At 38.4% G+C, this 1,103,927-nt stretch overlaps 12 protein-coding genes and 2 non-coding genes across 21 annotated transcripts; 7 read left to right on the top strand and 7 right to left on the bottom strand.

The window, feature by feature from the left end:
• Positions 1–26,917: 26,917 nt before the first annotated feature.
• Positions 26,918–58,437, bottom strand: LRIT3 (leucine rich repeat, Ig-like and transmembrane domains 3). Its single transcript, XM_068542314.1, has 4 exons — positions 58,315–58,437; positions 55,110–55,582; positions 29,595–29,900; positions 26,918–28,208 (listed from the first exon to the last, which is right to left on the bottom strand). Exons 1-4 carry the CDS (start codon positions 58,428–58,430, stop codon positions 27,085–27,087), a joined length of 2,019 nt encoding a protein of 672 aa, XP_068398415.1. The 5' UTR covers positions 58,431–58,437; the 3' UTR covers positions 26,918–27,084.
• Positions 58,438–62,540: 4,103 nt separating this feature from the next.
• RRH (retinal pigment epithelium-derived rhodopsin homolog) lies at positions 62,541–82,841 on the bottom strand. Its single transcript, XM_068542002.1, has 7 exons — positions 82,736–82,841; positions 77,093–77,283; positions 70,152–70,251; positions 69,459–69,612; positions 68,365–68,533; positions 64,206–64,384; positions 62,541–62,950 (listed from the first exon to the last, which is right to left on the bottom strand). The coding sequence occupies exons 1-7, from the start codon at positions 82,839–82,841 to the stop codon at positions 62,836–62,838; spliced, it is 1,014 nt and encodes a 337-aa protein (XP_068398103.1). The 3' UTR covers positions 62,541–62,835.
• A 9,339-nt stretch (positions 82,842–92,180) lies between these two features.
• GAR1 (GAR1 ribonucleoprotein) lies at positions 92,181–98,897 on the bottom strand. Of its 2 annotated transcripts, none has more exons than XM_068543302.1 (7): positions 98,619–98,897; positions 98,068–98,278; positions 96,417–96,571; positions 95,888–95,947; positions 94,459–94,597; positions 92,862–92,933; positions 92,181–92,502 (listed from the first exon to the last, which is right to left on the bottom strand). In XM_068543302.1, exons 2-7 carry the CDS (start codon positions 98,264–98,266, stop codon positions 92,489–92,491), a joined length of 639 nt encoding a protein of 212 aa, XP_068399403.1. In that variant the 5' UTR covers positions 98,267–98,278; positions 98,619–98,897; the 3' UTR covers positions 92,181–92,488. The 2 variants fall into 2 exon arrangements, with proteins under 2 accessions (XP_068399403.1, XP_068399404.1); XM_068543303.1 differs by lacking the exon at positions 98,619–98,897 and adding an exon at positions 98,407–98,488.
• Positions 98,898–110,634: 11,737 nt separating this feature from the next.
• Positions 110,635–149,177, top strand: CFI (complement factor I). Of its 2 annotated transcripts, XM_068543300.1 has the most exons (14): positions 110,635–110,791; positions 124,064–124,343; positions 126,177–126,330; positions 129,178–129,344; positions 130,214–130,327; positions 130,472–130,582; positions 134,049–134,072; positions 134,238–134,258; positions 136,883–136,918; positions 138,759–138,862; positions 139,034–139,137; positions 142,309–142,586; positions 147,263–147,367; positions 148,769–149,177. In XM_068543300.1, exons 1-14 carry the CDS (start codon positions 110,735–110,737, stop codon positions 148,984–148,986), a joined length of 1,773 nt encoding a protein of 590 aa, XP_068399401.1. In that variant the 5' UTR covers positions 110,635–110,734; the 3' UTR covers positions 148,987–149,177. The 2 variants fall into 2 exon arrangements, with proteins under 2 accessions (XP_068399401.1, XP_068399402.1); XM_068543301.1 differs by lacking the exons at positions 110,635–110,791; positions 124,064–124,343; positions 126,177–126,330 and adding an exon at positions 128,613–128,668.
• A 9,037-nt stretch (positions 149,178–158,214) lies between these two features.
• Positions 158,215–179,223, top strand: PLA2G12A (phospholipase A2 group XIIA). Its single transcript, XM_068543298.1, has 4 exons — positions 158,215–158,671; positions 175,412–175,488; positions 176,500–176,665; positions 178,685–179,223. Exons 1-4 carry the CDS (start codon positions 158,464–158,466, stop codon positions 178,801–178,803), a joined length of 570 nt encoding a protein of 189 aa, XP_068399399.1. The 5' UTR covers positions 158,215–158,463; the 3' UTR covers positions 178,804–179,223.
• A 5,686-nt stretch (positions 179,224–184,909) lies between these two features.
• Positions 184,910–200,764, top strand: CASP6 (caspase 6). 2 transcript variants are annotated; one of them, XM_068543297.1, is made up of 7 exons: positions 184,910–184,989; positions 191,674–191,713; positions 193,533–193,679; positions 194,116–194,192; positions 196,086–196,261; positions 199,393–199,552; positions 200,210–200,762. In XM_068543297.1, the coding sequence occupies exons 1-7, from the start codon at positions 184,950–184,952 to the stop codon at positions 200,446–200,448; spliced, it is 879 nt and encodes a 292-aa protein (XP_068399398.1). In that variant the 5' UTR covers positions 184,910–184,949; the 3' UTR covers positions 200,449–200,762. The 2 variants fall into 2 exon arrangements, with proteins under 2 accessions (XP_068399398.1, XP_068399397.1); XM_068543296.1 differs by lacking the exon at positions 184,910–184,989 and adding an exon at positions 185,251–185,510 and having other exon boundaries at positions 200,210–200,764.
• A 3,295-nt stretch (positions 200,765–204,059) lies between these two features.
• MCUB (mitochondrial calcium uniporter dominant negative subunit beta) lies at positions 204,060–297,938 on the bottom strand. The gene is given in 9 exon segments (XM_068543295.1): positions 204,060–204,232; positions 204,234–204,271; positions 205,636–205,752; positions 206,367–206,570; positions 208,442–208,602; positions 219,988–220,092; positions 224,220–224,390; positions 224,910–224,985; positions 297,742–297,938. Coding segments are annotated over 9 exon segments (1,002 nt in total). The 5' UTR covers positions 297,838–297,938; the 3' UTR covers positions 204,060–204,198.
• A 15,851-nt stretch (positions 297,939–313,789) lies between these two features.
• On the bottom strand, positions 313,790–314,899 carry LOC137763522 (RNA-binding protein with serine-rich domain 1-like). Its single transcript, XM_068542001.1, has 2 exons — positions 314,748–314,899; positions 313,790–314,462 (listed from the first exon to the last, which is right to left on the bottom strand). Exons 1-2 carry the CDS (start codon positions 314,897–314,899, stop codon positions 313,811–313,813), a joined length of 804 nt encoding a protein of 267 aa, XP_068398102.1. The 3' UTR covers positions 313,790–313,810.
• Positions 314,900–315,516: 617 nt separating this feature from the next.
• On the bottom strand, positions 315,517–414,632 carry SEC24B (SEC24 homolog B, COPII coat complex component). Of its 4 annotated transcripts, none has more exons than XM_068543291.1 (24): positions 414,295–414,632; positions 387,076–387,819; positions 376,675–376,848; positions 368,058–368,162; positions 353,748–353,828; positions 350,456–350,691; positions 343,456–343,640; positions 340,712–340,814; positions 338,325–338,451; positions 337,507–337,616; positions 336,303–336,415; positions 334,922–335,040; positions 334,504–334,559; positions 334,054–334,260; positions 332,046–332,169; positions 331,480–331,638; positions 330,594–330,767; positions 329,849–329,959; positions 328,109–328,284; positions 327,355–327,492; positions 326,260–326,364; positions 325,380–325,472; positions 316,667–316,770; positions 315,517–316,423 (listed from the first exon to the last, which is right to left on the bottom strand). In XM_068543291.1, exons 1-24 carry the CDS (start codon positions 414,419–414,421, stop codon positions 316,309–316,311), a joined length of 3,786 nt encoding a protein of 1,261 aa, XP_068399392.1. In that variant the 5' UTR covers positions 414,422–414,632; the 3' UTR covers positions 315,517–316,308. The 4 variants fall into 4 exon arrangements, with proteins under 4 accessions (XP_068399392.1, XP_068399393.1, XP_068399394.1 ...); XM_068543292.1 differs by having other exon boundaries at positions 343,456–343,637; XM_068543293.1 differs by lacking the exon at positions 368,058–368,162 and having other exon boundaries at positions 414,295–414,631.
• Positions 414,633–515,741: 101,109 nt separating this feature from the next.
• COL25A1 (collagen type XXV alpha 1 chain) lies at positions 515,742–971,180 on the top strand. 2 transcript variants are annotated; one of them, XM_068542313.1, is made up of 34 exons: positions 515,742–516,038; positions 517,116–517,185; positions 768,276–768,320; positions 770,694–770,701; positions 804,747–804,764; positions 827,041–827,067; positions 827,209–827,235; positions 858,072–858,143; positions 858,888–858,995; positions 860,591–860,626; positions 875,880–875,906; positions 878,527–878,571; positions 899,373–899,426; positions 901,379–901,405; positions 904,070–904,114; positions 911,802–911,834; positions 912,265–912,300; positions 917,049–917,093; positions 930,695–930,757; positions 934,792–934,860; positions 935,666–935,710; positions 937,262–937,306; positions 938,284–938,361; positions 944,563–944,586; positions 945,209–945,253; positions 949,250–949,294; positions 951,511–951,591; positions 952,445–952,507; positions 953,138–953,188; positions 955,256–955,282; positions 963,054–963,107; positions 968,584–968,637; positions 970,114–970,140; positions 971,109–971,180. In XM_068542313.1, the coding sequence occupies exons 1-34, from the start codon at positions 515,742–515,744 to the stop codon at positions 971,178–971,180; spliced, it is 1,863 nt and encodes a 620-aa protein (XP_068398414.1). The 2 variants fall into 2 exon arrangements, with proteins under 2 accessions (XP_068398414.1, XP_068398413.1); XM_068542312.1 differs by lacking the exons at positions 858,072–858,143; positions 935,666–935,710; positions 944,563–944,586; positions 970,114–970,140 and adding exons at positions 857,269–857,328; positions 958,641–958,721; positions 961,414–961,449.
• Positions 971,181–988,516: 17,336 nt separating this feature from the next.
• On the top strand, positions 988,517–988,651 carry LOC137764475 (small nucleolar RNA SNORA70). Its single transcript, XR_011073981.1, has one exon. It is a non-coding gene; the product is annotated as a small nucleolar RNA SNORA70 (small nucleolar RNA).
• A 29,632-nt stretch (positions 988,652–1,018,283) lies between these two features.
• LOC137764520 (U6 spliceosomal RNA) lies at positions 1,018,284–1,018,389 on the top strand. The gene has a single exon (XR_011074021.1). It is a non-coding gene; the product is annotated as a U6 spliceosomal RNA (small nuclear RNA).
• A 6,280-nt stretch (positions 1,018,390–1,024,669) lies between these two features.
• ETNPPL (ethanolamine-phosphate phospho-lyase) lies at positions 1,024,670–1,042,664 on the top strand. Its single transcript, XM_068543290.1, has 13 exons — positions 1,024,670–1,024,884; positions 1,027,624–1,027,742; positions 1,028,009–1,028,168; positions 1,029,388–1,029,462; positions 1,033,060–1,033,150; positions 1,034,081–1,034,197; positions 1,035,735–1,035,817; positions 1,036,419–1,036,644; positions 1,037,546–1,037,700; positions 1,038,381–1,038,470; positions 1,038,681–1,038,811; positions 1,040,057–1,040,124; positions 1,041,464–1,042,664. The coding sequence occupies exons 1-13, from the start codon at positions 1,024,829–1,024,831 to the stop codon at positions 1,041,590–1,041,592; spliced, it is 1,500 nt and encodes a 499-aa protein (XP_068399391.1). The 5' UTR covers positions 1,024,670–1,024,828; the 3' UTR covers positions 1,041,593–1,042,664.
• A 46,314-nt stretch (positions 1,042,665–1,088,978) lies between these two features.
• OSTC (oligosaccharyltransferase complex non-catalytic subunit) lies at positions 1,088,979–1,099,502 on the bottom strand. The gene is made up of 4 exons (XM_068543289.1): positions 1,099,288–1,099,502; positions 1,095,536–1,095,629; positions 1,093,657–1,093,854; positions 1,088,979–1,089,552 (listed from the first exon to the last, which is right to left on the bottom strand). Exons 1-4 carry the CDS (start codon positions 1,099,424–1,099,426, stop codon positions 1,089,534–1,089,536), a joined length of 450 nt encoding a protein of 149 aa, XP_068399390.1. The 5' UTR covers positions 1,099,427–1,099,502; the 3' UTR covers positions 1,088,979–1,089,533.
• Between the last annotated feature and the right edge of the window lie 4,425 nt (positions 1,099,503–1,103,927).

The following is a 1,103,927-nucleotide window of genomic DNA, read 5'->3' as shown; positions in this document are numbered from 1 at the left end:
CACAACAAAGAAGAGTCTATGAGTATGAACTAATGAATGACCAGTCACCAAGTATTCAGAGGGTGTCAGGAAAGAAGGGGAACTGCACAAACTATGTGGACCAGAGCATGCAGCAAAGCTTTCTGGATTAATTAGGAAGCCTCAGACGGGCATGGAGAAGGAGGAAGGCCATGCTGACAACAGGATTTGTGACAGGACAAAGAAAAAATTGCTTATTTATTAGATCTGTAGATCCTGAGGTGATGCAGTTGGATGGGAGGACCTGCTGGTAGGTCCATGAGAGAGTGAGATGTTAACGGTAAGGGGACAGCTCTGAATGCTTTTAAACATGAGTGGACGTCAGTAGGAGAAGGGAAGCTATTGGGAGATATGTTTATGTGTGCTGGTCATCATTCTAACTCTTCAGATAAAATTTCCCTATTGAAGCACAAAGCACTTAATTCTCCTGGCTGTACACACAGCTGTTATTAATCATCACCACCGCCACCCCATCAGCAGATTGCTTCCAATATGTCAGGCATATAGGAAATACAGATGCTCTATTCACATTGCTTCCATTCCTCAACACCATCTTTCAAGGTGGGTATTATTGCCCCATTTCACAAGAGAGGACGTTGAAGATCAGAAAGGCTGAGCATTTTTTCCAATATTACACACACTTATGGAGAATATGAATTCTGAAGTCATGATTCTCTCCTCATTAGATGGTGTTTTAGATCAGAATAAACAGGCTGGGATATCATCAAAAGAAAGATGTATATGATCACAGGAACCAGAAGTGACAAGGCAGTGTGTTTTGGTAGCAGTGACTATTAAATATCCATCCACAGAAAGAGTTCACAGAATATTTCACGGTCCACTTCTATCAATAAGTGTCAATTGTATCGGGACAGTTCCTACAAGATTTGAAAACATTTTCTTGTTCTTCAAAAACAAAGTTGTTGACATCTGTCTGGCACTCTTAGCGATTCATACATGGCAGAAATTGAAATAGTATTAAGGAAAAGAAATTAGGATCCCAGGCACAGGAGTTAGATATCAAGGGCAAATTACAATTTATCAAGATATGAATACCAGATATAAAAATTGTATTGAAGAAGAAGGGCAACTGTGCTCCTTGGTTTTTACCAAAATGAGCTGAAAACTTATATCCACAAAAAACCCTACACATGAATATTTACTGCAGCCTTATTCATAATTTCCAAATTTTGGAAGATGTCCTTCAATAGGTGAATGGATAAACAAAATGTGGTACATCCATACAATGGAATATCATTCAGGAGTAAAACAAAATGAACCATCAAGCCACTAAAGACACGAGGGAATCATAAACGCATATCGCTAAGCGAAAGAAGTCAATTTGAGAGGCTACATACTGTAGGAATTCAACTATATGACATTCCAGAAAAGGCAAAACTATGGAGACAATAAAAATATCAGTGATTGCCAGGGTTTGGGATGGAGGAGAGATGAATAGGGGGAGCACAAAGGATTTTTAAGGCAGTGAAACTATTCTGTATGATCTGATAATGGTGGATACAGGCCATTATACATTTATCACAACCCACAGAATGTACAACAACAGGAGTGAACCCTAATGTAAACTGTGGACTTTAGTTGATAATAATGCATCAATATTGGCTCATCAATTGTAGCAAATGGACCACATTAATGCAAGGTATTAACAGTAAGGGAAACTGGAGGGAGTGGGAGGGAAGGCAATATATGGGAATTCTCTGTTCTCTGCCCAATTTTTTTTGTAAACCTAAACCTGCTTTTAAGAAAAACAGTTTTTTATTTTTTTTTAAAAAAAGAAGTAATACTATGCTTAATGCACAGATTAGGTAATACCATGCTTCTAATGAAAGAAATCAGATTTTTAAAAGTACTTGGCAAATAAGAAGGAAAAGAGAAGTGCTACCCATGCTCCATCTTTCAGCTAAGTCCACTCCAATCACCTAGAAAGTTTCCTCTGACCAAGAGGAAGAAACAAGCCTTCAGAAACTGGGTATTTATTTTTAAAGGAACATAATAATCCATAATATATAATTCCTAATTCTGTGAAGCAGCAACAAAATTTAAATTAAAAAAAAAAAAAAAAAGCTCATTTTAGACTGCAATGCCAGCATGCCTATTGGTTTGCAACCTCAGGAGTTCCCTGGGTGAAAGTCGAAACTGGCCTCTGAACACAGAGGGCAGAAGAGAACAAAGAAAGAGGCAGACCACTCCTCATTGGTACGTGGCAGGTTTAGTAAGTAAGGGAACTTATCTACAAGGCTTGTCTTGGGCACCCACAAAATGAGTAAATCTTCACGCTAACCCCCTAAAATCTTAAAATTTTATGTAGAGGCCTTAACTGAGTTCAGTCATGTATTCCATCCAGATGATCTCAACAACACATTGCTCTCTCAAGGCCGAGTCCTTGAAACGGCTCCGGCTATGAGAACGGTGGGCAGAACATACATTCCAAGGGCAGGGGAGGGGAGGGGGTGAAGAGCCTCAGGTCAACTGGTGGTCACGTCCTCTTGATGACCTCCTCCAACAATCCCTCCTTCATTGTTCTGTCAGGTATTTTAACTTCTAAAAGTATCAAAAGTTAATGGAAAGAACTCTGACTTTTCTATCATCCACAATTCTGTTGTCCCTTCGTATCTGCAAGGGACTGGTTCCAGGACCCCCTCAGATACCAAAATCCAAGGATGCTCCAGCCCCTTACATAAAATGGTGTCATATTTGCATGTGACCTACACACATCCTCTCCTATACTTTAAATCATATCTAGATTACTTATAATACCTAATACAATGTAAATGCTATGTAAATAGCTGCCATCACGTGGCAAGTTCAAGTTTGGCTTTTTGGAACTTTCTGGAATTTTTTTCCAAAAATTTTCCACGAACGGTTGGTTGAATACGCAGATGTGGAAGCCAGAGATATGGAGGGTCGACTGTACAATCTTTCCCCTGACCTTCAATTCTGCTGAATCTATAGAAAGCATAGTTCCATTAAGTATAGAACGTTTGAAGGCTTGACAAGAGTACTACAGATGCTATAAATTATATATAATTTCATATAATTAAAACTACTTGCTGGAAACTAATGAAAATGCAAACCATATTTTCAGCTCTTCCTTTGCTTTTATTATATTTATTAAACTGTGAAGTAGTATCTTCTCTCCATTCCTCTACCTTCAGACAGAAATTGTGTGAAAATACTCATGGTTTACAACTTAAAATTGGAAAGATGTATAAAATAGATGGTGGAGAGAAAATATTTGAGTAAATGATATATTTTTAAAGTTTCAAATACCAGAGAAACAAAATTAAGTTGCTTTCATTTGGTTTCCCAGCCTGACTTCCAGTTGAGATGCATTCACGTTTTATTTTATTAAAGTAAAATTTATACAAAGTGAACAGATTTTAAGTATAAAATCTGATGAATTTTGGTAAACGTATATACACATTAAACCAACACCTCAACCAAGACAAAATGTTTCCATTACTGCTGAAATTTCCCTGTGCTCACTCCAGTCAACCCCACCCATGTCCACAGGCAACCATTGTTCTGATTTCTATCGTCATAGGTTAGTTTTGTCTGTTCTTGAACTTTATAGAAATGCAGTCATACAGTAGGTTTGCTTTTGTGTCTGACTTCTTTTGTTCACCATAATGCTTTTGCTATTTATCCACGTTGTTGTTTGTATCGGTACTTCATTCTTTTTTTATCTCTGGGAAGTATTCTTTTGTATGAATAGATCAAAATTTGTTTATCCATTCTCCTGTTGATGGACATTTGGATTGTTTCCAGGTTTGGCTCAATGAATGTTTTCATTTCTTTTCAGTTAATACCTAATTACTGGTTCATAGGGTAGGTATATGTTTAACTTCATAAGAAGCGGCCAAACATTTTTCCAAAGTGGCTGCTCCAGTTTATATTCTCACAAGCAATGCGTGTGAGTTCCAGTTGTTCCACACCCTCACCTACATTTGGTATTGGCAGCCTTTTTAATTTTAAACATTTTAGTAGGTGTAACATAATATCACATTGCAATTTTAATTTGCCTTTCTCTGATGAATATTGGTGTTGACCATCTTTTCAGATGTTAATTGATCATTCATGTATCTTCTTTTGTGAGATGTCTATTCACATCTTTTGCCCATTTCTTTATTGTGTTTTAAATATTTTTATTGATTTGTAGAAGTTCTTTACATATATTCTGGATACAAATCTGATCTATGTTACAAATATGTAAATATGTACATCAGATCTATGTATTACAAATATTTTCTCCCAGTCCATGCCTTATCTATTCATTTTCTTAACAGTATCTTTTGATGAGCAAAAAATTTTAGTTTTGATGAAGTCCAATTTATCATTTTTTTCCTTTACAGTTATATTTTTGTCTGTGTTATCTCTAATAAATTATTGTCTACTCCAAGATCTCAATATATTCTCCTATTTTTTTCTAGGCACTTTTAGAGTTTAAGCTTTTATGTTGGGGGTTGCGATTCATCTTTATTAATGTTTGTATATTATACGAGGTTGGAGTTGACGTTTATTTTTCTCCACATATATATTCACTGAATATATAGTTCAATTGAGGAAGAACTGACATTTTAACAATACTAAGCCTCCCAATCTCAAATATTCTATATTTCTCCATTTATTTAGGTCTTCTTTAATTTCTCTCATCAATGTTTTTGACTTCTCAGTGTAGAGCTTTACACACCTTTTGTTAAATTTATTTGTATTTTACGTTTTTTGAATGCTCTTACAAATGAATAGTCCTCTGATTTTATTTTCTAGTTGTTTGTCGCTCCTTTATAGAGATAAAATTGAGTTTTATATATGGACTTTGTATCCTGCAACCTTGCTAAACATTTCCTATATGAGTATTTTTTTCATTGAGCCCAAAGCCTAATGTTTTGCTCACAATATCAGATGTAAAATTAAAAATATGATACAAAATCATGTTTTTTTTTTCTCCAACATCAGCTATCTTTACTTGCCATCAGTCAGGAGCCATCATCAGGAATAAGATGAAGAAGAAAAGCTTCCATTTGGTCCTTATGAAAAGTAGACATTAACTCCATTTTATGGAAGGTAAATATGAGGTTAGAGAAGTTAAGGATCTTGCCCAATGTGTCAGAGCTATTAAGTGATGGAGATGGACACAAACACCATGTCTGTCTGACTCTAGAGTATGTGCCTAAACCACTGCTCTCTAGGGCCTCTTTTATTTCACTAATAATGTGAAGATGTGTGCCCATCCCCCATGCCAGCTCCTGAGACCAGGGCATCAACAGGAAAATATGGGTTACCACAGCCACCTTCTGTCCTCTTTTGTCAACTTCTTTGGTGTCTCCCTATGTTTAAAATTCTACCCGATAAGGTCTCTCTGGTGAATGCCATAATTTGTGTTGTTTGGAAAATGAAGTAGTCTTTTTCAGTGATCCATAAAGTTGTGCCTGGAGATAATAAGAAAAAGAGGCAGCCATCAAATTAAATAAATAGATGTCCGGATCTTCACGGAAGTTTGAAGCAGTGCTCAAGACAGGGAAGTCAAATGTGATTATAAGAAAACAACCCCAAGAATGAATGCAAGTGAGTATCTTGTTTGTGGAATAACCAATAAGGTGGTGTTATTCCAAATTCGACACAAAGACTTTAAGTACATTGGAGAAAGAAGAGAGGAAGGAATTTAGCCACTTTGGCTGAGACCAAGACATGCTGGGGCAATTAAAACACTGAATCTCGGATCCTGTGACAGCTCACCTGAATTAAATCTATGTCAAGGAAAGGATCCATTCTCTCATAGGTCACCTGTGGTTCCAGATTCCCTGGGTGCATTCATGTGTTCATTTTAATCCTTTCATGAAATGTATCTGCTAAACCAAGAATAACAAAATTATGCAACTCTGGCATTGCGCAGATGAAACCTCTTATGTGCAGTATTTTAAAACTATACATCAGAATCTGGCTGCCTTTTTTATTCAAAGGCAATTTACATTGTTTCCACAGAGTTTGAGAACCAGCTATAATCTTCATTCTTCATTCCCTCAAATGAAGGTGATTACCGTGTGTATATACAAGTAAACGTTACAGCCTCAGTCCTCTCATGTGTGCTGAGGCAAAAAGAAGAATTGAGATTATCATACCTGGGTCTTAGGCCACAGCTTGTCCAAAATGTAACTTCCAGCAGGGGGGTCTACTCTACAATTATTACCAAAATGAACAGAACTGAAGTTTTTGATAACCTAGCCCATTCACAATATGACAGACTTTGACATGATTCCTAGATTATACTCTTGTTCTATATGTTGAGAAATGATATGCTTAGTTTCCCCCCAGTTGGTAAACGGTCAGTTTAATATTACACATATGCTGATCTGGTATTAAAATAAGTCTGACCTTTAGGAGCCGCCTCGCATTTGGTGCAACCTTGTTAGCAAGCCATTTGGCAACACATTTCAGAGCCATAAAAATATTCATAGGCGTTGACCATGTAATCTCACTCCTGGCAATTTCTCCCTAAAGGAATAATCTCTCCACTAAAAATAAAGAAGTTATAATAATACAAGTAGGTATTGTTAGTCATGATAGCAAAAATTAGCAACAGTTTTCATTTACAACAGAAATAGTTATTACGAGAATGTGATATAGTCATTAAAAGGGAAGTGTTTACCACAAAATTAATAGAAAAAATACAAACTCTTATCTATCCTACAATTACAGTGTTTATTATTTTGTATAACAGATAAGAAACACAGAAAAATTGAAAATAGTTTATTTGAATAGGTAGTGACATTATGGGGGGGGGGAACCCCCATAATCTTAAAGTTAAGACTGTGTTGTTTAAAGCTGTAGTTTTAAAGGCGACTTAAGTAAAATATCCACTGACTTCAGATGAAGAGCATTATGTTCAGTTCTTTTATAACCTAGAAATCCTGCCCTCAGGTCTGCTGCCTCTGATAGTGCTCTCCTTCTGACCGCCTTGTTTATTAAAAGGAAAACCACATTTAGAATGCAATTCCCTTAGAATGTTTCCCTACCTCCAGCGGGGCCACACTTAAACTACTCCAAATTCCATCTGGAATTCAACACTTCATAGGTAAGGATCATATATCTAGTCTTGGTAGTTCATGTCAAGAATGTTTGGGAGTCCAAAACGTACCCTCTGTTTAAACATTGAGATTAAATTAAGATACAGTAATTCTCCAAAGGATGCTTAGTGTAAAATTTCAAATCTCCATATTGCCCATTGTTAGAAAATTAATTTCAATCCATCATATTATATATTTCCAGCTTTGGAAGAGAAACACAAAGCCTCAACGCTACAGTTTTTCTCTGACAATTTTTAATAAACTAGATGTTTACTTGACAAAATTATTGAAACAGGCATATGTGGGTAGAAACATGAGCCTAATCAGTACTGTTTTATATGACGTTTATATTTTTACCTCACTAACCTAGTTTTCCTTCAGTCTATTTTTTGATGTAGATGTACAGATTTACTAAAGCATTTCCTTCAAGATTCCTTCTAAGGATATTTGGAGTTGGCCCTCCACTGTGTTTCTTCAAGATGAGACATTTCATTACTTCCTATCAAGCTTGTCTGTTTAGTAGTGTTAAATGTTTCTCTTTTCTTCAAATAAATGTTAAAGTAATAATGTAATATGGTTATGAATTTTTAAAACAAGTTTCCATGTGGAATGTTTCATGTGTAGCAAGTATTAGATATACAGTAATCTTTACCCACATCTGAGTCTTCAATGAGAACAGTTGGTCTCATGATTCACCCTTCTTTGAGAAAAACATAAATACTTAGAATAAGAAGCATAGCCCACAGGAGGGTAGTCAAATATGGATTATTTTGGCCTAGGGATTAAAAGACAAAGGCAGGGCTTTGGGCTGAAAATTGAAGATTTTTTTCATTTGTGGGGAAGAGCATAGTTTTTTATTTCCCACATTTACTGAGAGGAGTACCAAAAGCACAGAATGAAATCAAAAGTTAGGAATCATTCTTAATGGATCAATGATAATTCATGTATGAAAGTTTATAGGGTCTTCTGGATTTGCAATATATTTATAATGGGCTTGGCATTTATCTGAAGGGATTGGTGTAGTTTGAGTTGTTCTTGCAGTAATACAGGAATCAGGTTCTACTTCCTAAGCCAACGGACTCCTTTACTCTGAAGAAAACATCAATGACATTAATTAACTCATGATCACATAACTAAGAAAGCTTGAACTAGGAGTAGTATCTGGATATTATAAATTTCCCATTTCCTTTTATGAGTCTAAAATTATTACTGCTTGGTGACTGGCTTATTTTTATTTAAAGTTATCTCAGAGGGAGCTACTCCAAGTCTCCTACCAGATTCCTAAGTCATATGACCAGCCATACATCTTGTCAATACAGAGATAGTGCCTGGCACAGAGCAGGCACTCGGTATATTTTTGTCAAGTGAAGAAATAGATGACTAGCAGGTTAAAAGTAAAAAGAATAGGAAAACATCTTGCTCTGTGTGTGTCTTTTTTTGAGACCCTCAAAAATCTACGCATAGGCAACTAGGTTCCAAAAACCCAATAATAGCAAAATTCTCCATGGGCCTGATAGTTTTAGCTTTCCCTCATGGAAGTCATTCCCAAAATATAGCATCGATCTAAGGTAAAAACCTGCCTGATCATTTGGAAAATTCTGAGGAACCCTTAAGGGGAGCAGAGATGTACCACTTCTACCCTAGAAGGAAATGAGGCCAATGGGAAGGGGGAGCAATGCACCCATGTGAGAAGCCCTGTGACCCCACACAACCTCCCAGCTGCCCAGGGAGAAAAGCCAGCGTGTGGATCTCAACCTTAAATGCCACGATGAGAGAGAGAATCTTGTGTGTGGCATCTGCGTCCCATAGCCAGAGACACACCCTGTGTTCTATCACAGCTGTCCATGCTGTTCTTGGATGGGGACAAGGAGGAGGCTGGCGGAGAGCAAAGTCGGAGGGCATAGGGGTGACTTTAGTGCCTGGATTCACTTAATATTTGAACAAGTTGATCTTTGGTAGAATTAATCCATTTAAAAGCGGAACTTCATTTGATGGCTCTGTTCCTATTTTTTCCAGCATGCTACACGGCTTGGAGCAATTCACACTTATTGACTCTGTACCTAACATTCACCTGGAAGTTACTGATAAAAACAATAAACAAATCAAGAGTCTGAGAGCACCTAGCTCACCAAAAGTCAATAATAGGCCTTTTCCTTAGTCTCCTGTAAACATGCCATTTATTCTAAAACGAATAAAGGAAAACGTTCAGCACCTAGCAATCTATTTCATGCTTTTTTAATGTTACTGAACACCCAGTTAATCACATTCCAGAGAAGGGTGACATTTCTGGGGCACAGAAAGAATGGTATTCACAGCTATTTCCCCAATCACATTTACTACCTTGAGTCAAGAACATCCAGTTGATTGCTTAAGGGAATGTATCTCACCTGAAATCCCCTTGGGTTGCATGCATTTGTTTTATGCTGATTATGTTGAGTCAAATTCTATCGGACATTTAGTCCAGCAACTCTTAACCAAATTCTGTTCTCCTAGTTTAATATCTGGCTTCAGGTAATTCACCCGCATGAAAGTGAGGAAACCTGGGTACCAATAGTGGCTCTGACCTTGGATAAAATGCTTATCCTTCTGGGCACTAGTTTCCTTCTCTGTAAATTAAGAGGGTTGTACCAGACGACTTCTAAGGTGTGTTTTGGCTCCAAGGTAGTATGTGCTGTGATTGGCAGTGTAAGGGACTACCAGTTACTACCATCGTTCATCCACTGAAAGGAAGAAATCACAGCATTTTATAAGGAATCATGGAGAGCCAACTCCAACATCCTCTGTTACAAAAATAAGGAAAATGAGGCCAATAGGAAAAAAAAGGTGTCCCAGGTAGGTAGTGGTAGAACAGGCTGAGACCCAAATCTCTTGAGATGTCGTCGGGTACTTCTTCTATAAGGCGCTGCCAAGCACAGTTCTTAAATCTCGTACTGAAAGTGGAAGTCTGACATCAGCTAAGGAGTGGAGTCAAATTCCTCTTCTCTCTGTTCTCATTGATCTTTGCTAATATCTCTTCCAGCATTTACCACATTGCACTGTAATTAGTTGGGCGTAGGTGTGAAAAACAGACACATACAAACGGTCACCCCCAAAGGCACTTATGCACACTTTATAAACTGTGAGTTCTTTGAGGACTTTGTCAACTCTAAGGAGTTGTACACATAGTGGGCACCCCATGAATGTTTGCTGGATATCACTGCATGAAATGCTTCTAGAAGAATGTATGAGAGGCTGGGAGTACCAATATTTACCCCTCCTCTGCTCCATCATCTTCTCCCCGCCCAGATTTTGCTCCAGTAGCTCATAAACACAAACCCCTGACACCTACATGGAGATCACAGTGACAGCCTTATTATTGGAGGCTCAGTAAATCTCAGCATACATGATGTCCTGGTGAAGGTAGATTAGCAAACACCAGTTGCACTCAAGCCAAAAAGAGGCTTTATGCTTCCTCCCTTCTAGCCTTGGGAGCCACCCAGACAAAGAACTGGATCCACAAAGAAACTGAGCTTGCAGAAGACCACAAGCTGCCTCAGCAGCCACCCAGGCACCCCCAGGGCAGACAAGGGGACCTGCCTTCTGTCCCAGCCTGGGTATGAGCATCACATGAGACCAGACACCATGTAAGACATCTGGTCCCGACCAGTCCACGAGGTGTGCTGGGCTGGGGGTTGGAGGTGCTCAGGTTTATGAGGCTGCTGCCTGGGCCCAGGACCAACTGATGCCTGACTTTCACCAGTCATGTTAGCAGCTCCTCTTCCTTTGAAGAAAAGGCTTGAAGAAGGGGGGAGATAAAAAAAAACACAAAGAAAACAACAACAACAACAAAAGAGCTCACCAAAATACCTCCTTGCACAAAAATATCAAGATGGAAAAGTAGATTCTCCCCCCTTGAGAAACCATTATTAAGAAGAAAAAGAATTTAAATCAAATAAAATGTTTAAAATAAAATGCTTTTTAAAAGAATGCTACTTAAATGGCTGTATTGGTTTTACAAAATGAAAGTTATTAAGAATATTTGGCTGATTTATATGAGCCCATTATGAATTTTTAATTAGTTTAAATATATATTATTTTTCCTTTATAGAAGTAATACATGATTATTCTAGAAAACTTGGAAAATAGAAAAAAACAGCAAGAGGGAAAAAATTAATTGCCCGAAGTCCCAACCATCTGGAGACAACAACTTATATAACAAATGCATTCTTTCCGAGTATTTTTTTACAGAGTTGTAATCATATGATATAAATGTAAATTTTATTTAAAAAATAACATGTATGTTTTCTGATGATAAAAGTAGTATGTATTCATTGTAAAAAAGTTCTTTACAAATACAGAAAATAAAAATCACTCTAAAATCCACAATTAGCATATTACTTTATGAAAAGGAAAATGAAAAATGACCACATCTGGGACTTCCCTGGTGGCACAGTGGGTAAGACTCCAAGCTCCCAGTGCAGGGGGCCGGGGTTCGATCCCTGGTCAGGGAACTAGATCCTACATGCATGCCGCAACTAAAGGCCCACCTGCCGCAACTAAGGAGCCCACCTGCCATAACTAACGCCCAGTGCAACCAACACCCAGCGCAACCAACGCCCAGCGCAACCAACACCCAGTGCAACCAAATAAATAAATAAATATTCTTTTAAAATGACCACATTTGTGCCAAAGTTTTGCTTTACAAAGCTCTCACAAATATCTCTGATTTTGAATCTGCAACGAAATCGTAGTAGAAAGTTATACTTCTAAGGTAAGCTTCTATAGTTACACTTCTAAGGTAAATTGATAATTTCTAAAGTAAATTCCCTCTCTGGTGGGAAATTATTCTGAAAACTTTTTAGCACATCACTTTTTCAGATTTCTAAAATCCATTGTCTACATGATGCACCTAGAAGGAAATGAAGATTATATCCCACCCAATGCCAAGTCCTAGTGATTCCTCTGGGCTGTAATCTAAACTGATTATATAATCTGAACTGATTATAGCCCAGAGATGTGAAGCCTTTAGAACTAAAATTTAGAGACACAACTTTACTTGAATCATGGCTAACCTTTTAGCAAATAATATCAGTTAAGCATCATTAAGAAGCTCTAACCTCAGCCGTGCATTGTGTAATCACCTGGGGAGCCTTTAAAATCCCAAATAGGTAGGCCCAGACCAGGGAAATCAAAATCTCTGGGATCTGGTATCAGTGCATTTAAAAGCAGGTGATTCCAATGTGCATTCAAGGTTGGGAACTCTGCTCTAGGGGAAAAGCATCACAACCCCCCCACCCCCAATAGTGCTTAGAATGTATAGAATGTCTTTCACCTCAATGGCAAAACATGTCTGGTACACTGGTCCCCCACAGTAGATTAGAGATAACCAGAAACAAAGTGTATTTTTTGTTTTCCAATCATATTCTTTTTTCCTAATGTTTATTATAAATATATTATATTTCAAACATATATAGTCTGATTCTCTTATTGTAAAGTTTCAAGAAATATTTTTAAAATTTTCAAAACTAAGTTAATTTTAACTCATTGATAGTTTGTATCATATCTGCTCTCCACTTCACATCATACATACATTAAAATTGCATATAAATTAAAAACTTCAAAGTAAAATACAACTATAATAAGTGCAGGAGAACACTTGGAGAATATATATGCAATTTGGGGATGGGAGGACCTTTTTAAGCAATATGTAAGTGTGAACATGACTGATTTAACTATACAACAAACCTCTATGAAAAACACCATAAATAAAGCTAAAATACATATAAAAAGCAAGGGAAGAATATTTGTGATATATGTAGCAGAGGTACACTTAATATCCTTAATATGTAAATATTCTTACAAATTAAAAAGGCAAAGACCACCAGTCCACATTAGAAAAATATGAAAAGTCCAAAAATAAGCTATTCACAAAAGAAACATAAACAACCAAAATATAAAAGCAGATGTTCAATCTCAGCAAGGAAAAAATTAATTCAAATTGAAATAATAAAGAAATATTTGGCCACTTACAGGACTGTAAGGAGACCTTGGTTCTCTTGGTGGGAAAATAACTCCAAAATATCCTTTATCCAGATTCACCAGTTGTTAACATTTTGCTGCATGTGCATCATTAATCTCTTGCTCTCTCGAAATACATATTGAAGAACAGGTTGCATACATCATAATACATCACGCCCCTCCTCTCCTCAGTATTATTACATGTGCATATTTTATTATCCTTTGTAAGGATTTTGTTTACTGCCATTGAGTAAAAAAATAATAATCTAGCTCACACTTATTAAATATATTAGTGGATATCAAAATCATAAAACTATTCTCCAAAAGAATTTCCTTGATCATCATAACACATATTAAACACCTGGAAAATGGACTGACATAGTTGTTTCCTTCTCAGAGTTTGGCTTCTAAAACATGACCACAGTGAAGAAACTTGCAGCCGTACATCAAGAACTTTATTTGAATTGCAAGACAGTACCGGAGGGCCAGTTTATCCAGGAGCAGATTGTCATGCGCGCACATAAGCACGAACACACAGATGCACCCGCATGTTTAAAGAAGCCAAGAAGCTGGGATACACCCCTTGAGCAATGCTTTGAAAACTAAAACCCTAGGTGTCCAATTTTACAAATGTGCAAATTGCTAAAGTGAAATAAGATTCTGCTAAGGGTAAAATGATATCAGGATTGGCAGGGGTGTGTGGGGAGGGAGGTGAAGGACTACTAAGGAAAGAGAATTCGATGAATGTTGAGTTTGTAAGTATTTCCCTGGGATAAGGAAACTACTCCATTTGTCCAGAAGAAAGAGAATCAGCTGCTGTGTTTGGACCCTGGCTATAGATATGGTGTGTTTGGACATATGGCAAAGATCATGTTTAAACAAATACCAAAAATGCCTGCCCAAAGCAGTCATATTCTAATAATACACATGCACCGTTCGATTCTGTCTAGAGATGTATCTTAATTGCATTAATATCAGAGTCAATTTTCTCTTTTTTTAAAATATTTATTTATTTTGGCTGCGCTGGGTCTTAGTTGTGGCACACGGGATCTTCACTGCGGTATGCAGGATCTTTTAGTTGCAGCAGTGGGCTTCTTAGTTGCGGCATACTTGAGGGCTTTAGTTCCCCATCCAGGGATCGAACCCAGGCCCCCTGCATTGGGAGCACGGAGGGGTCTCACCCACTGGACCACCACGGAAGTCCCATCAGAGTCAATTTTCAATTTTCACTACTTCTCCTTAAATGTTAGTCTTTCCTTAACAAGCTGAGGAACCTGATCTAATCACTTATGTTCACTGAAGTTCTGGTGTTTTTTCCAATGCAGGTTGAACATATGAAAAAGGATGATAATCATAAACTCTGTCAAGCTGAAAAAAATAGTTTCATAACAGATTTCTATCTGTAATTCAGAGGTGGGTCTTTAGTTGGGTTTCTATTTCCTACCTTCATTCTAATCTTTGATCTACTGGCCTGTATTTTTTTTTTTCTTTTTTTTACTTTGAAACAATGTCAAACTCACAAAAAGGTTGCAAATGAACTCCAAAATGTGCTTTATCCACATTCACCAGTTGTTGACATCTTGCCACATTTGCATTACCAATCTCTTGTTCTCTCCAAGTACATATTGAAGTTTGGGTTGCATACATCATAATACATCACACCTCTTTACTCTTCAGTAGTATATATGCATCTCCTAAGAACACAAGTATTGACTTTATTCTCTCATATAATCTCAGTACAGCTATTAAACGCAAAGAATTTAATATTAATATTATACTTTTACCTTATCAATCATCCTTATCCCAATTTCATCAATTATCTCAATAATGTCCTTTATACTTTTTTTCTCTTCAGAGTCCAGGATCCAGTCCAGGATAACATATTGCATTTAGTTGTTATTTAGTCTTTGTTCTCATTTAATCTGGAACAATTCTTACTCTATCTTTAATGACATACTTTTAAAGAATACAGGCCAGTTATTTTTGAGAATGTTCCTCAATTTGGGTTTATCTGCTGTTATCTCATGATTAGATTCAGTCTATTGCATCCCCAGCCAGAATACTAAGTAAGGGATATTGTGTCCTTCTCAGGAAATGACATATTGAGGCAGGTTATGTCTGTTGTCTCCCATCAGTGATGTTCATTTTGCTATCCAGTCAAAGGATTGTTCTGCTCATCCACTGTACAGTAACCATTTTTTCCCATTGCAGCAGTGAGCAATCTGTGGGGAGACATTTAGAGACCATGCAAATATCCTGATCCTCCTCAAATTTTTCACCTGGATTTATCATTTATTGATACTTCTCACCCAAACCAATCTTTAATGATTACAAAATGGTGACTCTTGATTTGTCAATCAGCTTTCTGCTATAAGGAAGTTCTTTCACTTCATATCTGTCTATCTACCTGTCTGTCTACCTATCTATCTATATATCTATCTACCTACCTACCTACCTACCATCTACTGATAATATATTATCAGTAATATATATTACTGATAATATATATTACAGTAATAGTTTATAACTCACTGAATAAAATAGAAATCCATGAGTCATTACTGATAATATATAGTAGTTATACTATATATTATCAGTAATGACTCATGGATTTCTATTTTATTCAGTGAGTTATAAACTATTACTGTCTTTATTTATTTTTATGTTTAAATTTTCCCAGATTGAGCCAGAAGGAGAACCTTCAAGCTGGATTCATTGCCCTATCATTTTTGTTTTGAGCACTTCCTTATATTCTGGCACAAGAAAATGTTACCTTGCCTATCACAGTCTTGAAATCAGCTATTTCTCCAAGGAAACTTGGGTTCCTCTTAGTGTGGCATGGTATTTAGAAGGTAAGATTTGGGTGCTAGGTGTGCTCATTACTATTGGAGTGTAATTGCTTCTAGCTGTTCAAAAGGTAGAGCTAAGAGAGGAAAAACATATGTACATAGATGCTAAAGATAGACAGATAGACAGATGGACAGAGAGATGATAGATAGATAGATAGACGGACAGACAGACAGACAGATATGAAATAGTTCATACCTTCAATTCCAAATTCCAATCCACCCCACAAGGTTTTTTCCTTGCCTTTCCCTATCCCATATTTGTATCTTCCTGCACAGTAAAAATCCTGGTTTCCAAGAATATCAATCCATTCACTCATTTACTTATTCCTACAATGCATAAGAAATAATTTTAGAATTGCTACACCTATAATACTACAAAAAACAAATCTAAAAAAAAAAAAAAAAAAGAGTTCAAGCTTCATTTGTGGGTTAATTTCTCCCCCTAGACTGAGAGTATATAGTAAAGGACTGTATTCAAAAGATATTTGAGGAAAAGTTCCACTTCTAGTAAGATAGGATAAACATACTTTTCTTTATTTCTTCTGTTCAGTACAACTGAAAACCCTGGACTTTATATGTAAAGCAAACATAAGAAGACTGAAAGGTGGAGAGAAGGCAGACCAGCCAGGGACCTCAACACCTGAGGAACCACATGGTGGTGAATTCCCTGGGTTTTCTTTTTGCCTCCTGTATCCCACACTTGGAACTGAAGGAGCTGGCAATCCAGAAATTTCAATAGGCATAGATAAACACAAAACAACAAAAGCCTGTTCTCTCTAGCCAAATCGTAGCCTAGCAAGACGGAAATCGTTTGGACGATAACTAACTGCTCTACTCTAACCAAATATCACAGAAAAACCTGGGTCCCAACCCCACCCCATGCCAGCAAAAGCCAGCTGGGGATCCTAGACTTTCACCCTTGCTGGGCTGTAATGAGGTGTCCTCACCCTTCCCCAATTACAACTGCACGTAAATCTACAATTATCTCGAAATAAAAATTTTCATTAAAAACAAGAACAAATTATTTGGATTACTTCTTCCTTCTCCCCTTCAATGTGGATAGGTTATAAATTAGAAATAGTTGGGATTTGTTTTTGCTTACATTTAGTTTTACTTTCCCATACTTGAGGTTCTCATCTTAATTTTCGAATACGTAGAACATTAATATGCTTCCAAAAGGAAAAAAAAAAAACAAAACTATACAAAAAGGCATAGTTGGGCATCCCTGGTGGCTCAGTGGTTGAGAATCTGCTGACCAATGCAGGGGACACCTTTTCGAGCCCTTGTCCGGGAAGATCCCACATGCCGCGGAGCTACTAAGCCCGTGCGCCACAACCACTGAGCCTGCGCTCTAGAGCCCACGAGCCACCACTACTGAGCCCGCGAGCCACAACCACTGAAGCCCGTGCATCTACAGCCCATGCTCTGCAACAGAAGAAGCCACCGCAGTGAGAAGCCCGTGCACTGCAACAGAGTAGCCCCCGCTCGCAGCAACTAAAAAGAAAGCCCGCGCACAGCAACGAAGATCCAGTGCGGCCATAAATAAATAAATAAATAAATAAATTTATTTTTTTTTAAAAAAAGGCATACTCAGAGAAGTGTCCTCTTTCCCCTATTTTGTCCACACTAATCTCCTCTTCCCTCTTGCCTTCCACCTCCACACCCCTTTAGGCAATCTATTTCACTGCTTTCTGGTTAAACCTTCCTATGTTTCCTTTTGCAAGAGTAAGCAGATATATGTATGTATGTTTTATTATTTCCCTTTCTTTCTAAGTAGGTGTCTAGCTCCAGAAAAAAAAAAAAAAAAAGAGTTTATTGGTATTTTTATTGGGATAATTTTTTTTAATTGAAGTATAGTTGATTCACAACGTTGTGTTAGTTTCAGGTGTATAGCAAAGTGATTCAATTATACATATTTATATTCTTTTCCATTATGGTTTACTATAGGACATTGAATATAATTCCCTGTGCTATACAGTAGGACCTTGTTGTTTATCTATTTTTTATATAGTAGTTTGTATCTGCTAATCTTTACTGGGATAACATTAAATTTATAAATTAACTTTGAGAGAAATTATATTTTGATGATGTTGGAACAATCTAATCAAGATTAAAGACTGTCTTTCTCTCTGTTCGAATTTAGTTTTATATTTTTCAGGAGTGATTTTTTTTTCCCCATATAGATTTTAAATATTTCACATTTCATTTATTTCTAAGTATTTTCGATTTCTTGCTATTGTAAACCAGGTTTTCTTTTCCAAAATATCTTCTAGTAGTTATTATTTGCTTATATGAAAGTTATTAAGTCTGGTGTGTTAATTTTATTAACCTTGCCACCTTGCTGATTTCTTTTATTGAGTTGTTTTTATCACTAATTCTCCAGGTTTTCTAGCATTACTATTATGTCATCCTCAAACAGAGTTAGTTTTAATTATTTTTCTGCTCCAATTTCTATACCTTTGTTTCCTCTTGTCTAATTGAGTTGGTTAATACCTCCAGTAATATGTTAAATAATAGTGGAGACAGTGGGCATTCTTGCTTTGTTCTGACCTTGATGGGTGTGCCTCTGTTTTCACATTAGGTAAAATGTTGGCTTTATATATGAATGTGTGTGAATATATACATACATATGTATATACACATGCACATATATGTGTGTATATACATCAATATGTGTATATGTCTACCTTAATCATATCAATGGTATTTGACATTTCCTAATCAATGATCTGTGATATATGAATACTACACATAAAGGAAGTATTCACCAATTTTTATCTTCTTCAAAGTTTTTATTAGGCATGAGTTAAGTTAAATTTTTTCAAAGGCTTTTTCAGAGCTATTAATACATTAATATATTTGTTTATATTAATAGATTTTCTAACATTGAATCATCCTTGCATTTCTTTATAAACCCTTCTTGGTCATGATATTTTCTTAACGTGGTATTGAAGTCTGTTAACTAAAACTTTATTTTGGATTTTTTGCATCAATATTCATAAATGATATTTATCTGGAATTTTCTCCTTTTTCAACTATATCATATTTAGATATTAGTGTTATACTCCCTTTGTAAGAAGAATTTGGAAGTTTTCCTTCATTTTCTCTGAAGCAATTTAAGTACCACTAAGACCATCTGGTCTCTTTTGCAGGATTCCCCTATATCATCTGAGCCTAATGACTTTTGCAGGATAGTTTCTTAATAACTTCCTTTAATTCTATTATAACTGCTCTGCTTATGTTTCTATCAACACTTGGGCCCATTTTGGTAAATTGTATTTTCCTATGCATTTCATCTAGGTTTTCTAATTTCTTCACATACAGTTATGCAAAGTAGTCTTTCATGGCTTTTTAAAATTTTCTGTATAGCAATAGTTATTTCTCTCTTGTCATTTCATGCCGTATATTTGTGCTTTTTCCTTTTTTAAAATTAAATTTGTTAGTGGTTCATCACTTTTGTTGATTAAAAAAACAGGATTTTGATTTAATCTCCTGTTTTTCTATTTTCTGCCTCATTAATGTCTAATTCTACCTTCATTATTTACTTCCTTGAGTTTTCTTTTTATTTACTTTCTTGTTCTTTTTCTAGGTTTATTTTTTTATTTAGATATTTAATTCACTTATTTTTCTTTTTATTCACTTTCATTTTTATGTACCTGCCACATACGTACTTGCCACTATCAATTTTCTGCTGATCGCTACTTTAAAAGTATCTCATTAATTTTTATTTATAGATTTTAAAATTATCACTATTTTTCAGAAATTCTGAAATTTATGCTGAGATTTTAGCTTTCACACAAGCGTTAACTAATGAAAGATCTTTTAAAAATTTCTTAGTGGGAGGTTCTACTTGGTGGATTGAAGATGGCCATACATTTTTTACATACTTCCACTGAGAGGTGGGGTCTGTTTACCTTCCTCCTTGATTCTGGACTGGACTATTACTACTTAGATCAACAGAATATGTTGCTCTGGATGTATCTTAGGAGGACTGTCAGTTACTGCTTTGGTCTCTTGAATCCCTGTACCACCACATAGGAGTCTGACGATTCAACTAGAGAGACCATGTGCAGAGCCCTGAAACTACAGAGAAGGGAAGGGAATGCAGTTAAACCCAGCCTTCCATGTCCCAGTTCCTGCCAAGGCACTGGATATGTGGGTAGAGAAATCATCTTGGAAGTGTATCCTCCAACCAAGTCATCCCAGCTGACACCATAGAATCAGAAATAAACTACCCCGTAGAGCTCTTTCCAAATTCCTCACCCTCAAAATCATGTGCAAAATATGTTTTAAACCACTACATTTCAAGCCACTAAGTTTAAACCTCTTAGGAAAAAGAGAAAATAGCTTTTTATCTCTTATAGCCTCAAAAGGCAGCATAACTGTATAGAAAATTTTTGGCTTGCATTTTCTTTCCCTGAATTTTCTGAAAATGCACCTCTGCTGTACCTTGTTTTGTATGTGGCTTTTTAGAAGTCTGATGGCAGCCTAATTTCCTTAACCTTATAACTAATTTGATCTTTTTGCCTGGAGGCCCTGAGGATGTTTTTCTTTGTCTTTAAAGAGTAATAGTTTTAATCTTTCTGTATTTGGTGGCTTGCTTGCTTGCTTTTTTTTTTTTTTTTTAAATTTCCCTTGGTTTTTAAGGAAGGCATGCATTTTGTTTTTGTTTTAAAGGGTCTTTCAAAATGCCTTTAAATCTTTTTTTTCCTACTTAACATTTTACTATCTGGTCTATAATTCTTAAATGGTATCCTTTGACTCCCACATATTACTTATACAGCAGGCAATTATCTTTTCTACTCTATTTTTCTCTTCCTTCTCCTCTCATTTTTTAGTTGCATTCTTTCTACTCTGTCAGTACATACAATGCTCACATACTATCCTTCCACCCATATACCCACTCTTGTCTCAGTCTTTGTTCTACAATTAAATGTATTAAATGATGAAGCCTTAATTTCCCCCTTCTTGCTTCTTTCCTTTCTCTTATTGCCATATCTTTGAAGGGTACCACACTTTTCTGACTCCTTCTTCCCTAGAAGCAATGTTTTTCCAAAGCTTCCAATTCTGGTCCCGCTCACTTTCAAGGTCCTTCCCTGTAGCTCATGCTATGAACTACCAAGTCCCAAACCTGAGATCAGTATATTTGCACTAGTTTGTCTTTTATTTTCTGGGTGTTATTTTTGTCTCGGCTTCACATTTATTCTCAGCTCTCCTCTTTCTTTCTTAAGCCTTCCTTCCCGTACTCTCCATACGCCCAGGCTTGCAGCAATGGCAAGGCATCTGTTGGAATTTGATGTTTATTTCTCTTACAAGCAATGTGAGGTTCATGGTATTCTCTATCTCCTACTAATGCTAAAAATGTGGTCATGTGTGTTTTTTTAAATTTTTTGTTAAACTAATAGGTTCTTTGGGGAGGGACGGATGCATGAAGATAATAGGATACAGGTGGCCACCATTATCCTCCAGACTTGCTATCTTGCTTTTTTGAGATGTTTGCTCTCAAAATTCTTCTGTACTCTTACCCTTCTTTCTTTGCTCCTAGGAATCACAGAGAATATGATAAGGAATTCAGCATCAATGGAAATCTATGTAACTACAATACTTCAAGAATTTAACTCCTTACTACTGTCACAATGTTAAACACTTGGGAAATTCCTTAAGATAAAAACAACTAGCACACTTAATAAATGGTGTATTAAAATAATGGCAATGATAGGAAAATTGCTACTTTTCTGTAAGGACTTAACTGTGTATATAAATTATATCAAAATAATACATAAAAAACATTGGGTTTTTTTTTTTTTTTTCCTGAATAGTTAAGGAATGAGTCATCAGTGTTATACCCTATAGCAAGGAGAAGAAAAATTATAATGACTCCCTCATTCAACCACTTAGTTGAAATTAATTGTATAAAAAGAGGACAATACAAACTTATCCAATAGTTTATAGCCTAATTTTTCCACTATTTAAAGAAATCAAGACTCATATGTTTACATACAAAATCAATTTTATTATAATTAAACAAAAAGAGGCTACTTAATACAAATATTAGCATTCTCTTTCCACTGAAAACAAAAGATACAATTTTATTAATTTTCATTTCTTTCCGCTATAGTCCAAATGATTGAACTTTTAGTCTACCATGTCCTTCAGTGTGTCTTTGCATCATTCCTGACTTCTGGAATATCCCTGAACATCCTGAGTAATATAATAATATGTCTTACCCCACTGTTTTCTAACTCTGGTTGTTAGCAAAAAAGAGGTTGTTTGTTTTTAATGTGGAGCCATTCTGCTTCTTTGTAATTGCAATATTGCTTCTGTATCCATTGCATAGAACAGTGTTTCTCAAAGTCATTACATCACCTGCATCATTCCCCTGGGTTGAGTGTCAAATTGCGGTTTCCAAGGCCCCAGGCTGCTGAATTTGAATTTCTACCTGTAGAACCCAGTAGCCTCCATTTTAACAACCTAAGCAGCTGCTCCTAAGCATAGTCCTCCAGGGCAAGAGTTAGTGCCTTGTGCTGCACTAAGCTAGTCTGGTCTCCCCACAGTCTGCTCCAGTCCTTAACCCTTTCTTGCATGATAAAATTTCCAGATGCTTGGTGATCTTAGGTACCTTCCTATGGATAGTCCATAGTTGTTATCAAGGTCCATAATTATTTAAATTTTGCACCCGAAATTAAACCTGATCCTGTAGAAATGGTCTGTTAATGTAGAATACAGCAGAACTCTTACCTTCCTTGATCTATTACTTATATTGAAGTAACTTAATGCTAGCATTTTTAGCAATTACTGTACATAACTCTATTGGTTCATAGAATGATTGTAATCAACTAAAGTCACAGATTTGTTTTTTACTCGAACGCCCATATTTATTCTAATCCAAACACAAAATTTTCATTTATCCCTGTTAGCTTTAATAGGCCATCTTATGAAGATAATTTTCAAGACTTGGTTTCTTCACCTATCATATAAATATGTTCACTGATGGTTTCATACTGCATGAAATAGCCTCTAATAGAAAGCCACAGGTCTCTGTCCTTTACCCTATTTTTTTTATATAATTCAGTCCTTATATGCAAATTCAAATATCCTCAAATATGTCGTTTACCCTATTCTATCTGAAGTTTTTATAATTGACTTGGGTGAAGATAAGGAGAGTACCTCTGGGGTACTCTGTGCCAAGATGTTCAAAGGCACAGAAATGTCAATTTTCCCTAAAGAAATGAGAGAGGGAGAATTATTTTATATTTTAAAAAATTATGCCATAGAATGCAAATTCACATGGTTTTTAATTAAGACAGAAGCATTCACAGAAATATCTCTCTTCTGCCAGACACTTAGGACAACTGCCCTGGTCTCTCCAGACATACAGTTTTACTTTCCCCTTCCATTAGGAATAGTCCGAGGAAAAGTTTGAGAAGCACCAAAATAAAATACCCTGTTTATTTTCATGTCCTCTGCAGAGTCGAGAAGCCTATGTTCATCCAGTCACTTATAAAAATGCTGAATTGAATAGGGTAAGGGCATTCTACTAGAGAATTTTTCATAATATATAAAGCCATTTCTAGACATTATTGAGAGGAGGCAACCCATATTACTCCAACAAGTCAAAACAAACATCAGTAACTAGCTGCTATTCGATTTTCAAGCAGTCCTTTATCTATCAGCTTAGTAACCTAAAAATAAACCATTTTAGTTTATCAAACCTTTTCCTAGGTTGACATTTGTTGGCTCCTAATGACCATAACATTCATTTCTGCATGCTCAAAAACAAGCCTTTTAACAACCTATTGTCAAATCTGTAAACATGAATCAAGTTGTCTATAATTTCCAGAATCCACCCTAGTTCCCTCTTTAAAAATAAAGATGAAACTTACCCATCTGTGGTCTTGCAGTATTTCTCCTATCTGTCATGACTTTTCAAATACTTTTCAAAAACAGGAGCTCTGAGATTATGGCTGAAAATTCTGTTACCACCCTGGTACCTAATATATCTGGCCTCATTTTAAATACCTTGGAGTTAGTTTACTAATCCCTTATCTATCTTGGGCTGAAATTCCCACTTCTCATAATTTGTTCTCCATATTCAGCTTAAAAACCCATCTAGAAAAGGGAAGGAAAGAGGGAAAGAAAGGGATGGGAAAGAGAGAAGGAAAAATAGGAGTTAAATGATTCTGCTACTTCTCTGATATACCTTCTGTTATCATCTCTAAGCAGTAGACTTATTATTTCCTTGTTATTTTTGACTAAAAAAAAACCAAGTCTTATAGTTCCTTCTGGTCAGCTTGACCATTTTTTTTTTTTTTTGGCCTTGATTTATTTGGGGACTTAATTTATGACACTTTTATAATAAATTTGCTAATTTCTATACTCATCCTTGGCCATCTTCCTTCTTTATACCTTTTATATATATCATTTGAAATTTGAGATTACTAAATAGCCATTCAACTTTCCTAAGCTTTCTTCCATTTTATTAGAATTATTTCATAATTATTCAGCAGTTTGTGTGTGTGTGTGTGTGTGTGTGTGTGTGTGTGTGTGTGTGTGTGTGTGTTTAAATCTCTCTTTGTTAGCCATAATCCCTTTTTGAGACTCAAGTCCCTGGGTCAAAATTTTTTTCTTTGAACTTTTTGCAAAAGTTTCCCAAGGCACCTGTCTGACTCTATTTAGGGTTTGCTTTTCTGGCCATTATAAACTATTTGCTTGGAGTTCTCAACATCTTTTATGTCATAGCACATCACTGATGATAGCCTCATATGTGACACACCCTCACCATGTATCCTGAGTCTTACAACCTCAAACATATTTTGTCTGAAAGTAAAATATTGTAATCATATTTAATTACCACATATATTGCTATCTATCATTCATGAGTACTCTTCACAATGCATATGGTGACATTGATAAACAGGCTGTTGCTTATGTGGAATTCCATGCCACTTGCTATAACGTCAACCTTTCTCTCCCACTCAAGGAAGCATACCGTAAGAACGTAAGAGCAATGGTATCATCAGGATAACCTTGACTACGTTCAAACGTATGTATTTTTAGAAAGTAGATGATTTATAATTTAATTTATCTTACTATGAGTAACAAATTACTTGCAACTCACCTCGTGTGCCAAGTCCAAGTTGAGGATGACAAAGGTGCTTTCTCCTGCTGTTTCTATCCCCTTCACACCACCAATTACCTTTTCCTCACTAGGCAAAATTAAGTCCAGGCTTCACTTGACTTTAATTATGAGAGCAGTCAGTAATTTATCTCATTAGGATGGTCCAAGTCTCCTTTCTTGACAAATAACCTGCCTTTGTACAATTTGGATGTCTTTTGGCTCAGTAGTCTGTAACATTCTCCCACACTATTTCTAATGTGGTAGTACTTTGGCAGTCTGTTTATATGAGCCTTTTAAATATGGCAATGAAATTCCATGATGTCTTTAGAGTAAAGAAATGCACATTTTTGTAATCATTAAATTTAAAATAAATTATCTAACATAAGTTGAAGTTAAACACAAAACTGTCTTTAAAAGGTATTTTTCAAACAAAAAATCCTAACAATGAATACTGAATTAAAAACTGTTAGATCATTAGACAATGCACATAGTGATAAAAGCACCAAGGACAAAGAGGCTGGAAAGGAAAGGAAAGGAAAGGAGACAAGAAGGGGAAGTTTGGGAGTTCTGAGCAGGCCATCCCTCCATGCTTGTCTTCTTCTAATATGCAGATTATGGCTAAACTAGAATTCTCTTTTTCTTTTTAATTAAAAGCCATTTGGAATGAGCAGTTTTTCATTCTCCAGCTGCTTGTGTTATAATTTCCACAACGTGTTACAAACAAATTAAAGCCAATTTGTTTCTTATATAAAATATACAACTTGCTTCTCAGCATATTTCAGGACTCCGGACACACCTGTATAAATCTGTTCTACACTCCAAAATCTTCAATGTAAAGGGAATATAATCTTTAGTAAATACGGTGAAAAAAAACTTCTTTTAAAAAACTAAATTTTATTTATGAAGCCCCTTTCCTATCTAATCATGTGACCTACTCCAATTCAATTTCCCTGATGTTTTTAACCTAGAGTTTGACTAAATAAATCCACTGAATTTGCTCTTTCAAAATCCTAAAACATCCTTTTGGGATCTAAAAGACTTTCAAAGTTCTTCCCTCTATCCAGGTAATCAAAATATAACACGGCAAAAGACAAACACTTTAGCTGTGGTCCTTTGGCTACCTGAATATCTTTTGACAAAGCAGAAGGAAAAAAAAGAAGTGAAGGAAGTAAGGGGAGGGAGGGAGAGAAGAAAAGAGGGAAGGGGAAAAGAAGAGTACATAACAAAACATTAAAGAGATTGTTTTAAAATGAGCACATTTTTTAAAAAGACCCCATACAGTCTGTTAGCAGATGTATTAGAATGCAACAGTTACCATCTTCAAAATGGCCTTACTATTCCATGATCCTCTTTTTAAACTTATTTTTGCTAGTACCTATATTTCTAAGGGAAAATTTTTTCTTCCTTGCAATATAAATACCACTATACTGTATTGCAATGCATAATGGTACCAAGAGCTAGAGCTCTCCCTGTCCATGGGGTTGCATTTAACCTTAGTGAACACAAAATTCTGTACTATTCCACTCTCACCTATGAGGCAATGGCAGCAAATGTGCACAGCAAATGCCATAAAGCACTATGAACAAGAATGAACATCAAGGCTTAGCTCATTATACTAAACTTCCTTCACTGCCCAAAAAACTATCTTTTTAAAATTCAGAGTTTACTTTTTATGACTATTTTCACATGAATTTATTTTTAAGAACTAAAACATTATCCTAAAATATATTAACTTACTTAGCACTACCCTGAAAATTATTTCTGTAGACATTTTCTCCACAACAAAAATCAAAACTATTTGTCTTTTCAGTTCAGAAGTCTCATGACTTTTTTAAAGCACACTTAAAAGCACTCCATTTGTGATTTTCATGAGGATAAGAAAGTGTCCAAAAGTCATCCAAACAGAGGGTCAACTATACCCTTAGATCCTTAATTTTGTGAAAGAAATTTTGTGGAGCTCACATTTGCCTGAGCTGTAAAACCTTAGCAATAATACTCTGCTCTAGAACCCTCACTTTTAAAAGTCATGAGATTCCACACTTGACCTAGAGCAAAGCAGCAATTTTTCTGAATCGTCTCTGGGCCTTCGTGTCCAAAGTTCCCCTACACTTTGAGACCTGGGGGACAGCGTTTCAAATTGGATATAAGTCTCTTTCGCCAAATCATCTTCCCAGAGGGAGTCTGACTTACACTGAAGTTTGCAAACTTTGTACAACAGGAAAAAAACTAATGGCAAGACAACAACACAGGCAGCACCACTCACCACCATAAGGAAAGACCCTTGAAAATCACCTTCTTCTTCAACTCTGTCAGTAGAAAAGGTGATACATTGGTCTTTCTGGGGAGGCATTCCTTTTGGACAGACACATGCTATATATTGCCAACCAGGCAACAAGCCACCTATGGTGACTTGGTTCTTGCTGGAGTCTGCATTAAGCAGTAGCAGGTCCCTCTCACCATACTTGGAATACAACACAGTCACTTCCGAATTCTGCGTGGTGTTAATGGTGTTCCACATCAAGATCACGCTTTCTTCGGTTTCGCTGACTACCTGGAGATTTTCTATTGTGGCATTCGTTTCCATCGGCAGGGCTTGATCCAACAATGCCAACTCTTCTCTTTTACTTGCACTAGCTGGGGGAAGCTTACCGCTACCCATCTCCCCCTTGACATTGCTTTTCCCATCTGGGTGGAGTGACTGACGGCTGGCCATGGTAGTGCTTGTAGATATTCTAGTGCTTGGAGTTGTGGCTGAAGAAACAATGGAGGAGAAGAAAGGAGATAAGGAGAAGGAAGCAGTGGAGGGAGGAGATGAAGTGGAAGTAGGAAGAAAAGTGGAAGAAGCTGGGAAGGAAGAAGAGGAGGAATAAGGCCAGGGAGACGATGATGAACCAGGTAGAGATGCAGATGTTCTAGATCCCAGCTGGACCTCTTGCTCAGGGTGATCCCCAGTTCTTCTTTCAGAAGTTTCTGATGATATGGTGGTCATGACAACACCAACCACTGTCACAGTAACCACAGCTTCTGACATCCCAGCCAAATTTTTGGCCTTACATTTGTAATCCCCAGCGTCCATGTAAGAAATGCCTGTCAAGCTTATTATGGACCATCTGACTCCCTCCCCTGGAGATTCCTGAATTACTGGAAGAAAGAAAAATGCATAATCTGTGAGATAAAAGAAAGAAAAGATTCACGCAACATGCCAACTCAAAAGGCAACAATTTCTGCTTCTACACGCATACCTCTCACATAAGCCAAGAGGGAAATGGCACGCTGCAAATCTCTGATTGCAGGTGATGGTTCTGCAAATGGTTTGCATGGAAGTGTAGGACATTCTGGGTGTCATGAAGTTTCTATGGGAAATAGTATTTTAAAAAGACATGGGGCTGAGAATTAAGAAACTTTGGCCTCAGTAAACTTTTGTTTACTAAGTAGTATGTGATTCTAGACAAGCCAGTTAGTGTCTTTAGGTCTCTGTTTCCACATTTTTAAAATAAGGGGATAAGACAAAGTGATTTCAAATATCCCTTCCAATTTTAACCCACTGTGATTCTGTAAAATGTTTATCACAAGACCTTACTTAAATATTTCTCAAAATATTTTTTCATTGTAATAAAGTGTTAGCTATCCACATAGTCAGGAGGCATAGTGGACCATTTTCTGGCATGGAGGAGTCATAATTTCTATTCTTATCTTTCACAGTATATTTAATTTAGATAAACAAGTAAACAATGAGGTTTTTTATTTATGGAATAATACATAGTGTTTGCAAAATTGGAATTTTAATTTCCTAAACACTAAAATCTGAACATATTTCCCTTCTGTCTTGATTTCTGAAGCTTTCTGAAGAATAATAATATGCAGAGTGGTACTTCAGTAGCCCAAAATTTAACTCACTGCCTTAAACTGTGGGCTTAGGCCTTGACATTTTTTTAAAATTCTATCAGGTTTCATTATTTCAGCCTCAATCTAAATTTAATTTGGAAGAGTTTTAAAAATATATCCCTTTACTCATTAGAATATCACTATTGAAACTAAGGCCAAAAAATTGATTTGATCATAGTAGGATCTAAAAACCTGTGTAATCAATATTTTTAAAAATTATATTTTTTGCCTCATAATAAAGTTCCTATGTAGTTTATTATTTGCATAATCATTCGAAAATAAGAAACCTGTTTGAAATTCCCTTGAAGGAAATTTTAACTGTTATACATTTTAAAGTGAGCAGTATCCAAGATGATGGAGGAAAGATAAAGACAAAGGCCTTATCTGCAACCATCCATCCACTGCATCATGTTGTTTTCCATCTAAGAAAGAAATCAGATTGTCTAATTTCATCTACATAGTTAATCAGGCAAACTGAGGAAAATATTAATCAATAAAGTGTACCTTTCAAATTTCTTCCATTCAACAATCTTAGCATATTTTATTAGAAATAACTAGCCAATCTCAAATCATACAAAAACATAAGATTAAGTTCAGTCATTTGTAAACTCCTTGTTTCAAAGGCCTGAACTAAGAAGATACCTGTATAATTAACTGGCGAGCTGTCTGGTCTGGTCCAGGTGAGCTGCGGGGTAGGGTAGCCAGTGGTATCACACCGCAGCAGAACGTTACTGCCCAGAGCAGACGTGATCTGGGTGGCCGAGGTCATCACCGATGGCTTCAGACACTGCTCCAGCTCAGCCCGCTGAAACGAAATCCCTGTGAGGCGTTCCGGTTCACTACAAACCATCAGTGGATCGAGAAGTACTACCACAGGGTCAGCGACCTTTGACAATGCCATTATTTTGGAAATGTGACAGTCACAGAACCATGGGTTGTCCTGCAGGCCTAGACCAGAAGGGAGGAAAAGGTTGATAAAGGTTTTCCTGATGACTTCTGTTTCTATCACAGCCTCGTGGGATGGCATTTCTGCACTGTGGCCCTAAAAACATAAGTGCTTTGAAGGATCAGAGTCACCTCTCTGTCAGTTTTGCTCTGCACTCCAGCCACCTAAATCAATATATCTTGTCAGTTCAGATCATTAATGAATATAGCTAACAGTTATGGAACGTTTACTGTGTACTAGGCTCTGTTCTAAGCACTTACCTGTATTAACTGATTTAATCCCAACAATTCTATGAAAAGAATATTATTTCCCCATTGTAAAGATGAAGAAGCTGAGGCACAGAGAAACCAAATAACTTGACCAAAGTCATTTAGCTAAGCAGTGTCAGAGTCGAGATTTGAATCCAAGTACCAAAGAATGACATAAATACAGTGATAGATTTCTAGGGTGCCATGAAAGTATTTATATTATTATAAGTAGTATTATAGGGTGCTGCGAGGCACCTAACTCAGCCTGCAATATGTCATGACTTTGTGTGATTTTAAGGCATATTGAGGTAGTACAAGTTGTTGTAGCAAAAGTATAGAGTGAGATGCAGGCAGTGTTAGGAGACAAGGTTGGAAAAACTGGTAGAACGTGGCTTGGCATGAACGTTACATGTGGTGGCCATGGAGGTGCACTGCTCAAATCCCCTTTCAGGAGAGGATCAGCCGCAGGGAATGCAGTTAGCTGACAGCCTCCAGTTGCAAATGCCTTCAGGATCTGCCTCAGCTTTCAGAACCGTTAGCCAAAGTGTTGTGTCCTTCAAAGAGGCTATGAGTGAAAGCTTAAAGAAAGGTGAGAAAAATGTTACTGGAAACTAGAGGAAAAGGCACCATTGTTATGGAGTGGCAGAAGGTTTAGCAACACTGTCACCTGTGGTTAACATGGGAAGTAGAAAACGTCCTCAGCGAAATGAATGTTCCGACTAAGGAGATTTCTACACAGTGTTGAAACTGCTGCTTGGTGTCTTCTTGCTGCTCATAGCAAAATGTAAAGGAGAGACAACAGCTAAAGGAAGAACTGTTAAATGTAAAGGAACTACAACTTGCTAAGTTCAAAAGTAAAACTGTTTCTTACACCCAGCCTCTCCAAAATTCTCAGATTACGAAAGGGCTTCAGAAGAAACGTCAAATCCACGTGGGTGGTTCCGTACAATCAGTTGCTAAGATCTCAGAAGCATCTAAGATGGTGCTCCAGAGCATTCAGTCAGACAAAAATCTCCCTAAGGATCTTAAGGGTGATGTCCCATATCAGCCTGACATAAAAAGCCCAAGGTTGGAAAAGATTCATCCCAAAAAGACTTGTGGTTGTGCAGTGGATTATACATTGGTTTGTGAGGAGAAAAGACAGAACAGCAAGTTTAAAACAATCTAACCCTGGTGGAAGATCTAACTGTCCATTCATAAAATCTAGATTTCTGTTTATGCCCATTTTTATTATAACAGCATTTTGTGAGTGGTTCATATTTCTCTGCCAGTATTGGTAAAGTTTGCTGTCTTTATTATCGTCCATACTAGAAACTTCTTTTCTCTCATGGGTGAATTACCTTGACCTTCTTCCTCTTACAGTTAGTTCTGTGAATCTATGAGCAGTTCTCTAATACTGATTTAAATTCTACTCAACCTGCCAACGAACATCAAATTCACTCTTTCATATAATAATTAATATGTGTAGGGACTTCCCTGGTGGTGCAGTGGTTAAGACTCTGCCTGCCAATGCAGGGGACACGGGTTTGAGCCCTGGTCTGGGAAGATCCCACAGGCCACAGAGCAACTAAGCCCATGAGCCACAACTACTGGGCCCACATGCCACAACTACTGAAGCCCACGTACTCTATGGCCCATGCTCTGCAACAAGAGAAGCCACCGCAATAAGAAGCCCACGCACCACAACAAAGAGTAGCCCCTGCTCGCCACAACTAGAGAAAGCCCGCATGCAGCAATGAAGACCCAACACAGCCAAAAAATAAATTAATTAAAAAAAAATTTGTTTTAATTGCTTAAAAAATAAATAAATAATTAACATGTGTAGAACGTTTCATACTTTCAAAACACTTTGAGTTGGCATGTCAGATTTTTTTCTTATAAAATAATAACAAAAACAGACTTACAGATATAGAGAAGAGACTTGTGGTTGCCAAGGGGTAGGGGAGGTGCGGGGGGAGGACTGGGAGTTTGGGCTTAGCAGATGTAAACAATTACATACAGGATGGATAAATAAGAAGGTCCTATTGTATAGCACAGGGAACTATATTTAATATCCTGTGATAAACCATATGAAAAAGAATATATATATGTATAACTGAATCACTTTGCTGTACAGCAGAAATTAGACACAACATTGTAAATCAACTATACTTCAATAAAATTTTAAAAAATAAAATAAAATAATAACACAAGATGACAGTTTTTGGTTGCTTCCTATGTGGCAAATACTGCACTTATCAAGAATTGTAAAGGGTTGACACTTTACCCTACTTTAGGGTGACCAACTCATCCCAGTTTGCCACCGTTTTATGGATATTGGTAGAAGATACAAGACTCCTAGTCAAAGATGAAGAATAATTTATTAATCACAGTTCTGGAAGGAGACATTATCTTTATTATATTGGGTAGTAAGCGTATCTACCCTTTGCTCTGGAGGGAGACATAGCTCTGCTTTCCAAAGTGGTATCTCTTGAAAAGACAGTTTAGAACAAAAGGCAGTCACAGTGTCTACCTTTGTTCACAAAAGAAATGTGAGAGACAATGGAAAAGAGAGAGACCATGCTAAAGCGTTTGTCTATCTCAATCCTCACAATAGCATGAGGTGGATAATATTAGTATCATCCTCATTTTAAAGATGAGAAAATGCTCAGGGAAGTAAAGAAATCTGCCCAAGGTCACACAACCGGATGCAGTCAGGATTTGAACCTTGATATCCTGATCTTAAAGCTCTCATTCTCAACAACTGTGTATATGTTTTATACTGACCTTGGGAAGCTAGTATGATTCTTCCAATTTCATACCAGACATTAAGGCACAAAGAAAGTACTGCCTTGACTTTGTAAGTAGCTTAGAGTCCTAAGTCCCACGTGTTTGAGCCTCCTAGTCTAATACTTCTTCCACCATAACTCATCTCTTTGTCACCTAAAAACATCTAGAGCATGGGTGGCAGCTGTGAGTGCTGTCATCTACAAATAACAAATGTTAAAGTAGCGATGTCTGGAGCATAAATGTCTATAAAGGGAAAGATCAAGAGCTATAAAATTAACATTTTCATTTATGCTTTGAAACTATTATAAAAATGTGTTAACGGTGAAACAAAATTCTTTTAAAAACAAATCCAATTGGTTATATCGAAAAGTTATGTAAACCAGGAGTAAATATTTTTAAATCCCTCAAAAATAAAATATTTATTCAAGCTATGAAATATCTAAGGTCAAGGGTACAACTTTTAAAGCCTGAATAATAATAGTAATCTGAGGGCTGAACACATTCAAGTGTTTTTTCTTCTGGGGACAAAGTACAAGAACTCTCTGAAGTTAAACTATTACTTGTCCTGCATTCCTTCAAGGCAAAGCACCAACCACAATCAGCAATTTGCATTAAGTAATTTATTTTATATAACTATTCTTGGATGGGGCAAAAGAACTTTGCCTTGTCCCTTTTCCAAAAGGTAATGTTTTTCATGCATCACAGTAGTTGGATGTGCTATTCTTTATGAAAAGTCAGCGATAAATTCTAGTACAAAAGTTATTCTGCAGACTATAAGCTCTTGAAGGCAATATCCATGCCTCAGTCAGTTTTGAGGAGGCAGTTATACTTAACAATTCAAAAGGGAAAGTAAAGTCTTTTCAACAAATGGTGCTAGAACTACTGGACATCTTCTTGGGAACAAATAAACCTCAACCCCTACCTCACACTATACTCTATGCTCGAAAACTATTTTGAGCTGGGTCACAGTCATAAGCATAAAAGCTAAGAATATAAAGCTAAAAACTGAATATAAAAGTTAAAACTATAAAGGAAGAATATCTCTGTGACCTGTAGGTAAGCAAATATTTCTTAGGTGGGACACAGAAATCACTAACTATAAAAGGAAAAACTGATAAATGGGATGTCATCAAAATTTTAAACTTTCTGAAGGGCGGAGTCAAGATGGCGGTGTGGGAAGACACTGAGTTAGTATCTCCCCACAACTAGGGCACCTGCCAGCCGCTGGTGGGGGACCCTGATGCCCAAGGAGACTGGAGGAACCCCAAGTGCACCGCTGGGGGTTGGGCCAAATCTCCTGTGGTGGGAGCTCTGAGTCTGAACCACTGGACCAACAGAGAACCTCAGATCCGAGGGAATATTCACTGAAGTGAGGTCTCATAGAGGTCTTCATCTCAGCACCAAGACCCAGCTCTACCCAACAGCCTACAAACTCCAGTGTTGGAAGCCTCAGGCCAAACAACTAGTAAGACAGGAACACAAACACACCCATTAAAAAAAAAAAATGAGATGGCAAAAAAATATGACACAGGTGAAGGAGCAAGGTAAAAACCTACAAGACCAAATAAATGAAGAGGAAATAGACAATCTACCTGAAAAAGAATTCAGAGTAATGATAGTAAAGATGATCCAGAATCTCAGAAATAGAATGGAGGCACGGATTGAGAAAATACAAGAAATGCTTAACAAAGTTCTAGAAGAACTAAAGAATAAACAAACAGAGATGAACAACACAATAACTGAAATGAAAAATACACTAGATGGAATGAATAACAGAATAACTGAAGCAGAAGAATGAATAAGTGAGCTGGAAGATAAAATGGTGGAAATAACTGCCCAGGAGCAGAATAAAGAAAAAAGAATGAAAAGAATTGAAGACAGTCTCAGAGACCTCTGGGACAACACTAAATGTACCAACATTCGAATTATAGGGGTCCCAGAAGAAGAAGAGAAAAAGAAAGGGTCTGAGAAAATATTTGAAGAGATTATAGCAGAAAACTTCCCTAACATGGGAAAGGAAATAGTCACCCAAGTCCAGGAAGCACAGAGATTCCCATACAGAATAAACCCTAGGAAAAACACACCAAGACACATATTAATCAAACTAACAAAAATTAAATTCAAAGAAAAAATATTAAAAGCAGCAAGAGAAAAACAAAAAATAACACACAAAGGAATCCGCATAAGGTTATCAGCTGATTTTTCAGCAGAAACTCTGCAGGCCAGAAGGGAGTGGCAGGATATACTTAAGTGATGAAAAAGAAAAACCTACAACCAAGATTGCTCTATCCAACAAGGATCTCATTCAGATTCGATGGAGAAATCAAAAGCTTTTCAGACAAGCAAAAGCTAAGAAAATTCAGCACCACCAAACCAGCTTTACAACAAATGCTAAAGAAACTTCTCTAGGCAGGAAACACAACAGAAGAGAAAGACCCACAAAAAAAACCCCAAAACAATTAAGAAAATGGTAATAGGAACATACATATTGATAAAAACCTTGAATGTAAATGGATTAAATGCCCCACCCAAAAGACACAGACAGGCTGAATGGATACAAAAACAAGACCCATATATATGCTGTCTACAAGAGACCCACTTCAGTCGTAGGGACACATACAGACTGAAAGTGAGGGGATGGAAAAAGATATTCCATGCAAATGGAAATCAAAAGAAAGCCGGAGTAGCAATACTCGTATCAGATAAAATAGACTTTAAAATAAAGACTGTTACAAGAGATAAGGAGGGACACTACATAATGATCAAAGGAGCAATCCAAGAAGAATATATAACAACTATAAATGTTTATGCACCCAACATAGGAGCACCTCAGTACATAAGGCAAATGCTTACAACCATGAAAGGAGAATCGACAGTAACACAATAATAGTAGGGGACTTTAACACCCCACTTACACCAATGGACAGATCATCCAAACAGAAAATAAATAAGGAAATACAAGCTTTAAATGACACAATAGACCAGATAGATTTAATTGATATTTATAGAACATTCCACCCAAAAGTGGCACAATACACTTTCTTCTCAAGTGCACACGGAACATTCTGCAGAATAGATCACATCTCGGGTCACAAATCAAGCCTTGGAAAATTTAAGAATACTGAAATCATAGCAAGCACCTTTTCTGACCACATGGCTATGAGATTGGAAATCAATTACAGGAAAAAAAACTGTAAAAAACACAAATACATGGAGGATAACAGTGTACTACTAAATAACCAAGAGATCACTGAAGAAATCAAAGAAGAAATTAAAAAGTCCATAGAAACAAATGACAACGAAAACACGACAACCCAAAACCTATGGGACGCAGCAAAAGCAGTTTTAAGAGGGAAGTTTATAGCAATTCAGTCTCACCTCAAGAAACAAGAAAAGGGCTTCCTTGGTGGTGCAGTGGTTAAGAGTCTGCCTGCCAATGCAGGGGACACAGGTTCGAGCCCTGGTCCGGGAAGATCCCACATGCTGCAAAGCAACTAAGCCTGTGCACCACAACCACTGAGCCTGCTCTCTAGAGCCCGTGAACCACAACTACTGAACCCCGCATGCCACAACTACTGAAGCCCATGCACCTAGAGCCCATGCTTCACAACAAGAGAAGCCACTGCAATGAGAAGCCCACGCACCACAAGAAAGAGTAGCCGCCACTCGCCGCAACTAGAGAAAGCCCGTGCACAGCAACAAAGACCCAACACAGCCACATATAAATAAATTAATTGAAAAAAAAAAGAAACATAAAAAATCTCAAATAAACAATCTAACCCTACACTTAAAACAACTAGAGAAAGAAGAACAAAGAAAACCTAAAGTCAGTAGAAGGGAAGAAATCATGAAGATCAGAGCAGAAATAAATGAAATAGAAACAAAGAAAACAATAACAAAGATCAATAAAACTAAAAGCTGGTTCTTTGAGAAGATAAACAAAATTGATAAACCCTTAGCCAGACTCAACAAGACAAAAAGGGAGAGGACGCAAATCAATAAAATTCGAAATGAAAAAGGAGAAATCACAACTGACACTGCAGAAATACAAAGGATTGTAAGAGACTACTACAAACAACTCTATGCCAATAAAATGGACAACCACAAAGAAATGGACAAATTCTTGGAAAGGTACAATTTTCCAAGACTGAGCCAGGAAGAATTAGAAAATATAAACAGACCTATCACAAGTAATGAAATTGAAACCGTAATTAAAAATCTTCCAACAAACAAAAGTCCAGGACCAGATGGCTTCACAGACCAATTCTATCAAACATTTAGAGAAGAGTTAACACTGATCCTTCTCAAACTCTTCCAAAAAATTGCAGAGGAAGAAACACTCCCAAATTCATTCTACGAAGCCACCATCACCCTGATACCAAAACCAGAAAAAGATATCACAAAAAAAGAAAATTATAGACCAGTATCACCAATGAACATAGATGCAAAAATCCTGAACAAAATACTAGCAAATGGAATCCAACAGCACATTAAAAGGATCATACACCATGATCAAGTGGGATTTATCCCAGGGATGCAAGAATTCTTCAATATATGCAAACCAAGCAATGTGATACAGCACATTAACAAATTAAGGAATAAAAACCATATGATCATCTCAATATATGCAGAAAAAGCTTTTGCCAAATTTAACACCAATTTATGATAAAAACTCTCCAGAAAATGGGCATAGAGGGAACCTACCTCAACAGAATAAAGACCATATATGACAAATCCACAGCAAACATCATTCTCAATGGTGAAAAACTGAAAGCATTTCTACTAAGATCAGGAACAAGACAAGGATGTCCACTCTTGCCACTCTTATTCAACCTAGTTTTTGAAGTCCTAGTCAAGGCAATCAGAGAAGAAAAAGAAGTAAAAGGAATACAAATTGGAAAAGAAGTAAAACTATCACTGTTTGCAGATGACATGATGCTATACATAGAAAATCCTAAAGATACCACCAGAAAACTACTAGAACTAATCAGTGAGTTTGGTAAGGTTGCAGGATACAAAATTAATGCACAGAAATCTCTGGCATTCCTATACATCAACAACGAAAAATCCGAAAGAGAAATTAAGGAAACACTCCCATTTACCATTGCAACAAAAAGAATAAGATACCTAGGAATAAACCTGCCTAATGAAGTGAAAGACTTGTACTCAGAAAACTATAAAACACTGATGAAAGAAATCAAAGATGACATAAACAGATGGAGAGATATACCATGTTCTTGGATTGGAAGAAGCAATAATGTGAAAATGACTATACTACCCAAAGCAATCTACAGATTCAATGCAATTCCTATCAAACTACCAATGGCATTCTTCACAGAATTAGAGCAAAAAATTTTACAAATCGTATGGAAACACAAAAGACCCCGAAAAGCCAAAGCATTCTTGAGAAAGAAAAACGGAGTTGGAGGAATCAGGGCCCCCGACTTCAAACGATACCACAAAGCTACAGTAATCAAGACAGTATGATACTGGCACAAAAACAGAAATATAGATCAATGGTACAGTATAGAAAGCCCAGAGATAAACCCACACACATATGGGCACCTAATTTATAACAAAGGAGGCAAGAACATACAATGGAGTAAAGACAGTCTCTTCAATAAGTGAAGCTGGGAAAACTGGACAGCCACATGTAGAAGAATGAAATTAGAACATTCCCTAAAACCATACACAAAAATAAACTCCAAATAGATTAAGGACTTAAATGTAAGACCAGACACTATAAAACTCTTAGAGGAAAACATAGGAAAAACACTTTGACATAAACCACAGCAAGATCTTTTTTGACCCACTTCCTAGAGTAACGGAAATAAAAACAAAAATAAACAAATGGGACTTAACAGCAAAGGAAACCATAAACAAGACAAAAAAGACAACCCTCAGAATGGGAGAAAATATTTGCAAATGAAACAAGAGGCAAAGGATTAATCTCCAAAATATACAAACAGCTCATGGAGCTCAATATCAAAAAAACAAACAATCCAGTTAAAAAATGGGCAGAAAATCTACAGACAATAAATGCTGGAGAGGGTATGGAGAAAAGGGAACCCTCTTGAACTGTTGGTGGGAATGTAAATTGATACAGCCACTATGGAGAACAGTATGGAGGTTCCTTAAAAAACTAAAAATAGAACTACCATTCGACCCAGCAATCCCACTACTGGGCATATACCCTGAGAAAACCATAATTCAAAAAGAGTCATGTACCACAATATTCACTGCAGCTCTATTTACAATAGCCAGGACATGGAAGCAACCTAAGTGTCCATTGACAGATGAATGGATAAAGAAGATGTGGCACATATATACAATGGAATATTACTCAGCCATAAAAAGAAACAAAATTGAGTTATTTGTAGTGAGATGGATGGACCTAGAATCTGTCATACAGAGTGAAGTAAGTCAGAAAGAGAAAAACAAATACTGTATGCTAACACATATATATGGAATCTTAAAAAAAAAAAAAATGGTTCTGAAGAACCTAGGAGTAGGACAGGAATAAAGACGCAGATGTAGAGAATGGACTTGAGGACATGGGGAGGGGGAAGTGTAAGCTGGGACGAAGTGAGAGAGTGGCATGGATATATATACACTACCAAATGTAAAATAGTTAGCTAGTGGGAAGCAGCAGCATAGCACAGGGAGATCAGCTCGGTGCTTTGCGATGACCTAGAGGGGTGGGATAGGGAGGATGGGAGGGAGGCTCAGGAGGGAGGGGATATGGGGACATATGTATGTGTATGGCTGATTCACTTTGGTGTACAACAGAAACGAATACAGTATTGTGAAGCAATTATACTCCAAAGAAGATCTATTAAACAAAAAAGAAATTTAAACTTTCTTACCAAAGACTCCATGAAGAAAATGAATAGACAAGTCCCAGACTTGAGAAAATATTCATAATGCATACAACTGATAAAAGACTCATATTCAATAATAAAAGACAAACAACCTTAAAAAATTATAAAGAAATATACCAATGGACAATAAGGAAATATAAACTGTCAATACCATTACTTATCAGGGAAATGCAAATTAAAATGAAAATGTGATACCACTCCCTGACGTATCTACCCCCAAGAATGACTGAAATGAGAAAGACTGACATCAAGCATTGGTAAGGATATGGGGCAAGCAGACTGTGTTAGGGGGAGTGTAAAACAGTATAACCTCTTTGGAATACTGGTAGTTTCTTCTTCTTCTTTTTGTTTTTTATAAATGTCTGCTGTTTATTTTATTTATTTATTTATTTTTGGCTTCGTTGGGTCTTCATTGCTGAGCATGGGCTTTCTCTAGTTGCGGTGAGCTGGGGCTACTCTTCGTTTTGGTGTGCGGGCTTCTCATTGCAGTGGCTTCTCTTGTTGCAGAGCATGGGCTCTAGGCGCACAGGCTTCAGTGGCTGTGGCACGCAGGCTCAGTAGTTGTGGCTCATGGGCCCTAGAGCACAAGCTCAGTAGTTGTGGCACACAGGCTTAGTTGCTCTGCAGCATGTGGGATCTTCCCAGACCAGGAATGAAACCCACGTCCCCTGCATTGGCAGGCGGATTCTTAACGACTGCGCCGCCAGGGAAGTCCCTGGCAGTTTCTTAAAACGTTACGTATATAGCCATCCTATGACCTAACAACTTCAATCCTAGGAATTTATCCAAGAGAAATGAGAACATATGCTACAAAAAGCTATGCACAAAAATGTTAATAGCAGCTTAATTCATAATAGCTAAAAACTGGAAACAGCTCATGTGTTCAACAACAGGAGAAAAGATGAACAATTGGTACAATCATACAATTGAATATGACTCAGCAATAAGTAACTATCGATACATGCAACAACATGGATGAATCTCAAAAACATAATGCTGAGTGAAAGAAGCCAGGCACAAGAGTGCCTCTTAAATGATTCCATTTACATGAAATTCTAGGGCAGGCAAAATTAACCTATGGTAATAGAAGTAAAAATAGTAGTTCCCTGGGGTGGGGGGAAATTGACTGAGAAGGGGCACAGAGGAACTTTCCGGGGTGATGAAAATATTCTGTATATCAAGAGTCCCCAACCCCCAGGTCACGGACCGATACCAGTCCGCGGCCTGTTAGGAACTGGGCTGCACAGCAGGAGGTGAGTGGTGGGCAAGAGAGCAAAGCTTCATCTGCCGCTCCCCATCGCTCTCCATCGCTCTCCATCGCTCTCATTACCTCCTGAACCATCCCCCACCCCGACCCTACATCCATGGAAAAATTGTCTTTCATGAAACTGGTCCCTGGTGCCAAAAAAGATTGGGGACCACTGCTGTATCTTGATGAGGGTGTGCATTTTGTGCAGGTATATGTTTATCATCATTTACCAAATTGTACACTTAAAATCCACTGTATGCAAATGATACTTCAATTCCTCAATTTAAAAGAAATTTAAGGAGTTCCCTGGTGGCCTACTGGTTAGGATTCCAGGCTTTCACTGCTGTGGTCCGGGTTCAACCCCTGGTCAGGGAACTGAGATCCCTCCCATAAGACACGTGGCATTGCAAAAAAATAAAATTAAATGTTTAAAAAAATTTTTTTAAATAAAAGAGTGATGTCTCTGGAGACGGACTGTGAAGTTGAAGCTGACTCTGCCTCTTTACCAGCTGGAAAAACAAGGTGATGACAATTACAGACCCACTTCATGGGGCTGTCCTAAAGGCTGAGATAATGCCAGGCAGTCCTCAGAAGAGTGTCTGGCAAGAAGTAAGGCTTAACTGTGTGAATTTGTTTCCTCCATGCCTAGGAAAGAGCAGGCACACCAACAGAGACTGAGAAGTATTTGTCGAACTAAAACAATGTCATTTTACAGAATTCTGTGGGAATACTCAGGGCCACCACTGCCCTTCTGGCAAACCCCTTTCTGAATAGAAGAGCTCTTTTACAATGGAGCAAATTTGGGTACCAGAAAAAAGGACCAAAAAAGCATTTTATACTCTCTGCTACTGCAGGTTTTTTCCTCCAAGATATACAGTGATAGGCCTTGCAGAGTTTGCCTGTGTAAATATGTCCTTATTCTTGAAAAAGAGGCCATGGAAATTTACCTGTATTGCAAATCAATAATCTAGTTTCATAGTTAATTTAAATGTTCATTTGCAGGACACTAGTTTACATTTTTACAGATACATTAAAGGACAATTTTATTAGGTTGATATTTTTATTCACACAGAAGAGAGAGGAAGTAATTGAAAAGCCTCTCCCTAAATTATTTTTTATTAAATAAATATATGATTTAAAGAGATCAGTAAAATAAGATATATGAGGAACATAATTCTAGTACTATTACATACCTTGCATTACAAAGGAGTGGGGAAGAGCATGGGTTCTAGAACCAAATGGCTTGTATTCAAACCCCAGCTCCATCACTATGTGATAAATGACTTTGGGCAAGTGTTTTAACTTGTGCCTCATTTCTTCATCTGTAAAATGGGGATGAAATGGTATTTACCATGGAGTGAAACTAGAAGAAGTTATATCCATAAACTTTTTGGCCATGAGTAAGCATTCCATCAATATTAGCTATTACTATTTATTATTACAAATAGAATCTGTTAACAGCAATAAACATAGGCCAATAAAAATGAAATGGAAACAGAATGTATCCCATTATAATAGTACAAAGGTAAATTCTACAGGGTACCTGGAAAGATATAATTGCTACAGTTAAACACTGAGTTCTAGAAAATCTAGAGCTGGTTCTTATTACCATATTTTAATAATGAAATTGGAGGACTCAAATATAGTTAAAAATAACAAAAAAGCCAAACTAGAAAAATCTTTCTTTATAAGACACTCACATCTCAGTCACAGCTGCTATAGATTGTTGTTGATCTAAAATCATAGCCTCAGAGACTGTCCACTTTATATTCTAAAGAACTATCACATAAACTCAACATTTCATTATATTCCTATTAGCAAGATGGAATAAATCCTGTCATCTCCATTTTCCAGATGTGAAAACTGAGTTTTCTGTGTGTGATTCACACACATGAACTAGTCTTCTTTTGAGAGGGTAGCACTTCTTTTCCCCTTTTGTTACATAGTAGTCATGACTTTGCTAAGGTCAGCTGCCACACATGGCTGGACATGTTTCAAAATATCTTTTGTTATTTATTATCATGATTATTATCATAATTTAAAAAGTAATGCATGATCATTGCAGAACACTTTGAAAATACAGAAAAGCAAAAAGATATCAAAGAGAATAGTTAACCAATTAGTGTAACTTTTCAGTCTTTTTCTTTGCAAATTTTAAAACAGTGATCATGCTTTATATACAATTACATAAATTTAATGTTACACTAAAAGTATTTTCACATTAGTTTTTGAAGAATCTGAACCCTTCCTCAACAAAATATTAGCAAACCAAATCCAACAATACATTAAAAGGATCGTACAACATAATCAAGTGGGATTTATTCCAGGGATGCAAAGATGGTTCAACATCCACAAATTAATCAATGATTACATCACATTAACAAAATGAAGGATAAAAGTCACATGATCATCTCAATGATGCAGAAAAAACTTTTGACAAAATTCAACATCCATTTACGATAAAAACTCTCAACAAGGAGGGGGGAGAGAAGATGGCGGAAGAGTAAGACGCGGAGATCACCTTCCTTCCCACAGATACAATAGAAATACATCTACACGTGGAACTGCTCCTACAGAACACCCACTGAGCACTGACAGAAAACGTCTGACCTCTAAACAGGCAAGAAATTCCCCCCGTACTTGGGTAGGGCAAAAGAAAAAAGAAATAACAGAGACAAAAGAATAGGGACGGCACCTGCACCAGTGGGAGGGAGCTGTGAAGGAGGAAAGATTTCCACGCACTAGGAAGCCCCTTCGCGGGCAGAGACTGCGGGTGGCAGAGGGGGGAAGCTTCGGAGCCACGGAAGAGAGCGCAGCCACAGGGGTGCGGAGGGCAAAGCGGAGAGATTCCTGCACAGAGGCTCGGCAACGAGCAGCACTCACCAGCCCGAGAGGCTTGTCTGCTCCCCCGCCGGGGCGGGCGGGGCTGGGAACTGAGGCTTGGGCTTCGGTCGGATCGCAGGGAGGGGACTGGGGTTGGCGGCGTGAGCACAGCCTGAAGGGGTTAGTGCACCACAGCTAGCCGGGAGGGAGTCCGGGAAAAAGTCTGCAGCTGCCGAAGAGGCAAGAGACTTTTTCTTCCCTCTTTGTTTCCTGGTGCGCGAGGAGAGGGGATTCAGAGCGCCGCCTAAACGAACTCCAGAGACGGGCGCGAGCCACGGCTATCAGCGTGGATCCCACAGCAACAGGGGCGCAGAGGGAAAAACGGAGAGACTCCCGCACAGAGGCTCGACGCCGAGCAGCACTCACCAGCCCGAGAGGCTTGTCTGCTCACCCGCCGGGGCGGGCGGGGCTGGGAGCTGAGGCTCAGCTTCAGTTGGATTGCAGGGAGGGGACTGGGGCTGGCGGCGTGAACACAGCCTGAAGGGGTTAGCGCACCACAGCTGGCTGGTAGGGAGTCCGGGAAAAAGTCTGCAGCTGCCGAAGAGGCAAGAGACTTTTTCTTGCCTCTTTGTTTCACGGCGCGCAGGGAGAGGGGATTCAGAGCGCCGCCTAAACAAGCTCCACAGACGGGCGCGAGCCGCAGCGATCAGCGAGGGCCCCAGAGACGGGCGTGAGACGCTGGGGCTGCTGCTGCCGCCTCCAAAAAGCCTGTGTGTGAGCACAGGTCACTCTACACACCGCCCCTCCCGGGAGCCTGTGCAGCCCGCCACCGCCAGGCTCCCGTGATCCGGGGACAAGTTCCCCGGGAGAACACACGGCGCACCTCAGGCTGCTGCAACGTCACGCCGGCCTCTGACGCCGCAGGCTCGCCCCGCCTCCTCCGTACCCCTCCCTCCCCGCGGCCTAGGTGAGCCAGAGCCCCCGAAGCAGCTGCTCCTTTAACCCCGTCCTGTCTGGGCGGGGAACAGACGCCCTCAGGTGACCTACACGCAGAGGCGGGTCCAAATCCAAAGCTGATCCCCAGGAGCTGTGCGAACAGAGAAGAGAAGGGGAAATCTCTCCCAGCAGCCTCAGAAGCAGCGGATTAAAACTCCACAAACAACTTGATGTGCCTGCATCTGTTGAATACCTGAATAGACAAAGTATCATCCCAAATTCAGGAGGTGGACTTTCGGAGCAGGATATATTAATTTTTCCCCTTTTCCTTTTTTTTGTGAGTGTATATGTATATGCTTCTGGGTGAGATTTTGTCTGTATAGCTCTGCTTTATAATAGCTTTATTTTACTTCACTATATTATAGCCTCTTTCTTTCTTTCTTTCTATTTTTTCTCCCTTTTACTCTGAGCCGTGTGGACGAAAGGCTCTTGGTGCTCCAGCCAGGCATCAGGGCCGTGCCTCTGAGGTGGGAGAGCCAACTTCAGGACACTGGTCCACAAGAGACCTCCCAGCTCCACGTAATACCAAATGGCGAAAATCTCTCAGAGATCTCCATCTCAACATCAAGACCCAGCTTCACTCAACGACCAGCAAGCTACAGTGCTGGACACCCTATGCCAAACAACTAGCAAGACAGGAACACAGCCCCATCCATTAGCAGACAGGCTGCCTAAAATCATAATAAGGCCACAGACACCCCAAAATACACCACCAGACGTGGACGTGCCCACCAGAAAGACAAGATCCAGCCTCATCCACCAGAACTCAGGCACTAGTTCCCTCCACCAGGAAGCCTACACAACCCACTGAACCAACCTTAGCCACTGGGGACAGATACCAAAAACAACAGGAACTATGAACCTGCAGCCTGTGAAAAGGAGACCCCAAACACAGTAAGATAAGCAAAATGAGACGACAGAAAAACACACAGCAGATGAAGGAGCAGGGTCAAAACACACCAGATTTAACAAATGAAGAGGAAATAGGTAGTCTACCTGAAAAAGAATTCAGAATAATGATAGTAAGGATGATCCAAAATCTTGGAAATAGAATAGACAAAATGCAAGAAACATTTAACAAGGACGTCGAAGAACTAAAGAGGAACCAAGCAATGATGAAAAACACAATAAATGAAATTAAAAATACTCTAGATGGGATCAATAGCAGAATAACTGAGGCAGAAGAAAGGATAAGTGACCTGGAAGATAAAATGGTGGAAATAACTACTGCAGAGCAGGATAAAGAAAAAAGAATGAAAAGAACTGAGGACAGTCTCAGAGACCTCTGGGACAACATTAAACACACCAACATTCGAATTATACGGGTCCCAGAAGAAGAAGAGAAAAAGAAAGGGACTGAGAAAATATTTGAAGAGATTATAGTTGAAAACTTCCCTAATATGGGAAAGGAAATAGTTAATCAAGTCCTGGAAGCACAGAGAGTCCCATACAGGATAAACCCAAGGAGAAACACGCCAAGACACATATTAATCAAACTGTCAAAAATTAAATATAAGGAAAACATATTAAAGGCAGCAAGGGAAAAACAGCAAATAACACACAAGGGAATCCCCATAAGGTTAACATCTGATCTTTCAGCAGAAACTCTGCAAGCCAGAAGGGAGTGGCAGGATATACTTAAAGTGATGAAGGAGAAAAACCTACAACCAAGATTACTCTACCCAGCAAGGATCTCATTCAGATGTGATGGAGAAATTAAAACCTTTACAGACAAGCAAAAGCTGAGAGAGTTCAGCACCACCAAACCAGCTTTACAACAAACGCTAAGGGAACTTCTCTAGGCAAGAAACACAAGAGAAGGAAAACACCTACAATAACAAACCCAAAACATTTAAGAAAATGGGAATAGGAACATACATATCGATAATTACCTTGAATGTAAATGGATTAAATGCTCCCACCAAAAGACACAGGCTGGCTGAATGGATACAAAAACAAGACCCATATATATGCTGTCTACAAGAGACCCACTTCAGACCTAGAGACACATATAGACTGAAAGTGAGGGGATGGAAAAAAATATTCCATGCAAATGGAAATCAAAAGAAAGCTGGAGTAGCAATTCTCATATCAGACAAAATAGACTTTAAAACAAAGACTATTACAAGAGACAAAGAAGGACATTATATAATGATCAAGGGATCGATCCAAGAGGAAGGTATAACAATTGTAAATATTTATGCACCCAACATAGGAGCACCTCAATACATAAGGCAAATACTAACAGCCATAAAAGGGGAAATCGACAGCAACACAATCATAGTAGGGGACTTTAACACCCCACTTTCACCAATGGACAGATCATCCAAAATGAAAATAAATAAGGAAACACAAGCTTTAAATGATACATTAAACAAGATGGACTTAATTGATATTTATAGGACATTCCACCCAAAAACAACAGAATACACATTTTTCTCAAGTGCTCATGGAACATTCTCCAGGATAGATCATATCTTGGGTCACAAATCAAGCCTTGGTAAATTTAAGAAAATTGAAATCGTATCAAGTATCTTTTCCGACCACAACGCTATGAGACTAGATAGCAATTACAGGAAAAGATCTGTAAAAAATACAAACACATGGAGGCTACACAATACACTGCTTAATAACGAAGTGATCACTGAAGAAATCAAAGGGGAAATCAAAAAATACCTAGAAACAAATGACAATGGAGATACGACGACCCAAAACCTATGGGACGCAGCAAAAGCAGTGCTAAGAGGGAAGTTTATAGCAATACAAGCCTACCTCAAGAAACAGGAAACATCTCGAATAAACAACCTAACCTTGCACCTAAAGCAATTAGAGAAAGAAGAACAAAAAAACCCCAAAGCCAGCAGAAGGAAAGAAATTATAAAGATCAGGTCAGAAATAAATGAAAAAGAAATGAAGGAAACAATAGCAAAAATCAATCAAACTAAAAGCTGGCTCTTTGAGAAGATAAACAAAATTGATAAACCATTAGCCAGACTCATCAAGAGAAAAAGGGAGAAGACTCAAATCAATAGAATTAGAAATGAAAAAGGAGAAGTAACCACTGACACTGCAGAAATACAAAAGATCATGAGAGATTACTACAAGCAACTCTATGCCAATAAAATGGACAACCTGGAAGAAATGGACAGATTCTTAGAAATGCACAAACTGCCAAGACTGAACCAGGAAGAAATAGAAAATATGAACAGACCAATCACAAGCACTGAAATTGAAACTGTGATTAAAAACCTTCCAACAAACAAAAGCCCAGGACCAGATGGCTTCACAGGTGAATTCTATCAAACATTTAGAGAAGAGCTAACACCTATTCTTCTCAAACTCTTCCAAAATATTGCAGAGGGAGGAACACTCCCAAACTCATTCTACGAGGCCACCATCACCCTGATGCCAAAACCAGACAAAGATGTCACAAAGAAAGAAAACTACAGGCCAATATCACTGATGAACATAGATGCAAAAATCCTCAACAAAATACTAGCAAACAGAATCCAACAGCACATTAAAAGGATCATACACCATGATCAAGTGGGGTTTATCCCAGGAATGCTAGGATTCTTCAATATACGCAAATCAATCAATGTGATACACCATATTAACAAATTGAAGGAGAAAAACCATATGATCATCTCAATAGATGCAGAGAAAGCTTTCGACAAAATTCAACACCCATTTATGATAAAAGCCCTGCAGAAAGTAGGCATAGAGGGAACTTTCCTCAACATAATAAAGGCCATATATGACAAACCCACAGCCAACACTGTCCTCAATGGTGAAAAACTGAAACCATTTCCACTAAGATCAGGAACAAGACAAGGTTGCCCACTCTCACCATTATTATTCAACATAGTTTTGGAAGTGTTAGCCACAGCAATCAGAGAAGACAAAGAAATAAAAGGAATCCAAATCGGAAAAGAAGAAGTAAAGCTGTCACTATTTGCAGATGACATGATACTATACATAGAGAATCCTAAAGATGCTACCAGAAAACTCCTAGAGCTAATCAATGAATTTGGTAAAGTAGCAGGATACAAAATTAATGCACAGAAATCTCTTGCATTTCTATACACTAATGACGAAAAATCTGAAAGTGAAATTAAGAAAACACTCCCGTTTACCATTGCAACGAAAAGAATAAAATATCTAGGAATAAACCTACCTAAGGAGACAAAAGACCTGTATACAGAAAATTATAAGACGCTGATGAAAGAAATTAAAGATGATACACATAGATGGAGAGATATACCATGTTCCTGGATTGGAAGAATCAACATTGTGAAAATGACTCTACTACCCAAAGCAATCTACAGATTCAATGCAATCCCTATCAAACTACCACTGGCATTTTTCACAGAACTAGAACAAAAAATTTCACAATTTGTATGGAAACACAAAAGACCCCGAATAGCCAAAGCAATCTTGAGAACGAAAAATGGAGCTGGGGGAATCAGGCTCCCTGACTTCAGACTATATTACAAAGCTACAGTAATCAAGACAGTTTGGTACTGGCACAAAAACAGAAATATAGATCAATGGAACAGGATAGAAAGCCCAGAGATAAACCAACACACATATGGTCACCTTATCTTTGATAAAGGAGGCAAGAATATACAGTGGAGAAAAGACAGCCTCTTCAATAAGTGGTGCTGGGAAAATTGGACAGATACATGTAAAAGTATGAAATTAGAACACTCCCTGACACCATGCACAAAAATAAACTCAAAATGGATTAAAGACCTAAATGTAAGGCCAGACACTATCAAACTCTTAGAGGAAAACATAGGCAGAACACTCTATGACATACATCACAGCAAGATTCTTTTTGACCCAGCTCCCAGAGAAATGGAAATAAGAACACAAATAAACAAATGGGACCTAATGAAATTTAAAAGCTTTTGCACAGCAAAGGAAACCATAAACAAGACCAAAAGACAACCCTCAGAATGGGAGAAAATATTTGCAAATGAAGCAACTGACAAAGGATTAATCTCCAAGATTTACAAGCAGCTCATGCAGCTCAATAACAAAAAAACCAACAACCCAATCCAAAAATGGGCAGAAGACCTAAATAGACATTTCTCCAAAGAAGATATACAGATTGCCAACAGACACATGAAAGAATGCTCAACAACATTAATCATTAGAGAAATGCAAATCAAAACTACAATGAGATATCATCTCACACCGATCAGATTGGCCATCATCAAAAAATCTAGAAACAATAAATGCTGGAGAGGGTGTGGAGGAAAGGGAACACTCTTGCACTGTTGGTGGGAATGTAAATTGATACAGCCACTATGGAGAACAGTATGGAGTTTCCTTAAAAAACTACAAATAGAACTACCATACGACCCAGCAATCCCACTACTGGGCATATACCCTGAGAAAACCATAGTTCAAAAAGAGTCATGTACCAAAATGTTCATTGCAGCTCTATTTACAATAGCCAGGACATGGAAGCAACCTAAATGTCCATCGACAGATGAATGGATAAAGAAGATGTGGCACATATATACAATGGAATATTACTCAGCCATAAAAAGAAATGAAATGGAGGTATTTGTAATGAGGTGGATGGAGTTAGAGTCTGTCATACAGAGTGAAGTAAGTCAGAAAGAGAAAAGCAAATACAGTATGCTAACACATATATACGGAATCTAAGGAAAAAAAAAAAAAGCCATGAAGAACCTAGTGGCAAGACGGGAACAAAGACACAGACCTACTAGAGAATGGACTTGAGGATATGGGGAGGGGGTGGGGTGAGATGTGACAGGGTGAGAGAGTGTCATGGACATATATACACTACCAAATGTAAAATAGATAGCTAGTGGGAAGCAGCCACATAGCACAGGGAGATCAGCTCGGTGCTTTGTGACCACCTAGAGGGGTGGGATGGGGAGGGTGGGAGGGAGGGAGATGCAAGAGGGAAGAGATATGGGAACATATTGTATGTGTATAACTGATTCACTTTGTTATAAAGCAGAAGCTAACACACCATTGTAAGGCAATTATACTTCAATAAAGATGTTTAAAAAAAAAAAAAAAAAACTCTCAACAAAATAGGTATAGAGGGAAGGTACCTCAACATAATAAAAGCCATATATGACAAACCGGCAGTCAACATCATACTCAAGGATGAAAAGCTGAAATCTTTTCCTCTAAGATTAGGAACAGTTCAAGGAAGCTCACTCTCACCACTTTTGTTCAACACCATATTGGAAGTCCTAGCCACAGCAATTAGGAAAAAAAAAAAAAAAGGAAATAAATAAATAAATAAAAGGCATTCAAATCTAAAAAGGAAGAAGCAAAACTATCACTATTTGCAGATGACATGATATTATATATAGAAAACTCTGAAGAACCACCAGAAAAAGAATAAATAATTCAATAAAGTCACATGACACTAAGTCAATATACAGAAATCTGTGCATTTCTATACACTAATAACAAACTACCAGAAAGAAAAATTAAGAAAACAATCCCATTTACAATTGCATCAAAAAGAATAAAATACCTAAAAATAAACTTAACTGAGAAGGTGAAAGACCTGTACACTGAAAACTGTAAGACACTAAAGAAATAAATTGAGGATGATACAAATAAATAGAAAGATATCCTGTGCTCATGGATTGGAAGAATTAGTATTATTAAAATGTCTATACTACCCAAAGCAATCTATAGATTCAATGCAATCTAATCAAAATTCCAATGGCATAGCTCACAGAACTACAACAAATAATTCTAAAATTTGTATGGAAACACAGAAGATCCCAAATAGCCAGAACAATCTTGAGAAAGAACAAAGCTGGAGGTATTATGATCCCTGATTTCAAATAATACTACAAAGCTATAGTAATCAAAAGAGTATAGTACTAGCACAAAAACAGGCATGAAGATCAATGGAACAGAACTGAGAGCCCAGAAATAAACCCACATACATGTGGACAATTAATTTACAACAAAGGAGTAAAGAACACACAAAGGAGAAAGGACAGTCTTCAATAAATGGAGTTGGGAAGACTGGACAGCCTTATGCAAAAGAATGAAACTAGACCACTATCTTACACTATACACAAAAATTAACTCAAAATGGATTAAAGGCTTGAATGTAAGACTTGAAACCATAAAATTCCTAGAACAAAACATAGGTGGTAACCTCACTGACATTGGTCTAAGTGATGTTTTTGTGGATCTGACTCCAAAGGCAAGGGAAACAAAAAGACAAATAAACCAATGGAACTAAACTAAAAAGCTTCTGCACAGCAAAAGAAACCATCATCAAAACAAAAAGGCAACCTACTGAATGTGAGAAGATATTTGTAAATCATATATCCGATAAGGGGTTAATCTCCAAAATACATAAAGAAGTCATACAACTCAACAACAAAAACAAACATCCTGATTAAAAAATGAGCAGAGGATCTGAATAGACATTTTTTCCAAAGAAGACATAGAGATAGCTAACAGGCACATGAAAAGATGTTCAATATCACTAATTATTAGGGAAATGCAAACCAAAACCACAATGAGATACCACCTCACACCTATGAGAATGGCTATTATCAAAAAGACAAGAAGTAACAAATGTTGGAGAGGATGTGGAAAAAAGGGAACTCTCATACACTGTTGGTGGGACTGTAAATTGGTACAACCAACATGGAAAACAGTATGAAGATTCCTCAAAAAATTAAGAACAGAACTAGTATATGACCCAGCTATTCCACTTCTGGGTATTTATCCAAAGAACGCAAAAACACTAATTCAAAAAGATATATGCACTCTATGTTCATTGCAGCATTATTTACAATGGCCAAGATATGGAAACAACCCAATGTCCAACGATGGATGAATGGATAAAGAAGATGTGGTATATATACATACTATGGAACACTATTTAGCCATAATAAAGAATGAAATCCTGCCATTTTTGACAACATGGATGGACTTTGATGGTATTATGCTAAGTGAAATAAGTCAGACAGAGAGAAATACTGTATCATTTCATATGTGGAATTGAAAAAAAAACAAACAAAATAAAAGAGAAATGAACTCATAGATACTGAGATCATATTAGTGGTTACCAACGGGTAAGGGGAACAGGGGGGTGGGTTGGCAAAATGGATGAAGGGGGTCGATTGTACAGTAATGGATGGTAACTAGACTTGTGGTGGTAATCACTTCATAGAGTATACAGATGTTGAATTATAATGCTGTACACCTGAAACATATAATTTTTTAAAAAGAATCTAAACCCTAAAACATAAAGCTGTTTATCTCCATGGACAATGAAATTTCATAACCGTTTCCCATTTGATCCCTAAGTTCTCATTCAGATTTAACTCACAAGTGAAAAATATTAATGTTCTATACATTATTTATATTAATATTAGGAACTAATCATTAGAGAGCTATTAATAGCAATTTAGTAATTTGATTTTATTTTCTACTATATGTCTCCATTGGGTAATTTTATTAGAACCAAGAATTGCATCCAAAGAAACTTCTAAAAATATGTAGAGAAATAAAATCTCAATGTTTAAGTTAAGAAAATTTCTAGCCATTAGTCTTACTCATAAGGATTAAATTAGTGACTAGAATAAAGTAAATATATACTACAGTATGGGTTTGCATAGTTCCTATTAGAGTATATATTTTAAGGACTCCACAACTATTGTTAAATTAAACTAATTTTTTTCTCTAACCCATCCTACAATACCTCTTTTATTTTCTAATCAAAAATGTTTGAAGGACTAGAGATAGTGGGAAAAACATGAAATAGCTGTGTAAGAAAAATTTATTTGACCTTTTCTCTATCTGGTTCTTATTATTCATATTTTTAGTTTCATAAGCACTAAAATGCATATACATTTCAACAAAAGTAATGCTAAAGCAATTTAAGTGTTGTCACAATACTTTCTCTTCTTTTCAGTTAGAAAATTTTTTATGGAAGTATAGTTAAGGTACAATATTATATAAGCTACAGGTGTACAATATAGTGATTCAAAATTTTTAAAGGTTATACTCCATTTATGGTTATTATAAAATATGTAGTCCTTTTCTTTTTATCAAAAAAATCTCAGATTTATCTTGTATTTTATTTATTCTTTATTTCAGCAAATATTTGGCAAGTGATATTGGGAGGAATTTCTGGGACAATTTCTTAACATCTAGTTGCTTCTCATTCCAAAGTCTTATAAGTCATTTCACTGGCCAAACACTCAGAATTTCTTTCATCCTTCTGAGAACTATAACCTCTTCTGCAGCCATGATGGACATAACTTGTGAAATAACAACACAGCCTTATTGGGTGAACAAAACTTTAGCAAATCAAACTGCTTGGTCAAAGCCTCAGGCTTATGTCTCATACAAAAGTGGAAAAGGCCTCACTGCCCACAGATACCGCTGAGAAGGGTCTCAGTTCACTGATTTCAATCGGGCAACCACATTTACTGGGCATTCACCATGTGCAAAGCACTGTGGGAAGACACACAAAAAAGAGAGAAGTGTTTGCTAGAAGGAGCTTACATGTTAAAATTCAAGACAAACACCCATAGAACCTAAAAGAAGTTAGGATCAAAATACACAAAACTAATCACAGCTAAACTAAGAGACCAGACCCATTAGGATACCCATTTAGGGCCAGTAAAATAACTGGTGTCTAGACTAGTTCTTTTTAAATTAAGAATATTTGGAAGATACACTTCCTAACTAATTAAGCCAATTAAACCACTGCTATCATAAAGATGCAGATGCCCTTCCCCCACTCCTGAAGAGCCTGATGAAGGGCTGAAAAGAGACCAGAGCAAAAGGTTGGTTGTGGCAGAGTATGGAGCACTGGTGAGCTCATGAGAATCAGTGCAGGTTGGTAGATTTTGTCACTCTTCTCCAGGTTCTCTAAGAGCAGCATTAGTCTCTCAGTTTATGAGGCCAATTCCCTTCCCTCCCCCAACACACACAAACATACACTGCTGCCCTCACTCCACACACATGGATGCATACATGCACACACAAATACATGCACGCTCGTGCACAGACACAAACAGAGCCATTACACCTTACACAGGGCAGATGGGTAAACTGACCTAGGTCAAATGATAAAGTACTATTCCATCAAAAGTGCAAGTATAGAGTAAAACAACGAATTCAATAGACATGAAAATACTGCACAACTGAAGGTATACCGAGCAAATCATCTGGATCTGAGAAGCCCAGAGGCTGTGATCTTACCAAGAATAATTCTTCTTGCTGAAAGGTCCAGGCTTCTGGATGATGTTGTAACTAAGTGGGACCAGCTCTCCAGGAAATCTGGCGGCAGTGTGGTTAATCTGTTGCTTGATAAATCCAAGTAGGCAAGGTTCTTCAGATACGTGACTGCCTCGTTTGGCACACTGGTTATTCTGTTATTGTGCAAACCCAGGGTCCTCAGACGGGGCATGTCCCTCAGAGATGTCCAAGGGAAAGCAGCCAGAGAATTTCCATCCAAGCGCAACTCATGCAGCTGCTTTAGGTTGTAAAAGCTGCTGGTGTCAAGGCTGGCCACAGAATTATAGGTCAACCAGAGGTACTGGAGCTCCACCAGGTAGTAGAAGGCCTCGGCCGGGATCCTATGGACAACAGTCTTCTCTATGCGAAGCTTCACAGTGTCCACGGGGAAGTTTGTAGGTACCTCGTTCATATCCAGGTCACTACATAGCACAGACCTAGTGTCACAGAGCAATGGCAGAAAACGTGTTTTCTGAGACTCATTTGAAAAAAATAACACTTATTTGAAACAAGCATCGAATTCTTCATTCCCTACTGGTTTGCACAAAATACCTATTCAGCCTGGCTAAACTGTTCATTAATAATTTGTCAATATCATCACCTTCTTCTAGGTTGAACTATATGCAATGGTCATTTCTGTAGGTTAAAAACAATCAAATATCAGCAATTTCATGTGATTCAACCTGAGCTCTTTATGTGTCAGGCCTGTACAATACACATCACATCTATCCCTGTATTTAATCATCACAACAGCCCAATGAGTTGAATATTGGGTAATAGGTAAAGGCACCAGCTCTAGAGTCAGGCTGATCTTGGTTTGAATCTAAGCTCTATCGCCTCCTTTGTGGCCATAGAAAGTCACTTTACCAATCTCTCAACTCATTTTCCCACATGGCACTGTTATGATGATTAATTGAAATGGATGGAAAACTTTACACCTTCCTGGCACATAATAAGCACTTAATGGGTATTTGCTATTATTATCTTCAATCTCATTTTTACAGATAAAATAACTGAGGCCCATCAACATTAGGTAACTTCCCAGGATCACAGAGCTAGTGGTTACACAACCACCTTTCAGACCCACAACTGTCCAGCTCCAAAGTGCACACTTTAACCTCTTCAGGAAATGGCACATTTTAAAAGAATCCCCTACTGAAGTTATAAATTGATCCTTTTAAAGAGGAGCACAAGAGAAAGGAAGGAAAAAATGAAGGAAGGTAGGAAGGGAAAGGAAACAGCAAGTGTTCATACTAGCTGATTAAAATTAAGCCCTATTTTAACAATGTGACCTGTGCATTGCTTTCAGTCTAAGGAATAAACCAGGAACTGCAAGTTTATTTTTTTTTACCACTCACTAATTTAGGTGACCTTGAGCAAGTCACATCGTGGTCTTATTTAGCGGCACGTGTAAAACAGGCATAGAAAAACAAGCCTGTCCCATGTGTGGGTGTAAAGTATGAAAAATCAGAAAATTTAGATACATTTAAACCTGAAAAAAAAGACCTATTTATCTCCCATTATATAGTCAGTCCCACGGGATTGCTGAAAATGAACAATAAAACGTTTTGCAAAGCATCATCTAAATTATAATACATTACACATGTAGTAAATAATAATAATAAAACAGTCATTCAGTAAAACACATCACATTAAATCAGTGAATTTTTAAAGCCAGGCTATAATGTAAAGAGAGGGAAGAGGCATAAGCAATGTACTGGTCACGTCATCTCCTCTCTTTAGCTTTAGGAGAAGAGCCTATAGCATCATTGGAATTCTCTAGGTACACCTCTCACTCTTCATCTCTATTCTGAATCACAAATTTCAGTGCTACTTTATACCAGAATGATCCAGCTTCTCCTCATTAAGTCAGCGTTCCAGTGTGTTGTAATGGAGGAAAGCCTGGATTGGAAGCTAAAAGACCTAGCGTCTTTGTCAGGCAGTCACTGCAGCAACTCAATGCTGTGACCTCAGACAAGCCATTTAGTCTCTGTATGATTTAGTTTATTCATTTAAAAATGACAGTGGTCAAACCAGATTATTTCTGGAGTTCTTGTCAGGCATAACATGCTATGATTTTTATAAAATCCATCAATAATGGGGCCACCATGAAGAAGGAAACATTTCTGTGACTGTTTTCTCAAAGGGAGCCTGATCTGAGTCATTAACTGCAGCATACTTTTGCCAAGTAGGTCTTTAAATTGTTACATTCTTCTCACTGTCTTTAACCACCTAGTGACTATCTCAAAGAGATACCAAGAGTTAGTAAATTTTATACAATAACAAGACAAACTACACAAAAATACGTGTTAATTATTATTATTTATTTGTATAAAGTTGTAAGATATAAATTGAGCGATTCTTTTAACAAATTACTCTAAGAGCCTCACTGTTCACTTCAACCGAGTCACAAAAAAATCTGATTTTGTTATTAATATCCTCTCCAAAAAAAAAATCAAGGTTTACTATGTTTAGCCAACAAGAATTCTGTTTTGCATTTAACTTCTATCTAAAAGGATTCATGCATATTATAAATAAATACTTATTCTCAATCCACAAGTAGATTTTAAAGCAACACAGAGGTTAAGTAACTTCTGTAAGGTCCCACAGTGTCTGCAACACAAAGTGTGGACCCATTTCTTTCAAACTCCAATACCTTAAAATGAGAAATTCTGATTATGAACCTCTCTAACTTCACTCATGTGATCGTCCTTCCTACTTCCTAAGGTCTATCCAGTTGCCATGAATAATCCTCAAAATGAAATGGAAAACACTGGAAGCAGATGATCTGGGCATGTCACACACCTTCTGATCGGCCCTGCCCTCTCGTGCTTTCTATATTCAGGCTGAACTGGTCACACGCATTTCAGTGGTTTGACCTCCTGCAAGGTTCATTTTGTGAATACAAGTGCAATGAATATTTTATTAACACGGAATGTGTTTGAGAGTCTCAAATAATCTGAGGGGCTTTGAAGGAGTTAAACTGCTCGAAATGAAAACGTGAAGGAGCAGGCAACCAGGATTAACACAATTACGTTAAAGCTTATCTAGATTAAATCTTCTCTTCTCTGACTTCTGATCAACAATTTGCTTTCAAAACAAGGCCATCTGGTTTGAGTCCTTTTCCTCGGAATCATCAGAACGCTTAGTAGCAAGGAGAGAAGCGTACCTCGATCCCATGCCGTCATCTCCGCCATGATAATCACAGGTGCACCGTGAAGGACACGGACAGCTCACTCTTGCCAAAAAGCTAAGCGCAACGCACAGACTTGCAAAGAGACGCATGGCTCCTTTTAGAGGTTATCTGGACAAAAGGTAAAAACCAAATCATAAGCATTCAGAAACTGGTGTGCCAGGAATACAAGCGGCCATTTAGTAACAGAAGATTACACGGGATTAGATGAGATCTGTAGTTACTTAACCTTCAAGTGTATCTTGCAGGGGATCAATCGACCGAGCCTTTGAATATGGTTTCAGCAAAGTAACACATTCTAAGAGAAATGAACATCAAACACATGTCAGAAAAATTTCAATAGTTGTCCATATCTAGCTTTACAAGAAACTGCCTGTTAAATCCCTTTCCTATAGAAGTAATTGTTACTACACCTTGAAGATACACATAATGCTCAAAATAATTCAATGTCTTAGCAGATGTTAGAAAACACTGTATATTATTTGAAGGTTATAACATTACAAATTTTACTTTTTGCTTTTTCCAGTATGAATAATATTTAGTTTTATAAAATTTTAGCTTTAGAAATAGAAGCACATGACATAAAATTGATTGAGTAATCAACATTGCCACATACTGGTTAGCCCCCAAAACAAACTAAACAGATTCCAGTACCTAGAGTTTTTTAGGCAAGATGCTTCCATCCGTCACTGTCGTGGCAGCACTAGGACTGTGGTGACAGTGCGTCGTGCAGCTCTCCCAGGTCATTTCTGTGCCATGCAGGCTCATCCCAACACATTTATTTTTCTAGTGAAGCCATTATCTTTTTTCAAGAATATATTTTATTCCAAGTTAGTTTCCCAAGTTATGGGCAATCAAACCTTATCTGAAGCTTAACCGTCCTGTTTTTAGCATATATTAGGCTCTATCAGAAAATAAAAATTAAATTAAATATTTTAAAAACAACTTCCAACAACTTTACAGAGGACAGGACGAGCAAAGAGCTAGTGGCACAAAGACACTCAGAGCTCTCTGGGAACACTAAACATTTAATTTGGCCAAGGGAAAAGACAAAAGCCTGAAAAGTCCCTGTGGGACCATGTTGAAGAGGGTCATGAAGGTCCAACTGACAGATTTATACTTACTTGGCAGGTGATTGAAGAGTTTTTGAGCTGAAGATTTGGGGGATTGGAACTTTATTTTTAAAAAGTTATTCTAGTTATAAACTTGATGCATTGACTGCAGTGGAGAAAGGCAGAGGATGGGGAAATAAATTAAGAGATTATTAGGGCAGTTTACGATTCCAAATATATAGAGACAGTTGTATATATATAGGACTAATGCCCTTATTTTCCTTTATATGCAGCCAAAGGTGCTAAAGAGACAAATTTTTTAAAAAATAAAATAAAATAAAGATAAGAAAATACAATATGCAAAGATACACAGCCTCACTAGCAGTTAAGGAAATGTGAAATAAAATGAATTTGTTATAATATATAGCTTATAGTTTAAAAAAATTGATACAGCACTATTAGCAGGAATATGATGGGGAAAGTGAACTCATTCACTGACAGTGGCAGTGCAAAGTAGTTCAATCCTTCCAGAGAGCAAGCTAGCAACAATAATACTGTTTCTATATTTTTATCTAGTAATTCTAGCCTGAGGAAACACTCAAACAGAATAATCCCTCCCCCACAAAAAAAGTATTTGTACTAAAATATTCCCAGTGGTTCATCCATAAACCTAAGAATTGGAAGCAATTTAAATGTCCACTATTGGTCCACGATTAGTACAGAACAGACTGGGTCAGGTGACCTGGGGATACACTGGGTGGCACCTAGTGGAAGTTCTTAGCTTAAATACTTACTTATGACCTTATTAATGTTACTAGCTATATTACTTATATTCAGCCTATTTTTTTAACATCATTATTGGAGTATAATTGCTTTACATTGTTGTGTTAGTTTCTGCTGTATAACTAAGTGAATCAGCTATACGTATACTTATATCCCCATATCCCCTCCCTCTTGCATCTCCCTCCCACCCTCCCTATCCCACCCCTCTAGGTGGTCACAAAGCACCGAGCTGATCTCCCTGTGCTATGTGGCTGCTTCCCACTAGCTATCTATTTTACATTTGGTAGTGTATATATGTCCATGCCACTCTCTCACTTCATCCCAACTTACACTTCCCCCTCCCCGTGTCCTCAAGTCCATTCTCTACATCTGCGTCTTTATTCCTGTCCTGCCCCTAGGTTCTTCAGAACCTTTTTTTTTTTTTAGATTCCATATATATGTGTTAGCATATGGTATTTGTTTTTCTCTTTCTGACTTACTTCACTCTGTATGACAGATTCTAGGTCCATCCACCTCACTACAAATAACTCAATTTCGTTTCTTTTTATGGCTGAGTAATATTCCATCGTATACATGTGCCACATCTTCTTTATCCATTCATCTCTCGATGGACACGTAGGTTGCTTCCATGTCCTAGCTATTGTAAATAGTGCTACAATGAACATTGTGGTACATGACTCTTTTTGAATTATGGTTTTCTCAGTGTATATGCCCAGTAGTGGGATGGCTGGGCCGTATAGTAGTTCTATTTTTAGTTTTTGTTTTTGTTTTGAATTTTATTTTAGTTATTTTTTTATACAGCAGGTTCTTATTAGTTATCCATTTTATACATATTAGTGTATATATGTCAATCCCAATCTCCCAATTCATCACATTATTTTTAGTTTTTTAAGGAACCTCCATACTGTTCTCCATAGTGGCTGTATCAATTAATATTCCCACCAACAGTGCAAGAGGGTTCCCTTTTCTCCACACCCTCTCCAGCATTTATTGTTTGTAGATATTTTGATGATGGCTATTCTGACCGGTGTGAGGTGATACCTCATTGTAGTTTTGATTTGCATTTCTCTAATGATTAGTGATGTTGAGCATCCTTTCATTATTCAGCCTATTTTATAAGATTATTGTTTCTTGCATTACTAAATGTGTGACTGAACCTCTGATAAAAATAATTATGACTAGACAACTTAAAACAATTGACCAAATATATAGTTCTACAATAAGATCAATGACTGTAACAGTGTAACTCTAGATATGGGAAGAAGCAACAAGAAGGAATCAGTTCCTGGACCATAGCAGACTAGTAAGACAGGTGGTCCAGAGGCTTTGGCTACTGCTAACAGGGCCTAGTCCAGTAATAGCACACTGAGTGGCCTATCAACAAAATCCTCGCTTGAACTGGGAATGAGCATTCCTAGCACTGTGGGACAAATTGGTCACGAAATGCCTCTCAAACCTTGGTCAAAATCATGACCAAAAAGGAGGGGATTATAAAATAAAGATATTGCCCACTATCCAGTTCTACAAGAATCAAGTCATTAGGCACTGCAGTCGTGGACCTACAATACACCCTGAAAGGAATTCAGGGTGAAGATCAGGATGAGGCACTTTGTTCTCTGGGAAAACTAGCTGAACCAGCCCTCATAGTTAGATATTTTCAGGAGAAAATTTTATGAACCCAGTTTTTTGCATCTTCCCAAACTTAGAAAAGCACTAAAAACATTAACTAAGATATCTATTCCTTGCATATAGCAGTAAACGTCTACCGAGATGTGTACTTGATTGCACTATATACTGGCCTCCCACCTTACCTCTTTGGAACAGTCCTTAGAGCTTTCTGAAAGACTGTCTCTTGGGATATAATCTTGAGGTTGGCTCAAATAAAACTTTCCATTTCTTTCTTACACTGACTATTGATTAATTTTTTCATCAATAAAACAAAAGATAGGAAAAAAACCACAAACATACAAAAACCCTCACTCGGATTAAACTTAATTCTAGTGCCAAATATATGGAAATACATACACATGAAAACAGTAATTAAAAATGAAGAACACATAACAGTATGCACAGATTATAAATTGCTATATAAAATATATATGTGCATTGACTGATGTGATTTAAAAGCAATAGTGCTTAATATTCATTTGATCATTTTTATTAAGTAGACTGTTAATAAATAATTGCATTAAATTTTTTAAATTGTGAAGTGCTAAAAATGTTTTCCATTCTAGCTGGGAACATCCAACAACTCATTTCAGTAATTATTTATTAAAGACTATTATTTATTGTTATTATTAATTTATTCTAACATTAAAATAGCAGTTGCTTCTGATCTAATGGAGGGACCAGGCAAGATACCAGGTACAGCGTAATACATGCCATGATAGGGAGAAAGAGAAGAGGCCTTAATCTCATGTGCCTCTGTTAACCAAAGGAGATAAGCAATAAGTTTACATATAAGGAAACAATGAAACATTCCCTACAGTGGCCAGTGCACCAACAGAAGAACTTATACACTGCACGTGAGAAATCTACAGTCTATTAGGACAATCCTCTATGTTTGCATTTGATTGAAATGGGCTCAGATTTTAAGTGAAATTAAATCATTGAAAAAAAAAAGTAAAGCAAATGTTTTGATAATGTGTGCTTTCCTCTTATTTCAGACTTTTCCAGAAGTCAGTGGGTTTTGGGGTACATCCATTGGTAAGATACTCGCCACGGGCATTGCTTGGTGAGTCTGACATTTGAACATGGCAAGCATCGCCCTCCGGAACCTACAATAAAAAAGGGAAAATCTGGCATTACCCATGAGGACCTGGCACTTTTAGAGTACTCTCAAACATGGCTAAGGTGCCACTACTACCAACTGGCATCTCCAGATAAATTTCTGCTTCCAGCTTTAACATCTGCTGTTGAGACCCTTGGTCAATGTATCAAGTGTATGACACAGTTAAAGACCACTTGTGCACCACTGACTATTAACATTGAAGACACTTAATAAAAACCACTAATTATGTCTAAGATGGTGCATCTAACGTCATTTGCAAGGAATTATTTACTTGAACTGAGGATGTGTATTTCATGCATTTGTTCTTCTGAGCAAAGGCCAGTTTAAATTAAGAGGAGTTTGATAATGCCTGACCTTTCCTAAAGAACCACCAAGAGACTCTGAATTTAAAAGTGTTCTTTATGCTTCTTATGTGGTCTGCTTGGTCTTAAAAGTTTTTATGTTTCTTCATATACCTGTGGCTAAAGTTGCTTTCCCTAACATGTGCATAAATACATAAGTGTAATAGAAGCAGCATTGGCATTCCAGGATCAAATTACTGCACCTCTACTGAGATTTTTCTGGTTCATCTACTGTTACATCTTTAAGCAGTAACAGGAAATGAAGTAGTCTAAGCTTCACTGAGGAGGCAGGAAAGAAATCCTTGCTCAGAGGCTCAGCAAAGGGGGAAGGGGAAGATTCTCGACTATCCTGAGTGACTACACACTCCTGAAGCCCTTTATGTTAGCACTGAATTTTTCTCTTGCATTTGAATGATATGTCTTCCTCTTAGTAAATATACAACTATGCTACCCACTTAGGGAGCCCAAGTGGCCTTGCTTTGTCCATTTTCCAGTAATAGAACTACTCTCTTCTTTGCAAAACCAATTCCGTGTATTTTAAATGGGGTAACCATGTGATCCAAGCTGAGCTCACCAATGACCATCCAGGGCCACTTCTGCCAGAAAGCCATGTGAGATGAAATTCACATTTGGGGATGCTTAGCTTGTGGAACTTGGGTCTTGAGATACCCGTGATTATCTCGCCTCTGTGTGGGAAGAGCCTGTCACAGAACTGGAGCCCTAGACATTTAAGGTCCTAAATGCTTCTCAAGTTGCATGAACCAAATAACTTTTACATTCATCTGAAGTGAGTTTCTGTCACTTACCTCCCCAAAAGTTTTAGAACATTATCCATTGCCTTTTTAACATTCTTTCTGTATACGCTGTTTTTAGTTGAGAAGCATTTTAGACATAACTTACTTTTTATTAGCAATCACATAAATACAGGGATTGTAGAATGTAGAAGATTTTGCAAACAGTGGAGCTAGAATGGCCATTGAGGGAGGAATCTTCTTTGGGTCACCAAAAGAAGCCCATAAGCACACGATGGAATAAGGGGACCACGCCACCAGGAACATGAGTATCATTATCACAGACATCTGTAAAAGAAATCAATATTCACCAAACCCAATATCTAAAATATCAAAATAACTAATATATCTTAAACTGCATGAAAAATTATCTGGATTGGAACTTGAATAAATTTATGTTGTTGAAGACACAGAGGAAAAACTGAATTTTTCCCCTCATACTTTGCTAATGTGCCTGAGGTCATCTATGATAACAAGAGCTTGTGAAATGGATAGACTGGTGCACGAATGTAAAGAATGCCCTCTTTCTTTTGGTGAGCTGGGGAGAATACAAAAGCTGGCTTGGATGACAGGCAGAAGGACCCACTCCTGGCCCACTTGGAGTAACTGTGCTAGGGACTGCTGGTGTTGAGCTTTCTTTTCCTCACTCTCATCTGCTAATCTAAAAAACAACTTTCTAACTTTCTAAACTCAATGTGAAGAAAAAAAAAAAGTCCTCTATTGAGCTCAGTGAATTCTCATACAGGCCATTTGAGCTTGGTATATAATAAATCACATATAATACATACAGTGCAGATAATTTTGTAAAGAAGCTACCCTTACATTTTGTTTGAATGAAAAATTATAATTGTACATTGCTCCCTCCTGATTGCCCACTAAAACGATAGAAAAGGTTTAAAAAGACATAAACGCATAAGGCCTGAGAACCACAGATTAGGCAGCTTTGTAAAAGTTAAAATTGAATAACCATTAGACAAGTGGCATATTACTTATCAGACCTGAGAATGATTTTTTTTTAAATATTCTTTTTTAATTTTAAGGAGCCAGGAATGAGGGAAAATCAGATACAGATGAATCCACTCCACAGAACTACAGAAAGTCTCAGGAATTGGAGGTGACAGTTCTGAATGTGGGGCTGCACTTGGAACCTAAAACACAAAAACTCATTAAAATCTGCAAAAAGAAGCAGTTAGACTTCTGAATCCCCTCTCTATTCAGCTAGGAAACAGCCCCCTCTCCCCAGAAGAATCCCAAGGGTCAGTGTAAGAGAGGGTAAAGCAGGGAAACTTGGGACTGGGGGACACTGGGCTCAGCTGAGAGCTGGCGTACTGTCCTGAAAAGAGGGGGGCTGCACGCTGTCCCTTCCCTGCACTGAGCCATGAGAATGTGGGTACACAGACTTGTACCTCCTACCCAGAAAGGTGAAAGAATCTTCTCTCCTTGGAAACTGACCAGCCCAGAAGAAAATACCCAGAGGTACAGATCATCAGAACCCCCCCTCTCCAAAGACATATCCCAGTGAAAGAGCACAGCGAGAGCTCACAATCAACTTTTTAGCGCATCACTCTTAAATATGCAGGGACAGTCATTGATCACCATGCATTGAGGAAACATGCAAACTGACAGGCAGAGACTAAAACAGTGCAGGAACTCGGGAAAAAAAAATATGTGATGAACAGAAGGAAAATGTAAATATATACACAATATCATCACAGAAATGAGAGAAGATACACATACATTAAACAAGAAGAGGACGCTATCAAAAAGAAGTACAGAGTATAAAATAATGCTTCTATCTCATCTATAAAAGTGAAAGCAGAATTTTAAAAATGCAATAGGAAGGTTGAAATGTATGGTCAGCCAAGGTAAGGGTGAGGTAAATAAGGTGAACTGTGCAAGTGCAGGGTCAGATCCTGTCTTTATTTAATATTTTATATTTTGTTCAATGTGGATTTTTTACATAAATTTTGATTTTTTAAATACTGCACTAACTACTTGTTTTTATGATTACTGAGCTTTTTGGTGCCTGCTTAAATTTTGCACCCCAGGCTTGAGCCTCACTCTCCTCACCCAATCCAGTCCTGGACATGGTTGAGGAAATCTCTCAGAAAGTAGAAACAGGGACTTCCCTGGCAGTCCAGTGGTTAAGACTTCGCCTTCCAATGCAGGGGGTGTGGGTTCGATCGCTGGTTGGGGAGCTAAGATCCCAGAGGCCTCCCGGCCAAAAAACCAAAACATAAAACAGAAGGAATATTGTAACAAATTCAATAAAGACTTTAAAAATGGTCCACATCAAAAAAAATTTTTTTTAAAAAAGAAGAAAGTAGAAACAAAAACAAACAAACAGGGGACTTCCCTGGTGGTGCAGTGGTTAAGAATCCGCCTGCCAATGCACGGGACATGGGTTCGAGTCCTGCTCTGGGAAGATCCCACATACCGCAGAGCAACTAAGCCCGTGCACCACAACTACTGAAGCCTGCATGCCTAAAGCCCGTGCTCCGCAACAAAGAGTAGCCCCTGCTCACCGCAACTAGAGAAAGCCCACGTGCAGCAATGAAGACCCAACACAGGCAAAAATAAATAAATAAATAAAAACAAAACAAAAAACAGAAATAATGCAGGAGAGAATATTTAAGAAAATTAAAAGACAAATCCAGGAGATTAAATACTCAAATAAAAAGAGTTCCAGAAAAAGAGAACAGAGAAAACAAAATGGGAGGTGAAACTCACCAGAGAAATAATACAAGGAAACTCCCAGAAGGGAAGACCTGAGTCTCGACATAGAAAGCACTCACCCAGTACCCAGCACATGGGTGAATAAAGAGCCACACCAAGGCATATCGGCGTGACATTTCAGAAAACTGGAGACACAGAGAAAATCACAAGCTTCCAGAGAGAATGCAGATCACCGGAATGCTGTCAGCCTTCTCAATAGTGACACCTGAAGCTGAGAGACTATATAGGGTAATGCCTTCAAAATTCTTTGTAAGTCATTTTTTCTACTTAGAATTCCATACCAAGCAAACAATCGGTCAAACATGATCGTAGAATTAAGACATTTTCAGGCATGCAAAATCTTAAAAATTTGACTTCCTTGTGACCTTCTCAAGACTCTATTAGAGAATGTGTTACACCAAATGTAAAGGAGTTAACCAAAAAAAAAAGGGAAGACATGCAATCCAGAAAACGGGAGATCTGACCTACGAGACAGGCCAAAGGCATTCCCAGCTGGTGACAAAGGAGATGTGGGGATGCTGGCTTCCTAGGTAGTCATCCTAAAGAACAGCCAGTGTAGACTAGAGCAAGAGATCTGGCGGGTGTCAGGAGGGTAGCGCCAAGAAAAGGATAAAGTCGACCTAGTCTCTGATGTATTTGAAAATACTAAGAGGAGACTGAAGCTCCTGGTGGAGAGTTTAGAGATGAATTAGTGACAGGTACACAGAAGAGTCAGCAAACAAAGCTACAGAGAGAGAGAGACGGAGAGAAGAGAAGTGGAGAGAGATGAACGGAGGAAGAGAAAGAGAAAAGTAATGAATTGTTAACTCCAAAGGGGGAAAAGTTGTATAAAAAAAGAAATATAAATCATAGAGTCTTACAGAGATTTTCAATAAATAAAATTTAGATAATCACAATAATGTAAAATTGGCTCTTCATCTAACCAAATATTAACATTTTACTGAGAAGATGAGAGATAAATGTTGGTGGGGAGGAGTAGGAAAGGTTGGTGGTATAAGAAAAATTTTCTTTGTCTATAGTAGGAAATCAAGAAGTAACAGCAAAGAAAAATACCCAAAACAGGGCTTCCCTGGTGGCGCAGTGGTTAAGAATCCGTCTGCCAATGCAGGGGACATGGGTTCGAGCCCTGGTCCAGGAAGGTCCCACATGCCACGGAGCAACTAAGCCCATGTGCCGCAACTACTGAGCCCACGCACCTAGAGCTCATGCCTCGCAACAAGAGAAGCCACTGCAATGAGAAGCCCGCCCACCACAACAAAGAGTAGCCCCCGCTCACTGCAACTAGAGAAAGCCCACGTGCAGCAACGAAGACCCAACGTAGCCAAAAACAAATAAATAAATAAATTTATTTTAAAAAAAAATTACCCAAAACAGCAGATAAGCACATCACTTAGAAATATGGAGGCCAACACCAGAAAAAAGAGCCAGAGAGTAAGAATCGGGAGTTCGGGAGAGGTGACTGCAGGGGCCAAGGAACCATATCCATGTAAAAGCTTGATTACAAAACCTTTTTAAGGATTTTAATGTCTTACCTTTGTTACATCTACCTGATCTGACCAATCTCTGTTGAGATACTCAGTGCAGTTACTAGTAGCATGATGTTTAATGGATCGAGTGACATGGTAATAGCAGTAAAACATCATTATCAAGGGCACAATAAAATTTATCGCAACAACCATCATGGTGTAAGAAACAAAAGATCTGAAAGTAAGAAAAGGAAATAATTAAATCATGACATTAAATCACTACTCATTTAATATACTAAATAGAGTAAGGGAAACAAGATAATTATCAGAAATAATACTGGCACTGTCCAGCAGTCATTATATTATTAAATAGCTTAGGAAGTGCATTTGACTTTGAGTTCATTTGGACTAGGGGTTGGCAAACTATGACCTGTGGGCCAAATCCAGCCTGTCGCCTGTCTTTGTAAATAAAACTTTATTGGAACCACATTCATTACATACAGTCTAGGGCTGCTATCACAGGCAGAGTTGAGTAGTTGCAATGGAGACAGTCTAGCCTGTAAAGCCTAAAATATTTATTTTTTGACCTTGCACTAAATCTAAAAAGTTTTAGATTTAGTTTGAGAGCTAGAAACTTTCTATTTGCTTTTCTTCATAACCTTTCATTTCCTTTAATAAACTAAATTACCCCCTTTTCCCTGGTAAATATAGAAAAGCATCACTGATGAGCAAGCAAATCCTCGCAGTGACTGTGCTTTTGCTGCATAATTCTCAGGAGATGCTTTATCACCAGATCATCTAGAAAAGGAAGCCTGGACTTTTGCCAGATCTGCGCACTGTCTAGCTCCACTAACTCTCCTTTTCCCCATCAGGTCCTACCTCTAAGGTGCGGCTATTGGAAGGATTCTCTGTTTCACCTTTGCTGCCAGAAGATAGAGGAAGGAACAGAGCAGGGGACAAGGGGAGCTGAATGGCCTTTCCTTGCAAATAAGCATAATTCACTTTTCTCAATTCATCTCTGCTGTAATCATATCATCTATACCAAGGAAGCTCTTTGTCATCTCTGTATGAGAAACATTTGATCTGACCTTAAATTTGAAATGGTGAGAAAATGTCTACACTAGAAGCATTTGATTATAAAGTGTAAACATGTCTCTTACACATCGTTTTTCCGCCAGTTTATGGTACAGGTGGCCCCAGTAGGATCTGGGGCATAACTAGCCCACCCAACAATAGGCATCAAAGCCCAAAAGAGTCCATTGATCCAGGCCCCCAGAATCATGCTGATGTAAGTGTTGGTGGTCATTCTTCTTCCTATTAACAAACATATGGAACATCAAAGTCATTTCCCAATGATGTGATTCATATCTTCATTTTGTTTTAACTGATTATTCAAAGTTGTCATCAAATAGATTCTTCACAGAGCACTTTAGTTCACACAAAGCCTATCTACATGAATTCACATTCTGAAAAAAAAAATGACATTTAAGCTGAAACCTGAATGATAAAATGATCAGTCAGAGGATAGAAATGGAGAAACACTAGGGAAATAGCATTTACCAAGATCCCAAAGTGGGAAAGGGTTTGGCTAGTACCCCAAAGTGAGAGGACCCCAGACCACACTGGAAAGGTAGCCAGGGGCCAGAATGCGTGGGACCTTGGAGGCTGTGTTATGAAATTTGGGTTTTCTTCTAGGTATAATAGAAAATCACTGAAACTTTCAGTCAAGGATTATCAGAGAAATATGACTGACCATGTTGCAAGCCATTACATTTACATTTTGAAGTGAATGGGTATCGAGCAGTACTTAGGCAAAAATGGGTTCATTGAGAAAGCTGAGAAAAGTGCTGTACCTGCATCAGGACAGCAGATGGTCAGGTATCGATCCACAGCCACAACTGTGAGCAATCCAATACTTGCCATTCCAAAAAAGATATTCAATCCAGCATAAATCTGAAGATCAAAATTGGAAAGATTCCACCATTCTACACATCCTCCCAAGAGACATTTACACTTTTATCCCATTGCTAAAATATATTTTAAATACACTGAGTGTTTTTTATTTTACTAATTTTAAAATATATCATCTATTGTCAAATTATAAGTGGTTTGACAGTTACAGAAAGATAGAGAAGATGAAAAGGCAGAGGGCTATGTACCAGATGAAGGAACAAGAAAAAACCCCAGAAAAACAACTAAATGAAGTGGAGATAGGCAACCTTCCAGAAAAAGAATTCAGAATAATGATAGTGAAGATGATCCAGGACCTCGGAATAAGAATGGAGGCAAAGATTGAGAAGATGCAAGAAATGATTAACAAAGACCTAGAAGAATTAAAGAACAAACAAACAGAGATGACCAATACAATAACTGAAATGAAAACTACACTAGAAGGAATCAATAGCAGAATAACTGAGGCAGAAGAACGGATAAGTGACCTGGAAGACAGCATGGTGGAATTCACTGCTGCGGAACAGACTAAAGAAAAAAGAATGAAAAGAAATGAAGACAGCCTAAGAGACCTCTGGGACAACATTAAACGCAACAACATTCGCATTATAGGGGTCCCAGAAGGAGAAGAGAGAGAGAAAGGACCAGAGAAAATATTTGAAGAGATTATAGTCGAAAACTTCCCTAACATGGGAAAGGAAATAGCCACCCAAGTCCAGGAAGCGCAGAGAGTCCCATACAGAATAAACCCAAGGAGAAACACGCCGAGACACATAGTAATCAAAGCGGCAAAAATTAAAGACAAGGAAAAATTATTGAAAGCAGCAAGGGAAAAACGACAAATAACATACAAGGGAACTCCCATAAGGTTAACAGCTGATTTCTCAGCAGAAACTCTGCAAGCCAGAAGGGAGTGGCATGATATACTTAAAGTGATGAAAGGGAAGAACCTACAACCAAGATTACTCTACCCGGCAAGGATCTCATTTAGATTTGATGGAGAAATCAAAAGCTTTACAGACAAGCAAAAGCTAAGAGAATTCAGCACCACCAAACCAGCTCTACAACAAATGCTAAAGGAACTTCTCTAAGTGGGAAACACAAGAGAAGAAAAGGACCTACAAAAACAAACCCAAAACAATTAAGAAAATGGTCATAGGAACATACATATCGATAATTACCTTAAACATGAATGGATTAAATGCCCCAACCAAAAGACATAGACTGGCTGAATGGATACAAAAACAAGACCCATATATATGCTGTCTACAACAGACCCACTTTAGACCTAGGGACACATACAGACTGAAAGTGAGGGGATGGAAAAAGATATTCCATGCAAATGGAAATCAAAAGAAAGCTGGAGTAGCTATACTCATATCAGATAAAATAGACTTTAAAATAAAGAATGTTACAAGAGACAAGGAAGGACACTACATAATGATCCAGGGATCAATCCAAGAAGAAGATATAACAATTATAAATATATATGCACCCAACATAGGAGCACCTCAATACATAAGGCAACTGCTAACCGCTATAAAAGAGGAAATCGACAGTAACACAATAATAGTGGGGGACTTTAACACTTCACTTACACCAATGGACAGATCATCCAAAATGAAAATAAATAAGGAAACAGAAGCTTTAAATGACACAATAGACCAGATAGATTTAATTGATATATATAGGACATTCCATCCAAAAACAGCAGATTACACGTTCTTCTCAAGTGCGCACGGAACATTCTCCAGGATAGATCACATCTTGGGTCACAAATCAAGCCTCAGTAAATTTAAGAAAATTGAAATCATATCAAGCATCTTTTCTGACCACAACGCGATGAGATTAGAAATGAATTACAGGGAAAAAAACGTAAAAAAGACAAACACATGGAGGCTAAACAATACGTTACTAAATAACCAAGAGATCACTGAAGAAATCAAAGAGGAAATTAAAAAATACCTAGAGACAAATGACAATGAAAACACGACGACCCAAAACCTATGGGATGCAGCAAAAGCGGTTCTAAGAGGGGAGTTTATAGCTATACAAGCCTACCTAAAGAAACAAGAAAAATCTCAAGTAAACAATCTAACCTTACACCTAAAGAAACTAGAGAAAGAAGAACAAACAAAACCCAAAGTTAGCAGAAGGAAAGAAATCATAAAGATCAGAGCAGAAATAAATGAAATAGAAACAAAGAAAACAATAGCAAATATCAATAAAACTAAAAGTTGGTTCTTTGAGAAGATAAACAAAATTGATAAGCCATTAGCCAGACTCATCAAGAAAAAGAGGGAGAGGACTCAAATCAATAAAATCAGAAATGAAAAAGGAGAAGTTACAACAGACACCGCAGAAATACAAAGCATCCTAAGAGACTACTACAAGCAACTTTATGCCAATAAAATGGACAACCTGGAAGAAATGGACAAATTCTTAGAAAGGTATAACCTTCCAAGACTGAATCAGGAAGAAACAGAAAATATGAACAGACCAATCACAAGTAATGAAATTGAAACTGTGATTAAAAATCTTCCAACAAACAAAAGTCCAGGACCAGATGGCTTCACAGGTGAATTCTATCAAACATTTAGAGAAGAGCTAACACCCATCCTTCTCAAACTCTTCCAAAAAATTGCAGAGGAAGGAACACTCCCAAACTCATTCTATGAGGCCACCCTGATACCAAAACCAGACAAAGACACTACAAAAAAAGAAAATTACAGACCAATAACACTGATGAATATAGATGCAAAAATCCTCAACAAAATACTAGCAAACAGAATCCAACAACACATTAAAAGGATCATACACCACGATCAAGTGGGATTTATCCCAGGGATGCAAGGATTCTTCAATATACGCAAATCAATCAATGTGATACACCATATTAACAAATTGAAGAATAAAAACCATATGATCATCTCAATAGATGCAGAAAAAGCTTTTGACAAAATTCAACACCCATTTCTGATAAAAACTCTCCAGAAAGTGGGCATAGAGGGAACCTACCTCAACATAATAAAGGCCATATATGACAAACCCACAGCAAACATCATTCTCAATGGTGAAAAACTGAAAGCATTTCCTCTAAGATCAGGAACGAGACAAGGATGTCCACTCTCACCACTATTATTCAACATAGTTTTGGAAGTCCTAGCCACGGCAATCAGAGAAGAAAAAGAAATAAAAGGAATACAAATTGGAAAAGAAGAAGTAAAACTGTCACTGTTTGCGGATGACATGATACTATACATAGAGAATCCTAAAACTGCCACCAGAAAACTGCTAGAGCTAATTAATGAATATGGTAAAGTTGCAGGATACAAAATTAATGCACAGAAATCTCTTGCATTCCTATACACTAATGATGAAAAATCTGAAAGAGAAATTATGGAAACACTCCCATTTACCATTGCAACAAAAAGAATAAAATACCTAGGAATAAACCTACCTAGGGAGACAAAAGACCTGTATGCAGAAAACTATAAGACACTGATGAAAGAAATTAAAGATGATACCAACAGATGGAGAGATATACCATGTTCTTGGCTTGGAAGAATCAACATTGTGAAAATGAGTATACTACCCAAAGCAATCTACAGATTCAATGCAATCCCTATCAAATTACCAATGGCATTTTTTACGGAGCTAGAACAAATCATCTTAAAATTTGTATGGAGACACAAAAGACCCCGAATAGCCAAAGCAGTCTTGAGGCAAAAAAATGGAGCTGGAGGAATCAGACTCCTTGACTTCAGACTATACTACAAAGCTACAGTAATCAAGACAATATGGTACTGGCACAAAAACAGAAACATAGATCAATGGAACAAGATAGAAAGCCCAGAGATTAACCCACGCACCTATGGTCAACTAATCTATGACAAAGGAGGCAAAGATATACAATGGAGAAAAGACAGTCACTTCAATAAGTGGTGCTGGGAAAACTGGACAGCTACATGTAAAAGAATGAAATTAGAATACTCCCTAACACCATACACAAAAATAAACTCAAAATGGATTAGGGACCTAAATATAAGACTGGACACTATAAAACTCTTAGAGGAAAACATAGGAAGAACACTCTTTGACATAAATCACAGCAAGATCTTTTTTGATCCACCTCCTAGAGTAATGGAAATAAAAACAAAAATAAACAAATGGGACCTAATGAAACTTCAAAGCTTTTGCACAGCAAAGGAAACCATAAACAAGACGAAAAGACAACCCTCAGAATGGGAGAAAATATTTGCAAATGAATCAACGGACAAAGGATTAATCTCCAAAATATATAAACAGCTCATTCAGCTCAATATCAAAGAAACAAACACCCCAATCCAAAAATGGGCAGAAGACCTAAATAGACATTTCTCCAAAGAAGACATACAGACGGCCACGAAGCACATGAAAAGATGCTCAACATCACTAATTATTAGAGAAATGCAAATCAAAACTACAATGAGGTATCACCTCACTCCTGTTAGAATGGGCATCATCAGAAAATCTACAAACAACAAATGCTGGAGAGGGTGTGGAGAAAAGGGAACCCTCTTGCACTGTTGGTGGGAATGTAAATTGATACAGCCACTAGAGAACAATATGGAGGTTCCTTAAAAAACTAAAAATAGAATTGCCATATGACCCAGCAATCCCACTACTGGGCATATACCCAGAGAAAACCGTAATTCAAAAAGACACATGCACCCGAATGTTCATTGCAGCACTATTCACAATAGCCAGGTCATGGAAGCAACCTAAATGCCCATCAGCAGACGAATGGATAAAGAAGTTGTGGTACATATATACAATGGAATATTACTCAGCCATAAAAAGGAACGAAATTGAGTCATTTGTTGAGACGTGGATGGATCTAGAGACTGTCATACAGAGTGAAGTAAGTCAGAAAGAGAAAAACAAATATCATATATTAATGCATGTATGTGGAACCTAGAAAAATGGTACAGATGAGCCAGTTTGCAGGGCAGAAGTTGAGACACAGATGTAGAGAATGGACATATGGACACCAAGGGGGGAAAACTGCGGTGAGGTGGGGATGGTGGTGTGCTGAATTGGGCGATTGGGATTGACATGTATACACTGATGTGTATAAAATTGATGCCTAATAAGAACCTGAAGTATAAAAAAACAAACAAAACAACTAATACTAAACTTTCATTGGGTTATTTGTATGGAAATATGTTAATATAAATGTTTCAGACATTACATGAAATTTCTAAAAATCTTATATTTGTATTTGTATGGAAATATGTATGGAAATATGTTAATATAAATGTTTCAGACATTACATGAAATTTCTAAAAATCTTATATGTTCTGGTATAATGTTATAAGTAATAATCCTAGTTATTACTTTAAAATGTATATCTCAGAAATAACTAATTTTCTTGTCAACTGCATTATTATGAACTTTCATCAAATCTTAAAAAAAAAAAATTATAAGTGGTTTAATAAAGGCATTTATAGAAAATGTTTTGAGACTTCATTAATTAAAATAAACTTTTTAAAAAATGTTAAGGCTTAAAGTAAAACTTCTATACATACTCTGTGTAGTGCAAAAACAAACCATAAATTAAGTGCAACGCATAAACCAACAAAAGACCACTATTCAGAAGACAGACAATTCAACAGGGGAAAAAGACAAACAGAAAAATGGGCTATTCACACAAGAGGAAACCTGCATGTTTATGACATAAGATGTACAATCACATTAAATCTTGAAAGAAATGCAAATTATAAGATACTATTTTATAACCATCAAAATGCTACAAATTCAAAAGTCTGACAACCCCAAGTGTTGGAGAAAATGTGGAGTAACAGAAGTTCTAGCAACTGGCACAACCATTTTGGAGAGAAATTTGTCCACATCTGACAAAATTGAAGATAAACATTATCTACAACCAAACCATTTCTTTCCTAGTAATGTATCTAAACCTTCACACATTGCAGAAAAAGACATGTATGAGAACAATTTATGGAAGCCTTGTTTGTGGTTTAAAAAAATTGGAAACACGGAATTCTCTGGCAGTCCAGTGGTTAGGACTCGGTGCTTTCACTGATGGGGCCTGGGTTCCATCCCTGGTCGGGGAACTAAGATCCTGCAAGCCAAGCCACACGGTGCAGCCAGAGAAAAAAAGAAAAAAATTTTAAAAAACCCCAAACAACCTGAAGCACATATTGCAAAACATTAAGATTTGACAAAACTGGTTGGTGCACACATGGGTATTCACTACTCTCTGCTCTTTTCATTTTATTCTCTATAGTTTTATAGCTTAAAATAGCTGTTTTAAAAAATTAGGCCAAAAGTCATTAATGCAAATTAATATTAATTTATTTTCTTGTCAGTAAAAATCATAGTAGATATACTCACCAGCAATTCTCATGGAGAACTTTCCATAGAAAAAAATCAGCAACATGTAGTTTAACTATATTACTTAGATATTATGACATAGTCATTAAATATTTTATTGTTTCAAATGAAAGCAGAGTATTTGTTTTTGAATTTGCAATATGCAAGTTTTTATTTGAATATGCAAATGTTCACTTTTCTTCTCTAGCTGACTGCTAATTTTTTGTTAGTTTAGTTTTTTCCTTTGAGTTGGGGAAATTTTGAAAATATAATGATGGTGACTGATTTCATTTCTCTTATTAAAGAATATATTTCCCAGTCACTCCTGAAGCCATTTTTATTAAGAGCACCATATCTATTATTCTACATAATCTTATTTGATTGAAGCCCTTGGGATTTTTTAAAGACATTTAAATGTACATTTTCTTAATCTACTTTATTTTGCTTTGATTCTAAAGATCTCCAATACCTGACATCCTGCATATCCAAACTTCCAACTTCCATGCAGATCTGAAGCAGCAGACATGGGGTAGCCAATGCTACTGACCCCTATATCAGTAACAGCCAAGTTAATGATAATTGCATTTGTGGGTGTCCGAAGCTCCTTGTACTTAATGAAGATGCCCAGAACTATTATGTTGCTGAGAACACTTATCATACCTGAGAACATAAACAAAAAAACACACATTTTGTTTAATTTGAATGTGTAAAAGTAGAATCAAATTAAATATTTAAGCTCCTTCAAAAATATAGCAAATCCGTTTTGGTTCGTTTATTTGAAGAGCTTCAGCTATTCTTCAAGCTAGTTGTAATATCTTCACAGCCCTTTTGTGAAATAGAAATATAAAAATTAAAGCACAAAGAATCTACCAATTGCATAAACCAGCACCAAAGACTGGTGTTAATGTCATCACTATTGATCACTCTATCCTTGATATTATTCCCTTGCATGTCATGATACCACCACCACTGATTTTTAGGATATACATATGATCATACAATCTCCTTTGGCAGCTTAATTTTCTCATCCTCCTTCCTGAAGCCTGAGGCTCTCCTTTCTCTACAGTTTCTCAAGCCTCAGCTATCATTCTATCCTAACAGTATTTCTGTCACTTTCCATCCCTGAAATATGCTCCAGTCCCGCATCCCTTTTCATACAATTCATTGCCATTAAACATTTATTAAGCATCTACAGTATGTAAGATCATATGACTGTTTCAATATCACTTGAAACTCAACATGTTCAAATCTAAATTCTTCATTACACACACACACACACACACAAACACACACACCTATAGAAGAATGCACACTGCAAGGTTTGGCTATCCAGAGAGGAAGTCGGACTGGCTTTCAGGTCCACTGAGAAGCCTCACAGGCCATATCACCCTAGTCAAGTCTCCACAGCCTGGGATCCGACTCCTAGCCCTGCAGGTCCAGAAACTCAATGTTGTCAGTGCCCCAGAATTGGCTGGATTCAGGTAGACTGATGACTGAACTTTTTAATATGAATGCCAGTGTATTCATTTACAAAGAGAAATATTGTTGAGTGGACTGGATGTGCATGTTAGCCTGTTTAACACTCCCTACATGCAACAAAGGATGCACACATTTCCCATAAGCCAGATGTGGGCCATATTAGGTCCTAACAGCTGAGAGAGGCTAGAGCTATTACCAGATTCCTAAGGGCTAAGGGAGGGGTAAGGAACAAAAGGAACAGAGTGGTGTTCACCATCATGAAGAGAACTCTGGTGATCAGCTCCAGCTATTGCCGGAGAGAGGGAAGGTTTCCAAGCACCAACACCCAAATGTATCAGCTAAGGAAGAACTTCTATTATATCTTGGCACCTTGGTCAAAACTTCCATTCAACATCCTGTTATACTAATCTTCCAGGTTCCTGTTCTTTCCTCCTGCATGCTGCTGGCAGAATAAACTTTCTATAACATAGAATTAACCAAGGCTCTTCTCAAAACCTCCAATACACCCCAACGTCTGAGGGATAAAGTCCATATGTCCCAGCCTGGTATTCCAGACTCCTTGCCTCAATCTGTTTTTACCCTCTCTAAGCAAATTGTCACACTTGTCAAACAAGCCCTCCATCTAATTATTTATCAAATGCACCACGCTTGTGGTAAATTTCGACTTTCATTTCTCCCACTTGGAACACCCTACTCCTTTCCTCTACCTTTCCAAATGCTACCCTTCAAAATTCTGTTCAAGGCCAATTCTACCCCAAAGACTTGTCCTTCGCATAGTATCCTCTCTTCTCTAAATTCTCAAAGTACTTGTTTATATTATACTTTATCTTATGTGATGCTATATTATTTAATCCATATATGCCTAGTCTTCCTGTGTAGATTTTAGGCTTCTAATCATTTCTATGTTATATATATGACATATAGCAGATTTATTTAATAAACGGACAACTAAAACTCATATTGCTGAATGTCTATTACTCCTGTAAGCATAATTAAGGCACAATGATATCAAATTTGATGATTCTTTGGCTCAATATTTTTTTTTTTAATTCCTGTATTTTTATTTTGTTAATTCTGGCAACCCTACCTCTTATCTCCCACCACTCCTGTGGCTGGCAGAGTAAGCTTTTTTTGTTTTTTAATTTTATTTGTTTATTTATTTATTTATGGCTGTGTTAGTTCTTCGTTTCTGTGTGAGGGCTTTCTCTAGTTGTGGCAAGCGGGGGCCACTCTTCATCGCGGTGCGCGGGCCTCTCACTATCGCGGCCTCTCTTGTTGCAGAGCACAGGCTCCAGACGCGCAGGCTCAGTAATTGTGGCTCACGGGCCTAGTCGATCCGCGGCATGTGGGATCTTCCCAGACCAGGGCTCGAACCCGTGTCCCCTGCATTGGCAGGCAGATTCTCAACCACTGCGCCACCAGGGAAGCCCCTGGCTCAATATTTTTGCATCTAGTACTGTAGCTCTAAAAAGTTTAGTGAATTGAAGAATCTTTCTGGGCTAGTTACAGATTTGATGATTTTTAAGTCAGGTAAAAGCACAGTGCAGTAAATTGTTGCCTACCAAGTATGCAACCAGAATAAAGTAATTGTGCTTTGGGGGCGGTTTTAGATATAACAGGGAGAATGAGGTAATCAATTTAGCCCTTTTTCTATTTTCTCTGCAGCTGTCTCAAGCACTCTGCTTTATTTCCTAGCTGTAGGTGTTTTCTAATGAGTAGACAATAGATCATTTAGTACTTAGGTCTATGTTCAGTTAATTTCCCCTTGGTTTCTGTGGCTCTCCTCCAATCTCTTTGGGCAGATCCTTCTTAATCTACTTCCTGGCCTTTCTTTCTTCATGTCTACCTTATTAAATATATGCATTGTCCAAGTTTCTGTCCTGGACCTTCTTTCTTTTCACATTCAATATACACTCAGTGATTTCACACAGATTCAAGGCTATATGCTGTTACTTTCCAGATCAACCTCATAAAATTCAAACTCGTGTGCAGCTTTTTACGGGACTTCTCTCAAACAGAACCCAGAGATTTTCTCTCTTGACCCAAACATGTTCTTCCCCAGATGTGCTCCCATCTTGATGAATAGCTTCACCATCTATCCAGTGGCCCAGAAAAGAAACCTAGATGTCATCTTTGATGCTCCCTCACCTTCTCCCCCAGTCTCCACATCCAACCATCAATTCTAACTTCTAGCTCTTGAATGTGTCTATTTCTATCTCCAATGCTACTACTTCCTCCTCAGAAGTCTTTTTAATCTTAATCACACAGGGGCCACCTACCTGGTCTCTTAGCTACCACTACAGCGCATTTCTAAAATACAAATTGGATCATGTCATTCAGTGATTCCCCTATCGCCTTTATGGCTTAGGTCTTTCATTAGCTGGTACACAGCCATCCTCTCAGCCTAGTATCTCTCATGCTTCATCCTACAAGTCACCCATAATGAATCTATTTCAGATCCTTAATTTGCCATGCCCTCTTGCTCCTCAGCATTAACTGGAGAAAGGGAGAGTGCTCAAGTTGGTAACGTTTGTAAGAGCTACAATCTAAGAGAAATATTAAACTAAAAATTAAATTTAAAATGAAAAATCTAAATAGGCTCTTGGTAAAAGTAACAAATGAAATAAACGCTTTGACTAAATTCTTTTCCTCATAGTTTTGGTTTCGATTTGGACATTTAAGTGAGTTTTGTTAAAGGGAGGGATTGGGGGGCCCAAAGAACAATAAACGTTTGAACAAAAGCATAAAGAAGTTAGATATGCTCCCTTCAGTTCATCTACTAAAAACACAAACAAACAACACGTACTCATAGTATTGATAAAACTGATCCTTGTGGTTATACCTGAGGGTTCTAGAGTCGAAATACCTGAGTTCAAATCCTGGCGTAGCTACTTAGTAGATGTGTGTGTTGGGAAAGTTATTTAAACTCTTTATCTGTAAACAGGGAAAATAAAATTTACTTACTGAATTAGCATAAGGATGAATTATTCTGTACATGTAAATATTTAGAACAGTGCTTGGTATATACCAAGTATTCCAATAATAACATTAGTAGTGGTAGCAGTAGTAGTAGTGGTGGTGGTGGTGGTTGGAGTAGTAGTAGCAGTAGTAATAGTAATTCTAGTAGAAGTCATCATTGTCATCATAGTAAGATTACTATTACTATTACTATTACTGTTACTGTTACAGGGATAAGAACCAGCAAGAATATTTTCTTAGCAGGAAAATTTCTTTGCATGCTTCTTTTGTAACCAGATCAAAAAAGATAGCTTTTCTTGGTCATCTACCAAAAACTAACTAAACCAAAAGTTTGTATACAAAGTACTTCTATGTAATTGTGATAAGGAGCTTATCTCTTTAAGTAGCATATTGTTTTCTCCTTTCTGTTGCAACACCAAAAAAAAAAAAAAATCAAAAAGAAAACAGAACTTATCCAGTGCTTATCATACAGAGGTATTCAAATGAAAAAGTTAGCTGAGGAACCACATTTTCTATCACAGAAGTAATACTCTGTGAATTATGGGGAAACTAAGCAATTATAAAGAATAAACTGGGTACAGTAGGATTTGTTATGTTTTTACTCTACTTTTGAATATATTTGAAAATTTTCATAAGTCAATCCAAAAAATAATAAAAGTTACTTCTAAAACTCATTACTAAGCATAAAGTTGAAAATGAAGTGACTGCTAAGCATAAAATTAATACCACAATTCAACCTATACATAAAAAAGGTAATCAGAGAACTTCTATTGTCAATTTCGTCATCCCTTTTTTTCAGCCAACAAGTCTTTATCTTAATCCAATATATGCATCAATGAGTGTGTGTATGTGGGGAGAAAGAAACATTTGTCCAACATATACTGTATGTATCATTTAGGTATATTTGTGCATTATTTAATTTTACTCTTCAAAACAATTGTGACAGTAGCTTATTCTTATCCCCATTTTACAGATATGAAAATGGAAAAACAAAAAACTTGCTCACTGTTGCAAAGATACTAAAAAATGAAAACCAAAGCTCAGTTTTCCAATACAGCATTGGAAAATGAGCTCAATTTTCAAACTCTGTCCTCAGTGACAATACACTCTGCTCTCTCTTTTTACGACTTTAATTTCCTTTCCAGGATCTTTCGATCTTAACTAGATTCCACCACCAAGGACAAAACTACAGAAAGTATGTATGAGAATAGTAAATGCTATAAAAATACATTTTTGTCACGGTGCACACTATTCCCCAATAAAAACTTAATTTGACAATGTAATAACCAAATATATGGATAATTACTCATTTTATAGAAAACTTTCCTCAGCCCCATTTCACGGCTCTCACTGCCTATCAAAATTCAAAATAACTTGTTATATTAACCACCATTAATGTTTCCATTTATTCTTTCACCTACATTCTCTTTTTGATACTTACAGCCAGGAAGTAGAGCAAGTATTATCATCCTTATTTATCACATGAGCACCCCAACTGAGAAAGGATAAGTGACTTGTCAAGGTTGGCCAACAATATAGAACTTGAAACATTATCTCTGAACCCATGCTTTTTCTACTACCTTATGCTGAAAACCTCTGCTTTTCTTCACTTATTCAAAAACAAAATAACTGTTAATGGAGTAAACATCCATACCTGCCGTAATCAAGTAAGCTGCAACAATATTGTGTTCAGTCTGTGAAAAGGCCGAGCCGTCTTCATTTTTAGAGTCTGAACTGTGGCCTAAGTTATTCCTTAGCATTTTGGAGGGAAGATATCAAGATAGCCTTCATAATGGGCCTTCAATATCTATGAAATGTTTCAAAAGCCACCTAGGGAAGAATTTTCAGAACCAATCATTTCCACTTAAAGACCTCAAAGAAGGGCCTTTTCATAGAGGCCCTCCCTTAACAAATTTAATTGGGCTAAAGAGGAAAGGATTTTTAATTCCCAGAACAAGAGAAAAGCTTATTAGCAAAATAAAGAGAAATAACAAGCAACACACATTTTAACCAATTAGGGCATCAGCTTTATATCCAAGGAGATTACCAAGTGCACACATCACATTTAAACAATAAACAAACTCAGAAAATCAGATCAGGACCTGACTTAACTGATTTCTGCTGGAAATCAGTTTCAAAATTAAGAGCCAGCCTTAGTCCTCTGAAACTATTCAGATTAAGGTCCCTGTTTTCTGTTTGACCCTTTCAAGTTTTCCATTTCAATTCCTTTTGTTTTTTCCATAACAATTTAAATCATTAGAGATAAGTAAAGAAGTAATCTCCCCCATCCTTCCAAATTTTATTCCCCTAATGGTAATAATATTGTCCGGTGTATATTCTGCTTTACTTTGCTTATAGAAACATGTATTTATACAACTGTTTGAGGCTTTTTTTTTCATTCTTTTCAAAAAATGGGGAGCTATGTATATATAAAATCATTCTGTAATTTGTTTTCCCCTAAAGCCATACCATAAATTCCAGGTCAATAAAGCATGGATATAGCATGATCTACTTCACAATTCACCTCAGTTCATTTACCTTACACTTTGATATGCACAAGTAGTTAATCTGGTAATAATCATAGCATGCACCAGCAAAGTATCTAGATTCAATAATTCATCTTGTAAAGTACAGGGCAATTCTAATATTCTGGATTATCTTGTTATAACTCCAAAAGTGGGTAACATAAGTGGGTGACAATCTAATATGAACATTTATTGTTAGAATAATGTATCCCTATACCTTTTTTCCTCATATTCTTTATGCCATGTAATATTATAAAAATCTGATTCTTCTCAATAGTGAATTTCTAAAAATCAGTAACTTTAGAGAAGTGCTAGATGCACCAAAGTTAACAGTGTAAGCATATAAGAGAACCACTAGAGGGCTATATTTACCCACTTAATTTAATTTTATAAATCTTAGAATGGCACAGCAAGAAGGGACTGGATAATCCTTTTGCCTCAATTTTCAGTTATACACATATGTAAACTGAAGAAGTTGAAATCAGGTTGGTCAATCTGTCCCAGATACCATAGCTACTAGTAATCAAATTTTTATAAGTGTAATGAAATATTCGGAAGTGCATCTATACTAGGAAAGTGAATCTTTTTAGTATTCCAGTATCAAAATATTTTCAAATGACCCTAAAGCAATGAACATAATACCTAAGATAACCTCTCCCTTTTAAAAATCTATGGGTTGTTAGGTTTTAAGTCTTTCTCTTTTTTCTTTGTTTTTGCATTCACCATTCACTCAAAATTTTTTGAGTTTACTTTGGTTCATACTCCCTTCCTTTTCTGTAATGGATTATGCCTAGTTAGTTGTAGTACCCATTTAAATTTTCCAGAAATAATTATTTCTATTTATAAGAACTGAAGAGGAGAGATTGGTTCAAGATGGCAGAGTAGAAGGATGTGCTCTCACTCCCTCTTGTGAGAGCACTGGAATCACAACTAACTGCTGAACAATCATTGACAGGAAGACACTGGAACTCACCAAAAAAGATACCCCACATCCAAGACAAAGGAGAAGCCACAATGAGATGGTAGGAGGGGCGCAATCACAATAAAATCAAATCCCATAACTGCTGGATGGGTGACTCACAAACTGGAGAACACTTATACCACAGAAGTCCACCCACTGGAGTGAAGGTTCTGAGCCCCACATCAGGCTTCCCAACCTGGGGGTCCGGCAACGGGAGGAGAAATTCCTAGAGAATCAGACTTTGAAGGCTAGCAGGATTTGATTGCAGGGCTTCAAAAGGACTGGGGGAAACAGAGACTCCACTCTTGGAGGACACACACAAAGTAGTGTGCGCATTGGGACCCAGGGGAAGGAGCAGGGACCCCAGGGGAGACTGAAACAGACCTACCAGCTAGTGTTGGACAGTCTCCTGCAGAGGCGGGGGTGGCTGTGGCTCACCGGGGGACAAGGACACTGGCAGCAGAAGTTCTGGGAAGTACTCCTTGGTGTGAGCCCTCCCAGAGTCCACCATTAGCCCCACCAAACAGCAGGGTAGGTTCCAGTGCTGGGTCGCCTCAGGCCAAACAACCAACAGGGAGGGAACCCAGTCCCACTCATCAGCAGAGAAGTATATTAAAGTTTTACTGAGCTCTGCGCACCAGAGCAACACCCAGCTCTACCCACCACCAGTCCCTCCCATCAGGAAGTTTGCACAAGCCTCTTAGACAGCCTCACCCACCAGAGGGCAGGGAACAGAAGCAAGAAGAACTACAGTTCTGCAGCCTGTGGAAGGAAAACCAGATTCACAGAAAGACAAACAAAATGAAAAGGCAGAGGACTTTGTACCAGATGAAGAAACAAGATAAAACCCCAGAAAAACAACTAAATGAAGTGGAGATAGGCAACCTTCCAGAAAAAGAATTCAGAATAATGATAGTGAAGATGATCCAGGACCTCGGAAAAAGAATGGAGGCGAAGATCAAGAAGATGGAAGAAATGTTTAACAAACCTAGAAGAATTAAAGAACAAACACCTAGAAGAATTAAAGAACAAACAAACAGAGATGACCAATACAATAACTGAAATGAAAAATACACTAGAAGGAATCAATAGCAGAATAACTGAGGTAGAACAGATAAGTGACCTGGAAGACAGAATGGTGGAATTCACTGCCACAGAACAGAATAAAGAAAAAAGAATGAGAAGAAATGAAGACAGCCTAAGAGACCTCTGGGACAAGATTAACCACAACAACATTCGCATTACAGAGGTCCCAAAAGAAGAAGAGAGAGAGACAGGACCCGAGAAAATATTTGAAGAGATTATAGTTGAAAAATTCCTTAACATAGGAGAGGAAATAGCCACCCAAGTCCAGGAAGCGCAGAGAGTCCCATACAGGAGAAACACGCCAAGACACACAGTAATCAAATTGACAAAAACTAAAGACAAAGAAAAATCACTGAAAGCAACAAGGGAAAAACGACAAATAACATACAAGGGAACTCCCATAAGGTTAACAGCTGATTTCTCAGCAGAAACTCTATAAGCCAGAAGGGAGTGGCATGATATATTTAAAGTGATAAAAGGGAAGAACCTACAACCAAGATTACTCTACCCAGCAAGGATCTCATTCAGATTCAACGGAGAAATCAAAAGTTTTACAGACAAGCAAGAGCTAAGAGAATTCAGCACCAACAAACCAGCTCCACAAATGCTAAAGGAACTTCTCTAAGTGGGAAACACACGAGAAGAAAAGGACCTACAAAAACAAACCCATAACAATTAAGAAAATGGTCATAGGAACATACATATTGATAATTACCTTAAACGTGAACGGATTAAATGCTCCAACCAAAAGACACAGGCTTGCTGAATGGATACAAAAACAAGACCCATATATATGCTGTCTTCAGGAGACCCACTTCAGACCTAGAGACACATACAGACTGAAAGTGAGGCAATGGAAAAAGATACTCCATGCAAATGGAAATCAAAAGAAAGCTGGAGCAGCAATACTCATATCAGATAAAATAAACTTTAAAATAAAGAATGTTACAAGAGACAAGGAAGGACACTACATAATGATCAAGGGATCAATCCAATAAGAAGATATAACAATTGTAAATATATATGGACCCAACACAGGAGCACCTCAATACATAAGGCAACTGCTAACAGCTATAAAAGAGGAAATAGACAGTAACACAATAATAGTGGGGGACTTTAACACCTCACTTACACCAATGGACAGATCATCCAAAATGAAAATAAATAAGGAAACAGAAGCTTTAAATGACACAACAGACCAGATAGATTTAATTGATATTTAAAGGACATTCCATCCAAAAACAGCAGATTACACTTTCTTCTCAAGTGCACACGGAACATTCTCCAGGAGAGATCACAGCTTGGGTCACAAATCAAGCCTCGGTAAATTTAAGAAAACTGAAATCATATCAAGTATCTTTTCTGACCACAACGCTATGAGATTAGAAATCAATAACAGGCAGAAAAAACGTAAAAAACACAAACACATGGAGGCTAAACAATACGCTACTAAATAACCAAGAGATCACTGAAGAAATCAAAGAGGAAATCAAAAAACACCTAGAGACAGATTACAACGAAAACACGATGATCCAAAACCTATGGGATGCAGCAAAAGCCGTTCTAAGAAGGAAGTTTATAGCAAAACAAGCCTACCTCAAGAAACAAGAAAAATCTCAAACGATCTAACCTTATGCCTAAAGGAACCAGAGAAAGAAGAACAAACAAAACCCAAAGTTAGAAGGAAAGAAATCATAAAGATCAGAGCGGAAATAAATGAAATAGAAACAAAGAAAAAAATAGCACAGATCAATAAAACTAAAAGCTGGTTCTCTGAGAAGATAAACAAAATTGATAAACCATTAGCCAGACTCATCAAGAAAAAGAGGGAGAGGACTCAAATCAATAAAATTAGAAATGAAAAAGGAGAAGTTACAACAGACACCGCAGAAATACAAAGCATCCTAAGAGACTACTACAAGCAACTCTATGCCAATAAAATGGACAATCTGGAAGAAATGAACAAATTCTTAGAAAGGTATAACCTTCCAAGTCTGAACCAAAAAGAAGTAGAAAATATGAGCAGACCGGTAACAAGCACTGAAATTGAAATTGTGATTTAAAATCTTCCAACAAACAAAAGTCCAGGACCAGATGGCTTCACAGGCAAATTCTATCAAACATTTAGAGAAGAGCTAACACCCATCCTTCTCAAACTCTTCCAAAAAACTGCAGAGGAAGGAACACTCCCAAACTCATTCTATGAGGCCACCATCACCCTGATACCAAAATCAGACAAAAATACTACTAAAAAGGAAAATTACAGACCAATTATCACTGATGAATACAGATGCAAAAATCCTCAACAAAATACTAGCAAACAGAATCCAACAACACATTAAAAGGATCATACACCATGATCAAGTGGGATTTATCCCAGGGATGCAAGGATTCTTCAATATACGCAAATCAATATGGTGTGTCAATATGATACACCATATTAACAAATTGGAGAATAAAACCCATATGATCATCTCAATAGATGCAGAAAAAGCTTTTGACAAAATTCAACACCCATTTATGATAAAAACTCTCCAGATAGTGAGCATAGAGGGAACCTACCTCAACATAATAAAGGCCATATACAACAAACCCACAGCAAACATCATTCTCAATGGTGAAAAACTGAAAGCATTTCCTCTAAGATCAGGAGCAAGACAAGAATGTCCACTCTCGCCACTATTGTTCAACATAGTTTTGGAAGTCCTAGCCACGGCAATCAGAGAAGAAAAAGAAATACAAATTGGAAAAGAAGAAGTAAAACTGTCACTGTTTGTGGATGACATGATACTATACATAGAAAATCCTAAAAATGCCACCAGAAAACTACTAGAGCTAATCAACGAATTTGGTAAAGTTGCAGGATACAAAATTAATGCACAGAAATCTCTTGCATTCCTATACACTAATGATGAAAAATCTGAAAGAGAAATTATGGAAACACTCCCATTTACCATTGCAACCAAAAGAATAAAATACCTAGGAATAAACCTACCTAGGGAGACAAAAGACCTCTATGCAGAAAACTATAAGACACTGATGAAAGAAATTAAAGATGATACCAACAGATGGAGAGATATACCATGTTCTTGGATTGGAAGAATCAATACTGTGAAGATGACTATACTACCCAAAGCAATCCACAGATTCAATGCAATCCCTATCAAATTACCAACAGCATTTTTTTACAGAACTAGAACAAAAAATCTTAAAATTTGTATGGAGACACAAAAGACCCCAAATAGCCAAAGCAGTCTTGAGGGAAAAAAACGGAGCTGGAGGAATCAGAGTCCCTGACTGCAGACTATATTACAAAGCTACAGTAATCAACACAATATGGTACTGGCACAAAAACAGAAATATAGATCAATGGAACAGGATAGAAACCCCAGAGATAAACCCACGCACTTTGGTCAACTAATCTATGACAAAGGAGGTAAGGATATACAATGGAGAAAAGACAGTCTCTTCAATAAGTGGTGCTGGGAAAACTGGACAGCTACGTGTGAAAGAATGAAATTAGAACACTTGCTAACACCATACACAAAAATAAACTCAAAATGGATTAGAGACCTACATGTAAGACCGGACACTACAAAACTCTTAGAGAAAAACATAGGAAGAACACTCTGACATAAATCACAGCAAGATCTTTTTTGATCCACCTCCTAGAGTAATGGCAATAAAAACCAAAATAAACAAATGGGACCTAATGAAACTTAAAAGCTTTTGCAAAGCAAAGGAAACTACAAACAAGACGAAAAGACAACCCACAGAATGGGAGAAAATATTTGCAAATGAATCAACGGACATTAAAGGATTAATCTCCAAAATATATAAACAGCTCATGCAGCTCAATATTAAAGAAACAAACAACCCAATCCAAAAATGGGCAGAAGACCTAAATAGACATTTGTCCAAAGACATACAGATGGCCAAGAAGCACATGAAAAGCTGCTCAACATCACTAATTATTAGAGAAATGCAAATCAAAACTACAATGAGGTATCATCTCACACCAGTTAGAATGGGCAGCATCAGAAAATCTACAGACAACAAATGCTGGAAAGGTGTGGGGAAAAGGGAACCCCCCTCTTGCACTGTTGGTGGGAATGTAAAATGATACAGCCACTATGAGAACAGTATGGAGGTTCCTTAAAAAATTAAAAATAGAACTACCATATGACCCAGCAATCCCACTACTAGACATATACCCAGAGAAAACCATAATTCAAAAAGACACATGCACCTCAATGTTCATTGCAGCACTATTTACAATAGCCAGGTCATCGAAGCAACCTAAATGCCCATCGACAGACGAATGGATAAAGAAGATGTGGTACAGATATACAATGGAATATTACTCAGCCATAAAAAGGAACAAAATTGAGTCATTTGTAGAGACGTGGATGGATCTAGAGACTGTCATACAGAGTGAAGTCAGAAAAACAAATATCGTATATTAATGCATATATGTGGAACCTAGAAAAATGGTACAGATGAACCGGTTTGCAGGGCAGAAATAGAGACACAGATGTAGAGAAAAAACATATGGACACCAAGGGGGGAAAGCGGCAGTGGGGGTGGTGGTGGTGGGATGAATTGGGAGATTGGGATTGACATATATACACTAATATGTATAAAATAGATAACTAATAAGAACCTGCTGTATAAAAAATGAATAAAATTCAAAACTTCAAAAAAAAAAGAACTGAAGAAAACATAATTCCAAAAATGGCCAGCTATTTGCTGTAGCTACAAGTTTTACAGATTATGAGTGTGGTAGATGCATTCAACGTACTTTTTAATGCTTCCTTCACGAGTGATATGGAAAAGCTATATTGGGATGAGGCTTAGAATACTAAATATAATTATAAGCATGTCAAGTTTACACAGCTCATGATTCTTCAATTTCATAAACCTTAACTGGCCTAAAGTCAGTCCTCCTTTCATAACTCCTCCCAAATTTTCAGGAATGCCAGGAAATATTGCTTGTATTCCACTAAATCTTTTCAGTGCTGTGGTAGCAAGTACATTTTAGCATGATGCAAGCAGTCAGAATGTTATTTGGTTAACAACTCAAAAGATTTAATATGTGAATAATCATCAAAGTATCTTTTACAGTGGAGCTCAGTGATACCACAGTACCAAATGCATTAATGTTAGGCTCCCTAAACATATGAACTCGATTCAAAACCAAATACCCTGGGGAACTTCCCTGGCGGTCCAGGGGGCATGGGTTCAATCCCTGGTCAGGGAACTAAGATCCCACACGCCACGCGGTGTGGCCAAAAAAAAAAAAAACAACTAAATGCCCCAAAGGAAACCCAGGAAGAACTACTATAAGGAAGAAAAGAGAAAAATAGAGTTTAAAGATAGCTAATGACCAAAAGATATACCTAAGGTAAAAGGTGAAATCTCAAGTGATCTGTCTACCAACATTACTTCCATCAGCCAGTTTAGACATTTTAAATGTTAAAAAAAGCGTAGGAATTTGCACTATTATTTGTCCTTGGGGCAATATCAAGGACAAATAATTGCTTGCTATGTCTTTTACATACCAAGAGTAAAAAACCCCAGCCCTAACTCTCACTGAAAGTTTCAACCCAAGTATTCTAAATCAAACAGTCTCCTTTCCCAAGTTGTAAAAGCATAACCGCTTCTTCCTGTGAAAAATTTTCAGCATATTTGTTCATCATATATACTTATGGCTTACATATTTATTCATCCTGCTGCAATTCCATTAATCAAAAAAGTTACATAAAACCCAAAATACTGATTTAGGCAGTATTAGGTAAAACATACTAGAAAACTTAAAAGATATGGCAATCCCATTCTTTCTGAGAATGAACACATGGGAGGGGGGAAAATCAGTGGCAGGGGAAATTATCCTATATCACAGTCTTCTAACTTGCTATCATGGTTACGTCTTGATACTACAATAGCAGTGAGGACCAAAACCAATTTCATTTGTAATGTCCCTACCCAGGAATCTGAACGTGTAGCAGGCAATCAAATATTTATTTATGGTCAGTAACATCTTAAACTTTGAGTCCCTTAAAAAAAGGAAAATAAATACATTCAGTAAAACTTTCAACATTCCATCTATGTTGAATGAGAAAAATTAAACATTTCTTAAGAAACGTCATGAACTTCTAGTTCTCAACTTGAACAGAGCTGTTCCATCTTTAATAGATTCATAACCAATACTAAAATTTTCTTATCAATTACTAATTAGAGAAGCTGCCTTACTAACTTTGATTTATGTACTAACACACAAAAGGGAAAATACAATAAAGTGTGCTGATGTTCTCATATACAAAAGGCAAACATTTTGAAAGGGAGTGTTAATTTATAGAGAATGTTGAAGTACTGCTCTACTAGCCTATTTTTTTAAAAGATCAGTTATATATGCAAACACCTTTTTTTCTATCTTACATCAGTAGATTTAAGATAGAATCTACTTAACTTGTGGGTTGTCCCTTTTAACTCAAAAATAGCTCTGGTTTAATAAACACAGCTCTAAATAACTTAAAGGAATAAAACACTTTATTTTAAAAATTCAAATACGCTTCGGATGAAAGCTGTCCCTTTACTGACCACCCACAAGTTCCAAGCATTGTACAAAACATTAAACACTTGTTCATACTCTTTTAGAGCAAAATTGCCTGTTCTGCCACACTCGTTTTTGCATGACGTTGACATTTTAGCTCCACTGTCATAAAATGACCAGTTCTTCAAGATTTGATCAAGAAACGAGTTTCTGATCCATAGATGTACATCATGAGGTTAATGCCGAAGTCAACTGGTGAAGTTTCTCTGTCAACTGTTACACTTAATGTCCTCTTCCTGATTAAGAGAAAATGAAAGTATTAAGGGTACAGAAAAATGAATATTTAATAATACTATTACCCAAAACTCAAGTTTAAAATCAGCATTAGTTCTTGTAAGGTTTAGCAAAAGTATTTTACCAAATTTAACTGTCATTTGTATTACACTTTTTTGTTTTTCAAATTAATAATACAGCAAAGTAAAGTAGAAGTAGGTGAAAAAATTCAAAGGGAAAAGTGATATAAAATGAAACTATCTATTAGGCTAAAGCAAAGAACACCATGGTGTTCTATGTACTTGCTGGCAAACAGAAATAAAAGTTGGTAGACATTACCATTTCTAGAAATTCAGTCATTTAAAGTTTTTTTTCCACTCACCTCTAAAACCACCACCCCCTCTTCCTCCTCTGAAACCTCCACCTCCACTTCCTCTTCCACCTCTAAAACCACCTAAAAATAAAGGAAACATTCATTAACTGTAACCTAGCATATTTTTATAAACCTGTAAATATCAATATAATTCTTGCAGTTGTAATGAATATATATTCACATATTTTACCTTACAGAATTTTTTAAGATAAAAATGGAGAAACTGTCCAGCAGCAGGCTAAAATCCTAGGTTACAACTTTTTAAACAAGTTTTCTGTTTTAATAAATTAGAAAAGCTTGTTACTTTAAAGGTCAATTTAGCCCTACCATTAAATGCATGAGTACCTCAACTTTTGCTTATTATATATACTTTTTAAATTGTTTTTACCCTAAGAACAAAGGGTAGCAGGTATGGGTGGTTTGGCTCTGGGGATACTACCATAAATACAATGTTTAAGGTCAATGGAGCTGCAAACACATCAACACTGATGGTCACATGCTGATGAGCCTTGAAATTTAAAATTTTTAAATCATTTTTTTCTATTATCCAACACGTTTGGCTTCCTATTGCAGTCTCTATTTTTACTCATTTTGGGGGCTAACTTTGTAAAGAATGATGAAATATAAAAACAGAAATTATAAAATGAGGAAACAAACACATACTTCCAAAATACTGATATAAAAAAATTAAGATTTTAAGAAAATATAGTTGTGAATGCTTTAAAATGTCATATATGAGACTGAATATAAAATGGAAATGAGGGGATCTCCATTCATCAAATTCTTAAAGGGGTACTCCCAAAAATACTTAAAGATATATGTTACTATCTCTTAAGAGATTATCTCCAAGCTATCGGGACCCCAAAAAGGTACATTTAAGGAGTGAAGTGATAATTACATTGAGGCAAAAGTGAAAACAGAATTCTCTCTTTTCTGATCCTGTACCAGAAGCTGTCCAGCCCCGCTGTGCAGCTCCTCTTCCTTATCTCTTTGGCTCTGCCCATCACCCAGTCACCCACCCACCACACCATTTGCAGATCTAAGCATAGCCAATGCTGTATCCCACCTCATCCCCAGCCCTGCTCATTATCCAGCTGCCCACAATGATGAATGTACCCAAGCTGTGGGGAAATACATATGTCAAAATACTGAAATCAAAGCAATGAACTTATTGTAATAGTCTTTGGCATGACATCAGAATATACGGGTTTTATTTCTGAGCTGCCAATTGTTTGATTAGAGCAAATTAACTTTTGTAAGCCTGCATTTCCTCATCCATTAAAAAAAGGATATCACCCACCTTCACAAGGTTTTGCTAAATATTAAAAGAATATACTTGGATATTAAAAGAATATATGACCAGCTCTTGGTATATAATCGCCACTCAATGATATTAACTAAAAATTTAAAATTCAATCAAGATAATACTATACTTTACAGAAACTAAGCATTATTACTATGGTAATGTGCCAAGATTGGAAGCAGCTTTATTTAAAAAGATAAATAACCATAAGGGAGGTCCGCTTCTATACAAAACTAAATTGTGCTATATAAGTTGGCTGCGGCTTTGAAATCTCATTAGAAATCTCCCCCGCAGGTAACTTACCACCCCTTCCACCTCTGCCACCTCCGCCTCTTCCTCCTCCTCGACCTCCCCTGCCACCGCCTCGTGGAGGCCCCTTCTCACCCGGAGGTCGAGGTAGAAACCTCTGCAACGGCAGCAGCTTATATGGGTCTATATAAAACTGGAAGTATAACAGAAATAATTAGTGTGATGTGCTTCACACTCATTATGTCCAAAACTGAATTCACTATCTTCCCCTAATTCCCTTCTTCTCCAGTATTGCTCATTTCAGAGAATGGTGACACCATCCACAAAGCTGTTGCAATCAGACATCTGAAAGATGGTGATATTTTTTATTTCAACTTCAACAGCTAACGAATTACCAAGACCTATCGATTCTACTTCCTATCTCTCTCATAAAACCATCCACTTTTCTCCATTTCCACTCTTTCAGGACTAAAGCAACAGCATCCAACCTGGCCCCTTCACACACAGTACTGACCTCTTTCCAGGGTGCTCTTTTATTTTTCTAGCACTCTCTTTTAAGTACAAATTTAACCGTATATATCCTGATAGTTAAAAACAAAATGAAGACTAAAGTCTAAATTCTTTCCCACGACCTGAAGGCCTTAAGTAATCTAGCCCCTGCCTACCTTGCTAGTCATTACTTCACAACTTTCCCCACCCCTCCTAAATGTTCTGTGTCCAAGTTCTACCTCTGCCTTTTTCAGATCCTTAAGGTGGCTTTACTTGCACATGCTGTTTTCCTTACTTGAAATGCACTTCCTCCTCCTCTGTGACTAGAGCAGTGGTTCCCAAGTGCTGGCCTAACCTTCATCAAAATCATCCAGAAGTTTCCTTTTAAAAACTGAATCCTCATCCCTACCTAACACCTACTCGGTCAAACTTCTAGGAGTGGGACCTAGAAATACATCTTCTTAAAAGCTCCCCCAGGTAATTCTGACGTGCAGCCAGGTTTGGGAGTCACCTGTGGTCAACTTTCAGGTCTCCGCTTCAAACTCACATTCTCAGAAAGCTAATGCACTAAATTTGGTCTCACTACTAACATTCTCATACCAACATGTATTACTCCTTTACAGCATATATCATAATGTTATTGAAATATCTATGAAATCATTTAATATCTGATTTCTCCCAAATAATATAAGCTTTATAATTTAACATTATACTTAGAATGAAAGCTTTTCAATAAAATTTGTACATAAAATTAAAAATGTACTCCAGCAGTTACAGAATTGCTAATATGACCACAGATTACTTTCTGAAAACCTGAATTAAACACATTACTTTTAAAGATTAGTAAGTTCAGTGTCTAAAGTACAGAACATCTCAGTTTAAGAGCTTCACTAGTGATACACTGGGGAAGTCTCAAGTGCCTTAAGTAAAATTGTCCTAAGGTAGGTCATTCGTTTATAAAACCAAGGATCTAGGTATCATAAACTTGACTCACCTTCTGCAGTTTTTTAAAGGAAGATGCCTTCATGTTCTCTGACAATTTAACTGAAAAATACTATTAATTTTATTAAGGAATAAGCAATTAATATCAAAGATAATCTTTTGAATTCACATGTAAGTTTTAAAATAACGAGGTTAGAATATACAGAAATATTTAGGAAAAGTAAGAAATGACTTTCCAAACAGAAGTGAAATTTTAATTTTGGTTTTAAAACTTCCAATTCCACCATCCTATTGCAGTGGCATCATCATATCCAAAGCAAAGTACCTCAACCCTGTGGCACTGATCCAAGTGGCAATCATTTCTAAAACCTTCCAAAAAGGAAGTCACACTTATAAGGCCTATCTTTTCAATATATGTGAAAATACATCCCCCCTCTTGATTCTCCTTTATGGTCCAATCTTAGCAATACTCCATCCACTTTAATGAAGCAGCAAGTTTAGTTTAATCAATACTTAACCCCAGAAAAAATGAACAGTAACCTTTTAATGAGATAGCTACATCTTCCAATTAAAAAGGATACAAAATCTCTAAGTTGTCCAAATATTTCATCCACTTTTCCAATTTGTTCTTTGTTTTCTAAATAAACTGGAGCATTGAAATAAGGCACTTTATTTTCATCTGTGGTACATTTACAAACTATGTCATCCTCACAGGGGTGCAGGAACTCTCCTAATACTGAAATAGGACATGAAAATGTTAAAATATAAAACAATTTCAAATGATATTGACCAGCCTCTTCTGGAAGCTTTCCTCTTGGCTGCCTGGGATTTCACCATATCTGTTCTGAGGCAGAAAAGCCTTCCTGGGTTAGTATACCAACTCCACAAAATACTAGCTATGTGACCTGGGGTACGGGTCTCACCTTCTCTGTGCTTCAGTGTCTTCATCTTTAATGTAGGGCTAACAACAGTACTGACACCTAATATATAGTATTATGAAGATTAAGTGCAATAATAAATGTCAAGTGCTTAGAAAATGCCTGGCATACTGAGACCATTCAATCTACAATAACAGTTATTTTACTATAATAACTATTATTATTTGATTAAACAACACTATGCTTCATTCTATTGTCTCTTCCTTCTCCCCATCCCTAACTCTAAGTCAGTCTTTGTTGTTCTCTGGCCCTTCCTTTTTTTCTCCCCTTTCCTAAGTTCCTACTACCACCTCTTCACCAATGACTCTTCGATCTTTTCCAAGGAAGTCTGGAATCTCAAAATAACTACCTATATATCTGACTTACAGTCACCCCAAACTAAAATACTCACCATATTCCTGCAAAACCGACTCTCAATTCCTATCACCCAAGCTCAAAACCTGGAGCCTTTTATTCCTAGTATTAGCCAAGTTCTACTGAGTCTGTTTGCATTGAAATATCTCTCCCATCGAACCCTTCTTTTTTTCCTCACTTTCACCTTGCTCTGATGTGTCATGCATGGACCGTTATGGAGCTAGGACCTTTGACTCTAGCCATTGACCTCTTCAAACCATTTTGCATACTGATCCATCCTACTCTTTATATTAGACTCTGTTCATCCTTTCTCTTCTTTGATGTAGGCTTCTACTGTCAAATCTCTCACTTCCCATGACTTCCATTCTACCTCTTTGATAATTACTCCAAAACTCCTCTAATTAGGTCTTTTTCTTGACTCCCCCCCGTAGTTTCCCTTCTGAGCAAGTTTTTTTTACTCACTTCACTTAGTTATGAGTAGCAATTAAAAGCATGGGCTTTGGAGTCAGGAAACTTGGCTTTGTCTCTCAAATACATCACTTACTGATCACTAATCACTATGACCCTAGCAAAGAAACTTAACGCAGAATCACAGTTTTCTTATCTGTAAAATGGGGACAGTAGGGATAAACGCACAATATTACGTAGTTGTATCTCCCTTTCAGCCCAAACCCAAGTTCCATCTCCACGATGCATTCTAAGTGTCCTTCAGCTTTCTTATCTCCCCCTTACTTCGACAGCACGATTATATGTCACTTCACAGCCTCTCCGTAGGCTTGACTCCCCAATCAAGCAGCAACCTCCGTAGGAGAGCTGGTGAATCTATCTTTCAGCACCCGACTCCCAGTCAAACTTACTAATAACACAAACCCACAACCTCCGTCCCCCGACCCCACTCCACCCTCGCCCCCTGGTGGGCCAAGCTTTGAAGCCTACTTACAAACTACTTGCTCTGGAGGTCCTTGGTCCTGGCCTTTGTTAAAACCTCCGCGGCCGCCCCCTCGTCCAAATCCTCCTCTGCCGCCGCCTCTGAAATTGCCGCCGCCTCCACCTCGGAAGTGGTGGTTGCTGCTGCCGCCGCCGCGACCGAAGCCGCCACCTCGATTAAAGCCTCCGCGACCTCTGCCTCGAAAAGACATGCTTGCTCCCACCTGGTTAGAAAAACAGGGCGTGCCTTTCAGTCACTGTGGCCTCTGGGGGGCACCACCAAACCCCTCTGAGCCTCAGTCAGAAACCATAAAAGTGGACAACAATAATAATAGCAACCCTGCCACCTCACCCATGGCAAGGCGGCCAGCGACGAGCCCGAAGGGGGAGCGTCACCTCCCCATAGCCCTGTGAGCGCCGACCAACCACTCACCAGCCCCGTCACCCCCGGTGAGTACTTCCTCCCCCAGCTGGCAGCAAGGTCCTCAGCCGCATTCCCCCCCTCCCTCCGCTGGGTTCCACCTCCAGCATCCTCAGACCGCCCGACCCCCTCCCGCCACTCACCGGCGCCACGTGCACCTCAGGCCCGGAGGCTCACACCCTCCCGCCCGGTACTTCCGCCGCACACGAGCCTCTTCGGCCACCGTACCGGCACAAAACGGAGGTGGGGAGGGAACCAACTAGAAACTCAAATAACTGGTTCAGAAAGCCAGCCAGTCACCCGCGGAATCAGGGACGCTGTCACCTGCACGAAAAAGCCTTCAGCGTTGGAAGGGTATCAATAATATCTAATGTCAACCGCTACTTTACAACAGTTAGGTCTATTTGCCTACGGAGAGCGGAGGAAGTGACGTACAATAGCGGCGTCCTTGGCAGCGTGACGTTGCAGGAAGTGCCGCCCCGCGGCGTTGCCCTTGGCGATGGCTGGCGTCAGGGACCGCCCCTCTCCCAGCGGCTTGGCTGTTCCTGGAGGCAGCTGAGTGGCCATGCACCCTGTCCTCTCAGGCTGCGCTGCAGTCCCCTCGCTCGTCAGTGGGTTGCGTCTCCAGCAACTGTGCTGCCCGCGGCTCTGAGGACGTTTGAGCCGCGCTCTGCCGGGTGGTGGATCTGGCCGCTTCGGAACTTAGTGGAAGGGCTTGTCTGCGTTCTTTCGAGTCGCTTGTTTCTTCCGGATCTTTCGAAGTACGCACGATTGTGGGCAGTACTGCGCCCGTCGTTTTGTAGTATGGTTTCACGAAAGGAAGAAGAAAAAGTGTGTGTGCCTGTGTGTGTGTCCTTTTAAAGAAACTGTTACCTGACAGAAAGCCAGACCATATTTTTGTCTTTTGTACCAGATAGTTTATTCCTTTGTCAAGTACGTTTTCAGACCCGCAGGACACTGTCTATACTACAAGCCCCTCTCCGCTTCTGTCTTTAAGTCCTTGATATTTGACTTCAACTTCCGCTAAGACTTCTCTCCCAAAGAATAGCGCTAGCGCTTCTATTTGTTAAATTTGGTTGGTCTCTTTTCACTCGAATCTTCTGAGACCTTACCTTGATATTTAACGCAGTCAACCGCCTCTTTGAAAGAGGGTGGGGATTGGTACCTTTTTTAGAGGGTTATTTTCATATTGGAAGAACTTCGTAAACTTAACTACGGAAATATTAGGAATCACAGTATGTCTTCTACACTAAAGTGTAAGCTTCTTGAAAAAGCATCAGTCATAGAGATAAAAAAATTTTGGTAAATGAGTTTTTATTCAGATTTGATACTTTAAATTCTATACACCATACAGAGGTAGAATTATTCATAACTGCCCTGCTCTATTTTACTCTGTTTACATTCAATGTTTTATCTCCATTTGGTGTCCCAGTATTATCCTCAACTCAGTGTGATGAAACCATTGAACTTTTATGGGACCTTCAAGATTACGTGGTGCCCCTTTATCTTACATGTAAGGAACTGACAGAGAAGCGAAGTAACTTCCCCAGCTAGTTAGCGGGACAAAGTGGAACCATGGATTCTCACAGCCCTCAGTCCTTTGCTGTACCACCACCCCCAGTCTCACTCCTTGCTCTCTCCAAATTATTCATCATTCTAATTCCCTGTTTGTCCTCATAGTAGCATCATACTCTTGATTTCTGCATCTTTGGACTCAAGCCTTTGAGCACTCTCCATCATCTTTGTCACCATCCCCACCCAACCTTGGTTGCAGTCTCTTTTATCTAAAGCGCTCAATTTCTGTTCATTCCATCTAAAGCTTGTACTGTTTTTACAGGCCTTCTGTTGCCACTACCACACTTTCCTCTGTTATTCCTAACCGAAATCACCCAGTATAATCTACGGCAACTCAAAAGTTGAGAAATAATTACAGGGAACTATAACATCCTCACGTTCTGAGCATCTTTGTTGTCTCAAATTAAATGCTTCCAGGCTGTTCTTCCTCCCATCTGTACTGCATGTGATGACATACTGAACTTATTAAAATTTCCTTGTACCACAGGATCCCAAACAGTTCTCCATTTCCTTTAACAACAAGTCTAAAGTAAAATCTCTCCATTGACTAGGCCCTCTATATAATTAATTTTATTTCCCTCCAGTGCTGTACACCATTCCTCTGCCCCATCAGGCCAGCATCATTGCCTTGCTTCTCTTTTCCTGCCATTGGCAATCACGTCCTTCTTGGAAAAGCTCCGTTTGCCATCCATTAGACCAGCCTTTTTCTATCTTTTTACCCTGGAAGAACCATTGGAGTAATTTTTATGTCTCAGAAAACCCTACATAATATAAATATATATGTAATATAAACATATATATATACATATATATATATATATATATATATATATCTCCATCCTAGTATGTTAACATGATCAGCAGCTTATAGACACGTAGACATGGTAGTCCAATAATAATTGTCAATGCTCTTTTTTTCAATTGTAGTAAAATACACATAAACTGTACCACATTAATCATTTTGAAGTGTATAGTTCAGTGGTTCACATTGTGTAATTTGGTGCTCTTTTGAGTAGAGAATGGTGTTTTTCTATGAATCTGTTTATTTTTGTCCAACTTACTAGCCTACTCTGTGTAGTTTCCCCCCTCTCACAAAGGATCTCAATTCTTTTTTTAAATTTTTTTATTGAAGTAGAGTTGCTGTACAATATTATATAAGTTACAGGTGTACAATATAGTTATTCATAATTTTTAAAGGTTACACTCCATTTATAGTTATTTTAAAATAGGATATCAATTCTGATGCAAATTAAGTGGGAGAGGAAACTTCAATTTTTCATTTAATTTATTAGATTGCAAAAATTGATTTTAATGGATATTAATCTTTTTATAGGCCTATATGTGCATAAAAGTGCTATTTTTGAAACTAAAGAAAATAATGTGAAATGTTTGCTTGTCTTTTGCTACGTATATGGTCAATGCTGAGTCAATCTTGAGACTCACATACACAGATCTCATTTTCAGCTGAAATAAGATTATTTCAGTCACTGTTTTTAAGCTCAAAGAAAAAGCTTGCTCACACAAGTAAGAAGTGGGAAAGTACAGTAAAATGTTTATTTCGTACGAATGGCAGGATACTCTTTCACAAAAATCCAGAACTTGTAGAAAGGCAAATCAGTTAAGTTTCATCTTACGTTTATAATCATAATCTTACAAACTCTCCCTCTTCTCTCAAAGTCAGGTGCACAGGTTGAGGAGCAGATTCAGAGAAAGGAACCCTCATTCAGTCATTTACTTGTGTTAAGGGGAGGGAAAATACGGTTCAGTTTTGTTCTGCAATTCCCTCAGGTGGTTTGGTCTTAACTTGAGACTTCCTCACTCTAAAGTGCAAGCAACAGTAGAAACATTTCAAGATTTTTTTTTGCCGTATGATTTTTCCAGAGTTTCAGTTTCCATTTAAAACCAAGAATCTTGTCACTTGAAATCAAGATATTTTCTCCAGACCCTAGTATTCCCACAGTTCACTTTTCAGCTGAAGCATCCTGTTAAGAACCAAAATCAATATTAGTTTCTCTTACTGTATAACAAATTACCCCAAAACTTAATGGCTCAATGTAATAAACATTATCTTGAATAATCTCCATAAGTCAGAAATTCAGGAGCAGCTTAGCTAGGTGGTCTGGCTCTGGGTCTCATGACGTAGCAGTCATGACGTTGACTGGGGCTGCAGTCATCTGAAGGCACGACTGGGAGTGGAGGATCAATCTCTGAGGTGCCCTCAGTTCCTTACCACGTGGGCTTCTTTACAGAGCGCTTAAGCATTCTCATGACATGGCAGCTGTCTTCCCCCAGAACAAATGATCTCTTAAGTCATAAGATTTTATGCATGTGGCAGATTTATGTGGTCTTTGTCCAGGTTTTTACACAGTTTTTTTAAATGTTCTCAGGTAAACTGGTCTTTGATAAGGTTAATCATTTTTGTATCATTATCCAGAATTTTTTTCATTTCAGTTCCAAAAGTTTCTGACACCAGCAACTCTCCTGGAGGAAAGAAGGGTGTTGTGAATTCATTAGAATTTTCTCTTTTATGAAAGTGAACCATCTCAGGGAACAATGCTCAAATCATTGACACGGCACCGTCAGTCAGTTGCCAACACATTTCTTCCAAGATGTACCTTTTGTTTCCAATATGAAGACAAAACAGTAAATGTACCTTGGCCTTTGCTTGTTTGGGGCAGCATTTTATAGCAGAAAAATTTTCTCAAATTTCACCACAATTTACATCTTACAAGTGCTATCATATGACATTTGTTGTTGAAATCTGTTGATCCATCAGTCTGGATAAAAGGTTGTCTTTTTGGTTTATTATACAAAATCTCTTTAGCATCATGTGATGTCATCAGTTACATCAATTTATCAAACTTTGAGAGTGAAACCTTTTTAGTTTCTCATATAATGTCTTATCCTGACATTTTGCTCTCTCTAAATTTATATACTAAAATTGTGAGGTTCTTCCCAACTGTGGGCTTTTTTTCCTTTTTTAGTCAAAAAGTTCTGCCACTTGATAACTGCCTTTCTAAAAGGTGACTTTTTTTAAGCAAGTTTTTTACTCTGGGATTCCAAAGGCCATTTGAAATTATTTGCTCTCTTACTGTGATTTGAGTGTCTTTTCAATTTTTCTGGAGCCATTGCTGCATTTATAAGTTGTGATTCTTTATTACTTTCAGAATTACCTAGACCTAGAATTCTCTTTCATCTCCCACTTTGTCTTCAAAAATCACCACATTGAACTCTAAGTCATGTTTGTAAAACAGGTGTTAATAAAGTGTAAAACAATCAAACTAAACAAGGAAATCAGAAAAGAAAAATGAAATCCTTACAACAACAATTCACTATTAACATACAAGCTCTATCCATGCATTACATTTGATTGATACGTCTCGTAAGTCTCTTTTCTTCTTTATCAGTTTTCTCTCCTTATTTTCTTTCATGGCATCTACTTGTTGTAGAAACTGAGTTTTTTATCTTGTAGAATTTCCCATCTTCTTGGTCGTATAAACCATGTTTCTCTGTCCTCTGTGTTTCCTGGAAACTGGTAGTTGCCTGGTAGTGAGATCTGGAGAATCGATTATGTTCAGGTTCAATTTTTTTTTTCCAAGAACACTTCTTACAGCATCACACGAGGAGGCACGTGACATCTGGTTGTTTCTCTTTGGGTGTTAAGAGTGATCAGTGGGATCAGTATATCACCCTGATCCATCTGTGAGAAAGTTCCCTGCCAGCTTTTCACCTGACGGCTTTAGCAGCTATCAGTGATCCTCATCTAGATTCATCTATTCATGAGGGATTGCAAAATGGTGATATGCTAATTTTATCATTCTTTAGCAATTATTAGCTGAAATAAAGAACTTTTCTTCATTTTTTAATATTTATTTTTACTTAAATCCTTTGTTATCATTGTCCTTTTTAATGCTTAAATTGTTTCATCTTTGGCTGTGAGAAACCCTTCAAGTTTGGTCCTATGTCTGTTAATACCACTTACTAGCCTCTGATAGCTTCCTTGCTCTCTGACACCAGATGTCTCTATCTAACATATCTTGTACATTTCCTGCCCCAGCCCTTTCTTTAGGGAGCCCTTGTTCCTTTTAGTAGGAAAGGGTATGTAAAGAACACAATCTGGCACTAAGGGGTGGTCATTGCTTCTGGATTATCAGGACTTCTATGCCTTATCATTGGACAGAGATAGGAGATATCTTTAGTACATATTTTTAGAAAGAAAGAAAAAAAAAACATGGTTTGTACTGATATGTCCAAAGTTAAGACTAAAGGGTTTTTGCTTCTTTTGAATTTAAACATGTGCCTCTCCTCCCCTGAAATTATGACATTAACATAATTACTTATTTACTTGAGCCTATATACATATGTATGTGTGTGTGCATAAAAAGTTGTCAAGTGTTAATGTTATTATTAACAGACTGCTGAATCCTATTTAAGATTTTGTTTGTATCAGTTTGCTGATATTTTGTTTAGGATTTTTGCACCTATAGTCATAAATGAGGTTGGTCTTCCTTCTTATTGTGCCGTACATACTGGTTGTGTAGCTTCTGACTACAGAGCACTATGTGGATGATTGTGTAGGAGAAGGTGGGGTGGGATGTGAGGCCTTGGGAGATTGCCTATAACTTGCTTTTTAAGTGCAGAGATACCCTGAACCCCATGAAGTTGTACCTGGAATGGTTCTCTGCTTCTCCTGCCCCAGTGTTCACTCCAGGGGAACTAGGTTAGAACATGCACTGCAGAGAGCCTTTTGTAGGCTTTATCCTGGAGCAAATGCTGAAGTAAGTTTCCTGAAGAATGGGGTACTGGCTCAACTGTTTTGCTCTTTATTTAATTGATTACCTAGTCTATCACTTCTCACAGATTCCACTGTCTTTACTTTGTGTTCTCCCTTATTCTGGATACAATTGTTGTCACTTACATCCATTTAACATTTCAAAACCTCCTTTAAGTTTTGCAGTTGATCTCTTCCTCTCTGTTTTATGTCTTCCAGTAAATCTTCACTGTTTGTATCCTGTTGATGGACTCCCTCTTCATTTTTCAATGGTGCAATGGAATTATTTTTATATTTATTTTTACTGAGATGTTGGAAGGGAAGAGATGTAAACTATATAGAATGTCTGTCATTGTGAGCCATTTATTACATTTTCTATTTGTTAATTGCTGACAAATAGGAAAAGTCATTTTCTTATGTTGATTGTGTATCCAGTTGCTTTAATAAACTTTGACTTTAGGTCTAATAGTTTTCAATTAATTTTATCTAAGTAGACAGTCATTTCATCTACAAATAATGGCAATTTTGTCTCTTCTACTCCAATATTTATAAATTTTTTCATGTTTATTCCCTCCAATAACAGCAATATTGAAATATTGCATCCTTGCTTTTATTCCCAATTCTAATGGGTTTGGCTCTAGTGTTTCACCAGTGTATATGGTGTTTACTGTTGGTTTCTACCCTTTATCAGGTTAATGATATTTGTTCTTTTCCTAGATTGCTCACTTTTTTTAAAATTAAGAATTGGTGTTAAACTCATATCAAATACCTTTTCTATATCTTGTGATATAATTATACAGACTCTCTTATTTAATCTATTATTTTAATTAAAGATTTTAATATACTGAATTACTCTGATATCCTAATGTTGAACACCCCCACATTTCTGAAATGGTCCCCACTTGGTCATGGTATGTTATTCTTTTACTATATTGTGGTTTATGGTATATGGTTTGCTAACATTTTATTTAGGGTCTTTGCATGTATATTAATAATTAAGAGTAGCTTATAGATTTCTTTCAGAGGCTTGTCTTATCCAGTTTTGGATAAGTATATTAGAATATTGCTAATAAGTTGGAGAGCTTTTAATCTTTTTTCATGTTCTGGAAAAGTTTAAATAACAGAAGAATGATCTTTCCTAAAAGAGTTGGTAAAACTTAGTATCTTTGGGGGTTTAAAATCTTTAACTTTTCCATGTCTTCTTAGCTATTAATTTATTTGAATTTTCTATCTCTTCCTGAGTCAATTCCAATAATTCTATTTTTCCTGGAAATTTTCTTCCAGATCTTCAGATTATTTGATAAATTGCACATGATTTTATCACTTAAGGTTCTAAGTGACAAGCCACCAAACCAACTCTGGCTAACTTTAGTAAAAGAAAATTCACTTGGAAGATAATAGGATGTTTACAGTACTGACAGGTGACTAAGCACCTAGGCTTAAGAACTAAAGATACTTAACAAGGCCAAAAGGAATCAAAAGAAGCTTATTTTATAGCTGAAGCAGTCTAACCAGTATGCTGCTGCTGCTTCTGCTGCCTCAATAAATAATTCACAACTGTTCCTTTGTTCTCTTATCACTTAACTCAAGACTCCAACACCAGAGAGAGAGACTCTTTGATCAGTCCCTGGGCTATAAAAAGGAATGGAAAGAGGCTGGATATGGATTTCTCAACTTCCATTTGGAAAGCAGGTGCCTGGAATTACTCTCCCACCAAAACAGCTCATAATAGAAGAAAGATAATTCCACACAGAAAATTGGGAGCCTATTATGAAGGATAATGGATGTTGGCAGCCCCCTAAAAATGTCCACTGAAATAGCTTTCCTCTAAAATTGTTTTACTCTCTCTTTTTAAAAATTATTTCTCAAAATGACTCGTGTTATTTATCAAGTCTACTACTTTTTTACTTTTTGGTTTATTTACTATTGCTTATGTCTTTATTAGTTCCTTTCTATCATTTTGATTCTTTTTGATATTTTTTAATGGTATCCTGAGTTGCATGCTTAGTTCATTTTTTTCAGTGCTTTTTTTGTTATAAAATTTTTAACATAACTTGGATATATAAATGTCTTTTTGCTTTCTTCTTTCTAAGCTTAGAAATTTCACCCCCTACCTAAGGTTTAATATTTGTTTCAATAAAATTTCTTTTAGAGATAAGAACCTTGATTCTAGTTTTAGCAATATTATAAAGTATATCAATAAGAATTTGGTCAGGAAAACCAAAACCACTATAAGTATTTTAAGCAGAAAAGAATATTGGAAACAGTTTGCATTCATGTGGGATGAACAACAATATACATTTAGAATTTTTTCATAGGTCTTATGTCCCAACTTCTGCCATAATAAAGTCTGAAGAAATCTGGGTATCATCTAGACTTCTTATAAAACATTACATTGTTTTAGTACATTAATGGCATTACCTTAATCAGAGCAGATAAGCAAGAGGTGGCTAACATACTGAATGCCTTGATTAGACACACATGCTCCAGAGGTGATAAATCCTGGCACATCCGTCAAATTTTAGGAAAACAGCGCTCAGAAACCTTCCAGAACATCTTCTCTAAATTAAAAGATAAATTATTTTGTACTTCATTTCACAAAGAAGGAAGCACAGAATTTAGTGAACCTTTTTGGGGATATTCCCTTTGGGGAATATTTGACTTCTGGGCAAATATTTCACACTGAAGAATAGTTCATTGGCTACCAGAGCAGGAAAGAGTTCTGCAGTAATCCAGAAGACCCTGCAGTGTTGGAGGTATCAGTGGTGGGAGAAAACATTGCAGAGTGTTTGAGGAAGACTCAGTGGGAGAACTACAATACAGGACCCTGGGGTTCTGGAGCAAGCCCATGCCATCTGTAGCAGAGAATTATATTCTGTTTGAGAAACAACCTGGGCACTACTGAACCCTGGTAAATGTGGAACAACCGAACATGACACTGTGTCACCTTGTGGCAGAGATGCCCGTTAGGAGCTGGGTCCTAACAGACCCATGAAGTACAAAGCTGAGGAGGCCTAGCAAAAACGTAAGATGAAAATGTTACATCTGGAACCAAATACAAACAGCAAAAAAGGGCACAAGCAAAGTACATGAGCAGGTGGCCCCAATTCCCCCCTTTCCCCCAAATCCAAACCATTGCACCTGTGTTCCTCCCTCAGCTCACACCTGTGGCTCTGTGGGGACTCTGGTAATGACCAGCTAAAGGAGGAGGGAAAAGTTTGGGTTTGGTTCACAGATGGGCTCAGCATGTAGGTACAACCTGAAAATAGCAGCTGCATTACAGCCATACTTAGTAATAGTTCTGAAAGACAGTGGTGAAAGAAAGTCGTCCCCATGGGCAGAGCTTCAGGCGGCACACCTGGCTCTCCACTTTGTGTGGAAAAATAAGTGGCCTAAGGTTAGACTATATATGGAATCACAGTTTCTAGAAGGGGAGAAACATGTGGATGTACATATAGGAGTAGGGCTGAAGTGTAGAAATCTTTGTATCACATGTTAACGCCCACCAGAGAACATCCACCAGAGAAAAGTAATAAATAATCAACAAAATGACTCAGCCAATTGATAATCAGCCAATCTCAGTCATCAACCACCTCAGTACTAGCACAATGGGCACAAGAATAAAGTGGCCATGGTGGCAGAGATGGAAGATACCCATGAGGCCAATAGCATGGACCCTGAAGGTTTCTTTAGCTACTGCCATCAACAAATGTCCAATCTGACAGCAACAGAGACCAGTGCTGAGCCCCCAAGATGGCACAACTCATCAAGGATACCAAGCCCCCAAGATGGCACAACTGAGCTCCCAAGATGGCACAATTCATCAAGGATACCAGCTAGCTACTTGCTGGCAAATTGACACATTCGGTTCTTTCAATCTTAAAAGGGCCAGTGGTACATTCTCACAGGAATAGACATAAATTGTGGATAAGGATGTACCTTTTCTGTCTGCAGGGCCTCAGGATCATGAGCCAAAGGATTACAGAGTATTTAATCCTCCAACAGGGGATCCCGTATAACATCCTGCCAGACAAGGGAAACCACTTTACAGCAAAGGAGATGTGAGCATGGGCCTATGACCATGCAATCCACTGGTCATATCACATACTATACCACTGTGAAACTGGCAGCCTTATGGAGCATTGGAGTAGCCTGCTGAATGCCAAGCTGAGGTGCTACTTAAAGACAATACTCTGTGAGGACTGGGTGCTATCCTCCAGGAAGCAGTATATGCATTGAATCAAAGGACCTTCATATAGCATTGTATCCCCAACAGAGAGAAGACACAGGTCTGGGAGCCAAGGAGCAGAAGCAGGAATAACCACACTTACCATCGCTTCTGATGACCACCTGGAGGCCGTGTGCTCTTGTCTCCACACTTTGTACTCTGAGGTCTGTTCCTCACAGGAAGCGCACCTTTGTCCTTCGGCACAACAGGAATCCCACTGAATTATAAGGTGAGCCTTCTGCCTGGTGCACACTGAGCTGCTTGTGTCTGGGGACCAGCAGGAAAGAGGGGGCGTCACCATCTTGACAGGAGTAACTGACCCTGATCCATCAGAGGAAGTTAGGCTGCTATTATACAATGAGGGTAGGGAGAAATGTGTATGGAACCATATGAGCTGCTTAGGTGTCTCTTGTGACAGTAAAGGGATAGAAACGGCAACAATGGTCTGAGAAGTGAATGGTAATCAGGGGCTGGATAACTCCTGGAAGAGGTTGTGGGTCATCCCACCAGGTAAGCCACTGAGGTCAGCAGAGGTGGAAACTCAGGGTGAAGGGAATCTAGAATGGATAGGAAGGAGGCAGGGGGTGAGTATCAACTGCAGCCCCAAGGTCAACTGCAAGGGCAGGGGCTACAGTTCCCTCCCCTCCCCCTCTCCGCAACCTCCCTCTCCTAAATAATCTCTCAGGAAGAAAGGTGCACTGCAGTTTTGAAGGAGCCACCCTTGAAGCATAGCCGGAAAGTAGATCTAAAAGGTGCAAATGGTAGACTCTGAAAGACAGGGAGATGAATTTCCCAGATCCGCCTTCAAGGAAGGTCTGGCTGCCTGGCCGTGAAGTGTGTGGTCAGCTGACACTTCCTTCTGACAGCAACTAACTGTCAGATCCTTCAAGGTCTGCCTCAGCAACAGAGACCTGCCTCACCTAAGGGCAAGCATTTCCTGGGCAGCCCTCACCAGGTGACTGAGCAAGGCAGGCAGGATCTAGCCATTTCTGCATGACCCAGGGCCACTGTGACTGGCCACTGTTGCTCCAGAGGCCCCCATGAGCTGGGCAAGGCTTTGTCAAACCTGCATTGCAGTCTGATTTTCTGCTCATTCTTGCTTCTCCTCCCTTCCTTTCCCAGGAGCTGATTCCTGATAAGTATCTCACACCCCAAACTCTGTCTCACATCTGCTTCAGGAGAATCCAAACTGTTGACAGCGTTTCTGCTTAGAGAAAATAATTTGATCACAGAACAACTTGTGAATGAAAGGAAGCGTTTTGGTGAGGATTTTTAATGTATTCAGCATAACCTTCAATATGATGGACTTTTACTTCTTACCATTTACTAGTTTTTGTCCTTAAAGAAAAATATATAATTCTATTTTACCAAAACATAAGAAATTTCTTCTGGTGATTTCTGTCTTCTCTAGAAAACAGAACGAGGCATTGTTCAGTATCAAGGTGGGGCACCAGTTTCCTCTCCAGGAAACACAGTCCCTCAGCTATTTACTGAGGCCCTTTTTGGTTCAGTTACGGTAAAACTCTGGAATTTTGCCAAAATCTACATGAGTTCAAAAGTACAAAGCTCTTTAGGAGGCTTGCTCTTTTTAAATATTTTTTCAGCGGTTAAAAATTAAATTTCAAAAGAATATCTGGGGTGCAGAAGAGTCCACAGCAGAGATACAGACCCTGATTGTCTCCAACATGAAGTTTGCTCATGCTGTTCTGTTACTTTTGTGCTTCTGCTTAAGTTTTTGTGAGGTAAGTAATTCAATATTTATGCAAACTATTTTAAGTAGATATTTCAAATACTATAAAAATACAGAAAACATCTTAAGGATACTATTTTGACTTAAGGATTACATAGTTCTGTTGCCAACAATGACAGTATCTAGTCAGTAACAAAGATTTTATGTTAACATCTTGATGAAAGAGCTTTAAGAAATTGCTTTTTTCATGTGCTATTCTCTGTGCATAGAAATTGAACTGAATGAGAATTTTACTAATATAGATCTATATTTACAGTAATTATTAAATCAGTAAACATTTATCAAGCTACCTCTATCTATGTGCAAGGTAGAGTGCTGGGCAAATGGCAAGACTGATCTCTTCCTTCAGTAACCGTTTGGTACAGTTGTAGAAAGACGATACAAGTATGCCAATGAGGAAATAAGCAAAATTTAAATAATATATGAAAACACAAGAGAAGGAACTTTTAAAAGACATATATATTTAATTGCCAAAAAATGGTACAAATACTATCTGCCAAGGGGCATTAATGAGAGGAAAAATCCCTTCCTGCTAGGAGGTCAGGGAGAGTTTATGGGTCAAATAGGATTTGAGCTAGGCCTATAATTCTGGATTAGATTTGATCAGTGGAGAGAAAGAGGAAGTGAGTTTTCAGCCTGAAAAAGCAGCAAGTGTTATGGCAGAAAGATAGCACAGCACTGGGCTCTTCCAGATGAATAAACCCATTTGATCAGAGTAGAGGCTTTGTAGGCAACTCAAGGAGTTAAAACCGAAATGACAGATTGTAGGCAGTCTGAAAGCTGGTCTATTAAAGTTAGAAATGTTTAAGACATTTTAGACACTTATTGATGATTGCCTGCTTTTGTGATCAAAGAGTTTTGAAACAATTCCAAAATTTGTTTTAATGCCTGTTTATAGCAGCAAATATTTAAAGAAAACTACCTAAGAAATCAGAATTATATACTTTGTTTCTTGTAACTTCTAAAATCTATATGCAATGTTTATAGTACAGAACAAATGGAAGTAAAGTAAGTGCTTGTTGATTAAAATCGATTAAATTATTGTAGTCCATAAATGAACTATCATGTAGCCATTAAAATTGTGCTTTTATATTTATTGAAATAAAAAAACCCTCACTAAAAATCTTATTTTTGTTAAAGAGAAAAATACACACACACACACACACACACACACACAAATACACACATATAACTGCTTATATAAATGGCAATTTAAAAGTTCATGAGGAATGTATATCAAATAAATAACAGTTGGTATCTCTGAGTAATGGGATTGCTGGTGATTTTTATTTTATGTTTTATGCATTTATGAATTTTCAGAGTTCAGAAATTCTGTTTTATTCATTCTTTATTTTTCTTTTTTAAATACCAAATAAATATGTTACATTATAACAAGAAAAATTTGTTTTTTGAAAAAAAGATATTTCAGCCACATTTTGGATTCCTGGACAAAAAACAGGAAAAAAAAAAACAAAACTGAATATAGTAGTTTTCACTTACACAAAGGAAAAGAGCCTCTTTCTTTTACTGAAAAATCATCCAACAATAAAGTTGTCTTCATTCCTTTAAGAAACAGCATTTTGAAAAGAGTTAATACCATATTTGTGAAAATTCCAGAACTTCTTAAAATATTAGTTTATAAAAGAAAATGGAATGATTTTTTATCCCACCTGCTGAGAAATAACCATTTTAAAATGGAGGTTACCATAGAGACAACATAAATGTGTTCAAAGAAGTTTTAAAATATATCTACATTTTCAACATGAAATAAAATATGTACAGCTAGGAGAAACGTTTGTTATTTTGAAAGCTGGGAGCAGATTTCCTTCTAGGGAATAAAAAGCCCCACTCCCTTTTTATATCAAAACATTCTGAGGGACTGATTTGGAGTCCATTTTGATAGACTGATAATCTACCCATCATATGTCAATGATGGGTGGATTATGTCATTGAATCAATGATGTCAATGATGGGGTGGGCTGGCAGTGGGTTAGACTTAAGTTGTTCTGAATAGTGAAATGAGAATTCTGGTTTTACTGAACCTACCCAGACAAAGAGGTAAGGGGACTTAGAAAAGGATGGAGAGAAACTCAGAGCACAGAGGTAGTGGCTGCTGTATCAATAACCAAGGGATATTAAAGAACAGGGAAGCCAGATATTTCAGTCAATATGGTTACCTACAGTGATAGTACTGTGCTGTGACATAATCCCTGACTGAAACCTTAAATTTTTATTTTACCCTAAAAGCATACTGCAAACCTTGGTTTATATGGGTAGTATTTTGGAAGGAAAGAAGTAGGGTGATGTTCAGCAGAGTGACAAAATGCTGGAAAGAGGATATGCACAGGAGGCAACACATAATGCAGAGAGTGATGTCAGCAACCATGGCAGAGTAGGCAAACCCAAACACTTGTCCCTCCACAAAAAAATAGAAAAATCAAGCAAACTTTCAGAACCACCTTCGTCAGAACTCCAGTTATCAGAGGCCTACAGCACCCAAGTGAATGCTGAATGAAGGAAAAAGACAATTTAAAAATGGTAGGAAAACTGTGGCATTTCTATTTGCCCTTACCCCACCCTGTTCCCAACTCAGTGGCAGTCTTGAAGATGGCAGTCCACGTTCCCAGCGTGGAACTCTAGTCCCTGGCTCTAAAAGGAGCAGAGCAGACTTTATTTAAAAAGAACTGTGTTTGTTCTAACCTACCCGGGGACTACTTGAAAGACTGACACAATGTACTTGTCTTTGTTTCATCTAACTTGGAGCTCAGAGTGGAAAGCCAGCAGACGTTTCTCAAAAACATTAGACAGCAAGCAAAAAAACAACATACAGCCACCTGGGACAAAAGATTACAGTTGAGACATACAATAGCATGCCAAAGCTTGGAAGGAAAAGTTAGAGTTTCAATGGGAAATTAGTGCATTCAAAAGTCCCTGTGTATACTGGGGAATTTAGAAAGCAGCACACATGCCCAGGGCAGGATGCAGCTCAGAAAACAGCTAAGAAGACTCTAAGCCTATACCTCCAGGCCCAGTGCAAGCATGAAGTAAAGGCTAAGACATAATTGTAAATGGCCTGGCTAAGCATTGAAGGAGTGCCCCAGCACAGAGCCAATTTGCAAACCTGGGGGAGTTTTTTTGTTGTTGTTCTCAATTTGAGAGGTTCCTTTTTCTTTCTTTCTTTCTTTCTTCCTTCCTTCCTTCCTTTCTTTCTCTCTCTCTCTTTCTCTCTTTCTCTCTTTCTTTCTTTCTTTCTTTCTTTCTTTCTTTTTTTCTTTCTTTCTTTCTTTCTTTTTTTTCCCCCTCTCTCTCCCTTTCCCTTTCTCTTTCTCTCTTTCTGGTTCCTTGTTTTCAAGGAAATCTTTGTCTAAACCCTAGCTGAATGCAAGGTAAAGGAACCAAGACTTCAGGGACCACACAAGACAAAAAAACAAACTTTACAAAAACAGTTTAGAAAAGTTAGTAAACAAACAGCTACAATCTACAGAAAGCAAGGGAAGCAAACCCTGAGGAGAAGAAAGAGTTTGATTTCAAGAATGACTACATTATAATATTCAAAATATCCAGTCTTCAACCCAAAATTATGAAGCATGTAATGAAACAAGAAAATATGTCCCATTCACAGGAAAAATTAACAGAAATTATTTCTGAGGAAGAACAGACTTTGAACTTACCAGACAAAGACTTTAAGTCAACCATCTTAAATATGTTCAAAGAGCTAAAGGAAACCAGGAGGATGATGTATGAACAAATAGAGAATATCCATGAAGAGACAGAAATCATAAAAGGAATTAGACTGAAAAGTATAACAAAGAACTCACTAGAGGGTTTTAATAGCAGATTTGAGCAGGCAGAAGAGTAAATGAACTTGAAGATTGTTCAATTAAATTATCCAATCTGAGGAACAGAAAGAAAAAAGAGTAAGAGCCTAAGAGACCTGTATGATACCATCAATATATACAAAATAGGAATCTCAGAAGGAGAAGAGAGAAAGGGTCAGAGAATATTTGAAGAAATAATAGCCAAAAACTTCTTAAATTTGATAACAGATAATGAATCTACAGATTCAGGGTGCTTACTGGTCCCCAAAAATATAACACTAAGAAATCCACACCAAGATGCATAATAATGAAGTTATTAAAAGCCGAGAAACAAAACAGAAGATCTTGAAAGCAGCAAGGGAAAAGCAACTCATCATGGACAAAGGATCCTTAATAAGATTAGCAGCATCTTTCTCAGCAATAACCATAAAGGCCAGAAGACAATGGGATGACATTTTTTAAGTGCTGAAAGAAAAGAACTATCAGCCAGGAATTCTATATCCAGCAAAGCTATCCTTTAAGAATGAAGGAGAAATTAAAACATTCTCAGGTAAACAAAAGCTGATGAAGGTGCTAGTATACCTGTTCTATAAGAAACACACTACAAGAAGAAAAAGGAAAGAGGGAAGGAAGGAAGGTAGGAAGGAAGAAAGAAAGAAAGAAAGAAAGACATTACAAGAAAGGGAGTCCTTCAGGCTAAATGAAAGGACACTAGACAGTAACTTGAAGCCATATGAAGAAATAAAGAATTCCAGTAAAGGTAACTACATAGATAAATACAAAAGCCAATGTAATTTTATTTTTGGCTTGTAACTCCTTTTTATTTCCTACACTGTTTAAAAGACAAATGTATTTAAAAATTATAAATTAACAGGCACACAATGTATAAAGATGTAATGTGTAACAGTAACAACATAAAAGGGGATGGAACTGTACAGGAGCAGAGTTTGTATATGCTCTTGAAGCTAGGTTGGTATGAATTCAAACTAGACTGCTATAAATTTAAGATGTTAAGTATAATCCCCATGGTAACCACAAAGAAAATATTTTTTAAATAATCAAAAGAAAAGAAAATGAGAAAAAAATCAAAATTGTTCACTACAAAAAAATCAACTAAACATGAAAGAAGGCAATATGGAGGAAATGACAATAAAGGTATAAGCCATACAGAAAACAAACCGCAAAATGTCAAAAGTGAGGCCTTCTTATCAGTAATTAATTTAAATGTAAAAGGATTAAGTTCTCTAATAAATAGGCATAGATTGGTAGAATTTATTTATTTTAAAAAAGATGTAATTATATGCTATCTGTAAGACAAATTTGTGATCCAAAGACACAAATGGGTTGAAAGTGAAAGGATGGAAAACAATATTCCATGCATATAGTAACCAAAAGAGACCTGGAGTGCCACACTAATATCAGACAAAATTGACCTTAATTGTCTCTTGTTACAAGAGACAAAGAAGACATTAGATATTGATAACAGAGTCAGTTTGTTAAAAATATATAATTATAAACATATACACACCAAAAAATAGAGCCCCAAATTCATGATACAAATATTGACAATTAAAGGGAGGAAGAGACAATTCTACAATAATAGTTGGAGACTTCAATACCCACTTTTCAAAATGGAGAGAAAACCTAGACAGAAGATCAATAAGGAAATAGAGGACTTTAACAGCACTGTAAGCCAACCTGACCTGACAACTAGACATATAGAAGCACTCCTCACAACAACAGCAGAATACACTCTTTTCTCAAGTGCACATGGAACATTTTCCAGGATAGACCATATGTTAGACCATAAAACATATCTCAGTAATTTAAAAATACTGAAATCAGATGAAGTAGCTTCTCTAAAGACAATGGAATAAAGCTAGAAATCAGTAACAGAAAGAAAACTGGAAAATTCACAAATATGTGGAACATAAACAACATACTCTTAACCAGTAATCAGAGAATAAATAATAAAGGAAATTGGAAAATACTTAGAGATGAGTGAAAACAAAATACAACATTCCAAAACATATGGGATTGGCAAAAGCAGTACTTAGAGGGAAAATTGTAGCAGTAAATACCTACATTACAAAGGAACAAAAATCTCAAATCAATAACCTACCTTTACACCTTAAAAAACTAGGAAAAGAGGAGCAAACTAAATTCAAAGCTAGGAGAAGGAAGGAAATAATAAATATTTGGATAGAAATAGAAAATTTTTTTAAAATAGTAAGACAATAAAATCAATTACACCAAAATTTTGTTCTTTGAAAAGATCAACCAAATTGACAAACCTTAGCTAGACTGACAAAAAACAGAGAAGATTCAAATAAATAAAATCAGAAAGTGGAGACATTATTACTGACCTTACATAAATCAAAAGAATGATAAGAGAATACTGTGAACAATTATATGCCAACAAATTAGATAACCTAGATTAATGGACAAATTCCTAGAAGCATACAAATTACCAAAACCAACTCAAAAAGAAATAGGAAATGTGAACAGACGTGTAACAAGAGATTAAATCAGTGATTTAAAAAGAAAGGAAGAAAGAAAGAAAGAAGGGAAGAAAGAAAGAAAGAAAGGAAGGAAGGAAGGAAGGAAGGAAGGAAGGAAGGAAGGAAGGAAGGAAGGAAGGGAGAGAAAGAAAGGAAGGAAGGAAGGAGGGAAGGGAGGAAGAAAAGAAAGAAAGAAAAAACTTCTATCAAAGAAATGTCCAAAACCAGATGGCTTCACTGGTGAATTCTACCAAATAACAACACCAAATCTTCTCAAACTCTTTTGCCCCCCCCCCCTAAAAAGGAGAGAACACTTACTTCCTAAATCATTCCATGAGGTCAATGTTACTCTGATACCAAAGTCAAAGATACTACCAGAAAAGGTACAAAGCAGAGATAACGGCTACCTCCTCCCCACCCCCATATAAAAAATTCCAGGGCTTCCTTGGTGGCGCAGTGGTTGAGAATCTGCCTGCCAATGCAGGGGACACGGGTTCGAGCCCTGGTCTGGGAAGATCCCACATGCCGCGGAGCAACTGGGCCCGTGAGCCACAATTACTGAGCCTGCGCGTCTGGAGCCTGTGCTCTGCAACAAGAGAGGCCGCAATAGTGAGAGGCCTGCGCACCGCGATGAAGAGTGGCCCCCGCATGCCACAACTAGAGAAAGCCCTTGCACAGAAACGAAGACCCAACACAGCTATAAAAATAAAATAAATTAAAATAAAGACCCACAGCTGTGTCACATCTTCTAAAAAAAAAAAAAAAAATTCCAGATATTTCCAGTATTCTTCATTCCTGCATGTAGCTACAGATTTTCATCTAGGATAATTTCCCTTCTGCTTGAAGGACTTTTTTTTTTTTTTTAACATTTCTTGTAGTGCAGATACGCTGGTGATTAGTTCTTTCAACTGTTATATGTCTAAAAAGGTTGTTATTTTGCCTTAATTTTCAAGTGATATTTTTGCGGGGTATAGAATTATAGGTTGACAGGGGTTTTTTTCTGGTATTTTTTAAATGTTGCTTCACTGTCTTCTCACTTGCATGAGACCTCTGTTGTCACCCTTACCTTTGTTCCTTTGCACATGGGTCTTTTTCTTTGGCTGTTTTGAAGATTTTCTCACTGTTGTTATTTGAGCAATTTGAGATGGTGTGCCTTGGTGGAGTTTCCTTCATGTTTCTTCTGCTTGGGATTCATTAAGTTTATTGAATCTGTGGATTTATAATTTTTATCAAATTTGGAAAAATTTCAGCCATTATTTCTTTGAATAACTTTTTTGTTCCCATCTCATTCTCATCTCCTGTGGAACTCCAATTACACATATACTACGTATACTACACCACTTGAACCTGTCCCACAGCTCACTCATGCCCTGTTCTTTTTAAAAAATTCTCTATTACTTCCACATTTCATTCTGGATAGTTTCTATGAATAAATCTTTAGGTTTGTTAATCTTCTGCAATGTCCTATCTGTTGTTAGTTCCATCCAGTGTATTTTTATCTCCAATATTGTCATTTTCATCCCTAGAAGTTCAATTTGGATCTCTTGTATATTTTTCTTGTCTCTACTTCTTGAACATAAGGAATACAGTTATAATAAATATTATAATATACTTGCCTGCAAATTCTAACATCTATATTAAGGATTCTGGGTAAATTTCAATCAGTTTAATTTTTCTCCTCACTGTGGGTCGTATTTTCCTGTAGTTTTGCATGCCTGTATATTTTATTGGATGCCAGCTGTTATGAATATTATCCTGTTAGATGCTGGGTATTTTTGTATTCCTATACATATTCTTGAGCTTTGTTCTGAGATGCAGTTAAGTTACTTGAAAACAGTTTGATCCTTTCAGGTCTTGCTTTTGAGCATTCATAGGTAGGACCAGAACAATGCTCAGTCTAGGACTAATTGTTCCATATTACTGAGGCAAGATCCTTCTTTGTACTCCTTCCAATGCCCCATGAATAATGAAATTTTCCAGTCTGAATGTTGAGAACAAGCACTATTCATGGCACCATTTGAACGTGGGCCCTGTTACCTTGATTTCTATTGGGCGGTTCTTTCCCCAGTCTCTGGTAGTTTCTTCACATTTGGGTGCTGATAAATACTCAGCTGAACAATTAAAAGGGGATCTTCTACAGAGCTACAAAGTTCTCTCTCTATGCCACTTACTTGTTTCCAGTACTTTATTCTGTGAAGTATAGCTGCCTTGGTCTCCCAAGACTCTCAGCTTTGTCTCCTCAACTCAAGAAGTCCCTTGGGCTCAGCTCAAGTTCCTCCTCTCCGCACCACAGTCTGGAAACTCTCTGAAGGAAATCACATGGAACAGCTGTAGGGCTCACCTACCTCATTTGTTTCTTTAGTCTCAGGGATCTCTACCCTTCATTGCCTGATGTCCAGTGTCTTGAAAATCATTGTCTTCTGTATTTTGTCTATTTCTTGATTGGTTTAGTCTGAATAAGAACTAGGGTAGCTTTGGTACCCTTATAAGTCTATCTTGACTAGAAACAGAAGAATTCCCATTTAATTTTAGTAATTTTAATTTAAATATCCACTTTTGGTTAGTGGCTATTTTATTAGATGGCACTATCAACAATTGCTGGGGTTGCTGAGGTTGAGTTTTTAAAATACAAATGTAAACTTCAAATGAGCACTTTTTAAAACTTATTCTTTAATAGACATTGTATTAAAAATGGAAGTTAATTCAGCCAACTTTCAGTTCTACCCTGACTTAGGCAGTCTCATATGCATTATGCATTGGAATTGTTCAAATTTACTTCAAGTATAGTTCATCTTCAAACTCTATGTTCTTACGTTTTCCTGAATTTATAATAGATTCAAAATAAAGTGTTGTCACAGCGATTATAAGAGTGAAGAAACAAAAAAAGCTGAGTTTTTCAGTTTTGTCATTCTAATGGCCATTTGGAATTTTTGTTTTCAAAATATAAAATAGTAAAAACCATGCAGCCTGAAAGGTGTAATATTTTTGTTTGCTAAGTGCAAACAGTAGCTCATACAGGAAATATTTTACCTAATATTAGGTAAAATATCAGATTAGGTAAAGATACTGAAAGATACTATTCAGTATCTTTAAAATGAAATTTATTATTTTTATTAATATATTTAATTATCCTTAAACTGTAATATTATTATTCATTACTGCAACAGGCCTATATATAGGTATAGTTTTTCCTTTTTCATTAAGTATATGAATGTAATTTAAAATATTTGTCTAGTACTTTTTTCCTTATTTGTACCATACTATGAATTTTACTTTTTACTTTTTTATTTTTCACAAGCATGATTTTTTACATATTTATATATGAAATTTCAATAAAAGAAAATATTTGCTGTTTAAAGTTTTCTCTATAATTTATTATTCATTTCTTTCGTGATTTTTACTGAAAATAATTTTGTTCTGTAGGGGGGTTGTTTAAAAAGTACCTGTTGTTGGGCTTCCCTGGTGGTGCAGTGGTTGAGAATCTGCCTGCCAATGCAGGGGACACAGGTTCAACCCCTGGTCTGGGAAGATCCCACATGCCGCGGAGCAACCAGGCCCGTGAGCCACAGCTACCGAGCCTGAGCGTCTGGAGCCTGTGCTCCGCAACAAGGGAGGCCGCGATAGTGAGAGGCCCGCGCATGCAATGAAGAGTGGCCCCCGCTTGCCGTAACTAGAGAAAGCCCTCGCACAGAAACGAAGACCCAACACAGCCAAAAAAAAGTATCTGTTGTTTAAAAATATACTAGGCTTGGGACTTCCCTGGTGGTGCAGTGTTAAGAATCTGCCTGCCAATGCAGGTGACGTGGGGGGTTTGAGTCCTGCTCTGGGAAGATCCCACATGCCACGGAGCAACTAAGCCCACGTGCCACAACTACTGAGCCTGTGCTCTAGAGCCCACGAGCCACAACTACTGAGCCCACATACCACAACTACTGAAGCCCACGCGCCTAGAGCCCGTGCTCCTAAAATCTTCAGCTCCTAAAATGTAAAATTCTCCTCAGTGTTCTCTTTTTGTTTTTGTTTTTGTTTTTCACCATTCATTCAATGAATACCAGGCCCACCATGCCCCTGAAGAAAGTCTGAGCTAGGAGAAAGGACCTTTCACCTGAAATGAAGGTCAGAGTCTAAATGATTACCCAAAACTGGACATTGTAATATATGTCTGTTACATATGACTGTTCCTGGGACCAAAAGTCTTTTAATCTTTCATTTTTGCTCTAATCTAAGAGTGACTGAAAAGTTGATGGCACTTGCCCAAGTTTCTTTCTAAAGATCAAGGAAAAATGACACCTCAGAAAGGGATCAATTTGGGGAAAAAAATCAAGTTTTTTCTGCTTGCACCCAATTAGAGTATTGCTCTTTCAATAGAAAGGTGATACGTAAAAGCTGACAGTCCCAGCTGTCAGGGCACTTAAATTTTGTCAGTGGAAGACACAGGAGCTAAGTAATTACAAAACTGTCAACTCTAATAAGTGCTACAAAAGAGGTACATGGAACCATGAAAAGTATGTAACTACTAGATTTTATTCTAGATCAGTGTGTCAAAAACCAGTGTAGTTAACGACAAATTTGTCAAATTTCCTGGCTATTTGATAAAGTTTACTGAAAAGCATGTTGGATAGAATGACTTTCACAGCTTTTGCAAATATTTGCGTGGTTTCTAAATGACTGGTTTTTATTTGTCTTCATCATAGCCCTTAAAGATCGTTCAATTTGTTTCTGCCCTAGCTTGCTGTTACTGCAGCTGGAGGGCACTGAGCAAGATTGGGGGGTGCTATGGCTGGAGGCTGGGGAGACTGGACAAAAGGATGCCCATCCTCCAAAAGGGGTGTCTAGGGGACAGAGAGAGAACGTTGACTTTCCACAACTGGCTTTTGACCCAGTTGACCTATTCCCAGCCTTCATTGTATTTCCTCTGGATTCCTGCAGGTCTAACTGGCCTCCTGCCTGTTTGTCTGATCTGATCTCCAGAAAGATCTTCCTCAAATGCAAATTTGCTCCACTGTTCAGTCTCTCAGTGGCTGCCTGTTCTTGCTGTTCTTGTTCTCACAGTCCTGCCCGGAGCACCTCCCACCACCCTTGCCAGCTGACTCCTTCTCAGTGCTCTCAGTGCTCATCCCAGACATCAGCTCTTCTGGGAGATGTTCTCAAGCCTCCTAGTCAGGCCACGGGCCCACTGTCCTAATGGCATCCCCGGCCCACGACTACCAGGGAAACTGTCAGTCAGGCTTGCCTGTCTCTCTTCTGGTTGGTGCACTCCTTAGGCAGGGATTTTTATCCCTCTGATCCTAGCCTCAGGCTGTTCCATGGCACAGAGTGGTGCTTACTAAATCATTCAGTGAATTAATTGATGAATGAGCTAATCATCTGTTTTCCAAGCTTCAGACACACATTTCCCTTTTCTACAAAATATCTCCAAATGCACATCCTTCAGGCATATCAGAATCAACAGGTCCCAAGCCAAACTCATAATTCTCTACCTTAACTTAATATCTATATTGATGAATGGCATTATACATCCTTACTAACACTCAGCCTCAAAACCTAGTTCTACTGTCAACCCCTACATGCATTAAATTGTCCAGTCATCTTGCTTTTGCTTGTTCAAGTGTCTTTCCAAATCATTTTCTTGTTCCACTCCTGCTGCCTCTTCCTCCCCAGTTTCCTAACCAATGACCATCCCAGTTGAAGCACACACAAGCCCATCACTTGGGACTGCTCACGATTCCCTAAATACATTGTGCACCATTCCTCCTGTGTTTTGCTAGCACCTACCCTCTGCTAACACCTGACCTTCCTCACCTTGCTCAGATGCTCCGTGAGGCTGTTTAAAATGCCCCTGGAGGGAATTCCCTGGCGGTCCAGTGGTTAGGACTGCGCTTCCACCGCAGGGAGCACACGTTCAATCCCTAGTTGGGGTCCCCGATCCTGCATGCCACAGGGAGCAGCCAAAAAAAAAAAAAAAAAGCCCCCGGAAAGACTTGTTCTTTCCCACTCTGGATCTCCAAGAATACTGTATCTTATTTGTATGACTGTTATATCACTTACCCCAGTTATTATGCGTGTTTCTATCTTATTGTCTAGATATCAAGCCCTTGGAAGACAGAGCCCATGTCATGTTCATCTTAGCAGGATTTTGCACAAAGTAGGAGTTTAGCAAATGGTTTTGCATTTATTAATAGAATTAATCAATTTCATTCCTCAATTCATTCCATGAGACTATAATTACCACCAAATTTTCTACTCCTTAACATAACTGTCAAGATTCATTGATTTCTTCAAAGGCAGAATTTTATGTTGGCTTTTGAATAATAACAGCTCCCACTGATTTCATGCCTAGTACCTGCCAACCATTTTACACATTTTATTTCTAATCCTTAAAATAACCTTGCAAAATAGAAGGAAACATTTTACAGATGAGGAGACATGTTTCATGAGGGTAAGTAACTTGCTCAAGGCCATATAAGTGCCCCAGTTGAGACTAGAAGCCAGGGTTGTTTGATTCTAAAAACCACCAGAACACATTACCCTCATCTATACTGTGGGATATATGAGTCTGTTTTGTTCCTATCCTTCACGTATTCATCTTTTCTTTTTTAATGTGCCATAATATACGTAAATGATGTCCTGATAACATATGTTTAGACTATTTTTCTATCATTAATAAATTCCAGGAAGGGGAAGATTTTGATACACAGCATCTGAAGAAGGTTATATCAACATTTATTTCCATGATTTGAGTTTAGAAATTATCTATCACACTTCCCTTATCGGCACAGAGAATTATCACTGATGAAACATGTCTTATACTGTATGCATTTCTCTGGGACGGTGATACTGATCAATCTGAATACCCATGTATCACTGGTCATTTGTAGCTCGTGTATTCATCTTTAAAAAGATTTTAGTTTGTTGCTAAGCTAATGTTTATTTTGTGCTTTATAGTCCACTTCAACATCAGACACATTTCAAGAGGATCTCTTGGAGAAAAAGTGCTTAACTGAAAGATACACATGTCTCTCCTGCAATAAAGTCTTCTGCCAACCATGGCAGAAATGCATCGACGGGACCTGTATTTGTAAACTTCCTTATCAGTGCCCAAAGAATGGTACCAGGGTGTGTTCAGTTAATGGGAAAAGCTACCCAACTTACTGTCAGCAAAAGAGTTTTGAATGTCTTCGTCCAGAGGCAAAGTTTTTAAAAACGGGAGCATGCACAGGTGAAGGTAGGAAAAGCCTAGTTTATTTTGTAAGAAGAGAATTGTCTACTATATTTTCTATTAGAAAATACTTTTCCTATGAAATGTTATGACGACAACTCAAAATTCTTCTCTAGACCCTCACTAGTAACTGGGGTGATAACTAAAGAAGTTAGGGGATCATCAGAATCTAGCCAGCCCTTGAGTCCAGAGCATGAGGCCCTGAGGCTGGTCCTTCCCCTCAGTGCCTATGCCACTCTCTGCTGCCCAGCCCTTCAGAATTATCCCCACTCTCACTTCTACTTGGCTAAAAGGATTATTCCCGGAGCTGTTGAGTTGGTTCAGAGCCCAGTGAAAAGGGCTTTACATGAGACTGGTACTGATATGGAACCCCTTTGGACCCCAGCCCCAATAATTTCTTCCAGCATCCATCCCACCAGTCCCTACCCCTTTCCCTAGCCCCAAACCATCAGCCCTGATCCAAGGTTTAGCTCAGGCCATTGCTGGCCTAGGATATACTCCAACCTAGCAAACTTGGCACATCAGATGAGAGAGCTTGTCAAGACTTCATCCAGGTGCCTAATGTAGTGAGGAGGCTGGGACCCTAATATGTAGATTAGTAGAGTGGTTAAGATTTAAGGGTCTCACTGTCAGTCAGATTTAGCTGTAAGCCCCTCCAAGCCCCACCTCGATTATTGACAGACTATGTGGCCTCTCTGGAATGCAGTTTCCATATCTGTAAAATGTGAGTAACAGTAGTTCCTAACTCATAAGACTCTTGTGAAAATTAAATAACATGATGTATGTAAAGCTCTGTGAATAGTACACAGAGAACACTCATGAAATTTTAGCTGTGACAGCAAACCTTAAGCTCGTTGTCTTCTGATATGAATTATCACAGACATTTCATGAATTTACAGAAGAATGCTTAAAACGTTCTTTTTAAAGTTACCATGACATATGCCAGCACACAGTAGCCTAAATATTTTTGTATTGCTGAGTTAAGATGTTAAGGTACTGTGGAACAGGAAGAAGAAAGATCCGTAATTGAGTCCATCCCTCTTACTTGTTGGAGAGGACGAAAGCAACTGTGGAGATTATTTTGTCAGGGTCAGACTTTTGTTCTCTTGAGGCATGAAATGCCTTAAATATATGAGAATACATAAACCTTTCTTACATTTTCATTATTTGCTTGGCTAACTTTTAAGAGCACGGATTTTGGAGTCAGATCAATATAGCAGGTTCAGATTCCTGGCTTCAGTCCTTGAGCAAGTAACTTAATCTCATGTATAAAAATGGATAAATTTAGATTCCTCATGTGTAAAAATAGGGATAAATATCACCCTAATCTTCATAGGGTTGATATGAGGATTTTATGGTACTTTTTTTTACAACTGGGTAGCACAGCTACTGACACATAATAAGCCCTCATAAAATGATTGCTTACCATTTGTTAGACTCTTCATGGTGGGTCTTCCCTGGTGGCGTAGTGGTTAAGAATCCGCCTGCCAATGCAGGGGACACGGGTTCAATCCCTGGTTCGGGAAGATCCCACATACCGCGGAGCAACTAAGCCCGCGAGCCACAACTACTGAAGCCCGTGCACCTAGAGCCCGTGCTTTGCAACAAGAAAAGCCACCGCAATGAGAAGCCTGCGCACCACAACGAAGAGTAGCCCCCGCTCACTGCAACTAGAGAAAGCCCGTGCCCAGCAACGAAGACCCAACGCAGCCAAAAAAAGAAAAAAATCTTCATGGTGTTCAAAGTTAATTAGAAATTATGTACTTTATTACTTTAGAGACTTAATCAAGAGGAGAAAGAGTGCCTGAATATTGCTCATTCTTTTTTTTTTAATTTTAGAACAGTTTAGTGTTTCCTTGGAGAATGAAAACGGACATTCAGAAGGAATTGTTGAAGTAAAACTTATAGACCAAGATAAAAAAATGTTTGTGTGTGGAAAAAGCTGGAGCATTACACAGGCCAACGTGGCCTGCCTTGACCTTGGATTTCAACTGTGAGTGCTTGTGTCACTGAATTTTCCCAGGGCTGATTTTATTATTCCAACTTTTTTTTTTTTTTGATTACCCTATCTTTCTGTGCCTCAACTTCCTCAACTGTAACCTGAGCATATTAACTGCCTGTCATGAGGATGAAGTGGGTTTATGCTCAACTAGCACTTAGAACACTGCTGAGCACACAAAGTTTGCTCAGGTATCTGGATGCAATCCTTTGCCCAACTGTAGACTTGCAAATACATTCATCATTATCTCTATTCACCTATGATTACGTCCACTCCTTCATACCTAATGTTGTTTATATATGCCTTCTCTCTTTTTTTCCTCAACCTTGCAGAGATTTGTCTATTTGATTAGTGTTTTTGATTTTTGTATTTGTAAATTATCTCTTGTTTCTTTATTTTCATTAACTTTTATCTTTGGCTCTCTCTCTTCTTTTCCCTATTGTATTTTTTCTAATTCTGTTAGTTAAAATGCTTAGCTCATCAATTTTCAGTTTTTCTTATTTTCTAATATAAGCATTTAATGTACAAATTTCCCTCTAGGTAATGCTTCATCTGCATGCCATAACCCTCTATAAGTGGGTATTTTATTTATTGTTCAATTCAAAATATTTTCTAATTTTCAATATAATTTCTTCTTTGACTCATACATAATTTAGAAGTTTCTTTTTTTTACATTCCTAATGAGTATATTAGTTCACTTTTGGTTAACTTTTTTATATAGATTTGCCATTTAATTTTATTGTGGAGAGAGAATGTCTCCATATGATGACAATTGTTTAAACATTTTTTTGAGACTTGCTTTGTACTGAGTATATTTTAAATGCTTCATGTGCAGTGTTCTGCATAATAGATGTGTTATCCATTAGAATAAGCAAGCTTGTTGATTGCTTTATTCAAATATTTTCCCATTTATTTACTTACAGGTTTTCTATGTTTTTATCTTTTAAGTTTGTCCCTTATAAACAACACATATCTAGATTTTTAAAAAAAAATACAATATGACAATAACTGTCTGAAGAGTTTAGTCCATTTACATTATTGTGATTATTTACATGTTGAATTTATTTTTCCTATCTTGTTTTGGGCTTATTAGTTACCCTGCTTTTTCTGTCCTCTTGTTTCTTCCTTTTAAAATTTCTGTTAGGTTAATAAAGCTGATGTTGTTGTTTCTTAATCTTCTCCTTTTTCTTCCTCTAATTGGTTTGAAAATTATATACATCCTATTTCTATTCCTTTAGTGGTTATCTTTACATTTATACCATGAACCCTTAACTTAGAAAGTCCTTGGCCTCTTCAGGAATAATATCAATACAAAGAATGGCATTACTGTGTCAAGTTTCCAGTATTTTGTTCAACCTTATTTTTATATATTCCTGAAGTTAATTGCTATCATTATATAATAAGCAATTATCATCACTTTTGTTCAGTCAGTGCTTACTCAGATGTACTTCATGTTTACCAACTTCCTGGTTTGTTGTTGCTTCTTTCATCTCACTTCTTTGTTCTGGCTTCAATTTTCTTCTGCCTAAACCACATCTGCTAGTAGTTCATTAGTGAGAATCTCTTATCATTACATTGAGCCGTAGAGTATTTCTTATTTTCGACAGTTTGTGACCTACAACCTATGATTCAACCTAATGGCAAACTCTCTCACTCTTTGATCTCCCAATTTTTGTTCTTATATTTTGTATAAGCTCATGAACAGACTTCTCTGATTTTAGCCAGTGGGTATTTCCCTTAATTCCTTAAGAGCTCATTGAGGACATTTATCTAGTACTTTTAGATATTTATAGGTTGAGAGGTTTTTCAGATTATTCACCTGTCAGATTGCCCCAAATGGCTCCCATCTGTTCTCATATTTCGATGTGGTTTGGCGCAGTTTCATGACCACTATATCTTCATTATGGATCTGAACTTCTTTGTTCCCATTAATTGCTCTCTTTTTCCCTTTCATTGTGATTTATCTGATATTTATCTTGCCATTACTGCTTAATTTTTGTTTACATATGCCTGATGCACCTTTGCTCAACCTTTTATTTTAACCCATTTTCCCCATTAACTTCTAGAGAAAAGCAGGGAGCAATTGAATATTCTGGAAGAATAGCTCACTGTAACTCATCATCTCTAGGATATCGGGTCACTGAGGTAGCCTCTTAGCTACACAAATTCTGAACAAACTGAGAAGTCCAAGCAATGGCACATAGATGTCAAAATATCACTTAATACTGTCAAGACTGAATTGAGGATGTAGCTTAGCGTGAAAGCAAAATGGACCTGCTAGAATCAAACTAACTGAACCTCCCTGATCCCAGGCAACAATGGGGCCAACCAGGTAAGACTTACAGCATTCAGCAGGTGAAGAGGACCCAAAAGGAAAAAAATGGAAGAGCTGGGCTGACCTTTCCTGGTTTACATTTCCAAAATTCCCTGATAAAATTAATCCACTCCCTTCCTGGAGAGAAGAGGAGTTAAACCGTAGAGAGAGGCCAAGAATGACACATCTCAGGTTGGAAAGAAATCAGCAGTGTGGATGAAGAGGCATTCCTCCTTAACAAGAAACAGAGGAGAGGAAACCAATATTTGTGGGTGCTTGCCATGTTTTGAACTTTGGCCAGTCTGTTTAAGCTGATTGTTTTAGTTAATCTTTGCAAAACTCAATGAGGTAGTTATATTCCCTGTTACAGGTGAAGATACTGAAGCTCAGAGAATTTAAGCATATTGCCCAATCTATCACCCATGTGTAGAAAATAAGAGGAAATTAGTCCCTTACCGCCTACGGTAAAGTCATAAATACAAGGTACTAATTATTCTACCTTTCTGTTTCATTTATTTGATTTGCAGAGGTGCTCTTGATACTCAAAGGAGAGATCCTCATACAAATTCCACTGAATGTCTACATGTGCATTGTCGAGGATTTGAGACCAGTTTGGCTGAATGTACTTTTACTAAGGGACTAACTAGCAGTTCCGAGGGTTTGGCTGGTGTGGTGTGTTACACAGGGAGTGCAGGTTAGTGGAGTACTGGCCTGATATTTTCCCTTCCTTCAAGGTTGTTTATTTCACATCAAGTCTGTAGTAAACAAATAAATTACAGATACCCTCTTGCCAGTCACACACAATGGCAAAATCATATTTTGGGTTTTAGAGCCGAAATGGGTGCTTTTCCCCTATTGTACCTTTCTGCCATTCAAATATTACTTCTATCCAGGTTCCTATATGGGAAGTAAAGTTGCTTGACTCCCCTTTGACTCCTTGAACATATGGATTAAAGTTGATGTAGCAAACACAAGTTAATAAAACATTAGAAGAAACTCAGCATCTCCCTCGAGAGGTCCAGCCGATTACACATTCCTTTAAAATGGTTAAGTGACCACATCTGTGCCTCAGGCAATCAATGCCACTTTTCTCCTTCATCCTGACCTTGGAATATTTTAGCCATATATACAGTATTAAAGACCAAAGCCTTTTTTGGTGCTAAAAAAAAAGTACCATCAAAATGTAAACAGCACTGCCAAGTAAGCCTCAGGATTGGGGTGGGGGATAAAGTAGTAGCATGAAAGGAATGGATGAGCACCAGAGTTCACCAGTGTCAGCAAGGGCTCCTGATTCCCGAATCCCCTGCCCCATCTCAGCGAGCAGAGACCTCCACAATAAATGCTGGTTTTCAGAGATTATAAAAGGGCGTCCGTAAGCCAGCTTTGGCATTTAGTTTCCTTATTAATCATGTATACTATGTCAATGCTACCACCCATACATTTTATATCATTTTTTACTTGTGCCTGGCTTTATCTTCAGGTCCCCATCATTCCAAACATGTGATAAAGATGTCACCCACAGCTCCATAAATAAATTCCACAAAGATCATTCCTACTTTACAGTTTCTCCAACAAACGACTCCTTTCCGTGTGTGAATGGGAAACTCATTCCTCAGAAGAAGGCCTGTGATGGTGTCAATGATTGTGGAGACCAGAGTGACGAGTTGTGCTGTAAAGGTAGCAATGAATCTAGCGTTTAAACCCTCAGAAGCATTCTTTTGACTAAGAAAGTGGAAGCAACTTTACCACTGAATTAAGATTCCATCTCATTCCATTTTAAGAATGAAAATAAACACCCCTCTTGTATTTATGTTTGCACAGAGTGCCGAGGTGAAAGTTTTTTCTGTAAATCGGGTGTTTGTATTCCAAAGCAGTATAAGTGCAATGGCGAGGTGGACTGCATTACTGGAGAAGATGAAATTGGTTGTGAAGGTAATTTAAAGTTTCGTGGTTACTTTTTTTCATCATTGGACCCAGGGGTTTTAGCAGGCTTTGTAATTATTGCCTAGAGCCAATTCGTCAATAGGGGCTATAAAATGGCAATTTCATTTTTAAAAATATTTATTGAAGTATAGTTAATTTACAATGCTGTGTTAGTTTCAGGTGTATAGCACAGTGACATATATATATACATATATATGTATATATATGTGTATATATATATGTATATATATATATTCTTTTTCAGATTCTTTTCCCTTATAGGTTATTACAAAATATTGAGTAGAGTTCCCTGTGCTATACAGTAGGTCCTTGTTGGTTATCCATTTTATATATAGTAGTGTGTATATGTTAACTCCTAATTTATCTCTCCCCCCTTCTCTTTAAAAATGGCAATTTCTAACTCAACATTCCTTCTGCATTTATTAACTGGAATTCTATAGAGAAGAACTATTTTGTTTCCATGAAATTCAGTTCATCGTAGAAAGGCAGAATGATATTTAATTCTTTCCCTTTACTTACCAAGTTTCAAAGCAGTGAGTAGGTGTTCTCTGCTTTTTGGTGCTCATTGGAAAACCTCCAAAGGTGGAAAATATTTACTAGGTGCCTACTGTGTCCCACGCAGACTGCCTTCTTGCTCCCATTGATGCTCTCTGGAGGAAAAATCTCCCTAAGTTGATATATTCATTCATCTACTCAACGGATATTTATTAAGTTCTTACTATGTGTGTCAGGTCCTGTTCCAGATGCTGGGGTTACAATAGTGAATAACATTTCAAAATCCCTGCCCCCTCATGGATCTTATATTCTAGTGGAGGAAGAGAAACAATAAAGAGAAATAAGCAAAAATATCTAGTAAAATAATAAGTACTAAGAAAAAAAATAAAGCAAGCAAGGGAGATATCAAATGCCCCGGGGAGGGGGGTGGCAGTAAGTTCTGAAATTTTAGGGAAGGCGGTTTGGGAAGGCTCACTCACTATTACTTTTAGGCAAAGCGCGGAAGGAAAAGCTGGAGCCAGCCATGCAGACGTCTGCGGAAGAGTATTCTAGGCAGAGGCAACAACCAGTGCAGTGTTCCTAAGACAGGACCATTCCAGTATGTTTGAGAGTCAATCAGCAAGAAGGCTAGTGTGGCAGGTGTTCCAGGTGGGGTTAGTGGGTTAAAAGACAAGCAATGAGCGAGGCTGGAGAGGTGCTTGGGTGGAAGATCAGGGCAGATCCAGTGAGGCCTGTTAGTGAGTGAAATTGGGTCTCTAAGCAGAGGAACGGCATGATCTGACTTACATTTTAAATCACGATTACCCTGGCTGCTGGGTGGGGAATAGGCTGTATGAGGGCGAGGGGCGAAGCAGGGCAACCAGTGAGGAAGCTACTGCAGTAATCCAGGGAAGAGATGATAGTGACTAGGATAAGTTGGTAGGAATGGAAATGATGAGAAGCAGTCAGATTCTGGATATGTTTTGAAACTAGAGCCAAAAAGATTTGCTGGTAGATTGGATGTGGGTGTGAGAACAAATGAGCAGTCAAGGGCGGCTCCAGGGGCTTTGGCCTGAGAATGGAAAGGATGGAGCTGCTTTCTTCAAAGATGCGAAGGCTGCAGGAGGAGTGTGGGTCCTTGAATCCACCTCACTTATGGAACGAATCCAGTGGTGCGCTGCTAAATGTTTAACAGTTGGCTTTGAAGAGGGACAGGGACTCCCTGATTTGTAGCTTTTGCTAATTTCTGGGGTGTGAATTACTCCCACCGTGGGTGATTTCAAGCCATTGACATGATGTCACAGAACACAAACTGGGAAGTGACACAACAGCCTCCTGTGTAGTGGTAAAGTCCGTGTCAGGACACCACTGGATTACTGTTAATGGTTTATTGTAGTTTTTTGTACTCGTCTTACCTTTCCTTCTCAACAGCAAACATCTTTAAAACAGGATCAAATTATTTTTACGTTCCAAATGTCCCAGGTAAAGTGCCTTCCACATAAGCATTAAATAAATGTTGAAGATATGTATGGATAAGTTAATTGATATTAATTATATCATGTATAATTGCTTGGTATGCCAAGTATTTGACTTTAATGAAATTTTGTTTAATTTTCCATTGATATCAGTTCTTAAAAGACACACTTTTTAGGATTTCAAATCACGTTAATTTTTTTGAAGGGTATAAAGCAGTTGAGCAAAATATTTTAATGTTGGTTAAATGTAGTGAAATCCTTAGTGAAGAGAGGAGAGAAAGAAATTTCAAATACAACACTGTAGAAGTTTAAGGTGTACAGCATGAGCTTGACTCATATATTGCGAAATTATTACCAAAATAAGTTTAGTTGATATCCATCACCTCATATAGTTACAATTCTTTTTCCTTGTGATGAGAACTTTCAGGATTTACTCAAAGCAACTTTCAAGTATACCATACAGCAGTGTTAACTATCGTCACCATGCTGGTGATGTCACTAGCCCCAGTGCTTATTTACCTTCTAACTGCAAGTTTGTACCTTTTGACCACCTTCACCCAGTTCCCCACCTTCACCCAATCCCCTAGCCCCCAACCCCTGCCTCTGGTAGCCACAAATCTGACCTCTTTTTCTATGAGTTTGGATTTTTTAGATGCCATATATAAGTGAAACCATACCGTATTTGTCTCTCTCTGAAGCTCTACAGTTTGATTTCACTGCTTCAGTATAATAATATTTTGGGTTTCCTCTCCACCTCCTCCTCTTCTTCCCCTCTCCCTCCCTCTCTCCTCTTCAGAATTTGTTAGTTTATCAGGAAAAAAAAAAAAAAAGAATCCTACTGCAAGGGAATAACTACAACATAAAGCTTACTTTTAGTATTAATTTCTTGAATCCATATCAAAAATACATTTTGTCAACTGTCATTGTTACTTCAGTTTATCCATCTTTAGAGTGAGCTCCGCTTTGTATTTCAATAATGATTCGAAGTTTTCCCTCTCTGAGAAAGAGCAAGTGAGAGCAGAGATGTGAAATAAATATATTAATATATTCATTCATCTCTCCTTTCAGGGAACAGATCAGAATCACTAAACCAAGGGAGGTTTGGAGTATACCTTAATTTCATTTATCCTTTATAAACCCACTTTTTATTAATATAAGTTAAAAAGAGTAAATAAATTTTGTTTAACTATATAATAAGTCTGCTGTTGGGTATGTATTCAAATATATCTAAAATGCGAATCTCTTTTTAAAACTCAAGTTAAAATGATTTCCTTGCTGTGGTGAAACTGATGTGTGTTTAAATGTAAGATGAAACATTTGTTAGGCAGTATTAAAAATCAAAGTATTTGGTTGTGCCCACAAAAAATGGCATACTGTGGTTCCCTTTTATCTTTTTGTAAATATTAAAGTTGTTACACTATTACTGAAATATTAATGATTAGTGTATATTTAATTCAAGTGAAAATGATCTCTTTGCTACAGTGAGTTTTTTGTTTTGTTTTTAGGAACTGGACATCCTGAAATTAAAGGTAAATCTATTTTTACAATAGATTTAAATAAATAAATTTTGTAAATTTATATTACAAAATTGAGAAGAAGAATAAGGTGTTCTAGCTTGAAATGGTATGCATTTTTTTTCCAAATAAAAATTATCCTTTGCTGTGGTAATTTTTTTGATTTTGTTTTTTTTTCAGGTGCTTTACGTACGGCTCAAGGTAAAAAATTTATTAAATTCTCGGGATATTGCAGAATTGAAACAAAATACAAGGGAGCACTGCTGTTATCTTATATTTTAAGGTAACTATTAACTGAGGATGACATAACCAGTTTTAACATTTGTTTAGGCACAGTGGCCTTTTCCCCGCAGTGTGGTAAACTTTCATTCTCACACTCCCCGTTCACAGCCTGCTAGCCAAAAACCACCCAAGGCGCATTCCCTGCACATTTCACCTCTGCCAAATACCCTTCTCTTCCTTTGCTTTTTCCCCAAAACCAAGGCAGCTCCTGAAGAAATTGTCACCAGAGGAAAGATAACATCTTTTTATGACAGGTATTTTCTTATTTACTTCTGTAACAGATATCCCGAAATCTTCCAGCTCTTTAGGGTCATCCCTTTCTTCATTATTCATATAAAATGACTACTAAAAGTTTACGGTCCTCCTTAGGGTTCCTGAGTGACTTTTATATGCTCAAGATCAGCCCTGTTCTAAATGGCAATTTCAACTATTTCTTTGTATTCCCTCCCTCTTGTCATTTTGCCCTCCAAGGCTGCTGTCCTTTTTGTTTTGTTTTGTTTTTGTTTGTTTGTTTCCTCTTCTTTATTCCTTTTCGCCTTCCCTCCTTCTTGTCCTTCCTTCCTTGCTAGTTTCAGCCCTCAGGGGCAAAGAGATGACTTAGTGATATTCCTCAGCTCATTGCACGTGATCATCTCTGTCCAGGCAAGCCCCCTCTCTTGCTTTATTTATTCTCCTTTATTCCTGTACCTTACTCCCATTCCCCATAAGCAACCATTTTAATGTGATTTAATGTGTATGGCTTTTTGTTTGTATACATTCTTATCCAGTGTGTACTGTTATCTTGCAAGCGTACATTTGTAATTCACATAGTATTGTGTTCTAGATCGTATATTTCCTTTTTATCTTTTCACAAAGCTTTACGTTTTTAAGATCTGTCCATGTTGCATTGTTTCCATCTAATCTGTTGCTTCTGACTGCCACATGATAAAACACTGCGGTGTTCATCTTTCACAAGTGACTCTCTACCTTCTCAGTAATGGACTCTCAGCCCGCACTCACAGTGCAATGAATATCCTCTCCTTAAGGATGTGTGGGAGGATTTCTTTGAGACATCTAGCTGGGCCAAGAATTGTTGGGTCTTGGGGTATGCCTCTACTTAATCTGACAAACTAGTGCCTGCTCGTTCTCTGGCAGAGTGGTCCTCACCTCCACCGACAACACCCAAGGGCTTGCCTCAAACCCACTAACACTTAGTACTACGCAGCTTTCTAATTTTGCTAGCCTCATACTCTCAAGTGATATGGCATTGTTTATTAATTTGAATTTTTGTCGTAACCAATGATTTCGGGTTTCTCTTCATATGCATACTAGCTTTTTGAGTTTCCTCTTCCTTTTCTTTCTTCTGTCCTTTTTCCAGTTCACACCTTTTGCCTCATTTCATATTGGGGCTGCAGTCTTCTTTCTTGTTGCATTCTAGATATTAATCCATTTTCAGTTTTAGACATGCAAATACCTTCTTCCATTCTGTCACCCATCTATTAACTTTAGCCAAGATTAAAGATTAAATTTAATCTTTAAATGTTTAAATCTTTATTTAATCAAAGTCATTGATTGTTTCTCTTACGGTCTGTGCTTTTGGAGTTTTATGCTTCTCTTCTAATATCCAGTATATCTCAGCTACACTGGGCTTTCCCCATCTTCCTTTGTTGAGCATTTAATATGAAGTCTTCTCTTTGGTTCATGTTGTTGCTTTTGTTAAAGCTCTGAGCAGAAAATAACCTAGATGTGTAGCATAACAGATACATGTATGTCTCACCCAAAAAGAAGTTGGGAAATCCAGTGATAAAACGCAGGATTGCTGCAGCAAAGTAACATTGCCCCTCTGGGCTGCAACCTCATCCAAGACAGAACAACATGTTGCGGGAATTCACCTTTGGATCCTCAGGTCAAAGAATTGATGATCCTGTCCATGACTGAAATGTTCTAGGACAGCAGAGTGAAGATGGAATCATCCCATATAACTTCAAGCAAAGGTCTAAGAGAAAAAAAGGAAGAAGAGAGAATGTGTTTCTGTTTTTCTTTTTGTTTAACTTTTGACTTCTGCATCCCAGATGACTAATAATAACTATGCCTAATACTGAAACCAATTAAACATTGCATGACCCCTGTTAAGAGGTGCCTTATTATATATACAAAATGAGAAGACCCTTTTTAATGTCAGCTCAGAACTATTTTGGTCGGTGTCTATAACTGCTCCCTACCTTATATAAAGACCTTGCAAATGCAGAGTTGAAAGACATGCTTTTCTTCTCTGAACCGGGCATTTCGCCTGCTCTAAATGCAGAACTCTGCAGCACCATGAGTCTAACCATTCACTTGTGCCAACCGACACCTCTAGTTTGTGCCTGAAAATTTTCTTACATAGTTCATCTTGAGCCTTCACAATTACCTAGCTATAGAAAGGAAATAAGATTTTGTACTGTCCTTTTTAAAGGTAGGACAAGGTTTAGACAGATAATTATTATCAAAGTTTAAATGATTTTAATGATTTAATTCTTACTATAAACACAATATTAAACATTGGAACTTTTGTTTGATTATAGAAGAAACAGAAATGTTGACTGCTGATATGGATGCAGGTAAGTTAGCATTATTCTTTTTTACTGGTGCTTCACTGGTTAAATTTGCATTTTAATGTCATTTGCGTGTGTGTGAGTATGTATGCATATATGCAATATAATTGATTCAAGCAACAATTAGCTTTGATATCAACTTAAATAGAAAAAAATAACATTACTACTTTCCTTATCATTTTTAAGAAAAACAAGCATAAATACTTCTTGAGAACTGCTTTTAAAATGGGTTAATTCATATGGCTAGTTTTGAAATGAAAACAACACTCTAGTCCTACAAAAGATTTTTCTATTTGTTATGAGATTTGTTAGGTCAGTTTTGTCAAAAACAACCAGATTTCAAGTGTGACCCAGGACATACATTTTTAAATAGAAAAATAATAGATGTTAATTGAAGGAACCTGCTCTTTTGCAATATTTTAAACCATGATCACAGGAGGTGTGTGAAGATCTGTATCTTGGCCAGTTCTGCACTGAGGGCCAAATTTAATTAAAGTATTAAGTTTCTGGGAAGACAGTAACTGATAAGAGCTTTTGAGTCAGAATGACTTGTATTAAATCCTGACTCAGTTACCTGTTAGTTGTGTGACCTTAGGTGAGTAACAAGCTCAAATGCAAATTAGGAATGAAGTATCTCCCTATTTTAGGAGGTTTAAAAACTGAAGTTCATGTAAGACTCCCTTCCAATTGCCAGGCCCAAAAACTATCAATTTTTTAAAAATCAGGCAATGAGTGAAAGATTTAGATCTCAAAGCTACAGATATCAGTTAGAGGGATTTCCAGCAAAGGCCCTTTATTTTCTACTCAAGGTAACATTAATTTTCAGATACTACCCAAGCTGGTTTCATAGTCCTCAAATGATGGGGTCCCTCTTCTTTCAAAGGTCCAAGCAGAAATTTAAAATTTATCATCACACTCTTCCCCCAACACAGTTCTTAGGATGGATGGGACTCCCCCCAAAATCTTTTATCCACATTTGTTCACAACTTCTCTCCCTTGAGGACCTACCTCCTTCTTATATGTTCAAAGTAATTGAGAGTGATATTAATTTTCCTTTCTCATTTGGGATTGCAGAAATTTTTGTGACATGATAAAATAGAGTGAGAGAATAAGAAGAGCATCTTATACTTTTACTTTCTTCCTTTGTCGTGAATTCTCTTGCAAATTCATGTCTTAAGCCTTGCTCTACCATGTCTCCCAGTGACAAACGTGCCTTGTCTGAGTGCTCACAGAGAAAGGAAATATCATCACATGTCAAGTGGCTAAAAACACAACCCCCCTCCCAGCCCACTGATCCTGGATTGTCCAGGGATTCCTGGCACATTACCTCTCAGGGTTAATATGATGATTAAATGATATAAATTATATACAAAGTACTTAGCATGGGGCCTGACAGATAGAAAGTACTCAACATTAACATCATTAATGTTAATATTATTGAAAAGAGTCCCATATAAACAGCCTCTAGAAAGTAAAAACTATGAAAGTAAGAAGCTGGAGTTCTGCATGTGACCCCCATCCTGAACTGTCATGGTAGTAATGCCTGGGCATGTGGCTTCTCTTATATTCCAGAGGCTGGTAAATGTTTAACCCCTCAGGCAGCCTCTTTCTGCCACTACTCCAGCTTGGGCAGAACTTCAGAGAATCAAGCCAATTTTAATATTAAGCCAGAATTTTTCAACAAGGTGAATAGCACAGTTTAGCATCCAAAATAATTTACTAATGAATCTGGCCTGTTTCATATTAGCTGTGACTCTGCTGTTTTTATGGCGTAGATAATCAAGAAGTTTGCCCAGAAGGTAATGGTTTCAAAATCATAATGATACAATCTCTTCCTTTCTTAAAGAAAGAAAACGGATAAAATCGTTTTTCCCTAAACTATCCTGCGGAGTTAAAAACAGCACGCACATTCGAAGGAAACGAGTCATAGGAGGAAAGCCGGCAAAAGTGGTAAACCCACACAAAAAGTTATAATGTCACTTCCCAGGAGCAGCCCAAGTTTGAAAAAATAAACGTGGGGGTGGAATGTGGTAATTACAAGAGACTGAGAGTCTTGCAATGGAAATATCTTCGAGCCACCTGTCTGGGAGGATGGCAGTGACCACACAAATGTCTTTACAGGGAGACTTCCCATGGCAGGTGGCAATTAAGGAAAATGAGAAAATCAACTGTGGAGGAATTTATATCGGTGGCTGTTGGATTCTGACTGCTGCACATTGTGTCAGGTAAAAAAATATCTCCAGTTGATGCTGGATTTCCTGAAACAATGAAATTAGGTAATAGAGATTGTGGCAGGTGATAAATAAAAACATATATAAGAAAAGTCATTGACAAGTTCCACTCTATTATCTGCTAAACGCCCTCTGATATTCATGATCGGGATCCCAGAGGCCACTTCCCCAGAACCCACTGTGTTCCCCTCAGACCAAACTGTTGATCCCAGCTGGCAAGGGCAGATCAAACCTGTAGGTACCAAGTTATTTCACTTGGCTCATTTGCATGGATCAAGGTCAGCTTGGAGAACAGGTTCAGAATTCTGCCCTCAGTTATGACCTTTAGAATGAATGAAACACCATTTATGGGGCACCTCTTACAGACCAGATACTGTGTCCAGCACTTTCATATATGTTATTTTGTTTTAATATTCTTAACAGTCCTAAGAGGTAAATATTATTCCTCCCATTTTCTAGATAAGCAGACTGAGACTAGAAGTTACATAACTTGGCTAAAGCAACACTACAAGTCAGTTGCAGAGCCAGGGTAAAATCAAGTTCAACGTATCTGACAGTAACTTAGATGAAGGCCTGCTTAGAAAATCTGCAGGTGACCCAAAGTTGAGAGAGATAGGAAATCTGCTGAATGACACCCATAAAAATCCTCATGGATTGGAGAAATGCACCAACTCTAATTTCTTCCTTCTGAATGACCCTTTTCTCTTGGCTTCTGTTACACAACACTCTCCTGGTTTTCTACCTACCTCTCTGGTCACACCTTCTCTGCCTTCTCTGCAGCTTCCTCCTCCAGTGACTGAGCATTATTGCTTACGTGAAATACCTGAGTTCCTCAAGGTGTATCCTGCCTTCCTCTTCTCTTCTTACTTCTTCTTCCTAAAATTATCTGTACTTTAAAATACCACCGTATGCTGACACAACGATATTTCCAGCCTAGACATCTTCTCCAACCCTGACCCTACAGTACACTGACTATCTTGGCTGTATCAGAAGTAAATCAAATTCAAAAGGTCTAAGACCGAGCTCATGATATGCCCCTTCCCCCAGATATGGTCCTGACCCAGTGTTCCCTATCTCAGCAAATGACAACACCATTCATCTAGCTACACGGGGCAGAAATCTAAAAATCTTCGCACTTCACTCCCTCAGCCCTACCATAGCTCAGCCAGTATATCACCAACTCCAGATGGCATCTTTAATTTCCAATTATTTAATTCTCAAAACTTCTTTCCATCTCCACTATTACCCTGCTCCCGCCTCTCTCCTGGATTATACCAACCGATTCCGAATTGGCTTACCCACAGTCACTCTGCCCAGTGCTGCCCCCATCTATCCATTGCCTACTGTGCAGCAAGAGTAGTAGTTCCATACCTGGTTTTGACCACTTCCCACTTAAAATTCGACGGCTTTGCATTCCTCTTGGGATAAAAAACTAAACAAAATGTTTAACACAGCTCATTAGGCCCCAAGTGATGTGACCCCTATTTACCTTTGCCGATCTCGTCTTGCCCCACAGCGTCACTTCTTGCCCCTATTCCACCTGCTCTGGCCTTCTTTCCGTTATTCAAGTGTACCTTGCTCCCTGCTGCAAAGAGACCTTCACATATGGTTTCCCATGCCTGAAAGCATCTTTCCTACCTTGTTTCCCTAGTTAGTGCTACTCGTTATTCAGATCTCAGCTCAATCCTCACTTCCTCAGAGAACCTTCCCCGACTCCCTAAAGTCTAAGCCCTCCTGATATGTTCTCAGAACCCATGTGCTGTGAGTTCCTCTCACTTTTTACAGTAGAATACATATCTTCATTGGTGTGATTATCCATTTAATGCTGCATCCTTTCCTAGACCCTGAGTTCCATGAAGGCAGAAACTATTTCTGATTTGCTCATTTCTGCATCCCAGTGGCTAACACAGTGCCTGGTGATAGTAGGTACACACTAAATATTTGTTAAGTAAATTGAATGGATCAACAGTTAAACATTAAACAATATTCAGGACCTCTGATCCTGAAAAACAACCAAAAGTAATATGAAACACAGCATTCTTGGAACTCTAAGTTTAAATAAAAGCATCCTGAACACTCATTAGTTCCTAGGACATCACTGTTTAACTGTAAGGTGATTCCCTGAGAAAGTGATGGTAGACACCCAATTTGCTGGAAACCACGAGGTGAAAATTGATATGAAAATAGAGTGAGGCATTGGGACAGGCAATATTTAGCCCATTCACCATTTCAACCAAATTCTAAAACAGCTGCTGTGTTCCAGGTATAATACTCAACACAGGCATCTATCTATAGATGATAAGACCCTATCTTTGACTTCAGGTAGCACAAACAGGAAGAAAGGCTTGTGAGCAAATAAATACAATGCAAAGTTAGGATGAAGTCAGTTTTAAAGGTCAGAATGATGACTGCTATGGTCTTCACCCTGGGAACCTCTGGGGTTCTGGGCTCTGACTCCCTATTTCCTCAAGCACATTTCTTGCTAGAGGCTCTCTGGTCTCTGCTTAAACACCTTCAGTGCCGGTGCTCTTACTTCAGAGGCAGCCAACTCATTCTACTTCTAGCATATCTGGTAATTAGTAAGATCTTTATGTCCCTAATATTGAGCAGTTAGATGAACTATTCCTCTCTTCATTTACCCATGGACTTTAATTCTGTCCTAAGAAAATTTAGTTGCACTGCTTCATGACAGCAAAGATTAAAAAAAAAATCCTGGAAAATGAAAAACTTCCTTAAAAAGGGAGAATTTAAAGATGAAGCATCAGAAGTCCAATTTAGAGTTGTTGTTTTTTTTAAATTAATAGCTACTTTATTTATTTATTTGTTTGTTTATTTATTTATTTATTTTTAGCTGTGTTGGGTCTTCGTTTTGTGCGAGGGCTTTCTCTAGTTGCGGCAAGCGGGGGCCCCTCTTCATCGCGGTGCGCGGGCCTCTCACTATCGCGGCCCCTCCCGTTGCGGGTCACAGGCTCCAGACGCGCAGGCTCAGCAGTTGTGGCTCATGGGCCCAGTTGCTCCGCGGCATGTGGGATCTTCCCAGACCAGGGCTCGAACCCGTGTCCCCTGCCTTAGCAGGCAGATTCTCAACAACTGCGCCACCAGGGAAGCCCGAGAGTTGTTTTTTTTTCCTCAATATATTTATTTCCCTTTTCCTTTCTGTTACAGAATCAGCAAAATTCGTCGTTACCAAATATGGACATCATTTACAGACTTGATAAAACCTGACTCTCAGATAGCTGTTCAGTTGGTAAATCAAATTATTATCCACGATAAGTACAATGGAGCCACCTACCAAAATGACATAGCTTTGATTGAAATGAAAAAACACCCAAGCCGAAAAGAATGTGTGTTGCCTCATTCCGTCCCTGCCTGTGTCCCCTGGTCTCCCTATCTATTTCAACCTAATGATAAATGCATCGTTTCTGGCTGGGGTCGAGAAAAAGGTATGTTTTATAGTTTGTTAATCAGAATCCAGGGGCTGAAAAATGAATAGGAATAGAAATGCATAGGAGCCAATCTCCTAGTGTTCAGAGAGAAACATTGCATCAAATCCAGAAAAGTGAATGTCCAGCCAAGGCCAGCTCGTGGGCATAGGACCTGTGTGGTTGCACAGCACCCTGGGCTCTGGGCACCGAAGAGCCTTGTGCTTGGTGTAATGCTCTATTGTCACCATCAAGAAATTCTTAATAATTTTTGCAGGGGCCCCACCTCACATTTTCAATTTTCACTTGGTTCTGCAACTTATGTAATTGATCCTGACCTAGAGTTTCAAAGGATACCTATACTCTGTGATACAGAATGTACATTGAGGGGTAACCATTCACCAAGAAAAAAATAGAGTGACGGGGGACATATAGCATGGACTTTCTGGATTTGTTGGAATGATATGGATGAAAGATAAAAAGGTTTTCAAAGGGATAGTCATAGTATATGCTGAGTCAGTGATCCCACAACCCTTCAGCTCTCTCCGCTGCCCTCCCCTATTCTCCATACCTCACACCTCCACATCCCACAAAGAGAAAGAGAACATAAAGAATTCATTCTTTGAGCTTCTAAGAAGACTTGAGGGGAAAATTCATATGAATAAGAGATGTAGACCCTTAGGGACAAATTATTAGAAAGACATGCTAAATTGGAGATAGATTAGAATTAATTTAGGCAATGCTTTTCCCTTCGTCTCGAAGTCAGCCTAGAAATTTAGCTTCCTTTTGACCTCTTAAACTCTCTTTGTAAATAACTTCACTGCATTAGTCTAATAGACTCTTATTCCAACACATTCTTTATAATTGCCATATTGAAAAGTATAAAATATGCATGTAAATGAACCTGGATTTGTGGTATGTTTGAAAACCCAAGATTTACAAAATACTAAAATTTTATTAGTAATCAGTTCATCCAGAAAGTATTATGTCCTTATATTCGTGCTTTTTTTTAATTAAAATTTTTATTGGAGTATAGTTGATTTACAATGTTGTGTGAATTTCTGCTGTACAGCAAAGTGAATCAGTTATACATATACATATATCCACTCTTTTTTTAGATTCTATTCCTATATAGGTCATTACAGAGTATTGAATAGAATTCTCTGTGTTATACATTAGGTTCTTGTTAGTTATCTATTTTATATATAGTAGACTTTATATGTCTACTATGTCATATGTCAATCCCAATCTCCCGATTTATCCCTCCCACCCCCTTTCCCCTTGGTAACCATAAGTTATGGTTATATGTCAATCCCAATCTCCCAATTTATCCCCTCCCTCCCCTTTCCCCTTGGTAACCATAAGTTTGTTTTCTACATGTGACTCAATTTCTGTTTTGTAAATAGGTTAATTTGTACCATTTTTTTAGATTCCACATATAAGCAATATCATGTGATATTTGTCTTTGTCTGACTTACTTCACTCAGTATGACAATCTCTAGGTCCATCCATGTTGCTGCAAATGCCATTATTTCATTCTTTTTATGGCTGAGTAATATTCCATTGTATATATGTACCACATCTTCTTTATCCATTCCTCTGTCTATGGACATTTAGGTTGCTTCCATGTCCTGGCTATTGTAAATAGTGCTACAATGAACATTGGAGTGCATGTATTCTTTCGAATTATGGTTTTCTTCGGATATGCCTAGGAGTGGGATTGCTGGATCATATGGTAGCTCTATTTTTCGTTTTTTTTAAGGGATCTCCATACTGTTCTCCATAGTGGCTGTACCAATTTTTATTCTCACCAACAGTGCAAGAGGTTTCCCTTTTCTCCACACCCTCTCCAGCATTTATTGTTTGTAGATTCTTTGATGATGGCCATTCTAACCGGTGTGAGGTGATACCTCATTGTAGTTTCAATTTGCATTTCTCTAATAATTAGTGATATTGAGCATCTTCTCATGTGCCTCTTGGCTGTTTTTTTTTTAATATCAACATTTTAATATTTTATGTTATTTTATTTTGGCTGCACCTTGTGGCTTGTGGGATCTTAGCTCCCCAACCAGGGATTGAACCCTGGTCTTTGGCAGTGACAGCGCAGAGTCCTAACCACTGGACTGCCAGGGAATTCCATGTTCTGTTTTTTAAAAACTTTTATTATGTACATTCACATGTACTCACAAAAGTAGAGATAAAAGTAAAATAAACCTACCTTTCCTCACGCAGTTTTCACAGTTATCAACGTTCACCATTCTTGTTTTAGCTCCCTGAATTGATCACAATCACAATAGGATAATTAGGAAAGCTTATTCATAAAGGAGTTAATAACAAAGATGTAGAACCACAAGGGCTATGCAGGAACCCAGGACTAACAGTACCAGAACTGAGACCTTTCCTAGATCTGAAGGTATAAGGTGAAGGAGAAGTTACCAGAAGGAGAAAGAGTCTTAGGTAAAGCAGGCTACCTTGAGAGAAGTAATGACCTTGGGTTGAAGGTTATAGCCAGCCCCAATCTCACTATCCTCTCTCCTTCCCTCCTTCCCTCTGCTGGAGTCCTCTGCTGGAAAGCAGCTGGAAGCCAGAGGTGAAGACATTCCTATGGAGGCAATCCCTCCAGCTCAGACTCTCAGGGCAGAGGGCAGGGCATTGAAGGGTGGAGAAAGGATCCGAATGACAAATCAGGAGCTTTTCAACATATTCCCCCACATGCACTTATTTTTTCCTGGAGCATATCAAATCAAATCCCAGCTATCATGTAATTTTACCCATGAATACTCCAGTATACATCTTTACCAGGTAAGGACTTAAAAAACAAAAACAAAACCACAACACCCTTCATACCCAACAAAATAAAAATGATTCTGTAATATCGTCTAATAACCAGCTGTGTTGAATGTGCCTTAGTTATTTACAAAAAATTTTTACAATCAGATTATTTCCATTGGGATCCAAACAAAGTCCACACATTGCATTCAGTGGCTATTTTTCTTAAATCTCTTTTGATCTAGAACAGTTACCTCTTCGTTTCATTTAAAACGTATTTATTTTAAATGAAACTGGGTCATTCTTATTTTAGAATTTCCACACCTTGAGTTTGGATGATTGTATCCTTGATGTGGCATTTAACATGTGCTTCTATTCCATGTATTTTCTATAAACTAGTAGATATATTCTTATGCACTGATTTATTTATTAATCAAATGTGATTCAACACATTTATTGAGCCCTTTCTGTGAGTGCAAGATAGTAAGGCTAAAGTGCTAAGATCTCACTGATGAAAAATATGGACGCAGCCAACAAACAAGAGGTGCTGAGGCTACAAAGTGGGATGGCAAAGGCCAGCTCTCAAGGGACTTACAGTACAAAGGCGCCATCAGACGTGAATGCCACCACCAGACAGCAGAACGTGACGGAGGCTTCAAGAAGCATACAAAACAAGAGTTCAGGGGAGGAAGCAATCTCCCGAGTCTTAAAAATCACTCACATGTTACAAGAGCTCCCAGTTTTTGAAGGCTTATCCTGAGTTAGGGGAAATAATAAATTACTAATTTTTGAAAAGCTGTTATCCTGAATAAGGTAGTCATCTTAAGACTAACTTGAAGTAGGAGTTGAAGGAGAAAAAAACTCTTTCCTGATTTGCTACATACATTGGTGGATTCGTTTCTTCCTCTGCTTCCCAGAAGAGAAGAATATTAGTCCTCCAGTTAACTACTACGTGCTCAGTACACTGCTAGGGTCTGTGGCGGTGTCCTCTCAGGATAAGCAAGAGGTCTCTGTCCCCAGGTAGTTTAGAGATTAATTGAGGAGCCAAGGCATTTGGCATAAAATATTTAGTGTATAATAGAATTACTGAGTTCCTGCATTAATTACATAAATATTTATTAAGTAACTGATTTGTGCTAGCATGAGGCTGGGTGCTGGTGCAGCAGTGAATGAATCAGGCTTAGCCCCTGCCCTCTTAGAGCACATAAAAATTGCTGCAAGCTGGGAGAAAGGAAGAGGGGAGACAGGGCAAAAGTTCACTCCTTATACCTGAGACATCTCACCCTGTGTTCTTAGGTTTTTCTCATCTTCCCTGGACTGTCAATCAGCAACCGCACCTGGTCCTTCTCTTTCCTTGGACTAAGTTCAAGTCCCAAATCTGTGACTTAAAAGGAAAGGAAATCCTAAATCCTCTTTCAATCGCTTTCAAATCATTTAGGAGATAGAGTTCCTCACAGACACAAAAACACATAGATACTGGTAACTTCATATGTACTTCCTTCATCTTAAGTTCTTATATTAAAAAGTTGTTTTCACTCTAACAAGCACTTTCAAGGAAATAAGGGACTGTAAGAAGACAGGAGCTATTTACGTAAGCTGATAACAGATTTCTAACCATCCCCCACCCCTGCCACTGGACTCAGTGACCGGAGTGGAAGGAGTCTATCCTATTCATCTCACAGTACCCAGGCCAGATGTTCAATAATGCCCCTTCACTATTTTTAGAAAGACAATTCTAGAAACTGGGGATACCATCAGTTGTATGACTAAGTTTGCTAATCAGTTATCCTCATAAGTTTACATATGTATTAAAGAAAATATATATTCTTATATGTTCCTAATGGTTTACTAAATTATGAAAGTAAATACTTACTTAGAGTTCTCATTTGTAACTTCAAAATGTCTATTTGTTTTCTCTCTTTGTTTAGACAACCAAAAAGTCTATTCACTTAAGTGGGGTGAAGTTCACCTAATAGCAAACTGCTCTAAGTTCTACCCAGGTCGCTACTTTGAAAAAGAAATGGAGTGTGCAGGTAAGCACTGAGAGACTTCTCAGAGATGTCTCTAACGCACTAACCAAACATGTTTTTCCTCCCCACTGAGTCACCCCCTTTATCTGGGCCTCCAACTCTTTCCTTTGGCCTCTGGCTGTTGCATCATCAAACGTTTTCAGTCCCTTTGCCTCAGCTCAAGTTCCACAATCTAATACCAAGAGGAAAAATCTTCCTTAAGCCATTATGCAGCAGTCTAGCAAGGTGACTAAGAGCACAGCCTCTGGAACCAGACTGCCTGGGTTTACATTCCGGTTTTTACCAATTACTACATGTGTGACCTTGAGCAAGTTTCCTCATCTGCAACCTTGGTGATCTTAATAGATGAGGAAAGTGAGATGCAGAGCAGTTATATAAGTTGCCCAAGTCTTACAGACAAGAAGTGGTATATTCGGGATCAAAACCCAGACTTCTAAGTAAAAATCCAAATGATCTCATTTCAAATGCGTCCAGTTGGAAGTAAATTCTCCCTCCTCGGAAATCCCTTTATGCTTCCCACGATACCTTCCACTCTCTCCTTTAAGATCACAGGGGTGCTACTGCCACTATCTAACACAACTACAGCAGTCCCTTCTTTTGTTGGTGACCCACAGGCAGGGTACCAGCCAGGGTAGTGCATTTAGGACACTTTATTGAAACCACTTATAAATAGTGGGTTATAGAAAAAGGCAGAGTTATTGACCTCCTATAACTTCTTGGATACAGTGATTTAAAATCTTAGAAAGTCATAAGAGTGAGAAGAAAGTAAACAGGCCATTTCCTGTGCCCTCCCATCTTAAAATGGAGTTCAGGATTACAGAGGACAAAAGGAGAGAATAGCACAAAATCTACCAAGGGGCAATAGCACAGTTAAGAGGACAAGCTCCGAGGTCTGGCTGCCTGGGTTCAAGTCCAGGCTCTGCCACTTATTAGCTGTATGACCTTAGACAAGTTAGTTAACCTCTCTGTGTCTTGTCTCATCTTAAAATAGGGATAATAATGATACTTCTCTCATAGGGTTGTGGTGAGGATTAAAACAATGAATGACTAATACATACTAAGCACTCAATGATCACTAGGTACTCCTATTATTTTCCCACTCAGCCTTTGATGCTACTTTCAGATTGCTATCTCATCATAGTATATGCTTCCACAAAGTAGAGGAAGCAGGGGGAAGCACTTGCTAAACTTGGAGAATGAGTAGAAGACACAGCATTTGCCAGCCTGCATCTCTACAAGTCCGTGGGCCCGCTCTGTAAGGGAGCGCATGTGTTATTGCCTGTTAGGAAAGTGTAAGAAAGTCAGTGTCAGTACAGGCATTGGTGGAAGAGGCAGGAAGTCGGCATGGCAGCCTAGACAAATGGAAGTAAATGTGTGATTTTCTTTTTCCTTGGTCTTTCTCAGGTACAGATGATGGTTCTATTGATGCCTGTAAAGGGGACTCTGGAGGCCCCTTAGTCTGTAAGGACGCCAACAATGTGACTTATGTTTGGGGTGTTGTGAGTTGGGGTGAAAACTGTGGAAATTCAGAGTTCCCAGGCGTTTACACAAAAGTGGCCAATTATTTTGACTGGATTGGTCTTCATGTAGGAAGGTCTCGTATTTCTCAGCACAATGTATAAAAAACTGTGCTCTCTCTCTTCTTTCTACTCTTTTTGTCTCAGGAGTTACATTTTAATTGAAATGATACTGCATAAGTAGTACTTCTTCAAGGAAAAAAAGTAAAGGCAATTTTATTGGACATTTTTTAAAGGTCTCTACAAAGTTTATGCCATTTTGGAATTCTGTACAATTCTCAAATAAATATTCTAGTCAAGCATACATATTTTATTTATTAGAAAATGTGATTAAATGATCTCTTCATACAGGAGTGCTGTATTGACTGTACTAAAGGTTTAGCTAGTTGAATTGGCTTCACATAAGCCTGGTTCAAACCCCAACCCTACCACCTACTCCTTGCTTGACCCTGGTCAATTTATTATCTTTTCTGTGTCTCATTTTCCACTTTTAAAGTGGAAACTGGAATTTTGAGAAAATGAAGCTGCATACTAAAGTGAAATGTTTGGCATGATACCCGTCACAGGGAAATAACGGACCTCACAGCTCTTGTCCCATTTTTCTGCTTCTTTAAGTATTCAGAGCTCTTGAAAACTTTGAGTTCCTCGTTTCACAAGTTCTCCTTGACCCTTTCTTTAAACCTCCCCACAGATACCACGACACAACCACTGACCTCCTTGGTGCCAAACCTCACAGCCAGGAAGCCATGTTCACCTCCCCCCAGCCCCGCAGCAGCAGCACTATGCAGTCAACCCCTCAGGGCGTCACACTCTGAGGCCTGCTGCCTCCCCGGCTGCTGGTCTCAGCTTCCTTCCCAGCCTCTTCCTTCTGGTCGCCTCTCTCATTCTGTGTCATCTAGATTCAGCTTTAAATCCCACCACAGTCCAGCGGCGCACAAATCCATGTCTCCAGCCCTGACCTTTCCTAGAACTCCAGACTGTATCTCCTGAGCACTTAACATCTCCTTCTGGATGTCTAAGAGCATTTTCAAAGAAAGAAGGCCAACCCCAAACTCTGCCCCTTCTTAAACCTCTTCCTCCCTCCTTAGTAAATCCCCCATGGCCTCAGCGTAGAGTGGGCACCCGGTCTCTTTCTATCACATGAGCCTGCCTTAATCCCAGTGTAGCACTTGTCATCACCCAACATATTCTGCTTTCATTGTCTACCTCTTCACCCACCAGCCCACTGGCCCCACTACACTGTAAGACACTGGAGAAGAAAGATTTTGGCTTCCTTTCATCAGCATCCCTAGCACTTTGTTCATAAACGGTGCTCACTGCTTTTATTATTATTATTATTTTTTAAAGCACAGCTATCATCATCCTGAAGGCAGAGGTATATTTTTCACATAAATATTACCTTTAAAACCTGAGGTAAAAAGAAAAAACAAAAAACAAAAAAAAAACCTGGTGTCCAGTTCTGGATACAGCCCGATTGTTTTAATAATACAAATGCCCATTTCTACATATATTCCAAAATCAGTTACTGCCCAGATTTTTTTCCTTTTTAAAATTTTAGTAAAATATACATAAAAATGTTTTGTTTTGTTTTGTTTTTTTACCATTTTAACCATTTTGAACTGTACCGTTCAGTGGCATTAAGTACATTCACATTTTTATGCAACCATCTCCAGAAATCTTTTATCTTCCCAAACTGAAACTCCTGAAACATTAAGCAGTAACTCCTCCTCCCCTCCCATGCTGCCCATTTTTAATTCCTTTTGTCATTGAAGGCAGGAGAGTATTTGGTTACTTATAGCTGTGAAAGAAAGAACCCCAAAGTAGTGATTTACATAACAATTCTTTATGATTTTGCTCTTGCATCTGGGGATTGACTGGGCTGGCTGGACAGTTCTTCCATCCTCTCATGCAGCTGCCATCAGACGGGGCTGGGACAAGGGTCATCTCCAAGGCTTCTTCACTCATGGCTCGTGTCTGGTGCCTGGGCTGGGAGACTCAACAGCTGGGGTTCTCAGGCATCTCTATCTATGTGGTCTTTCCACATGGGCTCTCAACATGGTAACTTGGGGTTGCCAGACTTCTTATATAGCAGCTGACAAGTGTCCCAGGAAAACCTGCGGAACCTGCACTGGCTTTTTATACCTAGCCTGGAAAGTCATTTAGCCTCACTTCCATCACAAAGACCTGACCAGGTTCAAGGGGAAGAAATATAATCCATCTCTTGATGGGAAGGGTGTCAAAGAATGTGTGGCATATTTCAAAACCACCACCTTGTCCTGACCCAGCAAACCTGGAGCATGTGGCGCTTTAGCAGGTGTCTGTTTATGAGCAAAAAGAGAAGAGTACTAAGGGCTGCAAGCTGGGAAACCCAGCATATGGGCACCTCAGCTGATCTTAGGAGGGAGTAGCATCGTGGCCCTTTGAAGGACCAGTCTGCACAATGACTCGAGACCTGGAGGCTTCACAGCAGAGTGGATCACAGTGGGGCATGAAGCGTGAAGAGCCCGCTTCTCCACAGTGACCCTGTGTGGCAGAGACCAGGAGCAGCAAAAGTGGGATGACCTGACTTCTGGGCTCTCCCAATTTAGAGGTCTGTTTGAGGGCTCCTGGTTGCACACCACAGAAGCCAATAGCATTGGTTTAATGAAAAAAAATAGATTTATTCAAATATATCATGCAGTTCACAGAATCTCCAGAAAAGCCAGAAAGATGGAGGCTACAAAGACCACTGTAGGACCACTCATCAGAGATTCCCACTGCCACCAGCTTGGGTCCAAGGATCTATGCACAGCTTGTACTGCAGAGGCTGGGCATTGGATGCTACTGCTTGACCCTTTGCCATCACTGCTTCTGTGAGTTAGCATGGTCTTCCCTGAAGGCGGTCAACAAACAGAGGTCACTAAATGTGGAGTTCTGCCATCATCTCACTTAACCCTGGTCTCAGAACTCACCATCTTATGAGGGAGATGGGAAAATAAATTATAAAGCATCACTTTGCCAGGTACAATGGTAAGGAAACCTCATAGGAGAATCATAAATCAGCCTTAAGAGTCCAAGAAGTCTTCCCCAGAGGTGAGCTTGATCTGAATTATGGAAGAACTTTCCAGGCAGATGCAAATGCAAAGGCCCTGTGGCTTGAGGAGCCAAATTCAACAGCAAGGGGACAGAGAGCAATTCAGCATGACTGGAGCCCAGGGCGCAGCTGAGGAGCTGGAGAGGGAGGAAAGGCCAGATCAGGGAGGGCCTCATGCCAAAGACCTGGCACCAGTGAAACACTCTGGAAAGTTCATGCTGGAGGCATTGAGGAAGATTTACTGGAGGGAGTGAGATGAGTTAGGGAAGAGAGTTGAGATTATAGGAGTACTCCAAATGAAAAATGATGAATGTAGAAACCAAAGCAGGGCACTTATAAAAAGAATGGGACTAATTCTAGATATGTTAAGGAGTGAAACAGATGACATCTGGGGACAGAAGAGGTAGGGCACTAGGCAGAGGGATAGAAGTCTAGGATAATTCCCAGGTTTTCTCTTCGATAATGGGGTGATTGGTGTTACCACTGATTGCAGAAATAAAGGGAAGAAAGGAATAGAAGTAGGTTTAGTTAGTTAGGGATATTTTGAAGCTGTGCTATCTATAGGATCCCAGGGAAGACAAATAGTAGGAAATATAAAGCTCAAAATCAACCAGAGTTTGAAAGTAGCCAGAAACCCTACCGAGAGAAACCACGCACCTGAATTGATCCTGATGGTCTAAAACCTGCGATTTCACCTGAGCAGGTTCCTTTCCGTCTTCTCCAGTGTTTCCTCTTTGTGTGCCAAGTAATCATACATTCTAACCACAAACGTCACTTGAAAATCTCTCTCCCTGATTGTTATGGTCTGAATGTTTGCATCCCCCTGTGAAAATTAGCAAAGGGAAACCTCACTAAAATGGGAGTTGAGAGGCTAAAAGGGCGAGCGCTCATGCACATACCACTCCATATATCAATCAATAGTACAGATCGCAATAGGAAGAGACTACTTTGCCTTTCCAGCAGGAATTGACACCACTACTTTACTACCACCAGCAGAAGGAAAAAAGATTTTTTCCTTGCCTGGCAACAGCTCAGCCAATGAGAGACTGTCACAAATCAGCCAATGAAAAGCTACTATACTTCAAGCTCCTAGTTTTCTCCAATGGACTGTTTGCTTATAACAGCCCCTGCCAAGTTCCCCTTCTCCTTTATAAAAGTTTCCTCTCCTTTGCTTGCATGTGGACTTGCATGTGGTTCACCATAGTTGCATGTCTTGAAATGTAATTCTTTGCCGCTCCAGAATAAACCTGTCTTGCTGGTAAAATAACTGGGTGTTTTATTGTTTTAGGTTAACCCCCCAAATTTATATGTTGAAATCCTAATACCCAGTGTGATGGTATTAGGAAGTGGGGTCTTTGGGAGGTGTCTAGGTCATGAGGTTGGAACCCTCACGAATGAGATTAGTATTCTTATAGAAGAGACCTCAGAGATCCCGCACCTCTTCCACCATGTGAGGACACAGTGAAAAGTCAGCAGTCGCAACCCTGAAGAGGGCTTTCTCCAGAACCCCACCATGCTGGCACCCTGATCTTGAAATTCCAGCCTCCAGAACTGTGAGAAATAAACTTCTGTTGTTTATAAGCCACCCAGTCTGTGGCATTTTATTACAGCAGCCCAGAGAGATTTGTCTGATGGTAGACCTCCCCAAGCAAAGAGCCATTACCTTCAACACATCACGGAACCAGCTCTTGTTCACAGATCTGATACAGCCATTTCTTGTTCTTCACTTCATTCCCAGCTTGAAAGCTATTCAGCCATTGGGGGTTTTTTGTTTGTTTTTTGAGTTTGGTTTATTTTTTTTCTTTCTTTCTTAAAGGCAGAGGCTGGAACCTAGCACTTATTTCACCTTAATTTGAGCCTCTTTTAGAAACTAACCTTCCAGCCTTAGCACTGGGTAAAGATTGATCATTATGGCTGGAATTGTTTCACCATGTGGCACATTTATTTTCATCACGATAACACTGCTGAGGCCATTTAATGAGACGTTGGAAAAGACTAAAAACAGAAACTGCCCTTGATCATTTGTATTTTGTTGATTTTGCATTATTTCACACAACACAAAGGGTTGCATAATATCCTAGTTTCCAAGCATTCTGAGTTAATATGTTACATTAAACCCAATAAATTTTGCATTCTTACTTCATTAATACCATCATGTTCCATGATGTCCATGTCCAGTGAAGAGATCATTAGGGGTATTTAGAAGGGTATCTGACTGATCATGCTTATAACTGTACTTGGAAGCTCTCTATAAAAAACACAGCCTAGGGACTTCCCTGGTGGAATAGTGGTTAAGAATCCACCTGCCAATGCAGGGGACACGGGTTTGAGCCTTGGCCCAGGAAGATCCCACATGCTGTGGAGCAACTAAGCCCGTGTGCCACAATTACTGAGCCTGCGCTCTAAAGCCCGCGAACCACAGCTACTGAAGCCTGTGCGCCTAGAGCCGGTGTTCCGCGACAAGAAAACCCACCGCAACAAGAAGCCCATACACCTCAACGAAGAGTAGCCCCCGCTCACCACAGCTAGAGAAAGCCCGTGTGCAGCAACTAAGACCCAACACAGCCAAAAATAAATAAATTAATTAATTAATTAATAATTAAAAAAACAGAAAAAACACAGCCTAGTTGCAGGCACCCAGAAGTTCCCATTCCAAGGCATTTAATCATTCAGACAAGAATCAGCACAAAAACAGCATATTTTATATTTTCATAATTTGTTTTGATAATTTTGACCATAATTTCTTTCCCTAGTTCCTCTTTCTATTTTTTCTTCCTGGAACTACAATTGTGTTTTTCCCCAGTACTCCATGGACATGTCTCTTGTGAAGTTCACCAATAACCTACATGTTATTAAATCCAGTGATCAATATCCTGTCCTCACCTTGTTGCACACCCGCTGAAGTGATGGTTCTATCTTTCTTAGACACACTGGAATGTAGCACTCTCCTGCTGCACTTGGCTGTTCCTTCTTAGTCTCCTTTGCTGCTGCTTAGTTACCTGACCTCCTACGACTTAGACCCTGTTCTGCTCCTCTTTACATGCTCACTTTTTAGAGGATCTTATCTAGTCCCATGGCTTAAAAGCCATTTCTATGCTGACGACTTCCAAGTTTATTTCCAGCTCTTATCTCACTTCTGAACTACAAATTCAGTATAAGCTTCTCAAACATGGTATGTCTGAAATTAATTTTCTAAATTTTCCCTGAAATCTGCTTCTTCTGGAATCCTCCCCATTTTAGCTGGTAAGAACTCTCTATCTTTCCAACCGTTTAAGCCAAAACCTCAGTGTTGTCCTTGAGTCTTCTTTCCCTTTACACCACATTCAATCCATCAGTAAATTCTGTTGGATCTACCATCAAGTTACATCTAGAACGTGACCACTTTTCACACCTCCACTGCTTCCTCCTTGGGCCAAGCCATAATAATATCTTACCTGGTTTATAATGTCCTAACTGGCTTCCTGACTTCCACTCCTGTCCATCCACAGTCAACATATATATAGACAAACTAGCCATTTGCTAGCAGGCAAGACCTGGAAGCTGTGGGTTTGCAACCAATAGTGTCTGTCTCGATAATAACAGGTTTTGCTGAGTAGATGAAAGTGCCCTGTAAAGAAGCCTCTTTCAAACATTTTATGCTGACTATTTGGAAGAAAAGATGAAAGTGGGTCATCTAGGAGTTACGTGATATGGTCAATCAGGGCTGACTCCACCAGCAAGCACCCTGTGCCAATGCACAAGGCCCTGAACCTAGGAGGGTTCCAGACTTGCTTTCATATCTCCCGTTATCACCTTGAAATACTTAATAATTTTTGAACAAGGGGCCTTGCATTTTTACTTTGTGCTGAGCCCTGCAAATCACATAGCTGGTCCTGTGGTCAATGCCATACCCTGGTATCTGACAGCAGGAATTAAGAGGAAAAAGTAAATCTTGGAATCATTACAGCAGAACAAATATCTAATGATTGATTATGAAAAGAATGTGAAAATAAAACTTAGAATCTTGTTTTCTGTAAAGATGGCAGTGATTTCCATGAAGAACACAGTAGAAAAGGAGATTTGTTTAAGAGAAAAAGAGATTTCTGGGCTTCCCTGGTGGCGCAGTGGTTGAGAATCTGCCTGCCAATGCAGGCGACACGGGTTCGAGCCCTGGCCTGGGAAGATCCCACATGCTGCAGAGCAACTGGGCCCGTGAGCCAAAACTACTGAGCCTGCGCGTCTGGAGCCTGTGCTCCGCAACAAGAGAGGCCATGATAGTGAGAGGCCCGTGCACCGCAATGAAAAGTGGCCCCGGCTCGCTGCAACAAGAGAAAGCCCTCGCACAGAAACGAAGACCCAACACAGCCAAAAATAAATAAATAAATAAATTAAAAAAAAAAAAAAAAGAGATTTCTATCAGCCAGAGGAAATGGAGTTTGAGAATTTAATCCCTAAGGAAAGATGAGACAAAAAAGACTAAACCTGAATCCTCAGAGCTGAGGCTGTATTTAGGGTAAAGAAATTAGATGAGATCACCAAGGAGTAAATGTATACAGAAAAGGTATAAAGGAGAGATTTGGGGCATCTATAACAGGGCTGGAACCAGGTAACATTACTATACAGTATTCTGTCTTTTTTTTCTGAAGACTTATTCCCATACCAGTGAGTTTCTCTGAAAGAGCCGAGCCTGGTTTAAGTGTTCCCCTGGTGGAGCTAGGTGGGACCTCAGAGGTAATCTGGTACAACATCCAAACTTTAGAGATGAGAAAACCAAAGCTCCAGGAAGCTTTAAAAAAAAGAATTCTGTTTCCTTTTCCCAGCTGTTGAAATGTGCTGTCCAAAAATTAAAGAAAAAAAAATCTTTGGCATCTCGTGGTGGCAGAAAGAGACCTTGGGAATTCCCTGGCGGTCCAGTGTTAGGACTCGGCGCTCTCACTGCCAGGGTTCCATCCCTGGTGGGGGAACTAAGATGCCGCAAGCCACCTTGATTTGACTGGATACTGTCACATGACTGCTCTGCGGACACCTCAACTCCTTTACTGTGAAAAGGATAATACCTCTCAAGCACATTTCTCCTCTTCTTCCACTGTAGTTCAAGTTGATCACAGCCCAAGGGTGCCTGGCTGAGCATCTGAGGGCAGACTTAAGGCAGGCCGCTCTCCACTAACCTTTTTTGTTTCTAATTCGCCCAAAGGTTGTATTCCTGAAAAGCGGTGTTCTGAGTGTGAGAGATTAAGTCCATGAAGTGCCTGGCACAGACTAAGCTCTAAATAGAGATAATTCTTATGAGCTCTGCACTGCACATTTATTATCAACTCATGAAGCTTGTAAGAAACACAAGACGGCAAACTAGAATTTATTGGTAATTCTTATAGAAAGGACACATCTTTTCTCAACACTCGCAATATTGCCCTGGATCTTACTGTAAAATTCTTGGAAACTGCCAGGATACTAAGATAACTATTTATAGCTCTGGTCGAAATTACTGCAATTGTTATTTAAGGATTCTGCGCTGCACTGGGAAAAAATACAGGGAAATGTCACTGGAGCCATCAAGTTACAAAATATCTTGAGTAGGAAAACTGTGCTTTCCTTTTTTTTTTTTAAACTGCGTTCAAGTATGGAGTACGGCTTCTTCCTTACCAGGGAAGAAAACTCATGGTTTTATTGTCAGACCATTTTCTTCTTCCGAAATTTCTAAACTACCATCTAGCTCGTCTTTGTCAGCCAGGCACCACCACGGCCTTGGGTTAACATGTTCCAATCCCCATCCCCCAACCGCGGCCACCGCGGTTCCGGAGGACCGGATGAGAGCCCGAGGAGGTGAGATGCGCGTTCGGCCCACGTGTCCTGCAGAATCACGATTTCAAACAGCGCTCTCTGCAGGGGATTACGGGTAGGGAGGGTGGGGGTTGGCTCATTTCTCTGACGTTGTCTACACCATGAAAAGCTTGTCGCTCGGGTAGCTGGGCTGCACCCCGACAGGTCAGATGAGGTCACAAGGTTTCGCCACCTGGCTGCACCCTACAACTACCCCGGGAGCTTTCAAAAAATACCGATGTCCACTGACACCGGGACGAACTAATCTGCCTGTCTGGGGTACGGGGCCCGTCATGGGTATTTAATTAGTACAACCAACCCCTAAGGTAGTACTAACGAGGGCCAGGTGAGCCGGCCTCAGGGGCGCGCCGCGACCACCACGTGGGTGGGGAGGACGCAGCGGCCGCTCTGCGCTCCCGCCTCCCCCGCGCCTCGGACGCACCACGCTTGGCGCAGGCGCACAGGAGTCGCGGCCCGCCCAGGTGGGCGCGTGTGCCGCTCCCTGATCTCCGCCGGCGCACTGTCTCCCAGCGGGAGCTTGTTGCAGGCGGTGAGGGCCCGCCTCCCAGCCGGGCAGGAGGCGTGGGCATGGAGCTGGCCGCCGTCGCCAAGCCCCGGGCTCGCGCCGCTGCCTAGGGCGACCCGAGGGACGCTGCCTAGGGCGCGGCTCCGGGGACCCGTGCGGCCTGGCACGGCCCGGCGCTGCGCGGATGGCCCTGCTCCTGCGGCCCGTGCTCGCCGTCCTTCTTCTCCTCCTGACCGCCGCTTTCAGGTGCCAGGAGCAGGCCCAGACCACCGACTGGAGAGCCACCCTGAAGACCATCCGGAACGGCGTTCACAAGATAGACACGTACCTGAACGCCGCCCTGGACCTCCTGGGAGGCGAGGACGGGCTCTGCCAGTATAAGTGCAATGACGGTGAGGGGAACCCCAGGCCCTGCGAGGCCCGTGCTTTCAGGGCTTTTGGGGGGGACCGAGGTCGTGGAGGTGTGAGATGCCAGGCAGACCTTGACGGTGTCTTCTGGCCCTGGAAAAACTTAACCATCGCTAGATTCTTGCCATTTTTGTGATTGAGAAACCTGCTGACGAGTTCGCGCCACTATTGTTAGAATGTGAGAGATCGCCTGAGAGTGTACCCTCCATTCTGTTTTCGTTGCGTCTGATTTACTTTTGTTGTTATTGTTGAAATTGCGTGAAAGTTGCCTAAGAAGTTAGTGACGTAGCATCATGGGGATGGAGTGAAACAGACTGATTTTAGCGCCTTTAAATTAGTCAGCTGAACACGCAAAACATAGCAGGAATTTTAAGGTCATGCTTTTTTAACTTTCTCAAGAATTGGTTTAAATTTTTTTTTTTTCTGCAAAGCTACAGACAATAAATTGCGACCTTTGTACAGACTTTTGGTGTACTTTACTGTTGAGAAAGAGTTCTGATTAACTCTTCTAGGAAATGATTCTAGCAGTACTTGACAGGAATTTTCTTTCCTTAGATACCAGTGACGCTGCCTCCTCATTGTTGGTTGCTATTAATATTATTCTTTTGATTTACTTTTTCATATTTTTAAACTTTAATTCTGTTTGAATCTGAGAACTTGTTTGGTGGCATTGTTGGTTATAATAACTTAGTATTTCAGGCAGAGATCGTTCTTTTGAAGCACTTGACTTTTTTGAATGCTTAGATGTTGTAATAGTTCAGACAAAGTACTTGGGCTTCTTTTTTGAATTTCAAAATGTTAAGAAAGTAATTGGGAGGTCATGTTTCCAATAAAAGTGGACAAGGTTTGGGCCTAGTTAATTTAATGCTTGGCAGCTCAAAATAATAGGGAACTAAAGGACTTTAGAGGTAAAACTGGACTATACGTAGGTGAATTGTAAAGGGACCTCTGTCATGTGAAAACGTGATGCAACATGCGGTCATAATTTCTAGTTTTCTGTTAATGGAGGTAAAGAATGAACTATATCTTATATGCTATGAATTGCTAAATTTCATTCCTTCCTAAATGTATGCCTAAACGTTACCACCAGTGTTCAATCAGGAAGGATGTTTTTGTCCTTGTAGAGCTTGTTAGGAGGAATAAGTTAAGTGAGTAATTTGAAGATTAAATGGTTGCTTTTCCTGAGGCAGATATCATAGTTTTACTTGGTCATCCCCATTCATTAAACAAATAATTGAGTGCCTGCTATGTGTCAGACGTTGTACCGATTGGAGATTTGGCAGTGAACAAAACTGACAGAATTTCTGTCCATGGAGCTTACATTCTGCTGGGGAGAGACAGTAAACTAAAGAATAAGTAAAACAAGCCAAATCTGCAGTGTGTGTAGATCTGCAGTGTGCCAGTGATTCCAGAACAGTACAGCAGGGGAACCGTCAGTGGCGGTGTTGGGAGGCGTTAGTTTACTCTTTTAAATAGGTTGCGGGAAGGCCTCACTGATGAGATAGTACTTGAGAAGAAATCTGAAATGGGGAAGGTGGCACTGTGATGATCTAGGGAAAGAACAATCCAGGCAGAGGGAACAGCAAGTGTAAAGGACCAGAGCTGAAATGCCAGGCAAGGATGACTCTGAAGGTTTTGGCCTGAGCCAGAGGAAGGATGTAGTTGCCATTTACTGAGATAGGAAAGACTTGGAAGGATCAGTCTTCATAAATTTATTATGAGTCAAGCGTTCTAGAGTGTATTTAGTTTCGTTTATTACATTTAAAATATCTCTGAAGTTAAACGGATACTATTCTTATTAAAAATATTATTTTAATCTTTCCTTTTTCTTAATCCTCTTCTCTTCCACAAGCCTCACAAAATTTACCATTTGGAGTTTAGAGCAAGGTCTCCAGCTTAAAAAAACACAAATGAACTCGAGAATTTAGGAAACGGTATGCTTCAGTGAAAATCTTTTAGTACTTCGTAAGTACTGTCTGCTCATAGGACTGTGGTTCCAAGTCACCGTGTTGATAATTCCAACATAATGAAGATTGTTCTTTAATTGCTGTTACTTGAGAAGTCTCCCTGGAACACTGTCTCAACCTTTCCTATATTCTGGAATGTTAGTGACCAAATCAGAACCAAACAGAAACAGACAAGTCTCAAAATTAAAGGAGCATGGTGATTAAGGGGTGTTTAACAGTCGCAGTAAAGAGGTCAAGGGAGCCTTAAAAAAAAGACTTAACGGAGGGAGAGGTGTTGGATTAAAGGGCACAGATTTGTTGCATTCACTTATCTTTGCTCTGGTGAAGGGCCAGCATTATGGAGATTTGCTCCTTCTGGCCATCCTGCCTAGGGTGGGAACAAGGCTTTATGGAGAGTGAAATAAAGTTACTTAGGGGGGCAAATTTAATGGTCACTGCTTTTTTCTTTTAACTTTTTTCTCCCTGACAGCAGAGAAGATTGAGGAAGAAAATTTTCCAATTTCCTTTAAAAATAGAAAACAAAATTGGCTTGTAAAATGTTTTTAGAATTATGAATAAGTCATCAATTCATTCAGTAATTGATATCTTCACAGGATCCCTTTGGCTGTTGTGCTCAGAATAAAAAGGGTCGAGAGAGGTGGGGGAGCAAGAATGGAGGCGGAGTGACGGGTGCAAAAATTCAGACCAAACGTGGTAGTTTTGTTCAGGGTGGTAGCAATAAAGGTGGTGAGAAGTGGTTGGATTTGGGGTGTATTTTGAAGGAAGAGCCTAAAGCATTTGCTAATGGCTTAGAAGGAGGGTGTGAGTAAACTAAAAAAGGATTCCAAAGTTTTCAGCCTGAATAATTGTAAGGATGGAGTTGCCATTAACTGAAAGCGGTTGCGGGGTGGGGAGCGGGGGGGTGATCATGGAAAAACTAGTTTTCGGTTCATTAGGAAAAATAACAGCATATTTGTATGCTTTTAAGAATGATTCAGCAGAGAGTAAAAACACTAATGAGGGAGAGAGGAAAGAGAATTATTGGACTCATGTTCTTAGGTGAGAGGAGTGAGTTCTAGTACATAAATAGATTGGCCAAGAGCACAGAGGATATGGGCACAGATGCCAGTTAGGTGGATAGTGTTCAAGTTATCCTCTCATTGCCTTGGTTTTCTCATTGAAGTAGGAATCGAGGTCATCAGCTGAGTGAGAAGGTGGGAATAGAAGTGTTGGAGATTGAGGAAAATAGGAAAGTGAATGTACTAGAAAAATAAAGTAGCATAAGGGCCCTTTGGAGATTAATAATCAGGAATTTAAAGTTTCAAGTGTTTGGGAAAGCAGGTTGGAATTCTATACGGTTTCATACAAAACACAGTGATAAGATCTTTCTGTGACCCAACAGCCTTCCCCTCATGTTTCTCATCCGTTTCAGTCTTTCAGGTGAAGGAAATTGGTCTGTGAAGGTATTTACACCAAATTAAGAAAAATACAAAGAAAAGAAGTATCATTGTCTCAGTCCAGGAGAATCTTTAGATTTCAACTAACCATACAGATGAGAAAACATAAAGCATCAAGATAAGAGCAGTCTGTTAGTCAAAAAGTGAAATCAGTGAATAGTATTTCCATGTAGTTGTATGTAGTGGATTTGGTTTTTGTTTTGTTCTGTTTTGTTTTGTTTGGCAGCACCCTGTGGCATGTAGGATCTTAGCTCCCGCGACCAGGGATCAAACCTACGCACCCTGCGGTGGAAGGGCAGAGTCTTAACCACTGGACTGCCTGGTTTGTTTTTAAAACTCTTATTCCTGTCTCAGTTTTTTTCTTAGCTTTCTGTACAAAAAAGCTAAAATATTGTAGTTTGTAATTTCTGCTTACAAATTTTAGGGGACGGTGACCCCAACACATCATGGATTTTTGGTTTGACTCTGATGTTGTTTATTCTACTGTTGAGTTTTTGCTTGCTTTGTGTATTAGTCTGCCCAGGTTGCTATAATAAAATACCACAGACTGGGTGATGTAAACAACAGGAGTTTATTTCTTACAGTTCTGAAGGCTAGAAAGTCCAAGATCAGGGTTTAGCCAACACTTTTTTTTTTAATGTATTTATTTATTTATTTTTGGCTGCTTTGGGTCTTCGTTGCTGCGCGAGGGCTTTCTCTAGTTGCAGCGAGCGGGGGTTACTCTTCGTTGCGGTGTGCGGGCTTCTCATTGCGGTGGCTTCTCGTGTTGCCGAGCACGGGCTCTAGGCACGTGGGCTTCAGTAGTTGTGGCACACGGGCTCAGTAGTTGTGGCTCACGGGCTTGGTTGCTCTGCGGCATGTGGGATCTTCTTGGGCCAGGGATTGAACCTGTATCTCCTGCATTGGCAGGCGGATTCTTAACCACTGCACCACCAGGAAAGCCCTAGCCAACACTTTTCTGTGGTGAGAGCTCTCTTCCTGGCTTGCAGACAGCTGCCTTCTTGCATGGTAGGGGCAGGGGGTGAAGGGAAAGTAAGTTCTCTGGTGCGTCTCCTTATAAGGGTACTAATCCTGTCATGAGGGCCCTACCCTCGTGACCTCGTCTAACCCTAATTACCTCCCAAAGGCCCTATCACCAAATACATTGAGAGTTAGGGCTTCAGCATATGATTTTGGCGGGGACACAGTTCGGTTCATAGCACTTAGTAAAAACTGGCACCAGTAGAAATGCTAAATATTTTTAATGATCAGCAGCTTATAACACCTTTTATAACAACACTTAAAATGATATGAGTACAGTTTTAATCACGGTATCCATATCAACTTAACCACTTTTTCTTTTTTTTAACTTTTATTTATTTTTTAATTTTTATTTTACATTGGAGTATAGTTGATTCATAGTGTTGTGTTAGTTTCAGGTGTACAGCAAAGTGATTTAGTTACGCATATACATACATCTATTCTTAGATTCTTTCCCCATGTAAATTATTACAGAGTACTGAGTGGAGTTCCCTGTGCTATACAGTAGGTCCTTGTTGTTTATCTGTTTTATATATAGTACTGTGTATGTGTTAATCCCAACCTCCTAATTTATCCCTCCCCCACCTTTCCCCTCTGGTAACCATAAGTTTGTTTTCTAAGTCTGTGAATCTGTTTCTGTTTTGTAAATAACTTCATTTGTATCATTTTGTCTGACTTTTGTCACTTAGTATGATAATCTCTAGGTCCATCCATATTGCTGCAAATGGCATTATTTCATTCTTTTTTATGGCTGAGTAATATTCCATTGTACATATGTACCACATCTTCTTTATCCACTCATCTGTCGATGGACATTTAGGTTGCTTCCATGTCTTGGCTATTGTAAATAGTACTGCAGTGAACATTGGGTTGCATGTATCTTTTCAAAGTATGGTTTTCTCCGGATATGTGCCCAGAAGTGGGATTGCTGGATCATATGGTAGATCCATTTTTAGTTTTTTTAAGGAACCTCCATACTGTTCTCCATAGTGGCTGTACTGATTTACATTTCTACCAACAGTGTAGGAGGGTTCCCTTTTCTCCACACCCTCTCCAGCATTTATTGTTTGTAGACTTTTTGATGATGAGCATTCTGACCACTGTGAGGTGATACCTCATTGTAGTTTTGATTTGCATTTCTCTAATAATTAGTGATGTGGAGCATCTTTTCATGTGCTTTTTGGAGAAATGTCTATTTAGATCTTCTGCCCAGTTTTTGATTGGATTGTTTGCTATTTTTTTATTGAGCTGCATGAGCTGTTTGTATATTTTGGAGATTAATCCCTTGTTGGTCGCATCATTTACAAATATTTTCTCCCATTCTGGGGCTTGTCTTTTCATTTTGTGTATGGTTTCCTTTGCTGTGCAAAAGCTTTTGAGTTTAATTTGATCCCATTTGTTTATTTTTGGTTTTATTTTCATTATTTTGGGAGGTGGATCCAAAAAGATATTGCTGCAATTTATGTCAAAGAGTGTTGTGCCTATGTTTTCCTCTAAAAGTTTTATAGTATCCAGTCTTACATATAGGTCTTTAATCCATTTTGAGTTTATTTTTGTGTATGGTGTTAGAGAATGTTCTAATTTCATTCTTTTACATGTAGCTGTCCAGTTTTCCCAACACCACTTATTGAAGAAACTGTCTTTTCTCCACTGTATACCCTTGCCTCCTTTGTCATAGAGTGACCGTAGGGGCATAGGTTTATTTCTGGGCTTTCTGTCCTGTTACATTGATCTATAAGTCTTTGTGCCAGTACCATAGTGTTTTGAATACTGTAGCTTTAGAGTATAGTCTGAACTCAGGAAGCCTGATTCCTCCAGCTCCGTTTTTATTTCTCAGTATTGCTTTGGCTATTGAGAGTCTTTTGTGTTTCCATACAAATTTTAGAATTATTCTAGTTCCGTGAAAAATGCTGTTGGTAATTTGATAGGGATTGCATTGAATCTGTAGATTACCTTGGGTAGTGTAGTCATTTTGACAATATTGATTCTTCCAATCAAGAACATGGTATATTTTTCCATCTGTTTGTGTCATCTTCAATTTCTTTCATCAGCATCTTATAGTTTTCAGAGAATAGATCTTTTGCTTCCGTAGGTAGGTTTATTCCTAGGTAGTCTTTTTGTTGCAGTGGTAAATGGGATTGTTTTCTTCATTTCTTTTCCTGATCTTTTGTTAGTGTATAGAAATGCAACAGATTTCTGTGTATTAATTTTGTATCCTGCAATTTTACCAAATTCATTGATGAGCTCTAGTAGTTTTCTGGTGTCATCTTTAGGATTTTCTGTGATGTATAGTATTATGTCATCTGCAAACAGTGACAGTTTAACTTCTTCTTTTCCAATTTGGATTCCTTTTATTTCTTTTTCTTCTCTGGTTGCCATGGCTAGGACTTCCAAAACTATATTGAATAAAAGTAGTGAGAGTGGACATCCTTCTCTTGTTCCTGATTATAGAGGAAATACTTTTAGCTTTTCATCATTGAGTATGATATCATCTGTGGGTTTGTCATATATGGCCTTTATTATGTTGAGGTATGTTCCCTCTATACCCACTTTCTGGAGAGCTTTTATCACAAATGGGTGTTGGATTTTGTCAAAAGCTTTTTCTGCGTCTGTTGAGATGATCACGTGGTTTTTATTCTTCAGTTAGTTAACGTGGTTATCACACTGATTGATTTGCGGAATTAAAAAAATCCTTGCATCCCTGGGATAAATCCCACTTGATTATGGTGTATGAGCCTTCAAATATATTGTTGGATTTGGTTTGCTAGTATTTTGTTGAGGATTTTTACATCTATGTTCATCAGTGATATTGGCCTGCAATTTTCTTTTTTTGTGGTATCTTTGTCTGGTTTTGGTATCAAGGTGATGGTGGCCTCGTAGAATGAGTTTAGAAGTGTTCCTTCCTCTGCAATTTTGGAAATAGTTGCAGGAGGATAGGTGTTAACTCTTCTCTAAATGTTTGATAGAATTCGCCTGTGAAGCCATCTGGTCCTGGACTTTTGTTTGTTGGGAGATTTTTAATCACAGTTTCAATTTCAGTGCTTGTGATTGGTCTGTTCATATTTTCTATTTCTTCCTGGTTCAGTTTTGGGAGATTGTACCTTTCTAAGAATTTGTCCATTTTATTGGCATATAGTTGCTTGTAGTAGTCTCTTATGATCCTTTGTATTTCTGTGGTGTCAGTTGTAACTTCTCCTTTTTCATTTCTCATTTTATTGAGTTGAGCCCTCTCCTTTTTTTTCTTGATGAGTCTGGCTAAAGGTTTATCAATTTTGTTTATCTTTTCAAAGAACCAGCCTTTAGTTTCATTGATCTTTTCTATTGTTTTCTTCATCTCTATTTCATTTATTTTTGCTCTGATCTTTATGATTTCTTTCCTTCTGCTAACATTGGGTTGTTTGTTCTTCTTTCTCTGGTTGCTTTAGGTGTAAGTTTAGGTTGTTTCTTTGTGATTTTTCTTGTTTCCTGAGGTAAGATTGTATTGCTATAAACTTCCCTCTTAGAACTGCTTTTGCTGTGTCCCATAGGTTTTGGATCATATTTTTGTTTTCATTTGTCTGTAGGTTTTTTTTTTTTTTTTTTTTTTTTTTTTAGTGGTCATAGTCTTCTTTAGTATAAACCAATAGGTATAACTTCATATAATTATATTAATATAATTTCATAATGTCTGTAAGTAGTTTTTGATTTCCTCTTTGATTTCTTCAGTGATTCATTGGTTGTCTAGTAACATATTGCTTACCCTCCACATGTTTGTGTTTTTTACAATTTTTTTCTTGTAGTTGATTTCTAATCTCATCGTTTGTCAGAAAAGATGCTTGATATGATTTCAGTTTTCTTAAATTTACCAAGGCTTGCTTTAGGCCCCAGCATGTGATCTATCCTGGAGAATGTTTCTTGTGCACTTGAAAGGAATGTGTATTCTGCTGCTTTTGGATGGAATGCTCTATAAATATCAATTAAGTCCATCTGGTCTAATGTATCATTGAAGGCCTGTGTTTCCTTATTGACTTTCTGTCTGGATGATCTGTCCATTGATGTAAGTGGGGTGTCAAAGTCCCCCACTATTATTCTGTTACTGTTGATTTCTTCTTTTATGGCTGTTAGCATTTCTCTTATATATTGGGGTGCTCCTACGTTGCATGCATATATATTTATAATTGTTATATCTTCTTCTTGGATTGCTCCCTTCATCATTATGTAGTGCCCTTCTTTGTCTCTTGTAACAGTCTTTAAAGTCTGTTTTGTCTGATATGAGTATTGCTACTCCCATTTTCTTTTGATTTCCATTTGCATGGAATACCTTTTTCCATCTCCTCACTTTGTGTGTGTCCCTAGATCTGAAGTGGGCCTCTAGTAGACAGCATATTCATGGGTCTTGTTTTTGTATTCATTCAGCCAGTCTGTGTCTTTTGATTGGAGCATTTAATTCGTCTACATTTAAGGTAATTATCGATATCTATGTTCTTACTGCCGTTTTGTTAATTGTTTTCGATTTGTTTTTGTAGGTCTTTTTTCTTCCCTTCCTTTTTGTTCTCCTGTCTTGTGACTTGATGACTGTCTTTAATGTTGTGTTTGGATTCCTATTTTGTCTGTGTGTGTCTATCTATTGTAGATTTTTGGTTTGTGGTTACCGTGAGGTTTTGCTATAGCAGTCTATACATATACCAGATTGTTGTAAGTTGTTGGTCTCTTAATTTCAAATGCATTTCTCATATCCTGCATTTGTACTCTCCTCTTCTCATGATTGCTGGGTTTTTTTGTTTTTTTCTTTTAATTTATTTTTGGCTGTGTTGGGTCTTTGTTGCTGCGCACGGGATTTATCTAGTTGCAGTGAGTGGGTGCTACTCTTCATTGCAGTGTGCGGGCTTCTCATTGTGGTGGCTTCTCTTGTTGTGGAGCACGGGCTCTAGGTGCGTGGGCTTCAGTAGTTGTGGCTCGGGCGCTCTAGAGCACATGCTCAGTAGCTGTGGCGCACGGGCTTAGTTGCTCTGCGTCATGTGGGATCTTCCCGGACCAGGGCTTGAACTCATGTCCCCTTCATTGGCAGGTGGATTCTTAACCACTGTGCCACCAGGGAAGCCCCACGATTGCTGGTTTTGATATCTTATTTGTGTGTGGATGATTTTCTGTCTTTACGGTGTGTTTGCCTTTACTGGTGCGCTTTCCCACTCATAATTTTCTTGTTTCTAGTTGTGGCTTTTTTTTTTTCCACCTAGAGAAGTTCCTTTAGCATTTGTTGTAAAGCTGATTTGGTGGTGCTGAATTCTCTTAGCTTTTGCTTGTCTGTAAAGCTTTTGATTTCTTCCTCAAATCTAAATGAGAGCCTTGCTGGGTAGAGTATTCTTGGTTGTAGGTTTTTCCCTTTCATCATTTTAAATATATTGTGCCACTCCCTTCTGGTCTGCAGAGTTTCTGCTGAAAAATCATCTGATAACCTTATGGGGATTCCTTTGTATGTTATTTGTTGCTTTTCCCTTGTTGCTCTTAATATTTTCTCTTTGTCTTTAATTTTTGTCAGTTTGATTAATATGTGTCTCGGTGTGTTCCTCTTTGGGTGATCCTGTATGGGACTCTCTGCACTTCCTGGACTTGGGTGACTGTTTCCTTTCCCATGTTAGGGAAGTTTTCAGCTATTATCTCTTCAAGTATTTTCTCAGACTCTTTCTGTCTCTTTTCTCTTTCTGGAATCCCTACAGTGTGAATGTTGGTGCATTTAATGTTGTCTCAGAGGTCTCTGAGACTGTCCTCATTTCTTTTCATTCTTTTTTCTTTATTCTGTTCCATGGCAGTGATTTCCACCATTCTGTCTTCCAGCTCACTTATCCGTTCTTCTGCTTCATTTGTTCTGCTCTTGATTCCTTCTAATGTATTTTTTATTGCATTTATTGTATTGTTGAACTCTGTACTTTAATTCTTCTAGCTCTCTGTTAAACATTTCTTGTACATCCTCGATCTGTGCCTCCATTCTTTTTCTGAGATCTTGGATCATCTTTACTATCATTACTCTGAATTGTTTTTCAGGTAGATTGCTTATCTCCACTTCACTTAGTTCTTCAGGAGTTTTATCTTTTCCTTTGTTTGGAACATACTCCTCTGCCGTCTCATTTTGTCTAACTCTCTGTGTTTGCGGTCCCACAGGCTGCAGGATTGTAGTTTCTCTTTCTCTTCTGTGGGTGAGGGTGGTCTAAGAGGCATGTGCAGGCTTCCTGGTGGAGGGACTGGTGCCACTGGTGGGTGGAGCTTGGTGTTGTCCCTCTGGCGGGCAGGGCCATGTCAAGCAGTGTGTTTAGAGGTGGCTGTGGGCTCAAGAAGACTTTAAGTAGCTTGTCTGCTGATTGGTGGGGCTGTGTTCCTTCGTTGTTGGTTGTTTGGCCTGAGGCTTCCCAGCACGGGGAAGGGTGGAGCCAGGTCTTGGCATCAAAATGGTGGTCTCCACGACAGCTCATGCCAGCGAGTACTTCCAAATAACTCTGCTGCCAGTGTCCTTGTCCCCATAGTGAGCCATAAGTGCCCCCCGTCTCCCCAGGAGACCCTCCAAGATCAGCAGGTAGGTCTGGTCCTATGAAGTCACTGCTTTTTCCCCTGGGTCCCGATGCACCCAGGGCCTTGTGTGTGTCCTCCAAGAGAGGCCTTTCTGTTTTCTCCCATCCTGTTGATTTCCTGCAGTCAAGCCCCCCTGACCTTCAAAGCACAATGCTCTGGGGGTTTCTCCTCCTGATGCCACACCCCCCGACTGGGGAGCCTGACCTGGGGCTCAGAACTCTTATGTGGGAGAACCTCTGTGATATAATTATTTTCCAATTTGTCGGTCATCCACCTGGCAGGTATGGGATTTGACTGTATGGCAAATGCACCCTCCTACCACCTTCTTGTGGTTTCTTTGTCTTTGGGAGTAGAATATCGTTTTTGGTAGGTTCCAGTCCTTTTCAATGGTTGTTCAGCAGTTAGTTGTGATTTTGGTGTTTTCATGAGAGGGGCTGAGCTCAGATCCTTCTGCTCCGCCACCTTGTCCTCACTCCTCTCAGCCTTCGCCATATCCACTTAATCTTAAATAAACAACCTTCTATGTAAGTTGCTCAGAAATAATTATTTCAACATAAAGATGAATTTAGAATTTAAAACACTTAAAAAAATTTCAGGAAACTAGTTCAATTTTCTGGGTTTTTTTTGGGGGGCGGTTGTTTTGTTTTGGTTTTGTTTTGTTTTATGTTTTGCTGTGGATAAAGAATATTTTAATTTCAGCAAGGAATGTTTCTCATTTTTTCATCCGGTGATTTCCTGTGCACCCACTTTGTGCCAGGCATCTTCTAGGTGAGCAAGACAAAATTGCTGTCTCCATAGAAACTAATTATGTTAATTTGGTTAATAAATGTTAGAAAGAAAAATAAAGCCAACCATGGGTGTATGGAATGGATATAAAAGTGAAGGGGCACTATTCTAAATAGAGTGAGTAAGAAAGGCCTCTCTGAGGAACTGATATTAGTAGGTTCCTTCAAAAGAAACAAAAAAGAAACACATGCCCCTTTTTCCACTTACACTGGAGAGCCAGTTTTACCAGCACTTATTTCATGGTGTTATTGTCTAGTATTTCACATACAGTAGATCTAGGTTCTTTATTACTCCATTTTAGCAGCTCCTCTCTTAGGACAGTTTTAAGCACTAGCCCTGTTTGAGATGACTACTACTTCCATCCTTGCCTCCATTCTCATTTTTGCCAGCTGATTTTCTCTGTACTCTTTTCCTCTTTATTCTCTTATAGTAAGTATATTTTGTTTTGTTTTCCCTGACTTCATTTGCTTCTAATCGTTCTCCCGTTCAAAGGTAATTATCTTTTACAAAATGAGGTAACGTCTGTATATATCAATACATATGCACACAGGTATGTATCACTATTATTGTACACATCAGAATGTTCAGAAATGTTTTTATAGACTCAAAATCGAAGAAAAGTGTATGGGTTTATATAAAAAACAAAGGGAAGGGAAAATAGAAGTGCTACTGTTGTATAACATTGAGAGAAATAACTTTCTGGTTAAAAAAAAAAAAAAAAGCAGACACTTGAGAAGAAGAGATTAGACATCCACATGCCTTTAAAACTCTAGGCCCCTATCAGTTGTCTGAGGGTGGTAATCTTTGATCCTCATAGAAAAGAGATAAGTACCAGAAATCTGGAGACTGGCAGGGGTAGTGTACAGGGTATCCACAAAGTTGGAAACAGGATAAACAGCTTGGTGGTTAGATTTTCAAGTAATATGCCTGATATGTGTTGCTTCAATCTCCAGGCACCTTTTAAGGTGATATGCTTCTTAATTTAAAGCAAAAAGTCCAGTTGTTAACCTGAAAAAAATATGTATATTAAATAAAATATTTTTTCTGTTTCCAGACTTTTTGAACACTCTTTGGCATATTTATTGTACTTTTTTCAGACTATAAATGTGACTCACTGCTTAGTATCTCTTGCTACATGAGTTTCTAAACATTTTAGACGGTTGGTTGTTAAAACCCTTGACAAGAGAAAACTTCAAGGGGCTAGAATGGCTTCCCCAAGGATATAATGCTGATTCAGCCTTCCTCCCTTTCAGTGAAGAGGTTTCTAGCATGGTAGGGTAGATCAGATGCCTAGTCTCTCATGATACTCCCATGAGAAGTGTAGGCTGGATAGAACTTGTTTTAGGTGAAATCACAACTGGCTAAGTGGTCTACCCAAAGGGTTGGGTTAATGACGTCATGGCTTCTTGTAGAGAGGGCTCATCTCTAGCAGGGTGTTGCAGATCTCTGTCCTGGTTAAATCAGTGTCTCAAGTTTGTGAATATCTGGGTATAACAAGTAACACTGGGTGAATACCTCTAGATTTAAAATCTGCTTAACAGTCCTGAATGATGAACTAAAACTAACAAGATAAGAGTTTTATAACCTAGTGTTTTAGGCTCAAAAATTAAATGGCAGAAGTGCTGAGCCTCTAGCAGTAGATGTTAAAAAGTTCATTTTAGAAAAAAACCTTTTTTCTACTGTTATTGTGCTGTATTTTATTTTATTTTTTAAAATTTATTTATTTTTTGGCTGCATTGGGTCTTCATTGCTGCACGTGGGCTTTCTCTAGTTACGGCAAGCGGGGGCTACTTTTCGCTGCGGTGCGCGGGCTTCTCATTGTGGTGGCTTCTTGTTGCGGAGCACGGGCTCTAGGTGCATGGGCTTCAGTAGTTGTGCCGTGCGGGCTCAGTAGTTGTGGCTCACAGGCCCTAGAGTACAAGCTCAGTAGTTGTGGCTCACAGGCTCTAGAGTGCAGGCTCAGTAGTTGTGGCACACGGGCTTCATTGCTCTGCGGCATGTGGGATCTTCCCAGACCAGGCCTCAAACCCGTGTCCCCTGCATTGGCAGGTGGATTCTTAGCCACTGTGCCACCAGGGAAGTCCTGTGCTGTATTTTAGCACTGAGACATAGCTGAAACATATGCTGTCTTAGGTTATATTAATACAAGTAGTTTATCCAGCTCAAAATAGACCCATCATTCCTAATGGTGTTCAGTTTGGGGTGCCACATTCTGGATGTGACAAACTAGAAGTGATCAGTCTTTGGAGGCTGATGAATGCTCACCAAACTCAAAAGAGACTGAAGGGTAAACAGCAGTACCAGTTTATTTATAATGAGTATTATAACTGCCATGAATATTAGGCTTCCAAGTCTTCTTCATTCATTCATTCATCAACAAATATTTATTGAGAACCTAACTATATGCCAGACATTGCACTATGCGTTGGGGGTACAAAATAGACAAAAATCCCTGCCCTCAAAGAGTTTATATTTTAATATGGGGTGACAGATAATAAACAAAATAGGTTAGTAATATGTTAGAAGGTCATATGTGCTACCAATGGTATGGTCAGAAAAGGCCTTGAACATGAAGAAGTATGTAGATGTCAGGAGGAAGAGTATCCACATAGAAAAACAGCAGCTTCAGTGACACTAAGGCAAGAGCAGACCTGGAGTGTCTGTGGCCCAGCAAAGAGGTCAGATGTGATGGGATGGAGTGAGGAAGGAAGGAAGAGGAGAGAGAACAGTAAGGAGATGAGGTCGGAGATGCCATTATATAGGGCTTATAGACAATGAAAGGACTTTTGACTTTTTTCTTTTTTTTTTTTTTTTTTTCTGGCTGTGCAGCATGGCATATAGGATCTTAGTTCCCCAACCAGGGTTCGAACCCACGCACCCCTCAGTGGAAGTGCAGAGTTTTAACCACTGGACCACCAGGGAAGTCCCAGCTTTTATTCTGAATAAAATGAGAAGCCATTGGAGGGGTTTTGGCAGAGCAAAGACTTAATCTAACATATATTTTAATAGGATCACTCAGGTTCAGTGTTGAGATTGGACCATAGCTGGAGGTGGTGTTGGGTGGGGAAACCAAAAAGACTAGTTGGGTTATGGCAGTAATCCATGGTGACTTGGAGCAGGATGGTAGCAGTGGAGGTGGTGAGAAGTGGTTAGATTCTGAATATTTTGAAGGTAGAGTCAACAGGATATGCTGTTGAATTGGATGTGGGATATAAGAAAATGAGAGAGTTAAAGATGGCTGAGGTTTTTTCCCTGAGCACCTGGAAGGATGGATTTCTATTACCTGAGAAGAGGGAACTGTGGATGGAGCAGGTTTGGGGGTGAATGGCAGGAGGTACACCTTAAGTTTGAGGTGCCCATTAGATATCCAAGTATTGATAGTTAGAATATCCTCTCTCTGTAGCCCCTTTAGAGTGGAATGCGAAATCGTAAAGAGTTTTCTTAAGAGTGAAGGACTAAAAGCAGGAGTTGAAGGATCACAGTGACTCACCTGTGATAGCCTGAGGCATCTACCTTCATCTTCCAAGGGCCCAGGAACAGCCCTCCTCTTGGACAGTGCTAGAGAAACTTCTGTCATTGGCCTCCTCTTTGCTAGATCCATCATAACGATTCCCTTTTGTACACATTGTTCTTCAGACTGGGTGGAACTTTATATCTCCATGAAGTTATGCTCTCTTGAGGCTCTACTTGGTCACCTCAGTTGAGCATGTGAGTCTTAGCAGCGCCCTTAAACCATTTTTAGTTCATTACTTTGAGTGGATTACTTACTTTGATGGCTGATTACTGGAAGGGTTGCTTTTTTTCTTCCTCACTTTACTTTTGGAAGGCAAACTTACCTTAAAGTCTCCTAGTTATAAATGTTAATTGAATGAAAGTTGGTGGAATACTTTGTGTCTCTCCGAAGTATCCAAATGTGGGGTGGTATTTGGAATAACTGGGGATATTTTATTTGTGGAAGATAAATGGTAGCCCCAGGTGTGTGACAGGATTATCATGTAAAATAGGGAATTGGGTGGCTTTGTGTCCCCCAGAGGGCAGAGGATTGCTTACAGGTGGAATTTACGCAAAAAAGAGAAGAAAGAACTCAACAGTTAATGCCAGTCCACAATGGAGTAGGCTGTTTCCTGACACTATAGGATTGTGGGAAACATTCAAAAACTCTTCGGTATATTGAAGTGATTTCTGTATTACATGAGGAGAGATATTTCTGGAGTATCTTCCAACATTTAAGATTGCTTTGATAATGTCATCTTTCTCCTTGTTACTGAACTATTGGTGCTATTAAGGAGAGTATAACTGGAGTAATAGTTTACCAAGCTATCTTTGTTTCTTGCCTTTTTCCTTAGATGGCAGAGGAGTATATTTGTGAAATGGTTGGTTGGAGTCTGGGCTAGAATGGTCCTGTAATGTCTTATAATGATATTAAAGTAATTAAATGATCAGATGACCTTGTCTTCCTTAGCTTTAGGCTCTAGTTAATGGTTATTGAGGTTTGTGTACAATGGAGGGTTGGCTGAGGTTGGGAAGATACAGTTCTTGCCCTGTAGGTTTTAACCTAAATATATAAGCATTAGAATGTACAGGAAAATGGTGTGGATTTATGTTTCATATATATGGACCCAGTCTGGCATGTAACCTCTGAAATCGACAGAAGTCCAGAATAAGGATTCACATGTTTGTATGGTGTAGGCTTGCAAATATAATTACATTTTATGAACCACCGTAATATTTTATGAACTGCCATCTATGCGTACATGTACACGTTTGTACATATTTTGCTTCAGGAGAAATAAAAATAATTCAGTAGACAAATTAGCATTTTTAATGCTCATCCGAATAAACACATATTCACTTATGTTAGCATCCAAATAGTAAATATTTCCAGGGCTAGTCTAGCACATTGTAGACCTTTTTGTGTATGTATTCTCTAGCATATTTGAAAATTAATTATGATACCTTTTATATTTTATAGGATCTAAGCCTGTTCCACGTTACGGATATAAACCCTCCCCGCCGAATGGATGTGGCTCCCCACTGTTCGGTGTTCATGTAAATATCATTTTTTATTTGATAAGGTTTTATGATTGGTAGGCTACGTAATACTCTTGATAAACCATCAGTATGTTCTCAGGCTCAGAAATAAGTTTGTTTTTTGTAATAGTGATCAGGTTTGTTATATTCTTTTATAGCTAAAACACATTTAATAAGTCCTAATGAAACTAAATGGAGTAAAAGTCATGTTTTATTTTTTAATCTTGTAGATGTTAATACCATTTAAATGATATTTCCTCATGTCACAAATATGACTGAAAGTTTAGAGTATAGAAGTAACACTACTTAGGATGAAAAAGTACAGGAAAGCATAATATTTTCTATATTAAAACTAGGCTAAGTGGGATAGCTGTGTGTTTGTTGTAAGGGAGGCTGAATCTGAGCCAGTATTGTGGGAGAAAAATGTTTTATGAAAGTGATTCCTAGACACAAGGGTTTTGCATATAAAGTTATTTAAAATAGTTAAAGATAATTCCGTATTCGAAGGAATAATGTCTTTAGGGAATGGATGAACACTTAAAGATTAAACCATAAAAACCAAAAATAAAGTTTGAGTTGTAGGAGCTTAGAAGTTGTTGGTGACATTTCATATAAAGTACATTTTATTGAAGGAGGAGGCACAAAATACTTGGGAATATCCAAAAATCATACTTGCATAACCCCTGCAAAAGTCTTCTAAAGCTCCTAGCTTTATCTTTCTATTCTTAAAATTATGTTTTGTGTTTTGGACAATTGGAAGTTGCGTTTGCTACCGGCAAATGACTGTGAATTCTCTAACATTGCAAAACAGGGAGCTTTGAGGCATGGCTGAGAGGATGGAGTAACATGGGTGGGTGCAAGTGAGGGTGATGGAGAGAAATCTAACCTGGAAAGCATTTGGAGGCAGAAACGAATTTTGGAAATTATCTATATAGCAGTGTTGTCTTTGATTTCTAAGTTTCTTTGTTGCGCTACTTCAGAGAAGGTTTGAATTTCATCAGCAATCATCCATCCAAATGTCTCTTTCAGCTTAACATTGGCATCCCTTCCTTGACAAAGTGCTGCAACCAACACGACAGGTGCTATGAGACCTGCGGCAAAAGCAAAAACGACTGTGATGAGGAGTTTCAGTATTGCCTCTCCAAGATTTGCCGAGATGTGCAGAAAACACTAGGGCTAGCTCAGCATGTGCAGGGTAAGGCTGATTCGGTGGGATGGGGATGAGTGCAGTCTGGGAAGTTTTATTAGATGCTTTTGTGTTAGTACAGGATATACCGATAGAAATCTTTCACTATGTATTACCTTATCTATGGTGAAACAGCCCCTTCAATTTTCTGAGCTGAGAAGTCAATGATTTTACCATCTAAAATGGTTTGCAATCACAGAAGCAAGAAGTGTTAGGAAACCTGGGGAGGAGGGTGTGTGAGCTAGAGAAGAATTCATCCAAAATCTTGTGCCCTGTAGTGTAGTTCTAATTACCCAGAGCCTGAAGTTTGAAATTCTGGATCCAGTGAAGTTCGGAGTATAGCACATTGGATTTGGAGTAAGAAGTTCTGGAAGATTTGAGTCTTAACTCTGTCTCTTCATATGTATCTGTGTCAGGAAGGTCCTCAAAACTACCCCCCCCAGGTTCAGTGATTTGCCAAGAGAACTCACAGGGCTCAGCATGTAGTCATACTCACGGTGATGATTATTGCAGTGAAGGGATACAAAACAAAGTCAGCAAAGGTAATAGGCGTTTCAGTGTCCTCATTTATAAAATGAGAACGGTAATACCCATCTTGTAGAGTTGTCATAAGGATAAAATGAAATATTTGTAGAAATACACATTGCTGTACAAGTACTAATAGTCAACAAGATTTCTTTACTGTCAAGCCAAAGAACGTACCATACACTGAAATCAGAAGAGGAGGGGCAGTAAGAAGGGGCAAGAAAGGAAACTACCATTTTTAAGCACTTTCTGTAAGATACTGTGCTAGATACTTGAGTCATGTTTTCATTGATGTTCACAGAAACCCAAAGTACTAGTTGGCATTATGCCCCTTTTTAAAGGAAGGAAATTGAGGTTCAGAAAGAAGTAACTTGTCCCAAGTTGCATACTTCTGACTTTAAAACTTGTGTTCTATTCCAGTATTCCCCAAATAGTCTCATATTATAGGTGTTATTCTGAAATTCTAGTAATAACTAGGAAGTAATAACAAGGAGGAAATCTCTGCTCCAGGTGAAGCTTGAACTCACAACCTCTGAATCCCTTTGAAAGCTTTTGGCTAAGGTAAACTAGTTGTCCAGTTGAAGCACAGATAGATGTGTTTCCTGTTTTCTGACCTAAGGATACGCTAATGTTAAATGACGAAACCAGTTTCCTTGCAGTCTCCTATTTAGTAATCATAACCTTTACACTTCTGTGGTTGGTTGTATTCCTTAATGGCATAGCCTTTTGGAAAACTTTGAAAATGCCAAGATTTTGTAATGAAAAGTTTCTTTCTTAACATGAATATTGGAAACTAGAAGTATTTGGATAACTAAAAGCCACTCTGTGCCATGTCTCTGTAAGTATAGTATATTAAGATAATCTTACCTGAGTGTTCCAGGTTTCTTAGAATAAAAGTTAAATCTGTTATCTTTTTTATAGTCTTTCAAAAAAATTAAGAAACCCCACCAGAGGAAAAAACACCTTGGATTCCTGTGTCTCCCCTCCCAAGCCAAATTTGGATATTGGTCAAAGAAAGAGACTGGGGTCCATTTCATACTTTAAGCATCTTAAATCATGTGTGATCGTTAAAAGCTATTGGCTATAATTAAATGTTTTGATGTTTCTCTATTTTTAACCTTCATTTTTTTCTGCACCTGGAAGTCCTTCCTTAAAGTGCAAACTTGAGTGTTATCAGGCATCTCTATTAGTGATATTTTTCATATAAAAGGAAAATCAACAGTGATGAACTGATCAGTGCTATTGAGAGAGACTGTCTAGTACAGAAAGTTGGTTTGAATAGTTGCATGCAAAGAAAAAGTAGATACAGGTAGAGAGGCTGAAACAGAAAGTCTTTGTATATATATGCTACTAGTTTGCAAGGGTTGGGAAGACTTTCACCTAAAATAGGTGTAAGTGCCCACTAAGGCTGTGCCTGACATTGTGCTGAAACATGTAATATATGTGAAGAGAGAGTGATGCTTTGCAGTTGCCTAACAGTAATGGCACTTTCTTACTTTGCAGCATGTGAAACCACCGTGGAGCTCTTGTTTGACAGCGTTATACATTTAGGCTGTAAGCCGTACCTGGACAGCCAACGAGCCGCATGTAGGTGTCGCTACGAAGAAAAAACTGATCTTTAAAGAAGATACTGACAGGTGGTGACAGCAGATGAGGATAGAAGAACATAACCTTTGACAAAGAGCTAATGTTTTCACAGCATAAAGCTGCCTTATTTTTGTGAAAGGATTATTTTAAGACCTTATTTTGACATTAAAACTTCAAACTAAAGAAACAAATGCAGGTTATCTTCCTGGATGTTGCTGCCTTAGTGTGCCATATTGTCTTGACAATCACAGAAAGAGGTGCATGTTAAGGGAGAATTTTTTAAAAGAAAGAGTCTAACTCAATTTTCACAACTATATTTATCAAAAAATAAGGTCAAATGTAAAATTCATTGTAAGGTATGTTCAACATTATCTTATTTGGAAATATGGGGAAATCTTCACTTAAAAGTATGTTTGTTTACTGTAAAATTTAAAATATACATTTATGCCCAGAAAGATCTGACTTTATTTTTGCTCTTTTAATTAACACAAACAGTTTTTCCATAGCCCACTGAGCATATGAATAAGCCACACTTCTATGAATGACAGGACTAGTTACAAGGACATGTCTGTTCCTCTTGTAAAATTGGAACCATCTCCTGGGACCTCTTAGGAAACAAAACTAGGATATTTAGGTATTAATATGTGCCTAGAAGGTGACGTGAACAAAATTCAGAAGCATAGCCCATTTTATGAACCACTCATGACAAATTTCATATTTTGCTATATAAACTTTGCCTAAATTGGAGAAAAGATGGATTTAATGAGACAAATGAAAAGTTGTTTAATATACACATCAGAGCATTATATGCGTTATATGCTTTGGTGTTTACTCCCTAGGACTTACTCTTGGTAGATTCTGGGATATTTTTAAAAGACTGTAAACCTTTTACTAATATTGGCCTTCATAAAAATTGTTCTTGATATTGTTGGGTTTTTTAAGTCTTTAACTGTGGAGTCAAAAGGGATGGAAAAGCAGGATCCAAAGAACTATCTTTTATGGAAAATTATTAACAGATGTTTAAGAGCAAATCCCAGAACTTCAACTGCCTCTGAAAATGTCTGTGAGGATTGAAAGCTTTTCAACCCCTTGGAAAGCTCAGCTGTGTTCCTCTACCATTCTTTGCTTATCACTGGCTGTCGACTTTCCCTAGCCATGTATATCTTTTGGGTAACCTCTGGCCAAAGTTATTAAGATGAACTGCTTGGAAAGTCAGAGAAAGACAGCACCAGCAGAAGTGGTTCTTTCTAAATCAATACAGGCAGAATTGGGATGAATGAAAAATATGTTCTGGAAAAAGGGCCACATTCCTCACTTTGAATATATGTTATCGCTGAGAACCTGATGGCTTCCCAGACTGAGATGGTAGCAGCTATTCTGCTAATAGATGTGTCCTCTATTAGACAAGGCAAGTGTATCCCTCAGGGCTAAGTAAGCAAACTGGGCTCCAGTTGTATTACTTGACCAGGTAACTTTAAACATGTAATAAATTCATGGATTTTCTTGGCAGTATTGGCTTTCTCAAGAGGACAAAGTCAATGTCTTTGTAAAATATTTAATTCATGGTCATAAATTATGTACAAAAATCAGTAGAAGCAGTTTTTATGTTCAAATTTTAAAAACTTATCTAGGAATAATTTTAGATTTACAGAAGAGTTGCAGAGACAGTATAGAGGCTTCTTGTATACCCCTTACCCCAATGTTAACATTTTACATAAACACGAAACATTTGTTAAGAAACCAACATTGGTAATTACTATTAACAAAACTCTAGACTTTATTAGGATTACACTAGGTTTTCCACTAATGTCGTTTTTCTTTTCCATGATCGACTTTAGGATACACCATGTCTACTTAGCCTCTAGTCTGTGATGGTTCCTCGTCTTTCCTTGTTTTTCATAACCTTGACAGTTTTGAGGCGTACTGGTCAGGTGTCTTGTAGAATGTCCCTCAATTTGGGTTAGTCTTACGTTTTCCTCATGTTTGGACTAGGGTTATGGATTTTTAGGAAGAAAACCAAGAGGTGAGTGGTTTTTCTCATCAAATCATATAGGTAGTTGACTGCTATCGACTTGATGTTGTGTAAACTCTAGACATTTGATTAAGGTAGTGTCTGTTAGTTTCCTCCACTGTAAAGCTACTGTTTTTCCCTTTCCATGCTTTTGTTCTTTGGAAACCAGTCACCAAGTCCAGTCTGTGGGAGGCGAGGGGTGGGCAAGATTATATTCTGCCTCCTGGGAGGGGGGTGTATCTATTGTAGTACCTGAAATTCTTGTCACCATCCGCCCCTCCCCATATCCATTTATTATTCAGTTATTTGTGTCAGTATGGATTCATGCCTATTTCTTTTGTACTGTGGGTAATATTTACAAATTGTTCCAGCTTGGCCGTTGGGAGTTACGTCAGTTTGACTCTGTGTGTCTTTGACCTGAACCATCCTTTTGACTTTTGAGCATCTCCATCCTTTCTGGTAAGAAAGTAGGAAAGTTGCTTCAGGCTCATCTTATATATTCCCAGCCCCAGCCCTAGAATCAGCCTCTTTTCAAAGGTTCCTTTTATTGAAGAATGGTTTACAGTGGAACTTAGAAACCAAGATCTGGACACTGGATAGCTTGGTTCTACTGGGGTATCACTGCTTCTAGACCCTCCCAGCAAACAGAGCTAGGAAATATGTGTATATTAACCCATGTACATGTACATATCTGTAATTATTTATGTGTATATATATTAAGCTGAAGATAAGTTTGTACTGTCTTCACTTGAATTCTGTACGACAGGGCATATATTTAAGCTTTAAGGATGGTATTTTCCTTATCCACAGAATAAATTAAAAAACAAAATCACCCCCAAAAAACTAGCTTTTAGCAGCTGTTTGCAAGACATACATTGATATTTTAAAATAATAAAACTATATTGCCTTCAAATAATGCCTGTCTTTTTAAAGTCTTTTGGCACACCTCTTCCAGGGACAGACATGGCTGTATTCATTTCATAGGTGGAGAAACCGAGGCACAAAGAAGTTGTAAGGAAGACAGAATTGAAACATGAGGGCAAACACATCTTCTCGAGCAGGATTTCCTTCAGTGACCCCCTAGACTAGTCTAGACTAGTAGTACTAATTAAAAAGTTGTTTTGTTAGCTTATAACTACTTCTCCCTAAAATGAAAAAGTGATATTTCTGTCACTATTTATAGATGTACAAGGTTGGCAGGAGGTCAGAATGGTCATTATTTTATCCTGGTACAAAACAGGAATAACATCTAACAAAATGAAGACAATGGAGTCCTTCTGTAAAAACAACTCTTTTTAGTAGACTGACTTTAGTAACTTTGGGGAGTAGAATGAAACCTATTAGGTAAGGATCCTTCCATATAGATTACATTGCATTGGTCAAAATTCACAGATACTCCCTGCAGTATATTCAAGTCTTGTATAACACCTGGCTCTAATGATTGAAATAGCCCCTTTAGTTTGCTGTTTTTCCTCACAGAATTGTGTACAGCCAGTATATGAAAAATAACTAAATTAATAGTTATCAATAAAAATAAAACCAGATCAGCAGTGTCATATTTGCATACAGGTCACGTGATGTTATGCTTTTTTTTGTCTCGGGCTTATTAGGTTTCCAAAACATCCTTCAGAGTCTCCTTGCTGACTACTTTACAAATATGTCTTTGTTGGCTCTCAAGTTTTCTTAAGTGTAGTAATCAGAATTATAGAAATTTGGTATTCCTATGATTTATATAGGAAAAAAACAAGGTTTAGTGGGGTAAACACTGAAAAAAGAAAAAAGGCCAAAATTTAAGTTTTAGAATTATCTCTGAATTTAACTTTATTCCATATATTTCATTCTTTGGATAGGTAACAGTTGGCTAAGAGCTTCAGTTTCAGAAAATTCCATAAAAGTGACTTCTAAAAGTCACTAAAAAAAGTCACTAAAAGTCACTATAATGGCAAGAATCAAGCCATCCTGCCCATTAACTTTTGGTCTTTAGTATATCTTAATTATTTTAATAATATGGAATTGCTTTGGGTTCTTCTTGAGAAGGAAGAGATTCCTCGTAGGATTCTAATTAGTCTATGTCTCAAACGTGAGCATGCAGCAGAATCACTGGAGGACTTGTTAAAATGAGCTGCTGGACCCCACCCCCAGTTTCTCATCCAGTAGGTCTGATTGTGTAGGTCCCAAGAGTTTGCATTTCTAGTATGTTCCCAGATGATGTTGATCCTGCTGATGCAGAGACTACGGTTTGAGAACTGGTGTAGGTAATCTTCAGTAGCTAAAAATAACATGTACTGAAAACTTACTGTGGGCTGGGTACTATTCTGGAATTTTGGCAGTTACTATCTCAGCTATTGAGTAAATTTGATCCCCATTTTACGGAGAAGAATTTGAAGCTGGGAGAGGTTAAACTGCCTTAAGTACTTGTGCATGGTCTCAACAGCCAATAAAATCATGGAGCCAGGATTAGAACCTAGACAGCCCATTTCCCAATCCCAGGCACTTACCCTTTTTACTGGGGGGATAGCTATTGCTTTAAAAAGCTAGAATTTAGCATTTATAATTGTAAAATAAGTATCCTAATGCTTTGTATTTATGTCTCTTAAGGTAGACAGTATCTTTATATAACCACATGCTATAAAAGCAATACAATATTCTGAGATAACAAGACACTTAAGGGGAAAAAAAATTCCTTTCATCTGCTCCTTTCAGATAAATGGAAGGTCAGCCAATTGGAGTTCCGCTTCTATATAAGGAGTGTTTTCAGGGCTCAAGCAGAGGAGACCCTGAAAACCAGGCAGGAGGACAGGAGGCTCTGGTGGTCAGATAACTCATTCAAGCTGGGTAAAGTCCAGAGTGCAAATGCTGAAACCCTGAATCTCATTCAATGGATAAATAAATATTTATTGAGCACCTCCTACATACTAAGCAACTGCTTTGTAATGGGGAAACCGAAAGAAGGCCAATTTTGCTTTCAATAAGCTTAAGATGGTGGCAATAAAAATGTATTGAGCTCTTCACAAGCCAGGCACTGTTCTGAATACAGTGATTTAACTCAGTTGTTACAACCACCATACAAGGGAGATACCGATACTCCATGTCTTCACCGCAGAATAAGGAACAAAGCTAGTGACTCCGGAAATATTTTATGCCTACAAGGAACTGAACAGTAAGTGGCGTGGGGTGAGTAAAATCCTTTGATTTCATATTCTATTCAGTGACCAAGCAAGACTTCTGAACCACAAGTACATGTAGGAAAAGTTACCAAGTTAGATTTTATTTTTCCCTCCCCAATAAAGGGGTGATGCTTATAGAAGACGGATCCCTTATACTTATTTTAATGTATTAGAAATGGTGCCTTAACACATTTTTTCCCCCAGTCTGATGTCGGTTACTTGTTAAATGGCAAGACCCAGAGAAGATGGAGATTTCAGAGTTGTTCGTTGAAGTACATTTACACACTAGCCAACCACCCGAAGAGGAGCTCAATTAAATGCAGCAGACATGCTCTGGGTCGTTAAAAGCCATAGTCAACAGACCCCCGAGTCCGGTCTCCTAATTTCTGCATGATTCCTTCCCCGAATTACCTCTACTTATAAAAGCCACACTTGAGAATCCTGGAGTGGCATCTAGTTTACTTTGGCCCGAATCCGCTATACAAACAAAGAGCGTTTTAAAATATTGTAAATTCTTACAAATCCTATGAAGTAACTCGTACTGGAGAAAGGACTACTAGGGAAACAGGAACACACAACAGCCTGCACCTTTGAGGGCGTGAGGAGGAGCAAACGCTTGGGGCGGGGCTTGAGCGTGGAGCTCGCCGCAGGTGATCTGCAGTTGCCTGGAGCCTCCCACCCCGGGACCGCCGCTCGTGCTCGGGGTAGAATCTGACGTCTCCCCACGGCAGGGTTCGGCTCTCCAAGGCGCCAGGCGGACGAGACCGCGTCCCCTGCTCTGCCCGGGCGCTCTTGCCTCGGCGAACTCCGCGTGAGGGAAAGGGGCCTTAACTCTGCGGGGGGCACTGCCACCACCGACCCCGTCCCACCCTCCAGCAGGCGGCGGGCAGGGAGCGCGGGCGCGGGGGGGCGGGCGGGGGCGGGGGGAGGAAGGGGCGGGGGCTGCAGTCCGGCGGCAGGAAGCGGAGGCCGCCTGGGCATCGGTGCTGCGCGCTCGGCCGCGATGAGCTCGGCGCCGGGGCTCCGCGGGGCTCGCGGTGCAGGTAGGCTGCGGGTGCCGAGGGGGCGCGCAGGCGGGGGCGGGGACGCGGGCTCCTCCGGCTTTGTTCGGCGGCCAGAAGAAGTTGAGGGTTTTGGAGCGAAGCGCTCAGGTCCGGTGGGCGCAGCTTAGCTTCTGGGCTCAGAAAAACAACTCGGGAACCTCGCCGCCGCCTCCTCGCGGTCCCTGGTGGCGGCGCCGAGCGCTGGGGCGTGCCCTGGCCGCTTTTGTCCTCCGGGCGCTGATCTCTTTCTAGCCGTCGGGGCTATTTAAACTTTAACTGCGCCTGGTCATAAGAAAGTTAACTTTTGGAGGTTGGATCTTGTTTTGTTTTCTCACTTCTCAGTCAAAAGAAGTGGTTGCCTGCAGTAACAATGGAGCGTGACCGGCCCGAGGCAGTGCCCGGGCGGAGAGACCCCCGGGCTTGCCCGCTCTGAACCTGGAGACGAAAGCCAGGCGTCGGCGGCTGCACAGCCCCCATGGCTCTCCTGCCTCCAGGAAACCTGCAGTTGTTCGTGAATTTAGGTTAAAGCCACAGTAACTATTCTCTACAAAATGATCAACTGCTAAACGCATGCTTTAGAACGTTCTTCCCTGTCACTTATTAATTATTTTACTGATAAGGTTTAGAAATTCTGGCCTTAGTAAAAAGAAAAAAAGTGGGGGGTGGTTTGAAGCGCTGGCAGTCAGTCGATGCAGAGCGCCTTTATTTCAGAGCTTTTTATTCTTCGCTGCACAAAACAAGCCTTTTGCCCCAGAGGCAAGTTGTAAAAGTCACCATGGTTGTTCAGGAGGAAGTGGCATTACCCTGATGGACAGTGCGAGGTCCAGTGGCCATTTCCCTTTTGGAACCAGTGGTGAGGGGTGGGAAGCTGGGGCAGGGGTCCAGGATGCTTGAGGGACCGCTAGGCACCGCATGTCGCCCACCGTTCTTTTTATGGCTTCCTTCCTTTTCCTACTTGCTCCCTTTTCAATCTCCACCCCACCCCTTTTCCAGTGTGTTCCAGGCCTGACATGAGTCACTCAAAGTAGGATTAATAAACCAATTGTTGATAGGGAATATGGGTAAATTTTCATAGATACTGCAGTGAATGAAGATGACAACAGTAGATGCTGAAGAAGTTGGGAGAAATGAGCACTTAGTTTAGAAAGGTTTTTGGTCTCTCTCTGGTGGGAGCGGTTTTAACATGGGCGTGTAGGGACTTTGGAATCTACAGGCAGAACCGGGTCTTCAGTACCAACTCCAGGGCACTGACCTTGGACGAATCTCTTGCACTTTCTCTGTCTCACAGGGCCTGTGGAGCAAGAGTGAGATAAAGTTATCTAAAGTGCCACGCCATCAACAAATGGTAGCTGGAGGCATTGACAGATTAAGGTGTGGAGGAAAAAGGAATGATTGGTTTTGTAAAAATTAAACTTGTTTAAGGAGCAAAGAGGTCATGGTTGCATTATGGTGGAGAGGAAAATTGCTTAAATCAGAGACAAGGAGAAGGGAGAAGAGGTCAAGAGTCAGGTTTAGTGTCGGACCCATTTTTGATGAATAGATTGCAGATGAACAGGAATTTGTAAATCTGTTATATAGGGTATCTCCCTCATTAAGATTTATTTTCTCCATGTCAACAAAGCCAGTTTATATTCATGCAGTACGATGATACTTGTTAAAGCGCACCCTTCCTGAAAGCTGGTCTGCTGGGTACATACAGTTTAAAGTGACTGCGACAGAGTCGCATTGTATGTTCTCTGGAAGCAGGGTAAAATTGATCAACTCCAGGAAAAGTATTGGAACCTCGGTTCTAATGTCTGTCTTCATAGCTTTGTGTTCTGATTCAACAAACCGCTAGAACAGAGTGGCAGCTGGACTTGGTCGGTAATTGGTATTGCAGGATACAGGGTGCCTGTTTATAGCAGAGTGAAGGTTAGAGCCTGTGAGGATCAGAACTAAAGTTTTCACAGCCCAGTGTCTTTCTACATCTATCATGTTAACAGTGACAACAAAAAAAAACTTTAAAAAATGCCTCACTGAGATTGTCCTATCTGTTAACTTTGAAACTGAATGTCATTTTAAGCAAATTAATCTTGAGCTACTTAAAACTGGCCATCTTTCCTAAGTCTGTAAGCTGAGGGCAGTATTTGAGATGACTCAAATGCACAGCATAAATTACATCCAGCCCAGGAGAATTGTGAAGCTCCTTCCTCAGACTCTGAAAAAGGAACTTGAAAGACCCAGTTGAGTGTACCTGTCCAGTGCTTTCACCCTCAAGGACTTCAGTTAGTTTGGTGACCGGCCAGTTGGCACAGCTTCCGCCAGGGACACTTCAAGCTGCCTTAGGCTCACTAGACAACAAGGTGCAAAAGCTGGGAGAGGTGAACTGCTGGGTCTGCTACTACTCTGGGCATCACAGAAGAGACTCAGGTGCTCTCCAGCCTGTGCAGGTTCTTGGCGGGTGAAGGAGGTGATTGGCTTTCAGATATGGATTTAATGTATTTAGTTTGAGTGGTTCTATTTCTTTATTGTATAATTGGTTTAATGATCAGGACGTGAGGTTATTCAAAGGATCCCGGAACAAAAGCTTTTGAAAATGGAAGGAGAGGAAACCCTGCGCTGCTCTGGTAGAGCAGGAAGTAACCCCGGTAGACAGGGTGTGGAGCTCTTCAGGGAAGAGCAATTGTGGGGTAGGAGGAATCCCAGTTAGAACAGTGTGTGAGTCGGAAGTAGCCCCAATAGAGCCTTGTCAGAAGTGGGACGTGTCCAGGGGTAGCAGCGTGTGGACTAGAAAGTATCCTGATGCATCAGTGTGTTGTAGGAAGTACTCTGGGCGGAGGAGTTTACGCGCTAGAAGAGCAGTGTGTTCAGAAGGGCAGCATGCCTGAGGAGCGGGGCGTCTTAGTAGGAAGCATCCCCCACAGAGCCGCGTGGAGTAGGAAGTATCCCCCGTAGAGGAACAGCGTGTGGAGTAGGAAGTATCCCCCGTAGAGGAACAGCGTGTGGAGTAGGAAGCATCCCCCGTAGAGGAACAGCGTGTGGAGTAGGAAGCATCCCCCGTAGAGGAGCAGCGTGTGGGGTAGGAAGTATCCCCCGTAGAGGAACAGCGAGTGCAGTAGGAAGTATCCCGGGTATGGCTGCTTGTGGAGTGGGAAGAGGAGGATGTGTGTGCAGTGGAGCAGCGCGTGGGGTAGCAAGTGTGCTGGCTGAGCACTGAGTGCAGTAGGGAGGTGGCCCTGGGTACAGCGCTGTTGAGGAGGAGGTATCCGGGTGAAGAGGTCTCTGTTAAGGAACTCTCCTCTGGCGGAGCACTGTCGTAGGAAGAAGTGTGTCACAGAGAGCAGTGTGTGCAGTAGCGTTCTGCACTGTGGAGTAGGAAGATCCCAGGTAGAGCAGCGTGGAGTAGGAAATCTCTCCTGTAGTGCAGTGTGTGCAGTAGGAAAGGCAGGATGTGTCCTCGGCTGAGCAGCGAGTGGAGCCGGAAGTATGGCCGGTGGAAAGTGTGCGGAGAAGGAAGTAGCCTCCATAGAGCAGTGTGTGGAGTAGGGAGAGTTCTGGGTGGAGTAATTGGTAGAGTAAGAGGAGTAGGACGTGTCCCGGGGAGTGACCTGGTAAAGCAGTGTGTAGAGCAGGACGTGTCCCGGGGAGGGCAGGGTGTGGGTGCTACCAGGTACCCTTGGTAGATCAGTGTGTGAAGTAGGAAGTGTCTAGGATAGAGCGTGCTGTGGAATAGGATGTGTCCTGGGTAGGGCAGTATGTGGATTCGAAGTATCCGTAGCAGAGCAGTGTGTGGACTAAGAAGTATCCCGGTTTATCATTGTGTGGAGTAGGAAGTATTCCGAGTAGAGCAGTTTCTGTATCCCGGGTAGAACATTGTGTGGAGTAGGAAGTATTCCGAGAAGAGCAGTTTCTGCATCCCGGGTAGAACACTGTGTGGCATAGGAAGTAACCCCGGTGGAACGGGGTGTGTAGGAGGAGGTACCCTGGGCATAACTGTGTGGAATCGGAAGTATCCCCCAGAGGGCCGTGTGCTCACTGGGTCAGCATCCCAAGTAGGGGGGTGTCTTATTAGGAAGCATCAGCTGTACAGCAGTGTGTGGGGTAGGACGTGTCCCCAGTAGAGCAGTGTGTGGAGGAGGAAGTGCCCTGGTAGTAGAGTAGGGCTGGAGGTTTCATGGTAGACTAGTGTGTGGTATAGGAAGTATTCTGGGTAGAGGAGTTTGTGGCTCCCTGGAGAGCACTGTGCGTGGTAGGAAGTATCCCCAGTGTCAAGTGTGCAGAGCAGAAAGTGTTCTAGTAGAAAAGTGTGTGGAGTAAGTACTGTCCCTGGGAGGACAGTGTGTACAGCAGGAAGTATCCCCAGCATCAGTGTGTGGGGGAGGAAGTGTTCTGGTGGAACAGTGAATGAGCTACCACGTAACCTTAGTAGAGCCGTGGGTGGAGTCGGTGGGATCCCTTTTAGAACATTGCCTGGAGTAGGAAATCCCCCAGTAGAGCAGCTGTCCAGTAGGGAAGTCCCACTGGATAGAGGAGTGCTTGGTAGGAAGTATGCCCAGTAAAGCAGGGTGTGGAATATGAAGTATCCACCTTAGAGCAGGATGTGGAGTAGCACGGAAACTTTGGGAGAGTGGGGAGGATGCATTAGAGGCTGCTTTTGACTCCTAATCTTTGGTGTGAGTAAAAATCACCTTGTAAAAATGCAGATCGTCACCTTTCCCAGGATTCTTTTTTTTTTTTTTAATAAATTTATTTATTTTATTTATTTTATTTTTGGCTGCATTGGGTCTTCGTTCCTGCGCGCGGGCTTTCTCTAGTTGTGGCGAGCGGGGGGCTACTCTTTGTTGCGGTGCGCGGGCTTCTCATCACGGTGGCTTCTCTTGTTGTGGAGCACGGGCTCTAGGCGCCTGGGCTTCAGTAGTTGTGGCTCGCAGGCTCTAGAGCGCAGGCTCAATAGTTGTGGCGCATGGGCTTAGTTGCTCCACGGCATGTGGGATCTTTCCGGACCAGGGATCGAACCCTTGTCCCCTGCATTGGCAGGTGGATTCTTAACCACTGCACCACCAGGGAAGCCCTTTCCCAGGATTCTGATTCTGTAAGTCAGGGTTAGGATCCAGGAATCTGCATTTTATCACCCAGGCCAGGAAATGATGCAAGAAAAACTGGGGCGTATGGCACACGGGAAGGGGAAGGCCGCCGTGGGGTCTTGGCTGGAATGCTGGGTGCATTACAGGAGGAACAGCCTGAGAGTGACTAGTAAAGGGCCCTGGAGTTGAATTCCCCATCTCACCTCATCCTCCCTCCCTGGGTGGATTTTTGTCAGTGAGGAGACGTGAGGTTAGAACAATCAGGCATCAGGGAGAGACTCCAAGGAGAGACTCCAAGGAGAGAGGGGGACCCCACCCTCTTGACTAGGAGATGATGGGTAGGAGTCTACCCTTGGGGTCTGTTGCGCTTCCTTCAAAGACCTCAGCTGAGAGGTGCATCTTGCTATACTGTTGATATTGTATTACCTTCTCTCCCCTCCCCTCTTAAGCTCACGTTTATCAGGTAAAAACAGATTTATGAGCGTATGGGCCCTTCTTGTAGAAGATGCTAGACTGACTGTGCTGTCCAGTACAGAAGCCACTGGCCACACGTTTAAATTAATTTAATTAACTGAGTTCCTCAGTTACACTAGCCACATCTCAAGTGCTCAAGACCACATGTGGCCAGTGGCTGCCCTATGGGACAGCTCTGGTGTAGGGAATTCTGTCATTGCAGAGAGCTCTGTTGCACAGCCTGTTCCCGGGAGTAGAGAGGGATTCAGTGAGAGGCTGTCTCGGGGGTGGGGAAGTCTGTTCGTGGGTCAGGAGCAGAGGGTCCTGATTATAGGGTCGTAAGTGCACATGTGTCATTCAGGAGATCAAAGTCTGAGCCTTTGCCCCTTCCCTTCCTCCACCAAACGTCTACCTCTTCCAGGTGGCAGGGTAATCCAGTATTAACCACGCTCTGTTCAGTTCTGTTGCTTGACTTAATCCTGTCTCTGTTTCAGAGAATATTTGCAAAAACATTTTCTGCAAAATCAAGCAATTTCATATTTCATTTGAGCTGCATAATCACAGAACTACATTTGTTACTTTAGACATATTTTGCAATGAATGTGTTTGAGTAATATTTTCTCCATTTTTATTTTTTAAGTTTTCTCCATTTCTAATCTGTTTTATTTTGCACGTAAGAGTTGAGGGTGAGAAAAAATTGAGCTGTTAATTTATAGTTATTTGTTTTTTTTAACATCTTTATTGGAGTATAATTGCTTTACAATGGTGTGTTAGTTTCTGCTGTATAACAAAGTGAATCGGCTATACATATACATATATCCCCCTATCTCTTCCCCCTTGCGTCTCCCTCCCTCCCACCCTCCCTATCCCGCCCCTCTAGGTGGTCACAGAGCACTGAGCTGATCTCCCTGTGCTATGCGGCTGCTTCCCACTAGCTATCTGTTTTACATTTGGTAGTATATGTAAGTCCATGCCACTCTAATTTGTTTATTATTAATAGCACTTTCCCTTCCTTCTCCCTTACTCCTTCTCACATACTTTGACCTTTAAACTAACCAAGACAGAAGGGGCTTAAGAGTATAGGAGTCAAGGCAGCTGGGAGTTCCTGATGTGTTTTATGACCATTAGTCAAAAAGTATATTAACAAAACCCAACTTTTTTTTAATAGGTGAACAAAACATGACAGAAACAGATGCCTTCCCTATGAGGTAAAAATGTGCTCTTTACCAGTAAAGCTCTTTTCCTTTGGTGATCATGATCAGCCTACAGAAATCAAAGCAAGAAAGGGACCTGGGAGCTAGAGAGCAGAACTGAGAATGTCAGGTTTTAGCATTTGGAGGGTTGGTTTGTAGATGTGCAGGTTAGTGTAGATGTGCCGCCCCTGGCTGTGAAGGGACCTAGACTGAGGTTCAAAATACTGAACTGGGACGGCACGGGCCCTGGGGCTAGGCCTGGGCCAGGCCGTTGTCCTTGGTCGCTGACTCCTGGAGACCTGGGGGGAAGACACCCATGCAGAGGGATTGGGGTGGGCGTAGGGGCGCTCAGGATGGCTGCCGTTACCTGTTGGTACAGAAATATTGGGTGGGCCAAAAAGCTTGTTCGCTTTTTTCCGTTCGATGGCTCTAGTAGCACTTAGTTGTCTTTAACTTCATTCAAAACAATTTTGTTAGACTGTATTGTGACAGCTGTCACATCAGCATGCATTTGAAAAAAAAAGTTATCAAAATTGAATTTTTGTGTAGCCATTTTAATATTGAAGATGGAAGGGAAAAAAGCAACATTTCCAACATATTATGCTTTATTGTTTCAAGAAAGGTAAAAATGCAACCGAAACGCAAAAAAAGATTTGTGGAGAAGGTGCTGTGACTGACTGAACGTGTCAGAAGTGGTTTGCGAAGTTTCGTGCTGGAGATCGCTCGCCGGACGATGCTCCACGGTCGGGTAGACCAGTTGAACGTGACAGCGATCAAATCGAGACATTAAGTGAGGACAGTCAACGTTATACCACTCAGGAGATAGCGGACATACTCAAAATACCCAAATCAAGCACTGAAAATCATCTGCACCAGCTTGGTTATGTCAGTCACTTTGATGTTTGGGTTCCACGTAAGTTAAGTGAAAAAAACCTTCTCGACCGTATTTCCACATGCGATTCTTTATGGAATGAAAACGTTCCATTTTTAAAACAAATTGTGACGGGCGATGAAAAGTGGATACTGTGCAATAATGTGGAACGGAAGAGATCGTGGGGCAAGCGAAATGAGCCACCATCAACCACACCAAAGGCCAGTCTTCATCCGAGGGAGGTGATGTTGTGTACATGGTGGGATTGGAAGGGAGTTCTGTATTATGAGCTCCTTCCGGAAAACCAAACGATTCATTCCAACAAGTACTGCTCCCAATTAGACCAACTGAAAGCAGCACTCGATGAAAGCGTCCGGAGTTAGTCAACAGAAAATGCATAATCTTCCATCAGGATAATGCAAGACTGCATGTTCCTCTGATGACCAGGCAAATACTGTTACAGCTTGGCTGGGAAGTTCTGATTCATCTGCTGTATTCACCAGACATTGCATCTTCAGATCTCCATTTATTTCAGTCTTTACAAAATCCTCTTAATGGAAAAAATTTCAATCCCCTGGAAGACTGTAAAAGGCAACTGGAACAGTTCTTTGCTCAAAAAGAGAAAAAGTTTTGAGAAGATGGAATTGAAGTTGCCTGAAAAATGGCAGAAGGTAGTGCAACAAAACGGTGAATATGTTGTTCAATAAAGTTCTTGGTGAAGATGGAAAATGTGTCTGTCTTTTACTTAAATTCCGAAGGAACTTTTTGGCCCACCCAATATTTCAGGACTTCCCCTGCCAGTGTGGCTGGGAGGCTTCCCTGGGGCACACCAGTGGTCGGTCCACCTGGCAGAGGAGGAGGACGCAGCAGACCTCTGTCTGCTCTATATGTTGACCTTGGGCTTGGAGGAGCTCATTATTTAATATGACTTAAGTGATTGTTTTTAAAACTTTTCATAAACAGAGAAGTGTTTGATCCGGCAGAAACGTACAAAATGGACCACAAGAGGAGAGGAATTGCTTTAATCTTCAATCATGAGAGGTTCTTCTGGCACTTAACCCTACCAGACAGGCAGGGCACCAGCGCCGACAGAGACAGTCTTAAGCGCAGGTAGTATGGTTTGATCTACATGTCAAGATGGTGAGGTATTTAAGTGATAACTACTTATCAAAACTTGTCCACACTGATGAAATAACAGACAGAGCAAGAGTATTTGAGGATGAACCTCATTTGGGCACAGCCTCCCTTAAGAACTTGCCTGAATTTCCCCCCAATCCTGTTCTATTAAATGTTTACATTCTTTGCATTGTTATAAATCTATCTGCATAGTAGATGGCAGTATTCTAACTTATATCAGTTATGAATAAATCCCTTCCTACCGTGGGTTATCAAGGAAAACCATCATTGTCATATTTGATTTTTCTTTCTCCCTGAAGAAAAGTCAATTTATATGTCATAAAAATGTGTATAGATTCCTCAAATAATTAGGGGTATGTGACAGCTTTGAATAGCTCATAAGCTAACATCCAATTTAATTTATCTCCAGGTTTTCAGATCTAGGATTTGAAGTGAAATGCTTTGATGATCTTAAAGCAGAAGAACTACTGCTCAAAATTCACGAGGGTAGGTATCAATAGTTTTCTTATTCATATTCCTCTGATGGGATTGAGTAGTTTTCACTTATCCTATGTGTAAAGACAATTATCCTATGTGTTAATTATTATCCAAATAATTAACTGTATTGTGAAAAAGGCTTGTCAGTTAATTTAGCATGGGTTATAGGTTTTGGTTGTGCCTCTCTGATTGTGTTACCTACCAGATTTAGAGACCTTTGCAAAGTATTATGCCTCCAAAGTTACAGTCTATATACCACTAGTTACAGTCTATTACTCTAGAAATGAATGAAATGATCTTTTCATTTGGCAATTAAAAGCCGAAAATGCAAATACTACAGATGCTGGGTAGTCATTTTTTAATTGACTCCTTCCATACCCAAGTTTTTTACTGGCTTCAAAATACTGTTGATTTATATACATTCTCTCTTAATTTCTACATCACTATGCAGTAGTAGGTAAATGAACAACTTACGTTTATAATAATCACTACATGTCATGGATTTTTAAGTAATTTGTCAATGGACTATTATAACATTTACATAATTAAACTTTCTTCCGAGCTCTTTTTTTTTTTTAAATTGAGGTATAATTGACATATAACATTAGTTTCAGGTATACAGCATAATGATTTGATATTTGCATACAGTGGGAAACGATCACCACAGGAAATCTAGTGACCGTCTGTCACCATACGTACTTACAAAGACTGTCTTTTCTTGTGATGAGGACTTTTGAAGATCTCCTCTCTCGGCAGCTTTCCAGTATGCGATGCCGTATTGTTAACTACAGTCATCATGCTGTCCATTACATCCCTGGGACTTACGTATTTGTGTAACTGGAAGTTAGTACCTTCTGCCCCCTCCCCCATTTTGCCACACACCCCCCATCCCTGCCTCTGCCCCAGCAGCCACCAGTCTGTTCTCTGCATCTTTGAGGTTGGTCGCCTGCTTGCTGGCTGGTGTTTTGGATTCCACATATAGTGAGACCATGTCTTTTTCTGCCTTCTCTCACCTAGCATAAGGCTCTCAGGATTCAGTCATGTTGTTGCAAATGGCGAGATTTCTTTTCTTAATGGCTGAATGGTAAGCCACTGTATATACACACGTCTTCTTTATCCGTTCATCCATTGTTGGACATTTAGGTTGCTTCCATACCTTGGCTGTTGTAATAATTGCTGCAACGAATATGAGGGTTCATATATATCTTTTCAAATGAGCGTTTTTGTTGTCTTCGGATAAACACCCAGAAGTGGAAGTGCGGGATACAGTAGTTCTATTTTTAATTTTTTGAGGAACCTCGTACCAGAGTTCTTCTTTAACCTGTAAATAATTTCAACTGGCTGCTTACCAGGTTTTCTACTTTGCTTGCTCCTCAGCTTTGGAGGACATCACTCTCCCGTCTTAATACTCTTTCGGAAGCTCTGAGCGCCGCGGACATAGAGTGAAGGTGCTGCACTCCTTGGAGGTGCAGCAACACATAGGGAGGTGTTATGTAGTAGTTTTTGGGTCTTTCCAGAAGGTCTCTGCTGATTCAAGGAAACTTATATTGCCAAAATGACTTGGATCTTTTAAGGGTGTTCCCCACAATAATCCCTTTAGGTTTTCCATGTCATTATTCTGTGTTTTAGAAGAGCTGACAAAATCTGTTCAACTCTATTACTTTGAACTGCAATAATTAGGATTTTTTAAAAATCAGATATAGTATGGTATAAATTATTGCTTGATTAAATACTAAAATAAGTTATGTTTCATTACAGACATTTTATATTATAATAATAAATTTCCCCCCTCCCTCAATTGTATGTATGTAACTTTATTCTAATATTAGTAAATTAAATTTTTAGATGTAGGTAATAAGCACCTTATTTTCATTTCTAAATAACTTTTGGGGGCCTTTTTAGCATCAACCGCTAGCCATGCAGACGCCGATTGCTTTTTGTGTGTTTTCCTGAGTCATGGTGAAGGCAACCACATCTATGCATATGATGCGAAGATTGAAATTCAGACACTGACTGGCTTGTTCAAAGGAGACAAGTGTCAGAGCCTGGTTGGAAAACCCAAGATATTTATCATTCAGGTAAGACTGATTATGTTATAGTCTTAGTTATCAAGGCCATGGTTCTGTACATGTGACTAGAAAGGACTAAAGCTGATTTCGGAAGTAATTTTCTCCAGTAATCGGAAAGGCCCTTTTTGAATCCTAGCCGGAGTCGCAGTTTGAGCTGTTAGTATCTTTATCACTTGGATTGACATTGGAAATGACTCAAAACAACGAATGTGCTGCTCCCTGGCCCAGCCCAGTGTCAAGGCAGAGCCGCTGGACGAGCATCTACTGGTGGGCAAGTGCAGTGCAGGGCCACCTGTTCAGACCAGGTTTGGTTTGGGGGCTGGAGAGCGTGCTAGCTGGTGGGAAGAATGTGGGCATAAAGACTTCTAGTCCAAGCTTGCCTCGTCCTTTCACATTTTCCCTTAGGCCAAAATGCGGTTACCCACTGCCAAACTGATATTAGGGATAAAAATATTTGGGGGCTTGAATAGCATCATTTGGTACCTCAATAAGGATTCTGAACAAAAAAGAGTTCCTCACGTTCCAGGGCTGCAATCCTCTATTTCCATGAACGGCATGGAGGACACAGCCACGTTTCACACCCTGCCGTACCTTGAGGAAGGGAGTAGGGGGGGCTATAAAAAAAAAAAAAAAAAAAGTCAAGGATGACTCCCTGGTTTCATGTTTGGACAGCTGCATTGGGGTGTCTGTGGGACATGTCGTTGGAGATACAGGTCTAGAACTTGAGACAGGCAGCCTGGATTAGAGAAATAAGTTTGGGAGTAATGAGGGGATGGGTGGTACTGGAAGGCATGGGAGTAGATGAGTTTCCCCATGTCAAGTATAGCCTGGAAAACGAGTGTAGAGGGAATTCCGTGGCGGTCCAGAGGTTAGGACTCAGTGCTTTCATTGCCAGGGCCCCGAGTTCAATCCCTGGTCGGGGAACTAAGATCCTGCAAGTCACGGAGCAACTAAGCCCGTGTACCACAACTACTGAGCCTGTGCTCTAGAGCCCGCGAGCCACAACTACTGAGACCACGCACCACAACTACTAAAGCCCGCGCGCCTAGAGCCCGTGCTCCGCGGCAAGAGAAGCCACTGCGGTGAGAAGCCCGCGCACCTCAACAAAGAGTAGCTCCTGCTCGCCACAACTAGAGAAAAAAGCCCGCCTGCGCACAGCAACGAAGACCCAATGCAGCCAAAAAATAAATAAATATTAAAAAAAAAAAAAAATGACAGGTGACTGCTCATGAAAAGGGAGTGGCCAGCACTGTCAGACAGGAGAATTGGAAATAACTCATGGGCCACAAAGGAGGAAAATGTTTTGCCAAGTTATTTCATTTCTCTATGCCTCAGATTCTTCATCTGTGACACAGGGGTAAAATAGCACTGGCTCATGGGGTGGTTGAGAGGATAAAACGATCTGGCCTAACAAATGAAAAACACTTTGAACAGTGCCTGGCACATGGCAGGCCCCCAGTAAAGGCTGGCTCTTATTCTTACTGCAGTTGATTTGGCAAGTGATGGCATTGAGTTCCATGTGTTCTACATTCCATTTAGGAAGACAGTTGAAAATAAGGTCTGAAAATAAGCCTGGTAATACTATGTAAGATCAAAATCTCCCTGTAAAAAACAGGATATTAGGGATCTTCTATTTATATGATAACTGAAATCCATCAGAACTGTTTCTTTTAAAGCTTCTAATTCTTCAGCCATTTCAGAATTGATGAATGCATTTATAATACTACAGCAGAATCTTGTTAGAGCACTGTATTAAGTTTACTGGGGCTGCCAGAACAAAGTACAGACATACCTCACTTTATTGCACTTTGCAGATAGTGCTTTTTTTTTTTTTTTTTTAACAAATTGAAGGTTTGTGGCAACCCTGTGTTGATGCCATTTTTCCAACAGCATTTGCTCACTTCGTTTCTGTGTCACATTTTGGTAATTTTCATATTTCAAACTTTTTCATTATTACATTTGTTATGATGATCTGTGATTTTGACATTACTATTGCAAAACGATTATGACTAGCTGAAGATTCAGGTGATGGTTAGCATTTTTTAGCAATCAAGTATTTTTTAATTAAGGTCTGTACTTTTTTTAGACATAATGCTATTGCACACTTAATAGACTACAGTATAGTGTAAACATAACTTTTATATGTACTGGGAAACCAAAAAATTCATGTGACTCACTTTATCGTGATACTCGCTGTGTTGCTGTGGTCTGGAACCGAATCTGCAGTATCTCTGAGGTCTGCCTGTACACAAACTGGGTAGCTTAGACAAGAGAAATTTATTTTCTTGCGGTTCTGGAGGTTAGGAGTCTGAGATCAAGGTGGCAGCAGGGTTGATTTCTTCTGAGGCCTCTCTCTTTGTCTGGGAGGTGGCTTCTGTTCACATGCTCTTTCCTCTGTGCATGTTTGTGTCCTGGTCTCTCTTTATAAGGATGCCAGTCATAGTGGGTTAGGGCCCACCAGTAGGACCTCATTTTATCTTAATTATCTCTTTAAAGGCCATATCAGCAAATACAGTCACATTTGAAACACTGGGGGTTATATATTATATATTGAAGTCCTTAGTGTATAAATGGGGGGGGGGGACAAAATGCAGCCCATAATAGTTATTTGAGTAGAAATTAATTTTAGCCCTTGTGTGAGTCAGAATTAGTAAGAATTTGAGCCCTCACTTTAAAGTAGGAGCAAAAGGCAGGAGGCACATTAATAGATGTCCTCTCAGGTCATGTGGTGTCATTTTGACCCTTAACAATTTATGGCGGCAGCTTGGCAAGGAAAACCCAATCTGGGAATATATTACCTGATTATATAGAAACACTTAGGCAAATACTGTAGCTTTTAAAAGAAAGGGTGACTCTTGGTGCTATGGTGTGGGTAATCCATAAGAAACTGTAAAACCGCAGATGCTTTCCCTTTTACAGTGTACCATTCAATCAACATTAACTATAAGAAAACGTAAGTAGGAAAAAACCCTGTCAGCTTTGGCCTGCTCTAAACCTGAATGCATTGTTTCTGAAGCGCCTGTAAAGTGGCTTCTGTTGATGTTGCAGTGGAGGCGTACTGGATCACACATTCACTGTGAACATGAAGCACTGGGAAGAATAGGTAAGTAAAGGAGGGGATTTTCCTCCTTGTCTCGTAGGCGTGTCGGGGAAACCAGCACGATGTGCCAGTCATCCCTTTGGATGTAGTGGATCATCAGACAAACAAGCTGGATGTCAACCTAACCCAGGTGGATGCAGCCTCAGTTTATACACTTCCTGCTGGAGCAGACTTCCTCATGTGTTACTCTGTGGCAGAAGGTGTGTGGGTGTTTAATGCAAATGTGTAATTGGCTTTCTTGGCTAAGTACTCCTGTAAGTTTCACCCTGGCTTGATTTAGTTGAGGTCTTTCTACTGGGGCATGTGATTTGGTCGTGAAGCTCAGAGGCTTAATGGACTTCTTTGTGCCATGTGATCAGAGTGGTATCTAAAAGCATAAAATACCTTATAGAAAAATCCTTCCTGAGAACTATGTTAAATAAAGCTACAAGGCTAATTATATTGAATATTAGCAGCAGAATATGTCAATTACTGATGGTGACACTGCTTTTGTGGTAACACTCATGGAAGACGTTGAAAAATATTCTGATGACAGTTCTCTGCTCTTGCAGTAAATAATTTTATGTTTTTCTTTTTTCTAATCGCTTGTCTCAGAAATCATTGCCTGGTTACTACTATCTTGGGAATTTTTAGGAAATGGAGAAAATTACATAGCATTAACCCGATTTTTATAGAACTATATGGAATTAATCTTTTTTCCCACATGAGAATAGTCAACAGAAAACTTTTAAAACTGTATCATGGCACATCTTAGTCTTCTCCAAGGATTTTTAAGAACTCAGACTTTTTAAAGGTGTTTTTCTGTCACAGTAAGTGACCAGAAAACTTCGGTGGTTCCTCCTATCTATCTTTTTTAGGTTATTACTCTCATCGGGAAACTGTGAATGGCTCATGGTACATTCAAGATTTGTGCGAGATGCTGGGAAAATTCGGTTCCTCCTTAGAGTTCACAGAACTCCTCACACTGGTGAACAGGAAAGTTTCTCAGCGCCGAGTGGGCATCTGCAGAGACCCAAGTGCAATTGGAAAGAAGCAGGTTCCCTGCTTTGCCTCAATGCTAACTAAAAAGCTGCATTTCTTTCCAAAATCTAAATGATTGATTGATAGGTGCTATTTTGTTTTATGTATCTGTATTTTTATATAAAGAAGTATCTCTAGGTTGAAGCAATTTAAATGGTGCAGCAATTTTAAATGTCTTAAGCTTTAATGAGAGAACTCTACAAAAAAATAGCTCATATTGGACATGGTGAAGGGGTTTGATATATGTAGAAATGAAATCCTCAGGGAATTCCTATAAATAAAAATCCACAAGCATTTGTAATACTTGACTCTTGTAGTAAATTGCAAGGTTACTAAAAATATCTGACTGATTTAACTTGTATTTTGTGACTTTTTATAAAACTTTATAATGTTTTTAAAATTTTTTGAACCTAATAACTCGTTGTTTTCCTTTAATATCTGAAATTCACTCTTTATTAAATTTTTCTAATTCACATTCTTACTCATTTGTGTAATTTATAGATGACTTGTTTTACTTGGTCATATAAATTAATCTACATATGAATTATCACTTTTTATATAGGACTTTAACTCTCACTTTAAAAAAAAAATGAGCCTTCAAGAACTATTACATGGCATTCTGGGGAAGAAATATAAAACACAGTTAATTCTTAATCAATCAATCAGTAGAGGCTACACACTTGCAAAGTTTGATTCTGTCAGTATCTTGCATGTTAGTTACTATTCACTGTCCGGCAGTCCCACTCACAGACCATCATCATGTTCATGGAATAATAGATGATACCTTTTTTTTCGGCTGTGCCACGCAGCATGTGGCATGCAGGATCTTAGTTCCCAGACCAGCGAATGAACCCGTGCCGCCTGCAGTGGAAGTGCGGAGTCTTAACCACTGGACCGCCAGGGAAGTCCCAGATGTAACTTTTAAGATTCAGTTCTTACTAATATGATATGTAAATTTTGAGTAATATGTTTTGTTAATAACCTGCCAGAGGCTGAATATGATTAAAAGTTTGGGCTTTGATAACACACTTGTGAGTTGCTAGTTCAGAACCAGTAGTTTGCCTGTGCTGTTTCAGTTGTAGTTCAAAACACGTGCCAAGTATATGCTAAGGTCAGTGGGACATTTATACCTTTTTTTGTGGTCATGACAGGGACTTCACTGTCAGTTGAACATTGTACCTTTCCTTTAACCCCCGACCCACAGGTGCTGCCGGCTCTTCTTGCAAGAGCAAATGACTACAGAAACTCTCCTCAGTTCATCCAATGAACACGGGCTTGGCCCTCTAGGCAAGGAATATACAGCTCTGGTTACCTAAGAGAAATTAGCTCACGTTATTAAAAAGCTCAACAAACCCCCCTCACACACACACACACACACACACACACATTTTTTTTTTCCCTGGAATGTGATCAGTCAGAGGGTTTATCTGAATAAAATCCTCTTGTTCAGATGCAGTGACATTGGTACCTACATATCTGGGCGTCAAAATGCCATCGAATTTGAGCTGTGGAAGCCATAGGGACACAGTTGAATTTCGTTTATAACAGTTGTCTCAGGATAAAACAATTCTTTTGTAATAAAACTAACGTGTAATTTGGATTCCTTTAGTTTTAGTTCCAATCTGTTTAACTTACAACTTGGAACTTGAGTAGAAATTTCATACTCTGTTTATGTTAATAACTGATCTATAAAGGTTTAACATAAATGACATGTCTCATTTGAGAAACTACAGTTTAAATACTAAAAAGGTCAGAGTGTCTTGCCTCTGATCACTGAGCTGTCATCCCCTGGGTACTCAGAAATCAGTTTCACCTGTCATAAAGTAAGTACAATGTGACCTACATGTAGCTCCTTCTCTGAAGAATTAAACTTTATTTTACTTTGTAAAGTGGGAAGATCCAAGTCAAAGGGAGCTATCTTTACTAAGAATTAATTCATTTTTCGCATGACAAATTTTCTGAAGCCCTAAAAACACAGACGTGTTCTTTGATAATTGTCTTTCACATTCTAGTTCAGGGGTCAGTAAAATTTTTCTGTAAAGAGCCAGAGAGTAACTCTGCTGGGCTTTGTAGGCCCGCTGTCTCTGCTGCAGTCAACCCTGCTGCTATAGTGTGAGAACAGCCACAGTCAGTGCATCAGTGGGCATAGCTGTGTTCCAATAAAACTTTACATACAAAAACAGGCTCTAGTCTACCCCTTTTCCCCAGGTTTTCCTTTAGACGGTTTGAGAATTCAGAAGCCATCCTTTCTACTTTCCTAGTCTCAGCTTTTCCCCAGCACTATACCTGAAATTTCCACAGACCTTAAACCTGTCTCTCTTGGGTACCTCATAGGAGCCAGGTATTCGTGGCACTTGGGATGGATGCATCAGTGAATAAAGCAAACAACACTCCCTGTTCTTTCATTATATTGACAGTCTTGTCTTCCTGGGAATAGAGTTCCTCAAACGCAGAACATGTCCTAAGAATTTGTCATAATACTTAACCTGGTGATACTCATTATAAAAACATATTAGTGCATATTCTTAGCTTGTTAATAAAACACACTAATACACTGCTAATTCAGAATCTCCAGCTTTCGGAGATACTGATAGAAACCAGCAGGTGATCACAGTGTGTTGCTCTACTTAAGGTGTAGGAAGTTTGAATCTGATTAGGTTGAAAGATATACCCTGAAACACTGGTATTTTTTTTAAGCAAATCTCTTAATATCAGGGTGTCATCATTACCCTTTCTGTCCCATAGCCAAACATGTAAAAGTGACATCCTGGATGATGGATTAAATACCATTAGTTGTACATTTATAAAGATTTATGATTTACTATGAGTAGATGCTTAAATCTTTTCTAGGGGCTTCCCTGGTGGCACAGTGGTTGGGAGTCCGCCTGCCAATGCAGGGGACACGGGTTCGATTCCTGGTCCGGGAAGATCCCACATGCCGCGGAGCAACTAAGCCTGTGCGCCACAACTACTGAGCCCTCGCGCCACAACTACTGAAGCCCACACGCCTAGAGCCCGTGCTCCGCAACAAGAGAAGCCACCGCAATGAGAAGCCCGCACACCACAACGAAGAGTAGCCCCTGCTCGCCGCAACTAGAGAAAGCCCGCGTGCAGCAACGAGGACCAAACGCAGCCAAAAATAAATACATAAATAAATTTTTTTTTTTTTTAATCTTTTCTAGCTGTGTGCACTTGGGCAAATTAACCTCTCTGAACTGTTTCCTTATTATTAAATTGGGATTAAAAACAGCTACCTCCTAGGATTATAGGATTACAAATAATATATATGTGAGGTGCCTAGAACAGTACTTGACAACAAATGGTAAATAGTATCTAAGTAAATATTAGTTATGATGAAACATTTCAAATGACATTTTATAATAATTTTAACTATATTTAATGATAAAAATCTTGCAACTACTGTGAATTTAAAAAGAAATTAGTGACCAGATGATTGATTCTAAATGAAGCCTAAGAATCAAAGTGAAGCCAAGAACACTGACCGTTTCACCTCCGCACGGGAATGAACACAGGACAGGCTGACAAAGCTTCTTAAATGCTGAACTGTAATAGCAGCAGCTTTGATATTGACAGACGCATCCAAGCTCCTTCCAGCAGTAAACCTCAACAAGCCGTGAAAATCCACAAACTGAAAATCTCAAATGAGAACATCAAAGAATACCTGTGTTTTGCAAGCATTTTTTTTTTTTATTAACAAGAGATTGAAACAGTCAAATTCAAATGAACTATGGGACGAAAGTTCCAGTTGCTAAGTTGCAAAATGAACACATAATGGAAAAATTCATTGACATTTAAAAATGTAAGATTACTTCTTTTCATCGAGTTCCTCTACTTGCATTGCAAATAGAGTGGCGCACCCGTCTCAGGGCTTCAGTAGCCTGTCCATGGGAAGAAGAAGAGGCACTGATCAGAGAGGACCACAAACGTATCAGATTACTGTTCACAAGGAATTCTATACCTTTAACGTCTCCTTAGGTCAATATATAGATCTAAACTATGAGTGGAAACTGCCTACAATATTTCAATTTATGTGCATCCTCTTGTAAAAGATGAGTTTAGAGTTTCTAGTCCATCCTTATAGTTCTTGTAATGTTAGTTTTCCCCTTTACAGTGGTTTTTCCAGTTTATAAAAAACCAAACAAAAAAAACCCCACTACTCTGACCTATCAGTTTCCCTTTTTTTTCTCAACTTTATTACCTTAAAAAAAACCCAAAACTTTACAGTTTGCTACTCTAAATCTTCAATGCCCAGTGCTATAAACTAGTTGAAAGACCATTCCTTAGCCTTCACGGATTGGATCATTTAAATGCAAAAGTATCCACTAAATTAAAAAAAAAAAAGGATCATTATATTTTTCCTAAGTAATGATTATATGGAATTTAAACATATTTTTTAAAGGCTCTTTATCTCCAATTTTTGGACTACAAATTCTTGTTAAATCCTTCCTTTTTTTAAATTTCAGGGATGGGTAGTTTAGAAGTTACGGGTAACAAAAGATATGATGATTACTGGCTATTAAATGATCACGCATTGAGCAGTGGAAGATATTTCTACCAAAACTTTTTTCTTATAAAATTACTAAGAAAAATTTAAAAAGCTAATGAGTCCACTGGGAGGCCAAAGGTAAAAGCTGCCTAGGAAACAGATTATATGGAAGTGCTCCAGAGCACAGGATCCAAACTTTTAGCTTCATAACTTGGTTTCCCCACTTTCTAACAGTGCATAACCTCTGTTTTCCCATCTGACAGAAGGAAATGATGAAAGGGGGAATACCGTATTGATTCTATTTATAAGCAGAAGAAACTTGTAAAAACCTTTCGAGAGCTTAAAATTGTTTATCAGAGTGCTCATCTTCCTAAAATTCTACTTTCTTTTAGTTCTTAATAGTTACAGAATCTGCAATTGAGCTTGATATTGGACTTTGTTCTTTAAAAACACATATTCACTTAGAGATAGATTTCTATTGAAAACTGTTATTTTACTATCTCAAAGTCATTTAAGACATTTTCCATATACATTTAAAGCTATGCCAATGTAGAATACAGATGACAAGAATAAAACTGTAGGAAATTAGTATCGGGACATGTCAGCTATTTCACTGAACAAAACCACAATACAGAGACGCCTATGCAGGACCAAGATTTAACACATGAGGATGAGCCACCGATTGTATTTCCCTGACACTAAATTCTGGCTCCCAAACAAGACCAGCTATAAGATGTCGTATTTGCAATAAGGTACCTTAGCAAGATCTTCCTGTAACTTGTTGTACTGCACCACATCAAAATGCTGTTGCTTTGATTTCTTATGGAAGAAGTGAAGAAACTGCCTACTCTTAACAGCTGAGTAAGTGTAATCCTAAAAAAAAAAAAAAAAAAAAAAAGACATAAAACCAGAACAGAACATGCTTTAAATGAACATAATACCTCTGCAAGAAACGTGCCTTAGCAACAACAAAGCAAAGGAAGGCAGATGAGTAAAATACGTGCAGTGGCCATCAGAGCAAGCATAAGGCAACACAAGTAAAACATTTAGTCTCATTTGAGATCAGCTGCTCCTTTCAAAAGCAAGCAAGCTGGGAAGAGAAATTACACATATAGGGAAAGAAAAGAGAAAAAGGAAAATGCAGATTTTTGGCAAAATAATCACGAGATAAGCTAAAGTTACTGGGTGGTTTGCAATACAAATTCAATTTTATTTATAAACAGGACACAGAGTACACAAATTTGATGTGTTTATCTCAACGGAGGCATTTGTTAAGTTGTACTATTTATTTCTCTATAGAGGTTATACACAGTTTCTCTGTGGTATATATAAATCTCCATCCTCTGGAAAACAACAAAATCTAACACCTGATAAAAACCCAGATAGCAGTAATTCAGTAAATAAAAAGGTTTTATTGCTCATTACTTGGATAAGAAATTATTTATAAAAGATGTTATAACTTACCATTTTCTTAACAAACTACTCACCTGTCGAGTGACTATAAAGTATGCAAAAAAGACCATGGAATTTGAAAATGTGATGAAGTATGTAACTGGCTCCATGATATCCCAGGAGTACACCCACCAGGTGAGCCAGGCCATTGCCCCGCCCTGAACGGACAGCAACGCTAGTCCAGCCCACAGAAGTCTGTTGGTTTTGACTTCTGAGCGAGCTTCAAGGCTCGCTTTCATCTGAGGGGAAAAAAGGTGACTGTTACTTCAGTTTACATTGCACCAACTTAAAAAAAAAAAAAAAAGCAGAAAAGGAAGAGAAGTAAAGTAATACACATCTGTATTACTTTAAAGAGGTCTGATTTATGAAAGAATAGAATGTATAAAACATATACATTCATGAGCGATCACTTATTTCCAAACCAGTTCACTAATAAACCATTTTTTAAATTACAAAGGCAATACCTGCCCATGGAAAAAAATTTAAATAGTATAGAAGGGTATACAATGAAAAATTCAGAAGTCATCCTCTGAAACCTAACTAAAAATTACATGCCTATTTTCTTTGACTCAGCAATTTCACTTCTGGGAATTCATCCTACAGGTACACTTGCGCACATGTGATTCATCATAGGTTCATTCTTAAGAGTAAAAGACCATAAATCATCCAATTTTTCATCAGGGTATCATGCAGCTATAGTGAGGAGGCTCTCTATGTACCAATACGGAGATCTTTCCAGGATATATTGTTAGTGAAAAGAGGTGCGAAAAGTGTATCATAGCATATACTGTTTCCTGGAAAAGGGAACAAAATAATAATATATTTGCATTTGTTTGCACATAGATAAAGAAAACCTGAAATGATTCACAGGTTCAGGGACATGGTACTGGGAGGACAGTGGGAGGAAAACTTTCCATTGGCCACCTTTTTAGGTTTTAAAATCTTAACACAAGTAAGTATCACCAACTTTTTAAAAAGTAAAGAAAAAATTAAAACGTACCATCCAACAAATGAAAAAGTCCCTCTCTCTGGCATCCCCTAAGTATTCTTAGAGGTAATCACTATCAAAAGTTTCTTTTAGGGACTTCCCTGTAGGTCCAGGGGTAAAGAATTAGCCTTCCAATGCAGGGAACGCAGGTTCGATCCCTGGTCAGGGAACTTAGATCCCACATGCTGTGGGGCAACTAAGCCCGTGCGCCACCAACTACTGAGCTCGCGCACCTCAACTAGAGAGCACACACGCCACAACTACAGAGCCCAAGCACTCTGAAGCCCACGTGCCGCAAGGAAGACCCAACGCAGCCCCCTCCCCACAAAAAAGTTTCTTTTAACAACAAGGTCCTACTGTATATAGCACAGGGATCTATATTCAATATCCTGTGATAAATCGTAATGGAAAAGAATATTTGAAAAATGTATGTATAACTAAATCAATGCTGTACAGAATTTAACACAACTATACTTTCATAAAACAACAAAAAAAGTTTCTTCTACCTCTAGAAACTTTTTATTCATACACAAAGATACACATACACCTACTCATTTTTAAAAATCACAAGTGGGATCAGAGGTTTAAAAAATGCATTTTTCCCTTAAATTAAAACAGACTCCTGCCCCTCCTCCCCAGAAAAGCTGTTTGTTTTTTTTTTCTCCACCACTGATTAACATCAGATGTTAGGAAGCCACTGCTAACTTTCCAGCTGCAATTCCATTGAGCAGATTGGGAGCCGTGGGCCTGTTCTCTGAAAAACAAACTGTGGCAGTGCTCCAGGTAGCGCGTCCCAGCTCATCTTATACTCAGTTACCAAGATACTACGGCCAATCCATGGGAAGGACGCACGGCACAGAGTTTACAACAGCAGCCTGGAGTCAGACCACCAGAGTTCAAGTTCTGGCTCTAATACGTATTAGCTTGTATACCTTTGCTGTCTTAGTTTCCTCATCTGAAGAATGAGGACGATAACAATACCAAACTCAGAGGCTCATTGTGAGGATTAAAGGAGAAAATAAGCCTATGTAAAGCATTCAGAAAAACACTCACATGGAGCAATAATACCAATAAATATCGGGTATTATTTACAAACAGACTCAACGGGTGATGCTTCCGAACCTGTTCGAGGGGCTGCAGCTGTCCCTTCAGGTGGTCAATTTTCTCCAGCAGGTGGTGCTCTCTCTTTTTCTGAAACTCTTCTAAATGCAAGGCTGTGAACAGTCTGTGAACCAAGGATTTCACGTTTTCCATCTCAGTAGTGTGCTCACTACTCAGTTTTTCTGAGAAAAGAAGACACAAGGGAAACATAAGGCAGTTACCACATCTTTTCCTCCAGGGTTTGTAAGTCTAGGGAACCAAATCTGAGTTCCCCTGGCTGGCCACTTGGGTGCTCCCCATTCCTCGGCGGGCATTTGGTACCAGCCTTTATTCCTGTCTCAGGTGATTCCATTCATTTCTCTCTGGAATAATAAATAACCGGACAGTAGGTTTAAAATTCATTATGTTTTTGTCTTTTTTCTTTTGTAATATGACTAGTGCTGTTTCTTTTTTTAAAAAAGGAAGAATAATACAGGAAAAGGAAGTATCCATCTACCAGAACCCAGGTGAATACCTCACCTGAGTTTGTAACACATTAGTTACAGGTTCACTTTTATACCTGAGTTAACCTAAGATCCTTCTTCACCCTCAACTATCTATCCAAAATCATTTTAGGATCCCCTGGGGAGGGAAACTGGTGTACAAACATGTAAACAAAAGTATAATATACATTTGAAAAGCAATTCAAGTGTTAAGTTCTTTTCAACAAGGTATAGATCTGAAGGGAGGTTCATACTGACGAAAGGGAATCAGTTTCTGAGCTTTTAACATAGAGTTCTTTTGATTCTGGATTTCTCTCATACTACCACTTCAGTGGATCTATAGATCTATATAAAACTGGGCTGTAATGATGCCTTTCTGAGGGTTATAACTGTTCCCCACCACTGTAAGAGAATTTGAGATAGGGGGACAAAGTGAGGGGAGAGAAGACAGACCTTCCTGCCGGGCAGCAGAAACAACTGCAGATAAGGGAGATTTATGATCCTAGTGTCACTATTATCCCAGCGGTTTTCCAGTCTGTGACAGCAGTCCTGAAGTTAATTTTCCTCTATCTCCACCCACTTCTTCAAGACTTTATTGTGGTCTTTAATCCCTTCAACATTCTAGGCTAAAGCTCCACAAAGAGGTAGAAACGAGAAGTTCCCTTTTAGCCTTCTGAGATTTGCAGAACAGTCAGAGCCTTTTTGCTGTGATGAAAAAAATGTATGGATACATAAAAGGTCTACATACAGAGAAACGGCAGAGATGGGGCATGATTTTGTCCAAAGCTGTGGAACATAACAAAGATAAACAAAGCCAGACACTAATTCAAGTGGTAAGGATAGATTTTATTCAGTAACTATTGTACTAGGGAAGGGGATCTGGCATGAACTGAACTCAACTTCTATTTGTGCAGAGGTGGGGGGGCGTTTTCAGGGAGGGAGGAGAACATCAAGGGGCTTAAGCAGAAGTGGAAATTTACAAAAAGTGGGAATGGAAGTTGCTTAATGTGACCAGGCCATTTGGGTCTGTTAACTGGCGCTTGTCCAGAAGAGGAAGATCAAGTAGAACAATGAGGTGCCCTGAAAATGTTTATCTCCACTTATTCCCTCAAATGCTAAATGGGAAGTAGAAGACCCTGCAGAGTGTTGGGAACTCACTGGACATGAAATTTCTATCTCAACATGGATTTTCATTTTCATTTTTCTCAATTTCTTCCATCCTTGTCTTTGGGGTTAAATACTGTCCTGATTTTTAAAAAGAATCAAGAATAGAAGAATGTTCATAATTGTTGAAATGATGGATTTGTTTTAATTTCTCTATACTTAATTTGTGTTTGAAAATTTTTAAAAATATTTTTCCTCAAGGGATCTTCAGAGTAATTGCTGATATCAGTGCTGGAGCACGAGGTCAGCCTGGATCATCTAGTTATACCAGAAAGTAAGAAAATGCTTAAAATAAAAATGGGGGCAAGTCATAAGGACATGGGAGCCAATGGTCTTCAAATTGTACCAGATATGGTTAGCAGGAGCCCCTTAAGCTGGCTCCTGTGTCCTTGTGACTTACTCCCATTTTTTGTTAGCATTTCCTTATTTTTTCTTTTGTTGAAGTATAGTTGACTTACAATATTATATTAGTTTCAGGTGTACAGCATAGTAATTGAGTATTTTTACATATTATAACTCCATTAAAAGTTATTACAAAATAATGGCTATAATTTCCTGTGCTGTATAATATCTCCTTGTTGCTTATTTTACAGTTTGTATCTCTTAATCCCCTACCCCTATCTTGCTTCTCCCTAACTGGTAACCACCAGCTTGTTTTCTATACCTGTGAGTCTGGTTCTGTTTTGCTATAGACATTTGTTTTATTTTTTAGATTCCACATATAAGTGATATCATACAGTATTTGTTTTTGTCTGACTAAGCATAATATTTTTTAGGTTCATCCAGGTTGCTGCAAATGGCAGAATTTCGTTCTTTTTTATGGCTGAGTAACATTCTAGTGTGTGTGTGTGTGTGTGTGTGTGTGTGTGTGTACATACCACGTCTTCTTAAGCCAATCGTCTGTTGATGGACACTTGGGTTAACTACTGTAAACAGTGTTGCTATGAACACTGGGGTGCACGTATCTTTTCAAATTAGTGTTTTCATTTTTTTCTATATGCATACCAGGAGTGGAATTGCTGGATCATATGGTAGTCCTATTTCTAGTTTTTTTGAGGAACCTCCACACTGTTTTCCATACTGGCTGCACTGATTTACATTCCCACCAACAGTGTACAAGGGTTTCCTTTTCTCTACATCCTCACCAACATTTGTTATTTGTAGACGTTTCGATGATAGCCACTCTAACAGTTGTGAGGTGATATCTCATTGTTTTGATTTGCATTTCTCTAATAAATTAGCGATGTTGAACGTCTTTTCATGGGCCTGTTAGCTATCTGTATGTCTTCTTCGGAAAAATGTCTATTCAGGTCTTCCGCCCAGTTTCCATTTGCATGAAATATCTTTTTCCATCCCCTCGTTTTCGGTCTGTGTATGTCTTTAGCTCTGAAGTCAGTCTCTTGTAGGCAGCATACAGAAGGTTCTTGTTTTTTTATCCAATCAGCTGCCCCTATGTCTTTTGAGTGGAGCATTTAGTCCATTGACATTTAAAGTAATTATTGATAGGTATGTACTTACTGCCATTTTATTAACTTTTCTTAGCTGTTTTCGTAGTTCTTCTCTGTTTTATTTTCTGTATCTAAATCACCTCCCCCCACCTCTCCCCATCCCCTTGGCATCTACTGATGATTCTTGTCTGAATTTGGCTGCAATATAATTTTTCAACTACAATAGCCCTCCCATATTTACCAGTCAGAACTTGGCATTCCAACTATAAACATGAACCTTCCCTTACTTACTGATTTATTTATCTCACCATCTATTTATTAAGGTATAGACTCAGTATTACTTTATCCTAACCCCGATAGTCCACAACCACAGCTTACTGAGAGCAGAAACCTCTGGAGCCAATACTGATAGGAACACTAAACTATAATTGTTGAATTGCTGAAGGCTCAGTGCTGACTAGTTTGAGAAATAAAAACAGTCACACGTTCATGAGTTTTACCTCCAGGAGTCCCACCAGGCTCTCACAGTGAAGGTCAGAGATCAGAGAAAAATATCTCCCTGCTTCCAGCAGAGAAAGGAGAAAAGTAACCATTTTGAAACAGTCCTGAGCATTACTTTCTCCATACCAAGGAAATTACAGTTGACCCTCAAACAATATGGGGGATAGGGGCACCAACCCCACATGCAGTCAAAAATCCATGTATAACTTTATAGTTGGCCCGGTGTATCCATGATTCCATGGACTAAACCAACTGTGGACCACTTAGTACTGCAGTGCTTATTGAAACAAATCTGCATGTAAAGTGGACCCATGCAGTTCAAACCTATGTTGTTCAAGGGTCAACTGTACTTTACCAGAACCTAGTCTGGCCTGGAGAAAGGGCAATTAGCCAACTCCAGCCCCCTCTAGCCTTCCTGTCTCATATAGTGGAGGGAAAAAATGGCTAAGAAACTCTTCTGAAGGTTACAGCACAGTAATCCTGGCCCAATAAAAACCTTGAGATTTAATCATAAAATTATAGAATGCTTCTCCTCCCCAACACCTTAACACCACATCAACAGGGCTCCAGTTCTGTGCAAGACACAGACTCCATTCAAGAAAGAATTTCTAGGGAAACTCAAATACAACAGGGTAGAGAAACAGGGACGCTAGAAAAAACTGAAGCCTCTGATACCTACAGCTATAGCAAACAGTAAACAGCTGAGCTCCTGGTCAGATACACATAAAACCTCACACTGAAGACCTACTTGCTTCAGTTTCTATTTTTAATAATATCATGTCTAGCTTTCAACAAAAATTACAAGGCAAGAAAAAACAATCTAAAGAAACAAAGCAAGCATCAGAATCAGAATCTGATATGGCAGAGATTTTGGAATTTTCAGACCAGGAAATTAAGACAGATATGATTAATATGGTAAGGGCTGTGATGGAAAAAGTTGACAACATGCAAGAACAGATGAGTAATGTAAACAGAGAGATGAACATTGTAACAAAGAATCAAAAAGAATTGCCAGAAATCAAAAACACTTTAATAGAAAGGAAGAATGCCTTTGACAGGTTCACCAGTAAACTAGACACAGAGGGGGAAAAGAATCAGTGAGGCTGATCATGGTGCTACCCACATGCAAAGACAAAGGAGAAGCCACAATGAGATGGTAGGAGGGGCGCAATCACAATAAAATCAAATCCCATAACTGCTGGGTGGGTGACTCACAAACTGGAGAACACTTATACCACAGAAGTCCACGCACTGGAGTGAAGGTTCTGAGACCTACGTCAGGCTTCCCAACCTGGGGGTCAGGCAACGGGGGGAAGAATTCCTAGAGAATCAGTCTTTGAAGGCTAGCAGGATTTGATTGCAGGACGTTCACAGGCCTCGGGAAAACAAAGACTCCACTCTTGGAGGGCACACACAAAGTAGTGTGCGCATCAGGACCCAGGGGAAGGAGTACTGACCCCAGAGAAGACTGAACCAGAACCACCAGATAGTGTTGGAGGGTCTCCTGCAGAGGCAGGCGGTGGCTGTGGCTCACCATGAGGACAAGGACACTGGCAGCAGAAGTTCTGGGAAGTACTCCTTGGCATGAGCCCCCCCAGAGTCCGCCATCAGCCCCACCAAAGAGCCCGGGTAGGCTCCAGCGTTGGGTGGCCTCAGGTCAAACAACCAACAGGGAGGGAACCCAGCCCCACCCATCAGCAGACAAGTGAATTAACGTTTTACTGAGCTCTGCCCACCAGAGCAACAGCGAGCTCTACCACCACCACTCCCTCCCATCAGGAAACTTGCACAAGCTTCTTAGATAGCCTCGTCCACCAGAGGGCAGACAGCAGAAGCAAGAAGAACTACAATCCTGCAGCCTGTGGAACAAGAACCACATTCACAGAAAGATAGACAAGATGAAAAGGCAGAGGGCTATGTACCAGATGAAGGAACAAGATAAAACCCCAGAAGAACAACTAAATGAAGTGGAGATAGGCAATCTTCCAGAAAAAGAATTCAGAATAATGATAGTGAAGATGATCCAGGACCTCGGAATAAGAATGGAGGCAAAGATCGAGAAGTTGCAAGAAATGTTTAACAAAGACCTAGAAGAATTAAAGAACAAACAAACAGAGATGAACAATACAATAACTGAAATGAAAACTACACTAGAAGGAATCAATAGCAGAATAACTGAGGCAGAAGAACGGATAAGTGACCTGGAAGACAGAATGGTGGAATTCAATGCTGGGGAACAGACTAAAGAAAAAAGAATGAAAAGAAATGAAGACAGCCTAAGAGACCTCTGGGACAACATTAAAGGCAACAATATTCGCATTATAGGGGACCCAGAAGGAGAAGAGAGAGAAAGGACCAGAGAAAATATTTGAAGAGATTATAGTTGAAAACTTCCCTAACATGGGAAAGGAAATAGCCACCCAAGTCCAGGAAGCAAAGCGAGTCCCATACAGGATAAACCCAAGGAGAAACACACCGAGACACATAGTAATCAAATTGGCAAAAATTAAAGACAAAGAAAAATTACTGAAAGCAGCAAGGGAAAAAAGACAAATAACATACAAGGGAACTCCCGTAAGGTTAACAGCTGATTTCTCAGCAGAAACTCTACAAGCCAGAAGGGAGTGGCATGACATATTTAAAGTGATGAAAGGGGAGAACCTACAACCAAGATTACTCTACACAGCAAGGATCTCATTCAGATTCGATGGAGAAATCAAAAGCTTTACAGACAAGCGAAAGCTAAGAGAATTCAGCACCACCAAACCAGTACTACAACAAATGCTAAAGGAACTTCTCTAAGTGGGAAACACAAGAGAAGAAAAGAACCTACAAACAAACCCAAAACAATTAAGAAAATGGTAATAGGAACATACATATCGATAATTACCTTAAACATGAATGGATTAAATGCTCCAACCAAAAGACACAGGCTCACTGAATGGATACAAAAACAAGACCCATACATAGGCGGTCTACAACAGACCCACTTCAGACCTAGGGACACATACAGACTGAAAGTGAGGGGATGGAAAAAGATATTCCATGCAAATAGAAATCAAAAGAAAGCTGGAGTAGCAATACTCATATCAGATAAAATGGACTTTAAAATAAAGAATGTTACAAGAGACAAGGAAGGACACTACATAATGATCAAGGGATCAATCCAAGAAGATATAAAAATTGTAAATATATATGTACCCAACATAGGAGCACCTCAATACATAAGGTAACTGCTAACAGCTATAAAAGAGGATATCGAAAGTAACACAATAATAGTGGGGGACTTTAACACCTCACTTACACCAATGGACAGATCATCCAAACAGAAAATTAATAAAAAAACACGAGCTTTAAATGACACAATAGACCAGATAGATTTAATTGATATTTATAGGACATTCCATCCAAAAACAGCAGATTACACGTTCTTCTCAAGTGCGCATGGAACATTCTCCAGGATAGATTACACCTTGGGTCACAAATCAAGCCTCAGTAAATTTAAGAAAACTGAAATCGTATCAGGCATCTTTTCTGACCACAACGCTATGAGATTAGAAATCAATTACAGGGAATAAAATGTAAAAACACAAACACATGGAGGCTAAACAATATGTTACTAAATAAGCAAGAGATCACTGAAGAAATCAGAGGAAATCAAAAAATACCTAGAGACAAATGACAATGAAAACACGACGATCCAAAACCTATGGGATGCAGGAAAAGCAGTTCTAAGAGGAAAGTTTATAGCAATACAATCCTACCTCAAGAAACAACAAACATCTCAAATAAACAACCTAAGTTTAGACCTAAAGGAACTAGAGAAAGAAGAACAAACAAAACCCAAAGTTAGCAGAAGGAAAGAAATCATAAAGTTCAGAGCAGAGATAAATGAAATAGAAACAAAGAAGACAATAGCAAAGATCAATAAAACTAAAAGCTGGTTCTTTGAGAAGATAAACAAAATTGATAAACCTTTAGCCAGACTCATCAAGAAAAAGAGGGAGAGGACTCAAATCAATAAAATTAGAAATGAAAAAGGAGAAGTTACAACAGACACCACAGAAATACAAAGCATCCTAAGAGACTACTACAAGCAACTCTATGCCAATAAAATGGACAATCTGGAAGAAATGGACAAATTCTTAGAAAGGTATAACCTTCCAAGACTGAACCAGGAAGAAACAGAAAATATGAACAGACCAATCACAAGTAATGAAATTGAAACTGCGATTAAAAGTCTTCCAACAAACAGAAGTCCAGGACCAGATGGCTTCACAGGTGAACTCTATCAAACATTTAGAGAAGAGCTAACACCCATCCTTCTCAAACTCTTCCAAAAAATTGCAGAGGAAGGAACACTCCCAAACGCATTCTATGAGCCCACCATCACCCTGATACCAAAACCAGACAAAGATACTACAAAAAAAAGAAAATTACAGACCAATATCACTGATGAATACAGATGCAAAAATCCTCAACAAAATAGCAGCAAACAGAATCCAACAACACATTAAAAGGATCACACACCATGATCAAGTGGGATTTATCCCAGGGATGCAAGGATTCTTCAATATACGCAAATCAATCAATGTGATACACCATATTAACAAACTGAAGAATAAAAACCATATGATCATCTCAATAGATGCAGAAAAAGCTTTTGACAAAATTCAACACCCATTTATGATAAAAACTCTCCAGAAAGCACGCATAGAGGGAACCTACCTCAACACAATAAAGGCCATATACGACAAACCCACAGCAAACATCATTCTCAATGGTGAAAAACTGAAAGCATTTCCTCTAAGATCAGGAACAAGACAAGGATGTCCACTCTCACCACTATTATTCAACATAGTTTTGGAAGCCCTAGCTATGGCAATCAGAGAAGAAAAAGAAATAAAAGGATTACAAATTGGAAGAGAAGAAGTAAAACTGTCACTGTCTGCAGATGACATGATACTATACATAGAGAATCCTAAAGATGCCACCAGAAAACTACTAGAGCTAATCAATGAATCTGGTAAAGTTGCAGGATATAAAATTAATGCACAGAAATCGCTTGCATTCCTATACACTAATGATGAAAAATCTGAAAGAGAAATTAAGGAAACACTCCCATTTACCACTGCAACAGAAAAAATAAAGTACCTAGGAATAAACCCACTTAAGGAGACAAAAGACCTGTATGTTGAAAACTATAAGGCACTGATGAAAGAAATTAAAGATGATACAAACAGATGGAGAGATACACCATGTTCTTGGATTGGAAGAATCAACATTGCGAAAATGACTATACTACCCAAAGAAAAGTACAGATTCAGTGCAATCCCTATCAAACTACCAATGGCATTTTTCACAGAACTAGAACAAAAAATTGCACAATTTGTATGGAAACACAAAAGACCCCGAATAGCCAAACAATCTTGAGAAAGAAAAACGGAGCTGGAGGAATCAGGCTCTCTGACTTCAGACTATACTACCAGGTTACAGTAATCAAGACAATATGGTACTGGCACAAAAACAGAAATATAGATCAATGGAACAGGATAGAAAGCCCAGACATAAACCCACGCACCTATGGTCAAGTAATCTATGACAAAGGAGGCAAGGATATACAATGGAGAAAAGACAGTCTCTTCAGTAAGTGGTGCTGGGAAAACTGGACAGCTACGTGTAAAAGAATGAAATTAGAACACTCGCTAACACCATACACAAAAATAAACTCAAAATGGATTAGAGACCTACATGTAAGACTGGACACTATAAAACTCTTAGAGGAAAACATAGGAAGAACACTCTGACATAAATCACAGCAAGATCTTTTTTGATCCACCTCCTCGAGTAATGGCAATAAAAACCTAAATAAACAAATGGGACCTAATGAAAGTTAAAAGCTTTTGCAAAGCAAAGGAAACTACAAGCAAGACGAAAGGCAACCCACAGGATGGGAGAAAATATTTGCAAACAAATCAACGGGGAAAGGATTAATCTCCAAAATATATAAACAGCTCATGCAGCTCAATAGTAAAAAACAAACAACCCAATACAAAAATGGGCAGAAGACCTAAACAGACATTTCTCCAAAGAAGACATACAGATGGCCAAGAGGCACATGAAAAGCTGCTCAACACCACTGATCATTAGAGAAATGCAAATCAAAACTACTCTGAGGTATCACCTCACACCAGTTAGAATGGGCATCTTCAGAAAATCTGCAGACAACAAATGCTGGAGAGGGTGTGGAGAAAAGGGAACCCTCTTGCACTGTTGGTGGGAATGTAAATTGATACAGCCACTATGGAGAACAGTATGGAGGTTCCTTAAAAAACTAAAATTAGAATTACCATATGACCCAGCAATCCCACTACTGGGCACATACCCAGAGAAAACCATAATTCAAAAAGACACAGGCACCCCAATGTTCACTGCAGCACTATTGACAATAGCCAGGTCATGGAAGCAACCTAAATGCCCATCAACAGACGAATGGATAAAGAAGATGTGGTAACATATATACCATGGAATATTACTCAGCCATAAAATGGAACGATATTGGGTCATTTGTAGAGACGTGGATGAATCTAGAGACCGTCATACAGAGTGAAGTAAGTCAGAAAGAGAAAAACAAATATCATATATTAATGCATATATGTGGAACCTAGAAAAATGGTACAGATGAACCAGTTTGCAGGGGAGAAATTGAGACACAGATGTAGAGAACAAATGTATGGACACCAAGGGGGGAAGCGGCGGGGGGGTGGTGGTGGTGGTGTGATGAATTGGGAGGTTGGGATTGACATACATACACTAATATGTATAAAATGGATAACTAATAAGAACCTGCTGTATAAAAAAATTAATTAAGTAAAATTTTTAAAAAAAGGATATAAAAAAAGATAAAAACGGAACGTTTTCATTACATTTCAGTAGAGAATCGCATGTGGAAATATGGTAAAGAAGGTTTTTTTCGCTTAACTTATGTGGAACCCAAACATCAAAGCGATTAACGTAACCAAGATGGTGAAGATGATTTTCAACGCTTGATTTGGATATTTTGAGTATGTCGGCTATCTCCCGAGTGGTATAACGTTGACTGTTCTCAATTATTGTTTCAATTTGATCTCTATCAACTTCCACTGGTCTACCCAACCATGGAGAAATCTCCAGCACGAAACTTCACAAACCACTTTTGACACATTTGATCAGTCACAGCACCTTCTCCATACACTGCACAAATCTTTTTTTGCGTTTCACTTGCGTTTTTACCTTTCTTGAAATAATAAAGCATAATATGCTGAAAATGTTGCTTTTTTCCTTCCATCTTCCATATTAAAATGGCTACACAAAAATTCACCAATTTTGATGTCTTTTTTTAAATGCATGCTGATGTGACAGCTGTCACGATACAATGTAACAAAATTGTTTTGAATGACGTGAAAGATAGCTAAGTGCTACTAGAGCCATCGAACGGAAAAAAGCGAACAAACGTTTTGGCCCACCCAACAGAAAATGTTCCACTCCAGTGCTTGATAGTGGGGGAGACTGTGGGCAAGGCGTAGAGCTCATGGGAACTCTGTGCTCTCTGCTCCACCACGCTGTGAACCTGAAACTGCCCTAGAAAAAAGAAAACCTACTTAAAAAGAAAAGTTAAGAGCTGTACAATGGTATACGCTTGAGTTCCTGATTTTCAGGTCCACTTCTTCTTAACCCAATAATGTCAGATTAAGCATTCAAGATCCTAAAATGAAGCCTTAAAAGTCTAAAAAGACTATATGAGACTAAAAGCCCTGACAGACGACTTCTACCAATCATTTCTACCCTTGCTAGAAAAGCTTAAACATTGGCTCTCCAAAGCCTTCTTGGTCATTTGGTTAACTAAAACAAATTCTTAGGACAAGCCTGCTCCCTGAAAAAGGCCCACAGAGAAAGGGTAATGTTAAGATACTTGCATAGCTGTGTTTCTTACCTTTCTTAGGGCACTGTACATCGTATGTGATTTTATTAATGACAAGTTTAAAATCATTCATTAGCAAGATTTCCATCAAGGTTGAAGCTGCAATTTCACTGCCGTCTGAAAATGCAAAAATAAGTCCTTGTTTTACAATAGTAAGAACCATGTTTCAACATATGGAAAAACACTTGCTAATCCAGGTCTCTACAATACAGTAGTAGACATCTGTCTTTTCTGTGGGGGTGGGGGGGCTTTCCCATACCCGATACTGTTCCCACCGGGAGCAATCCTCTCTTGCTGCTCTACTGCCCATTACAGTGGACCAAGAAGAACAGGCAGGCACCCCGTCTCCCACTCTGTCGGCGGCGCTGGGACCCAGGATGACGTCCCTCGTTAGGCTGTACCTGCAGACGGTCATGCAAGGCCAGAGCAGTGGAGGTGGCGGTGGAGGGGCTGCGGGTGTCGGCAGCAAAGCCCATCACGCCGTTCCCAGCCCAACCTCTCTACTCACGTCCTTCTTCGGCTCCTGCCCTCTTCTTTTTTAAAAAAAAAATTTATTTATTTTTGGCTGCATTGGGTGTTCGTTGCTGTGCGCGGGCTTTCTCTAGTTGCGGCGAGAGGGGGCTGCTCTTCATTGCGGTGTGCGGGCTTCTCATTGTGGTGGCTTCTCTTGTTGCGGAGCATGGGCTCTAGGCGCGCGGGCTTCAGTAGTTGTGGCACGCGGGCTTCAGTAGCTGTGACTCGCGGGCTCTAGAGTGCAGGCTCAGTAGTTGTGGCGCACGGGCTTCAGTAGCTGTGGCACGAGGGCTCAGTAGCTGTGGCTCGTGGGCTCTAGAGTGCAGGCTCAGTAGTTGTGCCACACGGGCTTAGTTGCCCCGCGGCAGGTGGGATCTTCCCGGACCGGGGCTCGAACCCATGTCCCCTGCATTGGCAGGCGGATTCCTAACCGCTGCGCTGCCAGGGAAGCCCTTCTGCCCTCTTCTGGGCCTGGCTTTCTGCCAGTTACAGTCAGAGAGCCTGCTGACACACCCCCCTGCTTAGCCAGAGCCCATTTGTGCGGCTTGCAGCCAAACGCCTAACCGCTCTGTGGAGGCATGCGGGCAGGAACGGTTGTGGAAGCCCGCCTCTCTCTTACTTATAGCCGCTAAGAGGGACTGATGTGCGTTGACTGAAACTTGGTAGCACCGCAACCACCGCCACACAGGGCTCCCTCCCTTTCTAGTCGAGCAAAGACGACAAGAGGCAAAACTGCAAGCGGCTGGGGGTGGCAGGGAGGGCGACAAACACAGCTGAACCGAAGGAGTAAATCTGCACTTGTGTGGTGTATTTCCTAGAGGTGGAGAGATTCTAATAGTGATTTCAAATATCCCAGGAACAGTTCAGAAAAAAAAAAAAATCTCTAGGAGAATGTCAGAGTCAGCGTGCTTTGCACAGCTTCTTATATAGCCCAGCTTTTGCTGTTATATTTTTGAGCTTTCATGTAACCCAGGTGTTGATTCAAACTCACTGAACAATAAGCAAAAAACTGGCGCTGGTAGGGGTTTCTCTATCCTTCTTCTTTCGGAACGGTCTACATATAATTACGTGATATAGAGTCTGGGATGTATATTTTCGCCTGGCCTGGCATCGCTTAGCTGCATTCAACCGGATATGCATGACAACAGTAATACTGCTAGTAAAATCAGGAAGAACCTGCTTGCCTGCCTCCTGTCTGGCTCTCAGCCGTTCTTCTGTTCCAGAAGGCAGCAAGTCAAGTCTGCACCTGGGTCTGTTCCTAGAATTTGGCTGTTTGGGTTCCTGTTCATCAGCTGGGGTGAGATCATCTTCCCAGGAACTGCCAAATAACTCAGCCCACACTGTGGGCAAAACTGTGACAAGCTTAGAACACTCTTTTCAAGCCCAAATTAAATGCAGGCAAATTCCACCCACAGAGCCTCTTTTTAAAAAGATCAGCAACACACCAAATCCTTTTATCTGACTTTGCAAGTGTCATTTTAAAATTTACATTTAAATGACTTCACACCTGCTCCTTAAAATATTATTATAAAAAGAAATCAACTGAGTATGATTTCTCAGTTGAAGTACTACATTATCCTTTATGCTAATATAGGAACAGCAAGAGATTGATGTGAAACACTTTTAAGGAGGTAACGATACAGTGATTAATTTTTCACCTATTCTTGGGCAAGTACTGATATGAACTCCAACACAGCGTTTTCACTCAGTCCAAAGAGCCCCTTTACTCTATGATTTCTAGGGTTTTTCTTTGTGTTTTACGTTTCAAAGCTACTCAAATTATTTTTTAGAAACAAGCAGGGTACACATCAATGTTTTAACCTAATTTCAGGCAAGAACTGTGCTCAGTGCCCTTCTGAGTTCTGGGTTTGCATTTGCCTGCTCTGAGGAAGGCAGGCCCTGACCTGCAGGGAAGGCCCAGGGGGTTCAGTGTTCCTGTGACTGGGGGGAGGGGATGTCGGTCCAGTCAGGGATGAAGTATTAGGCCACTGTGGTCACAGGACTAAAACCTTCTTTCTCTGATCCTGGTTTTAGCAGGAAGAAACTCCCCTTCCGGTTAAATCCAAAGTCCTTACAATAACCTACAACAAGGCTTTCCCTAACCTGCCCTTCCCCTCCTACTTGGACCCAGCTCCCTCCCTTTTCAGTTGAGGATGTAGTTAGCTCCCACCTCAGGGCCTCTGCCTGGAGAGCTCTTCTCCCATCTACAGCTTCTCTCATCTCTTCCAGGTCTTCACCCAAATGTGACCTGAGTGAGTACCTCCCACCAACACACACAATTCCCACCCCCCATCACTCTGCTTTATTTCTGACTGTAACACTAATTATCTAACATATTATGTATTTTATTTCTTTACCTTGTTTCTTTCTCCTCTTAAAATGTAAGCTCCATAAGAACAGGAGTTTTAATCTCTGTTGTTCTTTGCTCTATCTCTAGCATCTATAACAGTGCCTGGCATATGTTAGTGTAAGAAAATTAATACACAGAAACCTCAATTAAATAGAGTCCAAAGACCAAAAGGGGGAGCTCTCACACCCTGTGAGGACAGCAGAGCCCAACAGGAAGAAAAAAGACTCCTCTTCTTTCCCAGCAAGGACTCAGCCAATGAAAAGCCACGGACTGTTTGTTTACTATAGCCCTCCTCACTTCCTTTTCCTCTATAAAAGCGGTCTCCTTCCCTTGTCCTGCAAGTCCTCACATGTGGCTCACCATGGTTGCAGACCCTGAATTGCAATTCTCTGCTGATCTGCAATAAATCCATCTTTGCTGGAGAAATATCTGGCAGTCTCTTTGTTTCAGGTCAACATTTGTTAGGTGCTCAATATTTGCTGAGTAAATAAATTCTTTAATCTCTATTTTTCCAACTTCCATGTCTACCTCTTAATTGGTTCTGAACTTGGATAGGGAAGAAGAATGTTAATTTCCTTTTCGAAATTGCAATAGTAATCATTAACTTTTAAATAAGTTTATTCTAAGTATGTAATACTACAATAAAATAACAGTGCAAATTTATTCACATATTTATATTTATAGTAGCCTCTGTATATTGGACTGGGGTAAAGAATTCTTTATTCTCTTTTAGGGGCAGGAGGACCTCCTTTTATGTCCTCAGACCATGAAAACATAAAAGCTATATCCTAAATTTTAAATGTCTATGTGATTAACCACCTCTGCTGGTATTGAACTATATATATATATATATATATATATATATATATATATATATATATATATATATATATATACACACACACACACACACACACACACACACACACACACACACATATACTTTCCTGAGAACTAATTCTGTCAAAAAACACGCTAGACCATAATTGCTTTATAACAAAGATTAATGAACTATTTGTGTATTTTAGTTATTCACTGGCTGTTTCAATCATTGAGCCTGCATTTCATTTTCTAATTATTCAAATTTCTTACAGAAAATTAGATGCTAATGACTGTGTCATTAAAATTTTCTCAGAGAAAAATCTGGGGGCTAAGTTTATGAAATAGGTAACCAAAACATGCATTAAACTTATTTCATTTCTTTTTTATTCAATAGAGTTAATTTTTTTTATATTACTGATGTTCAAAAATGAAGGACTCAGTAACTGCCAACTGTTTATTATATAATGAATTAAAGAATCAATTTTCTAGAAAAGTAAAGAACCAAAACAAAGGTTCAGAAGAAGAGAAAAAGACAAAGTTGAAGAAAACATATATATACCTGCTGTGAAGATGGCAGCCGTTTTGATACCTTTATCTTCATTTTGTAGGTCCTGAAGGAATGAACCAACTGTTGATAACATTGGTTTGACTACAAATTGACAGCGCTCTTTTCTGGATGGCAAAGTAAGTGTTATCAAGGGAAGGCCATGTTTATAATTAATTGTGATTTCTGTTAAGAAAAAAAAAGATGGTAATAGAGGATGGATAAAATTTCCTTTAAAAATAACTTTTAAAATTATTATTAAAAGATGATTAACTACAAAAATTCTAGAAGGGATGCCTAAATATAGAATTCATAACCCTCTGAATGCCTATATAATAATTTACATCACGCCTACTGTGCCTTCATTATACTAGTTTACATATTCCCCACCATTCTATAACATTTTATTAAGCATGTATCACACTTTATTATAATTACCTGCTTAGAGTCTTCCCAGGTAAAAATTTATTGAGGGCAGAAACTGCTTCTAAGTCATCTGCAGCTCCTTTGATTGTTGGAGTGGGAGTTTGCCAAGAGACATCAGAGATCTTATGGGAGCAGAAAAGGAAGGAACTGAACTCTGAGGGGGGTGGGAGGGGCAATACAAGAAAAGTCTGTTTTGCTCAAAACTCACACTTCTCACTTTATTTGGAAGACTGGAAATAAATTAGCATGGGGAATCAAAGAAGTGATAAGAAAACTTACCGTCAGATGGCACCACTGTACTATAAAGATTTGATTGATAGAATTTCAGATTTCCACACAGTTTCACACACAAAACCTGTAAGAAAAAAATGATTTTTTTTCTTTTAGGAAAAGTGGGAAAGCTGAAATAAGTGTCTGTACTAGAAGACTGTTTTAATGTTGTATGGCAAGCATGACGAAAACTTCAGCGTCCCACACATACCCAGGCAAGCCCTTAGAGGAGCTCACTAGACCTTTCTGACTGTGTTGTCCCATATGGGAGCCACTAGTCACATGCAGCCATTTAAAGTTAAATCAGTTAAAATTAAATAACACTAAAAATTCAGTTTCTCACAGTCAGTCACCTTTGCCACATTTCAACTGCTCTATAGCTCTGGGTCTAGTAGCTACCGTATTGGACAGCACAGAAATAGATCATTTCCATCATCACAGAAAGTTCTACTGGACGGCACTGCTGGGTCTAGAACATCTGAATGGCTACCTTACTACGGGATGTATTTCTAGGGTTTGTATTGGTGGTTTGTTTTTTTTAATTAATTAATTAATTAATTAAGTAATTAATTAATTATTTTTTTGGCTGTGTTGGGTCTTTGTTGTTGCGCATGGGCTTTCTCTAGTTGCGGCGAGCAGGGGCTACTCCTCGTTGTGGTGCGCGGGCTTCTTGTTGCGGAGCACGGGCTCTAGGCGCACAGGCTCAGTGGTTGTGGCTCGCGGGCTCTAGAGCGCAGGCTCAGTAGTTGTGGCGCACAGGCTTAGTTGCTCCGCGGCACGTGGGATCTTCCCGGACCAGGGCTCGAACCCATGTCCCCTGCATTGGCAGGCGGATTCTTAACCACTGCGCCACCGGAGAAGCCCTGTGTTAGATAATCATGGTAGTGGTGACAAAGACTCCCTCCTCAACCAAACTTTAGTCAGGGTCCTCTAAGCCTGACTAAGCCCCATCCTCGTGCATGTCCTCCAGGAGGCCAGCTTTAGCAAGAATGTTGTCGAGTTAGTTTAGCCAGAACCCCCCAACCCTCAGTATCCGATCAAATTCCTCATCCTCCACCATTCCCCAGGTATTATCTGATCACCCTAGTCTGTCTTCAACAAGAATCCTGCTAGGTCAGGTGAGCAAAGAATTACTCCATCCTCTTAGTATTCCCATTCACCGCCCCTCCAACTCTGCTCGTTGGATATAAATCCCCACTGTTCCCAGTTGTGAAAGGGATGAGCCCAATCTCTCTCCCCTATTACAAAACCCCACTGTAGCAGTCCCCCTGAATAAAGTCTACCTTACATTCCTTAACAAGTGTCATGAATAACTTTTTCTTTAACAGTGGTTTGGTGTGTATCCTTCCAAACTTTTTCCATATACTGCCACCTTTACACGTGGGTTAAATTTTATGCTAGAGTTTATATAATGCTAAAGACAGTTTATAAGTCAAATTCCTAGATGCCAAAGATGATAATTCCTGCTCACAAAGTACTTATCATTTAATGTGCTGATGAAGTTTCTCTACTACTATTATCATTTTAGAGGCAACCACTTGACAACCAGGAAATGTTGAAAGAAGGCAGAGTGGCCAGGGAAGAATATTAAAGCTTTCTCAAGCTTTTGCATACCTAAGAATCACCTGGCTACTACAATACTGTCCACTGCTAAATAGATAGGGCTTGTTAAAAACAGATTACTGGACTCCACCTTTACTAGATTTTTTGATCTAGTAAGTCTGAGGTAGGGGTATGAGAATTTGCATTTTTAATAAGCCCCAGGGTTATACTGAAGTTACAGGTGTGAAGTTCACCCTTTTGAGTAGCTGGGTTCTAGCAGACCCTCTGAGGCCTTCAGGGCACTATTTCTAATCTTCTGCGTAGAATCATTTTGAACTCTAAATTTTAGCGCTGGGACAAGGGTTACTGCCTTCAAATGATATTCAGTATCAGGTCAAAAGATGACTCAGGCTTCTCTTTTATCACATCTTTTTCCTAAATACAATTCTAATCACTTCACACCCTGCTTAAAACCCCAGGGACTTCAACAGTTTATATAAAGTAGAAAGAACAGTGACCCCAGAGTTCTCAACTCAGTTTAACCACTTAATAGCTGGAGATCACAGATAAGTCACAGGACTGTGCTTCTGTTCTCTGAAGGGTTAGGTGGGGATAACAACATCTATCTTGCAGAGCAGATATAAAAATTAAACAAACAAAGCGTCAAGCCAGTGTAAGGTATGGTCTACGCGCCTCACATGAGCAGTACAGGCCACCTCCCCTCCACAGCTCCATCACTTACTGTTCTCTTACAGCAGGAGCTTAGGGCCCAGGCAGACGAGCTGTGCGCCACTGATGTATTAAAGTGCCGCCTTCTTTATCCACTTCTGCCTAACAAACCCTGTCATTCCCTCCAGGCCCAGCTCAAAGGCCATTTCCTAAGCCTTCCTGCAGGGTCATGATGGTTGAGCGGGAAGGGCAAAGGCTTTGCCATCAGAACCAAGCTGGAATCCCAGCTTCAAGACATACCAGCTGCCATGATCTTTGACAGGCAGAGGGTTCGGGAAGAAACGGGCTGTGAGAAAAAAGAAGGGGACGAGTTTGGCGGAACGGAAAGGGAAAGGGAAAGGAAAGAAAAAGAAGCCAGGGCTATAGTTAAAAGAAGGAAACTGTCATTAATACGAAAAGATCTGTTTGAGTTTCAAAGTAACAGGGAGGCAGAAAGGAGATGTACAATGATCACATGTTGGGGCCACTTAACAAGATCCGATTGCTTCGAGAGCTACGTCATATTTTATAGTATATATCTTTATTATTATTAACAAAAGAAAGACGTAATTCACATTCAAGATTGTGTAAGTTAACACTTAAGTGACAATTCTGCTCCATGCTCAGAAACAACATATGTATCTCCCTGTACCAAAACCAAGACAGAAACAATGTGATAAGCAAGGCTCAAGCAAGTAGAGAGTCTGCTAAGGTTCTGGGTCCTGCAGGGAAAGCGTCTCAACGGAAAATGATGCACTGTTTACGGCACACTTGTTTTGGGTGGGAGTCGGGGGGTGGCAATGTTTTTATTTATTTATTTATTTATTTATCTATCTTTCCTTTTTTAATCAACTTTTTAAATTGAAGTCTAGTCGATTTACAATGTTGTTTTAATTTCTGCTGTACAGCAAAGTGATTCAGTTATACATATATATATATATATATATATATATATATACATTCCTTTTTTAAAAAATTCTTTTCCATTATGGTTCATCATAGGATACTGAATATAGTTCTCTATGCTATACAGTAGGACCTTGTTGTTTATCCATTCTATATATAAAAGCTCACATCTGCTCACCCCAGCCTCCCACTTCATCCCTCCCCCAACCCCCTCCCCCTTGGCAGCCACCAATCTATCCTCTATGCCCGTGATTCTGCTTCTGTTTCACAGACAGGTTCATTCCACATGTAAGTGATATCATATGGTATTTGTCTTTCTCTTTCTGACTTACTTCACTTAGTATGATCATCTCTAGCTGTATCCATTGTTTCTGCAAATGGCATTATTTCATTTTTTATGGCTGAGTAGTATTCCACTGTGCATATGTACCACATCTTTATCCATTCATCTGTTGATGGACATTTAGGTTGTTTCCATGTCTTGGCTATTGTAAATAGTGCTGCTATGAACATAGGGGTGCATGTATCTTTTTGAATTATAATTTCATCTGGATATATGCCAGGAGTGGGATTGCTGGATCATATGGTAATTCTATTTTTAGTTTTCTGAGGAACCTCCATACTGTTCTCCACAGTGGCTTTACCAACTTACATTCCCACCACCAGTGTAGGAGGGCTCCCTTTTCTCCACACCCTCTCCAGCATTTGTTATTTGTAGACTTTTTTTTTTCAGGAAAGGCATTTTATTTTAAATACAGCAGTGTGTACATGTCAATCCCAAACTCTCAATCTATCCCTTCCGCCACCCTTTCCCCTGGTAATGATAAATTTGATAATTCATTCTCTAAGTCTGTGAGTCTGTTTCTGTTTTATAGATAAGTTCATTTGTATCTTTTCTTTATTAGATTACACATATAAGCGATATCTTATGATATTTGTCTTTCTCTGTCTGACTTACTTCACTTAGTATGATAATCTCCAGGTCCATCCATTTTGCTGCAAATGGCATTATTTCATTCCTTTTAATGGCTGAGTAATATTCCATTGTATATATGCACCACACCTTCTTTACCTACTCATCTGTCAATGGACATTCAGGTTGCTTCCATGTCTCGGCTGTTGTAAACAGTGGCAATGAACATTAGGGTGCACGTATCCTTCCGAACCATGTTTTCCTCCAGACATATGCCCAAGACTGGGATCGCTGGATCATATGGTGGCTCTATTTTTAGTTTTTTAAGGAACCTCCATACTGTTCTCCATAGTGGATATACCAACTTACATTCCTACCAATAGTGTAGGAGGGTTCCCTTTTCTCCACGCCCTCTCCAGCATTTATTGTTTGCAGCTTTTTTGATGATGGCCATTCTGACTGGTGTGATGTGATATCTCACTGTAGTTTTGACTTGCATTTCTCTAATAACTAGTGATGTTAAGTATCTTTTCATGTGCCTCTTGGCCACCTGTATATCTTCTCTGGAGAAATGTCTGAGTGATATTCCACTGTATATATGTACCACATCTTTATCCATTCCTCTGTCGATGGACACTCAGGTTGTTTCCATGTCTTGACTGTCGTAAACAGTGCATAGCACTCTTTTTCAAGTTATCACATTCTAGCCCTGTTCACTGGTTTGAAGCCATTTTGGAACTACTTGTGAGCTGTAGGTAATTGACAGGTATGTCACTTTTGTCCAATCTGTCAGTGATCTAATTGACACCCCACACTAACCCAAACACCGGTTTTATCTCTACCTGCATTCATCTTAACATTCTTTTCTCCATATAAATTTGCGCTGTTTTGATTTTTCCTTTTAACTGGATATTACATCTGCCTGGTTTCCTTCATATCATAAGAGTAAAATAAATTCGTTAATGCATGTTCAGTCTTATAACTGTATGAGAGTCATATTTTTACCTTTTCCCAAAAATTATCTGTTAATAGTCCAGAACAGAAGAAGTAGCTAAAGAGTTTGACTCTTTTGGGGTAGGACAGACTAAAGTAGCCCATGGGAAGATCAAGCCAAGCTTTCCAGTGATTTGATGACTTGATCTGTGATATCACCAATATCACAGCAACCTCCCCAGACAGGGACCTTAAGGTGGCACTTTAAGAACCAATTCTGAGCTCTGGCCACAAAAGCCCGGTTGGAGGCAATATAAAATTACTAGCCAGAAAGGGGTGAGTACAGACTGAAAAATAAACTCCTACTTAGAGTCTGTAATCCAGAATTTTACTATATGAGAAATTAAATGCTAAGAAGGAACCAACAAATTTATTTAGACGATTTCCCTTAATTCCATTTAGGGAAAATAAAAATAAGAGAGTCATCCAAAACTGACTTTAACACAAATTATATTTAGAGTCTTCAAAGAGATAAAAAGGAGAATTAGCATCCAGAAAATCAATAAGAAATTATGATACTAAACTGGTAGAAATAAAACAAAAATTAGTAACTTGGATCAACTAATTAGGGATTTCTATGGCAAAAATGGAGAAAATCTATATACATGTAAAAAACCCAGCTTTAATGAACTAAATAAATTCTAGACTAGATAAAGTCAATAGAAAAGAAAACTAGTGAATTAGACAATATTTCACCCAGGTACAACACAGAAAGATACAGAAACTTTAAACCTTTAAATAGCAATCGATCTCATACACTGCTGGCAAGAACGTAAAATGGTACAACCACTCTGGAAAACTTTTAGCAGTTTCTTATAAAGTTAAACACACACTGCCATGTGACCCAGCAATACCACTCCTAGCTGTTTACCCAAGAGAAATGAAAACTTATCTTCATACAAATGTACAAATGCTATTTCATTTTGTCCCTCTAGAGCGCATACTCTCTGGCTGACTACTGTAGTTCCAGCACCTGGAATAGTATAGTACCTGACATACTACAGGGGCTCAATAAATACATGGTAAATGAATGTATGAATATCTTCAAGGTGCTAAGGGAAAATAACTATCAATCTAAAACATTATATTTAGGAACATTACTTAAGGTTGAAGGAAATGAAGAGATTTTCAGATGTACAGAGATCATAGTTTCTTTCCCACACATCTTTGCTAAGGAACCTCCTAGAGAGAAGGGAACTAAACCCAGATGCAGGAGAACACAGTTATGAGCTGAGTTGTGTCCCCACCTCCCCACCAAATTCATATGTTGGAGTCCTAACCCCCAAGACCTCAGAATGTGACTGTATTTTAAAGAGGTAAGTAAGTCAAAATGAGGTCATGAGTGTGGGCCCTAATCCAATGTGACTGGTGTCCTTATAAAAAGAGGAGATTTGGACACAGACATGTGTGCACACAGAGGAAAACCCTGTGAGGACACAATGAGAAGGCAGCTGTCCACAAGCCAAGGAGAGAGGCCTCAGAAGAAACCAACCCTGCCAACACCTTTACCTCGGACTTCTGGCTTCCAGAATTGTGAGAAAATAAATCTGTTGTTTAAGCTACTGAATCTGAGGAACTCTTGTTATGGAAGCCCTAGGAAACTAATACAAAGCCAAAGCTGTAAAATATGTTGGTAAATAAACTACTTATTGTAAGAAATCTTAAACCATTTCTTGTGTTAAAATGAGTGGAAAGCTAAACAAGATTTGGCATGCTATATTCAGTGGATTCTTAGAACATGTGAAGATCCTCGTCACGTTCAGAGGAGGGCAAAGATGGTGAGAAACCTAAGACTTTGTTAGGAAAGTTATAGTTGAGTATGTGTATATTAAACACTTAAAGGAAACCATTCAAAGTACAGTTTCTACAGTGGTAGAAAAAGGAAAAAGAATAGAACAAGTTTTTCAAGGAAAGTAGAAAAAAGAAGCAAAAAACCCTATAGAAACCAGAAAAAATTTTTAAAAGATTTAAAGAAATGTAATAAAAGCTCATTGTGGAAACTTGGAAAATAGAGAAAATGAGCATACACAATTCCACCAACCCCTGACTTATGCCAGCCTTTCCATAAATATATATGCTCATATAATCATAGAGTTGAGAGCTGACCATTAATGTTTTATAAGCATTTTCTTACTTCATTAAAAACTTTCATAAACAAAATAATTTAAATTGCTCCATAGCCACTTATCCTACAGATGTAACAGAATTTATTATTTATATACCTATTGTTGGACATTTCCATTTTATACACCATCTCTACAAAGTTTTTTTCTGTGTCAGAGAGGAATGCATGCTCATTTTAGAAAAATCTATAAATCACAGACTCACAAAAAGAAGAAAATAAGGGGCTTCCCTGGTGGCGCAGTGGTTGGGAATCTGCCTGCCAATGCAGGGGACACGGGTTCGAGCCCTGGTCTGGGAAGATCCCACATGCCGCGGAGCAACTAGGCCCGTGAGCCACAACTACTGAGCCTGCGTGTCTGGAGCCTGTGCTCCGCAACAAGAGAGGCCACGATGGTGAGAGGCCCGCGCACCGCGATGAAGAGTGGCCCCCACTTGCCGCAACTAGAGAAAGCCCTCGCACAGAAACGAAGACCCAACACAGCCATAAGATAAAAAATAAATAAATAAATAAATAATTTATACCCAACTTTCTAGAAGTTGATTTGCATTTGATTAGTTGGCAACAATTTAAAAAAAAAAAAAGAAGAAAATAAAAGTCATCAATAAGGCCACCATCTAGAATTATCAGTTAACACTGACGTATACCTTCTAGTTTATTTTCTATGTGTATTGTATTTCGCTTTCACCATTACAACTAAACTGATTCAAAACATCTTTGCACGTAAATCTGTTTGCATTTTTTAATATAAATTTATTTATTTATTTTTATTTTTGGATGTATTGGGTCTTCGTTGCTGTGCGCGGGCTTTCTTTAGTTGCGGCGAGCGGGGGCTACTCTTCGCTGCAGCACGCGGGCTTCTCATTGCGGTGGCTTCCCTTGTTGCAGAGCATGGGCTCTAGGCACATGGGCTTCAGTAGTTGTGGCAAGTGTGCTCAGTAGTTGTGGCTTGTGGGCTCTAGAGCGCAGGCTCAGTAGTTGTGGCACACAGGCTTAGTTGCTCTGCAGCATGTGGGATCTTCCCGGACCAGGGCTCGAAACTGTGTCCCCTGCATTGGCAGGCGGATTCTTAACCACTGCGCCACCAGGGAAGTCCTTTGTTTGCATTTTTTTTTCCTTTAGGGTAGATTCCAGAGTGACTGGATCACAAAGTGGTAATAGTTTTAGGATCCTGATAATGTATTATCAGACTTTTGGGGGAACATTTTCTTTCTTTCACATTGTTTTACTCAGTGGAACACCCAAATTATTAATCTGAACCCAAACAGGCAAATCTTCATAAGATTCAGAATCAAACAGTAACAGACCCAGCTGGGCATCCCTGGAGCAACAAGCTTCCCCCTGGAGGCTCATCCTCAGACAGGCTTACCAGACATCTTCACTGGGACAGCCCACAGGTACCTCAAGCTCAGTACCTCCTGAACTAAGCTCTTTCTTGTTCCTCCATGGACCTGATCTTCTCCTTGATGGACTCACACCACTAATTACTAGTCATTAGACTAGAGGCGTAGATAACTAGAGAGTTATCCTAAACAACTAATATTCCATAAAATAGCTGGTAGACCAGTAGTTACAACTGAACTGTCACTAAGGCCTACCGGTTCTACTTCTTACAGCGCTCTCAAACCCATCCTCTCCCGTCTATCTCCACCTCCACTGCCCTAGTTCAGATCCTCACCATCTCACCCAGATCACTGTAACAGCTTCCTAACTGGCCTCTCCCACCAATCCGTTCCAGATTAAGATCTACTCCAATCTTCTAAAATTACACAAAGTCAAACTATTTCTAGATTTTAAAACCTCTTGTTTGTTCTCTATTGCAAAGGGAAACAACTCCAAAGAAAACTTACCCTGAGCTGATTCCTGTCCGCTTATCCCGCCTCCCCTTATCATGACCAGCACCGGCCCCCTCCCAACCCGCTATTTCAGATATGCAGAGCGTACTGCCGTTTCCCGAATACGGCACACTGTTCATGCTTCCTTGCCTTCGCACTTATTCCCATTCCTGCCTGGAAAGCCCTCAGTGTACCCACCCTGCGTGGCCAACTCTTACACTTAGTGCTCTCATCTTCCCACCATAAAACCTACAGAACTCCATCTGTTCCCACCATTGCTTCCTTCCCTCCTACTGCAGTCAAGTGACCTTCACTTTCAAAGGCCAATCCCTCCTCAGGTGTTCTCCATCTTATACATGGCAAAGCTTTCTCAGAATCCTAACTCCCTCTTAATCACTGCCTCTCACACTCCACAGGTTCAATACAATCAGCAAATATGCTATAATATCTCTCATCTTTAAAAAGTTCCAAACCTTCTAATAACCACATATCCCCCGAGCTTCTGGCACATTTGTATGTTCTCCTTGGCCAAACTTTTCATTTTGTCTACACTGGTTCATCTTCAACTCCCATTCACTCTTTAAAAAACTGTTTTTCTTCCAGTTTTATTGAGACTTACAGCACCGTACAAGTTTAAGGTTCCCATTCAGTCAAACAAACTACCAACGGGGGGTGGGGAAGGCAAGACAGGGGTAACAACCTATCTTAAGATGTACAAACTATTACGTATAAAATAAATAAGTTACAAAGATGTGTTGTACAGCACAGGGAATATAGCCAATATTTGATAATAACTATAACCAGAGTATAACCTTTAAAAATTTTGAATCACTATGTTGTACACCTGAAACTTATATAATATTGTACATCAACTAAACCTCCATAAAAAAAAAAAAGAAAAACCCAACATACTACCAACAGGCTTCTATCTCCAGCCCCTCAACCACGTAGCCAGACCCCTCCTGAGGTCCAGACTAGGACATCCAATACTTGACTAACATCTCCCCTCACATAATCACACACATCTGAAAGTGAATTTATCCAGAACGAAACTCTTGATTTCCCCCTGAAACCCCTTCCTCTGGTTCATCTTTCCCTGTAATAACTGACCCATCACCTCCCTGGCTGTTGAAGTCAAAGCCAGGAGTCATTCTTGAGTCTGTCAATTCCATCCACCCATCCATTCTACCTACATAGTTCATCCATTTCTCTCCATTTTTATTGTTAATGCTCCGGTCCAGGCCACCATTATCTACTGCAGCAGTTTCCAAACTTGTTTATTTGCTTCTACCCTTGCTCTCCTCCATGCTACCCTCCTCAACGCATCAAAAGTGATCTTCTTAAGATGTAAATAGTATCATCACATTCCTTTGCTTAAAATTCTTCAAGGGATTCCCCTTCACACTTCAACAGAATAAAAGCTTATCACGGCCAATGAGATGCTACATGACCTAGACACTGCTTGTCTTGCCAATCTCATCTCATTCCCCTCTTCTTCCTTGCTTTCCTTACTCTGATCCTACTGTCATCCCTCAATTCCTAGAACATGACAAGTTTCTCAAATCTCAGGGGCATAACACGCTGTTCTCTGTCTAGGATGCTCTTCTCCCCCATTTTGTACAGCTAAATGTTTTACATGCAGTATCTTATTTAATCTTTATAGAAACCGCATGAGCTACATACCATTACTTTCCATCTTTTTTCCATTCAAATGTATTTACTGCTCACTTATCACTTAACTGAACATTGATATAATAGGAAGTCACTGGAGAACTGGAGTTGGTAAACGAGAGCATGTGGGGCTAATCCAGCATGCCTCTCCCCCACTTTTTTTTTTTTAAGCACAGTTTTACAACAGTAAAATTGAGCAGAGAGTACAGAGTTCTCATATACTCCTGGCCTTTCATCCAGCACCAGAGTGGTACATCTGTTACAATCCATGAACCTATATTGAACACCTTTATCACCCAAAGTTCATAGTTTATATTAGGGTTCACTCTTGGTGTTGTACATTCTATGGGTTTTGACACATCCACCATCGTAGTATCACAGGGAGTAGCTTCACTGCCCTAAAAATCCTCTGCTTTGCCTATTCATCTCATCCCTCTCTCCTCTATAATTCCTGGCCACCACAGATCCTTTTACTGTCTCCATAGTTTTGCCTTTTCCAGAATGTCATGTAGTTGGAATCATATAGTATGTAGCCTTTTCAGATTGGCTCCTTTCACTTAGTAATACGCATTTAAGATTGTTCCATGTCTTTTCATAGCTTGATAGCTCATTTCTTTGTTCTTTATAATTTTTTATTTAAATATATTTGACATACAACATTCTGTAAATTTAAGGTGTACAGCATGTTGATTTGATGCATTTATACATTGTAATATGATTGCCACGGTAGCGATAGTTAGCATCTCTATCACATCACATAAGTACCATTTCTATTTTGTGGTGGGAATAATTAAGATCTAGTCTCCTAGCAAGTTCAATGATTATAACACATTATTGTCTATATTGCTCATTTCTTTTTAGTGCTTTAATAATATTCCTTTGTCTGGATGTACCACAATTTGTCTATTGGCTAACTTAACTTGAATGCTTCCAATTATGAATTTGGCAATTATGAATAAAGCTTCTATAGACATCTGTGTGCAGGTTATTTCCCATATTTCAATTATCAGAATACTGAACACAGGGAGATTAAGTAATCTGTCTAAAGTCACACAGCTAATAAGTGAGCACAGTGTCAAGCTGTTAGGAGCCCCGACTCTTTAAATCGCTTCACTGTACTGTCACCCAGTGGGAAAAGGGATCCTGGCTCAGGTTATCACATGCTGTGCCCACACCTGTGGGGAGCAGTGGGCTCTATTTCCAGATGAAGAGTAAAGAAGGGATCCTGGGAAGATAGAAACACCTGTTAAAACCAGCTCCACACTATTGAAACCCATGTAAAGAAGGCTCCCAGGTACCAGTGATCTGAACTAGAAGGATAAAATACTAGGTACTTCTATCACAAACAAATCTTAAGAAACTGCATTCATGCAATAATGTTGAAACCAATTTATTAATTGTAAATAATTTATTTTTTAGCCAGTATACTCTAATATTTCAATATGTTTTGTAACAGACTAGAGTAGGATAAGCAAATTAGTCTAGTATCATCTTTCTGGGTTGTAATCCTTCTTTAGAATTTTGCTCTCAAAAGCATTTCTTTGTTGAATGAAGAAAGGAGGAAAGAAGGAGAGAAGGAAGGAAGGGAGGGAGGGATACATACACATATACACACACACACACACAAACACACACGAACGTAATTTCAGGGGTCCTGCTGAGGTCAGTCCAGAGAACGAAGGATCACTGGCTTAAATGCCAAGTGTTTAGAGGGATATAAATGTGGCCTGGCTGAGAATCTACAGTCAGTAAGTGAAAGTTATTATTGGTTGCTAGCCAAGTGCTATATGCTGTTATTCCTGTTTCTTTTGTTTCAATCATGTTGCATATTAACTACTCTTCTCGGTCTGCTCAGATCAAAAAGAAAAATTTATTTTAACAGTGATGATTCATGTAGTACCTGAAAGAGACTGGAGTATTAATTAAGACAACTGCCTAGTGTGTGCTACAAAATGCAATTTTTGTTGGGCAGATTTAAAATATAAATCTAGAGACAAGTCAGAAGAGAACATCAAAAGAGAATTGCTATACAGGAGTTTGATTTTTGTTTTTGTCCAGAGAAGCAAAAAGAAATCATGAAAGCTTGGAGCTCAGTGTGAGGTTCTACAAAAAATCATGATGCACCACAGGGTGGAAAACTAATGAACCCAAGGATAAGCTTCAAAGCAAAACAATTATGTAACCAAGGAGTTTATCTGCTTGCTTCAAACATTCCACAGAACTCCACTGTAGGTGGTACATAAAATATGGTTTAAAATGACTGAGTTTCATTCTTTTTTTATGCTTGTATTTTACCCATTTCCTTGTTCAACGCTTCTTCTGCATTCTTATTCCTTCCATGTTAAATTTTGCTCACTAGAACTTAGATGAGTGCTTTCACTGAGAGCCTATGTATGAGTAGTAAACCCTCAGTCTATGTTATAAATTCAATTTCTGTCCTTTTCCTATTGAGTTTAATCTGTTTACATTTATTGTTATTTCAGATAAATTTGGATATCTGTCACCTTATTTTGTGCTTTCTATTTACCCTGATTTTCTTTTGCTTCCTTCTTCTTTCTTATCTCCTAATAATTTAACTGTTTTTTTAGACTCCTTTATCTCTCTTTATTGGTTTGGAAGTATATGGGTTTTTTTTTTTTTCTTCTATCCTTTTAGTGTTTGCCCTTTACATTCTGAGACATTCTTATTTGGCTTGGTGTGTAAAGTTAATTTCTCTACCCTACGGCTGAACAACAACAGGATCTTAGACAGTATCAATCACAATTAAGAATGAATTATTTTGACCTTATTTTTTTAGAACCCCCAAATTAGCATCTCATGTTGTTTTATATAGTGATTGTTTCTTAGATTCATCTGTAAGTTTTCCAACTATTTTGCTCTCCATTTCTTCTTACACCCTGTTTGTTTATGTGTTCAATTTCATGCTTCCTGAGAAGAACTTTCAGTAAGAATCTTTTAATCTCTTAAACTTAATGCTGTTGAAAATAACAGTTTACTGGATATAAAATTCCAAGTTGTTACTTGCCCTCAGAACTTTGAAGATATTCCTTTGCCTTCTGCCCTCTATTATCACATCTTCTGTAAATTTAAGACTTTCTGAAAGATTTTCTTCCATCTTTCTGCTTCTGGGATTCTACAGTTTCCCCAAAGTGTGTCAGGTACAGATCTAATTTCATTTTCCTGCTTGGGATTCATTCTATTTAATTTAAAGATTCATTCTGAGAAGGGTCCTCATGGGGAGAGGAGTGGCCCGAAGTGGGGAGTCTGAATCCAAGCGTGGCTAGAGGGCGTCCACGCAGAGGGGAAGCTGGCAGGGGTGTGTCGGAACCTAAGCATGGCAAGGAGGCTGTCCACATAGTGTAAGGGGGATTAGTGGGGGATAGCAGAACCTGAATGGGAGTGAAGAGGGCATCCACATGGAAGGTAGGCTCAGAACCAGGTGTTGGAGCCCAAATCGGGTGAAGAAGGCATCTATGCAGGAAAGGACTAGTGGCAGAGATGAGAGGCTGTCACATACCAGAAAACTGACCAAATAAGCAAAAATATCAAGAATAATGGAAGCCAGATTTACTCTGCCAAAGGAGGGAGCTACACTATGGAAAGGGAGAAAACTGGAATGAACCCTGTAGTACTGGAATGAAATTGGAAGTATTGGTATGCATTCATGGTTTTTAATATGTAAAAATATAAATAAATAAAGCCAACAAAATAAATATAGTACTTCAAAAAAGATTGAATGTATATGTGTATATAAATGTAAAAGATTTAAATTTTATATATTTATATTTTTATATAAAGAAAAATATGTAAAAATTTTTTGAAGGGCACTGTGAACAGTAACACTCCCAATAATGAGCGTATGTGGCATCCAGTTCTCAGCTTCTAAATACAATTCTTACCCAAAGGGAACCAGAGCTCCTTGAAGAAATGGCTAATTTCCAGGGCTGGGGCATGGAAAGGACGAGATGAACTTGGAAAGCAAGGAAGTGCTCAATGAATGATAGGAGACATAGCAAAAGGACACACCAGTCAGCTTGAAGGGAGTCTCAATGATCAAATCTGGAATGATCTGGGCATTAAAACAAATACTGATAGTAACAGATTATAATCCATTGAAGAAAATAGGAAACCATGAGCCCACTCTGATATAATTAAGTAAATAAATGAATTTAAAGTTTGATAAGGAACAAGATGTTTACAAAGTTTTAATATGCCTCCACACAAAAGCATTAATACGAAAGGAAAAACAGTAACTGCAAAGGGAAGAGGTCTGGCAGACACCACCTCAATCAAGCGATCAAAGTGCACACTGTCAGTCATGGGGAAAACTGACATCATGCAGTGAGAAAGAATACATGCAACACTTTTGTGATATTCCTGACAAAGATGTATAACCTGAATCAAACCCCAAGGGAACACCAGACAAACCCAAACAGAGACATTCTACAAAATAACTGTAATCTTCAAAAGAGTCAAAATTGAAAGTTGAAAGTCAAGGAAAGAATGTGATACAGTTACAGATTGGAGATAAGACAACTAAACACAACTGTGATTCTGAACTTTTTGCAGTAGAGAACATTATTGGGAAAACTGGCAAAATTTGCACACGGTCTAAGAATTAAGGTAGTGGTAATGTTAGTTTTCTGATTTTGATGTCCCTTCATGGTTAAGTTGGAGAATGTTCTTGCGCTTGAGAGGGAATGGCATCATGTCAACAACTTTATTCTCAAATTGTTCAGAAACAAAGCATTCATACAACTTTTCTACAAGTTTGCAATTGTTTCAAAATAAAACAGTGCTAAAAACAATAGGTTTAGACAAACACCAAGATTACCATTTATAGAGAGAAGTGACCTATTAACAAGGGGTCAAACATTTTTTGCATGCCACTGGGAAACTATGATTACTTAGGGAATTGGCATCCTTCTGATATATGTCAGTAAAGCTTAAAGGAGAAATTATCATATTTATCCTACAACAACCCATTCTTAGAAGGATATTATTAAAAGACCATTCTGAAAATCTTACACAAACACACCACACACGCAGAGTTTATTTCAAGACCGACTCAACCCAAACCCAGCTCCTTCTTTCAATTTACATCCTGCCTGCGACCCATCTTGAGAAGTCTATCAGCTATTGTACTAACCCAGTCAGGGGCTCACATTTCCAGGACAGCATCAGTTACTTGTAAAATAAACTGGCCTATACAGTCAAATTTGAGTAATACTGCTTCTCATGGATGTTAACAAATGATCAATTATTTTAGTATTAAAGTCTAGTAGAGAGTATATCACAATAACTCTACTACATGCCAATTCACTAAAAATACATCGGGGAGTGTGACTGAAGGAAAAAATCAGTTTAAAAAAAATTCACTGTTTTCATCCCTTTAAAGTAGCAATAGCAGCTTCTTGTGCTCCAACCTTTCAGTTAAAAAAAAAATTTACTGTTTTCATCCCTTTAAGGTAGCAATAGCAGTTTTTTGTGCTCCAACCTTATATTCTAGATGAATTAAGAAAATGTCAAGTATCAAGAAGTAGAAAATATGGCCTAAAAAGAAGTCTAGCTCATTTGAAAAGGAAAAAGATGCAGCAGCCTGACTTAGAAGAGGAAACAACTTTTTTTTTAAAAGTAATCCATACAAATTGTGAAATTTTTTGTTCTAGTTCTGTGAAAAACGCCATTGGTCGTTTGATAGGGATTGCACTGAATCTGTAGATTGCTTTGGGTAGTATAGTCATTGTCACAATGTTGATTCTTCAATACACAAATCAATCAATGTGATACACCATATTAACAAATTGAAGGATAAAAACCATATGATCATCCCAATAGATGCAGAAAAAGCTTTTGACAAAATTCAGCACCCATTTTTGATAAAAGGAAACCACTTTTTGACGTGGGGTGAAGAAGAGATACTGATGTATATAATGGACAACAGCAGGAACTAGCCTAATTTGCATAATGAATATAAATCAGGGAGTAGCAGTATATATTTAAATTTCTTAGCTGAAAGGCAACAGTGATACACTGATACAGAAAAACAAAATCAGAGTACTTCCAAATATAAGCATTTTTAGAAGGACTTTAATTACTCTACTACAAAAGCACTCCATGTGACACTAGTCTCAGTATGAGGCTTTCAACAATAATGCGGTACTAACAAAAAATTTCACAATTTGTATGGAGACACAAAAGACCCCGAATAGCCAAAGCAATCTTGAGAACGAAAAATGGAGCTGGAGGAATCAGGCTCCCTGACTTCAGACTATATTACAAAGCTACAGTAATCAAGACAGTTTGGTACTGGCACAAAAACAGAAATATAGATCAATGGAACAGGATAGAAAGCCCAGAGATAAACCCACGCACATATGGTCACCTTATCTTTGATAAAGGAGGCAAGCATATACAGTGGAGAAAAGACAGCCTCTTCAATAAGTGGTGCTGGGAAAATTGGACAGGTACATGTAAAAGTATGAAATTAGAACACTCCCTGACACCGTACACAAAAATAAACTCAAAATGGATTAAAGACCTAAGTGTAAGGGCAGACACTATCAAACTCTTAGAGGAAAACATAGGCAGAACACTCTATGACATAAATCACAGCAAGATCCTTTTTGACCCACCTCCTAGAGAAATGGAAATAAGAACACAAATAAACAAATGGGACCTAATGAAACTTAAAAGCTTTTGCACAGCAAAGGAAACCATAAACAAGACCAAAAGACAACCCTCAGAATGGGAGAAAATATTTGCAAATGAAGCAACTGACAAAGGATTAATCTCCAAGATTTACAAGCAGCTCATGCAGCTCAATAACAAAAAAACCAACAACCCAATCCAAAAATGGGCAGAAGACCTAAATAGACATTTCTCCAAAGAAGATATACAGATGGCCAACAGACACATGAAAGAATGCTCAACATCATTAATCATTAGAGAAATGCAAATCAAAACTACAACGAGGTATCATCTCACACCGGTCAGAATGGCCATCATCAAAAAATCTAGAAACAATAAATGCTGGAGAGGGTGTGGAGAAAAGGGAACCCTCCTGCACTGTTGGTGGGAATGTAAATTGATACAGCCACTATGGAGAACAGTATGGAGGTTCCTTAAAAAACTAAAAATAGAACTACCATACCACCCAGCAATCCCACTACTGGGCATATACCCTGAGAAAACCATAATTCAAAAAGAGTCATGTACCACAATGTTCATTGCAGCTCTATTTACAATAGCCAGGACATGGAAGCAACCTAAGTGTCCATCATCGGATGAATGGATAAAGAAGATGTGGCACATATATACAATGGAATATTACTCAGCCATAAAAAGAAATGAAATGGAGGTATTTGTAATGAGGTGGATGGAGTTAGAGTCTGTCATACAGAGTGAAGTAAGTCAGAAAGAGAAAAACAAATACAGTATGCTAACACATATATATGGAATCTAAGGAAGAAAAAAAAAGGCCATGAAGAACCTAGTGGCAAGATGGGAATAAAGACACAGACCTACTAAAGAATGGACTTGAGGATATGGGGAGGGGGAGGGGTGAGATGTGACAGGATGAGAGAGTGTCATGGACATATATACACTACCAAATGTAAAATAGATAGCTAGTGGGAAGCAGCCGCATAGCACAGGGAGATCAGCACGGTGCTTTGTGACCGCCTGGGGGGGTGGGATGGGGAGGGTGGGAGGGAGGGAGATGCGGGAGGGAGGAGATATGGGAACGTGTGTATATCTGTAGCTGATTCACTTTGTTATAAAGCAGAAACTAACACACCATTGTGAAGCAATTATACTTCAATAAAGATGTTTAAAAAAAATAAAAATAAATAAATAAATAAATAATAATAATAATGCGGTACTACAATTTGCCCTTTCCACATCCACAAGTGTAAACTCCATTATTATTGCTTCTTTTCAGGGACTGCTCAATTGTATCTCATAGATATCATTAGATCGTGTAATTTACTTTAAAAAGATTTAAGACAGAAGCTGGAAACTGGATAAGAAAAAGCAACAGACTTGTTTCCTAACATTTGGCTGTTTGAAACTATCAAATGGTGAGTTCTTATCACCTTTAAAGATATTCAAAATAACATGGCTCGAGGTCTAAAAACAACTCCAAAAATGAGTCATAGTATTTTACCAAGTCAATGTAATTATTCTCTATTTTCCCAAAAACTAAAAATATTTAGATACGTATGGTCTAATATGTATATACTTATATTATAGATTTATGTATATTTATACAGTATATATGTAATATGTATATATTTATATACATATTAGAATGAATACATATACACACATATTTGTTTATAGTCACAACTTCATATACTGCAAAAGTACTTGAAGATCTCTCTATGACAAAAGTGACAGTTCCACAACGGGAAACAAACGGGCGCTATATAAAGGGAACATATCAGGATTTCTTTAGGAAGCACAGAATTCCAGTCTATTACACACTCTACTGTGGGGGACGTGGAAGTGACTGCCGCCCTAAGTGACAGAAGCTATGCAGCAGACCTCTTTGCACCGGAGATCTGGATGTTTAGGAAACTGATGAATGAAACCGCAGTATATAATGTCTGAAAATATGGAGTCTTCCAGTCAACAGTTAATTCAACAAATATTTACTGAGTATCTGCTATGTGCTGAGTGACCAAACTCTTTCAAACTTCTGCACCAATCCAGCCATCCTTCCCTGCCTTCTTAGTGTTACAGGGATGAAGTCTTTCTGTGTCCCCCTAAGGCTAACACATTTCCCCTGAGCTTGGGATTCCATCCCTTCCTGCTACACTAGAGACCTCACTTTTCTGAATATTTTCCCAGTTAGATCATCAGCAGGTAAGCCTGCTCAAGCCTCTCCTACCTTCTGTCTTCCCTCCATCTCCATCCGCCTTTTCCCTTCTTAGCTGAGTGACTCGAAAGGGTTGGTCACATTTGCTGTCTTACTTCTTCAGCTTTCACTCATTCTCTACCTACTGCAACCTGGCTTTTGTTTCATCGTTTCACTGAAATTATTACAGAAGGCTACTGCTCTCCTTGCCTCTGAAGCAAATGAAAACTCCTTAGTCACTGACTTCACAGAAGCAATCGTCACTCTTGATCCCTCCTTGAAACATTCTCTTTTTTGGCTTCCGTGATACCATGTTCCCTTGGATCTCTGTTCACATCCTCTCAGTCAGCCTCCTTTAGAGCATCTTTGTCTTGTCATCCTTTAAATGTTGGTGTTTCCCAGAGTTCCACTATATGCTACCCTCTCTCACCTCACAGTATGAATTCTCTTTGGGGAGTCTCGCCTAGTCACATGGCTTCAACTACATTATTTTCCTGATGGCTCAAAGCTATATGTATCCCCCATTCAGAGCCTCTCTTCATGCATCTAATTTGTATACATGATGAAATCTTTTAGGATATCTACCTCGCTCATACAATCTCCCATTTTCTAAACACTGCCTCTCATTCTACCTAGAGTGTAGCAACGATAGGATGCCCAAAACCAGGTCTGTATTATGTGAGCCCCAGTCCCTTCATCACAACTGAAGAGACATCTGCTCCAAGTTGGGCCGATCAGATTCCCATGCCAGGAATCTGACTGAGGCTAAATCTGTGTTCAAACTGGAATTCTCAAACACTGCTGGTGAGTGTGTAAACTACAACTTTGAAAACTGGCAGTATCTCCAAATACATACCTACCTAATGACCCAGCAATTCCACTCCTAGATATAAACCAAGAGAAATAATCGCATATGCGCTCAAAAGACAAACATAAGAACATTCATAGAAGCACTCTCTATAATAAGCAAACTCTGGAAACTACAGAAATCTTCATCATCAGTACAATGAATAAATGGAGGTATATTCATCAGATGGAATATTATAGCAATGCAACAACATGGATGAATCTCACAAATATTCTAAGCAAAACGGTACAAAAGAGTATATGCTCTAAGAGTCCATTTATATAAATTTCAAAAACAGGGAAAAGTAATCTATGGTGTTAGAAGGCAGGATGGTGGTTATACTTCAGGGTTTATGCAGTGACTAAAAGGGAGCGTAAGGGGGCTTCTAGGGTGCTGGTAATATTCTGTTTCTTGATCTGGTTTTAATAGCGTAGGTATGTTCACTCTGTGAAAATGCATTTAATTTATGCACGATGCACTTCCTATATGCATGTTATTGTTCAAGATTCTCAGCTAAATCTGAACTGGACTCTTGAACTGAGATTTAAATTCTCCTTTGTGATAATTCTTTACAATAACAGATTTAGTACAGGAATAATGAGAGTAAGTATAGTAATGGAGAGAACAAATAAAGTATAATAGAGCCCCAGAGAAAGAAATCATTTAGGAAGAAAAACTTTACATGGGAAGTGCCTTTCAGATAAGAACATTTACCAATTTTTTACTCCTTATCTAGGCTAATTATTGTCAAGAATTCTCTCAAAGGAAGAGAATCAAGACTTGAGAGGTCTAGCCAGATGGAGCTAATCAAGTCGTCTTCCTGGCTTTGATGCCTGGGTGTCTGAAATGATAGAAGGCTGAGGGCCCCATGGGGTAGCACTGCTGGCAACTCCACTCAAGTCCTGCAAACCAACACACAAGATGCTTTCAATCTATTCCACTGCAGGCGTATTTAATGACATAGTTACAGTTTCTTTTAAAAATTTCTTGTAAAATATTATGTTCTATTCAAATAAATGCAAAACAAAAGACTTCAACTGAAAGCCAGGACGATTTAAACTTTAACAGGTATTTCTTTGCTTCTGTCATTTCTAATGTTATGAATTTATAATTATATATTTCATTTTGGACTCCTTCCTAAAATGCAATGTATGCATTTCTGTCTCATGTCTGCCTCTTACAGCTCTGCTTTCTAACCTCGCATCTTACTGCCTCCATCATTAGTTTGGAGTATCAGCCTCAGGGCCTGACATTCACTTGGCCACCACACCCTGACATCTATCAAGATGGTGCTGAAACAGAAACTGGCAATGACAGAAGACTCCAAGGGGATCAAAAATAAAAAGCAACTAAAAATATCATCACTACTTAGTCAGGCACCCCTGAAAATAACTATACAGCAGAACACATCTTATGGCAAGATGCTCTTTTAGGTCTACTGGCATCCAGTAATTTATTTTAAGAAAGAAAGAAAACAGAAAGGAAACCAACACAAAGATCTAATTAAATCTAGAAAAGATGATTATTTTTTAAGGTGGTTCAGTGAAACCATAATATGCAATCCAATGACAATTAGCCCAACACATAATGGCAGAGTGAGTATGAGTCTAGGACCACAGTAGGGACAGAACACTGTCTGTGCCCTCAAGAAGCCAGCCCTCTGGCTGTGAAGACAACATAACCTCAGAAGGGAAAAAAAGTGTGTAACTGGTTGCTAAGGGGCATGGGGCAGATTACACGTGCAACAGTCCTTCAGAGGAGAAAAACATTCATTGAATGTGCTAGGCCTAGAAGACAGGTAGAAGTGTAAAGGAGGAAAGGCCTGGGAGAAGGTACCTAAGTGGAAGATCAGCAGAGGCAAGAGATGGGAAGCAGGCACTCACACAGTGAGGGAACGGAGAACAGAGAACTGATGGCTTTGATGCAGGAAAAGATGAAATAAAGTATTTAATAAAATAGAACTGAGTTTCCTTTTGATCTGTCATAGGCCAAAACAGCATCGTTTTTAACAATAGAAGTTCACTATTTCAGTATATAAAAGCTCGTTAGACTTAGATTTCTTACATTTTGAATTTAGCAAGATGCAGTTAAAGTGTATTTAAATGCAATATAAGGTTAAGAGGCTTGTAAAGGAAAGAATGGAAAAAAAAGAAAAAAAAAAAGAATTCTCTCAGAAACTGCTTAATCTATTAAGGAGACAGAGTGTAGTGAAGCAGGAAAGTAATGTAGAGGCATCAGCTCGCTAAGGCTTTTATCTGGTTGGTTCTTTCACTGATTCACTCTAGCTATGTTCTCTTGGGCAAATCCCAAAACTTCTACCAGGACCTGTTCAAGGGTATAATTAATAAGTTAAATAGGTAAGTGGTTTCAAATATTTTTTTAAATGTGAAACCCTTGAACGTCCAAATCTATTCCTACCCAGGAGGAATATATAAAATAGACACATGAGAAACTGCTCCGGAAGACCAGAGCCCCAGTGACGGGATGACCCTGTGACTCTCCCTAACCCATCCCACCACTTTTGCCTCCCTGTAATATGTAGCCCCAGAGATATTTTCCAAGCCCGTAGGTCCCTCTGGAATATAAGTTGTAAGTCTCCAGACTACACATTTCCAGAGGCCTTTCTAGTTTAAGATGGGGGGCTGGCGGGTTGTTCCTCTTATCGAATGCAATCACAAAGAGTAGTTAGTTGGTAGAGAGGAAAGATGTTAAATAATACAAACATACCTTAAACATTTTAATTTTAACCCAAACCAAATAAGTGTTCAATCATTTGCCAATATTTTGTTGTAAGGTTAAATTCTTTTCTTTGAGAGGGAATCCATTGATTGTATTCTGCAAAAACCATACCCATAAGGTACCTTCTGACACCTCCAGTTTCTGTTTCTTTAGAGAAAGACCTTTAAGACCCCTCAAAAGCAATCTGAGTTCAGAGCTTTTCTAGATTTTCATGATTTTTGTTCCTAGGCTTTCACTGTTGGCTTGCCAACGTCTAACTCAACAACAGATTTGAGTAACTCATATTCATCAAATCGTCCAAAGCATTTCACTTAATTTTCATAGATATAACTCTTATAGTCATATTTCTTTGGTTTATATACATTTAGTTGAAGTACATAATTACAATAACAAATACAACTAATAAACATGCTTGGGAACCAACAGTTAATTCTTGGTAAGTCAGCAATTCAATTGACGGTAACAGCCTTAAGAATTAAGCATGCCGGGCTTCCCTGGTGGCGCAGTGGTTGGGAGTCTGCCTGCTAATGCAGGGGACACGGGTTCGAGCCCTGGTCTGGGAGGATCCCACATGCCGCGGAGCGACTAGGCCCGTGAGCCACAATTACTGAGCCTGCGCGTCTAGAGCCTGTGCTCCGCAACAAGAGAGGCCGCGATAGTGAGAGGCCCGCGCACCGCGATGAAGAGTGGCCCCCGCTCACCGCAACTAGAGAAAGCCCTCGCACAGAAACGAAGACCCAACACAGCCATAAATAAATAAATAAAATAAAAATACGTTTAAAAAAAAAAAAAAAAAAAAGAATTAAGCATGCCTGTATGTTTTACAGATGGAAGGAATAAGTATAAGGGGGATTTGGTTAAGAGGAATTTGATTAAATGGATAGTAGAGAGCATTTTTACTGTGCATAAATATAAATTAAGCATTTTAGAAGCTGCTGTTTATATGTAATTGTGTGTTAATTATACATTATTTCATTAATCGAATTGCTAAATAAAGAGTTGGGTTTGCAAGATTCTCTACTTGTCAACACCATTAACTCAGTAAGCATTACTGAATACACTTAAAAACAATTACATGTAACAGTCTTGTGGTAGCCAGCTTCCAAAATGGTCCCCCCAAATCCCTACAACCTAGCATCCACACCCTTGTGTAATGCCCTCCTGCACTGAATTAGGGCTGACCTGAGTGGCCAACGCAATACCAGAGAAGTGATGGTGTGTGAATTCTGAGGCATAAAAGGCACTGTAGCTTCTGCCTAGTCTCTTGGATCACTCTCTCTGGGGGAAGCCAGCAGCACATGATGAGCATGTCCAAGAAACCCAGCGGAGAGGCCAATGTGAAAAGGAACTGAGGCCTCCAGCCAACAGCCAGCCACGTGAGCCTGCAGGTGACGGCAGCTCCATCAGACCTGCAACCTCACGGGAGACACTGAGCTAGAACTGCCCGTCCAAACTGCTCCTCAATTCCTGCCACACAGAAACCAGTAAAGTTAACAAATTATTTTTGTTTTAAGCTGCTTACTTTTGGGGTGAATTGTTACGCAAGTCTATGATAAATCTAAAATTCTCACTGTTTTAGGTCTTTTTAGGTTAAACTTCTCTAGTTTAAAAAAGTGAGAATCTATTCATCCTCTAAACTTAGGGGTCAGCAAACTATGGCTCCTGAGTCTTTTTTTTTTTTTTTTTTTTTTAATTTTAAAGGTTGTTTTAAAAAAATGAAGAAGAATGTGCAACAGACGCCGTATGTGGCCCACAAAGTCTGAAATATTTACTATTTGGCCTTTAACCAAAAAAGAGTGCTGACCTCTGCTATAAACTCCAATAATGGAGGGAAGTACTGCTCTGAGTTCATCGTCTGCATCCTAGTGGGCTTTAATAACACTCATCCAGGCTGATGAAGAGTGGAGGACTCCGGAGAGGCTTCTTTCCCCAAGGCTGAGATTCAGACACCTTCGCAGAGGCTGTGGCTATTGGCTACGTGAGAAACATGCAGCTGCCGGTGGCACCGAAACTTCCAGGAGAGCACCAGCCAGAGCTGGGCTGTGCAAGGGGCCTGCCGTTTGTCAAGATCAGCTCTCTCAGCGGGAAGAATGCAGCCTCGGATACAGCTGAAGCTGCTGAAGAAACAGCTGGCAGGTGAGGAGACAAAGGCTCCAGGGCGTTGCTTAAATTGGTCTGTGAGGACCCCTGAACTCTTGCACTAAAGAACGGAGATTCAGACCTGGGAAGAGAAGCACAGTTGACCTCTGAACAACGCATGGGGGTTAGGGGACCCCTCTGCACAGAGGAAAATCCACACATAACTTACAGTCAGCCCTCCACACCATCCTCAGGTCCTCTGCATCCACGGGTTCTACCAACTGCAGATCATATAGTACTGTAGTACTTACTATTGAAAAACATCCACATATAATTGGACCCACACAGTTCAAACCCCTGTTGTTCAAGGGTCAGCTGTACTTCCTGCTACTCTCACCTTGTATTGGGCTGTACCCTGCAGATCTACAAGGCTTGCACTTGCTCAGCTTTAAGACCAAAGAAAGAGCCCAGAGTCAGCGTCAGAGACATCAATGGTTTAATGGAAGGGAGAGCTTACACGTCTGAAGCAAGGTCCTGGAGCAACACCCCACTGTGTGTGGCCTACAGTGGGCAGGACATGGTGGCAGTCTTCACCCCCGGGGAAGGGGAGATTGCCAGTCATAGGGGGAATTGGTGTCAGGTTGGCTCATCGGTTAGCAGGGAAACTAGCAAAGGGGCACGTTCCTCACCACCCCTTTGATAAGAACAATCGCTAGCTGGGGCTGGGGCCAGTATGTAGGAAGGTCAGTCATGTGAGTAGGGTGTAGGTGAAACAGGCACTGGTCGAGCAGGGCCGGTACAGAGAGCAAGAGAGCAGCCATCTTGAGTGGCCTGACCATACACCTAGCAGTGTCTCTCCAGTCCCTCTACTGACAAAGCCTAACACCGCACCGGCTGGCAAAAGGGAAAGGCTTACAGGGTCCAATTCCAATATCACAAAGCAAAGAAGGGGAGATTTGAAGCTGAGGGATAATAAATTGATAACTGACACCATACTTCCTCTTTTTTCTCATCTACTTTGTCCTGCTTTTTTTTTTTTTTAAGGAAAAACATGCTAGCATATATTGTAAGATTCAATATTTCCCACTGTAGTTAGTAAAACAAGCCACAGGCACTCAGCTTCATTCTATTACGTAACTTATTTTCAGAGTTAAAAAGGCCTCTAGTGAATTGGAGGAGTTTCACATTCCTATCTAGTTATCCAATGTTGGGGGGAAAAAAACAAAAACAGAAAAGGAAATGTGATAGCTGAAAAACAAATTCCTAAGTCCCAAAGCATAAGAGATTGGGTAATACTCATAAACTAGAAATGTGTTCTTCATCATCGAAAGCTACAAGTCAGCTGCCCAACTGTGTGTGGCGGGTGTTAAATACTACACTAAACAGAACTATAGAGACTGGATGGGTAACTCAGTTGTTTCCTGAGCAGAAATTATTTATACAACTTGCTTCCTCTGAAAGAATATTCTCCACGGCAAATTATCCTAGCTTGGTCACATCTGTGATGTCACTGACCTCACCCGGAGATTGATATTTAGGCAGAAAAGATGAAGATGAGAGCAAACTATTACATAAAGAATTAAAGGGAATTCTAAACGCTCTGAAATCTGCGAAATGGCAAAGCTCAGGAACTCTTCAAAATAACAAGTCAGCTCATATAACATGAGAGTCCAGGGAAGGTAGTTCATATAATTCAAGGGAAAAAGAGGACTTTTGCAGCTAAAAATAACCCTTCAGAAGAATTTTAGAGGATTCTTTTTTAATCCCATACAAGAAAAAAAGAAAAAGAAAAAAGAAGCCATGTTTCCCAAATCAAATTTCTAGTAAACCATCTAGCCTGGAGAAATGCTCTAGCTTCAGCTCTTAGAAGTTCTCAAGAGGATGGACTGAATTTTAAGATTTTTTTTTTTTTTTTTTTTGATGTAGACCATTTTTAACGTCTTTATTGAACTTGCTACAATATTGCTTCTGTTTTGTGTTTTGGGTTTTTGGCTGCGAGGCATGTGGGAATCTTAGCTCCCTGACCAGGGATAGAACCCACACCCCCTGTGTTGGAAGGCGAAGTCTTTACCACTGGACCGCCAGGGAAGTCCCGAGGATGGACTGAATTTTAACTTAGGGAGATCAAGAAGGAAACTAGATGTAGGTTTCTCCGAGACCCTAGCAGCCAGGACCCACAGAGAACTCTTCTCCAGCAACAAGTCCCACATTGCTGCTCCAAGGCTTCACACTTTGTTGCCCACAGTCTCCTCTGCCTTAAATGCCCTCCCCTCCTCGACTCTATCCTTAAAATTCTAGCCATGAAGCCAAACAAGGGTGCAAGGGTCAAGGCCAGACTGTTTGAATCTAAGTCCTGGTTCTAGTTGCAGGACCTATGCCCAGGGTCCTAACCTTTCTGGTCCTCACTTTCCTCTCCCGCAAGAAAACCCCAACTAAGCAGAAAGGCTAAGTTTTCTCTCCCACATCAGCCACTGCTGACTCTCCCCATCTCAGTAAAGCCTACCACCATCTACTGAGCTGCTCAAAACCAAGGAGTCCTTCTTCATTGCCCTTTCTTTTCACACGTACAATCCCTCAGCAAGTGCTATCTGCTCTACTTCCAAAACAAACTCCAAATTGAGCAAACTCTTCCTATTTCCACTGTTGCCAACCTTCTCCAAGCCACCAGCACCTCTCCATAGCTCCTCTAAGTACCTCTTAACTGGTTTCCCAGCTTCTATTCTTGCCCTCTTCAATCTATTCTCCATACAAGAGCCAAAATGATCTTCTAAAAGCATAAATTAAATCTTGTTACTCCCTTGCTAAAAACTCAGTAGCCCACCAATTGCACTTAGAATAAAATTTGAATTCCTCCACTGTCTGGCCTCTGTCTACCTCTCTGTCCCCCTCTATTTCTCCTCCCTTCGCTCTGTCCTCTCTAGGCTACTGGCCTCCTCTCTGTTCCTGAAATTCATCCATTTCATTCTTGCTCCGGGACTTTGCGCTTGCCACTTCCTCTGCCTGGAACACCCTTCCATTCAGTCTGTGTACCACTAACCCCTATCATTCAGCTCTCACTCAAATGCTGCCTCCTCACGTGGACTTCCCATCGCCTGCCCAATGCTGTTCCTGCTGCAGGACTCCTCGTCTCTCACCTCTCCCTGTTTTATCTTCTTCCTAGTTCTTATCGTGACCTGCAATCAAATCAGTTACATGTTCACTTTTCACTAGCCTCTCCCCACTAAAACTTCAAGAGAACAGGGATCTTGACTCATGTTCTCTTGTCAAGGAGCCATATTCTGGGCTCACGTATCCCGAACCGCATCAAAAGTTATTCACTTCCTAAATTACTTAATGGATTCCATTTGAGGAGGCAAAGCCCGGACCCTTTAATTCCCCTAAATCATGCAGCACATCACCTTCTACTCAAATAATTACTGAGATGAATTTAATTCTTCCTGAGTACCCTTAGGCTTTGTCAGTTACTCTAAATATTTCAATAAAAAATTAAACTTCCTTTGTCATTCCTTCCAAAATGCTTCCAGATACATGCCAGTAAACAACGGTCATCTTCTACTGGTCACAGAAAAACTTGAAGGATTAAGATCTACTTGGGGATAAACTTAGTATCTTTTGAGGACATTTTTTTAAATCTCAAGAAACTAAATTTAGAAATAACGATAATGGTCAGAAGATTAGAATTGAAAGCTGTGGTGCATCTTGAGCTATGTTCATTTTATTAGAAATTAAAAGAAAAAAAAAACCTCATCTCCCTAGCAAAAGTGAATAATGGAATCATTTATCCATTACTCTAACATGTAATACTAGCATTATTTTTCACGTATTAATCTCCACGATTCTTCCTTTTCTCATCTCTACCCTGCAATGTTTAACAAATATCCACAAATAAAAAACTGTTGTGTGATGAAGAAAGAAAAAAAAAAAAAAAAGGAGCCTGTTTTAATCATAATATAATAAAACACAGCAAATACACCTCAACTTATTCAGTTCAATCCTGCAAGTAAGAATGTTATCCAGGCTTCCTTAAGATAGAATTCTTCTTAGAAACACAAACAACAGCAAATTCGTAACACTTCTGCCAGCTCCCATTTATCTTAAAACCCAGCTTTAACTTCCAAAAGCTGTAGACAACAGCATCCAGCCTTTTACAATTTTAGCTCTTTCTTTGAGCTAGATTACAAACCTAGCTTAACAAAATGAAAACAAATTAGTCAAAACACTGAGACACCACCTTGAGAGCATAATTAAGTCTAAACAGCTGAACTGGTAGCTAGGCATTTGTTTGGTAAGTAACATAACGTCACTTATGTATTACAGTCCTGATTTCTTAAAGAAAATATCAGGTATTAAGATCAAAGTCTGTATTAGTTTTAAAAAAAAAAGAGGTGAGCATTTAATGATAATAGGTAAGTATGGTATAAGCATTTTCCCAGAGAAACTTAGTATCTGCCATACCTTCCTATTTCAGAGGTCTCTCATCTCTGCTCCATGTATCTTTATCCCAAACTACTTGAAAATTTTCATACATGGAGGAAAGACTGGATTTCTGAAACAGCCTGGACTGAAATGAATAACAGCTGGAGCACCAATCCTGATTCTGTGACAAGATGCATGACTGACAAGCCACCTAACCTCAATGTAGTCATCTGAAAAAGATGGAATGGGACGAGGTGATTTCTACATTACCATCACCATTGAAATTCTGTCCTTGTGAAAACTCATAAATCATTACAACAATTAATACTACAAATAGATGCAGAAAACACAAATGTCAATCAATAAAACCATTACTTCCTAAAAAAAGAGATGTAGTGTTCTCGCAAGGAAACGGGGATGGAGGATGGTGGGGGGGAGTGAAGAACAGATTATGTCGGGCGCCTACTGGCGATCAAATTTCAAAGTTACTCTCATTTTGTCTCTGAAGTAAACTGAAGAAAAATCAGACTGCCGTGAACTGCATGTCTTAGGCTAGTCAGAAATAAATCCTTAGTCATTTGTGAAATCAGGCACAGGGACTGGCACATAGTAAGTACTCAAAAAAAATTTGTTAAATGAATACATTTATTCATTTAAATTTGGACAAATACATACACGGTTTTGCTTCTTACCTCAAGAGCCTAAGTTTTACAAATTAAAATGAAAAAAATTCAAAAATACTTCAAATGTTATACAGAGGAGAGGCAGTTGGGCAGCTGGCCTGTCTAGAATGATTTTCCAATGGCCAGACTCTCTGTAGCCTTTTTAGCTGACCAGGGCTACAGACCTGAGCCAGGCCACCACCTTCTCCTGGAACAAGCAGGAAGTGACCGAGGGTGTTGGAGCAACATATAGAAGTGCCCTGGAGAGACAGATGATTCCCCGATGCAAAGTTCACGGACTTGCTCTGGTTCCCATCCCTGCAGAAAACAGGTATCCAGCTATTCCTTCTAGAAACTACTAAAATGTTCTTCCAATAGATTTCTTGTCGTTTAAGAAAGTCAGAGTAGGATTCTGTTGTTTTCACCAAGATTAATTGTAATTAATATAGGGAAGGTACAGGACAATACAAATGTGCTGTATTGCTTTAACTGTAACATCACTGTTGAGACAGGAGCTACCATCTACTGAAAATCTATATAGCAGCACTTTGTCTGTGTTACATGATTTAATCCTCAAGTAAACCCCATGAGGTAGGTGTTCTTCTTCCCATTTCCCTAAGGGGACTCTAAGGGTTAAGTAGCTTGCAGGGCCCAAATCACAGGGTCCAAGTTCACATGCAGGCTGGTCTGACTTCAAAGTCACCAGGCCACATTGCCTTTAATATTATTATTTTTATTTTCAAAACTCCCTGGCTTTCAAAGGACTTTTCATAAATCTGAGTATTCAGAATTATAATTACTTATCCATGTGGCAGTTGATATGATATCACTTACGTACTAGAGCCATGATTCTGAATATTAAATTTTTGAATGTTAAATTTACTAAATCTCTTCTTTAAAGCCTTTGTATTCTTCTTCAGACTAGTTTCTTTTTAAAAGAAAAATAAAATTGTGATAAAAACTTTTTTCTTGTAAATTTTCTCTGCTAGAAATATCTTCAAACTTTATTTTCTGTAAGAGACTTCTAGAAGGAATTTGGAATGGGCGAGAACTGTAAAATTAGGAAGGAAGTGAGGAAGAGAGAATCTAGTGCTAAGAGTAAACAGTGCTGACAAGTCAGTATTGGCAGAGTCTCAGACATCTACACTACAGTTGGGGTGCTGCCTCAGAATGTAGGACACTGGCTAACAGGAACCCTAATCTAGGACACTCATTTGTAATTGGAATAACCACAGAAAAGATTAAAACTCAATCCCTTCTGAGCTGTAACATCCTCTTTCCCTTTCAGCGAAAACCATTTAGTGAGCACTTACTGTATTTGCTATATAATGTACCCTAGAAATATACTGGTAAACGAGATATAATCCCTACACTGTGAGACAAATGGGTAGATAAACAGTTGTAATACTGTGTGATAGACCTATGATGGGTGAGGGTGCTCTGAGTCCGTCCACAGAGACACCTATAGGATTCCATCTTGAAGTAATTAGAGCATATTTTAACAAAATTAAATAATTGGTTTTCTAAATGCCTCAGATGGTCCTCAATTTTAAATCATACTGACAGTTCTATTAAAAATAAAACAGCCTTGAAGTCACACAATTACTTTCCAAAATCCTGAAGATCCTTTAAGATCTTTCCTAGTAGGTTTTAACTTTTTAGTTTCCATCCATTCAAAACTCTTTGCCAATAAATAATTTGGCTATTTTATATATTTCATCCCAAATTTCAGAAACATTAGCTTTTATATTCCTTATTCCATCTTTTTGTTTAAAATAAACAAACATGTAGCATTACATGTTACCACTGGGCGTGGGAAGGGAGAGGGAATGTGGAGAATGGATTCTTTAAGTTGCTTACAATAAGCACATACTCCTTTTGTAACTGACAAACGTGTACTTATTAATAATGCCACAGAATCCACACACTGTTTGATGTGCATGTTTTCTATGGATCAACTACAGAGATGCAAGTACACTAAAGTCATTTCATTGTGATTTAATTATTCTTGGGTAATAACTCTGGTAGTGACATCATAATTTTATGACTTGGCATTAAGCAGAAACAAGTATAAAACTGCTCTATTTTATGTGCTCTGTCCCTTACTTTATTATAGTATATTCTATAAAATCTTGAGAGATAAAATTTGCCTCTGAGTGCAGCTACTATAGAACGCTGTGTCCCTTTCTCTCAGGGTATTATATTATAATTCCATACTGCCAACTCGGATTCACATGGTTTTTCTTCTAAGCATTTCAAAGTGTTAGACAGCCTTCACTCCATCTATGGTGCAACATTTCTGCATGGTATATTAGAAATAACTAGGGTAATCACTAACTTCTCTCAAATGTGTAGGAAAAAGATGGAGAAGGAGTATACAAACTCTTCCTACGACCCAGACTCTGAGCCTTCAATTGTAAAATTTAGAACCAAAACCACTCTTTCTAGTCTCTTAATCTTTTCTCTTCAACCCATTTTTCCTTTCTAACCAATCCACTCTATTAATAGTTACGGAAAATCAAAGAAATAAATTCAACCAAACTGGCGAGGTTTACTATAGCTTACAGCTAGAAGACGTCGATGCGGTGGCTTCTTGAGCAAGTTATCTAGCCCCTCTGAGCCTCAGTCTCATCACCCGTAAATGGGGATCAAGTTGCCTCTTTACCACCTGGAGGTGCTTAACAGCACAGAGGAAGGGGGTCTGTAAATTTATCAAGCATCATAAAGACAATGTGTTATTTTTTTTTTTAATTAATTACGTTATTTATTTATTTATTTTTGGCTGTGTTGGGTCTTCGTTTCTGTGCGAGGGCTTCCTCTAGTTGCGGCAAGCGGGGGCCGCTCTTCATCGCGGTGCACGGGCCTCTCACTATCGCGGCCTCTCTTGTTGCGGAGCACAGGCTCCAGACGCGCAGGCTTAGTAGTTCTGGCTCACGGGCCTAGTTGCTCCGCGGCACGCGGGATCCTCCCAGACCAGGGCTTGAACACGTGTCGCCTGCATTGGCAGGCAGATTCTCAACCACTGCGCCACCAGGGAAGCCCGACAATGTGTTATTAATATAATAAATGCTCTTTACCTTTTTTTGCTTGTTTAAAAATATTTATTATATCAACATACAATTTGAAGTATGGTATTCTGTATATATGAAAAGTATCCCATAGTAAGGTAAAATTTTAAAACCAACTCGAAAAACATATCTAGTACAAACATGGCCAGAAATATTCTAATGAACATTGTTATTACAACCAAGTACAAGAAATAAACTAAACTCACTATGCCATGCACCTGTTCGAGGGCCTGATTTTTGGTTAATTGCTCTTTATTCTTAATCAACTGCCTATCTCTTTATATCAATAGCAAAGAGAAAAAACATACAAATTATTGCCATCAAATCATTGGTGCATAGAATCAGTTATGATAAAAACTGAACATTAATGTATGCATGTGTGAGATTACAACATCTGGCACTAGGGAGGCTCTCAACAAACGTTCCTTTCCTTAACCTCATATTCTTGTTACATCTAATAAGTTACTTGAAGTTTCCTCATAAAGAGCTATTTAGGGCACATGTACAATAAATTATAGCAGTGAATGGGACCAACTAAAATCCCTCTATGGTATAAGTTTGAATAGTAAGGCTAGAAAAGGAAGATAATTGTGGTGTAATAATTTGGAATTAGTACTGTCCAGTGATGAACTGTTTCCTGCACACAATATGCAATAAAGAAAGAAATCAGTAACAGATAAGGGCAGGCCTCACTCCTGTCCTGTCACTGGGGTTGGTGAGCCAGAAGGAGTCGCTGTAAACCTCTGCTGTGGGGTTCCAGAGTTTAAACTGACCCTGGTGTTAGAAGTTATCAAGGCATCTGCCAGGCATCTGCAGGGCCTGTGCACAAAAAGTGGAAGAACAGAAGGCTTGGTAGGTAGTGCCTCTACCCCTGTCTCAGGGACATCATGTCAGGCCCCAAAGGCCTCAGAAACTATCTGATGAGAAAGGATAAAGTATTTAAAGGCAGAGTTAAGTTAGGCAGACAGGAATGAGCATCCAAACTGTCACTCGGCAGCTATGTGATCTGGGTACATTAACTTCTCTAAATCTCAAGTGTGCTCATCTACACAACGGGGATCACACTGCTACCTCTCAGAGTTTGCATAAGCATTGAAGTTGAGCAGGTGTGTAAAGTACCTTAACAGTCAGTGAGTCCAACATTACTATTACTCTACTGTTATGATTATTGTAATTTCTCGGCAGAAGCAACATGACTCCAAAACACAATTATAGACTAACTCCACGGATAACCTAAAAGCTTTGTTAATTTCTTGAAGAACAGCACAACATAGAAAGAGATTCAATATTCAATAATGGAATGAAACCAACTGGGATGGCTGGTATAATATATAAGACACCAGTTTGGGGAGGGTAGTAAGCGCATCCTCTAAGAAGCTTATAGTTAAGTTGACAATTTTCTTTGCTGCATGTAAGTCATAAACAAGAAAGAGCCTATGGAAAAAGACCGTTACTTAAAGTACACTTTAGACAATGTAGCTATTTAAAGACTAATGATACTTACTAGAAAAATCATACCCTCAGTCAGGTCATATGATATTTTATTTCTACTACGGTTCCTACTTGACTTTGGTGCAGTTGTTCTGTATCTTTGCTAACCATAATTTGTTATTAGGCTGTTTCCTCACTTGCCATTTGGTTAGGTAAAAATGCAATATATTAATTTAATAAGAAATATAGTAACCAAAAAAGTTAATTATTATATGAGTCTTAGTTTGGGTTTCTCTGAAAGTAGAGCCTAAGAAAAGGATGTGGGTGCAGTAATGTATTTTGGAGGTGATCCTATGAAACAAGAGTGAGAGATGGGAGGCATGAGACAGGGAAGGAAGAAAAGCTAAATCTACGAGCATTACCGAGGCCACTGCTAGAGACAATAGGGGACAAACTCTGCCAGTACCCACGAGAAGCATTTAACTATCTCCCAGGATCGTCGATCTGGAAGACAGGAGGCCAGAGCGTTGACTCAGCCTGGTTGAGGATTGCCCCCTGGGGGGAGGGGGAGGGGCACTAACTCCACTGCCCTTCCAGGCTGCGCTTGCAGAAAGATAGGGTGTACATTAGTTTGAGGTGGAACACCCGCAGTGGAAGGTGAGTCTGAATTTGCAAGACACCATCCATCACAGCCACAAATCAGAGGCCGACAAAGCGGATGTGCGCAAGGACCGGGGGCATCCGCTAGACGTAAAATACCAAGAAGCTACATGTGAAAACAAGACTTCCCAGGCTCTTCCAAGGAATAAAGGGAAGGTACTCTTATTTTGACCTTCCCCAAATAGTTTTGAGAGCATCATTATCTAAAGTAGGTTTAAAAAGAGATCAAGTAGGAAAATAAAATCTTTGCATATTCCTTATTGTGGGCTTAAGTATCTAATTAGATTTTATCTCCACAAAGAGGTTAACTGCAATATTATTTACAACAGCGAACCAAAACAAACAAACAAAAAAAAAAGTGAAGCAACCCAACTATCCAATAATAATGGAAGCGTTAAATAAATTATTAATCTATAAAATACAATTATTATGCATCCATTAAAACTGTTTTCAAGGGCTTCCCTGGTGGCGCAGTGGTTAAGAATCTGCCTGCCAATGCAGGGGACACAGATTCGAGCCCTGGTCCAGGAAGATCCCACATGCCGTGGAGCAACTAAGTCCGTGAGCCACAACTACTGAGCCTGCGCTCTGGAGCCCGTGAGCCACAACTACTGAGCCCACATGCCACAACTACTGAGCCTGTGCTCCTAGAGCCCGAGCTCCGCAACAAGAGAAGCCACCACAATGAGAAGCCCGCGCACCGCAACGAAGAGTAGCCCCCACTCACCGCAACTAGAGAAAGCCCGTGGCCAGCAACGAAGACCCAACGCAGCCAAAAATAAATAAAAATAAAATAAATAAATTTATTAAAAAAAGAAAAGTGTTTTCAAGAAAGTATTTACCACACGAGGAAAGACTCATGATAATGATATCTGAAAGAAGTTAGATCCAAAACTACATAAAATGTTAATGCATTTGTAAAAAAGTATGAATAAATTTGTTTATTTATAAATAAAATTTTTTGTATTTCAAAACCAGCACTTTCATAACTATACATTTTCACTTCCTTTACACCAAATTTGGACTCCAATGCATCAGCTAACCAACTGTGGTTTGTTGCCCCCACCCCCCCGGCAGCCCAAGCACACGTGGAAATGTGTGGGTAGCCTTTCTCAGTTGCCATATCGACTGGCGGGTGCTACAAACATGATAGCTAAACAGAGACGCTAAACATTCTGCAATAAACTAAAGAGAACAGAAACCCGCCTTGCCAAAACACCAACAGTACAAACCATGAGCTAAGGAATAAACACTTAGAATGATCCTATGCCAGACAGCAGCTCAGTTTTGCAAGCATCTGTGCCAGAAGGTTGAAGCAAATTTGGACTACAATTTGCATATATCACTACTATTTTATAAAACTGAGTGGAGATGGGTACCTCAAAATGCTAATACTAGTGTTACAAAGCAGAGAGGCTACAACAACATGGTTGGGACAAAGAAGGAAATCAAGAGAGGTGCAAAGAGTGGTGACTTTTTAACATGAAATTGCATATTTAGGCTTCTGCCAACTGTATAGTCAGTTGCAAATCAAAAGAACAAAATTAAACCCCGTGTTCCAAATATAGAAATTCATAATCACAAATTGTGTCCAACAGATGAGGTATTGTTTCCAATTTTATAACATGTTCTTACTTTCTTGGAAGAGAACAAATCCACATAAAGTATATTATACACCATTTGTACTTTTGACTTCAGTACATGTTTTTAAGAACATATTACGTACAAACATGACTGCGTACAGAGAAAGGCTGTAAGGAAAATAGCAAAATATTAGTATGGTTATTCCTTAGTGGTGGAATTATCAGAGGTTTTCATTTTCTTCTTTACTGAAATTTTAAATGAAAGACGTAAGTCTGCAATGCCCTCAAGAAAATCCCAAAGTCAGCAAAACAGGCTAAGTTACACGTGTTTAAGGTTAGTGTCAAGTCCAAATGAAAGCAAAATAAGCTCGGTGAAAGGAAGGATGACAAGATTCAGAGCTGAGCTACGTCCTCATACTTGGTTATCTGCTGGGCAATAAGTGGCTCAGACCATGGTCAATACAGCCCCACTGTGTATTCTCTACTAGAGGTAAGGTACTATCCAAACTCACTGGCAAGGGACTTCCCTGGTGGCACAGTGGTTAAGAATCCACCTGCCAATGCAGGGGACACAGGTTTCAGCCCTGGTCCAGGAAGATCCCACATGCCGCGGAGCAACTAAGCCTGTGTGCCACAACTACTGAGCCTGTGCTCTAGAGCCCATGAGCCACAACGACTGAAGCCCACGTGCCTAGAGCCTGTGCTCCACAACAAGAGAAGCCACCGCAATGAGAAGCCTGCACACCGCAACGAAGTGTAGCCTCGGCTTGCTGCAACTAGAGAAAGCCCGCATGTAGCAACGAAGACCCAACACAGCCAAAAATAAAATTAATTAAAAAAAAAAAATTCACTGGCAAGACTTTTAAGATTCATACAAGCAAAAGGTCCATTAGTCAGGATAGTACACATAATGAAGACCTGAAGTTTGTTCTACTACTAAGATAAAGCAGTAAAAATAGCACATAAAATTCTCTAGCAGGAGGTAGTTACAATTTAAGCAAAGCTGATTACTGGGAAAGGAAATAATTAGAAAGATAATTTAGAAATATGCACTAAAGGGGAAAAACAAGTATCAAAATATTCAGTCATTTATTCCTTTATCAAGTGTTTGCTGACTGAGAAACCCAAAGCACCATGTATCTATCACTCCTCATTTTACTTGTATCCTCTTTGAACTTATACTTTTGGTCTATGCCCTCCATTTCATAAGTTACTACTCACCATGTTGGAGGTACTTCCTTTTCTTGCCTAAGTGGACATGATGGTGCATAAGTGATGACACCTGTTGCTCACTGAGCTTGGGAACTGATATGAATGACAGGTGTCGCTAGTCAAGAGGGTCCTCTCCCTCAGCACTACATATAGTGACCCTTCTCAGATGTGCCCTTGGAAGAAAAAAAGAGTCTTTCACAGGGACTTCCCTGGTGGCAGTGGTTGGGAATCTGCCTGCCAATGCAGGGGACACGGGTTCGAGCCCTGGTCCGGGAAGATCCCACATGCCACAGAGCAGCTAAGCCTGTGTGCCACAACTACTGAGCCTGCGCTCTAGAGCCCGCGAGCCACAACTACTGAGCCTGCACACCACAACTACTGAAGCCCGTGTGCCTAGAGCCCGTGCTCTGCAACGAGAGAAACCACCTTCATCCTTGTGGGCTTATATCTCTTTTTTATTCCTGTAGTCTTCCTTTCTTAGGGTTTCAGGAAGGAAGCCATTATGTATTTGTTGAACCTGCCATTTTTTACTGGAAGTCACTCTCAAATCTTCTGTTAGGGACAAATTGTTTGTGTCCCCCCCTCCCGCCCCAAATTCATATGTTGAAGTCCTAACCCCAAATGCAATGATATTAGGAGGCGGGGCCTTTGGGAGGTAATTAGGTTTAGATGAGATCTTAAGGGTGTAGTCTCCATGATGGCACCAGTGCCCTTAGAAGAAGAGGAAAAGACACCAGAGCTCTCTCTCTCCGCCACGTTGAGGATACGGTGAGAAGACAGCTGTCAGCTACCCAGGAAAAGGGTTCTCGCCAAAACCAAATCTGCCAGCACCTTGATCTTGGACTTCCCAGCCTTCAGGACTGCGAGAAATCAATGTCTGTTGCTTAGACCACCCAGTCAGTGGTACTGTGTTATAACAGCCGGAAATGACTAATATACCATAAGACCAACAAAATTAATGAGAAAAACAAATTAACAAGCAGTCTCTTTTAAATGACAGTCATTTTATTCTAAAATTTTCACATCATGAGTCTAGTCCAGAAGATGAGGAGAATTCTGCTACAAAATGACCCTTTTCATTTTAATCACTTGATCAATGTAGCGTAATCAGAGGGCTTTATTTTCTTATAGCCTTAGCTAGCAATGGAATTTAAAATGCCCCAGTTTGCCATCTGCTTCATTTTCAACAGCATGAGTAATACCAATAAAAAGAAATAGCCTTCAAACGTCAGCCTTTTTTTTTTTTTTTTTTTTTTTAACAGAGAAAAAGAAATACATGCCTCGACTATGGGTTCTATTTGAATCACAGTGAGATTTGGCCCTAATTTCCAGAAATCTTCACTCATATGATATAGAAGCAACTGAATTACTCCTTTTACTTCTCTATTAAGTTTCTATTTAAAAAAAAAAAAGGGAATGTCAGAATTGTGTAAGCATCCTTGGTAGATGGGAAATAAAACTTCCCTGGATTTCTCAGTGCTCCTGTAAAAAGCCCTAGCCCCTTGAGACACGGAAATATATACAATATAAAGATAATGAATGCTTGCTTTCACATCGCTTATATGCATTTTACTTTTCACGTACCCTAAGGATTAGATCTATAGCCATCTGTCTAGTTAATTGCTCTGATCTGAAAGGGATGATAAAACTTTCTTATCTCTATAAGAAGCCAAATGGTGACAGTCCAGACTAGGCCCATTGGCTGAGTTCCCAAAGTGCCAGGAAGACTGGAGAACTATCTCCAGATAGCTACAGCTACCTCTCTAGGTATTTACAGAAGCCCAGGCCTTGGAGACATCTCCTGGTCATAAGAATCTTCAGGAATGCTTAACCTGCCCTCACAAAGATGCATTTACATTCTAAAAGGTTAGGGTCAGAACCCAGGTCACTTTCCATTTTATCTCAAAGGAGCAAAGGTTTTCCTCCCTCCTTTTGTGAGGGGAGGGGAGGGACTTTCTCTAAAAGAAGAAAATACACTGTTCTCTGTCTCTCGTCAGTAGGGTGAAACCTGCCACCTCCACAGAGAAATTCCATGAGCTTTCAGGTGTTGCCTGTGGGCCCAGGTATAGGGGCCCAACACTGCGATGGTACTCTGGTTGTGGATCTGGTTGTATGAATAAAGAACTCTTTTCCCTGACCCAGATGCCGCATCTTTCTGCAGCACACACACACACACACACACACACACACACACACACACACACACATATCAATCACATAACTACACCACTACGCTAGCATCTCAAACCCTTCAAAGTTCCTAACAAAACAGTCCAGATTAGCAGACCTAAGAGCAAACAAGCAAGTTAGAAAAGGAACATCCACTAGGAAGCAAACGAGACTCCCTCAATATATTTTAGATTAAGTCTAACAGGAAAAGCCTTCACAGAGGTGAGAGATTCATACAGGATCATGGAATTAAAAGATATAATAAAAACATGTCTCAAAACCCCTCAAGATCCCCCATGGAGGGGCCATGGGCCTCTCAATTCTAGCCTATCCTAAGTAGACCCCGTTCTCCAAGCTAAGTTCAGGAATCAGGGGTTTTCCCAGCCCCCTCTAAGACCTACTCGGACCCCTAGCTAGCAGGGCCCCAGGGATGTCTAAATACCTAATGCAATGTTTTAGTCCCAAAGAGCTGATAGCTTTTAAATCAGTGTGGGCTCCCCCAAGCATCAGATGGATGATTGTGTTGGCCTGATCTTTAAAATAGCTTTGAATCTATGAGTCGACCATTTTACTACAATAGCACCAAAAAAGTAGGAGGAAGATGTAGGCTACTCCTGGTATCTGGATGAGAGGTGGAATTTATTACAGGCATTGAACACTAGTAAGGCAAGGCAAATGCTGCATCTGAGCTGCTAAGGCTCAGACTCTAGGCCACCTAATTCCATCCCTTCTTTTTCAGACAAGGGCACCAGGGCCCCAAGAGGTAAAAGGACTGCTAAGGTCATACAGGTAGTGGCAGAACTAGAACTAGAACCCAGGACTCTTGAATCACGATAAAGTACTTTTGCTATTTAATCACTAAAAATCTGCATTTCCTATAGCGGAAATGGGTTGTTCATCACAGCCTGGACAATACATCCCTTAAGCCTTTGTCCAGTGAGCAACCTTCTGATTGACTGGCATCTCCAAGGTACCCCAATACAAGGAAAACACTGTCCCGCATCTGACATACAATATTTCTAACTACCAATTCATGTTCACATGGTTTTAATAAGAGGTCTAAATTTGGCCAGCACAGCTCAGTTCTCACTGGGGCTGGACCCGCCCAGTGAACCCATAAAACCAAGATTTTTGAATCCAAGAGACCACTCAGAGGATCCAGCAGAGAAGAACATTCTAAGGTACAGCTGCCTCCAAGGACCTTCTAGACAGCCTTCCCTCAACACTAATGCAGTATAAAGACCCTAGATACTCTAAACGCAGGCTTTGGGGCTAAAAATACTTAACTCCAGAAAAAAGAGTAAAGACTGCAAAGTTGTTTCCAGTAGCTCCGATGTTTTCCATAGCTCCCAAGACTTATTCTGTCATATAAGACATACAGCCAAAAAAGGTCCAAGAGGATCAGACAACCCTGGGGGGGATGGAAGGGGGTTTTGAATGGAAATGAGGTATGAGTTTCACCTGATTTGACATTCAATCCCCAGCAAAGCTCAGCACTTAATTAAGGCTTCAAATTCCACAGTAAGCCATGATATCCAATTCTGTTCTTGGACCACAGGGCTTAATTGAATATCCAGCATTAAAGTGCCTTCTACCTTCTCCACTTTCACCTTTCTTCTCCAAATGAAGTGATAGCTGGCTGTTATTGTTTTTTGTTTTTTTTTTTAACATATTAAATGTCAAGGACAGTCAATGCCTTTTCATCCAAAAGTTAAAATATAAGCATGCTTCAGAGATGAGAAATGTCCACCCTATTTATTCTGACACAACACTTGGCTGATGTAGAATGGCTGACTGACTATATTTTGAACAGCTGAATACAGATTGGTCTATTGAAATACGTTCACAATGTCTTTCTTTTGATGCCAATTCAGGGAACAAAACAAAATAAACCATTTGACTGCGGAAAGACAACTGCATGCATATATTTTAAAAGTAAAAGGAATTCAGTGAGAGAAGTCTTAGTTCTTTCTTAAACAAATCCTTTTTATTTTTATTTTTTGAGAGTTTTTTGATGTGGACCATTTTTTTTTTTAATTATTTATTTATTATTTTTATTTTTGGCTGTGTTAGGTCTTCGTTTCTGTGCGAGGGCTTTCTCCAGTTGTGGCGAGTGGGGGCCACTCTTCATCGTGGTGCGCGGGCCTCTCACTATCGCGGCCTCTCTTGTTGCGGAGCACAGGCTCCAGACGCTCAGGCTCAGTGGTTGTGGCTCACGGGCCCAGTTGCTCCGCGGCATGTGGGATCTTCCCAGACCAGGGCTCGAACCCGTGTCCCCTGCATTGGCAGGCAGATTCTCAACCACTGTGCCACCAGGGAAGCCCCGATGTGGACCATTTTTAAAGTCTTTATTGAATCTGTTACAATATTGCTTCTGTTTTATGTTTTGGTTTTTTGGCCGTGAGGCACGTGGGATCCTAGCTCCCCAACCAGGGATCGAACCCACACCCCCTGCATTGGAAGGCGAAGTCTTAACCACTGGACCGCCAGGGAAGTCCCTAAACAAATCCTTTTTAATCAGGCCTCACTGGCAATACGAAAAATCAAGGGCCCAGATCAAAAGTAAAAGAGAAGGTGACCCAATGTTCCTGAGATCTAAACTCACTCCAGAAGACCCTCGTTCATAGTTACTGCAGTAGCAGGCCCTCCCCACTGTCCCAATTTGGGACACTTCTCCTGCTGGTCGCCCCTTTCCATCCGAACTGCAGGCTGAGCTGCCATGTCTTTGTGAGGAGTTCTCTCCAGGGGCTAGTCAGGGGGCTGCCTTTCCTGCCCTCTTTTTTTTTCTTTTTTTAGTTTTTTTGGCCACGTTGCACGACATGTGGGATCTTAGCTCCCTGACCAGGGATCAAACCCGCACCTTCTGCATTGGAAGCACAGAGTCTTAGCCACTGCCAGGGAAGTCCCTCTCTCCCTCTTTTTAATGCCAGTGTCTAGCCCTGACAATATGCCCCCATGCTGCCCCTCACGGTGCTCCTGGAAAGCTGAGGAATCTCATGCAAATAGGTCACCAGGTAGACTGCTGCTTCATTCCTGAAGAATACATGCAGACTGGACCCCACTGTAACCCTCACAACAGAACCACACTTTTCCGCAACCTGCAGGGAATCTAAGAAGTGATTTTCTAGGCAGATATTTACTGGGGGCCCGAAATCCATACAGATTGTACGCCATGGTAAATGCCCTGTTGTAGAAATGCTCAGAGATCTGCTAAATTTAGAAGTGGCAGCCTGCAAGGCAGCAGGTGTCATCACATATAAATGGAAGAAGTAAGGCTACACCTCTTCCCCCAGGCTTTTCTGCTCCAGTGAGAGGAGCAACACTTGGCCAATTACTGTGTCTGCGAATAAGGTGACAAGCACTTCTGGGGGGCTGACACTACCCCTGGACTGGCCGCACGTCCAAAAGGCAGAGAGGCAGCACCAGGGAAATTCGCACAAACTTGAATTCTGCCTCCCTGACTGTACCTCTCTGATAAAATGCTAGGGAGTAATTGAGCTAAATGATCTAGAAAGTATACTTACTGTCTTATATTACTGAAGGTGATGATTACAGAAAAATTCAAAATGGCTAAAACTTCTAATGTGGCATCATTAGCTCACTTTATGACTAGATCCAAGGTAGGAGATATAAGTGTATACTGCACTGACAATCTTAAAATCAAGTTCTCTCAATTATAGGGGCTGTTTACAAATAAATCTTTTCCATCATTCTGAATAAGAACATGCACTTTGGTGTTCTAAATAAATTCTACTAACAATCATCATTTCATGCTTTGGATGCTTTATCTGATCAGTATTACATGCAGACACAGAAAGGAATGGGACACATGTACTTCTCAGAAGGCCCAGAAGTGACCTCAAATAATCATTCAGTCTCCATCTTACATATACTTGAAAGGCAAGAGGGCTACACCAGGTGGGTCTTCAAGTTCCAATAGTTTCTTTACCCAAATTTGTGACAAAACTGGAAATAAAGAGTGTTTGGTATCTTTCCCCAAGTTTGCTTTTCAACAGAAGACTGGACTACAGTGTTTCTTTCTTTCTTTCTTTTCTTTCTCTCTCTCTCCCTCTCTTCCCTCCCTTCCGTCCTCTCTTTCCTTCTTTCTTTCCTCCTTCCTTACTTCCTTTCTTTTTCTTTTTTTGGTACAGCTTGTGGGATCTTAGTTCCCCAACCAGGGATAGAACCCAGGCCCTCGGCAATGAAAGCATGGAGTCCTAACCACTGGACCTCCAGGGAATTCCTAGGACTATAGCAGTTCTTAACACTCTAGTGATTCCCTGCACATTGTCCCCAGTCCTGAGGGAAAGCTCCTGTTTTTCCTTAATTATGTAGAAAAATATTGATTGACATGAAATAAGATGTGCGTGTTTACAGTTGCACACACATACATGCTTAGCCTTGAGGTGAGTACTGGCACTTTTGGCATTGAAAGAAACATTAGTCTGCTGTCTGGAAAAATGAAGAAAACACTAAACCATGACTGGAGTCTCCCAAGTAAGTGCCTAAAAAGGACTGAATTTATAACACAGAACATATCTTAATGTTTTTTCCTGGCTCTCTTACTTTCAATATCTCCACACGTACGTTACTACTTTTAAATTCTTCCCGTGACTGACGGAGAAAAAGCATAAGGGAACTTTCTGGTGTGATGGAAATATTCTACAGCTTTATAGAGGGATAGGTTACACAGGTCTATGTCCTGTCAAAATTCATAAGTTGTGCACACAGGATGTCTGTATTTCATTGTATGTAAATTTTACCTAAAAAAAAACTATAAACAGATATTGAACTCTAGGGAGTAGCTTTTCTAAGCAGTGGCACAGAATGCTTATTTGAAAACTTCTGTTTTATGCATATTCAAGCCTTGACCAAATTAAATAAATTGAAATAATACAGAAAGGTTCCTCACTGTTAGATATGCAACCTTTGGTGTTAGATTGGAATTATTGGTATCAAACATGAACTCATGGTATATGTGTGTGTGTTACACAAAATATACATACTGTGTTATACAGGAAGAGTATACATATATTTATTTTTTATTTTTCTTACTAGCTTGGTCTTCAACTGGTAGCAACGGCTACAACTGGTAGCAAGGAACACACAAAGCCACCAGATCTTGGTTTTTAAATCACCATTAGGCACTAAAAGAAACCTGGATTCTTTGGAGGAAAAGCTAAGTCCAAGGTTATGGTGGCAAAAACACAAAATGAGCCTAGAACATCTTGTTGCACCACAAAGTAAGGGAGCACTCAGAGACTGTGAGAACTCACCAATTAAACAGAAAAATTCCCCGAGCTAAAGGACGAGGTTTCCAGATTCAAACAGCCTACCAATAGCCAGCACAACAATAAAGATATTTGCCTCGGGCCCATCCTTATGAAACTTCTGAATGTCAAATTTCTCTGTAGAGCAAAGGCCCCATAAGCTTCCAGAAATTAAAAAAAAAAAAAAAATTGCATATGAAGAACCAAGAAGCAGAATGGCACTGGATTTAACACTGGAAGCTAAAATATAACGCAGAAATGCCTCCAAAATTCCGAGGAAAATGCTTTTCTATCCAGAGTTCAATACACAGCTAATGCAAGCAAACTACTCAATGTAAAGTCTTTAAAATATTTATCATTTGTATATGTAAACCCCACCCCACCCTCACCCCCGCCCCCGCCAAATCCACTGGAAGAGCTGCTCTAGCAAATTGACTGAATAAACCAAGAAAGCCCTCCAGGGGTCAGGATCCAACACGTCAGAGGACGATGGCAAAGGGAGATCAGAAGGGGCAGCTGCAGGGAGAAGCCTCCAGAAAGAGCTCCTCGGGAAGATACAATTGAAAGCATTTCTAATGACTTTCAACACAGAGAGGAGATTTACCCAACCGAAGGGAGGTCTAAGACTGAATTACTGAGTAGTAGGAAGAAAATTCAGTGCAAGTGTGTGTGTACACCTGGATACAGAACAACAGTTTTTAACTTTGGGCGAGACAAATCTTGGACAGAAAAGGAAAAGTAAGCCCTGAACACTGAGCTAAGATTAAAACTTTACAGAGAGAACTGGAGACAGAAGTATGGGGCCAGAGTGAAGACAGCTGAATCCTCATCTTCCGCAGAAGTCAACAGAAAGTGCCTAAAACTGAAATGTCAAAGGACAGCAATATAAGCATATCATTTAGAGCCATGATGGTAAATCAAGCCTATCAGCTAAAAAGAGGAAGTGCCTGCTTTTAGGAAATGATGTTTTCACAGCAACTTGTATAACTATTTGACTCCTAATGATTGCACGTATAAATCCAATAAAAATAAAAACTAAATTTTAAAAACTCAATTGGTTTTTTTCCCTTTACTCTTTTTCACAGCCTTTCCAATAAAAAAGAAGTTCAATTTTAAAATTCCATAAAACAGCTAGATAAGATGGAAACTGCATTAGATGTAGTTTTCACTATTTTAATCATATGATATTTTAAAACTGGATTAGAAAGGACGTAAACTATAAGCAAACAAAAGCAAAAGGAAGCCAGGTATAGAGCAACGACAACATCGTAAGCACCTTACTGTTCACAAAATACTTCCAAACATACCCCTAATTCATAAAAATTCCCAAAGGTGGAGAAACTGGGGATCACAACGTTACTAACTTCCTGTAAGAATTAAGAGAAAACAGACTTATGATATTACTCTTAGCATAATTCTAACAGCCTTCCAGTAGAAAAGTTTTAAAGAATATTCCCTCCTCATGAAATGACAAAAACAAAACAGATAACTGATAAGAATTTGTTGAAGGGAACTTCTCCCTAGTTAAAAAAAGAAAACTTTCCCTTCTCCGTAGGGAGCCTACCACCTGATGAATTGTCAATGGTAATTTTTTTGGATCTGTATCAACTAGAGGGAAGAAACACAAAATGTTCCTAACATTCTTATGATAAAGCAGCTCTGAATACAGACCGTGTCTAAGAAAGAAATAGTAGGATTCCTACCCGATCAGGCAGATGGACAAAAGTCAGACAGGGAAGTAACATGTATTGAGCACCTACAAGGTGCCAGGTACTATTCCAGGCCCTGGGGATACGAAAGGGACATGCTCCCTGCCCTCATAAAACCTACTGATCAGCAGAGCTGAAAGACAGACAGACACCATGAGAAATGTGATTAAAGCTCACCCAGGAGTTAATCTTAAGCAACACCACTGAAAAGACAATTCCATAAAAGAAAACCTGTCTACATCTTAGTTTCCATATCCCAGAACAGGAGGTAGTGACTGAAATGAAGGTTATTTGTAGAACTTTGGCCAAGATGCCTAAACCGAAAGGCTCTCTCTATTGCTTTGAACTAAAGCAAGCGGGGTGAGAGCTAAGGTATCCAGCACAGCATCCATGTCTGCAGAGAGAGGGAAAACACTGAAGCTCCAAGTACTTGAATGTTATTCCTACAGAATAACTAAGAACCAAGAAGACAGACTGCAGACAGATCGCCTTGAAAGTTACTCCTACAGGGGAGATAAATGCCAGCGTGTAGATACTGAGTTAGACCAAGGAGTCAAACCCCTCCGCCCTGCCTTCTGACAAACAGGGTTCTCTGGAACAGGGGTCCCCAACCCCCGGGCCATGGACCGATACCAGTCCGCAGCCTGCTAGGAACTGGGCCGCAGAGCAGGAGGTGAGCGGCGGGCGAGCGAAGCTTCATCTGCCGTCCCCATCGCTGCCCATCGCGCGCCTTATCGCCTGAATATCGCTCCCCCACCCCCCACCCCGTCTGTCGAAAAACTGTCTTCCGTGAAACCAGTCCCTGGTGCCAAAGAGGTTGGGGACAGCTGCTCTGGTACATCAGCCCTACTCATCCACACAAGGCAGGACTTGTTGGGCCAGGCATGGAATTCACCTTGAAGCAAAAGGAGTGGCTAAAGACCGTATACTTTAGGCTCCACCTTCCAAAGAACTTTATGAGAGCAACAGTGGCTGTCATTTGGAGGACTATTAGGAGAACGCCAACATGGCTCCACAAAAATAACTTCCAAAAGCACAATACATTCACTTTCAAGAAGACTGGCATTTAAATCCTGGGAACCCCACTAGTCCGTTAGCCTATTCACTACACCTTTCTGCTTTTTTTTTACCCAGGCACTCTTACCGTCAATCAATGGTTTTCAAAGCACATTTCAAGAAATCTGCAGAGGTGCCCCACAAACCTGGAGGGATGACCAGACACATCAGAGTCTGGAACCCCAGCGCCATTCACCACAGGTGTCCATTTCATCTGTTTTATATTTGGGGTTTCAGAAACAGACTCACAGACATAGAGACAGACTTTTGGTTACCACGGGGGAGAGAGTGGGGGAGGGATGGATTGGGAGTTTGGGATTAGCAGATGCAAACTATTATATAGAGAATGGATAAACAACAAAGTCCTACTGTATAGCACAGGGAACTATATTCATTATGTGTTAAACCATAATGGAAAAGAATACGAAAAAGAATGTATATATAGGGACTTCCCTGGTGGTGCAGTGGTTAAGAATCCGCCTGCCAATGCAGGGGACATGGGTTCGAGTCCTGATCCGGGAAGATCCCACATGCCACGGAGCACCTAAGCCCGTGCACCACAACTACTAAGCCTGCGCTCTAGAGCCCATGTGCCACAACTACTGAGCCCGAGTGCCACAACTACTGAAGCCCGCGCGCCTAGAGCCCGTGCTCTGCAACGAGAAGTCACCGCAATGAGAAGCCCGCGCACCGCAACAAAGAGCAGCCCCCGCTCACCGCAGCTGCAGCTAGAGAAAGAACGAAGACCCAACACAGACAAAAAAAAAAAAAAAAAAGAATGTATATATAACTGAATCACTTTGCTGTACAGTAGAAATTAACACAACATTGTAAATCAACTATCCGTCAATAAAATAAATTGAAAAAAATACGTATTTGGGGTTTCATCCAAACACAGCCCTTGAAAACAAGATTCCAGTACCTAAATTTGAAAATCTTTTCATTCTAGGTTGTTTATACCTTGTTAGATTCCTAATGGTTTACAGGTAGTCATAAATAAAATGGGGGAACAAATAAATTGGTAAGAATAAAATACATCTAAAAACTAACTTTAAAAGAAAAATGTTAAAATGCAACTTAAAAAGTCACTTTTTAAAAAGAACAGGGACTTCCCTGGAGGTCCAGTGGTTAGGACTCGGCGTTTTTACTGCCAGGGCCTCGGTTCAATCCCTGGTTGGGGAACTAAGACTCTGCAAGCCACACGGCATGCCCAAAAATAATAATAATAATTTAAAAAAATAAAAAATAAATTTAAAAAATAAAAAGAACAAATGTAAAAGGGCACTTTTTAAGTTAATCAGAAAGTCAAATGTGAAATGTTAAGAAAGAAAGTATCTGGACCAAGAGGTGCTTCTAGTTTAATGTTTTTCCTGGATTATCTGAACCAGTTCAGAGTATCATCTTTTAGAAAACATAAATTCACTCAAGGATGTCAGGAATTTTGTATGAGAACTTGAAATGCAACTGAGAACTGTTACGGTACAGCTGCATTATGGACTATTACGCAGCCTTTAAAAATTATGCTTAAGAGTTTTACTAATACACTAATAACTGCACAAATCTTATTACAAATTTTATTACTTTGGTGTAATTAGTTTAAAATGAAATTTATCAATATTTTCACTTATATCTCATTTTTAAGATTTTAAATATTCTCCTAGATTTTCTTCTAGTACTTCCAAAGTTTCTCATATTGAGTTTTTCAAATCATATGAAGTCTATCTTGTGAATGTATTAAGTACAAACTTACACTTCTTTATTTCTCCAAATGGATAATCAATTATCCCCAAATCACTGACTGAATAATCTACCCTTCTCTTACTGGTCTGAAATGCCACTTTTATAATATACTAAATTCCCATTAGTATATAGTCTGTTTCTTTACTCATTCTTCTATTCCCTCATCCATTTAGATATTCCTGAACCGATACTACACTTAGTTATGATAGTCTTAGATGACATCTGTTAGGACAAGTCCCTCTCATTTTTCTTTTGCAAAATTTTGACTATTCTATTTTTTTCCAAACGAATTTCAAAATTAGTTTATCAGGTTCCATGAAAATCTTACTGCACTGACATTACAGGTTGATTTATCAATCATTATTTATGACCCCATTCAGTTCCCACAAAATATGGAATTACCAAAAATGACAGACATAATTTAAAACAGGTGTTAAAAAATAAAAGCCAAGAACTGGTGATGCTTGGCCAATGAAAGCTATCACAGTGAGGCAGAAAACTTGGCCCTTGTCTATGACAGGCATGGCAGGAAAAAAGGTCAGACTGACTTACCTCACCCTTATCACCCAACAGAAAAGGAGGCAGTTTGTCAGGAAAGGAATTTTTGCTAGTCCTCAACTAGGAAATGTAACCCTTCCTAAGGGATAAAAATAGCAGACGGAATCCTCAATTTGGGGGTGAGGGTAAAACAAGATTTTCTTTCACTTGGCCATTTCCAGCATCAAATGCTGCTAAAAGCTATCATTTCAGCATCAGAATGCAACTACCAAAAACTCAGCAGAAAACAGAAATGTCAGTTCAGCTGCCACGTAGTAAAACACAACTGAGTTTACTGACTCAAATGCTGAGTTCATTCTCACTGCAGTCACACGCAATTTCTAGGCTGCTGCCCAAGGAAACAGAACAAGTTACTTGATGGTTTGCGTCACAACAGCAAGACAACAAACACACATCTATCGGCTGCAAAATTTCACCCTCCCTTTGATATGTCACCTGTTAGCATGAATATTTTTAAAGATGAGAAATAGGTGATACATTTTTCAAGATGTAGTCTTACCAGTTCCATCACAATTCTACCTGGCCCTTCAGTTGGGGCATTAAGGTGAAAGTTGTGATTTGGCTTCTATGACCATAAGGTGAAGGTTACAGCTCAACTTAGTTTTGAAAAACTAACTTCTTACATGACAAACAAATTAACCTTTTCAGATCTGTCCTTTAGATACTGGATGTAGCTCTTGAAAGTTTCTGTATTTTAGACCATATTATAGCCATTAACCACTTAGGATTTTGCTTCTAACTATTTCAAACATATCAACTGAAACAGTTAACAAGTTTTCATTTCTACTGTGTTCATCTTCCAGTACAACAAAGGCAGCAAAATTACTACTTATAATATCTGAGAAAAGAAATAAATACTTCTGAATTTAATTCATTTATAAAGCTTCCAGCATAGGCTTATATGTGTTTTTATATGTGCCTAAGTCTTAGAAAAAGATTGTGATCTCAATAATGATGCAATACTTAAAACAGAGCTTTATAATTTAGTCATTCAGTCACTGTTTCTTACTAAAATCTAGAACTCTATCTTTTAAAGGAATACGCTGAGTTCCATAAACTTTTGTTTCAAGGTTGCTGTGGAAGTAATTTTCAAAAGTTTTCTGTTCTGTTACAGGGATTTGGTTATTTCTCCGCCCATCTAATTGTCATTCTCAGTCAGACTTCAAATATTTTTGTTTTGACTCAATCTCTGGATAAAGTTCTTTTGTTTGGGGGTTTTTTTGTTTTGTTTTGTTTTTTAATTTTTAACAGCTTTATTGAGGCTTAATTTACATGCCATAAAATTCATTAATTTCAAGTATGAAACAATCAATGATTTGCAGTACATTTATAAAGTTGTTAAACCATAAGTTTGGTAAACTTCAAGTTGACTATAATACATAAATCTCTTCTATGTGGCAGTGGTCAGGGCTTTTGCACTGACTCATAGTCACCCATAAATGAATTTAAAAGTCAGCTCTCCTTCCTCACATACATTTATGGCCATTTATCAGAAAAGCATCGTAAACTGACCTATCTACAATGTCTATGATAAAATGTCCCCACTTCGATGTATGCCCTTGAGTAATACAAAGCCTGCACAACTCTACATGGTGGTCCTGCTTTTCTTTAAATGTGAGGTTTAATCAGAGGCCCAACAATAAAATACGCTATGGAGGAAAAGCAGAAATTAATCCCCACACCTTGAGTTTCTAATCCTGAATAATACACTTCAAAGTACAAAACAGAAGTCTCACATATGGCCCCTGATCTCAGAGAACGTCTAGGCTAACTGAATTAACAAGTACAAAACATGGGGAAAATCAACCCACTGTATAATAGAATCAATGACAACACAAACAGTGGAATCAAGCATCAGTGGCAATCCACCACCCAGAGCTAAGGCGAGTGAAGAGAACAGAAGGTCAGAGGCGGGACTCCAATGGGCGGGACCTGGATATTCAAAAAGATGGAAGTGGATATGAAAGTCAGGGCACCTTCAAACATCAAGCTGCTTTTTCTTGCTACTTGTCTTACTCATTTTGATCATCCAGGAATTATGAGAATTTCCTCTTTAGGGGTAATCTGGGGTTTGCCCAAGTCTAGCTATTATTTTTGTGCTCCAAAAGGGAGAGGAGAAAACTGGGGCAGTGTAGTTTACTGAAAGTCTGTGTGGGATTCATCATCAGAGGACCTGGATTTAAGTTCGGCTCCACCAATGACTGTGTGAATAATTTAATTAACCTTTCTGGGCCTCAGTGTTCCCATTTATAAAAGAGTAATACCTGGATGACAAGGCTGTATAGAAGTTACATGAGATCTGAGATCATGTGTACAGAAAATATCTTTTAAACTTTTAGGTAGTAAGTTATTCTTAGTGAGTTATCAAATTTTCATCCATCAACTGTCTTGAAACTCAGATTTCAAGAACTATATTACTATGTATTATTTCATGAGTACTTAAGAGAATAAGTCAAAAATTTAAGACACTGGACTACTTTCTTTGTGGCGGGGGAGGGGGAGAGGGAGAGAGAGCGAGCGAGCGAGAGAGAGAGAGAGAGAGAGAGAGAGAGAGAGAGAGAGGAAGAGAGAGAGAGAGAGAGAGAGGAAGAGAGAGAAAGAGATTAATTGAATGATTTTAGGTGACAGGAGATGGCCATGTACTAGTTTAACTATAATTTTGCTATAATCTTGCTACAACATATAATGCTGACCCAAACTGTCTTTTGCAGTTCCTTGCCCAATATTCTTGGACTGTCTGAATTCACACACGACACTGACTGACTCTGCAAAGAATTCTATTTTAATTAATTCATGTTAATTAACTTAATTTTCTCTTTTGAAAGCCAACTGCTTCTTTGGGAGAAAAAGTTTATTTGGAACTTTATTCAACAATTTATTTACTTATTTAGAAACATTTAAAAAAGGTTTTAGGAAACTTTATACTTATACTTTTACATCATAAACAAATTTCCACATGAAACTGGTACAGCGAGGTCATCTTTGTGGTACACTTCAAAATTTAATCCCATGGCTCTTACAGAACTCAAGTATCCATTTCAGACTATGAAACAATCAGGTTTTAGTGGGGTTGAAAGCTCTTCTTCAAATGAATCTGCATACTCAAAGCCTGAAAAGATATCATTTTATAATTTTTTTTCAAAGTAGGAGAGAAGATAAGGCGACTGTAAAGCAGACTGGCAACTATAAAGCAGACTAGCTGTTGGGAGTGGAGGCCTGAGAGGGGCCAGGCCGAGTTTGTGCCTTAGTTGCTTCCTTAGATGATCACTAGATGGGGGGCAATCTGGGAACCCGTCTCCCAGGACTTTGGTGAGGGGGCTGTGAGATAACACAGGGAGAGAGCTGACAGAGCTGGTCTGTCTGAGCTAGCATCACGTATAGTATGAATCAAACAAAAGCAGTGCTGACTTCAATTGCCGCTGGTGTCAAAGAGGGAGAACAATACCTAGAGGCCTGACTTTGAAAATATTAGCTTCTTCATTAAAAATGAGTTAATAAAGCACCTGAAATCTTAAACTGGACCAGTAAGACTGCGAATTTTGTCATTTCAGTTTTAATGAATGTTAATATTTAAAGGAACAATAAGAAAATAATTTCTGAGTGACTATCTGGCCGGGTCCTTCAACTCAGGGCCAGTACTCCCCTCGAGGTGGCCTTGGGTCCGTCTCACCCCAACCTGCCACCACCAGCCCAGGGTTACTGCACCATCCCTGGCAGTTCTCCTGTACCCACAACTCTGTGAAGAGCCCTTTGTGTATAAACTCTCCTCTAACGACCCTTTCCTGACTGAGCCATCTGTTTCCTGTCGGGACTCTGGATTATACAATGGCTTCACACTCTTAACAGTCCAGAGGAGTTCCCACATCGTGACATGCTTTACGCTTTGAGTATTATCTTTGGTTTTCTTTGCTATTTGTTGTTTTTGTATTTTTTGACTATCAGTGATGTTTACTATTTTTCATATGCTTATTAGGCATTTTAAATTTCCTTTTTCTGAAAATCACTTATGCCCTTTGCCCGTTTCTCTATAAGATCTTAGATTTTTTTTTTTAATAAGTCTGAATGATCTTCAAATATATCTGTCACTTGGATGAAAGGAGTAAACATGTACTTGACTTAGCTTAAGCACGAATGGGAGTTTAAGGACAGAGGGGTATCTCTCATGGAGCCTAAATGAAGGATTCAGCTGAGTGCTGGGAATGGGCTAGAACTAAGGACTGGGGGGTCATATTCAGATTGGGAAGTCCTCTTGATCCACAGTTCATTCCCCCTTTTCTCTGCATGTCAGCGTCATTCTGCTTTATCACTACAAAATGATTTGCACTGCTTCCCGGTCCACGGGGTAGAAAATGATCATTACCCAACAGCTCCAAGTGTATAAACTCCACTATTCAAATGGGCAGCCAGCAGAGATGGCAATCCTATACCCAATTCCAAGTTCCTCGGTCAGGTGACCAGTTGAATGAAAGTCATGTCCTACTAAGATGGCCAATTCTGTATAACCATGTATTTAAGAGCAAAGAAGTGTCCAGAGAAAGCAAGAGGACTAGGAGAGACCACAAAGATGTTTTCTAAAGTTTCAAAACCAAGAGCATTACCATGCTAAACTATAATAGTAATAGTTTTAATGGTCACTGCTGTGCCTACGAAGAGCTTTTCTAAGATCCTATAGCTTTAAGTAAGCAGGATAATTATTAATACTAAGGTATTTCACCCTAATTCAGTTCTAAAGGTACATTCAGGTAATACAATTACTCTGTAAGAGAGGTTAGACTTGGATGTTTCCACATAATTGCAGGCATCACAACTGTCGATTACAAAACTTAGTCACTGGCACGAATTCAGACTTCGCTAATTAAATGGAGGCACAATCCCACTAAATAAACTAATTAAATGAAACTGCCTGGGTTCTTTATAAAGTGACTTTCATATGTGAAGAAGGGCTACAGCCTGTTAAAAGAGCACTGCTGCTTAAAGCTCAAATGGACACCAGTTATGAGCAGCACGCCTGGGTCACTGCCAGGCAAAACCTCACAGCAAACATTTCTAAACCTGTAAACCTTCACAGAAAGATTGATAATATCATACAAATAATAGGCCAAAACACAAACCACCCCCACTAAATAGTTAATACACTATGATCAATCCAAAGCCTTTTCTTGGTGGGGAAGGCAGACGGTAACAGGTGGTCAGCAAGAGAGGTACAGCAGTGGATCAATTCTGAGCTAGCTCTTTGGGTTTATCAATCTCAGACTGCAGCAGTTTCTGCCTCTGTGATGGATATCAAAGGCTGTACACCTGAGGGACCTCACAGAGATGAAAGGAACCTCAGAGTTCACCTCTGCTGACCTCCCATTTTGACCTGGACCCCACCCAGGTTCCAAGCACCCCTACTTAAGCTTACTTCTTGGCTTCTTGATAATCCACACCTCACCATCCTATCTACTCAGTCTAACTTCCTCATGCACTTATAGGTCTCACACTTTTTTTTTTAAATCTCTCTCTCTGCTTTATCTGTTCTCATTTGGGTTGCATTCTCTGTTCCTAGAACAGTCAAGTTCCCTGATCCCTGGTCTAGACTACAGCGCTGTATTCAAAACGACCACTCCTTTACCAGTGCCTCAACCACAGCCTGGCCTCTGTCTCCCATCCCACCTTGGCCTGACCTGTGAGTGCAGCTGCCACTTCCAAGTACTGCACAGGTGTTACCTCACCCCTCCTGTGAGGCTTATCAACTTACTGCCTGTAAGCTCCAAATTCACCCTTTTTCACTGCTCTGTGAAAATGAATCTGGGTTCTTCAGATATTTTTCCTTTGCTGGTTGGCACTAAAGTCTTGTCAGTAGGGGTGTTGAAGAAACACTGAAGGAGGAAAAGGGGGTTTGCTTCCTGTTTCTGGTGTCCTCACTGAGCAGGCTCCTGCAGCACCAGAGGATTCTCCAGTGCTTCTCTAGCTTCTGCTTGAGTTCCTCTAGTAACTTAAGAGTCCTGTATTTAAGGACAGTCTATCCAGTCTCTTCAATAAGATATGCTGGGAAAACTGGAACATGTAAAAGAACGAAATTAGAACATTTTCTCATTCCATATACAAAAATAAACTCAAAATAGATTAAAGACCTAAGTGTAAGACGGGAAACCATAAAACTCTCAGAAGAAAACATACCCAGCACATTCTTTGACATATGTCTTACCAATATTTTTTGGATCTGTCTCTTCAAGCAAGGGAAACAAAAGCAAAAATAAACAAATGGGACCTAATCAAACATAAAAGCTTTTGCACAGCAAAGGAAACCATCAGCAAAATGAAAAGACAACCTACTGAATGGGAGAAGATATGTGAAAATGATATTTCTGATAAGGGGTTAATATCCAAACTATACAAAGAGCTCATACAACTCAATATCAAAAAAACAAACAATCTGATTAAAAAATGGGCAGAAGACCTGAATGGACATTTTTCCAAAGAAGACAAACAAATGGCCAACAGGTACATGAAAAGATGTCCAACATCACTAATCATCAAAGACATGAAAATCAAAACCACAATAAGCTATCATCTCACGCCTGTCAGAATGGCTATCATCAAAAAGACAACAAATAATAAATGTTGGCAAGGATATGGAAAAAAGGAAACACTAGTACACTGTTGGTGGGAATGTAAATTGGTGCAGCCATCGTGGAAAACAGTATGGAGGGTCTTCAAAAAATTAAAAATAGAACTATCACATGGTCCAGCAATTCCAATCCTGGGTATAAATCAGAAGAAAATGAAAACACTAACTCGAAAACATATGCACTCCAATGTTCATGCAGCATTATTTACAATTGCCAAGATATGGAAGCAAACTAAGAGTCCATCAACAGATGAATGGATAAAGATTTGCCATATATATATATACACAGTGGAATATTACTTAGCCATAAAAAAAGAATGAAAAATTTCACTTGCAACAAGATGGATGGACCTGGAGGGTATTATGCTTAGTGAAGTTAAGTCAGACAGAGAAAAACAAAAACTGTACTTTTTCACTTATATGTGAAATCTAAAAAATAAAACAAACAAATATAACAAAACTGAAACAGACTTGCAGATACAGAGGACAAACTAGTGGTTATCAGTGGGGAGAGGGGTTGGGAGAGGGGCAAGATAAGGAAAGGGGATTAAGAGATATAAACTAGTAGGTCTAAAATAAGATACACGGACTTCCCTGGCAGTGCAGTGGTTAAGAATCCACCTGTCAATGCAGGGGACACAGGTTCAAGCCCTGGTCCAGGAAGATCCCACATGCCGTGGAGCAACTAAGCCCATGTGCCACAACTACTGAGCCTGCACTCTAGAGCCCGCGAGCCACAGCTACTGAGCCCGTGTGTCACAACTACTGAAGCCCGCACGCCCTAGAGCCCGCACGCTGCAACTACTGAGCCCACGCGCCGCAACTACTGAAGCCCACTCGCCTAGAGCCCGTGGTCCGCAACAAGAGAAGCCACCTCAATGAGAAGCCCATGCACTGCAGCGAAGAGTAGCCCCCGCTCGCCACAACTAGAGAAAGCCCGCGTGCAGCAACGAAGACCCAACGCAGCCAAAAGTAAAATATAAATAAATTATTTAAAAAATAAAATAAGGGCTTCCCTGGTGGCGCAGTGGTTGAGAATCTGCCTGCCAATGCAGGGAACACGGGTTCGAGCCCTGGTCTGGGAAGATCCCACATGCCGCAGAGCAACTGGGCCCGTGAGCCACAACTACTGAGCCTGCGCGTCTGGAGCCTGTGCTCCGCAACAAGAGAGGCCGCGACAGTGAGAGGCCCGCGCACCGCGATGAAGAGTGGCCCCCGCTTGCCGCAACTAGAGAAAGTCCTCGCACAGAAACGAAGACCCAACACAGCCAAAAATAAATAAATAAATTTTTTTTTAAAATGCTAAAAAATAAAAATAAAATAAGATACAAAGATGTAAACTACAGAACAGGGAATACATTTTATTATTCCCAATATTTTATAATAACTTTAAATGGAGTATAATCTATAAAAATATCAAATCACTATGTTGTAAACCTGAAACTAATATAAGACTGCAAATCAACTATACCTCAATTAAAAAAACAAAGTGGTCTATGCATTGGTGGACAGGCAGAATACATATAGTTTCTTAAATTAAGCTGAACTCTGACCTCCTAATGCCCAATCTTAGGGGTAATTTCCTTGCTCTGAAGCAACACAGAATGACATATCTTTCACATAATACCTTCTCAGATGTTTGAAAACAGATTTTGCGTCTCCTTTGCCTTCTTTTTCACCAGATTAAAAATATCCATTCCCTGAAATCATCTCTGATATAAATCCTTAACATCTTAACTGCCTTCTGGATGCACTTCCCTCCCACCAGCTTGTCAGCGTCCCTTCTAAAGCACTGCCCCAGTAACAAAACATCAGGCCCCGATGCAGTCTGACAAGCCTGGTGCAATGTAATGGGACTATCGCTCGTGGTGATTAAGACTCTGCACATCCCTTCAATCAGTTAGGAGCCAAACTAGAGTTCTGGAAATTCAACATTCAGAGGTGGCTTGCGGGTAAACTGAAACTCCCGGATCCCCTGCACACAACTAACTACCAAGCAGGATTTACTCATCCTATACTTTTTTCCTGCATCAGGAGAGACTCTGCCTTCCTCTAGCACTGTTAAATTGTTTTTTTCCCTACTATTCTTAAAGCAATAGCCCAGATTAATCTGCTGCAGTATGGAATGAGAATAAGAAGCCTCCAGTAAAAGACAATTCCATACGACCTAGGATGATATTTTATGTTTGGATACTGCCAGGACAGGCCCAGGCACAGTTCAAAATATTGTAATATGTTCAGTTTGGTGATAATATTTCCAATTATATATATTTTTATATATTATATATATTACATAATATTATATATATATATATACACACACACACACACACACACACACACACACACACACACAGCTCTTTGGACAACTCTTTCATTGAAGCCTCATTTAATGTTTCATAGACAATATAGTGTCCAAGTTCAAGAAATGTATAGGAATCTATGACAATCTAGCCATTTCATTATATAAAACAATAACTATGTTGAAGTGCATGAAAAGCAATGAGAAAGGAAAACACTTCTAATATTCCAAAGTCAAAGTTACACATTTAAGACTGATCAATAGTGATATCCAAGCCTGACAAATTAAAATTAAAAAGCCTGTGATTAAAAAGATGTGATTAAGTAAATAATGTGGTGAGGAGACAATATACAAGGTTCTACTAATAAATCTCTTTCTGAATATGCCCTGAACTATAGTAGATTAGTCTCACTATTATGTTATATACTAAGATACGTTTTAGTCAAAGACTCAGCATCTGTCAACCATCCTAAGCATCTACTTAAGATTTCCCTTTTTTTAGACCATATTTATAAGAGGCTAGCCTACAAAATGCCACTAAATTCATATACTAGATATGCATGATACTTTTATAACTTTCACTATTGCTCCTTTATCTATTAATCACCACAGTTCCTCTAAAGGAAGTCCTTCCCTAAGACTATATTGTCAGCATCTTCTCTCAACTATACTTCTTTTCCTCCTTATCAGGTGTCATTGCACAAACTTGAATTCTGGCTTCAAATCCTAATTGAACCATTAGAATTTATTTCTCTCTCTTCCTTAGCTTAGCGTGTACAAGTGAGACTACACCCTTTCCTATTAAGTTACAGCCCCAAGGGCAGCTTATAATGAAGCCAACGAAGTGTCAAATGTTCCTGTTCCAACCTAAATTAAAAATGCTGAATTTCCACCATTTCCTTTTTAAGTTTTCCAGGGAGAAATAAAGTTTCCCTGTAAATATCTACTGCTGAAGAACTCATACAAACGAAGCACAGTAGAGCCTTGAAAATTCAGTGCTCACAAAAAGCAAAACCATCCTGTTTCTAGTCAAGGGGAATGCAGCAGAACACCTAAATGTCCACTAAAATCCTATCTCCCTTCTTCCATGGTTACCAAGTGTTCGCTGGAATGTGGCTCCCAGGCAGCACGACTTCTCTCAGCCCCCGTGCAGCTCAATATGGCCATCTGACCCGTTCAATGAAATATTCAATGGAACATGAACGTAAGCGTTACGTGACATCTCCAGGCCTAGCCCGAAACCCCTCGCAAGCCTAAAAAACCCTTCCAAGCTCTTTTGAGTTTGGAAGCCATGTGTTGAAGACGAGAGAGGAACTGGTCAGCTTAGGGTCCCTGGATGACTGTGTGGAGCCGACCTACTGCTGACCTGAAAAGCTTACCTCAGAACCATCTCCTGAGAGAGAGAAAACTGACCTAAAGAATACAGAAGTTCAAGTACTGTTGAGTCTTTTGTTTCAGCAGCACAGCTTATGCTAATCAACAGAGATAATAGAAAATTCATTTAAAAAAAAAAAAAAGGTTTGGAGAAAGAAAATGGAGGAAAAACATACATAAAGACTGTAACCTCTAATGCTGGGTTCACATGAAAGACAAATGGTGCCCGTGGTTAAATAATTCCAGAGAGAAATAACCTACTGGAATAAATGCCTGGGCCAATGCACGGCCTCTTGAAGATTACTCTGCCAAGTCTTCACGTCTTCACCCATCACGCCACCTCTCCCACAGGAAAGAGACCTCACCACAGGACTCGGACTCCTCCCCTGATTTCAGACAGCAGCTCTTTATCTTAGTCCCAGCCGTCCATTCTCTTCCTTCTCTCACGTGCCAGGCACTGTGGCCTCATGGTTAGACGTAAGCCTAATAGTGGAAAACCGCTGAAATTCCTACACGTCTTCACATTCTTCCTCATGTCTGTCCAGTGTACCAGTCCCTGTTATTTCAGCTCCATGTACAGTGACCATGACTTCGTGACTGGTCCTTATTAACGTACTCACTTGCCCCATCCCACTATACGTACACCGAAGTACTATATCCAGATTCATCTTCTAAAATAACATTTCTATTACTACTGCCAAAATCTTGGTATAGAGTCTACAGATCAGGGGCTGGCAAACTACAGCTGGCAAACGGGCTGAATCTGGTCCATTGCCATTTTTGTACATAAAGTTTATTGGAACACAGGCATGCCCTGCATGGCAGCTTTTGCACTGCAACGGCAACACCGAGGACTTGTGACAGCTCATAGGCTGCAAAGCCTAAAATGTTTACCCTCTGGACCTTTATAGGAAACGTTTACCAACACCTGGTATAGACCAACATCATTTCTCAGAAAGACAATGGCAGCTATCTTCTTATACCTCATTCATTTAGCACCACTACAAGCACCTGTACTAGCAGAATAAGAAAAACCAAGATATATAAACATATATATATGGTGCCAAAAATTTAAAAGATATGGTACTTACTCTTCAGCAATTACTAGTGTACAGAGAAAAAGAATATTCATGAGGGGGAGCAGGCATGCTGGTAAGATACAGACACAAAAAGCCCTGATATAAGGGAGTGTACAAGTACCAAACGAGTAGTAAAATGAGTCAACTAGGCAGACACAGGAAGGAAAGATGGGGAAAAAAAATGGGCAGAGGGCCTGAGTATACATTTTTCCAAAGAAGATATACAAATGGCAATATGTACAGGAAAAGGTGCTCAACATCACTAATCATCAGAGAAATGAAAATCAAAACCACAATGAAGTATCTCCTCATACCTGTTATGAGTGGCTCCATTCAAAAAGACAAGAAATAACAAGTGATGGTGAGGAGGCAGGGAAAAGGGAACACGTGCACTGTTGGTGGGAATGTAAGTTGGTGCAGCCACTATGGAAAACAGTATGGAGGTTCCTCAAAAAGTTAAAAACAGAACTATCATATGATCCAGCAATTCCATTTCTGGGAAGTGGAAATGAAAACACTAACTGGAAAAGATATCTGCACCCCCACGTTCACTGAAGCATCATTTATAATAGCCAGAACATGAAAACAACCTTAGTGTCCGTCAACGGATGAATGGATAGAGAAAATATGGTGTACATATACACAATGGAATATTATTCAGCCATAAAAAGAAGGAAATCCTGCCATTTGAGGGGTGGGTGAAATGGATGAAGGAGGTCAAAAGGTACAAACTTGTAGTTTGGGGATGTAATACACAGCATGGTGACTATAGTTAATAATACTGCCCTGTATATTTGGAAGTTGCTAAGAGTAAATCCTAAAAATTCTTATCACATGAAAAAAAATTGTAACTATGTGTGGTGATGGATGTTAACTGTATTATCGTGATGATCTTTTCATAACACATACAAATATCAAATTATTATACTATACACCTAAAACTAATGTAATGTTATATGTCAATTCTATCTCAATTTCAAAAAAAAAAAAGAAGGAAAGATGATTTCCATCTAGTAATCAAGACAGGTTTCATTTACGAAAATGGTGAAGCCAAGGTCAGACTTTTAACCAGGAATAGAACATGGGCATGGCAGGTGGAGACAGCACAAGGTAAACTGTTATTTATGCTCTATAAAACATATTCCAGCCACGAATTGGTTGTTTTTCAACTTCAGGTTTCAACCATCAGTAACCATGCTTTGGGCTTTTGTAGTACTGCTTTCTGTGAGCCTCCAATAGCATCCGTCTCATAACGTCTCTGGCTTTTCTCCTTTTTTTTCTTTTCCTGCTCTTCTGCTTTAATCCTTCCATTCAGAGACTTCTGGTTGGGCTGCTCTTCCACTGGACAAGATAAGGCACAAGCTAAGCTGCTGTAACAAAGAGACCTAAAAGCACATGGACTCAAGAGAGATGTTTGTTTTTCTGGTAGGTAGGCAGTTGAGCGTAAGAGGACATTAATGCCATCCAGGGATGCAGGTCCCTTCTATCTAGTTGTCCCACCATCATCTAGAGGGTTATATGCCTCCACAGGGTCCAGGCTGGCTCACCCCTTCCACATCTACATTGCAGCCCATGGGAGAGAGTAAAAGGTAGAAGAGAGAAATCAGTTTCCTAATTAAGGATGTGAACAGAAATTACACTTCTATGTCACAGGAGATATCCAGAACTTGGTCACATGCTAGCTGCAAAGAAGGCTGAAGAACGTAGTATCTAGGAATGGTCCAATACACTAGAGCTGGAGTGGCAAGATTAGTTATACCTGAGGAAATAGGCTCGGAAGTAAGAGGATTTCTTGTGTTTTTCAACATAATCCATCCCCAATCTAATTTTTTAATGCAGTGCTCCCCAAACTGTATCCTGTAGACCACTCTCTTGGGAGAAGTTACTAGGAATGCTGTGGAGTAATAGAGATCTGTGATCAACCTCCTTCCTGCTCTCAGATCGTCCCAATGCCCATTAGCAAAGGTATGTAGTGAAGGAACACATCTAACTTGGTATGGCTTAACCCAGAATTCTTCAAACTTATAAGAACAGGGAATTTGTTTTTCTGAAACATCTATTAACATCCTAGGAATCAATGTCCTACAGGATATCAGTTTGTGATACAGAGTTTAATTTAATAAACATAATTCCTATAAGGTTTTAATATGGTGTCTAAAACTCTAATACAAGTCAAATCAAGGACCACACTTCCCAGAGAATACTTCCTGCTGCCTCATCAGAGTGCTTACTAGACCCCCAACTCCTTTCAGATTCCACCCTCTGTGCTTATGCCCATTCTTCCTACTCCAAATATGTCTGCTAAACCCTTCCTTACCCTGGTCTCAGAGCTTAGTCAAAATCTCACCTCTTTTCATCTCTTCAATTTCTAATGATGTTTCTTCTCTGAATTCTTTTAGTATTTATTGTCTCTGATATTTGACTCTCATGAGCCAACTGGTGAATGAACACGTATGTATCTCTTTTACGTGTCTTGTCTTCCACATAACTTTTAAGGATCTTCTCTGCAAGCTTTCAGACCTAGCATGAAGCACCGCAACTCCTCCACTGAGATCTCAGGGCTTAGATAAGAGTCGAAACCCACTTTAGAGACAAGGGAAATACGGGCAATTAAAATGCGACAGACCAGGGCTTGGCTCTGAAAAACCAAAAGCATGAGAAGTGGCACCTACATCTCAGAGTAGACGAACCTAACACCAGGATGGGGGAAATAGAAGCCAAACTTTCAGCTAAAACATTCTGAGGAATCAAGCCAGAACCAGCTCTTGGAGCTCGTGAGGGTGACGGCAGCACAAGTTCAGGTAGCAGCTGGAACCTCCACTGCCATCCTGTTTACCCCCTCTGTCCCCAAAGTCCAGAAATGCTGGGACAGTGGCATGAATCTTCTGGATTTATCAAAAGTCCCTATTCAAAGACCTCAGATTCTAGGCTGTACAGTAAAAGAGATGAATGGCAACCACTATACAGGTTTACCGATCCAATATCTGAACATTCAACGGTAGTCAACACATTTTGCTATGTATCCTGAAGGCACTCCCTTAACCAGCCCCCAAGTTCTGGAAGGCCAATGGATGATAATCTTACTCATGGCAATTCCATGCTCTAGAGGAATATGTCCCACTTCTGCAGTGGTAACGGGGGCCTTGTAATAGGTAAAGGTCTGCATGTTTCTTAATGTCAAAAATTATATTCCTTTTTTGCGGGGGCGGTTTCCAAAAGGTTAATTTTATATTTTGCCCAGGAAAATATAAAACTGTATCTTACAAATAAAAATTTTTATAATTGATTTTAAAATTACCATTCTAGTTCGTGCACTACAACTGCTGAGCCTGTGCTCTGGCGCCCGTGAGCCACAACTACTGAGCCCACAGGCCACAACTACTGAAGCCCGCGCGCCTAGAGCCCGTGCTCCGCAACAGGAGAAGCCACCGCAATGAGAAGCCTGCGCACAGCAACGAAGAGTAGCCCCCGCTCGCCGCAACTGGAGAAAGCCTGCTCGCAGCGACAAAGACCCAACACAGCCATAAATAAATAAATAAAATAAAATTACCATTCTAAATTATTTAAGTTTTCATGACTGAGCTTTTAGTACCAACACTAATAATTTTTGGCAATCACAAAACAGCATGTCACAAAACAAAAACCAATATGATCTAACACTCTGAGAATGCCATTTAGGAAAGTCCTCATCCGTGGAGAAAAGCGCTGCCTTACCCACATACAATCATCCTAAATCACCACCACACTTTCAGAACAGCCAAGAAAACACTTACACGCCAGGTTGTCCTTACAGAATTTATGTTTCACTAAACTATGTTGATTATGTCCTTTAAAACTCCTGATGTGAAAGCATATCTACAACAAAACAATTAACCAAAATATAATTGAAGATTGCTGCTTTCTTTCACTAGAAAATACAATACATACAAAGATTACTTTGATTAACTTTAAAAAAATCTTCACTATTCAAGCCTCATATCACAAAAGCTGGATAATAACGATTTAGGTGCCCCCCCTGGCTAGAGTCAGTGGGGAAGAGGAAATTGAGAAGTTCAGACCTGAAGAGAATACACCATTAAGGAGTCTATATGATATTTAGTTCTTTATAATCTATCCCTTCATTCCTCTACCCAACAAGCATTTATTATGCACCTACTGTGATGGGGCAGAAGCCATCAGAGATAAGGAGAAATTTGGGATTGACATGTGTACACTGCTATAGTTAAAATAGATAACCAACAAGGACCTACTGTGTAGCACAGGGAACTCTGCTCAATATTCTGTAATAACCTAAATGGGAAAAGAATTTGAAAAAGAATAGATACATGTATATGTATAACTGAATCACTTTGCTGTACACCTGAGACTAACACAACATTGTTAATCAACTATACGCCAATATAAAATAAAAATTAAAAAACAAACAAAAAACCAAAGGGCTAAGAGAATCCAGGTGGGAAAATCATATAAACCCAACTAACTACAATACAGGGCAAGATGAAGTACTGCAGTTACCGTGGCAGTGAAAAGGAAGGTGTAATTAATTCTGCCGGCAGAAACCACATAAAAACTGGGGTGAGGTGGGGTTGGGTAGGTATTGGAACTCAGCCTTGGGGGATGAGAATTCAGGAAGGTGAAGAGGGAGGGTGACGGGGGCGGGGGCAACGCTGCCCAGGGAACATCATAAACGCCACCAGGGACAAGCCACAAGGAGAGGTATTAGTCCATCGTGGCCGGATGTGGGCCTCGCAGGGCATGGAGTAGCAGGTGGGATTGGAGGGATGAAGCCACACGATTTCTGGATCAACTGCTGCTTATGTTTTACAGCTGGCTTACCTTGGTTTCGCTAATAGCAAACCCACAAAAGCGTATTTACAAGGTCAAAAGAAACCATTCTTTCTCCTGAAAAACGAAAATTGCTTCATGATGCATTATCTGAAACATTCCCAAAGCAGAGTTGCAGAAATGAGTTATCAGACTATAAAATGTCTCAACAAATATCCTCTAGCAAGGGCTTAGACAGCCAATGCTATGCTGGTCTGTTTGCACACATTTTCTAAAAAAAATTTTTTTTCAGGTTTATGGCCACATTACTGTCAGTCTCTCTGATAAAAATGCACACTTGTATTCCAGTTGCATTACTGGCAGAAAAAGAAGTTATTCATCAACAGCTTTTAAAATCCCCTCTTCAAATAATAGCCCACTCCCCTACTAGGGAAACTCATATACCAAAACAAAATATTTAACAAATGAGACAGCCACACATGAACACACACACACACACCAACACACACACAAGTCAGAAAAACAACAAGAATTCATCAAGAAGAATGATAACTTCTTTCCTCCAAACAGGTTCAGGGCATTTATTATTTATTGTTATGCCTAAGAGGTTGAAAATAAGCAAATCCATCTTTTGGTCCCAGAAATGAGATTTGAGCAATGCATTCATTATAAAAACACTCTTACTACAACAAAATAATTGAGAGTTCCCAGTGGAGTTAAATATTTTAGGATTACCACCTGTGTCCACAGCACTTTTATAAACCAAACCACCTACTCAACCTGGTAAATACCGTAAGACCCTCAGACAGAACCCAGATTCATGGTGTGACCCTTGTCAATCTTGAAGACTTTTTCCTCCCTTAAGTCTGCCACAATAAAACCTTGTATACCTGTCAGTTTCTTAATATGAGGTTCAATGTTTTATGTTACTTCTTGTTTCTGCTCACAGGCTATAACAATTTCAACTCTAGCTCCATCTCTCGCCTCTCTTTTCACTGCTCCCTATTTCTGGCCCTCAAATCAGAGATAGTCTCTTCAATGGACTTTGTTGATAGTGCAGATTTCACATATCACTTCTCACCAGTACTGTGAATCCTACATTGAGCTCTAATTATCCTCACAAGAGCTGCCAAACAAAAGCCTGGACTGCATGCTCTCCATTCCTGCAAACTAAGGTTAAAATGATGTAAAATCAAATAACATCATTTATGAGTTAATTTACATAGGAAACTCAGAATTAAGAGATGTAACGGGACTTAGTAGTTGACCCAAACTCGATTTTTACCCAGGTGAGGAAAGTGGAGGTAGCAAGGAAATAGGAAGATTTAGAACAGGTGAGGGTGGTAAGAAGAAAAAAGGTGAGAGGAGAGTAACCACCACCTTTAAGAGACAACAATATTTGTCAATTAAATCTCAATTAAAACAAAAAGAGAACCATAGCATCAAAAGTAGATTCTTAGAGCAACTCAATTCAGTGCAGTCAGTATGTGTGGAGCACTTTCTGTGAGTGAAGCACCAAGGACACTGCGAACAAGGAGCCTGGTTTGCCACGCTTCCACCATTAACTACTTAGAGCATATTTGTTCGAACACCAAAGAGCTGATTTTTGAAACTGAATAAAATCTTATTTATGCACCACTTTTTCCCATTAAAAGAGATCACAGAAAAATGAGTGAGGATATGAATGGAGGGAAAATGAAGGCAGAGAGGATGAAACCAAAAGTATGGTAAATACATAAAAGGCATGTCACAAGGTCTTAAACATTTGTTAGAAGGTGGGTTGAAAATCTGACCGTAAGCTTTCTGGCAGCCAGTGCGTAGAGAGAACAGCCGTGGCTGTATACCTCACTGCATAATAAACCCCAAATCAGTTCAGGAGAAACCCAATTCTAAGACTAAGACTACACAGCAGCTTCTTTCAATGGGTCCTCGTAAAGAGTACCTCTTAACTGACTACCAAGTTTCATAGGCCTGTTTCTTAAAAGGTATGCCAATGAGGAAAGTTTAGTAAAACATTTGGGTGAGGGATCCCATACCACGCAGTCTAAATACCTAGCTCAGAGAACAGAGCTGGTATTTGTTTTAAAAACCAGGAAAATTAATAATGTGGTAAGTTAAATGGGATCAAAAATTAGATACTTCTAGAATATAGCTAAGATAATGCTATTTTATTATCTATTGGTTTATAGCCTGTACGTTAGGCCAAGATGTCTACTATATAATGGCTTTAGGGTTCTAATGCTAGATTCTCTTGAATAAGCAACAATTCACAGTTGAAATCATTGGCAATGACAGAATTAAGTATTAGAGCAAGACAATTCATAATTCCTAAGAGAATACTATTATGCCATGCTCGCCCCATGTCAAATAAATTCCAATTCCTTTTTAAAGGGGAAAAGTTATTACAATCATTAGTTAAAACTGCCACTTTACTGGCTGCCTAAGATCATAAAAGAGGATTTTCAACCGTTGAGACAAACATTCTGACACTGACAATATTTTATTATTTTATAATATTTACAACCCGCGGTAAAATAACAAAATGGTAATTTTAGAGATGGAAAGGGCTTTTGAGACCACTTAGACAAATCTTGTTTTGAAAAGGGAGTAAAACAGGCTCAAAGTAGACTGAATGACTTGGCTAAGTTCAGGAGCTAAGTGGTGGCAGGGCCGGGCTGGCCCTCAGATGTCCCAGTTGCCTAATACCAACTGAATTAGCTGCTCATTTCTATTCTATGAAGTAAATACATCTGGTTTATATAGCTATTAGATTAACCAATATTTAGCCTCTGGTTTTCTACCGTAGTTTCATAGAGACCTCATTCAACAAATATTTATCTGCCAAGCCACAAAATGATTTCCCAGCTTAGAGTTTGCTGTAAAACAGAATACTGTTAAATTGCAATAAACAGTAAAGTAAAACAAAAACAAAAATAAGCAAACAAAAAACCCAGCCCTAATACCTAAGTGCTGGGAAGGTAGTAATGTTTAACATTTAATAAACAAACTGGTCTAAAATTACTTTGAGGCCAAAGCATCCATGTCTTTTCTACAATGTAAGTACAATCACCAACATACAAATCAATCACTGTCCTCAGGAGCGAGCTCTGAAACGAGGATTATAGTATACAACGCACCAATTACAAACACGTGAGGTAGAATCATAGGAATGTGTCAAACGAGAATGACATGTTTATTAAATTCAAAAGATGAAAACAACTTCTTAACATTTGGTGGTGGCATTATAACATGTATATGCTTTGTTTCTGTGAGTTAAAAAAAAAGCACACTCAATACTTAAACTTCTCTGCAAAGTACACCTGATTTTTTTTAAATTTTAAACATAGCCAATGTAGGGACCCAAATACTGTACTGGCGACTTGAAATCACATCAGGGAGTCTCTCCAACTAAGTAGCAGAAGAACCAAATTAAGAAAGGCACAATTAGGCAAGAGCTTTCTGTTTAGTGATAATTTATCAGGCACCACGATCACTCAAAGCTGCGTCCTGGAGAACAAGACAGGCCGGCAGGAGCTGTGGATTGCTGGGACAACCACTCAGCCACAGCGCTGCAGACAAGCAGAGATTCTGTGACTGGAACGTAACCATGGACACCAGGCCATGCCTTGGCCAAAGGTAATATGGCGTGCTCTGGCTCTCTTATGCTTCAGACTAAATGTGTCCTTTAAAAAGCAATTCTGCTATAATAAACATACCCATGTTGACAAACTTTTTTCTACCCAAAAATCACTGGCAATTACTCACCTACCATGTGAAGCATAAATCTATTTTTCAAAAACACTAAATGCTCCTGTAAGGCACACTCCTACTTTCAGAAGAGGCCAAATATAATTGGGAACGCTTACTTGAGATACTATTAATGATAAGTCCTTTCAAGCCAGGATTTTATGAGCTGTCAGGTCACATGTATCACTTCTTTTTTTCCTGCTGCTTTCAGAGGCTCTAGAGATCTGAATGTTTACAGCAAAAATGTATGGAAATAACACCTGTCTTTAGCCACAGGACTTTTCATATCAAGTGGGGCAATCACAAAACAGTGAGACATTAGAATGAAAAGATGTCCCTACAACCAGTTAATTTGATTTGCAGAAAATGGTTTAGTAGCCCTAGCTAAAACTCCTAGGCAGCCAGGATATATGTCAGTTTCTTTATGGTACAATTTCAAAGAGCATATACAGAAGCACACTCAAAGCTTCTCTTTATTCTTTGGGGGTCTTTAATCAGACAAGTGAAATGATGGAAACATTTCTATTTCTAAGGTTCAGCAAATTGACTTAATAGCACAGACAGTCAAGACCTAAAACAAAAATCTGTAAATTAGAGACAGTCAAACATAAGACTTCTTAAGATGATTCCCCTATGATTAAGCCTAGTAAGCCCCACTGTATCATTTTCGACCTCTTTTAAAGGAGTATCTAATTCCTGCTGGGGCATGCAATGGCACTACCCTGGATAGCATCAGGTGGGAAACATGGAGAAAAGAGTTTAGAGTTGATAATCTGAGAAAGAGCAGCCAGTCTTAGGATCCACAAACATTCTACTCAAAATGTTAATTAGATTTAACAGAAAAGTGAATCAATCATTTAAGTTTAAATGGTGTCCAGTGAAGGGGGTTCCTTGTATTGGGTTGTCTTACTGTTTGGTATATCTTTGACTGTAAAGTGCAACATTTATAATAAAATCACAAATTTCACAAAATGAAAAAAGCCTCTCTCTCCCATTAGCCTATTAAGTCTACCCTTTTACATTTTAAGAAGTTTGCCCCTGTCCTAGTTATAAGGAACAAAATGCCCTTCCTCATTCCCTTTCTAACATTCAGGGAAGGCATTTTAAAAATGCACTTAAACATTTCTTCCACCATTCCAAACTCTGAAGCCCTGAGAGAGCTGGAGGGGAAAAAAAAAAAGAGAAAAAATGAAGCGGACGTGAAAGTGACAAGATACTGGTAATGACATCGCTTACTTTCTGCTTTTCTTTCAAACTGCACAACTGGAAGAAAAAATAAATCTCTTTCCGGTTAACAATCTGAAACTGATTTATGAGGGTGTGGGGGGGCGGTGCTGGGAACTAAAACGCAAACCACGCCCTCCGCAACCGCGCACACCTGTAAGGCTCTAGTTTAAAGGCTGTCTTTCCGCATCAGGCTCAGAGTCAGGGCTCCTGGGCGCCTGTCAGGCTCCATCACAATCCCAGTTACAATCAGTACTCTCCCCCGTCTTCCTGTGTCTTTTTCAGTGCGCATCCACTCTCCTCCCTCCTCCCAAGCGACGGCCCTTCACAGACCACAATACAACTGGGTCAGGCCAACCGTTACTCACCAGCACACGCTCATGATTCCCCCGTCTCTCGAGTCTCGGAACAAAACGCGAATTTTTCTTCCCTCTTTGAAAGGGAGGTGCTCGCGGTTTTCAGGATGGAAATTCCACTCTCCTACGACAATGCACACTCGGGGCTGTACTCTGCTCGCGCTACCGTTTTCTTAGCCCCTTTCGGCCATTTCGGCACCGACGATCGAGCGGACAGCAAAACGGCTCTAAAAACTTATTCAAGACCGTAGTTTGGACGCGGGGGAACTGCCTGCCGGGGTAACTGTGTTGCTCCCCGGGCCGCAGCCCCATGGTCCCCGCACCCCAACTTAACCGAGGTGATGCGCCGGCGCACGTCCTTTCCTTCCTGGCCTTTCCTTCCCTCGGCCACTGGGGGTGACCCCGACTCTGGACCCCGGGGCCCACTTCCGCGGCCCGGGCGACCGCCTGTCGGGGTCCTCCCGCGCGCGAAGCCGGGGAGCCAGCAAAACGCAGTGAACGTCCCGGCCGCTGGGCTTTCGCTCCCGCGGAAGTTGCCCCACGCAAACTTTTCCAGCCGCCTCCCTCCAGCTCCCTCCCCAACCCCCGCCCCGGCACCGGCTCGGGCTTAACCTGGGGCATCGGCGGTCGCGGATGCGTTCGGCCTTGGGTTCCTGGGGTCTGCAGCAGCCGCGCGCGCCAGGGCCAGGGGCCCCTCCGGAGCATCATTCCGCCCGGCGCGGCGCTCCCGCCCCAGTCAGCGGGCCATCCTCCGAGCCGCACGACTGGGAGAGGGCGTTCCCGGTGGGCGCAGCCTCGCCGGGCCCCCGCCTCCCAGCGCAGCGCAGCGCAGCGCGGGGCGGGCTAAAGGGAGGGTGTGTCGCTCTCCTCTCTTCTCGTCTTCGCACGCAGCTGGGCGCCGGACTGTTTTCTTTCCTCCGACCAAAATTTTAAAAGGGAAGGGGGAGAGAAAGAGAGCGCGGGGGCACCGCCCTCCGCATCTCGGGTTTCCAGGGGCAGCGCGGACGCTGGGACCGCCTCGCTTCTTCCAGGGGAAGCCCCTTCTGAAATGAACGAGAACGGGCCCCTCGCACCTTGCGGGCGCTTGAATTCAAAACTGGCGAGTAATTCTGGGTACTCAGTGCCCTAGGGGCCGTCTGCTGCCTTCCACCCCGCCGGCAGGGAGGTGCGGGCCTGAGTGGCCATCTGGAGAGAGGCAGGGTCTCTCTGGAAGTTTCCCTCCTGGACTGAGAGGAAAGGAGGGAGAGAAGCAGGTCCACCAAGGCGCCACCTCTCAGTTGGCTCAGTGCGGGCTGCGGGCTGCGCCGCTCATTGCTGAGCGCTGTGAAGGTCACCCCAGACCTACCTCTGCCAGACGTTTGCGGTGACCCACCCAGAGCTCTTTGGGACCATCTCTCCCACAGTCGAATTGGCTTCTCCTTTGAAGCACGTTGTTAACTGAAGGAGCTAAGGAACAGCAACTGTCTTCTCGACAGCTGGGAAATCTAATGTTTTGTCTTGGAGACTTTTTGTTTGCGAAAACAAACACAAACCATTTAAGAGCAACCTAGTCCAACTTTCAAATAGCTTACTTATAATAGAGTTGCTAGATAAAATACAGAATGCCTAGTTAAATTTGATTTTCAGATAAACAACAAATAATATTTTTAGCATAAGTATGTCCCAAATATTGCATGGGTCACACTTATACTTTTCTATGAAATATTTGGGAAATACTTATAGTAAATTATTTATTATCTGTAATTCAAATTTAGCTGGGCATCCCGTATTTTTATTTGCTAAATCTGCAAGAGGTTTGAGTTAATGAATCAAAGCTGGCAAACAATGCAACAAGTGGCAAATCTCACCTGATGACGATCTCCTTTCTTTATTGAAAAAAAGATGTAAGTTTCTACGATAGCAAAAACTTTGTCACCACTTAAGGCTGATTCATATGTGTTAATGAGCATCTGTGTTTCAAAATACCGTTGCCCTGCACAGATAGTGATGCGTTAAACATTAAGTCCACATGGGAAGTAACTTACCTTACCTGAGTCCTTTCCTTTTATATGCTAGTACTCCAAATGAAAGAGATTTGTCTACCGTGAATAAAGCTGCAATAAACATGGGAATGCAGGTATCTTTTTGAGATACTTCATTTCTTTTGGATATATATCCAGTAGTGGGATTGCTGGATCTATGGTAGTTCTATTTTAATTTTTTGAGGAACCATTATACTGCTTTCCATAATGGCTGCACCAATTTACATTCCCACCAACAGTGTACAAGAGTTCCTTTTTCTCCGGTAGCCATAATATGGAAACAACCCAAGTGTCCATCAAAGGATGAATGGACAAAGAAAATGATATATAGATGCTGTTTATATATATAATGAGATATTATTCACCGATAAAATAGAAGGAAATCCTGCCATTTTGACAATATAGATAAACCTGAAGGACATTATGCTAAGTGAAATAAGTCAGAAAGACAAATACTATATGATCTCCCTTATATGTGGAAGCTAAAAAAGTCAAATCCATAGAACCAGAGAGTAGAACAGTGGTTCCCAGGAGCAGGAAGGTGGGGAAAATGGGGGAGATGTTGGTCAAAAAGTACAAACTTTCAGTTATAAGATGAATAAGTTCTAACAATCTAATGTACAGCATGGTGACTATAGTTAATAGTACTGTATTATACACTTGAAATTTGCCAAGAGAGTAGATCTTAACTGGACTGACCACACCAAAAAAAAAAAAAAGGTAACTCTGTGAGGTGATAGATGTGTTAATCAACTTGATTGTGTTCATTCACAATGTATACATATATCAAACCATCACATTGTACATTTAAATATATACACTTTTTATTTGTCAGTTAATTATACCTCAATAGAGCTGGGAGGGGGGTCGGAGAAAGAAGAGTTTTATTTGGAGAGAAATGGAGAAGAGGAGGAGAAAATGTCCATTTTGAGCACAGAATCTGCTGCTACATCACTCTAATACTCTTTTTCCAACAGGTTTTTTGGGGGCTACATTCCCGTCAATTGCCTTTTCATAGGACAACAGTTTTGTAATACTTTCTATGGAGAGAATAGAAAAGATTAATGTCTTCTCTCTAGCATGCTGATTTGTTTTTACATATCATTGATAGTTTAGAAAAGTGTTTTTAAGCATTAAAAGTCACTATTGGTAATGTCATGTCAATTCTTATGATTGTTCTTAAATTTGGCAAAAGTTCTATCAAGTGTTTTTCATACCTGAGCTGTAACATTTGGAAGAATAGCCCACAAGTAGCTTCTGAGTCCATTCATTCCAAGTATCATTTCTTTTTTGTTGTTTTGGGGGTTTATTGGTTTTTGGTTTTTGGTTGTTATTTTTGTTTGCTTTTTTGGAATCATTTCTTTTTACTAGCCACACACTCTGGTCACTTGGCACTGCAGGGCACATTCATACTGCAGTGCAATCTCTGGCCCTGCACTTCTGTCACAGCAGTAAGTGAGAGGAGTATTCTTGGAAGTCATTCCTACATGGGCATGGTTAACAATACATGGAAATCACTGTGAGCCACGTACAGTTATCCCACTAAACCCGAAATAAATGTATCTCCAACTCAACTTACTTTTTGTTGGATCTTGAAAATGGCCGTGGCCACTCAGCCACCTGACACAAGGGGACATGTGACAGAGGGGTGGTTGGAGAGGAAAGAGACAGTGGTCTTAATCGATTCCAGTTAAAATATTTTACTTTTAGAAATATTACAAAAACATATCACCAAGTGAATGCATTGCTAGGGACCAACGCCTCACCAGGTGCCTTGGGAAAGGCTTGTGCAAGTGAAGACCCCTGAAAGCTTAAGCTAAATCAAATTCGCTGACACCTAAGTCATCAATACATGCTATTACTATTACTCCAAACCATTCCATAACACTTAGTGCCTGTCTATTTTGTAGAACTTATCACACTTTTTATTTACACTCATATCTGGCTCTCCAGCTCAATTATAAATGCAGGGGCAGGTGCTGTGTCAGAGTGCCTAGCACAAGACCTGCTTTAAATGAGAGACTCCGGCAACAATGAATAGATGAAACTATGCCAATAGACGGGAAGAGATATTGCAAGAACAACTTAAAACCAATGCGACGGAAGAAAAGTCCGGGAGCTGTGGCTCCAGATGGGAAGGATAACAATATGCAGAGAAGGAAGAGCCCTGCCAGGGCTGGAGGGCAAGGATCAGAGACCTCAGGACTAAAGAGATGGAAAACAGGTACAGGAAGGGCCTTTAAAACAACCAATGTGATTCCATTTATATAAGATGTCCAGAAAGGGCAAATCTATAGAGATGGAAAGTAGATTAGTAGTTGCCTGGGGCTGGAGGTGGAATTGGGAGTGAGGCAAACAAGCATGAGGAATCTTTTTTGGGGTGATGGAAACGTCCTAAATTGACTGGATTGTGGAGATTATTGCATAAGTCTGTACATTTGCTGAAAATCATTTGTACATTTTGAGCGAAATTTGTGGTGATTATTGCATAAGTCTGTAAATTTGCTGAAAATCATTTGTACACTTTGAGTGAAATTTGTGGTATATAAATGACACCAACAAAGCTGTTTATGGTTGGTTTGTTTGTTTCTGAAAAGGGAAAGCAGAGATTCAAATGTGAAGAGGTTCTAATATGTAAGTATATGAATGAACTAGCTCGGAGTAACTGTTCTGTCTCACCAAGATTCCCACACATTGTGGTGAAGTGTGTTGTGCACCAAAGTGACCCACGTGCGCTGAGCCACCATGTGGACAGGGCAGCCCCAGCAGCCTTTCCACCTGCAGTGTCCAGAGCTCTCTCACTTTGCTGACCCCCCAAATTACTAGAGTGTGGGTCTAGTAAAAAGAAGCGACATGTGATATGAATGCCCAGAAGCTGGTCTGTGGCATATTCTTCCAAATATTACAGCTCACATATGAAAAACACTTTAAGAATTGACAAGACATTGCCAGTAGTGAGTTGTAAAGCTTAGAGACACTTTTCTAAACTATAATGATATGAAACAAAACAACATGCTAGAGAAAATTATCTTTTCTATTCTCTTTTCTATTCTCTCTATAGAAAGCATTGCAAAATTGCTGCCCTATGAAAAGGCAGTCAAAGGGAATGTAGCCAAAAAACTGTCGGGGGAAAAAAAGTATTACAGTGATGTGAGGGGCAACTAATTTTTTTAAATGTTTTATTTTGGGGGGTTTTGTGCTTTAAAAAATTTTATTTATGACTTATTTTCTCACTCTAAATACTCATTACCATGCCAATTTTGCATTCCTAATTTTTTATTATTTTTCTTAAAGAAGGTCTCCCAAATTCTATAACCTCAGGATCCACGAAACTTGGATCTGCCTCTGTGGGCCAGGCATAAGCACTTTGTTATCTTGTTTAGTTATTATAAAAACCTTACAAATTAGTGTTATTAGCTCCCTATCACAGATGAAGAAACTAGTAGGTTAAGTGAGTAACTTATCTAAGGTCATATAGTCAGAACTCAAGCCTGGAATTGCATAACTATGATGCCAAGATTTTTCAACTCCAAGACCCCAAGATAACCTTGACCTTACATTGCCTGTCTCTTCTGACATCGCTTAACCACCTGACCTTCTCATAGCCACAGCTGGGATTAGGGTGCGGTGAAGGGAGGTGAATCAATTGCAGGGTCAAATTCTTTCTTTATTTTCAATTTTGATACTCTGTTCATCATAAATTTTTTGCATTAATTTCGATTTTTAAAAATATTACATTTAAATATTATCTCAATGACTGAGTTTTCTGGTGCCCCTTTAAATTTGGTGCCCAAGGCAAGTACCTCAGTTGCCCCACCCTAGTTTTAGCCTGGCATCAGATCCTTAATGAGGACATGAATACCCAGATTCGTGCTTTAACTTCTAATAAAGGTGGTCCCCAAATTTCCTCATTGACTTTCATACAACTGGCCTTTGCAGACGTTATTCACTTATGTCCTCAAACTATCATTTGAGAACTCAGTTTTTCACAGATCGGCTGACCAGTAACGATACTGGATTATCTACCATTGGTATCACTTGCCTACCATTGGCAACGGGGCTAGAGTCAGTCAAGGTAGAAGGAAAGTTTATTTACGAAAAAAGTTTTATATTTATGTCACCTGGTCTTACTTGTAAAATCATCTGAATCCAGCAACTTCCATATATCCTCTGCAGATGCAAGCAGCACTGGATTGCAGAGTGGAGAGGCGGACTGGCTGAGGGGTCGCCTCGAGTATCCTACTTGGAGGTCCCTACGCTGATTGAATTCTAGAGGTAACTAGAGAAGAATATTCCTAGGATTTCATTTTTAACAGTTAGAGTCATAAAGAACTTAGTACCCAAATGAAAATACATATTATTTTCAAACTCGTAGGGAAGATTCATAATATAATGACCATATGTCAGGCCTCAGAGGAAATCTCAAAAATATATTTTTAACTTCCTAACATATAAGCTTTATTCATGAAATTAGAAGGTAAAGCATCACTACCATTGGAATTTGAATAACACACTTATTAAAAATATTCATGGATTAAGTAGGAAATAAGTGGAAATTGAGAACTATTTTAAAACTGCATAGCAATGAAAGCACTTAATATCAAAATGTTCACTACTCAGGAAAATGTATAGTCTTAAATGCATTTATTAGAAAACAGGAAAGTCTGAAAGTAAACTAAGCTTACAATCTAAGAAGCTATAAAAATAGCAAAAATAAGCCTAAAGGATATAGTGGGAAGAAAATGATAAAGGTAAAAGCAGAAAATGAATCAGACTTCCTCTACCCTTTTTCTAAAGCAACCTCTCCCCAAAATAGAGCGAGTCAATAAAACCAAAAGTTGTTTTTTTTTTTTAAGGCACCAAGACTGACAAACCTGACACAAGAATGATGAAGAAAAAAGAAGGAATACATATACATAACAGAAAGGATAGAAAAACTAACCCCCAGTAACTGCTTATATCAATCAATTTAAAACTATAAAAACCAAACTTGGCTCAACAAAGAGAACCTGAAGAGACCAGTAGTCATAGATTGAAACAGTGTTTAATGATCTACCTGGAAAAATGTCCCAAGCCCAGAGCTTACTGGGCCAGTTCAACCAAAACTTCCAGAATAGATAATACCTATCTTATATACCTAAACTTTAGCTAACTGATATGAATTGTTCCAAAGCATCAAAACAGATGGGAAGCTATCCAATTCATTTAACAAAACTAGCATAATGCTGATATCAAAGTGAAACAAGTAAACACGATAAAAGCAGGCCACAGACCAATCTTACTTATAAAGTAAATAAAACAGATCTTAAGTGAAGTGCTAGCAGATGGAACCAGTAGTGTAATAAAAGAATGATCGAGTAAAAATTGATCCAAGCCGCCAGGGTCAATTCCTAAATTTCACATTCTCTTAATCCAAACACGTCCCATCTGAACTATGCTGGGGGCTGCTTTTTTCATGAATTGTTCTCTTCTGCCTCCTAGAGTAGGCTGGCTGGCTGTCTCCTGTTCACATCACCCCTCTGTTCAAAGCCCTTTGAAGGCGTTACACCTCTTTCAGAATGAAACCCAAAGGCTTCACCATAGCCTGCGAGACCCTAAAAGATAAGTCTGGCCACACTACCTCCTACTCGTTGCCTGTAACCCTCTCTCTGCTTTATTTTTCTTCTTAGCATTTCATCATCACTTATATTTATTTTTTATCTGTCTCCCCCAACTAGAATGCAAGCTCCATGATGGAAGGGACCTTGTCTGTTTTGTTCACTGCTCTAAATACATCACCTAACAGAGCCTGTCACAAAGTAGGTTCTTAAATATTTCATGAATGAATGAAAGGATGAAAAATAAAACAGGACTTGTAAGTTTAAAACTTCAGCCACTTTAAGAAGAACAAAATCACACATACTTCTGGCTATACGTGCACAAGAGTGTGTCAGATACTGTTCAAGGCTCTGATGATAGAGTGATGAATGAAAAAGATGAGTTTCTTGCCCACATAGAACATAGTGGGGAAGTTAACAGAACAAGAAATTAAAGCGGAATAAATGGAAAAAGACCAGGGCCCAAGGTCCCAATTAGCGGGGAGGTCCAGCTAGGCTCAGGGTGAGGGTCAGGCTGACATCAGAGCACAGGAATAACAGGAGGAGGAATGGGAGCTAGTCAAATGAAGAGGTGAGGATGTGTTTCTAGCAGAGGCTCCGGCATGTTCAAAGTCCCAGAGGCATAAGAATTCATAACTCTCTCCTAATAAAGAGATTATCAGGTAGAAAGTTAAAACTTGATATCAAAGAAAACTTAGCATAACAAGTTTGGCTCTCTGTTGAGCATCAAATTTTGAAGTCTGGTGGTAGATGGATGTAATGGACAAAGACTGCTTGCTTCTGTATATCCAGCAGTACTGGGTGGTCTGCAGCAAATATAAGTGTGGTTAACAAATGAATCCTAGGAAAAAGGGAGTTAAGGTGGCAGTAGCCAGCACTAAAACTTTTGGTCCTTAGTCTCAAGCAGGGAAGAATTTCAGTGAAGGTAGAAACTGGTAGGTATGAGGCAAAGTGACACTGTGATACGAGGGCAGAAAGCAGGCTCAACGTGGGCAGATCATTGCTACTATTACTGTTGTGCTGCGATTCTGCCAAGACATTGACTGACGTTCAATGAGTACTTAGTATATGTCAGTTGTTACATGTACAACTTTACACATTTGTTCCATATAATTCTCACAAAACTCTTACCACAGAACTATCATCTCTAGGGACGTCCCTGGTGGTCCAGCGGTTAAGACTCCGAGCTCGCAATGCCAGCGGCTCAGGTTCAATCCCTGGTCAGGGAACTAAGATCCCACATACCACAACTAAACCCGTGCACCACAACGAAGACCCAGCACAGCCTAAATAAATAAATATTTTTTAAAAATTAAAAAAAAAAATTATCATCTCTAGTAGGACTGTTAAGGCTCAGAAGAGTTTAGGGACTTGGCCCAGGTCACACAGCTAGCAGAGGGGCTAGAGCTCAAATTGTGTTCTGTTTGGCTCTCTAACACTTCTTTCTCCTGGAGTTGGTCTAATATAACATGACAGATACAGGGCTAGAATCGAGTTCTTCCTTTTCACTCTCAAATTTGCTCACATTGTACCTCTCAGATCGTTTACCAATTTCTATTTAGCACGGTACAGGAGGTTGGTTGGCATTCTTTACCTAGTGGGAGACAGAAATCTTAATTTTTTGAAGAGTTTGAGTCATCAGTGACCCCTTCTTTTACTGGGTTACTGTAGTATTTTGTTAATTTTTTTTTTTAAGCTGACATTCTTTTCTTGTTTTATTTATTTATTTATTTATGGCCACACAGTGCGGCTTGTGGGATCTTAGTTCCCCAAGCAGGGATCGAACCCGTGCCCCCTGCAGTGGAAGCACGGAGTCCTAACCACCGGACCACCAGGGAATTCCCAGTATTCCATTAATTTTGAACGTAGAAGTATTAAGAGGCACTCTGGAAAATTCTATAGGTTCCAGATATAGTCCTCCCTACCCCATTATATAGCAGCAAATTAATTCCTATTCACAATCAGGATAAATCCCTTTCTGACTATTGGCATAAGGAGCCCCAAGTAGTCAGCTGGTAGTCATAACTTCCAATTCAGTAGGAACAATATTGTGTCTCTCGGTGGAAGCATGCTCCTTTGGGGAGTAAGACCCTAAAATTCTGTGAATAGGTTAAGACAGAATGCTGATCCCATCTTGCTTTTCAGGCCTGTGTTCTGGCTATGGGAGAAAAATGCCGGTTTCGGAATCAAAGCATATATTGCATCCTGTAGGACAGTACATCAAAAGTCACTCTAACTGTGTCTTCACCTTTCTATCAGGTCAGCTGCTTTTGGGGGTGACAGGTCGTGGTAAGACCAGTGAATTCCCACTGCCACACTTCTTTTGCCATGAAGTGAGTTATTTGTTCAGAAACAATGTGGAAATCCCATGGTAATTCTGTAAGCCCGTAGATGGTGGTGTTGGCAGAAATGCTACAGGCAGGGTAGGCAAATCCATACCCAGACTGGGTGTCTATTCCACTGAGGACAAACTGCTCCATGATGGAAGGGTCCAATGTAATTAACCTGCTATCATGTGGCGCCTTGTTTCCCCAAGGAATAATGCCATATTGAGAAATCAAAGTAGGTCTCAGCTGAGGACAGGTTAGGAATACAGTAGTGTAGCCATTTCAGCCTTGGTGAGGGGATGCCCATAGTATTTAGCCCAAGCATAGCTTCTATCCTCGCAAGTATAGCAAATCTGTACACAGGCCATTGAGCAAATACTGGGGTGACAAAGGAAAGAGGCTGACGTTCACAGATGGCTCACTTTGTCCACCTGATTCAGGTGGACAGTTTTCGCTGCAGATGTCCTGTGGTGTACATTCACATGGAATACAAATATCTTCACAGTGTCACTCTGTGAAATCCATCCAAATACCTGTTCTCTAAACCTTTGTCACCAGTTTCCAATCCTGTTCCTTCCAAGTCCCTGGTCATTTAACTAGCCGTTAGCTACTTGCCTATGAAGCTGTATAGGCCTATATCTCTTGGGAGTCTCATTGTCTAGACAAATGTATGGCTTGAAGTTCTGCCCACAAAGATTTCCCTTCACCACTAGACTAGTCCTACAGCAGTCCAGTTGGTGCCATAGTTTTGTCTTAAAAGCAGGCTCTGTTGTTTTCTTCCGTCTTTAACTGATCATGGGGAAATAGCTCATGCAGCCACGGATGTGAACTGAGGGCAGGTGGCCATGCAGCAGGAGTGGCCGTAAGAATCTGAGCCACCTGCTCATGCAGCTTGCTTCAGGACGGCTGAGCCTGGTGCCTTATATCCTGTTCACGTTTAGTGATAGACTGCTTCTGGGCATGCGCAATCTTATTACTCGCTTCGGGCATCCAGCGTCTTGCAGTGCACAGCTCAGTAGCAGTCTAGGAGCTGTTCTCAAAGAGAGAAAAGGTTTTTTTTGCAGAAGATATGGCTGTGCTCCCGAACCCTAGAGAGGTCTGTAATTTCCAGTTGAGCCCCGCGTGGCATTCGCATTTGCCACAGACACTCCGGTTAGACTTGCTGGGTCAAAAGAGCCCAAGGGGCAGAGCGGTTTGCACCACAGCCTTCCTTGATGTAGAGCATTCTCTTGCTCTGACTGTACTGCAAATTGGCAGCCTTACCAGTTACTTGGTAAATGGGTCAGAGTGGCACATTGAAATGGGGCATATGTAGCTTCTAAGACCCCCAAAAGTCACCAAGCATTGTGCGAGGTGTTGTGGAAGGTGACCTGGGAGGAGTGACTTGGCTTTCATTTTGGAGGCTATCTTGCTTGCAACATGCTTCAGACCCCTGAAGCTCTAGAAACCTGAGAGGTGGTAACACTCCTGAATTTTCATGGGGTTTATATCCACCTTCTGGCACTATTCCCATTCCATCCATCTGGTTTTCTTTCAGTTTCCATCTAGCATGGTATAGTATGTTTCTTCTTTCATCCAAAAGAGACTGTTTCTTTACTTGTTTCCAGATCTTCAACTCATTTTATCTCTAACTTGGAATCATTTAAAACTGAATCAACAAACATTTGCTGAATGTCTATTATGTGCCAGACATGGGGGTGGGAGGCACTTGCCTTAGTTTAAGAGAGAACATAGTTCCTGTGTTAAAGGAGAATGTCAATGATAACGCTGACAAGGGCTATGGCAGAGAAAAGCGGAAGGTGTTATGGAAACACATAGGAGAGGGAGTAGTCAGCAAAGGCTGCCAGGAGGAGGTGATCTTTAGGCTGAGTTCTAAGGATGAGTGAGGTTCAGTCAGTGAAGCCAGGAAGGGATCGAACGGGTTTCCAAGTAAGGGGAGCAGCACATGCAAAGCCTGGACATGAAGAAGGGCAGCCCCTATAGTGATGTACAATCAATCTTCTTTTACTTTCAGAGTTACCCTTCTGGTTCCTACCCATTCTCCATCCCACTTTGGTTCCCATTCCTTCCTAAACTATCACTCAAAAGATTGTGGTAAGTTCTATGAAGACAACTTAGGTTCACTAGATTTTGGGGAAAAACACCTTTTCAGACCCCTTATTTGCTTGGGGACACAGTACTCAGGGTCCTAATTAAATAACTCAGCTTTAAGCTTTGACCTTTCTTGCTTAAACATCTTATTCCTTCATCTCTCCGTCTCCCTGTTACTCTTGACTCTGCAAATAATTACCTATCAGTTTCTGATAATAAGAGATAGACTAGAGGCACAGTATCTTTCATTCTAGTAAAATCACTCAGGTTTCAATAGGACGCGCATATTAATAGGTCTTTCCTATTGTTATTATGCAAGTCATAAAACGTAGGTCCCAAAAGAGCAGGATTTGAAAGAAATTGGAGTAAGTGTAGAAAAAATTCCATAAAAATTTCATTAAAAATGGGACAGGCTTTCCAAACTAGTACAGTGTTTTACAGCTTTCCCAAGGGTCATTCTGAAATGACTCCATTGTAAGAAAGGCTAATAAGTGTTCCACTAAATTAACTTAATGTGTTTCTATTATGTAGCTATATAAGGACAGGAGCTTGGGGATATGTGAGTTGGGAGACAAGAAGTATTAAAAAGACTCAAGGTAAAATCCCTGACCTAAAGTAAATTTCAATGTAATAAAGAATTGAGAGAAATATATAGAAATTGCTTTTTATTTATTTCTAAAGAGAAGAATAGGCTTAACCATGATTTAATATTATAAAGCCATAGCCTATTAACTTTAAAAGAACCTAATAATTATATTTACAAATTACTTAAACTAGCACACATGTACCAGCCACATCATCAATAAAGCGTTACAAGCAAGGCAGAGGGGCTTCCTGGTGGCACAGTGGACAAGACGCCACGCTCCCAGTGCAAGGGGCCCAGGTTCGATCCCTTGTCGGGTAACTAGATCCCACATGCATGCCACAAGTAAGAGTTTGCATGCCACAACTAAGGAGCCCACGTGCTGCAACTAAGACCCGGTGCAGCCAAATAAATAAATAAAAAATATATATATATTTTAAAAGTGAGTGTATAAGCAAGGTAGAAGTGTAGGTTATACATATTTCTGTTTTAACAATGAGAGTATAATCATTTTACGTCTACCAAAAAGTATATTTTAGAATCTAGTTTTAGACAATTATAGTGTAAAAATAAGCATATACATCACTACACCCTAATCAAATTATCAACAAATTAGTTGGCTATTGAGCTAAAACAATAGGTACCTGAAAAACAAAAATCGTTGCAAAAACCATGAACATGTCCGAGCAGTGATGATGTACTTATAAGAAACTGACTGATCACCAGCTGTAGGGTAGTTTCTGTCCGTTGTCTGACAGACTGTCTGTAGCATAGCACCTGTTGCTGGAGGAGGCCATCAAAAAGACGTGACTGCCAGTTGACCCTGGCACCTGGAGGCTCCCCACCCGCTCCCCTATCCTTGGATTCTGTATTCTGCTTGCCTTCCCTGCTCCCAGCAGCTGCTCCAAGGATCCAGTCCTGAAACACAAATGCGGTGTCGAGGCTCCCTGGACTGTGTACGTGACTGAAGCCAGTTAAGGTCTCTATAAACTTTTAAGATTCTGGCAGGTAGGTGTGGAGTCCTACTGGTTTTGTGGCCACCCAAGACAAGCCTTGTAAGTAAGTTCCCTTGCTTATTAAAACTGCCACCTACCAATCTGGAGTGGCTGCCTCTTTCTTCGGCCTCTCCCTGCCCTCTGCATATGTGGAGGCATGTTTCAGATTTTACCCAAGAAGCTCCCGAGAAGGTGGCGACCCAGTTATCTGTATACACGCACTTTGGGGAGTTTTTGCAAAATTACAAACTTGCACAGGAACCAGGTTTCTTAGGAGAACAGAAGTAGAGTGTCATGTAATCTTTAATAAAACAGTGATTTTCACTTGTGACTACCAATTTAGCAATCTGTAACAACTCATTTAATGGGTTACTGGTAAGCAATTCTTTTTGGCCCCAAAATTGAAATGAAAATCTACAAAACTGTGCATTGCTTACTAATGGGAACTAAAGAAAGGGTTTTCATTTTTGGATCAGCTCATGACCCATGAGAAGGCAATGCGTTAGCAGCCTCTGTGTCTCCTAATCGAGGCTAACTCCTCTGCTGCTCATAGGCATTATAAGAAGGCAGGAGGAAGAGGATACCCAATTTTTTGGTTGATGCAGATTCCATCTCTGAGTTTAGAGATAAAAGATGAGTGATTCATAAAATACCTACCTACCATTTTTATTTTTCAGGAGGTCTCTGTTTCATGTGCTAAAGAATAAGGTGTTTTTTTTTTTTTAAATCTTAAACTGTCTTCTTTCAGTAATTAGCAATTCCACCTAAATAATATCTTCAGTGTTGTTTTCAGCTTCGTTAGTTTTCATCTTCTTTTGGCCTTTAAAAGTATTTTTAGTGTCTTCAAAAGTTACTTTGAATAGAGGACTCACAGTTTTCTTAACAACACTTTGCTAATATGTGCATTTTATAGCCTCGTGGGTTGACTACAACAGATTCAAGCTATAAATGGCTTTCAAATAGGTTTTAGCACACAAATATACATTAATGTATAAATAAAAAACAGAATTCTTTTTCCATCAATGCACTTGATTTGTGCTATGGATATATTCTTTAAGAGCAGTATGTAAACTATAAATCAAATTGAATGTTCCTATTAAACAATGGTTCTAGTAAGGGATTAGGAGGTTTTCACATCACCTGGGATACTCTTAAACTGCTGACTTTAATGACAGTTTCAATCAGTTGAAAAGGGGCTCAGAGAACTCCTGGTAAGCATGCCCCTTCCTCTTGCCAACTTCCCGCCTCACCAAACAAATGGCCAGAGACTTGCTGCACAGGCGGTGATGAGGATGATTATCTGTACGCTCCCCATGAGGGTCAGTCTCCTCATGCCTATGTCCTTGTTGATGTCAGTCTTCACACTCTCTAACTGAAGTCCGGCTGTCTTCCGAGGACAAAGCCTTTCAAGGCGGCTGTTGCTGATCTCCAACCCCAGGCAGGCATCCCTCTGCTCCTCATTTGTAGACATCCAGATTAAACTCCCCCCAAATCTCAATTTCAAGCATCCCATATCCGGACCACCACTTCCTATCTTTCCAGCTCATTCCCTCTGGTATCCGTACCCTAACAGCTCTCTGACCTCAGCAGGACCTCCAAACTACTAAGCCCACGACGTTTTTCTATCCGTCACTCAGTAGGTGCCCCTTTCACTTAAATGACAGAGTAGCTTCCTTGTATACATGCTCAGTTCCCTTGCTCTTCTGTTCCAACTTAAATCCAACTTTCCACCAGGCAGTGAATGTGGCTAGAAGGAAGAGGCATGCTCACCGGGTTCACTTGAAGTTCACGGCTCATGTCGCAAGAGGGGCCCTCGGTGCTGCTTGACAATCCTACCGCAAGCCACTGGTCAGTCGGATCTCTCACTCTCCTAGGCGACTCTTTCTTGGAACCTCTCACACTCTTTCCCCTTTCGCAGCTCAGCTGTAACTCCAATTGCTTCTTTTATAGAGAAAATCAGAGTGATCAGAAGCTAACTTCCACATTCACTCACTGCAAAGGTTCCCCCCAGGATGGTTTCTTCCAGACAGCCACACGGCTTTAGGGCTCTGCTCAACTGTCACCTTTTCAGAAGGGTCTTCCCTAGTTACTATCAAAACCAGCATTCTTTCTTTCTTTTTTTTTTTTAAAAAAGACAATCATGTTTAATTACCTCACAACTGAAGCTGCCTTTGGGGCCAAGGGGCAGGAAGGAGGCAGTGCACCCAACCCTCGAGCTGCACTCTAATCCTAGGTTTATTCGACACAATTCTTTTCTCTACACGACAAAGTACAAACACAATATTATCTAAAATGCTACAAAGTTACAAAACTCAAGACAGAAAACGTACAGTACTGACTGTACAATAAAAGCCAAAAAAACAATGTACATGTTGCCAAGGTAACCTGCACGACCACCATGAATACCAACACAACCGGGCGGGGGAAGGGGTTCTGTGATGACCCGACAGAGCTCTCAACTTACCAGTTTCAGAGAGAAAGGGAGACATGGGTGTGTGTGTGTGTGTGTGTGTGTGTGTGTGTGTGTGTGTGCACGACATGAGTACACGTGAAAAGAACCATTTTGGGTATTTAGCCCTAGAGGTCGGAAAAGGACTCGAGCAGGGGAGCCAGGGCCAGGCTAACAGGAACGGCAGTTGCGTAAAAGCACACCTTTCCTGTGGGACCCTGCGGGCCAACAGGTTAGGGCATGACCAGGCCACCAGATCGGCCCCAGGTCACCTGTGGAATGGGAAAACATGCTCCCAGGCTGGGGCTGTACCACCTCCTGGAGCCCCCTGCTTATCCCTGCGGGCTTTGCCACTAAACTGACTCTCAGGAACTAGAAATGTGGAAGCTTTCTAGCCAGAAAACTGGAGGGCATCTTCATAAGCGCGACCCCAAACCAACAACACTCCTGCAGCCGGAACTCTGCCGCCAGGGGAAATGTAGCAATTAACTGCCTTCACCTTTGAAGCCTGCCCCTGAGTGAGGGATTTCTTTCCTACCGATCCTCCTTCGGCTAGAAAAGTGACACGGGTGAGTTGGATGGGATACAAGTCACAGGGCAGAGCTTCGGTGGCCCTGCTTATCGGGAGGAGCTGGAGCTGGAGCGGCTCCTGTGGCGGCGGCGGCCAGGGCAGCGGGATCGCCGGCGCACGGGGGACCTGCGCCGAGGGGAACGCGACCTTCTCCTCATCTGTGGGGGTGACCTGCGCCACGTGGGAGGCGGTGGCGGCACTCTCCTGGGAGGGCTGAATCGCCTGGGGGGTGGCCGAGGCCAGGGGGCCAGCACAGCGGTGGCAGTAATCTCCTGGCCATCGATGTGTCCTCCGTCCTCGTGCTTCAGCGCCTTCTCGGCCTCATCTGGATTCTCAAACTCCACATATGCGTAGCCTGTAGACAGATGGGGGTGCATCCTTTCTACAGGCACGTCGATCGTTTTAATTTTCCCATAGGTGGAGAATATCTCCATATGATCCTCGGTCACATTCCTGGTGAGCCTTCCAACGTGCACTTTGGTGGGTTTAGGGGAAGGGCTCCGCCTTTTCCTTTCCTTTTCATCTCTTCGGGGTGGTTTGGATTTGGAGCGGGAACGCCGCCTCTTGTCATGCCTGCGGCGAGAAGGGCTCGGAGAGCCGGAGGAGCTGCCGGAGCTGGAGCTGGAGCTGCGGGAGGTGCTGGAACTTCCGGAGCGGCTCGATGCTGAAGGTGAGCTGCAGCCGCTGCTGGAGCCCGTGCTAAAACCAGCATTCTGGATTCCTTATCTGGCTTTATTTTTCTCCGTTGCATTCACCACACCTGACATATAAACGTACTGTCTTCCCCCCAGTCCTCCACATGCTCACTCTGGAGTGTAAGCTCTGTGAAAGCAGGGATTTTATGTGTTTTGGGCCTAGAACAGTATCTAGCAAGTATTAATACTTATAAATACCTGTTAAATGAGGAACAAACTATCCAAAGACAAAACATTTCATCTTTCTTAAAGTAGGAACACGATACTCTGCATTGTAAAATTACAGTACTTGGTTGCCCTTGGAGTACTGCAGTCGCTCCTCACGTCCCACAAGAGTCCCCTCCTGGACGCAGCATGGTGTGGGGATGGCTGGGAGAAGGTGGTGGGCGTGCAGAGCATCTGACCTCTACTATTAGCTCGGCCGCTGATTAGTAACGTCATCCGGGGTGAGTCATTTAACCTCTCATTTCTAGCAGGGAATGCGAGAGAGTACTTTTATTTTTATCCAAGGAAAAGAGGTCCACCGAACACAAACCGGTAGAAATCACTCACCACGCAGATCGGGAGCCTTTTTCCTTCCAAAGTTCATCAATGGGACTTTTACAGTGTTTATAATAAAATTTTATTTACAAGCTAATGGATCAGGAACAGTTTTTATAGTAAATAAGCTGTTAGTAAATGAGGGTTTTTTTTCCATCAGAATGAAATCACTCTCAAAGTTCAAGATGGTAATCTTAAAGTCAATTCAACAGGATAGTCACAATGTTATAAAAATTTTCTTGCTATGAATGTGCAGGAAAAAATGCCTAATTTAACCAAGAAAAACAAATTAAGGTTATGATTAGTCAATAATCACCTGTGTTTTGAAAGTAGTGTTTTTTTAGAATACAAACAGAGTAAGTACTTGGTAATGTCCACAAATTAATGAAAACATATTCACATACATTACCTAGCGAAATGTGGTATCACTGCATTTCCCCAAGCAGTAAATTCAATACATCCTATATGTAAAAATACCACCAGCTCTCCCCCACCACAAACACACAAACACCAAGCCATATTGTCAAGCAAAATATTTTTAATTAGTAGGCTGATCATAAATAAATCCACATAAAAGATTTAACAGAATTACAAAGAGTTTTGTGTTTCTTTTGTGGACTCAATTCGTAATATGCATTCGTCAACCTCATTCTCTAACTGCCACCAAAAGGGTTGTCATCCAACAATGCAGCACAGTTTAAGCAATTCATATTCTGTAGTTACATTTTTACATTTTCTTTACAAATGTAACATTTATGTACATTATATATATATTTTTTCTATAGTTCATGTACTGAAACTCTATTGTTTTTACAGGGAAAATATTGAATTCATTTAATGAATATGAATCATTCCTTGTTAAAAAGTAATTCATATAAACAAATAACACGGTACCACTGCCTTTTGGCATCTCTTGTCAGAGTTCAAGTCCAGAAATGTTACATTAATTATAAGAAAAGGGACTTTATCTAATATTACATTATGACATACCATCCCACGTAACTACGTAAGTTTGCCGGCTTGCAATGAACAGAGCACTGTACTGCTGCACTACGGGAAATGTGTGGAAACCAATTCAAAATATACGTCGCGAAACAGCATCATCATTACCATTAATTTAGGATGAAGAAAATCTGTCAAGTTCTTTGTTCCTCTTTACCTTTTGCCAAAGCCTCAGACCAGGTGCTATGCTACACATTGTCTCTTGTAACAACAAATGCCTACATTTCAAATTTCCTATGTGCTTCTCTGACACATTACGCTTTACCTAGGTTATAGACCTTTTTCTTCTTATTCAATTTTATTCCACTTCACTTACAAATCTGCTGCTGAACGTGAAGCAAAAATTCATAGTAAGAGAACGCGGCTTCTGTCCGGTCTTCAATCAAATGTTGAAAAAATTCTGTTTTGGCAGGACTCTCATCTCTGAAGAAGAAAAAGGGGTTTTTATCTATAATGCATACTATTAAAAAGAATACTTATACATTAAACAAAATTACTAATTCATAGGGACTTGACAATGAATAGGGGATGTTAATCAAGTAATAGCATTCTACCACTAGAATGTATTTTGATATTATTATTTAAAATTTGCTTTTGAAGACAAACAATTTCACATAGATTGGACAGGATAAGACAATTTCATAATTAAGTTATAGAAGTACTTACTTTACCACGTGAAGAATTGGGTTTAATGGTCTGTTGTCTCTAAGCCAGGTTATAAAGGATCTAGCTCTTTCTGATGAAAGGGTGTCTAGCTCTGGAAGATGTGTCTGGTAAAAAATGTAATCAGGAGATTATTTCCTTTCTCATAGACTTAGGTAGTGCTAGGACTCAATCATGATTGCCACTATCACCAACCAACTGCCAGCACTCGATTCCCAGCCCAAACAGCAGCAACCAAACACATGAGATTTACACTGTTGATAAGGCTATTTATATTTTTCTAAGTCATAAGATATACTTAATGATAAGTATGTGACTGATATTTTACCTGAATATTATACTTCTTTCCAGGCAAGTCAATAAAACATACACAATGATTAGTATTTCACGTATATCGTGTTACACTTTGTATGTTTCTTCTAAAGGAAGTATTCAAGTGAAGGGGGCTATCACTAAGTTCCAATTTCACTTATAAACAACTATACATTATACCCTATTCTCATAATAGGCATTCTTATGTTTTCTTTAGTCCTTAAAATTTAAGGGCAAGCAATTTTAAAGAATAGTGTGAATGTGTAAATATATTTAACACTATATGCAAGACTATTTTTAGAGACCTAAAAAGTCTATTCTTTGTGCATTAGTCTCTCTTCAGGTTGTATTCTTTTTTTTTTTAATAATTATTTTATTTATTTATTTATTTATTTATTTATTTATGGCTGTGTTCGGTCTTCGTCTCTGTGCGAGGGCTTTCTCTAGCTGTGGCAAGCGGGAGCCACTCTTCATCGCAGTGCGCGGGCCTCTCATTATCGCGGCCTCTCTTGTTGCGGAGCACAGGCTCCAGACGCGCAGGCTCAGTAATTGTGGCTCACGGGCCTAGTTGCTCCATGGTATGTGGGATCTTCCCAGACCAGGGCTCGAACCCGTGTCCCCTGCATTGGCAGGCAGATTCTCAACCACTGTGCCACCAGGGAAGCCCCTGTATTCTTTTTAATAGATGCATAGATGTTACTTATTTAATGCTACAAGTATATGTGTACATATAAATTCTTCCATGAATATACCTATAGGATATATTCTTAGGAGTAAATAATTTACTGTTTCATACACTGTGTGATTTTAATTTGAACAGATATTGTCAAATGACCCTCCTCCAAAAGACTGTGTAAATGTAGAGTCCAATCCATAGTATTTGACAGGCCTGTTGACCTATTCCCTCTGCATTACTGCCTGTTATCAAATTAAAAAAAATTTTACCAGCTGGCAAAAATCTGATAAATGAAAGAAATGCTATGCTGTTATTTAGTTTTCTTAATTACAAATGAAGTTGAACATTGTTTCATATGGCCACTACCATATCTTCTGCCCATGAATTACCTGTTCAAATCATTCTTATTTTTCTTTTCTTATTTGAGGGAGTATGGGTGTCCTTTTCTTAAAGATTTGTAAGAGAACTTCTTATCCTAGAGAAATAAGCCTCTTTCCAGTCATATGAGTTACCAATAATCTTCTGATTTAGTGGTCTTTTGGCTTTATTTATTTTACCAGATAGAAATGTTTTATTTTTATGCTCTCAGAGTCTTTAACCTTTTCTACCACTGACTTACAAAGGCCTTACCCATTTTAATATAATAAATATTATTTTTCTAATATTCCATTTTTTCAGTGATTTGAAATGCAATCTTTACTGCATTCTATTTTTCATGAATTAGATCCATTTCTGTATTTTGTTCTGTTCCACTGATATGTTTATTGTGCCAGTATCACAGTGCATATAAATACAGCTATAAAATAAAGTTTACTACTTTATTCAGTAGGACCTGTTTTTCACATGCTTTCCTCTTTGCTGATAGTATTCTCTCTTTTCAAACTTTTCCTTATTATCCTCATTTGTTGAGTCTTAGAAATGAACTCTGGGATTAATGCGTCAAATTTAAAAAAATAAATCAAACAGCAAATGTGGTAAAAATCACACTGACTTTATATTCATTTAGGAGAAAGGATATATTTACAATAAGGTAGGCCTTTTCCATTAAGTATAGAGAACTGCTTTCAGAATCATATTTCTTTGGTATTAACACACATACAGTAAAGGCCTACTGAAAAAATTATGTTTGTTATCAGCAAAATAATTTCAATTAGAGAAGTTAAAGTTGTTGGAAAACAGTTTGGCACTTGCTCAAAAAGTTAAACTTAGAGTTTACCATATGACCCAGTAATTCCACTCCTAGTTACATACCCAAGAAAGCTTGAAAACAGATGTTCACACAAACACTTCTACATGAATTGTTCATGGCAGTACTGTTCACAACAGCCCCAGAGTAGAAATAACCCAAATGCCCATGAACAGATGACTGGACAAACAAAATGTGGTATATTCATACAATGGACTATTATTTAGTCATAAAAAACAATGAACTACTGATACATACTACAACATGGATGAACCTTGAAAACACTGTGAGAAGTAAAAGAAGTCAAACACAAAAGGCTGCATATTGTGTGAATCCATACACTGTATATGAATTGTCCAGAACAGGCAAATCCGTAGAGATAGAAAGTAAGTTAGTGGTTGCCACGGGAAAACAGAAAGGAAGAACTGGGATTAGGAACCAAGATGGCAGAGTAGAAGGACGTGCTCTCACTCCCTCTTGCGAGAACACCAGAATCACAACTAGCTGCTGCACAATCATCGACAGGAAGACACTGGAACTCACCAGAAAAGATACCCCACATCCAAAGACAAAGGAGAAGCCACAATGAGATGGTAGGAAGGGCGCAATCACAGTAAAATCAAATCCCGTAACTGCTGGGTGGGTGACTCACAGACTGGAGAACACTTATACCACAGAAGTCCACCCACTGGAGTGAAGGTTCTGAGACCCACGTCAGGCTTCCCAACCTGGGGGTCCGGCAACGGGAGGGGGAATTCCTAGAGAATCAGTCTTTGAAGCCTAGTGGGAATTGACTGCAGGACTTCAACAGGACTGGGGGCAACAGAGACACCACTCTTGGAGGACACACACAAAGCAGTGTGCCCATCGGGACCCAGGGGAAGGAGCAGTGACCCCAGGGGAGACTGAACCAGACCTACCTGCTAGTGTTGGAGGGTCTCCTGCAGAGGCGGGCAGTGGCTGTGGCTCACCGTGGGGACAAGGACACTGGCAGCAGAAGTTCTGGGAAGTACTCTTTGGCGTGAGCCCTCCCAGAGTCCGCCATTAGCCCCACAAAAGAGCCCAGGTAGGCTCCAGTGTTGGGCTGCCTCAGGCCAAACAACCAACAGGGAGGGAACCCAGCCCCAACCATCAGCAGTCAAGCAGATTGAAGTTTTACTGAGCTCTGCTCAACAGAACAACAGCCAGCTCTACCCACCACCAGTCCCTCCGATCAGGAAACCTGCAAAAGCCTCTTAGATAGCCTCAACCACCAGAGGGCAGAGAGCAGAAGCAAGAAGAACTACAATCCTGCAACCTGTGGAACAAAAACCACCAATTCAACCAATTCACAGAAAGATAGACAAGATGAAAAGGCAGAGGGCTATGTACCAGATGAAGGAACAAGATAAAACCCCAGAAAAACAAATAAATGAAGTGGAGATAGGCAACCTTCCAGAAAAAGAATTCAGAATAATGATAGTGAAGATGATCCAGGACCTCAGAAAAAGAACGGAGGCAAAGATCGAGAAGATGCAAGAAGTGTTTAACAAAGACCTAGAAGAATTAAAGAACAAACAAACAGAGATGAACAATACAATAACTGAAATGAAAACTACACTAGAAGGAATCAATAGCAGAATAACTGAGGCAGAAGAACGGGTAAGTGACCTGGAAGACAGAATGGTGGAATTCACTGCTGCGGAACAGAATAAAGAAAAAAGAATGAAAAGAAATGAAGACAGCCTAAGAGACCTCTGGGACAACATTAAACGCAACAACATTCGCATTATAGGGGTCCCAGAAGGAGAAGAGAGAGAGAAAGGACCTGAGGAAATATTTGAAGAGATTATAGTCGAAAACGTCCCTAACATGGGAAAGGAAACAGCCACCCAAGTCCAGGAAGCACAGAGAGTCCCATACAGGATAAACCCAAGGAGAAACACACTGAGACACACAGTAATCAAACTGGCAAAAATTAAACACACAGAAAAATTACTGAAAGCAGCAAGGGAAAAACGACAAATAACATACAAGGGAACTCCCATAAGGTTAACAGCCGATTTCTCAGCAGAAACTCTACAAGCCAGAAGGGAGTGGCATGATATACTTAAAGTGATGAAAGGGAAGAACCTACAACCAAGGATCTCATTCAGATTCAATGGAGAAATCAAAAGCTTTACAGACAAGCAAAAGCTAAGAGAATTCAGCACCACCAAAACAGCTCTACAACAAATGCTAAAGGAACTTCTCTAAGTGGGAGACACAAGAGAAGAAAAGGACCTACAAAAACAAACACAAAACAATTAAGAAAATGGTCATAGGAACAAACACATCAATAACTACCTTAAACGTGAATGGATTAAATGCTCCAACCAAAAGACACAGGCTTGCTGAATGGATACAAAAACAAGACCCATCTATATGCTGTCTACAAGAGACCCACTTCAGACCTAGGGACACATACAGACTGAAAGTGAGGGGATGGAAAAAGATATTCCATGCAAATGGAAATCAAAAGAAAGCTGGAGTAGCAATGCTCATATCAGATAAAATAGACTTTAAAATAAAGAATGTTACAAGAGACAAGGAAGGACACTACATAATGATCAAGGGATCAATCCAAGAAGAAGATATAACAATTGTAAATATATATGCACCCAACATAGGAGCACCTCAATACATGAGGCAACTGCTAACAGCTATAAAAGAGAAAATCGACAGTAACACAATAATAGTGGGGGACTTTAACACCTCACTTACACCAACAGACAGATCATCCAAAATGAAAATAAATAAGGAAACAGAAGCTTTAAATGACACAGTAGACCAGACAGATTTAATTGATATTTATAGGACATTCCATCCAAAAACAGCAGATTACAGTTTCTTCTCAAGTGTGCACAGAACATTCTCCAGGAGATATCACATCTTGGGTTACAAATCAAGCCACAGTAAATTTAAGAAAACTGAAATCATATCAAGCATCTTTTCTGACCAAAATGCTATGAGACTAGAAATGAATTACAGGGAAAAAAACGTAAAAAAACAAACACATGGAGGCTAAACAATATGTTACTAAATAACCAGGAGATCACTGAAGAAATCAAAGAGGAAATCAAAAAATACCTGGAGACAAATGACAATGAAAATATGACGATCCAAAACCTATGGGATGCAGCAAAAGCAGTTCTAAGAGGGAAGTTTATAGCTATACAAGCCTACCTCAAGAAACAAGAAAAATCTCAAATAAACAATCTAACCTTACACCTAAAGGAACTAGAGAAAGAAGAACAAACAAAACCCGAAGTTAGCAGAAGGAAAGAAATCATAAAGATCAGAGCGGAAATAAATGAAATAGAATCAAAGAAAACAATAGCAAAGATCAATAAAACTAAAAGCTGGTTCTTTGAGAAGATAAGCAAAATTGATAAACCATTAGCCAGACTCATCAAGAAAAAGAGGGAGAGCACTCAAACCAATAATATTAGAAATGAAAAAGGAGAAGTTACAACAGACGCCGCAGAAATACAAAGCATCCTAAGAGACTACTACAAGCAACTCTATGCCAATAAAATGGACAACCTGGAAGAAATGGACAAATGCTTAGAAAGGTATAACTTCCAAGACGGAACCAGGAAGAAATAGAAAATATGAACAGACCGATCACAAGCAATGAAACTGAAACTGTGATTAAGAATCTTCCAACAAACAAAAGTCCAGGACCAGATGGCTTCACAGGTGAATTCTACCAAACATTTAGAGAAGAGCTAACACCCATCCTTCTCAAACTCTTCCAAAAAATTCCAGAGGAAGGAACACTCTCAAACTCATTCTCTGAGGCCACCATCACGCTGATACCAAAAGCAGACAAAGATACTACAAAAAAAGAAAATGACAGACCGATATCACTGATGATTATAGATGCAAAAATCCTCAACACAATACTAGCAAACAGAATCCAACAACACATTAAAAGGACCATACACCATGATCAAGTGGGATTTATCCCAGGGATGCAAGGATTCTTCAATATACATAAATCAATCAATGTGATAAACCTTATTAACAAATTGAAGAACAAAAACCATATGATCATCTCAATAGATGCAGAAAAAGCTTCTGACAAAATTCAACACCCATTTATGATAAAAACTCTGCAGAAAGTGGGCATAGAGGGAACCTACCTCAACGTAATAAAGGCCATATACGACAAACCCACAGCAAACATCATTCTCAATGGTGAAAAACTGAAAGCATTTCCTCTAAGATCAGGAACAAGACAAGGATGTCCACTCTCACCACTATTATTCAACATAACGTAGTTTTGGAAGTCCTAGCCACGGCAATCAGAGAAGAAAAAGAAATAAAAGGATTACAAATTGGAAAAGAAGAAGTAAAACTGTCACTGTTTGCAGATGACATGATACTACACATAGAGAATCCTAAAGCTGCCACCAGAAAACTACTAGAGCTAATCAGTGAATTTGGTAAAGTTGCAGGATACAAGATTAATGCACAGAAATCTCTTGCATTCCTATAGACTAATGATGAAAAATCTGAAAGAGAAATTAAGGAAACACTCCCATTTACCACTGCAACAAAAAGAATAAAATATCTAGGAATAAAGCTACCTAGGGAGACAAAAGACCTGTATGCAGAAAACTATATGACACTGATAAAAGAAATTAAAGATGATACCAACAGATGGAGAGATATACCATGTTCTTGGACTGGAAGAATCAATATTGTGAAAATGACTATACTACCCAAAGCAATCTACAGAATCTATGCAATCCCTATCAAATTACCAATGGCATTTTTCACAGAACTAGAACAAAAAATTTCAAAATTTGTATGGAGAAACAAAAGACCCCGAAGAGCCAAAGCAGTCTTGAGGGAAAAAAAAGGAGCTGGAGAAATCAGACTCCCTGACTTCAGACTATACTACAAAGCTACAGTAATCAAGACAATAATGGTACTGGCACAAAAGCAGAAATATAGATCAATGGAACAGGATAGAAAGCCCAGACATAAACCCATGCACCTATGGTCAACTAATCTATGACAAAGGAGGCAAGGATATACAATGGAGAAAAGACAGCTCTTCAATAAGTGGTGCTGGGAAAACTGGACAGCTACATGTAAAAGAATGAAATTAGAACACTCCCTAACACCATACATAGAAATAAACTCAAAATGGATTCGAGACCTCAATGGAAGACCGGACACTATAAAACTCTTAGAGGAAAACATAGGAAGAACACTCTTTGACATACATAAATCACAGCAAGATCTTTTTTCATCCACCTCCTAGAGTAATGGAAATAAAAACAAAAGTAAACAAATGGGACCTAATGAAATTTCAAAGCTTTTGCACAGCAAAGGAAACCATAAACAAGACGAAAAGACAACCCTCAGAATGGGAGAAAATATTTGCAAATGAATCAACGGACAAAGGGTTAATCTCCAAAATATATACACAGCTCATGCGGCTCAATATTAAAAAAACAAACAAGCCAATCCAAAAATGGGCAGAGGACCTAAATAGACCTTTCTCCAAAGAAGACATACAGACGGCCAAGAAGCACATGAAAAGCTGCTCAACATCACTAATTATTAGAGAAATGGAAATCAAAACTACAATGAGGTATCACCTCACACCAGTTAGAATGGGCATCATCGGAAAATCTACAAACAACAAATGCTGGAGAGGGTGTGGAGAAAAAGGGAACCCTCTTGCACTGTTGGTGGGAATGTAAATTGATACAGCCACTATGGAGAACAGTATGGAGGTTCCTTAAAAAACTAAAAAGAGAATTACCATATGATCCAGCAATCCCACTACTGGGCATATACCCAGAGAAAACCATAATTCAAAAAGACACGTGCACCCCAATGTTCACTGCAGCACTATTCACAATAGCCAGGGCATGGAAGCAACCTAAATGCCCATCGACAGACGACTGGATAAAGAAGATGTGGTACATATATACCATGGAATATTACTCAGCCATAAAAAGGAACGAAATTGGGTCATTTGTAGAGACGTGGATGGATCTAGAGACTGTCATACAGAGTGAAGTAAGTCAGAAAGAGAAAAACAAATATCGTATATTAACGCATGTATGTGGAACCTAGAAAAATGGTGCAGATGAACCGGTTTGCAGGGCAGAAGTTGAGACACAGATGTAGAGAGCAAACGTATGGTCACCAAGGGGGTAAAGCGGCGGGGGGATGGTGGTGGTGGTGGGATGAATTGGGCGATTGGGATTGACATGTATACACTGATGTGTATAAAACTGATGAGTAGTAAGGACCTGCTGTATAAAAAAAAAGATAAAATAAAATTCAAAAATTAAAAAAAAAAAAAGAAAGGAAGAACTGGGGATATAGGTTTCTTTTTGAGGTGAATGCTCTGAAATTCGATACTGGGAATGGTTGTAAACATTGTGAATATACTAAAAACTAATGCACTGTACACTTTAAAATGGTTAAAATGTGACTCATGGGAATTTTATCTCACAAAAAAAATTTTAAACAAGTACACAAAATCCACTGACCATTTTCTGTGGTACTGATGCAAAATTCGGATACCCGAGCACATCCTCTATAAAGTTATTGTCACAGCTTTTTCCAATCCAAATGTAAAAAACCTAAAAATAACAATAACAAAATATTAAAACTTCCTAATCAGAAACCGAGTATAGCTACTTTTCTCAAAATTATCAAGCATAACAGAGGCAAAGTATACTAACTCAAATCAAGTAGGAACAAACATGAAAGTAAAAAAGGAAACCTGTAAGTGGCACATTTGGAATCTACATTCAATAATCTAGAGTGGTTCATATCTTCTCTGCTTAAATGTCAAGGCTTGTCATAAAATATATTTTACCGTTTTCCTTACCTTTTTCCCAACACGAATGTAATGCTTCAACCAGGATAACTGACTTTCTCTATTTCCTACCCACTAGTTCCATCATTTCAATTACTGTCTCTGTACTTTAACTAACGCCTCCCACCCCTACCCCGTTCCTGCCCCACCCCATACTGTGGCTATCCGAACCCCTTTCCTGCTCACAAGGCATCATTTATGAAGCCATCTTGCCCATTCTGACACCCTTCACCACCACCCTATCCAATGACCTCTCCTGAACTCCCAATTATTAAGGGCATTTCAGACAATGGATCAAGTTGAACTAGATAAATTCTTGAGGTCCCTTTGAATTTTATGATTCTTGATGGTAAAATCCTTGAAGACAGGAATTTATCTCTTTATTTCTCTTAAATAAATTGACCTCCTGTGCCGGTTACCAATTTACTGCCTTTGAATTCCTAATCCACCTTTCACTGCCTGATCGGTGATAACAGAGCTGGACCCTGTAAGTGTTTCTCCTTTGGCCAGCTGGAAGCGTTAAGCTTGTGTCAGTAGTGGGTGCTTACAGAGCCACAGTCCATAAGGAAAGCACCGTCTCGTGTCAGTTTCTCTGCAGACAATTTTTGAAGAGGTGGCTGAGGTACCACCCTGTCATTAACGTGTATTGCACCCTGAAAAGAAAAAAGATGGATTGTGAATGTACTTACATTGGAAGCTAATGGCCCCTAGCTCTGTATGAAATACTGAAAAATGATACTTGAGAATTTTGTAGGATGCAAAAAATTACAGTTGACCTTTGAACAACATGGGTTTGAACTACATGGGTCCACCTATATGCAGTTCTTTTCAATAAATACTACAGTACTACATGATCTGCAGTTGGCTGAATACGGAACAGAGGACACAGAGGACTGACTATAAAGTTACACACGGATTTTCAATTGCACAGGGGTTGGTGCCCCTAACCCCCTCGTTGTTCAAGGGTTAACTATATTGATAATACATTACCACCTTGGCTGTAGAATCAAAGACGCTCAGGTGTATTTAAATTAAAAGATGCTTGAATGTATTCAAATTTAAAAGATAAAAACATGAATATGTAAAATGACCTGTCCATTTCCTTCCCTTCTGGGGTCAGGCTATGTTAAAAGTATGACTACTAAATCTGCTGCAAAGGACTTTTTTACATTCCTCTAGTAACAAAATACAGAGATGATTCCAAATAGCAGAGTTTTAACACAAGGAAGAAAAAAGACATTACATATTTGCGTATTAAAAATACTGTTGGATACCAGATTTGGTTTACAACAATATAATCAAAGTTTCACTCTGATCACCTCAGAAACAGTCAATATCTTCAAAATATAGATTGAACTGCCCACTCTATAGCATACCTTTGCAGTAAATGTAAGCAAACCCACAAGGTGAATTACTTCCCATATGAAACTATTTTTGAAAACTCTGTAACTATGACAGTATCTAATAGTCCTATTGTCCAATCAAATCCATAGTTAGTGTCCTTATTTAATGTATTATTACCACAGGGGAAAAAACCGATGGAAGAAATTGTTAATAATACGTTACTACCTTAGCTGTAGAATCAAGACACCCAAATAAATTTAAATTAAAAAATTTCAAACACACTGAAAAAAAAATCATACCTCATCTGTCAGTCTGTCTACCCTGTATAGGTTGGGATGAATCATTTTCATTAGATGAACAAGTGGCTGACACTTTATCTGACACATGGCATATACACGATCATCCAGGCGTGTGCTTGTACCAGTTCTAAATGCTTTCTACATGGAAAAACGATACACATTTTTCAGTAAAACATAAATATAGTGGACAAATATTAAAACAAATGTATACCATCAGTCATGGAAAAAGCACAGCCTTCAAACCAGACAGGCCTGGATTCAATTTTCAGCTCTGACATTCAATAGGTAGGTATGAGAGCAAGTTACTTAGCTTCTCAAAGCTATACTGTCATCATAAGAAAAACAGGGATAATACTACTCACCTCTCTAGGCTGCTGTAAGGATTAAACAAGGTGATGTATATATAACACCTGTTACGGTGCCTAAGACTTGGGAAGATGTTCAATGAACAGTAGATCTTTTCCTTAAAGTCTCTTTCCAGGAGCACACACTAGGAGTGCGCTATACGCACACCATTATTCAAGCTGCTCCCACATGTTAGAGTGAGAGCATATGGTTGTACGAGACTCATCATGTATCTGTATACCTTCATTTTCCACTCGTCTTTTCCTGTTCAAAACTCTTCCAATGCTAAGCTGCATAATTGTCTAATCAAATATTTAAAACCCCTCAGAAAACCCTAGGCTTCATTTTTCACCTATGTATCAAGAATTTCAAAAGACTTTACTAAATCTAACAGTATATAGAGAACTACCTGTTTGAGAAGGGCCAAAACATAGAGAGGAAACAACTTGAGGGAGCTGGGTGCTATCAACCCAGAGTGCTGTAAATTTGAGACAGTTGAGCCGTATGCAGATAATGAATCCACCACAGCGTTCACTAAGGCATCTCTTGCATCTGACAGACTCGATGAAATTGATCGATCCACAGCTATAAAGCAACCAAAATGAAAAAGTATTTAATCATTAGATGCCAATGAATACCATAAGAGATAAAATTTACATGCAATATTTAAGAAACCAACAAAAATTCCATTTTTAGGTTAGAAAAATACATTTCACTTGCTCCCTCAATTTAAAAGCATCTGGGCACTTCCCTAGCAGTCCAGTGGTTAAGACTTCCACTGCAGGGGGTGCGGGTTCAACCTCTGGCTGGGGAGCTAAGATCATGTATGCCGTGTGGTGCAGCCATTAAAAAAAAAAAAAAAATCTGCTCATTAGACAATTTTGGAACTAAATCTGAATAAATCTGACAATCAGAACAAATCTAGATTGTTTTGGACCTTTTTGTTTTAATCTTTTTAAGTCTAAAAACACTTAGTTGCTATTGATATTAGAGAAGATGTACCATCCATCTACTTCTGAGAAAGCTCTGGGTATCTTTTCATTACTCAAACAGAAGTCACATGTATAAAGCATCATTCTTTTCTGCATAAACAATGCAAGTTCTGCAGTCTGAATTATCCCTTATGATCCTCTTAATATCTTCTCTGTCAAAGCATTCCTTGGTCAACAAAAAAAGAGGGCAAACTAAACACAGGTTCCCTAAATATAGACAATGAAGAGCCAGATATCAGTGTGGAACTTATTTTCCTCCAGGTACATATTTTAGTAAAACAGAGATGCAAATGCCCAAATATTAAGAATAAAACAATTATTGAAAAATAGTTATAGTATAATTAATTTGAAATATAAGATAAAAAATGATAATTAAAATATTGGGATCCTTAGTAAATGTTATTAAACTTGTTCCCAAAATGAGTAATAATGGTTATCTTTCTCCAGGACTACATGGAAAATAACAAGGTTCATTTTACATCTACATTCATCTAAAAGGTAAATTCATTAAAAACAAAACACTGTTATACTAATTCTCCAAAGGAGTTTTTTAAACTTACATATAGTAAAATTTACTTTTCAGAGTGTCATATATGTATGTCAAATGCATAGCCATGTAATCACTGCCACAATCAAGATCCATCATTCTAAAAGTATCCCCTGCGGCTGCCCCTTTGTAGTGAAATCCTCCCCCTGCCACCAACCCTGATAATCACTATCTATTCTTCATGCCTATAATTCTCACTTTTCCAGAATGTCATATAAATGGAATCATATGTATGTAGTCTTTTGAGTCTAGCTTCTTTCACTTAGCATAATGCCTTTGAGAGTCACGCCCATTCACATATCAACAGTTCATTCCTTTTTATTGCCGAGTTGTACCCCATTATACGGATGTACCATAATTTGTTCACGCATTCACCATTTGAAAAACATTTGCGTTGGTACCAGTTATTAGTGATTATGAATCCCACACATAATTTTTAAACTGAAGAATTAATAAGAAATATAAGAACAGTCCAATTCACACTGTTGCAAATGAAAATGTAAAACATATACTTTTTAAAATAAGGGATTTCTAGGGTAAAAAAATGCCCAGGCTTCAGTTTTTAGGACAGGAAAATACATTTCACCTGTTGCTTCACTTTCTTACTCACCCATGTTTGCCAGGAGGCAGATGGAAGCTTGTACATCAGCTCCTGCATATACATCTGCTAGCGAACTGACCACTGGCAAGCAAAGTGTGTGCACTCTAATTCTCCGCTCACCTAATGAAAGGATGGATCCATGTCATTGCAAAATACATTAGACCAAGAAAGAAAGAAAGCAGACAGGTCAAAATATTATTCAAGCTATTGTTTTGATTGTATTAAATCACCAACAGGATTTTGAAATGCAAAAACAAAGCTTTACAATAAACATGTTCTAAAGAAAATTAAACATTCTCCAAATCTGAACATAGACTATGAACATATATTGTATTTTGTATATAGTCGAACATTAGGTTCTGGTTTTATCTTAATATCACTCAGTCTAAATTATACGCAACATAATAAAATATCAGAAAACTTAGACTATGAAATAACAAATGTAGGCCTGAAGTGCCATGCAGAATTTCTTATGTTATGGGAAAAGAAATAATGCTCAGGATGACACAGATAGATTTAGTATGAGTTATTATAGTAGTATGATCCTGGGAATACAAATCTTCCACCAGTCAAAAAAGATATTCTTTAAAGATTCAAAAATGAATATAAAAGAAAGAACGGAACATATATTTGATTAACTAATACAAATTCCATTACTTCCCACTGGTGTCCATTCTTTCTCCCTATTCTCCCAGCACGTGAAAGGAGGGGAGAATTACTGTTGCAGGTTACATTTCATTTCTGTTAACATTACCCTTGCTTGATGTATATAACAGGGCTGTCTGAAAGCACACTAAGGAAGTATCCGTCAAACTTTCTTCAATTGACAGTTGCACTGCAAATCCAGCGTCAGGATTGATGTTGGCGAGGGATAACAAATCAGTGGAACGGACAAAGAAGTTTCCATGAAAAGTGTGCATGGAAAGACCTACGGAAGAGAAAACTTGTTATAAAAGATGAGGTAACACTAGTATCTTTACCTCAGGCTAAAGCTACTTTTTAAAATAAAAAAATATCTCTGATTTTGAATCAAAAGGATAACCGGGGAGCAGTACTGTATTGTCGGTGGAGGTTCTAAAATATCAATTCAAAAACACCAAGGCAGGTTATATAAAAGGAGGCTACACATTTAACTTGTATTGACGATCTTATAATATTTTCCTATAGGTAATTTGAAGTCAGACAAAGACCTAACGTACAAAATTAAACAAATGAAGGTTACTATACAACTTACTTAAGAATTAAAATAAGGGATGAGAATCCCCCCAGCAAACATTCACATAAAAGAGGTAATGTAAATTGAAGACCATTTGAATGATTAGGAAGGCAAAGATCATTAATCTGACGATTTTCACTTAAGATCCTCCCTATTCCTCAAATTCTTCTGAAATCACCTCCAATGTGGACTTTCTCTTGGGTTCTTTCTAATAAAGCAAAACATTACCTTTGCCCACTTATTCAAATTGCTTAAAAAATTGGGCAATTATTTAATAACTATATTTAAAACAGGGTACAGCTAACTGGATCAAGCAGAAAATCCTTTATGATTATTACAGGTAGTCAAAGGTCATCAATATATGAATGCTTATTAATTTTGACAAAAGTATGTAATATAAAGTATAATTTATATAATTTCATACCTTTAGTACACCTTATTCTCATAACAGCTTCAAATCCAATTTTTCTTGTGAGATATCGTTTTAGATCTTTCTGTAACTTTTCTGCTTGTGAAGGGTTGTGAGTATAGTGGAAAGATGGGTAATAATAGATGCACCCTGCAGAATACTTGGACATGCAAGCTTTAGAGAGAAATATAAAAAGTATTAGCTACAGAAACAATAATATTCTACTTGTCCAATAGCAGTGCACATTCTGTATTATGAAGAAATCTAACTCGTAGTGAAAGAAAACTAAAGTGGCCAAAACGGGGATAATATATATATCTGAGAAACACAAACATTTGTAAAATATACAATAAATTTACTGTTGAGCAGAATGGTAAAGGAATTGTATTGGAAAAAAACAACAACCCACAATAGCATTTTATATGTGTATAGTGCTTTAAAGTTTACGGGTAATTTTCACAGACGTTATCTAATTCACATCTTTCTCCCCAAACTATTGAGAACTCTTGGTAAAGAGTTTAGATTTCATTATATGCTAAAAATGTTTATGTAAACAGATAAACACAATGATATCTCCTTACCTAGAGAAGCGAGATCAGAGTACTGTGAACTTAAAAGGAACAGATCCACTGCAGTCTGCTGCCCTGAGCAATCTAAAGCAAGTTTCTTATAAAAATCAGTTGCAGGGCCAAGATGCTGTACAACCTAAGTCAACAGGTCATAAAGTAAGAGCTAGAAACCTTGAATTATGCATATATTTCTGTCTGTTAAAATAAGGAAGAGGATATCCTCTGTCCCCCTATCAAACTAAGGAGTTTTTTAAAATGTCTAGGTAGTTGGCACAAATTTCCTATGAGAATAATAACAATCGCTAACATTTATAAAGCACTTATGGGCCAGCACAGATGTTTTATATAAATTATTTAACCCTCATAATAACATATATCTCATAGAGTTACCAACATTTTACAGATGAGAGAATTGAGGCCAAAAAAATGATTATGTAACTCGACCAATTACATTGTCATTCAGTGGTAGATGCTGGAATATAATAAACCCAAGAAGTCTGGCTCCAGAGTGAGTGCTGTTACCCATTACGGTACATAACACTCTTACATAACAACATGAGAGAATAACAGATTAAGGAAAGTTTTTCTTGTTGGTATGAGGACACTTGAGCTGAGGAGGTGGCACTGGAGAAGAGTTAAGAATGCAAGAGCCGGTCTCCAAGTTCTTAATTACTATGCTACATTGCACAACAAAATGTTTCAATCTTCTTAACTATAGTGTATGACTATTATATCAGAGTTTAAAACGGAAGAGATACTTAAGCTTTTGAGTCCCAGGAAGATAGAGAACATTTCTGGAAGTTAAATGAGAAAAAAAAACCCTAAAACTGTATCAAAGAATCAGTAAACACTTTCCTCTGTTCAAAACACCTCAGTATTTTGTAATGGATTACAATATAGTGCTATTCTTCTTTAGCAAATTGGTAAAGAATAAAAAAGCAACAATACTTAAGGGTGGCTAGAAGATGAGTCCTTAAGAGTACAGGTTGATAAAACCCCCAGTAAGTAGAATACAATAACAATTTATATACAGTTTATACTCATTGATCCAATAATTTCACTTCTAGGAATTTATCTCACGGAAAAAACGAATACGTGGCTAAAGATTTATAACACTATTAAACGTGTTTAATTCATACTCATAACTAGTTGTAATGGCATTTTCATACATATGTAAGTTGAGGTCAGAAAAAACTTATGTACAGAACAAAAATGATTGTCCCAGTTCATTTATTATTTGAAATAGGGATTAAAATACCCTGACCAAATCTTCATGTAAAACCCTAGTAATATTCTTTTTTTTTTAATAGTGAAAATACTGGCAACAACTATTCAACAGCTAGCAGGCAATTAATTAAATCGAGTTTTTCAAATTTATTAAAAAACATTTTTTTAAGGAGAATTTTTAGGGACCTCAGAAAATGCTCACTATGTACTCTTCAATGAAAAAAGTCATTTAAAAAATACAGAATAATGTATGATACCCAGTTATGCTTATTTGTATTTGTATAACTAAATGCTATTATCTTGACAGTGAGATAACTGATTTATATTTGTTTCCACTTTCCAAGTTTTATACAATGATTTATATTACCTTTATAATAAAAAAGTTTATTAGTATGTGCATGTTAAATTATAATATCTCAGATTTAGTAAGTATTATCACTTGTGAAATAGAAAAGAGCAGTGGAGTCAGAAAATCAAGTCACATCTTTACCATTAAATACTTAATAACTTTTGGCAAGACCATTTAATCTGTTTCCTCATTTGTAAAATAAAAGGGTTAGAGCAGATAATTTCTAAATTTCTATGACTTGTAAACAAAGTAATAAAAAGAACACACTGCAACACAAAAACAAAACAATAATTGAATTTAACTCTCTTACCAGTTTTCTTTTTTTTTTTTTTTTTTTTTTACTATCAATGAAGTAGAAAAATAGAATAACAAACAAATAATTACACAGTCTACAGAGGTAGAAGACACGATCTTAAATATGACAGAGAAACTAATATAAAATACCTTTGTGCTTGATCTCTGATTAGGATCTTCTCTGGACTGCAGAAGTCCTGCCCCCAAGGAAGGTAACTGTGTCTGAAATACAGACACACGGCCACCTGTTGGAGACATTAATTTAAAGGCAGCCTGGAGCGCAGGACCCAGGGCACTGTGTGTTTCTCTTGTATTGGTGAACATATTTGGTAATGCATTCAATAAGTCTTTTATAAGCTGGGAAAACAAAGATTAAAAATTGAATTACTGAAAAGGCAAAGCAATATTCCTTAAAACATTCCAGAGTATAGTACGTGCCACTACATTTTGGAGGACTGTAAAGTGAGTAGTCAACAGATATCTACCTACATTGTCTACTGCAACGTTAATATACACCAAGTAAACACATGTTCAGCATTTTAGTAATCAGTTGAAGTAAGAGAAATACTTTAATACTTTAAGAAAAAAAATCAATCTCACCTCTTTACTTTCATACAGATTCACAAGTAAGCTATCCGGTGTAGGTAGAAAAACATCTATAGGGAAAACATATATTTTAACCAAATGATAAATCAAGCCAAAAGAATTTTGAATTAAAAAATCTTAGTTTTTCTAAGGCCATACATATAACCGGTACCATAATATTGCTTTATTAAATATATATATACGTTGTATGTATCATATGTGTGTGTGTGCTCACAGGTATAAGTACACACACACGGGTGTAAAAAACTTAGAATCAGGTATTTTCCAGGAAAACAGTTATTTTAAAACAAATACCAAAGTAGGCCAAATTATCTGTACAGCATTACAACAAGATGTACTGTAAAATAAAGTAGGCTTAATTCCAAAATTCTGTTTTATTAATAAACAGAGTTTTATTTTATTCACTGCTTACCATCTATATCAGACACAATCAACATCTGAGGCTGTGATAATCCTTCTTGTAAATTGTAGAAATGAATAGTGCTATCAAAGGTCATGAATCCTATTCTTGTTCGTGAATCTCCAGGAAGCCTAAAGAAAGAAATGATAATTTTAAAAACTATTTTTCATTCCCAATTTTATCTTTTTGGCTTTGCGTAGTCCATTGAATTCGCAGTCACTCATCTTTGTTGGACTGGCTCCTATTTCTAGGGCTATAATTCTCATATACTTTTCCAGCAAGCTAACTCTTCAGTCTTAAAAACTATTTCTTCGCAGATGGTCTTCCACTGCCACACAATGCTGAAGTTATGTCCGAATTAAGCACTTGAGACTTAAAAAAGGGCAAATGCTTCAATCAAGGATAAAAATATGAAAACTCCAAGTTACTAACAGAATCTAAAAGCGAATCATTTAATGTCTATGGATGTTTTTAATCTTGAATGTCTCAATGTTATCAGTTTATTCACAGGCCAAGATCAGTGATATGCAATTATGGTGGCTACAGCGAGCACTCAGTAGAGCAAGAACTCTCAAACTCAAATGGAAGATGGGGGAGAAGAACCTTTTGGAATAACCTAGTACTTCTGACAAAATATTCATATATAACCACCCCTACACCTCTACACATTTCAAGAATCACTGCAATAAGAAACTACTCTTACTAACAATCTTAAGTCATATTTCTTATGAGTGTTGGAGTAGAAAAAGAAATGTATAAACAACTGTGTTTTCCAGAGATGTGGAAGGTTCATTTTTTAAGTTATTTACGGGTCTCCTTCATGACTAATACTGGTAGACACATAGGTAGGCATTAAAGCCGAGTACAAGCACCCGATCCTATACTCTGCTTCCACTTCCACCATAAAGCTCCTTACTAACGTGCCACTTCAGTTTCTGGTTTCCTGGAATATTCAGCACAAAATCAATTCCCTCCTTCCCTTTATTTGGCTCATTCTCTCATTAGCACAATTGAAACTATCTTATGAAAAACTCCTTGCTCAGGCATAAATTACAGCTAGATTTCTCTCATTTCTCTCTTGATACCCTGGCTAAGTTGAATTTTCTGAGTCCCAGTGTTCAGATCTGCTAAGTCAGAGGGATAGTTAGATGAGATCTAAATTCCTTACCAAGTATTAAAACTTTTATGGTTTTAAGAATCAGATATCAAGTCATAAATCATAATAATCTAAGTAGCAGGATCTTTATTCTAAAGTAGACAGGACGTACTCTTTTAGTGATTAAACCAATGAAATCAAACTTAATAAAAACCAACCCCATAAATTGCTAATAAACACTTCATACACGCGCGCACACACACACACACACACACAATGAGTAACAAAAATTCTTACTTGTCTAGATTTTCTAACAGTGACTGGCACAAAATTGTCAAATATCCAGCTTCCACTGCATTATGAGACACATCTAAAACAAACAAGTAAACTGCTGGTTGAGGTGGACGAAGCTGAAAGGAACAGAAATAATGTAACGTATTTAGTAGGTATAATTTATTCTTTTTATATCACAACTACTACTGGATATTTACTGAGTGTATTCGGAAAAAAAAAAAAAAAGAAGATATGCCAATCAAGAATCATATAGGTCATATGCTAAAAATTAAAGATTACTTCTTACTTCACCACTTCAATTAGACTGATTCCTAAGGAGCCAGAACAGAGTTGGGAATATAACAAGTTGTGAAGAAGAAGTTGAGAGTAAAAGTGACAATGAGTTAAAATGGAAAATATAGTTAATATGGAAACAGACGAGAAAATAGTAGTTCAGTGGGCAGATGCGAAATTGGACACAAAGGATCATAAAAAAATCACAAAAATAAAGAAGGAAATGGGCCAAGCACCAGGAACTTCATACACATTAGTTGTCCCTATTCACCTTTTCCCACTAGCAACGTTTTACATTTGTGCAGACAACAAAGATTAGAAGTGAGTACACAGAAGGAATGCAAGTTATTATACAGATATTTTAAATGAGTAGAAATAATAAAGAAATGAGCAGAACTTAGGCCAAGAATTTGTTTTTGTAAGCGGAAAAGAAGAATGAGATCTGAAGAATCAGTATAATTAAAAAACAGGTAGAATTTTATGATGAAGTGGAAAGAGAAAAGTCAGATTCAAGTTAGTATCCATTTATCTTGATATCTGTACTGGGTGAACCAGTAAGACGGTGATATCTTTAAGAGCCTGAAAACGGCAGTTTTTGGCAAAAACACGAGTTTTTCTGTTTAAGGAAAATGGTAAAAAGAACATTTATATTCATTCCATGCAAGTAATCACATCAAAATGACAACAAACTGTAGATGCTAGTGCTCATCATGAAACATTACCAATGTTTCTTAGTGATATAACTGCATTCTTCTAGGAGATCAAGTAATCTTTACAAAGGGCTTTCTATTTATTAAGTATAAACTTTCAGCACTATTTCAAAAAATTCATACTATGGACAATTTCAAAATGTAGACAAGAATTCACTTAACAGCAAATTACCAATGACCAATACAATTGCATCCCACGACTAATTTTAACACTGAATAGTTACCATATAATCTGAAGAAGCAATGAACTCCACTGTTGAATTCTGAACTTCTGGCCGTTTATGAGGCTCTCCATAAGATCGGGTAAGGGGATTATACATAAATTCTTCAGGAACTAGATAAGATTAGGAATCCAGTACAAATTTAGTAACACATATACACGCCTAGAAATAAACTCCTCTGTCATCAATATTTATGAGGTTTACAACAACAGTTCTGTGAAGATCTAATGATAAACACTAATGCCTTAAGCCCTTTTTAAAAAAATAAATCAGAAGGATAAAAAAACTTATTTACTGAAATCAGATGAGAAAAACAGGATACAAGTAATCTTGCTTCTTAGGCTTGTGTCCTATTTCTTATATCCCATGACATGGAAAAGAAATCAGACAGAAACACAGATTCAAAAGCAATTATACTAAGAGGACCTAAGAATGACTAAAGGGGACAATAGATACACATGCACACATGTGTTCACACATACTGGCAGAGATCCACACTGAGTTGAATGAACCAAATGTACAAACAGAAGACAACCTTAACTTGTCAGGGTCAAGCATAATTAGTCTGAATGATCTCATCTGCACGACTTTCACTGCTGGTTTTACGAATTCTTTTTACTTTCCCCTCCCTGTCACTCTCCTCATTATCAATTATTCCCTTGGCCAGCCAAAACGAAGTGTCCCTAGCCTGTATTCTCTCCATTAAAAGTGGCATGGAAGTTTTTAAAGCAATGAGGAGAGAGAGAGACCAGATAACGGCAAAAATGTCAAAATGTTTAAAATAATATAAAACACACTTATTTTAAGAATCTGAAACTCACCATCATTAACTCTATAGCACAAATTGCATTTCCATCTACGTTGATCAATGAAGGATACAAAAGGGTTGATATATGTTCGACAAGATCGGCACCTCACAATGGTATTGGATGTTATCACTGGTAATTGCTAGGAAATAAAATAAAGCTGTTGTAGCAGAAAAAGCACTCCAGAGGAACATGGACCACACACTGCTCTGCTCCATACACAGAACAGAAACCACACTTGTGTTTTGAAATGGAAGCATTTTAATAAAATCCAGTGGTGCACTGAGCAACACGAGCAGCTATCAAGGTTTCTCCCTCTTCTGTCGCAAACTATGAAATAACACTAAAATAAAGTCACATCAAATGTAATGAAAGTTACTGGCAGACGAGAAAAGCCTGGTTGGCCAAGAAAATAGAATAACCTCAGCTGTCAGCTAAACTCAAGAAACAAGAGTGAGAAAGAAACATGCACCATATAAAAATGGCTTTGTCTTTGCTGCTTGCCTGCACCTGGTAACAGACTCTCAAGACCCTGCTTGTTAGACAGCCACACAGTCCTGTTGGGGACCGTGGCCACGAGGAACCAAACACAATGTGCCTCAAACACTATACATCTCTTTATGCTTACTTTGGGAAAGGAACTTTATATTCAATATAAGAAATTTAGAAAATATGACACATATTATTCTATCTCCCTGAATTATTAACCCCTGATAACATTTTAGTATATTTCCTTCTGACTTTTTTCCTCCCTATCCATACATTAACATTTATTTTTGTACTTAATTTTTTTCACAAAAATAATTTTTATTACGTAACTACATATCATTTGTGAAAAAATCAGGAAATATGTTTAACTGAAAGAGAAAATAAAAAATTATCCAGAATTCTACATTCCAGAGGAAGTCACTGCTGCCAATTTAGTGTATATATTTCCAGAAGGTATCACATATGGAATATGTATTTAGACAAAAATTTTCGGGGACTTCCCCGGTGGCGCAGTGGTTAAGAATCTGCCTGCTAATGCAGAGGACATGGGTTCGAGCCCTGGTCCGGGAAGATCCCACATGCCGCGGAGCAACTAAGCCCCTGCGCCACAACTACTGAGCCTGTGCTCTGAAGCCCATGTGCCTAGAGACCATGCTCCGTAACAAGAGAAGCCACTGCAATGAGAAGAATGAGAAGCTCGCGCACTGCAACGAAAAGTAGCCCCCGGTTGCCGCAACTAGAGAAAGCCTGCGAGTAGCAACAAAGACCCAATGCAGCCAAAAAAAAAAAAAAAAAAAAAAAATTCACCTATGTATATGGGAAATTAACTATCTTGGTTTCGAGATAAAGGTTGCAATTTTATTACAGGTGATCAAATAGTATTTACTGAATGAATAAATTCAAGGTACTTATGGCATGTTATAATTATTTTATTTTCTATTCACTTTGCTCCTTTCTATACATCCTAGTAGGAAAGAAAGCTCCACGAGGAATCAATGTCCTCTGTATCCTCAGCACCCAGCATGATAGGTAGTCAATAAATATTTTTTGGTTGAATGAGAGCAAAGGAAACTCAGTAGCAATGAACGTAGAAAACCACAGTCATAAAAATGTGTGAGGGAGAAATGCAACTTAAAGTATAAATAGAATGTATCTGGATAAACGTTATTTCTGAAGTTTAGAAATTTTAATTTAAATTCAACATATCTGCATGAAATACCAGAAGTATGTGTAAAAATTCAGCAAGCTAGGTGTTAAGTCAAACAGACTGTGGAAACTTTAAAAAGTAATGTTTTAATTCAATAGACTTGAGGCATTTAGACTTTATTATTACAAAGGTTATTTGATTAATACAGTTGGGAACAATCATACGGTTTTCCTCCCTAAATGCATATCATTGCTGGTGTTTCCTTTATGTTTAAAAAAGAACTCCTAAAGTTTATCTATCCTCTACGGCCTTTCCAACTTCTACAACTACTAACCATTCAAAATCCAGCTCAGATCTCATTACTTGTAGTAAAGTCTGCTACTGTACCCAGAGGAAATCCCTTCCCATACTATATTCACCACCTAAGTACTTCATAGAATTTGATTAGTTACATGTATTAGTTTTCCTGCACTGTAATTATTTGCACTGTAATTATTTGGGATATCTTTGTCCCCTGTTAGATAAGAATTTCTTAGGGGCAACATCAATGACTTAATTATCTTTGTATTTACCAGTGCTTAGTTTAGGGCCTGTCACAAAGCAGGTGACAGAAAATGTTTGCTGTATTGAAATTGACAGAAATGATTAATTCTAACTTCAAATGAAAGAACATGAAAAAAAATTCTAAGAAAATATACAATCTGAATACCTCGCACATAAGTACACAGGTCAGTACCCACTAATATTTTAAAATATGTTACTTTACCGTTAAGTCTCTGAAGGGATGTAACAACAATCCTAAAGGAAGCTTCGCTTTATTCAGTAAAGCCTGTGTCTGTGGAATATTTGTCAAAGTACACCGAAATGAACTGCAAAGATATAAACAACACGGACTACGTTAGCTATCAGAGATAAAAAAACAATATTGATGTAGATAGTTGTAGATAACTAAACATTTAAGGGCATACATGAAAATCATTTGGTTATATTACATAACTATAATTAGGAGGGTCCTGATTACTTTAAACGGGCATATATGTAATTTATATGTCAAAAGGCCTAAATTAAGGACTCAACATTTTCATGGTGAGAAAGTACAACACATTCAGGAACAAACAGTAACTCCATCATGACTATCAGGGCCTGAACAGGAGGGAGCAGAAAACATGAGTGAAAAGGTTCAGCTTTCATGACGCTGTTCCTGCTTTGCTGTCTTTCTTCATCTGCTGAACTCCTAATCTTTCTATGAGTCTCATCAAAGCTATAGCTTCTTGTGAAACCATCCTCACCCTTGATCGCCAGCCAGAAAGAAAGATTTCTTTCTCTGTGCTCTGAGATCTGTTTATGCTTCTGTGTTATCAATTAGTCTGATCTGCTTTAGTTGGTTGTGTACTTTCTTTATCTTCGTCATTTGAGATTACAGATCATTTTGTCCTTGTGTCACCCTAGCACTATTCCTCTCATAGAGTAAGTAACTTAAGGTCAGTAGACACAGAATCAATAAAGGAGCAACCAAAGAGATAAGAAGCCTAGGAACTGGAAACCGTGACAGGAATTTTAAGGAGTGCTTGACAGTATGTAGAGATACCCAGTTACGGGTTGACTCCACACTGGTGACGTTCCTTGAACACGCCAAGTTGGTTCCGGCTTCAGGACTTCTGCATTTGCTGTTCTTGCAGCTTGGTACACTCTTTTTCCAGAGTCACATCTTGCTCTCTCATTTCATTCAGATCTCTATTCAAATGTTAATAACTCCTTGGGAAAGCCCATCCCAACTCTTCAATTAAAAATAGTCACCCTCTACCCTTACTACTCCTTACTTCAGTTATTCTCTGAAATTACATTTACATTATACACCCATTGGTTTGACTGTTCACAATGTATCTTCCCTAATAGGATATTGGTTGTATGAGATTGAGAACTTTGTTTACTGCTTCATTCCCAGCACCTAGAAACAGTGCCTGGCACTTTATTTAGAAGGCATTCAGTAAATATTGAATGATTTATCTTAATATGTAGGCACAATTATTATTCCTGTTTTACAGTTGACAATACTGAGGTTTGAGAAGCTGAGTAACTGGCAGTTTCACAGCTACTTATCAGTGGAACCATGGTATGAACCTAGGTCTGTCAAACTCTAAAGCCTATACTCTAAAGCCTATTACTCTGCTTTGTTGTTTTGATAAGAGATATTTTCACAGAAAACACATAACTGAGTAGAAAACACAGACACCATTCCCTACCTATGTGATCTCTTACACATATACATAGACTATATTTACCTACTTGGGGGATGCCTAACCATTCATAGTACAAGGCCATAATCCACATACTTATCGACCTGATGGCAAGTTACATTCAGAAGGATAGGCAGCTACTTTCAATCTAGAACCAATGATTATACATTTTTATAGAAATGATCTTGGCACTGCCTTCGGCACTGATGGGGGGGGGTTGCTGGTGGTAGGGTGTGGTAGAAGAGGTGGAACCCTTGAAGCACCTCCATTTTCTGTTTCCTGTATTGGAAATCTATATAAGACTTTGGTTGAAAAAAAGAGGAACTTAGTTTTTTTAAAAGCTAGAAAACTACTGCCTTTAAAAAAAGAATATATACATATATATATATATATATATGGCCTCTAAAGAACACTAATCCTAATGCAAGGAAGAAATGTTGTCTGTGATGTTGTTGTGAATCCGAGTTGTTTGTGAATGTTGTCTGTGAATCACAGTTTACTTTTTGAGGAGAGATTCCACAAGCAGGAGGGTGTCTGGGAGCAGAGGAATATCCTATTCTTAGGAGACAGAAGTAAGGAAAGCAGGTAATAACAGAGAACTTTTGGTTTTGGGGGCACTATGAGGTGAGTAACAGAGCTCATCCACCCAGACGATACACCAGGGGGTTGTGGCCACCAGATGGAGGCTGCCAGCTAAACTTCTCCATAAGGTGAGGAAATAGTCAATAAAGAAAATCCAAATCTAAATTCAGGCTGGATAAATATCCCTGGGGGCAATGGTCTTCTCATTCTACACTGAGTGGGAAAAGAAAATTCAGAGAAAAATTATTTATCTAAACCTGTTCTTGGGATTACACAAATGAAGTTTGTATCCTTTTCAAGTAGAGACTGAAGTGCATAAAATTTTAAAGATTTCACCTTATTTAAAAGACATCAGAAGTTACTACTGGTGAAAAGTGAGGAAAAAGAAATTTAAGAAAAAAAAAATATAGTTAGATTTGGGTTCCTAAAACCCTTCACTAAAATAGAAAAAAATTTTCCTAGCATTAGATGATAGGGAATGAGATTGGATGGCAACAGAGATGGGGACAGGATCCAATGACCTAAATTGAATTTTACATCTAGAATTTCTATATAAACTAGTTTACAAGAGTTCACATTAACAAAACTTCCAATCAAGGAATTAATACCTTAGTACTTTTACTATTTTTGAAAGTCATACAATGTTTTTGACAAGGTTTTACTTACTAAAGATTATAAGTTAAATACTTACTCTGGGCTACAGTTTAATTTTTTGAGGTCTAAATTCAAGTTAGGTACAGGAGCCCAAACAGGAGTCATGGGTAAAATATTTCTCTCCTGAGTAAGGTTTACAGGTCTCAAACTTTCTGGTTGTGAAGAACTCTGAAGATTCAATCCTCCCAGACTGGAGGACAGCTGGTTCATACCAGGATACTGCTGAAAAGGCAATTCAAAGCAAAACAAAAGAACAATGTTAACAAACATGAATAAAATTTTTTATCCTATATATAGGATGTTAACATACAGAAAAGCAAGAAGATAAAAAAAAATTTTAATCTGGCTTTGTAACAGTAGAATAACTTAATAGGACAGCTCAGTTTAAAGCACTCTTGAAAAAACTCAAAGCAAAAATGCTGAATAAATTTAAACCTTATTTGCATGATTAAACTCCACAACAAAATTTAAATAATGCTTTTTTCAACATCAAGAATTTGGTTTCTCTGAATATCTTTCATACTGGAAAAGCAGGGTAAATGCTTGTTTTTAAAGTTTTTTCAATTTTCAGAATGAGTTGATGCCATAGAAAAGACAATGATGTTCAATGAGTTCTGCTTTGCTTATTTTTTGCTTCCCTTTATATTTTTAGTATTATTCTGAATTCATGCCTTTTATTAACTCAAAGTGACTTAACGAATTAGTTACTATTCACTTTGATGGCCAAACTACCCAATCTTTGGCCAGTGAGATCCCATTAAAGCTGACCCCAGTGTCCTTTTGATATGAACCCACTGTCTTTGTTAGCTTCCTTGTTTTCTGGCATGACATTTTGTACCATTCTTCCTTCAGACTTCAAATTAATCATTTATCCAAAAAAGATTCTTGGTTCCTTTTAAGTAGGGGTGGTATCTAGAGACCATAATCTGGATAATAAGGGTGTTCACTGATGGTGTGCTGTTGTTACTTCCAGAGTTCTACAATACGTAGAGATAGAAAACATAATACATTTTTAAATAGAAGAAAAAGAATAATCAGTTCACATTGACATTTCCAATTCAAATTTAAGATGATGGTGTTTTAATTTAACTTTTTTGATTTTATGCCTGCATCTCTCTTCTCTTCTGCTGAAAATCTTGATTCCTAATGGTAACAGCCTTACTTATTTGTTTTATCCTACAATATACTAAAATAGTTCCAAAATGACAACACTAATATTATTACAAATGTAAAGTTATTAACTTAGAGATTTCTTTGTAGTTCTTTTTGTCCTTGGATTATTTCCCATTGAGAACATACAAAATACTCAGTTTTAAGATTACTTAGAACAATACTTTTTTCTGTATCAGAATGTATCCAACTTGATAAACTGGTCTGCTTGTTTTTGTTTGATTTTAATTTTTAAGGATTGCTTTTCATCTTTTTTTCCACTTAATAATCTTTTTTGAGTAAACAAAATTTACCTAATTCTAATGTCAAAACTTTACAATAATTCAGAGATATCTTGTTTCACTCTTGATCCCTCCCTCTAAATAACTATTTTTATTAGTTTTTGGTTTAATCTTCCATTGTCTGTATTTACAAACATAAACTAATATATACACTGCTCTAAATATGACCCCTTTTTTCACCTAAAAAAAAAAAAAAGTCCTGGCAATAACTCTGTATCTGTATATAGAGATTTTCCACATTCTTTTTTGTAGTTATCGAGCACTCCATTATGTGAATGTACTGCAGAATTCCAGCTAATCAGTGCAAAATGATAAAGTCAGGAAAATCACTATTTTACAACCCATATGGAAATAAATGATACAGGTAATGGTCATCTGGAATAGATGATAAACAGATATCAATAGATGATAAAGCCACTGGGTGAAAGCTTAATGAGGAACCTCACAATGAAAAGATCAGGTTGTCACCATATGAACCCACTAATCAATCCTAACACCACTAAAAGTGAGACAACCAAGTATTATTATGATGTACACAGAACCAAACTATATTGTATTTTGGCTTAGGGAAATAAATAAATGAAGTAATATACCTGAATATAATTGAGCCATTAGATCTAATTTCTAATACATAGAAAATGGAACAGAGGAATGAGTTAAATGATACCACAAGAAGCAATCAGCCAAATTCAGAATGTGGAACATTCTACAGGACACGAGACCCAGGTTTTTCAAAAGATCAAAGGCACAAAAAATGGGGGTGGTGCTTTGTTTTAAAATTAAAAAGAGAATTAAGAGACATAAGCAAATACAATTAGTAAGTCTTGCTCAGCTCCTGATCTGAACAAACCAACTACAGAAGAGCAGTACTGAAACAGTCGGGCAAATCTGAATATGGACTGAATTTTAAACAACATTTAGAAATTATTGTTAATTTCGTTGGATATGATAGTGGTATTGTGGTTTGCAAGAAATTATCTTTTCCATCTCCCTGCCTCCCCTTGCCCAGGATTAGCTTTAAAACCCTCAGTAAGAAAAGGTATGGGGGTGTGTGTGTGTGTGTGTGTGTGTGTGTGTGTGTGTGTTTGTGTGTGTGTGTAGGGGATCGGTCAAACAAGTATAACAAACTGTTGACAGTAACTGAAGCTGATGATCCTAAGGAAAAAAAACCAAAACTGGATAATACAAGAGACTCTTTCAGTTTTCAGTAGAGCTGTAAAGGAGGAGACAAAAATGATTACATGAATCAGTAACAGTGTATAACAGAAAACCTCAAACAGACCCAAGTTTAAGATAAGAATTTAGAATTTAAGAATTTAAATTTAAGAATTTAGGATACAAAATAAGGGTGGAATATTTAATCAATGAGGAAAGATAGATTATTTAATAAATATCAGTGACATTAGAGATAACTATTGAATATATATGGGGGGGGGGGAGAAATGAGATTTATTATTTACATTATGTACCAAAACAAAACCTTAAAAGACACAAAAAAGTGAAATCACCGAAGTAAAAAAATATATATAGAGGGAATTTTTCCCTAATCTTAAGGTTGAAAAGACTTTTAAAAGATACAAAGGTAAAAACAAAAGAAATTATAATATGACTATATAAAATTAAACATTTCTCCAATTAGGAAAAAAAACCATTAAAATTAAAAACAAGTGTCAAGCTGGGGGAAAAAACTGCAATATATTATCAGACAAAAATGTTACAAACTAGAAGGACCTGAATAGAATAATGGTGAAAGAATACGAACAGGGATTTCAGTGAAGAAACGCAAATTAATAATTATGAAAATAATTTAATATTTTTGCTTATAAAAAATACTTGGCATACTTAGTAATACTGAAAAGTAGGCAAAGACACTTTTGCTAGGAATATAAATTGGTACATTATTTCTCCCTACCTGACCACCAAATACGGATCAACTACTGTCTACTATACATCTCCACTTGGATGTCTATTAGGTATTCTAACTTAATATGGCCAATTCGATTCCTATTCCCAGAACTATTCCTCTGTCTTCACCATCTAAGTAAGTACACCACCCTCTATCCAGGTGCCCTGACAAAAACCTAAGGGTTATCCTTGATGCTTCCTTTCTCTCACCCACCACATCCAATCCATCAATAAGTCAAAAGATATCCCCTATCCATCCACTTTTCACTACCTCTGCCAACACCACCTTAGAAGAAAGCACAATCATCTATTTCTGGAATGATGGCAAAGCTTCCCTTTGTCTCCCTGTTTCCACTTTTATCTTTTCAAATACTCCCAGCCCTAATCTGTTCTTCACATAGTAGCCAAATGAGTCTCTAAATACGTAAATCAGATTTCATTCCATTACATAAAATCTCCTGTTTTCCCTTTGCACTTGATGTAAAATCCAAGCTTCTGACTATGGTTCTTCCCTAGCTCTCTGATCTCACTCCTGTTATTCTTCCCATTGCTAACTGAGTTCCAGCCACACTGGGACTTTGGTCCTAGAACATGTTAAAGTTGCTCCTGCCTTACGTTTCTGTATATATGTTTCCTCAGCCTGAAATCCTCTACCCCCAGATTTTTCCATGTCTGGCTTTTCCTGTCATTCAAATATTAACTCAACCATAACTTCTACAATGAGGGCCTTCCTGACTGTTTACTCTTTATACCCAACCCCTGAAATTTCTTCCACTCCTCTTGATTCATAGCACTTGTAACTATTTGAAATTAGCTTGTTTTTGTTTTTATTTTTTAAAGTCTTTACTGAATTTGTTACAACATTGCTTCTGTTTTATGTTTTGGCTTTTTGGCCACTAGGCATGGGGATCCTAGCTCCCTGACCAGGGACTGAACCCGCACCCCCTGCACTAGAAGGCAAAGTCTTAACCACGGGACCGCCAGGGAAGTCCCCGAAACTAGTTTGTTAATTTATTGCTTTACTTACTTACTGTCCCATTGGCCCTGCCTTCCCACCAAGTTTCTTGAGAGAGGGAACTCTGTTGTGTTCACTTAGCTTCCTCTTGTAACCTCAGTGCCTAGAGTAGGGCTGCCACACTGTAGAAACTCAGTTAAGTTTTCACTGAATGAATAAGTAGAGAGAAATTCTAAAGACTGGTAAAATTAGGTGCTATGATTCACTAATTTCACCTGAAGAGATTTCACATAAGGAAATAATGAGACGAATGCACAAGGTTTGTGCACACGTGTATATTTTTTTTTTTTTTTAATTTTTTTCACACGTGTATATTTTGATTTTGACACTCAAGTTATGCCCAATAGTGGCAGACTGGGTGATTATAAAACGTTATGCAGCTATCAGATGAAGGATATGTAATAATATAGAAAGGTTTCCTCTTATGCTGTTCAAGGATTTTTAAAAAATGCAAAACAATGCCCATATTTATCAACTTATTTGTTTGTATAAATAAGTCGTTTAGATGACCAGCTTCTTTACTGGCTTTCTCCTGCAAATGCATACAGCAAGAAACCCAGAAGGACAGACCCCAACTGTTACTTGTTATATCTTGATGGTGGGAGTATTGATTGATATTTATTTTCTTCTTTTTTGCTTATCTGCATTTTCCTACAGTTGATCATGCACATTTTTTTTTTGGTTAAAAAAAAAGCCATACAGTATCTGTATCTGGTTTTTTACATATTCACTAAAATATTTTTCTATTTTTTATTTTCATTTTTTAAAAAATTAATTAATTAATTAATTTATTTATTTATTTTTGGCTGTGTTGGGTCTTCGTTTCTGTGCGAGGGCTTTCACTAGTTGCGGCAAGCGGCGGCCACTCTTCATCGCGGTGCGCGGGCCTCTCGTTATCGCGGCCTCTCTTGCTGCGCAGCACAGGCTCCAGACGCGCAGGCTCAGTAGTCGTGGCTCACGGGCCCAGTTGCTCCGCGGCATGTGGGAGCTTCCCAGACCAGGGCTCGAACCCATGTCCCCTAGCATTAGCAGGCAGACTCTCAACCACTGAGCCACCAGGGAAGCCCTTATTTTCATTTTTAAACATCAACTTTTTACCTGTTTTTCTACCCTGAAAAACTAATTTTAAGTTTTTTTCTTCCTCAAAGGGCAGCCATTGGGGTTTCCCACTACTTAATAAAGGTCATCATAAATAAATGAACACAAAGGAAGCCCTTAGATTTCAGAACCCTCCCACTGGGGTTATACTAAATGCAACATTTAAAGGCATTTCAATTTTACTATAGAAAGCTGCTAAAAGCTAAATTAAAATATTCTAACTAGGACTTCAAAAATAAATGGCTGGGGCTTCCCTGGCGGCGCAGTGGTTGAGAATCTGCCTGCTAATGCAGGGGACACGGGTTCGAGCCCTGGTCTGGGAAGATCCCACATGCCGCAGAGCAGCTAGGGTTGTGCGCCACAACCACTGAGCCTGTGCGTCTGGAGCCTGTGCTCCGCAACAAGAGAGGCCGCGACAGTGAGAGGCCCAAGCACTGCGATGAAGAGTGGCCCCCGCTTGCCACAACTAGAGAAAGCCCTCGCACAGAAACGAAGACCCAACACAGCCATAAATAAATAAATAAATAAATAAATAAATAAATTAAAAAAAAAAAAAAATAAATGGCTGCTTTTAAAATTAGCTTGTTAATGTTAATATTAGATTAAAATCTATAACCTTTTTTTTTAGTACACAGGTAAGAATTCAAAAGCACATCCTAGCTATGTGCCTAAATCATTATTGCTCAGTTACCCTGAAATAGTGGTGTTCCATCTGGACCAATAAAGTCATAAAGAAAATCTAACAAAATGGAAGGCAGGAAAATCTGTACTAACCAACCATATTTCTCCAGTGCCACTCCCAGTTTCCTTCTTTCTTCTGTGCTTTAATTCTAAGATTAAATTCCAGGAACAAATGGTTTTCTTATTTCCCCTCTAATTTTCATCAGTTCACCACCAGATGAAATTTCTGTAAGGTTAGTCTACTACGAGCAGTTTTTTACTGTAAGTAGAATGCTTTTGCCATTTAAATCGTTTCCTTATATTTTATTTTTTCCCCAATAAATATAAATGTAAAATACTTACTGTCCTATTATTAAACTGATATGGTATTTAACAGGTAACTCCGAGAAAGGTCATGTCAAAAGAGGTCATAGCAGTAATTATGAACAAATGTATTAATGAGCATGTATGTGTACGGAGGCTTTTACGAATTTCAGTTATATGTCAGGGAGAGTTCTTCAAGTTAAGAACTGAGACCAAAATCCCAAACCACGCTTATACCGTGTCATTTTTTTGAGGAGAAAGCCAGCTTAGTAATACAGAATTTAAAATAACATTTACTTTAACTTCCCAATCATAAAATTAATACCCGTACATTGCAGAGCCCCTGAAAAATAAAAGTACAATGCAGAATAGAAAAATCACAGTAATACCTTGTATCTTCTTCTTCTACGTATGCGTGCGTGCAGACACACACACACACAAACTGGAATCAAATTCTAAGTATGTCTGATCTAGACTTATCTGTATTCATACCTATGATCCATTTGAATCACCAGGGATTTGTCAGAACTGATAATAGTTTCACAATTTTTATATGATTATTTTTTTTATGACTAAATACATACTTGAGCATACTGCTGGAATCCAGAATACATTGGGCTACTGGGCGGTACTCCAGAGTTAGGTGGTGCTGTGGCATTCTGATATCCAGGCTGAAGAGTTGGATAACCATACCCGAACGGCTTAGCCACTTTTGAAGGCTGAGGAGCAGCTGGGGCTGGGGCTGGGGCTGGGGCTGGAGCAGGGTCAGGCTCAGGAGCGGGATCAGGAGCAGGACTGCTTGCTGATGAGGAAAGCATGTCTAACAAAGGGAAAATCATGGCGTTAACAACTGACGATCAGGACTCCGCAAATACTCTTGGGTGAGCCATAGCCTCTGGCGTCTCCCGTTTTATTAAAACGTTTTTATCATGAGCATGTTTGAACATACACAAAAGTAGAGAGAATAGAATAATAAACCCCATATATCCATTACTCAGCTTTAATAATCATCAGTATTTTGCTAATCTTGTTTCACATGTTCCTACCCCATCTTTTTTTTTTTTTACACGTGTATTTACACGAAAACCCCATTTCGTATCATTTCATTGACAAATACTTCAGTTGGTATTTCTAACAGATAAGACCTTTATATTTATGCATATTAAATATATATAATACCACATAGCATATAATATATATATTTATGTATATTAAAAATACAGTTATTTTTCCTTTTATTCTCTCAGCAGAAGTGGCGCTAAGAAGCAGAAGACAAAGCAAAGCAATAAAAAGAGTGTCGGGCTTCCCCGGTGGCGCAGTGGTTAAGAATCCGCCTGCAGATGCAGGGGACACGGGTTCGAGCCCTGGTCCTGGAAGATCCCACATGCTACAGAGCAACTAAGCTCGTTCGCCACAACTACTGAGCCTGTGCTCTAGAGCCCGCGAGCCACAGCTACTGAGCCTGCATGCCACAACTACTGAAGCTGCGTGCCTAGAGCCCGTGCTCCGCAACAAGAAAAGCCACCGCCATGAGAAGCCCGCGCACCGCGACAAAGAGTAGCCCCCACTCGCTGCAACTAGAGAAAGCCCACGCCCAGCAACAAAGACCCAACGCAGCCAAAACTAAATAAATAAAATAAATTTTAAAAAAACAAAAAGAGTGTCAACTACTCTTTGCTCTAACTTGCCTTTTTATCTGACCCTGACCTTTATTTAAAAAAAAAGTCCATGGAAGGAGTGGCATATTACCACAATCCCCTACAAGTCTGCTTTATTTGCAGAGGCAAAAATGAAAGTATGAAAGACAGTCTAGAATAGTGTCCAGCTCCTAAAACAATGTCTGGTATGTAGTAGAGGCCAAATAAAATTTAATGAATGAATGTTCTTCTTTTATTTAAATTTAAAACAGAAACTAAAACTTGATTAAAACTGGGGGAAAAAAACTGTAGAAAATTTAACCACCATATACAAGAATAACAACAACAAAAAGTCAAATCTAAAATGCATGTGGTGTATTTTAAACTCTCATGTCACTGTATTTCACTGTATATTTTCATATAAAAATTATATTCTTCACCAGCAATCAGACTCTGCAAAAAAAAAAAAATATGTTCTTAAAAGCATCTGACTTAACAAATTTATTTTTTCAAAGTTTATTGAGGAATCATCTTTCTACTGACTCTCTTCGCTCTCATTTTGAAGAGACCTTCCTAGACATTCTGCTGTCTATTGTCTTGTGCTAATTAGGCAAGCACTGGCTTACTGGCTTTCTGGTAACTTCCCAGACTTCTTAAAAGGACTAGAGCGTCAATGCAGTGTCATATACTTAGATTTCCTGCTTGTCTCTCCTCACTGTGATGGGACTGTAAGTAGAAAGGTCTCTTAACATGACAACAGTCATCAGCTTAAGAAATGAAGAACTGGAGCCCTAAACATGAGGGTCTAAAACTTTTTCCCCCTTTTTTAGGAAAAGGACAGTATTTCATACATTTCTATAGTCCCTAAGATCTACCTAGTACCTGACACACAGACTTAATTCAGTTAATCTTACTGTGATAGATTTTCATGGCTTTCCTTAATTTCGGTGCAGTATACATAGCTAGAAAATTTACCTAAGGTTATTCACTTACTGTCAAAGCACAGTTCATAACAAGATTAAGATTTGTTGATTAAATGAATACAGATAAACACAGCAAGGTCTAACTCCAAGGCCATCATCTTTTAACTACACCACATTAGATGTTTTATTTCAGGTTAATTTGAAGCTCATGAAATACGATAATTGAATAAATAGTATTCATCTTTTAGTGAATGAAGTAACTCTTCTAGAATATTTTGACAATGGTAATTGCTTTTGGAATGGTCCACAACTTTTTACACACACACACACGCACTCTCTCTCTCTCTCTCTCTCTCTCTCTCTCTCTCACAGATCCCTAGGGAAAGAACCCTTAACCACAAAAGGCTGAGTAGCTTATTTAAGTATTCTTGAAATGTTAAAAGGGAACTCTGTACTAAGCTGAGAAGATTAAAGTTTTCTACTGACTCATAGAACAGAGATAGCAAGACGGTGTGTGAAGTCCAGCACACTCCAACTTCAATTAAGCTTCATCCTGGATAATTAACAACATGATAAGAAATAAAGCGAAGAGCAAAATTACTTGTTCTGTTAATCCTAAAGTTTCGAATCATTAGAAAGAAAAGACAAAGAAGGAGGTCAGGTGTGGTTGTCAGGCTGTCAGTGATAGGAGACAGGCAAATAAGGAAGATCACAGCACAAGATGCTATAATGAAGTAACTAATCATTATAGAAGTTCAGTTCGTAATTTTTTTAAACACTATCCACCACTCCTGTTCCTACATATGACCAAAGTTACTTCCAGATATGGTTAAAAGTAATGCCTCCAAAACCTACCCCCAAGTTGGTTAATCTATTTACCTGGTGGAGGCAGCCAGGAGCCATAGGGGGAGTAAAGAGTCAAAGACTATTTATATTCAGAGGCTAGTTGGAAGAAATTCAAGGACCTAAGCATGAGAACAGAAATATAAAATTTATTTAAGGAATTATTAGCATAAAAAAGAAGGGAAAAGAAGAGAAAAATTATTCAGTATTAAGTCTTTTAGAAAGAGGAAAAAGACAAAGAGCATGGTAACAAAAATCAAATAATAAATTTCCTTAGGCCTCCCCAAAACAGCATCCACAGTTGTTATATGACAATTACACCATTAAATTAAGGCTGAAAAAACCAGGAAAATGTCCCTTTTTTCTGTTAAAAATATAGTCTGCTAATTATGTATAGTACATGTTCATGTTTGAAAGTAACTGATGGTCAGTAACTTTTGAAATAAACATCAAATATGCACCAAACAAATTACCTGGATAGCTGCCTCCTTCTAGGGCATCGTAACTGTTGGGCATTGGAGAAGCACTGCTTGTGGTAGAAGAGCTGTCAACACCTAAAAGGAAAACCAAAATATCTACTAAGTTTAAAATGACAACGTATCTTAAAGCAACCTTTGGCAATTTTGAAAAACGATGTTTTGCTGATCTAGGAAAATTCCTGATCCTAAAAACATGAAATGACTGATGTTTAATGACATTTAAAAAACCATACATAAATTTCTGATAATAAGAACAGGGGGCGAAAGTGGGAAGAATACGGAGCTGCTAAGTGGAATAAAATTTAAGCAGACACACATGATGGCATCTTAAAGAAAAGATACACAACTTTCAAAGTAGTCAAACACCCAAACATCAATTTTAGACTGATAGAAATGTTAATAAAATCACACCTCAAAGACTGGATCTACCAAATCACAAGCTATTGAATACCCTATATCAATATCACGCTATTTTAAGATAATTAAATTTTAATGACTTTTATAACTCAGCATAGCTGTATGAAGCCTTCGTAAGAGAGGAATCTATGGCTTGGGTTGCTACCTAGCATGTTACTAAGCTTTTCTATGCCTCGGTTTATTCATCTGCTCAATAAAGATTAAACAGTACCTGCCATATTTAATAAGGTAACGAAAATAAAAGGTACTCTAATAAATATGTGTTAGACTGTAAGAATTTTTATTATATGTGTTCGTTCAAAACTTGAAAGATTAACGGGAATATTCAGTGGCCATTTACGATAAAACGTAGTGGTGTCACACAGCTGGTAGAACATATATTTCTCTCATTCATTCACTTAACAAATATTTTATGGAGAGCCTACAGTTAACATAGGTAGATACACTAGAGTGTATACTAATGAATAAAACTGAAAACGCACACAGCCTCTCTCTTGCGTTAAAGATCTTGGTCTTTTTCACCAGAAGACAAAATTCTGTGGTACAGAGGTTATCCCTGGCTCTTAACACCAATATTATAACCGGGTTTAAACTACATTTTAGGTTAATTTTCAACTGTGATATAGAAAGAATAGATATGCATAATTATCTTTCATTGAATAATTTTGGATAACTACAAGAACTCAGTGTATTGACTCAGGGCATAATGGCTAAAATTTTTTGTGTAGGAATATTTTGTTATCAGTAAAGAACAGGATCTGGAGGCAAAAGACTGTAGTTACGTTAGACTCTGTCATTTAATTGCTAAATAACTTTGGGTAAGTGACAATCATCATAATACTCTCTCTCGCAAAATGAGAACAATTTTTTAAATGCCCTATGTGTGCTTTTTAATGTTCTTGGGATGCTTAGATGAGACAGTGGTAATGAAGCAACTTACAAAACATGAAGGCTATAAAATAAATAATAGGTGAAGGACACTAATACATACAAAGTGCTTTCTTTGTGATAAATAGAATACTGTTGCATATATATGTCATTACTCTTAATTAAGAATGGGAAGTAATGGCTCTTCCTTTTCCTTGTATTTGTGAATTTGTAACTAAAGAAGAATGCTGATATACAAGGTCAAAAGTCTTGAAGTAATAGCATTAAAAGACAATACACCAAAACCCAAATATTCACCAAGGGATGAATGGATGAACAAAATGTGGTATATCTATACAATGGGATATTATTCAGCTATAAAAAGGAATTAAGTACTGATACAGGCTACAATATGAATGACCCTTGAAAACATGCTAAGCAAAAGAAGCCAGACACAAAAGGTCACACACTGAATGATTTTATTTATATGAAATATCCAGAATAGGTAAATCTCTGGAGATAGAAAGTAGATTGGTGGTTGCCAGGGGCTGAGAGGAGGGGGAAATGAGAAGTTACTGCTTAATGAGTATAGAGTTCTTTTTTAGGATGATGAAAATATTTAGTTTTATCAAGTTCACTACATTTACAAAGTTAGAACTAGAAAGAAGTGGTGACTGCACGACAACCCAAATGACAGAATCAGATAGAGGTGGTGGTTGCATGACACTGTGAATATACTAAATGCTACTGTATGCTTTAAAATGTTTAATTTTATGTTATGTAGATTTCACCTCAAAACAAAACAAAACCAATATGCCAAGACATTTCAATGGGGAAAGAATATTCTCTTCAACAAACTGTGCTGGAACAACTAGATATCCACATGCAGCAGAATGAAGTTAGACCCCTTCCTTACACCTTATGCTAAAGTTAACTCAAAATGGATCATAGACCTAAATGTAAGTGCTAAAACTCTTAAAATATGGGAGTAAATCTTCACGACCTTCGGTTAGGCAATGGATTTTTAGATATGACATCAAAGGCACAAGCAACAAAAGAAAGACAATAGATATACTGGACTTCATCAAATTAAAAACTTTTGTGTTCCAAAGATATCATTAAGAAAATAAAGAGATAACCCACAGAATGAGAGAATATATTTGCAAATCATATATCTAGTTAATAAAGGTCTAATATGCAAAATATTTACAGAACTCTCATGACTCAACAATAAAAAGACAAATAACCAAATTAAAATGAGTAAGGGATCTAAACAGACATTTCTCCAAAAAAAGATAAACCAATGGCCAATAAGCATATGAAAAGATGCTCAACATCACTAGCTATTCTGGAAATAAAAATCAAAACCACAGTGAGATACCATTTCACATCCACTAGGATGTCTGTAATTCAAAAGACAGATAACAGAAAGTTCTGGCAAGGATGTGGAGAAATGGAAGCCTCCACGAGATTGTAAAATGTTGTAGCCATGTTGAAAAACAGTCTGACAGTTTCTCAAAAGGTGGCAAACAGTTATCACATGACCTGGCAATTCCATTCAAGAGAAATGAAAACATACACCCCACAAACAGTTGTGTGTGAACGCTCACGGAAGCATTACGCATAACAGCCCAAAAGTAGAAACAACCCAGATGTCCAACAACTTACGAACAGGTAAATAAAATGTGATATATATCCACACAATCAGATATTATTTAGCAATAGAAAGGAACACAGGACTGATACATGCCATAACACGGATAAAACTTGAAAACATTATGCTGAGAAAGAAGCCAGTCACAAAAACCAAATAAATAGTGTATGATCTATTTATATGAAAGGTTCAAAACAAACAAATCTATAAAAACAAAAAGTAGATTAGTAGATTAGCGCGTGTATGTGCGCATGCGTGCGTGTAGGGAGACAAGAATAGGAAGTGACTGCTAAAACATGGAGTTTCTACTTTGAGGTGAAGAAAATGTTCTAGAATTACACAGTGATGGTTGCAGAACTTTGTTTAAATTTAAATGAGTGAATTTTATGGTATGTGAATTATATCTCAATAAAGTTGTTATTATAAAAATACCATAGAGGGCTTCCCTGGTGGCGCAGTGGTTGAGAATCTGCCTGCCAATGCAGGGAACACGGGTTCAAGCCCTGGTCTGGGAAGATCCCACATGCCGTGGAGCAACTAGGCCCATGAGCCACAACTACTGAGCCTGCACGTCTGGAGCCTGTGCTCCCAACAAGAGAGGCCGCGACAGTGAGAGGCCCGCGCACCGTGATGAAGAGTGGACCCCGCTTGCCGCAACTGGAGAAAGCCCTTGCACAGAAACAAAGACCCAGCACAGCCAAAAAAAAAAAAAAAAAAACAAACCCATAGAGAACAAACGTATGGACACCAAGGGGGAAAGTGGCGGGGGGGTGGGGGTGGGGGTGGGATGAACTGGGAGATTGGGATTGACATGTATACACTGATGTGTATAAAACTGATGACTAATAAGAACCTGCTGTATAAAAAAATAAAATAAAATTCAAAAATTCAAAAAAAAATACCATAGAAACAAAAATAAACAAATGAGACCTAATCAAACTTAAACGTTTTTGCACAGCAAAGGAAAACACCAACAAAATGAAAAGACAATCTATGGAAGGGGAGAAAAAAATTGGCAAACGATGAGACCGACATGAGGTTAAATATCCAAAATACACAAACAGCTCATATAACTCAGTATCAAAAAAAACCAAACAACCCAATCAAAAAAATGGGCAGAAGACCTAAATAGACATTTCAACAAAGAAGACATACAGATTATCAACAGGCACATGAAAAGATGCTCAACATTACTAACTATTATAGAAATGCAAATCAAAACCACAATGAGGTATCACCTCACACTGGTCAGAATGGCCATCAACAAAAAGTCTACAAATAAGAAATGCTGGAGAGGGTGTGGAGAAAAGGGAACCCTCATGCACTGTTGGTGGGAATGTAAATTGGTGCTACCACTATGGAGAACAGCATGGGGGTTCCTTAAAAAAGTAAAAATAGAGCTACCATATGATCCAGCAATCCCACTGTTGGGGGTATATATCCAGAAAAAATAAAAACTCTAATTTGAAAATATATATGCACATCAATGTTCAGAGCAGCACTATTTACAATAGCCAAGACATGGAAGCAACCCACACGCCCATCAACTGACAATTAGCTTAAGGACATGTAGAGAGTGTGTGTGTATGTGTGTGTGTGTGTGTGTGTATTTATATATATACACACACAATAGAATATTACTCAGCCATAAAAAAAGAATGAAATATCGCCATTTACAGCAACATGGATGGACCTAGAGAAAATTATACTTAGTGAGGTCAGACAGAGAAAGACAAATACTATATGATATCACTTATATGTGGAATCTAAAAAATAATACAAATGAATCTATATACAAAACAAAACAAAGCTTTTGCACAGCTAAGGAAACCATAAACAAGACGAAAATACAACCCTCAGAATGGGAGAAAATATTTGCAAACAAATCAACGGACAAAGGATTAATCTCCAAAAATATATAAACAGCTCATGCAGCTCAGTATTAAAAAAACAAAAACAACCCAATCCAAAAATGGGCAGAAGACCTAAATAGACATTTCTCCAAAGAAGACATACAGATGGCCAAGAAGCACATGAAAAGCTGCTCAACATCACTAATTATTAGAGAAATGCAAATCAAAACTACAATGAGGTATCACCTCACACCAGTTAGAATGGGCATCATCGGAAAATCTACAAACAACAAATGCTGGAGAGGGTGTGGAGAAAAGGGAACCCTCTTGCACTGTTGGTGGGAATGTAAATTGATACAGCCACTATGGAGAACAGTATGGAGGTTCCCTAAAAAACTAAAAATAGAATTACCATATGATCCAGCAATCCCACTACTGGGCATATACCCAGAGAAAACCATAATTCGAAAAGACACATGAACCCCAATGTTCCCAATGTTCACTGCAGCACTATTTACAATAGCCAGGTCATGGAAGCAACCTAAATGCCCATTGACAGACGAATGGATAAAGAAGATGTGGTACATATATACCATGGAATATTACTCAGCCATAAAAAGGAACGAAATTGGGTCATTTGTAGAGACGTGGATGGATGTAGAGACTGTCATACAGACTGAAGTAAGTCAGAAAGAGAAAAACAAATATCGTATATTAACGCATATATGTGGAACCTAGAAAAATGGTACAGATGAACCGGTTTGCACGGCAGAAATAGAGACACAGATGTAGAGAACAAACATACGGACACCAAGGGGGGAAAGCGGCGGGGGTTCGGGGGTGGTGTGATGAATTGGGCGATTGGGATTGACATGTATACACTGATGTGTATAAAATTGATGAGTAATAAGGACCTGCTGTATAAAAAAATATATAAAATAAAAATTAAAAAAAAAAAACAAAACCCCGAAACAAAACAGACTCACAGACACAGAAAACAAACTTATGGTTACTAAAGGGGAGGAGGGGGTGGCACAAATTAGGAGTATAAGATTAACAGGTACATAATACATAATACTACTTAATTATTCTGCTTAGCTTCTTCTTTCCATGTCAAATCAAATATTAATGCTTAAAAATATTGCCCATTTAGATAATAATGCTATAGTAACAAACTTTAAAGTATTAATTTGATAGAAATATTCTATTTATTGGATAATTTGAAACCTGCTAGTTTAAAATTCACTTTCAGGGCTTCCCTGGTGGCACAGTGATTAAGAATCCGCTTGCCAATGCAGGGGACACGGGTTCGAGCCCTGGTCCAGGAAGATCCCACATACCACGGAGCAACTAAGCCCATGCGCCACAACTACCGAGCCTGCGCTCTAGAGCCCGTGAGCCACAACTACTGAGCCCGGCGCCACGACTACTGAAGCCCGCGCACCTAGAGCCCGTGCTCTGCAACAAGAGAAGCCACCCAATGAGAAGCCCGTGCACCGCAAAAAAGAGTAGCCCCCGCTCGCCGCAACTAGAGAAGAGTCTGCACGCAGCAACAAAGACCCAATGCAGCCAAAAATAAAAATAAATAAATAAATTTATAAAAAAATAAAATAAAATTCACTTTCAGGGACTTCCCTGGTAGTCCAGTGGTTAAGAATCCACCTTCCAATGCAGGGGACATGGGTTCAATCCCTGGTCGGGGAACTAAGATTCCCACATGCTGTGGGGAAACTAAGCCCATGCGCTCTAGAGCCCGCGCACCACAACGAGAGAGCCCGCACGCCTCGACTAGAGAGAAGCCTGAGTGCAGCAACGAAGAGCCTGTGCGCCACAACGAAGAGCCTGCGTGCTGCAACAAAAGATCCCACGTGCCGCGACTAAGACCCAATGCAGCTGAATAAATAATTTAAAAAAAATTTTTAAATTCACTTTCAGAAGAAAAGAACAAATGCAAATCTCTATTTTGAACTTGTTAAAATATCAAAGCAACAACAAAAGTTATAAATCCAGATGAACCACTAAACTAAACAGACTCAAACTTTGCTAAAACTTATTGTTCAGATTAATTCTAATTAGGTTATGCCATTACTGCCAACACAAATCAAAATGATATTTTTTAAAAAGGTACATTATGAAACATGTCAATATTCTAAACATGCTTAAAAACACCTTCACTAGTTCCCCTACCATTTTACAGAATAAGGTCTAAATGCTTTTATACTGCCATAAAAAAAACTTCAAAATTTGTCTTCCACTTTCCTTGTCACCTCCATCTCCCACCTGTTCTTGTACCATCTTCCCTCTTTTAACCTTATGACACAGTCACACCCAACTTCTCACTCTTCATCCCAATACACTATTTGTTGTGTTATGTACCGTACATATTGGTCTGTTAGCCTAGATTTTCTTTTTCCACATGGCAAATTCCTACTCATCCTTCAAATTTCAAACCCTTCCTAAAACCTTTCTGACATGCCAATGGAAATCATTTCTTCTCCTATATAGGGACATTTTCTTAACCCTGAATTACTGTACTTTTCAAGCTGTACTGTAATCACCTATGATATCTGCTTCCCTGTCATATTATTAGTATATAGAGGCAGCTATGCTACTGTATTGATATTTGGAACCACGATATCAAGCAAAATACTGCTTTCTAAATACAAGCTAGTTTTAGTCGAATGAGAAGCTTTGGTACTTGTCACCACTCTTAAATCCTCTGATAGGTCTAGTTTGCCTTAGTCACTTCACGCTACAATTAGTGATAACAAATATTCTGAGATCAAACGGAGGGTGAATATGAATGTAATGCTTGGGAAACATTTTCCCTTATTCTTTTACTGGCTGTATGTCACAGGTTGAGAGAAGAAAAGGGGAAGTCAGAAAAGAGGGGGAGCTGAATCTGAGGAAGTAAGGAGTAAGGTCAAATGAATAGCTCAGAATCTGTGAAGCTGGGGGAAAAAAATCAGGATGCACTGAAGCCTTCTAAAAAAAACTTAAGCCATTCTCTCTTTATGGGTCAACAAAGCCTAATGTGCTTACTTACTAGTATTGTTCAATTTGAAATTAACCAGGTAATTTGAGATTTCAGTTCCCATAACTTGTATAAAATACGGAAAAACTGTAAGTCAAATTCCATCTCTACCACTTACCAGTTGAGAGACAATGGACAAGACTCCTAACATTTCTGAGCCATTCCTTATTTGTAAAAACAGATGTTATAACACCTACTCCACAGGCCTAATGTTAAGATTAAACAGCTATAACAGATATAAATTGAACAGATACTAGCCAGAGACTCAGAAAATGTTCTTCTTTTTTTCTCTTCCCTCTTCCTATGCTAAAACAGTGCTACAAAAGAGGGGAAAAGAAAGACCAAGACAAGAACCTCCTGATGGATAAGGCCAATCGTTTGTTCTCAGACTTTCCTTAACATTTATCACTGTGAACCAAGTTACTTTTGATTTGTAAAAATGGTTCTCTTCTTTCGGTAATACTCTGCTAATGCTCCCCCCCCCCCCCCCCCCCGCCACCCCCACCCACCCCCGTCTCCAATCTTCCTTCTACCTTAGTCTAAGAACTCTTATTTCTTACTGGCTAATTCCAAAAGCTTCAAGCTCTAATCAATTTCTTCTGTAAATGCAAAATCAATTTGCATTTCCAAAATGCAAGTTTGGTTACGTTATTTTCCCATGTAAACTCCTTCAGTGACCTCTCACTACCTTCAAGATAAAACCCAAACTGCTTACTAGGAAACGCAAGGTTCTTAAAGATCTTACCCAGCCATCCTACTCACCCTCATTCAATTCTTCTTGCCACTGCTCTCTGCAAACCATAGGTCCCAAACTCACTAAAGTTCCCCAAATATGCTACCTTCTCTCAAGTGTCTTGCTTTGTTTCAAAAAGTGTCTCTGCCTCTCCCCAGATCCCTCACTTGCCCAATTCCAAGTTCTTTCAGATTCAGTTTAGGTTCGCCTGCCCGCCCTCCAGGAGAATCCTCCCTGTCATGCCACCCTACCTCTGGTTCCAAATTCTCCTATGCATTCCTATAAAACACTATGATTAACACAGGACTTACTATCATTTTGTTCTATATTCCAAATCAGACTGTGAGCTTCTTGGGTTTTTAATCAAGCTCACAAATAGGGAATTATTAATTTGTTTATAAATTGGTTGTTCAGAACTCAGAACACACTTTTTCAAAGAAATAATGAAATAACTGGCATTTATTATCCCAAGTTGTTTCATAAGCACTCTTTAAAAAACCCATAATCCATATTATTGATTAAACACTATACATTTATGACAGGCTGGAAAATATAAAGCATTTGCAAATGTTTAGTATTTCAGTTAATTAGTTTTAGGGCTAGCCTAGACATCCAATCACTATTTCTATTTGAAAGTGCCTTCTGAATTCTAACTCTGGACACCGGTACCAAATCTCCTTCTGCTATAGCCCTAATACTCTGCCCTCTTCCACTGTACAGAGAGTTGGAGTTTCCAGCTATAGCAATTATATATACAGGATGTTTGCAAGCTAGATGTTCAGCTAACAGGTATCATCTGCAAACACATGACCACATTTTCTTTTCAGTGTATATGAATACTGAAAACCCTGAAACTAATACTGTTCTTAATGGCATGGATATCTTTTTATATCCTTCACAGACCTAGGACATGTATTCAATTTCTAAAATTTAAAAAATATACTAAATTCAATACGTATTGAATTTAGTTGAAAGATATTTATTTGTTAAAATAATCACATAGTACATCAGTTAAAGAGAAAGATAGATTTGAACCCTTTTAGGGATTTTCTTTGGCGGGGGGTAGGGGAGTGGTGGAAGGAAAGGGAAGATGTTGATCGAAGAGTACAATCTTCCAGCTATACATGTTCTAGGGATCTGGGGATCTAATGTATAGCATAATGATTATAGTTAACAATACCATATTATATACTTGAATTGAAAAAAAAAAAAAAGAAGAAGAATTTTCTGTGGAAGTTAGCGATAAGGCCAATACTGTGCTGTTATCTACAGGAGTTGACTTAATTTGTTCTGTGTCAAAATACAACATTACTTTTTAAAATATCCAAGCAAACCATAAACATATCATTATCTGTGACATAGTACCTGGCACTGAATAATTACTATTAGCCTCTGTGAAAGTCAAATAAAAACTGACTAGCACCTTAAAACTCATTATGAAAAAATCAGAAGTTTTTTCCTAACATCATTTACAAAATATAGCATCAAGCTGTCACATTACTAGAGGCATGGGAGAGAGCTTCCTGTTGTCCTCTGGCCTCTTCCTAACCTGAAAACTCCCTAGAGGAAAGGCACTGGGCGTATGGATAGCACGTGACAGAACATTAGCTGACAGTGTCTCCCAGGGACGAGGGCTGATACTGATCTTTGGTTTTTTACTTCCCTCTTTATTTCACTGCTTACTCCCTTTCACTCCCATTTTCAAGTTAGTATTTCTTACTAGTATAGGTATGACAGTGCTTGTCTTCAGTACTGAATCTAAAACTAACAAAAGGTCCACTCTGGCACTAACAACTGAAGGAGTGAATACCTGTGACTGAATAAACTTAGTGAGGAATTTAAGATATAACCATTATGGGAACCTGATAGCTTGCTATCTGCTCAAGCTTTCTTTAAGTTTATTCTCCAACAATTCTGAACTTTTAGAAGCTGCCAAGAAAACATAAGACTGCCTCTAGTACAAAATCCTATTTTAGTTTCCAAGTGTGCATTTAATGAGGAAACCTTAAAAAGGAAGCCTATTTGTAGCATGTAATTTAAAAAATTAGATGGTTTAATGTAAAATCAGAACTGAAATCAAAATTTCCTTTTAAAACTGAAAGTTTTAAATAAATATCCGTGTACTTGACTCCTGGATAGACCTGCTGTCAAGGAAACCCTAAGCTTTAATAAATGAAAAGCAAAAATAAGAGGATAGTTACTTTAAATATAACTATAAAGAAGATTATTACTGATTTCCAAACCTGCTTGCTAGTTGATATTTCATTACCGCTTAATAAATTTTTCCAAAATTGGAGAATAATCCACATAAACTAAACACACAAAAATCTCATGATTATAGGGAATGAATACCACTGAAATGCTTAAAAAAATAGAGCACTCCAAAATCTCTACTTGACAGATACACTTATATGTAATCTCCGCACCAATTTGAGGCATTCTTCTACTTTTTTTACATATGAAAAAAATACTGTAACTGAGCAGGATTTAAAAAATAAAATAAAATTCATTTTAAAGCTAGATTTCCTTTTCATTTTTTCTTTCCCCTCACTTAGAATGTCCCTTTAATTTGCAATCAACAAAAACAGGACTTTTTTTTTTTTTTTTTTTTACAAACCATGAAGAGATAACACCAGGATCCTAGTAAAAATGTCCATAGTCCAGTCATTATTTTGCTGCACAATAAAAAAGGCAAAGGAGGAAGACAACATGTAAGAAATGCCATGGTGACCACTGCCATGTGCCCTTTAGTTCCCACCTATTCCAGGGCTTTGTGTTCTCACTAGGAGATAAAGACTATCCTCTTCACACCTCTCTGCAGACAGACCTCGGGTGGTTTGAATCTCCACTCTGCTACTTAGGAGTTGTGTGACCAGAGACAACTGTTACTATACATGTTCAGATCGCAGTCAACTCATCCGCAAAATGGAGCCAATTATCTCTGCCTTGCAGGATTGTTGAGAAGAACAAATTGAGATAAAAACATGTTCTCAATGTTAGTAATGACACCTAATTTTTTTTTTGAGAGATTTTACCATTTGCCAGACATTGTTCTAAGCTCTTTACGAAGAATACCTTCAATCCTCAAAACGACCATATGTAATTGTTACTGTTATGATTCCTCATTTACAGATGAGTACATTGAGACTCAATGAGTTTAAGAAACTTGTCTAAGGTCACAAAGTCAGTACGTGACAAAGTCAGGATTCGAATTTAGAAGAAAAGACACAAAACCCCACAGCTTTTAGCTCTTTAGTGCGGCATCTGGCACACAGTAAGTACTCAAAAATGTTAGGTATTATTAAAATCTAAATGCTGTGAGTTAAGAATTTGGGGATTTTTAATCTGTAATATATTCAAGAAAAAAGTAGTTAAGTAAGATAAGGTGATGGGAGAAAAGCCATAAATGCTAAATCTTTCTGATTTTCCAATTTTTTTTTTTCTGTCTAAGTAAGGGAAAGCGGTTTTCAACCACTGCACCTAATTGTAAGCAGAACAAAAACGGGGGTAATTCAGGCTGACAAATAACATTACGCAAAATAACACATTTTTGAAATGTGTAGAATAAGGATCATGAGATTAAAGAGTGAGACATATGTAGGATCTGAATAACAGATACATTAAATAATAATAATCACTCAGGGCCTGGGAGCAATGACTCATCATCAGCAATGACCACACGTTACGAGCAGGTCCTGGTTTCTGAAACACCCTTCTCTGCTACAGGCACCAGGACTACAGGAAATGGTTTGTCCCAGGCTTGCAGCAGCCCAAATACAAGACGAGCTAGGAACGTCTTATCGAGGACTTAAGGTACTTAAAATAAGTGCTTAAAGATTCATGGGAACCTTTTAAAAAGACAGTTTGAACGAGCTGCTACTGGCCAGGACAAGCTGCTATCAAAACAATTAATGACACTAATGGATTATTACCCACTGAATAAAATAAGAATCCATGAGTCAATATGAACCCAAAGAAATCAACAAGGGAGAAGGGAAAGCTCTTCTTCACAATGAAACCTGAACTCATAAATATAGAGGGAATGTTGCAACTAGAAAATCACCAATGAATGTTAAAACTAATGAGTGACGGTTTAAAAAAAAGAACAGGAAATTTACGTAGTGTCACAGAATTTCCCCACAAATGACTTATTAATTTCAATGGAAAAAAGAAGTACCTTTACAGGTGAGAAACCTGGCAGACACCATCTTAATCAAGTGATCAAAGTTAACATCATCAATATGGGGACAAATCAACAACATGCGCCTTGGACAGAATGTACTGAGAATACAACGTTACTTCAGTGGTAATCTTGCCAAAAAATGCATGATTTGAATCTAATCACAAGTACACACCAGATAACCCCAAACTGAGGGACATTCTACAAAATAACTGGCCTCTATTATTCAAAAATGTCAAAGTCAAGAAAGAGAAAGAAAGGTTAAGGGACTGTTCTAGTTTGAAGGAATCTCAACAGAAATGACGACTAAATTCAGTGCATGACCCTGGGCCATGGAAACAGCTGTAAAAGATCTTACTGAGACAACTGTTGAGATTTGACTATGGACTGTGTAACAGATATTATTGCAACAGTGCTCAATTTCTTGACAACTGTATTGTGTTTATGTTATGTAAGGCATTGTCCTTACAGTCAGGAAATACATACTGGAGTATTTAGAGGTAAAGGTTCATGATATCTCCACCTTCAAATGACGTAGGAAAAAATGTTTATACAGAGAAGCAAATGCGGCAAAAATGGTAAAGTGTATACGGTAGTTCCTTTCACTCTTCTATAAGATTGAAATTATATAAAATAAAAAATTACCCCAAATTCAGAAAGCTAAATGGGGATGTAGATTTTTAAGGTAAGAAAAATTACTCTCCATCTGGAACCCTTTATTTTCAACCCACCACCTCAAATCATGCATAAGGATTTGAATATTTAAAAAATGCAAAGGAAATGGAAACTTTTAGTTAAGCGGATTGTTTACAGAGCAAATCCTTCCACTCAATTATAAAGATAACAGACAGAGAATCATGGTCATGTATAATAACCTGAAAGATCATCACTTGTTGGTTCAGTCAAACTATTAGAATTAATGGACGAACTGAATAGCTTAATACTCAACAGTTATACTTATCAAAGGCAGAAAAAGATATTAAACAGCCTGCAACACATAATCGCATGCACAGTTTCTTCACCTAGCATGATGTGAACTACTACTTCATGAAGCAGGAAAATAAAAATTTGGGGTCTTCTAAATATATGACAGGAAAGGCCACAAGGACTTCAGAGGAACAATGTCCTATTTCTCTTTCACTTTTATAAAGTCCACATGATTCATTTTGATTAGACTAAAGTAGCATGCAAAGCAGAAAATAAAACATCCCTAAAAGGAATCCTAAAAGGGTGCTACAGCAATCATCAGCCAAAAGCTTCAGTCAGGACTCATTCTTTTGCATGTGGCATGAGAGAAAATGCACTTCGGAAAGAAGAAAGCACTCTATCATCATGAAAAATGCATCGTTACTTACAAAATGGTAGAGATGTCCAAAGGAGAAAACACAAAACAAATAAACATGCAAAACACCTCATTTCGAGTGACCCAACCTTCTATAACTGAAACCAAGCTATTGAGCTAAATCTGCAAAGACACATTTTTTTAAGGACTAGTAAGACTGTGGACATAAAAAAAGAAAACTCGAGTAGGAAAAGATCAAGAACTGGTGTAAAGCTAAAGCAGACCTGCTTCCTCATCCTCCTCCTCCTCTTCCTCATCATCGGAAGTGGATGACAAGGGAGTTGGTGCGGAGCTAGCTTGATTATTAACATATTCACCATACTGCATGCCTGTAAAGTGGAAAGCACAAACACAAGAGTCAAACCAACAGGAAAGATGAGAAATAAAATTCTGACATTGCATTAAAAGTGAGAAAGAACTCTGACATTCCGAAGAACATCCCAGCATGCATATTAATATCAGCTGATTTATTATCAAAACTGAAACAAACCGTTAGAAAATCTCTGCGAAGCAGTTTAGTAAAAGCAGCTTTAATATGAACTAATTGGTTTAAGTGTAAAAAAGAAAAGTACCATGTCTGACACTGTTAATATTTAGGAAACTGCACTGATATTCTCTGAACATTTTACTGAGCTCTGTGTATGTTTACCTTCTTTGACCTTGGGGCCCTTGTGGTGTACTTCCTTTGGGACTGTGTATTCTTGGTGAGCAGTGATCATTTCTACTGAAATGAATTTATACAGCACACAACACAAGTACAGCTACTTGGTACCTTCCTTCTGCTAATGCCACCCTGCTGGTAACTCAGTTCTCAACGGAAAAAGAATGACAGTTAAAGAAAAGAACTGTATTGAGCATAGTTCTCTGCTCAGAGTAGACGCTCAAAAAAAAAAAAAAAAAAAAAAAAAGGCTTATTAACTGTGGCCCTACAAGTGAGACAATTACAGAAAAGCAAATTTTCTGAGATGGCCAATCATCTCAGCATCAGACTAATGCCTACGTGTGAGTCTGAAGTAGGTGAATGAGACTAGTCCTCAGTGTGAGATACAGCAAGAGAAAGCAGAGTCTGTGGAAAAGGCACAACAACTGGTAACTGTATAGTACTTTCCTTTAAAAAAAAAAAAGTTGATTGCATATTTTTATTATTTGATTAATCTAGCAAAATCAAGACAAAAAAATTAACATCCACAAAATTTCTAAGGGGGAAAATTTTTAAAACTTAATTAAAAATGCAAACGCTTCATACATAAGAATAAACATCCTTACGAAGAAAAATCTTATAGCTCAATTTGAAAAAACAGTAACATAGTGCGGATTTTCAAGAACATTTCACAATATTGGAAGCACAATGAAGCCCTGCCTCACCGAAAAAATCATGTGGTACACCTCTGATGCTCTCTTTATTGTTTTTTTCAGATGACCTTTTTAATTAGCATGGAGAAACATAACTCATGCCTATAGTAAGAAAAAAGCTATTAAAGAGTAAAATCTGAACTTAGAAGAGAGCAAAGGTTAAACTGTATACGAATGAAGCTTTGATCCTCATGACTAAAGAAGTCATGGAAAAATCTGCTAGCTTTGCTGAAACATGTTTTAGATACAGATAAAATGGCAGTTATCACAAATTCATCTGCGAAAGTAAAAATCAATGTAAAATAAGTTCAGGCAACACAAAAAATAAACTTGATACCTTGAAAGACCAAATTCAGAGTGGCATGTTCCTCTAATAAAGGCCTAGTTAAAATGAAAATTTGACTAATATTAGACCTTAGGTTAAATATACTAAGAAGTTTATAACAGGCATAAGTTAACAGTAAAAAGATTTTATAGAAAAGAAATTCTTCAATTTAAGAACTTCTTTAAAAACAAAGTACTTTCCCAAAATACCAATTAGCATTGCACTTTAAAAAGTACACATGTAGGTATGTATATAATAAGCAGAAAGAAGAGAAAGAAGAAAAAAAAGAAATTACATTTACTGTGCTAAGCTAAGAGAGGCCAAAAAGCAGGAAGAAAATCCATTCTTTTCATGACTGAATCATTCTGTAGACTGCTGACTCTAATCAAAGAAGCCAAAGCATGGGGCAAACCTATATGTATTATAAGACAAATATTTTCCTCTCTTTTTCCAGATTTACTGAATAAAAACAGGTATCACATATTATTGGAAAAATATCCAGTGCTTAATTGGAAGCAAATGAGATGGCTATCCAACGATTAAAGAAAAATTTATAGAGCAACTACTTAATGCACTGGAACAAACCTATAAATAAGAACAGAGTAATATTATTTATTACAATATCATTTTAGATTATACAATTGTTGCCAACGTACTGTATTAACAGAATGTCACACAACATACTTAATTTTACTGTCCTAAAAAAAAGATGCAATCCTTTTTGAGAAGGGTCGGAGATGAAAGCATCAAGATTTAAGCTCTTCCCAACTGCGACTCAATATTTAAGGCTCAGAATTTAGCCTTCCTTTGCTCGTTTAAGTAAACTTTGTTAAAAGCTTGGGAATACTAACGGCAGAAGAATACGATATTTTAGTTAATCCACAGAAGAACGGTTAAGAGCTCCAGAATAACAATCAATTCATATTTAAATGCCCTGCTCTAGGTTGTATACAGCACACTGTCGAAATGTCCTGGGGTACCTCCCACCCCAGCCATCACCACCAAACAAGGAAGGAATGCCACACCCCCAATTCATTTTGTCTTAAGCAGAGCTTCCAAGGTATGAATCTAGAAAACCAAGAGGCGGGACGCTATTTCATAGACTGAATGACATGATGAAGAGCCTGTTACTGGTAGGGCCCCAATATCTTTAAAAAGACATTCTGTTTGAACTACCTGTCATTAAAGTACCTTCAGGCCAAATTCTCCAGGAGAGTTGGAGTTGCTTAATAAAAGGCATCTTTACTGTTCCCTAGATACAGTTACACTGGGAATAAATAAAACTAGTCTTAAGAGAAAACAAATCCCTTGTGGAGGTTAGCTTTTTTAAATTCAAGAGTTCAGACTTTTGATCAACTGTTACCTTTCCTAATCTGGTCTTCTAACTAGGTACACACACTAGAAGACTTTGCAAGGGTTCCCACGAAAGAAGGGTTTTAAGGGAATCACTCTCCACAGTACTCTCTTTCCTACATCTTATCCACCTAAGAAAGTACCTGTGTTAAGAACAGACTTTTTCTCACTTTACAAAAGAAACACATTCCCTTAACTTATCCTAAATCTTACTAGGAAAGCTTCCTCCTTCTTTAAATGATTGATCAAGGCACCCTAAATCTACAGACTATCTTTTACCTTGCCATACATGCTGCAGTTAAAAATGAAACATATTAGAAATAGGGTTGGCTTTATTAATTCAGAAATAGTGAAAAGTAGGGTGGCGGCAGTAATGATAAATTTATTTAATGATTCTGCATGTGTGAAGGCCCCAACCACTGCTGCCAAAGAATCCATTGCTTTTGAAAGAGTCACATGAGAACAAAGCAAAAACAGTAAGAAATACTGAACAGACAAGCAGCAGGACATTATGGGTAAAGATGGGGACTCTGGGTTCAATTCCAGGTAATACCACTTACTAGCTGTGTGTCCTTGGGCAAAATTACTAACCTCTCTGTTCTTCATTTATATCATCTGTAAGGTGGGGTAATAACTACCTCAAACAGCTGCTGGGAGGATTAAATGAATTAATATATTTTAAATCTTATTAGAATGGTGCCTGAAATACAGTAAATACAAGTATTCACTACTATTACTATTGAACTTTAAAAACATGTTTTTGTATATATTTAATTAAAAACAATTATTTTCAACTATTCTTAATACTTATCCCTAGAGCAAGTCATTAATTAGAAAAAGAACCTTCTACCAACCTGAATAATATTCTTAGTAATGCTAGTTCTTTTAAAAATAAGTACAACATTTTCTAGGACTACCAGTCTTTTTCAAGAGACACTGGATAAAACTCATAGGTAAAAATTCTACATGTTTCTTTCAGAAGCTATGAGATGTTCAATAAAGTACTTTACAACCTATTTTATCATAAAATATTTATGATGGTTATAATCATTTCATATCCCCTTATACTTTATACAGTACTTAATGCTTTCTACTTCCTTTTAACCAAAAAAAAAAAACAAAAAACAAAAATTTACTAGCAGGTAAACCTATTAGTACTTAGTAGTATATATATATATGTGTGTGTGTGTGTGTGTGTGTGTATATATATAATAAAATACATGGGAACATTTTTATCATGATGTATGATGAAATTGAGTTATTTCTAATTTTTATGCTTGATTCCTATTTAAATACTAAAAAAAAGCCAAATAACAAGAGTTTGATACACACTATGCATATATTTACCACAGGAATACAATGCTTTTTAATATAATCCTTGCTTCACAAATAGCCTAATATTAGGTACATATTACAATGTTTTATTTCAAATTTGGCAATGAGAAACAGCATATTGACTCACTGCCTAGTTTTTATAACCTATACTATAAAAAAGAATAATCTTTGACATTTAAATTTGATTGCTCTTAGTAATTTGGCTTAGGAGATGTAGGATGCAATTTATTTCTCAGTGGAGTTTATGATACCCCTTGAAACTTCAGGAACACATTTCTTTGAATTAAAAAATTAAATCAGGCTTTTTGACAAAGAATAAAATTTCTGTCATTGGTTTGAAAATGAGGACTGCCTTTGCCAATTAGGTTATATGGAGATGCCATCCGTGAGATAAGTGACTTACATCACAGCTTGAAGTTTTTGATAAAAATACATTAAAGTATGTGATATTATACTGGCAATGATATAATAAAATTCATAATATTTTGAATAATTGCTAACTCAGTAAAACAAACACTGGGTTTGGAAGCAGAAGATCTGCACTGGGTCTTGGTATCCCTTTTGGGAACTTCTATGTCTTTGGGCAAAACACCTAACCTCTCTAAACCTCAGTTTCCTCATGTATAAAATAAAGGTGAAATATAATACGTCTGCTTCACATGATGACCAAGTGAGATAATACAACTTAAAGGTATTTTAAAATTGTAAACTGCTACATGAAATAATAATGCTACCAACTATCTACAATCTGGAAAATAAAATTCAACCAACAACAATAAAAATTTCTCACACGTAACTCACAAGGTTAAAAAACTTTATAGAACAATATTGCTTTAATAAAACCCTTCCAATACCATTCCTATCTACTTTACATGAACAAAGTTTCTCAGTAATTATATATATGCAAATAAAAACTATGAATGAAATTTTTCTAAAGTTTATCTTATTGTAATAATGAATCATATGCAATTCAGGTACACAAAGCTATGGTGGGACGGAGGGAAAGCCATTTATCTCAATGAAAGATGTATTTCCAATAAAAATGTACTTTCCATTAAAAAAAAATACCAAAATTCACGATGTTTATGTTGTTTTGACCCACTAGATACTGACAATAATTGTATTGATAGAATAATCCAGAAGAAAAAATGTTAATGTTTAGACACATGGTTACAGACAATATTTTAAACTTTCAATTATATATAATGTTATTGTAGCAGAAAAGCATGATAGAGTGATAAAAGAGTTTCTAGCTTAAGAATATATTATATTATTACTACATTCAAGGGAAACATTCAAGGGATGTTAAGAAGAAAAAGGAAAAATGTAAACTTTCTAAATGTTAAAGAAGGGCTAATTTCACTTTCTTTTTTTTTTTTTTTAATCTTTTGGCCTCACTGCACAGCATGTGGGATCTTATTTCCCCGACCAGGGATCAAACCTGCGGCCCCTGCACTGGAAGCGCAGAATCTTAACCACTGGACCGCCAGGGAAGTCCCTTCACTATCTTTTATTTTAAAGGATGACAGGCTTCATTCCAGCGGATACACAGAAAAACATAACATCTTTTTTTTTAAAAGTCAACATACGCAGTATGTTGAAAATTATATAACTGCAAGTATTTTAACTTCTGGTGAAAAATTTTAGATGTCAATCTAAAAATGTTCAAGTAGTTACAGTTTTTTCAAAAAATTTTTAGGAGATATGCAAGCAAAAATTTGAAGCCTCTCCTGTAAAAACCAGTAAAAAATGCTGAGAGAATAGGTCAGAAAGGGTGTCTTTGAAGCTGGGAATGTCAACTGAAAAAAAAAGCACACCCTGAGAGCTGAGAACTATGTTATTTGGCGGACTTTCTGAGGGCTTCAAGCCGGGAAGACAGCCTCTCAGACAGCTCTGAGGAATGGCTCCGAAGAGGGAAGGGAGGAGCCGGGACAGACAGAGGCTTCTGCGACAAAGACCAGGGAGTCGGAACCTCAAGAGATGACCATTAATTACAGAGAACCGGGTGTCTCAAGTCAGTGAACGTAGCACTCTTCTGTGTATGGGAAGATGCAAGAGCCTGGGCTCACCGAAATTATTCCTCTCATAGGTACCACAGCTCTCTAGGGCAGTGTCCTGTTCTTGCCTATCCTGAGTCCCCTCGGGTGCCCTGCTGCGGGGTTGGCTGCAGTGGCTCAGGGCTCGGCAGTGTGTCTCCATCCTGAGTTCCCTCGGGGCTCACCGCTGGCGGCAGCTTTGTAGTGGCTTGGTGGCTCAACATTCTTTGCTTTATGGCAGGCAACACTCTTCATTCACAGGAGAAAAAGACTAACCTCTTTTAAGTATCAATACTTGCGTAGTCTTATCAGACCCACAGCGCGCCCTACACAGCCATACCCTGCACACAAGGGGCGTCAGTCCTGTAAACTACAGTTTGCACAACGTACATGGGGCCATAACTCATACACATCTCTGTGTGTATCCAGATCTACCCAAAGGCAATGAGACCACTAAGTGACCTATCTCCTGCTTCAGAAAACGGAACAATAAAAGCTGCAATTCAAAGGTCTCCAGCATTATCTTTCCTGTTACTTATTCAAGGAGTTTACCTTAGGTAAATCAAGAGTTTAACAGCCAACAAAAACAATAATTCAGCCTCATTTATAGAAAGAGCACAAAATAGAAAGGTTTGAGTTGAAAATCTTTCACTCTGGGGACTTCCCCGGCGGTCCAGTGGTTAACATGCTGTGCTTCCACTGCAGGGGGCACGCGTTCAATCCCTGGTCGGGGAACTAAGATCCCGCATGCTGTGTGGTGTGGCCAAAAAAAGAAAGAAAAAAAGAAAAATCTTTCACTCCGCTATTTACTAATTTATAATCTTGGGCAAGTTACCTAATCTTTGTGAATGTCACTTTTCTCACCTGTAAGACCAGGATAATGTCTACCTAGTAGAATTGGTACGGGGATTAAATGAGATAATAAATATGAAGTATCTGGCACATTGTAACTGCTCGATAAATGATAGTTCCTTCTCTTTTCAAATCTATCTTATTAGTAAGAAAAAGGAAACATAATAATTATAATTATTTAGTGGGAAAGTGGTTTACAAAATGATACAGTAAGATGATAGGATGGTATTTAAACTAAAATGGTCAAAAGGAAAACATAATAGGAAAAAATAAATTAGCGGGGGGCAATGTAAAGGGCCAAAACAAGCAGCATATATATCTTAACACCTGGAAGGTAATTATCAATGTAGAGGAAAGACATCACTCATTTAGTTAGGGCTCCTAGGTACCCCTAAGTTTCTTCTACTCATGATAAGTAAAACTTTCCTACCAGCCCCTCACTTTGGAAGTAAATGCTTATAATAACTAGATTCTATTCCTAATACACCCACTGGCTTGTTGGGAATCAGTGGACACTCTCTGGTGCTGCAGTTGGTTTTCCTAAAAAAAAAAACCAAATAAGAAAATCTATAATGTATAATCTGATCAAAGGATAGAAAAGCCTCTGTTGACCACAGGAACACTCAGCAGATCTAAGCAGTGAGATCAGCCTAAGGATTTATGTTGCTTTTTCCAAGTCTCAGAACATAAGAGAGTTCTTCATACTCAAGGTGAGGGGCCGTCACTACACAGGGAATATAGTCCCTAAAATATTACTAATGATTGTGCTAGAAATACAAACCACATATTCCTAAAAACAGTTATCTCTCATCAAATGAAAAATATAGTATATTAACCTGAAACATCAATAGATTTGGAACTTTAGCCAGACAGAAAACAATCAAGAACACAACCAAAAGAAAAGGCAATGTGGGGAAATGGTCAAAACAACACATTTTAGTCACCTGTCACTTATTTAACACACAGAGAATATTAAACAAGCAAACAAATAAACCATATTGTTTGTCAATGATGCAAGAGTGTGGCTTACAATTTCATTTTCATCCTCTCATTCTCAAAATTGGGTCAAAAGTTACTTTCCATTAATAATAATGACAAGCAAAGAAATCATCAAATAGGATATGGAAATTCACAAAACAAGGAAATCTTGAGTGATTCATCCTAAAAGAAACTATAATAACCTTTAAAAAACAGAAAATAAATGGCTCATAATGGAGGGATGGAGTAGTAAATTATAATACAATGACACAATGAATTAGCCATGACTGTAAAACTGTACAGATACACGAAGAACTGCATAATTTAATAGATGTAAAAGCAAAATACAAAATGGTATGTAAACTATGATTGCAATTATATAAAATACATAACAGATTTAACAAAATTCTATAACGTAATTATAAAAAATCATAAACAGAGACTGGAATACATTAAAAAACAGTGTTTGAATTGAGATTGTAAATTCCTTTTTCTCATATTTTCCATAAATCATGGTTCATCAGTTTGACTTTTTAAAATCAGCTATTTGAATTACTGTGTGCATATATATATGTACAATATAGACAGTATAACGAATTTTTCAAATACCTTTCTGCTGTAATAGCTCTGACGGCCGTGCAACTGAGGCCAAAGGCTCAACTGGGCGACCTGCAGCAGGAGGCGTTCTTGTTGACGAGGCTCCTGACAAAACAGCAGATACTACTGGGCTGGACTTGGGAGGCTGAACATTTTGCATTACAGAACAGGACAAAGTATCTGCAACTGAAGACAAGAAACTATTTCATCCACAGCAGTAAGCTTGAAATATATTAAAATACTAACAAAATACCGTTAATCTGAAGTTCTTGTAAGAAACTTCAGCAGCATCACATTTACCTAGTATATCTATACCTAGAAAATAAGGGGTCCAAAGAAATGAGTTTCAAAGAAACTAAAAACTTATTCACTAAATGTTCTTAAAAGTCTTTAATGGCAATTTTCCTAAAACATTTCACAAGCTTCCATACCTTCTTAAACAAAATGAACCCCAAACAGCTTTTCTTTACTAACTAATGACCACTATTATTAATACTAATTATTCTACTGTGCAGTGGTACCTTAGATAGATAAGATGAACAGAGGTTATTTGCTTCTGCAGTAATGTGATTCATGAATTATACAGATGTTTCTAGTATTCGCTCAGATCCCATTTTGTATTGTAAACTGCCACTTCTCATTTGCTGTTTCTAATCAGATCCCATATCTCACAGGTAACTAAGTAAGGGCCTGACAGTAACATTAGGCTGGACTTCTGGAATAAAGTACATGTGATTCATAGTTGGCCTTTTTGACAGCTCAAACTGCCTGACCTACAGGATCATCTTCAGCCAACCAAGAGATAACTGAAAAACCTATGATGACAACATAAGTGTCCACTGATGGATGAATGGACTTTAAAAATGTGGTGCATATACACACATATACACGTATGTATGTATGTGTATGTATATATCAATACATGCACGTGTGTATGTGTATATATACAGACATATATACAATGGATGAATGAATAAAGAAAATGTGGAAATAAAGAGAACACACACACACAATGGAATATCATTCAGCCATAAAAAAGAAGGAAATCCTGCCATGTGACAACATGAATGGACTTGTAGGTTATTACGCTAATTGAGATAAATCAGACAAAGACAAATAATGCATGGTGTAATTTATATATGGAATCTAAAAAAGCCAAACTCACAGAAATAGAAAGTTTTGGTTGCCAGAAGCAGGGAAGCGGGGGAAATGGGGAGATATTGGTCAAAGAGTACAAACTCTCAGTTATAAGATGAGTAGGTTCCGGAGTTCTAATGTATAGCACGGTGACTACAGTTAGCAATACTGTTATTATATACTTGGAAGCTGTTCAGACAGTAGATATTAAATATTCTCACCATATACACAAAAATGGTAATTATGAGAGATGATGGATGTATTAACTAACCCTACTGTGGTAATCATTTTGCAATAAATATGTATATCAAATCATCATGTTGCACATCTTAAACTTATACAACAGTATACATACACATACAGACATGTTCGTATGTGTATATCTGTATGACATATTCATATATATATATATATATATATATATATATATATGAACAAAGTTAGGTCTAAGACCGAAACAAATGCAAGAATATAGTGACAGAACAAAATGTGATACATTTCCCAATAGAGTACAAATGATATAAATATGAGAATGGAGGAAGAAGGTGGGAGGTAGTCTAAATACGTTAATTGCCACATCATTTTTGGGAAGGACAAACGTCATTGTGAGAGACTGAAAACACAGTCACGATATTGTGCAGTTCCTCTCATTGAGAAGTGGAATCTATTTTCCCACTCCCTGAATTGAGGCTAAACTTTCGACTAGCTTTAATCAACAGAATGTGGCAGAAGTAATGGTGTACAAGTTCAAGACCTCAAGTCTCAAGAGGTACTGCAGCTAATGCCTTTCTGCTCTTGAAATGCTGCCCTGAGACCATCACGTAAGGCAGCGGTCCCCAACCTTTTGGCACCAGGGACCGGTTTCGTGGAAGACAATTCTTCCAAGGCCTTGGGTGGCGGGGGAATGGTTCAGGTGGTAATGCAAGCAATGGGGAGCGGTGGGGAGCCGCAGATGAAGCTTCGCTCGCTTGCCTGCCGCTCTCCTCCTGCTGTGTGGCCCGGTTCCTAACAGGCCGCGGACCAGTACCAGTATGCAGCCTGGGGGGCTGGGGACCCCTGACGTAAGGAAGCTAATCTAATCACACGGAGAAAAACCTAGGTGCCCCACTGAACGGTGTGCACCAATTGCTAGACATTATGAGTGAAGTCTATGATCCTCCAGCCCAGCCAACTCTCCAGCTAAATGAAGTCACATGAGTCCAAGAAAACCGGCAGAGGAACTGTCCAAACAACCCACAGAACTACGAAAAATAATAAATAATTTTTGTTTTAAACCAGCATTAGATAACTGGTGAAATCATTAAAAATGCTAAAGTAACAGAGCGATGAATATATTTAATAGTACAAAGTAAAAATTAAGATATAATCACCTAAAATTGAGTGACAAAAAAAAGGAAAGGGGTGTGGAAGACAGAGTAAATATACTAACTTTACCTTTGTTCATAATAAGAAACTAAAAGACACTGTCTAAAAATATAGAAGATATTTCTGCCTCTGGTAATGATGATCTAGGTAATTAGGATCAAACCTTCTACTAAAGGTAACTTTAAAAACTATACTTAAAAAGATCTTCTTAAAATAATCAAAGATCTAACATGATACTAATGAATCTCTGGGTGCAAATCTGTAAGAAATTGAAAACTCAGAGAAATAAGCCTAACACTCAGAGCTGCTTTCACCCTGTGGCTATCTGTTGCAAACCTGATCTGCTGTTTTCTGTAGCCTTGCAGAGCATGGGAAACAAGACATCTCCCACAGCACACCCAAGATGGGGCACCTGATTCAGCACCCCATACCTCCACTTTCAGGATAGTATCTGAAGGGTTATAACCTCGGGATAAGGATACACCAGGAAACTAAGCCTTACAAAAGCCAGCAGCTTTGATTCAGAACATCTGCACAGTCCAGTACATCTAGACACTTGGACTTGGATGAACGTGATCACAAGCTGGTAGTACCTGGAGGAAACTGGCAGAAGGAAATATAAATCCTCTCTGGAGAACAATTCCATCATCCTAGGCCTCAAATTATTCCCACAAGTAATTTTTCAAAAAACAATTGCAAGCACAAAGTCGAAGATAAGTAGTTCAGGTTTGAACACGGCCCTCTGTGTTCTCCAGTCTCTAGCCGGATACATGGCATCAGCCTCCTTACAGTCCTTCAATAGTCTGCCAGCGCTTGAGGGTGAAGACAAAACATCTTACCCCGAAAACTTCTTAACATGGTCAACGAGGCCCTGAATGATCCTGAGTTCCCAGTCTCCTCCTGGCCCATGGTTCTCCTCTAGCTTCACTGGTCTTTCAGTCCCTTGAACTTGCCATGCTCTCTCCCATTAAAGGGGAATACACTTGCTCCCCCTTAGATGTAATAAACTTTTTTCTTTAATAAAATAATTGATACAAATAAAAGGTGATACGTATATGTGTATGTATTTATAAAATCATAATAAAGAAATACCCATGAATTCAGCATCCAACTGTGAAAATAAAACATTTCCAATACTGCTGAAGCTCTTAGTGTACTCCTCAGGGAAGGTATTCCCTTGCCTCCCCTCTGAACTGTGTTCCTTATTCTCTTGCTTTTGTCATTAGTTTACCACACAAATAAGTATCCCTAAACATTATTTTTGCTTGTTTTTTAACTTTATAACAATAGCATACTGCATATATTCTTCCATGAATCCTGTTACATTTCTGGGATTCATTTGTGTTAATGAGTATAGCTCTATTTCATCATTTTCACTGCTGGTCAGTAGCCCACAGGACAGGAATATATATTTCATCCATCCTATCATAAATGGACTTTTGGGTTCTAATTTTTTGTTTTCACATACAGTACTACAGGAATATTCATGAACATGTCCCTGGTACACATGTGCTCGTTTCTCTGGGGTGGAGCTTCTCAACGTGGGTGCCACAGCTCAAAAGTGTGTATGTAGTGGTACAGCAAGGGATGAGGATCCCCTCAGCCCTGGGGGGCCTGTGGAAAGTGAGTTCCTTGGCCTGGGGAACAAACTAGACCCTTTAGCTCAGAATCCGCCCCCCGCAAAATGTTATTTTCTACAAGTACTACACATCTAAAACAGGAAGCGGTGCTGTAGGGCCCTCTTATTCAAAGTGTACTCTATGGGCTACCAACACTTTATACAGAAACTTGATAAAATCCTTAGGCCAGGCAATACTAGACCTGGTGAATCAGAACCTCCATTTTAACAAGGCCCCAGGTGATTCATACGCACAAAGTATGAGAAGGACTTCTCTAGAGTACACGAAAGTGGGATAGCTGTGTTTTAGGGTGTGGTTACCTTCAATCCCACTAATGCCAAACTCCCCTGAAACGCTGAACCAATAGGTCCTTCTACTAACACTGTCTAAGATTTTCCTGTTATTCCACATCCTTGCCATCCCTTGGTATACTCGGTCTTTCAAAGTTTTACCATCCTGCCGCTAGGTATAAGTAGATATCCCATTCTGGTTTTAAGTTGTTTTTCCCTGATTATTAATGAGACTGAGTATGTTTTCCTTTCATCTGTGAAATGCCTGTTCATGTATTTTTTTCTTGGGTTGCTGGTCTTTTCCTTATTGATCTTATGTGTTATTTGTATATTCTGGATAAAATACTATAAAAATTTTTTTTCTCCCGTTTCATGGCTTGTCTTTTTGTTTTCTTTATGTTGCCTTTCAATGAAAAAAAGTTCTTAATTAGATGATAGTAAACCTTATCATGCTTATTCTTTATGGCTAGCTAGCATTGTGTGTGGTGTCCTTAAGAAATCTTTCCCAACTCCAAGGTTCTTCCGTATTTTCTCTGAAAAGTTTTAAAGTTTTGCCTTTTTGCATTTAAATATTTATTTCATCTGTAATTTATTTTATACATGGAGAATTTATTCTTCAGATTGCAGCTCACATATCAGAGATCAGGGAAAACTTCCTGAGTACTCTATACCTAGAGTACTCTCACCAAGCACCATACATCTCTGCTTCATGATACTTAAATAATAGTAGCAATTTTACATTTATTTGTGTTTATTTTGGATAATGTTTGCCTCCCCAAGAAGATTACAAACTTCATGAAGATAAGGATCAAGTCTTTTTACTTGCTATTTTATCTCCCAGCACTAAAATAAACACCTGTCACACAGCTGGCTTTCAAGTATTTGTCAAATAAATGGAGACAAGTTCCACAAATATGAAGGACCACAGAAAAATGCCAGCCAAAAATCCAAAAACAACAACAACAAAACTACCCCTTTCACAAAGAGAATTTGACAGATGAAACATGGTACACTTAGAGACAGAACCTACAACTCAAAAATAAATCATTTGTCTGTTTATCTATTTATTTATTTATTGGCATTAAGGCAGTTCCCCTGTTAGTTTTTAGTAGCTCCTTAGTAACTGTACATAAACTCTTTTGAAACTAGGAAGGTTAACCAAATTCTCAACTAATAGCACCATTACCCATTCAAGTTGTTCAAACTAGAAAATTTAAGTCAACTTTTATGATTCCTCTTCCTTCATAGACCTTATCAATGAATTCTTGAAATCATCTCTTGCCGTCTGTCTTCTGTATGAATAAATCTCCACCTATGTCAGCATCCTTCATCTAGACAATTGCCGTGATCCCTTCCCAGCTGGTCCTCCTGCCTCCAAGTTCCTCCTCCTCCAGCCCACCTACCACACTGCTCACAGAAGAAAGATGCGAAACACAAATCTGATAGTGTCACCCCCTCGCTTAAAAATTTCTGATGGCTGCTGGTTACATATAGGACCAAGCTTATGTTTTTCCTTCAAGTCTTTTCCTCTCACCTTTCCAATGCCATAGCCCAGGAGAAACTGGGAAACTGAGATACAGAAAAGGGACAACTGATAAAGTCAACTTTTGAAGGAAGTGGTCACAAAGAGGGACATCTCATCTTCTGAGCTTGAAGAAGGAGTAAATATAGAAAAATTTACAGTGGAAGGTATAAAGCTGAGTAAAGATGATAAGGTTCAAGAGCAGCTTTGGAAAAACTGAAGGAGTATGAGTGTGAGGGAGCATAATTATTACTATCTCACAACTCTGCAATCTCATCACAAGTTTCCAAAGCTGAAAATAATCTCTTAACTGTACTATCTGTACCTCCAATGTAGTTTTCTAACTTATTTCTAACTTGTATTTCTTTATCCAGATAGTCACCTCCTATAGGGAGCTATTTTGCTTTTCCTCAGGCACATCACCACCCCGAGATGATAGATGTATATTAACTTATCAGTGGTTATACCGTAGTGTCATGTATGTTGTGGATTTTTATATAAGGATTATACAAATGTTTATTATCATTATTTTTATAAGTAGATTTTTAAGTGTTTTTTTAATAAAATTGTACTCAGTACTATTCTACAATATGCTGTCAAGATGTGATCCTTACTGAAGTTGTATTACTCAGCCAACTTCATCTCAAACTAAGAAAGAGCTTCTGAACCTTGAGAAATTTACCTATAGTGACAGTTTAAAAAATTTTAATGGTATAATAAACACCAGCCAAAATTTCACTCTAAGTTAACAACTAAACATAGCCCCCAAAACATACATCACTACGTTTTTAATAAAGTAATCTGAAATTCTAGTGCTAAATTGTACTAACATGCTTTTCTAAAATAAAGAGGCAAATGGACTTCCCTGGCTGTGCAGTGGTTAAGAATCCGCCTGCCAATGCAGCAGACACGGGTTCGAGCCCTGGTCCGGGCAGATCCCACACGCCACAGAGGAACTAAGCCCATGCGCCACAACTACTGAGCCTGCGCTCTAGAGCCCGCGAGCCACAACAACTGAGCCTGTGCACCCTACAGCCCGCGCACCACAAATACTGAGCCCGCGTGCTGCAACTGCTGAAGCCCGCGTGCCTAGAGCCCATGCTCCGCAACAAGAGAAGCCACTGCAATGAGAAGCCCGCACGCTACAACGAAGGGTAGCCCCCGCTCGCCGCAACTAGAGAAAGCCCGAGTGCAGCAATGGAGACCCAACGCAGGCAAATAAATAGAATTAAAAAAATAAAATAAAATATAGGCAAATGAGATAACATTTACATGTCTCTTTTATTCTATGTTTCTGAATATGAACTCATCAACTGCCTAAAAGTAACAGCATGTATCAATCACTGTGTTTTTGATAATCACTTAACTCAGGTTTATGCTTTTGGATCTCAACCCTTCACAAATTGCTTAAGAATTTTTACTATACTACCTGAAAATGAAACTAATATAACCAGGTAATAAAAAATGCAATCATTCTTGTCAATTACTCAGACTGATTTTCATACAAAACTATGATTAATACCTAAGATTCTCATTTTAATATGACATTATAATTTAAGAATGTCCAAAGCAATTAAATTGCTTGTCTTTCTAGAACATTAAAATCAGTATACCCATGGTTCCCAAACCTTGTAACTAGGCACCCAAGTTGCCCTCGCAATAAACTCACAGAGTTCCGAGGGATGTTTTAAATTTTCAAGAGAAACACAGTGACATCTGTCAAAAAACCTTGTGAACTATTACTACTAAGTAGCTTGAGGCACTGGCAAAAATATTGAGAAACATCAGCTGAGAAAGTTTAGGAACTTCTGTAATATTTAAAGGACGTTTTAAAAGTAACCTCTTTATTTCTTTTGAAATGGTGACGAGCGTGGGCCGTATTAACCTGAGCTACACTTAATTTGTCAACTTCTGAACTACAATTAAAAAGTCATTTACCGGGCTTCCCTGGTGGCGCAGTGGTTGAGAATCTGCCTGCCAATGCAGGGGACACGGGTTCGAGCCCTGGTCTGGGAAGATCCCACATGCCGCGGAGCAGCTGGGCCCATGAGCCACAATTACTGAGCCTGCGCATCTGGAGCCTGTGCTCCGCAACAAGAGAGGCCACAATACTGAGAGGCCCGTGCAGCGCGATGAAGAGTGGCCCCCACTTGCCACAACTGGAGAAAGCCCTCGCACAGAAACGAAGACCCAAACACAGCCATAAATTAAAAAAAAAAAAAAAAAAAAAGTCATTTACCAATCTAAAGGGAAAAAATAAAGAAACCCACTTCTTAACAAATGAACTTCTAAAATTATATTTACTATGGCTTTCACAGTATAGTATCACAATTAAAAGAATGGAAATATACCCCCTTCTCCCTGCCTAACGGCCTAATTACTAGTTATTCAAATAGAAGGTAATTTTGTAATTATTCTTACCCTTTATTCCACATTTTCTTCAACGATAGGCCCTTCCCCACAGGTATTCTATTCCTTAGCCAAGTGGCCCTACATTTCCCTGATCCTACATCTCAGCATAAATTAGTTCTATTCAGTCCCATCTCAGAATAAGACAGGAATTACCTGAATTTCTTCTTTTTTTGTCACGAAAGTCACAAAATCCTTAAGTCAGAGGGACCTTAGGATAAGCTGATGTGTGAAAGGACTGCTGAAAGAAGAAAGAAAGAAAACAGAATTTCTAGGGGACAGAAAGCCCTGGTTCTGAGAAGGGTAGACTGAGAGTCAGAAGAAACTGAGCTTCAGGACAAGCTCTGTTTCTAACATTAATGACTACAGGCTTTCCTTGTTCGTTAAACAAAAGGACTACAGTAGAATATGGATCTGTTACCAGACATCACTCACGACCAAGTCAGAAATACAGATTCCCAAGGGAATTCCCTGGTGGTCCAGTGGTTAGGACTCTGTGCTTTCACTGCTGAGGGCCCGGGGTTCGATCCCTGGTCAGGGAACTAAGATCCCACAAATTGCGCGCCAAGACTACCCTGGAGATTCTATTCTAGCTCAGTAAGTTGGGTTTCAAGATCACAATCAGTGCAAGGGATTCTGGTGCACAGCCAGATTTGGGAATTGTGATAGATGCTTCAAGTTGACTTACCTAAAACCCAGTTAATGCTAAACCCCTTCTTTCTTGCCTGCCTCTACCATGGAGGCTACAAAGCTAAATATTCATTTTCTAGCCTTCCCTTAAATTAGAGATGGTCTTTTAAAACAGCTATGGCAAATGATATGTAAAATGAAATGGGGTCAATGCCACGACCCCCTCTTCTTTCCTCTCCCTTCTTTCTGCTTTTAACTTTGACTTGCTGTCTACAGGTACAGAAGTTATCTTGTTTCTATAAACCAACATACTAAGGATGGCAGAGTGGAAAAGGAGAAAAGACACTGAGGACATCTAGATCTACTGCATCTGCCTAGACTTCTTGTTATGTGAGAAAAATACCACCTTTTTTGTTTAAACCACTATTAGTTGCTTGTAGCCCAAAGTGTTTCTAAACAACATAGCAACGAAAGAATCGGTGATCTCAAATGCACACTTCAGATCTAATATTCTAAAGTTCTAACTTTAAATAATCTAACTATCTAGGGAATGATACTTTTCTACAACATCCTTGACATATGGCTATCTAGACTCTGATATACAATCTAAAGACATCATTCAGAAAACTATCACAGCTTTAACAATTCCCATCCTTTACGTACCTTTTCGTTCAGTTCAAGAGCAGATTTTGTTAAGTTCAAGCTCGCAAGTTGAATTAAAGTGAATATATCCTATGCAAACCCCACACTAAAAAACTACATACCTTGCATACGTACTTTTTAAACAAATAAATTTAACCACATCTTGGTTTAGGAAGGTAAGAAAAACTAATTACAAGGGTATTCTTCATGTATCTTTCTCCATCTTTCCTGTCCTTCATCCTAACTTACCAATCTGGGGCTGAGAAAACATCAACTTTAATGTATAGGAAATATATCTTCTGTGAAAGGCGCTAATAGGGGTTCACCTAGAGAAACCAGTGTGGTATTGCAGGCCATCATTTTTTCTATAGTGAATAGGGCTATGGCTGGAATAGTAACTGTCCCAAGGTTGAACTAGTATAAAGAAGAAAGTAGTAGCTACCAAAGCATATCCCCAAATAGACCCTTCCATTTTGCCTTATTCCCAACTCACATTAAAGACAACTACTGCAGAGGCATGAAAACACAGCAATAAATACCAACTGAGATCCCAATCATGGCAAGGAACCATGCTATACAAGGCAGATGGTTGGGTAGCTAATTGTGAACAGATGAAGGGGAAGGGTTCAAGAAGATGCTGCAAAATTCCACTATAAGTAAAGCAAATAAATGGCAAAAGGTGAGCTAATTTCCAATTTTTCTATTAGGCAGTATCATCTTTAACCTTCATGCAATAAAAATCAGATTGGAAATGAACTGATTTTCAACCATGCTTTGGTGAACTTTTCATTCAACCTACCAGGATTTGTTGGGTTGTTGGCTGTAGCCAGGGAGGTGTGGTTTTGGATTAGATTGTCTTGGGTTGACGGAAGGCCTGAAGCTGACCACGCGAAAGTATTGTATCCGGAAAGACTCTGCTGCTGGTGGTACTGTTGTGATGGTGGAGGTGGAAGTGGTGATGGATGGCTGATAGCTGTACTTTGACCAGAAAATGAATTATCTCTAACTGGCCTGACAGTCGGAGCATTCTGTGAGGTAAACATCTGCTGCCCATATGGATCACCAGCCGGTAGAGAGGGATATGAAACACTAGGATACGCAGCATTAGAAACGGTTGACAAAGCATAGTGACCGCAAGTAGAGGGAAATCCCTGAGCAGCAACAGAAGAATTGGCAGAGTACACGGCTGGACTATTGTAACGATTCACAAAAGAGGAGTATGGCTGGGAGGCACTCGTATGCAAACGTGATGCTGATGACCCGGCACCTTGGAATGATCCCAGAGTGGACCCCACGACATGAGGGGCAGGAGGAATGCTGCCATACATCTGCTGTGCTCCTGGCTGCTGGCTTGCTGTGTTAGGAGTCACCACATTTTGTGTTGGTACCCTACAGAGACCAGAGTAGTAATCATCACACTGGCTATCCAGTGGCAATGAGGTCATTTTCCCAGGTCCTTGAGAGTAATGTCCTGAGGGAGCAACGTAGCTTTGAGGATGCAATCCATACCCGGACGGAACTTGCATTTGATTCTGTGCCGGACCTGAAAAAAAAAAGAGCAAATATTTACAAGAATTACTAAGAAGGCAACTAACTTTGAAGCACAGTTCCCATCTAAATGTTGCCCTAATTTACTTCCTCATAATCCCAAATTGTTACAAGAGATTATACTCTGATAGACCCACTGTGATAGCCTCCATGATGGCCCCCAATGACCCCCACCCCCTCCCACAATATACCAGGACTGGACTGTGTGACCAACAGCATATAGCAGAGGTAATGATATATCACTCCAAAGATCTGCCCAGTCTTGGGCGCTGGCACTCTCTTAGATCACTCACTCAGCGTGGAAGAACAAAGCTGTCAAGTGTGAAGAGCCCTCTGGAGAAACCCACGCAGTGAGGAACTGAATTCTCCTGACCAAGAGCCAGAGAGAAACTGAGGTCTGCCAACAATCACAGGAGTGAGCCTGGAAGCAGATCCTTCATACCAAGTAGAGTCTCCCTCTCTTTTTTTTTTTTTAATTGAGGCAAATTTATATAACATACACGCAACCATTTTAAAAGGTACAATTCAGTGGCATTTAGTACATTCACACTCTTGTGCAACCATCACCTCTAATTTCAAAACACTTTCATCACCCTGAAAGGAAACCCGTCCCCATTAAGCAGTTGTTCCTCACTCCTCCCTGCCCCCAGGCCCTGGCAGCTACTAATCTGCTTTCCGACTTTGTGGATTTACCTATTTTGAGTATTTCATATAAATAGAATCACCCAGTATATGACCTTTTGTGCTGGCTTCTTTCACTTGGCATAATGCTTTCAGGATCATCCACATTGTAGCGTGTATCCGTCCTTCATTTCCTTTTTATGGCTGAGTCACATTCCATTGTATGGATAGACCACAATTTGTTTCTCCATTTATCAGTTGGTGGGCATTTGGCTGTGGTGATAGTGCTGCCATGGAGTAACTGGATATTAAACTTCCTACGTTACTTTTTTTTTTTAACATCTTTATTGGGAGTATAATCGCTTTACAATGGTGTGTTAGTTTCTGCTGTGTAACAAAGTGAGTCAGCTATATGCATGCACATATCCCCATATACTCTCTCTCTTGCGTCTCCCTCCCACCCTCCCTATCCCACCCCTCTAGGTGGTCACAAAGCACCAAACTGATGTCCCCGTGCGATGCAGCTGCTTCCCACTAGCTATCTATTTTACATTTCGTAGTGTATATATGTCCATGCCACTCTCTCACTTCGTCCCAGCTTACCCTTCTCCCTCCCCGGGTCCTCAAGTCCATTCTCTATGTCTGTGTCTTTATTCCTGTCCTGCCCCTAGGTTCTTCAGAACCATTTTTTTTTTCTTTTTAGATTCCATATGTATGTGTTAGCTTACGGTATTTGTTTTTCTCTTTCTGACTTACTTCACTCTGTATGACAGTCTCTAGGTCCGTCCACCTCACTACAAATAACTCAACTTTGTTTCTTTCTATGGCTGAGTAATATTCCATTGTATATATAATCCATTTACAGTTAAGGTAATTATCGATATGTATGTTCCTATTACCATTTTCTTAATTGTTTTGGGTTTGTTTTTGTAGGTCTTTTCCTTCTCTTGTGTTTCCTGCCTAGAGAAGTTCCTTTAGCATTTGTTGTAAAGCTGGTTTGGTGGTGCTGAATTCTCTTAGTTTTTGCTTGTCTGTAAAGGTTTTAATTTCTCCATCGAATGTGAATGAGATCCTTGCTGGGTAGAGTAATCTTGCTTGTAGGTTTATCCCTTTCATCACTTTAAATATGTCTTGCCACTCCCTTCTGGCTTGCAGAGTTTCTGCTGAAAGATCAGCTGTTATCCTTATGGGGATTCCCTTTATGTTGTTTGTTGCTTTTCCCTTGCTGCTTTTAATATTTTTTCTTTGTATTTAATTTTTGATAGTTTGATTAATATGTGTCTTGGCGTGTTTCTCCTTGGATTTGTCCTGTATGGGACTCTCTGTGCTTCCTGGACTTGACTGACTATTTCCTTTCCCATGTTAGGGAACTTTTCAACTATAATCTCTTCAAATATTTTCTCAGTCCCTTTCTTTTCCTCTTCTTCTTCTGGGACCCCTATAATTTGAATGTTGGTGCGTTTAATGTTGTCCCAGAGGTCTCTGAGACTGTCCTCAATTCTTCTCATTCTTTTTTCTTTACTCTGCTCTGCGGTAGTTATTTCCACTGTTTTATCTTCCAGGTCACTTATCCGTTCTTCTGCCTCAGTTATTCTGCTATTGATTCCTTCTACAGAATTTTTAATTTCATTTATAGCATTGTTCATCACTGTTTGTTTACTCTTTAGTTCTAGGTCCTTGTTAAATGTTTCTTGTATTTTCTCCATTCTATTTCCAAGATTTTGGATCATCTTTACTATCATTATTCTGAATTCTTTTTCAGGTAGACTGTCTATTTTCTCTTCATTTGTTTGGTCTGGTGGGTTTTTACCTTGCTCCTTCATCTCCTGTGTATTTCTCTGTCTTCTCATTTTGTTTAACTTACTGTGTTTGGGATCTCCTTTTCGCAGATTGCAGGTTCCTAGATCCCGATGTTTTTGGTGTCTGCCCCCAGTGGGTGAGGTTGGTTCAGTGGGTTGTGTAGGCTTCCTGATGGAGGGGACTGGTGCCTGTGGTCTGGATCTTGTCTTTCGGGTGGGCAGGACTGCATCTGGCAGTGTGTTTTGGGGTGTCTGTGAATTTAGTATGATTTTAGGCAGCTTCTCTGCTAATGGGTGGGGTTGTGTTCCTGTCTTGCTAGTTGTTTGGCATGGGGCGCCCAGCACTGGAGCTTGCTGGCCATTGGGTGGAGCTGGGTCTTAGCGTTGAGATGGAGATCTCTGGGAGAGCTCTTGCCAATTGATATTACATGGGGCCGGGAGGTCTCTGGTGTTCCAATGTCCTGAACTCGGCTCTCCCACCTCAGAGGCTCAGGCCTGACACCAGGCCAGAGCACCAAGACCCTGTCAGCCACACAGCTCAGAAGAAATGGAGCAAAAAAAGAAAATAATAATAAATAAATAATTAAAATTTAAAAAAATAATAAAAAAAGAGAACAACCAATAAACAAATCCACCGATGATAACAAGTGCTAAAAATTATACTAAGATAAACATAAAAATCAGAAACAAATCAGTCGCAGACAGCAAACCCCAAGTCTACAGGTGCTCCCAAAGTCCACCGCCTCAATTTAGGGACGATTCACCATCTATTCAGGTATTCCACAGATGCAGGGTACATTAAGTTGATTGCGGGGATTTAATCCATTGCTCCTCAGGCCGCACGGAGAGATTTCCCTTTCTCTTCTTTGTTCACACAGCTCCTGGGGCTCAGCGGCTGATTAGGGGGCTGTTGCTTATTCATGCTGGGGGGGGGGCGGGGGGGGGCGGGGGGGCGGGAAGGAGGGGTATGGTAGTTATAATTGGAATGCGGGGCGAGCCTGCGGTGGCAGAGGCTGGCGAAACGTTGCAACAGCCTGAGGTATGCTATGTGTTCTCCCGGGGAAGTTGTCCCTGGATCACGGGACCCTGGCAGTGGCGGGCTGCACAGGCTCCTGGGGGCAAGGTGTGAACGGTGACCTGTGCTTGCACACAGGATTCTTGGTGGCTGCAGTAGCAGCCTTAGCATTTCATGCCCGTCTCTGGGGTCCGAGCTGAGAGCCGCGGCTCATGCCCATCTCTGGAGCTTCTTTAGGCGGTGCTCTGCTTTCTGTGGGCAGACAGGGAAGGAATCCCCTCTCCTTGCACACCCTGAAACAATGGTCTCTTGCCTCTTACGCAGGTCCAGACTTTTTCCCAGACTCCCTCCTGGCTAGCTGTGGCACACTAGTCCCTTCAGGCTGTGTTCACGCAGCCAACCCCAGTCCTCTCCTTGGGATCCGACTGAAGCCTGAGCCTCAGCTCCCAGCCCCTGCCCGTTCCAGCGGGGGAGCAGACAAGCCTCTCGGGCTGGTGAGTTCTGGTGGTCGGCACTGATCCTCTGTGCGGGAATCTCTCCACTTTGCCCTCCGCACCCCCATTGCGTTCTCCTCCGTGGCTCCGAAGCTTCCCTCCTCTGCCACCCGCAGTCTCCACCTGCGAAGGGGCTTCCTAGTGTGTGGAAACCTTTCCTCCTTCACAGCTCCCTCCCAGAGGTGCAGGTCCCATCCCTATTCTTTTGTCTCTGTTTTTTCTTTTTTCTTTTGCCCTACCCAGGTACGTGGGCATTTTCTTGCCTTTTGGGAAGTCTGAAGTCTTCTGCCAGCATTCAGTAGGTATTCTGTAGGAGCTGTTCCACATGTAGATGTGTTTTTGATGTATTTGTGGGGAGGAAGGTGATCTCCATGGCTTACTCCTCCACCATCTTGAAGGTCCCCTCCCAAGTAGAATCTAACTAGAGTCCCAGCTGACAGCCTGACTACAATCTCATGAGACCCTAAACCAGAGCCACACAGCTAGGCTGCTTCATGTCCCTCAGAAACTATGAGATTAAATATTTGTTGTTTTAAGTTGATAAATTTTGGGGTATTTTGTTATGCAGCAATAGATAACAATATACCTAGCATGAAAGACATTCAAACCTTTCTTACAGGCTTTTTTTTTTTTTTTTAATTATAAAAGTAACAATATATCCACTGTTAAAAAAATTCAAACAATGAAGAATATAAAGTGAAAAGTACAAGTCCCCTTCTCTCCCTGGTAGCTTATGTCCTATGTCCCAGATGTAGCTACAGTTAATGGTTTCTTGTGTATCCTTTGTATACCTATATACACATATGTAATGTATATATAAGCATATATATTTAAACAGACATAGATCATACTACAGTTTGACAACTTCCTTTTTTTACCTAGTATATCCTGGATACTCTTCTGTGTTAGCATATATAAACTTCATTGTTCTTCTAAAAGAATCTATATAGTATTTCATTATGGAAACATAACATTATTTACCAAATCCCCACTGATGAATATTTATTCCAGGGAGAGAACTAATTTATGAAGTCAACTTCTTTGATTAATCTGCAGGGTAAGTTCCTAGAAGTGAAACTGGAGGTTCAAAGGGTTTTGGGGCTATTAAAATTGACCATTATTGCCAAATAACTCTCCAAAAATGTCTATCAATTTATACCGCTCAGCAGTCATGCTTAAGAATGCCTCATCTTCCCAACACTGAGTACCATTTTAATCTTTGCCTATCTAATAAGAAAGAAACATTTTAGTTTGCAATACTAGACTTTGAGTGATGCTCAGAATCCTTTCGAATGTTTCTTAGCCATTTGGGTATCTTTCTTTGTTGTTTGCCCTTTTCCCACAGGATTGTGCTTCCCTTAATAATTTATAAATGTTCTTGTATGTTAAGAAATTTAACCATATGTTATTATTATGTGCTGTCTATATTTTCCCTCAGGTTACTGTTTGTTTTTTAACTTTGTTCATGTTGCCTCTTGCTATAGTTTCTCAATTATTATATAGTAAAATCGTTCATGCTTGATATATTTTAAAATCGTACTTAGTAGAGCCTGCCCCATTCCAATATTACAAAGCTATATACCAATGTTTTCCTCTAGTGCTTTTAATACTTCCATTTTTATGTATTTATCTTTGATCACTACAGAATGTATTTATTTTATCAATACCATTAAAGTTAACAATAATATTAATATTAATTTTATTAATAGTCTAAACATTACTAAACATTACATTTTGTGCCACTCACTGTTCTAAATGTTTTACATATATTCACTCCTTTAATCCTCACAGCCCCCTGAAGTAAACAGTATCATTATAACCGCTTTATAAATAAAATGAACGAGGCACAAAAGTTAAGTTGTTCAATACAGTCACATACTTAGGAAGTAAGAGGGTTGGGATTTGATTCAAATAATCTGGTTCAAGTCCGTGCTTTCAGACAATGAGCTGCTGCCCCTCGCTACACTAAAATCCTGCTAGCTTTCTTTAGCCGAGAAGAAGGTCAATTATCTCAAACAATGGAATTCTAGCTTTGGTTACAAGGACAAATTTAATTATCCTAGAATCTAATTTTCTTGTCTTGTGGAATGAAATAGATAACTGTATCATACCTCAAATGAAAAGATAATCAAAAAAATATATATATATATTTCAAGCTGTTTCAAGTTCACTGACACAAAGAAAGTGCCACTGTATTCCCTGCCATAATAATGTATAAAAATAGAAAATAGAAAATGTGTTTATAAAAGATATATGAATAATTTCCTTATTCTGTTTTCAGTTCCTACTAAATAATGCAGTGGAATCTTAATCTTTGGTTATTTAAATACATACTGCATAGCAGATACAAACATAACTTACACAATCAAGCTGTAAAGAAAAAATAATGGCCACACTTCCCAGAAGCATACAGAGGACCAAAACTCAGGTAACACTGTTTTACTAGGTATATAATTTACTTTTCTTACAGGATATTCTACATGATCATAGTTCATTTAGAAGAATATAACATGCCTAAAAAAAGTGTAAAATGTTCTCCTCCTTCTCTTCCTTAAATATATTTAAAAAATGGATTTGCTGGATATACATATAACTGATTCACTTTGCTGTACACCTGAAACTAATAAAACACTGTAACTCAACTATACTGCAATAAAAATTAAAAAAAAACAAAACAGGGTTTGCTACTCTTCATTACAGTCACAGAAAACCCAACACTGGTACAAATTTATCGATCAAGAGAAGAACCGAGTCAGAGTTAGAGAAATCTGTTTAAATATCTACCCACTTCATGATTTGATTTGGTTCATCTATGCCACATGATCTGAAAACAGGAAAATCATCATCATCATGTCCAAGCTACTCAAATGCCATTCTTCTAAAAATAACAGGAACGTTGTATCTGCTGAAGATTATCAGAAGTGAATTACCCACCCAAAAAATCCTATTTGCTTTTTCAGCCCATCAAAGAAAAGGAAGGTACTTACTTTGTGGGGGGAGGGGGGATGCAAAGGTAGGAACAGCTAATTATATGTTGGTGCTTACCATTCCTTACACTATATCAAGATCTAAATGTTCCAAGTGTACCCCCCCAAATTTCTAATATAATTGAATCAAAATAATAAATGAATCAAGACTTCGTTGAAAGCAAAATGATTGTTTTGAATATTTTAAATCAACTTTTAAAGCCTGCAAGGGGGGAAAACCAACGGGGGGGGGGTGGGGATGGTGGTGTGCTGAATTGAGCAACTGGGATTGACATGTATACAATGATGTGTATAAAATTGACTAATAAGAACCTGCTGTATAAAAAAATAAAAACTTTTAAAGCTTGCACTGAAAAAACAAAACAAAACAAACCATAAATATCAGTTTAAATTGAAAAAAACTGATATCTAGGACAAGCAAATATTTTTTTAAAATTTTGTCTTACTGTGACCTAACAAGGCATGCACTCTCTTTTCTTCAACTTTAAAATATATTAGATAACTCTTAACTTTCTCTTAGGGTATACTAGTATTAAAGTTTTATTTCTTCTGCATAAACTAAAAACTGAGCCTGGCAAATACCACAAATAAATCATTTATATACACCCATACTCTTTAAAAAAAAACACACACACACACACTCTGTAAATTATGGGGTTTTTACTAGTAGTAGCATTTTCATTTGCTTATATTTCCTATAATTGCCTTAGCATCTGTGGCAGTTTTAAAACACAGTTCCCAAACTCTTTGATACTCTGCTGATTAAAGGGTAGGATCTGTCTACTCCCCTTGAGTTTGAGCAGGCTTATAACAGCTTCCACTAATAAAGAATGGCATAAGCAAAGCTGTGTGACTTCACAGGCTTGGTCACAGACAACTCAGCATCTACATTGTTTGATGGAATATCTGCATATGGATCCCTAAGCAACTCCGTAAGAAATCCATTTACTCCACAGCTGTCATGGTCTGAGGAAGCCAAACCACACAGAGAGGTCACCACTAGGGACTCTGGTTTGAAGTCCGAGTCTCTGAGTTATTCTAGTCTAAGTGCCAGATGTGTGAATAAATAAGCCTTCAAGATCATCCCAATCTCCAGCATCAAAATCATTTTAAGTCTTCCCCACTGAGGCCCTAGACATCCCAGAGCAAAGCCATCTCTGCCATGCCCTGTTCAAAGTCTTAGTTCAACACAGTCTGTGAGCATAATAAAATGGTTGCTTAACCACTGTTTTGTTGTAATTTATTATGTACTAATAGCAACTAGAACAGCAATTACTGCTTTTAAAAATTCAGAATTCAGATTCTAAAACCAAAATACTATTTATAATAGCACACACACAAAAGGTAGTACTTAAAATACAAATCTAATGAAATATGTGAAGGATCTATATGTAGAAAACTACAAAACACTGATGAAAGAAATCACGGATATGGAATGATATACCATGTTTGTGGACTGGAAGACTTGACATTAAGATGTAAATTATCTCAATTTTGATCTTTAAATTCAAACAATACCAATAAAAATACATGAAAGCTTTGTTATGGATATCAACAAGCCGATATTCTAAAATTTCTAGGAAAAGGCAAAGATACTAAAATAGCAAAAAACAAACAAAAAACTTTGAAAAAGAACAGTTGGAGGATTCGCATTACCCAATTTCAAGACTTTATATACAACAATAATCAAGAAAGTGTGGTCCAGACGAAAGGCTAGACATACAGAAAATAATAAAAATAGAGCCACAAGAACACAGTCAACTGATTTTTTGACAATGGTGCCACGGCAATTCAATGGAGGAAAGACAGTCTTTTCAATTGGTGGTACTTTTCAATCAATGCATAGTCCATATGCAAAAAAAATGAATCTCAACACATATCTCAGATCTTAAACAAATATTAAGTCAAAACGGATCATAGATTTAATGGAAAATTTTAAAACTTACAGGAGAAAATATAGAAGAATATCTAGGTGAATATAGGTTTAGCAGTAAGTTCTCACCTATGACACTAAAAGCATGAAATATTGAAAAAGTGAACTTAATCAAATTAAAAACTTTTGCTCTGCAAAAAACACTACGAGGATTAAAAGACAAGTAGCAGACTAGGAGAAAATATTTGCAAATCACATGCTCAGTAACGAACTTGTATTCAGAATATACTAAGGACTCTTAAAATTCAACAGCAAGAAAACAGACAACCCAACCAAAAACTGGTTAAAGATCTGAAAAGATAATCACCAAAGAAGATATATGGATGGCAAATGTATGCAAATATGCTGATCATTAGTCAGAGAAATGCAAATTAAAACCCCAATGAGATATCTCTATACACTCGTTAGAATGACTGAAACAAAAACCCTGAAAATATCAAATGTTGGCAAAGATATAGTTTAACAGAAACTCTAATTTATTGTTGCAGGGAATGCAAAATAGTACACCCACCTTGGAAAATGGTTTGGCTGTTTCTTATAAAAGGTTAAACATACACTTACCATTTGACCCAGCAGTCCCACTCCTACATATTTACCTCAGTGACCTGAAAACTAGTATTCACACACACCCAGTGCCTGAATGTTTATAGCAGCTTTATTCACGATCACCAAAAACTGGAAACAACCAAGATATTCAACAACGGAGGAATGGATAAACAATCCTGTTTATACATATGACAGAATACTATGCAGCAATAAAAGGGAAAAGGACACTGTTTCATGCAACAGCATAGATGAACACGGTGAAAGAAACCAGACCCAAAAGATGATATATTTTATGGTTCCATTTATACAACACTCTGGAAAAGGTGAAGGAGAACAGCAATGGTTACCAGGATTTGTGGAAGGGAGAGCTGTTAACTACAAAGGGACTGCACGAAGACATTTTTTTTTATGGTGATGGAACTGTTCTGAATAGTATTGTGGTGGTTGATATTTGACTACGTACATGCATTCATCAAAACCCATAGAGCTGTACACTACAAAGAATGAATGAAATTTACTACATGCAAATTTTTGTAAAAAATCAACCAGATGTTGAGAAAATCTAGGATGGAATGCAGACTGTGACAAAGCAGTCTAACTTTATTAGAAATGTATGATAACCTAATAGAGGGATATTTAGGTAATATACATAGAGATAAATAGGCAACGGATATAATTATATAAATAGGTTTACATACTTGGGTTCGTATACATATATATCCCCTAGCTCTGTCTGCTGAGACAGCCTAGAAACAGTGACACCACGGTAGCAATGAGCACATCCAAGGCCCAGTTTCTGGTTTCTTAACACCATGTCCCAGCAAAAGGAACCAGGGCTCCTTGGACAAAGAGCAGACTCTGGTGCTGCCATAGGGCAAGTAAAAGATGGAGCATCTGCTAGTGCCAGGAAGTAAGGAAGTGCTCAAAAAACAAAAGGATGGTGGCCAGGACACAACAGCCAAGCTGAAAGAGCTCCCAATGGCCAAGGCTGTAACAATTTGAGTAAAAACTTTAAATAATGGTAGGATTGGCTTATAATCCAAAGAATAAAATAAATATTCTTAAGCCCGTAATATAAATAAATAACTGAATAAATTTTAAGATGGGAGGAAAGGGGGCAAGTCTTCCTTACAGAAAAATTCCAAATAATATATGTAGAAAGAATGAGGGAAGAAGAAAATCACCACTAGAATTCCACAGTAATAACAACCACAGGCAAGAGCGACTGAGGAATGCTAAAATTAGTACATGAAATTTTAAGCGGAGACAGGATAGTAACTTCAAAGTATCTCCCTAAGAATGTTTATTAATTACTGTGGTGATTTTAACATATGCCCACAAATTATTTGATACACCTCACTCCAGGAGGTGGAACATAATTCCCTTTCTGTTGAATGTAGGCTTGAGTTAAGTGAGTTGCTCCCAACAGAGCAGGAAAAAATAAAAAATAGTAATTTTACAGTGGACGAATCTGGCCTGAATGTGTCCCCCTCCAAATCCATATGAAGCCCTAACCCCCAATTTGAAGGTATTAAGAGGTGGGGCTTTGGGGAAGTAATTAGGTTTAGATTAGGTCACGATGGTAGGACCCTCATGAAGAATCTGTATCCTTATAAGAAGAAAACCATTTGCACTCACAGCGAGAAGATGAAGGTCTACAAGCCACAAAGAGGGTCTTCACCAGAACCCAACTGTGCTGGCACCCTGATCTTGAACTGCCAGCCTCTAAAACTGAGAAAATAAATGTCTGTGATTTAAGCCTCCTACTCTATGGTATTTTGTCATAGCAGCCCAAACTAAGACAGCTCTTCAATCAAGTGCCCAAGGTTAACATGATCAGTAATAAAACAAATTGATATCATGTAACCTCTGATATGACATGATAAGGGCACTTCAACCTCTGGGTATTCTTCCTAAAAAAATCATAACCCCAGTCTAATCATGAGAAAGCATCAGCAAACCCAAAGTGAGGAACTATCTACAAAATAACTTACCAGTACTGTCAAGGTCCTAAAAAACAAAAAAAGACTAAGAAATTGTCATAGACCAGAGGAGACTAAGGCAACACGACAACTAAATGCAATATGATATCCTGGATTGGATCCAGGAACAGAAAAAAAAATTAGTGGAAAAACTGGTGAAATGTAAATAAAAATCGGTTGTTTAGTTAATTGTATTTCACCAATGTTAATTTCCTAGTTTTGATAAAGGTACCATAGCTTTATAAGATGGTAAATAATGAGAGGAAGATGTTAAGACTTTAGAGGAAGCTAAGTGAAGGTTATTGCATTTTCCATACTGTGTATCACATCTGCAAATCTAAAATTATTGCAAAATAACAAGTTTTTAAACCATCAATGAAAAAAGTGCTGGAAACGACCTACGTTTAACTGACAAAATTTTTGAAACAAATGACTACACCAAACATAGCCACCAGAGTGATTTTCCTAAAAAACAAATCTGATTGTTACTTCCTTGTTTAAAGCTTTCTAACGGTTGTTCTTGCCATCAAGGAAAAATTCAAATTCTTTAACATGGCCTGTAAGATAGTGGAAGACAGAATAATCCCTCCTTCATCCCATATGTCCATTTCCTAATCCCTGGAACCTGTGAATATGCTAGGTTACATGGCAAAGGGGAGGTAAGGTTACAGATAGCATTAGGGTTGTTAATCAGCTGACCTTAGAAGAGGGAGAATATCCTTGATAATCCAGGTGAGCTCAGTGTAATCATGAGAGTCCTTAAAAGTGGCAGAGGGAAGCAGAAGAGAGTCAGAGGGAGATGTGACTACAGAAGACTCCTCTGAGAGATGCAATGTTGCTGGCTTTGAAGATGGAAAGAGTGGGCCACAAGCCAAGGAATGTGGGTAGCCTCTAGAAGCTGGAAAAGACCTTTGCCTTTGCCTAGAGCCTCTAGAAGTGAATGCGGCCCTAATGACACCTTGATTTTAGCCCAGTTAGACTTGTAACCTACAGAAGACGAATTCATGTTGTCTTAAGCCACCAGTTTGTGGCAATTTGTTACATCAGCAAAGAGAAAACCAATGCAAAGACCCTTCATGATCTGACCCCTGCTCACCTCTCCCAACTCATTGCTCACCACTCCTCCTTCTCACAATGATTTCCTACAGGTATACCTTAATATACTGCGAGTCCTCACGTGGGTCCGCCAAAGTTTGATCAATAAATAAAATGTAATTCTGTTACAACTCAGAATGCCTACTGTTATGATGAAGTGACACAGAATGCTGACCTGGTAGGAAGAGGTATAACTTGCCACAAGAAAAGCAAAGGAGCCACAGCACAACATCAGGTAAGGTTGTATGCTGGAGCTTTGCCTCAAAAGGCCATCGAAGAGGTTTATTAGGGCAGAATACAACAGTTAAGTTGCCATGTAAAGACTTCTGAAGAGGATCAAGTAAATTATGTGGTATTTTTCTGAAACTTGCTTTTTAAAAATACAGGTATTCAAAGCTTAATTCCTTCAAGAATGCCACCAAACGCAGTGGTTAAGAATCCGCCTGCCAATGCAGGGGACACGGGTTCGATCCCTGGTCCGGGAAGATCCCACATGCCGCGGAGCAACTAAGTCCGTGCGCCACAACTACTGAGCCTGCACTCTAGAGCCCACGAGCCACAGCTACTGAGCCCACGTACCACAACTACTGAAGCCCACGCACCTAGAGCCCGTGCTCCGCAACAAGAGAAGCCACCGCAATGAGAAGCCCGCGCACCGCAACAAAGAGTAGCCCCTGCTCGCCGCAACTAGAGAAAGCCCGCGTGCAGCAACGAAGACCCCACTCAGCCAAATAATAAAATAAAAAAAAAAAAAAAAAAGAATGCCACTAAAAACTCTGGCACTAAAGTAGCCATGAGTGTGAAAAGGCTGAAAATCACTATTCCACACTCTTACCATAGAAAATTTTTCTCAAGTCATGCTTGTTCACCCCTGAGTGTTCACACAGACTCTTCCCTCTACCTGGAAACTTCAAAAACTCCCTCTACCCCCTTCATCTGACCAACTCCTACACATTCTTCAGTTCTCAACTCAGCTCTTCCTCTAGAAAACATTCTCTAACCCTACAAGTGGATGCCTGCTTTATGTTGTACTACAGTATTCTGGACAGCACTTTCCACATGGAACTCTAACGAAGTGTACACTCTGTAAGTGAAAAACTTGGGCCTAGTTTGCTCTCAGCTCTATCATATCCTTAAGGCTTAGGATAGTGACTGGCTCATGGAATCCATTACTATATTTTGAAAAAAATTAAGCCCCGTAAATAATCCTCAAATATTTCTGTATCAGGCGTTTACCTCATCACAATTATCAACAAGAACTATATGCTACTGAAAGAGAAAGAATTCAAAACTTAATAGCTTCCACTATGTAAAGTCATTTATACGCTACTATGAGAACAAATATACAAGTCTGACTTTTTTTTTACCTTGGCATTCTACACTTTTTACTCTGTAGTAGTTCAAGTATAAGAACATGTGAAACAAAAGGAAAGTAATTACCTACTGTATTTCATTACACCTAAAGTGTTTTGACACTGCCACTTTTTCTTCCCTTCTTACCAGAGGTATGAGTTTCCTACTGCAAGTATAACAAATTACACCAATTCAATGGCTTGAAATAACACAAATTTATTCTTTTAGAGTTCTCGAAGTCAGAAATCCAAAGGCAGTTTCACTGGGCTAATATCAAGGTATCATGGGCAAAGCTTGTTCCTTCCGAGGCCTGAGGAGAGAATCCATTTCTTTGCCTTTTTCAGCTTCTAGTGGTTACCTGCATTCCTGGGCCTATGGCCCCTTCCTCCATCTTCAAAGCACAACATCCTAACCTCTGCTCTATGGTCACATTACTTTCTCTGCAGGCTGACTCCTCCAGTTTCTAATAAGGATGGTTGTAATTATATCAGGCCCGCCCAGATCCAGGATAATCTCCCCAACTCTAATCACAGCTGCAGAGGTTTCAGCTGGTCAGCCTGACTGATATTATCATATACAAGCTAGATACAGCCTGATTTTCTATAAGCATCTATGCCCTCCTTAGCAAGAGTAAATTATCACAAGATCCACCCAAGGGACAGATCTGCCTCAGTGACATCTCCTTTCAGAGATGAGTCTCACCAAAGGAAAACTCATTCTATTCCTGCTTTAAGCAAACTCAACATGAAAATCAAAATTTACAAATCAAGTATTTTATGGAAAGTCTAGTCACTATACAAAAAACCATAGGCTCTTAATGTTTCCTCATCCCCCCCCAATCCCACAGAGAAGCAACATTTTTAATGTATTTTTGTTTCATTAGTCTTTTCCTGAATTCAATTTCCAACTTTTTTAAAAAGTCAGATGAAAAGTTTTCATTATCTTTAAAAGATAATGAAAGGTCAGCGGAGTACAAACTCCTCTATCCTACTGAGATACAATTGGTACTAACTGGGAGAAGGAGAATCAGATCTAAGAAGGTAATTCATTCATCACTGAGTTACCAAGAAGTCCATCAAAACTCAGCCAGTATGCACTTTAACAATCGTCCTTATCAAACTGTTAAAACGCTCCTGAACCAGTTGGTAAACAGCCACAGTCCTGACCCTGACTCTCTGCTGCGCCCCACCATGCTGGCCCCTTGCCACACAGCCACTCTCGACTTAGCAGCTAAAGGACTAATGCCTGGCACACTGCAGTCTGTCTGAATTCTGCTCTAGGGGCAAGGCTGGTATCCATTCAGTGGTCAGTACGTGCAGTACTGATTACTAAATATTTTGAATATACTACCCCTACCAATAAAGTATCAATAATATTACTAAAATACATTTTTAGTGAGCATAAAATGTATACACACACATACACCTCTAAAGAAATCTGCAATTAGAAACTCCAGTCATTTAAAAAATGGGGAGTCCCAATCACATCTGATTACCCTGGATTATTCTTCCTGATGGAGGGCTAATAGCTACAAAGGTAACTGTTCCAGTCACTGCTGGCAGATACAGCCTATGCAACCATTTGGATGAAATCTCACTGCACTAAGTATAGGTTATTCCTGCCACTACATCAGTTGTCCTCTTTGGATGTCATGATAATGAGTGCTAAGAGTGAAGGGGCCAAAAGAAAACCTATATTGGGAGTCATCTCTACCCACCACCAGAGCCTCCCATCAAGCCTCTTAGATAGCCTCAACCACCAGAGGGCAGACAACAGAAGCAAGAAAAACTACAATCCTGCAGCCTGTGGACCAAAAACCACAGTTACAGAAAGATAGAGAAGATGAAAAGGCAGAGGGCTATGTACCAGATGAAGGAACAAGAAAAAACCCCAGAAAAACAACTAAATGAAGTGGAGATAGGCAACCTTCCAGAAAAAGAATTCAGAATAATGATAGTGAAGATGATCCAGGACCTCGGAATAAGAATGGAGGCAAAGATTGAGAAGATGCAAGAAATGATTAACAAAGACCTAGAAGAATTAAAGAACAAACAAACAGAGATGACCAATACAATAACTGAAATGAAAACTACACTAGAAGGAATCAATAGCAGAATAACTGAGGCAGAAGAACGGATAAGTGACCTGGAAGACAGAATGGTGGAATTCACTGCTGCGGAACAGACTAAAGAAAAAAGAATGAAAAGAAATGAAGACAGCCTAAGAGACCTCTGGGACAACATTAAACGCAACAACATTCGCATTATAGGGGTCCCAGAAGGAGAAGAGAGAGAGAAAGGACCAGAGAAAATATTTGAAGAGATTATAGTCGAAAACTTCCCTAACATGGGAAAGGAAATAGCCACCCAAGTCCAGGAAGCGCAGAGAGTCCCATACAGAATAAACCCAAGGAGAAACACGCCGAGACACATAGTAATCAAAGTGGCAAAAATTAAAGACAAAGAAAAATTATTGAAAGCAGCAAGGGAAAAACGACAAATAACATACAAGGGAACTCCCATAAGGTTAACAGCTGATTTCTCAGCAGAAACTCTGCAAGCCAGAAGGGAGTGGCATGATATACTTAAAGTGATGAAAGGGAAGAACCTACAACCAAGATTACTCTACCCGGCAAGGATCTCATTTAGATTTGATGGAGAAATCAAAAGCTTTACAGACAAGCAAAAGCTAAGAGAATTCAGCACCACCAAACCAGCTCTACAACAAATGCTAAAGGAACTTCTCTAAGTGGGAAACACAAGAGAAGAAAAGGACCTACAAAAACAAACCCAAAACAATTAAGAAAATGGTCATAGGAACATACATATCGATAATTACCTTAAACGTGAATGGATTAAATGCCCCAACCAAAAGACATAGACTGGCTGAATGGATACAAAAACAAGACCCATATATATGCTGTCTACAACAGACCCACTTTAGACCTAGGGACACATACAGACTGAAAGTGAGGGGATGGAAAAAGATATTCCATGCAAATGGAAATCAAAAGAAAGCTGGAGTAGCTATACTCATATCAGATAAAATAGACTTTAAAATAAAGAATGTTACAAGAGACAAGGAAGGACACTACATAATGATCCAGGGATCAATCCAAGAAGAAGATATAACAATTATAAATATATATGCACCCAACATAGGAGCACCTCAATACATAAGGCAACTGCTAACAGCTATAAAAGAGGAAATCGACAGTAACACAATAATAGTGGGGGACTTTAACACTTCACTTACACCAATGGACAGATCATCCAAAATGAAAATAAATAAGGAAACAGAAGCTTTAAATGACACAATAGACCAGATAGATTTAATTGATATATATAGGACATTCCATCCAAAAACAGCAGATTACACGTTCTTCTCAAGTGCGCACGGAACATTCTCCAGGATAGATCACATCTTGGGTCACAAATCAAGCCTCAGTAAATTTAAGAAAATTGAAATCATATCAAGCATCTTTTCTGACCACAACGCTATGAGATTAGAAATGAATTACAGGGAAAAAAACGTAAAAAAGACAAACACATGGAGGCTAAACGATACGTTACTAAATAACCAAGAGATCACTGAAGAAAACAAAGAGGAAATAAAAAACTACCTAGAGACAAATGACAATGAAAACACGACGACCCAAAACCTATGGGATGCAGCAAAAGCGGTTCTAAGAGGGAAGTTTATAGCTATACAAGCCTACCTAAAGAAACAAGAAAAATCTCAAGTAAACAATCTAACCTTACACCTAAAGAAACTAGAGAAAGAAGAACAAACAAAACCCAAAGTTAGCAGAAGGAAAGAAATCATAAAGATCAGAGCAGAAATAAATGAAATAGAAACAAAGAAAACAATAGCAAAGATCAATAAAACTAAAAGTTGGTTCTTTGAGAAGATAAACAAAATTGATAAGCCATTAGCCAGACTCATCAAGAAAAAGAGGGAGAGGACTCAAATCAATAAAATCAGAAATGAAAAAGGAGAAGTTACAACAGACACCGCAGAAATACAAAGCATCCTAAGAGACTACTACAAGCAACTTTATGCCAATAAAATGGACAACCTGGAAGAAATGGACAAATTCTTAGAAAGGTATAACCTTCCAAGACTGAATCAGGAAGAAATAGAAAATATGAACAGACCAATCACAAGTAATGAAATTGAAACTGTGATTAAAAATCTTCCAACAAACAAAAGTCCAGGACCAGATGGCTTCACAGGTGAAGTCTATCAAACATTTAGAGAAGAGCTAACACCCATCCTTCTCAAACTCTTCCAAAAAATTGCAGAGGAAGGAACACTCCCAAACTCATTCTATGAGGCCACCATCACCCTGATACCAAAACCAGACAAAGACACTACAAAAAAAGAAAATTACAGACCAATATCACTGACGAATATAGATGCAAAAATCCTCAACAAAATACTAGCAAACAGAATCCAACAACACATTAAAAGGATCATACACCACGATCAAGTGGGATTTATCCCAGGGATGCAAGGATTCTTCAATATACGCAAATCAATCAATGTGATACACCATATTAACAAATTGAAGAATAAAAACCATATGATCATCTCAATAGATGCAGAAAAAGCTTTTGACAAAATTCAACACCCATTTCTGATAAAAACTCTCCAGAAAGTGGGCATAGAGGGAACCTACCTCAACATAATAAAGGCCATATATGACAAACCCACAGCAAACATCATTCTCAATGGTGAAAAACTGAAAGCATTTCCTCTAAGATCAGGAACGAGACAAGGATGTCCACTCTCACCACTATTATTCAACATAGTTTTGGAAGTCCTAGCCACGGCAATCAGAGAAGAAAAAGAAATAAAAGGAATACAAATTGGAAAAGAAGAAGTAAAACTGTCACTGTTTGCGGATGACATGATACTATACATAGAGAATCCTAAAACTGGCACCAGAAAACTGCTAGAGCTAATTAATGAATATGGTAAAGTTGCAGGATACAAAATTAATGCACAGAAATCTCTTGCATTCCTATACACTAATGATGAAAAATCTGAAAGAGAAATTATGGAAACACTCCCATTTACCATTGCAACAAAAAGAATAAAATACTTAGGAATAAACCTACCTAGGGAGACAAAAGACCTGTATGCAGAAAACTATAAGACACTGATGAAAGAAATTAAAGATGATACCAACAGATGGAGAGATATACCATGTTCTTGGATTGGAAGAATCAACATTGTGAAAATGAGTATACTACCCAAAGCAATCTACAGATTCAATGCAATCCCTATCAAATTACCAATGGCATTTTTTACGGAGCTAGAACAAATCATCTTAAAATTTGTATGGAGACACAAAAGACCCCGAATAGCCAAAGCAGTCTTGAGGCAAAAAAATGGAGCTGGAGGAATCAGACTCCCTGACTTCAGACTCTACTACAAAGCTACAGTAATCAAGACAATATGGTACTGGCACAAAAACAGAAACATAGATCAATGGAACAAGATAGAAAGCCCAGAGATTAACCCACGCACCTATGGTCAACTAATCTATGACAAAGGAGGCAAAGATATACAATGGAGAAAAGACAGTCTCTTCAATAAGTGGTGCTGGGAAAACTGGACAGCTACATGTAAAAGAATGAAATTAGAATACTCCCTAACACCATACACAAAAATAAACTCAAAATGGATTAGAGACCTAAATATAAGACTGGACACTATAAAACTCTTAGAGGAAAACATAGGAAGAACACTCTTTGACATAAATCACAGCAAGATCTTTTTTGATCCACCTCCTAGAGTAATGGAAATAAAAACAAAAATAAACAAGTGGGACCTAATGAAACTTCAAAGCTTTTGCACAGCAAAGGAAACCATAAACAAGACGAAAAGACAACCCTCAGAATGGGAGAAAATATTTGCAAACGAATCAACGGACAAAGGATTAATCTCCAAAATATATAAACAGCTCATTCAGCTCAATATCAAAGAAACAAACACACCAATCCAAAAATGGGCAGAAGACCTAAATAGACATTTCTCCAAAGAAGACATACAGACGGCCAAGAAGCACATGAAAAGATGCTCAACATCACTAATTATTAGAGAAATGCAAATCAAAACTACAATGAGGTATCACCTCACTCCTGTTAGAATGGGCATCATCAGAAAATCTACAAACAACAAATGCTGGAGAGGGTGTGGAGAAAAGGGAACCCTCTTGCACTGTTGGTGGGAATGTAAATTGATACAGCCACTATGGAGAACAATATGGAGGTTCCTTAAAAAACTAAAAATAGAATTACCATATGACCCAGCAATCCCACTACTGGGCATATACCCAGAGAAAACCGTAATTCAAAAAGACACATGCACCCGAATGTTCATTGCGGCACTATTTACAATAGCCAGGTCATGGAAGCAACCTAAATGCCCATCAGCAGACGAATGGATAAAGAAGTTGTGGTACATATATACAATGGAATATTACTCAGCCATAAAAAGGAACGAAACTGAGTCATTTGTTGAGACGTGGATGGATCTAGAGACAGTCATACAGAGTGAAGTAAGTCAGAAAGAGAAAAACAAATATCGTATATTAATGCATGTATGTGGAACCTAGAAAAATGGTACAGATGAGCCAGTTTGCAGGGCAGAAGTTGAGACACAGATGTAGAGAATGGACATATGGACACCAAGGGGGGAAAACTGCGGTGAGGTGGGGATGGTGGTGTGCTGAATTGGGCGATTGGGATTGACATGTATACACTGATGTGTATAAAGTTGATGCCTAATAAGAACCTGCAGTATAAAAAAACAAACAAAACAACTAATACTAAACTTTTATTGGGTTATTTGTATGGAAATATGTTTATATAAGTGTTTCAGACATTACATGAAATTTCTAAAAATCTTACATTTGTATATGTATGGAAATATGTATGGAAATATGTTAATATAAATGTTTCAGACATTACATGAAATTTCTAAAAATCTTATATTTGTATTTGTATGGAAATATGTATGGAAATATGTTAATATAAATGTTTCAGACATTACATGAAATTTCTAAAAATCTTATATGTTCTGGTATAATGTTATATGTAATAATCCTAGTTATTACTTTAAAATGTATATCTCAGAAATAACTAATTTTCTTGTCAACTGCATTATTATGAACTTTCATCAAATCTTTAACCGTGGTCATTTTTAAGTCTTTTGTCATTTACAGACAGTTCTGGGTGTACTCTGATGATTTTGCAAATATGTTCCTATAAAAGGGTTTCATCTTCAAAAAATTCATGGAAAAGACTCTGACAAGTACAGGTTTCTGGTAACTGACTGTACTGCTGAACTGAATGAATAAGCATTTTCAGAACTCTAATGAAAAACTGATGAACTCATAAAAGTGCTAACAAAAGATCAAGATGAAAAAAAAAAATTAATTACATGGGACTGAGTGAACTGATGAGGATGAGTATAATTTTTGTGACTTTCTGTCTGAATTTAAAAAAAAAAAAATCCCACAAGGACTCAGAGGCAAAGAATATACAAATCAATTTTCACTGCAAAGTAAAGGAGCTGTTACAGTGGAGGATTACTGGACTGAATGTCAATATTATGACATAGTATGAGTGTGTTTCATGTTTGGTAATTGCAATCATTGTTGCTTTTGTTGTGGTCATCCATGTACAATGCTTGGTGTCAGTCTATTTATCTCTTGTAAAAATAAAATACAGTGTGTGTGTGTGGAAAAAAAAAAAAGAAAACCTATATTGGTTGAAAACCTACTGCATGCCAGGTACTTTGCTTTCCTATATATAATCTTATATAATTCTCACAAGGCCTGTTAAGTACCACTATTGTCATTTTACAAACAAACAAACAAACAGGGACACGAAAGGTCACTAATTCATACAATTTCAAATAGTTGGGAAGTAGTGAAGAAGCCAGGTATTGTAGGTTCCAAAGCCCATTTCACAATTCCCGTTTCACAGAAATACTAGGAAAAACAAGCGAGTTAGGACTTGGCCACTGCCTAGGCAAGGCATTTTACTAGTCTCTCCCCCCTCCCTACCTACTTCATCCGTTTTTTCCTCAGTTCCTCTTACAGGCAGCTTTCAGCACACAATTTTAGAAAACTTAAAATCGATGAAACCCCCCTTCCCGCAAACCAGCTAGCTGAGGTAGTGGTCTATTAGAGGAAACCTTCCAAGAGCAGATTCGTGGGAGGGAGTGTAAGAAAATAATAGCCAAGTTCACTTACTCCATTGAGTGCCTACTGCATGCTGCCACGGAATGTGATGAGGAAAACTCAACATGGTTATCTGCCACATGAAGAATTTATATCCTGGTATTTTGAAGGAAATGAAATGAAGGGGACCCTCATTTGCTAAGCGTCTCATTTTGCTAAGCACCAGGTACTTTAAAAAATAGTACCACATTTAATGTAATCTTCTCAACAACCCTATGAGGAAGGTATTATTATCCCCTGAAGTCCAGAGATGTTAAGTAATTTTCTCCACAAAACCCTGGGCTGTAACAGAGCCTACAGCCTTTTCACTAGCCCACACTTTCTGACAATTCTGAGTATGCTTAGCCTACTGGAAATAATAGTGGCTTCCCCAGGGCTGAATATAACATGATCTGCTCTAACACGTAGTGCTGACTGTGAAGATGCTCTCATTTCTAGGAAAGTCTGCTGAAGACTGGCTCAAAATCTGTTCTATTTCAACATCTTTAGCATCTAATAAATACTTCAGGGTTTACAGATGAATCAGAAAGATGGAAGTTAGCTGAAATACTAGGATCAGTAGCAAGGAATACGATTTACAAAAATTAGTACAGATATAACCTCAGAAACTGAGGGGGAGGGAGTGGCATGGGAATGAAAATACAATAAAAATAACCAAAGCAATACAGCAACAACAATAAAAACTGAACCCAGATAAAAGACACTTGTTTATATATTTTTTAAGATCCTTGAGATATCTATTAATCAACTTAGGGGGAAATTATGTGCGCAGAAAGCTATATTATACCATGGCAGTATCTTCATGAGAGGCCTTGATGCTTCTGGTTAGCTAGAAAGGAAGACTAGAAACCTGAGACACAGATACTGCTCTGATCAAAAGAAACTTACTTCAGACACACTAGGGAGATTTGTATCATTTTAAATTTTGCATGTGCTCTCAAAGTTGAAGGGTTTCCTATAACCTACCAGACAGTATTGCTGAGTGAATGGTATATTTATTTATAGCTTCCATAATGAATTCTCATAATTCCCATTACTATCTCATCTTCCTTGCATTATTAACAATTAAAATGATAAAACTGCCGGTAGTATCATTGTTGGAAAAGGCACATGGAAGGAAGAAAACACATTTTCATTTGAAAATGAGCACCACTTGCTTCCTAAAAGTAGAATTAAAAAGCAGTGTTTTATTGGTAAATTTGGGTGACCCACCGCCCCCAAAAATTCTAAAAAGACCTCTTTCAATTTAAGTCAATTGGGGGAAATTATGGGGTTATGCCATCATTACCAGGATATTATTCACTCAATCTTCCCTTGTTTGAGGACTCAGTTTTGGAAGGACTCTCAAAAGGCAGAGTAAAAGTTGAAAAATATTCAACTAATACTTCCTATGAAAATACAAATAATTCTAAACCACCCATATGGTGCTCAATGAAAAACTGAAGCACAGAAATATAACTCCAAGGAAGGAAGTTTAAAAAGAAATATTTCAAAGACTCAAAGAAGTCAAATTCTATCTTCAAATAAATGGGGGAAAGCATGTTAACAATTAAACACAGAAAATAAGGAAAAGTAATAATGAAGTCCCGGTTTCTGCCTCCTTACCCTTTCCAATGTCAAAGTTTCTAATAAGAGACTTATTAGAGTCTGTTAATAGAAAGAGATTGGACTTGGAACTAGGAAGACTGTATTAGAATTCATTTAACAAATGTTTAACGAGACTATAACTTGTTCTAGGCCCTGAATATACAGTAGTGAGACAGGCATTGGTGAAAAACACCCACCCAAAACTTTCTGGATCTGTTCAATTAGAAAAGTGAACTAGGTGTTTTACAGACTCTGTTCCCAAAACACCTGGATCTCCACCTCTATTTTAACCACAACAGCTCTGCTTTTTTCTGATTTCTATAGCAGGGCTCTGCAGGAAAACAAATCTGTTTTTAAAAATGTTTGATAACCGCTAAACTAAGTGATCTCGAAGTACCATTCCAGTTTTACAACTCTGTCTTCTGTGATGCTTCAAACTCATACTTCTGACCTATTTCTTTTTCACCATGCTGGAATTCCACAGAGATATATTAAAAGGCAAACTAGTTTACGTGGGGCTAAAGAATCAACCACAAACCCGAATGACTGCTTAATCATTATCTATGGGTGCCAAATACCATATAGCAAAAATTACTTTTTTCTAAGATTAACAAACAAAAACAGATTTGATCTTGTTATTTACCTATGTAAGCTACTTACTTTTACAAAAACAAACAAACAAAAATTAACTCTAGTTCTTTATCTTAATTTCTAAATTCCTTAGCATTTAAGGCCTTTCTGTAACTTGGCCCCTTTTAGGTATTCCTTTCAGCTTTAACGCCTTGCATTTTCCCTCCCACCCAACACCCTTTCTCCCTCTTAGTTTCTAAATTTTGAGACTTCTGTTCATGCCCTTGAGACAGCCCTTCTCTCCTATCCATCCCTGTCAAATCCCTCAAGGTCATAACCAACTCAAATGTCACCAAAATACGTCAATTTACGAGAAAGGCAGGGATTCTGTCTTTTCTACTAGGCTAACCTTGAGTCCCCAACTGGCAAGCATGCAACAGATGTTGAAATGAATTATGTCAAAGTAACGATTATAAACAGTAGAAATCAAGCATCATCTATTTTTGGCTTCTAAATGTATTAACTGATTTGTTTTTACATATTTAACAGCCTGATTACAACTGATATCCTGCCATTCCTTGAGTGTTCACAAAATTTGTAAGGCTGAGGTAAATACTTGCCACTTTAAAAACTGTACACTAAGACAACAGTGCATACTCAGAAAATCAAGACACAATCCTTGGATCACTATTAAACATGGATTTAAAATATTCTAAAAGACTTGGGATCGCTTCCTAAATTATCGTGTTCTAGTTCCTCCACACACATAAAGCTATTCTAAAAACAAAACAAAAACAAGAATTTATATCAAGTTTACAAAAACAAAAACTGCTCACAAATAATATCTTCATGTATGTTCAGGACAGAAGTACAAAACCTACTACTCTGTTCACATTCAAAACCCACAGAGTAAACAATGACCAGTGAAAGTAAAGCATGTAATACTGACAAGTATGGCTGATCCAAAGGATAAGGCTAAGCCATCACGTTTGACTTATGAAAAAAATTCAACTTTTGGTTCTCAGGATAAACGATAAACTGCAAGCTTGAAAAGTATCAGTTATAAAAATTAGATGCTGAAAAAAAAAAAATTAGATGCTGGCTGAACTGGTTTATAAAGTCCAGTAAGTTTTCATTTCACAGATTGGATAAAATAGGTCAATCCAACAACCATTTTTAGAGTACCAGCAGACCTTGTTCTCTTTTACAGAGAACCAGACATATTCTTCTGAAGTATTCAGTCCATCACTTTCGAGAGTTCTCATCTAAAATGTGATCGTCTATAAAGGGAGGCCCCCTCTCTCCCGGCCCCAGCCACGAACATTCCAAATCTCAAGATGAGGGAATGGATATCCTAGAGCCGATCATTTTTCAGCTGAAACTCGCGCATCCCCAAAGCCCACGACCTTAGTATGAAAGCGCTTTCACGGTGCATTGGCTGCTGCCGGTAGGAAGGCCTTGCCTCAAACAGGGCCAACTCTGGCACGTTTTTGTGTTTTTGAAAGTGAAGCTGGGGGGGGAAAAAAAACCACCCAGATCTAAAAAAATTCGTTTAAATCCGTTTGACACCTGCTCTCTTTCAAACACGACCAGCAAACTCCAAACGCTCGAGTAGCGGCCGCAGCAGCAATGACAGATCTTGAGGCCGAACTGGGTCAGGGTTACAGTTACACTTGCGTTGCATCTTTACACCCTTTGTCTACAAACTTGGGCACTAACTTAAGTTCCCTTCCAGGCAGCGTGCTCGCCGGGCCTCAGAAATCACAGCAATTTTCCTGAGACAGGAAGGGCACAACCCTCCCAGCTCCATGGCTACACCAGCCTTCCCCGGACCACGCACTCTGCGGCCTCGGCTTTTCGCCGGGTATCTGGGCGAAGGGGTCGCCCGGGGAAACTCCCATGCGCCCGGGCTGGATAAAGGGGATTTCACGCGCTGTCTGGTCTCCCCCCTTTCTACGGCCCCTACTCGCCCCCGTGGTTTCGGGCCCGGGGTCACACTACAGAGACAGCCCTGCTCCCCGATTCCCCGGGCAGGCCCCCGCGCCGGGGCGCCCCTCCCCCCAGCCCCCCCAAACCCCCCGGGGCCGGCCCCCGCCGCGTGCCGCCCCCCACCCCCTGCCCCGGCAGCCGACCCCTCTCCCACCGTCCTCCCGCCCGCCCCGCCCGATCCGGCCGCGCAGGCTGCCCAGCCAGCACTAGGCCCCGCGCTCCGCCCCGGCCGCCCTCCTCACCGTTCTGCTGGTGAGGCCCCGGGCCCGGGCCCGCGGGCGCGGCGGCTCCAGATGCGGCGGCTCCGCCAAGCTTGGGCGGGATCCGGGAGCTGGCGGCCGGATGAGGGGACCCGGCGGGGGCCGACATGACGGCGCTGCGGGCGGCGGCGGCGGCGGCTCCGCTTCGGGGAGTTGGGCGGAGGGAAGGGAAGGCGGAGCCGGAGCGGCGAGAGGAAGAGGAAGGAACGCGCCCGGCGTCACCGACGGAGTCACCCGGGACCGTGGCTGGAGTGCTCGCGCTCCGCCCCGGAGCCTAGTTCGGCCGCTGCGGGCGCCGGAACCCCGCCCGGCCCTGCCCCGCCGCCGCCTCGAGCCCCGAGACGCGAGACTCCCACCCCCCGGGTCGCTCCCCGCAGGCGCTGACTGTGCGAGCCGCAGCGCCCCCTGCAGGCGGAGCCCGGCGCGCCCAGGCCGGAGGCGGGGCCTGGGGCGGCAGCCTCCCTGCCAGCCCTGCGACCTCGGGCCCGGGCGGACCTGCGGTCGCCTCGGGGCGAAAGGGGTGGACCAGGATAGACTGGGCGCTGGGCCCGCTCCCACGTGGGGCGGAGGCAAGAGCGCGGCGGGCCCGGGCCAGGCGGTGCCGTGCGGGGACGGGATTCCAGAGCTGCGGGGTGACCTCCGGAGCCCAGGGCAGCGCCTGGCCGGACTGGCCCCGCTCACCCTCCGAAGAGGAACCCTGGGTTTGGCTGTGTTTTTTTTTTTTATTTTGAGGTGTTTCCCCCCTTAATATTAAATCCTAAAGGAAATAGGCATTCAAGCTCCCTGTCCGTAGGGAATTATAATCCTGGGCAAAAGAAGAGGAAACATTTCTCTATGATAAACACAGAATCTCAATAAGAATTGAGAACTTTTCCCACTGACTTAAACCCTGGGAAAGGAAAGGGGGAAATGGAGTAAAGGGAAGCTGAAAGGCAAACTTTATCGTCCTCCTGATTTTTGCCAAGGGTTGGCTCATCCTGTTGATGCTCAGAAGAGAAGCTGTAACACCCAAAGCAAGAACTCAGCTTGGTTTCTACGCTAGTGAAATCGTTGAATCTCTGGCCTGTCCCAGCATGCTAACTGGTAAGCAAGCCCTGGGACTGCACTACCCAAGTCGTTTTGCCATCTTGGAATCCTGAGTATGCCACAGTCATTCTGTGTTTGTTAGAAATGAAATTGTTCAAAAGCGTCGAATTCCGAATGGGATCGAGCAAGATTGTATCTCTGGAGCGATAAGTCTAATTACTGAATGATTATGCCAAACATAAAGTGTGTTGTAGCCCTAGAATAATGCGAAGCTTCCCTTTAGTTGCTGCCGTGAATTAATGATACTTGGTGCTTTAATGCACCAAATGAATTACAAATGAGATTTCAGTAGTTGGATTTGTACTTTTGTTTTTGGAATTTATCTTTATTCTTATTTCCATAATTCTGATTAATTTTTCCTTTCCATTTTATACACTACACTAGTAAGCAACCCAAACAATACTTTTACATTACGATATCCAGAAGCTAAAATATACTAGTTCCTACATGTGAAAGATGCATTAAGCCAAATTCTTAGTTTTAAAAGCCAATAATTTTGTTAAATGTAAATTTTCAGAATCTTTATAGAAAATTACACTGTACACATATTATAACATAATCCTGTCCTAGAAAGCAATATCCCATTAATAAAAACTACTTGAATTTTTTAACATTTTAGGTAGATAATTTCAAAGAAATACAAAGTAAGAGAAAGTAGTATAATGGACCATCATATACTCATCAGCCAGCGTCAACATTTGTCAATTCAAGGCTAATCTTGCTTATCTATACTGGCACCAACCTCCACCCTCCGAGATTAATTTTTTTTCTTTTTTCTTTTTGGCTGCGCTGCGCAGCATGTGAGATCTTAATTCCCCGACCAGGGATTAGTTCCACTGTCCCCTGCAGTGGAAGTGTGGAGTCTTAACCACTGGACAGCCAGGGAAGTGCCTTCTGAGATTACTCTGAAATGAATTTCAGACATATTTTATCAGTAAGTATTCAACATGTATCTCTAAATGTATAACATAAACACAATACCATTATTATACCTAAAATCATTAAAAATAATTCATTAGTATCATCAAATATACAGTCCACAATTGTCTTTTGTAATAGTTTGTACTTTCTGAGTTTTAGGATTTTCAACAATACATCATCCATCTACACAAAATGGGCAAGCACTTTTCTACAGCATTTCCAGCTTTTCCGCAAAAACCGAAGCCCCCGCATAAGCAAAAGACCACACTCTGCTTCATCAAGAAGATTACACAATTACAGGTTCCAATGCTGCCTGGAAGTCCTTTGAAAAATGGCTCAGAGAAAAGCCCTGTATTAAGGGCTGTTATTATAAGGGTAAGGGAATAACAAGCCAATTGGCATTCTGTCCTTAGAATGTATCCTCTTGGGCAGGGGTCCCCAACCCCCGGGCCACAGACTGGTACCTGCCGCTCCCCATTGCTCTCATTACCGCCTGAACCATCCCCCCGACCCCCTGCCTCGTCCATGGAAAAATTGTCTTCCACGAAACTGGTCCCTGGTGCCAAAAAGGTTGGGGACCGCTGCTTTGGGGTCTAAGAAGCCCATTTTAATCACAGGTATATGGACTGAGGTTGAGCCCTGTCTCTTTAGGGGAGACTCCTAAAGAAGGAGGACGAGGACTCTGTGTTTTAACCCATCTTCCCCACTACTTTTATCACCTAAGCTCTTTCCACTTGTCCGCTAATTCACCATGGTATTTTCTAGCATGCTTATAAGAATCTTTTGCATGACAGATCCTACAACCTTTATGAAGATATGTTATTTCACTCTACTGCTTTAAGTCCCACGACTGCTATCAGTGAAGAAAATGAGGAAAAGGATGAAGGATTGAATAAATGCGTACCATGTACCAGGCACTGTGCTAGTCACTTTAGATGTATTCCCCCCCCCCCATTTAGTCCTCACAATAACTCTATTGGATATTTTTCTCATCCCCATTTTACCAGAGGAAACTAAGGCTTATATAGAGTTCAAGTAATCTTAGTAAAAATCATGAACCTGTAAATGGCAGAACCAGAGCTCAAACCAAAGTCTGTTTAGCTCCAAAGTCTTTGCTCTACTCACTATGTACTATACTTGATTAATTTACATTTTTCTTCATAAAGCTATGCTAATTATGATGTACTGTTTTGTCAAAGGATTTTCAGTTTTACATATTTAGAATTTGTTCCAATGACATTTAGAATGGCACATCTCAAAGTGTTCGAAATGCAAGTTCTCAGGTCCCACCACAGACCTATTGAACTCTGGAGATGCAACCCAATAGCAAGCTTTCCTGGTGTTTCTGATGCACAGGAAAATTTGAGGACCACTGCTTTGAATAGCAAAGTTAAGCTGAATTGGTTCATTCTTTTCAACATCAAGAAACGATGGTCCTTTTCTTCAGGACATTTCTCCAATCTTTTGCCAATCATTAAAAGTGATACTTTGTTCCAGGAGTGTCAAACATGGTAGTGTCAATCTTAATTGTTTTGATAGGCAATGTGGAGATAAATGCTGTTGCCCAGTTTGTGTTCAATGGGAAAAAGTGCTATAATTGAAAGTAAGCCCTGCCACATGTGCAGGAGGGACGTTTTTGCTGAATGTCAAATTCTGACACACGTGCCACTATTTGTCACCCCCAATTTAGGACTCACATTCTCTGTAACAGAAGTTGTGGGAGCCTTGGACAAATGAACACCTATTTTTATCTCAAAAAATGCTAATCCAGTTCTTTCTCTGTTGTACCTGGCTTCCTATCTTCCTCAGCTTTTTTTTTTCCCTCTAGTTTTTAAATCACATGTGACCTTTGTAGAATACCTTTCCTCTTTCAGTGGCATTCCCTATTAGATGTCCCTCTCCCAATATGAAGACACGATTTTCTTCTTTCCTCTCCTTTTTTTGATCTATTTACACATTTATTGCATTTTTAGTAGGCCAGGTATTGGGGATACAAAGATTAATAGGATATAATCTGTCCCTGAAGATCCTATGCAGGATCTTTTACATATAATCCTACTTTCTTATATTTATTTCTTGATTTTTTTCCTATGTTCCTTGTGAATCTTTGTTTCCTCTTTTCATTAGGGCCAGCTGTCCCCAACCTTTTTGGCACCAGGGACCAGTTTCGTGGAAGATAGTTTTTCCGCAGACAGGGCGGGGGAGGGGGGTGGGGGGGATGGGGGATGGTTCAGGCGGTAATGCGAGTGATGGGGAGGGATGGGGAGGGATGGGCAGCCGCAGATGAAGCTTTGCTCGCTCACCCACCACTCACCTCCTGCTGTGCGGCCTGATTCCTAACAGGCCGTGGACCGGTACTGGTCCATGGCCTGGGAGTTGGGGACCCCTGATTAGGGCATTCTAAGTTGAGTTCCAAGACATATTATGATGGGAAGAAATAATTTCACTGATGTTCATGTCTTTTGATCACTTATGTTGATGTAATTTAACTATCATTTAAGTCTCAACTGTCTAAGACAAACTAAGATCCTAAAAGAAAAAAAAAAGGTGGGATTTTTAGGCAAATAATTACCACATAGTCAGCCTATGTGCAAAAGTGCACTTACAGAAAATTCTCTCAAGTTCTCACTTAGAATATTTGGCTATTATTTTAGCTATACCGTAATTTCTGCAGTTATCCACTTATCCAGCCCCCAGCAGGTTAGAAACAATGAATCACGAGGCAGGAGAAGGAAACACTGTTGATATAGGCACAGTGAGAGCAGCAATCACCATTAGAATATTGAAAAAATGGAAGAACTTAAATGCACAGTAGTCTGAGGCAATTAGTTAAATTGAACAACCCTATATATTCCACTAAGAATATGATAAACATAGCCCACAGGTCTCTACCATCTGAGAATTTCTAACCTGGTATTCTGAAGGGCATTGACAGCAGGGATATACAACCCATTTTTAGAACCTTATAAACTCTTTTACATATGAACAGGTTAGGTTCCCAAAGCTCCTTGTTCATAAGTCCCAATATTCACAAATCCAGGGTAAACTCTCCTAGGCCAGAAATGTATTTCCACCAAACAGAAAAGTGAACTTTTTTTCCACCACCCCCCCCTTTTTCCTTTTTTTTTTCTGGCTGTGCCACACAGCTTGCAGGATCTTAGTTCCCCTACCAGGGATTGAACCCAGGCCCCCAGCTGTGGAAGCTTAAGAGTCCTAACCACTGGACTGCCACTTTTGGGAATTCCCAAAAGTGAGCTTCTTTGAAGCTTTAGAACCAAGCTTACTCTTCTCTTTTTTTTTTCTGCTGATATAAGATGTAAAGTGATGCTTCTCAAAATTTAATGTGCCTATGGATCACCTGAGGATCTTGTTAAAATGCAAATTCTGGTTTGGTAGGTTTGGGAAGGCCTGAGATTCTGAAACTCCGGCCAGCTCCCAGGTGGTGCTGCTGCTTCCGGTCCTGGACCACACTTTGAGCAGCAAGGTTCCAAAGGGCATCTTTTCATTTACATTTGAAAGTCCACTGAGGAAAGGAATGCCCCTCTTTGCAATCCTAAGGGAACCTCTTAGTAGCTATAGTGTATTCCCGCCATTCCTGTTGATGAGGTACAGATTAAAATGGGTCTGGAATTTCCCTGGCTTTCTACAGCAGCAGTACTTTCTTAGGCCTTTAAGATACTGAAACACCTCCTAGTGGGTTAATGGGTGCCCGATGTTGACACTGATCATCTTGCCACCCGTTCGACAATGTTTCCATTTTGCCAATTACTTTTCCTCTTGCTGGTTATTGTTTGTTGTAGAAAGATGGTGTGTTAGCTCAGCATAACAAAATACCATAGCCTGGGTAGCTTAAACAACAGAAATTTATTTTCTCACAGTTATGGAAGCTGGAAGTCTGAGATCAGGGTGCCAGCACAGTCAGGTTCTGGTGAGAGCCCTCTTCCTGGCTTGCAGACCTCCACTTTCTCATTGTGTTCTCACACGGTGAGGGGAGAGCTATCTCTCTGGTGTCTCTTCTGTTTTTTTTTTAAATTTTTATTCATTTATTTATTTATTGTTGGCTGCGTTGGGTCTTCATTGCTGCGCGCGGTCTTTTCTCTAGTTGCGGCGGGCAGAGGCTACTCTTCGTTGTGGTGCGTGGGCTTCTCATTGCGGTGGCTCCTCTTGTTGCAGAGCACGGGCTCTAGGCACGCGGGCTTCAGTAGCTGTGGCTCACGGGCTCAGTAGTTGTGGCTCGCAGGCTCTAGAGCGCAGGCCGCGGCTTAGTGCTCCGCGTCATGTGGGATCTTCCTGGACCAGGGATCGAACCCGTGTCCCCCACGTTGGCAGGCAGATTCTCAATCACTGCGCCACCAGGGACTTCCCTTCTTACAGGGGCACCAGTTCTATCAGATCACGGTTCCATCCTTCTGACCTCATTTAACCTTAATCACCTCCTCAAAGACCCTGTTTCCATTACAGGCACGTGAGGGATGGTGGTGGTTAGGGCTTCAACATATGAATGTAGAAGCAACACAGTTCAGAACCAGAGGGGGCCTTTAGGTGATCCCGATGCTCCTCTTCTTCGGCTGCAACACACTGTTTACTTATCCAGCAAAAATGCTCTTATTTTCCAGCTCTGCTATGACATGAAAGGGCTGGGAAGCTCTACCCTAGACGAAAATTACTTTGTACAATCTTTAGTGCCATCTGCTGGAAGCAGGTAAAGTTGATATACTGTTGCTCAGTATTTTAAAAAAAAAAGGCTGATTTTTTTTAATGAAACTTTGTAAGTTAAAATATCATAAGAAGGAGTGTTTCTGTTTTACAGAAGATTAAGTTAATTTTTCTGTTACTACTTGAAAGGATAAACTTCAATTATGTGAAAAAAATCAATTGTGTGAAACACAATTCCCTATTCAAAAATGCCAGATTAAAAACATGTTGAAGATACCAATTCATTTAGAGAGACATACTTTTAAAAAACACTATGACAGCAAGATGTCTAAAAAGCTTGCCATATAAAAAATGTCCAGGAATTTGGGGGGTTTGGACTAGAGAAGACAAGACTAGGCAAAATGATAAACTTCCTAAAATATTTGAAAGCTTTCTTCTGAAGAGTGGTAAGTCTGTTGCTTCAGATGTCAGAACAAGGACAAATGAGTTGAATTTTGATACATGAAATACTTTCAAGCACAAATCCTGGGAATCCTGGAGAAGGTATCCCCACACTGGGAGGGAGGTTTAGCTACTTTCTCCTAATTCCAGATTCCATAGCCTGTCATTCTATTTGTCATTTGGATTTTATTTACTTTGATATTTTCAGTAATTAAAAAACTTTGATTAATATCCTTAAAGTCTTCAAAGGCATATCCAACTCTAATTCCAGTAAAATTTAAATCTCTGTCATGGGCTAAATTGCATCCCCTCATAATTCATATGTTGAAGTTCTAACCCCTGATAACTCAGAATGTGACTGTATTTGGAGATAGGACCTTTAAAGAGGTAATTAAGGTAAAATGAGGTCATATGAATGGGCCCAAATCCAATCTGGCTGGTGTCTTTATAAGAAGAGGAAAGATCATGTGAGGACACACAGAGAGAGGATACTATCTGCAAACCAAGGAGAGAGGCCTCAAAAGAAACCCACCCTGCTGAAACCTTGATCTTGGACATCTAGTTTCCAGAACTATGAGAAAATTAATTTTTACTGTTTTAAGTTACCCAGTCTGTGGTATTTTGTCATGGCAGCCCTAGTAAACTAAACAATGTCCTTCCTGTGAGGGCCTTCCTTTCCTCTATATTATATTCAGGTATTGAAGTAGAGTTTCTTTACTTTCTTGGTTCACAGACTCTTTCAAAAAGGTGTTTTTTTTTTTTTCTTGTAATAGCCTTCTTCTTCACTAATGAAAAGTAGAAATCGAGTAGATTCCTATGCACAGTTGCTGTGTAATAGACTAAAATAGTCCTTATCACATGCTAGCAAGCATATAATATTATAGGGCTTAAGCTACAGGAAACTTGGTACAAGAGAGAGTTATTTTAAACAAGAATTTCTCCCATGAAATTTTCTCCTTTTAAATATAACAAGGTAGGGAATGTAGGCAAACATTCAGGAAAAGAGAAGTACACATTCTAGGGGATGCCACATGCTTCTTACCAAGAAGAGAAGAATAATCAGGGGACCTCCAGCTGTCCTCTGGGTGTGGCTGGTGCACAGGGACACTGGAACCCATGGCTTCTCACTTTTACATCATGTGGGAAGAAGGTAGTGAACAGAGTGGAAGCAAAGTCCCTCTGAGGGACTGGGGGATCAAAAGAGCAGTAGGAGATTTTAGCTATCATGAGTAAGGAACTTCGGAGAGAGGAAATATATATAGAGGTATTGTAGGAAGCTTTCCTTTCTGCTTTTTCAGTGAAAGGCCTCTGTATTACATCTCTAAAGAAACTTATAATAATAAAGATCTTTATTATTTATCAAAACTAGTGCCATTATCTTCTAATGAGACTCCCCACAGACACTGGATCACATGGTACCCAGTTGTAGATTGAACAAGCTTAATCCAAAAAAGATCTCTAGGCCTAGCTGTTCTTATTTCCTGAGATTTAGGATATATGAGTAAAGTGGGGATTTCCTGTCTAGTTTCCAAGACAAAAAAAGTTCTCACTTTGTTTTCCATGAAACTCCAATGGAGCTATAAGTTGCATAACTGAAGCATATAATCCATATACTTTCTCCATAACTAAGAGCTGGGGAGCCAGCGCTTCTGAGATCTATTAGTTTCTCCCCCCTCATCTGAAGTTTGGAAAATACGTGCTTTGAGACACACTCTGAGCTGAGGTGGCATTTCTTCTGTGTGCGTGTGTGTGTATTATGTTGTTGTATTCAGCCTACCAGGCTAAAGAAACCAAAAATCGTAACGGCTGCAAATACATGAGTTCCTGAGTTCTTTGTAGACATAAAATATGTAAATTTTGATAGTTAACCTGCACACATAAACCATAGGCACAGTCATAATTCTGTTGCAAGAATTCTGTTGCATTTCTCATGAGGCAAAAATGATAAGAACACTATACAAATCACTATGGTTAATAAGTCACATGTTCACTTTCAAAATAAGGTAGAAATTGGAGGCAAAAATAATAATTGTTGCTATTGTTTGAGCACCTACCAAGAACCAGGCATTGTTTTAGGTTCATTAAAATATTATTTCCACAAAATAGTAGACATTTAAAAAATAATTCTAAGGTTGAGAAATATGAAACTCAAAATGATTAAGAAACTCCCCCCAAGCTCACAATTATCCCAATAATTCAGTGAGTGGGATGAGACATGGGGGAAGTCATAGAGGAAGAAGGGATGGTTGCCTGAAAGACCAGGATCCAAATGCAAAAGTAGCTGACCCAGTTTCCAGCAGCTGATGAGGTCTGTTAAGAGGATGTTCTCTCATGTGCCTTAGTTGGGTGAGGAAAAAGCATAGGAGATTTCAAGAATATAGAGGAAGGCCACTTTCTACTCCTCCCCCAGCCAAGCACTTCAATGAGCAGATTACTGAGAACTTAAAAAATATATCTTAGCAAACTTTACCCAAGCAGTGATGTTCAGTACCATTTTGTTTCATTGAAAAAAATCACCAGAAAATGTAATCTAGTTAGAGTACTAAAAACACTGTCAGTAACATATCTTTCTAAAAGTTTTCTTTTTAATTAGGCTTTTTAAAAAGCCCAATATCTAAGGCTCTAAAATGCAACAACCCTCCTCCATTTAACAATTAGGTTTAAAAAAAGATAGAAAGCAACGTCCCCCCAGCCCTTTGTCTTGATTAATTTTCTCCTTTGTGGTTTAAGCTGTTGATGGGCTTCCATTGCCATCTGGTGGACAATGTGTAGGTGTGCCTAGAGAGACGTGATTAATAAGAACAGTTTTGTGTTTCGTGCAGTTGATCTGAAAGGAATGCACAGAAATAAAAAAACTAGACGGATAAAAAATGGTTTATTTCTCGGTAGAAAGGGGAACAATTTTTAGGTGTTGGATTACAAATTAGGATGATATGGAACCAAAGTAATTAAAAATTCTTTAACTAATTTTGCTAGACTCCTTCAAGTCCACACTCCATAGTATAAAACACTTCATAAACAATTCCAACACCGTGGACCAACTTAAATAAAGATGTTTATCCAGCGATCTCATTTGAAAGGACAGGAAATTCTGTACCTACATCCATTTCTATTTCTACAACCTCACTTCTCCTACACCTAAAATTTCTGATAATTGTTTTATTTCTTTTAGTTTAAAAATGCAGATAATCCTTACAGGTGTAACACATCTGTAAAGGGCTAGGGCAGAGATGTGGTTGGGGAATGTGTGTAGCAGAGGAAAAGCAGGGTCGTGCTAGTCCTGGAGCAGTTCCAGCTCTGCCTTTAAACAACACATGGTCAGATTTCACTTGGTGGTAGGTTGGCCCCGAGGCCCTTTCTGGTCAATGAGTTATGAGTTAAAATTTTAAAAGTCCATATGATTTTAAGAAAGTAGTTAACAGTTGACATGAGGCAGCAGAGTTGATGATCAAATCCATAAAATTCAGTGGGTTTTTTTTTTTTTTTGGTTAATTTCCTTTGTCATTTTTCCATTAGTAAAACAAATGAGACATTAAATATACAGCTTGCTCAATGTCATCCCCTCCTATAATAAATATAGGACAAGTGGTATGAGATGTGACAAACTATAATGAAAATAATTTTTTTCATACTTACGAGAACATATTTAGCTACATAAAAAGATGCTGCCTTTCAAAGTGGTCAGTTTGGATAATGATATGCTGCTAGATGCAGAACACACTAGAAATCATAAGCCTCCATTGTCCCCAGCCCCAGTGCCTTCACCTGCAGGCCAGCCTTCACCAATTGGTCAGACATAACTGAGCAAGATGGGAGCTGCCGAAGGAGCTGCTGAAGGAGCCTCTGCCCCATAAGTGGCCGTATCTGATGTGACTAGGGATGAGATCTAGGCCCTTCATGTCCACCGAGTCACATCAAACCTGACCCTACACTACCTACATTGGATTGCTGACTATTAAATCTAGGGCCAACCCTATAGTTGTTTAGGATCCTTCCTCCCCCCGAGACATGGTTTCCTCCTCTTAAACTCTGACCTGGGTGGGTTGTGTAGTGGATAATGTAGTAGGTTCTTTCTGTCTAGTTCTTTAGTTTCCTATCCTTCCTAACCTCTATCCCCTACTGATCCATTGCTGCAGTTGCAGGGATAACTCTTAGCCATGCTTTTGCTGCAAGACCCTACAGTTGAGTGGACCAGGAGTAGGCACTTGACACACACTGGGTAAATCAGAGTCCCTTCACTCTCAGTGTGGGGCTGGATGAAATAATTCAACCTCAGTTTGGAACCTCTCTTGAATGGAGGATCTGTAAATTCTGGAGCTGTAGGAGGCCATTGCCAACCTTAGGGAAAGGTTTTTGTTTTTTGTTTTTTTTTGGCCTCGTGGCTTGTGGGATCTTAGTTTCCCTCCTGGGGATCCAACCCTCCGGGGATCCAACCCTCACCCCCTGCACTGGAAGCTCGGAGTCCTAACAACCGGACTTCCAGGGAAGGAATTCCCAGGAATGCTTTTCAACAGCATTTCCCTCCCTTGCCTTGTGATTCCACCATTGTTATCAGGAAAGAAAAAAAAGGAAGAAAAGGATGAAGGAATGAATGAAAGGCCACTGTGAGCGGGAGGATGGAAGCAGAGGATGTGCAGGAGGGTAAGGACAGAGAATGCTCTTGCCCGCAATGAAGGGCATGATTCCAGCTCACTCCAGAGTTTCCACAGCAGTCCTACTCCTAATAGGAAGAAACTCCCCCCCTTTCCATTTAAGCTAATTTGCTTCTTGTAGTCAAATGAGTGTAAAACAGTACTCCCCCAGGTTCTTGCATGCCTCCTGATAAAGTTATAAAAGGAAATGTCTTCAGACACAGTTCAAAAGCCAATCCGGAAACAGTCTTACTGTAGTTTAATCACCTTTTATGAGTTTGGTGACATTTTATACAGCAAATATTTAGAAAATGCTTACTCTGTGCAATACACTGCTTGTCAATCATAGTAGTAGGAGCTAATGGTTTCTTGGGGAGAGGAAATAACATACAAAAATAATAATAGGTAATAAGTGCCTTGACGGAAGTATAACAAAAGTGATTTGGGACAGAGAAAAGAGCAATTTATTAAGATTAAAAAAAAATTTATCAAATGCTGAAATGCTAACAATGCACTGAGAAGCATGTTATGATCTGGAGATACGGCGAGGAATAAAACATAATCTCATAGTTTAAGGAGCTTAAATTTTATCACAAGGATAAGTGCAAATGCATTTAGCAGCCAAAGGCGCACATAACCATGTGTTTAAGGGGCAGATTTGAGAAGGCACCCAGAAGAGGAGATATCTAAATTGATATTGAAAGGTATAAATGTTAAGTAGGATTATATGAAGATGGGTTAGAAGAAAAAACCTCATAGAGGAAACTTGCAAATACAAAAAGCTGGTGTTGAGACAGTTCTCTTAGCAGCATCAGACATTGACTCTCAGATTCTGTTACCTCCCACTTTTCTGTTTTTCCTCTTACCTGTCTGACTCCTTTTTTTTTTTTTTTTTTGAGATATAGTTGATGCACAATATCATATAAGTTAGAGGTGTACAACATAGTGTTTCACAATTTTTAAAGGTTATACTCCATTTATAGTTATTATAAAATATTGGCTACATTCATGTGTTGTACAATATCCTTGTAGCTTATTTATTTTATACATAGTAGTTTGTATAATCCCATAGTAGTTTGTATAATCCCAGTTTAATCCCATACCCCTCTCTTGCCCTTCCCCTCTTCCCTCTCCCCATTGGAAACCACTAGTTTGTTCTCTGTACCTGAGTCTATTTCCTTTTCGTTATATTTACGAGTTTATTGTATTTTTTTGGATTCCACATATAAGTGATATCATAGAGTATTTGTCTTTCTCTGTCTGACTTATTTCACTTAGCATAATGCCCTCCATAATACCTTTTCCTCTTACCTGTCTGGCTCCTTCTCAGTCTTCTTGGTCCTGAGTTCCTTTCCCTTCTCTTTCCTCACTCCCTTGCTAGGAGCATTTTGACTAACAAGTCCACATCTTGAGACCTGAGCTGTGGTCAGTGAGTCCTGTTGACCAGCTGAGGTCTGTGCCCTCCATCAAGTTCTCTGTCACCCGGTGGTGGGGCTGCTGTGGCTCATGTCCTATAGTAGTTCCGTTGCCACCAGAAAGTTGAAGGTTCCTGTGACAGCCACACATCTCCTTGGAGGTATGCATCTCAACCTTGGTGTGGGAGTCCTCTAAATTTTGAATTTTCCTTCCTTAATCACTTTCCATTAACATTAAAGGTGGTAGCTGCTATCTGCAGGTACCATTTCTGTACCTCTTAGAATCCTCTTTTATCTCCTTTAGTAGCTCACTACATTTTACTACTTTACAGTCGTTTATACTAAACTTTTCCATTTAAATAACTGATATGGTTTTTGTCTCCTGATTGGACCTTGGATGTTAGAATGCGGCAGATCAGGGGTCCCCAACCCCTGGGCCATGGACCAGTACTGGGCTGTGGAACCAGGCCTCACAGCAGGAGGTGAGCGGTGGGCCAGTGAGCAAAGCTTCCTCTGTATTTACAGCCGCTCCCCATCGCTCGCATTAACGCCTGAGCTCCACCTCCTGTCAGATCAGCGGCGGCATTAGATTCTTATAAGAGTGCGAACCCTACTGTGAACTGCACGTGCAAGGGATCTAGGTTGTGCATTCCTTATGATAATCTAATGCCTGATGATCTGATGTGGAGCTGAGGCAGTGATGCTAGCGTGCTGGGGAGCGGCTGCAAATACAGATTATCATTAGCAGAGAGGGTTGACTGCACAGAGACCATAATAAGTCAGTCGCTTTCAGACTCATATTAAAACCTTATCAGGGGCTTCCCTGGTGGCGCAGTGGTTGAGAATCTGCCTGCCAATGCGGGGGACATGGGTTCGAGCCCTGGTCTGGGAAGATCCATGAGCCACAATTACTGAGCCTGTGCGTCTGGAGCCTGTGCTCCGCAACAAGAGAGGCCGCAATGGTGAGAGGCCCACGCACCGCGATGAAGAGTGGCCCCCGCTTGCCGCAGCTGGAGAAAGCCCTCGCACAGAAATGAAGACCCAACACAGCCATAAATAAATAAATTTTAAAAATAAATAAATAAATAAAAAAGAAACAGGCAAATCTTAAAAAAAAAAAAACAAAAACTTATCAGTGGGAACTTCCCTGGGGGTGCAGTGGTTAACAATCCACCTGCCAATGCAAGGGACATGGGTTCGATCCCTGGGAAGATCCCACATGCCGCAGAGCAACTAAACCCATACACCACAACTACTGAGCCTGCACTCTAGAGCCCACATGCCACAACTACCGAGCCTGCGTGCCACAACTACTGAAGCCTGTGTGCCTAGGGCCCGTGATCCTCAACAAGAGAAGACCCTGCAATGAGAAGCCCTCATACTGCAATGAAGAGTAGCCCCCGCTCTCTGCAACTAGAGAAAGCCCGTGAGCAGCAATGAAGACCCAACATAGCCATAAATAAATAAATAAATAAATTTATTTAAAAAAATACAAAACCCATCAGTGACTGGAGCTTCAAGATGGCGGAGAGTAAGACGTGGAGATCACCTTCCTCCCCACAAATACATCAAAAATACATCTACATGAGGTACAGCTACTACAGAACACGTACTGAACGCTGGCAGAAGACCTCAGACTTCCCAAAAGGCAAGAAACTCCCCACGTACCTGGGTAGGGCAAAAGAAAAAAGAAAAAACAGAGACAAAAGAATAGGGATGGGACCTGCACCTCTGGGAGGGAGCTGTGAAGGAGGAAAAGTTTCCACACACTAGGAAGCCCCTTCACTGGTGGAAACGGCAGGTGGGTGGTGGGGAAGCTTTGGAGCCACAGAGGAGAGTGCAGCAACAGGGGTGCGGAGGGCAAAGCGGAGAGATTCCCGCACAGAGGATCGGTGCCGAGCAGCACTCACCAGCCTGACGGGCTTGTCTGCTCACCTGCTAGGGCGGGTGGAGCCTGGGAGCTGAGGCTTGGGCTTCGGAGTTCATATCCCAGGGAGAGGACTGGGGTTGGATGCATGAACACAGCCTGAAGGGGGCTAGTGCACCACAGCTAGCCAGGAGAGAGTCTGGGAACAAGTCTGGAACTTCCTAAGAGGCAAGAGACCATTGTTTTGGGGTGCACGAGGAGAGGGGATTCAGAGTACCGTCTAAATGAGCTCCAGAGACAGGCGTGAGCCGCGGCTATCGGCGCGGACCCCAGAGACGGGCATGAAATGCTAAGGCTGCTGCTACAGCCACGAAGAAGCCTGTGCACAAGCACAGGTCACTACCCACACTTCCCCTCCTGGGAGCCTGTGCAGCCCGCCACTGCCAGGGTCCCGTGATCCAGGGACAACTTCTGCGGGAGAATACACGTCATTTCTCAGGCTGTTGCAACATCACGCTGGCCTCTGTCGCTGCAGGCTCACCCTGCATCCCGTACCCCTCCCTCCCCCCGCCTGAGTGAGCCAGAGTCACCTAATCAGCTGCTACTTTAACCCCATCCTGTCTGGGCAGGGAACAGATGCCCTCAGGCGACCTACACACAGAGGCGGGGCCAAATCCAAAGCTGAACCCCAGGAGCTGTTCGAACAAAGAAGAGAAAGGGAAATCTCTCCCAGCAGCCTCAGGAGCAACGGATTAAATATCCACAAGCAACTTGATGTACCCTACATCTGTGGAATACCTGAATAGACTATGAATCATCCCAAAATTGAGGTGGTGGACTTTGGGAGCAACTGTAGACTTGGGGTTTGCTTTCTGCATCTAATTTGTTTCTGGTTGTATGTTTATCTTAGTTTAGTATTTAGAGCTTGGTAGATTTATTTATTGATTTAGTTGCTCTCTTCCTTTTCTTTTTTTATATATATTTTTCCTTTTTCTCCTTTTGTGAGTGTGTATGTGTATGCTTGTTTGTGTGATTTTGTCTGTACAGCTTTGCTTTTACCATTTGTCCAGTGGTCTGTCTGTCCGTTTTTTCTGTTTGTTTTTTAGTATAGTTTTTAGCGCTTGTTATCATTGGTGGATTTGTTTTTTGGTTTGGTTGCTCTCTTCTTTCTTTCTTTGCCTCCCTTTTCTTCTGAGCCGTGTGGCTGACAGGGCCTTGGTGCTCTGGCTGGGTGTCAGGCCTGAGCCTCTGACGCAGGACATCCGAGTGCAGGACATTGGTCCACCAGAGACCTCCCAGCCCCATGAAATATCAAACAGAAAAAGCTCTCTCAGAGATCTCCACCTCAACGCAAAGACCCAGCTCCACTCAACAATCAGCAAGCTACAGTGCTGGACACCCTATGCCAAACAACTAGCAAGACAGGAACACAACCCCACCCATTAGCAGAGAGGCTGCCTAAAATCATAGTAAATTCACAGACACCCCAAAACACACCACCGGATGTGGTCCTGCTCACCAGAAAGACAAGATCGAGCTTATCCACCAGAACACAGACACCAGTCCCCTCCACGAGGAAGCCTACACAACCCACTGAACCAACCTCACCCACTGTGGGCAGACACCAAAAACAACGAGAACTACAAACCTGCAGCTTGGGAAAAGGAGACCCCAAACACAGTAAGTTAAACAAAATGAGAAGACAGAGAAATATGCAGCAGATGAAGGAGCAAGGTAAAAACCCACGAGACCAAACAAATGAAGAGAAAATAGAAAGTCTACCTGAAAAAAAATTCAGAATAATGATAGTAAAGATGATCCAAAATCTTAGAAATAGAATGGAGAAAATACAAGAAACGTTTAACAAACACCTAGAAGAAAAACAGCAAACAAACAATGATGAACGACACAATAAATGAAATTAAAAATTCTCTAGAAGGAATCAATAGCAGAATAACTGAGGCAAAAGAACGGATAACTGACCTGGAAGATAAAACAGTGGAAGTAACTACCGCAGAGCAAAATAAAGAGAAAGGAATGAAAATAATTGAGGACAGTCTCACAGACCTCTGGAACAACATTGAACACACCAACATTTGAATTATATGGGTCCCAGAAGAAGAAGAGAAAAGAAAAGGGACTGAGAAAATATTTGAAGAGATTATAGTTGAAAAATTCCCTAACATGAGAAAGGAAATAGTTAATCAAGTCCAGGAAGCACAGAGAGTCCCATACATGATATATCCAAGGAGAAACACGCCAAGACACATATTAATCAAACTATCAAAAATTAAATACAAAGAAAAAATATTAAAATCAGCAAGGGAAAAACAACATACAAGGGAATCCCCATAAGGTTAACAGCTGATCTTTCAGCAGAAACTCTGCAAGCCAGAAGGGAGTGTGAGGACATATTTAAAGTGATGAAAGGGAAAAAACAACAACCAAGATTACTCTACCCAGCAAGGATCTCATTCACATTCAACGGAGAAATTAAAACCTTTACAGACAAGCAAAAGCTAAGAGAATTCAGCACCACCAAACCAGCTTTACAACAAATGCTAAAGGAACTTCTCTAGGCAGGAAACACAAGAGAAGGAAAAGACCTACAAAAACAAACCCAAAACAATTAAGAAAACGGTAACAGGAACACACATATTGGTAACTACCTTAAATGTAAATGGATTAAATGCTCCAACCAAAAGACATAGACTGGCTGAATGGATACAAAAACAAGACCCATATATATGCTGTCTACAAGAGGCCCACTTCAGACCTAGGGACACATACAGACTGAAAGTGAGGGGATGAAAAAGATATTCCATGCAAATGGAAATCAAAAGAAAGCTGGAGTAGCAATTCTCATATCAGACAAAATACGCTTTAAAATGAAGACTATTACAAGAGACAAGGACACTACATAATGATCAAGGGACCAATCCAAGAAGAAGATATAGCAACTGTAAATATTTATGCACCCAACACAGGAGCACCTCAGTACATAAGGCAAATGCTAACAGCCATAAAAGGGGAAATCAACAGTAATACAATAATAGTAGGGGACTTTAACCCCCCACTTTCACCAATGGACAGATCATCCAAAATGAAAATAAATAAGGAAACACAAGCTTTAAATGACACATTAAACAAGATGGACTTAATTGATAGTTACAGGACATTCCATTCAAAAACAACAGAATACACTTTCTTCGCACGTGCTCATGGAACATCCTCCAGGATAGATCATATCTTGGGTCACAAATCAAACCTTGGTAAATTTAAGAAAATTGAAATTGTATCAACTATCTTTTCCGACCACAATGCTATGACACTAGATATCAATTACAGGAAAAAAATCTGTAAAAAATACAAACACATGGAGACTAAACAATACACTACTAAATAACCAAGAGATCACTAAAGAAATCAAAGAGGCAATAAAAAAAATGCCTAGAAACAAATGACAATGAAAACACGATGACCCAAAACCTATGGGATGCAGCAAAGGCAGTTCTAAGAGGGAAGTTTATAGCAATACAATCCTACCTCAAGAAACAACAAACATCTCAAATAAACAACCTAACCTTACACCTAAAGAAATTAGAGAAAGAAGAACAGAAAACCCCAAAGTTAGCAGAAGGAAAGAAATCATAAATATCAGATCAGAAATAAATGAAAAAGAAATGAAGGAAACAATTGCTAAGATCAATAAAACTGAAAGCTGGTTCTTTGAGACGATAAACAAAATTGATAAACCACTAGCCAGACTCATCAAAAAATAAAAGGGAGAAGACTCAAATCAATAAAATTAGAAATGAAAAACGAGAAGTAACAACTGACACTGCAGAAATACAAAGGATCATGAGAGATTACTACAAGCAACTATATGCCAATAAAATGGACAACCTGGAAGAAATGGACACATTCTTAGAAAAGCACAACCTCGCGAGACTGAACCAGGAAGAAATAGAGAATATAAACAGACCAGTCACAAGCACTGAAATTGAAACTGTGATTAAAAATCTTCCAACAAACAAAAGCCCAGGGCCAGATGGCTTCACAGGCAAATTCTATCAAACATTTAGAGAAGAGCTAACACCTATCCTTCTCAAACTCTTCCAAAATATAGCAGAGGGAGGAACACTCCCAAACTAATTCTACGTGGCCACTATCACCCTGATACCAAAACCAGATAAAGATGTCACAAAAAAAGAAAACTGCAGACCAATATCACTGATGAACATAGATGCAAAAATCCTCAACAAAATACTAGCAAACAGAATTGAACAGAACATTAAAAGGATCATATACTGTGATCAAGTGGGGTTTATCCCAGGAATGCAAGGATTCTTCAATATATGCAAATCAGTCAGTGTGATAAACCATATTAACAAATTGAAGGAGAAAAACCATATGATCATCTCAATAGATGCAGAAAAAGCTTTTGACAAAATTCAACACCCATTTATGATAAAAACGCCCCAGAAAGTAGGCATAGAGGGAACTTACCTCAACATAATAAAGGCCATATATGACAAACCCATGGCCAACATCGTTCCCAATGGTGAAAAACGGAAACCATTTCCACTAAGATCAGGAACAAGACAAGGTTGCCCACTCTCACCACTATTATTCAACATAGTTTTGGAAGTTTTAGCCACAGCAATCAGAGAAGAAAAAAATAAAAGGAATCCGAATTGGCAAGGAAGAAGTAAAACTGTCACTGTTTGCAGATGACATGATACTATACATAGAGAATTCCAAAGATGCTACCACAAAACTACTACAGCTAATTAATGAATTTAGTATAGTAGCAGGATATAAAATTAATGCACAGAAATCTCTTGCGTTCCTATACTCTAATGATGAAAAATCTGAAAGAGAAATTAAGGAAACACTCCCATTTACCATTGCAACAAAAAGAATAAAATACCTAGGAATAAACCTACCTAAGGAGACAAAAGATCTGTATGCAGAAAACTATAAGACACTGATGAAAGAAATTAAAGATGATACAAACAGATGGAGAGATATACCATGTTCTTGGATTGGAAGAATCAACATCGTGAAAATGGCTATCCTACCCAAAGCAATCTACTGATTCAATGCAATCCCTATCAAACTACCAATGGCATTTTTCACAGAACTAGAACAAAGAATTTCACAATTTGTATGGAAACACAAAAGACCCCGAATAGCCAAAGCAATCTTGAGAAAGAAAAATGGACCTGGAGGAATGAGGCTCCCTGACTTCAGACTATACTACAAAGCTACAGTAATCAAGACAGTATGGTACTGGCACAAAAACAGAAATATAGATCAATGGAACAGGATAGAAAGCCCAGAGATAAACCCATACACATATGGTTACATTATCTTTGGTAAAGAAGGCAAGCATATACAATGGAGAAAAGACAGCCTCTTCAATAAGTGGTGCTGGGAAAACTGGACAGGTATGTGCAAAAGAATGAAATTAGAACACTCCCTAACACCATACACAAAAATAAACTCCAAATGGATTAAAGACCTAAATGTAAGGCCAGACACTATAAAACTCTTAGAGGAAAACGTAGGCAGAATATTCTATGACATACATCACAGCAAGATCCTTTTTGATCCACCTTCTAGAGAAATGGAAATAAAAACAAAAAGAAACAAATGGGACCTAATGAAACTTAAAGGCTTTTGCACAGCAAAGGAAACCATAAACAAGATGAAAAGACAACCCTCAGAATGGGAGAAAATATTTGCAAACGAAGCAACTGACAAAGGATTAATCTCCAAAATATACAAGCAGCTCATGCAGCTCAATATCAAAAAGACAAACAACCCAATACAAAAATGGGCAGAAGACCTAAATAAACCTTTCTCCAAAGAAGATATACAGATTGTCAACAAACACATGAAAGGATGCTCAACATCACTAATCATTAGAGAAATGCAAATCAAAACTACAATAAGGTATCACCTCACACTGGTCAGAGTGGCCATCATCAAAAAATCTACCAACAATAAATTCTGGAATGGGTGTGGAGAAAAGGGAACCCTCTTGCACTGTTGGTGGGAATGTAAATTGATACAGTCACTATGGAGAACAGTATGGAGGTTCCTTAAAAAACTAAAAATAGAACTACCATGTGACCCAGCAATCCCACTACTGGGCCTATACCCTGAGAAAACCATAATTCAAAAAGAGTCATGTACCACACTGTTCATTGCAGCTCTATTTACAACAGCCAGGACATGGAAGCAACCTAAATGTCCATCGACAGATGAATGGATAAAGAAGATGTGGCACATATATACAATGGAATATTAACCAGCCATAAAAAGCAACAAAATTGAGTTACTTCTAGTGAGGTGAATGGACCTAGAGACTGTCATACAGAGTGAAGTAAGTCAGAAAGAGAAAAACAAATACCGTATGCTAACACATATATATGGAATCTAAAAAAAAAAAAGGTTCTGAAGAACCTAGGGGCAGGACAGGAATAAAGATGCTGATGTAGAGAATGGACTTGAGGACATGGGGACGGGGAAGGGTAAGCTGGGACGAAGTGAGAGAGTGGCTTGGACATATATATAGTACCAAATGTAAAATAGATAGCTAGTGGGAAGCAGCCGCACAGCACAGGGAGATCAGCTCGGTTCTTTGTGACCACCTAGAGGAGTGGGATAGGGAGGGTGGGAGGGAGATGCTACAGGGAGGAGATATATATGTTTATGTATAACTGATTCACTTTGTTATACAGCAGAAACTAACACACCATTGTAAAACAATTATACTGCAATAAAGATGTTTAAAAAACCCAAAAAACCCTGTCAGTGATTGTCAAGTGACAATTAAGCTGCATCTGGTGGCAGGCTTTATATTGGCAAGTGAGTTGATGTACTTCAATTGTAGAGCTGCATCTGGTGGCAGACTTTAAGTCAGAATCCGACACTTATTTCAGTCTATTCATGGCCCGCCCGTTATTTTGTTTACCACCTCTGTCCATGCCTCTTTCCCACACTGTGCACTTGTCTCAGTCACAGTTTTGGTAAGCGCACAAGCTAACCCTAGCCAAAATGAGTAAAAAACAAATGTCTCTGGAGAGCTTCTTTGAAAAGGGGAAAGACCCAATGATGAGACAGCAGAAGACTCTAAGACTGCCCACAAAAAGAAAGCTGCATTTAAAAGAAAATACCAAGAGTCCTACTTAAATTACAGGTTCATTGCAACAGGTGATTTACATTCTCCAAGCCCACTTTGTTTAATATGTGGCTACTGGCTATCCAAGGAAGTCATGAAACCTTCAAAACTGCTCACTTATCTCAGCTTTCAAGAGTTTGAGCATTACTTCCCAACCACAAAAGACCCCTGAACTGGGAAGGAATGGATCCGTGACCCATTTGTGAATAAGCCAGGTGAATTGACTTTGTCCATGCTAGAAGAGGATCAACTGCTTGAGATCGCAAATGACGGTGGCCTTAAAAGTATGTTTGAGACAACTTCAAATCTCCATATGTTCTGGATCAAAGTCAAGGTGGAATATCCTGAGATTGCCACAAAAGCATGGAAAAGCCTGCTTGCATTTCCAACATCCTGTCTTTGTGAAGCAGGGTTTTCTGCAGTGACAGGGACCAAAACGAGATCACGGAGTAGACTGGACATAAGCAACACACTTCGGGTGTCACTGTCCCCATCACCCCCAGATGGGACCATCTAGTTGCAGCAAAACAAGCTCAGGGCTCCCACTGATTCTGCATTATGGTGAATTGTATAATTATTTCATTATATATTACAATGTAATAGTAATAGAAATAAAGTGCACAATAAATGTAATGTGCTTGAATCATCCTGAAACCATCCCCCCCTCCCCCCTGCCCACCCCTCACTCCCACCCCCCTCCGTGGAAAAATTGTCTTCCACGAAACCGGTCCCTGGTGCCAAAAAGGTTGGGGACTGCTGAGGCAGAGGGAGTAGTTGGGAATGATTGCAAATAGCACAAACCACAACATAAAAGAACTAAATGATTTGACTTCCTGAAAGTTAAAGACTTCTATTCTTTGATAGACATCATTTAAAAAGTGAAATGGCAATTCAGTCAAATAGTGAATATTTGTAATATGTACATCTGAGAAGGGATATAAACAGAATATATAAAGTATCTCAAAAATAAGAAGATTGTATTAGTTAGAGCTGCCATAAAAAAATAGCACAGCTTTTGTGGCTCAAACAATAGAAATTTATTTTCCCACAGTTCTAGAGACAAGAAGTCCAAGATCAAGAGGTTGGCAAGTTCGGTGTCTTCTGAGGCCTCTCTCTTCGGCTTGTGGACGGCTGCCTTCTCTCTGTGTCCTCACAAGGTCTTTTCTCTGTGAGTGCATGTCTGTGTCCAGATCTCTTCTTATAAAGACCATTGCAGATCCTATGGTCAGAGCATTCTCTACTGCAATAGTCCCTTTCCTCCAGTCACAATGATCCTTTTAAATAAGGTCTCTTCTTACCTATGTCTAGATTTGTTTTTGTTTGACATTTCCTTCCGGCCTACTATGTGTTCAGCAGTGGGCGAATCTGGTAGGAATTAAGCAAGTAAGTAGCCAATTACAAGCTAGTAATGAAAGTATTATGCAGGGCCTGTTACATAATTTTTGGGACCCAGTGCAAAATGAAAATGCAGGATGCCTTGTTCAAAAGAGTAAGGGCAAAGGGCTGTTAAAGGTATGAAAATATGTTTTCCCTTTTCTTCCATGGTCTCTTTCAACTTGTTCTGGTGCCTTTTATTTTTTATTTAATGTCATTTTAAATAAAGAAAAAGTTGAAAATTTAGTTATGAGCATGAATTTTACCTTTCCTCTTTATATTGTGGAATACCAGTTTAAGTGAAACTATAAGAGCATTAAACTTCTGGAATCACCAAAATTACACAATTCGTGCTTCTTAGCTGGTACATGCACATGCAGTTTTTAAAAACTTATTTGTTTAATTTTTTTGGCCTCGTTGGGTCTTTGTTGCTGTGCGCAGGCTTTCTATAGTTGCGGCGAGCAGGGGCTACTCTTTGTGGCGGTGCGCAGGCTTCTCATTGCAGTGGCTTCTCATTACGGAGCATGGGCTCTAGGCGCGTGGGCTTCAGTAGTTGTGGGGTGCGGGCTCAGTAGTTGTGGCTCGCAGGCTCTAGAGCACAGGCTCAGTAGTTGTGGCACACGGACTTAGTTGCCCCGTGGCATATGGGATCTTCCTGGACCAGGGCTCGAACCCATGTCCCCTGCATTGGCAGGCAGATTCTTAATCACTGCGCCACCAGGGAAGCCCTGCATTTTGTTTTTGGTATTGACAGAAGAGCAGAAACGCTGCACAAAACTAACTCTCTTATTTCTCACACTTTTTTTCACTTATTTATACATGCACATCCTACCAATGTGCTCTACAATAATTTAGCTTCCTGATGAATAAGGAGGGACCAAAAGGATAAGGAACTGTGGGTTCCCCTATATTTCCCTCTCCTTCTATGTCATCCTTTTCAGTGGAAGTGGTTGGCTATTACCAGGAAATTATGTAAATAAGAAAAGACAGGGTAGGGTTCTTTGGTTGTTCGTGTTTTTTAGAATACCACTGCCTTCTTTCTGCATTCTGCATTCAAAGCAAGTTCTTGTTTGAATGAAGTGTAGCTTCTTGGGACTGTTGGTGCCTCACCCCACCCAATCATAGACCAATCTCAGACCTGACGTGCTTACCTCCTACTGGCCATGAGTCTCGCTGAAACTCCTGCTCCTCCATCATCAGCAACACCCTAGGGCCAGCTACCTTCTTTTATCATTTGGACTGTGCACTACTGAAATAATCTACGGACTAGGCTGTCTGCATCCATTCTTGTTCCTATAATCCATTGTACACACTGCAGCCAGAGTGATCTTCTTAACACCAAATTTGACGTTATCCCTGTCCTCACAAAAACCCTTTAACGCTTTGAGAATAAAGAAAAATATGACCTATAGACTCCTGCAAATTTTGCTCTTATGTTTTCTCCAGTTTCAGTTTGCAACATGCTCCTTGAGTGCCCTCCATTCCTGAACACGGGCCTTGCAGCTCTTTGATCACTCCATTTCTTCTGACCTTTTCCTGGAGAACTCTTTCTCACCTCCATCCCAGCCTCACCTAATTAAACTCCAGTCATCCTTCACATTGAAATTCAAATATCGCTTCCTCAAGGAAGCTATCTCTAACCTCTGTCAAGTTCAAATCTTCTAATCATTCTCTCATAGGACCAGATACCTCTCCTTTGCTGCACTCATACAGTTGCAATTTTATATTTATTTTTGTGGTTATTTGATTGTTATCTATCTTTCTAGCATATAAATAAAGGAAAGAGAAGAAACCCCTTCCCTACATATCTTTTTTTGTTTTCATAACACATTGTAGGCGGTGATTGATCAGTTACCAGAATAATGAGATTACCAGAATAAAGTGTCTTCCACATAGCCCACTTCTGTTTTGTTTACTATTATTCCCCCTACCCACCCATGCCCTGAAGCTTTCCTCAAGCGTACTGAGGAGCTTAACAACTAATCATTGAATGATTGATAGCAAAGCTGACCAGACTTTAGCTTTTAAATTCCAAAGAATTGCTGATTTCAAGAAGTGCCTAAGAAGCTTTGCAAATAAACATATTGTCCTGCTGTCTGAATGCTCCCTCCTTTTCCTTTGTCTTGCAATTTTACCTTAGTCTCTTTCAAAATCTCAGTAGCAGAATGGATATGATCCTCTAGTCCTTTGAGGTGAGAAGGCTGAAGGAGTCACATTATCTTGCTTTCCTGTTCTTCTCAGCTTCTCTCTCTACATGTCCACTCACCTAAGGGCCCCTTCCTTTTCTGTTTGTCACTGATACAGTCCTTGCTAATATCCCCTCCTCCTTTTCTGTTTTGAGCAGTCTCAGTAGCGTTTCCAACATCTGTTATGGTTTAGAGGGGACTCTTGTCTGAAAATAGAAGTTCTTTCCAGGCCATGATATAAATTTCAGGTAAAAGCAAATGAATGAATATATAACAAGAAACAACATTTCACAAGGAAGTCACCCTGGAAGTGGGCTGTTGTAGTAAAAAGAGGTCAGTGCCTGTTACTTAGTCCCCATGGCCTGATCACCCCTGCCCAGTCAGAACTCTCCATCACGTCGTGCGGTTGGCTGTTCCATCCTCAGCAGACTGTGTGGATTACAGTACGTACACTGGCACTTGTTATACAGCAAGTGCAAACAGCTGGGCTTCTTGCTGTTCATCCAGTGCCAAGATATTATTCCTCATAAGACTTTTAAACTGCTTTTGCAGTTAGTAACATCAGTGACTGGGAAATCAAACATTTTATCTAGTGGTTTGTTAACTTAGTGCTATTTTCCAGATGTTTTCTAGAGCTGTTCCTCAGATGTTGATTTGTGGTGGCGTTGATATTTTCTATCTATAGCCTTTTATTATTTTTGAGCAGTGATATTTAATTTCGTTAGGGGAAATGTCTTTTCCAAACTCTTTGTTTCTGATGACACACAGTTATTTTGTGCCTCGTGTTAATCTCACAAACTACAGGACTTGGCCTGATTATAGACAGGACTAGACAATAGAAGCTTTAGAAGAACTGCTGCACCAGACTTTCACTGCTATCGAGGCTACCAGATACATAATAGATTATAGGCCCAGGGAATTTTAGGGCCAGGGAGATTATTTACTCAGATCTTCCCTTTATTCACAAAACATAGCTAGATCTCATAGATGCTAAATGGTTTTACCGTGGGCCACACAACTAGTTGTTAGTAAAATCAGAACTAGAACCCAGGTCTCCTAGATACAGAGGAGAGGAAACCTTTTTTCTATGCTTTTCATCTGGAGGCATATGTGTAAATTTGCTTGTCCCTTTCAGCGGCCCAAGGATGCATACGTTGGCAAAGAAGTCTCTCCACAGCATTTTGAAAAGACAGGACAAATTCTTGCTGCCAGTCTGCAGGAACCATTATTCTTCCCCAGTGAGCACCCCTGAGTGTCCCCATTGCCAGCCTGCTCTTCTTACAGGCTGGCATCGAGGTATCACACAGATGCAATGACTCCCGTGCAAAGCTATTTTGCCAAGAACAGTTCCTATTTCTCTACTCTCCAATTTGTCCTTTCTCCCCACAAGCTCTCCCCTACCACACAAACCCACCAAGGACCTCTGAAAGCTTTATGATCATCTGTTTCTCCATCCATCATGAGAGGAAGAGGAGAAGGAATCAAGTTCAGGATGCCATGAGGCAGAAAAGTTTTGAGAGTTTGACAGTAGTTTATAAGTAATGCAGCGTAGATGTTGCCGACAATGGGAAGTATATATGTGAAACACCATCATTAAAAAATGTCTTCTTTGAAAATGAAGGATGACAGCATACAGTCCAAACCCCCAAAAACTTAACAGAAATTCTCATAAAACTTTAGGTAGGCTTACATTCTATGACGTAAGTTTTAAACTCTGGATCTGGGCCGAAAACATCACCTGCTTTAGGTCTTCAAATAGACACTTAAGAGCTACAGAAAAATACAACTGACCAGCAAAACACTGGTTGTAATCTATAGACTGTCAACTTGGGGGTAACTGGTAAAGTAATTTGCTGTCTTTTTTGGTCTGTTTTAATTCGTGATATTTCTCTGCATCTAGCTTTACAGGAGACATTGAAACAGCTGCTGCATTGTAAACCCACAAAGTGAAATAAGCAGTGTCCAGTGAATAACAACAAGGCCCCAGAATTGCTCCTCTAACAACCCTGCTTATTTCCTTTACTGGAATCCTTCCTTGTGCGCTCAACGATGATTCATGCATACATCGAGGGCAGTGGGACTTGGGATTCAAAGGCACAATCAGGCAAAACAAAGGAGGCCATAACTTGCTGTTGGGAGTTCGACCAGATGAGTCAACAATAGCAAAGAAGGCCTGGAATATGAGCTTCAAAATCTAAGTCAAAACTCACCCCGAAGAGAATAGACCTGAAGGATCTTACTGGATTCTATTAGCTCTTTTACTGTTTGTCATCCTTTCAGCCTGTATGTATTTAGATTTGTCCTGTAATGGCCACCAATCCAGAACACATTTATGGTCAGTAGACTATGGCTGTCCAGTCTGGCATCACGTTTAAGGCGCTGCTCTCCCCTGGCAGCCAACCAGACGCCGCTGCTCTTCTGTACAAGGACCTCCTATCCACGTGTCTGACTCACAAGCTCCACCCCCTCCACAAGGCTTTCTCTCGCCTCTTGGCTTTCAATGTTGTTGCCTCCCTGGGGTTTGTGTCCTCACCCTACTCTTTCAGCTCAGTGCTTAATACAGCCTCTCTTGGGGTTTGAGTTTGTTTTCCCTCCAGCCACATTTTCTTCTTTCTCCTTTGTCTTGAAGCATTCACAGACCATCGCAGGGTAAGAATGTCCTTCCCTGCTTGGCTTCACCCTTGAGATTTACCAAACCATATCCTGCCCTTGGAGACAGACTCATTCCACTGAGGTCCAGATATGTTTCAGAAGTAGTGGTAGTGATTAGTGTATTTTCAAAGAAGCTTTCTATTCAAGTTGGTTGAGAGTTTGACTATGGAAAGGGAGAGTGAGAGGGTGGGTAAACCTCACCTGTTCATATTATTCAGCTATTCAAAAAAAAAATTATTCCTCGAGTGTTTCAAATGAATTTAATTTGATGATATTAACATGCATTTATATTAAAACATTCTGTATTCATTGGACTATTCAATCAATAGTTCATTTACCTATTAAACTCTTAGCTCCTTAAGAGCACAGACCAAATTTTCATCTCTCTTATTTCCCTTCCTGAATAACCAGCGAATTTTTTTTTTTTTTTTTGCCACATTCTGCAGCATGTGGGATCTTAGTCCCTCGACCAGGGATCGATCCCATGCCCCATGCAGTGGAAGAGCAGAGTCTTTACCGCTGGACTGCTAGGGAAGTCCCCACTTAAGTTTTTAAGTGACTGAACTGACAGATCCACCAAACCAAGGCCTGCATGTCAGGAAGTGTGAGCTGTAGATCTGTGTACAGATGTCACCACCCGTTTGGAGGACAGTTCCTGTGGATTGTGGACCTGGGAAATCACACTGCGTGGGCATTGTTCCCTCCACCTCCCCACTCAGCCCCAAAACGTTGACATTTTTATTCAGGTGAAATTCCATTAAAACAAATATCAAGTAATGACTTTATCAAGAGGACCAAAACTGGGACCTTTATTTTTATTTTTTAAAAATTTATTTTTTCAAAGTATATTTGATTTACAATGTGTTAATTTTTTTTCCATTATGTTTTATCATAAGATATTGAATATAGTTCCCTGTGCTATACAGTAGGACCTTGTTGTCTATCCATCCTGTATATAATAGTTTGCATCTGCTAATCCCAAACTCCCAATCCATCCCTCTCCCACCCCCTCCTCCTTGACAACCACAAGTCTGTTCTTTATGTCTAAAACTGGGACCTTTAGTCAGCAAAACAGTCAAACTGGTGTGTGCGTGTGTGTGTTGGCACGAGGCTGGGAAAAAACTAGACTGAGGATGTCATGAAAAGGCAATATTTAGCCTGAGGGGCCTGTGGAAGCAAGAGGGGCTTGTGGTTGCCAAGCCATTTGCCTTCCCTCTTGCGTGGCTTTGTGACTTTGGAAGGAGTGTAGGTGGAGACTTAACAATACTCTGTACATCTCTCTCTACCACTCTGTTCGTCTCCCCTCTAATTTGGATCGTTATCATCTCAGATCTGGATTTTTGTTAGTAGTCTCCTAACGTATGTTTCTGCCTCTGTTCTCCTTCCACTACTCCATCCAACACATCCTTCTCAGATTAATCTCCCCGGCGCATCGGGCTGATTGTGCTAATTTTTTAGTCATAAATGTTCAGTCACATTTATTTCTATTCTGTCTTTCCCCTAGTTCCGCATTCAAAGCCGTCTGGGACCTCCCTCTGATCCAGGTTTTCCACTGGGCTCCCAGTACTACCTTCTCGTTAAATGGGACTCCCTGTTCCCTCCACACACCAATGCCTCTAGGCTGTTCCATGGCTCCCTGTCCTTCACCACAGCGTTACAATCTTTCCCATCTTTCAGGACCTTTAAAAGATGCCTTGTCCTTGAAATCTTCCCTGAACATCCCCTCCGGAAGTGTTAGCTGCCATATCTGTTTTCCCACAGCGTGTTGTGTTTTTCTGTTTCTTGAGATACCTATCACTTTCTACCTTTTGTCATTTTGTGTACCTGAACTGAGTGGTTACGGGCTCTGGGTCAGAAAACCTACATTTTAATGCCAGGTCTGGTCATTTATGTGATCTTTGATACTAACCTTTTTAGTCTTGGGTTCTTCATTGGTAAGTTAACAATAATCATAACTATCTTATAGGTTTGTTGATGAAGATTAAATGAGATAATGACATAATACACTTAACTCGATGCTCAAAAGATAGTAAAAGATCAAAAAATCATTGGTATGTTATTGTGTTTGTTATTATTGTTGTTTTTCTTTTAATTTTTTTTATTATTGTTGTTTTAATTTCCTTTCTAGACTCTAACTTCATGAGAGTTAAATTTCTCTATATATCAGGCATTAGCAAACTTTTTCTGTAAAAGGTCAGAAAGTCAGTATTTTAGGCTTTGCAGGCAACATATATCTCTGTCACATATTGTTAAATAATAGTAAAAATATGTATATTGGTGTCTGCCCCTAGTTCCCAGCATAATGCAACTAAAACTCTTGTAGTAGTCCAAGTGATAAGAGCACTACAGACATCTTTTGTTCTAATATTTGGTCTTTGACCCCAGTTGCTGACATAGGGCTTCTGAAACTCATGTAACTTCCTGGTGATGGAAATGTCTCTTGTTCTAACGAGGTGATTCTAGGTGGGCTCCTGGATGGTTCCTGGATGGGGGCAGGTCACCAAAAGGACCAAGCCATGATAAGAAGCTTAGAATTTTCAGCCCCCCACTCACTTCTCCAGAGAGAGGAGAGGGGCTGGAAATAGAGTTAATAATTGATCATGCCTAGGTGAGGAAACCTCCATAAAATCCCAATGGTATGGGGTTAAGATTGCTTTTAGGTTGGTGAACACGTCCTGTTCACCAATGTTCACGTTGGTGAACATACTGGGAGGGTGACACACCCCAACTGCAAGGAGACAGAAGCTCCTGAGCTCGGGACCCTCCCAGACCCTGCCCTGAACTCTTTATCTGGCTGTTTCTCTGTATCCTTTGTCATATTCTTTAATAAACTGGTAACCTAAAGTGTTTCGCTGAATTTTGTGATCCATTCTAGCAAAGTAATTATACCCAAGGAAGGGGCTGTGAGAACCTCTGATTTGTAGCCAACTTGGACAGAAGTTGTGGTTAACTTGGGGCCCTACTACTTGTGATTGGCATCTGAAGAGGGGGATGGTCTTACGGGACTGAGCACTTAACCTGTGGGATCGGATGCTATCTTCAGGTAGGCAGTGTCAAAATTGAGTTGAATCGTAGGACACCCTGCTGGTGTCACAGGATTTCTTGATGGGGGAAACACCCTCACATCTAATGTCAGAATTGTTGTGAATGCAGGAGTAGTGTGAGAGTAAAGGAGACTCATAGGAGGAAAAACCCGGGTTTTTCCCCATACACATATTCTTTTCTTTTTTCAACAACCTTTGAAAATGCAAAATTCATCCCTAGCTCACAGGCTGTGCAAAAACGGGCCCCAGGCTGGCAGTAGCTTGCCAACCCCTGCTATACAGTCCCCAGTCCCCAGATCAGTGCTCTGCGGATATAGAAATTCACCAAGTAATGTCTGATTAATTAAATGAGTGGTTACATGACCGAGCTCTCTAGGATTGCCTCTGTCCTTTTTTACCTTTTGCAAATGACTCCATTTTGCTCCCTCCCACCCTACACCAGAATCTAAGTCCCGAATCTTTCCAGCTTGCCTGATCCTTAGAACAAGCTGGATGAATCCCCAAAACATGGAGCCAAGGATGAGTTTTTTCTTCTACACAACTAGGTCTTTCTGGGTCTCTGATCCAATCTAGCGGGGGAGCGGTGTGCAGAGTCAGTGAGGTTCAGTTATTCTGGGGAGAAAAGTGGTGAGAGTATCAGAACTATATTAAATACTGTATTATTGCATTTGGATGGCAGCTATTTATGTTTCTCCATGAATGTGTAAAATCCTCTCTCCCACGCTGATTTTAATTGAATTCTGACAAATCCAACTTTACTGTGGCAAGAGAAAATGAGAATGTTGGTATTAGCATAGCTTTTCCCCCTTGTTAACTGCATTTACATATCATGTCCTCGGATAGCGTACGTTATTTTGCTTTTGTGCATTGATTTTATCACAACGGCATCAATTAGCTCTATTAAGAATCTTTCCACAGATGTACAGGAATGTGAGGGAGAATGAGTGGCTTAACTCTGAGAATTTTTATTACCAACAGTTCAGGCATTGGCCCTGCTTCCCTTATAAAGCAGTTTTAGAAAATAATTAATATGACATACTAAATTTGAAGCACAGACTATATGTGTTATCTTCACACATTTTTAGTTTTTTATTTTTTAGCTATAATAAAAATGAAAGATATTATATTTATTGGTGTCAGATTACAATTATAAAATGATTTAATGGCTGGGACTATAACTTTCAACAAATGGCGAGGAAATGACCCAATTTTCTTTTCTTTTCTTTTTTTTGCCAGTGGTAATGGATATGTAAAGATATTGACAACATTGGAATAGCAGAGGAATTGAAAATGCTATACATTGATCAATGGGAAACTAGCTAAATTAATTATATTGCATATACACAATAAAATACCATGAAGAAAGCAAACACATATATAGTCTTTGGTTGAACCATATACCGTTCTAAGTGCTCTACATTACATATACTATCTCACATAATTTCCCAACAATACTACTACTATCCTATTTTACATATGAGACAAGTCAAGTAACATGCCCAAGATGACACATATATATATATATATTTTTTTTCTATGTCATAATATTGACATTCAGTCCAGTAATCCTCCACTGTAATAGCTCCTTTACTCTGCAGTGAAAATTGATTTGTATATTTTTGGCCTCTGAGTCCTTGTGGGATTGTTTTTTTTTAATTCAAACAGAAAGTCACAAAAATTATAATCATCCTCATCAGTTCACTCAGTCCCATGTAATTAATTTTTTTTTCATCTTGATCTTTTGTTAGCACTTTTATGAATTCATCAGTTTTCCATTAGAGTTCTGAAAATGCTTATTCATTCAGTTCAGCAGTATAGTCAGTTACCAGAAACCTGTACCTGTCAGAGTCTTTTCCATGAATTCCTTGAAGATGAAACCCTTTTATAGGAACATTTTTGCAAAAGCATCAGAGTACACCCAGAACTGTCTGTAAATGACAAAAGACTTAAAAATGACCACAGTTAAAGATTTGATGAAATTTCATAATAATGCAATTGGCAAGGAAATTTAGTTATTTCTGAGATATACATTTTAAAGTAATAACTACAGTTATGACTTATAGCATTATACCAGAACAAATAAGATTTTTAGAAATTTCATGTAATGTTGGAAACATTTATATTAATATATTTCCATGCAAATAACCCAAAGAAAGTTTAGTATTAGTTGTTTTTGTTTGTTTGTTAATTTTTTTATACTGCAGGTTCTTATTAGTCATCAATTTTGTACACATCAGTGTATACATGTCAATCCCAATCGCCCAATTCATCACACCACCATCCCCACCCCACCACGGTTTTCCCCCCTTGGTGTCCATACGTTTGTTCTCTACATCTGTGTCTCAACTGCCCTGCAAACCAGTTCATCTGTACCATTTTTCTAGGTTCCACATACATGCGTTAATATATGATATTTGTTTTTCTCTTTCTGACTTACTTCACTCTGTATGACAGTCTTTAGATCCATCCACGTCTCAACAAATGACTCAATTTCGTTCCTTTTTATGGCTGAGTAATATTCCATTGTATATATGTACCACATCTTCTTTATCCATTCGTCTGTCAATGGGCATTTAGGTTGCTTCCATGACCTGGCTATTGTAAATAGTGCTGCAATGAACATTGGGGTGCATATGTCTTTTTGAATTATGGTTTTCTCTGGGTATATGTCCAGTAGTGGGATTGCTGGGTCACATACTTCTCTCACCTTTAAATACTCAATAATTGTGAGGCTGATTATCATTCTTTATGTTAGGTGAACTCTGTAAATTCACACGTTTGCTGATCAGAGCAATGTTAAGAAATATAATCATCAGTAATACCCATATAAAGTGCATTCCTTAGCCAATTTCATACTTTGAAAGGTAGTGAGATGATTCTTAGCTGAGAAGTACAAAAATGTCCAGTAGATGTTGCTGTTGTACACTGAATTAGCCAGGAGAGCTTAAAGAAATACAAAGTAATAATAATTCCACCCACAAATTCGTTATCATAATTGTTTAAGCAACTATTATTGGGAAGACAAATAAGAGAATAAATGGTACATAACTTATTTCTGTATAATTTTGAAGATGTTGTCATTTGCAATTTTTGTTTCATATACAGAAAGAAAAATGTCTTAGGAGAAAAGCTAAAAAGTCAATCCTAATTTTTATTTTTTAATAGAATAACCAAAAGGAATATATAAAAATAGAAATGATAGGGAATGCAAAAATATCAGAAATAAAGTGCATGCACAGACTCTAGACAATGCTCTACTTTTTTTTTTTTTTAATTTTTATTTATTTATTTATTTATATTTTTGGCTGTGTTGGGTCTTCGTTTCTGTGCGAGGGCTTTCTCTAGTTGCGGCAAGAGGGGGCCACTCTTCATCGCGGTGCACGGGCCTTTCACTGTCGCGGCCTCTCTTGTTGCGGAGCACAGGCTCCAGACGCGCAGGCTCAGTAGTTGTGGCTCACGGGCCTAATTGCTCCGTGGCATGTGGGATCTTCCCAGACCAGGGCTCGAACCCGTGTCCCCTGCATTGGCAGGCAGATACTCAACCACTGTGCCGCCAGGGAAGCCCAACAATGCTATACTTTTAACAATATTGAAATTGTTTTTTGTTAATATAACGATTATTAATCTGGAAATTTGGTAAAATTCTGTAACAAGCAAGCTAAGTCTTGAAAGAAAGAAAACCTCAATTTTGATTCTGGTCCCAAATTCCAGCCCTATTCATTTTATTTCTAGGCTTATAGAGTAGCAACAGTTGCCAAAATATCAAGCGTAAACTGTACATTTAATGAACCACACTTTCATTTACCTTTTAGGATTGAGCTGTTGGAAGTTCTGTGATATGGCTGCTTATGACAGTAACCCAGGCTAGTTAAAGAAGGCTAGGAGGCAATAAGATCTTCCTTCTGTTAGTACAGTCACGACAGTCGTTATAGAAAGGTAAGGTTGAAACTACTTGGACTATTTTTCTTTTAACATTAGTTTCCATTTTATGTAACCTATGGGGAAGGAGAGTTATCCAAACTGCAGACTGTGCCCCTTTTCGCTCCTGAGCAGGGACACCCACAATGAGAGTATTAATGCTCTCTGGTACTTCCCCCTCATGGAACAAATTTGCAAGGTCTGGGGCAATGGTTCATAGTTCAGGAAAGACACACCTTCCAGAAGCAAAGATGAAGAAAGAAGGATATTATATGTTTAGTCTTTGCTATTTTTATCCTTCTGGTTTTCAGTTAAATTGTGACTTACAATCATTTGGTTATGATGACCCATTAACTCGCCACACAGAAGCTCCATTTGAGTCAAAGACTCCTTTTTTCAAACGTAAAAGAGCATGAGTCTATATGTTCTTACTCTTTCCCTGCAGTATGTTCTGTCATTTTACTAGTATTCAAAGTCTATCCAATAGGCTTGGACTCATCTTGAATAAAAATTTATAATTTCACATGAATAGGTAAGTAGTGGTTAATATTTTCATTATAATGAACACATATAAAGACCAAATTTGTTTTGTTTTTTTCCTGGCCCTTGTTTATAATATACACTAAAAATTACCATTGTACTTAGGCAGTAATTTTTTTTTTAACATCTTTATTGGAGTATAATTCCTTTACAATAGTGTGTCAGTTTCTCCTTCATAACAAAGTGAATCAGTTATACATATACATATATCCCCATATCTCTTCCCTCTTGCATCTCCCTCCCTCCCACCCTCCCTATCCCACCCCTCTAGGTGGTCACAAAGCACCAAGCTGATCTCCCTGTGCTATGCGGCTGCTTCCCACTAGCTATCTATTTTACATTTGGTAGTATATATAAGTCCATGCCACTCTCTCACTTCGTCCCAGCTTACCCTTCCCCCTCCCCGTGACCTCAAGTCCATTCTCTGGTAAGTCTGCATCTTTATTCCCATCCTGCCCCTAGGTTCTTCATAAACATTTTTTTTTTTTTTTAAGATTCCATATATATGTGTTAGCATACGGTATTTGTTTTTCTCTTTCTGACTTACTTCACGCTGTATGACAGACTCTAGGTCCATCCACCTCACTGCAAATAACTCAATTTTGTTTCCTTTTATGGCTGAGTAATATTCCATTGTATATATGTGCCACATCTTCTTTATCCATCCATCTGTCGATGGACACTTAGGTTGCTTCCATGTCCTGGCTATTGTAAATAGTGCTGCAATGAACAGTGTGGTACATGACTCTTTTTGAATTACAGTTTTCTCAGAGTATATGCCCAGTAGTGGGATTGCTGGGTCATATGGTAGTTCTATTTTTAGTTTTTTAAGGAACTTCCATACAGTTCTCCATAGTGGCTGTATCAATTTACATTCCCACCAACAGTGCAGTAGTATTTTTAAGATTGAGGCTGACCTTATTGGTAGTGAAATATTTGAACATTCTTCTTGTGTCATATGGCAGGAACCTTGTGCCATATAAAAATACCATCTGTATATTTAATCATGCATAATTTCTCTAGCATCTGCCTTTCCCTTCAGAATACAAAAGCCCCAAGAACTGTTTTATATAAAGTGTCTATACAAGTGGGTACTTAAAAATTTTTGTAGAATGAACTAGCAACAGAATAGGTAAAGATAAAGATTGCTGAATTAAGCAAATGCAGTATCAGCCAAGGCTAAATTCAATCAGTTCAAAAATAATTTTTGAACTGTGAATCAACCAGAAAACTCTTAAAAATAAGTGCTGCAGTCCATCAGTAGACGAAGCCTTAGCATCTTGGTTGTTTCCTATTTTCCAGCTCCTTAATACCTCTTCCAGAATACAGTTTTCAGCACCTTGTTTCTTGATTCTGCTGTTTCAAAATGACTAACTTAACACTTGAATAACAGACAGTTGCAGTATACCTTCTGGTTTCATTTCTAGCCTCTAGTAACCCTAGATATGCCAAGTCCATGAAAATACCAAGTGATTTAATTGATGCCAGTAAGTATTTACTGCACACTCTCTGTGCTTGGTTCTGTGCTATATTCTATACACACCAAGATATTTTATTCCTTTGCCCCTTTGTTAATGGCAGTCTTTCTGCTTTGAATGTCTTTCTGCGTTGAATGCTTTTCCCTTCCTTCTTCTCTGGGTAACCACTATTCATTCCTTAAGACTCATCTCAGGCATTACCTACCCCTTAAAGCCTTTCCTGAGCCAAAAGGCTGGGGTCCCATAAGACTATGCATAGCTCTATAACAGAACTCAGCCATTTTATTTTAGTACATATAAACACTATCTCTTTATGTATCCATATGTCCCACTAGACTATGTGCTCCTCAAAGTAAAGCAATCAGAAGAGAACTGGGTCTTATTTCCATCACCAAATATACCAACCAACCTGTATGTGCACCCAAATACTCTGTCTTACTTCCTAGTAGAATGAGTGGACCGCCATTGATTCATTAGGGCCAGTCCATCTACTCGGGTGCTTCCTTTGCACTTGATTTATAGCTTGTCTAGTTATAGAATTTGTTTGGAAATTTTTTCAATTATTAGAAATTTTGAAGGCATTGCTCCATTGTCTTTTTGTTTGCAGTATTGCTGAGAAATCCAAACCTTTCCTACCATCCCTTTTAAAACTCCATATTACATAAAATTTTAATATCTACAGTGATACAATGATACAGTGGATCCCTACCTACTATTATTCCGCTTCCACAATTATCCATTCATAGCCAGTCATGTTGGATCTAGTTTATCCCTCCTCCACAGCTGCCTTTTTTTTCTCTTTACTTATTTTGGTTTCCAGTTTCTGCGGCAGAGCCTTTCTTCTTTGGGCTTGTAATCCCTTGGCTCTCTGCTCAAGAAAGCGTGAGACTAAAAAACTGATTCACACCCTGAGCCTGTGGGAAGGACTTTTCAACTCTGAGCTTCACTGAATCGGAATCTGGGTGGGCCATTTATATAGGGGAAACTCTGAGGTCAGTGCCTTTAAGTCTTGCTTTCAGGCAGATCAGCGTCTGTGGAAAGGAGCCCCAGTTTCTTTTCTGGAAGGTACATGTCTGGCTGCCAGCATGTTGGGAGTTGTACTGGGGAAGAAGGCTAGAGGTGTCTGCATTCAGCAATTCACTGGCCATATGGTCTCCTGGCATTCCTCCTCTGTTTTTCCTAGGTTGGAGTAAAGGGACCTGGGATTTTTACTGTTTCTCAAACGGCTTTTGCCTACACCCCCTTATTTAGGAACTCTTCTTCACACTGTGCTTCAGATTTTTCTAGCATTGCCAATTTCTGATCCTTTTGAGGCTGTGGTGCAAATTTTGTTGATTTTGAACTTCCCTTGCTGCCAGCTTGGGATTTGAGTTTCTTGGGGGTGCTAAATCAGTCATCACACATCCATCCGCTTTCCACCTTTCAAAATTTTGTTGCTGTTGTTTCCTCTACTGCTTTCGCCACACTTGTAGGTTTAGAACAAAACTCATTGATTATACTTTCACACGGGGTTTGGGGAGGGAAAAAAATAGATAACTGTGTTCACATCATCTTAACCTGGAAGGGGCCCCCACCCCTTTCTTTTAAAACTTAAAATCCCACAACCATTGTTTAATATAAAGGTGAACCCTGTTCCTTGTGGCTGGCTTCTCTGTAAGATTTCTGGTGACTGCTGCATGCACCAGGGCCTCTGAGCTTTTTGGCTTTTCAATGATGGGGTCAGCTGCTAGCAGGGAGGGTCTGGCCCTGCTAGATGAGGGTGTCTTTGATTTCCTTCCCGAAGCCCCATCCATGTATTTCTGGTAACTGGCCACCAGGGCTTTGGAGATGGGCTAGCAGGTTGCAGAAATGTGGGCCACCCTTCACACGGGCACGGATGTCCACGCAGGGGAGCCGCGCTCTGCACAGGAACAGAACGGGTTCCAGGAGCATGCATTGCGGAGCAAGCGGCTCAATCATCTCCAGGGGCCACTGTTCACCTTGTTGAAACAGTTAGCCCTTTGTGCTGCGCCAGGGCTGTGGTCACCTGCCTGCTTCCCGAGACCTGCACAGACTGCAGCGGACCCTTGGGCAGCATGGCTGCTGGCACAGACAAGAGCTCCTCCACATGCGGCTCCACAGCTGGAAGAGGAAGCATCTCTTCTTGAAAATACCTTTTTCGCTGGAATTCTGCAATACCAACACTGGCATGTTTTTGTTTTTTCCTTACTTCACTGGCCACCCAATCAAAAGCAATCATATGGAATGTTTGGAGTTTTGTTTTTGTTCTTTTCTTTTGGAGTGTTTTCTAAACACCAGGACCTAAGATAATGGCAAAAAATTAAGGAACAAAACAGACAACTTTCTGTCCTCACAGAGCATGTGTTTCCCTTTTTCTTTGCTGGGCTCTTATCCTTTTTCTGTCTGCTAAGTTATGTAGGGCCCCAAGGTTTGGTCCTTAGATTTTTTTTCTGTACTTTCTAAGTTACACCGTTCAGTTCCACTGCTTTAAAAACATCTATAAAATGAGAAGTCCAAATCTCATATAACACTGCCTACTCTACATTCTCAGTTGATATCTGTAGTGGGCTAAATGGTGGCCCTACAAAAGATATGTTTATTTTTAATTCTCAGAATCTATGACTGCTATTTTATTTGGAAAAAGTGTCTTTGTAGGTTTAATTAAAGATGTTGCAATGAGGAGATCATCCTGGATTAGCCATATAGAACCTAAATCCAATGACAAGTATCCTTATAAGAGACACACAGAGGAGATGATAGACACAGAAGAAAAAGCAACGTGAAGATGGAGGCAGAGACTAGCGTGATGTGACTACCCGGCAAGGAATGCCAAGGAATGCTGGCCATCACCAGAAGTTGGAAGAGACAAGGAACATCTTTAATTAAATCTAAGTGTATAAATATATAAGTATATAAATATGTGTTTAATTATAATTAAACTACTAAATAATTTCAGGAAGTTTTCAGGATATAAGATCAATATACAAAAATCAATTATATTTCTATATCCTAGAAATAAATATTCTGAAAATGATACTAAGGAAACAATTCCATTTATGATAGCATGAAAAAGAATAAAATACTTGGGTATACTTTTTGTTTTAAAGGAGTTGATTTCTTTTTTTTTTAATTAATTTATTTGTTTTTGGCTGCCTTGGGTCTTCGTTGCTGTGCACGGGCTTTCTCTAGTTGCGGCGGGCAGGGGCTGCTCTTCGTTGCAGTGCGCAGGCTCCAGTAGTTGTGGCTTAGCAGGCTCTAGAGCGCAGGCTCAGTAGTTGTGGCGCACGGGCTTAGCTGCTCCGCAGCATGTGGGAATCTTCCTGGACCAGGGCTCGAACCCGTGTCCCCTGCATTGGCAGGCGGATTCTTAACCACTGCGCCACCACGGAAGTCCTGGGTATACTTTTAACAAAAGAAGTGCAAGTCATGTACACTGAAAATTACTAAACATTATTGAAAGACAGAAGATTTAAAATAAATAGAAACACATCCCATGTTCATGGGTTGGAAGACTTAATATTTTTAAGATGGCATTATTCCCCAAATTGTTCTTAAATTAATACAGAGTTAAGAGAATCCTAAATCAAATGAGAATCCTAGCTGTCTTTTGGCAAAAATTGACAGGCTGATCTTAAAATTCATATGGAAATGCAAGGGAGCCTGAATAGCCAAAACAAACTTTAAAAGAAGAATGATGCTGGAGGACTCACGTTTCTTGATTTCAAAACTTACTGTGAAGCTACAGTAATCTAGATGGTATGGTACTGGCATAAGTGTAGACATACACATCAGTGGAGTAGAATTGAGGATCTGGAAATAAACCCTTACATTTATGGTCATTTGATTTTTGCCAAGGTTACCAAGACCATTCAATGGGAAAAGAATAGTATTTCCAACAAATGCTGTTAAGGCAACTAGATATCCACATGGAAAAGGATAAAATTGGACCTCTGTCTCTCACCATAAATAAATGGTAACTAAGAAAGGAATACTGAAATGTAAGAGCTTAAATGATAAAACTCGTAGAAGAAAACATAGGAATAAATTTTCATGGCCTTGGGTTAAACAGCACACAAACGACAAAAAAAAAAAAAGTAGATAAATTGTACTTCATTAAAATTTAAAACTTTTGTGCTTCAAAGGACACCATCAAGAAAGTGAAAAGGCAACCCATGGAATGGTAGAAAATATGTGCAAAACATATATCTGATAAGAGATTTGTATTCAGAATATATAAAGAACAACTCAGTAATAAAAAGACAAATAACAATTTTAAAATGGGCAATGAATAGACATTGTGCTATGCAAAACGATGGCCCTCCCAAATCTGCCCATATCCTAATCCCCAGAACCTGTGAATACACTAAAAAATGTTAAATTGTACACTTTAAAAGGGTAAATTATACAGTATGTGAATTTGATCTCAGTAAAGCCTTTTTCTTTTTAAAGAAATAGTTCAATGAGTTCCCATGTATTCTTTACCCAATTTCATCAATTGTTTACATTTTTCTTCATTTACTTTTTCATATTCTTTCTCTCTCTATATATATCTTTTCTGAAACCATTTGGAAATCATTTGGGATGACTGTGGAGTACTACTCAGCAATAAAAAATTAACATGCATGAATCTCATAATAATTATGCAGAGTGAAAGAAGCCGGACAAAGAAGAGTATGTACTGGATGTTTCCATTTACATAAAACTATGGAAAATGCAAATCAACAGGGGCAGAGAGAAGATCTGTTGTTGTCTGAGGGATGGAGTGGGAGGCTGAGAGGAACAAGAGAGAGGGATTACAAATAATTATCTTGATTGTGGTGATAATTTCAAGAGTTTATAAATAAGTAAAAATTTATCAAACTGTATACTTTAAATATGTACAGTTTATTGCATGTCAACTGTACCTCAGTAAAGCTGTTCGAAACTTTTCAAGTTGTACACTTTATAAATATAAGCAGTTTATTGTAAGTCAATCATATCTCAAGAAAGTTGTTAAAAGTGTCAGAAAACAAACGAAAATTGAAACAATACTTTAAAATCATAAGCAAAGGACTAATTTCCTTGATATAAAATCTCCACCAAATCAATAAAAAAATAACAAAAAACACAATTGAAAAGTGAGTAAATGATATGATCAGATCATGAAAAACAAAATATAATTGGCTCTTAAACCTAGACGGTAATCAACCTCACTCATAAAAAGAAAAATTCAAATTAAAGCATCACTGACACTGCTTTTCCATTCTTAATGGGGCAGATAGCAACAAATTTCATAAAACACTATGTTGACATGAGTTTGGGGAAACAGGTAGTCTCCCACATAGATGGTAAGTGTATGGACTGCTGCAACATCAAAGAAGGATACTTTGATAATATGTATTTAACCGCTGTATCCTTCCAGGTGGTAATTCCACTTCTCGGAATTTTTCCTACAGATATACTTGTGTAAGTGCAAAATGACCTATGTTCAATGTTATTCATTAAAGCCTTATTTGTTGTCAGGAATTTCCTGGCGGTCCAGTGGTTAGGACTCTGTGCTTTCACTGCAGAGGGCCTGGGTTTATCCCTGGTCAGGGAACTAAGATCCCACAAGCTGCGTGGCCCGTCCAAAAAAAAAAGAAAAGCTTTATTTGTTGCTGTTAAAGACTGGCAATAATGTAAATGCCTGTGCATAGGAGATTGGTTAAATAATTATAGTTTAACTGTTGAATGTAGTACTGTGTATTGGTAAAAAAAAGAATGAGAAAGCTCTTTATATGTTGGAATGAGAAAATCTTATCTGAAGTGAAAAGAACAAGGTGCAGAACAGTGTATATGGTGTGCTGCCATATGGATTTAAAATAAGTCTACAAATGCATATTTGCACAATACACATAAGACTGTACAAGTACATATTTGCCTCTGGGGAGTGGTTTAAAGAAAGTTTTGGGAATAAGACTTTTCCCTACCTCTCTTTTATAAGGTTTGAATTTTAGATTATTTGAATATATTTCCTACATTTGAAAAAAAATCTCTCGATTGTTGATACTGATAAGCCCTTCTGGGGCTGCCAAGGTTTTCACTCATAAACAAATTCATTTTGTTTTCCCCCCAGTATTTAAAAAATAAGTTTATTTTTAATCCAACATTTCTGGGTGCTTTGTAGCAGAAACTTATTTCATATTTTCAGGTTACATAGTTCATGACATTTCTAGATATTGAAGTCCTCATTATTTCTTACTGTATTTCTGGAGGTGGAACCTGGGTGAAAAAGGTCTGAACATTTTTTTTTTTTTTTAACCCTTTGGAAGAATATTGCCAAATTGCTCCTTGAAAGATTATACCAATTTACATTCTCACCTGTAGTTAATGGATGTGCCCCTTTTCTTGAACTCTCATTGGCACTTGTGCAATCATTTTCTAAATTCCAGTTTTATGGGCTACACTCATATCTCAGTATTTTAATTTTCATGTTCTAAATTGTAATGAGTTTGAACACGTTTTCAAAGTTATATTGGTCACTTGAATTCTTTGTTTTTAAACCTTTTTTGCTTTTTTAATTAAATAAGTAATACATTGATTTCATTTTCACAGTATATGATTCAAACTATATGGAAATATACAAATATATGTTAGTATATGGTGTTAGGTAAAGAATCTAACTGTATTTTTCCACAGTTAACAAATTTTTTAAGCTGCCATTCATTAAAAATCTACTCTTTCTGTATTGATTACAAAAGTGCTTCACTAATTCTAAATTCTCAGATGTATCACAGAATTTAGAATCTGTTTCATTAACCTGTCTGTCTAGTATCAGGCCAGAAATACATTGTCTAGTTATTTTTGCCTAAGAGTTGTAAATCCATTCTTTATTCTTTTGCTGCCTAATTCTAGAACTGGAAATTTAAATCTAATTACATTAAATTTATAAATGAAATTTAGGAGATTTGAAATTTAACAACATTCATTCATCTTGTCTGAGAACAAGTTATTTTACTCCATTCACTTACCACTACTTTTATATTCCCCAGTAAAATTTTGTATTTTTCTTTATGTCAGCACTGCATATTTCTTGTTAAGCTTACTCCAAGGTATTTGGAATTTATAGCCGCTTACTCAGTGATTAGATTACTTTATGGTGCTCTTTCGACTTTGTGTCATATTATATCAGCATCCCTCAGTTCCCCTGCCGTCAGAGTAGTTGATGGGAGGTTCGAATGCCATAGGTCTGATGGATAATATTTATTCTCCTTGGGCTTGAATTGACCACCTCTTAGTCTCCATTTATGGCCTGTAGAGAGTTTACAGTGACCCTCTGCTGGAGCAAGGACCAGCATCTGTAGTAGCTCCCCTTCATTTACATAAACAGCTAACTGGTTGGCTGCCAGCTTTTTAGTGCCACCCCACAGAGAGCTCACCACTTGTGCTCCTGATCCTTGCTTGGATATCTGATTCCAGGCACTTCCTTCCTCACAGGGCTTATCCCCACCCAGGGCCCCCTGAACAGCCCTAGAAGAAAGTCAATTGCTTGTTTCCATTTGACCCCAGAGAATCATTCCTATATTGATTAAATAACTATTTGGCATCACAGAACATACAAATGAGCCTGGCTCTCTATCAGAAAATTTAAAAAAGAAAGAGAAAAACAAAGATAATAGCCCTTTTCTATTGAAACTCTCTATACCATCCACTTTCCAAGTGTTTTTTTTAAAGGTAAAATAAAATCTTTTATTTAAAAAATTTTCTTTTCCATTTCTTTCCATTAAAGAATTGTGGGAAAATACACATAACAAAACTTACCATCTTAAATATTTTAAAGTGTACAGTTCAATAGTGCTAAGTACATGTACGTTGTTGTGCAGCCAATCCCCAGAACTTTTTCATCTTGCAAAACTGAAACTCTATACCCATTAAAAAACAGCTACTCACTTCCCCCTCCCCCCAGCCCCTGGCAACCACCATTCTGCTTTGTTTCTCTGAGTCTGACTACTCTTGACACCTCATGTAAGTGAAATCAGACAGTATTTGTTTTTTTGGAACTGGGTTATTTCATTTAGCAGAATGTCCTTAAGGTTCATCTGTGTTGTAGCATGTATCAGAATCTCCTTCCTTTTTTTTCTGCCACGCCGCGGGCATGCATGATCTTAGTTCCCTGACCAGAGATCGAACCTGTGCTCCCTGCAGTGGAGGAAGCTTCAAGTCTTAACCACTGGACAGCCAGGGAAGTCCCTCTCCTTCCTTTTTAAGACTGAATAATATACCACTGCATGTATATATCATATTTTGTTTATCCATTCCACCGTTGATGGACATTTGGATTGCTTCTACTTTTTGGCTATTGTGAACAATGTTGCTATGAACATGAGTGTATATACCAATTTCTCTGTGAGACACGTGCTTTCAATTACTTTCTTTTTTTAAAAAATTATATTGAAGTATAGTTGATTTACAATATTGTGTTAATTTCTGCTGTATAGCAAAGTGACTTAGTTATATGTATATATATATTTTTCTGTATTCTTTTCCATTAAGGTTTATCACAGGATATTGAATATAGTTCCCTGTGCTATACAGTAGGACCTGGTTGTTTATCCAACCTATATTCAATTACTTTCTAAGTGTTTTACTAGATTTATCTCATTTAATCCTTACTACAACTTTATCAATCAGGTATTACTAATATCCCAGTTTTACTGATGTGAATACTGAGGCGCGTAGAGGCTAAGTAGATAGCTAAGTAGTGGTAATTCTAGAACTCCCATGTTTAATACCCCGCTATACTGTTTTGCAAAAGAGACATCTAGGTATCTTGCACCAAGAAATGGAAAATACAAATAAATACTATGTTTGCACTGGCTATTTATAAAGTAAGAAGTGGACATTAATTTTTATTATTCATCATATTCCAAGAACAATACAGTACAAATAATATTCAGGTTACTTCTATTCCAACGATAACTTAGAAAGTTGAGAGCTATCCAGATAATTCAGGAAAACATCCTGATTTTGAGTCATCCATCCAATTACTCAGATAATTGCTTTGATATGAATAACCTAATAAGGTTATTTCTTTTTTTAAAAATTTATTTATTTTATTTATTTACCTTTGGCTGCGTTGGGTCTTCATTGCTGTGCGCGGGCTTTCTCTGGTTGTGGCGAGCGGGGGCTACTCTTCGTTGCGGTGCGCGGGCTTCTCACTGCGGTGGCCTCTCCTGCTGCAGAGCATGGGCTCCAGGAGCATGGGCCTCAGCAGTCGTGGCTTGTGAGCTCTAGAGCACAGGCTCAGCAGTTGTTGCGCGTGGGCTCAGCCGCTCCGCGGCACGTGGGATCCTCCCGGACCAGGGCTCGAACCTGTGCCCCCTGCATTGGCAGGCGGATTCCCAACCACGCGCCACCAGGGAAGCCCAAGATTATTTCTTATTTTCAAAATTAAACAAGCTCTCAACTTCCTGTCTGTGTAAACACAACCATAATGAGATAGATATGATGAAAATTAAAGAACGAAAAGGGATGACTGGTCTGTGAAAATCTCATGAAATGGCTCCTTGTTTAAACTGTTAGGATCGATAAGCATTACTTTGAAGGTATATCTTATACTAAAATATCCTATATAATGATTTGAAATATTACTCTAGAAAGCAAAAATGAGCCTGAACACCAGATTTTTCATAGTTAAACAGGCAGTGTGGAGTAGGGAAAAACTGGTGATGGAGTCATCCCATGATCTGCATTCCTGTATCATTGGTTTGATGACGTCTTAACTTACTTACATATATTCCCTATATACTTTTGCAGTATAAATTACAAAATCTCGTGAGAAATGTAAAAATATGTTCTGGGGAATTTTTTTTGTATGAGTTGTCTATAAAGTGTATGCGGAGGTGTATTGCATATATATTAATATTTTTTCTTTTTCATTTTTTTCAACTTAGCTGCACATTAAAATTATCCACCTTGTTTCGTGATCAAAACACTGCTATATTCTCAGGATCAAGAATAACTATGTTTTATTTCCTGCCCTCCAAATTAAATTATTTGAGTTGTTTTTCTAAGCTATACTGTATTTCACTTCCTTTTAGTTTTGTTTTTTTTTTTTTACCACCAGACATTTTTTCAATTGCTGTAAAATTTATACCTAGCAAACACATTTCTTTAAAAAAATGTAAAGTCCTTTCTAGAAATAGAAATCACTGAATACTTTTTTCACAAAATCATCCTCAAGATAGATGGAAAATGTCTCGCTAAGTCCGATGAGTTTTGGTTGTACAGTGATATATGCCACAGTGGAGAAAGAAAATATTTGAGGAAATTTAAAAATTGGCCTCAATTTAAAAATAAGTAAAGCAATATCGTACTGTGGAGGGAAATACAGAGATTAGAGCTGAAGTTTTCATGATTATTACTCTACTTTGGTCATATTTATATGATGGGATTTTAGGGTGAAAGTATTTGTATCTCATCATAGGGATGTAGGTGATAATATTGTAATAAGGTTAATAGTCAGGCTTCTTCTGGCTATGTGACAGAAACCCAACTCAAATTTGTTGAGATATGAATGTGATTTTAGTTGCTCACTGAATCCTAGACAGGGCTGAACAGACAAAACTGGGGCCTGGGCCTTAAAACCAGCTGGAATCAGGGCTTCCACTGCTGCCACTAACTCTGTCTCTTTCTCTGAAAGTCTGCCTCTCTCTCTTTCCCTGTAGACCAGATTCCTCCACATGGCAGGAAGCACAGCCCACTGAAAACTTCCTAAACTTTCCACCATTAACCACTGTAGCAGACGCTGTTGCTGTCCTGGCCGTGTCTCCTTGGCCCATCTATGAGGTCATCTACAGTTGGGGAATTGCTCCCCTACGTGTCCCAGGCTTCCTACCTCTAGCATCTGCATCATTCTGCCTGAGGACAGCGGCTGGGGGAGCGGGCTGGGACAGCAGGTAGGGCAGGCCAGAAGTGCCAGTTGGTTAATATGCCCAGGAGTAATCTTCAGGCAAAGAGGGGTGGGAATTGGTGCACAAATACCTTACTTTCCTCATTCTTTGGGAGGACAATTCTGAGTTTTGTTTTATAGGCCTCTCAGAGGGTTCCCAGCAGGACTCAACACCTTTTATTATTGCTTTCTTCCTTTCCCTGTCTCACTTCACACTCTCTTACCATGCTTCCTGGGATCTCTCCCAGATAGACTACTTGTACCCAAATCCTTGATTCAGAATCTTTTTTAGGGGGATTCAGACTGAGACAACCACCAGAGAGTAACTGATTTAGGTTTCCTTTGCGACCCAGTGCAAAAATCATAGATTTAATTCTTAGATTGGCCCATTCTGGGTCAAGTGCTTACCCATGGGCAAGTCAGTAGTAGCCATGGGGACAGGGACATGGTAGCTATCACATGGGTAGCCTAGGAGATAAAGTGCTCAGAGTCAAGGGTAAAGTGAGTGGAGAGAAAGAGCAGATCTAAGATACAGGAGAATATTATTTATACAAGATAGGATATATGTTGGGATGATGCCTTGGTTGGGTATATAAAACAATAGATCTTTACCCATAATGTAGTTAATAGCATGTTTTATAAAATGTTTGTTCTGAACCAATTTTGGCGGGGGCTAGCTTTGTTTTAAAATAATTTCAGACCTACAAAAAAGTTATAAGAATAGTATGAGGAACTGTCAAATACCTATTGCCCAGATTTACCAATAGTTTATATTTTGTCCTATTTCTTTTAAACTTTTTCTTTTCTTTTTTAAATTGAGGTATAATTGACATACAACATTATATTAGTTTTCATAATGATTTTATATTTGTATATGTCCCACTTGTTTTTATGATATTCTCTACTTATGTATACATACATACATACATATATATAACCACGTATATGTTTTCATATGTATAGATACATACACTCTATATGTGTATGTATGTGTAAAAATATATATTTATATATATATTCTTCTCTGAACCATTTGAGAGTGTGTTAGAGATATCATGCCTCTCTACCCTTAAATACTTCAGTGTGTTTTGCTAAGCACAAAGAATTCTCTTACATAATTTAAGTGCAGTCATAAACTCAGGAAATTTATTATCGATTTTATACTATTATCTATAGTCCATATTCGAATTTTAGCAGTTAATTCAATAGTATCCTTTATAGCTATTTTCTCCCTAGTCTAAGATCCAGTCAGGGAGCATACACTGCGTTTAATTGTCAAGTCTCTTTCCTCTCCTTTAATCTGCAACAGTTTCATCAACATTTCATTTTCATCAACCTTGTTATTTTTGAAGAGTACAATCCAGGTGTTTTAAAGAATGTCCTTCACTTATAAAACCAATATATTTTGTTTTATTTATTTTTTAAATTAGTTTATTTATTTTTGGCTGCGTTGGGTCTTCACTGCTGCGCGGGCTTTCTCTAGTTGTGGTGAGCAGGGGCTACTCTTCGTTGCCGTGCGTGGGCTTCTCATTGTGGTGGCTTCTCTTTGTTTCGGAGCACTGGCTTTAGGCGCGCGGGCTTCAGTAGTTGTGGCACGTGGGCTCAGTTGCTCTGCAGCATGTGGGATCTTCCCAGATCAGGGCTCCAACCCGTGTCCCCTGCATTGGGAGGTGGATTCTTAGCCACTGCGCCACCAGGGAAGTCCAAAACCAATATATTTTAAACTAGTGGGTATGTGGGAAATGGAGAGAGAGATAGCAGCGAGACGGGGCTCCTCAGATAGACTTGATAGTCTTCTCATTATCTCTGAAGTGGTTTCCATTCTACCTTAGATATAGCTCTGGATAGATTAAACATGAGAGAGAATATTCATTGATTTAAGCTAGACAATGCAGTATTATTGGAACATGTGGATGTAATCAAAGTGTCAGTGATGGATTCTTCAAATCATTCTTTTTTCTTTTTTTAAAATAATACTGTTCAAAGGTGGTCTCTAACCAAAACTTCTACACGGAGAGTGGATATGTGGAATATATCATAGAAATTTATTGCTGAGTGGAGCTAGATATATTACTTAGTGCATTTTACAGAATAAGAACTTCAGGTTTACTGAGCTTAAGAAATTTGACTATGTTGGTCAGTGGAAAGCCAAGATCAGATCCCACATCATCCTGATTCCTTGCCCAGTGCTCTTTTTCACTCTGTCCCAAGTGATAAAAACTATGGTACTCACTGCAGTTGTCATCTTGAATCCCATTTGTGATTTGCTGGTAATCCAATTTTCAGTGTATTCAATTCATCTTTTTATTAAAGAAAAAACAAATGAAGCTTTACCAGGAAAGTTCTCACTTTAAGGGCTACTACTTAAAAAGCATTTCTAAAATAAGCAGCTATTTTGTACCTCAAAACATTCATTCTGCCAATAGAACTATTTCTATAACCAAATGAGCAACTATTTTGATACATTAATTTATGATGTTTAAACTCGTATATTTTGGTTTTGTTTTTAAGAAGAAAATGGAGTCTCCATTAATTGTTCTAATTTAAGAGCAATGTACTCCAAAGGAATGCAGATCCATTCCTCTCGTTAGTGACAAAAATTGAATATAGAGCTCTCCCTTCAACAGGGAGAAATGGTTGAAAGCCAGTCCGGTGTAGCGGGAAGAGCATGAACTCTAATTGGCCAAATGGAGTTTCAAAGTCTGAGCAGTCAATACTAGCAGCGTGGCTTGGGCAAATTCAGTAATTTTTCTGAGCTTCAGATTCCTCATCTGTGTAATGGGGAAAATAATATCAATTATTTGACTCTCTGGTACTGTAAATACATACTCTCCAGGATGACAGAAATGTATCTTAAAGTGTTTGACATGGCGGAAGTGCTCAATTGTGATTAGTTTCAACTGGGTAATTGCCCAAGTGCTGTGCTATGAGTAGGTACTAAGGAGCGTCCTTATAGGGTGAGGAAGCTGGTCCTACCAGCTGGTGCTAAAAATAATTCAAGACTGTCATAAACAGTCCGTACAGTTCTCCCCTGAACTTGCTTTGCCCCAGGTTCGGGGTTAACATTTAGCACAGTATTATCCACCTCTGTCCCACTTTTCTGGCAGGTTAGTTGCATTAAAAAACAAAACAAAACTTCTTTCATTCTTCAAAGCTACTCCAGATTTTTATTTTCACCAGGTTTTACCAGCATAAAAATGTTTTGGGGGTCCTTATGGTAGGGCTTGTTCTGCATTCTCTTTGAGTGGCCATTGCTGTATTTATGTATTCCTTTCTCAGTTGAAAATATGACCCAGCAATCCCCTGGAGGTCCAGTGGTCTGGACTCGGTGCTTTCACTGCCATGGCCGGGGCTCAATCCCCGGTCAGGAACTAAGATCCTGGCGGGTCGGCCAAAAAAAAAAAAAAAAGTATATATATATTTTAATGTATATATGTATATACATAAATTTCAAGCATAGAGTTGCTTGAAATTTTAAAGAAACTCTGTGTTTTTCGTTTTTCTATTAGTTTTCTCATCTCTAAGCCAAATTGGTAAAATAAATTTCATTGTCTTTCATAGGAATATTTTAAAATATTGTTTAAAGTCAGTAATGCCAGGTTAGGCATGAGTTACAAAGGTCTGAAAAAGGGACCTATAATGGAAACTGCAACTCAACCATATAATGATGGTATTGCAAATATGAGGCTGAAACAGACTCAGTCACCTCTTGAATGAATTTCTCTCCTTTCAAGTCCCATGGAATTGCTCCTCCCTACTCTTCTCTTCCTGTTTGAACAGAAAAGATACCAAGAGTATTACCAATATCTGTATGAATCAGTGCTTTTGAGCTTGACAATTTTCTTGGAAAAACATTTTAAAAGCAATTTGCCTAGCACATGAAGATTATAAAATGGCTAATTTGAGAGGAACAGGGGAGGTCACAGGTCCAGCTCCCACCTGTAGCAGGCATTCCCTCTACAGTCTAACAGATGGCCAACCAGGCTCTTTATCATTCAAAATGATAAAATAAATCATTTTAAGGAAAATGGTGAATTCTTTTAAATTGGGTTCCACAATCCTTTCCACCTCATTTTTTATCATTGTCTTCCAGACACAGAAAATACAAAATGAAAGCAAACTAGAATCCTGTGTTTAAAAAATCTGTATCTATACAATAGAAAGAAGACATTCTTTTTTTTTTTTTTAATATTTATTTATTTACTTTTGTCTGCATTGGGTCTTTTGTTGCTGCGCGCGGGCTCTCTCCAGTTGCGGCGAGCGGGGGCCACTCCTCGTTGAGGTGCGTGGGCCTCCCATTGCAGTGGCCTCCCCTGTAGCGGAGCACGGGCTCCAGGCGCACAGGCCTCAGTGGTTGTGGCTCGCGGGCTCTAGAGCGCAGGCTCAGTAGCTGTGGTGCACGGGCCCAGCCGCTCCGCGGCATGTGGGATCCTCCCAGACCAGGGCTCGAACCCGTGTCCCCTGCCTCGGCAGGCGGACTCCCAACCTCTGCGCCACCAGGGAAGCCCAAGACATTCTTTTTTATTGCATTAATTTTTATTCTTTATTCTGCTGGTGCATAAACATACATAACACACGCCAATAAAGAATGTATAATACACGAACACACACATGTTCATATACTTTATTTCAGACCGCCTCAAATTATTTTTGTAAACAACATTTAAAATATTACATATATAAAGATGTGGTGGTGAGAAGGCCGAGCATGATGATGGGGCCTGGACATTTTACAGACGGCAGGCACGTGCTAGACACAGCAGAGCCTTAGTCCCCGGTGTGATTTGCGTGCTTGTGCAGGCAACTCTCAATCATGAGCTGCACTGAGCTTCCCTTTCCTGGCATCTCTATTTCAAAAAGAGCCCAGCAGGTGAAGGGAAAGCTGTAACAGCTGAAAACAGAACCAAATATGATAAAAAGTACTAGTAGATTTTTGATGGCATATTGTAAGCTTTATTTCTTGGTAGTCTTATATAGTAGGGAATTTCCTTTTCTGCCTGCTTTTTTATCTGTGTCTTGGGAGACCCTTTGATGATCAGCCCTGGTCCGACATTGCGCTTTCCTGCCAAAGACCACTGCTCATTTTGGGCGGCAGTTTCCGGAAGTGCCTCATGTCACACAGCGCTGGTGCTGGAGGTGGAGGAATGACAATGATGGCCTAGAGCCGGTAGGGCACAGCTGTCTGTCACATAGTAAACAGCAACGGCTGCCGATCAAGGCTGGGCTGGAACACATGGCAGGCTGCAGGGACAGAACAGAGCCGCTGAAAATTGAATCCTTCCTCCTAGCTCCTGACCCTATCAAATCACAGAGCAGGAGTTTTCTTACGGAATTAGAGTTCCTAATTTTTATTTTACGCCACACATTTGCTTTTGATTTTACTCAGAGGCACCAAAAGAAGGCCTGGAAAGCAAAGGGATTGGTATTTCAGGAGTTTGAGTGCAAAAGTCTCTACTGAAACCTCCCTTATGCCAGTAGAATTTAATTATATTTTCCACAGCTTAGTGTCTACCTTCAGAATGAATGCTCTTATGTCACCTATTACTAAGCATTGGGTCTACCTTATGGTTACTGTTGATTATATACCAGTGGGTCATAAAAATGAAAGATTAAGGTCATTATATGTTTAGCACTTGCTTTCAGAGATGACTTTAGAAAAAACCAAACTCAGTGGCTGCAGAAATGAAATGTTTAGTCATTCCTGAGCACCGAAGTGGCCAGAGCAGCCTATTTTCCAGGTTTTAGACACTGACTACTGTCAGGGCTCAAGAAATTCTGGCTATTAATGCTTGCTTAGGGTTGTTCCACCTACGTACGGGGCGATTCTATCCATCAACCACGGTTTGTTGACGATCCTTTATGTGCCAAGCACTCTACCAGCTACTGTGAAGAATTACAAAAGAAACAGAAGACACACATTAAGTCATAAACTCTTGGGGAGTTTAAGATTTAATGAGAGAACCCGAGGAAACACAAACAAATAGAGACCTGTAAACATAACAGACAAAACAAAAATCACCTCTCTTCCCTATGGTGTTCTTGGTGCCTTTAGTAACAGAGGTGTTACTCTTCTACCAAGGGCACTAGTAGTGTTACTAGTGGGTGTTCAGGAAATAAACGTCTTTTTAGTATTTTTCCTCTCCTCTAAAAGTGGTAAAGGTAGTACTATAGTTTCAAAGTTCCTAATTCATAAAGTATACAACAGAGCTTTGATGGAGGAGTAGCAATGTTCCCAAGTATCAGAAATGATGCCTGAATTTGGCAAAGAAGTCAGTTTCCATCATGTAGTGAACATGCTGATTTAGAACTAAATGGCCAGAATCCTATGCATAGGATTCTGAGGCTAGACTTTGTGATTCCATGGATCTAAACTAAGACTGTCAGTTTAGTTAGTTCACTGAAGAAACATTTGAGTGCCAACTACCTGCCCAATACGCTTTTAGGGGATTTAAGAATGAGTAACAAAGAGGCCTTTTTCTCAATGAGCTCATAGTGTAGGTGTATGTGGATGGTGGGGTGGGGGGCTGGGAGCGAGTCTGGGTGGAGAGCAAGTCAGCAGAAAATTGCATTAGCATATGGCAATTGCTATAATGACTTTTATTTCCTATTTTTGGATTTAGTAGTGGGGTATGGATGGGTTGGTAGCTGTACTTCTACTACAATTTCTGGAGGAAGTGCATTGTGAATTATGGAACTGTTGCTGGATATAAGTGTTGAGGGTCAGAGGATTAAGGAACAAGAAAGAGTTATGCTTACTGATGGAATTCTAGTATTCTGAGGGCAGTGAAATTCTCAGTCATGACCGTAAGGTGGAAGAGAGTCTGTAACGACCACTGTCAGTGGCTAGCCAATTTCACCTCCGCCTTACTATTACAGTAACTACTGTGGCTAAACTCTGACGGCCTGAATGTTTTCTGTGGCAGTGTGGGCGGGCTGGATATTCCAGAGAATTAATGGCCCCTTTCCCAGCCCCCAGTCCCACCAATAATTGATGGGAGTAAGTGCATAAATAACCCAGTTCCTTTGCTCCCCCAGTGGGATAATTCTGAGACTTGACCCACAGAGTTCTACAGAGTGATTAATTGGCGGAAGCATTTAGGTGAGCCTAGACAGTTGGTAAGAGTAATTATATTAACCCCTGGCCATCCCCCAACCCTCCTTAACCAATCCAATTTTTCTTTCCTTTGCTGGATCCAAACAGGGTAAGGAACTTCCACAGGTGAATGTCCACAGATGAATATTCATGTTTTGAGGCTAGTCCACAGACTCTTGATGAGCAAAGCAGATTTTCAAATTTTTTACATGTTAACTGGTCAAGTTTTATACCATGAAACCTTCTCGGCTACAAATACAGATAGATCTGCAGTGGGCCGGTCTATGAGTTGGCCTAAATGAGGCACTCATTCATTCAAAAAATATTTATTGAGAGTCTACAATATGCCAACTACTATGCTAGGCATTGTGTAAAGCTATGAACAAAGTAGATCTAGATTCATCCTTTATTAAGTTTTGAATGCAATGCTTATAGAGATGGCAAGCAGGAAATGGTGGCCAAAGCTAGGAGGTACACAATGAGTATGGCACACAGAAATGCAGAAGCCACAGAAGGGAGAGAGTTATGCCCATGTAGCAGTGGGAGGGGAAAGTAAGAGACACAGAAGCAGAGACAGAGAGTGGCAAAGACATGGTAACATTGGGACTCTAGAATGGGCACCCCACAAGCATACTGATGAGATGATGGCAAGGTAACTGGGTTGGAAAAACTTCATTGGTTTCTAAAGGACCACCCAGTTCCCAAACTCCACTGTTTCTGAAAGCTGGCTCTGCTGTAGGCCCTATTTGTCTGTGTCTTTGGGGTCTAAGATCCTGGTTTCTTATTTCCTGGTGTATTATTATGATTATGATTTTACAACAATCCTTCATTAAGTAAGGAAACTTGTGTTGAATTCTTTTTCATTTTAAAGTTGATTAACACAGAGATTTGAACATGGAATTAAATTCTCACTTTTAACTGGTAAGGAAACTGAGGCCCAAGGAAGCAAAGTGATTTTCTTGTGAAGAGAAAACCCTGATGCCAAATTCACAACATTTTAGATGTATCAAGAGCAAACATTAACAACCTTAATTACTGTAAGGAGGCCTAGAAACAAGGAACAAGGATATTTCTTGGGTAGCCAGCATCCTAAACTGGCCTTCTATATAGTTTCCAAACATATTAGACTCACTATGTAAGTTTTACTAAATTTGCACTGGTCTAACCCACATTTATCAGTGCCATTCTAATCTTCGTATTTATTCTTTTGTTTTGTTTTGTACTACTCCATATTTTTTTAAGCCAATAGCATCAACATCACCTGGGAACTTGTTAAAAATGTAAATTATAGTGCCCATCCCAAAGCTACTGAATCAGAAGCTCAGGGGTTGGAGCTCAGCAGTTTGTTTCAATAAGCCCTCTGGTTGATTCTGATGGCATTTTAGTGTTTGGAAATTACTGCTGTAGGCTAAGAAAATGTCAGGATTCACTTGCATCAAATGTTCAGAGTGTTCCTACAGACTCCCATGGAAAAGTTTTTAAAAGAAGAAACACTATAACGTTTGAAAAGGTAATCTCTCTGTTGGATGCTTACTAGGCCTATTTTGCTGTTGTTGATTACAATGATGTGCGTTTGTACCTGTGGGTGTGTTTCAGTTCTAAGTACATCAATTCCAGTGGTGTGCTAGGAAATGTTTAACAACTGGCTCTCTGGAAAAAGAAAAGGAAAGACCTCATTTATAGGATTTGCTTATTTCTGTCATGTAAACACTCCCACCATGGCCAATTTCAAGGTACCACCATGACAACCCTGAAAATGGAGCTGGGGAGAGATCTGGAGTCAGGAAGAGATGATCATAGTCAACTCTCAAAAGTACTGGCTTTACCTATCAATTTTTTTTTAATAAATTTATTTTTTTAAATTAATTAATTAATTTTTGCCATGTTGGGTCTTAGTTTCTGCACGAGCGCTTTCTCTAGTTGCGGCGAGCGGGGGCCACTCTTCATCGTGGTGCGCAGGCCTCTCACTGTCGCGGGCTCTCTTGTTGTGGAGCACAGGCTCCAGACGCGCAGGCTCAGTAGTTGTGGCTCACGGGCCCAGTTGCTCCGCGGCATGTGGGATCTTCCCAGACCAGGGCTCGAACCCGTGTCCCCTGCATTGACAGGCAGATTCTCAACCACTGCGCCACCAGGGAAGCCCTATCTATTCATTCTTTTTCAGATTTGTTTCCCTTACAGATTATTTCAAAATATTGAGTATAGCTCCCTGTGCTATACAGTAGGTCCTTATTGGTTATCTGTTTTATATATAGTAGTGTGTGCATGTTAATCCCCAAATCCTAATTTATCCCTCCCCGCCTTTCCCCTTTGGTAACCATAAGTTTGTTGTCCATGTCTGTCTACAGACATTTCGAGTCTACATATTTAAGCATAAAACCCAGGACATAGCTGTACTTACATGTTTGGTGAATGAATTCTGAGAGGAAACTAAAGACATAGAGCTGGAATTTTATCTTTTAGGTAGGGAAAAATTTAGTGTGATTGAAGCCTTTAATTAGCATCTCAAACAATTTTTCCTTGATTTTAATGACTTTCACAAAAGTAATAACAGAAAGAAAACTGAAATTAAACATGTATTTATTTAAAATATATTCTTTAAATAGGTCTCTTTATTATCCACTGCAACAAATCAGGCAATTTAAATACCGGGCATTTTCAACATAGCACTTTATGGCAATAAAACACTTTGCAAATCAATTTTATGGTTTGTCTCTGCAACCTCAAGAGGTAACAGCTATGAGCTCCCTATTTTTACAGATGAAGAAAGTAAGGCACGAATAGATCTTCAAACTTTCACAGAGTGCGTTCATAGAAAAACTGGGATTAGGAGTTGAGCCCTGGAATTTCCCAGCCACAGTTTTTTAGGTTATATTTTCTGAAATGTGAATAATTAAAAATGAGACTTTAATTGTATTTGGCCTACAGGAGTGGCTAAGATTTCTGTACCAGACTAAGGTTCACCCTGATGCTTGCCATCCCCCCCACTTTTAAAAAAAATATTTTATTTATTTATGTGGCTGCGTTGGGTCTTCGTCGTGGCATGTGGGATCTTTAGTTGCCGCATGTGGGATCTAGTTCTCTGACCAGGGATCAAACCTGGGCCCCCTGCATTGGGAGCTTGGAGTCTTAGCTACTGGACTACCAGAGAAGTCCCCTGCCACCCCCTTCTTGCCAGCCCTGACTTTCCATAGTCCCTGCTGAGAAGCACCTTGGAGGACCAGTTTCCTGCAATATTCCTAAACCCATCCATCCTCCAAACCACAGCTGGCTGGATTAGAGCTGGACACCAGATCCACAGGTGGCCAATCAGTGGGTTGGCCTGTGACCTAAACAAAACAAGACAATCATACTCCTCTGCTCCAGAACTTGGAATAACGAAGGATGAGAAAATTAGCATGGGAACTGAAAGGCCATGGTGGACTGTGGGTAAACGGAAGTTATGAGATAGCAAAAAGAGTAGAACGTTTTGCTTAGAGACTAGATATAGTGATCAGATTAGGAAGCAAGTAGTTAGAGAAAAGAGAATAAATAAATGTTCAGGAAAAAAAATACCTAAGAAACAGACCATGTAACAACTGGAGAGGGGGTGAGATGGAGACAGTAGTCCATTCGTAGGGCTGCGGCAGTGCCTGACAGCTTTCCAGGTTCTATCCACATATATATGTATAAGTTCTGTTGCACGGAACTGGAGCTCTGCATTAGTGACTTAGCCCAGAGGGGGTTTGCAGTCTTCAGGTAACAAGAAGTCTGGAGGCAGGTGCTCAGGGCTGGAGCGGCAGCTCCACATTATGACATGCTGGGCTCCTCCAGGTTTCCTCTTCACCATTCTTTTTTTTTTTTTTTTAATACATTTATTTATCTATTTATTTATTTTTGGCTGCAATGGGTCTTTGTCGTTGGGTCTTCACTGCTGCGTGCGGGCTTTCTCTAGTTGCGGTGAGCGGGGGCTACTCTTCGTTGCAGTGTGTGGGCTTCTCATTGCGGTGGCCTCTCTCGTTGAGGAGCATGGGCTCCAGGGCGTGCGGGCTTCAGTAGTTGTGGCTCGCGGGCTCTAGAGCACAGACTCAGTAGTTGTGGCGCACGGGCTTAGTTGCTGTGCGGCATCTGGGATCTTCCCGGACGAGCCATCAAACCTGTGTGCCCTGCATTGGCAGGCGGATTCTTAACCACTGAGCCACCAGGGAAGCCCTTCTTCACCATTCTTGACATGCAGCTTTCATCCTGATATTTACCATCTCATGGCCTCTGGCATCACATCCATTTCCATGCCTGCAGAAGGAAATGATGAAGAGAAATGTGTTTTCCATATGTAAATATCAGGAATTCAAAACTTCTGCTTTTATCTTATTGGCCTGAACAGTAACATGGACTCCTGGCCGCAAAAAGGATAGGAAATAGAGTGTCTCTCTCTCTCTCTCTCTTTCTCTCTCCCCGTCCCTCTCTCTCTTTCCCCCCACTCCCTTCTTCCCTCCCTCCCTTTCTTCCCACCTTCCTTCCTTCCTTCCTTCTCTTTTTCTAGCTTAGCACATTGCTTCCAAGGACAGAATTGGGAGTCCAGTTAACAAGGAAGAAGGGGAGAATAGGGTAAGCAACTAACAGTGTCTGCCCCAGTATTGTTATACCTAGACCCCTACCATTTGGGTAACTTGAGTAGGTCTTAAACTAAATTAGAACCAGCATGGAGGTAAGAGGTGCTTGGTTGGTCCAGGGGGAGGTATTTTGGCCATCAGCCATCATAAATCTGCTGTCTCCTACTTTAAGCAAATATAGCTGACCTGTCCAGAAGAGTGATATCTTGATTTAAAGCACTTAGGAAAAAAACCCAAAACATTAACTGCTAACAACAATATGGTTTGTTAACAAGTTATGTCAAACTAATTTCATGACTTAAAAAAATTTTTTGGATTAGATTGAAAAGACAGGGAAATGCTATAGATATAGTATCTTGCTTTCAGTAAGGCATTTAATAAATTCACTTGACGTCATTGCAAAATGATGGAGACATTTAACTTGATGGTGGTAGAGTATCTGAACTTAAAGCTGGTTAAATATATTTACCCATTATGTTGACAAATGGATTAATATTAACCCAACAAGAAGTCTTTAGAGGTGAACCAATAGACTCTGCCCTTGACTTTGTCCTGTTCAGTATTTCTGATGGTGGCTGGAAGAAGAGAGAGACATTCACTGACCCAAAGTTGAACGATAGCTGTTACAATGGGTAATGGAATAAAAATACATGGATAGAGTGGCCTTAGGTTCAAAGGAATCAGTCACACAAATACAGCAGAGAGGGGCTCTGGCTTAATAGCAGCAGTTTGTGGGAGAAAACACTTACAAGGACTACATTCAATCCAAATCAACTGTGATGATACACAGCTTGCTTGCCCCTCTCTCCCTTTATCTACCTCACTTAGCATATCCACAACCCAGGTGAAATCCAATTCTTACTACACTGCACTTGGACTTGTGCATCTGAAAGTGGCTGGAAAAAAATACAACCACATTGGAAGTCCTCATTTCAAATTCATGACCAAATAGGCCCTCAATACTGCCAGTCCTAGAACTATATAAATGCTCATGGCGCACTAGGACTTTTTACTGTTCCGCTCTGCTGAAGGAACACTTCACACATTCTCCTCTCTCCTCAAATCCTCAGCATCTCCTCCCTTATCCTCCTTTTTAGCTGATGCTCAGGGCTTGTACTGAGATGGGAAAATTGAAGCAATAAGGAGAGAACTTCCACAGATTCCGCACCACCGTGTCTACCCACCCACCAGCATCTTCACCCACCTACTCTTGCAACAGAATTATCTACAGCGCACGCCTCTATTTGTGCACTGGATCCCACCCTTCTTGCCTCCACAGAGACATTACCCAAGCAATTCTCCCTTCCTCATCTCTATCATCAATTATTCTCTCTCGGTTGGGTAATTCCCATCAGCTTTGAGATGAGCTATTATTCTGTGAACTCTTCTAGCCCATGTGATCTGGGAATTGTTCCCCTTCCTCCTTTTCCATGGTTGTTTCCCTGGCCTTGGAGAGTTTCCTCTTCATAGACACGTGCTGATCGGTCCTCAGCTGAGGCCCCTCTAGAAGGAACACCTGCAGATCTCCAGAGCTTTTTCTCTGTGCAGCTTCTCGGCTCAGCTATTCTGCTCTGTGCCTTGCACTGCCTTGGCCTCCCGGAATTCTCACCTCTGTCTTCTCAACTCAGGAGAACCTCTAAGGTCTATCTGGTTTCTCTCTCCACATGCCATGGCCAGGAACTTTTTTTAGGCAATAAACTGGATCAGGGATCACTGTCCCTTGCTGCTTGTTTTTCAATGTCTGAAACTGTTATTTCATGTATTTTGTCCAGGTTTTTAAGTGTTTAAGGAGGGAGGGTAAATCCAGTCTCTAATATCATGGCTGGAAGCAGAGGAAATGGGACTTGTGCCTGGAGCACATCCCCTCAGCATCTCTTGTCTGGGTCAGCACTGGTGTCTAGGTGGGTAAATCCAATTCTCAGTCCTTGCTGTACTTGGCCTGTGGGCAGCACTTGGTACATTCGATTGCTCTCTTTCCCTTGACACATTCTGTCCCTTTGGCTTTCAGGACAGCGTATTTCTTTATCTTCCTCTATTGCACTGGCTGCTCCCTCTCGGTCTCCTTTTCTGGTTTCCACTTTCCTCCCTCAACCTCCTGGTCCTTGGGCTCACTCCTTCCCCAGTCACTCCGGGCTGATCTCATCTAGTCCCTGAGATGTGCCCCAGTTTAGGTCTACAGCCCAGACTTTCTCCCCACCTGGAGACACGCACGCTCACCTCCCTGCTCTGCGCCTCTGGCCGTCGGTGTAGTTAACAGCTCAAACTCAGCACTCTCCAAGTCCAACTCCTGCTTTTTCTCTCTAAGCTCGCTCCATTAGCAGCTTCTTCAACTCCTGGATACAACTCTACCTTTTTGATTGTTCAAGCTGAAAACTTGGCAGTCATTGACTCTGCTTCTATCACACCTCATAGCTCATCCACCAGAAAACCCTCTGGTTTTCTCCCTCAGAAAACCCAGACTCTGACCCCGTCTCATCTTCACTGCTGCCAACGTGGTCTGAGTCACCATCCTCTTTCTCTCACCGTATTGGCAATTATCTCCTAACTCACTTTCTTTTCAGCCTGAGGAGGGGGTAGTCTTTTCTCAAATCAGCATCCAGAATGATCTATTTAAAATATAAGTCGGATTATTGATTGTGTTCAAAATCCTGCAGAGGCTCTAGATTTCCCTCAAAGTCAAGCCCCCTGCCCTCGCCCCGCGCCCGGCTCTATCTGATCTGCCGGTTATCTCCAGGAACTTCCTCTGTAACTGCTCTCTCCCTCACTCACTGTGCTCCAAGCCACTGTGCTCACGAGCCACATTTTGTTTTGGGAGCATGCCACGTGCATCTGCACCCTGCACTACTGCAACACTGTTTTCCTGATATACCTATGCATAGTTAACTCCCTCACTTTGAGTCTTTGCTCAAATACCACCTTCTCAAAGAGGTCTACCCTGATGAAGCTGTGTAATATAGCACGCTTCCTAACCCTCCCAATCACCAGTCCTCCACATGCTCGCGGCAGGGACAGGATCAACAGCTGCTGAATGAAAGAGTAAATAATGGTTGTTAAGAAAGCAAATGCAGTTTTTGGCTACTTTAGTAGAATCACAAGTTCCGAGCAAAGGAATGTGTAGTCTCATTGTGCTCTGGAGTAAGGATAAGAGTTAAAATTTTGGAGCACTTACTATGTGCTTTATATACAAGATTATACCACATATTCACAGCAACATTATAAAGTAGGTCTCTGTTTGTTCAGTGAAGAAAAAGGGACATAGAAAGTTCAAGTCGGGACTTCCCTGGTGGTCCAGTGGTTAAGACTCCGTGCTTCCATTGCAGGGGGCATGGGTACAATCCCTGGTAAGAAAAAAAAAAAAAAAAAAAAGGTTAAGCCAATTTCCCCCATTTACACAGCTAAGAGCTGGTAGAACCAGGATTCAAACTCAAGCAATTGACTCCAGAACCCATATTTTTAACCATTCACTAGAGCCAGAGTGTATCTAAAGCAGAGTGACTGGATTCCAGAAACCATGTCGTGTGACAGAAGGCTGAAGGAACTGGTATTTTCCTCAGATAAGAGAACATTTATGAGCGCATGACATTTTCCTAGTGTGTGAAGTGGTGAGGTGGAAGGATGAAATTTTCATATTGCTGTAGAAGGGGAAACCTAGAGCTTGTCATAGAGACAACACAGAGAAGCAGATTTTAGACTAATATTAAGAAAGAACTTTGTAACCATAGAGTTGCACTGAATTAATATGCTCTGCTATTCAAAGTGACTACTTCCTTATCACAAAAGTTTATGCAGACTTGGATGACCATCTCTCGGGGATAAAGTTCCTTAGGTAGAAATTTGTCTTTCTAACTTGCAGATTTTGTGGTTCAACTGTCCTTTACCTGGTGGCTTCCTTAGACACCCAGGACAGTACCAGGGAAGGACAGTGTGAGACTGCTTCACCAGTGTGGAAAAAGAGAAGCAATGAATTCCCGTTCACACCCACCTCCATTCCACAGGCAACCTGGAGATGAAGGAGGGAGCATTGTTGTTTCCTAAAGGTAAAATTGTGTTCCCAATAGGAATGCAGTGGGATTAAACTCACATTCCATTGTCCTTTGCCCTTATTTGGAAACGGGCACATGTTAATTGGACTCACAGGAAAACTCGTCGTTGCTCAGGCTGGAAGGAGCATGATTAAACAAATCATCTAGCTTAATTTGAAAGGAACTCAAGGAGACACTTCTGACTAGATGTGTCAAAAGAGGGCATCTCTGGAGGGTGAATGAGTAGGAAAGGGTTGGAAGGATGATGTTGAAGCCAGAATGGGAAGCTTAGAGAACCAAACCCCAAATTTTCCTACTTCACAAATCTCCAGAGTGCTGGACCTACTCTGTTCCTTATTCTTAGTCCAGCATGGCATGGGTACTGGTCAGATCTGGGTTCTAATCCTTACTGGTTGTGCGAGTGGGGACTAGACATTTCATTAGCCCCTGAGTCTCAGTTTCAGCTTGTTGATCACCACCCACCTCAAAGGGTTGTTTTCAGGATCAAACAGCATAGGGACAAAGCTAAGTGTGGTTTCATTGCTCAAAAATGTTAGTTCCCTTCCCACTTCTGCATCCAGGGAAGGGAATCTTCTAGAATTGTGCTGCTCAAAGGGTAATTCCCACACTGTTACTAGTCCTTGAACTGTTTGTTACCGGTTAGAGATGAGATTAGCAGCTTGATCTAGGCCATATGTTAGGTGCACTGCTTCTTTCATCCAGGAAACCCACTGAAAAAAACAAAGTCAGCTCAACTGAACGGTGTTTAGTGACCTAGTCCTTATGTTCTGTGCAAGTGCCTCATCTCACTGTGGACCAGTAACAAATACTCCATGGGCCAGCACTTGCAGTAGCACTGTATCCAGTGACTTATAATAAATATGAAGGACATAGTGAGAAGGACCTAGAAGCATAACTGCCTGGGTTCAAATCCTGATTCCACTGCTTAGTGATTCTGGGCAAGTTACTTATCTCCTTATGCTTCAATAACCTCATCTGTCAAGTGGGCATATGAATTGTACCTCTGAGTTCATTTGTGTGTAACCTTTAGAACAGAGACTGGCACAAAGTAAGTATATGTAAGGTTTTTGCTATTATTATTATTATTATTGGGGAAACTTTAAAAGTAAGTTTTGGTCTTATAAGAACTAAGGCGGTTTGTTTTCACTCTATTATAGATTACGTACCCTTTTGTGGATCTTTATTTTTTTGTCCTTATTCTTCTTTTTCCTCCCTCCCTCCCTTCCTTCCTTCCTTCCTTCCTCCTCTTTTCTCCCCTCCTCCTTTGCCTCTTTCCCCCTCCCCACTCCTCTCTTTCTCCTGTTGAAATAGATGACATCATGACTTTTTCTGCTAGCGCTAAAATTATATTGAGCCCTTGGTGAATTCACTCATCAATGTTAATAATATTTTGGAAGCTTGGCTTGTAGAGCGTTGTGACTTAAAGTGCTTATCCTGGGAAAGAAGATCCCTACATCATTTTTTTCAAGGAAGAGTAAGAGGTTTTGTGGTTTCCCTAAGGGAAGCAGATTTACTGACCTCTCTCATTCCCTTTAATTAGGATGGTGATCTCTGTTCTTTTGACACTGCTCACCTGACACCAGCTCTTCTCCATATACATAAAAACCACCAGGGACCATCTTTTGTGAGTTGGTTCCAAGAATAACAAGTACATTTTCACATTTGTAAAATAATAACACACAAGGAGTTAAACACTTTTGTTAAAAAGTAAAGCAATTCTGTAGTGTTTTAGGGCAGTCAGAGTGCATAGCCTTGTGTACCTGTGTACATTTCTGCTAGATATTTCAACTTGCTAATTCCATATTCTTCCCCATGGTCAGCTGTGAATAATACCTATCTCTGCCATTTAGTCAGTTTCTTAGACAACCTATTTTTATATATTGCCATCTCGGAACAAGACTTCAGTTACTTGGCTTGGTTTGTTTTTCCTGTGTATGTGTGCCATTTGGATGACATTGTCCTAAATTTTAATTCTTTCTTGTTTTCATTCTGTAAATGATTGAAGAATCAGCATTGCATTATTTGGGGACATTATTTGTAGAATAAGAAAAAGCATTCACCTGATGTCCCCACTCCACCTGTATCTTTCCCTATCATGTGAGGCAGAGATTTGAACTCTACTCTAGGGAGTTCTCACAAATAAGTTGATTCTTATAATGACATCACTGGACTTGACAACAGACATCATCAAGCCATCTTAACAATGACTCTGCGTATATTTTTAGAGAAAATGGAGTTGTCAGTGTGCCAGCTGTCACTCTTCCGCTTTATTTTCTTCATTCCCACATCTGATCTATAGGAACTTCTACCTACACTCAAAGAAATGGCACTTTATCTTACTAATAAGTGTGCTTTGTGGGGTCACTTCCAATCTTTCCCTTCACACCAATCCCTTACCGTTGTCATAGGGCTAATTTTCAAGTTTTAGAAACTGACAGGAAGTTATTGGAATAGATTTTTGCTGCTTTTTGAAATAGGCTCTGCTGGCTTCTCATGAACTTTAGCTTTAATGATGTTGCAAACATGATCACTAAGCAACTATATACTTTTTAAGAGTCTGCTCATTGGACTCTCAAAACCACACATTTCTATGATTCCTGGTAATAATTCAAACTAATGTTAGAATCCAGAGTACCTAAGAAGCAAAACAAGACAATTTTAATGATGAAGGATAATGTTAGAAAACTATACTCATTTGGAAGTTGTGTCTTAATTTCTATTCATATGCCTTCACAGAAGGTTCAGGTGAGGCCCAGGAAAGAAGTAGAAATAATCCTTTTTTATAAAATAAGTTTTTTTCCATGTGTGAAATGAAGATAGCGCTTGCTCATGAGTTGAAAGTGCTTTGAGTCTTCCTCACTGTAGGGACCCTAGGAGTATCTGTCTTCCAAATGGAAAACTACGATAATTGAGGCACGACATTAAAGAACATATTGGCTGCGCTCTGAGTGGAGGATCTGGTTTGACTCTTTAGCACAGTTGCACCCATCAGACAATTGCTGAGACCTTGATACCTCTCTCCCCCACATATCTCCCCTACCTTCCACCGCCCGCAGTTCAATCTGTCCCCAGGTCTTGATGACACTAACACATCAATTTCTTGAATGCATTCCCTTTGCTCCTCTCCAATTCTGCACCTTAGTCCAGGTCATGGTTATCTCCAACCTGGGTAGTTGCAATGGCTTCTAACTGATCCCTCTGTCTCTAACCCTCGCTCCATACTGAGGCAAGAGTATTCTTGGGAAATGCAAATCTGTGCCACTGAGCCTGTTTAAAGCCTCTAGACTCCTCCTCACTGCCTTCGGGGGAAAGTCCAGGTGTCTTAATTTGCTTAAAAAAGGCTTTCCAGACCTGGCCATTGTAATTCTTCCTACATTATCACTAACCATTCTGCTTCTTCCATTGAGCTCTTTTTAATTCTTCAGGCTCACTTTGCATTCTCACAAACCATTTCCTCTGACAGGACCATTCTGTCTCCACTTTTCACCCATTGAACTCTCTTTCAGGTCTCAGCTGAAAGGCTACTTTATCATGGAGGCAGACCCTCTCTTAGATGCCTTGCTATGATGTTTTTCTTACATGTTATAGTCGCTACTAGACTATAAGCTTCATGAGGACTAGCTCTCACCTACTTCGTACCTAACCCAAGTGCCCAACACATCAGAAGTGTTCAACAAATACTCGTTAAATGAATGAGTAAAATGATTTGCACATTGCCTGGCATATAGTTAGCATGTGATGAGTGGCAGCTCTCTGCATCTACATCTATGTCACTATCAATGCACATATACACATGCATGTGGCATGGTCAGTATTAATAAAATAGTCTTGCTGTATGTAATAGACTCACAATGAAGACTGTGGTAGGAGGGATACAGTCTATTTATTTACTGAAATTATTGCACGTGTGTAAATTGGCTCTCCACAGAAACTGGAAAATAATCTTATAAATACACACATTCCAGTGCTGCTAAGACTTAAATTTGAAGGAGCTTTCTGTGCAGGAGAGGTGGTAGAAGAGTACATGTGTGGTGAAATTTTAGTAGCCAGTATTATTTGAACATACACAGATGTTATGGTGAGCAAATGTTTAAGTTATTACTATTTAACAAGTACACTTAGTACTGAGAGCTCACATTGAGGCTGGGTACAGTGGATCGTTTTTTGTTTTGAATTTTATTTATTTATTTTTATACAGCAGGTTCTTATTAGTTATCCATTTTACACATATTAGTGTATATATGTCAATCCCAATCTCCCAATTCATCACATCACCACCCCTACCCCGCCACTGTCCCCCCTTGGTGTCCATACGTTTGTTCTCTACATCTGTGTCTCTATTTCTGCCCTGCAAACCGGTTCCTCTGTGGCACAGTGTATCATTTAAAAGGCGATGTCGTTCTTTGCCAGGCAGAATTACATGTTCTGATGCAGGAAGGGATGGAACGGGTTTAGGTTTTGTTAAACCTTAGCTTTACTACAAAGCTCTTCCTGGCTCCCTGGTATATGTTGGAAGTTCATGACGTTAAAGGTGAAGATGATGGTACAGTGAGAGGTGAAGAGGAGTGTGAAGTAAGTGAACGGACTGAACCGACTAACCCTCGGCAGCTGGCTTCCAGTTGCTACTTGCTCTCCAAAGAAAACAGTGGTATGCACGAGGAAAAACAAGTCAGGGAGTTAGAAAAATGTGATCGTGACATTTGCGTCACTTTCCGTGATTGAAATGTTGAGAACTGAAAAGTGACTTTCCCAGCCAATTTCTCATTGATAAGCTCTGTTCCAGGAATAGCTAAGCCCAATGGAGTCAAGGAATGTAATCCCTTTCCTTTATTACATTCTGATCTCAGCGTCGGCGGAACAAAAGGTATACGTTCAGAGGTTCTGTAAGTCCGCAGTATGTTTTCTCCAAGGCATACCCCCCCTTCCCCCCTTCCCCCCCTTCCCCCCTTCCCCCCCCTTCCTCCCCCGCCCCCCCCCCCCCCCCCGGAACCGCACAGCTTTCGAGATCCTAGTTCTCCGACCAGGGATGGAACCTGGGCTCCCGGCATTGGAAGCTCGCTCAGAGCCTTAATCACTGGACCGTCAGGGAGTTCCCCTGGCATACCCACTTTTACCTCTCAAATAGAGAAATATATGTTTTCTTTTTTAAAAATTAGAATTGGAAAGGTTTCCAAAGGTCAATGTATATCCGAATTGGATCAATATCATTATTGAGTCATTCTCTTGAGGTCAATCAAAACCCCTCAACTGGACACGCTCTTTAAAGGTTTTACTCTAAAGGAGATGAGTGTGCTGTAAGTATCTGCTCTCCACGGCTCTGCCGTGTTAATTCTGTCATATTAATTCTGCGTTCATAGATGTGATACATCTTGCTCGAGTCTGTCTGCTGGCTCCTACTGTTCTCCTGTATCGTAATTATTCTAATGGCGTGGTATACTATTCTTATATGTGGCTTCAGCACTGTTAAGAGATGTGAAAAAGATGTCCTTTCAGAAATCCATAACGTATGATCAAAATGAATAAAGTTAGCATACCCGATACCTAGCTTGATGACCTAACTCTGGTTCCTAAATGACAGACACATGGTGCTGAGAGGTGTAGAAGTCAACTTTCTTTCTCTTCTTGTCTTGAGTTCTGCATTGAAAGAGTTGAACAGTTGTTTTATTTTTAATTAATTAACTAATTAGTTATATTTATTTATTTTTGGCTGCATTGGGTCTTCCTTGCTGCACGCAGGCTTTCTCTAGTTGCAGCGAGCAGGGGCAACTCTTCATGCAGTGTACGGGCTTCTCATTTCGGTGGCTTCTCTTTTTGTGGAGCAGGGGCTCTAGGTGAGTGGGCTTCAGTAGTTGTGGCGTGTGGACTCTAGAGCACAGGCTCAGTAGTTGTGGCGCACGGGCTTAGTTGCTCTGCAGCATGTGGGATCTTCCGGGACCAGGGCTCGAACCTGTGTCCCCTGCAATGGCAGGCAGATTCTTAACCACTGCGCCACCAAGGAAGCCCCCAGATTACTGTTTTAAAAAGCTGTTTTAAAACACACACACACACACACACACACACACACACACACACACACACACATACACAACAGCATTTGTTTGTAACAGGGGTAATCATGGAACAAGGAAAGTATCCCAAGATGTATGAATGACTTGCTCACTGTACCCCAACAGTGACCCGAGTGGAACTCACATCACCCTGTTCCGTTCTGCTGCACTGGGGCTTTGCGTATGGATCCACAGCTGGGGCCTGGGTGATTCTCCACTCACCAAGGACACTTTTTAGACCCTGAAGGAATTTCGCCTCATGAGGTTAGCTAAGCCCACTCTTTGACTTTAGACAAAAGGTTTGAGATTATGTAAAATATCTTTATATAGTACTTTTCTTCCAAAGAGTTAAAGTTGTTTTTTTTAACATATGTCATATTCATTTCCTCCTATTAATGATCTGATGAAAAGATAAACATGTATTAAAATATAATTTAAACATCAAAGCAAAATCCCCGAAGGATTTATATATTTTCAAAATATATTAGGTATTAAAATAATAGTATGTTAAATTTTAAAAATTAAAAAGAACAAAAAATAATAGTATATTAATATGCATATTATACAAAAGCATTTTCTTTCCTACTATAGGGAAAAAAGCATATACTCATGACATTTATAGTTATACTTATTTTTTATTTTTGAGTAGTAGACAATTTACTGAAAGGATGTTTATATAAATTTTAGCTGTGAATACCTCTCTTCTTTCATCATTCTTTTTTGGGGGGGGGGTTTACTTTAAAAATAACATCCAAAAGTAATAAAAAATACAAAACAACAAAAAATAAAAACAAATTAAAAAATGAATAAAGAAAAATTTTAAAAATGGAAAAAAACAACATCCACACCCAATGATTTGAATAAGAAAACAATTCCTAAGAATACGTGTAATGGCTGTGCATCGTCCAGCACAGCTGTTATTTTATTAAATATCACAGTTTTAAAGAGACACCGTCATCCTGGGACATATGATGCACACGTGCATGGTGTATAGCTGTTCTAGAAGGAGTCAAGGCAAATCCCATTTTTATGGCTCCAGTTTTTAAATCCCAGGAAGACTTTACAGAAGGAGACTGACAAGAGGGACAGGTGGATATTGGCTCCAACTTGGTGACAAGTTTTCAACCTCAGCTGCATTCTTACAACAGGGGAGTGAAGAGCAGCTGGCAGCCTGGGAGCCACTCTTCTACAGATGGAATTCTTGCGGCGGAGAGAAGAATGTCCTCTCTGGCTCCCCAGCTTTATGAACAAAGAGCACAACTTAAAAGAGGTTGAACCTACTGTTTGATCTAAATGGTGCTTTATTCTGCCTTCCCTCTCTCCCATCTTTTGTATTATAGTCTTAGTGATTTGTGTTTAGAAAAGAATATAAAGTTTCCCCATTTATCGTTAGTCAATGATTTCTCTGAATTCAGTATGTTCTTCTAAAGACCCACCCCTCACATTTGGGAGGTTTGGGGCAAGAATATAAATAAGGCCCACCCATCATATATCTAAATACTCATCAGTTAGAAATCAAATTAACACACCGTTAAACAGGAGATGTTCTTTCCGCTAACCTGGACTTGCCTACCAGAGTAGGGACATGTAAAGGAAATCAGTCCCCTTCTTCTCCCATCACTGGCTCTGTTCCATATAGCCAAGGGCTTCATGTGCACATGGTACGGATGCCCCAAATCACATGTCTAGGCTCCATCCACACCTCCTTGCCGAGAGCTGCCCCTTGGTCACCTTAGGCCTAGAAACTCTGGAAACAGATTGAGGACTATTTGGGCTGGGAGTTCTGTGGTCCTAGAGTTCAGAAAGTGGTCCAGAGGGTAAGCTCAGGCTCTGAGGGGGCACATCCCTTCACCTGCAGTAGGGGGAGGGTAGGTCTGGAAGAGAGCCGGAGAGGGGCCCTCGTCAGCATGAAGCTTGGGACAAGGGCCCTTTTACCTGGGTCTAAGGACAGTACTTTTCTTTGAAACCTCGAAGTCTATAATATTGTTCCCTCTATGTCCAGACGGGGAGGAAGACATTGTGGCTGACTTCTAAGTTCTCCATTTAATTAAGAATGGTTAAAGCCAGTAATTATTTAGCTAGTGTTTATGGCCCATCTGCTCTCAAACTGGGAACGATTTCAGTAGAGACAAGGTAAACTCTTTACTGCTGCACATAAAATATGAAATCCAGTGGTTCAACATGGAGATCACTCCTCCCCTGCATTTCTATAGGCTTCAGAAGGGTGACAGCAAATGTGGACCGACCTCCTCATAGTTCATTATATTTGACAGGACTTTGGTCTGAAAGGTAAATGGCATCCATTATTCTAATCCTATAAATAAGGGAACCTGGAAAACCCTTTCACTTTATGGTTACTTCAAATACACAATAAACTAGGAAAGCAGCCAGTAGTAGATGCAAGAGTTCTACCGGCGCTTAGAAATCAGTGAAATGCAGGTTGAGACAGAACACGGAACCAAAAAGATCTAAATGACGTTGCCTCTCGGTATATCTAATAGAAATGTAAAAGGAGGAGCAGAGGGAGGAATCCCTATTTGCATTTTTCAGAGAATCACCCATAAATTAGTGGTGTGATGTAGGTGAAAAACCCTGCATAGTGTTAGTAGGAAAGCTAATGCTACATAGATTTTTACTGTAAGGTCCAGGGGGATCCAGCCAAGTGGAAAAATAGCTGAGTTATGGTGGAAACCAGTCACCTTGTTAAAACTGAACAAGCAGGTGTTTAGGAAAAGAATAGTATGAGAGACTTGTTTCTTGCCTGCTGAACACAAGCATTCACTGTGAACACAGAGAAAAGAAATCTTTGTGACAAGCATAGAGGATGATAAAAATTGGTGGATTTGAATGTTTAAAAACTAACCTATGTCACAAGTCCATTCTGGGTTTCACGATATAGTCAAGGAGAGCTACATTTTGAGCTACAATTATGCTACATTCCTTAGAACAAACTTAGTTGAGGTGTTTGTCTCAGTACGGAGTCTATAGCAATTCAGACTAGGATAAGTCTGCATAGATGGAGGATATATTCACTTTTCCTATATAATTATTTTCCCCTAAAGAAGGGTGAATTAGACTAAAAAGAGTGGATACAGATCACTCTCATTCCCAAATAAAAACTTTTGGTGAATGTTGCGACAGTGAATAAGAGAGGTTCAGAGTAAAAGACCATAGCTGTTGACTTTAAAAGAATAGTATTTACCAAAAATACTCATAAAATTTCATCTGAAAAATATAAAGAGTATTTACATTCATAAAAATGAAATAAATACTCATGAGTGGCTTCCTGTTGCTTTGGGGATTAAAAACCCTGCATGACCAGGCCCCTCCCTGCCTACCCAGCCTCATCTTCCAAATGTCTCTGCTCTGCTCTGATCGCATTGTTACCTAACCTTCTCTTTGTCCCTCCAACACCACACCTTTCTCTCTCACTCACAGTGTCTGATTTGCTTCCTTCTCTTACCTAAACGCTTCTCTTTCCAGTCTCAACTTCAGTGCTATTTTCCCAGGGGGCTTTCTCCATTTACCAGTCTGGTTAAGGCTTCTATTGGACCCTTCCATGAAACACCGTAGCTTTCTTTCTGTGCAGAAATAAAAATTTCTATCATAGGATGATCCTGGCCTTTTCCCTCTCAACTGCTAAAGAGTGTGCTAGTTTGTTTGTTCCACTCTCACACCTTGCAGGGGGATTTTGAGATACTGTGGGGGGAAAGTGGAAGTGGAGAAGATACCAGGGAGGTGAGAAATGGGGAACAAAGCAGAAATAAAGGACTGATGTGGCCTCAGGCTGGGGGCTGAGATGTTTTGTGGTTTCAAGGAGTGAGGCAAGTGACGAGGAGAGGGAATTCGTGGATGTGTTGCTGAATATAAGTATTTCTTCCCTGGAGTTACCTGTTAGTTCCTGGACTACGTTCTTCGCAGCAAGGCTGAGACTGGATCACACGTGTCCTGGTGTGAGCAACATTTCTTGCTGTGTACAGTTGTGTAATTGCTTTATGCTTTTCTCTTCCTCCCTACCCCCAAGACCACAGGGCAGGGCTCATGTCTGTGTTCTTCAGAGCTAAGTCCCCAGTGCCTAGGATAGGGTCTGGCCCATGGTAAACACTCAGTAAGTGATAACCGAATGGACAAACGAATACATGAACGTGTCAATCCATTCTGTTTTAGATTTCTAATCTCTAAATATCACCCTTAGCCTCAGTGACAAAATTATGCTCTACTCAGCCAAAGTTCTCTAGAAGATATTCTGAGCTGGTTTCCAAATGCCTGTCATTAGAAACTTTTAAAATAAGCTATTTTTTCCTCACCACATTTCTATGACATTAAAAGGTGCAGGGATTGAATATTAACATGATTCTTGTAATTGAAATGAAACTCACCCAACACTCATATTCTTTTCAAAGCATTAAAATATTTGCTGAAAGAATCCTATCTTGGTGCACCTGTTAGCTAAGAGTTTCTCTCTATTGAAGAACAAGACAAAGCCAGTGAATGTACCTAATGCTGCCACTTACTGAGAACTTACTGTAGGCTTAGCAGTGTGGTATTGCTATCCACAGGCTACATCATTTGAACACATAAACAATATTTTGAGGTAGGTGTTAGTTCCTGATTTTTACCAATGAGGAAACTAAGTCTGAGTGGCTTGCCCAGGCCTCCTAAGTTAGAAAATAGTGGAGCTGGGATTCAAACCTAGGCCCGCTGATTCCAAAGTTTAATGCTGATGAGCGGCAACATTCATTTTTTAATTTTGAGGAATTAGCTACATAACTGATTAAGAATTTAGTTAACTTGTAATTATAACAGCAAATCGGAGTTCACAGTCTTGCTCTGCTTCTCTTTTCCAGAGGTCACCTCCCTCATCCTGCCTCCAATCCACACTGTCAATTCTGGAACTTCCCTGCTATTTACTACATGGCTAGATAAAGACAATGCATAGTTAATGTACTTCCCAAGGAGTCTTATGTTAGTTGAGTAACTTGACAGAAGTCCAAAACAGCACAAAAAATCCACTTTCAGCCAGGAATTTCTGGTTGTCAATTTAGTATACTAACTAGTCCTCTGGCTTCTGCAATTTCATCCTCTGTGTTATTAGTTCTCTGTGTTCATCTAGATCATCTAGAAATTTTTCTCCCCATTGAAAGGATCACCCTATCCTCTTTTTAAAGACTTATGGAACAAAATATATATATTGAGGGCAGCCAAAAATTGGTCCTAGGAAAAAATTGTTTATTGTTGTATGTACACACACACACACACCACACACAGAGTCAATTCTTGTTATTTGTGGTAGCTGTGTTCAGTAAAACTCTGAGTTAGTGAATATTGAACCTAAGGGAAATATAGGGCCAGGTTCCTGTGAGCCTCTGGTCACATTTTCATCAACCAATCAATACAGAACTTTGTTTTATGTGTGTTTCTATTTAAAGATGCTTTATTTAATATGAAATTGACTTATTAACTTTGAACAATTTACCTTCACCCAGTAGTCAAGCGTTTGATTTCTTTTCACACTGTTTGGTTTCCTTTTGATATGCACAATTAAACAAATGTTAAGAAATCTCAGACAGGCGAGTTTTAATGTTTGGGATAGAAAAAGTAAGCAAATGACTAGGGGAAATGTGCTGGTAGCATGAGTGGCCTGGAGATTTGGAGGAAAGAGGCCTGAGTAGGAATTTTTCACATGAATTATCACATTTTCCATATTTGACCCTCACCATCACTCAATGGCTTAGCTAGAAAATAGATTATCTCTTTTTAAAAAGGTTTATTTGAAAACAACACAAAACTGAGGCCCAGATAGGGTTAAGTAACTTACTAAGACAAAATGGCTCAGAAGGCTAGGCCAAGAAGAGGAAACACTAGATTTTCCCCATAATTATTGCGTGGGTAAGGGTAGACCACTCTGCTATCTGTGGTTCATTTCCTTTTCCTCCTGTGGTGTAAAAGAGTCTGAGAAGCACACATTGAAAAGTTCTAGAAATCCCTTAAAAAAAACTTTGCATAAAATATTAGTAACTTAGCTTTCTAGTCCTTTGGCTTAAGTCAAGAGTCAGCTGAGGCTTATATTTCTTTCTGTCACCCGAGGTAAAAGCAATGAGAAAGGCAGGAGGCGACCTGGAAAAGAGCGATTTTGAGGAGGAGAGTCAGATGGAAGCAGGGCTGGAGTGTGCTCAGACAGCCTCACCCGCTTCCAAGAATCTCTGTTTCTTCTGATGCTTGAACTCTCCTGGTAGTGTGATCAGCCATTCCTGTTTGTCTGGGACTTGGTGGGGGGGATTCCCAGGATATGGGGCTTTTAGCGCCAAAACCAGGGGAGTCCTGAGCAAATCAGGATGAGCCAGTCACCCTTCTCTCTCTCTCTCTCTCTTTTTTTTTTTACACAAGCTAGTTTTCAGTTTTCTCTCCATCTTTAGAAAAGATCACTGTTTCTTCATCAAGAACCGCATTCAATTGTTGACTTGCATTTAGGGGCCATTGTATGAAAAACACGTATCTTAGATAACAGACTCATGCTCAGTAAGGTGAGATGCTCACAGTATAAGAGAGTGTCAAGAACAGAATATGGGGCTTCCCTGGTGGCGCAGTGGTTGAGAATCCACCTGCCAATGCAGGGGACACGGGTTCGAGCCCTGGTCTGGGAAGATCCCACATGCCGCGGAGCAACTGGGCTCGTGAGCCACAACTACTGAGCCTGTGCGTCTGGAGCCTGTGCTCCTCAACAAGAGAGGCCGCGATAGTGAGAGGCCTGCACACCACGATGAAGAGTGGCCCCTGCTCGCCGCAACTAGAGAAAGCCCTCGCACAGAAAAGAAGACCCACACAGCCCAAAATAAATAAATAAATAAATTAAAAAAAAAAAGAACAGAATGTGTCCTAAGAAATAGCAGATCTTACCGTAGCTCAAGCTTACATGGGGTTATAAATTCATTGAGAGGAACAGCCATAGAACTGCAGGCATTGTTTAAACTATTTATCTTTTTACCATCCCCACTCCTTACTCCACAAGCATGCATAATTAAATTCACATAATTTAAATCCCTCTACTGAAAAAGGCATCTGGATGTAGAAGACTGATCTAGCAGTCAAAGACCTCAGGGAATGTGAAGAGCGTCTTGGAGGTGAGCAGTTGTTAAAAACAAGTGTGACACACATAAGATAGGAAACTTCCAATCACAGTTTTGGCTGAAGCTCCAAAGCTGAGAATAAAACAGTACATGCCCAGTCACAACCATGCCCCAAGGCAGATACTGAATTGTCCCTTCAGGACATGCTACATGATGGAGGTCAAAGAAGCTAGGAGAAAAGATATTTGGCGAGAGCCTTGTGGTATGAGTAACCAGTTCTCCTGTGGGCGAAGGGAGCGGGTGTATTTGGGTTGTACACATTCACGCCGTAATCTACATGAGAGAGGCTACAAAGAGCCCACCTGGAAACTTGACTCCTGACCCCTGGAGTTGAGGATGCATGTGTGCTGATACTGACACACAGCTGAGAAGACTAAAAGGAAGAACCATGTACTTTCACTGACTGCAAGGAAAGGATGCATGAGTTTTCCTTTGAAGCAAGTGAAGCCTTTGGGATTGGGGACCGGGGAAAGGGGGACAGACTCAGCCTGGAGCCAACTTAAAAGTCGTCTTGCCAAGAGGACTAGCTGGAGGGTTATGGAACCCCAACAGAGGGAGTCTGGAGTGTACTGCCAAATGCTCAGGGGATTAGAGTTGGGGTTATTAGTGACCAGCAGAGAAAAAGTCCCCTTCCTTTTAAAAATGTAGGCTTCTGAGAAAACTTCAAAACCACTCTGCTAGAGAAAGTTCCAGCTGTAATCAACTGCCAAGCTCAGAGTGTTCCAATGTCAGATCACAATGGCACCAGCCATCATAACCATCACTGTGGGCTTTCCCATAATACCCTCTACCCTTGGTGCAGACCTTGGAAAGGTCAGGGGTGCTGACAGGATGCTGGGATAGAAGGAGGTGAAATTAGGAGGGAGAATAAAAGCTGACACTTACCATTTTCTCCCACTCTGTCCACCACACAAAGCCTTCCAGGTCTAAAAGGTTTTGAACTGGTAGAGGAAAGTCTCTATGTTAGATAAAAGTTGGAAATTTTGATGATTTCACACTACTGGATATCTTAACTATTCAAAAATAACTTCTTGGGGCAGACAGTGATTGGAGCCATGAAGAAAATGATGGAAAAGTTATAGGCCCAGTTCACAATTTCATCCAAAGGATAGGAAGAAACTAGTTCTTAGATTGGATTTAAAGGGACTGTGTATGTGAGTGTGTGTCGAGAGTGACAGAAAAAGAGAGAGAGAGAGTGAGCTCTACCTAGTTCGGCCTGTTTAACAGCAGTTGGTGTTTACATTGTGCTTATTACGTGCCTGGCACTGTTCTGTTTCATGGGATAAATCATTTAATGCTCACAGCAACTCTATGAAACAGGAACTATTATTTCTCTGATTTTTCAGATGAGGAACTTGAGGCCCAGAGAGGTTAAGGAATTTGCCCAGGTCACACACCCAATAAGTAGAGAAGTTGGGGTTAAAACCCAGATGTATAGCTTAGGAGTTCATACTCCTAATCACCGAACACTTTGCTTGTTCTCTGAGAAAATGCTTACAAAAAGATGCTGTGGGACTCACAGGAAAAGGGTTTGTGAATGAGCAAGTTAGAGCAATGGTCTGGAAGCACCTCTTATGAAGTAGGAGGACGCCAATGGCCAGCACCTTGGAACTCCAACTGGAACTTGAGTGCAAGGTTATTGTGGGGCTGCTGTAGGTTTTCACCCCCAGAGGACTCTCAGTAGACCTGGGATGGGGGGCTGCCACTTCTGGCCAACAGGGAAGACTTCCTTAGACATGGATCCATTGAAGGGCTTCCTTTCTGAATATCACCTATTCTATTTTTTCCCCCTTTGAATTATTTGCCTCCGCTCTGGCCCCCACTGTCTGAGCTCCCTTCTCTCCTGAGTCATCAGAGTGCTAACGTTCAAAGCCATTATTTCATTATGACTCTCCTTCAACTCCAAGACTGAACCTAAAAGCTTTTCTGATTAAGTAAGTACTAAGTACCATATTTCATGCATAACGCTCACCTTTGCATACAAGGACTCCAGACATCACAGTTCCAGAATGTGCCCCAAACTATTTGATCTGATTAATTATTCTAATAAAGATGTGTTTCCATAATGAATTAGACATAATGGAGAATATATGAATGAAAAATTCTGTAGATACATTATTGCAGAGTTAAAATTTTCCAACCTTGAAAGTCAATGAATACAAAGTCATAGTTTTCATGAACTCTATTACTCTCTCACACTTTTTATATCACTACAATATAATGAAAATTATTTCATTGCATTCACGCAAAATTTAATGTCAAAATAATGAGGTTGCACTGAGGCTTACTGCAGGAAAACTAAGAAACTTGAATCCTCTTTTCTTTGTCCATTCATTCTGGCCATACCACCTAAAGTGCCCTACCCCATCCGGCCAGTCAGCTGTGAGAAGAAGGTGTCAGGAAATAGTGAGGAATCAGAGAAAGAAAGGAGTGTTAGGAAGTCAACTCAAAGTCACCCAGGAGGGGGCTGGGTTCTCCTTCTTTTCCACTCTAATCTCGCATCTTCCAACTTGGAGTTGAGTTCTTAAAAGAGTAAAACTTGGATAGGTTCAATATGAAATTCAAGTCTTTCTAAATTAATTTTTATTTTTATCAAACTAACATATGTACATAGTTAAAATGCAAAGGATATAAAATCCCACATAACACTCTAAACTGAGTCTAAAATAATTCAGTTGGTTATAATATGAGGTGGCAGTATCGTGAAGGTAGTAAAATAATAAGGATGAGTCTAGAACAGAGCATAGGAACCAGTCACCAATTCATTCCATTATATTGGAATTCATGTTATTGGGAGGTGTGTCATCAATGGGTTTTCCCATAGTTTAAAAATTCATAAGTACAAGCAGCAATTCCCCCCATGCCCTTTCATACCCCTAGTTCCAGAGTGTAGACCTAATCTTCAACATCATGAGCTGTTCCTGCTGGTATTGACGTTTACATCCTAATATTTTGGGGTAAATCAGATCAAATTATTGTGATATCTGAATATTACTCACTGAACAGTTAAGTAATATACCAAAATTTTGGTTTCTTTTTGCATAATGTCTTTTATGAACTTTTACTTATTCAGTTTATTATATATTTATCCTCAATTCTTTCCACTTGCGCCATGAGATCTGTCTTATATAAATTTCATTTTCCAAATGCACAAATATATCAGAATATCATCTCTTTATCATGTAAAGTTTAAGTTTACCTTCAGGGTGGCAGTGAATCAACACCAGGTTTGCTGCGCTCTGGTGTTACACCAAAAAATGAATGAGAAAACAACAGAGACCGGTCAGCTTTAGAGTCTTATTCCATCAAATGATTGAGAAAACTCTACTGCTTGCTGTAGATTTTTACTACCTTAGACGAATTACTCTATATTTTTAGTTTTTGAAAACAGAATAAATATTAAATTCTAGACTTGAAAGAGACTTCATTCATTCATTTGTTTTTTTTAAACAGATGTTTTCATCCGGTATTTTCCAACACTTATTCAACTATTTTTGATCTACCAAAATGGCAATTTCATGTGAGCCAAAGAGCTGCTGTATGTCTGGCACGCTGCTAAGTGCGTAGTCAGAATAGTCTTATCCAGTCCCTCACCTTACAAATGAGAAGGGAAAACAAAGCTGGCTTGTAAAGTCCATCGATAAAGCTGTTATAAGAACAATAAAGAATAATACATTTCTAAGAGCTAAACAAAAATATGATTGTTAGCATGTGCATTGGAGGTGTAGTTTTACTTCCTGCGGGTTTACAGTTCCTATGGCGCTGTTTATTTTCCTGGTACTTTACTGCTCTAAATTTGAATATGTTGCTGAAGTCCTATGTCATAGGTACTTTAAAAAAATTTAAAAACCTCCCTAAAGTGTAAACAAATAAAAACATTATACAGTGGGAGAATCTGAAAACCTGCCTATTTATTTTCATGTTAAGGTGGAAAAATCTTTAGCCTCCTGGGTAAATATTCATTATCTTAATTGACTTCTGGCTGGTTAAGTCTTCAGAAGGGTAAAAAAAATAGTCTGTGGGTAAAATACATTTGCTGGAAACTACAGGACTGGAACAAAAGCAACATCTGAATTTCAGTCTGAAACCAGAAAATCTAATACGGTAGTAATGATTTCATCATGCTGCTTTTTCCAGGCATGATCAATAAAAGAGGGGAAGTCAAGTCCTACTTTGAAAACTGGAGTTCCATAAAGAATAAAGTATAAGAGCTGAAAAAGAAGTCAGAGCTACATTAATTTGGAAGCACACGCTGGTAAGAGAAAGTCCAAACAGAGGAGTGTGAAGAGGAATGGAAAGAAACAAAACTGTTCCATTAAAAAGGTGTTTAAAGGGCTTATTCTCCCTCAGTGCGCATGCATATAAATTCCATTAGTGTTAATAGGACCTAACTGCATGACTCATGGGGAGAATAGAGTGACTTGTGTATATGTGGTTAAATGAAGTCTAGAAAAAGTCAATTAAAAACCACAGATGATAGTTCAGGAGTCTAACAGACTTACAGGTATCTGCAAGAAAGGCATTTAATTTTAATCAATGGAATAATGCGTTTTTCTTTTGCTAAAGACAGAAGTTATAAAAATGGCAAAGGGAAAATAAACCCAAATTTAGTTCTCAAAATCATTGCTTAAAGTTAAGGGATGTATTCGTGCTCTCCAGACGGTAAAATTGATCCCTTGTGAAGGATTTATAATTTGCCTTCAAATTGGAATATTGAGTTATGTAAGGAATTCAAACCATTGTCCATTTTTCCTAGCCTTCACAGTCAGAAAGAAGAGAGAGAAAGAGGGGATAGAACGAGAGAGAGAGAAAGAGAGAGAGACAGAGACTCATTTACACAGAAACAAAACTCTGGCTTTTGATTATTTACAAAAGGGAGCATAATCAAACCAGACTTTAAAGAAAATGCATAATGGTACACAAACTAGTAGATGGAAATCTCTTAATCAAGGGAGAAATTATTTCTGGAAGAAAACTTGCAATCACTTTGCTGTAGTTCAAGTGAACAATAAAGTTCTTTATCCAGAAGAGATAGAAAACTGAAGGTGTTTTTCTTTCTACTGATACATATATCAATAGAAAAAAGTCAGGGGTTACAAATAAAGGTTTTCTTTTTGAGTATTTACTACTTCTGTCTTATAAGCCGTATGTTATTTGAAACCAGGCATACTGTAATCCTTTACTTTAGTCCTCATATTTCTGCTTGTATTAAATAGGTGCTCAAACATTTAAATAAAGAAGAATAAGTGAACACGAAGGGGGGGATTGGAAGAAAAAAGTCTTACCTGAAGTGTTTTCTTTGAAGTGTCTTATCTTTCCTCTGCTTTTGGAAAAAGTTGAATTTAGCACTGAGAAATGCTTCAGACAAATTGAATACGTAAGAATTGACGTGATCTCTTTTCTAGTAAAAGGAACTACGTTTAAGAAGAAGAACGTGAGTGAAGTCTCTTTTGGTTAAGTTTAATAAGAAGCAGATCTTAGAGGGACTTGATATCATGCACTTGCATTAAGCTTTAATCCTTCACTCTATACCTCCAGTAGTATGGTACTGAAGTCATACTTCCTGTTGTAAAGCAGTAAGTCTCTAATATTGCTATCTCCTTCCCATCCACTTTATTTTTCATCATTTAAAAGGGTTCTTTATATTTTAGGATCTAACGCAGCAATACTTTTGAAATAGAAGGTTTATAAAATTTGCACATTCACAGCACTGGCACCAGATGTACATACATGTCTGTGACTGTTTAATCAACCAGCTCCAAGTTAGGAAAAGTTAAATATGGAAAGTCTAAGAAGATTATGTGGTGTGTAATGTCATTTCTTTACTGATAGTGCACGTAAGGTAGTACCAGAAATAGAAGGGTGAATTTAGTTTTAATGTAAATACTAATTAGCACAGTGAAGTTGCTAAGATGGGGCTACTGGGAGCGCAGGGATAGAGGGTGGAATGGGAAGCGGAAAATTGTCTCAGTGGAGTGGGAGGTGGGTGGGTTATGCACCACAAATTAAAAGGGGATTAAGAAGGGCTTTGCAATACCAAGAATTGGGAAGGATGCAGAGCACCTGGACCTCCCATACACAGATGGTGGGAGTGTCAGTTGTTGTGACCACTTTGAAAATGGTGTAGCAGTATCTTTTAAAGCTGAACACTTGCAAAGCGTATGAACCAGCCATCTCCTAGATACATGCGCAACAGAGATGCACAGAAATTCACCTAAAGACTCGGGCGAGTATATAATAGAAACTATACCTGTAATAGCCAAAAAACTGGATCCAGCCTAAATATGAATCAGTTGGAAAGTGAATAAATAAACTGTGTTACATTCAAGCAAAGAAATACATACGGTAACAGGAATAAATACGGATACCACGTGTAACAATATGAATGAGTCTCACAAACATAGCATTGAGCAAAGCAGTCGGGGGAAAGACAAGTCTGTACTGTTTGATTCCATTTAGAGAAAGTTAAAAAGAAGCAAGTCAGTCTAAACTATTAGGTTGCAGTTCTCTCCTGGGGAATGGCAGAGGGAATTGTGGCTGTTTCTTAATCGGGGCACAGGTTACCCAGCTGTGTTCACTTTGTGAGCATTTATGGAGCTGTACACTTATGACTTGTGCAGTTTTCTATTTTTGGATGCATGTTAACCTTCAATAAAAAATTTACCCTTGTCCTCAGGTAAGTATAGGCCCCATGGAAGCTTGGGAACTCAAGCCCTAAGGGAAGAACTTTAGGAAGGAAGGGTGATGGAGAGCTTCAAACAGAAAGAAAATTTGGGAGAGTGCTGTGGTCAGTGCATCCAGTCTGTCATTACTTAGGGGAATAAATTAGCATTTGGATAAAACCTGAAGTCATGATAAATAATAATATAGACTCACCATTAATATTGAAAAAATCTGAGGAGGTCTAAGCTTGAGTCAGAATAGACACAAATATAGGTTTCAAATGAATAAGACCAGAGGCAGGGACAGGATGAAATGCCAGGGTTCAAAAAGCCAACTGTCGAGGTATGAACAGAGTATCACACAGTAGCTTGGAATGGCCAGCCGAACCGAGTGTGCTTAAAGTTTTCTTGCCCATGCTTGAGGCCTAGCCAGCTTTGTACAGTTTATGCAGAAGACTGAGAAAGAGAACGACATGACTTACCATTTTATTTATAAATCAGTTTTCACATGGTCATACCCTATACTTGCAAATTTCCCCGTTTTTCAAACTATGCTCTGACGTCCACTTGTAAAACATGATGTAGCAAGTATACCAGCTTTTATCTACTCATTTCATTCCCAGTCTCTCATTGATGCAGGGTTATAGTTAAGACTGTCAAAGGCCCCAAATAAAATTCTTACTGGTTTATGGATCCTAGGTAAAGTGAAGCAATAATAAGAGCTGGCAATTATTGAGTGCTTGTTGTATATGAGGCACTGTCCTCAGCAATTTGCATATATATTGTCTTGTTTAATTCTCACAACTATCCTGAAACTTAAGAGGAAAAGGTGCAGAGTGACAAGGGGCAGAGCCAGGGCTCAAGGCCAGGTTAGTCTGACTTCAAACTGTATGCGGTTTTATTGTGTCAACTATATTTAACCGTCAGACATAAAAATGCTTTGAAATCTCAGTGAATGTACCTGCAAGTCTTCCTTAGCTCAGCTCCTACCAAAAAGAGGTCATCCTCACCACCGCCCCGCTAGATCCCTTTTTTTCAATCATGAGAGCTGGAGCACATCCACAGAAAGCACTCAGAAGGGAAGGGAGGCATTGGGAGATCTTTCTCAGGAAAGCCTGGACCATCAGGCAATGTTGGCAAAGACATCAGCACAATACAGCTCCTGTACACTCGAATGGAGCCCCTTAGAGTAACTCTCTCTCTCTCTGTGCTGCCAGCCTTCAACTCTCCCCACTCCCACATGCAGTGTCTGTTTCCCTTTGATCATTCTCCAATGCGAGCTGTATTCTCTTCTTTTCTTTCCCCAATAGTCTATGACAAATAGAGCCTGATGCTTTTCTCTTTGGGGGAGAACAAGGAGTGGTGGATCTTTAAATACACCATTTCTTCATCTCTGTGGGGACAGGATCAATACACAGAGATCATAAACCTACATACCTACAGAAAGGACATTTATTTAAATGACTGAAAGCGGTGGTGGTAAGGCCTTATTGTCTAGATTTTTTATAGAGAAAAATAGGGATAAAGTGTGTGTGTGTGTGTGTGTGTGTATATGTAGGGGGTGTGGATTTGAAGGCCCAAAATTCACTGATTCCAAGGAGAAGGGCTGAAAGCTGCATTTATAGGCCATTTTTCATTAGATTGAGAAAGTGAAACATGCAGGGTGTGAAGGATGATGGTGGGGGACTGATGGGAAAAGTGGCCAAAGGGAGAAATTAAGCTCTCCCCAGGGATGCGGTGTCTACTTAGCCCCAGCTGATGGTTGCCAGTTGGCAATGAGAACGGTTGCCAGATCTTCTGAGTTTTCAGAAGATGGAAATCCAGATTTTTTTTAAAATGGGAAATCTCCTATTTTTAAAACGCTGTGTGAGCCAAACCAAACACGATTGTGGGCCGAATTCAGTCTGTGGCCTAACATTTTGAGACCTTTGATTTATAGTCTTCCCAAAACATGACATTTCTGTTCCAATTTGTAATCTCAAGGCTTGTTCCTTTCAGACTCAGTTCATTTTCAGTACTTTGCCTTCCTCCTTCACTCCTTTATTATTTACACACATGTCTGACTCCCCCTCAAGAAGATATTCTGTTGATGGCACGATTTGCATCTTTTTCAGTTTTGTAACTTCTCCATGGTTTTCTATAGTGCTTTAAATAGTGCAGCACTCAGTCAGTGCTGGTTTAACAAGTGTTTGTTAAATAATGCATTCTCAAAGCTAGTCCAGGGAAACTTGAAGCTCTACATGGGGTCCATTTGCTGAAACACGATTTGCCTAAAAACAAGTATCTGAAAGCCATTTTGGGATTTCCACTGTCAGTGATAGTCGACTATAATTCAGCCCAAGTTTCTTGTAAAATCAACTAAAACATCTTGTCAAAATATAGAAAACATCTTATTAAGAACATCAAAGACCTAACAAGATAGTGAGGAATTGCTTTGAGAGAACAGGGAGAGTGTAAAAGCGCACACTGGTGAACAGACACATTTTTTATCCTGAGGGCATTTGCCGTGAATGGGAGGGGACAGCGGCCAGGAGGAACAGGTCAATAAGTGGGTCAGGAATGGAGAAAAGATGGAGACCTTGGAGACTCACCCACTGCCCCTTGGCAGGGACTCTCCCCATGTCCTACCTCCCCTGCACCCAAAATTAGCTACGTGACCTTTCTGGGGAAACAGCTGAGCAGTGCTTTAGGCTTTAGAGAGACAAGAGTAGTAACTCAGAAACATCTGGTCAGAAACCTCATGAGACACACCCTTTGCCCTGGGAGAAGTTGGTGACTTGACTTTCTAACGCTTGTAACTTCCTTTCCTTGAACTCACTCGGATAAGGCTAATCCTAAGTGAAATGGTTCTTGAATTTGTGGTTAATGGAACTGTTAAAGCTCTACAAAGTTGGGACTTCCCTGGTAGTCCAGTGGGTAAGTCTCTGTGCTCCCAATGCGGGGTGTCTGGGCTCCATCCCTGGTCGGGGAACTAGATCCCGCATGCATGCCACAACTAAGAGTTTGCATGCTGCGACTAAGAGTCTGCACGCCTCAACGAAGAGTCCACATGCCGCAACTAAGACCTGGCACAGCCATAATAAACAAATAATAATTAAATTAAAAAAAAAAAAAAAGCTCTGCAAAGTGTGCTGAACATTAGCCTGAGGCAGTACTGTGCTTACCCTCCGGGCCTCACCTTTTGAGAGCCCCTGTTTACATCCTTCTCCAGCTAGTGCCCTCCCCACAGAGTGAAGGTCCACCAGGCCAAGGGCATGTACCACCTACTGCTGCTTCTGTACTCTCTCCCCAAGCCCCCGAGCCCCCGTCCCCCCAGCCATGCTCAGGATACTGAACAGTGGAATTCCCTACCAGATGATGCCAAAGCCCATTTCCCAGGCCTCCACAGGCTTCTTCTTCGGACCCCTTCTCCAAAGGGCCTATCTTGCCATGGGGGTGTGCATCTCCGGGCCCCAGAGAGGGGCCAACGGGTAGGTTGTGTGTACGTGTGTGTGGACAGACTTTGACTGTGAGGTTGGGTCCCCAACAAGACATTGTGGTGCTTGATTGTAGGACTCAAAGCAGGTTGCTGATCACTAGGTCACTGAATATTTTGTAGTCTTCAATAGTTCCCTGACTATGGGGCAGGGTTTAGATGCACCACATTGAAAGATGCATATAATCATCAAAATGTGGGGCTTGAGTTCTTTAGCCATTTGAATCAGATTTACTTTTGTAAGTGATACTTTTCTAACTGTTATCTAGATAGGTTTTGTATTCATTATATTCTAGCCTGTAATTTGTATAAATTCACCATCTGTTGTCATTAAAAAAGTGTTTGTAAGGTTAAAAAAAAAGTTTACTGAAAAGAAACAATCAATCATTATAGGAACTTCGTGAAGCTGAGGTTGTGTAAGGTTCCCTGAATTGTATTTGTTGTTATGATAACATGAGATAGCCAATTCGTTGACAAAACTGTACTTCACATCAGTCTTGTTGTAAGACCTGGAGTCCTCAATCAGAGAAAGTTCCTATTCAGGTGTGAGATGTGTAATAGATGCCTATGTAATGGGTGGCCTGGAAAACTTAATACATGAGGTGATTAAAATATCCAGCCTACCTGGATCTTTGCCCACAGCCCACTGCCAGACCCCCTCCTGATGCCACACTCTAACCACTTGCAACGATTTTCATTGAATACTAACTTCTAGGAATTTACTTAAATACGTGTCTTAGATCCAGACATATTAGTGACAAGAGTAAGAACATGTCCATCATGTTAACAATGAGCTAAATATCCCTTGCTTATTATAGTAAATGACATCTCAAAAAGTGAGACCTCAAATATTCTTTGCAATGTCAACATGCTTGAGGAAAGCTTGTTATTGCTTTTCACAAACAAGCACTTTTGCTTTTAATAATAATTATTTACGGATGTTGAAATAACATGTCAAACACATCATGTTGGGAGAACTGAATAAAATTTGTTAAAAAAATTTTTTCCTCCTAAAAAGCTATAAACTCTAACTGTAATAGTATATTTCAATTTTTACACATGTCTGTGGTAGATATGTTGTATGAATGAGATGCTAAACCCTGATGATTTTAATGTTCTCGTTTTGTTGAATACTTGGTTTAATGGAAAGAGGTTAATAATCAAGTTTTTTTTCTATTTTTAAAAATTGAGGTAAAATTCACATAATGTACAATTAACCGTTTTAAAGTATACAATTCAGTGTCATTTAGTGTATTCACAATGTTGTGCAATGACCACCTCTCTCCAGTTTCAAAATTTTTCATCACCCTGGAGAAAAACCCCTATGCCCATTAGTAATCACTGCCCATTTTCCCTTCCCCCACATCTCCTGGTAACTACTAATCTGCTTTTGTTCTCTATGGATTTGCCTATTCTGGATATATCATATAAAAGGAGTCATGCAATATGTGACCTTTTGTGTTTGGCTTCTTTCACTTACCGTGATGTTTTTGAGGTTCATCCAAGCTGTAGTACTTGGATGTACTTTATCAGTACTTGGTTCCTTTTCATGGCTGAATAATATTCTATTGTATACATCATGATTTGTCCATCAGCTAATGAGTCTTTGAGTTGTTTCTCCTTTTTGACTATTAAAAATATGCAGTAAACATTCATGTACAAGTTTCTGTGTGGATATATGTTTTCATTTTCCTTCAGCATACACCTAGGAGTGGAATTATTGTGTTATATGATAATTCTATATTTAACTTTTTGAGAAACTGCCAAAACATAGCCAAGTTTTATATACTCTGATTACTTTTGAATTTTAAACAATATATTGCATCTTATTTATTTATTTATGGCTGTGTTTGGTCTTCATTGCCGTGCTCAGGCTTCTCTCTAGTTGTGGCGCGTGGGCTTCTCTCTAGTTGTGGTGTGCGGCTTTTTTCTCTCCGTAGTTTTGGTGTGCGGGCTCCAGAGCACGTGGGCTCTGTAGTTTGTGGCACACGGGCTCTCTCGAGGCGCGTGAGCTCAGTAGTTGTGGCGTGCGGGCTTAGTTGCCCCGTGGCATGTGGGATCTTAGTTCCCCGACCAGGGATGGAACCCGCGTCCCCTGCATTGTAAGGTGGACTCTTTACCACTGGACCACCAGGGAAGTCCCTATATTGCATCTTTTTTAATAGCTTTATTGAGATATTGTTCACATATCATGAAGTTCACCCACTTAAAGCATACTATTCAGTGATTTTTAGTATATTCACAGGGTTGTGCAACCATAACTACAATTTTAGAACATTTTTATCACCCTCAAAACAAACTTTGTACCCTTTAGCAGTCACCTCCCATCCCCTCCATTACCCCCAAGCCTAGGCAATCACTAATCTACTCTCTATATATACAGATTTGCCTATTTTGGATATATTGTAAAAATGGAATCATACAATATGTGGTCTTTTGTGACTGGCTTCTTTCACTTAGCATAATGTTTTTAAGGATCATCCACACTGTAGCATGTATCAAGTACTTCATTCCTTTTATAGCTGAATAATAGTCCATTGTATGGATATACCATATTTTATTTATTCATCTATCAGTAGATAGGGATTTGTGTTGTTTCCACTTATTGGCCATTCTGAATAATGCTGCTATAAACATATGTGTACAAGTTTTGCGGTAGACATATGTTTTCACTTCTTTTGCAGATATACCTAGGAGCGGAATCCCTGGGTTATATGGTAACTCTATGTTTAACTTTTTAAAGAACTGCCAGATTCTTCCAAAGTCTGTACTGTTTTGCATTTCCACTAGCAGTGAATGAAGGTTCCAATTTCTCCACATCTTCTTTTTTTTTTATAAAGATTTTTTTTTTGATGTGGACGATTTTTAAAGTCTTTATTGAATTTGTTACAATATTGCTTCTGTTTTGTGGTTTTTTTTGGTATTTTGGCCGCAAGGCATGTGGGATCTTAGCTCCCCACCCAGGGATCGAACCTGCACTGCCTACGTTGGAAGGTGAAGTCTTAACCACTGGACCACCAGGGGAGTTCCTCTCCACATCTTTAATAACATTTGTTATTATCAGTCTTTTTATTATAGCCATCCTAGTGAGTGTGAAGTGATATCTTGTTGCAGTTTTGATTCATGTTTCCCTGATGGTTAATGATGTTGTGTATTTTTTCATGTACTTGTTGGCCACTTGTGTATCTTCTTCGGAAAAATGTCTATTCAGATCCTTTGCCCATTTAAAAATTGGGCTGTCTTTTTATTATTGCCGTGTAAGAGTTCTTTGTATTTTCTAAATGCAAGTCCCTCATCAAATATACGATTTGCAAATATTTTCTACCACTTTGTGGTTTGTTTTCACATTCTTGATCTTTGAAACGCAAAAGTTTTAAATTTTGATGAAGCCCAGTTTACCTATTTTTTCTTTTGTTGCTTGTGCAGTTGATGTTGTATCTAAGAAATCATTGTCCAAACCAAAGTCATGAAGATTTACCCCTATGGTCCTTCTAAGGACTTTATAGATTTAAGGCTTTAATTATTTTAGGTTAATTTTTATAATATAATGTGAAGTAGGGGCCAATTTTATTCTTTTGCATGTGTATATCCAATTGTTTAAGTGATACTATATATTATTTTTTCTAAAACTATAAACGTTTTCCATACTAATACTTTTTTTTTTTTTTTTGGCCATATTGCCCCATTTATGCCGGTGTTACCATCCCTCTTCCACAAACTGAAAACCTGGAGTTACTCATCTTCTTTCCTTGAATATTTTATCCCTGGGCTCACCACTCTCTATCACTACTCCTTTGAAAATTTTCTAATTATTTCAATGTCCATGTAGATGATTATTCCAATAACCTGGTGTCTCAGTTTTGTTTTTTTAACCTAATTATTTTGTTGTACGGCTTACCTCAGCCACTTGCCTCCAAGGTCATATTCTAGATCAGTAGTCCTCGATTAGAATTAGAATTAGCTCTCAATTAGAACTGGCTGGGGAGCTTTTAAGAAATACCAATGACAGTCCTCCTCCAGCATAATTACATCAAAATCTCCTGGGATATGACCTGAGCATCATTATTTCTAATGTGACACCAGGATTGAGAAACATTGCCCCAGACATTGCCATCACCAATAACTTTAATACTTTTCTTATATTGAGTATTCCACTCTTCAGTTGCCACCTGCTAATTTTCCCTCTCACTGTTTTGAATAGACCAATTCCAGTAAATCTTCTACTGCGATCTACAGTCCATTCATCTTAGCATCATTTCATTGTCTCTCATACCTCTAGTGTCTGTACTTTCCTTATGTGGTAGTCTGTTATGCTGATGGCCCCCAAGTGAATCATGCCTCCAGTATTCATGCCTTTGTGTAGCGCCCCTCACCTTGTCCCCTGCTCGAAATAGTGTTGGCTATGTGACTTGCTTTAACCACTAACATGTGGTGGAAATGACACCACTCTTTGAGAAGAAGCCCAGCTACCCTGCTGGAGAGACCATGTGAAAAGACCATACCAAGAGACTAAGTGGAGAGGAAGAGGCCCTGAGGGAACACATAGTAGAGCCATGAAATTCAAATGACAGTGAGAATCAAGGCTCCAGACAGTCCAGGTGATTTCAGTGTGCAAAGTTGAGAACCACTGATTTGTATGCTGATGACTCCCAAATATGTATCTCTATTGTCCAATAGAACTTTCTATGAAGGTCTAGAAGGTCCTTTATGATCGACCCGCCACCCTGTCATCCCTCTAACAGCATCCCTCCTTGCTTCCCCTTGCTTACCTAATTCCTGCTGCATTGACCTCCTTGCTTTTCCTCACACAGCCTGGGTATATAACCTCTTTAGGGCCTTAGCCTGTTCCCACTTTTTCTGCAGTGCTCTCCCCCCAGATATTTACATTATCCACATGTCTCACTCATCATCACTTTCTGGTCTTTGCTCAATGCAATGTAATAAGTGCTGTAATTGAGTAAATTTTGCTCATCTTGCTGAAATGTCAGCTAACATATATCTATGAGAATATGGGAAGATAAGCAAATAATAAAAAGTTTTACAGTGCCCATTTTGGTGAGGATATGGAAAAAGGGAAACTGTTATGTGTTGATGGTGGTTGTTTAAATTGATACAATAGCTTTGGAGAGTAATTTGGCATTATCTAGCAAAGTTGATCATGTATATATATCCTGTATGAAGTAGGAATATAGCTCTGGTGGTTTTAAAATATGTTCACAAATTCTTTGATAGGTCTCTCTTTAATAGGTAGGGCTTAATTCTCCTCTCCTTGAGTAGGGGCTGGATTTAGGGACTCACTTCTAATGAATAGATATGATGGAAAGGACAGTGTGTGACTTCCAAGACTAGGTCATAGGAGGCATTAAATTTTCTTTTTTACCCTTTCTCTTAGATCACTTGCTCTGTGGGGAAGCCAGTTGCCATGTCATAAGAACACTCAAGCAGCCCTTTAGAGAGACCCAAGTGGCAAAAAAACAGGTCTCCTGACAAGAGGCAGGGAAAAAAAATTTCTTGCCGACAGGCATGTGAATAAGCCATCTTGGAAAAAGATTCTCCTGCCCCAGTCAGGCTTCAGATGATCACAGCCCCAGCTGACGTCTTGACTATAACTTCACGCAAGAACCACCCAGCTAAGTCATTCCCAAATTCCTGTTCCACAGAGACTGTGAAATAATAAAATTGTGTTTGCAAATATCTTTTCCCATTATGTGGCTTGTCTTTTCACTCATCTTAAGATGTGTTTTCTTTTTTAATAAACTGAAGTTCTTAACAATGTATTCCAGTTTATCAATCGTTTCTTCTATGGCTAGTGCTTTCTGTGTCTTATTTTAAAAACCCTGTCTTAACCTAAGGTCATGAAGATATTCTCCTATATTATGTTCTAAATGCTTTATATTATTACCTTTTATACTTAGCTTATAAGCCATCTCCTTTTAATTTTTGTTTATTCTATGAAGAAAGGATGCAATTTTATGTTTTTCTGTGTGAATATACAATTGTCCCAGCATAATTGATTGAAAAGCCCATCTTTTCCTCACTGTTCTTTTTTTTTTTTTTTTTAATTTTTTTTTTTTTTTTAACTTTGGGTTTATTTATTTATTTATTTTTATGGCTGTGTTGGGTCCTCGTTTCTGTGCGAGGGCTTTCTCCAGTTGCGGCAAGTGGGGGCCACTCTTCATCGCGGTGCGCGGGCCTCTCACCATCGCGGCCTCCCCTGTTGCGGAGCACAGGCTCCAGACGCGCAGGCTCAGCAATTGTGGCTCACGGGCCCAGCCGCTCCGCGGCACGCGGGATCCTCCCAGACCAGGGCCCGAACCCATATTCCCTGCACTGGCAGGCAGACTCTCAACCACTGCGCCACCAGGGAAGCCCCTCACTGTTCTTTAATGTCATTTCTTTTCCATATTAATGCCTATGTGTGGGTTTGTTTCTATTCCCTTTATTCTATTCCTTTGGTTTAATTTCTGTCCCTGCTGCAATACCAAACCGTGTTGATCGCTATACCTTTATAATATATTTCTGTATCTGATAGATCCCAGTCCTCCTTTTGTTCTTCTTTTTCGTGAAAAGTATTGTAGCCATCTCTAAGTGAAAAGAGTATTACTTATGGTTTTTGAAATATGAAAAATAAAAAACTTGCATATGCATATTCATAGACGTTTCATGTATATAGCAAAAACTGGAAACAATTCAAAGGTCCACCAACATGTGAGTAAATGAACAAGTTGTTGTATACAATGCAATATTACTCTGCAATAAAAATGAACAAATAGCATTATATAAACACTATGGATAAATCTCAAAAGCATTATGTTGGACAAAGGAAGCTAGGCACATAAGAATACATACGTTATGCTTCTATTTGTATGAAGTTCTAGAACATGCAAAACTAATCTAAAATGACATAAAACACATCAATGGTGGCCTGGGGTAAGGAATTCTTCAAATCATTCAATAGCTGAAAGGTTGCCCTGATGCTATTCTATTCTGACAAACCAGATAGGACTAAAATCATGATTGGGATGTACAGGTGCCCCATGGTATAAGAAGGTACATTTTCTGGCCCTTCAGCATCTGTGGATCAGCAGATTTTGACACTTTCAAAGTAATAATAATAATAATAGCACCTATAAAATCTAAAATTTATATTGCACTTAATATCTACCAGGCATTGTAATGCTTTACATATCCCATCCCATTTATTCACTGCAAAAGATTTTATGGGTAAGTGTTATTATCTTTGTTTTACTCATGAGAAAACTGAGGTACAGAAAAGTCAAGTAATTTACCCAAAATCACACAGCTATCAAATGGCAGAGCTGGATTATGAACGTAGGCAGTCTGGCCTTGGAGTTTGTAATTGTAACCATGATCTGAATCAATGCTACAAACATGTTTTGTCTGCTTAGCATTATAACAAAAAGTTGATTTGATAAGTTCAATGAAATGTTGTTTCTTGTTAGAATTAGCAATATAACTGGCAAATTTGGGGGAAAAATCCTTTAAGTGAAGTTATAACCCCACATAATTTAAGGTTTAAGAAAAAAATTCACCTCCTCCTTCCCACCAAACAAAACAAAACAAAACAACAAACCACATAAAACTGACTGCAGAGAGGAATGGGATTTTGGAGGACTTGTATTATCCAGATTATTAGATTCATACAGTTATAAGCCCTTTGCTTAACCAGGCTCGTGTAAATGGGATCAGTTCCTTGATCTGTCAGAAAGGGAATTTTTCAGCCCATCACTAAGAAGCAAATTCTTCTTTTCTGCTCTTCTGCTCCTAAAGATATTTTAATTTATTTGTGATTTATTGAAATTTGCCTGCCTCTGGGAGAGCTGCATCTTTTAAGTACACTTTATTGCCTACTCCATTCTATTTGGGAAACTTTGTCTTCTTAAAAGATGTTTCCCTGAGAGCACATTCTCATCTGAAGTCTATGAAATAGCATGCTCAATACAGCACACAATTTATTCTACCATTTGCTTCGTTAAGGTACCTAGAGGACATAGTGTGTGGTTATGGGTGTACAAAAATGGCCACAAATCCCCTCACACATTCAATCCTCTTTGATAACTTTGATGGTGAACTCTGGTTAAAATTGTGGTTTTAGAAAACTAACCTCAAAAATTAATGGTGCTAAAAGATATTTTCTAACCAAACTGAAATATTTTTCTGTCAAGTAATTAATATCTAAAAATAGCATAATGTGATTATCCCAGTGACTTATTTTGGTCAGAGAATCTTTTTAAATACACATAAGACATAAAAATTTGGAGTGTGTGTTAGTTCACCTCTATGCTAAATATCCTCTATTGATGAGACTCTTAGAGGCTTATGGGAGTGGATTATGCCCTCCCTTAAAAAAAAAACTAACGCTTTTACCTATGTTAAAAGCTCTTGGGGCTTCCCTGGTGGCACAGTGGTTAAGAATCCACCTGCCAATGCAGGGGACATGGGTTTGAGCCCTGGTTCGGGAAGATCCCACATGCCGTGCAGCAACTAAGCCCGTGTGCCAGAACTACTGAGCCTGTGCTCTAGAGCCTGCGAGCCACAACTACTGAAGCCCGCGCACCTAGAGCCCTGCTCCTCAACAAGAGAAGCCACCACAATGAAGAGTAGCCCCCGCTCGCCACAACTAGAGAAAGCCCGTGCGCAGCAACGAAGACCCAATGCAGCCAAAAATAAATAAATAAAATAAAATAAATTTATTTTTTAAAAAAAGGTCTTTCTTCTATCTTCAGTTTTTCTCGTTATCTTGTTTTTCTCCCACTCACCTTCTTTCTCACTTTAACTTCCTGCCATGTTTCTCTGTCAGAAGTCTTTGTCTATTTCTTTTTTTCTGGGGCCTGGAGATTGGTAACAGGAATTCTAGAGGAAGTGCTGAGTCCTGGGTCAGGATCCTGGCTAGATTAGCATTAGTAGGAGGAGAGATGAGAGTGGACATATCGCTTGACTAGTTTATTGTTTTTGACTTGCACCAATGGGAGGCATCAAAGAAATAGAACATATTTTATTCAGTTTAATCTGTCTCAATAGAGGGCTTCCTAATTTCACACGAGATGGGAGAAGGCGTATCTTTCCAATTCTTTCCCAGTGGGCATGTCAGTAAAATAGGAATGCATAAACACTGGAGGGACAGAGATTGTTATTGCAGGGCCTGCCTGGCATTATGGTGTTTTTCAATACCACTTATGATGATGTAGCAGATGAAGAATGATTTCTTGTGACTCTGATTCTGTTAGTTTTCTACTGCTGTTGTAACAGATTACCACAAACTGAGTGAATTAAACAACACAAACTTATTAATTATAGTTCTGATGATAAAAGGTCCTCAAATAAAAGAACTGGCAGAGCTGCATTCCTTCTGGATGCTCTCGGGGAGAATTTGTTCCTTGACTTCTTCAGCTTCTAGAGACTGCCCATAGTCTTTGGCTTCCAAGTTCAAAGCTAGTATTCACATCACTCTGACCTCTGCTTCTGGTGTCATACCTCCGCCTACTCTGAAACCCTGCCTTCCTCTTACAAGTGTCAACGAAAGTGGGGTCCGGCTGCTCACCGCTCAACAGTCAATAAAGAGGCCAGGTTGGTGGGAAGGAAAGTTTGCTTTATTTTGGATGCCGGCATCCGGAGGGCGGGGAGGGCAGACACCTGTCCAAATGCCGACTCTCCCCCTCCTACAACCAGTGGGCAAGAGCTTTTATAGGCAGAGGGAGGGGGCGACACGTAGAAACAGTACAGTCAGCTCTGACAGTCATCTTGAATTTGGTCATCAGTGGTTTGACGAGAGTCATCTTGATTGTGGTAGGTACAGTTGATCTTCAGTTCCAGGGTTGGTTTCTGTTTCTCTGAGGCCAATTCTCGGAATCGTGGCAGCTTATGTCATGGCTACAGTCTGGTCATCAGGTAGTTAACTTCTTCCACCTGGTGGGGATTTCAGTATCTATAAGACAGCTCACAGATTTGGCTCAGAATACTATCTACAGCCCTTAAGGAGGAACTAAAGGTCCTTGACTATGCTTCATGACTAAACTATTATTTTTTGATCTCTTTTGACTGTTTTCCTCTGTTTCTGCATTTTCTCACTTCTCTCATTAAAATTATTCTTTGGCTAAAGTTTCTCCACAGACAAAAGGCAGGCTGAGGACATGGGGGTGGGGGCAAGGACCATAGGGTCCTGCTCTGAAATCCTGCCTCCCTCTTACATTGGGCCCACTTACATAATCAAAGAAAATCTCCCCATCTCAAGATATGTAACTTAATGACATCTGCAAATCCATTTTGTCAAGTAAGGTAACATTCCCCATTACAGGTTTTGGGGATTAGGATGTGGACATCTTTGGGAGTCCATTATTCTTCCAATCACATACCTGTTCTACAACCAGCTGCCTGTCTTTTACTCCTATTGATATCATTGATATCATCCAGTTGATAAACTGGAGTCAGCTAGACTCTACCATTTTTAGTGCTATTTTTACTTTTTTGAATCGTTCTCCACATGGGAACCAAAACAACAACTGTGCTCTGATGAATCTACAGAACAACATGGGTTCAAATGCCCAGAGCTTTCTTGATCCACACATTCTCTGTGCTTGATGCAGAGAATCTACCAGGTTTGAAATCCTAGTGCTAATGACTGGTACATTTCTGGGGTGTTGTGCCCACCTAAGAAAGTAAAACTAATCCTCTGGATAAAGATCCCAAATCCATAAAATTCTAACTCTATCTTTCCACTAAGATCTGGCAGTTCTGAGAGCCTGCAAGAGTTCTTAATGTACCTTCTCATGACCAATTTCCACAAAGTATGATATAAGAACATTGCATCATCCAAATTAAACGTGTGACCTACTGTCAGCATCAATCAGCACAGAAAGTGGCCTTTCTATTGAAATTTTAAGAGAATGATGCCTTGCCCCAAAGAAAAGTTCTTCATACTCTTTGTCTGTATACTTTCATTAGAGAAACTGGCGTGGAGAATGTAAGGGGAAAGATGAGCAAAGAGGAAGGTGAGATGACAGACACCAGGTGGTGACTTGTAAGACATCATTTCCACCCTCAGGACAATATAAAGTACTGAAGGAATTTAGGTAGATGGGGAGAGGAGGATACAGGAGAAGTCAAAGTTTGTTTACTGGGTATTTTGGCTTGGGGATGCTGGATTAACAGTGGCTCCATTTACTGAAATGGAAAATAAACGAGGAAGAACAGAATTTGGAGGTAAGATGCGGGTCAAGTTGGACTGGCTTACAGGACATCCAAGTGGAAATGGCTATATGGCTCAGGAGAGAGGTTTGGGCTTGCAATATGGGTTTATGACTCACCAGTATAAGGAGAGTAACTGACAACACTACTAGAGATAGTGTACAGCAGTGGTCCCCAACCTTTTTGGCACCAGGGACCGGTTTCCTGGAAGACAATTTTTCCACAGACTGGGGGGGGGCGGGGGGAGTGATGGTTTTGGGATGATTCAAGCTCATTACATTTATTGTGCACTTTATTTCTATTATTATTACATCAGCTCCACCTCAGATCATCAGGCATTAGATTCCGGGGGGTTGGGGGCCCCTGGAAGAGAAAATGACATTAAGATAGAGTCCCGAGGAACACCAACATCTAGAGGATAGGCAGAGGAAAAGCCTGCAAAGAAGACTAAGAAATGGTTAGAGAGGTAATTGGAACATCTGAAAGAGTTGACATGTTAAGAAAATTGTACCCATACCTTGGGTGCTATTATTGGAAGGAAACACATTTAATCACAATTAAATGTGACTTGAAAATTGTTTCTTTATATATAAAATGGGGCCAGTAATTCCTTACTTGCATCACAGGATTATGAGGTTCAAATGAAAAAGTGTATTTGAAAATATTTTGTAAAGTGTTACTCCAGTGGTCTCAAACTTTAGTGTGCCTCAAAATCATTAGGTGGATGTGTTAAAATACAGATTGCTGTGTTTCTGATTCGTTAGTAATAGTAGTAGTTTCTGAGTCAGTAGATGTTGGGTGGGGTCCTAGAATCTGAATTTTGCATAAATTCTCAGAAGATATGGGTCTTGCCCGTCTGGGGCCCCCTCTTTGAGAACTGCTGTGTAATACAAGTGTAAGGAATTAGGCTTCTGATATTATAGCAAAATTCACTGTTTTCCTCTGATTTGTGTCTGTTTCATCCCCTAATTTTTTCAAACTTGTATCCTCCATCAACAATGTTGTTCAAACATCTTTACCCTGCTTCATACCTAGCAATACCCGTTTGCATTTATGAAAGATCAGTTTAGTGTAGTATTTTGTTGGTTTATATTAATGAGCAGCAACCTGAGGTTAACTTGATTAAGAAGAATATGAAAAATATACGATATTTCTCATGAGGTGAAGGAGATAAGGAGCAACTCTTTGGAGTAAGAAGCGGGATTTTTTTTTTTTTTCTTCTAAGTCAATTAGATGTAGAACGCTACTTGTTACCTACTTTCAAAAATCCCCTTAGAGAACTTGTAATTTGATCCAGAGGGAGCAGCTTGAGGAGAGTCAGGTAAGAGGAAAAACTGACCTCATTCTTCAGTCCTTTCCGAAATCCTGAGAAACGTGTGTACCTCAACACTCCCTTCTTCAATCCCACAAAACAGGGAATCAGGAAAATGCATTAGCACCCTCGTACAGACTAGGAGCACAGGGCGGGAAGGAGACTCAGCCCCGTCACGACAGAAGGGTACTGGGGGAGGGGAGAGAAAACTTCCCCTAGTCGGAGCCTGCAGCGCGGCCGTGGGAAGACAAGTGAAGTGGGGAAATGTATTAATACTTCAGGCGTCAGCCAGACACTTGGCCTCTGGGCATGTGGGAAGGTGAGGGAGGAGGGAAGAAGGCTGCACCAGAATGGGAGCGCTACAGCTTCCGCCGCTGATTTAGAGGGAAGACCTAGAGAGCTCGAGATTTCTGCTTCCCCTCTTCCCTCCTGGAGGCCATTTCTCCATATTTAACCGGGATAAAGAAGGGGCGCGGAGCCGAGTCAGAAAAAGCCAGAGTTGCCGCCTCCCCCCACCCCCAGCAGATCTCGCTTCGGCCCCCGGCCCAGGCGGGAGAAGTGGCCTTAGGGGACGCTGAAGTAACTCTGTAGGGGGGGAGGGGTCGCCAAGCTCCTCTCCAATCGCCGTGGCCGCTCCAGCTATTTGCATATATTATGGGGGCTCAGCTCCCAACCAAGCTCCCCGCCCGCCCCTCGGGGGTTCTCCCCGGCCCCGCCCGCGGGCTGGGCGAAGGTGAATACATTATGCTAATGAGGCGGGCTTCTGCCCGGGCTTGGGAAGCGGGGCGCACTGCAGCAGGAGCCGCGGGCTGGAGGCCCGGCGCCGGGAGGGGGTCGGGGGAGGGACGCCGCTGTCGGAGCGCGCGCGCACTTACACGCTCACACACACGCTCACACACGAGCATCCCGAAGGGTATTTAAGGCTCGCAAACGCGAGGCTGAGGAGATACTTCGGGCAGCCGCGACTTCGGCCTCGCGACTCCCATTTTCTCCTTGGGGATTTCGTTTTCCTCTCTCCTCTCCCCCTGGGCCACCCCTTTTGCACTGCACTCTCGTGGTCTCTCTCAGCCCTTTCACCTGGAACTGAATCCAGGTGGGAAACAGGTCGGCGTGAGGAAAGACACCGAATAGGTAGAAATAAGGCAAACTAACAGAGGCGCAACAGGTCCGGTGCTCTGCGGCGAGGGCGAGCGGCGGCCCCTCGCAGCGCCTTGGCCGCTGTCCCTTGGACCCCGCGCGGCCGCTCTCCTCAGAGGAGGTCCCCGTCCTTTGAGGGGCCAGGAGGGACACCCGGGTGGGTTTCATTCCGGATTTTAGCTTATTGCCACCAGTCCCCGGACTGAGGGTGCTTTTCACTCGCAGCTGGGAGGGGAGAAGAAAGCGGAGGATGGTCCACGTCTGCGGGTCTCGGCGCTGATCCATCGCCGCGCCCCGGCTCCGACTCCGCCAACTAGTTGTGCAGCCACCGGGACTGAACTTTGGAGGAAACGTCCTTTTTCTTTCTTTTACGATTATTGGAGGTGGTAGAAGGTGGGAGGCGAAGCCGAGACAGCCGACCCCGCCACGATGCTGGTGAAGAAGCAAGCAGGGAAAGGAGGGGGGCGGGAGCCGGGCTCCGAGGACCGGAGCCCAGCCGGGCAGCGTTGTGCCCGGACCGTGTCCCCGTGCGCCGCCCTGGCCGCCCTCCTGTCAGTAGTGGCCGTGATGTCTTGTCTGTACCTGGGGGTGAAAACCAACGACCTCCAGGCGAGGATCGCCGCCCTCGAATCCGCCAAAGGAGACCCTTCCATCCGTCTGCTGCCTGATTGTCTGGATCAGCTCAAAGCAATGGTGCAAGAGAAAGTGGAGCGACTTCTGGCTCAGGTGTGAAAGGCTGGGGTGTTTTGCACGTGGATAACATCTTGCACAGGCGTGATTCTGTGTACATGACCAGCCTCTGCCTTACTGTATGCAGACGTGATATGGCTGTGTGTGCACATATATGCTAGGCCACCATCTCTGCTCACTGTAGCATATATTTGTATATGCACACACTTTGATATCACCCTCTGTCTCTATCATCTTCCCTTACTCTTCTTAATGTTTGCATGCTAAACATATATGGAGGTCTAAAAGGGGGAAGGGTGGCCAGAATGGCAGGGTGGCATTTCAGCTCTTTTTAGTTTCTGGAGTTGCATGTGGATCTTTTCCAATGTTGTGGAGAGTATTCCTTGCAGAGATAACATCTGTTATATCCTTTTTACGGTATAAGAAGGTTAGGGCCATAGGTGTTATTAATATACAAAAGGGAATCACTCTTAAAAGTGAAATAATTCTACATATGACTTTAGATCAATTATTTCACACATTGAATGTTTTCATTTTAAATGTTTAAAAAGAAAAAAAAATAGTAGCTTGATTTTTTTGTAAAGGATGCAGTGCCACGGGTGTTTGTGAATGCAGAGCCATTGGAATTGAGAGTTGAAAGGAATCTGTGTTATGTTTATCAAAACCAGGGGTGCTTTAACTACAGTTAGGGGGTTTTCTGGAACTTGCTCTTCCAACGGAGAGGCTGTTTGGCAGTAGTGGCAGGACAACATGATAAGCAGTTGACCTTTATGTGTAAAATACTGGTTGTTTTAAAACCCCTAGCTTACCTAGAACTGCAACATGTTAATGCTGGTTTTTTGCATTGACTGAATATGCCTGAGCTGAGAGAGAGGGTGATGGTAGTTGAAGAATGGAGAAAGACGTTACACAAGTCCAACAGTCTTGATACTGTGTGAATGGTCATTTTCTTTTTTTAGGACTTGGGTACTGTTACCTTTTGACTAAAGTCCAAGTACATATGTAAACGTTAGTTATGCAGGCTGGTAAATCAGGCATATGGCCAGAGTTCCTAAAGAATCCATTTTTCTACAATACTACTGATGATTGTTAATACCTCTTCTTTTCCTACAGAAGTCCTATGAACATATGGCTAAAATAAGAATCGCAAGAGAAGCACCTTCAGAGTGCAACTGCCCAGCAGGTAAAATGGAACTTATTTCACAAGGTTTCCTCCATAGCAGAGCATTTGAAAACAAAGGTCCTGTGTCTGTCAAGTCTACCTGTAATAATAGTAAAGAAAGAATGCAGAGCCAACTTACTTTAATAAAATCAACATGTCTGGGTAAAAGGATGGCAAATAAAGCCCCAAATATTATTTTAAGCAGCATACCAAGGTCTGTTAAGGGAAAGCAAAGAAGATAGAGATAATCACCAAAGAAAATACAGGCCAGATGATGTCCAAAGACCAAGTTCTTAGATTCAAAGATGGAAAATTATTCTTCAGTTTTACTCAATTTTGATATCTATGGTGAAAAGGACTGCAGAACACGTTAGATTTGAATTCCTTAGTGGCTAATGTTGCATTAGTGCAGGCTTCTGTTTGTTCCCTTTGACATACGATTATGTTAGTAGACCTTGCCTTCTTTTATTTTCTATCAGAAAGGTTCTCTCACCTATCCTATAGGAATGAGGACTGAAAGGAAATTAGTTCTTTATCTTGAGCTTTTCATTACAAACTATTGCATTCTCAATGACTTCTCAGAAAAGGATCATATATTTTTACCATTTTTCTGTGTGGCTTTAGGGAACTATATTAATTTAATGACAGCATATTAGTAGAAGGATGAAGAAGAGAGACATCGATGAATAAAAACCCCTGGGTAATCATTAAATCTTCCTTCACAGACCTCTGAGACTTGGTAGTCAGTCATCTGTAGACCTAAAATTTAGAAGCCCTTGGAATATATCCATTGGAAAATATCTAGTGGATTCAACTGATAGAAGTCATGAAAAACTTCCATGAGTCTTGAGATTTTTGTTTCAGATAAATGTTGTTAATGTATTTATGAACATTTTAGTTTCTTTTATCATCATGTACGGAAAAGTGAGTCTCTTACATTGTTTTTCATGTTTAGGAACATGATACTTAGATACTTACACTGTATGGAAAGGCTAGTTCCTGAATTTTTTTCACATTCTGAGGTTTTTTTTGCCTCATGATAATTTGTTTTGACACAGCTAAACCAGGCACAATGTTTAGAAATTTCAAATGTCAACTCCTGATTGAACATCATAAATTTTTTACTATTTATGTTCTGCTATATTGTTGACCATAATGGAGCTGTATTTTTTAAAACTGAAGCCCTTTCAATTGAGAAGACATATACATTAGGTAACAGGAAAACAAAGAGTTAATGTTTTACATTGTAGGTTTCATTCTTAGTTGTTTTAAGTTGGGAAAGACCTCAGAAGTCAGAAATTCAAAGAAGGCACTTTTCTAGTGCAGGAATTAACTCATAACAACCTCATTGGCCTGTAGGGATTATTTAAATTCCCAAGACAGTTGGTACAGGACTTCACTGATCATACCACTCAGAATCCAGTGTTTTCTGTATACAGTACTCTTGCTAGCTGTGTGAAAAAGAACTAGTATTTAATTAATAAGATTCTTAGTGAACTTGGTAAAAAGTAGAAAAGTGACAACCACAGCACTGAGGTTTTTTTTGATGTTTGATGTAAGCTGGTTGTTGAGGTCTAATTTGTAATCTGGAAGAAAGTCATTACATTTAGAGTTCACTTTATATTATCTTGGAAGATCATTTTTGAACCATTTTTCTTCTTAACATTAATTTAACAATAAATGGTGATTTCACCATGATAACAAGTAAATAAATAATAAATGGTGATTTCCTTGGCGTTTTTGTTGGCTCTCCCTAATGGCTGCTTTACTTTCTTGCCACCACTAGAGCTCCACATTACACCAGTTTTCACCAGGTTACTTGAGAGGTAAACTTTGGAAGCTGCATATTCCAATTCACAGAATTAAACAGGTTTCTTGCTGACAAATCACTGTTACAGAAACACTCTCTTCTGCTTGTGGAATAATTAGACATCATCAAAATAAAGGCATTATGTTGAAAATAGTATCCCGGGGAAAACCAGCTATTTTGAATTATGGTCAGTGAGGTATTGTTTTAGGGAACGAATGGGCCGGCCAAGAGGATTAGAAAGCAGATACAGTACTTCCCACCTGGTTTGGCTTTTACCTTCATTTACAGTGACTAAGAGTTGTCACCCAGACATCTGTTGGTAGGGCAGAGTGAGACAAGTCTGTGACCTCAGCTCAGTTCCTGTGGACAGATGCCCACCCCTTGAAGTTGACACTCTTGTTGACAGTCGCCGTCACAGAGCCAAGGACTGATAGCAGAGGACTAATACTGTGTTGTTTATGTTCACTTTTGATAGAATTCAGTTCCAGTGAGGTTTATCCAGGTAGGCTACAAGAAATCATAGAATTGAAAGCTTTTTTTTTTTTTTTTTTTTTTTTTAGCACAAGAAGGAACTTTTGTGGGAGAGGCATGAGAAAGACTGTTACCAAATGGTTTTTCATTGTAGGGGAAGCATTCTCTCATTTAATCTTCACAACAACCCCGAGAGTTAAGTATTAGTAATCTCATTTTGCAGATGGAGAAGCTGGACTCAGAGAAGGTGACTAACTTAACATAGTAAAGGCAAGGTCAGGATTCATGCCCACATCTGACAGAATCAAAACCCAAAGTCTAATGAGGAATTGAGAATGAGTATAGGTTTTGGAGCTGGACAGTTCTGGATTGGAATCCTGGGTCTGCTACTAAGTAACTGTGTGATCGTGGTCAAACTAATGAACCTTTCTATGTACCAGTTTCCATCTGCAAAAAAGTGACTAATACTACCTTCCTCATAGGTTGATGATTTACCTGAAGTCTGGTGTATTATTGGCCATTCATTAGATGATAGCAGTTACTATTCTTTTTAATATATTGTGTGTTACTTGACTCTAATGTGTCCGTGGGGACACATGATATAGGTGGGAAAACTGAGACCTGAAGATGTATAACTTGCTGAAAACCTCATGGCTAGTTAATGGCAGCTTTTGGGCTAGAACACTATATGCTTAATTAAACAAATATATCTGTAGATCATTCATGCAGATAATCAAATGAGTCAGTATTTCTTGGTGCTACATCAGTGAAGATATTGTATTAGTCTACTAAATTATTTTTACCAAAATTATAGGAAAAACTTTTGACCTTGAGGTAAGCCATGATTGAAGTAGATAGAACCTGGGCTTAAAAGAGTATGGGGATAAAGAATGTAGTTACAGTTTTCGTACCACATGTTTACAAAAAGAAGTACTTTATCTGACTCATTTTCACACTTATTTTTTAACAGCTTTATTGAAATACATTTTATAATATTTAAGTGTATGACTTAAAGATTAAAAAAAAATTATGGAGCTGGGCAACCATCACCACAGTCCAATTTTAGATCACTTCATCATTCTCCAAAATTCACATTTACTTTTTTCATGTGCTCAGGAGAAGCTCTATTTCTTGAATATTTGCTTTAAAGAAACCTTGAAATAAAAATTTTAAAACCATACAAATTAGAGTTCTGTTTAGCAGAATATTTGATTTAACAGTAGCTGAACCATGGAAATTCAGCTGTCATCTGTGGCTTGGCCTCTGTAAAACTTGACCTTCATAAGAGAGAATAAATCGGCTCTTTCCTAGGGCTGTACAATTCCATTTGGGGTTCTGTTCTTAGAGTCCTACATAAAGTATGTGCAAATCAGGCATATTTATGGGAAGTTTTTAAGTTCCAACTGATAAAGAACACTGGGAACCAGGCAGCCAACCAGAAGATGTTTAGATCACAAAGGTTTCTGTACCTTACTCATTAGTTGTGTTGCCTGCCCAGGGTATTAGATGAAAGAACCTCTGTGGTATAATGGACAGAGAACGTGAGTGGGCAATAAAGAATCCAGTGTTCTAGTTTTGATGACCGATAATGGGCTTTCTTCCATGACAACATTTCTGGAGGAGCAATCAGGATCTGCCAGTAGGACTGCTTTAATGATAGACCCTGCTATATTCAGATAAAGAACATTTCCTGATCAAGGGGTTGCTTTAGTGTCATTGGGGTCATGGAATATAGATCTGTAAATTAGTTCAACAAAAAATTCTGAAGATATTATGTCTGACAAATGAGAGAAATTTGGGGGAGTCCCAAAGAGTATATTTAGGCTATTCTTAAATCTTATTTTTGAATGAGGTATATTGATTTTCTCTCATACCAAACAAAATTTTGATAAAAATATAGCAAAAAAAAAAAAAAAAAAAAAAAAGAATCCAGAGTTCTAACCCTGGCTTTGCCGTTAACATGTTGTACAATCTTGGGGAAATCACTTCCAAGAATGACTTTTACAGACTCTGTTTTCATATCTTCCAAATAGGAGTGTTGGACTAGAGTGATTTTGAAGGGCATTTGTCAGTTCTCTAGGTATGAAGAGACTGTGTGTGCTAAATATATAGACACAGGAAAAATGCTGATGAACAAGGCAGACTTGGTATCTGCCCTCATGGCGCTTACATTTCAATGAGGATGACAGGCATTTTAAAATGACATGAATTTACAGGTATGACAAGTACAACCAAGAAAAAGTACAGTGTGCTTTGGAGCACATGATCAAAATTTCTTCCATACTGTTAATACTATGGATTTTTTTTTTCTTTTCTTTGGGGGTGGGGTGGGAAAGAGAAATTCACAGTAGGAGAAAATCATAATATGAGAAAATCTGGCTTCTGATTACACATAAGAGCTCTAGCAATGGATAAAAAGCTGGTTTGCCTAACCTCACCTGGCTTTTGGCTTTCCAAGAATTTATGGCCAGATGAAGGTGCACTGATAGCTGGTTTACACTGATATCCAACTGAAACAGAAAGTGGCTTTAATATATAAAAGGTTGTGGTAGATAGCATGGTGATCTGTTTTTCTACATTTCTCCTGAAAGCAGTGAGATTTGGGCTGAATAAGAGTTGAAACTTCCTGCCTGGTGGTACTGAACAGTTCCACTGGACCTGGCTCCTCTATGTTCACAGATAATGATGAAATAATGTAACACGTCTAGTCATCTACTCAGAGAGTTTAGCTAGAAATAAAAAAGATATATTCCATAATTTCTGAGGTTCTTCCACATCCTCCAAGTCTATGAAAATGGTTGGATACAAAGTAAGATTAAATGTAGGCAAGTAGAAGTACCTCCGATTCACAAATATGAGTGATACAGCCTCTGGTGACTGCTTTTGTGACATCTTCTCAATTTGGGGAGGAAATAAATGTTAACTGTAGCTTTAAGGTTGTGCACCCTTTCCCATCATATGAGAAGACCTTTAAATTACCTTGCTAACATAAATCTACTTTATCATATAAAACTGAATTTCCTACTAACATGGTTTTTCACTTATGCTGTACATTTTTCTTAACTGGCTACAAAATGAATGGAAAGAGTGCATCAAGTAAGGTCATAATAATGTATAGATTTTCAATTATGTAAGGTAAAGAATAGTCAGAAACGGTTTGTAGAAAGAAAGCAAATTAAAATGCCATAAATGTTAAAATGCCATAAATAGCAGGCATTCCCCTCCTCTTCTAAGGCCAAACAATACAATGTGACATCTGAGTGCCTTAAAGTCTTCATGTTAAATGGTTTCAGTCCTAATGAGTACAGCAGTTTGGGTGTAACATTTTTAGTTGGTCAGTAGTGACAGCTGGCAAAATGCCTTGGTCACCTAAAGGACCGAGGACAAATTGCCTCTTGAAGCAGTGTTCTTGTTTCTTAGCTTCTCCTCTGTTTCTCTTGTCTAAAAGTCATTAAGAAGCAAATCCTTCAAATATTCTTTTCTCTTTCTTACTTTAGTAATTCTGTTTTTCCATGAGCCGGGAATTATTTAAGAGAAGGATATGCATTCTGCATAAGTGTTAGTTCTTTCTAGCTCAGTTGAAGAATGTGTAGGTACAAATAGCCTCTCAGGATCTTAATAACCTGTAGTGCTTCTGATTGGTTTGTAACTATGTAAAGTCAACTCCATGGCTTTTTAAAAAACAGTATTTGAATGTCAAGATTAGGTCTAGGAATGAAGGAGGAGGGCATCCTCTCATCGACAAGATTAGGTGAATGGAGAGCTGGTGGGGAAATGTGTCGGAATCAGGACCGTTTTACAGTTCAGGGAGGCATTGTCTGCTGCGGGGGGAACCTCACTAGACACTCATCAAAATGACATCTATCTATGTTATCCTGAGTGGAAACCATCCAAAACCTATTATGAAAAAAGTGTTTTTATTCCATCCTTCCACATTATAAATGCTACTTGGTGGTTTGTTGGAAGCTGAGAATGGGAAAACAATGTATGTGTCAGTCTGGGCTGCAGGCAATAGCCCAGTATGTGACCGCTAAACACAGAAGCATCCCCACCCTCCCTGTTGGCCAGTATGGGTGAAGTTCCACGCAGTGGTTTAATGCACCATGATACTTAACACTTTTTTTTTTAGAATTTGTGTTAAAAATGACTGTGGCACACCTGCATACTGAATTCTTAGACATGCGTAGTTACTGTTTCATTTGGGATGTGTTTAGCAACCTTGCAATTAAAAAATGTTTTATGGTCAACTTTTAAAAAGGAGGAGATGAAGAAGAGTGGGAAGCAGAAGTAAGTGGAAACCACTTACAAATTAAAATTGAGCACTTATCATTGGTATCATATATTCCTTCACAGGAGTATTCTGTGCCCTTTAAATGATAGGATTCCTTGAAGAAATGCCACCAGATGGCAGGCACCTTCCTTTCGTGACCACAAGGAGGAAGAACTGAGCTGAATAGTGGGACTTCCTCTGTTCTGTCAGCTCCTTCTCACTTAAATTCCGAGCAGACTTCTGTTTGCTATGGAAAAGTTTAATGAAGGAGCAAGTAATTTCTTCCATCTATATTTGAAGACTAGACTGTCCTATCAGCTTTAAGATATTTAAAATAACCTAGTAAATTTCACATTTGTATTAGTCAACAAGTTCAGTTGTTTAGTAGATAAATTCACATATATGAACTTGAGGCTTGTATTCCAATAGCTAGAATAAATGAACTAAATGTGATTGAATTTACCAGTTGGAGATTTTGTGCTTATATTTTGTAATTTCTCAGAATCAAGAATCATTTGGAATCACTGTCATGCTTTTGACGTCATTTCATCTGGAGTCTCCATCTCAACTTCAGTCACCACATAATATGATAGTTGGGATGCATTCTTTATTTTTCTCCTACTGTGTGTCTTAGTCTGATCACTTAGTCTGATTTGCCAGGAATGCCACAAACTGTCTGTTTATTTGTATATTCGTAATTTAGATTTTAGGAGCTCTAGGCTTCTGAATTATGTACACAAAGTTTTTATTCTTATATTTTACATGTAGTCAGCACATATTTAAATACAGTTTTCATGTTTAGGCTAAGTGGCTGACTAAATTGGTTGAATTGCAGGCAGCGCTAGCTTGTGCATTATGGTAATATTAAGAGTCAGAATATGTCTAACTAGAAGTAGGCCTGGTTGTGTCAAAGGTAAAACCTACTTTCCTTTTTTTTTTAATCAAAGAGTTCACATGTAATGGAGAGTGAAAAGGGGGAGGAAAAAGCCACCCTTATCCTGTAATCTCTTGGAATCATATCTCTTTACCATCATATTTATCAAGCTTGGTACTTTAGAGTTCCTGTTATAATGTAAATCTGGACAATGGTTAGAGAGTCGGAGCAATTCTCCATTATAGCTCTGTCCCCAGCACCCTCTTTTGCTCTCGTAGCAGCTAATTGGAGGGAGAAATCTCATAGGAATCTCTCCATCCAGTCTATTACAGGGCCAGAATGGTAGTATTACTTTTGATCCTTGAGATGCTAGAATTAAATATGCCTGGAAAATTGGCACAGTTCTTTCCCAATATTCCTGTATCTTAGGTCAATTCTGACGGTTACTAAAGGTAAGTTGTTTGTATTACCCTTCTAGGAATTGTGAAACTCCAGTTTGTATCCCAGGGGATCCAAAATCCAGCTGGCATTTTTAAAATGTACATGATATGATCATAAGATAAAATATTTCCATGAACCATGCATAAAAATCAACCATTTGACTTTAAAGTCATGCTAGAATTGCTGTCAAATTCTAGGGCTTTGCCAGTGAACTTCGGAATACTAAAAATCGTTTTTCTACTAAAAAAATGAGGGCTCAAGGTCAGAGCAGATGAAGTTCGAATGAACACAGGCACCTTAAATAGCTGCCTTTCTGAAGATGGTTATTAACCTGGTTGGGGGTCAAGTGAGTTAAGTGTGTCAAGGACCAGGTGTCCCCGTGCGCAGACCCTTATGCTAACTGCTAAGTGGTCTCACAGAGTAATTGCCTTCCACTTCCTGAGGGAGTGGGTTGTGATTCCATTTCTACCAATCTCATTTATGAGCTCCATAGCTGGGGTTCTGGTTTGTATCTGTGTATCTCTAGGGCTTATTGTAGAGTTCTCTACAGAAAGTTAGCTATAAAAATTCATAATGATCATAATGAAGATCTGTCAACTTGATTTGGTTGAGAACTTTTATTGTGGTTTATCTCTTTACATACACTAATATCCTTATCCCCATGCCTTTTAAACATTTTCCCTGAGGTCTTTGTGAGCCAAAACATATTAAAACTAATACAAACCTTAGAGATCAAGTGGTTCAAGTGTTTTCCAACATTTCTCAAGGAGGCTGAACCTTTAGAAAAGATCTTATGAGGAAATCCAGTATATGAAATTGGATACAATGTCAGCTATACACACAATGATTGACCTTGGAGGTCAGAGGGGACAGAGGCCAAAACCCTACATGATTTTTCTTTCCGTTGCCCACCCCACACCCCGCCTGATGGCCCCTGAGGATCTCCAAAGAACATTAGGAATCCATTGGATACTGTTAGAAAATTACTGGAAGTCCAATCTCCACTGTGATCCCAGCTCCTCTGTCTAGGGATACCATATGTTTGTCAACACATAACTCATCTCCAAAATTCTGTAACTAGAAACATTACAAGGAATGATGGAAGCAAAATTACTTATTAAAATGAATAGAATCCAGAAATGACTGTTAATATAATACCGTTCTTTAATGGGTTTTAGTAGTATAGCAAAGGAGATGTAATAATAGAGGTAGTGCTGGAAAGCTGGAAAAGTACATTGTGTAATTGAGCGTGGGACTGTGCATCAGGAAATCAGCATCTCACCTCATCCCTTGTCTTAAAGTCACTTATTTTTTTAAGCTTTCAAGTCATAACATTGTTCTTGTTTTTTATGAGTTTTTTTTGGTGTGTGTTTTTTTCACATTTCTTCCTTTGTATTTTTGCTTATTCTTTAATTTTGGATATTAATATGGGGCTTTCTCACCAAGTTACAGCAATCCATTGCCTCTTCTATATATTTATTTAAAGCAATTGATTTTTTTCAACTAATAGTGAATACTTGGTTTGCAAAGTAGTGTATGTAAAGTAACTATCCCCGTATTATATTATTTATAGAAAATTTATATTGTGAGAAAGTTGTTATTAAAGATACTTCTAAGACCTTTGAGACTTTCTTATTGATTTGATTCTTATTTGTGTTAAACTGATGATGTTTATGTATTAGAATTTAAATTGACAGTACAATGTGAATATATGAATTGTGCATCTGTGTTTAAGTAATAACAGGAAAAATCTTCAGGAATTAACAACATTTTAGCCAATACTGAAGGGATATATGTAGCATATTTCAGAAAGAAAGTGTAAATCTGGGTACAACCATTCTGTGACAAGTACTGCAAAAAGAAGTTTGAAAGACAAAACTCTTCCTCCCATTGAGGTGAACGTCCAGTGTCATCAGCAATGCTGTCTACTCTATGAATAGCTAGCTGTGGACAGTAGTTTGGTCAAGTGCAACACCTTGATTGTCTTATTGGGCAGATAGTAGAATGACAACTGTACAAGTTATTGAGTTTTGGTGAGCAGTTTATTTTCTCCTTAATACACAGTCTTTTTTAAAAAAAATTTAATTAATTAATTAATTAATTTTTGGCTGCGTTGTGTCTTCGTTGTTGCTCGCAGGCGTTCTCTAGTTACGGTGAGCAGGGGCTACTCTTCGTTGCGGTTCGTGGGCTTCTTATTGCGGTGGCTTCTCTTGTTGCGGAGCACCGGCTCTAGGTGTGGGCTTCAGTAGTTGTGGCTCGCGGGATCTAGAGCGCAGGCTCAGTAGTTGTGGCGCACGGGCTTAGTTGATTCGCGTTACGTGGGATCTTCCTGGACCAGGGCTTGAACCTGTGTCCCCTGCATTGGCAGGCGGATTCTTAACCACTGTGCCACCGGGGAAGTCCCACAGCCTTAAACTATGGGCTTCCAGGAATTCTGGAAGAGAAAAATGACTTTTCTTTTTTAAGTTACTTTGCCTTTTGAGAGAAGACAATTATTAGTAAAGCAGCAAAGATAGACTGACCAAGTACTAACGGCTGGAAAGACCAAGTATACCAGCCAAAGCTATTGTGAGCTGCAAAAAAGAGGTCTAACCAAACAAACTGTATTCCCTAAATTTACTGTCAAAACCCTACGGATATACTGACAACTTCCCAGGAGTTTAAGCAGTAAGCTTGACAGCGTGGCTTAGTACAACTCTACATGTTATGCATCTGGAAGTTTTTAATAAAAGAAAAGCTCTAGCATTGAGAAACTACATCCGTAAAGAAACCAGGGCCTTTATGTTCTTCTATATAGTTTCCTTCCGTGCATAGTTATTTAATGCTTTAGATTTCAGCTACTTCTGATACTCTCCTGAATAGTGCTCTGGCTCTGCAATCAAGTTCTGTATGAGGAATGCTATGTGTTGGTGGTAAACTTTATGTTACCATTTTTGGAATGTTAAAAAGAAAGTTAACTTATTTTTATGGCCAAAAGTATCCTTGAATTGAGCGGTCTGAGGTATACTTTCTGTTTTCTATGTGTGACCCCATGACACATTAGATTCAGAATGTATTTTATTCTTTTTAAAGCCTTCATCTGTTTGAGTAGAAAACCCTTGCTTCCAGCCCCAATCCTCAAGAAGAAATCCCAGATAGAGGAATTTTGTAATCGGTCACATTTATCCCCTAGATATGTATATCATACATCATTTTTCTCCTCATTTTCAATTTTTTAGTCTCCATTTTTGTTTAACTGTAGTTATATACCACTAGCATTTTGAACATTCACACGGCTTTATAGTTATAGGATGTGATGAGATTAATAATGTTCATTGAACTTCTGAAAACCAAGAATGAACACAGCAAACACACCCAGAGACAGAGATGAATAAGCATTGTCCTAAAGTGAGCTGTTGTTGGCAAACAGAGTGGACAAGGTTGTCTTTGGGATGTAGCCCTGTACTACCTATGAGACTACAAAAATAGAGGGTCTTCTATACTCTTGAATGAGAACTCCCATTCTAGTCAGGCCTCTCTCCTTTCCATCCTCTCTTCCTCCCCTTCTCTAGCATGAATATAAACCCTATTTTTGTCTCCATTCAATGGATGACACTCTGCCTGGCTTACGGTCCACCTCTAATTGGACCATTCAGGGACTTTGTCACCCTTAGGTCCCCAAACCTCTAGGCTTTTCCTGGGCAATAGCTATACTTGTGATTAAATCCAGCAGTATAACTGAGAAAACATCAATGGTAAATATCAATATTGCTCCCAAATTTCAAAAAGTAACTAATTGTTTCTCCAAAACTACTGTTAAAAGATAATTTTCAAAAAAGGTAAAACCATGACATTCCTACAGATAGAAAATGAACGTGTTAACGACTTCACTTAAATCATTAAAGAAGTAGGTGGTGAGATGTGATAACCAGTTCAAAGGAGAATTTAAAGACAGACACATTTATAGTTGTAGAATATTGAAATTGATGTATAAATGGAGGCAAAACTGGACTTTGCCACAGTGAGGGAGGCAAGTCAGTTGCACTCAGCCAGAAAGAATTTGCATGTCTATAGACAAGATTTATTTGGCTTTGTTATTAGTTATCTACAACTTACAGAGTCTTAAAATAGCTCCCAAAGAATCAGAGTGACATAAGTAGGAAGGGTGTGCTCTAGACAATGCATAGTTTTCTGCTGGAGTGCATATTTTCCCCTACATTACACTAAAGCAACTTTACGGGAAACAATTCTTTAGGTAAGAATTTTTTTTTTTTTTCTCTTTAGTGTAGTAATGGTTATTTATTTTTTGTCTTTATCCATGTTCTTATCTTGTGGTACTCAATTTTCTTATTGTTGCTAAAATTATTTAAAGGACAGTTCCTTTCAGTTAGGCTTTATGTACTTTATGTACTAGACCCATGGGGGGGTAGTGCTGATTTCTATGCCTATATTACTGGCATGATGTACGTAAGTAGCCTTTAAAATGGTAACACTGAAAATTTGTTTAGAGACCACTTTGGAAGACTCAGCTTCCTGTATTTGGGTATCAGTGAGTAGTTTCACTAATGTAAAAGAAGGAATTGCTGACCTTGTTCTTGTGTTTTGGTATACTATGCCCAGGCAATTACATTTACACAGGCCATATTTGCCTGGTGTAAGCATGTGGTTGCCTCTGGGATTCTGTGCTGCTATTTTGGGCATCCTGGCTTTGACTTCAGTTACCTACTAGTTTGGCTTTTCGTTGGACACTCCATCCAATTCCCTTCGTATTCATTCATGTGTTGCTACTTCAGACAGCTTGTCTTTAGTCCATACTCTAAGATTTATTTCCTGTTCTTGGCCAGTCACCTCTCCTGTTGTCCCTGCCTTGTTTGATCTCCCTCCCCTTCTGCCAGTACCTACCCACACTGTTCACTTACCAGCATCCCAAACAGCTTAGCCCTCAGCTGCCCAGGTGTATGGATGCTCTTCTTGGTTCCTACCTGTTTCAGTTGCTGCCACCTTTTGGCTGAACCCAGTGGAATTTTGGCAGAAGAATGGCTGAAGCTAGATAACGGCGCTGCGTATACATTCTAGGAAGAAAGTGTGTTAGAATAGGGGCTGGGTGAGGGCCGATACATTGAAAGTACATGGTGAGTGGTGGTTTTTTCGGTAGGGAAATATTTAGCTTTGTCAGAAGCAGCTTATGTTCTGGTAGTCCCATATTACTAGATGGAAGAGAGTTGATTATAAATATTAAATATTTTGGATATTAGTATGTAAAATTTCTATATTGTGGGTGGTAACTGACCTCTGGTATTACCTAACTCCAATCAACTCTGGCAAAGGTGAAGGGGTCATGTGTATAGTAGTCTTTAAAAATTTTTTTATTCAATTAATAAAATATTTATTGCAATTAACTATGAATGAGACCCAGTGCCATATGCCTTACTATTTAAAGAAATAAGTAGGCTGCTAAGCTCTTATGAAGGAACAATGGTGTCAGATATGTAGACTGGACTACAAGAGAAGTAAAAGCTACAAAAGTATAGCCTGTAGCCAACTGTATCCAATTTTAATGGATTTAAAACTATAATGATAATTGGTATTTGAACTCATAATTCCACTTCGTTTACTTTTCATAACTTCAAAAATAGCAACATGTTATTAGAGGAGTTGATATTTGAATTTCTAAAAGAATTTTTTCTAAAAAATGGAAAAGTTCTCTAATGAGTACTGTGATACTTTGCAGAAATGATGGTGACATACCAATTAGATGGTTTTTCTGAATATAACTTATCTCTGTGAGTTGTTAGGTCAAGTGTAACATTTTTAACCCCTCTCCAGTCTACTTTCCATGGCAGTTATTTTTAAGGAGACTTGCAGGCTTTCTTAAATATCAGTTCAGAGTCTATGGCCATGTTTTCTAGTGAGGAGAGCATCTCTGGGTCTTGGCTGGCCTCTCTTGGCTTTTAAAGAACAGAGGTCCTTTCCGGTGGCCTTAAGTAACAGTGGTGCTGGGATTCTTAGCTTTGTTACCGCTGACATCTTGGACTGGATAATTCTTTGTTGTGGGGGGCGGTCCTGTGCATTGTAGAATGTTTAGCAGTATCTCTGGCCTCTCCTGACTCGATACCAGTTGCACTCAATTTCCATAATGAAACAATGTCTCAACATTACCAGATGTCCCCCAGGGGTCGAAATCACTGCTAGCGATTTCAGGATACCCAGTGAGTAAAGAAGGCAGGAATATCAACTCTGCAGCTGGCTCCTCTAGAACAGGGGTCCCCAACCCCTGGGCCATGGACTGGTACCGTCCGTGGCCTGTTAGGAGCTGGGCCGCACAGCAGGAGGTGAGCAGCGGGTGAGCGTGCGAAGCTTCACCTGTATTTACAGCTGCTCCCCATGGCTCTCATTACCGTCTGAGCTCCACCTCCTGTCAGATTAGCAGCGGCATTAGATTCTCATAGGAGCACGAACCCTACTGTGAACTGCGCATGCGAGGGATCTAGGTTGCACGCTCCTTATGAGAATCTAATGCCTGATGATCTGAGGTGGAGCTGAGGCGGTGACGCTAGCGCTGGGGAGCGGCTGCAAATACAGATCATCATTAGCAGAGAGTGACTGCACAGAGACCATAATAAATCAGTTGCTTGCAGACTCATATCAAAACCCTTTCAGTAACTGGCAAGTGAAAACAAGCTCAGGGCTCCCACTGATTCTGCATTATGGTGAGTTGTATAATTATTTCATTATAAATTATAATGTAATAATAATAGAAATAAAGCACACAATAAATTTAATGTGCTTGAATCATCCCAAAACCATCCCGCCCACACACCCCCCCCCCCCAAACCAATCCATGGAAAAATTTTGTTCCATGAAACTGGTCCCTGGTGCCAAAAAGGTTGGGGACCGCTGCCCTAGAAGAATAGGAGATGGGAGGTGGTCAGAACAGTCAGGACGTATTACCATCCCCTCAGCAGGAGGCGTCCAGTGCAGTGCCCTCTGAGCTTAAGAATTTTCTCTCTGCTTCTACTGCTTTTGTCAAGGCCACTTCTCTTTTCTCCCTGTGGCTGCTTCTCTTTTTTTACCTGGTGGTCAAAGTATTGCCCAAGGTCGACCTCTTTCTTTGTGTTTGATTACAGCATTGTTGTTATTATTATTAAAATAATACATGCATATGACAAAAAAGCAAACATTTGTATTAAAAATGGTACACAATGTGTCTCCCTAGAGGAGTCTACGTTTATTAGTTTGTTGTGTATCTTCCCAACACAAATTGATTTACATCATTCTTTTTAAAGGCTGTAGAGTAATCTGTTGTATAAATGTACCACAATGTATTCAATAAAAAGGCAGATCACTTTTGAAAGTTCAGATATTGCTTCCTAGTTCTGGTTTTCCTGTTTCCTGAGGAAGATTGCTTTGATTTGTACTTCTATTACACACAGCCTAAAGCTGTATATGTGGAAGCTTAATAAATAGTTGTTGATGAAAGGTACTACTGGTGTGATGTGCTGATGATAAATATTTAACTACTGCTCTCAAAAAAAAAAGCCCCAATTTGTAGCATTTGTAGATTTCCAAGGTGTGACTATCCTAGCAGAGTCAATTGCAAGTTAACAAAGTGGCATTAGGAAGTGATAAGTTTGGGTGTTTATTAGCTTTGTTTTTAATATAATTTACTTCATTGTAAGTTTATATAATTTAAATTTTAACAATGACTGTTTAACGATGGGCTTGCAAAATCCTGAAAAATGACAACTGGATCTCCTGAGTCAGCTTCTGGTACCCGTTGGCACTGGTGTCCCTGATTCCATATAGAGTGTACTGCGTGGTTCTTGGTAGTATCTCCAAGTGGTAATGCTGTCTCTGATAGTATTTTAGAATCTCAATGTTGGGAGGGTCTTTAAGGGTTATCCAGACTTACATTGCACCTGGTACTTGAATTCCCTCAGTGACATTCTGGTTAAATGGTCATTAACTTATGATTGTCTCTTGAATAGACCATTCAATCTTTAGGCTGGTTTATTAAAAAGTTTCTTCTGTTTGTTAGGTTAAAATTCATCTTCTTGTGGGCATTCATTTGATTCAGTACACCATCCCCACCCTGCATCATAAAAAATAAATCAAATACCTCTGTCCTATGGCAACTCTTCAAATATTTGAAATCACCTATTGTATTTCTTATTGAGGTTTTTATTTTTGGAATAAATGCCCTTGACTCCTTCAGGCATTTCAGGTTGTCTACTTCTTTCTTGAAGTGTTGCACATTGATTTGAATAAAGCTCCAGATGGCCTGGCGGGCATATACCAGAGGGAGAGAGAAGAAAACTTCCCTAGTTCTAGATACTATTACTGCTGATTAATGCAGCCTAATATTACAGTAATTTTCTTGCTGGTTCCATCATTCTATTAGCTGTCACTGAGTTTAGCATTGGTGAAAACCCCTAATTATTTTTCATATATGCTGCTGTTAAGTCCTGTCTTTCTCACTCTTCGTTTTATAGTTTTGTTTTTTTTGGGGGGGAGGGGGAGGCAAATCAAGCCTTTATATTATATATATTCACTAAATTTTCATGTATTTTTATAGAACCCAACTTCAGCCTTGTCAGAATTTGTTAGGATCATGATTCTTTCAATACATTTCCAACTCGTCTTGGCTTCATATGATTTGGAAATTTGATGAATCGACCAACATTGTTTTCTTCTGATTCTCTGATGAAATGCCTGAGCTTAAGAGAGCTCAGGACAGAACCAAGTGGCTTTCAAGTAGTCTTTCCCTTTGGTTGCCATTAATCTATTTATGAGTACCTTTGGAATTGTCCTTCTACCAGTGATCCATGCACTCAGTTGTCTTGTCTTTTGTTTATTGCAATGTGTCCAGCTGTGTTCCTCAGAACACCATTTCCTTTTCTTGTTAACAAACGTTCTGAGGAAGGAAGTTTCAAGACAAATTAGAGATGCACTGGGTTAAACAAATATAAGCAGATTTATTTACTGTAGGATTTGTGTATTGTGAATCTCCAAAATGGGGAATATAATATATCTTGTTTTAACTGTTTATGGTCATGGAACATTTTTTTTCTGTTTAGATAAAAAATATGTCTAAGAGCAAATTGTTTCGTGGGTTGATAAATGTTTTCATTAAACTAGGGTATCCTATCATCAAATTGGAGTGTAAGACCTACCTAAAAGCATTCACATAGCTTAAAAATTTTTTTTATTGAAGTATAGTTGCTGTACAATATTACATAGGTTACAGGTGTACAAAATAGTTATTTCTAATAGTGATTTTTTTTTAAATCAGCATCTTTAATTACACACTAATGAGCTTAGCTTTTTTTTTTTTTAATTTATTTATTATTTATTTATTTTTGGTTGTGTTGGGTCTTCGTGTTCTGTGCGAGGGCTTTCTCTAGTTGCGGCAAGAGGGGGCCGCTCTTCATCGCGATGCGCGGGCCTCTCACTATCGCGGCCTCTCTTGTTGCGGAGCACAGGCTCCAGACGCGCAGGTTCAGTAGTTGTGGCTCACGGGCCTAGTTGCTCCGCGGCATGTGGGATCTTCCCACATGGCCCTTCGGCCCTTCGGACCAGGGCCCGAACCCGTGTCCCCTGCATTGGCAGGCAGATTCTCAACCACTGCGCCACCAGGGAAGCTCTCTAATAGTGATTTTTAAAGGTTATAGTCCATTTTTAGTTGTTATAAAATATTGGCTATATTCCCCGTGTTGTATAATATATCCTTGTAGCTTATTTTATACCTAATAATTTGTACCTCTTACTCCCCTACCCCTATGTTGCCCCCTTGCTCCTTCCCTTTCCCCATTAACAATTTCTCTCTTTTTGTGTCTTTTAATTATTTTCATGCTTTTATAAATAACTTCACAGTGAATAATCTGATATATAAGTCTTTGTGTGGATCGCTGATAATTACCTATAAGTGGAATTGGTGATTCAAATATTATAAACATTTCTACAGCCCATAATGCATACAAATTGCACATTAGAAAGTGAATAGAAGTGCTGATCTCCTGGCATCCTCACTGGCATGGTAGGGAACTTTTGAAGGCAGGGGGTAATACAACCATAGTATAAAGAATTAGCAAATGGTATTTAAAGATATTTTAAACTGTTCTTGATTCTATAGTTAAGTGAAATCTTCTCACAGTTCCTTCCAAAGTCTGTTCATTTTTTCACCATTTAGCTCTGGTCTGGTTTTCGTGCTATAGAGGGAAAAATATTATAGTGTTCTAAGTACAAAAGAGTATTCTGATTATAATAATAATTTCTGAAGCACTTGACTGTTCTTGAAGTTTTGTCCTGAAGGCTTTGCAGAAACTTTGGTTTCTTTTGCTCTTAGTCAGTGGAAAGATGGATTTAAAATGCAGTCAGTAATCTATCAACATTCTACTGTATTTTTGGAGTAGCTGAAGAATTGCTTAGTATGAACTTTATTCTTCATATAAAAACACGATTTCATGGAGAGGTGAACTAGTTTCAAAAACGTACTTGAAGCAAAAACAGAATGTAACGGTGTGACTCATCAGTTTCCCCATTAAGTTGGTTTTCTGCTGCCTGCAGGATGGCATATTGACATATTCTGTAAACTCAGCAAGAATTCATGATTATATTGACAGTGCATTTGACTATAACTTAGAAAGAACAGTCCCTGTTCTAGGGGTTTTCAAGGAAGGGAAGTGTTTTCAAGGAAGAAAGTTTAGTAGAGTGACTAGCAAATGGGCTTATGTAGTCTTAAAAAAGAAAACACCCACTGTTGTTTTCTTTACTTTAGTGTTGCTCCTTATTAACTAGCTGGACATAATCTTTTAAACCAGTATTTTGGGGAAAAAACAGATTAATAACTGTTACATAACCATGAAGAACTTGCAAGTGGCTTTTCCTGTTCTTGAATGCTATTGAGCTTCCTGCATGTAAAAATATGCTTTCAGTAGATTATTAGTTGTTAACCACCATTAAGTTGTCCCTTTAGGTCACAGCCAGCTCATATCCATGTACCTTCTAGAACGGACCATCTGGCCAATTAAGCATTCTAAAGGCAGCTTAAGGTGTGGAGTGTTAGTCCTTCCTTGCAAAGTTAGAATCTCTTCTGTTTGATTAAAAAGGAAGCTAAAATGTCAAAATAACTGCTCTTCCCATCCCTCTAACTTTTAAAAATAACCTTATTTATTTGGAATCTACGTTTTCTAATGTTTTTGGAAAAGAGAAGAATTTAAAAAATACAGTAAGCTGATGTCAGGGATTTGTTCAAGACAGCCATTTTCAGATCATGACATAAAGTCAATTCATAGCAACCTCATACTCTATAGTTGCTTGAGTGCATTCTTAATCACAAAAGAAAAATTAAGCAACGTCTTGAAAAATTTTAGGTTTTTTTCAGTAAGTCTGCTGGTGCTTAGCAAAGAGGTCTTCTGACTCTGTTGAGACTTTTAGTAAAGCTGGCACAGAACAGATGAGGTAAATAACCATCACTAGCCTTGACATCAACATGAGCTTCAATCATGGTCTACCATTTTTTTTTGACCATAGAGTACATTTTTCATAAGTAAGATCCATGCCACAGAAGTTAGTCATGCAGTTTTTTTACCTGAACATCCTCAGTAATTATCTCAAATTTTCTAAATGCAGCTATCATTCTGCAGATCAGCAAGGCTCATTTCGAAAACATGACCCTTGAGGCCATCAGGTCAATATTGGTTCCTTGAGTTCTTGTGACTAGTGTTTTTCATATAGTTCTCATAGCTAGTGGTTTTACATCCTACCAATCTTTTTTAGAAAATAGATCAACCACTTTCTTCTTGGCTCCCTTTTTGCTGCTTTCCATAAGGCTCTTGTTCTTTTTTTTTAAACATCTTTATTGAAGTATAATTGCCTTACAATGGTGTGTTAGCTTCCGCTTCACAACAAAGTGAATCAGTTATACACATACAATATGTTCCCATATCTCTTCCCTCTTGCATCTCCCTCCCTCCCACCCTCCCCATCCCACGCCTCTAGGTGGTCACAAAGCACCGAGCCGATCTCCCTGCGCTACGCAGCTGCCTCCCACCAGCCATCTACTCCACATTTGGCAGTGCATACATGTCCATGACACTCTCTTACCCTGTCACATCTCACCCCACCCCCTCCCCATATCCCCAAGTCCATTCTCTAGTAGGTCTGTGTCTTTATTCCCGTCTTGACACTAGGTTCTTCATGGCTTTTTTTTTTTTTTTCCTTAGATTCCGTATATATGTGTTAGCATACTGTATTTGTTTTTCTCTTTCTGACTTACTTCACTCTGTATGACAGACTCTAACTCCATCCACCTCATTACAAATACCTCCATTTCATTTCTTTTTATGGCTGAGTAATATTCCATTGTATATATGTGCCACATCTTCTTTATCCATTCATCTGTCGATGGACATTTAGGTTGCTTCCATGTCCTGGCTATTGTAAATAGAGCTGCAATGAACATTTTGGTACATGACTCTTTTTGACCTATGGTTTTCTCAGGGTATATGCCCAGTAGTGGGATTGCTGGGTCGTATGGTAGTTCTATTTGTAGTTTTTTAAGGAACCTCCATACTGTTCTCCATAGTGGCTGTATCAATTTACATTCCCACCAACAGTGCAAGAGTGTTCCCTTTCCTCCACACCCTCTCCAGCATTTATTGTTTCTAGATTTTTTGATGATGGCCATTCTGACCGGTGTGAGATGATATCTCATTGTAGTTTTGATTTGCATTTCTCTAATGATTAATGATGTTGAGCATTCTTTCATGTGTCTGTTGGCAATCTGTATATCTTCTTTGGAGAAATGTCTATTTAGGTCTTCTGCCCATTTTTGGATTGGGTTGTTCGCTTTTTGTTATTGAGCTGCATGAGCTGCTTGTAAATCTTGGAGATTAATCCTTTGTCAGTTGCTTCATTTGCAAATATTTTCTCCCATTCTGAGGGTTGTCTTTTGGTCTTGTTTATGGTTTCCTTTGCTGTGCAAAAGCTTTTAAGTTTCATTAGGTCCCATTTGTTTATTTGTGTTCTTATTTCCATTTCTCTGGGAGCTGGGTCAAAAAGAATCTTGCTGTGATGTATGTCATAGAGTGTTCTGCCTATGTTTTCCTCTAAGAGTTTGATAGTGTCTGGCCTTACATTTAGGTCTTTAATCCATTTTGAGTTTATTTTTGTGCATGGTGTCAGGGAGTGTTCTAATTTCATACTTTTACATGTATCTGTCCAATTTTCCCAGCACCACTTATTGAAGAGGCTGTCTTTTCTCCACTGTATATTCTTGCCTCCTTTATCAAAGATAAGGTGACCATATGTGTGTGGGTTTATCTCTGGGCTAGACTCTTGTTCTTGCCAACCACCATGGTGCTGCTTTGAGAGCCAAAAGGGGGTGTTTCCTATAAAATTGATAAAATTCAGGTTAAGCATTTTTGGCAAGAATATTTTATAGGTGATACTGTCTCATCCTTTGTTGCTTTAACAGCTAAATAGGATTCAATTGAATGGATGTGTAATTGAAACAATACTGTCAATGGATAAACATTTGGGTTGTTTCTCATCTTAAAACATCTTTTAAACAGATAGTAATGCACTTTGGTGAAGAGAAGGGAATGCTTAAAATTTGCTCATATTTTCATCTTTTTTGTTCAGGCCTGTTGAAGTGCTTAATATTTTTATGTTTTCTTTGGTCCTAAAGCAGACCCAGAGAGTTAGCATTCACTGGTGTGGAAGACACCAGTTTAAGACCGAGGCAAATACTTGAATCTCAGTGTGATTATTCAAGCTGTTAAAAGGATCATCACCAAATAGTGAAGTGTTTTTGCATTGGCTCTGCTCTGAAGGCTTCTGTGAGAATATGCTTGCTCTGAAACTGGGGGTGCAGATCAGTTTTTTGGAAGAGCTCTAGGCACCCTAGCTTCCTCATAAGATGATGTAGATCCTTTGCTAGCTGCTAGACCCTGCCCCATCTTTCAGTACTCTTAGAATCATAGATTGGGATTTCTTTATTAGAGCTGATTATTCATGTTTGTACCCTTAATTGTAGGATTTTCAGAAGTGGCCTGTTCTGCAGAAAACATGTTTTATAAAATATCTTTTATATTAGATTATTTGCTTTTATACACTGTTTTACTTTTCAAGAACTGGTAGTTTGCTTCTAATTATGAGAGAGGTATATTTTTAAAAAAAATCATAAAGTTACCTTCTTAATGGCTAAACACTAGATCAGTTGCATTCCTTGGTCCTTGACTATGAAAGTCTTATAACTCCAATTAAAGCAGAATTTGAACTTGAATATTGAACCAGTTGTAACAAATTGGAGGATTAGTTTACTTTCTTAAAAAAATCATTTGTCGAGAGAGTTCTTCAAGGGAGGTGAACTTCTTGTCCAAGTCACCAAATTCTTCGTGAACAGAATTGAAACTGAAAGGTATTCCATGGGGAAAATATTCTTACTTTAACTACATCATTAGCAGAAGGCAATTTCTCACAATTAGCCAGACCTAAGTACTCAGTGTAGCATATTGTAAATTTTCATAAGAAATTAATTTCTTATATATATGGTTGTATATTTAATTCTTCAGAATACTGTAAGAATTAGTAAGTGGCCGTTCAGCTCTACAAAATAACTTTCATAGGAAAAACATAAAAAACATTTCCCAAGGAATTACAGGACTAAATTAAAAAAAAAATTAATAGTTTAAGCCATCCAGCCTTTTTGTTTGATGAAGCTGCCAAATAATTTCTTATTTCAGTATACCATTTCAGCATATACGAAATATGAATGCTAGACAGAGGATATAATCATTGTACATTTATAAAGCTCCATAGTTGCATGCTGTCTGACTAGTAGATTATACTGGGTTTGAAATTATATAGATCAAGTTCCATTACTCTGCTGCAGAGAGGTGGCCTGAACTGATGTGCTGATTCATCTCAAGTTCATTAAAATAATAGCACATATTGAGTTGAGAAAATATTCACATGCAAGTCATGTTGTAACATAATGATAATAAGATATGTTAATTGGCCAGAAAACTCTAATATTGGTCTGTAGAAGTAGTGTCAGATACATGGAAATAATATAAGTTCTATGAAAGATTCCCAAGGTATTTACTATTGAGTGAAATTTCTCTGTGAACTATGTGTTAATATTTTCAATAGACTCTTACTTGTTGTTTGAAGTGTAGGAAAACAGATTTTCTTGGGACATTGTTCTGATATTTACTTATAGGAAAAAATCCAAATTAGTTGCTAGATACTTTGAGAAGAGAAATTTTTAAAAATTTCTGTTTCAAAACTGCAGAAATTAGTAAGATTGTCCCTCCTTCCTCTCTTGCGCCACTCCTGCCTCTTGTATTTCAATCAGGCTAATTACTTGAAGCAACTGCTTATAATCTTGGGCTTTTTAGAAAAGTTCTAAATTAGTACGAATGTATGGATGATGATGGACTTTACACAGGGGTTTCCTGTCTGTTTGGTTAAATATATTGTCATTGAGAAAACAGGTCCTAATTCCACTGAAGTTTTCAGTCATCCCTTTCAGAAGCACGGATGGAAGGACACCAAGGAGCAGGCAAAGGTAGTGCAACATAATGTTGCATCAATAACAGTACTGTGCCTGGAACAAGTAGGTAGTAGTTCTACTGGGTGATACGCAGTTTGAACCATGCACGTAGCATTTTGTTTAGTTTTAAGGGAAATACTGTCACATTAGAGCAGTTCTAGAGGAAAGCAATGAGGATGAAAAACAGCTAAAAATTTTTTTTTAAAAAACATCTAAAATTTATCTTGTAGGAATAACAGCAGGAGAAAATGGGAATGTTTAGCTTTAAAGAGACAAGAGCTAGAGATGGTGGTAGTGATGTTAAGGAAAGCAGGGTGACTGTCATCAGATATGTTGGTGGACTATGTTTGCTTAGAACTGCAGGGCAGAACTTGGATCCGGGTGGAAGTTAATAAATCTTGCTACGCACCCCCCCACCCCCCAAAAGCAAGGTTGTTTAAAAATGGCTTCCTATGTAACACAACATTGTAAATCAACTACAATTAAAAAAAAATCTAAAAAAAAAAAATGGCTTCCTTCTGATGTGGTGGGCTGTCCATCATGGGGAGATTTCAAGAATTACAGTACAAATAGTTATTAATTGCTTTCTATGTGTCAAGCACTGTCTTAAGGTGTACACAGTAATATGACACAATCTTTATCCTTGAGAGCTTATCATCTAGTAAGAAGAGACATGTAATAAGCATTATTAAATGTTATCAGTTCTATGAGAGCAGTATATATGGAGTGAGCCAGGGAAGACTATAGAAGAGATTGTCTCTGAGTTTAACATTGAACAATCTGGAGTGTTTGCCCAGTGGAGGGAGAATGAGAGGAAGAAAACACTCACATGACTTCCTGTCAAAGATTTTGAAGAAAGGCTTCTACAGCTTTGTCCTCAGGGTGGTGGGTAGAGAACCCCTAGGGCCTGTTATAATTCTACAGCTCTACCAAGTGATTGCCTTCTAAAAAAAACTTTACAGAGAGAAACCTAACTTTGCACTATATTCTTAATTTTGCCTGAGGTTGGATAAAATTGTCATTTCTATTAATATTTCTTATACAAAGAGACAGAATTATTAAAACTCTTTGGGAAGATGCCTGTTGGCCTTAAAGAGCACTTGTTTCTAAGTGAAGACAGATTCCCTCTCCAATCCTCTTTTCTTCTCCCTCAGGCGCCTCTGCATATTCTATAGTTGACTACATCCACTGTTCTCTATTCTGTGTGGCAAGATGTTACAAAGAGTGTCACTCATATCTCTATCTTGCTTTGTGTCCAGACACACTAACCTTTTTGTTAGGCCATGGTTGGTCACCTCATACTAAACCCTATGAAACCTCTGGGGAAAAGTGGCTTGCGATGAACTTTTGTGGCAGACAGACATCAGTTCAAAGCCTATGCAGTGTTAGGGTTGACGGAAACTATAATGGTCCATGAGAAGAGGCTCACAGGGGGTCCTTTTTCAGGGCAAAAGGACAGATGGTTTTCTCCACTTGAGATCATACACAATGCACAATAACTCCAGTACTTGCCTCCCAACCATGTTACATGCCCGCCTTCTTCATGATGGGAACGGACACTTTTTATAGACCCAGCAGGGGGACATTTACTCTTTGCTACTGTTCTTTTCAGCTGTTTTGTTGGTAGGCTAAGCCTGCCCTTTTGTAGAGTGACAAAAAGGGACTTAGTAAAACACTGGCTGCATAAAGAGGGCCATTGTATATACATGTACCTTCTGTGTAAAAACTAATTTTGTATTTTAAACACAATCAAAGGAAAGTTCAACAATCCATAACTCTGGGTCTCAATTATTTGTGATAAAATATAATCAATGGTTTTTACTGTGCTAACACATGCTGAAAATTTTCATAAAGTTAATCATCTGTGTATTATATAAGATACACAGTATAATGTTTCTAGACAATTTATAAGTATCATAACCACATGTACTGCACCAAGCTACTTAAATATCCATTATACCAGTTTTACTTGCTGAGTTTAGTAATTATTTTCCAGTTATGTATAGAATATGATTTTTCCGTTTATATTTTCAAGAGTCTTAAGTACTTAACTTTACAAAGGAAGAGGTAGTTTCTCTGAATTCTTAAACTATTTGTTTTAACAGAATTAATTGGCGAGATAATTTTTAGCATTTTTATGTGATTGCCTCTTTCCCTTAGGGCTTGGCGTATTTCCCATATATTCAACAATATTGACAAATATTAGATGAAATAATCTTTATATGTATTCACTATATGGAAGATAATACTTTACTTTCCACAGCTGTCAACTAATCTATGGAAAAGATTTCTCCCTCTGTAAATCAGTCTAAAGCTAAAAAGAATAGCTGTTTAATTTATTAGAATCTTATTAAATTATGTATTTTTCTTTTCATCTCTTTTTGCTATATCCAGAATTGGAAATTTGAGATGAAAGTAATCTGTACACAGAAAATTAGGGTATTTTTAATTAGAGAATCAGAAAAGCAGATTTTTGGATTGAGTTTTGATTATCAACTTTTTTAAAGTTGAAAAAATAAATAGAACATTTGATTGACAGGAAAATAAAAGATGCTTTGAAAAATTTGGGATTGTGTAATGAATATGCAAAGAAACATCACATAATACATGACTGATTTTTAAGGTGATTGGTACTGATCGTATATTCTATTTAGAGGAAAGAGGATTCAGGTCTGTGTGTCAGGCAGTCCTGCTTTTTGCCATGTAAAGAAGAAATGTCCTTTAAAAATTCTTTACTTTTATAGTCATTTGATCTCTATAGCAACCTGGACTGCAAATATGACAGGCATTACTACCACAATATGCATAGAAGAAAACTGAGACCCAGAGGTAATGCCACTTGCCCAAGATGGAGGTGTCAGCCTTTTCTTTTTCTAATTACTAGGATGGGTCTCTTTCTGATGCACAGAGTGATAATTTCCTTAAAATAGGATTGCTGACACACTGAGAAAGGTGGCCATTAGTACTTTTGATAATATTGGAAACCATTGGGTCAAACATAATTGCTTTCAATCAACTAAATATATCTATTCAGAAGTAATAATCATATGAAAACATTATTTTGAAAACTTGGCATTTTGTTATCTTCTGGCAAGCAAGAAGTGCAAAAGTTACATTAATTTTCTGGATATAAATGATTATTCAGCAGCCCAATTTGCTGATGTAGTTCAGTGCCAGTTTGGTTCTTCCCCAGGACTATATAAGATTCTGTGTGACGCTTGGCTAATTTGAGGTAAATTTAAAATTTCAATTATTAGCATTTAGTTTAATAAAAATCTGGGGAATTTATTTCTTATACAATCAATTCACTTTTAGTTTAAAAAACTCTCATTACCTTTTGTTGGAAGACTTCTGCTTAGTAATTCAGACAGTCACAATAGTCTTTGTTCTTTTATAAATTGAGACTGGCAAGCTTGGAGTGTTTTAGTGGCTGATGGGTGTGAGGGGTTACAAAGGAAGTAATCCAATGTGGCATCTGGTTTCTCTTCCTCCTCTCCGTCACGGACTTAGCTCAGATATCACCCTCTCCTCTACCATCTTCTCTCCCACAGGTGATTCTTCGCAAGGCCATATAGGGACATTCCCGAAGTGCAAATCTTATGTCATGCTTAAATATCTCCATTCGCTCACCATTGCTTTTAGGATGAAGCCCACTTGATACAGTGCTTAGTACTCCGACATAGGAAGCCTTCATTCCCTCAGGCATGCTGGGTTCCTACTTTGTGTCTTTACTTCCTTATCTTTGCCTGGAATGTTCTCTATTCTCCTTCTCTGCTTGCTCATCCTTCAAGACCCACTCAAATGTCAGTCCACATGATATGCCTCCCTGCAAATCTTCCAGGCATAGTTAAAAGCTCTACTGAGGACTCGACATAATCACTCTCGATTATTTATTTTGGGGCCTGTTTAGCCTACACAGTGCCTCCTTCATACTTAGTGCATACTCAGTGTGCATTTGATGGAAAACCTCTGCTTTCAAAGAGCTTTATGAAGAGTTGGGAAACACAAATATCAATGAACTCGTGTTACAAGAGATTATTTGGCTAATCTTAGGTAATGTTCTCATTATTACCTTTGTTTCTATATCCCTTAAATAATGGAGTTGGATTAAATGATTTCCAAAGTATATTCTTTTCTTAAAGTTTAACTATGTAAGGAGAGTAACAATTTGGTGTATTTTAATAATGGGATGTAGAAAATGGTGGTTCATTTGCACACTGTTGCACACATTAATAGACAAACTTCAGCCCCCTCCATGATTTTATTGTGATACAACTGGAAAGAAACTTCTTGATTCTTAACTCAACTTTTCAAAAATTTGCAAATATGGGCTGCATGCTGAGTGAGGACTTCCAGAAAAAAGTGTTTAAAATGAAAACACTGATAGAATTTTGAGCGGATATGGGCTTTTTACCCCTGCTAGTTCTTTGAAAAAGTTTAGCATGAATGCTGTAAAAATTATATACTTTCTCCCTCGGTTCTCAGCCCCATCTTAAAAAATTTGAAGTAAAAAGGAACCCATCAGTATGAAAAATAACTGTGGTGTCCAGGGTTGAAGTTTTTTATGTAGAGAACTCCCTGGAAAGGTGCTGGTCAGATTTCTCTTCTGCGTAGTTCATAGCATGTAACTGGTACTCAATAATATTTAATATAATGAATTACAGAGGCTTTGAAAATTTAGGCCTCTGAAGACCAAATCCAAGATGGTAGATGGGATTTTCACATTACTGTGAAGACAAGGTAGAAGTTGACTTAGTTGGTCTCCTGGGGGTGTTTCATCACACAAGTGAAAGAACTATATTCACCTAATTTATTTTAGCTAAAGAAGGACTATTCTCTTTAATAGCCACTTATTTAAGGCCATAGTATAAAGAAGGCCAGAGGAAATAATGTCATTTTCAGTTAGGTAAAATAGAATGTAGTACACTATAAAATTTGTCATTTTCTCTCCCAGCTTCCTTTAGCAGCCAACATTATTTTATCTGCCTTCATTAAATTTTCATTTTAGCTTTGCTTTTCTATGTTATTAGGAATTTTGCATTTAAGTGTTTTTGAGCAAAAATAATAATAAAAAAGAAAAATAACACTATATTCTAAATTAATGCAAAAAGGAAATTTGCTTATTTTCCACTGAGGCAGCAGTGGTGTAGCCATCTTAGGTGTAGCAGAGCTTAGGCTTTGGAACCAGAGAGAGCTGGCTCTAATTTTGACCTAACTACTTACCAACTGTTTGACCTTGGGCAAATGACTGAAATCCATCCAGCCTGTTTCCTCATCCATAAAATAGAAATATTAATATCCATTAAAAATTAGGAACAATGTATTGTAGGCATCTAGCATAATGTTGGAAGGTGTCAAATAAATGGAATATAATAATTGTGCTGGGTAAGTCTTAGATACCTCTGCTCTTTATTTAATTAATTAATTAATTTATTTTAAAAAGATTTTTGTGATGTGGACCATTTTTAAAGGCTTTATTGAACTTGTTACAATATTGCTTCTGTTTTATGTTCTGTTTTTTTGGCCACGAGGCATGTGGGATCTTAGTTCCCAGACCAGGGGTCAAACCCACACCCCCTGCATTGGAAAGCAAAGTCGTAACCACTGGACTGCCAGGGAAGTCCCCTGCCTATGGTTTTTTTTTTTTTTTAATTTTATTTATTTATTTTTGGCTGTGTTAGGTCTTCGTTGCAGTGCGCGGGCTTCTCATAGCGGTGGCTTCTCTTGTTGAGGAGCATGGGCTCTAGGCGCACGGGCTTCAGTAGTTGTGGCGCGTGGGCTCAGTAGTTGTGGCTCGCCGGCTCTAGAGCACAGGCTCAGTAGTTGTGGCGCACGGGCTTGGTTGCTCCATGGCACGTGGGATCTTCCTGGACCAGGGCTCAAACCCATGTTCCCTGCATTGGCAGGCGGATTCTTAACACTGCACCACCAGGGAAGGCCATGGTCTTTAAATTCTAGTTTTTATTGAAAGAATTACGTGCCATAAATTTTTCAGTGCCTAACACATGGCCCGACACATGGCAGAGTCTTGGTAAATATTTACTGAGTAAATGAACTAGTGTAATTTTGTGCAAAAAGGGCCTGCTCACATATACCATTAGTGTTATATAGTATAAATATTAAATAAGGATAACTGAGAAAAAGCTCGAGAGTGGAGAAGGAGCTCTAAATGCCTGAGCTGTCATGAAGCAGGGCTGGACTGCATCCTCCAGGGGAAGGTTCCAGGAGAGGGTCCTGCCCCTTAAGGCTCTACAGGTTTATGTGGATGGGTGAAGGGGCAGCAACGGTGAGTCACCATGAAGGAGGGAACCAAGAGGAGGTGCTCTCCTTAGCAAGGGGTGCCTTCTGATCTGAGACTGGGTATCCTGTCCTGTTGAGCCAACTCACACCTGTGAGGCCAGCTTTGTGCTGAGACCCGAACATCCGGATTTGTCCCCCCTGAGCAGTGGAAGTAGTCCCATTTAGCAAATACCTTTTATGGTTCATACATACTAGGTTATCATGATTGGCTTGTAATCTTTTTCTGTTTCATAAACAACAGTATTAAATTTGTGCATGTCTTTGGCTCCATTTGTTTCATTTTAGAATATTTTGTTAATTTTGAAGGCGTTACACAGATTCATTGTTCAAGAATATAAAGATAAAAGAAGTCTTTTTCCCTAAAAAACTGCTCCTCTATCCAGAAGAAATCACAGTAACCTATTTTTTGTGTATCTTTCCAGAGATGGTTTATGCATGCAAGTATATATGTTCCATATGCTTTATTAACTTGGACAATGGTTACCACAACAGCAGTAATTAGCAATGTAAAATATATACAAGCATCGGGGTTAAATGTGCATAAGTATGTCCCCTAATTGCAACAGTCACTTGAAAAGAAGACAAAACAAAGGGCAAAAAAAGCTCAAATAACTGCAGACAGACATCCTTTGGTCACTTAAATCTCTTAATGTATATGCTATTACCTGTGGCGACAATAATTGAGCTTTTTTTTTTTTTTTTTTTTTTGGCTGATGCAAGGCAGGCGGGGTCTTAGTTCCCTGACCAGGGATTGAACCCATGCTCCCTGCAGTGGAAGCTCGGAGTCCCAACCACTGGAGTGCCAGGGAATTCCCTAATTGAGCTTTGTTAAAACAGTGTTCTCTTTGTAACAGATTGTAGATATTCACACCTTTTAAAAAAAATATTCAAAGGTGAGTTTCAATCAGTGTGATGATTTATTTGCAGTCCAGATTTTATGGTAAATTAAGTTCAGCATTTTAAAGTTTTAGATTTTCCCCCCAAATAATCTCTCCCACAATGCACGATTTTTCCATACTAACAAAATGATCTTCATGAGTGGATGTCATAAGTAAGATAAGACAATATGGGCTAAATCCTAACCTCAGATGCAGTCAGATTTGATTAAAGCTCTTTTAGGCTGTTTTATACTGTGTTATCCATAAGGAACATATACAAAGCTGTACTGACTAAATTAAAACAAAAAACAAAAAAACAAAGAGTTAAAATTTCTTGTTTGGTTATTATGCTGAAAACTGGCGATGGAATTTTGTTCCATTGAACGGGGACATTGAACATTTTTTTAAAAATTGGCTTATTTCCTAGTTTCTTTGATTTTTTTTTTTTTCTTTTTTAGGTCCCTGAATCCTTATAAACACAGTTGAATAGGAAAGAACATTTAATGTTTTGAATGTGAAAATATTTTTTGTTTATTATGAGTTTGGAAAACTTTCATTCAAATAATGGGTAAATATGGGATTTAACCTGATGTATTAAGCCTTCTTATTTTATCAGTTATAGGAATGAGAATCTGTGCTTGTATTTGCCACCAGTAGGGCTAGATAAATGGGGGTTTCTGATAGTGTATTTGGAAAGGTGACTAAAAGGACAATTTTTACAAACCCATCAAAAACTCTGTAGATTTTTCCTATATGATTTTAAGAGCTGTAGCTCAGCATATGGGTTCATTAGCTTCTCCACCATGTGATTTAGGATGATCTCAGATTCAAGTGATGCAGTTTAATCTAATTAAGACATAATGCAGAGTAAGCTTGAAGTACAATAGTGAAGGCTCTCGGAGGACTCCCAAAAGGCTGACACAATGAAAGTCATGGGTTCAGTTTATAACTATAATTGCTACTTGGTTTTTGCTTGAAAGTAACATGTAATTCAACTATACAGAAAAAGTTTTGAGCCCACATTTTTATGTCATTTTTCCTATGGTTAAGAATAATCTTTATCTTCTCTTCTACAGTGAATACCCATTTATTTATTTACTTATTTGTCTATGTTGTTCCCCAGAGAATACCTTAAAAAAATTATTTTTTTAATTAATTTTTTTTTTATTGGAGTATAGTTGCTTTACACTGCTGTGTCAGTTTCTGCTGTACAGTATACATGTATATGTTCTGCTGGCTGTTTTTAATAGCCATTTAGTGGGTAGATAATCAGAAAAAGCAGATCAGTTATTCTGAAAGTAAAATTTAAGAAGGTCTGGTGGTATGTAGCAAAGGCCACAAAATGGCTATTCTAGAGAAGAATCCTGACATTCATTCATATTCTGCTGTTGTATCTTTAATTCCTTGTATGGTTCAAATGATTTAAAAACAAACACTTCCTGCTGCTCTTGATTACATCAAGAAAATACATGTTGGAATAGGTATCTATTGCCCTAATTATAAGTAATTTTAATGAAAAACTTATTAAAAATTTATTTCACTATTAATTGAAAAGAAATACTAAAGAGAAAGCATAGTTGGTTTATTTAAAGAAAGTGCTGTCCTTTGGACCTTCAGCTCTGTTTTCTGCAGATATGATCATTAGTCCAAAGTTTTAGCCCATGCTGAATACTTTGCACTGTCTCAGTTCTCTAACTTTAACAGATAGGTTAATAGATTTGAGCAGGAGGGTTGAACCGGTATTGGTTTGCCCTGAAAACCTGAGGATTTTCTCATTAAATACTGGATGATCAGTCAGTGCTGCTCAGCTTACTAAATCATGAATTTTTCCATCTTAGTGACATGGTTAAAATTGGAAATGTCAAAAATGCCTGAACAAGAATGTGATTCATGGACTTGAACCCGAACTTGCTTTCAATTTTCTTTATTAAAAAAAGACATTATAAATAGATGAACTCGAAATTATGGCGTATACCTGTCTTTTACCAAGATCGTGTTTCTAAGTTGGAAAACATTTACTTCCTTCAACAAAGGTGATGTTGGTCTCTATAAAATATAATACAATTAATTAATTACTCAACATCAGAGGCAAAAACCATGTGTTGCTGGATTTCATTTGAAATCTCCTTAAAGGGACTTGATCAGCCTGACCTCTGATTGGGCATCTCAAACTCAAAGTAGCTCGGACTGAATTTATTATTCCCTAATAAATAATAAGTAAATAAAAACCTACTTTGCTCCTCCCTTTGCACCTCTCTCTATGAATGGTGCTCATCGTCCAAACCAGACACTTGAGAACTATTCTTGAGTCCCCCTACACTCTTTGTAATTTTTCATGCACTCAGTCCTGTCTATCATCCTAAATGTCTCAGGTCTGTCTGTTCTTCTTTGATCTTTCTGCTACTGCTATCGTCCTACCTACCAATATCTTTCCTCGGGTGACGGTAATAGCCTATTGCCTGGTTTCCCCTGCTCCAGTCTGTTTTCCACACCGAAGCCAGAGTGCTCCTTCTAAAATGAAATCTGGCAAGTCCTGAAACAACTCCAAACATGTGAGCATGTTCAACAGGACCTTTGCTGGGGCCTCTGTCAGCCTTCCAGCCGCATCTGTCACCCTTCTGGTTGTCCTTGCGCCATGTTGCACTATCTTCTGTTCTCTCCTATTGTGTGCTCCTTTTCAACCTCTGGACCTTCACCCATGATGTCATGGGAGACTCTTCACCCTCCTCAGCCTTCAGGTCCAGTTTAAACTTCCCTTTCTTCCTGGAGCTTAAGTTCTCCTGCTTATGGGCTTTTGTCTGGATTCCGTAGAACTCTTAACGTACTTAAAACATTTTTTTTGCACTTATAATCCTCTTTTGTTATTGCTTGTTAGATGGTTTGTCTGTTCCCTTTGACTCTAAGGTACATGTAGGAAGGGACTCTCTCTTGCCCAGCATTGTATGCCAAGAGTTTCTCATGTCCATAGTGTCTAAGTGTCCATAGAGGACACTTAGCAAATATTTTATTTAATGAATGAATGATTCAGGTGTGCTTTTTTTTTTTTTTTTTTTTGATAGAGCACAGTAGCTCTTATGTTACTCTGCAAAGTACATTCTCAAGGTAGCATGAAAGAGGAAAATTTAGAAAATGTAAGTGGTAGAACACACAGGGCTCAGTGACAGAAAATGAGGCAGGAGTATAATATAAAATTCCAGAGGCAGAGAGAGCTTTGTTTTAAACAGTGTTCAGAGTATCAATCTATCCATCAACCTCAAAACAATTTTCACTGGAACAGAGTTTGTAGTTTTCCACAGTAATGGATTGTAGGAACCACCAAATCTCAAATTAGACAAGTCTTTTAATATCTAACCTAAACTTCTTTTTGCTGTAATATAAACTAATTTCTGATCTTTCCTGGGTGAAATTAAGGGCTTTATACACCTGCTTATGTTATTACAAAGTTCTTCTGTTTTCCTCCAGTAACCAGGGTTTCTTTTTTCCTCTTCCTTTCATATTGTATCTTATTTTCTAATCTTTTAATTATTTTTATTGCTAGTATTTGAACCTTTCTGCGTGTGCCATCCTTTATGTCATAAACCAGGATAATCAAAACCTGATTAGTACTTAATACAGTGAAAGGATTACTACTCTTAAGGCTCATTATTGTGTTCTTTTGAAATATATCTCCAGCATATCTCTGCATGATATATTGTAAAGGATTTCATAATTTGTGATTAAAAGAAATTATTGCCCTTAGTCTGAAAGATTTTGATGGACAAATTGCCAGAAAATCATTCCTTCTAATAAAATGCTATTGTGCATAAAGAGCTTAAAAATATATACCTTTCTCAGCATTTTGTCCAGATTGGGCTTAAGTATGACCTTTTTGTCAAAGAAACGCTAAAGAAAGGAATATGCACTTTCTAAGTGGGATGACACTTTTTTAAAAAAATAACTTTTGCTAATGAACTGAGAGGAGTGGCTCTTTCTGGCCCACAGTGGTTATAGGTATATAGAATGATGCTGCATTATATAGTATAATCTTTTTTTTCAATAGGTAAACTTGGTTATGGCTAGGATGGGAGAATTTTAGAGCTTGAATTATATCATGCATTTAAGAATAGAGAAGGTAAATGTATGGGAAAATGGGGGAAATCCTCTGAAAATGAAAATGCACAGGCCAGAAATCCAGATCAGCCTGACCATAAAGGCCTTACACTGATCAACAGTGCCTTGTTATAGGAGAACAAAAAGGAAATAACACGGGCCAAAGACATTTAAAATGACTGTATATCAATATATTAGATGACTATATTACTATTACATCAGTGATGATTTGCTATGAGAGCACCTTGGTAGATGCTTCAGAGATGCTCAAGTGGGCAGTGCCACCTGTCAGAGGGGAACACAGTTAATTTCTTTATACTTAAAAGCTGATTTCCACTCAAGAAATATTTGCTTAGCACTTATAACGTGTCTAGCATTAAACTGTATACTGTGAGGAGAGCTATTTAAAAAAATTTTTTTCTTGTGATGAGAACTTTTAAGATCTATTCTCTTAACAACTTTCAAATATACAGTATAATATTGTTAACTCTAGTCACCATCCAGTTAGCATTTTTAAACTAGTTTGCCCAATGGTTCAATCACAGTTGACCCTCAGTTCCTACTTTAACAAACACTGCTTGTTTTCCCCTTTCCCACCTCCCAAACGAAGCATTCCTGACAGATCCTATAGCCGTACTGATTTCTCCAACTCTGCAGTGGTATATTGACCTCTGATGTAGCCCTGAATAGTTTATCTTCTTGCATTGTTTATTTCATGTCTTTGTATCTCAGTTCGGAACTAAATTGAACCCTCTTGGGAGGAACCCCATGTCTTAAACAATGGTATAGTAAACATTAAATGATATTGGCACTGAGGAATGCTATTTTTGACTTTAAGAAGTTAAAGATACTTTGAAATACTATAATTTGGAATAAGCCTGCTTAAACTTTTTTATGGTTTTTATTACCTCCCAGTTTTCATAGTAAATCTCCCTTGGTTGCTTTATTTTTAAAATGATAATAATTATAACAATAGTTTGTATCATCCTTTATAAATTTACAGATTCCATTTAGATATAGAAATGAGCTGGGTTAGCACGTTCTGCTTGAACTATGTTTTGAAAATCTTTTTCTTTTAGTGTTGATTTCCCCTCCACCCCAATTATAAAGGTAATTCTCTAAGCTTGTTGGGGAAAATGTAGAATATAAGAACTCATAGAAAAGATAGTTCTACCAACTGAAGGCAATGACTGTTAATGTTTTAACATTTCTTTTTTAAAAAAATGTTAAATATGTTTTTACATAGTTGAGATCATATGCTGTAGATATTTTATTCTATTTTTCACTTAATATTATTCAATAAACATTTTCCATGTTCTTAAAAATCTTTATAAACATCATTCTCAATATTTACATGGCAAAGATATTCCATGACTTCTATAATATTTCTACTTATTTCACATACATTTTTTCTTATAATCAGACATTAAAAAATAGTATAGTGTCAAGGTAAGACTTTTTGAAGGGGGTAAGATACGTTCAAAGCAACACTGGTTATCCATATAAGTAGACATATTTACTTCCTGTTTAAGTTCCAAAAACATTTTTCCTTCTCTATTTTACTTAATTCTTTAAATCGGATTGACTGTTTTCCCTGTTCACTTTGCTATGTATTGTTCTCCAAATTAAGGAATCAACTTGTTATGAAAATTTCCCTTCTCTTGTCCTCTGTTGCCCCATACTCATTGAATAAAAGGATATTTCAGAGAGTTTACAGTATGATATCCAGCAGTTCAAAGAAAACATCTTCAAAATGTTGATGTTGACAACGCAGGAATCTTTGTAAAAGGAACTGGGTTAAATGAAGGAGAGTTTTCTCACCTGTTGTTGCTTTGTACCTGATGCAGCTGCACTTTGAGTCATAAATTTAAATTCTACCTCTCCAAGTAAAAATTTCAGAAAGAGTTCATTCATCTCTTGTTAGTCACACACCAAATCTTTTTTTATTTTCAAGACTTTCCTTACAGTGCAAGCAATGCATGAATGATAAGGCAGCCTCTGGCTGTTACCACTTGTGTCTTTTCCTTTCTGTTTTTCTTTTGTTGTTGCTTTGCAACTTAGCATGACTTTAATGGGGTTAAATGGAGAAAGATGCTAGAGATAGTTACAAAAAAATGGAAATAGGTAGTAGCTCTCTGCCTGTGCACACATCAAAGATTGTTTATATGAATGTAAATAACTTGGCAGTATAAATATAAATATGTCTTATATTTGAATTGATGCTTTTGGTAATCCTAACTGCAGTCCTTGGGGGATTGTTCAAAATCATTTGAAAGACCCTTCTTTTGTAGTTTAACATGGCATTCTTACTGCATCAGAACTAGGGCAATGCCTTATGTAGTTGAAATTAATCAGCATAACCTTTGGACTTTATATATTAGGTCAAAATAAAGATGAAGGAAATTAAAATGCCATTAGTCTCTGAGACATAATTGTAGTTCCTGTCTACAGACTTTTCTTTTAGTCACTATGGCAATGAAGCCTCATTTTTCTGTTAATTAAGAAGCAGCAACAGTATATGTGGAAGAAACAGATGACAGTTTGCAGCAATAGACATTTTAAATGAAAATTAATTATTTTGAAATTAGAAAGTTATTTCTTAAAGAAAGACAGGATTTAGTCTCTGAACACCTTGATTGATTTTTCTCATTGTGAAAATTCCTTTTTTTTTTTCTTTTTTTTGATCACTCTGTTGAAACTGCCTGCACGTGGGTAACCACTGACCTCCACACAGATGTCTGCAGGGATGTCCTCTTTGTAAGGCCCTGTACTAGGGAATGCTGAAGTGACTCAGAAGTGTAAGTCCCCATCCCTGCCCTCGAGGGCCTTAGCCAGGGAAATATAACAGAAGGAGTTGATGTGTTTAAAAGTGATTTATATACTTTCTAGTAATATGAAAATATAGTGTGTTATAATTATAACTTGAAATTTTAGTAACAATGAATCAATGTGTTACAAAAAATAAAGATAAAAGTGCAAATGGAATTCAAAATTGGTAGACCATTACTTTTGGCCGGAAAGCTCAGAGAGGATGTCTTGAAAAACAGTTTTGATTGGACTGGATTTTTTTTGTTTTTTTAACTTTTATTTATTTATTTATTTATTTATTTTTGGCTGTGCTGGGTCCCCGCTTTCTATGCGAGGGCTTCCCCCCAGCCGCCGCGAGCAGGGGCCACTCTTCATCGCGGTGCGCGGCCTCCCACCGTCGCAGCCTCTCTTGTGGCGGAGCACAGGCTCCAGACGCACAGGCTCAGTAGTTGTGGCTCACGGGCCTAGGTGCTCCGCGGCATGTGGGATCTTCCCAGACCAGGGCTCGAACCCGCATCCGCCACATCGGCAGGTAGACTCTCAACCACTGCGCCACCAGGGGGAAGCCCTGGACTGGATTTTTGATGATTATATTTAAGAATTTGATAATTTGAGAATGGGAGGATCCTTCAGATAAAGGAAATAGCAAGAACACATGCTTGGAGGTATGTTTTATCTGATCGTTTCTTCATGGCATTGTAGCATAGTGGTTAAAGCATAACTCTAGAGCAAAATTGTATGTGTTCAAATTTTGGTGTCTCCATTGCTATTATTATTTTCATTACTGTTAATAATATTTATGTTGTGGTGTTGTACAATATTTGGCTGAAAAGGTAATAAAAACAATAATTTAAAATGACAATAATGATTGTTAATGTTTATTGAGCTCTTATTGAGCAGTACAGCCACTGTTTCATGTTTTACATATATTAATTCATTTTATTCTCAAAATAATTGTATGAGACAAGTACTATAATTTATCCCCATTTTACATATGATAAACTGAGGCACAGGTAGACTAACTTGCCCAAAGTCCAACAGCTAGTATAATGGTCACAGAACTCACAAGGTTGACTAGGGCTATATTGGGGAGCAGTTTATATATTTATGTATTTAATTATAGTTTCGACTCTTAAAAATTTTTATTTTTTCCAGTTTTATTGAGATGTAATTGACATATGAGTTTAAGATGTACAGTATAATTGGGAGCAGTTAAATAGAACATGCATATGGTTAATGGAAAAGACGATGAGGATGAATGTTGTATGGTTAGTGGAAAACCATTTTGATTTCTGCACGGAAGAGTAATATGGTCAGACAGTGTTTTAGGGAGATTAAGCTAGAAAGTATAAAGAACACAGACTGCAAGGCATGAGACCAAGCTGCTGCAGTTCTCAGCTGAAATGATAAGGGCCTGAGTTGGGTGGGGACAGGAAGAATGGAAAGAAAGTGCCAGAAAGGATTCAGTTGGGCTCTGTTCCTGCTTGGTGAGGGAGAGGAAAGCGTCAGTGATGATTTACAGCTGTTTTACTTAGGTTGATGGTGATATCATTAGGAGGTAGTCTGCCCTCATGTGTAACCGACTTCCGAATGCTTAACATTTCAACCAACCTTCTTTTGAAATTCTCTTTCCTTCTTTATGCTGGTGACTATTGTTAAATCGTGGTTCTCCTCTTACCTAATTCCTCCTTCAGAGTTCTTTCCTGTAGTGCACAGTCTTCAAAGCCTCAATCTGGAACTCATTTCTTTTTCTTTTATTATACACGCCCACTTCATGATAGCGTGTGTACGCTGTCCAATTACCTTTAATCCGGAGGCAGCATAACCTCATGGAGGCAGACAGAGCTGGGCCTGAATAATTCCACATTATTAGCTGTGGAATAACAATGCCTTTGATCTTAATTTGCTCATTTGTAAGTGGGAATGATACCCACCTTATGGGATTATTATGAGCACTAAATGAGTCTAGGGAAAAGGCCCAAAGCACAGTAGTCCCTTCCCAAATTTTATTTGCTCCTTTTGTTCTCCTTACTCCTATTCAAATATTTCCCTTCAGTTCAAGTTGTTTTCCTGTTGGAGGCTCTTCCTACATTAGGAGGAATAGTCATGATTTCCTTTTGCTTGCCAGATGTTAAGCTGTACATCATCATCTTTCATGGATAAATAGCACAGTGGTTGTCTTTCTGTTTTAAAACACGGAGTGAGTTAATACTCTAAAAATATAAGATATGAACTACAAAGAGATGTAATAATAAACTGGTTTTATGTGAAATTGCATTTCAGACTGGGGGTGAAAATTTGTCTTCAAATTGGATTCTTAAGTGCAGTCTGAGACAAGCTGTGGGAACATGATATATGAAATATAAAATTTTACAAACCCCTTAACATATCTAGAAATTTTATTTGTACAGATGTTATGAATGATACAATGATTGATCTTTTATGTAGCAATTAGAATAGGAATTTCATTTGACTGAAAATGCTATTGTGAAGACAATGTGTCTCAGCAAGATGCTGACACAGATTAATAGGAAGCACTACCCTTGTAGATAGGTGAGCCTGAATAATATTTGCTGTGGGGAAACTCGTCAATGAGGTCAAGTTAGCTAAGGTCTTATTAGGGATTTGGAAATGACCCACAGAAGACTTTTCCCTGGTTCAGTTAACTTTTGTGGACTTCAGTGTCTCAAGGGTAAAATATTAAAAATAATCTCAGGACATAGAGTGGGAAGAAGTTTTTGATATGATCTAGTACACACCCTTTGTTTTAGAGAGAAAGAAATGGAGGCTAGAGATTGAAAGGGACTTGCCCGACTCCTCATAATAATGGCAAGTCAGAGGTCAAACTTAGGTCTCTCAATTCCCAGTTTTCTTGCCACCCTGCCACAAAAACCCCATGAGCATTAACATTTCAACCAAACGCTGGTCTAGAAATGAGGCTTCTGAGAAATCAGAAAAAAATTTTTTTGGCGCATTTAGAGACTTGGAACTAAAACTTCAATTGTTATACTTGATTGCTTTTTCTATTCCGTGTTTCTTTAAAAATAAATTAAAACACCTAAGATCACAAAAATTCAGCTATCCCTCAAAGATTCACATGAAATGGATGCTTCAGGAGTATCCGTCATGTTGTTACCCTGTGCACTGATATCCCACTGGGGGACATGAACTCCAGTTGGAGAAGATGCCTCAAAAGTTGCTTTTGGTCAAGCTAGTTACAATTGTACACACTCACCCAAGGTGAATTTGATCTGCAAAAATTAATTTAAACTGTCTACACATTTTCTGAATGAAAAAATCTTACAATTTAGCTGTTGATCAAATTTTATTTTATTTTGAAAATTATTGGAAGTATAGTACCAGAAGGCCACTTTAAAACAATGTGGTAAACTCATTTGCTTTCCTGCCTAGGTTAAATCCGTGTCAGCGTGCGCACGCGCAGGCACACACACACACGACAATGATTAACATGTTCATATCTGTGTGTAGTTTCTCTGTGTGGCTCTTTTCCAAAAGGCTTCAGGTTCCTGTGAGGGGACGTGAGATTAACATCGATGAACAGACAGTGTGGGAACTTAATATGCTCTGTTCTAAAGCCAATTTTCTTGCTAACAAATGTTTTGTAGATAGAGGACAGTAGAAATCTTATTGGGCCTGCTTTAATGAACATATAAGACTCAAGTGTAAGTAACGTTCTAAAGTACTTAAAAACAGTTCACTTGGAAGTTTTAAGTAGGTCATGCATATTTACTTCGGTAATATTTTTTTTTTAATAAATACTTTCTTTAATAGATGCAAAGGTGAAGTTCAATCTTATCTTGACCAAAGTGTGATAGATTCAGTATCATTGGCGTTAAAATTATGATTATTACTGTGTTACATATATATATATGAAACCTTTTTTTTGTTTCTGTTGTCTCTCTGTCTAGATTTTAAGATAGTTTCTGTCTGTAGAGAATAAGACAATGTTTTCTCCCCAAATATCTAATAATTTGTGTGGGCCAAGGTGGACAGCAGGTGGCTTATTAATATATTTGTTGTGCAAGGAACTGCATTATGCCCTGAGGAATGAGAAGATGGTGACGATGTTAGGATGACATGACTCTTGGCTTCGAGTTACTTATAGTCTATTAGGAGGTGACATGGAGAAATAAGTACAACGGGGGATATCTGTCCCATAAAAGAAGTCCAGACAGAGCGCTCTGAGAATTTAAAGAAAAGAGTTGTTACTTTTGCCTGGGAGCCTCAAGGAAACCTTCCTATAGGAGCTGGCATTTGAGTTGGGCTCTTAAAGACGAGGCTGGATTTGAACAAAAGGAAGATATTTCTGCAAGTTTCCGCCATGTATATGAATTACTTAAGGTGGTTAAAATATCTAGTTCTTACTACAATGTTCGGCACCCAGTAGGCATTCAGTAATTGATGCTGAATAAGTGCATGAACCAGAACCAGCTATGCCACTAGCTGTCGTCCTTATATGAATGCTGTCAGAAAAGTAATTGGAAAATTTTTGCCCAGGTGCTGACTTGAGCAGGGCCTCTGTGCTTACCAAGGGCCTTAACTGCTTAGTTGCCCTACATTCATCTTCATTAACCATCATGCTTTGTCCCTGAAAAATGATGCAGCTGCTTGGCGGCTATTTCATCCACCCCTCACTAATCAGCTGTTCACCAGAGAGCTGGATTGATGTCTGACAAACAGATGATCGTCTGCAAGGAAGGAGAGGAGGAGTAGCCCAGCAGCTGGGAGGTGACTGGTGCTCTGGTTTGGCTTTATTGCATCTCATGGTTGGAGATTGATGGGTGCTTATTTTCAAGCCAGTTATGAAGACAGGGAGATGCTGATAATTTTTGCTTGGGACAGCTCTGAAATGCTGTGTTCATGGACGCAAGCAGAGTGTAGAACCTAGTACGATGCAATTCTAGATTCGTGTGTCTTCACTGCTGCTAATCAAATGGGTAACTGGGCAGAGGTCTTGTTCAGCACAACTGCCTGGGTAACAGATGCAGATTTCAACCTCCATGTAGGATCACGGTCTATTCTGGACACACATGTCAGCAAAATAAACCCTTGCTATAGCTGAATATATACATGTTTATTGATAAAAATGATGAGAGTCTAAAAAAGGAAGTATTAATCACCCTAGACTAATCATTACTCTGAACAAGCTAGACGAAGAATAAAAAGTTTCAAATTACCCTGGATAAGGACTAGAGAATAGTAGTAGTTATAATCATAAGAATAAATTTATATAGGGCTGTGTAGAAGGTAAAACATTCTCACATATTATCTTGACTGTGAAACAAGATGGCCTGTTCTCAGTTCTCATTCTTTTCAACTCTTTTAGCATTTCATTATATCTCCTTCTGTAAACTTTCTTTCCCTTGGCTTCTGTGACAGACAACTCTTTTGATTCTTTTCTTTCTCTGATCTCTCTGTTCTAGATTCACTTATTTCTTCTGCTGGCTAAAAGTACCTCATGATTTTTTACTTGGATCTTCTCTCTTACGTCTTTACATTCTTTCTCATGGCATCATCTGTTCAGGTGAATCCCATACCTTTACTTTCAACTCTGATCTTTTGGGCTGAAGCCCCATGTTTTTACCTACCTGGTGGTTATCCACACAGAACGCCTTAGCTTTACCTCACACTTAGCATGTCTAAGATTAACTTAATCTGCTAAATCTGTTCCTGCTGTTATTACCTACTAGTTTTTTATTACTGACAACATCTAGGTCTTCCTTTCTTGTGATTCTCCTATTTATTAGTTTTAAAATCTCTGCAGTTGTATCTAAACAGTATTACATCTGCCCTAGTTCAGCCTCTTTCAATAGTCTCTTAGCGGGACTTCCCTGGTGGTGCAGTGGTTGAGAATCTGCCTGCCAATGCAGGGGACATGGGTTCGAGCCCTGGTCCGGGAAGATTCCACATGCCACGGAGCAACTAAGCCCGTGTACCACAACTACTGAGCCTGTACTCTAGAGCCCATGAGCCACAACTACTGAGCCTGCGTGCTGCAACTGCTGAAGCCTGCGAGCCTAGGGCCTGTGCTCCGCAACAAGAGAAGCCACCGCAATGAGAAGCCTGCTCATTGCTATGAAGAGTAGCCCCCGATCGCCGTGACTAGAGAAAGCCCACGCGCAGCAACGAAGACCCAATGCAGCCTCCCCCCAAAAGAAGTCTCTTAGCTGGTTCTGATCATTGTCTGCTTTGCCATACAAAAACATTAACTTCCTTCCCTGCATCATTCCTTCCCTGACATTCGGAGCCTCCCGTGACCCGGCTCCTTTCCACCTTTCCGGGCTTATCTCTCTTTACTTCCTTTCCTCTGTACCGTATGCTCCAGCTGTTCTGGACAGTTAACATTTCTCAAACACACAAACATCAAACCTTCTCATTTTAGGGCTTTGATTATGTTCTCCTTTATTTCCATCTTTTAGAGCCCATTTCAAATGCAGGTCTCCTAATGTAGAAATAATTTCTTCATCATCTGAATCTTCAGAGCATGTTCTGCTCTGCTTCTTTTTTTAAATTATTTTTTTTTTAAATTGAGGTAACATTGTTTTATAACATTATATAACTTTCATGTGTACAACATTGTATTTTAACTTCTGTATACACTACAGCGTGTTAACTACCAAAAGTTTAGCTTCCATCCATCACCATACAGTTGATCCCCTTTACCCATTTCGCCCTCCCTCTCTCTTCCCCTCTGGTAATCACTATTCTGTTCTCTGTATCTACGTGTTTGTTTTTGTTTGGTTTGGTTTGTTCATTTATTTAGGTTTTCTTTTTGTTTCTGTTTCTTTTTAATGGCAGCGATTATAATATGCCTTGCACTCCAGTGCTTATGTGGATTTTTTCGTATAAGCTTCTTAAAGGTAAGACTCATATGTGGTTTCATTTCTGTGTCCCTCACAAACTCCAGAGCAGAGGCCTCTTCCTAGATGACTTAACAAGTTTGTAAAATGAATAAATACATTAATGAAGAAGTTTAATGAGAGAGAGAGAGAGAGAGAGAGAGAAAGAATGAATAGGAGAAAGAGGATAGATTCATACATGGAGAAAAATGAGCACAGTAGAGTCAACTCTATAGAAGAATGAAATTGGAATACAATTTAATCCTAAATATTTATAAAATTTTAAGATTTGTTGAGTATTTATTCAGACATATTTTGACTTAGCTCTAAAGATACAGATATGAAGATATACTAATTATAATAAATATGTTAAGAAAGTTCACACAGTACGATCTCAAATCACTTCTGAGAAAATGAGTGCCTCGAGATATGATGGGATACTCACTCATTGCCAGTTAGAACACTGTCTACTTTCCTTACATTGTTTGAATATCCAGCGATCAGAATTTCATTCATGTAAAGCGTTACTTCTGAGCAGACTTAGGGAATTCAAAATATCTGCCTGTGATAATGTGTATCTTCCTACTTAAAAACTGATTTCCTGCTACTTTAGATGTCTTTATTGCTCTTAGTATTTTCATTTTGTGTATTACTAATGCTTTTTCAGCCAACTATTTTTTGTTACTTAATAAAACACAACTAGAGGATCACCTATGAAAAAAAAGGCCCCAGTAGCTCGGGCCCAGCCTCTGCTAACCTAACCTCTCCCCCCTTGGGCATAGTTCTTTACATAAGCCTTCTTTATGTTTTTCTTTAAGTTGTAATCCTTACTTCGTGCTGCGGTTTTGGTAATTATCATCTGCTGTGTTTTTGCCCTATACCCTGTCTTGGTAACCACCACTGTGCTCTAGTCCCTCAGTCAGAATTAATCTAGTGCATGTTCATTTAATATCTGCACAGTGATTGATTGGATGAATGGATCCAGCTCTTGAATTCCAATCAAAGCTGCTGCTTGCTGATTGCATTCCCTGCTTGTCTTGTGTTTTTTCTGCCTTTTCTTTGCCCATCACTATGCTCTACACGTATGGTAGAACATCTCTGTTATTTCAGAGATGTTATTTCACTTCTCTGGAGTGACCTTTCAATAGATGCTTTGACCTTTGAAATAAACTTTCTTTCCACTCCTTCATACCACTTAATTATCTCCTGCATACCAGCCCCAACCCAGAGGGCCAAATCCTTGGGGACCTTGCAGCCTTCTGTCTTTGGTTATAAGAAACAGGATCATGTTGGTCTAGGAGACGGGTGTCACTATTTCCTGGTTTGCCTAGGCCAGTTCTGGTTTTTGCCTGCTCTTCTGGTTTAATTATTAATAGAACCCCCTTTACTCTAAAAAGTAAATTATGTAATATGGTCACCTAACCTCTTCCTAAGATATGACAGTAGCTGAACTGTAAAATTTTGTCTTATCTGTTTCAACTTTAGTCCCGTATTGAGAAACTTTGAGGTTTAGTTTTTTAAATCAGATAATGTAAGCTATCTAGTTTATGAAGTGATTTTGAGTTTATAGCTATTTGAAAAGAGATTGTAAAATACAAATACATAAAATGGACAAATCAAGACACAAACATTTTTTCCTCAAGGCCCACACGTTTATTGTGTATTATATTATCGTAGGCTTAAGAATTCCTGGGAAGCCAATTTTAAAAGATTTGTTTCATTCCCCTTATCAAATATTCTGGGAAGCAACACACTGTCCAAGACACTTAATTTTGAGTGCCTATAGTTGTATATGTTTAGTTATGTAAGCTCTTTTGGGGACCATATAGCAAGTACTGCAGTTATTGAACCACTCAAGTGAGGAATGATAACAATTCTAAAAATATAGCATCTCGAGATTTTTTTTTAAAAAAAAGTGATAGCATGCCTTTCACGTGCAGTGTAGCAGAAAATGACTAGGCTCTGGTAATTATTTTCAGGGCTGCCGTCTGTGAATTAAGGCTTAAATGCCTTGAATTGCAGATGTTTCAATTCCTTTTTATTCACTTTGTAAAGTCGCCTAAAATTATTGCAAATTACTGCAACAGAAAGGGAACAGTGGGATCTTATGAGTACATTTTAATGAAACATAATCATCGGAAGGCCTACAAGGTGACACAGCACTTTCTCTGATAAATTCTGTGAACTTTACAGATATTATTATCCTGCTTTTCCTAATATTTCAATGGATACTAAGATATTGGAGAAAAAGAAAAAGATAATCCACAGTATGGGCACTATGGTTTTCCATTGCACATGCCTGATTTACCTTGACTTAGGGAGTTCAATGGCTATGTTTGGGCCATTTTTATGATGAGGAAACAAATCTGCTTCTGTTTCTTGTCTTCTTATATCCTTCTGCCTATTCCAGGATAGGTAAAGAGGATAATGTTTTAGTATGACTGTAAAGTCAAAAAAGGGAGTTTACTGTAGTCTGGGGCTACCTTGGGTAAGTTCTGAGAACTCTTTATGTAGGAAAGAGGTTTTGTCTCCCAGACCCCCTTTTTTTTTTTTTTTTTTTACATCTTTATTGGAGTATAATTGCTTTACAATGTTGTGTTAATTTCTGCTGTATAACAAAGTGAATCAGCTATATGTATATATATATCCCCATATCCCTTCCCTATCCCACCCCTCTAGGTGGTCACAAAGCACCGAGCTGATCTCCCTGTGCTATGCGGCTGCTTCCCACTAGCTATCTATTTTACATTTGGTAGTGTATATATGTCCATGCCACTCTCTCACTTCGTCCCAGCTTACCCTTCCCCCTCCCCGTGTCCTCAAGTCCATTCTCCAAGTCTGCGTCTTTATTCCTGTCCTGCCCCTAGGTTCATCAGAACCATTTTTTTTAGATTCCATATATATGTGTTAGCATATGGTATTTGTTTTTCTCTTTCTGACTTACTTCACTCTGTATGACAGACTCTAGGTCCATCCACCTCACTACAAATAACTCAATTTCCTTTCTTTTTATGTCTGATCCCAGACTTCTTTTGACTTTGATTTCTAACTTCATAGACATAAGAGAATCTGACTCAAAATCACAGGTTTATAGGTATAGAAGGGACACGAGAGGATTTATCCTTCTAACTTTCCATTAACACCACAACTCCTAACCCCAGAGAGGGTCATCTATGTCAGACCTGAAGACTTTTAGAGGTGATAGTCCATTCCAATATTAAACAACCCCACTCTCTGAGAGATCTTTCTTAGATCTAACCTAAGTCCTTCATATTGGAATTTAAGGTTATTTCCTTTGGTTCTGTCCTCATTGTAGATAGAGAACAGCTGGTCACTGGAATAACCGATCACATACCTTAAGAATGTTATTAAATCATCCATCAGTCTTCCCTTCACCAGGCGCAATAATCTCTGTTCCTTTAATCTTTCCCCATAGATATTACTTTCCAACCCTTTAATCATCTTTGAGGCTGTTCTGCACTTTAGTAGAGTTAAATTTGAACCCTACAAATTGGGTACAGGTTTTAAAAAACTGTTCCTTTTAGAATAAACAGCAACTATCTGGTCTTACGAGGCTTTTGGCAGCGTTACAGCTGTACCCAGAGGCCCCTTTCATCCCAGAGGCAGAGTTGGTTTCTAGACCTTTTCCTTCCAAGTTCACAGAACAATTTCTTCCATGTGTGTTGATGGCATGAAGACTCATGGGGTCAAAAAGAGATGAAGCCTTAATATTAAGGTGACACTCCTTCTACTCCTATTTTCTTCCCCCTCCTACACTGTAAAATTTTATTTAGTTTATGAATATAACTATTAGTTGAAGGGATAGTTTAAGTAAGCGTTAATATTGAAAAATTAAAGTTTTTAAAGATATCAAAAACTACTTAGAGAAAACTTTTTTTAGTTTAATGAAAGAAATACAAATATATTTGCTAAGTTAACAATGAATAATTGTGTAAAGAATTTCTCAAACTGTGGAAGTAAAAGAGTGAAGAAAATTTTCATGAAATAAAAAAATCCAATTACTTTTGTTTGTTTTTATAAAATTGTGAGTGTCTAAATGCAAATAATGTCACTATCAAGGTAACTTTTGCATAGAATGTGAGTTTTAAGTAACAAAGGAGAATAATTCAAATATAGTATGTGACTTCTGGTCTACTGGGTTTATACTATAAACCTTGTCCAGTTCGAGCTCCATCTTATGAACACTAATATTGGCTAGTCTCCCAGACCATAAAGCTACCATTCTTAATTTGACCTTCAACCCTACCCCCTCACCTCTTGACAGACTTTGAAAAATTATGTGTTGGTGTGTGTGTTTATTACAGGGAGTGAAGTGGAGTGCATATGGGTTAAGAACATTCATTATTCCAAGGTTAGGGTTTGCCTTTAAAAAATGAGGCTAAAGACTTTCAAGCAGAATAGACTACTAGAAAAATTTTCGGTGGAAAATGACTTGTTACACAAATGATATAAAGCTGAGGAAATGTGGCTGTGAAACAACAGCTATTGGAGTTTTTGTAGGAAAAGCTGGATGACAAGCATACAAGCATGTGTGAAGCAAGCAGTATTCCGCTTTAGAAAGGCTCAGGACACTGATGTCACATTTAGAGAATGTGGCCTCTATGAAAGATGAAGCCCATCAGCCATTAATATTCCAGACCCAGGGCTCTCGGCCTTTGTATTCAGCTCCCATTACAAGCTTGACACAACTTAGGGACACAAGATGGAAAAAAGTCAAGACTTGATATGGTGTCTTTATGTCAACTTTGTTTTTTGAGTTTAAGTGTAACAGAAGTGTATTATACTTGTAATAAAAAAGACTTATGAACACATCAGGAATCTGTACAAATGAATTAAGGTCGTGGTGGTAGTTGTCTGGGGTAAGATTGGGGTTACTAGGTTCCACTAACTCTACTTCAACAACAAATTCTAAACGTTTCCTGTGTTGTAAATTAGAAACTACTTGTTTTTAATTAAGACCATCTGTAAGCTCAAAAGGACTTGAGGACTAAAGGAGTGCCAAGGTGAAAACTGGTGGTGTTTATTCCTCGGGCCAAATATTTTCTGCTGGGTAAATATTTCGTAGATTTGAGTTAGCACATGACCTGTTTCCTCTAAAGATCTCGCATTAAGTAGCTAACAGGTGATTTAATGTTGGTGTGTTCAGAAACCATCTAGAAAACAAGACCACCCTCCCTGGTGTATATATGACTAAATACAATATTTAGCAATAGATCTTGATGATTAAAACAAAGTGTCTTATTTTAGGGATTGGACAAAGAAGGTGAAAATGAAGAAACATGGCACTACAGAAATATAAACCATATAGATGACGTTTTGGAAAGAAAGAGGGCATTTAAGTGGGAAGACAAAGAATGCTGGCAAAGCTAAAAAGGAGTAACTTCAACGTAGAACAAGAATGATTTGGCTCTAATGGATATTACAGGTTTCTAGAATGTGAGGATTGAAAGACACCTTAGAGGTTGTATAGCTCAATCCTTTAAATTTATAAATTGAAAACAAACAAACAAACACCCTGAGTTGCAGAAAGTTCTTCCTTTCTTTTGTCTCTGTATTCAGCTGAAAGTCTTGTGGGATGAATACTAAGGTAGTTCAGTTATTCAACAAATAAATGTGGGAGGCATTGTGTGGTGTTCCGGAAGAATTAATCTTCATTCAAATTAACACATAATAAATTAATTTTAGGAAAAGCAATTAAGTACTCTCAAGGAATTATTTATACTCTGTATTGTTTCAGAAAAGATTTATAATTTTATATGAGATAAGATGTGCAAGTGATCACAATTCAGTAGCAGTGGTTGAACTCAATGAACTGCCAAACTCCTAGGCAGACAAATGTATTATCTCATTTAATTCTTGCATTGACCTTATAAGGTCAATACTAATATTGTTATCCTTCCTATTTTACAGCTTAATAAACTGAACCATAGAGAGGTTAAGCCACTAGCTCAAGTGACAGTCTCAGGATTTGAACTCAAGTCTGTCTTTCTGCAGAGTCTGTTCGTAACTGACCCTACTGTGCCTTTGACTATACAAGGCACTGCAAGAAAGATGTATATGGACTTACATGTGGAACTGAAAGATTGGAGAAAATCACCTGGACCAAGGTGGAGGGCAGGGTTGGAGGTAGGTTTACAGGAGATTGTGGCCCTTGTAATGGCCTTTGAAAGATGGTAGATTTTAGATGGATATTAATGAGAAGTATGTTCCTGGAAGTTTACGAATGCCATATTTTCTTTTAGCAATGATGGGATGGATTCCAGAATAGTTGGTTCAAAGATTGCCATTAAACCATTCCTTTACCACTGTACATTCTGTGCATTAATATGAGTGGAAATTCACCAATCTTCGCTTTAAATAATCCGTAGGGTAACTCCCTTGTTTACTCGTATAATTTTTATTTCTCTTTTTATTGCCTTGGTTGAAGGTTTATACCCTTGTAAACTTGCATTTGAAAAGTTCCATCTGGGTGAAACTTAATTTCCCCCCAAATATGTTGGATTCTGAAAGAGAATTTTTCAAAATGCCTCAGGCATTAGATGTTTTATTCATCTCCATTGACAGATGAATTGCCCTTGCTTTCCATTTTCCTGGTTGTACCATTTGTTTGAGCAGTCATGTTTCAGCACTTAGTTTTTGTAATGTGTAGATCACATTAGAAATGTTTTTATATTTCCTTTCTGGTTATCCATGAAGGAGAGCGAAGATCTGCTACTGGGATGCTGGGATAATATTTAGCATTTTAATAAAATTGGGCATATTGTAAATTACATCTCTTGTACATAATTGATTCAGATCACAGTCACTTAGCTTCTTAGCATGTTCAAGTGACCAACGTAGTATAGCTACTAGTCAAAAAAATTTCTTTATCTACTTTAATATTACATGTTTCTAACACTTTGAAGCCATTCCTTCATTTTCAGTGATCATTCTACATAATTTAAAACTATATAACAATGTTCCTAGAAAATTTTCCTTCTATACTTCAGAAAAATTTTTTTGAGGAGCACAAAACAGCCCACTGCAGTCTGATTATCTTCCATATCAATTCCTGTTGAGAAACAAATATAGTAAAAAGGACTAGTATCTAATATGTATAGCTTTTAAAAAAAAAATAAATTTATTTATTTATTTTTGGCTGCATTGAGTCTTCGTTGCTGCCTGCGGACTTTCTATAGTTACAGCGAGTAGGGGCTACTCTTCGTTGTGGTGCGCGGACTTCTCATTGCAGTGGCTTCTCTTGTTGCGGAGCATGGGCTCTAGGAGCGTGGGCTTCAGTAGTTGTGGCACACGGGCTCTGTAGTTGTGGCTCGCGGGCTCTAGAGCGCAGGCTCAGTATTTGTGGCACAGGGGCTTAGTTGCTCCGTGGCATGTGGGATCTTCCCGGACCAGGGCTTGAACCCGTGTCCCCTGCATTGGCAGGCAATTCTTAACCACTGCGCCACCAGGGGAGTCCCTGTATAGCTTTTAACATGGTCTATAAATTGATATTTAGAAAATTTAAATCATTAGAGAGAAATACTAAACCAAAGAATGTTCTCAGAACAAACAAGATTATTTTAAAGTGTTGTAAAACAATAAATAACGAGGCATTTCTAGAAAATAGTTATTCAGAGGAGACTCAGAGTTAAAAATGCCTTTCTTGGATTAGGATACCTTTTTTAATATAAACAATATTTAGCAATCAACTATATTTGGTGCCAGGCTTATGGACTGAACATGATTTATTCATTTCCTGAAGTATTGAATGGAGGAAGTGGCCATTTATGGTTGTACCCGTAAGTTTTATGAGAGCTTTTAAGAATGAACTGGAGAAGTTACAGGTGTTTGGAGAATGGCTTTGAGTTTCTTCCAATTCAGGACTAATATTCTCTGCTAGGTTCTATTGCTTCTGATGCCTGGCAAACGAGAACATTCAAAAGAGCTCTTGTGTACACAAAATCTACCTTCGTTTCTTAAGTGTATCTTGCTTTATTCAACAGATGTATTCTTGAAAAATTTTGTGTAACAAAGTTTTAGAAATTAGATGTTTTAAATACATACTGTAACTTCTCATTTAACTGATATTACAAAAGTGAAGAAATGTCTGGCAAAATTTCTCCAAAGTTTTATATTACAAATTTTTGTGCCCTGGCGAACTTTTTGAGCTGTTATTATTTTACAACAGGCAATAATGTTTTATCTTCAAGCAATTTTATGAAGAATACAAATGAAGTAACCACTAAGTGTAAGCAGTATACAAGAAATCAGTGTTACATATTTAAGCACAAAGAGAAATTTGTGCCAAGTAGCAGGTTATACTTAGACATAACTTTGCCATAAATAAATAATAAATACCCTTGCCATAGAGGATGTTACACCTGTACTCAACTGCAAAACCTGTGCTACACGAGAGGGTGACATGAGACCTAACTGCACAGTCTGAGGCGTACATTGAGTTTCACCTACATCTCGTTGTTTGTTTCATGATTTTACTGAATGAATTCTGTGAGGTCTGTACTCTTTGTCAGATGCTGCCACTGAAGTCTCTGCTCAGTTGGCCTAATTGTCAGACAATGACTGAGCAGAGATTTCCTTAAATGCTTCGAACCAATAAGTCTCTATTTTGGGACAAGTTTCTCTCATGATCTAAGACGGCTGCTGGCAGCACCTGGGACAGCACATTCCCTGGGGTGGGAGGGTAGGGAGAGAGAACTAGCTTCTCTGAGCAAACCAAATTGACATAGACTAACTCTTCCCTGAAACTAACGTTAATTGCTGACAAAGGGGAGGAAATGATCATAGTTGGCTCAATTTAAACATTCGGAGGTGGAATGGATGTTGGAGAGCCAACCGCACTGCTAGCAGTTACTTCTGGAGAATAACCTTCAGTAAGAGGAAGGCACAGTCTTAAAAACAGCTCAAAAAGGGGAAGACTGCAAACAATGATTGAGAATTCTTGTGCAAGCCTTGTCTTTTGCTCTTGCCTTCATCTTTATTTATGCAAAGATGCATTTTGTTGTGGGAAGAATATTTACTTTAGTCACACTCAGGTTAATTTTAAAATCTGTCTGTATAGGCTTCTACTCACTTTTTAATTTTCTGTAATGGAGTAAGATTTGAATGAGGTTGCTTCAAGAAATAGTGTGGGGCAATGGATGGAACATTGAGAAAACGTTTTTAAGGAGTAAAAAAGTAGGAAATCAGAAAATATTTGAAGCTGAGAAGTATTCTATTGAATTTCTGTTACTCAAACCAGGGACCATTGTTATCTTTGGAAGCAGTAGCTATGATCTTCAGAGCATGGAATTATTCAGTAGCTGGAGAAGGGTGACATAGTTGTACCTATCAAGTGGTTATTAAGTATGGTACATTATGTTCTTTGGCCCCTAGAAGCTTATAATTACCCACTGCAGAACACTGCAGCATGAGTAATGGAGCTTCATGTTCTATATGGTAATATCAGATGGCTCATTTATTAGTCATTCTTCACAATATCTTTGTGAAGTGGATCAGTGTTATTATAATCATTACTTGTCTCCTATATGATGAATACATTGAATCTCAAAAATATGAATCACATATTTACTAAAGATCATGCACATAGCTTATAAGTGTTTCAGTTATTTCTTCCAGTGTTTGTTCAGTGCTCATTAAATGAACTTCCTTTGATAAATCGCCTTAAATATTATTTCTTCCAATAGTCAGGAAAATAAAAATATCTGCACACTGTCTGTTAATATTCTCTGATTCCTGATGTTCATGAGGTGAGATAGTTTTGTATTAGTTGAACCAGAATGAATATGGCAGTCAGGGTACTACAGAAAGAAACCCAGTGTAATTAACATGGAGGGACAAAGAAAGAACAAGAGAAAGAGAATACGGTTTAGCAGCCTCAAAATAAAATTATAAGTAATACATTTATTAAGTACTTAATTATGAGAGTGATTATATTTTCATTAGGCAGCACATTCCTCTGTCTTGCTAAATGAATTGGAATGCTATACAGCTGATTAGCATTAAAAAGCTGTGACTGCCTTAAAGAAATAAAAACAGCCCCAAGTCCTTCAATTCATAATATGTAGGTTAATTCCGTATTTGGTAGGAAGGAGGAAGGCAAAATTCATTAAGTACCCAAAGATAGTTGTTGCTAATGTTTGGTCTGAGGCCAACATTTTGGACTTCCTCTTTTCCACTGAAGATAGCAATTATCACTTTTTAATGTGGCTTTGAAATTTTAGAACTGAATCCTTGTGGAGTGCATCAAACATTCTTGAACTGTTTTCAGAACATTCTTTTCATGGAGCCACGGAACCAGCTGCACTTCTGCCTTAGTCAGTTAGCATTTTGTCATTGATGCTTTTAAGAATGCGTGTATAATAAAACAGAATCTGAGACATTGATCCTGCTGCAGCTATTTTAAGGAGGCAATTATAACAAAATGAGACACTGATTTATAATGTATCGTTCTCTGGTCTAGACTAAATTACGTGATTTGTCACAGAGGTTACCTATGTATATCACTCAGGAAAAAAAATGCTATGGATGAAACTGCAGAACAATTGAATGGACTTTTTTCGTGCTAAAGGAGAATGCAGTCGTACTGTAGGGAATTGTTATGGGCTAAGGTTCCTGATGTCTTTCTTGATAGCTTCACAAGGGCATTGAAATGATGACACAACTATTAGCATAATTCAGTGCGAAAGTCTTTCTGTTGAAGACAGAGTTTTATTCACTCTGTGTGTGTAAAAAGTGAATCAAAATTTCAGCCAAAATTACAGGAGTGTTGCTTAGCACCAACATCTTCTGATCCAATATCTAAAGTCATCTTGTAATTTTTATTGACTGAAACAGTAATATTTAACCGTCTCGCTTCTTTTCATGTGTGCCATGTTAGAAAATCAATCGGTGTGATGAATTCTGAGTATATTGTGCCGGAGACCCAAAGGGAAAAATTAACAGCATGGATTATGATATGTTCTCTGGCCCGTGGTGTGGCTTATTGGCAAAGTATTGATGCTTGTCCTTATGAGTTGAAGGTACATTTCTCTTCTTTTATCCACTTACTCTATAAATTGATTGTCTATACAACTGGGTGACTTCTGAAATCAATAGTAATCATATTTGGATTTTTCATAACATCCGGTTAACCTAAGACATTGAGGTGATGACCTCAGAATTCTTTGACATTAATTATCCTGTGCCAAAGAACTATCATGTGTTGAGGAATTGTATATAACGAAGTTCTATGTTAGATGCTGTTTATACTTTAGCCTGTGTAGTTTTCACAGCACAACCATTTGGTGTAAGGATCTAATTTCCTTATTTTGCGCTCGAGGAAACAATCTCAGCAAGTTTCTCACTTGCCTAATTGCACACTTAGTAACTGGGAGAGCTGAGGTTTGAACCAGATCTGTCTGAATTGCAAGGTCACGTTTTTTCATTCTGTCATGTTGCCTCTCAGCCAGAGAAACATCTATTTCAATAAACACTAATAAAGCGGCTTAGAAAATGCCGTTTTGTTTCATTCTTCAGGATACAATTCATAGTATAAAAAGATAAAGTAAGCAGAGCCACAGTACCCATCCAAATAGACTTCTTGTATCACATCCCTGACCACACACCTCATGTCATGTAAAAAAAGCCACTGTCTCCCTGCAGTTGTCTTTCCTGGATTTCCCTGTGAAATTTTGCCCTCTTTGATATATAATATCACACACCACAAACAAGAATGTGGTGCAGCTTGAGATTGGCTTAAGCTGAACTTGTAGTTACTAAAGTCTTATGTGTAAAATGAGGAAGTTGAATGAAATAATAGCTATATCTTGAAACTTCTAAATTGTAGAATTCCAAGATGTGTAGATTAGTTTGTCACATAACATGGGACTTGACTATGAGTATTCAGTAGTTTTTGAAGACTGAAATGTAATCCATGTGTATTGGATTGGCCAAAAAGTTTGTTCGGGTTTTCCGTTAAGATGTTATGGGAAACCTGAACGAACAAACATTTTGGCCAACCCAATAATAGCAGTTGTTATATCGAGTAACTCTCACTGACCATGAATAATTGTACTAACTTCTAATTTTTAACAAAAGTTTTGAGTTTATATTTTTGGTAGTAGAAATGTATTTCTGTTTCTATGTCACCTAACCTCCATTTCTTCTCTGTGCCACTGATTTAAGTAATCTGTTTGAATGTACTTTCCATCTTTTAAATTTTTTTTAAGTGCTTTTGAAATAGAACCTTTTGATTGGCAAAGATGCTCCCCTTTTTGTCAGTTTAAACAGCCTGTCTGTGGTTATTAACATTTCCTTGGTAAACTTTATGGCATCTTCTGGGTCCTTTAACAATGTTAAACACACTTGTAATTAAGACTGTTTTAGAAACTTTTAATTAAATGCCACAACTGTTGATTGTCCTGAGGCAGGAAAGGAAAATCATTGAAAATGTTACAAATAACACCACTTATGGTGCAATAATATATTTTGTTACTATATTAGATCTCTGACAAAGGACTTTAGAAATATCGCTGTGTGTGTACATATCAAACTTAAGATAAGGACTTTCACCTTGATAGTAAAAGTACAATAGATCCTTATTATTCATAGGTTCCATATTTACAATTCACCTACTTGCAAAAATTTATTTGTAACCCCCAAATCAATACCTGTGGCACTTTTGCAGTTATTCATGGACATGCACAGAGTGATGAAAAATTTGAGTCACCCAAAGCTCACTTTTCCAACTGAAGTCCAACAAGGCGATGGTTGGCTTTCTTGGTTCAGCTCTTAAACAGAAAACAAGTTTTCTTTTGAAGTCTATTTAGTGCCACATTTTTGTGTGTGTGTTTTTGTTGGTTGTTTCACTGTTTAATATGGCTTTCAGGTATAGTGCTGAAGTGCTATCTAGTGTTCCCAAGCACAAGAGGCTATGAGGTACCTTATGGGCAAATTATGTGTTAGACAAGCTTTATTTAGTCTTGAGTGCTAGTGCTGTTGCCCACGTGTTCAACATTAATGAATCAAAAATATCTATTAAATAAGGTATCTTTAAATAGAAACACTCATAAAACAAGGTTATATATTGAGCAGTTGACTAACGTGATGTGAATCAAAGGCTCACAGGAATCTAACCCTATATTTCCATTAAGAGCAATGGTTCAGAATTTGCTAATTTAACATTTGTGGTGACTGTATAAAACTTAACTAGTATAAATAACAAGAATAGATTATAGTTAGAGTCACAACAAAATGCCTCCAAAATTATTAGGAAAAATTTTCAAAGGTAGCTATTTTGAAATCAGTTTTTCTTAGGGGAGGGGGGCAACCCCACAACTTAAAGCTATTTTATGTTTTTGCCAGAAGCTTCTCCTGGAATTTCTCTGAAGATATTAGTATTACTCTTGTACAATTTTGTTCATTCTCACTTTCAAATTTTACTGCTTCTTTAGATCTATGCTGTAAATTATTGTATAATTGTACAAAAATGACATTTTAGTTAGTTATGCAGTTGGGCTTTTAAAAGAGATTTTGTTTAAAGAGTGATGCAAGTAACCACAAGATAGGCTATTCTTAAACAGAGAGATAGAAAACGTCTTCTTACAACTTACTCAACTACTGAACTATGAGGAATTCCAATGCAGCAAACTTTAGTGGACCCTGCACATAAAGGGATGATGGTCCTACCGTATTTGGTCTCTGGTTAAGAAAGGGATCTTTAGAATGCTATAGCAACTTTTCACATTATAGGAAAAGCCTTGGTAGAATTCACTCTGAGGGCCTAAGAAAGGAGAGAAATCTTGAGATCGTCCCTTTGGATTGATACAAGATGAAGCTTGATTAATATTGAACATATTAGTTTAGTATGTTATGTAGAGATTGAATGGTGCTTTTCATAAATCTCTGTTTTTCTGTGGACAAGTTAATATTAAACAATTATTTTACTGCAAATAGTTCTGTTAAATTAGTTAAAACAAGGTGTCTCTGATGCCGTGAGCAGCCTATGAAAACAAACCAAAATCTAAGCCCATAAATGTCTCAAGGTTACGGAATCGAAATGTAAGGACAGCCCATCACAAACAGCTAACTAGACTTTAAGCTGTAGTCAGTCAATAACTTCCTTTCTTTATTTCTTCCTTTTCTCTGTAAGTCTCTCCCGAGCTCCTGTGGGTGGAACATTCCTAACCACTTCCAGTTTGGTTCAATTGGAATCGAGTTTTGCTCAAATAAACTCTTAAAAATTTTAATATGCCTTAGTTTATCTTTTAACAGTTCTTTGTGGATTATTTTAGAAACAGTTGTCAGACACCTACTGATACGGTCATATTATTGGAGCATCTAACCTTCCTGAGATCTGATTGCTGTGTTCCTCAAAGTGTGGTTCCAGGGTCACCTGCACCATGGTCAGCTGGGGGATTATGACATTTGCAGATTCCTTAGGCACCCACTCCAGATTGATTAAATCAGATTTTCTGGGAGTATTGCCCATGTATCTGTATTTTTTAACAAACATGCTGGGTACACTACAGTTTGAGAGAATCACTCTTCTACTGACTTGGTAGAAAGCCAGAGTTTCTATTATATTTTATTTAGTCAAGTAATTTACATTCTTTGCCTAAAATAGATTTGGCTTTTTTTAAATCTCTAAGGAGTACAGATATAGCCGAAATTAAGAAAACCTAATATGTGAAAATACAGATAAACTCTAAGGTGATATGTTAAATTAAGGTGACTATTATTTAAATCTATATGTCAAACTTAGAAGTATAAAGTCTTGTTACTTTCAGTGCAGTCACTCAAGGGACCTCCATATATGGGTCTCCCACATGTCCTTCCACACATGTTTTCCCCACATATTTTAGTGGGTAATTCCAATGACTTTTCTGTTTTTCTGGATATTTCAGAGTTTTAGAACCTGATTGATAACTGCCCCCAAAACAGTCTGATCACTTTTTCCTCCTCCTCCTCCTCCTGCTTTCTTTTTAAATACAAATGATATTATCCATCAGGTTCACTGTTATCACAAGACCTGGCTCAGAATAACTGTGACCTTTCTTAAAGGATAAGAAAACACTGAGGATATTAAAAATTCCAAAACAGGAGTTCAGAATATGTTTAGAACAATGAAATAAAAGTCAATATAATGCCTTAAGGAAGAGAATGATATAAATTCTGAGATGTGTATTTCAAAATTAGTAGATATAGGTGTACTTCCTAGTTATATACTCATATATCCTTATTGATATAAACATCTTATATTCAGCACTAGTCACAGACTAGTTTGTATGCTATGCCTGGCTGTAACAGACATTAGTAATAAATGTGGAGGGCATCATCATTTAATACCTTTACTGAGACCCTACTAGATATAAGACATTTTATTAAGCAATAGACTGATGAATAAGACTTAACTAGTAAACACGATAGATAAGACACAGTTTCCTGAGTTCCATGGAGTTTTGAGTCTACTAGGAGCTTACAGTGTTATAGGAAGAGAATCATCATCTTTACCCAAATAGAGATACAATTTAATTTCCCTATTAATTAAGATCAAGGTGGGGATGGGAGAGACGAGCCCCACTCCTTTTCTCTCAGAACTCTTTTCTGACTTGGTTTTGGGTGCTGCTAGCTCTCACCAGCCAATTCCCCCTACTCCTAAACTTTGGGGATTTAGGGTTTTAAAGTCAGTATTTAGGACACAGAATCATCATTAGTGCAGTTTTGTTGGTGAACTTGTAATAATAATGCCAATGTTTTCATATAAAAATGCACCCCAAATTTCTAAGGGAAAATTTAAGAATAAGATTGAGGCCTGCTTGGTTGCGATTGATATATTAGAATAGTAATGTTTATTTTGGGGTAAGGTCTGCTATGGTGACCTGATTAATAGGCTGATACAGATTAGAAAGATGCAAATATCTATAACAATATAACATTTACATTTTTATTTCTATAGCTATCATAAAATTAAAAATTACAGCATGAGGAGATTGAGGCTGGAAATAAAGAAGCATTTCCTGATCATGTATGGACTTAAAGCATCTTTAAGATACAGAAATATCACTCCAAGAATCAATCCTTGGTCTGTTTGAGTTGGTTTATGCGTAATATCAACTGAAGGCAATAGGACCAGCTTCTGTGGTACCACTTAGTCCTCTGAGTACTACATGTTTGTACCTACATGCTCATATACATGCAACCATTCAGTTTTTAATTAGTTTATTAGTGCTAATGATTTTTATTTAATTAATTAAACTAATCACATTTCTTTCCAGTTGTATACAAGACAGAGTTATTGAACAATAAAGTGGATTTATAGAGAATCTGTTTAGGGAGTTATTTAGAAAACTGCAAAACAAAAAGCGGAAAGCAACAGTGAGTGCAGCTTTTCCATTCAGCAATGTGGATTTACTTCATCCTGAGCCCAGGACTGACAGCCTCCTTTGGGAACATGTCTGGTTTATAGCTGTGAAGACAGTATGACCTTTTAAAACTCTCTTGGGTTACTGAGGCAATAGCTGACTAGGTGTGTGAAGTAAGCCTTCTAAATTCTACATTTAGCATTAATCTAAAGGGAGATGGAATTTATAAGTTAACATATTAAGATGTTTATCTGTGTAGTAATTATTAAATTATTAGATAGCTTAATATTAATTATTGGGACATAAATTCTTTTAAAAATAAATTTTATTTATTTATTTATTGGCTGTGTTGGGTCTTCACTGCTGCATGTGGGCTTTCTCTAGTTGCAGAGAGCGGCGGCTACTCTTTGTTGCGGTGCGTGGGCTTCTCATTGAGGTGACTTCTCTTGTTGCAGAGCACGGGCTCTGGCGCGGGCTTCAGTAGTTGTGGCTCGTGGGCTCTAGGGTGTAGAGGCTCAGAACGTGTCGCACACGGACTTAGTTGCTCCTCTGCATGTGGGATCTTCCCGGACCAAGGCTCGAACCCGTGTCCCCTGCATTGGCAGGCAGATTCTTAACCACTGTGCCACCAGGGAAGTCCCAAGAAATAAATTCTTATAAGTACTTAGTAGAGGCCCAAAGCTTATAAAGTTGAGTTTATCAAGTTTCTCTGAAAATCAGCTTTTAAAAAATATAATTGGGGGGCTTCCCTGGTGGCACAGTGGTTGAGAATCTGCCTGCCAATGCAGGGGACACAGGTTCGAGCCCTGGTCTGGGAAGATCCCACATGCCATGGAGCAACTGGGCCCATGAGCCACAATTACTGAGCCTGCGCGTCTGGAGCCTGTGCCCCGCAACAAGAGAGGCCGCGATAATGAGAGGCCCGCGCACGGCGATGAAGAGTGGCCCCCGCTTGCCGCAACTAGAAAAAGCCCTCGCACAGAAATGAAGACCCAACACAGCCATAAATAAATAAATTAATTAATAAAAAAAATATATATATATATATAATTGTTTCAAATGTTGAGAAGTATTAGAATTGAGGTTAAAGAATAAAAACTTGTTTGGAACACTATGCTTGAATTACAAACCATAGTAATAAGTATAATTTTGAAAATATAATTTCTAGGTGGTTTTATTTTTAGATTTTTTTAGTTTCTCTTGAAGCTTTTATGTCTGTATGCTGACATTTGCACCCATTTTATCCCCCTACCACCTCTTTTAGGGGTTATAACAGCAGCAACATTGGGCCGTGACTGTGCCCTTATGAGGTTTTTTTTTTTTTTTGACATACAAAATCCTTAAAATTTATACCACTGAAGAAGACTGACATAAAAGGGGTATTAAGAAATAGTTATTGAATAATAAAGTCTTTACATTTCAGATATGATCATGAGCCTATACATGTAGTAGGTGATCAGTGAAAGGAAGGCCAAGACAGCCAGGTGTGTAGTAACACTGGTGCGGAGCCCTTTATACAGAAGGTATGGGTTGGGTCTGCTAACTGTTAACAGCATTGCAGTACCCTCAATCTGATATTCAAAAGCAATATTGCTTAAAATAATAGAAGTTTTAAAAAGAGTTATTTTGAATTTATGTCTCAATTGCCTTTTAACCCCACTTTCTTGTTTTAACAGGTATGAATATATGTTTTGGGGTATTAAAAATGAAGCACTTATATAGTGTGTTTGAAGGACAGCAGAAGCCTGCTGGGTTCAGATATATTTCTGCAAATTCTGGAAAACATTACCTGAGATTTCATCCATTACTATTTCAAACAAGTTTAGTAAGTTGCTGTGATCCCTAGAGGAATGTGATTGTAGCTTCTAAAGACACAAGTAGGTTTTAATTTTGGTTTGGTTGTAAGAAGTCCACTTTCTAGTTCATTGAAAGAGAAGAAAATGTGCTATCAATTTTTGTCATGTTTTCAAGTGTAGGTTTTCCTTTTAGTTGAATACCAGACCTTTCTTGTGTGTGTGTGTGTAATTCTAAAAGACTGTATAAAATTATTTTAAGGGAGATTTTTTTTTTAACATCTTTATTGGAGTATAATTGCTTTACAATGGTGTGTTAGTTTCTGCTTTATAACAAAGTGAATCAGCTATACATTTACATATATCCCCCTATCTCCTCCCTCTTGCATCTCCTTCCCACCCTCCCTATCCGATCCTTCTAGGTGGTTACAAAGCACTGAGATGATCTCCCTGTGCTATGTGGCTGCTTTCCACTAGCTATCTATTTTACATTTGGTAGTGTATATATGTCCATGCCACTCTCTCACTTCGTCCCAGCTTACCCTTCCCCCTCCCCGTGTCCTCAAGTCCATCCTCTATGTCTGCGTCTTTATTCCTGTCCTGCCCTTAGGTTCTTCAGAACCTTTTTTTTTTTTTAATATTCCATATATATGTGTTAGCCTACGGTATTTGTTTTTCTCTTTCTGACTTACTTCACTCTGTATGACAGACTCTAAATCCATCCACCTCACTACAAATAACTCAGTTTTGTTTCTTTTTATGGCTGAGTAATATTCCATTGTATATATGTGCCACATCTTCTTTATCCATTCATCTGTCGATGGACACTTAGGTTGCTTCCATGTCCTGGCTATTGTAAATAGTGCTGCAATGAACATTGTGGTACATGTCTCTTTTTGAATTATGGTTTTCTCAGGGCATATGCCCAGTAGTGGGATTGCTGGGTCATATAGTAGTTCTATTTTCAGTTTTTTAAGGAACCTCCATATTGTTCTCCATAGTGGCTGTATCAATTTACATTCCCACCACCAGTGCAAGAGGGTTCCCTTTTCTCCACACCCTCTCCAGCATTTATTGTTTGTAGATATTTTGATGATGGCCATTCTGACTGGTGTGAGGTGATACCTCATTGTGGTTTTGATTTGCATTTTTCTAGAGATTAGTGATGTTGAGCATCCTTTCATGTGTTTGTTGGCAATCTGTATATCTTCTTTGGAGAAATGTCTATTTAGGTCTTCTGCCCATTTTTGGATTGGGTTGTTTGTTTTTTTGATATTGAGCTGCATGAGCTGCTTGTAAATTTTGGAGATTAATCTTTTGTTGCTTCATTTGCAAATATTTTCTCCCATTCTGAGGGTTGTCTTTTCATCTTGTTTATGGTTTCCTTTGCTGTACAGAAGCTTTTAAGTTTCATTAGGTCCCATTTGTTTATTTTTGTTTTTATTTCCATTTCTCTAGGAGGTGGGTCAAAAGGATCTTGGTGTGATTTATGTCATAGAGTGTTCTGCCTATGTTTTCCTCTAAGAGGTTTATAGTGTCTGGCCTTACATTTAGGTCTTTAATCCATTTTGAGTTTATTTTTGCATATGGTGTTAGGGAGTGTTCTAATTTCATTCTTTTACATGTACCTGTTCAGTTTTCCCAGCAGCACTTATTGAAGAGGCTGTCTCTTCTCCATTGTATATTCTTGCCTCCTTTATCAAAAATAAGGTGACCATATGTGCGTGGGTTTATCTCTGGGCTTTCTATCCTGTTCCATTGATCTATATTTCTGTTTCTGTGCCAGTACCGTACTGTCTTGATTACTGTAGCTTTGTAGTATAGTCTGAAGTCAGGGAGCCTGATTCCTCCAACTCCGTTTTTCTTTCTCAAGATTGCTTTGGCTATCGGGGTCTTTTGTGTTTCCATACAAATTGTGAAATTTTTTATTCTAGTTCTGAGAAAAATGCCATTGGTAGTTTGATAGGGATTGCAATGAATCTGTAGATTGCTTTGGGTAGTATAGTCATTTTCACAATGTTGATTCTTCCAATCCAAGAGCATGGTATATCTCTCCATCTGTTTGTATCATCTTTAGTTTCTTTCATCAGTGTCTTATAGTTTTCTGCATACAGGTCTTTTGTCTCCTTAGGTAGGTTTATTCCTAGGTATTTTATTCTTTTTGTTGCAGTGGTAGATGGGAGTGTTTCCTTAATTTCTCTTTCAGCTTTTTCATCATTAGTGTATAGGAATGCGAGAGATTTCTGTGCATTAATTCTGTACCCTGCTACTTTATCAGATTCATTGATTAGCTCTAGTAGTTTTCTGGTAGCATCTTTAGGATTCTCTATGTATAGTATCATGTCATCTGCAAACAGTGACAGCGTTACTTCTTCTTCTCCGATTTGGATTCCTCTTATTTCTTTTTCTTCTCTGATTGCTGTGTCTAAAACTTCCAAAACTGTGTTGAATAATAGTGGTGAGAGTGCACAACCTTGTCTTGTTTCTGATCTTAGGGGAAATGGTTTCGGTTTTACACCGTTGAGAATGATGTTGGCAGTGGGTTTGTCATATATGGCCTTTATTATGTTGAGGTACGTTCCCTCTATGCCTATTTTCTGGAGGGTTTTTATCATAAATAGGTGTTGAATTTTGTCGAAAGCTTTTTCTGCATCTATTGAGATGACCATATGGTTTTTCTCCTTCAATTTGTTAATATGGTTTATCACATTGATTGATTTGCGTATATTGAAGAATCCTTGCATTCCTGGGATAAACCCCACTTGATCATGGTGTATGATCCTTTTAATGTGTTGTTGGATTCTGTTTGCTAGTATTTTGTTGAGGATTTTTACATCTGTGTTCATCAGTGATATTGGCCTGTAATTTTCTTTCTTTGTGACATCTTTGTCTGGTTTTGGCATCAGGGTGATGGTGGCCTCGTAGAATGAGTTTGGAAGTGTTCCTCCGTCTGCTATAGTTTGGAAGAGTTTGAGAAGGATAGGTGTTAGCTCTTCTCTAAATGTTTGATAGAATTCGCCTGTGAAGCCATCTGGTCCTGGACTTTTGTTTGTTGGAAGATTTTTAATCACAGTCTCAATTTCAGTGCTTGTGATTGGTCTGTTTATATTTTCTATTTATTCCTGGTTCAGTCTCAGAAGGTTGTGCTTTTCTAAGAGTTTGTCCATTTCTTCCAATTTGTCCAGTTTATTGGTATATAGTTGCTTGTAGTAATCTCTCATGATCCTTTGTATTTATGCAGTGTCAGTTGCTACTTCTCTTTTTTCATTTCTAATCTATTAATTTCAGTCTTCTCCCATTTTTTCTTGATGAGTCTGGCTAATGGTTTATCAATTTTGTTTTTCTTCTCAAAGAACCAGCTTTTAGTTTCATTGATCTTTGCTATTGTTTCCTTCATTTCTTTTTCATTTATTTCTGATCTGATCTTTATGTTTTGTTTCCTTCTGCTAACTTTAGGGCATATTTCTTCTTCTTTCTCTAATTGCTTTAGGTGTAAGTTTAGGTTGTTTATTTGAGATGCTTCTTGTTTCTTGAGGTAGGCTTGTATTGCTATAAACTTCCTTCTTAGAACTGCTTTTGCTGCATCCCATAGGTTTTTGGTCATCGTGTTTTCATTGTCATTTGTTTCTAGGTATTTTTTTATTGCCTCTTTGATTTCTTCAGTGATCTCTTGGTTATTTAGTAGTGTATTGTTTAGCCTCCATGTGTTTGTATTGTTTACAGATTTTTTCCTGTAATTGATATCTAGTCTCATAGTGTTGTGGTCAGAAAAGATACTTGATATGATTTCAATTTTCTTAAATTTATCAAGGCTTGATTTGTGACCCAAGATATGATCTATCCTAGAGAATGTTCCATGAGCACTTGAGAAGAAAGTGTATTCTGTTGTTTTTGCGTGGAATGTCCTATAAATATCAATTAGTCCATCTTGTTTAATGTGTCATTTAAAGCTTGTGTTTCCTTATTTATTTTCATTTTGGATGATCTGTCCATTGGTGAAAGTGGGGTGTTAAAGTCCCCTACTATGATTGTGTTACTTTCGAATTCCCCTTTTTTTGGGTGTTAGCTTTTGCCTTATGTATTGAGGTGCGCCTATGTTGAGTGCATAAATATTTACAATTGTTATATCTTCTTCTTGGATTGATCCCTTGATCGTTATGTAGTGTCCTTCTTTGTCTCTTGTAATAGTCTTTATTTTAAAGTCGATTTTGTCTGATATGAGAATTGCTACTCCAGCTTTCTTTTGATTTCCATTTGCATTGACTATCTTTTTCCATCCCCTCACTTTCAGTCTGTATGTGTCCCTAGGTCTGAAGTGGGTCTCTTGTAGACAGCATATATATGGGTCTTGTTTTTGTGTCCATTCGACCAGTCTATGTCTTTTGGTTGGAGCAGTTAATCCATTTACATTTAAGGTAGTTATTGATATGTAAGTTCCTATTACCATTTTCTTAATTGTTTTGGATTTGTTATTGTAGGTGTTTTCCTTCTCTTGTGTTTCCTACCTAGAGAAGTTTCTTTAGCATTTGTTGTAAAGCTGGTTCGGTGGTGCTGAATTCTCTTAGCTTTTGCTTGTCTGTAAAGGATTTAATTTCTCCATCAAATCTGAATGAGATCCTTGCTGGGTAGGGTAATCTTGGTTGTAGGTTTTTCCCTTTCATCACTTTAAGTAAGTCCTGCCACTCCCTTCTGGCTTGCAGAGTTTCTGCTGAAAGATCAGCTGTTAACCTTATGGGGCTCCCTTGTGTGTTATTTGTTGTTTTTCCCTTGCAGTTTTTAATATTTTTTCTTTGTATTTAATTTTTGATAGTTTGATTAGTATGTGTCTTGGCGTGTTTCTCCTTGGATTTATCCTGTATCGGACTCTCTGTGCTTCCTGGACTTGATTATTTCCTTTCCCATATTAGGGAAGTTTTCAACTATAATCTCTTCAAATATTTTCTCAGTCCCTTTGTTTTCCTCTTCTTCTTCTGGGACTCCTGTAATTCGAATATTGGTGTGTTTAATGTTGTCCCAGAGATCTCTAAGACTGTCCTCAATTCTTTTCATTGTTTTTTCTTTATTCTGTTCTGTGGTAGTTATTTCCACTATTTTACGTTCCAGGTCACTTATCCGTTCTTTTGCCTCAGTTATTCTGCTATTGAGTCCCTCTAAAGAATTTTAAATTTCATTTATTGTGTCGTTCATCATTGTTTGTTTGCTCTTTAGTTCTTCTAGGTCCTTTTTAAATGTTTCTTATATTTTCTCCATTCTATATCCAAGAGTTTGGATCATCTTTACTATCATTACTCTGAATTCTTTTTCAGGTAGACTGTGTATTTCCTCTTCTTTTGTTTGGTCTGGGGTTTTTACCTTGCTGCTTCATCTGCTGTATGTTTCTCTGTCTTCTCATTTTGCTTAACTTACTGTGTTTGGGGTCTCCTTTTCGTGGGCTGCAGGTTCGTAGTTCCCGTTGTTTTTGGTGTCTGCCCCCAGTGGCTTAGGTTGGTTCAGTGGGTTGTATAGGCTTCCTGGGGGAGGGGACTGGGGCCTGTGTTCTGGTGGATGAGGCTGGATCTTGTCTTTCTGGTGGGCAGGACCGCATCCGGTGGTGTGTTTTGGGGTGTCTGTGACCTTATCATGATTTTAGGTAGCCTGTTTGCTAATGGGTGGGGTTGTGTTCCTGTCTTGCTAGTTGTTTGGCATAGGGTGTGCAGCACTGTAGCTTGCTGGTCTTTGAGTGGAGCTGGGTCTTGGCGTTGAGATGGAGATCTCTGAGAGAGCTTTTGCCTTTTGATATTACATGGAGCCAGGAGGTCTCTGGTGGACCAATGTCCTGAACTCGGCTCTCCCACCTCAGAGGCACAGGCCTGACACCTGGCCGGAGCACCAAGGCCCTGCGAGCCACAAAGCTCAGAAGAAAAGGGAGAAAAAATGAAAGAAAGAGAGAAATAAAATAAAATAAAGTTATTAAAGTAAAAAAATTATTAAAAATTAATAAAAAAATAAATGAAGGAAAGAAAAAATAGAGCAACCCAACCAAAAAACAAATCCCCCAATGATAACAAGCACTAAAAACTATACAAAAAAAACAAAACAAAACAGAAAACAGACTGACAGAACCCTAGGACAAATGGTAATTGCAAAGCTATACAGTCAAAATCACACAAAGAAGCATTCACATACACACTCACAAAAAGAGAAAAAGGAAAAAAAAATATGTATATATAAAAAACAAAGGAAGAGAGCAACCAAATCAATAAACAAATCTACCAATGATAATAACTCTAGATACTAAAGTAAGATAAACATAAAACCAGAAACAAATTAGATGCAGAAAGGAAACCCCAAGTCTACAGTTGCTCCCAATATCCATCACCTCAATTTTGGGATGATTTGTTGTCTATTCAGGTATTCCACAGATGCAGCGTACATCAAGTTGATTGTGGGGATTTAATCCACTGCTCCTGAGGCTGCTGGGAGAGATTTCCCTTTCTCTTCTATGTTCACAGCTCCTGGGGTTCAGCTTTGGATTTAGATCCGCCCCTGCATGTAGGTCGCCTGAGGGCGTCTGTTCTTCGCTGACAGGACGGGGTTAAAGTAGCAGCTGATTAGGGGACACTGGCTCACTCAGGCCGGGGCAGGAAGGGGTATGGAATGTGGTGTGAGCCTGCGGCGGCAGAGGCCGGCGTGATGTTGCACCAACCTGATGCTCACCGTGCGTTCTCCCAGGGAAGTTGTCCCTGGATCACAGGACCCTGGCGGTGGCGGGCTGCACAGGCTCTCGGGAGGGGAGGTGTGGATAGTGACCTGTGCTTGCACACAGGCTTCTTTTTTTTTTTTAAGATAGTAATCATCTTTTTCTTCGTTTTTTTTTAAAAATTAATTAATTAATTAATTTTTGGCTGTGTTGGGTCTTCGTTTTCTATGCGAGGGCTTTCTCTAGTTGCGGCAAGCGGGGGCCACTCTTCATTGTGGTGCGCGGGCCTCTCACTGTCGTGGCCTCTCTTGCTGCGGAGCACAGGCTCCAGATGCGCAGGCTCAGCAGTTGTGGCTCACGGGCCCAGTTGCTCCGCGGCCTGTGGGATCTTCCCAGACCAGGGCTCGAACCCGTGTCCCCTGCTTTGGCAGGCGGATTCTCAACCACTGCGCCACCAGGGAAGCCTCACACAGGCTTCTTGGTGGCTGCAGCAGCAGACTTAGCATTTCATGCCCATCTCTGGTGTCCGCGCTGATAGCTGCGGCTTGCGCCCATCTCTGGAGCTCATTTAGGCGGTGCTCTGAATCCCCTCTCCTCACACACCCTGAAACAATGGTCTCTTGCCTCTTAGGCAAGTCCAGACTTTTTCCCGGACTCCCTCCCGGCTAGCTGTGGCGCACTAGTCCCTTCAGGCTGTGTTCACGCCGCCAACCCCAGTCCTCTCCCTGGGATCTGACCTCCGAAGCCCGAGCCTCAGCTCCCAGCCCCCACCCGCCCCGGCGGGTGAGCAGACAAGCCTCTCGGGCTGGTGAGTGCTGGTCGGCACCGATCCTCTGTGTGGGAATCTGTCCGCTTTGCCTTCCGCACCCCCGTTGCAGTGCTCTCTTCCGTGGCTCCGAAGCTTCCCCCCCTCCACCCACCTGTCTCCGCCAGTGAAGGGGCTTCCTAGTGTGTGGAAACCTTTCCTCCTTCACAGCTCCCTCCCAGAGGTGCAGGTCCTGTCCCTATTCTTTTGTCTCTGTTTTTTCTTTTTTTTTTTTGCCCTACCCAGGTACGTGGGGCGTTTCTTGCCTTTTGGGAAGTCTGAGGTCTTCTGCCAGCATTCAGTAGGTGTTCTGTAGGGGTTGTTCCACATGTAGATGTATTACTGATGTATTTGTGGGGCGGAAGGTGATCGCTGCGTCTTACTCCTCTGCCATCTTGAACGTCTCCTTAAGGGAGATTTAATACTTAAGTGTTTTTTTTTTTTTTAAAGGTATTGATTTTAAAAGTTGGGTTGATGCTTTCAGAACTCATCAGAGAAATCTGCTTCAATTTTCATTCTACTCTGATTTAATGGAGATTAGGCAAACTCGAAAAATTTTAAAACTGCCTCAGTTTTCAATGAAAATTTATTCACACGAAGGGTAATATGGTTTTTTTCCCCTATAGGGTTTTATCAGTCATTCACCCCAAGTTATTTAGTCCTTGATATGGATAAGACACTATGCTAGGTTGGGAAACTCTTGTTTCCTAGGAATTTTGGCTCTAAAGGCCTACTGTCACATTCAATTTGCACATTGCTAAGTCTTGGTTCTATATTTCAGCCATAAAATTTCCTGGAAATATATTCACACATTCTCGTAAGATATTTGTCTATTTTATATTTCTTCAGAGGAATCATAAATGTAGAAACCTCCTAAATTAATGTGACACTGAAAGCAGTGAAATAATGGTATTACTGGAAATAAATCATACTATGTTTGGTTACTAAAAAGAAAGAAAATTGTTTCCATGTGCTTAAAGAAATTTGAATTTAGTTTCCAAAATTCAGATTTTATTAGTCTACTTTTGAACTTTTTTCTATTATTATAATCTTAGTGATGTTATTCCTGTTAGGTTTGATTTGATCTTAATAGCAAAACACATTTCTATGTACTTATGAAAAAAATTCTACTCATTATAGACAGTGCTATGTATATGATATTAAAAATATTATTACCATTCTTGAAACGTGGTACAATGTATTCAGTATTCAAATCTTCATTAAAAAATAACATTAAAATTCTCTGCATGTCATTGGAGTAACCACAGGGTGCTTGGTGAAAAACCTTTTCTGTAGTCTTTGTGTCCAGTTTGAGTTGCTTTTGTTCATAAAAATCTGTGATGTAGAGTTACTTTTGAGTATCTCATGAGTTGAGAAAAACCACAAGTACCTAAAGTGAACTAGATGCCTGCTTAATCTCAAGATATCTTCAGGTTCAGAAATATGGGTTCACTGAAGAGCAAAATCAGTTAATCTTTATAATAAAATATAATGAACCAATAAAAGAACTACAGTTCAAGTCGCTGACATCATACTAAATGTCTTCCAGAAAACAGAGATTTTCTCACAGTATGATTTTGTTGAATTTTTCCCTTATAGAATATACAAAGACTCAATTGATTGAGAACTCAGAACGATTGATGGCTATGATATGGGTCTATTGCCTTTATTAGATTAGAAGTAAGTCTACAAATGACATATGGCACTTTCTATCCTGCTTTCTAACTAGAAAACTAATAGATAGAGATTTTCCATTGCATTAATGAGCACAGATACAAATCAGCATGACTTATTTTTCAGGAGATTATCACAGTTTAGAAACAATTAACATTCACCATTTTTATTCTAATATGACTTTTTCAAACCAGGGTATCAAAAGAAGTTGATTTATTGGAAGATAAATTGATATTTTGTAATTTTATAATGTTATATGGAAGGTGATCTCAAGAAGAAACTAAATTTATAGCTATAGCTTAGATGTCAAGGAAGTATTAGCCTTTTCCTTCAGGCTAAGCTAAACTAAAGTAAACTCTTCAAAGTCATGGGAGGCTGCTTATACTAAGATGTACAAGGATTCTCTCAAGCTCACTGAGAATGATAGACAGGAATTGGTGAAAATAAAGGCATGGCATAGGAGAGGTAAAAAGAGTAACTAAAACTTCACACCCAGGTTTATGTTTCCTTTTGGGGGGGATGGCACAGAGAGTGATGTTGCGGGAAGTTAAGGCTGGAGGGAAGGAGAATAGGAGGAAGAGGCAGGTAATATGGAATGGTGATCGAGGTTAAAACCTGGTAATTAGAAGACTTAAATTATTTGTTCTCAGTCTTTCTTGTACTTTAAAACCCCAGAAAACAAAACCTCATTCTTTTTGTGACCATTGATAGTAACTACCTCAAAATACAGGCTTCTGAGAAGTGGGAAACAGTGTATTTGGTGGGAACCTATTTGGTGAAGGATGTTATAAAGGAGGAAGAATGATCACTTTGGTCTTTTTTTTTAAAAATTTTTCTTTCTTACTTTTTTTTTTTTTTTGATGATCTCTTTGGTCTTTCAAATCTATTTTAGATTTAAATTGTAGAGATCAGTATAATCTCAGTAGATCAAAAACTCCCATGAAAATGCTACTAATTTGGTCATTTTTTAAAAAATTTGGTAGTTTTTGCCAGATGAATCCAGGGCTTACATATTCAGAATATGTATTTAAAGGGTAATTTTTTTGAAGTGAAGAAGATGAAAATTAATGATATATATATTAGGTTCAAACCAATAAAAGTTCAAAAACTTTCAATGGGTAAGAATATGTACCCAGCATTTTCCCAAAGTTAGGAGACTTATGTGGTTTCTGGCCTAAGAGCTGAGAGAATACAGACTGCATAATTTGAACAAGGACATGGCAGAATGACAAATTATATCAAAATCTGAAATGGGTGGAGGCAAAATCTAGACAGAGGCTGGATTGTCCTGAGTCTGGATAAAGTTTAGAAACTTCATGGGGCTTCTCTTATTTAGCTGCCATAAAGTGTAAGTTTAGTTCAAAAGCCAAAAAAAGTAGCGATTGATTCTGCAGAACTTTAGTACTTAGTAACACTTTCCACTGTAGTACAATAATAAATCATGTTTCCTAATCTACAAAGTATTGTGGAGCCTCCAAATCACATCTTGTCAAGCAGAATAGCCCATGTTACAGGATGTATCCTAAAGGTGAGTGTCATTTTCATCATTATTGGCAACTGAGAAATGATTTTACTGTACAACTTTTACTTGATCTATGGTACGACTGTCAATTATCTATATGGGTAAGCCAACTTTGGGAAAAACACATATCTCCAAAAAGAATACATGAGCATAGAATAGTGCATAAAGGCATAGGCTCTGGAGCCAGGTCACCTAAGTACAAAGCTGGCTCCACCACTTGCTGGCTGTGGGGAGGTAGACAGATTGCAAGTGACTTTCACATGATTAAATTTCTGGCTTGTCAGATCCTACCGATAACCAAGCTGACATCCTTGAGACCCACTGCATTATGCATTTCAAAACTTCAGTATTTCTATCTGCTAAATTAGGATATTAATTGTATCTTTCTCTTAAGGTTGTTTTTGAGATTTAATAGTCTAGTCCACAAAAAAAGGTTTTCAAGTGTGTCTAAATGCTTAAAAATATTAGTTATTATATTATTATAGTTGTACGTTTTAAAGAACTATTACATTAGCCGTTAGATAGCCAAAGAAACAAACAGAATTAGCCTTAAAATGTGGCCAAAGAAAATCTTAAGTCTCATTTCAAAGAAATGTAAAGAGGACTGATTGTTACAATTATTTTATGTACAAGCCATACCAAATGTTACTTTTTAGAAAATCATGGTGGAAAGTATAGCAAGGAAGGCTGCTTCCAAGCACAAGAGAGAACTCCATATCAACTGTGATTATGTTCCTTGAAAGTAAGCAGAATTCTTTTGGTAGTGAGCGTCTTTTCATGTACTTACTGGTTATTTGTATAATGTCTTTGGAGAAATGTCTATTTAAATTCTTTGCCCATTTTTTAAATTGGATTGTCTTTTTTGGTAAAACTTTATTGTCTTTTTATTGTTGACTTCTAAAAGTTCTTTATTCTAGATACAAGTCTCCTATCAGCTGCACGATTTGCAAATATTTTCTCCCATTCTGTGGGTTGTCTTTTCATTTTCTTATGATGTTCTTTGAATCACAGGTTTTTCATTTTGATGATGTCTAATTAATCTGTTTTTTCTTTTGTCTTTTTTGCTTTTGGTATCATATTTTTTAAAAAATTGTCTAATCTTAGGTCGTGAAGTCACTTCTTTTTTTTTTTCTTCTAAGAGTTTTATAGTTATTAGCTCTTACATTTAAGTCTATGAGCCATTTTGAGTTAATTTTTGTATATAGTGTGAGGTAGAAGTTCAATTTCATTATTTTGTTTGTGGATATACAGTTGTCCCAGCACCATTTATTGAAAAGACTGTCTTTTCTCTATTAAATGGTCTTGGCACCCATGTCAAAAATCAGTTGACTATAAATGTAAGTCCCATATCCTTTTTTTAATTATAATTTTAAAAATTAACTTTTATTGGAGTATAGTTGCTTTACAATGTTGTGTTAGTTTCCACTGTACGGCAAAATGAATCAGCCATACATATACATATATCCCCTCCTTTTTGGAGTGCCTTCCCATTCAGGTCACCACAGTGCATTAAGTAGAGTTCCCTGTGCTGTAACAGTATGTTCTCATTAGTTATCTATTTTATACATAGTATCAATAGTGTATATGTGTCAGTCCCAGTCTCCCAATTCCTCCCCCCCCTTCCCTTCCCTTCCCCCCTGGTATCCATACATTTGTTCTCTACATCTGTGTCTCTATTTCTGCTTCCATATCCTTTTTTTTTTTTTAATTTTTATTTATTTATTTATTTATTTATGGCTGTGTTGGGTCTTCGTTTCTGTGCGAGGGCTTTCTCTAGTTGTGGCAAGCGGGGGCCACACTTCATCGCGGTGCGCGGGCCTCTCACTGTCGCGGCCTCTCTTGTTGCGGAGCACAGGCTCCAGACGCGCAGGCTCAGTAGTTGTGGCTCACGGGCCCAGTTGCTCCGCGGCATGTGGTATCTTCCCAGACCAGGGCTCGAACCCATGTCCCCTGCATTGGCAGGCAGATTCTCAACCACTGCGCCACCAGGGAAGCCCCTCCATAGCCTTTTAAAAATCTAAACTTTATCTAATTTGTTCCAGTTAAATGGAAAACTGAGTGTGATTTTTCTTAAAAATATTTCATAATGAAGTCTCCTTTCCTTTCATTCAGTTGATAAATCATTTCTATTGGCAGTTTCTTTGTTATTACTATACCAAAATTTTTATGAGTCAGCTGAAACTAATTTTCTTTTTTTAAAATTAATTTTTATTGGAGTATAGTTGATTTACAATTTTGTGTTAGTTTCTGCTGTGCAGCAAAGGAATCAGTGATACAAAGCTAATTTTCTTTTATTTCGGTAAGGCAAATAACCTTGTCTTCCTTGCAATACTTTACTAAATTAACCTTCTATTTAGGTGTTACTTATATTCAGAGGAAAAATATTAATCTGAATGGAAGTTGTTTGTGTCTAGCAAAAGAAAGAATTTGAATCACACATCCATTATATTTCTAGTTCTTTAAATCAATTGTTGGTAAACCAACTTAAAATTTCCACAATTATCATATTCATTTGAAGTAGTATAGTTTTTGTTAGTTTAAATTCCTGAATTTTTTCTTTACTTGACATCTTTTCATATAACGTATTTTTCTTTTCTGATTAATATTTTGGTTACATGGGTTACACCATAACCTCACTCTACAAGTCCCAAGCTTTTAAAATTGAATAATTAACATAGAAGGGTGAGATATTTGCTTGTAGAGGATTAGACAATTAAGATGTTAAATTTTGTAAGAAACAAAAAAGAACAAATAAACATTCCCGCTCTAACAACCAGCAACAATAAACACCTGGTATATATACTAACATTAAGATAAAAACTAAGAGATATCTTTAGTAGCCAAAAGCTAACAGATATTCCACATGCATAACTAAAGAGACATGTGGAATAATTCTAATATTAACAAAATTTGAGAGAGAAAGGGAGCTTTCATAGCTCTCAGAAGAAAATTTATTTAAAAATCTAGTATAATTTCCAAAAGAAAAGTAAAACTTGCATAAAGAAATCCCCCATTGCCCTTTCTATAAACCCCAGTACACTCAAAATACAAATTTACTATTATTTCCCAGAATCTCCTTTTTATGAAACATTGTCTGTCTGGATCCTGCACAATCTACGAATTAAGCCACATCTATTTGATTAACTCAGTTGCCAAAATTTATGTATCACCTTTGCAGTCTCCCACCTTTTCCCCCTCTGTCTTTTAGGCTTACTAAGATCATAGTGTCAATTACAAACTCTAACTTAACCTCTGATACTTTCATGTCATGACATGCTAATGCTACTGGCAAAATTCCATCAGGCATTCAGATTTTGTGTGGACTTGGAAAACGTGAAAATGGAATGCAAAGGGAAGTTAACTTTTTCCTATTAGAAACATCAGTGAAAAATATGAGTAAAACAAAATTTGCACACTCCGGTGTCCCCTTTGTTAGCAATATCTTGGAACTTTTAGATTATATGGGATTTTATTAACTGACTAAGTTCGTTTCTCCAAACACCCTCAATGGATTTGAAGAAGCTGATGATAAAAGTAAGCTCAAGGACCTCATCAGCTAGGGCTAAATGGGCCCAGAAACCTGGTTCTCTAGTCTCTTATTCAGTCTTGATTTTCTCTTCATGAGCTCGTGTTATCTCTTCCATCTGCGTAATGGGTCTGGTAATGGCTAAGTGACTGGCTTGAACATGTGTCCATTTCATGTTTGTACCTTACCACATACTGTAGTGATATTCCTGAAAATTGCAAATTAAATTTTTATAAGTAGAATAATTTAAAATACATCAGAGGATTTTACCACTCAGAGATGACCATTGTATAATGAATCATCTTTTATAAAGCTAACCACCTCCTGAGTTACCTGTTTATATTTTAGCTTTTTAAAAATTTGAAAGTAGAGAGCAAATATTTTTACCAGCTAAGTAGTTTGCAAAATGATATTTGAATTTATTGGGTTGGCCAAAAATTCGTTCAGGTTTTTCTGTAAGATGTTATGGAAAAACCCGAATGAACATTTTGGCCAGCCCTATATTAGGCTGGGAAAAGCTTTTTAATGATTTAATTAAAAAGAATTTTAATGAAGTATAAAGTATCTCCAAATTAGGGGTATCTTCTTTGAAACATTTATAATAGCAATGTAGTGAAATTAACAAAATAATAAAAGTAGCAATAATTATATATCTGCAGTCTGAAAAGTTACATTTTGTCATCTGAAATAAAATATTGACTCATTGATAAATTCAACTTTCAGACTTCCTATTTCTTAAGAGCTTAGGAACCCCACATAAAGCATTTGTGAGGCAAACATTTACAGTAAAAATTAGATTTTTTTAACTAAGAGATTAAGTTGGTAAACCAAGAAAAATAACTAATTTTCTAAAAAGGATAACCTAACCTTTGGTCTCAGAATTGACTTTTTAAAACTCCTAGTACGTATTTTATTAGTTTTGCTTCAATATAAAGGCAAATGTCTTAGGTAGGCAAAGTTTGTCTTCAGTATCTTCTACTTCTCTTTAATATACCCAGTTGTATTAGTTTCTCAGGGTGGTTGTAACAACGCACCATAAACTGTGGCCTTAAAAAAACAGAAATTTATTCTCTCACAGTTCTTTAGGCTAGAAATCAGAAATCAAGATACTGGCAGGATCATGCTTCCTCTGAAGTCTCTAGGGAAGGATACTTCCTTGCCTTTTTCAGCTTTTGGCCACAGGTGTTCCTTGGCATGTGGCAGCATAACCCAGTCAGTGCCTCTGTCTTTACATGGATGTCTTCCCTCTGTGTGTATCAGTGTCTCTTCTTTCCTTTTTATAAGGACAATAGCCATATTGGATTAGCGCTCACTCTAATCCAGTATGACTTCATCTTCACTTGATTATATTTGCAAATACCCCATCCCCAAATAAGATTACCTTCACAGGTACAAGTGATTAGGACTTGAACATCTCTTTTGGGAGGACACAATTCAACCCATAACATCCATGTATTATCTTTAATTTCCTAAGCTCTTCTATGGAAGCCCACTCAGTTTCTTATTTTCTGTTATCTTTGAATCTTGTTTGCTCCATCCATTCATCCATCCAACAAATGAAATGAAATGTGCTGTGTGCCAGCCATTGTTGTGGACATTGGGAATACAGAGTAGAATGAAATAAAGTCCGTACCCTCATGCACTTACATTCTGTTAGGAGTTGACAGACAATCAAGCCATTAAAAATATAAAACATTTTTCATAATAACTTACAAAGATAAACAAAGCATAGAAAGAGGATCAACAAATATAGGAGTGATAGGCATGGCATGTGTGTGGCAGCTCCGTCTCAGACAGGATGGTCAGTGCCAGCTATCTTCTCTGCTAAACAAATATATCTGAACCTGTTGCTATTATCAGTAAACCAATTTGTTGACTTACTCATGTAATATATTAAAAACATCTTCCTAGGAATAATTCCTTAAGTTAGAGGAGTGATCAAATATAGATTTGATTCTATAAGGTAGGAATAATGGCTTTGAGGAGTGTCTCTTGCTGTATTCATTCAACTAATATGTGTATTCCGTGTGGCAAAAACTGTGCCATGTGCAGGAGAAGCAAAATGGTGAGAAAGAAAAAGGCAGCTTCTGCCCTTATGGAACTATATATTACAGGGCTGCCCCTCAAAATCCTGATATAATGTGGAAATTCTTGGATAATAAAGAACCAGCTGCTGATTGGTATATGAAGAGTCAATTTGAATCTGATTTTACTTGTGTATTTCCTGCTGATCTCTAAGCAAAAGAATGGAATGTAATTTCATTAGTTGTTTAAAAGACATCTCCTAAATATTCATAGCTTATTGACTAAAGGCCATGTATCAACATTTTCTGGAGTAAGAAAATTTTTAGTATGAGTGCTAATCGCTGACCCCAGATAAACTATATTGTTTTCCTTGGTTTAATATGTTTTAGGGTTATTAATGCAGAAATATTGTAGTGGAAAATATTGTTGTGAGCTGCATAGCTCAGCTGTGAAATATGAAAGCTGGTAGAGACCGGATTTTATTTGACGTTTATTGACTTATAGAATATAAAATAAAAAGAAATCATGTACTTTCATTTAAGAAAACAAATCTTCATTTCATAGAGGACAAATCAGAGTTTGCTGAGTAGCTAACCTAGAAAAATGACCCAAGTTGTTACCCTGATTTCCTGTAGACTGTGTATATCTGCCAGCTATTGTTTTACTAAGATGAGTGAATCTCTGCCAGAGGATTTAAAAGCTCTTTTAGAACTATAAAATTCCTTAGTGTACAGAAATAAAATTTGCTGAGCTAAATGTTCATCAAAAGGTAATGCGTCAAGCTAAAGGAAAAGTCTCCAGACACACAGGCAGATTGTACATGTAGATTTTCTTGTATATCGTGTTAAAAATTATGGAATACATCTGTTAGTAGTCTGAAAACTGGGTTAAACTAGAATGGAACCTGACAAGCTCTTTCTCACCGGTGTTATGCCAGCCACGCTAGGATCCAAGGGCAGCCATGGCATTCACTGAGCGCTTAGTAAGGGTCCTATCTGGCATCTTTGATAAACTAACATCGCCAGTTCTGATGCTCTCCAGCTTTAATGAAGCTGAGGGTAGATGTGTCCTTGCCTCCCTTTTATGGTGTGTTTTATCTCAAGTTGATACTTTTTTTTTTTCTCCATTTGGCCCTCCTCCAACATGTAACTTGTTTGACAGGTTTTTTTATATCCAAGCTGAGACTGTCAAAGTCCTGTTGTTAGGAAATAAAATATATACATTTTAATAATTATAAAACTACTGCTTTTTGTTTTTTCTAACAAAGTTGATAATCTAGGACTTTTCTTGGTCTTAGTGGTTTTATACACAAACAATGTAGATTGATTTCCTGGCTACTCCCAGTTTCCTATAGACTAAGTATATGCATTATTAATTATAAAGTCAGGGAATAATACTATCTATATTCCCTCTAGAATTTCTTGGTTTACTACAATGGAATCTCATTTTAATGCTATTGTATGAAACAGTGTAAGCAATATTATGAAATTTACAATATATTTTGCTGGGTTTTTTTTGGCTTGTGATTAGGTTGGTTAAAATCCCAAAGAAACAAATTTAGTCCTTCTGAATCTGAAGTTTTATTCTCTTTCATGACCACACACTGTCCCTTTAATCACAGATCAACAATCTCACCAATTTGTGTCATTGATTACATGGAGAATCCAGGCAAAAGGGTGAGATGGCTTGAGGCTAATCCATCATGACTATGAACACCAGCTTCTCGTGTGTGACAGTAGGGTTACTTTCAGGGATGAAGGTTATTGTGTAGAGTACACAATCGTATCTATGTGATGGAACGTCATGTTATAGCAGAGTTCTGTTGCATTACTTGTCATAAAATAAGATGGTGGGTTCTCATGTTAGATGAAACTCATTACCTTTAATTTATTGAGGAACAAAGGCAGTATTAAAGTAAGCTTACACGTTGGACAGCTAAGGTTAGGACATTGTTCTGGTTATCTATTTTTGTGGAATAAGCCATCCCCAAAATAGCAACAATCATTTCATTTGCTCACAAACATGCAGTTTGGACTGAGCTTGTCTTTGTTCTATGCGGAGTCAACTGGGATAGCTCAAATGGGGCTTCAAAATCCATTTCAAAGATGACTCATCACATGGCTCACAAGTTGGTACTGATTGTTGGCTGGGAGTTTAACTGGGGCTGTTGACCAGGGTTCTCAGTTCCTTTCCACATGGGCCTCCCTATTGGGCTGTTTGGGCTTCCTCAACAGCACGGCCACTGAATTCCCAGAGCAAGCATTCCAAAAGACAGGAAATAGAAGCTGCCAGCAAATCAAGACATGGGTCTAGAAACTGGCTCAATATCTCTCATGCTATATTCTATTGGTCAATTAGTCAGAGAGCCCACTCAGATTTAAGGTGAGGGGACATAGGCCTCACCCCTTGGTGGGAGGAGTATCAAATGATTTGCAGTTGTCTGTAATCTATCACGGCATTTCTTATAGTGAGTAGGGAAGACTATCACTGTCTCAGTAAAAATATAGGCACTCAGGCACTTCTGTAATCTTAGATTGGAATCTTTCAGTCACACCCCAAAACAATGGAATCAGGTCAACAGATAGCATGACCTGACAGTCGGCATTCTAGAAATCCACTCTAGCTTTTCGAGTATTGTTCTGTTTCTAGGTACGTACGAACACATGAATCCCCTGTAGTAAACTTGAAGTCCTCGTCATTTCTAGGCAAAAACAGCCCACCCTTTGTCAGTGGTCTCAAAATATTTTCTATTATGCACCTCTATAATTACTTGTAAAAAATATGTCTTTTATTTTCTTCTCTATATGGTGAAGCATGTTAAATAGAGACTGTGTCACTAATCCTTATACTTTATCATTCCTGCAGCAGAGGACACGTGCTTCCTTGCCTCCATCTCTGTTAATGAAAAATTTTGAGTATGCACCAGTTATGCACCAGACTACTAATTTTTTATTTCCTTTATAAAAAAATAGAAAGTAAAAGAGTAAAAAAATTAAGGAGTTATATTATCCCCATGTGCCTGGGTTTGTGCACCTCATTTTAGGGAACTCTCTTAGAGTACGGTTTTTTTCTCTTTCTTTGGCTTCCCACTTTATCCTCTATCCATTTTTGGCAGATAGTCTGAAAAAAATTCCTTCTGTCCTGATGTGAGTATTCTGTTCTTCATCTCAAGAAATGGAATCTAATTCCCCTCCCCTTTAATTTGGTCTGGCCTTGGTGATCTCTTGACCAATAGAATGTGGCAGAAGTTATGCTGTGGAATGTCTGAGGTTCTGTGAAGGTGTGCAACATCCCCTGGACCTTTTAGAATGTTGACTTTTGGGATGTTCCCTTTTGGAGCTCAGCCTCCGTGTTGTGAGAATGCCAAGCCATATAGAGAGTCTGTGTGTAAGTGCTCCTGTTGCCATTCCAGCTGAAAGCCAGGTGAGTGCACCATCTTGGATGTCCAACTCAGTCAAGCCTTCAGATGACTATAGTCCCAGCCATCATCTATAACCATGTTAGAAAACCACCCAGCCAAGCCTCCAGAACCATGAAAGAAAATAATAAATTGTTCTTTTAAGTCATTAAGTTTACAGGTGGCTAGTTGTGCAGCAGGAGATAACCAGAACACCATTCTTCCTTATTCTCTTGATTGGTTTTCCAATTATCAGTGCCCTTCTATGAGTCATGACTAGAGAATTCTCATTAAGAACATTAACATTTGGGTATTATTTTATAGACAAGGAAACTGAGGCTCAGAGAGGTTAATCTCTTTAAGGGAAAATTGTCAGGAGTTAAAAGGGTCTGGAATTTAAAATGCAGGTCTTTTGGATATGAGAGCCCATATTCTTTCTACTACAGCATTCTTCATGTCAGGCTGCATGTGACTGTGAAATTATATTAAATATCATTCAACATGGTTATCTGGTTTGCTGAACAGACCATAGCAGGTAGAAGTTCTTGTTGGATCCATGGATTCCTCAGGGCTTGGAAAGAGGTAAAGCAAACAACCAGATTAGAAATATAGCTGGCAGCATCAGGGACCTCCAGCAATAAGGGTGTCTCCAAAAAGCCCCATAGGCACCCTACAAACGAAAAAGCTTCTAAACATCTTCCAGATTAATAGAGTAGGATGCCAGCTTATGGCAATGCCAGTTAAATAAGAATGTTCTTGTTCCCCTTACCTCTTCTCTCCCTGCAATTATGATCATCCATCTTCCACGCAGTTCTGGAAGGGTCAGAATAAGGAGCTGACAAGCAGGATAGGAGGTGAGCTAGAACGAGAGAAGTCCACTCATCTGCCTCCCAGGTGGTAGGCTTGGTCTAGGGGTAGGTGAAGTCGCTGGACTGTGGAGTGATGATGGCAGCCTTAATAATGACATGTGACTGGCTTTGTAGGTATCCGATTGAGATATTTTTCAACTTAAAGAAAATATAAGCATTTTTATTACCTAAGGGTTATCAAAAATGTCATGATTGACTTTTCATCCACAGCAAGGGAAGAAATTGACATACTGTGTAAATTCTAAAGAGACAGTGGGAGACAAAATTAGGTCATGTTGCGACTTTATCTGTTGAACTATGCTGTTCAACTCTCCTGTCACCTAAGTTATCTTGCACCTAGACTGCACTGTGTAGTGTTTCATAGGGTGAGCAGAAACCCAAAATAGATAGTTCCTATTCTGAATGCGGTTAGATTATGAGCTCTTTTGGAATGGAAGTGAATTTAAAAAATTTAAGCAAAGAAATATCCCTTTGTGGAAAGAACAGAGACACTCAGAGATTCTACAGCTTTTTATTAAAATTGTGAAAATTTCAGTACAAAGTATCATAGTTATTTAATACAAAATGGAGTTTTCTAAAAACCATATTATGTGACTTGCAATTTGTTTTGATGATAATTCTACTAGAGGGCTTTCAGCTCTTCCAGTGATTTTTTTGAGGCTTCTCTCCTTTATCTTGGCTCCCTCTCTTTTCCCTTCCTGAAATTGGTTCATCACCGAACTATAACAAAGTTAATATATAACAAAGCACAAATATTACATTTTTATAGTTATTCTTGAAAGTAAGTGTTTGTGTTGAAGGATTAGTATTAGTAAAGAGTGGGAACATCATATCTTTTCAGTGAGATAGATACATTATATAGAAATGCTCGTAGTTTGTGTTGTAAAGATAATTGTGTTTTACTTACCAAAGGTTGTTGAAAGAAAGCAAAGGAAATTTATTAATGTTATTACTGATAACATTTTCTGTTCTATTTTATGGATTTATAAATGAAGTATTTCCCCCAAAGACATTAAAATTTACTGCCACGTATCTGGAAAGAGCTTATCAGTTAATCTTTTCTGTTTTATTTTACATTTTAATGCTGCCTTTATTTTTATTGTAAAATACTCTTATTGATTTGGATGAGATTTTATCTGTGAAGGAGTTCACTGGGTCATCCAGTCAGATGTGAACATATCAGGACCTCTCATATTTTTCTGGCATAATCTCCTATCAGCTGTTTGGTATGATCAAAATAAAGTCTTTACCATTCAGTATTATTATGTGATTAGCTTCACCTGCTTTTGGAAACAGAAATAGATACTAGCTTATTCTGAATATGCGTGGAGCAACTTACGCTCATTGTTTTCTGGCCATCCTTTCTTACATAGAACTCTCACTTAGGTTGTAAAATTTACTTGAAAATATTTATGTCATCTTGCTTTAACCACAGGTATCTAGAGGAAGAGGATCTGCAAAAAAGATGCCTCTATTTAATATTCTTGATCATAAAAATGGAAGACCTATTCACTGAATATGATCACTAGCACAATAATAAAGTATATCATTCAGTTAACTACTGTTTATTGTACACTACCTAGTTTCTCAGGACAGTGCTAAGGGCAGGAAGTAGAAAAGTATAAGGAATAATCTGGTTGTGTTTGCGTGCTTAAATGAGGAGACAGAAGGTGGAGAAGGAAACGATCGTGCTCAGGGTGAGATGGTTTGTCATGCCCATAGCTTCGTATTCAGGAAATCCAACGTGGAACGATGAAGGAAAGCCATAGAGACTCATGATATATGTGTGCCTCCTTCTCTCCAAAATGGAAGCAAAAATATTTGAGTTAACATTTTCCTCCATAATATGATTCTTTGTAGTGTCTTCAATAAAATTAATAGTCTTTTTATAAAACAGTATATTGGATTAAAAAACCAAACATATTAAAATCACTATGCTGATTACATTTGAGAAAAATTCCTGTTTTTAAACTACCTGAATGAGATCTAAAAATGTCAGTTTTTCTTATTGACTGATATTTTTTTTCTAGGAAAAAAAATTTTTCCTTCAGGGGTCTGCAAGGTCTGCTGGGCAGAGTGAAGTAAAAGCTGCAGCTTCAGGGCGTGGCGCAGTGTCTACTAAAAAGAAAGGCCTTGGTAGATGTTTGTCGAATGAATGCAAGTAGTCCACAAGAACACAGTATACTAAGTGATTTTATTATTTTTGGTGTAGTGGGTTGCCTGTGTTCAGAAGCATAAGAGTCAGCCTAAGAGCTCCAGTCAAAGCAGTTTTTCCCAGACTGATGCATGGTAAATGGAAGGTTCGCTTCAGAGTTGTTACTTATATTTTAGCTCTTCCAGTCATATGATTTTCATATTATTGCATGTTAAACTCTAATTAGCTGAGGGCACACAGAAAGGGTACACATGTCTGTCTCTATAATGCTCTTTTAAACCACAAGACACCTTGTTTATGATTCCTGGGAAAAATGGTGATTACAACGGGCCTGCTTTAGAAAGACTAAGCAAGACCATTCAGTGATGTTAGGAAATTTAAGAATGTCTTAGCAACTGGTGTCATGATGTCACGTTGGAAAGCTGTTCTTTAATAGAGCATGCCTGCTACTGTTCCTGGTAGCTCTGTGTAGGTGAGACTGCTCTGCAAAACATAACTATCCAGGTCTATTTGGATGAACTGTCAATTAAATATTCACTTTCTTTTGTTTCTAAACTTCTTCAACATCCTGAATATTCTCTTCAATGAACAATAACAAATATGGTTAGTAATCACTAACTCAATGTAAATAAAATTAGGAACATTTCTTGAGTTACGGGGCAATGTTTAGTGCTTATTTCAAAACAATAGTTAGCCTGTTTTTTCTGTTTTCTTCTGCATTATCTAAACAGGTAAGCTGCTGTTTGCTCACTAACATTTGCTTAAGGAAAAACCATGCACTAGAAAAGTAGCATTCTGAGAAATTTCAATGAAAAGTGACATTCAGCACCTAAGCTATATCCTAAGTGTTTTGTCAGTGATGGAAGCCTCAGGGACAAGCCATTAGGAGTGAGAACAGAACTGTACTGAGGACCTTGAATGATCCTCTCACAATTCACTTGGACTCTGATATTACCTTACATCACTGTAACCATGCTCCAGGATGACTGCCAAGATGTCCAAGCTTCCCTCTCCAACCCCCAGAGCTAATTGATGATCTGATATGGGATGCCTTGACTCAGGCGTATCACATATACACAGTGAGGTCCAGAGGCAGCTGGCATACTCGTTGACGATTTCTTTGTTTGACAACTTCCTAAAGCAGCATAGGGCACGCAGAAACACTTGGCACTTCACTGAAAAGCAAAGAGACCTGTTAGTGAACCCCAGTGTGAGGATAAATGGGATATTAACTAGGGTCACTAATGTGTTGGATTTCAGGTTAAGGGCTGTAATTTATGGGTTGTATTGATAAAATTCTGGCTTTTTTGTTTGCAATCATACATTTTATTTCTAAATTCTCTGCAGAAATTAGGTACCTAAAGCAGATTTTTGTACACAACTAAGGAATTTCAACTAAAAGAACCCCATTTGGTTGAGTTGGAGGCCAAGTTCAGCTGATTGGATGGGCCCTTGGGGGTCACTGATGTATTATACCAGACAGTAGACATGAGGGAGTTGTCAGACTGCCACTGGGGCTTTCCTTTTCCCACTTATCCCCTCGCTGGTTCTTGCCAAATCTGCTTTGCATTTGAAGTTGATTGAAATGGGTCTCACTGTTAACCTGTCAACTGAAACCCCTGTGATTTAGAAGGCTTTTTGTTCATTTCATTGGTGCAAGAAATTGGAGAAATCTGGATCTTTTTAGTGCAATGGAGATGACCAAACAGAACAACATCTGGACTTACCCCCAATTAATGGAAAAGTGTTGTCAGGTGCAGAGATGAATATTTTTTTTAGAAAGGTAGTCCTTTGGTTCCAAAAGTTTGTTGTGGGTAATGACCTCTCTGGAGTTGTTCAGAAAATCCCTGGAAAACATTATGAAGAATTATACCATCTTGGATTTAGGTGCATTTATTTTTCCTAAGAGCACAAAAAAATGTTTTCATATATAGGTTATCTCATTTATCTTCATAACATCAGCATGAAATAGTTTGTGGCAGTATAATTATCCACTCTTCTGTAGAGAGAAATAGGGTGGCCAGGGAAACCAGAGTCACAGAATGTTTATGTTTTGTAGTGTTTTCCTTTCCAAATAGATGAAAATACTCTAAAATACTCCTTATTACATGAGGAAGCTATTTATTACGGGTGGGTTGTGTACAGTAGAAGGATGTTAACCATTTTGTGCCATATGATAAGTTTAGGGAAAAGCCATAAGTTGCTATCTATTAAATCACTTTATATATTAAGTCTATTTTTGGTGAATTGAAACGACTATGAATGAAAATGAATTTGTCTGGAAAATAGGTTAAAATAATCTTGTTCTTGGTCCTTGGAAACTGGAAATTTAACTTGCCCAGCAGTAATGAAACAGAACCAGATGTTGTTTTCCAGGGTAGAAAGCAGCCTGACATGAACACCTTGGTCATGGAGTCTGGAGGTTGAACCGGATTTAAGCATTGTTTTGTATTCCATCAGAGATGCCGTGAAGAAAAATGATGTAAAATTACGGAAAGTGAATTGGACTCTTTAGAAAAAAAAACGGCGCTTGGTAAATTAAGTACGTTGTCAAGAGCCCCTGAAGTATATTTGAGGAAAGTGTTAGGTGGAACTTTATTAGATAGGATACAAGATTTTCTAAGGCAACCGAGAATCTAAAAATATAGTGAAAATCAAGATAGAAGTTTTTATCTTTTGTAAGTCTGGGTTAAGTGGTCGGGGTGGTCTGGCAGCTTGACAGTATCAGGAACCCAGAATCCCTCTGTCTTTTATATTCAATGGGGAGCCTTTCATTTTATAGTCTAAGATGACTCTTATTTTCCTTACCATGTCAGTATTTCAATCAGTAGGGAGGGGGAAAGGGGCAGTGTACAAACCAGAGTCCTACATATCAGTGTTTATCCACTATCCATTGTACACTTTTGAGTGTACAAACCAGAAGTCCTACGTATCAGAGTCTTTGCACAATCCATTGGTCAAAACTTAGTCCTCTGGACACATCTAGCTTCAGGAGAGCCTGGGACAGCAGTCCTTAGCTAGGCAGCCATATGCTTAGCTAAAATGTGAGGGGCTGATAATAAATCAAGAACCAGAGAATGCATATTGAGGAAAACCCAGCAGTCTCCAGCGCAGAAACATATTGTGGCAAATTTTTAATCTGTTTTAAGTTATATCAACTCTACAATTATTTTAGAGTTAAATGCTATCTAATGTGCTTTCTAGACAATATTGCTGATGAATACATGTACTCCAATAGATGGTCCTTAACTCAACTGAGACTCATGATGTAGCTAAATCATTAGGATAATGAATTATGTATTTCTTATGTTAAAAGGGCAAATGTAAAGTTGTTATTTTTGCCATGCTCCTTAGTACTTTGCATTGGAGTGATCATAGTTTGGTAAAGAAATTCCTTAACACGCCCCTCCACCTCCAACACACACACTAAGATAGTAAAGTTTGGAAGAAGTACTAACAATTTACTTATCCACTCTGTATTACAAAATCAAATTTATCAGTCGTGGTAGAATCAGAAATACCATTTAGCTACAAGAGAAGGTTATGAGCAAAATCCCACTGGGCCAGAGTACTAGGATTAATTTTTTAGGGTGTAGGTATGTATTTTCCTCCTTTGGTCTCTTATGAGTATTGCAACACCTTTAAAAAATTTTTCTTTCAACATACCTTAGAAAATGTTTTCATTCACTGGATAGAACTTATGAAAATATCAAGTCTATTTCTGTTTGGTGTTGTCAAAGAAGTAGCCGTATTGTGTCTATAAGCAGCCTATCTTTCTATAAAGCAAAAGTTCTCTTTGGTTTCAGTTTCTTTAAATTTCATAACTGGTTGTATAACCCTAATGCAATATTTATATTATTTTCTAATACTCTGTTGCTTGTGATAGTTGTTTTTGTTTTGTTAATTTCTTTTACTGTGTTTTGCTTTTCTGGCCCTAATAAAAGTATGTTAGGCCATTTTTCCAAATTATTCCTAAGGTGTGAAGGAAAAGAACTTTCTGGTTGTGGTAGTTCTCTCATTCCTTGGTACAGAATCTTTCAGAATTATTATGTCAAATTATAATGCAAATATTAACCTTTGTCAAATTCCAACTGGGAAAGATCCAACCACTTTGGGATTTGCTTTGGGATCCTTTGGGATCAAATGTTTTTCTTTAAATTTTTAAATGACACTAATACAGGCATATAGTTTAAGAAATCTTAATGTTTATGATAAAATATTTTCTGCCCCACTCTCTTTCTACCCTTAATTTCTATTCCACAAAAACAACAACTTGAAACTATTTAGCTGTTGTTTCTGTTATTTATCTCCCTATTTCTAAATAAAATGCTTGCAGGACTGTTTTTTTAAAAGTCTTTTAAAAGTAAAAAGCACACATTTCCTATTGATATATAGCTTTTTAAGATGAAGATTTTATTCCATTTTGCCTGCAACTGCATATGCCCGCAATTTGCACAGATCTTCCCGCCACCTTTTCAATAGAGCTGTTTTATTATTTGTAGTTCAGTCATGATTCTGTGGTTATTATATTATGATTATATAGAAATTGGTCACAAGTGAGCCATGGAGTGTGCTATGATTACATTTTCTTTTGGAATTAAACACTGTTTTGTTTTTGTTTACTTCCTTATTTTTCTATGTTCGTCTCACTATTCACTTCACCTTAAAACACTGCCAAAGCTATCAAATTCATCTCACTGTGGTAAAAAAAACAAAAGCAAAAACAACTCAGACAGCCTATAGGGTTCTTTTTGTTTGTCTTCTTGGTGACATTCTTCTTAGAGCTCCCAGTCTTCCTCCCTTCTGGACTGGTGTTTTCTAGGCCTGAGAAGCTGTTGTTCAACATCATCCTATGAATTTCTTTTGCTTCCTCTTCCTCCTCTCTTGAGCCCATATCCTCTTCCTTGGGTGAGTCTCTGGGTTGAGTAGACTATATATAGCAGGCATTAATTCCTGAGAAAGGGTATATGGGAAGTAAATTTTTGAAGCCTTTTATGTCTGAAGATGTCTTTATTTGATATTTAGTTAGTAAAGAATTCTAAGTTGGAAATCATTTTAGCTCAAAAATTTGAAGGCATGGCTCCATTTGTCTTCCAGTTACCGTTATTATATTAGAGAATTCTAGTGCCTTCCTGATTCGCTATCCTTCATATGTGTCCTGTTTTTCTATCTGTATTTTATGAAACTTTTATTTATCTACGATTTTAGTATGATATGCTTTTGTGTGAGTATTTTCAGTCATTAAGATGGATACTCATGGGGAGCATTTTCAATCTATAATATCCTTTAGTTCTGGGATTTTAGGAGGAGGGAGTATTATTTCTTTGATTATTTTTGTCCCTCTATTGCCACTATTCATTCTCATTCTTTCTTTCTCTATCATCCTCCTCTATCTCTGTCTCTCGCTCCATATATGTATGTGTGTATATATATTTATAATCTATAAAACTATAGATATATATGATATATGTGTAGATATATACTTATATATGTATATCTATCTATCTGTCTGCACACACATGTATAAAGATACAGGTATGGATGGATGGATAGATAGATAGACAGATAGATAATGGGTTTTGCAAATGTTTTCTCCCAGTCTGTGTGACTTGTCTTTTCATTCTCTTAACAATGTCTTTTGAAGATCAAAAATTTTTAATTTTAATGAAGTCTATTTTATCAATTTTTTTTCTTTCATGGGTTGTGCTTTTGGTGCTGTATCTGAAAAGTCACTGCCAAGTCTTAAGTCACATAGATTTTCTCCTCTATTATCATCTAGGAGTTTTATAGTTTTGCTTTTTACATTTAGGTCTGCAATCGATTTTGAGTTAATTTTTGTGAAAGGTACAAGGTCTGTGTTTAGATTCTTTTTTGCATGTGGATGTCCAGTTGTACTAGCACCATTTGTTGAAAAAACTGTCTTTTCTCCATTGTATTGCCTTTGCTCCTCTGTCAAAGATCAGCTGACTATATTTGTGTGGGTCTATTTCTGGCATCTCTATTCTGTTTCATTTATCTGTATGTTTTCACCAATATTGTACTGTCTTGATTACTGTAGCTTTGCAGTAAGTCTTGAAGTTAGGTAGTGTCAGTCCTCCAACTTTGTTCTTCAACATTGTGTTGGCTATTCTGAGTCTTTTGTTTTTCCGTTTACACTTTAATATCAGTTTGTCAATATCCACAAAAGAGCTTGCTGGGATCTTGATCAGTATTGTGTTGAATCTATAGATCAAGTTAGGAAGAAGTGACATCCTAACAATATTGAGTCTTCCTATCCATGATTGTGGAATATCTCTTCATTAATTTTGTTCTTTGATTTCTTTCATTAGAGTTTTGTAGTTTTCCTCACATGGATCTTGTACATATTTTATTAGATTTATACCTATTTTATTTTTTGTTTTGGTAAATGTAAATGGTGTTTGTTTTAAATTTCAAATTCCAATTGCTCATTGCTGGTACATAGGAAAGCAATTGTGTTTGTTTATTAACCTGGTATCCTGCAATCTTGCTATAATTGCTTATTAGTTCCAGGAGGGTTTTTTTTTCCCCCCAATGCTTTGGGATTTTCTACCTTAACAACTTGCCATCTGTGGAAAAGATAGTTTTATTTATTTTTTTTCAATCTATATATTTTTAATATCCTTTTCTTGTCTTGTTGCTAAAACTTTCAGTATGATGTTGAATGGGAGTGGTAAGAGGGGACATTCTTATGTTGTCCTAGTATTGGAGAGAAAGCTTCTAGTTTCTCCACATTAAGTATGTTAGTTTGTTCTTAGTAGATGTTCTTTGTCGAGTTGAGGAAGTTCTCCTTTCCTCCTGGTTTTCTGGGAACTTTTATGATGAATACGTTTTGGATTTTGCCAGATGCTTTTTCTGCATTTATTGATATGATCATAGGAATTTTCTTCCTTAGCCTGTTGGTGTGGTGGATTACATTAATTGATTTTTTGAATATTGAACCAGTCTTGCCCAACTGGAATAAATCCTACTTGGTTGTGGCATATAGTTATTTTTTATACATAATAGGATTCAATTTCTCTATAATGTTTACTCTGTTCTTTATGATAAATTACTGAACCAAGTAATACCAACAGAAAAATGTAGCCTTTTTTTCATAGTAGCCTTGTGTTAAATTGTACTAAATACAGATAGGATTTAGAAACTGATTATGGTTGGTGAGGAAGAGGAAATGATTGAAGACTACTCTAGACTGTTGAGATTTGTCGAGAATATTAGTGGAGATGGAAAAGACAAGAGGAGAAATATATTCAAAAATATAATACTTTGAAAGATATTAAAGAATATTTATTTTTGTGCTTCTAGTGGTATGGCCAGAATGAGGTATATATCTAAGTAACTGAATAAGCAGAAAACAAGTTGAAGATAGAGAATTTTGGGAATTATCTATATATTAGTGACAGTTGAAGCTGTATATAAGTGGATGATATTGTTAAGGGGGAGATGGAAAAGATATATTTGAAATGGACACTAGGGAATACTTATACATAGATAAATAGAAGAGTAAAAGAACCAACAAAAGAGACTGAGAAGATGCATATCAGGGGAAAACCAAAATTATATAATATCACAGAAGTAAAAGGAGGAATTGCAAGGACAAGGATTGTAATCACCATTGAATATGAAAGAAAAGTTGAAAAGATGGGGACCAAGTGAAGAGCCATGTATTTGATAATTATAAGTCCATTGATAGAATTTTTTCCCTTAAAGTATAAGGAAGTTAGAATGCTGTTGATAGTGAAAAGAAGAGAGAAGAGAAGTTAACTCAAAGGCATAGCAAGATTGAAGGAGTTATGTCATCAGCAGTAAGGTTTTAGCATGTCTGATTGCTGTGTCAAAGGAGCCACTGGGGAGAGAGATTGAAGTTTCAAGATGGAAAGGGAATATTAGGTAGAATGAGGTTACCATTTAATATATTGCTGCCTCAAAATAAGCCAACATTTATGTGATTGGTTACTGAATGATTTAGATGTCTTTTAGAAAGCTTTATACTTTAATATATAAGGGCGTATATCAGTTAGTTTAGGTGAGGTTGTTCTTCAATAATCCACAACCCCCAAATCTCAGCAGCTTAAAACAACTAAGGTGTATTTCTTGCTGACACTCTATGTGTATCATGTAACAGATCAGCTGGGGATTTTGCTGCAGTTCATTCTTACTCTAGGATCCAGGCTAATAGAGCACCTCTCTTCCTGAGCATTGCTAGTCACTCTGGCACAGGAAAAAAGAGACATGGTAAATTCAACACTGGCTTATTCAGCTTCCAACTGTAAGTGACTTTTGGTCACTTTCCATCACAGTTCATTGGCCATATCAAGTCATATGGCCATGCTGTCTTCCCAGGAATGGGGAAGTAAAATCTTAATATATGCCAGGAAGGAGAGCTAACCAGAGTGTTTGCAAACAGCCCTAATGACTACCATAAGGAGTATACTTATCTGCAGTACTATATGAGTTATAGTTATCAAAAATCTAACATTTATGATCATTTCTATAAAAAGTTGGGCAATAGACTTTTCTTCAGGAAAATAATCCTATATTACAACTTTGCTCCTAATGGGAAAATACGATTGAATTATACCTCATTTACGGTTACAATGTCATTTTCAGAAATGACATTCCAGCTATGTCCCAGAAGTTCACCATATAGTGATAGAAACATAAAAGGAATACTTTGGATTTTACCAATTATAACTTTAAAATTTGAAATAATGAACTTTGTTAAATAAAATTAACAAAATTTTTCTTAGAACTTGTTGGCTAAAGACCCTTTTCATTCTTTAAAAATTCTAGATAATTCTTTCAAATAATGTCAAGTCCTATAAATGAAGAAAATAGAAGATGAAACAAAGATCTGACCAAATTCTCAGGCTAATACTTCAGCTCCCTCTAACTATCCCAACAGGAAACATTTTCTTTGTGCAAGTGATCATGCACATTTGGATTAGCATAGATTCAGTTCCCAATTGCAACTTATAAATGCTGTACAGGGAAGTATTTAATGTTCAAACAAGAACTATACTTTATTACCTAGTTTCGAGTACCTGAATAATCTCATGAATTTGACATATTCTTCACAAATGTACTTACTAGAAGTCTTCAGGGAAGCATCGTAGACTCTTGTAGCATTAATAAGGATTTACATTGTAAACCATTTTAAGTATGGGCATGGCAGGTATAGTAATTTTATGGATTTTGAAACATTTTTCTCATCACAGCTGAAACAGATTTATCTGCAACACTTAGCAGTGTCTGTTAAAAAGTGAGGCTCCAGTGCCAGCATAGAATGCAATCAGGGTGTTTTTACTGTTGGGTGACATCCACTTCCTTGAGGTCCTGTACAGTTTTGCAAGAGTCCCGCAGGACTTGATTGTTCAATGAGTTTTACCTGGCTATCAGTGAATTTAAGAGAGTAAAAGGAAGCTCTCTCTACAGTACTAATGAAGTTCCTTTGGAACATTTACAAAGAGTGAAATCAGATGTCAAGAAGCCTGCCAGGGAGATAAAATGCAATGTGTTTTAAACATTGCTTTTCTCCTGATTAAGTGCATAGTGTTAATATCTACGCATCAGTTTTGTGTGTGTGTATGAATAGGTAGAATCTGATGTGGTTAAAAAAAAAGTAGACTTTACTGTTCAGGGAGTTGAGAAGAGATGAGTTATTTCTGAAAAGGGCCTTTTTGCCAGTGTTGTATTGGGTTAAAGAGTCTACAAAAGAAGTAAGCATTGGCTAGGGCCCCATACTCATTTTTGAGACAACTGGAGTAAGAAAAAAATGGAAAAAATTCAAAGTAAAAGCAAAATGGTTAATGTAAAAGTACAAGGAAAAATTAATTTTGAGACATATACAAGCTAAGAAAAAGTTATAAATCTTATTATTAAGGATCAGAGCTTGTTTAAAACAGTTTTTTGTTAATGAGAAAATGTATTGCATGGATATAACACTGGGAACATGTTAAAGTTTCATGTGCATTATGAAGAATTTTAGTTAATACTAGAATGGCCTTCCACTGATACATGTTAATTATTAAATTTAATGAAATATAATATATTTTGACAGGATGAGTAACTTATTCATCTGTTGATCAGTCACCTTGAATCTGTAATAGTATTCAGCATATTGTCAGGTATTAAGTCAGAACTTATTAGTTGATTTCAAACATTCTGAATTAAGATGTTGGCCTGGAATTTTAAATGGAATCAAGATTTAGAAACGTCCTGAATAATATCAGTTTTATGAAAATAAGACGTAGGTTTTTGAATTTAGGTGTTTCCTGTGAGTACTTACAAATTTTAATGTGAAATTTAAAAATATTGTCATGTGACTTTAAATATTTAATATTTGATCATACACTTTGACTAAATATATGTGTTTGTATGATTTACATATATCTGGTTAATAGATTTTAAATGGACCGTGAGTAATAAGAAATAGCAGTACTATTCATCTAAAAGTCTTTGCATTTTAACATTACATGATAATTAGGTTAAAGACTAGCCTCTCTAAAATAACTCTGGCACCTATCAGTATTTGCACGCTGATAAAATGTCTCAGCAATTGGTTGATTTTCTGTGCTGCTCAGGAGCACCGTAGTTTTCTTGTTAAATTCACTACAGAGGTAGTCTAGTAGTTTTGTTTTTTTTTTTAATTTAATTAATTAATTAATTAATTAATTTATGGCTGTGTTGGGTCTTCGTTTCTGTGCGAGGGCTTTCTCTAGTTGCGGCGAGCGGGGGCCACTCTTCATCACGGTGCGCGGGCCTCTCACTGTCGCGGCCTCTCTTGTTGTGGAGCACAGGCTCCAGACGCGCAGGCTCAGTAGCTGTGGCTCACGGGCCCAGTTGCTCCGCGGCATGTGGGATCTTCCCAGACCAGGGCTCGAACCCGTGTCCCCTGCATCAGCAGGCAGACTCTCAACCACTGTGCCACCAGGGAAGCCCAGTCCAGTAGTTTTGATGTATGAGATTTGTAAGATGAAGTACATTTGTCTGTTCTTAGTTCCTCATGCACAGAAGGATGCTTTGAAATAGCTTCACTTTACCCAGGAGCCACACTAAATTTTTAATAGACTCCGTATTTCTGAGGACAAATTAAAAAAAAAAACACCTTCTTCTGAAAGATTTGAAGTGGAGAGTGCTGTCGTACTCATTGTATACAATCCTGGTAGAGATGCAAGTAAGGATACATGGTATGTTCTGTGATTACAGCTGTATTAGGGTAAACACATTTAACAAATACAAAATGTTTGTACAATAATATGTATATATATGTATACACACACTTACACATACACATATATACATATATTATGGTACATAGACTACTTTATATATTTACACATTCCTAACTATGAGAGAAATCTCTCTCTCTTTTTTTTTTCTTTGTTTAGATAGCTAAGTTTAAATAGGCATCCAGACCGTGTACCTATCATTAAATGTTACTTTGGACTTAAAGAGGAAAGAAGGCAGTCTGACTGAGTTTCCTTTCAGCACTGTGATAGTGATTTGCCAGAGATCTCATCTCCCTGTAATGAAGGTACCTTATCTTCTCTCGAGTGGATCCCAGCAACCTGTGTACAGTTCACAGAGAACATCTTTGTATTAGACGTGGAGCCTGAGTCCAAACCCATTACACTAGGAAAGATACCACATTTACTCCTCGGTGGATTACTTCCTTCACTGCTGTTGCTATTTCAGAGGCAGGACAGAGAGCAACACAGGGCTCTCTGTAAATATGAAATTTTAAAAAATAGCTGGAAGTCTCTATGCTGGGAGCCAAGTACACTATACCACATTCACTTCCTTTTCAGAATACCAGAAAATGAAAAACATACGGGGTGACTTGTTGAGTTGATTTTGTTCTCTACTCTATACTTGTTATGGATTCGTTTTCAGAATCAAACATTCTGAGTGCTTCTTGGTGGATGCATGTGGGTTTGCAAACATCACAGCATGTGGGACCCAGTGAAACGCGAATTTCATTTGTTTTCCTTGGCTTCTGCATGTCATGATCTGTTCAGTATGACAGTCTAGGAAACAGTAAATTTTAGCAATGTCTTAGGGCTGAGTCGTGAACTTCACTTTGGTTAGGATAAGAAGTCTGGTAATGAGAAGTGGCCTGATACTGTACTTGGTTCTTCCATTTATGCAATTCATATTATTGGATCTTAATTTCTCACTGTTGAGATTGGAACACTTAATTATATGTCCAGGCACATCTTACTAGATGTTTTTACTCTGTGTATGGTACTTATTCTATCCTATCAGATGAACAGAGTATTAGGATCTACCAAGATAAGTATATATAAATTTGTATCACTCAGTTATTGTTTCAATAATGCTACATAACAAGGAGCCACACTATCTCAATGACATAAAACAAAAAGCATTTATTAAAGTTTGTATGTCTGTGGAGGCCAGCAGATCTAGACTGGGCTCATCTAGGGCAACTGGCTGGGGCTACTGTGTTTCACATGTCCCTCTTTCTCCTCCTGAGACAGAAGGGTGCCCCTGACATGTTCTTCTTATAGCAGTGGTAGAAGTATAAGAGGGCAAGTTCAATCATGCGTGTGCACATCAGTGTTTTAAAGGGGGGAGGTCACATTATACCCACTCGTGTTCTATTGGTCAGAGCATGTCATATGGACAAATCCAAAGTCAAGGAGCAGAGAAATATTTTCATTCTGTCTACTGAAGGAATTAAAAAGTACATGGATATAAGGAGTGGTAAAGTATTGAGACCATTAACACAGCCTACTGCAAGGGTTATTGCTTATTTTCATACTCTTAAGGAGAACAGAGCATAAAGATAGAATGGATTGAAGGAATCAAAGGAAGAAGTTTACAAAGTAATTCATCCCAGTCTATTGCTTGATTAGGTATGTAATTGCCTGATTATATACCTTTCTCCTCCTCTTACTGCCTCTATATGCTTCATGGAATAATGATGACATCTTCTTTATTCATCATTTTATGCCCAGGGTCTAGAATAGTCCTTGGAATGAAAGCTCAGAATATATTATTGCAATGAATTAGTGAACTTTACCTAAAGTTAGGCTTCTCCCAAAATCAATTGGGATAGTAGATTAATTGATCTTTTAATTGAAATATAATTGACATATAACATTGTATTAGTTTTAGGCGTACAACATAATTATATAGATAGATAACAAATTTAGTTAACACCCATTACTACACATTGTTCCAAATTTTTTTTCCTGTGATGAAAACTCGTAAGATCTACTCTCTTAGCAACTTTCCAATATACAATACGGTATTGTTAACTATATCCACCATGCTGTACATTACATCCCCAGGAATTATTTACAACTGGAAGTTTGTACTTTTTGATGAACTTCACCAATTTCATCCATACTCTGCTTCTGGGAACTACCAATCTGTTCTCTGTAGCTATGATTTGTTTTTCTTTTTTAAGATTCCACATATAAATGAGATCATAGAGTATTTGTCTTTCCCTATCTGACTTATTTCACTTAGCATAAGATGCTTTGAAGGTCCATCCATGTGGTCTCAAATGGCAGAATATCCTTCTTTTTATGGCTGAATAATACTCCATTGCATATGTGTGCCACATTTTCTTTATTCATTCATCAATTGATGGATACTTAGGTTGTTTCCATGTCTTGGTTATTGTAAATAATGCTGCAATGAATATGGGGGTGCAGATATCTTTTGGAGATAGTGCTTTGGTTTCATTTTCACTCTATTGGACCCAAACATTAAGCTGATAAGCTGATAGTTTTCACTATCACAGCTCCTTGATGTTAAGTCCCCATGTTTTTTGTTGGTACTCCCACAATGTCATGACTCCCAATAAACTAGTTGTTCATGCAAATCCTTGTATGCCAAACACTGTGTTCTACATATCTCTTTATTCCAGGAAGTTTGCATAGTGTTGAGGACATGATAAATGGAGAAAAAATTTCTATTCAAAATGAAAAAAGGTCCAAGGGGTGGGTCCCCTCATCCAGTAGGTAGCTCTCTGGGGTGGGAACCAGCAAGGTAGCTCAAGCCCAGCCACCTTCTTCAATGTCCATTAAACCTTAGAAAACACACTTCCTTTCCACCCTAGATGGTGGGTAGTTCAGCTGCCTTACTGGCTGCCACTCTCTGCCCTATAATCTTACTCTAGATCTCTTCAATCCTGCTTGGACACGCACAGGTGAGGAAAATGGTAAAGTTCCCTGCCTAAGTGGCTATCCATGTGGTGAACAGAACACCAGTGTCCTTTTCCTTATGGCATTCCCAACTTTATCCTATGGTGTACTGAGCGGGGTGGGCAGGGAAGTACCCTCTTTCCTCTCACCACAAACACTGCACTCCCTAACAAGGTGGGTGACTCAGCTCTTTCAAACCCCATCTCTCCCCCTCATTCTCAGTCTTCAATTTTTATAAATAGGAGGCGTGTGTTGGGGGGTGTCTGTTGGGTGTAGCAGGGCTGGTTCTGCAAATTCTGAGTAACCCCCCCGGGGAAGACATTTAGCTCCAATTGTGGCGACAGTGCAGTGTGGCATGCTGAGTGCTTCTGGGGCTCAACAGCGGGTCTCATCAGGAGCACCTGGAACTCCCACTCAGCATCCTGTTACTCAGCAACATGTGAGCAAAGGCACTGCAGTATTACAGGTCTCTGATGGAAGTTTACATATCAAGAGAACAAAGTATGAGGTAGAAATGGTGATTGAATCACTCCTATATTTTGCGGCTGTAAAACCAGATGACTTCTGTGATCTTTGACCACTTCTTTCTCTCATTCTTGTCTCTTCATTTTGCCTGCAAGACTGAGGTCCTCCTCCAAGTTGTCTTCAATTTTCTATTCTCATTCTTCATAATCTTATTGAACAATCTCGTCTATTTCTATGGCCTCAACTTCCACTTCCATCAGGCTGGCTCCAAACTTTAGTGCTTTCCTGAGCTCTTTTGTTACATTGGCAATTACTTAATTTACACATTAACATGGATGTCTTGTCAGAATTCACACTTTACACTTTTCAAACTGAATTATCATTTTTCCTCAAAGCAGCTTCTTCCAGTTTCCTGAATTTCTACTATTTCTTGTATTTCCTGGCTGCCTGAACTCACATCTTGTCAACTTTTAGTCCTCTCCTTTTCCTCCTTCTGGTTTTCCCCACTGCTCTGAATTAGTCCTTCCCTAAATCTCTCTTATCTGTCTATTTCTGCCTGTATTAGTTTGCTAAGTCTGTCATAATAAAGTACCTCAGATTTCTTGGCTTAAGCAACAGAACTTATTTTTTCACAATTCTGAAGTCTAGCAGTCTGAGATCAAGAGGTCGTTAGGATTGCTTCCTCCTGAGGCCTCTTTCCTTTGCTTGTAGATGGCCATCTTCTTCCTGTGTCTCCACATGGTCTTCCCTCTGTATGTCTGTTTCCAAACTTCCTCCTTTTGTAAGGATACCAGTCACAATGGATTAGGGCCCATACTAGTGACCTCATTTTAACTGAATTCCCTCTTTAGAGACTCTATCTCCAAATACAGTGACATTCTTAGGTATTGGGGGTTATGACATCAACATATGATTTGGGAGAGCCATGTTACTCAACCTGTAACACTGCCCATTCCCACTAATAACCTTTAGTCAACTTATTTCTTCTTGCCTAGGCTTTTGCAAAGTTTATTTTACTACACCTCTTCACCCCCAACATTTCCTGCCTTTATTCTTTTACCACTTTACTACACTTGATCTCTGGGTTAATCTCTCTCTAAAGCAAAGATTTTTATCATCAGTGACACAGTGATCACTCTTAGCCTGACATATATGGTCATCCACTACACGGCCACGTCTGCCTTTCCAGGATTGGGTGCCACTGTTCCTCAACATACCCTCTGTTCTAGTCAAGCTAAATTACTGCTGCGTCCCAAGCAGATTCTGCATTTCCCTTGGCTGTCCCTCTCTAGTTCTCATCCTACACGCCCTTTAAGAATCAGCTTAAATTGTTACTTAACTCAGGTAGCTCTCCCTGTCACTCTTTTTGTAACTAACTTCTCTCTGAGCAGTATTCCTGTTGCACTTAATTTTATTTTTCTTAGAAAAGTTGCCACATTCACCTTTGATTATAGTAATTTATATGACTCTTCTCTTTGTTACCGGTGTGTAAATTCCTTTAGCATAGAGACTGAATCTTGTGTTTCCCCCAGTGCTTTCATATAGTTGGTAGAATAGAAACTCACACTTAAGGGGTACTCAGATGCTTAGTGTGATATCTTACTTAGAGATTCAACAATTTGGGATATAATCTTTTATTTTTTAAATTTAAAAAAAATTTTTTTATTGGAGTGTAGTTGATTTACAATGTTGTGTTAGTTTCAGGTATACAGCAAAGTGAATCAGTTATACATGTACATATATCCATTCTTTTTTAGAGTCTTTTCCCATATAGGCCATTACAGAGTATTGAGTAGAGTTTCCTGTGCTATACAGTAGGTCCTTATTAGTTATCAATTTTATATATAGTAGTGTGTATATGTCAATCCCAATCTTTCAATTTATCTCTCCCCCCCGCCCATCCCCTGGTATTCTACATATAAGGTTTGTCTTTCTCTCTCTGACATAGTTCACTCAGTATGACAATTTCTAGGTCCACATTTCTCCAAAGAAGACATACAGGTGGCTAAAAAGCACATGAAAAGATGCTCAACATCACTAATTATTAGAAAAATGCAAATCAAAACCGCAATGAAGTATCACCTCACACCGGTCAGAATGACTGTCATAAAAAAATCTACAAACAGTAAATGCTGGACAAGGTGTGGAGAAAAGGGAACCCTCCTACACTGTTGGTGGAAATGTAAACTGGTACAGCCACTATGGAGAACAGTATGGAGTTTCCTTAAAAAATTGAAAATAGAGCTACCATATGATCTAGCCATCCCACTCCTGGGCATATATCCAGAGGAAACCTTAATTCAAAAAGATACATGCACCCCGGTGTTCACTGCAGCACTATTTACAATAGCCAAGACATGGAAACAACCTAAATGTCCATCGATAGCGGGATATAATGTTTTAAAAGTCAGAGTATTACTGCACGTGTAAGTGCTTTTCATAGTTCTTATTGTTATCAACACTCAATAAATGATTTAAACTATAATATCCAGTTTTCTGGATGATAAATATTGGATCTATTAACCCAAAATGTGTGGATACCCTTAAGGCAGAGTGCATTCCTTGTGGAGAGCAGGGGAGCCCTCAGAGCCAAAGGTGGTTGGTCCCAGGGAGTGGCTTTCAGGAACGTGGCTAAATGCAAGCGGCCTACTAACCCCTCGATCTTTTTGAGCAGCTGCTGAGCTTTCTGTGTTTCGTGTGTCCCTTTCTTGTGGGTGACAAGTACCAAATCTCTAAGGCACGCAGGGGATGAAAATGAGAGTTTGGGGTTCATGGCCTCAGCTGTTTGAATTTGTCAACCTGGTCAAATAGGACAAATTCTCTTCTCCCTTTTGCATTGTCCTTCTTGGTTTCCCACAAGAATGTATTTTCCCCAACCTGATGGGCAAATGCATAATTTACTTCATCACTGAATTTACTATGAAACCTATTGTTTTCCTAGTGTGTGGAACCAATGTAAACAAAACCAAGAAGCATGGTTTGTGGCTTATTTAAAACACTGCTTTCTGTGTATTATTCCAGCCAACTGTCTGCTTCAGGATAGTGATCTGGTGTGTATTAGCAACCTTGCGGGAAAATGCTGAAGCAATTTGCCATCCTCTCTTAAAAATAACACTACTATAGCCCAGAAGGATGATATGCGTTATGCAACAAATATAATTTCAGAACTCATAAATTAAGGCCTTCTCCAAGTCTTATTTTGTATCACCATTTTGCTTCCTTATGTGAAACAGCAGATGAAAGATGCCTCTCTGCAGCATTAAATGTCAGTTTTGATGTGTGTGCCTGATTTTATTTGTTAGTATTAATATCTATGGGCTAATAAAAAGAACAAGAAATATGGATTATGAAACAGTAATGAAAGGGAGAGGTTTAGAATATTTAGGTTCTTCTAAATAACTAATCAACTCCTATTAAATCCATCTATTTCATATTTTCTTCAAGAAGACATTGAATCAACTGACCAGATAATTTCAGGCCTATAAAAACTCCATTACTTAAAAAATTTCCATTGTACCCCCTAATATCATTGTGTTAATATCACACATGACTTTCTCTTAGACACTGACCAACCTACTGTCCTACTTAAAACTTCAGTCTCTCACTGGCATCTGCCAAAGTTGCATTGTTTATGTTCCAGAGAGAATCAGGTGATCTCCACGTTGGAATTGCCTAGATTATAAGGGTGTGGATAAATATTTGTGCTGTGTATATGCATCTTCCTTCCTCCCTCCTTTCCTTCCTCCCTCCCTCCCTCCCTCCCTCCCTTCCTTCCTTCTCTATTTGAATGCTTAGTGAATATTTTCCTTATTCTTGTGATTAAAATATTTGTCAATATGTTTCTTGGTATTGTCTCTTTCCATAGATTTTGCCGGAAGCATGATGAGCCCATTCATTTGAATATCTGTGATTTCTTTCAGTCTAAGAAAGTTTTTCTTTGATTTGTCTTTTATTATTGTTTCCATTCCAATTGATTTGGTGAAATACCACAATAATTGGCTGTCTCTCCATTCTTTTGTCTACAAACATGTCATTTTCTCTCTCATTTTTTTATTTGCTTTTCTTCTGCATTAATAGAGAACATCTGAATTTTTCCTTTCATATCACTGATTGTATTTTATGAAGCATAAATTTTGCTCTTTATTGCCTTTATGCTCAATTTATTTTACCCTTGCCTTGTTAGTTTTTTTAAACATGAAAATTTGAAACACCATTTATTTTTAGAACATCACAAATAAAATGAAAGGCAAAGGACAAATATTTGCTGGAAGAAGAAATCCCACCAATATTAAGGTTTATAAACTTAATGCAAAAAAGCTCTTTTAACTGAAAAGAATATCAACACCTGTTTTAAAAAACCTGCAGTTCTTCCCTCTGTTTTTCTCCTGTGTGTCTCCTTTACTATCACACAGAACATTTCACTTCTGACACTTCTGGTCACCAAATGTGTGGAGGTTTTCCTCACACCACCAAGTACTTCTCTGCAACACCAGCTGATTGTCCTGCAGCTTAATTCAATTCTGACACTATCTACCTGAGGCTAAGGGCTCAGTCCCCTGAGACTATCCCCCACTTCAGAGGCCAATCACAAGTCCAGGTTGTCGCCTGTGCTTCTGATGATCAACTGTAAGTCTGTGGTTCCCACGACCCCCTCCTTAGGTTTGACCAATTTGCTAGAGCAGCTCACAGACTCAGGGAAACACTTACTTATGTTTACCAGTTTATTGAAGGATACAGATGAACAGCCAGATGAAGAGATACATAGGGTGAGGTCTAGGAGGGGCCTGAGCACAGCTCTGTCCTGGTGTCAGGGTGCATTATCCTTCTGGTATATGGATTTACCAACCTGGAATCTCTCTGAACCCCATGCTATTGGGATTTTTATGGAGGATTCCTCACAGAGGCATGATCAATCATTAACTCCGTTTTCAGTCCTCCCTTCTCAAGAGAACAGGGGGCGAGGCTGAAAATTTCAAGCTCCTAATCATGTCTTGTTCTTTCCGGTGACCAGCTCCCAGCCAGGAGCCCACCCAGAGTCGTCTCTTTAGAACAAAAGACACTCCTATCAACCAGGAAATTGCAAGTATTTCAGGAGTCCTGTGTCAGGAACTGGGGTCAAAGACCAAATATGAGAACAAAAGTTGCTTCTAATACCCTTATCACTTAGGATATCACAAAGACTTCAGGGGTCTGTGCCATGAACTGGGGGCAGAGACCAATATATATTTTTTCTATATTTTCACAGCACTCTAAGAGAAAAACTAGCAAAGGCAATTGCAAGCAACTGATGGAAGATGACAAATAGACAAATTCAGGACAAGTACTAAACCTAATTAGTAAAAATTTTTAACCAACATAATACTTTTTAAATATAAAATTTTAAGATTAAAAAGTAGACTCAATGCTGAAGTAGATTTGGTAAACGGATAATCACAAACCTTGCTGATAGGAGAGCAAACTTCAATAAACTTCTTGAAACCAATTTGTTGATTTGTGTCAAGAAACTTAAAAAGGAAAAAAATCCATTGATCCAGCAATCTTACTTGTGGAAATTTAACTTAAAGAAATAATCAAAGATCTTATGAAAATTATAAGTACAGGGATGCTCATTATGCTTTAAAATTGGAAAATAAGAAAAAACTAAACATCCAACAGTAAGAGAATCATACCTGTTAGAGCACATACATGGTGTAATATTATGCATCTTTTTAAAAACCTGTTTTAAAAGAGAATTTATTGATGTGGCAAAAACATTCATTTTAATGTTAACTGAAAAAAGAATAAAAATTGTGTATGATATTCATTAAATAACCTCCTCTTTTTCTTTCTACACACACACACACACACACACACACATTCAATCTTCATTTATTTATCATCATTACTATTTAATTCATCCTTTGATTTTTTTTTGATTTGAATTTTATTTTATTTATTTATTTTTATACAGCAGGTTCTTATTAGTTATCTATTTTATACATATTAGTGTATACATGTCAATCCTAATCTCCCAGTTCATCCCACCACCACTACCAACAGCCCCCACCCCCCGGCCTGCTTTCTCCCCTTGGTGTCCACACGTTTGTTCTCTACATCTGTGTCTCCATTTCTGCCTTGCAAACTGGTTCATCAGTACCATTTTTCTAGATTCCACACATATGCGTTAATATACAATATTTGTTTTTCTCTTTCTGACTTACTTCACTCTGTATGACAGTCTCTAGGTCCATCCACGTCTCTACAAATGACCCAATTTCATTCCTTTTTATGGCTGAGTAATATTCCATTGTATATATGTATCATATCTTCTTTATCCATTCGTCTGTTGATGGGTGTTTAGGTTGCTTCCGTGACCTGGCTATTGTAAATAGTGCTGCAACGAACATTGGGGTGCATGTGTCTTTGAATTATGGTTTTCTCAGGGTATGTGCCCAGTAGTGGGATTGCTGGGTCATATGGTAATTCTATTTAGAGCTTTTTAAGGAAACTCCATACTGTTCTCCATAGTGGCTGTATCAATTTACATTCCCATCAACAGTGCAAGAGGGTTCCCTTTTCACCACACCCTCTGCAGCATTTGTTGTTTGTAGGTTTTCTGATGATGCCCATTCTAACCGGTGTGAGGTGATACCTCATTGTAGTTTTGATTTGCATTTCTCTAATAATTAGTGATGTTGAGCAGCTTTTCATGTGCCTCTTGGCCATCTGTATGTCTTCCTTGGTGAAATGTCTATTTAGGTCTTCCGCCCATTTTTTAACTGGATTTTGTTTTTTTGGTATTGAGCTCCGTGAGCTGTTTATATATTTTGGAGATTAATCCTTTGTCTGTTGTTTCATTTGCAAATATTTTTTCCCATTCTGATGGTTGTGTTTTTGTCTTGTTTATGGTTTCCTTTGCTGTGCAAAAGCTTTTAAGTTTAATTAAGTCCCATTTGTTTATTTTTGTTTTTATTTCCATTACTCTAGGAGGTGGGTCAAAAAAGATTTTGCTGTGGATTACCTCAAAGTGTGTTTTTCGTATATTTTCCTCTAAGAGTTTTATAGTGTCTGGTGTTACATTTAGGTCTTTAATCCATTTGGAGTTTATTTTTGTGTATGGTGTTAGGTAGTATTCTACTTTCATTGTTTTACATGTAGCTGTCCAGTTTTACCAACACCGCTTATTGAAGAGGCTGTCTTTTCTCCATTGTATGTTCTTGCCTCCTTTGTCATAAATTAGGTGCCCGTATGTGTGTGGGTTTATCTCTGCTTGCCCATTAAAAAAAATTTTTTTTAACATCTTTATTGGAGTATAATTGCTTTACAGTTGTGTGTTAGTTTCTGCTTTATAACACAGTCAATCAGCTATACATAAACATATATCCCCATATCTCCTCCCTCTTGCGTCTTCCTCCCACCCCTCTAGGTGATCACAAAGCACCAAGCTGATCTCCCTGTGCTCTGTGGCTGCTTCCCACTAGTTATCTATTTTACATTTGGTAGTGTATATATGTCCATGCCACTCTCTCACTTCGTCCCAGCTTACCCTTCTCCCTCCCCATATCCTCAAGTCCATTCTCTACATCTGCCTCTTTATTCCTTTCCTGCCCCTAGGTTTTTCAGAACCTTTTTGTTTGTTTGTTTTAGATTCCATATATATGTGTTAGCATACGGTATTTGTTTTTCTCTTTCTGACTTACTTCACTCTGTATGACAGACTCTAGGTCCATCCACCTCACTACAAATAACTCAGTTTTGTTTCTTTTTATGGCTGAGTAATATTCCATTGTATATATGTGCCATATCTTCTTTATCCATTCATCTGTCGATGGACACTTAGGTTGCTTCCATGTGCTAGCTATTGTAAATAGTACTGCAGTGAACATTGTGGTACATGACTCTTTTTGAATTATGGTTTTCTCAGGGTATATGCCCAGTAGTGGGATTGCTAGGTCGTGTGGTACTTCTATTTGTAGTTTTTTAAGGAACTTCTGTACTGTTCTTCATAGAGGCTGTATCAATTTACACTTCCACCAACAGTGCAAGAGGGTTCCCTTTTCTCCACACCCTCTCCAGCATTTATGGTTTGTAGATTCTTTGATGATGGCCATTCTGACTGGTGTGAGGTGATACCTCATTGTAGTTTTGATTTGCATTTCTCTAATGATTAGTGATGTTGAGCATCCTTTCATGTGTTTGTTGGCACTCTGTATATCTTCTTTTGGGAAATGTTAGGTCTTCTGCCCATTTTTGGATTGGGTTGTTTGTGTTTTTGATATTGAGCTGCATGAGCTGCTTGTAAATTTTGGAGATTAATCCTTTGTCAGTTACTTCATTTGCAAATATTTTCTCCCATTCTGAGGGTTGTCTTTTCATCTTGTTTATGGTTTCTTTGCTGTGCAAAAGCTTTTAAGTTTCATTAGGCCCCATTGGTTTATTTCTGTTTTTATTTCCATTTCTCTGGGAGGTGGGTCAAAAAGGATCTTGCTGTGATTTATGTCATAGAGTGTTCTGCCTATGATTTCCTCTAAGAGTTTTATAGTGTCCAGTCTTACATTTAGGTCTCTAATCCATTTTTAGTTTATTTTTGTGTATGGTGTTTGGGAGTGTTCTAATTTCATTTTTTACATATAGTTGGCCTGTTTTCCCAGCACCACTTATTGAAGAGACTGTCTTTTCTCCATTGTATATCCTTATCCTTCGATTTTTTAATCACACCCTATTCTCTTCTGGATTTCTCTTCTTTCATGGAGGGCATGCCATCTTGCATCCAATGGAGAATTTCCTATGGTAAATATGTTTAGATGTCCTTACTTTGTTTTGCAGTACCTTTCTTCTTAGGTTACACACTGAATTTTTCTTTATGCAGTCTTGAGATGAGAGATCATCCTATGATTGATGATTGCCAGTGAGTTGCCTTTGGCCCCTTTCTTGGACCACTTGGATGTAGTCCCATTCTCAAATCCGCAACCCTCTGGAAGTTTGATACATATATCTTCTTGTTCAATTTTCCATGTCTGATTGACTCGCATCCAGTATAGCTCAGCTGGGCTGAAATGGTGACTTCTCTTGTGTTTTCTTCTCACTCCACACCTCTCTGACACTGTGAACAAATGGAATCATGAAAAACTACAATATGGAGGGCATTGCTTTTAGAGACAGTGCACCACCACTTTTTCCCAATCTTGATGCCCAATTATTCCTAGCTCAGTCTCTGTGGAAGGAGAGTTAGTGAAGAGAGAACAGGATAGGGTGGTATGCTAGCTGTCTTGAGAAGCAAGCAGGAGAAAGAGGAGCTGGCCAGTTTTGTTTGTGGTAGCCCTTGTGTTTGTGAACCAAAGAAGAGATAGTAGGGGAGGAACATGGACTCTATAGGCCCATATTAGAGTTGAAACTGCAGTTATGACCTGTTGATTTTGATTCCTGATTTGTTTCATTGGCTTTGTAATTAGTGGCAAATTATTCCAGATTCTTGTCATAGGTCGCCTGTTACTCCCATTTTTTATTATGTGACTTCTCTCCTTTTGGGAGGCTGTCTTCATACTTAATGAAGTTAGAAACTTTATCATGAAGTTGGAAAAGGTTGCTTCAGGGACTCCTTAACAAAATATAATTTTAAGTAGGAAGAAGGAAAAAAGATGTTTTCAATCCTTAAATTATTTTTCTTCAGTTGATATACTTTACTTGCTATAGTATGGAAAAGAGGACATCATACCTCTGTAGCTGGGGCAAGTGGTACAGCTTATTTTAACAAAACGACCACATTTCTCCATTGCACTTGGCTTTGCCACATTATATCACTATAATCAAATGAAACTGCCAATCACAGAGGGTAGAAAGAAACATAATTGTATGGAATTATACAGTGGCTTCATTTTGAACCTATGCCATGATGTAAATGTATGAATTCATAATGCTAGCTACTGTAGCTCTTATAGTGTGCTAGGTACTGTTTTAAACATTTTGTATATATTAACTCATTTAATTCTCCCACAACTCTGAGGTAAGTATTCTTTTCAGAATCTTACAGATAAGGAAACTGAGGCACAGAGAAGTCAAGTAACTTGCCCTAAGTTTTATAGCTGGTAAGTGTCAGTGGTAGCATTCTGAACTTTTTAATCCTAAAATCCCAAATTCAGGTTTTTTGAATTTTATTAGTAATCTAAATACAAGGAAAAAAACCTGGAGAAGTCTTTCACTGAGAAGTCTTTAACTGGATGGAAAAGTTCGTTGAATATCTATAATCTATATCTAATATATATCTATATCTGGAAGAGAGAATACACACACACACACACACACACACACACACACACAGAAACACACACAGAAACACACAACTTTGTATCTTAGTATTATAAAAGGGTAGTATTCCAGTACAATAATTTCTTTCTATAGTTTCTCTTTTCTTTCAAGTATTTTGAAAGTAATTTTTATAAATTTGCTTTTTTTGGTATATAGAAATAACACCAGTGATTTCCCAGGATCATATGCTTGAGTTTTTCCCAGTAACAATGATAAAATTGCATTGGCTCATTCTTTATTTTCTCGTAACACTTTCCATCAGTAGTTTGAATTTGTGAGATGGGTGAACACAGTTTTGAGTCTAGGTTTTGGCCACAGAAGAGAGCAAATCATACAGTGATGTTGAATTCATGACTTTGGATCTTTTCAGAAACGTTCTCTAATCATTTCAGTCCTGAGAGCAGATTATTTACATCTGGAAGGCAAGCATTATGTAAATGCTTCTTCTTCCCACATTTGTTTAGAGGGACTCAGAATTATCCCCAGGTGGAGAAGTCTACATTTTATTGTCTCCTGGGTGTAGTAATCACGTGTCATTTGTCAGACAATGGAATGAGCTACCCTTCTAGAGAGGACCACTTGAAAGGGCTACCACAGAAGGGCCTCAGTTGTCTTTGGTGAGCTTTTTTGTTTGTTTGTTTTGCATTTTCAAGAATTCATGAATCTACTAGAACATTCTTTGGATGCTTTTCAAAAAATTGTTTTGGGTTTTTATAGACATCATGTAGTAATATAAAAGATGAGGTATGGCATGCATTCACAAACAAAATTAACTTTAAAGCCAGAGGTCCTTTTTTTCCCCCTGAATATTTCTACCATTTATATCAAGTATTTCTTCAAAATTTTTTACCTTAAAAATCCAAAGACATAAGACATATTTGAGAAAAGGGGAAATGGAATAAGTATGCAAAAATGATCTGGAAATGAATGGAGTTTAAAAATTTTTTGCTTTCATACGTATAAGATAATGGAGTGTTAGAACTGAGATCTTTGAGTTTACTGAGAAGACTGAATCACAAAGAACTGATTTCTCTAAAGTGACATAGATAGAAAGTGGGCCGTGGGAAGGAGACTTCAATGTAGTTCTCTTTAATTCTACCAGATCACAGTCACTTGAAGGTTGGGAGAAAAACCAAAGTTCTGGTGAGAAAGATGCCTCATTGCTGTTCTTCTCTCATATGTTTGGTAAATTATGGCAAATGGCAGAAAGACCCTGCATTAGTCTGCTTGGGCTGCCATAACTAAATTCTATAGACTAATTGGCTTAAACAAGAGAAATTAATTTTCTCACCGTTCTGGAGGCTAGACGTCTCAGATCAAGGTCTGGCAGGGTTGGTTTCTGCCGAGAGCTCTCTTCCTGGCTTGCAGATGGTCCCCTTCTTGCTGTGTCCTCACATGATGACAGAGAGAGAATAAGCTCTCTGGTGTCTCTTCTTATAAGGACACTAATACTATTAGATTAGGGCCCCACCCTTATAACCTCATTTAACCTTAATTACTTCCTTAGAGGTCCCATCCCCAAATAAAGCCACACTGGGGGGTTAGAGCTTCATATGAACTCTGGGGGGACACAAACATTCAATCCATAACAGACGTTTAATATTTCCTAATCATAGTGGGGAACACTATATATCTTTATCTAAACCATAGACAAGAGTGAAGAAACTTTGATCTGGTATGAGACAGATCTGAGTTTGAACCTGTAGCTCCTTTATTTAGTACCTATGTGACAGTGGATGAATTATTTAATCTTCCTGAGCCTTAGTTTTCTCATTTGTAAAATGGGAATGATATATGCTTCAGGACTACTGCATAATGCACTTATCACAGTGTTGTTCATATGGTTAAGTGCTCAATAAATGAAAATGATTATTATTATTAGCTCACAAATTTAATATAGCTCAAGGACTCAATTTGCCTTGTCCAAGGAAAACTATCATAAGTAAGTATTTCCTAGTCTTTAGACTATCTTATGATATGAATAGTCTTATGAGAAGTAAAGCTGTTATTATGAAGTGTATAATCAGGGAAGAAGCAAAGCTATGTATAGCTTTCAAAAGACGGCTTTAAAAATTATTTTCTTTTGCCTTAAGATCCTTGATTGTTTATAACACTTTCTTTTTCTCTACAAATCTTTGAATTTCAAATCAGTTTATATCAGTGAAGATTTTCCATTGACTCATCTTCTTCTGGGGGCCCCAGAGGGCAGAATCAAGACCAAGAGATGGCATTTTGCAGGAGAAAGATTTTTTTTTTAAACATGTTTATTGGAGTATAATTGCTTTACAATGTTATGTTAGTTTCTGCCGTATAACAAAGTGAATCAGTTATATGTATACATATAACCCCATATCCCCTCCCTCTTGTGCTTCCCTCCCACCCTCCCTATCCTACCCCTCTAGGTGGTCACAAAGCACCGAGCTGATCTCCCTGTGCTATGTGGCTGCTTCCCACTAGCTATCTATTTTACATTGGGTAGTGTATATATGTCAGTGCTATTCTTTCACTTTGTCCCAGCTTACCCTTCCCCCTCCCCGTGTCCTCAAGTCCATTCTCTATGTCTGCATCTTTATTCCTGTCATGTCCCTAGGTTCATCAGAACCGTTTGTTTTTTTTTTTTTTAGATTCCATATATATGTGTTAGCATAAGGTATTTGTTTTTCTCTTTCTGACTTACTTCACTCTGTATGACAGGCTCTAGGTCCATCCACCTCACTACAAATAACTTCATTTCTTTTTAGGTCCACCAAGTAGTATTCCATTGCATATATGTACCACATCTTCTTTATCCATTCATCTGTCAGTGGACACTTAGGTTGCTTCCATGTCCTGGCTATTGTAAATAGAGCTGCAATGAACATTGTGGTACATGTCTCTTTTTGAATTATGGTTTTCTCAGGGCATATGCCCAGTAGTGGGATTGCTGGGTCATATAGTAGTTCTATTTTCAGTTTTTTAAGGAACCTCCATATTGTTCTCCATAGTGGCTGTATCAATTTACATTCCCACCACCAGTGCAAGAGGGTTCCCTTTTCTCCACACCCTCTCCAGCATTTATTGTTTGTAGATATTTTGATGATGGCCATTCTGACTGGTGTGAGGTGATACCTCATTGTGGTTTTGATTTGCATTTTTCTAGAGATTAGTGATGTTGAGCATCCTTTCATGTGTTTGTTGGCAATCTGTATATCTTCTGTGGAGAAATATCTATTTAGGTCTTCTGCCTATTTTTGGATTGGGTTGTTTGTTTTTTTGATATTGAGCTGCATAAGCTGCTTGTAAAGTTTGGAGATTAATCCTTTGTCAGTTGCTTCATCTGCAAATATTTTCTCCCATTCTGAGGGTTGTCTTTTCATCTTGTTTATGGTTTCCTTTGCTGTGCAGGAGCTTTTAAGTTTCATTAGGTCCCATTTGTTTATTTTTGTTTTTATTTCCATTTCTCTAGGAGATGGGTCAAAGGGATCTTGCTGTGATTCATGTCATAGAGTGTTCTGCGTATGTTTTCCTTTAAGAGTTTGATAGTGTCTGGCCTTACATTTAGGTCTTTAATCCATTTTGAGTTTATTTTTGTGTATGGTTTTAGGTAGTGTTCTAATTTCATTTTTTTGCATGTAGCTGTCCAGTTTTCCCAGCACCATTATTGAAGAGGCTGTCTTTTGCTCCATTGTATATTCTTGACTCCTTTGTCAAAGATAAGGTGACCATAGGTGCATGGGTTTATCTCTGGGCTTTCTATCCTGTTCCATTGATGTATATTTCTGGTTTTGTGCCAGTACCATATTGTCTTTATTACTGTAGCTTTGTAGCATAGTCTGAAGTCAGGGAGCCTGATTCCTCCAGCTCCTTTTTTCTTTCTCAAGATTCCTTTGGCTCTTCTGGGTCTTTTGTGTTTCCATACAAATTGTAAAATTTTTTGTTCTAGTTCTGTGAAAAATGCCATTGGTAGCTTGACAGGGATTGCATTGAATCTGTAGATTGCTTTGGGTAGTAGAGTCATTTTCACAATGTTGATTCTTCTAATCCAAGAGCATGGTATATCTCTCCATCTGTTTGTATCATCTTTAATTTCTTTCATCAGAGTCTTACAGTTTTCTGCATACAGGTCTTTTGTCTCCTTAGGTAGGTTAATTCCTAGGTATTTTATTCTTTTTGTTGCAGTGGTAAATGGGAGTGTTTCCTTAATTTCTCTTTCAGATTTTTCATCGTTAGTGTATAGGGATGCAAGAGATTTCTGTGCATTAATTTTGTATCCTGCTACTTTACCAAATTCATTGATTAGCTCTAATAGTTTTCTGGTAGCATCTTTAGGATTCTCTAGGTACAGTATCATGTCATCTGCAAACAGTGACAGGTTTACTTCTTTTCCGATTTGGATTCCTTTTATTTCTTTTTCTTCTCTGACTGCTGTGTCTAAAACCTCCAAAACTATGTTGAATAATAGCGATGAGAGTGGGCAACCTTGTCTTGTTCCTGATCTTAGAGGAAATGGTTTCAGCATTTCACCATTGAGAACGATGTTGGCTGTGGCTTTGTCATATATTGCCTTTATTATGTTGAGGTAGGTTCCGGGAGAAAGATTTAATCTCCGCTAAAGAAAGAACTGCAGAACAGTTTGAGTTGTTTGAATAAGGAATGAGTTTTCTCATGTGGTGGTGAGTTCCTCATCTCTGAAGAAGGACCACTTGGCAGGAATATTCTAGGGTTTCAAGAAGAGGACAGGAAGCTGCTATATGTGACCTCAGAGATCTCTTCCACTTTGAAATTCTGTGATTACATTCTGATTACGGAATGTCACTTTCAAGAAGTCTCTCACTTTAGAAAAGGATGTACAAATGGAAATTACCTCAGTATCTGGCTTATAACTTAGAAATTAGAACTCTGATTGGCCTGTTCAGGCAGTGCTGGAACTTGAAGTTCTTTCAGATTGTGCCTTATGTCTTAATGCTACTGACCCTGACTATGGAGCTAAATATAGCCTAGAAAGTACCATTGTATCTGCCACTATGAGCCAGTGCAGCAGACTTGCTTCTTACCTTGGTGTCTAACACTTCATTAGACTCTGGACACGATCCTTTTGTTAGATGCCAGCACAAGCATTTCATTACAGATTCAGGAAATGATGAAGAGATAAATGTTAAAAAGAATGTTTCCAAGGATGATATTAATGGAGTGTTAATGCATCTCACTCTCTTCCCAGAGTAGAATTCTCTAGAAGGTTTTGGGTTTATGAGAGTGAGAGTTAATTCACGCCAATAGAATCCTTAGCTTCATTTAGCAGCAAGGTAAATATGAATATTAATTAAAATACCCGGTTTAGCACTTCCTTGTAAGCAAAATTCCTTGAAAACTTCTATCTGGAACAAAGCCATATGCTTGCTCAGTCGTGGAAACCTAGAGCCAAAAAAACTAATATCTGCTTTTCCTAGCTCTGAAGTGCAAGACAATAACAACATTGTATTCTCCAAGCTGAAGAATTTAAACAGCAGCATTTTCACGAAATGAGCTTCAAAGGAAACTTGTGAAAGAGTTTCCGGAGCTCAGTCATTTTTTAAAGCTGCTGTGTGTTTTAAAGGTATTAGTAATATAGGCTTCGTGAATACTTTAAGTTTAAAAATCAATTTAGTCTTTACCATTTCAGCTTGGACACTGTAAATCGCAACGTTATTTTGAATGTTCTAGCTGTCTTATTAAAATCCAGGAAGGAAAATGTACATACGGGCATATGTGTTGGGACCTCCTTGAAATTTTTTGCTTTTAAGTACTGCATTTATTTCTAAAGAATGCTTTAAAGTGCATAGCATTTTTTCATGTTAGAGTTTCAGATGTTTTCGAGATGCCCTAGAGAATCTGAAATGCCTCATATAGTTTGATCAATGTAAAGATGAAAACCTGTGCTTGCTGTATCTCTGAGTTGTCCTTAAAATGACCTTTTATATTTGAAATCACTTGGGGTAGGAGAAAAAGAGAAAAGCATAGAAAAGCGAGGCTTGTAAAATGAAATAAAAGTTTTTGCCTTTCTCCCACTAATTACCAAACAAATACTTGTTCTTTGCTTCTGGGACTTGAGATGTGGCTGATGAATGGAAACCTATGAACTTGATTTTTGTTCACCATTCGCTATGGGTACAAACTTCATCGTCAGTTTTTCTCCCTCACTCTTGCTTTACATTCTCTTCTCTTTTTCTCCTTTCTAGATTTGTGGCAGGTGGGTATGGGAGCAAAGGCCTTGATACCGTACAATCAGGATGCTCTGGAATGGAGAACAATCTGGTTGTTTTATTTTAATTTATTTTAAAGTCTCCTGTAATATGATAATAGGCATGGGAGGGGTCAGGAGCTTTTCTCTCTGTCACCATATTACTTAGGATAATGGTCCTACAAGACTAATACATGGTAATTTTAATAGTTGCCTGTAATGAAAGTAACTAGGCCAACGCTTGTTCTAAATATTCCTGACACCAGGTAAAAAGGTTGCAGTATAAAGAACAGTGAAGTGGGGACAAAAATGATTTTGATAAAGCTAGGCTGGTTCTGCCTTTTTTTTTTTTTCTTTTTAATGCTGTGACCTCTATTGTTCTCAAAAAAGCAGCTTGAAGCTTGAAGGGCTAATAGGAAATCTTTGCTATACTATAGTACAAAAAGTTCTCAGGCTGCAAGTTTGCAATTTATCCTAACACCTGCTGTGGTAGGCCCCAGGGCTCTGAATCTGCCCCTGATTCCAACGGCCTTATGGTGTGTGTGTGACTTTAGTCCCTTGCCCATAAAGTGAGGGAACTTTAAATCTCTATAATCCAAGTTTGGTTTAATAGGAAAGTTTTTTATAAATTTTATGTAGGGTTATCTAAATGAATTTTGTTTTCAGCTATTACCTGGGCATTCTTAGTGCTTTAGTACTCTGTTAGAACTGTTGAGAAATGCCAGCAGCACTTATGCACCAGAAAAATTGCCCAAACTTTTACCTTGTTTATCAAATGTTTTACTTTCAAACAGTTATATTGTTTTTTTTTTTTAATGAAGACTATCTTACTCAAACACTATTATATATAGCTGTTGGGATCAACATAATTATGCCATAGTTCACCATTTTGGGTTCCTTTTACTTAATATTGAAAAAAACCTACCCTCTTGCCCATACCTTCTGCTCTGTACTTTATACAAACAATTTAAAATAATAACAAACCACCTTGAAGTAGTACAGTATATCCTGTTGGGACAACTAGCAATTGGTCTCTACTTTCAAAAGATAGCAACATCTTTAATATAGATAATAATATAATCTCTTTCCATAGAAATTAAATTTATATTAATTAATTTCATCCATATTTCATTTGGGTAAGTGATATTTTTATGAATTATTAAATTTCTTTAATTTCAGGGTAAATCAAATAGTCACCACTAGGAGTGGGGAGTTTTACAGATGGAACTCTGGTCTGTGAAGCCCCTGAAATTGAATGTAAAATGATATGTGTATGTGAACTTTTTGGGGAGAAGGTCCATAATTTTTGTCAGATTCTCATGGAGGTTCTGTCCCTCACCCCCACCATCAAACACATACAAAATTCAAGAATCAGAGGATTAATGTAAAGTAGAAGGGGCTAGCAAAAACTTGGTGGGCTGGTGAAAAGATTTAAGGATTTATTCCCAAGATTGCTGTGATTTAATGGCCTGGAGCTCAGTGAGGAAGTGCTTCCTGGTGTACAGAGCTTGCTACCTTCAATACAGACCTTCCGAAGACCTTCACAGAAACTGCATTGTATAGATGATAGCGTTAGGAGTTAAGATATTATACGTTCAGTTCTCTTTCCTTCTGAAAAAAAAACCTCTAGAAGTGTTACAGATGTGTATCAAAGTATTATTTTAGTAGCATATTTTACAAATACTAATACATTAAATAACCAAGTTGTTTACTGAAAATTTAAGTAATTTGCAAAAACTGCTTTTATTTTCTAAAATTGCTGCCCTTTATGACATTATTTCAAAGGGATCTTTAAACTTCAAAAATACAGATTTGAAGTTTGTTTTACAAACTTCTAAGTGGAAACCTTTTTAATATAAGAGGTTTGAAAAAGAATCTCCGAATTCTGAAAGTCCTATGTATAATCATCACCATCGCCATCTGTTCCAGGCACTGTTCTAAGTACTTTTCATGTATTAATTCATTTATTATGTTGTTATATATATACAATTAATAATTTTGGGTTGACCAAAAGGTTCCTTCGGTTTTAAAGTGAAATTAAAGGCACATTTTTCATTTTCACCAAGAGCTTTATTGAACAATGTATTTACCCTTTTGTTCCATTACCTTTTGCCATTTTTCAGGCAACTTCATAATTCCGTCTTCCCAGAACTTTTTATCTTATTGAGCAAAGAACTGTTCCAGGTGCCTTTTATAGGCTTCCAGGGAATTGAAATTTTTTCCATTAAGAGAATTTTGTAGAGACCGAAATAAATGGAAATCCGAAGGTGCAATGTCTGGTGAATACGGCAGATGAATCAGAACTTCCCAGCCAAGCTGTAACAGTTTTTGCCTGGTCATCAAAGAAACACGCAGTTTTGTGTTATCCTGATGGAAGATCATGCGTTTTCTGTTGACTAATTCCAGACGCTTTTTATCAAGTGCCGCTTGCAGTTGGTCCAACTGGGAACAGTACTCGTTGGAATGAATCGTTTGGTTTTCTGGAAGGAGCTCATAATAGAGGACTCCCTTCCAATCCCACCACATACACAACATCACCTTCTTTGGATGAAGACCGGCCTTTAGGGTGATTGGTGGTGGTTCATTTCGCTTGCCCCATGATCTCTTCCATTCCACATTATTGTACAGTATCCACTTTTCATTGCCTGTCATAATTTGTTTTAAAAACGGAATGTTTTCATTACGTTTAAGTAGAGAATCGCATGCGGAAATATAGTCAAGAAGTTATTTTTCACTTAACTTATGTGGAACCCAAACATCAAAGTGATTGACATAACCAGGCTGGTGCAGATGATTTTGAACACTTGATTTGGATACTATGAGTATGTCGGCTCTCTCCCGCGTGGTATAACGTTGATTGTTCTCAATTACTGTTTCGATTTGATCGCTATCAACTTCAACTGGTCTACCTGACCGTGGAGCATCGTCCAGCGAGAAATCTCCAGCACGAGACTTCGCAAACCACTTTTGACACGTTCGATCAGTCACAGCACCTTCTCCATACACTGCACAAATCTTTTTTTGCATTGCAGTTGTGTTTTTACCTTTCTTGAAATAATAAAGCATAATATGACGAAAATGTTGCTTTTTTCCTTCCATCTTCGATATTAAAATGGCTACACAAAAATTCACCAATTTTGATGAGGTTTTTAAAAACTGCATGCTGATGTGACGGCTGTCACAATACAATCTAACAAAATTGTTTTGAATGAAGTTAAAGACAAGTGCTTCTAGAGCCGTCTAACGGAAAAAACCGAATTTGGCCTACCCATTAATAATCCTATGCAGTAAGTACTACCCCATTATACAGATAAGAAAACTAAAGGAAAGAGAGGTTAAGGAACTTGCCCAACATGCTTTCTCCATGTAATTCAAATGTGTGAAAAAATGTGGTTATATTTCACTATCCTGGTTTTTCTTTATATCTGGTTATCAGAGCCGCAGTGTTAAAAGCCTGAACGCTTATGCATTTGACTCCTTATCTGGACATCAAAGTCAAATTTATTTCAGAATTTAGCTTTGTATTTTGAGGCCGCTTTGACAATGTTGCCAAAGATCTTATATTATGGTCATTTGTGTGTATTTACTAATTAACTTGAGATCTACAAGCAATTTATCAACATTTTAGTCATCCTAAATTTCTCATTCTCTAACTAAATTTTGAGGGCAAGATATTAAACATTTGCACTAAAGTGAAGACCTCACTCTAACCAGGCATATTCCTATCTTAACATATTTATCCTTCTAACAATGTATATTAAGAGCAGAAAGTTCACATTTTACCAAAACCGCATGGTGCTTACCGCATTACAGCATCTGTTTGACAAAAGCCTTAGAACACAATAATTAAAGTATGCAAATCTCTTCATAATGGGCTGATTTTACAGTCATTGCTCATAGAAAATCCCAAATGATTTCAGATGCTAAGCATTTTGGTTTAATTGTTGATTAAAAAACAAGAAACATACACAGAACTTTCCAAACCTCTGTTTAAAAACAAAGCAACATTCTGATAAACTTTTCTAGTAAGTCTCCAAGTTTCCAAACTCTAGAAGAGACAGCATTAACAAAAATACAACTTTAAAAACTTAAAATTTGTTTTTGCGGAAGATCAAAAAAAAAAAAAAATATATATATAGGTTTATAACTCAGCAAGTAATCAATAAGACAAGTGTTGCTTAAGTGCTTTTGTGACTGGTTATCTCAAATAATGAGATTTGTGAAACAAACTGAGATAAGTGATTGCATACTCAACATGGACGCTACCTTTCTCTTCCCTAGCCTGCAAGGTTTCTAACAGGGATTCTGGTTTCTGAAATTCAGAGAAATTGAAGTGAGGAGCAAATGTTTAGGATCATGAGCACGTATCGGGAGTCTCAGATGACTGTGGTGTCATAGGATGGGACGGACATGCATAGTTGGGCGGGACAGGCTTTGAAATCAGCAGCTCTTGCGGGAGCTCCCCAAACAGTTGCTGTGTCAGGTGCAGTGGGGTGGGGGGGAGGTGAGGACCGTTCAGGCAGGTTGCTTGGAAGGCTGTCTGTGACTCGGTAGAGGATGTGTGGCTTTTGCCAGTTCAGAGGCATCTCAGAGATGTTGATTTAATTGAGTGGGACACAGGTGGTGACTGTCACCTTGAAGGTCCTCCTGTCATTAGTGGCAGATGATTTGCTGTGCCTTCAGATTAGGAAGTGAGGATATGATTTCCTGAATTCTTGTCCTTGGTGGCAGGCGGAACTTGGAAAAACATTTTTGGACAACTTTTTTTTTTTCCCTTTTTAAAAATGGAAGTCTAATATTGCTCCAATGAGTATATTCCTTTATGTTACCCACTTGAGTGATATCCTACTGTCCTATTAAAGCCTCCTGTTACAGAAAAACTGTGAAATATTCCATTAGATTTGAAGCTCAAAGGTTGGCTAGGTATTATGAAATCTATTTTTCAGACGAAGAAACTGAGGCTTAGAGAGATTAGTTTGTCACAGCGGCAACATAGCTAACAAATGCAAGGTCAAATGTCACTCTGAATTAATTGGCTTCACATTTAGTTCAGTGCTCTTTCTGCAATACAATACTCTGACTAAATGGAAAGTTCTAGTTATTGTTATTTTTCCCTTAATTCCACAATATTTAGGCTAAAGGACCATGTTTTAAAAAACAACCTGTGGGCCCATAGTTAATAAACTCTTACTTAACATAGTTAATAATGTTTTGGAGTTTCCTTTCCTTAGGGGAAAGGTGCTTGACAATTCCCTCTTTTAAGGAACGTTTCACATATTTGAATTTGTTATATTGCATTGGATTCACTGGCACAGGGTTGTATAAAGGAGGGAACATGAACTGCCAGAATGGTAAAAAGAAACTTATTTAGAAAGATAACTGAACTAGGGCAAGAAATTAAAATCAATCCCCAGAAATTGTAAGATTAGTCTATATGAAGCCTACTATATGGGATGAAAATAGATATTTTGCTTGTGTTTAAGTCACTTATCCATTTTAGAGTACTACATTTGAAATACTACTCAGTTCTTTATGAAGCAGCAGTTTGTGATAGCTTAGGTCAGCTTTACCTACACTGTCTTCCTCACAAGATTAACATGTCTCTGCTCTTTTGCATTATTTATATAGTTAATTTTGATAAAGGGCAATTTGTAGTCACTGATGTTTGCTGTAGAGGCACCCACAGAAGCAGATTTAACTGAGACCAGAATGACACAATGAATCACATTATCGGGCAAATCATGCTCTAAAGTTTTAAATTATTCAAAAATGTTTTTGTTGTAAGCTCTGGTACATCCTCATTAGCATGGAGCTGGCCAGCCAGGCTGAATCAGTCATGCAGGGAGAATTCGTGTCCTGCCAGGCTTGTCACGTCCTGTTAACTCAGAAGATCAACTTGGCCTGGGACTCATCCTGGCTGAGAAGAGTGTCAGCTGTATTGATAGCAGATGGTTCCCGCTCCATTTGCCCTAAAGGTTCAGCATCAAGATGAAGGAATAGGGTCTGGAGGTGGGGGAAAGTTCTAGGAGGGAACCTGTGGAAATAAAGTTTTATAACCAACTTTGGTCCCTGGATCCTCCGTTTTATGTTTTGGATTTACATTTTTACCAGCAATCTCCAAGTGCTGGGATGGGTGGGTGGTTCTCTAGGCTGTTGTTCAAGTTTTGTTTACACTATATTTTTCTGCCTTTAAAATTTCCTTCCTCCATCTCACACACTCTACAGACAATGAAATTGAAACTCTGAGAGGAATGTGTCCAAGTGACAGAGCAAGGCAGTGACAGATGGGGCCTCTGATGTAGGGCAATACAGATTCCTCTCCCTTCCATCTCTTGTCGTTACACAGGAGAAACTTACTGTCCAACTGAGAAACTTGATTTTGTTTGTATATTTGTTTCTGCTATTTGTCCCCAGACCAGGAAGTCCATATACAGATACCCAACTTGTATTAATTTCCTAAGGCTGTTGCAACAAATTACCACAAGCTTGGTAGCTGAAAACAGAAATTTATTCTCTCATGGTTCTGGAGGCCAGCAGTCCAAAATCAAGGTGTCAGCAGGGCCATGCTTCCTCTGAATTCTGGGGGAAAATCCTACCTTGACTCTTCCAGCTTCTAGGCATTTCTTGGCTTATGGCAGCATAACTCCAGTCTCTGCCTCTGTCTTCACGTGGCCTTCTCTGTGTTTCTCCTCCTCTGCCTGTGTCTTCTCCTCTTACTATAAGGACATTTGTCGTTGAATTTAGGGCCCACCTGGTTAATGCAGGATGATCTCAAGACCCTTCGTTAATTATAGCTGCAAAAACCCTTTTTCCAAACAACGTCTCATTCATGGGTACTGGGGTTAGGACTAGGACATATCTTTTGGGGGGCCACAGTTCAACCTGCTATGCCATTCTCAGGCTATCTTAATTCACTCAACACTCTATTCTCTTTACAGGAACTTTCTCATTTTTTTTTTTTTTTTCCACTTCAACCTGTATTTATTGACTTTTTTTAGTCCCTGGGAGAAGTACTTTCCCTGGATCCTCTACTCTGATGAGTCAAGTCCCCTCTCTAGATTCTCTGTGAATTCCTTGAGGACAGGGGCTATATATTTTATCTTTGTAGCTTCAGTGGATGGCCTTGGTAGGTGTCTAATAAGTGTTGAATAGATGAATGGCTGTATGACAATTAATAGAACTTTTCAAACGTTCGTGATCTGTTATTCTCTAATGCAATTCTATCAAACAACATTTTCAATATAGGGATTGACTCTTAATGGAAAAGACACTTGGTAGGTCATGAAATATAAGCTAAAAATAATTTTAAATGAGTTAGAAAATACTGATACCAAGGGCTCTCTACAAGGATGTAGGAAAAACTTACTAGATGCAACTGTACATCTGTATGTCTTCATTAGACAGTATTTGACCTGAATTTTTAGCTCTATACCACGGCATTTTGTGTGAATTTAGATCTACCTATTGAATGACTACAAGTTCAATAGATGTTGAAGCATTTTAGTCTTTTCAATTTTAGAAAAATTGAGACAAATTATTTGTAAAAATTAAGTATCTTAGGATAAATAAATAAGTAAAATCTGTGTATACTTGGGTGGATTGACTTTATGTACCAGCAGGGAAATATTTAATCTTAAAAAGTAGGAGGAGAAAAAAAGGCACATGTTTTTAACATAGAATCACAATTGTGTATTTTGTATGAAGAACTCTTATTGGAATAATGTATGTTCACCAATCTTGTGGTTCAGTTAGAAAAGATTTCCCTAACCTACACTAATATAAACTAGTCAAAGTTGGTTAATAATGATTATTTCATGGAATATTCATTGAGTGGTAAAGATTCATTCTCAGGGTGTCAATTTTCAAATTAAAATGTATTAGCTGCGGAACTTCCGTGGTGGCGCAGTGGTTAGGAATCCGCCTGCCAATGCAGGGGACACGGGTTCAAGCCCTGGTCCAGGAAGACCCCACATGCAGAGGAGAAACTAAACCCATGAGCCACAACTACTGAGCCCGTGTGCCACAACTCTGAAGCCCGTGCACCTAGACCCCATGCTCTGCAACAAGAGAAGCCACCGCAGTGAGAAGCCTGCGCACCGCAAGGCAGATTAGCCTCCATTCGCTACAACTATAGAAAGCCCGTATACAGCAACGAAGACGCAACACAGCCAAAAATAAATAAATAAATTAATTAAAAAATAAACAGCTAACAATAATTTTACAAAAATAAAAAAATAAAAAAAATAAAATAGCAACTTTATTGTTTGTTCTAATGCAAAACAACAGACTTGTCTTTTTTTTATACAGACCATCCTTTTAATTGAGTGCTAAGCTTTATTACCAGAAAAGGATATGGAAACTTCCAGGGGCTTCTACTCATGGTCAAGGTCATGCAAAATGACATCAGGTTTCTAGCATTACAAGGCAAATCGTTTGTACCATTTCCAAACCTGGGTTTTTATGCAGCTAATATATTTTATTTATTTATTTATTTATTTATATTTATTTATTTTTAACTAATTTTTGGCCATGTTGGGTCTTCATTGCTGCGTGTGGGCTTTCTCTAGTCACGGTGAGCTGGGGCTACTCTTTGTTGCAGTGTGTGGACGCCTCACTGCAGTGGCTTCTCTTGTTGCAGAGCACGGGCTCTAGGTGTGCAGGCTTCAGTAGTTGTGGCTCGTGGACTCTAGAGCGCGGGCTCAGTAGTTGTGGCGCACAGGCTTAGTTGCTCTGTGGCATCTGGGATCTTCCTGGACCAGGGATCGAACCCTTGTCCCCTGCATTGGCAGGTGGATTCTTAACCACTGCACCACCAGGGAAGTCCCTAAAGTTGCTATTTTAATTGCCTTCTTTTCACCCTATTGGTGGAGGAAGGACTCCTGCCCAAGAGTTATAGGGATGGCTGAACTCACAACATCTGACATTGGACAGATGAGATGGACAACAGTTTACTGACCACGTATTCATATATCTGGAGGAGGAGGACACCACATGCCATGCAGGGTCACACAGGGTTTGCATAACAGAAGGCTGTGAGAGGCAGGCTTCATAGTATCAAGAGGGTGAGGTGCCCCTAGTTCCCATGGGAGGATGTGATTGGCTTGCTTGAAAAATTCTATAGATTGACAGGGAACTGAAACTCACTGCTCAGGGATAAGCAGGAACTGTGCCTTTTCCCCTTGATGAAAAGGGTTGTTTGGCTAGAGGACCTGTGGGAGCAGGGTAGGGAGGGGAACTTGCAATTAGGCCATCTGAGGCCCTCCCAGTTTCACCAAATGTCAAGGCAGCACATAATATTGGGCCTTAATTTTTGTCCTTATGCCTCACCTGTCACTTGTGATTCACAGGGTTTTAATATTTTTAGGTACAGAATTGTATTCATTTCTCATAAGCAGCAGGGACTTGGGGGGTGGTAAGTTCTTACTTGTAGTCTATGGACAGAATTTATGAAGTGGCCTAAGGGTTATATTTTACAAGTTCTAGCACCTCTCTCAGCATTTAGCTTTTAATCCTTATAAAATTAGAAAATATAGCATATTCAGTATATGCAAGAATTGTATCTGACAATAATTATATTTTGAGTTTATGAATGATTATTTTAGGTATACTGTAATTATTGTCATTTTTGTAACTAACTGAATTCTTACTCTATGAGAATTTCTATACAGGTGGTCCCTGACTTAATGATAGTTCAACTTACGATTTTTCGACTTTATGATGGTGCGAAAGCAATACACATTGAGTAGAAACTAGACTTTGAATTTTGATTTTTTTCTGAGCTGGGCTAGTGATATGCAGTATGATATCAAGAGGGTAAACTTTCGATAAACTTAGAACCATTCTATACCCACATAACCATTCTATTTTTCACTTTCAGTACAGAATTCAATAAATTACTTGAGATATTCAACACTTTATTATAAAATAGGCTTTGTGTTAGATGATCTTACCCAACTGTAAATGTTCTGAGCATGTTTAAGGTAGGTGAGGCTAAGCTATGATGTTTGGTCTGTTAGGTGTATTAAATGCATTTTCAACTTAATGATATTTTCCATTTAACGTGATTTTTTTTTTTTTAAGGTTTGCATTTTTTTTTTTAATTTATTTATTTATGGTTGTGTTGGGTCTTCGTTTCTGTGCGAGGGCTTTCTCTAGTTGCGGCAAGCGGGGGCCACTCTTCATCGCAGTGCGCGGGCCTCTCACTATCGCGGCCTCTCTTGTTGCGGAGCACAGGCTCCAGACGCGCAGGCTCAGTAATTATGGCTCACGGGCCCAGTTGCTCCGCGGCACGTGGGATCCTCCCAGACCAGGGCTCGAACCCCCGTACCCTGCATTGGCAGGCAGACTCCCAACCACTGCGCCACCAGGGAAGCCCTAACGTGATTTTAACAGGACGTAACCCCATCATCATAAGTTGAGGAAGATCTGTAATTGAATTTTTTTACACTAGTATTTTTGCCAGTTCAGGCTTGCCATTTGGCTTATAGATCAGGTTCACAGAGAAACAATCACTTCAGCTTTCTTACTAAAGAAGAGTATAACTTTGCATGTCCTTAAATACAGTAAAATTATATATTTCTCTAATGAAGTTTATTAATACACTCAATATTTCCTGTAATATATCAGTTAGATAGGACTTTAACTGAAGGATACTTATTCTATCAAAAACTATCTCACATCTCACTGCATGGTTTTTACCATGTTCAATTTTAAGAACCCCAGCAACTTCTAGCAGTGCCTTCTTTTTTTTTCTTTTCAATAGTAGAAGACTTTATTTTATTTATTTATTTTTAAACTTTATTTATTTATTTTATTTTTGGCTGCATTGGGTCTTTGTTGCTGCGTGCGGGCTTTCTCTAGTTGAGGTGAACAGGGGCTACTCTTGGGCTTCTCATTACAGTGGCTTCTCTTGTTGTGGAGCACGGGCTCTAGGCACACGGTCTTCAGTCGTTGTGGCATGCAGGGTCAGTAGTTGTGGCTTGGGGGCTCTAGAAAACAGGCTCAGTAGTTGTGGCGCACAGGTTTAGTTGCTCCGGGGCATGTGGGATCTTCCTGGACCAGGGCTCGAACCCGTGTCCCCTGCATTGGCAGGTGGATTCTTAACCACTGCACCACCAGGGAAGCCCCTAGCAGTGCCTTCTTAGGGAATAAGCTTTTCTACATTGAAAGCTACTAGATAGAGTGTTCATTTACTCTAACACATCTTAAATGTTTAGGTATGACTTTTTATTTTAAGTATTTTCATAATACCTTGTATCTATAGATTGTTGACCAATCATGTTTACTGTTTACCCCATAATGATCTTTCCATGATGTAGATTTGATTTATTTTCCTATTCAGTGTAGGTGCAGTGAGTGCTTGATAGAAGGAGGGATAACCGGTTTAAAAGCCCATAAAATGTTGTAGTGCTACTCTCAGCCTTAAGAGATCCTAGGATGCTGTTTTCTCAACTGAATCGCGTTAAAAAAAACTTTTAAATGTTGGTCTCAGAGAGGGATTCTGGATTTTAGTGTTCTAATAGGACCAAAAGGAGTCCAGTCCTTAGTTGGAGAATTGAAACAGTTTGTGGCAAAGTGGTATAATCAAGATGGATTATAATCAAGATGGATTACGGTCTTGCAGGCAGGACACTTAGACCCACAGGAGGCAAGAAGGATCAGATTGTGGTCAGGACATGGATTTGTAGAAAGGCAAATCAATCAAATTCATCTTCAGGTCCCAACTTAGACATTACTGCCTCAGGGTTGTCTTTCCCACCCTTTCCTCCCACCCCTTGGGGCTGTGTCCTTGCCAAGTGCCTTATTCTTCCTCTATTCTATTCTATCACATTTTATTGCATTTGCTTCCTTAAATATCTGTTTCCCCTGCTAGACTGTGAACTTTATGATGGCAAAGACTGTAACTATATTGTTTACTGTTTTTATCCCTTTCCCTTTGCACATACTTCACAGAATAAATATTTGCTGAACAGTGAATGTAGGGAGAAACAAAGGGAGGTTTAAGTACCAGAGAATGTTCTCAGTGAACTCAATAAGCAAATGGCTTAGTCCTACGTAGTCTTAGGCTTCCGCACTGGTGGTTCAGGTGACCCTGCAGGACATGTTAGGCCCGCAAATGCCCGGAGCTATTTTGTCAGGTTCTAATCCCTTGAGGGGAAACTATTTTTATTTTCATTACCTCTACATAGTTATGTGTGTGGCTGTGTTGAGAGGATTTAATTTTAAGATCTATCCTCTTAGCAAATTACAAGTATACAATACAGTATTGTTTACTATTGTCATCATGCTGTACATCAGATCTCCAGAAATTATTCATTTTGTATAACCGAAACTTTGTACTCTTTGACCAACATCACCCCATTTCCCCTTCCCCCCAGTCCCTGGCAACAGCAAAAGTTCTCACCAGCAAAAGTTCAATATGGGGATTGAAACACCTAAAAAAGATATGTGAATTGCATAGCCTGCATTAAACTGTAGTAAATTCAGCTTTCTACTTGAACTAAACAAAAGAGCTCATAAAAACTGCTTATTACAGAATGTTTTTAGAGGGACCTAGTATGGATTTCTTATTTCAAGAACTACACTTTTTAGCATATAAGTAAAACTTTTTCTTTTCTATTATGGAATTGTTCCTTCTCCCTAATGAATAAAATGTCAGAAAAAATATATAAGACACTGTTTAATTTCCTCCTTACTTGCATTTTTTCCTATGGAAAATAAAGTGTTGATTTAGAAAATGTTATGGAGTACACCCTCTGTTCAGATTAGTTCTATGACATTTATTTTCCTTTGAACTAATGTTCATAGCTGGAAACACCAAACCCTTTATTTTAAAATTTATTTTATTGATTTGTACAATTAATATGCAGGTTAATTCATATATTATATAATACACATTTATATAAATTAATATATGAAATTACATTTTCAAATAAGTCATGGAATTTAAAATATTGAATTCTGTAACTCTTGTGGCTAATTTGACAATATCAGTATAACAATATATTGCCAAGAGACATGCTCTGTAATAGGAAAATATAAAATGTTTTGATTTGTCTCTTTTGTTCCTTGCCCTTTTGGAAGGAAAAAATATTCATATGACTTTAGGTAAATTTTTAAATATAAATTCAAACAAATAAGTTGAAGAAAAGCTATGCTTCATTCTATTAGGATGGAAATAAGTTGTTAATGTAGATTAATTTGGACTATTTAGTCTTAATTAAAATCCTAAGAGCTGGGGTAGAATCTGATCAACTTAACCAAAATGATACAACTCAGTCTAAATATGCATTTGGAAAATTCATTTATTCACCTGTCATTGAGTGCTTATATTAAGCATCAGGTAGGTGATAGATAGTTAGCTGTAGACGTATATGTACACACACTAAGATAATCAAGACGTGATCTTTTGCCCTCAAAGAGTATAAAGGCTACAGCAAGTGAATATAGACAAGTATGAGTAAGTGTCATAACAGAGGTGAACAGATTCCTGTGACAATGTTGCTAATCATTCCTGGCTAAATTAGAGAAGGCCGAGAATGGAGGGAAAGAAAATTTTAAGCAAAGTAAACACGATGTACAGGACAGGATTTACTGAGGAGCACACATGGACAGAAGTGAGGTGTTGCATCTAGCTGGACATGCTGAGTGAATGAAGTGGAATAGTACCTGAGGCCGGAAAGGTAGCGTAGGAATAAATGTGAATAAGGACATTCATGCCACATTAAAGAATTAAGATGTATCCTGTAGAGAGTGGGTAGCATGTAGAGGATTTTAAAAAGGAGGATGACATTACCAGATTTTTAGCAAGATGATTTTTAGAGTGGTGTGAGCAGGGAGAATTTGGGGAGAGTAGCCTAAGACACATGCAGTAGCACAGGTGAGAGGTGCCGAGAGAGGTGCTAAGCCCCTGGACATGGGGATGGAGAAGGGCAAACTTGGACCTTCCAATGAATTCTCATCAAGAGACTATAAAGAGATTGAAAGAAATTTAGTTTAAACCTATTTGATTCTCTCTACTATGGCTGATATTTCATCAGTTTTAGAAGCTTGTAATATTTCTGAGTCAAATTTTGGAGTACAGTTTGAATCACAGCTTGGTTTAGTTTCATCTGGTTCCAGATTAAACCCTTGGCACAGCCCTGAAACAGCATCCCCCGCAAGGAAACTTTAATATGATGTATAACAGCTCCTGAGAGTCATCTATGTCAATAGGAACTGTAACTTCATCGGTATATTTTGAGTTTAGCAAAGGACATACTATAAATAATAATATAAGTTTGTGAATCTTTTATGACTGAGCATTGTTTATGTGTACGTTTGTGTGTAAGATGCATGCAGTAAAATGCGTTGACATGATATAGTAATTATCTCTTCCTATTTGTAAGTAAAAGAAAGAACCATAACTTATAGAGAAATTGCAAAGCTAGAGAACAATGTTGCATTTGCAAAGTGAACTAGCAAAAACTTCCAGTCTCTTGCTGGTACTTGCTTTTGATCTTTAATATTTATTTGGTAGTATTTCTTCAGTCCTTGATGGTGAGAATGCTGTAGTAAATTCACTTAAAATCATCAGCATTTTAAAGCCAGAAGAGAAAGCAAGAATGTGGAGGAAGAGTTGAGAGAGAGATATCACTGAAATTTCACATAACCTTGAACACAGTCTTGGTCAAGGGACTGTCATGTTTCATTTAATTTTTCATCAAGACGCAGAGCCACCTTCAGAAGAACTGATGAGCCATTATGGTAGAGTTGAAGTCTCAATTCTTCATTCATCTTTCTTTCTTAGGACCTTCAGAAATGGCAATCTGAAGTCTCAACTAGTTGCTGTTATCCATGTTCTCTCTGCCCAAATTTACTGGATTAAGGATTTAAGGATATATATGAATGGAGGGCAAGATGAACAATTTTGGCTAAATTGTTACTCTAGTTTTAGAAATCATGAATCCATCAACCTTCCACCTCCATCTATCCAAAATTATTGATAAGTTGTGTCACTATAAATAGCTCCTGTTATTTGCTACAGAATATCTTTGACTTCTTTCACTTTTACTCTTTCAGTGATGGTCTTTTCTACTAGACTGTAAGAGCCTGTATCCGTGTTGTCTCGGGGTGCCCAGCCCCAAACTAATGCACATTAAATATGTCTCAAAAGAAAGGGAGACGGAGGTTTGGAGGGAGAGAGAAAAGAAGGCAAGCTAGTTTCAGAAAGTAGAGGACAAGGTAAAGTCTCATCACTTTAATTACTGTTACAAGTGTAATTAATTATACTGACACTTTTCTTAAAATGCTAAAAACATTATGATGATACATTTCAAGAACAGTGCCTGGCACAATAAATATTTGTTTTTCTTGAATGTTCTCAAGCTTGTTCTTCGTTCGTTCAATAAGCTGTAGGCAAAAAGACTTTATTTTGTGCTCCATAGGTGGAATTAGTGCTCGAAAATATATAGGAGTTATGGGGCGTAACTCAGAAAAAACTTGGCTCAACTCTTGCTGTGTCCCTTGCCTCACTTTGCAGCCATATATTGCCTCGGATTTGCACACATGTTATCTTGAATGGGACTCTTGAGAGAGAAAGATGAGTTTTATAAAATGTACTTCTGGTTCAATTTCAAGGATTATTTAAACCTACGAAAGATGTTATACAAATTCCTATAGGGTTTTTTGTTCCCCCTTACCAACTTTTGTCTAAAGGACAAAGTTTTCATTTTCCTTCAAGTTTATGAAACTGAAGAAGAGCATACTTGTTAAAAAATTACTGACAAATTTGTTAAAAAATTACTGACAAAATTACTGACAAATTCATTGAGCATATCCATTCTCTAGAAACTTGATTAAAATTCATTTTCCAGGGACTTCCCTGGTGGTGCAGTGGTAAAGAATCTGCCTTCCAATGCAGAGGACGCAGGTTCGATCCCTGGTCAGGGAACTAAGATCCCACATGCCGTGGGGCAACTAAGCCGGCATGCCACAACTATTGAGCTCGCACACCTCAATGAGAGAGCCCGTATGCCACAAATTACAGAGCCCCTGTGCTCTGGAGCCCACGTACCACAACTAGAGAGAAGCCCGAGCACTGCAACAAAGAGACTGCACGCCGCAATGAAAGATCCCACATGCCTCAACAAAGATCCCGCGTGCCGCAACTAAGACCCGATACAGCCAAACAACTAAATAACATAAAAAAATAAAATAAGTATTAAAAAAAATTCATTTTCCAATTTCAGAGGCACATTATTTACATGATTCTTTTCCACTACCTATAAATAACTTTCTTCTTGCAGATTTCCCAAACACTAAGTAGAATGAAAGAAAACTGTCAGATATATCAAACTCAGTAGAAATGTCTAATATCACTCAGCAATAAAAAAAGAAAGGAATTCAGAATTCTTGAAAAAGCCATTAGACACCAACTATAATTTACATATTTGATTTATATTAATGAGTGCATTATTTGGCAGTAATTTCCAGAGACAAAAACAATGGCACAGTGCGACGAGAACCTTAATATGACTCGTGTTCTCACAGTGCCAGGAAATCTTTTCGTTGGAAATAGGCTTCACTGTAACTGACCTGATAAAGATCAGCAGAGTGCAAAGCGCATTTCACAAATATTTTGTTGTTTAGGCCCCAGGAAGAAATGGCACCTGTTCCAACTCTGAATGCAGAACCCAAATAAACAACAGAGTCAGAGCATCCCTAGAAGATGGCTTAATTGTTTTTATTTGTGAGCCAGAAGTAATAGGGAAGATTGGAATTCTACACACCAGATTTGTTGGAAAGCTGAGTCAGTTGAATTCCCAGCCAAAATGAAAGCAGGAAAATGACACTTATTTGGTTGAGGACATAAACAGAAAGAAGGAAAAGTGACAGAATGATAGGTAGATTGGCAGAAAGGAGCTAATGAGTCCCAGCTGTATTTAAAAGAAATGCTTTAAGGTTTTTAAAGCATAAATAGTAATGGAAGGAAGGAGATTGGGATAATTGATGTAACAGACACGGCAAATGAAATAAATTTGTTGTTCGGTGGAGAATCTGGAATATGCCACTGAATACCTTTAGCGCATAAGTTGTAACTAAAAATACACACTTTCACACACTCATAGATAACTCACATTGATTTGAACTACACTGATTTGAAATTCAAGTACTATGTGTAGCACTCTTATTAAATAGAAAATTCGAGCTACTTTCATTCATTTACCAAGTTTTTAAAAAAGTAAACATGGAAATCTAAACTTAAAATGTCATCTTTTTAAGGGAAGGGCTCAAGAAATCAGAGTTTTTTAGTGTTGAAATTCCAGGTGCTTTCAGATGCTGAAGATGCGTCAGCTCAAGAAACATTTATATTGGACCACCTGTTTATGTACAAGCCCTCTTCTGGAAATAAACCCTATATTACACATATTTACATTACATTTAATTTATTTTAAAGTTTCTAATGTTATGGAAATAGCACACGCTTACCATGAATTGTAATTTTTCTCACTAATTTACACCATCATGACTACTAATCTTTATTTTTTAGCAAAGTGTCTGAAATTCCATCTAAAAATCTTTAAAATTAATATGCATGCATTAATTTTAATTTTTCTCCATGTTTTCTTTTTTCATGTTGATGGTTGAAAATTATTAGAGATGACACTGATATCTAATTTGGGGTCTTTACTGTTGTTAGATAGAGTTGACAAATTTTTTATGACTCAGCCTAATGCATAGGGACTTTGTGACAACTGTACATACTCTGCTTGAAAGTTATGAAACTTTATTTAAAAATTTTAAAATTGCCATTTCTTATTTATTTATTCAATATCTAACTATTGAAGTTAAGGCCTAAACTTAAGCTAATGTATATAGTATTATTCTTATTTTTGTTAAGTCAGAGAATATACAATCTAGTTCTAGGTGCAGATGGTGTTTCATGACTGTCATACGTTGTTTTTCTACTTGAGGGTAATAGCTTTTGTTGCAAACATTTGAAAGATGCCTCTCTGAGTTCAGGTATGGAGTCTAAATTAAGTGGAGCTAAAGGGTTCAGGGATCACATTTCTCCAAGTTATCCAACCAGGCTTAGTAAAAAATGAATAATTAAAAAGCAAGAAGATACTAGTATGTCAAACTAGACCTAATTGTGATTATTCAGATAGAGACTGGGCTGAAAGTTTCATATTGATAGTATCATAAACCAAGTTGTGAAAATGCTTCGAATATTTAAGAGAACAAAAAGCATCCGCATACGACAAAACTATTTAGAGAAATTGATTTGCATAATTATTCATTAACACATGATTCCTATGGACCTGTTGAATAGATGAACGAATAAGGTGAATAATCCTTGTTAAGTAGATGATTAAATGAATGTTGTTAACCTAGTCTGAATCACAAATCTAAAATTGAACTAATCAGAGTAGACTCACTGTTTTAACAATTCCCCCCAAATCCAGTCTCTTAACATACAAACATATTTACATTTCTTGCTCAGGTCTGCTCCAGCATGCGAGGTGGAGGTGTGGGAGGTTTGTCTCTGCTTTTGCATTCATTGAAGGATCCAGGACCCTTTCACTGTGTCTCTGGGCTAACATCCCTTCAGGGCCTGGTCTTCCTTTCTTATACTCAGTGGCTAGGCAAAGAGGAAAATCTTAGAGGATTTGCATAGAGGGCTTTTTGCCCAAGCCAGGGCTAAAAGTGGTCCGTATTATTTCTGTTCACATTCCGTTAGGTGCCCAAGCAAAAAAGGAAACAGAGTTTGGTGAATACACAGCATTCTCCACAAGCATTTCCTTAGAAAACATCTTGCAATTCATAATTTTCACTAACTAAAACTGAGTCACACCACTCGTAAATCCATATTACTTAGGTTTTACTACTTGGACTAGGTAATTATTTAGCAGAAGTGTTGAAGCAATTTGCAATTCTGTGATCATCAACATAGACCAATTTTACATTGGTTCTAAGCTGAAGAGTCAGGGAATCCCATGAATTATTTATTTTACTTTTATAATTAGAAATGACTCTTTGGTGTATTGCAACAGATCAGAACCAGAAACTGGTAGGATTTGATGAGCAGAGACACAGGTGGCTTCTCATAATGAGCCTGATATGAGGAATTTGGAGCATTTCAAGAGATGGGCTGGCTTCCAGGTGTTCCTGTTCCCAAAGTCAAACTTGGGTTACCTGCCAAGGAAGTAAAGTCTATTCATCAGAAAACACCTTTAGCCATTTATGCTGTTCAGGTTTCCAAAGGCTGCCATGCAACACTCGTAGCAGAATTTCCTGCAAAGGGGAAATGGCAGATCTTCTGCAATCAGTCTACTTCAATTTCCCCACTGCTTCCCTTCTGTATATTGTTAGCCCACCTCTCTCTCACCCTCAGTTCTTTCATATCCCATCTTGCATATCTTTTTAGTCATATGAACAATACACTCTGGAGTATTGATTGCTACATGGCTGCAACAAAGGCACCAGTATCTAGTGGAAACAGTTCTGGGCTGATGAACTGGCAATTTAAAGTCGATGCCACCAATTTAACATTTTATACATCTCTAAACCTTGCTGGATTTGCTCAAATAGATTGGAAATCAATACAGCTAAGTGCTTGGGTTGTATTTCATTTACTAGAGAGGATAGCTTTTGTCTTGGCCTGGGATGCCCAGGAAACAGAGCCTAAGAAGCAATAACGTTAGCACTTTATTGGGAGTGCAGACCCAGGGAAGCAGAAGTGAGGGGAAAAGTAGAGCAAGACAGGAAGGGTGGAAAGTACAAGAGGGTGAGTTTCCAACCTGGCCACAGCTTCTGACAAGCTTCCCGAAGATTGCTCAGTCTCATAGGACATTATCAGAGAGGACATATGAGCTACTGCATGTCAGAATAGTCTCTTAGGGAGAGGAAGAGAGAAGAATTTATCCACTGGCTCCCTCCTGTTAAAATTAGTTAAAATTCCTATGAGTTAAAATTCACTCTCCTGGAGAGGGGGGTACTAACTGCTCTTCCCTTTCAGGTTGTGTCACTGGTACCATGGTACCAGTTGCCATGGTACCAGTTCCCTATGATTCTGGCCCGACCAGTCTCTGTCAGACAGGGCTTCCCAGGGCCACTGCACCTGAGCCGGTGCATCTGCTGTGGCAGCAGTCTGGCTCCAAGACCTCAGCAATTGTGGCTGCCGAGGCTGCCTTGGCCAGATAGCAATGCTCAGATTGGGTGGGTGGGAAGAGGGGATGAGGGCACGTAAACCGAGTGCAGTAAACTGTGATCCTTTCATCTAATTCTTTTTAGCCATGCCTATTCTGATTTCCATAGCTTTCATACTAGTCCAATTCATGTTAAAATGGTCTCCTTGACTCTAGACATCCCTCATTGCAATCCAAACTCTCAGTGCATTGAACTTACATTGTAGTTAGGGAGACCAAGAAAAGTCAGGTAAACAAATAAATATGATAATTTCATAGAGTAATAAGTGCCACGTAGGAAACAAAACAGGGTGTTATACAGTAATTGCAGGTACCCTGAGAATCCATACAGCTTGGCGCTTAGAGGCTTTTGCCAATTTTTTTTCCTTCTCTCCATTGCCTTGCTAATCTCAACAACTTCCTCTCTGATTCCTCTCCAACGTGGTCTTCGTGATACAGAAACTTAAAACTATTTGCAATCCTCCGCATTTGACTTGCTAATTTCTATTTTTGGGCGTTTGCTTGTACCAGTACTTGAATAAAAATGCCCTCCACCTCTTCCTAGTTAATTTTTCTCCTGTTCATCCTTCAAAATCTGATTAAAAACTCACCTTCTACAGGAAGCCTTTCCGGATCTACTTCTCCCTTGTTATATCTTCAGTTGCCTGTATTTAGATCAAGTGCACCATATTACGCTAATTTGAACCGAATTCTATAGTATCTTAAACATGTTCTCAAGTCCCTTTCAAAGTTCTTTATTCAACATTGCTTTCCTGGCCCCATGTGCAGAGCCTTGGATGAAAGTGTTGGAATGACTGGCAGATATTACTCAGGAAACTTCAGGGCTCTGTAGAGAGAAGATTCACTGCATGGTACCTGTTGCCTGAGGTTTGGCGTGAACCACTTCTTCATGCTTTAAACTAGTTGACATAAGACCCCTGGTTATGTCACCAACTGGTTCTGTGATCTCAGGCACTTCTCATCTTAATTTTCACATCTAAAAATGAGTTTTATAAAGGAACTGCAATATCTTTTCTAGCTTCAGTATAACTTTAAAATATTAATGTAGTAACTGGAGTAATACATTTTTTCCTGAATTGTGTAAGGAAACAGGCCATAAATTCTGGAATTTAAGTGTGGAAAAGAAACACTTTATTATAGAAAATGAAGAAAATATTTGACTTTAAAATTCAGGAGAAGCAGTAGGGTCTGGGTATAAATGTAAATTCCCTTATCCCTTCCCTAACAACTGAGATTCAATGTCAAGGATTCATGAAACTTATATTTAAACAATCAATCCAGGTAATTCTATTATAAGTATTATTACTTGATGTAGGTACCTCAAGGTAAAGAAAAAGGAGTTGATTTACTAGGTTATAAGGCAAATCAGTGACAAGAACTAATGTGATTTTCAATCAACAAGAACAATGTTGACTTTATAGCCATTTTGGACCCGGTAATTCTTTGTTTTGGAAGGCTGTCCTGTGCATGGTAAAATGTTTATCAGGAGTCCTTGGTCTTTACCCACTAGAAGCCAGTAATACCCTCCATTCATGATAATCAGTGTTTCCAGAGTATGTCAAATGTCCCCTGAGGGCAGAATTGCCCTGGTTGAGAAACACAGAACTAGAACATGTTGAAATCCATATAAAGGGGTTGAAATATGTAAAGTATTAAAATATTTCTTGTATTGATTGCATAAAATGTCCAGAGTCTAACAATATTCAAATTTATAAAATATTGTAATGAAAGGAAATAAGCCAATTATATAGTATGTAGAATGGTAAAAGGATTTGGGGGTATGCTTATTTTAAAACTTTATTTTTTGAATTTGAAAAACAGTGAATCCTAATGAGAATTTTTAGTTCTTTCCTCACTTACAGGTCAGGCCAACAGGTCACTGGCTGTCCCTTGGGGTCAGTGGTTGGGTCATACAGCTCTTCCTGCTGACCTCTGGCTCACTGGCAGTCTGTTGGAGCAACAATAAGCCACTCTTGCAGTAACTAGAGAAAATGTGTTAAGTTGTGCAGATGGACAGAGCCTGGTCACAAGAGAACTTTTGGGTGGTAGTTCCTCATCCACAATCAATTGAAGCAAGGCAAGCTTAGTCATAAAAATATAAAATAAGCCAAAGTCTCCTCTGCTTTTCTTTACCTTCAATTTAAATACAATTTGGCTTCTACATCCTTAAAATTGAATAACATAAACTCATGATAATATTTATTAATTGGGGTTAATTATGGGGAATTTCCAAGGCAGTTTTATTTTCTTCTAACAGTATGCTCTATATAAGCATAACTTAAAATTTTTGCTTGACTTCATTTTACTAATTCAAACATTTCTAAAAATGAACCAAAGAGCTGTTCTTTTCTTCTCTTTAACTTTTCACATATGCTCAATTTTCAGGAAGCTCTTATATGAGCAATGGAATTATATTTTTACTTAGACCTTTACTTATTTATGGACACATCTTGACCCTAATTTAAGAAAAAAAAGTAAATTTCTGTAATAGAACATAAGTTAGAAAAAGCAACATGGATTTTGGTGCTTGTGTTTAAACTGCGGTCATGATTTTATTACACTGTTCCTACCCAAGCATGATGCCTTTTTGGTTCTTTTATTTACATATTCTAAGAGAAATTGGTTCGGTCAGTTACAATTTTTTGTTATTTTACACTTTGACCTCTTGGAAAGTGCATGGTTTTAAATACTTATTTTTTTCTATTTATACTTTGGTAATCAGTTTTATTTCCTACCTTGCTACCAATCTCTTTGTTCTGATTGCCTTGTTGTTTTATGTAGATTATTCTGTTTGTTTCTAATGCCTTCCTTTCATACTTTTGACCCTCTCAGTTAGTTTACAAATATTTCTTCTGTTCCTGAGGATTCCACTCCTCACTTTCAAAATGCTACACTGGTTCCCAATGTTGATAATACACCAAACCTGTAATCATTCCAACCCCAAATTCAGAACCCTGTCTTGTGGGTTTGGAGTACCTAAGATTAGGGCCTTTTCCTGATCCTTTTCTTCACAATTAATGCTCCCCATAGCCCTTTCTCTTTTAGTCATCTATTCTGTACTGCACACCCTGCTTCATACTATCCAGTTACTTAACTGTTAACCATTGTAGTTCTTTGGAAGAAAGGCCAAGGGGAGCTAGTGCAGTGGAGGGAAGAACCCAGCAAAGGATGATGGTGCTGACGGTGAGAGAAGTAGAAGAGGGTTCTCCATCATACTTTAGTGGCCTCATGATGTCTCCATTATGAAGAAAAGTGAGAACTGACTCATTGTATAAATTATATTTTTATTTCCTGAAAAAACTCTCACCAGAATCACCACTATTAGCATTGGAGGCATTTGGTTAGATTGTAGTAAGAGCCACTTGAGTAGTATATTCAACTGAACTTGTGACAGTATCTTTAGATTTAATTAAAGCCTCATGTACTAGAGAATACTTTTTATGACATTCTTGCCATTTTCTTTTTTCATGTAGAATGAATCTTATATTTTCTTTTATTTTGTTTCTGTTCATTATCTCCTTTTCTATTTTGGAGTACTATAAGAACTTTTAGCATGTAATAAAGCTTTTTACTTGATATTTTATGACATTGGAAGTCTGTTTTTATGGATTGTTCTACTTATTAGAGTTGCTTTCTTTTTCTTTCAGTTTTATTGAGGTATAGTCAACAGATAAAATTGTAAAATGTTTAAAGTGTACATCGTGATGATTTGTTATCCATATATATCATTATGAACAGGTTTCCTCCTATCTAGTTAGTGAAAACAACTACAGTGCTGCTTTTAATCATACAATAAAATGTATATTACATCAATACATAATAAAATGCAATAGACTTATGAGAGTGTTGTTGGTAGCCGAAGTCTTTATCAAGCAGAGAAACAGTATTTGGGTGTTATAAGAAACTCCCATGTTAATATTGGATGTTTATAGGGAGAGCAACTAGGTGTGACAAGGAAAGTTTTCACCATATAACCATTTGTTCCTTTTGAATTTTGAACCAGGTGATGATATTACCTATTAAAAAATCATATTACAACTTTAGAACTTAAGGTATTCTCTTTAAAATTCTGAAGCTTGTTCCCTGTAAAGCCTTCCATAAATCACGGAAGCACAACACCATGTACATACCTCTATGAATTCACTGATTACATTTAATTCCGGTAATTATCCATCTCTCTGTCTCCTTTATAGATAGCTTTGAGGGTAGGGCCATGACTCATTCTTCTTTTTATCTGGAGCCCAGATTTGCTCCTAGAATATTGTACTTACTTAAATAGGTATTTGTTTAATGACTGAATAAACATCTTGTTTGATGGTCTTTTATGTTTGTTCTACATTGCCTTATTACCATTGTGCTGTATATTCAGCATGTTTTGAATAGAAGACTATACAGTATAGTGTAATGCAGCTTTTTGATAGTATTTCCTAGAAACTTTTAGTGAGAGTGGGGAAAGTTAGAGGTGTCACTGAAAAAATGCTGTATCTGTTTTTATCATTAGCTTTAAAACACTGCCAATCATAGGAAAGCACACAGATTGGTAAATAACAAGGATCGTTCCCCATGCCCCTCCTCCACCTCACCCTGCCAGCTTTAAAACATTTTGATAAGCTGAAACTTTTAAAACTGGTTTTCTCCCTTTCTTTTTTTTCTTGTTTCAAACGGTCATGACTTTCCATAGGCTAGATACTGCAAAACATTTAAAATACAATAGATGCATTGAAAAAAAATCAAAGAACAAATTTTGTAGGAGCACATAGGGAAAAGTGATGCACAATTTATTTTTTTCTTTAGTCCAACAGGTGGTTTGTCAACATCCATGTAATTTTATATAGGAGTATTCAGAGGCTTTAGCGCTGTAGATGATGGCATGCCAGTTATGTGCATGCCTTTGGTCCTGTGTGTGCTTTGGTGTTGGGCATGGCACGGCACTCCACGCCACTCGGCAGCAATGGCCGTGGGACTGTGTACTCAGTGCCAACAGGCTGGTTTCTTGTGTCAACAACCACTCCTTCTGGGCAGGAACAGGCAGCTGTACTTGCAAAAGGTGTATTTTTTATATACTACATGGTTGTCTTGTTACCAATAGCCTTCAAAATTCTTACGAGACAGGATTGGTGATTTTAAAATAAATATGAAATAAAATTGCAGCAGTGGTTTTATTTTGCTTCAGTTGATTATAACTAATAATATATATCAGGAGCAGCAACGGTATTAAAATGCTTTTGAATTTATTGTCATCTTTCTTTAGGGAAGCTAAAACATATTGTACGTACTGTCTTCAAGGTTCCCTTGAGGAGTTATGAAATAGTACAGGTGAATATACTGGGGAAACCCCACAGGAAGCACCAGAACTTATTTTGTTGACTAAATTATGGAACAACTTGACTCTCTGCACTGGACTCTGGAGGTCATCTGTCAAGGATAGTTTCCTAAGCTGAGTTAATTGAAAATGGTTATGATCTTAGTGGAATATGCTCTTTGGATTTTAGTTGTCTTAATTCCTGTTTTTCAATTGAGACTTGATCTTGAAGATATGAGCTTTTAAAAATCCCAGTAATTTTGGTTGAGTCAAGATTCGTTTTGTGCACTTTCATCTCAATTTCTTCAAATTCAGGAGCTACGTGTAAGGCAACTGACTATCAGTTAAAAACTTGAATGTTGGTATAGGATCTTGCACTAGGTCCTGTGCACTTGCCTGCTAGATGCTTTTGCATTCGTCAAGCTTAGGTTGAAAATGAAAGAGGTGCTCCAAATTTATCCCAGGTAGCTAGAATCCACATGCAAAATCATATAAATTTAGAACAGTGACTCCTGACTTTTACTGGGTTGCAGACTGCTTTGAGAATCTAATGAAAGCTACAGTGCCTGTACACAGAAAAAAGTACATATGCAAAATTTTTTGCTTGTAATCTTAGGAGGATCGAAGACTTGATGGAGTCGAAGTAAGAAGCCTTGATCTGTGGTTCACTGGCAACAAGAACTGGATGAAATAGAGAGAATTTTTGTTTTGTTTCATGCTATTTTCTTGTTTCTGTGTGATTTACAGTTGAAATCCTAAATTATCCTTTTTTTTTTTTTTCCCTAACCCCTTATCCTCTTAAGTCCCCAAACAGGCCCTGGTTTTTGCATCTCTACAGATCAGTTTACTGTAGTTGATGTAACACCAACATAGTATAGATTTGAGGCAATTCCAAAAGGAATTGTCATTGATGGCAAATTTAGATGGGAAGCCAAATTTAAAATCACTTATAGATGAATACTCTTCATACCTTGCTGCTTGACCATTTAGAATTAAACATTTTTAACTAGCTAATTTTGCTAGAATATGACATATAGCTTGCTGTGGTACCCCTCATTTATTTTACAAAGCACACCAGTAGGCATGAAAATAAAAAAATCAAGCCAGCTTTCAGTATTTTAGTTGTCCTCATTCTAGTCCAGGGAGGCCTACTTCAAAAACTGGGTCTCAAAGATCCTTAGCTTTTATCTAGAACAGACAACATGCTTGGGAAAGTTCCTTTAGTTTTTTTGTTTCAGTTGACATTGACACACGGGGTCAGACTTGTCCCAAAGCACCATGTCTAAAATGGCTTCCTTTATGTGTTTCTAATTGGGATTCTTTCTCAGGAGGGTCAAATTAGAGCTCCTGAGATTGGAGCTGCAGCACCAGCAGCTGACAGCATCAGCTCAATTCTACCTCTTGAGACATGTAAGACAGCCACTTAGAGTTTGTTCCTACAAACCTTTGACAAATGGCCCTACTCTGACTGTGTACCTAATAGACATTTTTTGTTTTTCTTCTGGAGCAGTGCCAAAACCATGGTTTTTCCTTAAGCATCTTATTTCTGCTTTGTTCTCTTTGCTTTTGCTTTTTGTTTGCCATGGTTCAGTTTGTTCAAAAGCGTTTGCAAATTTTCTTGTTTTTGTATCATTATCTAGCACACTTACGTAATGGTGCCTGGCTTAACCAACCTCCTGGATGTATTAACCTCAGGAAAAATCATTCTGCTTGGGTGAACAAAACAGAACTTTGAACACCTAAATTGTTCTGTTGGTCTGTTCATGAAGATAATGCATGATAGATTAGGTGGTAATAATTTATATTCAGCATTATCACAACCAAAATTAATTGATTAGCAAAGACACCTTCAAAAGATTCACTGATTATGTACCAGGTACCAAGACTTTTTTAGAGGTATGTTTAGCGCATTAATTTTAGCCTTATTTCTGTAGCATTTTGGTACACAGATTTTCTAAGATTCCATTTTGGGTAATTTTGAAACAGGAAGTTTTTATAAAGATTTTAAATTGCCTTATACATCTGAGTTTAGTTACCGGAATTTAAGTACCTTACGGTGTCCTTTTAGAATCCTGTTGTTTTAAAGCCTGAGAAGTAATTTATGCCTGTGAAAATAGAAGTGATATATTGAAGACCGGGGTATGTGTTGCTTTTCCCCAATAGCCTGAGGGATAACAGGGGAGGTCAGACAACTTAAGTCTGTTTCTCTTTCTTGGGTTCTGTAGTGTTCTTGTAGAAGAAGGAGAGGAATTATTTCTGAAAAGTGGAAATAAGAGTGCCAAGTGAAAAAAAGAATAAAAGAGTGCCAAGTGACTCTTTCAGTACTGTAAAGTTTGATTAGCTTTATGCTCCCTTGACCAGAGTTGCTTAAAAAGGGAAACTTTAATGTTATGAATATACTTAATATCATAAGCACCTTTCCTGCCTTGCTTTAAATACTCTGAGTGATATCAGAGCTTCCTTTGTGGTCAGCAAGCTCTAAGTATATGGAGAAGGTATAATAGGATCATCTTTTTTCCCCTTGCTAGTTAATGATGTATTTGCCAGGCCCTTCTTCTTCCTGTCTACTAAAGAAAGACTGTCTCTAAATGTTAGAAAGGACGTCACCTGATTGAAATCTTGAGAGTAGGGAAGTTAAATTAAACGAGAAACTTTCTGTACGCTTTGCTTCAGTTGACACACTTTGGGATTTTAATTTATCACTTCCTTTTGATTAAAAAGACAAGCTTTCTCTTGAAATTACCTGTTCACATAGAGAATTGGTAAACTTGAAGTTGCAGTCCTTCCAAACACTTATGTTTCATCTAGGAACAGCATTAGGGAATACTGGGCTAGATCTAGTCAAGCATCCAATTAAGTGGAAGTCTAGCACCTAGCGTAGAATTTTTAGAATTTTCAGCACAGACAATTCATCATAATGAATACCTTTTTATGCAGGTCAAGTTAACATTATTTACTGGATAGTAACCATTTCTTTAGTCTTAGTTTATATTGCCTGATGTAATCAGATCAGATAAAAGCTTAGTCATATATCCAGAGCATCTTTAGAAACATAAAAGATTCTAAGAATCAGTGAGAGATTAACCAGCTTTGGAGTAATTGAAAGGTCAGATAATGGTGGTTTGTGTATACCAAGAGTGTGAGATTTTATTTCCAATATTTCTAGGATTCCTAAGGATAACCTGGAGGGCTTCTTGGAACCAGCTGATACTGATTAAATAATTTTTGGTGTTGCTCGATTTTGTTTTTCAGGAAAATTACGAAATTTTTAAAAATTAGGTTACTGGAGAAAAAATTCTATATCTATCTTACATAAATTACTTCTCCACCAACAAATTTTTGTAAAACAGTAATGCTAAAACTCTAAAGTATATAAAATTTTTTTATATATAGTATATAGTGATATAGATTATATCACTATATACTAGATTATATAGTGATATAATCTAGTGATTACAAACTAGACACTTATAATGTATAAAAATATTGAATCACTATGTTGTATACCTGAAACTAATATAATATTGTAAGTCAATTATACTTTAATTTTTAAAAAAAGGTAAACAGTTTCACAAGAATTTCAGTGACATTTTGATATGTAGATCATTTTGACATCTAAAACTATTCAGACAGCAGAATGATGAAGAATATGAATGCATATATAATATATTCCAGTATTGAAATTTGTCACTAGACATAAATTGACACTGGTGGTCCAGTGTCAATTTTAATTCCCATAGAACAGTTGTTTTTCCCACTTTCACTCTAGATGCAGTTTTCCTATCTTACATAACTGTTGATTCTATTAATGATAATTATTTTTGAAATATGCTGTTAAAATAAATTAGATAGCTGCAAGAAACTTTTCACCACATCTCTAGATTTCTCCATTTTTTTACCCCCTAGACTGAAATAGAACTGCTTGCTATGTAACATCCCTGGGGTTTATCCAAAGTATAAATTCCCATTTTCTTGACAGTTTAGAAATTATGACCACAGTTTTTACTCATCTCATAAGTACCCTTAGGAGGAATTACTTGATTAACTAGACAGGAGAGAACTGCCAAAGACCTTAAAGAATTGCAATGGGGCTAGACAACTTTTAGAAAAATCACAGAAAAATAGATCAGAATGTGATCATCATAGTATTGCAATGGCCTCTGTATGGCTTTACTTTCTTTATCTCAAAGTAATAGTAACCAATTTTTTGGAAGTAGCTTAGATAAATTAGAGACCGTGTGTGTGTGTGTGTGTGTGTGTGTGTGTGTGTGTGTGTGTTTACGTTACATGTTCATTAGACATTCATATAAAATTATTTCCAGGAAACAATCAATCCAGAAACTTTCATTAAGTGTGAAAACCAGAAATGGCCTCTTGATCACTTATATGTTTCTACATTATCATGCATCTAATCCTGTAGAGCAGCCAGCTATTATACGCTTCACGTCATTTTTCATAAATATATATATTATAACCATTTTTAAAAATCCTAATTATTTAAGAAGGAAACTGCAAGTAAAATAAAATATATGTAGCGCTGAGCCAGGTATTTCACAATGATCTCAATTCAATGTCCATATTGATGTCTGCTTTTCTGTGTTTTGTAGACTCATTTATATTTAGCAACTCCCAACCTCGGTGACATAACATATATTATCCTTACGGCTTACAGTCAGAACTGTGTATGTTACCAATGTCATAATTTTTAGATTGTAAGTTCCCATGGGCAGAGATTAAATTTTATTAATGTTATTTAAAATCACTCAGTGCATAGCACTGCCATGCACTTCAGTAGGCTCAATTAATATTAATTGATGATCATCTAAGAATAGTGTAGTTTTCCATATATTTACTTAATTGCTGAAATTTAATATAAAATTATTCTATAATTTTCAACTTTTCTTTCTTTTTTTTTTTAAATTAATGAATTAATTAATTTATTTTTGACTGTATTGGGCCTTTGTTGCTGCGTGCAGACTTTCTCTCGTTATGGTGAGCGGGGGCTACTCTTCGTTGCAGCGTGTGGGCTTCTCACTGCGGTAGCTTCTCTTGTTGCAGAGCACGGGCTCTAGGCACATGGACTTCAGTAGTTGTGGCACGCGGGCTCAGTAGTTGTGGCGCACGGGCTTAGTTGCTCCGTGACATGTGGGATCTTCCCGGACCAGGGCTCGAACCCGTGTCCCCTGCACTGGCAGGCATATTCTTAACCACTGCGCCACCAGGAAAGTTCCTCAACTTTTCTTTAATGATGGCAAATGATCCAGTAGGAAATCATTTCTGCAATGACTCTTGACCATTGACAGTTAATGGATTCATTGCCAAAGTGATTAGATTCCATGTTTATAGGATGCTTTCTATACACAAGCACTCTGCTGGAAAGTATGGCTGCAAAAATAAATAGGCAGCTCACAATTTTGGAGTGTATGTGGAAGTTGAGATTAAAGGTATTTCAGAGAGGCAGATACGATGATATAATGTGCTGTGATAAGAAACTGTTGTGGAGGAGTAATCAATTGATTTGTTTTGTGTGTTCTTGGAGAAAGATTTCAAAGAGGAGGGGAAGTGAAGATGTATGAAAATGTGCAAGATAGAGAAGGGGGAGAATAAAAGTGGGTGGGCCAAGAGACTGAGAAGCATAAACTAAGACATGGAGGGGTGACTCTTGTGAAATGGTCAAGATGGGTGCAGGTCCACCCTAAAATGTGGGTGGAGGAGGGGCAGCAAAGGAAACTGGTCAGAGTATGAAAAGTCATTGAATACCATGCTACAGGGGGGTGATGGGGAGCCACCAGAGCTTGGAAAGCAAGGGAATGACAAGATCAAAACTGTGGAGGAGAAATAATTATTGCAACAGTATGGAGGATGCATTGGAACTGAGTAAGACTGATGCAGGGAGATAGATGATGAGCTCCTGGGAAGAGCAGGGACCAGTGTGAATGGAGACCAAGTGACAGACTCAGGACACATTTTATTAGTGGTGACAGATGAATAGGCATCCATGAGACTTTCATTTTTTCTGATTTGGGCACCTGGCAAGATGGTAGAATGGATATTTGCTTTGAATAAATTATTTTTGAAGTTCTTTTATGAAGGTAAGAAGAATAATCTATTCTTTTCACATGTTAAGTAATACTTGAAATTAATTGCAAAATACATATAAGTAAAATCAACCTCTGCTAGAATTTTAAAATATTGTTATTAAATCTTATTTCTGTAAGTTTAATTCTTTATCTGGAAAATCATGTGGCTTGGGTTAAGAATTAAATGATCATTAATCAATTAATCATTAAGATTTGCTAAAGTTCTAAATTCTGTGACTATAAATTTCTGTTGATCTAGTTTATTTGAACTGAAACATTCCCAGAGTAGTGCAATAATAGTAAGACACTGGTATGAAATTCAAGTTCTTTATATTTCCTGATACCTTATCTCTATAATATTTATTTTCACTTTACACTCCCCAGACCCTTTTAAAACAGCCTAGGAAGTAAGGAAGCTTGTCCTAACAACCAGTTTAAAAAAGGATTAATCTCTCCTGACCTCTGTTAAAGAAAAAATTATTCATGATACTGTTAAAGAACAGTAAGGCAGACTTTGTTCAGGGGACTCTTGAGATAGGTATAAGGACCACACAATGGAGTTTTGCAGTGGGGGAGAGAGATTGGAGTCAACTCCAAATACAACAAGGAAAAGTGGGGACTTGTAGCCAAGGAGTAGGCTGGGGGTCAGCAGATGGAAATTACTAAGAGGAAATCTCAGGCTTAAGAGGAGTTCTGGCTAAACTGAACTAACAGGATTCTTGCTGAAGGCAGGCTTGAGTGATCACACATCACCTGGTGGATCAGATATTGAAGGTGATCAGATACAGAGGATGGGGGTTTCTGGCTAAAGCAACTTAGCAAGATTCTCACTAAAATTGGACAATGCAGAGAAGAACATGGGAGCCCAAAAGTCGAGGGCTAGTTGAAAAAGAGGTCAGAAGAGCTTGACTTAAGTTTGGTCATGAAGAGAATCTTTGTCAACTCTTAGCTCAGAGATCTGTCACCTCTTAGCTCAGTAGGTCTGCTATCTACTACGATAAAAATAACTTCTCTCAACCTGGGTAATCTTTCAAGTGGTCCATTAATAGAGGCAACACATTCTCATTTTTAAGACTGACTTTTAAGTATACAAATGGAAATACTACTGTATTTTCAATGGATTATCAGTACAGATCCAAAATAGGATGAATTGGGGGGAGGGGGGGAAATCCCTGATTACAAATACTTTCTGCAAGAAAACATTTGACAAGCAGTTTCTCCTTAACCAGCTTTACTGGCCCAGGGTTCAGAGGAGTGAGCAGTTCCCTTGGGGTCATTTACAGGCTCAGAGTAAGCAAAGTGAAGCCTCTTTTTCTAGTGCTAGTGGGTCTTTGATGGGGAAGCCCTGAGCCTCAAGTCAGGTCTCCTTAGGTTGAAAAAGAGGACTGGATTTCACTGATTTAGTGTTAATCTGTGAGTATGTTTGCAATTTAAAAGTCTGCATCTAAATTCTGTTAATCATTGGGCATTTAAAACTGAATAACAAGAAGAGATGTTGACTCGGATTACTATTAGGAAAATGCAGGCAAGAAATGCAAATGTTGCCAAGGATCTCTAAGTTATTTTACCGCTTCTCTTGCCATGGCCTACACTAATAAGAGAATACTGTGATCCTGTCAGGGCCACACAGTTTAGGGTTTCACAGTTTTCATGGTCCTCATTCTAATCTGTGTCAGGCCCCTGTGAAGTTCTTTGTTTCCGGTATATACACAGGTTTGGTCTGAAGACATTAACAGATTCCAGGGACACTTTGGCTCAAGCTTCTTAAGCCCAGTAGTTACACAAGTATAAAATTTGGAGGTCATTAATTGAAATGAAATAATGGGAAATGAGAAAAGGAAACTCCATATTCTGCAAGAGTGGAAACCCACTTCTCTGTGTTGAGGGGAAATTGCTGCAGGGGGACATGGACTGCATCAGGGCTGCCTCTTGACAGCTTCACCTTGGGGAGACACAAATTAAATCCTTTCAGTTGCTGTTTTGAAGCTAAAAGTGTTTGACCAGTTCAGCCCCTGAATGGTGTTTAAGGAATAAAGAGAAAAGAGCAGGAAGTTCTAATTGGCAAATTACTCCTTGTTATTTAGTTTGGCTTCCAAGTTGGAAATTCCAATAATGAGGAGCTTTGTGGGACTTGCCCTTGAGCAGAACCAGGGGGCTTTTTGTTCAATTACTATTTAATGTGAAGATACTCAGAAACATATTGTAGCATTTAAGCCATCACTTTCTATTAAACAAATATTGTCATATTATGATTTTTAAATCTCTCTCCATGGATGCTTTTATGATTCTGAACCATCTATGTGAAGTGTAAATTGCAAATAAGACATAAATGGATTTTTCTTGTTATGTGGTATTTATAGAGGTGTTATTACTTATCTCAAAATGTTAGAAAATATATGTTTACTTAACAGTTGTCTTAACTTCTTCATCATGGTTATTCTAATCCTGATTAGAAAAAAAACTCAAAAGATTTTTTTTTAAGTCATTCTAAACTGACTTTACAGCAAGGTGAACATAAAAATTTCTGAATACTAGTGAATAATTTATTTTGATTGTTTACTTAATAAGTTACAGAAGATTTTTTGACATTAATTTTGACTTACACAATTAAATTTTTTAAAAAATGGGTTTCAATTTGCAGAATTAGCTTACAGACTAATTAGTATTACTGTAGAATGGAGGGCTATTTCATATTTGGAAGTATATCATAGTGGTTTAAAAGAATATTTTTCACTTTCTACCTTGATGGTACCTCTGAACTTCAATATTTGACCTTGTCAAAAGTTATAAAAGAAATGACTAATGATGATTAGAGTTTTGCTCAATGAAAGCAATTTTAAGAATAGATGATTATGTGTAATTTTTCAATAAACTTCACAGAATATGGCTACATCATTTATATAAATAAAAGCTAAGGGTTTAGTTGAACACTTCTGTTTACTTTTATTGCATAGATAAGGTTGTTGGATTTTAGAAAAGAAAAAGACCTTTCCTTTCTTGATTGTTGGAATTTTCCATATTCACTTCACAGTTTGTTACTTGGCTAAAGGATTTTATGACTTCAATATTGCTTGAAACAACCATACAGTTGAAATGACCACGAATTGATTATCAGTTTCCTTTTTACAATTAAATGTCTCACACAGGAACAATTCATATAATGCTTTTGGAAATGCTAATGGTTCCTGAGGTACTAATCTTGCTTTGTTTCTGAATACTTACAAAATTGTGTCTCCCCGAGTGGGCCATGGACTTATCCTGTGTTGTGAAGTGCTACGCAGAGGTGTCAAGCTGGTAAATGGAATAGTTTTCTGATGAGATGTGAGTCTGAAATTTTTTTCCCAAATGTGTTTGGCTTCACTGATCAAAAAGAATGAAAAATTTTTTTTCTTTCCAGTATTTTAATTTCTCTAAATTGGAGCTTATATTTGAAAGCTGTGAGAACAATTGAAAATGCTTCCACATGTGGCTCCGTCTTTGAGATTCATGTAGGACAAACTTACCTATTGATTAATGGGTTCAGCTCTTTTAATTTGATGAAAAATTATACTAAGCACTCTACAGATTGTTTTGAGAGCCTATTAAATTTGGAGTAGTGTAACAACTTGCAGTTTGGGGGCTGATGCAGAAGAGGAAGGTGTCATGTCACTGAAGTGTACGTATGACTTGCAGAGCAGATCAAATTGTTTCCTATAATCTGATGGAGTAGAATGTGATTAGCCTTCTCTTTTATAGTCCCTTTAGACTACCCGCTTTTTTGGTAGTTGGGAATGGATTGGAAGGGCATCAGACTTTAGGTGGGGAAATGATTAGGAGGGTATTGCCAGTGAGCTAGGTTGGAGATGATAGAGGCCTAAATTAAGGCAGTGAGCCAGTGGACCTGAAGAGGAAGGGGGAAGTGCTATAGTTTTTAAGAAATTAATCAGGTTGAATGTTGACATTAATTTGAGTAGTGAGGTAGAAGTTTTATATAGAATACTGAACTTCAGAACTAGAATTTTGTAGCAGAAATTGTTACTTGTTTAAATGTTTATTTTCGTGGATGGTTCTAGGTTATCCTTTCAGCCTTATTTTGACAGCTTACAGAATGTCTAAAATTGCAAATAGGGACATGTTTATTGTTCTTTCCTGCTTAAAACCCTTTAACATATTCTCATTCCATTAGGTTAATGCTCAACCCAATTTTTTTCACGGTATATTAGCTATCTACTGCTGTGTTAGCAAGTTACTCCAAAACTTAGTGGCTAGAAGGAACACACATTTATTATCTCACAGTTTCTCTGGGTCAGGTGTCAAGGAGTGGGTAGTGCTGACTTCATGATCTCTCACAAAGCTGCAGTCAAGGTGTCAGCTAGGGCTGCAGTCATCTCAAGGCGCAACTTGGGGAGAATTTGGTTCCAGACTCACTCATGTGAACCTCAAAGGACGTGCGGGCCTCTCCAAAGGACTGCGTCATGACATGGCACTTGGTTTCCCCCAGAGTGAGAGATGGATGAGTGATCCAGAAGGAGAGGCAACACCTAAAACAGAAGCCACAGTCTTTTTATAACCTAGCCTTGGAAGTGACAGCCCATCACTTTTGCTGTTCAGGCACATCTCATTGTATTGTGCTTCAAGATATTTTGTTTTTCACAAACTGAAGGTTTGTGGCAACCCTGCCTCAAGCAAGTCTATCGGCACCATTTTTCCAACAGCATTTGCTTACTTTGTGTCTCTGTGTCACATTTTGGTAATTCTTGCAATATTTCAAACCCTCCACCAGCAAAAAGATTACGACTCTCTGAAGGCCCAGATGATGGTTAGTGTTTTTTTAGAAATAAAGTAGTTTTAAATTAAGTTATATACATTGTTTTTTTGGCGTAATGCTATTGCACACTTAATACACTACAGTACAGTGTGAACATAACTTTTACATATGCTGAGAAACCAATATTTTGTGTGATTTGCTTTATTGTGTATTTGCTTTATTGAGGTGGTCTGGAACCGAACATGCAGTATCTTTGAGCTATGCCTTAGGAGCTATGAGCTCTTCATTAGGAGTGAGGCAATAATCCAGCCCACACTCCAGAACTAAAGGTTACACAAGCCGGGGATCTTTCTGGCTTTCTCAGAGGCGGCCTACAACACGTGGCTTACATCATCTGGACCCTAACTACCCAGCTCTCCAGTTTCATGCCTTGCCAGGTTTCCATTCACACAAGACTCCAGCCAAATCAAACTTCCTTCAGCTCCTGAAATGCTCCATGCTCTCTCTTGCCTGCAGACTTTCTCCTCTTCACTTGGCTAACTCACATGTGTCCTGTAGATTCCAGCTCAAGTACACTTCCTCAGGAAACATTTCCTGACTATTTATTCTCAGTCCCCCAAATTAAACTAAAAATTCTTGCTCCTTCTTCAATTTTAGCTTGTGTCAGACTTTAAGATTATTGCTTTATAAATTTTATGGCCTTTTATGCCAACTGTAAGCTGTATCCCTAACACTAGGACTTCTGCCTGGCACAATACTAGATACTTATTAATATTGGTTGAGTGAATAGCTGAATGAATACCAAGATGCATAATATATGGTCAATGTAATCAACAAGCTTATGGTGCCATATATATGGATCTCTCAGAGAGCCGCTATGTGTAACTTCCTCTGAATATACTTTATTGAGGAACGTCTCAAGTTTTGCTGCTTAAAAAAAAAGCCAATTTCTATTTTATATAACTTTATTCTATTTTCTCCTCTCATTTTTATAACCTAGTATGTAGACCTATGCTGCAGATTAAATTTGGAGTTTAGAGGATAACATTAAGGGAAAAAAAGCTTCATTTAAGCAAAACTTCAATTGTTTGGCAGAAACCAGTCCTTGTTTTGATTTAAACTGTCCTCACTTGTTTTCAAAGTTGATAGCCAGGTTATGCCAAGAATCAAGAAGAATTTAGTTGGAGTATACTTGCTTTCAATCTAGGTGGAGTCTTCTTAAGCGGTTTTAGAATTTTTGCATCGAAAAAGTGGGCATAATAGTTTGTATTTCCTGGCTTCACAATTGGGGAAACTTTATGTGATTATGCATTTCTTTTCTAATTAAAAAAATGAGGTGTCTGTGAACTTAGTATGATTTTAGGCAGCCTCTCTGCTAATGGGTGGGGTTGTGTTCCTGTCTTCCTAGTTGTTTGGCATGGGGTGTCCAGCACTGGAGTTTGCTGGTCATTGAGTGGAGCTGGGTTGTAGTGTTGAGATGGAGATCTCTGGGAGAGCTCTTGCTGACTGACAGTACATGGGGCCGGGAGGTCTCTGGTGGTCCCATATCCTGAACTCAGCTCTCCCACCTCAGAGGCTCAGGTCTGACACCTGGCTGCAGCACCAAGACCCTGTCAGCCACACGGCTCTGATGATTTTGACAGCCTCAGAACTTCAATGCTTAATTCTTCTTTAAAAAATGACATTGCCTGGATGATGGGCAAGTCAGAAAGGAATAAGGTTTCCGGCCCTTGAATGGTGGCCGACTAGGGATTGGGGCTCCACAGCTCTGCCTCAGTGGTTGGCGTAGCCGCCCCGGGAGCTTCGGGGCGTTGGTTCTGGAAAGAGAGAGATTTGCGGCCCACACATGCACAGTTCACTGCGGGAACTATGAACCTGCAGCCTGCGAAAAGGAGACCCCAAACACAGTAAGTTAAGCAAAACGAGAAGACAGAGAAATACACAGCAGATGAAGGAGCAAAGTAAAAACCCACCAGACCAAACAAATGAAGAGGAGAGAGGCAGTCTACCTGAAAAAGAATTCAGAGTAATGATAGTAAAGATGATCCAAAATCTTGGAAATAGAACGGAGAAAATACAAGAAACGTTTAACAAGGACCTAGAAGAACAAAACAGCAAACAAACAATGATGAATGACACAATAAGTGAAATTAAAAATTCTCTAGAAGGAATCAATAGCAGAATAACTGAGGCAGAAGAACGGATAAGTGACCTGGAAGATAAAATAGTGGAATAACTACTGCAGAGCAGAATAAAGAAAAAAGAATGAAAAGAATTGAGGACAGTCTCAGAGACCTCTGGGGCAACATTAAATGCACTAACATTTGAATTATAGGGATCCCAGAAAAGAAGGGACAAAGAAAGGGAATGAGAAAATATTTGAAGAGATTATAGTTGAAGACTTCCCTAATATGGGAAAGGAAGTAGTCAATCAAGTCCAGGAAGCACAGAGAGTCCCATACAGGATAAATGAAAGGAGAAACATGCCAAGACACATATTAATCAAACTATGGAAAATTAAATATGAAGAAAAAATATTAAAAGCAGCAAGGGAAAAGCAACAATAATATACAAGGGAATCCCCATAAGATTAACAGCTGATCTTTCAGCAGAAACTCTGCAAGCCAGAAGGGAGTGGCAAGAAATATTTAAAGTGATGAAAGGGAAAAACCTACAACCAAGATTACTCTACCCAGCAAGGATCTCATTCAGATTTGACGGAGAAATTAAAACCTTTACAGACAAGCAAAAGCTAAGAGAATTCAGCACCACCAAACCAGGTTTGCAACAAATGCTAAAGGAACTTCTCCAGGCAGGAAACACAAGAGAAGGAAAAGACCTGCAAAAACAAACCCAAAACAATTAAGAAAATGGAATAGGAACATATCCATAGTTACCTTAAATGTAAATGGATTAAATGCTCCAACCAAAAGACATAGACTGGCTGAATGGATACAAAAACAAGACCCATATATATGCTGTCACTTCAGACCTAGGGGCACATACAGACTGAAAATGAGGGGATGGAAAAAGATATTCCATGCAAATGGAAATCAAAAGAAAGCTGGAGTAGCAATTCTCATATCAGACAAAATAGACTTTAAAATAAACACTATTACAAGAGACAGAGAAGGACACTACATAATGATCAAGGGATCAATCCAAGAAGAAGATATAACAATTGTAAATATTTATGGACCCAACATAAGAGCACCTCAATACACAAGGCAAATGCTAACAGCCATAAACGGAGAAATCGACAGAAACACAATCATAGTAGGGGACTTTAACACCCCACTTTCACCAATGGACAGATCATCCAAAATGCAAATAAATAAGGAAACACAAGCTTTAAATGACACATTAAACAAGATGGACTTAATTGATATTTATAGGACATTCCATCCAAATACAACAGAATACAGTTTCTTCTCAAGTGCTCATGGAACATTCTCCAGGATAGATCATATCTTGGGTCACAAATCAAGCCTCAGTAAATTTGAGAAAATTGAAATCGTATCAAGTATCTTTTCCAACCACAACGCTATGAGACTAGATATCAGTTACAGGAAAAAAATTACAAACACATGGAGGCTAAACAATACACTACTAAATAACCAAGAGATCACTGAAGAAATCAAAGAGGCAATAAAAAAATACCTAGAAACAAATGACAATGAAAACACAATGACCCAAAACCTATGGGATGCAGTAAAAACAGTTCTAAGGGGGTAGTTTATAGCAATACAATCCTACCTCAAGAAACAAGAAGCATCTCAAATTAACAATCTAACCTTACACCTAAAGCAATTAGAGAAAGAATAACAAAAAACCCCCAAAGTTAGCAGAAGGGAAGAAATCATAAAAATCAGATCAGAAATAAAAAGAAATGAAGGAAACAATAGCAAAGATCAATCAAACTAAAGCTGGTTCTTTGAGAAGTTAAACAAAATTGATAAACCATTATCCAGATTCATCAAGAAAAAAAGGGAGAAGACTCAAATCAACAGAATTAGAAATGAAAAAGGAGAAGTAACAACTGACACTGCAGAATTACAAAGGATCATGAGAGATTACTGCAAGCAACTATATGCCAATAAAATGGACAACCTGGAAGAAAGGGACAAATTCTTAGAAAAGCACAACCTTCTGAGACTGAACCAGGAAGAAATAGAAAATATAAACAGACCAATCACAAACACTGAGCTTGAAACTGTGATTAAAAATATTCAAACAAACAAAAGCCCAGGATCAGATGGCTTCACAGGAGAATTCTATCAAACATTTAGAGAAGAGCTAACGCCTATCCTTCTCAAACTCTTCCAAACTATAGCAGAGGGAGGAACACTCCCAAACTCATTCTATGAGGCCACCATAACCCTGATACCAAAACCAAACAAAGATGCCCCCCCAAAAATAGAAAACTACAGGCCAATATTGTTGATGAACATAGATGCAAAATTCCTCAACAAAATACTAGCAAACAGAATCCAACAACACATTAAAAGGATCATACACCATGATCAAGTGGGGTTTATCCCAGAAATGCAAGGATTCTTCAATATATGCAAGTCAATCAATGTGATACACCATATTAACAAATTGAAGGATAAAAACCGTATGATAATCTCAATAGATGCAGAAAAAGCTTTTGACAAAATTCAACACCCATTTCTGATAAAAACCCTCCAGAAAGTAGGCATGGAGAGAACTTACCTCAACATAATAAAGGCCATACATGACAAACCCACAGCCAACATCGTTTTCAATGGTGAAAGACTGAAACCATTTCCACTAAAATCAGGAACAAGACAAGGTTGCGCACTCTCACTACTATTATTCAACACAGTTTTGGAAGTTTTAGCCACAGCGATCAGAGAAGAAAAAGAAGAGGAATCCAAACTGGAAAAGAAAAAGTAAAACTGTCACTGTTTGCAGATGACATGATACTATACATAGAGAATCCTAAAGATGCCACCAGAAAACTACTAGAGCTAATCAATGATTTGGTAAAGTAGCAGGATACAAAATTAATGCACAGAAATCTCTTGCATTCCTATATACTAATGATGAAAAATCTGAAAGAGAAATTAAGGAAACACTCCCATTTACCATTGCAACAAAAAGAATAAAATACCTAGGAATAAACCTACCTAAGGAGACAAAAGACCTGTATGCAGGAAACTATAAGACACTGATGAAAGAAATTAAAGGTGATACAAACAGATGGAGAGATATGCCATGCTCTTGGATTGGAAGAATCAACATTGTGAAAATGACTCTACTACCCAAAGCAATCTACAGATTCAATGCAATCCCTATCAAACTACGAATGGCATTTTTCACAGAACTAGAACAAAAAATTTCACAATTTGTATGGACACACAAAGGACCCCAAATAGCCAAAGCAATCTTGAGAAAGAAAAACGGAGCTGGAGGAATCAGGCTCCCTGACTTCAGACTATACTACAAAGCTACAGTAATCAAGACAGCATGGTGCTGGCACAAAAACAGAAATATAGATCAATGGAACAGGATAGAAAGCCCAGAGATAAACCCACACACATATGGTCACCTTATCTTTGATAAAGGAAGCAAGAATATACAATGGAGAAAAGACAGCCTCTTCAATAAGTGGTGCTGGGAAAACTGGACAGCTACATGTAAAAGAATGAAATTAGAACACTCCCTAACACCATACACAAAAATAAACTCCAAATGGATTAAAGACCTAAATGTAAGGCCAGACACTATAAAACTCTTAGCGGAAAAGACAGGCAGAACACTCTATGACATAAACCACAGCAAGATCCTTTTTTGACCCACCTCCTAGAGAAATAGAAATAGAAGCAAAAATAAACAGATGGGACCTAATGAAATTTAAAAGCTTTTGCACAGCAAAGGAGACCATAAACAAGACAAAAAGACAACCCTCAGAATGGGAGAAAATATTTGCAAACAAAGCAACTGACAAAGGATTAATCTCCCAAATATACATGCAGCTCATGCAGCTCAATATCAATCCAAAAATGGGCAGAAGACCTAAACAGACATTTCTCCAAAGAAGATATACAGATTGCCAACAAGTGCATGAAAGCATGCTCAACATCACTAATCATTAGAGAAATGTAAATGAAAACTACAATGAGGTATCACCTCACACAGGTCAGAATGGCCATCATTAAAAAATCTACAAACAATCAATCCTGTAGAGGGTGTGGAGAAAAGGGAACCCTCTTGCACTGTTGGTGGGAATGTAAATTGATATAGCCACTATGGAGAACAGTATGGAGGTTCCTTAAAAAACTGAAAGTAGAACTATCATATGACCCAGCAATCCCACTACTGGGCACATACCCTGAGAAAACCATAATTCAAAAAGAGTCATGTACCACAATGTTCACTGCAGCTCTATTTACAATAGCCAGGACATGGAAGCAACCTAAGTGTCCATCGACAGAAGATGTGGCACATATATACAATGGAATATTACTCAGCCATAAAGAGAAACGAAACTGAGTTATTTGTAGTGAGGTGGATGGACCTAGAGTTTGTCATACAGAGTGAAGTAAGTCAGAAAGAGAAAAACAAGTACTGTATGCTAACACATATATATGGAATCTTAAAAAAAAAAAAAGTGTTCTGAAGAACCTAGGGCCAGGACAGGAGTAAAGACGCAGACGTAGACAATGGACTTGAGAACACGGGGTGGGGGAAGTTTAACCTGGGACGAAGTGAGAGAGTGACATTGACATATATACACTACGAAATTTAAAATAGGTAGCTAGTGGGAAGCAGCTGCATAGCACAGGGAGATCAGCTTCGTGCTTTGTGACCATCTAGAGGGGTGGCATAGGGAGGGTGGGAGGGAGACGCAAGAGGGAGAGGATATGGGGATATATGTATATGTATAGCTGATTCACTTTGTTATACAGCAGAAACTAACACAACATTGTAAAGCAATTATACTCCAATAAAGATGTTAAAAAAATAAAAACAAAGAAAAAAATGAGAACAAATTCTTTTTAGTGAGTAAACACAGTAATGAAGCAGTGCAGCAAGAAAGAATTAATGTATTTTAACTTCTTCAAAGAGTAGGCTCTTTGTGCCTTAGTCATTTCCTCAATTCCTACTCACTCCTCAGTCCCATATAACCTGTCTCCTACCTCTAAGTCTCCAAGGAATTTCTTCTGGCAAAGCTCAGGATACCAGCTTACTGCCCAAAGCAGGGGACTCCAGATGCTTATCTAGTTGAACTATTCTACTACATTGCACTCTTGATCACCGTCTTTTTTTGAAACTCTTCTTACTTGGTGGTTTCAGAAGAGCCCCTCCAGGTGGCAGTGGTGGTCCTCTTCCTCCTTCTTTTTTTCCTTTTTCTTCTTCACTTTTTTTTTTTCTTTGCAATTTCTTGTTAGCTGTCTTCTGGCGCTCCTCATTGCCCACTCCCTAAGGAGGACTCTACAGGTTCTCTTGGGTCTATTTTGACCCTCCATTTCTTCTTGGTCTACAAGAAATTCCTTTACTTGTATTTTAACTGTCATTTATATCCTGATGACTTCAAGTCTCCAGCTGAGATTTCTTCCCCAGTTCTCAGACTGTTACTTCCAACCTCTGTTGACCTTTCTACCCAAATGTTCTGCAAGCACTTAAGACTCTAAACTTGCTTCTTCTTTGCACCCTCTTGCTTATCTCAGTTCATGGCTCTATCATATGCATCCAGTTCACACAATGATTCTAGACTTTATAGTCCACTCTTCCATGAACTTATTTAATTACTAAGTCCCGGTGATTTTACCTTCTAAATGGTTTATGGTTTTCAACCTTTTTCTCCTCCAGACACCTGAGAGCTATGACACACTTATAGATGTCATTAATAATAGGTCACGATGTCAGTGATTCTCATTGGAAATAGGGGTGCTCTCCTTAGGGAAAATCCTTAGAGGGGGTGGAGGGACCATGGGTAGTTTGAAACAAGCCTCTACATGGTTCTAATAGACTCCAGAGATTGAGAATTGTGGGAATGAGATGCTGTCTTGCTAGAAGATGCTACTGTTTTCGTTGAAGCCCTTATCAGCTCTACTTGATGACTGGAATATCATTTCACCTTCAGTCTAATCTATCTTTTACCTAGTTGCCAGAGTAATTATCTAATATAAAAACCTATTATCTTCACTTAAGACTTTTAAAGGCTCGCCATTACCCGTAAGATAAAGTTCAAAAACAAGTTCTGCAATCCGGCCTCTGTCTTCCTTTCCAGCTCTCTGCCTTTCATCTAATCCACAGCCGCATGGAACTTGTTCTTTCTGAGCATCCCCTTCTTTTTCTCATCTTCCTGCTTCCCTCTGTCTGAGGTATTCTTCTCTTTCTTTTTTATTTGGTTGACAGTTGTTCATCATTTAATACTCATTTCTTTCAAGAAACATTTCCTGACCCACATCCCTCTACCCACAGTCCTCACAAAATCAACGTGTTCTGTGTGTTCAAAGTGTGCACACAGAATTTTGTGAAAATTGAAATCATTGCACATGCATGTGTTTACTATTATTATCTGTTTTTATTTTTTTTCCATTGACTGAGAGTTTTTTCGAGGTTGAGGACCATGTCTTATTCATCTTTATCTCTAGTGTCTATATGGTAAATATTTCTGTATGTTCCTAAATGTTTGTTGAAGGAAAAGGTGAATTAATAGATTTAAGCAGTTTATCCATTCTTTCACTTAAAACTTTTTATTGCATACCTACTGTGTGCCAATCATCACTTTGTACACAGATTGCTATAGTAATAATTTTTTAAAAAGGTAAAACATTCCTGTTCCCATAGGTCTTATATTATTTTGCAAATACAGGTTGATATAATAGCCATTGATAGTTACATGAACATTTTGATAAGAAGAAACTTTTTTGATAAACATTAAACAAGTTAGACTCTTTCTTGGTGAATAATTGAATCTCTGCTAAGTATTTTCTTAATTTGTTCTTAGGGTATTTCTTCCTCCAACATTTCCTCATGGGCAAACATTTATTAGGTAGAGTTGTGAAAAAAAACCCCTGTAAGTCATAATAGTAAATACTAAAAAGTATTGGACAGTAGTAAAAAGTAATATTAAAATAGGATCTAGTGTTTCAGTTAAATTTTAACTTCTGTTACTTGGGTCACAGGAGCAAACCTTTCTTTAACGTCATATAATTACAAAATGTGTTATTTCTCCAACACCTGCACAAATTAAAATTGTAAAGTTAGTTTCCTTACAGATATTTCATACTAAATATCATGTCAATAAAGAGAGGAATTATATCTTATCTTTGAAACTGGGAGTGTAGAATAGACCTGTTGATAGGTCCATGGCTCTAGTCTAATGGTAGTAGATGCTTTACTAATTAATATTATAAATGGGCTCTTTACTAAAAGTTGTCATTCTAAACCACAGTGAATATAGTCATTTTCAGGGGGAAAAAGTCAGGTTCACAAATGAAGTATTTAATTAGGAAAAATGTAAATGAACATGTAACACTAATGCTCATATTTTTGTGGCATGATATATCACCATGAATTAATCCTCACAGCTCTAAATACTACTATGCAGTATTTTCAACTGAAAAAGTGAAAACAGAATGTATTTCCACAAAGTAATGGCAGACCCTGGAAGGTTTAAAGAATTATGTTATTAGAAGAGGATTTGAATGTTGTTTCCAATCTTATGTCTCCTAAAAATGAAAAAAAAAACCAACAACAACTGTACCATTGATTCCTTATTTTCAGAGGATAATGCATAACCCCAAAAAACACACTCCAATATATCAAAACCTTTATTTTGGCTCAATAGGTTTTCCTAATAGCTGATCAAAATTTCTTCTTTTACTTTAAAAAATAGTTTCTAGGGTTAAATTAATGTTGTGATATAATTTACTTAAAATGTGGTTATTGAATCAAATTACTAAACTTTTTGAGATTTTATTTAAATTAAAACTCTTTTACATATTGTCAAGAATGAAAGTGGGCTGGGAGTTCCCTGGCGGTCCAGTGGTTATGACTCGGCTCTTTCACTGCCAGGGCCCGGGTTCAATCCCTGGTCGGAGGGGGCGGGGGGAAGAATGAAAGTGGGTAATAGCAAATCTGAGATAAGACCCTTATTTCATACCTACCCATCATGGCCTATCTGGCCATATTAGGTTCCAAGAAGTTAGTTCTTCAAAGGGTATTGCAAGTAGCCTTTTTGAAAACTTTTCTTGAGAATCTGGGAGCAAAATTGCAATAAGAAACTAAACTATATATAGAGAGAGACTCTAGACTATTTAAAGTCTAATGGCTTTCCCTCCCTGATGTACTGCTGCTCAAATAAGCACCAACCACTGTTTATCTCACTACCACTGTTTATTGATGCATTTGTGAACTAGCCATCCCTCTATCCCCGTTCATTTTTCTTTTCAAATCTAATATTTTTAATCTTAAAACCTCACTGACACTTCTCAGCAACACGAGTCTCCAAATCTAGTTCTGATCAACTTACTTAGCGACCTTGATCTCTTTCAAAGGGCAGTGCTCCTCCCTATCTGACTCCATGACAGCGTGATAATAGGGGAAGCTGGAGGCATCACTCTGCCCCTCTGTCTTCCGCTGAATGATGTCATTGGTGAGTGTGCTGACATTGTCCAGCAGTGACACATGCTCCCCATCTGTCACTGCAGCGTGTCTGGTCTTATACTGGCACTATTCACGTGCACTGGCTGAGCTCCTGGTGAAGGTGGGGGTGAGGAGGGCTGGCTTCGGTGATGATTTTGCCTTGGTAGTTACTGTCTTGCCTTTTTCTGTGCACCTCACTCTTCATCTCCCAAATACAGATTATATCTGGATCATGATGTGTAAGAGGAAGGATTTTGCTGTCTTGGTTGGCTGTATCTTTCAACTCCCTGTACCATTCTCACAGACTCCCCTCGTCTTTTTTCCTTGTATATTCCCACTGAATATCCATAGAATTTGTGATATTAAAAAACAAAATATATGCCCAGTGAAAGATAATCTGATTAAATCAGGCAGTGAATACAAAAGTATATTTAAAACTTTATGCAGAATAATCTTGCTTTCAATCATCATTCACATTTCAGCCATTTCAGTATCTAAGCAGTACAATGAAAATACAATGCTATCCATCTGTGCAATTAACAATTTTCTAATAGCTACACTTTAAAAAGTAAGAAGAAATAGATGAAATTAATTGTCATAGTATATTTTATTTAACCTAGTGTATCCAAAATATTCTTTCCAACAAACAATCAACAAAAACATTACTGAGATGTTTTTTGTTCTTTTTTTCTAAGTCTTGAAAAATGGCACAGCTATTTCTTTATCCCCTCTTAAGAGCGCTTTGTCATATAAGGTTAAATGTGATTGTCTAATCAGATCTTACTGCCAAATAATCTGAAGTAAGTCAAAAGATTGTTAGAAATATGAACTTTCATCACTTCTCAGCCTTCTGGCTAAGATCAAGTGAAATAAGGAATTTTATATACTACCGTTATGCTGCAATGCACCCCCAGTAGCTACTGTGCCTTGAGATATTAAGTAGTGATAGTATGAAACTGTCATGATTAGCAAGATATTTAAAATTATTTTTATGTTTTTTGTATTCTTTTAAAATCTCAACTCTTTGTATATGAATTATATATTAGTGGTTCACTAATATATAATTTATAAATAAATATAAATACATTATGAATGCAGGTTCAAAATTGAAAGGGGTACATGTTCAAAAATATTTGGTGATTACTGGTATACAGGATAAAGTTCAAATATTTCAATTAGTTTTGAAGGTCCTTCTTCTTTGCCCACATATTAATACCATTGAAACTATCCCTATGCTTTCCCCTATGGTTCCTCTAAATTAAGGCTACCAATGAAAGCCAGATTTTCCTTCTTAACCTGTATGCTTGAATCCAACATCTTATTTCTTGTATCTGTGATTTTGCTCAAGCTTATTTTCTTGTTTGCTTCTCTCTTTCATCTTTTCAGCTATAAAAATTCGTCTTTCAGGATTCGGCACAATTTCGACTTCCTGGAAATCATACTTAAATGATCACTCCATCCTATATTACTGTCTTTCTGGCCTGAATTCTTATATTTTTTTACCATTTATTTTGACATCTAGCTATAGACTATCTTTTATTATTATTTACCTTTTTTAGTGTATGCTCTGTTTTCTCAACTAAATTTTAAGTATTTTAAAGCAGGGACGTTGCATGTCTTTTGTGTGACATTTTTGGGCCTATTACAGTGTACAGCATGACATAATATTATATAAATAAACACTAGGCTGAAACAGAATTAAGATTTAAATGCTCCTGTTTTTAACTTTAATCATCCTCATCATTATGACCTATCTTAGTCTCTATGATCTAAAGGGATTTTATTGATAAATGTGTATGTTCTATGGAAATATGGGTTTAATAAATAATTGCTTTGTGAAGCCAAGGAATTTTCTGTTATCTCATCTCAGAACTCCACAATTTTTTATCCTTAAACAACTTTGTCTTTATAAGAGATAAGGATAATTTAGAGACTTTCCCTGAAGGGCTTAGTAAACTTGACCAGCTCTATATAATCTCCCATAACTTGTCATTTTAGTATGACAGTCCAGCAGGAATGGAAATATGGTGTGGTTTATTAGCAGAAATGCTGTCACATGATGTAGGTGAGAAGATAACATTTGACATCTTTCAAGGGAATGGGACAAATTTCACAAATCAAAACCCAGCTTGGCCCAGATTTCAGTGTCATCAAATCATATAATCACCATCTAAGTCATATTTCACCTATGTTAATCGTAAATTGTCCTCTCTGAACATTTTTGTGTTATCTCTCTAGAACATTTTATTTTTTAGTTTTGAAGAAAATGAGAAGTTTTATAATATATGTTAGATTTGAGCACAGAAATTGGGATTTGAGTGAAAATTACACAAAAATTATAGAGATTATTTGACAAAATAAGATACATACAACTAAATAAAGGAAAGGGAAGTTATTATTTAATGGGTACAGAGTTTCAGTTTTACAAGATGAAAAGAGATCTGGACATGGATGGTGGTGATGATTGCACAAAAATGTGAATGTACTTAATGCCACTGAACGATATACGTAAAAATGGTTAAGATGTTATATGTATTTCATCACAATTCAAAATAAAACAAAACGGGGGCGGGGGAGATACAACTAAATAAAAACATGCTTTATTTCACTTATTCCAAAACTTGATTGTACATCAAAATCACCTGAAGAGTTTTCATAAAATGCACATCTTCAAGCCCCCTTAGCCTTGGAATCTGTGTATTATACTCTCCCCAGTTTGGGAATCCCCTACTCTCCCTGCTCCCAGTTTCACATGTAGTTATAGCACAACGTGCTTCTTACTATGGTTTTAATGTTCTAAAAGTAGTACTGGTCCTGGGCAGATAAGCCGGAAGGGAACTTGGGTACCAGTTTCTCTGATCCTCTCTTCTCCAAAGGAGGCTTTGGTGATTAGATAGCAGACAGTCCCCTGAACTCACCACTGTGAGGTTTCCTCCAGTGTACCGTGGGCCCTTGTTCTAGTCCTACACTAATATAAAGTCCCTGACCTACTCTGGGATGCACAGCAAGATAAGAGTTTCATCATGCTTAGTCCCCAGGACTAGGTTAACTCTCAATCTAGAGTGGATGCTCCCTGGCCAAGGCTAAGCTCTTTTTTTTTTTTTTTTACTATTTTTAAAGTCTTTATTGAATTTGTTACAGTATTGCTTCTGTTTTATGTTTTGGTTTTTTGGCCAAGAGGCATGTGGGATCTTAGCTCCCCAACCAGGGATCAAACCCACACCCCCTGCATTGGAAGGCGAAGTCTTAACCACTGGGCCGCCAGGGAAGTCCCACAAGGCCAAGCTCTTAACCATAGATGTTCAAGCATGTTTCAGGCACAGAGAAGCCAAACACCATTTGGCATACAGATGACTGCAAAGCTAAGTCCCTACCATGATTTACTGGCAGAGATATTCCTTGGAGAGGTGGGTGGTACTCAGTTGCTAGAATAGAATACAGCCATTCTTTAGATACCAGAGGAGGCATATAAGGGAGTACTTTTGTCATTTCTCATTATTTTTGACAATGTCAATTCTATTTAAGTTTCTTTTACACAAGATTTAAAATCACTTAAACTGAATAACATACAGTATGAGTGTTGCCATACCTACCTTTTGTTACACAGGTGCCTGGGAATTGTGTTTAAGTTCGGGGTGTGTACAGGATCAATCTACACTGTTTCCCACTCAAATGCTGATCATGGCCACCACACCATCATTACATTCAATAATATTTATTTACTAATTAGATCCATGTTGTATCAATATATAGGTACATAATATAAATACACAATATCTCAAATAAAAAGAACTAACATTTACTGTTTACTAAGTACTAAGTGACGTTTAATTCATTTAGTCCTCATACCAGCCCTCTGAGGTTGGTTTTACTGTCCTTTTTTTTTCTTTTAATCAATGAGGAATCTAAGGCTGAGAGAGTAACTTACCTGCGGTCACCCAACTAATAAATAAATGATGGAGCTGTGTTTCTGTGCCACATACTTCTGGATCCAAAATCAATGACTTTTCTACTTTAGCACACTGTTTCAACTATAACTTATTTATGCATCAATAACTAACCTTCTCTTTGAGTATTGGAAAGGATAGTGGACCAAATATGACTAAGCAATGTTGAGGTTTCATTGTGCCTTATAAATGTTTAATTTGAGCAGCACATACTCAGGAATGAAGAACTGGTCCTAATACGCAAATGTATCACAGCACTGTAAAATATTTTATGGCTAGGAAATTATATGCTGTACCAGTGAAATGTTCTGACTGATCATGAGTGATTCTTATTCAGTATTTTGAAGCTTTTCTCTCTTTCTCCATTTCTCTTATCATGTTCATCTAATTCTTTAATGAATGAAAAAATGACTTCAGAAAGTGAGAATGTAAAGAGAAGTGAAGAGAGAAGTATCCTGTGAGGTAGAATCCCATAGCTTTTAAGATGAAAATTATCAAGTCATCTTATCTAATATTTGGAATAAATGCAATAGACTTTGTGTTAGACTATAGCAGATATCTGGTATAATTTAGTTTCTTTTGTCCTTAAAACAAGAAGAGCTGCTGTACTTTGGAATATTATTAAAATATGCACTAACTTGAGTTTATATTACAATCTAATGTCATTATTGTGTTTTGTTTTTGCTGTCAGTACTGGACATGGTGATATAGTAATGATATATTCTTGAATTCTTTTCTCAAATCAGAGCAGACCAGGTTAGGAAATTTTGTTGTACGTTCTTGTTTCCAGAGATAAATTTAAAATGTGAATTTCACTGTTTGCAAATATGTTCTGATTCCTTGAAAGCCTCAATTTAAAAGAAGGTGTACACAAAATGAAGTAAATTGGCCTCTCATGAGTCAATTTATCTTGATTTAGAAAGAATGTCAACATTTATCAAGAAAGTATGTTTTTCATTTGTGTGCTTTACTTTCTTGTTTATCACAAGACTTATGAAAAAAATCTGGATTTTTAAAACTTCTTTTCATTTCAATTAGCAAAATAATGAAACTTTCCCATATACACGTTTTCTTCCTAAAAAAGAATACTACAGCACAACAAAGCACATAGGAATTACTTATAGAGCTTGGTGAATGAGAACAAGACTTTGTGTTGGAATATGAATTAGAGTTATTCTGTGCATCTCTTCCCACCTTTTTTGTTTCCTTCAAAAGCGGAACCGTTAATAGGTAGTGTCGACTGAAGGAAAAAAAATGCACACTAAAAGTTGAGAGTTATGTTTTATTCGGGGACCTTACTGAGGACTATAGGCTGGGATAAAGCCTCTCAGATAACTCTGAGGGACTTTTCCAGAGAGATAAGGGGAGAACCAGGATATAGGAGTTTTTGCTGGGAAAAAACAAACATGTAGTTGAACATCAAAAGATTACTGCTAATCACAAAAAACGGACAACTCAAGTTAATGATTTTAGTGCCTTTCTATGTACGGGAAGATGCAAGAGTCTGGAGTATTGAAATTATTCCTTTGATGTTCATCATAACTGTTTAGGGCCAGTATCCTGGTTTTCTCCATCCTGAATTCCCCTCAGGGCAAACTGTCTGGCTGCAGTGGCTGATGGCTTGATAGTGAGCAACATTTTGTTGTCCACAGTAGTATTTTTTTTATTAATTAATTAATTAATTAATTAATTTATAGCTGCGTTGGGTCTTCGTTGCTGCGTGTGGGCTTTCTCTAGTTGCGGCGAGTGAGGTCTACTCTTCCTTGCGGTGCACGGGCTTCTCATTGACGTGGCTTCTCTTGTTGCGGAGCATGGGCTCTAGGTGTGCAGGCTTCAGTATTTGTGGCTTGTGGGCTCTAGAGCGCAGGCTCAGTAGTTGTGGCACATGGGCTTAGTTGCTCCGCGGCATGTGGGATCTTTCCCAACCAGGGCTGGAACCCATGTCTGCTGCACTGGCAGGTGGATTCTTAACCACTGCACCACCAGGGAAGTCCCCACAGTAGTATTTTTAAAGTCACAAAATATTGCTTACTTAATAATCTTACCAGAAAAATGGCAAAAGTTGTTTTTATATGATATTGAAATCATGTTCAGTTAGTCATTCTTTCTATGTTTATATCTACTATCAATTGCAGTTTTCATCTTATCAGCCCTCTAGGGCTTCCAAAGTGGGGCAGCTGTCACCTTTTTCCTACCGGAGCTGTTCCATCTTCAGTTAACTCTTTTTTTTTTTTTTTAAATTAATTAATTAATTTATTTATTTATTTTTGGCTCTGTTGGGTCTTCGTTTCTGTGCAAGGGCTTTCTCTAGTTGCGGCAAGCGGGGGCCACTCTTCATCGCGGTGCGCGGGCCTCTCACTATCGCGGCCTCTCTTGTTGCGGAGCACAGGCTCCAGACGCGCAGGCTCAGTAGTTGTGGCTCACGGGCCTAGTTGCTCCACGGCATGTGGGATCTTCCCAGACCAGGGCTCGAACCCGTGCCCCCTGCATTTGCAGGCAGGTTCTCAACCACTGCGCCACCAGGGAAGCCCTCCAGTTAACTCTTTAATGGACATAGATTACTGATTCCAAGTGCTAAAAATTGATAATCATGACAGCAATAATAATGATGTTGAAATACCTGTTCTAACAACTACTAGCCTTCTCAGCCGATGATCATGGGCACAAAACCCATAAGATTAATAATTTCATAGAGAAATGAAGTGAAACATTGAGTTTTTACTCCAGAAATACTTTGTTTAAGATGTATTGAAATTGCCTATTTAGTCTCAATTTTTTGAAGATTCATTCAGGGCAGCTTCAGACTGAGCATGAAAATATACCCATTGAAAGAAATTGGGTGTTCAGCACCCTGTCAGCTGTACTTAGCACAAAGTTCTTGTAATTTAGAAGTGTTACTTCCTGAGGAATCTATTTTCCCTTTCACTGGGGATAAATATGTATATTGAATGGACTACCTAGATTATAGCAACTGCCTTGAAAAAAATCCTTGTAACCATTAGTGATGTCGTATCATCAAGATTTTTTCCCTAAGGGATAGCAATCTGCTACCAGCCTTCCCTCCACACATTCATGTAGGAATAAAGTTTAAGTTTAAACATCCCTCTGATAGCTGTTAAGGAAGCAGTCTCTTATCTGTTGACATTGGTTCTATTGGAGAGCAGAGTCCTGTTTGATGGAATTACATGTCAGAATCCTTTTGCTTGATTTGTTGTTGTTTTTATTCTAGGGGGAAAATGGGGGTTTTCTTTGTTTTTAGAAATTCTGTAAGTATTAAGCAAGCATGATAAACAAATAGGCTACTTCAAGCTTTCAGGTCACTCAACCAAGTACCAAACACAGTTAAGTGTATTTATCGAGAAATTTCCAGTTACAGTAAAAGGGGGAATAAAAAACAGTATTTTTAATCTTTTGCTATGTTTTTCTATCCAAAGAAGATAATGAATTAGTAGAACTGAATTATCTGGTTATGTAAGTCTGTGTTTTGCTTGTTCTATTTTGGGTAGAATTCTTTCTCTTTAGAAATTAGAGCAATTCAAGTTGAGATGGACTATGCAGTTATTGTTGTGTCTATGGTAGAAGGAAAACTTTATTACTTTTCAACTGTTAACACACCTATTTTTTTTTTTAAAGTATAATAACTATTCATTCTCCACTAGCAATAAAAGATTAGACTCTGGAAGGAAAATAAAGAAAACATTTCAATTTTTCAATTTCAATTTTCAAGTCTTTCTTTGTGAATTTATGTGATATTCCTTTAAAAAAATTGTTTTTAGAACAGAAAAATAAAAAGTTTGTGTATCATTAAGGAAAGGTTGTAGCCAGAATGGAAAATTTCACAAAATCATATATTTTAGACTTTTATTTTAGTGAAATGATTATAGCTAATAATGTCTAGACTCCACTGAGTACGTTGCCCACATAATTGCATGGTGTAATTTAACATTACATTTTAGGATGTTAATTAAAACCTTCAATTTAAGTCAGGATAAAATGCTGAGAAATATATGGGGGTTGGGAGCTGGAGTAGAAGCTGAATAACTATCTTCCTGTATGAAATTAAACACTGATTAAATAGGGAGCAGAGATTTTTAAAAAAATACCATCTTGCACAAAGTAAAATACTAATTTGATATGTTTTAAAGTTCATGTCGATGCCTGAAACAGCATGATAAAAATGACCATAGAGCATAGTGTGTTACCTCTTGTATGTCTAGTTTTGCATTTTGTGAATTTCTTTTTCTTCTTGAATCGAACATAATCTGAACATTTAATATAAGGTGATCATTGTAAACTCTGGGGCTGGGGAGAGTGGGTTGAAAGAGCATGTAGATTTTATATATCCTTCCCTCAACTTGTATAAACTTACCTTCCTGTTTGTTTGTGTTTGTGTGTCAGAGGCCATGAACAACGACCAGGAGATGCAGGGGTTTCAAGATGAAGCTGAAATCCTAGGGAGACAGAAGTAATCCACGGTGGCTTTAGGGCCCAGACCCAGGTCCAAGAACAACAGCTGGCCCCATCAAATGCTTTAGAATAATTATAAATATATCATGGTTCTTTACGCAAATGTGGAAATAATTTCAGTTTTCAATTTCAATATCATCAATAGAATATTTTTTCTTTGTAATTGTGAGATGCCTTATTTCTTAATCTTTGGCCCCCAGATAAAGATAGTACTACATACATATTTTGTTAGGGAGAAGTTCAATATATTTAATTGTTTGTATTTCCATTACTTATTAATTTACCTAAGCCCTATTTTGCCATAATTTAACCATAGCATCTTAGTCATTTATTCATCCATTCAACAAACGTTATTAATATAAGCTAGGAACTTATTTGTTGGTTGTATATAGATCAGATTGTGAAAATAATGAAAAATGAGTTTTCATTTAGAAGGACACAATTAATAGAATGATATGGTTTTGCTATGTTAAGCAAAGATCTCTAGATTTAAATTTAAAGCAAAAAGTTTGTGGTTTGGGTCAGTAAATCTGGTATCACTAACATTGGTTCCTTATTTTTCTAGCTCCTGATTATTTTTTGAGGAGGGAAGACATCCTTATTAAAGTTCTTGTTAACAGAGATAAGTTAAACACTCCACACATCAGGCATTATACTCTGCTCTATACGTGAAAGGTGTCAAATAAATATCGTTGGGGTCTTTGAGAAGAAGTTTTACAGTCTCTAAATAGTGGGCTTAAGTATAAGAATATTTGATTCCTCTTGCAAAGCCTTAGGGGGTCTGCAATGCTCACTGCAGATAACTAACTTCATCACCTGAGTGTAATGAATATAAGTAGTGATGAACAGCACAATGTGCTATTGTTGGATAAAGTAGACATCCATGGATGTCAATTATATTAAGCTGATTGATGGTGCTGTTAAATTCAACCATTTCCTTCCTGCTGGATCTGTCCATTTCAGATAGAGGGGTGTTGAAGTCTCCAGTTATAATAGTGGATTCATCTATTTCTCCTTGCAATGCTATCAGTTTTTGCCTCACATGATTTGATGCTCTTTTGTTAGATGCGTACACCTAAGCGTTGTTATGTCTTCTTGGAGTATTTGCCCCTTTATTATTGTATAATGCCCGTCCTTGTCCCTGATAACTTTCCTTGCTCTGAAGTCTGCTCTGTCTGAAATTAATATAGGTATTCCAGCTTTCTTTTGATTAGTGTTAACAAGGTATATCTATATCTTTTTCCATCCACTTACTTTTTTTTTTTTTTTATTGGGGTGTTTGTTTCTTTGATATTGAGCTGAATGAGCTGTTTATATATTTTGGAGATTAATCCTTTGTCCGTTGATTCATTTGCAAATATTTTCTCCCATTCTGAGGGTTGTCTTTTCGTCTTGTTTATGGTTTCCTTTGCTGTGCAAAAGCTTTGAAGTTTCATTAGGTCCCACTTGTTTATTTTTGTTTTTATTTCCATTACTCTAGGAGGTGGATCAAAAAAGATCTTGCTGTGATTTATGTCAAAGAGTGTTCTTCCTATGTTTTCCTCTAAGAGTTTTATAGTGTCCAGTCTTATATTTAGGTCTCTAATCCATTTTGAGTTTATTTTTGTGTATGGTGTTAGGGAGTATTCTAATTTCATTCTTTTACATGTAGCTGTCCAGTTTTCCCAGCACCACTTATTGAAGAGACTGTCTTTTCTCCATTGTATATCTTTGCCTCCTTTGTCATAGATTAGTTGACCATAGGTGCGTGGGTTAATCTCCGGGCTTTCTATCTTGTTCCATTGATCTATGTTTCTGTTTTTGTGCCAGTACCATATTGTCTTGATTACTGTAGCTTTGTAGTAGAGTCTGAAGTCAGGGAGTCTGATTCCTCCAGCTCCATTTTTTTGCCTCAAGACTGCTTTGGCTATTCGGGGTCTTTTGTGTCTCCATACAAATTTTAAGATGATTTGTTCTAGCTCCGTAAAAAATGCCATTGGTAATTTGATAGGGATTGCATTGAATCTGTAGATTGCTTTGGGTAGTATACTCATTTTCACAATGTTGATTCTTCCAAGCCAAGAACATGGTATATCTCTCCATCTGTTGGTATCATCTTTAATTTCTTTCATCAGTGTCTTATAGTTTTCTGCATACAGGTCTTTTGTCTCCCTAGGTAGGTTTATTCCTAGGTATTTTATTCTTTTTGTTGCAATGGTAAATGGGAGTGTTTCCATAATTTCTCTTTCAGATTTTTCATCATTAGTGTATAGGAATGCAAGAGATTTCTGTGCATTAATTTTGTATCCTGCAATTTTACCATATTCATTAATTAGCTCTAGCAGTTTTCTGGTGGCAGTTTTAGGATTCTCTATGTATAGTATCATGTCATCCGCAAACAGTGACAGTTTTACTTCTTCTTTTCCAATTTGTATTCCTTTTATTTCTTTTTCTTCTCTGATTGCCGTGGCTAGGACTTCCAGAACTATGTTGAATAATAGTGGTGAGAGTGGACATCCTTGTCTCGTTCCTGATCTTAGAGGAAATGCTTTCAGTTTTTCACCATTGAGAATGATGTTTGCTGTGGGTTTGTCATATATGGCCTTTATTATGTTGAGGTAGGTTCCCTCTATGCCCACTTTCTGGAGAGTTTTTATCAGAAATGGGTGTTGAATTTTGTCAAAAGCTTTTTCTGCATCTATTGAGATGATCATATGGTTTTTATTCTTCAATTTGTTAATATGGTGTATCACATTGATTGATTTGCGTATATTGAAGAATCCTTGCATCCCTGGGATAAATCCCACTTGATCGTGGTGTATGATCCTTTTAATGTGTTGTTGGATTCTGTTTGCTAGTATTTTGTTGAGGATTTTTGCATCTATATTCATCAGTGATATTGGTCTGTAATTTTCTTTTTTTGTAGTGTCTTTGTCTGGTTTTGGTATCAGGGTGATGGTGGCCTCATAGAATGAGTTTGGGAGTGTTCCTTCCTCTGCAATTTTTTGGAAGAGTTTAAGAAGGATGGGTGTTAGCTCTTCTCTAAATGTTTGATAGAATTCACCTGTGAAGCCATCTGGTCCTGGACTTTTGTTTGTTGGAAGATTTTTAATCACAGTTTCAATTTCATTACTTGTGATTGGTCTGTTCATATTTTCTGTTTCTTCCTGATTCAGTCTTGGAAGGTTATACCTTTCTAAGAATTTGTCCATTTCTTCCAGGTTGTCCATTTTATTGGCATAAAGTTGCTTGTAGTAGTCTCTTAGGATGCTTTGTATTTCTGCGGTGTCTGTTGTAACTTCTCCTTTTTCATTTCTGATTTTATTGATTTGAGTCCTCTCCCTCTTTTTCTTGATGAGTCTGGCTAATGGCTTATCAATTTTGTTTATCTTCTCAAAGAACCAACTTTTAGTTTTATTGATCTTTGCTATTGTTTTCTTTGTTTCTATTTCATTTATTTCTGCTCTGATCTTTATGATTTCTTTCCTTCTGCTAACTTTGGGTTTTGTTTGTTCTTCTTTCTCTAGTTTCTTTAGGTGTAAGGTTAGATTGTTTACTTGAGATTTTTCTTGTTTCTTTAGGTAGGCTTGTATAGCTATAAACTTCCCTCTTAGAACCGCTTTTGCTGCATCCCATAGGTTTTGGGTCGTCGTGTTTTCATTGTCATTTGTCTCTAGGTAGTTTTTTATTTCCTCTTTGATTTCTTCAGTGATCTCTTGGTTATTTAGTAACGTATTGTTTAGCCTCCATGTGTTTGTCTTTTTTACGTTTTTTCCCCTGTAATTCATTTCTAATCTCATTGCTTTGTGGTCAGAAAAGATGCTTGATATGATTTCAATTTTCTTAAATTTACTGAGGCTTGATTTGTGACCCAAGATGTGATCTATCCTGGAGAATGTTCCGTGTGCACTTGAGAAGAACGTGTAATCTGCTGTTTTTGGATGGAATGTCCTATATATATCAATTAAATCTATCTGGTCTATTGTGTCATTTAAAGCTTCTGTTTCCTTATTTATTTTCATTTTGGATGATCTGTCCATTGGTGTAAGTGAAGTGTTAAAGTCCCCCACTATTATTGTGTTACTGTCGATTTCCTCTTTTATAGCTGTTAGCAGTTGCCTTATGTATTGAGGTGCTCCTATGTTGGGTGCATATATATTTATAATTGTTATATCTTCTTCTTGGATTGATCCCTGGATCATTATGTAGTGTCCTTCCTTGTCTCTTGTAACATTCTTTATTTTAAAGTCTATTTTATCTGATATGAGTATAGCTACTCCAGCTTTCTTTTGATTTCCATTTGCATGGAATATCTTTTTCCATCCCCTCACTTTCAGTCTGTATGTGTCCCTAGGTCTAAAGTGGGTCTCTTGTAGACAGCATATATATGGGTCTTGTTTTTGTATCCATTCAGCCAGTCTATGTCTTTTGGTTGGGGCATTTAATCCATTCACGTTTAAGGTAATTATTGATATGTATGTTCCTATGACCATTTTCTTAATTATTTTGGGTTTGTTTTTGTAGGTCCTTTTCTTCTCTTGTGTTTCCCACTTAGAGAAGTTCCTTTAGCATTTGTTGTAGAGCTGGTTTGGTGGTGCTGAATTCTCTTAGCTTTTGCTTGTCTGTAAAGCTTTTGATTCCTCCATCAAATCTAAATGAGATCCTTGCCGGGTAGAGTAATCTTGGTTGTAGGTTCTTCCCTTTCAACACTTTAAGTATACCATGCCACTCCCTTCTGGCTTGCAGAGTTTCTGCTGAGAAATCAGCTGTTAACCTTATGGGAGTTCCCTTGTATGTTATTTGTCGTTTTTCCCTTGCTGCTTTCAATAATTTTTCTTTGTCTTTAATTTTTGCCACTTTGATTACTATGTGTCTCGGCGTATTTCTCCTTGAGTTTATTCTGTATGGGACTCTCTGCGCTTCCTGGACTTGGGTGGCTATTTCCTTTCCCATGTTAGGGAAGTTTTCGACTATAATCTCTTCAAATATTTTCTCTGGTCCTTTCTCTCTCTCTTCTCCTTCTGGGACCTCTATAATGCGAATGTTGTTGCGTTTAATGTTGTCCCAGAGGTCTCTTAGGCTGTCTTCATTTCTTTTCATTCTTTTTTCTTTAGTCTGTTCCGCAGCAGTCAATTCCACCATTCTGTCTTCCAGGTCACTTATCCGTTCTTCTGCCTCAGTTATTCTGCTATTGATTCCTTCTAGTGTACTTTTCATTTCAGTTATTGTATTGGTCATCTCTGTTTGTTTGTTCTTTAATTCTTCTAGGTCTTTGTTAATCATTTCTTGCATCTTCTCAATCTTTGCCTCCATTCTTATTCCGAGGTCCTGGATCATCTTCACTATCATTATTCTGAATTCTTTTTCTGGAAGGTTGCCTATCTCCACTTCATTTAGTTGTTTTTCTGGGGTTTTTTCTTGTTCCTTCATCTGGTACATAGCCCTCTGCCTTTTCATCTTCTCTATCTTTCTGTAACTGTGGTTTTTGGTCCACAGGCTGCAGGATTGTAGTTTTTCTTGCTTCTGTTGTCTGCCCTCTGGTGGTTGAGGCTATCTAAGAGGCTTGATGGGAGGCTCTGGTGGTGGGTAGAGCTGACTGTTGCTGTGCCCATCCACTTACTTTTAATCTATGTGTCTTTTTATTAAAAGTGGGTTTCTTATAGATAACACACATTAACATACATTTGAGCCTTGTTTTATTATATGATCATGGGTGTGATTATATCGTTGAAATTTAAAGTGGGTATTGATATAGTTGGATTCATATCTGTCATATTTGTTACTGTTTTTGATTTTGTTTCCCTTTTTTTTTGTCTTCTGTAATTTTTCTGCTCTTTAGGTTTGAATTGAGCATTTTATATGATTCCATTTTCTCTCCTTTCTTAACATATCAATTATACTTATTTTTTTCACTTTTTTTTTTTTTTTTTTTTTTTAGTGTTTGCTCTAGAGTTCACAATATACATTTACAACTAATCCAAGTCTTTTTTCAAAGAACACTGTACCACTTCATGGGTAGTGTGAATATCTTATGTTAACAAAATAATCTTAGTTCCTTTCTCCCATCCCTTGTATCTTTGCTGTCATTCAATTCAGTTATACATAAGTGTACCTAAGCATACATACTGTACATTTGTACATAATCGTACATCATTGAATACATTATTGTCATTATTATTTTAACTAAGCTGTTATCAGCTAGATCAGTTAAGCATAAGAAAAATAAGTTTTTATTTTATCTGCACTTATTCCTTCTCTGTTGCTCTTCCTTTTTTATGTGGATCTCAGTTTCCAAACTATTTAATTTTCCTTCTCTCTGTAGAACTTATTTTACCATTTCTTGCAAGACAGGTCTACTGGCAACAAATTCCCTTAATTTCTTTTTCTGAGATAGTCTTTATTTCTCTATCACTTTTGAAGGATAATTTCACAAAGTACAGAATTCTAAGTTGGTGAATTCAATTCTGAAGCGTAATTTCAAAGGGTACCGAATTTTCAATACTTTAAGTGTTTCACTCCACTTTCTTCTTATTTGCATGTTTTCTGAGAAGTTGGATTAATTCTTATCATTGCTCCTCTATAGGTATGGTGTTTTCCTCACTCCCACCCCTTGGCTTTTTCAAGATTTTAAAAAATCTTTGATTTTCTGAAGTTTGAATATGGTGTGTCTAAGTTTAGTTTTTTTCGCCATTTATTGTTTGGTGTTCTCTGAGCTTCCTGGACCTGCGCTTTGATGTCTGACATTAATTTGAGGAAATTCTCAGTCCTTATTACTTTAAATATTGCCTCTTTTCCTTTCTCTCTTTCTTCTCCTTTTAGTATTCTCATTAAGCATATGTTACACTTTTTGTAATTGTCACAAAGTTCTTGGATATTTTGATCTTTTTAAAAAGTCTTTTCTTGATTTGCTTTTTAGTTTTGGAAATTTCCATTATCATATTCTCAAGCTCAGAGATTTTTTCCCCTCAGCCATTTCCAGTCTACTAATGAGCCCATCAAAGGCATTCTTCACTTCTGTTACAGTGGTTTTGATTTCTAGCATTTCTTTTTAATTCTTTCTTAGAATTTCCATCTCTCTGCTTATATTATCCATCTGTTCTTGCTTGTTGTATACTTTTTCTATTAAAGTCCTTAGCATGTTAGTCATAGTTTAAAAAAAGATTGCTGGTCTGATAATGCCAGCATCCCTGCCATTTCTGACTCTGGCTCTGACGCTTGCTTATTCTCTTCAAACTGCATTTTTTGCCTTTTAGTATGCCTTGTAATTTTTTGTTGGAAGGTGGACATGATGTATTGGGAAAAGGGCAGTGTGGTATTTAGGCTGTTAGTAATGTGGTAGCAGGGTGTTGGGGGAGACGAAGTATTCTATAGCCCTGTGATTAGATCTCAGTCTTTAGCGAGCCTCTGCCCCTGGACTGTCAATTTCACCAGTGTGTCTCAGTTTTCTTTCCCCTCTTAGATGGAACAGGATGGCTAAAGGGGTCCGGAGTTGGGTATTTTCCTTTCTCTAGTTAGGCTCTGATGTAACCCCAACAGGCTTTGCTTTGGTAAAATTATTTCTCCTGAGAGCAGGCCTTATTAAGAAGAACAGAATGCTCTGCTATATTTCAAAATGGTTCCTTTTCCTCTCCCACTGCCAGAAGCATGAGAGGATTTTTCTTCAATATTCACTGTGAGGAACTGGTAGAGCTCCTGGAGATAAAACAGAAATATGTGGGTGTCCATATAACTGAGTCCCCGTGGAGTTTTTCACTCTCAGACTTGTCCATACTGAATCTCCAGCAATTCTTCAATGATACTTTAGATTTCCCTCCCCTGGCACTAGTTCTGGGGGTGGTTTCTGCTCGTGGTTTTTCTGCTTCAGTAAATTGTGAAAGTTGTGATTCTCTTTATCTGCCTGTCTATGTCTCTAATTTGGGGTAGCTGTTTGCCCTGTGACCTGACATCACTGAAAGATTTTTAAAGAGTTGTTGATTTTTTGGTTTGTTTAAAGCTTTCTTACTTGTTGTGAAGACAGACTGACAACTTTTAAGCTCCTTTATATGCCGGACTGAAAACTTAAAAGTTACTTGTGTGCCTTGAAAGCACAGATTATGTCTAAGTCATCTTTTATATATCCCCTTATGTAATTATCATAGTGCCTCCCATGTAGTTGGTTCTCAATAAATACTTTCAAATGAATGACTAGATATGTATCTACACTTTCATAAATTTTTCTGTGATCTCTTTCTACTGTTGAAATTCTGTGTTGTTTTGTTTTCTTCTTCCTCTGTCTTAAAGTGTGGCATCTCCATTGTTGCAAGTCTGGACAATCTACAACAATTGAAATATGTAACTGGAACTTGTCCCAACTTCAGTCAGGGCAACTATCCCTTTTTATATGTAACCCAAAGGTCACCTTCCCTAAGATACATGTTAAGCAGAGGGGGTTTCAGGGGTACTGTTGAGACATCATCTTGGCAGCAGCTTCTCTAGACCTCCTTTTGCAGATCTAAGTGCTGCTGGGGCTTCTTCTCACATTGATACATTAGGAGCTGGAATTCCGGAACTACTGACTCCTTGATGCACCTATCTGATGCTGGCCTCAGCAGAGGGGTTTTGTAAGAAAAGCTACAATTCTTTTTATTGCCTAGAATCTTACCCTTCTCCCTGCTGGACCCCCCTCACATCTCCACAGCCTTTCTACGGTTTTCATCAACATTACCCAAGGAACAGGAATGATTAATGGAAGTCAGAACATAGAAAAGATAGATATTAAATTGATATTATGACTATCCCCCTACTTCAAATGAAAAGAACTAAAAATGTTAAGCCCCACCCACTTCATTTTCTAGTTTTGCTCTGTGACTTGAAGCCTACTTTTTGACTTTTGACAGAACTCTACAAAAACCTACATTTTGACTCTCTGCCTGCCCTCACCCAATCCCACCCCATAGAGTTTGGTCTCCTTAGGATTTGTCTTTCTTTCTACACAAGGCAGTCTTTGATATCATGAATCCTACAGCAGTTCCCACAGCCTGAAATACTCAATTTAGTATGGGAGAGGAAATACTATGTGAAGTGGTAAAGCTCCAGCAGAAGGGTCTAGGTGGGCTTTTCTACCTTAATTCTATATCCTTTTTAAGGCTCCCTGATAATACAAAGTATTGCTCTGCTCCTTCATTCTTTATGATTGTCAAGTAGCCAAATATTGGATCAAACACACTCATGTGCCCATACACATCCACACACAGACACCTTGCCCAAATATGAAAGTGTTAAAGAACAGTAGAGAGTCATACTAACTAAATATATTTCCCTAAATATAACCTAACCTTCTGATTCCCATGCCTGTAACCCTCCTACTACCATTTCATACTCAGAGGTCAATATTGCACAAGGAATGGGTCCATTACCATGCTTTTTTCAAAGTAACAGTCTTATGGATTACCTGCCACTTGATGGCTGCTGCCTAGCTGTCTTGGAGTGGTCTTGAAGTTACACTTTCCTGTAGCTTATTCCATCTCAAATTCTGAGTTTAATCTGTCACCTACAATAATCTCTGGAAATGGAAAGGAGAAAAATAAAGAGATCTGTTTTGTTTCTGTTCAAGCAAATCCCCCAGAAGTCAGGATGTAGATGTTCTTTCAGTTGCTGTTTAAAATCTACTGGATAAGATAATTTATAAGAAAGCTTCTGATGTATAATTTTATGTTTCTAAGTGTTACAGAAATGTTATACCTTATTTTGAATCTCATTTAAACATGTGAATTTGATTTTGGACCAAAGCCATTTCAATGCATTTTGTTTCTATTTTACAAGTATTTCATTGGATGCTATATTCATAAATTTTTAATAACTTCTTAGTGTTCTAACAATTAGTGGTCTAGCTGTCTAATTTGACTGCAATTTGATTTTACCTGAACAAATACTTTATTGAAGTTGTTCTTTACTATGCTGGTAATTTTCTTATGCCTTAAATATATAGCCACTCCTTCCTTCAAAAGACCAAAATTTGGGTGGTCCTGATGATGTAGTACTGCCAATTTTAGCATTCAGATTGCCACTTTTATTTGCTACCAGTACTGCACATACCTTGCATAAAGAAAAGACCCTGTTACCTAGCATTGGCAACCTCTCACTCTAGTACCTGCCAAAAATGAAATTGCTATGCGTCACACTGATATTCCTTGTAAGTGTGTTTGAGTCCTATGCTCCAGCCTTACTGAAGCGCTTTGCATTCCCAGGATACAGATTGCTTTCTTATGTCTCCATGACTTTCACACATTGCTCCCTTAGCCTAGATGTCACTCAACCCCACTCTCCATCACCTTCTGCACCTGCATAACTCCTTGTCCTTCAAAACTCAGCTCAGATGTTATATCATTTGGGAAGTTTTTCAATTCTACCCTCTCCTTCAAGTCTGGATTGAATGTCCATCCTGCAATCATACTTACACATAATTACCTGCCTTTGCATGTTTACAGTTTTGTAAATCTCTCTCCTAATTTGTGAGCCTGATGATCTTAGGAATTAATGCCGTTTATGTCTATATCGCCAGCACATAGTAGATGACCAGTTAAAATTTAATGAACTGATGGGAATATTGCTTGTGGATACTTATCTGAGTATTCATTCTGGTTTTTCTGTCGTACCTGGATGATGTATGCAGAGCTTACTGTTATGCTAAGTTACCCACAAATTCTATAGAAAAGACTTTTTTATTTCTTAAAATATTTGCATCTTATTCTGGAACTATTATCATTGTTGTTTTATTATATGTGTGCGAGGGATGGACATTGACAATTATTGGTCATCTATTGTTTGCTAGATATTCTGCTAGGTGCTCAGTATATTTTCTCATTTAACGCTTATGATGATCCTTTAAGATTGGTTTTTATTGTCTTCATTTTATAATCAAGGACCTAGACACTAAAAGATATTAAGTAATTTTTTCAATTTCATATCTGCTAAGTGGCAGAGCCAGGATTTGGATTCTAGGTCTATCAATTATTTAGAGCGCCTACTTTTTTCACTATGCATGTTGTATTTATATAGATGCATGTGAAGTGCTCATGAAAGGTTACTTTAAGAACATCTTCATGTATGGAAATAGCATTGAAAGAGTGATTCATAGAATGGTTAGCTCAGTCACCAAGACTTCTGTACTGCCCAGTTTACCTAAGTAGCTATTTAGTTTTAAATATATTTGGCTTTAAACATGTCCATTAAACAACAACAGAATGAGCATTTTCAAAAACTATACTGCTATAAAAATAAAGTCTCCTGGGTACTTTGAGAATTACAGCAAATTAATAACAACGCTTAAACTAAAAGTTACATTTGGTATTACACACACACAAAATCCATACATGTTAAACCATCAAGATAGAGCTTTGCTTTTAAAAAAACCTCTTGTGTTATTAAGGGATCACTTTGGAATTCTCTGAAAATGTGATATTACATCTCTGCACAGTGTCCAGGATACAGGATCTGGTTTGCACATTTGTGACAAATCTCTTCCCAGAGCTGCAAAACAATTTGTTTCTGTCATCAGAGGGTTAAAGAAGCAGTGTTCTTCCTGTGCTGTTGGGAGACTTTTTTTTTTCCTAAGAGATCAGGGAAATGCATCAGAAGAGAAGATTACTCACATTTGCCCCAGTGCTACTAAAACAGTTGTTTGTTTTTTCTCTCTCCAGTGTAGAAGCCTTTCCTATTCTTTACTTATCAAAGAAATTGAAGAAGTGCTCCTATGCCACCACTGCTGACTCAGTTCTCTGGTTTCCCCCATATTAATCAGATTTTAACTTGACTGTATGGGGGCCTTTAGTTCAAAGCTCAGCTGAATTTGGTGGTCCTTCCTCAAGTCTTTGTGGACATTTGCCAATTTTGTAAAACTACTACAGAGTTGAACAGACTTTTGCATTCTTGGCAAGATTCCACCTCTAAGAGATCTGGGATAAGAACAGAAATAACACTACATAGAGAATAGAAAAACGTTGGTGGAAATGAGACGTAGTAGTTTATATCATATACTTATTTTTCTCTGCTCTGTAATTATATGAATTTTTCAGGTTATATTAAACATAAAATTTACCTTCTTTGGAACTACTATCATTTTTCTTTTTTTGAGGATAAGTTTTTAAATAAGGAAATATTTGTGTATTAGTTTTACTTAATAATTTAATATAGACTGAGGAGGGATATTAAAGGGATAAAAATTAAATTTGTTTTTTTAATAGATAACATAGCAAAATAGAAATGTTGGCTTTTATAATTTATTCACCTATTTGGATTAACCTTTGAAGGCATCAGGGAAGAAAAATTCTATAGAGTTTCATATTTAAATTTGTTAATAGTAACAATGACAAAAATAATTATCATTTATTGAGCACTTATTTAATTTTTATAAATAGAAACTTTTTTCAGTGTTTTACATATATCATTTTATTTAATTGTCACAAGAATCCTATGAGGATTAATTAACTTATTTACTTTTTCTAAAAGAGGCAAATGAAGCACAGAGAAGTTAAGAAACTTTCCTAAGGCCACACAGTATTTCAGTTAGTATGCTTCTGATGACAAGAAAAGAAAACAAAACAATAGGGATATTTACTATCTTACCTAACTATATGCCCAGAGGTAGAGCTACTCTAGGGTTGATTAAGTCAATGACATCATCAAAGACCCATTTTCTTTCCATCTGTCTACTTTGCTGTCCTTAGCAAATTGTCTTGCCCTCCTAGACCAGCTGCCCTTTAAGATGGTTGCTATATTTTCCTATATATGGTTGCCTATTTACCACAGGCAGAAAACTTTGTCACCAGACAGAAAGAAAAAGGGAAAAGCCCTTTTCTCAGCTCTCTTTTTAAGAAAGAGGAATCCCTTGCTGGAAACTCTACAGGCAGTCTTGTGCTGATGTCTCATTGGCTGGAATCGCATTATATGCTCGGGCCTAAACCAATCACCAGGAAAAGAGAAAAATCCCACAGGATTGGCCTACTCCAGTAAAGATTCACTCCCTGGGGTGAAATAGAAATAGAAATAGACCCTCACAGGAAAGTGAACAAAATGGGACTTTGTTAACAAGGAAGATTAATGGGCAGGGGGCTTTGGCCGCTGGAGAGATGGCCAACAATGTCTGCCACGTACAGCTAACAATCTGTGGCTTGAAATCCAGATCCAGGCAGGCTGCTGCTTCTTAGCCTATGCTCTTAGCCACCTTGCTATGAAAAGTTTGATGTTAGGTTCTAGAGCAGTTTTCTCTGATCTTCCATAAAAATCACATATTCTAAAAAGCAAACGAGCATAATTTTCAAACAGAGGAATTTGGGGTAAAGGAAATTTTCACTCCATAATTCACCATATTTGTTATGGTCAGACGAGCTTTAGCTTGAAAAGGACATATGTGCCTTAATGTACCTTAAGAAAAGTAGACTGTGGTCACCATCTTGATTCCCATGAGAAGAAGTAAATCGCTACAGAATGGGGTTGGAGAATAGGGAGGAGTCTCAGGCTTCATTTAAATATCCTGAAGATCTTCCATAAGATCCAACAGAGATTATTGCCCATGTTTATTCATAAGAAAATGGAAATATAGTGAGATGATTTAATTTTTACTACTAAATCAATTCAGTCATTTATTTACTATTTCTTTAATTCACTCAATAAATATTTATTTAGTGCAAATAAAAACAAGAAGATTAGGTAAAAGGGAGTAAGACGACAACAGGCAAACAGAAACTGGAGAGAATAAACAGAAACCTGGGGAAACCGTAATCTTAATCTCAAAGATTAAATATGAGATTCTTCCAGTGTATTGAAACATGAATTTCTTTAGTCTTAAGGGAATATTCACTGTAGAAAAATGACACTGAAAAATATATTTTTTCAATCATTATGTATTAAGCATTAAGCATCTACTATATTCCTGACATTATTTGGTATCGTTTGTGTAAAATAAATACCAGTACTACATTCTTCCTTTAAAGAGCTTATAACCTAATGAAGGGGGAAAGTAAACACTTAGTTACAACATTATGAAAGCTGTATAACAGAATTTATTTAAAGCCTAAGAGTTAATGACACTGGGAAGATCAGGGATGGCTTCACAAAGCAGTATAATGTTTGAGCTGAGGCTTAAAGAATAATAAGAATTTTGCCAGGACATCTAGCCATTACCCAACTGGCTGAGGCCAAATCTAGACTGGAAGCACTGGGCCGTACTCACCAAAGTGTATCCATCAGAGAAGTTCCAGAGGAAGGGTTCCAAAGCCAAGACAGAAAGGGCACATTACTGGCTTGTTACTGAGCCAGAAAACAGAAACATAAAGTAGTCAATTCCTGCTGGATGCAGAGAAGTAGAAGGGAAGACATGCCACACAGAATGAACAGTAGGTGCAAAAATATAGCACAGTACATTAAGGAAACACAATTATGGCTGAATAAAGATGCCACATGTAGATGTACAAGGAGAGGTCAGATGAAAATAAGGAACAGCGGCCATGGAAAGATTTTGAAGGGCCTACTGTGACATGCGGAAGTTCTGAACTGATCCTATACATGAGGAATCCTTGAAGGATAAATGTTCTCAGCTTTAAATTTTGGAAAGATCACTCTGGAGCTGATTTGGAGGTAAATTTCAGGGAGATGGGATTGTAGTCATGGAGACCAGGTAGGACGCTGTTGCAATAGTGCAGACAAGAGCAGATGAAGGGTCAAGCTGAGACAGTGATAGTAGATATGGAAAGGGGGAAGAAGAACATATGTTATCCAGTCTTTACAGGTTTGGAAAACCTAGTAGATGAGGTGACACTGAGAGTCAAGGATATATCTCCGATTTCTTGATAGACAGTGGTGCCGTTACTCTTGATTGAAATTAGAGGATGGATAGGATAGGAGCAGGATAAGTTGGGGGAGTGTGAGTGTGAGTTTGAGGCAAGGAATGGGGAGGAGTGAAGGAATAATCTGAAAAGTTCAGTTTTGTGCAAATTGTATTTGAGGCATTTGGAGAATTTGGCCCTGTGAAATTCGTGATATTTACCTGGAGATCAGGAATGATATGTGACTTAAAGCTACAAATTTGGGAGGCATAAATATTTAGGTTGAGCCATAGAGGTAGGTAAACTCCAGCAAGAAAAACAGCAGAGAAGAGTGTAAAGGATATGAAACATTAACATTCCAGGGACAGTGAGAAAAAGTGGAGTGAGTCTATAAATCACAAATGAGATTATGGAAACCAAGAGTTAAGAAGTTTCAAGGTGATCACAAAAACATAAGCACGACAGAGAGTAAGTAAGGTTTCCTGGATGAGTACCAGCTGAATATTAAGCCTAGGGGACAGATCACAAATCACTGATTTGGTACTTTTTAGGAGAATCTGGTTCCCTCCAGCCTTGTGATTCAAGAGTGTTAGGAAACATGGCCACTAGTTAATATCAGAAGAAACAATAATGAATACTATTTAATGCTTTATTTAAAATTATCTTAATGAAGGATAGGGACTGAAGGGGAATTATTTATAATGTAATAGAAAGGTCCAAAGTGGGATGGTGCTAATAGTTTTTGGTCAACAGAGAGTAAGTAACAAATAGCTATAGGTTGGCAAGAATAGAGAAGGGGAAAAATGCGGTGGGTGCTTGCTTGAATCCCTGAGTGCTCCTGGAACAAGGCTTGCAGTGCCCCTGTCCCTTGTGGCGGGCGTCCTGAGCATTCTCAATAGCACACTCTCACAACTGAATGGTAGAGCCAGGAGTTTCCTCGAATTTGTACCTTAAAGGAAGCAATGTGGTGTGGCTGGAAGGACAAGAAATACAAAAGACTTGGATACATGTTGATCTTTGACACTTTTGGCCATCAATAGCTACTACTTTCTTCCACCCTGAATGATGATGACTTCATGCAAAACTTTAAAAGAAAAGCCCTTCTCAGCAATTATTTGTTCTTTGAATCTATAGCAGACGCTCAATCTCTCTGAATCTTCTCATATTATTCAAGGTGTATGTATATCAGAAATAATTATTTGGATTTTTAAAATACTCTATGCATATATTTAAATGTTTCAATCATTTATGCATATGTATATATCTTGTGGTTTAGAGTCTGCATAGAAATAAATATAACCTAAGCACAGTATTTCATTCTCTGTCCAAGGACAAAAGTTGGCAGTTTTTAACCTAAAGTGTAAAATTTAAAAAAAAGTTTCCTACCAAATGCTATAAATAATTATCTATATTCTCACATAAGATAGAGATTTTATGAAAATTGGTCATGTACATAAATAGGTTTTTATGGTATGTTCAACATTTATGTTGATACTTTTCAGATTTATATTTTAAAAACAAAAGGATGGAAGAGTTGATCAGGAAGAGTGAAAGGAATTTAAGAAAAAATGTTCTTATACATCGATCCCTTTCTCTGATCAGTGGTAAGCTATATACCCATGAGAGACCCACAGTGAGAAAAAGAACAAAGAGCTTGGATTTATTTTAAAGTATGTCTTTGTTTTAATAAGTCATTAGTAGTCATATTGATGGCTCGGTTTCATGTAAAGGCCATCAGTTTCTGATATTTGTTACTATGACTTTAGAGATGTCAGCATTATTCTCTGAATAGGGGCTGGTATCACTCTCTGCTCCGTTTATTTTAGGTGAAGTCGCATGACGAAAGGGGAGGGATACCTGACCTTCGTCTCTTCTGTTTTCCTCTCCCCACACCTGACATTTCCATGTTTCACTTGGCAACAGTGAAAAAAAAATTATCTTGCTATATGACAAATGGTTTGTTTTCTTCCCTCAGTAGAAATAGATGAAAATTTTTATATTAGCTCAAGGGAACTATAATACATATTACTCACTTCTGAATTGTTATGTTGAGGTATAAACTTTAAAATATCTGGTCATCTTTGAGGGTGAAATGGGGGTGAAATCTGTAAATAACAGACTTTGTGGAAAATAACTCTTGGAGATCTCATTAAGACAAGAAACCTAGAAAAAAATCTCCTTGGGAATTTCACAGAGGCAGGGGGAAAAGTGGTTTTAGTAACAGCCTCATTTTCTTTAATATCACTTTCTGTCTAAATTGTTTCATTGGGACTTATGGTAAGTACTGAATCTATCATTAGATTTTACACTAAACTAAATTTTAAAAAAAACTTTTGTTGGAGCACTTATTAAACTCTAAAAGGAAATTGAGAATTATACATGCATGTAGTCCCAAAAGGAAATTTTGCTCCATTTAGATGAGGACTTTTAATTCCTACTCTTTAATATATTCCATCCACTGTTGATAAGACATAGGGCCAAATGCTTTTAGTTGTATCCTTCCTGTGTAACATTTTTTATTCATTGATTTTATTTTATTTTTAAAATTTATTTTATTTTTGGCTGCGTTGGGTCTTCGTTGCTGTATGTAGCCTTTCTCTAGTTGCAGTGAGCGGGGGCTACTCTTCGTTGCGGTGCTCAGGTTTCTCATTGCAGTGGCTTCTCTTGTTGTGGAGCACGGGCTCTAGGCACGTGGGCTTCAGTAGTTGTGACACGTGGACTCAGTAGTTGTGGCTCGTGGGCTCTAGAGCACAGGCTCAGTAGTTGCGGTGCACGGGCTTAGCTGCTCTGCAGCATGTGGGATCTTCCTGGACCAGGGCTCGAACCCCTGTCCCCTGCATTGGCAGGCGGATTCTTAACCACTGCGCCACCAGCGAGTCCTATTTATTGATTTTCTATGGCTTCTGAAATAGCTGAATACCTTTTCAAGATATTCATGTGTCATGAATAATACTATAAAGTAGCTGTGATGAAAAAGCATCAGTCTTTAAGGCCAGTCTCTCATTAAATATAGTTTCAGAATTTCATAGATTTCCCTTTTTGGGGGACAAATTTTAAGGTAAAGAAAACACCCTTGCACTCTCAGAGTAAATATAAATGTCAATTTAAAAAATTTTAAGTACGTGTAGTTTGTGCAAAAGATGAGGCATGAAGAATTGAAGTAGAATTTCACTGCCCATCTTTCTCAAAATTTAAAAAATATGTCATATGTCACTGTAACAATAATCTGTAATATGATATTCTGGGATGGGACTGGGGGGACATAGAAGAAAGAAAATATTGTATAATTCATTGCTGTGTTAAAAATTTATGTGTTTTATATAGAGATTAAGAATGTCCCTTCTCCTGCATTCTCATTGCAATTGCATGAGAGATATCACTCACACTAAAAATGTGGAAGACCCAAGCAGTTCATTCATTAAATGCAATAGGGGATCATGTCTGACATCCTGGGAAATAAAATATTCTTGAATAAAATTGGTAATTAGACTTGTTATAGAGTAAGATAGTTTTGACAGAAAATTTCTTCTGGAAATTTCTTCTAGAATTAACCATATTCAATAAATGGAAATAAAATTGATAGGTTTTATGGAGGAAGCTGAAGTGTATTTAAAAGGAAAAGCTGCTGCTTGGTACATTAAAGTTTGCTAAAGAGCTTTTGGGGTTTTACTTGATATCTTTACCTTCTGTTTCCTTGAGAAAACCAGCCTTAAGGACAAGTATCAGAGCTCTTCCTAGGGTCATTTTACACTCTTTAAAACAAGGAAAATGGCATATTTCCAAGTAGTGGAGACTTATTTTCATAGGTCTTCATTTCACCTTTTCATACCTCTCCATTTTTCTTTTTGTTATGTATTGTGACATTATCACAAAATTATTTGTTTCCTCCAATTTCTTTGTCATTTAGTTTGAATAAAATGAGCAGAAGTTTTCCTTTTTTTAGTAGAATTTTTTTGTCACAGACAGTTAACAAACAAATGCAAAAGTATAGAGAATAGCTTAATGAAATAAATTTCTCCTCAACCAGCCTGAACAATGATCCATATATGGCCTGTATTCCTACCTACTTCCTCCCAATGCCAGGATTATTTTGAAAAAATTCAAGATAAAATATTATTTCATATGCAGATATTTCATTATTTATCTCTAAGCGTTTAGGACTCTTTCTCTGCTGTAATCACAATACTGTCATGACACCCAATAATTAGCAATAATTTCTTAATATCACCGCATACTCAGAAGTATTTTCATTTCCTTGATTTTATATAAATTTTTAGCATTTCCTGTGTTTGAATCAGGATCCAAACTTTTTACAATTGGTTGCTATGTCTCTTAAATGTTTTTTCATCTGTAGGTTGCCTCTCTAGCTCTTGTTTTCTTTGTTCCTGTTGGTGAAGAAATTAGGTAATATCCCTGTAGTTGCCCACAGTCTGGATTTTGTTACTGCATTCCCAAAGGTGTTAATGTGTCCCTCTGTTCCCAGTATTTCCTTCAACTTGGTAGTTAGAGCTAGAGGCTTGATCAGAATTAAGTTCATGTTTTGGTAAGACTATATCATAATGGGAGTTTCATGCTTCTGCTGGGAGATAAATAATGTCTGATTTTTGCCCCCTCTAATCTGACTTAGATGAACATTCATTGGAACTGTCAATTCATTAGGGATTGCAAAGTAAAAGTGATTTTCTAATTTTAGTATTCTTTTTTCACTTATTAGTTGGAATATTTCTAGTAAGAAGAACTTCCTATCATCATCTATTCAAGTTACGCTGAGCTACAATTTCTATAGAAAAGGAAGGATTCATGCCTAATTCTTTCCCTTTATTTATCAGTGTTCAAAATAATGAATTGTTTTCCTAGCATCTGCCCAAAGTGATCAATGTCTGTGTGTGTGTGTTTCAATATCATTAAAAACTCATAAATTTAATGTGTCAATACTTTGTAGTTATTATCTTTATTAGTGCTTAATTCGCCCCATCTTTTATCCAAATTGGCTTCTGAGCCCTTTCACAGAACTCTGATAACTTCCTTCCTACACAGTATGACAAAATTCTGCAGGTTCCTCTTGATCATTTCCTATCCCAGACCTAAACTTAGACATTTATCCAAGGCATTCTAGTTCCTTTCAGTAGCAACTGGTATTTCATTACCAACATTCTGGGGTTTTTGGTGTTTTGGGGAGAACAGTTACTTTGAAATTTGTTTGCTCATTTTAAAAAAGTAGATATGTGGTTATGTATGCAAATAAAATATTGGTGCTTTATAGACCTGATTGCATGACTTTAGGTGTGATCCTAAAAGGTGGGTGATAAATAAATTTTTAGCACAGACTGTGAGTGCATAATGTAAGGTGAGGCAGAAAATAAAAGTATTTGGTAATGTTGCCCAAAGCAGCGGTCCCCAACTTTTTTGGCACCAGGGACCAGTTTCGTGGAAGACAATTTTTCCATGGACGGGGCAGGGTGGTGGGGGGATGGTACAGGCGGTAATGCGAGTGACGGGGAGCGATGGGGAGCGACAGATGAAGCTTTGCTCGCTTGCCCGCCGCTCACCTCCTGCTGTGCGGCCCTGTTACTAACAGGCCCTGGACCAGTACTGGTCCGCGGCCTGGGGGTTGGGGACCCCTGGCCAAAAGGAATGTAGGTTGCAAAGTCCTGCTGAAGTTGTCTAGAGAGTTAACATTTTGTCATGCAGGTTTGATTGTGAAACCATCATTTAAAAAATATAATTGTGTGCTAAGAAAAAGAATGAGCCTTTTATGAAAACAAATATTATCATGGTCTCTTGTTTTACATAGTTGATTGAAGTTAATGGAATTAGATCTCTTTGTAGTACCCTCTGGGGACAAGAATGAGAGTTTTAGAACATCAGTTTATTTCTATGGTTCTTTTTTCTTTTTTTAAATATTTATTTATTTATTTAGGCTGCGCTGGGTCTTAGCTGCAGCGCACAGGATACTCGTTGTGGCATGCGGGATCTTTAGTTGTGGCATGTGGGTTCTTAGTTGTGGCACACATGCGGGGTCTAGTTCCCAGACCAGGGATCTAACCTGGGCACCCTGCATTGGGAACACGGAGTCTTGCCTGCTGGACGACCAGTGTAGTCCCTCTATGGTTCTTAATTAAAATTCTTTTGTTAAGGAATCTTTTGTCTCTTAAATGGTAGTGCTGTTACCAAGCCAGTGTGAGAGTTCAGTATTTACATGACTTGCATGTATTTACTTAAATACAGAGCAAAATGATAGATTTAAACCTAAACATAATGATAATTATATTAAATGTTGAATAGTCTAAACACCCCTAATTAAAAGGCAGATATTATCATACTGGATAAATAGCAAGACTCAACCATATGTATTTTCAGAAATTCAGTAGAAATATAAAGAAAGCTGGAGTGGCTATTTTAATATTAGACAAAATAGATTTTTAAAAAATTGAAACAGTTGATTTACAATGTTGTATTAGTTTCTGGTGTACAGCAAAGTGATTCAGTAATCCATATATATATTCTTTTTCATATTCTTTTCCATTATGGTTTATTACAGGATATTGAATATAGTTCCTTGAGCTATGCAGTAGGACCTAGTTGTTTATCTATTTTATATGTAGTAGTTTGTATCTGCTAATCCCAAACTCCTAATTTATCCCTCCCCCCCCCCCCACTTTCCCCTTTGGCAACCATACGTTTGTTTTCTGTGTCTGTGAGTCTGTTTCTGTTTTGTAAATAAGTTCATTTGTATCATATTTTAGATTCCACATATTAGTGATATCGTATGGTATCTGTTTCTCTTTCTGGCTTTCTTCACTTAGTATGATAATCTCTAGGTCCATCCGTGTTGCTGCAAATGACATTATTTCATTCTTTTTTATGGCTGAGTTAATGGCTACGTTAATCCATTGTATATATATATATACCACATCTTCTTTACCCATTCATCTGTCAATGGACATTTAGGTTGCTTCCATGTCTTGGTTATTGTAAATAGTGCTACTATGAACATAAGGGTGCATGTATATATCTTTTCAAATTAGAGTTTTCTCTGGATATATGCCCAGGAGTGGGATTGCTGGATCCTATGACAGCTCTGTTTTTAGTTTTTTAAGGAACCTCCATACTGTTCTCCATAGTGGCTGTACCAATTTACATTCCCACCAGCAGTGTAGGAGGGCTCCCTTTTCTCCACATGCTCGCCATCATTTGTTATTTGTAGACTTTTTTTTTTAACCTGACTTGTTACTGTTTATTTTATTTTTTTACTTTTTCATTTAATAGATTTACAATGTTGTGTTAGTTTCAGCACAGTACAGCAAATTGAATCAGTTATACATATACATATACTCACTTTTTTTTTTTTTTAGATCCTTTTCCCATATAGGTCATTACAGAGTATTGAGTAGAGTTCCCTGTGCTATACAGCAGGTTCTTATCATTTGTAGACTTTTTAATGATGACCATTCTGACTGGTGTGAGGTGATACCTCATTGTAGTTTTGATTTGCATTTCTCTAATAATTAGTGATGCTGAGCATCTTTTCATGTGCCTATTGGCCATCTGTATGTCTTCTTTGGAGAAATGTCTATTTAGATCTTCTGCCTATTTTTTGATTGGGTTGTTTGATTTTTTGTTACTGAGTTATATGAGCTGTTGGTATAGTTTGGAAATTAAATCCTTGTTGGCTGCATTGTTTGCAAATATTTTCTCCCATTCCATAGGTTATCTTTTTGTTTTGTTGATGGTTTCCTTTGCTGTGCAAAAGCATATAAGTTTTATTAGGTCCCATTTGTTTATTTTTACCTTTATTTCTATTGCCTTGGGAGACTGACCTAAGAAAGCATTGATACAATTTATTTCAGAGAATATTTTGCCTATGTTCTCTTCTAGGAGTTTTATGGTGTCATGTCTTATATTTAAGTTTTTAAGCCATTTTGAGTTTATTTTTGTGTATTGTGTGAGGGAGTGCTCTAACTCCATTGATTTACATGTGGCTGTCCAGCTTTCCCAACACCATTTGCTGAAGAGACTTGTCTTTTCTCCATTGTATATTCTTGCCTCCTTTGTCGAAGATTAATTGACTGTAAGTGTGTAGGTTTATTTCTGGGCTCTCTATTCTGTTCCACTGATCCATATAGACAAAATAGATTTTGAAACAAGGAAGATTATCAGGGTTACAGACATATTTAATAATGATAAAAGTGTCAATTCATCAAAAGGACATAAAAATTCTAAAGTATATGCAACTAGTAACATAACTTCTAAATATTTGAGGCAAAAATTGATAGAACTGCAAAGAGACAATAGAAAAATTTTACAATTTTAGTTAAAGATTTTAACACTCCTTTCTCAGAAATTGATAGAACAGTTAGGCAGAAAATCAGTAAGGAAATAGAAGACCTGAAAAACACTCTCAACCAACTTAATTTTATTCATCTTTGTAGAACATTCCACCCAACAGAAGAACATTCACCAGCTAGACTATATTCTGAACCATTTAACAAGGTTCAATAAATATAAGAGGATTGAAACCATACAGAATATATTCTTTGACCATAATGGAATGAAGTCAGAAATTAATAAAAGAGAGATGTCTGAAAATTAGACAACACATTTCTAAATTGTACAGAGTTTAAGATAAAAATCACAAGATAATTAAATACATGTTTATCCACCTGTGTAAATGACCTTTATGCATTTATAGTTTTATATATCACATTTTACATATAAATACACATGTGCATGCATGCCTTTAAAGTTGAAAGTTTCATACGTGGTTGAGCTTATTTGAAATAAATGGAGTTAGAATAATTAAACGTGACTGATGGATTTCTATAGGGCAAACACAATAATCATGCTGTGACTCTGTATGGTGGAAAATGCTCCTCCTAAAGAATTTAATTCCCAAATGGAACAAAATATCACAAAAATAGAAATGCAGAGCATTTCATGTTACTCTTTAAGCTTTGTATAAAAATGATAGCCTGGATATGTGTAATGAGTTGTTATTCATAGAATGAAGTTCACTGAACTCTTGGTTGTGGGTTTTCGCAGGGGATGCGGAAGAACATTTCAGCAGTAGCTCAATCAGTTCAGGGTGTGTAAAGGGGAAACCTAAGAAAAGTATTGAAAGGGTCTCAGCTTTGTGAAAGAGACAGCCAGATGTCAGCCTGAAGAGTAACCTCTGTCTGCTTTCCATGATGGGGAGAGTATGTCATGAATGAGATGATAAACATATGGAACAAATTACTGGGAAAGGCAACTGGAGGAGAGCATAGATGAATTCAAGAAACACCTAGACTTGTTTCTCGAGAAAGGGAATTGATGAGTCTGGGAAAGCAGGAGGGTTGTATTGGTTTCTGCAAACAAAGTGGTTACATTGAGAAAGATGTGGTTTTTTCCTTTTGCACAATTTTTACATTTTTATGTACCTTCAATCTCTATTTTAAAGAATATCCCCCCCCACCCCCGAGTCACACTGTTTTTTTACAAACAATTTCTTTTCAACTTTATCTTCCAAGAGGTCAGATTAGCTTAGGTTTGGAGCATCAAAAACTATTTACTTTAACTGTTTTAGCAAACCTTGCTGCTTACTGCACTTTTATTCACTCACCTGGAATTATTGAGGGGTTGGCTTTACCTGTGCATTCCTCCTCAGCCTCTACCTTTCCAATCGTTATTACGGCTAAGTCACATAGTGTTTGACAAAATATGTTGAATATGTATGGTTCTTCCTGACTCCCTTCGGATTCCATTTTGAAGTATTTCCAAATTGTGCAGGGCAATTTCATGATGTAAACAACATAGTCTCATCACACTTTAAAAGGAAATTATGAGTTGTCTCCCATTCCTCTTATAGTCCAGTTAGATCTTCATTAAAGCCCCTCTGAAGTAGTCACTCTAATTTCCTTGCAGTGCTGACTCTAGAATTCTGAGACCAGAAATAGCTATACAGTGTATAGCATGCATTGTCATTCTTCAGTGTTACATCTGAAACTCTGCACACTATGAAATAAATCTTCCCAGAGTCATTTGTATGGAAGTTCATGATTAGCAGTAATGGTTAGAAGTTAACATTTTTCTCTAGAGAAGATAAGCTTGTTGTTAAAGGTGTCAAAGAGATTTTTATAGACATTTTCATTCTTTAGGTCTAAAAATGCTAGAGGGAAAATAAGCAGCCACCCTCATCTTGCAATATTGTTTTAAAGTTTCCTTTATCAACTTTAAGGTGCTGCATATAATTTAAATCTAATTTAAACTTAAATTTTGTTGTAAATAGTCTTTGCCCTCATAGATGTGATTATATAGGCTGCATTTCTGCCCCCTCCCAAAGATTCCTTTATTATCATGCATGTTTCTTTTGTTCTCATAATTTCTTGAATTTTTTTCTCACCATTTATTTGTGACCTTACGTATAAATATGCCATTTGTAATATAGCCAAAGCATCACGTTCATGGAAGTTAAACAGGACTTTTGGTAAAAATAGAATACTATATTTTTGCCTTCTCTTTTATATTAAAGAATAGCTGCATGTAACATTAATTATATGTTTGCCTCTTGTCTAGAAATTCAAATACTTCGGATGGAAATCTGTTTAATACGGCTTTCCCAAGTTAGTTTAACATAACCTTTATGTTAACATAGATTTCTAGTTCCATATTTATTGTTAAATCTTCCTTTCCCAAGCAAAGCAATTATTCTTCTGACTATCTCTCTATAACATTCTACAAAAGATTCAGGTTAGAAGTTTTGACTTGACTATAGTTTTCCTACTGTATGTAAAACCTCTTAAAGGAAAGCATCTTATTAAAGATATTTAGATCATTAGAAAATAGTGTGAAATAATAATAGAGTTAACATTCATCCTGCATTTGTTGTGAACCCTGTATACCCTGAATGCTTTATAGGGACCACCTCCTTTGAAGTAGTTTACGTTATCACACCCATTTTACAGATAAGGAGACTGAGTTTTCATGGGTTGAGTAGCCTATCCAATATCACAAAACTGATAAGTACTCGAGCCAGAAATGAATCAAGACAGTATGATTCCAAAATCCATACTTTTAATCACTAGCTAATATGGCATCTACATTATTTCATTTGCATTTCTAATCTCTCAAATTTTGTGATTAACAGTGATTATATAAATGTCCTGTGCTTGAAGTAGGTTGGGAAGTAGAGGTCCTTTTTTTTTTTTATATATATCTTCTTGATGAATTATACTTCTTGCTATCAGTTGAAATCACCTGACCTAGACAGTACAGTTATTTAAATTAGTATAGAAAATGAATATAAATAGAGAAGAGTGATGAAGACTTTAATGATCAAAGATCAAAGTTTTGTTTTATTTTTCTCTGAGAATAAGAGGGTTTAATTATTACTCAGAAAGTGAAAATGATTCATAATATCAAAGATGTTTGAATTATACTTAAAATAAATTGCATCTACCACACAGGAAAATATTTACTCAAATAAATAGGACAGGTTCCTTTATCATCTTATCCAAAATGTTATACCTGCATGGATTATGGGGCTTCTCACTTGAAGCAAGTGCTGGTATCACAAATGGAAACACCCACTTGTCCAGAGATATGGATTCTTGGTCCCTGGTCTCCCCGTATTTTACAGCACCTCTGCTTAGCCATCAGGTTCTGCATCAGGTTACTGGGGGCCTTCCTCTGGCTCATAGCTGCTTATCCGCAGGACAGCTTGTGTCTTAGAAACTAGGTATCAGCTTAAGCAATTTAACACTTCCTTGTCTGCCTAAAGAAAAGTAATGCACCATAAATCTAGGAAGATTTCAGGAAGTATATGATATTGATGAAGGGTCACAAAAGTGCTGCCTAGAGCAATGAAAAGACCTCCGTGTATCTGCATTCAGATAGCGATGGAAACAGTTTACTGAAGCAGAGACTGTCACAAAATTGATACGCCATCTGTGCCCGCTGAATGTTATTGCTTCATCATTCAGATAATTGTTATTTATAGCTTAAAAAGAGAAATTTGTTGTTTATCTAAGATAATCTACTTTCAGTGAACATGGTTCTCCTGTCAGCCACTGCTTCCACAATCAGGCAGGGGAAAGAGCTCTTTAATGGGAGCTGTGCAGTTGAGTGTCATTCTGTGACAGGCCTGTTCTTTGGTTGGTGTGTTTACATAAAATTAAAAACAGGAGAAGCTGAACTTAGTTAACTAGTTGGCAAATGAAATTTTAAATCTATAGGACTGTTAGTAATAAAAATAACAATAATAATAAAGCAGGTCTCTTAGCAGTGAACTAGAAGAACAAGTTTTATTTTTTGCTGAGAAAATGATAATAGGACAAAGTTTGTTTACAGCCAATACTCTATTTTGCTATGCATGAAAAAAACAGGCATTAAATGTCAAGTGATAATGACAATGTCCATTTGCGATCATGTCACCAATCAATTGTTTTCTATAGCTGTCTAATTCTTCATTCCAATTCCAAACACTTTTACTCCATTTTAATGTCCTAAACCTCTGCTCAATTAATGAATTTATCTTCAACTTCTGGACAGATATAAATCTTTGGGTATGCAAAGAGCTAATGTCTACTTTTTCCTATTGCTATCTTTACATAATTAATTCTGTGCATGTAGACATGCCCATTCAGGGGTTGCCAAGAATAATATGATAGCTTGATCTCCTTTCTCATTTTCTAGATAAAAGCCTCAGGTAAGTATGAGGGTCACCTTATTAAGTCCAGCTAGGCCTTGTTTTTTACAAATATCCTGGCCTCCCACCCCATCATGGTTCATTTTACTGTTGTCTTATCCAGAAACATACTTCAAAGGCTTTTCAGAAGGGCAGCTGATTTTCACAGTCTGGAGAGCTTTGGTTTAGGATCCTCCAAGCTTTCCCAAGAGAAGCTCATGCATTGTCTCTGTATGATCTCTTGGTATGAAGCCTTTGGGTTTGGGCATATTGGCTGCACATGTGCTGCAGTCCAGTATTGTGTACTTGAGAAGATAAGTCAAAGAGAATCCACAGTCTCTATCCGTTTCCCGGCATTTTGGTTTTGCATTGTTATGCCCCCTTCCAATGAAGAATAATGGGATGAGTTTCTTTTGTTCCAGAAAGCATGTCTCAGCACCAAATTTTCACTCTTCCTAGGTTTAAAAAAACCCACCAGCATATTTTTAGAAGAGAAATACATTATTCATCTATTTTGTTCTAATGGAAGCTGAGTCTTTAGAAAGTATGTATTTGATGTTCTGACGGACGTAAAATGGAATGGATTCTCAGTGCATGCTAGAATCATTTATGAGTTAACATCTGTATAGTGATAGTATATCTATTCACTGTCATTTAAAGAATTAGGATTTGCGGAATATCAGAAATTTTAATTCATCACTTTGAGTATTTGAGTAACCTTTTGTTACATGTGCTTGAAATTTCCAGGTCTTTCAAAAATATTCAAGATAAAAATGGTTTTATTTGGGATAATGTTTGGCCGTATCAACAACGAATGGTGGCTGATTATATGGGCTGAGAATAAAGTGAATGGTATTCTTCTAAAAACCTAAAAAAATCAGACAAGAAAGATGGGCTGGTGATTCAAATGCATGATTAGCATCTATTTAAGCTGACTTGTTCTTGTCTGGGCATTAGAAGTCTCTACCTTCTGTAGTTGTTGAAAAACCTGTTTTCAAATGTAGTCTTTGTAACTCATCAGATGACTTACAGGAAGGCTTATGTTGACTTTCAGGGGAAGATCTGCAAACTAATCATCAACAATCCACATTTCCACTGATGAACATCTGAAATCCTAAAGTTTTCAGACATGTGGCATGAAGTGTATTGCCAAAATGTGGTATCTTAATGCTGTGTGATGTAAATGATTTGATTAAGTTGACAGTCAACTACCAAACATAAGAACCTTATGTCAAGTACTAGTTATGAATATGAATCAAGCTAAGTCCAAAAGAAAGTTGCAGTGACAAGTAAAAGAACTGAAGATTCTTAACTTACTAAAGCCACACATTACTTTTGAGGAATCATTTTTAAAACTTTTTTTTTTTTTAAAAAGGGAAGGAAAGTTGAAAAGAAAATCATGGCACAGAGTGAACTTGAATGTTCAAGAGGATTACGGTGATGTATTTAATGGTTCTCTTCTGATGGAGTTCAGTGTCTGTGCCAAGTAAATGTAATGGAAATGAGGAAAATTAAATTCAAGTGTTTGCTTTATGAAACCTCAGTTCTCCTGGCAGGATCTGAATGAGGACTTGTTTGACTAGTCAACCCTAGATATTATCTCTTATCCAACATGTGCCTGTGGTTTGGATGGATTTCTTTCGTATTTTTATGCAGCTGTCAATGGAGAAAGGAAGAGCTCACTTTCCCCCACTAGAAATCTACATATGTAGAAAGATTTACAAAACCCTGGAAGACAAATTTTAGTTATCATTCATTTACTCATTCATTTATTGTTTCATTTATTCAACAAACATTTATTGAAGCACTTCAAGGCAGTGTGCTGAATTTGACTAGACACATAATATTAACAAATAGGACTTCTAAAATTATGGCTTCTTTGATTTGTTATGGAAGTTTTCCAACTCAAGTTCCTTAAAAAGTTAAAAACATTTTTGCAGTGAGAAATACTAAAAAAAATCAGTTAAAAGTTGCTATGGATTTGGAAAAAACTGAAATCTTTTGATGATAATTTTGAAGTAACCAAAATATTATCATCTAGATTACATGAATAATTAATGCAAAAACATCCTATTAAAAATTTTGGTTCCAATATGCTTTGCCTCAGATATTATTTAGCAGAATTGTCGTTACTTCTGGAAATTTTTCTTAGAACATAGCTCTTAGAAGACAGCTATGTATTTGTCTGTGTATGTGCATGTTTGGCTGTGTGTATCTTTTAAGAAGAAGGATTAAATTAGTTATGTCAGAAAAGTTTTAGTTGTAATCTACAGAAGGGTTGGAAACTCCATCTTACACTAATGGGGGGCATGGGGATGTGATTTTTAGTTTCAGTTGTCTTTTTCAAAGCATTATTAAAGTTGTGTCTGATAGTTCCCTTTTAATTTATCATCCAAGCTCTGCATGTGCTTGGAAGATCACCTAAGTCTAAAGTTTCTTGTTTTGTTCAGGCCCAGAGTAGGAAATTTGACCAGTGTTCAGTGTAACTTTCCCCAGTAAGGACAAAAAAGTGACTGTGGTTTTACATTAGTGGTAGTCAGAGTTAAAATTTTTTTTCTAGTAAAATTTTTTCATTTAACCTTCAACTTTCTGAACCTCTGCGATCATAGTTGCTTGTCATCTCCATTCTGTAGAGGAGCAGTCTGGGGCTCATACAGATTGAGTGAGTTGCTCAAGGTCCTCCAACTTCATTTTGGCAGAGACTCAAACTAAATCTTCTCATGCCAAGTTGTATGCTCTTTTTCATTACAACTGAGATACGTCCAAGAAATCTTGGGGATTAGTAAAAAATACTATGCCTATAGAAGGAACTAGAAACATCATTACTTACCCATGCAGTTATCAAATTCACACCTTTGTTTTTGATTGACTGTAAGGGGAACAAGCTTTAGCAGTTTTGTTTTACCCATCATTTAATACCTTAAAATTCAAGACAGCTTCTAAAAGAGTAAGAGGGTAGGGAATAAATCTTGGGCTTGCCCCACAGGAAGTCTATTCTTTGCTGAAAGCAGTATTTATTCCACTCTGTGTGTGCGTGTGTGTGTGTGTGTGTGCGTTGGCATGTGTTTGCAAGCATACGTGCATATGTATGTTTTAACTTCCCTTAAGGCTGCGTGCCTTTGTCTCAGATCTCACTGTGGACCAGTGGTAGTGGCCCTTGTCTTACGGTCACTTTCCCTGGGTCACAAATAGCTTTCTTTATTGCATTAGAGGGCTATAAATTTTTCGTGATCCCAAGCTGAGTTTTAACCAGTCACCTCAAGGTGAAGAGCTCAGTATCATATTACTGTTTCCTTGGGCTGTCATCCATTGCCCCTGACCAACATGTCATAAATGTTTTAAGAGTCTGCAGCCCTTTCAGCTTGGTTCTAATCTGAGGCATACAGCTCGGGCTCACAGCTCAATGAATCTTGGAAAACTTGCTCCTGCACTTGTGTGTTCATGCAGAGCAGCCAGACTCTTCAAAATAAATGGTGATGTGTCCTGGCCTATTTCAGATTAAAATGGATTCCCCGTGAGTCTAGTGTTAAGGACAACAGTATTGCACCAGGCTTTTTTCACCCAAAGAGCTATTAGTCAGACATATGAGCCATTTTGCAGGAAAGGGAAGAATTGTCCTGGAAATGCTTTGGCTGACTTCTAAAAGAGCTCTCAGGAAGTGATGTATGCTCTTGAGTACTCTGTTGTGAGCTCTGTTAAGTGTCGTGGATGTGTATTAAAGTACCGGATGGACACTCATACACACACAAAGACATTTTGGATTAAAATAAGTTCTAAGCGACCATCTAGGACACCTCAGAAAGAAATGCAGGAGAATTGTAAAGACAATGGCTCTAGGGTTTTGAGGGCGAAGGAAGTACTTTGTACTGAGGAAGACTTCCTTAGTGAAATAAGTTTGAGTTGCATATTAAAGAGTGATGGGATTTGGAGGACCAAAAAGAAGAGAGAGAGTATTCATGAACAAAATAACAGAAAAAGTGAAAGCCTTTTCGGGGAGTAAGGAAATGAGTCTAAGTGTAGTGAAGGGTTTACAGGAAGGAGAATCAAAGCAAACAAAGTAGAAATTAAGACTGTGGGCCAGATTATCGTAGCCCTTAAGATGGATCCGACCTTATCCTGACACATTTCAAAAAATGCTTTCACCTACTTCCTATTCAACTATTTATATAATACTTTGTCTTCCATGGGGTGTTGCCAAATTTGTATTTTGCCCTTTATAAAAGTGGGGAAAGGGGCTTCCCTGGTGGCGCAGTGGTTGAGAATCTGCCTGCCAATGCAGGGGACACGGGTTCGAGCCCTGGTCTGGGAAGATCCCACATGCCGCGGAGCGGCTGGGCCCATGGGCCACAATTGCTGAGCCTGCGCGTCTGGAGCCTGTGCTCCGCAACAAAAGAGGCCGCGTTAGTGAGAGGCCCGCGCACCGCGATGAAGAGTGGCCCCCGCTCGCCGCAACTAGAGAAAGCCCTCGCACAGAAACGAAGACCCAACACAGCCATAAAAAAAAAAAAAAAAAAAAAAAAAGTGTGGAAAAAAGGAAAGAACTCAGCAAATTTAGATTCTATTCCTGTACATAAAAAATATAGGGTTTGCTGAAGAGAGGACTTTCCTCAGATCATTTCATTAAAAAAAATTATCTCTTTGTTCAATCCCGGCTGTAAATATTAGCAACCGTGATTTAACTTGGTGATGTGCATTCATCCTTTAAAGAGGTCAGTCTCTAAGGCTGAGTCCAAGAGACAGTTTCCGTCGTTGTTACTCACTACAGTTCTCAATGATGTTAATTCAGAAAATAAACTTTCAAGTGGAATTTAAAACTGATATGTTCTACTTGGCATTCTGACCAAGAGTTAAATATATGGAAACTAAGGAGTAAAGAAAGTTTTGTTTTTTTAAAAAAAAACACTTACTTATAAGTATATTATCTTTAATAATACATTTAGACATAGCATAACTACATTTCAGCACTTGCAAGAAATTTGTTTAGTTCTGGTTGCTATAAATTCTAGAACTGTATATTTTTAGTTTACTTTCTGAAAACACTTTCAGGGTTTCCTAACAGCTTCTTGAATTTTTGATAAATGTAATGAAATGACTGGTGATAGATATCTTCCTCTGTGTTTAATTAAGATGCAAAGTCATTTACCAAAGGAAGAAAATTATTATGTGAAGATAGAATGTAGAAGAAAAATAAAGAAAACCTGTTAACGAGGAAATAGTAGTAGATAAAGACTCAGATTAAACTTTCATGGATGAAAAATATCAAAGCCTTGTTACAGAAGGAATTATGTAAAATGATCAGCTCCTTATACTTTTTGTAGTTCAAATGTACTAATTTGAACTTAAACGCTATTTAGAGAAAAAGAAATCTGCTTAAAGAATAACTTCACTTTATTCTGAAATAGAAACGTTTTATATTTATGTATCTACTTTATTCTGAAATAGAAATGTTTTCTATTTATATATAATGAATTTTGTAAACTGAAACTTTGTGCAGAATATAGCGCTTCGTATTTTTGTCAGTTCAATTGAATCTTTGGAAAAAATTGCCTATTCATCAATTAAAGTTCTAAAATACATTCAGATAAGTCACATTGTAGATGTAACTGCAGTAAATGCCTCAAGTAGATCTGACCTCATTGTTTATGATCATTCATATAAGAATTGAGGTGAAGTTTACCTTTGCATTTTTTAATAGAGTAAATAAAATCAGTACCATTATATATGAGAAATTACTTCTAAGCATTTCCAAATTCTCTACTTTGTAGAAAGGAAGAGAACCTAATATATATTAAAAAGACATGCTGCCATGTACCTTCCCTACATCCTGTGAGGTAGGCATTCTAATGAATAAACTGAAGATCAGAAATAAAAGTGACGTGCTCAAAATGGATTGCAGTTGTTTCATTGGAAGAACATTTATTTCCTGGGTTTTTTATACACATGACTCTGTTATCTTTTGTTATTGAATTTTGCCATGGGGAAGGGTGAAGTCAGTCTGATTTTTTTTTTTTTTCCCTCTCTTAGTAATGACCTGATCTTTCTGTCAGGATGATTAAATGACTCTTTATTTGTAACTTTTGAAGGTTATGTCTCCAATTTGATTGCCCTGTGTCAAATTTTCCTGGGAGGTAATTCAGGCCTTCGTTTGTTTACGATTTCTTTGAACTACTGCTTCCGAGTTTCCCACTGTGCTTGTCCAGCCGTCTTCTTCAGGTGCCAGGCGCAGCTCCCTTTTCAGTCCTCTCTGAAACCTTTTATTAATAAAGAGTTGTTAAGTTTCATGAGACCAAGTTGAATGGAACAAGGTCCCTGCTCTCCAGAAGTTTACAGATTTATGGGGCAGACAGACAGATTAAACCAACCAGTTTAGTACATTACGACACTTGTGATAATAGTGGTACCTACTGGGGTCACTGTAAGAACAAACATCTCAAATCTATTCCTTGAATATCCTGAGAATTTTTTTTTTAACCTGTTGATAGCCACTGCTGTTTTTATAGTAGATTTAATTTTCACGTCTTCAATGCAATTTAGATAAAAGAGAACTAGATTCTAGTCCTGGATCTGACCCCAAATTCTAGTGAGGAATTTATCCAGAAGTATTTACTCATCCTTAGCATGGGGAAAAGATACTTGGTCTGTTCTAATTTGTGGGATTATGGCAAAGTTAAAATAAGGTACTTTAAAAATTGAGTAGTTCTCTTAAAATGTACCTTAATGCTTTCTTATCATTGGATTCATTTTTATTTCTGTTTCTAGTGGATAGGGAAGACTGAGTTGGCATACATTTTGTGACCTCTGTGGATAGTGAATATGAAACTTAGCACAGTACTTGGAATATTATGAACAATAAGTATGAGCTATTACAAAATTTACTAAAAATAGTAGTGTTTTCATGAAATGGCAAAATTATTTACCATTGATGCCTTTTATTTTGATCCTCCCAATAGAATCCGACAATGCAAAGTTTTCTCATTTATGCAGTTTGAATGTTTTATTTTTGAATCAATAAAATTGGAAAAGCAAACTTTGGTCTTGTTTAATAATTTCTCCATTATGAGTGATATTCATGGTGAAATATTTATTAGCAGGCTAGGAATTTTCTTATATTTATGGATTGAAAACAACCCAGTTCTCTTACTATTAGAAAGTTTTAAGAATTTATGGTTTCATGTGGACTTTTAAAATTTGAACTGGTTTTTCCAATGTGCATGTGGTTAAGATCTCAGAATCACTGACTTGAACCTCAGTTGCCTTTGGCCACAGTTGGCATTGGAACCTTAAATTGTGCCTTCATGCCTTACCCTCACTGTGGAGCCATAATTATTCCAATTCTTAACAAATTCAGAATTATTTTTGTCATCTAATAATATTAGAAATGTAGACTCATGAAGCTGAGAAAACAAAAGATGTCTTTAGTTTACTTTTCTTTACATTTAACTCTCATTTGGGACCTTCAACTTAACTTTATACCTAGGCAGATAAGGAAAAAAAAAATTTTTTAACACTGCATCCTGTTGCTTATTTTTGAAACCTAGAGAACGATGAGGTTACAAAATCTAGAAAACAAAATCATAGATATCAGCACTAACTTTGATAATTATGGATTACATAAAACACCTCTGATACTTTAGCTAAACTGCATGATATATCTCATTGCCCCAAGTGCTTTTAATAGGTGTTTTTATGAATTAGTATCTAAGATTAAAAGTTTTTCTTTTAATGGTATCTTCTCTAGTTTATAAATCATCTTCTCTTTGTATCTGCAGAATAGTGTTTTGGTGAACACCTGTGCAGAGCACTGTGTAAGATACCTTTCAGAAATTAAACTCAACTGAGACAGGCCCTCAACTGTGTTAACTAACATCCTCAAGCATCAGACAAAATTGCTAAGATTAAAACTTACAAAGCACTTATCTAATACTAAGATGAGCAGCGTAAACTATGCCTTTCCATGTGTGTCGATTTTTTAAAATATTATTTCAAATTTTAAATAAGTTTTTTGTAAAAATGTATTTTCAATTAAAAAAAAAAAAGGAAACTTAGAGTCTATTCATTACCCCCAGAGGCTTCAGAGTATTAAATAACTCCTGTACTAACTTTTTTGGATGCCAGTCAAGTTGTGTGTTGTTTTTAAAATATAATGATATGAATAGTATATAGAATAAGGCTTAAATAATAATCAGAGAACAGTGTATATCTGAGTACACTGCAGCTATTTGACCCAGTGTTTAACTATTATGGGAAGTCTAGTTATTCAAGAAAAAATACAGGTAAGATGTACTATGCAGAGAGCAATAAATTTTTGAGGAATATAAATCCTAATGTACATGCTTGAATACCTGTATTTAATAACAGAGTTTAAAAAATAAAGGCAGAATAAAAGTAACATACATTCCTAGAGGTGCAGCAGCCAGCTCAGTCAGTAATGGATTAAATGATCTTAAACCTGAAGTGGTCAAAAAGAGCAGAGATCCACCGAATGTGAAACAGGGACCTTGAACTTTGAGTCTGTTTCCTGGTGTGCGTATGCATTAGAGTCTACGTCTATCTTTCAGGCAAGGGTGATACATGAATCACTTCAGAGAAGGTGTTAGACTTCAAGGCATAGGTTAGGCAGTTTTGTTGCCATTTCGATGTTAAGAGGAAGAGGTTGGGGATAGGGAGTGTGGTTAAATTTATGCTATGGGGGCAGAACCCCTTATTTGCTCTATCCAGTAGAAAGGCTTTATGAAACCTAAGGATCCTAAGATACTTAACATCTACATGATTTATGAGTGTTGATGTTAACCTTAATCATCCTGTATATGCTGTTTCCCTCAAAGAGAGTTTTTGTTTTTTGTTTTTACTAAAATAAAAAAAAATTGCCATAGCATGAATACTAACAGGAGCATTATTAAAGGCTGGGATTAAGCCATGACTCTAGGATTACTTGAATGTTGTGTCTCCACTGGCTTCTTGGAACATTTTGCTCACCCAAGGATGGTTGTTAGGCAGATCCATATTCGTCCCTCATTGTACTCGCACTCACATTCTGGATAGGAGGGATTCCACACCAGCTAGGTGACAGCAGATGTCCCATTATTCACTGTCTGTCAGACCCTTTTCTTGCCCTGCCTCCCCACCTCTTTGCCCTGCTGCACCATATCATATAGCCCCCCTGTGTCAGAGGTCCTATCAGTGAACTTATTTCTGGTATTTTTGTTTAAATAATTGGCTTTATTTTTTTTTAATGGTTTTAGATTACAGAACAGTTAAGCATATAGTACAGAGAGTTTACATATACCCCACCCTTGCTTCGCAGTTTCCTCTATTGTTAACATCTTACATTAGCATGGTACATTGGTTACAATTAATGAACAATATTGATACAGTAATATTAACTAAAATCCATACGTTTCTTACATTTCCTTAGTTTTTACCTAATGTCATTTTCCTATTCCAAGATCTCATCCATGATACCATGTCACATTTAGTCATCATATCTCTTTAGACTCCCTTTGGCTGTGACAGTTTCTCAGACTTTCCTTGTTTTTGATAAGCTTGACTGTTTTGAGGATTACTTACTCATCAGTTACTTTGTAGAATGTCCTTCAGTTGGGATTTTTCAGATGTTTTTAATAATTAGATGGGTTATATATTTTGGGGAGGAAGACCACAGAGATAAAGTACTGTTTTCATCACATCTTATCAAGGGTAGTTACTATCTACATGATTTATGACTGCTGTTGACCTTAATCACCTGGCTAAAGCACTGGTTGTTCGGATTCTCCATATTTGTGGTATTTTGATAATTCTTTGGGCACTTTCAAGAGACATTCAACTAACTCCTTTAAATAAGGTGTGTAAAGTGATCCTGATGTTTTGAAAAAGCAACTGCCCTAGGCTCCTATGAGTAAGAGAGGACTCTTCCAAGAAGAGTTAACAAGAATAGTCAGGTGCGGGTGATGAATAATTATTAATAGTCCAGAAATAATTCCAATGGTCAAGCATAGGGCAGGCTATCACATTGCTTTCTTATTTAGAAACGTTAAGAGCTCTATTAATTATAAAGACAGAATCAAGATTGCTAATTAGAGAGGAGCCCACACAGCTTCTCTATGTATTTTTTTTTAAATTTTATTTATTTATTTATTTATTTATGGCTGTGTTGGGTCTTCGTTTCTGTGCGAGGGCTTTCTCTAGTTGCGGCAAGCGGGGGCCACTCTTCATCACGGTGCGCGGACCTCTCACTATCGCGGCCTCTCTTGTTGCGGAGCACAGGCTCCAGACGCGCAGGCTCAGTAGTTGTGGCTCACGGGCCTAGTTGCTCCGCGGCATGTGGGATCTTCCCAGACCAGGGCTCGAACCCGTGTCCCCTGCATTGGCAGGCAGATTCTCGACCACTGCGCCACCAGGGAAACCCTCTATGTATTTTTGAGTATTTTCAGTGTTATATGATTCAAATCCTATTACAAAGATCCCATCCCTAAACGTATCTCAAGGCATAGATAGGAGAGAGGTTATCTGGAATATAGTCATTTAAAGGCTAATCCCCCCCATTTTTCCAACTTTATCATCATTATTAGACAAATTGGCATCTATTCCTTCAGTTTTATGGATGTTGAGAGTCAAACATGCAACATATGTTTTAATTTACCAAGTAAGATTCTTTTTCCCCTTTTGGTACCAGAATGTTTCTGAGCTGAACATTCAGCATCCTTTGGCAATATGTTAATTATGCATTATTCATAGTGAAAGGTTCAGATTCGTTATGCTGCAACTGTTCAGTCCTTGACAAATAACTCTTATAGGTCACACCCATTTTTAAGTAAATAAAGAACAGCAAGAACTGAATTTCTTCTAAAAAATGTGTAGTACTGGGAGCTTCTTTGGCAAGTTACCATCTGCCCTTTTTAAGTCTGGAAGACTCATGTGCTTTCCAACAAAGCTAATAATATTTTTAGGGGAGGGTCCTCCTGGGGCTTCCTTTTAGCTTCCACATCCATTACCCCTTTGGCTTACTCTACTCTCCTCCATTTAGTAAAGTTTATGGTAGCTTCTACCTCACCCTTATAAAATATCCTGGATATGTTTTCAGGGTAAAAGACTCTTATGTGTTCTCATTTACTCTCTTAACAATTTTTTATTGAGCACTTTTACGTGCTAAGCAATGTCCTTGGTGCTTTCAGTGCAAGGATGAACATGTTCACTTGGCACGCACAAAGATTTAGTAAGTCGGTTCTGCTGAAACGCTGAATACCAGAAAGGAACAGAGGAAGATAAGGTTGGAAAAGTGGTAGATGTTGCACAGTACCCAGAATGTTAGACTAACGTTTTTGCATTCTATCCCTTGATGGCATTTTGTGCAGTTGAAATTTATAATCAGAGATGTCCTTAAGGAAGATTAATTTAAGGGCAAAAGAAGCTAGTTTACTTGGAATTTTACAATTGTACAAGTAGATGGAATTGAAGATCTAAATTGAGGTGAAGTAAGTGGAATCAGAAGAAAGAATTAGTGCAAGATATATTGCAGAATGGACAAGAAAGAGAGTAGTCAAAGTTTATAAGATTGGATCCTGAGAGAAAGGGATGTAGTATGGCTATTAACATGAAATCCAAGGGGTACATCTGAGGGGAAGATAAGTTCTGTTTCAAAAATTCTGTATTTGAGGAGTTTGAAAGTTATCTATGTAGACATATAAGACAATTAGAAATGCAGGCTTGTATCTTGTATAGGGCCTAGGGCTGGCATTTTAAATGCAATAGAGGTGATGGAGCCCAGGATGCAGAGGTTGAGAGAATAGACCAAAATGTAGACAACAGGCAAACAGATATAAAAGACGACTGAAATGCAAAGGTCAGAAAGGAATGGAATGAGAACCAGGATAACTGGTGTCATAGAAGCCAGAAGGAGAAATATCAAATGCTGTTGTGAAATCTAAGGTTGGGGACTGAAAAAAGAAAAAAGTCACTGAGTTTGAAAAGTTATTGGTGAATATTGAGACAGCTCTTTTAGAATTGTAGGGGTAAAAATCAAAATCCAAGAAAGAATAAGGCATATATAAAAATGGTACTTAGGATTAATATTTGAGAAAACAGAGAGCACTAAGCAATATGTCCCAGAAAACAAAACAAAACAAAATGAAACAAAACAATCTGAAAACCAACCAAGTAGCTCACGGATGTGAAAACTGCTGATTTATACAAAGTGAGAGATTGGTATAGCATTATAAATGAGTCATGCTGGGCCTACAGGACATAATGGAATATGGGTTTGGACAGTGGGCATAAAAACCCAGTATGCGGTTCTTGGTATAGTGTTGCTTGTATAGTATCATACCAGAACAAATTCTCAAGGAATTCAATTTAATATAAAAAGTAGTTTAGGCTCCCCTGTAGTGTTAGAGAAATTAAGTATGTGATGTGAGAATAAACATGTTTCAACCATCTGAGTCACCAGGAATGATCATATCTTGAGAATTTTCAGTGGAAAATAGGTTTTTTTCTACTTTATATTGCTGATTTTTTTTCCTTTTAAGAGGTAATTTTAAGCAGTTTCCTTCATTTCAACTTTGCAAGGAAAATATTAATACTGTGGCCTATATTTGGGAAAGGCATACCTCTAATGTATTTCTTTTTTTCTTTCACATATTTTTTTTCTTTCAACAAATGTTAATTAAGTCCCTTCCAAACTCTGTACTAGGCACCGAGGAATCAAAGGTGAATAAGATGTGTCCTTTGCCCTCAAGGGACTTCTAGTCCTATCGTGGAGACAGATGAAACAAATGAATGTTGCAGCCTCTAAGACAATGTACATGATTTCAAGAGGACACAATGCAAGGGAACTCTGTTCTACTTGGGGGCAGGGTCATTGGGAAAAAGCTTTGGAAATTTTGTGACACTTAAGATGAGTCTTGAAATATGGGTAGGTGGATTGTTCTTGTCTCTTAGAAAAACATACTTGTAGTCTTTCCCCCTTCAATTTAAATTGTTTTTCTCTTGCTGAATTTAAAAGAATAGATGAGAGGGAAAAGAGAAAAGATGGAAAGGAAACTGACTTGAAAAACTGGGGAGATGAAAGCTAGTTTTTTTGTCCCCTTATTTTATATCTTTCTGGGAGATCATTACAGAAACCTGTCTACTCTTTTGTAAAAGTACTGCATAAAACTATTTTACTTTAATCTGAAAATTATTGGCATTGCTATGTTTTGGTCATACTGAATATGTAGTTAAAGAAGAATTGGAGCAGTCTGGAGTATATGGAGTATTGCAAATTGTTATACTGCCCTTTGGAAGTTGTTTTTCATTTTCTAGCTTTTGTCACAATCACATTTTTTACCTTTCAGAAGTGGTAACTAAACAAATTAACCTATATCAGTAAGTCAAATAGATGTCTATTTTACAGTTAACAATATCAGAAATTCTTAGACTAGTTTTCTTAGGCAAATACTTGGATTTGTTTCTCAAAAGGTCCTGAAACAGATGAATGCTTCTTTGTTTGGAAGTCCTATTAAATTTTCATTACAATATCAGATTTTTTAAACCTCTAGTTTCCTTTAGAAAGTTTTATTTTAGAAATGGTCGTATAAGACTTGTTTTATATACTACTGTTTTCATAAATTTCCTTCTCTCGTTGTATTGTATTTCTTATCCAATAATATTCTGGGAGAGATTCTTTTCTTCAGGAAACAACATTGTTTTGTTTGAAATATCAGTCCTGAAAATGTGGTAGAGTTAGATCTGTTTGGGTTCATTACTAACGCTTACTAAACGTTATAACAGTAATAATTGAAAACAAATGGAATTAATTTCTCTCTACCTTTCAAATCTAAAGACATTTGCTCAAATTTTTCCTTTTTTTCTGAAGAGATGATCCAGAACATATTTATTTGATATGAGGCAAAAAATTCCAGAGGGTGATAGAGTATTGAGAGCTAAGTCATAATGGAATAGTAGATTGGAGGGACTTTGTACATTTTTCCTATTATGCATCAAACTTATGTATTAATCAATTCATACATATGAGGCAGAGGAGCTGCCCAGTAAAATAATATGGTGTCTTGGGAAAAATGTGGAACATACATGAAATGGTTTTGAATTCTACCAGCTGTACTACTCACCAGTCGTGTGACCTTGGGCAAGCTACTTAATCTCTATGAAACTTTTCCTCACCTGTTCAATGTGGATACTACTACTCTGCTCAGAACTTTTATGAGGATCAAATGAGATAAATATATAATGCTTCTAGCACAATGAATAGCATATAGTTAAGAGCTCAGTAATTTAAGGGAGTTTATTTCAATAATTCAAGTGAGAGATGAAACCTAAAAAGAGAACACTTTCACTGAGGATGAGAAGGAAGGGATATATTTAGGAAATATTCATATAATTTAAGAGATAAAATCTAATAGTACAGCTGTGAAAGAATAGTAATATATAGGAGGGAATTTGAGCCTGAGATGTCTAAAGCACATAAAACATGTAGGAATCTCATGTGATACTCATTGGAACTCTGGGTTTAACATCTTTTGATAGTTACGTAAAAAATATGACTGTTCATCACTGTCCTTAAGGTAAGTTTACTGAATAACATATTTTAAATTAATTCCCCAAATTGTGTTTAATTAGGTGAGAAAAATGGAGGAGCTTTTGGAAAAGAATTGATCATTTTTTGCAGTGGGATACGTTTGTGTAAGAGTACCACAGATTTACAGAGTCCCAGAGGTGATTTATCCCTTGCTTCTTGTGTATAAACATACATTTTTTTTTTCTATTAGGATTAACTCTCTTAGGTAAAATACTATATGACTGTATTTATTTTTATTGTACTTTAAAAATCTCTAAAGAAACAGTTCAGTTTAGTGGTTAAGAGCTAAGACTCTGGAGCCAGACCTGGGTTCATTTCCCAGCTCTACTACTTACTAAGTAGTTAAGAAGTTACTTAACTTCCCTATGACTCAGTTTTCTGATCTGTAAAATGGGGGTAACAATAGTACCTATCACATAAAGTTGAGGTGAGGATTAAGTGGGTTAATGTTTGTAATAGAACAGTGCGTAGCAGATTGGCTTGTGCTATATATGTGTTAGTTGTTAATGCGGTGGTGATGACAACACAATTTTGTGATGATGATGTGCAAGCAGAAGCTGGCACGGTCCAGTTTTCTTGAGTAAAGCAAGCAGGCACCTGCTGTGAGTATAGACAGCTTTATACTGACTGGAAAGAAAGTCATTTGACTCACTTCCCATTTCTATCCCTTTCGTGATCTGAGTTTGAATTCCATGTCGCTGATTCCTATTCCACATTGCCCCTATTGTCTCTGGTTATTTCAGTAGATGTGATATGATCTCACAACTACCAGCTTTAACTCACGTCAACTCTTGGAAATGTAAAATAAAACTTTTTCAGGAAGATTGGAAGCATGTGACACAAAAACTGGTGTGTCAGCTACAAAATGCAGAAAACTGCTCAAAATAAATAAATATCTTTTGTCTTCTTATGTTTTGCAGTGGAACGATATGGACTTTTCCCAGCCGCTGCCACAATAAGGCAGAATTAACTCCTTTTATTGTGTGAACTATTTAGCTCTCTGAACTTGAATTTTTATGGCTTTTATCATCATCTTATCATCGTAGTTGTTTGTGCGTCTCCCTTTATATACTGGAATCCTCCTGTGGATAAGAGAATGTGTTATTTTTCAGCTTTTCACCACCCATGCTTAGCACAGTACCTAGCCCAGAAAGTGCCAACATGTTTTGCTGTTGTTGAATGAACGTATTAGTCAATCCAAAAGGATTGCCCAAATGATTATAAAATTTTCAGTTTGTGTATACTAAACACTATTGTATACAGTTAAAATGGATTAATGGGGAATAATGGGGAATATTCCCCTATAGAACAATTAGGGCATTCAACTGACTAGCAGGGGAATCTCTTTGGACACGAAGAGCAAATGAAAACCTTACATAGAAGAAAATCCACCTAAAAGATTGTGAGGCTTTGCTTTAGTTCAATCTGAGTCTGGAGATTATTATGAAACTACATTTCAGAATGATCTGTCTTATTTAACACCATTCTTTCATTCACCTCCTAAAAAAAAAAAAAAAGCACAATAACCTAGATCATTAATCTGTTTCCAAGGGCATCAGCAGAAATTGTAAGATCCCTCTGACCACGAAGCTCTTGTAAGCTTGCCAGTGAAAACATGCGTGTTTTTCTTCTTGCCTTTTGCATTTGGTGCACCATGCAGTAGCAGAAACAAAAATCAGGTTTCAAAAGCTCTGTGGGCTGTTATTCCGCCAACACTCACCTTCAGAACTGTCCCTGGGAGCCAGCACGCTGAAGCTTCTGGGCACACCAGGGAGGTGTTCCAGACTTAACGACAGAGCCCATAGGAGAACACCCCCAGGATTTCAGCACAGGGTTCCACACGACGTGGCCTGTGATGCTGAGTTGCAGGCACTCACCAGTGTCGCCGCTCCTATCACAACATAGTGCCCACTGCACTCCTGCCCTGTGATTCTGCTAGTTAAGTTTTTTCCTCTATGGATTTTAACATTTCACCTAGAAATAACTCTTCTACATGTTATAAGCCCTACTTACACATTTGAATGAGGTTAGGGCTAAAGGGTGTCTTTTTTTGCCAGAATCCACTTGAATCTTGATCTACTCTGTTTCAAGAAATGTGTATTTTTAACCTGATGCTAGAAAGCTGTGAAAAGCAGCTTTATGATAAATACTTAAAAAAAGCATTCTTTATTAGTTTTTTGGTTTTTGAGAAAAGCCTGCTTGACAGTTCTGATGATGCAAATGCTTCATGTCTTTTATTCAGGTAAAGAAAAATGCAGATTTGAGAGTGTCTGGCAATATATGATAAATAGATAATCTTAAAAAATACATAAAGTATGCTAAAATTCCTCAAACCAGCACGATTGGTTTAATTACACTGCGATAAACACTCCTAAAGGGGAATTATAAATATCAAGCTACTTTTCAAGAGTACTGCGATCCTTGATTCTTGTTTTAAAAGTAAAACAAAACAAGCATGTTCTAGGAAACGAGTCATGGGTGATATTATTCTAATGTTTTTTTGAGTTCTGGAGGATATAGAAAAATTCTCAGAAAAATTACTTTAATAAAGAAACTCAAACATTGCAAAGCACTTCTTAGGAGACAAGTCAAGAGGCTCTCTGGACAGACCCTGGAAACGGTGATATTCCAGGATCAGCCAAGAAGAAAAGACAAGAAATCACCCCACCCCCATGAGCTACACTCAGACCATGTCTATCCTCTCTCCCTCCCAGAATTGCCCTCTATGGGTGATAGCCAAAGAGTTGAATATATATCTACCAAACTACTCTAAATGTGAAAATTTCAGTCACCTAACACACAATGAGTGGGGAGGCTACCCTTGTCAGAGTAATAAATGACTTCCTTACATGGCAGATTTTGCTTTCTCCTCCCATCTTATCCTTTGGCACTTGATCTCAGTACAGCTTTCAGCACCATTGATTATGATATAGTTTAAAAATGCTTGAGGGAGTTTGCCTTTTTTGTCTGTTTCCGTTTTAAAATGGCTTTATTCTTACCCTTCAGACAGTTGACATCATGTATCAATGGCTGCTCATTGTTCTGGGGCTGAAGTGCTTGCGGCTGGTGTTCAGTGGGGTCCAGTGCTAATACGGGCTGATGGCTGCCCGTTAGGCCCAGTGACTGCGAGACACAGAAGTGGCTGTCAGCATTAGCTGAGCTGTTTAAAGATAATGCTGCTGCTTTTTCTCCTTGGTGGCCAATGGGGAAGAGGCAAGAAGTGGGAGGCTAGTTTTGTTTTTTAATGGAATTACGGAAATATAAATCTGGAAAGAAATTCCACAAGCTGATAGTCTATCCCATGTTCTCTAGAGCAGTGGCTTGGCCTTGTGCTGAAGTATTGCTGTATATGTCTATTCCACCATCTTTTCTCTCTACTACATTTCTGTTCTAAAAATTTGTTGTTATAAATGTTTTCCTTTACACGACTTTAATGCTTCCTGATTTGGTTTTCTATTTTCATTTAGCCCTTGTTCACTTATCAAACTGTTCACTTAGTATGTGGTACTGTACCAATTAGCTTATCTCATGATTTACTTTAAACAGCATTAGCATCACTGCAGGATCCTCTGGCTCTACTTATTAGTGTAATAGATATTCTCATTAGGAATGGTATGCAAATTTTTTTGGTCCTTTTCTCAATTAGGAGTCTATAGAACACCAGGGTTAGGCACATAATAAGCACTCAATAAATGCTCGTCGATTAATAAATGAACAAGTTACTAGGGTCAATGAAAGTTGACAGTGGGACAAGAGAGCAAGTTCTACTTAAAGAGAAAGTTATAATTTTACTGTGAAGTATAAAGGGAGTATCGTTTACATGGTTTAAACACCTGAAAAATCATATCTATGTGATCCTTCCATCTAGGGAACTCTGCTAAATGCTAAGAATGTAGACATATTTATTGTGAATGCTTAAACCTTCAGATTTTACATTGTCAGTCAGAACCCCCAGGAAGCACGTGATGTTTTGGCGTTTATATGGGCTTCCAAGTGAACACGTAAGATCATACAGGTTGTTGATTTGACTGAATCTGAATAGATTATGTGGAAGGTAAAATATACACAGAAAGTGCAATACACATTAAAATTCTTAATATATTTTTATTACATATTGTGTTAACTGTTTTCCCTTTGGGGCTATATATTTTCAATGTTAGTAAAAATTTCTGAGGAAAATGTAAATAAAAATGTGTATACTCTCCCACAATTTTATGGAGAGGATCTAATACGTTAAAAATGAGGTTTTACTACTTTTATCTTTTGTCTATTTTTTTCAGATCACATAACACTAGTTCTTATGACTATTTGCCCCTTCAAACATGATTCTGGTCATGTCTTGACCTTACTTCGAAATTTATGGACTAAAAATCTCTTCTTTATTTGTTAGTATGTAAACTAACTGTATGTACATCTAGTATGTACATCTAAAATGTTTCCCATTAACATATATATGGACAACCAATCTAGTTATTCAGTATTTTATAACAATAGTATAGAAAGTATCTATAAATCACTTGAAAATTAAATTTTAAAGAACAAAATAATAAAATAATAATGATATTCTGGTTATTAGGACCGCCATCATAGATACTAGCACTCAGTAAGTGTTGGTGTTTTCTGGATTTTGTATTGATATTTGACTATCACGTTCCCATCATAAAACTGTGAGATGATGTTGCCATGTGGAGAATGCTACCAGCCTTTAGAGGATCTATCTGTTCCTGAGAAACTCAATCACCTATTTTGGTGGGAAATTACATTTTCCTTGTCTTTTTGCTTTTTTGGTTAGGGATACATATAAGAAACGGCTCACCTTACTTTACTATTTTGTCTGAGGGGTACTATTTTGGGTAGAAATGTATGAGTTGGGGTCACCAATTTTTTAGTCATGTGCATGCTGCTTTCAGTCTTATTAAGAAAGAATTTTGTGTTTTACTAGGGCCTGAGTAGCATCAGTGGCATTCTAGTAACTTGATAAAGAATTTATAAAAATAAAACAAACACGGTTTTCTTAAATGAAATATCTGTGATTTTCTTGAACTCTAAGGTTCCACTGAATGCCTAAATGATGGCAGTATTGTAGTGTAAATCACTTAATCATACTCTCATAATTAATGAGAATAATACGCAGAACTCCCTTTGGATCTTATGTTAATTTCATTACTCGAACTAAGTCACGTCATCAGGAATCCATCTGCCTATAAATTACATTTGGATGCAGTTTAAGTGGCTTGGAGAACACCTTGGATTTTATACATTAGCTAACCCTGTTTAACATTTGTATCATTTGGCACTTCTGTGTTGTATGTTTTGTTCTATGACAGCAATAGAAAATTTTGAGAGTAGTTGTTTAATTCCTCTTCAAAGCAAAGCAAAAAAAAAAAAAAAAAGCCAGTAGTACTGTGTGTATGGGGGGGCGGGGCGGTAAGAGGTCGGGTGGCTAGAATTGGTCCTATTCTCTGGAGCCATTTTGATTCATTTTTCAGCTAGTCCAAAGAGCTATATAAATACTGACTGTTGACCGTGCCTGGATACTCTACATCTTACTTTTTTTGTGGGTCAAATGATTAGTGTCTCAGCAAAAGGATATTGTTTTGGTTTTTCTTTCTATATATTAAACTAGTGTTTTTAGTTGTGGCTATTGTGTCATGCAAACAACACTAAAAAATTAGTAGAATCCAAAGGTGAACAGCAAAGTAATAGAGGCTTGAAGATATGATCTATGAGAAGATATTAAAGAATTGAGTGTTTCCAGCCTTGATGGAAAGCAACCAAGAAAGATATGATAGCATCTTAAAGTATATAAGGTAATGCTAGAATAAACAGAAGAACGTTGATTATCAGTAGACCACAAAAACAGGTAAAGCTGCAATATTCAAAGCATATATTTTGTTGTGATGCAGAGCTAAACCTTAAATATCTAGCAATCGACAATGAAATGCTATATTATGAAGCTAAAATTCCAGGGGGCACTTACTACAGAAAATCTGCTGCAATTGTGTTATTCTTCATGAATAAATACACACCAGGTGGAGGAGCCAGCCCAAAAGATGAAAATGGGTTTCATCCTTCTGAAATCTTTGGTCTAATAAGTCTCAATATTCTCATGATGCACATCACGGAGGTTATCTCTAGGGTCATTTCTAAACCCTAGAGGGATTTTAACAGAAGATTATTTGCAGCAACGTGGATGGACCTAGAGATTGTCATACTGAGTGAAATAAGTCAGACAAAGAAAGACAAATATCATATGATATTGCTTATATGTGGAATCTAAAAAAAAAAAAAAATACAAATGAACTCATTTCCAAAACAGAAACAGACTCACAGACCAAAGGGGGGAATGGTGGGAGGAGGGATAGTTAGGGAGTTCAGAACTGACATGTACACACTGCTATATTTAAAATGGCTAACCAACAAGGACCTACTGTATAGCACAGGGAACACTGCTCAATATATTTTAAAAAAATATTTTTTTTGGCTGTGCCACGTGGGATCTTAGTTCCCTGACCAGGGATCGAACCCATGCCCCCTGCAGTGGAAGCGTGGAGTCTTAGCCACTGGACCACTGGGGAAGTCCCTGGAACTCTGCTCAATATTATGTAACAACCTAAATGGGAAAAGAACTTGAAAAAGAATAGGTACATGTATATGTATAACTGAATCACTTTGCTGTACACCTGAAACTTAACACAGCATTGTTAATCAACTATACTCCAGTATAAAATAAAAAGTTAGAAAAATAGAAGATTGGCAGCAGAAATTATGTTCAGGAGTTAAAAGGTGTGTAAGGAGTTTGTCTATTCTGAGGTAAGAGGCCCAGATCTTGGTTTCTCTTCTTCCTAAACCACTCCCCACTTCTGCCATCTACCCGACACACACAAACACACACACACACACACACACACACACTTTATCAGAGGTTCTCTGAGATAGCTGAGATTGTGTGTATAACAATGCAGTAATCCCATCTGGAAATATAGTGAATGATGGTAAATATGTCCTCAGAGAAAAGCCGCAACCTGATAAAACTGGATTGTGGGTATTAGGCTGAGCCCAGAACACAGTGGAGGAGTGGAATAAACCATTAAACCCTACACTGTGTTGCAGAGTCAGGGCCACTCATGTTGGGGGTTGGAATGGGGTGGTGCTGAGGAGTGTAAAGTTTTATGTGGGCCCCCTATAGAGTTATGTAACAGTTATGTAACAGTTATGTGTTATTTAGCAATCTGGGCAAGGAATAACTTGGCAGCTATAGTGCTGATTGCAACATTTATTATTGAGAAATAAGACATGTTGGTGAGGTTGGGGAGGTCTGTAGTGGTCATGGTGCCTGTCATTTCAGAGTAATCAGAAGCTTTCAGAAAGAAGACAGAAAACTTGCAGAGGGTTTTGCAAGCTGAGAATGTGGGTGAATCTGTATTACAGACTTCAGGAAGGAGAGAAATGGTGAAATCACTATCAATCACTAGATTTGAGAGACTCATATTGATCTTACAATTACAGAAAGAACAAAGTTCCAAAACCTGGGATCCTTGTAATATGACTGGTTATGCTTTAGACTGGAAATAAAACTTCAGTGATAATAATAACAACCTCCAATACCCATTTTGAAAATAACACAAGGAACTCTCATTGTTTCGCTCTCTCAAAATTCACACATACAAAAGATGTAAACTGAGTTTATAAAAGAGGAGATATAACTAATAAGTAAGAAATGTTCACCTCAATTAGTAAAGAAAGAAATGTGAAGTAGCATCTTTCATCTATTAACTTAGAAATTGCAAAATTAATGGCATTATATGGTGCTGGCACAGATATGAAGACCTGAACTATCATATATTTCTAGTCAATTTCCACAAAAAGGATCTTTGACTACTTAGCTCAGGAGTCATATTTCTTTTTTTTTTTCTTCTTCTTTATTTTAGGAGTCATATTTCTGAGACTACATCCCAAGGAAATAATCCCTATTGAGAAAAAACAAAAACAAAAACAATAGCCCGTCTTGGTCTATTCAGGCTGCCATAACAAAATACCATAGATTGAGTAGTTTATAAACAAAAAAAAATTATTTTTTACAATTATGGAGACTGAAAGTCCAAGATGATGGCATCAGCATGGGTGCATTCTGGTGAAGGCCCTCTTCCTGATTGCAGACTGCCGACTTCTCACTGTCCCCACATGGTGGAAGGGGCAAGGGATCTCTCTGGAGCCTCTTTTATAAAGGCGCTAATCCTATTCATGAAGGCTCTACCTCCCAAAATACCATCACCTTGCAGGTTAGGATTTCAACATATGCATTATAGGGGGATACAAACTTTCAAACCATCACAAACCATATGCACAAAGATATCATCATGATATGTTGTTAATAGTAGTCAAAATGTATGGGCAACCAAAATGTTCAAGAGGATAAAAGATTATGTAATTTACTCTAAAATGAGACATTTACTTAACCAAATATGATTAAAGGTAATAATTATGAAGACTGATGCAATATGGAAAATGCTTATTATGTGACATTCAGTTAAAAAAGATTAAAAATGCTATGTATGTAAAACATACATGGTCATGAAAATACACTGAAGTCAAACAGTAATTGTGTTAGGGAAGTGAGAGTTTTTTTAAATTGCTTTTGAAAATTTTCTAAATTGCCTGTTCTGTAGTTATCTTGCTTTTATTTTTTAAAAAATTACATCTTTTAAAAATTTAGCTATTTAAGGTAAGCAGCATTATGCCTATTTTATAAGAATAAATAAAATGAGTTTCCAGATGCTTAGAAGCCAGAAGCTTCCACATCTTCTAGACAACCCCAGTTCTCTTGTTTCTCCCCCCAGGAAAGAAAACAGAGCCAGAGATAGATATAAGTACTTCATTTTTCATAGAACCTTTAAAGTGTGCTTGTTTTGGTTTGCACTGAGTTCTCTGTTCCTCCCTACCTTCCGACCTTCCTTCTTTCCTTCCTTCTTTCTTCCCTCCCTCCGTCCCTCCCTTTTCGTCTGGCTGTCAAAAGTGATAAATCTGTTGCATGTGCACCAGACCCTTAGACTAAATATCCTATTTACCCATTACTAGTGTTTCTTCATTGCATTTATCTTTTCATTCAAATATAATGATCTAAATGCTGTGTTGAGTTTGGAGAGCCACTAATATGTCATTAGGAAGACCTTGATAAAAGAAAAGGGCAGGTGTCCCACCTGTGAAAAAGCAGTAATAGAGGGGATTAGTTTCCCAAGTCCAGCATGGGGCTTACTGCACTGGCCAGCTTCCAAGCTACCGAAGATATGCACAGCTGGCCTTGGCGGAGCCACCGAAAGAAACGGCACGTGCCCCGGTAGACTTCTGGGTATTTCATAGAACAGGACCGAAACTTAAAAGACAAGCTTTCAGTTTTAGGTTACTGTTGGACTCTTTGACATTCCTTTGGTGCATCAGGTTAAAGAATACACAGTAGTGTTTACCTGATGAAGACACTATCCCAGTGTCTTGGTTTTATTTGAGATCTGACTCGCCTCTCATTTCCTAAGACATTCTTTAATTACGTTGAATTAGATGGGGAAAATTTTTCACCTCTCTAATCCTTTGCCTTCCATCTTCTCGTTCTATTCTGTTTTGCTTCTTTCTCTCGTAAATCATTACCATAATCTTGGCCTCAAAAAATAAGCATAAGCCAAAGGCAGTCTCATGAGGGAGATATTATTTTCATGTGTGGCCTAAACATAGCACATAAACTACTCCCTGGAAAAGAAAACAAAAATGGTTCAGCAGGAGATGTAGAATATATTCTTCTCTAAAGAGAGGTTTTTTTCCACTGTGCATCCTAATATTCTAAATGCTCCCCAATGTGATGAAACAAAATGTGTGTTCCTCTCTGGCACCAAAGAATTAAAAAAACATTCTGTGACTCTTAAAGTGTTGTGAAGACAAAAAAAAATTTTCCGTATTTTTCCTCTGAAAGTTAAAGAGTTACACTGTGTTTAAATGATGAGGCTACCTATTAAAGCAGGGGAAGGGGGGCTTGCGGGGGGGCATGGTGGAGTCACTCAAAAAGTTATGGATATTTGAAGAATGCCAGTTCTAAAGATGATTTCTATATTGAGTTAGATAAAAAAGGTTTTTAAAACTTTTTTATATTTTTGTACTTATAGGATATCTCTTATAAACCTTACTATATATTTCCTGGAAAGTTGCAGAAATAAGATAAAAAGCACAACTAACTCAAAAGAGTTCTCTCGGGATTTTTAATTCATCACTGCTACCTCTCTATGTGAAAGTCAAAGAAAATTTAAAGGCCACAGTGTCTAAAGGAAAATCCTTGTAAGAAATCACAAATACTGTGTAAGAATGAGAATAATTTATCTGTAAATGTTAGTGCCATGACGAAATTTGATTGGTAGCTTGTTCATTCATAGATTCACCAGACACTTACTAATACTGAATCATTCTCCTAGGCACTAGGGCTCAAAGATGAATTAGACTGATTCCCTGTCTTCAAGTACTTGAGAATAGTAGGTGGAAGCTAACTTATACAGGAGTAATCACAGTACAACATAATAAGTGCTATAAGGGTGATGGAGGTGGGCAAGGTGCTTTTCAAAATTTCGATCCAGCAGTATGGTACAGGCACCATGAATCAGAACAGATACCAGCCTCAATGCTGGAGCAGAGTTTGAGAGATCTCCTTCTGGGCCAGGTCTTTCCTCCATTTTGCATGGAGATTCAGGAGGCTTCAAAGAAGGGGCCAGGATGGCCAGGGCATTAAGAGGAGAGGTACTTGGCAGGGGGTAGGGGTAGACTTCAAAACTGGCTAACTAACAACCCATGTGGTAATGCTGATGTATATCAGCTGCAAACCAGCTCTGGATTTGGAATGTTACAATTCATTTAAAAATGAATGTCCAGATAGTTGCAGCACTATTATTCTAGATTGCTGTCTATTTTAAATTCATTGAGTACACTTCTGCAGCTGTCACTAAGCATTGCTTCAAATGATGTATGTATCACCCTAGGGCAGGTGGGACATGTAAAGACTTTGATGGGATTCTGCTCAGCTTGAGGTTCTGGATTTAAATGACTGATAGCATGTGTGGGTTCACCAAAGATATTACTATTACAAAAGGGTAGCTATGTACTACCTTTAATCTGACCATATTGCATTTCATCATTGATTGCTGCAGTGAAATGAAAAACCTTGCCATACAGTGAATACTTTAATCTATCATCATAAAGAAGGCCTTGTCAATCTTAGCTCAAAAAATCTAGGCTTAATGACCAAACTGGAGATAGTCTTTAAATAAAAATAGAGGTTATTTAGTAGTCCTCTTTGTATGGTTTCTTCTAAATTAATATTAGATTTTTTAGTTATTTCATCCAATAGAATAAAAGTAAGGAATAAAACTGAGAAGAAACATTCTTTAAACACATACACACATCTATAAAGCACAAACAAGGTATTACAAGCCTTTTGGCATTATTTGGGTTACTGCATCAATATTTTACATCACAACAAAATGTTTCTCTGTCAGGTAACTACAGAAGACGGTTTTCTACAATTCTTATGGAATATAGAACTTTTGGGGTTAGATTATAGTTGACAAAGCCGAAAAAAGACTGGCCATTGATTTATTACAACTTGTGACGCGATTGAATGGACGTGGTCTTACTTCCGAATATTTCTTCACGAGGGAGCCAGAGTGTGTAGCAAGATCAAACAACTGTGCTTCATGATTGTGTGTACTCAGGCAGAATGGTTAGGGCTCCAGAGGGATTTGTGTGCCTGCATCATGCCCTGGACACTTCCCGTCCTCAATCCCTGTGGAATTTCTCAGCTGCAGCCATCAGTCCTAGGGGATAGATGAGCCTGAAAGAAACGGACCATGTTGCTCTCATTCATTACCACTGCCTTGTTCTTGCCACAGTTCTGAAAAGCCGAAGAATTGTGGGCTCTGGCTGACCTCCCTTCCATTTCATTTGATACAGCCTCACTCTATTTCTACTTCTACCTCCTCAAGGCAGAAAACGATGGCAGTGGCTGCTGTTATGATACCCGCTTAATGATATGCTTGCCTGTTTGACATGAAGTCAATTGACTTGACTGGCATTCTTGTCTTTATTTTGGTGGACCTAGAGTTACCATTTTTGTAGGTACCAGAGAGCAGGTGTGGACATTAGTTAGGAAATGAATTGTTTTCTTTTGTTTCCCATAGAAGCATATTGCTGGAAGGTGCCCTAGTACAATCTTACTGTGTTACAGATAAGAAATCTAAGATTCTGCAAAACTTCATGACAGTAGAGCACAGGAGGTCTCTGGCTCTCAATCCACTTATCCTGCTGTATCCTTATTTCAGGGATGATTCAAGTCAATAGTCACTGATGGATATCTTGAGTTAACTCACAGCTTGTGAGTAGTTATATTGGAAAGAATTTCACAGATTCTAAATGGAATCAGTAGAAGGATACAAATAACCTTAATAGGTTTGGCCTCAGTTTTGTGATTTGTTGTTACAGATTATATAATATCATCATCAAATAATTATCTATTTTGCTTTGGTGGAATTTCATAATTATGTCTGTGAAACTGACCTTGAATGATATCCATGTCCAAATACAAGAGCAATGTTTTCCAAGTTTGGGGGCTTGCACCTTCAATTGTAAAAGTCTGTGTGTCACATCTTGAAAGAAGATATAGTGACTCTGCAGAGAATCTAACTCATATTAACATGCTAATATTCTGATACTGTTTCCAAGGCCCAAGATTGCATCTGATTATTGTGTTAATTATAGAGGGACATTTTGTTTTATCTACCCAACATATGTAAGTAATATACCATCAGGTTTTTATTCTGTAAAGGCTTAAATCCTAGTAGCCATTTTTGACTTTCAGTCTTTCCTATTTATCCCTTATATCTCGTTAAGCCTCCAAGTTTTATTCTTCTTATCAAATTAATTTTAGTGTCTAATTTTTGTCCCCATTGCCACTCTATAACTTTATGCCACGGCTTTCATGAGAGATTCAAAATTGACTTTGCTAACTCCTGCCAGGCTCGTCTTCCCAAAGTATGTACCACTTTCTTCATGTCAGTATCTTACTAGTCCATCTGTAATGGCTTCCTATTATCTATTGGAGAATTTCTTAACTTCTTCTCCTGTCATTTGAGGCCTTCTATAATCTAGATTCACCTTACTTATCCAACTTTGTCTCAAACAAAAATTAATATTCCCGTGAAGGTGGTTTCATGGTTAGTTGCAGTGCACGGGGCTAACTGTATTTATTCATGTCTTACTCTAATATCCTGCCTTGTCCTTTTTTTAACTACTCTTTTAAATCAAGCTAAAGTTTCATCTCTTTGAGAAGCTTCTCTCGATTCTCTTCTCTGAGCTTCTGTGTTATAAATGCCATATGCAGTACAGCACTGTATTATATGCTGGCTAATGTTATTCTTTAATTGTTGTTGTTTGGTTTTTGTTTTAGGCCTTGTATGTCTAACAAGATCATGAGCTCTTTTCAGGAAGAAACCATACATACACAGTGCTGATAGCATAAGGCATTCTTGCCTATCCTTTGACTTAAAATATTTTAAAAGTCAACAACTGTTTTAGATATGTGCACCTTTATCTCAGAATGAAATATTCAGAGGACAATCAAACTCAATCAAGTATCTAGGGGATTTATTTTATTTATAGGACTCCTTTTACACCTTGAAAATAACAACTAACTTCGAAGCTTTCTGGTAGAACTTAAGAATTTTTAATGATGATTGTGTAATGAGGAGGCTGAATATGGAGAATGATTAATGATGTATGAACTGATCAAGTCATACATATTCACAACTACGCACGTGGATGGAATATAGGGAGTGTCAAAACTGATTAAGATCCTAATTTCCTCATTTTTGTTCACATTCAAGTACAGATATGGAGAATCACTATAAATGAAAATTTATTCGATTGAAGATTTTGCACAAAGCTCTTTGTGTAAGAAATTTATTTTAATCATATTGTACAACTGTCTTATTCAGGACACCTTCTTTTGTGTTTTGAAAGACATCTAATGAGCCCACTTATTGGCACATTAAAAATATGAGTCATTTTACTAAGGAGCATAAAATAGATTTCATGGTACCAATTCCCTTTCTGAGCATCGTGGTTCCTTCTATATTTACTACAGTCAATATTTTCCTTGAAGGTATCATAATAAAATGCCGTATTTTAAAACTGTTCTATTTTATGAAAAGCTCTTGTGAGAGCAAGTTGCAAAAGAAAAGAGCTCAAATTCTTCTTTGAAATTACCCTCTTCCTCATAACCTAAAGTTGTAACTCTTGAACTTTCACCCTTGATAGTTAGTTCCAGAGTTCCTGGTCTACTTCATCAAGGGTCTTTCATAAGTCCTTTAAGGATAATTGGCATTTGTAGCTAGTCTTAGACATATTATTTATTGGCCTCTGACACACATCCAAACCTTGGTATGCTTTGAGGTTCCCATCTTGATTAGAACAAAAGATGCTAGAAAGAAAGCCAATAAGATTTTGATATGTTTTCTTGGTTATTTAAGGCCCTAAGAGTGTGAGTCTACCAAAATAAAAGCCTTTCTATTTTTTTTAAACTTTATATTAGTTCATATACAGCCTAGAAAAGAAACTCAACTTCCAAAGTTAAAATTGTATGTCTTGGACTGGCCCTTCTGCAGTTTCATTGGAAAATGTTTGCTTGCTGTGTGATGGAAATAGCAGCAGTAAAGTGCCAGAATTATTATGAAATCATATGGGGAAACATTTTATTCATAGAAATCTGCTCATAATGCTTTTGTATTCTAGGGAATTTGCCTGTCAGGATGAATCTGAGATTTAACTGTAAGGAAACAACTGTGTTTATTTTGAAGGAGGCAATGAAACTCTGTGGGGTGGTTGAGAGGTTTCAAGTATCTTTTTTAATGGCCAAATGGGACTTGATTTTCTGGTGAAGATCGCCTATATTAGTACTTCTATGAGAGACCAACCACTATCCTAACCTGCACTGAGTTTTGTTCCCAGTTAGTTTAACAAGATAATTTGACATTTTGTAGAGCACTTTTCATATGCATGACATCTCAAATACATCATAACATTGAACGAATTAATTCCTTATATAGGCAAATAGCAGCTCCTCCTTCAACTATGGTACGAGGTATGAAATGCCATTCCTATTGCTATTTAGGAAACCAAGAATAATGATAAAAGAATTGTGTGCTGTTACTTAACAACTCTGTTAAAATGATTATTAAGCTGGTAGTGATATTGCAAGAAGGCAGAATTTATATCACAACTGAATCAATTCATGGCTATGTTGGAAAAAAAGATTGGAGGAGAACAATGGGCCAAATATATGATAGGGAAAAAGGATAGTCCTATGTTACGTCTTCTTGAAATTAAATTTAAGTAAGGAGATAACAAAAATGATGAAAGACCAGGGATTAGGCAAAGGAGACTCTTATGCATGGATAGAGACTTGGGGTTGAGTAATAGTGGGACTAGGTTTTCCAGTGTTACTGAACAGAACTTGGATCTGCTCACCCACCACATAGTAAAGCTGCTTTATTGACACTGGGTTGTGGCGAAGGAAAGTATAACATTTATTGCAGGCTGCCAAGCAAGGAGAACAGGCAGCTCATGCTCAAAAGACCTGAACTTCCAGGTGGCTTTCGGGGAAGGTTTTTAAAGGCAACATTTGGGGTGAGAGTTGCAGCTTGTGGGCTTTCTTCTGATTGGTTGGTGGTGAGGTATCAGGGTGAAGTTTCAGGAATCTTAATCATCAACATGGTTCCAACCAGTCTGGGGTCTAGTGCTTGTGGTCAGCATGCTGTCACCATCCTCTACCTAGGTGGGGGATGGGGGGGTGTCTTATTATCTGCAGAACAACTCAAAGATATGTCAGATTGTTATGTATATCCCTTGAGGAGAAACTCAAGACTGTTTTATCACTGAACTATTTTCTTTTCCTTTTTTCTGCATTCCCTTACTTCCCTAATTACTAACTGCTTGAGTCTGCTCTTTGGAACTCCGGGAAGGCCTAGGAGGCTAAAGCCTTTTTTCTACAAACAAGAAATGGGGGTCATAGGGGGGCTTTTGTACCCAGGAGGGCCCTGCAGGGTCCTGCTCAGTTTCACTGCTGGGAAAACCTGGTCTTTTGGGCCAGTATACTTCCTTCCATATTTATATGGAAGCTTATTGATCAGAAGAATTGCACAATGAAAATATATTAAAATAATTACCCCAGTACTTGGGTGCAGATGGATTTGATAGAGACCAATAAGAATTCAGAGCTGAAGAGCAAAGACCCAAGCTATCTGAGGTAGATATTCTCTACATTTTGTAGATGAAGAAACAGGTTGTATAAGGTTAATCTGTCTAAAGTCACAAAACTAGTGTGTTGCAGAGTCAGGTTCAAACATATGTCCCTATGGCTTATTAAAAAACAAAATCCAACCTAGTACATTTTAAAGATGTTTATTGACTTTATTCAACAATTCATGAATCAGGCAGCATCTCATCTAGTAGATAGAAAGGAGCTCTGAGGAACTGTACAAAATGAAAACTTTTATAGGCAGAAGGGAGTGGGAACAAGGAAGTTATACTAGGCAAGAAAGTGGGTTGGTTATTGCAAGTTTACTTTCCTTTAGGGGATGGCAGGGGTCTATCAGGCAGATTACCTAACTAGTGCTAATTAGACTATTCCTGATTGACTGGTTAAAGATTCCATTTCTGGGAGAGACCGAAACTGTACTTAAGTCTCGATTCGGTGATGGGGGTTTAGCATAAGCAACTCCATTTTGGGCCTGTTGTCTTGTTTATAACAAGGCTGATTTTAAAAATTGTACTGTGCTGTTTTTTGTTTTTTAACCAGAAGAAATATTACAAAACTGTTATTGTTATTTCATCTTTTAAAAAACATAGTCATCTGTTTAACTAACATTTAATTATGTGCCAGGTGCTGGGAACAAAATAGTGAACAAGACAGACACTATCCCTTATTTCTAAAAGATCAATATTTTTCTTGTCTCATTCTACATACTTATATGTAAAAGACCTGTTAAAACTGATGCACATGCTATAGATAACAATACTGTATTGTACATTTAAAATTTTAAGAGGATAGATCTCATGTTAAGTGTTCTTACTGTCAAAAAAAAAAAACTGTCATACATTGTGTAAGAGTATATTAACTGAGCATATACATAAATATGTGCTATCACATCCCACTAGGTTAACTATGAATGTTTTCAGTGTATGGAGAGAGAACAGTTCCTTTTTAGTTTTATAAAATAAAAGTTTATCAGCTTTTGGCCAGTGATTTCTCATGGTTACTTTACATTTAAAATGAGAAGCCAAAAATAAGCTTATAAATTGGAATTGTAAACAGAGGCTTTCGGAAATACTCATGACCCTGTTCTTTCTGAGTTTATTTAAAGCTCCTAGTTTCCTTAATGGCAGCTCTCTGTGTTTGTATCAGAAAATAGAGTGATCCATAGTGTGCTTGGTAAACGAGCCTGTCTTTAGTTTTAGAATTCACAGTTTAGGAGTCAGACTTTCTGGGCATAAATGGCTAATCCACCACTTACTAGATGTGTGATGTTGAGCAAGTCACTTAACCTCTTTATATCGTCACCTTCCAAAATTATATTGCGATCACACAGTTAGTATAAATAAATGGAACAATGCATGGACAGTGCCAGATGAGTGATGAACACTTTTCCTTTTTATTATGTCCAAGTATTCTGTGGGGTTTTTTTCCCCCCATGTGGTCATCAGGTTTGCTGACTTCCATGGACAGCCTCTTATTCTCTCTCTCTTGTTCTCATTGCTTTAGTACACTGTGCCTTCATGCTTGTTTCATCAGGTCCAGACATCCATGTTGCCCTTTCCCTCTGGAGTACTCCTACTCCTACTTCGGTGGTTTCATCTTGACTTTTTGTTTACTCACTCTCTATCACTAATTTTCAGTGTTAAGCCAGATCTGTTATGATTATTTTTCCTATTGGTGACTAATTTTGGCAATAGACATCAATAATTTATTTAGCACCAGCTTGAAGACATGTGGGCCATTTACATGTGTGTATTGGTGTATGTGCTGCTGCTGTGTTTAAGTCATCCATCAGCTACTTGGCAAAAGCTTGCAACATTGCAAAGCCATTAGTGAAAACAGATCCCAGTTTCCATTAACCCACTTTCTTTTCCATTTCCTGTAAGGAAGATTGTTTCAATCTCTGATAAGTTAAAAATTAACATTATTTAATTTATTGAGCATGTGACAAACAACATTCATCCATTGATTTTGTTATTTTTTTCTGTTAAAAATTCTCTTTATCTTTAAAAGATCTGTTTACCACTCTACATTCCATTAGAAACATGGAATCTAGAGAGCTCATTTAAATTTTTTTGCTAGCTTGGGAACTGAACATTTTTTTCATGTTAATATATGACATTGTATATGTAATAATCACTCATATAATCTCACGAAGAAACAACACATCTTTCCTATTTCCCAGCCCCTACTCTCTGGCAGCCCCCTCCCCTGCAAGTAGAAAATTTTTTTAAAAGCTGTCATGACAAATCCCCTGTAGGATCATGGGGTAAAACATTCTAGTACCGTAATAATGAAACACTTTATGTGTGGGAGAAGAATGATAGAAATAACAACTGTGCCACATCAGAGCTCATTAAAGTCAACGAACTGCAACACTGGTTATTTGTAGTCTTGAACAGTTTCTATTGAATATTCTACTATATTTATTACCTAAATATTGAAAACAACAATAGAGACAATTCCTCATTTGCTGGAATTCCATTTCCAGAAACAAAGCATCTACACAAAGCTCAGAAAATGTTTCACTGCACTCAGTTTGGAAATCCCTTCCTTTTATTGTTTAAGTGCAGTCGTTTTCCGGTATGTTCTTGTAAGTGTCTCCAGTTATCTCATAAATATGGTCATTTCCCCCTACTTATAAAATTTACAAATATCAGTTAATTCTTGGGTAAACTTGAAATGCTTCATTTAAGCCTAGCCCAAGCAAGAATTGAACTTACAGTGAGATGACTGGGAAGGAGAAGGTTTAGAAGGCAATTTTAGCCCATTGACCTATCTCCACAGAGTAGAAACTCAACCATCTTAAAAATAACCCTCAACGATCAAGCAACGTCAAGAGTCAGAGTCACCACAATTCTGATGTAAGTTACTTTGATTTATTTAAAACATTTTAATCACAATTGTTAAAATTTCTCTTTATTTAAAATTGGAAAAATATAGAAATAGGTAAAACAAGAGTCCTGCTCTCAATATATTTCATGAGAAAGTAAAAACATACTCTGCCAGAAGAGTATGCCTTGCTGCTTAAGGACTTTCCTAATGAGCAGTATATTCTAGAATAACTAGTCCATTTTCTTCTAAACTAGTGGCTATTAACCTTTTGGCTACTACACCAAAGAATTACAGGCATACCTCAGAGATACTGTGGGTTCAGTTCCAGATCACCACAATAAAGCAAATATCACATAAAGCTAGTCACACGAATTTGTTGGTTTCCTAGTGCATATTAAAGTTATGTTATACCATACTATAGTCTATTAAGTGTGCAGCAACATTATGTCTAAAAAAAAGCATATACCTTAATTTAAAAACATCTTATTGCTAAAAAATGCTAACCATTATCTGAGCCTTCAAAGAATAAGTCATAGTAGTAATGTTAAAAATCACTGACCACAGATCACCACAACAAACATAATAATAATGAAAAAGTTTGAGATGTTGCAAGAATTACCAAAATGTGACACAGAGACGAAGTGAGCAAATGCTTTTGAAAAAAATAGCCCTGATAGACTTGCTTGACACAGGGTTGCCACAAAACTTTAATTTGTAAAAAATGTAGTATTTGTGAAGAACAATAAAATGAAGCACAATAAAACAAGGTATGCACATTTTGTATTTTACATTTAAAGCAGTGCACACATACATATCCACCCAGTTGGCTTTAGGCGGCCTAACGTGTACACTGTTATTGTACTCAAACTTAGTAGCCACTTTTTCTCTTTTTGTGCCTTCCATGAGTCACATTGTTTTATCCTCATTAATTGAACACATTTTCTGCATATACTTTATGTTTTACAAGTTTTACTTGGAATTGTCAAAAAGTTCCTGGTATGAAAGCTAGAAAATAAACATGTTTATGAAAAGAATATTCATAGTTACCTTAAAGATTTGGTATCTTTATTTGCTTTTTTAAAATCCCCTATAGAATTTGACAAAACAATTTTAATTACTAATCGTAGGGTGCCAGTACATTATAGATATTCACAGCCTATTAAAATTATGATATGGCCTGGTTAGGGTATGAAAATAAAAATTTTGCCACTTCATATTTGTTGTTTATAACTAAAATACTAGTGAACTATTTTTGCTAACAAACTATTCATTGTTATATTTTTTATTACTCTGATAACTTGTAAGAATAGAATCCCTGAAACATTTGTTAGTATGTCTCTTATGTTGTTTAAAAAAAAGGGAAATACTTTTACAGCTTTTCAGTTGAACTCATTGGCTTTAAAATAAGTACCGTATATCTGGAAAATACTCTGTAGTGAGAGTTATGGAGCTTGTCTATTGTAAACTTAAATTATTACCTATTATTTATTATGATTAACTTTCTTTTATAAACTGACATTCCACAGAGATTAGAAACTTGAGGAAATTTGAAACAAAAACACACACATAAAAGATATTTAAAACAAACAAGCCCGTGTTATGTACAGTGGAATACCTGCTGATTTAAAGTATCTTGGGAAATGAAACTCCTGAATAAGAAAAATTATTTCTCTGAAAAATTAATGTGGTATGAAATAACGTTGGCATGCATCAAATAGCCCATAGGCCGAATTTCTTTAAAGGTTCAAGTGATAAGCCCTGTGCCAGTTGCTAGAGACATAAGGATGAACAAGGGAGTCCCTACCTTCCAGAGCTTACAGTCTAGTGGGAGACTGTAACAAGTAATAACATATCTGCCTAAGTAGCCGTGTTAAAAGAATATGAGGCAGGCCATTGGTAAAATGAAGCAGTTTGGGAAGTTTGCACTGGTTGTGTCCAGTCTCTCAGGAACTCACATGCAGTGTGAGTTCAAAAAGGAGGGGCAATGTGGTGAGTCAAAGAGCACTAAGCTTGGAATCAGGAAGCTGGTGTCTGCTGTGTGGGACCTTCCGCAGGTTGTTTTCGCCTCTCTTGGCTTTCATTTTACGTTTGCAAGAATATGATTTATAAACTCGTTTTAGCCAACGAACTTTCACTGCAAATGGTTGCAATTCAATATGGCAAATTGGAGCTGCTCTGGTAGTCAGCATGAAGTACAGGGTGAAAACCTTTGGGCTGTATCACCTCCTGGGGGTGTTTTGGTACAGACATTTTATGAGTACAGAGAATATAAATTTTAGCTAATATTCTACTTCTACCAGGCATCTGCTGTTTAAACCTTTTACTTCTAGTTGCGGAATGCAAAGCTTTGGTCTATGCTGAAAGAATTTCAGGCATTAAGCAAGTAGGCAGGTGGGAGGACTTTGGGGAAGGCTCTGAAATTCAACTGTGCCTCCTTGTAAGGTTAATCCAGAAGATCTGAAGGTAAACCTGGCTTAGTCTTCTGAAGTAACTGGATGATGGGGGTTGATGGATGGTTCAGAAAGGATGATCCGCGGTCTCCTCTGTGTCCAGACAGGTTCCTCCCTCCCCAGGGCCATCTGCAGCTGTTGGAGGCCTATTCCTGGGGTTGGTTGGGGTGGAGGGGCATCCTAGCTGTGTACACATTTCTCCTTTAGGCCTCCCTAGCCCAGCATTTATTTGCCCCTGGGGCTTCCCTATCTGCTCATCGCTTCTTACTCGCTCTTTCCCTGCCTGACCACGAGCTCAGCCGTTTGCTCTTTCCTTTGCTTTAACATTTCCATTTTTCTGACTCCAGAAATGTGGATAAGAGTATAGTTGGCTCTTTGTATCCACAGGTTCTGTGGATTCAGCCAATCACAGATGGAAAAGATTAGGAAAAAAATTCCAGGAACTTCCAAAAAGCAAAACTTGAAGTTGCCGCACACTGGCGACTATTTACACAGCATTTACATTGCGTTACGTAGTGAAAGTGATCTAGAGCTGATTTAAAGTATGCAGGAGGATGTGCGTGGGTTATATGCAAATACTACACCATTTCATGTAGGGAAATGGAGAATTCAAAGATTTTGGTATCCAAGCGGGGTCCTGGAACCAATTCCCCCCGTGGATACCAAGGGATGACTGTATTTGCTTTTTGTAATATTTACTGTTGTTTGAGGTATTTTATAGTATTTTCTCTGATGTCCTTAAAGAATCTCTCTGCTTCTGGAGATGAAACTTCTGATAAGAAGTTTTAGCCTTTTATTAAGATATGTAAAATTGTTTAGAAGTCTTACTATTTTTATTGACAGTATGACAGTAATATAGCAGAGAAATAGTTTATAAGCCTTGCTGCAATAATGAAAAATAAAGGAAACAGTCAGTTAACATAATGTATAAAGCACTTTACCATTTTCACCCTCAAGATAATCATATAAACGTGGTAGAGTTAGTACTATTTATCAGATTTTTTGGCACACCAAAATCAAAGAGGTTAATTGGAAGTTAGCTCAATTTACACATTAGTGAGAACCTATATCTGTTAACTCTTCCATATTCTTTTTATTATACTAAATTGCCTCTTTGAATATGACAATTGGAAGGTAATGTTAATCTCCCACAGTTTTTTCACATACATATTCAGCGTTTCTTATCAGATACTCAAATATATTATGATCACTTAATGACTAAATATAAAAAGAGAATATAAATAAAACAAAAGAGGGAGCTAATATTTATTTTGCCCTTAGTTTGTGCATTTACATGTGTTCATTACCTTCTTCATGGAAATTCAGTCAGGAATTAATTCCCCAATGACTTGTGTCATTAGTGACCTTTAGGTCATTTGTGTAACAAGATGGCTACATTTCTCTCTGTTCTCAGGTTTTTATGACAATAGACCTAAGCACAATCACCCAAGGCATGAGCCTTTCCTTTGTCTCTTTTTTAAAAACTGTTGTACTGAAGTATGATTGACATGTAAAAAGTTGTATATGTATATATATATATAATGTATACAACTTGATGAGCTTGGGATAAGTATACATCCATGAAACCATCACCATCATCAAGGCATAGACAATCCATCATCTCCCAAAGTTTCCTCCCACCCCCTCCATTATTATTATTATTTTCTGGTAAGAATACAACATAAGAGGTACCCTTTAACAAATTTTAGCAATGTATTATTAGCTATAGGCACTATGCTGTATGGTGGATCTCCAGAATTTATTTATCTTGCATAATTAAAACTTTGTACTCCTTGACCATAACCTCTCCATTTCCCCGCAGCCCCTGGCAACAACCATTCTACTCTCTGCTTCTATGAGTTCGACTGTTTTAGATTCCACACATAAATGCAACTATACAGTATTTGTCTTTCTGTTTCTGGCTTATTTCACTTAGCATAATACCCTTCAGGTCCATCCATGTTGTTGCAAATGGCAGGATTTCCTTCTTTTTTAAGGATAAATAATTTTCCGTTGCATGTGTATATATACCATCATTTATCCATCATTCATCTTTATCCATCATTCATCTGTTGATGGACATTTAAGTTGTTTCCATGTCTCAGTTATTGTGGAAAATGCTGCAGTGAACATGGGACTGCAGGTATCTCTTTTAGATCCTGATTTCAATTCCTTTGGATAAATACCCAAAAGTGGGATTTCTGGATCATATGGTAGTTCTAGTTTTAATTTTTTGAGGAACCTCCATACTGTTTTCCATAGTGGCTGGCTGCACCAATTTATGTTCTCACCAACAGTGTAAGAGGGTTCTCTTTTCTCTAACCCTCACCAACACTTATCCTTTTTTTTTTTTTTTTAACTAATAGCCATCCTAACAGGTGTGAAATGATACTTCACTGTGGTTTTGATTTGCATTTTTCTGATGATTAGTGATATTGAGCACCCTTTCAAATATCTGTTGACCGTGTGTACATCTTTTTTGGAAAAATGTCTATTCAGATCTTTTGCCCATTTTTAAATTGTATTATTTGTTTTTCTGCTATTGAATTGTAGGAGTTCCTTATGTATTTCAGAATGTAGGTTGAGATTTTTTAGTTTGATGTAATCCCACTTGTTTATTTTTGCTTTTGGTATCATGTCCAAAAAATCATTGCAAGGCCAATGTCAAGGAAATTTTCCCCTATGTTTTCTTCTAGGAGCTTTATGGTTTCAGCTTTTATGTTTAAGTTTTTAATCCATTTTTAGTTGATTTCTTCCCTTTGTTTCTATCCATCTTATTTCTTCTCTCCAAAAAAGCAGACATAGCAGAAATGTGCATTGAAATAGAAAGCATAAGGTAAAAACAAAACAAAATACCCAGCGAATTATGAATCCTGAAACTTTTCTTGAATGCCTCCTGTGTGTTTAATTGCAAATGTTTTTAAAAGGTAAAAATATTTTTAAATACAAATAGAATTCCAGTAAAAAAATCTCTTCTTAGAGTACCCAGAAAATTTATATTTAAGTTCAGCTTAAAATACTACTAGGAGTGGAGAAGAATAAACAGACCCAAGTCATAGGGGAATTGACAGAATTTGGTAATTAATCTGATAAACCAGAAAAGGGTATTCTAGGTACCTGCAATAACTACCCACCCCCAAGACCATGGGAAGACCCATATGTAGGCATATGTTTATTTCTGGGCACATTTCTAACCTTGGAGAATAGCCTTATCACAGGTAGGTACACCGTTAGTGAAAAGTAGAGTGTTCCACCAGAATTAGTTGTGGGCCAAAAGAACTGGCTTGGCTTAAGACACCTTGCTATGATGTGATTTGATGACCTTGATCTGTCTGCAGTAGAGGTTGTTGACCCTGGTCTTTAAAGCATTGCCATTATGGCTCATTTTTACTAATTTCTATCTCAGGATGACAGTTTGCACCATCTTGCAAGCAAAAAATCTTTCTGAAGCTGCACAGTATCAGTTGTCATGAATTTTCTTATCATGAAGATCAATCTGGTTTTATAGCCTCCCTCTGTTTTCGATAATTTATTCTTTTTTTTTTAACATCTTTATTGGAGTATAATTGCTTTACAATGGTGTGTTAGTTTCTGCTTTATAACAAAGTGAATCAGTTACACATATACATATGTTCCCATATCTCTTCCCTCTTGCATCTCCCTCCCTCCCACCCTCCCTATCCCACCCCTCTAGGTGGTCACAAAGCACCGAGCTGATTTCCCTGTGCTATGCAGCTGCTTCCCACTACCTATCTATTTTACGTTTGGTAGTGTATATATGTCCATGCCACTCTCTCACTTTGTCACAGCTTACCCTTCCCCCTCCCCATATCCTCAGGTCCATTCTCTATTAGGTCTGTCTTTATTCCTGTCTTGCCCCTAGGTTCTTCAGAACCTTCTTTTTTTTTTCCTTAGGTTCCATATATATGTGTTAGTATACGGTATTTGTTTTTCCCTTTCTGACTTACTTCACTCTGTATGACAGACTCTAGGTCCATCCACCTCACTACAAATAACTCAATTTAGTTTCTTTTTATGGCTGAGTAATATTCCATTGTATATATGTGCCACATCTTCTTTATCCATTCATCTGTTGATGGACACTTAGGTTGCTTCCATGTCCTGGCTATTGTAAATAGAGCTGCAATGAACATTTTGGTACATGACTCTTTTTGAATTATGGTTTTCTCAGGGTATATGCCCAGTAGTGGGATTGCTGGGTGGTATGGTAGTTCTATTTTTAGTTTTTTAAGGAACCTCCATACTATTCTCCATAGTGGCTGTATCAATTTACATTCCCACCAACAGTGCAAGAGGGTTCCCTTTTCTCCACACCCTCTCCAGCATTTATTGTTTGTAGATTTTTTTGATGATGGTCATTCTGACTGGTGTGAGATGATACCTCATTGTAGTTTTGATTTGCATTTCTCTAATGATTAATGATGTTGAGCATTCTTTCATGTGTTTGTTGGCAATCTGTATATCTTCTTTGGAGAAATGTCTATTTAGGTCTTCTGCCCATTTTTGGATTGGGTTTTTTGTTTTTTTGATATTGAACTGCATGAGCTGCTTGTAAATTTTGAAGATTAATCCTTTGTAAGTTGCTTCATTTGCAAATATTTTCTCCCATTCTGAGGGTTGTCTTTTGGTCTTGCTTATGGTTTCCTTTGCTGTGCAAAAGCTTTTAAGTTTCGTTAGGTCCCATTTGTTTATTTTTGTTTTTATTTCCATTTCTCTAGCAGGTGGGTCAAAAAGGATCTTGCTGTGATTTATGTCATAGAGTGTTCTGCCTATGTTTTCCTCTAAGAGTTTGATAGTGTCTGGCCTTACATTTAGGTCTTTAATCCATTTTGAGTTTATTTTTGTGTATGGTGTTAGGGAGTGTTCTAATTACATACTTTTACATGTACCTGTCCAGTTTTCCCAGCACCACTTATTGAAGAGGCTGTCTTTTCTCCACTGTATATTCTTGCCTCCTTTATCAAAGATAAGGTGACCATATGTGCATGGGTTTATCTCTGAGCTTTCTATACTGTTTCATTGATCTATATTTCTGTTTTTGTGCCAGTACCATACTGTCTTGATTACTATAGCTTTGTAGTATAGACTGAAGTCAGGGAGCCTGATTCCTCCAGCTCCGTTTTTCTTTCTCAAGATTGCTTTGGCTATTCGGGGTCTTTTGCGTTTCCATACAAATTGTGAAATTTTTTGTTCTAGTTCTGTGAAAAATGCCAGTGGTAGTTTGATAGGGATTGCATTGAATCTGTAGATTGCTTTGGGTAGTAGAGTCATTTTCACAATGTTGATTCTTCCAATCCAAGAACATGGTATATGTCTCCATCTATTTGTATCATCTTTAATTTCTTTCATCAGTGTCTTATAATTTTCTACATACAGGTCTTTTGTCTCCTTAGGTAGGTTTATTCCTAGATATTTTATTCTTTTTGTTGCAATGGTAAATGGGAGTGTTTTCTTAATTTCACTTTCAGATTTTTCATCATTAGTGTATAGGAATGCTAGAGATTTCTGTACATTAATTTTGTATCCTGCTGCTTTACCAAATTCATTGATTAGCTCTAGTAGTTTTCTGGTAGCATCTTTAGGATTCTCTATGTATAGTATCATGTCATTTGCAAACAGTGACAGCTTTACTTCTTCTTTTCTGATTTGGATTCCTTTTATTTCCTTTTCTTCTCTGATTGCTGTGGCTAAAACTTCCAAAACTATGTTGAATAATAGTGGTGAGAGTGGGCAACCTTGTCTTGTTCCTGATCTTAGTGGAAATGGTTTCAGATTTTCACCATTGAGGACGATGTTGACTGTGGGTTTGTCATATATGGCCTTTATTATGTTGAGGAAAGTTCCCTCTATGCCTACTTTCTGCAGGGTTTTTATCATAAATGGGTGTTGAAGTTTGTCGAAAGCTTTCTCTGCATCGATTGAGATGATCATATGGTTTTTCTCCTTCAGTTTGTTAATATGGTGTATCACATTGATTGATTTACGTATATTGAAGAATTCTTGCATTCCTGGGATAAACCCCACTTGATCATGGTGTATGATCCTTTTAATGTGCTGCTGGATTCTGTTTGCTAGTATTTTGTTGAGGATTTTGCATCTATGTTCATCAGTGATATTGGCCTGTAGTTTTCTTTCTTTGTGACATCTTTGTCTGGTTTTAGTATCAGGCTGATGGTGGCCTCGTAGAATGAGTTTGGGAGTGTTCGTCCCTCTGCTATATTTTGGAAGAGTTTGAGAACGATAGGTGTTAGCTCTTCTCTAGATGTTTGATAGAATTCGCCTGTGAAGCCATCTGGTCCTGGGCTTTTGTTTTTTGGAAGATTTTAAATCACAGTTTCAATTTCAGTGCTTGTGATTGGTCTGTTCATATTTTCTATTTCTTCCTGGTTCAGTCTCAGAAGGTTGTGCATTTCTAAGAATTTGTCCATTTCTTCCAGGTTGTCCATTTTATTGGCATAGAGTTACTTGTAGTAATCTCTCATAATCTTTGTATTTCTGTAGTGCCAGTTGTTACTTCTCCATTTTCATTTCTAATTCTATTGATTTGAGTCTTCTCCCTTTTTTTCTTGATGAATCTGGATACTGGTTTATCAATTTTGTTTATCTTCTAAAGAACCAGCTTTTAGTTTTATTGATCTTTGCTATCATTTCCTTCATTTCTTTTTCATTTATTTCTGATCTGATCTTTATGATTTCTTTCTTTCTGCTAACTTAGGGGTTTTTTTGTTCTTCTTTCTCTAATTACTTTAGGTGTAAGGTTAGGTTGTTTATTTGAGATGTTTCTTGTTTCTTAAGGTAGGATTGTATTGCTATAAACTTCCCTCTTAGAACTGCTTTTGCTGCATCCCATAGGTTTTGGGTCGTCGTGTTTTCATTGTCATTTGTTTCTAGGTATTTTTTGATTTCCTCTTTGATTTCTTCAGTGATCTCTTGGTTATTAAGTAGTGTATTATTTATCCTCCATGTGCTTGTATTTTTTACAGATTTTTTACTGTAATTGATTTCTAGTCTCATAGCGTTGTGGTCGGAAAAGATACTTGGTACAATTTCAATTTTCTTAAATTTACCAAGGCTTGATTTGTGACCCAAGATATGATCCTGAAGAATGTTCCATGAGCACTTGAGAAGAATGCATATCCTGTTGTTTTTGGATGGAATGTCCTATATATATCAATTAAGTCCATCTTGTTTAATGTATCATTTAAAGCTTGTGTTTCCTTATTTATTTTCATTTTGGATGATCTGTCCCTTGGAGAAAGTGGGGTGTTAAAGTTCCCTACTATGACTGTGTTACTGTCGATTTCCCCTTTTATGGCTGTTAGTAGTTGCCTTATGTATTGAGGTGCTCCTATGTTGGGTGCATAAATATTTACAATTGTTATATCTTCTTCTTGGATTGATCCCTTGATCATTATGTAGTGTCCTTCTTTGTCTCTTGTAATAGTGTTTATTTTAAAGTCTATTTTGTCTGATATGAGAATTGCTACTCCAGCTTTCTTTTGACTTCCATTTGCATGGAATATCTTTTTCCGTCCCCTCACTTTCAGTCTGTATGCGTCCCTAGGTCTGAAATGGGTCTCCTGTAGACAGCATATATATGGGTCTTGTTTTTGTATCCATTCAGCCAGTCTGTGTCTTTTGGTTGGAGCATTTAATCCATTTACATTTAAGGTAATTATCGATATGTATGTTCCTATTCCCATTTTCTCAATTGTTTTGGGTTTGTTATTGTAGGTCATTTCTGTTTCTTGTGTTTCCTGCCTAGAGAAGTTCCTTTAGCATTTGTTGTAAAGCTGGTTTGGTGGTGCTGAATTCTCTTAGCTTTTGTTTGTCTGTAAAGGTTTTAATTTCTCCATCAAATCTGAATGAGATCCTTGCTGGGTAGACTAATCTTGGTTGTAGGTTTTTCCCTTTCATCACTTTAAATATTTCTTGCCACTCCCTTCTGGCTTGCAGAGTTTCTGCTGAAAGATCAGCTGTTAACCTTATGGGGATTCCATTGTGTGTTATTTGTTGTTTTTCCCTTGCAGCTTTTAATATTTTTTCTTTGTATTTAATTTTTGATAGTTTGATTAATATGTGTCTTGGCATGTTTATCCTTGGATTTATCCTGTATGGGACTCTCTGTGCTTCCTGGACTTGATTAACTATTTCCTTTCCCATATTAGGGAAGTTTTCAACTATAATCTCTTCAAATATTTTCTCAGTCCCTTTCTTTTTCTCTTCCTCTTCTGGGACCCCTATAATTCGAATGTTGGTGTGTTTAATGTTTTCCCAGAGGTCTCTGAGACTGTCCTCAGTTCTTTTTATTCTTTTTTCTTCATTCTGCTCTGCAGTAGTTATTTCAACAATTTTATCTTCCAGGTCACTTAACCGTTCTTCTGCCTCAGTTATTCTGCTATTGATCCCTTCTAGAGCATTTTTAATTTCATTTATTGTGTTGTTCATCATTGTTTGTTTGCTCTTTAGTTCTTCTAGGTCCTTGTTAAACATGTCTTGTATTTTCTCTATTCTATTTCCAAGATTTTGGGTCAACTTTACTATCATTATTCTGAATTCTTTTTCAGGTAGACTGCCTATTTCCTCTTCATTTGTTAGGTCTGGTGGGTTTTTACCTTGCTCCTTCATCTGCTCTGTGTTTTTCTGTCTTCTCATTTTACTTAACTTACTGTGTTTGGGGTCTCCTCTTCGCAGCCTGCAGGTTCTTAGTTCCCGTTGTTTTTGGTGTCTGTCCCCAGTGGCTAAGGTTGGTTCAGTGGGTTGTGTAGGCTTCCTGGTGGAGGGGACTAGTGCCTGTGTTCTTGTGGATGAGACTGGACCTTGTGTTTCTGGTGGGCAGGTCCACATCTGGTGGTGTGTTTTGGGGTGTCTGTGGCCTTATTATGATATTAGGCAGCCTCTCTGCTAATGGATGCGGCTGTGTTCCTGTGTTGCTAGTTGTTTGGCATAAGGTGTCCAGCACTGTAGCTTGCTGGTCGTTGAGTGAAGCTGGGTCTTGGCATTGAGATGGAGATCTCTGGGAGATTTTCACTGTTTGATATTACATGGAGCTGGGAGGTCTCTTGTGGACCAGTGTCCTGAAGTTGGCTCTCCCACCTCAGTGGCACAGCCCTGACGCCTGGCTGGAGCACCAAGAGCCTTTCATCCACACGGCTCAGAATAAAAGGGAGAAAAAATAGAAAGAAAGAAAGAAAGAGAGAGAGAGGGAGAGAGAGAGAGAGAGGAGAAAGAAAGAAAAAATGAAATAAAATAAAATAAATTTATTAAAATAAAAAATAATTATTAAGAAACATATTTTAAAAAGTAAAAAAAAAACAAAAACAAAAACAGATGGACAGAACCCTAGGACAAATGGTAAAAGCAAAGCTATACAGGCAAAATCACACACAGAAGCATAAACATACACACTCACAAAAAGAGGGAAAGGGAAAAAATATATATATCTTTGCTCCCAAAGTCCACCTCCTCAATTTGGGATGATTAGTTGTCTATTCAGGTATTCCACAGATGCAGGTACATCAAGTTGATAGTGGAGATTTAATTTGCTGCTCCTGAGGCTGCTGGGAGAGATTTCCCTTTGTCTTCTTTGTTCGCACAACTCCCGGGGTTCAGCTTTGGATTTGGACCCGCATCTGCGTGTAGGTAGCCTGAGGGCGTCTGTTCTTCACTCAGACAGGACGGGGTTAAAGGAGCAGCTGCTTTGGGGGCTCTGGCTCACTCAGGCCGGGGGGAGGGAGGGGTACGGATGCGGGGCGAGCCTGCAGTGGCAGAGGCCGGCGTGACGTTGCACCAGCCCGAGGCGCGCCGTGCGTTCTCCTGGGGAAGTTGTCCCCGGATCATGGGAGCCTGGCCGTGGCGGGCTGCACAGGCTCCCGGGAGGGGCGGTGTGGATAGTGACCTGTGCTCGCACACAGGCTTCTTGGTGGTGGTAGCAGCAGCCCCAGCGTCTCACGCCTGTCTCTGGGGTCCGCGCTTATAGCCGCGGCTCGCGCCTGTCTCTGGAGCTCGTTTAGGCGGCGCTCTGAATCCCCTCTCCTCGCGCACCAGGAAACAAAGAGGGAAGAAAAAGTCTCTTGCCTCTTCAGCAGCTGCAGACTTTTCCCCGGACTCCCTCCCGGCTAGCTGTGGCGCACTAGCCCCTCAGGCTGTGTTCATGCCGCCAACCCCAGGCCTCTCCCTGGGATCCGACCTCGGAAGCCCGAGCTTCAGCTCCCAGCCCCCGCCCATCCCGGCAGGTGAGCAGACAAGCCTCTCGGGCTGGTGAGTGCTGCTCGGTGCCGAGCCTCTATGTGGGAATCTCTCCGCTTTTCCGTCTGCGCCCCTGTTGCTGCACTCTCCTCCGCGGCCCCGAAGCTTCCCCCCCTCCACCCTCCTGTCTCCGCCAGTGAAGGGGCTTCCTAGTGTGTGGAAACCTTTCCTCCTTCACAGCTCCCTCCCACTGGCGCAGGTCCCGTCCCTATTCTTTTGTCTCTCTTTTTCTTTTTTCTTTTACCCTGTCCAGGTACATGGGGGAGTGTCTTGCCTTTTGGGAGGCCTGAGGTCTTATGCCAGCGTTCAGTAGGTGTTCTGTAGGGGTTGTTCCACATGTAGATGTATTTCTGATGCGTTTGTGGAGAGGAAGGTGATCTCCACGTCTTACTCCTCCGCCATCTTGAAGCTCCTCTATAATTTATTGTTTATTTCATAAATTCTCTGTAAGTTTTCACTTCCTCTGTTGCTGATATCTTCTGCTTTTTGTCTTCACATTCATATTCTTGAACGAGTTTCTTTTGCAGAGTCATGTCTTTCTGCTGATAAAATTCACTTAGAATTTCTACTGCAAGGATCTGCCCATGTTCAGTGAATAAGAGTCACGTTCCACCTTCTATATTTGTTCTTACAGCTCATGCCTGACTGACACTTCATCACTCAGTTTGGAATAGAAATGAGTACTATCTTTTTCTTTTTCTTTCTTTTTTTAAAAAAATAGACCTTTATTGGAGTATAATTGCTTCACAATACTGTGTTAGTTTCTGTTGTACAGCAAAGTGAATCAGCCATATGCATACATATGTCCCCATATCCCCTCCCTCCCATCCTCCCTATCCCACCTGTCTAGGTCATCACAAAGCACTGAGTTGCTCTCCTGTGCTATGCTGCTGCTTCCCACTAGCTAACTATTTTACATTCGGTAGTGTATATATGTCGATGCTACTCTCACTTCGCCCCAGCTTCCCCCTCCCACCCTGTGTCCTCAAGTCCATTCTCTATGTCTACATCTTTATTCCTACTCTGCAACTAGGTTCATCAGTACCATTTTTTTTTTTTTTTTTTAGATTCCATATATATGCGTTAGTATACGGTATTTGTTTTTCTCTTTCTAACTTATTTCACTCTGTATGACAGACTCTAGGTCCATCCACCTCACTTCAGGTAACTCAATTTCCTTCTTTTTATGGCTGAGTAATATTCCATTGTATATATGAGACTATCTTTTTCAACTACTGTTAGCTATTGTTAACATCGGTTTTGTCTGGGAAATATCTGTCATTTGTTTTCTTTTTCACTCTGGTGATCTGCCAGCTGCCCATTGTCAAATTCATCCCATGTATATCATTTTTAAATTATTTTTGCCTTTAAATTCAGGAGCAATATCAAATTATCTCATCTGCACAGTAGACTTTTTCAAAACTTCTATTTATTATCTTTGTAAGCAAGATCTTTAATCTATGTGTTACTGTGAGTTTTGTATAATTTATTAATTCACAAACTCAATATAATGCTCACTCCAGTCTTCTGTTTCTTATAGCAATTATAACATGCTCTTCTCAAATCAAGTATTTTCTTTGTAAATCCAATAGGGTTTGGATTCCCATCTTCTCATAACTTAGTTTAGCTTAATTTTTTCTCTCAAATATTATGAAATTCTTTGGAAAACCTTGTCGTATTCAATAGATATCTGTCTTACCAAGTATCTTTTCAGTTTCCTTAGATTTTATTTTTTCTCAACTCTCAATATAATGAGCAAATTTCCCACAGCATTTGATTCATTTCTTTAAATTGAATATTTAAGGCAGACATGTTCCTTTTTTTTTTTTTTTTTTTTTGGCGTGGCTTATGGGATCTTAGTTCCTCAACCAGGATCGAACCTGGTCCAATGGCAGTGGAAGGGCTGAGTCCCAACCACTGGACCACCAGGGGATCCCCTTAACTTTGTTTCTTGGTTTCTTCAAAAATATCATTGCTTCTCTGATCATTTTTTATAATCTGATATCTTTTAAATATTTTTAAAAGTTTATTTTAAATTATTTTTAAACATTTATGTAATCTGTTGTTTTTACTTGATAAATTCTACTATTTAAAAGGAATATTCTTCAGGAGGAAAGTGACAAACTAATTCCAATAAACAAACATAATTATAGGCTTCTAAGACTTCATAAAAATCAGGTCTGGGCCCTCTGGCACCTTTGTTGTGGATGAGACAGCAGTCAGTTAGGTATCTTCCATTGTAATCTTCCTTCTGGTAGTTCTTAACATTTTCTCTTTATCCTTGAATATTTCTAAGTTTCTCCTTCTTTGTGTTTAAGTGTGATTTATTTTTACTTGCCACTTGGAGTATAAGTTCAATCTTAGGTATCCTAAGTTCAATTCTGGAATATTCTCAACTATTATCTCTTAAACAAAGTCTTCTCTGTCATTTATTTTGAGTTCTTTTATAAGTAAAAATTTTCTTCTTAACATAGATGGATGGATAGATAGATACATAGATACATAGACAGACAGATGATAGATAGATAGATAGATAGATAGATAGATAGATAGATAGATAGGTAGTAGATAGAGTCTTATTCTGTTTGGGCTGCTATAACGAAATACCACAGGCTGGGTGACTTATAAACAACAAAAATTTATTTCTCACAGTTCAGGAGGCTGGGACATCTAAGATCAAGGTTTCGGCATGGTCACCTTCAGGTAAGGGCCCTCTTCCTGGTTCATAGCTGGTGTCTTTTCACTGTGTCCTAACATAGTGGAAGGGGCTAGGGGTCTCTGTGGTGTCTTTGTTATAAGCCCCATTCTTGAGGGCTCCAGCTTCATGATTTAAGCAACTCCCAAAGACCCCACTCCCAAAATTATCATCTTTGGGAGTTAGAATTTCAACCTGTGAATTTGTGGGACATGAACGTTCAGATTACAGTGGATAGTCAGATACATAGATAGATATTGGATCTGTCTCTCTGGGCTGCATTCTACATCTTCCATGTCTGTTCCTTCTTCAACAATATCCAGGTTAGCATTTAATTGATTTATCTTTTTTTTTTAATTTCAATGACATTTTCAAGATTTCTAAAGGGTTCTCATTCATATCCACTTGTTCTTTTTTTTCCTTGTTTACATTCAAAATCCCTTGCTCTTTAATGGGTATTACTTCTTCATTGATCTCTTAAAGCATAATTAACATACTAATCTTCGTCTGATGGTTTCTTAAAATTAATTAATTTTACCTAGGAAGAATTCATGATCTTATTATTTAGTGCTACCTTTCTTAGCATTAGATTTCTTTATATGTTTTGGAACTTTGACTTCTATACTCATTGTGAGTAGGAGGTTTTTAGTGTGTGTGTGTAGTTTCCTCTCTGTGTGTGTCTGCCTTTCTTTCCTCTATACTCACCTTTTCTTACCTATTCATTTTATGTCCTTCTTTACCTGACATCCCAGCTTTCTAGACCAGAGTTGTCTTAAAATGACATTTCAGGACTCCTGTTGCAGATTTATGTTTGGAATATCACAGAATCAGGCATCAAACCAGCAGATGCTTACTTCGTTTTCTGATTGAGAGGTTATATCTATATTCCCCAGCCTTTAAGCCAGAGATCTAGATTTTTTTAAAGCTTCTCTTTAGCATTTATAAGCCCCCAGCTTTAAGAAGTGAGTCTGAATCTGATGAGAGAACTTTTGAGTATTTATTCTTCAGGGATAGAACCCATAGCCACCATTTCTACTTCTAGAACCAGAGCCAGGCAAGCTCATGGTTTATCCCTGCTCTCCACTTTCCAGTTCTGGTTCATTTCTGGCCTGTGGACATGCCCATGTCTTTTTTGAATGCAAATACTTTTAAATGTTTTTCTCTTTTTATAATTGACCATGTGTTGAGAGTAGAAGGAACAAATCAGAGCACAAACTCATTGTGCCGCCTTCACAACATACTACTAACGAATTTTTCATGTGTGTTATTTTAGTCTTTTCAACTTCTTTGCTTCTTCAGAGCAGATATACATCTTATACATGACCTGTAGTCCCTACTGTGCAGACCACAGACATCATAAGTATCTAGTAGTTGCTAAACACTTCTTAAAGTAATTTTGTAATATAAAAAAATCTGATTCCTAATCCAAAGGGCATTGTATATTATACATCAGAATTTGTCAATATATATCTGTGTATGTGTGTGTTTGAGCATGTGTATAAATGTATACTTTTCATACCTATTAGGATTCCACTGGGTTTATTTACCTATTTATATGATTTTCCTTCTGCTCTCAGTCTACCCAAGGATAACTTGAGTGTGATGAAAATCTCTCTTTATTTCAGAACACAGAAAGAAACCTGAAATTTCGAATGACAATTTTGGATTCTGCTACAAAGCCGCTTCTCCTAATATTTTCAATTGATTTCATTGCTTGATTGTTTTTAACCTCTAACAAAACACACATGGCCAGACTTACTCTGTGTAAGGGCTTGCAGGGAAACTAACCTGGCCCACTGATGTTTTTATTTCTCGTGATAGTGTTTCCATGTGGAAGTTGGTAGCTCAGGATCACATTAAGAGTCAACTGGGTGCCAAGGCCTGTGCCTTGAACTTTCTAGAGTTTAGAAGTCATCAGTCCAACTTTGCCACTCATTCTTCAAAACCAGGCAGTTCTGTATTTTCCTTGGCCTCTTTCTCCCAGCAAATATTTTAAGACCTCAATTCTCACTGTGGGCTAATTATTCTCTTCTATTTGCTGGGATCATAATTCAGCGGGAGCTATTCCTAACCAAGGAAATGAGGGCAGAAATTATATAGTTGAGAATAATGACTTGAAAACCATGAACGTCTAGAGACTTGTGCAAGTCTGACACATACTGGCGTGGTGGTCTTCATAGGGAACTCACTGAAAAAAAAGGTTATTTCTTCACTTTTAAAATGAGATCACCGTAAAGACTAAACATTTATTGAATGACAATAATGAGCTAGCCCCTTAGAAAAATGAGACCAATACTTACTACCTAAATACTTTCCAATTAAAAGTGTTGTGATTTTAACTCAGCTGGTTCTTAGAGAAATTCCAATAGATGAAAATTCATATTTAATAAAATAGAAATATTTGTAAAGATTATTTACATTATTGATATATATGTTTAATTAACTGCCAACTAAATATTTTCAAGAGATGCATGAGGAACCTGACTGAAGAGAAACTGTAATCATTTGTACTTAGTACTTTTAATTATTAATATGCTGAAACCTTCAGAAAAGAAATTTTCCTAAGAAACATGAAATCTCAACACCACCAGTTTGCTTAGTGAACACTTTCTTATTGATGATACCCAGGCAGGATGAACAAAAATTCTGAATCTTTAGTGTTTCTAAGTAACACTAGTTGGTTAGAGATCTAGGACAGCTTTTATAATTAAATGAAGCTTAACAGTTATGCTGAAATGCCAGAGACAGAGTTGGCCTTTACAAATCTCTGGTCCTTTTCATGTTAGTTAAAAACAGTGACAAGATATATAGAAATCATTTACTAGCCATTTTGGAACCAAAAATTCCAAAAATTGTTCTTTTTATTTCAGGCCCTCCGGGGAAACGAGGTAAAAGGGGCCGAAGAGGAGAATCTGGTAAGTCTCTCTTTCAGCTGTTCTGTGTCATTCATGTTCTGGCTAGGTTCCCACATCTGTTCCTCCTAATTAGTGATTATATTGTTCTGTTGGATGTTGTGTGCATGTGTGCATGCGTGTGTGTGTGTGTGAGATGTTTATATCTTCTCTGCTACACATAGAATTTTTTTTTTTATCTTCTTATTTCCATCAAACAGTAGGAAGGAGAAGTTTGCAAAATATTATTCATTACGGTTTACTAACCCCTGGCACCCACTTTTGGCTTATTTACTGTGTCAAGTTAAATCTGCCCTTTCAGTGTACAGCAGAGGGTTTCTTAGCCACGTGCAGTATGACAGCATCACCCATCTCTCCATCTACATAGGTGGTCAGTCAGTGCACACTCTTTGCAGAAACATCTGCCTTGGGACACTGGGGCACATGTCCTGGAAAGCTGATCATTATTTTATCCAACTGGTAAAATTTTGTCATGCTTTTGACTCTCATTTCAAAATTTGAGACTTTTTATTCCTCTTGTATAACCATAGAGTTTTAGTGATGACAGGAACCTTAGTAATCAATCCAGAGTTTTCATTTTATAGTTGAGGAAATGGAGATGCAGAGCAGTCAGGTGATTCAGCCAAGGCCATGCAATTTTTTTTTAAAAAGAATTCCTTTATTTTTATTTATTTATTTATTCATTCATTCATTTATTTACTTATGGTTGTGTTGGGTCTTCGTTTCTGTGCGAGGGCTTTCTCTAGTTGCGGCAAGCGGGGGCCACTCTTCATCGCGGTGCGCGGGCCTCTCACTATCGCGGCCTCTCTTGTTGCGGAGCACAGGCTCCAGCCGCGCAGGCTCAGTAGCTGTGGCTCACGGGCCCAGTTGCTCCATGGCATGTGGGCTCTTCCCAGACCAGGGCTCGAACCTGTGTTCCCTGAATTGGCAGGCAGACTCTCAACCACTGCGCCACCAGGGAAGCCCGACCATGCAATTTTTTATGAGCAGAACTAAAAGCACAACCAATTGTCCTGACACGCATTTTAGTGATTTTTGTTTTGTTTTGTTTTGTTTTTTGTTTTCACACCAAATCCCTATATGCAAAGTCAAATAAAAACTGTTTTTTTCTGAAACCAAGGTATTCAAATGAGTGTGTTCACTTACGGTTTTACTAGTTTTATAAAGTCTCAGACTCCAAAAATGTAAATGTAAATGTGAAGTCTTAACAGGACATCAATTCTTCCTTGCAAGATAAGAGGAAGGTAATTTAAGGTTTGATTTTAGTGTACTAAGAAATGCTATTTTCCAGCATTTTCTACAAGTATTTATTAATATTAAAAACAATCTACTAAGGGTTAAAAAATAGAAATACTAACTGTATCAAAAAGAGCAGACGGCAGATTGATTTTTTTGGTCTCATTTCCTCTCCCTTTTGGAAATATGATGTCAAAGTAAAAAGGTTTTTATGAAAACATAGCTGCTAAGTTTTAATTCCTTGAAGAGAATTATCAAAAGTTATTTTTAAACCTCATTCACTCTAAGTAACTGGAAAATTGTATAGGTATCCCTTTCATTGAGTGCAAAGTTTTATAATAGAGGATGCTTTATAAATTTGTTTTTGAGGAAAAAGAAATGAGAAAACATTGGTGGACCCAAATAATCACTGAATTGATCTTTGTGTCAAAAGAAAGAAAGAGGATTAAGAAAAAAAAGTGAAAATTTTGTACTTATGCAGTTTTACAGAAAATATAAAAATCAATTCCCAACTTCTTGGCTACTGAGAACTGGCGCTTTAATTGAACATATGGTGTGCGAAATATTGAAATTTTCTTAGACTTTGCCTGTGTTTTGATGAGAATACATAGTTTTAAAGAAACATATAAACATCAGGACTTAGTCTTTTATATATTGACAATACTACTGAATGATAAACATTCTTAGAACAAATAGCAGGTACCTTTCTGATTTAGCCATTTTACCAAACTCAAGAAATTTATATATCAATTGTCTACAACTGGTCTATCATAAATGACTAACGCTCTTCCTAATTCATATTTTATCTAAATTTTTAGGTGTATAAATTAGACAGTCTTTTCTTAAAATATATGAACTTCTCAGTAATTCATAAACAGTCCTCAGGGACTATTCTTTGAAATTTTACAAAAAATTTTGTGTACACATAGATGTAAATGCATTTTTCTGATATGGTCTCATAATAGGTTCATGATCTAAAAAATGACTGAGAGGCACTAAATTCTTAAGTGATTTCTATGTCTCTTGTATTGTGCTGATGATTATGATGATGTTCTAATCTTTTATTAAATCTTACTATTTGTATATTCACTAATTTGTCTCTCCCTTTTTCTTATTCTCTCTACTCTCCCCCAACCATAGGTCCTCCTGTAAGTATATTTGCTGCATTCTGGCTCCTCTACGTTAATCAAATCACGTATGTTAAAACTGTTAAAACATCAAAATATACTCTATATTTCAATTAGAAAAATATTGCTGACCTTTTTAAGAGTATTTAACTGTGGGACATTATTTTTTGAGTATACTGTTTTGTGATCATGTGATATGTAGGAGTGCAATATGTGTCAATTAAAAAATAACTTTTATTTCTAATACGATCACAAACCAATTACTGTCTTGGGAGTGTTGGAATACTTATGAAGCTCCTGATATTAAATGCTTTTCCTGAAATTCTGAGGTTTCTTTGTGAGCAAACCCTCAAGCTCTTTCACACTTCTTTTTTCATTCGTTTAAGCTTGTATCTGAAATATTTGCATTTGCCAGTTCACGAAATGTAGATGGCAACATGATCATGGAAGTGATACCCCCGGTGGGCTTGGTTCAGCGCTCTCTCCATAAGCAACACTCCCTTTGAAGTCCCTTGGAGTTTTGCCTGCATAAAGAGCTTGAGTTGGAGCCCTTGGAGAGTTGCACTTTCTTTTTTCTTTCCTTGTGTAGGTCATGGCTGCAGCATTCCAGCCTGCTTTGTACTCACAGGAACAGATTATCTTGTCAGCTTTGAGCTAGATGTGTTTTTGAGTAATATCCTGGATATCTGTCATCTGACCCTGGTGCCGTACTGTGCTCTGTACGTTTACGGTAGCAATGATCATTGGCCTGGAGATATTTTCTCATTCCGAATAGCCGGTTTGCTCCAGGGTTCACAGACTCTGCATTGGCAACTTCTCTAACAGACCAGCATGGTCCAGGGAGAGGGGCTTAGCATATACTCGTTTACTTTATTCACAGGAAGCATTGGCTTCCAAATATCTTTTGCAGTCTTCCTGCCACGTTCAAGGACAGAACATAAATCATGTTAGAAATTACTTTGCTTCTGTAACTGACTTTCAGCTTTTGCTTAATGCTAGGCAGATGGCATGCCCCAGGTCTAGGAGCCTTATTCTTTGGCTTCATATTTAAGACTCTGTCTTTAAAACTAGAAACAAACCACTACTACCCAAAGGAAACTCTGGAGATTACATCCAGAATAGAGCGTTCAAGGCTTCTTTTTGTGGAGGTAAATATTAGGCAGGCCAAGAGGCAGTTAAATCTCATTTCTGCCTTGTGATGACATTGAGGATTCTAGTATTTCCTGTTTGGTCCTTCACAAGTTTAGGCACCCATATGGCTCTTGCTTTCAGGGGGCCATCTATTAGTGCAGATTCTCCACCTACAACATTTCAATTGTTTTTTCCTTTTCGTATTATATATTAAAAAAGAGGGGCTTCCCTGGTGGCGCAGTGGTTGAGAGTCTGCCTGCCAAAGCAGGGGACACGGGTTCGAGCCCTGGTCTGGGAAGATCCCACATGCCGTGGAGCAACTAGGCCCGTGAGCCACAATTACTGAGCCTGCACGTCTGGAGCTTGTGCTCGCAACAAGAGAGGCCGAGATAGCGAGAGGCCCGCGCACCGTGATGAAGAGTGGCCCCCACTTGCCGCAACTAGAGAAAGCCCTCGCGCAGAAACGAAGACCCAACACAGCCAAAAATAAATAAATAAATAAATTTAAAAAAAAAAAAAAAAAGAGGACTAATATGTTTTAAGTCCCGTGTATGGCAGGCAATATTCTAGGCACTTTACATACATTTATTTTGTCTCTGATGTTACCATCCCCATTCCCATTAATGTCTCTAAACATTACCATTGTCAACAAGGAAACTGAGGCTCGTAGAGGTTAATTATCAATGGCTGTACAGCTAAAGAGGGTTTGCAAAGTTGGAATTCAGTTAGATATGTCTGTAAATGGTTTCTGCTTACCACGTTATCCTTCTTCCTTGAAATTGTAAGTATATTATAGTATGGCTCATTGTTACGCAGGTTTGGCTAGCCATGGGTCAAATTGTATTTCTTTTTTTTATTGAAATATAGTTGATTTACAATATTATATTAGTTTCAGGGGTACAACATAGTGATTCAATATCAAATTATATTTCTTGATATAAATAATTACATATAATAAAAACATGACCAAAAAATGTAAAATGGCTAATCTATACAATAAGCATTAATGCTATGACATCTCAGATGCATTTTAAAGAAGTTGTAATGTGTTTAGCAAATAACATCAGATCCAAGAAATAAGGTATATGTAATTATGAGGTTTTCTTTTGTGTTCTTTTGTGGGTTATCTTTGTTTTGTTTTTAAAGTTTTATTGGAGTATAGTTGATTTACAATGTTGTGTTAGTTTCTGCTGTACAGCGAAGTGCATCAGTTATACATATACATATATCCACACTTTTTTTATACTGACTAAAAGATAACTCGAGATAAGTTGCTCACATTTGATAAGACAAAAAACCATTGATTGTGAAAAAGAGAAAAAATATATATATTCATTGTGCTACCTTTTCTAATACAATGGAGTCTTACTGTAAGTACTTGGGACCCCGTATCATGGGAGCCCTTAGGGGTGAAATACCTTGTAATGAAATCCTCTTAAGCCTCCAATTTCTAAACCCCCATATATGATTTTCAAGGTATTGTATTTGTTTTTCATCAAATTTTCCTTTAGAGTAGGTGGCTTGATAAAATATTTCCATTGTATTTCTTTTTTTTTATTATTATACACCAGATTCTTATTAGTTATCTATTTTATACATATTAGTGTATATATGTCAATCCCAATCTCCCAATTCATCACACCACCACCCCTACCCCTCCACTGTCCCCCCTTGGTATCCATACGTTTGTTCTCTACCTCTCTGTCTCTATTTCTGCCCTGCAAACTGGTTCATCTGTACCATTTTTCTAGGTTCCACATGTATGCGTTCATATATGATATATGTTTTTCTCTTTCTGACTTACTTCACTCTGTATAACAGTCTCTAGATCCATCCACGTCTCTACAAATGACCCAATTTCGTTCCTTTTTATGGCTGAGTAATACTCCCTTGTATATATGTACCACAATCTTCTTTATCCATTCGTCTGTCGATGGGCATTTAGGTTGCTTCCATGACCTGGCTATTGTAAATAGTGCTGCAGTGAACATTGGGGTGCCTGTGTCTTTTTGAATTACGGTTTTCTCTGGGTATATGCCCAGTAGTGGGATTGCTGGGTCATATGGTAATTCTATTTTTAGTTTTTTAAGGAACCTCCATACTGTTCTCCATAGTGGCTGTATCAATTTACATTCCCACCAACAGTGCAAGAGGGTTCCCTTTTCTCCACACCCTCTCCAGCATTTGTTGTTTGTAGATTTTCTGATGATGCCCATTCTAACTGGTGTGAGGTGATACCTCATTGTAGTTTTGATTTGCATTTCTCTAATAATTAGTGATGTTGAGCAGCTTTTCATATGCTTCTTGGCCATCTGTATGTCTTCTTTGGAGAAAGGTCTATTTAGGTTTTCTGCCTATTTTTGGATTGGGTTGTTTGTTTTTTGAATATTGAGCTACATGAGCTGTTTATATATTTTGGAGATTAATCCTTTGTCTGTTGATTTGTTTGCAAATATTTTCTCCCATTCTGAGGGTTGTCTTTTCATCTTGTTTATGGTTTCCTTTGCTGTGCAAAAACTTTTAAGTTTCATTAGGTCCCATTTGTTTATTTTTGTTTTTATTTCCGTTACTCTAGGAGGTGGATCAAAAAAGATCTTGCTGTGATTTATGTCAAAGAGTGTTCCTCCTATGTTTTCCTCTAAGAGTTTTATAGTGCCCGGCCTTACATTTAGGTCTCTAATCCATTTAGAGTTTATTTTTGTGTATGGTGTTAGGGACTGTTCTAACTTCATTATTTTACATGTAGCTGTCCAGTTTTCCCAGCACCACTTATTGCATAGACTGTCTTATCTCCATTGTATATCCTTGCCTCTTTTGTCATAGATTAGTTGACCATAGGTGCATGGGTTTATCTCTGGGTTTTCTATCCTGTTCCATTGATCTATATTTCTGTTTTTGTGCCAGTACCATATTGTCTTGATTACTGTAGATTTGTAGTATAGTCTGAAGTCAGGGAGTCTGATTCCTCCAGCTCCGTTTTTTTCCCTCAAGACTGCTTTGGCTATTCGGGGTCTTTTGTGTCTCCATACAAATTTTAAGATTTTTTGTTCTAGTTCTGTAAAACATGTGATTGGTAATTTGATAGGGATTGCATTGGATCTGTAGATGGCTTTCGGCAATATAGTCATTTTCACAATATTGATTCTTCCAATACAAGAACATGGTATATCTCTCCATCTGTTCGTATCATCTTTCATTTCTTTCACCAGTGTCTTATAGTTTTCTGCATACAGGTCTTTTGTCTCCCTAGGTAGGTTTATTCCTAGGTATTTTATTCTTTTTGCTGCAGTGATAAATGGGAGTGTTTCCTTAATTTCTCTTTTGGCTTTTTCATCATTAGTGTATAGGAATGCAAGAGATTTCTGTGCATTAATTTTGTATGCTGCTACATTACCAAATTCATTGATTAGCTCTAGTAGTTTTCTTGTGGCATCTTTAGGATTCTCTATGTATAGTATCATGTCATCTGCAAACAGTGACAGTTTTACTTCTTCTTTTGCAATTTGTATTTCTTTTTCTTCTCTGATTGCCATGGCTAGGACTTCCAAAGCTATGTTGAATAATAGTGGCGAGAGTGGACATCCTTGTCTTGTTCCTGACCTTAGAGGAAATGCTTTCAGTTTTTCACCATTGAGAATGATGTTTGCTATGGGTTTGTCATATATGGCCTTTATTATGTTCACGTAGGTTCCCTCTATGCCCACTTTCTGGAGAGTTTTATCATAAATGGGTGCTGAATTTTGTCAAAAGCTTTTTCTGCATCTATTGAGATGATCATATGGTTTTTCTTCTTCAATTTGATAATATGGTGTATCATATTGATTGATTTGCTTATATTGAAGAATCCTTGCATCCCTGGGATAAATCCCACTTGATCATGGTGTATGATCCTTTTAATGTGCTGTTGGATTCTGTTTGCTAGTGTTTTGTTGAGGATATTTGCATCTATATTCATCAGTGATATTGGGCTGTAATTTTCTTTTTTTGTAGTATCTTTGTCTGGTTTTGGTATCAGGGTGATTGTGGCCTCGTAGAATGAGTTTGGGAGTGTTCCTTCCTCTCAAATTTTTTGGAATAGCTTGAGAAAGATAGGTGTTAGCTCTTCCTAAATGTTTGATAGAATTCACCTGTGAAGCCATCTGGTCCTGGGCTTTTTCTTTGTTGGAAGATTTTTAATCACAGTTTCAATTTCAGTGCTTGTGATTGGTCTGTTCATATTTTCTGTTTCTTCCTGGTTCCATCTTGGAAGGTTATACCTTTTAAGAATTTGTCCATTTCTTCCAGGTTGTCCATTTTATTGGCATAGAGTTGCTTGTAGTAGTCTCTTATGATGCTTTGTATTTCTCCAATGTCCATTGTAAGTTCTCCTTTTCCATTTCTAATTTTATTGATTTAAGTCCTCTACCTCTTTCTTGATGAGTCTGGCTAATGGTTTATCAATTTTGTTTATCTTCTCAAAGAACCAGCTTTTAGTTTTATTGATCTTTGCTATTGTTTTCTTTGTTTCTATTTCATTTATTTCTGCTCTGATCTTTATGATTTCTTCCCTTCTACTAACTTTGGGTTTGTTTGTTCTTATTTCTCTAGTTCCTTTAGGTGTAAGGTTAGATTGTTTATTTGAGATTTTTCATGTTTCTTGAGGTAGGGTTTTATTGCTATAAACTTCCCTCTTAAAACTGCTTTTGCTAAATTCCATAGGTTTTGGATTGTCATGTTTTCGTGGTAATTTGTCTCTAGGTATTTTTTGATTTCCTCTTTGATTTCTTCAGTGACCTCTTGGTTATTTAGTAACGTATTATTTAGCCTCCATGTGTTTGTGGTTTTTACGTTTTTATCCCTGTAATTGATTTCTAATCTCATAGCGTTGTGGTCAGAAAAGATGCTTGATATGATTTCAATTTTCTTAAATTTACTGAGGCTTGATTTGTGACCCAAGATGTGATACATCCTGGAGAATGTTCCATGTACACTTGAGAAGAAAGTGTAATCTGCTGTTTTTGGATGGAATGTCCTATAAATATCAATTAAATCTATCTGGTCTATTGTGTCATTTAAAGCTTGTGTTTCCTTATTAATTTTCTGTTTGGATGATCTGTCCATTGGTGTAAGTGAGGTGTTAAAGTCCCCCACTATTATTGTGTTACTGTCAATTTCCTCTTTTAGAGCTGTTAGCAGTTGCCTTATGTATTGAGGTGCTCCTATGTTGGGTGCATATATATTTATAATTGTTATATCTTCTTCTTGGATTGATCCCTTGATCATTATGTAGTGTCCTGCCTTGTCTCTTGTAACATACTTCATTTTAAGGTCTATTTTATCTGATATGAGTATTGCTACTCCAGCTTTCTTTTGATTTCCTTTTGCATGGAGTATCTTTTTCCATCCCCTCTCTTTCAGTCTGTATGTGTCCGTAGGTCTGAAGTGAGTTTCTTGTAGACAGCATATATATGGGTCTTGTTTTTGTATCCATTCAGCGAGCCTGTGTCTTTTGGTTGGAGCATTTAATCCATTCACGTTTAAGGTAATTATCGATATTTTTGTTCCTATTACCATTTTCTTAATTATTTTGGGTTTGTTTTTGTAGGTCGTTTTCTTCTCTTGTGTTTCCCACTTAGAGAGGTTCCTTTAACATTTGTTGTAAAGGTGGTTTGGTGGTGCTGAATTCTCTTAGCTTTCACTTGTCTGTAAAGCTTTTGATTTCTCTGTCGAATCTGAATGATATCCTTTCTGGGTAGAGTAATCTTGGTTGTAGGTTCTTCCCTTTCATCACTTTAAATATCTGATGCCACTCCCTTCTTGCTTGTAGAGTTTCTGCTGAGAAATCAGCTGTTAACCTTATGGGAGTTCCCTTGTATGTTATTTGTTGTTTTTCCCTTGTTGTCTTCAATAATTTTTCTTTGTCTTTAATTTTTGTCAATTTGATTACTGTGTGTCTCAGTATATTTCTCCTTTGGTTTATCGTGCCTGGGACTCTCTGTGCTTCCTGGACTTGGGTGGCTATTTTCTTTCCCATGTTAGGGAAGTTTTCGACTATAATCTCTTCAGATATTTTCTTGGGTCCTTTCTCTCTCTCTTCTCCTTCTGGGACCCCTATAAGGCAAATGTTGTTGCATTTAATGTTGTCCCAGAGGTCTCTTAGGCTGTCTTCATTCTTTTTTCTTTATTCTGTTCCGTGGCAGTGAATTCCACCATTCTGTCTTCCAGATCACTTATCCATTCTTCTGTCTCAGTTCTTCTGCTTTTGATTCCTTTCAGTGTATTTTTCATTTCAGTTATTGTATTGTTCATCTCTCTTCTTTTGTTCTTTAATTCTTCTAGGTGTTTTTTCTTTAATTCTTCTAGGTCTTTGTTAAACATTTCTTGCAACTTCTCTATCTTTTCCTACATTCTTTTTCTGAGGTCCTGGATCACCCTCACTATCATTATTCTGAGTTCTTTTTCTGGAAGGTTGCCTATCTCCACTTCATTTAGTTGTTTTTCTGGGGTTTTATCCTGTTCCTTCACCTGGTACATAGCCCTCTGCCTTTTCCTCTTGTCTATCTTTCTGTGAATGTGGTTTTTGTTCTACAGGCTGCAGCACTGTAGTTCTTCTTGCTTCTGCTGTCTGTCCTCTGGTGGATGAAGCTACCTCTATCTTTCTTGCATCTGAACAAAATGGATGAACAGTGGCTTTATTATGATTAAATGGATTGATCAGTATTATATTTACTTAGATATAGTATCTAATTATTGATAATTGTAACTTTCAGTGACCATACTCCTCCTATTTTTAGCATCATTTAATTTTTTGCATATTTTTCCTTCCACTTCTTTTCCATAAACTGAAATGTGAATGTTTCTATAAAGTTATTTTTAGAACATTTTATTTCCCAAATTCTGTGCTCAATGAAAAATATTTATCTCAACAAATAAGAAATTGGATAAAATATCAAGACTTGTGTGGCAAGTTTAATGGTAATTGCCCATGCCTCCATTCCGTAAATATAATATAAATCACAAAGGTAGTCTGAGAAGTTAAATAGCCTTACTTTTGATGAGCAATCCATGGCATAGAATCTGTATGAAGTAAATCCCTCCAACTTCCTTCTAGCCATGAGCCTCTGTGGTCCTGTGGTTTCATAAGTACAGGAAGACTGTGACGTGTAACCTTGTGTCCTGATGTGTATTTTCTTTTTTTTTTTAACATCTTTATTGGAGTATAATTGCTTTACAATGGTGTGTTAGTTTCTGCTGTATAACAAAGTGAATCAGCTATACATATACACATATCCCCATATCTCCTCCCTCTTGCGTCTCCTCCCCACCTTCCCTATCCCACCCCTCTAGGTGGTCACAAAGCACCGAGCTGATCTCCCTGTGCTATGCGGCTGCTTCCCACTAGCTATCTATTTTACATTTGGTAGTGTATATATGTCCATGCCACTCTCTCACTTCATCCCAGCTTACCCTTCCCCCTCCCTGTGTCCTCAAGTCCATTCTCTATGTCTGCGTCTTCATTCCTGTCCTGCCCCTAGGTTCTTCAGAAACTTTTTTTTTTTTAGATTATATATATATATGTTTTACTATATGGTATCTATTTTTCTCTTTCTAACTTACTTCACTCTGTATGACAGACTCTAGGTCCATCCACCTCACTACAAATAACTCACTTTCATTCCTTTTTATGACTGAATAATATTCCACTGTGTATATGTGCCACATCTTTATCCATTCATCTGTCGATCGACACTTAGGTTGCTTCCATGTCCTGGCTATTGTAAATAGTGTTGCAATGAGCATTGTGGTACATGACTCTTTTTGAATTATGGTTTTCTCAGGGTATATGTCCAGTAGTGGGATTGCTGGGTCATATGGTAGCTCTATTTTTAGTTTTTTAAGGAACCTCCATACTGTTGTTCTCCATAGTGGCTGTACCTATTTACATTCCCACCAACAGTGCAAGAGGGTTCCCTTTTCTCCACACCCTCTCCAGCATTTACTGTAGATTTTTTGATGATGGCCATTCTGACTGGTGTGAGGTGACACCTACTGTAGTTTTGATTTGCATTTCTCTAATGATTAGTGATGTTGAGCATCCTTTCATATGTTTGTTGGCAATCTGAATATCTTCTTTGGAGAAATGTCTATTTAGGTCTTCTGCCCATTTTGGGATTGAGTTGTTTGTTTTTTTCATATTGAGCTGCATGAGTTGCTTGTAAATAATGGAGATTAATCCTTTGTCAGTTGCTTCATTAGAAAATATTTTCTCCCATTCTGCAGGTTGACATTTTGCCTTGTTTATGTCTTCCTTTTCTGTGCAAAAGCTTTTAAGTTCCATTATGTCCCATTTGTTTATTTTTGTTTTTATTTCCATTTCTCTAGGAGGTGGGTAAAAACGGATCTTGCTGTGATTTATGTCATAGAGTGTTCTGCCTATGCTTTCCTCAAAGGGTTTTATAGTGTCTGGCCTTACATTTCGGTCTTTAATCCATTTTGAGTTTATTTTTGTGTATGTTGTTAGGGAGTGTTCTAATTTCATTCTTTTACGTGTAGCTGTCCAGTTTTCCCGGCACCACTTATTGAAGATGCTGTCTTTTCTCCATTGTATATTCTTGCCTCCTTTATCAAAAATAAGATGACCATATGTGCATGGGTTTATGTGTGGGCTTTCTATCTTGTTCCATTGATCTATATTTCTGTTTTTGTGCCAGTACCATACTGTCTTGATTAGTGTAGCTTTGAGTTAGAGTCTGAATTCCCGGAGCCTGATTCCTCCAGCTCCATATTTCTTTCTCAAGATTGCTTTGGCTATTCGGGGTCTTTTGTGTTTCCATACATATTGTGAAATTTTTTGTTCTAGTTCTGTGAAAAATGTCATTGGTAGTTTGATAGGGATTGCAATGAATCTGTAGATTGCTTTGGGTAGTAGAGTCATTTTCACAATGTTGATTCTTCCAATCCAAGAACATGGTATATCTCTCCATCTGTTTGTATCATCTTTAATTTCTTTTATCAGTGCCTTATAGTTTTCTGCATACAGGTCTTTTGTCTCCTTAGGTAGGTTTATTCCTAAGTATTTTATTGTTTTTGTTGCAATGGTAAATTGGAGTGTTTTCTTAATTTCTCTTTCAGATTTTTCATCATTAGTGTATAGGAATGCAAGAGATTTCTGTGCATTAATTTTGTATCCTGCTAGTTTACCAAATTCATTGATTAGCTCTAGTAGTTTTCTGGTAGCATCTTTAGGATTCTCTGTATATAGTATCATGTCATCTGCAAACAGTGACAGCTTTACTTCTTCTTTTCCAATTTGGATTCCTTTATTTCTTTTTCCTCTCTGATTGCTGTGGCTAAAACTTCCAAAACAACGTTGAGTAATATTGGTGAGAGTGGGCAACCTTGTCTTGTTCCTGATCTTAGTGGAAATGGCTTCAGTTTTTCACCATTGAGAGCGATGTTGGCTGTGGGTTTGTTATATATGGCCTTTATTATGTTGAGATAAGTTTCCTCTATGCCTACTCTCTGGAGGGTTTTTTTGTGTGTGTTTTTTTTTTCTGGAGGGTTTTTATCATAAATCGGTGTTGAATTTTGTCAAAAGCTTTTTCTACATCTATTGCGAAGATCATATGGTTTTTATTCTTCAATTTGTTAATATGGTGTATCACATTGATTGATTTGTGTATATTAAAGAATCCTTGCATTCCTGGGATAAACCGCACTTGATCATGGTGTATAATCCTTTTAATGTGCTGTTGGATTCTGTTTGCTAGTATTTTGTTGAGGAGTTTCTCATCTGTGTTCATCAATGATATTGGCTTGGAGTTTTTTTCTTTGTGACATCTTTGTTTGGTTTTGGTATCAGGGTGATGGTGGCCTCCTAGAATGAGTTTGGGAGTGTTCCTCCCTCTGCTATATTTTGGAAGAGTTTGAGAAGGATAGGTGTTAGCTCTTCTCTAAATGTTTGATAGAATTCTCCTGTGAAGCCGTCTGGTCCTGGGCTTTTGTTTGTTGGTAGATTTTAAATTACAGTCTCAATTTCAGTGATTGTGATTGGTCTGTTTATATTTTCTATTTCTTCCTGGTTCAGTCTCAGAAGGTTGTGCTTTTCTAAGAGTTTGTCCATTTCTTCCAAGTTGTCCATTTTATTGGTATATAGTTACTTGTAGTAATCTCTCATGATCCTTTGTATTTCTGCAGTGTCAGTTGTTACTTCTCCTTTTTCATTTCTAATTCTATTGATTTGAGTCCTCTCCCTTATTTTCTTGATGAGTCTGGCTAATGGCTTATCAATTTTGTTTATATTCTAGAAGAACCAGCTTTTAGCTTTATTGGTCTTTGCTATCATTTCCTTCATTTCTTTTGCATTTATTTCTGATCTGTTGTTTATGATTTCTTTCCTTCTGGTAACTTTGGGGTTTTTTTGTTCTTCTTTCTCTAATTGCTTCACGTGTAAGGTTAGGTTGTTTATTTGAGATGTTTCTTGTTTCTTGAGGTAGGCTTGTATTGCTGTAAACTTCCGTCTTTGAACTGCTTTTGCTGCTTCCCGTAAGTTTTGGGTCATCGTGTTTTCATTGTTATTTGTTTCTAGGTATTTTTTAACTTCCTCTTTGATTTCTTCAGTGATCTCTTGGTTATTAAGTAGTGTATTGTTTTCCCTCTATGTGTTTGTATTTTTTACAGATTTTTTCCTGTAATTGATACTTAGTCTCATAGCATTGTGGTCGGAAAAGATACTTGATTCAATTTCAATTTTCTTAAAGTTACCAACGCTTGATTTGTGACCCAAGATATGATCTGTCCTGGAGAATGTTCCATGAGCACTTGCTCAAGGGCTGATGTGTATTTTCTTGCCATTCACTTTGACTTTGTTGTGAAATGTGTTCATTGGTGCAATAGACAGGATTAGGGCACTCATCACAACAAACAAACAAATGAAAGATTGGTTTTCCTGAAGGGACATTGGCAGATCTCTTTTGTCACTGAGAGTCATGTTTTTTCATTGCCCTTCTGCAGTAATACTCTCAAGTAACCTTAAAGGGGTGGGGGGGAGAAGCACTTCATAATAAAATTTAATTTAGACACCTTACATTTATATCTTCATTTGATATATTTTGGAAGACTTGTCAGTATCACACTAGAATTATTTGTGGCTAGAGTGTTACTTTTGTCAGTTTCTGTATCTTGCATATTGAGATCATGTGTAATTTAAAACTTGAAATACAACTTGAATTGCATCCCACATATCGATTTACTGTTTAGGAAGCTGTTCAGCTTATTACTCAGCCTTATCCATTTTGACAAAAAGATATTGCTACCACAGGATTGTTTGCTATAAACAGCCACAATGTAGCAATTTTATGATAATGTATGTAACTTATTTTGATGTGAATATCAGGTGCTTTTTTCTATTTTCTTTCTCATAAAAGTGATATGTATTAAAACACTGCTATAAAGAAATCCATGCAAGTGCTCTGAGCACCTAGCTTGGATTTTACAAACGTATTTGCTTGAATGATTTGCCTGACCATTGTGTTACCTGATTCCAGCTGGCATGAAATTGTACCTTCTATTTTGGATATCTCAAAAACACATTCGTGTTTCAATACGAAGGAAATAGTATGATCAACATTTACAAAATAACTTCAGCGTTTTTAGTTGTAGCAAATTGTGCACTAGTTTTGACCTTTTTTAAGAGTCATTGGGGGAATGCCCTCTCTTTGTCCTTTCGTCCCCAAAGGAGGTGCCGTTCTACTATTCACAGGTAACAGAATCAAACAAGTCCCATAACCATATCCAGAACAGACTCAGGAGATCTGTTTTAACTGGCTTTTTTATTTGTATCAGTCTATCGAACCCTATAATTGTGCTTGACTGACAGAGATATGATGTTATTGTTGGTAGCACAGAACCCTCTGAGGTGTGAAATACAACACCGTGGTGCAGCCTGTTCTGTTCTGTCCACCTTCAACAATTGTCAGCTCGATTTGAAGCCCAGAATCTTGTTGACAGATGAATGAAGCAGACTTAGGCAAGTTAAGCTTACAATGCTATTTCTGCCAATGTGGTAGATGAATTAGGAAAAGAAATCTCTGTAGAACTTTTAGATGAGAAACTCTGATATCTTTACTTTATATGGAAAAAAAACAATATGACTTTTAAGCCAATAGTAAATCTTTTCCAGATACTTTCATAACTACAATTTATAATAACTACCTAATATGTGTCACTTTACATACCAACTGTCATTCTAGCCTTGTGAACTAGAGATATATTATACCCATTTACAGAGGAAGAAACCGAGGGTTAGGCAGATCAAGTAAATTAGCCCACCCAAGGATTCACATTTAGTAGGAGGCAGAATTGGAACTTGAACCCAGGTCTATCTCTCTTCAAAACCCATTTTCCCCCCATATTTCTACAAGTTGTTTTTTAGGCAGGTAAGCTTTAAGTGTTACCAACTTCTTTGCAAGTATCTTCTTTGTTGTATCTTATCCTACCTATTATCTAAGGTTCATTCTAGGCTTTTCTTAGCTATCTGTGGATCTTACATCTTGTATGTGATCTTTCATATTGCTCTTTACTCAAAACACACTTATAAATCATCTAATTTTCATCTAACAGAGGTAAATTGTGTGGAGATACGAGCTTTGGCTCTTGAGTTGAGAAAACTGAACATAAAATTGTAATGGAGTTTTTCAGCAAATGTTCCTTTAATTGCTTTTGCTATATTCCTGCTTAATTATCAAAATATTTTGATTTCTGTTTGGGCTCAAAGAGTGTGCTTTTGAATGTGTGGTTACTGTTATTTTTTCTGTAATAATAAGATATCATTTTTGATGGAGGGAGAAAACCACTCAGCTTGTGGGAAACGGTATCACTATAAAATACCCAGATGGCTCGATAAATTCAGATGTAGTCACCATAACTAACCAGATAAACAAACAAAACAAACCTGGAGAATTAATTTGTGTTTAATGGCTGTTTGGGAACAGAGTTATAATAGAATGACCATAGGTTGTCACAGATGAGTAGTTCATTTTGGAACCCTTCATACAGCTTTGTGTCCTGGAACAAAAGGTAGAAAAAGAGACATAACTATAATTCTTACATAGAATAGATTCCCCAGTGTCTTTTCATATCTTCTGTTTTGAGTGGTTCAGGCTGCCATGTTTGAACATTGCCGTGTTCAGTGGCAGTTTGTTTCAGTGCTTCTTTTGATATTGTTTACGTAGATTTAGTGCCAGATTAAACAGAATTTTGGAATTCTTGAAGGAGCAGAGATAATGGAAAAATACCCCCCAAACTGAGATAAGTAAAGGTGTTAAAGTAAAAAAAGGAGAAGGAGGAGGAAAGAGACATACCAAAATATTGACAATGTATTTTTTGCAAGATTATTCTTTCCTGTGGTCTATTTCTAGATACCATCTGTTTTAGAATGACTGTAGCTGTTTTAACAGACAAACTCTGAGATGTTACTGGCTTACCACAGTAGACATTGATTTCTTATACATGATGAAGGGCAAGACTCTGGGGACTCTGCCATCTTCCATATGTGTGTTCTGAGGTTACCCTGGACATAGGCATACAGCCACTGGATAAGATAAAGAAAGAAAGAGAATGGACAGTCAGGTGGGAGGATTTTTTTGGCCAGCACTAGAAGTACAAGAGTTTATGGTTTATATCACTGCTGACACATTTCTTTGGCAAGTGTCAAGTCACATTTTCACACATAACTGCAAGGGAGAGAGTGAAATGTAGCTGTGGGCTTAGAAGAAAAAGTAAACAAAATTGGTGAACAGCCAATCTCGGCTAACCTGTTTGGATATAATTCCTTAAAGAATTGAGAGAACCAGAAATCTCCAATGAGATGTGTATAGGTATGCCACTTGGGGAGTAATGTGACCTCTGTCTTTGTAAAATTTTAGAAAAGAAAAATTTCATCAAAACTGTTATCACTAGAAACTTTGAACAGAAAAAGAAAAGGGAAAAGAATTTTTTTGAAAAAGAGCAACATAAAAGTTAGGGAGTGGTTTGTAAGAAGAATAAAGTATGAATACCAGGCTAGGAGCCTCAGGCCTCCCAGGTTACTTCATAACTTCATTGATAATGAAGGCTTTTTGTCTTGAAGCACTTACAAAATCTTCGAGCACCAACAGACACTGCTATGGCTTTCTCTTTCTTCTTACTATTTCTCATGCCACTGAGTGATTTCAATACCTTGTATTGGATCCAGGGTGATCGTCTCAATTGGAACAGTTCTGGTTATCTTGTTTCATATTACCAATTGTCTCATGTGAAAGTTTAATTTTTAATAATGCTTCTGTGAAAAAATGACATATTTTTAGGGTCACTTTCATAAGGTTTGAAGAGGGAGCAACTGACATTCTTATAGTGGGAAACATGATTAAAACAAAAAAGTGAGAGTTTAGGGATGAATCCTCTCTCTTCCAAAGAGCTAAAAGAGTGTTTCATTTTACACTAAAAAATAGAAAAGCAAAACAGGTAGCACAAGGCAGTCAGAATTATTAAAAATGAATCTCTCAGTTTTAAAGTCTTTGCTTTTGGTTGCTGATTGGACACCTGCATATTTTTCTAACGTCCAGTCTGTGAACAAATGGAGTGTCATGGCCCTTCTTCCTGTTTGACTTTCTTGTGACCAAATACTTAGTTGTGTGGCTGAATTCCTAGGGCGGTCTGCTTATGCAGGCCTGTAATGCCTTATGGGACAAATTAGGGAAGTCATAATTATATGACTTCTGTGGATTTGTGAGGCAATAACTAGCCATAGTCAAGAAAGCCACACTAAAATAAAGTGCTACGAAAAAAGCAGTTTGGACACATTTTTGAATGTAAATATTTTGAGCAAAGTCAAATGAGTGACTTAAGGGTACATTATTGTTTCCTCATGAATGGCCAAGCATTTAGTAGTCTTCGGCAGCATGTGATTGCAGAGAAGACCTCAATGTCCCCATTCTTCCAAACTAGTTATGTAAAATGCTATGGTTTCCTCTTACGCAAAGAGTGGCTTCTGCTTAATTTCTGATCATTTGGACACCGTGATGTTGGCCTACATTTGGCCTAAATTAACTAAGTATGACTTGTTTGCTCTGAATTGAGTCCTGAACCATAATATAGAAAGAATTCCCTCCTTTAGTTATTAAATGAACTTTAATTCTTGCTTTGGTGGAATTAAAAAGACATCAAGCCTTGGAATCTAAAGTGTCCCGGGTTACCTAAATGTTCTTATGGGGTTTTTTTTTAGTCATTATGAATGATATTTTTAATGCGCTTTTTATCTTCACAGTCCCCATGCTTTCTTAAGATTTACTTAGGGTTAAATAAAATAAAACTTTTTCTTGTTTCCTTACTTGCTAATATTTTCAGTCTCAAAAATACACATATACATCTCTAGCTTGTATTTCTGCAGAATGTCTTATTAACAAGTATTTCTATATGCTCAAAGAAATGAATAAAGGATGGAATCATGGGATATAGAGGCAGGAGGGACTTAAAGTGTTATTAATAATTAGTTCATACAGTTATCTAAAATATAGTGCCCACTCATTCAATGATTCATTCATCAAACTCATATGGAATGCCTAATATGTGCCATGCCCTCTGCTATACATGATGCGGATACAATAGCAAATAAACATAGCCCCTGTCTTCAAAGACCTTAGAGTCTACTAGGAGAGCAAAACAAAACAAGAACATAGCAATATTATGTGAGAAATATGCTCAGGGTATGTCGAGGTACAACGGAAGAACCACAGCGGGGTAAATCACCCAAATTTTGGTGGGGAGGGGATCAGGTTGCCTCTGGATCTAAGTCACAGTGTTGTCAACGTGAAGAGTCTAAGTTGTGCAGTGTTTTCATGGAGGCTAGCATGTTCAAAACCTTTGAGATACACGAAAGAATGGCATTCAGGAAAACTGCTTATTAAGGTTGAAATGTAAAGTTCAAGGAGGGGATGAGGAAGTAAATAGAAAGCAGGGATTGGCGTAGGATGAGGTGAAGGACCTTGCATGCCATGCTAAGTAATTATCCTAAAAGTATACAATCTGAAGGATTTAAGAAGTGGGGTAGCATGGTCAGACAAACATTTTAGGAAGATCACTCTTGCTAAAGGACAGGAGGAAGACAAAGGGGAAGAGAGAGATGGATAATATATTGTTGCAGTTATTTGGGTGAGAAATAACATGACCTGGAGAGATATAGAGAATGGGATAGATTCAGGGTGTATTAATGAGGTAGAAATGGCAGAATGTGTGACTGGGTGTAAGGAGGAGGAGGAGGGAGAAGTGGGGGTGACTCTCAGGCCTTGCTCTGGGGAATAATAGTGCAGACCATGAGATAGAGACTAAAGAAGGAAGAGCAGATTTGGGGAGGAGATGATGCTGAACCCACATCCAGACTGAGGACAAGGACAAAATGGACTGTCCAGGGGCTGAGGTGAGCAGGAGTCAGGAGGTCCAGGGGGAGGTAGCCTGGGCTGCAGACCAAACCAGAGAGGCAAGGGGCTTGCTCTTCCTAATCCCAGCCCCACTGCACTCTCCCCTCCTCCTAGCTTTAAACCGGTTACATTTTACAGTGCTCTGCGGAAGGAGAGTAGAAATAGGAAAACTGAGGCATCTGTACAAAGCGTCTGAGTCACCACTTCCTTCTATTAATAGACAAATGAAATCCATATTTGTGTAGCTAACCCGCAGAAAAGGAGGGAGAATGTTTGGCAGGCACAGTAGAAATCCAATCTGGAAACTACAAATTTAAAAACAATTATTTTAAATTTTATATCACAAACTTCCTTTTGGAGGCTTCTGTTAGCTACATCTATGTTAGGATATTCTTCTGGGAGTAGAAATATAAGGGCTCCAGAGCTTTGCTGCCCAGAGCCATGGATTTTAGGGGACACATGAAAGCATACTTTCGTCCTGTACTGCAGACACCATCTTCTGTTCTGATACATCATTTCACTCAACAGGAGTAGACGCACATACTTTGTCTCTTGATTTGCAGTTTGGGGAACAATTTCAACTCGCTCCCTCCCAGGGCACATTATTGACAACCAACTGGCATACAGTTTCAGACTTTTTTGCAGGTGAGAATGAAAATTGAAAGAGTGAATTAAAGGGTTCTCTGCAGGCACCCTGGATAATTTATCGCCCTTTTGCTGTAATGGCTGGATGGATATATCTTTCGCCATATGTAGCCTTTCATTTAGACTTCTAATCAGTGGTAAAGAATAAGAACTGGTTTTTAAAAACCATCCCTTGGAGTGGAACTAATCAGCTTGTGGTTTCCCTTCAGATAGTCTCACCATTATCCAATATGCCCTCTATATCCTCACATAGGAAATGACCTAAACTTCCACTTCCAGTTGTGCAGATTATTTATCCTGTTGCCCCCCTCCATCTCCATCCAACCCTCTACTTTGCATGTTAAAGTTAAGCCTCTAATCATTGAATCTTCATGTCTGGAAAGTTGATCTGGCATTGCCATTACATACAAACTTACTTTGTACCTTATACGGCGTGACTTGAAAAGAAACTATTTTGAATTCTTGTATTGTTTACCAGTTTGAAACTTGTGTGAAAGATGAGGATTTATTCCTTTGCCTGACTGGATCCCCTGGGCTTTATTTGTTAAGAATGTTATTTTCCCATAGGCATTAACTCCCCTGTTTAGAGGGAAAAAAATCCTTATTTAGCTTCAGTTTGGTAATGTTAATAGAGTTTAGAAGGAGAGACTTTGAAGGGTGTAAGCAAACTGAAGGCGATTTCAGATCGTTAGAACATTTTGAACAAAATGAAAAATTGCTTGACCTTGCACCAATATTATAATTCATAAGAAACTCATACAGAAATTATATATTTCCTATAATATGAGGTTTCCTATGTGCATATATTTAATCAAAACCACAAGGCAAATGAATTTGGATTGGGAAACCTCCTGCTATTCATCACTGTGAGGAGAAGAAGCTTTTATTTTGTCATTAAAAAGTATCATTAAAGGGTAGACAATTTCTTTCATTCCTATTCATTTCTGTAACTTACAGTACTTTCTAAATACTCTAGTAACTAGAGCACCTAGATAATTTTCTAGGCCTATGTTCTGTTAAAAGTAAATTAAATAGGAAGCTTTCATTTTTGTAAATTATTACTGGAAATTGACCCGAATCATCTCTCTGTTGCAGTAGGAACTCTACTCTACTATCTATTGCCCTAAAGTACAGTGATTACCGAGATGTGACCTACTTTAGTACTTTCAGTGATTTATAATATCCTTTTATATTGTCAGTAAATTAGACTCCATGGACAATGTAAGAATTTCTTTTGGGAGGAGTTTTGATAACAGTCAAAGGGGATGGTTTATATTAGAATGTTTCTTATTTGGGGACTTGAAGTCAGCATCATTTCAGGTGTGAAATGTTTCCTTGCTATATCCTGCTTTGCTCGTTGACAGTAGCTACAGCAGGTGGCTTACTATTAAAATCAGTATGATAAACCTCTTAGAAAATGACATCTCTTTTGTTACATATTTGTTCCCACCTTGTCTCACTCTGTGCTGGCTAGCCTTTTAAATACCTTTGCATTACCAAGAATGGTATTTAAAAAGCATCCTAAATTACAGATCTTCAAACTTCTTACTTTTAAAACTATAACCAAAGCTAGCTGAATGTTTGGCTTTATCCACCAAGGGCATCATATGAAGCCCAGTAAATGAATGTGTGTACTTATGTAAAACTAGCTCCTTGTCTAACATCCAAATATACATGTAATGGGATACTAAAATAATAGTGAATTATTAAAGTTCTTATATTTGGCATTTATAGGTTTTTAATTTTTTTCTAACAAATTTAGAAATAGTTCATCTGTAACAATTAACCAGGATATTGACTCTTCATTCAGAATGTTTTGTAGCTCAAATTTTTCTAAGTAAAAAAAATATATATTTTTAGAAGACGGATCTTTTCCTGAGATTTTTATCTTCAAATTATGGAAAGTTTCAGAGTGCATAAAATATGAAAGTTATAGAATTTTAGTTAGTGGGAGCCTCAGAGATAGAGTCCAAGTTTTCTCTTTACTTTTTAAATTAATTAACTAAAAGTGGATCCCAAACATGAATTTTAAGGAAGACGTTGTCACACTGACATAGCTGTTCTGCAGTGATGAAAATGGGCTTATGAGTAATGGCATACAGTATGTTCTATCTAAATTCGTTCATTTCCAAGGGGATGTCTTTTAAAATGCTCCATGTTTTAGAAAGTTCAACTCATCAAAGTCATCATGTCACTTCTATTACAAAGATTTGTCTGTTGCTGATCTACAGCTAACTAATTTTCCAGAAATGACACTTCTCATAGTTTATTGTGTCCTTATCATCATGGCACAAACCAACATCAAATGTGTTTCTTGAGTGATGCTTAAGATGAAGTAGCCTTGCGCATTCTGTTTCTGCACGTGGAGGTTTCGGTTTCTTAAGAGAAATAAGAACTTTTAGGTAAAGGTGTCTTTCAGGTTTCAATCTGCCATAAACTTTTACATTTTTGTTTTTGAAATATTTGTGTGGTTAAGAAATAGAATAACACCATGAAGGAAATCTATTTCCTACTTTTAAATAATATTGTCTTCCAATGACTTGAATTAAACCTCAAAACTTTGTCAATCTTTAATTGCTTGTGTTTTTACTTTAGCGTGTGCGTTTGTGTGAACTAAACCTTCTCCCTGAACTCTCCTTTCAGTGAGAAAAAAATAAATGGCTAGGGTTTGCAGTTTGTCAAATGCTTTGAAGAGATGGTTTTAGCAGACTTTATTTCTGGAGGTTTGTACCGCCTCTCCACCCCTTTAGGAAGGACCTGGTGGGTTAGCCTAATTTACTCCATGCACACCAATTATTAATGCAAGCGTCCACCTGGGCCTACTTCCTTTCATTTATACAATTTCAAGGATGGCCAGTCAGCATGATCCAGGCAGGACATAGAACCATTCACGCATGGGAACTCGTGCTTTATTCTCTCCCCAGTGGGCTCCTAGCGTGCTGTGGCTACAGCCCATGGAACACCATCTTCTGCCCGTCAGCAGTTATTTAGAATCGTTCAGAAAGAACCTGCTGATCCTCATCAATAGAGGTAATTTAGCCAGTGGCTCTAAAAAGGCTGTTACATTCCCTGTCTCAGCTGAGAACATTCATATTATAGAAGAGCTGAATGTATTCAGTATACTCTTGGTAACATTACAGTCTCTACTTTAGTCCCAGCATCACTAACTGTATAACGTTATCTGTTAAGTTAAGGTAGTTTTTTCGTCAATACAATCATTTTTATCACAGTGAGAAGAGAGAATTTTGACTAGTTTTCACAATTTAAGCCTCTGTCAAAAGGTCTTCCAGTTGTTTGGGAAGATAAAGCCCAATGAAATATGGGAATCTGAAAATGTACGAATTTCTCTGTGTTACCTGTGACTGCGAGTTCCCCCGTCGAAGGGTCCATGCCTTATTTTTCCTTTTTCCTCTATCACCACCACGGTGCCTGGCATTTAGTAGGTTGATTGAATAAAAATTCATGTAAAGCTAAATTTTAAAAAATCAAATATTTATTATATGCCTGCCACTGTCCAAGATGCAGTATAGCATAATAGTTTAAAAAGTATAGGCTCTGGAATCTGACAGACCTGATTTCATATCTCAGTATTTCCACTTACTAGCTGTGTGATCTTGGGCAAGTCACTCACCCTCTCTGTCTCAGTTTCCACAACTGTATAATGGGGCTAATAATGGTACCTACTAATGTCTGCAAAACAAAAGGCACAGTGCCTGGCTTATTGTATCAGCACCATAAGTGTTAGCTGTTCAAGGAGCATACCATTTAATAGGAGAGGTAAGATACCAATAGGCATAATTTAAGGCAGAATATAATGTCATAAAAGAATTAAGAAAATGATCTGTGGCTATTCAGAAGAAATAAAGTTCCCATCTGCTGTGGGAAAGCAGGCAGATCTTTGAAAGAGATGAAAACCCTAAAGCCTGGATGGGATTTTGACAAGTGGAATGGGAGGGAGGGCACGCAGGCTGGGTGGATAGCAGGAGCAAGGTGTTTGAGGGGTCAGGAGCCTGGAGCAATTGGGGGCCATGGGTCTCTCAGAGGCTGAGCTGAGAGCTTTGACTGCCAGGTCTAACTAAGCCTTGATTTGGTCAGAATGAGATGTCATTACCTTTGATGGAGCAGAAGTGAAGTTTTGAAACTGGGTCAGTTCCTGCTGGGACTGCCTGAGTCCTCCAAGTGCCATATTTCTTCCTCTGACATTTCAGCAGCACTTTGTTTACATAGCCACTGTAACCCTTAAAGTTTTGTGACTTGCTTGGTAACGTTTCTTTGGCCTTGTTACAGAAAATGTAGGAATGGGTGATTCATGGAAATTCTATGGTAGCTCATCATGAACAATGTCTCGAAACAAGAATTATAGGGAAATTCAGTCTTTTAAGCAACATATTTTGCATAATTTCTCTATACTTCCAAAGATTTTTGAGTCCTTATTGAATAAATATAGATAATATTATCTTTATTATTGTTATTGAAATTGTATTCCTGCAATTAAGCCTAAAGAGATAGGAACATAGCTAAAATAAATTAAAAGTGTGGCTTAAAAAATTGTTAAAACATCACTGGTTAAAAACTATAATAAAAGATTACACCAGACATTCTACTAATTGAACTTATTAAAGATAACCTACTGGGTATATCACAAACATAATATGGAAAGAATAAAAAATTCATCTGACAAAAAAAATGGAAAACACTCTTCCACAGACCTCCTATATCCCCACTTCCCTCCGTAACAGATTAGGTGTCTCATTCCATCATTATACTCGTGCTCTTGTATGTATACACCTGTAACTCCTCGCCCTCTGTCCTGGCCTGGGGAGACCTCAAACCTACTTAAATCCAACTCACCCTCCGCTCTGCACCTGCATCCACAGAGCTGAATACAGATGGAGAAAAACAGCTCTGCTAACTGGTCTCATTTTCAGCTCACAACCACTAATCTCAAGATGCGTGGTGCTGTCCGTGTCTGTAATCCAGTCCCTCTCTAACTTTCTTAGCTATTTCAAACATTTTTCTTGCTCCTGAATCCTCCAGCGTCTCCTTCCCATTTAACTTTGTTGCAAGTATTGTTTGTTATTTCTCTGAGAAAATAGAAACCATCAGAATATAATTCTATACACTCCCACCACCAAATCTGATAACTTACTTAGATCTGTACCCGCCTTTCCTCCTGCCACAAGGGACGAACTGTCCCTGACCATTAATCTCTACCACTCTGCTGACTGAAACGCTCTTGTTAGGGTCACTGATTACCTTCACCATGACAAATTCAGGGATCAGGGTTCCTTTTAAATTTTACTGGACCATATTCAACACAGCCAAGTGCCCCCTGCTTGTTGAAGTCCTTTTCTTGCCTATCTCCTTGCTGGGTATCACTCTTTCAAGGTGCTCCTCCTACCTCGCTCCTTCTCAGCCTTGCAAGTTCTTTTACTTCTTCATGGTCTCTAAATGTTGTGCTGGAAGGTTCGGTCCTTGAACCTTTTTTCCTCCTTATTTACATTCACTTGTTGCTAGGTGATCACATATAATCGCATGGTTTTAAATATTATCTATATGTCAAAGGCTCCCAGATTTATATCTCCAACCTGGACTTCTCCTATGAACTCTAGACTTGTATATCCAAGTATCTACTCAACATCCGCACATGGCTCTTTCACAGATCTCCCGAACATGTCCAAAACCAAATTCTCCAAAGCTGCTCCTCTTAGTGTTCAGCACAGCAGTAAATGACATCTCCTTCCTTTAGTTGCTCCAGTCAGATCTTGGAGTCACTCCTGACTCCTTTTTTCTCACACCCGGCGTTCAATCTATCTGCAAATCTGGCACCACTTTCTTCACAATATATGCAGGATCTAACCATTTTGTCCTCTGCCACTACTATCCTGGCCCATCCCATCATTTACATTTTACTTGGATTACTACAAAGCCTCTTAACTTCCCTCCATACTTACACTCTTGCCTTCTTACACTCTTTTCCCCACAGTGAACACTATCCTTTTCAAATATAATTCAGATTATGTCACTTCTCTGTACCAAAGCTCCTCTTGAAGGCTTTCTATCTCACCCCAATTAAAAGCCAAGTTCTTATCATGACTTACAAAGTTCCACATGACCTGGATCTTCCACCTCTATGACTGCACACCTTGCCCCGTTCCCATCGCTCCCTCCACTCCAGACCCACTGTCAGTGACTGGAAGACCCTATCTCCTTATAGGACTTTCCTCTTGCTATTCCTTTTCCCTCTTTTCCTCTGTTCCTTCCATGACCACCCTATAAAATGGTACCCTCCTACTCTACTCTCCTTATCCTCATATATTTTTCTTCTTAGCCATTATGGCCACCTGCAGCATTATTTATAAACATTCTCTTACAGTCCGTCTCCCCCCACAAGCAGGTGGGACTTTGTTGGCAGGGACTCTCTTTTATTTATTACATTTACCATATTCCTAGTACTTGAAGAATGGCTGGCCCACTGGAGTGGCTTAACAAATATTGATTGAATGAATAAATAAATAATCAACCTTACTTTTCCCACCTCCATCCCACACTCAGAAGACTTCTACTTCAGAATGTCTTGAGATTTAGGGCTAGGAATACTTCCATTTTCTGCCCCTGTACATCCAAATGTATTTGCATTTGTCTTCACTTTCTTTCTCCTCTTCTTAGACAAAAGGATACCCTTTCTCCTCACCCTGATTCTCTGACACCACTTCTTTTTGTGTTCTCTTGTATATTGATTTTGCTCTACAAGCCATTTCTTTCCTCTCAGCTAATAGTTTTCTGTCAGTTTGCAAACATTTTCAAATCCTTCCCACCTACTGTGAAAACAAATAAACAAAAAATTTTTCTCCAACTCTATATCCCTTTTAGCTACTATCCTGTTTCTGTTCTTCCCTTTATACACAGATACTCAAAAGAACTGTCTACTGAGATTGGCAAAGAGTTGGTACACATGCTTTCCACCTTTTGCCTTCTGTAGACATTGCTGATTAATCCCAGTGCCATTTCCCAAACTCTATAACCCAACCTCAGAATCTTCTTTTAACACATTATTCCAGGTGGCCATTCACAACCAGAGTTGCCACTTGGTATGACACCTGCTTGCCACCTCTGGAGCTTATTCTTTTTTTTTAAAATTTATTTATTTATTTTATTTATGGCTGTGTTGGGTCTTCGTTTCTCTGCGAGGGCTTTCTCTAGTTGTGGCAAGCGGGGGCCACTCTTCATCGCGGTGCGCGGGGCCTCTCACTATCGCGGCCTCTCTTTTTGCGGAGCACAGGCTCCAGACGCGCAGGCTCAGTTAATCGTGGCTCACGGGCCCAGTTGCTCCGCGGCATAACGGGATCCTCCCAGACCAGGGCTCGAACCCACGTCCCCTGCATTGGCAGGCAGATTCTCAACCACTGCGCCACCAGGGAAGCCCTGGAGCTTATTCTTGTCTTAATTTTCTCACCTCACTGCTCAAACAATTATAATAAATATTCTGACTTCCTAATGGTTAAATGCAATGGACTCTTTCCAATCCTCATTTTAATTTCTCTTTTTGAAATTCTCTTCAGTATTGGCTTTATAAACTCGTGTTTGTTGTTATTGTTTTTAATTCTTTTCCTCCTCAGTGTCCTTTGGAGACGCTCTTCGTCTCTTTCCCCTAAAATGTTTATCTTTGTCTACCCAGGGATTCTTGACCTGGGATGAATGATTTGCTAGAGAATCCATGGATGGACTTAAGGGGTTTGTTGTGTGTATGCAAAATTAAGTTTTTCCTGTATGGATATTTCTAGCTAGAGCAGCTATAGCTCTTATCCAATTCAAAAGAGGATTAAGGATGACTGCTACCTGTTCCTCTGGGTAATCTTGCCCAAGCTCATGGCTTCAGTCACCAGCATGATACAAGTGAGAGCACGAAAGGGTTCAAGTCAGACAAACCCATGTCCATATTCCAGTTTCCCCTTTTTGAAGCTGTGTGACTGGGTTTGTTCAACTATAAAATGATGGAAATGAGCCCTAATTTGTAGAGTTATTGTAACCAAGATGCCATTTGTAAAGCCCCTGGTGTCTTGTGGTAGTCAGTAAGTGATAGCTGTTATGAGGCAGTCCTAAACATCTTGGTCTCTAAAGCACACAAGCTTCGCAGCTTGCAGAGCCTCTCTGCCCAAATTTTGTGGTAGGTTTCCATTTTTAGGGTTTTCACTGGAGCAATAAGCATTATGCGACTCACACGTTATCAATTGACTCTGCTTTTATTAACGCATTTATTAACACAAACGTCTAAGACAGCTGCAGAGAGCACTAAATCCATTTTTTTCGCACAAAATTTAGAAAATTGGATTGGGCACTTATATAAATTTTAATCAGACTGAGAGATGTTTATAAATTGGCTTCCAGTATTTATCTGGTGCAATCAAAATAACACACTTTCAAAGATGTTAATAAACACGGCAGAAACCAAATTATTCATTATATACAATTTAAGAAAAATTGGTTGGGCAGTAAAAATGGTTTTTGCATTCTTTAAAAGATGTGTGTTTTCAAAACAGTGGAAGCTGAGCAGGTGTCTCTACTCATGTGTATTCCACGTATTTATTGTATCCTATTAAACATATGTTTGTAAACTTATTTATTTACACCTTCCTGATTCCATGCCACTTGGTGAAAAGGCTTGGAGATGTAGTATGTTTTAGAAGTTTGATACACATTTATATCCAAAAGCGTAAGTCCTTTAAATCAGGGTTCCCCGGATCGGTACCGGTCCATGGCCTGTTAGGAACCAGGCCACACAGCAGGAGGTGAGCGGCAGGTGAGCGAGCGAAGCTTCATCTGTATTTACAGCGGCTCCCCATTGCTCGCATTACTGCCTGAGCTCCGCCTCCTGTCAGATCAGTGGTGGTATTAGATTCTCTTAGGAGTGCGAACCCCACTAATTAACTGTGCATGCGAGGGATCTAGGTTGCACGCGCCTTATGAGAATCTAATGCCTGATGATCTGAGGTGGAGCTGAGGTGGTGAGGCTAGTGCTGGGGAGCAGCTGCAAATACAGATTATCATTAGCAGAGAGGTTTGACTGCACAGAGACCATAATAAATCAGTTGCTTGCAGACTCATATCAAAACCCTATCAGTGAGTGGCAAGTGAAAACAAGCTCAGGGCTCCCACTGATTCTGCATTATGGTGAGTTGTATAATTACTTCATTATATATTACAATGTAATAATAATAGAAATAAAGTGCACAGTAAATGTAATGCACTTGAGTCATCCCAAAACCATCCCCCCACCCCGGTCTGTGGAAGAATTGTCTTCCATGAAACCAGTCCCTGGTGCCAAAAAGGTTGGGGACCACTGCTTTAAATGGCTTTATAAAATAATACAGCTAAATCCCAAAACCCAAATATTTTGGCCTGCAAAATTGCAAAGATTCCCAGCAAACTCAACTGAGCAGGGATCCCCAGTGTATGTGGAACCATGACCTCCTATAGGTGGTGCTGGACTCTAAAACTCTCCTGCCCCTGTCTCTACCCCAACCCTACTCCTAGAAATGATGTGGGGCATACACAGAAGGTGAATTTAAAAACCTTACTTATTGAATTTTAAAGAATAGTTTTAAGAATTTTTCAGATTCTTCCAAGTAACTAAAAACACCCTGAATTGGGAGAAAGTTGGAAAATGGAATTCAAAATCACTGACCTAGATCTTTGAGTGAATGAATCTGGTATGGAAAAAATTTGACTTAAGGTTCTGTTTAAAAGTTTTCTGCGGTGAATTAGGTATCGTGCTAAGAAATATTTTTATAATCAAGACATGGGGCTAGTAAAATTTTGTGAAGTCTAGAAAACTCTAAAGATAGAAATAATTACTCATAATTCCACCACCCAGAGATAGCCACTATTTTCATATATTTTTTCTCTCTTCCTCCCTCTCTCCCTTTCTGTCTCCTTTCTCCCTTTCTTCCTTCCCTTCCTTCTCTCTCTTTCTTTCTTTCTTTCTTCTTTCTTTCTCTTTCTCTCTTCATATAGATAGATTTACAAATATATGTCTGAATAAATACATATGCATACACATGTAGAATTATGTCCTAGAAAATATATATAATCTGTATTTTATATACTACAATATAAACAAATAAAATATATGAAGTTTATAATTGGAATAACACTGCATTATCTGTGTTGTATCATCAGGAAATAATCAGAATAGTCAGATATTTATATAGAAATATGTAAACACTGTTTATAATACCAAAGATCAACCTCAGTGGAATATTAGGCATCCAGTACAATTTAATATTGTAAATTAATGCATAAATGGAGTCTTTATCTTTCTTATGCTCTGTATGTGAAATTTTTAATGACAAAAAATGCACATGATAAAATTCTTTACTTTTCTTATGTTCCCATTATGAACATTTAATCATAAGAAAGCTAAAAATAGTATGGTGTTAGAAAATATAATAATGTTTTAAAATTATTGTGGGAAGGACTTAATCTGCTTAAATATGAGTAAATCTTTAAATAAGTCATGTTATTTATTTACAAAAGGCAAATATCATGGAAGAAATCTTCCAAGTTTTGAATGAATTTTTGTTTTCTTTACATTGAACCCAACAAAACCATCTCCATGTTTGCTCTCGCTCTCTTTCTCTTTCAAATTAAAATAAAATGACATCCACCAGGCTTGAGACTATAGCTATTTATTTTCCTCTTGAGTAGAATATGACTTTTCCTTCCCAGAATTAAAACCACCAAGGGTTAAGTATTTCTTAAAAGAAAACCTTAAATTGAAATAGTCTAAGTCATATTATGTGACTGTGGCTAAGGTAAGAATTATTAATATCTATCCTGTAGGGTAACACAACAGGCAATGTAAATTATGAATAATGTTTGTCTCAGTCAAGCGCGTAGGAGTCTTTGGAAGCATGAGCAGCTTATAGACTTTGAAAGATTATGCAGTCTTTGCAAAGCCATTTTTTAATTAACACACATAATCTGTAATGCTTTATTTCTTCAATTGCTTTCCTCTGTAGTTTAGCATTTGCATATTAATTTGTTTTTAAAATTAATAGACACTTTTTAACTAAATTTGAATTAGTTGAATGAATTGTTGGTGTTGGTTTTATAGCCTACTTTAAATTGCCATGCTATAATTGTGGAGCATTTTATAATTTACAAAGTAATTTGATATAATATTCTCACGTTAGTTAGATGTGGAGGTTTAATCAAACTAGGGAGTGATTTTTCTTCAAGATAGCACTCTCATGCTTTTTGTTCTGAGGCACATATGTAGGTATCTAAATCCTCCTCTGATGCCTCTGCAGGCTTCTGCCTTAGTTCCATCTCTATTATCTGAAGAAGATTCCACTGAGGGAGGAGACTTCCTCTTTGACATAGATGTGTTTATTCTGCAGTGAGCAGAAGCCAAGAGATTAAGAAGCTACATTTTGAAAATACAACCCTGTAATGTAAGGATAGTCAACTTCCTAATGGTTCTCTAAAAATATTGTAAATCATTTTTGGATCAGTCAAAATATTCTCATCTTTCAGCAATTCAGTGATTGTTTCTGAAGCACCTTATAACTTGGGCACTGGGATATTGGGAATTAAATGTGAAGGGAAGATGAGCAAGATTCCTGCTTCCTGGCTGCAAGTGTAGAGTACATCTGTTCTATTTACTGGCACAGACTTTAGGTCAAACTGCGACTCTTGAAAGGTTAAGTGATCCCATTGAGATAGTTCCATGATAGGATTCCTGTTGGTCCTCAGAACCTCTGCCACCAGAATAATCCTGTTGCCACTCAAAGTTCCTGTGATGTCATTCTAAAGCTTTACCTGGGTGCTTACTTCAGGTGCTATTTTCTTCTGAAAAGAAAAATAAGCTTGACATCTGAATATGTGAATTTGAGAATTTTCAAGAGATAATAAAGTTATGGTAATCATTGTCAAATGATCTTTTTAGACAGGAAGGGTTCCAAAATGCAAAATCATAGAAATTATTATTTTGAAGTATTTTTTCTTTCAATTCAAGACAATGAAATAAATCTGAATCTGAGGGTACTAAAAGTGGTAGTAAAGGTTGAGTTTCTTAATGGGGAGTTTCTAAGTTATTGAAGTGATTTCTTTCTAATTACCTTGAAGCAGAGGTAGCACCTTTTAGAGTTGCGTGAACAATACTAATCAAGTTTTTGTAAGTGAAGGCAATTTTATTTAAAATGTATCACAGTAAAGATATATGTGGGTCTGTTATCCGACTCAGTATTTCAAAGTAAGATGGTATTTTAAAAGTACAAATTTTGTGTGCCTATCTGTGCATGTGCTAATGGAAAAACAGCATTCCTCCCATTTGAAAATGAATGACACAGAATTACCAGCCATGAAAAAGTATCATGTACTGAAACTAATTGCCTCAGTCAGAAATCTAAATGACTTTGTCGATTTAGAGAAGAGTGTTAGTACTTTCTGGCAACCATAGTTGTGATAACAGCCTAACAAAGAATGGTTAATATTGCTCTTTAATTGCCTAAAGTAACAGTACCTACTCCAGTGATATGTCATGTCATTTATCACGTTCCATTGTGGTTTACTTGCCTCGCGAAACTTTCAACTTGCTTTGAACACTTTTCTGTCAAGCATCAGCTACTGGCTGATTGTTTTCCACCATACTTTTCTGATTACCACATTTTAAAGTCAGTTCCTCCTTCTGCTTCTTTTTCTTCACACTGGTGCCTTAGCTGCCTTGGGGGCATTGCACTGGGCTTACTGTAAACCAGCCACTCGGAACACTCAGCTTGCTCCTTCTTTACATGTATGTTCCAAACTTCAGTATTTCTGTGATTTAACTATTTCCCTTGGCATGGCTCTTGATTATACTAGATTCAGGTTTTTATTTTTAGAAACATTTTGGTGATTTGCTTGGGGAAAAAGGTCCTTTTCAGGAATTCCATTTTTACAAATTAAGTTGTATTTTGCGAACCTTAATCATAATTTTCAACTACTCATTTAGAGTGCATTTTAGAAAACCGAAAGAAATTAACTTTCAGTTTTGATTATTAATAATGTTCACTACCTACAAATTAGAATAGACTTGAAAAAGATCCACTAGTGAATGAAAATACGTGTATTGCTCAATGAACTACTCAGAGGCAATTTAAAGAAATTCTGAGATACTTCTTTGGGCGATCTGTGTGTGAAGAAGTCTTCCTCGCACAGTGCCCTCAGTCACCAGGGAGTTTCTGAGATGCTCTTCTTGGGCTCTTGTCTACTCTCCCTCTATGCTCTGCTCTCCTGCGGGGGAAACTAACACTTCTCCACCCACTGACACCACTCCTCCATCACTTTGCTCGTTTGGCCAGATGGCTCTACTACCATGACTACGAGACTCCAGCTGCTAGACTGTTTTCTTACAGGTATTCTGGGTGTCTCCTAGTGAATAGATTGTTATATCACACGCAGTGAGAAGACTTGGTGTAGGCAGCCCTGGAATCTTGTGTACGATTTGTAAGTCTTACCTTGTGTAATCCACGTTTTAGGGAGCGTTGCCAGATTTGCCATGTCGTATGCATCGTTTTTCTGGAAAGCCTCTCTACCAACCCACTTCCATCTCTCTTTTTCACGTTCCCCACCCTACACATACACGCATACTTGTACACACACCAAACACACCTGAAATTCATATCACATGTTAAGGTAATCTGAGTTCCCTGGTGCTACATACTTTCCAATGCCTATGTAAGAGTCAACTTTTTAATCTCACTGTCATTTACTATTTGTTCTCACTATCATTAACATAAAATTCATAATACAATGTATATTTGTATATAATAACATACAAATGTATACACACATTGTGCTAAAATCATTTGTTCAACGTAATGGCAGAAATGCCACTTTTTAGAGGCAGACAGGAAAAGCCTATAATTTGTAAAACAGCCATAGGAATAAAAAAATCTCAGCAATGATGCTAAAATATATTCCTTTGAAGAAATTCTTTCTGATTTTAGAGAATCCTATGTTTTAGTTTTTACAAAAAAAAAAAACCCAAAAAACCATATAAGACAGGTAATGTATTCTGAGGTTCTTAAAAAGATGCATGTTCACATTTCTGAGTTTGCATTAGTTTGAAAGTTCGGAAAGATCAGAAGCTTAAAGTATCCAGAGAGAGAGTGAGAATGCAAGTGCAAGTGAGCACATACTGTAATTTCATCCATTACATGGATCTGGGAAGATGCATATTTACATGGAGGTGCACAGCCCTGCACTTGTAGGTTCTCCATGTTTAGAGCTGAGGTTAGGGCTGTCTGTTGCCCTCAAGAAGCTTTGCTGACCTGGTTTCTGTACAGGTGTCAGTTGAGAGGCTGGGTGCCTGCTGGTCCTAGGTCTGCATCTGGAAGCAGAGGTTCACACTGTTGCAGCCCGGGAGTGGCTGGGAAGTTTAGTGTCCACTCACGCAAAGAGTGCCCTGGGACCACTGTTGATCTGAGCAAGTCTGCATATAGCTGTGAGTTTAAACTTCCAGAGTGAAAGGCAAAATGGCCTGGTGCAAAATGTATGAACTCTGGAATCAGTTTTGGGTTTAAATTCTGGCTTTTCCAACTATAGGCTGTGTGATTTTTAACTTATTTCTATGAGTTTCAGTTTCTTCATTTATAAAATGCAAGGCAGTTTTAAGGAATAAATGGAGTAACATACCCAGAGTTGCCTGGGACTCAGTAAGGAATGAATGAATGGTATTTTCTTTCTCCCTCTCCATCACTAAAAGAGTCAGGAGTGGGGTGAGTAACATCCACAGTAACTTGGTGTAGCTCCCCTTCCTGGTTTGATTAGATAAAATCTAGCCAACCACATTTTCAGACAAAGCTCTTGGAAATCATCTGTTTTATCCCCAGTCAGTTAGAAGGCAAGTACCTAGAGAAATTCCAAGCCTGGAGAGGGACTGAGAGAGAAAGAGAGTCTTCTCTGGGAGTTGGATTAGGTCCATGCTTTTTTGTGCAATACCCAGTGGCATACAGCTGATAGAATGAGATTATACATTATTTATTTTTTAAGATTCCCTAACTCGGTGTGAACTTTTTCTTTCATCTCATCTTACACAAAACCCAATTGGAGATTTTAAGAAGGTGATATGTAATCAATACTTTTATTCACAGGTGATTTTCCTTTAGTGAGAAGAATTTGCAGTTATGCTGCTTGGAAATTTTTATCAGCTTAAGCAACAAAAAAGTAACATTCAAAGTAAATCCGATTGACCAGAGGTTACATAATCTATTGATTGTATGAGGAGTTATGATGCACTTTAATTGAGCCGAAGACCTCTCATATCTGTTTAAAAATGCCCTTAGGCTAGATTATGCAGAGTAAAAGATAGATGTTTATTTTTTAAAATTGACGTAAAATATTATTGAAACAATGAGAAATTTAAAGTGCCAGTGAATTCTAAAACTAAAATATCTGCCTCTTTTTTCTTCACTTTGTGCCATCTCTGAATATGCAGCTCATAAAAATAGTCTGTGCTAGAAGACCTTCCCTTTATGTAACCCACTCATTATTATAATGTGAGATGTATTTCACCTTTTGCCTTCTCTTTCTCCATTTTAATTCTAGAGCATACTAAAACTCTTGAGTCATTTTGGAATTACATAAAATGACCATAATATCAAGATTTTAGATAAATAACATAGAGTGAAAATATTAAGATATAACATAACTTTTTTAAAAACACAAGTGAGATTTGTCAGTAGTTAGGTATTATTATCTTCAGAAATATTTTGAAAAGATATTCAGAACTAGTTTAAATTTTGGTACTGAAACTATTCACTTAAGAAACAATTTTGTAATTCTTTTTCTTTTTTTCTTCTTTTCAATTTCAGGGTCAGCCTGGTCCTGAGGTAAGTGAACTCTTTTTCTTCTAACAAATCAATTTCAATTAGGATTTTCCCAGAGTGGAGGTTTTTCTGCAATTCTTTTCAAAGGATATAAAAAAGTTATGAACCAGTAATCATGACACCACACAGTAGACCAAATATTTCCCAGGAGTAAAGCTTCAGGGCCTCTTAAGGGTTGTATGAGCCACATCAGCTGTTGGACCAGATGGCAAGTTTAACAATGTACTATCATATAAAGCAAAACTCTTAACTGATCTGAGACAGTGCCACAGGACTTTCATGTAAGATAAAATAATTTAGTAGCAGATGTCGGGTATGAACTTGTTTGCGTGAAGTACTGATTAATCATTACTATTAATGTTGTAAATACACACAGACTGATTATTTAGATTGTGATCCTACCATCTGCTTTTGATTCATTATAGACAGATATTGAATTCGTTCTACATTTCAATATAAACTAACTACTGAATACATGGTTTATAATTAAATGTGAATGCAGTCAACAGACAGTCTTTCGGCCCTAAATCATAATGAAGAAAATGAGGAAATATTAGGGAGGGGAGGAATGTGTAAAAAGATGAAAGTACAAAAGAAGGGAGTTGTCAGAAATGAAGAGTCAGTAAAAAACAACAAACTCACTTATTGTAGTCAGTAGGAACCTAGAGAGAAGGAAATGGCATTATTAATGTTTTACCTTTAACACTATAATACCTGTAAATAACATAGTTATTTATTGAGTTCCCTTTACGTCTCTTTCCCCTCGATATACTGAATGTTATTTCTGTCCTAGATTGTTTCGTAAATAAATGATCTTCATGGTATCTTTGTTAATCAATATCATAAATTGTCTATCGTGTGCTAATTCTCATACTAGACCATGATAATATTATTTATAGTTTTTATGAGCTCTGAATTTAAGGATGTCCAATGAAATAAACAAAAATGCCTTCAGGAAGGAGAACAGTCCTTTTCACACTACTCATGAGAAATATCTTGAAAAGTAATTAATTTATATTTACATCAGAGAATACTCTATTTATAATTGTCACTCTTATATTCTAAGTTATCTCAAGCTAATTATTGGAGGGAAAAAAACCCACAAAAGAAAGTTGTAGTTTATTCCCTAAATTTGAAACTGCTACATTATGAGATGAAGACAAAGTAAAAGGTGCTTTGCATGCTTTATTTTATTTAATGCTACAATAGCCCTGAAAGTATTATTATCCTAGATCTAGATCTAAGAGATATGTATTTTTAATCCCTTCTTATTCTGTATATATACATATCTATATATATCTGTGTGTGTGAACCTATAAGAATATGTATATGTATAATATATACTCATATATAAGACATATGAGGAACCTAGGAGAGACAGTGTAGAGCTTGCCTCAGAATCTCCCCACTGAGGGTAGGGAAGTTGATGCACTGATTTCCCGCCCTTCATTGGTAAGAGTCGTGCCTGGGTGGTAACTCCCTGGCACTTCTGGCCTGCCCCAGAAGGTACAGCACACTGCAGCTACTCGAGGAATGCAGGAAGCAGTAGGAACATACGGGACCTTTATTCTAGCACCGTCTTGGAGGGAGGCAGTGGTGTGTGTTGGCACCTACATCTGCTACAACATCCAAGTGCAAGTGTCCTATAGGAAAAACAGAGTGGAAAACTCAGATATGGATATAAAGACTTGGAAAACTGGACAAAACACAGCATTAAAAGCATATTAATTAATGAGACTTTAAAGAGGATAACTGTGAAAGGAAGAACATGGTCATAATAAATCTTGACTACACAGCCACAGTGAGTGAGCAGAAGAAAGATGATAAACCAGCACAGGAAGCCAAGGATGGTCAGAACCAGGAACACCTATGGATGGTTCACTGTAGCTAAGATTTGAAGGTATATCATGGCACTTCAGAATACCTTCACAGCAAGTCTTATATTTACTATGGCTCTTCAGAAAAATAGTCTACCTAACTGCCTATACTTGAAAATTTTAGAAATTTTGAAGGAGGATAGGACTGGCATTTTCAAAAGGTGATCTGCTCTGGTTTTCCTTCATTTTGGCTACAATTTTGCTTTTAGTGGACGCTCAAGTCACATGATCATTTCTTCCAAAATGCCTTCCTCGTGTCACAGCAAAAGGAAAGCAATGGATTCAGGAAGGATAGGTATGAGGGGAAATGAGAAGACAAGAGATACCCTCACACTGTCTTTCTATGCCATGAAAAATAGGCAAAGAGTTTTGTTGCTATGTCCCCAAGGAAAAGTCTGACCTACCTCTTATCCCTACATCATTATAGTATTTTTCAGAAGAAACTTCCAATTTTAGATTTTAAATTAGAGAATTCTTAATGAAGTTTTCATTTAGTACTAGATGATTGTTAACTTTGTTCTGCTTGTTATTCATATGCAAATCTTCATGTCAGTGAGTGTTTTCTTGCATAGATTGAACATCACCACCTCGTCTTATTCACATTGTTATATGATGCAAAACTCTTCCTTGGCCAGTGAAACTCAATTCTGCTGCTTCGATATCACACATTATTTAGTAAGGACTTCCAGATTAATAGGGTTTTATTTTGCAGACCAGTGGGAAAAAGGGAAAATGTCTTATAATCAAGGAGTTCTGATCATCTTCCTAAAATTGAAGACAGCTTGGCTGGACTTAGCTTAAATTGCTAAAAAATTGCAAAGACTAGAAAGCTAAATAGCAGTTACACTGTTACAGTGACAGTATGAAATTGAATACGAAAATAGGCCCTAAGGAAGAGAGGTGAATCTATGCGTTTACCTAAATGGGTGAGAAAATGGTTCTTGACAAGGGAAATGAGATGGTGAAAGGATATTAGAAAGAAAAAAAGGCAGTTCTAGCAGCTGTGGTTAAGATGGGAAAAGAGGCAGGGGAATGAATGGAGAGAATATTGCTGTGAATCCACTGAATCAGAGGAAATCAAATTCTTGGAGAGGAAAAGGGATGGGTTAGAGTAAATAATGTCACAGAGACTTGAAAAAATGATTGGGTAGAAAGAGAAAAAAGAACAAATGGCAACAGAGAGTAAGGAAGGGAAAGAAATTTGAAAAAAAGACAGATGACCATTTGTATTTCAACCTAGAGGTAATGGGAATTATTCAGGGGGTGGGGCAAAGTTAATCTATTGACATGAAAGTCACCCTGATATTTTTTCCATAAATTCATATTAACATAATTCATTTCAATAACTCAAGTATCTATTTTGCCTCTATTAGGTACAAGGCACAAATGGTAAGGCTGTGAAATTGTGAACAAGACAGACTCAGTCTCTGTTCTTTTAATATTAACAGTCAAGTAGAGTGTCAAAGTTCTGTCAATTCTGCAGACCCACCATTCCAAGGATGACTTTAACCACACATGCAAGTCCTGCTCTGTGTCTGTACATCTGGTTAATCTCCAGGTTTCCTTGGGACCTTGGACATGAGGCATTTAAGGAGGCCTTTTTCCAACATGCAGGTGACCCAGCATCAATGCCATTGCTCTAAGTGTAGTCCTGGTGCCATGCCTTTGTTCTAGTAATTGGGTTTGTGCCCAGATCTAGGCACCCCTGTTCTGATGACTGAGTCCTTTCCTGGTTCCTCTTGCCTACATTCCCTTTCTCCGTTACCGTCTTCATCCCAGGTCCTCCTTTTCCTTTCCTCTCTACTGCCGGGTATTACAGTCATGGTGCACATGCTCTGTGCAGCCTTGTTAATGCCTGACCGAACAGTTAGCTGCCTCTAGCTCACTGCCTACCTGAGAGGGACTCTCCATTTCTATTTCTCTTGACCATGACTTCCGCATTGCCATTCTGCCCACTGTGAACACATGCCTGTTGCCTGGCCAGTCTCTGCTGTAAGGGAGCTGAGTCAAGAAACTGAACATTTAGCTTTTTCCTGTCTGTATAGTGGAGACATCAAGGGTTGGGACTGAGTGTAGCATCAACCAATATCAACATATATATGTCTTTTTCTATCACGTTTCTGATTATGTCATTCTTCTGACTCCCAAACTTTGAATCTCAATATAACTACCATTTAGTTCCTTACCTGACATTCAAATCCTTTGATTTGGCCTGTTTTTCCAGCACTACCTCCTACTGATTTTTCATTAAATTTCTTTCTGGACGTCAGTTTGGACAATGCTTCATCCAAACTGAATCAAAACATTTACTTTTTTCACTTCAAATATGTTTTCCTTCATTTGCCTTTTCTTAAACCAGTCTTTTCTCCAGAACTGCTTCTCTCCTAGCCCCTAGGTACACTTAGTTTCCACACATCCAAATATGATAGCCCTTCATACTTACATGTTACTTCTTCCATCAAGATGTCGTTACTCTCCCTTAGCTGAATGTACTTTCTTCCTTTTGCTGAATCCCCACAGCATTTTATCTGTACACCTTTTTATATTACTTTACACTTAAAACAGAGGGGGCATAGACAGCGAAGCCAGACAGCTCATAAGTCAAACCCTAGCTCTTCCACTTAGAAGCTCTGTGATCTTGGGCAAGTTACTCAGTCACTCTGAGTCTCATTTCCCCCATCTATAAAGCAGAGATGATCATGTCTTCTCCCAACAAAGGCTGTGAGGATTGAAATAACACATGTATAACTTCTAACACAGTTTAGTACGTGACAGGCACTCAGTAAACATTAATTCCCTCCCTCCCTTTTCCTCTTTCTGTTGTATCATAGTTATTTATAAACACCTTTTCTCTCTTTATTACTAGCTTTTATGATCTTCAAGAGTGGGATCTATGCTTTCTTCAATCTTCACTATCCTCCACAACACCTAACTTAGTTCCTTGTATGTAGTAGAAGTTCAAGAAATCTTATTGAGTTGCAAATGGTATATACAAGAGCTTAAGGAAAAGGAAGCTGAGGAGGAGAGAAAGCTACCAGCGTTTCATAATTCTAAATGCCCAGTCAATAATATCATGAGTCATCAATAATACCATGTAAAACTGGCCTGAGGTTTCTAAGTTCTGAGATTTTTCTGAACAGGTATTAATGTTAATATCTCACACCCACATGGTTTGGAGGGTTTGGATGCCTTCGTTTCCTTTCATAATAGTAGTTTATTCATGTTGATACTTAATCTTTGGCGAAAATAAACTAATAGCATTAGCCCAGGACTATACTTATGAGGTATTACTTTATTTTGTAAAATCTATCTGTAGGGGTCAAAGCTTGGATTTGATTTTTAACAATCAAGACAGCTATAGAAAGTAGTTCATGGTGGTTGTAACACCACATTGCTTAAGCAATAATATTCTCCCACTAATAATTTAATACAAATTGTAGGAACTAGTCGTTTTTTTAAAAAAAAACCTCCTCAGGATTCTATCTTGCACACTTTATAAAATATATCGGCCTTCTCTTCACCCCAAATAACTCCATCAGTATATTCCATGGTGAAACCATTATATTAATGATTGGTACCCTTATATTAATGATTGGTACCCCTTCTATACCAAGGGCACTTCTTTTGCATAAAATTTTTAGAATTTTAAAGCCCTCCTCATAACTCCCCTTTGGAGTTGCATGTGAACATAAAGGAGATATAGTTCCCTTAGGAATTTGGAGGACTAAAGTTGCGTGCATGGTGTAATTCTGTATTACTCAGTGAGAAAAAAATGCAAGAGAAAACCACAAGCAAATACCACCAGACAACTGCACATGGAGGCGTGTGCCTTCCATTTGTACTTGTTCAGATGCACTTGAAAAGAAATGGAAGATGTCACTTTGCCTTTTTTTCCCCAAATCCCTTTTTACTTTTTGTTGTTGTTGTTGTTCTGATATTGTCGTTGCCATTTCACAACGTTTTACTAAAATTTACAAAATAAAGCCGTGTGTGCCTTGTAAGGAATTATTCCTGAAAAAAATACTATATTTGGAGACAGTATTTAGCTTTCCATTCATATGTTTTTAATTATATATTAAGCTCCTTCTAACCTAACACTTTAGCAATTCCCATATTTCATGTTTGTGTTCCAGCCTTTGTCAGGTCCATATAACCTGACTTGGGAGCAGGGGGAGGACATATACATTCTCCAAGAAATTTGAAATTCATGTGTCTGTGACTGCATGCATGCATGCGTGTGTGCGTGTGCATGTGCGTGTGCTCGTGTGTGTGTGTGTGTGTGTACAGAGAGTCTTTATTTTACTCACTACATAATAGAACTGTCATATTAAATTAGTAATGTAGTCTATTCTGGATAAATCATGTTAGACCTGAAAAAGTATTATCATGTCCCATTATCTGTACTTTATGTGGTGGTTATATGACAAAGAGAATGATTATAAAAGTCTTAATGTTTTAGTTTTTGTGGTATTTTATTAACTAAATGGTTAACATGATATGAAAGGCTCCATTGTACTCCAAATAGCTTATACCATTAAGAGTACATACAATACAACAGCTTACTTATTTTACTATAACCATATCTCTTTATTTTTACATGGTCATTTGTGTATTGAATTGGTGTAACGTTATCCCAAAGTTTAATTTTACCTTAGAATTCTTTCCTACTGAAATTAATTGAAGAACTTCTATTGCCAACTTTATGCTTTATTTTCTACCAAATATATTCCTTTTAATTCTATCTGAATAAAGGTGAGTAACACAAAGCCTTTCATGAATAATTAATCTGACATTGATTTGCATACGTAGAAGCTGTTCTCATTCCCCAAACTTACTCATTTCTATATCTCAATTTTTTAATACAGTGTTGATATGTAGAAAATGCACAATAATGTTTTGTTGAATAAATGTATATATTTAATAATTTAGATTTAAAGCTAATTTTATATTCATTTGATGATGAAATGACTGAAAGGACTGAAAATATCAGCTTTAACAGTCCACTTTTTAAATTTTATTTTATTTTTTTAATTTTGGCTGGCTGGGTCTTCGTTGCGGCACGTGGGCTTCTCTAGTTTTGATGCTCAGGCTTAGTTGCCCTGCAGCATGTGGGATCTTAATTCCCCAACCAGGGATCGAACCCACGTCCCCTGCATTGGAAGGCGGATTCTTAACCACTGGAACACCAGGGAAGTCCCAACAATCCACTTTAAAAGGAACATATGGAATACATTGGATAAGGTTAAGGAGATGGGCTCCACGGGCAGACACCTGGGTTTACAGCCTGGTCTACAGCTTACAAGCTGCCTGACTTTGGGCAAGTTATTTTTTTCCTTCAGTTTTTCAATGTAAAATAAGGATGGTTGGTTTGACTTAATACATGATTTAATGAAGCACTTGGAACAGGGTATGGCACATATAAGTGTTATTATTAAATCTAAACACATACATACATACCTTCTCACATAAGCATTCACACTGAGACAGAGCCATGAAGATATATTACCCTTATAGTGATACTTCTGCTGGATAAACATCCAATAGAATAGTGGCCTCAAAAGATAGAGGTTTAGGATAAGTAGTTTAATCTTAAAATTAAGAAATTCATGAAAAATGATTATCACTGTTAGATATACTTATTGTATATATTCTGTATCTAAAACAAACATTTATGTGTCCAATTCTTTCTAAAGATATCGAAAAGTTTTAGTTAGAAATATTGTTCTTCATAGTATTTTATGATATTAACTTTCCCCATCCAAGGGCAAGGCATATGCAAATGTAAGAATATCAGTTGTATCTCATAATACTATATAAATTTAATTCAATCCCAATCCAAAACCCAAGAGGACTTTTTAAAGGAATTTAGTAAGCTGGCTATACAATTCGTATGAAAGAGGAAGGGAGCCAAGTGGCCAAGAATGTTTTGAAATAAAAAGAAAAATGAGGGAAGACTTTCCCTACTAGACATTGGAGCATTGAATCTACAGTATAAACTGAGTTTACTAACATACTGTAAGACTTCTGCTCCTAGAAAAAAAATATGTAAAACAACAGTTTTAAGGCATTGGACAACAGGCAGCACAGAGAGGGAAAACAAACAAGGTGAACCCTAAGATTGCCCAAACCTACTGCCTGGAGAGAATTTCTCAGCTGCAGCACAGCAAGGAGCACCTAAACAGAGTGGTCTCTGACCCTTGAGGAGGTCAAGGCAGCTGGAATTTGTGGGGCAGGTGAGAGAGCAAAGAGCCACATGGAGAGAGCTCAGAAGGTCCGCAGAGAGTCCCCCTTGATAGCTCAGCTCAGTACTCATCAGTAGTACATGTGTGTCTTAGCTCAGGCTGCTACAACAAGATGCCATAGACTGGGTAGCTTAAACAACAAACCTTTATTTCTCTATAGCCATTATTTTGTAATAACTTTAAATAGAGTGTAATCTATAAACATATCGAATTGATATGTTGTACACCTGAAACTAATATAATATTGTAAATTAACTATACTTCAATAAAAAGTTTTTTAAAAAAAGAAATATTGTTCTTCAGTGAATTAAAACTAATTCAGTTTGAAGTGTTTCAAACTTTAAAAAATTTATTTATAAATTTTCTCAAGTTTATTATATATGCACATGTAATTTCTCACATATGTTTTTATGGATTTCTTTGTTTGATAATTTTGATATCCTATGAGAATTCTTAATAGGCTAAATTTATTTTCTCTCTAAATATCTCCAGTCGTATTTCAGTTGATATGATATTTTTCATACAAAATGTATTCTTCGGAATGTGTAGAGATTACAATGGAAGAATGCTATTAGATAATAGGTAGAAAGATAGCTCCAGAAACGTTTTATTCTATCTTCTTTCTTTTGGATAGACCTAACTTAAACCTAGTTTAAACAATGGCTGAAGTGACTCAGTATTGAAAATGTGGGGAGAGAGAAAATAGAATATACTCTTTCTAAAAGCTTGGAGTCACAGGCAGGAGGGAGAAGAGAGCCAAAAATATCTGCCCATGTTTGAGATGTAAGAAAAAAAAAAAAAATCTTTCATTGAACAGAGTTCATTTCGTCTTCAAGAGACTGTGCAAAGTTGTTTATTCCTTTTGCTATTAACTCTTCTGGAACTAGAGTCATGAGTCCACAAATGAGAAATGGTAGTGACCTTGAAAGGGACAATTTCTAGCTGAAGTCAGACATATCCTCATAAGCATTAATTGGAAGCGTGTTGGACATAACAGTTATCTGTGACTTTTTGATTGTCAACAGGCTATTCAGAGAATATTACTTTTGGCCCTGATGTCCTGTTAGAAACCTCTGTTGCAGGAAATCTGCTAATATATTTATTGGATACTTACCATGTATAAGGTACAAAACTACACATTTGAACTAGTAAGAGAGGAGGGGAAGGGAAATACTATTTACAGAAGACCATACGTTCTTTTAATTACTTCCTACTACTCCCATATGAGCTAACTATTGTTTGTTCCATCTTACAGATGTAGAAACTGAGGCTCAGAGAGGTTAAGTGACCTGCCAAAGGTCCCATGCTTGTATATATTAAAGCCTCCAAAGTTAGCATTCGTTACATTTCCCTCTCTTACATATTGATCTCTTCCTGCCCTCAAGGGCCCTGCCCTGGTAGTTCAGCGTGAAGAATACGTCTTATACCTAGTGAGCACGAGCTAAGTTTTATAGAAGAGTTACAAGTGCTTTAGGAGTTCAAAACTAGGGAAAGAACATATCCAAAAGAGGGTCAGGTAAAGCTCAGGGAAGAGAGGTCACTGAGATGAGCCATCAATGACTGGCAATAATGATAGTGGGATTGTAGAGGAGGCAAAGATGGGACTTTTACTGCAAGGACTAATGTTTCTTTCAGAAACTCAGATTCCTACTGTGTTTTTTTCCAAGTAGCTCCATAGCTCAGGTTGCCAGGTAAGAAGTTTCAAGAAAGTTGTGCTATCGTTATTCTAAGCAAAATGATAACTGATGATGTTTATTCAGCAGAAAGAATGGCATAAGCAAAGGTACAGAAAGTGACGAGAGTGAGGGGCACTCTGACAACAGCTGGTATTCAAGGCTGACTGGCGGACAGGATCCTTAAGGGAACAGAGGCAGAGGTGGCATGGGGGATAAAGCAGAAAAGGAACGTTAGAAGCAGATAATAGAGGACTTTGGAATAAAGATGCAGACGTAGAGAATGGACTTGAGAACACGGGGAGGGGGAAGGGTAAGCTGGGACGAAGTGAGAGAGTGGCATGGACATATATACACTACCAAATGTAAAGTAGATAGCTAGTGGGAAGCAGCCGCATAGCATAGGGAGATCAGCTTGGTGCTTTGTGACCACCTAGAGGGGTGGGATAGGTAGGGTGCGAGGGAGACACAAGAGGGAGGGGATATGGGGATATATGTATACATACAGCTGATTCACTTTGTTATAAAGCAGAAACTAACACACCATTGTAAAGCAATTATACTCCAATAAAGATGTTTAAAAAAAATAAAAAATAAAAAAATAAATAAAATGAGACAATAGAGGACTTTGGACACAAGCAGAAGCTAACACTTTATTTGGTAGGGATCAGAAGGGTCATCTAAACTAAATTTTTAATTATGTAACTACTTCTTTGGGGAATTCTCAGGCTTATTTAAAAGGAAGAGAAAATAGTGTCATAAACTGCCCTAGACCCCTCAATCAGCTTCAAGAATTATCAAAGACTAATCTTGTTTCATGAATCCCTTCCTCTCATTTATTTTGTTTTGCTTTGTTTTTTGATGGTGTATTTAAAAGCAAAACCTAGATATCATGTCATTGCATCTGCAAATACTGAAATATGAATCTCTAACTGATAAGACCTTTCTGTAACATATCCATCACTTCATTGCTAACCCTAATAAAATTAATAATAACTCTTTAAATATCATCATACCCAGTCCATATTCAAATTTCCCCAATTATCTCAAAAATGTCTCTTTATAGATGGTTTGAATCAAGACGTAAAGCCCACACTTGGAATTTAATTGCTATAACTCTTCAGTCTCTTTTATTCTATAGTCATCTTCCTCCTCTTTTTATGTTTTCATGTCATCAGTTTTTTCAGGGCATTCATCCTATTTATAGAATGCCCCACATTCTGGATTGGTCTGACTTCCTTATGGTGCTTTTGAACTTATTCTCTTATCTTCTGTATTTCTTGTAAATATCTTTTGCAAGTTCTATTTAGAGGTTTGATTAGGTTCTGGTTCAATTTTCAGAAAGAGTCTCTTATAAAGGTGTAATATGCTTCTTATTTCATCATACCAAGAAGCATAAAATATTTGGTTGATTGGCAGGTCAGTGGTATTGGCCTGCTTTCCCCAAACCTGTCACCTAATAGCTTTTGCATCCATGGAGGCTCATTGCCTATAACAACTTTCTCAGAGTGGATTACAAATGAGCCCTTGATGTTTTTTGAGCTGAGAAATGATACGTTTAGAAATGCACTTTAGAAAACATAGCCTGCCAAAAGAATGTAAGAGGAAGTAGAGTAAAGGAAGACCAAAGATGCTTATAGACTATTCTTGTTTTCCAGGCACAAGGGTACTAGCAACAAACATGGGAAGCTATATTCAAAGGATTTTGGGGAGAATGAATATAGGACTTGTCAATAGATCCTATTTACTGAATCAAACGTAACACTGAACTTTTAGGCTTGCAGGAGTAGCAGTGTGTTAAACAAAAATAGGGAAGTCAGAGGTCATGATTGGCTTGCAGTAGAAACTGAGAAGTTTGGTTGGAAAATGTTGAGTTTGAGCTGATGATGGCCTCTCTTGGCTTAGACATCTGGTGAGCAGTTGAGAATGCAGGATTGCAGCTTGGAAAAGAATTTAGGACATAATTCAGGTAATAGGTAAAGCCAAATAGTATATTTGATAGCTGATGAAGGGAGTAAAGTGAAAAGACAAAAGGTTTAGAAACAAATCTGGGCAATCTTGACACTTATGGGCTTTGTCAACCCTCCCTCCTCAAAGCTGTGGTTTATTTAGTTTTAGTTTAGCCCAGGGTGACTCCTTTCCAGGGCCCCAGTGACTGGCTCAGCAGTTTCCCTTCCCATAGCTCAGCTTTCTTCTTCCTAATGGAAAGAAATGCCCTCAAGACGAATATGTATTTCAACTCATGTTACTTTATTTTTCCCAAAGCTAGAATGTAAAAATATGCCTTCTACTCTGCTACTTACTTTCTCTTCCTTCAAATTCAATTTCCTTTCTTTCTGTGACCAGTCTATTACTTAGGGAAGTTCAATGGAGATGGTAAGAAGTCACGACCTTAGAATGGGGGAATGGAGGGCAAAGGCAACTTTTCTTTCCTTTGGCTTTAGGAGAGGGGGAATGAACGTGTTTGGAGACCAAGGAGAAGAATCCAAGGGAACCGTAATGGGGTTTATTTTGTTTTATTTTATTATTCTTTATTGAAGTATAGTTTATTTACAATGTTGTATTAATTTCTGCTGTACAGCAAAGCGATTCAGTTATACATATATATATACAATTCTTTTATATATATATATATATTCTTTTCCATTATGGTTTATCATAGGATACTGAATGTAGTTCTCTGGGCTATACAGTAGGACCTCGTTGTTTATGCATTCCATATATAATAGCTCACATCTGCTCACCCCAGGCTCCCACTCCATCCCTCCCCCAACCCCCTCCCCACTGGCAACCACAAGTCTGTTCTCTATGTCTGTAAGTCTGTTTCTGTTTCATAGACAGGTTCATTTGTATCATATTTTAGATTCCACATATAAGTGATATCATATGATATTTGTCTTTCTCTTTCTGACTTACTTCACTTTGTATGATAATCTCCAGTTGCAACCATGTTGCTGCAAATGGCATTATTTTGTTCTTTTTTATGGCTGAATAGTATTCCACTGTATATATGCACCACATCTTCTTTGTCCATTCATCTGTCAGTGGACATTTAAGTTGTTTCCATGTCTTGGCTATTGTGAGTAGTGCTGCTATGACCATAGGGGTGCTTGTATCTTTTGGGATTAAAGTTTTGTCTGGATTTTTGCCTAGGAGTGGGATTGCTGGATCATTATGGTAATTCTATTTTTAGTTTTCTGAGGAACCTCCGTACTGTTTTCCATAATGACTGTACCAACTTACATTCCCACCAACAGTGTAGGAGGGTTCCCTTTTCTCTACATACTCTCCAGCATTTGTTATTTGCAGAATTTTTAATAATGGCCATTCTGACCAGTGTGAGGTGGTACCTCATTGTAGTTTTGATTTGCATTTCTCTAATAATTAGTGATGTTGAGCAGCTTTTCATGTGTCTCTTGACCATTCGTATTTCTTCTTTGGAGAAATGTTTGTTTAGGTCTTCTGCCCAGTTTTTGATTGGGTTGTTTGTTTTTTTGCTGTTGAGTTGTATGAGCTATTTGTATATTTTGGAAATTAAGCCAAGAGAACTTCTTGAAGAGACAAGTGAGAGCAACAATGAAGAGCAGGGCGAGGGTGGGGAGAATAGGTATGATAGTCCCTTCACTCCCAGGAGAGAGGAGGTGAAGATACGAGAAAATCTGGAGATGGAGAGTGTGGTAGTTGTAGAAGCTTACATTAAAGCTTTTGCTCTGTTTAATCATCAGCTGAGAATGAGGGAGATTGAGCTTCTAATTTACATAGGAAGCTCAGGAACCACAGAGGAACCCTGAGATTCAGGATCTCCCAGACTCATCTGACAGTTGTTTTTTCCATCCCTTCTGTGTGTCTCGTTAGACCCAGAGGGGACATCCTACCCTCATCCCTGGATTGTATTCAGTTGCCCTGCACAACATCAATATTGCTCTATGAGATACTACAAGTGAAGTCAAGAATCAAAGTGACCTTCAAACCAGGCTTTCTTAAATAGTCTGGGAAAAATTATTTGGGGGCAGTATAGTAGGCAACATGAAGAAACAGATTATTGTAAATTAAACTCCAGGTTTAAAGATGGATGTTACCTCTGAATACATTTGAATTATATTGAGGACACTAAGAGTATTATAGGATAGTTTACACCATTAGCTGTAAAATCACAGGGGCTACTATGGGCATTTAGAGAGCAAGTTGATACTTCCTTTCGACAAAAGGAATGTTTAGGATTCCAAGTCTTTCACCGTGGAGTTCATTTTATTTGACCTCTTAAAAATAAGTTTAAAAAAAAAAAGCAAAGTTAAACAAATAAAAATTTTAGCAATCTTTTAAAATATTTAGATGTAAGGAATGATTCTAGAAAGAAGGGACCTCTTGGTTATGATTGGCAGGAGAAGTAATTTGGCTGTCTTTGATTTGTATTGCGTTAGAAAAGAAAGCCAGAGTGAGCTTCCCTGATTCCTGCTGTTTTATAAGCCCTTAACTCCATTGAGCTACATCAGCCTAACTTTCAAGAGTCCTTTTTTAATGTTTGGTTTTTCTAAATTTTCTTTTAGTGCTAGACCTCACTAATTGTTTCCTTATGGCAGCTGCTTACGATTTAAGACTGATCATGGGTACGTATAGTCCCTCGTTCAAGGCTCAAGCTGACATCACAAAAGAACTTATAGTTACCATCTTACTACAGAAAATGCCCAGAAAATAAGAGCTGTAAAAATTAGCTTCTCAATAAGTGGGGCTGGTTTTGATATTTTAAATTTCTTTTTATACCGACCCCCTTTTCTGCTTGGTTTCTTTTAATCTTCAATGCAAAACGAAAGGTGTAAAGTCTGAAGCTATAAATCTGTTTATAGCTGTAATTCCCTTCCCTGGCTTAGCAGAGTTTGACACTATAATAAACACGGTTCTTCTGCAGCAACATTGAATCTGGTTCTTGTATATTTCTTTTATATGTTGCTGCTTTGAACACGGAGAGTTTTATTGCATTCTTGTCTTTCTGGGTGTTTTGATTCAGCGAGAACTGATTATCTACTGTATGCTAGGGGCGACTAGGTAGTTCCAGGGCCTAAAGTTTAGTCTTGTTTAGTCATTAAAGTAGTATGGTTAAAAAAACAATTAAGTGTTTTTGTTTTGCTTTGTTTAGTTTGGTGATATTTCCTGTACATTGAAGTAAACTATATTAAACCCACATATTCTTGAAATGTTTTCAACCTTCCACATAATACATTTCTCACTGCATTGCCTTGTGATTTTAGGAAATCAATATGCTTACTTTCTTCATCCTCAGGTCAAGTATCTGAAAAAGAAATTTAATTTTATGTTTAGCATGGTTAAAATATTTAAAATATTGAGCGTGTGCTTCAAAATCATTACCATTAGTAGATCAGGCATTCTACAAGTTGCTTTGTGGACAGTGTTTCATTTAAGCAAAGAGTAAGCATTGTTTTCCCCATTTTTCAGATGAAGAAACTGAGGCTCAAAGAGATTAATTAATCGGCTAAAGATCACACAGGTGATCACAACCAGGATTTCAGTCTGGATCTGTTTGATTCTAAACCTTGAGCTCTTAATCACCAAGATAATTTATGTATTTTATTTTAAATTAATTCCCCCAAATTATACTTTCCTTTTTATTTTTTACTCTTTTCTGTAGCATTTGAAAAGAAATTATACGGAAGCGCACACACACACACACACACACGCACACAAACACACACACACTGATCTATACTTATGTATAGGAACTCCTACATTTTCATGTTAGGTTTTCCATAAAAAGCTTTAAATTTACACATTACTAGCTGAAGTTACTTGCAAAGTTGGAAGTCTGTGAAACAAACAAACAAAAAAATTGGTGATTTGAGAAAGAAATGCCCCTAAAAATATATTATGCCAGTAAAGCAGAAAACGATATATATGAGTTCAAGGTTGAGATATACACTTGGAAGAACACATGTTCACATTTTAGTTAGAGGTGAACCTATGCTAACTGCACTTTATTCAGAAGCAAGGTAGATTTATCCACATGTAAATAGCTAGGGTCCCTATTTTTCCACTAAATAGTAGATTTTTCCATTGCTAATACTATTTGCAGTATGATTTTGTGCAGTTTCAGATACATGCTAAGAACCAAGGTACCAAATTCAGTTTCTTTGTACCTATATGATTTGAGTATCTATCTCATTGGCACAATGGGCCAAGTTAATGATACAGTCAGGGACGTATCTTGCCATCAGTAGAACTGAGGCTTCTATCCTACTGTTCAAGGGAACATTGGATACTTTGTGTTCCCTTCCTCCCTGGGACACTTTGAATATTGATAAAATAATGTTTGCAAGGGTGCCTGAGCACATAGACATCAAACATGCAGTGGCTACTGAGGTTGTGCTGTGCTTCCAGAGAATGGCCGTGCAGCAGACTCTGTCTTCTTTATCCCTAAAAAATTAAGGAAATTATGGCTTTTAAAATATAGTAATTCCATGTTAAGTTTACAGTTTAAAAAGTAGAGGAAGGGAATGTACTTTATTCATAAGTTAACATTAGAAGAAGGATGGCTTCTGCATGGTGGCAGCACAGTATGGCCGCCATATTGTATTATCACCCATGCTCCTTTTACCCAACAGTGATGATAGAGAATTCTCTCTCTCTCTCTTTCTCAGCTATTTCTGATCAGGTCAGCCAAATCTGCTAATACCCTGCTTGGATTTGAAAAACATCCCTAAAACTAGATTTCACACTTTACATGGTTCGCTTGGCTCTGGAGCTGCTGTGTTTATCAGGATTGAATCAGCTTAGGCCAACACTTTTCTTCAAATGCACTAAACTGTGAACTTCAAGTGAACAGAACTTCTTCAACCATGTCAATGGCCCCCGTGTCCAATCAGTTAACTTTGCTGTTGGTTCTGCCTCAGAAATGTCTCGTAAATCTAGAACTTTTCCTGTGTCCTGATTGTCGTGATCTTAATTCAGATCTTTGCCATCTCTCCCTTGGACCAAGGCAACAACTTCCTAAGAAGAATAGCATTCCATGCTCTCTGAGTTCCATAAGGCACACTTGATCTCAGCACCCCCTTGTTAAATCGATGACAGAATCCAGCCCAGGGACCTGGGTATTGTTAGCCGGTCTTCCCAAATCTCTTTCCTGCTATTCCCCATCTCCACTCTCCACACCACATATGTTCTTTCCACTCTGAACTCCTCATCTGATGGCAGGATGTCCTCTCACACGTCTGCACATTCATCCCTTCTGCCTGAACAGCCTCACTCCTCCCCAGTCCCCCTTATCTCAGCCAACTTTCAAGAGCCAGTTCCAATGTCATTTTTTAATTCCTGCTCTCCTACCTTCATTCCTCTCTGTACTCCTACAACACAGCATTTATTCCACTAGTTATAATTATATTTACATGTCCATCCTCCAGACTCAGAGCACATTGCCTGGCTGATAGTTGGCCATAAATGCTTAGAATATGAAACTTGCATTTCCTCATAATTCTACAGGAATGCAAAGGTTCATCAGAACAAGAATTGTTATATTTCAAAAATACAAATGATCTACACTTTTCTGGGATAGAAATCATAACTTCATTCATATTTCAGCAGCTCTGGCTGTCAGGAATTTCCAGGGTTTGCTCCCTTTCCATTTTTCTACCTTTAGCGGAATTTAATTTTGTTTTCATGATTGCCGTCTTGTAAAAATCATTCCCTTTTTAGCTGTTGCCAGTTCAAGGTAGACAAAATTTACAGTTCTGGTGAGTAAAAGTCCTTTATTGGGCCATCCAACCCCTCTGAGTATATCTGTCTTTTCCAGCTATATTTCAATTACTTTTATGTAGATTGAAATCCAATATTTTCCTGAATCTCATTTATTGTTCCTCTTATTCCTGTGCTTTTAATTTGGTTTTTATCATTTAATTGAAATAGATAATAGTGCATGGAAAAAGAGCTAAAACCTTAGTTGTTTGCATAGAAATAGAATTCAGGAGACTAAAATTATTATAGGCCCACATTAAAGGCTTGATACAAATAGGTTGCTACTAAGTTCTGTATTTGAAGTCATTTGAATAGGAGCTAATTTGAAGTTTGCCACTGAAATTTATAAATACTTTGGTAGTAAATTAATAACACTTTAACAACACTCTAAAAGAAACTCTCCAACTACTAGCAACACTAATAATAAAGACGTTGTTAGCACCTTTGAAATTTATGTAATTAGAGCTAATTATGTAAAAATAATTAGAAAGATCATTTCAAATATTCTTATTTATTTATTAAAGTGGACATTATAAAAGATCTGACTCCAACATACTAGACCAGACCAGAAGGACAGAACTCCTAAAAGAAGCCTCATATAAGGCTGTGACTCACTATTCACTTAATTGTGACTAGTAATTTTACCATATTTCCTTCCCATTGACCTCAACCTTGTTTTAGCAACAGGCTTTTACCTTCAAATAGTTAACAACCAGCCACTGATACTGATACCTGGACAACATATATGTCCACTGAATATTAGATCGTTAACTTGGTGTAGTTGGAAGCAGCAAAATGCCAGGGTAAAACACTCTCTGATTCAAATAATTCATTAATTTGTATTGCTGCCTATCCTGTAGTTAATACCAGAGAGTTTTGTTTTGCTTTACTCTAAAGACAAAAAAAAAAAAAAACTTAAATCATGCCCCAGCTTTAATTTTAAAAGTTAATAATCAAAGAAACCTTTCTTTCGATTGTAATGTTTTGACTTTAAAAAGAATCATGGCTCCCAAATTTTGAAATACTATCTGTGCTTAGTAAGGTAGCTCATGTTTTTCTACATGTTTAACCCATGTTTGCAGTGAAAGGGTCCAGCTTAGAAATAAGAGTGGATTTTACTCAGAGCAGAAGAAAACACCTGCCATTAAACCCGAGAGCACAAGTGGGGCCTGGATTGTCCGAAGCAGCCGCCACAGCTGTGGATGGAGGTTGACCTCTGCTTCGGTTCTGCCTTGAGCTGGCAGGTGCCAGGACGCCATTCTGTCTACTCAAAAATACCCCCTTTTGAAGCAGCAGTATTTATTACTCAGTTGTAAATGCAAATTTTCATGTGTTCATGAATTAAGCATCCTTGCTTATGGCAAGCTGTCTAAAGAGCTCTAGAGGACACATGTGGCTTTAGCATTAGTAATTGGACTTTGGGGAAAAGGCTCATCTCTGTTCCCCACTGTAAAATAATTTCATAAAAGCTTTGACCTCAGACATGCCATATCACCTAACAAAGTCCCTTTGGGGGACTGGTACAACGAAAGCCTCGGCCTCTGAAATCTCACAAGCAAAAGCAAACTAAACTTTAAAGAGGAGAAGCTTTTGATGGACGTAGGGGAGAGGGGCTGGGGACAAGTCCACAGTAATTGTAAGTGACCTTACAGTAGCTGGATTTTCTAGGGGTCATTTTTCTTAACACCAGTATAGGAGAAGTGTTTGACTTTGGCAACAGGCTATTTAGCTTTTCTAGAACAGCCTGTTTAGCTTTTCTAAATCAGCATGTCACACCATATCCTCTACCAGTGCTTAGAACATTGCCAAACTCTTTATAGGCATTCACCAAATGTATATAAAGATCTAATTAGAGTTAAACAACATGCTACTTAATTAAATCAAGACCAGAATCTCCACTGCATTTCTTAACTTGATGGTAGGTGTCCTCTCATTCTTTTCTTTGGGTTGACTCTGCCCCACCAAAAATAAAATCCTACTTGTAGAGCATTAATGAGCATTCTGTGCGTGTCAAGAATGACCAATAAATTTCTTAAGCTTAATTTTACGGAGGTACACAGACAGACTGTACTCATGACTCACTACTTGATTTGCTGAAAACATTAAGAAAAATAATTCTCTTAGCTCCCCTTTTTAATGGCAAAATTATTTGGGGGGTTAAGAAAGAAAAGGATTTGTTTAGTTGATTCCATTATCTTGGCCCCCTCTCCCTCTCCCAGATGCTCTACAATTCCTCTTTCCTGCATTTTGAACTTGAGATGTTGAGACCACTGTCCACGACACTATGAAAAAGGCAATTGGGGAAATTCCGTGGCGGTCCAGTGGTTAGAACTCCGTGCTTCCACAGCAGGGGACATGTTCGATCCCTGGTTGGGGAAATAAGATCCTGTAAGCTGTGTGGCTCTGCCAAAAAAAGAAAAGAAAGAAAGAAAAAAAGAAAAGAAAAAGGCAATTGGGAGGCATTCAAGAGGGCACCTGTTGAAAGCAGGCACCAGATACATGGCCGTCAGTCTTCCTGAGAATCTAGTTCTAGAGCTGTGCCCTAACACTTAGCATTGCGATCCGCTGCATTTAAAGTCACACAGACTAGCTTAAAGTCCTGGCTAACTCACTTACAAGAGGCGTAACCTTGATAATCTTTGAGTTTTATTTCTGGCGTCTGTAAAAGAAATATCATAAAACTTTGCTCATTAGGTTGGGAGAAGATTAAATGCAGTAACAGGTGAAAGTTCTTTGTTGATGGTAAAATATACAAAATATGAGACATGCTGTTCCTGTTATTGTTAATGTCATGATAACCTCACAGCTGTTAGAATTGCTGCAACTGAGAATGGGAATTTGGTACAGTTCCTCTGTAACTGGTGTTTAGCAGCAGGTATTTTGGTAGGTGGAGCATTCTTACAGTCCCACCTGAAGTGAGATAGCGGTCCCCACTTGGACCTCAGAAGGGGTACTTCGTTAGGACCTTGGCTTTATTCCTGTCTAGACTTGTCCTTGTCTCCCAACCCTGCCAAAAAAGAAGGTGAGAGATTGAAGATAACTCTGAAATGCTCCACTTCCGCAGGTGGGCTGAGCCCTGAGACATGACTTCATCTTTAAGAGCTAGGAAAAAAAAATACTGATGCCTCTAGAATTCATGTTTCCTGCTAGTATTTTTGTTCAAAAGTAAAGAAAATCTCAGTGTGGCTTAAGAATAGACAGCTGTCCAACAAAATAGAAATTTCCTGAAAGACCCACATATATATGGTTATCTGATTTATGACAAAGGTAACACTGTACTGTGATGGGGAAAAGAGGCATTTTCAATAAATGGTATTGGGTTAATTTGATATCCACACGGGGAAAAAAAGCATCTTGACTTTAACCTCACGTCATTCACAAAATCAGTTCTCCATGAATTCAGATCTAGATATGAAAGATAAAATAATAAAGCTTTTAGCTTTTAGAACAAACATAGAAGAACCTCTTTATGACCTTGAAGGAGGCAAAGATTTCTTAAGTGGAACAATAAAAGAGATAATCATAAAGAGGAAAAGTGTTAAATTGAGTTTAAGAACTTCTATTCATCAAAAACATCTTTAAGAGAATGTAAACACAATATGCAGCGTGGGAGAATATGTTTGCAATAAATATATCCTTTTCTGACAAAAGACTCATATTCAGAGTGTGTAAAGGACTCCTATCTGTCTATCTATCTGTCAATGCAATGTATAATATGTAAAGAACTCTAGCAAATAATAGGACAACTCAATAGAAAATGATGTGAACAGATACTTTACGGGATAGGATGCAAAATGGCCAATACATTTATTAAAAGGAGTTCAACTTAATTACTGGAGAAGTACAAATTCAAACACTGTGTGAAACTACTACACCTCCCACCAGAATGTCTAAAATGAAAAAGATGGAAAATACCAAGTACTGGTGATGATATAGAGGAACTGAAAATTCTCATACATTGCTGATGGAAGTATAATTGATAACCACATTGAAAAACTATTTGGCAATATCTACTAACTAATAATCCAAACGTATGTATTCTCTATAATGTAACAATTCCACTCCTGGATATACACCCAACAGAAATGTATTCAATGTTTCACCGACACACATATACTAGGATGTTTATTGCAGCACTATTTGTAATAACCAAGACCCCAAAACTCCTGGAAACAAATGGACATTAACAGTAGGATAAATAAATAAATAATTGTTTATTCACACAGTGGAATATTATAAATCAGTAAAAACAAACAATCTACAACTACACACAAGATTTTGCATGAATTTCACACATACTAAGCAAAAGAGGCTAAACACATAATGGATGATTCCATTTATATAAGTACGTTTATATAAAGTACAAAAGCAGGTAAACTAATCTATTCTGCCAGAGGTCAGAATAGTGATTACTATTGGTGGCAAGCAGTAACAAGGAACGTCACAACAGGGGCTTCTGGGTTCCTTTAGCTGGGCTCTACTTTCATTAGGTGTGTTTAGTTTGTGAAAATTTACTCAGCATATTATATACTTATGTATACTTTCCTGTTTATGTATATAATACCATTTTCACATTCTAACCATATTACAAGTATAGTTTAGAACCTAAAATTCCTTGAGAAACCTCACTGACAGGTACAACTCTGTGCCCTTTGCATGAATCTTGTGACTAACCCTAGCCTATCTATTTAAGCTACAATATATTTTGAAATTTATTTAAAATATGTTTTTTTTCTCTTTATTTCAGGGCCCTCCTGGTCCAAAAGGTGATAAGGTAAGAAAATGTGTAGCAGGAACAAATTAAATTAGTGGAAATCCATACTGGTGTGACTTATACTATGTTACATTTAGATCTTTTTAATGAGCATCTACAGACTTTGTTCTAAAACTATCTTCTCATTTTCCTACTCTACAGGGAGAACAGGGTGATCAGGGACCTCGGGTAAGTTATACTCTTCCAATCCTGGGCAGAAAATTATTAATAGTTTTCAGCTCCAAACTCATTGAATTAAAGTAGCCCTGGCTTCATAACTGCCTTTGTGTCATGTGGTTTAGTAATGGCTGACAAAAATACCATACCACTTATAACTGAAATAGCCTTAATTGTAACTAATGTTTGTATCTTGTTGCATTATCCTAACTTGATACCTGTAAATGGGACACTCTACAATAATGATTCCTACTGATTAAGGGCCAGAATCACTACTAAAAGTCAGCAACCACCACCCTTCCATTGACTATTGGGTCCTTCAGATTTGTATGCGTTGTTTTGTGATATAGAGGCCACGTGGATTCCTATTGAATTTGGCCTTTTTCTGCAGTTAAACTTTATGTGCTATGGCATAAATGTGTTGTATTATAGATGAAAATATTAATGCATTTTATATTTTTATTCATTATAAGTTTGAATAATACTTATTTGAATTTCTTATTCTTTATAGATTTTTAAGCAGATAAAAGGTGTAATATAATTTAACATTCCAGGGAGGAGGGGCATTCTTTTATTCTTTTATTCTTTTATTCTTCTCAAATGTGGCTCTTTTAACCATTATAACACGATTGTTACCTTGGTAGTGCCAAGTCCTCTGCTTCACATCTGTGCCTTATTACCCAAATGTTCAGACATACTGTTCCAATGATGTAGTGGCTCCGTGCAGACATACCTCTCAATTTTCTCGTGTCACTATGCACAAAAGCGAGTATTTGGTTGAAGAGAGTCCTTTCTTACAGTGGAAAAGCACATTTAAAACTTTCAGGTTGAAAACAGACACTGTGTAGGTTTTTTGTAAAATGCGGTCTGTGAAGTTAATTATTGGATTCATTTACACCGCAGTAGAGGTTTTATTGCAAAAGATGTAGTCAATGCAAACTTGAAAAGTTTGTAGTCTTATCCCTCCTGTTTATTAAACTAGATGAAAATTATGCTATGATTTCCTTTCCTTTCTATTCTTCTGCCATTTCTTCATATGGAGATAATGACTATGTCTCAGCATAGTCACCGTGGCAGTTATTCTATCTGATGCCCAGTTCAAAGTTTATCTTAATGGTCAAGGAGATTAAACATCATGATATCTGTCATGGATGTGAATGGAATAAAATTCTCATAACCCTAAATGATTAGAATGTAGCCACTTGCTCCGTATGTGGTGATTATTTCACATGGCATGTCTCCATGTATTGAGTATTATTTCTTTCTACATGCAATATCAAAATCACTCAACTTGCCCTTTCCAGGTAAGAGGGAAACTGTTTCTATTCTGAGAAATCTTCTTTTGGCAAAGGAAGTGAAAGGGTGGTTCACAGCTTAGCTGTCATCAGTGTGCACACAGTCCTCAGTTTCAAAAAGGTGTGTTGGCTTTCATCGTTCCAAAAAGTGATGATTGATTATAAAGCTAGGCCAAATTTCCAGGAGGAAACCTGAAACCATGTGCAATTCACCTGGTTTCATGTTGCATTACAAACTAAGACTTGGACCAGGTTCCTTGCAAGTGTGGCCAAAGTTCATGAACTACTTTGACGAACCCAGACTGCCTTTCATACAGATTTCAGCCAGTTTTCACACTGACTGGGGCCAAGTTTCACACGATTCAGGGGCCACTTAGCATTTTAGCTGGAAAGTGGCAAAAATTGATCCCATTTTCATTTGGATTTAGCTTTGTATTGAAGGAATTTGGATTTAATTCATAATGTAGGATGAATCTTTATGGATAAAAATTTAAATGTCCTGGGAAGTATACATGAATGTGAGCATGAGAACTTACCGAATTGCCTGTCTTTTCTCAGATTCCTAATTTACAAACAAGGCAGGTCACATTCAGTGATCTTAGAATTTTAATATAAGTAGTGTCAGCTACCTATTAGGAAATTCACATATCAAGATGGCAAAATGAAGATTTTACATTTCCAGAAAAATCAAAAGTTAGTTAGAACTGGAAAAGTCTTCAATTTTAATGAACATTAACTTTACCCACATCCTCTTTGGGCACACCGTTCCAGCTGATGCTGACAGAGGCTCTCTTTTTTAAAATGTAGATCTTTGTATTTGAATACCATTTCCATTTCCATCCTATCATAGATTTTTTTTTTTTAACCCAATCAAGATTTGGCCATTGCATTCAATTGTTATATCTTTTACCCCACTCTTTTTTTTTTTTTAATTTATTTATTCATGGCTGTGTTGGGTCTTCGTTTCTGTGCGAGGGCTTTCTCTAGTTGCGGCAAGCGGGGGCCACTCTTCATCGCGGTGCGCGGGCCTCTCACTATCGCGGCCTCTCTTGTTGCGGAGCACAGGCTCCAGACGCGCAGGCTCAGTAATTATGGCTTACGGGCCCAGTTGCTCCGCAGCATGTGGGATCCTCCCAGACCAGGGCTCGAACCCGTGTCCCCTGCATTGGCAGGCAGATTCTCAACCACTGCGCCACCAGGGAAGCCCTATCGTAGATTTTTGAAATCCACTTTTTACCATTTGTTCCAAGTAATTTATTTCTTTCCACAATTAACTTAACAATATGATCTTACATCATTTTAGTTCTTTGTTAACTGACTTTCCACTGGGATCTATGCTGTTTTCTTGAACATGAGGTCCTTCTTTTTTCGTTTCTTTTTTGTTTTGTTTTTGGCTCGCCAAGTGCCAGACAAGAATATATTAAGCCATATTATGTGAATCAAAGCAGGAAAAATTTGAAAATAAAATGCAAATTAAGAAGGTGAAACTATCTTGAAACACTTGGACATATATTTATCAATATATATTGAGTGTCTACCATGTTCAAGGTACCCTACTTAATACTATAGAGACTATAAATGGGTCCACTTGTCTCTCTCTTCTACTATCAGCAAATTCAACCTATTCTCATCTCATGTTCTTGATCACTGCAGTAGTCTTCCAATTAATCTTGCTTCCACTCTTACTGTGTACAATCCATTGCCTAAACAGCAACCAGAGACCATTTTATGCTGTAAATTAGATTATGTTACTCCCTGTTTTAAACCTTAGAATGAAATCCAAATCACCTTGCTTGGCCTCCAAGATCTGGCCCTTGCTTACCTCTATAACCTCATCTCGAACTAGTCTTCCCCTCCACCCACTATGCTCCAGCCACTCTGTCATCCACGTGTTCTTTAAACACAACACACTCCCGACTTGATGACTTTCTGTTTGCTCTTTTCTGGTCTTATGATTGTGTTCTTCTTATCATTGAGATTTTTCTCTCAAATACCTCTTTGGGGAGAACTTCCCTAACTACCCAATCTAAATCTGAGATTATCCTATTTTCTTTGTTTATTTAGTTGCTTCTTATGTGTAAAACATGCCTCTCCTTAAAACAAAAACTCCATGAGAGCAAGGACTTCCGTCTGTCTTGTTCATACCTCCATCACCAGAACAGTAAGGACTTAATGAATATTTGTTGAATGTTAGAGTAAAATATTATCTCATCATTACTGCCCTCAAGCAGCTGGTAATCTCATGGGTGCCTGACAAGAAAACTATGTGGTATTATGTTATATGCCTTAAATAGCCATACTAAGAGATGCTACGTAATTGAACATTCTTCCATTTTAAAAAATAACTGCAGAAAAGGTGACACTTGAGCTAGGACTTGATACATGGGTAATCTTTAAAAGCTTAGATGAAGAGCAAGACATTATACATTCCAGGAAGAAGAAATAGTTCATACAATATTATACAAGCAGGAAATGACAGGATTCATTTAAGGAACAGTAATATTCCATTTGCCAAGGGAATAGGTTAAATATAGAAAGATTGTATCATATAAGGCTGAAATTTTTTTTATTGAAATTACATCATGGAGCATTTTGAATGTCTAGTGTGGTGGGCAATAAGGAACCACTGAAGAGTTTTGAGTATATCATTTGCTGTATATTACCACTAGACTATTTAGTGTAATTACCAATTTTTTTTTTTTTTCTTTTCCTGAATCCCAGAGAAGGGAGGAGCCTGGGATTCTGTTGGGTTTTTTTTTTTTTGGTTTTCTTTTGGCTGCGCCCATGCGGCATGTGGGATCTTAGTTCCCTGACCATGGATCGAACCTGTGTCCCCTGCATTGGGAGTGCAGAGTCTTAACCACTGGACTACCAAGGAAGTCCACCAGATGTTCTTTATGAAAATCTATAAGGTAATAGTGTCCAGTATGGAAAGAAATTGGAAGAGACTGAAAGCATGGAGACCAAGTAGACCAGGAAACTATGTCAGTCATCTGGACAAGGTCAAAGAAGTCTGGGCTATGAGAATAATGTCCAGTCCTCAGTGGAGAGATGAGCAGAGGGGATGGGCGGGCTCAGTCTGGAACATCAGGTATCACTGGAGGCACAGGGCCACACTGAGCAGAAAGTTCAGTATCAGAATGAGAAGCTCAGCAGTGGAGAGGGGCTAAGTTGGTGAGCCAAAGCAGAAATTCCAAAGGGGTCACCAGAATATTGGAGAAAGCTGTATGTTGGCAATGGGATTCAAAAGGAAAGTTGCATCATGTCATCAATAGGGTTTGCCACAAGCACCAAGCAAAAACCTGAGCAGACAAAGAGGGAAAACCAGGGTTGATACTAGTAGAGGAGAAATGGACAAAAGTGAAGTCTTGAAGCAGGAGGTGAGAGATGAATTTGATCTACATTGGGTTTACATCCAAAATCTGTGACCATGGCTAAAGTTGTGATCATGTTAAATTTTTAAAAAAAGAAGAAGAGAAGCAGTCAGGGAGTCAAATTAAAAGGTACTGAGGTGAAAATTTAATACAAGTCTTATAGCTAATTGGATGTAAGGGCTGAAGTTGAAAAAGAAGGTAAAGCTAGAGATGAGGTTTCTGGCTTGACTCCTTGATAACGTTGGCCAGAAGAGAGTCAGTAGGATAAATGATAAGTTGAATCCTAATTGTGCTGAATTTGCGGTCTTGACCAATTATTCCATTGGAATAATGTAGCAAGCAGTTGGAAATATGAGACTAGAATTCTGAGGTGGTGTTGCAGCTGGAGGTAACAGCTATGTAGCTGAACACCCCCAGAGCAAGAATTGAGACCTCAGGGAGCAAAGTGGAGGGTGAAAGAGTGAACATAGAACCACTTTAGAAATATCCGCACTGGGGCTTCCCTGGTGGCGCAGTAGTTGAGAATCCACCTGCTGATGCAGGGGACACGGGTTCGAGCCCTGGTCCGGGAAGATCCCACATGCCACAGAGCAACTAAGCCCGTGTGCCACAACTACTGAGCCCGCGAGGCACAACTACTGAAGCCCGCACGCCAAGAGCCCATGCTCCACACCAGGAGAATCCACCACAATGAGAAACACACGCACCACAATGAAGAGTAGCCCCCACTTGCGGCAACTAGAGAAAGCCTTTGCGCAGCAACGAAGACCTAGCGCAGCCAAAAATAAATAAATTAAATAAATTAGTTTAAAAAAAATCTTAAAAAAAAAAAAAAGGAAATATCCACCCTGAGGGAGTGGGCTGAAAAGGAGCATCGGAAAAAGAGAGTGAGCATTCAGAAGAAGAACCAGGACATGCAATGTTTGAACAGTAGGCAGAACTACTTTATTTATTTATTCATTTATTTTTGGCTGCATTGGGTCTTCATTGCTGCCTGTGGGCTTTCTCTAGTTGCGGTGAGCAGGGGCTACTCTTCGTTGCGGTGCACGGGCTTCTGATTGTGGTGGCTTCTCTTGTTACAGAGCATGGGCTCTAGGTGCGTGGGCTTCAGTAGTTGTGGCACGCAAGCTCAGTAGTTGTGGCACACGGGCTTAGCTACTCTGCAGCATGTGGGATCCCCCCGGACCAGGGCTTGAACCCGTGTCCCCTGCACTGGCAGGCGGATTCCCAACCACTGCACCACCAGTGAAGTCCCCTAGAACTACTTTAAAAAAAAAAAAGTGAGGGTGGCCCACAAAACATTCTTAATTAAAAGAAAGCCACAGGGATGAGATCTATAAAAAAAACTTTTGGATTTGGTGTTCTGGAATCTTGGGATTGTAAGAGGGTGCATTTTGTTCAGTAGTGAGAGGGAAAGTCAGATTGCAAGAAGTTAAAAGTAAATGGTAGGAAAGTTGACTATCTTTGAATGCTGTTGATGGCATATGATTTAATGCAGAAGAAATGGCTAACTTTTTTGGCATGAGCTTTCTGTCAGGATACATTGAACCAATTTCAAGCCTACAATTTTAGGTATAATGCAATAACCATTGATATCATTTGGTTTTCTTCTACAAGACACTGAGGGTTAGATTTCCACAGATGGATGCATCCTGACATTAGAATTGCACTTCCCTCCTTGATTCTTGGAGAGACGTCATTACAGATTTGCTCTTAATCTTCAATTCATTTTTGCAGTCAAACATTGCACCTCAGCAGTTAGGCCATTCGGCTATATGGTTAGGAGGGTGCTTTTTCTGTGCTGTCAGCTACCATGCCCATGCTCAGTTTTCTCATTTCATCCTCATACGTTTGTATTACAGAGTTTTGAGGCTAAGCCTTTATTCTGTATTCAAGCAGAGATTGAAGACCCGCTGTAAGGGAGCTGTAGGGGGATTCCTAGACTGAACGAAAGTTGGACTGAGAAATGATACCTCATGAAATAATTACAATTGCTCATTACTTAGAGTCGTACAGCTTGCAGAACACCTTTCTAGGCAAGATACACACATCATCTCTAAGCCTTACTACAGTTCAGCAAAGTAGATTATCAGGGGAGAAAATATAGGAAAAGTGAACACAGTAGAGTGAGATGATTATATCCACATGGGCTGGAGTCAGGCTGGATAAGGATCAATTCTAACTGCCACTGTCTCCATGGTTATGAGAAGGATTAAATAAAATAATGTATGAAAAATCTATAATAAGCCCTCAACAGATCATAGTTGATTATTCTCCTCAAGTTTCACATGAAGAATCTGGGGTAAAGTAAATTGCCCAGTTCACATGATTTGTTAAGTGGTAGAAATGGGATTCAAACCCAGCTCTCTCAGCGTCTGGCTTGGGCTCCTCCCACTGGGTCACGCTGCTTCCCTATCAATAAAGTCGTTGGTATAGTCATCAACCTCAATGTGAACCAATAGAGTTTACCAAAATATCCATGGCTCAATTTATAACATCAATAATAATGATAAATAATTTTTATTGAGTTCTTAAAATATGCCAACCACTCTGTGAAGATATGTATTATTTCAACAACTCTATAAAATAGTTACTTTTATTATTTCCATTTAATAGATGAGGAAACCAAGATTCAGAAAGTTTAAATATTTCCTCTAAGAAAACAGAGCCAGCCAGTGGCAGAGCCAGGATTTAAGCCTCAGTACTCACAAATTACATTTTCCATGTATCCTCAAAAGTAACTCAAAAGTGATTTAGTAGCACAAATTTTAATATGACCTTTTTTTTTTTTTCTGATGAGGATTGAGGTCACACAGGTTAAGTGACTTGATCTAGTTCTCTCACACACATCTACCAAAAGACAGTGCTGGGACTCAAACACAAATGTCAAGTTCTGCCCTCTTTCCACAATGCCAAGCTGCCTCCAAATGGTTGCTAGGACTCTTTTCAACTTTAAGAGTTCATGCCTTTGTGAATCAGCTTGAAAATGTTGGGGAGCACAAATGAAAACAGGTGCATCTTTCTCCTTTGCAAGCATGGCAGTCACAGTCTTTACAATTCACGGAGTGCCAACCTTCCAAAAACCAAAGGAATGGACGAATTCCACTTAGCAACAGCCTAGAATCTCTCCTCATGGAGCATAGGGAGGCAGGGCAATGCTGACCTTTGTCCAAGGCACGTCAGGATACCCAGTAAGCTTGCTGTGATACAATTTCACTTCCCAGCTCAAGGGCACCAATTTGAAAATTGTATAATAGCAAGATCCTGGTATATTTGCTCTTAGTGCCTTTTTTCTTCAGGATAACCAAATGAATGAAGTCTGTTTTCCTCAATTCATAATGCTGTGCTTACATGTTCTACAAGGTATTTTGTTGATTCTGCTTTTATTCTGAGCTTCTCTTTGCAAAAGAGATTGAGTTATATTTCTTGATCAGTAGCCGAACCTGAATGTCAAGTGTAAAAGACTCAGGACTCTCCAAGATTTTCCCATTGTCATCTGCACACCCTACTACTACCCCTCTCTCCTTCATTATTAAAGAGGGCTTGTTGCCCAGTTCATTAGGGCCTCTGCCCTCATCATGAACCACAGCCCTGGGCTTTGATGTTAATGACTCAGATTTCTTTTCTCTATCTTAGTGACTTAAAAACATAGCCTTAAAAATGAGCAAAGCTATTTTAATGTTTAATACTGTCTTTTTAAATTAAGGTGTTATGTTGTTCTGAAATTGTGGTAAATTTGTTAGTCAAACTTAGGCAATAAAATGAACAAGCATCATGACGTTATCTTTTGACTATAATCTTCTAATCAGTTGGCTACCATCACCTTGCCAAATAACACAGAGGCCTGATAAATAAAAGATTTAGTGGTTATTGGTCTCAATATCATCAGCCAACAGCTGGTTTTAAATGATCCTGAGCTCTCACAGTTTCAATAAGCCACCCAGGAGCTCTGCTTAACTATTTTCATAAAATTCTTTTCTCTTCCCAGTGTATTCAAGTAAATTTTCATAACAGCTGGGACTATGCAAAACTGATAGCATCTTAAAAACATCTTCAGCAAGACAGATTAAGTTCCAGAAAAGGAAAGCATTTAGAAGTTTATTTTATTATCTTAACCTTTGTTGACTTGAATGATTAAACAGATTCTTTGGCTCTGCTAAAGCATTTAGGCCTGGATATTAATTTGATGTTCTTATTTACTTAACCCTTGCCTTTCTCTTTAGCCCTAATGAATATACTACTCATTTGATACTGAATGTATTGCCTGTGAAAAGGGAATGGATATAAGACAGTGGAAAGAAATAAATTGTGAGAAAATTATTTTAATGATTTCCACATTTGGGAGAAGTTGGCGTGGAAACAGCAAGCTCGTTAAAATTTGCAAACGTTCTTGTTATATTTTATAATCAGAGTTCTCTTTTAAGTGTTCTGTCATACTTCAAACCACTAAGAGCCCAGGAGCATTTGTAAATTTGTCCTAAAGTGGGTTAATTTAAGGGATAAATTATTTTTGCAAACAACTGTTGATATGTAGACAATACTTCCCTTGGAATTCAGTGTTGCAAATTATATCTCAGTTATTGATTGTATAGCTGAGCCCATTAAGGAAAAAAAAATAGATATTATGAAAAGTTGAGGAAGTGACTTTACCTATTTTACATCACTTTAAATCTTAAAATTTTTGTCTAATGTAAAGTATTATACAAAGGAATCTATATATATAGTAATCCAGTGGGATAAGTTTTTATACAGAAGTTTGGAAGTTAAAGCGAGTATTTCACAAAACCCTTATAACTACACACACATACACACACACGCACACTAGTCGAAAGCCTGAGGTTTGAGCCCTTAACTGAAAATTCTATTAATGACCATAGATGTATTACAATAAAACCAAAATCCATTCCTAAGTATATCCTCTGACAAGGAATTCTGGAGAATGATGCCAACCAGTTTAAATAGCTGTTGGATTTCCTTTTAGTCGCTTTTAGCGCAATGACCTTCATATTAAAATAGCTACTCATTATATTTTATGAAGTAAAGATTTCATTTGTCCACACTTGTACTCATTGCTCATATCAAATGCAATATTCTTCTTTTTACTTATTTTACTTTTTTTTCATGGTTTATATATCTGGACATATACCTTACAGTCTTTTCAGGCTAATGTGCACCATTTCACATTTTTCTTGAAAATGAGTGGAATGAAAGATTTCAGATGAAAAATATATGTATGTATATTTAATATTAATACATTTATATTTCTTTTGTTTGAATTTTGCAAGTGCTGCTTTCTGTGAAATGTTTTCTAGATAATTCAAGGAATTCCTTGATAAAAAGATGATCTTTTCTGAAACTCAAAACTATACAGATGATTTTATTCTCTTATATTTAAGCAAGATAGTTTTCACATGAATTCAAACATAAGAGTATTAGGTTTATTAATCCATATACTATGGAGTTATGATTTGCATTAATGCCTGCAACTGGAGCATATAATAAAATGTGGAGGGAAAGACAGATTTGTGGTTGGTGACTTTCAATATTATATAAGAAAGAGAAAGTAAGCCTTTAGGTAAATATATTAAACTCTGTATTTGAAATGGACAAAAAAACCCCCAACATACTATAGTTGGTAATATCTATAAATAAAGAGCATATTGCAAATAGGAAATACAGCAATTTATAAGCAATTTACACCAACAAAATCCAACACAATTACCACCATTCCTTTTCTGTCACTCCCAAATGCAGAATTATAATTGCAACAAAATGTTAGAGGTGGATGAACTAAATAGAAATCAAGAAAGTGTGAAACAGCAGATTTTTAATGGTGCATCAGGATTCGCAGAAGGAACTAGAATGCAAGACTGTATTTTTGATTCATCCCTTCAGAATGGGTGGAATAATGGCTTATGCACTGACAGATCATGTTCAGGGAGAACAGTTCCTGTAGGTCTGAGTGAGATGGGTCTCTGGAAAGTCATTTAGTGCCAGACGGCAGCATCCTTTCATAAGCATACATGCACTAATGTGTCCAGCAGCTCCTCGTAGCAGACACAGCCTGTAAATCACAAGTGGCCAACAGGACTGGCTTTGTAGGAAGAAGATGTCAGTTGCAAGGTCCTACTTCACATACAATTCTAAAGCAGCTTTGGAGGGAGTCAGGAAGCTTTGATTTTCATTGCTTGGAAGTCAGTTAAATTTTGTTTGAAAAATGTTGGTATTCAGAGGAAACTTTACTGACCACTATTATTTTTATTAGCACAAGTGAACTTTTGAATGTTTTACACACAAATAATAATAATAATAATGACAACAATGCAACACTATTGTTTTTTATATTCCACATACCAAAGAAACTTCTGGGCCTTCTTATCATACTTTATTACCTTGTAAGTTTAGCATGAATCTGTTCATAAAGAAGCCTAAGTGACCGATAAGGTGGCATCCAAATCCTCCAATGTAGCATTAGAATACCAAAGAACTAGGAACATCTGACTCTCTTTCCAGGATAGGAACTATAGTTAGCTCCAGGCCTAAAGGAATTCATTAGAATTAAGAATTAAGATAGGGAAATGGTGGTGAGTAAACAAGAGAAATTGGCATGGCAGAGTGTCACTGCTTTTCTGGCTTGAAGCCTGTGTGACGTGATGTGAAACAGAAGGAACTAACTATAACCCTAGGAAGTACAAGGGGACAACAGGTGGTAATTCCTGCCTCATTCACCATGTCTTCAAAAGGACATGTCAGCCTGAACATTCCAAGTTTATTGGCAGGTGAGGAAAAAAGCTATAGGAGACACCACCAGATTTTTAATTAAGAATAATTCGATTGTTTTTAAAAATAGCTTTATTCCTTGGGCCTTTTGTCAGCTTATTTTTAGAAGCTGAGTTAATCTAGTTATCTAGATTATTAAAATTGTGGCCCAACTTTGAAATATCGCGCCCAACTCTTGACCCTGTCATGACTTAGAGGAGGCCATCACCATGTGAGATTTCCGGGATTGCTGAAGAGAGATTCTTCCACTGGTGAAGTAGGAAGTACGGAATGAAGGATGTGACTGAGAAGGCTGTGCCCAAACACAGAACACACCAGAGACTCTTCTAAAACACACCTAGTTCTAAGTTACATATACTGTGTTATTTTGTCTTTTTCAAGGTGTACAACTTGTTTCTCATATCAAACACTTGCTTTTTGCACCAACAATGGTTTAAAATATTATAGTACATATCATTCTGTATGTAGGTGTTAGTACATGTATCATTCTCATTAACAGGAATTATTCTATCTATAGAGATAGATATATACACATACGTGTGTGTGGATATTTACTTACAATTGCACTGCCTATACTGTCTTAATGAAACAGAGTTCTCCATAAGCATAGATTATTATTCATGTATACAAGACCTAAACACATACAAATGTGAACCAACCTACTCTTGTTCATACTCTGATTCCAATTAAGAAAAGTAAGGTAAATGTTCAAAGCAGTTTGTTAACTTTTTTTGGATAAAATGGATACATCTTCCTTAACTGTCTTTTAAAAAAGTATTCCTGTGTTCAGTATGGCAATGCAGAATTGTCTAAAGAATTGTCTAAAGTTAATATAAATTAACTTTTAATAATTTCAAGCTTAATTTTTCTTTGTGCACGTCCTAGCCTGCAAGGAACACCATTCTCAATGTTCCTTTGCAAAGTTAGATGGAAAGATCTCCACGATAGTCCTTGCCTATGACATCAGTTTGGCTCTGACTTCACAGTAGAGTCTACTGACTGAGCTTTTTCATGATCATCTTTGAGGAACAAATACTTGCCTTGACTTTAATATTAGAGAAAAGTTTGAGAACTAATTCAGAACTCAGTTGCTGTTTCTTAGCTACCCTATTTCTTTATATTTCTTAATGGTTGAAGAAGTCAGAAGTTTCTAGAATGCCAGCGCCAGAATTTTCTTTTAGATTATAAACTTTTTCATATGGAAGGGACTCTTAACATGTTCCTTGAATTTAATATAAGTTATAGCAGCACCCTGTAATTTTCCAGTCTTGATTCCTCCTTACTTTTAATTTATTTTTATCCTACTGAACTGTTCTTTGAGAAGTTAAACATTTGAAAGATTGTAAATCGTTAATATAGTTTTATCAGATGTTTTGAAAATCGGAAACTATTTTGTCTTCATTAGCATGGCTGATGATTAACATGGCATATGATACATCATATGGGAAAAAAGTCCCTAGCTACAATTTAACCATTTTTATTAATTTTTTAACATTTCTTTAATATTATGCCTGGTTGTTTAAAGAATTTACTATCTATATGACAATAATTTTGATAATGAAAACAATAGTAAGGAATTTTTTAAATTTAATTTTTATTTTATATTGAAGTATAGTTGATTTACAATGTTGTGTTGGTTTCAAGTGTACAGCAAAGTGACTCAGTTATACATATACATATCTCCACTCTCTTTCAGATTATTTTCCCATATAGGCCATTACAGAGTACTGAATATAGTTCCCTGTGCTATACAATGAGTCCTTGGTTTGTTTTTTTTTTTCTCAATTTTGTTTTTAATTGGGGTAGAGTTGTTTTACAATGCTGTGTTAGTTTCTACTGTACAGATAAGTGAAGCAGAGTTCCCTGTGCTATACAGCAGGCTCTCATTATTGATCTGTTTTATACATATTAGTGTATATATGTTTGTCCCAATCTCCCAATTCATCCCACCCCACTTCTCCCCCCTTGTTGTCAATACGTTTGTTCTCTACATCGGTGTCTCTATTTCTGCCTTGCAAACCGGTTCATCTGTACCATTTTTCTAGATTCCACAAATATGCATTAATATACAATATTTGTTTTTCTCTTTCTGACTTAATAGTAAGGAATATTTTACCTTTTCTATTATGTTATTTTTTTCTCTGCCAGGTAGATAACTGCTATGTTTAAATTAAGAACTTCACCCCTTACACACACCACTTTTATTTTTTGGCATAGATAAACATAAATTACTTCTACTTTGACAAAGTAAAGTTTCTAAAGAATCATCAGTGTTAGAAAATTCTATAGTATAACATTATAAAGCCATTCTTTATAAAGCCTTTTTTGTTGCCTTTTTTGCTCAGTACAAAATTACTTTTGAGCCTTACAACCTTTTGTTTAGTAGTCATTCACAATTATTCAATAATATTGTAAAAGGAAATGAATTTTGAGGAGTAACAGGAAGAAGGGAATATTTGGAGATCTATTAGACATTTTGGATTTGTTCAGAAAATTAATGTAGAGATTTACAACTTCATCTTTCATTTTACACTTTTAGGCAGAAAAGTCAAACAAAATAGAAATAGAAAAAGCTTTCTATGTCACCAGTACAACGTTGAAAGTTAATGCTGTAACTCTATACCGGTCTTTGGTATTACTTCCACTTTGGAGCCCTGTAGTTCTAATAAAATGTGTCAGAGAAGAATGCAAGGTTTGAGTCACAGTATCTACCCGGAATTTTATATAGTAACTGTTATAATCATTCAAGATTTTCAGAATGTGTCAAATGAAATGGCATGTGCCGATTGAGAAACTGTCACAATTTATATGGGATTTCCTTTTAGGGTGGAGAGTAACATCCTTGGTTGCAGTGGGGGAAAGGAATGCAATGTCTTTATTTTTCCTTACTTTTGAAACGTGATATACTATTTTGTACAATCTTCCCTCTATGTTTTATTTTGAATCAATAATTCTCATGAGGCAGATTAGAGGCTACAAGCTGGTGGCCTGTGGACAGATTCCAATAGTAGATGCATTTTATTTGGCTTACCCAAATTACTTGCTAGTATTTTAATATTGGGCAATTTCATACAAAATCTTGTTTTAAACTTCCTCTTGGAAAATTAGAAGATCTGACACAAGTGGGTACATATTCTTTTATAATTTCAGTTGGCTGAAGCTGGATGGAATCTCTCTGCTTTAGAGGCATTCTGTATTACACTCAGCCCACTTCAGTAATTTACATATGTGCACAGTCCCTGTTGGCACTGGAGTTTGTAATACCTGAATTAGAGATTAAGGTAATTTTGCGTTTGATATTATGATGACAAAGTCCATCAAAATATACAGACACAGGTAGCAAAACAACGAATGACAAATCGTTTATCTTCTAGGAAGAAGGCTACATTATTGCCTTTAATTTAATTTACATATAATTTGTTTTTAAATTACATAGAATTCTTCTTACCTTGGTGGTTGTCAATCTGTGGTAGTGTAGAATTTTTTTATTAGTATACCAAGTCTGTTCAAAGGTCAAAATTAGGACTAGTTCAAACTTGGTAGTTTTATACGAAGATGTCAATATAATTTATGCCATCTTTCAAATTTTTGTTGAAATATGAATTGTAAATAACAGAATTTTTATTAAGTTACCCTTGTATATAGAATAGTAATTAAATAACATGCAAATAACATGCAAATAAAACATGCAAATATTTAAAAGTTATATTTTAGTCCTTTCATTATATACTTTTAAAATTAGAAACTGTAGATGTTGAAGGCTTGCTCTTCAGAGTCACTCCTTTGAGGGAAAATGTAGCCCCTAATTACAGAATTTCCTGTAGGTTTTTCTTAGCAGTATATAGGATGTTTGCTTATTACTTAAAATGATCTAGCTTAGACATCTATGTAGGTTGTAGCCAAAGTTCATAGATATTTAAAATCATAATATAAATTTAATTCCATATGTTTTTTACTGGACCCAAATAATTTCCTTTATAATACTAATCAGTGTACTTCTAGAAGCATTCATACTTTAAGGCACTATATGTTTCTTCTGGGTTTTTGTTGTTCTGGTTGTACAGTTAGATTAATGGAAACATCCCCCCTTGTAAACATTTCTAATGAAATTGCCCTTACAGGGCACCAATAAAAATTAAGTTAATAAATTGTTTAGAATTGCCCTTTATAGCTATGCTTACAAATCTTAAGAAAAAGAACTAATTTGAGTCAGTATTATTTGATCCTTTTTTCTCTGTATTCTCCTGGATGTAAAAATAAATTGAAACCTGATTTCTCTGAGTACAACAAATACAGAATTTGAGGGTGTGGTTCAAATGATTTAAAAAAGATAGCATAAAAAGGATCCTATAAAGTAGATCATATTTCCCTTTATGGGGAAAGGGAAAAGAGTTGTATGCATTTGAAACGTTTTTTTCTTATAGTGTTTTTAACTGTAGGATAATATAGGAACTAAAAATTTACTTTTTATTAGGATTATAAAATCTTTCAGCAATGTCAGAAAGCGTTTCTAGATAAATCTTGATTGTCTTATTCTAAAAGGGTGCTGAGGGTAGGAGATAATGTGGGTAAAAGAAATTCACTTTCTGCTATGTCAAAGTTTCTCTTATAACTGCAAAATAAACCCATTTCTCAGCCAGCCAATTTACTAAAAATTCATATAGGGTATCCTAACCTTATGGTTCCTGAGTTTTATTCAAACACCTTTGGTGGCAAGGAGCTCACTCCGTTGAAAAGCAAACTGTTCTAATTATAGACAGTTCTAAATATTACAGAGTAATTTAATCATTCATTCATTCGACAGATATTTATGGTTCCTTCTTTTGAATTAACATCTGTTGTTCTCTACTTCCTATCATTTAGTTTTAGTCCTGCCTTCTGAACTAATTCCTCTTCCACATGACAACCCTTCAGGGATTTTATAGAAACACTGAATGAAGTTCAGGGTTGCAATGAACCCTAAAGCCCTGCTTGTCCAAACCCAACTTTCCTCAACAAGCAATGGCATAGCATAAAACTGACTACTCCCTGTGATGGTGACGGTGATTCTCCCAAGGCAGTTCTAAGCTTATTCAAAATAGCTCTCATATCCCAGCTCACTTTCTTCTGCTCCAAGCCCAGCTCCTTCATCCATTCCTCGTGTGACACCTCTGTATCTTCTTTCTCTCCTGGTTGTTCTCTATATGTGTTTCTGTCTACCCTTAAAGGGTAACACCCAAAAATTAAACACATTAATTCAGGTGGAGTCTGGCCTAAGTGGGATAGAACCTACCTGCTTAATATTGCAGGGAATTAGATTAGCTTTAAGCCACATTGACAATCATATCATATATTGATGTATACATTTATTATCAATGTAAATCCTAAAGTCTTTTTTTCACTGCTACTAGCCCTTAGCTCCTCAACTGTGTATCATTATGGCTTGTTTATTGGATCCAAACACTGTCTTTACTTTTATTCCCACACTATTAGTATACTCTGTCCTGTTGAGATCCTCTCCTGGAGTCTGATTCTGCCATGCAGCAAATATTACATCTACATCTCTCTTCTGCCCCATTTCTGGAGGTCTGAGATACAGATATAGAAACAGATATACAAACTGAGAGAGAAACCATCCCCAGACCCAAATTTTAAGACGACTAATCTAATCCATGACACAAATGTTGAATGGAGTTAAGACTGAGAACAGGAACTGTGGGACAATTTAAGCAGTATTACCAAGGTAAATTGTTCAACCAGTTATAAATCCACTTTTTTATTTGCTTTCAGTTCATATTTCTCAATTTAGTATATAAGGATAATATGACATACCTCTTGCTGTAATCCAGTTATATATGTACATCCATCTACTAATAACCTTTTTCAAAAAGACAAAAAAGATCATATTTTTAAACTGCACTTCTTTTTCAGATTTTCACTAACAATGCTTTTAATAATCTATTCTAATCTTAAGTCAATAAAATTCTACCAATCTGTCTATATTTTGCAGGATTTCCCTTCTTCCTTGTTTTTTCTTCTATTACTTCTCTTACTTTCTACAGTTCCTGAAAAATAATTTGAATGGTTTGGTAATTTTTTTGGCAAATGCTTTGTATTTTAAAAGTCATTTCTTCAGACTGATTTAGACTCCCAAGGTTTTTCGTTTATAGTCTCTTTACTTTTCTTGGCATTTTATACTACCAATATTTGTGCCATTTTTTAATCCGAATATCTGTATTTGTCTTGTTTGACAGAGAATTAGAAACTAAATAGGAACTGGATGCTGTTGATTTCTTCTGTCAGTTATTAACGATTTACTCCCAGTTGGCCAAAGGGGGGAAAAAAGGCCTATTCTTTGATTCTCCTTCTCTTTCCGATTCTAACAGCAAATGCTCGTCTTGCTCTCAGTATTTTCCCCCAGATCCAGTGTGCCTTAGTGCTCCTGACCCAGACTTTACTGTTCCATGCCACTCTTCTATATGAATCCTTAGTTTGACTTTCACTTCCTTTTTCCTTTCCTTCTTTACATCTAATTATGATAGTCATAACAAAGGAAATCCAACAAAGAATAAGAGAGTGGAAGGGAAATTAAAGGCCTAATAATTCACAAATTGGTTAATGATTCCTGTACAAAAGTTGACTCTAGCAATTCCTTTGAAAATAATTTTTTTCTCAATCATATTTGTTTCACGCCATTTTCCCAACATTTAATAATTTTCCCAACCATTTCACAAGTCGAGAAACATGGAGAATTGTACAAATGGACAAATGTTTATGAAACTTCATCTCAACTGTAGGTAATGTAATGAGCTGGAAAATGGTAACTTGTTCTTCGTTACTTTGTGTTCCATAATTGCTAATATTCCACATCACCCAAGGAGAATAGTTGACAGTGCCTTATGTGTAAATAAGTAAGTAATTCAATTTCAATAATGATATGATAGGCATACATCTTGTAATTCTTTAGCCACATATGGGAATCATAAAAGTTGTAGCTGATGAGGTGGCAGAACTGGTAACTTATCTGAGTATACCAGATGCCACCTGGTTTTTAACATGTAAACTCTGTTCCTTATGGGTACTGAAACTGTAGACTCATTGAATTAAAATAAGACCTATGAAATATGTTTTTATTTTGGAAACTGGGCTATTACTTTTATCTTTTAAGACACCAGAGAAATATTTTCCTTGGTTTTACTTGTGTTTAATACCATCATTTCACGTGTTCAAACACAGAATACAGTTATTCACTGTTCGTTCTTTTTTATTTTTATTTACTGGTAAATAAGGCAAACATTTCATTTAATGTTTACTAAGTTAAAAGGCGATGTTACACTTTGAAATAATTCTTGTAATCATAGGGAAAAAAATCTTGCTTCCGTTATACGTGGCAAGTTCCTTTGATACATGACATGTTAAGTACTTTTAAATAAAGAGACAATTGACCCCATCAGAAATTGCAGCTACAGCTTATTTTGAGCACGCATTTTGAGTAACTTTCCAAGACAAGTTAATCTTTACTCTTAACATTTTTGGCTGGCTTATTATCATCTAAATATTTGAAATTGGGAGGTATAAAAGGAAATTTGAGGTGAAAAAAAAAGAGTTTGAATATTATCAGTGTAGTTATTTCAAGTAAATTGTAGGTGCACATAAATATCACTTTTAAAGAATAGATATAATAAACATCATAGTATATTACAACTTAATGTTAAAAATGTGTAGCATTTCATTAAATAACATCATCACCAACCACAGCCAGGAAATGAAAACTAAAAAGGAGAAAGTTCATATTATGATTTCTAATATCCATATCATTAGAAAGTTTAGACTTAATTTCACAGAAGTCGGGAAATTCTGAGATTCCCAGAGAAACCATAACTCTCGCATAGATTACAACAGCCTCTTTCATGAGGAGCTCAAATCATGGGACTCCTCCCAAACGGATCCATCACTGTGGGGTGTTATATCACTATAACAGTGTATCCATCACTTCCTTTTCAAAAAGGAATTACACCTTGTTCTCTTCTTCCTCCTAGAGGTCCTGTATATTTTGAAAGTTTTTTGATTTAAGAACCAGTGGTCTGAATTACAACATGTGATCGACACAATGAGAACCTATAGCCCTTTCTTCAAATGTTAATACAACAAAATAAAGTTCCTGCAGGGGACTAACTGAATTACTTCCTTTCTGAAGCAAAGCCCTTCCACACTTGTCTCGTTTCTAATTCAACATTCAGAAACACTAGATCAGAGATCTTTAGCTAGTACTCTGTGGCCCAGATCATCCCCCCAAATGTGTTTTTGTTTGGACTATAAAATGTTTTAAAGTAAATTTGAATTGGTAGCAAATGTTTAAAATCTGAAGCGTTCGTTAAAAAGAAAAACAAAAAACACCTCAGATTTCTGGCTTCTCTTGAAGCATGTGAAGATGTAGCAGTACTAGGTAGGCCTTCCCCTGTGATAAAATCAATTAAGTCCTCCTTATTTCCTTTTAGCCCCAGCTTGACTCCTATTCTGCCAAGCATCCCCACTTCCTTTTGTCTTCAACCTGCTCCCTTATTTATGGTATCTGCCTGGTGGTTAGAGCCCTTTGCATTTACTCCGCGTTCAACAAGTAACATCAAATATAAATATAATTATAGGGCATTCAAATGTCCTAAATCGCATTCAGTATTTTAGGTCCATATGGAAACATGCAAATTTCAGGGATGCTTTCAAGACACAGACTATTTTAGTTTTGAGTAGTTGAACAGACCCTGGGAAAACACTAAACTTTAGGATGTGGACTAAAGGGGGATATTAGAGAATAGGACTAGTTAACTAGTAGAGGAGCGTACCTAGAGTGATAACTACTCCAAGTAACAATACTCTCTGGTGAACTCTTCCAACTACTCCATTATCCTTTTGTTGCTAAGGTCATTTTTGAATAGTTCCATTATCCCAGAGGGCTATCATGTGTTTGCTGTGGGCTCAAATTTATTTGTGGGGGAGGGTGAACTTCAGAGGTGGATTAGGAAATACAAGGATAGCTGTCCACTTGTTACAGCTGAGCCCCATGGGACTCTTACCAGCTCTTTTATACGCTGGTTTCTAGCCATCTACCTCTTCTGAGGGAAGAAGAAAAGAGGCTGCCATCCAGGAAGCATGCCCAAGGAATTTTAGAGTCAACTCAATTTAATATCATGCAAAGGAAGTTTAGCAAATACCCATTAAGCCAGACACTAAATAGAGTCTCTAGGGAATAACAGGGCACTTTTCCTTTTCTCCCAGCATGAAGAATGCAAAAAATGTTGAGTTTTTCTCACAGGACAAATGCCGATTTTCCCTTCAGTGTAAGGTGCCCTGTCAGCAAATGAACCTTCTATTTGCTTGGCACTGTTCTTTCCTGATCCTACTGTGCCTCCTCTCTCAAATGTAGACTGTTTTGTTCCAGAAAGTGGATAGGGTATATGCAAGTTGAGGTGAGCCCTTGACCTGGCAACCTCAGCTAGAAAGCACCCCTTGGTTTCAACAGAAGTATAGGTGCAGAATATTATTGTTTTGTACGTTATCATGATACTGTACTATCTTTGAGGGAAAAGTCCTGGAGAATTAAAAGATTATTAGTTTTTTTTAAATGACACAAATAAGCTTTATTTATTTATTGATTTATTGATTGATTTATTTATTTGGCTGTGTTGGGTCTTCGTTTCTGTGCGAGGGCTTTCTCTAGTTGTGGCAAGCGGGGGCCACTCTTCATCGCGGTGCGCGGGCCTCTCACTATCGCGGCCTCTCTTGTTGCGGAGCACAGGCTCCAGACGCGCAGGCTCAGTAGTTGTGGCTCACGGGCTTAGTTGCTCCGCGGCATGTGGGATCCTCCCAGACCGGGGCTCGAACCTGTGTCCCCTGCATTGGCAGGCAGATTCTCAACCGCTGTGCCACCAGGGAAGCCCAAAGATTATTAATCTTTTATTAAATAATTCAGAGTTTTCATGCAAATTGCATGAAAATCAGATGGGTGGAATTAAAGCTTTTGCATGATTTATTTTTTAAAGGGGTGGGGTTGTTAAGCAAATTATTATGCAGTGTTTGGTAATCAAATTGATGTTCTAAACAAGATCTCTGGATTTTTTTTTTTATTTCCTAAAAGATCAAAATTTTTCACGGGTCTGTTTTTGCATTTACTTGCAAAACATATATGCTAACTATAATGTGCTTATTTATTCATTAAAGCAATTAATTAAAGATACTAGAAAACAATTGATCAGGCTAGTTCTGATTAATATATAAAATTGAAATCATAGATGGAAATTTATTTTTAATTACTGTAAACTGGTATAAATTATAATATATAATTCAGATTACCATATATTTAGACAGGCTATTTGCCAGTCTAGCCTATATTAACAAGTTGTATTTTTCAAAACTAAATTCATTGCCTTAACTTCAAAACTTACTACTCTTCTTACGATCTTTAATTCTGTTAAATGGATCTTTGTCATCAGTTTTGGAACAAGCTTACAATCCTTCCTTGAAACCCTCAGAGTCAAATGTGCTTCAGAATTTAGAGTTTTTCGGTATTAGAAAGTTAATATTGTTGATACACCAGGCATTGTCTGACACCCTTAAAGATGCCTGAGGCACTCTGTAATTAAACCATTAATTTCTGCTGTGAAATACATGCATGTTCACACCAAGCAGGATTATTAGCGAGCAGAAATAGCCTCACATCTGTTCAAATAAGTTTTTGCCACCAAATGGGTTTGCTGCAAAGTTAGAAAAATCTTTAGTTAAACTTATGAAGAATTGTTTTGTTTTCAGCGACTTTGGATTTTGGAATTGCAGATAAAGGATCATGGACTACATCTTGATTTTTAATCTGTTCATCATAATTTGGCCAGGGTTGTCTTCCTCAAATGCACGTATGGCATGGCACGTTCATTTTATAAACACCTTCATGGTTTCCCACAACTTCCCCCTTTAAAGCTTCTTTGAAGACCTCCCATATATATACCCTATCAACTTTTCTAGGCTCTTACCTAAAAACTGCTTCTCCCCAACTAAACCCAACTTACCAGCAATTTCCAAGTATACCTTCCTCCTTTTTGCTCACTCTACTTCAGACTGGAATACCTTCTTCCAGAGGCCCCAAGTCCACACCGCCCCTCAAATAGCATCGTCCTTTTCATCCTTCTTCACCCATCTCAAATCCCACCTCTACAGAGGCACGACTCCATTCCCCAGTCAGAATGTGCTTAAAAAGCATACTGCCTGCTCCTCTAACTAGCACTAATTTAGTATATTTTCCATTTGAATCGAAAATCATGTGATAACCTCCCTTCCCTACTAGATTTAAACACTTACAGCTTCTTTCACTATATTTGGCATATTTAAGAGTCACTTGTTAGATGAAGGAATGGATGTTTTAGTATAATCTCTCTTGATCTCATCAATCTAACCTCCTACAGGAATCCCACACCCATAGTCCTTGCCATTGCCCTTATCCTAACCTTCTCAAGTGGAGAACAGGGTCTAGATCTCAAGGGAATACCTAGAACACGACCTAATCTTTGTATTCTAAGTGTAGATTCAGCATTTCTTTGGAAAAGAAAAATATACTTTCTCTTTGGTTCCAATATTCATCTTGCTGATACTGTCAGGAAGGAAGGCAGCAGAGCCCTTGGAGAGCGGCCAGGCACTACAGGGTACTTCATTCTGCAGGTCTCAACTTAAACATCACTTCCCTGGGAAGTCCTCCCTGACCAGCTGACCTCAGTTAGGTCCCCTTTCTTTGCATTCTCATAGCTTTTGTTTTGCTAACAGTCATCATATTCACTTCGAGGGTATGATTCTTATCCCAAAACTCAGATGATTAAGAAATATTAATTTCTTAGTCATCTTAATGACTTAATTTTCTATAACAATTTGATTTCTGAATCTACATCTCCTCCATTTGTTGACTAAACAACAAACATCAGTCTTCTTGGGATTTCCACACTTTCTTCCTCCTTTTGGACTGACTCACTTTTCTGCGGTCTTATAGCATCAGAAGGTCTGGGGGTGAGAACTGAGAGGCACCTTGTCTTCTACTGTCAGTCTACACAGTTTGCTGCTGAGAAGGCAGCGTGGCCCAGCTAACCTGCAAGGCCCTTCAGAAACAGTGTGTCAATGCTGCGTCACTGGGGCACGGGGGACTCTCTGCTGTTTCTGTGCCATGCTTCAGACAGGGAAATCTTTTGCAAGGCTGCCCCTGGTCCTGTGCATCTAGATAAGTCATGTAGCCATCTCTTCTTTGAGGTATTGTTGCCTTCCTGGAAGTGCTGCGGGGAAGCAGGGCTTAGGCCCCCTCTGCTCTTGAGGACTACAATTCTCCTTCCTCTGTTCCAGTTTGGGGGAATATCTTCCTAGATATTTTTGGTTTCTAGCAATGTTGGCAAACAAGTTTTCTTTTCCACCCTGCCTCCTCGTACCTCTCCTGACGCAATAGCAGATGGCCAACCAAGAGCTTGATTGAGGGACAAAGGAAATAGAGGACTATAAGGGGAAAAGAGCGTAGACACTTATATGAAAAGAGATCCCAGCCACATTCATAATTGCCCGTTTAATGTCTGCATTACTTCATTGTACTCTAAGCTCCATGAAGCCTGGGGTAAGGCTTTCTAATCTCAGTGTCCAAATATTGCCTTTTTTATAGTAAGCATAAATTCTTATAGTAGTATAAATTCTTCTTGAATAAATGAATGAATAAATGGAAATGAAATTCAGAGACTGTGAAGGATTTATGGGATGTATAGTGGCTAAGAGGGTAGACTCTGCAGCAGATGGCTGGGGTGTGAATCCTGGCTCTGCTTCTTATAGTTAGGCGGGCAAAACCCATAACCTCTTTGTGCCTCCAATTCCTCATCTGTCAAATGGTTGTTGTGAGGACTAAAAGGGCTAAAGCTCTTAGAACTAATACCTGGCACATAGTAAGTATCATATGAGTACCCACTACTATCATTACCATCATCATCATTATTTATTATCTCATTATTATTAAGAAACCCTAACACAGGACTGATTCAATGATAGCAAAGTTTATATAAATAAAACTGACATAATTTTAATTTTGCACTATTTCCCAGACTGTGAGGCTATTTTGTTTTCTTCCCTGTTTCCCACATCTACACTGCATTCTCTGGTTCCCTTGGGCTGGGGCAGTCCTTCTTCGGGAATCCTACCTCTTTTCATGAAGTCTTATCTTTTGTTGGTGTTTCTTAGCTGTATGCCCTTGGGAAACACAACGCCCCCTGGAATCCCTTCTTAGATCATAGCAAGGAGATCCTGTCTCAGTATGTGTACTTCAGGTAGTTTTTCTTATTCTTTACCTCTGCAAGTGTTGAAGTTTTTCTGCCATCTTTCTGCTTGTTTATAGATCCTTTGCAGTTTGTCTTTGCTTACTTAGCATTTCAGTGGCTATAGTATTTAATGACATGACTTTGTCAATGTAGAGATTGCATTGTTCTCTTTCTCTTCTAAATAATTTGTAAATTCACATTTATCATATACATATAAAAGATAATTCCTGGAGTGACTAGGGTTAACATTTATGATAGGACACAGTAGCATGGAACTTGGAGTATCTATAAAAAGGAAAAATTAACTTTTTGAGCCAAATATTTAATTTAACTACAGAAAGCTAGTTCTTTCCATAATTATCATAAGACAGTCTTTTTCAGTCAGCTATAAATACTGACTTTCACAGGCTCCAGTGCTCATATTATTTGGTTGTTCAAAGGATTCTTTTAGCTGTTTAGCCTCATATGGTTGATTTTTCTATTCAGACAGATTATGCCATCTACTGCAATATGGAATGATTTAGCAGCAAATTTCTTTCTTTTAATTTTTTTCCTTAGTTAGCCTTCTAAGAGTTCCTGCTGTTAAACTAAAGTTATTCTTTTACCTAAATATTTTTGCAATCTATTATAATATTTCCCCATCTGGTCTCTCTTAGCTAGAAATCATTTTATCAACTTCTAGGAATATTTGTCTTTATTTATGCTGCACACATACCCACTGTAATGGTTGTGTCACAATGCATGATATGTTTTGGGTAAACAGAATTATGATACTGTTTCCATTATGGAGAAACTCAGGGATTCTCATTTCTCAGCATAACACGTATCTTTTCTTCCAATACGATTTGCTATGGGGGCCCCTTGACCACCTTTATAATTAAAATAATTGTTTATCTTTTCCTCCAGACCTCTACAACCTCACGGACACTCTCTTGTGCTTACTAGTAAGCATGCATCATCAGTGATATTGGCCATTGTTAGCCTGTTCTTACTATGGGTCATCTATGTGCATTTATTCAGCATAATTAATGATGCAGTAAACAGTGAAGTCAAGTGTGTCTACCACTTTGCCTGTACAGAATTTTTGTTAGGAGAGTTCACATTCCTCCTGTTTCTACAACCACTTTTTATTAATCCTATTTGTAGTTAGCTCTTCCTCTGCTCATCCCTTACATCAAAGTCTTTCCAAGGGTTCCTTCCTAGGTCTGTTCTCTCTACAGCCTCCCTAGGTGACCCCACATAGCCCTATGACTTGTGATTCCCACCTCTCTTCTGACTATTTTATATGCACATAACAACTGCTGCCCCTTGGCTGTCCATATACACCTCAAATTCAGCAAGCTAACTGAGCTCATCATCTGAAACCACCTGCCTGCCCCAGAAAACCCTCTTCCTTCTAGTGTTCCCTCTACCATCCTTCAGTTGCTCAAGCTAGAGACCTAGGACCATTCTCTGCTCCTCTTTCTCCCTTATGTTCTCAGCCAAGCTACAAGTCCTATGGATCCTACTTCCTTAATATCACACGAAACTATCAGTTTGTCCTCCTCTAGTTCTAGGACACAGTCCCTCAACTAGGCTACTGTAACATCTTCCTAAATGGTCATTCTGTCTTTGACTTTACTATTGCCTTGCCAACCCCCATCCCCTCTTTCACCTGGCTGGGGAGTCTTCCATGGCTCCCCAAACCTTGCATTAGGTGCACGTTTTATTTCTTTTGCAGCCCCTCCATTTCTCCATTGTAATGATTATCACTTCCTATCATTACCGGCTGTTTATTTTTTCCTATTTCCCCACCACACATTAAACACAGGGAGCTTAGGGTCCTTACCATTCAATCCCCAGGGCCTAGCACAGTGAAGACTGCACAGAAGGCACTCAGTAAATACTTCTTAAATATGGTTGTATATTCGCCAATTTTTAAGCTTTCTAATACTTAAACTATGAAACAAGTAGAGAGAAATTATAAACACAAAATTTCATGATGACAAAGTCTGGAATCAGAATTCCTGGATTAAGTTTCTGGCTCTATCATTGCCTTATTGAGTATTTTTGACAAAACACAAAATTTTCTCACTATAATGTAATCATGTAACACTCATCATTTCTGAGTACACAATAAAAATGACAATAGCATCTTGAATTTATGGCTTCCAGGTAGTTAGCAGCATTTCTTATGAATTATTTATTTGTTCACCATCCCTTTGGGGTAGGCCAGCATCTTTCCTTCTAGAAAGCAATGAAGGGAGATAGAGTTCCTCCTGTAATGGTGTCAAAACACTGGTCCTGGTTGGTTACCTACTTCACAGAAGGTGGGGAAGATTCATGAAGTTATCTGAGTCTTTATGCTCAGGAAAATGGGTTCTATAAAGTAGTTTTATACGCTTGTATATCCAATTTCTTAAGAACTCAAAATATTTGGGGGTGAAAATGTGTACAAATTATTTCAGTACTTCAGCTTATTCCTGGGCTCTTTCTCCATGTTTTTCTGGAGACAGTTTTTTTTTTTCCACACCCACTCAAACCATCTGTGTACCAGGCAAGTTTTCCAAGATGTAAAACCAAGTGAAATATGTCCATTCGAGTTATTTAGAAAGGATTGTGAGTAATGATACTGTGGAGGAATGGCGCGGGTGATGAAAAAGCGCGCTCTCTGTGTGAACAGCTCGGGCAGCCCAGCAGTTACAGGCACACAAAGCCTAGCCATGCAGACAAGCGCTCAGCACCAGCGCTTTTCAAACTTACCCTCCAAAGACCTTCTGCAGGAAGCACAATCAGCTGAGTGTCTGTGTGACTTGGAGATATCCCCTGTGAGGTGAGGTTCTCTACCACCGTCAAATGGTAACATTTTTAAAAAATGTGTGCAAGTTTTACATTCTACCCCAAATAGGTCAACGTTTGCTTTATATAAAAATGTCTCAAATTATTTACCATTGGGGATTCCCTGGCAGTTCAGTGGTTAGGACTCTACCCTTCCACTGCAGGGGGCACGGGTTCGATCCCTGCTTGGGAAACTAAGATCCTGAAAGCCACATGGTGCGGCCAAATATACGTATATATATATATATATATATATATATACACACACACACACACACACCATTCATTAAAATGGACTCTTAAGGAAGAGGTACCATATTTATTATTGCCTTTAAACTCTCCCCAGGACACTGGCATGTGCCTTTTTTCAAACATTACCCCAGTTTGAAAAGCACAGAGTCCTAGGATATTGCAGCCCAGGCCATGGTTTTTTGTTAGAACTTAAGAGAATTCGCCCACCTGTCCCCCTTCTACTTTGCTACATGTAAACTCCTGAAGTCCTTTTGCCTAACTCGCTGATGAAATCTTTTAAATGTTGCTCTAAGCACCTGATTGGTAGCATGTCCACTGTTAAGATGATGGAGGAATGTAAAATCAGCTTCCTCAAATAGAGATTTTCTGTTTGAGAAAAAGGATCTGTCTGAGATGGGAATTGCCTAACCACTTCTCTCTTTAGATCCCGTTAACACTGGAAACCAAACTAAGTTCTAAAACTTAATGCTTTTTTGTAAGCATTTAGAAAATATGATCAAACAGCAAACTGGTCATGCTCAGATATTAGTGCAAGAAGTGACTTATTTATACATGCAAATTTCAAAACATTTGTAAGGTCTACCATGTGTGCTGTTAAAAGATTTTTAATTTTAAATTATTTTTGTTAGATAATCCCGTTTAAAGTAACACTATGATTTATCACCACTAATCAAGATTCTGATCCCTCATAGACTTCTTATTTGTATCTGTTTTTGTTCTTTGTTACATAAATGCGAGGTTTATATATAAAATTCTGACTGTGTAATATAGGGCTAATGAGTCACAGATGGAAAGATGCTGGCACATTACCATCTAATAACATTTTAAACTCGTATTCCATAGTAAAACAAAAGCAAATTGTACACATCTGTTTTCCAACTTGTAGCATTTCTGAATTGGTGGAGAGTCTCTGCTTAAAGGACTTCTACTTGAGGAGAAGAAAAAGAGGATACAGGTCACCTCGAAACTACCCAGCCACTTAATAACCTTATCAGATAGGATGTGGCAAAAGTGATAAGGTTTCCTTGGCTTTGCTTCCTGAGAAGTCCCAGCTCTAAAGAAAAAGAATCAGGGGCATTAGGGCTGAAGAGATGTCTCAGACTACAAACATAATTTTATTGTCTCTCTTAAGAAAAATATATCCCTAATATGGAGGAAATAAGGGAGAAAATATACCAAAACTAATAAAATTTTAAAACTAGAAAATTTCTGGCTTTTTCTAGAAATGTCCTCGAGGTAGTTTTGGGTGGGAAGAGGGGAAAGGCAGTGGGGAGGAGAAAACATAGGAAGGAATCCTGCAGATACTCGAGGCCATATATTACCATGATTGTTGCTTAATTTTTTGTATGGTAAAAGTATTCTGCATGGGAAAAAAATGGGAATACAAGGCTCTGATATCACATGTTGTTGGAAAAAGAACACAGGCAAAATTTCTCTCTCAGACCTACCCAATTGATAACGCCTGTGAACACAAGTTAGTACAAGCTAGTAAAGTACAGGCTTTGAAAACATCCTTTCCCCATTTTCCTTGGTTAAGGAATTCAAAACCACTTTTCTGCTTCAAGGGGGTGTGTGAACTGTCAAGTTCTTTTGGAAAAGTTACGTGACAGAAGTGATTACTGCAGAGTGTGACCATAAATCCCCCTGACATGAAATACACATGTTATAAGAGACAGATTTCCATCCACCACCTCTGCAGGAATTCCTGAAACAGGAAAGACCTGAGAATCATCATATGATTGGAGACAGAAATTTTGATATGTGGGTGGTAAGACTGTATTTTGTGAAGCATACTGCATTTATTCTGAGGACTACATCTGATCTGACTGCAAAATTCTGTTCACTGTTGTCCAAAAAAGATTTGATACATGTATTGTGTGTCCTGAGTTGTAAACAGAATATCAGTAGAGGGAAATTACAGTGTTGTGTTCATAACAGAGTCTGTAGTTATCTCCATTCTGTACTAACATTTTGTACGTTAAGAGTCCAGAAATCTTAAGCGTATGTACACAGATCCCAATGTACCTGAGTTCTCAAGCTGACCATTCCCTTTAAGAAATGGTTGGCTTGGGGGCCTCACGTGTCTGATTTTGTTTACTGTGTCAAACGAGGCAAGACTTAGAGCCAGGACGGGGTGGCATGAGGTACATGCTGCGGTGTTTGTCCACCAGTGGAATGTCTGTGTGACGTTTTGTGTCGTGTTGTTTTGGTGCTGTGCCCCGTCCATAGGGTCTGCCAGGCTTCTCCACAGTTGCCGCTCTGCACAGTAATCAGATCCTCACCGTCAAGGTTCGTGGTTGGCGCCCCTGCCTGCTCTGTCAGAGCCCGCAATCAGCATAAGAGTGAGCAAGAACCGCTCGACTGGCTTTCCGAGTCCAGGCGCCTCCTTTCATCACGCACAGCAGGTTATCGGGCACTTGGGATCTCACCTCCGTCAGTGAGGTCAAACGTACATTAAGAAGGAGAATCTTGAGCCTATAAGAGAAGAGCATATTGAAGTCGAAGAAAGGCAGGCAAGCTCTCTAAGGCTGTGCCACGCCTCGGTGGTTGGATTGGCATGCATCGCAATGCTCTGTGATGGTTTTCAGTGGATTAAACAATCCTGAATACCCTGGACTTCGGGCATCCATAAAATGACAGTCGAGTTCATGCCGCATTATGCCGGTTGAGGAGTCTGACAGAAATGGAACTGGCACTTCGTCCCTGGACTTTCTGGTCAGAGTGCAGGATGCAGGTGGCTCCAGGTTACCTGCTTCTTTAATATACAACGTTTAGAAAGGCCCAACACCCACAGCAAAAAAAAGATTCATTTCTAACTAAAAATCTGGTTTCACCATCCCGTTTCAGGGTTCTGTTTCTTTCAAGAAGAGCCAGAGGGTCCGATGTCAGACACAAGTGCCAGTTCTGTTTTGTTTGACGGTTATTATAAGTCTAATGTGTGTATCTTTATTTCTTTCTTGGGGCCTTCTGATGCCTATTCTTCAACTCTCTCATCTCTGAACTCCAACCTTTGACCTCACCTGACTGATCAGATGGTGTTTCCTAAAATCAATCATGGGTTTCTCTCTGCTGATCAGCAGCTCATTAAACGCCGCCTGATTAAGGTAGTGCTTATTCTTGCTCAAGTCTGATTTCTCCTTTACATTCGATTTTTACTCTGTATACTGTTGCTTTACCATTTATCTCTCATAGGCAGAGTGTGGGTGGTGGGTATTTATTTTAAAATATCCTAGAGCAAAATTATGTTTGGTGAGCTGCATTTGTTTGAAATGTGTATGAAAATACCAAAACCAAAAGTCATAGAAAGCCAATCTAATTTCTTCTTAAATTAAAAAAAAAAAGAAAGCTTAAAAATTACATCCAGTGATAGATCCAGTTTCTAAGCTCTCTAGCTTTGGTAATTTATAAATTATTACACAGCATGACAAGAGCCTTGTATGTTTAATTTTATAGGTTATGAAAAAGTAAATATTTGTCCAACTATAAATGCAGCCATTTTATTAAGCAAGGTGAATATAACTGATGCAACATTGTCATGGATAAAGTTATGCAAAAGTTTTCTACCAGCTCTGAGTATAATGATAACATATACACTATTTCCAAGAGCTGAGAGTGCTGGTTTCTGAGCTGCTTTGATTTCAACAGCGTCTACTCAGCTCACCCAGCATGAATATTTATTTGCTTCCTACTGGCAGGCAAATTGCCTACAGGCTTTACCATTTCTGGTTGTTCTGGGTCTTTTCACAGTATAAATGTGAATTAGATAATACACATTTAAAGTGTTGAAAAGAAGACTTGGGTCTTTATCTTTCACGGTTACTGTTGGTCTGTCCCCTTCTCCACTGTAGGGTGACCAAGGACAGGCTGGGCCTCCAGGCCCTCCAGGACCTCCAGGCCCACGAGGGCCTCCTGGGGACACAGGGAAAGATGGCCCCCGCGGAATGCCAGGAGTGCCTGTGAGTTGCTTTTTGGATCAGTTGTTCTCACAGGTTTTGTTTCCTTTAAAGTGCTGAGAATTGGGTTGGAGTTGGGGACGGGGGTGGCAGAGGTCAAGTGAGCGGAGTGGGTTGAAGGAAGTGGGATGACAGGAAAGTCCCCGAGCAGAGAGGGCACTGCCAGCCGGAATCTGCCTTACCACTCAACCCACGGGGCACCCACGCAAACCACAGGGAGACGCCTGGAGACAGCAACTGACCTGGTCTTCAGGTAAGCCTCAAGAAGTCTGCGAGTGGAGACGCCTGATCTCACTTGTATCCTGACTGCCATAGAGTACCTCAATGCCTTTGGTTTAAACGGAAGACTAGCTTGAAAACCTAGGTGGGAGATTGATAACATTTTACAAAGGATCAAAATAGAGACAATAAAGTCCTATGCAATTTATGGAAAGTAAAAGAGGTAAATCTTCCTAATATTTATCCCTTGCAAAAGTAACTTGACCCCCCATATCACTAATAAAATAGTAAAATTAATGGTTAAAACATCAGTGGTTATGGTTTGAATATCATTTGTCCTTTGTATGTGAAGCTTATTAATAGAAATGACTTAACAGCGATCTCAACACTTAGATCTAAGTACTAATTTACTTAGTACTTAGCTACTAAGATTGGCCAAGTGTCAGTAATAGAGAAGTAGCACAGGACACTAGATAAATGGTTTGGTTGGGTAGAGGCAACTCAGCAATTTAAAGAAATACATGGAAAAGGTCAAAAATTTGTACACTTATGACTTTAGGACCTGAAATTCAGGTTTATTGCTGAATTAAATTATTTATTTAATGTATTGCTTTAACTTAAAATTATTTTCATCAGTGTTTTTGTAGTACAAAAGTAATAATAAAATATTTATCCACAAAGTAGAAAAATTTGAAAATAAAGGCAACCAAAAAAGGAAAAACAAATCGGCCATAGTCATTAATGTTTTGGTAGATTTCATTTTTATATGCATATATTTATGTAATTTTTGAGTGACTCTTTTTTTAAGACTATAGGGTACTTTAAAACTTTTCTGGGACAACCTTCTTATAAGCCTCATGCCCCTCGCCAAAAGCTGCTATAAATTTGTCATATGAAATAAGGAATTGACTTTCAGTGTAATATGCTGGTTGTTAGGACTGCTTTCACTGGACCATCAGAGGTAGTGGTTTCATCCTAAAAGTGTCTTCTAATGTCTCACCTTTTCTCGGGATGAAACCCCAAAAGATAGAGAACCCTTCTCGGAATGGAACCCCAAAAGATAGAGAACCCGTAGCTGTTTTACGGTATAATCACTCCTACTCGTTTTATTTAGAATACCTTCTTGGCATAATTCTTAAATCTCTGCTGTAATATAGATTCGTTGTATTAAATCCTAAAAAGTTTATAAAATGCATTTGAAGAAAGAACATCAGCGCTCTTTAAATTACATTGTGTTTGCATTCCTTTCTTTAGCCTAAAAAGTATATATTTGACATTCAAGATCCCTAGTGGATATTGTGAAAAAGAAAAAAAAAAAAGATTAAAATTGGTTTTTACTGTTTACAGCATTAATAAAATTATCATTATTCTTCTTTAAGGGTGAACCAGGGAAACCAGGAGAACAAGGCTTGATGGCAAGTATCTGAATTTATCTTTTTCTATACTGAAAAGAATGAAAAGACAAGTTACTCAAAACTGTGGTCAAGACTATGTGTAACAAATGTGCCTGTTGTGTGATCTGTAACAAAGAGTGAGAATTAGTAAAAGTTAAAAAGTGATAACGATAACTGAATCACTGTGCTGTACCCCTGAAGCTAACACAACGTTGTAAATGAACTATACTTCAATTTTTTTTAATGGTAAAAAAAAAAAAAAATGTATTCCTTTAAAACAAACAAGCAAAAAAGAAGTGATAGGGCCTGTCCATCACATGCTAAGGATTACATGACAACACATCTGCAGAACTGGTACAGGAGGAAAAAAGAGGGAGATTCCAGGTGAAGCAAGTGACAGAGGATGCTGAGGGAGACTCTGTCATAAGAGATTAAATTCAGGGCTATGCCTATTAGCTTAAAAAGAAATGAGATTTCAAAGGAACCAGGTGTCACTACCTGTGAACTAGTAGAGCAAACCTTTGACAGTGATTCAAGAGGTTTTTCTTTTGCTGAAGGGAGAGAACAGTTGTGCCTTCTTGACCCCTGAAACTGATAATAAAACGGTAAGTTAATGGTTAAAATATCAGCAGTTATGGTTTGAATATCATTTGTCCTTCCACCCAGAGAGCAACAGTTGTGCCTTCCTGATCTCTGTCATTAAAAAAGATCATGAAATGATTCCTCTTGGACTTGCCTGTAAACACGCAGGTCCCAGCTCCTCAAGTTTGTTTATGCTTTGCCAGTGAAAGAGAAGTTAGGGCAGCTTGCTGAGCCCCAAAGAGTAGAATTCCTTCAACCTACCTCTCCCTGTCACTTCCTCCCTGTCTCTGGAACTACCTTTCTGACCTGCTTTGTGACATGAACAATATTGAGGAACACAGGATGACGCTCTAATAACTCAAATTCCAGAGGACAGCTATGTCTCACGCTTGCCCTGGGTGCAGTGATGACGGTCAGCTTGATCATGTCCATTTCACACGATGTGTGGCACGCAGCCTGCAGGTGCTCAGGATATAAAATGTATTTTAAAAAAATAGAAGCTAGGTCCTAGTGAAACGAATGCACAGGAACACGCTAGTTGGCCAAGAATTAAAACAAACGTGTGCATGGGCTAAAGGTCAAAGGCTTCTCCCTGCACAGGATGCCTTCAACAGCCCTCCTGGGGAGACACTCAGCAAGCTGTAGTCCTAGCTGTCATGTAGCTGCCTTCAAAACATCACTGGTGAAATGGAAGCATCCTGGGACCACACCTGACCCACTGCCTGGAAATTCTCTGTTTCTGACCTACAGTATCAAGATAGATATTTGATACAGTCAGTCAGTCTGGGAGTACTATAATGGATTCTTTTTAAAAAGAATAAAATGAAAGAAAAACAACAGCAACAAAAGACCATATGTGAAAATTAAATAAAACATCTGTCATCCGTGGTAACTTTGCATACAAGGGCAGCATTAGCTCTCCAGGTTATAGGATCAGAGGGGGTGAAGAATTTTTGGAAAACTACCATATAAATTTTGAAATTGCTTTATGCAGTTGAATGCACCTGTAATTTCTATCATGGATAACGGTCAAAACATATTCCTGCCATACACTCTTACGTCCAAGGCTACTTAGGATTCTTAGGAGCCCTTGTTTGTCCCCAGGTGTGCAGAGCCTGTGATTTTTATCATTGCCACTGGCTTTCTGCCCTGATGCCCAGTGCAGCACCGTAATATACAAAGTTCTAAAATAAAAATGGATGTTTAAAAAATTATAATCTTATCTTCCTTAAATTCATATAGGTGCTCTAGCATACACCGTGTAAATAACAAATTAGTCCCATTTCCCTACCATTCCTAGCTTAATGTCATTAAATATAAATGTTCCGCCTAGTCCTAAATGAATTACGTCATTGTCTTAGTTTGCTCTGATTTCCCATTTCATATAGCAACTTTTCAGATAAGAAAAGTTTCCCTGGGTATTTTTCTCTAAACCTTTCTTCTCTCTTTAAACTCTTCAGATATAGTTCATATTCTCATTTCAAAAAATGAAGCTGAGAAACTCAGTTGAAATCGCAAATGTTCAAAGGATATGTCTAATGTAGTGATCTTCTAAAGTACAGCATTGTACTGTTCTTAAAGATGTAAAATTCTTTTTTAAAAGAAAACTTGTATAATATATATTTAATAAGTAGACAAATAAGTATATATCTCAGTGAATTTTCACAGTGAACATAGCTGTGTAACCACAAACCAGATCAAGAAATAGAAGGTTATCGTATCCTAGAAAACCCCCTTTACCCACCCCGCCATCACCATCTCCCTCTTCTGCCAACACAGATTAATTTTGCCTGCGTTTGAATTTCATATTAATAGAATCATACAATATGTAACTTTTGTGTCTGGCTTCTTTCATCCAACAGTATATTCGTGAGATCATCCACCTCTGTTTTAATAGCCTTCACAGCTGGTTAAAAAAAAAAATTAAGAGGAAGAACCTTACTTCCTTGACTACCCTGTTAAAACTACATCACTCAAATAACAGTAAATGAATGGTCTGTCTGTCTGACCTTGGGCAAGTCACTTAACCTCTCAAGTTTTCATCTGTAAAGAAAGGAAAATCGTACCCTCTCTGCCTCCCCTATAAGGTTGCCAAAGACAAGTGCAATAAATTAGGAGAAAGCACTTTAAAATATATAATGAAGAATTGTATGAGTATGTTATTATTATTATCACTCAGTCGTTCCCTCTACAGTAAATTACAGGTGAGCATGGATTTATATAACAGATGTATTCCTGTAAAGTTCTATATGAATCAGATTTTCATAAATCAACATAGCTTAAATGTGCTGGGAAATTTTGCTATTTAAAGCAATATTCAGAGTCTTTTCATAAAGCAATATAATCCCCTAATTCCTCTTCCCAGCAAACTGAATTTTTATATATTTGCCTAAAGTGAAATATTTCTATTATTTTTAAAAGTATCATTTAAAAAAAATCACTATGTTTACTAACTTAAATAGCACCTGTGTATTTTAACCCATCTCAAAGACAGAAGATACTGGAAATATAATAGCAGCTTTCATGCGGAGAAAAATTTCCTTAGAAATTTTCTTTTTCCTTTCAAACGTTACATGTATGTGTGCGTATGTGGGTGTGTGTGTTTTGACTCGAAGTCTGGTAGAAAGAAAAGTACATATTACCAGTAATTCTGGCCTCAGAACAACTTAGGAGTGTATGACTATCGTCTGTGATCCTTTTTACTGATCTATAAAATGTAGGCAATAATTCCTATTCCACCTATATCACTGGAATATGGTGAGAAGCAAGTGAAATAATAAAAATATGAAAATGCTTTATGGAACACAGACTTCCGTAAATGAGAAGTATTGCTGTTAACACAAAAATGTCAGATGACATAACGTGGCATACAGAAAGACCACTCTATGAGACATAAGGGCTAACGACAGTGTGATTATAGCTGTCAATTAAATTAGAGTGTGTCAAATACTGCGATTGATAATGCAACTTATTCCTTTTGTCCTGTTTGTTGCCATCATTGTGTTTGGCCTTCTCCTATATATCACATCTTCTTACCTCATCACCTTTTCATAACACACCCCTTCTCATCCACCAGTTCAGACAAGGGAAGATAATATATACCACTGCTCTCATCTTTTCCACAGTATGCAAAACCCACTACCTTTGTTGGTTTGCGCCATGGAGGAGTGTTTGCTTACGTGAGGATCTTGAGAGGCATTAGAGAATTTTTTAAAATGTAAAATGTCTCTAATGATGAAATGAAAAAACTAGGAATTATCTCAAATTGGCTCTTTCAAAACTGTTTATGAGTGTGTCAGGTGGGAAATTAGTTTTCATAATCCATGCTATATATTTTATATTGCAAAAATAATCATCTGAAGATTATTCAGATGATTAGCATGGAGATTAGATGATTAGCATGATTAGATGAAGATTAGCATCTCTAATAGAATAAAAAAGAAGTCCTGCCTCTCAAGCAGTTCCACATTTATTTAACCCTGCTGTGCACCTATTCCATAAACAAGACCTTCAGGTTTTGCGAGGAGTTCTAGAGGAGATTTTAAAAGGCAGAATCTTGAGCTAAAACAAACTGGACTCCATCTAAATAAGGAGAGAATCGCTCTGGCTTATAAAATTAGACTCAAGAATCAAACCAAGAACTGACGACAGCTGGAAATGCTAAAGTTCTGAACCCTGGCACAAATGGTCTTTATTTTTCAGTTCTTCAGGAGTTTAAATAGTTGTTAGAATAGTATTTTTGAAGGTGTCTTTCCTTTTGATATTCTTACTGTTTCTTTCTTTGACAAATATAGTAGTTCTCAAAAACATAAAAGACAAATGATGTATATTCAATGTGCCAACTACTCCCTGTTTCCTGGAAATTATTTTTTTGTCCAGAGTGTCTATAACCAAGGTTTCATAGACCATATCACTTTCCCTACACTGAAACTCTTCCTTCCTCTCCTGCCCCCCAGATATATGCAAACTCCATAGCGTATCCATTCATCTCTTTCTGAATTATAAGAGTACTTAAAATGTCATTCGTTGGGCCCTGGTGGTGTCTGAGAGTTCAAAACTCAGAAAAGTTTTTCTGTTATTGTTCCTTAAAGTGAAATTTGGATTGTATCCAAAGAAGTTATAGATACTTTTTAGTTTATTTTGATTTTGCCTGCAAACACATTTAATACGTTTGTGTCAAGTGAATATAATGTATTTTATGGTCGCTAATAACATAAGCATAGATAATTGCTTCTGCTTCATTTAAAATACAATTGAATTAACCAATATGTGAAGATTTACTTTAAACATATTTAGTTATAATGCACTGCTATCCCACAGATTTGATAAAACTTATCATTTTACTTAATTGTACTTTGCTGTCTCAACCATATTGACCAGCAGGATGGCAGACATCGGACACAGCAGCAGGCTTCTCTTCATGATTTTAATCTGGTGAGGCAAACAAACCTTCAAATCACAAATGACCAAAATCATCTTAGGATATTTAGTTATTAGACTAGATATTAACAATGAAATCTTTTTTGGTAAAACTGCAGTACTTCAGTTGTGCACACCAAACTACCTGCCGGGGTGCCTTAGCAACTGTTCTAATGCTTTATTATTCTCACTTAATCTGTTTGTCCATGAAGTACATGTAAATGCCACACTGACAGAGTCCTTCCAACCCACCAGAGCCTGTAATACTTGGTTTTCCAAATGGGCCAAGGCCTGCTCCCCCGCTCTCCCACGCGTACCTAACATCCGCATCTCTATGAGACTGAAGCTCTCATATGTAGACATTTGGGATCCTCACAGGATCAGACTCCATCCACGTGCCTCAAAATACCCACCTCTTTGCCCCATCCTCCAGTTTATTGTAGGGCACACCAGTGGTGTGGTTCATCTGCAGAAGAACAGACCTGGGAAAGAGACAATTCACAGTCCTTGAAGGGAGCTCCAGTCATTGGGGCAGAGAATTCCAAGGTCCCAGGAACCCAGAGTACAGTGTAAGGTCAGGGGGTGGGCTACCACAGGAGGAGGTGTGCAGCCAGGGAAGAGATCTCTAAAGTGTGGACCCTAACGCAGGAGCCCTCTTGCCCAGGGCTAAGGGCAGTACTGGGGCCATGTGTCTGAATGGACTCAAAAAAATAGACTTCTGCTTTGGTCACCTCCTTCGAGAAAACTTCACACTCACTTCCTCATTCACAGACATTCACACTCCCCCAAGGTAAGTTAGAAGCTGCCTTCTCCCCTCCTCCACAGCATTTATCCCATCACAAAATAATTGTGTCTGGTGCTTAGTGTATTCAATAAACTGAATGACTGAATAACACGAATCAATGAATCGATCAATCAGGTACTAATGCAAGGAAATCCTGTTTATATTTTTCTCTCATCCAATATCATCGCATGCCAGGAGTAGGATTAAGCAGGATAAATCCAACAGAAAACTACTTTTTCTTCTCCATCTTCATATATTCATTCACGTATTATAGATAATTTGAAGTATATGCGTGTTCATGAATATGCATGGTGTAACTAAAGGACTGATTTTCATGAGGAAAATAACTGTAGTGATTTTTAGTCACACTCTGTGACTGTTTTTTAACTAGAGTGTAAATGATCTAGAAGAAATCTTAGGAATCATCTAGTTAATCGCTTCACAGATAAAGAAACAGCATCAGAGTGAATAAATAACTTGACCAAGCTCATAGAGTAGTCTATGGCAGAACTAGGGTAGAATCCAGTTCACCTGATTGTCATCTTACGCATTTTACCGTGTAGATCTGCTAGATCTACACTTTCCAATATAGTAGCCACTAGCCACATGTGGCCATTTAAACTGAAATTAAATAAAATTTAAAATCCAGTTTCTAAAAGTGGCACTAGCCACATTTCAAGTGCTCAGTAGCCACATGTGGTTACTGGCTACCTACTGGATTGAGCAATAGAGACTATTTCCACTATTCCAGAAAGTTCTGTTGGGTAAGGCTGGTCTAGATAGAAAACAGATCTGGACAGTAGATGAGTACATTTTAGAGTTCTAAATTTAAGTCTTCCTTCTGCTGGTAGTAAGATATTTAAATTTTAGCAGTTAGTGTTTCTTAGCATTGTTGATTTAAAATAGGAAAAGCACTTGCACTTACTCAATAGAAATATTTTTTACTGAGCATAGTATAGGGTGATAGGCCTTCATGAACCATAAATTTGTTTCCTTCATGGTACACTAGGGAAGTATGCTTAATCACAGAGGGCAGAGGAAGCCTGTTAATTTTTCTTTCTTTACGGGTCATTTCCATTTTGGACGCAGCAATGAGAGACAATTTATTAAATATTTAGAAGGGATGGAATGAGCTAATTTGAGCCTTGGATATTTGGTAAGAGGCGATAGAATCTCTGTTTGGGGACCTAATCAGAGCATAGATTTTCTAATACCTAGATCTGTCTTTCATCTGCTGGCGGTAGTTAATGTCCAATATTTAGTCTTGGGTCCTGGTTTCGTCAAGTGGTGAGAAAAATGTATGGCTTCTTTGATTTCCTGAGTGTTAAGAGACCTCCCATAAAGAGGTCAGAGCTTCATGATTTTGGGAAACACCAACAAATGAATCATCCAGGTTTAATATTTTCCCCAAAAAGTCAGCACATGAGGTAGAGAAGTCAAAAAGAATTTATTCTTTTAAAAAATAAATTACTGCATTTAAAACTTTTTTCATCAAATATTCATGAATTAATATAATAACATGTCATCGTATTGATAGGCTCTGAAGGAGACCTGTTACAGAGGAACTTCTTCAAGTAATAGAAATTATGGAATTATATTGTTGAAGCAGAAAAAAATCCCAGATACTTAAACAGAAACAACTGCCTCAAATCTGAGAACTTTAAGGAGAAAAATAGAATGATGTCTAACTTCCCATAAGAAGAGCTTGTCTATGTATCTTCTAAATAGATGATGTTGGATGATTCACCCTAGTATTTTGATTGCATTAGGTACTACTGTGATGTAACCATTTTATTTCAAAATATCATTATTTATGTATACTAGAAAAGTTTTGCTTTATATCTTTTTCAATTTGATTAAAAGTTTTAGATGGCCATCTTAAAAAAAAAACAAAAAACAAAAAACTGAGAACTCTTTCCAGTGGTTAGAAGTAAGATAGCTAGAGTTGCAAAACAATGGAGGAAATTCGGTAAATGGAATTTAATAATTTTCATATTCATTAATTCATTGTTTCAATGTAGTCAATAATGATTTATTTGCTAGGCACTGCTATGTAGGTGCTGAGGATGTAAAATATATGGCCCGAAGAATTTGCTGCCTAGTCAAGTAGATTTGATAAATATGTAAATATATTAAAATACAGCCAGTTAAAATGTGCTAGAGAAGCACAGAGGACAAAAACAAGCTCTGTCTGGGTGCACTGGAGAAGGTTCACAAAGGAAGTGAGTTATGGCTGCTGAGCCTCGAAGAATGATTAAGACCTTTACATGAAGGCTAATGGGAAACTGCTTGGGAAAGATGATTCAATGTGACTGAAGACAGAGTCCATGGAGGACTCGAAACAAGAGATGAGGCTCTCCCATCTCAGCTCTGTCCTGCTCTTTTCTTGTTTATGCTGTGTTCCTTCGTACCCAGTTCAGCTAAATCATTGGCTTTTACACTGAAAACATATCAGCACACTCTCTTACATTCTAAACATTTCCCAAAAGTTTCTCGTTTGGCATTTCCACACACTTAAGCTATGGAATCTGAGTCTTGTAAAACATCATTTGAATTATACTCCAGACTCACGTATAATAGTGGCTAGAGTTTATGTTTCTTGACCCTCCCTCATCAAACATCCAAGGAGAACATGGAATTTTATATAAGTACATCTTAAATGAATCCTTCTTAAGTAAGACAAATTTCCATTATTTATTTCAAATTTCCTCTTACCCTTTATAAACCAAGTTGTATTTTCTGATCTTGTGACCAGGTTAATAGCTTTCAAAAGGTTATGATTAAAGTCTGTTGCACCAAACCCTTGAGAAAGTCTGATACTAACATTTTATGACTCCAATAAGTTAGATTATATGTGTTATCATTTTTCCCCGTGGAAACAGACTTTAAAAAGTATTTTCTTCATTTTACCGAACTTTTATTAAATCTTGGAAAAATTCTTAACTCAAAAAAGAAATAATTTTAAATGGCTTAATAGATTGGGGCTTTTATTCTCCCCTTCACAGATGGACCACCTCTTTTTTGTTCCCTGCGTTTTTTATTACAGAAGCTGGTTGTATATTCTTGTATCCAGAAATGACCAGCAGCTTTTAGAGCTTTGAATTTTACTGTTAGCCATCAGGGACAGAACAGGAACTATGTCCGCCCCCCACTCACACAGAACATCATTTCCTAATAGCAGGCAACCAGAACTTGCCTTAAAACACCTCCCAAGAGGCATCCTAGAGCACATCATTTAGAAACTCTGCATTCTGTTTAAGTAATTAATACCTCAATCAAATTTGTGCTAACATCAGTAGTCAGAAAAATTCATTAATTTTTTTTTCCATTCCATGATCTATCAAACAAAAGACTTTTTAATTAAAAAATGTTATTTTTACAAGCTGGAAAGTGCAGCCAATGCATAATGGTTATAGAAACGTCCATTTCTTAACTGCCTGCTTTGAAGATTAACATGAGTTGATAATTCTACTTACTGTTTGCATGATGGCTTTTGATACGCATTAGAGACCTTAGACCTACATCCACATCCATGACACTCTCCGTGTCAATGAGACCATGTAATCAAGATGATTTTTGCTTTGCGGTTTTAATATAGAAGCCATGAATTGAATTCCTCCACTCACTCTTGCACTTAGAGGTAATCTAGAGGCTATAAGAATAGGCCAGAGACTTCCCTGGTGGCTCAGTGGTTAAGAATCCGCCTGCCAATGAAGGGGACACAGGTTCGATCCCTGGTCTGGAAGATCCCACATGCCGTGGAGCAACCAAGCCCGCGTGCCACAACTACTGAAGCCCACGTGCCATAACTACTGAAGCCCGCACGCCTAGAGCCGGTGCTCCGCAACAAGAGAAGCCACGGCAATGAGAAGCCCGCACACCACAACGAAGAGGAGCCCCCGCTCGCCTCAACTAGAGAAAGCCCGCGCACAGCAACAAAGACCCAACATAGCCAAAAATTTTAAAAAATGAAAAATTTAAAAAAAAAAAGAATAGGCCAGTAGCATTAGAATGACTTGGGTGAATGTGAGTGAAAAATCTTGTCATTCTTATCTTGAGATACTATTGTCTAAGGTATAAGGGAAAACTTGGTTTACTCTATGTGTTTGTCATTCATTCCTATAATTTTTATCAACTCAAAGTAAGCACCATTGTGCTTACAAGCACCTACAAGGCCATACACATGTGATCTCCCTACCCTCTCCAGAGCCCCATCTTCTATTACTTACCTATTGCCTCCTCAGTGTTCTTTGAACACACTGAGCATATGCCCACCTCTTGGCCTTGTACTTGCTATTCCCTTGCCTGGAACATTCTTCCCCCTTCTACATGCATGACTGTCTTGCCTGACCTCTTTCAGGGCTCTATCCAAGAGTGACTTTATCCTAGGCCTTCACTGATCCCCCAATTTAAAATACCACCACATCCACTTCTCCCAATCCCTACCCCCCTATTTGCTTTAACACTTACCCCCTGACACAACTTTATATTTTACTTGTTTATTTTTTTTACTGTCTTTCTCCATTCACTAGACTACGCAGTCCAGGAGGGCATGCATTTTTATTAATTTTGTTCACTACTGTATCCCCAGTGCCTAGAACATTGCCTCACACTTGGTGGGCATTCAAAAAACTGCTCAGGGCTTCCCTGGTGGCGCAGTGGTTAAGAATCTGCCTGCCAATGCAGGGGACACGGGTTCGAGCCCTGGTCTGGGAAGATCCCACATGCCACGGAGCAACTAAGCCTGTGAGCCACACCTGCTGAGCCTGTGCGTCTGGAGCCTGTGCTCCGCAACAAGAGAGGCCGCGACAGTGAGAGGCCCGCGCACCGTGATGAAGAGTGGCCCCCGCTCGCCGCAACTGGAGAAAGCCCTTGCACAGAAATGAAGACCCAACACAGCCAAAAATAAATAAATAAATTAATTAATTAATTAAAAAACAAAACAAAAAACAAAAAAAAAAAACTGCTCAGTGGATGAATTCATGAATGAACCCAAAAGGATTCACTGAGCAATTACTGTGCCAGCTTCTGTGTATGATAAAAGACATGTAGAGTGAAGAAAGAAGTAACCTGACAATCACAACACTGTTGGTAAATTCTGGGAAAGAAGCGCTGTCATAGGGGTGCTTTGGAAAACAAAAGAAGGGGACCTAGCCCCAAGGGTGGAGGCACTGAGCCCTGAATTATGGAATGAGTGGAAGAGACAGGACCAGAGAGAAGAAGCCCATTAAAGGAACAGACAACCAGAGGTGCAGAAGTGTAGAGATGAGGAGGCAGGGCTTATGTGGCAAACTACAACTGTTACAAAAGCTTGAACTTTTCTCTCAAAATCCATGGAAAGCCATGGAAGGATTTTTCAGCTTAGAAAGCTCCTTCGGGCAGCACTGTGTAGAAAGGGTTGAAGAAGACTGAAAACACAGTGGCTTTTAGATGGGTGTCACAGTAGCTTAGGTGAGAGAGAAATGGGTTGAACAAGAGCATGGCAATGCAGCTAAAGAAGAGGGCAGACCGGAGAATGTCCCTGAGTAAGTATAGTATCTGGTGGACCCGGAGCCAAAGAGTAAACGATCACTCTCAGGCCCGAGTAACGCGCCTTTAGTAAAGGCAATCACCAAATGGGAACTGCAGTATTTCTTTAACTTACTTGACTGCCATATTCTACATAATATTTTACATAATCTTTAAAAAATGGAATCTAGCGGGGTTGGGGAAAACAGGAAAGAAAATCAGTGCACTGTGTAATTTCCTACCTGTTTATAACTTTTAAGTTTTCATAGCTCTCCATAGTCTTTTCTGAAAGACCGTGAAAATTAGGCGTAAACATTTATCTGCAGATAAGTGATGTCGTTACTCCACACTTAGAATTTTTCAGTGGCTCATTTGGTTCTTATCTTTTGAATAAGGTTATGTCCATTGTGCAAAATTTTTTAATGAAAAAAGTTAATACATTCTACATCATCCAGAGCCTATATTGAAATGAGTACATTTTAAGGTTTAAATTATAGTTTAACACTTCTGGAGTTAAACTTAAAGAAATATAGTTTAACATGTTGAGATTCTGTATATTGCACAGTTTCCAATCTTGAGACATATACAAAGAAATGATTACAGAAAATAAAAGAGACCAGATTATTCTCATCTTAATTGGTCATCTGCAAAGTATATGCAAATATAAAAGTGCCCGCCAAGAAAATACCTAAGAAAGGAACAATTCATTGATTGATAAAAATGGACTAAAAAGATTGACTCTTTGGTTTGGAAGACTATTTGATTCAAACTTTTTAAGACATGGGGATAACAATAATGGAATTATTTTAGAAATCTTAGAATACTAGAACAACTAGTTTTAATTTTAGGAATAATAAGATACACTAGCTTGACAAGTGAATAATGAATATATGACATTCTTCATCCAAGTCATTATTCAGGCTGAGAATATAAGTAAGTTTAAGAAAGATTAGATAAGTCAGTCAATGGTTCTATGGCATTTACCCATTACTTTATAAATTTGTATTTGTACTAGAAACTACAAAACTACTCAAATGTAGACATCTTAACCAACTGGTAGTAGCATACCCTAACTTCAAAATCAATTTTTGATCAGTGAAGCTTTCATTTGTAAGCTTAAATTTATGACCACAGTGTCACAGATATATAATGGGACTATTAATCAGAGAATGCTCAAAAAATATATACATGAGCAAAATATTGATCAAAATAGCTATTTGTGTGTGTGTGTACTTACTCGAATGTATGTCTGTGCCTTATATTCAACGTTGCTTTTTCCTAGTTCCTCTCTAAAACAATGACACTATCTTTGGCTTGTTACCATTTTTCCTGCCAGCGAGATCAAAGGAGTATATGCACATTTTTGGTAGCTGAGGATATATCCTTGGCAACATAGTTATGAAAATTTATAAGATATGTATTCACAATTCAAAATTAATATTGTCTTAAAAACTGCTTTTATTTTTGGAGTTTAGCAAAAATGGCAGTAGTTTTCTAACAGTGAGAAAAATAATGTATTTTTTATAGCCATCCTTTGACTTTTATTAACTACTGTGTTAAAATATACAACTAATATAATTTCATAGATTTCAGAGTTGTGAGTAATCTTTCTAAATCTCTGACTTACTGTGATCATGCAGCAAAGACCAGATTAGAAAATACCAGATATGTTCGTCTCTAGTTAAAACATTTGGTTTAAAATTTGCTCTTATTTTAATCTGAAATATTCCCTTCCAGGGTTATATATCAAATGTAATGAAATGCCCAATTTTAGTGAACAATATTTTTTCAAGCGGCAGTTAAGTTTTTAGCGGGAAACAAACCTGTTTGCATTGAACATATACATTCTCAGTCTAAACATTGAATTAATGTACTTTTTGTTATATGATTTCCTTTCTAACATCAACACTTTAAAAAGTGAAATACTCTGGAGACACTAGGAAAAATGGAATCATAGGCAGTGATAAAACCCAAGTCTTTTCTTCACTCTCAAATCTCCTATCACTACAGCTTCCAAATTCTGCCTTTACTTAGCATTAACATTCACTTCCCAAACAATTTACCCAAGTAAGGAAATGATTACACATGTTTATGTGCTAAGGGGAAGGAACCAGTGCAGAGCGGGAGGCTCTGATACAGATGCAGGGATAATTGATTGAGAAAGAGCCCTGAGGGCGAAGGCAAGGATGGATTCCAGAGTCTACTGGATGCATTTGCCCAGTGGGAGGAGAACATCTTCCTCCTCTGATATAGTAAGGAGGCCCACATGGGTTTGAGTTGATGAGAGACATGATGTTGGGGGAATTTATGCCTGAGAGCCTCTGTTTTCTCTGAAAAATCTAAGACGGGGAGAATTTTAAATAGAAGGAGTGAGATAAGCAGAGAGAAAGTCAGACCACACAGATAGATGAGATAACAAGCTCTTTAAGAAGATTGAGTAAATTGAAAAGGAATATATATGGCAAAATATTAACAATTGTTACATATAAGTGATGGATACATGGGTGTACATTATATTACTCTCCCTACCCTTTATTATGTTTTAAATTTTTTGTAATAAAAAGGAAAAAAGAAAAGAGTTCACTTTCTTGCAGTTCCTAGGGTTGTAGGCCAGTATTAATTTTTTCATATGTCTGACATTCAATGTCCTTGCCTTCGGTGTCACCGAGTCAATAAAACTACATCCTACATTTTAAAAAAGGAATCTATAAAGGTGATATTGCACAGTGCACTCTCAGTAACCTAAAGCTGATTATTTGAGGAAATTGTTAGTCTTCCTGTGAGGATTACAAAATAATTTATGAGGAACAGATTCTCTGAATGTTCCTAAACATTGTGTATTTTTAATTAAAAAATTATGCATGACCAATTCTTCCTCTAATTACCACTCTAGTCCTTTTTTTATGTTACAGTCTGAATGTAAGATGCTGATTAACTGAAATGTCACACATTAAAAATAAGCTAGCCATTAGTTAAGTGTAATGGAATAAAGAGCTTTTTACATGGAATGATAGAGTACCTATAACTTTGTTAAAATATACTGAAATTAAAAGTATTTTTGAAAGAATTGGAAGAAAAGTGCTTAATATTTTTATTTAAAAATAGACATCAGAAGTCAGAATTACAGCTCTCTTTGTGCTCTTTTCTACCATTCCAAAGCCTGCCTTGCTCTAAATAAAGCCAACAGAATTCCAACACTGACTTTGTGGTCAAAAAATTGCTAAATCTCAGAACTGCCACATTTCCATTTTAAATGTAAATATTCCCATTCATCTTCCTAAATATTATATTTCTTCTCCTCTCCTCCCCTGCCCCAGTGTCATAGTTTATGCAACAGCTGACAGCATCTTTTGTTCCCTTTTCTGGTGCACACTACATGCCACAACTGACCTTGGCATCGCCTAGTTTGTAAACAAGTTTTTGTGCAGGTCAATTGGCCGCATTTCATAAGAGGAAGAATAGAGCAAAACGTGTTTCTTTGTAATGCCATTCAATGATTTCCTTTGCAAATCTGCTTCCTGAAGTTTTGCAGATGCAGAAGTATAGAACGTGTCAGTGTGCTGGGAACTGCGTTGCATTTTAAGTGCTTCTAGTAACAACATCTCCAGCCTTCTATATGAGACTGACGTGATAGATTTGCAGGTATCTGAAGAAACAGATGCACTGAAATGGCAAAGATTCTTTCTGTTTTGTTTTAGTTGAAATATAGTTGATTTACAATGTTGTGATCCTTTTTTTTTAAGGAAAATATCAGAATCCTACTGCATATGCTTAATGTTCTTCAAAAGAGAACAAGAGAGAAGAAAAGACCCATTGTGCACTTCCAACCAAAAATTTTCATTTTCCTTGATGTACAAAACATCAGCATATTTCAGCATGACAAATATCAATAGAACCTTACAGAATAGGACAGATTTAATCAGTCATTTAAGTTTAAATGGTTGCAATATTATGTTTATTGAATTGTTTTTCTTTTCTTAGGGTCCTCTGGGGCCTCCAGGACAAAAGGTAGAGTATAAATAATACTGTGAAGGTAATTATACTCCCATCGCCTAATGGCTAGTCAGAGAAGTGAATGGAATTAGCTACTGTAAGTCATGCCAAAGCAGTCTGGTTTGTGCATTCTGCTTTCTAAAAATACAGTCATGTAATGTTAGCCATTAGATTTCTAATTGACTCCATTATAGAAAAGTCAATAAATCCAGAGCAGACTCTTTTTAAGCTGTCTGCCAAACTTGTAGGTTATTGAGGTTTTAATTCTAATCCTGGTAAAACATCATGAGAAAACTTAGAATGTGAAGGGTCATAAGACATTGCAAATTAATTGCATGGTCTTGCACAAATATGTGATTGTTAAATGACTGTTAAACAGACCAGAACAAAGGATATTCTTGTTGCTTGCTGGCTATATTTAAGTGGTCCACTAGTGTCTTCCTTTGCTGAGGTAACCCGAAAAGTGGCTTCCTGATTGTCATTTCAACGTTATCCAGAGCCATCAGAATTAACCCTTTACATTCTGATGGAGAAAGTCTAGCACTTCTAAAATTACATCAATACTACAGTAGTAAATACATCAGTAGCAGGTAGATGGCGCTTTGCCAATAAAATATCACTAAGTCCCCATTCCCCATCACACCTCCCACCCCATAAAGATGACAAAAAGGAATATTTAACCTGCAGAAAACTAAAGAAAATAATTGTATTACAACAGGTGGAAAAGTGATTATTCTTTATCTTTGGGATCCATCGAAGTTAGAGATGTTTTATCCCCCAAGCTTGGGCATGTGGCATCTGTTGAAACATAATCCCACAAACCAAGTAAAAGCCAATGCGTTGTGAGACAACTTGTGTATAGGAACAATTTGTCCTTAGCAATAATGTCTCTATTAAGTATGGTGTGAAATTGTAAAGCTACCCTAATCCACATGCGACCAGGATGAAATTACTGCCTCAGGCTTCGGGAAGTCCTTTAATGACCCACTCAATATAATCACCAAGAAAGCACTAAGAAACTTGCTGTCTCAATTTGTTTTGCATGTAATGACTATATTTTTAATAAACTTTATTTTTTAGAGCAGTTTTAGATTTATAATTACTATTTTAATTTTTTTCCATTATTCTTAAAGAAATTTAATATTATACAGCTACTAAGAAAAATCTGTTTTCTAGTGCTAAACAAAAAATAAGCACCTTCTATTTAAACATGGTTTCTCCAGAACTTCAAAGGAAGGTGTGTGAAGGGAAATCACTATTTGAAAACATTTGTTAATGTTTCTGTATCCAGTTAAATGTCAGATTTTCTCAGGTAGTAATTAGCTTTCTTATTCTCAGTTCAACCACCTATGTCCAATCATTGTAATCACCCCAGTGCATGTGTGCACACTTCCAAGTGTGCATGCACGTACACACACACACACAAACACACTTAAGATAATATTTTATGTGTAGAAGTTGTGTTGTTCCTAGTTGGTGTTTACCACTTGCAACATCCTTTCTAGTCTACTTTGGAAGATGTATTCACACTCACGTGGTTTAAACACACTCCCTGAGAGTCTCGGGGAAATGCTTTCAAATACAACAAATTTGAGTTTACAACATGGGTCCCTTATTTGTCTAACTGTGGAGCAAGTGGGTGTTATTTTACTTACCTTTCATTTTATGTTATTTAATTTCATGAAATTCAGGAGTTACTGCTACTGCTAGGCTTTTTCCAGATGAAACTAAGCATATTTAATTCTTTTTTAAAAAATATTTATTTATTTATTTGGTTGCGCTGGGTCTTAGCTGCGGCAGCTGGGCTCCTTAGTTGTGGCTCCAGGGCTCCTTGGTTGTGGCAGGCGGGCTCCTTAGTTGCAGCATGCAAACTCGTAGTTGCAGCATGCATATGGGATCTAGTTCCCTGACCAGGGATCGAAGCCGGGCTCCCTGCATTGGGAGCGCAGAGTCTTATCCACTGCGCCACCAGGGAAGTCCCAGCAAGTTTAATTCTTTTGTGTGTGTGTTTACATATTTATTTATTTATTTATTTATTTATTTATTTATTTATTTATTTATAACATCTTTATTGGAGTATAATTGCTTTACAATGGTGTGTTAGTTTCTGCTTTATAACAAAGTGAATCAGCTATACATATACATATATCCCCATATCTCATCCCTCTTGCATCTCCCTCCCACCCTCCCTATCCCACCCCTCTAGGTGGACACAAAGCACCAAGCTGATCTCCCTGTGCCATGTGGCTGCTTCCCACTAGTTATCTATTTTACATTTGGTAGTGTATATATGTCCATGCCATGTCTATTAAAAACACCCAAATTTAGAGCTATGTGGCCTTCTGATAGCTCTAAATCTCAATTTATGATGTGAATTTCTTTACAATCATATTAGCATTAAGTAGATATTTGCAAACGTGGTTAAATTTAACTTAATGGTTTTTGGGAAAGCTTGATGAATCTGTTTACATTATTGTATATTTGAACACAGTAGATAAGATCTGAAAAACATAGCCTCCCAGACATGTTTTTAGCAAGGTAAAGTTATGGCTAACATAACTAATAAAATATAAATTTAGAATTGAAGTATTTTGTGATTATGATATCAATTTATTTCAATCATGTGTCTCCTTAGGGTTCTGTTGGAGCACCTGGAATTCCAGGGATGAATGGGCAAAAGGTGAGTTCTATAGAATATACTACTTTTGATCATTTGGAGAGGATTAAAGTCACAAAGTTTTTCTAGTCAGTAATGTTGGTAATAAGTTTATGTGCTCACAAAAATATTACATATACTTTTGAAATATAGGAATATTATGGGGCAAATGATCAAATTAGTTTAATTTTTAAACTAGTACATTAAATAGCTAGAAACTCTTAGAAAATTTTCCATTTTATTTTGATAACAACTATATGTTTCTCATAAATATATTTGGAGTACGAAAAATGCTGTGTTTAACATTAATTGTGATAAAATGCACTCTGGTTTATTCTTGTTATGGCAGGCTAATATGCATTATTTCTTTCATTAACAAAAGTTATTCCTACAGAGGGACCCTATTGGAATCTTGTGAATTCAGAAGCAAGCTTTTTTTACTGTTAAGCAAAATTAGGAGTTAGACTTGCTAAGCTCTGGGAGTACACTTTTTTCTTTTTTAATTTTTATTTATTTATTTATTTATTTATGGCTGTGTTGGGTCTTCATTTCTGTGCGAGGGCTTTCTCTAGTTGCGGCAAGAGGGGGCCACTCTTCATCACGGTGCGCGGGCCTCTCACTATCGCGGCCTCTCTTGTTGCGGAGCACAGGCTCCAGACGCGCAGGCTCAGTAGTTGTGGCTCATGGGCCCAGTTGCTCCGCGGCATGTGGGATCTTCCCAGACCAGGGCTCGAACCCGTGTCCCCTGCATTGGCAGGCAGGCTCTCAACCACTGCACCACCAGGGAAGCCCTGGGAGTACACTTTTATTGTACTGTTAATAATGAAGGGAAAAAATTTAAGTAAAAAAGAACCCACAGCTCTACATAGACATATCTATGTGCCTGTGTACATTTATTCCTGCAACATCCTTGCAGTTGGACAAAGTATCTAGCTGTATCCCACAGGTGGATCTGATATTCTGTGCTCCTCAACACTGCTGATTTGCTCTTCAATCTGGAACCTCTACAGAGACCAGGAAAGCCATTGTGGTGGCTACCAAAGCCGCTATCTGGGCCCGTCTACCAGGAGCCAAAGAGCTGAGCTAGGGGACTCTCCTGTCTCCCTCAGAGCTTTTGGACTGGCCCTTTGAAATCCTGTGACTCATCAGCTTGTCTTCCCAGAGGACTTTAAATCCATGCACTCTGAATTGAGTTCTGAAATCATAAGGAGCCCAACCCTTACAGACTTCCTTGTGACCTCTCCCATGTTGTCCACATTTTCTTCTCCAATGAGACATAAACAATAACAATTTAAAACCTACTGAGTGGCTAAGAGCATGGGTCTGCCACTTAGAGACTGTGTGAATTTTGGCAAAGTCCTTGAATTCTCTGGCCTCAGTTTCCTCATGTGTAAAAGGGAGACAGTAGCAATTCCTACCTAATAAGGTTAATGTGAGGCTTAAATGAGGAAACAGGCATAAAGCCCTTATGACCATGTTTGATATTACTATTAAACTTTTCCTTCATCTCATTTTAGTGAAATTCTGGAAATTTGATTGACCTATGTTTTTGGTTTTTTTAAATTTTTATTTATTTATTCATTTATTTTTGGCTGCGTTGGGTCTTCGTTGCTGCCCGCAGGCTTTCTCTAGTTGCAGAGAGTGGGGGCTACTCTTCGTTGCGGTGCGCGGGCTTCTCATTGTGGTGACTTCTCTTTGGTGGAGCACGGGCTCTAGGTGTGCGGGCTTCAGTAGTTGTGGCACGTGGGCTTCAGTAGTTGTGGCTCGCGGGCTCTAGAGCGCAGGCTCAGTAGTTGTGGCACACAGGCTTTGTTGCTCTGCGGCGTGTGGGATCTTCCTAGACCAGGGCTCGAACCCATGTGCCCTGCATTGGCAGGTGGATTCTTAACCACTGCACCACCAGGGAAGTCCCTTGACCTATGTTTTAAGAGACTCTCTTTTTCCAGAATTTCTCGATTCCCAAGTGAAATTAGTGTTGTCAACCAAATCTTATGGTAGCCTGTGGTCCACAAATCAAATATTGGGCGCGCTCATCAGTAGTTAAATGCCCATGTCACAGCCGTATTTTCCACTTAGTAAAATGTATATCCATTTGCTTCACAAATCCTGGTAAAGACAGAAGATTAACTTTCTATTTAGAATATTGCAGCTCATGGAGGGAAACATAAGCAAAAATTTGAAAGTGTATTCATTCTATGAAGAATTTGAAAATTATGTAACTCAAGATAATATTTAGAAAGGACAAAATATGCATATGACATAAATGCTGTTTTTAACATTTGGTGAAAAACAAAACTTGTATGCCTAAGGTTAATGTTTTGCTTTTTCTTTGTTTCTTTTCTTTTTCCAACTTTGAGACAATCGTGAAAATTCATAGAAACCTTTACCCTGAAACAAAACAACTTTAAAACTGTCACATATATGCTTACGAAGACTGCATATTCTTTATTTTTGCAAAGGAAATATGCAATTTCCTTAGCAAGAGAAAGGAATGTGACATTTTCTTGTCCTAGTCACCAAGTTTAAATTATATTTCAAGGAAATAGACAGTTAATATTTGCAGTTTTATGTCTTGTTATACATCTTTATAGCATTTTTAAAGTGTTTTCTGTAAAACCTAGGGAAGCTAAATGATTTCATACTTTTATGAAGGTATCAGCAAAATGTAGTTCAAGATTTTTTTTCCCACTCCATAGAACTTAACTAAAACTTTGTGTTAATCCTAGCCATTATCTAACATTTGTAATACTTGTTACATCATCTTTAGGACAATAAGGTGCAAAAACATGAGTCCACTGAAAAAGCAGATCATTTAGACAGCAAAAACAAAGTTGAAAATGGAGTAATAATTCTATACTTAGAGCTATGAAATGTATCTTGGTTCTCTAGAATTTATTTTCCAGAAAGAGAGCTTACAATGACATTAATAATTTTTTAAAGCACCTCGATGTCCTTAAACTGTCTTAAAAAAAGAAATTCTTTGCACATCACAATTTCACTTTTTCCAAAGAAGTACTTTTGATGCTTAGAAGATCATTTTCAAGTAATGGTTAAGGATCAATATGATTTCTAAGCCATCAGAAACATGGCAAATAACAACTAGAAAATAAAAAGATTTCTCTCTTGTAAAAAACAAAGAAGCTGGTTTAAGCAAATATTTTGTTAGTCTACCCCTAAAATATTTCCCATCCATTCAGATTGACAAAATTGGTGATTGGCTTTGGCCAATAACTTGGTGATGACATTTTTTTTTACATTATTTTTCTTTAAATTTTGGTCAACTTGATTGCTGATCCGAATATTTCTTATTTGTGTAATGGTCCTCCAGTTCTTCAGATCGTACGGGGAAAGAAGACTTACATAAGCAGTAATGTGGCATTCAACTCCAATCTAGCCTATTCTGGCATCACAATCTATCAAGGGCTACTAAGCACCCTTCTCTGAAAAGTGGGAGGTGGTGTGGTATGTGGTCCTTGCAGTCTGAGAGAGAAGGCTTCAAGTCCTTGTCCTCCTTTGGGCAGGTTACTTAAATGTTTCTAAGGCTCCAGTGTAAGATATTAATATAGACTTTGCAGTATTAACTAGATAATGTATCTAAGTGAACATAATGTAGTAGGGGCTCAATAAATATTATCAAGTATCTGTAGTAGTATCACACTTTAAGAATTTCAACAAATGAGCCCTAGGCTTACCCTCAGGAAGGAAGTGAAGCCAGTTGAATTTATGATGGGAAGAAAATGAAGATGCAAAGTCACATATGAAGGTAAAATATTTCTCTCTCCCCTGACTCTTTCTCCACTGATGCACCCCATTCCCAGTAGTTGGAATACAAATACTATAGATAAGGGAAAGGGAAAGGGGAAGACACATCTCACATTATTTCGAAAGCTCAGTCACCGGTGTGGGGTCGTGTAGGAGCGCTGACCTGGAGTTGAGATATTCTGTGCTCTTCCACTTCATGTGCAGCCTTTGAAAGTTCCTCTTCCTCTCTAGGTTCAAGGCGGCTTCATTTGTAGAATGAGAGAAAGGGCTGTACTAATTTATTTCTAAGTCTCTAAGAGATACTGTGCATCCACAAAAAGTCACCCATGTCTCTTTTCCAATTCAACCAGCTTCTAGCATCCTCTATCCCCAGTTCTGAAAGCAGTTGTTTCCATAATTTGGACTTCTTTCCAATAGCCAAAGCAGTTAGGGCAAATGTAATGATAGGTCTTACCTAAAAAAGTAAAATGTTGCCTTCTTTTCCTCTGGCTAATTGCACTGGGCACAAAAATTTCTGTAATTCTCATGAACATGTCTTGTTGGTTCAGAGGTATAATAAACATTTTATTTGTGCCCCTTCATTCATTCTCTCTCTCTCTCTCACACACACACACACACACACACATACTCACCCACACACACACATACACACACACATGCATGTATGAAGAGATGTATATCTGAATATTTGTCAATTAAACCCTACTTAGATACTGGAGAAGTGGGCTTTTAAAATTATTTTGTGGTAGAAGCATTTTTTAGACTAAAGAATCCTTTGACAAAATAAATTGCTGTCTGTAATTTTTGTTTCTATATATATTATGTATATAATTTGTGTTCGTATATATATTTATATATTATGTGTATTTAAATATATATAGGTATATGTATCTATATATATATATCAACTCTTAATAGATGTTATTAGAACCCTGCTTTTTTCTACTGTTTTCACATTTTCACATTAATTGGCATACATAAGAATAAATCATCATTATGACAATATATTTGAATAGCAAGCAGTGCCCAGCACTGTGCAAATGCCATAGGAGAAGAGATCTGGGGGTAATGATAGGGCACATTAAAGGTCTACTTTGTGCAGCTCTCACATCCTTGTCTCTGTTACCATAAAATTAATGTTAAAGAGTTTCAGGATTAAAAGCAAATTATTTTGTCTAAGCAAGCTAGAATTTTTCTGAGGATCCAGAGTCATAGTTTTGCTTCCAAAGCAAAAGATAAATATCAGATGATCTTGTTTCATGTATTTTTCAAATACTTTCTATAGTTTATTATATTTAAATCTTCAAAATACAATATAAATTAAATATTGATATTAGTGTATCATCTTGAATCTATCCCAGATAGCTATATGATTTTTAAGTAACATTAAAATTTAATTAGTTTATAGCTATGGTATTAAGAGTTCCTTTTCATCTCTTATCCATGAGTCTCACAGTTCTCCACTGACATTAATCCTCATAGCATACTTCTAATGGTATTTTTATTGTAAGTATATTTAGAGAACAGATAAATGGAAGCTCTCAGACTTCCAAAGGTCAAGCTGTTGATTCAAGTCTATACAATGAGCTATATACAATGAACTCAATATTTTTTATCCCTTATTCAATTTCTGTAACCACTGAATGAACTCTTTTCTTTTGCTACCTTGACTTTATCATTAAAATGTCTGAATTAAATTCCTGAAGGATTTAAGTATGTTGTAGTTCTGCTTATATCCTGGCTAGTTAGTGTAAATTTACCCAGTCATCTATTACCCAATATATTTATAACTTTCCAATTTTAGACGTTAAGAAAAGATATAGCAAGTAAATGAAGTGATTGATTTTTGATTCCAGATTAATTAATAATTTAGGGAAATTGTCTTAGAGCAATTTAATACTTTGCAGGTTAAAGTTGAATGTTAAATTATTTTTATTAATTTTTCTGTCTTTTGAAGTTATTGTCTATGCACATTAGAATTCTAGGAATACATGACTGTGTTTTCTCTGGTAACTATGATAATAGGATGCTTTCTATCTTCTTGAAGAAACATCATCACTTTCCTATTACAGAATATTTCTCTTTTTTCCAGTTTTATTGAAATATAATTGGCATATATCACTGTATGATTTTTAGGTATATAGCATAAAGGTTTGACTTACATACATAGTGAAATGACTACCACAATAAATTTAGTTAACATTCACCATCTCATATAGATAACAATAAAAAGAAATGGAAGAAAAAAAAAGAAAAAAATTTCTCCTTATAATGAGAACTCTTAGGATTACTCTCGTAACAACTTTCATATACATCATACAACAATGGTAACTATAGTTATCACGTTGTACATTACATCTTTAGCATCTTATAATCCGAAGTTTGTACCTTTGGGGAAGGTCACCTTCCTGAAGTGGTCACCTTCCGTCAATTCCTCCTCTACCCAAAACCTCCAAGCCCCAACCTCTGGGAACTACAAATCTGATCTCTTTTTCTATGAGTTTGTTTTTTTGTTGTTTGTGTTTGTTTGTGTTTGTTTTTTTTAGATTCCACATAAAGGTGAGATCATAAAGTATTTTTGTCTTTCTCTGTCTGACTTATTTCACTTAACATAATGCCCGAAAGGTCCATCCATGTTGTCACAAATGGCAGGATTTCCTCGTTTATTATGGCTGAACAATATTCCATTGTCTATGTGTATACACCATAACTTCTTTATCCACTCATCTGTGGATGGACACTAGGGTCGTTTCCATGTTTTGGCTCTTGTAAGTAATGCTGCTGTGAACATGGGGTGCAGACATCTTTTTAATTTAGTGTTTCCATTTCCTTTGTATATATTCCCTGAAGTGGAATTGCTGAATCATGTGGTAGTTCTATTTTTAATTTTTTGAGGATCCTCCATACTGTTTTCCATAGTGGCTGCACCAATTTACAGTCCCACCAACAGTGCACGAGTGTTCTCTTTTCTCCACATCCTCATGAGCTTTTGTTATCTCGTGTCTTTTTTGATGATAGCCATTCTGACAGGTGTGATGCGATATTTCATTGTGGTTTTGATTTGCATTTCCCTGATGATTAGTGATGTTGAGCATCTTTTCATGTGCCTGTTGGCAATTCATGTACAGGATCTTTCATATAGTAAAATCACGTCATCCCTGAGTTCTATGCATATATTCTCAGGCATTTTTATATACGAGCTTACTCTTAAAGGGACTTTTCACTCACTTTTACTTGTTAAGTGAAACAAAAGCTATTTCTATTCTTTATATAATTAATTTTAAGTTATTTTATAAGGGGATAAAAAGTTGGTTGAAAGAAGTACTGTAATGCTGGCTTGAAATAAAGCAATTATAGTAATTTAAAAAAAGAAAAACACTTTCCCCCTGACTTCATTTAGGCATGTTACTATAAAAGTTAATACTAGTTATCATTCTGCTAAAGGGTAATATTGGGAGAGGGAAGACTAAATAGTTGAGGAAATGGTATTGGTGGGGGAAGGGGTGTGAGAGGAAGGAAAGCTGATCACAGACTGTTGCAAAACAAAGCAACAACGTAAGGGAAATGTGTTTGAATGAATTATGACATCATCAAGTCCACTTATTTTCCATTTTAGTTGAAAAGACACTATATTTTATAGGTGAGATCACCAAAATATTATTTACTAGATCTGATTAAACTGCATATATAATCTGGTGATTTTTTTAAAAACTTACCTTAAACGTTTTCACTGATTTATTTACCAATTCCTTCAATCTTCCGTTCAACAAATCTTTCTTCAGCCTTTACTACTAAGTACAAGGCACCATCTGAGCACTGACATTAACGCTGTCTCTGCCCTCATGGAATTTCAGCCTATGGTGGATAAGGACATTATACGAAGTTATACTAAAAATCTGTTAAATGACAATGCTGTTAAGTACTACAGCAGAGGAACACAGGACAGCCTGGCCTGGTGCAAAAGGGTCAAGTAATGCTTCCCTGAATAGGCGACTTTAGGTGCAACTTAAACAGTGAACAGCAGTTGGTAAAGGGAAGAGAAAATATCACTACGTTGCAGTACTTACATTCCAAGTTAGACAACCTTGGTCTTAGAATTTTGTTCCTAAAACACCATATTATTAACCATTTTAGGGTTTTTGTATTCATCTTGGACTACTTTTTTTCCAAGTTTCTTACCACTAAAATAGTAAGTCAGTATAAATCACAAAGCCTGTTCTTGTATCATTAGATCTGATCTCTGAATGACATTCTTGATTTTGCAATTTGCATTAAAAATAAGGCTGCAATGAAATAACTTATTGTGACAATCATAACAGCTTAGCATTTACCCAAGTCCATCTGTTTGATACTAGGCTACATTGCCAAGGGGATAGGAACCATTACCCAATTATGAAACAGCATCAGTGGGGTTAATTTAGGAGAAATTGAATTTCTTTCAGGATCTTCTTCTCTGTCTTCTCTGCCCAATGCAGAGAATAGAAGAGTGCAGTATGTAATACTAACATGTATTTAGCATTTACTAACTGTCAGGCACTGTCCTAAGTTTACCTCACTTATTCCTCACAGCAATCCTATGAAGTGGATACTATTATTATCTCCATTTTATTAATGAGGAAACCAAGGCACAGAAAGGATATTTTGCCCAGGGTCACTGAGGTGTTTGTGGTGGAGTTCAACTTCAAAGCCAGTTTGTTGGCTCCAACTGTTAAGAGTGTGGATTTTAAATTCAGAAAATTCCAGCTTTGCTGTTCAGTATATGTATGATCTTGGACAAGTTACTTTCCTTCTCTGAGCTTTAGTTTCTTCATTTGTCAAATGAGGATTGTCATGTTTACCTCAAAGTTTAATCGGACAAAATAAAGGAAGTATAGAATGTTAACTGTTTATTTTAAAACATTATTAAATAAGAGCAGACTATTTTCCACTTTGAATTGGGGGTATTAAGAACTCCATGACTCAGAAACCTGCTGGGTGTATAAGTGAATGTTAGTAAGAACTATTATCTCTTTCTACGACTTTTCACTGATCTTTAGAGTTTTTCCTGTTAGACATAACCATTGACCATTTCTATGCATAATTAGGCACATCTCTTCCGAGTGAAAAGAATAATTTATCATTCAAACTATACATAGATTTATTATTAGGAACTATACTTTAGGAAAGAAGAAATTACCTGGGTTTTTAAACTTTAAAAAAGGGTATATTATCAAGGGCACGTTATGTTGCAAGTCATAGAATACTTAACAGAACTAGTTTTTTTTTGTTTTTTTTTTTAAATAAGTTTATTTATTTATTTATTTATTTATTTTTGGCTGTGTTGGGTCTTCGTTTCTGTGCGAGGGTTTTCTCCAGTTGTGGCGAGCGGGGGCCACTCTTCATCGCGGTGCGCAGGCCTCTCACTATCGCGGCCTCTCTTGCTGCGGAGCACAGGCTCCAGACACGCAGGCTCAGTAGTTGTGGCTCACGGGCCCAGTTGCTCCGCGGCATGTGGGATCTTCCCAGACCAGGGCTCGAACCCGTGTCCTCTGCATTGGCAGGCAGGCTCTCAACCACTGCACCACCAGGGAAGCCCCAGAACTAGTTTTTAAAAGAAAGGTATTTATTGGTCATGTAACTTGAAGGTCCAGCACTAATGCAGGCTTCAGCGTTGCTTTGTCCTGGCACCCAAACCTCATCACTAAAAACCCAGTTCTTCCATCTTGTCACTCTGTCTTTCACGTCGCTGCCTTCACTCTAATTCCTACTCTCCTCTTGGTTGGAAGGTGGCTGCCAATCATGCCTGGGGCTTCATTCTTTCCTGTCTACATCCAGAGAGGGAATGAGAGTCTTTCCCCAAACATCCAACACCGCTTTTGAGTTTCTTTGTCATTGGACACACAGAAGTCCCCGCCTCTTCCTCATTCCTGCACTTGGGGAATATCAGATGCTGATTAGCTACTGCTACTGCAGTTGCTTTTCTAGCAGCGCTAGTCATGCACAAAGTTGCAATAAACACTAGTTATCTAATTTAGAAGAGATTCGTGTAACACACGAGAGCTGAACAAAGTGTGTTGTATCTGACTTATCCCAGTCCTAACAACCTCTTCCACGTCACATACCCCCTTCATCCATTTTGATATTTTGTCTTCCTAAAACATGTCTTTATTCTTAATCTTTTTTTTCCATAAGAGTACACGCAGAGAACAATTTCTCTGATACACGTAAAAGAGACCCCCACCCCACCCTGTGGCATCATGCTCCCAGGCTGGTTTTTACACCTTTTATAAGTTATTTAAAAGGGAATACTGGACAGTGTTTCCCTTAGACCCAGGCAGTGTTTCTCTTCACCCTCCTTTGTCCCTCTTACGTTGGGTCCGTCCCCACGGGGTGAGAGGTCCACAGGGCCAAGGAGACATGCCCACTCAAAGCCCAGATCCCTGCTTCTAGATCACAGCCCAGGTACCCAGGACCCAAGAATTCCTGCCTCTTTTGTGCTGAGTCTGCTTCCATTGCCCGTAGTGGCCTCTTCCCCAGGTCCATTGTCCCAAGGGTGAACCACACAGCTGGCGTGTGCGCCTGTACACCTGTGAGTGGCCTGGAGCAGCTATTGGTAGGGAGCTGTGGGCAGAGCTTGCAGGCCGTGGTGTCCACACGCAGCCCCAAAGTCCCTTCTTGATGAATAAGAGAACTGGGGTTGGGAAGAGAGGGGAAGACATTAGCAGGGAGGGTTGAGATGGGGGGTCATCCATGTGTACTTCTCACTAGACCTTCACATTTTAGGGGTGTGCTCAAGGCAGATCATTCTTCTCTCCTGTAAATTTCATCCAGATAAACTCAACTTAGCTATTTTCTGTGACCCCTAAATTCTTAGCTATCTCTTTGCATTTGAATTTCTTTGTTCAAATTATATTTTGTACATTTCTGTCTACATTAGCCGTACAAAAAACACGAATAAAAGTGTTAACCACAAACTTATTTCTGAAATAGTCCATACTGTAGCACTATTGATACAACTATCATGTTTTCTTATTTTAGACATTTGTACTTTTTTTAAAAGCATAATGAAGGTTTGGTTATTAGGTTTAGTTTAGGTATTACTTTAATCAGTTTAGGACCCATTTCAGTAAATTATCTGAAATAGAATATTTTCATTAAGTTTCTGGCTGATAGAATGGTCTACTTTTCTACTATTATTCATATTACCAAGGTGGACAAAGAGATTTTAATTTTAGGGAGGGAGTTTGCTGACTGGATAAAGAGACAAAACTCTCCTACAGGGATGCCGTTTCTTTGGTGCCCAACCAACCCAACAGAAAGCTCAAAGAATTTTCTGTTTCTCTTTCACCAAGTAACAAAGCCTCTGCCTCCAGGAAAGAAACAGAAGAAGCATTAGGCATTGAGTACGCAAGTAGGAGCTAAAAACTACTGAATTGCTCCACATAAGAGAGGGTGAAGCTGAATTCCCAGGATGGTTGAGGAAGGAGGGAAGGAAGGAAGAAGGTGAGGTGGAAGGGGGAGAGAGATGAGGAAAGTCTGAGTGCTCTGTAATGGGACACCTTTCAGGAACCCCAGGTATTCAATCCTGATCTCACAAAAGACCTGAGGAGACGCAGACCTACTAGAGAATGGACTTGAGGATGTGGGGAGGGGGAAGGGTAAGCTGGGACAAAGTGACAGAGTGTCATGGACATATATACACTACCAAACGTAAAATAGATAACGAGTGGGAAGCAGCCGCATAGCACAGGGAGATCAGCTCCATGCTTTGTGACCACCTAGAGGGGTGGGATAGGAGGGTGGGAGGGAGGGAGACGCAAGAGGGAAGAGATATGGGGACATATGTATATGTATAACTGATTCAGTTTGTTATAAAACAGAAACTAACACACCATTGTAAAGCAATTATACTCCAATAAAGATGTTAAAAATTAAATAAATAAATAAATAAATAAATAAATAAATAAATAAATAAATAAAATGAATCATGTCAGAAAAAAAAAAAAAAAGACCTGAAGAGAGTGAATTTCTTGAGGCAACTGGTGAAGAACCAACTGAGCCATCTGAATTGGTCTGGGACAAAACAGAGATGGCACATACAGATGAAAGAACTCAAGCAGAGGGCTGGGAAAGCAAATCCTAGACTTCCATAGCTGGTGAAATCGGGACTTGAGGCAAGTTTAATCAGATGTCTGAGGAATCTTCCTTTATGCCACCATTGACATGTTTAGTCCAACAACAACAACTAATAATAATAATAAAATAAATTTTAATCCTTCAGATCTGGGAGAGGGTAAGCATTTAATCTCCCTCCACACCCTGCATAGAATAAAAGCTGAGCCCCACAGAAGCTCAAGCAATTTGCTCTGTGTCCCAGGACCAGAAGTAGAAAACCTGGGATTAGACTGGAGGCTTCCTGAAGCAGCTTTCTCATTTTTTGCAAAAATTTGAAGACAAAAGAAACATAATAAATATGAATGAGTTCTTTAGACACAAGTTACTCAGATAGAGGAAACACAAGATGGGGAATCGGAAGACCTGGGTTCTAATCTCACATCTGCCTCTTTGCAGCTCTTTGCTTCTGGAAAAGGTACTTCCCCTTTCTGAATGCGTTTCTTCATCTATTAAGAATGGCTGGCTTGGTTCCTTTCAACTAAAATATTGCCCTTGGGATTTCCCTGGTGGTCCAGTGATTAAGACTCTGCACTTCCACTGCAGGGGGCATGGGTTCGATCCCTGGTCGGGGAACTAAGATCCCGCATACCACGCGGTGCAGCCAAAAAAAAAAGAAAAAAATATATATATTGCCCTATTTTGTGAGTGCTTCTGCTTAGGGAGAAGCAGATGTTAGAATGAGTTCATGAGGTAAATGATGACACGTAAGTTTTCTGGGAAAGTTGAGATGACATGATAATTTATACAACCAGCGTTGCCCCAGCTACTACTTGCCCTTCACTGAGACACATGGGGCGAGGGAAGGAGCAGACGGAAGAGGGGAGATAACCGAATAGATGGAAGTATTTCTAATGGCCTGGTCTCTGTACCCACAGGCACAACTGTTGGAGCCTTTAGTCCTCTAGGCAACCACTCTTCCCCTGACAGAGTCCCGGAGGGGCTCAGGGTTTTTCCTCGGCAGCAGTGAAAGTTCTGCTCATTCCCGGCACCCTGCCCTTTACGCGACTCCTCCCCTCCACTAACTCCCGCCCTTCACTGACCCCAGGCTCGTCCTCTACTTTTCAGTTCTGCTTCAGACTGACCTGCGGGACATGGACATGTCACTCCTGGGTTAACATCTCTCCCATCTTTTTCCTGGGTCCCTGTCTCTTTTCTCACCGCTGTCTTTTGCCATAGTCCAGACAAAGAGCCATCTCTTGCCACCAGATTTATAGGTCTTTTCCAGTTTCCCAGCAGAAAAGTCTTGCTGTCTTCACCTCTTACCAGGCCTGTAAGGGCTTCACATTTTCATGCAGTCTTAATGTCTTCGCGTCTCCTGTGTTCATCCATTCCTCCAACATGGACGTACTGAACAATTATTATGTGTTAAGGTACAGTTTCTAGACAATGTGGAAAGAGGAGTGAACTAAGCAAAGTTCGTATTCTAGTGGTGGAGAGGGGGTGGGAAATCCGGTCGCCAAGTAAAATACAGAAGGCTCAATCAAATTTGAATTTCAGATAAACAACCCATCATTTTTCATGTGATATGTCCATTCAATATTTGGGATACACTTGATTAAAAATTATTTGTTGTTTATCCGAAATTAAATTTTAGCTGGGCATCTTGTATTTTTATTTGCCAAGTCTGGCAATCCTAATAGGGGTGACAGAAAAGGAACAAAAATATTCTCCCTTAGGTGGAAATTAGTGCAATGGAGAAAGCAAAGTAAGATAATGGGTGGGCATAGGGAGTGGTGGTGTGTGGTGGTGGGTATTCCAGGCAACCCCTGTAATAAGGGGACAGTTGCTCCAAGGCTGAGAAGGTGAGAGAGTAAATCCCTGGATATCAGAGGGAAGGTGGTCCACAGGAGAGAAGTCCAAATGCAAAGACCGTGGGCCGACTCCTGCCTCGCATCTTGAAACAAAGAGTTCAATGTGGCTGGAGTGGCAGAAGGTGAGGTCAGAGAAGCAACAGGACCAGACCTTGCAGGGGCCCTTATTCCGAGTGCGATGGGACAGGCTTGGAGAGAATTGAGCGAAGTAATTATAAGTTGACTTGTTTTTAGGAGAATGTTGGAGGCTGGTGGGTGGCACGGAGGTGGGTTAGGAGGTCCCTAGGGTCAGCCTCTACCCCCGCGCCACCTGTGGCTCCCCTGGCCCCTCAGCAGCGTCTGCTCCAGAGCAGCCCTTCGCTCTCAACCCCACACACACTACCTTCCTTGGCAGAGTCCAGTGGTGGATTTTAACTCCACAATGGCGTCTCCATTCTGAAGTCTCGCCGTACGTTGACTTGATTGAATACTGATGTGCTCCTTCCCTGCTTTTAAAGGCTTCTGGTTCATCGTGTCTTCTAATAATTATATAATCTTATAGTTTAAACTAATGCTGTTTGATAGAAACATAAAGCAAGCTCCAAATACAAGCCACATGTGTAAATGCGAATTTTCTAGTAACCACATTTTTTAGGTGTTTAAAAAGCAGGTGATATTAATTTTAATAATATATTTTATTTAACTGAATATATCTAAAACTATCATTTCAACATCATATAAATTAATATTTTAAGATTAATAGTATTCACATTATTAATGAGATATTTTCCTTTTTTTTTTTTTTACAACTGAGTCTTCAAAATCGTATTTTATGCTTACATCACGTCTCAAAAACTAGCCTTATTTCCAGTGCTCAAGAGCCACATGTGGCTAGTGGTACCATATTGGACAACACGGGTTTAAACTCTGCTCATTTTCAAGGTTCATCCCGTACCACAGTCTTTATGGCATGGAAACGGGGTGGCGGGGGGGGTGGTGGTCAAAGAGAAGTGGGACAATTGCCTAGGGAGCAAATGGGATCAAATAATGTGGGATTGAGAACATTTTTCCATTGAAATTCTAAATACATTGGTGCTAGACATCTGTAAACAACAACAAATAAATTACCAATTTATGGTTATTCAGTTTAGTTAGTATAAAAATCTAATACAGACTACTCTGATTTCACTATGGCTGTGTGACTTAATTTTTGGTGTTTGATTCCAACTTGTCCTTCTACTTTGTGCTATTTAATGCCAGGTTGTACAGTTCTAAATGTATTGAACTATAACATCATCAAAGATTCACTTCTTGTTGAATGCAATAATTGACAATCTCCAATATACAAGTGGGTTGTGTTTTAGATTTTACATATATATATAGACAACATATATAGAAAAAAACTGATGCATTAGTTCAGTGGGTCAACCCACACAAACTTATGTAAAAAGGTGGAGCTAAACTGTAATATTATTAGAGTAAACTGGATCTCCCTTAAGTCCAATTTCTTAAACTAGGGGTGTGTACCCCTGGGAGTTCATGGAAGTGGGCTGGAGTACAAAAAGACAAAGGATTTATTTAGAGCATTAATAACACTTGAGGTTTGGGGCAAGGATTCTTATTTTATAGTTTTGTGTGGTAAAATGCTACATTTCTAGAAATTTCAAGGTAAAATATGTTGGTCATTTTCTACCTCCTACCTTCGCCCAAGTTTCTATTCATCCTCACTGGCATTAGGGGACTAGGGTGGAAGACTAAACTCAACTGAACTAGAGAGAGAGAAAATAAATATGAATGGAGAGCAGAAACTCCATTTTCCTGACTCTTCCCCAGATAGTTCTAACTGGAAGTCCCTGTGGGCACCTCACTGCCTTCAGAGAACCTTCCTCTACCAAGGGTTATTTACCCAGTAGCTACCAAAGCCTCTGAGGCTCTGAAGCCTCATACAGGGGCACCCGACTCCCCACCATGACTGCCTGCAGGAGAGGAATGACTAGCGGCCGGTCCTGCTCACCCCTTAGGCCACGGAGATCCTTCTATGCGCTGTCACCGTCAGGGAGAAAGGCCCAGTCCACCCAATGCTTTAGCGAGGTATCAGTGACCATTGCTGCCGGTTTTTAGTCTTTATTTTATTACGCACAGGCACCAACCCCACCAACTCCAGTGGTAGGAGAACAACCTTAAGACTGATACCATGTTATGTTCAATATCACTCATTTCATCTGCTGCTGTTTCAGGTTCCTTGTACAGTAGCCCCCAGCCCCATCCACAGGGAATACGTTCCAAGACCCCCAGTGGATGCCTGAAACCGAGGAGGGTACTAAGCCCTATATATACTCTGCTTTTTCCTATATGTACATACTTATGATGAAGTTTAATTTAGAAATTAGGTACAGTAAGAGAATATCTGAATTGCCCGTATTTGGGGCCATTATTAAGTAAAATAAGAATTAACGTAAACACAAGCACTGTGATATCACGACAGTCGATCTAATAACTTAGTGGCTACTAAATGGCTAACTGGCAAGATACGCTGGACAAAGGGGTGATCCACGTCCTGGGTGGGATGCAGCAGAATGCACCAGATTTCATCACGCTACTCAAAACAGCGCACAGTTTAGAACTTCTGAATTGTTTGTTTCTGTAATTTTCCATCTGATACTTTCAGACTTTGGTTGACCACGGGTAACTGAAACCAAGGAAAGCAAAACAGAGGATAAGGGGGGGACAATTGTCGTTCTTCTGTTTAGATGAGTTCTTCCTGAAAATGCAGTACTTAAAGGAAACAAATCTATATTGACAAGGTGAATGTAAAATTATACTATGCTGAAAATTTAAAGCTGTAACCCTTTGTGATTGAAGTGGCAGGGAGCAGTATTACTGCTAAATGGCCTGTTTCTCTTTGGCACTCAATTTTGTAGGAAAATGACACTCCTTTCTATTGTTAAGTATTCTTTCAAGTTGCCCCTGAATAGCAGTAACTAAAATAACTGTAAAAGCCTTGGGTGATGTTTTACATTAGAGTTCTAAAGAGTGTTTGGTTTAAAAAAAAAAAAAGAAAGAAAGCAAGCAGCGTTATCCTTCTTAAAAGTCAGTTCAACTTATTTTTAGCTTAAATACACTAGGAATAGCCCTAGAATTTAAAGTGTAATAGAGAAAACTCTATCAGTCTACCTGTAGTTAAGATGTTAGCTGCTATTTTTCTTCATTACTATCTTTGGAATGTCCTTAGTACTTGTGAATATGAGATGCATTCAGAAATAGATGAATAGATTATCCAGTAAACATGAGACTAGTTCCCACACACACAAAACCCAGTTCCCATTTCTTTGGTCTATACCTCTCTGATATATTTCTCTGTATATGTACTTTTTTACTATATTATGTAGTAAAGTAATATCATTGTAACTTTATTTGAAGAGGCCTCATGATATTTTGTCCTCATATACCAGAAAATATCAATACACCAGATGACATAAGCTTCATTCTCATTAAGACTTCCCTTTGATTTCTATTTATTATGCCTCTTTATGAAGTGCAAGAAAACTTTGCTCAAAGAAAAAAGTTCCATCTCAATTAGATGTCCTCTTAAGTTATTTATGTAGATATCTCTTTTCTCACTCAAAAACAAGCTCTCTGGGCACAGGTACCTGTCATGTCTATTTCATCTTTATATCCCATGAAACCCTCAGAGTAAAACATATAGTAAATTTTCACTAAATGTTAGTTGAATGAATTAATGCCTTCCAGAATCCCACTGGTTGGCCTTGGTACTCAAAGTTGTATAGCATTTCATCTGTAACATTCCTTTAACACAACCTGGGAAACTAAATTTGAATAATAACAGAATGTTCCATAACCTCCTAATCTGAGTTTGAATATATTTTTGTTATAACTTTTTACAAAGGTAAAATGCTATGAGCCATTTTTCCTTTTTATCTTCCCTTGATTCATTCAGGAAACAGCCTTATTCACTTTTTAGCTTTAAAATCTCGCTACATACCTGTTTAACCTTACAAGTGATAAACTTCAAACGGCCCCAGTAAATTCTCGTTTGTGCTTATTAAAATGGCCACAGGGACTTCCCTGGGGCACAGTGGTTGAGTATCCGCCTGCCAATGCAGGGGACATGGGTTCGAGCCCTGGTCCCGGAAGATCCCACATGCTGTGGAGCAGCTACAGCTAAGCCCATGTACCACAACTACTGAGCCTGCGTGCCTAGACCCCACGCTCCGCAACAAGAGAAGCCACCTCAATGAGAAGCCACTGCAATGAGAAGCCCGCGCACCGCAGCAAAGAGTAGCCCCCGCTCACCACAACTAGAGAAAGCCCGCGCGCAGCAACGAAGACCCAATGCAGCCAAAAATAAATAAATTAAATAAATAAATTTTAAAAAATAAAATAGCCACAAAAGTAATTAAAATTGTGATATCCAGTGCTGATGAAGTTGTGAAAAAGTAACAGAGTGGGTGCCTAGAAAAGCAGATAAATCTCAGCTCCCTTTTGGAAAGCAACTTAGAAACATTTACATAGATGTTTATTTTAATTTACCTTTAATAGAAAAAATTGGAAACAACCTAAGTATTCAATGATCTGGGACAGCTTAAACAAATGATCACACCTGACTTTGATAGATAATAAACTATTCACAAGACAATCACAGATACTGTGTAAAAACAAACGTATGGTATAAAATAATAAAAAATAGAACGTCAAACTATGTAATAAGCTTACAATTGCTTGAAATATGTAAGCATAAATTTAAAAGACTAGAAGGAAACCGGACAAAATGAAAACAGTTATGATAGAGTGATGGGATTATGGGTGCAATTTTTTGTTTTCTTTTACGTTAAAAGATTATTTTAACAAAATATAAAATCAAAGGGAAAAAAAGGATCAAGTTTTAGTCCCTCGATGTTCATATTTTAAGAAGGATGTTGTGCAGATACCTAAGCAACATTTGTCTTCCTTGCTTCAAAATCTCAGCATGTATTTTGTCTGGTTCCAGGGGCTTAACCATTTTCTTTTAAAAATAATTCTGGCTACCATAGTTATTCTTTGAAAGTCTAAACAAAGTTTGTATTGTTCCCTGGCAGCACCTCGTTTGCATTAAACCATGAGTTACGATATTAGTGCCTCCTGGTGTAAGTTTTTTGAAGAAAGCAGACTCGATAACTCTTTTTCTGGTTGCATAGTAAATGACAGTCCTCTTTCAGGGTGTATTCAATTTCCATTGGAGTTCTTACCCTTGGTTATGTACAAATAGCTTATCAAAATTTTCTTATAATAGCCATCGTTATTGTAAGTCAACATTTTTGCTATTTTATCGAGGAAAGAGCAAATGATTATAGTGTAACTTTATATAGGAAGCAGAATTTCTTCCATGAGTTAAGACTTTAGCAATTACAATAATCCAGTATAAAAGAAAAACATTTTTTGCTCTTCTAGAAAGACACTATTAACTTCACATTGCTGGTAGGTGAAGAAAAATCATCTCTATAGAAGTTACATTTAATTCAGGTTTGTATACATTCTGGAAGGTCATTTATAGATGGGGAGTATAAACCAAATGATAATGAGGATAGAAATATTCTTCATCAACTCTCCCAGTTTCGAGATGCATTCATTCATTCAGCAATGCATCATTGTGCTAAAAGCACAACCTTTTAAGGCAGAGTTGTGTAAATCTGGAAAAATTACTTTACCTCTCTGTACCTTAGTTTCTTCATCTATTAAATATAGATAAAGATAGTACTTACCTTATAGAAATTTGTGAGAATTAAGTGAGTTAATGAATGTAAAGCTCCTGGAACTTAAGAAATGTTGCTGTTTTACTAATGTAAGTGTTTTTGAAGGTGAGAGCACAAATACTAAAATGGCACAATTTCTGCCCTGCAGACAACCTAGAAAACATTCTTAAAAAATCAGCTAGGTTTGCTGTTAGCCTAAAACTGCTCTAAAAAATAAAGTCAATTTTTTTTAATCAACTAAGTAGCAACTTTTTAACCCTCAGGGGAAAGAAACTTGCCAAGAAGTTGAAGCACATAATAAATGGCTTTGGGAATGTTTTTAAAGGAAAACGAAATTCTAGTTGCTCTAAGTTTGAGCTACATGGAAGTATTAAAAGCTACTTTCTTTCTTCTCCCAATTTTATTGAGATACATTGGACACATGACATTGAATTAGTTTCAGGTGTACAACATAATGGTTTGACACATGTATATACTGTGAAATGATCACCACAGTAGGTTTGGTTAACATCCATCAACTCACATAGTTACAAGTTTTTTTTCCTTGTGATGAGAACTTTTAAGATCTACTCTCTTAACAACTTGCAAATATACCATACAGTATTGTTAACTACAGTCATCATGCAGAATATCTTTCCTTTGCTTCTGAGTGCAAGAGACTTCCGCTTTGGAAAACAATTGCTGGTTCAGAGTCTAGAAAGATTGATATACATCGTCATCTTTCTGAAATGGAAAATATTTCTAGCTAATAGCCATCATCTTTTTCTCAAATGCCTATCACTCAACATGACAATGAAAACCACAACTCCGAATGTTGATTTTAATTATATTTACAGTGAAACTGGAAAGAGAAATCAAAGCCATTTTTACTTTTGTGTCAAATGTGTCTAAATGAGTTAAGTAGATGTTCCAAGCTGTGTATATTCTTCAAGATTTAGGTTTGGAGATGCTCATTTGCTTAAGTCTAATAAATAGAATGATTTAGTCTCTATTTTCCTGAGTTGATGAATCACTTAAAAGTTCTCCATCAAGAAAGTCTTAAATTTTCAGATGTCTTTTACTCATTCAACAAATATTGTACCTAGCATATACCTAGCTATATGTACCTAGCATCATGCTAGATACTCATTTCCATTGGTAATTTGCTTTCACTTTCTCAGTGGAGAAAAGACTCAACACAAGGAAATTAGCCCTCTTGTATCCTCGGTCCCTAGCACATAGAATTTTGGACCAAACAAGCTAACTTGTGTAACTAGTCTAACATGCTATGTACTTCTTGAGCATTATTGGGTGCTTATATCCTCTAATGAGCTCTATAATGTGTTGATTTTGTCTGTTTTATTTAGTAGTATCTATTTTTTATTTTGAGGGTGAGCCCGGGTTGCCTGGAACAGGAGGACAGAATGGAATGCCAGGGCCCAAGGTTGGTACAAAGAAAACCAAGCAGAATCATTTGAGGCATGAGTTTTCATGAGATTGTGAGATGTTACACTTTTTTTTATATCCCACTGGTTTTACTTGGATGGAATTTTTTGTCAATAATATAATATACTGTAGTATAAAACTTTGTGACTAAAGAATAAGTGATGTTTGTGATTCTCATTAGCATTAAAAATGCAGAGAAACAGTGTAGGATACGTCTAAATTTTTATTTCTGGGATACTTAAATAACATGAGAAAGCCTGTGTTTCAAATGTGACTTTGTCATTTTACCACTTAATGAGCATATTACAACATAGGCCACGTCCATCCTGCCAACATTTGCATAATTTTTACAAGATGTGCTAAAGATGTTCACAGTGCCACTGTGACTTTTCCTCAAGATTTGGCCACCTCCAAGGCTTGCACAACCTAACCAGTTAATCAAATGAAGAGCACAATAAAAATGTGGCATGTCTGAAATTTAAAAATGGATGTAGTCTGAATTACTAAATAGGGAAAAAATGTAATAGAGATTTTTTTTTTGGATTCCAAATTTCCTTTGTTTTTGAAGAACAAATGAATCTTAAATATAAAAAGATTGCTGACAGTTTAGTTTAAACCAAATAGGCAGACAAATCCCAAGTCCTTTGATGAGTGACCATCCCTTGAAGTACAAAACTAATGTCTAATCCCATCAGCTGTGCTGGTGTGTATCCATGCCCACAGATGCTTGTCAGCTGATTTTGCAGATCACATTGCTATTGACAGGCGCCTAGGACAGACCTAAAATTTATAGACCTGTCTTTTGTCCTGCAGCAGAGGAAAGAAAATATTCCTTCTGGGACTACAGCCATTTTCCTGTCTTCTTCCCTCTCTAGCTGCATGCTAAAAAGCCAAATGATAGGAGTTAATGCTTAATGCATGTTCTCAGTACTATTCTTCTGTTGCCTAGCGACCATCAGGATGGCTGCTGAGCAGTGAAAGGTAACCAGAAATTCAGAAAGCCAAAGGGTCAGGCGGAGTTTCAGGGAGTGAAAAGAGTGTTGCCTTCAAACAGACTTCTTGAGCGAATTATAATTTTAAAAAACACAATAACCACCTTAAAAATAATTTTTAAAGTAGTCTGATCTTATTGCAACCCTTTCTCAAGCTTTTCTTAAGAGGAATATTATCATAATGTGTGTGATTTGCTTTAGATTTACTCTCTGACTCTGTCCCCTGTCCCTTCCTGGGTAAAAGTGAAAATGAGATTCTTTTCAGAACAGTTTTGCATTTTAGTCCTTGTACTGTCATGGTCATCATTTTGAGTAAAGACATCTCTCCTAAACTCACTTAGATTCTGCGCCAATATAGTATCTTTTCTGAAAAAACTAACGCCTCCTAAAGTACACCTAATTTGGAACATAGTGGTTAACAACAGATGGAAGAGAGTTCATGACATTGTGAAGGGGTCCAAGGTCAGGCCTTAGTCACATCAGGGGAAGACAGATAGAGAACTACACTGGTACTCTGACCCCTGAAATATTCCGTGCACCAGGGGCTGCTTTGAATGGAAGATTTCATTGAAGGATGTAAGTAAATAAATTCACCTTACTGAGTCTGTGAGCAGAATAAAACGTCGTAATCTCAGAAGCCTCGAGACGTTGAATTGCCGTGACATTTTTCTCCTTAGTGCCCTAAAAGCCGGGTTTTGGCTGATCATCTTAAATATCTTTCTTTAGTCCTCAAAAGCAAAGAATTAAAATTACATTTGCTATTGATATCCACACTCAATGCTCCAGGAAACTCGTCTTAACCTTTTGTTTTTATATAACAACTATATATTGCCAAAATAGAAAATGTCACATATAATTTATCTATTAATAGTATGTTTAATATCTGATTTTGTTTAGTGTTGATTGATTAGGTGCTTTATAATTTAATATGTCACTCAATCTTTGTTCTTTTGCCCAGGGAGAACCTGGAGAACGAGGAGAAAAGGTGAGAATGATTCTGCTGATTTTTTCTTTTTTCCCCCCAAAGAGGTAGCAAACTGAACTGTATTTATGTGTGGTTGGATAGACAGGTACAGGTATACAAGCATACCTTGGAGATGTTGCAGGCTCCGTTCCAGATCACTGCAGTAAAGTGAATATTGCAATAAAATGAATCACACGTATTTTTTGGTTTCCCAGTGCATATAAAAGTTACGTTTACGCTATACTGTAGTCAGTTAAGTGTTCAATAGCATTATGTCTAAAACACAACGTGCCTGCCTTAATTGAAAAACGATGCTGTTAAAAATATGGCACCCTTAGACTTGCTTGACACATGGTTGCCACAAATCTTCAATCTGTAAAGAATGCAGTAGTATCTTTGAAGTACAATAAAGCAAAGCACAATAAAACAAGGCATGCTTAGTTATATAGATGTAGATAGATTTAATGACCACTGTTTTTTCAAACTGCTAATTAGTGGAAGGAGAAAATAGTGTAATTCTTATATATGTATAGAAGTTTGGGTAAAAAAGATTTAAAGAAATGGAGGAGAAGGATGCAAATTTAAACATTCTATGTCAGGCTTTTAAATGACTTTCAAAAATCCCTAGGCCTGCAAAATTTCTGTTCTACCTGTTTGCTAATACCACTCCAGTACTTTTCTAAGCATCCATCTCTCTCTCTATTACTTCTTAGGTCAGTAGGTTAAAGGGATACAGATGTTTACCTGCAGCAAATACACTGAAAGTTGTCCCAAAAAGAATTCCCATAAAACCCAAAAAGAGAAGCAAAAGGAGAAGCAGAGTGCATATGTTAAATTTCTCTTAGACAAACATCCTTCCTTACTGCTTTGGGGGAGTTCTCACGCTATATCCTTTACCAGTGTTTGAGAAGTATGCCGTCTCTGCAGGCAACTACCAAGATACCACATAATGCCCTTCATAAGTGATACGATCTTTCTGACAAATCAGTATCATCACCGCTAATCCCAAAAGAAGTACATCTACAGATCCAGCAAGCTTCATGAACGTTAACTGTATTTTTGAGCTGTATTTTACAACTGTATTCTTGTAAAACAAAAATAAAAAGACATTTATTTAAATGGAAGGAGAGCAGGGCAGAGAGGCGGCTCAATCAAACCCTTCACTTCATGACCACTCTGAACCAGTTTTCCTAATAAGAAAGTTTGTTTTGTTATTTAATAAAGGGATTTCCAAGCAGTTTTTAAAAGTGTGCTAATGAGCTGCCTATCAAAGATCCCCCATAACTTATGATCAGTATATTTATTTGGCTTCCAACCAGTTCATGGTAATTAACCTGAAATTAATTAGTCATCAGATGACTCTTTTGTGTAGAAATGAAGGAGGGAAAAGGAGCAGTGCCAGCACCATTCCAGGGACTCAACAGGTAAAGCGGCTCAGGCTCCCAGGCCGCTGTGCTGTCCCCGTCACCATAAAAGAATGCCCGAGCAGGATAGCCTCGTGCTTGTTTGAAACAAGAAAAGAAAGTGAAGAGAAAAAGTTAAACTCTCCCTCCTTCGCCACCCCTCCTTCTCCCAGGGAAACCATTATCAGTAGCTTCTCTCTTATTTTACGGAAAAGTTTAAATGATAGAAGAGTGACCTCTTACGCAGCTGGACAGAAGGATGTTCCAGCTTATGGAATGTAAGAACAATAATGCATTGTTATTGCTAATGGTTATCATTAACAGCTTATGATGTGTCAGATACTGTCCCAGTTGCTTTAGGCACAGTAATTGTTTATTTCTTATAACCCCATAAAATATTCTTGCCCTTACGTTGCACATGAGAAATCTGATGTAAAGAGAATTTCATTTGCCCAGTAGGGCCTGGACCTGGGCTCAAACTCTCTGGCTCTAAAATTCATGATGTTTCCACTAGAGCATGCTATAAGACTTAAAGAATTTAGAATTTAAGAAAGCAAAGCATGGATAATAAACAAATGACTTTTTTCCTAAAGCATTGCTTGTGGGTAGAAAGATATCAGTGAGGGAATAGGCGTAGGAGCTCTCAAAAATAACAAAGGAAGCATAAACTCCCCGATTTATTTTACTATAATTTTTTTAAATTTTATAATAAGATATAAAACATTTATTTCTCAAATGCAAAACACTTAGGTCCAGATAACTCAGTGTTCAGTGCAGCAGTTTTGAGTGCTGGGTCATGCACTTTGAGGGCCTGGAGATTTGAGATGGGTAGGATTCACAGATTGAAGGGAAAGGAGAAGGCAGGGCTCCAGGTGGCAGGAGTGGGACAAGGAAGGAGAAGGAAAGGGTAAGGCACACGGTATATTGAGGGAGTCAGGAGAAAGCCTTTGTTAGAGTGACTCTTTGAGCAGAGAAAAGAGAAAGAGTTAAGGCGGCCAGAATAAGCTATTAGTGCCAGAATAAGCTATTAGAAGTCAGAGAAATTACTTTCTGTTAATATCGTGGAGTAGTTTAAAGCTATTTAGCCATGTTCATTGTAATAAAACTTATTTGGACTAGTTGATATCAGACAGCCGGTCAAGTAAAGTACATTAGCTCTGTAGAACATTTATAACAGATTTTAATATATAGTGCCTATGAAAGGAAACTTAAAATAATGAAAAATACTCTTTGCTGAATGTCACCAATATATTTTACATGTATTGCTTTTTTCCCCTCCTAGGGAGATGCTGGAGAGAATGGCCCCAAAGGTGATACAGGTGAAAAGGTACAGTGTTGCGAAATATGAAAAAGTATGTGTTTGAGCAAGAACATTATTTCATGTACATGAAAATGGGAGATCAGAGATAATTCTACACAATTAGAGAACTTTTAAATATTTAATTTATAAAAGGTGATTATTCCACCAGCTCCTAGCTACAAATTTAAATATTTTAAAAGTAAAATGCTATGTCAAAAATCCTAGAAAATGCGTAATTGGGTTTCTAGTAATATGACTTTCAAGACAAAAAACCCACCACTATTTATGTGTAAATGGAACACTCCCTTTATACACAGAAATATAAAAATAGAGTTCCTAAAGTGATTCCATTTGTCCCGATTTTAGGATAGAAGATTGCAGAGGATTGGGAGGGGATGCAAGAGCTTGATAATAAGCTAAAGTCAGTTGATTAGAGCCTCTCATGCAGTCTTGAAAATTTGCCTCAACTTGAAATCTACTAGATCCAGATATTTTGTCAGCCTTTGTATTGTCTTTTTTTTTTTTTTTTTTTTCTTTTTGGCCTTTAAACCATTATTAGCACTTATATTGCGGTGGTCTTTTGTTCATCTTCCTACCTCCTGTCTTTTTTTTCTTCAGTCTATCGAAGTTTTTGCTTGGATTCTTACTTCACACACATCTCTGACATAGGAAGGAAATTTTTATTTCATTTGTGCTATATGTTAAGAATTAAGAAAAAGATCTTTTAAGAAGCTAAAAATGGAATAGTCAGATTTAATTTAAATCAGGCTAGTTGATGAAACAAAGAATGATTCGTTTAGGCTTCTAGTTGAGAATAAGAATACTCTACTCTGAAAATTATTACGGTACAGATGGACAATTGTTAGTCATAAAAACATACCCATAAAGTAAAGAGAAATTTGTCTTCCTCATTCTTATAAATATTAATATAAATATGGCATGGGTGGTAGGGAGAAATTCATGGTAGGAATAAATTAATGTCACCGAGTAGCAACTGTGTTTGTATTCAAGAGGTAGTCTAGAAATCAGAGTGGACTCTCAGTTTCTTGTAGACCAGGGTTTCTCAGCCTCCGCACGACTGACGTTTTGGGCTGGATCATCCTTCCTGAGGGAGCTGTCAGATGTCTAGCCTCGTTCCTGGCCTCTGCCCAACAGATGCCAGTAGCATCCCCGAGTTGTGACAGCCAACACTCTCTCCAGAGGCTGCCAATTGTCCGCTGGGGAACAAAATCATCCCTCATTGAGAACCACTGCTGTAAACCCATTTTATATGTATCTGTCAGATTTAAGTATCATGCTGCAATCCACCATGACATGAGTACGTTTAATACTAATGGGACCAGTGATATACCTCTATGACTTCTTGAGGTCAAAATTAAAAACCCTAGGTATATAAACATAGATATTTGATTTACCTTTGTTGTGTTTGCTTAAAAGCAGGGGTCAGCAAACTTCTCCTGTAAAGGGCCAGAAAATAAATATTTTAGGTTTTGTGGGCCGTATGGCGTCTGTCACAACTACTCAACTCTGTCATCGTAGCATGACGGCAGCCATAGACAAATAGGTATACAAATGAGAGTGGCTCTATGCCAATCAAACTTTATTTCTGGACACTGAAATTTTAATTTCATGTGGTTTTCAAATGTCGTGAAATATTATTCTTTTTATATTTTTTTTAACCGTTAAAAATGTGAAAACCACTCTTACCTCTTGCGCCACACAAAAACAGGTGGCTAGCTGGATTTGGCCCTCGGGCCATAGTTGCCAACCTCTGTTTAAAGAAAGGAAATCTTCTAAACAGAGAGCAGTTTCTTCAAGTGAAAACCATTTATGCCAAGTCTGAGCTATGCCTATGTGGATTTATGTGGAGAATTTTCATCTGTAGAATATGTATTTTTAGAGCTTAATTTTTTGAATGCAGGCCAAAAATTGTTTCTTTAATCACACATTTTTAAAATTTAATATTGCAATAGCAAAGCAACTTTTTTTTTTCTTTGTAAAGGCTAAATTCATCTCAAAGGAATACGGTTCTTATTTTTTATATTAATGCAAATCATTTACCATGCTGACTCACACATAGTAAACTCTCAATAAATGTTAGCTTTCTTACCACATGGAAATGGAAATCAACTAGATTGGTTATTTTTCTTTTTTATCGAAAAGTTTTATTAGTCAACTGAAATTAAGTATGAGAAATGCTTCAGTTAAAACAGAAATCATTTCTATAAATTTTCAATGAGTCTAAACAGGGGATTGTAAATAGGAATCTGTAACATATAATACGTAATCTGACCTGTAGCATTCATCCACAAGAATGCTGTAATTGGAATATAATTTTTGATGTGTTTTTTAAACATTTCCTGCTTCTGTCACATAATTTGTTTCCAGCATGTTAGAAACACTCTTCTCGTGGCCTTTGGGTTCAGGATGTGAAACTCATTCATCATTTACCAAGTTTGAGATGTAAAATCAAAAAATGCTTCTTTTCTGCCATTGATGTAGTAAATTACGTCATTGGCGATTCACTTTAATAGGATTTTTTTCCTTGTGATCCAACTCGGTGCTTTTGGATGGTAAAGCAATCTAAGCCTTTCCAGACTGGTCATCTGGAAATGCTGTGGGACTGTAAAAACCTCTGGGCTGGGTTTTCTTTGTGGCCAGAAGCTATGATGAACTCTAGAATTAAGAATGACCTGCCAAAGGCTGATTTTAATCATGTGTGGAGTTACTACGGGAAGGTTATGTTCTGCTCTTTGGAGTGTTAATCCCACCAACTAATGTAGAAATGCATTTCTTATCTATTATCCCAGCACTTGAAAGTAAGTGTTGGTGCAGACCACTGAATGGTTCCATCATGCCACTCTATTATTCACAACCTTATCTGTTCGTTTAGAAATTTCACATTCTTTCTTTTTTTTTGTCTGAGCATTTTTTAAAACTTTTTTATTTTATATTGGAGTATAACCGATGAACAGTGTTGTGATAGTTTCAGGTGCACAGCAAAGTGACTCGGCCATACATATACATGTATCCTTTCTCCCCCAGACTCCCCTCCCATCCAGGCTGCCACATAACATTGAACAGAGTTCCCTGTGCTCTACAGTAGGTCCTCGTTGGTTATACTTTTTAAATATAGCAGGAAGCTTCACTTTCTTGGTATTGCCTCTCTGTGTCTTCATTTTTCTTTTCTCCCCCAGTCTCCATTTCTATAAATAACCTGCCTTCTTACTTTACACCTGCAGAGCATCTTTGATTTGCATCCTCAGAGCCTTTTCAGAAGCGACACCCATATTTGGAGCCACCCACCAAATTGCCTTTTCTTAAGGTCACATGGGAAGGCTTTTCTTTTGGGCATGGGGCCTTCTCCAATTTAGCACGTATGATGCTTCCCTTAGCTTAGAATACTCTTCTCTGCCCACCTCCAGCTCCTCACGTTCTCATCCTATTCCTCAGTCTACTGAGACCTGAATTTATTAAGTCATTTCCCTGGGGCAGCCTTTCAGTCTCCCCTGGATTGTCTCTGTTACCCGCTATGTGCTCCCAGAACACTCTTTATGATCCCTTTCATAACCCTTATCACAGTTTATTGTAATTCCTTGTTTAATTGGGCACCCAGCTCACTGGAAAAGAAAAAACAAACAAATAAACAAAAAACTGTAAGTTACCAAACTGTTCTATTCCCAACACCAATCCAATTTCCTGGCACATAATAGGAAGATAATAAATATTTATTGAATGAACAACCTTTTAAAAATTTTTTTTTTTTACTTTCACCTGCTTCTTATTTTCGTTGAATGGTATAACTTTTTCCTGTACCATGCATGCATTTGTTTATCATGTCTTCTGTGGGTGACACAAAATTTCCCAACATGACAATTTCTTCCTATCCCAGACTTTTTGTACGTGGAAAGAAAGGAAAAGAAGGTATCTTTTATGCATTCAATCAATAATATTTTTGAATACATATATTTGTGTACATATATACTGTATACATATATAGAAATGATTACAGTAGTCCTTCGGTATCTCCAGGAGACTGGTTCCAGGATCCCTGCGAATACCAAAATCCTAGCATGTCCTTTACATACAATGGGGTAGTATTTGGATATAACCTGTGCGCATGCGCCCATATACAATTGACCCTTAAATAATGGGGGGCTTAGGAGTGCTGAGACTCTGCCAGTTGAAATCAGGGTATAATTTACAAAAGGCCCTCCTCTACATGGTTCCTTCACATCCCTGTTTTCTCCATATCGTGGTTCCCCATCCGCCGAATTCAACCAACTGCAGATCGTGTGGTACTGTAATATTTACTGTTGAAAAAAAATCCATATATAAGTGGACCTTTGCAGTTCAAGCCTGTGTTGTTTAAGGGTCAGCTGTACTATAAAGCTTCTCTAGATTACTTATGATACCGAATACTATGTAAGCAGTTGCCAGGCACACAGAAATTTAAGTTTTGCTCTTTGGAATATTCAGGAATTTTTTTCTCAAAAGATTTTTAGTCCAAGGTTGGGTGAGTCCGCAGATGCAGAACCCAGGGATATGGAAGGGTGACTATATCGTAAGCACAGGACAAGGGCAGGGTTTGAAACAGCATTGTTCGCTTTATTGCCCTAGCTCCTAGTATCCCTGCATCCAGAACATGGTTGGCACATAATCGATGCTCAATAAATATTTATTGAATGAATTAATGACTGATAGAAATATCACCACGTTCACTTTATTTATCCACACAGACTTCAGTAACACATACATATAATTACATACCAAGTGTTGTGCTTGAAAATAATCACAGCCAAAAACAAAAACTCTGTACTTGAATGGTCAATAGCAAAGTCAAATTCATTTACCTCAAGTATCTTCTCAAAGTATTTTTGGCTTTATGATTTACCCTGGGGAAACTTTTATTTTCAAACCAACTGATTTATGAAGCTAAGGGTATACTCAGAGAGACACAGTTGGGGTTTTTTTCCTACTTTAATCCTGTATTCGTCTTCACTTTTAGAGGAATAAGGCTTATAAACACTGACTTTTATTTTCACTACTTGCAGCATTATCCTTTAAAATGTTTAACTTAGGAATGTCTTCCAGCAATTGCCTTGCCACTTAAAAGTTATAAAAATTCCATGAGATTTCACAGTTCTAATTTTTTTTTTAAAATTTATTTATTTATTTTTGGCTGTGTTGGGCCTTCGTTTCTGCGCGAGGGCTCTCTCTAGTTGCGGCGAGCGGGGGGGCCACTCTTCAGCGCGGTGCGCGGGCCTCTCACTCTCGCCGCCTCTCTTGCTGCGGAGCACAGGCTCGAGACGCGCGGGCTCAGTAGTTGTGGCTCAGGGGCCCAGTCGCTCCGCGGCATGTGGGATCCTCCCAGACCAGGGCTCGAACCCGCGTCCCCTGCATTGGCAGGAGGATTCTCAACCACTGCGCCACCAGGGAAGCCCCACAGTTCTAATTTTTGAAAAGAAAGTTGATATATCACTCATAGTTGGCCATCAAATGAAACTGCTCCAGTTTCCACAAATAAATCAGGCTTTCGGGAAACTGTCCTTTCCTTCCCGTCCACTTTCTCTGAGAACTAAATCTAGTCCTTATTCTCATTAGTGGATTATCCAGTCACTTTCCATTAAAACACTGGAAAAAAAGGTTTTTAAACTACAGTTAATACAAGCAACTTCCTTTTGTTTACAAGTTTACTACAACCATTGTGCCCTGTTGCCAAAATGAGATAAACCAAAAATTCTTTTCTTATTCCAATACAAAGAACATGGCAATCGAATTTAGGAGATCCAAAATTCACTTAGGCTCAAGTTGCTTCGATTTCCTCATCTATTAAGTAAAAATAGTAATATCTGCCCTATCTCTTGGGAGTCTTGTGAGGTATAAATAAGATGAAAAAGGGGGCTTAGAAAAGTCAGAATTGCTTTTATGAATACAAAGGTCTCATTGTGCAAAATACTGATTCATTGGTGTTGATGGCTTTCAGACAGCCCTGATTTAGTGGAAACAGAAATAAGTATTATTTTATTAGCCACATTTATTTCACTGCCCATTCGTAACTCAATTGATTATTAGTGATGGGGAAAAGAAACCAGTATCATTTTACAATAAGACAGTATTTGGGATCCTCTTCTATATGTTTTGTCATGTTTTAATTTTTCCTTGAGTAGTAGCAATTACAGATGTCAAAGAAACTCGTATGCTTCCTCAAATAAGCTAATTTATTATTTCCTTCTCCTTCTTAAGCTTTTTTTTTTCTTCCTAAAGGTTTTCTTTATTTTTTATTTTTTGATTCTTGACTGCTGACCTGCTGAAAATAATCTTTCTGAGATTTGTTCATTTATTCACCATATATGTATCCAGCATATTTTATTCAGACACTGAATAAAAATAGACACTGAACCTGCCCACATGTGGCTGATCGTCTGATGGAGGGACAAGCAAAGAATAGGCAGAAAACATACACACATAATCCGTATGCAGTGAGCTTGCAGGACTTGAACAGATGCCGCAGAGTGAGATGTGGATGTGAGGGGCATGTGTCTAGGTTGGTCGGTGAGGGGTTGAGGCAAAGCCACTTAAGACCTGAACAAAGAGAACTGCCAGCCGTGGGAAGAAGAGAGAGAAACTGAGGGAGGGGGGCGAGTGCCTCATGTACAGGGGCCTGAGGTTTATCTCCGTCTCTAAATGAGATTGATGAACAGCTCTCTAAACCTAGAACGAGGAAGTAGACCCCCAGAGCTCTGTGAGCCCTCGCGCAGACAGGACAGCTGAGGAAACCCCAGTATGTGCCTTCCTCCTTGTGGCTGTTCCTGTTTTCTTAACAGTCTCAAAGGACTACATTTTCTCCCTTTTATTTTCCTGGCAGCATGTTTATGGGACAGAGGGCTAGAAGGAGCCGGAAAATCTAGGCCCTTGCCTGGCCTCATATCAGAAATAGGCAGCATTCTAAGCCACCCGCCGAACTCTCTCCTGTTAGCCCCTATCTGTGTATTTAGAGCACATTTGCCTTAGGAATGTAGGCACACTCCGTGAAATCCGGGTGAAATACAATGCCTTTCAGAAAACCAGATTCTATCTCAAGATTTTCTCGCAGATCTTCCATGTGTCCCTGTCACCCACAAGTCATCCATCATCCTGTAGCTTTCCGGTGACTGCGTTACAATGAAACAAGTGTAGAGCTAGAAAAAAACGTGCCGGTCATAAGGGTGACAATGCTTCATGAGGAAAACAAACTGACCTGCGGCATGGCTTTTTCCAACTCAACATCATTAACCCTTTGACTTCATCTGTTGAACCCTGACTTTCTGAAGACCGAAAGGGTCAGGGAACTCCTAGTAAATGATAGCCAGTGGCATTAATAAATTCCTGAAATAGAGAAAACTGAAATTCCAGATCCACTAATGTATTGCTTTAGAATACAATTTTAGCACTGTATCAAGGGAAGAGATCCAGATTTATATATTTATGTTTATTTCAAGGAATGTAGTCCTTATGTATTTTGCAAAGTAAACCCATGTTTTTAGAAAGTATATTGTTTATCTTGGAAATTACTGCCATCTTAGCCATATTGATACAAAATCTTAGGGAGCATAGTTTGGCCCATTAGTCACGGGGTTTCCTTGGGTGCGCCTGTAGATAACGGCTCTCTATGTGTTTGTGTGTTTCCTATTCTCATCACTTGTAGAATAATCTCTCATGGGTTTCATTTCAGGGTGACCCTGGATCGTCCGCTGCAGGAATTAAGGTAACTATAGCCTTGCAAGTGTTTGTACCCCAGGAGTTACAGCTTTGACTTTTATAAGTCTCTTGTTTCCCTTCCTTTTTACCAACGTTGATGGTTCTAACTCTGTTCCTATACTACTGCATTAATCAGCTTCTAGACACAACAGGGAGTATCTGCTAGAAATCTCTGATAAAGGCTTAAACAAGAGGTCTTGCCTTTTCTTCCCTTTCTGATTGGTTTTTATGGAAATGCGGATTTGTATGTAGGCTTTAGGTATATTTACAGCAAAAAAAACCCACAAATGTTCATATGTCTGGTAAGATGTAGAGCAACAGAATAAAGTGAATGAAATGCATGTGTCATTGGGGAGGCTGAAAGTGTCCAAAGGCCTACGACTTTTGGAAAATTCTTGTTAAGACTGCCCTTTTCATCTTTGGTTTTCTTTGGCCAGGGAGAGCCCGGAGAATCTGGTCGTCCAGGGCAAAAGGTAAATCCCTATTCCGGTGTGTTCTTTGTACTGTCTTATAGTCACCATTTGATTATGTCTGCTATCACTGTATGATATGAGAACAATTACTGAAAATGATGCCATTTTCATGCCTTATATGCAGAGTGGTTTTGACTGTTTTTCATTTTAAAAGGGTTGATGCTGACCACAGTAAAAGTACAAACATAACCTGGACGTGTAAAAGGATGCTTTATGAGCTAAAGGCAGCATATACTGAGCTGTTTGAGACTAACAAAGATCTGCTGGGTTGGAATGCCAACAACCTATCTTGCATGTTTAAAGATACTCTGCATGTCTCTATCTTTTATGAGAAGAAATGAATATTTACTAAACTGTCTCAATAGGGAATGATGGACAGTTCTTTTAAAATTATATTCCTTTCCTCTCATTTCAAACACTTCCCTGCTGATAATTTTTTTATGTGAATAATATCTACCTAAGCAGTGAATGTTATGTTGTACAAAGAGGTTTGTTCATGAACTAAATTTTAATTGGAGACAGTAGCCAAACCACTTTAACCAATCTAACCTTAATTTTTTTTTATCATTTGTGTTTCACTTCAGTGATAAATTAGAGGACATGCAATGAATATGTTTATTCTCATTTGCGTCTGAAGCAGGAAACGACTGTTAGTAGTTTATCATCTGAGCATCTGGATATCAATGCCCAGTGCAGATTTTAGATTTTTAGATAACAGATGTGGCTAACAAGTAAATGTGAATTCCACATTATGTTAAATCTCTGAGATCATGACTCTGCCTTTGTCTAGCAGTAACTAATGTTATAGAAAAAAAAATATGAATAGAAACATAGAATATACCTCATTAGTATAAAGAGAGAGAAGAAATCCCATTGTAGTAGTTTGGAACCTTAGAACATAACATAAAAGAATATTCCCACATTCTTGAAGTTATTGAGAGGATCACTGCTTTGTTTAAACACTTCAGATTAAAGTGCTTTTTGAGAAGGTCTTTCACATTCTGTTAACATTTCCCTAATTTAAAAATAGATTTTCTTGAAATTAAGAATCTAAGAGTAATGATTCATTAGACCCAGTTTCAGGTAAAGTTGAGACTTTTCCAAAGAGCCCAGCAGAACTCTGCAAATTTTGCTGTTCAGTGCCTAAGATTTCCTACTGATTCTTCATGTAAGAAATTTGAAATTAGTGATATCACAGAGATCCATGGCCTGCTTTGGTTTGAAAGAGCATCTAATTTTCTCAGATGATCTCATTTTAAGTCCCTCAGTCTTTAAAAATTACAAGCTAAATTTAAACTGCTCTCCAAAACTGTAATAAGCTAAAAGAATTGTCTGCAAAACTGTTATGTCTTTTTTAAAAGACAAAACAAGTCTGCTCTAATTTCATATAGGTTCCCCTGTTTTCAGAGTGGAAGATCAAAATTGATTTTCAATTGGTTAATAAAATATTGCTTTATCATGATTATTTAAAAATACATTTTAGATTCGTTTCTGGAAGTTTACAGGTTTACATATGGAAACATTGGCTTTTCTTTGTATTTCATTAAAAACCTGTTTTAAATTATATTGAGAGAAGTGGATTCTACCTGAACAAATATGTGCCTGAATGAATATGTGTATGAATATTACAACCCATCTGAATGAAAATGTGCCCTGAAAAGAACAGTATCTTTTTCATTAATATTTAGGCCAGATTCTACCCTTTGACGCAATCTCACTTTCCCACAATATTTATGACTTCCTTGTCTAATATATGGATTTGGCAATACTTACCCCAACACTGATTTAAAAGTAGAGTGTTTCCATTCTTGCTGGTTGCTTAGATTGGAAAATGACAAACAGAACTGAGTACAGAATCCATTCAAGGAATCTTCCACATTTTTCTCACCATTGCAGAACTTTGTTGTGGGTTCATGGGTACTTAAGCTCCTGCATTAGGGGCATTCCCAGAAAAGTAGAGGATATCCTGCCAGAATTAAAGTGCATTGATTAGCTCTCCACTGTCTGGTATTTTGCGGTATGAAAGTTTGTTATTTAGAGTAACATTCATAATAGGGAATGATTTAATTATAGTTTTTTTCTTTTATAGACTCAACAGGAGCGTGTGTGATTGATATGTGAGTTAGGGTATATATGTTGGTAAAGTGAGTGTGTGTTTCATCACATAATTTTTTCCTTCCTAACTTCACATTCAATGGCATTGGTGGTATAGTGGTGAGCATAGCTGCCTTCCTAACTTCTCCACATCTTTTTAAAATATATTTTTTAGTTTTAATGGGGTAAAAATACATGTTTGCCCATTGTAAGGGACTGGCACAGTTGAACTGTATCTAGAAATACAGGGCACTGTCGCAGGGACATGGGGTGAAAGCAGAGAACTGACTTTAACAGTAGACAAGGGTCTCCGATAATGGAGAATAAAGAGTGAAAGGGAAAGAAAAAAGAAAACCAGAAGCATAGCGTATCAGTGTAAAGTGTAATCTACTTGGGCAAGAAGTCTTTGAATGGAATAACAAACCGATTCTTAATTATGACCTAGATCCGAACTTGGGCTGTGCATGACCAAGAACTCAACTCAGAGAAGCTCTGAGTCAAGAAATAGGCAAGAATGGAGAAATTAACTGAAAACTGTCTCTTAATTAAAAGATAGACATTCATGGTATAAAGACAGAGAATTTATATAGGAAGAAATATCTTCCTAAAAATGTTGAGATGTTTCACAAAGGGTAACATTAAATGTTTTATAATCCTTCATTTTGTCAACTTTTAAGTAAACATAAATTTGGAAAAGTCAAAATCCAAGAGTATGAAATATGAATTCCTGAAAGATTTGTTCATTAAAAAGTACATTTATAACCTATATACCTACGTATATATGCATATGATGTAGGGAAGAGCTAAATGCTCAAACTCTCTGTAAGTATCCAATCTACATTATAAAATAATCCATAATGTTTTATACATCTTTCTCATTGTGAGAAACATGGATGTGTCTATGTATGCATGTGTATATAAATATCTTACTTTAAAGTAGTCATCAAATCCTTTTAATTTGACCCTTCCCCTTGAGGGAAGGGTCTAGTAAAAACTCCTTTGAGGAAACAGTGTTACAACCTATATGTTTCCATCCATGTCTTAAATAGGATGTCTTGAGTTTTGGGGGCTTTTCTGAAACAATACAAAACTATCAATATGTCACCAATATGTTTACTTTTATTGGTTGTATATTCTACTGCAACTTACTGTGTTTTCAAGGGCCTTATACTTTTTTCTTAGTAAAAGAGAATCTTCACTGAAATATGGATAAGCTCTTTTTACTAGAGCTTCCTAAAGTTATTGATTAAAGGGAAATGGGGGGGAAAAAAGAAAACAAATGTATAACGTTGTATCTTTGTAAAGTTTAATCTACTTGGACAAGTTTCTTTGAATGAAATATCAAATTCTTAATAATCATTCTTTCTTCTCTGGCTTAATCTCATCTTAGTCTTTTTGTTCACAATGCAAACTTTCACTCAGGTAGTTTCAGAAAGAATAGCTTTTCTTTTGCATTCCTGAAGCACCTTTGACCTAAACCATCAGGAAAGTCATTGTCCTTTCTATGTCTAACCGTACAGCTTAATATAAACAGTATCTGAAGTCATTTTGTGATAATACCAAAGCAAATTATAGCCCTCCATAATTTGAAAGTAATAATATTAAAGATGAAATGTCTGGTTGTTCTTAGTAGATTTTCCTTGGAATAAGGACTGTTCAAGCATTTAGATTAAAGAAGTGCCTTCTACCACTTTTATCTTTAGTTTGATGCTTCTGTCTCTTTTGGTATAGTTGTCATAACACTGGCTCGCCATCATGAAATGATGTGACACTTTTACCTTCAAATGTTATTTTCCACAATATTTAGTCACCTCAGTCCAACACAGGATGGACTTTCATTTTCTCTAGCAATTCCTTTATGCTTCTTTAGTGGAATTCCGGAGATTTTCTAAGCAATATAACTTCTTGTCACTATACTTTGTGCTTAAAGTAATGTAAACAATTATGTGAAATGAGAAGATTTAGCTTGACTCCAGTGTGCTCACCCAAAATGTACCACTTAATCTCAAACCTGTATTCAGAAACAGCTGCATGGTACCATTAGCCCTCAATTGCTAAGCAGGGTTACCCAGACTCAACAATTGTCTGATATACGGGCTGGAGTTAAGTATAATCTTAACTATGCATTTATCTTCTCATCATTCAGGAATGGAAAAGAAACCTTGTTATACTTTTAAGTGAATGAGACTTTTAATGTATATTGTTTTGATATGACCATCTGTTCATACAGCCAACTCTTGATTATCTGAGGTAAGAGAGCCCTAGAATAGGATGCATTATTCAAATGCACGTAATCCTCATTTCAGCAAATAGATTCAGCCTCCTCAACAAATCATTGACCAGGGAGTAATAAAACACAGGAATTCCTTCTCCTTTTATTTCTCTTTCTCACCTTCTGGTAGTGATGACAATGAGCAGTGAACTGACAGCAACAGGGAAAATCCTGGAAAATCTGCAAAATGGTCAACCAATCCCTGAATCAAGAGTTGACTGAACTGTATAATCTCACCAAATATCTTGAAACTAGACAGTATATATATTAGACATATATATACATACAGCAAGAATTCAGCTGGGAGCATTTGCCATGTTTTTCTCAGATACTGTGCCTGAGTGAATACTGTTCTATAATGCTGTGTGATTTTCCTATGTAGGGTGAACCAGGGCTTCCTGGGCTTCCTGGACTTCCGGGGATAAAGGTAAATACTGCACTGACAGTCTTGGCTTCACAGAAATGTAATTGTGAGAGTCACAAAAATGAAAAAATGAAAGCTAAAAATATAGTGCTGTTCCTTAAATACTCACCAGCCATTTCAACCAATTAAATTTTTTAATTAAAAATGAAGCACAGGTAACAGAAATAGACTTACAGGCATAGAAAACAAACTTAAGGTTACCAAAGGGGAAAGCGGGGGAAAGGATAGATTAGGAGTTTGGGACTAACAGATACACACTACTACATATAAAATAGATAATCAACAAGGTCCTACTGTATAGCACAGGGGACTATACTCAATATCCTGTAATAAGCTATAATGGAAAAAAATCTGGAAAAGAATATATATATACATGTATATGTATAATGTATACATAAATATATATATATATGAAACTGAATCACTTTGCTGTACACCTGAAACTAACACAACATTGTAAATCAACCATACTTCATAAAAAAAAAAAATGAAGCACGGGTATTTCTAAAGTTTGCCATGGCTATCTGGACTGTATATTCCACTATATAACCTACTATGCCCCTTAAATAAATGTAAAAGTCATTTCATTTGAAGTCATAGGAATTCTTTAAAGTCTACAATGTCTCCCTTCACATTTAAATTTTACTCTTAAGAGCCTATCAGATTTTGACCAGAATTAAAGTCTTAACATCCCCTTAAATCTAATATCCAGGCAGCTGTTGTTGTGATTCACCCATTATAATAATCTTTCCAAAGTTTTATTTATTTATTTATTTATTTATTTATTTATTTATTTATGACTGTGTTGCGTCTTTGTTGCTGTGTGCGGGCTTTCTCTAGTTGCGGAGAGCAGAGGCTACTCTTCATTGCCGTGCGCAGGCTTCTCACTGCAGTGGCTTCTCTTGTTGTGGAGCACAGGCTCTAGGCACGCAGGCTTCAGTAGTTGTGGCACATGGGCTCAGTAGTTGTGGCTTGCGGGCTCTAGAGCTCAGGCTCAGCAGTTGTGGTGCACGGGCGCAGTTGCTCTGCGGCATGTGGGATCTTCCCAGACCAGGGCTCGAACCCGTGTCCCCTGCATTGGCAGGTGGATTTCCAACCACTGCACCACCAGGGAAGTCCTTCCAAAGTGTTTTGTGCTTCTCCTTCCTGTTAATAATTCTCACTGCAAAGTACAAATCATATTACTAAGCTTTATTGACCTACATACTATTCCCATAAAATTTGTATGTCTGTTGAAATAACTGCTTAAAGCTTAGCTTGAAAACATTGTTTTACGTTTTTAAATTGTCTAAAAATATTAAGAAACATTTTTTTTTAGTTGTTTAAAATTGTTTACATGGCAACTGAAAAGGCTTAAAAGTTCTAGTGTCTTACCTGTAGTGCTCCCTTAAAATCAGCTTCTTATTTTTAAGTTTTTTCTTTTAATTCTAGAACTGTTTGATAAAATAGCATAATGCAAGTAGATTTTTCTTTACATTGTTCTCATCTTATAGAATTTTGAATTAATCTCTAGAGTACATTAGATGATTCTAAAATTAATATTCCTAGTTTCAGTAAGAGGGTTGTATATGCTGCTTTATGAAGATTGTGTTTGAAATGTGTTACATGAATAATATGATTTTAGAATAAATATATTAAATTACTGAGTTCCCAGACATCATATGGTATCATATATAATATTTTATGAGTATATTTGTTATAATTAACAGCCATGAAAGCTATGAATTCCATGTTGGCACTCAGAAATTTTGGTTCTGCTTTTTGTTTGATGTTTCCAGATTAGTCTCACAGATGTCCAGATATGTCCTTTTAATATATTTTTAGTCTTTGGCTTCTTCACTGAAAAGTACACTCCATGAGAACAGTTTACTAAAGAGTCAAAGTCATTTCCTTATCATTTGATATTTAGCAAAAATAACTTAATAAATTATATGTGATTTCATACTGCAGAGTTAATTTACGGCAGTTCCTTAGTAATCCCACACATTTAAAAAAAGCTTTTTACTGATATTTGGAAAATCACAGATTTTTAAAACAAATGTAAGAACATTAAATTCAGCACTAATTTAAAGAACCCGGTAACATTATAAGTAAGGGGGGAGGCATTTAAAAGGAGGGGCATTTTGGAAGGACTGGGGCAGGGTTTCCTGCGGCGCTTGCTTGTAGGTTAGCTGGGCTGTGCTGCCAGCACCAGGTCCTGAGGCAGGAATCTCAGTGCTGTGTGGAAATCCAGTTGTCCCTTCTCTTGAGGGTGAGCTTTCTTGTTGAGAGAGAGTATATAAGGGGGTAGGTATTGGGGTTTTTCCCTCCAAAACAAACAAACAAAACAATTACAGTTACTACTATTTGTTCTCATTACCTTTGATTTATGTCCTCCACTGTGAAAAATATCCCAGCTCATTTCCCTAGTCATCAGTGGACCAGTTTGAAGGTTTTGAACTTTTTCAAATTGGGAAAGATGTTGGTGATTTGCCACCTCCAGTAAATGTTTTTATTTCTAGGGTCATGGGATGTTGCCAGACAAATTTTGTCAAGATCTTATAGCTGATATTTTCCTTTGTTTTTCTAACCTGACTAGTGACTATGGTGAGAAGAAGCTATCAACTGACAAAAATCTTTCTATCATTAACTAGAGATACTTTTCTATGTAATTATCAAGTGCTGTTGGGTAACTATCCAGTATTCAGTTTAAATCACAGATCCTATTTTTGGATTAATAAGCTCTGTCTTCTCTCTCTAGTCCAGAATGTAAGGGATATGCTTGCCCTATAATGTAGTAGGTGCTCAGTGTAATTGAGTAATTTTGTAAAGGAGGCAATTTAAAAGCACATCATAGTCATTAGTAGTTATTGGATATTTTTAAATATACAGTTAAAAGTTTATAAATTTATGATATAGCTTCATTAACTTGGGATATTCTTTATTCCTTTAATAAACCTTGCTTCTGTTAGGTAGTTAACCACAGGACAGTTAACTTTGATTTCATAGTTTGAATGAGGAATAATATTTAAAAGATGAAACCACCATCTATGGATTTAGAATGTGTGGTAGCAAGAGCATTAGTCATAACTTTCCTAGACCTGTGTGTTTGTTATGCTTTGGAAATACTTCCTTGCTATTCATCTCCTTATCTGCTGGTACTACAGAGAGCGTGCAAATGCCATCCGTTATTTCCAAGATGTTGAGGAAACCAGCCGTGACATACCAGGGAAGCTTTGATTTGCCACCTGTTACTCTCGGGGAACGGTTGGAAACTTGATGAGCATCCACATGCCTTCCACACTGCTCTCAGGAAATGAGCAAAGTGCCTAAATACAGACAGCGGACTCATCTATCTATCACCTCAGGGTCCCGCTCAGAGAAAAGTGCTAATACCTTCGGCATACATAAAAGTCACTAAGAACAGGCATCACTTAATTTCCAACTACTCTTAAGCTTCCTGAACAAGCATTGGAAAGTGCTCTTACCACGTGGAAGACGTTTGGAATTCCTATTTCATGCATTCATGGTTCATATAGTGTTAAGATGTTCAGCTGGGAAGATTAAATTATTGTACGTTGTACATTGCACAATGTGCCATGCAAACATTGGTCTTCTGGAATAAGAATTGAGCTCAGAAAATTATTTTGATAAACAAGCCTTTAAATAGGCTTCTGGAATAAGAATTGAGCTCAGAAAATTATTTTGATAAACAAGCCTTTAAATATATTTTTCATGGGTAAAACTTTATTGTGACTAGCTTTTCCAATATCACATAAAAGGGTAAGATTCAAAGTTCCTAGTTTTAAACATTTTTTTCTTTCCATACATTTTGAAAAATTGCTTACCCCTTTCATGGTTACATTACCCTAGTAATTAAGTCATGAAGAGCAGTGATCAAGAACCTTGTCTTTAGAACCAGACCACCAGTGTGTAGATCCGGGTTCTACCCCTTACCAGTTTATGAAGCTATATCATGATGCTGGGAAGTTACATAATCTCTCTGTGCTGGGTTTCCTTATAAAATGGGAATTATTATTATACATAACTCAGAGGGTTGTTGTGAGGATTAAATGAATTAATATACGTGCAGCTCCTAAAATATTGCCAAACATATAGTAAATGCTATATAAATTTTAGCTATTGTTATTTCTTTCTCTTGGAGCAGCTCAGAATATTGGAAACATTGTTTGTGCACCTGTTCTATAGAGTCTTTCCTCCTATGAGTCATTTCAACCTAGAGATCATAAAGCCATTTACACCCTGCAGGTTCATAGATTTAAATTCTGAAAACTCCTTTGCAGTGATGGTTGAATGTTACCTTTAAGAGCAGTAAGATAACCTATTTTCTCTTGAAACATGACATCACACTATTCCCCTTTTCCTATAACCCAATGTATTCCAGGGATAAAGGATGAGGAAACACAGTGTTCTGGGCATAAGACATGATACTGTCTTAGTTCTCCTTCCCGACACTGTTCACAGGAAAAGCAAAAGGAAAACTTGACATGTAATAATGGAAATCTCTAGGCCCCATTCATAGTGTTGCCCAGCCCAAGACATTTTTTACAAATATGAATTTTCAATGCTTGTTTTTCTCCTTTCAGCATTGACTACCAGTGTATCTCATCATATTTAGAAAGTAAATTGGGAAAAATGTACCTGATACATTAAAATGAATACAATAGGGAGACATAATACGGTAAAAATGACATCAAATCAGAAAAACAAATCATTTAGGTGGCAAAGAAATTTGTACGGTATTTTCCCTAAAAGCTTGATATTTTTGTTCTGGCTTCCACATTAGTGAAAATTTGACATTCGGATCAAGAACTTGAAGATCAGGAGACAGTAACTAACTCTTTACACTTCGTTATATAAAATCATCCTTGACACTAGATCATATAAGCACTAACTTTTACAGGTGGCAGAAACATTATTTTGTCATTCTGAGGATTAAGTATAGTGCTCAGTAATCTATAGAAACTTATCTTCTAAATACACTGGAGATGAGGTTCCTTCCTTAGAAACATCAAATCACATTTTTAAAATAACAGAAGAAAGTTTTTGGAAGTAACATAGGACGTGAAATGAATTTGTAAAAGAAAAAAGAAAAAGAATACTGGTTAAAAGGATAGCATTGTGTTATTGTTACTTATAATTATTTCCTGCTTGCACAAAGTGCGTCTGAGCAGTTGAATAGTTTAAGAGTCCAATTAGGAAACTCATACAACCAGAAATCAGAGATTTTTTAGCAGCCATAACGAAACCTCGACTAAATACACCAATTGTGCTTTCGTGATGTAATCCTGTTAAAAAAAAAAAATCAGAAACTTATGTTTTCTGGATTTTAAATAAACTTGCTATTGTAGTTCATTTTCATCGTAGCCACCAAGATGTTTTAATTTATGCTCAAATGTGATCCTTCAGGGAAATAAGTGTTTGGGGGGCAGACTCTACTTTCTCATTCTTTTTTTCCCCCTCAATAATTTTACAAATCAATCATTACCAAAACTGGCTGCCTGAAGGTTCTTATTACAACAAATGTTCTTGCTGTAATCCTCAAAAGTAGGTATCATGCTGACTTGAATTCTAATTAGCCCTTAAGCAAGAAGAATATTGTATGGTTAATGCATTCAGTGTCAAGACACATTAATCAAAATTATTGGTGAAGCTTTTAGCACCCAGGCAAGTCAGCACATATTTTTCAAGCCCTGTTGTACTATTTTTTGGGCAATGAAAATTGGATCTGCTCGGGGTAATAAATATCATGGAAAGCATGACTTGGTTTAAACTAGTATATTAGAGGTTTTTTAGACAGGTTAAAAAAATAATATCTTTTACTCCTTTAATTGATAATGACTTATAAAAATAAAACAAATGGTATTAAATGAAAAACCAGAGATTTTTCTGTGGACAAGAGATAATCAGTTAGGACTTTCTGTTCACTATTCCATTTAACAGATGGTAGGTTCTGGAAGTTTATAGGGAAACACCTGGTGAGCCATTTCTGTATGAATGAAGCTGTCTCTTCATTCTTACCTTGACTAGTAATTCCATCTACATATTTGATGACTCTTCTCACCTATATGAAAGACATCCTTTACGTAGATTTGACAACAGAGTATTAAGTGAACTGTCCCAATAGCCATTTAAAAGATAAAGTAGGATCATCTAAAATACTTTCTTGCCATGTATTAAATGTGAGTTTGAAGAAAAATCAGTCCAGATTTTATTATGGAATTCCAAGACTTAATGACTTAACGGCCATTGTTAGATTTCAGAAAGATCATTTTTTTAAAGAACTTCCTAGTTTTACCTTGTGTTTTTATGATATAGAAGGCCAGGTTTTGTTGCCTTCTTGGTTGGTGAAGATGGTAATTGTTTGAGTTATTTGGAGGATTTTTGTTTTGTTTTTCGGGGTTTTTGGCCAGAATACACAGAATTTAAACTATCTCAACAGGCTGTTTAAATTTTTTAAAAGTAATAGCAAATGAGTTGAGCAAAAGTGGCTTCAGTCAAAAATCTTACCTTTGCAGCATCTTCCTTTTATCCTTCAGAGTGAATAGATCCCACCTTCCCATAGCTAAATCTTCTTGTAGTTTACTTCATTTCTCTGTGTACATGTTGCCAATTTATGAAAGAAAACAGAGAAAGAGAGAGGGATAAACTCTAATACTGACACTCTAATCAACAAGGGAACTTTTTGTTTGGTACAAAAAACAGGATAATTCTTCAAATATAGCCCATATTAGTTACTATGACTTATTTTCATTGAGCTTTATACTACAAGATCAAAGTTGTGGCTGCTGAAAGGGTTAACTATAGTTGGAAAGATCAGTGTGAGACCATTAGGCCTTCCTAAATTGGTCATGTATAAGTACACGTTTGATTTCAGCTATAGCTATTCTTTGTAGATTTGTTTCTGCATCTTTATGTGCCCTGGATGTTTAAAGCTTTCATCCAAATTAGCCACATGTGTCAGATTTTCAGATAGGTCTGTTTGCTGCTACTCCCGGCAGTTTATTACTAGACCTACCTAACTGTGCTTTATCCTGAATTAATAGCATTTATTCTTCCCAACGTGAATCCCAGTTTAGTTGCCAGAACCACAGATACTTCATTATTCATCTCTTCTACCAGCTCAACACAGGAAGATACGTTACTGTCTTGGTACTGAGACCTAGTTTTTTAACTCATTGGTGGTGAGCTCATTAATTAATGTTGAGAAGAAACAAAGGACAAAACTCATGAAACAACTCAGGAAGAAATCAGATGTAATATTTAAGATAAGACCAGAAAGTTAAACCAAATTTTTATTTTCATTTTGAAATTTGAAGCTGCATCCATGCCATATTGCAGTAGCATGAACAGAGCTGAGATTTCTGTTTCTCTGACAACCGTCTGATCACTGGTAGGCGTGTGTTTTGGGTAGCAGAATTTGGTGCCAGCCATTACTTGTGTTTTAGTGATTAAAACGTTGGATTGTTTTAAGGGTTCTGATAAAGAGTGTTGTATATTTTTTATTTCCAGGCTTTGGTTAAATCACAGCTCTGTGTTTATTTTAAGAGTTAGATATAGCATTGTTTATATTTTCCCGTTTGTCATAAGGGTAGATCTAGTTGGACATTGCCAGGACCAGTGAAGACAAAACAACAACAAAAATAGCAGATTATGCTGGGTTTAATTGTTCTGGTCATGGCAGAGGAACAAGACATTTGAAGATGCTTGTCCCCCTCCATTCTTCCTCTTCTCTTGGCTTGTTCCATCTTTCTCCCTGCTAGTTGGTTGCTTTCACTCTTTTGCTTTCCTTCCACACAGGATCAACAGCTCCAGTATGAATGGAATCCCAGTTAACTTTGTAATCTTATTCTCAATGATAAGAAAAGTAAAAACCTAAAATACTATCTCACTTGAGATAGTGAGTGAATAGGTAGAGAGGTGAAGGAAAATTTAGAATACATATATATATGAAATGAGATATATATATATATATATATATATATATATATATATATATATGAGAAAAACAGATTAAAGTGGCTGTGAAGTAATTAGTGCTCTTAACTTATTCTTATGCTATTGATTGGTGCCCTGGTATTCACGGCAAACCAATGTTTAATGCCTCTGCCTTTCCTTCATTTTTCTTAGCCATTTTTTGATTGTCATTTTTTAAAAAAGCACTAACACATCATACTGAAAAGATTAATATTGTTTCAGAAAAGGTCATATTTTAGTGTTTTCACTTTATTGGTAGAGCTATTTTACTTGCTGTTTACCTGTATAAATCCATGTTTCCCTAATTATGACAGCCAGCATCTGCCCTTTTCAAAGGATCCCTGCCTTATGTTCCCATGTTATTCCAACAATGGCTCACTCAAATTATAATTGGGTTTTCTAATTCGGGTAATTGCCTTGTAAATAAGAAAAAGGAAAAAAACTCTACATTTAATTGTTCCTTAATTAAAAGTATTATAAGAGCTTAGTTCCATTATAGTTCCAATTTCCTCTATTGCATCTCTCCCCCACCTTGTCTATTCAGAAAATACGTGTGAATAACTTCCAATTAGGAGATTTAGCAATCTCCTATTTCCCATTGATTATATGAGACTAGATATGTAAAAACGGCTCTGAGAAGCATCATACAGTCCAATAAAAATAGTTACTTCTCCTGTGTATTGTCCTGAAAAATTAGGTAACCTCATTTTTGTGTGGTTTGATTTACTTCATAAAATGATTTGGCAAAAGTGTTTTGTGTTTGAATCATATTTCAGCTGCTTTCCCCTACCTTCCTTTGACTCAGTCTCTTTCCTCTATCCTGGTTAACTAGAACTGTGACTAAAGTGGATTAACCACTTGCTTATTCTTTTGATCACATTAAAATGTTTGTAGAACCGTAGGTTGTCATAACCTTTCTCCTAGACATTTTAGGAAATTCTAGGACCTTTAAACTCTACGTCAATCCTTGCCAAAGAAGCAAGATTTTTTTTTTTAAGGATTTCATTTATTTAGGGAAATTTAATAGGTATGACCATTTTCTCCTTTCCCTTTCTTACAGGAAGAAACTCACTCATAGTAAACCTGTCATTTCTCTACCTTACACACTTTTCGTTTTGCAATCCTAAATGCTCTGGCAGATGGATATTGTCTCATAAAATGATGATATATTCACATGAGAAAATTTAGGGTTACTTCTTGAAAGGAGTTGAAGAGGTATTGAGTATAACCCCATACAGGTTGCAAAGAATCAATAAGTCACCATGTATATCATGGTGTATATGTATATACACCATGTATATGTGTATACATATATATGTGTATACATGGTATATACACCATGAAATTGTGTTACTCTTTTTTTCATATACATGTATATCTCTGTAATTAGCTGCAGAGGTGTTATAATACCACTACCACTAATAATAATAATGATAGCTAGCATTTTTGAGCCTGTAAGATAAGAACAACAATAACATTTATTGTTTACTTACCTTGTTCTAGAGGTGGTGCTAAGCGCTTTGCTTGAATTATCCAATAAGTCTTGACTAAGTCACCCCTTAATGACACCAGAATCTTTCATTATTTGGCACCTCAGGATCACAGCTTGCAAAGCCAGGCTTTAACTCAATTCTGTACCTTTGTACCAACAGTTCTCAAAGATTTAACCTCAAAACCCTTTTACACACTTAAAAATCAGGATTGAAGGAGTTTTTATTTATGTAGGTTATACCTATTGATATGTCTGTATTAGATATTAAAACAGAAATTTAAACACTCCATTATATGTTAATTAAATAACATTTTTATGAAACACAACTGAATTTTACAAAACAAACAAAAAATTAGCAGAAAGAATGACATTGTTGCCTTTTTTTTTTTTTTTTTTTTCAAACCTCTTCGATGTCTGGCTTAATAGAAGGCAGCTGGATTCTCATATCTGCTTCTGCATTCAATCTGTTGCAATTTGCTGTCTTGGTTGAAGCATATGAAGAAAACCCAGCCTCATACGGATATGTAATTGGACAAGGGAAGATTATTTTAATAGCCTTTCCATGAAATTGTGTTACTCTTTTTTTGATACTACCCCAAACTCTGCAAGTAGTAGTTTCAACTTAAAGGTTAGGTGCAATATGAAATCTGAAACCATATCAATGAATCGATCTTTCCTACTCTGCACGCTAATAAGGGTAAGTGAAGAGGCACTCTGAGAACCTCTGGTATAAGTCTAGGAAGGTAAAAAACAGTCCAACCAGCTCAAGACCATGAGCAGACATATTTATGCCTTATTTCAATAATTGTCTTTCAAGCCTGAGACGGAAAAGAGACCAATGATTATTTCCTCCCAATCCTGCCAAGATATAGACAGGATGGAGACAATGTCTCTAAAGTAATTGAGAGCTCTGGCATTAAATAAACATGAAGCTGTGATCCTAAAGTTAAGTATGCTGTTGTTCCCCTTGAATAAATTGAAATAAGAAACGAATGTATCGAGATGGTAGATGCTTTCTTATAGTGGCATGATAAAGTACCACTAATCATACTCAAAGCCTTTAAAATAAGCCAGTATTAATAATGCTAAAATTGTTGAGTGTCCAATGCATTGCTAATTTTATATCTTGAAATAAAAATTTTCACCCTGAACATTCTGTGTAAAGGAAATTGCTATCCATTTAACTCAGGAGAACTTAAATATATTATGTTTTTAAAAAGGAAGAAAAAACACTTTGGTCACTGAGATCACAAAGTCTTATTTATTTATTTGTGACTTTTGAAACTGCATGCGTCAACTTTTTATAAACTAAACACTAACCTGAATAAGAAATACATTTTTGCAACATTTACTCTTTTTTTCTTCTCTTCTATTACTATGCTTTCACGGTACTTCTATTTGCTTTGCTAACAGTGAAATCATTTTATTTCTACTTGAAGATTTGCAAGAGTCTTGTCTACCTGTAAACTTTCCACCTATTAACTTGCATTATATTTTCATGACAGTAAGTTGTTACTAATGATACGCATGAACTTTAATACAGCTTTTTTCTTGAGGGTGGAGAGGGAATATTTATCTATTTGTGTAAATCATTTTATTGGGAGGAATGTCTTACTTGTAAGTAAGTATATTTCTTATGTATTTTGTTTAAAATAACAAGTTAAACTTTTTTTACAAGAAATAGAATGGTCATCATGGATTTTTCTGAATATAGTTGATTTTCATTTTAGACGATTAAGAGATTGATCCAAAATTATTTGTTCAGATTTTCCTCTCCGTTATATGTAAAGGTATGGAGACAGGTAGAACAGAGTTATAGAAATTTCACAAACAATAAACCTAAAGCATTCATTCCCCTATGTTTTTTTTTTTTTCTTAAAGCAGTACCATGAGCATAAGAGCTAGAGATAATCCATTTCAGTTATTTATCGCTGTTCAGCACATTTTGCAGTGCTGATATCCTTTTGTTCCCTGCCCAACACCAAGGTTTTATACAGCATATTTAAAAAAATCACTATTGCAGAAATATTTGATGACACTCTAACACTTCTTATCAAACATCCTCTGTATCTTCCTGCTCAGCTCCAAAAAACAAATGTTGAAATATAGCTACCTTAGAAAAAAATCAAATATATCAAACAACATTAGCTACTGCTCCAGAAATAATCCAATGGGGGGAAACAAATAAACAAACAAATCCCAGAAAACATGGGAACAGAGCCATTATGTTTTTGTTTTGTTTTTCTTTGCTTTAAAACATTGTTATAGATTTCAGGAAGTTAGACTTTTACATTTGAGCTCGCGTTGTTAAGAAGAAAATAAAACTTTAGAGTTTATATGTGAACACTGGTCTCAGGTGTTTTCTGATACCAAATACCTGGTGTCTTTTCCAACACCAGTTCTCCAACTCTGATTCTCTGACACCAACTGCATGTCCTACAATTCAATCCTATTGTGACACTAACTACTCAGGATTAGCATCAGATTCCGTAGGTTTAAGAGTTCAGTCCCACAAGACTGCCCTCACTTCAGACCCCAATTACAAGTACCACCCACCTCACCCCCTCCCCCTTACCTGAACTTACATCTGGCTTGGCTACAAATTCCAGGGTACTCACAGCCACCCTCTCCCACTCCCACTCAAGTTTGATAATTTGCTACAGTGACTCACAGAACTCAGGAAAATACCATACTTACCATTACAGTTTGTTATGAAAGATTAAAATGAGCAGCCAAATGGAGAGGTGCAAAGGGTGAAGTCAAAAGTGTCCTGAAGGCAGGAGCCTCTGTCCCTGTGGAGTTGGGGGGCACCACCCTGCCAGCACATGGATGTGTTCATCAGCTCAGAAGCTCTCTAGTCCCCATTGCTTTGGAAGTTTTATGAAAGTTCCATTATGTAGGCGTGATTGATTAAAGCATTGGTCATTGGTGATTAAACTCAATCTCCATCTCCCTCTCTGGAGATGGTGAGAGGAGGGGAAAGGTTGAAAGTTCCAACCTTCTTATCACAGCCCCGACCCTGAAGCTATCTAGGGGCCCACCATTGTCACCCCATTAGCATAAACTCAGATATGTTTGAAAGGGGCTCGTTAAGAGTAACAAAACATGCTCCTGTTACTCTTATTACTCAGGAAATTCCAAAGGTTTTAGGAACCAGGAACAAGACCAAATATATTTTTTTTATTATACCACAACTGGGTTTCCTCCAGGTGGTAGAGAAGAGATTTTGAGGCTGGGCAAGAAGAGATTTTTTGCTTTCCATCTGAACATTACTGAATCTCTTCCCTAGCCACACCCACTGTATCAGTTATCAATTGCTGCCTACCATACAAGCCCCCCAAATGGGAGTGGCTTAAAACAATAGTCCTCTCACAGTTTTGGAGGAACGAGAATTTGAGCATGGCTAAGCTGGGTACCTCGGTCTCAAGGTCTCCCATGAGGATGCAGTCAAGCTCTCAGCCAGGGCTGTGATCTCATCTGAAGACTCTACTGGGGTGGAGCATCTGCTCCCAAGTTCACACAGGTGGCTGTTGGCAGACGTTGGTCCTCACCATGGGGACCTCTCCGTAGGGCTGCTCATGGCAGGTGGTTTTCCAGAAAGCAAGTTGATTCAAGTGAGAGAGAACAAGGAAGAGTCCCCAGGATGGAAGCCACCGTCTTTTTATAACTTAGTCTCAGAAGTGATATCCCATTACTTCTGCCATATTCTGTTCATTAGATATGAGTCAGTAAATCCAGTGCACACTCAAGCAGAGGGGTTACGCAAAGGCATTGAGTACCAGGAGGTGGGATCATTGAGGCCCATCTTAGAGGCTACCTACCACATCCACCCTAACATAATGGATCTTGATTTGGTAAATGATAAGAAGCATTGGACAACAGATGAGAAAGGATATCGTAAAGACATTTGTCTGGTTTCTTTGTCACTTTTACTTTCTCAAGCTCCTCGAAAGCCTTGCTCAAAGTACTGTCGCTGATCAAAACCAGTTCTGATTAATTTTATAGTTAGTAGCTGGATCTCAGCAAGAAAGCTATATACAATGAAAGGAGTAAAATCCCAGTAGAAGGAAATCAGTTTAACTTTACATATTTACTGTCAAATATGTAATAATCTCATATGCCCATTTTTTTAAAGGGAGAACCAGGTTTCATTGGTCCTCAAGGAGAACCAGGCTTACCAGGGTTACCAGGAATAAAGGTAAACGTAGTGTTTTTCCCTTCCTTTCTTTCTGAAAATTTTTGTCATATATTTTTAGTCCATTATGTTACTTAGGTGACCGGATATTTTTGCCTAATGGAGAACTAAAGCAGCGTAGCACCTATTCCTAACACTTCTAATGGGAATACCATGTTAAATAGAATAATAGGAAGTTAATTCCAGAAAGCCTTAGGCAAAACAACAGGATGGTGGAATACGTTCATTGTTCCAGTTGTCCCCCAAATTGTACCTAAATTGATACGATGCTATTAGTCTCCTGGCCATATGGAAAAGTGAGGGAATTCTGAGGAGGAGAGGTAGAACTCATTAACTCCTGCTCCTCGTTACGCATTTTAAGACATACGCATAAATCAAACATTATTACTATTCCCCCATCACTCCCTAGATTTCAAAGGCAAGTACTGATGTCATATAGATTCCTAAGTGTCTCATCCCAAAAGGATCCATCCTGAATAACGTCTGCAGAAAGATTCTGTAATGAAAACCATCTCGTGATCTTCTACTTGGCAACCTGAGAGAGGGCCCTAAAAGCAAAATCTATATGCTGCCATATAAAAAACTATGTTGCTGTGGATACAGTCAGAGCCATAGTTCCCTTTTTATCTACCCAGTAAGACATAAAAAGGTACAGCTCTGAGGATGGAACTTTATTCATGACAGACTCATGAATCAAAGAAGGAGCAAAATTAGATCAAACTACTTTCTTTTATTTTTAAACCATAGCAGTTTTGCCTCAATGTGTATTGCATTCGCCAGAAATAAGCCAGGATGATTTCCAAGAGCTCGAGAAATATGTTCATGGTTTGTTCTGACAGAGGAGTCCTCATTTCCGCTGGTCAAGAGAAAATAACTCTAATCCTAGTAAATGGAAACTATGTGTGGCCTAAGGGAGACTAAAACTCTGTCGAATTTATGCAAAATTGCTGTTTTCTCAGCAATTCCTTTTTCACATAATGAGCTGTCAAGCTTATTAACAAAATATGAGGAAAGCCTGTTTTAGCCTGAACAGATTTATACAAGAAATGCACTTTCTGGAATAAAAAGAGCTAGAACAAAAGAATAATGAGCATTCTGTGTTCATGTCAGAACTCTTGTATTTATTCAGGCTTGCAGCCTCAGAACCAGGTAGAGAAAGAGGATTGCTTTGTGGATAAGCACAAAGAAACGGGAAACCTGGTCAGTGCTGGAGAGGACCAGGCATGAACATGATCTCTAAATGTTTGTGGCATTTTGTTTGCTAAACAAGGGAAAATAGGAGAAACACAGACTGTGGAGTGTAGAGTTCATCCCTAAATATATTTTCTTTTTTTCACTTATTTTAAACTATTCCACAGTCAAAAAAATCCAGATATAGAGCCATAAAATCAACATTAATTACTGTTCATGAAGAACCCAGCCCGATTTTACAGAACAGATACTTTTATAACAGATACTACTCTGAACTCCCAATAAAAGTAAAGGCTGTACTGTAACTGTTTTGTATTTCCACAAGAAGGGATGTGAATAAGAAATTCATTAAACAATATTTTGAAGTTAATTTTCAGCTGAATTACCTATCTAACATGAAATTGGTATCATAATGGAAAAGTCATGATTATTTAAAAATCTCTTTCAGCTGAACACTAGTCTTTTACCGGTTGCGTAGGCAGTCTGGATTTGTACCAGTAAATTCAGATTTTAAAAATAAACTAAGTCCTCATATTTTATCCCCAACGCAGTGAAGAGAGATCATAATGAAGAAAGACACATAATTGCATCTAAACATCTGTTTCATGTACTGCTGTATTCTCAGCATCTGTATTGCGCCTGAGAGAAACCTGCATCAGTCTAAAGAAATAGGACTTTATTATGAATAATTTAGAATACTTTGTATAACATTGTTTATTCATTAATTCAACACATTTTTTGCCAGACATTTTTCTAGTATTTGAGAATGGGGAATAAATGCAATGAAAACAGTCTCTACTCTACTGAAGCTTACACTGTAATATGTGTAAGAAAGGGGTGGAAGAAAAGAAAAAAGTAAACAAATATATAATGTAATTCCAGAGGGAGAGTAATAAGCAACTGATTAGGGGCATGATGATAATAAGTGATTCTAGGTAAACATATATAGACTCCACTACTCTGGTAAATACTACAGAGAAATGATTTTCTACAATTTTTGTTTTTCTCTAAAATAAGATTATAGTAACCATTTTAGAATTCTTCTGTAAAATATTAAGAGCAACACCAAACATGGTATATACATATTTAAATAAAAATTCCATATACCAGCAAAATGCTTCAGTCTCTAATCCCTGGAAAATCTCTTCTGGAGCACCTTTTCCATCTCCTGCATCCAGTCAAGTCCCTTGTCTTTCTCCCAACCTCTCCATTGTCCCACTCCCTTTTGGTTCATGCTGAGAAACCTACTGAGTCTTCTTTATCCTGGCCCTAATCTATCCCACCTCCCCTGCCAAAACCACAAAGGCTTCCCACAGTGGGCATGATACAGACAAAGATCTTGGAATTTAAAGCCCTACATCACCCATAACAGATCCAAATCCTATTTTTCTTTTCCTTTCCAAGACGAATCAGTCCTTCAGTGAGAAGGGTGCCTCCCTCATCCATAAACATACCATCACCAGAAATCAAAACTTGTTTGATTATTGAAATTCTACCCATCGTGCAGAAAGCTGAACACTCTCAAGTCTGTGTTCAGGGAGTGTAAAACAGCACCGTCTTCCTGAAGGGCGATTAGCTAGCTTTTAAAATGTTTATACTTTTTGACACAGCCATTTGCCTAGTAGGAATTTATCCTAAGAATATGACCAGAGATGTGCAAAAGATTTACATACAAAAACATTTATGCAAAAATTGAAGATTGACTACCGTCAGTTCTAAATTACAGCTCGCCCACGTTACAGGTTTTGGGCAAGTTATTTAACCTCTCTGAGCTTCACTTTCCTCATCTGTAGACTATGGATACTAACACCTTTCTCATTTGTCCTGAGGATTAGATAGGATAGTGCATGTCAAGTGTTGTGTGCAGTTCCTGCACTCATCAATAGCACAGTTATAAACAGTGATAATTATAATATACACCCTACCCCATCCTTCAGGACATGACCCAAGTCTCACCAAAAGGAAGTCAATCTGGACCATTGAAAACCCTGTGGAGTTTCTTCTTCTCTCACATATGGCCTTACATTACTCCTTAACTCTTAACTATTTTGTTCATGTGGATCTTATCTAACTAGAGCACTAGCTCCCTGTGGGCAGTGACCATGCTCATCCTTCCCAGAGCTATAAATATAGTAAAAGCTGTAACACCTATGGATCTTGTACCATGCCAAGCACTTTCCATTTCTAGGTTATGAAACCAGTACTCTAATTTTCTCCGTTTTACAGAGGAAACTGAGGCTTTCAGAACTTAACTAACTTTCCCCAAAACACAGAACTGGTAAGTATTCCAGAGCCAGGAGTAAAGCCCAGAATATCAAATTACAAAACTTGGCACTTAGCCATTTTGCCATGCTTCGGAAGATCTTAAAAAGTTGCTGCAGACTGAAAACTATGTCCATGCCTGTTGTGAGGTATTAATGATGGCCCTTATCAATTCCCTTTAAAGGTCTTTCTGGGACTTCCCTAGCAGTCCAGTGGTTAAGACTCCGAGCTTCCAATGCAGGGAGCACCGGTTCGATCCCTGGTCGGGGAACTATGATCCCACATAGGGCGCGGCCAAAAAAAAAAAAAAGGAAGAGTCTTTCCATTTACCAACATAGGTATCTGACAGGCATTTACCAAACCATTTCCTTGTCTATAAAACGGAAATGAAAATGCAAACATTGAATAATTATTTTGATTATTAAATGAGATAATCCATGTTGAGGTTAATACAATGCTGAGTATGTGGTAAATAAATAGTAACTTTCTGCTTTCTTTGATTTTATTCAACTCACTCATTAACCTACAGGGACTAGCTGGGGGTGACAGGGGGCGCCATTTACCTGTTTTGCGATTTGTGACAGGGCGACCGTGGGGAGGCAGGGCATCCTGGAAGAGGGGATCGAGGGGAGCCTGGAGCCCCTGGACCAAAGGTCAGTTATTCTCACACTGGAAAACAACATTCTCTGGTTTGGAAATGTGTGCCACTTACTTTAGAACATGCAACTAAAATAAAATTATTCAAGGGGTATTAAAACAGCCAAAATCACAAATGATTCACTGAAATTCACACCAATTCGTTATTTTCTAAAAAGGGTTTTACAATTCAACTTTTCCAGTTTACTCTGTTCTGTTCAGTCAACAAATTAATGACACATCCAAATATAAATCGGGAGGTACTGTCACACTAACACCTTACCACTCGATGTATATTAAAACCTACTGAGGAAAATGCGGATCCGTGCTGTGTTAGTTTCTATGGTAATTTGATGGTGTGTAACACCTTGAAAATATGAGAACTAAGGATTTATTTGACTGTTCACTCTATTCCTCTAAACTTCCTGCAAACTAGTATGGTAACACTTTATTTTAATAACCCTACCTAGAGACACAGGAAATGATTTACTCTTTGATGAAAAGGAAATTTATGCAAACACTGTTGAGACTAATGAGAATTAGTCACAGAACTCTTCCCATCCGCTGATGGGTGGGCAGTCTTCAGAATTATAATGGCATGAAGGTTGGTGGAGAGACCAGGGAGTGAACTAATGATACGGTGATAATACTTATGTTCAGTGTTGTAACAGCCTACATTATATAGAGTCATATATTGAGGCAGTTAAAATAAAGTGTTTCCATTTTTCTTCATTATTCTGAGTCACTGCTAATTTCGTTTTTTTCTGTTCTTATCTCCCTCTGTCATTTTCTCTTTTTCATCTTCATATTCTTCTATAATAGGGGAAACAAGGTGAATCAGGAACTAGAGGCCCAAAGGGGTCAAAGGTCAGTAACCGCGTAACCATTTTAATGTAACATGAGGCCTTCATGTAATACGTGCCTCTTCCACAGAGAATCATGTTTTAGATTAAACTCTTTCACACACTGGGATTGCAGTAATTTCATCCCTATGATGATATCTCAGAACAGTTGGTTTGTTTCATCTTGTTTGTTTTTGTGTTCTTGTGCTTCAGACCTTTCTTTATGAGAAATGGTATTTCCTGTTTCATATGTATAGCTTATTTGGAAAAAATTAAGTACTTTACTTAAATTATATACAGTATAATCTTATTTTTTATTTCCTGGCTATCTTTGTGATAAGTGTTCAGATTATACTTTGCTTTTAAGTCAGTTGACTCCCTTCATTCCATTAAAATTTCACCACCAATTGAAATTCTCTCCTTTATCATGCTCTTTATATAGTGCCTGCAATAATCTATATACTACTAGCAGAATCATATTATTAATCATGTTATTAATCATGCTAATAATGTGGAAAATGGGGAAAACAGCAGGAATTAATAATTCCCCATTCATAGTGAAATTTTATTACTATGGTCAATGTTATTAGCATAATGTGGATAGAAAAATTATAATCCCTTTTCCTGCTCATCTTCATTGGTCCTTATCCAGTTTATAAGAATATGTAGAAAGACATATAAAAATGCTTTGAATTCTATTTAGGAAAAGGGCCCTGTAAATTTTAGGCTATTTTAAAGAACCTTCAAATCTACACACGTTCAAATCTCTTCTCCAAAATTTCTGTTTAGACTTCTGAAAATTTCAAGTGTTCTCAGTGATGCATTTGCAGTTTGAGGTTTAGATGATTCCTGGTGTCTCTTGACAGGGATGGGAAGTAGTCATCACACCATAAATGGACGTTTAGAGACTTTTCATGTTGCGTTGAAAAAAAGAGAAAGCTGTGTTTGCCCAGATCTTGACCTTCAGCCCCGCCAACCTGGCCCAGCTAGCTGCTGTCCGCTTCAGCACTTTCTGAGGGCTAAGAGACCTGTACCTATAGAAAACTTTTCCTTAGATCCTCGTCATCAGAGGGAGGCCCAGCTGGTGACCTTTCCCTCCTAATCTCCCTAGAATGAGCTATCCATTGATCTCTCTTCCTTCCTTGTCCTTATTATCTACACTTCTTCTCAGAGAACAGACAACCCAGTTAATTGGTTGGCTCTTTTCCCCCTTGCCCCAAATCTCTTCATATACAGGCAAGAACATGGCTCAATCTGAGAGGTAAAATCTTACTTTGGGTGTCATAGAAACCACTTGCTTTGCTTTTCAAGATCCCGAGGAAGCAAGTTACCATATGTATTGTTGTTTCAAGATACTCTGTCATCTGAAGGGGGAAGTTTAATTCACTTCAGGGGGCATCTTAAAGAAGCATTTGCCATGTCAGTGGTTATTGTATTTCTAGTTGTTATTTTCCACTTCAGAAGTTCATATTAAAAGTGTTGCTGTATGGTATTAAATACATCCTTAGATTTGAGATATTTCTGGACTGTTGGCCTCACTACTAACTCAGTTTTCTTCTCTTTTCACTGGGGAAAGGGCGACCGTGGAGACAAAGGGGACTCTGGAGCCCTGGGACCAAGGGTGAGTGTGTCTCCTCTACTCTTTTGGCCTCCAATGAGCCTAGATTTGAAGTGTGTGTCTATGTGGCTTTTCACAATGCACTTGGACTAATAATACCCAACAATAGCACCGGAGGTAGACTTCTGTGACTATTCCTGCTACTCCCCCCTTTCTTCTTATTTTTCATTGCAGTCACCAGGAGCACTGAGTATGTAGACTGGAACAAGTAAGATAAGCCCATAAGGAGAAGGTCTAAAGAACTCTTTCTATCTACTTCCCCTCTGCCAAATGAGCAATAGCAAGCCCATAGCCATCCACCTAACAGAACTTTCCACTTTTCAATTAACTCAATTAAAAAGAAAGCAATAGTCCATATTTTCAGAACCTTTTTAAAGCACAGGCAGGGAATTAGGACATGACTAATGGAAATTCAGTGGCAGAGCTACTGAGTAGGATAGACATCTTAAAAATATTTGTTCCCTCCTTATAGGTACTGTTCAAAAAAATATATATGTATTTGTTCCCTATTTGCTTCCATTTTAATGGCATTCTATTCCTGTTAGGAAAGCCAAGCATTTCCTACAGTACAGTGTTCCATCTTCTTAAAAAATGAAGAAGCAATCTATGAGGTGTAGATGAGGAGAAAGCGGTCAGGAGTTGCTTTAATAAATGTAGATAAAGCCAACAAAATTTTGCAAGTCAAATCAGATTAGCCTACACATTATAATTTTTAGGAAGCAGCTTTTGAGATTGAATTGTATTTCTGTTTTATCCAATTTAATATATTTAACCTACCAGACAGGAAGTTAGAAGTAGTTTGCCTCCTTTGAAATAAGGACAAACTTTGAACATGATTATTTATTCTCAAGTACATTTGGGCCTTAGTCAGGATCCGATGATCAGAGAGAGCTGTTTGCTGCTATTTCTGTTTTCGCCACAGTCCCTTCTTCATCCTAGCCCAACCCGCATGACGTTCTCTTGGCTGATTTTTTTCATAGGGTCCACCTGGTCAAAAGGGAGATCAAGGAGCCACCGAGATCATAGACTACAACGGCAACCTCCACGAAGCCTTGCAGGCAAGTGACTGCTCCCTGCCCTGACACAGACACTGACACTGATGAGACCCTTGTAATGTGTGTAAATATCAGCTTCCACCCCCCCTCAGATCTCAGAGGGCTCCACTGCTCAAAGCACACCTTCTCCCTGATCTCCTGAACTCATCTTCTCCCTGCCCCAGTTTATCCTCTTTATTTCCTAGCATTTTTCAATCTTTCCTTCTCTTTCCCTTCTACCTTCAGGTGTGCTTTAGTCAGTCTTATCTTAAATCTTGTACTGGTTTTGCCAAGCTTTGTCTCCTTGCTTGATACGTGAACCTAGCAAAGCCATTAAGAGCCCTGTGGCTCTGGAGTTTGAGCTGCCTGGGTTCAAATCTCTTGCTTACTAAGTGCATGAGCTAGGGTTGTTGTGAGTAGATGACTAAGTACATATTATACACTTAGAACAGTGCCTAGCACATAATAAGTCTTTTATAGGTATTTCTTGCTACTGCTCCTGTTCAATTCTTTTTCTTCCATTAATAAAAAGCCATAGACTGTGTGGCTTGTCTCCATCACCTTTGCTTCCTATTTATCCTCTTCATACTTAGACTCCTGTGTTGTAGCTTGTACCATTATTTTGTTGAAATTTCTCTTGTAAAGGTCAACAATAACCTCTAGGTCAAGCCCATGGTACTCATCACTCTTGACTTTTATGTGACATTATACTAAACCACCTTCCTTTTGAAACTCTTCCTTTCTGGTTTCTCCAACCTTCTACTCTCATTTCTTCCAGTTTTCTTCTTCGATGGATCCACTCCATCTTAGTATTTCCAATTTCTCTGTCCACCCCCTAACTTTGGGTATTCTCAAGTCTCTGATCTTTTCTTGGTACAGTCACTCCCTTTGTGTTCTTTCACATTATGGCTTCCAAATCTTTCACCTCCAGGTCTGATCTGCATATACCTCTAGCTGTCCAGGAATATTTCCACTATGGATGCAACACTGCCTTGTCAACTTCCACCAATACATACAATTATACTGGTTACCTTTCACACCTACCAAATGATTCCCTTTCCTAACTAACCAGTTTCTGTTAATGAAACCATAAGTTTCTAATTTCTTGAGATGGAAACTTTAGTGTCATTTAAAAACTATTCTTTGTCCTTCATCCTTTATATCTCACCAGAATCTACTGTTTCCTTTTTCAAAGTATCTCTTGAGGCTGCCCCACTCTCTCCGTTCCCAGCTAGGTCTACATGTTGTTTATATCAGATCTAACACTGCAACGGGCCCTTAACCAACTCCTCTACCCCTAGTGCCTCCATGCTCTTCTAATCCATTCCTATATATCACTCCAAGGGTAATTTTCCTAAACTATCACTATTTTGATGACTCTAATCTGTTCGGAAACCTAAGTGACCCTCTTGCCTACTCTATCAAGCCCAAATTTCTCCATCTGACTTTTAAGGCCCTATAACCCTGCCTTTCCTGTACAGAATTTTTTATTTCTCCACAACATATTTATCATATCTATAAAAATAACCATCTTTTTTCCTGGTTCATCCTTTTTCTTTCATTCATCCATCTAAATCCTATCCAACAATTCACTGCTGCCACCCAGATGAATTTCTCCTCTGAATCCTTTTAAATATTACCAGTCAGGACCCAGTAGTTTAACATTTAATTATTCTCAAATTCCATAATTTACTTTAGTTTTGCCTCTTACCAGATTGTAAATTACTTGTTGACAAGAAACTCATCTTATACTTATTTTGTCTCCCCCAATGTGTCTGACCCTGGTCTAGGCATGTAAATATTAAATAAACTTATTGGTTGAATTAGTAAGTATACTTCATTCATATGCACAATCCATTTTTTTGCTTGAAAGCCAAATTAGTTGTTTTAAATATTTTCCATTTTGTACTTGTTTGATTTTTTTTCCCACCCATATGATTTCACTAACATTATCTAATTATGGTAGATCTACATTTCTATGGGTCCTTTGTTACAACTATCATTTTTAAATAGTAAAGCATTTATTAAATAGTTTTTACAGAATCTATCTTCAGCTTTGTATTTTTCTGTTCTTTTTATTCTTTTTCTTCTGGTAAAGCACATAGAGACACATGCTTACTGCTTAGAGAAACATTACTTGGGCAGCGTGTTCAGTCAACAGCTTGAATTAGGGTTCCTCAGTGCAAGTGGCCTAGACTCAAGCAGTAGCCTCTGGGCTATTGTCAAATTCTAGAATCAGTTTTCTCAGTTGTTTCCTTTTTCCCGCAAGTTGATAACTGCGTGTATAAAGAAAGAGAAAGAACAGGAAGTTTTTGTTACTTACTATGTTGTCAGTGTTCTTACTTCTAAAATATAGGGTCACATTTTTCAACTTTATTAGCAATATTGTAAATTTCCCTTAAACTGCTTCCAATGGCACCATAATTCTTACTACTGCCTTTAAGAGGTATCCACTCTCTTATCTTTCAAGATATGCTCCTATGTTATTGGCCATGGCCATTTTCTGGAAAGACTGTGGAAGAGTTTTAAAGCCTTTACATGAACAGAGCCTGGCATGAAGCAAGCTACCCTCAGTCTAAAACTGAAATCTGCTTTGATTTCCCCTCTGCTACTAACTAGCTGAGTCACTTTGGGGAAATCACATAATGTATCTATATTTCATTGATCTGATCTGTAAAATGAGGATGATTTGGAATGGAGTTTTTCTAAGAGTCCATAAAGTCTAATATTATGCTTAGGGTTATTTTTTTAGGAGCTCCTGAATACTCTTTGTTGATGTGCCAAAACGCACTGTACTTTTTAAAAAAATCTAACACCTACATCTTGATATGAAAGAATAGATGTGCTCAGTTTCTTTTTTCACCTCGAGTTCTATATGACTGTCAACATCCATCACAGCCAACTAGTTCATGTTTATACCTCAACCTAAACATTTATTATTCTTAGGGGGTTGTTTAGGCAACTACGTGTTGTGCTTGTAAATAGCTTATAGGTTTTTTTTTTCACTTCAAAACTATTTGTTTTTCCAATATAGTAATCTAGTGAATTAAGAGTCCCTAATAAATAAATTAAACTAAATAGCCATTAGATTGAGAGGAAGGAATAGACATTTGTTCTTCTAGTTCTCTAACCAGTGATGGATATTCAGTTTTGCAAATTCCATTTCACTATTGCCTCCTCTAAAAAAAACCTGCCCCAAAATCTGGATACTTAGATAAATAAGTGTATATTACAATTATAAAAATATCACTTAGAGATATAAAATTTTACTCTTGCCTCTACTGAAAATTGTTACAGGCATACCTCCTTTTATTGCAATTTGAAGATACTGCATTTTTTTACAAATGGAAAGTTTATGGCAACCCTGTGCCAAGCAAGTCTATTGGTTCCACTTTTCCAACCGCATTTGCTCACTTCATGTCTCTCTGCCACATTTTGGTAATTCTCACAACATTTCAAATTTGTTAATTTTGATTATATTTGTTATGGTGATCTGTGATCTTTTTTTTTTTTCCTGACTGTGCCACATGGCTTGCAGGATCTTAGTTCCCCAACTGGGGATCAAACCTGGGCCCATGGCAGTGAAAGGGCTGAGTCCTAACCACTGGACCACCAGGGAATTCCCTGTGATCAGTGATCTTTGATGTTACTATTGCAAAAAGACTATGATTCTCTGAAGGTCCAGATGATGGTTAGCATTTTTTTAGCAATAAAGTTTTTTTATTGAAGTATAGTTGATGTACAATATTATGTAAGTTACAGGTGAGCAATACATATAGTGATTTACAGTTTTTAAAGGTTATACTTCATTTATAGTTATTATAAAATATTGGCTATATTCCCTGTGTTGTACAATATATCCTCGAGCAATAAAGTATTTTTCAATTAGGGTATGTACACTTTTTTTAGACATAATGCTATTGCACACTTAATAGACTACATTACAGTTTAAACAAAACTTTTATATGCACTGGGAAACCAAAATTTGTGTGACTTGCTTTATTACGACTTCACTTTATTTCGATGGTCTGAAACCCTAACCCGCAATATCTGAGGTATGCCCGTATTTACATGAGCATTTGTCATAAGCCGTTTATTTTGATTTTTATTTAAGGTGCTTATGTTTCCACAATTAGTAGTAAAACCTTTCGTTTCCTACCTCAAGCTTTTAAAATTTCTCAACACCATATAAACTAAACCTCTTCTCTAGTGTAAATCAGGGGTGATTTTAAGCTTTCATCATTACGAGATGTGAAAGAAAATAATTTTTAATTCTAAAGAGATTCACATAAGCATCTCAGAGAATAAATCACAAAGCATCCTGCTAGCCTTCAACCAATTTACAGCTTCTTTAACTCATGCCTCCCATTTCACATCGTGCCTCAGTAGAGAATGACATGTCTTTCTCCATCACTACCAAAAATTCTGGTTTTCAAATCATTACTGAAGTTCAACAGAGAACCCTGCTGAGTTCATGTAGTTTTAACTTAGAGGAACCAGATACAAGAAATCCAAAGTGAGCCAACATCTTTAGGACGTCTCTGAGTGTCTGCACACTGGTTCTTCAAGATGGCAGTTAAAACTATGTTTTTGAGTAGTTAGCTTAGTTTTCTATCATTTGTTCTTCTGTTAACTGGGTGGAACCTGCCCTGTATAATTTTTAGGTCTCACAAATATAGTTATTTAACAAGCTTATTTAAACCCCTTCTGTTATAGTTCAGTTTCCAATAATAATGTTCTTTTATTTAGGCAACTCATTTTAAAACATGTTGTTATCCTTGAACTTTCAAAAAGACAAGCTAGTTTTGTGCTTAAGTGGGAAATGAATCATACATGGCTCAGGTTGGAAAACCTCTGAGACTTTAAATTTTAAACTCCTTCCCTCTCTAAGGTTTTATGTTTTTGCTGTCTAGTTAAAAATGTAATTTATAATTGGAAAGTAATGATAAAGAAATTATTTCTACTCTATAATTTTCTAATAGCCTTTTTAAAATGACTCATCTACCCATATAGGAGCAAAGAAGTCGCTTTCTCATAACCGTAAATTCAACTCTTGCTTTAGGTGAATCCCTTAAGAATAAAATAAGTGGTGCCTTATGTTACATAGATATGATGGTATAAAAATCTGGGCCTTGACTTTTTTATAACCTTGCCCCAGTTTGTGGCCATTTTGCCTTCTATCTTAGAAGCACTGGTTATTTTGTCCTACCCTGTTTTCTCTGAAGCTGTAATGACCGTGACTGATGTTATCATGGAATACAAACTTGAACCATCTGTACACGTGCATAAATATATTGTTTTCTAAGGAATGATGCACCATATCACTAAAAACTCAAGTGTTTGAAGTGAGATGGGTGGATGATGTTAAGATTATTTTTTACAACAACGACAATAAAAAACAGAACCAACACCTTGCATTAGAAGTTGGAAGGGAGCAGTGGAAGACAAAAAGATGGAGTTAAACCGATAGTCACAAGTTTACATGTAATTGGACAGTGTTTGTCTAGGACCAGAGCTCCTAATGGAAAATGTTCTCTCCCCTAAAATCGCATAAAGTGGTACAGGCCTTACAGAACTTTTTGTACAGCACTTAGACTAGAAAATCTTAATACAAAAATGGTTTGTGGTTTGGGGATTGGTTGTTTTAGAGATTCATACTTTAAGAGAATATATTTTGGTACAGTATTCAAGCCCTTTACATTAAGAAACAAGGCGAATCCCATGTCAATTCCTGTCTTAGTCATGGCACACACACACAGACACACGCAAACACACAGACACACACAAGCTAATTATAATGCACCAAATGAGATACAAACTAGAAGAAAAAAATATTACTTATACAATTAGATAGTTCCGTTTTCTCTAATCAAAATGCTCTAGAAATAGAGCTTTTATGAATAGGAAGGTTTCTCAGCTCCCAATTACGCTGACAAGCCACCAGTGTACACTATTTTACTTCATAATTTAAATCAGTGAATTAAAATTTTGACATTTCTTTTTTCTTTAGCCATAGATTTTTAAATAAAATTCTAAAAATAATTTTTAAAATAATTTTTACAATCTATGGTATTCGTCTGAAGATATGTTTTCAGGATCTTGTCAATTCCTTATAAGACATCAGTCTTGCCAAAATATATTCAAAATCTTATTTCAGAAATGTATTACTGTACTTTGGCACACAAATTAGGTAACTCTGTCTTTATTAATACATTTTCCCAACAGAGGATTACCACCTTAACAGTCACGGTAACTCCTGTTGCATGATTTCTGTGGTTTGTGACTTTGTATTCGGTGTTGATGCATGCCGGTCATAATAGTACTAATGTAGCCATTGTTTTTATCTGATATTTAATGTTATGTTTTCTTATATTAATAACCTTTTACAACATTTGCCCCAGTTGAATCACTTTGTCTGCTTAGTAAAAAAGTCAAAAAAAAATTTTATTGTTATTTTTCTTAAAAGTCTTTGGCTTTATCTTAATAATATGGCTTTGTTCTTTAGTGTTTGGGAAATCAAAGCCTTTGTGGGGGGGAGGAGAGAAGTGTTTCTAGAAACACAGGAAATATTAGGAAGCTAATTCAACCCCGAAAAATGTATGTGGGACATGGCAGCAATTTTACATTGTCTTACAAATCAACTCTAGAGCATTATTTTAACCTAAATGTGTTGATTTTTTTCTGCATATAAGTAGGTAGTTTTTATAATTCCTTAACCAGTGAAATGTTTCCTCTTTGCAAATCAATACTGGAGGATATTTGATTATGATAGAAATTAGGGAGGTGTGGAGTGTACTTAGTATTTAAAGCATACATTTTATTACAGATACTATCTTTTAAAACTTTAAAACTTTGTCTTTTCTGGATTTAGGGTCCCCCTGGACCACCTGGACCTCAAGGACTACAAGGGCCAAAGGTTATTCTTTATTTTACTTGTTTCCGTTTACTACATATGGTGCAGAGAATCCCATATTAAATATATGTATCTCTGAAAACCAATCTTACAAAATACTGGAGGAGCTGAGATCAACAATATTGCTTAAGAGAGCTGAGAAGAGAAATTGGGGTCTGGGCTGAAGGAAGAGGGATCAGAAAAAAAGAAAAATTAGGAAAGAAGGGAGAGAAATAGAAATGGCATTAAATTTAGAAGGAGGACATTCAGAAAAACAGAATATTAAACAAAGGAAAAACAAGTTTTACAGAAATTGTAAGTGTAAAGAAACACTAAATGTGGTGTATGGAAAAAGGCAAATATTTAAATAGAAGAGGATTGAAGGAAAATTTACTCTGACACCAAAAAAGATCCTTTCTTTCAATCCTTTCATAATAAAAAGAACAAGAAAAGCTTCAGCATGACACATTCACAAATGACAATTTTAGGAATCACTTTCAGTCACTTTTATAACACATCCTGCTATATATATTCAAACATTCTGCCATTTAAATTTCATCTACTAAAACATACCAACTATGAACAGTAGAAACCAAATTACTTGATTATATCTAAAATTTATTGGTAACGTTAGCTTTTTCCCTCCAAACTTAAGCTTATTAAACCACGTTCGATCAATTAACACATGGCCAGCGATTCTGGCTTTTCAGAACTGAGCTACACGTGTTGAAATACGACTTTCATCATTGGGTTTTTTGTAGGAGATTCAAGTGGTGTCAAAATCCATCTTTTGTTTATGCCTCTTAAGGCATTTTATTTGCTAAATCTACCTCATACACACACATGCACACACACACACACATATCAGCTTTTGTACTTTTCTCTTTCAAGATACTTAAAAGCTGAAAGCTAGCACATAGAAATAATTATTTTTCTATTATTAAAAGGAATATGCAGTAAAATATTACTGAGGTCCTTGGCTATGTGAGATATATTTAGAACATAGACGCTAATTTCAAACAGATTTCATGTATAACATTACTGTAAGTTTGGGGATTTTTAATTTTCTATTTCTCCACCACATTCTGCTCTCTAAGAGATATAACACAAAAAATGCTCCAATCATATGCAGTCTTTATTCCTAGTAAGCAAGTTGGCCTGGATCCCTATTCTTTAGTATCTTGGTGAGCTGGACTAGAAAGCCTAGAGGGAAATCTGTAGATTCCTTTTTCCTTTGTGTAGAGTCAACCAAGATCTAAGTTCCTTGCTTTATGCCCCCACTTGACTAAGTCTCCAGAAGCAAAATTGTCCTCAATGCTAAATATGTACCTTATTCCACACAAACCTCAAAAACTTCTGGGACTTGACTCTTCTTTATAGCCCAAAGGCCTACAGAAGCCCAAAAAGTACTTGACCCAAAGAAAGCTACCTAGCTACCTAGCCAAGAAAGCTATATCATTAAAACCTACATCCCCTGTGTTTTATAATCCAATTGCTATTCATTTATTAATTATATTAACCAACAATTAATTTGGGGCCTCTATTCCATGGTAAATACTGATATCTAGTAAAGATACTAGGATATAGCAAGGGGTTTTATTTTATTTATTTATTTTTGGCTACGTTGGGTCTATTGTTACTGCACACAGGCTTTCTTTAGTTGTGGCGTGCAGGGGCTACTCTTCGTTGCGGTGCCCGGGCTTCTCGTTGCGGTGGCTTCTCTTGTTGCAGAGCACAGGCTCTAGGCGCATGGGCTTCAGTAGTTGTGGCTCGTGGTATCTAGAGCACAGGCTCAGTAGTTGTGGCACACGGGCTTAGCTGCTCCGCGGCATGTGGGATCTTCCCGGACCAGGGCTCGAACCCGTGTCCCCTGCATTGGCAGGCGGATTCTTAACCACTGCACCACCAGGGAAGCCCAGCAAGGGGTTTTAACAAGGAGCTTTTAGCCCAGGGATGGAGAAAGGCAAATAAAGGCACAATTATTAATAAAGAGAGTAAGTGCATTGGTTAAGATGCGTACAGGAAGGCTCCTCTCTGCCTTGGGGTCAAGGATGACTTCGAGCTGAAACTGAAAGGAAAAGAAACACAGGAAAGGAAAAGAAAGGAAAAGAAATTGACCAAGTGAATGTCTAGACAAGTAGGGTGGGGGAGGGTTGTTAGTCATACTCCCTTACCTCTTACCGTGCCACCCTTCCCACTATGCCAGCACTCTGGCCCACCTCGTACACGCCACAGTGGTCTCGTAATTGAGATCTTGGCTTAGTTGATACAGTCCTTTATGCTTTCCATTATCTCCCCTTGAGAAGGTTGGGATAACCGGGGGGAGATGTGCCTATGACCAGGAGTCAGCAAATTCGACACGAGGCAAATATAAAACCCATTCTCACTCAGGACACACAGCCTCAGACTGAATGGGAACCTATTCAAATTACATTCCTCCTTCCTTTATCAAACAAGGACTATTTGACTTCTTATACATCAAATAACTCTTTACAAACTACTTTTGGTGGGTGCAGGATAAATGAATAACTCATGAATTATATTTTTCTTTTAAACATTTGTGGGTCACATTTTGAAGGGAAAAGCATAGCAACCATTACTGGACCCAGAGTGCTGACGAGTATTCAGACTGCATGAAACTAGGGCTTAGCCAGTTGCATCCAACCTTAACAGACTTGTTGGTGGCAAAATAAATGTTGCCGCTACCACAAGGAGCAGGAAATCTGGAATTTTTTTAAAAAGGTTTTTTTCTTTTTTTTTTTTTTCATGTGTTTGTCATGCCTTCCTTTAACATTTGGAAGGCTCAGATTTCACACTATGACCAATAGCTCTTAAAGTTCTAACCAGGGAAAGGAGCTCTAACCATTTCAATATTGTGGTTTATAACATCACCAGACAAGACTTTCTAGAAAAATACAGCCTCAAGTCAGTTCCCTTGGAAATCTGTCTGCGAGGCAGGCTACTCACACACTCCAAAGAATTGTTTTTACAAAGTTTCCGAGGTGTGGGCATCAGAGATATTTATAATGGGGTCTACATAAATGATCCAATGATATAAAATAATATCTTGCCTTTCAAAGAATTTGTTTGTTCAGTACCTTTCCAATTGAAAGGTAACTGGACATTTGTTGTTTGAATAAATCTCTAGCACATTGTTTTAATTTGTCTTTAATGGAACATCTTCAGTTAAGAAAAAATAAATCCATCTATTTTGGGTTTGTCAAGGGTTCTAATAAATCATAATATGAATAGTAAACTTAGTTCGTTCCTAGCATAGTATAGGAAATGAATTGATCCAAAAGTAATTTTCTGTGGATTAAGATATTATCTGATTTATTATATCCTTCAGTGAGGCTTATCTGGAAATAGCACATTCACAATCATTATGAATTTGTATTCACTGTTCAAACAATGCCAGGTTAAATATTATAAACATATGGGGCCTTTCATCTTACTCTTTCTTGAGTTAACTACCATGTTTTTGCTTTTTTCTCAAATTGGAAAATAAGAGAAATCATACAGAATTTTAAGGAGGAAAAAATTAACTAGCTGAGGCATATAGGTTGTTCCTATAGGATATGGTCAGCCATCAGATGATTTCAGTTTTCTTTCACCAAATTCTTATAGCCTGAACCTCACATGAGGGAAAAAATAAAAACACTGAATCTTAGCGATATGTAAGTATTATTATACATAATATTCAAAAAATGTTATTTTGGAATTCCCCGGCGGTCCAGTGGTTAAGACTCTGGGCTTCCACTGCAGGGGGGCTCGGGTTCGATCCCTGGTGGGGGAACTAAGATCCTGCATGCCGCACAGTGTGGTCAAAAGAAAAAAAAACATTATTTCACTTTGTATAGTCATGTGGTATGATGTAATAACGTACTTGAATTATGATGCATCTGCTGAAAGTTAAATTGTACTGTTACCAACTAGCATCATTTTTTGCCTCATTTTTACTTGGTGTAGTATGCTACCAATAATAAATAAGAAGCTAGCCATCAATTTTTATCTTAATAGGGAGAGCCAGGATCTCCAGGAGTCCCAGGAGTTGATGGAGAGCAGGTAATTTTCAAAGACATACTGTCATTTAAAGCATCATTATTGATGACCTTCTGTTATAGGTTTGAAGACCAAAAGGCATGAGTGTTGACTTATGATATTCTCTTTTTTTTTTTTTCTTACCTTCTCTTCTAGAGACTACATTAACTCTAAAAAGCAACTGGTTTTAAATTAGGCATTAGTTTTCTTTGTACAAACATACAAGTTATATGATGCTTTAGATTTGCCTTAATAATCCCTATCAATCTACCATGACATCTCTGTGAATTTTTATTAGACTTGTAAGATAATTACCAATTTAGTAAGAATCGCCTAATTCTTGTCAGTGGATACAAATAATTCAAGATTTAAAGCTGTGACGGTAGTTTCCGCAAAATTAGATATTGCTTACATGTGTTATTTTGACATGGTTTTCTTTTCCCAAATAAAGATTGTACCTAATTTTCTAGATCATTAGAAAAGACAGAAACAAGCAGGACACTTGCAGCTTTGTAGAATATGGCAGTATCTCCGAGGGTTTCCCCTAAAACAGAGGTTGACAAACATTTTCTATAAAGAAACAGATAGTAACTCTTTTAGGCTTTGCAGGCCATCGACATTCTCTATCAGATTTTTTTAATGCCACTTAAATTTTGTTTTAAACATTCAGCCTGTACAAAAACAATTCCTGGGCTGGATTTGGCCTGTAAGCCATGGTTTGCCAACCCCTGGTAGAAATGAATCTGACTAGGAGAATGTGGACGGTATTCAAAATTCAGAATCTAATCACAAGGATTAGTTTCAAGATATTGATGTTTTCTGGGCTTCCATTATTTACCTAAGAAATAGCTAAAATCAAGAAGATCATAAGAAATCAAAGACATTCTTGATACAGTTTGTTTATCCTTCTGAGGAGATAGTATTAGATAAGAAAATTAAGAGAAGGGTTATTTTAATATCAGAGTTGTATATTGAAATCATATAACATCACACTAAATTAACATGTGGTAGTTATAAAAGAGACTTTAGATGATCTGCTATATCCATCAGAGATCACATTAGCATTTAAAAATCTGATCATACTACCTCCCCCAGTTAGTCATTATAAATAATTTGACATACATAATGACATGCTACGTGGTATGTCATCCCTACATATACAATAGCTGAATTTTTTTTTCTATGGGCTTCACAAGGTCTTCTTCTACTACTAGGTCCAGTGGGTTAGCTATCCTCCTGCTCTCTATTATTAGATTCCTAAAACCAACCAGGATCTGATTAACTATAAGATCCATCTATCTATTTAGGTACCTACCCACCCACCTAGTGGGTGACTCTGAAGTAGGTGCTATGAAATAGATATACGTAACAAGAAAAGACAAGTTCCTGTCCTTAAGTAGTTTTTAGTATAGAAAATGTGAACAGGTTAGTGCAACCAGGGATCCCTATGACCATAACTAAAATAACTATGATCATCCCTGCTGAAGAATGGGCCATCTGGTCATACTGCAGTGAACCTCCCTGGATGAAAATGCTTAACGATATACATTAATTTCAGTATTAGTATCACAAAATTCCTATTTTTTTGCATTCAAAATACACATATATCTATTTCCTCACTGTAAAAAGAGAATAAAAATCACATCCTGGGTCACCTCATAGAGATGTCACGAGAACAAAATAAGAACACTGGAAAAGTGGAAGTATTTCTAAGCATTAATTGAGCGTTAGTGTATAGTGAATGATCTACCTGTCTGTAGATGGGACCATTGAAAACTGTTGGTGATTGGAACCTCTGCCTGCATTTAATGGGAATAGAGGGATATAATGAGTGGAGATGTGAAAAATTTATTTGGACCTTTGTTACTATAACACTAGGTCCTGCTTCAAAATGTATATTGTGCATTAAACCCATTAATTTGTTTTCAGGACTGGTGATATAGAATTAGCTGCCAGGTAAAAATGTGGAATCAGGAGAAATGATGTCAACACTTACATTCCTGCTTTTCATACATAAATGGCCTAAGTAATAGAATTTAATCTCTTCCATTACAAGAGGAAATAGTATTGATTCAATGTAGAAGGTTGCTGTAAGAGATAACTCTACCTAAAAATGAAAATCAGAATCATTTCAGCCTGAGGCCCATCTACTGGCAAAAGTAATCTGGAATTCTGTTTTCCCTATTATGTAACCATCCATGGTCAGTATGATTCTTAAGTGCAAACCATATCATTTGTAGGGACTCAAAGGTTCAAAGGGAGACATGGGGGACCCAGGTATGCCAGGTGAAAAAGGAGGAATTGGACTTCCTGGATTACCGGTATGTTTATATTTTTAAAGATGTATTCATATTAAGATGAAGTAAATAATCAGAAAATAGTTGTACTATTAGCTGCAGTCTCATCTAATGGTTCATTTAATATTTTTATTTTTAAATATTTGAAGTGTTTTTGGTTAATTACTACAACTAAGGCTCTAGAAGAAATTTTAAAGCAGCTAACCAAATGAATTATAAAATAAACCTTTATGCTTTCCTGAATTATTTTCACTAGAAGATAGTAAAATAAATAGAGTTGGTCATTAATGTAGGATGTAACTGATCATTTTTAAATAAACAATAATTTTAAAAAACTAAAAAATACAAAATAATTAAAAAACAAATTACTCTGGAAGTGTTCTCCTTGTGTTACAATATTATGGGATGGTGTTTTTATGGTTTCCCCCATAATTTTTACTGAGAATCTGGAGAGGGAAATGTAGAAAAATGTGGGGAACAAAATGTAGAAAACCTCACTGCCCTAGATCATTTTTTAAAACAAGGAAATGTGTAAATAAGTGTCAGTGAAAACGAAGTTAAAGGACTGCTATTTTAAGTCAGCACCACCATTAAAAATATAACAGTTATAATTGGATATATTTAGCAATGTATAAGTTTAACCAATCAAGCAGAACTTAGTTTCATTTACTTTATAATTTATTTCACATATCACGCACAATCCTAGGGATTTGAGGAAGCTTGCTGTTTAGCTTGAGGCTAAAATGCAAGGGGATAAATCCTTCTCTTACATTATCATGTGCATGATATTATAAAAATTTCAGGAGGATGATGGATTTGGGGAGAAAATTCAGCTGTTCCTTACTTGACCAGCTCAACTCTTAATGGTTATTTGTAGGGTGCCAATGGAATGAAAGGAGAAAAAGGAGACTCGGGATTGCCAGGTCCTCAGGGTCCTTCCGTAAGTCCATGGGGGCTGAACTTCCATGGTTCCCGAAAAACTCTGAAATGGGCCAATTATTCACCGACTTCAACCTGTGCCAGATGGTTTATCAACAGTAGAAAGGCCATGAACCTCTTGGTCTGTCAAACTGTAGAAGAAATATCTGTCAGCCTTGTACAGCGAGAGACAAAAGTGTCTCAGAGGTCTGAGTTAGAAGCGATTTTTCAGAGGGCTATCTAATCCCGAGGAGAAAATCAATGGTTTTCCCACGACGCTTTTGGGTAGAGCTCTGTGAATGTAGAACCTATGTTCTTTTTTTCTCCAGAGCCTTGTTGTTGCTTAGTGAAATATTTGAGAGTTTAATAGTAGTTGTAGCATTATAGCATTTCTTGGTAATCAGTTGCTTCCTTTTCTTTTAATGTACTTTTGATTTATTCTGGCTTTTGTAGAACAACTGTATTTTTTTTAAGTTTTTTTATTCTCACAAAGGAATTTCCAAATGTAGAGAATCAAATGCATCACTTCTTCCAGTATCCTTCTTCCTCTGCAACCATTAATGGCCTTAGCAGAAGCCCAGCATGAGATTCAAGCCTAACTGCCTTATCTAAATGAAGTAACCAAATTCATGTTTATTTTTCGGACATGCAGATCATAGGCCCACCAGGCCCACCAGGTCCCCATGGCCCACCAGGCCCCATGGTAAGTTTCCCTCCTCTCCAAAATATAATCATTTGTTTAAGAGCATGCTACCAGAGGAAACGTGAGCGCACCCCTCAAAACAGCCAGCTTGTATGTTGTACTACTCTCTGTGGAATGGACAAAAAATAGGAGGTGCTTTTCTGATTTTACAGTGCTGTCTTTCAGTCTCCCAAGCACATCTGTTGGAAAGAGATAGGGTAGTTTTGTGATAGGAAAGTTGAATAAACAGATTTGGCAAGCTTTACTCCACTCTTAGGGTATGAACATTGGAAAATCATTTTAACCAACCACTGTTCTAGGCCATTAATAGCGTAACAAGATTAGTAATTGTAGCCATTAATGAATGTTTCTAACCAACTTTGAGGATTGAGACCCTTTAATGAAATGTTCAATAAGAACATTTATAAAATAATATGGTAAAAATTGTCTCACTTCCACAGATGGTACATATTGTTGGATCTTTTTCTTTTCACTTTTACATACTTCTGTAAATACAGTGTTTACTGCAAGTATCCCTCAGTGACCAGTGGAGACAATGACTGTGTCCTCATAGAACTTATGTTCAGTGAGGAAGGTAGCCATTAAACCAGCATAATTCTCCAAATGTCTACCTAATGACAGTTCTGTTAAGGCTAGAACTAGAAGGCAGAATGCTTCAAATGCTTTTGACTGGGATAGGTTGGGAACAAGTCAGGCAGTCTCTAAGGTCACATTTGTCTCGTCAGTGTCCCGATAAACCATATGTCTTCAATCACAGAGATTAAATAAACTGTCGGTCAATCTCTCCTCCTGTTGTGCTCCAACAAAGAGAACATCATTGGAATGATCTAAACCACAGAGCGTAGCCCCAGACCCAATCATCTATGTCTTACTAAGTGCCGTTTCTATTTCATACCACAAAACAATTATAATTAACCTGATTTTCTTAAAACTAAACAGTGCTTTAAGAATCAAGCAAATGGCATACTTTTGGCTTTTTTTAATACTCCCGCCACTTTAAGTTAGAAAATTAAATTTGAAAATGCTATATCCATTCATATCATAAAATTAATTAGTTTAAAGGAATTTAAAACCATTTCTAAAATGAAATAAGAATACTTGATAAAATGGCCATTTCCTGAAAATGTTTATCCATAACGTATCCAAAGGGAAAATATTATTCCAATGTAGACATATGTAACAAATATCTATGTATTGCTTGCTTAAAAAAAAACAACAACAACTTTTTCCTACTGTTGTATGATTTTGCTGATGAGTATTTAAATACTTCTGTCTCCAAATAGTTCATTTAAATGACTTGAAAGTTTAAAGCAATCCACAGTAATCTTTAGTTAGTTTAGGTTGACTAATTAGTCTCTATACTTAGATTTTCCACAAAATACAGGGGAAAAGCCCTGATCCATGAATGTGTTGTGACTTCCTTCCACTGGTAAATAATTGTTACAAGAGCCTTGAATAATTCATCTTTGTAAAAATGAACGCGTTCTAAATAATAATGTTTAGCACTCCTGTACTAGAATCCTTTTCTTAGCCTTAAAGAAATGATGCAACAGGGTTCCAAACTTGACTGTCATCTCCTCATTTTCTTGCTCCTTTAGATTTCTTAAAACCTCGGGTCTAGGGCAGTTAGTAATTGAAAAGGTCTCCTCTTCACTGGTACTTAAAGTTCAAAACTTTTTAAGCAAATTTTAAACTCATAAGGTATCTCACATATTCCACCTAGATTTTTTTAAATAGGGATTTGAAAAATAGAAGTAGTGTGGGTTCACAAACACTTTTTTCTGGTTTTTTTTTTCTTCCATATAACCCTGGCAGATTCCCCCCTCCCTCTCACAGGTATTTAGCAGAAAGAATTGCTATTAATGAATTTCCTATTACAGAGCAATCCAAGAGCTAGAAGGTACTTTCACTAGGTATTAACATCCACTGGCCTTCCTCTAGCTATAGCTCAAACAAGAAGATTCTTGTTATACATCTCTTTTGTTACTTTATATAATAGTTAATAGTCACCTCTGCTGGGGAAAAGTGAATCAATTCTTAATTAAAAGCTGTGTTTTCCATTTTCAGGGACCCCATGGACTTCCTGGACCAAAGGTAATCCAACAAATCCCTTGATTATTTGATGGCTGTTTCATTGTTAATCGTGGGGAAGCATGACAGAAGCATGTCTCTCCTGTCTTATTTATTTGTCAAGTAATGTTGATAATCTTTAAGCCTTTAAGTATCCAGATGTTTAAATTTCACAACAACGAGTGACTTACAACAAATTTAAGTGAAATCACCTAGAGATGAATTAGTCCTCATTTTGCCTTTTTCCTTGTCACTATGTAAGTTTCTTAAGTTACTAATCATAATATACTCAAAATCAACATTCTAAAAGGAAAAAAAAAAAAGTGAATCTGATGAGATTCTCAGACTAGTCCAGATGCTCTTTCTTAGTATGGTATCTTTAGTTGTATATTCAGATGTTGTTAGTTGATACTTCTTGCTTGTCATATAGCAGTACTGCATCTAAATGCTTTAATTATCCAGCATCTTAATTTTGTACTCCCCCAGAGGTCCCTAGTCTAGAATGAGGTGAGGTATATCAAGTATGCTATACTGAGGAGAAGGTTACATCACATACATGTATTCTATACTCTGAATTAACAAGAGAACAATGGAGAATATCCCTTCCTTGTCAGAATTATTGCAGTTTGTATTGTGAAGATGGATGAAGGTGCATTCTTTGCCTTTGTGTAGACCGAGAAGACACCTTGGAGGATTAAAATGAGCCCTGAAAGACATGCTTCTTCTTTCAGTGAGCATATGTGATGAGGACGTATGTTCTAACCTCAGCTTTGCCACTGACAGGCTGTGTCACCTTGGGGAGATTATTTACCCTCTCTAATCCTTCATTTACTCAACTAGGTAACTTACCTCAGAGTGTTGTGATGATTTAATGAGGTATGATTATAGAACACTTCGCAGAATATGCGGTGCAGCTGTTAATAAACACCCAATAAACGTCAGTTGTTATTGTAATCTTGTGTTTTGATGCTTTGTTCTGAACAGAAAAATTCAGCTAGTCCTCAAGGCTGCTTGAGAAAAGGTTCAATGACTCTTGAAAGCTCCTCAGTAGTGAGTTGATGCATTGAAATGGAGAGGGGGTGAGGGGACACATAAATGCAGTGTTGGCACTAAGAATCAGAAAGGCTAGAGGCAGCCCACCCTCTCCTCTGAGCACTCCCGCTGACCACCCAGCTTTAGGGGTGGCAGAGGGATTGGTCTGACTCCGGAAACCTGAGTTTCCTTTTCGAGATGAAGCAGGTGACTCACCCAAGAAAGGAAAGAGTTCGTGCCTCTTTATTCTTCTTAGAATACCTTACCTTCTGATAAGGCCAGTGATTGACAGTGTCTCAGTGGCGTGGATTATAGTTTAGGGTAAGAACATTTTTGTTGGGGTCAAAAGAGAGCTTATCTATCAGCTCTGTGGTCTAGGTACTTATCTAGCCTTCTTGGGCCTCTTTCCTCACACTGGACTAAATAATATTTCCTTCTGTTGACTTCTGTTTGGATTTTAAGGTACCACTGAAGACCAGATTAATTGTAATGACTCAGGCCAAAACCACCAAGATTGAGTTTTTAATTCTATGAGTGATTCAGTTACCCCATCACCATTACATTAATAGATGCCCAAGATCCGTCTGATATCTACAAGGCAATGATTCACTTTGCCTACACTTAACTTCAATTGTTATTTAAATCATAGATTTCAGAGAATTATAAAGTTGAAAACATCTCATAGATTACCTGTGCTAGTTCCTTGATTTTATAGATAATAAACTATAGGCTCAGGAGATTTAGGTTATTTGCTCTAAATTACACTGCCAATTAAATGACAGATCTGGGACTAGAATTTAGGTTCAGAGTTGAAATTTGAAATTTTTGCCCCAGAATTTGATTGTTTAAACTTACCTTCTCAGTTAACACCCATTCCTATCAATGCATGATTCCTCACCAAAGAACTTCATAGCCTACCAAGGCTGCCCTGCCTATTCATCATCTTAAGATCACTTGCTGAATGAAAGTCCACACACATGCAAAGCCCTGAACCTCAAGTTTAGACCAGTTAACTGCAGTTGACTACTGAGCCTTGGCTTTAATCTCACATTGACTCTAGCTCTGGGACATTCCCAGGATCACACTTTACCAGCCATAGAACATTTGGCTTTTCTACAGTGGCAGCATTGCAAACTTCCTCTCCTCAGAACTGCCAAACTCCATTAGGTCATGCCAATGTGTTTATTATTTTGTGACCCCTTTGAAAGTTCAAATATATAGCATGGTTCCATGGATGACTCTAGCTCACTGTTTCCTAGAATTCCCTGATGAGAAGAATCACCTAGGAGACATTAAAAATACCATTCCTGTGCTGCTATGGTCCAGGTGGTGCCCTGGACTCTTTAACAAGTACTGCACTGATTTGCACCATCAAGCAAAAACCTGGGAAATACTGCCCAGATTAATAATCCCTCCTGCCATGTAAGCATAACGTCTCCCCTCTCCCACCTCCACCACTTAAGACTCTATAGGGCATTTAAAACTGAAATCATCTTCCTTCCACAAGTCTTTCAAGATTTTCTTGATGAAATTAATATCTGTACTTAAAAGCTGAAAAGGGAACAGGTCAGAATTCTATTTCTAACATGCTGCTGCTGATAGAAAATAGTGTATTACATTCTTAGGTTTTTAAAAACAGAGTCAAGAGAATTTATCACTTATCATGGCTTTCGTATTGTCACCTTAAGTTAAATTCTAACCTACTTTATTCTAAGATTGGACAGACAGACACATATAAGTTCTGTGATCTTCACATTCTCTTCTAGGATTGGCTCTTTGTTGTCTATTCTATTGATTAATCCATGTAGGGACCTGACTTGCAATGTCAGTGAATGAGGATTCACCAAATGACATTACTTTAAAAGTCAGTTGCTACATTTTTAGCTCATTCCCCTGGGCAATATGCTTAAAGGCTTAAAATATTCATATATATAACACTGTCCTGCATATTCCAGTTTTCCATTCCAGCAGAGTGAGTCTTTCCCGCTCAGCCTCCTTCAGCATCCTCCACTCCGATTGTCTTTGATTTACTTGGTCAGAACAATGTAGCATAACACCAATTTCCTTGAGGTAAAACTGAAAAATTCGAAGCTCAGACATATACATTTTGATTGTAAGGAGCACACTTTCTCAGGAGTTCTGCTTCCTAGAATATTATTTAATTGTCAATTTCAGTTTGTTCATTCTTAAAATTTTTTAAATTATTTTTGAACTGTTGCAAGACAAATCTAGCCTGACTCTGCTGTTACCTAAAACTGGGATCTGCAACCATTTCAGAGACTGGCTCTCTTCTCTCGAAGTTGAAACACCCATGATAGCAACCAAAATCGGCATTTGCTTTTGCATTTAGGGTGAACCAGGGTTAAATGGTGTTAAAGGATTGAAGGGTGAACCAGGTCAAAAGGGTGACAGAGGACCCCTTGGTCTTCCAGTAAGTAAAGAAAACTTTCCATTTCAGTGCAAATCTCAGACTTTTCTTTCTACCCTAAGTAAGAACTCCGGTTTACTCAGTGACCATCTTATGGCTGAGATTTCTGTAACTGGAAAACATACTGTGTTCGCGCAGAGCTCGGCCCAGTTTTGTTTTCTCTGACGTCTGCTCTTGTGTCAGAGGAAGACCCCGTAACAAACAATGCCATAAATGTTCTGTCGTTCAATTACATACATGCCAACCGTCCTCTTTTTTTTTTTTTTTTCCAACCGTCCTCTTTTAAGGCTGACAATTCTTCTCCCATCACCCTCCCCTTTAAAAAATTATTATGCGGATTATTTCATAATTTCTCCCAAATGTTTTTATTATTTAGTGTAGTGTCAAATCCTCCCTCAATTTTTATTTTTTCTTCTTCAATACCAAACACCATAGCCCCCTGTTGGTGGCAGGTATGCAATTGGCCATTGCTGAAGGCGTGAGGTCAGTGCCGTGGCTCCTTACATTAATCAATCATATTGTGGTCTAAATGTTGTATGTTGTTTGTGCTGGAAATGCCCTCTTACGAGGTTCTTGTGGCAATAATGGAGAGTATGGAAGAAGTATTTTGCAGTTATTTAGAGATTTTTATTTTTAATGAAAAGGAGATTTCCACCTTTCATGCACTTTATGCTAGTCTTCTTTCCACAACAACTAAAAAGATATTTTTAAATGATTATTAAATATGCGGGTGTTTTTTGGTTTTTGGGGGGTTTTTTTGGCTGCACCGTGCAGCATGAGGGATCTTAGCTCCCTGACCAGGGATCGAACCTGTGTCCCCTGCAGTGGAAGAGCAGAGTCCTAACCACTGGACCGCCAGGGAATTCCTAAATATGAGTTTTAGTTTCAAGCTTTTCATATGCTGTCTATTCAGTGAATGCAGATAAAAGTCAGTAAAGAACATTATAGATTACGTTATTAAAATATGACATAAAATTGGTAATAGAAAATAGTTTATACACGTCTCCATAAAAAAATTGGTGACTATTTATTTTTCCCACAAGTACTGTATTCTAAGTACTAAAGTATTCCTCTTGATAGCCGATGCCTTACATAGATCAGGCAAGTAGTAGATGCTTAATATGTACTCATTTATTGAATGATGTAAGCCTCATATTAGAATATAGGTTAAATCACACCAATTAGATCATGCCACAGGTATAAAACCTAAAACCTGTATAACATACGTGAGTCATTAATTCACATTCCAGGTAAATATAATATTATATTATCAGTGCCAAAATTTTATCATCCCCCTATTTATTTTTAAATTTTATAATAATGGTGACTCTGAAGAAAGTATCAAAAAGCAAAAGAAAGTTTGGATTTCTATTTTATTTAAACCCTCAATCTGATTTCTTTAAAGTTTGCCCTAATTTCAAATCTAGGACTAGTGGTCATTTTTATGTAACATTTAGCCAAAAGGTTTACATATGCTAGCATTAAGCAAATGATAGCACACATATTTTTTTTTTAATTTTAATCATTGCTAAGTAAATTGAATTTTGCAGTTATAATCTGACTCACAATAGGATTGTACAGAAGGAATTGTAAAATAAAAAACGAAAATTACTCCCCAAAATGTATGATATAGCATCATTTGTAGAGTTTGCAGCTGGAATAAATTTTTTTTCTTCCATTTTGTATTATTAACTACATCTGAAGCATAAAATGGGGAAATAGTTCTGCAACCTTGCCAAGAGATGTATAGAACTAGTGCATTGTCTTTCTTAAATACTCCTTGATCAAATCAACATTTTTAAAGGACTATAAATAAACATTTGAGTTTTGAGATACAAAAGCCATACCAAAAAAGTAATTGTGCTTATAATTGAAACAAGCATTGAAAATGTCATCTTTTAGTCATATGTTATGCATAGCCTAGAGTTGAAGGGAAAGAAAAGCATGCATTGCCTGAGAACAACATTCAATTTTTAAAGCATTTCCCATTCAGACTCTGATGCTTGATTATTTGAAGTGAGCTGAGGAACAATGTTGTTTGGGACAGTTATTTCTTTCTGGACTCATGAAATTTTTCTGGCTTTTTCCTGTTCCTAGAAGTCCCTCTAGTGGTGACTAATGTGAACACAGTAAGAACAATCCAGAAAACAATGAGTATCGTCTGTGTAAAATCCAGTCACCCTGACATGTTAAAATTCTGCATTTGTTATTCATAAATGCTATTTTAACAAGTAAAACTAGAGCTGTTTTCTTCTCCTCTGAAATTCTAACTTGATTGATTATTATAATGAGCCCTTTCCTAGAAGATTGGCCGTTATTTTTTTTTCAGAACCAAAAGAAATATATTGTGAATGGCACAGTCTTTAGAAAATTAATTTCATATGGAAATTAGCAACCCAGACTGTTACTGGTAACTATTTTAAAGCCCACTTTATAAACCTCATTCACTTGATTTCTAAGTAAGAATTTATCAAATGGAAATGTCATAAAAATGCCATCATCTGTGGGGTGTTTATTGTCACATGGTTTTTTTTTTTAACTAACAATTTGTAGCAATGTGATATTCATCCCAGAACCCTGTGACTGCGTATTATGTTGTTGAAGTGTTACATTTGTTCATCAGTACCTCATACTAATCTCTGTTCTTGTCATTCGTGTTACACCCACCAACCCTGCTACCAACCAAATCACACAGGGAGCATCTGGCTTAGACGGAAAGCCAGGATCCCGGGTGAGTCAGCGCCTCAACTTGCTCCAACATGTTTTGTGGCTAGGAGTTTTATGCTTCAGGACAGACTCCCATCAAATGATGAGGGGTACATAGGACTGGAGCAGGACAAAGTGGACAAAGATAGTGGCAGAAAAGGGAAAGGCAGACAAAGCCTGGGTTGCAGCCTTGTTTGTCGTACAGCCTAAACTGCAGAACATCTTTCTGAAGCCTGGGTTCAAGTCTGGATAACTTGTGACGTGGGAAGAATGACCAATCTAATTGGCTTCGTTGTCGTAGAACCCCAGACAGATTTTTCCGTAACCAATGAACACTTCCTGCAATTCCATGGGAGGGGCCCTCTGAAGGAATCAAAATCATGGGAATTTATTTTAACTTGCTTTTCCTTTTATGTTTATGTCCATATTAGAAGTGTAACTTCTTTGGAACTAACTTTCAAATCTCGGTTCATTGAAATGACTTGTCTGTCTTCTGTCATTTTGTCTCTTTTCTATGGTTCTTAACAGCTCCATCTCTTAAATTTCAGCTACAGGTCCTCAATATTTAGAAGTCTTCTGAAGATGAACTTTGAGTTCAGGCAGTAAGAAAAAGATCAAACTGATGTTGATAACTCACCAACATTAGAATGAGTTTAAAACCTTGAATTATTTCATATCACAAGACTCATAGAATAAACAAGAATAGTAAAACAGAAATAGGAATACTAAAAAAGTTGTGCTAGAATAGTTTCTATGTTTACAAATATCATAATAAATTCATTGCAAATCTAGGCATAGTCTTCCTGAAGATGAGCAAATATACCTGAAGTCCTTGCTACATTTTTAAGAATCAAAAAGAATTCCAAACTCTTCAATTCTAAAAACCTGTTTCAGGCAGTCATTATTTTCACTGGACCTCAGTGTTCCTATATTCATCCAACTATTATCTCATCTGCCACAGAAATCCTAACCCTGAACCAGGAGGCCAGAGGGCAATTATGCCATTAAATCATCCAGCTGCCTGGTTTGTGCCTTATAAGCCCAGTGACTTGAGCCACTGCAACAGAACCTATAGGAATAATTCCTTCTTTCTAAGCCCCCTGCTGCTTCCCACAGAACTGAAGAAAGTTTGAACAGTTAAACACTGTTCTCATTTATTTAAGTTTTTTTTTTTTACTTGTATAACTATTCGAGCCTCTCAAACAGCTGAAAACAAGACTTCAGAGCATTTGTGGCCAAGAGGAGTAGGGGTAACTGTAGGGGCAGAGAATGGATGTGAAGAAGAGGTGATGTGAAGCAAAAACAATTAATTTTTTCTTAAGATTTTGGGGGCAAAGTGAAGAAGTTCCATTTAGTCAGGGAGGAAATACATAATTAAATATGATATACAGTATTTTGTGTGAGCCTTTCATTGAAATATGCAGTTATATAATTCATCCCTTTTGCATGAGTTTCTTGAAAACTACTGGCCTGAAAGAATCAAGCATAAAGCAGTTTGAAAGGAGATGTGTTGTCTTACTGACGTTCTAAGGCATCATTCACCCAGGAAAAGTCCAGGATAAATTATAACTGCTTTTCTTACAGCCCTTGGGATATGTCTCATATTATATTATTTTTATCTTTTTTTAGGGTACAGATGGCCCTATGGGACCCCATGGCCCTGCAGGTCCCAAAGGAGAAAGAGTAAGTTGCTCCTGAGGTTATTAAGCTGTGACCTAAGGAAAGCACAGAGTGTGGCTTTTCCATTTTAGTTGATCTGAGCTGTTCATTTCCCAGAAGAAATAAAGGGCCATCTAATAGTGAATGGAAATAGATGCCATCTTAAGTTCTATTCAGAGTCCTCATGCTGAGAGAATGACAGAGTATTAGAATATGCCTGCCTTAACAACAACAAAAAAACAATGCATACATTTTCATAGCTAAAGTAAATAGCTCAGACCATTCCTTCTTAACCCCTAAGGAAGATGTCTTCATTTGGCCTTAATCCAGAAAGTTAATGTCAATAGGTCTAAAAATTCCAGGACTACATATTCTGGTTGATAATCTTTTATATAAAGCTACTGTATTCATTCAGAATAAGTTATAACTTTTCTAAAGGGAAATTACAAAACCTAAGTATTCTCTGCACAGTTACACATGCTCTTTTTTTTAGCAAAAGAATAGCCTTTCTTTAACCATAAGGAAATAATTTTAGTGCATTATAAAACAAAAACCTTCCACTAACCTCTCTATTGCTAAGCCATGTTTCCATATCTTTGGGAGGAAAAAAGACACTCAGAGTGGAAGATAAACATCTGACACAAAAAAATGTACTACAGCATCAGCAGCTGGTCATCTGTCTGGAACTTCTCTCCCTCTTTCTCTGTTTTTCTTCCACTTTTTCTTTTCCTCACCTTGAAAAACTTAGAAGGTTTTTTTGTATCTGAGTAGAATTGTGTCCTCAATTTCCCCACCATCCAGGATAGGATGTAAAGAAAGTATCCTAATGGTGAAGACTTCAAAATGTTGGAATGATTCATTGTGCAACTTTGTGGTCTTTTAAAACTAGATAGAGTTTCATCAGTCTGGGATAATTTGCTTTAAAATAGAGGGCCACGTAGTGATTTCTTTGGCATACATCCCCATCCCATAATTCCATGTCCTATAAAGTGAATTCACTTATTCAGTAAGTATTTATCACATTAAGATGTACAAAACACAATGTACTCCTAGTGTGAAATGAAAACGCTCCCCTCCCATTTATGAAGTCTGTTTTGCTAATTGTTCTAATGAATTGCATAATAATAATTGATTCATCATCCTATAACCTTTTATTAATACACTGTGTATATTTACTCAGTACTGTGAAGGAAGCAGCTATTTTCCGTGATCTAGAAGAGTTTACAATCTAATTGCAGAGGAAAAAAATGTCTGCAAGGAATAACTAGATAATGAGGCGTAAATGAATACAAATAGTACATGCTGTGCATTCAGCGGTGAGGAAGGCTGGCTTTACCCAAGAATGCTTCTAGGAAGAGGTGAGTCCTAAAGGAAATAAATCATCTGAATTTATTTCTAAGGTCAAACCAAAGACTTACGAAGATCATCTTAATTAAAAAGATTTAAAAGCTCAGAGCCTCATGCTGCTGGTGCATTCAAGCATTGTGTCAAGAAATCCAGTACATGGACTAAAAATGGAGCAGCAAATCTCAAGTAGTCTAGTGGCAGAAGGCCCTGGGACTCAAGAGGGTTTACCGTTTGGTAAATCAGCTGTTACTTCCGAGAGCTCCGCGGTGTCACAAGAGTATCAGGTCTCAGCGCTGGGGTAGAATTCACCAGGAGAGCAAATGAAATGGCTAAGAATTTGTGAAGGCATAGTTTAAGTCAAATGGTGTGGCAGTGTAAAGTGTTACACTTGTATTTACTCAGCATGTTAACTATCTTAACTGGATCAGATATCAGTACTCTCTCCAAGTGCCCCTCTCCCTAAGTGCTAAACTAGAGTGTGATTCTCAAAGTTAATTGATGGAGGTGCCATCTGGACTCTCTTGAAAAAGTTTCAAATTTTAAAGAGGCAGGAATCAAGAAAGGGGCTCATTCTAGAATAATTCCTCAGTGTAGACATGCAAATTAAAGATCCTGAATGACATGAGACCAGCCTAAAAGAAACGAGGCATTTGACAGACAGTGTTAATTCAAGAATTGTCAAATACATGACCGGCAGCATTGGTAGTCAGCTCTTCAGAGCACCTGCTCGTCCTACCTTCAGCTGATTTCTTCATCTTGGCCTTGTAACCACTAAGGAACTCCGTAGAGTGTGTTAAATTTGAGAGGTTCAAAGTTCTTTTGGAATGAATTAATCCAGGAAAAGATGTTGCACGTTCAAGGCCCTGTGTTAATATTTCATTCCTAAAAGTTTTCAAGCTGAAACCATTAAGCTGCTTTTGGCTCCAAGTGACAGAACCCCGACTCAAAATGGCTTAAACAATAAAGAAATTTATATAGTTTTGTGTGGCAAAATAGTCAAAGGAGGAACTCTAGGCTTTGCTTCTATGCACTTTCCAAGAGCTGGCTTTGTCTTCTGACCACAGGCAAGCTGGTTGCAGTGGTTCCAGACCTCCCCTCTGGCGAGGCATCGGCAGATAGCAAACATAGGGACTGTCTTCTCCTGTATCCTCCTTAGCTGTGAGGAAACCGTCCCCAAAGCTTCCCAGCCACTTCCCCTGACACTTCATTGACCAGGATTGGGTTATATGTCCACTTCTGAAGCAGTCACTGGGAGTGAGATGGAATTGTCATTGTTAGCTTAAAGTAAGTATTTGGGGTGGGCAGTTCTGCAAGAGGAGCTCCACAGCTTTAGTGACAGCTGAATTCAAATCAGCCACGGTATATTCATTTTAAAAACAAAATAAAGCTGAAGTACTCAATCAGAGGAGGAAGAAGGGAGTAGGTATATCAAAATAATCTGTGGAGATATTTCAAACCAGAGCTACTCTAATCCATTGAGTTTTTACGAATTAGACCAACTCCAGGTTACATGAACCTTCCTTCTAAATCCCCACCTCCCATTTACACACGCATGCACACACACACACACCATTACCAACACCACCACCACTTAAAAAATCATAAATAACACTGCCAGATCAAACTGAAAGAACTTTATTTTGAATTAGTGCTCTTTGGGTTGCCAAGCCCTTTTCATTAAAAACAAGACCTCTAACTGTACGATAATAATGAGAGCTTCTTTTTATGGACATATTATTTGGCAACATATAATTTCATATTTTGTAATCACACTTAATCTTCAGGAAAATTCTTGCAGAATATGTATTACTCTTCTTATTTTACAGCCAATGAAACACAGGCACAGAAAGGTTAAGAAAGTTACCCAAGGCCACACATCCAGTCAGTGCCAGAACTGGAATTCAAATTTAAATCTGTTTCATGTCAAAGCCTGGCCACTTTACTGCATGCAATTCCTGCTGTTTCAGTAATAAACATAAAGTAATAATGAGTAAAAGTGCAATAAGCTTTTATCATATTTATTCCCCAAAATCCCCCTATACTCTATGTGCCTCTAAGTGACAGTGCTAATTAGCACCAACAACCCCTAAGTTTAAATTAAAGAAGAATGTTGACAGTGACTTGAAATTTGCTCACATGGGAATTTGGAGTGTAGAGAAACACAGAGTAATACTTGGATCTGCATGCACAGTTATCAGCTGAACTTGACCTTTTACCCCTGGAAGAGATTTGCTACCATTAAACTTCTTCAGGGGTGTGATAAAAGAAGGTAACATTTTCTTTTGGCCCCTCACATAAACATCGTCATTCTCCTGAAGTTTCCGTATTAAATATTGACAGTTTCATTTTGGAGGTGGCAGCAGAAGAAAACACTACTTGAAATGCAGACATCTCTTTTTTTATTATCACCATGTCATATTCCTGGGCCACCTCCAATTACACTTATTTTTTATAAGCATTCAAGATTATCGTTTAACGAATCAACCAACAAAGGATTAATCTCCAAAATATATAAACAGCTCACGCAGCTCAATATTAAAAAACAAACAACCCAATCCAAAAATGGGCAGAAGACCTAAATAGACATTTCTCCAAAGAAGACTTACAGATGGCCAAGAAGCACATGAAAAGCTGCTCAACATCACTAATTATTAGAGAAATGCAAATCAAAACTACAATGAGGTGTCACCTCACACCAGTTAGAATGGGCATCATCAGAAAATCTACAAACAACAAATGCTGGAGAGGGTGTGGAGAAAAGAGAACCCTCTTGAACTGTTGGTGGGAATGTAAATTGATACAGCCAGGCACTATGGAGAACAGTATGGGGGTTCCTTAAAAAACTAAAAATAGAATTACCATATGATCCAGCAATCCCACTACTGGGCATATACCCAGAGAAAACCATAGTTCAAAAAACACATGCACCCCAATGTTCATTGCAGCACTATTTACAATAGCCAGGTCATGGAAGCAACCTAAATGCCCATCGACAGATGAATGGATAAAGAAGATGTGGTACATAAATACCATGGAATATTACTCCGCCATAAAAAGGAACGAAATTGGGTCATTTGTAGAGACGTGGATGGATCTAGAGGCTGTCATACAGAGTGAAGTAAGTCAGAAAGAGAAAAACAAATATCGTATATTAGCGCATATATGTGGAACCTAGAAAAATGGTACAGATGAACCGGTTTGCAGGGCAGAAATAGAGACACAGATGTAGAGAACAAACGTATGGACACCAAGGGGGGACAGTGGCGGGGGGGTGGTGGTGGTGGTGGTGGGATGAACTGGGAGATTGGGATTAACATATATACACTAATATGTATAAAATAGATAACTAGTAAGAACATGCTGTATAATAAAATAAATTTTAAAAAAAGACTATCGTTTAAGCTGAGACAAGCTCTGCTACTTAAATAGGTACATGGAGAGAGAGTGATGAGGTAGTAAATTCCTACCTTATCAGGCACTGAGTAGAAAGCATAAAAGTTTTTAAACCCTCTTTTTCAGAAAGGAAGCAAAACATACATGATTGTATTGATTTGACTTGACTCATGAATTCTGCAAATATTTACTGATGTGCCGGACACTATTATAAGCTGTGGGCATGCAGTAGGGAAAAAAGCCAGGGCCCTGGCACCCTAATGTGCAGATTCTAGTGAGGGGCTCAGCAGAGAATAGACAGGTTATAACGTGGGTATGTCTCCTGGTGTATGAGCACCGTGAAGTAAAATACAGCTCAGGTAAGGGCAGGGGGCAGTCAAGGAGGAAGGGCTTGCTGAAGAGACATTTGGTAGGGGGAAAAAGAATTTTCTTATTACATTTTTGAAAAAGTAGTAACTTAAAATAATTAGTAACAAATAAACATTTCACAGTAAGGCCAAAGAAACCCAAGCACCGCACCCTAGATATGCAAGTCCTTTTGCACCGCTGGGCAGACAGTCCTTCTTTCAAAGGTGATTCTGTAAAATATGCTAACATGGATTTCTTTTGCTGTATCACTGGCAGCGGCCCTGAAAGAGCCTGACTCTTTGGAATTTTGATAGAATGATACTTCAAATAGAGGCTTTAGCCACAGGCCATCAGGGAAAGTGTGTGAATATAGGTGCTTGTTTATGATTTGCACTTTCACCTTTCATTATAGGGTGAAAAAGGAGCTATGGGAGAGCCGGGACCCCGAGGGCCGTATGGTCTTCCCGTGAGTTCTTTTGTCTCGCGATGGTGTTTCCCTTCAGCATGTATAGATGACCTGTCCCTGGCGTGGTTAACCCTCCCCTCGTGGGGAGACTAATCCCATCAGAGGAGCAAAGAACAATCCACTAATTCTCTTCAATGCCAGTGTAACTGGGTACTTCAGAGAGAGGTCATATTTGTGTCGTATTCTTACACTCACGTACAGACACCCACACGCTTCACCAGATTGAGAGGATCAGAGGTTGTCCATGAGATGGGCAGTGCTAACCTGAAAGGGGGCTTTTGACTGTCAGATATCCCCTCCCTGGGCCATCTGACCAGACCCATAATTGGCCCTTCCTTGGGAGGTCATTGTACCAGAAGTGGGTGTGGAAGCTTAATTTAAAAAACTCTCTTCAGACTTCATCTGTTCTCATATATTACTTACAAAAACTGCTCTTGCTAATAAAAGGTATTTCTCAAATTGATGTTTACGATGACTTTGATGTTTCTGACCTTTCTAAATTACCGTGATAACAAGTGATCTTCAGAACAGAGAAGGTTGATAGTGTGCTATCTTCTGAAAATTCTCAATTACACCCACTTCAAATTGAGGGCCTCGGGTTTGCTTCCGAATATTATCTTTGGGATAATTGTAAATGATTTGATGGGGTAGGGTAGGACTACAGTAGAAGCATATACTGTTGTCTCAAGGTTTTTAACCCCTATGTATTTTCCACGTACCTTGTACTTTCTAGTTTTTATGAATTGAAATAATAAGCTCAAACCATGATTACTTGAGTGCTAAAAGAGACGCTGATTTTGAAATAGATTTCGAAATCCAATTGGTGGAATCAAAGCAACTTCTCAGCAACTTTTAGGTGGATTTGTTGTGTGACCCTGGTCAGCGCCCTGAAAATCTGCTCCACCGGGCTGAATTGATCATCCTTGCACAGCAGTATTTATTCCTTCTATAATAGGGGATTTTTAATTTACAAACAGTTTTTAAGCTGTGATCTTCACACCCGCAATATTTATAGACAAGGTGTACGTCTAGCCAAATTAAAATTGTATTTAACAATAAACAGTTTTCACATTCTTTACACACTTATGAGCTAACTAAGTTGTCAAACTAAAGTAGCATAGATTTGCTTATTCTGTTAGTGCTGGTGTGTTTTTAAATCAACTAAACAGTATTTTTGCGTTTGACTTACTCTTAGATTGATAACTTGAATACCAAGCATTAAACTTCAGCAAAATATCAGACTATTTAACCTGATATATAATGAAACATTTTCATGGCCCTTACCTGCAACATTAGCAGTCACTTCACTTGATTTAGTGAAAGAAATTTGTGTTACTAATCAATAGAGAATCTTTTCCACATTTCTGAATTAGTTGTTTTTATACTAGTGTTGTATGTCCGGGCAGCCTTAAATAGAATAATAACCTATTCGTGAAACTTAGGAACACTAATGTAACTACTATGATTCTTTGGCAGGGGAAAGATGGAGAGCCTGGTCTTGATGTAAGTAATACCTACAATAAACATCTTCCCATTATAATAGATGCTGATGGTCTCCATCATCAATAACAGCAAGAATACTTCTAATTTTTTTCTGTGCACATAGTTATGCGTACAGCATATATTGCTGTGCGTGTAGACAGCAATATGAAATACACCACTAGGGTTGGCATGAGATAGACATAAAAGCAAAAAGCATACTTATCTAGTATGAAATTAATAACTGACAGTTGATAGAGGCACTTCAAAATACTTTCCCAAATTAGAGACACTCAACGTGAGTGGTTAAATTACTTATTTTAAGATATGCATAAAATCGAAGTATGTTTCACATGCTACCCTTAGGGAATGGTATGTTTATTCTCAAAGCTATTATGCAGTATTTTTCTTTTTAGCATAAAGTCCCTATATATCTTGTAGTAACATAATTCTATAAAAATAGAGAATGTCAAAAGTCAATCCCTCCTAAAATGATTACTGCTCATCCTGTATTATGTGAATAATAGCAGTAGCAAAAAGTAATAATAGTTACTCTTTATTGGGCACCAGTTGTGTGCAGACATCATTCTGGTACTTTATATATATCATCACATTTAATGCTCACACCAGCAGATGTGTAGTATTGATAGATATTAACCTCATTTTATGGTCAAAGGACTAAAATGGTGAAGAAAGTTTGCCCGCAGTCACACAAATCAGAGAACTTGCCAGGATTCAAACTAGGATCCTGATATTCTCTCCACTATACATTTCTTTGGAGAAAAAGCAAGAAACCTTTTGTTTACAGATACTTGAGATGTTAGGAAACTGTTATTTCTAAGTGCCACTTTACCCATCTAAGTTTTGAGATTTGAGGGCATGCCATGTTTCTTTATATTTGCGTTCAGAAACATGAATTCTTAAGGTTTTTTCAATATGGTGTTGCCACAGTTATACCAATAGATCTTTTTGGTTTGCTTTTTATCCTATAGGGTTTCCCTGGTCCACGAGGCGAGAAGGGTGATCTAGGAGAAAAGGGGGAAAAGGTGACCTCTCCAGCCTAGCATGCGCCTGTTTGATTTTTCTGCTTCTGTCTGCTTTGCTGTTCAACCTGTGCGATTCTTTCATACGTCTAATCTTTCTCCATCCTGTGCTCCAAAAACACTCTGATGTCTGATCTGAGGAAACAGATCTTCACAGAGGAATAAAGAAGGCTACACTGCAAGAAATAGGGGCACTGTTAGCACAGAAGAAAAGAATTATAATCCCCAGATATCTGGGCTACAATCGTTGGACTACCTGACACCAATTAATTGAAAGATGAAGTTTTCAGGGGTTTTTGAAAATGGGGGTGGGGGGAGGCATTTATGACATTAAGTAAAATTAAATAGCACAAATCTGCAACAGTCTTCTGGCAGAGCTCAGCTAACCCTGTAAAGCCAACATCTCATTTATCTTCACAACATTCCCAGTAGAGACAGAAGATATGTCCTGTATCTTGATTTTTTTTTGATTGGAAAGTGGAAGGCAAGCAGTATGCCCGATAAACCCAATGAGTCCATTATGCAGGAACCAGGACTTGTTGCCTTTGGACGCTGTAGGTATTTTTAAGTGAAGATATTGGTGTATGTTATGAGATTGATATTTAGGTCCTATCTCAAGACCGTCAGCTCCAGGGGATAAGGACCCAACATCAAGCAAAATGGTTTTATGTCTGGAAGGAAAATGTGGATTATGGATTTTTTTAAACCACTTTTTCTTCTTTAAAGAATAGTTTTTTTATACTGGACACAGCTGAAAAAGGGAAAAAAGTTTTTAAAACCTCAGCACCTCAATAGAATAATGGAAATCTTAAAGTGGCTGAAATGGTATCTTCATAATTCAGATTTAAACCAATTCTATTTCTCAGATTAATTTATGTCCTACTCTACTTACCACACTATCTTCAAAACCCTATAAATTCTCTTTAACAGTGAAGTTCACAGCTGTTGAAAAGCAAGGCCAAATGAGAGTTGCCAAAAAAAAAAAGGATATTAAGCCTGCTGTGTATTCCTTGGGCATTACTTAGCTTCCCATTGCTAGGAAAGCTTGTGTGAGTTGTTATATGAAAGCACCACCATCATCATTGTCAATATCGTCACATTTATTGAACACTTATTATGTTTTTCCAAGAGCCTTACATAAAAGAAGTCTTTTAATCCTCATAACAACACCCTAAGTTTGGTGCTTTTATTGTCCCCATTTCATAGACAAGGAAACTGAGGCATAAAAAAAGTTCTTTTATTCTGAATGGTAAATTCTAACTGTAAAATATATGCGTTTTGAGATAAATTGTACATGCAGTCTTTTAGCCCAAGGTGTCTCTGCGTGCTTTCAAGGTTATAGGCATTTATTTTATATTTACCGAATGGGTGGTATGAGTCAAAAACCTTATTCACTCAAAAGTATGTCTCCATTATGAAGATATTCATTCTAATGATCTTTTAAACAAAGAAGAAATTACTGGTATTATAACTTATGAAAACCTAAAGCTACAAATTTAATCTTCAGAATAATGTTAATCACCCATACAAAAATATTTCCATATTTCAGATTCCATAATTAGAAGTTTTATATTTAGGGAAATTAGATACAAATGTGAATACTTTCTGTATATCATTCTTTGACATGGGAGACAAAAATTAGCAAGAGCCCTTATGTGTTCATACCCACAAAGACAGAGAGTTACAAAACTATGCTGATTAATAATAACACTGACACATTATCCTCTGTAAAATAGTGTCTGTTTTCCATAAAGCTTGAGGTTTACTAAAATATTACTGAAAAATGATTCCCAGAGCCTGTTAAAGTCAACATTCATATGACAACACTTTCCGTTGAGTGATTAATCTGAGTTGATTAACCAATCAAAAAATGAATTGAGTCCAAAATTAATAATACCCATCTGGTGTCAGTCAGGCCTATGTGAAGAAGAGTCTACTCCCTCCCAAATAAGTTTAAATCAATTTTACGTCACGGCAATGATGTTACTTGCTGAGAAAGAATGTTGATTCATCTTGCACGAGTAAGCAATTTACTCCCGAAAGCTCCTCCCATCTTACTTCTTATCACACCTGCTCTCATTTCATTTCACCCTGGCATCTCGGGTCTTTGTTTTTGATCATGATCAACTAAACCACACAGAAGTTCTCTCTTTCCCCGATATTAGAGAAACCCAAATGGCTTTGATTCTGAGCCTTCTGATGCAATGTTTTTGGCACACAGGAGATAAATGTGGAGCTTTCACTCACACAGAAAGAATGCATTAATTTGAGTGCATATCTCATCTATATCTGTTATGTATATGTCTTTGAATATTCATGTTGTTTCGCTTCTGAAATTATTCAGACTTATTGTATCTGCCATCCTGATTGCAGAATGAATACACTAATTTAAATATGTATTGCATAGTATTTTGTATTCTGTATTGCACCAGCTTCTTGTCTATAAATATGCAGAGACATTTATGTTAATGTGAAACAGCTGAGGTGCATTCCTTACTTCTCCTCCTTTTGCCTCCTTTCCTTAATTCCTCCATCCCTATGATCCATGCAGATTTCCACAACCTTTACCTTGATTCCTAAATACTAATTTCCATGGCTACATTCCCACTCCGTAATTATCCTGCCTACCTCATTTTTAGCATTAGCTCAACTGAATCCATACTGCTTTTCCTCTCTTGAACAGAATTTTTTTTTGTTTTTTTGGCTTTTGTTACCTTGTGAGCAAGCTGGAAACCCATTTACCATTGTGAACACCTGGCATGAGACCAATAACAGTGAATTAAAGAACATCTTTGAGTTTATAAACAAGTCTGTTTCTCCAAGTGGCATTGCTGAGAAATCTTAGCACTTTTAAAATTTGTTTATCTGACTTACTAAGGAAAGTATTTGCTTTTAGTTTCCTTAAAAAGAATGTTAAAAGAAAGAGTATATTTTAAACACACTGAATATGTTTAAATGAGAACCAACTACAAAAAATAATGTCAGAAAGTTGGATTCATTTCAAAAAGATAGAAGCTGCCAGTATTTTTCCCTTTTCCTCTGGCTCAGTGTAGCTTTCATCTGTTATAGGATTAGAAAAAAATCAAGTTGGCAGGTACTGAAAATTGGGTGAAGTCTCTGAACTTCACTGCCACTGACTGGATTCAATACGGTTGGTATCTGTCATCTTCACCAAAGCGGTGGCGGGAACACCTCATTCACAAGGACCACGGCACTGGGGTCTAAGTCAGCACTGATCCTCCTTTCTGATGTGTCAGCCTCTAAGTTCTTCTTTCATCTTGTTGAATCTTTTTAATAAAATCCTGTACATCACTGCCCGGAATCCACTGCCACTCTAGAAGTCTGTTATTTTTCATAATATCATGCCTTACCTAAACCAGAAAACAGTGGTAAATGCCCTTCCAGACTTTTATTGGCTAAACCATCTTTTGAATCACCGTTACTCTCCCCGCCCCCCCACCCCAAATAAAACCTGTCTTATTGAAACCCTTGTATCCACAGGGGGAAAAGGGAAAGAAAGGCAAAAAGGGGCCTAAAGGGGAGAAAGGAGAACAGGGTGCTCCTGGATTAGATGCACCCTGCCCGTTGGTATGTCTGACTCGTGCAACCGTCTCCAGATGTCACATGCGGAGGCGAAGCTGGGAGAGGAGCAAACTGGAGGGACCGCACCAGCGGGGGTTCTGACTGGCGCCCTTTAACGTAGACTTTAAGGTCCCAGAAACATCGATATCAGGTGGTCAGTGTGTCCCACCCCTTGTCTCTGGCCACCAGCTGTGCCTGGTTTCTCAGCACTTGAGTACTGATGTGCATCCGGGGCGTGAATGCAGGCTCGGAGGAGGAAACAGTGAGCCTCCGTCCTGCTCAGGAGAGCAGGTCCCCGTTCCCAGACAAGCCCTAGTTGCAGGACCACATCAAGCTCTGTTTTATTTTGTCCAGCGTCACTGGATGTTATCTTGCCCTTCAGAGTTGCTCCTCTCCCAGCCTTTTGTTATTGTGGTTATTTCATTAGCAGAAATTGTGCTTACGTGATTTCTTCTGTTTAGTAACGTTATGAGTTAATCTTTACAAACAGGGATTCCGTGGCGTTAAGGGGGAAAAAGGGGAGCCAGGCCAGCCTGGCCTGGATGGGCTGGATGCCCCTTGCCAATTGGTACAGTATTTCTCTTTCCTACCACCCTGCATGCAGTTCCTTTGTTTATTACATATTCATCTCTCTCAGTGTAAAGTGGCACTTCTGGAGCAAGCTTTACATGATAAACACGCTACATGCATGTGCATGAATCGCTCCTTCAGTGACTCTGCAGAGTGAAAAGAACATGCACGCATTTCAATCAGCAAATGAACTTCCTGACATTGTTCTCACAACTGACACGGCTGCCATGTCTGTGTTCGGGGAAATGTCAATTTATCTAATAACCATTTCAAGATGACATTAAAAGTGCATAAAAATCTCCTATGTAAAGGTACAACTAGGCTATAACTTTGGGTTTTACCCCTAAAGTTAGCTTTTTTTTTTTTTTTTTTCCTTAAAAGAAATAAAGGCATTTTTGCCGCTTTCACTAAATTTCTGTCAGGCTGTAAATAAGACCAAACCTACATAGTTAAGCTTCTGTGGTCAAGACTTAACCAATTCAAAGGAATGCTGTTAAGAGACCGTAGGGGAGAAAACCAAACTTCTCTGAGCTTCTAAAGATAATAGTCTGCAGCCCAAACCCTCTTCTTTGTCACATAACCTTTTCAATTTAATGGTCCCTCCTTTTGAAACTCACTTTCCTAAAGTAGACAGATCTCCCCTACCTCCATTGGCATGTCAAAATCCTTATACTAAAATCTAAAATTCTACCGGGTGATCCTTCTCCTTGTACCAATCTGGCATTACCGATTTTTTTCCCAAATATCTTATAAAGTTATTTCAAGGTGTTGGTTTTTTTTTTTTACATTTAAAAAGAAAGTGTATGCAAATTTTCTGAGGTGTAAAGGAAAACTTTTTATGACTGTGTTGATGGTTATACTTGGTCTGCATGTTCTTATATTATTCTTAAATACTAAGCATGATTCTTTAAAGATAAATTTGTTTCTCAAGTCTTTTAAGAGATTGTATTGTAGAAGAAAATTTTATTCAGTCAATAATTGCAATTAGAAAATGTCGATATGATATGCCCAGTCTTTGATTTTGTTTGCTTGGTATTAACAATAAATAGTATTTTACAGTCATTTTGTTGGGGGAAAACACAAGCATGCTTCATAATGTATCAACTCTTCCTGCCTTATTTATATCATTTGTATCTGAAGAGTGCTTACCCTTTAAGTGAAAATAAATTTTGCAACATTTAAGAATCCCTTGTTTATTCAGAATTTGTTAATTGGCTTCTGAAGAATTTTAATTTAAAAATTGAGAAAGACTATGGATAACATTTTACTATAAAGATATAGACTGGCTGCCTGTCTTTTAATTCAATCAATTTAATGTTTTACTCTATCTGCTTTAAATACAGAAAAGTTGAAAGATACTCCATATGGAGAGCTATAAACTTCAGATAGAAATGGTTCACCACTGATTACTCATCATTATCATGCATTCAACCATAGAACATAGTGACCAGGAAGAGAAGTTATTTCCATTAATTGAATAAAGATAATTATAAAATGCGTTCTAATGAAATTAAGAGAAATAGTACAGATTTACTATCTAGAGCTATAACTAAGTAGACCACTAGGTTTTACAAATTATTATTCAAAGTTAAGTATAAATCTTTCTGTATTTTATTTATTTGAAAAATGTGTACTCACTTTGGAAAACACTCAAATTTTCCTCCTTTAATGTTGGGTAATATCTTGGGAGTTCATTATTAGTAAAAGATGCCTATGACTAAAGCCACGTAACAGTTAGATATTCATTTTTAAGCCTCTGTGCATATTAATTATGAAGTATGATCACTTTCGTGGAACCTGAGGAATTCTTATTCTTCTTTTTAAAATAGGGGCCAGATGGATTACCCATGCCTGGCTGTTGGCAAAAGGTAGGCTTTACGGAATTATTTCTAAAAGAAGCACTGTCCTTTTCTCTTTACCTGGCCTAGCCTTTTCCATTTAGAACAGATTTTTTGAATTTGACATTGCTGAAAGGTGTTTGGGTATTAAAAAGCAAACGATCCCATCTCTAGAATATCTTTTGATGGTGTTTGCTGCTGATTTCTTCCTAAACTGATGAGTAAAAATAATTCCTGGCAAACACTAATTTGGAAACTTCCCTATTTAATCTTTTCTTCAGAATGGAAAGGGGCAGTGCATCTTGACAATGGTTTGCTTGTCTCAAACTCCTTTTCCTCCTACTGTTTAAAATTATTCTTAATTGTGATTCTTTTTCTGTTTATATTCAGTTACTTAGGCAAATATGCAAATACATGGTAGAACCCTGTCAATATTAGTCACAAAGCTGAGAAAGCAGAAAATGTAAGCATAATTTTCTTTTCTTCGATGATGTCTTGATTTATTTAGGAGAATCTGGTTATATTTACGTTGGTGTCCTTGACGATATCATTTTGCTCTAGCCTCTACATGTGGCCACCCATAGTCACTGTGTATGTATTCAGCAGAGAAGGGAAATTATTCTTCATAGAGGACCTTCTTGTACAAAGGCTGTGTGATAAGCCCTTTCACATGGGATTTCATATTAATCCTCTTGATAACCCTATAGTGTATTATATCGTGAATGATGCCAGTGAGGAAAGTAAAATTCAGAGAAGTTAAGTAACTTCCAAGGACACAGAGCTAGTATGTAACAGAACTAGAAGTAGACAATGGAAAGCAATGGCAGAACTTTAAGGAGGGAAGAGATCTGTATGGGCTGTGCCTTTCAGAGAATACCCGACCTTTACACAGTAACGGTGCACACCTAATTATAAAGGACTGTGCATATGCTACCTAAGGTTAAAGGAATTCTACTGATGTGAAAATGAGCCAGAGGGAAGTATACATGCTCTTCCATCATTTTGAAATTTTTTTCTCTAACACCTGTGGCTTCTTTGGTCATTTTTGATAGGCATTGCTTCATTGGCAAACCTACAGCAAAACTATGTAGGATTGCACAAAAGATGAGGAGAGACTTATTTTCCTCTCATCTCATCAACTCCGTTTGTGAGGAGATCCTGTGAAACTCACTCTCTTGCTTAACTACTTTCACCCCACTTGGTGAGGGAAAGAAAATCCTTCTCTCCCATTTATTTAGTAGCTTCCCATACTCCACTTTCAGCCTGTCAGATCATTAGCTCCATCACAGCTGAGGTCAAGTGGTTCTTGGGAAGATGAGGCTATCATTATATTCTTCTTCACCTGAGAAAACTATCCTTTTACCGTCATAACCCCTGTTCTCAGAATTTTTAATACCTTCTTGAGCTGGAATTACCATTTGCTCTTTAACCTTTGCCCTGTAATCTAATACTATAATGATTTTTTAATCCAGTCATTGGCACACTTTACATGGAGAGAGATGTGAAGGGCTTGCTTTATCCACCCTCTGACACTACTCAGCACTTGGGTTCACATCAGTTTTGGCCGCTTCTAAATCACTTCCTTTTTTGTGAAGGCAAAAAAATAAGGGCAGCAAGCAAAGGATTCATCATCTTTTTGGTTCATAAAATGGCCAAACCTAGTAATATGAGCTAATATGAGTAGCTCAGAAAATCAGAAATTTCCCTCTTAAGTACTTATTTTTCCGCAGAATATACACTATGCTCTACATAAGATTAAGGCTGTCTTAAATCCAGCCTCTTTTTATATAAAGACTAATGCACAACGTTGTAAACAAACTATACTTCAGTAAAATTTTTTAAATGGTAAAAAAAAAAATCATAACTCAATGATAAAGCTTCAGTATCTCTCACCACACTCCCCAACACAATCAAATGCAAACAATAGTGATTATCCTTCCCCAACACCCCCTCCCCCCCAAAAAGAAGAAAGAAACAATTAGAAAAATGAAATGTTCTATTGAATATAATCTCTTATGTGGTCAACTTAGCTATCTCAAATACACTGTTGGTCAAATCAAATTAATTTTTGAATGATATTTTTAAAAGAAAGCCAGTAGATTACTCAGTCCTGTTTTAGTGGACTACTTTTTTAAACATTATGTTTAGTAGTCTCTAGAGCACAGTGGTAAATGTTTGACTGAAAATTCAGATTGTAGCCACAGTAGAAATCACTGTGAACAAGTCCTGTTAGTCATACTACTCTCAATAATAGTTTTTCCATGTAAAACTATTTGATCTTTGTTTAAATTACTTTTCTTTCTAGATATAGTTCAGTTTTCTAAATTTCGAAGAATAATGACATACTAATTCACATTGTAATTCGTACAGTGAGTAAATGGCAGAATTTATGGTTAGGAAAATACTTACAAGCTATTAAAGTTATCATCTGTCCTTATCCAGAGATTAAAAGCTATTTAATAGGAAAAAGACCTATAGTCTTCATATTTTTTAATGTTTCATGAAATTTCATCTTTCCAAATAGGGCTGACAGGTTTGCAACAGAATCTTCCTAAAGTTAAGGTGACAGATTTTTTAAATTAAGTTTTAAAGTCTGGGGAAAAAAGAATCTTTAAAGTTCTGGAGATTATTTACAAAACATTGGTTTCTCAAAAAAATGCGTCTGTTTGAAATTTGAGATAAGTGGGAGTTTGGAGAAAGGAATATTTCCTGTAGACACATTCTCTGGCCTTGGCATTGAGTGAACTTCATTTCTAAAGATCAGAAAGCACCCAGCCTCTTAAGCACACTTAATATAGCATCTATTTTTACTGGAGAGAGAAAAGCAAATATTTTAAATTATTGAACTGAAAGATGACTCTGAAGATGAGTCACCATTGTGGTGGGGAGATGAAGAGATCTTTATTATTCTCCTTCTCTGGACATTCTACTTTTCTCACTGATTTTTCTTTGAGTAAAAGTGAAGATTGTCACCAACATCTGCTCTATAAGTTATACCTCAAAGACCATTGTTCCTCTGTTCTCTCAGACTTAACTTCAGTCCTAGGAAAACCTTAGTAATTATGGCTGCTCAAAACAAGGAACCAGACATTTCCAGATCCTTATATCACAATAGAACCTATAACACAGCTTGAAGACCTGACAGCAGGGAGGTCTGCCCTGCATGCCCTTCACAGCAGGGCAGGGCCAGAAAAAGGAAAGGGGAAACCAGAACCCAAAGAGTGTAGAGTGTTAGAGTTGGGCACTGGTGAAGTGAACAATGCCACTGAGGTCAGAATCCTCAACCTTTTCCACAGTTGTGTTTTAATGCTTGGAGAAGATTATATAAGCCATATATAGGACATGTTTTTAATTATGGCACATCTGTGATAAAATCCTAATTTTCTGCTTTCCCAGAATAGTTACTGAGACAAACACTTCCCACAGACTTCTCAGTGGCAAAACAAAATGTGGGTTGAACCTAGGATAAAAATTTTGATGAATTTTAGAAAAGCAATGTATAGGACATATCAACTGGCTCATTGATTTAAAAAAAAAAACCCTCTATTCAGGGTTCTACCAGTTTTCTTAAAATAAATGTTAATTTGGAATTTTTATCCTAAACTACTAATGCTATACATTTGTCTTTTTTGTTGTTTGTTTTTCTGCAGTGATGAACCTAACCTTCCGAGCATGAAGTTGTGTATATAATGGTCCACTTTTTATATTTATAGTTGAAAATTGGATTGCAGATTTTACAAGTCTGAGATATGTTTACATATAGCTGCTTCTTCCTGTTTGCAGTAGTACACATATCCATTTTTTCTTCCCTTACATCTGAAATTGGGCAATATGTGAAACCAGTGAGAAGCCTGCAAAAAATATAGATCAGTATCTCTTTATCTTACGTGGAGATATGTATTTACATGGACATAGTGATAGAGATTGATTGTTCTTGCTATTTTCTTACTTTGGGCTTGTTAATTGCATGGACAAAAAGTGCCATGAGATAGTTTACATGAAATCGTGACCAAATATGAACTCGAAGCTATGAAAATGTACTTACTGACTGATTTTAGAGTCTATCATCACATCCCTACTCACCTTTGCTACTCATGCCCACACCACCCATTGAAACTGACTAAAAAAGCATGATCGTGTGCCAAGCCTGCTTGCTGTGCAAACTCAGATGCTAGCATGCTGCATTATGAGTCCTTTGATCACATCTGAACTTTTATTTCTTTTGTCATCTCAAGGGGGTTACACCATGGCTCATTGCCAAAAAGTGATAAGGTGGCGGAGAGCACACACACACAAATGGTCTTGTATTTTGAAAGGAGTTGCGGTCCCAACTGCAGATCTTCAGCTTCCACTATTGTGGGCTCACGTGGCCTCTTTGGTTGAAATGTCCAGGGGCTGAGATGGTTGCTGACACTCATTTTCCTTGGGCTGCCCTTGGCAGTGAAGATGAAGAGAAAGGATTGGTTCAGCCTCCTGCACTGTCTCTCATGTGACCAAGTAGGAAAGAGGTTTACAAAGGCAGGCACCCAGAATAGAGGACTTTTTTTTTTTTTTTAATAAACTGAATTCCAGCAAGTGTTAACATGGGTGCTTTTGGAAAATGACAGACGCATACCGCACTTCTTTTGGGTAGGAGATTCTTGGAATGGCAGCCACTGTTCCTGAGGACAAAGGGTGTGTACATCTCACCAAAGCTCGGGTTGCTGAAGATACAACACGTCCCAAGAAGAGGTTGGCTGAAATAACCTTTCCTGAGGATGTAGGAGAGCTCATCCTACAATCTCTACTGAAGCTGATGAGAGCTTCCCTTCCTTCCAAGATCCAACCCATGTTAAACATTTTCTACAAACTTCTAGAAACAGAAAGATATTTTCCATTCTTTTTAATACTTTTTCTTTTCTCTTTTAGTCCCAGGAATATTCAGGAAAGATTTTTTTCCCAGCTTTTGTCACATTTATTTTGAACAATTTTTTAAAGGAAAGTCTTCAAATCCTAATAAGTTGGTACCAACAGTCAAGATGACCATTTGTTAACTTCTCTCCTGTTCTGAATAATTGAAGAGAATATAAAAGAAGCTCCATTTTCAGTTCAGTCATTGTAAAACATCAAAGTTAAGCAATTTTTCAGTACTTTTTGACTTTTTTTTGTATGATGAATATAACATATATAGTGATTATCAGTTAAGATAAAGTCAAGATTTGGTCACATTTGATCGTATTAACTCATTTCTATTTCTTGTAGTTCTATTTAGTTCTAAGTTGTGTCTATATTTAGATTTCTTTATCTTTTTTACATTTCTAAATGTTTGTCTTATGCACAGACCAAATCTGAGATCTCAGAAAGCTGTGAAATATAGTTGCCATAAAGAGTATTTTTCAACTACTTGCTCAAAAGTTACCTAACTGTGTTAGACTGAGCATTTCTTTGCACAGTAAAGAGTTGATAGCATGTTTTGAAATGACTTGTTCCAAGTGGAAGGGTTACATTAGGAGAAACATCATCAATGAGGAGTAGTCACTCTTTCAGCCCATTGGACAATATAATTTCTCATTTCATGCCATTTTGTGGGAAAATTTCTGGTTTCATGTATAGGTTTTCACCAGCAGAGGGGAAATTATCTCATCATTGGCTTATGGTGACAACAGTTAAGATATGATTATAAGACAAGGATCCTAAGATCCTTATGATCTCTTTCATAATATATAATGCTCAGTTATACAAAATGCCTTCTTTTTGTTTCCATTACGTTTTCAAGAATGGAAAGATGTTTGAACTAATCTATCAATCAAATTGATAACATCTCTAGTAACATTCCACACTCCGAAACCAGTTTAGCATTTTTAAAACAACAGAGGGCATTTTCTACCCATCTCTTGTATGATCTGGTTAGGCTAAGGTATTTTATTCAGTGTCTGAAACAATTTGTCTTAAATGCTTTGGAAAAATGAACTAAAGCGAGTAAAACCACAGTCTCTTCAGGAAAACAAACAGTAGTGTCTTGAGAAGAATCTGGTGGCTATATTTCTTCCTATCTCTCTTTCTTTCTACTCCTCTAGTAGAAAGAGGAATTGACATGGGTCACTGTTTAAAAGTTGCACAGCTTCAAAAGAGAATACCTTAACATCAAAAGAGAAACACTTCACGTACAAAAAATATATGTATTTTTTAAACGCAGCCCTTTAAGAATACTGTTCTGTCCTATGTGTATATTGAGGTTTTACTCTATAACTGATTTGACAATATTGCCTTTTATTCCATGATTAAAGGAAGCTGTAAGCTTTCAATACATTTCCTCGGGGAAAACAAAAGGACCATGGTCCTCCTCTTTGTTCCGTGGAACTGCTAGGTCTTAACCAACATGCATAATCTTCAACTTTTGTTACTAAAATATTTTAAATCATCCATTTTTTTATCAATATAGAGAATCCTCAAATAATTGCCTAATGAACTAATGAATGCGTCTGCCGATATATGTGTTGGCAGCTACGTATTTTTCTTTAAGTTTGCTTTCTTTTAATTTCTATTATTGGATAGAAGATTAAGAAAAAATACATGAAAGACATTGGAAATAAGATCAGGTTCTATTTCTGATAAGCATCTGTTAAGGATGCCAAGCTGGTACGTGTTTTAGCTTTAAAATTGTTTTCCGTTTATGTTGGTGCTAATGTATTTCTTTTCTTTTTCTTTATGGACAATGCAACTCTACTATGGATAATTTCATTTCTCTGTTTAATAGCATTCCTAAACTGTTAGTGCGTGATTTTATTTTTCAAGTTTATGGATTTACTATAATTATGGTTCAATGACCAGTCTTTCTTAATGTAAAAGAAAACAAAACAGTGTACCTATAGATGATATGTGTGTACTTGGATTGTGGATCCTCTTATTTCATGTTCATTTCATATACCATATGCCTTTATCAACTTTTACTCTCATCTCTTAGCTTATAGAATTTGATTAAGCATGACAAAACCAACATTAGACAAGTCTGCACACATTCAGAGAGTACCTGACCCATAAATATGCCGAAATTTTTCTTCTAGTTTTCATTTTCATTATGAAAAGCAGTCTTGAAAGGTTTTTCTTTCTTATTTGATTTCATAGGAAACATGAGAATATCTTGAATTTCTACCAAAAAAAAACTCTGTTCTTGAATCCTATGCATGATGTTCTGATGGAATAGTAAGAACTCTTATGCATCCAGTAGTTCATTCTATATGTCCTTTGTCTACAATATATATACATATATACACCTATCTACTAGTTTAGAAATGGTCAAATCAGCATGTCAGTATCTGTGGAAAAATTAACTGGTATTATATTTTTATCACTTAGACAACGTGCTTAATTTTCCAAAGTTTTATTTTTAATGTTACTATTATAGCATAAAAATTTAACACCACTTTTCATCTTTTTTTGTTTTTTGGCCACTATATATAATCTTGCCCAGAAATAAGCTATGCTTGTTAAGGTGGGTGATGTTTTCATATCTTCTAATAAATGATCTTAGGAACATGCAGATATTGATATTTGAAATCTTGTTTTTCTCTATTTCTTGATAATCAAGTTATATTAATAATTAACATTACCAAAAATGAACTTTTCTAATTTCTACCAAAACAAAAAAACAAAAACCTTGCTATCTCTAGAAAGTCAAGTCCATAACAACGTAATCTTATATTCTCAAAAATAATGATTGAGAACAGTCACATGTGATTCTGGCTGTTAAAACAATTCATTCCTAGTGGAATTAACATACTTGACCAATTATGATTCTGCTAAGTTATTTTAGAATATAAAGACCTTCAGTCCCTACTTTTTCCCATTTTTGTTGAAATAGCTTCATATCAGCTGGATTTACTATATACCATAGCAGAGATACCTTTCCAACTTAAATTTTTAGTGGATTTTGTTTTTGCTAATTCAATACTGAAATATTTTAGTGGCATTTCTGATTTTTTAAGTGTATTTAAATGCATAAGTTTCCCTATGCTGCTTATTGACAGAACTGTCCTTCTGGGAATAAGACTTTTTCAACCTGACGTTTGATTTATTGATAACAAAGTACCAACATTTCTCAAAATACAGTGGATATTCTCACGTATCTCAGAAATATTAATAAATTGGATTCACAAAAGAATGTCTTACATATTATTGACATTTATGTGAATATTCTTTATACTGTTGTAAATGTTTCATGCAATTTAATAACATTTTTAGAAGATGTATGTATCTGATTTTCCTTTAGAAAATATTATATTTTTATTTGTATTTTTTACATTTTAAAGTTCATCTCTATGTGCAGCTATTTTTATATTGCCAAAAAAATCACATAAATACAAAGTAAGAGAAAAATGCAAAACAAATATTTTGGCAAGCATTACACTGCATATTTTTCTTAATGTTTTGTGGGCCAGTCTCATGTAATTGATTATTCTAAGAATGTGTTGTGTCTTATCACTGTAAATATGGCACAAACCTGTTTTTCTCAGTAGTGTAAATAATTGAAAGATTGAATTCTCCCTGTTTGATTTCTTATTTCATTTCATTGTAATTTCTCCAGCTGAGATTACTGAATCAAAAGACGCATGTGGTTTTTGATTTGCAGCCTGGAGATAATTGCCTTGTGTTGAGTTTCTAATTTGTTTTTATTTGCTTTTTTAACTTGTTTTCAGGGTTCCTAGTTTGTGAGAAGTTGATCTTCAGAATTATTTTTACACTATTTATGACTTATTTTCATAATGTAAAAATTGTGTAATTATTACAATATTAATCCAAACAATGGTAATGAATTGTATTGTTATAAAGCTTTATTGATGTTCATGAACACCTTGGTCTATTTTCTCTGATTTAAACACAGTCCGTAAAGAATTTTATTCTACTTTTCCACAATATTGCAACACTGCCATTCAACTTAGTGCCTAGCTATAGTGATTTTCTAAAAAAGACTAGTACTTTCTGTTTATTAGATAGTAAGAACTATACTGAGCTTCTCCTCCAAATTCACTTTTCTTCCAGAATTCCCTGTCTTGATGAATTAAAATTCCTTATGCTCAGTTGACTCTTATCTGCACCACATCAAATCAGTCATCATCATGTGATTAGAATGTAGTACATAGTAATCATGTCAATGTATTGAATAATGAATGACAAAATGCCCCACTGAGGTAGTCAATTATTTTTAAGTCCTAACTAAAAGAGCACACTTTTCAGCCCTCATCGTTTTTGCCTTTACCAATAACATTAGATGCAGGCGACCCTCTTAAACACTCTCCTTTAGCTCCCATGTCCCTTCACTCTTGTTTTCTCCTACTTTTCTTTTTTTTTTTTTTTTTTTTTTTTTACTTTTATTGAAGTATAGTTGATTTACAACGTTGTGTTAACTTCTGCTGTACAGCAAAGTGATTCAGTTATACACATATATATTCTTTTTCATAGTCTTTTCCATTACGGTTTATCACAGGATATTGAATATCCTGTGCTATACAGTAAGACCTTGTTGTCTATCCATCCTATATATAATAGTTTTCATCTGCTCATCCCAAACTCCCAGTCCTTCCCCTCCCCACCCACCTCCCCCTTGGCAACCACAAGTCTGTTCTCTATGTCTGTGAGTCTGTTTCTGTTTCATAGATATGTTCATTTGTGTCACATTTTAGATTCTACATACAAGTGATATCATATGGTATTTGTCTTTTTCTGACTTACTTCACTTAGTATGATCATCTCTGGGTCCATCCATGTTGCTGCAAATGGCATCATCTCATTCTTTTTTATGGCTGAGTGGTATTCTATTGTATATATGTACCACATCTTCTTTATCCATTCATCTGTGGATAGACTTTTAGGTTGTTTTCATGTCTTGGCTATTGTGAATAGTGCTGCTATGAATATAGGGATGCGTGTATCTTTTCGAATTATAGTTTTGTCTGGGTATATGCCCAGGAGTGGGATTGCTGGATCATATGGCAACTCTATTTTTAGTTTTATGAAGAACCTCCATATTGTTTTCCATAGTGGTTGCACCAATTTACATCCCCACCAACAGTGTATCTTCTACTTTTCTTTCTCATTTTCCTTTGCCAGCTCTTTCTCCTCTACCTGATCATTAAATGATAATCCTCAGGACGCTGACCTACATGCTTCTTTTGCTTTTGCTCTTCTCCATCACACTTTTTCTCCAGGAAAACTCATTCACTCCCACAAAGACCAAGTTGCTATCTGTATTGCAGATTTTCTTCTACCTTCCAGACCAGCTGTTACAGGCACATCTATCTGTATGTCCACAGGTAGCTCATCATCTTTACACCCGGTTCTCTTACAAACTTCCATATGACAGTGAACATTACCATCCCCCACCTTCCATTCAAGCAAACATGATAGAAAAGTCAGAATCATTCTGGACACCACCTGCCTCTCATCACCCACCCATTCCTTCATACATACAGCATCTAATTACCAAATCCCTTCAATTCTACCTCCTAAATATCTCTGAGATCACCTCCCTTCTCCTCATCCATTACCATTGCCTCGGCCCAGGCTCCCCCCAGCTCTCTCTTGGACTTTTAGAAGAGGCTCTGAGCTGGCCTCCCTGCCTCTAATAACCACCTCCCCTCCACCTCGTACTCAATATGACTGATGATTCAGAGAAAGCAAACATGGCCGTGTCTTATTTATTTATGAATTTATCCTCCCATTTCATTTCATATAGCATTTGAGGCACATTAAACAAACACTTATAAAGAAATTAAATACACTTAAAAAATAATCAAGAAAACCATACTTAAACAAATTTCAAGGTCACAAAGAAAGCTGTAATGAAAAGATGTAAGACAAAATTGTATGGCTCTCAGCTTCTCGGTGTCCATAACAAAAAAAAGAAATAAGTTTACACGTTTACATCATCCATAAAGTGAAAACATACTACTTCCTCAAAAGAATCAAAGCTGATGGATAAGAAGTGTCTTACGTGAGATTTCTTAAGAGTGGGCACTGTCGTTTAGGGCACTCCTACAATGAACATTACAGCAGGTTTTCATAATGTTCCTCATTATAAGCCAAGTGCATGTGCCAAAACCAACTTCACCGAAAACAGTTCTGCAGGGAAATTAACCATGCCACTCCCCTGCTTACAGTCCTCCGCAGTCCCCCATTATCATGCAGATACTTATTTTGGTATAAAGTACAAAGGCCTTTGTGATCCCACTCTGTCTAGCTTTACAGCATCATTGCTTGCTGGTCAGCAACCCTCACCCAAAGGTTTTCCCATGTTAAACTATTTGAGGGTCCCTTTGGCTGCTTCCTAGGCCTGAAACAGTCTCCATCCCCATCCCCACCATTCACCTAAAGAATTCTTGCTCTCTTTTTTTGCAGCCAGTTAAGCCGAAGGTGCTCTTTTTCCCGTGGGGGTCTGGTGTGCAAGGGCTGTGAACAGCAGCCTCCTCGGTAGTGCGTGCAGCCTGTTGCCTGGGCGGGTTGCCCTAAGGGACCTTGGGGAGAACCCTTTCCAGTGGACCTTCATGACTGTCATGCTGTCCCCAGTCTAGGCTCCAGACAGGTATGCGCAGTGCCTTTGGAAAGCCCCAGGGCACAGTGGCCAGGGTCCACACTGGCCAAGTCATAATGTTCATCCGTACCAAGCTTTGAATAAAGGAGCATGTGATTGAGGCCCTCGGCAGGGCCAAGTTCAAGTTCCCTGGCCGCCAGAAGATCGGCATCTCCAAGAAGTGGGGATTTACTAAGTTTAATGCGGATGAATTTGAAAACATGGTGGCAGGAAAGTGGCTCATCCCGGATGGCTGTGGGATCAAATACATCCCTAACCGTGGCCCCTGGACCAGTGGCAGGCCCTGCACTCACGAGAGCTTTGGCACTGTCCCCTCCTTACTCACGCCCACCCATAAATCCTACTTTCCTGTCAAAAAAAAAAAGCATTCTTGCTCTTTCAAGACCTAACCCGTGCGTCAACTTCCAAAACACCATTTCCTGCCAAGTTTAGATTCTCTGTCTTCTATGCTCCAGTAATTGCTTTTACGTGTCACTGCTATACCACTTATCCAGTTGTTGATAATTGTATGTTTATCTACCTCCTCTGCTGGATGATGAACCAAGGATGAACTCAATTCACAGGTTCCCAGTAAATATTTTTAAATGAATAAAGGAGTGACAGAAGTTACAACAACAACAAAACCCACTTGGACTACCAATTTTGTTAATCTACATAATGGATAAAGCAACCCACACAGCTAGTTCCTAGCATTCTAGGTAATTCTTAAAGGAAAATGTGTTACGACCTCTTTCAAATCTAAATTAAGAATATGTTTTATATGAGATAGGTTGCAGTGTCATCTAAGAGGTGGCCAGAGAGGATTAAAAGTTTATAGAAAGTAGAGAGAATTTGAGCTACCCCTATGGAGAATAGGAGCAAACAGCAGAAAACACATCGTGATGGGAGGTTCAGGCCAAAGACAACTGAAAACCATGATTTTGTTTGGGGCTATCTGCACCTTTGCGCACCGCGTGTGGTGCTGTCATCCATTTAAACATCAAATATTTACCTACTGAAAATCTTCTTTCTCTCAATGTGTGTTTCCTAGCTTTTCATTGCCCCTTTATATTAGGAAGCTAGATCAAGTCCAGGAATTCTCAAACTCCATCATTCATCAGAATCAACTGGAGTTCCTGAAAAAAGCACATTGCTGGGCCCCACCCCCTGAGCTTCTGATTCAGTAGGTCTGAGGTAAGGTAGGACTTGAGAATTTATATTTCTCACAGCCTCCTCATTGGTGATAATGCATTTGGTCCAGGGTCCACTCTTTGAGAAACACTGCTGGTCTAGTCTATCTTAATGGAATGTTTGTGGCATTCATATACTGATGGCAACCTTCCTTTTATTGTGAATCTCTCTGGGGAATTTTCTTTCATCGTCACTGTTAATTAAAACTCTGAGCTCACCCTTGGGCAACTCTCTCAATTGGAAACTGCTAATTCTCCAACAGCCCTCACATACCTTAAGGATGGGGAGAAAGTTGAGCATGCACATTGCCCCTCCATTGCCGGTTCCAGACAATTAATTCTCCACCCGTATTCTACAAAGCCCTACTTCTTTGAGGCTCATATTATTTGGTTATTACCACACTTTTCCCTTCCTCAGCAATCATCTCCTGGCCTCCCAGTCATTCTCCCTCATTCACTGAAGACTTTGGCCTCTGGCTTATGCTAATTTTCTTCACCCTAAGTGCTGCCATCACAGGTGACTTAAACATCAACATGGGCAATGCAAACAACGCCTTAGTACGTTACCTTCTCGACCTCGTTTCTAATGACTTTTTACACCGTCCAATTCTGGCACCTACTCCCCTCACACACTGATTTCGTCAACCCCTGGAACTGCTCCAACTCTGGAATAATATATTGAAACATCTCATTCTGAGCCCTCTCCCTATTTTGCCAGAACTTCACACCCAATAACTCCCACTATACTTGTTCTTGAACCTTATAATGATTTCCATTCCCTTTGCTCTCTTAGCCTCTTTCCTATCAGGTCCCACACAACTCCACTTCCTCTCCTCTCCAACTTAGGTTACATGGTTCAAATTCTCATCTACAGCAATGCCAGTAAGTCTGTTATCCCATTGTTCTTCCATTTGTCCACTTGGAAAAAGCCAAATACTATAATAATCCATCTGTCCACCTTCTCTGCATCTTTACCTGGTCTACTCCACCCAGCACTACAGGAGAAACTCGCATAATGGTACAGATTGGTCCCGCCATAAATTCAGGGTCTTCAGATTCACCTGTGCATTTATTGACTCCCAACAACTAACAATCTTTCTGTGTTTCCTTAGCTAAGATGTCAAACTTTTTCCACTCTCCTTTTATCTTCACCTCTCTCACTCTCAGTAGCTGATCTTGCATTCAGAGAAGAAAAGAAATCCACAGAACAGATTCCCTCAAATCCCTCCAACCAAGACTGAAAATGTGCCCGCATCTACATCCTTGATTTCTTCCTTCCCTTCTAGTACAATAGAAAATGATGTCGCTCTTTCCCCTTAAGTCTAACCTCTGCCCAAATGCCCTACTTTCACCCCAGGCTTCTGGGGATCTTGTTCTGTTATGTCAACTTGTTTTCTTCAGACTATGCCCTAAAGGGATTTTTAAATATTTGTATACCTTTCGTTTTCATGAAAGCTTTTCCTCAGTGCTGGGTACCCCTTCAGCTACTGCCTTCTCTCTTTCCTGCCTTGCCTTCAAAGACGAGTTTCCAGGAAACTAATTATATACTGACCACACCCACTTCTTCAACTCCCATGCATTCCTCAGTCCACTATTAAGCTCTGCCCCTACCGCTCCACCAAATTAGATGGTCTCCTCAGTGACCGCCTAAAGTCCTATGAATTAAGTTGCCACCAATATTTCCAGATCTCCAAACTTCAGTTTTTGTTGCAACTACATAATTTTGGATGTACAGCAGGCACCTCCAACTCAGCGTGTGCAGAACTAAACTTGCCCTCTGTCCCCCGACCGTGTTCTCCCTCCCGTGCCCTATATCTCAGAGAATGATATCACCACTCACTCAGCTGGCAAAAACAAAACTTACCCATGATACTCAACCATCTACCTCATCATCCTCAATCACTGTCTACGACCAGCTAATTCTACTGGCTCAATATATATTAGACTTACCATCCTCATAGCGTTTCCATGGCGACAGTCTAAGGCCAGGTAACTTGTATCTCTTGACTGGATCACTATTAGTAGCAGATCTCACAAAGTTGGTTTTGCCCTTCGCTATAGCCAGAATGATCTTTCCCTTCTTAAAACTTTTTACACTGAAGCTCTTCATTTCTCTCAGGATAAATTTCAAATTCCTCATTTTGGTTTACAAGCTCCTTCTTACTCAGTCCATAGCTATTTCTCTGGCCCAGCCTCTCATCAGTCTGTTCCCTGCACTTTATCTAGACAACCTGCCCTTGTTTTTCAGTTCTTCAGCAGGGTCTTCTCTGTCACTGGCAGAGCCCCAGTCTGTCACTTTCTCATCCCTTCTTCACCTAAAACCCCACTTTACCGCCCTAACTCCTACCTACCCTTTATGTTTCAATTTAGACATTGCTACCTCTGTGCTCCCTTTGCATCTTGGATATCATTTCTCACAGCACTTTTTCACGGGACTGCTCCACAGAGAGGGATGTCTGTGTTGTTTGCTCTTAAGTCCTGAATGTCCAGCACAATGCCTGGCAAAGAGTTGGCACTCATTAAATATTTGTTGAATAAACAAGTGAATGAAAGCAATAGCCCAAAGGGATACAGAACAAGCCATCCAAGGATAATATGAGCAACTGTGCATGAAAATATGCAAGAGTGAACTTACAATTCTTGTCAAAAATCGCATGACTGTTTCATTGACTCAGCCATGATAACATAATTCTATAGGCATGTTCTTTTCTGTTCTCTTGCAACATCAATATCATATCAATATCAACATCAAATAGCAAAAGCAAAAAAGACTTGGGGGAGCTATTCCTCATTTCTTTTGGACCAAGTAGTGTTCTCTAGAAAACAATGTCCTATGAAATAATAATGGGTATTCCACAAATAAAATCATTAAATATAAGAATGTGGACTTCCCTGGTGGCACAGTGGTTAAGAATCCGCCTGCCGTTGCAGGGGACACAGGTTCGATCCCTGGTCCAGGAAGATCCCACATGTGGAGCAACTAAACCCGTGCACCGCAACTACTGAAGCCCGTGTGCCTAGAGCCCATGCTCCACAGCAAGAGAAGCCACCACAATGAGAAGCCCGCACACGGCAATGAAGAGCAGCCCCCGCTCTCCGCAACTACAGAAAGCCCACGCACAGCAATGAAGACCCAACGCAGCCAAAAATAAATAAATAAAATTTAAAAAAAAAAGAATATGTACTGGAATGTCCATGAAAAACATAAAGGATACAGTCTCCATAGAACACAGCTTGGAAAATGCTGTTCTAGAGCATTATTTGATCTAAATCAACACCTGCCAGAGCCCAGGCATGCAGGCAGTCGGCGTGCCTTGTGTCTTGTTGCTCAGTCAACATTCCTATCACAGGAGCTGCTCCAAGGAGTGACTGTATTCAAAGATGTCCTCGTTGGTAACACCTCACTCTTTGGCTCGCCTTTCCATTCCTCTTTTTCATCTTCATTGCTGTCCTCAATCCCCTCTCACATCTCCACTCTAAAATGTACTAGGATTCACTTCTTTGCTTGAATAGGAACTTGATTTGAGTGTCGACTCAAATCCATCATTCAAGGCAATGGCAAAATCCAAGAGTAATAACGTCCCATGTGGGAAATGTGTTTCAGCAGAGCACATAATAGGCAGTCAACCAGAAGCAATTTTTCTGGTTAAATTATGAGTTTGTACTTGCAAATGGAAGGGGAGGTTGGAATATGAGAATAAGAAAAGCAGGTGAGCCGCGTTTATATTGAGCCTGTATATCAAGTCGCAGATTGAGCAGATAGGCACACTGACATTGTCAGACTGTGGAAGAAAGAGTTGTTGACTCCACCTGTGGCTGAAATGATGGGTATGTGAACAAAATAGCAAATATCCTAGCCATATGGTGTTGAATAACTGTGGAGTTTCCTAGACTATTCTATCTCCCTTTCATAAAATATCAGTAAAAACAAACATAAAGAAAGGCAAGTGATAATGGAAAAACTGGGTAAAAATGTTGGACAAGAGAATTTATCTTTAGATGGCTTTAGCCATATATTTTGCACTATTGCTACTCTAAACTTGCGGCCCATAATTTAGTGTCCACAACATACTGTCATAATTAGCTCTCACTTCTCTTTTTTAATTCATCTAAAAATTTTAGTGCTGCTCTGAGAATGCCACAACAGTAAAGATGTCTTTTCTACTTTCAGGCCTAAAGGACTCATTTATTTTATTTATTTTTTATTTTTTAAAATTTTACTATTTATTTATTTTTGGCTGCGTTGGGTCTTCATTGCTGCGCGCGGGCTTTCTCTAGTTGTGGCGAGCGGGGGCTACTCTTCGTTGTGGTGCGCAGGCTTCTCTTGTTGCGCAGCACAGGCTCTGGGCACGCGGGCTTCAGTAGTTGTGGCTCATGGGCTCTAGAGTGCAGGCTCAGTAGTTGTGGCACACGGGCTTAGTTGCTCCGCCGCATGTGGGATCTTCCCATACCAGGGCTTGAACCCGTGTCCCCTGCGGTGGCAGGTGGATTCTTAACCACTGCGCCACCAGGGAAGTCCCTGACTCATTGATTTTAAAAGAGTTCTTTCCTCCCTGACTCATCACCCTTCCCAAAAATACAAGAAAGGGGAAAAAGCCTAATTATGCTATGCTCTCGATACAACAAAAGGTGGGGCTGAGAGGAAATATACAACACAAGAATGGAAAGGCTGAAATATAGCAGTTGATAAAAATCAATAGGTATTCCTGATAAAAACTGAAATAGAATCAAATTCCTTAACCTGATATAGGGATGAGTATATTAAAAATCTAGAGCAAACATCTTTCTTTTTTACTTTTTTTTTTTTAGCCATGCCACGCAGCATGTGGGATCTTAGTTCCCCAACCAGGGATGGAACCCACACCCCCTGCATTGCAAGCACGAAGTCTTGACCACTGGGCCACCAGGGAAGTCTACATCTTTCTTTTTTTAAAAAAAAAAAAAACACTTTATTGGGAATTCCCTGGCAGTCCAGTGGTTAGGACTCTGCACCTTCACTGCTGAGGGCCGGGATTCAATCCCTGGTTGCGGAACTAAGATCCTGCAAGCCATGCCGGGTGGCCAAAAAAAACAAAAAAGAACAAACAAGAAACATCACCACAATCTACAAACATCTTTCTTAACAGCAAAAAATTAGAAACGTTCCCTTTAAAATCAAAACCAAGAAATGGATATTTAATATCACTACTGCTATTAAACATTGTATTGAAAGTCTCAGCCAATGCAATCAGAAAATAAAAAGTTGAAAGTGTTGGAAAGAAAGAAACAGAACTGCCTGTGTTCGTTTTCTCTGGCTGCTGTAATAAATTAGCAAAATTTAGTGGCTTGAAACAACACAAATATATTATCCTACAGTTCCATAGTTTGGAAGTCCAAAATGGGTCTCACTGTGATAAAATCAAGGTGTTAGCAAGGCAGAATTCCTCTTTGGAGGCTTTAGAGGTAGAGAGAGACGTATCCTTGGCTTGTCCCGCTTCTAGTGGCTGCTTGCACCGCTTGGCTCATGGCCTCCTTAGTCCGTCTTTAAAGCCAGCAACATCAGGCCAAGTCTTGATGCTGCCATCTCTCTGGTTCTTCCTCTTCTGCCTCCCTCTTCCTCTTTTAAGGACCCTTGTGATTACACTTGCCTACTTGGATAATGTAGGATCCTCCCTATCGTAAGGTCAGCTGATTAGCAAACTTAATTTTTCTGCATCTTAATTCACCTTTAGCATATAGCATAACATATTCATATATTCCGGGATTAGGACATGGACATCTTTGGGGGGTCATTATTCTGCCCACCACACTGCCATTATACATTATTTGATTGTATTTGATTATTTGATTGTGTATATAAACTTAAAGGAACTACAAATTATCAGATTTTGTAGTATTGGCATCTTCTAAATGTAAGTAGTTAGCATAGCACTGATATTTTTTGTAAAATAAAGGTGCTATTTACACCTCATACCTTTCTCATGCTATACCAGTAAGAATACTTGAAACTCTTCTCAATGTGGTAATACTTAAATATTTATTGACTTCTATTTATCTTCAAAATATTAAACTATTAAAGGATTTCCTGAAAGAGCATGTGACAGGATGTTACTTTACATACCGTCACACTGAATCCTCACAACGCTGAGAGGTAAATGTTATTCTCTCTCTTTTACAAATAAAAAAGCTGAGACTCAGAGAAGTTGGATCACTGGTTATCCAGAAATAAGTGACTGAGTGAGGATCTTAGTGCAGGACAAATGTTACCGCTTTACAGCTCCACCCCTCTGCCCCCTGGGAGGTACTTGGTGCCTCTACCATTTCTTCCCTCTCTGAGATGCCATGATTCCATATGTGACTAGTGACAGTAAACAACAATAATATCACTTTATATTTGCATAGCATTTAGTATATTTAAACCATTTTTTAATTAACCTATTTATTTGGTTGCTCTGGGTCTTAGTTGCGGCAGGCGGGCTCCTTAGTTATAGTATGTGAACTCTTAGCTGCAGCATGTGAACTCTTAGTTGCGGCATGCATGTGGGATCTAGTTCCCTGACCAGGGATCGAACCTGGGCCCCCTGCATTGGGAGCAGGGAGTCTTTTTTTTTTTAATTTATTTATTTAAATTTATTTATTTTTGGCTGTGTTGGGTCTTCGTTGCTGCACACGGGCTTTTTCTAGTTGCAGTGAGCGGGGGCTACTCTTTGTTGCGGTGCACAGGCTTCTCATTGTGGTGACTTCTCTTGTTGCACAGCATGGGCTCTAGGCGCGAGGGCTTCAGTAGTTGCAGCGTGTGGGCTCTAGGGTGCGTGAGCTTCAGTAGTTGTGGCATGCAGGCTCAGTAGTTGTGGAGCATGGGTTTAGTTGCTCCGCGGCATGTGGGATCTTCCCGGACTAGGGCTCGAACCCGTGTCCCCTGCACTGGCAGGTGGATTGTTAACCACTGTGCTGCCAGGGAAGCCCGGGAGCACGGAGCCTTAACCACTGCACCATGAGGGAATTCCCTAAATCATTTCCATGTCAATTATATCTGACTCTCCAAATAACTATACAAGATGAATAACAGTGTATTAACATTTCTTTTGAGAAAAGATTCAAAGAGGAAGGCTGGCCCAGATGACACAGCTTTTACTAGTGGAGCCGAGTACCAGAGTCTCCTAACTCTTAGGACATTGTCCTACACCAAGAAATAAAGCATGAAAACCCCCAAAACACACAATGTTCCAAAGACCTTTTTAGCATGTACTTCCATGAGATGTTTTGCACAGGAAATAATCTATTCTAAAGTCTCATCATTTTCTTCTGAGTTTCCTTTTGGGGAGTAATAGCAAGAATAAATTATTTCTAGAATGTTCTTAATTGACGTTTGCAGTCTTTCTTGGCATTCAAATGACAAGCAGTTTAGTGCTTAAGAACTCAGTTGCTGGAGCCAAATGGCCTGTATTTGAATCCCTGTTTGACCACCTACCGTGTCAACTTATCTCATCTCAGTGGGCCTCAGTGTCCTAGTTTGTAAAATGGGAATGATTTCACTCCCTCAAGGTGGTGAGTTAATACGTATGTTTAGTGAGTTAATACATACACATGCTTAGGTCAGAGCCTGGCCCAGAGTTAGTACTCAGAAACACGAGCTATTATTCTCTTCAGAGCAGAAGCCCTGCATATCTACTATCTTAGTAGAAAGACTGCAGTGATTAGAAGGTTCCATTCTATGTTAATAAAGTGAGATATTGGTTCTTAAAAGCTACATGCTTTCTCTTGCATTTCAGTGATGGCTTTACTGTCACAAAAGCACCTGTACACACCTAAGCATCAGTTCTGATGGGAGAGCTAATGAGAATGATAAGTAGCTTTCTCCTCCCCCCAACCCAGCTTTATTGAGATGTAATTGACAATAAAAATTGTATATATTTAAAGTATACCATATGATGTTTTGATATATGTATATATTGTGAAATAATTGCCAAAATCAAGCTAATTATCATATTCATCACCCTATAAGGTTACCATTTGTGTGTGTGTGTGTGTGTGTGTGTGTGTGCATGGTGAGACTATAGTATTATTAACTTTAGTCATCAGACTATACATTAGACTGTACACTAGACCTCCAGAACTTATTCATCTTACATAACTGAAACTTTGGACCCTTTACACCCATTTCCCCCACTCCCTAGGCCCTGGAAACCACCATTCTACTCTCTGTTTTTATAAGCTCAACCTTTTTAGAGTCCACATATAAGTGAGATCACGCAGCATTTTGTCTTTCTTATATATATCACATCTTCTTTATCAATTCATCTGTTGATGGACACTTAGGATGTTTCCATATCTTGACTATTGTAAATAACACTGCAGGTAGTTTTTCTCTAATAACTTGAGTTCAAAAATAGTGAATGTCACCATCTCTGAAGACACTTAGCAAGTTTCCTTGTGTAGAGATAGTTAACTATTGACGGGAGAAAGATATGGCATTCTCAGGAATGAACACTTAGAGGAAAGGCCATCAAAGGCAGCTGCATTAAGAACCACTGAAGTAGAGGCATTTTGCTACGTTTTCACCCATGTTGCTTGCACAGTCTAGTCAAAGCACTGGACAAGCTAGAACTCCAAGTGTCTTTCTTGAGCAGTTCCACATTCCAGAACATTTATATAACCCTGAACTTTTGTGTTCCAACCCTGGCACTGCGCAATGTACTGTAATATTAACAAAGACAAAGAGATTATTAACACCTAGCTTAGGGTACTAGGTTTTCATGAACTAGTCTCTTCCTGTTTAAGTTAATAGTGCAGAATTTTATTGACACTCAGTAAAGGTTAACGCATAAAACTCTTCTGTCATATAGAAATTCAGTGCATAGTTCTGTTCTCTTAAAGACCTTTGCATTTTGACTAAAAGCCAGCCAGCACTGAAGTTCAGCAAGAAGTCAGTAACTAATGATGTTTCCTCTACAGAGGCAATGCCTCTCATTCACATGCACTTGAACTGTTTTCTGATACCAGCAAGAGGTTTGCAACGAACCAAGAAAATACTCTTGTTCAAGGTCCTTTGAGACCAGCAGCATGAATCTAAGTGATCCACCAACCCCTCCAAACCTAACTGGGTCCTTAGCTCTATATCACATGGGCACTGTGACCAAACTCTTCTCCATCAGTTCAGCTCAACAAATAGTCACAGAGGGCTGCTGCCAAGGTCTGTGAAAATAAGACACAAAGGAATTCTATGGGTAAAGCATAAATAGTAATAGATGTCATTTAATGAGTGTGTACCACATACCATCATGCTAAGGCATCACATACATTATCCCATTTATTCCTTATAATCACCCTGTGAATTACTTCTCAGTTACACATTACAAAACTGAGACTCAGGGCTTCCCTGGTGGCGCAGTGGTTAAGAATCCGCCTGCTAATGCAGGGGACACGGGTTCGAGCTCTGCTCTGGGAAGATCCCACGTTTCACGGAGCAACTAAGCCCGTGCACCAAAACTACTGAGCCTGCGCTCTACAGCCCACAGGCCACGACTACTGAGCCCACAAGCCGCAACTACTGAAGCCTGTGTGCCTAGAGCCTGTGTTCTGCAACAGGAGAAGCCACCATAATGGGAAGCCCGTGCACCGCAATGAAGAGTAGCCCCCGCTCGCCGCAACTAGAGAAAGCCCACGCACAGCAAAGAAGATCCAATGCAGCCAAAAATAAATAAATTAAATAAATAAAATTTTTTTTAAAGTTAAAAAAAAAAACTGAGAGATTGGTTCAAGATGGCGGAGTAGAAGGACGTGCGCTTACTCCCTCTTGCGAGAGCACTGTAATCACAACTCACTGCTGAGCAATCATCGACAGGAAGACACTGGAACTCACCAGAAAAGATACCCCACATCCAAAGACAAAGGAGAAGCCGCAAGGAGACGGTAGGAAGGGCACAATCACAATAAAATCAAATCCCATAACAGCTGTGTGGGTGACTCACAAACTGGAGAACACTTATACCACAGAAGTCCACCCACTGGAGTGAAGGTTCTGAGCCCCATGTCAGGCTTCCCACCCTGGAGATCTGGCAACTGGAGGAGGAATTCCTAGAGAATCAGACTTTGAAGGCTAGGAGGATTTGACTGCGGGACTTCGACAGGACTGGGGGAAACAGAGACTCCGCTCATGGAGGGCCCACACAAAGTAGTGTGCACATCAGGACCCAGGGGAAGGAGCAGTGACCCCATAGGAGACTGAACCAGACCTGCCTGCTAGTGTTGGAGGGTCTCCTGCAGAGGAGGGGGGTGGCTGTGTGTCACTGTGAGGACAAGACACTGGCAGCAGAAGTTCTGGGAAGTACTCCTTGGCGTGAGCCCTCCCAGAGTCCGCCATTAGCCCCACCAAAGAGCCAAGTAGGCTCCAGTGCTGGGCTACCTCAAGCCAAACAATCTACAGGGAGGGAACCCAACCCCACCCATCAGCAGACAAGCAGATTAAAGTTTTACTGAGCTCTGCCCACCAGAGCAACAGCCAGCTCTACCCACCACCAGTCCCTCCCATCAGGAAGCTTGCACAAGCCTCTTAGATAGCCTCTTCCACCAGAGGGCAGACAGCAGAAGCAAGAAGTACAATTCTGCAGCCTGTGGAAGGAAAACCACATTCACAGAACGATAGACAAAATGAAAAGGCAGAGACTTTGTACCAGATGAAGGAACAAGATAAAACCCCAGAAAAACAACTAAATGAAGTGGAGATAGGCAACCTTTCAGAAAAAGAATTCAGAATAATGTTAGTGAAGATGATCCAGGACCTCAGAAAAAGAATGGAAACAAAGATCGAGAAGAAACAAGAAATGTTTAACAAAGACCTAGAAGGATTAAAGAACAAACACCTATAAGAATTAAAGAACAGGGCTTCCCTGGTGGAGTAGTGGTTGAGAGCCCACCTGCCAATGCAGGGGATGTGGGATTGAGCCCTGGTCCGGGAAGATCCCACATGCTGCAGAGTAGCTGGGCCCGTGCACCACAGCTGCTGAGCCTGTGCTCTGGAGCCCCTGAGCCGCAACTACTGAGCCCGTGTGCTGCAACTACTGAAACCCTCATGCCTAGAGCCCATGCTCCACAACAAGAGAAGCCACCTCAATGAGAGGCCCGCCCACTGCAACGAAAAGTAGCCCCCGCTCACCGTAACTAGAGGGAGCCCGCGAACAGCAACGAAGACCCAATGCAGCCAAAAATAAATAAATAAATTAAAAAAAAAAAAGAATTAAAGAACAAACAAACAGAGATGAACAATACAATAACTTAAATGGAAAATACACTAGAAGGAATCAATAGCAGAATAACTGAGGTAGAAGAACGGACAAGTGATCTGTAAGACAGAATGGTGGAATTCACTGCTGCAGAACAGAATAAAGAAAAAAGAATGAAAAGAAATGAAGACAGCCTAAGAGACCTCTGGGACAACATTAAACGCAACAACATTCGCATTATAGGGGTTCCAGAAGGAGAAGAGACAGAGAAAGGACATGAGAAAATATTTGAAGGGATTATAGTCGAAAACTTCCCTAACATGGGAAAGGAAATAGCCACCGAAGTCCAGGAAGCACAGAGAGTTCCAGGCAGGATAAACCCAAGGAGAAACACACCGAGACACATAGTAATCAAATTGACAAAAGTTAAAGACAAAGACAAATTATTGAAAGTAGCAAGGGAAAAATGACAAATAAGATACAAGGGAACTACCATAAGGTTAACAGCTGATTTCTAAGCAGAAACTCTACAAGCCAGAAGGGAGTGGCATGATATACTTAGAGTGATGAAAGGGAAGAACTTACAACCAAGATTGCTCTACCTGGCAAGGATCTCATTCAGATTCGATGGAGAAATCAAAAGCTATACAGACAAGCAAAAGCTAAGAGAATTCAGCACCACCAAACCAGCTCTACAACAAATGCTAAAGGAACTTCTCTAAGTGGGAAACACTAGAGAAGAAAAGGACCTACAAAAACAAACCCAAAACAATTAAGAAAATGGTCATAGGAACATACATATCGATAATTACCTTAAACGTGAATGGATTAAGTGCTCCAACCAAAAGACACAGGCTCACTGAATGGATACAAAAAGAAGACCCATTTATATGCTGTCTACAAGAGACCCGCTTCAGACCTAGGGACACATACAGACTGAAAGTGAGGGGATGGAAAAAGATATTCCATGCAAATGAAATCAAAAGAAATTTAGAGTAGCAATACTCATATCAGGTAAAATAGACGTTAAAATAAAGAATGTTACAAGAGACAAGGAAGGACACTACACAATGATCAAGGGATCAATCCAAGAAGAAGATATAACAATTATAAATATATATGCACCCAACATAGGAGCACCTCAACACATAAGGCAACTGCTAACAGCTATAAAAGAGGAAATTGACAGTAACACAATAACAGTGGGAGACTTTAACACCTCACTTACACCAATGGACAGATCATCCAAAATGAAAATAAATAAGGAAACAGAAGCTTTAAATGACACAATAGACCAGATAGATTTAATTGATATTTATAGGACATTCCATCCAAAAACAACAGATTACACTTTCTTCTCAAGTGCACACAGATCATTCTCCAGGATAGATCACATCCTGGGTCACAAATCAAGCCTCGGTAAATTTAAGAAAATTGAAATCATATCAAGCATCTTTTCCGACCACAGTGCTATGAAATTAGAAATCAATTACAGGGAAAAAACCGTAAAAAACACAAACACATGGAGGCTAAACAATACAATACCAAATAACCAAGAAAGCACTGAAGAAATCCAAGAGGAAATCAAAAACTACCTAGAGAAAAATGACAATGAAAACACGACGATCCAAAACCTTTTGGATGCAGCAAAAGCAGTTCTAAGCGGGAATTTTATAGCAATACAAACCTACCTTAAGAAACAAGAAAAATCTCAAATAAACAATCTACCCTTACACCTAAAGGAACTAGAGAAAGAAGAGCAAACAAAACCCAAAGTTAGTAGAAGGAAAGAAATCATAAAGATCAGAGCAGAAATAAATGAAATAGAAACAAAGAAAACAATAGCAAAGATCAATAAAACTAAATGCTGGTTCTTTGAGGCGATAAACAACATTGGTAAACCTTTAGCCAGACTCATCAATAAAAATAGGAAGAGGACTCAAATCAATAAAATTAGAAATGGAAAAGGAGAACTTACAATGGACATTGGAGAAATACAAAGCATCATAAGAGACTACTACAAGCAACTCTATGCCACTAAAATGAACAACCTGGAAGAAATGGACAAATTCTTAGAAAGGTATAACCTTCCAAGACTGAACCAGGAAGAAATAGAAAATATGAACAGACAAATCACAAGTAATGAAATTGAAACTGTGATTAAAAATCTTCCAACAAACAGAAGTCCAGGACCAGATGGCTTCACAGGTGAATTCTATCAAACATTTATGGAAAAGCTAACACCTATCTTTCATAAACTTTTCCAAAAAATTGCAGAGGAAGGAACACTCCCAAACGCATTCTATGAGGCCACCATCACCCTGATACCAAAACCAGAAAAAGATATTACAAAAAAAGAAAATTACAGACCAGTATCACTGATGAACACAGAAACAAAAATCCTCAACAAAATACTAGCAAACAGAATCCAACAACACATTAAAACGATCATACACCATGATCAAGTTGGATTTATCCCAGGGATGCAAGGATTCTTCAATACATGCAAATCAATCAATGTGATACACCATATTAACAAATTGAAGAATAAAAACCATATGATCATCTCAATAGATGCAGAAAAAGCTCTTGACAAAATTCAACACTCATTTATGATAAAAGCTCTCCAGAAAGTGGGCATAGAGGGAAACTACCTCAACATAATAAAGCCCATATATGACAAACTCACAGCAAACATCATTCTCAATGGTGAAAAACTGAAAGCATTTCCTCTAAGATCAGGAACAAGACAAGGATGTCCACTCTCGCCACTATTATTCAACATAGTTTTGGAAGTCCTAGCTACGGCAATCAGAGAAGAAAAAGAAATAAAAGGAATACAAATTGGAAGAGAAGAAGTAAAACTGTCACTGTCTGCAGATGACATGATACTATACATAGAGAATCCTAAAGATGCCACCAGAAAACTACTAGAGCTAATCAAGGAATTTGGTAAAGTTGCGGGGTACAGAATTAATGCACAGAAATCTCTTGCATTCCTATACACTAACAATGAAAGATCAGAAAGAGAAATTAAGGAAACACTCCCATTCACCATTGCAACAAAAAGAATAAAATACCTAGGAATAAACCTACCTAAGGAGGTAAAAGGCCTGTACTCAGAAAACTATAAGCCACTGATGAAAGAAATCAAAGATGACACAAACAGATGGAGAGATATACCATGTTCTTGGATTGGAAGAATCAATATTGTGAAAATGACTATACTACCCAAAGCAATCTACAGATTCAATGTAATTCCTATCAAATTACGAGTGGCATTTTTTATAGAACTAGAACAAAAAATCGTAAAATTTGTATGGGGACACAAAAGACCCCGAATAGCCAAAGCAGTCTTGAGGGAAAAAAACCGAGCTGAAGGAATCAGACTCCCTGACTTCAGACTATACTACTAAGCAACACTAATCAAGACAATATGCAAAAAAAAAAAAAGACAATATGGTACTGGCACAGAAACAGAAATATAGATCAATAGAACAGGATAGAAAGCCCAGACATAAACGCACGCACCTATGGTCAACTAATCTATGACAAAGGAGGCAAGGATATACAATGGAGAAAAGACAGTCTCTTCTATAAGTGGTGCTGGGAAAACTGGACAGCTACATGCAAACAAATGAAATTAGAACACTCCCTAACATCATATACAAAAAATAAACTCAAAATGGATTAGAGACCTAAATGTAAGACCGGACACTATAAAACTCTTAGGGGAAAACATAGGAAGAACACTCTTTGACATAAATCACAGCAAGATTTTTTTTGATCTACCTCCTAGAATAATGGAAATAAAACCAAAAATAAACAAATGGGAGTTGATGAAACTTAAAACCTTTTCAAAGCAAAGGAAACTACAAACAAGACAAAAATACAACACTCAGAATGCGAGAAAATATTTGCAAATGAATCAACAGACAAAGAATTAATCTCCAAAGTATGTAAACAGCTCATGCAGCTCAACATTAAAAAAACAAACAACCCAATCCAAAAGTGGGCAGAGGACCTAAACAGACCTTTCTCCAAAGAAGACATACAGATGGCCAAGAAGCATATGAAAAGCTGCTCAACATCACTAATTATTAGAGAAATGCAAATCAAAACTACAATGAGGTATCACCTCACGCCGGTTAGAATGGGCATCATCAGAAAATCTACAAACAACAAATGCTGGAGAGGGTGTGGAGAAAAGGGAACCCTCTTGCACTGTTGGAATGTAAATTGATACAGCCACTATGGAGAACAGTATGGAGGTTCCTTAAAAAACTAAAAATAGAGCTACCATATGACCCAGCAATCCCACTACTGGGAATATACCCAGAGAAAACCATAATTCAAAAAGACACAGGCACCCCAATGTTCACTGTAGCACTATTTACAATAGCCAGGTCATGGGAGCAACCATCGACAGACAAATGGATAAAGAAGATGTGGTACATGCCTACAATGGAATATTACTCAACCATAAAAAGAAACGAAATTGGGTCATTTGTAGAGACATGGATGGATCTAGAGACTGTCATACAGAGTGAAGTTAGTCAGAAAGAGAAAAACAAATATTGTATGTTAATGCATATATGTGGAACCTAGAAAAATGGTACAGACGAACTGGTTTGCAGGACAGAAATAGAGATGTAGAGAACAAATGTATGGACACCAAGGGGGGAAAGCAGCGGGGGTGGGTGGTAGTGGTGAGATGAACTGGGAGATTGGGATTGGCATGTATACACTAATATGTATAAAATGGATAACTAATAAGAACCTGCCATATAGAAAATAAATAATATAAAATTCAAAAATTCAAAAAAAAGTGTCAATGCCAAGAAACATGAGAGAGGCCGAGGAACTGCTCCAGATTAAAGAGTAAATCAACAGCAAAATGCAATGCATGATACCAGAATGAATCCCAGACTGGGGTGGGGTGAGGGGGATGCTATAAGGACATATTGGGGGAAGACATAAAATTTGAATATGGACTGTGGATTAGATAATAGTATTATATCAATATTAAGTTTTCTGATTTTGAAAATTAAAAAAAAATAAAATAAAATTCAAAAATTCAAAAAAAAAGAGTGCTGAAATGGGATGTGGCTGGATTCATGGGAGGAGGTGACAAATACCTGCTCCTAACAACTGGGAACTGGAGAGGTAATCATCCCCCTCCTCTCTAAGACCAGAACCAAAATTAGGAATCACTCTACTTGTTAAAAAGGTTTTCTGTCCTTCCATCACACATATCAAATTCCAGAGTAAATTGGGTCACTATCTCTTGATGAGTTTCCTATTTGCAAAAGCTAGTCCAACATGCCTCTCCTTTTATATAATATAATCTATTTCTTTGCCACAGTAAATCTGAGAGCAGGAGGAAGCCAATTATAGTGGCTAAACTGACACAAACTTCAAATGCAGCTATGGACCCAGACATCAATGCACACATATATATATAAGTATAAATGTAAATGTCGTATGTAAATATGTATGTGTGTGCTTTGGGGTCTCAGGACAGCAGAAATCACAAGAACCAATCCTGTGGTATAGAAGCAGCTGATTCATGTTCCAAAATATACAAGGATAAAATTAAGACAGAAAAAAATGAGCAAACCTCATTACGTGTTTAAGGTTCTGTTTTTGTTATACTTACAATACTCTGAGAAAATTCAACTATTTTATACTAAAATCGCTAATGAGAGACATGAATCAGATAATGAAAAAACTGACAGAATAAATTTAGTTAATGCTTAACATATTCTGAATTAGAACATTTTGTAGTGGAATGACTCTAAGATTCTCCTCAATTCATCAGCCTTTTCCCAGTGAAGGAAGAGATAGGAATCAAAGTATATATGTACTACCATGTATCATGTGAGGTTGGTAATTATAATAAAAGCTTCCATTTAACAATCCTCACTGTATAGTGTCTTCTAAGAATAACTACATTTGGATTTTATATAATACATGTTTTCTGAAGTGCTGAGGACACCTTCACTTATAAAATGTAAGCAAGCAGACCTACCTGGGGAAAAGCAATACAGTGTCAGTGAAATGTAAGGAAGAATGATTTGCAGTGTATTCCAGGACACTAATGAAGGCAACATTCAGACTTTCAGAAAACCAAAATCTGACTCATAAAAAAGTGGGGACATAGCACAGGGAGATCAGCTCCGTGCTTTGTGACCACCTAGAGGGGTGGGATGGGGAGGGTGGGAGGGAGGGAGATGCAAGAGGGAAGAGATATGGGAACATATTGTATGTGTATAACTGATTCACTTTGTTATAAAGCAGAGGCTAACACACCATTGTAAGGCAATTATACTTCAATAAAGATGTTTAAAAAAAAAAAAAAGTGGGGAAACAGGAGGTAAAGGATGTGAATGGATGCTGGGGTACATAGGGAACCACAAAGTAAACATACAAAACAGAAAACTGGCATCTTTTTTTAAAATGTTTTAATTTAATTTTATTTATTTTTTTATACAGCAGGTTCTTATTAGTTATCTATTTTATACATATTAGTGTATATATGTCAATCCCAGTCTCCCAATTCAGCCCACCACCACCACCCACCCCCGCCACTTTCCCCCCTTGGTGTCCATACGAGAAAACTGGCATCTTGATGGTTTCAAAGGGTTCCTAGTTTCTGGTATCCTCAGATGTTCCTTGGCTGGTAGGTGCCATTCTCCGTGTGTCTTCACATGGTCTTCCCTCTCTAGGCATCTGTCTCTCTGTGTAAATTTCCCCTTTTTATAAGGACTCAATCATATTAGATTAGGGTCCACCCTAAGGACCTCATCTTAACTGGATCACCTGCAAACACCTTATTTCCAAATAAGATCACACGCACAAGTACTGAGGGTTAGAATGCAATATCTTTAGGGGTACATAATTCTTCAACCCATCCATCCAAGAGGACAGAACAAAGAAGAAGGAGGAGGAGGAGGAGGAAGAGAAGAAAGGGAAGTTGAATACAGGGATAATAGGTATCACCCTGGGAGCTTTGTTTTTCTCCCCCAAAAATCATGGTACCCAGAAACTACTGTGAACTTAATTTTCTGGGAGTGGTGCTGATACTCTAAAGATAAAGGGGTTGGAATATAGCACATTGTTTCTGCTGGATGTTTTTTTAAAAGAGAGAGCTACATAATAAAGAAACTTTGGTTTGGGTATTCTTTGAGGTTGCTTATTAATTATTGACCAGGGGATTTTTGCAGAATCTAACACCTGTGGCCATAATACGCCTCTGGTTAAAAATGTGTCAATAACAGGTTTTTATGTAGCTAACACAGGAATTTACTTATACTTCAGACTGCACCAAAGTCTACAAGCTAAGCAACTAGGACAAAGGGGTAAATAACTCACAACTTTCAATAGTAATTACCGAAAAGAGTTTTTCCATTATGAAAATGTCAATCTGTAAACCCAGTTAAGTTCCAGAACCCACTCATGTAGCATTTACTCCATAGGTGTAATATATTAAACTGTGTTTTCCTTCTCCAAGACTTCTCACATATAGTAACTTTTTAATGCAAAAGATCACATAAGATATAAATACAAAATAGCAGAAAATCTTATTTTTGTGTGTAATGATCCACTAAACTTTAATATTTCAATGGTTATATTGTAACTTTGTTTCACAAAGTTATAACTTCTTGTAATTTAGAAACCCTTAAATTGATGGTATTCTGCAATGAACTAAAAACTTTTGTATCTCAAAATATTTAGAGTCTCATTCATAACTAACAAGAGCACCAGGTTTACTATTAGGGAGTAACTGATACAGAAAAAGGATCAAGACATATTTATGTAAAATGAAATAGTGTATTAGGTACATGGATGAAAATGAAGTGGACATTTCTCCTACTTCAGTAAAGGTGTCCAATTCTTCACGCAATTCAAGATTTCAAAGTAAATATTCTTCTATATGTGAAACTGAAAATTGTCCGTAACTTGTCTATTTTCTTTTGCATTCCCCCAATCCTTCTTCCTGCATTAACCACAAGTCCCAGACTAAGAAAAAATTTTAAGTGTGTAAAGTGTTCTCTACTTTATTCATACCTGACTTCCCATAAACACTATGTCTAATTGATAAAATTTATTTCAACCTAGTGCAGAATTCTGAGGGATAAAGGCTTTTTTTAATAGCGCATCTCACCAATAGAGGGCAGACCCTGAATGCCCAGAAAACTTTTGTATCCTTAAATGCCCTTGGGCCCAGTTTCCTTAAAAGCTCTCATGTGATAATTATAGCTGTCAGTCCTACTGGTTATATTAGTGACCCCAAATTTATTTCACTTATTTGAAATAATGTCTTCTTGTTTTTAAGAAAACAGTATCAAAAAGCAAACAAGTAAGCAAACTACATGTTCCTACAAGTCCCAAATCCAAATAACACAAGGATTAGAACAAAACTTATGTATACAACTAGGAGGTTTTTCCAGTAAACCCAAGGAAAGATGTATATTTGATAAAACCCAGAAATCTGAGGGCTAATTAACATAAAGATTTATATTTCAGTTAAAATAAATAAACTGCAACAAAATATATGCCCCAAAAAGGCCCACCTACTTGAAAACTGGCAGAAAGAAATTGCCTGAGTGCTAATAAGTTCTTGATTTTTAAAAGTTAAATGAATTATGTAAGTACATTTTAGAACAGCCACATTACTTTTATAAAACTACCTTGATTGAATATACAGTGGAGAAAAGACAGCCTCTTTAATAAGTGGTGCTGGGAAAACTGGACAGCTACATGTAAAAGAATGATGTTAGAACTCTCCCTAACACCATACACAAAAATAAACTCAGAATGGATCAGAGATCTAAATGCAAAGGCCAGACACTCTAAAACTCTTAGAGGAAAACATAGGCAGAACACTCTATGACATAAATCACAGCAAGATCCTTTTTGACCCACCTCCTAGAGAAATGGAAATAAAAACAAAAATAAACAAATGAGACCTAATGAAACTTAAAAGCTTTTGCACAGCAAGGAAACCATAAACAAGACGAAAAGATAACCATCAGAAAATAGTTGCAAATGAAGCAACTGACAAAGGATTAATCTTCAAAATATACAAGCAGCTCATGCAGCTCAATATTAAAAAAACAAACAACCCAATCCAAAAATGGGCAGAAGACCTAAACAGACATTTCTCCAAAGAATATATACAGATGGCCAACAAACACGTGAAAGGATGCTCAACATCACTAATCATTAGAGAAATGCAAATCAAAACTACAATGAGGTATCACCTCACACCAGTCAGAATGGCCATCATCAAAAAATCTACAAACAATAAATGCTGGAGAGGGTGTGGAGAAAAGGGAACCCTCTTGCACTGTTGGTGGGAATGTAAATTGATACAGCCACTATGGAGAACAATATGGAGGTTCCTTAAAAAACTAAAAATAGAGCTACCATATGACCCAGCAATCCCACTACTGGGCATATACCCTGAGAAAACCATAATTCAAAAAGAGTCATGTACCACAATGTTCATTGCAGCACTATTTACAATAGCCAGGACATGGAAGCAACCTAAGTGTCCATCGACAGATGAATGGATAAAGAAGATGTGGCACATATATACGATGGAATATTACTCAGCCATAAAAAGAAATGAAATTGAGTTATTTGTAGTGAGGAGGATGGACCTAGAGTCTGTCATACAGAGTGAAGTAAGGCAGAAAGAGAAAAACAAATACCGTATGCTAACACATATATATGGAATCTAAAAAAAAAACAAAAAACAGGTTCTGGAGAACCTAGGGGCAGGACAGGAATAATGAAGACGCAGACGTAGAGAATGGGCTTGAGGACACGGGGAGGGGGAAGGGTAAGCTGGGACGAAGTGAGAGAGTGGCATGGACATATATACACTACCAAACGTAAAATAGATAGCTAGTGGGAAGCAGCCGCATAGCACAGGGAGATCAGCTCTCGGTGCTTTGTGACCACCTAGAGGGGTGGGATAGGGAGGGTGGGAGGGAGATGCGAGAGGGAGGGGATAAGGGGATATACGTATGCATATAGCTGATTCACTTTGTCATACAGCATAAACTAACACACCATTGTAAAGCAATTATACGCCAATAAAGATGTTAAAAAAAACTACCTTGATTGATGTGATAGCAAGTTCTAAAAATTTAATTAATATAAAATCGTTCAATTTATGTTCAAAAAGTGAAGATTGTTTAATATTTTTCTCTTTCAATCTTTCTCAAGCTACCTTCCCTATTCAAGTCAAAAACACTTTAGCACACAACACATACAAAGCCCCAGAATAAGATGAGCAAAAGAAGGTCCCTGCCCTCAAGGTATTTGCAATCTCTACAGACAAAATCAACCCACTGGAAGGCCCTGGGGCAACATATAGTAAATTCGATAATGGTAGCACAAAGAAAGTGTTGTAGGGGAAACCAAGAGAAATATTAAATAGACCTTGAACTCATGGTTCTTAAACAGAAGAAAAGTACTTTTATATGTTGGTCATGGTTTTTAAGCCCTGAATCACGTTTTTCTTAGCAAATGAGGACATTTTGACTGGAGTGGAACAGAGGTCCTGGTACACTTGCAAATGAGTTTGTGTCTGCGTATGGGCCTTTTATATAAAAATCTCTTCTATAAAGGGTAGAAACACTCCCATTACCGATGGACACTATACAGGCAGAGCAGAATCCTGTCCGGGAGGGCACCAGAGTCCTGGGGGCTGGGGTGGCTTTGGGCTGTGGTGACCCTCAAAGTCAGAGGAATTGGAAATGGGGTTTCTCAGCAAACAGAACGGCTGGTAGTCCTGCCCAAACTTATAAACATTTCAGTAAAGAGCGCAGTTAGACTAAGGCGGACAGTGTGTACTTTCTCCTTCAACCTCTACTAAAGACTAGGTGTGTTTACTAAGGGACAAATGAGAAAGTAGATTGAGGATTCCGAAAAGAACAGACATTTGGAAATAAAGGAAAGTGCCTTTCCATTCACTTCTGAGCTTGAAATCGATGATCTATAACATAATGCCTCAAAATAAGCCCCTTCTACACTCTACAAACTTATCCAAATTTAAAGCACATGGATAGTTTAACTCCACTCAGTAATCCCCCCAAAATCTCTGTCTTCCTCCTTCAAATCATATACTGTGGCTAATAATTAGCAAAATTTGACTAACATGCATTTCACAACCTTTCTCGGATATAGAACCTTGCTAAACATTACCACCACTGCAAAAGGAGAGGAATCAGATGCCTAAGATCCCCAGCATTATGACTAAATGAAGAAAAAGCAAGCTTCAGAAAAGCCTGGGTGTTTATTACTATGACCATTATTATCAACTTATTACAAAATAACATATTTTTCTAACATTTCCCAATTTAAAAATCATTTCACACTGATTTTATCATCTGAATCTTACAGAATCTATAAAAACCAGCTGGGGCAAGTGAAAGGGCCTGTCTGTTAAGTCACCCACAGAAGCTGAGGGGACTGAATCCCGCCCCAGGCAGGACGGGGGGCGCTGGTCTAAGAAGATCTCTCGAGAGAGGAGGCTGCCACAGGTCATGAGAAGGCAGGGTGCTACCTCAGGAGACTCAGAACCATTACGTTCAAGATTACGACAGTGTGCAGGGCTGGGGAATACGACCAACCACCAACACCAAACCCTTCCTGGCATTTCAGCACTACTAGATTTCATTACTTCCTGAGCGGGGATGGGAAAGAGTCTGGTCTGGGGCCTGAAATAATTTACTAAAGTATCCTAACCATTAACAGTAAGAACCAGCACTTGTGAAGCATTAACCATATCTCAGGACTATATAGATAATTTATTTCCTCTCCCTCCCTCCAGAGTCAGCTACCCTATTTTACCTGAGGAAACTAAAGAAGAGAAAATGTAAATGATTTGACCAAGATCACATACCTAAGCTCAGAGCCAGGCCCTGAACTCAGGCCCTCTACCCACCAAGCTATGCTTATCCCAGGAGGGACCATCACAGCCAGAGCACTGAATAGGGCTGCTCCACAGTGATGGGGCCTGGAAAGCTTCCCTTTCCAGAACTTGCTTTTGAAAACCCCTTATTTAGAATGGCTTTCCCAATCTTGGCATGTAGATGCTGCGAATACAATGGAAAGTTGGTAACAATCAACCTAAAGCAACAACAGGAATTTAAATGTAAGAAAGTAGAAGAGCATCAAAGGCAGAGCAGACTCTCCACAGTGAGAGCGTGAGGCCTGGTGATTCAAATTACAAGGAGATTGTTGAAGGGCAAAGAAAAACAGAGGGTATATTTCTTAGAACGGACAGCATTTTTTTTTTCCAAATAAAAATATTTCTGTATCAACAACATGTTAAACCCCTTAGCCAGAGGTCTTTATAAAGGATAAAGTGAGGTGAGAAATGACTAAAGCTTCTATGCACCTTCATAACTGATGTATGGGATTAGTTGGTTCTCTTTTAGTTAATTCCTCCGGGAAAAAGAGGTGTCGGTAGCATGGGAATTCTCAGATCTTGTATTCCTATAAAATTAAAGAGCAAAAGTCATTAATTAATGAACTATCAAGACCAGACATTTTACATATATAATCATAGTAACAACAACAATGATGGTTAACACTTATTAAACACTAGCTGTAATGCCAGGCACTAGTCTAAACGCTTTACTGTATTATCTCATTTGATCTTCCCAACAACCTAATTTTTGCCTTATTTTTCATAAAAGGAAGTTGAATAGCTTGCTGAGAAATTATACAGCCGGCAAACGGTGGACCCAGGATTTGAATAAAGCAGTCTGACTCCAAGACCTAAACTCTTAACCCATGTATGATATGTCATTTAATTTAAACCGCCTCGTAATCCTGTCCTGTGAGATGCTTTTTTTTTTTTTTTTTTGAAATCAGTAAAAAATTTATTATGTTAGAAGGTGATAAGTTCTACAGAGAAAAGTAAAGCAGGGAAGAGGCATAGGGAGTGCCTGCGGGGATAGTTGCAAAATTTTTTGAGTTGCTTTTTATTGCTAACAAAATTGTGGTTCAACTGGGTTAAACAGTTGAAACAGAGCTCAGTTTCAAATTCAGGTCAGTCTGTCTCCAAAACTCCTGTTCCTTCTACCATGGTTTCCCTATAAAAGAAAAAGAGATGCCAAAGATGAAGTTGAGAGACAAGTCTGGGAAAGGAACTCTCTACAGACGCAAACCAGATGTCAGCTGGGGTCTCCCTGCCCCTGGAAATCTAGGAAACAGTGTCTGCAAACTCCTTTGTACATTTTGGGCGAAGTCCCAGGAGGGGTCAAGGTGCTGTTTGTTCTCGGCCAGCTCTGCCTCCAGGTTCCGCCTCTGCTGAATCGTGGTTCCCACTCTGCACTGTGGACCCCTTTATGGAATTCAACCCCGGTCCCTTGATTTCCACAGCAGGCCCCAGGGGTATGTACTGGACAACCCTGCTCTTTAAAACAAAGTTTCCTTGACCTTTTCCTTCCACACACAAGCTCCAGCTTCCCCCTTATAACTCTCCTCTCTCTCTCCTTCCCTCTCCTCTCTTGGCCTTGAACCCGCATCTCCCGAACAAGAATTCCTCCCACTTTCCCAGGCACAGCAGTTCAGGCTCATGACCCCTCTGATACAAGACCCTCCCTGCCGCCTGCGATTTCCCATCCAGAAAGTTCCTCAAGGTATTTTACTTTCCGTGGTAGCTCTCGCTCCCAGAGGAGGCATGACTCTGGCTTTTACAGGAGCAACTGGCCACCACAAAACCTACCACGGGTCTTTCTATCAGGCAAACTGTGGGCTGGGGAGGAAATTCAAGGCAACAAAAACTGAATGTTGGACTTCCCTGGTGTCGCAGTGGTTAAGAATCTGCCTGCTGATGCAGGAGACACGGATTGAGCCCTGGTCCAGGAAGATCCCACATGCCGCGGAGCAACTAAGCCCGTGCGCCACAACTACTGAGCCCGCGAGCCACAACTACTGAAGCCTGTGTGCCTAGAGCCCGTGCTCCGCAACAAGAGAAACCACCACAATGAGAAGCCCGTGCACTGCAACGAAGAGTAGCCCCCGCTCGCCACAACTAGAGAAAGCCCACACGCAGCAACGAAGACCCAATGCAGCCAAAAATAAATAAAAGTTATTAAAAAAAAAAAAAACTGAACGCCATGAAAACCTCAGCATACTTATTGTTTTTTAAAACTTTACAGTATCAACCTAGACAACACTTTACTTCCATTTTAAAAAATAGAACATACACGTTATATAACCTTGGCTGCCCCTGGCCTGCCTATCTGCATCCTTCAGCCTCAGTGGCAAGCAGGGGAGAAAGGAATCTTGTTGACCAAGTCTCTTCGGCGGCCACGCGGCTCCTAAGACCTGCCAGTTCCCAGGAGGCTGCTTGCTGGCAGCCGGCCTGGGCGCCCTGGCACTCCCATGTCCCCTGTGTATTCTTGCAGTTAGTTCTGTACTTAGTCACCTAAAGAGACTTACATTTCTGAACTTTTTCACTTTAAAGGACACTAACGCACCTGCCTAATGCTGCTGCATTGATAGCTTTTTATTTTTTTCCATTTGACTGTAAGCCTCAAACAGACTTTCTCCTGGAAAAGCAGCTATCAGTTTCAGCCAAACCTGCAAGAAGCTGTCTCTGTTAGCAGAGACTAGCTTGGCAGTGTCAAGAAGAGAATAAATAGGCAATTCCTAAGAGAGGAGTTTTAAGAAGGCAGGTAACTATAGTGTACCAGGAAGCACCTCAGCAGTCAGGCAGAATGGAAGGGGCACGGACTTTAGATATTGTCCAGGCTCTACCCCAGAGCAGCTCTGTGACCCGGAGGAAAGCATGCAGCCTTCCGAGTCTCAATTCCCTTCTCTGAAAATGGAGACAATAACATCCACATGCTGGTATGAAGACTGGAGAGATGGAAGTCAAAGCACCCAGCATATGCCAACCACGTGGGCGGAAGTAGCTATGACTGTTATTATACTGGTTACTAAATTTGATGTTTACTTTTAGAACATTTTTGAGTACCTACTATGTACCAGGCCGTGGACCAGACACTGGGGAAACAGTGGGAAAAGGTCAGACCCAATTTCTGGCCAAGGGAACTTTAATTCTTGAGCGGAAAAAATAGGCTTTAAACACAGCTAATTTATTGATTAATAACAGCGGTGCCAAGTGCTACCAGTGTGGGACGCTATGAAAATACTGAACAAAGACAAGCTGGCCAGCGTTGGTTTCCTAAGTGGGGAGCGGGGAGGGTGATGGGGGTTGAAGCCACCAGGAGCAAGCATGGTTGATGCTGAGACCTGAGTCGAGTGGGGAGAGGTGCGTGTAGGGTGGGCGCCAGGAGGGCAGCTCCGAGGAGGGCCAGTGCATCTGGTCATGAGCCAAAAAGAGGGAGAGAGCAAGAGGCAAGGCTGGGGGACGCAGGGCTAGCAGGCCTTGCTCGGGACTGTGGACTGTATTCCGAAGTAGAGTGGGAAATCATGAAGAAATATTTGCAGGGACGTGGAATGACCCAGCTTTCGTGTTAAATGTGTCACTCTGGCTGCTCTGAGGACGAGGCACTGGAGGGGACCCACGATGAAACCTGGAGCTGTAATTAAGAGGCTGTTGGTATAATTCAGGCAAGAGATAGTGAGATCTTAGACTGGGAATAACAGAGATGTGTTGAAATGGCTTCGTGGCTCTAGCCTCTCTCCTACTAAAATGTTTCTCAAACTTGCCTGATGATAAAAATCTATGACGTTTGTTAAAAATACAGGTTCCCAGAGTCCCGTGCTGGGATGGGGCGGGGGTCAGGGAATCTGTTCTTTAAACAAACTTCCTGGGCTTCCCTGGTGGCGCAGTGGTTAAGACTCCGCCTGCCAATACAGGAGACACAGGTTCAAGCCCTGGTGCGGGAAGATCCCACATGCCGCAGAGCAACTAAGCCCGCAAGCCACAACTACTGAGCCAGCTAGAGCCCGCAAGCCACAGTACTGAAGCCCGTGTGCCCTGGAGCCCATGCTCCGCAACAAGAGAAGCCACCGCAGTGAGAAGCCCGCGTAACACAACGAAGAGTAGCCCCCCGCTCACCGCAACTAGAGAAAGCCCATGCACAGCAACAAAGACTCAACGCAACCAAAAATTAATTTAAAAAAAAACTTCCTGAGGGATTCCTTTCACTAGGCAAGTTTGTCCCGTGTTACCCCGCAGTGTACACTGAGAAAAGACCTTCCTTTCCCATGTAAAATAATTCAGTGTTTCTAGAGATGGTGCTTTTCATGACCCCAACCAGCGGAGGATCCAGGTATAAACTCGCAGGTCACAGAATGCTTTCCCTACTTAGAACTAAAAGCACTTCAGCTGTAACAGCGCCAACGTTTAGATTATCTACATCCATGTTTTTTAAGTGTGTTCCTTGATATATGAGGGGTTTTTTTGTTTGTTTGTTTTGTTTTGTTTGCAGTATTAATAGATGTACAGCTGTCAAGAGAGGCCAGAAGGAGGTACTCCAGCAAGATCTGCCCGGAACAACAGGAGTGCAGAGCAATGGATGGAGCGAGAGTCTAGCTCGATCTACATTCTATAAACGTCCTGCGGAGCTCAGTGCACCTCCCCAGCCCATCAGTTGCTGACCCGGGGACTTTATTACTTGCCCCCAACCTCTGCCAGCTCCTGCAGAGGAAAACATCAAGACCTTATATGGATTATATCCTTGGAAAATGCTTTTCAATATTGGCCTAATTGCGTGTGATCCAGTTGGAGCAAGAAGGAAACTTTTTGCACTCTATCCAGTTATCTTTATCAATTCATCCACATGGAGAGCATGCACAATGGGTAGGAGAACAAGTTTAGGTATCAGTCTACCAACGTTCAAATCCTGGCTCTTTCATTTATTAATTGGAGAAGTTACTTAATCTCTTTGCTCTTCGGTTTTCTCATCTGAAAAATAAAATGATTACGGTGTACTAGTTTGCTAGGGCTGTCATAGCAAAGTACTACAGATTGAATTGAGACAGGAAGGAAGGCGGCACAGCACAACCTTTTTTTTTTTTTTTTTGCCATGCTGGGTGGCATGTGGAATCTTAGTTCCCCAACCAGGGATGGAACCCCCACCCCCTGCATTGGCAGCTCAGAGTCTTAACCACTGGACCGCCAGGGAAGTCCCAAGGGCACAACCTTTAAAAGAATGACAGCCTTTGAGGATATGACAAAAACTGGTTACCACCATGTGCTTGCTTCGGCAGCACATATACTAAAATTGGAACGACAAGAGAAGATTAGCATGGCCCCTGCACAAGGATGGCACACAAATTTGTAAAGCGTTCCATATTTTTGTTTAAAAAAAAACTGGTTACAACCAATTAGGCCCAAGATGGAGGAAGATTCAACTTCCAGTAGACCTTGAGCCTCCCTATACACTCATTGTAATATATTAGCATATGCTAAATGACTCACCCACAGGTGCCATGACAGTTCCCAGGCTGACCATAAAAGGCCAAAAAGTGGGTGATGGCCCAGTTCCTGGAAATTCCTGTCCCTTCTTCAAAATAGTTAGAATATTCTTCCTACTTGTTAGCATATGAAATTACCCGGCCAATAAAAACTAACCCAACAACCCAGGGCCACTCTCACCTTCTGAGACAGACTACATTCTGCCTATAGGATGTGTATCTATCTAAATAAACTTGCTTTCCCTTTACTATGGCTCACGCTTGAATTCTTCCCTATGCAAAGCCAAGAACCCTCACTTGGTGGCCTGTCCCAAGGACTTGGCTGAGACCTGAGATGTGACCATTTTCTCGTGCCACATTCTCCTGCAGTAAAATAGCTTAGACAACAGAAATTTATTGTCTCACAATTCTGGAGGCTAGGAGTCTGAGATCAAGCTGTCAGCAGGGTTGGTTTTTTCTGAGGCCTCTCTCCTTGGCTTGCAGATGGCCATCTTCTCCCTATGTCTTCACATGGTCTTCCCTCTGTGTATGTCTATGCCCTTATCTTGAAACAAAGCATGACTCTGTGAGGGCCTCCTAGGTACAAATCCTTTCTCTGCATTGCTCCCTCCTCCCCCAATTTCTTGTTTGTAAGAAACAGAGTTCATTCAGCCTCCTTAACTTTTCCTGAATTCCAAAGGGCAGATTCAAACAGTTGTTAATTAGGGAAGAGAGGGAATGCAGAAATAGGGGAGGAGCAGTCAAGAAACCAGGTGGGGCAGGGTCCTGCTTCCTCCCCGGGGAATATCCATAACAATGTATCTTTGAGTTCTTCCTCAGGAACTAAGCCCCCCCCCCCACCCAGGTGGAAGATGGTAACTTCAGGCTGAGCCTAAGATTCTTGGACCACCCCCCTGTTACCTCACCACCAACTGATCATTAGAAAGTCACACACACTGCAGCCCTCACCCCAAATTTTGCCTATAAAAACTCTTCCCTGAAAACCATCGGGGATTTAGGGTTTTTAGAGCACCAGCCACCCATTCTCCTTGCTTGGCCCTGCAATAAACCTTTCCCTGCTCCAAACTCTGACATTTCAATTTTTTTCACCTCACTGTGTGTTGAGCACATGAACTTGGGTTTGGCAACAGCTGGAAAATCTCTGTTGCTGGGGACATATGCTGCATTCGCCTTTGCATGTTTCTCACTGACTTAAAAACTAAAACCTGCCGTTCAGACTCTTCTCACATCAATCTATTGAGTGGAATTCTTTAAGTCCCAAACTCATGTGAGCTGTGCTTTCTCATTTCAGTCATGCACCAGTATGGTTTGTTTGACCAAGCCTAGATGGTTGAGAAATCTGTGATGTTCAGGTCAGAACCCACTCAACAGGGTGAGCCAATCAATAGGGTCAGGACCCAAACTGAGGAAACATCAACTTCTGGGGAGGAAAGGCACTCCAGCACCCACTCCTACCAAATAGTCGTAGGATGGAGAAGCACATGAGAAAATATATCAAGAATACATTTGTTTTTTGACAAAGTATTGCCTAGGGTGATCTGTTGACTTTATCCATCTTTATTTTGGTGCTATTATGTGTCTGCCTTTTATTTAAAGACCATTCATGGTACTTAGTTAATATTATATATTCCACATTGTGAAATAAGTTAAACAATGGGGAAATGATCTTTTATGTAACAGTTAACTTGCTTTCCCGTAAAAGATAATGAGTCTAAATATCTCTCACCTAAAGAAATAGTTAAAAATGTAAGTTGGCAGTCAACACACAAGGGCTAAATGGCTGTAAGAACTTTCATCTTCAAAACAAGGTACTAAGTCTTTAAATGGATTTTCCCTTTCAGTCAGTCTGTCAACAAATATTTATCAGTCTACCATATGCCAAGGGCTGTGCTAGTGCTGGGGTACAATGATGAACAAGATAGATAAAGACCAAACAAAGAGGGGATTAAGACAGAGGAACAGGGGAGAGATTAGTTTTTTAAATTCATTAAGAACTATTTGAGACAGAATAGTCAAGAATGACCTCTCTGAGGCTGACTGTGATGTTTAAACTGAAACTGAAGCAAATGCAGTCTTTGAAGCGATTAAGGACAAGGGAGACAGGTGTGGTGTGTGTGTTCGGTGGTGGAGGGTATCCAAAATGAGCCTGAAGAAGAAAGCTGGAAGTCATTGATGGGTTTTAAGGAGGGAAGGAACATGATCTCGCTGCATAGGGCGGGAAGGGGAAGCAAGGAAATGAGTTAACAGAGCATATTTTCATAGTCTTGCAAGATGCAGAAGGCTTACACAGGGTGGTAGTTGATAGGGTGATAGCACATAGATTTACGATGTGTTTTGAAGTGGAGGCAACAGGACTTAAAAATAATTTGACATGGGGATGGAGTTGAGAAAAAGATTATCCAGGACCCCCAGGCTTCTGGCTGAGGATCATTTCTCTCAGTTTATTTCCTTCAAGTCACTTACCACAATTAAAGCAACTTAAGCCATTATCTTGTTATTTTATTTGTTTAGTTGTTTACTCTGTCCATCAAGAATAATGCTGTCCAATTGAAAAGTAATGCATGATCCACTAATCCCACTCCTGGGCATATATTCAAAGAAAACCATAATTCAAAAAGATACATGCACCCCAGTGTCTACAGCAACACTATTTACAATAGCCAAGACATGGAAGCAACCTAAATGTCCACTGACAGATGAAAGGATAAAGAAGATGTGGTACATATATATGATGCAATATAACTCAGCCTTAAAAAAAATGAAATAATGCCATTGGCAGCAACAGGGATGGACATAGAGATCATCATATTAAATGAAATAAACCGGAAAGAAAAAGACAAATATCATATGATATCGCTTATATGTTAAAAAAAAAAAAAAGATGCAAATGAATTTATACACAAAACAGAAATAAATAGACCCTCAGACATAGAAAACAAACTTATGGTTACCAAAGGGGAAAGGGAGAGGAGGTATAAATTAGGAGTTTGGGATTAACATATACACACTTCTACATATAAAAGAGATAACCAACAAGGACCAACTGTACAGCACAGAGAACTATACTCAATATTTTGTAATAACTTATAATGGAAAAGAATCTGAAAAAGAATATGTAGATATATATATAAAGAATATATATATGTATAACTGAATCACTTTGCTGTACAACTGAAATTAACACTGCATTGTAAATCAACTCAACTTCAACTTAAAATTTTTTTAAAAAGTAATGCAAAACACATAGGTAATTTTAAATTTGCTAGTAGTCACATTAAAAAAGATGTGAAATTAGTTTTCATGATATATTTTACTTAAACCGATATATCCATAATATTATTTCAATTAGCAAACAAAATAAGAACTAATGAGGGGGGGGGCTTCCCTGGTGGCACACTGGTTAAGAATCCACCTGCCAATGCAGGGGACATGGGTTCGAGTCCTGGTCCGGGAAGATCCTACATGCTGCAGAGCAAACTAAGTCCGTGTGCCACAACTACTGAGCCTGCGCTTTAGAGCCCGTGCTCTAGAGCCCGCGAGCCACAACTACTGAAGCCCATGCGCCTACAGCCCGTGCTCCGCAACAAGAGAAGCCATCGCAATGAGAAGCCCACGCACTGCAACGAAGAGTAGCCCCCGCTCACCGCAACTAGAGAAAGCCCGGGCGCAGCAACGAAGACCCAGCGCAGCCAAAAATAAATAAGTAAAATAAATTTCTAAAAAAAAATAATGAGAAAAAAAAAATAATGAGAGATCTTACTGTTCCTTTTGTACTGAGTCTTCAAAATACAGTGTGTATTTTACACTGACAGCGCACCTCAGTTCCGACTAGCCACATTTCAAGTCCTTAATAATCGCCTGTGGCTAGTGGCTATGTACTGGACAGTGCAGATCTGGAGCAGGAGCCACTGAAGGCAGTCACATTCAGTCTAGTTCACTGTTTCTCTCCAGCAACTGAGACGTTCAGTGGCACACTGAGAATTTGATACGTTTTGAATGAATGAATAAATGCCTGGCGATGGGGGGTTTATTGGAGGCCGTAGTTCTGGGAGTGGGTTCAAAGCTTCCATTTTGGACTCGTTAGGTCTGAGGTGTCTACAAAACCTCACAGTGGAGATGTCAAGAAAGGAAGTGGAGATGAGAATCTGGAACTGAGAAGAGAAATCTCGGTGGAGGTGTAATTTTGGCATCTTGATGGGTTCTGAATCCAAGGGAATTATTTCTGGGTTGCCTTGGGAAAGAGTGCAAGAGAAAAGGAAAAGCCTAGGATCCTACTCGCAGAGATACCAAGTTAAATGTTGAGAATGTTGAGTGAAGAAGAAAGAAGAAAATCAAGAAAGTGTGGTCATGTCAAGAAATCAAAAGGGGAAGCGTTTCAAGGAGAAAGGAGTAGTCAACCCTACTGAAAGGTCTGGTTAAAAAATAATAAAAGAACAAAGAAGACAAGAGCAATGAGATCTTAATAATCCTGACACTCATTCCACAGTCATGATCTCTTTTTAGCCCTCCTTATAATGCTTTTAGTCAGAGAATGATTGGGGTTTCTTTTTAACACAAAATTTGAACATTTTAAAGAAGTTTGGCCTCCAAAAGATCAAGAAACCCAGCTAGTTTATGGAAGAACCAGCTCAAGAACCCAAGACCCTTAGTCCAGCATTATTTAAAGAACATACTTTAAAGCACTGGAAATAACAAGGGACCATGGAGGTTTACGGAGGGAGCATGAGTATATATGACTTCACCAGGTCTAGGTGGTTTGAGAGTAGGTGTACACTTCTTTCAAGTATGGAACTAGACCAAGGTTACATGATTGGGATTTGTTGCAAGTTTCCTAAGTGCCTTCTGCCCTTCACTGATAACAGTTAGAATTCTTAACACACTGTTCGTCATAGAACTCCATTTCTCAACCTGTCTTAGGCAATGTTATTCTACTACTCCTGCAGGGCATTAATATTATCAAAAACAACTTTATTCAAAAGAAAGGTCAGTTACAAACATTTACCAAGTGTGTTCTTATGGGTAAATCAGGCTTTCTCTGCTGTTTTTCAAAACACAAGGAATGAAATGATCTCATCTAAACTCTATGGCTAAGTAGTTGCGTGACCCTGAGCAAGATTTTACCTTTCCTGTACCTAGCTGTTCTTATCTACAAAACAGAGGGGTTAAATCAGATGATCTCTACTTCATCAAATAATTTATGATTTAATGTTATAGTTAATTAGGTTTCCTTCTGTCCACATACTTAACTTCAAATTTGATCAGTGTGAGAAGATCATCTTAAAGAAGTCAAGAAACCTAGGAATGAATTCCAAGTTCACCATCAGGTAGATCTGTAATCACTGTTCCCATATGTTAAAGGGGATGGTAACTCAGGCTCATCTCCCACAGGGTTGTTTTGACGACTGAACCAGATAAGTCAAGTGAATGTTTTGTAATCTGTATAGTTTCAGAGAAATTAAAAGTGCTATTATTGTTAAAGCAGATGTCTGAAACACGGTATGTATTATCCCTCCCAACAAATAACAGGCTGAGGCCCTGTTATTTATCCTTAGGGCATAAGACTTGTTACTTTTGTTGAGTAGATTATGGTATCGGAATATGCTCAAAATGAGAATGGAGATGAACCTTCTGATGTCTCCAGAGAGAGCCTCTCTTTGAATGTTTACAAGAAAATAATGGGAGAAAGAAAGAGGGAAGGAAGGAAGGGAGGGAGGGAGGGAGGGAGGAAGGAAAGAAGAAAGAAAGAAAAAAAGAAAGAAAGAAAGAGAGAAAGAAAGGAAGGAAGAAAGAGAGAAAGAAAGGAAAGGAAGGAAGGAAGAAAGGAGGGAAGAAAGAAAGAAAGAAAAAGAAAGAGAGAAAGAAAAGGGAGAGAGAGAAAGTGGGAAGGAGGGAATTCACAGGCAGAGGAGGAAGAAAGGCCATGGCAAGGCAAATTTAAGGAAATAAAAGGCGAGTTAGTAGAAGTAACGGGTGGGGAGGCGAAGTGGGCAGCAGGGCAGGACCAGGAGCCAGTTAGACTCGGGGCGGGGGGCTGGGGTGGGTGGCGACTGAGTGGCTAGTCCAGCGACTTGCCAGGCAGGCACCCGGCGGAGGAGGAGGGTGAGGGTGGGGCTTGGCGAAGGGCAAAGGCTGGGCAAGACTTAAAAGGGAGATGACCCTGCCTAGTTGGTGCCGCCTTTGACCTCCGACGCCCGGGGCAAGGGGACCCAACGGGGGAGAACGGGAGAAAAGGGCCACCGCTGAGACAGTCCCGCGGGCTCGCGACGGAGGCGAACGGACCGGAGAGGGGAGACCCCCTGGGAGCGCCCGGCACCCCGCCACCATGTGCGAGCTATACAGCAAGCAAGACACCCTGGCGCTGCGGAGGAAGCACATCGCGTGAGCGCTCCCCAGCCCCGAGGAGAGGCGCAGAGAGGGGGAATCACCGGCGCGGGGGGCGGAGAGCCGCAGCGGGGCAGGCAGCGGGCGAGCGGGCGGCTGCCGGCGCCGTGCGGGACTGCCACCCGCCCGCCGCACCTGCGCACGCGCGCCGCCGCCCGCCCGGAGCGCCCCGCCTCGCCTCCGCCCACGGGGGCTCCCGACCAGCCGGCTCCAGAGCGGTCCCCGCGCTCTGCAGCCCGCCGAGGGGGTGAGGGCTGCCGGCCGGCCGGCTCCAGAGCGGTCCCCGCGCTCTGCAGCCCGCCGAGGGGGTGAGGGCTGCCGGCCGGCCGGCTGGGGGAAGTGACCGTGAAGGTTGAGAGCCACTGAAGTAGAACACCATTCCAGGGATGGGCTCTGGGAGGGAGACGGGCAGCTCTCCGCCGCTCCCACCACCTCGAAAGCTTTAGGACACTGAACTCCGAAATATTTTTGACGATGGCTATGAAAACTCATTATGACAACTTTTGTTTAAAGTGAACTTTTTCTTCTTGCACGCTTGGTTAAGAAGTAAAAGGTTAATCCAGCCAGTAAAAAAACTTTGAAACCACTTTCTTAAGAGTAAGATGCCACTTACTCACCTTGGTCTCCCCAGCTGTGCCCTCATTACAATTTAAAGATGCAGTGTTTTCTCCGGTCTACTTTTGTTTTACTCGTGTTATAGACGACTTGGTGAGCGTACAGGACCGAACCTTAAGTCAGACCTGGGCTCTGGTGCTAGTAGTGTCAAGTTACCTTGTGATCTGATTTGAGATTTGATCTGATCTCAACCCAGGAGGTTTCTAGGTGGTTTAGGAGACTAGTTAAATCTCTCTCAACCCCCGCAATAGGGTCAAAATGGTCAGATACCTCATCACCGGATCACCTCCTTCCCTTTTTCTAATCAGCACTCCTTTCTGTTAGTTTTCAATCCTATACAGTTAGATTCCAATGAAAACCTAATGATTTCTGACGTGAGCAGAACAAATGCTGTGAAAGGAGGAATGGTAGCCATGGAATGACTGAGAAAGAATTTTACCTGAAGTCTGAGTGAGAAGGTGGGAAGTACATTAACAAGGAGGCAAGGTGAAGTCCGAAGTTTTCAGCCCGCATTCATAACGAAGGGTTTTTCTGGATTTTAACTTGTAGGTATAAACTAACAGCTGAATTTGAACCAAGAAGGAATTCTCATTAAATATTAGTTTCATTTTAGCTGATGATGCTAATCTTAGGCAATTTTAAAATTTAATTACCTATTCACAATAATCACAATACTTTCTAAACAGTTGCATATCCATTTAATTAATATGTATCTAATTACCCTCTAAACTACCTCCAATGCATGTGGTATTTTTTGTGCATGCAAAATCACCAAAATAAAAATAATATTTTGTTTTAGTTTCTAAATGTCCATAGAACCAAGTTCAGAAATCTTTGTGATGTTTCTATGTTGCTAAAATCTGTACTCCAGACAGCCATCCAAATAACCAAAAATATGGATGACTTTTTATTATGCTGAAAAGAGTGGGTTAAAGGGTTAGAATAATAATTGGACTTTATTATTTAAGAAAGGGAAATCCATTTGATGCAGGACAAATAACAATCAAAAGACATGAAAATGATCTGTAAAATCTCCTGCGTAGTATTTAACACTAAGTTATCTGTATTTAGCTTTTAGTGCTATTCATTTCTCTACAAATTAGACTAGAGGGAGAGATTAGATTAGCAAGCAAGCCCTGTTTTGGGCTATGGCATAAGACAGTCTACCTTTTTTTTTTTTTCTTCCAATTTTATTGATATATAATTGACATACAGCACTGTATAAGTTTGAGTTGCACAGCATAATGATTTGACTTACATCATGAAATTATTATCCCAATAAGTTTAGTGAATATCCATCTCATATTGATACAAAATTAAAGAAATAGAAAAAAAATTTTTTTACCTTGTGATGAGAACTCTTAGGATTTGCTTTCTTAACAACTTTCGTGTATAACATACAGCAGTGTTAATTATCTTTATCATGTTGTACATATAAATTATATCCCTGGTATGAGTTTTTCTGAGGTTATTTTTGAAGTATAATTGACCTACAACACTATGTTAGTAACTATTACACAACATAGTGATTCAATATTTCTGTACATTTCAAAATGTTCACCATGATAAATCTAGTTACGATCAAGACAGTCTACTTTCAAATTCTGGTTTTCTCACTGGCTGTGTAACCTTGAAGCAAGCTTCTTAATTTTTTGGTGTCTGTTTCCTCAACTATAAAAATGAGAATGATAATAACTCATTGTTGGGAGGATCAAATGAGATAATATTTGTAATAGCTGTCAGTTCCTGACACATAGGAAGGCTCAAAAAAAAAAAAAAGTTTGTTTTTTTTCCTGGTTGAACAAAATTTCTCAAAGGCAAATTAGTTATTGGTTTGTGTAATTAGAGCTGTCAGAGTTGATCCATGTGCCTCTAAATAGAGTTGTCAGATCATGGCAAATTTAATATAACAAGCATAAGAAATGTGAGCAGTGTCACGGATGGGGGATTAAGGTAAAAGGTTCCAGGCTAAAATGAAATGAACAAAAAAGTATGTCACCCAGGTTGTGTTTTCCCTTTCTTTTACGTAATTGTAATTTTCCACTGATTGTGACCTTCATTGAGAAGGAAAAACACTGAGCAGTCCTACCAGACCAATGTGTTTCCTTTCATTATTTCTAGGCCCTCCTGCAAAGTTTTCTTTGCTGCGGATCCCATCAAAATAGTGCGAGCCCAGGGGCAGTACATGTTTGACGAGAAAGGTGAACAGTACTTGGATTGCATCAACAACGTTGCCCATGGTAATGTGCTGTCTTTGTCGTGCCTTGAGGGATACGTTTCTGGAGTAAAGCAGACTTGGCACCGTTGATATTTGTCCCAGGAATTGCAGTGGCTGCAGTTCCTCGGCTGAACAGGGCCAGTAGTCCTAGGCGGGGAAAAGCTAGAACAAAATGTGGGAGAGGAACAGGAGCAACCTTTTTTTTTTTGCTTGCTTCAGAATGCCCCTCACTTCCCAGGCATTTAGATTTGTAACTCATTTTGGGGGCTTTTGTCTTCTAAATTTTAGTGGGACACTGCCACCCAGAAGTGGTCAAAGCTGCCCAGAAACAGATGGGACTACTAAATACAAATTCTCGATTCCTCCACGACAACATTGTTGAGTATGCCAAGCGCCTGTCAGCAACCCTGCCGGACAAACTCTCTGTTTGCTATTTTACAAATTCAGGGTATGTTCTGAGGTTTTCCACCCATCCCCATTCCCACCAATCTCTTTGTTTCCTCTCTTTTCTGTTTGATTGCTGGTGGAGTACAAATATCTAAAATGGTTTCCTGAGATTCTTGCCGTTTACTAATGACCCCACATGGGGGACCTGACCATTCTCGTTCTTTTGCTTTGGCCCACCAGCCCTTGGTAGATAAGATACCTGACAGCATGTTCCAGGACTCCTGACACAGCCTATAACAACAGTCCCATGATTAACAAGTGCATGCCACTCAGCTTTTTATTACCACAGCTTCCTTGGTGAAAGATGGGGAAAGCATACCCTTAAGTATCCCTAAAGGATAGATACTTGGGTTGTAACAAAATATTGGCAAAAATATTCAAGTCTGGTGTTCATGTGAGAAACCCTAACTAGTCAAATGGCACCCACTTCTCTGGGCAATAGAGTAAGTAGCTAAAGAATCTAGATGAACCTAGATACTTCTTTCAAAGCATGAATGAGGAATTTTGGCAAAGAAAGAACTCTACTAAACAAGTTATATAAGTTTTACAAGATTTTTGATTGATCTGTTTCCTTAGGTAATAAGCATTTCCCCAACACAAACACAAAGGAGGAATGAGTCAATTCAAGTGAATAGATATGTCCATTCTATGGAATATTATGCAGACATTAAAAAGTATGTTTTTGAAAATACATGTTTAATGACAGGAGAAAAGCTCACCTGTACAATGTTATATTGGGAGGAAATCTGTCTATACAGGATAAATTTAAAATGATATATATGTACATATGAATTAAAACTATTAGAAATCCTGTGAATGTTCCATTATGATTCTGTGATTCACTTTTCTCTTTTCAATGAGATACCTTAAAATCAAATAACCAGAAGATTGGTTTATAACCAGAAGATTTTTCTTTTTTCTTTGTAAAGAATTAGGACATTTTAGGATCTAATTTGTTGTTCTAAGGCATTCTTGCCTTCAATAAATTAAATATAATATTTGACTTTCACTTCTGAAGAATCCTATACTGTCAAAGAGTGATTAGCCTTAGAGAGAGAGCAGTGTCACCAAAGACTGGAGGTGACAGAACCTGGAGTAGTACAAAGAATAATCTCGAAGTTAAACAGGCTTTGGAATCCTCAACTTTGTAAATAATGGTTTGAAAGAATTTTAAAAGGGCTTATGTCACATTGTCCCTTCTCTCTCTGCTCTCTTAATAGATCTGAAGCCAATGACTTAGCCTTACGCCTGGCTCGGCAGTTCAGAGGCCACCAAGACGTGATCACTCTTGACCAGTAAGTCTTGAATACAAGAATTCTAAGCAGGAAACGCCTTCAGAGACAAAATTATATTGATCCTCTCCATACTAATACCATAAGCATGTATGGGGGAGGCTGGATGTATGGCACAAGGATTTTTTTTTTATTACGTATAGGTTTCAAGGCCAGCTCAGGCCTGAAGGACACTTAATTCCTTCCAAGTACTTGGAAGCTCTTTTGGATGCTGTGGTCATGGTCTCATGGGCTTTACATGAATCAGGGTTTACTTTTCACACATTTAACTGTTAATTGAGCCACTGCAATGTGTGTGTAACTCCATCTTTTTCAGAATAAAAATATAATTTCTTAAAAATCCAAGCATTCATGTCACGATTGTGATTATTCACGTAATTAATTTAAAAGATAACAATTTAGAGCATATATTTTTTTCTTTTTTGGCCACACCATGCGGCTCGTGGGATCTTAGTTCCTCGACCAGGGATTGAACCCGGGCCCTTGGCAGTGAGAGTGTGGAGTCCTAACCACTGGACCGCCAGGGAATTCCCTAGAGCAAATTTTAAAGACAACAAATAGCCAAGTAAAAATAGTTCTTTCTCATTAATTTGTGATGTTTAATAGTCACTATTTAGTTTTACTTCTCAAAAATGAATTCATTATATTTTAAACAAGAAATTTGATAACTTCCATCTTCAGTGAGATTTAAAATTTTTTTCTACCTCTCCACCCCACTAATCTCAGACACAAAGGGTTGAATTGAACATGCACCTCATTTCTTACCCTTCTGTAGGCTTCTCTTGTTTTATGTGTTGGTTGGTGTATTCATTTTCTATTGTTGCTATAGCACATTATCATACACATAGTGGCTTAAGCAACATAAATTTATTCTCTTATAGTTCTAGAGGTCAGATGTCCAAAACGGGTCTCACTGGGCTAAAATCAAGGTTCAACAGGGCTGCACTCCTTCTGAAGACACTAGGGAAGAATCTGTTTCCTTGCCTCCACCTTCTAGAGGCTGCCTGCATTCCTTGGCTTGTGGTCCCCTCCTTCATCTTCAGAGCCAGACGTTACATCACTTCAGCCTCTGCTTCCATCCTCACATCACCTCATCTGTCTCTGACCACCATCCTCCCGCTGCCTTCTTTCCCTTATAAAAGTTCTTGTGATAACATTTGACCCTCCAGGATTATTGCTCCATTTCATGATCCTTAATTTAATCACGTCTGCAAGGTCCCCTTTACCATGTAACATTCTTAGGTTCTGAGGATTAGGACATGGGCATCTTTAGGGAGGGAAGGCATGATTCTGCCTGCCTACCACAGAATAGATACTGACTGTCCTTTACTCCCAGCTACCACAAGCAACACTGCAATGAGTGCCCTTATACATGTGCCTTTATGGACCTTTCTGAGAATTTCTTGAGGATAAAGCACCCAGAAACAAGACTGCTAGGCCATAGGGGTACAGGGTACGGTAAACATTGTTGATTTGACCAAATCCTGCCAGATCAGTCTCCAAAGTGGTTGCACACTCTACCCAGTGCATGAAATGTCCCATTTTCACGTATCCTCACCAAAAACTAAGAATATCCTACCTTCTTTTTTTCTTCTTAATATTTGCCGTCTAATAGGTATAAAATGATATCAAGGTTGTTTTTTTTTTTTTTAATTTTCAGGATTTTTTTTTCCCTTTTCATAAATTTACTTATTTATTTATTTATTTATTTATTTATTTATTTATTTATTTATTTATTTATTTATTCTTGGCTGCGCCCAGGCCCTCTCCAGTTGCAGCAAGTGGGGACCACTTCCCACTGCAGTGCGAGGGCTTCTCATTGCGGTGGCTTCTCTTTGTTGCGGAGCACGGGCTCTAGGCACGCGGGCTTCAGTAATTGTGGCTTGGGCTCTGGAGCACAGGCTCAGTAGTTGTGGTGCATGGGCCTAGTTGCTCTGCGGCGTGTGGGATCCTCCCAGACCAGGGATTGAACCCGTGTTCGCCACACCGGCAGGCAGACTCTCAACCACTGTGCCACCAGGGAAGTCCCTATCAATGTTGTTTTTATTTGCAATTTCTAATTATGAGTTTGAGTATCTCTTCATATGCCTACTATGCATTTGTGACTTCCTTTCTGAGAATTACCTGTTTATATTCTTTGCCCATTTTTCTGTTGGGATTCCCATCCTTGCTTTTGTGGTTGCATGCATAGTTTAGATGAGAGGATCTCAGCCTTGACTGTGTTTTAGAATTACCTGGGGAAATTTTCTTTTTTTAATGCCAGTGCCCAGGTCCCACTCCAGACCAGTTAAAGTGAATCTCTAGGGACTTCTCTGGCAGTCCAGTGGTTAAGACTCTGAGTTCTCAACACAGGGGATGCTGGTTTGATTCCTGGTCAGGGAACTAAGATCCTGCATGCAGCACGGCTCAGCCAAAAAAATTAAAAAGAGAGAGAGAGAGAGAATCTCTAGAGGTGGATTCCAGGAAACGGTATAGATTTTAAAGTTTCCCAAGTGATGCTAATATGCAGATAGACTTAAGAACCACCATTTTGCACATTAATCTCTTTTAGTTTGAGACATTTCAAATGTTTTTTCCCAATCTATCATCTGTCTTTTAACTTTGTCCATGGTATCGTCCAACATTCAAAAATTTGATTAAATCAAATAGTTGACATTTTCATCCTATGGTTTGGTTTTCTAAGTTTTGTTAATATCTCTCCCCCCAAAACACACCCATCCCCACCCCTCAGATCACAAAGATGCTCTTCTTTATTTTCTTCTACTACCTCTATAACTACTCCTCGTATTGACTCCACCAAGAGGCCGCTGTGTTACCATTTACGTATGGCTGTGTCTCTGAGCTCACTTCTGTCCCAGTCGTGACTTTGTTCTTATGCCAATACCATATTAATTTCATTACTATGGTTTTGTAGCATGTCTTAATCTACGGTAGGGGACGTCCTCCCTCTTTGCTTTATCTATTCATGGGCCTTTTATAATTTCTTTTCCAGGCCTCCCAATTATATATCTCTGGGCAAGAAACATAAAAGGGAATATCATAGCCATCTGTATTTTAAGTGAAAGAAAGGAATTTCGTAGCCACTTGATTACCTCTTAATCTTAGTTCTTTTTGAAAAGACCTCCTGTTCCTTACCAACTTTCATTTGAGCAATTGGATATCCCTTTGAAACCATCCCAGACAGAAACGCAGCCCATTCTGTGATATAAAGTTGTTTTTAAAATTTACTAGAATGTAACTATCAAATACATTTAAAGAATACATACATCTGAAATTTCTCATGAAGCTATAGAAATTAATGTTTTACATTTAGATAATCTAATTTAGCAGAGCTAATACAATCCAAAGAAATTAAGTTTTTTCCTGCTAAAAAGTAACTATCTGTGAGGATACGTACTTGGCTTTCTATGTGTTTTATTACCTGAATCAGGAGAGTGGGACAAATTAATGGCCAGTCCTACCATGAAAAATTAGATTCCATATAGTTAAATCTGGCACCAATGTTGAGATTCTCCCTGGATGATGTGCCGTACTATTTTTCATATACTAGAAAAGCGTCCTTCTTTGAGTGATTTTACTTACCGGCCTTTTTCTTTTCAGTGCTTACCACGGTCACCTATCATCTTTAATTGAGATCAGTCCATATAAATTTCAAAAGGGCAAAGATGTCAAGAAAGAATTTGTGCATGTGGTAAGTATCTTGGAATCCAAGAATCAGAATGTTTCTACTGGAAGAGTGCCCAGTGATAACCCAGTCCAATCCTTGCATTGAAATGAAACCATGAAAAAGGAAACTAAGATCTAGAGCAGTTACAGATCTTTAGCAAAGATCTGTTTGCTAAAGACAGAGAGCTAGTTAATGACAAGATGTGGTTTAAAATCCATTGATGAGTACCATACAAATTAGTATAGTGGTAGTGATAGCTCTTATTCACAGCTCTCATTTTATTTTTCTTGCCCCTTGATGTTTAAATTACTTTTTCTATCGCTGAGGCCTATTTGAAACTCGGAGTTGCATCAAGTGTGTATGACTGTCTTAAAATTACTCTATGCTAAATTATTATGTAAATTTATTAAGTAAAATAAATATCATTTAGTAAAGAAAATAAAGAAAGCAAGCTGTTGAAACAGTAAAACTCATTTGGCTTAATTAAGGATCAGTAGACGTTTTTAAGAGAATCATTAATACATTCTTTCAAAATTTTAAGATCTGAAATTAACGCTAAGGCACTCTAGTTTTCTGAATGATTACAGTTTGCTATATAGTTGGTAAGTGTTGGTTTATTTTCAATATAGAATTGTTAATACAGTTTCCATTCATTGAAATTTTCAAATAACATAATCACACTTGTTGTTTGAATTTGCCCCTTATGTGACTAGGGATGCAATCTTGACTTCTAAGGGCCTAGGAGCAAATCCAAGCTCCTGTTCAGAATGCAAAGATTTCAAGTCTCACAGAATTCAGAAATGTTAAGGAAAAAGAGCAAAAGAACCTAGAGTCACTTAAATCCACGAGTCACCTTTCTACAATATTATACTCCTGGAGGGAAAGGCCCTTTCTTAAAAGCTCATTTGTCCAGGAGACAAATCATGAGAAACTGTTATCTTTTGATGTTTTCAGGCACCAGCTCCAGATACTTACAGAGGAAAATACAGAGAAGACCATACAGACCCGGCCAGTGCTTATGCCGATGAAGTGAAGAAAATTATTGACGAAGCTCATAACAGTGGAAGGAAGGTTTGTATTTATAGCTTTGGAAACACTTTAATATCTTTTATAAAATAGATTGAAATCATTTTGATACGTTGGAGAGGTGGGAAAGGATTAGATCTCAAATCCCTTTCTGTTCTTCTCTGGTTACGTTTTTACTTAGTTCATATTTCAAAAAGTACATTATTATAGTCATGCCTCTAAGACTATTTTTATTTATCCTGGAAATGTAATTACTATACCTGTTTCAGAACTGGTGGTCTAATTCTGACCTTCCCACTGGGATGCAGACTCTGGTCCAAAGTGATAGGAGGAGAAAATTAAGAAAGGTGATAGCCCACGGACAGAACATTCCAACTGAGAGTAGCACGAGGGGCTAATATAAGGTGAAGGGAAGGAAGAGGCAGGGTGGCCCTGGGGCCTTGAGGCCACTGCAGACTCCTGGACCCGGGGAGCCTTGGCTCTTCCCTACAACTGGTTCAACTTTCCTGAAGCCAAAGAGCCTGCGTAAGACAAGGCAGGAAAATGTTCTTCCCTTTTGGGTCTGCACTTCTAAAACAAACAAGAATCCTCCCAAGTAGGAAAAAAGAGTTTCCATTTTCTCAGTCTTCACCCTACTGTCTTCAGCTTAACGGTAATTCTCAGCCCCTTCAGGGGTTACTTACATGGAGTTTTAATGTGATTTGACACATGCTTTGCCTTTCAATTGGCTTATGGCATCAACATGGCAATAAAAAAACTTTTTAATTGAGATAAAAATGAAGCCTGTGTGTTTTCCAGTTCAAGTATTTTTATCTTAATGACTGGAAAGTCATTTGCCTTTCTTAACTATTTCTTCTTTTTCTTCCCATTCGTTTTTCATATCTTAAAAGAGGTAGTCTGGACTAGATCCTTAGTTCTCCCCTTTTTTTTCTTAATTGAAGTATAGTTGATTGCTTGACTTCTTATCTCATGCTATTTCTATGCTTTCTCTTAATTTAGTGTTACCTGTTTTTACTTCTCCTTTCTTAGCCTCTAGAACACGTCCTCTTTAGTTCCTTCGTGAGCTGCCTAATTTTGTTAAGTTGTAAGCCTGGTTCAGGGCAAGAACCAGAAATATAGCACAATAACTAAGGTTCGTGACCACCTCTCATCTCCTTAGTGCAAATTCCAGGCTCGGGCAGTCCTAATTTACCAAGCTGAGCAAACAGGCACCCCAGCGATGCATTTGGAACCTGGGTAAATTTTTAGAGGTTCATATTAAAGACTGATCAAAACATCAGTCTTATTCAGTTGTTCCTAATGAAAACACTGCATTTAAATTAATAATGGAGAAATGGAAGGCACCCTCTCCACCATTTTCTCGTGGTGGTTTCATTGGTACCCTAAAATTTCAGAAACTAATGCTTCAGAACTCTTGCATTTCCAGCGTGGACATCTTTTTAATCAAATGGCCAATTTGTCTCTTGCCATGGGTCCATTCCCAACCATTTTTTAAGTCACCTGCTCTGTAAGAAGTCCTCTTTTTTTAGGGGGTAACGGGAGGAGGACCTAATGGACTTTGACCCCATCTTCTCTTGTATAGATTGCTGCCTTTATTGCTGAATCCATGCAGAGTTGTGGCGGACAAATAATTCCTCCAGCAGGCTGCTTCCAGAAAGTGGCAGAGTATGTACTTGGGCATCCTTGGTCAAACTGAAGGCACTGTGACAATTCTGTAGGGCCATCCTGGTTGTTAAGATATTGAAATACTTCCAGACTAGCTGGTAAATAGCCACCTGGGAGTGCCTGCCACCCAGGACTCCTGGAACTCCTCCACCTTCCCAAGATCCAGCAAATAAAGGGTTTACACATGGTCCAGCAGGGCGGCCTCCAGAGCTGTGCTCGCACTACCCACCTGGCATCTTCTCTGATTAGTTGGTGTCCAAGTTTTACTAATTAGTAAAAATTTGAAGATTAAACCTGCTGAACACTACTTCTTGTTCACTTCTTTTTCTTCCCTATTAAAATACTGCAGTAGAGCTCACTTTAAGCAGCACAAACCCAAACAATATAGAATATATCTAATCTGGAAATTATGTGATTATGTTTCAAAGTCAATGACATCACATAGATGTCATTGGGGATTTGAACACTGAAATGTTTTTAACAAAGATTATAGACTTCAGGTTAACAACATTTTTTTAAGTTTTCAATAATCTGTTTCTTATGGGAGGGTTTGGGGACTCTCGGTGACCTGAAGGCATCAGGCTGCCCTTTTGCTTTTCAGATATGTACACAGAGCAGGAGGTGTGTTTATAGCTGATGAAGTTCAAGTAGGCTTTGGCCGAGTTGGGACACATTTCTGGAGTTTCCAAATGTTTGGTGAAGATTTTGTTCCAGACATCGTCACAATGGGAAAACCAATGGGCAATGGCCACCCAGTGGCATGCGTGGTAACAACCAAAGAAATTGCAGAAGCCTTCAGCAGCTCTGGGATGGAATATTTCAATACGGTAAATTTAGACCTCCCCACTTTAATGCTAAGAGGGAAAAATAATGCATGTTCTTATGTTTCTTTCCAATGTAATAAAGAATAAATCTCACTGTTGCCAGCTAACCACGCCAGGACCCTAGCCAAACTTTGATCTAACCATATTTCATTCTGACACAATCCTCCTTGTATTTTTTTCTTGTGTATCTTTCCCCTTCCTAAAATGTTTCTATTAATTGTTCCAGTGACAGATGGCTGCCCTGCTAAACTCTAGAGGTTATGATATTTCATTAACAGATAATATGATCTTTTTTGTTTTGCATCACATTTAAATTCCCAAAACACTTCACTTAGATGATTCACTACTATAAATGTTACAGGGCTGTCATAGAAGATACTAACTAAATTTCTATCTTTGGGAAATTTTATTTCCTTGATTTTACCCCTAAGACTTATAAGCTTTAAGTTTGGAAAGATTATTATAGTTTGTGCAGTATGTATAATAGGACTTGTTACAGCTAAAAGTTAGAGTCAAATCTAAGAACATAAATTATTTGGAGAAAATGTCATTGCTTAGCTTTTTTCACACAGATATTCAAGCACTGAAACCCACATCCCCCTAACTAAACCACACTCTGAAATCCTTTATTCCCAACACAATGTCTGTTTTTGGTTTGGATGAACTTATAAATTCCCCAATAATCCTTCATACCAGTTTTGCAGTTATATATAATTTAGAATTTTATTCTCAATCTTAAATGAATAGAATCATGTTATATTCTAAATCTAAGAAACTAATATCACAAGGGAAATTTTTATTGAAATTATATCTTTACTTGCTTATGTATGAGCCAAATTTCTCATAGATGAAGCAATACCACAAATTCAACTATTCTATTTTCTCATTTATCTTTTTTCCACAGTATGGAGGAAATCCAGTATCTTCTGCTGTTGGTTTGGCCGTCCTGGATGTAATTGAAAATGAAGACCTTCAAGGAAATGCCACAAGAGTAGGGAATTATCTCACCAAGTTACTGAATAAGCAGAAGGCTAAACATACTTTGATAGGAGATATCAGGTATATTTATCATAAAGTTGTCATGCAGTTATTCATTTGTCCAAATGAAAATTTGTTATATTTTATCATATAAATTTAAAATAAGTTAACACAAAACCAGATCTAGAAACACTGAAAAAACAAAAACAAAACTCATTTTTCATCCAGAACCCAGATATCATCACTGTTAACTTTTGAGTATATATCTTTCCTGATTTTTATACTTTTTTGAAAAAAATTAAGCCAGGATAATTTCAGCAGGCAAAAGATGAAAAGAAGGAACTTAAGGTAACTCTAAATGATCTATTAAAAATATTAAAAATGACATCCAAGAAAACACTATTTTTCATATCTATATGAAAACATTTTCATATATATATGTAAAGATTAAAGATTTGTCATAGTTGATGTCCTGAGAAGCTAAATAGCATGACAAGTTTGTTTTTAAGCCTTTTTTTTTTCTTTTACAATTAAGAGAAGAAAGAAAAACTGGATGACAAAAACTGACTTGATTCAAAAACTAGGAAGTCCTGTGGACACTAGATTGGTATCTTGGATTAATTAGAACTAATAACAACTACCCTTTAAAGAAAATCACATTCAGCTTCAAATCAAACTGAAGTTTTAGGACAGCGTTAATTTTTTGTGACAATGCAGTGCTTAATAAAGTGTGTCAAGTTCCCTTTCTCTACCTCCCTCAGGGGTGTTGGCCTTTTTATTGGAATTGACTTAGTGAAGGACCATCAGGAAAGGACCCCCGCCACAGCCGAAGCTCAGCACATCATCTACAAGTAAGCACACCCCTCACTCGTTTGGTATCTTGGCTTGAATGCTTTTTTTTACTTCCTCTCATCTCTCCAAATGAGAAAATTTTAAGACTCGTGCAATTACAAATGTGGGCTTCTTGCATGTGAATATGAAAGTGCTCTCTGTTCACATCATTCTGAAATAATCTTAGTTGTCACTTGTATGCACTCACATGTATTTCCTGCACTCATTAGGATGAAAGAAAAGCGAGTGCTTCTCAGTGCCGATGGACCTCATAGAAATGTGCTTAAAATAAAACCACCTATGTGCTTCACTGAAGAAGATGCCAAGTTTATGGTGGACCAGCTCGATGAGATTCTAACAGGTCTGTCCACAGATCTTTAAATAAGATGCCCTCACCCACACTCTGATCAGACATGACAGTGCACCTTGCACTGGCAGAAGTGAAGAAGGGTGGAAATGATTGTATACACTTATATTATCATTTATTTTCACTTTTTAAAAATAATTGCATGTCTTCATTGTACCATGCACCACAGATGCTGCAGTGTAAGAGTCTTTGAGCTTTGTACCATGAAAATATGGGAAATGCTGTTAATAAAAATTATAAGCTAGAGACTTCCCTGGCAGTCTAGTGGTTAAGACTTCGCCTTCCAATGCAGGTGGTACAGGTTCGATCCCTGGTCAGGGAGTTAAGATCCCACATGGCTCGGGGCCAAAAAACCAAAACATAAAACAGAAGGAATATTGTAACAAATTCAATAAAGACTTTAAAAATGGTCCATATCAAAAAATCTTTAAAAAAAAAATATATATAGGCTATAGGTTAATATAGTTATATAGTTATCATTTGACTTTGTATTTCACTTATTACAATTTAATTTTTGAAGACTTATGTTTGTCATTCAGAATTATAGCCTGTCATAGGAATTCATCTTTTGTTTACCTCTATTAAATAATTAGGTTAATTTATTTTTCTGTTATGAGCATAAATTGAGATTAACAAGTAAGGTAACAATGTAAAACCATATTGAAAAACATAAAGCACTGTCAAATGTTAGAGCTTTTAGTTATATTTTTAAGATTCTACTTCTCTGCTCCCTCTCAGCCTCTTGGGGTTGGGATAAGGCTAAGCCAGGAATCAGTACAGCATACAAAATAGATCATTACTATTTGGAAAGTTGAGAGTCAGCCCCAAGTTATTTGTAATACGGTCACTGTCTTTGGACCAAAAGACACCCAAACTTGGCCAACAGTCCTGATTCCTTTGGTGCCTTGAAGGGACAGGTGGAAGAGACTATAGGTTGGGGCAAATCTGTCACTATTACTTAAAATTCAGCTCAGAGCTTGAGCATTTTTAGTGGTGCGGCTAAAGAATTCTTTTTTAACAAAGTGAACAAGGCAGAGCTAACATAAGCTCAGTGCCACTTGTAATGATGAAATGCTACAATAAAAGTTTAAAAGCAGCTATTTTAACAGTGACACTTTTTAAAAACATGTACCTCTCTAGTTTTCTTTAAGGGTGTCCCTATAGTTACCAAAATGGGGTGTTTTTTTTTAAGGACTTTGATGTTCTTCTGTCTTGTCCGTTGTAACTTCCTTGACATAGGTTTAGAAGAAGCCTTTGGAGCCAAAACTGAGAGTGTGATCTCTGAGAATACTCCATGCAGAACCAAGGTAAGAGTCAGTTACTTAATATTTAGGGCAAAAGTTTAAAATTGGGGGAATTTAAGAAAAAGGAGTGCAAATTTAAAAAAATTGTACAATGACCTCTAGAATAAAACCCACCTTTGCTAGAGTTGGCTTACTGTTGCACTTTTGAGTGCACAATTAAGGCAAGTGCCTTACCACTTGACAAGAATAAAGCCAAAGAACCATTCTTACAGGATCATTCCTATACTCTGCCACCTCCCCCACCAGAAAAAGTCAAAAAAAAAAACCCTCAGGCTTGCAAAGAGGGCCTTCAAAATATAGAGAGAGATAAAAAATGTCCTAAGCTCCTTCCTGTTTGTCTGAGGGATGCCTGACACTGACTCAAAGTCCCACACACCACTCTTTAATCAGCAAAAGCATCAGCAGTGTGGCTCCAAATGTCAGCGTTTGGTCCTCAAGTGAACTAAAGTAGAAACTTCGACTGGCGGCGGGGCCTGGGAACCATCTGGCGTGGAGTGGCCTAGTTTCCGCATTTGATGTGCTTCCAGCAGAGGGCTTCCCCATTCTCTCCCTGAGCTGCCCAGGGTGTGAGAAAGAGCTCCCTCGGTCGGGAAACAGAAAGGCAAAAACTTGAGAGGCTTTTTTGCATAATTAGTTATTCGTTTATGACTTCGATGCATAAAGGATCACTCAAGACCGCCTGCACAACCAGTGTAGTCAGCAAAGTCCTTTTCCTGAGTGAAAAACATGAGGCCCTTTGAGTGAGAGAGCAAGTGATTTGCTAACGGGACGCTTCTGTCTCTTGGTGCAAACACAAACCAATGCTAGAAATCCGTGCCTCTCTGATGCCTGAGAGTGGCTTATTGAGTCTGGGACAGAATCACAGCTGTCAGGACCAAGCAAGCATTGAAAAGGAGCTTACAGGGACTTGGTCAGGGAACTAGATCCCACATGCCGCAGCTAAGAGTTCGCATGCTGCAACGAATATCCCACATGCCGGCGCAGCCAAATAAATAACTAAGTAAATATTACAAGAAAAAAAAAAAAAAAGGAAGAAGAAGGAAGAAAAGGAGCTTACAAAAAAAGGAGTTCCCCACCAGAAATCCCACTTTGAAGTTAGCACGCGTTTCTGAAATTTTGGCTTGCAGTCCCAGATTTTAGGTTGACATCATATTTCATATGTCTGGGGAAAATAGTAGTAATCAGGGTTAGGGAGGAGCAACGGGCATTGCAGTGCTGTGTTGTGTTGTGTTCTCCCGCGTGCCCTGTTGCCTGTCGGCCTGTGGAGTCAGCCCTGCGGAGGCTGGAGGCTGGGCGGGTTAGAGGCGGGCTGCCTGCTGGAGTTCCTGTGTCTGTCTTGCAGATGCCTGAGGAAGCCCACTCGGAATTGCTCAGTGACGGCAGCCCGGACCCGAAAGAAAATCCCAGCCGAAAAAGAAATGGATTGTGCACAGATAAACATTCACTGCTCAGTAAGAGGCTCAAGACATGAGAGACGAGCATTTTACAACAAGATAAATGTCCAGAGTTACACAGAATGAATGGAAGTGTCCTTTCTGTTAAAAGCTCTATTATACCCACCAAAGGAAGAATCTGCATTCCGTTCAGACATATAAATAAAGAAATGAGTAATAAGAATAATCCAAGTGATAATCAAACCCTGTCAAGATCTAGCCTCTAGCCTGTTAATTCCTTACTTGAGATTTCTGAAAGTACTTCATTTATTCTACTCAATTTCAGCTTCAAATGGAATATTTATTAAGTTGGCAGTTTTACTTCTCATGTTTTAATATTTGACATGACAGAGCAAAGTACAGTAGTAGGTTCCTGAACTTTGGAGACTATGAATTCTTTAATGATTTAATTTATATATATTTATGGACTATAATAAAATAAAAGACGATGTAAACCAAAAAAAATTTGACCAGAAAAATGTTTACCGTTCCTTTGCGGAGAACATTGGGGTAGTAAAATCAACGCCATTTGGGAAAAAATCACATACGGCAAATGTGAAGAAATGAATGAATAATTTGGACTTCTGTTGGGGAACTAGGTTAATCGTGGTCCTGTGGGGACGAGGGTGGAAGTGAAGAGGCCAAACAAGGAGTACACCCAGAAACACTCCTAAACGTGATGTTGGCAGCAGAAGCAGTAGCCAAAGCGCTGCATTCACAGTCAGGAGACCTCGGCTCTGGATACTCAGACTGTCACCTTGGCAAGTCACTTACCTGTTAGGTGAGAAATTAACTTTCAACCAATCATCTTCCTCTTCTCATCCAGCTTATCGCCTTTGCACAACCCCTGACACATAGAGATACACACATTTCTAACCAGAGGTTGGCAAAGGGAAGCGAGGAAACCCAGAACCTCAAGAATCTCTTCCTTAAAAGTGCTGGTGCCATGAGACATCCACTTGGAGGCTCATGTACTGACCTGGAAGAAATTTGACTTTTAGCCTTGACTTCCCAGTATCTTATTGCCCTCCTAACAGTTATTAAGTTTTGTGTGTTGGTTTCTGTTCTGTAAAGAAGAGATAATAATTTTGTTAGGGCTGTTGCATGAGAGCTGAGAAATAAATTAGATGTAAAAAAGCTTCCTTTCTGAGTTCATCATAAGTTAAAATGCTGTCAAAATGCAAAGTCTCATTATTAAATAGTTTTTCCTCCTAAACATATAACTGACTGTGGATCCAAGCTGGATAGTGCTGAGATGGATTCCCAGGAGCTGGCGGAGAGGAGAGAATATAGAGGTCTCTGTGGTTTGCCTCTAGGGAACAAGATTAATTCCAAGACAAGCAGACTTTTCACAGCGCAGATCAGCACTCCTGTGGGCACTCGTGTGCTCAGAAAGTGCTTGTCTCCTTAAAACAAGCTGCTGCCACCTCGGCCACTGTGGCCATTCTGCTCGTGTGTCATTATGCCTTTTGTGAGGTGGCTAATGTCGAAGGCTGGGCTGATGTCAACCGGCCAAGTTATTTTGCCCTCTTGGTTGTTCAGTGCCTCTTCTGGGGTGGATGCTTTTTGGTGGACATTAACATGTGATAGAGAAAATCTTTACATGTGGTCTTTATTCCATATATTCATTCATATGCCCCTGCCCAATATCTCCTTTTGCCACAGACCTTCTAATTCTTTCAGGCTCCTGACCAGCTATGCAGCCATTCACCATTCTAGTTACCATCCAGTTTGTAGAAGCCAAGTCAGCTAATTAAGAGAAGAGATGATAGGGACAGCGACCCCTGCATCCTTTAGATTTTTAAGAGTGGCTCATGATTTCTTATATATGATCACTTCCCTTGCCTTTCCCCACAAAGTGGATGACCAGGTGCACCACTCAAAGTTCTAGCACTGGGAAGACTTTTCCTTGCCACTGTCTCTCAAGGCCACCACCGAGTGCACCTGTAATGGGGCCATCATTCACTTTACTGCAGCGATAGATCCCTGATTCTTCGTAGGGTTTATCTCCCACCCTCTTGAGCAAACATGTCTTACTGAGGCCTCCAGTAGACTAGCTGGCTCTCTTTCTACAGGATCAGGATGTTGTCATCTATGTAACAGATCACCATGATAGTCTTCAGGATGCCCAGATGGTCCAGCTCTCTTCAGACCAAGTTATGACAAAGGGCAGGAGAATGAACATAGCTCTGCAGCAGAAGTGTAAAGAATACTGTTGTCTGTTTCATAGGAATGTCTGATTTTCTTTTCTGATGGGGTTAAAAATAAGCACTTTCTTCAAATTAATGACCACATGTGATGGACACGAGGCTTTCTGAATCTGCTGTAGCAGCACCATCACGTCTAGCATTGCAGCTGCAATTGGGGCTACTGCTTGGTTGAGCTTACAGTAGTGTATACTCATTTTCTAGTTATCCTCTAGTTTGTAGATGCCAAGTCGGCTAATTAAGAGATGATAGGGACAGCGACCCCTGCATCCTTTAGATTTTTAAGAGTGGCTAATCTCTACTATCAAGGCCCAGAATGTTCTATTGTCTTTTTTTTTTTTTTAACATTTTTTATTTCTTTAATGTGTATCTATTTTATTTATTTATTTTTGGCTGCATTGGGTCTTCGTTGCTGTGCATGGGCTTTCTCTAGTTGCGACGAGCAGGGGCTACTCTTCGTTGCGGTGCCCGGGCTTCTCATTGAGGTGGCTTCTCTTGTTGAAGCCTAGCATGGGTTCTAGGCACACGGGCTTCAGTAGTTGTGGCATGCGGGCTCAGTATTTGTGGCTCACAGACTCTGGAGCGCAGGCTCAATAGTTGTGGCGCACGGGCTTAGTTGCTCCACGGCATGTGGGATCTTCCTGGACCAAGGCTTGAACCCGTGTGCTCTGCATTGGCAGGCGGATTCTTAACCGCTGCGCCACCAGGGAAGCCCTGTTCTATTGTTTTTTACTTATCATCTTGGTTGGAGACAGTGAGGGCAGGTGTGTGGAAGGGCAGTTTCAGAGGCTTCCATGGGGCCTTCTCCGCTATAACAGTTTTTACTCCACAGGCCAGGGACCCGTTCTAGGGGTGACTCCAACTGCCAAGTATGTCCATCCTAATCATACTTTTGGGGACTGAAGAAACAACCACAGGTGGCCTTTTTAAAAAATATATTTATTTATTTATAATTTATTATTATTATTTTTTTGGCTGCATCGGGTCTTCGTTGCGGCACACAGGATCTTTCATTGCGGCGCGCGGGCTTAGTTGTCCCACAGCATGTGGGACCTTAGTTCCCTGACCAGGGATTGAACCGGCGTCCCCTTCATTGCAAGACAGATTCTTAACCACTGGACCACCAGGGAAGTCCAGGTGGCCTTTTCTAGTGAAGCCTTGAAGAACAGTGAGTTTCTTGCCGACATCCTTCTGAGAAGGGTTGGCACTCACCTGACTGAATGGGAAGACTTCCTTTGGGACAGTACAGGCGAGCAGGTACAGAGGCTTTACCCTGGGCTCACTGTGAATAGAGGGTGGAGGGGTGCTTCTCAGGGAGAGCAAGGGGAAAGCTCTATTTCCAAGACAGAACAGCAAGCTGAAGTAGAAAAGAAAATTCAAGACTTTCTCCTCATTGTTCTGAAGTAAGACATCTGTGCCTTGTTGAATTCCAAGTCTACATCTTGTTAGGTTTATTCAGAGGTATTTGATGTATTTTGGTGCCACTGTAAATAGCATCTTTTTAAATTTTTGTTTTCCAACTGTTCTTGGTGTTTAGAAGTTCAGTTGATTTTTGCATAATTGACTGATTTCAGTAAACTAGCTAAACCCACTTGCAAATTCCAAAAATTGTCCATTCTTTTGGATTTGTACATATATAATCACATCATCTGAGAATAATGACAGTTTTATTTATTCCTTTGTCATCCGTATATCTTTTGTTTTTTCTTTTTGCTTTACTCCACTGGCTAGGACATCTAATACGATCATCACCAAAACTGGTGATGGTAGACACGCTTGTCTGGTTGCATCTCAAAGAGAAAGTGTTCAACATTTTACCGCTAAGCCTGGTGTTTCTCCCCCTTGGTGCCCCCTACAGTGGAAGCGTAGGGTCTTAACCACTGGACCGCCAGGGAAGTCCCCAGCGTTTTAAAACATCGTTCCCTTGTGCTGTCAGAAAAAAAGAAAAAAGAAAAAAAAGTCTTTAAAAAAATTCTAAAAAGAAAGTAATCGTGGAATGGCAACCACAAGAAACCTGTCTACATAAGACACACAACTACTCTTAGGCAGGAAACGATGAAGTGCGCTCCGAGGTGTCAACTTGAAAACACCCACACATCCCACCCAGATGCTGAACAACTGTGTATTCCTTCCCCTCAGAGACTCAGGTTGAAGAAACTATGGTGAGAAAATGAAGGAAACAGACCTCCCTGGATGGGGGAGTTTTGAATTTGGTGTCTGACGGTGGGGCTAGGGTGGTCCGGGAAGGAGGCCATCCACCTCAGTGTGGAAAGTAGAAAATAGGAGGGGACATGGTCGGGCTCTGCCCTGGCTCCACCCTCGCCAGTGCCCTGGGACACCCAGTGCCTTCGGACCTCAGCTCCAGGTGTCCCCAACAGTAATAGCACAGTTTAAAAGGTCAGGATGAGAAAGGTAGGTGGGGACTAACAGACATCAGGCAGTTACTTTCCCACCACTCCTCCATTTCCAAGTTCTTGGGGCTAGGAATTACATCCAAGCTCCCTCTTAGAGCTGCTTCTCCCTCGGGGGCAAAGCCTGGAGGAGTTATCGTGTGGAGGGCGAGTGCCTGACTAGGTTTCTGAAGGCTGCTGCTCTCCACCTCAGGGCTCTTCCACCCCCATCCCAGCCCAGCCCCATTCCCTGATCTTGAGGGTTCTGAACTTTTCCCAAATACGTGCCCCACTGCTTTGGCTGTTCTTTTCTACGTCTCTATTGCACATTGCACTAGTTTCTGTGGAGTGTGTGCTTAGGACTGAATTGCTGAGTGCTTAGGGTATGTGCGTGTTCAACTTTAGTAGGCAATGCCAAACTATTAGCAAAGTCATTACCCCGATTTATATTCTTACCAGGAATTTATAAGAGATCCTGCAGATCCATGTCTTCTCTGGTATTTCATGTTGTCAGCAGTGCTGTTCATAATAGTAAAAACCTGGTAACACAAATGCCCCTCAGTGGTGAAGTAGATTAACAAACTATGGAAGATCGACAACACACCATTAAAAAATTATGAACTGCAATGCCACACAACAATATGGATAAATCTTATCAATATAATAATAAGTGAAAGATAAGTCCAAAATGTTACATACAGCAGGATACCCCCTTTTATAAAGTTAAAAACTGTACATGTTACCTGAAAAACTGGGTTCTCCTCTTGGTGGGTGTTGAGCCAAAAGGTACAACCAAGCCAAAGATCGGGAGAAGGAAGAGAACCATATTTTCATTAACACTGGCTTACAGATTTGAAACAAGAGGCGTGCTCATGTAGCTAAGGAAGTTGCCATTGAGGGGTCAGTGATGGAGCGATTAAGAGCCAATTTTACCGTGGACAGATTAAACCTTATAAATTATAAGTCGGGGAGGGAGGGAGATGCAAGAGGGAAGAGAAATGGGAACATATTGTATATGTATAACTGATTCACTTTGTTATAAAGCAGAAGCTAACACACCATTGTAAGGCAATTATACTTCAATAAAGATGTTTTAAAAAAAAAAAATTATAAGTCAATTAGGGAAAGGATTTTCTTCCTTTTCATGTGTTTGGTACGTATTATTTCTGAGAATTTATATTGGTCCTTGGGAGATGCATATAGGTGTGTGTGTGTGTGTGTGTGTGCACGTGTGTGTGTGTGTGTGTGTTTATTTTCCAACAGGTACCTCATGGACACTTAAAAGAATAACAAGTGTATCTGCATAAATCATCCTGGCAAGAAGTCCTTAAAAAAGATTGGACTCCAGTGGACCAATAACCACCCTATGTGCATCTTCTGGAATTGGCATGACAAAGCCCACTGCATACTATCCTGACGCCAACTAAACTACTCATGGTTGAATCTAAGTTTTTCCCTTTTTACAAAATATAATGGTGCAGAGTGACCCTTAAGGTGGAGGGGAAAACTGGCATTAAGGTTTCCAACCTTATGAAACTACTCCCAAATTTATCTTCTCTAAATTAAATAAACCCATTTATTCCAGGCTTTCCTCATAGAAACCTGTTTCCCAAGCACTGATTTATTTTTCTTAAATTCAAGTTTAATTACATATGAAGTATAATTTATACACAGTAAAATTCACCGTTTTAAGGTATGTAGATTGATAACAGTATATTCATATTTGACAAACATATAAGAAGAGTGCAGAAGCAGACTAAACCCCTTCTTTCTGATCTATGGTCAATGTGTTTGATTCCAGGAGCCATGGTTGTACCCATAGAGTGGCTCAGCTTCAGACCTAAAATGGATTTGAGAAGGTAGGGGTAGAGAATCTCGTGTTTCTACAGAAACACTCAGAGACACTCTTTGCTTATAATCCAGTCTTTTTTTATTATGATTCAATTATTTATTTATTTATGGCTGTGTTGTGTCTTCCTTGCTGCGCGCGGGCTTTTCTCTAGTTGCGGCGAGCGGGGGCTACTCCTCATTGCGGTGCGCAGACTTCTCACTGTGGTGGCTTCTCTTGTTGCGGAGCACGGGCTCTAGAGCGCAGGCTCAGTAGTTGTGGCACACGGGCTTAGTTGCTCCACGGCATGTGGGATCTTCCCGGACCAGGGATCAAACCCGCGTTCCCTGCATTAGCAGGCGGATTCTTAACCACTGCGCCACCAGGGAAGTCCCTATATCAAGTCTTGATAAGGAAATGTGAGGGTCAATTGTTTCTGTGGACAACACATGAGCTGGGTGTTTTCTTAACACCATTCAGGTTAAAGAGTGCCAGGTTGAGACTCCACACTACCCTTAAGAGTCAAGAACCAAAGTTCAATTCTTCGGAAAATCTGGGCCTTCCTAGCTCTTGGAGTCCACAGTCAGACGCGTGACAACTCAGGGTTAATTTAATCTTCTTTGTTCTAACCATTGAGGTCCTGATGCAACTGCTTTAAAAGGAACAAGGTGATGAATTTTCTCTGATATTCAAAGTTATAAAAGTAAGGACTTCCCTGGTGGTCCAGTGGCTAAGACTCCATGCTCCCAATGCAGGGGGCCCGGCTTTGATCCCTGGTCAGGGAACTAGAACCCACATGCCACAACTAAGAGTCTGCATGCCGCAACTAAAGATCCCACACTTGGCAATGAGGATCCCGCGTGCCGCAATGAAGACCCAGCGCAGCCAAACAAATAAATAAATAAATAAATATATTTTTAAAGTTATAAAAATAAAAATCCAAAAAGGCAAGATGGCTCTGATGCACTTGAATAAAAAATAAAACCTCTACAGTTGGAACTTTACATGGAGTTGGCCTTTCCATGAAAATGTGAAAAGTTATCATTGTTACCAAGAACTGCTTTGGGATCCTCAGACAATAGAATCAATTTATATATTCAATGGGAAAAATCTCCAGTGAATAACTCAAAATTATAACTGAACCCTCAAATTGAGTCACTTTATTTCTACATCATCATCATCATCATCATAAATTATTAAATAAGAAATCTATAGCTCTGAAAATAAAACCTAAGGGTTTCTCTAAAATCCTGTAATGTGATGGGATCCAAATATAAAGATATTTTGAATAAATAAGCTTTGTTCCAAAAACGCATGAAATCTTTTCATTGTGATTGTTTCCATGTGTCTATTTGAAAGCTTCACAGGTCAAGTCCAAGAGCGATAGAAAACAGTCTTTATTTTTTTAATGGCATGTTTGCATTAGATAGTCCTACATTAGTGTTATATCTGATCTGGCTTGATTCTGGGTGTTATAACTTGGGAGTGCAGGCTGACATGGCCCCTCAAGAGGGAGTTGCTGCCAGTCGGGGGAAAGAGAAGCAGAGTACCCTCAAAGTTGTCAGATGATTAGAATAGGCAGTGAGACTTTAAAATGAAAGGGCAGGAAAATTTTCTTAGCTCCATCCCCATAAATTAAGTCATAAAGTCTTGGCTTTCACGAATGTGTAACCATGTGGTTTTAAACAATGCCTTAACTTGGGTTTTCCTAAAAATAGACCCTGAGACAAGAACCAGGGGGCAGATAGTTTGTTTGGGGGTAATCCCAGGAAGCAGACATGAGGAAGTGGGGAGCGTGAGCCTGGGATGGGTAAGAAACAATAATGAGGGAATCACCACCCTCATGTGGGTTTTTTCTTTCAAAGTGCTTTGAAATCATTAGTTAAAGGCTAAAGGTTGATTTAACTTTCCATGATTTGGAATTCTTATCTATCTTTTCTTCTAAAAATATTCCCATCCTGGGCCTGCTCTTCCTGTGTTTGTGTCCATACGTACGAGGGTTGCGCTCAAACTAAAAACATCCATTGACCCGGCCTCCCACCCCAGCCTCTCCTGGAACATTTCTCTGGCTTGAAAGCCTATGATTCAAGGGCTATGGAAGCCTATGAAGATGTAGGTCTGTTTGGTAAATGCCGAGGAACCATTTAAAAGCCCATCTGCATTATGCTCAAGGAGGAAAAGAGATATGGCACTGCTCACTGGAGACCCAGAGGCAAGATGGGTGACACAGGCACGATCATTGAATCCTTTGGCAAGTATTTCTCAGGCTCTTCTGGTATTCCTGCCTAAGATCAGTGCCTGCCAGGAGAAGCAGGTGTAAACAGCACAGTGACAACACAGGGTGGTATGTGCTAGGTAGCATCAAGGTGCATAGAAAGTGTGATGGGAACGTTGAAAGGAGAGCAATCAACTCTGTTTAGGGCAGTCCTAATGTCTTCATAGTCTAAGAGATGTTGAAAGAAACAAATTTACCAGACTGAGACAGGTAGACACCCCCTTCCAGAAAGAGGAACAGCATTGCAAAAGCCCAGGGTCTAGAGTGAGAACCAGTGAAAGGAAAGAGAAAGGGAAGACAGGAGGAAGGAGAGAAGGTAAGGGCAGTGAAGGGAGATGAAGGCAACTTGTAAAGGAATTTGGACGTAATCTTCTAAACAACGAGGAGCTGGTGAAAAACTTTAAGCAAACCGGGTTGCATTATATAAGGTCACTCAAAGGTGACTGCAGGGTAGAGAGCAAAGAGGTGAGTTTGGAAGCAAGGGAAGAGGTACTATGTTAGTTTCCTTTGCTGCTGTAACAAATTATCACAAACTTAGTGGCTTAAAACACAAATTTATTCTCTTAGAGTTCTGGAGGTCAGAAATCCAAAATGAATCTTAAGGGGTTAAAAAGCAAGGTATTGGCAGGGCTGGTTCCTTCTGCAGGCTCCAGGGGAGAATCTGTTTCCTTGTCTTCTCCAGCTTTTAGAGACCACCTGATTGCTTGGCTCCTGGTCCACTTCCTCCACCTTCCATATCTGTCATCCCATCTCCTCCTTCTTTGACCTTCTTGCTTCCCTTTTATTAGGACCCTTGTGATTACATCAGACCCAGTTGGATCATCCAGGATAATCTCTCCGTCTCAAAATCATTAATTTAGTCACATCTGCAAAGTCCCTTTGGATATAAGGTAACGTTCACAGTTCCAGGGATTTGGACAGAACATCTCTTGGGGGCCATTATTCAGTCTACTACAGTGATAGTTTCCAAGTGAGAGTCAAGTCACATGAACCCCTAAAATACATGGGAATATCCTAAAATAAGGGAGGTCTAGGAAGGAAGAATATGTTTCATTTTTTCTCCAATGCAGAATGAGAAACTTGTTACAAACAGGACAAATATACTCAAGCAAAAGAAATTAGAATCTAGATGTTCTAGCTTTTTTCTCTTCTTATCCAATGCTTTCTTTTTATTGTGTGTGCATGTGTGTGTGTGTTTTCATATGTAAGTGCTGTGATTCTGGGGTGGCCTGCCCATAAGTCATGCAAAACGTAACATTGTTCTCTCTCTTGAGACTTTGATAAGAGCATCAAAGTTAGGTAATACTGTATTGAAAGCACATTGATGTGTAATTATTCAGGGAATATATCTTATCTCAACTATTTCCCTTTGAGGTCTTGGAGAGCACTAGTTGCTTTGATTCATATTTTTATCTCCCATGGAGTGGAACACACTTTCTACACTAGATGTTTGCTGTCTGCTGTCCCAGCATGGCTTCTTCCTTCCCTCATCTTTACAGTGCTAGATTTTCAAATCAATGTCCAACACACACACACACACACACACACACACACACACACACACACGCTTGCTGGTGTAGTCAGCATTTTCCATTCCTTGGAGCACATTCCATGGACCATTGGCCTAAGCTGTTCCCAGTGGAGTGAATTCTGGAATAGAAGAGCTCTCCTATTTTAGGATGTGAATCTAAAACCTCTATAGACACCTAGCCATCCTGAGGATAAAAGTAATACCTCTATGAAGAGAAGCACACTGTTGAACCACTGAAAAAATTCAACCCTAAAGCCTGCTCTTCCTCTGGACATTCCAGTTAAATGAGCCAGTAAATCCTTTTGCTCATTAAGTTAATTTGAGTTGGTTTTCTACTTTTGCAAGCTAACATTTCCTAACAGGAACATATTTATTCTTTAGTGATTGAATGTGAATAAATAAATGAATAACAAGAAAAATACTTTCATTACAACATTCTTCTTAATGCTACTCAGAACATTTTTAGTGTTGATCTCATCAAAATATCTGCTTTTTTTCCCTGGGCATTGGCATAATTAGGAAAATATGGTCACATAATTTTACAATTATATATATCAAATAGAGATATAGAGACGTGGTTTTCTAGGTACAGGGTTTAAGGGGCAGCAATTCTAATCAGATCGCTGAGAATTAGGGTCCTGGTCTTGGAGAAGTTTTCGCAAGGTAAGCACTTTGTTTTCCTTAGCTTATTGGAGTTTGGGGTTGTCTTTGGGGAACTCATGGAGATTATGAGGGTGACAAAACCACTTTTGTTGCCTTTACTGGCTTAAAGATTGCTCCTCGAGGCTTCCCTGGTGGCGCAGTGGTTAGGAATCTGCCTGCCAATGTAGGGGACACGGGTTCGATCCCTGGTCCGGGAGGATCCCACATGCCGCGGAACAACTAAGCTAGTACGCCACAACTACTGAGCCTGCACGCTAGAGCCCGTGAGTCACAACTACTGAAGCCCGCGAGCCACAACTACTGAAGCCCGCGTGCCTAGAGCCCGTGCTGCGCAACAAGAGAAGCCACCGCAGTGAGAAGCCCGTGCACCACAAGGAAGAGTAGCCCCAGCTCGCCGCAACTAGAGAAAGCCCGTGCGCAGCAACGAAGACCCAACGCAGCCAAATATAATAAATAAATTAAATAAATAAATTTATTTAAAAAAAAAAGATTGCTCCTCATTCCTTTTCCAAAAATCATTTAGTGTAATTAAATATTAAATACAGAAATGGTAAAATCAATTGTAGAACTGAAAAGCAATCCAGTCCCCAGGCTAATTATAATTATAATGTTTATAGGCAACTAAGGGAAAATATTTAAATGAAGGAAAATGTAAGGGATAGAGTGTTTCACCCTCTTACATCACCAATTCAATTGAATTCTCTCCATTTCTATGAACACCCATCTGGGGCAGAGAACTGAGCTTTTTTTTTTTTAATTAATTGATTAATTTATTTATGGCTGTGTTGGGTCTTCGTTTCTGTGCGAGGGCTTTCTCTAGTTGTGGCAAGCGGGGGCCACTCTTCATCGCGGTGCGCGGGCCTCTCACTATCGCGGCCTCTCTTGTTGCGGAGCACCGGCTCCAGACGCGCAGGCTCAGTAATTGTGGCTCACGGGCCCAGTTGCTCTGCGGCATGTGGGATCTCCCCAGACCAGGGCTCGAACCCGTGTCCCCTGCATTGGCAGGCAGATTCTCAACCACTGCGCCACCAGGGAAGCCCCCTGAGCATGTTTGATCCTGCCAAAATAATAGAATTGGCCTTAGCCTCCTACATTTTGACCTAAGAAAGCCCTTACCGAATTGCCTCCCTCCAAGATTCTTCTTCTCCAGACTTGTATGTGTCCTGCTCAAATGTAGCTTTTTAGAGGTTTAAAATTTCTGCTGACTTTTCATATATGCTAACCACTGCTTCTGCTGTCTTAACTATTTTAACCAAATAGTACTATTTCATCCTTTTGTCCTCACTGCATTTTCTCATCAAAGGCACGATTTTATAACTATGAATATATCTAAGCATATTGAGCAATTTTTTTTCCTGAGCAGTTCATGTAATATGTATCTAAACCTATTTTTTACTTTCCCGTAGCAATAATATAAAATACAACTAGCAAAGCACATGCAAAAACTCATAAACTATAGACATCACACATCTAGTCTTTAAACTGTTCATAACTGGTGGGTTCTTTCTTAATGGTGTTGGGAGAACCTGGCAGCCTCTTGGAGAAAAATGAAGTTAAGATCCATAGCCCACACCTTGCACTTGGTTAAATTCCCTTAAGTAACAGATTTAAGTGTTTAAACTAGAAATATCATGGATAATTAAAAATATATATATAACCATCAAGTGCAGAAAGCCTTTCTAAATGTGTTACACAATTTAGAAACCAGAGAAGAAAAGATTGACAAATGCTACCATGTAAAAACCCATTTGTGGGCTTCCCTGGTGGTGGAGTGGTTAAGAATCCGCCTGCCAATGGATTAGAGCCCTGGTCCAGGAAAATCCCACATGCTGCGGAGCAACTAAGCCCATGTGCCACAACTACTGAGCCTGTGTGCCACAACTACTGAAGCCCACGCACCTAAAGCCCATGTTCTACAACAAGAGAAGCCACCGCAATGAGAAGCCTGTGCATCGCAACGAAGAGTAGCCTCCACTCGCTGCAACCAGAGAAGAGCCCGCGTGCAGCAATGAAGACCCAACACAGCCAAAAATAAAATAAATAAATTTTTAAAAAACCCATCTGTAAAAACTCTTAATTTAGAAAAAAAAAAAATTTTTTTTTTAATTTGGAAATAGCTACTTGAAGAATTAGATTCAAAATAGCTACTTGAGAAAGCCCGTGCACAGCAACGAAGACCCAACTCAGCCAAAAAATAAATAAATAAATAAATTTATAAAAAAGAAGACAAGGGAGTGGAAAGAGGAAGTAGGTATGGCGTTGTTATTATTATTATTAACAGCAGTTGCAACGACATGGGGCTTGGATATTGGATCTATGTTCACCCATTCATGCCAGGGTGGGTTCTCTGACAGTCCCAGGGCCCAGGAATCCTGGCGAAAATACTGGAACGCAGCAATGGGTGACTTTCTGATGTAGAAAGCCAGCAGTGGCTGCACTTGCCTAAATTCCATGAGGAGAAAGAAGCTGCTGTTAGAGGTGGGAGGAGCCTGGGGTGGCACCTGGATCTGGGGTGGGTGGAGCCATTGGATGCAGTGGGAGGGGCTCCAGTGCCCCGCCCACTTCTCCAAGCGTGACAGAGGGAGCTATTGTCTTGGAGCTGCACCAGGGTGCGAGCAGCCCCACGTGTGATGTGACTTGGATGTGACCAGCGTTCGAGAACAATCTGACGTACATTAGGGCGTATAAGTAGATAACTGACACAGCCGGGAGGAGCAGAGAGAGAGGTCAACTGAGGAAAAGGTTATTTATTCACTTTCTACCTGCTGCTATTATCTAGGGTCAAGTTCAGAGTTAAAGCAGATGAGCCATCTGGCAGGAAGAGATCCGTTGCAGGGAAGGGACGAAGCTAACCAGCAAGTACCGTGCATCCAGTTCTAATCATCCGCCTGCCTCCCACACGATGTCTGCAGTCTCTCTTCCTTCCAGGGCTTGAAAGAGACAGAAGGGCTCCATCCGGGTTGCCTGGCCTGCCCTGCCCCTGAGCCACCTTCGTAGTTCCCCTAGTCTGCTCCCAATTTCCAGAAGGAAAATAATGCAGACCAGTTGGAAAGGAAAGGGAATTTTGGCTAAAATGTGGCAGCTCTTCTGTAAAATGTCCTCCTCATAGTTACAAGAAAATGGTTGTTGGGCTCTAGAAAATGTCACAGAATGTGAAAAGGAGAGGCTCTGAGTTTATAGATGTTCAAACTGAAGCTGGAGTTGACCACAAAAAGTGTTTAGTCCCAACCTTTTTTTTTTTTTTTTCTGGCCGCGCCCTGCGGCATGCAGGATCTTAGTTCCCAGATCAGGAATTGATCCCGTGCCCCCTGCAATGGAAGCACGGAGTCTTAACCACTGGACCACCAGGGAAGTCCGGCAGCCTTTCTTTTTATTTGGGAAGAAACAGAGACCTAGGAAGGTTAAGGGATGTGCCCATGGTCATCTAGTCCCCCTCTCAAGTAGACATCTTTAGGTGGATCTGTCAAGCATATAAGCTAATGACCTCCCTCCACCTTCTCTGGGAATTTTACTTAATATAGGTAAATCCCTAATAGCCACGTTGGTGCTCTGCGAACTTAGCCCACCTGCTGTAACTGATCAGATCGGGGTGTATACCCAGCTGTGTCCGTCATTCATCTTTCAATATTTGAAACCACAAAAAAAGAAATAAGAAAAAAAATGGAAACCATTAGTGATTCAAAACTCTTTATGTGGCTGGAAATATAGCTTGTAGATTCAGGAAATATAACTCACATATATTTTAATGAGCAATATTCCCCTGTCATGTACCTGTGCACAAAGGAGCAAAGAAACAGGTCAGCAGAGTGAAGCAACTGTGCAGAAAATGGCAGAAAAATGTGAACAGAGTGTGAACCCAAGGGCCTTCTAGTTCCTTTTCCCAGTCACTCACTGAGCTTAGCTGCATTCCTGCTCTTGGGTTCCATGACATGTCCCTGCCAACCCCACCCCTTTTCTCCTTGTGTTAGTTCAAGTTACTTGCTTCTATTACTTGCAACCAAAGAATACTAATATCCTCTCACAGTAAGTGTGAGTAGGCATGGGAGCCAGCATGACTCTCTCTGCTTGCGCTCCGGGCCATCAAGCAGGGACCCTACCTCATCCTTCCTTTTCCCACTGGACGTTGAGGAAACACTGGCAGTAGGACCACTGGGAACTGCTTTTCCGAACCCAGGAGGATGTAGCGTGGAAGGGATGTTGCTAAGAGCACCAAGATGCCCACATGATGGGGATGCATATAAAAAGGGAGGAGGTCACAGCTGAGCTGTCTGACCATCTGAATTACTGCCCCAGATCCTCCTTGGGACAGCCCGGCTGTGGCTTTCTCCTTTTCTCTGTCTGAGATCCAGTCATGACTACTTGCTGTCACAGTCTCTGTATGTTGTTGGATCAGTCCTATGGCCATTTCTGCAAGCCTAGCTGAGTCTGGGTCTCCTTCTTGGGAGCAAATATTCTCTAACTGCAGTTCCTCTGCTGTCCTCTCACAGCCAGGATTACAGACCTCTAGTCCCTGGTTCTACATTTCTTGGGACAGTCATCTGCTTTCTTTTGCCTGAGCCCTAATCCCCAGAGTGTCCCCACCCTCCCCTGTCTTAGGTTGGGTTCCTCAGGAATAGAACCTGGGAAAGGCATTTGTGCAAGTAGTTTATCTCAAGGAGTGCTGGCAGGGAAATGGGAGGTGACAGAGGGAAGGGAAGGCAGCTGATCAAGTGTGTATTAGAGGGTAGGTTACCACTCTGGGCAACTGCGGTGCAATCCTTTCTGGGGGACTTGGGGAGACAGTGAGAAAATGTCTCAGAGTTTCCCACCCTAAGGCACAAGGAAGCTAAAGTCTATTTATCTTCCAATTCCCAAGCAGCATTGATGCCGAAATCTCAGCCTCTCTGTACACCGGTGCCGAATTGAATCTCTGAGACAGAGTTTTGGGTGAAGTAGAGAAGAATAGCTTTATTGCTTTGCCAGGCAAGGGGGGCCACAGCAGGCTAATGCCCTCAAAACCGTGTCTCCCAACTTGGAGAAGATAGTGAGGAGTTTTATAGTAATGGTTCAAAGAGGGCATGATCAGCTCGTGGACATTCTTCTGATGGGTTCGTGGTGAGGTCAGTAGGAGTCAGCATCATCAACCTTCAGGTTCCAACGGGTCTGGGGTCTACATGCTTGTGTGCCGCATACCATCGTTAATCATTAACTTCTCCCACCTGGAGGGGGTTTCAGTATCTGCAAAACAGCTCAAAGATATTGATGGGGAACCAGGACATTGTCCCAAGACTGCACTATTGTTTCTCTTGACTGTTTCTCCCTGGTCTCACATCCCCTCCCTTCCCTAATTAGCAACTGCTTGAATCTGCCCAGTTGGAACTCAGGGAAGTCATGGAGGCTGAAAGAAGCCTATTTCCTGTAATCAAAGGATTTGTGCCCAGGAGCCCCACAGGGCTGCTCAGTATCAACATTAACTGATGGCTGTTCCTGGAAGATAAACTTACCAATACCGCCACCTGACCCCACGCTTGGACCGAGAACAAGCCAGCAGGCAGAGACGTAGGTCCTTGCAGTAGGACGCCTTCCACACATGTCCCCTGCTGAGGTCCCAGGGGACATGGGCAGAGCACAGCAGTGTCCACTACAGTCCACTTGTCCCGGCTGCACCTAGGCTTTGGTACATGACTACACAAGCATGGCATCGCCCAACATGAACGAAAGTCAAAGACAAATCATTCAGATATGAGGACCCTAGAGCCCTGCATCCAGCAGAGACAAGCTCTAGAACTTGAACCTCATGCCAGTGACCATCCCCACTCAGCTTTAACTGCCAGGGAGCAGAATTAAATCCTTTGAACACTGGAGATGTTATTTTGTGGAGTTAGTCACATATGTATAAAGTTGATGGTGTTTGTTTTTAAGGAAAAGCCTTATTCCCAAGGCTGTTCCAAGTTTTTATCAAGTCTTTCTTGCCCTCTTTTCTTCCATGAATGTAAATGCAGGATCAAGGAATGCCACGGGACAGAGATTTTGTTCCTTTGCTAAGTCATATCACAGTCGAAAGAGCATGGACTTTGGAACCAATCAAGCTATTTCTATTTCTGCTTTTGTGTCTTAAAAAATCCTTCCCAACCCTGAAGTCAGGAAGATATACTTCAATATATTTTCTAAAGCCTTTATAGTCTTTCACATTTAAATATTTAATCCAATTAGAATTGATTTTCGTATATGGATTTGCTTTTTTTTCCATATAGATAACCCAATTGTCCAAGAAATGTTAGGGGAACCACTGACCAAACCTCCCCCCCTGGCCAGACAAGACGGTAGCCACTTGCATGAGTTATCTTACAACAGGAGGTCCTGGTAAGGAATGAGGAACTAACAAGCTACCACCAACCAGAAGAATTCGGGAAAGGTCAAAAGGAGAGAGGAGACGCCAGCCCATATGTCCGACCAATCTCCCAGAATCCTTCTCGCTGGAGTCCATCTTGGCTGAGTGATGCACGTGTCACTAGGAAGGACCCTGAGTCAGAGTGATTGGCCAGGGACAACCTGGAAACTAACCCAATTACCATAAAACCCGAGACCGCGAGCCACGTGGCAGAGCAGTTCTCCTGGGTTCCCTTATCCTGCTGCTCTCCGCCAGGGGGACCCCTTCCCGATAAAGTCTCTTGCTTTGTCAGCATGTGTGTCTCCTCGGACAATTCATTTCTGATTGTTAGACAAGAGCCCACTCTCAGGCCCTGGAAGGGATTCCCCTTCCTGCAACAGAAACATTTATTGAAAAGACCATCATTTCTCCACTGGACCACAGTATCACCTTGTCATATATCAAGTGCCCATATGAGTGTAAGTTTGTTCCAGGCTCTATTCTGTTCCATTTGTCTATTTGTCCATCCCTGGAGCAACACCACACTGTCTTAATCAATATGGCTTAATTTTTACGTATTTATTTATTTATTTTTTAGGCCTCACCATGTGGCATGCGGGATCTTAGTTCCCTGACCAGGGATAGAACCCACACCCACTGCAATGGAAGCGTGGAGTCTTAACCACTGGAGTGCCAGGGAAGTCCTGGCTTACAAGTTTTTATATCTGGTAGAATAGGTTCTCCTACCTTATTTTTCTTGTAGACTGCCTCACCAATTCTTGGCCCTTTGTATTTCAGTATAAACTATAGAATCAGCTTGTCAAAGTAATTGATGGAATTTTGATTGGGATTGCTGAATCTATAAATCAATTTGGGGAGAATTAACATACATATAGTATGCTTCCTTCCATTTATATAAAGTTAAAAGCTTGGAAAAACTAATCTAAGGTGTTTAGAGATTGATAAGTTTAAAATATAACAAGGAATCAATAACACAAAAGTCAGTGGAGTGGTTACCTCCAAGAGGAAAGTAAAGGGCCATGATTTCGAAAGGATACACAAGGAGCTTTTGTTTTATTTCTTGACCTGATGATAGTTATATGGGTGTCTGCCTTATAATTATTTATGAAAATGTGTATTTATGATTTGCTTAATTTTTGTCATATAGTTCACAATAAAATATTTTCAAAATTCTAACTCTGCCTTCTGACTAGTTATTACATTAATTTTTGTTACAATAGTCTCTCTCTCTGAGCCCCAGCTTTCCCATTTGTAAACTGGAGCTCATACCTACATCACAGATTTATCTCTTCTTACAACATTGCAAACAGCACATAGTACTGTGCTTAGCACATGCTAGATCATCAGAAAAATGCTGATTTCCTTTCCCCTCCCAAGCAATCTCTAGTCAAATCAGCCAGAGATGAAAGGACAACCTCTAGGAGGATTATGTATTCGGGAGTCCCCTGCATGCAGCCTTGGACTTGCACTCTGTCCTGTACTAAAGGAATGTTGACTGGACAGTGAGGTTATCTCCTGCTCTTTCTGGAAATCATGACATCTGTCAGTTTCATCACTTTAGGTGTAGGGCAAAGTGAAGCTCGTTCAATAATGCTTATCTCTCAACCAGCCTCCTGCAGAGTCACCAATTGGCAATGGGCTTTCTCTCCACCCCTTTCACTCTGTCCTTGGCTCTAGAGAAAGTGAACCTGTAGCCTTTGACCCCTACTGGTAAGCACTGTCAGATTGCAAATGGTGGTGGAGTTTTTAAAATAATTCATGCTTAATTGAAATCCCTTTAAAATAATGCCATGGGTGGTGGAGAGAGCACTGTGTGATTGATATCTAGATCTACATCTATATCTATATATAGATGTAGATATATATATCCTTTGCAGCTGTTACAAGCTAGGCACCAAATTTAGTCCCTTAATAATAAAAATTAAAACAATAATGGTTAAGATATTTTGAGTGATTGCAAAATATGCCAATCACTTTGTTTGCACTTCAGGTGTATTATTTTATTTAATCTTCTCATGACAATAAGTATAATTTTTATCCCTCACTTTACAGATTAGTAAACTGGGTCTTAGAGAAGTTATGACTTGCCCAGTGTCTCACAACTAGTAAATTGTGGAGACCTTAACTGTGTATCTAAATTTGTGGAACGGCAAGTTAAGAACTGAAGTGGTGGATATACACACATACTCAGGCATACAAACTGGCTCATATGCCATGTCTTCTATATATTTCTTCAATGAATGACTATCACAAAAATGGTGTGTTCTCCAACCTGTGACATTTCTCCATGACTGGTGGACACGTATCAGAGCACTAACAAATAACTATGACGAGTCTCCTGCTCAGACTGTCTCAGTGAGTATGAATTTATCATGGTAAAAATGAGATGATGGAGGAATAAAAGCACACACCTTATAACCCCACTTATCACAAGTGCATTTTATAGCCAAATTGTTCCACATCTGAAGGAAGTAAAATTTTCAACTGCACACAAAATCGGCTGCTGGTTGGGCCTCAGAGAATGTAATTGTCTGTGGTCGAAAGAAATACCTGATCCAAGACACATAAAATCCACTGTTGCAAAATTTGGAATTGGAGCAAAGAGTGTCTTAAGTCTCTTTGTTTAGCCAGAAATATAAAACATAAACTCGGGGGCTGTGAGGGAGCAATATTCCCTGTGCACAAAGAAGCAGAGAAATCAGTCCACCAGAGAAAGAGCAGTGAAACATGGTACAGAAAGAAACAGAAAAACAAGGTTAAGAGAAAGAGCTCTGAGGGCTTGGTGTGTCCGCATTCCAGACCCTCCTGGAGCTCCCTGCACACCTGTCCTGGAAGTCCCTGAAATGTCCTGTATCCTTTTCATTCATATCCATATGGGTTGGTTGGTTGGTTTTTGTCTTAAAGTAGTTTGAGTGTGAAAGAGAGGTTTAAAAGGAAAGGTTCCCCCCTTTCCCTACAGTGACGCTTCGAGAATTTTCATTTGCCAATCCTCCTAGCAGAGCTTCCTAGCTTCCCTCAGTGTCTGTCGCTATTACGGCGGCTCTTCGTGCTCTACCCAAGGCTTCCGTTTCGAGCTCCACCCTGGCGCTTTGAAGGTTGCTTCATAACAGGTCTCACCAGCAGTGTCGTGTGCCCCTAATCAAGGACTTACCATACGGTGCCCATTTTTACAATAAACAGGATAGACACCAGAACCTGCCCCTTTTAAAAACAACCAAAAAGGTACAGTCCTCTCAGTCACTAGAGGTGGCATGACGTGGCCACAAGCTATCATCCAAAAAAGAACTAGAGGGCTCAAGAGTGCCACTGGACATAAAGAAAGGGTGGAGAATGAAGGGAATATAGACCAGATACACACTGGAATCGCCTGGGGAATTTAAAAAATCATGACACCATGATCCCACCCCCAAGAGTTTTTAACGAAATTGGTTTGGGGCCCTAGCATCAGGACTTAAAAAACTCCCCATCATCCCAAGGAGTTCTAATGAGCAGCCAAGGCTGATAACCACTGATGTAGACGAGAAACATAATTGATAGGAAGTTGGGCAGATTTTAGGAAAAGACAAAGGTGAAGAGAATTACATTGACTAAACGTTTTATCCCAGGGGTCCCCAACCCCCAGGCCATGGACCGGTACTGCTCTGGCCTGTTAGGAACCGGGCCGCACAGCAGGAGGTGAGCGGCGGGCGAGCGAGCGAAGCTTCTTCTGTATTTACAGCCGCTCCCCATCACTCGCATTACCGCCTGAGCTCCGCCTCCTGTCAGCATTATGGTGAGTTGTATAATTATTTTATTATATATTACAATGTAATAATAATAGAAGTAAAGTGCACAATAAATGTAATGCGCTTGAATCATCCCAAAACGATCCCCCCCACTCCCCTCCACCCCCCCCGCCCGTGGAAAAATTGTCTTCCACGAAACCGGTCCCTGGTGCCAAAATGGTTGGGGACTGCTGTTTTATCCTCCAAGGCACCTCGTTTTAAGTAACGACCATCTATTCAGCACCCACTGTGTGCCAGGAACTGTATTTTACATTCGTTATCTGCATTCCTCATAGTGACCCTGGAGTTTTCTAGCTGAGGAAGCTGAAAGTCAGGTGAAGAAACTCCACTAAGGACAAACAACTCCTAAGTTGCAGAGTTTGTGTCTTTCCTTTACACCAGTTGTTCTGACTTTAGTGTGCATCAAGGCCACTAGGGCTCTTGCTAGCAACACCCTATCACACAGGTATGAAATGAAATAGGCTTAGATGGGCTCATGTCTTTCTCCCAAACTCCCCAGGTTAGTCTGATACACATGGTTCACAGACAAATTTTGAGAAAGAGTTTCCCAACTATACTGTTTCCTCTAGCACAGGGCTCCCAACATAGTAGATGCTCAAGAAAAATTTACCAGAGGGAGGGAGGAAGGAAGGAAAGAAGGAGGGAGGGAGGAAGGATAGACTTGGGGTATAGTAATAATTGAGTAACTGAGTAATAATTATGATGACTGTGAGACAATAGCCAAAAGACATATTAAGGGATATGTCTATGGGGCTTGTTTGTTAGCCTTTCTTCCTTTTTGATGTCAGAGAGCTACAGTGAGAAACCCTGAAGATGGGGGTTTAGAGGCAGAGTAAGGCCAAGCCAGCGGTGGGAAGGGACGGGGTGGGTATGTTCTCCCACAGAGCCACCAAGTGGCCCAGAGAACAACAAAGGCATACAGTTCCAAAGACGGGGCTCTTGAGTACAAAGGTGCTTTCTTGTTCACACACCTATTCTATTTAACTTGGTTTTGACATCCATGAAGGAAAACATCCATTCACACACATAAAATTGCAGAGGGTCAAGCCTGCAATTCTAGCTGGCATTTCAGCTCTGCTTAACGGATAGTACCGTCCAGCAAGAAGGATTCCATACTTAAAGAAAAGGTCGTAGGCAAAGTGGCAAGGACAAAATAGATTTGGGGATTCAATGACTCTTCCTGCACAAGCAGGAGAAAATCACTCTTAAGTTATATACCATTGCCCTAAAAATCTCTGTATAGAAAAAGTAATAATTACCAAGCCCCAGCAGCACATCATATTTTATCTAACCACATTTGTGGCCAATAAAAGAATCCAGACAGTCCTTCAGAGTCTATTCACTGCCAAGGGCAGAACTATGTTGTAATATTGACAGAAGGCCAAGCCACATCTCTTCCTGCCTCACCCTCCTCCCCAATTCTCTACCACCACCGTCAATTGCCCGTCAAAGCCAGTGACAACAGCTGAACAGCGACCCAGACATAGAATTTCAGTGAACATTCCCTCTTTCAACTAAATGTATTTGTGGGTTTCTGATGGACTTTAAGTATGTTTGTTGAATGAATAAACAAGTGAAAGAATTAATTAACCTAAAGACAGCCTGGAAATCAATGTAAACAAGGTTACATGGGACTTCCCTGGTGGCCCAATGGTTAAGACTCCTCGATTCCACTGCAGGGGGCACGGGTTCAATCCCTGGCCAGGGACGTTCCATATGCTGCGTGGTGTGGCCAAAAAGAGAAACAAAAACAAAAACAAACAAACAAACAAAAAACAAAGTTACATAGCAGGAAAAAGACAAATGCTTGACACAATTCAGAAATGCTGTAGTAGTTGCTCAATAAATGAGTGTTACATGGCAGGGGGAAAAAGTACTCTTTGAGACACTGACCCAGGTGAAGCACATTTATTCAAAACCGCAGGGCTGTGTTTCCAAAATGTGCCTAATACTAAGAAGCTTCCGGTGCTTTTATTAAAAATACAACTTCCCCACGCTCCTGCTATGCATATTCAATTTCTGCAGATCTACTGCAAAGTCTGGAAATCTGTATTTACAAAGTTCCTAAATACCCTAGGGCCAAGGTGTTAAGGTCATTTGCTATTTTTCTTCAATTTAGTGGAGTTTGACATATTCATTCATTCAGCAAACATTTATTGAGTGTCTACTGTATACTAGGCACGGAGTTAGGTGCAGGGAATACAGCAAGACTAAGAAACACAAGGTCCCTGCCCTTATGGGGCTTACCCTAAGGGAGATTTGAAACTCATTCAGTGGAATGAGGTAAAAACTGAAGAGCATTTTGAGACCAACACACCTTTATTAAGTCCCTGGTCTGGTGGATAAGAAAAGGGAGAGAACAAACAGAAAGAAATCTCTTGAAAAAGGATTAAAACTCAGAGTTTAGGAAGATGCTAGAATGTGTGCAAATGCCTATTTTCTTATCCTCACTGGCACCCAGGGTGGTGGGGCCTGAGAAGGGAAGCATTCCTGTTGATTCCTTGGGGTCACTTCAGTGACCAGAAGTAACCATGGGGCCAGAGCTAATGCCCCTGCCTGACATCCATACCGGGAACCTGTCCCTCTCTGGGGCCTCTGGGACTTGACTTAAAGAGTTTCCAGAAAATAAATGTTGTAATTACTGCAACAGATGAGTGAAGCTTTCATTGCTTTCTGAAGAGCATTTGCTGTGAAGGTCTCCTCAGGGAGGTGGTGGAGAGCCTGGGGCCATGCGTGCTTCCATCTTTATCACCAGTGAACAGTAAATGGGTTCCAGGGCTAAGTACCAAAAAGTACCAGTTTTGAAGTTAGGAAGAATGAACTGGAATCCTGCTTCTCCACTTATTTTTTGTGTGAGTCAAGGTAAATCCTTGAGCCTATTTTCTTGTCCCTCAGGGTCCTCATGAGCATTATATGACAAAAAAAATATGGAATGCTTGGCAGAATTACTGGGCCATAGTAGGCAATCAATGAATCATCGCAATTATTATTTTCATAGATGTGCAAGAAAAAAGGGAGAGCAAAGATATATGTGTCGATGGATACCAGTTTTTCTGGCTGTCATCTTGACAAGTTCCCTACCTATGGAAACTTTGAATTTCCACACCCATCTTCCAGATTTTCGATATAGAAGATGTGCATTAAAAGCTTTTCTAATTCAAAGAGTGTAAGGGTAGGATCTCGTGGATTTAACACCATTAAAAGAGGATCCCCAGCAAAGATCTAGCTGAAGACTTGTTTCCAGGGTCTCCACTTTTATTCCTGACAAGTGAGAATTGTTTCTGATATGCTAATTTTGACTACGGGCGTTAAGGATTAAAGCATTAACAGTCTTGATTTTTAGCTGAGGAGAGACTAGAAAGAGGGTTTAGAGTGTTGGAGGATTATAGGACTTAAACCATGGGTGAAAGAAACACCCAAGGAGTTGGGGACAGGATGAAAGCAACAGAGACTTGGGGTCCTATTGGAAGGGGAATCCCAAAGGAAGACAAGGAAGAAAAAATTTCTCAAAAAGAGGACAGAACACCTCATTTATAACCTTGGGTACTGACTTCCCTGGTGGCGCAGTGGTTAAGAATCCACCTGCCAATACAGGGGACAGGGGTTCGATCCCTGCTCCAGGGACACATGCCGTGGAGCAATCAAGCCCGTGCGCCACAACTACTGAGCCTGCACTCTAGAGCCCACGAGCCACAACTACTGAAGCCTGCGCGCCTAGAGCCCGTGCTCCGCAACAAGAGAAGCCACTGCAGTGAGAAGCCTCTGCGCACCGCAACGAAGAGTAGCCCCCGCTCGCTGCAACTAGAGAAAGCCCGCGCGCAGCAATGAAGACCCAACGCAGCCAAAAATAAATAAATAAATAAATAAATTTATAAAAAAAAAACCTTGGGTGCTTTGAATATTGCCTGGTGTTAGGAGGATTGAAATGCAAGTAGTCTCAGGCTTCAGAGGCGATACTAAGCCTCTAACCAATTAGTGAGCTTGCCTGGACTACGTGCCTGCTTGTGAGCTGCCTCCAGCAAGTCCGGGGGCACTTAAGATAAAGAAGGGAGTGGATCGTGGAATTTCTTGAGCCTCGGGGATCTGGCCAGTTCCCGAGGGTCCAGAAATTCTTATGATACACAAAATGAGATAAACAGAATTGTTGAAGAAACCCAGAGCTGCATGTTCGCACGCAAGCTGATGATATCTGGTAGCGGCCTGGTATTATAAGCAGACTCCCCTAAACTGCAGTTTGAAGCCTCACCCGCGGAGTGGACGCACTGCCCGGGACCCTTCCCAATCAGGACTCCAGATTGCTGTTTTCAGGACTTCCCAGCGCGCTTCGAGTATGGATGTAGGTGTCAGCCCAATTTGGTGATGTACATGCTTTTACTTTTCTTTCCCTTTTCATTTCTATTTCTTTCTTTTTAATGGTTTTCTATTAAAGTTAGGTTGAAATTGTCCATTTGTGTGACGAGTGGTGTCTTTTTGTTAACGAATCCTTCGAACCTAAGACGAAGTAAAACTTCGGCAAAACACCTGGTTCTCAGCCTGGCACTGAACCACACCAGGTCATTTATTCACTGGTTCGTTCATTCATTCATTCAGCAGGTATTTAGTATGGACCTAATATGCAGTTGTTCATCACAGCAGGTACATAATAAATTCCTGAATGGGATTATCAGCTGCTCCATGTAATGACCAACTTTGGGCAGGTTGCTTTATCTCTGTGCCTTAATTTGCTAATCAGTAAAATGAGTATAATAGTAATTCTTACCTCATAGATACATGATAAGGATTAAATTCATACATGTAAAGCACAGAAGAGTGCTTAGAAGATGGTAAATCCTCAATAAATATTAGCGGCTGCTTTTTTTTTTTTTTTTAATTTTATTTATTTGGCTGTGTCAGGTCTTAGTTGTGGCACGCAGGATCTTTTGTTGCAGTGCATGGGCTTCTCTCTAGTTGTGGTGCGCAGGCTCAGTAGTTGCAGTGTGTGGGCTTAGTTGCCCCGTGGCATGTGGGATCTTAATTCCCCGACCAGGGATCGAACCCACGTCCCCTGCATTGGAAGGCGGATTCTTAACCACTGGACCACCAGGGAAGTTCCCGGATGCTTATTATTAATGGAAAATCATTTGGGTGTCAAACTAAGAGTGCTACTTTTAGGAGATTATCAATTCTTTCCATCCCCTGATCCTCCCCGCCCCCCTTCAGTTCAGATCATAAGAATTAGTCAGCTCAGCTTTCCCAGACTTGAAATTTTCAGAGCTTTTTCCTTTTCCTTCCTTTATATACCTCACATAAGATTCTTCTGTTTCACCTCATTCGCATTCCTTTCCCTCATTTTAGCAACTCTAGAATTCCTGTTTTTGTTCAGAGTATTCATTTTACTCTCATACTTCTTGCTCTCTCTAATGAGTCTTTGCTTCTCCAACACCTATGACTGGAGACAGTTTAAAAGACCCAAACAGAAAGTGCTCGGTAAATTTTCTTTTCTTTTCCCTTCATTCTCATCATTTCTTCTAACATGACTCTCTCTTCTTGAGATCTACGATCCAAGTTAAAAATGACTGGTTCATCTTAAGATGATTAATATCTTTAATTCATTCTTATGCCCCTAAACTGATGACTCTCACAGGACTCAACATAAGATTTACTTATATTTGAGCTATGTCTACAATTTTCTTCAAATCCCCCTGTCTTCATTTGCCCACCGTAGAGAATGGAAATCTCATCAAATTCCTGCCGACCCCTCCAGGGTATTATAAAGGTTAATGAGGCAATTTCCCAGCAGTTCTTTGAGTGCTGAGAATGCATGATATTATTATTGCAAGATTATTGAGGACTTTCAATGCTTATAAAATAGCAGACATTCCCCTCGGGCTATTAGATAAGAATTCTTAATTTTAACTTTTCAGACTCTAGTAAATTCAGTTTCTTTCATCTTCAGAGTTTTGTTAAACATTTTATTGATGTTTTGATGAGATGGAATTCTGAAAGTCTTATGTAAATTAGACTGTATAAACACAAATACTTATATGTATTTACATATGTGCATAAATACTTTGATTTCTATACCACTCCAATGATTTTATGTATAATAATAAAAAATCCTTCCAAGCATAACTTTCTGAAAGAATAAATATTAAAGACTTGAGAAAAGAACATTTAACCATCACTACATCCTCAATCTGATGCTTGGTTTCCCCCTAGGATAACACTGGTAAATGTTATCTATGTTTAAATCTCCCCATTGACAACTTTGTCATTCTAGAAACTTCCTAACATGTAGAGAATTCCCCCTTTTGCCAGGGAAGGGCTGTTTCATGTATCCTCTCCCTTGAAATCTCCTGTTCTTCCTCCGTCCTCATCCAGTGGGCAATCTTGTTTCCTGCTTTGCTGAGGAAATGGAAGCAATCAGAAGAGAACTTGCACAATCTCCCTTCACCACACATTCTGCCTTCTCTCTGACTCCTATAGATGGATGCACTGTCTGTGCTTCTGGCTAAGGCCATCCTCTCTCACCTACTTACGGACACTGCACCACCATTCTCCTCTCCGTCATTTGTATCATCCATTTTTCTCTCCATATTGAATTATTCCCATCAACATACAAGTATATTGTGAATTTGCCCATCTTAAAATAACTTTTGAAACCTCACGTGTCCCTTCAGCCAATACTCATTTCTCTCCACCCCTTTTTGGCAAAAGTCTTTGAAAGTATTGCATGTGTCCGCTGGTCCAACCTCCTGCCATTCTATCACAGATGCCCTGCCACGCCTCCCATGCCACTCTTCTCCAGGTCACCAGGGTCCTCCACATTGCTAAACCTGCTGACCGTTTCTCAGTCCTCATCTCACTGGACCTAGCAGGGACATTGGACCCAGTGGATCACTCTCTCCTCCTTGAAATACTTTCTTCACTCGGCTTCCAGGATGTTCCCCTTGCCCGGTTTTCCTCCCTCTTTCCCAGCTGCTCATTCTCAGCCCTGCTTTGGGTCTGCCTTCGACATGCATCACTTCTAGCCCCATCTTCGCTGCCCCAGCCTTGTCTGAGCTACTATCATCTCACTTAGGTTATTGCAGCTCATCACAACTGGTCTCCTTTCAACTGCCCTTGTGGGATTTTCTCACCACAGCAGCCAAACTGATCCTGTTAAAATAGGTCAAGCTAGGGGACTTCCCTGGAGGTCCAGTGGTTAAGAATCCACCTTCCAATGCAGGGGACGGGGGTTTGATCCCTGGTCAGGGAATTAAGATCCCACATGCGGCGGGGCAACTAAGCCCACGTGCGCCGGAACTAAGACCCAATGCAGTCAAATAAATAAATAAATGAATATTAAAAAAAAAAAAAGACTCCAAGCTTTCGCTGCAGGGGGCACAGTTTCAATCCCTGGTCGGGGAACTAAGATCCCAAACGCCACGTGGCCAAAAAATAAATACAAATTTTTTTTTAAAAAAAGATAAAAAATAAAAAGGCATGCATCTTTAAAAAAGTAAATAAGTAAAATAAAATAGGTCAAGTTAAGTCATTCTTCTGCTCAAAACACTCCCATGTCCTCCCATTCCATCTGAAGTAAAAGCAAAGTCCTTGCCGCCCAGTGCAATGTGATCCTATGTTACCTTTCTAATCTCCTCTCTGGCTACTTTCCCCCTTGTTCACTCCACTCCAGCCATTCAGGCCTCCTTACCGAGCCCTTGAACCCACTACGTTCACTCTGTCCTCAGGGCCTTTCTCCTTGCTCTTTCTACCCTCCCCCCAAATTGCCTCATGCCTCCTCATTCGATTCCTTCATTTCCTGACTCAAGAATTGCCCTCTCAGTAAGGCCTTCGTTGACCATCCTATCAAACATTGTAAGCACCCCTGCAAATTCATATTCCCCTCTTCTGCTTGTTTTCTTCCTCAGCATTTCACATATCTACCTATATTTCACTCATTTGTTTATTATCTGTCTTGCACACTAGAATGTAAGCTCCATGCGGATAGGGATTTTTTTTTTTTTGGTCTATTTTGTTTACTGTTTTATCCAGTGCCTAGAAAGAATGTCTAGAAAATAATAAGCATTCAGTATAAATATTTGCTGAACAAATTATGAATGAAACAAATAGATAAATCAGTTTGTTGTAATTGGTAGGTTGTTAGGAAAATAAAATGCAAATCATGGCATCAAAGCACCTCTTGGCTGAGTATTAGGCCGTCTCTGTGCCCTGTACGTTCATGGTGTTGATGAAGCACCTCGGCTGGGTGGTCCCCACTGCAACCCCGCAGCAGCCTGGGCTGACCCCAGTCTTCCCTGCCGAACTCAGCACACACTCAAAGAGGACAGACTCTCCACCAGAAGGAGTTTGTCAAGCTTATGGCTGTTAACTCATCAACAGAGGCAAAGAAGATTTTGCCCTTTTTTAATATTCTACTAGGTTATCAGGCTTCAATCTTCTTGGCTTTTGTCTCTTAGTTTTGTTCCCGAATCCAACTGGTGAAGATTTCTATTCAGATTTAATTAAACTCTTAAGAAACTGGCTGTATTGTCATTTTCTGCTCTTAAGAGTTTGACTCTCAGTGTCAGCCTGAGCATAAACATTTAAGTAAGATATCATTCATCATTCAACAAACATTTATAGAGCTACGAAGTCCCAAGCACAGTGTAATGGAGGCAAAAATAAATAAGGCCCAGTCCTTGCCCTTGAGGAGATCAAAGTCTCGAGGGAGAGGAAGACGTAGAGGCGAATTCAGCACGATGTTACAAGCCCAGTAATGGACGAAGGGTTATGGGAACACTGAGCAGAGAGCAATGAAGTTTGCAGGGAGAAATGAGCTTTGAAGGATGAGAAGGTGCTTGCTGAAAAGGAAAAGTGCATTACAGTCAGAATCACTGCAGGAAAGTCTCCCCAAACACAATGATCCCTGCCTTACCCAATGTGACACAAAACACAAGTCACCTCTTGCTTGCCTTGAGCCTGAACAGTGCTCCACTTAAAAATAACATGATCTTTTACAAAATTTTATATGTCAGTTGATCCATCCCCAGGAATTCCACCCCCTCTGTGGCAATCATCAGACTGAATAAAGTACCACAGGATAAAGTAATCAGAGGGGCCTTGGTAGGTTTCCCACCTTGGACTCAGACTATTAGAGCTGTGGCTTGAGAGATTAGCTTTGCCCAAACTTGATTCTTTCCATTGCTGCGGAAGCCAAGGCCCTGAGCGGGGACGGCCCTCCCCAAGTGTACCCGGTGAGTTAGGTCACCCCATCTCTCAACAGGATCTAATCTGAACACATATCAAGTGAATGAATCAATTCTTGCAACTTATTTCCTGCATTTTCCAAACCAGTCTTACTGCTCTCCAGACCTGAAATAGGCAACATTGCTCTGACGTATTCCCCCTCCCACTTGTCATTCAGCTGCAAAGAGCCTGCATAGCCAAGAGAACCAGTGCCAGGAGGTCTGACGGACCATTCTCCCACATCTTCAGCCGTCCTTGGATCACCCCAAACTTTTCCTTTAAAGAGGCTCCAGAATGGCTTTCAAGGCTGTGAATCAGACTCCAAACATAGGTCTTTGTTAGAGTGTTAAAGCCTATCGCATCTTGGAGTTGAAGATTTTTTTTTCACATTCCTCAAGTATTCCTCACTGAACCAGATTCCCCAGAGTTTGTCCTGATCTTTTTTTTTTTTTTTTAGATTTCTCATCTTTTTTTTTTTTTTTTAACATCTTTATTGAAGTATAATTGCCTTACAATGGTGTGTTAGCTTCTGCTTTATAACAAAGTGAATCAGTTATACATATACAATATGTTCCCATTTCTCTTCCCTCTTGCTTCTCCCTCCCTCCCACCCTCTCCATCCCACCCCTCTAGGTGGTCACAAAGCACCGAGCTGATCTCCCTGTGCTATGCGGCTGCTTCCCACTAGTTATCTATTTTACATTTGGTAGTGTATATATGTCCATGACACTCTCTCACCCTGTCACATCTCACCCCACCCCTTCCCCATATCCTCAAGTCCATTCTCTAGTAGGTCTGTGTCTTTGTTCCCGTCTTGCCAATAGGTTCTTCATGGCCTTTTTTTTTTTTTTTCCTTAGATTCCGTATATATGTGTTAGCATACTGTATTTGTTTTTCTCTTTCTGACTTACTTCACTCTGTATGACAGACTCTAACTCCATCCACCTCATTACAAATACCTCCATTTCATTTCTTTTTATGGCTGAGTAATATTCCATTGTATATATGTGCCACATCTTCTTTATCCATTCATCTGTCGATGGACATTTAGGTTGCTTCCATGTCCTGGCTATTGTAAATAGAGCTGCAATGAACATTGTGGTACATGACTCTTTTTGACCTATGGTTTTCTCAGGTTATATGCCCAGTAGTGGGATTGCTGGGTCGTATGGTAGTTCTATTTGTAGTTTTTTAAGGAACCTCCATACTGTTCTCCATAGTGTCTGTATCAATTTACATTCCCACCAACAGTGCAAGAGTGTTCCCTTTCCTCCACACCCTCTCCAGCATTTATTGTTTCTAGATTTTTTGATGATGGCCATTCTGACTGGTGTGAGATGATATCTCATTGTAGTTTTGATTTGCATTTCTCTAATGATTAATGATGTTGAGCATTCTTTCATGTGTCTGTAGGCCATCTGTATATCTTCTTTGGAGAAATGTCTATTTAGGTCTTCTGCCCATTTTTGGATTGGGTTGTTCGTTTTTTTGTTATTGAGCTGCATGAGCTGCTTGTAAATCTTGGACAGTTTGGTACTGGCACAAAAACAGAAATATAGATCAATGGAACAGGATAGAAAGCCCAGAGATAAACCCACACACATATGGTCACCTTATCTTTGATAAAGGAGGCAAGCATATACAGTGGAGAAAAGACAGCCTCTTCAATAAGTGGTGCTGGGAAAATTGGACAGCTACATGTAAAAGTATGAAATTAGAACACTCCCTGACACCATGCACAAAAATAAACTCAAAATGGATTAAAGACCTAAGTGTAAGGGCAGACACTATCAAACTCTTAGAGGAAAACATAGGCAGAACACTCTATGACATACATCACAGCAAGATTCTTTTTGACCCAGCTCCCAGAGAAATGGAAATAAGAACACAAATAAACAAATGGGACCTAATGAAACTTAAAAGCTTTTGCACAGCAAAGGAAACCATAAACAAGACCAAAAGACAACCATCAGAATGGGAGAAAATATTTGCAAATGAAGCAACTGACAAAGGATTAATCTCCAAGATTGTCCTGATCTTGAACAACAAAGCGGATGGAAAAAAATGACACGTCCTCGGCCCAGTACTTTGTCCTCGCTGTTTGGTCCTAGCTCTACAGAATAAATATTCACAGCCGTGTGTAGACCAGCTTCATCTAAGTGACATTTGCCTCTTTCAGCTTCAGTTAATAAGGAGTTATCTTAAAGTACAAAGGGAAATGAGGACAGAAAGCCCTTTTAGCAGCCAAATAATGAGCCTTGCGCAGTCACTCAGGATACCTTGGTAGATGGGCGGTCCCGCAGCTCCCAAGTCTGGGTCATCGAGTCATCGTTACTTTGTTACCTCTACTATTCCCCTCCCCTCTGCCTGCTTACAGGTGGACTCCAGCTGCCTTTCCTGCTTCTGCCAACCACCATTTAAAAAATCCGATTACACACCATTTTCCACAATCTAATGTATTTCATTCCTGTTAGTCTTGATATAGGCCACTGGTCAGTCTCTAGACAGCTGCCTGATCTCAAGGAGCATCGCAGATCAGTTGAGATCAGGGCAGCTGAGCTGCAGAGCTCTGAGCATGGAGACCTGGGCGTAAAGAACTGTTTGTAATCACTTAGGAGGGGGGCGGTGGCAGTGGCAGACCAAATGGTCTGTCCAGTACACAGAGTTTCCAACTCTTTGGTTTCTTTGAACCCATTGCAGGAAAAACAGCATCCTTGAGAAATTTCAGGCAGAAGAAACTACAAGAGCTTTGAACATGCACGGAATAGGCAGGGAAGTTTCTTATCTTTTTTGGTTTTCTCTTCTTAATACCTGGGTTTAAAATACCCAACTTACAGAATTGTTTGAAGGCTTTAAAAGTGCTGAACACAAGACCAAGTAAGTAGTCACACTCCGACATGAATGACCATTCCCTTCCTCTGAAGCATACATCAATCACGCATGTAGAGTCTAAATAAGATCGGTTCCCCCTTAGCTAAGCCGTGGGGTTGGCTGAGTTTCTGGACCTAGACTAGGGGTAACAACAATAACACCTAGCGTTTGTTGAGAGCTTTACCTGTATTAACTCCTTTAATCTCCATATCCTTACTCTGATTCATTTTCCTTCATAAAACTTGTCTACCTGACATTAGATATTTATTAGTTGGGATATGTCTCCGCTTCTAGAATATGATCTCCATAAGGATAAGATCTTTATGTTGTTTACTGTTATATCACCAGCATCTCGAAGAATACTTGACAATTAGTAGTGTTCTTTAAATATTTGTTGAATAAATTTAATCCCCTAACAAGCTATGATATAAGTAATATGATTACCTCTTATTTCAGGTAAGAACACTGAGGCACTGAGGAGTCAAGTAAGCTGCCCCAGGTCACACAGTAGGCTGTGGAGGCCAGATTAAAATACAGACTGACCCAAGCCTCCCCACGCTCTGTGCTGTGCTCTACTGCCTCTGGGAAGAAAGACTTCCTTTCAGCCCCTGCCTCTATGAATTAGACTCACACTTTTTGTTTTTTAAATGAAGTAATTGTTCCCTTTGGAACTGATGCTATTTATCAGCAGCAGCGGGCACAGCTTTTACCCTCCACACCGCCCCCCCCCCCCCCCCACTTGAAAGAGGAATAGCATGGCAATCACTGCATCCAAAAACATTTCTGCTCAGGGGCCACTGCCAGGTCCAGAGAACCAAACAGCCAGTGCAGCCCTGGGACCTCAGCTGAGGTGATGAAATATTGGCATCTCAGAAAGTTGACAGATGATCCTGGCACAGTGGTTGCCCAATGGGGCTATAATCTGAACCATTGTACAAAGAGGACCTTTTGACAGCTGATTCATGATTTTCTAAAAATGAATCATCAGCTCTTCATAAACAATAAGGAAAAACATGCCCCCCGTTGCTGACCTGAGTGAGGAGTGTCAGGCTCGCTTCACTTGCAGCCTGTTGGAACTGTCACGCCAAGATTGTCTCAGACGACAAATCTTTAGGTATGTCTCCATCAACGCAAAACCTTCAAAGAACACAAGTGGCTTGAGGCAAAAGTGCTACAGTTGGGCAGTAATACTTTTGTCACAAGTAAACATGTCAAGAGAACAATAGTGATAGAATTTTTTTTTTATTCAGTGTGTCCTATTTTATTTTTTTAATTTTAATTTATTTATTTATTATTTTACTTATTTATTCATTTTTGGCTGCGTTGGGTCTTCGTTGCTGCGTGCGGGCTTTCTCTAGTTGCGGCGCGCGGGCTTCTCATTGCAGTGGCTTCTCTTGTTGCAGAGCACAGGCTGTAGGCGCGTGGGCTTCAGTAGTTGTGGCACACGGGCTCAGTAGTTGCGGCTTGTGGGCTCTAGAGTGCAGGCTCAGTAGTGACGCACGGGCTTAGTTGCTCATTGGCATGTGGGATCTTCCTGGACCAGGGCTCGAACCCATGTCCCCTGCATTGGCAGGCGGACTCTTAACCACTGCGCCACCAGGGAAGTCCCCAAATACTATAATTCTGATCCTATTTAAATTCTATCACTGTGACTTCCCTGGTGGCGCCCACGCACCTAGAGCCCGTGCTCCACAACAAGAGAAGACACCGCCCACGCACCGCAATGAAGAGTAGCCCCGGCTCGCTGTAACTAGAAAAAGCCCACGTGCAGCAACGAAGACCCAACACAGCCAAAAATAAATAAATAAACTTATATATAAAAAAAAAGAATTGTAGTATTTGCTAGACTCATAGAAGACCTCTCCTAAAAATTTGTGAAATATTTATGGAATCTCAAATGAATATTCTAGTTCTGGCCTAATAGCTACATCCTAATACATTTATTTATTCAACAAGATTTATTTGTTTACAAATTAATATATATCTCATTATCTGGGATTGACCTCAAATTAATCTGGGATGGGAGTGGGGGGATGGGGTGAGTATCTGAAAACAACTGGCCCTGAGTTTATAACAGGTGAAGCTGAGCAATGAGTGAGGAGAGGTTTGTTATACTATTCATTCCTCTTTCACCTCTTTTGTGTTTAAATTTTCCATAATAAAAGTGAAAAGATAAGCAAATAATAAAACAACCTTTACAAAAGTTTTATCGAACCCCTCCTATTTGCATAGCACTATGCTACATGCAGTTGAGTGTGTGGGATCAGGTTCTGCCTCGAGGAGGCTTCCCTGGTGGCGCAGTGGTTGAGAATCTGCCTGCTAATGCAGGGCACACGGGCTCGAGCCCTGGTCTGGGAAGATCCCACATGCCGCGGAGCAACTAGGTCCGTGAGCCACAACTACTGAGCCTGCGCGTCTGGAGCCTGTGCTCCGCAACAAGAGAGGCCGCGACAGTGAGAGGCCTCTGCACCGCGATTAAGAGTGGCCCCCGCTCGCCGCAACCAGAGAAAGCCCTCGCACAGAAACGAAGACCCAACACAGCCAAAAATAAATTAAAAAAAAAAAAAAAAAAAAAAAAGTCCTAATAAGGGAAATAACGCAAGCTCTCAATGAACCCAAATCCCAAGTGGGCTTTATTACCTCAAGAGAGGCAGAGGGAAAGTCCGATGAGGTTCAAGTTCCAGACACCTGGTTAGTACTGTGTTAATTGAAACAGCCTTGTTATGAAGATTTGAAATACTATTCCAACCTAACGTACAGTGCCCGTGACACTAGTGACAGAGAACAAACATCCGTTATCTTATGTGTCCTGGGATGTGGAGGGAAAGCAGAGAAACTAATTTTCTTCCTGGTCAGTCCACAGCTGTGCTGGAGCATACTATTTGAAAAGAAATGTGAAGATTTGGCTAGGGAATCAAACTGGGGGTTGGAATGATGGACAGAATGGGTGCAGTCAGGAGTATGTCAGACGGAGATGATTTTACAGTGATTAGGTGATCCTAAAAATGTCCCTCAAATACGAGTTTGAGGCACTTTTCTCCTTTATTGAAATCATCTTGCCAAACAGGTAAAACTCAAGTCTATTGGCCAAAGGCTTCTAATATCCTGGACAGTGCTGGAGAAATCTTGCCGACTGGTTTGGAGATTTTTCTTTTTCATGGGCCAGGCCGACCCTGCCCCTTTTATGCTTTATCCACCTGCAGAACAACCACGGTACAAGTGGACAAGTGTCCAGGGCTTATACCTAGCCTACACTGATTGGAGATGGTGTTCCCAAACTTTCAGTTCTACATCTACAGTTTCTTGACTTATAATGCAAGGTAACTAATTACCTCTATTATGGAATCTTCTACTAATTAAATGAGTGCTCTCATTTCCCATTTTTCTAAGTTCTTAATAGGTCTCATTGTTGAAGCCATGAACCCCTTACATGAGCAGATGCCTCGATTCATTCTGCCCTCATGCCTGAATTTAAAATGAAATGCCAAAGCCAAATTATAAAAAGAAAGTAAGGGGGCTTCCCTGGTGGCACAGTGGTTAAGAATCCGCCTGCCAATGCAGGGGACACAGGGTCAAGCCCTGGTCCAGGAAGATCCCACATGCTGCGCAGCAACTAAGCCCGTGCGCCACAACTACTGAGCCTGCGCTCTAGAGCCCGTGAGCCACAACTACTGAAGCCCGCGCACCTAGAGCCCATGCTCCGCAACAAGAGAAGCCACCGCAATGAGAAGCCCACGCACCGCAACCAAGAGTAGCCCCTGCTCGCCGCAACTAGAGAAAGCCCGCGTGCAACAACGAAGACCCGACGCAGCCAAAAATTAAGAAAAAAAAAAAAAGAAAGTAAGGTACGTACATATAATCTGGTACATATAAATCGTGTAGAATTAAACTAACATGCTTTCAAATAAAAATTGTGTAAAAGCATACTTTTCTAGTTCCAGCTAAATGAAGGCTGTGTGAAATATCTGTAATTAGTAATCAGTGGAGCAATGGACGTGTATTTTGTAAACTTTAAAACAGTCTCCAAAAGTTATCTCCACTTAAGCTCCCAAACATAAATCAAGCTCCTATTATATGCTGAGTACTAGGCACATTTCTCAGAGGCAAATGATGAGGCTTAACTGATACAATATAATAAGTACTACAACAGGTGAATATGAATATATAAGCAGAGCTATGGCGTGGAAAATTTTGTAAAGAAGCAAATAAGAAACAGGATCAGACCCTGAACTCAAGCAATTTCCAATCTAGTTCATTCTTTTTTTATATAAATATTAAAAATTTCCTATTCCTTTGAGGTCAAATAAGGACATGTTCCTGGAATGTTCCATCGCGGTGAAGAGCAGAGGCTCTGGTCCATCACCTACTGTGCAAGTCAAGGGACTTGACCTCTGTGAGTTTCCTCATCTACAAAATGGGCCAAATAGCACTCCCTCATAGTACTGTTGTGAGGATGCAGTTAGGTGACATGAAGAATGCTGGGGACAAAGCGCACACGGTACGCTCTCGATAAATATTAGCTACATTTAATGCCTACCCTTCCCTGAACAACAAAGCTTTCCACAGTAAAAGAAAATCCTCTCAAGGACAAGAGTTAGGGATTTAACAGGTTAAAAGTCCTAGAGAATGGAGTGCTGTATTAAGGCTAGTGAATCAGCACTTTCGTTGTTTACTGGTCATCTGCTCAGAAACACTGATTAACATGTTCAGAGGAAGAGCTCCAAGACGAATTCCAATGACCAGGAAAACAACAAACGTCCTTGATAGGCAATTTCCTTATTAAAGTTTTGCATTAGTAATAAACAGTTTATGCGACATTTGGGGCATCGGGGTGGGGGGGGAAGGGGGAGAGAAAGAAACAGCACATCTTCACGTGCTAGACCCCAAAGGCCCAGAGATACAGTTAGGATTCAGCTTCTTCTGGTACATCTGCCTCCTCTTCTCAAAGTGCTGACCAGGCATGGCCTGGGGCAGAGGACATCCAGCCACGTGGGCCCACATAGGACGAGCTTGTTGCAAAGACCTGCACAGGTTACTCAACCTCTGGATGCCTTGGAGAAGAGGGGCTTACATGAAGTGGGAGCGTGACCTCTCATGAGGGGACACAGGTCCAAGCTTAGTGAGTGGAAGAACTAGTAGTCCTGGCCTACCTTTGAGAGGTTATCAAAATATTTGATAGTTCTTCTATTTGATTGTTGAAGCAGTTTTAAGTGGCCTTGCCAGCTGCAGTGCAGCTCCTATCTTGAGATTTCTCTTACTTAGAAATGTTAAAGCCACCACCCTATAATTGACGGTAGCTGTTTATAAAATAATAATAATTGATATTGGAAAACCGTAAGAGAGCTTGAGAAACAAAGAGAAACCAAAGTTTCAGAAACATCTGGGTTATTCTACTTCCTGCTTTGAAGCATCATGTAGTTGGTACCTAGGGGGAAAAAAGATGGTATTAGTATTATTATCCCTTTATAGACAAAAGATTTTAAGTATTAAAAATATCTGTATAAATTGAAAATATTCTTGAACTCTCAGTGGCTTCTGTATCCTATTTATGATCACAAAAGCCTGAATAAGATGCAGTTTCTAGCTCCTGGGTTCCTGGGAGATGTTTGAAAGGCACAGAAGATCAGACATATCAGCTCCTTCACAAAGGAGTCCTGGACTCCTAAGGTCACTTAACTCTGGGCCTCAAATCATGGCATTTAGCATTGGGAGACATCTCAGTGATCACTTAATCAATTTTCCACAGGAAAAAGTTCCTTCTTGGTAAAATGGTAAGTGTTCCTTTGAAGCACATGTAAAAACAAGAATTTGAGAAAGGCCTAAGAACATAGTCATATAAATCTGAAGCAGCAGCAGGATTGCACCTAGGCCTGGCACATGGTAGGCGCTCAGTAAATGCTTCTTCCTATTTGATTATCAAGAGCCCCATCTGCTGGTCAAATGAAATTCATTTGCAGCCCTGCAGATAGTGATTAGAAAACCCACGTGTCAGAAAATTGAAAGAGGTGAAAGGAATATCAAAGGTGAAAGAGGCACTGGAGATCACCTGATCCAATCCATTTATTTTACAAATAAAGAAGCTTATTACAATACTGGTGTATTCCTACCCAAAAGAAATGGAGAAAGTCAAATAATTTGTCAAAATTATAGTTCACATAAAATATTGACTGTGAGACAGACAATGAGTATGAAATTTAATAAGGTGAAAGTAATCCACACATTGAAGATGCTTTCTGGTCTAAAATTGATACCTGTTCTTCTCAGGGAAAAAGGTTAAATGGGAGTATGGACTTGGGGTAAAACTAAGGTTTGAATCGAGGTTCTACCCGTGGTGTTTCATGGTTGAGATATTTAACTCTCTGGCTTAACAGTCTTCATCCTTAGATTGTAAGTCATAATACTCTGCTACAAGAATGTAAGATCACCTATCTAAAGCTTAACAGCAGGCACAGAGTCAGAACCCCAAAATTGGAGGAGAAGAAGGAAGGATGGCTGTGGTCTTCACTATTATTAATATTGTGGACTAACAATAGCTTTCTACTTAGATCTAACAGCAGGATAGTCAGGAGAATTGGAGTAATGTATATAAAAGTTCTTTGTAGGGCTTCCCTGGAGGCGCAGTGGTTAAGAATCTGCCTGCCAATGCAGGGGACACGGGTTCGAGCCCTGGTCTGGGAAGATCCCACATGCCGCAGAGCAACTAAGCCCGTGAGCCACAACTACTGAGCCTGCGCGTCTGGAGCCTGTGCTCCGTCCGCAACAAGAGAGGCCGCGATAGTGAGAGGCCTGCGCACCGCGATGAAGAGTGGCCCCCGCTTGCCGCAACTAGAGAAAGCCCTCACACAGAAACGAAGACCCAACACAGCCAAAAATAAATAAATAAATTTTTTTTAAAAAAAGGAAAAAACTCAACTATGTGCTATTAAAAAAAAAAAGTTCTTTGTAAATTGGAAATACACAGTACAACTAAAAGTTACAGTTATAAGTTGGACACAGAGAGATGATGTTTAAAAGATTATACTTTTAGGGACTTCCCTGGTGGTCCAGTGGTAAAGAATCCGCCTTCCAATGCAGGGGACTCGGGTTCGATCCCTGGTCAGGGAACTAAGATCCCACATGCCGCGGGGCAACTAAGCCCACGCGCTGCAACTACTGAGCTCGCGTGCCTCAACTAGAGCCCACGTGCCGCAAACTACAGAGCCCATGCACCCTGGAGCCCGCGTGCCACAACTAGAGAGAGAAAACCCACATGCCACAACTAGAGAGAAGCCCGTGCACCACAGTGAAGAGCCCGCGAACCGCAAAAAAAAAAAAAGATCCCGCATGCCTCGGTGAATATCCCATGTGCCGCAACTAAGACCTGACTCAGCCAAAAAATAAATAAATAAAATAAATAAAATAAATAAAATTTTTAAAAATAAAAGATTACACTTTTAATCATCAATATCTTTAAAAAAGAAAAATCTTTAAAAAAGAAAAAGTGAGGAACATTTCTTTGATAAACTATGTTTTAAAAACACAAGCTTTCATTTGCTATCTGGAAAGACTCTTCTGGGCTCTCTATTTCTCTAAACTCAAAAACTGAACCGAACAATTCTTTCTTTGATTCACCTCTCTCTACTCACTTTTCATTATCTGCAACGTGAGCTAGAAGAAGCCAGTTGACACTTTCTACTTTCTGCCTGGAAATCTCCCCAGTCAGATCCATGGGTTCATTAGGTGCCCTTTCTATTTTCTACCTTCCAGCAGGCAGCAGTGTTAACAAACCTGCTGCCTTTTCTTCAGCCTCCAAGGTCATTTTCCTCACTGTCTTCGAGCCCTAGTCAACAGTTCCCTGGGGACCTGTCACTTGGGTCTTCTCAAAGCTCTCCTAGCTTGCATCGTCCACCTCCTCAAGACCCTGTCAGTTTCCATCCATTACTCAGTCCCGAAGCCAATGCCACACCCCATCCCAGTTATCTATGCTGCATAAAAGCCACCCCAAATCGTAGTGACTAAAAACAACAGCTTATTAATATTTCTCAAGGTTTTCTAGGCTGACTTGGGGTAGTTCTCCCTTGGGGTGTTTCAAGTGGTTGCAGTCATCTAGCAGCTGGGGCTGGATGTCCACAAGGCCTCACTCATAGGACTAGCAGTCGATGGTGGTGGCCAGCTTGGAGCTCAGCTGGTGTTGACAGGAGTGGCCACAGGCACTTTCTCCATGTGGCTTAGTCTTCTCATGATCTTGCAGCTGGGTTCCCAACTGCATCCCAAGAGCTGGCATTCTAAGAGGTAAGAAACAGAAGATGCCAGGCAGGTTAAAAACTGCCCGGCACTGGCACAAGCTCACTTCTGCCATCCTCTGTTGATTAAAGCAGTCACAGGGCTGGCCAAGTAGTACAGGCTAGAGAAATCATCTCCACCTCTGGATGGGGAGTGGCAAGGTCACCTTCTATAAAACAGGTGGGATGAGAGTTATCGTTGCAGCCATCTTTGGAAACTGCAATCTGCCATTTAAGGATTAAAAAAATACACACACAAAAACTCTATCAACCCAAAACAGGTGAAAGCAGAGGAAAAAGAAACATTAAAAAATTGAGACAAATAGTACAAAGTGAGGACATATAGAAAAGCCCAAATGTCTAATAATCACAATTCCTAAAAATAGACTAAACTCACTCATTAAAAGACAAAGATTGTCAGAGTAAAACACAAATAAATAATGCCTCATGATACACAGACACCCCTAAGACATAAGAACAAAGAAAGCGTTGAAAGAAGATGATAGAAAAATATACAGGGCCAATTCTAAGCTGCAGAGAGCTGAGTAAGCTACATGAGACTACACAGACTTTGAGACAAAAAATCACTATCAAATATGAAGAGGGTTGCTACATAATGATGAAAACTTCAATCCACCAGAAAGATAGGACAATCAGATTTTATAAAACTGAAAATATCTTTAAAATTATGGTCACAGTAAAAAATAACATACACGAACTAAATTATCAATGTGTTAAGCAGTAACTCAAAAGCAAGCAAGACTAAATAATACATTGAATAGTCATACGAATGTTGTAACACTCGTTTTTTAAAAGCAAAGAAGTGATAAACCGAAAATTCAGATCAGGGGATACCTCTAGAAGGAAAGCGGGGGAATGATTGGATAAGGACTGAATACAAAGAGAGTCCCCATGGTACTGGCCATATTCATTCCTATGCTGGAAATGGGTTCGCAGGATTTTATTCATTTTATTATGCTTCCCAAGTGTCTGTTTCATATATTCCTCTAAATATATTACATATGATATAATAAAATGTTAATTTGAAAAATGACACGAATCAGGCTTTATAGGGGAAACAAAGGCATGTAAGAGATCAAAACTACAACTTCATTAAATTAATGATCTGAGTGTTTTTTCATAGTCCAGACGTTTTGAAAAACACTAAGTTAGAATATAGGACAAAAAGTTTATGATGTTCTAGTAGAAAGTACAAGGGCTTTAGAGCTAGGCCCACTTTAGTTCAATCCCAGCTGATCCCTGTGAAATAGAGACAACAATATTGACTAGATTGAATTGCTGTAAGGGTTGGAAATAATACGGGTCAAGTACCCAGCATGGTATTGTACCTTCCTTGTTGACTCAGCCTGCTATTCCTTTTTATGACACTAAGAGACCCAGAAGATGGTTGGGGCCCTTGTTAGGATTAAATGAGGTAATAGATGTGAGGGAGCTTTTAAAAATTGAAATATGTTATTATACAAATACAAAGTATTATATGAAAAGATAGTTAGACATTAAAATTGTCAGATAATTTCCCATCATCTCAGTTAAAATAGTACAGCAGTTCTGAGGACTCTGAATTACAACTGTTCCAGCCTATTAACCTGGTCAAACCTTGAGTGCTCTGTGTTTAGACTGGCGCCCACAGGCTGCTATAAAGAGAAAACTCTTTTTCTGAGGTGGGGCAGCTGCCAACATAAACACTTAATGGCATGTGTGAAGGTTCATCCTCGACAGGAGGCATCCGAAGAAATGGACTTTATGAAGAGGCCGTGCCGTCCATTAACCAAAGGCAGCTCCTTGGCCTCCAGTCTCGGGGTGGCGTCATGCCACGTGCTCCAGAGAACTCATTTCCACCCTGCAATGGACAACATAAATCATAAAAACACTTTGTTAAATGGACATAAGAATAAAAGCAGACATTCCACGCTTCAACTATATTTATCACACATGCCTGTGTGCACATTTCCACCACTCCCATCCCTGGGGGAGAATGTATAACCTTGCATTAAATAAAACCACAGAGCGTGAAGGGAAGAAGAGCTAAAGACAAGTTCAGAGCTAACATTTCTGGAGCACCTAATACGTTCCAGAGGCTGTGCATTATCTCATTTAATTCTCAGAACTTCCCTATGAGGTAGGTATTGTTACCTTCATTTTACTTAGAGGAAAAAGGCTCAGAGAATCTAAGTAACTTGTCCATGATGACACAGCTGGTAATTGGCAGCGCTGGAATATGACAGCAAATCTGATTGATCCCAAGTCTGAGCTCCTAATAACTCATGGTATCGTCCATCTAGATCCATAGTAACCATTGCTGAGACTCTGATATTAACATGGCTTATGAGAAGGATGTAGCCACCAAAATGGCTCTATCAATTTTAGTATGAGCACCCCAAGCGCAGTACATAATCTTTCGGGGAACTTATTTTTAAAGGAATATAGACAACTTAGAGTGCAGGGACAGAGGAATGATCGTAAAGGAATCAGAACCAACGTATCTGAGGCTGAAAAACTAGAAATGATAAGCCTGAAAAAAATGGACGCTCAGGAGAGGGTTTTACTATTTGAAATGCTTGGTGTCATTACGTAGTGCAGGTAGATATGTCTAAGTATAGACACGAGGACCTGAAACCAATGAACTAAAGAAAACAGAAAATAGCTTTCTAAAAGACAAAGAGGGAATTCCCTGGCAGTGCAGTGGTTAGGACTCAGCGCCTTCACTGCTGAGGGCACGGTTTGATCCCTGGTTGGGGAACTAAGATTCCACAAGCTGCGTGGCACAGCCAAATAATAATAATAATAATAATAATAATAATAATAATAATAAATTTTTAGAAAAAGACCAAGACATATGAAGATGGAATGGGCTGCCTCTAGAGGTAGAAAGATTCTCATCACTAGCAGGTTCAACAGAAGTTAAAGGAAACCTCATCATAGGTAATGAAATTAGGATTTGAATTGTCTCACATACTTTGTAACAAATCATATGAACGTAATTCCACAAACTTGGCAACAACTGGCCTTTGGGTAACCTTGCGAAGAGAGCTGGACAACTGATGCAGCAGGGCTGGGGGGTAGGGTAGGGAGGGGTGGCCAAAGGCACGGGAAGAGGTAGGAGTTTCCATTCAAGGAGGTGCCCTTAAAAAATTATTGAGTCGAGGAAATTTCCTCTAGAGTGGCTGAAGCTGTCAAGTATCATGATCAAGATAGGTTGGCGGCCATGATTCCTGCTACTGTGAACTAGAGTAATAGAAAGCGGCCAGTTTCATAGAGAGAAGAGCATGAAGCAGACCCACAGAACGCATCAGAAGTAAACAGTGGGGTCCTTATAGCCCCATGTTCCCAATCCTGGTACTCCCAATGCTCAGCAACCCTGTCCTGAGTATCGTGACACTCCAGCATCCGAATAATTTATCCTGTCTGCTTAAGACAGCTTGAGTGAGTTTCTCACTTGTAATTAAGAGTCTTAGTACATAAGAAAAACAAGTCAAAGAGATTTAGGGCAAAGTGTATTAGTACTTGAAACATTTAGGCAGATGAGTAGCCATTGTTTCAACAACAAATTAAAGGTTTCCCTCACACCGAGTCTGGGTTTAGGTGTTCCTCCCACGTGTTCCTATAGCAGAGAGAATTGGTCTGTTATCGTATATTCACTAAATTATAAATTCCACAGGAACAGGGGTTGCGTTTTTCTTACCAATGTAACCCAACATCTGGCATTATATCTTTTATAAGTAAGTATATACTTATTACTACGTTCAAAGACTGATCTGTGTCAGAAAATGGCAGTACAATGGAAACAATTGGTCTGCTTTGCAGAAGACCTGGGTTGTATTTCAAGCTCTGTAACAAGCGAATCTCCATTTACTTACTAGCAAAGTGGGGAAATAACCTTTATTCCAGCTTTATACTTCAGGAATGTACTATTTACTAAGAACCTAAGTTACCTCACACTTCCCAATTCAAAGAAACAACAATCAGAGTACAATCTTCCATTTTTAAGCAAGATATATAGGATTTCCTCTCATATTAATCCTATGATATTTTCTTTATAAACCTGTGGTAAACAGAGATGTGCTGCTCAGATGCCCTTGATGGACTCGCTGCCTAGCTGCAATCAGAGGGGCTCGCTGACGGCCTCCAGTTGTTAGCTTTGTCAGGGTTCACCTCAGCTTTCTAGCCAAGATCATGCTCATCTCAAGATGGCACCAGGCCAAAGATCTGAAAAGGCAGTGAGCGGTACAAGGGTCTAGCCATTTCCACCCAACATGTTTCTGACAGGCATTCTTACTTCTGGAGCTCCCCATTGGGCAGACAGCAACTCTGCCAGCTGCACATCACAGGATGACAGCTTCTCCGGGCTAATTGTGCATCCTCCCCTCTCACTGGAGTTCCTCTCCACGACACAGTTTTGCACTTCTAACTCCACTGTAGCATCCACCTCCTGGAGAATTCTGTGATAACATCAAAGACTAGTTTGTTTCTAATCTAGGCCGTTAATTTACTCTCTCATTTATTTAACCGCTGCTGCCGTTAATAATGCTTCGCGGGCTTTCTATCAGGCTGTGACATTTTGGCTTAGTGTTCCCAAAGCACTTTAAGTCTAGTACAAGGTATGATTTTTTTCCTTCACATAAAACATTGCAATTTTACCAGCAAAATTATTTAAATACATTTCATTGTATCTAGTCAAGGTACTTTTATTTTACTATAAATACAAAAACCAAACCAAAGCAAAACTAATAGTTGTGACATAGAAAAACACACCAAACTTTAACAGCACCATCTGGTGGTGCTTGACAGGAACTGCTCACTGCTCAATCATTCAGGGAAAGACCTCTTGAAACTGCAACACCTTTGTGTTATCGTCTGTCCATCTAGTGTAATTAAGGTTTTAAAATAAGGCCAAATAACGAAAAATATAACTAAAGTTAAATCAAGGCTTTAAAGCTGGTGAATACATACAGGTGTTGTGTTGCTTTTTCAGAGCTCTGGAGTATAGTAACCGCCTCTCCCCACATCTCTCATCACCATAGTACAGACTATTAACTTGCTTTTTGTTTGTGGTATTTATCAGTGCCTGAAATTTTATAAACATTTTTTTATCTTTTGATAATCTGGCTTCCCTACAAGGACATAAGCTCTGTGAGGACAGAGCCCTTATCTTACTCATCCCTATAATCCTCAGTGCTGCCTGGCATATAATATTCAAAACTTTTTGAATAAATAAATGAATCTTGGCCTTCCCTGGTGGCGCAGTGGTTGAGAACCTGCCTGCTAATGCAGGGGACACGGGTTCGAGCCCTGGTGTGGGAAGATCCCACATGCCGCGGAGCAACTAGGCCCGTGAGCCACAACTACTGAGCCTGCGCGTCTGGAGCCTGTGTTCCTCAACAAGCGAGGCCGCGATAATGAGAGGCCCGCGCACCGCGATGAAGAATGGCCCCCACTTGCTGCAACTAGAGAAAGCCCTCGCACAGAAACGAAGACCCAACACAGCCATAAATTAATTAATTTAAAAAAAAAAGAAAAAAGAAATGAATCTTTTAAATTTAATGAACAGCTACATTTAGATCAGCCTTGGAATTACGAAAAAAACCCACTTGAGAGAAAATTTTACTGTAAACTTAGAGATCATGGGGTAAGAATTAAAGAGGCCCTAGAGAAGTGAAGTCCATGGCCAGTTAAGGGAGAACCAAAAGACCTGGCTAGAAGAAATTAGAGGAAGACCAGACTGGTCTACAGATGTTTTTATGTGCTCAAACCTGTGTTAATTACTGCAAATGAATGCCTGAAGGGAACTGTCATCTAACACAATCACATTTAAAACAACACTAACATAAATGTACAGCCTGTGCTTGAATATTTATAGGGATACGGAGTTGCTACCTCACAAGGCATCCTGCCAACTACACTTGGAGACTTCAGGCTACCAACAGTAGCTTAAGACAGTCACAAGATGGGAGTGGATAATTATAGACCAAAGATTAATACAACCAGTTAATCAAAAAACAAATTAAAAAGGTGTTAATTAGAAAAATTATTTATTTCTGCTCCTTTCATACATCTTATTGTTCAGGAAACAGTCTTACATACATATCTGAAATGATGCACTGTCACACACTGTTTAAAGGCAAAGCACCACAGGTAAAGCTGATCAGCTGTCCAGAGTTCTCAGCTTATGGGATCTCACTTCCTGATTTCACATTAATTTCTGAAGGTCAGAAGTGTCATCTCCAAAAAATGTTAAGGGGTTTGTAAAAAATAATCACTTTATTCAATATTATAGTTGTAGAAATGAAGTATATTTTCTTTAAGAAATAAAAAAAAGAAGAAAATGCCGCTTAACATCGTTGGTATGTCAGTATAGGCCAGCAGGAAAAAATACTGATAAGCTGGTCTCTGATACCAAGAAGACATTCTAGTCCAAGCTATAATACATTTCCTATGTTTTCACTAGATGTTTCTTTTCTGCTGCTTTTCATCCTTTTCCATATTTCATATCAGAGGACTGGTACAGCCTTTAAAACTTCATTAACAGGAGCAAATTCAGTATCCACCGATTTCTTCTCAGAAGGTACTCTAACCCATCAGATAGCCCCTGTAAAAATAAAATTTATAAACACAAAAAGTGAAAAGGAAGCAACATTTCAAAGTGTCCCAAACAAATTTTATGATGAATCAAATGACAATGTGAAAATATAATTGTGTGATTCCTCATTATGGTTCTTATTTCAAATCTTGCCCCCAATAAATACAATACTGGGTCTGGGTTCCATTATCCTTCTCCCTCAAAGGACAAAGTTACAAACCAATATGCTAAACAACAGAGGATGAGAAAAAAAAAAAGTAAAGAGAAAAAAATGTTATGTAAAAGTCAAAGAAAGAGCCAGAATCAATTTCCTTTGGACTCTCACAATTGCAACAAACATCACAAACCTTTTTATGGAAAGAAGCTGGTTTAGATTTCCTGCAAACCCTAGTATTACCAAAGGAGAAAGTAGGAGGACCAGGAGCTGTTCACGCCTGGGAGGCGAGCCCTCGTACCCCCTGGAAGCAGTGTGCAGAAGCGTCTGCCCTACACCTGTTTCTTTAGGAAATGACTTGATGGCAGGCAGGGGGCATTAGCTATAGCTGCTGAGCAAGTCAAACTTCACACTGTTCAAATAGGAAATCCTTTTACTAAATGTACAAGTTGGGCCCTGAAATCCCCTTTAAATTAAAGTATTAAAAGTCTGCTTTATAAAGTTCCAAAGTTTTTCTTTTGCAATAAATCCTTGCAACCTCTTATTTAGGAGCTGCAGGATCAAGGAAAAAAATAGAAAGATTGTGTAAAACTATCCACATTAAGAAAGGGTTGAATACACCCTGTCCCCGCTGATGCCTTTAGAACTTCTCTCCTTTTGATCCTGCCTCTAACACGAGTGGGTAAGCCTAACACGAATGGGCAAACGTCACTCAGTTTCCTCATCTATAAAATGGAGTTATGTCAAAGGATTTTAAGGATTATATAAGAGAATCTACTAATACAGTAACTGCTATTCATGGTAATAAGCACTTGACAAACATTAGCTATTATTAGTTCAGTGTCTCAAATTTCTTCATCTTTAACGTGGGGACAAAAAACTTCATAGGGTTGCCTGACACAGAGCAGACACTCAAGAATTTCCTCCCTTCCAGCTCCTGGACTCACCTGACTCCCTTGGGTCTTGGGTCTACATGCAGCCAATGTGATCTCCTTAGAACTCATTTACCCCTTTCCTTCTGCTCTATCAGCCTGGCCAATCCACACTCTGGGTACAGAGAGAACTTTCACCTCACACAACCACTGTGACAACTCTGAGACAACCAATACTTCTCCCCTCCACTTCTCCCCCCAAAATTGAATAAAAAATAAAAAGCCTCTTAGTGTATATATCGACTTTGAAGACTGCCTCATAAATTTGCTACTGTAATGCCTGACACTTCACAAAAGGCATACTTTAAGACCTAAGCTTCACAAGCAAAGAATCTGAAAAAGAACAGACATATGTATATATATAACTGAATCACTTTACACCTGTACACCTGAAACTAATACAACATTATAAATCAACTATATTCCAATACAGAATAAAAATGTTTTTAAAAAGATTAAACCTACAAAAAAATAAAATCTTTGTCAGATAATTCTAACAGCAAGAACAAAAAAAGACCTAAGCTTCACAAGAAAAAAAAGTTCAAGATTTTAAGAAAGTGTCCACTAATATTTGCACCAGTGGAAATTACTCAACAGCTGGCTCACACTATGAAACAAAAGTACCGAGGACTCTTTAGAGACAGCTGCCTGTCATCTGCGTATACTGATAGGTGAACATGCACTTTTGGACACATATCTCTTGATACAGTTATACGTTGTGGTATTCTTCCTTGTAATTAGTATATGACCTATGCTTATGCATCAAATAAAGCCATGTTTTAATATGCAAAATTATATCAGTAGAGAATACATCAGGTCTTTTAAAAAGCATAAATCAGAAAATATAAAGCTAGTAGTACCATTTCACTGCTATTGTTTTCTCCTTTTTAAAGGTACCTCTTGTTAAAGGTGATATCAGATTCTTCGTGAGCGTGCAACCCTGGAAGCTATCATGAAGTATCTTATAGCATAGCCAACCTTTATCTCAGATGTTAGCAACTTATTTGATCTGAAAAGACTCATGGTTACTGATGTTTTTTACTTTTTGTTGTTGCTGCTGTCCCATTTATTATATATCAAACTGCTTATATATGATGGGTCCTCAAAGAGAATGTATGCGCAAGAAGACACATCCCTTTCTTGCTGGTGATACTAACCACGCCCCTATCATGTGCAATATGCAGGCTCACAGACCTGGCTCATCATCTCTTTTGGGGCCTGCAAATATTCCAGAAAATGCAACACTGTTGCTTCCCTTATTTTCCCAAACTGTCCATTGTTTCTCCCCACTCCACACTCAAGGTACCAGGCATTAGGAGCTGTAGATGAGAAATCATATCAAAGAGGGGATCATAAAGTCCTTCCTCTTAAAAATTTAAATCTTAGATTTAGCTGCACAGCAAGTTACAGAAAGCAGCAATTTTCTATTTAGACTATTGTTCTGCTTTGACTATACCTAAATATAATTTACACCCAAAACCCATAGAGTATACTCTTCTTATTTCCTATTGTTATCTTAGTCAACAATCTTGGAAACTGGCCTATAGAACGTGGAAAAGACAAATGTTTACATAAATAATTGCAAAAGTAAGACAGAAGCAATCCAGAGAATTAAACACTTTTCAAAACCTTTTTGTAAGTAGTAGATAGCTCTATTATCCTAAAAGTCAAATGCTCAAGCTAAAAGAAAAACACACAGCCTAAGGAGAAGACCTAAAACCTTAAGGAAGAATGGGAAGCTTAAGCAGAATGAGAACAAATCTGGTGCTATGGACAAAACCAGCTCACTGCTTCTGTTCTGCTCTATGCCTCCAAAGGTTCTTTCTGTTTTCATTATTAATTTTTAATAGCCTCTTTATCCTCTCTGGGAGCCTCCTCTTTTCCTGTTTTGCTATGAAAAACTTCAGACTCTTCTATTGGTATACCTCTGGCAACAAGGGTAGAACAAAGAGGAACAAAAAGAGGAGGCTGGAGTCCCTGTCCTCGTACAATTTAACAAATGTCCCCAATTCTTCCCAGGACAAAAATAAGAGCCATTGGCAGTCTGATGGAGCCACATGGCCACACAGATATTCAGCTGACAAAGAGCACTGCTCTCTTGTCCCACACTGCAGGGTTAAGATGGGAACATGAGTGCAGGAGAAGTATTTGTGACTTTCTAGAAAGTCTGTCCATTCTACCCCAGATGTGTTATAGATACGGACAGGTTAAGCCACAGAACAAGTGAACTTGTGTAATTCAAACACATTCCTATTTTCCCTTTTACTGTCTCATAATAAAATCAGAAAATATCAGTTTTAAGAAATCAGTACAGCTGACACTTGATGTTTAACATATTCCCTAAAAAATGAATTTTCTAAGAGCTAATCTTGGTATGATATGTTTGCCCAAAGTTCCTGTAGTTACTGATGTATCCATAGGTGAAATCAGAATATAGGGAAATGTGATCAGACTCATCTACATTTAAAATGAAAGATCTCAAACAGAATTATAAAAGTTGCCATAAAACCAATTTATTTTTGTTCTAAAGATAGTGTTCGTTTTCTGAATCAAAATAATCTAATATATGAAATCCTTTCCCCATCTTTTTGGAGAGGCAGTAACTCTCCTTTCCTGTCCAATGCTTAGTGGGCTTTCCTCATATCGATATTCAAAGAGCAACAGCAATTAATGGCTCAAAAGTATTCCTTACTGTTATTATTACTATGGGAATTCCATACGTTACAGATTAACCAAAAAGCCCTTTAGAGAAATGTCTCCAGTCAGTGGTCACTGATGCTACAGCAAAATAACGGGATTTTCTCATGAACATGTATGGAGATAACAGTCAGGAAGACCTATTCGTCTCAATTTTGCTACTAACTATAGCTATAACCTTGAGCAAGTCACAAATTTCTCTGGTTCTTGAAATTTTCATCTGTTTAAATGAGGGTTACATTAAATCTCCTATGATTTTATGTGATCCAGGTAATTATTTTACCAGTTTGCAAGTTAAGTGCTGATTACACGAAGTACTTAATAACTTACGGCAGTTTCATTCTCATGAATACTCTAGCCATGAAAAAACTCAATAGGACACAGACGAATCCAATGAATAAAAGGAGAAATCTATTGAGCTTGGGAATGTTTGGTGCATTGGATCGGTCCAGGATTATGAAACCTAAACCTCCCATTGTAAACAGGAAGCTGGATGCGAGTCCTTCCATAATATATTGTCCATTTACTCTGAAAAAGAAAGACCAGAGCAAACAATAAATGAAAATTCCCGGAAAAATAAAAAACTTTTTCCTTAGACTGAAATTCCTATTTCTGCTAAAACATTTTTGTGCTTATTTTTTATTATTACCTTTACAACTATTTTACCATATTTCTGGCTATTCATTTCAATAAATATTTATTGAGAGCCTATTATGTCTCAAGCACTATTTAGGTTCTGGGGACACAACAATGAACAAAACAGACACAAACCTTTGTCTTCATGGAGCTTAGGCTCAAAAAAACCTTTCAAACTTCAACTAACACAACTGCCTATGTAAAATCAATACTCATACATATACATTTTTTTTTTTTTTTTGGCCACACCGCACAGCTTGTGGGATTTTCATTCCCGACCAGGGATTGAACCTGGGCCCTCAGCAGTGACAGCACAAAGTCCTAACAAATGGACCACCAGGGAATTCCCAATACTCATATATTTTAATTATTATCTTAAAAAGCCAACTAATATATGTACATGAACCCTTTACCCAGAACTTTAGTTTTTGAAAATTATGTTATTTAAATTTCTACTATCAATTTCAAATTAATTTTGAATTGGTTAATGTTTCCTGAGTTTTAATAATTAATAAATCTCTTGTTTCAAAGTGAACTTTTTAAAAGCAAGCAAGTTCTTAACTAAGGCTTCATGAACCCCACAAAGATGTCCAGCAATCTATAAACCCTTAAATTTTTGTATATACACGTATCTGATTTTTCTAGGGATGAAGACCTTTCAAATTCTGAGAGCTCATGGACCCCAAAAGGCAAATTTCTCTGTTAAAGATATGATTTATACATAGGCACATATAAAGAAGGTATATATATTTTTGCTAAACTAATTGTTTTAATTGAAAACGCAATACATGCGGCAGTTTCAAAATTCAAACTCAGATGACGAGACAGTGAAATGTCTCCTTGCCATCAAGCTCTCCTGTCATCCAGATCCTCTCCACAGAGAATCACAGTAATCTTTCCAGGAATATTCTATGCATGGAATACCACTAAACTAAGTGTAAATACAAACATATAGCTATGTTTAGGTAGACAGTCACCAAGTGGATTGTATAAGGCAATACAACAAGCACTGCTCAGGTGAAACAAACCACGCTGTTTTGGTGTTCACTGCCTACATGGAACTCCCAAGTCTCAAAAATTATTTTTCCTATGTAATAGTATATCCAGGGGTCCACAGATTTATTCTTAAATGACCAGATTGTATATATCTTAGGCTTGCTGGCCATATGGCTTGTATCACACTTAACACAGTAGCTTGAAAGCAGCCATAGACAGTACAGAAACAAATGGGTGTGCCTAATTCCAATAAAGCTTTACTTACAAATAAACAGGTACCTGTGGTTTGCTGACCCCAGAACAGCCTATAAATGAATTTTAAACTGATACCCTCCTTTAAATAAGTGATCATGTCAATCATTGTGAAATATTTTATTTCCTAATAAGTGAATACATAAATAATATACTTCTACTCTTGTTCTTGTCCACTTCCTGCAATCTCTGAATTTAGCATTTTAAAACAGCTATTGTCTAAATACAGATGCACCCAATAGGTTGCACTGTATTTTTAGATAAGCAGGCATGTCTCAGCAATCTTCCTTCCCACCACCAAATCATTCAAAATGATATCTTTTACCTGTAGGCCAAGAAAGCTACTGGTCTCTGATGCCCATGTTCGTCAGTCATGGAGCCGACACTTGGAGGTTCAACGATAACATCATAAATGATTCCTAAATGAAAGACAACAACATAGATTAGATCAGATTCCTAATTTTAACATAGATTTAGAGTTTTTATCTGTCTCTAAAGGTTCATTTATATTTCAATAGGACTGCTTTGATGTATTATTATAATCAAATGAGGCCCAGCTTACCTCCTAAACTTCAGATAAACCAGAATTTATCTTCAGAAATTCAACTCAGTATTTTAGAATGACTTGCAAAACATAAAAGAAATTCATTCAGTATTGTTTCAAACTCAAGAATGACTCCACAATAAAGCAGGTTTAACATTAAAGGCTATTTTTAGTTCAAGAAAATGTTCCAAATATACTTGGATTTGTTTCTTTAAATTAAGAGGTAACTAGAGAAACTTTCTTGCTTAAAAGTAAAATGAGACGTTCTAAAATCACACGATTAGGCAGACTGGCAGTACTAGAGATTCACAATCATTAATGTTAATATCCATCATTATGTCATAATGTCATCATGATCATTTACGCTAATGTCCATCAACACTGTTTCTCAAATCTCCCACCGTCAACGTCTCTTCTTTATCTTCACTGTTTTCCATCATCCCCACCTCCAGCTTTTCTTAAGCACAGCAAGACTGTCTCCCTCACCTTTGACTAACAAAACGATCACTTGGGAATTCCCTAACTCACCCCCGCCCCCCCAAACCAAATCTACAAACTGGAACCTGCATCCATCCTCACCTCCGGAATTCCCTCCAGCTACAACAGAGGAAGAGTCCCTCCTCCTATCACCATGGGATCCCTTTTGCAATAATAAGGACTCCGTCCCCCATTTCAGAGACTTTGTTCCATGGGCTACCTCTTCTCTTTCCTGTATTTTCAACCTCTTGTTCCCTACATCAACTTTTCCTTGACACCAGATCCTCCTAGTTAACATTCTACTTCTATGCTTCCTTTTTGAAAGGGGGCCAGGCTTCCTTCTGGAGAAAAAAAAAAAAAAAAAGGTTAACTTTCTGTCTCCACTTCCTCACTTATCCTTCATTTTTCAGCTCACTCCGATCTGGCTTCTGCCACCACTGATATTACTCTTGCTCATGTGGCTAATGGCCTCCATGTTGTCAAATTCAAAGGACACTTTTCAGTTCTCATATTAGGAGGTCTAGCAGTGCTTGATCCAGTTTACTAAATCCATTTTCTTGGGGTAAAAAGATGGCTTCTCATGGCTTCCGTGACACTCTTGTTCGTGTTTTCTTGCTACCTCTCTAGCTGAGCCTCCTCTGCTATAAAACCACTAAACGTTCGGAGTTCCTTAGGGCTCGATCCACTATCCTCTTCTTTGTCTACCTTCTCTCTCCAACTGAACTTATCCCTTCCCAGGGCTTTACTATGCTAATGATTCTCAATGTGCCAACACCTACCGGATCACGTTAGCACTATTAAAATTAGATGTAAGCTCCCTAAGAATAGAAACTCTATGTTCTTCAATATCTGGCTTATGGGAGGAGTTCAGAAAACATATGTTATTGACTAATTTCAACACAAACCTCTTTTCTCAGTTCTAGACTCCTATCTGCAAACTTGACATATCCAACTAATTATATTTGGTTATGTCCAACTATTATATATCCCAAAGTGACCTCTGGGTTCACCATTCCCAACCAAAAAAACTTCATTTCTTTAGTCTCAGAAAATAACATTTCCACCTACTTGGTGCTCAAACTAGACACCAGGAAAATTCCTTCACATGTCATTCTCCCCCCACATCCAATCAATCATCATCAAGATCCACTGAATCTACTTCCAAAATATCTTTCATTATACATGCCTCCATCTCTAGTGCCACCAACCTTGTCTACTGTAGGTCAACTACAAAACCCACCTAATTGGTCTCTCAGTCCCGCATTTGTCCATACTTTTCCCTCTGCCTAGATACCCTTTCCATCAATCTTTCAAATTCTGGCTAACATGTCATTTCCTCAGAAACCACATTCTAATGTAAATGATGTTCCTAACTCTGATTGTTTTCGCATAATCTCTTGTTCTTTTCCTTCAATGCACTCATGGCAATTTGCAGTGGAAAAAATAACGTAATGGAGAAAGATTTATGTGATATTTAACGTATCTCAACCAATGACATTATAAGCTTCAGGAGGGCAGGGCCCTTATCTGTTTCATTCATTGTTGCCTCCAGTACCTAATGCCTGGAACTTAACAGGAACTCAATACATTATTTGATGAATATTTCTCAGCAATAAATATTGTTTATTTATAAAGGTACACTCAGTTTCTAGAAGACTCCTTTCCAGTGGCAAAACCAATTCCTTGTATGAGACAGCTCATGGCCTTGGCCACTAAAAGGTGTCCTTTCACTTTCCCCCAGAAATCAGGGCAAAGAATCTCCCCATTACAAACATAGATGGAAAAAGTGGCCAGAATGAAAACTGTGAGGCTCCCAGCAAAGGCCCTGGCTCCAAGGGAGGTAAGGGTTACAGGAAAGATTTCTAGCAGATGAAGACTTACAAAAAAAAAAATGCCACATGCATTTTAAATTTTGTTTATTCAATCCAGCACCTATTAATGTGCTGAGCAAATGTGAATGCTAATGCAATGCTAGGACAGTATCTTACCAACATAAAAAATATTTTAAACGTAATTTATTTAAATGAACATAAGTTAACCGTCACTATTCTAGATTTGGGAGGAGGGTAAATCCAAAGGTTCATCCTAGAACTAAGCCTGCATAATTTCAGATACTTCCCTCTTCAGCGCCAACTATTCTCACAAGACATCTATGAAAATGAAGATGTCTGACTATTCCCTTCAAAATAGAACCAGCTGCTCTTGCTGTCCCTAATCTGTAGAGCTTTAGTTTTATCATTTCCAAATCAAGTACCCCACTTCCCAAAATCTAAAAGTGCGGTAGCAGTGTTGAGTAAATCATGGAACTGCGGCTTGAAAGGGTGGTAGCTATGAAAAGACTGTAGCCGGATTGCCAACTCACCACTATACAAAGCGACGCCCCTTTTGCAAAGGACAGGATAAAATGATAATGCAGTGTTCAACGGTAATGCTATTTTCCTTATTCTTTAAATTTTCAACTTCCGCTCTCTCAAATACGCGATACCTTCTGCAAATCTATCTCCAATCTCAAATATTTATCAAAACTGTGGTTTCGAAAGATTACATTCATATTTACTGTTGATCGGGGCAAAAGCAACACCGAACCCTTAGGTTTGAGCTAACAAACCTAAAGGCTGTCAAATCTCTTCCAAAGTTCCAGGGACCGTAGACAAAGAGAAGGTAAAAGTCCCACACCCTCCTGACCAACCGTGGAAGTAGAATGGGCCAAAAGAGATTTTCCCAGGGCCTTTGTCAAATAACTCACGGCATGCAATAAAAAGAGCAACAATCTGGGCTTGAAAAATATATTATTCGGCTCGGACCGCCTGGCTAAGAGGTCAGGAGACGGAAGGCAATGGGAGCGAGAAAGGAGTCCCCTCAAGATACAGGACCGGGCGTGAGAGCAAATAAACCTTTGGGCCGTTAATACTCGGGACCCCAGAGTTTCCCTCCACCCTCGGAAAAGATCGAGAGGAGAGCGATGCTTTCCCGGGCTGAGAGCGGAACACACGCGCCCCCGCGGCGGGCCGGCTCCCCGCGCCTCAGCGCCTCTCGGGCCCCAGGCAGGCCGTTACCTCCGGTGATGAGGAAGTAAGACACCACCACCAGAGCGTACACCGTCATGGCCGACGGCATATGCACCCAGGGCGGCTTCTTCAGCTTCAGGTTGGGACATTCGAGCACTAAGAACGGGACTCGGTACAAACTCTCCATGTTGGTGGCGGCAGGGGCAGCGATCAGCCGCCAATCCCACACGCCCCCCGGGAACAGGCCCGCCCGCTCTTCCCCCGGCGCGTGCGCGGGGAAGGGAACGGCAGGTCCGCAACGCTCGGAGGCAGTGTTTACACCCATGGAAGAAAAGAAGAAACTATAAAAACGGATAAGTGACATGACTTAAAAGTATGTATTATTGAGTCTTGTGAAGCATAAATTTGAGTAAGGAGCTCAGTTATAACCAATGAATAAACAGGTGATTTCTGTACCTTCAAGGACCTGCAGGCCTTCAGACGTGGCCAAGCCGGAGCAGCAGAAGGACCAGGATCGATCTGAGCCCCTCCCACTTGCTGATGCTGGGGATTTGGAAGCTGATTGGACGCAGGACGCTGTAAGTTCCCAGAGCCAGAGGATGAATGGGGACATTTGGAAAGCTCTGCCTTTTTTACTAGCAGGTTTTTCAAGAGCTTGAGAAAGTCCTACGTTGCTGAGCTTTTACTTCCTGATGTAGCAGTGGTGGCAGTAGTAATAATTGTTACTAATAATTGTTAAATTAATGTATTATAAAATTAAAAATACATGTCTAGTTTAGATCTATCGCAAAGGTCAAGAGGACATCTCCACAGGATGTCTAAAGCGGATACCTTGACGTGACCAAAATACTATTTTAAATAACCAGTGTCCTCTGCTATTTTCGCAAATGCTAAAATCTTTCAGGCCGAAAATCTTGAAATCTTCCCGATTTCTCTCTTTTTTAAACCTCCGTATCCAAATTATTAGCAGATCTTTTTGGTTGTGCTATCAAAAATATCTTTAATTTATCCACTTTTCTCCATTCCATATTTACCACCCTAGTGGAAGCCACCATCATCTCTTGCCTGGGCTATGTAAACATAGCGGGCCTGTTCCCGGGGGGGCGTGTGGGATTGGCGGCCGACCGCTGCCCCTGCCGCCACCAATCCAAGTGGATGAAAATATTTGATGGAGAATTTGTCTTTGGGATGGACTAGATGGCCTAAAAAGTTTTTTTTGTTTGTTTAGTTTTTGTTTTTTATATACTCTCTTAAGATACTGCTAATACCTGTTTTCTTTTGGAATAAGAGTTCAAAGTGACATTATATAAATCCAGGAGAGACTGATACCATTATAATTGAGCCAATATTTTTATGGGTTTTTTTGTTACTGAGCTCATGGTGTTTTACAGGATGGCATGCATTGGTTCTTCACTTTAGTGACTCGATTACTGAGAAATTGTTTAAATACCACAGTAGTAAAAATATTTATAAAACATTGCAGCATCTAACTCTAAATACAGATGAGGCTTGCTGCTCTTATTGTTTAATAGTGAGAGTCTCCCCCTGAGTCTTACTCAGTGTGTATTAAGGGAGGGATGTTAATCTTAGATTATGAGAGGGTCACTAATAACACCAGTAATAAAGGGTGTTTACACCAGAGCCAGCATTTACACATAGGAAGTTTTTCTGGGGACTATAAAGCAGAATGTTTCTGAAATTCCCATAGTTATATAAACAAGGAAAACTTTGGAACAATTAAAAATATGTTGCCTTGAGAAAATAAGGAAAAACATAGAAATTAGAAGTTTTTAAGCTTCCTGGGACTTCCCTGGTGGCGCAGTGGTTAAGAATCCGCCTGCCAATGCAGGGGACACGGGTTCGAGCCCTGGTCCAGGAAGACCCCCCCCCCATGCCGCAGAGCAACTAACCGCGTGTGCCACAACTCCTGAGCCTGTGCTCTGGAGCCCATGAGCCACAACTACTGAAGCCTGTGCACCTAGAGTCCATGCTCCGCAACAAGAGAAGCCACCACAATGAGAAGCTTGCGCACCACAACGAAGAGTAGCCCCCGCTCGCCCCAACTAGAGAAAGCCCGTGTGCAGCAACGAAGACCCAATACAGCCAAAAATAAATAAAATAAAATAAATACATTTATAAAGAAAGTTTTTAAGCTTCCTTTATATCTTCAGAAAGGAAACTAACATTTTTTTAATTATTCTTTTTTTTAATGTATTTATTTTATTTTATTTTTGGCTGCGCTGGGTCCTTGTTGCTGTGCGTGGGCTTTCTCTAGTTGTGGCGAGCGGGGTCTACTCTTCATTGCGGTGCGCAGGCTTCTCACTGAGGTGGCTTCTCTTGTTGCGGAGCACGGGCTCTAGGCACGCGGGCTTCAGTAGTTGTGGCTCGCGAGCTCTAGAGCGCAGGCTCAGTAGTTGTGGCTCACGGGCCTAGCTGCTCCGCGGCATGTGGGATCTTCCCAGACCAGGGCTCGAACCCGGGTCCCTTGAACTGGCAGGCAGATTCTTAACCACTGCGCCACCAGGGAAGTCCAAGAAACTAACATTAATTAACCACCTCTTGGCAGATATATTATGTTGTCATTTATGTTAGTTCTTGTTTACTCTTCATGACAATTCTATTAGGTAATTACTAATGTCACCACTTTACATATGACAAAACTGAAGCTTGGGAAGTAAAACAAACTCAAAAAGTATATTCTGTGATTGGATGAGAACTAAAGGCAATTGCCCTAAATATAAAACAGATTTAAGATGTTTAAGATGAGACAAGTTTATATAAGTATCCTTCCTCTTATATATTCTGGGGCCAAATAATTCCATATACATTGTAGAAAAAACACAGAAGTTTTAAAAAATATAAGTTTACTAATAAAAAATAAAACTGCCAAGTCAGAACACATCACGTTCATCTATATATCGAATTATTACTGTTACTTCTTTACTCTGTTCTGAAAGGTAAGTTTGTTCCAGGAACCAATTCATTATTTTTTTTAACATCTTAAACTTTCAAGTATTTTCCAACTTGAGTTTGTAATGTTATACAAGCCAGGTAAGAAAGAAATCTTTCATGAGTAAAATTTGCACATCTGTTACCATCTGTGTCCTAACCAACAATCTTATTATAGAAGATGTTTTGTTTAAACACAACATAAACTTTGTAACTGAAAACCAAACAAATAATGAATATAAGCATGGGCATTAGAGCATGCCCTTAAATAAGCAGAATCTTATTCAGCGGGGGGGGCTATTGTATGTAAATGAAGAAAGGACAAATGTTGGAAGAAACAAATACTTAAAACTTTATGGGGACTTCCCTGGTGATCCAGTGGTTAAGAATCTGCCTTCCAATGCAGGGGACGTGGGTTCGATCCCTCGTCCGGGAAGTAAGATCCCACATGCCGTGGGGCAATTAAGCCCGCGCGCCATAACTACTGAGCCCGTGCGCCACAAACTACAGAGCCCACGCACTCTGGAGCCCGTGCACCACAACTAGAGAGCGAAAACCCGCACGCCACAACTAGAGAGAAGCCTGCATGCTGCAACGAAAATTTCCGCATGCAGCAACGAAGACCCCACAACTAAGACCCGACACAGCCAAAAATAATATAAAATTTAAAAAGAAAAGAAAAAACCATTATGTACAGTAGAGCCTATCATTTTAAGCTACATATAAAAGCAAAAATGACAAATTTTTACTGTGCACAATCAAATCTAAACTCAAGGAAAAAAGGAGCATGTTTAATGTAGAAAGTCATACTAAAAAGCCTTGAAGTCAGGAATGGCTCTGCCAGTCAAAAGAGAAGGGAAACCCTACAAATAAGTTTTTAGCTAACTTCTAAACAAACCAGAGCTACCAAGGCTATTAATACTACTGACTTCAGTTTGACTTCAGTTTATTTAAATATGTACTAGAGAGGAAATTAGTAGCTTTGTGTTTGTCAGATAATAATACATAATTTTATCCTAGATTTATTTCCAAAGACATTTTGCAGTTTAGGTGGCAATCCCTTTGAACTACGCTCTTTCCCTCTGGGTTCTGCATATGCAAGAGTAGGTTTATTTCCCCAGCTCAACAAGTATTTACTGAGTGATAACTTTATGCCAGTCACTGTGTGAGGCACTATGATGTCTCATGATCTATACAAACTCTTTCTAATGTGATATGAATTGTGGATTTTGTTATTTCTGTCATTGTTTTAAACTTTGAAAATCAAAATTTGCAAGTAAAACATAGGTACATGCCCATTGTAACAACAGAGACACACATGGAACGATTTCCTTTCATCACTGCTCTCATTTTCGTTTTCCTTCCAGAGGTAGTGAGGCCCCTGGGATTAGTTCTGGACTGCACAATTGGAGTAAATGCACTCAGGTCTGGAAGAATCCCCACCTTGGTTTCTGACCCACAGAGTGAGGGCTCTAACGGTAGGAAAGGCTAAGTGGAACCAATAGAACTGCCTTTACCTTCCAAAACAATACATCAGAAGTGACTGCAGAGATTGATGTCACCATCAAGGACTTGAAAGATGCAGAGTGGGAATGCCTACCACGTTCCTTTCAGTTAGCCAATTTGGCCCTTTTAAGGAAAGATGGATCTTGGAGAACAACAATGAATGAATGTAAACTTAATCATGCGGTGCCTCCAATTGCAGCTGCTGTTCCGCATGGGGCTTCATTGCTGGAGCA

This window comes from Eschrichtius robustus, chromosome 4, assembly GCF_028021215.1.
Source record: "Eschrichtius robustus isolate mEscRob2 chromosome 4, mEscRob2.pri, whole genome shotgun sequence".
In the NCBI taxonomy this organism is placed as follows: domain Eukaryota; kingdom Metazoa; phylum Chordata; class Mammalia; order Artiodactyla; family Eschrichtiidae; genus Eschrichtius; species Eschrichtius robustus.
This window is presented reverse-complemented; position numbering and strand designations above follow the sequence as displayed.

Coding starts and splice junctions, on each gene's coding strand:
- COL25A1 (XM_068542312.1), top strand. CDS start 515,742: ATGCTGGTGAAGAAGCAAGCAGGGAAAGGAGGGGGGCGGGAGCCGGGC. Junction 857,329..858,887: donor ATCAGATCCTCACCGTCAAG/GTTCGTGGTTGG, acceptor TCTCCACTGTAG/GGTGACCAAGGACAGGCTGG. Junction 878,572..899,372: donor CAGGGATGAATGGGCAAAAG/GTGAGTTCTATA, acceptor TTTTATTTTGAG/GGTGAGCCCGGGTTGCCTGG.
- CFI (XM_068543300.1), top strand. CDS start 110,735: ATGAAGTTTGCTCATGCTGTTCTGTTACTTTTGTGCTTCTGCTTAAGT. Junction 139,138..142,308: donor ACTGCTGCACATTGTGTCAG/GTAAAAAAATAT, acceptor TTTCTGTTACAG/AATCAGCAAAATTCGTCGTT. Junction 142,587..147,262: donor TGGCTGGGGTCGAGAAAAAG/GTATGTTTTATA, acceptor CTCTTTGTTTAG/ACAACCAAAAAGTCTATTCA.
- ETNPPL (XM_068543290.1), top strand. CDS start 1,024,829: ATGTGCGAGCTATACAGCAAGCAAGACACCCTGGCGCTGCGGAGGAAG. Junction 1,028,169..1,029,387: donor TGCTATTTTACAAATTCAGG/GTATGTTCTGAG, acceptor CTCTCTTAATAG/ATCTGAAGCCAATGACTTAG. Junction 1,038,471..1,038,680: donor GCTCAGCACATCATCTACAA/GTAAGCACACCC, acceptor TGCACTCATTAG/GATGAAAGAAAAGCGAGTGC.
- OSTC (XM_068543289.1), bottom strand. CDS start 1,099,426: ATGGAGAGTTTGTACCGAGTCCCGTTCTTAGTGCTCGAATGTCCCAAC. Junction 1,095,630..1,099,287: donor TTACTTCCTCATCACCGGAG/GTAACGGCCTGC, acceptor TCTTTCATTTAG/GAATCATTTATGATGTTATC. Junction 1,093,855..1,095,535: donor GTAGCTTTCTTGGCCTACAG/GTAAAAGATATC, acceptor TTTCTTTTTCAG/AGTAAATGGACAATATATTA.
- LOC137763522 (XM_068542001.1), bottom strand. CDS start 314,899: ATGACGTTACTAATCAGCGGCCGAGCTAATAGTAGAGGTCAGATGCTC. Junction 314,463..314,747: donor AGTACTCCAAGGGCAACCAA/GTACTGTAATTT, acceptor TGCTGGTTTTAG/CACGGGCTCCAGCAGCGGCT.
- CASP6 (XM_068543296.1), top strand. CDS start 185,465: ATGGCTCTCCTGCCTCCAGGAAACCTGCAGTTGTTCGTGAATTTAG. Junction 185,511..191,673: donor GCAGTTGTTCGTGAATTTAG/GTTAAAGCCACA, acceptor TTTTTTTAATAG/GTGAACAAAACATGACAGAA. Junction 199,553..200,209: donor GTGTTACTCTGTGGCAGAAG/GTGTGTGGGTGT, acceptor TATCTTTTTTAG/GTTATTACTCTCATCGGGAA.
- GAR1 (XM_068543302.1), bottom strand. CDS start 98,266: ATGTCTTTTCGAGGCAGAGGTCGCGGAGGCTTTAATCGAGGTGGCGGC. Junction 96,572..98,067: donor ACCTCCAGAGCAAGTAGTTT/GTAAGTAGGCTT, acceptor GTCCTATTTCAG/TATTAGGAGAGTTCCTGCAC. Junction 94,598..95,887: donor CCTTTAAAAAACTGCAGAAG/GTGAGTCAAGTT, acceptor TTATACTTCCAG/TTTTATATAGACCCATATAA.
- LRIT3 (XM_068542314.1), bottom strand. CDS start 58,430: ATGCGTCTCTTTGCAAGTCTGTGCGTTGCGCTTAGCTTTTTGGCAAGA. Junction 29,901..55,109: donor AGCAAGAAGAATTATTCTTG/GTAAGATCACAG, acceptor CTTCTGGTCTAG/GCCTGCAGGACAACCCATGG. Junction 28,209..29,594: donor CTCGCCAGTTAATTATACAG/GTATCTTCTTAG, acceptor TCTTTCTTCCAG/TAATTCAGGAATCTCCAGGG.
- RRH (XM_068542002.1), bottom strand. CDS start 82,841: ATGCTAAGGAATAACTTAGGCCACAGTTCAGACTCTAAAAATGAAGAC. Junction 77,284..82,735: donor AGCTTACTTGATTACGGCAG/GTATGGATGTTT, acceptor TTATGTTCTCAG/GTATGATAAGTGTTCTCAGC. Junction 64,385..68,364: donor ATCAGGTAGATGTAACAAAG/GTAAGACATTAA, acceptor TTTCTTTTACAG/ATGTCTGTGATAATGATACT.
- SEC24B (XM_068543291.1), bottom strand. CDS start 414,421: ATGTCGGCCCCCGCCGGGTCCCCTCATCCGGCCGCCAGCTCCCGGATC. Junction 387,820..414,294: donor GGGGCCTCACCAGCAGAACG/GTGAGGAGGGCG, acceptor TTTTTTTTTCAG/GTCCGGCACAGAATCAAATG. Junction 316,771..325,379: donor CATCAGTACCACAGAAAATG/GTCAGTGGATTT, acceptor ATTTTTTACCAG/ACACATCTTCCAGAGCTAGA.
- PLA2G12A (XM_068543298.1), top strand. CDS start 158,464: ATGGCCCTGCTCCTGCGGCCCGTGCTCGCCGTCCTTCTTCTCCTCCTG. Junction 175,489..176,499: donor CCCCACTGTTCGGTGTTCAT/GTAAATATCATT, acceptor TGTCTCTTTCAG/CTTAACATTGGCATCCCTTC. Junction 176,666..178,684: donor GCTAGCTCAGCATGTGCAGG/GTAAGGCTGATT, acceptor CTTACTTTGCAG/CATGTGAAACCACCGTGGAG.